The sequence below is a fragment of the Penicillium maclennaniae genome (genome assembly GCF_028827695.1).
Source record: "Penicillium maclennaniae strain IBT 15551 chromosome Unknown utg000006l:1.0-2513246.0:1.0-2515036.0, whole genome shotgun sequence".
Taxonomy (NCBI): domain Eukaryota; kingdom Fungi; phylum Ascomycota; class Eurotiomycetes; order Eurotiales; family Aspergillaceae; genus Penicillium; species Penicillium maclennaniae.
In genome coordinates this window covers 1,601,146-2,514,926 of record NW_026623218.1, presented here as the reverse complement: position 1 = coordinate 2,514,926, position 913,781 = coordinate 1,601,146, and the positions used below count along the sequence as shown (strand labels likewise).

At 49.7% G+C, this 913,781-nt stretch overlaps 359 protein-coding genes across 359 annotated transcripts; 179 read left to right on the top strand and 180 right to left on the bottom strand.

Annotated features, from left to right (window-relative positions):
* Positions 1-794: 794 nt before the first annotated feature.
* Positions 795-1,186, top strand: N7477_007214 (uncharacterized protein; the record flags this gene model as incomplete). Its single annotated transcript, XM_056968877.1, has 2 exons — positions 795-884; positions 947-1,186. The coding sequence occupies 2 exons, from the start codon at positions 795-797 to the stop codon at positions 1,184-1,186; spliced, it is 330 nt and encodes a 109-aa protein (XP_056821673.1).
* A 7,492-nt stretch (positions 1,187-8,678) lies between these two features.
* On the top strand, positions 8,679-8,936 carry N7477_007213 (MFS transporter; the record flags this gene model as incomplete). The annotated part of the gene is made up of 2 exons (XM_056968876.1): positions 8,679-8,724; positions 8,773-8,936. 2 exons carry the CDS (start codon positions 8,679-8,681, stop codon positions 8,934-8,936), a joined length of 210 nt encoding a protein of 69 aa, XP_056821672.1.
* Positions 8,937-9,095: 159 nt separating this feature from the next.
* N7477_007212 (uncharacterized protein) lies at positions 9,096-9,336 on the top strand (the record flags this gene model as incomplete). The annotated part of the gene is made up of 2 exons (XM_056968875.1): positions 9,096-9,219; positions 9,275-9,336. 2 exons carry the CDS (start codon positions 9,096-9,098, stop codon positions 9,334-9,336), a joined length of 186 nt encoding a protein of 61 aa, XP_056821671.1.
* A 23-nt stretch (positions 9,337-9,359) lies between these two features.
* On the top strand, positions 9,360-10,089 carry N7477_007211 (uncharacterized protein; the record flags this gene model as incomplete). Its single annotated transcript, XM_056968874.1, has 3 exons — positions 9,360-9,412; positions 9,535-9,765; positions 9,906-10,089. 3 exons carry the CDS (start codon positions 9,360-9,362, stop codon positions 10,087-10,089), a joined length of 468 nt encoding a protein of 155 aa, XP_056821670.1.
* A 1,412-nt stretch (positions 10,090-11,501) lies between these two features.
* On the top strand, positions 11,502-12,775 carry N7477_007210 (zinc-type alcohol dehydrogenase-like protein AdhB; the record flags this gene model as incomplete). The annotated part of the gene is made up of 5 exons (XM_056968873.1): positions 11,502-11,549; positions 11,613-11,819; positions 11,930-12,445; positions 12,482-12,502; positions 12,539-12,775. The coding sequence occupies 5 exons, from the start codon at positions 11,502-11,504 to the stop codon at positions 12,773-12,775; spliced, it is 1,029 nt and encodes a 342-aa protein (XP_056821669.1).
* A 5,955-nt stretch (positions 12,776-18,730) lies between these two features.
* Positions 18,731-20,444, top strand: N7477_007209 (uncharacterized protein; the record flags this gene model as incomplete). Its single annotated transcript, XM_056968872.1, is given in 7 exon segments — positions 18,731-18,754; positions 18,814-19,032; positions 19,111-19,192; positions 19,256-19,323; positions 19,342-19,620; positions 19,729-20,167; positions 20,224-20,444. 7 exon segments carry the CDS (start codon positions 18,731-18,733, stop codon positions 20,442-20,444), a joined length of 1,332 nt encoding a protein of 443 aa, XP_056821668.1.
* Positions 20,445-30,811: 10,367 nt separating this feature from the next.
* Positions 30,812-32,364, top strand: N7477_007208 (ankyrin repeat domain-containing protein; the record flags this gene model as incomplete). The annotated part of the gene is given in 2 exon segments (XM_056968871.1): positions 30,812-31,230; positions 31,242-32,364. 2 exon segments carry the CDS (start codon positions 30,812-30,814, stop codon positions 32,362-32,364), a joined length of 1,542 nt encoding a protein of 513 aa, XP_056821667.1.
* A 560-nt stretch (positions 32,365-32,924) lies between these two features.
* On the bottom strand, positions 32,925-34,099 carry N7477_007207 (uncharacterized protein; the record flags this gene model as incomplete). Its single annotated transcript, XM_056968870.1, has 3 exons — positions 32,925-33,188; positions 33,248-33,740; positions 33,885-34,099. The coding sequence occupies 3 exons, from the start codon at positions 34,097-34,099 to the stop codon at positions 32,925-32,927; spliced, it is 972 nt and encodes a 323-aa protein (XP_056821666.1).
* A 302-nt stretch (positions 34,100-34,401) lies between these two features.
* N7477_007206 (uncharacterized protein) lies at positions 34,402-35,640 on the bottom strand (the record flags this gene model as incomplete). Its single annotated transcript, XM_056968869.1, has 1 exon — positions 34,402-35,640. One exon carries the CDS (start codon positions 35,638-35,640, stop codon positions 34,402-34,404), a length of 1,239 nt encoding a protein of 412 aa, XP_056821665.1.
* A 4,959-nt stretch (positions 35,641-40,599) lies between these two features.
* Positions 40,600-41,800, bottom strand: N7477_007205 (uncharacterized protein; the record flags this gene model as incomplete). Its single annotated transcript, XM_056968868.1, has 5 exons — positions 40,600-40,846; positions 40,894-40,978; positions 41,024-41,114; positions 41,168-41,279; positions 41,331-41,800. 5 exons carry the CDS (start codon positions 41,798-41,800, stop codon positions 40,600-40,602), a joined length of 1,005 nt encoding a protein of 334 aa, XP_056821664.1.
* A 16,380-nt stretch (positions 41,801-58,180) lies between these two features.
* On the bottom strand, positions 58,181-58,951 carry N7477_007204 (GPI anchored serine-threonine rich family protein; the record flags this gene model as incomplete). Its single annotated transcript, XM_056968867.1, has 1 exon — positions 58,181-58,951. One exon carries the CDS (start codon positions 58,949-58,951, stop codon positions 58,181-58,183), a length of 771 nt encoding a protein of 256 aa, XP_056821663.1.
* Positions 58,952-61,359: 2,408 nt separating this feature from the next.
* N7477_007203 (MFS transporter) lies at positions 61,360-63,218 on the bottom strand (the record flags this gene model as incomplete). The annotated part of the gene is made up of 5 exons (XM_056968866.1): positions 61,360-61,464; positions 61,529-61,627; positions 61,691-62,469; positions 62,525-62,954; positions 63,042-63,218. 5 exons carry the CDS (start codon positions 63,216-63,218, stop codon positions 61,360-61,362), a joined length of 1,590 nt encoding a protein of 529 aa, XP_056821662.1.
* Positions 63,219-65,600: 2,382 nt separating this feature from the next.
* Positions 65,601-66,588, bottom strand: N7477_007202 (alpha/beta fold hydrolase; the record flags this gene model as incomplete). The annotated part of the gene is made up of 3 exons (XM_056968865.1): positions 65,601-65,774; positions 65,826-66,176; positions 66,226-66,588. 3 exons carry the CDS (start codon positions 66,586-66,588, stop codon positions 65,601-65,603), a joined length of 888 nt encoding a protein of 295 aa, XP_056821661.1.
* Positions 66,589-66,833: 245 nt separating this feature from the next.
* On the bottom strand, positions 66,834-69,705 carry N7477_007201 (Amino acid/polyamine transporter I; the record flags this gene model as incomplete). Its single annotated transcript, XM_056968864.1, has 6 exons — positions 66,834-67,638; positions 67,691-67,859; positions 67,915-68,193; positions 68,259-68,335; positions 68,404-68,829; positions 69,506-69,705. 6 exons carry the CDS (start codon positions 69,703-69,705, stop codon positions 66,834-66,836), a joined length of 1,956 nt encoding a protein of 651 aa, XP_056821660.1.
* On the top strand, positions 69,550-71,688 carry N7477_007200 (putative copper amine oxidase; the record flags this gene model as incomplete). The annotated part of the gene is made up of 4 exons (XM_056968863.1): positions 69,550-69,878; positions 69,934-70,510; positions 70,581-70,650; positions 70,697-71,688. The coding sequence occupies 4 exons, from the start codon at positions 69,550-69,552 to the stop codon at positions 71,686-71,688; spliced, it is 1,968 nt and encodes a 655-aa protein (XP_056821659.1).
* An 826-nt stretch (positions 71,689-72,514) lies between these two features.
* On the top strand, positions 72,515-74,615 carry N7477_007199 (transcription factor domain-containing protein; the record flags this gene model as incomplete). The annotated part of the gene is made up of 2 exons (XM_056968862.1): positions 72,515-73,186; positions 73,254-74,615. The coding sequence occupies 2 exons, from the start codon at positions 72,515-72,517 to the stop codon at positions 74,613-74,615; spliced, it is 2,034 nt and encodes a 677-aa protein (XP_056821658.1).
* Positions 74,616-75,129: 514 nt separating this feature from the next.
* Positions 75,130-77,589, top strand: abnA (putative extracellular endo-1,5-alpha-L-arabinase; the record flags this gene model as incomplete). The annotated part of the gene is made up of 4 exons (XM_056968861.1): positions 75,130-75,396; positions 75,476-75,952; positions 76,016-76,094; positions 77,459-77,589. 4 exons carry the CDS (start codon positions 75,130-75,132, stop codon positions 77,587-77,589), a joined length of 954 nt encoding a protein of 317 aa, XP_056821657.1.
* An 884-nt stretch (positions 77,590-78,473) lies between these two features.
* On the top strand, positions 78,474-79,868 carry N7477_007197 (uncharacterized protein; the record flags this gene model as incomplete). Its single annotated transcript, XM_056968860.1, has 1 exon — positions 78,474-79,868. The coding sequence occupies one exon, from the start codon at positions 78,474-78,476 to the stop codon at positions 79,866-79,868; it is 1,395 nt and encodes a 464-aa protein (XP_056821656.1).
* Positions 79,869-81,401: 1,533 nt separating this feature from the next.
* On the top strand, positions 81,402-82,207 carry N7477_007196 (LipA and NB-ARC domain protein; the record flags this gene model as incomplete). Its single annotated transcript, XM_056968859.1, has 2 exons — positions 81,402-81,678; positions 81,756-82,207. 2 exons carry the CDS (start codon positions 81,402-81,404, stop codon positions 82,205-82,207), a joined length of 729 nt encoding a protein of 242 aa, XP_056821655.1.
* Positions 82,208-82,838: 631 nt separating this feature from the next.
* On the bottom strand, positions 82,839-83,199 carry N7477_007195 (uncharacterized protein; the record flags this gene model as incomplete). The annotated part of the gene is made up of 3 exons (XM_056968858.1): positions 82,839-82,869; positions 82,940-83,054; positions 83,100-83,199. The coding sequence occupies 3 exons, from the start codon at positions 83,197-83,199 to the stop codon at positions 82,839-82,841; spliced, it is 246 nt and encodes an 81-aa protein (XP_056821654.1).
* A 2,174-nt stretch (positions 83,200-85,373) lies between these two features.
* N7477_007194 (isopenicillin N synthase family dioxygenase) lies at positions 85,374-86,813 on the top strand (the record flags this gene model as incomplete). Its single annotated transcript, XM_056968857.1, has 4 exons — positions 85,374-85,472; positions 85,577-85,897; positions 85,949-86,017; positions 86,076-86,813. Coding segments are annotated over 4 exons (1,227 nt in total), but the record flags the coding sequence as incomplete, so codon positions are not given.
* A 1,008-nt stretch (positions 86,814-87,821) lies between these two features.
* On the top strand, positions 87,822-90,051 carry N7477_007193 (putative MFS multidrug transporter; the record flags this gene model as incomplete). The annotated part of the gene is made up of 6 exons (XM_056968856.1): positions 87,822-88,036; positions 88,344-88,461; positions 88,518-88,841; positions 88,898-89,053; positions 89,097-89,458; positions 89,508-90,051. 6 exons carry the CDS (start codon positions 87,822-87,824, stop codon positions 90,049-90,051), a joined length of 1,719 nt encoding a protein of 572 aa, XP_056821652.1.
* A 202-nt stretch (positions 90,052-90,253) lies between these two features.
* tfb5 (TFIIH complex subunit TFB5) lies at positions 90,254-90,614 on the top strand (the record flags this gene model as incomplete). Its single annotated transcript, XM_056968855.1, has 3 exons — positions 90,254-90,272; positions 90,336-90,487; positions 90,567-90,614. 3 exons carry the CDS (start codon positions 90,254-90,256, stop codon positions 90,612-90,614), a joined length of 219 nt encoding a protein of 72 aa, XP_056821651.1.
* A 901-nt stretch (positions 90,615-91,515) lies between these two features.
* On the top strand, positions 91,516-92,004 carry N7477_007191 (Hsp20/alpha crystallin family protein; the record flags this gene model as incomplete). The annotated part of the gene is made up of 1 exon (XM_056968854.1): positions 91,516-92,004. The coding sequence occupies one exon, from the start codon at positions 91,516-91,518 to the stop codon at positions 92,002-92,004; it is 489 nt and encodes a 162-aa protein (XP_056821650.1).
* Positions 92,005-92,484: 480 nt separating this feature from the next.
* On the top strand, positions 92,485-93,389 carry N7477_007190 (enoyl-CoA hydratase/isomerase family protein; the record flags this gene model as incomplete). Its single annotated transcript, XM_056968853.1, has 3 exons — positions 92,485-92,597; positions 92,656-92,902; positions 92,934-93,389. The coding sequence occupies 3 exons, from the start codon at positions 92,485-92,487 to the stop codon at positions 93,387-93,389; spliced, it is 816 nt and encodes a 271-aa protein (XP_056821649.1).
* A 639-nt stretch (positions 93,390-94,028) lies between these two features.
* N7477_007189 (rhamnogalacturonan acetylesterase RgaE) lies at positions 94,029-94,847 on the top strand (the record flags this gene model as incomplete). Its single annotated transcript, XM_056968852.1, has 3 exons — positions 94,029-94,141; positions 94,204-94,499; positions 94,618-94,847. The coding sequence occupies 3 exons, from the start codon at positions 94,029-94,031 to the stop codon at positions 94,845-94,847; spliced, it is 639 nt and encodes a 212-aa protein (XP_056821648.1).
* Positions 94,848-95,036: 189 nt separating this feature from the next.
* N7477_007188 (isochorismatase family protein family) lies at positions 95,037-97,400 on the bottom strand (the record flags this gene model as incomplete). The annotated part of the gene is made up of 1 exon (XM_056968851.1): positions 95,037-97,400. The coding sequence occupies one exon, from the start codon at positions 97,398-97,400 to the stop codon at positions 95,037-95,039; it is 2,364 nt and encodes a 787-aa protein (XP_056821647.1).
* A 689-nt stretch (positions 97,401-98,089) lies between these two features.
* Positions 98,090-99,280, top strand: N7477_007187 (Ketol-acid reductoisomerase; the record flags this gene model as incomplete). Its single annotated transcript, XM_056968850.1, has 3 exons — positions 98,090-98,152; positions 98,211-98,693; positions 98,753-99,280. The coding sequence occupies 3 exons, from the start codon at positions 98,090-98,092 to the stop codon at positions 99,278-99,280; spliced, it is 1,074 nt and encodes a 357-aa protein (XP_056821646.1).
* Positions 99,281-99,577: 297 nt separating this feature from the next.
* On the top strand, positions 99,578-100,744 carry N7477_007186 (threonine/serine dehydratase; the record flags this gene model as incomplete). The annotated part of the gene is made up of 2 exons (XM_056968849.1): positions 99,578-99,911; positions 99,975-100,744. 2 exons carry the CDS (start codon positions 99,578-99,580, stop codon positions 100,742-100,744), a joined length of 1,104 nt encoding a protein of 367 aa, XP_056821645.1.
* A 41-nt stretch (positions 100,745-100,785) lies between these two features.
* On the bottom strand, positions 100,786-102,190 carry N7477_007185 (putative Rad51 family DNA repair protein; the record flags this gene model as incomplete). The annotated part of the gene is made up of 2 exons (XM_056968848.1): positions 100,786-102,075; positions 102,131-102,190. 2 exons carry the CDS (start codon positions 102,188-102,190, stop codon positions 100,786-100,788), a joined length of 1,350 nt encoding a protein of 449 aa, XP_056821644.1.
* Positions 102,191-102,443: 253 nt separating this feature from the next.
* Positions 102,444-102,806, top strand: N7477_007184 (uncharacterized protein; the record flags this gene model as incomplete). Its single annotated transcript, XM_056968847.1, has 2 exons — positions 102,444-102,661; positions 102,716-102,806. The coding sequence occupies 2 exons, from the start codon at positions 102,444-102,446 to the stop codon at positions 102,804-102,806; spliced, it is 309 nt and encodes a 102-aa protein (XP_056821643.1).
* Positions 102,807-102,984: 178 nt separating this feature from the next.
* N7477_007183 (TBP-associated factor 8 family protein) lies at positions 102,985-104,093 on the bottom strand (the record flags this gene model as incomplete). Its single annotated transcript, XM_056968846.1, has 2 exons — positions 102,985-103,763; positions 103,832-104,093. 2 exons carry the CDS (start codon positions 104,091-104,093, stop codon positions 102,985-102,987), a joined length of 1,041 nt encoding a protein of 346 aa, XP_056821642.1.
* A 691-nt stretch (positions 104,094-104,784) lies between these two features.
* Positions 104,785-105,049, top strand: N7477_007182 (cytochrome c oxidase subunit VIIa; the record flags this gene model as incomplete). Its single annotated transcript, XM_056968845.1, has 2 exons — positions 104,785-104,911; positions 104,970-105,049. The coding sequence occupies 2 exons, from the start codon at positions 104,785-104,787 to the stop codon at positions 105,047-105,049; spliced, it is 207 nt and encodes a 68-aa protein (XP_056821641.1).
* Positions 105,050-105,637: 588 nt separating this feature from the next.
* N7477_007181 (NEDD8-conjugating protein UBC12) lies at positions 105,638-106,353 on the bottom strand (the record flags this gene model as incomplete). Its single annotated transcript, XM_056968844.1, has 4 exons — positions 105,638-105,790; positions 105,844-106,133; positions 106,192-106,282; positions 106,333-106,353. The coding sequence occupies 4 exons, from the start codon at positions 106,351-106,353 to the stop codon at positions 105,638-105,640; spliced, it is 555 nt and encodes a 184-aa protein (XP_056821640.1).
* Positions 106,354-106,961: 608 nt separating this feature from the next.
* chsG (chitin synthase class III) lies at positions 106,962-109,923 on the bottom strand (the record flags this gene model as incomplete). Its single annotated transcript, XM_056968843.1, has 5 exons — positions 106,962-107,099; positions 107,154-108,833; positions 108,888-109,249; positions 109,300-109,792; positions 109,846-109,923. 5 exons carry the CDS (start codon positions 109,921-109,923, stop codon positions 106,962-106,964), a joined length of 2,751 nt encoding a protein of 916 aa, XP_056821639.1.
* A 1,684-nt stretch (positions 109,924-111,607) lies between these two features.
* N7477_007179 (uncharacterized protein) lies at positions 111,608-111,988 on the top strand (the record flags this gene model as incomplete). The annotated part of the gene is made up of 1 exon (XM_056968842.1): positions 111,608-111,988. The coding sequence occupies one exon, from the start codon at positions 111,608-111,610 to the stop codon at positions 111,986-111,988; it is 381 nt and encodes a 126-aa protein (XP_056821638.1).
* A 1,828-nt stretch (positions 111,989-113,816) lies between these two features.
* On the top strand, positions 113,817-114,944 carry N7477_007178 (uncharacterized protein; the record flags this gene model as incomplete). The annotated part of the gene is made up of 1 exon (XM_056968841.1): positions 113,817-114,944. The coding sequence occupies one exon, from the start codon at positions 113,817-113,819 to the stop codon at positions 114,942-114,944; it is 1,128 nt and encodes a 375-aa protein (XP_056821637.1).
* Positions 114,945-115,465: 521 nt separating this feature from the next.
* N7477_007177 (uncharacterized protein) lies at positions 115,466-117,388 on the bottom strand (the record flags this gene model as incomplete). Its single annotated transcript, XM_056968840.1, has 5 exons — positions 115,466-116,821; positions 116,884-116,970; positions 117,071-117,123; positions 117,180-117,288; positions 117,338-117,388. The coding sequence occupies 5 exons, from the start codon at positions 117,386-117,388 to the stop codon at positions 115,466-115,468; spliced, it is 1,656 nt and encodes a 551-aa protein (XP_056821636.1).
* A 404-nt stretch (positions 117,389-117,792) lies between these two features.
* Positions 117,793-119,124, bottom strand: N7477_007176 (NADH:flavin oxidoreductase/NADH oxidase; the record flags this gene model as incomplete). Its single annotated transcript, XM_056968839.1, has 2 exons — positions 117,793-118,890; positions 118,954-119,124. The coding sequence occupies 2 exons, from the start codon at positions 119,122-119,124 to the stop codon at positions 117,793-117,795; spliced, it is 1,269 nt and encodes a 422-aa protein (XP_056821635.1).
* A 1,255-nt stretch (positions 119,125-120,379) lies between these two features.
* Positions 120,380-121,510, top strand: preB (alpha-factor pheromone receptor STE2; the record flags this gene model as incomplete). The annotated part of the gene is made up of 1 exon (XM_056968838.1): positions 120,380-121,510. The coding sequence occupies one exon, from the start codon at positions 120,380-120,382 to the stop codon at positions 121,508-121,510; it is 1,131 nt and encodes a 376-aa protein (XP_056821634.1).
* Positions 121,511-121,922: 412 nt separating this feature from the next.
* On the bottom strand, positions 121,923-123,268 carry N7477_007174 (amphiphysin; the record flags this gene model as incomplete). Its single annotated transcript, XM_056968837.1, has 3 exons — positions 121,923-121,945; positions 121,998-123,017; positions 123,085-123,268. The coding sequence occupies 3 exons, from the start codon at positions 123,266-123,268 to the stop codon at positions 121,923-121,925; spliced, it is 1,227 nt and encodes a 408-aa protein (XP_056821633.1).
* A 793-nt stretch (positions 123,269-124,061) lies between these two features.
* On the top strand, positions 124,062-125,822 carry N7477_007173 (IscS subfamily cysteine desulfurase; the record flags this gene model as incomplete). Its single annotated transcript, XM_056968836.1, has 2 exons — positions 124,062-125,171; positions 125,400-125,822. The coding sequence occupies 2 exons, from the start codon at positions 124,062-124,064 to the stop codon at positions 125,820-125,822; spliced, it is 1,533 nt and encodes a 510-aa protein (XP_056821632.1).
* An 800-nt stretch (positions 125,823-126,622) lies between these two features.
* On the bottom strand, positions 126,623-128,107 carry N7477_007172 (DUF3712 domain-containing protein; the record flags this gene model as incomplete). The annotated part of the gene is made up of 3 exons (XM_056968835.1): positions 126,623-127,296; positions 127,379-127,803; positions 127,857-128,107. 3 exons carry the CDS (start codon positions 128,105-128,107, stop codon positions 126,623-126,625), a joined length of 1,350 nt encoding a protein of 449 aa, XP_056821631.1.
* A 611-nt stretch (positions 128,108-128,718) lies between these two features.
* Positions 128,719-129,606, top strand: N7477_007171 (oxygenase MpaB family protein; the record flags this gene model as incomplete). The annotated part of the gene is made up of 1 exon (XM_056968834.1): positions 128,719-129,606. The coding sequence occupies one exon, from the start codon at positions 128,719-128,721 to the stop codon at positions 129,604-129,606; it is 888 nt and encodes a 295-aa protein (XP_056821630.1).
* A 264-nt stretch (positions 129,607-129,870) lies between these two features.
* N7477_007170 (uncharacterized protein) lies at positions 129,871-130,297 on the bottom strand (the record flags this gene model as incomplete). Its single annotated transcript, XM_056968833.1, has 2 exons — positions 129,871-129,921; positions 129,980-130,297. 2 exons carry the CDS (start codon positions 130,295-130,297, stop codon positions 129,871-129,873), a joined length of 369 nt encoding a protein of 122 aa, XP_056821629.1.
* Positions 130,298-131,470: 1,173 nt separating this feature from the next.
* Positions 131,471-132,045, bottom strand: N7477_007169 (uncharacterized protein; the record flags this gene model as incomplete). The annotated part of the gene is made up of 2 exons (XM_056968832.1): positions 131,471-131,876; positions 131,927-132,045. 2 exons carry the CDS (start codon positions 132,043-132,045, stop codon positions 131,471-131,473), a joined length of 525 nt encoding a protein of 174 aa, XP_056821628.1.
* A 1,968-nt stretch (positions 132,046-134,013) lies between these two features.
* On the bottom strand, positions 134,014-134,610 carry N7477_007168 (uncharacterized protein; the record flags this gene model as incomplete). The annotated part of the gene is made up of 2 exons (XM_056968831.1): positions 134,014-134,445; positions 134,503-134,610. The coding sequence occupies 2 exons, from the start codon at positions 134,608-134,610 to the stop codon at positions 134,014-134,016; spliced, it is 540 nt and encodes a 179-aa protein (XP_056821627.1).
* Positions 134,611-135,085: 475 nt separating this feature from the next.
* Positions 135,086-136,580, bottom strand: N7477_007167 (indoleamine 2,3-dioxygenase; the record flags this gene model as incomplete). Its single annotated transcript, XM_056968830.1, has 3 exons — positions 135,086-135,880; positions 135,942-136,226; positions 136,290-136,580. The coding sequence occupies 3 exons, from the start codon at positions 136,578-136,580 to the stop codon at positions 135,086-135,088; spliced, it is 1,371 nt and encodes a 456-aa protein (XP_056821626.1).
* Positions 136,581-138,126: 1,546 nt separating this feature from the next.
* On the bottom strand, positions 138,127-140,113 carry fbx15 (F-box domain protein; the record flags this gene model as incomplete). Its single annotated transcript, XM_056968829.1, has 2 exons — positions 138,127-139,797; positions 139,958-140,113. The coding sequence occupies 2 exons, from the start codon at positions 140,111-140,113 to the stop codon at positions 138,127-138,129; spliced, it is 1,827 nt and encodes a 608-aa protein (XP_056821625.1).
* A 1,363-nt stretch (positions 140,114-141,476) lies between these two features.
* Positions 141,477-141,686, bottom strand: N7477_007165 (uncharacterized protein; the record flags this gene model as incomplete). Its single annotated transcript, XM_056968828.1, has 1 exon — positions 141,477-141,686. The coding sequence occupies one exon, from the start codon at positions 141,684-141,686 to the stop codon at positions 141,477-141,479; it is 210 nt and encodes a 69-aa protein (XP_056821624.1).
* An 87-nt stretch (positions 141,687-141,773) lies between these two features.
* On the top strand, positions 141,774-142,610 carry N7477_007164 (caspase family protein; the record flags this gene model as incomplete). Its single annotated transcript, XM_056968827.1, has 1 exon — positions 141,774-142,610. One exon carries the CDS (start codon positions 141,774-141,776, stop codon positions 142,608-142,610), a length of 837 nt encoding a protein of 278 aa, XP_056821623.1.
* Positions 142,611-144,322: 1,712 nt separating this feature from the next.
* On the top strand, positions 144,323-144,907 carry N7477_007163 (uncharacterized protein; the record flags this gene model as incomplete). The annotated part of the gene is made up of 1 exon (XM_056968826.1): positions 144,323-144,907. One exon carries the CDS (start codon positions 144,323-144,325, stop codon positions 144,905-144,907), a length of 585 nt encoding a protein of 194 aa, XP_056821622.1.
* A 1,441-nt stretch (positions 144,908-146,348) lies between these two features.
* N7477_007162 (uncharacterized protein) lies at positions 146,349-148,385 on the bottom strand (the record flags this gene model as incomplete). Its single annotated transcript, XM_056968825.1, has 7 exons — positions 146,349-146,539; positions 146,591-146,888; positions 146,946-147,471; positions 147,524-147,787; positions 147,895-148,150; positions 148,208-148,259; positions 148,314-148,385. 7 exons carry the CDS (start codon positions 148,383-148,385, stop codon positions 146,349-146,351), a joined length of 1,659 nt encoding a protein of 552 aa, XP_056821621.1.
* A 1,813-nt stretch (positions 148,386-150,198) lies between these two features.
* On the top strand, positions 150,199-150,642 carry N7477_007161 (mediator of RNA polymerase II transcription subunit 31; the record flags this gene model as incomplete). Its single annotated transcript, XM_056968824.1, has 1 exon — positions 150,199-150,642. The coding sequence occupies one exon, from the start codon at positions 150,199-150,201 to the stop codon at positions 150,640-150,642; it is 444 nt and encodes a 147-aa protein (XP_056821620.1).
* Positions 150,643-151,482: 840 nt separating this feature from the next.
* N7477_007160 (uncharacterized protein) lies at positions 151,483-155,109 on the top strand (the record flags this gene model as incomplete). The annotated part of the gene is made up of 3 exons (XM_056968823.1): positions 151,483-151,697; positions 151,784-154,574; positions 154,693-155,109. 3 exons carry the CDS (start codon positions 151,483-151,485, stop codon positions 155,107-155,109), a joined length of 3,423 nt encoding a protein of 1,140 aa, XP_056821619.1.
* Positions 155,110-156,167: 1,058 nt separating this feature from the next.
* Positions 156,168-157,146, bottom strand: N7477_007159 (palmitoyl-protein thioesterase family protein; the record flags this gene model as incomplete). Its single annotated transcript, XM_056968822.1, has 2 exons — positions 156,168-156,745; positions 156,792-157,146. The coding sequence occupies 2 exons, from the start codon at positions 157,144-157,146 to the stop codon at positions 156,168-156,170; spliced, it is 933 nt and encodes a 310-aa protein (XP_056821618.1).
* A 266-nt stretch (positions 157,147-157,412) lies between these two features.
* Positions 157,413-158,810, bottom strand: N7477_007158 (uncharacterized protein; the record flags this gene model as incomplete). Its single annotated transcript, XM_056968821.1, has 2 exons — positions 157,413-158,493; positions 158,593-158,810. The coding sequence occupies 2 exons, from the start codon at positions 158,808-158,810 to the stop codon at positions 157,413-157,415; spliced, it is 1,299 nt and encodes a 432-aa protein (XP_056821617.1).
* A 976-nt stretch (positions 158,811-159,786) lies between these two features.
* N7477_007157 (uncharacterized protein) lies at positions 159,787-160,032 on the top strand (the record flags this gene model as incomplete). The annotated part of the gene is made up of 1 exon (XM_056968820.1): positions 159,787-160,032. One exon carries the CDS (start codon positions 159,787-159,789, stop codon positions 160,030-160,032), a length of 246 nt encoding a protein of 81 aa, XP_056821616.1.
* A 1,395-nt stretch (positions 160,033-161,427) lies between these two features.
* On the top strand, positions 161,428-163,208 carry N7477_007156 (putative C2H2 finger domain protein; the record flags this gene model as incomplete). The annotated part of the gene is made up of 5 exons (XM_056968819.1): positions 161,428-162,203; positions 162,259-162,297; positions 162,360-162,524; positions 162,586-162,782; positions 162,847-163,208. The coding sequence occupies 5 exons, from the start codon at positions 161,428-161,430 to the stop codon at positions 163,206-163,208; spliced, it is 1,539 nt and encodes a 512-aa protein (XP_056821615.1).
* Positions 163,209-163,957: 749 nt separating this feature from the next.
* Positions 163,958-165,305, bottom strand: N7477_007155 (putative RNA polymerase II Elongator complex associated protein Kti12; the record flags this gene model as incomplete). The annotated part of the gene is made up of 3 exons (XM_056968818.1): positions 163,958-164,815; positions 164,880-165,233; positions 165,300-165,305. 3 exons carry the CDS (start codon positions 165,303-165,305, stop codon positions 163,958-163,960), a joined length of 1,218 nt encoding a protein of 405 aa, XP_056821614.1.
* An 870-nt stretch (positions 165,306-166,175) lies between these two features.
* On the top strand, positions 166,176-167,426 carry N7477_007154 (uncharacterized protein; the record flags this gene model as incomplete). Its single annotated transcript, XM_056968817.1, has 6 exons — positions 166,176-166,334; positions 166,397-166,475; positions 166,525-166,665; positions 166,718-166,831; positions 166,883-167,081; positions 167,132-167,426. The coding sequence occupies 6 exons, from the start codon at positions 166,176-166,178 to the stop codon at positions 167,424-167,426; spliced, it is 987 nt and encodes a 328-aa protein (XP_056821613.1).
* A 233-nt stretch (positions 167,427-167,659) lies between these two features.
* Positions 167,660-168,618, bottom strand: efm7 (putative nicotinamide N-methyltransferase Nnt1; the record flags this gene model as incomplete). The annotated part of the gene is made up of 3 exons (XM_056968816.1): positions 167,660-167,746; positions 167,799-168,383; positions 168,505-168,618. The coding sequence occupies 3 exons, from the start codon at positions 168,616-168,618 to the stop codon at positions 167,660-167,662; spliced, it is 786 nt and encodes a 261-aa protein (XP_056821612.1).
* Positions 168,619-169,565: 947 nt separating this feature from the next.
* On the top strand, positions 169,566-170,042 carry N7477_007152 (uncharacterized protein; the record flags this gene model as incomplete). Its single annotated transcript, XM_056968815.1, has 1 exon — positions 169,566-170,042. The coding sequence occupies one exon, from the start codon at positions 169,566-169,568 to the stop codon at positions 170,040-170,042; it is 477 nt and encodes a 158-aa protein (XP_056821611.1).
* Positions 170,043-173,691: 3,649 nt separating this feature from the next.
* N7477_007151 (Pal1 family protein) lies at positions 173,692-175,478 on the top strand (the record flags this gene model as incomplete). The annotated part of the gene is made up of 4 exons (XM_056968814.1): positions 173,692-173,746; positions 173,920-174,161; positions 174,214-174,661; positions 174,718-175,478. The coding sequence occupies 4 exons, from the start codon at positions 173,692-173,694 to the stop codon at positions 175,476-175,478; spliced, it is 1,506 nt and encodes a 501-aa protein (XP_056821610.1).
* Positions 175,479-177,005: 1,527 nt separating this feature from the next.
* On the bottom strand, positions 177,006-179,930 carry N7477_007150 (MCM DNA helicase complex subunit MCM2; the record flags this gene model as incomplete). The annotated part of the gene is made up of 5 exons (XM_056968813.1): positions 177,006-177,102; positions 177,164-177,333; positions 177,395-179,700; positions 179,761-179,870; positions 179,926-179,930. 5 exons carry the CDS (start codon positions 179,928-179,930, stop codon positions 177,006-177,008), a joined length of 2,688 nt encoding a protein of 895 aa, XP_056821609.1.
* A 460-nt stretch (positions 179,931-180,390) lies between these two features.
* N7477_007149 (putative metaphase-anaphase transition protein (Mlo2)) lies at positions 180,391-182,104 on the top strand (the record flags this gene model as incomplete). Its single annotated transcript, XM_056968812.1, has 5 exons — positions 180,391-180,482; positions 180,534-180,588; positions 180,642-181,317; positions 181,395-182,039; positions 182,097-182,104. 5 exons carry the CDS (start codon positions 180,391-180,393, stop codon positions 182,102-182,104), a joined length of 1,476 nt encoding a protein of 491 aa, XP_056821608.1.
* Positions 182,105-182,417: 313 nt separating this feature from the next.
* On the bottom strand, positions 182,418-184,072 carry ssn3 (cyclin-dependent serine/threonine protein kinase SSN3; the record flags this gene model as incomplete). Its single annotated transcript, XM_056968811.1, has 3 exons — positions 182,418-183,486; positions 183,539-183,692; positions 183,988-184,072. 3 exons carry the CDS (start codon positions 184,070-184,072, stop codon positions 182,418-182,420), a joined length of 1,308 nt encoding a protein of 435 aa, XP_056821607.1.
* A 365-nt stretch (positions 184,073-184,437) lies between these two features.
* N7477_007147 (putative MFS glucose transporter) lies at positions 184,438-185,939 on the top strand (the record flags this gene model as incomplete). Its single annotated transcript, XM_056968810.1, has 2 exons — positions 184,438-184,533; positions 184,584-185,939. 2 exons carry the CDS (start codon positions 184,438-184,440, stop codon positions 185,937-185,939), a joined length of 1,452 nt encoding a protein of 483 aa, XP_056821606.1.
* A 686-nt stretch (positions 185,940-186,625) lies between these two features.
* Positions 186,626-190,259, top strand: N7477_007146 (putative phosphatidylserine decarboxylase Psd2; the record flags this gene model as incomplete). The annotated part of the gene is made up of 8 exons (XM_056968809.1): positions 186,626-186,769; positions 186,840-186,884; positions 186,945-187,160; positions 187,225-187,663; positions 187,717-188,106; positions 188,271-189,218; positions 189,280-190,031; positions 190,089-190,259. 8 exons carry the CDS (start codon positions 186,626-186,628, stop codon positions 190,257-190,259), a joined length of 3,105 nt encoding a protein of 1,034 aa, XP_056821605.1.
* Positions 190,260-190,975: 716 nt separating this feature from the next.
* On the top strand, positions 190,976-192,872 carry N7477_007145 (Mis12-Mtw1 family protein; the record flags this gene model as incomplete). Its single annotated transcript, XM_056968808.1, has 5 exons — positions 190,976-191,186; positions 191,263-191,826; positions 191,881-192,048; positions 192,104-192,272; positions 192,326-192,872. The coding sequence occupies 5 exons, from the start codon at positions 190,976-190,978 to the stop codon at positions 192,870-192,872; spliced, it is 1,659 nt and encodes a 552-aa protein (XP_056821604.1).
* A 4,427-nt stretch (positions 192,873-197,299) lies between these two features.
* N7477_007144 (threonine/serine exporter family protein) lies at positions 197,300-199,915 on the top strand (the record flags this gene model as incomplete). Its single annotated transcript, XM_056968807.1, has 1 exon — positions 197,300-199,915. The coding sequence occupies one exon, from the start codon at positions 197,300-197,302 to the stop codon at positions 199,913-199,915; it is 2,616 nt and encodes an 871-aa protein (XP_056821603.1).
* Positions 199,916-201,208: 1,293 nt separating this feature from the next.
* N7477_007143 (uncharacterized protein) lies at positions 201,209-202,936 on the bottom strand (the record flags this gene model as incomplete). The annotated part of the gene is made up of 1 exon (XM_056968806.1): positions 201,209-202,936. One exon carries the CDS (start codon positions 202,934-202,936, stop codon positions 201,209-201,211), a length of 1,728 nt encoding a protein of 575 aa, XP_056821602.1.
* Positions 202,937-204,889: 1,953 nt separating this feature from the next.
* N7477_007142 (putative APSES transcription factor) lies at positions 204,890-207,144 on the bottom strand (the record flags this gene model as incomplete). The annotated part of the gene is made up of 4 exons (XM_056968805.1): positions 204,890-206,506; positions 206,559-206,755; positions 206,817-207,003; positions 207,103-207,144. 4 exons carry the CDS (start codon positions 207,142-207,144, stop codon positions 204,890-204,892), a joined length of 2,043 nt encoding a protein of 680 aa, XP_056821601.1.
* A 365-nt stretch (positions 207,145-207,509) lies between these two features.
* Positions 207,510-207,952, top strand: N7477_007141 (NADH dehydrogenase [ubiquinone] 1 beta subcomplex subunit 7; the record flags this gene model as incomplete). Its single annotated transcript, XM_056968804.1, has 3 exons — positions 207,510-207,561; positions 207,624-207,745; positions 207,848-207,952. The coding sequence occupies 3 exons, from the start codon at positions 207,510-207,512 to the stop codon at positions 207,950-207,952; spliced, it is 279 nt and encodes a 92-aa protein (XP_056821600.1).
* Positions 207,953-208,857: 905 nt separating this feature from the next.
* On the top strand, positions 208,858-211,225 carry N7477_007140 (glutamate--cysteine ligase; the record flags this gene model as incomplete). Its single annotated transcript, XM_056968803.1, has 7 exons — positions 208,858-208,892; positions 208,928-209,000; positions 209,077-209,142; positions 209,202-209,328; positions 209,396-209,522; positions 209,579-210,128; positions 210,221-211,225. 7 exons carry the CDS (start codon positions 208,858-208,860, stop codon positions 211,223-211,225), a joined length of 1,983 nt encoding a protein of 660 aa, XP_056821599.1.
* A 2,240-nt stretch (positions 211,226-213,465) lies between these two features.
* N7477_007139 (uncharacterized protein) lies at positions 213,466-214,696 on the top strand (the record flags this gene model as incomplete). The annotated part of the gene is made up of 3 exons (XM_056968802.1): positions 213,466-214,321; positions 214,432-214,460; positions 214,493-214,696. The coding sequence occupies 3 exons, from the start codon at positions 213,466-213,468 to the stop codon at positions 214,694-214,696; spliced, it is 1,089 nt and encodes a 362-aa protein (XP_056821598.1).
* N7477_007138 (integrase catalytic domain-containing protein) lies at positions 214,697-216,211 on the top strand (the record flags this gene model as incomplete). Its single annotated transcript, XM_056968801.1, has 2 exons — positions 214,697-215,813; positions 215,847-216,211. The coding sequence occupies 2 exons, from the start codon at positions 214,697-214,699 to the stop codon at positions 216,209-216,211; spliced, it is 1,482 nt and encodes a 493-aa protein (XP_056821597.1).
* Positions 216,212-216,759: 548 nt separating this feature from the next.
* N7477_007137 (uncharacterized protein) lies at positions 216,760-220,091 on the top strand (the record flags this gene model as incomplete). The annotated part of the gene is made up of 4 exons (XM_056968800.1): positions 216,760-218,247; positions 218,580-218,766; positions 218,820-219,445; positions 219,486-220,091. 4 exons carry the CDS (start codon positions 216,760-216,762, stop codon positions 220,089-220,091), a joined length of 2,907 nt encoding a protein of 968 aa, XP_056821596.1.
* A 4,783-nt stretch (positions 220,092-224,874) lies between these two features.
* nsdD (GATA-type sexual development transcription factor NsdD) lies at positions 224,875-226,680 on the bottom strand (the record flags this gene model as incomplete). The annotated part of the gene is made up of 5 exons (XM_056968799.1): positions 224,875-225,084; positions 225,246-225,566; positions 225,743-225,917; positions 226,000-226,587; positions 226,640-226,680. Coding segments are annotated over 5 exons (1,335 nt in total), but the record flags the coding sequence as incomplete, so codon positions are not given.
* A 2,721-nt stretch (positions 226,681-229,401) lies between these two features.
* On the bottom strand, positions 229,402-229,764 carry N7477_007135 (uncharacterized protein; the record flags this gene model as incomplete). Its single annotated transcript, XM_056968798.1, has 1 exon — positions 229,402-229,764. One exon carries the CDS (start codon positions 229,762-229,764, stop codon positions 229,402-229,404), a length of 363 nt encoding a protein of 120 aa, XP_056821594.1.
* Positions 229,765-232,211: 2,447 nt separating this feature from the next.
* Positions 232,212-232,735, bottom strand: N7477_007134 (uncharacterized protein; the record flags this gene model as incomplete). The annotated part of the gene is made up of 2 exons (XM_056968797.1): positions 232,212-232,630; positions 232,726-232,735. 2 exons carry the CDS (start codon positions 232,733-232,735, stop codon positions 232,212-232,214), a joined length of 429 nt encoding a protein of 142 aa, XP_056821593.1.
* Positions 232,736-234,994: 2,259 nt separating this feature from the next.
* On the bottom strand, positions 234,995-235,189 carry N7477_007133 (uncharacterized protein; the record flags this gene model as incomplete). The annotated part of the gene is made up of 1 exon (XM_056968796.1): positions 234,995-235,189. One exon carries the CDS (start codon positions 235,187-235,189, stop codon positions 234,995-234,997), a length of 195 nt encoding a protein of 64 aa, XP_056821592.1.
* Positions 235,190-235,883: 694 nt separating this feature from the next.
* Positions 235,884-236,614, top strand: N7477_007132 (macro domain-containing protein; the record flags this gene model as incomplete). Its single annotated transcript, XM_056968795.1, has 2 exons — positions 235,884-236,512; positions 236,569-236,614. 2 exons carry the CDS (start codon positions 235,884-235,886, stop codon positions 236,612-236,614), a joined length of 675 nt encoding a protein of 224 aa, XP_056821591.1.
* A 741-nt stretch (positions 236,615-237,355) lies between these two features.
* N7477_007131 (putative mitochondrial inner membrane protease subunit Imp2) lies at positions 237,356-238,242 on the top strand (the record flags this gene model as incomplete). Its single annotated transcript, XM_056968794.1, has 2 exons — positions 237,356-237,831; positions 237,888-238,242. The coding sequence occupies 2 exons, from the start codon at positions 237,356-237,358 to the stop codon at positions 238,240-238,242; spliced, it is 831 nt and encodes a 276-aa protein (XP_056821590.1).
* A 179-nt stretch (positions 238,243-238,421) lies between these two features.
* On the bottom strand, positions 238,422-241,697 carry N7477_007130 (sporulation-specific 71 family protein; the record flags this gene model as incomplete). The annotated part of the gene is made up of 1 exon (XM_056968793.1): positions 238,422-241,697. One exon carries the CDS (start codon positions 241,695-241,697, stop codon positions 238,422-238,424), a length of 3,276 nt encoding a protein of 1,091 aa, XP_056821589.1.
* Positions 241,698-242,184: 487 nt separating this feature from the next.
* Positions 242,185-243,002, top strand: N7477_007129 (GLTP domain-containing protein; the record flags this gene model as incomplete). Its single annotated transcript, XM_056968792.1, has 4 exons — positions 242,185-242,326; positions 242,385-242,443; positions 242,500-242,618; positions 242,705-243,002. The coding sequence occupies 4 exons, from the start codon at positions 242,185-242,187 to the stop codon at positions 243,000-243,002; spliced, it is 618 nt and encodes a 205-aa protein (XP_056821588.1).
* A 2,140-nt stretch (positions 243,003-245,142) lies between these two features.
* N7477_007128 (uncharacterized protein) lies at positions 245,143-246,535 on the top strand (the record flags this gene model as incomplete). The annotated part of the gene is made up of 5 exons (XM_056968791.1): positions 245,143-245,295; positions 245,347-245,454; positions 245,524-245,933; positions 245,992-246,056; positions 246,144-246,535. The coding sequence occupies 5 exons, from the start codon at positions 245,143-245,145 to the stop codon at positions 246,533-246,535; spliced, it is 1,128 nt and encodes a 375-aa protein (XP_056821587.1).
* Positions 246,536-247,685: 1,150 nt separating this feature from the next.
* Positions 247,686-249,981, bottom strand: N7477_007127 (uncharacterized protein; the record flags this gene model as incomplete). Its single annotated transcript, XM_056968790.1, has 6 exons — positions 247,686-248,325; positions 248,374-248,581; positions 248,632-249,006; positions 249,056-249,567; positions 249,629-249,651; positions 249,715-249,981. The coding sequence occupies 6 exons, from the start codon at positions 249,979-249,981 to the stop codon at positions 247,686-247,688; spliced, it is 2,025 nt and encodes a 674-aa protein (XP_056821586.1).
* Positions 249,982-251,566: 1,585 nt separating this feature from the next.
* Positions 251,567-252,487, bottom strand: N7477_007126 (nonribosomal peptide synthase; the record flags this gene model as incomplete). The annotated part of the gene is made up of 1 exon (XM_056968789.1): positions 251,567-252,487. One exon carries the CDS (start codon positions 252,485-252,487, stop codon positions 251,567-251,569), a length of 921 nt encoding a protein of 306 aa, XP_056821585.1.
* On the bottom strand, positions 252,400-253,802 carry N7477_007125 (nonribosomal peptide synthase; the record flags this gene model as incomplete). The annotated part of the gene is made up of 3 exons (XM_056968788.1): positions 252,400-252,828; positions 252,893-253,545; positions 253,601-253,802. The coding sequence occupies 3 exons, from the start codon at positions 253,800-253,802 to the stop codon at positions 252,400-252,402; spliced, it is 1,284 nt and encodes a 427-aa protein (XP_056821584.1).
* Positions 253,803-254,048: 246 nt separating this feature from the next.
* nrps6 (putative nonribosomal peptide synthase) lies at positions 254,049-255,251 on the bottom strand (the record flags this gene model as incomplete). The annotated part of the gene is made up of 1 exon (XM_056968787.1): positions 254,049-255,251. One exon carries the CDS (start codon positions 255,249-255,251, stop codon positions 254,049-254,051), a length of 1,203 nt encoding a protein of 400 aa, XP_056821583.1.
* Positions 255,252-255,956: 705 nt separating this feature from the next.
* Positions 255,957-256,466, top strand: N7477_007123 (uncharacterized protein; the record flags this gene model as incomplete). The annotated part of the gene is made up of 1 exon (XM_056968786.1): positions 255,957-256,466. One exon carries the CDS (start codon positions 255,957-255,959, stop codon positions 256,464-256,466), a length of 510 nt encoding a protein of 169 aa, XP_056821582.1.
* Positions 256,467-256,798: 332 nt separating this feature from the next.
* Positions 256,799-258,468, bottom strand: N7477_007122 (O-acetylhomoserine aminocarboxypropyltransferase/cysteine synthase family protein; the record flags this gene model as incomplete). The annotated part of the gene is made up of 6 exons (XM_056968785.1): positions 256,799-257,080; positions 257,157-257,735; positions 257,793-257,978; positions 258,025-258,153; positions 258,228-258,360; positions 258,443-258,468. The coding sequence occupies 6 exons, from the start codon at positions 258,466-258,468 to the stop codon at positions 256,799-256,801; spliced, it is 1,335 nt and encodes a 444-aa protein (XP_056821581.1).
* A 420-nt stretch (positions 258,469-258,888) lies between these two features.
* Positions 258,889-259,776, top strand: N7477_007121 (putative L-cystine transporter; the record flags this gene model as incomplete). Its single annotated transcript, XM_056968784.1, has 2 exons — positions 258,889-259,356; positions 259,426-259,776. The coding sequence occupies 2 exons, from the start codon at positions 258,889-258,891 to the stop codon at positions 259,774-259,776; spliced, it is 819 nt and encodes a 272-aa protein (XP_056821580.1).
* A 677-nt stretch (positions 259,777-260,453) lies between these two features.
* Positions 260,454-262,429, bottom strand: N7477_007120 (uncharacterized protein; the record flags this gene model as incomplete). Its single annotated transcript, XM_056968783.1, has 7 exons — positions 260,454-261,078; positions 261,153-261,339; positions 261,401-261,540; positions 261,604-261,712; positions 261,762-261,910; positions 261,992-262,225; positions 262,293-262,429. The coding sequence occupies 7 exons, from the start codon at positions 262,427-262,429 to the stop codon at positions 260,454-260,456; spliced, it is 1,581 nt and encodes a 526-aa protein (XP_056821579.1).
* Positions 262,430-262,964: 535 nt separating this feature from the next.
* Positions 262,965-264,596, top strand: N7477_007119 (ATP-grasp domain-containing protein; the record flags this gene model as incomplete). Its single annotated transcript, XM_056968782.1, is given in 3 exon segments — positions 262,965-263,444; positions 263,482-264,252; positions 264,267-264,596. The coding sequence occupies 3 exon segments, from the start codon at positions 262,965-262,967 to the stop codon at positions 264,594-264,596; spliced, it is 1,581 nt and encodes a 526-aa protein (XP_056821578.1).
* A 287-nt stretch (positions 264,597-264,883) lies between these two features.
* N7477_007118 (fungal specific transcription factor domain-containing protein) lies at positions 264,884-267,023 on the bottom strand (the record flags this gene model as incomplete). Its single annotated transcript, XM_056968781.1, has 5 exons — positions 264,884-265,255; positions 265,315-265,603; positions 265,669-266,089; positions 266,152-266,901; positions 266,981-267,023. 5 exons carry the CDS (start codon positions 267,021-267,023, stop codon positions 264,884-264,886), a joined length of 1,875 nt encoding a protein of 624 aa, XP_056821577.1.
* An 887-nt stretch (positions 267,024-267,910) lies between these two features.
* Positions 267,911-268,814, bottom strand: N7477_007117 (ankyrin repeat domain-containing protein; the record flags this gene model as incomplete). The annotated part of the gene is made up of 2 exons (XM_056968780.1): positions 267,911-268,315; positions 268,761-268,814. The coding sequence occupies 2 exons, from the start codon at positions 268,812-268,814 to the stop codon at positions 267,911-267,913; spliced, it is 459 nt and encodes a 152-aa protein (XP_056821576.1).
* A 799-nt stretch (positions 268,815-269,613) lies between these two features.
* N7477_007116 (uncharacterized protein) lies at positions 269,614-270,148 on the top strand (the record flags this gene model as incomplete). The annotated part of the gene is made up of 2 exons (XM_056968779.1): positions 269,614-269,638; positions 269,688-270,148. The coding sequence occupies 2 exons, from the start codon at positions 269,614-269,616 to the stop codon at positions 270,146-270,148; spliced, it is 486 nt and encodes a 161-aa protein (XP_056821575.1).
* Positions 270,149-274,047: 3,899 nt separating this feature from the next.
* N7477_007115 (uncharacterized protein) lies at positions 274,048-274,383 on the bottom strand (the record flags this gene model as incomplete). Its single annotated transcript, XM_056968778.1, has 1 exon — positions 274,048-274,383. One exon carries the CDS (start codon positions 274,381-274,383, stop codon positions 274,048-274,050), a length of 336 nt encoding a protein of 111 aa, XP_056821574.1.
* Positions 274,384-275,389: 1,006 nt separating this feature from the next.
* On the bottom strand, positions 275,390-277,662 carry sly1 (syntaxin-binding protein; the record flags this gene model as incomplete). Its single annotated transcript, XM_056968777.1, has 5 exons — positions 275,390-276,858; positions 276,907-277,025; positions 277,076-277,288; positions 277,355-277,580; positions 277,638-277,662. 5 exons carry the CDS (start codon positions 277,660-277,662, stop codon positions 275,390-275,392), a joined length of 2,052 nt encoding a protein of 683 aa, XP_056821573.1.
* Positions 277,663-278,732: 1,070 nt separating this feature from the next.
* On the top strand, positions 278,733-282,425 carry N7477_007113 (uncharacterized protein; the record flags this gene model as incomplete). The annotated part of the gene is made up of 4 exons (XM_056968776.1): positions 278,733-279,558; positions 279,607-280,096; positions 280,492-280,594; positions 280,644-282,425. The coding sequence occupies 4 exons, from the start codon at positions 278,733-278,735 to the stop codon at positions 282,423-282,425; spliced, it is 3,201 nt and encodes a 1,066-aa protein (XP_056821572.1).
* Positions 282,426-283,047: 622 nt separating this feature from the next.
* N7477_007112 (fungal specific transcription factor domain-containing protein) lies at positions 283,048-285,317 on the bottom strand (the record flags this gene model as incomplete). The annotated part of the gene is made up of 5 exons (XM_056968775.1): positions 283,048-283,573; positions 283,657-283,977; positions 284,044-284,411; positions 284,474-285,014; positions 285,181-285,317. 5 exons carry the CDS (start codon positions 285,315-285,317, stop codon positions 283,048-283,050), a joined length of 1,893 nt encoding a protein of 630 aa, XP_056821571.1.
* An 842-nt stretch (positions 285,318-286,159) lies between these two features.
* N7477_007111 (DNA-directed RNA polymerase III core subunit RPO31) lies at positions 286,160-290,599 on the bottom strand (the record flags this gene model as incomplete). The annotated part of the gene is made up of 4 exons (XM_056968774.1): positions 286,160-287,056; positions 287,103-289,327; positions 289,375-290,417; positions 290,505-290,599. The coding sequence occupies 4 exons, from the start codon at positions 290,597-290,599 to the stop codon at positions 286,160-286,162; spliced, it is 4,260 nt and encodes a 1,419-aa protein (XP_056821570.1).
* Positions 290,600-290,964: 365 nt separating this feature from the next.
* On the bottom strand, positions 290,965-293,019 carry N7477_007110 (GTPase GUF1; the record flags this gene model as incomplete). The annotated part of the gene is made up of 2 exons (XM_056968773.1): positions 290,965-292,228; positions 292,283-293,019. The coding sequence occupies 2 exons, from the start codon at positions 293,017-293,019 to the stop codon at positions 290,965-290,967; spliced, it is 2,001 nt and encodes a 666-aa protein (XP_056821569.1).
* A 202-nt stretch (positions 293,020-293,221) lies between these two features.
* N7477_007109 (spindle checkpoint protein MAD2) lies at positions 293,222-294,324 on the top strand (the record flags this gene model as incomplete). Its single annotated transcript, XM_056968772.1, has 8 exons — positions 293,222-293,270; positions 293,321-293,346; positions 293,410-293,435; positions 293,492-293,530; positions 293,600-293,628; positions 293,690-293,835; positions 293,893-293,963; positions 294,033-294,324. 8 exons carry the CDS (start codon positions 293,222-293,224, stop codon positions 294,322-294,324), a joined length of 678 nt encoding a protein of 225 aa, XP_056821568.1.
* A 135-nt stretch (positions 294,325-294,459) lies between these two features.
* On the bottom strand, positions 294,460-295,445 carry N7477_007108 (DUF218 domain protein; the record flags this gene model as incomplete). The annotated part of the gene is made up of 3 exons (XM_056968771.1): positions 294,460-295,017; positions 295,073-295,124; positions 295,183-295,445. 3 exons carry the CDS (start codon positions 295,443-295,445, stop codon positions 294,460-294,462), a joined length of 873 nt encoding a protein of 290 aa, XP_056821567.1.
* Positions 295,446-296,263: 818 nt separating this feature from the next.
* On the top strand, positions 296,264-298,548 carry N7477_007107 (MFS transporter; the record flags this gene model as incomplete). The annotated part of the gene is made up of 9 exons (XM_056968770.1): positions 296,264-296,395; positions 296,449-296,825; positions 296,883-297,520; positions 297,570-297,727; positions 297,776-297,870; positions 297,924-298,057; positions 298,111-298,170; positions 298,224-298,316; positions 298,370-298,548. 9 exons carry the CDS (start codon positions 296,264-296,266, stop codon positions 298,546-298,548), a joined length of 1,866 nt encoding a protein of 621 aa, XP_056821566.1.
* Positions 298,549-298,960: 412 nt separating this feature from the next.
* Positions 298,961-301,902, top strand: N7477_007106 (uncharacterized protein; the record flags this gene model as incomplete). The annotated part of the gene is made up of 4 exons (XM_056968769.1): positions 298,961-299,382; positions 299,445-300,031; positions 300,094-301,424; positions 301,465-301,902. 4 exons carry the CDS (start codon positions 298,961-298,963, stop codon positions 301,900-301,902), a joined length of 2,778 nt encoding a protein of 925 aa, XP_056821565.1.
* A 255-nt stretch (positions 301,903-302,157) lies between these two features.
* N7477_007105 (phytanoyl-CoA dioxygenase family protein) lies at positions 302,158-303,093 on the bottom strand (the record flags this gene model as incomplete). The annotated part of the gene is made up of 3 exons (XM_056968768.1): positions 302,158-302,395; positions 302,457-302,512; positions 302,566-303,093. 3 exons carry the CDS (start codon positions 303,091-303,093, stop codon positions 302,158-302,160), a joined length of 822 nt encoding a protein of 273 aa, XP_056821564.1.
* A 432-nt stretch (positions 303,094-303,525) lies between these two features.
* On the bottom strand, positions 303,526-306,189 carry N7477_007104 (uncharacterized protein; the record flags this gene model as incomplete). The annotated part of the gene is made up of 3 exons (XM_056968767.1): positions 303,526-304,204; positions 304,240-305,913; positions 305,966-306,189. The coding sequence occupies 3 exons, from the start codon at positions 306,187-306,189 to the stop codon at positions 303,526-303,528; spliced, it is 2,577 nt and encodes an 858-aa protein (XP_056821563.1).
* A 5,172-nt stretch (positions 306,190-311,361) lies between these two features.
* N7477_007103 (uncharacterized protein) lies at positions 311,362-312,732 on the top strand (the record flags this gene model as incomplete). Its single annotated transcript, XM_056968766.1, has 1 exon — positions 311,362-312,732. One exon carries the CDS (start codon positions 311,362-311,364, stop codon positions 312,730-312,732), a length of 1,371 nt encoding a protein of 456 aa, XP_056821562.1.
* Positions 312,733-312,865: 133 nt separating this feature from the next.
* Positions 312,866-315,064, top strand: N7477_007102 (uncharacterized protein; the record flags this gene model as incomplete). The annotated part of the gene is made up of 2 exons (XM_056968765.1): positions 312,866-313,454; positions 313,638-315,064. 2 exons carry the CDS (start codon positions 312,866-312,868, stop codon positions 315,062-315,064), a joined length of 2,016 nt encoding a protein of 671 aa, XP_056821561.1.
* Positions 315,065-315,707: 643 nt separating this feature from the next.
* N7477_007101 (uncharacterized protein) lies at positions 315,708-315,944 on the top strand (the record flags this gene model as incomplete). Its single annotated transcript, XM_056968764.1, has 1 exon — positions 315,708-315,944. One exon carries the CDS (start codon positions 315,708-315,710, stop codon positions 315,942-315,944), a length of 237 nt encoding a protein of 78 aa, XP_056821560.1.
* Positions 315,945-316,060: 116 nt separating this feature from the next.
* On the top strand, positions 316,061-316,741 carry N7477_007100 (uncharacterized protein; the record flags this gene model as incomplete). Its single annotated transcript, XM_056968763.1, has 1 exon — positions 316,061-316,741. The coding sequence occupies one exon, from the start codon at positions 316,061-316,063 to the stop codon at positions 316,739-316,741; it is 681 nt and encodes a 226-aa protein (XP_056821559.1).
* Positions 316,742-317,265: 524 nt separating this feature from the next.
* Positions 317,266-317,715, bottom strand: N7477_007099 (uncharacterized protein; the record flags this gene model as incomplete). The annotated part of the gene is made up of 2 exons (XM_056968762.1): positions 317,266-317,573; positions 317,649-317,715. 2 exons carry the CDS (start codon positions 317,713-317,715, stop codon positions 317,266-317,268), a joined length of 375 nt encoding a protein of 124 aa, XP_056821558.1.
* Positions 317,716-323,857: 6,142 nt separating this feature from the next.
* Positions 323,858-325,485, top strand: N7477_007098 (snoRNA-binding rRNA-processing protein UTP15; the record flags this gene model as incomplete). The annotated part of the gene is made up of 2 exons (XM_056968761.1): positions 323,858-324,151; positions 324,220-325,485. 2 exons carry the CDS (start codon positions 323,858-323,860, stop codon positions 325,483-325,485), a joined length of 1,560 nt encoding a protein of 519 aa, XP_056821557.1.
* Positions 325,486-326,140: 655 nt separating this feature from the next.
* Positions 326,141-328,665, top strand: N7477_007097 (uncharacterized protein; the record flags this gene model as incomplete). The annotated part of the gene is made up of 5 exons (XM_056968760.1): positions 326,141-326,353; positions 326,389-326,516; positions 326,587-327,422; positions 327,472-328,053; positions 328,103-328,665. The coding sequence occupies 5 exons, from the start codon at positions 326,141-326,143 to the stop codon at positions 328,663-328,665; spliced, it is 2,322 nt and encodes a 773-aa protein (XP_056821556.1).
* A 554-nt stretch (positions 328,666-329,219) lies between these two features.
* On the bottom strand, positions 329,220-330,668 carry N7477_007096 (putative pathogenicity factor; the record flags this gene model as incomplete). The annotated part of the gene is made up of 1 exon (XM_056968759.1): positions 329,220-330,668. The coding sequence occupies one exon, from the start codon at positions 330,666-330,668 to the stop codon at positions 329,220-329,222; it is 1,449 nt and encodes a 482-aa protein (XP_056821555.1).
* A 1,574-nt stretch (positions 330,669-332,242) lies between these two features.
* Positions 332,243-332,803, bottom strand: N7477_007095 (uncharacterized protein; the record flags this gene model as incomplete). Its single annotated transcript, XM_056968758.1, has 2 exons — positions 332,243-332,496; positions 332,548-332,803. 2 exons carry the CDS (start codon positions 332,801-332,803, stop codon positions 332,243-332,245), a joined length of 510 nt encoding a protein of 169 aa, XP_056821554.1.
* Positions 332,804-333,823: 1,020 nt separating this feature from the next.
* Positions 333,824-335,289, top strand: N7477_007094 (glycoside hydrolase family 30 protein; the record flags this gene model as incomplete). Its single annotated transcript, XM_056968757.1, has 2 exons — positions 333,824-334,990; positions 335,053-335,289. The coding sequence occupies 2 exons, from the start codon at positions 333,824-333,826 to the stop codon at positions 335,287-335,289; spliced, it is 1,404 nt and encodes a 467-aa protein (XP_056821553.1).
* Positions 335,290-335,988: 699 nt separating this feature from the next.
* met16 (phosphoadenylyl-sulfate reductase (thioredoxin)) lies at positions 335,989-337,001 on the bottom strand (the record flags this gene model as incomplete). Its single annotated transcript, XM_056968756.1, has 2 exons — positions 335,989-336,737; positions 336,815-337,001. The coding sequence occupies 2 exons, from the start codon at positions 336,999-337,001 to the stop codon at positions 335,989-335,991; spliced, it is 936 nt and encodes a 311-aa protein (XP_056821552.1).
* An 889-nt stretch (positions 337,002-337,890) lies between these two features.
* N7477_007092 (phosphoserine phosphatase SerB) lies at positions 337,891-339,391 on the top strand (the record flags this gene model as incomplete). Its single annotated transcript, XM_056968755.1, has 4 exons — positions 337,891-338,703; positions 338,755-338,865; positions 338,915-339,013; positions 339,068-339,391. The coding sequence occupies 4 exons, from the start codon at positions 337,891-337,893 to the stop codon at positions 339,389-339,391; spliced, it is 1,347 nt and encodes a 448-aa protein (XP_056821551.1).
* A 638-nt stretch (positions 339,392-340,029) lies between these two features.
* N7477_007091 (lipoate synthase) lies at positions 340,030-341,289 on the bottom strand (the record flags this gene model as incomplete). The annotated part of the gene is made up of 1 exon (XM_056968754.1): positions 340,030-341,289. One exon carries the CDS (start codon positions 341,287-341,289, stop codon positions 340,030-340,032), a length of 1,260 nt encoding a protein of 419 aa, XP_056821550.1.
* Positions 341,290-341,959: 670 nt separating this feature from the next.
* N7477_007090 (uncharacterized protein) lies at positions 341,960-344,287 on the bottom strand (the record flags this gene model as incomplete). The annotated part of the gene is made up of 1 exon (XM_056968753.1): positions 341,960-344,287. The coding sequence occupies one exon, from the start codon at positions 344,285-344,287 to the stop codon at positions 341,960-341,962; it is 2,328 nt and encodes a 775-aa protein (XP_056821549.1).
* A 1,260-nt stretch (positions 344,288-345,547) lies between these two features.
* Positions 345,548-347,318, top strand: N7477_007089 (putative ribosomal assembly complex component Ipi3; the record flags this gene model as incomplete). Its single annotated transcript, XM_056968752.1, has 2 exons — positions 345,548-345,892; positions 345,951-347,318. The coding sequence occupies 2 exons, from the start codon at positions 345,548-345,550 to the stop codon at positions 347,316-347,318; spliced, it is 1,713 nt and encodes a 570-aa protein (XP_056821548.1).
* A 238-nt stretch (positions 347,319-347,556) lies between these two features.
* Positions 347,557-348,648, bottom strand: N7477_007088 (zinc-dependent alcohol dehydrogenase; the record flags this gene model as incomplete). The annotated part of the gene is made up of 1 exon (XM_056968751.1): positions 347,557-348,648. The coding sequence occupies one exon, from the start codon at positions 348,646-348,648 to the stop codon at positions 347,557-347,559; it is 1,092 nt and encodes a 363-aa protein (XP_056821547.1).
* Positions 348,649-349,833: 1,185 nt separating this feature from the next.
* On the top strand, positions 349,834-350,431 carry N7477_007087 (uncharacterized protein; the record flags this gene model as incomplete). Its single annotated transcript, XM_056968750.1, has 2 exons — positions 349,834-350,174; positions 350,209-350,431. 2 exons carry the CDS (start codon positions 349,834-349,836, stop codon positions 350,429-350,431), a joined length of 564 nt encoding a protein of 187 aa, XP_056821546.1.
* A 131-nt stretch (positions 350,432-350,562) lies between these two features.
* Positions 350,563-351,876, bottom strand: N7477_007086 (putative sulfate/molybdate transporter; the record flags this gene model as incomplete). Its single annotated transcript, XM_056968749.1, has 1 exon — positions 350,563-351,876. The coding sequence occupies one exon, from the start codon at positions 351,874-351,876 to the stop codon at positions 350,563-350,565; it is 1,314 nt and encodes a 437-aa protein (XP_056821545.1).
* An 890-nt stretch (positions 351,877-352,766) lies between these two features.
* Positions 352,767-354,414, top strand: N7477_007085 (glycosyl hydrolase family 79 C-terminal domain-containing protein; the record flags this gene model as incomplete). The annotated part of the gene is made up of 3 exons (XM_056968748.1): positions 352,767-353,428; positions 353,486-353,595; positions 353,645-354,414. The coding sequence occupies 3 exons, from the start codon at positions 352,767-352,769 to the stop codon at positions 354,412-354,414; spliced, it is 1,542 nt and encodes a 513-aa protein (XP_056821544.1).
* Positions 354,415-355,085: 671 nt separating this feature from the next.
* Positions 355,086-356,035, bottom strand: N7477_007084 (putative short-chain dehydrogenase/reductase; the record flags this gene model as incomplete). Its single annotated transcript, XM_056968747.1, has 4 exons — positions 355,086-355,148; positions 355,201-355,719; positions 355,745-355,926; positions 355,993-356,035. 4 exons carry the CDS (start codon positions 356,033-356,035, stop codon positions 355,086-355,088), a joined length of 807 nt encoding a protein of 268 aa, XP_056821543.1.
* Positions 356,036-358,320: 2,285 nt separating this feature from the next.
* On the bottom strand, positions 358,321-360,050 carry N7477_007083 (uncharacterized protein; the record flags this gene model as incomplete). Its single annotated transcript, XM_056968746.1, has 2 exons — positions 358,321-359,737; positions 359,791-360,050. 2 exons carry the CDS (start codon positions 360,048-360,050, stop codon positions 358,321-358,323), a joined length of 1,677 nt encoding a protein of 558 aa, XP_056821542.1.
* A 1,306-nt stretch (positions 360,051-361,356) lies between these two features.
* N7477_007082 (uncharacterized protein) lies at positions 361,357-362,292 on the top strand (the record flags this gene model as incomplete). Its single annotated transcript, XM_056968745.1, has 1 exon — positions 361,357-362,292. The coding sequence occupies one exon, from the start codon at positions 361,357-361,359 to the stop codon at positions 362,290-362,292; it is 936 nt and encodes a 311-aa protein (XP_056821541.1).
* A 966-nt stretch (positions 362,293-363,258) lies between these two features.
* N7477_007081 (F-box protein) lies at positions 363,259-364,998 on the top strand (the record flags this gene model as incomplete). Its single annotated transcript, XM_056968744.1, has 4 exons — positions 363,259-364,036; positions 364,120-364,219; positions 364,269-364,803; positions 364,873-364,998. The coding sequence occupies 4 exons, from the start codon at positions 363,259-363,261 to the stop codon at positions 364,996-364,998; spliced, it is 1,539 nt and encodes a 512-aa protein (XP_056821540.1).
* An 826-nt stretch (positions 364,999-365,824) lies between these two features.
* On the bottom strand, positions 365,825-367,525 carry N7477_007080 (3'-5' exonuclease; the record flags this gene model as incomplete). The annotated part of the gene is made up of 2 exons (XM_056968743.1): positions 365,825-366,801; positions 366,853-367,525. 2 exons carry the CDS (start codon positions 367,523-367,525, stop codon positions 365,825-365,827), a joined length of 1,650 nt encoding a protein of 549 aa, XP_056821539.1.
* An 824-nt stretch (positions 367,526-368,349) lies between these two features.
* On the bottom strand, positions 368,350-369,645 carry N7477_007079 (F-box domain cyclin-like protein; the record flags this gene model as incomplete). Its single annotated transcript, XM_056968742.1, has 1 exon — positions 368,350-369,645. The coding sequence occupies one exon, from the start codon at positions 369,643-369,645 to the stop codon at positions 368,350-368,352; it is 1,296 nt and encodes a 431-aa protein (XP_056821538.1).
* A 438-nt stretch (positions 369,646-370,083) lies between these two features.
* On the bottom strand, positions 370,084-371,199 carry N7477_007078 (uncharacterized protein; the record flags this gene model as incomplete). The annotated part of the gene is made up of 2 exons (XM_056968741.1): positions 370,084-370,534; positions 370,571-371,199. 2 exons carry the CDS (start codon positions 371,197-371,199, stop codon positions 370,084-370,086), a joined length of 1,080 nt encoding a protein of 359 aa, XP_056821537.1.
* A 46-nt stretch (positions 371,200-371,245) lies between these two features.
* Positions 371,246-374,569, bottom strand: pex6 (AAA family ATPase peroxin 6; the record flags this gene model as incomplete). Its single annotated transcript, XM_056968740.1, has 2 exons — positions 371,246-374,304; positions 374,380-374,569. The coding sequence occupies 2 exons, from the start codon at positions 374,567-374,569 to the stop codon at positions 371,246-371,248; spliced, it is 3,249 nt and encodes a 1,082-aa protein (XP_056821536.1).
* Positions 374,570-375,307: 738 nt separating this feature from the next.
* Positions 375,308-376,167, bottom strand: N7477_007076 (uncharacterized protein; the record flags this gene model as incomplete). The annotated part of the gene is made up of 6 exons (XM_056968739.1): positions 375,308-375,404; positions 375,460-375,560; positions 375,628-375,807; positions 375,860-375,899; positions 375,950-376,061; positions 376,113-376,167. 6 exons carry the CDS (start codon positions 376,165-376,167, stop codon positions 375,308-375,310), a joined length of 585 nt encoding a protein of 194 aa, XP_056821535.1.
* Positions 376,168-376,798: 631 nt separating this feature from the next.
* Positions 376,799-377,020, bottom strand: N7477_007075 (FAD/NAD(P)-binding domain-containing protein; the record flags this gene model as incomplete). The annotated part of the gene is made up of 1 exon (XM_056968738.1): positions 376,799-377,020. The coding sequence occupies one exon, from the start codon at positions 377,018-377,020 to the stop codon at positions 376,799-376,801; it is 222 nt and encodes a 73-aa protein (XP_056821534.1).
* Positions 377,021-377,988: 968 nt separating this feature from the next.
* N7477_007074 (uncharacterized protein) lies at positions 377,989-379,539 on the top strand (the record flags this gene model as incomplete). Its single annotated transcript, XM_056968737.1, has 5 exons — positions 377,989-378,177; positions 378,278-378,481; positions 378,548-379,049; positions 379,102-379,244; positions 379,318-379,539. The coding sequence occupies 5 exons, from the start codon at positions 377,989-377,991 to the stop codon at positions 379,537-379,539; spliced, it is 1,260 nt and encodes a 419-aa protein (XP_056821533.1).
* A 1,371-nt stretch (positions 379,540-380,910) lies between these two features.
* On the top strand, positions 380,911-384,295 carry ace1 (putative C2H2 transcription factor (Ace1); the record flags this gene model as incomplete). Its single annotated transcript, XM_056968736.1, has 8 exons — positions 380,911-380,938; positions 381,023-381,288; positions 381,410-381,827; positions 381,879-382,126; positions 382,406-382,662; positions 382,722-383,000; positions 383,061-383,696; positions 383,767-384,295. The coding sequence occupies 8 exons, from the start codon at positions 380,911-380,913 to the stop codon at positions 384,293-384,295; spliced, it is 2,661 nt and encodes an 886-aa protein (XP_056821532.1).
* A 1,244-nt stretch (positions 384,296-385,539) lies between these two features.
* N7477_007072 (PX domain-containing protein) lies at positions 385,540-388,502 on the top strand (the record flags this gene model as incomplete). The annotated part of the gene is made up of 5 exons (XM_056968735.1): positions 385,540-385,648; positions 385,707-385,936; positions 385,993-386,926; positions 386,980-388,220; positions 388,275-388,502. The coding sequence occupies 5 exons, from the start codon at positions 385,540-385,542 to the stop codon at positions 388,500-388,502; spliced, it is 2,742 nt and encodes a 913-aa protein (XP_056821531.1).
* Positions 388,503-388,807: 305 nt separating this feature from the next.
* N7477_007071 (ankyrin repeat domain-containing protein) lies at positions 388,808-390,108 on the bottom strand (the record flags this gene model as incomplete). The annotated part of the gene is made up of 2 exons (XM_056968734.1): positions 388,808-390,043; positions 390,106-390,108. 2 exons carry the CDS (start codon positions 390,106-390,108, stop codon positions 388,808-388,810), a joined length of 1,239 nt encoding a protein of 412 aa, XP_056821530.1.
* Positions 390,109-390,519: 411 nt separating this feature from the next.
* Positions 390,520-391,616, top strand: N7477_007070 (uncharacterized protein; the record flags this gene model as incomplete). The annotated part of the gene is made up of 2 exons (XM_056968733.1): positions 390,520-390,676; positions 390,736-391,616. 2 exons carry the CDS (start codon positions 390,520-390,522, stop codon positions 391,614-391,616), a joined length of 1,038 nt encoding a protein of 345 aa, XP_056821529.1.
* A 428-nt stretch (positions 391,617-392,044) lies between these two features.
* On the top strand, positions 392,045-393,664 carry trm5 (tRNA (guanine) methyltransferase; the record flags this gene model as incomplete). The annotated part of the gene is made up of 4 exons (XM_056968732.1): positions 392,045-392,333; positions 392,400-392,501; positions 392,556-392,636; positions 392,691-393,664. 4 exons carry the CDS (start codon positions 392,045-392,047, stop codon positions 393,662-393,664), a joined length of 1,446 nt encoding a protein of 481 aa, XP_056821528.1.
* Positions 393,665-394,034: 370 nt separating this feature from the next.
* On the top strand, positions 394,035-394,680 carry N7477_007068 (DNA-directed RNA polymerase II subunit RPB4; the record flags this gene model as incomplete). Its single annotated transcript, XM_056968731.1, has 3 exons — positions 394,035-394,225; positions 394,276-394,403; positions 394,553-394,680. The coding sequence occupies 3 exons, from the start codon at positions 394,035-394,037 to the stop codon at positions 394,678-394,680; spliced, it is 447 nt and encodes a 148-aa protein (XP_056821527.1).
* Positions 394,681-396,092: 1,412 nt separating this feature from the next.
* N7477_007067 (putative C6 transcription factor (OTam)) lies at positions 396,093-397,940 on the top strand (the record flags this gene model as incomplete). The annotated part of the gene is made up of 1 exon (XM_056968730.1): positions 396,093-397,940. The coding sequence occupies one exon, from the start codon at positions 396,093-396,095 to the stop codon at positions 397,938-397,940; it is 1,848 nt and encodes a 615-aa protein (XP_056821526.1).
* A 1,279-nt stretch (positions 397,941-399,219) lies between these two features.
* N7477_007066 (uncharacterized protein) lies at positions 399,220-400,701 on the top strand (the record flags this gene model as incomplete). The annotated part of the gene is made up of 2 exons (XM_056968729.1): positions 399,220-399,251; positions 399,474-400,701. 2 exons carry the CDS (start codon positions 399,220-399,222, stop codon positions 400,699-400,701), a joined length of 1,260 nt encoding a protein of 419 aa, XP_056821525.1.
* A 1,909-nt stretch (positions 400,702-402,610) lies between these two features.
* On the top strand, positions 402,611-404,100 carry N7477_007065 (haloalkane dehalogenase family protein; the record flags this gene model as incomplete). The annotated part of the gene is made up of 3 exons (XM_056968728.1): positions 402,611-403,126; positions 403,196-403,380; positions 403,440-404,100. The coding sequence occupies 3 exons, from the start codon at positions 402,611-402,613 to the stop codon at positions 404,098-404,100; spliced, it is 1,362 nt and encodes a 453-aa protein (XP_056821524.1).
* Positions 404,101-404,966: 866 nt separating this feature from the next.
* N7477_007064 (flavin-containing monooxygenase) lies at positions 404,967-406,625 on the bottom strand (the record flags this gene model as incomplete). The annotated part of the gene is made up of 3 exons (XM_056968727.1): positions 404,967-405,806; positions 405,872-406,324; positions 406,392-406,625. The coding sequence occupies 3 exons, from the start codon at positions 406,623-406,625 to the stop codon at positions 404,967-404,969; spliced, it is 1,527 nt and encodes a 508-aa protein (XP_056821523.1).
* Positions 406,626-409,139: 2,514 nt separating this feature from the next.
* Positions 409,140-410,312, top strand: N7477_007063 (VOC family protein; the record flags this gene model as incomplete). The annotated part of the gene is made up of 1 exon (XM_056968726.1): positions 409,140-410,312. One exon carries the CDS (start codon positions 409,140-409,142, stop codon positions 410,310-410,312), a length of 1,173 nt encoding a protein of 390 aa, XP_056821522.1.
* Positions 410,313-411,337: 1,025 nt separating this feature from the next.
* N7477_007062 (uncharacterized protein) lies at positions 411,338-412,441 on the top strand (the record flags this gene model as incomplete). The annotated part of the gene is made up of 3 exons (XM_056968725.1): positions 411,338-411,502; positions 411,580-412,064; positions 412,123-412,441. Coding segments are annotated over 3 exons (969 nt in total), but the record flags the coding sequence as incomplete, so codon positions are not given.
* Positions 412,442-413,919: 1,478 nt separating this feature from the next.
* On the bottom strand, positions 413,920-414,696 carry N7477_007061 (mitochondrial 54S ribosomal protein bL21m; the record flags this gene model as incomplete). The annotated part of the gene is made up of 1 exon (XM_056968724.1): positions 413,920-414,696. The coding sequence occupies one exon, from the start codon at positions 414,694-414,696 to the stop codon at positions 413,920-413,922; it is 777 nt and encodes a 258-aa protein (XP_056821520.1).
* Positions 414,697-415,149: 453 nt separating this feature from the next.
* N7477_007060 (rRNA-processing protein NSA2) lies at positions 415,150-416,211 on the top strand (the record flags this gene model as incomplete). Its single annotated transcript, XM_056968723.1, has 3 exons — positions 415,150-415,838; positions 415,927-416,112; positions 416,169-416,211. The coding sequence occupies 3 exons, from the start codon at positions 415,150-415,152 to the stop codon at positions 416,209-416,211; spliced, it is 918 nt and encodes a 305-aa protein (XP_056821519.1).
* Positions 416,212-417,757: 1,546 nt separating this feature from the next.
* Positions 417,758-418,381, bottom strand: N7477_007059 (acylamino-acid-releasing enzyme; the record flags this gene model as incomplete). Its single annotated transcript, XM_056968722.1, has 2 exons — positions 417,758-418,124; positions 418,254-418,381. 2 exons carry the CDS (start codon positions 418,379-418,381, stop codon positions 417,758-417,760), a joined length of 495 nt encoding a protein of 164 aa, XP_056821518.1.
* A 1,480-nt stretch (positions 418,382-419,861) lies between these two features.
* On the bottom strand, positions 419,862-422,320 carry N7477_007058 (serine/threonine/tyrosine protein kinase MPS1; the record flags this gene model as incomplete). The annotated part of the gene is made up of 2 exons (XM_056968721.1): positions 419,862-420,955; positions 421,042-422,320. The coding sequence occupies 2 exons, from the start codon at positions 422,318-422,320 to the stop codon at positions 419,862-419,864; spliced, it is 2,373 nt and encodes a 790-aa protein (XP_056821517.1).
* A 3,742-nt stretch (positions 422,321-426,062) lies between these two features.
* Positions 426,063-428,984, top strand: N7477_007057 (putative cell wall protein; the record flags this gene model as incomplete). Its single annotated transcript, XM_056968720.1, has 1 exon — positions 426,063-428,984. The coding sequence occupies one exon, from the start codon at positions 426,063-426,065 to the stop codon at positions 428,982-428,984; it is 2,922 nt and encodes a 973-aa protein (XP_056821516.1).
* Positions 428,985-430,092: 1,108 nt separating this feature from the next.
* On the bottom strand, positions 430,093-431,167 carry N7477_007056 (PWI domain-containing protein; the record flags this gene model as incomplete). The annotated part of the gene is made up of 4 exons (XM_056968719.1): positions 430,093-430,490; positions 430,658-430,826; positions 430,908-430,998; positions 431,064-431,167. 4 exons carry the CDS (start codon positions 431,165-431,167, stop codon positions 430,093-430,095), a joined length of 762 nt encoding a protein of 253 aa, XP_056821515.1.
* A 1,626-nt stretch (positions 431,168-432,793) lies between these two features.
* N7477_007055 (uncharacterized protein) lies at positions 432,794-434,433 on the top strand (the record flags this gene model as incomplete). Its single annotated transcript, XM_056968718.1, has 5 exons — positions 432,794-433,074; positions 433,124-433,260; positions 433,310-433,612; positions 433,666-433,696; positions 433,863-434,433. Coding segments are annotated over 5 exons (1,323 nt in total), but the record flags the coding sequence as incomplete, so codon positions are not given.
* A 1,868-nt stretch (positions 434,434-436,301) lies between these two features.
* On the top strand, positions 436,302-437,832 carry N7477_007054 (glycosyltransferase; the record flags this gene model as incomplete). The annotated part of the gene is made up of 3 exons (XM_056968717.1): positions 436,302-436,837; positions 436,896-437,513; positions 437,568-437,832. The coding sequence occupies 3 exons, from the start codon at positions 436,302-436,304 to the stop codon at positions 437,830-437,832; spliced, it is 1,419 nt and encodes a 472-aa protein (XP_056821513.1).
* Positions 437,833-438,012: 180 nt separating this feature from the next.
* Positions 438,013-438,438, bottom strand: N7477_007053 (uncharacterized protein; the record flags this gene model as incomplete). Its single annotated transcript, XM_056968716.1, has 2 exons — positions 438,013-438,276; positions 438,391-438,438. The coding sequence occupies 2 exons, from the start codon at positions 438,436-438,438 to the stop codon at positions 438,013-438,015; spliced, it is 312 nt and encodes a 103-aa protein (XP_056821512.1).
* A 467-nt stretch (positions 438,439-438,905) lies between these two features.
* N7477_007052 (uncharacterized protein) lies at positions 438,906-439,824 on the bottom strand (the record flags this gene model as incomplete). The annotated part of the gene is made up of 2 exons (XM_056968715.1): positions 438,906-439,383; positions 439,496-439,824. 2 exons carry the CDS (start codon positions 439,822-439,824, stop codon positions 438,906-438,908), a joined length of 807 nt encoding a protein of 268 aa, XP_056821511.1.
* Positions 439,825-440,350: 526 nt separating this feature from the next.
* On the bottom strand, positions 440,351-441,817 carry tif1 (putative eukaryotic translation initiation factor 4; the record flags this gene model as incomplete). The annotated part of the gene is made up of 4 exons (XM_056968714.1): positions 440,351-441,363; positions 441,418-441,486; positions 441,564-441,638; positions 441,781-441,817. 4 exons carry the CDS (start codon positions 441,815-441,817, stop codon positions 440,351-440,353), a joined length of 1,194 nt encoding a protein of 397 aa, XP_056821510.1.
* Positions 441,818-442,349: 532 nt separating this feature from the next.
* N7477_007050 (putative F-box and JmjC domain protein) lies at positions 442,350-443,945 on the top strand (the record flags this gene model as incomplete). Its single annotated transcript, XM_056968713.1, is given in 3 exon segments — positions 442,350-442,374; positions 442,392-442,635; positions 442,763-443,945. 3 exon segments carry the CDS (start codon positions 442,350-442,352, stop codon positions 443,943-443,945), a joined length of 1,452 nt encoding a protein of 483 aa, XP_056821509.1.
* Positions 443,946-444,101: 156 nt separating this feature from the next.
* Positions 444,102-444,949, bottom strand: N7477_007049 (low-affinity Cu transporter; the record flags this gene model as incomplete). Its single annotated transcript, XM_056968712.1, has 4 exons — positions 444,102-444,219; positions 444,276-444,450; positions 444,599-444,803; positions 444,860-444,949. The coding sequence occupies 4 exons, from the start codon at positions 444,947-444,949 to the stop codon at positions 444,102-444,104; spliced, it is 588 nt and encodes a 195-aa protein (XP_056821508.1).
* Positions 444,950-445,240: 291 nt separating this feature from the next.
* N7477_007048 (chromatin modification-related protein EAF6/MEAF6) lies at positions 445,241-446,123 on the top strand (the record flags this gene model as incomplete). Its single annotated transcript, XM_056968711.1, has 3 exons — positions 445,241-445,438; positions 445,576-445,800; positions 445,866-446,123. 3 exons carry the CDS (start codon positions 445,241-445,243, stop codon positions 446,121-446,123), a joined length of 681 nt encoding a protein of 226 aa, XP_056821507.1.
* A 260-nt stretch (positions 446,124-446,383) lies between these two features.
* Positions 446,384-447,401, bottom strand: N7477_007047 (uncharacterized protein; the record flags this gene model as incomplete). The annotated part of the gene is made up of 2 exons (XM_056968710.1): positions 446,384-447,008; positions 447,058-447,401. 2 exons carry the CDS (start codon positions 447,399-447,401, stop codon positions 446,384-446,386), a joined length of 969 nt encoding a protein of 322 aa, XP_056821506.1.
* Positions 447,402-447,731: 330 nt separating this feature from the next.
* Positions 447,732-449,003, bottom strand: N7477_007046 (uncharacterized protein; the record flags this gene model as incomplete). The annotated part of the gene is made up of 1 exon (XM_056968709.1): positions 447,732-449,003. One exon carries the CDS (start codon positions 449,001-449,003, stop codon positions 447,732-447,734), a length of 1,272 nt encoding a protein of 423 aa, XP_056821505.1.
* A 25-nt stretch (positions 449,004-449,028) lies between these two features.
* On the bottom strand, positions 449,029-449,928 carry N7477_007045 (uncharacterized protein; the record flags this gene model as incomplete). Its single annotated transcript, XM_056968708.1, has 1 exon — positions 449,029-449,928. The coding sequence occupies one exon, from the start codon at positions 449,926-449,928 to the stop codon at positions 449,029-449,031; it is 900 nt and encodes a 299-aa protein (XP_056821504.1).
* A 546-nt stretch (positions 449,929-450,474) lies between these two features.
* On the bottom strand, positions 450,475-451,422 carry fgaAT (fumigaclavine B O-acetyltransferase easN; the record flags this gene model as incomplete). The annotated part of the gene is made up of 1 exon (XM_056968707.1): positions 450,475-451,422. One exon carries the CDS (start codon positions 451,420-451,422, stop codon positions 450,475-450,477), a length of 948 nt encoding a protein of 315 aa, XP_056821503.1.
* A 1,858-nt stretch (positions 451,423-453,280) lies between these two features.
* On the top strand, positions 453,281-454,305 carry N7477_007043 (acetate uptake transporter family protein; the record flags this gene model as incomplete). Its single annotated transcript, XM_056968706.1, has 3 exons — positions 453,281-453,684; positions 453,756-453,918; positions 453,985-454,305. The coding sequence occupies 3 exons, from the start codon at positions 453,281-453,283 to the stop codon at positions 454,303-454,305; spliced, it is 888 nt and encodes a 295-aa protein (XP_056821502.1).
* Positions 454,306-461,252: 6,947 nt separating this feature from the next.
* On the top strand, positions 461,253-461,565 carry N7477_007042 (uncharacterized protein; the record flags this gene model as incomplete). The annotated part of the gene is made up of 2 exons (XM_056968705.1): positions 461,253-461,347; positions 461,430-461,565. Coding segments are annotated over 2 exons (231 nt in total), but the record flags the coding sequence as incomplete, so codon positions are not given.
* A 14,387-nt stretch (positions 461,566-475,952) lies between these two features.
* N7477_007041 (EthD domain-containing protein) lies at positions 475,953-476,475 on the top strand (the record flags this gene model as incomplete). Its single annotated transcript, XM_056968704.1, has 2 exons — positions 475,953-476,162; positions 476,227-476,475. The coding sequence occupies 2 exons, from the start codon at positions 475,953-475,955 to the stop codon at positions 476,473-476,475; spliced, it is 459 nt and encodes a 152-aa protein (XP_056821500.1).
* Positions 476,476-478,083: 1,608 nt separating this feature from the next.
* On the top strand, positions 478,084-478,837 carry N7477_007040 (Alcohol dehydrogenase superfamily zinc-type; the record flags this gene model as incomplete). Its single annotated transcript, XM_056968703.1, has 3 exons — positions 478,084-478,202; positions 478,265-478,627; positions 478,663-478,837. 3 exons carry the CDS (start codon positions 478,084-478,086, stop codon positions 478,835-478,837), a joined length of 657 nt encoding a protein of 218 aa, XP_056821499.1.
* A 74-nt stretch (positions 478,838-478,911) lies between these two features.
* N7477_007039 (uncharacterized protein) lies at positions 478,912-479,147 on the top strand (the record flags this gene model as incomplete). Its single annotated transcript, XM_056968702.1, has 2 exons — positions 478,912-479,044; positions 479,092-479,147. 2 exons carry the CDS (start codon positions 478,912-478,914, stop codon positions 479,145-479,147), a joined length of 189 nt encoding a protein of 62 aa, XP_056821498.1.
* Positions 479,148-480,315: 1,168 nt separating this feature from the next.
* Positions 480,316-480,803, top strand: N7477_007038 (general substrate transporter; the record flags this gene model as incomplete). The annotated part of the gene is made up of 2 exons (XM_056968701.1): positions 480,316-480,497; positions 480,707-480,803. The coding sequence occupies 2 exons, from the start codon at positions 480,316-480,318 to the stop codon at positions 480,801-480,803; spliced, it is 279 nt and encodes a 92-aa protein (XP_056821497.1).
* A 549-nt stretch (positions 480,804-481,352) lies between these two features.
* N7477_007037 (Major facilitator superfamily domain general substrate transporter) lies at positions 481,353-482,621 on the bottom strand (the record flags this gene model as incomplete). The annotated part of the gene is made up of 3 exons (XM_056968700.1): positions 481,353-482,056; positions 482,113-482,431; positions 482,490-482,621. Coding segments are annotated over 3 exons (1,155 nt in total), but the record flags the coding sequence as incomplete, so codon positions are not given.
* A 2,476-nt stretch (positions 482,622-485,097) lies between these two features.
* N7477_007036 (uncharacterized protein) lies at positions 485,098-485,701 on the bottom strand (the record flags this gene model as incomplete). The annotated part of the gene is made up of 3 exons (XM_056968699.1): positions 485,098-485,244; positions 485,305-485,594; positions 485,656-485,701. The coding sequence occupies 3 exons, from the start codon at positions 485,699-485,701 to the stop codon at positions 485,098-485,100; spliced, it is 483 nt and encodes a 160-aa protein (XP_056821495.1).
* A 249-nt stretch (positions 485,702-485,950) lies between these two features.
* N7477_007035 (uncharacterized protein) lies at positions 485,951-486,352 on the top strand (the record flags this gene model as incomplete). The annotated part of the gene is made up of 2 exons (XM_056968698.1): positions 485,951-486,104; positions 486,165-486,352. The coding sequence occupies 2 exons, from the start codon at positions 485,951-485,953 to the stop codon at positions 486,350-486,352; spliced, it is 342 nt and encodes a 113-aa protein (XP_056821494.1).
* Positions 486,353-488,338: 1,986 nt separating this feature from the next.
* On the top strand, positions 488,339-489,947 carry N7477_007034 (DUF3425 domain-containing protein; the record flags this gene model as incomplete). Its single annotated transcript, XM_056968697.1, has 3 exons — positions 488,339-489,433; positions 489,478-489,590; positions 489,695-489,947. 3 exons carry the CDS (start codon positions 488,339-488,341, stop codon positions 489,945-489,947), a joined length of 1,461 nt encoding a protein of 486 aa, XP_056821493.1.
* A 783-nt stretch (positions 489,948-490,730) lies between these two features.
* On the bottom strand, positions 490,731-492,724 carry N7477_007033 (uncharacterized protein; the record flags this gene model as incomplete). The annotated part of the gene is made up of 8 exons (XM_056968696.1): positions 490,731-490,958; positions 491,012-491,242; positions 491,313-491,442; positions 491,514-491,626; positions 491,777-491,829; positions 491,888-492,127; positions 492,177-492,272; positions 492,349-492,724. The coding sequence occupies 8 exons, from the start codon at positions 492,722-492,724 to the stop codon at positions 490,731-490,733; spliced, it is 1,467 nt and encodes a 488-aa protein (XP_056821492.1).
* Positions 492,725-493,353: 629 nt separating this feature from the next.
* N7477_007032 (NAD(P)H-dependent flavin oxidoreductase) lies at positions 493,354-494,686 on the bottom strand (the record flags this gene model as incomplete). The annotated part of the gene is made up of 5 exons (XM_056968695.1): positions 493,354-493,483; positions 493,537-493,758; positions 493,825-494,117; positions 494,184-494,204; positions 494,282-494,686. 5 exons carry the CDS (start codon positions 494,684-494,686, stop codon positions 493,354-493,356), a joined length of 1,071 nt encoding a protein of 356 aa, XP_056821491.1.
* A 395-nt stretch (positions 494,687-495,081) lies between these two features.
* Positions 495,082-496,962, bottom strand: N7477_007031 (transcription factor domain-containing protein; the record flags this gene model as incomplete). The annotated part of the gene is made up of 5 exons (XM_056968694.1): positions 495,082-495,114; positions 495,170-496,204; positions 496,279-496,772; positions 496,831-496,858; positions 496,936-496,962. The coding sequence occupies 5 exons, from the start codon at positions 496,960-496,962 to the stop codon at positions 495,082-495,084; spliced, it is 1,617 nt and encodes a 538-aa protein (XP_056821490.1).
* Positions 496,963-498,365: 1,403 nt separating this feature from the next.
* Positions 498,366-500,069, top strand: N7477_007030 (fungal specific transcription factor domain-containing protein; the record flags this gene model as incomplete). Its single annotated transcript, XM_056968693.1, has 1 exon — positions 498,366-500,069. One exon carries the CDS (start codon positions 498,366-498,368, stop codon positions 500,067-500,069), a length of 1,704 nt encoding a protein of 567 aa, XP_056821489.1.
* Positions 500,070-500,733: 664 nt separating this feature from the next.
* N7477_007029 (uncharacterized protein) lies at positions 500,734-506,609 on the bottom strand (the record flags this gene model as incomplete). The annotated part of the gene is made up of 16 exons (XM_056968692.1): positions 500,734-501,406; positions 501,458-501,622; positions 501,675-501,852; positions 501,980-502,093; positions 502,158-502,357; positions 502,428-503,374; positions 503,429-503,632; positions 503,792-504,169; positions 504,311-504,604; positions 504,770-504,934; positions 505,295-505,348; positions 505,542-505,788; positions 505,847-505,937; positions 506,011-506,331; positions 506,394-506,442; positions 506,502-506,609. The coding sequence occupies 16 exons, from the start codon at positions 506,607-506,609 to the stop codon at positions 500,734-500,736; spliced, it is 4,188 nt and encodes a 1,395-aa protein (XP_056821488.1).
* Positions 506,610-506,958: 349 nt separating this feature from the next.
* On the top strand, positions 506,959-508,743 carry N7477_007028 (uncharacterized protein; the record flags this gene model as incomplete). Its single annotated transcript, XM_056968691.1, has 4 exons — positions 506,959-507,022; positions 507,072-508,229; positions 508,293-508,345; positions 508,408-508,743. The coding sequence occupies 4 exons, from the start codon at positions 506,959-506,961 to the stop codon at positions 508,741-508,743; spliced, it is 1,611 nt and encodes a 536-aa protein (XP_056821487.1).
* A 539-nt stretch (positions 508,744-509,282) lies between these two features.
* N7477_007027 (flavin-containing monooxygenase) lies at positions 509,283-511,214 on the bottom strand (the record flags this gene model as incomplete). Its single annotated transcript, XM_056968690.1, has 8 exons — positions 509,283-509,352; positions 509,407-509,733; positions 509,810-510,107; positions 510,165-510,573; positions 510,621-510,784; positions 510,847-510,941; positions 511,001-511,059; positions 511,119-511,214. The coding sequence occupies 8 exons, from the start codon at positions 511,212-511,214 to the stop codon at positions 509,283-509,285; spliced, it is 1,518 nt and encodes a 505-aa protein (XP_056821486.1).
* A 932-nt stretch (positions 511,215-512,146) lies between these two features.
* Positions 512,147-513,121, bottom strand: N7477_007026 (acyclic terpene utilization AtuA family protein; the record flags this gene model as incomplete). Its single annotated transcript, XM_056968689.1, has 2 exons — positions 512,147-512,600; positions 512,661-513,121. The coding sequence occupies 2 exons, from the start codon at positions 513,119-513,121 to the stop codon at positions 512,147-512,149; spliced, it is 915 nt and encodes a 304-aa protein (XP_056821485.1).
* Positions 513,122-513,475: 354 nt separating this feature from the next.
* N7477_007025 (bZIP transcription factor) lies at positions 513,476-515,064 on the top strand (the record flags this gene model as incomplete). The annotated part of the gene is made up of 5 exons (XM_056968688.1): positions 513,476-513,851; positions 513,902-514,153; positions 514,207-514,601; positions 514,651-514,760; positions 514,812-515,064. The coding sequence occupies 5 exons, from the start codon at positions 513,476-513,478 to the stop codon at positions 515,062-515,064; spliced, it is 1,386 nt and encodes a 461-aa protein (XP_056821484.1).
* An 88-nt stretch (positions 515,065-515,152) lies between these two features.
* N7477_007024 (NADPH dehydrogenase) lies at positions 515,153-515,947 on the bottom strand (the record flags this gene model as incomplete). The annotated part of the gene is made up of 1 exon (XM_056968687.1): positions 515,153-515,947. One exon carries the CDS (start codon positions 515,945-515,947, stop codon positions 515,153-515,155), a length of 795 nt encoding a protein of 264 aa, XP_056821483.1.
* An 811-nt stretch (positions 515,948-516,758) lies between these two features.
* N7477_007023 (SDR family oxidoreductase) lies at positions 516,759-517,795 on the bottom strand (the record flags this gene model as incomplete). The annotated part of the gene is made up of 3 exons (XM_056968686.1): positions 516,759-517,186; positions 517,241-517,422; positions 517,485-517,795. 3 exons carry the CDS (start codon positions 517,793-517,795, stop codon positions 516,759-516,761), a joined length of 921 nt encoding a protein of 306 aa, XP_056821482.1.
* An 843-nt stretch (positions 517,796-518,638) lies between these two features.
* On the top strand, positions 518,639-519,699 carry N7477_007022 (N-acyl homoserine lactonase family protein; the record flags this gene model as incomplete). The annotated part of the gene is made up of 4 exons (XM_056968685.1): positions 518,639-518,748; positions 518,803-518,950; positions 519,089-519,264; positions 519,342-519,699. The coding sequence occupies 4 exons, from the start codon at positions 518,639-518,641 to the stop codon at positions 519,697-519,699; spliced, it is 792 nt and encodes a 263-aa protein (XP_056821481.1).
* A 3,328-nt stretch (positions 519,700-523,027) lies between these two features.
* On the bottom strand, positions 523,028-524,225 carry N7477_007021 (uncharacterized protein; the record flags this gene model as incomplete). Its single annotated transcript, XM_056968684.1, has 3 exons — positions 523,028-523,313; positions 523,364-523,933; positions 524,059-524,225. The coding sequence occupies 3 exons, from the start codon at positions 524,223-524,225 to the stop codon at positions 523,028-523,030; spliced, it is 1,023 nt and encodes a 340-aa protein (XP_056821480.1).
* A 722-nt stretch (positions 524,226-524,947) lies between these two features.
* N7477_007020 (Zn(II)2Cys6 transcription factor) lies at positions 524,948-526,596 on the top strand (the record flags this gene model as incomplete). The annotated part of the gene is made up of 3 exons (XM_056968683.1): positions 524,948-525,281; positions 525,347-525,830; positions 525,885-526,596. 3 exons carry the CDS (start codon positions 524,948-524,950, stop codon positions 526,594-526,596), a joined length of 1,530 nt encoding a protein of 509 aa, XP_056821479.1.
* Positions 526,597-527,653: 1,057 nt separating this feature from the next.
* N7477_007019 (uncharacterized protein) lies at positions 527,654-528,455 on the bottom strand (the record flags this gene model as incomplete). The annotated part of the gene is made up of 2 exons (XM_056968682.1): positions 527,654-528,168; positions 528,236-528,455. 2 exons carry the CDS (start codon positions 528,453-528,455, stop codon positions 527,654-527,656), a joined length of 735 nt encoding a protein of 244 aa, XP_056821478.1.
* Positions 528,456-529,207: 752 nt separating this feature from the next.
* On the top strand, positions 529,208-530,102 carry N7477_007018 (uncharacterized protein; the record flags this gene model as incomplete). Its single annotated transcript, XM_056968681.1, has 6 exons — positions 529,208-529,234; positions 529,302-529,474; positions 529,554-529,663; positions 529,720-529,765; positions 529,820-530,029; positions 530,078-530,102. The coding sequence occupies 6 exons, from the start codon at positions 529,208-529,210 to the stop codon at positions 530,100-530,102; spliced, it is 591 nt and encodes a 196-aa protein (XP_056821477.1).
* A 1,624-nt stretch (positions 530,103-531,726) lies between these two features.
* On the bottom strand, positions 531,727-533,096 carry N7477_007017 (uncharacterized protein; the record flags this gene model as incomplete). Its single annotated transcript, XM_056968680.1, has 2 exons — positions 531,727-533,021; positions 533,069-533,096. 2 exons carry the CDS (start codon positions 533,094-533,096, stop codon positions 531,727-531,729), a joined length of 1,323 nt encoding a protein of 440 aa, XP_056821476.1.
* Positions 533,097-533,506: 410 nt separating this feature from the next.
* On the bottom strand, positions 533,507-535,107 carry N7477_007016 (NUDIX hydrolase; the record flags this gene model as incomplete). Its single annotated transcript, XM_056968679.1, has 4 exons — positions 533,507-533,796; positions 534,129-534,494; positions 534,767-534,923; positions 535,087-535,107. The coding sequence occupies 4 exons, from the start codon at positions 535,105-535,107 to the stop codon at positions 533,507-533,509; spliced, it is 834 nt and encodes a 277-aa protein (XP_056821475.1).
* A 964-nt stretch (positions 535,108-536,071) lies between these two features.
* On the bottom strand, positions 536,072-537,815 carry N7477_007015 (MRS7 family protein; the record flags this gene model as incomplete). Its single annotated transcript, XM_056968678.1, has 3 exons — positions 536,072-537,121; positions 537,193-537,680; positions 537,749-537,815. The coding sequence occupies 3 exons, from the start codon at positions 537,813-537,815 to the stop codon at positions 536,072-536,074; spliced, it is 1,605 nt and encodes a 534-aa protein (XP_056821474.1).
* Positions 537,816-538,378: 563 nt separating this feature from the next.
* N7477_007014 (glycerophosphocholine acyltransferase) lies at positions 538,379-540,093 on the bottom strand (the record flags this gene model as incomplete). The annotated part of the gene is made up of 2 exons (XM_056968677.1): positions 538,379-539,120; positions 539,174-540,093. The coding sequence occupies 2 exons, from the start codon at positions 540,091-540,093 to the stop codon at positions 538,379-538,381; spliced, it is 1,662 nt and encodes a 553-aa protein (XP_056821473.1).
* A 3,030-nt stretch (positions 540,094-543,123) lies between these two features.
* On the top strand, positions 543,124-544,716 carry N7477_007013 (aldehyde dehydrogenase family protein; the record flags this gene model as incomplete). The annotated part of the gene is made up of 4 exons (XM_056968676.1): positions 543,124-543,420; positions 543,477-543,531; positions 543,576-544,370; positions 544,433-544,716. 4 exons carry the CDS (start codon positions 543,124-543,126, stop codon positions 544,714-544,716), a joined length of 1,431 nt encoding a protein of 476 aa, XP_056821472.1.
* A 687-nt stretch (positions 544,717-545,403) lies between these two features.
* Positions 545,404-546,322, bottom strand: N7477_007012 (uncharacterized protein; the record flags this gene model as incomplete). Its single annotated transcript, XM_056968675.1, has 2 exons — positions 545,404-545,730; positions 545,774-546,322. The coding sequence occupies 2 exons, from the start codon at positions 546,320-546,322 to the stop codon at positions 545,404-545,406; spliced, it is 876 nt and encodes a 291-aa protein (XP_056821471.1).
* A 1,510-nt stretch (positions 546,323-547,832) lies between these two features.
* N7477_007011 (uncharacterized protein) lies at positions 547,833-548,747 on the bottom strand (the record flags this gene model as incomplete). Its single annotated transcript, XM_056968674.1, has 5 exons — positions 547,833-548,031; positions 548,085-548,219; positions 548,276-548,363; positions 548,451-548,631; positions 548,682-548,747. The coding sequence occupies 5 exons, from the start codon at positions 548,745-548,747 to the stop codon at positions 547,833-547,835; spliced, it is 669 nt and encodes a 222-aa protein (XP_056821470.1).
* Positions 548,748-550,037: 1,290 nt separating this feature from the next.
* Positions 550,038-551,622, bottom strand: N7477_007010 (DUF2841 domain-containing protein; the record flags this gene model as incomplete). Its single annotated transcript, XM_056968673.1, has 5 exons — positions 550,038-550,477; positions 550,526-550,711; positions 550,769-551,230; positions 551,290-551,482; positions 551,539-551,622. The coding sequence occupies 5 exons, from the start codon at positions 551,620-551,622 to the stop codon at positions 550,038-550,040; spliced, it is 1,365 nt and encodes a 454-aa protein (XP_056821469.1).
* Positions 551,623-554,696: 3,074 nt separating this feature from the next.
* N7477_007009 (glycosyl hydrolase family 79 C-terminal domain-containing protein) lies at positions 554,697-556,265 on the bottom strand (the record flags this gene model as incomplete). Its single annotated transcript, XM_056968672.1, has 4 exons — positions 554,697-555,294; positions 555,360-555,884; positions 555,936-556,035; positions 556,091-556,265. 4 exons carry the CDS (start codon positions 556,263-556,265, stop codon positions 554,697-554,699), a joined length of 1,398 nt encoding a protein of 465 aa, XP_056821468.1.
* A 794-nt stretch (positions 556,266-557,059) lies between these two features.
* N7477_007008 (cohesin subunit SMC1) lies at positions 557,060-561,065 on the bottom strand (the record flags this gene model as incomplete). The annotated part of the gene is made up of 6 exons (XM_056968671.1): positions 557,060-557,077; positions 557,134-557,500; positions 557,553-558,548; positions 558,619-560,829; positions 560,888-560,981; positions 561,035-561,065. The coding sequence occupies 6 exons, from the start codon at positions 561,063-561,065 to the stop codon at positions 557,060-557,062; spliced, it is 3,717 nt and encodes a 1,238-aa protein (XP_056821467.1).
* A 588-nt stretch (positions 561,066-561,653) lies between these two features.
* Positions 561,654-562,556, bottom strand: N7477_007007 (uncharacterized protein; the record flags this gene model as incomplete). Its single annotated transcript, XM_056968670.1, has 1 exon — positions 561,654-562,556. The coding sequence occupies one exon, from the start codon at positions 562,554-562,556 to the stop codon at positions 561,654-561,656; it is 903 nt and encodes a 300-aa protein (XP_056821466.1).
* A 400-nt stretch (positions 562,557-562,956) lies between these two features.
* On the top strand, positions 562,957-563,945 carry pdx1 (uncharacterized protein; the record flags this gene model as incomplete). The annotated part of the gene is made up of 2 exons (XM_056968669.1): positions 562,957-563,035; positions 563,164-563,945. The coding sequence occupies 2 exons, from the start codon at positions 562,957-562,959 to the stop codon at positions 563,943-563,945; spliced, it is 861 nt and encodes a 286-aa protein (XP_056821465.1).
* A 501-nt stretch (positions 563,946-564,446) lies between these two features.
* Positions 564,447-565,223, bottom strand: N7477_007005 (uncharacterized protein; the record flags this gene model as incomplete). The annotated part of the gene is made up of 1 exon (XM_056968668.1): positions 564,447-565,223. One exon carries the CDS (start codon positions 565,221-565,223, stop codon positions 564,447-564,449), a length of 777 nt encoding a protein of 258 aa, XP_056821464.1.
* A 615-nt stretch (positions 565,224-565,838) lies between these two features.
* N7477_007004 (antibiotic biosynthesis monooxygenase family protein) lies at positions 565,839-566,597 on the top strand (the record flags this gene model as incomplete). Its single annotated transcript, XM_056968667.1, has 3 exons — positions 565,839-566,034; positions 566,091-566,416; positions 566,478-566,597. 3 exons carry the CDS (start codon positions 565,839-565,841, stop codon positions 566,595-566,597), a joined length of 642 nt encoding a protein of 213 aa, XP_056821463.1.
* Positions 566,598-567,735: 1,138 nt separating this feature from the next.
* Positions 567,736-568,955, top strand: N7477_007003 (uncharacterized protein; the record flags this gene model as incomplete). Its single annotated transcript, XM_056968666.1, has 6 exons — positions 567,736-567,825; positions 567,888-567,909; positions 568,014-568,082; positions 568,137-568,228; positions 568,285-568,797; positions 568,830-568,955. The coding sequence occupies 6 exons, from the start codon at positions 567,736-567,738 to the stop codon at positions 568,953-568,955; spliced, it is 912 nt and encodes a 303-aa protein (XP_056821462.1).
* Positions 568,956-569,065: 110 nt separating this feature from the next.
* Positions 569,066-569,719, bottom strand: N7477_007002 (uncharacterized protein; the record flags this gene model as incomplete). The annotated part of the gene is made up of 1 exon (XM_056968665.1): positions 569,066-569,719. One exon carries the CDS (start codon positions 569,717-569,719, stop codon positions 569,066-569,068), a length of 654 nt encoding a protein of 217 aa, XP_056821461.1.
* Positions 569,720-572,257: 2,538 nt separating this feature from the next.
* On the top strand, positions 572,258-575,059 carry N7477_007001 (Zn(II)2Cys6 transcription factor; the record flags this gene model as incomplete). Its single annotated transcript, XM_056968664.1, has 4 exons — positions 572,258-572,649; positions 572,737-572,848; positions 572,904-573,552; positions 573,735-575,059. The coding sequence occupies 4 exons, from the start codon at positions 572,258-572,260 to the stop codon at positions 575,057-575,059; spliced, it is 2,478 nt and encodes an 825-aa protein (XP_056821460.1).
* Positions 575,060-575,468: 409 nt separating this feature from the next.
* On the bottom strand, positions 575,469-576,632 carry N7477_007000 (uncharacterized protein; the record flags this gene model as incomplete). Its single annotated transcript, XM_056968663.1, has 1 exon — positions 575,469-576,632. The coding sequence occupies one exon, from the start codon at positions 576,630-576,632 to the stop codon at positions 575,469-575,471; it is 1,164 nt and encodes a 387-aa protein (XP_056821459.1).
* A 354-nt stretch (positions 576,633-576,986) lies between these two features.
* On the top strand, positions 576,987-578,003 carry N7477_006999 (ATP-dependent Clp protease proteolytic subunit; the record flags this gene model as incomplete). The annotated part of the gene is made up of 5 exons (XM_056968662.1): positions 576,987-577,157; positions 577,213-577,231; positions 577,308-577,333; positions 577,386-577,527; positions 577,579-578,003. 5 exons carry the CDS (start codon positions 576,987-576,989, stop codon positions 578,001-578,003), a joined length of 783 nt encoding a protein of 260 aa, XP_056821458.1.
* Positions 578,004-578,159: 156 nt separating this feature from the next.
* N7477_006998 (DSC4 family protein) lies at positions 578,160-579,244 on the bottom strand (the record flags this gene model as incomplete). Its single annotated transcript, XM_056968661.1, has 2 exons — positions 578,160-578,940; positions 579,033-579,244. 2 exons carry the CDS (start codon positions 579,242-579,244, stop codon positions 578,160-578,162), a joined length of 993 nt encoding a protein of 330 aa, XP_056821457.1.
* A 243-nt stretch (positions 579,245-579,487) lies between these two features.
* On the bottom strand, positions 579,488-581,201 carry N7477_006997 (M18 family aminopeptidase; the record flags this gene model as incomplete). The annotated part of the gene is made up of 8 exons (XM_056968660.1): positions 579,488-579,593; positions 579,640-580,106; positions 580,145-580,489; positions 580,549-580,628; positions 580,695-580,830; positions 580,879-580,980; positions 581,032-581,093; positions 581,144-581,201. The coding sequence occupies 8 exons, from the start codon at positions 581,199-581,201 to the stop codon at positions 579,488-579,490; spliced, it is 1,356 nt and encodes a 451-aa protein (XP_056821456.1).
* Positions 581,202-582,238: 1,037 nt separating this feature from the next.
* Positions 582,239-584,213, top strand: N7477_006996 (WD40 repeat domain-containing protein; the record flags this gene model as incomplete). Its single annotated transcript, XM_056968659.1, has 4 exons — positions 582,239-582,546; positions 582,625-582,752; positions 582,809-583,395; positions 583,449-584,213. The coding sequence occupies 4 exons, from the start codon at positions 582,239-582,241 to the stop codon at positions 584,211-584,213; spliced, it is 1,788 nt and encodes a 595-aa protein (XP_056821455.1).
* A 1,597-nt stretch (positions 584,214-585,810) lies between these two features.
* N7477_006995 (MARVEL domain-containing protein) lies at positions 585,811-586,551 on the top strand (the record flags this gene model as incomplete). The annotated part of the gene is made up of 1 exon (XM_056968658.1): positions 585,811-586,551. One exon carries the CDS (start codon positions 585,811-585,813, stop codon positions 586,549-586,551), a length of 741 nt encoding a protein of 246 aa, XP_056821454.1.
* Positions 586,552-586,791: 240 nt separating this feature from the next.
* On the bottom strand, positions 586,792-587,774 carry N7477_006994 (uncharacterized protein; the record flags this gene model as incomplete). Its single annotated transcript, XM_056968657.1, has 3 exons — positions 586,792-587,155; positions 587,179-587,250; positions 587,308-587,774. 3 exons carry the CDS (start codon positions 587,772-587,774, stop codon positions 586,792-586,794), a joined length of 903 nt encoding a protein of 300 aa, XP_056821453.1.
* Positions 587,775-588,761: 987 nt separating this feature from the next.
* Positions 588,762-590,104, bottom strand: N7477_006993 (replication factor C subunit 2; the record flags this gene model as incomplete). Its single annotated transcript, XM_056968656.1, has 4 exons — positions 588,762-588,923; positions 588,980-589,792; positions 589,849-589,927; positions 589,980-590,104. The coding sequence occupies 4 exons, from the start codon at positions 590,102-590,104 to the stop codon at positions 588,762-588,764; spliced, it is 1,179 nt and encodes a 392-aa protein (XP_056821452.1).
* Positions 590,105-590,422: 318 nt separating this feature from the next.
* Positions 590,423-591,690, bottom strand: N7477_006992 (putative protein transport membrane glycoprotein Sec20; the record flags this gene model as incomplete). The annotated part of the gene is made up of 3 exons (XM_056968655.1): positions 590,423-590,997; positions 591,057-591,298; positions 591,371-591,690. 3 exons carry the CDS (start codon positions 591,688-591,690, stop codon positions 590,423-590,425), a joined length of 1,137 nt encoding a protein of 378 aa, XP_056821451.1.
* A 562-nt stretch (positions 591,691-592,252) lies between these two features.
* N7477_006991 (mitochondrial 54S ribosomal mL53 protein) lies at positions 592,253-592,573 on the top strand (the record flags this gene model as incomplete). Its single annotated transcript, XM_056968654.1, has 1 exon — positions 592,253-592,573. The coding sequence occupies one exon, from the start codon at positions 592,253-592,255 to the stop codon at positions 592,571-592,573; it is 321 nt and encodes a 106-aa protein (XP_056821450.1).
* Positions 592,574-593,354: 781 nt separating this feature from the next.
* ipp1 (inorganic diphosphatase IPP1) lies at positions 593,355-594,415 on the bottom strand (the record flags this gene model as incomplete). The annotated part of the gene is made up of 4 exons (XM_056968653.1): positions 593,355-593,487; positions 593,548-593,975; positions 594,032-594,151; positions 594,239-594,415. The coding sequence occupies 4 exons, from the start codon at positions 594,413-594,415 to the stop codon at positions 593,355-593,357; spliced, it is 858 nt and encodes a 285-aa protein (XP_056821449.1).
* Positions 594,416-595,315: 900 nt separating this feature from the next.
* N7477_006989 (tRNA-dihydrouridine(20) synthase (NAD(+))) lies at positions 595,316-596,659 on the top strand (the record flags this gene model as incomplete). Its single annotated transcript, XM_056968652.1, has 3 exons — positions 595,316-595,948; positions 596,004-596,381; positions 596,432-596,659. 3 exons carry the CDS (start codon positions 595,316-595,318, stop codon positions 596,657-596,659), a joined length of 1,239 nt encoding a protein of 412 aa, XP_056821448.1.
* A 1,179-nt stretch (positions 596,660-597,838) lies between these two features.
* Positions 597,839-601,256, bottom strand: N7477_006988 (uncharacterized protein; the record flags this gene model as incomplete). The annotated part of the gene is made up of 2 exons (XM_056968651.1): positions 597,839-600,022; positions 600,075-601,256. The coding sequence occupies 2 exons, from the start codon at positions 601,254-601,256 to the stop codon at positions 597,839-597,841; spliced, it is 3,366 nt and encodes a 1,121-aa protein (XP_056821447.1).
* A 453-nt stretch (positions 601,257-601,709) lies between these two features.
* On the top strand, positions 601,710-602,147 carry N7477_006987 (vacuolar ATPase assembly integral membrane protein VMA21; the record flags this gene model as incomplete). The annotated part of the gene is made up of 3 exons (XM_056968650.1): positions 601,710-601,801; positions 601,860-601,951; positions 602,011-602,147. 3 exons carry the CDS (start codon positions 601,710-601,712, stop codon positions 602,145-602,147), a joined length of 321 nt encoding a protein of 106 aa, XP_056821446.1.
* A 395-nt stretch (positions 602,148-602,542) lies between these two features.
* On the bottom strand, positions 602,543-603,137 carry N7477_006986 (putative cystathionine beta-synthase (beta-thionase); the record flags this gene model as incomplete). The annotated part of the gene is made up of 2 exons (XM_056968649.1): positions 602,543-603,006; positions 603,032-603,137. 2 exons carry the CDS (start codon positions 603,135-603,137, stop codon positions 602,543-602,545), a joined length of 570 nt encoding a protein of 189 aa, XP_056821445.1.
* Positions 603,138-604,491: 1,354 nt separating this feature from the next.
* On the top strand, positions 604,492-605,926 carry N7477_006985 (putative mitochondrial phosphate carrier protein; the record flags this gene model as incomplete). The annotated part of the gene is made up of 6 exons (XM_056968648.1): positions 604,492-604,788; positions 604,842-605,006; positions 605,054-605,307; positions 605,372-605,717; positions 605,770-605,789; positions 605,851-605,926. The coding sequence occupies 6 exons, from the start codon at positions 604,492-604,494 to the stop codon at positions 605,924-605,926; spliced, it is 1,158 nt and encodes a 385-aa protein (XP_056821444.1).
* A 704-nt stretch (positions 605,927-606,630) lies between these two features.
* Positions 606,631-607,324, top strand: N7477_006984 (DUF3602 domain-containing protein; the record flags this gene model as incomplete). Its single annotated transcript, XM_056968647.1, has 5 exons — positions 606,631-606,673; positions 606,729-606,759; positions 606,806-606,875; positions 606,981-607,103; positions 607,199-607,324. The coding sequence occupies 5 exons, from the start codon at positions 606,631-606,633 to the stop codon at positions 607,322-607,324; spliced, it is 393 nt and encodes a 130-aa protein (XP_056821443.1).
* Positions 607,325-607,809: 485 nt separating this feature from the next.
* On the bottom strand, positions 607,810-608,975 carry N7477_006983 (DUF2406 domain-containing protein; the record flags this gene model as incomplete). Its single annotated transcript, XM_056968646.1, has 5 exons — positions 607,810-608,252; positions 608,306-608,356; positions 608,417-608,539; positions 608,616-608,693; positions 608,789-608,975. 5 exons carry the CDS (start codon positions 608,973-608,975, stop codon positions 607,810-607,812), a joined length of 882 nt encoding a protein of 293 aa, XP_056821442.1.
* Positions 608,976-611,260: 2,285 nt separating this feature from the next.
* N7477_006982 (60S ribosomal eL33 domain-containing protein) lies at positions 611,261-612,221 on the bottom strand (the record flags this gene model as incomplete). The annotated part of the gene is made up of 5 exons (XM_056968645.1): positions 611,261-611,431; positions 611,490-611,632; positions 611,689-611,742; positions 611,918-611,927; positions 612,035-612,221. Coding segments are annotated over 5 exons (492 nt in total), but the record flags the coding sequence as incomplete, so codon positions are not given.
* Positions 612,222-614,125: 1,904 nt separating this feature from the next.
* On the top strand, positions 614,126-615,960 carry N7477_006981 (glucose-6-phosphate dehydrogenase; the record flags this gene model as incomplete). Its single annotated transcript, XM_056968644.1, has 7 exons — positions 614,126-614,215; positions 614,274-614,294; positions 614,354-614,704; positions 614,757-615,039; positions 615,087-615,371; positions 615,422-615,793; positions 615,848-615,960. 7 exons carry the CDS (start codon positions 614,126-614,128, stop codon positions 615,958-615,960), a joined length of 1,515 nt encoding a protein of 504 aa, XP_056821440.1.
* Positions 615,961-616,548: 588 nt separating this feature from the next.
* N7477_006980 (putative sucrose transporter) lies at positions 616,549-619,090 on the top strand (the record flags this gene model as incomplete). The annotated part of the gene is made up of 9 exons (XM_056968643.1): positions 616,549-616,863; positions 616,934-617,037; positions 617,117-617,142; positions 617,213-617,457; positions 617,543-617,609; positions 617,657-617,728; positions 617,782-617,971; positions 618,028-618,143; positions 618,198-619,090. The coding sequence occupies 9 exons, from the start codon at positions 616,549-616,551 to the stop codon at positions 619,088-619,090; spliced, it is 2,028 nt and encodes a 675-aa protein (XP_056821439.1).
* A 441-nt stretch (positions 619,091-619,531) lies between these two features.
* On the bottom strand, positions 619,532-622,161 carry N7477_006979 (potassium ion transporter; the record flags this gene model as incomplete). The annotated part of the gene is made up of 10 exons (XM_056968642.1): positions 619,532-619,748; positions 619,804-619,847; positions 619,899-620,613; positions 620,671-621,118; positions 621,168-621,209; positions 621,265-621,419; positions 621,475-621,650; positions 621,718-621,850; positions 621,952-622,072; positions 622,125-622,161. 10 exons carry the CDS (start codon positions 622,159-622,161, stop codon positions 619,532-619,534), a joined length of 2,088 nt encoding a protein of 695 aa, XP_056821438.1.
* Positions 622,162-622,560: 399 nt separating this feature from the next.
* N7477_006978 (argininosuccinate lyase ARG4) lies at positions 622,561-624,103 on the bottom strand (the record flags this gene model as incomplete). Its single annotated transcript, XM_056968641.1, has 3 exons — positions 622,561-623,069; positions 623,139-623,969; positions 624,049-624,103. The coding sequence occupies 3 exons, from the start codon at positions 624,101-624,103 to the stop codon at positions 622,561-622,563; spliced, it is 1,395 nt and encodes a 464-aa protein (XP_056821437.1).
* A 502-nt stretch (positions 624,104-624,605) lies between these two features.
* N7477_006977 (uncharacterized protein) lies at positions 624,606-625,460 on the bottom strand (the record flags this gene model as incomplete). The annotated part of the gene is made up of 1 exon (XM_056968640.1): positions 624,606-625,460. The coding sequence occupies one exon, from the start codon at positions 625,458-625,460 to the stop codon at positions 624,606-624,608; it is 855 nt and encodes a 284-aa protein (XP_056821436.1).
* A 1,095-nt stretch (positions 625,461-626,555) lies between these two features.
* N7477_006976 (RTA1 domain-containing protein) lies at positions 626,556-627,567 on the top strand (the record flags this gene model as incomplete). The annotated part of the gene is made up of 3 exons (XM_056968639.1): positions 626,556-626,730; positions 626,784-627,032; positions 627,107-627,567. The coding sequence occupies 3 exons, from the start codon at positions 626,556-626,558 to the stop codon at positions 627,565-627,567; spliced, it is 885 nt and encodes a 294-aa protein (XP_056821435.1).
* Positions 627,568-630,335: 2,768 nt separating this feature from the next.
* On the top strand, positions 630,336-631,838 carry N7477_006975 (uncharacterized protein; the record flags this gene model as incomplete). The annotated part of the gene is made up of 2 exons (XM_056968638.1): positions 630,336-630,645; positions 630,823-631,838. The coding sequence occupies 2 exons, from the start codon at positions 630,336-630,338 to the stop codon at positions 631,836-631,838; spliced, it is 1,326 nt and encodes a 441-aa protein (XP_056821434.1).
* Positions 631,839-632,871: 1,033 nt separating this feature from the next.
* Positions 632,872-633,925, top strand: N7477_006974 (RTA1 domain-containing protein; the record flags this gene model as incomplete). Its single annotated transcript, XM_056968637.1, has 3 exons — positions 632,872-633,067; positions 633,156-633,398; positions 633,459-633,925. Coding segments are annotated over 3 exons (906 nt in total), but the record flags the coding sequence as incomplete, so codon positions are not given.
* A 3,281-nt stretch (positions 633,926-637,206) lies between these two features.
* On the bottom strand, positions 637,207-637,675 carry N7477_006973 (uncharacterized protein; the record flags this gene model as incomplete). Its single annotated transcript, XM_056968636.1, has 2 exons — positions 637,207-637,486; positions 637,536-637,675. Coding segments are annotated over 2 exons (420 nt in total), but the record flags the coding sequence as incomplete, so codon positions are not given.
* Positions 637,676-637,745: 70 nt separating this feature from the next.
* Positions 637,746-638,478, top strand: N7477_006972 (uncharacterized protein; the record flags this gene model as incomplete). The annotated part of the gene is made up of 2 exons (XM_056968635.1): positions 637,746-637,956; positions 637,991-638,478. The coding sequence occupies 2 exons, from the start codon at positions 637,746-637,748 to the stop codon at positions 638,476-638,478; spliced, it is 699 nt and encodes a 232-aa protein (XP_056821431.1).
* A 600-nt stretch (positions 638,479-639,078) lies between these two features.
* On the top strand, positions 639,079-639,912 carry N7477_006971 (uncharacterized protein; the record flags this gene model as incomplete). Its single annotated transcript, XM_056968634.1, has 4 exons — positions 639,079-639,367; positions 639,419-639,487; positions 639,539-639,691; positions 639,746-639,912. 4 exons carry the CDS (start codon positions 639,079-639,081, stop codon positions 639,910-639,912), a joined length of 678 nt encoding a protein of 225 aa, XP_056821430.1.
* Positions 639,913-640,145: 233 nt separating this feature from the next.
* Positions 640,146-641,377, bottom strand: N7477_006970 (Acyl-CoA N-acyltransferase; the record flags this gene model as incomplete). Its single annotated transcript, XM_056968633.1, has 2 exons — positions 640,146-640,484; positions 640,568-641,377. The coding sequence occupies 2 exons, from the start codon at positions 641,375-641,377 to the stop codon at positions 640,146-640,148; spliced, it is 1,149 nt and encodes a 382-aa protein (XP_056821429.1).
* Positions 641,378-642,133: 756 nt separating this feature from the next.
* N7477_006969 (uncharacterized protein) lies at positions 642,134-642,872 on the bottom strand (the record flags this gene model as incomplete). The annotated part of the gene is made up of 2 exons (XM_056968632.1): positions 642,134-642,732; positions 642,785-642,872. The coding sequence occupies 2 exons, from the start codon at positions 642,870-642,872 to the stop codon at positions 642,134-642,136; spliced, it is 687 nt and encodes a 228-aa protein (XP_056821428.1).
* A 1,309-nt stretch (positions 642,873-644,181) lies between these two features.
* On the top strand, positions 644,182-644,500 carry N7477_006968 (uncharacterized protein; the record flags this gene model as incomplete). The annotated part of the gene is made up of 2 exons (XM_056968631.1): positions 644,182-644,208; positions 644,264-644,500. The coding sequence occupies 2 exons, from the start codon at positions 644,182-644,184 to the stop codon at positions 644,498-644,500; spliced, it is 264 nt and encodes an 87-aa protein (XP_056821427.1).
* A 2,466-nt stretch (positions 644,501-646,966) lies between these two features.
* N7477_006967 (uncharacterized protein) lies at positions 646,967-648,449 on the bottom strand (the record flags this gene model as incomplete). Its single annotated transcript, XM_056968630.1, has 2 exons — positions 646,967-648,183; positions 648,311-648,449. The coding sequence occupies 2 exons, from the start codon at positions 648,447-648,449 to the stop codon at positions 646,967-646,969; spliced, it is 1,356 nt and encodes a 451-aa protein (XP_056821426.1).
* An 812-nt stretch (positions 648,450-649,261) lies between these two features.
* On the bottom strand, positions 649,262-650,793 carry N7477_006966 (putative nucleolin protein Nsr1; the record flags this gene model as incomplete). The annotated part of the gene is made up of 2 exons (XM_056968629.1): positions 649,262-649,892; positions 649,952-650,793. 2 exons carry the CDS (start codon positions 650,791-650,793, stop codon positions 649,262-649,264), a joined length of 1,473 nt encoding a protein of 490 aa, XP_056821425.1.
* Positions 650,794-651,219: 426 nt separating this feature from the next.
* N7477_006965 (dolichyl-P-Glc:Man(9)GlcNAc(2)-PP-dolichol alpha-1,3-glucosyltransferase ALG6) lies at positions 651,220-653,554 on the top strand (the record flags this gene model as incomplete). Its single annotated transcript, XM_056968628.1, has 5 exons — positions 651,220-651,243; positions 651,431-651,914; positions 651,964-652,066; positions 652,173-653,211; positions 653,264-653,554. 5 exons carry the CDS (start codon positions 651,220-651,222, stop codon positions 653,552-653,554), a joined length of 1,941 nt encoding a protein of 646 aa, XP_056821424.1.
* A 311-nt stretch (positions 653,555-653,865) lies between these two features.
* Positions 653,866-654,279, bottom strand: N7477_006964 (copper metallochaperone COX17; the record flags this gene model as incomplete). The annotated part of the gene is made up of 2 exons (XM_056968627.1): positions 653,866-654,006; positions 654,070-654,279. 2 exons carry the CDS (start codon positions 654,277-654,279, stop codon positions 653,866-653,868), a joined length of 351 nt encoding a protein of 116 aa, XP_056821423.1.
* A 354-nt stretch (positions 654,280-654,633) lies between these two features.
* On the top strand, positions 654,634-655,890 carry N7477_006963 (GTPase-activating protein RNA1; the record flags this gene model as incomplete). Its single annotated transcript, XM_056968626.1, has 1 exon — positions 654,634-655,890. One exon carries the CDS (start codon positions 654,634-654,636, stop codon positions 655,888-655,890), a length of 1,257 nt encoding a protein of 418 aa, XP_056821422.1.
* A 1,085-nt stretch (positions 655,891-656,975) lies between these two features.
* On the top strand, positions 656,976-657,884 carry N7477_006962 (transcription elongation factor DST1; the record flags this gene model as incomplete). The annotated part of the gene is made up of 1 exon (XM_056968625.1): positions 656,976-657,884. The coding sequence occupies one exon, from the start codon at positions 656,976-656,978 to the stop codon at positions 657,882-657,884; it is 909 nt and encodes a 302-aa protein (XP_056821421.1).
* Positions 657,885-658,380: 496 nt separating this feature from the next.
* N7477_006961 (uncharacterized protein) lies at positions 658,381-658,923 on the top strand (the record flags this gene model as incomplete). Its single annotated transcript, XM_056968624.1, has 1 exon — positions 658,381-658,923. One exon carries the CDS (start codon positions 658,381-658,383, stop codon positions 658,921-658,923), a length of 543 nt encoding a protein of 180 aa, XP_056821420.1.
* Positions 658,924-659,119: 196 nt separating this feature from the next.
* N7477_006960 (putative pectin methylesterase) lies at positions 659,120-660,304 on the bottom strand (the record flags this gene model as incomplete). Its single annotated transcript, XM_056968623.1, has 1 exon — positions 659,120-660,304. One exon carries the CDS (start codon positions 660,302-660,304, stop codon positions 659,120-659,122), a length of 1,185 nt encoding a protein of 394 aa, XP_056821419.1.
* Positions 660,305-661,152: 848 nt separating this feature from the next.
* N7477_006959 (uncharacterized protein) lies at positions 661,153-662,325 on the bottom strand (the record flags this gene model as incomplete). Its single annotated transcript, XM_056968622.1, has 1 exon — positions 661,153-662,325. One exon carries the CDS (start codon positions 662,323-662,325, stop codon positions 661,153-661,155), a length of 1,173 nt encoding a protein of 390 aa, XP_056821418.1.
* A 52-nt stretch (positions 662,326-662,377) lies between these two features.
* N7477_006958 (Plasma membrane ATPase) lies at positions 662,378-664,213 on the bottom strand (the record flags this gene model as incomplete). Its single annotated transcript, XM_056968621.1, has 2 exons — positions 662,378-663,738; positions 663,814-664,213. The coding sequence occupies 2 exons, from the start codon at positions 664,211-664,213 to the stop codon at positions 662,378-662,380; spliced, it is 1,761 nt and encodes a 586-aa protein (XP_056821417.1).
* A 6,756-nt stretch (positions 664,214-670,969) lies between these two features.
* On the bottom strand, positions 670,970-671,345 carry N7477_006957 (uncharacterized protein; the record flags this gene model as incomplete). Its single annotated transcript, XM_056968620.1, has 2 exons — positions 670,970-671,167; positions 671,265-671,345. The coding sequence occupies 2 exons, from the start codon at positions 671,343-671,345 to the stop codon at positions 670,970-670,972; spliced, it is 279 nt and encodes a 92-aa protein (XP_056821416.1).
* Positions 671,346-673,181: 1,836 nt separating this feature from the next.
* On the bottom strand, positions 673,182-674,388 carry N7477_006956 (MBL fold metallo-hydrolase; the record flags this gene model as incomplete). The annotated part of the gene is made up of 4 exons (XM_056968619.1): positions 673,182-673,474; positions 673,527-673,892; positions 673,956-674,103; positions 674,161-674,388. The coding sequence occupies 4 exons, from the start codon at positions 674,386-674,388 to the stop codon at positions 673,182-673,184; spliced, it is 1,035 nt and encodes a 344-aa protein (XP_056821415.1).
* Positions 674,389-674,876: 488 nt separating this feature from the next.
* N7477_006955 (uncharacterized protein) lies at positions 674,877-675,446 on the top strand (the record flags this gene model as incomplete). Its single annotated transcript, XM_056968618.1, has 1 exon — positions 674,877-675,446. The coding sequence occupies one exon, from the start codon at positions 674,877-674,879 to the stop codon at positions 675,444-675,446; it is 570 nt and encodes a 189-aa protein (XP_056821414.1).
* Positions 675,447-675,717: 271 nt separating this feature from the next.
* N7477_006954 (ABC1 kinase family protein) lies at positions 675,718-677,723 on the top strand (the record flags this gene model as incomplete). Its single annotated transcript, XM_056968617.1, has 2 exons — positions 675,718-676,460; positions 676,520-677,723. The coding sequence occupies 2 exons, from the start codon at positions 675,718-675,720 to the stop codon at positions 677,721-677,723; spliced, it is 1,947 nt and encodes a 648-aa protein (XP_056821413.1).
* A 1,043-nt stretch (positions 677,724-678,766) lies between these two features.
* Positions 678,767-683,554, bottom strand: N7477_006953 (uncharacterized protein; the record flags this gene model as incomplete). Its single annotated transcript, XM_056968616.1, has 4 exons — positions 678,767-679,573; positions 679,623-680,987; positions 681,228-683,442; positions 683,505-683,554. The coding sequence occupies 4 exons, from the start codon at positions 683,552-683,554 to the stop codon at positions 678,767-678,769; spliced, it is 4,437 nt and encodes a 1,478-aa protein (XP_056821412.1).
* Positions 683,555-684,337: 783 nt separating this feature from the next.
* Positions 684,338-685,568, top strand: N7477_006952 (t-SNARE syntaxin; the record flags this gene model as incomplete). Its single annotated transcript, XM_056968615.1, has 4 exons — positions 684,338-684,593; positions 684,673-684,854; positions 684,911-685,483; positions 685,536-685,568. 4 exons carry the CDS (start codon positions 684,338-684,340, stop codon positions 685,566-685,568), a joined length of 1,044 nt encoding a protein of 347 aa, XP_056821411.1.
* Positions 685,569-685,841: 273 nt separating this feature from the next.
* N7477_006951 (fungal specific transcription factor domain-containing protein) lies at positions 685,842-688,113 on the bottom strand (the record flags this gene model as incomplete). The annotated part of the gene is made up of 5 exons (XM_056968614.1): positions 685,842-686,331; positions 686,413-686,651; positions 686,704-687,123; positions 687,173-687,720; positions 688,053-688,113. The coding sequence occupies 5 exons, from the start codon at positions 688,111-688,113 to the stop codon at positions 685,842-685,844; spliced, it is 1,758 nt and encodes a 585-aa protein (XP_056821410.1).
* Positions 688,114-688,582: 469 nt separating this feature from the next.
* On the bottom strand, positions 688,583-689,832 carry N7477_006950 (uncharacterized protein; the record flags this gene model as incomplete). Its single annotated transcript, XM_056968613.1, has 2 exons — positions 688,583-689,198; positions 689,255-689,832. 2 exons carry the CDS (start codon positions 689,830-689,832, stop codon positions 688,583-688,585), a joined length of 1,194 nt encoding a protein of 397 aa, XP_056821409.1.
* A 640-nt stretch (positions 689,833-690,472) lies between these two features.
* N7477_006949 (fungal specific transcription factor domain-containing protein) lies at positions 690,473-691,278 on the top strand (the record flags this gene model as incomplete). The annotated part of the gene is made up of 3 exons (XM_056968612.1): positions 690,473-690,557; positions 690,805-690,977; positions 691,030-691,278. The coding sequence occupies 3 exons, from the start codon at positions 690,473-690,475 to the stop codon at positions 691,276-691,278; spliced, it is 507 nt and encodes a 168-aa protein (XP_056821408.1).
* Positions 691,279-691,671: 393 nt separating this feature from the next.
* N7477_006948 (putative FAD binding monooxygenase) lies at positions 691,672-693,276 on the top strand (the record flags this gene model as incomplete). Its single annotated transcript, XM_056968611.1, has 1 exon — positions 691,672-693,276. One exon carries the CDS (start codon positions 691,672-691,674, stop codon positions 693,274-693,276), a length of 1,605 nt encoding a protein of 534 aa, XP_056821407.1.
* Positions 693,277-694,353: 1,077 nt separating this feature from the next.
* On the top strand, positions 694,354-695,432 carry N7477_006947 (FAD-dependent monooxygenase; the record flags this gene model as incomplete). The annotated part of the gene is made up of 3 exons (XM_056968610.1): positions 694,354-694,701; positions 694,754-695,101; positions 695,160-695,432. The coding sequence occupies 3 exons, from the start codon at positions 694,354-694,356 to the stop codon at positions 695,430-695,432; spliced, it is 969 nt and encodes a 322-aa protein (XP_056821406.1).
* A 3,149-nt stretch (positions 695,433-698,581) lies between these two features.
* On the bottom strand, positions 698,582-699,268 carry N7477_006946 (putative S-adenosylmethionine-dependent methyltransferase; the record flags this gene model as incomplete). The annotated part of the gene is made up of 1 exon (XM_056968609.1): positions 698,582-699,268. The coding sequence occupies one exon, from the start codon at positions 699,266-699,268 to the stop codon at positions 698,582-698,584; it is 687 nt and encodes a 228-aa protein (XP_056821405.1).
* A 77-nt stretch (positions 699,269-699,345) lies between these two features.
* On the bottom strand, positions 699,346-699,528 carry N7477_006945 (S-adenosyl-L-methionine-dependent methyltransferase; the record flags this gene model as incomplete). Its single annotated transcript, XM_056968608.1, has 1 exon — positions 699,346-699,528. One exon carries the CDS (start codon positions 699,526-699,528, stop codon positions 699,346-699,348), a length of 183 nt encoding a protein of 60 aa, XP_056821404.1.
* A 791-nt stretch (positions 699,529-700,319) lies between these two features.
* N7477_006944 (NAD-dependent epimerase/dehydratase family protein) lies at positions 700,320-701,327 on the top strand (the record flags this gene model as incomplete). Its single annotated transcript, XM_056968607.1, has 1 exon — positions 700,320-701,327. One exon carries the CDS (start codon positions 700,320-700,322, stop codon positions 701,325-701,327), a length of 1,008 nt encoding a protein of 335 aa, XP_056821403.1.
* A 2,013-nt stretch (positions 701,328-703,340) lies between these two features.
* On the bottom strand, positions 703,341-704,987 carry N7477_006943 (putative MFS sugar transporter; the record flags this gene model as incomplete). Its single annotated transcript, XM_056968606.1, has 3 exons — positions 703,341-704,524; positions 704,604-704,714; positions 704,777-704,987. The coding sequence occupies 3 exons, from the start codon at positions 704,985-704,987 to the stop codon at positions 703,341-703,343; spliced, it is 1,506 nt and encodes a 501-aa protein (XP_056821402.1).
* Positions 704,988-707,706: 2,719 nt separating this feature from the next.
* On the top strand, positions 707,707-709,129 carry N7477_006942 (uncharacterized protein; the record flags this gene model as incomplete). Its single annotated transcript, XM_056968605.1, has 3 exons — positions 707,707-707,989; positions 708,038-708,434; positions 708,493-709,129. 3 exons carry the CDS (start codon positions 707,707-707,709, stop codon positions 709,127-709,129), a joined length of 1,317 nt encoding a protein of 438 aa, XP_056821401.1.
* Positions 709,130-709,561: 432 nt separating this feature from the next.
* Positions 709,562-710,681, top strand: N7477_006941 (zinc-dependent alcohol dehydrogenase family protein; the record flags this gene model as incomplete). Its single annotated transcript, XM_056968604.1, has 2 exons — positions 709,562-709,729; positions 709,779-710,681. The coding sequence occupies 2 exons, from the start codon at positions 709,562-709,564 to the stop codon at positions 710,679-710,681; spliced, it is 1,071 nt and encodes a 356-aa protein (XP_056821400.1).
* Positions 710,682-712,186: 1,505 nt separating this feature from the next.
* On the bottom strand, positions 712,187-713,310 carry N7477_006940 (uncharacterized protein; the record flags this gene model as incomplete). Its single annotated transcript, XM_056968603.1, has 4 exons — positions 712,187-712,762; positions 712,822-712,899; positions 712,953-713,172; positions 713,267-713,310. The coding sequence occupies 4 exons, from the start codon at positions 713,308-713,310 to the stop codon at positions 712,187-712,189; spliced, it is 918 nt and encodes a 305-aa protein (XP_056821399.1).
* Positions 713,311-714,254: 944 nt separating this feature from the next.
* Positions 714,255-716,051, top strand: N7477_006939 (uncharacterized protein; the record flags this gene model as incomplete). The annotated part of the gene is made up of 4 exons (XM_056968602.1): positions 714,255-714,539; positions 714,614-714,673; positions 714,731-714,930; positions 715,025-716,051. 4 exons carry the CDS (start codon positions 714,255-714,257, stop codon positions 716,049-716,051), a joined length of 1,572 nt encoding a protein of 523 aa, XP_056821398.1.
* A 330-nt stretch (positions 716,052-716,381) lies between these two features.
* N7477_006938 (WD40 repeat domain-containing protein) lies at positions 716,382-718,685 on the bottom strand (the record flags this gene model as incomplete). Its single annotated transcript, XM_056968601.1, has 1 exon — positions 716,382-718,685. One exon carries the CDS (start codon positions 718,683-718,685, stop codon positions 716,382-716,384), a length of 2,304 nt encoding a protein of 767 aa, XP_056821397.1.
* A 308-nt stretch (positions 718,686-718,993) lies between these two features.
* Positions 718,994-720,375, bottom strand: N7477_006937 (uncharacterized protein; the record flags this gene model as incomplete). The annotated part of the gene is made up of 2 exons (XM_056968600.1): positions 718,994-720,225; positions 720,279-720,375. 2 exons carry the CDS (start codon positions 720,373-720,375, stop codon positions 718,994-718,996), a joined length of 1,329 nt encoding a protein of 442 aa, XP_056821396.1.
* A 2,311-nt stretch (positions 720,376-722,686) lies between these two features.
* N7477_006936 (uncharacterized protein) lies at positions 722,687-723,136 on the top strand (the record flags this gene model as incomplete). The annotated part of the gene is made up of 1 exon (XM_056968599.1): positions 722,687-723,136. One exon carries the CDS (start codon positions 722,687-722,689, stop codon positions 723,134-723,136), a length of 450 nt encoding a protein of 149 aa, XP_056821395.1.
* A 577-nt stretch (positions 723,137-723,713) lies between these two features.
* Positions 723,714-726,150, bottom strand: N7477_006935 (Zn(II)2Cys6 transcription factor; the record flags this gene model as incomplete). Its single annotated transcript, XM_056968598.1, has 2 exons — positions 723,714-725,730; positions 725,924-726,150. 2 exons carry the CDS (start codon positions 726,148-726,150, stop codon positions 723,714-723,716), a joined length of 2,244 nt encoding a protein of 747 aa, XP_056821394.1.
* Positions 726,151-726,533: 383 nt separating this feature from the next.
* N7477_006934 (NAD(P)-binding protein) lies at positions 726,534-727,382 on the bottom strand (the record flags this gene model as incomplete). The annotated part of the gene is made up of 3 exons (XM_056968597.1): positions 726,534-726,941; positions 727,017-727,294; positions 727,361-727,382. The coding sequence occupies 3 exons, from the start codon at positions 727,380-727,382 to the stop codon at positions 726,534-726,536; spliced, it is 708 nt and encodes a 235-aa protein (XP_056821393.1).
* A 776-nt stretch (positions 727,383-728,158) lies between these two features.
* N7477_006933 (uncharacterized protein) lies at positions 728,159-729,914 on the bottom strand (the record flags this gene model as incomplete). Its single annotated transcript, XM_056968596.1, has 5 exons — positions 728,159-728,184; positions 728,341-728,423; positions 728,522-729,250; positions 729,380-729,577; positions 729,658-729,914. The coding sequence occupies 5 exons, from the start codon at positions 729,912-729,914 to the stop codon at positions 728,159-728,161; spliced, it is 1,293 nt and encodes a 430-aa protein (XP_056821392.1).
* A 1,304-nt stretch (positions 729,915-731,218) lies between these two features.
* On the top strand, positions 731,219-732,793 carry N7477_006932 (uncharacterized protein; the record flags this gene model as incomplete). Its single annotated transcript, XM_056968595.1, has 3 exons — positions 731,219-731,619; positions 731,700-732,387; positions 732,455-732,793. The coding sequence occupies 3 exons, from the start codon at positions 731,219-731,221 to the stop codon at positions 732,791-732,793; spliced, it is 1,428 nt and encodes a 475-aa protein (XP_056821391.1).
* Positions 732,794-733,474: 681 nt separating this feature from the next.
* N7477_006931 (MmgE/PrpD family protein) lies at positions 733,475-735,050 on the top strand (the record flags this gene model as incomplete). The annotated part of the gene is made up of 2 exons (XM_056968594.1): positions 733,475-733,699; positions 733,797-735,050. 2 exons carry the CDS (start codon positions 733,475-733,477, stop codon positions 735,048-735,050), a joined length of 1,479 nt encoding a protein of 492 aa, XP_056821390.1.
* Positions 735,051-735,301: 251 nt separating this feature from the next.
* N7477_006930 (uncharacterized protein) lies at positions 735,302-736,174 on the bottom strand (the record flags this gene model as incomplete). The annotated part of the gene is made up of 1 exon (XM_056968593.1): positions 735,302-736,174. One exon carries the CDS (start codon positions 736,172-736,174, stop codon positions 735,302-735,304), a length of 873 nt encoding a protein of 290 aa, XP_056821389.1.
* A 1,990-nt stretch (positions 736,175-738,164) lies between these two features.
* On the bottom strand, positions 738,165-739,776 carry N7477_006929 (uncharacterized protein; the record flags this gene model as incomplete). Its single annotated transcript, XM_056968592.1, is given in 2 exon segments — positions 738,165-738,826; positions 738,843-739,776. The coding sequence occupies 2 exon segments, from the start codon at positions 739,774-739,776 to the stop codon at positions 738,165-738,167; spliced, it is 1,596 nt and encodes a 531-aa protein (XP_056821388.1).
* Positions 739,777-740,474: 698 nt separating this feature from the next.
* Positions 740,475-742,157, top strand: N7477_006928 (flavin monoamine oxidase family protein; the record flags this gene model as incomplete). Its single annotated transcript, XM_056968591.1, has 2 exons — positions 740,475-740,781; positions 740,866-742,157. The coding sequence occupies 2 exons, from the start codon at positions 740,475-740,477 to the stop codon at positions 742,155-742,157; spliced, it is 1,599 nt and encodes a 532-aa protein (XP_056821387.1).
* A 2,407-nt stretch (positions 742,158-744,564) lies between these two features.
* On the top strand, positions 744,565-746,268 carry N7477_006927 (MFS transporter; the record flags this gene model as incomplete). The annotated part of the gene is made up of 3 exons (XM_056968590.1): positions 744,565-745,195; positions 745,263-745,784; positions 745,808-746,268. 3 exons carry the CDS (start codon positions 744,565-744,567, stop codon positions 746,266-746,268), a joined length of 1,614 nt encoding a protein of 537 aa, XP_056821386.1.
* Positions 746,269-747,687: 1,419 nt separating this feature from the next.
* N7477_006926 (uncharacterized protein) lies at positions 747,688-749,283 on the top strand (the record flags this gene model as incomplete). The annotated part of the gene is made up of 3 exons (XM_056968589.1): positions 747,688-747,817; positions 747,877-748,590; positions 748,646-749,283. The coding sequence occupies 3 exons, from the start codon at positions 747,688-747,690 to the stop codon at positions 749,281-749,283; spliced, it is 1,482 nt and encodes a 493-aa protein (XP_056821385.1).
* Positions 749,284-749,573: 290 nt separating this feature from the next.
* Positions 749,574-751,393, bottom strand: N7477_006925 (sugar porter family MFS transporter; the record flags this gene model as incomplete). The annotated part of the gene is made up of 7 exons (XM_056968588.1): positions 749,574-749,777; positions 749,831-749,916; positions 749,966-750,048; positions 750,097-750,853; positions 750,908-751,132; positions 751,181-751,303; positions 751,354-751,393. 7 exons carry the CDS (start codon positions 751,391-751,393, stop codon positions 749,574-749,576), a joined length of 1,518 nt encoding a protein of 505 aa, XP_056821384.1.
* A 687-nt stretch (positions 751,394-752,080) lies between these two features.
* Positions 752,081-752,522, top strand: N7477_006924 (uncharacterized protein; the record flags this gene model as incomplete). The annotated part of the gene is made up of 2 exons (XM_056968587.1): positions 752,081-752,101; positions 752,187-752,522. 2 exons carry the CDS (start codon positions 752,081-752,083, stop codon positions 752,520-752,522), a joined length of 357 nt encoding a protein of 118 aa, XP_056821383.1.
* Positions 752,523-753,202: 680 nt separating this feature from the next.
* Positions 753,203-754,929, bottom strand: N7477_006923 (cytochrome P450; the record flags this gene model as incomplete). Its single annotated transcript, XM_056968586.1, has 5 exons — positions 753,203-753,365; positions 753,422-753,588; positions 753,637-754,308; positions 754,443-754,745; positions 754,822-754,929. The coding sequence occupies 5 exons, from the start codon at positions 754,927-754,929 to the stop codon at positions 753,203-753,205; spliced, it is 1,413 nt and encodes a 470-aa protein (XP_056821382.1).
* A 1,151-nt stretch (positions 754,930-756,080) lies between these two features.
* On the bottom strand, positions 756,081-758,591 carry N7477_006922 (uncharacterized protein; the record flags this gene model as incomplete). Its single annotated transcript, XM_056968585.1, has 2 exons — positions 756,081-758,024; positions 758,082-758,591. 2 exons carry the CDS (start codon positions 758,589-758,591, stop codon positions 756,081-756,083), a joined length of 2,454 nt encoding a protein of 817 aa, XP_056821381.1.
* Positions 758,592-759,009: 418 nt separating this feature from the next.
* N7477_006921 (NAD(P)-dependent oxidoreductase) lies at positions 759,010-759,738 on the top strand (the record flags this gene model as incomplete). Its single annotated transcript, XM_056968584.1, has 1 exon — positions 759,010-759,738. The coding sequence occupies one exon, from the start codon at positions 759,010-759,012 to the stop codon at positions 759,736-759,738; it is 729 nt and encodes a 242-aa protein (XP_056821380.1).
* Positions 759,739-760,079: 341 nt separating this feature from the next.
* N7477_006920 (SCO family protein) lies at positions 760,080-761,114 on the top strand (the record flags this gene model as incomplete). Its single annotated transcript, XM_056968583.1, has 3 exons — positions 760,080-760,553; positions 760,617-760,941; positions 760,993-761,114. 3 exons carry the CDS (start codon positions 760,080-760,082, stop codon positions 761,112-761,114), a joined length of 921 nt encoding a protein of 306 aa, XP_056821379.1.
* A 127-nt stretch (positions 761,115-761,241) lies between these two features.
* On the bottom strand, positions 761,242-761,784 carry N7477_006919 (molybdopterin synthase catalytic subunit; the record flags this gene model as incomplete). Its single annotated transcript, XM_056968582.1, has 1 exon — positions 761,242-761,784. The coding sequence occupies one exon, from the start codon at positions 761,782-761,784 to the stop codon at positions 761,242-761,244; it is 543 nt and encodes a 180-aa protein (XP_056821378.1).
* Positions 761,785-762,068: 284 nt separating this feature from the next.
* Positions 762,069-763,943, bottom strand: N7477_006918 (glycoside hydrolase family 13 protein; the record flags this gene model as incomplete). The annotated part of the gene is made up of 4 exons (XM_056968581.1): positions 762,069-762,594; positions 762,652-763,136; positions 763,168-763,412; positions 763,475-763,943. 4 exons carry the CDS (start codon positions 763,941-763,943, stop codon positions 762,069-762,071), a joined length of 1,725 nt encoding a protein of 574 aa, XP_056821377.1.
* A 1,288-nt stretch (positions 763,944-765,231) lies between these two features.
* Positions 765,232-767,144, top strand: N7477_006917 (putative G-patch domain protein; the record flags this gene model as incomplete). The annotated part of the gene is given in 5 exon segments (XM_056968580.1): positions 765,232-765,294; positions 765,317-765,449; positions 765,507-765,787; positions 765,820-766,380; positions 766,392-767,144. 5 exon segments carry the CDS (start codon positions 765,232-765,234, stop codon positions 767,142-767,144), a joined length of 1,791 nt encoding a protein of 596 aa, XP_056821376.1.
* A 293-nt stretch (positions 767,145-767,437) lies between these two features.
* On the bottom strand, positions 767,438-768,022 carry N7477_006916 (uncharacterized protein; the record flags this gene model as incomplete). Its single annotated transcript, XM_056968579.1, has 1 exon — positions 767,438-768,022. The coding sequence occupies one exon, from the start codon at positions 768,020-768,022 to the stop codon at positions 767,438-767,440; it is 585 nt and encodes a 194-aa protein (XP_056821375.1).
* Positions 768,023-768,869: 847 nt separating this feature from the next.
* N7477_006915 (uncharacterized protein) lies at positions 768,870-770,221 on the top strand (the record flags this gene model as incomplete). The annotated part of the gene is made up of 3 exons (XM_056968578.1): positions 768,870-769,184; positions 769,248-769,388; positions 769,448-770,221. 3 exons carry the CDS (start codon positions 768,870-768,872, stop codon positions 770,219-770,221), a joined length of 1,230 nt encoding a protein of 409 aa, XP_056821374.1.
* A 565-nt stretch (positions 770,222-770,786) lies between these two features.
* N7477_006914 (DUF3433 domain-containing protein) lies at positions 770,787-773,335 on the bottom strand (the record flags this gene model as incomplete). The annotated part of the gene is made up of 3 exons (XM_056968577.1): positions 770,787-771,283; positions 771,342-773,225; positions 773,284-773,335. 3 exons carry the CDS (start codon positions 773,333-773,335, stop codon positions 770,787-770,789), a joined length of 2,433 nt encoding a protein of 810 aa, XP_056821373.1.
* Positions 773,336-776,853: 3,518 nt separating this feature from the next.
* N7477_006913 (uncharacterized protein) lies at positions 776,854-777,303 on the top strand (the record flags this gene model as incomplete). The annotated part of the gene is made up of 1 exon (XM_056968576.1): positions 776,854-777,303. The coding sequence occupies one exon, from the start codon at positions 776,854-776,856 to the stop codon at positions 777,301-777,303; it is 450 nt and encodes a 149-aa protein (XP_056821372.1).
* Positions 777,304-778,262: 959 nt separating this feature from the next.
* On the top strand, positions 778,263-780,072 carry N7477_006912 (putative pH signal transduction protein PalI; the record flags this gene model as incomplete). Its single annotated transcript, XM_056968575.1, has 4 exons — positions 778,263-778,446; positions 778,515-779,339; positions 779,392-779,854; positions 779,910-780,072. The coding sequence occupies 4 exons, from the start codon at positions 778,263-778,265 to the stop codon at positions 780,070-780,072; spliced, it is 1,635 nt and encodes a 544-aa protein (XP_056821371.1).
* Positions 780,073-780,994: 922 nt separating this feature from the next.
* Positions 780,995-783,013, top strand: N7477_006911 (potassium channel family protein; the record flags this gene model as incomplete). Its single annotated transcript, XM_056968574.1, has 3 exons — positions 780,995-781,069; positions 781,109-781,206; positions 781,258-783,013. The coding sequence occupies 3 exons, from the start codon at positions 780,995-780,997 to the stop codon at positions 783,011-783,013; spliced, it is 1,929 nt and encodes a 642-aa protein (XP_056821370.1).
* A 164-nt stretch (positions 783,014-783,177) lies between these two features.
* N7477_006910 (uncharacterized protein) lies at positions 783,178-783,429 on the bottom strand (the record flags this gene model as incomplete). Its single annotated transcript, XM_056968573.1, has 2 exons — positions 783,178-783,238; positions 783,302-783,429. 2 exons carry the CDS (start codon positions 783,427-783,429, stop codon positions 783,178-783,180), a joined length of 189 nt encoding a protein of 62 aa, XP_056821369.1.
* Positions 783,430-783,903: 474 nt separating this feature from the next.
* N7477_006909 (uncharacterized protein) lies at positions 783,904-784,882 on the bottom strand (the record flags this gene model as incomplete). Its single annotated transcript, XM_056968572.1, has 2 exons — positions 783,904-784,305; positions 784,451-784,882. 2 exons carry the CDS (start codon positions 784,880-784,882, stop codon positions 783,904-783,906), a joined length of 834 nt encoding a protein of 277 aa, XP_056821368.1.
* Positions 784,883-786,139: 1,257 nt separating this feature from the next.
* Positions 786,140-788,769, bottom strand: N7477_006908 (uncharacterized protein; the record flags this gene model as incomplete). The annotated part of the gene is given in 3 exon segments (XM_056968571.1): positions 786,140-787,519; positions 787,534-788,475; positions 788,749-788,769. 3 exon segments carry the CDS (start codon positions 788,767-788,769, stop codon positions 786,140-786,142), a joined length of 2,343 nt encoding a protein of 780 aa, XP_056821367.1.
* A 3,332-nt stretch (positions 788,770-792,101) lies between these two features.
* N7477_006907 (uncharacterized protein) lies at positions 792,102-793,763 on the top strand (the record flags this gene model as incomplete). Its single annotated transcript, XM_056968570.1, has 1 exon — positions 792,102-793,763. The coding sequence occupies one exon, from the start codon at positions 792,102-792,104 to the stop codon at positions 793,761-793,763; it is 1,662 nt and encodes a 553-aa protein (XP_056821366.1).
* A 2,683-nt stretch (positions 793,764-796,446) lies between these two features.
* On the bottom strand, positions 796,447-797,073 carry N7477_006906 (Yae1 family protein; the record flags this gene model as incomplete). The annotated part of the gene is made up of 1 exon (XM_056968569.1): positions 796,447-797,073. The coding sequence occupies one exon, from the start codon at positions 797,071-797,073 to the stop codon at positions 796,447-796,449; it is 627 nt and encodes a 208-aa protein (XP_056821365.1).
* A 657-nt stretch (positions 797,074-797,730) lies between these two features.
* N7477_006905 (uncharacterized protein) lies at positions 797,731-798,310 on the top strand (the record flags this gene model as incomplete). The annotated part of the gene is made up of 2 exons (XM_056968568.1): positions 797,731-798,073; positions 798,129-798,310. 2 exons carry the CDS (start codon positions 797,731-797,733, stop codon positions 798,308-798,310), a joined length of 525 nt encoding a protein of 174 aa, XP_056821364.1.
* A 144-nt stretch (positions 798,311-798,454) lies between these two features.
* On the bottom strand, positions 798,455-798,918 carry N7477_006904 (uncharacterized protein; the record flags this gene model as incomplete). Its single annotated transcript, XM_056968567.1, has 2 exons — positions 798,455-798,772; positions 798,826-798,918. 2 exons carry the CDS (start codon positions 798,916-798,918, stop codon positions 798,455-798,457), a joined length of 411 nt encoding a protein of 136 aa, XP_056821363.1.
* A 654-nt stretch (positions 798,919-799,572) lies between these two features.
* Positions 799,573-801,362, bottom strand: N7477_006903 (SD08430p; the record flags this gene model as incomplete). The annotated part of the gene is made up of 2 exons (XM_056968566.1): positions 799,573-799,918; positions 799,972-801,362. 2 exons carry the CDS (start codon positions 801,360-801,362, stop codon positions 799,573-799,575), a joined length of 1,737 nt encoding a protein of 578 aa, XP_056821362.1.
* Positions 801,363-802,135: 773 nt separating this feature from the next.
* On the top strand, positions 802,136-803,145 carry N7477_006902 (uncharacterized protein; the record flags this gene model as incomplete). The annotated part of the gene is made up of 3 exons (XM_056968565.1): positions 802,136-802,223; positions 802,272-802,690; positions 802,738-803,145. 3 exons carry the CDS (start codon positions 802,136-802,138, stop codon positions 803,143-803,145), a joined length of 915 nt encoding a protein of 304 aa, XP_056821361.1.
* A 348-nt stretch (positions 803,146-803,493) lies between these two features.
* N7477_006901 (uncharacterized protein) lies at positions 803,494-805,179 on the bottom strand (the record flags this gene model as incomplete). Its single annotated transcript, XM_056968564.1, has 2 exons — positions 803,494-804,180; positions 804,241-805,179. The coding sequence occupies 2 exons, from the start codon at positions 805,177-805,179 to the stop codon at positions 803,494-803,496; spliced, it is 1,626 nt and encodes a 541-aa protein (XP_056821360.1).
* A 664-nt stretch (positions 805,180-805,843) lies between these two features.
* On the bottom strand, positions 805,844-806,720 carry N7477_006900 (putative esterase/lipase; the record flags this gene model as incomplete). The annotated part of the gene is made up of 3 exons (XM_056968563.1): positions 805,844-806,210; positions 806,267-806,376; positions 806,433-806,720. The coding sequence occupies 3 exons, from the start codon at positions 806,718-806,720 to the stop codon at positions 805,844-805,846; spliced, it is 765 nt and encodes a 254-aa protein (XP_056821359.1).
* Positions 806,721-808,224: 1,504 nt separating this feature from the next.
* On the top strand, positions 808,225-809,806 carry N7477_006899 (uncharacterized protein; the record flags this gene model as incomplete). The annotated part of the gene is made up of 7 exons (XM_056968562.1): positions 808,225-808,311; positions 808,362-808,437; positions 808,513-808,522; positions 808,573-808,724; positions 808,819-808,872; positions 808,931-809,590; positions 809,688-809,806. The coding sequence occupies 7 exons, from the start codon at positions 808,225-808,227 to the stop codon at positions 809,804-809,806; spliced, it is 1,158 nt and encodes a 385-aa protein (XP_056821358.1).
* Positions 809,807-810,621: 815 nt separating this feature from the next.
* On the bottom strand, positions 810,622-811,600 carry N7477_006898 (oxidoreductase, short-chain dehydrogenase/reductase family; the record flags this gene model as incomplete). Its single annotated transcript, XM_056968561.1, has 4 exons — positions 810,622-810,843; positions 810,900-811,056; positions 811,113-811,313; positions 811,383-811,600. The coding sequence occupies 4 exons, from the start codon at positions 811,598-811,600 to the stop codon at positions 810,622-810,624; spliced, it is 798 nt and encodes a 265-aa protein (XP_056821357.1).
* Positions 811,601-811,919: 319 nt separating this feature from the next.
* N7477_006897 (uncharacterized protein) lies at positions 811,920-812,846 on the bottom strand (the record flags this gene model as incomplete). Its single annotated transcript, XM_056968560.1, has 1 exon — positions 811,920-812,846. One exon carries the CDS (start codon positions 812,844-812,846, stop codon positions 811,920-811,922), a length of 927 nt encoding a protein of 308 aa, XP_056821356.1.
* A 772-nt stretch (positions 812,847-813,618) lies between these two features.
* On the top strand, positions 813,619-814,806 carry N7477_006896 (phosphopantothenate--cysteine ligase CAB2; the record flags this gene model as incomplete). The annotated part of the gene is made up of 1 exon (XM_056968559.1): positions 813,619-814,806. The coding sequence occupies one exon, from the start codon at positions 813,619-813,621 to the stop codon at positions 814,804-814,806; it is 1,188 nt and encodes a 395-aa protein (XP_056821355.1).
* A 1,125-nt stretch (positions 814,807-815,931) lies between these two features.
* On the top strand, positions 815,932-817,316 carry N7477_006895 (glycosyltransferase family 31 protein; the record flags this gene model as incomplete). The annotated part of the gene is made up of 2 exons (XM_056968558.1): positions 815,932-816,933; positions 816,987-817,316. 2 exons carry the CDS (start codon positions 815,932-815,934, stop codon positions 817,314-817,316), a joined length of 1,332 nt encoding a protein of 443 aa, XP_056821354.1.
* A 413-nt stretch (positions 817,317-817,729) lies between these two features.
* N7477_006894 (polysaccharide deacetylase family protein) lies at positions 817,730-819,268 on the bottom strand (the record flags this gene model as incomplete). Its single annotated transcript, XM_056968557.1, has 3 exons — positions 817,730-818,052; positions 818,104-818,189; positions 818,241-819,268. The coding sequence occupies 3 exons, from the start codon at positions 819,266-819,268 to the stop codon at positions 817,730-817,732; spliced, it is 1,437 nt and encodes a 478-aa protein (XP_056821353.1).
* A 560-nt stretch (positions 819,269-819,828) lies between these two features.
* N7477_006893 (DEAD/DEAH box helicase) lies at positions 819,829-822,201 on the bottom strand (the record flags this gene model as incomplete). Its single annotated transcript, XM_056968556.1, has 9 exons — positions 819,829-820,208; positions 820,282-820,430; positions 820,483-820,676; positions 820,748-820,899; positions 820,947-821,026; positions 821,085-821,391; positions 821,513-821,633; positions 821,702-821,759; positions 821,816-822,201. 9 exons carry the CDS (start codon positions 822,199-822,201, stop codon positions 819,829-819,831), a joined length of 1,827 nt encoding a protein of 608 aa, XP_056821352.1.
* A 1,257-nt stretch (positions 822,202-823,458) lies between these two features.
* Positions 823,459-825,025, top strand: N7477_006892 (pantothenate kinase; the record flags this gene model as incomplete). Its single annotated transcript, XM_056968555.1, has 4 exons — positions 823,459-823,695; positions 823,793-824,075; positions 824,136-824,649; positions 824,698-825,025. 4 exons carry the CDS (start codon positions 823,459-823,461, stop codon positions 825,023-825,025), a joined length of 1,362 nt encoding a protein of 453 aa, XP_056821351.1.
* Positions 825,026-825,940: 915 nt separating this feature from the next.
* Positions 825,941-827,489, top strand: pigc (phosphatidylinositol N-acetylglucosaminyltransferase; the record flags this gene model as incomplete). Its single annotated transcript, XM_056968554.1, has 2 exons — positions 825,941-826,292; positions 826,345-827,489. The coding sequence occupies 2 exons, from the start codon at positions 825,941-825,943 to the stop codon at positions 827,487-827,489; spliced, it is 1,497 nt and encodes a 498-aa protein (XP_056821350.1).
* Positions 827,490-828,371: 882 nt separating this feature from the next.
* On the top strand, positions 828,372-830,032 carry N7477_006890 (uncharacterized protein; the record flags this gene model as incomplete). Its single annotated transcript, XM_056968553.1, has 5 exons — positions 828,372-828,448; positions 828,500-828,792; positions 828,848-829,361; positions 829,402-829,452; positions 829,516-830,032. The coding sequence occupies 5 exons, from the start codon at positions 828,372-828,374 to the stop codon at positions 830,030-830,032; spliced, it is 1,452 nt and encodes a 483-aa protein (XP_056821349.1).
* A 403-nt stretch (positions 830,033-830,435) lies between these two features.
* N7477_006889 (uncharacterized protein) lies at positions 830,436-831,104 on the bottom strand (the record flags this gene model as incomplete). The annotated part of the gene is made up of 1 exon (XM_056968552.1): positions 830,436-831,104. The coding sequence occupies one exon, from the start codon at positions 831,102-831,104 to the stop codon at positions 830,436-830,438; it is 669 nt and encodes a 222-aa protein (XP_056821348.1).
* Positions 831,105-831,763: 659 nt separating this feature from the next.
* On the bottom strand, positions 831,764-832,075 carry N7477_006888 (uncharacterized protein; the record flags this gene model as incomplete). The annotated part of the gene is made up of 1 exon (XM_056968551.1): positions 831,764-832,075. The coding sequence occupies one exon, from the start codon at positions 832,073-832,075 to the stop codon at positions 831,764-831,766; it is 312 nt and encodes a 103-aa protein (XP_056821347.1).
* A 1,810-nt stretch (positions 832,076-833,885) lies between these two features.
* N7477_006887 (uncharacterized protein) lies at positions 833,886-834,276 on the top strand (the record flags this gene model as incomplete). The annotated part of the gene is given in 3 exon segments (XM_056968550.1): positions 833,886-834,011; positions 834,061-834,228; positions 834,244-834,276. The coding sequence occupies 3 exon segments, from the start codon at positions 833,886-833,888 to the stop codon at positions 834,274-834,276; spliced, it is 327 nt and encodes a 108-aa protein (XP_056821346.1).
* Positions 834,277-835,325: 1,049 nt separating this feature from the next.
* Positions 835,326-837,389, bottom strand: N7477_006886 (FAD-dependent oxidoreductase; the record flags this gene model as incomplete). Its single annotated transcript, XM_056968549.1, has 4 exons — positions 835,326-836,233; positions 836,286-836,466; positions 836,521-836,917; positions 836,971-837,389. 4 exons carry the CDS (start codon positions 837,387-837,389, stop codon positions 835,326-835,328), a joined length of 1,905 nt encoding a protein of 634 aa, XP_056821345.1.
* A 1,699-nt stretch (positions 837,390-839,088) lies between these two features.
* N7477_006885 (uncharacterized protein) lies at positions 839,089-840,581 on the top strand (the record flags this gene model as incomplete). Its single annotated transcript, XM_056968548.1, has 3 exons — positions 839,089-839,212; positions 839,803-839,965; positions 840,023-840,581. 3 exons carry the CDS (start codon positions 839,089-839,091, stop codon positions 840,579-840,581), a joined length of 846 nt encoding a protein of 281 aa, XP_056821344.1.
* A 323-nt stretch (positions 840,582-840,904) lies between these two features.
* N7477_006884 (uncharacterized protein) lies at positions 840,905-841,468 on the top strand (the record flags this gene model as incomplete). The annotated part of the gene is made up of 2 exons (XM_056968547.1): positions 840,905-841,066; positions 841,121-841,468. 2 exons carry the CDS (start codon positions 840,905-840,907, stop codon positions 841,466-841,468), a joined length of 510 nt encoding a protein of 169 aa, XP_056821343.1.
* Positions 841,469-842,655: 1,187 nt separating this feature from the next.
* N7477_006883 (laccase TilA) lies at positions 842,656-844,542 on the bottom strand (the record flags this gene model as incomplete). The annotated part of the gene is made up of 2 exons (XM_056968546.1): positions 842,656-844,214; positions 844,269-844,542. The coding sequence occupies 2 exons, from the start codon at positions 844,540-844,542 to the stop codon at positions 842,656-842,658; spliced, it is 1,833 nt and encodes a 610-aa protein (XP_056821342.1).
* Positions 844,543-846,886: 2,344 nt separating this feature from the next.
* Positions 846,887-848,573, top strand: N7477_006882 (NAD-dependent succinate-semialdehyde dehydrogenase; the record flags this gene model as incomplete). Its single annotated transcript, XM_056968545.1, has 3 exons — positions 846,887-846,916; positions 847,051-847,138; positions 847,192-848,573. 3 exons carry the CDS (start codon positions 846,887-846,889, stop codon positions 848,571-848,573), a joined length of 1,500 nt encoding a protein of 499 aa, XP_056821341.1.
* A 163-nt stretch (positions 848,574-848,736) lies between these two features.
* Positions 848,737-850,397, bottom strand: N7477_006881 (mitogen-activated protein kinase Hog1; the record flags this gene model as incomplete). Its single annotated transcript, XM_056968544.1, has 9 exons — positions 848,737-848,947; positions 849,000-849,183; positions 849,239-849,317; positions 849,375-849,731; positions 849,784-849,883; positions 849,934-849,977; positions 850,040-850,169; positions 850,232-850,279; positions 850,342-850,397. 9 exons carry the CDS (start codon positions 850,395-850,397, stop codon positions 848,737-848,739), a joined length of 1,209 nt encoding a protein of 402 aa, XP_056821340.1.
* A 1,348-nt stretch (positions 850,398-851,745) lies between these two features.
* Positions 851,746-855,721, top strand: N7477_006880 (GAF domain-containing hybrid sensor histidine kinase/response regulator; the record flags this gene model as incomplete). The annotated part of the gene is made up of 5 exons (XM_056968543.1): positions 851,746-852,131; positions 852,187-852,301; positions 852,383-853,677; positions 853,735-855,374; positions 855,432-855,721. 5 exons carry the CDS (start codon positions 851,746-851,748, stop codon positions 855,719-855,721), a joined length of 3,726 nt encoding a protein of 1,241 aa, XP_056821339.1.
* Positions 855,722-856,278: 557 nt separating this feature from the next.
* N7477_006879 (uncharacterized protein) lies at positions 856,279-857,502 on the top strand (the record flags this gene model as incomplete). The annotated part of the gene is made up of 1 exon (XM_056968542.1): positions 856,279-857,502. One exon carries the CDS (start codon positions 856,279-856,281, stop codon positions 857,500-857,502), a length of 1,224 nt encoding a protein of 407 aa, XP_056821338.1.
* A 239-nt stretch (positions 857,503-857,741) lies between these two features.
* Positions 857,742-859,016, top strand: N7477_006878 (uncharacterized protein; the record flags this gene model as incomplete). Its single annotated transcript, XM_056968541.1, has 1 exon — positions 857,742-859,016. One exon carries the CDS (start codon positions 857,742-857,744, stop codon positions 859,014-859,016), a length of 1,275 nt encoding a protein of 424 aa, XP_056821337.1.
* A 981-nt stretch (positions 859,017-859,997) lies between these two features.
* Positions 859,998-860,711, top strand: N7477_006877 (uncharacterized protein; the record flags this gene model as incomplete). The annotated part of the gene is made up of 3 exons (XM_056968540.1): positions 859,998-860,158; positions 860,207-860,268; positions 860,386-860,711. 3 exons carry the CDS (start codon positions 859,998-860,000, stop codon positions 860,709-860,711), a joined length of 549 nt encoding a protein of 182 aa, XP_056821336.1.
* Positions 860,712-861,524: 813 nt separating this feature from the next.
* Positions 861,525-863,103, top strand: N7477_006876 (Calcium/calmodulin-dependent/calcium-dependent protein kinase; the record flags this gene model as incomplete). The annotated part of the gene is made up of 3 exons (XM_056968539.1): positions 861,525-861,803; positions 861,855-862,099; positions 862,161-863,103. 3 exons carry the CDS (start codon positions 861,525-861,527, stop codon positions 863,101-863,103), a joined length of 1,467 nt encoding a protein of 488 aa, XP_056821335.1.
* A 307-nt stretch (positions 863,104-863,410) lies between these two features.
* N7477_006875 (SLC26/SulP family anion transporter) lies at positions 863,411-865,909 on the bottom strand (the record flags this gene model as incomplete). Its single annotated transcript, XM_056968538.1, has 4 exons — positions 863,411-864,980; positions 865,015-865,391; positions 865,445-865,590; positions 865,654-865,909. The coding sequence occupies 4 exons, from the start codon at positions 865,907-865,909 to the stop codon at positions 863,411-863,413; spliced, it is 2,349 nt and encodes a 782-aa protein (XP_056821334.1).
* Positions 865,910-867,080: 1,171 nt separating this feature from the next.
* On the bottom strand, positions 867,081-868,139 carry N7477_006874 (uncharacterized protein; the record flags this gene model as incomplete). Its single annotated transcript, XM_056968537.1, has 2 exons — positions 867,081-867,443; positions 867,498-868,139. 2 exons carry the CDS (start codon positions 868,137-868,139, stop codon positions 867,081-867,083), a joined length of 1,005 nt encoding a protein of 334 aa, XP_056821333.1.
* A 1,353-nt stretch (positions 868,140-869,492) lies between these two features.
* Positions 869,493-869,789, top strand: N7477_006873 (thioredoxin family protein; the record flags this gene model as incomplete). Its single annotated transcript, XM_056968536.1, has 1 exon — positions 869,493-869,789. The coding sequence occupies one exon, from the start codon at positions 869,493-869,495 to the stop codon at positions 869,787-869,789; it is 297 nt and encodes a 98-aa protein (XP_056821332.1).
* Positions 869,790-870,697: 908 nt separating this feature from the next.
* N7477_006872 (uncharacterized protein) lies at positions 870,698-873,495 on the bottom strand (the record flags this gene model as incomplete). The annotated part of the gene is made up of 3 exons (XM_056968535.1): positions 870,698-871,434; positions 871,497-873,255; positions 873,352-873,495. The coding sequence occupies 3 exons, from the start codon at positions 873,493-873,495 to the stop codon at positions 870,698-870,700; spliced, it is 2,640 nt and encodes an 879-aa protein (XP_056821331.1).
* A 2,839-nt stretch (positions 873,496-876,334) lies between these two features.
* Positions 876,335-876,679, bottom strand: N7477_006871 (uncharacterized protein; the record flags this gene model as incomplete). Its single annotated transcript, XM_056968534.1, has 2 exons — positions 876,335-876,539; positions 876,663-876,679. The coding sequence occupies 2 exons, from the start codon at positions 876,677-876,679 to the stop codon at positions 876,335-876,337; spliced, it is 222 nt and encodes a 73-aa protein (XP_056821330.1).
* A 4,074-nt stretch (positions 876,680-880,753) lies between these two features.
* On the bottom strand, positions 880,754-881,522 carry N7477_006870 (60S ribosomal protein eL21; the record flags this gene model as incomplete). The annotated part of the gene is made up of 4 exons (XM_056968533.1): positions 880,754-881,084; positions 881,234-881,281; positions 881,345-881,412; positions 881,487-881,522. The coding sequence occupies 4 exons, from the start codon at positions 881,520-881,522 to the stop codon at positions 880,754-880,756; spliced, it is 483 nt and encodes a 160-aa protein (XP_056821329.1).
* A 248-nt stretch (positions 881,523-881,770) lies between these two features.
* Positions 881,771-882,597, top strand: N7477_006869 (40S ribosomal protein uS4; the record flags this gene model as incomplete). Its single annotated transcript, XM_056968532.1, has 5 exons — positions 881,771-881,778; positions 881,837-881,874; positions 881,933-881,951; positions 882,029-882,127; positions 882,186-882,597. 5 exons carry the CDS (start codon positions 881,771-881,773, stop codon positions 882,595-882,597), a joined length of 576 nt encoding a protein of 191 aa, XP_056821328.1.
* Positions 882,598-882,897: 300 nt separating this feature from the next.
* Positions 882,898-883,900, bottom strand: N7477_006868 (uncharacterized protein; the record flags this gene model as incomplete). The annotated part of the gene is made up of 3 exons (XM_056968531.1): positions 882,898-883,328; positions 883,393-883,680; positions 883,843-883,900. 3 exons carry the CDS (start codon positions 883,898-883,900, stop codon positions 882,898-882,900), a joined length of 777 nt encoding a protein of 258 aa, XP_056821327.1.
* A 326-nt stretch (positions 883,901-884,226) lies between these two features.
* N7477_006867 (uncharacterized protein) lies at positions 884,227-885,559 on the top strand (the record flags this gene model as incomplete). Its single annotated transcript, XM_056968530.1, has 2 exons — positions 884,227-884,324; positions 884,392-885,559. The coding sequence occupies 2 exons, from the start codon at positions 884,227-884,229 to the stop codon at positions 885,557-885,559; spliced, it is 1,266 nt and encodes a 421-aa protein (XP_056821326.1).
* Positions 885,560-886,114: 555 nt separating this feature from the next.
* N7477_006866 (DOPA 4,5-dioxygenase family protein) lies at positions 886,115-886,853 on the top strand (the record flags this gene model as incomplete). Its single annotated transcript, XM_056968529.1, has 4 exons — positions 886,115-886,185; positions 886,241-886,373; positions 886,425-886,482; positions 886,540-886,853. The coding sequence occupies 4 exons, from the start codon at positions 886,115-886,117 to the stop codon at positions 886,851-886,853; spliced, it is 576 nt and encodes a 191-aa protein (XP_056821325.1).
* An 899-nt stretch (positions 886,854-887,752) lies between these two features.
* N7477_006865 (uncharacterized protein) lies at positions 887,753-888,994 on the top strand (the record flags this gene model as incomplete). The annotated part of the gene is made up of 5 exons (XM_056968528.1): positions 887,753-887,858; positions 887,909-888,239; positions 888,287-888,343; positions 888,406-888,567; positions 888,619-888,994. The coding sequence occupies 5 exons, from the start codon at positions 887,753-887,755 to the stop codon at positions 888,992-888,994; spliced, it is 1,032 nt and encodes a 343-aa protein (XP_056821324.1).
* Positions 888,995-891,010: 2,016 nt separating this feature from the next.
* On the top strand, positions 891,011-892,733 carry aspE (septin; the record flags this gene model as incomplete). Its single annotated transcript, XM_056968527.1, has 2 exons — positions 891,011-891,501; positions 891,560-892,733. 2 exons carry the CDS (start codon positions 891,011-891,013, stop codon positions 892,731-892,733), a joined length of 1,665 nt encoding a protein of 554 aa, XP_056821323.1.
* A 749-nt stretch (positions 892,734-893,482) lies between these two features.
* On the top strand, positions 893,483-896,222 carry anxc4 (annexin ANXC4; the record flags this gene model as incomplete). Its single annotated transcript, XM_056968526.1, has 2 exons — positions 893,483-895,885; positions 895,950-896,222. The coding sequence occupies 2 exons, from the start codon at positions 893,483-893,485 to the stop codon at positions 896,220-896,222; spliced, it is 2,676 nt and encodes an 891-aa protein (XP_056821322.1).
* A 2,351-nt stretch (positions 896,223-898,573) lies between these two features.
* On the top strand, positions 898,574-900,905 carry gta1 (glutaminase GtaA; the record flags this gene model as incomplete). The annotated part of the gene is made up of 6 exons (XM_056968525.1): positions 898,574-898,767; positions 898,826-899,118; positions 899,168-900,191; positions 900,247-900,449; positions 900,501-900,780; positions 900,833-900,905. The coding sequence occupies 6 exons, from the start codon at positions 898,574-898,576 to the stop codon at positions 900,903-900,905; spliced, it is 2,067 nt and encodes a 688-aa protein (XP_056821321.1).
* A 1,229-nt stretch (positions 900,906-902,134) lies between these two features.
* N7477_006861 (uncharacterized protein) lies at positions 902,135-902,434 on the top strand (the record flags this gene model as incomplete). Its single annotated transcript, XM_056968524.1, has 3 exons — positions 902,135-902,181; positions 902,221-902,251; positions 902,288-902,434. 3 exons carry the CDS (start codon positions 902,135-902,137, stop codon positions 902,432-902,434), a joined length of 225 nt encoding a protein of 74 aa, XP_056821320.1.
* Positions 902,435-902,824: 390 nt separating this feature from the next.
* cps1 (Gly-Xaa carboxypeptidase) lies at positions 902,825-904,558 on the bottom strand (the record flags this gene model as incomplete). Its single annotated transcript, XM_056968523.1, has 1 exon — positions 902,825-904,558. One exon carries the CDS (start codon positions 904,556-904,558, stop codon positions 902,825-902,827), a length of 1,734 nt encoding a protein of 577 aa, XP_056821319.1.
* A 1,076-nt stretch (positions 904,559-905,634) lies between these two features.
* N7477_006859 (WSC domain-containing protein) lies at positions 905,635-906,390 on the top strand (the record flags this gene model as incomplete). The annotated part of the gene is made up of 2 exons (XM_056968522.1): positions 905,635-905,926; positions 906,005-906,390. The coding sequence occupies 2 exons, from the start codon at positions 905,635-905,637 to the stop codon at positions 906,388-906,390; spliced, it is 678 nt and encodes a 225-aa protein (XP_056821318.1).
* A 583-nt stretch (positions 906,391-906,973) lies between these two features.
* Positions 906,974-907,897, bottom strand: N7477_006858 (Myb-like DNA-binding protein; the record flags this gene model as incomplete). The annotated part of the gene is made up of 1 exon (XM_056968521.1): positions 906,974-907,897. The coding sequence occupies one exon, from the start codon at positions 907,895-907,897 to the stop codon at positions 906,974-906,976; it is 924 nt and encodes a 307-aa protein (XP_056821317.1).
* Positions 907,898-908,045: 148 nt separating this feature from the next.
* On the bottom strand, positions 908,046-909,380 carry N7477_006857 (MYB DNA-binding domain protein; the record flags this gene model as incomplete). The annotated part of the gene is made up of 1 exon (XM_056968520.1): positions 908,046-909,380. The coding sequence occupies one exon, from the start codon at positions 909,378-909,380 to the stop codon at positions 908,046-908,048; it is 1,335 nt and encodes a 444-aa protein (XP_056821316.1).
* A 1,166-nt stretch (positions 909,381-910,546) lies between these two features.
* Positions 910,547-912,277, bottom strand: N7477_006856 (TMEM165/GDT1 family protein; the record flags this gene model as incomplete). Its single annotated transcript, XM_056968519.1, has 4 exons — positions 910,547-910,614; positions 910,670-911,609; positions 911,673-911,804; positions 911,846-912,277. The coding sequence occupies 4 exons, from the start codon at positions 912,275-912,277 to the stop codon at positions 910,547-910,549; spliced, it is 1,572 nt and encodes a 523-aa protein (XP_056821315.1).
* Between the last annotated feature and the right edge of the window lie 1,504 nt (positions 912,278-913,781).

Sequence of the window (913,781 nt, the reverse complement as noted above, 5' to 3'; positions counted from 1 at the left end):
AAACCCTGGCACACAGGTGAAGATATTACCGTAGAATTGTACGCCCCACAGGGTTGAAAGATGATGTAAATAACAGTATTTTATCCGGATGATTCAAAGGGTTTCATTACCATAGCGCAGACAGGGGTGTGGTGCCTGGCACCGTACCCTCGCAGTACCCAATGATTCTGCCGCCGGAAGTATCACGTCTTAGCCAGCCGGTGTCCCTCGCAACGTGAGCGGGTAAATACATAAAGAACAATATAGGGAAGAGCGCTTGAGCCAGAAGAAGCGTAGCATGAATTGAATTAAGTTAGTCTCTGGACTGGCGTTTCTACTGGTCTCTCGGAATGGGTTCCCATAGTTAACAAAACCCTAGCCTTGGGATATATACATCCCACTTACCTCGATGCGATAGGGGCTCCCATAGTTAACGAAACCCTAACCTACTGGGATATATACATCCCATTTACCCCTATGGGATAAGGTCGGAGCAGTAGCGAGTATGTTAATGGGAACTAAAAATAGGTGGGCTGCACTGCTGGTTCAAAGTAATTAGGCAGCAGAGAATTGGGTTGGGGGCCGGCTCTAGTGGCTGATCAACTAAGGCTTTAGGCTGACCCAGCGCGGCCCCCACTCTAAGTCTGCCTTGCGTATTGCCTTGCACACTCCCCTATCTAATTCTTTCAGTCCCACTAGATAAAGAGCTTAGTTGTAGCTTTTGGACAATTACCTACAGCACCTCTCCTTCGCCTAGATTGACAAAAAAAGACATATATTCACCCGCACCTACAAATCCTCAGTCACCACGCCAAATGAAGACCCGAGGCCAAAAACGCCTAGCTGAGGAAGCAGATACCTTCGCGCCCAAGAAGCGCAAATGCGAAGAAATGCCGCAAAATTTGGTGAGTGAAACTTCATGTGCCAAAGTACTACCGTGATCTATTATCTCTGATACAGTGGACAGAAGTCAACTATCAAGGCTCTACCAGACCAGCTACTACGGATGATATTCAATCATTTGGAAGTTGAACCTCTCAGAAACCTCTGCTACGTATCGCATAGATACAAGGAAATGGCACAGCCGCTCATATTTGAGAATCTTGATTGGGGGCTGTACGATCAACGGGGCTTGTGGACACGGTTGGAATTGCTTGCAGACGCATACACTAACGCTAACTCGTACTCGGTGGATCGGATGCGCTAGTTTAACAATTCAATCATGAATTCCATACAATCGGCTTCCACTGGTTGCAATATATCCGGGTTAGGGTCGGGACCCTCGGTAGGGATCGGCTCGGGCCGGTCCTTGTGACACTCGGCGGAATACTATAATGCGTCCCACGCCTCGCGTTGCCGTTGACTAAACCGGTATACCGGACTATTCCAATTATGCGGAACCTAGGTACGGGCGAAAAATATCAAAATACGGCGCTATAGGTCGACGTATCGCTCTAACTTATCGTCCGCCTTTATATATACCTATAATAGCTTCGACGAGATCTTCTCTATATCGGTACGGGCGGCTTCAATCCGTAATAAATATCCTATCCGTTTAGTGATATTCTGGCTTTTGCTAGCCACACGCAATATAGCATCCTAAATCACTCGCGCGGTCCCTTCGTCACCCTCCGCTTCGTCCGTGGGGCTTTCGGTATATATCCGTAATTCCTTAGGCTTACGGCCGCGTAAATATATCGCCTATCCCGTTTGGTCTAACTATAGATTAGCTTCGTCGATAGCCCTAGGCTAGATCTCGTATTCTAACTATAGTTTCCGCGTAAACGCCTCTCGTAACCGGTCCACGGCTTCGGCGACTTACGTAGCCTAAGGCGGCGGGGCTTCGGGCTTATACTAGGGACTGGGCTAGCGAACCTCGATATAATATGACCCTAATCTACAGGGAAAAACCGCTAGTATACGACTCGCTTAGCTCGTTCCTCTTAGTTCTGCTTACCTATAGCGACCTCGGATAGTTATAGCTTACCCCTATAGCCGTACGCGGAAAATTAATGCTCCCTCGACTAATATACTCGTAAACTGTCCCGACTGCGGTAAATCTGCCGGCAAAATTAGCACTATAACCTATCTTAGTAAATAGGTAATATCGGAATAGGATAGTCTATACTCGTAGGGAATAAATTGCTCTCTTCCTCGACGCTATCCTATTTATCGGTAGATCGGATAATATCTACTACTTACTCTGTAATACCTTTGCGGACACAGTGCTTACCCTTAGGGTTAGTTAAATAACGGATAATCTCCCTAGGCTTCACTCTATACTCGCACTAACGATAAATAGTAACTCCCCACTACTTATTATAAATAAAATACTAGTCGGCAATAGTATACTCCGCTAGTTAACTTATATTAAATATAAATATATATATCGTGATACGGAATATACGACCGGATATACGCTAGGGAAACCCTATCGCTAGAAATTAGTCGGATATTAATAAAATTGAAACTGGGAACTAATCGTAACCCCTAAACAACTCGACTAACTCTTAAAATAGATCTAACCAATAGTGCGTATATAACGAATCGTATAGTGGTGGGTAATAGGGTTTTGATAATGTTAGTGATAGCGCGGCCGACCGTACCCTATCAAAATAATTCCCCGACTTTGAACCCCTATAACTACCTCTTATAATTATTTAATAGCCTTATAACTTAGGATAATAAATATTTGACTATTTAATTAAAATATCTCAAAATTTAAACGGAAAAAACCTACGGGAACATAACTATAATGGCACCCTGAAACTAACTATAATCTGCCCCCTCGGGAAACCCTAAGCCTATATAAAAAAATGCTGACTAAACTATAATGCGCCTTATTACAGTTCACCCTATAGGATAGAACCAATGGGAATAAGAAGGAAGAAGGAGAAGAAGAAGAAGAAGAAGAAGAAGGGTTATTACAAGACTATAATAATAGGGGGCCGCGACACCTACCGCGTCACGCGGTGAGGCGACCGCGACGCGGCGACAGAGGAGGAAAAGAGGCAGCTAAACCCTATTCCTAGTTAATCTAGCTAGTTAGTTATACGAAGTGATCTAGGCACATACTACTAAGGTAAGCTTAGGGCCATAAAGGGAATGGCAGGCGGGCGGGCGGTAAGGGAAAATCAAAATCGGAGGCCAGTAAGGCCGCTAACTAATCCGGGGCGGAGAAAATCGACTATATATAGGGTGGTTCACGGACTAGGGAGTAGGGTTAGGGGCTAAGTGAGGGGTTAGGTGCCTAGGGCCCGCAAACCGTGCCCTTAGGGCTAGTGAAGTAGATGAAAATTTACGTAAGTGCTGATAAATAAACTGTATATAAATCAGTGTGCAGAGAAAGGTATTTTGGGCAAGGGACAGATACCTATCTTATTAAGACTGCTAATAGCTAGTAAAGCAGTTTGAAAGTACTAAGTGAGCGTGATAGTGATATGCTTAGGCATTGATCATTTTTCCTGCATATGTATCACATTATCGCCTAAGGCTTAAGCTAACGTATATAAGGAGGTTAAGTGTTGGCGTTCTTGGCATTGGATTTTTTTCTAATGCTAAGGCGGAGTCAATTAGTTATTCAAACCATTTTAATTAACTATCGTTTGATTATAATAAGGTTCCTATCGGTTTTCAGCGCCAAAAATTTAACAGGTTTCACTACTTAACAGTAATTAAGATTCCGATTTGATTCGAGTCACCGAAATTCGCGAACTTCGAATAGTTCGACCGTGCGGAGCAGTACAGATACGCGTTTGCGGTCCCGAAGGATCGCAAGCTACACCTTCGTTACGCTATCGAGTTAACCTCGAAGTGTCCTCCGAGCTCTACTCCGCTACGACACGGCTAGTGGTCCGGGTGTTCAAGATTAAGTGGGTCCTAGGAATATACTGAACCCGTGCCTCTTAAAGAATTAAAGCACCCGTTAGTGTGGCTATGTCACCTAATAATAGGGCCAAAACTCTTAGCTATAAATAAGTAAATATCTCCCTCTCAACCTCTCGAATAGTATTTATTTCCTAAGTTTGGATTCCTCTCCCCTTGCTAGCGCCTACCGCGCGTAGTATATACCGATAGATTACCTTAGCATTACCACTAGCGTAAAACCCTTTATAGTACCGCGTGACTAATGCCACTAATCCGTCTTCGATAAATATATTGCGCTATCCTCCGGCCGGCGTATTCCGATACCGAATTCTCAATAACTCGGGCCCTCGCGGGGGCTAATCGCTATACTAATACACATAACTAATATTAGTGGTTCCCCTCCTGTGCCTCTTAGGCTAAAAGCTCGTTATCAGATAACCGCTATACCGTCAATGTCTCCACATACTAGTGGGCTACTATCTATATCATATTTTTTCGCTAGGGCTTCACGGGACCTCCGATAGGGAATTTCAATTATTATCTATGTTAGACTATATTACGTAAGATAACTAATATATCCTTTACTTTATTAAATTAACGCGATAGTTAAAAGCAGATACTGTAAATTATCTCTAACACTAGATTTCTCAGTAATCAAAGTCAAAGTCTGCTAAATCCGTAAATAATCTATTCGCGTGCCTTTTTCATTAAATTAGATTTGCGGCGACCTTATTTTTGACGCATTAATTTTCTTTTCGAAGAAGAGCCATTTAAATAAGGAGGGCCTATAGTCGCTATCTCCCAGTTTGTAGCCTAAAATATTCCCCGGGACTGTAGAATTGGACGTGCTAAAAAGTAGAGTTGAAGAGGGTGCTCTTATAGTCGTAGGCTCGTTGGCCAGGGAGTAGCTTTCAAAGAACGTCAAACGTTATGAAAGTGCAAAAAGCGCAAAAGCGTAAAAGTGCAATAGCGGCTTTTGAACACGTAGCAGGCCACGGTTATTCGAGCCAAAAGCGTGGCTAAAAACTAGACAGAAAGCTACTATGTTGTTTCAGTTCGTAGGTGAAACGGCGCACTTAGCAGGTAATACGTGGGAATTTATTAGGCCTTTAGGTCATAGTATGGGAGTGGCAACTTAATACCACGGCTATTTCAATATTGTGCTGCGCCGAAATTAGATATCTTATCGTTAGCGTAACTATCGTGCCATAAATATTGTGAGTGAGTCGGTCGAATAGCACACAAAAATATAGTGCTCAAATTTTTGAAAACGAAATATAAGAGACCTAGATTTTGGCACCTTAATCTTAGCTTTTTTAAAAATTGGCGAGTTTTAAATTTACTAAGACACAATATTAGCCCCTTTATAATTATTTATAAGGCTAAAATTATAGTGGCAATAATATTCGAGTGCTTTAAATTTACAAAGATATAATATTAGGTCTGTTATAATTATTTCATAAGGCTAAAATTAATCTAGGTGAAAATTATGGAGGCAATAATATTAAAGTCGTTCGGCGTTAGCCGGAGATAAGGAGGTGCTAAGGGTCTAAGAAGGGTTCTCTAGGACTCCTTTCTCTACCTTAGAGTAGGAAGACCGAGTAGTCTAGAGCTTCAAGGAGTAGTTAAGCTAGCCAATAATATCTCGCATTTGCCATCCCTGTTTGGGTTGGTAATCAGTGAGTCTCCATATGTAGTCTTCTTCCATACGGAGCCTTCTTCCTCACGGAGCCTTCTTCCATACGGAGCTCTCTTCCATACGGAGCTCTCTTCTATACGGAGCCTTCTTCCTTACGGAGCCCTCTTCCGTCTGGGGAACTGCACATAGAAAATTACCTCATATAAAATTCATTATTAGACCGCCAATCACAGCTATATTCTCAGTAAAGTAAATTAAACTATTAGGATAATGGTTGCATAAAATCCCTGACCGAGGATAGGAAAAACAAAGGTTCTTTCTGGTGAGAGTTTCGCTTCGGTCTTATGACTTCATATAGGTTATTGCGGTGTATCTTTATCAACCTGCGGTAGGTCCTGGTCTGTCACTAGTATTAGGGCTAGATAGTAGGAGTTCTTAATAGGTCAGTCATCTTTTCATCAGAGCCATAGTTTGAGACATACTAATTGCGAGCTAAGGAAAGCCCAAAATCCCGAAGTATCCGCTAATAAAATATGTACCTGGCCCGTCTCTCGGATACGAATTCCCACGCATATATCTTCGCTACACATCCTGCTATATTCGCATACCTTTTTTATCAGACTTATTTTACGACGGCATTGTTTTTGCCGCATTAACTTTCTTTTCGAAACGACATCCTTAGGCCTGGTAGCCTTGATAGCGGCCATTAAGCGCGTTACCTTGATATCTGGAGGTACTTTAGGAGTAGAGAAGCCTATATAGATAGCAGGGACTCTTATAAAACTTAGGTCCGCTAATGGAAAGGGGCCCAATAAATATAAATGTTATTGCACGAAGGGGAGTCTTCAATCATAGAACGCGAAAAGGCCACGATATTCCTTAAAGTATTACACGAAATCGGTCCTTTGTCTGTTGAACTTATAAAGGCTGCCCCGTAAGACTGGAAGGGCAACAATTACTAGTGTTATTTGCAGTCATCAAATAGGTGCGACGTGAAACAACCGTACTTTTAACGTTATTAACATATTGCCCGCCATACCCTTTACGTGTCTGCAACGTCACTACAGCATACTTTTAGCACTAGCAAATCCTTAAGCCGTCGGGCAAATGAATTTATCAATCAGTTAACGCAAAAAAAAAGTTTCGGGCGGTGCCTAGGTATTAGGAAATGCGTGTCATTTGGGGCGGAAGATGTTGTATAGCTAATATTTAATGAACACCTTATGTCTTTCACTGTGTTTAAATTAAATATGTACGAATTAATTAGGTCTATTATGCTTTTTGGCTATTCTGTGCACCCTCAACGGAAAGCTATTGTGATTATATATATAACCGGGCATAATGATATGTTAAGACGCTAGAGAGAGGCAATAAAATGTATGCCTGCGATTAAGAGACTAAAACCCGATCTACCGGTCCTAGGAGATAGTGTCGTCGATCAGTTTGCAGATATAGTGTGGGTAACAGAAAGAAGGGGCCATACATAACCGGGCAAAAAAACAAATTGGAGGCATTATGTTGATACACGATAAAATATAACGGTTTAGAGTTGACTGAATAATTAGTAGCCTGCTAAGAGTTAAAAGGTCAACTAACGGGCGAGAGAAGATTTGCGGCCAGTGATTAAACAATTGATTGTCGCAGAAATCTGACTGCAAAAAGAAAAAAAAACTAATTAATTCATTTATCTTTTCAATAAACATAGTGAAAGAAGTGAGGTATTTATTATGTATGATTGGCTAGGGAACATACTCCACTCTATCAGGCGAACTTCCTAATACCCAGGCACCCCCTAAGTCTGGTATAAGAATTATTTCATCCTACCAACCTAGAAAAAATCCTCTATGGCATACCCACTTTTATGCCAGATTCTATAGGCATCAAATCCAAGCCAGTAGTTCTCCATACAGTACGGAAGGGGGCTGAGATTTAAGGTAGAGAGTGCCGCTTAGCTAATAATATTTAATGATTAGCCCTTCTTTCTGTTGCCGCTCTTATTGCCCGCGTTCTAAAATTTGTATTTCTAACTAGACACACATCGAGTGACCCAAAGCCAACTATATAATAAATCTATGGAATTATGTCCACGCAGGTCCCAGGCCTAGAGATATGCGTCTGTGGTTGGGGCGCTGCGACCGCAAGGCCTTAGTTCTAGGCCCCGTGATCCAGAATAGTTGACTTAAGGCCAATTACGGACAGCCGTAGACGTAGGTCTATATTCAGCACTCCTTTACTCCTTGGCAATCAGCTATATAGCCGTCTTATATAGGTAGATGGTAGCTTAGTGTCGATTTTACGGAGGTGGCTGACCTTAGTGGAGGCTATCTATTCTTGCTCCCACTGAGAGTGGGTGCAGTCGCGAATAAATACTTTCTCCTTAGAGAAAAACGGACAAAATAGGGCTGTCTTACCTAAGTCCGCTAGTTTTTTGGTAAGCCGATCTGCTGCTTCGTTTCCGGGGCCGTCTCAATATCCGGGCATCCACTGGAGCCGGGGGATGATTCTGTTTGCTTTGACCTCTGGGAGAGTATAAGAGTAGGTAATGGGAGAGCGCTTTATCATACGATCTGCCGGTTCTGAATGCCCCTAGACCCCCCCGGTCTCGTTATTTGAGCTCGATATAATAGTTAGAATTGGCACTAGAACTGGCCCTATTATCGATTATTCCTATCCCCTCTCTGTGGGGCCCTGGCCCTCTCGCTTATCTTCTACTTCTATTATCTGGTTACTAGTTAATATATTATTTACCGGGCTGGGACCACTTAAACGGCCACCTAATATCGACTACAATAAATTCTAGTATTTCGGCTAATACGGGGTAACCTAATAGGGAGGGATCCATAATAAAGCTCCACACAAGACGCCGAACCAAGAAAGTCGAGTGCGAATGCGGAGCTTTAAGGCCCATATTAAGATCTATAAATCTACGCCCTTCCTGGTAATTAAAAATAGCCCCATAACGTCCAGAGTTATCTATTCTTCTATTTATATAAAAATCGTTAACCAATAAGCGAATTCCAAGTCGAGAAGAAAGCTAGCGAGGACAGTATTCACGTTAAATACCTAGAAGATACTGTTCCTCCGCTAGCAAAGAAAGATCTAAGACGGTCGGTAGCTCTCAGAATAGCCTTATGGTACCAACTAACAAGCTAATAGCGTCTACCGAAAGATTGACCGTCGTATCCTTCCGTTTATGGCGCTTATATACCTTACCTGCTTCCTTGATCGGTCTAATATAGGTAAATAGATAATTCTATCTGGACATAAGTGAAGCTAATATATGATAGCCAATGCCAAAGTCTTAAATAAAGATACGTCCGACAATATTATGTATTCAGTTAATATATCGGAGCATCAGTACCGGGTAGCGCTTATGCTTTTCCTGGTAGCATACTATGTATTTAAAGCACCGAGCAATCTCGCCCTAAAGGTCTTCTCTCCTCTAGTGTAAGAAAACCCATATCCAGGCTTAATTGAAGTTATACTAAGGCATAACGGGGATTGTGGCAGATAGCTAGCGTTTTTGGTTGCTTCTTTCGGTGCAATATATGCTAGGATAGCCGGAGCCCCAAATGTTCAAACTTTAATAGCACTTCGAGCTATCTTAGGAATGGCAGAAGCTGGTGTCTTCCCGGGTATAGTATTCTACCTTAGCTTCTGGTATAGGCCTCGTGAGAGGGCTAGCCGAATTACGGTCTTTCTGGCGAGTGCCACTCTAGTAGCTACCTTTGGAGGTAAGGATCCTAATAAAACATGCGCCATATAGCTTACTAAAAAAAATCACTGTAGGCGCCATAGCCTATGGAGTTAGGCATATGAACCAGGTTGGCAATCTCAGTGCCTGGAGATAGTTATTTCTTCTTGAAGGCCTCCCATGCCTAATCCTCGCCGCGGCTGTGTTCATATAGCTACCGAAGTATCCGGAGAGTGTGTCTTGGCTAATAGATAAAGAAAAGAGTATTCTTTAAGGATCGTTTGGAGCCAATGTCTCCAGAGGGTATAGTTCTAATCTTCGCTTGATTGCAAAACACCAGAACTAACACTACTAGGGGTAATAAGTTAAACTGGGCCGATACAAAAGCAACATTGAAGGAAGTTCGTTTATGGTTGCATTACATTGTCTATTTCTGCGTCGGCATTAGTGTCTCTTTATTGTCACTATTTGCTCCTACGATCGTCCAGGAACTTAGCTATACTGGCCTCGAGGCCCAGCTGTTTACTATTCCTCTATATGCCTATGTATATATATTAACTATGGTGACAGCTTACTTATCAGATAAGTATGTGTGTCGAGGGCCTATCATCTCCGGATATTGCTTAGTTGGGCTAATTTCATTCCTTATTCCTGGTACGATGGTCCTAGTCATTCGATATTTCAAAAAGGAGCTAAAGACTAACAGAAAATAGCATATGTTCCGAGCCCCGCACTACATCTGCGTTATATAATATTGGTTTTTTTAACCTCTTCTGTCTTTGCTGTATTACCCCCTCTATATGCCTGGGTTTCGGACAACGTTCGCAGCACGACAGCTAGATCATTGGCATCCGGCTTAAATATTGTATTTATAGGACCGGGGCAGATCGTTATCGTATGGATTTACTAAAGCCAGCAGGCCCCTCGCTACCAATTAGGGCATAGGGTTAACGCTATAAGTCAGGGCCTTAGTATAGTGTTATTGTGCGCGCTTTAGTGGTACTATCGGCGGTGCAATGCACGCTTGGCGATAGGAGAGCCTCGGTGGGTTCTATAAGGGAGCCGTGTTGGAGTTGGCCTTGAGGCCGCCGGCTCTTAAATTCTATGCTTGTCAAATATTTCCCTTGAAATAGCTATTTACTCCCACCGAAACTATCTCTTTCATCATCTCTTCACAGAATAGAGGATAAAAGAGTTTGGACGCAGAAATTGTCAATACACCAAATTTTTCTAGTCCAGCGTGAATCCTTATGTAAGGCAATGAATACTGAGAAGAAAGAAGCATACATACACTTTGATTATTAGCACCACATATTAATTCAATATAGGTTTTCGCCAACAGTAATTGGCGTTTCCCAAAAAGAAGAACCACTTTTTATTTAAATCAGGATCCCTGGGTATGGGTGCGTTAGTTACAATATTGCCTACTAGTAATGGTACAAGGTACAGTTATTTCCTAGAACTAATGGGGAAAGAGAAGAAAATCTAGCCTTGCTAATCAGACCCCAGAAGGAGAGTTAAGATGTTCAGACGGCAGACGCATAAAAGTTGAATTTACTGCTTTTCCTTCAAATCAGGATAACATAGTCTGATCGCAATATTCCGTTCAATTCTCAGTTTTCCCGTCCGAGCATCGGATAGGGATCCGCACCTACATAATGAAATGGGAACGGCTCGATGGCTGTCTGGCGATGCAGACTGGACAACACACACACACACACACACTGCCTGTCTGGTGTAGAGGATGCTGGATGAGGCCGTACTGATGCCCTGTTGCGGCCGTGCGGGATAATCTTAATGCTGCATCATGGATAGAAGAAATTGGGTGAATCCTGAATGAATTGGGTAGATGACTTGTCTCCCTCTAAGTGTGTCTGGAGATGTACTATGCACTGCAGACATTAAATCATGCCTGAGGCCACACATAGGCTCATTATGTCACCAATTCTCCCACTACAATAACTATATAAACCGCCCAAACCAACGGAAAGTCGGGAAGTAAATAAAGCTCTATAGAATTGGAGGAGCCTTTCGAGGGTAGGATACTACTCGGACTTTGAAGCGGGGGAATTTTGGTGATCTGGGGATACATATTCGGCGATTGGGACTCATAGCCAATACATACGGCTTTACATCAACCGCGTCGGGCTTAAGGGGGGGAGAGGGTAGAAGGTTAATAGACCACCCCATAATGATAACTTTCTTTTGACTCGGAAAAATGCCTTATAACAGACGATAGGACGGATGAAACTATTACTAATTAAAGATTATTCGAAGATAAACAACCTTTAACTTAGCTTCTTTGTTTAAAAATTGTGAGAGATGCCTCCCAACACTATGCGCGCAGTCGTTCTTAAGGGTGACTATAAGGTTTGATTTTCCTTATTTGTTCTACTTTCTGAAATCATAACATTGCTCTAACGTTTTCGCTAGGTCGAAGTGGAAGACCGCCCGTATCCTAAACTCTTTCACTCTACCGATACGATTCTCAAAGTTACGTCGACGGCGCTCTGTGGCAGTGATCTGCACTTCTACCGCGGTTATCTGAAAGCACCACCGGGCTTTATCTGCGGCTATGAGTTTGTTGGGGATATCGTGGAAAAGGGAGATAATATGAAGAATTTTAACGTCGGTGACAAGGTCCGTATTATCCGCGAACTGTTGATCGGCTATAGCTATCCTAATCTACTATATTATAAGAAGAAGCGACGAAAGAAGCAAATTTCATACTGATAACTAAATCTATATAGGTCGTGGTTCCCTTTTATATAGCCTGCGGGGACTGCTACTACTATATACGTAGAGAGGCCTCTCGCTGCACCAAGGGCGAGTTGTTCGGCAATTCCGTTCCAGATAATATAATCGATGGCGGCCAAGCTAAGTATATCCGGTGTCCACTCGCCGACATAACTTTTGTCTATGCACTAAAGGATATTCCCGAGGAGATACTTGTCCTTATAGCGGACATATTCCCCACAGGTTACTTCGCCGTATCTCGCTTTCTGAAAGACCTCGAGATACGGGATCGCAAGAATTTCACGGTCGCTTGCGTGGGGTGCGGCCCTGTTAGTATTTATGCAATTACCTGCGCACTTACTATGGTTAACAAGGTCTATGCTATTGACACCATTCCCGAACGTCTGGAGCAAGCTGCAAAGATTGGGGCTATACCGATTAATCTCAATGATGATCCAGTGCAGAAGATTAAGGATGCTACAGATAGACGAGGTGCGGATGTCGTTCTGGAGGTTGTTAGCCATGCAGACGTATTTCAGCTATTATTTGATCTTATTCGACCTTAGGGCAAGATTAGCAGTGTCGGGGTACATACTGAGAATATTCCCGTTTCTGGTTTATAGCTCTACGGAAAGAATATGACGATTGAATTTAGAAGATGCCCCGTAAGAAGTATCTTCGAGGACGCACTCGCAATTCTTATTCAAGAGCAGAAGAAATTAGTATTCCTGTGCGAGAAGATAATAGGCCTAGAGGAAGCGCCAAAAGCGTATAAAGAGTTTAAGTCCAGAAAGTGGCACAAAATTATTTTTAAGATAGATAGTACTACGACAGGAAAGATAATCGAGGCCCTAATATAAGGGAGAAGGGTTAAATAGCAAATAGTCCCGATTTGAAAGGTCCTATACTTATTGGAACCTTATAGTGTTTTGTCTATTTTCTTTTTCTTTTTATCTATTTATTCCCACTTTCTTTTCTCGTTTAAAACTAGAGATTTCGATTTCTATCTTTATTTCGCTCCTAATCCCTTTCCTTCTTTCGTTATTGTGTTATTTTTTCTGCCTGAGAACTTACCACAACCTAGTCTATTATAATCTGCTAGCCTAACTTCAAGTTTCAACCCAGCACAAATATCGCATTATTAAAATACAAGCTACACTTATATATAGTGTAATATCTAAATATCGTCTAAGGACCTACTATGTAACTTACTGAATATATCTAGCTCTTATAGGGACAGGTCTGCCTTAGCTAACGAGCAATACTTGGCATTAACCTGAATACTAATGCATATTTGTTATATCACAAAATAATCTATATGTGGTGCAGAAGGATACTCTTCGGCTCCTATTAACCCGCCTCTGAATACGAGAGTCCTTACTCTACTTATAGTACGGCACAGAGCAGATCTTCGAAGCTATTCATAGACTATGGCCACGGAAGGTCCGTGAAAATAGACTCCTCCAATATGAGATTAGCAGTAGGAAACTGGGGAGGATTATTAAAGTCACCACCGATAGGAGAAGGCTCTACGGGGCTCGGTTATATAGTTTGAACCGGGGTTAAGACATAGCCGCCGGGCCTCTCGTCTATCGAGGCCTCACTATTATATATATATAGCCGTCTTGCGGTTTCATCGTTAAGGGCTTGAAAGAAAAGATATAGTTAAACACCCCAGACCGTTACCTGCCATGTTTTCTGTAACTCGTGAAGTGTAATAAGATATATTCGGGCCCGATTCTCAGTAACATCCCGAGGGGTACCGGCAGAACGGCGAAGATAAATAATATAAATACATAGCGCGTTAAATAAACTATTTATAAGATAGATATCGCTATGCCGCATAAGATCTCGCGAGAGCAGACTTTTAACCAGGTGACTGATCCTATACGCTGCGTGAAAGGCCACGACTCCTTCCCTATCTTCCTCTCTCGAGGCGCTACGAAGATATATATTTCTATAAAGAAGTATAAGGGTATTATTAAATATAAGATATAGTATAGCCGTATATAGGTCGAGCTTTTTATTAAAGCGTATACAGGAGCTTATATAATCTGGTAGGTTCCGCTCCCACTCAAAAAACTTATCCCTAAGGTTTGACCGTGCCGTCGAGTTGCTTAGAGTTTGCTTAGGCGAGTATTCTATATCTATAACTTCGCTGAGGAGTTACGCAAGCTTCGATATTTCAGTAATATAAGCCGGTTGTTCAGGTGTTTGCCAAGGAACAATCTGCTATCCTAGGTTCGGCGAGCTGGCTTCTCCTAGGTCCGAGGGATGCAGCGGTTCAATATCGTAGTCGTCGTCCCTAATACGGTTTGGAAGGCCCAGAGTAGCAGAGGCCTGACGGTCTCGAGTATAGATCGACCACTAGATATAGCGGCGTAGCTTTGCCTGTGCTAGGCTTAACCCCGCCAGGCATCGATTTATAGCTTTGGACTAGGCAAGGTTAATAGAGATACCTAGCCAGTGACGGGTGTGTTTCCTAAGCAGCTAGCCAGATCGCCAAAAGCTTATTAAAAACGCGGCCTGAATTATGGTTATTTTTTCGGTCTCGTAGTCCACGTCATATATTTCCTTAGCCCTCGTGTAGAATACGTAGCGAGCCTCCAGTCGACTGCCTAGCCCGGCATCCTGTAATAATTACTTGTCGCAGTGGGCAGCTGCGACGGAAAATGCAGTATTACAGAGTAACGGCGACAATTCGTTTGCCGCATACTTTGCCAGAACGTTTACCTGGTTCACAATAGGAAAGTAGGGATGAAACCACTAAAAATAAGCAGCCCATAGTATTTGGCCGGTGGCGACCGCGGGGAGGTCGAACACCCCTTCACTCCTAAGATACCGAATACGCCGTTCTCGGCGTTCTTGCTCCCACCCAAGTATATAGGGTGCTAACCGCTAGGTCTTAATAACCGGATACTGCAACCGAGAGTTTTCTTTAGGAGACGGGCGATTGACCGGGCGTTGTGATTTTGGTACATAAACTGTAAGGTCGCCGACTCCCCCATGAAAAGCACTTCCTCCTTATCGTTCCCCTCCGGAGGGGAAGCGGGAGGGGCATCCTACGGTAATAGCGTCGCCTATGACCTAGCTACTGGAGCTAGGCGCGGCGTAGCAGATACACACTCTAACACAGTGGGTGCATAGGAGGGATCGGATACGATATCGGCCCGTAGCGGGGAGTCAATCCCGGTGCGCTTAGGAACTCTCCGAAGATACTTCCCTCGCCGGGACTCGAGCACTTCACACCGCGCGTTCGCCTTAGTGTAGTTATCGCAGGGGAGGCTCTCCATAACGTTACACTTTACCCGCCGCGTATTATAGCGGCGGTATGCACGCTTGGCCCTATAGCGCGGAGGCGAGGATAGGCTATCCATAGTGACGAGGGTCTGCGAAACGAGATTATTAAAGTCCGCCTCCGCGGGCGAGTCTGCAGACCCTCGTTATATGGCTTAGGGTACGCCGAGCGGGGAGGCTAGGGAAGCTCGTTTGATTCCCACGGAGTCTTCCGTAGGACCTAGTAAAACCCAGACTAAACCTAGCCAGTCGGGGTTAGGTTTTAGGGTTTGGGACTAGATCTCCGAGCTACCTAGTACTAGGTCTGGGTCGGGCCTAGCCCCTACGTTTGCTTACAAAACATTATAAACCTACTAAGGATTCGTGTCGTATGGTTTATGCAATTTATAGGTATAATTTTGAGTATTTTCTTTACATTCAAGCCTCGATTAAATAAAATTATAAATTATATTCATAACCGAGACCTTCGACCTAAACTGAGTCGTGCGGAGGTCTATTCCTACGTTACTACCGCGCGGGTAGTCTACACGCCGAGCAACGACACGGTAGGACTGTGCGAGCTCTACCAGATGTTCGGCTTACCCGACCCGGCCGAGGCGCGTATTAATAATTACCGATCTATAGAGAAGAGAAAGATTCCGTACGGAGGGACGAAGAGAAAAGGGAGGATCCGAGCGCCCTAACTAACGGTGAATTGCCCTATCTATATAATTCGATAGAACTTCTATAGACAGCTGTCAGCATATTTAAGGACTGTCAGCATATTTAAGGACTGTCAGCATTACCTTTGTCAGCATTACCTTTGTCAGCATTATCAAGGACTGTCAGCATTACCTTTAGTCATCCAAGAAGACTATGATTTTTATAATTGGTCAGGTAAATACGAAAAGCCACCTAATTATAATAGGTCTATTAAAAGGTGTTCTATGGATAGACTATTAATGATGCCTTAATATAGGTCTAGACTATTGATGATGCCTTGACAATAGGTCTAGACTATTAATGATGCCTTGACAACTAAAAATGATGCCTAGACTATAATTGATTTCAAAGCAAGACAGGCCTAGACTTAAAATAATGCAAGTCTAATATAGGCCTAGAATATTGTTGATTGGATATAAATATGTCCGCAATTCTCTACAAGAAAAAAATAATTCTTCTTCAATCATCATATCATACCCTAAGGTTTCCTATTAAGGAAATATTCTTTTATTCATCGAAGGATAAAAGACTTGATCTCTTATTGGATCTCCCACTGGATCTCCCACAACAGCAGTGGCGCATATTGCTAGGCCCCGAACACGTCGCGCTCGCCGATACTACCCTACTTCTAGGGGCGTTTAAACGTACACTTCTAGCCCAGCGCGGGCTCGTAAAATATCAAAACTAAGATATCTGTATCCTCTAACTAATACAACTTTTTTACCGTCTCTCGGTTCAACACGTCGCTACGGAGAACCCACAGGTAGTCTTATTTCTTCTCGAAGAGAATATCTAACGTGATTTCGAAGGGGCCGGAGTTCTTCGAGCGGATAACCGAGGCTAGGCTCGCGATATAGGTGGCCGTAGGCGAGCCATCCGTCGCCTATCCCGTTATCTTAGGGTGGATTACGGCCCGGCTATTCTGTCGTAGGGGTGGTCGAGGGATGTTGAGCTGCGCAGACCGGTTAGAGCTACCTAGTCTCCCTATATAGACTGTAGAGATTGGGAAGAGGGAGAGAGGGTCGTCCACGGCCATAAGGTAGTAGATAGAGAACTCAAACACCGGCCCGACGGACTGCTCGAGGGGCGTCAGGGGCGAGGCAAAGTTACCCGCGGTCGCTAGCTAGCCCTTATACGCGCCGTGCAGCACCATCGTCCGGGCGAATCCCGCTACTAAGTCGGCTAGTAATTAAGAATCGGCCACGACCTCGCCGAGAAGACCGACCTCGTGGGGGACTTACGTCGACGGCTCCCGGCGGCCCATTACCGCATCCTGGCCGTACACGTAGAAGATTAAGTGATAAGGCTACGGGAATACAGACCGGGTAAGTGCCTCCACCGACTTAAGGAACTCGTTAAGCCTATAGATAAGGATAGGATCCCGGATCCCCCCCGATAAATGAGGTGCGGTACCCCAGCTTCCGCACGCCTTCGAGCTTCACTTAATATTCCGCGCTAGGGATAAACCGCGAACCCTAGACAGAGACGGTCCGGCCATCCGTCTGCTACGTGTATTAGGCCCGGTCGAGATATAAGACCCCTCCCGGCCCGGGAAGCTAATCCGGACGCGTTTTCTCGTATATAGTGTGAGCAGTAACGGATAGCGGAGTGCACCGGTGACCGGGGTCGACCGGCGTCAAATTAAATCGGTCGTGATATATCGTGGCGAGGATTGAGTGGCCCTTAGGAGTGGTATATAGTCCTCCATATTCGATAATCTTGCCAATATACTAGGCGCTATATATATCGACTCCATTATGTGCGCTGAAGGTAGCAAACGGTGCCGGATTATAAGAGCGGCCGGCCACGATAATATCGGGGTCGCCTTTTAACGCTTCGAGGAACGGCTCGATGCCCATTTACGCGACGATTGTTTTAGCGTCGGCGATATCCTCTGCCGTCAGCTCGGGGCCGGGTCCGTATAACGCAGTCTTGCCTGCGAGAAGTTGCTTACGCATAAAATCCCGATTGTCCTGGAATTTGATCATCGAGACTTTAAAGGAGAACCTAGCTTCTTCGCTTATCTCCTGGATTAATTCCACGGTATAATCTACGTACGAGTTAGTTCCGGCCCCGCGGGCGGAGCTAATAAGCAATTTGATTCCAAAGGCCGCGTACGCGCGAAGAATTAGCCCTAGGTCACGTCGATAGGAGCTCGTCGAGCATAGAGGTCTTTCCGGTCCCGAGCATATAAGGACCCGGATCCGTCGAGCCGCCGTCGAGGATAATCGCGTCCGGTTTGGTATCAAAGATAGTTCTCTAAAACTGTTCTGGGTCATATCCGTAGCCTAGGATAGGCAAAGTAGTGAATATCTTCACGCTATGTATAGTGGAGAAGCCTACGGGGGCGTTAGAGAACAAATAGTAGGGGGATAATATGACGTCGGATTTACCTAACCTAGTAATTTTATATTAGTGGATTATCGCGGCTTCGGACGCCCTTTTCTTATAAAGGTTTTAGTTCATCGTGGTTGGTATAGGGTCGTGGTGCGAGAGTTCCCTCCCGGTATTCTAACTCCGACCCTTAGGCCTTAATGCTAGTAGGAGCTTATAGTAGCCGATACGACTAGCGCTGCCCGATAACTGGGGTGTCTAGGCCTTAGGCAGATCTATAGGCTAGAAGTTTATCTCCTAGTCGGGGCTGTCGGCTATATAGGTGGATAGTGACCAGCCCGGTAACTTATAGGGCCACTAAGAGGGAAGACAAAATAGGCCTGTGCATAAAGCCTTTACCCACCTTAGACATAATGGGACAGATAGAAGAGATATTAGTTGGATAAGCTACCAGCGAGAAATAGCGATATAGAAACCCTAAAATGAGAAAGGAGGGATATAAGAAAGTAAGCTATCCGGGGAATAAGAGGTAAGATATTTAGCTTTGTCGGATATAGTTTTCTAGCGAACCCTTGCCACCCCTTCTATTCTTAGCGTCTTCCTCGTTATAGCGGTAAATCCTCTATTTAAATTAAATAACCCCGAGCTTTTGCGCCAAAGCTCCTATGTCTATGGAGTCTGGGTTAAAGCAACATCGGGGAAACGTTTCAACGTCATTGATCCAGGCTCGGACCGGGCTTTCGCGTCCTGCCCTGACAATGGACCCGAAGATGTTGAATCCGCCGTGTCTTCCTTATACACCGCATTCCTATCCTATAGCATTCTTAATCCGCGCCGACGTACCGAGCTGCTTTTAAAATAGCACAATCTGATCGCAGAAGCGAGAGACGATCTAGTGCAGATCCTCACTTACGAAACTGGGAAATCACTAGCTGAAGCTCACGGTAAGCTAGACTACTCAATAGGGTTCACCTAGTGGTTTGCCGGAGAGGCTAAGAGAATCTAAGGATCGATCAGTATTCCCTCGGCACCGAACCAAAGGATCTTTGTGATTAAACAACCTATCGGTCCCGCGGTGGCTCTTATGCCCTAGAACTTCCCTATTGCGACAATCCTCCGCAAGGCTAGGGCTACTTTAGCGGCTGGGTGTACTATAATTGCAAAGCCCTCACCTAAAACACCCCTTACCTGCTTAGCACTTACCTACCTTACTAGTAAAGCAGGCTTCCCACCTAGTGTGTTTAACGTCTTGACTATGTCACTCGAGAATACCCCGTCGCTCTCGGAGGCCTTAATTGCTTACCCTCGGACTAAAAAGATCACGTTTACTGGATCCACCCGAGTGGGTAAGCTAATCGCTCGATTATACGCGGTGGGCCTCAAAAAGTGCACCCTGGAACTCGGTGGTAATTGCCCTTTTATTATCTTCGATGATGCGGACATCGACCAGGCGCTCGCCTAACTATTATTATTGAAATAGAGACACGCCGGCCAGGCATATATCACCGCCAATAGGGTCTATATTCAAAAGGGGATCCATAATAAGTTTGTTCAGTTATTGGTGAAGAAGACAAAGCAGCTCGTGATTGGACATAGCACAGATACGAGGACAACCCTGGGCCCGGTCACCACGCCTAGAAGCCTGGACAAGGTCGCCGAGCAGGTTAAAGATATAGTTCGTCGCGGGGCTAAGCTAGCCTTTGGGACAGGCAAGCCGCACCAAAACGCGATATTTGCAGAGGGAAGTGGACTTAGCCACGGAGTCGGTGGATATTTTATAAGGCCGACTATCTTAACGAATATGACACACGATTCGTCAATTAGCCAAGAAGAAATATTCGGCCCCGTGTGCGCGGTTTTCCAGTTTGAAACGGAGGAAGAGGTCACCAAATGGGCGAACGATACCAGTATAGGGCTTAGTTAGTATTGATTCAGACCCTGGGCCCTTGGTGCACGACTAACGACTGCTTCCTAGTATCTTACGCTTTCACCAAAGACGTTGATAGAATGTGGAGAATGTTTAAGAATCTTAAGGCGGGTATCGTTAGTCTCAATACAGGAAACAGTTCGGCTGCTAAGAGCCCCTTTGGTAGGATCAAAGAGTCTGGTTATAGTAAGGAGAGTGGAAAGGATGTGGCTATGAAAGAATATCTGATCGAGAAGACTGGAACGTTTACCATCGAGAACCAGTACTAGGTGATTAAGGTAGCAATAGGAAAAAAGCACACGGCTGTGCTTATATTTGAGCAGTCTTAGATCGGCATCTCTATACGAAGGAAAACTTTTTGTGGTCGGCTAAAGGGTAGAGGAATATATGTATTTATTCGTATTATATCTGTTCACGATATCAATATCTTATCGGTAGCATTAAGTCCGCTACCTATATACCCTAGAATATAATGCTTATGTCTTCTATCCGAGTGCCTTAGGAAGGTATAAGTAAGATCTCGCCATCGATTGTGTCGTGAGTTCTGTAAGTTGGCGAGTCAGAGAGGCTCTTCATAACAAACTCCACTTAGGAGACCTTTATGATACGATCTATGTGTTTGGCCAGCTGTAATTCTTTCTAGCTAAGTACGAAAAAATTCAGATATACGATATGGGAACCGTACTTTTTAGTTAGTCTAGGTAGGCTTTAGAGCTTTTAACTAGCGGCCACCCTGGCTTAGTAACTATAAGGGTCCTCGGTCTTCTGACTACGGTCTATATGGGTCATAGGTATTTTAATCTAGATATTAAGTGCATTATTCATCGCCTACCACCGAATCGAAGGCCACTGCGGGGACCCACCCTTCAGCTAATAAGCCAATAATACCAGCCCTCACCGGGATAGCGTGGGTATCTGGCTGAGAACCGTCGTGCGCAATTCCTAGTCGCCTCTAGACTATCCTAAGACTGGATTAAGCCTAAAACGATTGGACTAGGAGAGAAGTAGTACAAGAGCCAGCTCATATAACGTTTCCCTTTCTATGTCGCCGGTGCTCTTCGGTGGGACGTACTGTGACTAATTTTCTCTCAAGAGGATTCTCCCATAACTAGAGACCTCTTTTGAGAGGTCTCTTGAGAGGTCTCTTATCTCTCGACCTTCCAAGTGACGCTCAATCTTAAAACGAGCTATCTGAAAATAGTCTGTTATCAACTTCCTTTCATGTTACCACTTCCAGGATACTCTACATAGCTCTATCATAGTGACAAAAGCAGTCTCTCATCCCAGTACCACTCCTATTAGATTTCTCTCGGGGTGCCATACTTCTTATCTATAGTACGCTCTTATTTTAAGCCACATAGGTCTACGTATGTCTTAAGATAGGTATCTTATAAGCGCCTAGGATCCCTTCCCAGTAAATTATAAAGATCTAGTCCCCCTTTTCGTCCGCTTAGTCGGAGAAATAACGGTATCGGACCGCCTCTAAGGCGGAGAAAGGATAAGAGCGAACCTCCTAGGGTACCACCTCTCGTTCCCCGGAGCTATATAGTTCACTCTAGGAATTATGATTCCTACTCTAGGAATTATAATTCCTACTCTAGGAGCAATCAGTAGCGTGCCTAGGGGCGGGCTATGCCATAGATTATGGGGTCGAATATAGCCCTAGGAACGTAAGGGTCCTACTTATGGGATCTTAAATAGGTAATCAATATCAGATATATAAATTAGAATACGGGCAATATAACTAATTTCTTTATATATAGTGATTTATCTTTACGTTTACCTTATTACAGAAATATGATCTGATCGTTACAATAATTTGGATATATCTATTGCAGGATTACCCCCATAACTGGATCAATCAATCGATCTAGCCTATCATAGGAAATACCACGGTTTAAGCGCATATAGATATTCCCACGAATCAACTGAGCGTAGGATTCTATCTATAGACTTTCTAATAATCATTATAATCGTGGTTAGTCTAGAAGCAACGAGGAAACGTAGTCTTTCGTAGGATATAGGATTTCTAGCGATCATTATAATCGTGCGGTTAGTCTAGGAGCAACGGGGAAACGTGGTACTTCCGAGATTTAAAATTTCCAGGCCATCACAATTACATAGAAGGCTTAGGAGTAGAAACTGTAGATTGTCTACGATCCCGCAGGAGTGGCAGAGTAGGGACACACTGGAGAGTAGGGACGCACTGTCCAGTAGAGACGCACTGGATAGTAGGGACGCACTAGATAGTAGGGACGCACTAGAGAGTAGGGACGCACTGGAGCTGTTTGGGTGGGGCAATAAGCGCGACACAAGTTTTAGTGCAGGGTCCCCTATCGTAGCCCCCTTCGGAGCCAATAAGTCCTAGTCCTCCGAATTTTAAATTTTTAATAGGGTATACCGCTCACGGATACGCATATAGTGTTACGGGAGCACGCACGACGGGCCAATAAGCGGGCGAAGAATTAGGATAAGCACCTCATACTACTTAAGCATAGAGTATAGGGACTAGTACGACATTTTTTTGTTCCTTTAACCGTAGTCCACTAATATAGAAAAGTAATATTTTAGATAATAATATGCTAAAGATTACGCTCGTAATTACTTACCAAAAGTTTAATATCGGAATAGCACCGAACAAGCAGTATTATTATTTATTTATATATAGAGTGGTCATCATTGCGTAAACTGTGATATCATATCTTCCTCCGTTTCCCCTTCTCTTCACTATCCGTCTCATAGCCACCCACACCGCTCCCAGCCACCCAACACGGGTACTAAATATATAAGACAAAATTAGTGAATTTCAACAGAACCTTAAATACATACTCGAGTTATATATCCCATCTTCTAAATGCCTAGCTCTGGCTGCAGAATACGAAGGCTATACGAGTTTGAGCAAACCTCCTATAAGCAATAATTCACAGCTTAGTGGACATCCGTCACAGACAAAGCAGAACTGTTTGGGAACCGGCGATCGCTCATTTACTTAGTAAACTACCCTTTGTCCGAAGAAATTGTTTAGGATAAAGTTCCAATTAACGAGAATAGATAAGTTAGTGCAATTTGTCTTAACTCGGTTTTAAATTTGCAACCCATCCACCCACTCCTATATCACCACATATTTCATGCCTAGTATCTTGAAGAATAGTTTAACAACAAAAATAACTAACCGTTATGCCAACAGTCTTTAGTGCAATTAAGTTGCGCAGCATATATAGTATAAAAGTATTCGTAAACTTACTCCTTCCAATCCTTTCCGCAGCCAAAAATCTTCGCTTTTTATCGCTCCCGATCCACGCTAGTATAGCTGCGCTACTCCAAAACCAGGAGTCGGTTATCTTAAAAGGGGACTAGATATGCGGGAAGTATATGACGAGCCAGTCAGTCTCAATAATTTAATACTTGTGCGGTATCCTGTTCCCTCCGATCAGCTAGGTATCGGAAAGAGGACAGGCAGTTATTAGCTTCAGCAATTGAATATTAATGGATACTAATTAGATTATTAGGGCATTATTAATCTTTTGCAGCATTCACCGGGTCTCAAGTGCCTTGAGCTTTGTGGCCTTAAATTATGCGACCCTGAAGCCTCAACCTGCAGATCAAAAGTGGAGGGAATCCTCGGAGCTCTCAACTCATCCAGCCATACCCTCGCAAACCTCTTTTTGGACGTTCGCGGTATTCAGCTTATCGATAGTGAGAATCCTAAGACCCTGTCATTTGAAAAATTTTGCGTTCTCGAAAATTTGCTGGTACACGAAGACTTGGCCGAAAATATCAAATTCCCTGCCTCTTTGGTTCATCTCATGCTTTACGATTTTGAGAAGCAACCAAAGGCCCCCTTTTTTGGCAACCGCGCCTACCAAGACCTCCCACCAAACATAAAGACCATTTTTAGCTATAGCAGAGAACCAGGCAACCTGCAGCAGAAGCTCAAAGAATTCAATCCTCCCGGAATCAAGATTTCCTTTGAGCTCTTCGATGACAGTCTACCGACAGGCTCTTTCAGAAAACCGAATGCTCCCTCATATTAGCATTTGAATCAAACGGCTAACCGGTTTCGCGGGTGAGTGATCATCGGCCGAGAACTATAACTATGTCACTGAGGAACAAAAATTTGAGGGCTGGAACTTGTGCAGCTTCTATAGGGTATACATTTTGAATAAGATGTTTTCAGGTGTATCTGTTTATAACGTATTTTACCCCTTCACCGCCATTACCCCCTCGCCGCCACCCCATTCTAGGGGCTGGCTAATGAAGCTAGATTAAATTCACGTTTTAGTTTGTGCTAGCGAGATAGATAGATCAGTCTTGAAGCTATAGATATATCAAAAAAATTCCTCTTACTTCTCAGCCTTTTAGAACAGGGAAATTGATAGAAGACATTGTATCGGATTTTACGTAAGTCCGCTTGCGCTTTATAAGTCGTTCCGAGCCCAGCTAAAAATAGAGCTTTAACAAGTACTTTATACTCATTTACACAAGAGAATCTTGGAAACCAAAGCGAGCCAGAAGTGGTGGTAGTGGTAGCAGCTCCATTGCGGTTAGGTCATACACTTGAGATTGCAGGGCTATAGTATGGGAAACATAATCTTCACGCACAGATACAGCCTCGACCTATTGTCTATAGATAGCTCGTAGCCCTGCTTTTGCTTCTTTAAGAGCATTTAAAATTCCCACGTCAGCTAGAGCATAGAGACTGGCTTCCTCCAAGATATATTGTGCTAAGACCCAATTTTCTAGCCCCGCCTCTGCCAGGCTGAGCCTATACTTTGCCTTTGCTGTCTGCTGCGGCGTTATAGCAGGTACTTCTAATACTTATGAGGCGGACTATTTCGCGTGATCCCAAAGTTTAAGCCGAAGGTACATAAGCGCCACATTTGAGTGAAGAGCAATGCGTAGTTTAGGGTTATCGGCAAGATTATTAAGGCGAGTTAAACACTTAGAGTAAAACTTGATAGCTTCCTGGAATTCGCCGCGTCTGGCAGAGTCGTTTCCACACGTCTTTAGGGTGAGAAGCTCTCTCACGATATCATCGGGAAATTAGCGGCATAGTGGGCACCGTCTATCTTAGGCAAGCTATATTAAAATGTACCCTTTATGGTACGAATGGCTGCATAGAAGTATAATAGCGGCCGATTCGGAGCATATTAAGTCGCTACACACTATGTAACTGTTACCCCTTGGAGGCATAGTATTTTTTAAGTTCTGGGATATCGGATAATGGGGTTTAAACTTGTATCTATGCTCTCCCCAGGCAGTCAATTTATGCTGAAAGCTATGCTCCGCCATAAGTTCTGATAGCAAGGTGATTGTGGTCTTCTTTGGATATAGCGAAGTCGGTTCTAGTTAGCTCTGTTTTAAATAACCCCACTCCCTCCCTTCGGGGTCCTAGGTATCAAAATCGCTTGGCTAGTTTGTATCCGCTATTAAGACTTTCCGGATGTAGCTATCCAGCAAAATCGCTATATTGATATCGTATTAACGTAAATCACCTACCGCAAGCATTATTCGCCCTATGGATGCAACGGTGCGGGTGTACAAAGTTTTAAACTATGACTATTCAAAGTGAAGTTAGACTTTTAATCCTACCTACGCTAAAATAACAACAAAGGTGACACGTGACCTCAATATATATTATTGAGGCAGGGTTATGTCGGCCTCGGCCTAGAAACCTCCCGGATACCGGGAAAATGTTTTTTTTTTCTTTTATAAAGTTTGCATATCTAATTTATCACAAGTTATCACTTAAGTCGGGCAATCTTATTTCGCCTTTACCCTAGCAAAGGAAACTTATATCAAAAATAACTAATCAAAGCTCTATAAATACGAATTTCTACGTAAAGGGGAGTTAACACTCAGCATATATTATTGGTGCAACTATAAGCGGTAAAAGGCATATAAGTGTGGAAATAATGCTCTTTGGATATTCTGCCGCCATAGTCACTGGATCGGATAGACTTAGTTACAGGAGCAATACGGGTCCGCCTCACGGCCGATCATAGAAGTGGCCAAGCTACCTATTTCTTCGGATCTATATCCCCCTTATCAGACCCGTATTAGACTGCTAGTTGTCTGTAATTAACGGCCCATAAGAAACATAGCAATAATAATTGGGAGTATCCGTAACGCAACTATTATATAAGATTTAATTTTTATAATTAATTAAAGAGGCGAGTGGGAACGAACGCTGTATTAATTGTCATTAATTATAGTTGGTTATTTTGAGACTCTATGCACGGTTGTCTACATACCTAAAGGTATTTAATACGTAGTCACATTATTAAAATAGCTTAATATCTGAGAATTTAAATCCGTCAATCTGCTTGTGAGTGGCAGAGAGCGGTTGTGACAGAATGCCGTGCTTATTGTAGATGATAAGTGAAGACGCTAATGCTACGCTTTTATTAGTTGGGTAAGTATCGGCTATAGATTTCCTAGTAATAATGGAACTATCTCGTAAGCGAATAAGATGAAAGTTGCCTTATGTATCACCTAAGGCAGAGCGTAGTGAACGCCAGCCAAAAGAGCTAACCTAATCCATAACGGAGCTTTTCGAAATACAGAATAATAGTATATTACTGCTTGGATAGATGGTTATATAGACGTGTGATAGAAGAACCACGGCTCCATAACGCAAGTTAGCAGTAGGATTCGTTACCCGTGACCGTGCCTGTGGTATTTGTTTCACTTAAAGGACGAACGCTATATAATACTGTCCTAATATATGGAGAGGTCCAATTTAGGTCGTCGTGTATACTAGATTTAGAATTGTTTGGATTTGAAGCGGGTGGGATCTCGTGAAAGATCTCACTGCATGAAACCTTCCGGGAGCGCCCCTAGCTTCGTATAAATATTTATCTCTTACGCCTATGTGTTTGCGACACATTTTTGATTGAGATTTTAAGGGCCAAAACTGCTGACCAGTTGCACTTTCACCTATAAGCATGATTCCTAGGTGGTCACCGTGGCTATATAACGTAATTACGTTACTCTTGGGAAAGGCTATCTAATCCAGAACCGACAAGTAAGATCTCCAGAGAGGTTAAATCTTTGCTTCTGGGCTCTCTGGCATTCCTAATTATTGCAAAAAAATAGCCATACTAGCCATTACAGACTCGCGGACTCTTGTGGATTAGGACCCGTATATATCACGTGACTATCATAAGGAAAGTAGATTATAAGTCATTATTACGGTGCTAATATCAAATGATCGTGGGCCGGGGCGGCCTTCGAACATCATTGAATGATTGATGACTGAAGTAAAGCGTGAACATTCGCACTACTTCTTCAAATATCGACATCATATATAAAGATTACGAGTGCGCCCCAGCCTTTACGTGATATAATGGCGGTCTGCGCATCGTGATACGTAATAATATACTGTAATAAAGATTAGAGATAGAAAGTTAAAATCTAAAATAAAAATAATGATAAAAATGAATAGAAATAATAAAAAAAATGTAAATAAAGAAAAAACGTAAAAAAAAAAAGTAAAAAAGAAATATTGAAATGGGAACGGCTCGATGGCTATCTGGCGATGCAGACTGGACAACACACACACACACACACTGCCTGTCTGGTGTAGAGGATGCTGGATGAGGCCGTACTGATGCCCTGTTGCGGCCGTGCGGGATAATCTTAATGCTGCATCATGGATAGAAGAAATTGGGTGAATCCTGAATGAATTGGGTAGATGACTTGTCTCCCTCTAAGTGTGTCTGGAGATGTACTATGCACTGCAGACATTAAATCATGCCTGAGGCCACACATAGGCTCATTATGTCACCAATTCTCCCACTACAATATGTAATAAAGGAAATCAAAATAGAAAAATGAGAATAAATTCAAAAATAATCCTGGACATAGATTTAAAAGGTCAGTAAGAACGCACCAACTTTATGCTTTGCCTCCGCGCCCTTCCAATCTATACAGTGATCCGTGATCTATTAGTAACATCTATCAGTAACAAGTATTTTTCCCCGAATGGATGTCATATTTTGGAGGCAACAATATAGTAGAAAATTGAGATTTAGGTGTCTCTGAATAGTTGTAAAGATAGTCAGTCCACTGGGGGAGTCCTGGAACGATGAGAATACAAGTGAAGAATGTAAGATGTGCCCGATATGGGGTATGATGATATTGAGACTAACGCTGCTTCTCCTAAGAGGATCCAGCGCCTCCTTATTCTGGGGAAGTTTGGGTGGGTGTGCAAGCAGGTAGACGGGGTGATGGACCAACGGTTCCGATAGCAGAAAAGCATCTCCTCCACACTCCCTATACCTCATTGTATCGTTGGCGCAAAAATAAATGGTAATAATATAAATTCTCACTCCTTTATGAATTACTGGAACCTTTTATAGACTGTGGAACGAAATTCTCGTCAGACTCACGTAAGTTGATTTTAGCGCTTTTCAAATCGGCAACAGGGTACAAATTATGATTATCTCTCTCCACCTAACACGCTTCCACCTACGCCTTCTGGCTAGTCTTTCGCCTGCTTCAAAAAGGACCTTATAGACAATTCCGCATATATCCTGATTCCGCGCTACGAGGACGGGATGGAGGTGCAATAGGGCACTAAGCTTCGGCAAGATAAGTCGCGGCGGAAGCCTCGGTACTTAGCTGCACATCAAAGGCTAAAGCGAGCTTTGAACTTACTATTCTGGATCTAGTGACACCTAGCTCGAGGAACATCAGTTATCTTTATAATTGAAGTATTGACTAAGGACAATCATTCGAGAAGAGGAGGGCTCAGTGAATACTTATAACGATTGTGTTTGGAGCCTACGGGATTCTGCTTCTATGATATTGCTTCCCGTCTTGTGACGCCGAGACGAGGCAGGAATAGACACAATCCTCCTCACTCTATAGCTATAAGCCAAGCGACGACGGGATAATAATGTAATCGATGAAATCGCTAATATATAATATACTGGTTAAGAAATAATAACCAGAAACATCATAGATATAATAATTTACGTCTTTCAGGTGGCGGATGATTTGTCGCGTTGTTCCTTTGCTCACAAATCTCTCACTCACTGGTCATTAATCGTCAGCAACTGGGATTTAAGGTAGAAGGATATACTAAAATTAATTAAAATTCGAAACAAGGACTGTGTTAGCTCGCTCGTGAGTCAACAAACTAGACCTAAGAATGACCGTAATATATATAGCCTTTGTAATTGAGGACACCGGGTTTCATCCCTACTGACGAGGCTGCCTTATGGCTGCTATCTAGACTCTTAAAGGGCTTACGTATCAGGGTGAGTGGAACTTATAGATCTAGTACAGTAGCGCTTGGCCTAACCTAACCTACCAGATAATTGAAGGCGAGAAATAAATCGTCGTCGCCAAGTCCGGCATAGTGGTTATTCAAACGTATTAATATAATCACGACCTCGGGATAGCTAAATCCGGAACAAACGGAAGGGCTATTCTTAGCTCAGTATAGTACACAAAGCCTTGTCGGTGGGTTTCGGCTTCTATTAGGCCTATAGTTAACGCGCCATTACTTTTAACCCGAGCAAAAGTCTTCAAGCCCCCAGCGAGGAGACCCCGTATCAACAGGAGGGAATCCCGTGTGCTCTTCCCCAAAAATCTTGCGAAATCGTTGCACTCCCTGCCGCGGTTTCCTCTATCAGGGGCTCAGAATTCATAACGTAGGTGTAGACAGCATCTTTCACTGGTTAGGTCCACCTCAAAATAAACTGGCTAAAAAGATGTTCATTTGGTCATATGAATTTGCCTACCTATAAGTCAGCACGCCACTTTCGTCTCGCCGCATACATGGCTATTCTCCAATCATGATCACCCAGCGAACCTTCACGCACTGTGCAGAAAAGGAAGGTCTGCCGGCATCGTCCAAATATTAGAAACAGGTGGGCAGTGGTTGTGGGTCTCATATAATCCCTAGTAGAGAGGAAGATTTGGCCATCTAAGAATGGAGTAAATCGCGCACCAACCCACGGTGGCGTTGTATGTTTTCATCGTAATATCCGAAAATAATGTCCGAGAGTAGATTTGCCAGCTTTTGATTCGTTTGATGGACCGACCAGCACATTCCAGGGACGGTCGATGGACCACAAGAGTGATGGGCGAGCAGTCTACGGGCCACAGCCCCGCAGGCGCGGGCCTGGAAGCGCAAGAGACGAATAAGGGCCCAAAGAACTGCAACCAAGGCTGACTTCGATTGACAGTAGAGTTTTGACCTGAACGGCCGTGCCGACTTCCGTGGGATGCACATTATCTGGCCTATAAAGAACCAAGGCGATCCCGAATTTGAAATGTAGACATAATATCACCATATTTGTCGGGTGATACATACCAACCAGCACATTACCTTCTTCCCTCTCTAAATCGTCGACATAAGTCAACGTAAGTATTCCCAGTGTCGCTGTGTACCACATGACCTCGGGCATCGGCTAATCAACGGAAAGATGTCTCTCCTGGATCTTCCTCTTGAACTTCTTCTTTGGATAGCAGACAATCTGGACAAAGTTTTACCCTGGTGTGCCTCAATCAAGCAACAAAGGCTTCTTTCCTTCCCTATCTGTATCAATTCAATGTACGACGACAACGCAGCTCAGCATTGCTCTGGGCCGTCCTCAAGGGAAATTCAGAATTTGTGGGAAACATGCTGCGTGATTACCAAGCAGACGTCAACACTACAGATGATGAATCTCGCACACCCATTTTTCATGCCCTTCGCGCTAGCAATGAGACGATCATTGGCATGCTCCTTTCCGATCCGAGAACGGATATCAATTGGCAAGATAAACACAAGCAGACTCCACTTGTATACGCCATGGCCAGGAACCTTTTGTCTGCAGACTCACTTCTATTGAATCTCAAGCCATGTGTGAATACAAGGGATGACAAGAAGCGATCTGCTATCTGGTATGCCGTTGCACATTGCCATGAAAGCCTGGTACAAGCCCTTCTGAAAGGGGGCAGTGTTATACGAACGTCGGACTACAAGAATATCTCACCTATTGGCCTGGCCATTGCCAGAAAAAGCACGAAGATCACCCGAATGTTGCTCCACCATCCAGAGTCTGACACAGGAAAGTGCTTACTGGAAATGACAACGTCAGAGACCATCTGCTCCGCCGGGCTGTAAAGGCGGGACTCCATGATATCATCGCGCTACTCGTTACCCATGGTGCGAATCCGAATAAAAGAGATAGGAATGGCCAGAGCCTCTTGCACCAAGCCGCAGAAAGTGGTGACAAAAAGGTACTTCAACAGTTGCTTACCTATGAACAGACATCCGTCGACGCGAGAGACAGGTTCGGTCGCACCGCCTTCCACATTGCAGCAGAACATGGCCGAAAGTCAATAGCAAATCTTCTATTGACCTGTAATGCAGTGGATATCAATGCCTTGGACGATAATGGAGCAACAGCGCTCTGTTTAGCTGTTCAGGCAGGGCATACAGCCATCGCCTTACAAATTCTCGCAGAAGACCATGTCGATATCAACGTGAAAGGCCAAAATGGCAGGACAGCTCTTCATTCCGCGGCGAGAATAAGAAATGTACCAATCACAGCTGTCCTCCTCGACAATCATGATCTAGATCCGAACATTCGTGACGATGAGGAATGGATTCCCCTCACCCATGCTGCTTCTGAGGGTGACTTACGCATGGTGGAACTATTGCTTACAAGAGAGGATATACAAGTGAACGTGCAACAGGCCCCTCCTCTATTCCATGCTGCGAGAGAGGGTCATCTAGACGTTGTACGTCGATTGCTCCGCCTTGATACCATCAATATCAACCAGCCGTTTTGGAACTCTACGGCTCTCTGTGTTGCATCCGAGATGGGGCACCTTGAAATTACGAGACTACTTCTTCAACACACAACGCCACCCGACGTTAATTTCAAAACTCACATGGGAGACACTGCACTCTCCTTGGCGGCTGGGCATGGCCACTTGGCTATTATAGATCTCTTACTCAAAGAAGAAGGTCTGGATGTCACTGCTAGTGATGAGCTTGGTGAGACCGCATTATGCAAAGCAGCTCGTAAAGGATATGAACAGGTCGTCAAGCGTCTCTTCAAAGACCCTCGGGCAAAATATGGCAATGATGTGAAAGTTGCCATTGAAACAGCTCTTACTTGTAGAATCTCGCTTTATCTTCAAGGTCACTTGAATGAGGACGGCAACTTTCGCTCTTGGTCTTAAACTGGGCTTTTCATATGTTATAGACAGATATCGACTGTGTATATGCAATTTTCTATGGGCTTGGTGTTTTATCATTTGGTTTTGCTTGAAGCTCTTGTATTGTCCTGCGCCGTGAATTGCTGTTTAACCAGTTCCATCAAGCTATACCCAGAAAGGCCTGTTGCCATTTATGAACAGTCCCCCAGTTAGAAGCAACAATTGGCATTGATTGAGGCTTGACCACTCAAGCAAAGTGGCGCAATTATTTGAACGGTTCAGTTATAGTGTTCTAGAATGGAGGTCCTATTGTGTCCTTTTCAACATATTGAATGGTTCTGTCACTCCATGCGTTCTCTTCGATCCAATGGATGGAGCGAAAGTTTTTTGATTTGAAAAGGGATCCAGGACCCACGGCCTTGGTGGTAGGGAGAACCTGCTTGAGGACCGAGAATAGTCATTTGAAGACCGGCTTATATGGATGCTGTTGCTGATTCTTCGAAGTCGAGCGGAAAAAGCAACTGACCACTGACGATTTTCCCAATATGCGTCCGTCCAATCCGCTGGCAATCTTTTCTAATCTGTCACATGAGAATCTCAAGGGATTTGAGCGCGCTCTGACTGAAGCCTTTCCTCGCTTCCGGGAAACGTCGTTTGATGAATCCATCCGCGGCAACAACAAGACCGGGCGGCGTTTTCACAGATGCCACTCTCAAAAATTCACAAAGGTCCTTGTACTCAGAATATGATTCAAGATACAGCTGCTTAGAAAACAGGTTGAGCAGCATACGGAGTATATCAGGTATTTCGTTTTCGGCAACATCGTCTGGGACCGTGTATAGGTAAGTCTATCCAAAGCGGGGAATCCTCGGCTTTGGCGTGGGCCATACAAATGAAGAGTGACGACACGTGATTCTCGTATCTTGAACATGAAATCATTGGCCTCGTAAGGGCTAATGATCATCATGCGCAACTGGGGTGTTCCGTCATCAACAACACGGTTTCGACTTGTCAGGACCCATCTGACAGGACGTTGGAAAGCATCAGCAACAAAGTGTGAGCCCGGGGGAGTCTTGATGGTCCTAACAAAGCCGTTGGAAGCCAGTAGACTGGATGGGAATTGAGATACGTCCAGAAAGCAGGCGGCGGAGGTATTGCACAGCGAGAGGTATGCTGGCTCATAGGCCTCGGAAGGCCTCACAAGAATGCCTGTGGTGACAAATGAAGATATATGTGAATAGATATGGTGTGTTTCGGGTGTAGCCCTTGAAGGCCTCTGAATCTGGCGCTCGCTTTCAACCTCTGGTGCGAGCTCGCGATCCTGTTCCTCTTGAAGGGAGGACAAAGTGTCGAGACCTTCAAACTTGCGGCAGTGCTTCCAAATCACCCTCAGATTCGGGCTAGTATCCGAAGGTCAATTAAATAACGGCCGCGCTTGGTGACCAGGCCAGTATCGCTGTTCAAGAGTTTTGCATTCGGGCTCGAGAAATTCATGGGCTTGTCTCGGCGTCAGATCGGGGCAATCATTTTCGCAGTAAGCTTACCACAATTCCCGTTGGCACTCGAATCGAGTACCCTGGACCGCCCGAAGGGAAATATTTTGTCGGCTGTCAATCCAAGTCTCGGAAATGGCCCAGAGAAGCACGCCGGAGACATTGATTTCAGAATTCTTGTCCTTGCCACTCAAGGCCAGGATATTGGATTTGACCTCCCCTGGAACGCCAAAGACGACAGACTGCCCGTTGCCCAATTTTCTCATTCTCATGCACACTGAAACATAGTCAGTTCTGGATTTGCCTGATATCAAGAATCCAATTTTCGTACCTTGAACCAATTTAATCGATTAGGTCGAGATTCTAAGGTACTAGATAAGTTTCGATTTTTGATAGGGTAGACCACGAGGAGGCACGGGGGCCAATGATCGGGCGAATAACTGTAGTGGATTGTTCACTACAGTTGACAACAGAGTATAGGGATCCGATCAAAAAAAGCCTACTGGTCTCTGGAACTGGGCTCCCATAGTTAACGAAACCCTAGCCTACTGGGACGTATACATCCCACTTACCCCCCATGGGATAGGGACACCTCTTTCCCAATGTCGAAATAGAATTCCCCAGATGTATAGGACCTCACAACCGCATGGGTCCAGTTTCTTTCAAAACGTTGCGTCATGCGCTCCCAGGAATCGTCCTTGGTCATGATCTTGAGATTTTTCGCGTGGAGAAGGATTCGAATATCGCGAAACCCATGCAGACCGGGTCGGCTGATCCTTTCCAAGATCGTCTTCCATACTTCGTGAAGGGCATCCGGAAGAAGGAGATACCACAGTGTCTGCTCTCGAGCGACGGGGTCCACTCGTTGGGAACGGGACTCCACGCCCTGCGCAGTGGCATTAGAGCGGCTGTGGTCGTAGCTGGATCGATAGTGCTGAAGGACCGAGTTTGGATAGTGCCGTGAGATGGCCGGGATCAGAATCTCGTCCATCCAGAGCCGGAAATCGTTATCGCGAAGGCGGCTACACTGCTGCTCTTTCCGATACAGGTGAGGGAGTAACAGACATAGGGACACATCTTCAAAGCCGGCCAGCCGGCCAAAGGTATAGTGGGGCACTTGGTGAATCGGCCGCCGTATGTAATGAGCTCGTCCGTCGGCATCGTAATAGGAGACGGGAGTCGAGTTCAAATGGAGACTGGATTGAACATCGGAGACGGCCATCTGGGTTGGATGCCACCGGATGCCTTGTCGGGCAACGGCCAGGCTGGTGGGGAAGCCAACAACGCTATCGATGTCAAACGTCACGGAAGGTACCCCGGTCGGCTCATCTTCGGACGCAAGACAGATATGAAGCGGACTGGACGTCGATGCATGCGCGGGAGATATTCCATTGTATACCTGCCTCTTCCGGGCCGCGGTTGTTGGGCCAGCCAGGTTGTCTCCTCGTTTGGTCAACTCGTCTCGACTCAAAACGTCTGGGTATGGGTTCCCAACCTGCACTTGGCGGAGATAGTGCTGCAGACCCCAGTGCTCGACATGCTGTTCCTCATGATCTCTCTTAGCTTGTTCGTGGCAGTCACTGCAGCAGCCATGTTGTTTGACCAGCTGATCAGCGAGCCGCTTACCAAGTTCACGAATCTGGGTTGACGTGGTGATCCCCTCATCACGGCCTGGTCCGAGCGTAGACGAGCGCCTGGTCTGGGATACACGCCCAGTATCAATATTGCCTAGGTCCCAGTGCTCCTCGGTAGGATCGGGAGTCGGAACCCCGGCGCCATCATCTTCTTCCGTCAGTCCTCCCACCATTGGGATTTCATCAGGGGGAGGAAAAGTCCCAACGGGTCATCCTCAAAAATGGGAAGGGGATCATCATCAGGAGCCAGCACAGCGCTTTCTGGCGGCGGTGGGAGAATAGAAGCCACAACCTGTTCCTGCCTCTCGCAGGACGGGCGAGCGAGGTCGGGTTCCCTGGGTGTGAAGTGCTCAGTCTCGGCAATCATTGCCGGGCCAGAGAACGGCGTAGTCGCTGACGGTTCTGACTCTCGGCTGCGAGCCTGTTCGATGGCCCTCGCCTTCTGACGTTGAATCCGTTGCCTCGCATCTTGCTGCCGCTTTTCCTCGGTGGATGCATACTTGCGGGGTCGACCTCGTCTCTTGGGATGATTAGTATCATCTACCATGCTGATTTATGGTGGCGTCTAAGCTTCAACGCTTGAGTGGACTGATGTCAAGCAACGCTGGAAGAGCAAAATGGGCTTAGACTATGCCTGCACGCGCTGGAATTCAGACCGTACACATGCTGCGATCCCTGATGGATAGTGTTGAATCTGATTATTGGTCGCGCGACCTGGATCCTTGCCTGCTGTAATGAAGGAGTCGACCAGAGACCTGGTCTACAAGGGGCTCACAAGGACTAAATGGGAAATAGATCTATCAATAAAGGTGGGGCTGGCATTGGAGTTACAGGTTCTTACCATTGGCTGTATCTTCATGTCCAGAAAATTCGTGATTGGAGAAACCCCGTGTCCAGAAAATTATGAATGGCTAATTTCTCCAGCGCCCCACTTCATCTTTGTTCAGCGAGTCCAAGTCCGCAAGATATCGTCAACTTTGACGCACCTTTACAGCACAACGGGCTCATTGAGATATTTGGAGCTGTAATGTAGGTTCCAAAATTAGTACTACTATCTGCAGGTGTATTTTGGGTTAACAATTATTGATGTTGTGTCGCGGTCGAGTCGTCAAATTGCTAATGGTAAGTCGTTCATCGGAAAATAAACCTTCCGGGAACGCATTTTGCTGACATAAGCCGTTTGAACTCCTCGTAAATTAATGACGAATGCGCGATCTGCCTAATGCTGAACCCTTCCTGCTGCTCCTATCAATCCTCACCACGCTCGCTATCCGTCAAAGAACCCCTTCACCTTTAATCTCGGGCCGCCAACATGCGGTTTACACTCTGTACTGTTGACGCTGATGACGCTGAGCTCCTGGTACGAAAATGCGATTTTCCGGCGATGCAAGATAACCCGTTGCATCTCATAATGTTTCCCAACTCGTGTAAGGAAACAGAAGAAGAAGAAATAAAGTGGACAGTTGAGGCATTACGAGAGACTTTCAAAACACAACCAGCAGGGTTTCGCAAGATCTGCTTAGAGGACGGCACACCTGTTGGATTTGCTGGATGGAACTTAGAACAGACTACACCAATGGATTGTACCTCCAACAGTCGAATTGCTTCAAAAGAGAGGAAGAAGCCAAATAATTACCCCAAACGCGATTATTGGCATCCAGACACCTTAGACGTGTAAGCTTGGTTGGGAGTTTCGCGATTGCTAAGGAAGGAAAAGATAAGGGTTCTCTGCAATCGCAAGAATATCTGGCGTAAGTTTGATGATGCGAGGACAGCCATGTGAGTCTATTCTAATTCATCTCTTACAGGTCTCACTATGATATCAGTGGATCCGGAATATCAGCGCCAAGGTATAGGCTCTATGCTAGTACAGTGGGGCTGTGAAGAGGCAGATTCACATGGACGAGATTCTTTTTTAATATTTTCTCCAGCGGGTATACGCTTGTACACTAAGTTTGGATTCAAACCTGTTGGGGAAGTCCATACATCAACAGGCACATTCACAAGCATGTTTAGAGAGGCAACCACGGAACCAAGTCAACCAGACGCAATACGGATGGTGGCAGAGAAAGGAGACTTTTTGATTTGGAGGCCATTTTTCCTATTTGTATTCGCTATTTTCCCTCTTTTCTTTGTCCTAACACATTATTATTTCATGCAGGAGCAATGTAGTGGCAGGTCGTCATGCTTGACCCCTTTCTTGATATCTCTTCGGTGTTTATACTCTGGAATAATCCATGCCTCATCTATTGGTCCTATACACATTTTGACATAACCGAATCACTTGCAGGAATACCACTCTGACAGTGGAAATGAATATCTAGCAGAGTCAAAAGAGTAGCATTTCTTCAAAGTGTTCGATTTTCACGCCATAAGCTGCCCCAAGCTCCCGTTCTCAAGCCTCAAAAATGGAAATGAAGTTATCATTGCCCGGGACGTCTCAATCGCATGTCAAGAAAGGAGCCAGAAAGTAAGTTGCGAGGGGCATGTATCCTGATAAGCTCTCCCAAACGTGAAATTTGCGAAGACTGTCTGCTATTTAAAGACCGGGTGAACAGGGTTTCAGGCCTGTCGATTGAGTTACGTGAGTGTACATCGTGATATACTATAGCGCTGGGAGCAATTTGATTAATCTTCATTCTATCAATTGGGGGGGTTTTGAAATCTGGTAGATTCGAATTAGGGTTGGGCAAAGTTATCTCACCGAATAATGATTAATTAAGGTCAAGATCATAACGTCCTAAGAATTTCCAATTTTGAAAGGGCATACTGCTCACGGACACGCCCACAGTGCTGCGGGAGCACGCACGACGGGCCAATAATCGGGCGAAGAATTGGGATGAGCACCTCACCCCAGTTAAGCATAGAGTATAAGAGACAAAGCCGAGAAACAGCTGACACGACGTTGGGCTTAAACACATTCGGACAAGCCATGGGAGATCTACAATTCAACCCCGACAAACGATCGAGCCTTACGAGATATCGCAGTGAAAATCACAATGGATAATCTTACGACGCTGAGAACTGATGATGAGAAGACTGCTGGGTTGATTTTTCAAGACAGTCTGTTGGACAGAGTCCCACGGTTTTGTTACGACTTGCTTGTGGCCATTATGAACAAAACAGTGTCTGATTGGGCCTGGCCGGAAATATGCAAGAAGAATTTGGCCTCGTGAAAGCCCAATTTGTACTTTATGAAGCGGCAAAAAATACCATTGTCCTACCACTGTCCTCCATTGCATAGAAGTTATTCTTTCACATCTTTCGGGGCTCCTTTACCCTTCAGATATCGCTGAAAATATGTGATACTTGAGTGGATCCCGTTGTCCCAGAGGCTGGTTCCTGCCAGAATAGGTGGAGTACAGGTAGGAGTCATGTGGACAGCTGATAGAGAGTGAGAGACGACTCTAGGCCCGCAATTGGGGATAGACGGCTACCTCGTATCATTTGAATCATTATGATTTAAATGCAAGCTCTCTCTCAGGCACCAGTGATCTGAATACTTCATATTGATATGAGATGGCAAGTTTCCCTTTTGCCGCTGTCATCTTCAGAGCAGGCAGAAGATGTTTCAGTCTTGAAGAGCGAGGCGCTCTTTTATGGTATGAATGGCATTCTGAACCATGTCGACGATTCACCTTAGGCAATCTGAGAGCTTCTACTTAGTGGTAATATACCGTCCTAGGCGTTGTCATGATTTAAAATCCATGAATCTTTTTGATGGGGCACGATCGGTCACCCCATCTTGAACCAACCTCGTCACCGATCACCAGTAATCCCTAAGCTCACCTCGCCACCAGCACCTGACTAACACTTTCCGTTGCGAGAGGTGCGTGACATGATTAATGAAAGTCAAAAGATCTCTGAGAGTCCGGCAACGGATCTAGCTTTAAGATCGAATGTGGGCCAGGTTTTGCGGCGATCAAACAGGACACATTAACAGTACCCGGTTGCACCCACCGCGTCCTGGTAAGGGGCCATTTCGGGATTCTAGAGACGGCAACTGGAATTATTGTTGGCAACGCATAATTTGCCGAAGGTGCTTTAGACCCAAGATGAAGTCCAAGGAGCCGTAGTATCTATCGAAACATCACCATCCCAAGGGCCCAGCGTATCTCTGTTTGGTTATATGCCCCCGTCTGACGGCTCCAAATTCGACGGCTAGCAGTGATATTCTGTGGGTGCCAGATTCGGCTCCCTCGGTATCTGGACGTTGCAGGGAGCAAAGAGAATCTTCGCCGAGCACCTCTTGCAACAAGTAGCAAAAGTAGGAGAATGATATATCAACTGGGCCAACCGCGAATAATATACAGAGGAAGAGGGATAGTCATGACAAGCATATCGCTTCCTTAGCATGGGATGTGGTCATCTACAGCACCGGATTTCAATTAGCTGAAACACTACTGTCGCCAAACGCTAATCCTCTTTCGGATTTGGGCCGCTCTTCTGATCAGCGGGTCGCAATCCACCAACCATTGAGGATACCCTCCCGTGATCCACAACCAGGGACCACTAAACTACACGACCGGTTGTTTAGCGGACAAATCAGTCACGAAAATGACGCCAATGCAAAGTTGTAGTTAGAGCCCGACCTCTTACAAAGGGCCCCAATCATTTGTTAGCCTACGTGATTATAGGCAAGCAGTTGAAAAGTGCAATTCGATGATAGTCTTCGATTTAAGAGGGGATTCCCGCCTCGGTACATTAGACAAAGCCTACAAAGCCTATCAGCCCTGGCCGATCATGCGGTGTACTCTAGACTACCAGGAAGTTCTTCTACGCATATATTCGCATCAATGGAAGCCTGTGCATCTTGCGGCTCGATGTGCTTTGGAGTTGATTGGTCTCCACTACCTGATTCATTGGGATCACTGCATCTGCTTAACTGAAATCGCAAAGCACAATCTGGAAAACGGTCCTCAACTTCTTGTATCATGGTGACTTATGATCAAGCTTATTTTGAGAATGAATAATAATTTCGTTCAAGGTAAACAGGATTCGATGAACAACGTGCTTTCTCGTCGGATGCCTTGGCCATGCATGTCCGCAGACTCATGTAGTGCTCCAAATATTCCTTTTTAGGGGGGGGTTGGATCTTGACTTAGCCTCTAGAAATGATATGCCGAGCACTACTACCGCTTTTGATTCAGCTTCCGCCGCTTATTGCCACCCGCATCACCCTTGAGTTTGAACTCATCGGCGTAAACTTGGAAGAACTCCTCAGGTTCTTGAGGATGGGCACCAGTGATATCATGGAAAGCTGTTGTCGAGATGTAGTTGGTCTTTCCCTCTCGAACAAGAGAGTAATACTCAATTAGATACTGTAGCTCGGATTCATCACTGGCTGATTGAGCGCGAAGGACCCGTTTGGCCTCAGCCCTATGCTGCCTCAGTAATGTTACAGATGGCCTACCCACTTTACTCACTCAGATATGTCTTCGAAAGTCATTTCCTGTCCTAGTGCTTGAGTTGCAGCAGTAGCAAGCTCGTCACCAGTCGCAAGCATTGGCCCTATTAATGTAAGGGCTTATTCTCGGTATATAAGGCGTATCTTACCTGTCAAAACGATCAATTGACCGCGGTGTTTGTCGCTGAAGCCGTGCTTGCCTTTGCCGGAAAGAACGTGTGCTGCAATCTGAGCAACATCCTATATAGTATGAGCTCACATAACATTCTGATTATAGATTACAGACAACACACCCCGAGAGCAATTGGCGCAAATTTATGCTGTTTTCCAATTGGGAGAGGAATGACCCCTTCTTCCTGTGCCTGTTTGGAATATAGGAGGAGATTCTCGGCGTAGAATCCAGCCCTATGCTAGAAATTAGCGACAGTATACCATAGCGAGTGAGGACCACCCTACCGAATTACAACCGGAGAATGTCCGGTAGAAGTCTTTGACTCTCCCTTACAAGACAGGACGTGGCTTTCGAGGTCAATGAACTCTCGTAGTCTAGGTTGACGATCCCGTTCGGCAAGGTCACAGCCCGCAGAGCTGATAAAGCAAACGTTAGGCACATTAGCTTTCTTAGCAGCATCTATTAGCTCCGTAGTGATATCGAATTTGGATTCGTGCGCTGGGGGAATAAGGCACAACGTGTCTGCATCAGCCTCGCGCAGGGTCTCGACCATATCCTTCACTCGCCCAGGCTTGTGCGGAACGATCTTGGCGCCGAGCTTGGCCAGCTCCTTAGCGGATTCAGACTCAGGATGAAGTGTGAGACCAACAACCGACTTGATTTGTTTTTTGAAACCATCATCTGTTAAGATGAGCTCGGCAATAGCGAAGCCAGTGTGACCATCCACTGCGGTAATACAGAGATTGCGCGACATTGCGATAATTTTAAATAATAGTAATAGAGTGATCCGGGTAATGCCTACCCAAGTCGATGAAGTAAGGGCGGGCGGTTATGTATTCCTAATAAACGGGGATGACGTCATACAGAAAGCCTGTTTATCATTAGACCAAGATCCATTTCGTATGCTGGCGGTCATGGAAGATCCCATGGTCGAAGAGTTCCTGTAACATGGACAAGGCCATGTCGTCAAGCGCGGTGCTTGGTTTCCGCCTATGCCAGCTCGTTGACATCATGTCCCGTACCTTGCACACAGCATCGGAAATTCTAGCAGCATGGCCAGCCGGCTTCGGCGGGGAAGACACTTCGCTTAGTCTTACATATAGGCAACCAGGATGCAGCTGAGCTCGAGAATTGGAAAACCTGAGTTCTAGAATTGGCCGACCGCCTTCCTGACTGGGTATGGTATCTAAGACTGGCGGTATCCACTTTAATATCTTAGTATATACGTTACTTTCGGTCTTACCTTCTTCTATACTCTATTCCCTTATTACCCCCTATTAGCCTTAGTAAATATCCCTTTTCCGGAATATCTAGCAGATATCTAGTAGATATTTAGTAGGAATTGCAAGACAAGTTCGCCATGGCCTGTGCCTATGTGTTCTATAGTTTCTTCCCTAAAAGGAGACACTATGGAGTAGCATCGCTCGTTCAAACCGTTTTGAGGCGTTTGGTATGTAATACAGAAAGACAGCTCGGCCATCAAATCAGGAACTTGCGTTGAGGTGACAGTTTGAAAATAAATGTCCAGGCCAGCTTCAGAAGCAGTGAGAACGTCTATTTCCCCGTAGATTGACCACCTTTGCTGTTCGATTTGGAGCCTCCGGTAAATCGTATCTAAGGGGACCATGTTGCCACCTAACGCAGCTATGATGAGGAGTAGCTTGTAGGAATCCGGAGAATTTTCTGGCATCGCTAAAGACATAGCGCTGGATTCAACCGCAGAACAGCCCGGTGCCTCGTGGGGACTGTCATAGTCGCTTTCATCGCTTGATCTCCAGTTGGGCGAGATTCTTTTCCGCTTTAAGGAGGCTAAAGGAGCATCTATTATTCATAGAGTGAAATTAGCAACATGAATATCAAGACGGCACGAGTTAATCACTTACGAGGTGAAGTGTATCCTTTGTAGTCCATGTACTGCTCGTCAAGCCGCGTGTAAGTTTGATCGATTCTGGAGAGTCGGAGCATCCGACATTTTGAGTCTCTGGAGTGTTCCCCGCATTCGCGGTGCCATCTTCCTGTGCAGGCTTCAGAATAGAGACACTGCTTGAACTCGCTGTCGTGGTTCGAGATTGTGCATTCGTGCGCTCAATAGCAGTACTTTCGTTAGGTTCAATCTGGGGGATGATTGGGGAACCGCTTTCCAACAAAAGGATACAAAATTCTTCGTTATTCAAACTAGATTCCGGATCTGAAGATAACTGTAGTGTCTTTGGATGCGAGTCTGTACTATATTAACCATTTGACAAACCATTGTGCTTTGGCAATCCAAGGCAAACTCACCTGAAAGGATGCCGGCGGCTTCTGCTTCAAGAGCCCCGCAATAAAAGTATCCTCTTTTATGTATGAAGCATCTAAGTATGTGTATGATGTCTTTGAATTTGAATTTTTCAAGTGTGGGTGTGGAAAAGCTGTAGATTACGAGCAATGCGTGCGCTAGACCGAAGTGCTCATATACCGGCCTTAGCATCGTCTCGTTGCGGTTGCGGGCCTGCTCCTTCTGTGAACCTGTTATGGGTTTCAGGTCGTGAGCGCCCCCCTCGACGTATTCCAACAATAACTTTGAAAGTGAACTTTGCTTTTTTAATTTGCGACGTTTATCAGCATCCAGCCAAGCGGCCAGGCCTCCTGAGCTTATTTTATCCACTGTACTTACGAGGCATTGCTCGATCTGATGTGCCTTCTTTTCTTCTTCGCACTCTCTGGCTGTGGCTGGCGGTCGACTGGGAAGACACTCCGTTTGTGAAGAAGTGCTCGTCTGCCCATTGGCCCTGGAACGCTCACAGGCCACGTATTTTTGAAAAAACAACAAGCTATTTTCCACCTCGACCAACTGGTTGGGGAAAAGCTTGAGCTCATCATTAAGCGATATCCAGGAGTACGGCCTCTCTTAACTTTTTGGATGATTTGCCCCCACTAAGACCCCTACGGTAAGCATGACTGAGCAGATAGCTCAAGGAGCTGTATGGACGGGGGAGTTGGAAATGGGCGGAGGGTTGGAAATAGACGGGGGGTTGGAAATGGACGGAGGGTTGAAAGTGGACGCAGGGTTGGAAAAGGACGCAGGGTTGGAAATGGATGGAGGGTTGGAAAGGAACCGGGGATTGGAAAGGAACTCCAAAAGTAATTATCCCCTAAATATAATATTTAATATAATATTAATATAGGTAATATATACCTAGTAAATATTAATATATACCTAATATTATATATAAAGCTAGCTAAGTAAGCTAAATAGTGAAATGGGAACGGCTCGATGGCTGTCTGGCGATGCAGACTGGACAACACACACACACACACTGCCTGTCTGGTGTAGAGGATGCTGGATGAGGCCGTACTGATGCCCTGTTGCGGCTGTGCGGGATAATCTTAATACTGTATTATGGATAGAAGAAATTGGGTGAATCCTGAATGAATTAGGTAGATAACTTGTCTCTCTCTAAGTGTGTCTAGAGATATACTATGCAATACAGATATTAAATTATGCCTAAGGCTATATATAGGCTTATTATGTCACCAGTTCTCTCACTATATATTACCCCTCCCTATAAAATTAACTGTCCTATAGTTAAGCGCAGTTAATTTAGAATACCTAAGCCACTTTAACAAAAGTAAAGAAAGATAGGACTAGAATACCTATTCCCTATCGCCGCGGATATTATATCTCTTCCTCGTTATTATTATCCTCCGGAGGTACAATTTCTGGATTAGGGGGACTAATATATAGTCCTAATACCTTACGGTAGAAGAAGGAATCTTTCCCGAATACTAACTTTTCCGCCTTAATTATATCTCTAAATAATTAGGCGTATATTTACTACGCCTTCTTCCTTTATAAGATAATATAGGCGGTTACTATAGCTTTATTCGGTCCGAAGAGGATATCTAACTTAGCCGATATACTAAGGTCTGTCTAGCGGCTATAACTAACTAAGTATTTAGAGATTAAACCTTCCCCGCGGAATCGTAGCGCTATAGGGAATATATACTGTAGATAGCTATATATATTACTCGTAAGCCCTAATAGAGTTCTTAGAGCTTACGTGAGGTCTTAGTGTGCCGCAGACACTTCTTCCTACGTACCGGACTCTAGAGTATTTAGAGTTAAGTGGTTATCTCTAATATATATAAACTATTGGAATATAGACCAATGCTACATAGAAAGATCTATCCTTATATTCAACATATAAGATCAGCATTGCATTGATCACGTGACCAATTTGGGGCCTTCTATCAGAATGATATTTTGACCACTTCTGATTCTGGTCCGCGGCCCTCCCCCGAACGATAGGCGGGACCATTTTCCTTCAGAGGTAAATGGTCCGCCTTCAGGCATGAATGGTCCGTTCCTTCGGAGGTGCCTTCGGGCATATCTTGCCTGCGGACTTCGACCATAGTCTTCGGACCTCGGTGAACAGACTTCGACCCTCGGTCCCCTCAAGGATAGGCGGACCACTTTCCCTTAAGGATAAAATGGTCCACCTTTGGGCATGCATAACCTGATACTGCGGGGAAGCTTTCGGGGTGGCTGAAACCATCGATCCTTGATATCATTCTTTTGGCTTTTCTTCGGTTCCCTTCTTTGCCACCTTTATTATGTTGCTGCCTAGTATTTGTATGTTATTCTAGACATTATTTCTAGGCTATTTTAGCCTATAAATATGTCCTTCTATTCTAGCAGAAAGAATCAAGTCAGTTCTACTTTCCTGAAGTCATTTTCCACTTTCCAAAAGTTATCTCTACCTTCTTCCTTTGATCCTTAGGACTGTGGTTCTGTCTTCGTTTAGGCTATATCTGCTTATAGTCTATCCTACGACCTTTGACCTTCTACCTTTGTCTGGCACCGACTGACCCAGCCGGACTAAGGTTGATCCCACGGACTTAAGGGGCCACGATCTGCTTCGTGGTAGCTTTCCCTTTATATCCCAACAATAAGCTATTAAATAATACCGTACTATATATTCCTTAACTACCTAAGGCGAGGCTTACCTATATAAGGTAGATAGTGGTAGTTATATATATCTATCTCCTTATATATAAGAGTAAGAAGGCTACCTAGGTAATACCTATCGAAGTCCTTCTTTAACTAGCTAAATAACTATAGAATAACTATACTCTCTTACTCTTATATTTATAACTTTAACGTAATAGGTATAGGCGTCATAGGGTCGGGAGTAAGAGATACCCTACGGTAAAGGCTTTCGAAGAATAACTAGATTATCTTACGATAATTGGCGATAATAGGAGGATTAGCCTAATACTTAAAGCGATAGAAATCTGACTATAACTTATCGGTATCTAATAGAAACTATATCTAGTTCTCCTTTACTATAGTATCTTAGTCCTTAGTGTATTAGTAAATAAAATTAATTCGCACTATTAGTGCCGCGTAGTCCTTACTAGTATTATATATATCGAATAATTTAAATACTCTCTTCGTATAAGATAGATAAATTATATTCTTAGTAAAGGTCAAAAATCTAGTTCCGGAAGGGATAGCTTTCTAATAAACCTAAGTGCTACTAACTTTTATTTATTTATAGTGTCTGTAGGAAGGGCTAAAGTCTTATTTATAGCTACTCTTTAGGCGATATAACTATATTTAGTAGTCTCCTTTCTCTCTTACGAGAGATTATATTCCTTATTACTTTCTAATAGGTAGTCGTTAAGAAGTGATTAGGCTATAAAAAGATTAGACTACACTAAATAAGTCGCTAATAGATATTAGGTTAGCTATATATTCCTTATCTAACTCTTTAAGCTATATCGCTATATCCTATATATTATTAGGTATAATACTCTTAGGATTATAGTTATCTATCGCTTTAATACCGGTATTAGCCTTATTCTCTATCTTAACTATAGTAATAAAAATAAACTATTCTAAAAGAGCAGTCTAGCCTCCCGGTTCGATAGTAGGTAGATCCTAGCTAAAGCCTACTTCGTAGTAGTACCTATTTTAGTTTAGTTATAGTCTACACTAAATAAGATCCTCTTATCTAAGGGCTAAGGTACACTTCCGGAGGAGGGCCTTTAAAAGATCCCCTTAAATAACTCTTTTAGTGTTTCGGATACCTCTGCCTAATAATAATAAGTAAGAGAGAACTTTATTATTAATAGAGAGGCAGACATAATCGTAGCTAAGGCTAGTAGTGATAAACCTACTCGCTAGCTCTACTATTAAATAAGTAGTTAAGTAACTAAAGAAGGTATTCGCTTACTATTCTCCCTATACTTCGATAGCTTTTAGCTTATTTATAATAAGATACTACTTATTTTAGGCGCGTCGTGCTTATATCCTCTGGCCTTTAGATTACCTTCTCTAAAACTCCGTATACTCTTCTAAGTCTCTCTATAGTTCTTCCTTATTAACGTACTAATATAGTAAATTAAAAGTACGCTCTATATAACTATAATTTATAAGTAGCCTATTAAATAGTTAAGATATAAGCTCGTATGCCTAAAGCTACTTATAGCTTCGAAGAAGCTAAAGGGCATTCTTAATACTATTAATAGGCTATCTATATATCTCGATATCTCTTAGGAGATTATTATTATCTATATCGATCAGAATTCATATATAAAGGTATATAGAGTTATACGAGGGTATAGTAGGGGGTTAGAAAGAGAGATTTTATAAAGTAAGATTTTTAAAGTGAAGTTTAGGGCTTTCAGTATTTTGTATTGTGGGAGATCCAGTGGGAGATCAAATGGGAGATCAAGTCTTTTATTCTTCGATGAATAAAAGAATATTTCCTTAATAGGAAACCTCAGGGTATGATATGATGATTGAAGAAGAATTATATTTTTCTTGTAGAGAATTGCGGACATATTTATATCCAATCAACAATATTCTAGGCCTATATTAGACTTGCATTGTTTTAAGTCTAGGCCTGTCTTGCTTTGAAATCAATCATAGTCTAGGCATCATTTTTAGTTGTCAAGGCATCATTAATAGTCTAGACCTATTGTCAAGGCATCATTAATAGTCTAGACCTATGTCAAGGTATCATCAATAGTCTAGACCTATATCAAGGCATCATTAATAGTCTATCCATAGAACACCTTTTAATAGACCTATTATAATTAGGTGGCTTTTCGTATTTACCTGACCAATTATAAAGATCATAGTCTTCTTGGATGACTAAAGGTAATGCTGACAGTCCTTGATAATGCTGACAAAGGTAATGCTGACAGACCTTGAATATGCTGACATATATTCTAATACTTTATAGGGGATTTACTATATAGTCTTTTTAAACTAATAATAGAATTATAATAAATAAAGGAAAATCGTAGTAATAAGTATTTAATCGGTAATAACTAGTAATAATAAGTATCCTTCCTCTCCTTATTATAATAGGAGAGCTATCCCTTAGCGATATAAATAAGTGTAAGGCATAAAGTATTTTAGTACCTTAGGCGAAGGATCTTTTCGGCCAAAAAAGTATCTCGTAGTATTAGTGGAATAATTATTTAAATAGTAAGATAAAAGGGTTATTATATTACTCTTAGTCGACTAATTAGTCTTCGCTTCCGAAGGTAGCTAATCTATATAATATCCTATATCTTATTAGAATCTCCTATTCTATAAGGGTAGAATCTTTTAAGTCTGTCGCTATTAATTATATCTGTATTCTTATCTCCGATATAGTATAGGATAGTACTATTAAGTTCCCTAATAGAGTAAGATCTATTTCCTTTAACAGACTTAATCTAATATAGTCTAAGCTATCGAAAGCGGAGCTTCTAAATAGATATTATATCTAAAGACCTTTAACTATTATATAGTAAGATATAGTTATCTTTCTAAAGGGAAGTGTTATAAATATAATAGTAATCGTTAAAGTATCCTATATTATTCTCCTTAAGGCAATTTATTTATAGGATAGCTTCCTTAATATCCTTCTCTTATCTTTTAATCTATTATACGCGTATTATAATAAGACTTAGTCTATCCTAGATAATTTCTTATAGTAATATACTCTATATAGGTATCTTTAGTTTAACCGATAAGACTATATATACCCTAAATAGGAAATAATATAGGCTAATTCCGATAATAATATTAATAATTACTTAGTCTACTATTAATATAATATAGAAATAAGGTCTCTATTAGTTTATTTAGGTAAAAATATCTCCTATTAGATATCTATTATTTATCTTAGAGAGTGCGTCCTTTAATATTCTTATAGAATACTTAATCGGGCTATTTAAGCTAAAATAATATACTAAAATAGTAATATTCTTAATATCGCGGCCTTTAAGGAATTTTAGTGTCTTACTATAGTTTTTAGGTCTATTATCTATAATAATCTCTCTTAGATACCTATAGTAATAGATAATATCTTTATAAATAAAGCTCTAGATTACTTTAGAATCTATATTAGTAAAGACTTATACTTTTACTTAGTCGCTAACTAACTCTCGCCCTTAGATAATAGATTTAAAGCTATCCTTATCTAATATATAGATAATATTAATAAATCACTTATTAAATAGCCTTAGGTTCTTTAGGGTAATAGCGGGCTTATATATCTATACTAGGTCTCGTACTTAGTATTTAATATAGGTTCTAATAAATATAGCGATATCTTTAAATATTCGTAGCTAATAGTATTAGTACTTTAATAATATATAAGTAGCTTCTCGACCTTTATAGGATAAATCTATATATATACTATATAGTATATTCTGTTAGTCTTCCTTATTATTAAGAATATATTATAAGATCTCTGTTCTTCCCTTCTATTAATAGAAGAGGTAGCTATCTTAGTAAACGAACTTTATATAGCGTTTCTTAAAGTAATAAAATTAACTATAAGATATTTCCGGCGGTCTTCTTAGTGTAATTAGGTACCACGCGATATCTTATAATTCGGTTAAATAACCCTCTCTAAGAGGTAAGACTATAGCGTTAGCGGTAGGGTTATTATCCTTATTCTTATCCTTATCCTTATCTATTATAATAGTGGCACGCGCTAAGAAATAGCTCGCCCGTAAGTAGGATACTTCTGTATTAATAAAATTATTAATATTAATCTCTTACTATTATTATCTAATTTTTTCTTTAGTAGTAAGACGCCTTAAAAGCCTATCTATCGCGCTATTCTTCCTCCCTAATATATATTTAATATTAAAGTTAAAGAGTCTAATCTATATTATTTATTAAGTAATTAATATACTAAGTAAGTTAACTATAAGGCGATTTAGTTAGGACACTAATATTTTCGCGTCTATTTCTAATATAAAGTAGATATTATATAGCTAATATCAAAACTTCTTTAATACTATTAATATAACGCGATATTCTAGTTTACCTATATCGTAAGTAAGCTATATCTCTATCTATATACCTAATTTATATCGCGTAGGTTTCCTAATATTATCTTATTTTTATATTAGGATAGCGCCCTAACCCTTTCTAGATATATTTACTATAAATTTAATTATTAGAGGCTTAAAGTTATAGTTAATAAATAATATAGTAATAAATATAGAGAGCACTTCTTTAACCTAATCGAAAGCGGACTATTATTTTACCCCTTACTAGAATAAGGTATTCTTTCTTAGGTAGATATATAGGCTATCTATAATAATCTGAAACCTAGCTACTATAATATAAAAATAGATAGCTAGTCTAATAAAAGAGCGTAATTTATCTTTAATTAATAAGGTTAGCTAATTAATAAGCTTCGCTACCTTACTCTCTATAGCGCGGCGCCTATTAATATCGTAGACCTAGCTAATAACTTTAATACCTAATATAGCGAATTAAGATTTTTTCGCTAAGATAATAGTACTAGCTAGCTTAAGAAGATATAAAGTCTTATTAAGATTCTAAAGGTACTTAAGAATAAACTTATATATTCTTAGTAATACGAACTTATCGTTATATTAGGACCGCGGCCCTTTAACTATAATATTATCTAGAAATAACCTAGTAATAATACTAAAAATTAAATATAAGATCTATAATATTACTCTTTAGAATTATAGTACTAAATTAGCCGCGCCTTATAGGATAGTAGTCTATCGTAGAAGGTCTAGCGAGATTTAAATAGTAGTAAGGTCCCTATTTTCTTCTATAAGAGTAATCTAATTATATCCGGAATAGAGGTTAACTAAAGAGACTAGTGTAAGTCCTATAAATTCTTTAGCGAACTTATCGATATCTGGGGGTATATTTATATCTCACTTTATAACCTTATTAATTAGTATTATAATATTAATTAACCGATATTTATCTATATATTTCTTTTTTACTAAGAACTATAGGTTTCTATATAGATTATTATATAGCTTAAGAATACCTTTCTACAGTCTTTCTTAGAGTATCTTATTAATAATAGGCGTAAGAGTATAGGGAATCTTAAAGCTAAGATATTACTAAGCTTTATAGGGTATAGTCTTAATATATTAGGCTAATATAATTTCTTTATAAATATAACTTATATATTTCTAAGACTATATAAGTACCCCTTCTCTCTTAAATAATAGCTTATATAGTAATAGTCTCTCTCTAAGGAGAAGAGCTATACTAATAAGTAATATTTTCTCTCTCTTAGGTATAAGCTTAGCCTCTCTTATAATAGTTACTATATGAGATTATAGTAAATTATTAAATTCGGAGAAAGTATTAGTGACGCGATATTTTATATAGTACTTTTTAAGATATATCTTTTATTAGTTAGGGTTACTAGTAGGGATTAACCTATTAGAATCAGATAAATTAACTAGGTATATCTTATCTACCTTTCTCTTATAAAGGGTATTAACTTACGCGCGGTAGGCGATATAGTTCCTCGATTAAAGGGTATTAGGTAGTCTTATCTTAGGGAATCTTAGCTCTAATATAATAAAGTCCGAAAAGGAAATATAATATTTAATTTTATCGAAATAAGTAATATTAGCTATAATCTTTTAGTAATAATAAAGATCTATTAGATATTAGATCTATAAGGCACTAAGATAAGAAGAGATCTTTTCGGCCAAAAAAGTATCTACCCTATAATTTAATTCCCCTATATAATTCTTTTTCTCTTATCGCTATATTCTTATATTTTCTTACTTTTTATATATTTTTATTATTTCTTCTTTAGTAATTATTATATTTATAGTATTCGATAGTACTATTAAATAAATAGTCTTAGTAGACTTAACCGCTAAGACAGAGATAGGTATTAAGGCGGCTACTAAATATTTGCTTAGGCTTTTAAACTAAAAGTCTTATATTCTTTAGGCTAGAGTTAGTCTTTATAGAAGGATCCTCTATTCTATAGATAATATACTTTAAAGCTAACGCGCTTCTTTTTATCCTAGCTTAATATCGTATAGATAACCCTCCTATTACCTTTCTTAGAGATTTATAATAATATATCTTTCGCCTATATCCTACTAAGTAAGAGATTATTCGTGTAACTATCCCTAACTATAATATATAACTTAGTTACGATATTACCGATATTAATTAGTAGGTTCTTAATATAAGCACTAACTACGAACTTACCGCTATTAATAAGAATAAGCTTTAGCCTTAGCTTTAGCCTTAGCTTTAGCCTTAGCTTTAGCTATATCTACGCCTATATAGATTAGGCGATATCTCTGCGAATAATATTAACTAACGATCTAATATTAATATATATCTTAACTACTTATCCGCTAACGGAAACTATTATAAATAGGAGGTCTCTAGAGTATTTATAGGGAGAAGATATAGGTAAGATATCTGCTATCTAATATTTTAGTAGCTTACTTTCGCGGCTAAATCTTTTATATTAATAGGACTACCTATCTCCTAATAATACTTAGTAATATCTCTTATAATTTAGTTAATCTTACCTTTTACTTCCTTTAAGAGAGAGATATCGGCGAAGTTCGACTAAGTATATACTTATAAGAGTACTTTATTAATACGCTAGTTAATAATATCTATACTAATACCTTTACCTATTTTAGTGTATATCTTCGGAGCAGACCTAGCGAGCTCACTAATCGTAAGGGTAATCTTAGTTTCCTATATCTTTTATATTATAATATCTAAAAGCTAAGATCTTCGCTATATAATATTTAGATTAATAAGGCCACAGACTCTTCTTAGAACCTAGCTATATAGCGAAGTAGCTTCCTACTAAGGCTATATAATTTAAGTCTCTTTAGGCTATCTATCTTATATTATATTATTATTATTAGTATTAGTAATATATAGTTAGAATCTGCTAATCTAAGAGTTTCTTATTCTAGTAATATCTTAGTCTCTGCGGCGCTTTATAGGATAGCCTTTAATAGCGTTAATAATACTAAATAGGATAATTACTTTCTTATTCTCGCTTTCCTCGAGCTTCTCCTATATAGGCGCGATACTAAGAAGCGTAATAGTAATAGAGTAGATAGGTATATTTAGGTTCGTAAGATAAATAGGAGTAAAAAGAGTAATATAAGCGATATTATTACTTAGCTATATAGATACTCTATATAACTTCTACTTCTTCTAATTATTATATTACGCTTAGAAGGCTTCTTAGTTTAATTATCCTAGGATTACGCGTAGTCTTAGGCCTAGTTATTTAATAGTGCCTAAAACTATCTAATTTATAATATTATAATATATAATATTATAGCCTTATATATCGCGGATAGATAGATATTAATCTAGTTAAGAGAAGTAGGTATCTCTGTATATTTAGTATTTTACTAAAGGATTAGCGTTAAGGCTATTTAAAGGGTTTTTTCTATTAGGCTCGTACCGAATATTATTCCTTATATCTTAGCTAGCCTATAGCTTAAGAGTAAGTGCCTTTATCTATAATTATATTTCTCTAAGCTTCTTATCTTATTTATCCTAACGCTAAACTTAATTAGCGGTCGGTTAATAATATTCCTAAGGCTTTATAATAGTAATAGATAATTATTATAGGGGCTAAGGCTATTATTTATATTTAGTGTTACTTAGAGAAGATTCGATAATTAAAAGAATTCTCTAAATATTAGTTTTCTCTCTAATATATAATCTAATAGCTATATATACCTCCGAATAAGTAATTAGCGTTCCTCTTAGTAGCTACTTACAAGAATATCTTCTAATAATCTTCTCCTTAAGCTACTATTAAAGTCCTTAGATAAAAAGGCTTACTCTATTTATATTGCTAACCTTACCTTTCGAATAAATATAGCTAGAGATATTATCGAACTTATTAAGATATAAGCGAATATTATCTTATATTATTCGCTTAACCTATATAAGGAATTAAAGGTATATCTTTATATACCTTTACTACTCGCTATTATTATTATAGAAGTGCTCTAAGAAAGCTTCCTTAAAGGTATCTTAGTCCTTTCTTAGCTAAGAGTCTTATCTCTTTACCTAAGACTTAGTGACCTTCGCGTAATACTAAGGTAATATACCTATAATATCTTTATCGCTTTTAACGCTATATCTAATATATATATTCTATAGCTTCTCTAAGAACTCAGAGATATCGGTCTTATTAAAGTATAGTACTCCTAGGGATCCTAGAGCTAGTAATATAGAGAAATAAGGCACTTAAACTATATAAGGATAAGGTATAACTTATACCCTACTAAGCGATTTAGCTAAGGATAATAGTAACTAGTACTTATAATCTATATTATCCGTATAATTATTATTACTTAAGATTAATTCGGATCTTTCTAATATAAGTTTATAGTAATCTATAAAGATTAGAATACCCTTAAGGTCCGATAGCTTAGGAGCTATTATACCTTATATATTATACGCTATTACTTACTTATAGAAAATAGATAGCTTTTCGGCTAAAAAGAAATACTAACTCTATACACTTTACTTTTAATTATATCTCTTTAATAATTCTTCTTCTTCTTCCTTTCTTCTTATTAAGGCCGCTTCCTCTTCTTATAATTTATAATATAGAATTATTTATATTAATATTATTTATATAGTAGAGTACTATAGCTATCGGATACCTAGGTACCCCTACTTAGCTACTATATTTAATTAGATAGGCTATATCTTTAGTAATATCTAAAGTATCGCTATATCTCTTATATATTAGTCTGATAGTATTCCTCGTAGGAACTAGGTATATTTAGGAGAATACTATATCTCGGCTAATCACTCTTATTTATCCGCACCGACTATATACCGTCGCAATTATTAGTAAATATAGTCTCCCGCTTAAGGTCTCAGATAGTCTTATAGCCTTTAGGGTCAAACACGATCCCTACCCTTTAGGTGTGTGTTTCTTCGTATAGTGATATACCTTAATAAAAGAGCCTTCCCGGGGACGCCAATATAAAATGGGAACGGCTCGATAGCTATCTGGCGATACAGACTAGATAATATATATATACACACTGCCTATCTGGTATAGAGGATACTAGATAAGGCCGTACTGATGCCCTGTTGCGGCCGTGCGGGATAATCTTAATACTATATTATAGATAGAAGAAATTGGGTGAATCCTAAATGAATTAGGTAGATATCTTGTCTCTTTCTAAGTGTGTCTGGAGATATACTATGCAATGCAGACATTAAATCATGCCTGAGGCCACACATAGGCTCATTATGTCACCAGTTCTCCCACTACAATAGGTAATAAAACTAATCTAAAAGGGACTTATATAAGAGTTAATAAGCCTATAAGGATTCCCTATTATCTTTATCTAAAAATCTAGCGGCGAATAGAGGATATATATTAATTACTAAGCACTTAATTTTCTTATAAAGAAGAATAGCTACCTACTACCCTAGATCTAAGAGTTATTAGATCTAGTAAGACGCTTAAAATTCCTATCTAAATTAGACCTAGCCTTAGGGTATTAATAAATATATATAGGCGAGGATTCGATCCAAAAAACTATATTTAATATTATCTAAAGTAAGTATAGATAGCTTAGACTACTATTTAGGTTATATAATACGCTAGCTACCTTCTATCTAGTAGGCAAAAACCGGCACAAACGATACGCTTATATAAGCGAACTAAGTTATATTATATTTTTGCCTGAAAGTAAAAGTGCTTCAGATATTATATATCAAATCAGAATATTTTTATCTATTTTATTGAATTTTATAGGGGGGTTCAAAGTTGCTCTCCTTAAGCGGGTATGGATAGTCCAAAATTCCGAAAGAGGTTAGCGTTTGGTCCGAAATTTCTAAAGGGGAAATAGTCCGAAATGCATAGGATCGGCTTAGTCGAAAATACATAAGGTCAGACCTACATTTTAGACCAACCCGACCCTATGCATTTCGGGCTAACCCGACTATTAATATATTTTGGACTAACCCGACTATATATATTTTGGAATAACCCAACCCTATATATTTCTTACTATACCTATCTCCCTTTTTTTCGATTACTACTCCTTATATTCTATCTTTATCGCCTTAATATAGAATTTAATAAATAGCAATTAGGAGCCTTATTTTCTTGAACCCTATCTCCGCTATATATTGCGTTAGTAGGGTTCACTAATATCGTGCGGGTGTAGGTTCGGAGAAACACTTTATCCGCCTAGCCTCCGCGGCGAAGCGTAACACCCGTAAGCGCATTAAGGAGAGATAGAAGAAATAATAGGAGAGGGAGAAGACGGGCCGGCTAATAAAGTGCCTTATTAAGGCGCTAACGCGGAAGGTCTTAGAGCTATACGAGGGGCTATCGAAGCTATACGTATCTATCCTTATCTAAATAAGGTTAATATATATTAGACTAGGTCACTTCTTATATAAAATTAAAGAAAGGGAATCAGACCGCTATTATTACGAGTAAGAATCTTATACACCGAGATATATCTTACTCTAATGCCCGCTATATAGTAATCTGCGAAGTATTATACTTAATAAGGTCGCTCGCACACGGCCAGACCAACAACGCTCGCCTCCAGAACATCGCCAATCTGTACGACCCTACTAGAGTCTACCAGACTCCTCAGCCGGGATACTTCAAGCTTCATGGGCCTCCTCTGGCATACTCTCTCTAGAGGGTTAGAGATGTGTGGGGGGGGGCGTTCTCTGTATATTCATTCCTAGACTTCATTCTCTTCTTTGACTCACTCCTAAGATTTAGATCCATTCGCTATGGAATTGGGGGAGTAATAGCATGACTGTGTTCCTTGGAATGCCTATGAGCCATTTTCGTTAACCTTAGAACTGGAGGTGCCTCATCCACTGCGTTGGGTTTCGCATAAATCTGTTATGCACGTAATAGCGTGAAAGGATACTAATCATTCTCAATAGATGACACGACGGATACATTCTATTTCATCGAATGTATTGTGCATTCAAGATTAAGCAACTCAGGACATCTTCGATTGTTGTATTAGGCTCGACGTCAAGGGTATATCAAGTCTATCTATGTTCTATTTCTTGCGATTCCTACTACTACTACTACTATTACTATCTAGACTCTTACAATTTATGTTCTCTTTGGCCGGACACGTTGATGCCCCAAATTAATGTCATACTTTCGGTTCGTGACTTTGTGGCCCACGGGCTTCTATATTTCCACTTTGTTTACTATCCACGGGGTAGATTTTCTCGAATTTGGTCAGAAACCTACATAACAAAAGCCGATATCCGCTTATGGATTTTTACAATGCTGCCACAGAAGTATGAAAGACGTTGATCATATTAGGGGTAGAAATATGATCATGTACAAGAGGTCTAAGACTACCCACCAAAGCCTGTTTATACATTTTTTGAAATTTCTCAATTTACCTTTTGGGTGGTTGGGACTGCAAATATTCTCAAAGTAACAACGGTAGGCCCTGTATCGACTTGTGTTCCACCTGCATGACCAGGCAAGAACCATCTCACCAAATTATTCAGGACAACCATAGGAAATTCACAAGACCTAACGACACACATGTTGGGATAGTAGTATAGCCTGGAATGAAATCCCTCGGCCCAGGACATTAATGTAAATTCCAACAGAACCATGATCAAGAATGTAGACATGGTGTGTACACTGAGAGATCATTATCTGGCTATTGTGGAAGGCCATGTTGGTTACAAATAATTCAGAAAAGTGTTCTCTACTAACTATCTCGAGATATAAATACAGGAGAAAAGTACATCAGCGAGGAAAAATCACTTCTGAACAGATCCATTGACGAACATTCCACCCTGACTAATTCACATACATGCCGGACACACTACCTTGGTGATAGTAGTGGTGATAGTCTTGACGTGAGGACTACCAGCATCAGTCACCTGGGCCAGCGCGGCGGTGATCATCGATGAAGCATGGTGTCTATCCCGATGGTTGGCCACAAGCTCTGACGGCGTCGGGGTGGGAATCGTGTCCAATGTCACAGGGTGGGAGTAGTCTGAGCACCAACCAATAGTCTTAGGTACAATTCCAGGCTTCACACTTGAGGAGGTGCTGGCGGTGCTGGGTGAAGGAGAGGGATGGACTTGGGAGGAATTATAATGGAAATGACGGGAGCTAGGGCCGGTGGGGCTCACCGTGACATAAACGGTAGACGCCGCAGCGCTAGGGCAGGTGGATGCAGTCGGCGAAGGAGCAATGTCGACGCAGGCGGCGCCTTCAATGGGCTGGGACACACTGAACTTTTCTCCCTGGGCGTAGATGACGTAGACGTTGGTGCCGTTAATACCGCTGATCTGATAGCCCCATTCAGGGTTGGTGTCACAAGGGATTTGGACTGAGTGTGAAAGATCCGAGGTCGGAACATCCATCGCCAGGGGAACATAAGACGGAGGCCAGGACACAAAGTTCCAAAGATAGAGACTGAAGTTGGTGGGATCGGTGTCAACGCTGGTCCATTCAATGGCGACGGTGGACCCGGCTGCGTAGGTCGAGTTGGCCACAGGGCTAGTAATTTGGATGGCTTTTACCAGCGAGCCGAGTGCAACGATCAGAGGAATCACGGTACGCATCATGCTCGTATGACGGTCTGATTCTTTTTATTGAATCAAGGGATGGTTGCAAAGTGAGAGCGAAATGGCAGATATTGTTGAGAGAGCGTGAGAAACACAAACGAATGTCGGCTGAACAAAATGATAAAGGGCGACTGGTGGTAATCCAAAACAAGTTGTTGGGATGAAAGAAAAAAAGAATGACTGAAGGTTAGAGCATAAGCTTTGCCGTTTGAAAGTCAGAAATGGGCACTCGAGGATAAATAACTAGCTTGGTGGAATGCTCCGTACTACCTCGGAAATGAACCATCGTTAGCCTGGTAGGGTCCAGGAGATTTGGGCCAATGATCGAGTAGTGCAGGGTCTTAAAGGGGTTCCTGGCGGATGCCTCTTTGGGGTAGTCCATGATCCTGAATGGCCTTATCATTGGTCGTGTTTGAGACTAGTTTATTGACTTGTTCGGTCTGTGCTCGGCTATTTTCTTGACTAAGCCCCCATCCCCACGCTCCGGAATCAATTGGTCCATCCCGACATGCTCATCTCCATTCTTGAACATTTAGCCTATTGTAACCACAACCCGAGGGCTGCATCGTGGTGCCATGCCATCACGTGCTCTAGATTCAGTCCGTGGATTAAGTACCACCACCGAATCCGCTTATTTCGAGTTCCATGGGACTTCTGGGTTGGCGCCATTCGCGGATCGGAAGCCTCAATTGTTCTGTGTTGGGCTTGCTTACACATGTATCTTTTTGTAAGCTCTTGTCTTACGGTAGAATTAATAGAACTCGCTAGCTTTACAGACGCTTTAAGTACAATTAGGGGAGCTGTAATTAATTGAAGAGTATATTTATAGTCTTTAAAGTAAAATATGAAGCTTAACCCATAAGTAGCAGGTTAGCTCAAGGTCACGATTGCTGGTATAGACTTCTATCTCGCTTACCTAACCCAAACCTAGAGACTGCTGCGTGGTCTCTCATCAAAATAGATGCCGATTTATTCTATTTGGAAAATAGCGATTGAGTATCATCCGCTCCAAGTTAACGCTTCGGAACTAGTCCCTAGTCCAGCAGAGAGCATAACGAGCATTCAATTTGAAACAGAAAGACCGGCATGGGTAATTAGCAAGTCTACAATAGAGGACGCTGGAGCGCCTGCCTTCAGACTCTTGAGGGTCATAGCGATTCGGTCAAGTCGGTCACCTTCTCCCCGGTTCTTCGTTCTTTGTTCAAACTTTACTTATATATATTAAGGGTTGCGGTTATTCAAAGAGGAACCGGCTTTGCCTAGGACATTTATGAAAAAGAAGACGCCACTTATTGCGTAAGATGTCAGCTACGTCCAAAGTGCTCTAGATATTGTCTTCGTCATTATAGCCTATACATAGCTCTGTTAGCGTTTCTACTACTAACGAGCCGTAGTCTTTCTAAGATAGTACTATGAATCGCGACCTCTCTTCGAGCTCTGTGTAGGAGGGCAGTTTCACCAGTACGGCAGGGAATGGCAGAACCGCAGATTCTATTCCCTACATATGCGCCCATAGTATGGTTAATTCCGTCGATTGGGTAGCATCCCGTTTGGTGTGGGGTACTTTGAAACTCCTAAAATTTGCATGTCTTCATAGCGAGGGAGATCGATCACCTGCAGAAACGAAAGCTCGTCTCTTAAGAGTACTTGTTGTCCCTCGATATAAACCTTCGGAGTAATGGATCGTCAGTCCAGGGTGTCTCTTGATTATGTATTTCGTGCATTCCAGCATTCCAGCTTACTACTTCATTTCATAGAACTCGAGGCTCCTGGAGACATACAGAAGGCGCGGAACTGTCTTACGGCTCTTCTAGGCGTGCTTTCCTGCGGTACTACATGCGGAGTGCGTTCTTCGCGTTACCCAAGTACGTCTGCATCAAATTGCCCGAGTCCATGTCTCAAACCCGACCACCTATCCTCTGCGCTCAAACAATAGCAATTCTTGTATAGATGATCCCCCCCCCCCCTTCTTCTTTGAAATTAGTGCTAATTCGAAAACTCACGTAACTTTATCAAAGTCGAGCCTATATTGCAACCCTATCTCCAGATGGTTCTCAGTTCGAAGCGACCTTTGAGGGTGCATATTCTATGTTCGTATCCTGAATTGCCTTTTTTTATTGCTCTCATTTTTAACCTTTTCTCTGAAAGGGTGTTTTCTGAAAGGCTATTTTTTCACTTGCTGGAAAGCTTTATTGGTCCATAGTCCCAACAGTGAGCCCCTCAAATTTGACCAAAAAGGTCAATCAGAGCCAAATTCTTGGGCTGATGCATTCCAATCGAGTGACAACAAGGTCATTCTTCGTTTTGCCACCGGCTCATTTGCCACCGGCTAAAACTGATAACTGGATAGCATCTTCTCTAAGTGATCTGTGTTCGCGAGATAGATCGATAAACATGCTCGATGCGCCTTAGCTGCTTCGCCGGCCATAGGGCTCAAATGGAAGTAGAGCGGATACAATTGCCATGACAATGTAGAGAGCGGCACAGATGTAGATCGGGACCGGTGTATCTGTCTATTTGGAGCATGAGTAAAATGATCATCGACGGCCTTCGAAAACAAAGGATGCGGGGACTCACGTTCGCGGCTTCCCCTACCACTGCACTGACAATGCCCATGATTCGATTTAATCCTATGGCAACTCCATTGCCAGTCCCACGATGGGCGGATGGAAAGACCTAGTAGAACATCATTAGGCGTCAAATTAGGGGGAGAAAACGGAGTATCTTGGATTACTATACCTCTGGTGTGTACGCGTAGAGCGTGCCGTAGTAGATGTTGAGGCAAAACGAGATTGCGCATGAAAACCCGACATTTTCACTTTCCGTGCGTACCTGAGTGTAGCAGAAAAAGAAAATCATTGTCACCAAAGCACCTATGATCATAGTTCCGCGGCGACCCCAGAACCAGGAAGAGCGACACATCAGTCCCGCTAGAACCGGACCGAAGATACTGCAAGTGTTATTGATCGCATAATTTCGCCAGGTGATGTAATCACTTGATACTCCGAAGCTAGCACCACGTGTTGCGAGATAGGTGGGCAGAAACACGTTATATAACGGGTAGGCAAGTCCGATGAGAAGCCAGGAAAACCAAACCAACGTAGTTGACAACCCCATCTTGCGAGTCGCATAAAGCCCTTTGAAATGGAACGCCAGTTCTTTTGGTGAGATCAATCTTTGGGACAATCCAACTGCACTTGTCTTGCGAATCTGAGAGGGTCCATAGGCTTCCAGCCGTTCGATAGTAAGGCTACAAGGGCGGTCGTATCGGGTAGCAATACTCTGAAGAACGCGAACCGCATCTGCATCCTTTCCTTCGGCAATGAGGAATTTGGGCGTCTCCTGTAACCTGATTATAGTTATACGCAAGATGGAGAGAACGAGGACGAAGGCTCCAGAGGTGTACCACACGTAACGCCAGCCTTGATTATTGGCTCGTGTGCACGAGGCGGCCTCTTCGCAGGAGAAATTCGGAAGGAAGGCCCAAGCAAATAGGCCGGCGATCAGTTGACCCAGACCTACATCAAAGTTACCAACGCAATTCAGAACATTTCATCGGATCTGATGTCTTACCCCACCAAGCAGCCATTAGAGTAAGGAGCCATTGATTCTGACTCGGTAAGTACTCCAAAAACACCGTGGTATCGAGCACCAAATTTCCTCCGGCGCCGAATGCGCTCAAGCAGGTAAAGAGACCCAGGGTAACCCAGGATGGCGACGCGCCCGCGACAACGGTAAAAATGCCCGAAACGAACAGCGAAACATTGAAGGCAAAGCGTCGTCCGATGATATCGGCAGAGAATCCCCAGAAAACGGCGCCGACAAGCATACCGACATAGACGGCAATTGTCAGGCCAGTCTGGTAGCTGGGATGAAACTCCTTTCGTGCTTGGATAGAAATCACCGACTGGATCAGCAGAATGAGCGAGTCAACAGCATAGCCGAATCCGTTCAAGCAGAATAGCTTCCAGTGGTGGGGCGTGAAGCCAATCTCATCGATGGCCTGAAGCGACGAAGCCCTGTCAGTTCATGATCCACGAGGACGAGCTTGTTCTGACGCGGGGATCAAATAGGACCTGGCCAGACTCACATCATTCACCAAGCACATTTTTGCCGCCAACACTGCATCCACATTCTCTCCGCCCAGCAGGTCGTTCTCTCCATGGCGAATCGAACGTTCCTCTTCCAGTGAGGGCTCAATCGACTTCTTGCTTTTGTCCGGAACCCTGGGTGGCGCAATTGTGCCCGCGGACTGCTCCAGGTCCATGCTGCTTGCAATGGTCGCGTGCGCTCTGGGGATGACAAGTCAAGGTGGATGATGTCGCCTGTACAGCAACGAACAAGACAGCTGAAATTGGTTTGGAATGAGGGGGAAAGAGGGGGAACTCGCGCTTCATTTATTTATCCTTGGAAAGATTGGCGAGTCTGTCTCGCGCCAAATCCCTCTGTCCTCATTCGTGCGGCCTCCTCCTCGACCTTGAGCATTTCGCATCCTCACGACGACGGGCTAAGAAGACATCGCCGGCCACGCCGATTGTTGATTGGATATCAGGGAGGCCCGTGGCAGCGCCGAGTTTGGGGCGCCAATGAGCTGGCCAGAAATAACAGGGAAAGATCCCTATAGGACTAACCGAAGATAGTAAGGATCTCTTTTTGATCCGAGGAACAACCAAATCAAGGGGCTTGATAAGCCCGAGTCGATTATGCGCGTCCCTTATCCTCTTGCCTTGTAACTCTAACTTACTTTTGAAGGAGATATGACCGGGTAGTAATCGAAGCAGTAGTCATCAGCACAGCCGTCCAAAACTCCTAAGGATCTTTTTCCCGACACTTCAACGTGGTTGGCTCTCAGTGGCAGCCGCCGAAATCGTGTCCGGTAGCCGCAGTGGGTCTTCAATGCGATAATTGCGTATGGGCCACAAGGGAGCACGGTCTCCTCCTCAGACCTCACCCGCCATCTGGAATTCACTGACATTCCTAATATTTCAACAAAACGTCCCCGCGACATGTCCCAGTCTCCGGATGCGGGGGCACGTGCTTCTCATGGAGGCGCATGTACGCCGACCGTAGACCAACAACTTAAAAGTCACCTGCTTTCGTCTTTGCTTCTTCCGAGGGGATTGTTCATTTAAATGACGGAGAAAGGCCAAGTTGCTTTATATGGTGATGTGAGTAGCGATCCGCCACCAGATTGTTTATCTTGTACACGCTGCACGAATAGTAGAAGTCGTAGTGGAGTGGTAAGACGGGCATGAGTGGCCAAGACAGGGATTACTGTGAAATGGTCGTCCTTTGACCCCCTCCGTGATATTATGTAACCACTCTATCGCAGGACATGACGAGTCAGCCCAGATGCCTTCGATCCTAGACGTGCATGGACATCTGAGGTTCTCACCTGATCCGATTCTTTACCTGTTTGGATCATTGATCTCTTCAGAGAAAGTTGTCGATCATGTGTCTTGATCTTCCTGCGGCCTTCCTTGGCACATGCCTCGAACTCAATGGCTTATGACAAGTGAATCCAATCATTGTGTGTACCAAGACACCACTCGCGAGTTTCATCTCTTATCTCTGACTATGTGTGTGAGACTCTAGATTCACTTCGCTCCTATCAATGTCTACTTCTCCTTCAGGCATTGATTCGCTGAGATACCCGGTGGTCACATGAGTGATCTGTCTCCTCATCTTCTCTTATATAGGACAGAATAACTGCGAGCTATAGGAGTCATTACTTCTCGCATCGCCATTAAACCGCCTGCGGCATACCCAATGTTGTGAGTGTACAGCCGACCCAGGGTTTTCTAAAGCCGTAGCTTCTAGACACACTGTGATTCCTCTCGGTCAGCGGCCCTCTGTCAATTGGAAAGATCGGGAAAGCATTCTCGTTCTGATGCCACCAATAGTTTCACTCGCAGTCATGCCCGAGAACCTTCGTAGGCTTCATCCTCGGTGACGCAAGCCAACCGATCAACCCAGCTGCATGGTAATTGATACCAGTTGCACAATTGTACCCGAAAGATGTTGGCAAACCGACTAGATGAGGTCATCGAATCTGTTGTCTTCATGTTGAGAAGATGGGCAAGTCGGTCGCGACCTGACCTGGTCACTTCTAGGTGTTCCCTCCACGACTCCGCGCACTCAACTTCCGCCAGTAAGTTCAACCGAGCTGTGGATGGAAATACTTGGTTCCTTGTATCTACCCCAAGTGGTTGCGGATGAAGAGGAAGCGGCTCGCGATTGTTGGGCCAAATACCTTCCCAGGCGGCACCAACAGAGCCTTATGTCAGTGGTAAGTTACTTGACCGAAAACTAGACTTTTGAGGGTCAAAGTACGATGGTAGCAGCTTTATAGGATCAGATCCCACTGCCTATGTCTCGTCCATGTTGGATCCCATCCAAAATACCACTGAAAGCAAGCGAGGGAAATTTGGCAGGAGTACTAAACAAAGTTCAGGAAAGTTGGCCAGGAGAATTGGTGCGACCGTATTTCCGTCGTTGTGCCGAAATACCACGGCGAAATCTACAGTGCGAATTTATTTTGTTTCCTATATGTATTGTCTTCCTTACCAACTATTTCCTGACGACACCTTACAGAAAAAGGGCATCAATGTCCCGCTGGTGATCAGTGCAAACACGCCATAACGCATGATCATTTGTACTTGTCGATGAATTCCACAAGTGCTTTATTCACCTCTTTGTGATGAGTGCAATTTAGGAAATGAGCACCTCCGTCTATTGGCACTAGACACGCATCGGGTGATTGAGTAAAGAGTTTGATTTCTTCCATAGCGTTGGCCACGGAAAATACAGCATCCTGGGTGCCCTGCGCCTGGTTAGATCTGGCTTGCGGAACGGGTCAGAGAGAGAATCGTACATGCAGCCACAACACTGGGCATCTAACATCGGAGAGTCGAAGATGCAATGGCCCCCGCTCAGCGAGGTTTATCGCCGCCATGCGAATTCGCCGACGGCCATCATCGCCGCGGTAATTGGCTTTCATTGTCGTTCGCCAAAATTCGCGTTGCGCGGACGAACACTCGTTGAAGCCAATATCGATAAGTGCATCACAATATTCATTGTCGGGCTCAAAATGAGGAGTTGCGTTGCCGCTTGTCCACTGGTTCACGAAACCAGCAATGATTTTTTGGCCATCCCAGCATTTAAGCTGACGGCTGCGTTCTGACTCGCTGTCCATGGATGTACCAATAGGGATAATTCCCAAAATCTAGAATAGTTAGATATGATTGGACGCGGGTGTTAAGTGGGATTGGTACTTTATCAGGCCGCAGCAGCGCCATCTGCACGGTGATCCAACCGCCCTGGCTTGTTCCAAGGACAAATGCCCGATCAATCTTCAATGCATCTAGTACTTGCAGATTCATTTCCGCCGTATCCCAGTAAGTCCAGTGTTCACGAGTAGTGCGCGTCTGGCCATGACCTAGTAGCTCGATAGCTATCAGGTTGAATTGACCAGTCAGTTGGGTGCTTTCAAACTGATCTCGAAATAGCTCAGATGATGTGGTGAAAGCGTTCACCAATACTACCGTTGGCTTGTTGCGATCGTACTCCCCGCCCATCTGGTAGGCGACATCGATTCCTCCCAAGTGGGCGACGTGGATGGTCTTGGTGGTAGGCATTCCGAGTGTTCTGTTCATTCAAATTGTCCGTCTCGTCGTTGCATTTGGTCAGATATTTATGTTCGAGCGCAATCTTAGCTTCCTCCCCCAAAGGCTCGCGCGGAGTTAGGGTCGGTGGAGCGGCAAACTTGCCAAGTGAGGGGCAAAGGCCATCTCAGTATTCCGGCTGTCGGGGAAATAAGAAAATCATCTAGGCACCGCTGTTAATACATGTCAATGCCGGCATTCAGATTCGAATTCGCGTTTTACTCTTCGACTACTTCGACCACGGGACCAGTGAACCGCCTCTTCCCGCTGAACAGATAATAATACACTGCACCAAGAACAACCCAAGCCGTGGTCACTACCACGCAGTAGTTCATATTTTCGGGCGTCACCGGTATCACAGTCGGGAATGTGCTAAATATCATCGCCAGTATCAACCACATCATGGCTACCACATTCACCGTAGGCCCCCATCGTGGTCCCATATTAAACGCGCCAGTTCCCGTTGTAGCACACACAATGGAGTTCGAGGTTCGTCGACGATAGATGAACATGAACAGGATAGGTGTGAGATAGGACGCATACATGCCTAGAATGGCCATGGAGAGCACGGCATTGAAGGCTGTGGAGCTACCCAGGTAGATTAGGCCTAGGAGCATCTGCAGAAATACAACGACCAACACCATTCGAACGGGCACCTTCAGAGTCGGGTTGACTACCGACAAAAATGTGGAGCTCGGCAAGCCACGGTCGCGTGCAAATGCCCATGCCGTACGACTGGTTGAAGTCGTGCCAGCGGCATTGGCCGCCATGGCAATCAGAGAAACAATGATCGAAAGAATCGATGCCCCTGCCGGCGAATGGGTGACATTCAGGAAGAGCTGCATGAACGGAAAACCGATCTTAGATGCAAGAAGAGTCTTGAGATCCCCTAGCCCAAACAATAGCACAATTGCATATGCCAAACCCATTAGGCCGTTGATGGCAACACTTCCCATCATAGCTAAGGGCACATTCCGTGATGGCTTGGGAAGTTCTTCACTAAGATGACAGGCTGCATCGTAGCTGGTGTATATGGTCAGTTACACCTTTTACATCGGAAAGGTCTCATGCATACCCAAGAAAAGGATACACCGCGCTCAACAGTCCGACTAACCAGGAGACCCCGTCATTTTCCCAACCACTGCTGTTCGAAAACTCTGTGAAGACGTAGGTCGCAGAGTGCTTGGATGACATTGCCCCTAGCACGCCCACGACCGCGATAAACCCCACCATATGAAGTATTCCTATTGGTTCTGTCAGTCTTTTCACACGGATCTAGGAATGAACGCAAAGCTTTACCAGCTGCAGTGTTTGTATGTGGGAGGACTTTGGATCCAAAGATATTGACAGCAGCCGAGTAAGCTAAGATCATCCAATAGAATAGCATTCCTTGCCATCGCGTTGGAACATAGGTATCAAGGTGGTTCATTGTCACCAAGGCCTGCAACTGGAGACCGGCTGCAAACGCCGCAGATGCAGTGAACACAATTTGACCCCCAACGGAGATCCAACCAGTGAACCAAGATGCAGTGGCCCGATACGACTCAGGCGCAAGACAATAGACCCAGTGATATTGACCTGACAACATGTCAGCCCCTCTAGCCGGACGACGGGGGAGGTGCGATGCTCCGGGGTCATCATACCTCCTGCTGTTGGATATATTGAAGCAATCTCCCCGAGAGAGAGAACAACGAATATTGTGCCGATAAAGGCAATGATACTGAGCACAGTGACCGGTCAACGTCGAACCTTACAGGCTTGAGGGGGACCCAAAGCATCAGGACTCACTAGTTATAGAATAGACATGGTGCTCCCCCGTTGGTCAGGGCGGTGGACACAACCGAGGAGAGAGCCTCCCAGGTGGCCATCAAGGATATCTGGAGGCATACAATAGACCACAAGGAAAACTCTCTACGAAGTTCCTGGACGTGGCCGAGGGAAGCCAACTGCTCCTCGTCGCTGATCAGCTTTTCCGGGGCGGCCACCTTGACGTCTGAGTACGTTAATGAATTCATGGGCACGGAGAGCACGTAAACACGTAAATGCGAATATAATCGAGTGTTGAAGGATTCAATTGCTGAAGCTACATGTACGGAACTGGGCAGCGCTCTTAAATATTCCAATGCACTTGGCTGACGGGCCTCATAGCTGTCAATCTTCTCTGCACGGTGGACGGCCGCACCTTGTTTGTTAGCATAGCCGGGAAGTGGCTGCCTGTTAGATAACAAAAGCCGCAAGGCATTTGCTACATTTCATTTTGGTGGACTGTTGGGACGACTCGACGGGCTCGCTCACTGGCCCTTGCCCTTCTGAAGATCGTCCTTCCCCGCATTCTATCGCGGAAATCGTTCCGGACAGCCAAGGTGGGCATTTTCTTATCATCTTCTATCTTTTTTGCACATCGAGTGGAGACATTTCTTTATGCGTTGTTATCGCGCACGCCTTGACTCGGAAGGGTCACAGTGTATGATAATTAATAACCGTGGATATCAGAGTAGACGATAAGATCATGATCTAATAACATGTCAATTCCGATTGATACCATAATGCCTCCCTAGATATTTGAGAGTTGAGAATTTGGTAAAATCGTGACACAATCAACCTTCCCCTAGAACGTAACAATCCGAGCTCGTGAAGCTCGTTCCCCAGCGGACGAGCGATACCACGAGTATATTATGTGAAGAGGACATCGATCTCACTGACTTGTTACGTAATTTCAGGGAAATACATAGCTACCGTTGGACCTGATCGACAAGCATTGTGAGTGGAAATGCGGAAACGCGTCTAGTTACAGTTTCGTCGACCCACGCTGGTGCTCGGAACTCGGAACGAGCGGTTTATCAATTCCGAGCACTTGGACTTTGCAATCCTAGCTCATTTTAAAACTGACCTCGTTCCTAGGTCGAAAGTCTCACATCCCAGATCTACACCATAATGGCGCATCCACTCGCTATCCTCTCGGTGGCGGAGACGAATGTGGCCCGCGATGTTATCAAAGACGCTCACCCCGATGTCGTTATTGATTTCCGAGAGATTTTCCTGCAAGAACCGCCCAAGGCGCATCTCGTCGAATTCCTGGCTCTCGAACATGCCGGACGCTTAAGTCCAACAACTCCTCGCCCGCCTCGTCTAGCTTTGTGCCAGTATGATGTGATTGGGGCCGACCGCATCCCTCAATTTCACGAATCCGTGGTCGATGTGGTCTCTCGAGCACGAGTCAAACACACCATCGTCGGAAAGCAGCACCATGCCAGCCTTACACTGTAAGTGGAGCAAATATCAATGCATCCGGGATTTCATACTCATGACTTTCGATAGGAACGAATTCGACGTATTAGTGGATCGGTGCATGAGTTCCCCCTTGTTCCAACAGGCACTCGCAGATTTCCAGCTGCCAGAAGGGTTCGAGGTTGTTATTGAGCCGTGGCCGTATGGCGGGCTCGACCACACCGATGAGAACCGACGATATTTCCAGGGTCTTTGTTTTGCCCAGGACAAGCGATCGGGCAATGAAGATTCCAATTTTTACTCCTTCCCTTTGCCGGTGATCCCAGTGATGGATGCCCACACCCAGGAAATTATTCGTGTTGATCGGCCTGCGACTGGCGGCAAAGGTAACGGACTATTGGAACAGACCTTTAAACCGGATATCATTGGACACTGTAAGCCGTCAGAGTATGTACCTGAACTCCTCTCAAATGGTACTCGCAAGGACCTCAAGCCCTTGAATGTCGTTCAGCCAGAGGGCCCATCCTTCCGTGTCACCGACGAGTCCCTTGTGGAGTGGCAGAAGTGGCGATTTCGCGTGGCATTCAACCCTCGCGAAGGTGCTACCATTCACGACGTCTGGTATGATGGTCGTAGTGTCATGCATCGTCTGGCGGTCAGCGAAATGGTATGTCTCTTTAACACGCTATTTCTTGGACTCTGAGCCGCCCGGATTCAGTCTAATCACTATCTTCTAGACGGTACCCTACGCCGACCCGCGACCCCCATTCCACCGTAAACAGGCCTTCGATTTCGGAGATGGCGGCGGTGGCAACATGGCCAACAATCTCTCACTGGGCTGCGACTGTCTCAGGTGTCATTAAATATTTCGATGCCGTGATCACTCAACCTGATGGTACTGCTCAAACCCTGCCGAATGCTATTTGTCTTCACGAACAGGACAATGGCATTGGCTGGAAGCATTCAAACTGGCGCACAGGCCGTGCAGTGGTAACACGCCTCCGAGAACTGGTTGTCCAATTCATTATAACGCTGGCAAATTACGAATACTGTTTTCTGGTGAAATTCGATCAAGCTGGCGGAATAACGGTGGAGTGTCGGGCAACTGGCATTCTGAACGTTGTAAACATCGATGCTGGCAAGATGAGTGAGTACGGCAATGTCGTGAGTGGTGGCGTCCTGGCTCAGAACCACCAACACATTTTCTGTGTTCGCATGGATCCTGCTGTTGATGGTCAGAATAATTCAGTTGTAGTGGAAGAGTCCCACCCAGTCCCAAAGAACGCCGTCACCAATCCTAACGGAAACTTCTACCGGGTCATAAAGGAGACCGTTGAGCAAGCTTCCTGGTTCGATGCCGCTCCGCACTTGAACCGCACCATCAAAATTATCAATCCGAACAAGATAAACCCCATTAGCGGCAATCCCGTCGGGTACAAGTTCATCCCGCTGGCATCTCAAACGTTGCTGGCAGACCCTCAGTCTGTCCAGGCACGACGAGCTCAATTCGCCCAGCATCACGTCTGGGTGACTAAATACCGTGAGGGTGAGCTATATGCTGGAGGTCGATATACTCTGCAAAGCCAAGACGAGGTTGAAGGAGTAGCCGATGCCGTTCGTCGAGGTGACGCCGTTGCCGATACCGATGTCGTTGTCTGGAATTCATTTGGTATCACTCACAACCCTCGAGTGGAGGACTGGCCTGTGATGCCGGTTGAAATCCTCCAGCTGATGATTCGTCCCGCGGATTTCTTCACTGCCAACCCTTCGATCGATGTTCCATCCAATAAGAATGGCTCGTCGAGGCTAGCAGACTCGGAATGTTGCCGCCAAGCACATATCTAGATGGCGATGCCTCTTCAACAAATGGGGAGAGACACAACAATTTTACTTTAGTGAGAAGACCATATATTGCCTTTGGAGGTCCTCTAGCGAGAAAGCAAGCAATCAGTCTGATTCTTCATGTTCCACAGAATCGTAAATGAGTAATTTTTTCAATTTCCTATACTATCCCATGAAGATGTAGACTCAGCACCCTTGATCTCCCATAACCGTGTAATACCCATTAGCTAGAGATGCAAGAGATTCAGAGCACTGTGGAAATACTCCGCCCGTAGTGGAGAAAGTGGACTGTGGAAAGTTCTTATCGCTTCTTATCGTCTTCGGAAAGTTCTTTCCGCTTTCCCTCTTCCTTCTACACCGACATCACGGCATGATCCTTACCTCGAGGTATTACGTCTGAAGGATGTCCAGTAAATGTGCCAGATCAGGCGACGATAATTCCTCCCAAAGGCCGCGAAAAAGGGGGAAATACACTCAAGTCGCCTGGTATGTTCGACTTCCGGCTTTCCCGTGACTCTCGGATTTGAATACTAACTGAGCTAGCAACGAATGCAAACGCCGCAAGCTTAAATGCAGCGGGGGAGAGACTTGCACGAGATGTTTTCGAGATCAGGTAGAATGCGTTTATCCCGTTTCTCGGCCTGTAGGGCAAGCACGAGAGATTGAAGTCAAGCATACCCTGTATGTGGTGTCCTGCGAACGCAAGAATTGACTTAGATATCGTTTCCCTGAAGTTCTTGTCCGATAGATTGTCTATGACTAATCTTGTTTTAGATTTCCGATGGCTCTTCAGAGTGTTGATCTTCAACTCGAGAGTCTAAGGGAGGAGATGCGGTCTCTTTCCGCGCGTCTCTTTGAGCTCGAATCTGCTGGCCCTGCTCCATCGTCAAGATTTTCCGCGAGCGCGAGCGGGCCGCCCGAAATACTTCATCGTATTCTGAATCCTCCAAAATCCCCCACATATGTTGGTCCCACAAGTGCCGAGTTCGGCCTCAGTCGGCGATCCAGGCCTTTATCTCGCGCGCGGAGTCTCGAATGCCATCATGGTGATGGGGATGATGATGACATTGACTTATCAACGGCCGCTCATAGCCCTATTCCCTTAAACACAGAAGAGGCGCTAGATGGTGGGGACCCGCTCAGCAGCCTTGGACTGCAGGAGACTTTGCGCTTGGTGCAGGTCTACGAGGATACCGTTGGAATTATGTATCCATGCGTTGATTTGGTCAGCGTGCGTGCATATGTGGTCGAGTTCTATCATTCTCAAAATCCATCATTTGTCAATGCTTCGGATCTAAGGCGACCCGACTCGAATCAGGACTGGTTTCATGCGCGCGACATTCAAGTTCTCAAAATTCTTACAGCAACTGCTCTTCTGGTTGAGACCCATGGCCGGAGTGAGCGTGCGGCTCAGCTGGCTAACAGTGTCGAAGATCGTTTCGCCAGTCGGTTGAAAATTGCAGAGGTTGACATGAAGGAGATCCTCATCCTCACCTTATTGGTATGTCTATTTTACCCAATTCCTGGTCACAGTCAGCTAACACAACGAAATTGGCAATCGAATTTAGTCGATTTTCCACTCTTACCGTGATGACGAAGTTATAGCTTGGCGCCTGACTGGTATGGCAGCCCGCGGCAGCATGGAATTAGGTCTACACTGCCAAGAGACGTGGCAGAAGACAGGGGGCGTGTTTCCGGGGGCCTTGGAATGGATGTGGGCAAGTCGATTATTTTGGTGCATTTATGTGCTGGATAGGAAGTGGTCCTTTGGGACGGGCTTGCCTTTTGCTCTTCAAGACTCGGACATGGACACCAATCTACCCGAGCCTGGACACTCAACACCTTATCTGAGTTGCATGATCTCATATGCCCGTCTCAGCACCAAGATATGGGGCCTTGTTGTTGGTTGGCAGAATCAGTCGCGCGAAGCCATCTCGGACGAATGCGCTTATCTAGATGCACAGGTTCAGGAATGGGTGCAATCCATCCCACCTGAATTGCGCTTTGATCCACACTGGAAATCTCCGGCTGGGTCGAAGCAAACCGATCGTGCAATGATGCTGCAGGTTCTACTGGCTCTCCAAGCAAACCAACTTCGAATCCTCGTCTACCGACAGAATTTGCTTACTAGCGAGCGTATCGCAGATGATCTGACCGGTGCCTCTACAGCCGTGGAAACGGCGAAAAGCACCGTTCACATGCTTGACTACTTCAGCCGTGTCTCCGATATTTACTTCCAACGACCTGAACCCTTCAATTACTTCCTGATTTCGGCGCTAGCAGCCCTATTCCTGGCCGTTCTGCATGCTCCAGTGCGTTTTAGCCATGCCTGTCGACCTGAGTTCTTTACGGCAGTTGATATGGTGCGCCGCTCGGCGACTCGCGCCCGCACTTCTCGTCGTTTGCGGAAAATCATTCGCAGCCTCAAACGAATACAATTAAATGTACGGTGGCGGAGCAACCAAAGCCAAAATTCATCTCTTGACGAGGGTCGCGGCTCGCGTGCGGCGATTGACCCTCTTTCAGCCTCGGACGCCCACTCTCAAAGATCCCCTCAGACTAAAAAGATCGCATCGCGGAATATTCTTGATTCGACGCCACAATCGTCGGTCACGGAGTCGTCCTCTACGTGGAATGTTCCCAGGCTCCCTCAAACATCCGGCATGCCAACTGATCGGCTTTCATGTGCAACATTTTGGCCACTTTCGCCCGATACAGCTAAGGAATCCGATACTAACGGGTGCGAGGATCTGAGTAGCTTCTTTGAGATTGCCGGTGGGCTTTACTTTGACCCTCGAGCCGGCACTGATATTGCGACCGGGGTGGGGCTGGAGATGTCTCAGTCTGACGGCATGCGGGGACAGAATGTTCTGGGCGCGTTTCAAGCTGAGGATGAGGCATTGACTCAAGTCATGGCTGGTCTATTGTGATCGGTCTTTCTGCTGCTGATATCCTCAGCGCCTCTGCACATAGCCATGCATGTATCGGCTTAAAACGCCTAAGGAACCGACCGCATGCGCTGATCTTTATATTAACCGATTGAAGGAATTTCCCCGCAATCTCAGTGCGACGGAAGGTCCCTCAAGAGCCAGGAGCGCTGCGCCGGGCTTGTTGCTAATCCCACCAGTCGGTGCAGAATTCTTGCCCTGTTTCATCATGAATGCCTATCCACTTGACACCTCGGTGCTGACGAGACCTGGCTGATTTCATCCCACATGCCATTTATCCCGATCATATCATACTTTAAGGAGAGATAGACCCTTTTGCGACAAGGACATCCACCTTCATCCCGCCAAGCGTACGCTTGTGAAATTCCACGAATAACCCTTTTCTCTTTGAAGCTAGATTTTGTAAATAAAGAGCCGTTCAGTAGCAATATATGATCCGCTCTTCTTTATAAAGTCTTTACCTCAGCCTCATTTCTTTGCCTTCGGCTCATCGGCAATGATTTCTCGGAATTTCCTCAAACCTGTGGCACTTTTCGCGGCCTCGGTGCACGGGTACGCATACCCTGGCAGCTGTTCTGGGGCCTGCAATGTTCATGACCCAACGTTGATCCAGAGGTCGTCTGACAGCCTTTACTTTCGGTTTTCTACAGGCAATGAGATCTCTTACGCGAGTTCGTCATCCATCGAAGGACCATGGACAACTATCGGGTCTATGTCGCCGGATGGATCTTCTATTGACTTAGCTGGCAAAACCGACCTGTGGGTGAGTTCAGACACGTTTTCCCTTTTCTACTGTATCAAGACGAGGGTTCTTCCAAGTCATGGCGATTAATAAAATATAGGCCCCAGATGCACACATCGTCGATGATCTCTATTATGTCTATTACTCAGTATCTACATTCGGATCGCAGGCCTCTGCCATCGGCCTAGCAACCTCGAAGAACATGGAGTTGGGGTCCTGGACTGATCATGGTTCCACAGGAGTTGTTTCTTCGTCATCAAAGTTATACAACGCTATTGACGGGAATCTGATTGATGTCGATGGCATCTACTACATGAACTTTGGCTCTTTTTGGCATGATATCTATCAGGTGCCAATGAACTCAGCCGCGACAAAAACCTCCTCTTCCTCACACAACCTGGCTTACAACGCGACCGGTACTCACTCTGAGGAAGGTTCCTACATGTTTAAACATGGAAGTTACTACTATCTATTCTTTTCCTCTGGCATTTGCTGTGGCTACGACACATCGAGACCTGCTACTGGAGAGGAGTATAAAATCAAGGTCTGTCGGTCGACCTCCGCAACCAGCGGATTTGTAAGTCACTCTTATCGCTTTTGAGACAGTTTGAATGCTCACATTTCCCTCGCTACTCATTAGGTCGATGCTGATGGCACTGCTTGCACTGCTGGTGGAGGCACAGCCGTATTGGCAAGCCACGGTACGGTCTATGGTCCGGGTGGGCAGTAAGTCAACCTGCTCTTTAATGTTGCTGTGGGATGCCAGTTATACATAGGGGGTCAAAAGTCCGTGTACACACCAATTTCGCCTCTATCTTCCCATTTTATTTTCTTTAATTTCTCTACCATTTTAAAAGATATTCAGTTCAAACTGGATGCATATAATAACTATCTAGTATTTCGTATACCAGCCCTTTGCCTTTCGTACCGCGGCAATGCGGCGAGGCATAGATCTGATAAAATTCTTAATTTTAGCCTAATTAATGCTATCCTATACGATGACTAGGGCTTTGCGGGATTCATTCTAATCTATCTTAGAACGCCCACGCTAGGCAAGCTGTGGATAAAGCTCGAATAGCTTTTATTTGAGTAAGTTCCAGATATTCTTAATAGGATTTAAATTAGGCGAATACGGCGGCCATTCTATTACCTATATCCTATACTCTTCGAACTATTCTTTTGCAATTTGTGCCACGTGGATACGCGTATTATCTTGCAAGAATATTATGCTAGGCTCGTACATAGGTAGGAGCGCTTCCTCGAGGGTATTAAGATATAAATTCGTGGTGTAGCCGTTCTTTTTCGAAAAAGCATCGCGTTCCATAATTATCAACTTTGAGCGACCACTAAGCTAGATAGATCCCTAAACTATCTGCCGGATATCTTTGCCATAATTCATAAGGTTCACAAGATCCTTCCTGTATCGCTTATTCTTAAATAAGAATACGTATTGGTGGATAGAATTTGACTTACGTTAGACGGAACATTCATCGGAAAAGATTATATTATCAAAATATAGCACACTACCCTATTTTTGGCAAAAGGCGCGTCGAATTTTTGTATTATGCTTTTTAAGAAAGATACGCTTCTTGCTAACCTATTTGCGGATATTATAGCGCTTTAGGACGCGTTTTAATATTGATTTTGATACTTTAAAGTCGGTATTAATCAAAAGGGCTTTATAGCTTATTGTACGGCTGCGGCGTACTAGACGGAACATATATCGACGCTCAGACGGGGTAAGCTTCCGTAGGCGGCCTGATCGGGGGTTTGTTTTGACGTGTGTATACTTTTGGAAGTGGTTTTTGGTGTTATAGATAGTTTGACGCGATATATATAGATCTTTTGCAATTTGGGTGGGGTTTCCACCCTGTTCAAGGGCATAAACAATAGTAGCACGAGTGGTTTCCGAAAGCTCAGCTCCACGCGGCCGATTACCACTAATTTCGATGCCGAAAGACCTCATAGTGGTGGAGATATGGGGTGGTGAAGTTTAATTGGAAAAGGGGGGTGGGTATAACTTCAGATATGTAAACAGACTTTTGACCCCCTATGTAGCACCGGCTAACTGTACGCAGGGGAGTATACGAAGACCCAAGTTTTGGTCCGGTTCTTTACTACCATTACGTCGACACAACAGTTGGCTATGCGGACGGCGATAAACTCTTTGGATGGAACGTGATCGATTTTTCTAGTGGGTGGCCAGTCGTTTAAGTCAGGTAGATGCCTCTTCCGGTTGGCGTGATTGTATCCGTGTGTGATTCTGATTCTTCCAAATTATTTACTCGCTTAGTTATCAAATAAAGGCTATTCAATCTAAGAAGCTACTGGAAGGGGGACTTCGTAGGAAATGCCCCTCTGCCTATCTGCATACGACTATGTCGGGCACTAGGCTTTCAAGGGCTATAGAAGAGAACACATAGGCTAGGTTAGAAGGGAAAGTATGTTTGTGTGGCCCTCCTACGAGGAGAAGTTTTGTATATCGCATACTGCTGATCTATCCGATGCACCGACAATTTCGAAATTGTGCAATGTTCCCATTACAATATGAACCAATCAACCTAGGCACTTCGATTAATTTCTGAAACGGAGATCGCGTTGCGTTGCGACCGGTCTCTCGGCTACACGCTGCGGGGCTTCACTAGAATGAATGTACTCCGCTCATTCGTGGATAAGGATGCGCTAACATGGCGCCTTGCGAGGCGCTCAAATTCACCATGCGGAACTCCCAAGTTATTTTTCCGAGTGACGATGGCTAGAGCACAAGAAGTTCGATCCAAAAGGAAATCACGGGGCAAAAGAGACATGTCAAATGTGATGGGGTAGGCCTCTTGCTTCCCGTTTCGATGGTATTACAAACGGGATAGTAACGAGATCTGCAGGTCCAGCCCCAGTGTGGCCCCTGTGCAAAGGGACAGCGTCTATGCGTCTATGGATCTCGGGACCCTTCACACAGCTGCCCCTCCTCGAAAGATGCCTTTCAATCACTAGTCCACGATCAAGGGGCTATTTATGAGCCTTTGCGTGTATTAGGTGATGCCTATGACCAGGAGCAGCCTCTCGATGGAGTTGCATCTCATAGGTGTCTCCCTGCAATAATGAACCCAGAGAAGGCCAATGAAGCTTCACCCTTTCTAACTTCGTCACGATCCACCTATGGGTATACTCCCTCGCCAGAAATCGAAAGCTCACTTCCTACAAGAGGTGCACCCCTTAGCTGGTTCGAGCTGTTGGCCATGGACGCTGCTTGCGCCGATGATCGGTTTCTACTGTCACCACCGCGGCAATTTCCACATTGCCAGGTAACAGAGGATGATCCGCACAACAGTTCTAATCTACGACCTCGAAACTCAAGGGAACGTGAAAGCTTCCATGCAGCTGCATTTAAGAGGGATCCAGAAGCTGAGGAACGGCTTGCCTCACAAATGACAACAGACCACACAATCTTTGATGACCCATCATCCTGGACCACCGATGCTCCAATAACCTTGTCCAACCTCGAACATCGGCTTTTCACGCATTTTGTGCGGGTTTCGAGCAAGTGGCTTGATTTCTATGATCATAATGAACACTTCTCATCCGTGGTACCACATCTAGCTATCAGGAATATGGGATTAATGAGAGCACAGCTCGCACTCTCCGCGCGCCACATGTCCCTTGACAAAGATGAATGTCAGAGATATGAAGGCCCAACTGTTGATCGCAACCTGGCCGTTCAATACTACTTTGAAACTCTTCATTACTTGAACAAAGCTATGCGATATTCCTCCTACGCTCGCAGCCATGAATTGATAGCAACCTCCATTCTCATCAGCACGTACGAAATGATGGATGGTTCTAATCAGGATTGGGAGCGACATCTGAAAGGTGTTTTCTGGATACAACGGTTTCGAGACAACCATGGAGAATCGGGCGGACTGCGACAAGCTGTCAGGTGGGCTTGGCTCCGACAGGATGTGTGGGTTGCGATGCGTGAGCGACGACGGGTGTTCAGCTTTTGGCAGCCGAGAAAGCCTCTATCCATACTGACTTCCAGTGAGCTCGCAAGTCGTGCCACGTTCCTCTTAGCGCAATGTGTCAATTATGCATCGAACGAGGAGCAAAAAACCGCAGACTTTTCCGAACGCCTTGGGCGTGGCAGTGAGCTGCTTTATTTGCTTCAGGAATGGCACGATCATTTGCCTTCTGAGTATAATCCTCTTCCCATAGTTTCTCACACCGCCACATTTCCCCCCATCTGGGTTCATCCCTCGCCTTACGCAGCGGCTTTACAGCTCCACAGCCTTGCTCGCATTTTAGTAATTCTCAACCGCCCTTCCACCGGTGGGGTTGAAGATTACCGTGCTGCACAAAGGCTTTTGACCACCTCCGTCAATATGATATGTGGAATTGCTCGAACAATCGATCAGCATGATCATCCGGCAAGCATTGTTTCCCTTCAATGCTTAGTTGGAGGTCAGTACGCGAAGGAATCATTGGTGTCCATTTGCTAATGAATACAAGCTGGCATGTGTGTTTACACTCCACATGAACGCTTGGGCCTCCTGGATCTGCTTGATACTTGTCAGCAACGAGTACACTGGCCCTTGATCTCTCTCCGTAAGGAACTCGAGATGGAATATGGTAGGAATAACATTTCTGCCTCCCCCACTGAAGGCAAAGAAGCGGAATTATGGCAGCCACTTCTCGCCTCGCATCTAGGTCTCACACTTACTGACTCGCACCAAAACACAACAAATTTTGCTAATATGATGAATCTTCCTCCTCAGTATTATGGCAGAGGGGTAAAAACTCTATTCATGCTGCATCGATTCCGACGCCGTTGGGTTTTAAGCTACGAGCTGAAGACCCTTTAGATCCTCACTTATCTTCGGCATATTTATCCCTCTCGAAGCATGGACTTTGAAGGTCAATGCTCGTCGTACAAACTACCGAATTAGTGCATCCTGGAAATAATACTGGTTCTTTTGTGATGTATTTCCACTTTGGATGAAACTCAAAGCCTGGATCTGCATTCATTGTTCTGTGTGGCGCAGGCTACTGTTATTTATATGACTGTTATTTTTCATGGCATAGGGGGATCTCTAGGCTTCGTGCGGACGGCTATGACGTTCATGTTGAGGAGTCGCCCAATTGGGATTCGAAGATACAATTACATGGTATTATGCCGCGTCTGGCAAATCCTTACCAACTTAGTTTGGCATATAATTATCTGCTGAGTGACGCGAGCCCCTGCACGAAGGGCATAGACATTCTGATAGCGTGTATCGTTGGCGCATGGTAGAGCGAGGAATATTTATTCATAGTGTCGTTGTTATTTACTAGACAGTCAGCATTTGTGCTTAGGATATTTCATACGGTTTAGGCCCAATGAAATTGACAGGCAATTGATTTGAGAAAATCAATGACATACGCAATGCGGGTCAAACTTTCCCAAAACCCATCCCTCCGCGGCGCCTTTTTGTGGTTGCAGTATCACAATGTCACTCCCAAAGATATCTTTGAATAATGGCACTGATTAGTTTCAATCAAATTCCCTTCAGTGGGCATTTAGAATGTGATTTCGGCTGGCGGCGAAGGGTCCGTAATCCTGTCCATCGCAGCCGGCAGTCCCTTTGCGGTGTGTCGAACTTTCCGCTAAGATGCACTTTTTAGAAGGTTTGTCGTGACGATGCGCACCGGAAGGGAAGGAGGTGCAGCTTGGAGGTGCCGGCGTCCATCAGCCATGTAGGTGACTTAGTGGCCCCGGCAAGAAGGAAATGACTCTACAGATTCTAACTCGAATAGCTGATTGTCAACGAAGAATCGGCCGTTCTTGGCTTGTCGGGTCTTCGTGTGACTCAACTGAAACTCGATGCAGATCACTCACAAATGTGCAAGGTCGGTTCACGAGGTCCCATGTACCGCCTCATTAAGGGAAATCTCAACAGCTGGTCGACCAGGCCCTTTTGTCTGAACACGGTTTCATACCATTACCAAAGTCACACCCAGCAAGTGGACAGACTCCTCCTCCAGTGCCTCCGCGAATGCATTCAAATAGTAGCAGACCCTTCTCGCCTCCGGGCAGGTCGGCTGCCCCCGAGGAAAGAGTTGGAGCTATTTTTGATCGCGTGGATAACGACCCACAGTCCATCCAATCGGCAAGACCTAAAAATTGTGGTAAATGGGACGAGGCACGGAAAATCGATTATGAGATCTTCCAAGAGCACCTGCGTGCACTAGGTGCGGACCATGTCCGTACTCTCTCCTTCGGGTACGACGTGGCGGAGATTGAGCTGGAGTCTGGCTATGTCAATAAAGCAAGTTAGTGGTGCCAGTGGGTGACAGATAATGTCCAGCGCGTTCTGGGGGCCAGCCATGCCCTATCAATGAAGACTGAGAGCCTCATGGCAGAGATCTATGCCAGCAAGGCAAGTATCAAGAATCTGAGTCGGTTTGTGCAAATGTGCTCGCCCGCCAACAGATGAACATCGGAGAGGAGCACTTTGATACGTTGGACACTAGACGTCGCCTCGGTATGGCATACAACTGTCTCAGCCCTCGGGAAAACGCAGTTGTGACGGCTCAAAACCTCACAGAGAGCCTCAAGCGCTTACTCGGTGACAACCATGTCCGAATTTTCGCAGCGGCCCTAGATACTCTTGAGTATGTGATTTACAATCACACGGAGAGCTCTGTTTACCTGTCTATTTCCTTGCAGCCAGACCTACAGCAAGCACTAGAAATGCTGCCCGGTGTACATCAGGAGCTACTTGATGCTCTTGGCCGCGGATATCCTTTGACAATCCGAGCTCTCTCACTACACGGCCGAGGATTGACAAGAGCTCAGTAGCACATGCTAGCTTCTGAAACACTGCGTCGGGCTCTTGCAACTTCGGAAGAGTCTCTCGGGCCTGATCATGCCTTGACCATGGACATTGTGGGCAATATCGGTGTGATGTATGCTTCACAAAGACCTCAATACTATGGTGCCGCCAATCCGCCTTCTGAGGCTTTGCCCTGGCTTCTTCGATATCTCAATTAGACTGAACAACGCAAAGGGCCCAATAATCCAGAAACCCAGGCTATATTGGAGATGATAGGAAATTTGCACATCGCTATGAAAGAGTATGAGCCCGCCGAGAAATACTCTGATCGAGCGCTAGCTTCTAATAGAGAAGCCCATGCACCGACGGCGACGCAGCGTATTGGCGCTCAGCTTCAAATCTGTCGGATGCAAAATATGATTACGGGTCGCTAGCCGGGCTCCGGGTTTGGAGGGCTCTTGTCACATTTGCAGCGATTCTAAAGTACCTCCTTACTAGCAAATCATACATTATACATATGTCAAGTCTTAGGTATTGCAATTGTGTGCAACTTCAAGAGAATCTAAATCGGTAATTCCCTCAATGGTATATTGTCTCAATATGATCACAGGTATTCCATCAACCGCATCCCTAACCTGCTGTGCAAATTAAAGCAGCCTAGCTGGAAACTTTGTCCGGAACGTTCTTGCTACAAGGAAATGGCAGTCAGTTTAAAGAGGCGCGGCGATTATCGCGGGTATTATCACGGGTAATCTTACCCAGTAGTCTTTTCAAACTGCTCGCGGCCTGTATCCGTGATTTTCTCGTTCGCGGAGCGCATCTTGGCAGGGTCGACCTTGCCGCCACTGAGCTTACTCTCGGCAGAATCGAGACCTAAGGAAGTATTAGACAATCATTTAAAGTAGTAAAATGACTGACCCTTGTCGACGTAGTCTTCCTGTCCAGAAGACTGATTCGAGCTCGAGCTTGCGCCCTTGCTGCCACCGAGCTTGGAAGCGAGACCAGAAAGCTTATCCATGATGTAGACGGAAATTTATTTTAAAAATTTAAATGTTCCTTGAGGTATGATCAAGTTTGATTTGGGGAGGGGGGGAGAAGTTTCTTCTTTATAGGGAGCGTCAACATCACCTACATCACCAACTGGGTGGTTTGCCCTTAATATCGTCATTACTGCGCTCAGCTCAATTCAGGATAGTGATTTGCCTCCAAGCTCTCCACCTTTTTGCTTCTATGGCTAGTTGAGGGCCACTAGAACAGCGGGATCTGAGGTCATCGACGCCGATCTGATCGAGAGTACAGTACAATGGCTAAGCTATTGGTGGAGATGATCAAGTGGGTTGTGTGAGTGATGTCATATCCTCATGACTCGGATCTTGGGCCTGAAAATACGGGCACGAAGAATGTCAAGGCAGCAAGGCAGCAAGGCAGCAAGGCAGCAAGGCAGTAAGGCAGTAAGGCAAGAGTCACGGGTGATGGGTCCCCAATTCCATTTCTACAGATAGCTGCTCAGACTACATCCACGTTTTGATAGGGCAACAAGCTCATTACTCGGGCGACAAACTGTCCTTCGGATAAGCGAGGTTTCCCAAATGCGCGCGTGTCTAGCATGGACCCTCAATATATCCTATGTCGGGTCTTTCCAACTCTTTGTACCCCGAGTAAGATTTAGGGGCTCCGAGCAGCCTACATCAATCCATTGATGGTCAGTGTATTTGTTAGATTCGTTCCCTTTGTTGCCAACGGGCTTCGCTTTATACCAAGAGAAATAAGACCTGTCTTAGAAATATGGCAAATCAGTGCAAGAGCAGATTGGAAACAAGGAGACATTGGAACATGAAATGCCAAAGCCTCAGTGACGATTTTCTCTTATCAGCCATATGCCTAAAAAGATTCAGAATGACATCAGAAGATGACTTGCACTGTGTCATTGAAAGTAGACTTGCATCTACTACCGTTCTTGGTTCTCATATCTCTTATCAATTTGTGAATTTCCTTACGTCCTCTGAGATTATCTCATTCTTGGACACGAGCGGACAAGAAAGTAACCCTTTCCATTTGGACTGGGCACGAGCGTGTTGTTCTCTAACTCTTTCCAATGCATCTTCCAAGCACTTCTTTAGGCGAACTCTTGATCATACCTTCCACTTGATCATTCTGCAATGTTCCCTTTGAAGCATCTTTGACTGCGGTGATACTCATGATCAATCCATTACCACATGAATTAATAGGGCCTCATCTAATGTGTATTTTCTGAGTTTGGTCGTCTAGGTATATTCGACGATCGACACAATATGATTACCCTGAGAATCACATTTCCCTTATTTCTAGCAATTAAGCTAAGCATGGGAGCTTCAATAAATCGTCTCCAATCTCGTGAGGACTGCGTGACTTCCATATTCTATGGAAAGCAATAATATAGCCTCGGATTCGGCCGCGCCCGTAGTTCCCCGCCTTGGAGTTTTGTCCAACATTCAATCTTCAATCATCAGAACTAGGAAGGTTTCTTTCGACCATATTTTCCCTTCACGGTCCGAAGGGGTTCAGAACAGGCGGAATAGAAAGGCCAAACGTGACCTTGTCCCCCAGATCTGTCGTGGCTTTTTCTGAGGAGCCGGAGTGCTCACGCGGCGTATTTCGGTATATTTGGTGGTTATTATGTGCTGGCAGGTTCTGAAGTACATAAAGTTGCCAAAGCATGTCCGATACCCCGCAGTGATGAGGGAGCGGGGACGCGAACGTGTTGAATATCCAGCGTCCGGAATACGGAGGCAATCCCCTCCGCAGCTCTGTGGCTTTCAATCGCCGGCCTCATTTCGCGGATGCACCGCTCTCAAACGGACTAGTAGGGCCATTCTCACCGAAATAGTGGCCTTATTGGATTAGTCGGGCTTTTTGGTACTAGCTGTCAGCGCCTTCGAAGGGGTGCCGGCCTTGCAACGAGATCGTCACCTACCAAACCCGGATCCTGAATTGGATAGTCCCTGGTTCATGGTTGAAGAGATACATACGTGGTCTTCGTTCGTGGTCTTCGCATATACCACTCGTCTCGTCAACGAGATCATTCCAGCTACTTAGTACTTGATCTTTCTTAGTGGCAGACCGACCGCAGTTGCGGACCAAATCAGTTACCGGTTCGATATCTCGCTACCGAGTTCGAATTGAATTTGACAAATCTAACCACTCTTCGATAGTTCGGCGGAGCTTTTCGTGGGTTCGTCTAACGTGCAAGCAAATTTGTTTCTTGGTGGTGGCCACCACTACGATGTCACACCGAACTTGTCTCAGCCACGGGTTGGGATTCGATTATACATCAAAAATGGTACTTAGTCACCCCGTGGGGAGGGCACTCTCGTGCAGACGAAATCTAGAGCCGAGAATGTCACTAACGACACCAGTCGGGGCCGGCATCTTATCCCGCCGCTTTTAGTTCCATTCCCGTTCTTGACTTTAACCAAGCATTGATGTCGTCGACCAAGTCGGGTTTTCTGATCCATCTTCGAGAAGCGCTCATCAATGTCGGATTTTTCTACCTTGAGAACCCGCCTATCTCACTCAGGGTACAGCATGTGTTCTTGGAAAAAGCGATGAAACTTTTTGACCTCCCCTTGGAGAAGAAACTAGAGATTGAGATGGTCAACAGCCCGCACTTTCTCGGCTACTCAAGACTGGGGGCAGAGATCACTGCACTTAAGAAGGATTACCGGGAGCAATTTGATGTAGGTCTTGGACTTGAGCCCGATCTTCAACTCCTACTTATCCCAGCTTAGTTCGCAACCGAACTGCCCGCGCCTGGAAAAGATGAGCCACTGTATAGAAATATTTACGGCCCTAACCAGGTACGTGCTTGGCTTGCCGGTTCCCGTCGCTGTCTTTATCGCTTACATTCTTGTCTAGTGGCCCGATGAAAATGCAATCCCAGGCTTCCGCAAAGCTATTGAGGACTATATCGCTGAAGCAAGCAAAATGGCCGCTTCTTTTACAGCCCTTACCGCAGAAGCCCTAGATCTTCCGCCAACGGCTTTTGATCAAGCCTTCGATGATCCAGGGCAGCACAAGTTAAAGCTAATCAAGTATCCCCTTCCACCATCTTCTGGTGACGATGCCGCTGGCTTCCAGGGCGTCGGTGCTCATAAAGACTCTGGCTTTCTGACTTTCCTTTTACAAGCGACATCTCATCATGGCCTTGAGGTACAAAACAAAGCCGGAAATTGGATTCCTGCGGCTCCAATTCCTAACACAGTGGTGATCAACATCGGCCGTGCTCTTGAAGCATTGACAGGAGGAATTTGTACGGCGACTACTCATCGTGTAAACTTACGGGAAGAGCACTTTGTGGATGCTGAAGGAAACCCTCTTGGCCCGCGGTTTTCTTTCCCGGTATTCCAAGGGGTCAGCCCGGATCTCTCTGCGGAGAACATTTCACTGGTTATTCCACCCCATATCCGAGAGCTAGTGAAGGATGAAAAAGTCAAATCGGATGCCGAAACCACATTTAACGAAATGTTTCGAACGAACATTGGGGAAGCTACGTTGATTGCCCGTGTGACGAGCCATCAAGATGTCGGACAGCGATATTATCCAGAGGTGTTGTGCGAGGCTCTCAAGGGCCAAAGAGGCTATATTGCGCATTGAACTCTCTCTCTCAGTCATGTCTGTCTCTTACACATGTATGATCAGATAGATGCAGTGCGTGTACCGACGGTGCGGGCTCTGAGATGTGTAACTTTCACGTCTCTCATAGGCACGAGGGCGCGACCGTAACTTTCCGACCTACATCACAATTTGTATTCTTCACTTCTCCGCGGTTCTCTTCACTTCTCTATTAGACTTCATCTGGTCAAATCTCATATCCACGGCGTGCGATAGACCAAAGCGATGCTCTGGTCTTGCCTGATAACGGCTGCGGCCCAGTCGAGCGATGGCCTCTACAGCCTCATCACGCGACTGTCGCTGAATCATTTCATGCCAGATCTATTTAATCGATATCACTACAATCTATAGTTTGATTTTGGCAACAGCCACGGCTACGATCATTGCTGGGTCCGATGTGCGCACAATGGCACAGTTCTGTTGCATAGAGATCAATTAGCACACTCCCGTCAGAGTACGCTGAAATCACACTTCGCTCCACAATACAATGCATAAACAAGCACTCGACAACTCGGTATCTCACCGGTATCACTCATGTCGATATCGAATGGTTCATTAGGAGCCGCCTGATCCAGGCACCCTCAACACTTCATCGCCTTGACACGCCAATCCTTGGCTCGAGTACAGTTCCTTGGCAAATACTGCTTCGATATGGCTAACTCATTCACTCTGCGTGGGTCCTGATTTACTTGCTGATACAACTCATAGTAAGTCTCTTACACCTCGGCCTTTTGGACCTGGGCGGAATGGGAAGCTCAACTGGAATGGCTTGCCCTTGGTGTGATCAATTTACCGCTTGTGTGCATCGGTCAAGAGAAGATTCTGCTAGATGCATTCGAATAGGTTGGACCTATTGATGCCAAGGTTTCAACCCTTTTGGATAGACGATTTTTCCTGGGGATGGAACCGGTTCGACAATAGTTCTGGGCCGTCCATGTTCCTCGAACGTAGGGAAGTCAGCGGTTCGATCTTCAGGAAGAAACCGTACGCATGGTTGGAGATTTGGGCATGATCCTTATGCTAGCCTCCTTCACGGGGTACGTCCCTATCAAAAGAACACTAGCTGTGTTCTTCCCGACGACAACACTGTCCGCGGATCGCAACGGAATGGACTTTCTTCAAATTAGCTACCTCCCGGCGTTCCCCATGTTTGTTGCCACTGACCATGGAGCTCTCCACTGCGGAGACACCCCAACGCCCCGTGGGTGCTTATCGCTATCAACGCGCGATGCTTAGAAATGCAACCCCGGTCGCTTCCAGGTTCCAGCTTCTCCCTCCACTTCTTCCCTACAAGTCAATGGACGATTTGCTTCTAGCTCGTTATCCAGATATACCTTTCAACAATGGTGGAAAGACGAGCCTTGCCATCCGAGCATACTCCGCTCATTGCGGCAACCAGTCCTGATCTAAGAACCAGTGTGAGCTTTCCCCGAGGATTGGGGATTATCACCTCCATGGGGCTCTTGATCTTTATTCAGAGTAGGCTGCTTTTGTTGCTATGTTCGATGACAGTGAACTGAGTGGGTTTCTGATAGCGACCAACATGTCAATGATGACCACTGCCCAATCCTACATCGCAGCCGACCTGGATGCCTTCGCAGAAGCGACTTGGTTCACATCAGCTTACATGGTATGAATCGAAGCATTGTGTCAAAAAGCTCATAAATCGATACTGACACCTTGAAGATCGCAATGTCCAGCGTTACGCCATTATCAGGACGACTCTCGGGGATCTTCACCCCGCGTCTCTATGTTCTCTTCTCAGGCTTCCTTTTAGCCGCAGGCCTGTTCGTCACTGCAGCTGCTCCGACTTTAGCAGTCTTTCTTCTCGGTCGAGTCATTACGGGCGTTGCTAGCGGCGGGCTGATGAGCGCAGCCATCATCTTGGTTCTCGATTTGGCAAGCCCAAAACGACGAGGCTTGTTTATTGGCCTCATCAACGCTGGTTACACGACGGGTGTAGCTTCAGGTGCTGTTCTTGCAGGCCTGTTAACACCGAGAGTCGGATGGGTAAAGCTCATAATGTGTTCTGCATGAATTATAAGCTGACCATCATTCTTTTCTAGCGCTTCCTATTTTGGATCCAGGCTCCTGCGGCACTGGTGTTGGGCCCTCTGCTCTTTTTGGCTCTTCCGACTTCTTCAAATGATCGTGGCGCTTCACCAGGAAGTTCCTGGCTGGCCGGTCTTGCCAGAGTCGACTATGCGGGGTCTTTAACATTGGTAAGGGGATCCAGCAGTTTTCTCGATCTCGCTGACTCGATAGACACTCTCGGTCGTTCTCATGCTTTCCAGTCTGGCCTCGCCCCAAATTCCTCTTTGGCCTATTCCACTCTCTATAGCGATATTTGGTTTCTTTCTTATCATTGAATCAAAGTGGACCAGTGAGCCTGTCATTCCCGTGCGACTCTTGCGGAATCGCAGCGTATTGATGACATGTGTTGCGGCCCTGGGCATGATGATGGCCCGCTGGGCCATCCTCTTTTTCACCCCCGTATATGCGATTGCTGTGCGAGGCTGGTCCCCTGCATCAGCTGGGCTTCTTCTAGTGCCAACCAATGCTGGCTTCGGAACGGGCGGCCTGCTTGTCGGATGGCTGCACATACGCAAAGCCAACAGCTACTACATGTGAGTTTCCATGCACTGAATCTCGGTAGCAAATTAACGTGAGATATAGCTCCTGTTTGATTATATTCTTCCTTTTTGCCACGGCCACTGCGGCCCTCGCTTTTCTCTCTACGCCAACCTCCTCCGCGGTGCTATACATGTTGGTCACTTTTCTAGACGGCCTGTTTGCTGGGTCTCTGATGAACTATACTTTGTCTCACGTGCTACACCTCACCAACCCCGAGTCGCATTATATCGTGACTTCACTGGTGGCAATGTCTCGAGGTTTTGCAGGGAGTTTCGGGTCGGCCATTGGGGGCGGATTCTTCGCTCGGGTGCTCAAAAGTTCCTTGGAAACAGGCTTTTCCCGGCACGGGCTGTCCCCTCGGCCGGAACTGGTGCGTACTTTGCTGGGTAGCCCAGCCACCGTACTGACTTTGAGCGGCCTCGAGCGGCTGGTCGCCATCCAGAGCTACGAATATGCAACCCGCATGCTGTTCCTGGCAGGTAGTGCGCTAGCCCTAGCAGCCATGGCATTTCAGGCGGGAACTGGATGGCGCCCGGGGGTAGACGACAAGAGACAAGATACCCTTGTTTCGGATGAGGAATCATGATTAAGCAAGATTCTCTATGTGATATAAAAAAGAGAGACAAAACATCAAGGCCCGAAGGCTCGTCCGATAGATAAGAAAAATGATTACCTAACTCAAGTCTGCCTTGATGCCTAGCCGTCGTCATCTTCTCATGCGACAGCTCACATCTCTCTTCTTTCACATCCCACGAACATCTTTCCAGCCCAAGCACAACACTCTCATAATGCCGCGTGCCGTTCGAGGTAAGCTTATCTGTGCATACGCCCTTGATCCCATGGAAGCTAAGATATCCGTCGTATGACTAGGTCTGCTCATCGAATGTGATCCCTCGATCAAATCCATGATTCTCAAGTACGACGAGGAACGGCATGACTACATCGTGGAGGACCTGGACGACGAAAATCATCTTGTCATCAAAGAGAGTCAGCTTCAAGGCTTGAAGGCACGACTGGATCAGGTATGTTGTGGTGAAGTTCTCCGAATTGCTCCGCTTCTCGAATCCGTTGTAGATGAACGAGATACTGACCAAAAGACAGGACTTAGATGAGAAGATCATGCAGCTTGACGAGTCTGAATCTGAGTGAGATTATGATTCTGAATCTTGACATCCCGTGCCCCCCCAGCCACCAAATCCGTGGTGAATCCTCAACCAACGATACTTTCCCCATCTTGATGAGGCAGTGCTCTACTGGGTCATACCTCCGGTTTCCTGATACCGTCAGCTCTTGATCGTCGCGTATTCAAAACAACGATACGAAGGCCTCCCCCGTCAGCCATCGTGCCAGCGGTCTTCAGCATTCAAGAGGGCGCTCGAACAGATAATTCGCCGCGGGGGTTTTCTGCTGACATATTTCTACTAATTCACTTATCTGATGACGGATCACATATGCTGGATTGCTTTGTGGCAGGACAGGAATGATGATAATGGAGCTGGTCAAATTTGGATAAACTAAGGTCAACTACCATGGACATGAAGTATGTCCTTGTGAGGTGCTCGGATTTCATGCAACACAAGCCAAGGGAATTGAACCGAATGTTCCATCACCCGTACCTTTTGTTCGTAGAATTCGGTCTCATACATCCCCACGTATGCAGCACACAGTGTGTGACAGTACAGCTCCGGATAAAGGACATCACGTGATCGGTAGAAACGCGGAGAAACTTCCTTCGCGCACCTGGAAAATGCGACCTGCATCAACCAGCTTCCAACGTCTTCCAGCGTCATCTGGCATCATCCAGCATCAACACCTATCTTCCTGCTATAGCACGCAGCAACAGGAAGCTGGAATATGCTCCCAACTGTCACAATGAGCTGACTATAAATATAGCGCCCTGTGGCAGCTTGCAGATGTCAACATATATAAGCCCAGCACCTGCCTCTTCACGACTTGTTCTCTCCATCTACTCTACTCATCACAAAGCTACAAAGTCTCGACGTCAACATCTTTTGACCACCACTTGTCTCATTTGACATCAATATCCATCATGTCTGTGTTCCGCACAAGCTTCCCTTCTTCGGGCGACCTGTCCCCGCTATTCCGTTTGCTGGACGATTACGACAGCCACCGTACCAGTCGCCAGCCTTCTTTACGCTCCTTCTCACCTCGTTTCGATGTCCGCGAAACCGGTGAGGCTTATCACCTGGATGGCGAGTTGCCCGGCATCGCGCAGAAGGACATCGACATTGAGTTCACCGACTCCCAAACTCTCACTGTGAAGGGTCGCACCGAGCGCGAGTATCACACCGAATCCCCGACGGAGACCGATGGCGAAGGTACTGAGCAAAACCGCGATGCCAAGTCGCAGTATCGCTTCTGGGCCAGCGAGCGCGCCACCGGCGAGTTCCAGCGTACCTTCTCCTTCCCCACTCGTGTGGACCAGGATGCAGTCAAGGCCAACTTGAAGAACGGTATCCTGTCTGTTACAGTGCCCAAGGCTACTGCTTCTCCCGCCAAGAAGATCACCGTGCAGTAAACGCGGGTTGTGATCGACGTGCGCCCCTTGAAACGAGACACATGACTTTGCTTTGTTTATCTCTTTCTTACGCCTTCTCATCCTACCTCTAATTAGTTCAGATAATTTAATCCAATTTTCAGAAAATCTCTCCATCGCACGTGTAGCCATAGTCAAGCCTGACTCTCGATCATCGAGCTGAGTAGCGTATCTAACCTCTTATCGCGGCTTATCTGAGCCGAGGCATGTGAAGTAAGCGGAAGCCGAAATATGACGATGCATCAACTCTGCCTAGAACTTCATCTACCTCCAGCGCATTCATTTCAATGATTACATTCTTTCAAAAGTAAAACAGTGCGTGACGTGTGGACACAAGAATCCATCATAGACGCGGAACTATCCGAGTGGTCTCTTTGCGCCAAGTGATTGACTTGCCGAGGCATCGCCTCTTCAACCATAGATACACATCCATCCTCACCCCAACTCTACGCTTCTCCAACCATGTCGCACGCCTACTCCTTCAAGCACTTCACCGTCGAGTTCCCGGCTGAGCATAAATATGTCGCTCATGTGGAGATCAACCGAGCGGACAAGATGAACGCCTTCTTCGAAGCGTAAGTGTCTCTGAGCTTTCCGAGCTCTCCAGGCGCGTCACTAACCCATTTGTGGCAGCATGTGGCTCGAATTGGGTCAAATCTTCAATCGACTCTCTGAAGATTCATCTGTCCGGGCCATCGTTCTCAGTGGAGCCGGAGAGAAGGCATTTACTACCGGCCTGGATGTCAAGGCTGCGTCCGAGGGCCTGCTATCCGAAGGCACCGACATTGACCCTGCCCGGAAAGCCGCTCAAATGCGTCGCCATGTGGCCGAGATGCAGGATTGTATTTCCGCTGTCGAGCGCTGCGAGAAGCCTGTCGTGGTCGCCATGCACGGATTCTCATTCGGGCTAGCCATCGATCTCATCGACCGCGGCCGATGTGCGTCTCTGCTCGAAGGACGTGCGCTTCTCGGTGAAGGAAGTCGATATTGGACTGGCAGCAGACCTTGGCACCTTGAGCCGGCTGCCCAAGGTGGTTGGTAGTTCTAGCTGGGTGAAGGAGGTCGCGCTGACTGCGCGCATATTCGGAGCCGAGGAGGCCCTACGCGTAGGCTTCGTGAGTGCTGTGCATGAGAATCGTCAAGCCACCATCACAGCAGCCTTGAAGATGGCCACTTTTATTGCATCCAAGAGCCCGGTCGCAGTTCAGGGTACCAAGGAGGTTTTGAATTTCTCGCGCGACCACTCCGTGCAGGACGGTCTGCGCTACGTGGGGGTGTGGAATAGTGCTGCCCTGCAAACCAAGGATGTGTCGACGGCACTACTCTCCGGGTTACAGAAGCGTATTCCGACGTTCGAGAAGCTGTAGAGGTGATCGGTCCGTGTCATTTTCTGAGCCTGTTCCTGTACTTCTTTTCTTAGTAGCAAACCCCGCGGGAAGGTCATATTTCCCCCAATTTACACCACTACGTTACGATCTCGGTAATTGATCCGTGTTTGACCACGGCAGTCCACCGCACTGTCTTAAAATTCGCAGCGTTTCACAGCTTTTCAGGAATATCTCGCTAATACCGGGGACAAAATCCGAGCTCGGGGCTAGAACACGCCGAATGGGTGGTAGAGACTCAGGTTCCATGAATCAGAAACACGGGGTCCAAAGTGATCGTCGCTGCACAGCATGACCGCTGTCTCCGTTGACCCGAAGGCGCGATGAGACTCGACAGGCGATGTTTGTCAAGTCTCCGGAGCAAGAAAGGGCTGTTTTTCCACAAATCCCCACGACCTAGAGACTTGGCAGAAAGGATGACCTCGGGACCCTGGAGGTTAGCTATGACGCCAGGTCTGTGAAGGGTTCGGCCCAGATATGCGTATATACATATATATATATATATATATATGCGGCCTATGTGCGGGGAGTCTACCTGAACGGTCTCTTGTCGCGTTCAACATTTTGAATATTAATCAACAGAGAGCTACAACATCAAGCTATTTCCATATCACCACAATAATGAAGTCCACTGTACTCCTCGCTGCTCTCGCTCCCAGTGCAACTGGGTGCTACTATCTACCTGGCGGGAGATTCCACGATGGCGAAAGGTGGTACGGGCTCCGGTACTGCAGGTATGCACTCTACATAGGATCCAAAGGCGACCCCAAAACACTGTCAAATGCTGACCCATCAGGATGGGGCGAATACGTAGCTCCCTATACGACATTGGAGGTCTCCAACCAGGCCGTGGCAGGCCGCAGTGCCCGGTTTTTATACACGCGAGGGCCGAATTCAACACAATTGCAGAACAAGTGCAGTCAGGAGACTGGATGATCATCGAATTCGGACACAACGATGGCGGATCGCTGTCAACATCGGATAACGGCCGGACTGATTGCTCCGGCACAGGGAGCGAGACCTGCAGTACTGTCTACGATGGCGTCTCCGAGACCGTGCTGACCTTCCCAGCGTATCTGGAGAACGCAGCCAGTATGTTCACGGCCAAGGGGGGCCCATGTGCTCATCTCTTGTCAGACACCCAACAATCCTTGGGAGACGGGGACCTTCACCTATACTCCGTCGCGGTTCGTCGAGTATGCCAAACTAGCCGCCGAGGCCGCGGGCGTATCCTATGTCGATCACGGAGCCTATGTCGCAAATATCTTGGAGACCCTGGGGGCAGACATCGTCAATGGATACTTCCCCCTGGATCATACCCACACCAGTGCTGAAGGCGCCCTGGTGGTGGCCCAGTCATCTTTCAAGGCGGTCGTCTGCGGAGAAGTCGCCCTAGAAAGCGCTTTGAACACCACCACTTTCCTAGGCGAGTGTCTGTAAGGGGATGTGTGTCGAGTGAGATATACATAGGCTAGTCCCTGGTAAGCGCTCATTAGTATCTACAATGCAAGGTGGTTGTTTATTCATGAAAAATTGGCTCAAGGTGATTAGATTTCGTAGGGTCTCATCATATGTTCAGAGGTAGTAGTATAATAGGCACAGGGTATCAATCGCTAGATGAGGGCAATATCAGCGGGTCTGCAGAATGTTCCTCGTGATGCTTCGTTTCTCGACTCGCTGGTAGTACTGATTCAAATTGACATATCGAGCATCAAATGCTCCTTGGATTTGCACCATTTCACGCAGAACAGGCCACAGCAAGCAATCGTCGAGGCTGAAAGTCGCGCCTCCGAGATAATGTTGTCCTTCCAGGGTCCGCTCACAATATTCCAGTCCATGTTCAAGGGCTCTGTTCTCAGAACGACGTTCGCGCCAACAGGCAAGCAAGTCTTCAATCCATGATACGTGTTCCCCGCCTCGTAAAGGATCAACGCCGGGACGGGTCGTTTCAGCGGGGTGTTCCACCAAATATGTCAAAATGGTCAAGGAGCCGGCAACAGCCGCCCCATGGGGATCAATGTAGAGCGGACGACTGGTGAATTTCTTATTGGAGAAGTCCAGTTGATGGCTTTCGACAACCTCGTATCGAATCCCACTCTCTCCGAGAGCCGAAAGAACCCGTAAGTCGGCCACTTGATCTCCACTAAGGACCAGCCTTGATGGAGATGCGGTGACGAAATTTACGACGTCGAACCCACCGCCGTAGACTGCCTCCCAGTCAAATTCGCTTGCACGATTTTCCTGCCCAAATGAGCGGATCAGTCGTTCAGTCTCGGTGGAATCACCGTAGACTACAGGTTGAGCTCGGTCCAAGGTTTTTCCCACGGCCCCTTGCCCCCAGATAGTGTTGGAAGCCGGGTCGAGGAAGGTTCCAATATTGCGAAAAGTCAGTGAGATGCGTTCACCACCAAAGGCTAACTCATCCGGTGATTTGATAGAATTGGAACGCTTGTCCGGCCGAATGCCATGTAGCCATCGCATGTTGGTTTTCTCACCTAGGACGAAGAGCGATCGATGAGGAAGTACAACACGTTGGATAGTGCGCCCAGAGTCGGCCTCTCCCTTGGGTTCACGTGCAGAAGATTTGGTCCGGAGAACCATGACACGCTGAGCGCCAAGGCTAACGTTGCAAATGAAAGAGCCTCGAACGATGTCGAGGGTTTTGTCGGAATGTTCGGAGATGTTGTCCTGTCCATCACGGTAGAGTTGAATAAGTGCGTGATTTAATGAATGACCCAGAATCGCCTCTACTGCCAGGCGTACTTCGTTAACAGTCGGGGTGAATGAATCGAGTGGAGGGGCTTCATCTGCGGGATGTCGGTAAATCGGAACCGCGCCGTTAGGCTGAATATGTCCCTGCACCGCCACCAGGCGAGGCACCTGTCCTGAAAGATGATACATCTTCTGCCAAGAGACCTCGGCCCGGATGCGCTGAAATGCGTCAGTAGGCAGTTCAACATCCGGAATGAGGCGGGAATCACCTTCTCCAATGGCGTTGTTATTGAATTCCGGGTCGGGAGTTCGTTCACGACGTTTAGGGCGGCGCACTCGAGTCCGGACATGCTTCTTTCCATCTGCCGCAGCCCGCTGGGCCTGGGTCTGCGATACGAAATTCGCAAGGCTGCCATCGCCCTGATCGGAGGTCTCTTCGAGGATCGAGTCATCGGCCCTGACGCCTAAACTATCGATGATGCTTTCGATACCCGCCGAGACAGCCGAGTGTTGGGGCGCAGGGGTGGTGCCCCGGGCGATGGCGTCGTTCTCGTCCCAATCGAGCTCTTGAGCAAGTTCCTGGGCAGTGCTACCGGTTGCGCCCAGGACATCTGCCATGCGACGCATTGCCTCTTGATGGCGCTGGAAGTCACGGTAGCCCAGACAGTCTTCGATCAGAGTTACCGAGAAGCCATTGCGCACCGCATCCAAGGCAGTGGCATACACGGAAATGTTGGACAGAGAGCCGCAGAGATAAAGGTCGGTCACAAAGCGCTGGCGAAATGATAGCACCAACCCCTCGGATTCCAAAGCCGAGTAACTCGTCTTGTCCAGTACGGTGTCTCGCTCGGCATCGATGGCGGCGAGAACGGGTGCTGGGAACTGGAATCCGGGCGTCCGTGCCTCACAACATTTCACCAATCTCGTCGAAAGAAATGCCTCTGCATCGACAGGCTCGGGCGGATCGCGATCGGATGACGCCTCAATCACGTCGGAGGCGGGGGCACTCCTCTGCTTAGGTGGCTCTCTGTCCAAAACAACCCGATCCCCAGAGTTCCAGTCGGCAAGCAACTGTGGGGATTCATACTGCGAGCGCACCCACACTACATCCCCGGCACGACGAAAGGCAGCGGCCAGTGGTGGTAGAATCTCTAGGATGTCGGCTGTATTAGGGACATGGAGTGCGCCGGACGAACGGACAAAGTCGTTCTGAAAGTCAAGCAGTAGAAGTGCCTTGCGGGTCTTGATTTTGGGCAGACTCCCGAATGCGAAGGAGCTCATTATTGCGACATGGTAATGATCATTGCATGGCTTTGTTGACGTGGGGTTTTGAGGAGGGGGCGCGCAGAGAGCGGAGACAGACACCTGAGGCACTAATGTTTGTTTCACCGTCTGACCATCTGACTGTCTGACAAAAAGGTCACTGTCACTCCCCTGAGGCCCTAAAAATTATTAATAGTCACTGTTTGGGACAGAGGCGCGCCACGAGAGTGTTTCCCATCAAATCGGGTCACTCGGGCCGCTATTTGGTCTGGGCCAGCCATCAGACCCCAGAATGTGAATATGGGGGTTGGTGGCTTAGACTGGTGATCGGCAAGCTAGACTTAAAAAAAAAGTGGAAGAGAAACAAAAACCCTCAACACTCCAGAGTCAGAGTCATCGAGGGGTCACGAGCATTTGCCAGTGACTTCGTACGGAGTCCTGCTCTGCTTCCGGGGAGATCGAAGGGGGGTCCGTTGTGCAGGCAATGGATGTTCTGGGGCAGTGGAGAGACGGGTGTCGCCAATGAGAAGGGCCAATTGCCACTCTTCACCGCGGAGGTCAGGTCCAACTCCGAAGTCCCGCAAAAGAGTCACCGCACTCGGAGCTTCGCCCACCTTTGGAATTTCCAACTTAAAACCTTCCCATTCCTCCTCTGCCCCCTTCTGTTTTTCTCTTTCTCATTCCACTCTCCACTCAAATCCTTCACAATGGCTTCCCGTACCATCCCCCGTGCCTTCCGCATGGCCCGCGTGGCCGCCCCTCGCTCCGTCGTCACTGCCGCCCTCCCCCGGCCTTCTCTGGCCAAGGTCGTCCCCCCGTGTCGCCCAGGTCGCTCCCGTCCGTGGAGTCAAGACCATTGACTTCGCCGGTGTCAAGGAGGATGTCTACGAGCGTGCCGATTGGCCCCGTGAGAAGCTCCACGAGTTCTTCAAGAACGACACCCTGGCCCTCATCGGCTACGGCTCCCAGGGTCACGGCCAGGGTCTCAACCTCCGTGACCAGGGTCTGAACGTGATCGTGGGTGTCCGCAAGGATGGAGCTTCCTGGAAGGAGGCCATCCAGGATGGCTGGGTTCCCGGCAAGAACCTGTTCGATGTCAACTCTGCCATCGAGAAGGGTACCATCATCATGAACCTCCTCTCCGATGCCGCCCAGTCGGAGACCTGGCCCGCCATTAAGCCTCTCCTCACCAAGGGCAAGACTCTCTACTTCTCCCACGGCTTCTCTCCCGTCTTCAAGGACCTCACCAAGGTCGACGTTCCCACCGACATTGACGTCATTCTCGTTGCCCCCAAGGGCTCCGGCCGTACCGTCCGTTCTCTCTCTACCGTGAGGGCCGCGGTATCAACTCCTCCATCGCCGTCTTCCAGGACGTCACCGGCCAGGCTAAGGAGAAGGCTATTGCTATGGGTGTTGCCGTCGGCTCCGGCTACCTCTACGAGACCACCTTTGAGAAGGAGGTCTACTCCGACCTCTACGGTGAGCGTGGCTGCCTGATGGGCGGTATCCACGGAATGTTCCTCGCCCAGTACGAGGTTCTCCGCGAGCGTGGTCACTCCCCCTCCGAGGCCTTCAACGAGACTGTGGAGGAGGCTACTCAGTCCCTGTACCCCCTCATTGGTAGCAATGGTATGGACTGGATGTACGCTGCCTGCTCCACCACCGCCCGCCGCGGTGCCATCGACTGGTCCAGCCGCTTCAAGGACAACCTGAAGCCCCTCTTCAACGAGCTCTACGACAGCGTCCGTGACGGCACTGAGACCCAGCGCTCTCTCGACTACAATAGCCAGAAGGATTACCGTGAGAAGTACGAGAAGGAGATGCAGGAGATCCGTGATCTCGAGATCTGGCGTGCTGGCAAGGCCGTCCGCTCTCTCCGCCCCGAGAACCAGAAGTAAATTAATATTGTGATACCCGTCAGGGAGGGTTTGGACAAAACGTTATGATGTACTATGAAAAATCTGTTTTTGGGCATCGGGTATAAGAAATGTCACCTCCGGCTTGTTTATGCCGTTTCATCGTTCCTTTATGACTTTTCTTTTTCTCAAAGTTTCGTAGAACTCATCGTAGCATCTTCACTGTCGACTGTGCCAAAATCATCATCGGTCTTTCTCCGGCGGAGAAGAGTCCGGGGTAGAAAGGACCCCCGTCTTGTCTCCAGTGTTATCGGTTTGTCACCTTCCCAACCCTGCATCATGGCATCGGACAAAACGGCGCAGTCCCTGACGCCTGACGCCGTCCGAGCCGCATACAAGCTGATCCAGCCGTATGTCCACCGCACGCCGTTGCTGACCTGCAAAACCCTAGACACTACCGCCTCCACCCCGCAGTCCCCCGATGCTCTAGTAGGCACACCATTCGAGGGCCAGACACCCGCCCATCCCAAGTTCCGATTCTATTTTAAATGCGAAAACTTGCAGCGGATTGGCGCCTTTAAGGCCCGCGGTGCATTTCATGCTATTCTTCGGCTGGTGGAGGAGCGCGGGGAGGAAGAGGTCAAACGGCGCGGGGTGATCACACATAGCTCTGGTATCTGATGGACCCTCCTACGCAAATTTTGCAATTTACAGGGACTGATACGTCGCTCGATAGGTAACCATGCGCAAGCCCTCGCTCTCGCTGCGTCAACCCTCAACATTCCGGCCTACATCGTGATGCCGGAGATTAGTACCCCGTCCAAGATTTCCGGCACCAAGTCGCACGGCGCAGCGGTCATCTTCAGTGGATCTACAAGTGTTGAGAGAGAGGCTGTGGTTGCACAAATTCAGGCTGCGACAAACGCAATATTGGTGCCTCCATATGATTATTTTGATGTTATCTGTGGGCAGGGAACAACTGCCCTGGAGCTGGAGGAACAGTATGCTGAGCGTAGCTCGGGAATTCTGGATGCAGTGATCACACCTATCGGCGGCGGTGGTCTCAATGCAGGTGTAGCAACTTATTTCGCTGATAAGCCCCAGACCAAGGTATTCGGGGCAGAGCCCAGCTTCGAGGGAGCAGACGACTGTCGTCGTGGGTTACAAGCCGGCCAGCGTGTGGAATCTGTGTCGACTCTGACGATTGCGGATGGTCTGCGCACACCAGTGGGAGTCTTGAATTGGGAGGTGATTTCAGACAAACGCAAGGTCGAAGGAGTCTTTGCCGTCACAGAAGAGCAGATCAAGGCTGCTATGCGTCTGGTCTTGGAGCGGATGAAGCTTGTGGTGGAGCCAAGTGCAGTGGTTGGACTAGCAGCTTGTCTTTTCGACGAGGATCTTCGACGACGTGTCGAGCAAGAGGGTGGCGAGAAAGGGTGGGACGTGGCACTCGTCTTCAGCGGAGGCAACACCACCGTGGAGGCCATCAGTAAGCTGTTCACCTAGGTTATATTTTGTACATCGACAGATCATAGACGTTCACATCATCAGATGGGGGGTATCTTCATCCCAGTCTCGCGTACGTAAAAAGAGAAACATCCGCCATTGAGAGCATCAAGGCTGTCCGCTACTAGCCGAGGCCATTCTTCGCGACCCCATGAATTGACCCAAGCGGAGAATTTGCCCTGTCGCAGAACGTCTTGACGCTTGGGTGCATCCTGTCTAGCATCATGTGCACTTATTGCGGGTGGGAATGAGCGCACTAGATCACGATGTACGACAAGGCGAAGGGTGGGAAATATTCCCCACGGTGCAGGAAGAGCAGGACGAAGTGACGGTGTTCGAGATGGACACCGGTCATAAGGGCCGGGAGCAGAATGGCTGCTCTTGACTGTGGGTCGACCGCCAGAGACCGTTGCGGTATAAACAACGGTGCAGCCGAATTGACCTTGCAGTCGTTTCAATTCGGTGACTATTTGGGAATACAAGTCAGAAAGATAGAAGCTTTGCTTCTGTTCACGCTCTTGATCAATCTCTGCTCGAAGGCGCCCAATTTCCTCGGTGCGCGCAACCTCGTCACGCAGTCGATCTTGCCAGAAGAATGCTGTGACACTGTCAATGGCAATCATCTGCAACGGACGAGAGGCCGAGTGATGGCGCGAGAGATCAAAAAGATAGGCATTTAATCCGCATAAAGTGGCTAGTAGAGCCGAGGATGACTGTGGGCGAAATACATGAACGTGTTGCAGTGCAGAGCTGATCACTGTTTCGAGCTCATCGTCGGGTAGAGCTTGTGCTTCATTGGCTCCATTTGAGTCAGAGAGGTCTTTGGAGCCTTTTGCTTCCCTGAAGATCCCTCGGGCCACAATTTGCAATACCTCAGCGTCGAACCGGTCATCGGCATCGATCAAGACGACGGCTGCCTCGTGCCCTCCGACGGAGCTCTCGCCGAACGAACGCGGCAAGATGGCAAGCGCGATCAAATAGTAGAGCAACTGGGATTTCCCAGAAGCTGACAAGCTACTCGCGATCTCCACAACAGGGCTGAGCCTTTTGCTTCGATTGGAGTGCGTGAACAAGACATTAGAACCCAGTTCACCAGTCGCTGGACCTTCGCCGGGTTCGCCCACGTCTTCTGCCTCGTCGCCCAGAAGAAGCATCTCTTCATCTTCGGTAAGGATCTGTTCTCGCGACAGTTGCTGATGAGTTGGATCAACCCACAACCCCGTTGCTCTCTGCATGAAAACTTCCAGTAGCGCGTCAAGAACTGGGACGCCTAGAAGCTGCACCTCTTCTTCCGCGTGTACCGGATAGACGTTTGCCAGGTCGCGTAATAACTTAACTATTAGCTGTGGTCTATTGAAGAAAGAGACAGGGTATACAGTCAAGTACCTCATTTAAACCTTGGTGGTGCACATCAGCCAACGACGTTGCGCCTAAGCTGGCGGCCATGACGGGCGATAAAACTGGAACGTCATGGATCATGCATTACTCAGACCAGTTGAGTGATACAATTGAGATGTGCACATTCAGCGCATTGAATGGGCGAATGCGAATGCAAATGCGGAGAGTAGGACGAAGAACAGTCACGTAAAGTAGTTCGGAAACGGAGACTCGACCTCCGCGGAACTCGGCCCACTTCAACTCTGCTCGCCCCAACCAAGCTCCAAATCTATGCAACGGAGCCCCCTTCTCTTTGATCAGCATGGCCCCTCTCGTCCCCGTTTTCTCCGCAGAGACCCTGTCCGATCATGTCAACATCACCCAGCGCAATTTCCAAGACAAGCGTCGCAAAGGCCCAGAGATCAACCTCAAAGAATGCGCGCTCCTCGAGATGATGCAGTACTGCTGCAATCCGCCATCCGGAGAGATTCCACAACCGGGCGTGATTACGTGCAAGCCGGTGGTGCGCTTGTTTCGACGGTGAGTCTATCCAATACGATCTCGGGTGTCCGGTACTGACCTACTCTCAACAAGCTGCGCCGGCGGATTAACGGTAGAAACGACATCGTGGGAACGACTCGGACAAGAGGCAAACAAATTGCAGTCCTCGGGCACGACATCGTGAAGTAAAGAGAAGGAAATGTGGCATGGTGATACAGTATTTGCATTGGGTGGAGTTTTAGGAAAATTATCATGTTGAAACTATGCTGCGACTGCTATGGGGTATCTCCTCAAAAAGTCCGATCAAAACACCAAGCGCCAGCTCCTGAAACCCAAGAAAACGCCAATCTCCTCGTGTGCCTCTAGAAACCACCACCATCCGTAAGCTCGATACTAGTGGATGGCTTGGACGTCTTCTCTTCTCCCTGTCCGCTCGCGGTCGTGCGCCGCCATAGATCTCGCTCGCAATTCACAATAGGGCCCATTTCAATATTCCACGATATCTTGGACCGCGCCTTCCCGTATCCATCGGCTGGCCCTAGATCGAGATCCATCGACGAACTCAATCCGAAGCCCATCGGCTCAGATGCGGAGGCGAGCGGGTTCTTTGGCAATCTCTTCGCAAGTCCCTTGACCGTTTTCTCAAACATAGTCTCCATGCTTTCCATTCGTCGACCCCAGAGCTTCTTGTCCTTGCCGCTCGCGCTTGTCGGATTATCGCGGAACGCGGCGCTCGCCAGCTTTCGCAACGCCTCTTCACCATGTCGTCCATCTTCGGCAGCCCGTTCTCGAATCTGGCGCGGGTCGCTCTCTCTTTCTGTGAAGACCGCTGTAGTAGAGTAGGTGTGTTTGCTTGGGAAGTCGGGGAAGTGCTTGGGGACGTAGGAACGGTTCGTCAGGCCCTCAGCGCCCTTTAATGCGTTCAAGAATGGAAGTTTGCGAGTGACCTCATCCTCGGGTGGAGGAGATGGAGGGAGAATCGGGGTGGGTGCTACGGGTCGGGTTGATTTGAGGGAGGGAAGAAGATCGTCAAGGGAGACGCGGCAGCGAATGAGCGCGTGCTCGATATCATGCGGAATAGGCTGAATACGGCGAGATGCCATCATCGATTGGCGCACATATGTAGATATTTTAAAGAGATCTGAATGGCAGGTCAGTGTCAAAGCTCAACACCCGCAGCTCCTCTCCTGGTACTGGGCAGGCACATACACTCCTCTGCGGAGCTGCGCAAGCTCGACAAAGCCGCAGGATCGGCCATCTCAAATCCTTCATGTCTCAGGGCCTGCCCGATCGAGCGATTCATCATGTGGTCGATATTGGCGTCATCCTGGACAGCAGGCTCGGTGAATGGGGGAAGCGTGACTGGCTCCTGCAAACGGTGGTGGTGGTGATAGTAGTTCTTCGGGCGCTTGCTATTGTGGAAATCCAGCGTGGAGGAGGGGCGCTTCACTGGGCCCGACGCCATGGCCATGATGGTTGATCGAAGCATTGGGCGGAGAAAGCTCCAACTGTTGTCGGATAGCCTGGGTGTCACGTGATGGTGTATTGGTGCCTGAGGACGCAGTCGTTCGCCATCAGCCATTCAGTTCAAGACAAGAAAGCGAGAAAAGGCGAGGGGCTTGAGAGATCAAAGAGTAAATAATGTCTTACGCCCTTTGAACTTGTCTAGGTCGCATCGTCATCTTCCATTCTACATTCTATCGAGCCTCTATAGTACTAATGTTGCAGCCATCGACCAATCCGGAGGCTCGCTTAGTCCGCCCGAAAGCTTCAACTTCGACGTCCGTCCACCTCACCTCCGATACTCCCTTCTCTCCTCTCTGCCATTACCCCCACCACGTCAGGCAGGTTCATTTCTGGCTACATCCCAATCACTGTCTTGTCGAGCGCCGATTGACACGGTCTGTTCGATACAATGGCCGCCGCTATTCCCCCTATCACCGGCGTATGTGATCCGTCCCTTGACAGTCCGGGTCGTCCCGATCGGGCTTGTCGCTCCCTGTTCTCGCCCATGGAATGACACACTGACTCGAGACTTCATTGCAGATGCTCCGCCGTGGTCTCGTCCTGGACCTGAGCACCGCCTTTGGTGAGTGAATTCGACTTGCGTTCTTCGGGTGGCATGATCAACGGATGAGGCGGGATGTCGCTGGTTGTCTCGAATGCCCTCGCTCCCAGCCCGGATTCATGAAGGAGGAATGGAATTGTTTCATCAATCCTACGGTTTTACTAACCAGCGACCACATTGTACAGGTTTCGGTACCACCTTCGGCTACCTGTGGTGGTACGGTAAGTGGAATTTCATAGCCCCCGTCACCCGCAACTCGACCTCTAATATCTCTTCCAGGCTACCACCTTCCCCGTGTTCGTGAGCGTGATGCCTTCTACACCCGTCTCGAGCAGGAGCGTGCTGCCCAGCGCGGATAAATCGGTCAATTTTGCCCTCCCTCGATTGTTTCCCTTGTTGCCCGTCGACCGCAGTTCTCCTTGGTCAATGAAAATCCCAGAAATCACTCCTTCGAAAGAAGAAAGTTTTCCGAGAATCCCTCTTTCTGGGCTAGACTGGGCCGACGGGTCGTGTCTGAGTGTGGGTTCTTGATGTTGAAACCGATTGTACATATACGCCTGTGATCAACGTGGTTCGATTCTGGATTTGGGGCTCTCTATTTGAAATTTCTCTCGTACTTGATCTATATTCTGTATGCCCGAAGTGGCGCTGTTCCTGTGTTGCATAACAAGCTGGGTTACTACCCTCACGCGACAACTTCACAAGTAACGCCGATCGACTCGGATCTTTCATGAAATCAAAACGCTAATTACGCCGGTCGTATGTACGTGGAAATCCTTGCTTTGGGATGACTGCTTCCCGCCCCGTGCAAGCCATGGGCCATCCATTTCGCCTTTCTCCAGGTCAGTCACTGGGATCTCTAGCGCCAGGTCTATACCGCAACCTATTTCGAAAAGTAGCCCTGAAGTGAAGTTTGATAGCCAGTGTCAAGTCGACGGGAATCGATTCTATCGTAGTACCCGCTCGAACGTGTTACCTCGGACGGACCCGCCGGCCATGGAGTTGCGCACATTGCGTTTGAAGCCTTCACGGTTGGTCCGCAGATCATCCGCGGCCTCCTTGTTGAGCGGATCGGACGCGTTCGGCTCGAGAAACAGGAACTATCACGGATGCATTAGTGCACGACATCGCCGACAAGGGAAAAGTCACATACCTGCATGCCTACAATGACGGCGTTCAAATTCAGTACAGGCTTCCAGTCCTCGCGCAGAATATTGAGGCAGACGTTGCCCTCCAGATCGATATTAGGATGGTAGATCTTCTGCGTACACTTGACCTTGGGCGGATCGTGGGGGAAGTTCTGATTCACGGAGAAGCTGAAGTTGAACACGCCACCTTTGTACATGCCCTCATCCGGCTCAATGGTCAGGGTGAAGTTGAGGATATCGTCGGGATTGGGGAATGACATTTTCATCGTGTTTCCAAGGGTGAGTTCTTGCAGGTCTAAAGAAGAGACAATCTGTGAGGCAAGGTCCACTGAGCTAGAAGTCGGAGAACTGACCTCGTTGCACTCGCAGCTGCGCCGCCGTGACCTTCTTCTTTTTCTTGCCTGCAGCGCCTTCGGCATTCTCAGCCTGCTGCTGCTGCTGTTTCTATAGAAGCAGTCAGGATATATCTCCCTTTCGAGTGGCAAAGGACCTACCATCGACCAGATCTTCAACATGTTGGCTGGAGTCACCACCCCACCAGGTGCAACAACAGGTGATCAAAATGACGGGCCGAGCAGGATGGAACAAAGTTGTGCGGAGATGGATATAGCAAAACTGGAGCTCGAAAATTGCACAGTCTTGCAAGAGTCCCAGTAAGCCGGGAATGAGGGTGTGTGACGAGGGATCGGGCGGAGAGAGAGGCAGAGTCTTTGCGGGGTCTCCTCGCCGCCCTTTATCGCGATCTTGCCGCCTCGCGCATGACGTACATTGAGTATAGAACTCATCGGCATAATATGTGTCGCTACACCTACGCTACCAAAGGACTTTCTGATATGTCTGAATGCACTGAATCGATGTGGAAATTTCATTTGCGCCCGGAATGCATCCCATTGCATCGCTGGTCCGGCGAAAGATCACGGTCGCTAGCCGACCTTTTGCAATACATACTGGCATCTTGCTAAAGAAAGAAGATGATAGAACAATAAAGGCTTTAGTAAATGGGCATCTTGAGCTAGAATACAGATGGCAATCAGGAAAGAGAGAGAGAGAGAGAGAGAGAAAAAAAAGAAGCATGTGCCAAGAAAACAGGTTCATGAGAGATTGAGGAAAAACTGTTCATAGTCTACCGGCGCGCGAAGCAGCACTTGATACCGGTGCGGCCCAAGAACCAACAGGCACCGATGAAGCGGAACAGGGCCATGATGGCATTGGACCACAAAAGGGCTTGGAAGAACCGGGCAGTACGAACGGTAGCAGTGTTCTAAAGCAACATTAGTTGATGGCCAAAATGGATAGGAATAGATCAAAGACATACCGTGAATCCGAACTTGTCCACCGCTTCGCTGGTAATGCAGACGGCAAGGAAAGCATTACTGAAAATCCAGAAGGTGACGAGTCGAGTACGGAAGCTCTTGTAAGAGTCCTCCAAGGACTTCTCGTCGTGCTCAACAGGTGCAACGTAGGGAGTGAGCGCACGCTTGACCGTGGTTTCGAACTGACTGTCGATATCGGCTTGCGGCTTGTCGATTTCCTCTATGACCGCCTCTTTACTACCCTCTTCCTTGGTCGTCGTGGCAGAGGGCAGCGCATCAGCTTTATCGGAACCCTTGGTACCCCATGACACATCATGCCAGTTGCTGAAAGCATAGACGTTGAGGATGTTGATGTAAGAGGACTGTAGGACCATATAGGCGGGGAAGGAGGTAAACATATGCCATGGATCGGCATACATGAATGACGCGACGAAATAGAGACCAAAGGTAGCAGCCAGAGCGATGATAATGATACCTGCGCCAGACGAGCCAAAGAACGACTTGAGGAAAGCCCCCACACCTTGATCAGTCGTGAAGTCCATCGGCGCACCCCCACTAAAGGCGCGAATCACCAGATAGAGGGAGTCGACGACAATGTACAACTGGATGATACCGAATACCACAAAGGAAGCCAGATACGAGAACTTGGAGCCCTTGGGACGGTTGCCGAGCGCAAGAATGAACTGAAGCAGCAGGAATGCCAGGTAGATATACTTGATGATGGTGTTCACGATGGGTGTGGCGGTCTTGCCAAAGGGGAATGCCGTATGGTTATTGCTGTCACTGGGGGTGCCGACCAGGTCAATAATGACGGTCGTCGTCAGCCAGTAGGAGGCAAGCGAGAACCAGGTGAGGATGGTGTTGAAGATGTTGTACAACATCTGAATGTGTAGGAAGAACATGCGGATGATGTTGTGTCCACTCTTGTACATACGGCCGAAATGCATCAGCGAATAGATACCAGCTGCGAAGGAACCATTCAACCAACGACGACGCTGAGAGATGAATTCTGCCGCGCCTTCGGGCACGTCAGTTTCGGCCTTGGAGGCCTTCACGTACGACAGATGCCATTTGGAGCCGGCCTTGGCAACCAACTCGAAACAGAGAATACGGTCCTCGGCCAAGAACATGTTCTTTTTGAAGATGTTCATGCCCTCGATACCCTTCTTACCTAGTTGCTTAGACAAGGTGTGGTCACCATGGAAATATTGCTCCAGTGGTCGTCCCATGATGGCGCGGAATCGGTACGCAGAGAACGCACCTGGCAAGACACTGACGTAGCCGAAGGAACTTTCGAGGGGCTTATCCAAGATGTTACTGATCTTGTACTCGAAGTTCTGCCCTGCCACCAACGGGTTGACCAGATTGCGCCAGCCCTTGCCTAACATAGCGTGAATCTCACCACATGCACCACCCAGATCCTTATCGTTGTAGAAGGCCTCCCAGAGGTATAGTAGAGACTTCGGGGCAGGCTTGGTTCCAGCATCTAGCAGAATACAGATCTCAGGGTTCAGAATACGACCAAACGCATTGAACAGCCAGCGGTGAGAGTTGATCTTCTTGCTGTTCTTCTGCTTCAAGCAGAACATCATCTGCACCGGCGGTAGAGTGCTTGGCCCATCGTCTGTTGGACGGATGAGCTGCTGGTTAGGTGTGACAGACAGCTGGGTCGTGTATTCGAACTGTGCATCGAAAATTAGCGCACCGGGGTCCGTTTATCGGCGAATTGAACTCACGATATGCGCCACAGTCTCCTTGCCGTCAACATCACGCTTCATGACACCATCCTGGTAGATACCCACCGTGGCCAGGACGTCGAGAGTATCCTTGTCGCAAGGATCGATACCGTCGAATACGAGTGCAACGACGATTTTCTGCCATGCAGGTCCACCTTTGTTCCAGAACTCGGACTTCTTAATATTCACAATATCGCGAATGTTTTGCATCACACCATGAAGTGTACGAGCGGTCAGGGTCTTGTCCTCGTTGTAGTAGGTGATAGCGATCAAGAGCTCGGTATGACGGTTATACATCGCTGGGCGCAGATTGTAACCATTGTGAAGGGTAAACTCGTTGGGATCACACGTCGCAGCGGTATCTAGCCATATTGTGAGATTTTCAGTCTTCCGTGAACAGCAATTTACTCACATCGCATGTGCGTGAACTCCTCGCTGCCGCCTTCGAGGTCATTACGATACTTGGCTTGGATGGCGTTTTGAATAGCACTGGGCACCGGGTAGTCGACACTCAGGACCGAGCCCTGAACCAGCTTGACTTTTCGCGTGGCATATCGGCGCAGGTTGCCACCCCCAGTACCACCGCCTGGCCCACCACCAGGTGCTTGTCGCTGGCGCCAGGCCTCGGTGGATGAAGTTTCACTTCGGGCGTACGGAGATGCGGCTCTGCCGGGGACACCAAATGCTGCAGCGGGGCTCTCGGAGTGACCTGAGTACACAGAGCCCGTCGCGTAAGGGTCCTGGTAATTCGGGGATGATTCGGTAGCGTAGGTCTCGGTCAAGCTGTAACCCGATGCGGGGCGCACGGGCGAGACTCCTCGTGAGTGAGGGTCGTCAAAAGGCGTTGCAAAAGGGCCTTGCTGGTGAGAGAGCAGGCCTCGGGATGCATCCTCGTCTTCGCGATACTGCATGACTGATTTAGGTCTGTTATGCAAATCAAAAGGGCCAGTGTTCTTACTTGCGAGGCAGGCACATCCTGAAGCCGATGACCATCTTCATACTTGGGTGAATGCGCGCCAGACCCTTGATAGGCCATGATGATGCGCGATATTGAGGCAAACGCAGAAGAGGGGTATCAAACAAGGCGTGGTGGACAGTGAAGCCACCAGGGCAACAGTAAATGGAGAGGTGTCCAAAAAGGGGAGGAGAAAGGGATCCTCAGGGCGATACAACTCCTGGCAAAACCCGATGGAATGAAAGAGGTGAAGAAAGACAAGACAAGACAGGGTCAGCGAGAGGGAAAGGGAGGGACGTGAGACGCAAAGGCAAAAAAAAAAAGGAGCAGACGGAGTGAGACTAGAGCGCGATCGTATTGCTTGGTCTGTCTGCAAAAATAGACATCTCTAATCCCGGTGGGGCTTAGTCTCGAGCGACAGCTCTGATCTGCCATTATTGAACTACGGGTTTTGTCCACTATGATCACTCCAATGTTATTCTGATTATTCTGATGCAACAATGCACATACCCCATCCCTTGGTACCCGGGACGCGCTGGGCGGCACGTCCAGGGCTGCAAGATCGGTATGGGGCACGGCGTGTCAGGGTCCCTTGACCCTGTGCTTACCTGGAATTTGAGAGATGCGCTACAGGCTACGTGTCGTTGCATGGAAGACATTCGTAGGGTGGCCATGTATATAGGCGGGTACTTATACCAGCCTAGGATGACTTTTGTTTGTTTTTGTTTTTGTTTTTGTTTGGTTTGACGTTTTCTCTTTTCGAAGTCAGGGATACAGGGATTCAGGGACACTCAATTTTTTCCCTGAGCCCTTTTCTCCAGATCCTCCACACACACTTGACTGGTTTAGGGAGTGGAACCGGTGCGCTAGGAGCCGAACCCAATCAACCGACTCCACTTATGAAACAGTTGGTGAAATAATCATCCTTGGTCCTGCTCATTCCACATTCTTCACGACTTCTCCCTTCCCGCGGTATGCTAGCGGGACCTCTTCTTTAAGGAAATAACCTTGGGTTGGGGAAGATTTTCACTGAGTGGGAACGATAAATACTCCGACCACCCGCTAATATGCTAGCCCGGAGTTTACTTGTCCTAGTTTTGCCTAGACTGACCCAGAGTACCCAGAGTCCCTCCAAAAGCTCGGTCTTGACCTGATTGGCACCTGACTCGAGGACTCAGGCTGTGCACTGTCACAGGCTCTGCATGTGCACCGACCCTACGCCCCTGTCTCAAAGAGTCGCCCCCCGTCAGGTTCGTCTCCTGTACACTGCCTCTTTTTGTCATGGACTTGCCACCCTCGACATCTCTGTCTAGCTTAGATGTAATTTCTGTATCAGGTGTATTCTATAGTAGATCACGTGGAGAGGAAAAGGTTGCGGTAGAAGTTCAGAGTGTACCAAAGTTGGATATATATGTAGCCCAGCGAACTGCCCACCTGCAACCCTACCCCTCCAACTATATGAAGCCAATCGTCACTCTCATCTCAATATGTCGGGTCAGAGGGCTATGATACATGGATCACTATAACCAAAAGTTTCGAATATCCTGTCGTGTGATGCGAAATGGAAAGGGACAGAATTTGATAGTGCTCGATTATTTCCTTTTTGAAAGAAGAACAACACATTAAGAAAATAATCCAAGGCATGCAAACAGGACATAGCCAGAACGAGGACACAACCCTCACTCCATTGCTTCATCCAGCTTCATCTCTCAAAGCGATCCTTTCTAGACTGGTGGGTTGACCGACAGACGTTGAGCGGGTGGCGATGGCGAGCGCAACGGAGCAGACACCGGTGCGGACACTTGCTCAGACAAGACCGGTATTTGCCGCAGCTGATGCTGCACATGCTGGTACGACTCACTGTCATTCCAGCGATGCACAGCATCGCGCGCGGCTCCATCTTGCCCGGTGGTTGCTGCAGCCGTGTATCAAGGTCGTTGGCGACCTGCGCGGGAGGCATTTGGACAGCTTCAGGACCTTCCTTTCTGGCGCTTTGATCAGTCGCCATGTCGGTCTCGCCGTCTGCTCATCTGCCCACTGTTTTGCCCCCCTTGCCTTGAACCGCGCTCGCAGTGCGCGTCGACCGAATGATCTGCCGCCCGACATCGCCTCCAGCTATGGATTTGGATATCTACCATTTCATTGAACCCTCTAGAGCCCTAATATAGTTGTATTAGCACCCAGAAAACATCTGTAGAAGAATAAAAAAGTACAGTAAAGCAATTGTGCCCGACCATGACCGGCTGGTCATCCCTGATGCGTTCTTCACCCGGTTCGCGAGATGAGAAGCTCCCGCGAATGAGCAGTGCGAAGTGCCGATGGTGGCATTAAGCCCTATTGGACGATCTCTGATATTGAAATAGTCAAAAATTTCCGCCGCTTAAAATGGCTGATGTCACTAAGGAAGAAAGTTTTGGTCGATAGCCTGGGTGTGTCAACACGACGTGGGTTTCTAAATCCATAAAGTTGCAAAGAAAAGAAAAAAAAAAAGTCTTTCCACAGCGAGCTTTGAGACGCTAATTGACCAGCTAAATAAAATCTCATCGATCAGAATTCAAAGCAGCGCGTGTAGGAGTGTCAGTTACCCTTGGAGAAATCTTCTGCCGGTCGCCGCGTGGCTGAGTCAAAAAGGCAGACGTCTTGCTCTCTGAATTGTATTGTCAACAAAAGTCCATCGGTCACCAATCCTAGCATGTTGGCGTAGGGGAAACGCGCCGTAAGTCACCTGATTTTCATTAACCTATGAATTCAACTAACCAATTAATAGGGGCTCATAACCCGGAGATCCCTGGATCGAAACCAGGACATGCTATCATATCCTTTTTTTTTTCTCCTTTCTCTTCTCTTCTTTTTTGTACTCTTTCTAGCAAACATTCCTTTCCCCCCCCACTAGTCCTGTTGCATACCCTATCTTCTAGGAGGTTGCTTAAGAGTTGGTTGTGATCTGCAATTTCACAGCCCTAGTTGGTGGCGGGTGTACTGTGCACCTAGCTACGCCTCTCGTGTCTCAGGAAAGCCCCTTGTCAAGCACCTGTAAGACCATGTTTTTCATTTTTTCCGACAGTGCGTCGATCCGCTAACTAGGATTCGTGGATCAAGGTCGTCAAGCAGATAGAGACAGTCTGTACTATATATTTGATTTACCTCGGCGCCCACAGTCCTCCCACGTCTATCGTCCATACTCTAAACTCCGTATAACGGATACGAGGTCCAATCTATTTTGGTGGCTGACGAAGGAATGGCAATTTCCCGGGCCGATGATGATCCGAGCCTAGACCCATCAGTACACAATACGCCCACAGCACGCAACGCTGTACGATATACCACGTCCTGCAAGGTGCCGCAGAAAGGGCGTGAAACTGCCCTGGACAGAAGCCTCTAGTCGTATATATGAAGAAAAAAAAAAAGGAAAAAAACAAACCGACACTCTTTGGGTTCCCATCTTTACCTCGCAGTAATCGCCTACTTTTCAAGTCGAAAGAGCTTATGGAACCCGCGCTCAGACCTCCGGTGACTTGGCCCCGACTCCTCATTTCCCAGCGAACGTTCTCCTCTTCCTCCTGCATATTCATCCGATCTTGAACGCTTTTCGACTCTGGACGATGACCGTCCCAGGTCCTTGATCTGTTCTACACATTCCTTTGTGATGACCTATTCCCGCTCACGACTTGACGCCGATTGAGCATCCACACTCCTTTTTCCTCTTAACTGTTCACTGTTTCTCCGTTTTGAATCCCCCACCGTTGACCGGTCATCTACGTCTTTTTTCTCTTATCTCGCTGTGATCCTCTTGTTACTCTCTCTCTATCCCCGCCATCTTTTCTCGCCCGCCATGACCCCCCGAACTCTTCGATTCCGCGACCACCTCGCCCTATAGTGACTTTTCCCCCTCTAACTCCCTCTTCAAGCGCTGTGTAACATGTGCATCCTCCGCCCCGACTTGTCCCACTTGTGACGACGGATACTTCTGTTCTATGACCAGCCCGAGCTGTGATAGATGTGCGAGCACCAAATGTGTCTTGGATGGCAACGCTGCCTCCCAGCCCAAGTCTAGCGGTCCCAATGTCGGTGCTATCGCCGGTGGTGTGGTCGGCGGTGTGATTGCTCTCGCCGCCCTTCTTCTCCTGATTTGGTGGTTCGTCATCCGTCCTCGCCGTGAAGAGCGCCGGTCTCAACAGGAAAAGAGTGACACGTTCGCTGCCCAGCGATCGGAGCGCAAGTCAACCCAGTCCATCGCCTCAACCGTCCTCACCCGTGCCTCCAACGTCATCCAAATCGCATATATTCCCGGTGTCACCAACCGATCACCCCCGGAGACGCCTGCCTCGTTGGTACCTCCTGTTCCTCCACTGCCCGGCGCAACCCCAGATCAGCACTTCTTCATGCCCGGTGATCTGCGAGACTCTTCTTGGACCGCCACCACCGGCCACCAGAGTATCTCGCCCACCTTGCGTAGCAGTGTGGCCACTACAATTTATCGCAACGACGCCATCGTCAGTGCTGTTCCCGCTCAGCAGATCCAGCGTTCTCGGGCAAACATTGTCAGCGTACACAACGGCCCTGGCGGCTCCGGTGACAGCACTCCAACACAACCTGTTCCGGTCATGATTACTCCCAGGGATGCGCCCGCGGTGCCTGCTATCACCTCATCACAGCTCGCCAGGGCCGAAGCCATGAAGGCTGGACCTGGCAGCTCGATTGTGGCTCGCCAGGTGGTTGCCAAGCCTGTGATGGTTCGCGGGCCCTCGATGAAGAAAAAAGATGGCCAGTCTAGCACGGAGTCTAGCATGAAGGAAGTCAAGCCCAGCACTGCGAACTCGGCAAATAGCAGTAACCAATTCGGCCATCACACCTCAACTTTTGACGACAATTCATCGGATGAAGATGATGATGACACGCGTCGTTCCACCCCGTCCCACTCGACGGGTGCAAAGGCGTCGGCCTCGGTCAAAGAAGACTCACACTCTAAGAGTCCCTTCTCCGACTCGGCCAGCACCAGCCACATAGCCTCGGCACAGATTCAACAAAACTCCCTCTACGCCAGTCAAACACCGCCCCCGCGTGTGCAAAGCCCCTTCTCAGACGCAAATGAAGTTTCATAAACGACCTGGGTTCGATGGGCGCACTGATTCTTTTATGTGATTCTCTTCTCCATTTCTGTCAAACCATCTTTCATTTCCTTGTATGAATATGAGACTTGGTACATTTTTGGGCGTCGGTTTGCGTTTCCCGAGTGATTTTGTACAGCGAGATGGCACTCGGAGCGGAACAGTCAATTGAAGTCAACTTCATCGATGCATATCGTACCTCTAGGCTCTCCATATTAACTTGTAATCAAGATTCCCAATATACTTTGTATCCACGTCTTGAAAGGCCTGTCTAGATTGAGAATCCAAGGCCACTGTACATGTTTAGGGATGTCTTAGTCGGTTCAGCCTGATGAGTGTGACGGTACATGAGAGCCGGAAGTATCCACCCGTGTCCATGGACTGCTCCAAGGTTCTATTATATCTCGGTAGGCATGTAACCACTGCCAACTGCTCTAGAGCGCAAACATAATTATGAGGGTATCTACAATGGTCTACCATCCAGCTTGAAAATGCACGGTCAAAAAATGGAGCCATCACGACTGGGTTTCTTCCAAGCCCATTCCACGCCCGATCTTGCGAATCAATGCACGTTTAAGGAAAGCCTCCCGCGCAAGACCACGCGTATGTCGGGACCAGGAGTCAACGCCAATAACTCCACGGACAAGCGCTGCCTGTAACGCGTACAGCGCATGCTGGAGACCTTGCTCCTCTGCCACCAAATCATACAACTGCTTTCCTACCACAGTAGGTGCAACCAGGACCTCGTCAATGGGAGGTAGACCCGACGGAGAGTCTGAAGACCTAGCAGCCGCAGAGGTCGATGCTGCAGAAGATGAGACGGAGGCCGACCGAGCTTGAGCATCCGCGATGGTGGCATCTGCACGGTAGATAGACTGCTGCAAGATTGCAGTGTTGGATTGGAGCGTTGCGTGGAGGGAATTGAGCGCAGCGAGTTCACCCTGAAGTGTGGCCATTGATGCCTGCAACGAGCGCGACTGAGAGACAAGCGACTGTGATGCAGAGTCGGACTGTGCTGCTTGAGCTCGCAAGGTCTCCGACAGACTTTGAGATATCGCATGTAACAAAGCATCTTTCTCTGGATTCGGTGGGATCGGTGGCGCAGGCCCCGTGGGCGCGAATGAGGGCAACTCAACCTCAAATGGTGACGTGAGAAGGTCTGGCGTTTCCTTCGTTGCTGGCGCTGCCGGGGGTGGATGTAAGCTCGAAAGATGTGGCGAATCTGTAGGGTATGGAGGCCTCGATGACTGCGGAGATTGAGACCGGTATCCCGCGTGATGTGATGGTGGTCCTTGTGACAAATGAGGTGGTTGCTGTGCAGACACATGAGGAACAAGTGGTCTAGGCTGAGGAGCGAAAGGTCTATGCTGGGACCCAGTAAAAGGCCCAGTTGGCCCATTGGCGTTCCTGCCATAGGGTGTTTGACTTTGGTATACCGAAGGTGACGTGGTTTGTTGGACAGGATGAGGCGAAGTAGCGAATGGTAGAGGTACATGACCACCCGGGCTGGCCATCGGAGCATGGCTTAAGGAGCTGATTCGACTAGGGTTATAGTCCTTGGGAGGAAGCGGGGGCAGTGGTGGGGGAGACTGATATCGCTCCGCTGTCTGTGCTGGCAGTTGCTGAGGCATCGTGGCAGCTCCAGGCTTGGGTGGCAGCTGCGGAGGAGTCTGGCTACCCGGAGCTGCAGATGGCGGTTGCGCATGAGGTATTGGCGCAGGCCCCATGCCCGGTGGCAGAGGAGGTAATGGGGGCGGGGTTTGCGTCTGTTGAGTCTGTGGTTGAGGTGGCATCTGTTGTCGATTTCGAACGGGGGGTTCCTTCGCAAAGACCTCCCGGAGAATAATGAGGAGATCGGAAATATTCGATCTCTGATTAATGCGCAAAATGGTTAGCATGGATTTCGTCGACCACGTAGAGTTGTGACACTCACATCCCACGCCTCAGCCCAACGTGCCAGGTAGTGATGATACACGCGCCCTTCAAGCGTAACATGCTGTCCAACTCGAACTGCCATGTCCTGGGTTGGCGTCACATAGACTATAGGGGGGCTCGCGAGGATACGTGTTTGGGATCCATAGCGCGAGGGGGAATCGGTATGTCGTGCCACGGAAAGTCACAGGTAGCGTGCCCACAAGGTGCAGGAGCAAAGCCGAGAAGCCATTCTCGAAGGCTAAAAGGCAAGGATGTCAGAGTCACTTCCAGTCGCATAGAGTTCTGTTGACTCACTGTATACGTCGGTCCGAGGGGCCAGCGAGGGGTACTGAGCGAGCGCATTCGCGACGTCATGATAGGTACGGTTGGGATCTTGGTACGTCTGCTTGGGGTCGTAGTGGTCCTGAACAGGGTGTCAGTTGGCCACGACGAGGAATGAGGGAGTCACGGACCTTGGATAGGACGGAGTATAGCCAATTCAGCGTCCTCTGGGAGACCGCCATGTCGCTGGGAGGTGAAAAGGGTTGAGTCGCGGTGCTCCGCACGTCTTCCCCGCAACGCTCTTGGCTTCCCGCTACCGACGTCGAGTGGTCAACATGTCGATTGTTCCAAGTTTGACTACACTCTCTAGCATCACAAGCATTACATGCATCATGGGTCTGAAGATAGCATTGCCTGTCGAATGTTTTGAATTTATTTGCGAGTCTTTTCCGACACTATGGGCTGCTTTGACTTGTTTGAAGATATTGCGACATCCTAGGTCTCTGGAAGTCTATTCTATTCTCTCCTCTGTTACCTCCTACTCGATCATATCTCAAGTTTAGACTTCAGGGAATGTCATTAAATCATCAATGTCTATGTCTATAATCATGTCTATAATCATGTATATAGTTCATGCAGAAACAACCTAATCAAAGATAGAGGCCTTCATGGAGTTGGGCTGAATGTACTCCGACGCATTGCGGAAGCTGGTGAATCCCCAGCGAATCTGCGCAGCCATGGCGATCTCCGTGTCCAGGTCCTTAGCGAAAGCCCAGGCCAGACCAGTGTCACGCTGGAAGGCACGACCAACCAGTATGAGATCGATTCCCTCCTCATTCAGAATCTTCTCGGCAAGCTGGCCGTTGTTGATAGTACCCACCGCAGCCACAAGCAGCTTGTCGCCAACAGCCTTCTTTACGGCAGCCGCAAAGGGAACCTGGAAGGCAACCGCAGATTCCACCTTCTGAGCAGCGTGCACACCACCACTGCTGATATCGATCAGATCGATAGCGCCCTGAGCTGCAAGAGCCTTGGCAAATTCGACGGTGTCCTCCGGCTTCCATCCCTTCTCCTCGGGCAGGCTTTTCTCCAACCAGTCGGTGGCAGAGACACGTAGGAAGACGGGCATGTCCGCACCAACCGTATCACGGGTCAATTGAGCGATCTCGAGAGGCAGGCGAATGCGGTTCTCGAAGCTACCACCGTACTCGTCCGTGCGTGTGTTCGACGAGGTGCTCAGGAAAGAGGACAAGAGGTAGCCGTGCGCGCTATGGATCTCAATGAAGTCGACGCCAGCGGCGACAGCACGGCGAGTCGCCGCAACCCAGGCATCCTTGACCTCCTGAATGTCCTCCTTGGTCATAGCCTTGGGAACGATATCACCGTCGGCAAAGGGAATTGCGCTAGGGCTCTTGACATTCTCAGTCCAGCCACCAACGGCATTCGTAGCGGTGACACCTCCCAACCACGGGGGAACCGTGGAGGCCTTACGACCGGCGTGGGCCAGCTGGATACCGATCTTCTGGCCCTGGCTATGAGCGAATTCCACAACCTGCTTCAGTGGAGCAATCTGGGAATCCTTCCACAAGCCTACGCAACCAGGTGTAATGCGGCCCTCGGGAAGGACGCCGGTGGCTTCGATAATGATCATTCCGGGGCCACGCTGCGCGATGCCACCGTAGTGAGCCATATGCCACGCGGTCATGTGGCCATCCTCCGCACTGTATTGGCACATGGGCGCAACCTGAGATTATATAGTGAGTACATGTTTCGGGAAGATCAGGATCTGACACAACATGAGACTTACACCGAGGCGGTTTTGAAAATTCTGACCGCGGATGGTCAGGGGCTGGAACAGCTTCGGAATAGGTTTGCCGCTGGTCTGGGGATTGCGCGCAGTGCCCGCCGGCGGGCTCTGGGCCGGCGTGTAGTAAGAGATACCCTCCGCGGGCTTAGTGGGAACGTCGGGCCAAGTCATGATGGAACTGTGCTGAATTGGAATAATTTGATCGTCTTCTGGGCATAATAGGTCCTGTATGGTGCTATATATACTCCCCCCTCCCTCCTCTCCATAGCTGATTTCTAAGCTAGATAAAAGTCTTCGGATATAAATCGGGATGAGCGGCCCACTGTCAACCACTGTTCAGGTATTCTTGAAAGTCTCCCCCGGACCATATATTCCGTAAAAGCCGTAGAATATATTCCAGGGGCAACAATTGAAGTTTCCGATTCGCAGGAACCTTTCGGGTATGGCTTTGTCAGAAGTCTATCCGAGTTGAGTGGCGAAAGTCTCCGTTCGGCTCAAGGATCGACCGATTCTCCACTCGTAGATGATCGCATGGACTGCATCGAGGCGGTGGGACATTTTTTCAGTTTCTCTGATTACGAGATGATATTCTCCGCGGGGATCGAGTGTCTGACTTCCCGTGATCAACCATCCTTTTTCAATACGACTCACAACGATGGTTTTCATGGCGTGGTCCTGTCAAAGCTATGCGGAGGCTCAACCCTGAGAGGAGCTGGAACAAGTGCCATTGCAAACGGCTGCGGATCTAAATAAGATCAGAGTCTTCAACCAGATGATCCGGATCCTAGCTGAGTAGAAAAGAACGAATAGGTTATGGTCCATGGAACAATACGATCCTTCGAGCTTTGAACACATTGACTTGTAGACCATAGTCACCTAGGTCATCGTGACACACTGGGATTGAGATTCTGTAACAGTCTTTTTTTTACATGAGGTTGCCCTTTTCTAATTTCCCAAGACAAGAGAATCAGCATAGGACTGTCATTTTTTTGGGCCTTGATTGGGGATAAAAGTGAAAGTGCACGACCACACGACCACCATTCCACATAACCCCACCAGGAATATCACACGCATTACAATCACCACAATCATGGTAACCCGCTGCAAGATTCCCCGAAAGAAGACAATGTGGTCGTCATACAGGTCAATCCAGACTCGACCCTTCAGACATCCGCCATCGCAGCCTGTCTTTGTTTTCCCGTCTAGGCATTGTGACGCCTCCGGCTAAGTATTGTTCTCTATCACCACACCATTTTCAGCTTCAACTCGATCCTTTCACATTGTCTGTCTCGGTCTACGATGTGTGATTTTTCCTGGGCTGCTCAAAACCCTGCACCATGCTGGGTCCTTTTATACTCCTCAAAGACCTGCTGCCATCCTCGAATACTCACTCCAATTTACCGACTCGAACAAAATCCCATACATCATGAACGTTACCTTTCCTGACGGAGATCCTGACTTTCAGGTGGTTCATTTCTGGAGATCCGATGGCCAAGAGGTTTACGTGGACATCTATTCACTCGATATGTTCTACCAGTACAATGTTCGGATATGCATCAATTATGGCTCTCAGCTCGGGGCGTCGGTCGTCCTGCTGGTCTTTCTACTTCTCCTGACACACAGCGACAAGCGCGGCTCAATGGTTTTCATTTTCAATGGCCTGGCATTGCTGTTTAATATCTTGCGACTGCTCTTCGAGACCATTCATTTTTCCACCCCTTTCGAAAAGATCTATCCCTTTTTCTCTGGCGATTACTCGAGCGTCGGGTCCAGAGCCTACGCCATCTCCATCTTAGGCACCGTCTTTGAGACCATGCTTGTCATGTGTATCATGGCCTCATTGGTCGTGCAGGTGCAGGTGGTGTGCAAAACCCTGCGCCGTCGATACCGAAGACCTTTGCTCGTACTGTCTGTGCTGGTAGCATTGGTACCCATCGGAGTTCGCATAGGATGGATGGTGATCAACTGCAGGGCCATCATGGCACTCGAGAACACAGGGCCATGGGTGTGGCTCCAGAGCGCACTCAATATTGTCATTTCTGCCGCTATCTGCTTTTTCTGTGCCATTTTCGTCGCCAAACTGGGTCATGCGATCAAACAACGCCGCCGACTGGGTGTGCGAGACTTCGGTCCGATGAAGATTATTTTCGTCTGTGGTTGTCAGACCATGACGATCCCTGCTCTGTTCTCGATCATTCAATACTTTTCACAAGTGCCTGAGCTTGCCGACAATGTTCTGACCCTCGTCACCCTTTCTCTGCCGCTGTCCTCGATCTGGGCCGGCGCGGCACTAGAGAACACCCAGCGGATCGAAACACCTCGCAGCCCCCGCAACCTGTGGCGCGCGCTCGCCTTCAATCTGAGCCGATCGATGCCTACAAATCGTTCGAGAACCGAGATGACTGCCACGGGTTATACGGGGCAGACCTTGTGCTATGTAGATCAACAAGTCAGCAAACATTCGCACGACTCGGAGATGCCCCTGGCAATCTCGGTTGAGCACGATATCTCTGTCGACTCTGTTAGAAATTCTCGGAAGGACACTTCTGTCGTTTAAAGGCTGCGGGTGATAGAGAATGACCAAAGTTTCAAAAACATTCCTGGCGCCAAGCACACCCGAATTCGAAGATGGGCACATTTCTATCGCTAGTTCCTTGCACTCGTGTACATTACCAGATACAATCTTTAATCGAGCTCTCAAAGACAATGTCTCGGATCACTGGACGAAAGTAAGTCAAGGAGAACAAGTGGAAGATCAGCAAAACCACAAATGTCAAGGCTTTATTATACTGCAGGAATCTCGGTTCCCTAAATGTCGGATCCGACGTAGCATCAGCTCAGCACACCAAAGTCTTCCCAGCTGAGCTGAGCGAAAAAAAGAAAACGAAGGTATTTACAAAACGCTCTATGTAATAGCACCGTGTGCGCCAGAGCACGGAAAATCAAAGCTAGACGTGACAAGCACCGGGTTATTGCAACTGCACATAATTGGCTAAAGCGATTGTTAGAAGCACGCGAGAGAACCTTCAAGATCCGACACTCACCAGGGAATTGGCCTTCTCGGCCATCAATCCGCCCAGTCCACCACTCGTTCTGACTTTCGGTACGATGAACGATCTCGATCACATCACCCGCAGAGAATCCAAGGTCTCCATGGGCTTGAGCCTCGTAATCGTACAACGCGGTGACCCACTCCACTGGCTTGCTGAGGTGGGAAGGCTTCGGCTTGGGAGGCGGAGGGGCAAGCTTGGACTTGGCAGCCGACGAGAAGCTGCCGGTCGGACTGGGAGTGGCGGCTGATGAATATGGGGGCGGGGGATTATCGGTCGAGGTAGAGCTGGACCGCCCGCGGTTTATCGAGCCCTTGGCCTCGAGGCCCTTGGGGCCTAGTTTAGAGCCGGATCGACCGAGTCCCTTAGTCTTGAAGTGGACGATTGCCAAAGCCTCGGCCTGCTCCTGTACGTTGCCTCGCTTCTGCTCAAAAGCCTCCTCCACGTCGAGGTTGAGGTTGAAGTAGCTGATTTGCATGCCCTGCATTTTCTCGTGCAGAGTGTAAAAGACATTGAGCTGCATGTAGTAAAAGGACTGGAAGAGCGGGCGGATGAACTCGGCCTCGAGAGTGAAGAGCTTCGGCAGCTCCTCCTTCATCAGATCGTTGTAATAATTGAACTCCTGGGTCGCCTGCTCAACATCGTTCTCGGCCTTGTACAGAGCCTTTTCGTCCTTGATCGACTTGTCCTTCTTCTCCTCCAGCTTCTTCAGTGTGGCACGGCGACGGTCGTAGTCAAGTTTCTTGTGGTCACGTTTGACGGCGACCTTTCGGATGACCTTGATCACCTCCAGCAGCTGGTCGGCGGGGCTGATGACGCGCGCCTCAATCATCTCCAGCTCCGGCGCCAGGGCCTCCTGCAGATCCTTGACGATAGCCTCATATTCCTCGCAGGCTTTGATGCCCTCATGGTTGCCTTCATCTTCAAACGAGTTGGGATCGGAGGCGCGGCCCGAAATGGGCTTGTAAATCTCGGCGATTGCTTTGGAGAATTCGATCTGGTGGTTCAACATGCCTGGGAGCGGTCAGCGAACTCGATCCTTCTTGAGCTGCAGGCTGCGGAGCGATCGGGTCAGTCTCACCGTTGATGGCCTGGAAGTATTTCGCGGACTCATCGTGCAGCTTCTTGGTCTCCTTCTCGAGCTCTTGAAATCGGCGTTCCGCATCGCTATAGACCGCATCTTGCGTGTGCTCGCCGATGTTGAACTTCAATTTCAGCTGCTGTGGGGCACGCGAGAGGCTTTTTTGAAACCCCTTGAAACTCATTGTGAATGTGCCTGAAGCCTGAAGCCTGAAGCCTGGGAGTCTGGAAGTTCTTGGGTTTCTGAAGGTCAGAGAGAGTGGAAGAGTTGCGGATGGCGGGGTGGTAGAATCCGAGTCCGAAGGCCGCTTCTCTCTCCGCTATGACATAGACGATCGCTTGTGGCTGTGCCTTGGATTCGCACTACTTCTGGTGCTACCACCCTTAGCTACTTTCGGACAGACCGGGTTTTCTTACGTGCGTTCTGGGAATACTTCACGCTAAACTGCGAACACCGCATCGTGTGGCGCATTGGTTTCCCCTACTTCACCCACAGGCACCAGAATTCCGCTCGGAGGCGCTTCCGTGGCGATCTCCCACGTTCCATTGCAGCCCTATGTGATGAGGCGGTGCAGGACGTCATCTCAGACCCCATTACACCGTACTAGAGACTCTTAGCACATTTTCTTCCTTTGGGTATGTAGTCGCGACTCCGTCATTGCGGGCGCAGCTAGGTTCAACTCTACAGCGCGGATGATATTACCCAAGCTGCCCTGGTTCGGCCGATGGAAGGGGGTGCCTGGATCTTGTGAGACTGCGCAGACCCTTGTGCTATCTTTACTAGAGAGACCCTAGTAATGTCCCCTGCTCGTAGTAGGAAGAGTTCGCACGATCACTGAGATCGAGGCGTTCGGGCGCGGAAAAGCCTAAGTCCGAAGTCCCCGATCGGGGAATATCCCGAGTTATCGGAAAATGCGACCGCCCTGCCCGGTTCCTCCTTCCATCTTCACGCTTCTGTGAACAATTATCATCATCATCATGTCGTCCGCTGCACCCGCTGCTTGGAGACAGGCCTCTCGCGTCTATGCCAGGCGCCTGGCTTCCCAGGGCGCTTGGGCTGTGCCTCGCCGAGTGCTCGCCACCGGTGTCCGAGGAGGTCGGTCCTATGTCACCGAGTCCAAGACCAGTAACGCCCAGGTCAATGTTGAGACTGCGATCAAAGAGGAACAAAAGTCATTTATGAAGAAGGCCGGTGTCGCGCCTGGGAGTCTGGAGTTGCCCGGCTCCTCGACCTCTGGCGACGCCGCCATGAGTCCTTCCGCCGGTATCCTCAAGCAGGCTACTGTCATGGACCAGGGCACCCGCCCAATTTACCTTGATATGCAGGCGACCACTCCGCTGGACCCCCGCGTTCTGGACGCCATGCTCCCCTACCTCACCGGAATCTACGGAAATCCCCACTCGCGCACACACGCCTACGGCTGGGAGTCGGAGAAGGCTGTCGAACAAGCCCGCGAGCACATTGCCAACCTCATTGGAGCCGACCCCAAAGAAATTATTTTCACCAGTGGTGCAACAGAGTCCAATAATATGAGTTTGAAGGGCGTGGCTCGGTTCTTTGGCCGCTCAGGAAAGAAGAAGCACATTATCACTACCCAGACCGAGCACAAGTGTGTGCTAGACAGCTGTCGCCATCTTCAGGATGAGGGCTTTGAGGTGACCTACTTGCCCGTGCAGAACAACGGTCTGATTCGTATGTCGGATCTCGAGGCCGCTATGCGCCCGGATACCGCCATCGTCAGTATCATGGCCGTGAACAACGAGATCGGTGTCATCCAGCCCATGGAGGAGATTGGCAAGCTCTGCCGATCCAAGAAGATCTTCTTCCACACAGACGGTGCTCAGGCCGTGGGCAAAATTCCTCTCGATGTCAACAAGCTCAACATTGACTTGATGTCCATTTCCAGCCACAAGATCTACGGCCCCAAGGGTATTGGAGCTTGCTTCGTCCGTCGTCGCCCCCGTGTCCGTCTGGAACCCATTATCTCCGGTGGTGGCCAGGAGCGTGGTCTGCGCAGTGGAACTATCGCTCCCCACCTGGTTGTCGGATTCGGCGAGGCTTGCCGTCTCGCCGCTCAAGATATGGAGGTAAGAAACTCTTCTTTTTTTATGCTCATGATTGATCTTTGCGATGATTAAACAACTGCTTGAAATTTTTTTGGGAGGTATTCGGACGGTAGCTACATTCCCTTGAGGAATGATGTCCGGTATCCGTGAAAACCAGTGCAGGGGTACTGACCGTGTTTTTGTTGGATATTTGAAATGGTTGAAGCCTTGACGATAAGAGTCTGTTCGCTAATCTTGCCTCCGATCTAGTATGACACAAAGCACGTCGAGCGTTTGTCGAAGCGTCTATCTTCAGCCTTGCTTAGCATGGAGCACACCACCTTGAATGGTGACCCCAAGGCCCATTACCCGGGCTGCGTCAACATTTCCTTCGCCTACGTGGAAGGAGAGTCTCTCCTCATGGCTCTGAACGACATTGCTCTGTCATCAGGCAGTGCGTGCACCTCCGCCTCGCTGGAGCCCAGCTACGTCCTCCGCGCCCTGGGCAGCAGTGATGAGAGTGCTCACAGCAGTATTCGGTTCGGTATCGGTCGTTTCACTAGTGATTCCGAAATTGATTACGTCCTCAAGGCTGTCCAGGATCGTGTTCACTTCCTACGTGAGCTGAGCCCGCTTTGGGAGTTGGTACAGGAGGGCATTGATCTGAACACGATCGAGTGGAGCCAGCACTGATATCCCATCACTTTCTCTGCATCTATGTTTCTGGCATTAATTACGTTCGCTGGAGGCCAAAAAAATATCTCCCTCGGAAATGGCGTTGAATATTTGAGGTGTAACAACAACTCTGTACAGAATGAAGACTACTCCGATCATTAGTCTTGCAATAGTATTTCGTGTCTAGTCGTGAAGGTAGCCCGTAGCCACTGAGACAAAGTTCAACTTGAAATGAAAATATTAACTTGGGATTGAAATGCTATATCCTTGTGGACGCTAACGCCCGTAAACCCATGTCCTAGACCATCTCTCGACCAAATGGTACCTGTCCCACGGTATTTACTCCCCGCCCAACGCAGCTCCGCCGAAGCAAAATTGCAAGCGGCTGCAAAGCGACATCCACGTTTATGTCTGGGAAAACTACCGTTTGACCTCGGCCAAGGGCTGTTTGCATTGCGATTGACACTCTCACACACGGTAAAACATCGCCGTCCGTCATTTGTATGTGAACCGCCGATCATACAGTCATAACTTTATGTATTATCTTCTGAACCAGCTCCAGCATCTATAGTCTATCACGGCCATTCTGACCGGGGAACTCTAAGACGAGCTGGCCAGGTATATGTACAAGGAAAGAAAATCCGTAAACTCCATCCAGAACCCATGGGCCAGAGGGCCGTCGTCGGGGAATCAAAAGTACGATCGTGTCGGCGTCAGGAGACGTGGTGCGGCATCAAAAAACATAAGAGCGCCGTATTAAGCCAACCCACCCCCCCCCCAAAACAGGAAAAAAGAAGAAGGAAAAAAAGACGGTAAACTCAGAGCTTCATGTAGAGATTGGCTAGTGAGTCCAGTGCGGCGTCTCGCTTAACCGGGTGGATATTCTTGAGAGCTTCGCGGATATGCACGTTTCTCTTCAAGAGGGATGAGAGGCCGGAGCCGGAGCCGGAACCAGAATCCATATTTTTGAAGTCGTTTTCCAGAGTACTCAGAAGACCACCGCCCGTGCTATTAGACTTGGCGTAATCCGCGAGTTCGGTCAAGTTGAGGCCGTGTAATGTGTTCTTCAGGGTGTCCATAAGGGGCACTTGGGCCGGAAGCGTCAGCCCAGACATGACCTCGGTGTAGTAAGGCACGGTCTTGTTCTCCCAGACAACCGACTTGGTGATCGTATCCAGGGTCAGGTTGCCGGTCTTCAAAAGATTGGCCTGGGATTTGAGAACAGTGCCCAGATGCGCAAAGATGATGTCAAAGTCCAGAATGGCCGTCAGAGGGTGCTTGTTGTCCCCGGGCTTGATGGTCAGATCCTCTAGGGTGGCATTTCCAATGACCAAACCGCCCGACTTGATATCGAGGGTGATGGTGCCGATCTCGATAGTGAGCACGGATGGGTTGGGCAGCGTGGCGTTACCGACCAGGTTCGTGCCATCTGCTTTGGGGGGAAGCAGCAGAGCGCTATCGGTGATACTGAACCCGTTGAACGAATCGAGAGCTAGGTATCAGGTAAGTCGCTGTCTCAACTACTTCCAAGGAAAGAGGCGAAAGGAGAAAGAGGAGGGGGATATGCAGCTTACTCGGCGAGACGACGTCCTTGTCCATGACCACAGGCGATTTCAACACTCCCAAATAGGAGTTAGTCGTGCCCCTGAGCGACAAGGCGGTAGTTTTATCAAAGACGACGTCATGCACATAGCTGGTCCAGGTGGTCGTGTTGATGAGGGGTGTGTGCACGTCCGAAACACCGAGGGTGGTGTTGCCTTTGATAGTCTTGCCAGCGATGGTGACATTGCCCCATGGCGCTTTGGATCCAGTATCGCGCACGAACAGATCCAGCACAATGGGCTCAATGCGAACAGGCAGGGCGATTTTCAAGTTCAACGCTGATTCTAGGGTCAACTGGATGGACTCGGCGCGCGGTTGCATGACCGCCGCATTGACGAGGACCAGGTCTGACTTGTTAACCACCAATTGAGAGATGGCCGGGATTGCGACAAGGAAGCTACATGCGCCTGGGTCAGTATAGTTGCGTGAGGTACCGAATGCTGGACTTACAAGACGGGGAGGAAGATGGCGAGGAAGATGACATTTCCAATGAGATAGCAGCACCAGAATCGCTTCCAATGACGGGCCAACCTCTCCTTCCTGGATCGATTGGTAGCTAATGAGATGCCACCCGCGGACTGAACCTGCTCCAATTTCGGGTCCTCGCTCGTGGGGGCCAATGGTCCACGATGCACACCTAGAGAGTACTTGGCGTCATCGGAGCTCAAGTAGGCTGGCCGGTCGTCTGTATTCTTGCCCATGGTGTGTATATGAGAGAGAGAGAAAGAGAGAAAGAGAGCGAATCCAGTCACGTCAGGTTCAAGTCACAGATCCAGATCCAGATCTTAGGCCCAAACCTGGGGCAGGCTCGCGTTATTATGTTTCTCGCTAGTCTGAGATCACCTCGGGGCCCTCTCCAGGCGAAGGGCAATAAGCCCAGACGGCCCCGGACTGAGGGTCCCATCGATGTGGATTCCACTAGTCGCAAAAGCAACAAAACAATGAACCCAAGTGGACCGGAGAAGGGGGGGTCCTCGCTGAACGAGAGTCGGAGCAAGCTTGCCCAAGGTGGAATAGTTCCACGAGTGGAGGTGGGCACTTGGTGCAACTCCAGTAACGATCAGCACGGATGGCGATCACAACCGCGGTCTTTTCGTCATGGGGGAAAAGGGGGAAGCTTCACATGGAACCGAGTTCTGTCTTCCGTCGATTCCAAGTTAGGTTCACGCTTGACGATTCCCGGTCCACGACTTTCCTGGGGTTGCGGGGATTCGAGTCTTGGGGCCTGGTTTTAACGGGCTTTCCTGAGCCTTGCTGGAGATTTTTGGGATATATACTCTTTCTGTCTCCCATATACTACCAACCGACCATGATGTCGTCTTCATCTCAATCCCCCATGGATGAAAAGCCCGAGGCTGCTTTGCACGAGGCAGTGCCTGCGACAACCAGTGACGCAGGTCGGCTTCATGCCCTCGAGCAACTGGAGATCCTACCCCAGATTCTCCAGGAAGGCATTCTCTTTGCTGGATCGGGCGCCGCTCTCCTGCTCCAGGCGGCTCTGCCTGGGATCCGTCATGAGGAAACCACTGGTGGTCACAAAGAGCTCGCCACAGAGCTGGTGGATGCCCTCCAGGCCAATATCAGCTATATCTCCAATCTAGTGTTTGGCACTCGCGCGGAGCGCAAGACGTTGCTCGACCTACTGGCCCGTGGGGAAGCCCCAGGCCTGGGAGGGGGTCGTAACAACCGGTTTGCCCATCACCCACCCCTCCAGCTGTGGATGGCGGCCACTCTCTATGCCACCTCCACCGATTTCTACCAGCGAGTCTATGGCCGCGTGGACTACGAGACCGCCCAGCGCGGATACAGCGAGTTCACGTTACTCATGAACTGCCTGGGAATGCCCGCAGGCACCTGGCCCGAAACGCGACAGGCTTTCTGGTCCTTCTGGGACCATCAGGTCTCGCAGCTAACCGTTTCATCCGATGCAGCTGCGTTTGCAAAGGATTTACGGGAGAGTAAAGAGATGCCCGGCTGGGTCCAGAGGATCAAGCCCTTCCTGCGGTCTGTCACGATTGAAATGCTACCCCCGAACTTACGCGATGCTTACGGGCTGCGTTTTACGGCCACCACGCGCGCTCTCTACCGCACCTGGATGGGCTTCTCGGTGGCTGTGTACCCGGCCATGCCGAATAAAATGCGTTCCTACCCGCTACGCTACTATAAGGATCGTCTGCGTGACAAACTGAATGTGGTTTGATTGTTCGTAGGACTTTTATTCCCGTTTTTTTCTCGGTTTCTTTCCTTCTTCGTTCTGGGTTGATTTCTTTTTGTTCTTTGTTATTGTTTATGTTATTTTCTTCTTTTCTTTTGCATCCGTGTATATACCCATCTCACGAAGATACGCTCGGTGCACCGATTGAGGGTTCTGTGAAAGAGTGCAAAATTGTAAATATATCATATTTCCTTGCTTGATCTCGTATCATCATCGTTAATTGAATGAAAGTCATAAATTCGTGTCCCTCTACAAGGTTCCCAGCACTCCGCCCAGCAGCTTTGACACATCCTCCACGAGCTAGATCTTGGGTCAGTCGAGTATTACAGTCGCGGTCTGAGCGAAAAGGGTGACATACCGGTGTGGCATCCCCAATCAGAGTGGTAGTGTTGTCAACGAACTCCTTCGTCAAGAGACTGTGCGCATTGGTGAGGATATCTTGCAGAACCACGAGATTGGAGTCGGATAGCAGCTTGGCCGCGTTGCCAATGATGATTTGAAGATTGTTGATGTTGGTCTGACTGAGCAGGTCCTCAGCACCACTGAGAATGCCTGGCAGTTCCGAGAGAAGGCCTGTCGACTGGGGAGCTGGCATTGCAACGGGGTCCGGTCTGGGCTCGGGGGCCGCCACGGCAAACGAGGCCGCAGCAAGAAGAAGGATGCGATTGAAATGCATTGGGAACTAGTTAGGGAAGGAACCGGTATAGACCCAAGAAGAGAAGAAAAATGCCCCGAAAAGAAAAGCTCACCCTCCCCGTCCAAGCTTATAAGCGAGAATCGACCTTTTTTCCAAGGGTTCTCCCCACTCGATCCTGAACCATCTAGACTCTCCGTTGCGTTTGACCTGATCGGTCAGTCTTCCACCAAACGTTAGTCCACATTGGACCCGACGACAAAAGCCCCGAGGCTGAGGGGAAGTGCAGCCCATCACAGGTGCACGGCTCCAGCCGGATTAGCATGGATTCGCGATCGCGGATTAGGATTCAACGCCGAGGTGGATCGCCCGAATTTGTGACCGCGACCATCCAATTTCTCATGTGAGAGAGGCGACGTCCCACGGAACCTGGCTCAAGGTCACCTCCCCGCATCCTGAATCTCATCCCGGAGGACGCTGTATTCCCGGGGAAGGGGATCTGCAGGTGCTCAGGCACTTTGGGGAGGCGGCCTGTGGAGACATGTGGAGGAACTACACACTTAGTGCGAAGCTAGCGGAGACTTACAACCCTTTTCGGTGCCGTTCGCTTTGCTGCAACTTGGTGATTGAGACCTGGTCATTGGTAGCCCAGTGGGACCTGTCAAAAGTTCAAGCCCCTCGGTCCGCACGAGCTGAGGCAGTCCAGACGTCCGTGTGATCTTCGGCGTTGCTCTTTGGTTCGGTAAGGATCGACGTCTCTCCATTGATATACTGTACTGTACAGGACAGGATGTGTCTAGCATGCTAGCCTGCCGATGGTGGATCGACCAATCTCCATGAATAGATTAATTGCACCCTTGGACACAATATCAAGGGTCTGGAACTCCTCATCGACACCTGGGGGAATTCCAGGAATCGAAGGAGAGGATGAAGGGGAATACCGAGGAGCATGTGGTGTGGTGTGGAGCGTTCGTGCGCCACAGAACCCTTGAAAAAAATAGGGGCCAGGAACCGGAAATTGGAGAAGAGGGGAAGATTTAAAAAAAAAAAAAACAGTAAAAAGAAAACAAGAGTGTGCCATTGATGTCATGTCATTTTCTTATCATAGATTCATGTGAATCATTGGAACTACACGAATTGAACCCCTCTCCCCACTTGTGACAACCGTCGCAGCTCAATCGCATGGACACCTCACCCCCAGACCCCCAGACCCGCCTACAACGCTAGGGCCAACCCGAGAAAACTCAAGGCCCCGATCATCGACGCGGTGAGCGCCGTAGGCTGTGCCGCCATCCCGCTCGAGGTTGAAGTCGCCCCGGTCTTGGTGGCGCTCACGGGCCCGGTCGCCGTCGTGGTCGCCGTCGCCGTCAGAGCACCCGCCGAGATCTGCGATTTCACCACGGACATGTAGCTCTTCACGTCCGTGGGAAGACTGCTGTACCAGGCCGGGGTGGTCCCAGCGCTGAATTGGCTCGCGAGTATACTGCGCGACTGCGGGTCGATCAGTTCCCAGATCACGGTCATAGGCACGACCGACACAATTTCGGGAATGAGGGATTTGGGCGGTGCCGAGATGTTCTCGAAACGAGCCGTGGCCGTGGCATTCGACGTGATTTGGGCTCTGTAGCTCATGTCAATGGATAGTGCAAAAGGTATGGAGGATCCACAGACAGTGCACTAGACAACGAGACCATATTGAAGCCGCTCTCGGTGGCAGTGGTATCTCGTCGTTGGGGCTCAGCTCCCCGTGCTGTCGCCGCAAACCACAGCAGTATTGATGTAAATCTCATTGCGACGGTAAGAAAATGATCAAGAGAGTGAGCGGGAATTGGAGGCCAACAGCGTATATCAAATGCTTGACCCCTCTTGGCTGCCGATCCGGCCTTCCTCGGTGCCATATTCTCCGCCGAACGTAGCGAGGTAGCCTAGTTTGGCCCAATGGCTTGATCGGGCGGAGACTTGGATCCGTTGCATCTAGACCCATTTCCTTGCTTTGCCATTCCGGTGTGGCCGAGGATCGCAACGTTCTCGTGATACAGGTGGTAAGCAGAGTCGAGGGATCTGTGGAGAAGGAGCCGAGCCACATCTCTGGTCAAATATGGGAATGAGCAGGAAGGACCAGGCCTTAAGGTATTGATCGACTGAACCCCTGGAGTTATCTTCCTACTAAGACATGAGGTGTGTGCAACTAAAGAACTTATCTCGTCAGGAAGGCGGACAGGATAGGCTTGCTTGATAAGACAGCAACACATGCGTCAGTGGTTTCTGAGTCTACATTCGTGATGAATCAGTTAGACTCAAAATTGTGGCAAGGCCATTGAACAGTTCTGTGACTATTCCTCGTTAGACGAAAAATGTGATTCTTGAAATTTCAGTGTTTCCCGTTTGAGCATGTTTCAGGATCGAAATAGTTCTTCGTCTGGAGAGGAAGATCCCTTGTCAACGAGACAACCGCCAATTTGAAATTGACAGTTGAGAAGTGGATATAAGACATTCACTGCTAAAATTTTTATCATTCAGAGTGGATACTTCACGAGATTCATAATGCCTCTTCATATACTAAAGAAGACCTAAGCGAAATGACCGCATTGATGGGAAAAACTCTCATAGTAGCTCTTCAAAACTCACCTAAACCGTTACCCAAACAAGCGATTTCAATTTCGATCGAATAAGCGACTTATAAGCTATGTACCCGAGACTACCACATAAAGTGGCATTTCTTTTGCGCGTCCCGAAAGTGACTATGGGTGATGAGGGGCTTACATAGTTCTAACGGCTTCAGGAGGCAAGAGGTGAAAACATTTCATGTAGAACATCGAACGGTATGGTCTAAACACCAACCTAGTATCCTTTCCGGGATCTGCTCATGACGAGAATAAAGTTTAGTAGCCTTAAAGAATGCTCAATTGACAATGAATCAGCGTATTTGGGTGACAAGATTGGAACTCTCTTAGCCCTCTTATGCCGTCGATGGTTGCATGGAATGGAGTGTGGTATGAAGATCGAATATAGCGACGATGACGAGGATAACGAGAGCCACGATAGCCGCGACGGCGACGAAGTGGTTTTTGTGGATACTCCACCCACGACCCAATTCAATACGATGGTGGGGAGCTTGAATTTTGTAAGACGTGTTCTGTCTATACCCTCCCTTTACTGGCTTGCGGTAAGCTGGACGACGAGATGGTTGAACACCCATCGTAACATGGTAGTGTCGGGAGATGAGAAGCGAGATAGCTTTGCTTCGCTCGACCTTTGATTTCATGTCAAATCTTTCACTTTCAAGTAAACTTGGAATTCTTGATAGTTCCTCGCGGCACTAGCATTGTTCTTTCTTTGAACCTTCGAATATCAAGTCTCCCCAAGTGTCTGAGTCTTTCGTTTCTTTGAAATTTCGGTGCGTAAATTCTTGTCTTAAGTTTTCGATGCACGAGTGCTTTGGAAGTTTGCGTCCCCACTTTCCTTCACGCTCTCAGTCATGAGTGTGACCTTTGCACAGCGCTAGAAAGTGAATGGGTCCTTTTCATTAGCTCTCAACTGTGGATCACCATGACATGGTGATTGGAACCATTCACGCTCAAAAGGCTTGGCGGATCTAAAGATTCTACAGCCGTGAGTCAAAGTCTACAGTATAAGACAAGATGTAATAAAAAATGAATCTCAAATTGGATATCTCAAAATCATCATGATAGTCGTAATAATAAAACAAGGCTGACAATCAAATCCAACGACGCTGAATCCATCATCATGAACTGAGCTTAGACGCCCTGCTTCTTGGCCATATCGGCCTCAGCACCGCGTTGGCGGACCTTGCCCTCATCGTGCATCTCGCGGAACTTCTCCTCCTCCGTGCGGTCACCACTGATGGCAGCACCGACGGAACCGATAGCACCCTGAGCACGGTTCTGGATACCCTCACCCCAGTCCTGGAGCTGGCCCTTGGCCTCCTGCTCCTTGCCAGCGGCGTTCTGCTCGGCGCCAGTGCGGCGCAAGTTCTCATTGCCGATCATGTTGCCAATGGCCTCCTTGGTGGAGCCAATGGTCTGGTCCCAGGAACCGTCCGAGCGCTTCTCGTTGTCCTTGGCGGCCGCGCCGGTGTTAGGGTCGGCAGTGAAAGGACCCAGTTTGGCGGTGGTGTGGGAGTTCACGTCCTGGGCTTGGGCCTTGGCCTGGGCAGCTTCACCCTTGTTCTGGTGGTTGTTAGTGTTTATGGTCGATGAAGAGAAGACACAAGACTCGATGCATACCTGATATGAGGAGTCACCAGTGACAGCACCGAAGGCACGCTGAGCGGCGCCAGTGGCGGCGTTCACATAGGAACCGAGAGTAGAAGAGTTGCTGTTATCAGAAGACATGACGATGGTGTTGTAGTGCAGTATTGAAGGTATGGAGGAATCTTTGAAGGTGATTTTGGAAATGTTTGGTTGTGTTTACCCCCAAAGACACCTTCTCCCCTCTTATAGATCAACAAAGCAACGCGTACCTGATTCCCGAGGCCATCAACAGTGACATCATCCGTGATGTCACATCACATGATACAAGCCTCAAGTGTCAAAGTGCGTCATGCAGCCCAAAGAAGTGGACCTGGAATATTCTACGGTGGATCACGGGCTTGACATCTTCAGCCCAGGTGACACCTCGTGGCGGTTCTCGTCAACGGTGGTTCAATATTGATGATGAAATGATACAGCCGATCGGCTAATCCTATATTTGTGGTGTAATATGTCCAAATCTAATGACGCCAGACCTGTCGCTCGCTGCAAATGGCAGATCGGAAATTCAAATGCAAAAAATCAGGCGCTCTAATTATGTTTTGAGACCCCGTCTCTTTCACCAGTGGCAGATTCCGCCCTCGCTGTCGTCCGCTGTCCATGTCCCGCATAGACCGACAACTTCGAGATGACCATCCGGATGCTCTCCTACTTTACTCAAGGACGCAGAAGCTGCTAGCCCGGGACTGTTACTGAGTAACCTTCGCGCCCATGCGTCAATAGCTGGTTCCCCAGTCTCATCGCGCGCTTGTTTCAGGAACGGGATCAGCGCGGTGCCACCTGTACCACGTAACTTCTTCTTATCTTTCGGGACGGCAGTAGCCAGGTTCGTAGGAGATAAATGATCCGAGCCAGCGGAGTGAGAGCTGGCACGGGCCCCGCGAGACTGTATAATGATGTACCGTGACACAATTTGGATGTGCTTGTCACGCATGTCACGTAGCATCGAGAGACATGCATCATATGCAAGTCGCAGCGCAGGATCGGCGCGGTGTGCCTCTACAAACGCGCGGATGTTGGCGATCGAGTCAATGTCCTCCAGGAACCGACGGTGAGGACCGGGCATGTAGCCTCGCATATCATGAATGAAAGAGTTCCGAGACTTAGATTCGTCGGAGGCATTGCGGCCCACGCCCGTCGGTCTATGCTCAATGCCTAGCACAATGTCGAAGAATTGGATCAAAGAACTCTGAGCATTACTACCGCCACCGTACTGGCGGTATACCGGGGGATTCCGGCCATCGTCGTACAAGAGACCCTTGGGAAGCCCGGCATCGGCCATATTCTTGCTGCCGGCCAGGTACGGGCGAATGCGGTTGTAGAAGATGTACGGATCACAGTTGTCGTACATGCGCTGCAGGAGCGCAGTGATTTCGTCTGAGAATCTCTGCCATTTGCTGCAGGCACTCTGTCACCACTCGGATTTTGCCAACCCGAGCGGCAGTCATAGCCTGAAGCATGAGAGGGATGGTCGGGGCACCCCGGGCTTCTATGGCTACCGATACCAAATAGAACCATTGTTCATCTAGTGACCCAGTAAATGTCTGTAGACAAGCAAGATTGTCCAGATCGTCGGCCGGCTCATCCGGGAAGATCGGCTTGTAGTTCCAGAGACAGACTCCGGCGTAAGTTGCCACGGGTGGCACCTCGAGTCGTTCGCAGACTTGGAATAATGGGACTGTCAATTGCGGAGGGATCCTCTGTTCACGGATGAATCAGTACTTGATAAAAAGGCTCGATGGCTTGTATGGTAAGTCACATACCTCGGCAGGACGGTCACCACCCCAGACATAGCCGTGAAGCATAAAGACCAGTACGACATATGCTCGCCGCCACTCGGCATCTGTCTGCAGATGTGCTGTTGAAAGAACGGGCAGACGATCAACCAAGCCTCGTAACCGCTTGCTCAGGAGCAAAGGCTGCAGGTTCGCGGCAATTGCCTCCCACTTTGCGTAGTATGGATCTGGCAGGACCTCCAGCGGAGACTCCGGAGAGAGGAACCCATGTTCCGGCGAGATGCCGTAGTCTTCAAGAGATGGTACTGGAGGTAGCATATCGGTGACAACTGATCAAATTGATCGATAGTCAAGGAGAAAGATGGCGGGCACAAGTCCCTAGTATCGTGTGACGCAGACAAGAGTCACTCTCATGCGGATCTTAATTCCGTAGATGCTCGTCTCGAGTTTCCGTTGTTCAGACCAAAATCACGTCAACTCCACGAATGTCTCTTGACGGTAATAAATCAGAACAGAAGCTAGGTGATTGCTAGGGAAAATAAAAGGGCCCCGTCGAAGCCAGGAACAAGGTCCTTGTGCTTAGAGGGACAGGGAAGAAACGGAAGTGGGTGGCGGTTCCAGAACGCAACAGTCTCTGGCGGAAAGGCTATTGACCGGATGCGAACGGGAGAAGTGGCACACGCGGGAACCAACCTCTCTGAGTGGAATCAGTCTTCAGTGTTCAGGATTATGGCAATGATGATCGTCTGATCAGCTCGATGAATTTGATCGGATGAACCGAGATTTATCAATTCCTGGAATCGGTGGATTCACCGAGAGCACGTAATTCCCCGTAAGCATCATTTCTAAGCACCGGCCGAAAGGCATCCAAAGACCCCTCCTGGATCTACCCGGGTACTGGCGGGCCAAGCCCGATGTAGGACGCCCTTTGTAGGCCATTCTCGAGCGACCACCATGTCCGGGCCATTCTCTTTTTTTTTTTCGGGGCAAAGTGGACCACCCGGTGAGGAGGAACAGGAGACAGAGAAGATGCTCTAGGTTCATTTTAGATGAGTTTATATCGACCCACCCGCCTCCAACGGGCCCCGGTCCGCTGCATCGAGCGGGAAATTGAGTGCAAGCGATTGAGGTTCCACATTTCGTTCGCGCTAGTGCACTAGCTTGAGTGCTAGAGAATGATCCGGAGGCCCTGCTCACGCCGCGTTTTGCGGCATTTTGGTGCGGGCAAGGGGGCTTTTAGTGGCCTCCCGGTGCGCTATCGGTGAGTTAAGCGAGAACTCGTGAGTGTTCGCGAGCACCCACGCTTCTCCAAGGTGGAAGACTGTGGCGATCCCCAGGTTCCGGCCGCCAAACGTCATCTGGGAAGCTTGACTCGAGCTGGGGAAAACCCTCCAAGACGACACATGACTCTAGATGGAGGAACTGCCGAATAGAATAATTATTTTCCGGAGTGAGAGAGCGACCGTACGAAAGGCTTCCCCTCATTGTGCTAGGAAAGTCCCGGATGTTTTCAGGGAGGGTGTTGTGTGCCTGATATGTAAGGCCACCACGGTCATTCGTTAGGCCGCCTCAAGTTGCCATTAGACATCGGTGCGTATGCGAACCTGTCTAGCAGAACGCCTCTGGCACAGGAACTTAAAGAATCTATGAGGGCATTTCAAAGAGGCCTTGAAAAGATCTTGAGTAACAACCGTGGAAGTTCTTCTAACTACTGAGGCTGCTCAAGGTTTGACAGGAAGAAAGAAACACTTGAACGTGAATTCTTGATTAGATTGCTATCATGTTTCTTTTAATATTACCAATGACCCATCTACATGGTCTGCTCAGTATACAGGTCTTCTCAATAAAACTACCATGCTTGGGCTCATCGTAGCCAGTAGCCACGACGGATTGCCTGATAAAGAGGTGATGCCTCTTGCACGAGGGAAGGATTGGGTGACCGTGGTTGGGGCACCTGAACCGGGAAGATGTTCTCTGAAACCATGGGAATCTTCATTGTGCGAAGAGATGTAAGGTTGGGAAAGCGAATCGTGGGATCAAAGCTGATCAGAACGAGAGCCTGGTGGTTGGACGGCAGACCGGCAGATGAGACAGAGTAGATTATGGATCGCTCGTCGGAGACCGCGCGCACAGAGCTGACACGAGAGTCGGGACAGAGGAGATTATAGATCTCAGACGGTGTGTCGTCGCGGGGCCACATGTGCACGCCGCAAGAGACGAATCGGTCCTCGGAGCCTTTGATGGGTTGGCCGTTAACTTGCATGGGACGGAAGAGCATCTTCGGAGCACCCTCAGTTCCTCCGTCATCAATGGGATTTTTGCGCTTTCGTGATACTGTTCTGAGGCGGAGCCGGTCTTGGGATCGTACCCCGTCGGCCTGAGGAGCAGGATCGTTGACGAGATCGACAAAGGTTGCAGATGCGAGGTGATAGCTGCGGTGTTTGGTACGAGCGGCAATAAATTCCAATCGCTTCGCTGGATCATGGTGATGCTCGTACTCAGCGTGATAAGTCCTGCGTAGCCGCTTTTCAGGTCTTTGGTTATAAGGCTGGTGATTCCCGGTAAGATCATTCGGGTCATCATCCGCCCACGTTTCCGCCTCTTCTGGTGTGGGTAGCGGTTCAATGTAGTTTGTGCGATGGTTTTCACTCTTGCCACCGCGCCATTCTCGACGACATTCAAGAATTACGGGCCGACCGGTCGTCTCATCTATACGAATCGACAAGTCTGTCCACATCTCGTTGATAGGGCCCTCGCAATGCTCACGGCGCCAGAGCCTCCCCTTCCATTTGCACCCCTTTTCACGGGGTGAATAGCAGAACCAGTGATAAAATGAAGAAAACCGCTCATCGTCGTCTGAAGCGACTTGGGTCGAGACGGCATAGAGATGCTCCCGATACATGTCAAAACAGAGCGTTTGACCTAGTTCCCCATCGACCACCCGGTCCAGAGGGAATTCGATCTCCTCGGACGTAGCGAAATCCTTTCCGCATACCGACCAGACTCCGCTCGAGCCGTGGGCAGATGTGAAGGTGCCATACCAAATGTAGGCGCGGCTATGGCGGACAAAGATAGGGGAGTCCGCGGGAATAGCCTTTTGAAGCAGCAGGCGCTTCCTTCGAGGCTGACCCGAGCGGCGATCCATATCGATCGCCAGCAGGACATCCTCCTGAGCATCTTGGCGTGCTAAGCGGAAGGAGACAATGCCATCATTATAGTGGAGCAGAGTGACCTGATCAACGAGACCCAGGCCCGCCGAGCCAAATCCCAAGCGAGAGATCAGTTCGCCGAGGTTCACCACTCGTTCCTGGCGAGCTACACGATGCACATCCAGCAGGCGAATTTCATCTCCAACGCGGTAGCACAGAACGCCTTGATTATAGAGAAAGTCGGCCCCGTAAGCTAAGATGGAAACAGCATATGGGGCGGCGGTGGCAATCGCCTCATGGATGTCAAAGCGAAGCCCAACCGCCTTTCGGAACCCGGCCTGAGCGGCCCAGGCAGACTGGCCCTCTTTACTGTGAAGCAGAGTGTTCTGTGACGCGGGTTAGTCATTGGGTTTGTTTTTAATGTGGTTGGGTGGCCTTTCGGGGCCAAGCGGGAGGGGGAAGAGGCTCTGAGCCGTGGGGCTCTAGAGCTGTGGATCTCTGGAGACTCTCAGGCTCTTAGGCCCGCATCTCAGACTTGGAGCTCACCTGGACTGTTTTGCGGGCAATGAGGTCACTGTCCATGAAATCATGGAGAGCGCGATTAGTGCGGCTCAGGTTAATACAATCGCGGTCGTCCAGCGACGTGGCGATCTGGTAAAAGACATCGAAGGGAAGGGAGTCCAGACTCCTAGATGCCGACATGGCTCAGGGAAATAAAAAAAAATTAATGGAAGGGATTAATGACGCATCTCGCAAGTATGGGGATGATGCCCGGGTGCAAGCTATAAAGCAAAGGAGTGTGTGTTGGAGGCTCAAGTGGAGGCTCAAATCGATCACACAGCCCCCCCTCCCCATCGATGGATCGGTCGACACCACGACTCGCACTAGCACGCAATACATTCTCCGCCAGCTCGGAGTGGTGGAACCTGACCGGCTCACCTTGCCCATCAGTGAGGCTCTGCGTATCTGGCCCCTTTTAACAGAGCTTGGGGCTCCACTGAACTCCGCGAGTCTCCGAAGTTCTCGTCTGACTGTGCGGCTCAAATGGAAACCCAGTGTCTCAAAGAGATCGCCGGTGCGTTTCCTGTGGGGCCTTGGAGTGAGTGCAGTTCGTTGATCTATTTGCTGTGGCTCTCGCTATATTTTCTGATTTGGGTATCCCGTCCTCTTCACCGTCACGTCCCCGCAATTCTGTAAGGGCGCTGGCTCATTTGCCTCATTTTGGGCCACGCCACTTACTCTGGAGCATACGAATCCCATTGGAGCCTCATTGCTGGTTGAGGAATTATCTAAGAATAACTGCGTGCACAGGCGTAGGTCAGGTGAGTCCACGTGTCCGCGCCAACAGGATTCGGACTTTGCTCGATCAGGGCAGTAGGTGAGGTACTCTGCATCTCGCCGGACAATTCAAATGGAAATTTGTATCTCCGAAGCTCCGATTTCGTTCCGCGTTGCAGAAGATATGCCACAGGTACCGGTTGCCGGCAATTTTCTCGTGTTATTCACAACTGCGAACTAACCACCCATAGCCATGACCTGAAACATACATTAAATGAGAACCCTTACGAATCTTCTCCGTGATCTGAGCCCGGGATACACGGGAGATGATACAGAGTGAAGCCACGTGACAAACGGTGCTGCCTGCAGCCCTACGAGAGGAGTGGAGTTGCAATGTTCGGGAATCGGCATTGGGTCCATGGTTGCCCATTGTTTTTGGCCTTGGGCGTCAGGTCCCCCAGGGCAGTTCCTCGCCCAGTTTCCTTTATCTGTATCTGTATATATTTGACTCGGTCACAATCACCCTTTAATCATTAGCGTCCCAGTTTGGCGCTCTCAGCAATCCGATCTGCGCGACCCACCAGTCAGCCAGCCCGATGCTTAACAAGAAAATGAAAGCCACCCCACGTCTTCGCCTTTTCTTCCCCTCTTTGATCTTTTCATACGATCTCTTTCTCTCCGAGATTTTCTGAGCTTCTTAAAAATCTCAGTACTATGTACTATCCACCTCCTGGACCTCCCCCGGGACCTCCACCTCCCTGGCCTCCTAGTGGCCAGCATTCGGGTGCTAATTGGCAGCGTCCGCCTCCCCCGCCTCAGCCCTACCACGCGCCCTATCAAGGGCACTATCAACGGCCCTCTTACTCGGGGCCTGCTCCCTATCCTCAGCAGCTTGGTCCGCCTTCACATCCACCCTATGCGCATACTCCTTCGCCTCGGCCATACGGCCATTCTCCGTCGCCTCAACCTTACGCTCACACGCCCTCTCCTGGCCCATATAGACATGCCCCGTCACCACAGCCGGGAAATGGACCCGGTGCCTATTGGAATGGTAAGCGTTACTAAAGAGAAAACTGAAACAAGAATGCTCCGAAGTATCTATGCTAATCATCGTAGGGCCCATTCCAAGCCCCATGAATGTGCCCCCGCGCCGCCGCAAGGCTACCAGCACTTCGGCGCTGGCGCACCGTCCAATTACAACTTCCAGTACTCCGCATGTACAGGAAGACGAAAGGCCCTACTGATCGGTATCAACTATACCGGACAGCCGAATGCACTACGCGGCTGCATCAACGATGTCACAAACATGTCGTCATTCCTCCATGATAAGTTCGGTTATCGTCGCGAAGACATGGTCATCCTCACCGATGATCAGCGCAACCCGATGAGTATTCCAACCAAGGCCAACATCATTCGTGCTATGCACTGGCTGGTCAGGGATGCACAGCCTGACGACTCACTCTTTATCCATTTCTCTGGCCACGGCGGCCGCACGCCAGACTTGGATGGTGATGAGGACGACGGATTCGACGATGTCATCTACCCGCTCGACTATCGTGTGGCAGGCCACATTGTCGACGATGACATGCACGCCATCATGGTTCGACCGCTACGGCCAGGTGTGCGATTAACCGCCATTTTTGACTCCTGCCACTCCGGTACCGCCCTCGACTTGCCATACATCTATTCCACCCAGGGTGTGCTGAAGGAGCCAAACCTGGCCAAGGAAGCAGCTCAAGACTTATTCAGTGTGATCACCTCGTATGGACAAGGCGACCTGTCTAGTGTCGCGTCGACTGCCATAGGCTTCTTGAAGAAAGCGGCCAACGGGGGCCAAGCGCGTGAGCGCACCATCATGACCAAAACCTCACCAGCCGATGTGGTTATGTTCTCCGGATCCAAGGATACACAGACATCGTGAGTTACCCTGCCGTATATTGCGAACCCGACTAACCATGTCCCCCCCCACCATAGAGCGGATACGTTCCAGGACGGACAGGCACGTGGTGCCTTGAGTTGGGCGTTCATCAAATCTTTGCAACGGTGGCCTCAACAGAGCTACCTGCAACTTTTAAACACAATCCGGGCGGAGCTCGAAGGGAAGTATACGCAAAAGCCGCAGCTGAGCTGCAGCCATCCACTCGGTAAGTTGATCTGCGGTGGCACCATGAAGGGACTCGATTGACTCGTTCGGCAGACGTCAATCTCCGCTTTGTGATGTAGAGGCGTCGATCGCATGGAGATGAATAACGCCATGGCGCATAGAAACCTTCGGGGACGAAATCATCCTTCGTGGCTTCTTGCGCCTCAGCTTGCGCACAACCCCTAACGAATCTCTGCGGGGAGTGGAGCCCAGGTGTTACCTGATTCATACACCATGGGGCGGATCACGGCTCACCCATACGATTCAAAAGCTCCGGGGCTTCGTGTGCTCCGATGCTCGGTTTTGGTTTGTCGATTCCCCAGTCCCAGCGCTGGTAGAATACCCACAACGGATTTCGCAGAGTCAGAGCGAGTAGCTACAGAATAACCAAACGCAGGTTAATTGAGAGTAGGAAAGCAGGGCTGAGATGAAGATCTCATCCATCCAATGGCTCACGCTGAATGTATAAGCTCCATCACGTTTGTGGTAAACTTAAGGATCCGAAGGTCCCTCCATTTGCACGATGCCCCCTGAGGCCGGCACCGGACCAATACAGGGGTGACCAAGAAACAAATGTACGTCTCCACTATTATTCTGCTGGCAGTTTGTAAATAACCAATGTATTGAGTTTGTGTTAATACCACTCATTGCCAGCCAACGCTGTACAATGAAGATACTGATTTCGTCACATATAGTAATTTCGTAAGGCGGTATGTAATTATGAGAAGAAGGCGGTGAGAAAACCTATATTTATTCCTTGGTCACCCTGTAGCGTCGCCAGATTGGGGCGGCAGAAGATCCCGGTGGAAACTGTGGACGAGTCCCACTCCATTCCTGGTTTTTTCTGTTTGTTTCTTTTGCTGCTTTTAGAAACCTACGGAATCTCTGGGTGTTGGTATCCAGAGTTGACACATGCGAACACGTCTTTTAAACGCGTTTTGACGGGCAGTGTTGGTGATTATATGGAGGAGAGGCTGTGTGCCGCGTCAGCCCTTCAGGTCCTCCAAGGATATGCAGGGATGCGTCAGAAATGCAAGACACCAAGGTTGAGTTGATCTGATTACCTCCGAGACAGAGCTCCGCTCGGACCTTGAAACAGGAGTTACCCGAAAATTGGAAGTGAAGATCCCCACCGTACACCTCTCGCTTTCGGCAAATGTTTTGCAGTCGTAGAAGCTTAGAGAAAGACGACCCTTCGAGCGTACCACGTAGGTTTACCGACACGATGACATCCCCAGAAGGCGCATCGTCCCGCGCAAATGCTCAATAGAGAAGAAGAGATTGAAACATGAAATTACAGTCATCTATTTGTTACACGAAACTGGCGCCTCGTAGTCCGCGAACTAAAGCAATGTCTTGATCCACTCTTACCTAGTCTCTCTCGGAATACGATGGATCTGAGCTATGGGATGTTTCTTTTTTCTTTCCTTTGTCCAATTTCGATTCTTTTACCCCCTCAATTCCCCCTGTGTGATTTTGTGTTCTGCATAATGAAGATGTTGTCGTCCACCAACAGCTCATACTCCTCCAGCAACTGCTCTTCCGACCCTCACCTCCCCTACCAACACCAGCAGCCTCTCTCCACACTCTCGCTGGGCTCACAACATCCTCGGAAAGCCTCGATGCGTCCCAAGTACCCGCGATTTTACGCCTCGCCCATGGACGACGGCTCTGAGAGCCCAATTCAGGCCTATGGACTTGAGCAGCGCGAGCCTTCAATTTACGAACGGCCGAGACTACTGCGTCGAGTTTCACACGCCCTAGACGACATCAAGGAGGATTTGGCCTCCCAGCTGGATGCGCGCGAATCCGCCAAGATTAAGCGCCGCTCGACTTTCTTCCTGGATCCCAGCTTCAACATCGCCGAGGAGAATCGTCCCGAGACTTCCGTCGGAACATCGCGGTCCCGCCCTATGTCTATCATGTCCGTTGAAGCTTGGACTGCACCCCAGCGCGGACTGAGTCGCCGCCTGTCTCGGCGCCTGTCAATCTTCGGGCGCAAGACGCCTGGGGGTTCCCCAATGGCTAGCATCTCCTCGCCTAATCTGATCGGGTCCTTGAACCCAAATGCCTAGGCGCGGCCAAAGAAGGTCAAGTCGAATTGGGAGACGGTTGTTGCAACCCCCAAATGGCGAAAAATGGCATCCGACATGATCGGCGACACATGCAGCTGACGGGAGACGATCACACATGTCTTAAAACCACATGGAAGAACACGCGAAGATTAGAGGTGTTCCGGTCTACTGGGGAGTTTTAATTTTGTTCTATATTGGATTGGGCGGATCGACTTTCAGGGGATTTCTATATATGCGACTACTATAATCTGTTGGCCTGGGGATATCTGCCACTGTATTTACTATCATTGATCTGCGCATAGCTTGGGTGTTTGGGAAATTTAAATTTTGGTTTCATTCATTGAACTCTTGACTGCATATCTCACATCAACCTTGAGCTAGGGGTCGTCATCGGATCACAAATTAGGTCTGAAAAAACGCCATAACGAGCGCCACATGCGGCACTTGGAAGATTGGTGGACCGACGTGCGTCAGCAATCGGCTCTAAAAATAAATGCCCGATAGCCTCTTATCCGAGCAGTCCAAGAGAAACAGGAGATCTCCGTCAATTTCACTTGTTCTCAGGACTGAGGAAAGATACCAATGCCCTGATCTCCCTCAAAAGACTCTGTGTATACTACCTACGGCCCGTCTTGTCGATCAAGGCTACTTCGTCTCCCCACTCTACTCCATGCACTCCATACACTCCACCAGCTAGACTGCCACTGGCCCATGGCCTGCCTTTGGATTCTTTCCAATCTCGTGATTATTGTGTCTCGAGATGCCGGGCCGGGGACTATGGTACCGGTGGTCCTTGGATCACAGTTCCCCGAGGCTGACGGAAGAGGCCCGAGACGATGTAAAACATCAGGCAGCAGCTTTCCGATTGTGTGGTTATTGTAGCTATTCCTAGTATCGGGTGTCACCTAGCTGCGGGTCCTTGCTTCTGCCGCTCACCCCACAGGTGATGCGAGGATGCGAGGATGCGAAAACACCAGGTCGGAAGGCGGTAATCTGATCTCACTGAGTAAATCTGTAACACTATTCAGGGGCTGCATCAAAATATATGGATTGTATACCACTTTGGCCAGTGTTTCTGGAATCTGTGACTGATCATCCTGATGAAAGGGCCAAGCGATTGTGGGAATGCTGCAGGTGCGGGGTACTTTGGATCGGGCCACCATCTATTAGCGAGATGATATGTACGACACCCTCATGATATCACTCCATGTATAGACTTGACATTCATGGGTCATCCACTCCCAATGCAACTAATTCCTTTGTTCATTATGACGCTGCAATACACATCCCTCTGTGGAAGTGAAAGTTTGATAGTGAATATATTCTTGAGCCAATATTCGAAATCGCCGTGTATGTAGGTATATCAGAGCCCAGCTCTACATGCTAGAATGTCATACATATTTCTTTCCAGGTGAAGCTCCGCTCCAGTCTGATCGAGATATCAGCTGAACTCGATGTGCTTTGCACTCACTGGCACAAGACTCTTGTTGATGGCAGACTTCTCAATTTGCTCGTCTTCACGGTCGATGTACTTTTGAGGGCGACGTCTGCAAATCGCATCCGGCTCTTTGACCACAATGAGGGACGGGTTGCTGCGGTAGTAGTCATCGATATCCTCGAGACTTCGGTTGGCTGCCGGTAAATGTTAGTTAATGCATATGAAGTCTCTGTCTCGATACTGACCTGTCTCTGGATAGAAGAGGTAGAGAATAGGCAGGAATGCCGCATTGGTCGCTGTCCACACGATCCCTTGATAAGTTGTCAGCAGAGGCAAAGCACAGCCCAGGCAGTTGACTGTCTCACAAAATTTCCAGCCAATGTTCTGGATACCAATGGGCGTGATCTGGACAATGACAAAGTTCGTGATCCAATCAATTGCAGTCGCGATGGCAGCGCCTTTGGTTCTCATGGGCAAAGAATTGATCTCCGTTGGATATAACCATGGAACCCCAAGCATGCCAATTCCGAAGCTACCGTGGAACTAAAAGCTTGTCAGCAGGCTGGCTATCTCTGTGATTGACGCGGAAGGGGGGCTCACGAGGAAGAAGAACACAATCGAGGCCTTGCCAAACACAGCCCCATTGCTGCGGGTCTCCACGAGGTAGAGGAGGATCGTAATAATGAGAAAGCAGAAGAATTGGCCGGCTGTCGACAAAAGCATCAAACCACGACGACCCATTCTCTCAACCAATAGTATAGCGAGGCCGGAAAACATCAAGTATGAGATGGCGTTGCAGGCAGTCAAGAGACGGGCCATGCTCTCCTCCATTCCCACCGCCGTCTCCAGGACCGTTGGCAGATAGTAGGACATGATGTTGATACCACCCATTTGCTGCATGAACTGACTGCCAGCACCGAGAAGCAGTCGGCGAAGAGTCTTGGTATCATTCGTGCTCTTCCTCTTAAAAAGATCTCTCCACCGCATTGCATTCTCGCGCTCGTATTGAATAGTGAACTCGATTTCGTTGCGCTGAGCAATGACGAATGGATCGTCTAGTGACTTAGCTTCGAGGCAAGCGATGACCTCCACGGCTTCCTCTCCTCTGCCATGAGCAAGAAGCCATCTAGATGTCCTTAGCCGCCATTTGTTGGATAAAGAAGATAGGTCCTACTTACCGAGGAGACTCCGGAAGCCAGGGAGTAGTAGTCCACAAAATCAAAAGAAAACTGAACTGGAATGCGAGGGGGAATCGCCAGGCAACGGCACCACCGGCGAAGGAAAGGCCGTAGTTGATCCAGTTGACAAGGCAGTAACCTGCGATGTTCATCATCATCTCTATAATCACCAGCTTTCCACGCCATTTCAATTGTGAGGTTTCTAGGAATGAAACAATGCTAAGTGACTTGTTCAATAGATCTCTTAAATATCGAGCAGACAAACTTACCAGTCTGCCACACAGGAGCTGTCGCGGTGTTGATACCATTCCCGACACTGGAGAGACTCCAAATTAGCTTCTTGCATGTCTGTTCTCAGAAGTCGTGGTTACCCTAGAATGATACGACCTATGAACATCTGCCCCAGGCTGAACGAAGTGAATTGAAGGATGGTTCCCACAGCCATAATTGTCGTTCCCAGCAAAATTGCCTTCTTTCGGCCTAGGTTTTCGCCGATTGTAAAGGCAAAGATGGCCCCGAAGAAACATCCGATATCGTAGATGGCAGTCACCGTGGATAGCGTCTTGGTCTTGGTCGGACCGACGAGGTCATGGACTTGGAGGAAGTCCTTCGAAATCACGACACCACCTGCGATGTGTTTTTAGCTCGAAAGCCATTATCAAGAGCTTCCCACGATGCACTAACTGAAGACTCCCTGATCGTAGCCAAACAGAGACATGTCGGTTGCGCATGCAACCTATTACCACTTTGTCAATGGAAATCACCAATGCAGCTATTGCAGAGAGCATACTGTAACCCAAAAAGTGAGCCATCCTCCCGTCAGCCCAAAAAAGGGCCTTCTCTTTTCCGCTGCAACTGTCATCATGGGTAAGATGCAATAGATATGTAGGTCTGGTCCAAAAGAAGGTTGATGACAATGGCCCAGTACCACTGGGTAGAAGGGAACCTACCGTGGGGATACTAATACCCGTTATATACGTCCTGGATCAGTCCTGGTCTAGTAATCCGAAAAAGTAAATGTAAGGAGTACGACTAGGACCATTCCACGTCCTGGCCAGATGCTTCTCGGCTTTGCCCCAAGTCCAGGAGGAGGGGAAACCCGGAGGTAATTGGAGCGAGCCCCATAGAATGGAAGCCAGTGGCTGATAGAAAGGAAATCGGAACCCCCAAAAGAGCAGATCGGGTGGGAATGGCGCAAGATTGGCTTCCCCAGAGATCTGCGCGGGCCGCGCAAACGTGGAGTTGCGTCATGCGTGGATCTGGGGGAGGATCTGGGGTCAATCCTATCTTTCTTTTTGCATATTACACTATTTTCTCGACCATAAAAGCGTCAAAATGGTGGGATTAAATGACTCGACTCTGTTGTTTCCCTTGTCAAATTTGACGTTTGAACTTTCGTCCTCCTTGATTTGGGACATCTGGAACTCGGCATCTACGCCACTTCAAGGGGCAACGCCACGCACGATTTTCCCCCCCCCCCTGGTTCGGCTTTCGTTATCTTTCGGCTCGGCCATCTCCGTGGTGATGTTGATTCGAGTATCTTGGACTTGGATTCAGAGGATCTGGTTAGGATCTCGAGCCTAAATAGTTTCTATAGCAATGGTCAGGCCTGGTTGTCAACGGAACCATTTGCTACTCATCTTGGGAACCTCGACGAAGTTGTCAGTGACAATCTTAGTTAGCCTGGTCTAGAACTGGTCTACGGGCCGGCTTTAAGCTTTTTAATGGGTTGATCGGGTGGAATGCCTCGTCTGAAGACTTCTGCAAGGGTCGGGCCCGGCTTGAGGCTCCGGAATTGGGATACCTTTGCAGTGGCACATCGGCATGATTCTCGGTATACCTTTATGGGAAATAATTTTTCAAATGGATTTTCTGGACTGAATTATGAATGCGAGTCCTTTTCCCATCTACTCGAGCTCAGACCGAACCTCCATAGACATCAAATGGACACTCTAGATATCTCTGAAGTATCCCACGCTACATGATAGCGCAAAATACTCGGGTGCCTGCTTCGTCATAGTCCTAGCTTATGATACATTTAAAGACTTTATCATTCTATCCTTGTTGCGTGCTTGATTTCGTTCATTTCGTTATTCTGTCTTCCGCTTTGGCTGCTCACTTTGTGCTCATTCGTACCAAAACGACCGGAATATTTAATTCGGGAAGACTGTGAAAGATCGAACATCGAAACGCTTCTGGATCACACCTCACATACTCGGTTTTCGAAGAGCCCGTAAAACTGTGTTCCCGTTCATTTTCGAAGATCACAGTTTGCATGAGCTGAAATTCGTTCAACAGGATGTAGGTATAGCTAGCCTTCTGAACCTATTGTTTCGCCTTTTCCTAGATATGTGTCTCGCTGAAATTGAATCCAATATGTCTAAAGTAACTTACCAATCAAATGTCATTTCTTTTTGGCCAGACGGCAGAGCTAGTAGTACAAGCGGTGAGACTTGCAGACCCCGCATGCGTGCTTGCGAAGAACAGTTTTCAAGCTGTCATGAAACAAAGTCTAGAACAAGTGACTTGCATATGAGCTTTGAGCTTGCTTAAGTATGCGAGTGGCTGTAGTCCGGTAGAATTTCCTCCTTGCGCGAAGTGGGCCTGGGCACTCCGCCTTCGAAGCTTCAGCTGTGCCCAAAACTTTGACCGAATCGACCACCCCTTCTCCCATCATGGAGTCTACGCAGCCTCCCCCGACGCTCACGAACCCTCGGTTCACATTTGAATTGGAGTTTGTATCGTCTCTCGCCAATCCGTACTACCTTTCGCATCTCGCGGTCACCTATCCGGGCCTCCTGGGCATCTCACAAGCCGATGAGAACGACGACGATTCTGCCTCTTCCCCAGATGCCCAAGCCTTCGCCGCATACCTGGCCTACCTCTACTCCTACTGGAAGACACCTGAATACTCTCAATTTTTGACCCATCCCGGCCCAACATTGCGAGCTCTACGACTGCTGCAGGAAGACACTTTCCGCCGCGATATCATTTTGCCCCAAGTCATCGAAGGTCTGGCCGGTGTTGCCATGCCCATCGAAAATACACAGAAAGGAGAAGCGGACGCTTCAATGCAGAACGCCGAGACGCAAGACGAGCAGAATGGGACAAAGACGTGAGGCTAGTGCAAGGTCTTGGCTCTCTCTTCACTTTTACATCACCATTTCGTCCACTGAAACCAGCTCCGGGGATCCGAACTTAGAAGGATCTACATCGCTTCTCGAATCAACGAAAGTGCCAGTCGTTGGGTCGGTAGTTGAGCAAAGGCTTATCTGCGTAGCTTCATGTGCGACCGAGGCAGGCCGACCGGGGAGGGTTTGTCGATCGAACACACCAGGAACCGCTCGGGATCCAGGGAAGTTCCATGTTAGACGCACTTGAGCGCACGTTCATGGGCTCCGCCGGCGACCAAGGTTTGCGGGGTTAGGCAGGACCAAGCGCTCAGGACTTGAGTCTGTTTTGGTGACACTTTTTTCTTCTCCGAGGCAATTGATATGACGTGAGACAAAATCTAGTCTCAATTCGCAGTCTCAAAATTCTAGTAATGAAGTCCTCCGTAGTGATATAAGGAATTGGAGGCCGGAACGTAGTAAATTGGCCGTCTGCGGCCGAGTGCTCCAAGCTGCCCTTGGTCCTCTTTCGACAACTGTCCCGGACCTAAACTCGAGAAGACCAACGTCAAGTTATCGGTACTTCTATTCCCATTGAATCTATCATCTCTTGAAAGCTTCCTCCTCTCGTCTTCCACCTACTACCTTCGGCAATACGAAATTGAGCCCCACCCCCCTGGGGATCGGCCGCCAACTACCTCATCGGACAGCAACGCCCCGTTCCCGTCCACGACCGTCAACGTTTCCGCCCATGGCCACCCCACGAACTTGACTCTCTTCATCACTGCATTACGGCTTCATCGACTCGCTCTCTACAGATATCGCGCCGAGCGCGCCCATACCATTTTCATGGAGTCTGTACGCCAGTCGTGCCGGCCGAGGCACCAGCTTTTAACGCTCAAGTGCTATCCCAAATACCAAAAGGGTGTGCCTGAGGTCAAGCCCAACCCCAGTGAACTGTCATACCTGCTCTATTATGCGAGCACGCGTCGCAGCAAGTTGACCAAGGTCGGCGCTTTTCTTGAGAAACGAGTGGCCAAAGATGTTTGGAGGCGCAGATTAGGGTGAGTATCGTGGATGAATCGGGAAACCATCGCCCTTGTCATTCTTGCATGCTAGAGATGGAATTCGCTGACCATTCACCATGCAGCAATGTCCAGGTCGCCCTCCATATATTGACTGCGCTCATCGAGAAACTTCCTCGCGACCTCCCAATTTACGCGAGTTCAGTACTGACTGTCCTCGAAACTGTTCTGAAATCGCATGACGTTTCCCTGGTAGAGGATTCGATCGCTACATTCGAAACATTTTGTTACCACCAGGACATCGCGACCATTGCCGCAGACCAAGGTCTTGCTCAGAAGTACCAAGCAGTCGTGCGTACGTACGCCGGCTTTGCTGATCCGTCCTCTCCCTCCTATTCTTCCGCCACCCTCAGCCCCGCGGTCGCCATTCGCTGGAGGAATGCCGGCCTACGTGCGATCAAGGGTGTTGTGAGCTCCGAGAGTCTTGCCGCAGATGGTGGCACTTCCCTCCGGATCATTCTGCCCGTCATCTTGGAGAACCTTTATTCTTCAAATGAAAATTTACTTGTGCCATTAAAGGCGAGACTGGAAGAAACCAAGCAAGCCGACAAGACCGAGCGTGATGAGAACCGAAACCGGCGCATGAGTGTCAACACGGTGAATACAATCGAGACGGCCAACGGAGACCCTGCATTGGCAGCCCAATCGACCGCTGATGTTGACCGACAAGCAGAGCTGGATGCGCGGCTGTTGGCTCTGCGTTGCCTTGAACAAATCATCGTCTCAGGTAGTAACCGTGGTCAAATCCGCGTTGCGGCAACGGTCATTCTACAATTTATCGCCAGCAAGCAATTCCCGCGAACTGTCACTAGAGACGAGACAAGCGCCATTGACCAAGCGGGTAACTGGGCAACCTCCCTAATTGAGCTCATTGCGACATGGTGCCCTGTGCAAATTCGATTTGTGATTCTAGTGATGGCCTTGGAAACCTTACAGGAGACACTACCGAAGGAGGATGCCCTAGACTCGGCATTCACCATTCTTTCCGTGGTGAACTGGCTTCTGAAGTCCTCCGTGAACATGATTGGTTTGAGCGTGATGGATATCCTATTTGGCCTCATGCTTTACGTCTCGCGCATTTTATCTCCCCACGACAACGCTGAGGCTAGGGAGAAGCACGAGCAGACCCCTGACTCTGCTATCTTCCTCTCTGCTCGGAGAAAGGGCCTGCTTGCTCTTGTGGAACAATGCATTGGCAACTTAGCAACTCATATCTACTATGGCGATCAGGTTGCTGATATGATGCGAGCTATCTTGCGGCGCTTCAAGCCCACACCAACCCAGGAGAATGCTATGCAGTCTTCCTTGGCCACAGTGCATGAGACTTCAACCCCGCCCGTTGTCCACACTGATTCCAACTCCGAGAGCAATGGAGAGAAGGCCCACGGCGACACATTTTCGCACACTGCGGCTAAACAAACTGCTCTCCGAGCCATCAAGGCCATCCTTATCGTGGCAAACCTACGCGCGCCTACTGTTGCTGCAGCCTCCGAATCAAGGAATCCAGTCGGAATTCATGTATGGGAAGGGACACAGGGACTCCTCCGAGACCCCGATCATGAGGTTCGCCATGCCTATGCCGAGGCCTTCCTGACTTGGCTGCGACTCGAAACGAACAAACGGGATCTCAAGGTGCGAGTAGATACCCCGAGGTATATTAAGCAGACATCGAAGCGTGATTCAGAGTCGGACAAACCGAACCGACGCAGCACGTCAGCACCTAGAAATCAAAGGGAGATCGTAGCTCTTGCAGCGCAGTCGAGCTTCCTTCGCCTCCTGCATCTTGCCATCTACGATTCCGCCTTAGAAGAGGCCACCGTGGAGTCTGAGGTACTTGTCCTACATCTGTTACTTGCTAGCCTTGTCGAGAATCTAGGCCTCAACGCGGTGCAATTTGGTCTCCCCATGGTCCTGAAACTTCAAGAGGATCTATTTACTTCAGTCGATCTGGGCACTTCTAGGGCTCGCATCAACATTGGAAGCCTGGTTCACGGGTATCTTTTGGCCATCTGTGAAAAGTTCAACCTCGAGTCCACCCGTGCTGGCATTGAAATTCGGAATGAGATTGGGAAGCGACAGAGCCAGGGCCAGTGGCTCTCTAGGGTCAAGGTGCCTCCGACAGGCCTGAACGACATTGCGACAGACGATGAAAAAACCTCGAATGGTGATTCGGATTCGTCCATCGCGCTCACCCCTTTCCAAGATCTTGACGGCCTCATCGATGGCATGGACAAGTCCTATCGCGAAACAATCTCGTCGCCCCCACAAAGCCCGTCAAGTTTGCCAGCGCGGGGATTCAATTTTCCTGTCCTCAACCACGCTCAGGCTGTTCAGTCGCAGGTCGAGAACGTTCTTCCGCCATCTGTCCGGGAGGAGATATTCTCAGCTTGGTCTCGAGAATCATGTATGGCTGCCGTCGAGAAGGAAAGTATCAAAGCACTATCGATCAACGGCTCGCGCGTTGGCACTATGACTCGCAATAGCCAATTCAACGGTGCTACAAACGGTTCACCAGCTGGCTCGGCGTCCCAGAAGTATCGCCTTTCGAAGGTCCCCGACACGTCCTGCGAAGACATGCGAACTCCAGATCACAGCCCTCACCGAGGGTCTCCAGTCCGTGTAACACAGCTACGTCGTGTGCTTTCTGTCAAGGATGAGCCCACTCCTCGGAATCCAAGCCCACTGCATGGTGTAGACAGATCGAATATCAGCGTCATCTCGTCAGGCAGTGAAAGTATGGTCAGTGGTGCCTTCTCTGCCTCGGAGATGGAAGGTGACGATGCGTCTGTTCACTACTATGGGCAAGGCACCCCCGACCAGGAAGGACAAGCAACGCCTCGTGCATCGGCATCTGCTGTCGCTCTTCCGGAAGACAAGACTTCTATTGACCCTCAATCAACGCTTACTCGGACGAACTCTGAGGAGATTCCTCCCCGTCCCGCCCATTCCTTCCAACCTCCATATTCCAGGCGAGTTTCCAAATGACTCGCAGCGGTCTTTGCTCGTTGATCGCCCTTCCACCGCTCCGGACAATTCGCAACAGGCCAATGGAAAGGCAGATTACCTACAGTCTCGAAACAAATCCCTAAATCGTAACTTGAGTCGCTCTAACGCCAGCCTCTCTGCCGGGATCTTGGATGATTCCCGGGGTGCGCCAAGCAATGGAAATGATCATGCTTTCGACAACAACCACAGGGATCAGCTGAGAAAACTATTGGACGGATTCCTCTCCCCGAAAATAGCATCTTGGCCCACGAGGACCGCTCATCCAGCGGATTGGAGTCTTCTCAGGCCCAAAATTATTCCAGCCAACGCCCAGTCAGTGGTGGCGGCATCGGACGACCTCCATACTAATCTTCAATTTCCTTGCATCCTGTACAGTCAGTCCTAGCGAGCACCAAGGTCCCTGTGGACCTCGGCTTAGCAGCTCCGTTGCTCATATTTGCACCTGTTCATATTTCCTTTTGGTCTTCTGTCCCGCGGGAATAATTGCTCTTGGATTCTGCGCCATTCTATCCTTTGGCAGAGTCCGGGTGGTATATCTGCCTTTTCCATTCTTTGTCTTTTTTATATTCCTTTTTTTTTTCCCACTTGATCTTCCATCTTCTTGATCCTTTTCTATTTTGCATATAGTTATTATCCGGCCACACGCGAACCTTCTTCTCCGCCATTCCTATATCTCATTGCAGCTTGTTGATTTGGTCTTGCTGCCGGTGCTGCATCTACGTTGTTGGTAAACTCAAAATAGACATACGGCTTTCACCCAATACCAAGACCCAGCATGGTCATTCTTCCCACGCTTGATGTGCAAAGCAATACCGTGAATCTATGTAGCTCAATTGATATTATCTGTACATCCAACATTTCCGCCCAGTGTAAAGCGTTGGCCCAGTCAGGATCGAAGACGACCTCGCCATCAGTTGCAATACTGCTATATCTCGCCATTCGACCAAGCGACCCTGATCCAGCGATCTCGGTGACTTACAATCTATACCAGGTCTGTCCTTTGAAATCAGATCCATTGGAGACTGCTAGGCGGTAGAAAAGAGACTTCATTTGCCATATAAAAAGTCTCTTTCTCTGGCCACGGCCGCAGCGAAAATGTCATTGGCCGTACGTCGTATGGGCTTGCTCTCCAATGAGTACACCTCTCGTGTCAGGAAGTCGACCATACTATGGTCTCGAGCCTCTAACCCTCCCTTCACCACATTAAATCAATCCGGCTGTTGCCATTATCCGAGATCTACCTTTCCACGACCTGACAGTGAAGTCGTGATATTGAATTTGCCAATCTTTTGAATTTGATGGAGATATGTTGATTCATAAGTAAATAAATATTATAGTCATCGCATGGGACCACTGGGTCTTAAGATACAGTTGAGCAGCTGGGATATCAATGAGAAAGTGCAACGTCGCCAAAGAATCGAATCAAATCGAATCTTCAATTAATCAAATAGGCTGTGCGACCAGTCCAGGCAAGGCGATATCCGGCTGCGAGGTCTCAATGGGACCGAAATAATCTCCAAAGGTTTTCTTCAGGACCTGCTCGGTCAATTGCATATGCTGACCCGGTACAGACTTAAAGTGGAGCTTGCCCTGTTCATCCAGCTTCTTCAGACCGAGCCAGTCCTCCTTGTAGATCTGTCTTTCCTGAAGGGGAGTCACGGTACCATCGGTAGCATTGAACTCAGCAAATAGGGCACTCTCCTTGGGAACGACGACAGTATCTTCATCAAACATGAACATGGCAAATGTGTTGACTGTCTCCAAGCGTTTCTTGTATTCGACGCTCTTCAGCTCGCGCTCGTTGTTGATATCAGCCAGGAAGTTGCTGTGCTCGAGGTAAGCTTCCATTTCTTCAGGATCACGGAAGTATTGAGCCGGAACGACATGCGACTGTGCGAAATCAGCCCATCGACCTGAGCGAAGCAGGGACTCGATTCCGTTACAGAGCCAGTCGCCCAGCTTGCAGGTCTGGAACTCAGAAATGCCGTTGTGCTGGCTACCAAACGTGACGAGGTTGTGCACTGGGGGGGTGGTTGCATCGCTCGATGTACCCGCGTAGGAACTGACCCCCTTGCGAGAAACCAAGAGCATTGACAGCAGGCGCAGTGCTCAGGATCGGATCTGACGCGAGTTGGCTGCAGACTGTCTCGATCTGCTCGGTGACGTTTCCGAAGAAGGTTGCTTGGCGATCACCACTTCCATCTTCGGCAAGCCGGATGATGTGAACGTAGGTACCGGGGTTGACCGAGTCTGCGAGCGAAGCTACTTCGTGGAGTTCCTTGCGTTCAAAGTCGTCGCCGAGCCCGTGCCAGATGACGAGAGGGAGCTGGGTTAGGGTGTCGTCGGAGGCTGGGAGCCAGGGAACGGCGGCAGACAGGGCCTGCGGGACAAGAGTTGCCAAGATCGGAAGAACTCGCAACATAGCGGCTGGAGCGTGAGAATTGAAAAAGGAAGTTTCTCAGATTCCAAGTTTGGGGCATAGGATGACGCCTGGTGGACCCGGGGATGTTTATCAGCACGTGACTGTAATGCAGGCGGTACCTGAGCTATTACGTGTGCAGCGTTAAATGTATATAGTTTCGGATTGATTTTCATTACTCAACTTGCGAAGAATAATATCATGTAAATTAAGATTATTTGATGAATCGTGATAGCAAGTTGTCATTAACGACAGGGTGGATAGATACCTCATCTCCGGAAGCGGCCATACATGCTTCGGCGTTCATAGAGTCTCGACCATGGGGTCATTACGAACATCGATGAGCTGTCCAAATAGCCAGACGGGTTCCGGGGACTGTTGCATGTTGGAACGTCTCGAAAGATGTGTGCCGGGGAGTTAGGATACGGGGACCGGTCAGCAATAGACTCCCGGAGGCTCGAAGTATGAAGACGACCTGAGTTAGGGCTGCTCAAATCGTTGACATGGCGTGGACATGGCAGCCAGCTGAATGTTTCACGAGGCGACAAAAATTGAGGATTCGATGGCGCAGGTGATGCCACCAGTGTTGTCGTTGGGCTGCAAGAAAGAGCGCGGTGACCTAGAGCGGTAACTTGCCCTCGTCTCTCAGCAAGTGCTTGGTCATCAAATGTGAAATGTCGTGCCTGGAGGAGCTGGTCAGTAGTTGACTGATGCTGCATTTTGGGTTCCATCCGATTAAAATTCCTTTCGGAAGGATTTGACGAGCTGGTCAAGAATCTCTCCTTGTGAGGAGCCCCAGAGATGGTTTTGTCGAGCGGCTCGGTCATAGCGCACGCTGGTGTGCGATCACTGCCATCCAGGAATTTTCTATGTATAGGTTGGCTAGATTTGACCAACCGCGTATACTCGGGCGGGGATCTTTCCGATTTTCGGGCGGATGGATAGGTCTCATGATCCAGAAGCATTGACTGTGACGAAGGGACATTCGTGCTCTGTCTTTGGCTGCTTGCGTGGAGGCCGGCGGGACGCCCGTCGATCCAGATATCGATTTGGTCCGGTCTGACTTCTCTCGGATGAATCTCTCTACCACTCCGGCATAACCTGGTAGAACCCGAGAGGGCATGGTAGCTCTCTGCAGCAGACAGGCGTTGCCTGTCGTGGTCATTCAATTTGCGCCGCTTCCCAAATTGCTCGATCTCTTCCGCCGAGGTGAATGCTATCTCCAATGGACGAGCTGCAGAGACAGTAGCCCAGTCGGGATCTAGGAGGAGCTGACGCTTCACTGAATCTAGATGGGATCCAGATTTGATCGACACGGCGGGCAATCGAGGCGGAGGTGAGGCTTGTTTCCTGAGTGTTCAAGGACCAGTAGTTAGCACGGAGAATACCCGGGACAAACAGGCATGGCGGCAGTGCAGGATGTTCAAATTTGGCAGTTACTCCACTGACTGTGACCTGCCATCTGTTGCCACGTCTTGAATTTCTTTGCCGGCGGCTCTTCCACAGTCTCCAGTGCTGGGAAACTCTGGACATCCCGGAAAGGGAGATAGATGGCGAGACGACCTGCCGAGGGCAACCTGGCGGGACTTTGCGAAGTTTTGGAGCTGGATTTTTGACAGAGCACCCTGCCGTGCCGAGCGATGCAACTGGCCTCCTGTCCAATTCATGGTGGAGCTACAAAGTTCACAGATCAGGGACGCCGATGGTAGCTAGACCCGATCAGACGATCAGACGATAAGTGATAAATGATAAGGCGATAAGGCGATAAGACGATAAGACGATAAGACGATCGATGGTGGATCCGTAGCAAACCAGGCAAACAGGTCACGTGCACGACACACAAAACCGCCCTCGAAATTCGCATTCTCGTCTCATCCCACGCATCTCCCTTGGGAGGTCTTGCGACCATCACCCTGCACTCTCCAGGGGTCTCCACAGGTAAGCCGCCTCATTTTCGAGTCTCTCATGCACATCGGCCCCGCGGGACCTAGATGATGAACAAACCTACCCAAGCATAGTTCACCTGAAATCTTCGGATTGCTGAACGACAACCTTTATCCATCTTTTTTTTTATCTGATATTCAAATTTTTCCACTTTGTGTTTTCTGGAATGTGAGGAGTTCGATAGTCGCTAACGCAACTCCACAGGCACTCCACATGGGGGGATTTGGGCCGAAGCCCTAGGATTAGGAGATGAGGTCAATCTGCATTGCTGCCCAACGTGGGTCACAGGCTCGCCCCGGCCCGTGTCTGGAATCCATGGACCAAGCCTTGAATCTGGTGTCATCCGCCTTTAGTTGTTAGTCAGATAGAACACATCGCATATTCCTATTCTAATTCTCAATATCCTAATGCGCAAAAGTACCGTAGTCCCTGTTCCCTTTGTTTCAGCAGGACCTGGTCATGTCGACGTAATCTTCCTGCTCTCGGTCAAGACTGGCCCTCGGCCTCATTCTCCCTCTCTTCTCTCTTTCTCGGTCGGGGATATCTCCGTAGACCTATGTTTTTTTCTCGACACCTCCTCTCGTCCGTTCCGCAAAAACCCGCCAGGATCCAACGTGGAGGTCTCTCCACCAGCCATCTCTTCCAATCCCGGTCAACACGCGACGACGAACCTGCCGATCGTCCAATTCGGTCATCATCATGCAGCGTCAGCCCTGCTTCTGCGCCAATCATCACCGCACAAGTACCCTTGCCAAGGAAGAGAACCGCCGACCTCGTCTCACCGCTGCGACGGCAGAGCGTCTCCACCACTCGGGAGCGACCACACGCAGGAGTCTGCAGATGCCATCACCGCTAGTTTCTCCGGCCCTGATCCACTGGTCCTCGATGCTGCCAGCGCTCTGCCAGCCTGCACTATGCGTCGCGGGCACACGCCATGTTGGATAGTCCCACTTCGAGACAGCGCACCGTGCTTTTTCTCTTTGAAAAAGGCCGCTTCCCCCCACCCTTCCCGGCCTCCGTTGCTTTTCTCCTTTCTTCTCTAACTCTTATTGACCTGAATGAACCTTGGACTCTTCTACTACACTTACACCCAACCATCATACAACCCCTGATCGCCTACTCAACCCCTGGATCTTGGACAACTATTTGCTTGCATCTCCCTGGTTGTTACTGCTGCCCAAGGACTTCTTTTATCCATCATCCCTGGAACAAAAAAAAGGATTTGCTTTTATTTTCCCCAGGCTTTTGATTAGTCTGCATATATTCGACAAAACACAACAGGTAGTCCCCGTCACACTTTTCTTTCGTGCTTCTCCTATGCGTTCTTGTCTGTTCTATTCTTGCTACTGGACCTGTACCGTCGCCTCATGTTTTCTCACGTGGATTTCGACATTGCAACTCAAGCCCCTGGATTTCCGTGGACCCTAGAACCCCTGACTTCCACCTTGCTGCTGCCACTGCCTCGTTGCAGTTCAAAAGAATGATGACTGCCCCCGGGCATTGTCCTCAGCATCCGCTGAGTGACTGGACTCTTTATTGAGTGTTGCTTAATGCTGCATACACTTAAATCGATACTACCACTGGATGACTTTGCCTGGACCCGTTTTATTCTGACCCTGGAATCCCTTTCGCCAAGCCTGGTGCGAAGTGGACGGATGACTACTATACTGCCCTGGACTTGCCCTTGGAACCTTACCTGGATATATGCCTGCCTATCTGGCCCTTACAAATGAATGAACTATCCCTGGAATCATCTTACCGTGGCCATTTGCTCTTCTGCAATGTCGATATAAGGACATACTACCCATGGAATCACTCGAGCATTTATGTTTGCTCTCCATCTATACGGACTTTGAAGCACCCGCTTCTGGAAATGACTACTCTGGCCACTGATAATAAGGATCCGTCATGCACTCCCGTGCTGACTTACCTTGAACTGACGCAAATATTTTACCCCGGAATCACTGGACAATGCGATACACTCTGTAGCCCTCGCTATGATATGAACTGGCCCTATTCGACATGAATCCTGGGAATCGGCTTTCCCGGGACACCTCACTGGAACCGACTCATGCTCCGACCACTGTACTCTTAGGCCTCTTTTGACCCCGAACCTGGATCATTCCTGTTCTTTGAACGGCTTCGGTGCGTCCAGTCACAGTCCTCGACCGCAGATAAAGATTGCTAACAGCCCACAGGTTTCCAACCTCTGCTGGACCTCGGAGCTTTCTCGTTTTTTTTTCTTTTTGTTTTTTTTTTTTGATTCTCGTTTTCAACTCTTTGAGTGTAGATGACTGACTTGAACGATGCCTTTCAGTGTTTAGCGAAAAGCCGCCCACAATGTCTCCTAGGGCCAGTAACGAGCCTGAACGGGTCTCTTTCTCTCAATCCAGACATGCCTCCATGGCTCAAGGACTCACAAATATGGCCTCCAGATCTATCCAGGATGATGACTTGTCAAGCCAAGACACTTCGCTTTTGTGCTCCATTCCCACAGCCCATGGAAACCCCCAGGACATGAAAGAATGGAATATGAATACTACAGAATCTCTCGATCAGGCCATGTCTTCCAAGGAATCTCCTCAGGTGCAAATGCTTTCTTTCTCGCTGTCTCAGCACTTGATGACTCCTACTGTTGGACCAAATGATGTGATGTACACAGGAGTGGACTTCCCAGCAGTCCAAGACTTGCATGATCAGCGAGACTTTTACTCTTTCGTGGACCTATCTTCCGTGGATAATGATGTTTGCGGGCAAGCGAGCTCTCCAGATGATGCTCTTTCTGTCGCGCATAGTTCTCACACCGATGATGGTCACTACATTGTCTCTCACGAGCCGTGGAATGCTATGATGCCTGATGGCCAATATCCTGGCACCACCCTGGACCAACTCTCGTCAAGCCTCTTCCAGACCGTCCCAGTCTCGCCTCCTCTGACGGAGGCTAGCAACGACATCTCTGTTACTTCTTCTTGTTCCCATCCTGGGTTTCCTTCATACATGGCCGCTGATGACACATTCCTCGGAGACTTCACAAACTCGCCCATGGGCAGCCACGGCATTAACCCAGCAGATCCTATGTTCCCTAGTGCTCCTCTGAGTGACAAGGACCCCAACAGGTAGGTTCAAAGCTATCCACGTGTGAGGCATGTGTATCTAATCGCCTACCCACAGGACCATTAGGCCTACCAAGCAGTCTCGTCGTGGACCTCTGTCAGCTTCTTCCCAACCACAGGTCAAGGCTGAATCGGAATTCTTCCCCCTCTACCTTCCAGAGAGCCACACCGCCAGAAGTCCAAGGATGGTGCGGAGTCTCGCAACCCGCGAGAGCACCAATACTATTCCATGCCTACCCAGAGTGATGGAAAGTACTACTGCCCGTTTGCCGTTGGAGACAAGGCCTGTAACCATCAGCCCACCACTCAAAAATGCGCTTATCAGTAAGTTCTCCTTGACATGACCCCATCCGCTCTGTAATTAAAAGCTAAGTGTCCATTTTAGCAAGTACCTGGATTCTCACCTGAAGCCCTACCGCTGCAAGGTCCCCACTTGCCTGGAAGCCCAATTGCGTTTCTCCTCAAACGCATGCCTGTTCCGTCACGAGCGTGAAGCCCACGGACTGCATGGCCATGGAGACAACCCTCACCTGTGCCTGTGGGAGGGATGTGATCGTTCCATTCCCGGATTCGGATTCCCGCGTAGATGGAACCTGTACGACCACATGCGCCGCGTGCATGACTACACCTCTTCTGAGCGCCACAGCTCACCAGAGTCCTCGCCCATTGGGACTCCGGCCAAAGAAGAAGGAGACCAGCCGCAAGAGAAAGGTCACTGGTCCCACTCCGGCGCCAATCATGAAGCGCACCCGCTCCGTGCACTCTCAATCGAACTCGGCCAAGGCTACTAGTGCGCAGCACGGCCAGCGGCTGCAAAATGCGGAGCGCAACTACTACAAGTGCCGTGAGCGTCTTGTTGAGGAGCTTCGCAACATCTCCCCGCAGGATACTTCCATGCATGAGAAGGTCAATGCCAGCCTTCAGGAGCTGTTCACCCTAGGCCTAAACTACCGCCACATCGATGCCAGCCAGGCTGTTTCCCAGATGCCCAATGGTATGCCCGTGTGAAGAAGATCCGGAGCACTGTCATCTCCTCCAACCGGAGCGGAATGCAGTAGGGAATACTCATACCTCGCGAGGGATCCATCGTTTCAAACTCTATGACTCCACAGAGTGAATACACATTCCTACGCTTCTTTCCACGGAAAGTAATTTTTTGACCACATTGGAGAGCTGGTGACATTGCCCTTTACACAAGGAGCAGCCACGGTTTGATCCTACAGCCGAGGGCACAAGGAGCCCACCAGAGTCGTGATCAATGGACCCATAGAGAAGATCCACAGGATCTGGAGCCGGGCACTCCAAGCACATGAAGTCCTCGACCTCGATTCCCATCAGCAAGCCTATCTGGCTAAACCTGGGGCAAGGCATCACTCAAGTGAGACGGAAAAGAATAAATTGAAGATAGGTGGTCAAACAGCCACTAGAATCCTCGGAAAAGGGGAAGACAGAAAGGGGGACGACTAGCGCGAACGACAGTAGATTTTTGTTTCAGCATTGATGTTTGGATTGATAGATCAGTTTTGTTTCTTTTGGAGTTGATTACTGAGTTGAATTGATTGTTGATATTTGCACAACTTGACCCTTGGAGTGTAACGAACCCAGAAAAGGAAAGCCTGTCATAGTGAAATGGAAGTCAGAGTAAAAAAAAAAAAATTGTTTCATAACCTCGTCAAATCATGGCTAGTCTATACAGTTTTATCCGAATCAGGATGACCCCTCTCTCTGGTTCATCCCAGCACTGGTCTAAATCACGACTACGCGTCCGCATCCTCGCCACTTATATTCGAGTTCAAGAATCGAACAAATGCATCTGGGATCTGTTCCTCTGACAATCCTCCAATTCCCGCCCCATGGCCATGCCCAATATATTGTCGGTTCAGAGTTATCCACTGCCTCCGCAGTCTTTGAAGCTTCGGCAGGGCCAAAATACCACCTGCGCCGGCGAGCTCGTCGGTTGTACCAGTGGTCGCAATATGTGCCGGGACAATAATCGGAATAGATGCACCAGGCACGTCGATCGTGATGCCGTTGTAATCTTTACTCTGCGCCAGGGCAGCCTCGGCGGACGGAGAAGATTGCGTGAAAGTGCGGATGGCTGTTACAATAGCAGACGTGCGCTTTTCCATCGCATACAGAGCGCCCGAGTCCGTTGCGACGGCTTGGACCGTGGCCTGGTGAGGGATAACCTTGGGTCGCAGTGACTGCCCGCGACCAAAGGCTCTGCCCGTGGTAGTCGTGCTGGCGACTTCAGAAATCGTGGATGATGCGAGTGATTCGGTGAGACTGGTCACAGAGGGATCCAGAGGTGCCTCGGCGGATGTCAGGACCACCCCTGTGAGAGCTTGGAAGATATCTGCCGCTGGAGGTTCCTTGTCTTCCCACGGAACGGTGAATAACGGTTTGTCCCAGCGGCTGTGAGTGCTAGGTTCTTCGTAACGGAAGATGAGGTTGTTGAGCAAGTCTGGCGGGTACGGCTCCTCATCATCGATGGACTGAGCTTCGCCAGACACGGACGTTTTCTCGGATGCCTGTGAATCGCTATTCTGTGCCAGTCGCTTCAATCGAGCGTCATTGTTGGCGACGCACTGGTCGATTGGTGTTCCCACATGGACCTAAGCATTGCGGGTTAGCCATTCAATTGCTCGTATTCCATGGATGCAATTCCAAAGCCCATACCACACAGCATGTTGTCCCCGCAGCCTTGGTCTCACACCAAAGCTGATATCTCCATCCCTTGATATAATTCATCCCATCAAGGAGAACAATACTGTCCTTTGTCAAAGCCCGCTTCGCGCGCGCATACGCGACACCACGCGCCTCCTTCTCCGTCCGTGCATGGTCATATACAGTCCGCGGGTGCGACCTGTCATGCGAAGGGACAATGTGAACTTTGTACCGCGCCTTTAATGTGACCGGCGATGTAGACTCGGATGACGCGAAGATCTCATCCTGCACTTTCTCGATCAGGGAGGCGAGCTGGTTTGCACGGTATGTGAGACCGGAGCAGGGATATCCGGTGAGTATCACAAGCTAGTATTTTTTTTTCCTCTCGTCAGTGATGGCTGTGTGTTGACGACTGTGGCTAGCTAGACCTACCGGCATCGTGGGGTTGTTGCGATGTTGAAAGCGGGCGGGAACTTTTTTTTTTTTGGCGGGGTTCAGACATGTGACTCCACTTTGTCGAACTTCGAGCTTTTTTGGCCTCAGAGTTATTTGGTCTTGTCAAATGTAGATCATTGTGTTGAATCTCCCCTAGCTACCTATGTAGGTCAATACGGTGTGTCAACATGCCGCGTGAGGATCGGGTCGGCAATGGTAGTGTGGGCCGATGCATCGATCGATGTATAGACCTCTTTCCAGAGTTCGGATGTTGAATCGCGGAGAGATTCCGAGCCTGGACCTACTGTAAAGACGGACCCAATGACGGAGACATTATCATCAAGTCCAACTCGGTCCCACCTAAATTGCAGTCGAAGAGTCCAGGAATGGCTCGTTCATCCAGACGAGGGCCTTCAGCACATTGTCCCTCGTGCGGAGTTAGGCCGGGGTTTACCCGCCGAATGTGTCATCCGGATTTTAGCTGCTCAGACTTCAACAGGCGATGCTCGGCAAATGCTGCTCTCATCATTCTGTACTAGATCATTGTGTTGTATAGAAGATTTTTATTATTTTTATATATTAGTAACAGTAAACAGGATAGTCACAGGTTGGAGAGTCACCAAATACCAAATAAAAGGCATCATCTCTCTAAGCATCCCAATCGAAGAAGCGGAGAGCCCCGGAATCAACGGGAGTTCTGCATCAAGTGAGGCGGGGCAAACGCCATGGAATCGAGGGTGGAGATCCCCAGGTCTGAAGGCTTAACACCGACCCTGGGTTCAAATCGGGATCATATTTAAAGCTCGCCTCTTGCCATGGTACATCTACCCACCAATTCATCACCGATCGAGAAACACATTTTCCACAGCCAAAATGGTCAAAACACTCCCCTTTGGTAGTATTCAGGTCCCTTCGCCAGGCTTCGGCGCGATGGGCCTCAGCTTTGGTCTGGGTAGCAACCTGAGCCTCGAGGAAGCCGAACCCGTGCTCTTGAAGGCAATCGAACTGGGATGCACCTTCTGGGATACCGCCGTGAGTCACTGGCTATGTCGCGAAGATCAAAGATAAAGAGATCACTGCTAATATGGAGATAGGTTGTTTATCAGGCTGGTGTGAACGAGAAGCTCCTGGGAGAGTTCATCAGGAAGCACAACGTCCGCGATAAGATTTTCAGTACGGCGATAATTCTTGCGATAGTAGATGGAGACTGACTCTTCCATAGTTGCCTCCAAGTGTGGCTTTGATGTTTTTGGAGACCGCTCGGTCACCAACTCCGCCTCTCACATTAAGGAGTACATCGATGGTACCATCGAACGACTAGGCTTTGCTCCGGATCTCTACTATTTGCATCGGATCGATCCCAGTATGTTGTACGAATGATATGGCCGGTCACATGCTTTACTGACTAGTTCCAGAAACGCCTCTCGAGGAATCTATCCCCGCACTGGATGAGATTCGTAAGGCAGGAAAGACCAAGTACATCGGCCTTTCGGAATGCTCAGCTAAGACACTGCGCAAGGCCAATTCGAGTAGGTCACCTTGCTGCTCAGCTTTAACCTCTCTTCTGCTAACATCCACAGTCGCCAAGATCGATGCCGTCCAGGCTGAGTACTCCGCCTTCGAGACCGTTCACGAGACGGACGGTCTAATTGAAGCTTGCAAGGAGCTCGGAGTGGCCTATGTCGCCTACAGCCCGCTGGGACACGGCTGGCTCGTCGACAGCTTTGACTACAAGTCCCCTGATGACTTTGCACAGGACGATTTCCGTCGAAACTGTCAGTAGTTCCCTCCTTTGCTTGTCAAGATGGATACTGACTGGCGATATTCAGCCCCAAAATTCCAAGGCGACAACTTTTACAAGAACAAGGCAATCGTGGAGGAGATCAAGAAGATCTCCTCTCGGAGAGGCTGCTCCGTCAGTCAGGTTGCCCTCGCCTGGGTTGCTGCCCAGGAATGATTGCCATTCCCGGCACCACCAAGGCGAAGCGCTTGGAAGAAAACTGGGCATCTCGAGACATTGACTTGACCGATGAGGAGAAGCAGGAAATGCGCAAGATAGTCGATTCTGCCAAGCCCCATGGTAACAGATATAATGAAACTCACCAGGCGTTGGTGGGACACTAAAGCAAGCCCAGTCATGGCGGGAAGATTTTAATGGTCACGCACGTTGGCCTTCTCGACCGTCTTTCTACACGCCTCACCGCTAGAAGTGGTTGAAAGAACAATGTAAATTTTTTCTTTTTTTTTTTTATGGAAGCCTCCAATGCTGCATTATCATCAATCCATGCGAGTGTGGATAATCCACAACTCGTGTCTATACAACTATTTGTAGATGCAAGGGTATCATTTCAAACTATTTAAGTGGTCTTGAAAGCTGTCTCCTCTAATTGATCTGGTGCCCATCGAAGCTCGTACCCAAACACGGTGCGTCGGATTTTCTCATCCTAAGAGACAGTTAGTCCACCTACTGCAGCGTCAGTATGGGTTGTCACTTACACCGGGATCATTCTCGAAGAGGACTTCCCCCATTAGCTTTTCAAAAATTTTGGTCACAGTAAATCCGCCCGCTTCAGCCAATGGAAAGAAACGCTCCGTTTGGGGCAACAGCCACGGCTGATAGGCTGTGAAAATGACCAGGGCAACAGAGGTCGAGTTTTTCTTCAAGGTCTGTTGCATGATCTTGACGAGGTTTCCATGCTCACGGTGAGCATAAATCACATCGGCCATGATCAGAACGTCGAATTTGGCTTGCGTTCCATCTGTGGTAGGGGGAAGATAGGCAAGAAGGGGTTCTACTGGGTTGCCCCATTTGTAGCCTTCGACATAGAGCCGCTTTCGAGACTCTGGGGCTTCGGGAATCAGGTGGGCGGACAGATCAGCATTGTACTGCATATTCTGCACCAAGTCCGGGTCATGATAGTCGGTCATCACCACAGTACGAGCGCCTTGTATGGCGCTCACGATACTTGGAACACCGGCCGCCGCACCGATCTCGAGCACGTCCTTGTCTCGGATCAATTGGTCGGTATGCTCCTCAATGTAGTGTGAACTTGTCCGGCCGGCATTCCAGAGAAGATTGCCCTGTTAGGAGGTTAGATTTATCTATCAAGATCCGCAAGCTTTGCCATTGAGGGTGATGGGCAAGTTTCTCGCATGTAGTGAAGCCATACATAGAGTGGGTGACTGCCCACGAGACGCACACGCACTGTCTCCCCGACAGCATCGTGTGCTCTGCAAATGTATGCTGAGCCTCCTCGGGATAAAATCCCTCGGGATCCTGGAACAAATCCCCTGTGCTCAAATCTTCTTCGGCCATGGTGGCTGTTTTCTCCTTTATTGCCCGCAAGAAGAAAAATATCGTTTATCAAATTTCTTATCGGAGGCGGGGCATGTTCTGCCTAAGGCAGGAACGGTGTATCTCCGAAAGCATCATGACGTTGATTGAGCACCGTAACATCTAGGTGGCATCTCCCAAAGTTTGGTGTGGTCTAGGTGGGATCAAGATCTGTCTATTGTACGACGGGATATTTTCCCATGATTGGTATGAAAGCGCGGATCTCATTGACCTATAGGTAGATCAGGAATTTTGGGATCTCCCAAGGATCGATCCTGGAATGTAGTCCCGGGGCGACCAATTAGGGAATACGGGGATCCCTGCTCAAATGCCGCGAACTTGGCGTACGTGCTGTGTCTGGCCCATGCGAACCAAGCTAGGATCTAGTCAAATAGCCTAGGCAAAACCTACGACACGAATCATGAACGCTACATGTGCCCGTCATGTGACTCTGACCGAGGTGTCGGTAATCCTATACGGTAATTTGCCATGACAGATAACTCCCGCCGTGTGGAGATGCGCGGAGATACATGTATTGTAATGGGTAATCTTCGGATCGACGCCGCGATAGGATTCTGATGATTTTCCACTCGGGGGGAAAAGCCATCTACTCTCAAGCCTAAACTTCCGGTCTCCTTTCCATTCATACCACCAACTTCCCACTTCCCACTTCCCACTTCTGACTTCCCAGACGTCATTCCCTAAGCGATCTGGGAAATTCCCTTACTTCCACCACTTCGAGACCTTACATCTTGCCCCAGATTTCCGGTCTCTTGCCGACATTACTGCTGTCATCCGGGGGTGCCGTGAACGCTACATTTTTTTAACTGTGGCTTCACTTTGATCTCTGCGGATCCCCAGATCCAGACAACTATCACTTGCACCAGACTTACCAGCGCCACTCAGCATTAAATAGTTTCCGTCGCACCATGGACTCGACGTTACGATCAACCCATGCTCCTCAAGACCCCGCTCGGCCCTTCTCCACCACCTCGACCCTCGCGTCCTCCAACCTCACCAACAACCTAGTGCAGTCGTCGAGCCCTTTTAATCTCACCTCCAAATCGTCTACTCAGGGCTTCGCTGCCCCCCTTCAACCTGCCTCGGCCGGTATTTCACAAGCCGCCATGTCCCAGACGCAGCCTCTGTCCCAGGCTCTGAATGACTCGTCTCGTTGTGCCGGCCTACCAGTCGCTACCCAGAGCGACCTTGCCGGGGCGATTCCTTTATCGGAGACAGTGCCCGCAAATCACGCCACTACCGGATGCTATCCACACCAAGTCGAGGGCCTGGGGGGTCCAACAGCCACTGCGCCATTTCTGCAAGACTTTAGTCTTGTGGCCGAAGCTGCCAAGCGAGCGCAGATGGGTATCGTCATGCGTGATCTCGAAAGCGTTACCTTGTAGGTAAGAGATCAAGGCGAGGGTGGGCCCCTAGAGGAGGGTGTCAGAGTGACCTCTACACCCCAACGAGCCTGGACAGGATTCATGTTCTATAAACTTTTGCTTTTTGTGTGTGTGCCTCCGGCGTCTTTTCCGGAGCTTTTTGAGGGGGGTTGACTTACGGGTCTCCGCGGATATAGCCATTTTGGAAGGGTTCTCAGTCCTGTTATCCGGGAGAATAATCCCCTTGGGTCTTGGCGTTTACAAGCTCAGGCGTTCGGTTGGCTTGCATTTCCACATCCGTGCTTGACAGACCTTATACCACCGATATACTTGAGAGACATTGAATATCACCCTTTTTGTTTGGAATCATAGTCCACGTCGTCCCTTGCTTTCTCATCCAGGTAAAAGTGGATAGTCTCTGCAGGGGGCAATTCTGGCGAACGGTTTACGTCTAGGTGGGTACTTGAAAAAAGGCCTTGTACTTATGTCCACCTCTCACGCCCCATGCTGGCGTCCTTAGAGGCTGTGTATGAATCAATACTAGAGCTTAATCTGTATCTTACCGCTGAACACTTTCTCTAGAAACGGCTTCATCTGAGCATTTCAGAGAATCTTCCACACCATGAAATGTGACACGTTCGTTCTCGAGGTTGGAGATGATGTGATGGAATCAAGTCACCGGGCTAGCGCCCCCCAGTCTTATGGACATCTATTTACCCCTCACCCATCACACCACTTTCGAATTCCAGCAAAACAGATCTCCGATGGAGGAATGACTGGTGTCGAGAAGAACACGTGAATGTACTGAAACCCCACGATTATAGATATAAAGCTATTTCGAGGTTTTGGGCGTTGCAACAAGAACGGTAGCAGCGCTAGAACATTCCAAGTGAAGGATGGAATTCTCCATGACTAGATGAAAGATACACTTCCGATTCCGAATATTGATCATGTCACGATGATGGATCCAACGAGACAGAGTACGTTGCAACATTGGAATTTAGATCAGAATATAACTAACGAGAGAACACCGAGAAGGATGTAATGCCATAGTGCCACGCATGGAGGGGCGTGCTAGCTAAAACAGCAACGACGCACCAGCAACGGGTTGAAAATAATCACAAGTACAAATCGAGAAACTACCTCCAATGAATCTATGGAATTATGCGCCGCTGTCTGAATGAACCATTCGAGCAACTCTTGAGCATGATCCGACAAGCTGCACTGACTGGAATCTTCCTGCCCTTCTTCGATCCGAGACATCTGGCGCACAGACAGAAACAAGGGAATTATATCAATTCCTTTAGTGCTATGGTAGCAAACAACTGGATCACTCTCATTTCTTCTCTATCGAATGGCCGATCAACCAAGTCCTGTAGGATCGGTGGGCTTCTTCATATGATGGAGTACTTGCCAGATCGAAGGCGATATGCTTGGATTTGGCAAATGCACGGTCGCTTGAGCACGTCTTCGACAAGGGAAGCCGGGAGGATCTCTCTGATATCCCATCTCACTTTGCGCTTTCGTGTCTTTAAATTTTTTGAATACATCGTAAGTCACCGTACCTCGCTATTTGAGTACTCGAAGAGTTGCAGGCGATTTGTAGAGATCTATTGTAAGGTCACACTCAACACCAAATTGTGCTTGCGTGTCGGGTCAAAGCTCTTACTGGTCATTGTATTTCTGGACAAGCTCCAGAGGAAAGAATGGCCAATCCTCGACATCTCTTATGACTTTCTCCAACTGTCTTCAACCCGTCAACACACAGGGCGAACTCTTGCACATTATATTCCCGTGCTTGTATGTAGATAAGTGAGTAGAGCCCGTCCATTAGGCTTCTCAGGTTCAGCTCCCTCTTGCGAATTCATACGGACATCGTGCATTAGAAGTGCTAGGTCGCGTCGGTTCGGCCCACACTAAGAAGTCAAGTCCAAGCCTTCAGTATAGATGTTGCCTCTTTCTTGACACGTCAGCTTTCGTATCTCACGTCATCTCTTCCTATTTCTTACTTGGATCTTATTCATACATGGTTCCATATAATATGGTGCTTTCCAACTTCGCAGAAATTTCCGACTTCATTGACCCCAGCAGCGATATCAAGGCAACATCTTTTACGACTAAGGCGTATCAAGCTGACTTTAGAAGCCCTCAAACAATATTCTTACTTTCTTGTGATATGGTGAAGATACAGGAATACAGGTCAATCCTGAGAATCAATTGGCCCGATATTGGTCCCTTCTGTGCGAGTCGACCGTCAGTCGACCTCTGACACTGTAATTTGAAGCGCCTGATGTCAGGTTCAATTGGGCTCCTATCTTAATAGTGACCATAGATCGGGGGTATAATTCTGATGTCAACATCCCAAGGCCGGGAAAACTGGATCCATGGATATCTCGGGTTCTAAAAATAGGTTTCATACTTCTATGGATCTGGGCGTAAGTTTTGGCTGGCACGCTAGTTATTCTTATCTTTTGCCCACTTCGAAGATTTCAAGGTTCCCAATGTCTGATAAGGCATTCGCAAGATCCAGACTAGGAGCCACGGATTCCTAGGCCGATGCCCTTGCATGTTGGTGTCTAGTCGAGCTCGGCCTGCCAGCATGACCGGGATCGATGTTGTCAGTACGCGGCAACCAGCACCAGGTTTCCTGGCTACTCACAGACCATCTAGTCGCATTGAAACTGCATGGGCTGCATATCGTCCTAGCCTTTAAACATGTCTACAGCCGACTTGGGCAATGCAGCCATGTAAAGCAGTGTCAAGCAACCGAAGTCATCCTCTTCATGACTCAGGAACCGGGTAGAACCATGTGAGAATTGGCAAACAAAGCGCAAATGAATCCTTGGGCGATGCGGTCATCAATCTCGCTGCCAACAGCCGGCGCTATTGAACCCAGGCGTCTATACATGTCAGATGCTACGAAGGGGGTCTTCTACTCAAGCGGGTACGGTAGTTTCTCGGGCATAACCGAGGGTCAGGGCGTGAGCGTCTGAACGTCCCGTCATCAATGAGATATCTCAGGACCGTGCGAGATCGCGCAATACGAGGCGAGAGGCACAGGTGCCGGTACCTCGCGTGAGATGAATCCACATTCCTACCAAGAGATGACATCAGAGATGAGACAACACAGGCATAAGGAATGCGAACGTCATTCCGAATGGCTGGATGAAGGAATCCTCCCAGAAAACAATCAGGACCATCGTCCATCTCAGGGTAGCGTTAAATGAGTGTGACAGGGGAAATTCGGAAGTCCACGCCACAGTGTGGAGACGTGTCGATCGCGAGGGTTGCCGCCCCTGGATTTGGGGGGGGTCTGGGGAGGTGTGGTCTGCAAGTCAGTCACCACAGTAGTCTAGATAGAAATCAAGATCCTGGACAATCCGGTACCAGAAGAGTGTGTAAGGTTTTCACAGGGATGTTGAAGGTAGGGGAGAAGTGACAAGGAAAGAGTCGAGAAGAGGAGTGAGGAGAGAATAAAGTGGGAGAGCACCTTTACGTACTCAACTTCCCCCCGTTGATCCCGTGTCTCTTTTTGCCCCCATTCATCTTCCTCCGCTCTCTTCTCTCTTTATTTTCTTGTTCCCTTCCTGTTTCAACTCCTCCTCGTGCGACACCCTAACGCATCTTCCGACAAATCACCCTCCTCCACTTGCCTCCGTTTCATCTCAGGATGAATGCCCCTCCAGGGTTTGGGTACCCGCCCGGCGTGTCGCTGGCGCCGACAGGTGCGTAATGCTCGCGAGAACGACCTCTGATTGCTGCGATTGCTTTGATAACCCGGTTGCTTGTTGCGTTGTGCTGCGGCCCCCTGACTTTGGTTCTATTTGCTTTTTAAATCGCCCCCTTATGCCTCGTTGCACGACATCGGGAATCCAAAATTGACCAGATTCCATCGCAGGCAGTCAAGATTCGCCCACAGCAGCCAACTTTGGCTCAAACAACCCTTTCAGAAACCGTGCTCTCTCGCCGGCCAACGGATCGACCACCAGTGCTCGTCCAGAACGTCCCCGATCCACCAATCCTTTCCTGGACGAGACCGACGCGCTCTCACCGCAATCAGCCCCTGGAATGTCCACAGGTGCCGCCTTGTTCTCCCCGGTCGAGAAACAGGATATGACTAGCCACACTCGAGAGCTCTTCGTATGTTTTTTGCAGAGAATCTGGGGGTTCCATGGCCACTGACTTGTCGCAGGAGAATCTCTCAATGAAGCCCGCCCCCGCTCCCGTTCCCGCTCAGACTATGAATAGCGCCCGGCCAGCTCCAGATGCCTCGAAGATGCGCCCCGCACGAACAGATCGCCTTGATCGTCCTGACCGCTCCGACCGTACTCGCACTTCGAGAGAGCGTTCGTCTGGGCGCCCTGCGGAGTCCAAATCAAAGGATCCTTTTGATATCTTCGCAGACCCTCCCAAGTCGGGTCCTCGTGAGGCCACTTCTCGCCGACCGCGCCGAAATTCCGAGTCGTCGGTGATGGACCGGTCTTCAAAGCTGTTTGATGATGACGACGACAAGCGTCGCCGCGAGCGACGCCGCGAGCGCGAGGCCCGTCACCGTGATGGCAAGTCTCGATCCTCTCGCAAGGACCGCCGACTGGACATCATTGACAAGTTGGATGTGACAAGCATCTACGGTACTGGCAGTAAGTCTTCCTGATATCGCAATCTGAGGTCATCTATATATTGACCGCCAACACAGTGTTCCACCACGATGGTCCCTTCGATGCTTGCAACCCTCATCGTAACCGCAAAGGCTCAAAAATCGCTCCTATGCAGGCATTCCCCAAGAACTCCAGTAACATGGCATTGGGCGGTGCCGGTCCGAACAACTCCAATATTGACTTGAATTTATTCCACGGTAGAATGGAGGAGGGCTACAACGACTTCGCCAGTTCCGGGGTGCAGCGAAGTGGCACGGTCAGCTTCGATCCCCTCCAGCGCGTGGAGCCCGTTCATGGAGCCGAGAGTCACGGACTAGGTACCAGCACCTTCTTGGATGGTGCACCCGCCAGCCGTGCCGCTATGGCGCGTCGCCAGAGTGAAAACGAGCAACAGCTTGCACAGGGTGGAGGTCTTCAGCGTAAGAAGAGTTTGGCGCAGCGACTACGAGGCAAGAGTAGTGCTCGTGAAGGTGGTGGCTATTCCTACCCAGCAGCCCCCGCAATGGGCTCCAGCCACTCCGCCTCCTCGCGAGGCAATGAGAAAAACCCATTTTTCCAGGACTATGACGAGGAGTGGGACAAGAAGGGTTCCCGTATCCAAGAGTCGCGTTTGGAATCTGAAGGTGGCCGGATGCGCTCGTCCAGTAGCCCCAAGCAGCCTACTGGTCTAGAGCGGAAAACCACCAACGATCGTTACGACGATTCCAAGCTCAGTTCTCCCGGTGGTGGTTTTTTGAATCGGATGAAGAGTCTGCGCAAGCCGCGCCCGGAGCGCCCTGCACGCCGTACTAGCGATTAAGGTGTCTGCTGGGTATAGCATCAACTTTGCATCTCCGAGTTGTTCAACACCGGCGCCGTCCAACCCTGCCTCCGTCCCCATCTCCCCTTGGGAGACTGATGATTTTTCTTTGTGTAATACCCAACATGCGCGCCGTCAGCATTCTGGCGCCTCGAGATGGCGTTGATATTCCCTGGAGTCGGTCTGATTGATCTAAACTGTTTTGCTTCTTTTATTTTTATCTCCTGTTCCATCTGAGGCAAAAAAACACGAAGCCGTGGTGTGCCACCGTGTTTGCAGCGAAACTCCTTGTACGTCTCAGCCGCTTTGCTTCCAGGAATGTATTATCTGAGCACATTTTTGTGTCTCATAGCATGACCTTGGTATAATGGCGTTCGGTAACAAACGGTAACAAACTACATTTCATTCGCATTGAATCGTTCAAATGCTTCGCTGTAATATTGGGATACCTGTGGTCCCTCCGACTGAACTAAGCTGAGTAATATGAAGTACATCGTTTACCTCAAAAATCTACAGGCCGAGCTTCTGGATCACAATCTTACTGTGGCATTCAGGCAAGCAAAGCACATCCGACATCAACGAGTCACCAAAGAGTCTGAGGCTGTTTTGATCCAGCGCCTGTGTGCTGTCCAGGATTAGATCTGCGACAACTTTAAGTAGTTCAAATTAAATAGCCAATGTGACTATTCTTGGTAATGGATCATCGAGTAAATATATAGCGGCATGTTTCCCTAGCATCGAGTCCTGCTACGTCTTATTTGCCTCAAAATTCTAGGTGCAACTTGGAGTGCCATAACATCCCTCCAACGCCCAATCCTGGCTACCAAATGGATGATTTCGATAATTTCATCGTCAACTCCGAATTGGGGAGGTTTAACCCCCAACAGCCCTTGCCAGCGTTATGAGATAGCTCTCCGCCTACGAATTAAGACAACCGACCACGGCGGCGACACAATAAGTGACATGCACTCTGGCCTTCACAGCGAGCTTTATCACCACCTCAAATTCCACAATTGAGCAGAAGAGCTGACAATTTTCTCACCCTCGCAAGGAGATTGGTTACACGCCAGCGGCGTCCTATCATAGTTGGGGAACTTCTGGGAAGCGCCGTGGCCAGTGCCGAGACATAAACACGCGACAAGTTCGACTGATACTTCTATAATTAGTTTTCGAACCTGTTTTCCGTCGCCGGAAATGGCTGGATCTATGAAGGTGTAGGCACGGATTGAATATTACTACGTAGGAGGTTGCGCGATTGCGGCGTTGGAGAAGGCTGGCTTGTTGACGCAGAGCCTTTTTGCTTGATGAGTCAATAGAACAATTTACGATGATGCTAGTATGCTTAGACTAAGGGGAGCTTCGAGGATGTCGTGGGTTTGAGAGATATGAGAGATATCATGTTCATTCATTAAATCATGGCCTAACTAGCGAGGCCCTTGCAGTAGCATCAAAATCAACGCCATGTGCACCAGATGCAAACAAAGTGGTATTTTAATCGAATAAACCGCAACCTGGACATCGAAATGTTTACCGCGCCGCAGATACATTTCGGGGCACTCGCAGGTTGGGTTGGGCAACGCCAGCACGGCGCTTGGACTGCGGCTTAGGCCTGGAGAGTGTGTACCTGGAAGGAAGATAGATATCAGCAAACGAACGTATCTCCCTGGACGGAGAGTATAACATACTTGGCAAATGCACGGGAAAGCGCCTTCTTGGCGCTGACCTTTTGGCTGCCAATGAAGGACTCCACAGTCACGGCGATCGCGCGGTCAATGTCCTGGGCAGAGCAGTACTCGGACAGACGCATCTTGCAGAAAGATTCCGCAATACGCATAATGGCTTCCAAGTGACGAACCTATGATAGTATGAAATGAGTAAGGGCGACAATCAAGATTAACCAAAGAAAAAAAACATACCGTGATGGGATAGGCGCCAGTGGCCAGCGACTCGCGGCGCATGTCTGCAAAAAGACGGGCGACCTTGTCCTGGTCGATCTGGTACAGCTTCGGGTGGCAGTGCTCGCGGGCGTAGAGAATGTACTTCCGTAGCAGCTCCTGAGGGATCTCACCCTCCTTCTCTTCCTCGGCCTGCTTCTGCTCTGCCGCACGTCGGGAGATTTCCTCCTGAGAGGGGGGCATACGACGACCCTCCCTGTCGATACGGTAACCTTCTGCATCAATGAGCTGACCGTCGTTGTCGACCATATCACCATTCTCATTTCGCAGAGGACGGAGCGGGTTGGCACGGTGGTGAGACTCGATCACGAAGTTGGCCAGACGCTCATCCTCGGTGGGCTCGACCAGATCACGCACCACGCAGAGAATGTCGAATCGAGACAAAATAGGCTCGGTCAGTTCGACGTTCTCGGAGAAGGGTTTGGTACTGTTGTAGCGACCACCTGTCGGATTGGCAGCAGCGACGACAGCACAGCGAGCTTGCAGGGTTGTTACGATACCAGCCTTGGAGATAGAAATGGTTTGTTGTTCCATGGCTTCGTGAATGGATGTGCGGTCCTGGTCGTTCATTTTGTCGAATTCATCAATAAGACAGGTACCACGATCGGCCAACACCAGCGCACCACCTTCCAGGGTCCATTCGCTGGTCAGGGGATCACGGCGAACACTGGCCGTCAAACCGACGGCACTGGCACCCTGACCGGTGGCGAAGACGGCACGGTGAGCAGTCTTCTCAACGTATTTGAGAACCTGCGACTTGGCAGTACCAGGGTCACCAAGAAGAAGAACGTTAATATCACCACGAATCGACATCTTGCCTTGCGCCTGCTTGCTAACACCACCGAAGAGCGAAAGCGCGACGGCAGTCTTGACGTCGTAGTGGCCATAAATACTGGGTGCCATGGAGCGGACAATTCTATCCACAATATCAGGCTCACGAGAGAGAGCCCGAATCTCGCGCTCATCCTCTTCAGTCAAGTTGAAGCCAGCAAGCTGGTCGTGAGACTTCACGACATGATTGGCCTCGATGATAGTAGCGAAAACGGGGAATCCGTTCTTGTTGTTCAGCTGCGCGTCATAGCTGTTGCGATAAATGCCAGTGATTTCGATCTCATCACCCGGCTTCGCCAGATCAATGAGATCGGCCAGAAGGACGACCTCACGCTGACGAGGCAGACGACCAGCGGGAACGGACCCAGGAGACTCCTGCAGAGTCAACTTCTGGTAGTTGCGGTAGACAGTCTTCTCCGAATTGACGGTGAAGGGACCACGGGACTGGCAGTTCTGGCAAAACGAAATCTTCACCTCCTGGCTGGCCTCTTGCTGGAAGGGACCCAAAGTGATGCCACACTTTTGGCAGAGGAACATCACATACTTCAATTGCGGGAAGACACCGGTGCGACGAGTGACAACACCGCTGACACGAACCAAACAGTTCAAGTGAGACTGACGCAGCTGCCGGAGGGTGTAGATGATAGGCACATCTGTGATGCGCACGTGGATCTCGTTGTGAATGTCGTGGTACTGTGGGTAATGGAAGAGGGTCACATCGAGGGCGACTTGATCGAAGACCTTCAGAACTTCGGTTGGCTCGTTGGCGAGGAAGTAAGAAAGAGCAGCTTTGGTCTCGCTCAAATGGGCGTAAGATACCTCCAGTGAGGCGGAGTTAACCTCACCAAGGGTCTTAATACGGTTTCCGTATACAGACTGACCACTGGGGTCGATGAACTCGGTGAGGAAAGCCTTGAATTCCCGATAAATGGAGCGGAGAACCTGAGGCTGAGTGACCCAATCGGTGATGTTGGCAGCCTTGACATCTGCCAATTCCTCGAGAGACAATTCTTCCATACCCTCATCTGCCATGTCGATGTCCTCACGGTCTTCGTCGTAGTGATGGCGGCGGCGGCGAGGTTGGCGAGACAGATCCATCTCCACATCATCTTCATCTTGCAGGAAAGCAGCGGGCATACGGCGCCGGCGCTGAAGTTCCCGATCTCTCTTGTTCAGACGAGCATCAAGTTGCCGACGAGCGGCAGCATCGAGTTCATCATGGTCTCCGTCATCGTCAATGTAGGCCTCGTTCTGGTACTGATCCTGTGCGGCATCGTGGTAGTCCCGCTCGAAGTTATCGCCGAACAGATCAATCCCGTCCTCATCCTCGGCCAATTCATCCACGTCGTCAATATCAGGAACAAGCTCGGCCTCTTCATCATCATCTTCATCATCGTCAAATGGCAGCGCAGGCGGGGATGAGGCTAGGGCCATCGCTGATCACATTGTCAGTATGTGCCCATGCAAATTCTGCCAGGATGAGGAATTCCACATACGACTGGAAGGAGGCAACGGCGCTGGTGAAGACATATCCTCCTCTCTTTCGCGCTTTCGAGTGTTGCCTCTCGGGCCGCGATTTGCGGCCGAGTCACTCGGTCGGAGGGGACTGCAATACATTAGCCGTGCTGAAAACCCTCAATGTTGACACTTGGAATACTCACTCCATGATGTGTGTGAGTGCGTGGCTCAATCGTCAAATTTGGGACTGATTGAGCAATTCTAGATGGGGAAATACAGAGAAAGAATGGGGGTTGGGAATGTGCTGATTTTCTCGCTCGAATGCGCCTAAGGACAAGTTTGAAAACGCGTAACGCGTCCGACCGCGTTTCAATTAAAGTCATGTGACTGTTTAGTGTCACTAGTCTGAAGTGACGCCAAAAGCGCGCATTTGTCGGCGATGTGATAGAAGTGTCGAATTAGGAGAATTCGAAAATCGGTCCATCATTCGATTCGAATTCACTCCTCGGAGACGACGCGCGCTGTAGCACTTCGTTCTGGCTGCAAATAAACACCATTGCAAACAGCCCAAACACTGGACTTGCCGCATGGCAGCAACGGCCCGTTTCTTCGTCCTGACACAATCTCGACACACTTCCACGTATAGCTACCATCTGAAGATAGCTGCAATGGATGCTTCAAATACCACGGACGGCAATGTGACTTCCAACCTCGCACGACGTGAAAGCCTCGGTTCTCAGAACTCTCAGACAGCAAAAGAGTACGCGCTTCCTACGCTTCTATGGAAAGACACGTATCTAACGATGAACAGGTTTATCGAGTCACAGATTCGGCTTGAAGCTGATGCGCGCGAAGTCCTGCCATATGTGAGCGGTTTCTAAATAAATAGAAAGCGCACGCGAGACTGACATTTCATTAGTCTTTTGATTCATGCACGTATGCTCTAGGTCCATTACGACAGAATCTATTTGCCTGCCTAACGTGCAATCCTCCTCCCTCGAACCCCGAAGATCCTTACACACCTGCGGCCGTTTGTTATTCTTGTCAAATATCCTGCCACAGTGAGCACGAGCTAGTAGAGCTGTTCAATAAGCGAAATTTCGTTTGTGACTGCGGTACTACTCGCCTGCCATCCCCATGTACTTTGCGCGAGGATCCAAAGACTGGTCAAAAGCCCGTCCAGTCGCAAGAGGCGGCTCCTGGTAACAAGTACAACCACAACTTCCGCAATCAGTTCTGTGGTTGCGGTGAACAGTATGATGCGCATCAAGAGAAAGGAACAATGTTCCAATGCCTCGGTCTCGGGGCGGTCGAGACTGGTGGCTGTGGTGAGGACTGGTGGCATCCGGAATGTCTTATTGGCCTTCCCCGGGACTGGTACAAGAGCAAAGTGAGTGAGAAGCAAACGCCTTCCGAAGGCAATGTCGCAGTGGTGAAAGACCACGTCCAGCCAGTAGACGATGATGATGATGAAACTCCCCTCCCTCCTGGGTTCCCTGCCGAGGATGATTTCTGGCAGCTCATCTGCTTCAAGTGCATGGACTCCAATCCGTGGCTGAAGCCGTACGCGGGTACTCCCGGGTTTCTTCCCCCGTGTACCAGCATGGTGGAATGAAGGATTCCTGTACCGCGAAGACGACAGATGACCAGAATTCAAAGAAACGGAAGGCAGACGAGGGCGAAATATCCCCAGAACCCTCCACAAAGCGCATCAAGGATGAGTCGCAATCATCAACATTGGCTCCTATCAAAGAAGAACCATCCACGAAACCCGAAGACTCAACCGAAGCTCCCAATGCCGATACACCGAAGACCCTCTCCCCGCAACCCAAACATGCTTCTCTTCCTACCTCCGGTCCGCTGGGATCATTCTCACTCTTTGTGGAACAAGACTTCTACGATCATCTCTGCCGATGTGCAGAATGCTTTCCTAAGCTTGCGCCGTATCCGCAGCTTCGTGAAGAAGAGGACACCTATGAACCTCCTCTATCTGACGATGGCGAGGACAATGCCGCCGCAAGCACCGGCACCGGCAGTCTTCTGGAACGCGGCGAAGCAGCCCTAAGCAATGTGGACCGTGTGCGTGCCATCGAGGGTGCCATGATTTACAATCATCTTCGTGACAAAGTAAAGGATTTTCTCAAGCCATTTGCTGAAAGTGGCCAGGCTGTTAGCGCAGATGATATCAAGGGTTACTTTGAGAAACTGCGCGGTGATGAGCAGGGTATCAAAGACGCTGCTGGTCAGGCCGAGACGATGGGAGGACGAGCCGGCGGTGGTGACGGCGATGCCAGTGACAGCCGACGTGAGCAGAGCGGTATGTGATAGGTCCTCCTATGGCAAATATTGCTGTTGGCTTACTCGATGCTTCTAGGTTTTTGAAATGCGAAGATCGCGAGAGATATGTTTTTCTCTTAAAAGCGAAGCAAATGGGAAATAAGGTGCTAACGGATGGGATCTAAGGGACGGACTCTATTGGGCTGGCTGTAATGTTAGGCGCATCATTATACTACGGGCAATGAATTCACGGAAAAAAAAACCAAATGCATATTCATCGAGGTATCTGGGGGAACCGATACCCTTGGTTAACGCCAAAGCCAGAGAGAAGCAGAATGCTATGAAGACAAGATCTAGCTTGGCCTATGCATTTCCAATAGTAACAAAAGATGGGATATGTCTATACAACAGATGGAGATCATTCTTTGAGTCGCTTCGCCGCCCTCAACAAAGAGTCATCTGGTAGGCCACTGCGCTTGGTGCCGGGCAGACTACCGGTGCGCATGTCATTGTCGTCCTGTGTTACCCGGCGATGTGGGTATTTGCTTTCGATGCCATCGAAGCAGTTTGCACTGACAGATCCTCCGTTTGAAAAGTAGGGGTGCTCCAGAGCTTCTTCCGCAGTTATTCGCTTCGTCGGATCATATTCCAGCATACGAGATATCAGATCAAACCCATCGGCACCGGGTGTACCAGCACTGGAATTCGCCGAGTAGCCGCCATTCTTTAAACAGCTCTGATACCAGCCTTCGAGATTTGGGCCTCGGTGGAAGTGAGCAGGCTGCCTGTGGAGGACCAGAGATTGCAATTGCGTATATTCCGGCATAGACACAAGACCTGGCCAGGTCTCCTTGCGGGGAAGTCCGAGAATCTCGACAATCTTCATCATTTGATTGCGTTGGAAAGGAACTGTCTTTTTGCTGTCCATCTTAGCTTCCTCGCCCTTGAAAATGGGTCGGAGAGAGAGGAGCTCTGCGAAAATGCATCCTACGGCCCACATATCAACAGCAGGGGTATAGTGCCGGCTACCGAGAAGAAGCTCCGGGGCTCGATACCATATGGTGACAACCACTTTGTCACCAGTGAACAAAGAGTTCAGGGGTTTGTAGAAGAGACGCGCCAGACCTAAATCACCGATCCGAATGGCACCGCTTGAGGTGACCAGGATATTGGCTGGCTTGAGATCACGATGCAAGACCCAATTTGTGTGTAAATAAAGGAGCCCGTTCAGTAATTGAAATAAGATTGACCGGACCATCTTGGCGGGTATGGCGTGTCTTTGGGGCTGTGTGTGGTGGTGAATGATTTGGAGCAAGTCGTGTTCCGTGTATTCGAATACCATGAAGATACATTTGTCTTCTAGGATGATCTCCTCCAGCTGGACAACGTTGGCATGCGACAGCTCGGTACAGAGCGCCATCTCTCGAATCGCCGACTGCGACAGGCCGGTATACTGGATGGTTTCGCCTTCCTTGTCGGGCTTGAACCTGGTGACGAGTCAGAGCTGGCAATACTCGGTAGGATGATTGGAAGACGTACTTCTTGATCGCAAACTCGCCTTTGTGGCCATTTTTGCCAATCGCTTTGTATACTCGTCCGTAGGTACCGCTGCTAATGAAACCCACAATGTGATATCGGTCTCGAACTCGGACTTTGCTAGTATATCCTGCAGGTCTTCGGGGTTCAAGCATCTCTAAAAACAGTCTCGAGCGTCAGCACTTGTGACAGATCGCGGTGTTGCCAGCCACCATCAATCAAAGGATACAAGCGTCATTTGAGGCGAATCATAAGAACCATGCAGATGAAGATCGCAAAACCAAAGATGCAGGCCAACCACCGCAGAGTCAAGGGGACAAATTACCCCGAGGATAGAAGCTTCCAGCATTATTAAGAAGAGGAAAGCCTTTCCCAAACATAGTGAAAAGAGAAGATAAGGTCACGCTAGCAAAGAGAGCAAGCAACACAGTAACCAAAAATCAAGTATTTACCATCGAAGGACTGCAGGTTCCGCTTCAAATTGGTTCTGGCTCGAGCAGAGATCGAACCGGAGGAAGGCGGGTTCGTCAGGCTCATTGGGTCGTTCGGTCCATCGGCATCTCGGGGGAGGAAGGGGGCTCTCCACACGTTTGGAGTTGTTTTGGAGAAGGTAAGTGCGGAGTTTCAGTGGCTTGTCAGTGGGTGGCAGGGAATGCGACCGGATATGATGGAGGCGAATGAGAGGAGTGGAGGAATTGGGGATAGTGAGGGGGGAAATTGGCTAGAGATGAAGCAATTTCACAGGTGATTTTATCGCAGGTCCGCTGAGTTCGGGCGCTTATCGCTATCACCGTGACATATTTGAAGAGGGGGGGGGGGCGGTGTCTAACGTCATCTCCTTCTTTAGTCCCCCTTGAATCTCCCACTTCCCATCTACTTTCAAATGACCATTAACTGGCATCATGGCGAGTGACTCAAGTCAATCCAGGGTCACGCCATACTTGATCTATCTCGTATTTGTCACGACCTTAGGCCCTCTGCAATTTGGTTACCATCTGGTACGCAATGCGTCCCTACAGGTCCAGCTCACACTAACTCCCGTGAATAGGCCGAGCTCAATGCCCCTCAGGCAGTCGTGACTTGTGAAAAGAAATCCATACGTCCATCTTCCTCTTATGGCCTACCGCAATGTCTCCCCATGACACCTTCAGAATTTGGTCTGGTCTCCTCAATCTATACACTTGGGGGACTCGCTGGGGCTCTGCTGGCAGGACCCGTGTCAACGAAATATGGACGCCGCTTGGCGCTGCAAGCAACAACAGTCTTTTTCATTCTAGGGCCTGTGGCTGAGACCCTAGCACCGGCCCTTCCGCTCCTGGCCCTCGGCAGGTTTCTCTCGGGAGTTGGATCGGGCGCAGCTATTGTAGTTGGTCCTATCTATGTCTCAGAGATCTCGCCTCCAGAATCACGTGGCTTGTTCGGTGCTTTTACACAAGTCATGACCAACGTGGGCATATTGTTAACTCAGACACTGGGGTACTTCTGGAGTCGAGACAGCCTATGGCGAATTATTCTTGCCGTGGCTGGCGTGATTGGAGCATTAGAGCTCCTAGGGCTGCTCATGGTTCCTGAGAGCCCAGCATGGCTTATTGAGAATCATCAAATGAGCCAGGCCCGCAAGGTATTGCAGCGGATCCGTGGCCGAGATGCTGACATCGGCCCGGAGATCGAAGGCTTGAGAACCTCGGGCGCTGGTCCTGCATCAGACGAAGAAGAATCCCTGCTGGCTCCAACAGGCAATCAGGCTCCCAAACAGTCCGTCACATTTATGCAGGCCATTCGGGATCCGTACTATCGGCCCGCTATCATCGCGGTCGTGGGTGTGATGATTGCCCAGCAATTTACCGGGGTCAACAGCATAATTATGTATAGCGTTTCCCTGCTGCAGAGTATTTTACCAACTACTGCGGCACTACTTACCGTGGGCATCTCGGCGATTAATCTTGTCATTACACTGGCATGTTCGCCTTTGCCCGATCGTATCGGTCGAAAGACCTGCTTACTGCTCAGTATTGGGGGCATGGGCTGCAGCTCCATTCTTCTGGCCCTAGGGATGCAATTCGATCAGAAGATCGCATCCGCAATCGCGGCACTCATGTTCGTGGCTTGTTTTGCTGTGGGACTTGGCCCCGTTCCTTTTATTCTGGCGTCCGAGCTTGTGGGACCTGAGGCGGTTGGTACAGCGCAAAGCTGCGCACTGGCGGCCAACTGGACGGCGACCTTTATCGTGGCCCAGTTCTTCCCCGTGCTCAACGACTCTCTCGGGGGGCATGGAAAGGTCTACTGGATTTTCGCAATCATGGCGGGGATTCTAGGCTGCTTCATCTACCGGTGGGTGCCGGAAACTAAGGGCAAGGCCAATGCAGACGAGGTATGGGGCCGCGTGGATCGACGCCAGGACTAGAGTGATTAGACAAGGCTGTCCCAAGTCTTGGTAGATCGCATATCAGCAATTAATCAATTCCGATTCCAACCGTAGACCATGCAAGCGTTGAGGATGCGGGGTAGTCGTGGCAGCACATTTCGTGACGAGTGGATCCCTCGACAATGCTTCGACGCTTGACGCGATAGATTGATATAGCATATTGCCTACGGATTGTTATAGACACGGAGAATCCAGATAAAACCCGGACGGAAATGAACACCTCGGACCCACGGAATGGCGGTGCACAACAAGGCAGTCGAGTGGGGAAGTGGATCGGCCCTCAACTTGACGTTGTGTGGGAGAACATCAATTACTATTGTTTCTTGCACCCACTTCTTTCCCCTTCGCTCGGTCGCTCTCGAGCCTTTCTTGGTAAATTCGGCCTTTTCCATCCCCTGATATCCTAAATCCTCTCAATTGCCTTCCAATTCGATCCGACCGCAAGTGTTTAGCTTTGTTTAGTACCTGGGTGACAGTTGTCTTGGCTTCGTGCTGGGATCGACCCGAGCAGATTGCAGATCGCTCAACTGGGACTCAAGCCACATCTTCCAGGGATTGTTTGAACAGGGCCAGAACACCCGATTGATCCTGTCTCCCTCTCAGCCTCTTTTCTGCTGCGTCTCCCGCGACTCTTCGGCACTTCCGCTGCTGCCTACCCATCCGCCATGGTCCGCTTACCGCTGCCACAGAGGCTCAGCTCGCACTTATCAGTTAGAAGCTCGAGCTCGACGCCTGGACAGAGCAGAAGTACGAGTCCGATGCGCTCCGTGGAAAGCAAGCCTCTCCTCATCAAAGTGTCCGTGATTAAGGTAAGCGAGCTAACGCTCCGGCCCCGCGCCATTCAAACACCAGCTAATTGGAGCGTCGCGATTCGCGTAGGGACGAAATCTTGCGGCCAAAGATCGAGGTGGGACAAGTGATCCGGTAAGCCATCACCATCAAGGACTTTCCCGGAGTATCCGACGTGCTGATGTGCGGGAACAGTATCTAGTGGTGACATTAGGAGACGCGAGGCAATCAACACCAACGATAACGAAGACCCTTAACCCGGAATGGAACGTGTCGTTCGAGATGCCCGTGGTGGGGGTGCCCCTGTTGGAATGTATCTGCTGGGATCATGACCGGTTTGGCAAGGACTATCTGGGCGAGTTCGACATCGCATTGGAGGACATTTTTGAGGAGGGGCAAATTAGCCAAGAGGTCAGTGGAAAGATTACACCCCGGCTGGGAAGCAATGAACTTGAAAATGGCTAACTGGACGAAGCCCAAATGGTACACCCTCAAATCGAAACGACTATCGCAACGCTCGAATCGAAAGAAGAAGAAGAAGGACAGCGATGTCTCGGGAGAAATTCTCTTGCAATTTTCGCTCGTCGACTCTGCGAATCCTACTGCAGCACCCTCGGACACATATCGCAAATTTAGAGGCCTGGTGTGTACTGGCGAGGAGGATGATCAGCTTGACCAGATTCCGACTACCGAGGACCTGGACGATTTGGACGAACAGGAGACTTCCGATGAGACGGATGATTTAACGAAGCCGGAGATTGTTGAGAAGCGCCGACGGCGCCTCCGCTTGGCACGTTTGAGACGCAATTCCTTGGCTGCCAGGGCGTATCAATTCTCGGGCTCTGGAAGTGGCGTTCAAGGTATTGTATTTATAGAAATAATACGGGTGACTGACCTTCCTCCGGAACGGAATGGTAAGTGGATTCTCCATCGATACTGAGCACTGGTGGTTGACTTGAATACTCAGTAACGCGAACGTCATTTGACATGGACCCCTTCGTCGTCACATCTCTGGGGAGAAAGACGCTCAGAACACCCGTTGTGCGCCACAACCTGAACCCTATCTACAACGAAAAGATGGTTTTCCAAGTTATGAAACATGAACAGACATACACCATCAGTTTTACCGTGATGGATCGAGACAAGTTCTCAGGCAATGACTTTGTCGCCTCTGCCAATTTCCCTCTGCAGAAACTCATCCAGTCGGCCCCAGAGGCAGATCCTGAGTCTGGTTTGTATCATTTTGTTGAGACTGACGAGCCAAGCCCCTTGCCCAAAAGTACTTCTGGGTTCGCCGTCAGCCCGTCACCATCTTCTAAGAGTCTCTCCAAGATGGGCCGACCTACATTGAAGACAGGTAACTCGGGAAGCTCGGTCTCTAGCCAATCCATGTTGTCGATTCCTCCCAAGGCTCCTCCTACATCTGTTCCAGAGGAACCGAGCTTGAATGTGGATAGCAGCACCACTCTCCAAATTCCCGCAACACACCCCATTGACACTAACGACCCTGCTCCCCGACAGATGAGGAAGGCTTCCGGCCCTACCTGATTCCCCTGACCCTCAAGAACCGAGACAGATGGGAAGACAAGCATTCCCCCGAGCTGCACGTGAGAGCAAAGTATCTACCATATAGCGCACTCCGACAGCAGTTCTGGAGACTGATGCTGAAGCAATATGACGCGGATGACAGCGGCCGCATTGATAAGGTTGAGATGACCACGATGCTTGATACCCTTGGATCCACTTTAAAGGAGTCGACCATCGATAACTTTTTCCACCGATTCGGGGCTGAGAACGAGCCCAGCGACACTGCCGACTTGACTTTTGATCAGGCTGTCATCTGTCTGGAAGACACCCTGCGGATCCTGCAAAAACGGAATTCCGTCTTACCACCCCTTCCCGGAAGACCTGGTCTTACATCGTCTGTCGGAAGCCAAGAAAGTGAGGAGCCATCCAGCAGCAGCGATGAGCTCGCTTTAGATTCCAGCACCGTCTTGCCATTAAATACTGACCCGCACGACACAGCTGTTCCAACGGTATCCAGCGACGAACAGCCCAGCTCGAACGATGACGAACTACGGCCCGATGACCTCGGAGATGAAAGAGGAGAAGAACATGTTGTAGAAATCCGGGAATGCCCCCTGTGTCACCAGCCTCGCCTTGGAAAACGATCAGATGCGGATATCATCACTCACATTGCCACTTGTGCCAGCCATGACTGGCGCCAGGTCGACAATCTCGTTATGGGCGGCTTTGTGACATCCAGTCAAGCCCAGCGGAAATGGTATTCTAAGGTCATTACCAAGATCTCCTACGGCGGATACAAGCTCGGGGCCAACTCCGCCAATATTCTTGTCCAGGACCGGATCACAGGCCAAATCAACGAGGAGCGCATGAGTGTTTATGTACGTCTCGGAATCCGCTTGCTCTACAAGGGCCTCAAGAGTAGGGACATGGAGAAAAAGAGGAGTAAGTAACTTCGATTCAATGTTGTCGAAGAAAGCTTGTCATCTAACACGAGACTTCTCAGTTCGCCGTGTTCTGCGCTCCCTCAGTATCAAACAAGGTCGGAAATACGACGATCCGGCGTCGACCAGTCAGATCCGGGACTTCATCAATTTCCATCAATTGGACATGTCAGAGGTCCTCCTGCCTATAGAGGAGTTCCGCAACTTCAACGAGTTCTTCTACCGCGCATTGAAACCGGGTGCTCGCCCATGCTCTGCTCCTAATGAACCTAGAATAGTTGTGTCCCCTGCCGACTGCCGCTCCGTGGTCTTCGACCGAATGGATGAAGCGACCAGCATCTGGGTGAAGGGCCGAGAATTCTCAGTCGAAAGATTGCTAGGCGATGCCTATCCTGAGGACGCGGATCGGTACCGCAACGGCGCACTCGGTGTATTCCGCCTAGCTCCTCAGGATTACCACCGATTCCACGTTCCTGTGGACGGAGTCATGGGAGAGCCCAAGACCATTGAGGGCGAGTATTATACAGTGAATCCGATGGCTATCCGCTCTGCACTGGACGTTTATGGTGAAAATGTACGAGTTTTGGTTCCAATTGACTCGGTTGCGCATGGCCGCGTCATGGTCGTCTGTGTGGGAGCCATGATGGTTGGTAGCACGGTGATCACTCGCAAGGCGGGCGAAAAGGTCAGCCGAGCGGAAGAGCTTGGGTACTTTAAGTTTGGTGGCAGTACACTCCTTGTCTTGTTTGAGGAGGGAGTGATCAATTTTGACAAAGACCTTGTGGATAACTCCAAAGGTCCCTTGGAGACCTTGGTAAGAGAGAATGACATGCGTTTCCCATTTATTGGTGCTAATTACTTTTGATCACAGATCCGAGTAGGCATGTCTGTTGGCCATAGTCCCAACATGTCTCCCCATGAGCCGGATATGCCGAAGAAGGCAGAGAACGTCACTGAGGAAGAAATGCAAGAGGCCAAGCGGCGCATCGAAGGTAGCCTGGCGCCTCAGAGCGGTCGGGCCACCTTCAGCGCCGTCCCTTAATTTATGTTCATCATCAACTGGACTGGGCTCAACTCCCGTCCGCATCGGTTGCCATTCCTTCGTTGGACATATGAATGTTTTGCAGAACAGGCGTTTGTAGATTTGGACACAGCGATCATCTAGCAGCATCCGCGCATATTTGCCATGGTACATTACGATCATTCTATTGGAAATCAGTTAAAACTATCGCATTTCAAGTCGTTTGTCCCAATTCATTATGAATCCAGTAGATGTAAAATTGCCTGAAATCCGGCACTTGCTTCGTTGTATTTTGTCGAGATGAAATGCAACTATAGAGGGGGCGGCCCAAAACGGACTAGCGCCCCACGCCGACCAAAACAACCGCGTGCTCGAATCCCTCCAACCCACCTTAACCTCTACCCTTGCCGCCCGCAGCTACACTTCTTGCGCATTGCGGGCATTGTGCTGCTGACGTTTGCGCAAATTCGACTCGACTCTCCCTCCGTTCCTCTCACGTATCCGACTCAATCCCAACCGAGCATCCATCTCGTTGAACCGGACAACGGATGTCAAGTGCTGACCTGCGCCCACGCGACAAGCTGTACTACGTCGCGACAGCTTTTAATCGGAGGAGGCTTGGCTCTTAATTCTCATCCGAGAGACGCGCAATTCAAGTCTTCGGGGATCACAGTCTTCAGAGATCCTTCAACCCAACATCCACCTCAACCAACGACCCAACGTGAACCGCTCTTGACATGAGCATCGCGGTCCTGGCGCCTACCTTGACCAAAACAAAGCGCCGCGAACCGCTGGGGACGATAGGAATGGCGGCTTCTCAGGCGCAATCGCGTCCCGCGCCCGCGTCTGATGGAGCCGGCGGGGACAAAAGGGCACGACGGACTACGCGGAACAGCACGAGTAAACAGGGCCTGGAGGAGATCACGAATGACGGTAAACGCAAAGCTGGTAAGTGCTATAATACTGACAGGGGAGTCTGTGGGGATCATGGACCGAATACTGACCCCCCTTTGTGTGGCGACAGATTATGTGGAGGACGCAGACGGATTTCAATTCTCTATCGTTCCAACCAAGAAGTCTCGGCCATCGCTCGAAGCCGTTCCCGAAGTTGCACATTCAGACGTGGAAAATGCGCCTCCAAAGTCAACACCACGCAGGGGACGACCTCCGAAGAAGAGAAACGTGGAGAAAGCAAATGGAGGCACCGTGCCGGTCAAGGGACAAACGACCGAACTCCCGTCAAGAAAAATTACGAGGGGAGCGGTCAACGCGGCAGACACCGAGCAAGAACCTCAACAAGACAATGCGACAGGTCCATCACAGACACGTGAACCACACGAGGACCAGCCCAAGAAACAGCGCAAAAGGGGGCGACCTGCAAAACCCAGAAATGCTGAACAGAACGGCTTTCAGTCTCCTGACCCACCTCCTGCCGGTACCAAAATTGCTCTACCCCTGGCTGACACTCCGGTCATTCAGCGAAATAAGGAGCTGAGAGGGGATAAGGCGGGCAAGGGCCGGCGGCGAAGCAGCTTAGATTTGCGGGGTCGGAGAGCCAGTGACTTGATCGATTCGGGTGCTTCTAACGGTAGGAGCTTTCTCGTGAATCCATTAAGAAATGAAAGCTAATAGATTTGAACAGCCTTGCCTCATCGAGAGGTCAGCACGGCTGATTTCTATAAACATATCGCCGACGGGGGTCTTCCTGAGCCACGCAGGATGCGACAGCTTCTGGTCTGGTGTGCAACACGTGCGCTAGGGGATAAGCGCTCTGGCCCTCACTCTGACGATCAGAGTGCACGGTTAGCTGGTAATTTCTTCCGATATGTGTCCGCGCAGAGGAAGTAAAGCTGACAAGTCAATAGCCCGTTGGATCCAAGACGAGTTACTTAAGGACTTCTCGACGAACTCGGAGCTCTCAAACTGGTTTAGTCGTGAAGATGTGAATCCCCCAACAGTGGTTGTTAAAAAGCCGAATCCGAGGAACGTGCAAAATGCAGAGAAGATCAAGGATCTAGAAGAGCAGATTCAAAGGTAGGCAATCCATTATGCTGTACAGGGAAAACCAGGGCTAATTGATTCAACAGGCTTCGAAAGGAGGGACAGGCTCTCAATGCACTTTCTATGAAACCCCCTATGCGCCGCATCAGTGCAAAGATCCCTGATTCATCCGACCAACCGACATCAAAACAACATCCCAAGCAAGCTTCCGATCAGATCAACCCCTCTCTCCTCGACCCTGCACAACAGGCTATACTCGCATCATTGAACCCTCCACAAAACCCCCGACCCCAACCAGAAGAGGCGTCTTCATCTACGACCCGAGCACCTATGTCTCCATCAGCCGTCTCTGCCCGTCTTTCCCGCATTAGTACTGGTCTTGCGCCAACACTGGATACCTTTGCGGCCGGCATTCATGATATCGAGATGTACAGGACGACCGCAGATGCAGTCTCGTCTCGTATCCTGCGCACATGTGCACAGCGTCTCGAAGAGCGTGACGCATTCAACACCCAGCAACGCCTCGCAATTGAAGGCGATGACGACGAACGGCAGCCACCTTCTCAGCGAGGCGAGCGGCCTCGGGACATCGGCCTCATCCTAGGGGCACTCAGTCGAATCGAAAGACGGTGATCTGCAAATATTCCAATTCTCTTACCTTTTTCAGCGAGTCTTATATTCTCCCCGTTTACCATTTTCTTCTGGAATTAGCGCTAGGGGCGGCCACGGATTGACTTTTTGACGATGATCTTGACGAACTCACCTGTTCGGGTGGGTGGTATGGCGCAACGAGGGTCGGGATGGGAATGCATTGCAATCTTTTCGCAAGCTTTGGAGTTTCAGGTGTTGTGTGATGTTTAATATACCGCGCGGGGGACTGGATCTGGATTTGTTTTCTTTTGGGTCGGCATTGCCCTGGAAAGCGGGCTATTAGCAATTCTACTAGCATTGAATGGACACTTGAAGATACATCGCCGTCCTAGGGCCAATCTAGGACTACCAAGGTACCGGTCTCCGTTGGTTTCCACAACTAGACAGAACCTAGATAAGTGGTGGCGAAATAAGCAGACAGTTTCCAAATTCGTGAGCCCTTCTATCCCTCCTACAGTTTTATACATACAGTTCTGGTAATCTTGAAAGTTACGTTAATGTTGTGGATGCTGCGTCGACGCGTACTTTTGCAACCTTGGGCCAGCGCTGGCTCGTACATCGGGAGGAGCGGGCATAGCGACACCGCAAGGCTCAGGGAATTTTTCTCGATCACACTTAGCCATTCGCCGGAATGATTCATTCTTTCGAGATAGCAGCATATGCTCTTGGGTATAAAGGCATAATCACACGACTTACAAGGGGCATATTACTGACTGCGTATTCCCATTTTGCCTGGGACACATCAGCAACTATACACTTCCCCAAGGTCTCCACTTCTACCATCTCCAGATGTTCCTCGAAGACTTAGACTTGGACAAAATGATCAACCCTTCCAAAGATATTAACGTCCCCTTGCGCTTCGGAGCCTGCTGCAAGCAGTGTTTCAAACAAAGCTCTATTGGTCCAGATGTCTCATCCATGGATGGATATCTAGATATCCCTTGCAGCTGCAGCTGCGGCTGCGGCTGCGGCTGCATCTGCATGACAACATCCATATTTTGACAAAGCAAGACGGCAGCAGATAGAAGACACAGGATGACATATATCCTATCAAGATGGGTAAAGTAAGTTTATCGGAAATATCGTCCAATAGCCGCATATAACGATGTCGCGTCCTACAATATATTCCACGTGGAATATTCAATCTGGCCTATGCACCATCTCCCTCTGGACGCGATCGCATGCAGCAGCATGGCTAGATCAATGGACCCGCGAGGACGGTTCGCAAAAGCTACGGATGGAATCAGGTTGAACGACAGATGCACAACGCGAGATCTTGGAACGTGAATTGGTTGGTCATGGCTAGGCTGGTCTTCCGGTCTTCGTGTCCGTGTTAGGAAGGACTCTTTTCCCGGGACTTATCCTGGTCGGTGACTAGCTGGACACCTTACCGAGGGAATGGTATTGGATGCATTATTTGAATTTATTTCAAGGGTTCGGAGAATGTCTTGTCATTCGTCTTCTCAGCTTGTTGCCTCGCGAGCTAGATTATATATACGAAATGGTATGCATGCCATATAGTGTTGCTGCAAAACTCTCGTGCTAGCTATCTGGTCAGTGAAATTGAAGCTATAGGCTAGCACGAGGTCCCGATATCACTGGGAGGTGGCTCAGACTGCAGCCCGAGAATGAAGGATAGGATGGAGACACTCATAAGAAGATCCCGGTGCACTTTATTGCGGCCCGCATTGGCGTCATTTCATTATTAGGTGATGAATGATTTTCTGACAGAGAGTTATCTCCCAGGCGTTGTAAGATATGTGAAAGTATGGGTGGATCGGAAAGACATCAACAGTATGTCTCAGCCGGTCAATCTCATCGGAATGCAAGTGAGCTGATGCGTTGGCGGGTCCAGAGGAGTGAGAAGATCAATCAGGCGGGGCACTAGTTCAAAGTCCCATGCATAAACTGTGGATCAAAACGTGCCATATCTCAGGCATGTCCGATAGTCGTGTATGCTCCACCGAGTGGGACATACCGTACCCAAGAGGAACCACGAGCCAGGATGCGAGATTCGCACTCTAGATTGATTCATTAGATCGTCGGGACCGAGACGTGTAAACTTCATCTCAACCTCGGCCTAGTCGGATATAAGGCCTATTCACTGCGCATTGCTAACTGCAACCCACCACCATTCTGATTTTGCAGCCACTGGCAGCCAATGAAGAAGACTTACCAATGCATGGGTCTATTTTCTTCAGGACATCCCCAGCCTGGGCCTCAATACTCTTTCTTACGCGGCCTTACAGGTAAGAAGATGCGTGTCACTGTGACGGAAAGACCATACCAGCACGAAGAAAGTCAGAATTGGTCCCTGCGTTCAGGTAGGACCGCCATCCTCGGTAAATCCAGGCGAGCCGTGGAAGGAGGAGCTGTGCGACCCCGAAGGAGGGAGCGAACTGTGATACAGAGGACGTTGCGGTCGCATCGCCGCAACGAGGCCACCGAGGTGGAGAGGTGCAATTTAGTTCTCGCACAAATCTACTCATCTAGGCTTGCGAATGGCGTCAAATCTGCAGTGATACCGAAAACTATGACGGCTCGGACCTTAGGATAGGCATAAGCAGGAGCCGAGCAACATCCAAGGTTCTGGCCCGGGTCAGACCGATTAGAGGGGGATCCAGGGCCACGGGAAGCTTCAAATCTCATCGCAAGCAGATCCCAACTTCGACTTTGCTCGCTCGAGGGGCCAACCTGGGTGGTACAATGACGCGCAATGCCATTTTCAGGAGACACCCGTTGACATCATGCGAGCATCGTCTAGGGCATGTGCATGAGTCCGTTACGGACTTTGGTCTCGCCGAGCTGTCTATGGAGCAAACAGGCCAGACTTGCTGCGTTGTACCGGGCAGAGAGGCACAGATTGATTCCTATGTTTGAACAGGGTACTTGCCTCCGAGTCAGATTCCTTCCGATGGCGTCTCGATTCGGAGTCCTGAGTTACGTATGCTATCCACTGACCCCCTAACAGGTCCACTCGGTAGATCTGTCTCAGGAACGAGGCATCTTGCATAACCCCTGATGTCCAAAGAAGGGGGGGGTGGAGGCTGATCTGGACAGGTTGGCAATCTGATACGTCTTCCTATCTATCCATCAAATAAGTCGCATCATTCCAGATGTCTAGTATGATTGATGTTTGGTCAGGGAAAGCCAGCACAACCGCCACACCAAATATCATCTGGCACTGTGTCGCTATATCCTGTCGCAGGTCGAGGATCATCCCAGACTCCACTTACCTTGCAGGAAGTCCGCCCTGTTCATAAACAGCTCTTCAAAGGATGCCAAACTCTGACCTGGGTCGTTCACTTCACGGTGACTTGTGGTACCTCATGGCCTCCGTGGAACCGGAACTGTCTGCTGGTTCCTTTGACAATGCAGCTCGGACTCAATTCCCCCTTGGCTTTCCTCCCTGACCTACTAGGGGTGAATTGGATTTTTGAATTCCTGTCCCATCGCGCCATACTGCTGATCCGGAAAGCTTCGATCCCTTCCTCGATAAGCTACAGGCCGGTCGATCCTGGTGCCGTCCAAGACCCACGGGTCCTGGGTCTTAGCTTCGGCGCGACGCCTCTCCTGGCGGAGACTAGAGAACTAATTTCTTTGACTTTGAAGATTATGACTGGACACCGAGCCCATACCATGCACCGAATCCCGGGTGATTTATCATCGTGGCGACATAAAACCTTCCCAGATGGGCGTGTAGGAAACCGGCACGGGAGAGCCATCTTCCCCCCCCTCCCCTCAACGGCTGCATGCCCTCAAACTAGGCAGTCTTTGAAGATTCAGGCTCATGTGGTCCGTGTAATTCTCAGCTAAACGGCAGCTGTTTTTAGCCTGTCTCTAGCCGCGTAAATAGAAGATGCACCCGCAGTCTTGGTACCCAAAGATCTTCTATATCAGTCTGTCCCTAAGTCTTGCAATCCTTCTACTCCCGTCCCCGATTTTGATTTACCTCGATGCAAATATTTCTTATTATGTCTTGGTGACACAATCGTCATTCTTGGCAGCAGGACTTATTCATACCTCTCCCTGCCGTGACAAGCGCCCTCCAGTGTACGGGATCGCATCAACCCTTGTGGCCCAAGACTACCTTCCATTTGCTGCCTTGTTGAAGTGAGTGTTGGGAGGCTTGCCCTTGCCTATAGAGCTCCACAAGAGCTTTTGGATAGGAGAGCTGGCGACGTGACCTCACATAGCTGACCTTGTTGCCAGGCTACAGTCGACCACTCAAGCTCGAGCTCGAGATATACGATTTGTTCTGCTATTGGTCTTCGAATTGATTGACATTCAGAATTGCAGAGTGTGTTGGACAAGATTGTAGTGGCATGAAAGACCAGGAGGTGCCCAAAAAAACAATAAGAAACCAGAAGGAAATATAGGGAAGGAAAAAAAGAAAGAAAGCAGAACTCATGGCGGGGCCTTACTTCCACCTTCCAGTATCTTGCCATCCGGCGACTGATCGACTGGGATCCAACAAACCCTTCCCATTATTCGAAAACTCGCCGTTGAACGCGTCGAGAGATGGCTCACAGGCCCAGCAAGCGTATCAGAAGCTCACGCTGGGTGGCGGAGCCCAGGGCGCGCATTGGAATGCAAGCATTCTCAAAAATACCAATCGCGTCAAGTTCACTGTGAACGAGCTTGAGCTCAAGGAGCCCCCAAGTGGCCACTCGGACCAATCCCGACAGGACCGTAGGGGCTACTCTTTGCTCCCTCGAAGGCCTCTGCCCACCGCCAACATTCCTCGTGTCCAGGATTGGAGCAGTGGAGATCCGCAAAGAGGGAGATCAGCAGAGCAGCGGAGCTCTACCGCGTCAGCCGATGTCACCGGCTTGACGATCGACAGCAAGACCACCTCGACGGAGCCAGGAGACTATGAAATCAGTCCCAGTCCCTACGACAAGGGGCGTGCTATAACCTATGCACAGGAACGGGCCCAGCGGCTTGCATCCCTTCTCTCTCGAAAATCTCCGAAGCAAAGTCCCCGCTCCAGCCTTGCACTATCGACTGCATCCACTCCTCCAGAGGCCCTATTTCTTTCTGAGGATGGGGATGAGCTTTCTTTGATCAGTTACTTTGAGAAGCATCAACTCTTTGACGAGCTTACCCTGATCGACGATGAAGCTGGCTTCATAGACGGGAGATCTACACCGCACAGCTACGAAGTCAAAAGTACTCTGCGCCAAATGTCACGTCCCGACCTTCACTTTTTGACTCGTTTTCGTCCTTCCTCTCCCGGTTCACTGTCCGGCCGAGGTACCCCGTCTGAAGATCGGGACTCCCTCGAACGGCCGAGACATAACCGCGGAGGAATTCTTTCTTCAATACTCAAGCTATACGACCAGTCCGGTCAGGCATACTATTCGGGCCAGGGCCAGTATGGCGAATCCCGACGGGGAAGTGCCTCCACCGACTACAGCAGACGTGGTTCTTCCCCTGATGACGACTCGGTCTGGAAGGCCAATCGCCCCAAAAAGTGGTATGAGAAATCATCTAGCCGATCCAGCACTTCCCTTGCCGGCTCTTCGATCAAGAATATCTCTCCTGTTGGTATCCTCAAGCGGTCTCGCAGCAGCAATGCTGTTGAGGGAGGCGGACGTCGTTACCCAAAGCCCCAGCTTGAAGATGAAATACGAATCACCATTCACATCGCTGAGCTCCTTCAACGCCAGCGGTATCTGATCAGGCTCTGCCGAGCCTTGATGAAATATGGTGCTCCGACTCATCGTCTGGAAGAATACATGCGAATGACTGCACGAGTCCTGGAGATTGATGGCCAATTCCTATATATCCCAGGCTGTATGATTATCTCCTTCGACGACGCCACCACGCACACGACCGAAGTCAAAGTCGTCCGATCCAGTCAGGGAATCGACTTGGGCAAGCTGGCCGACGTCCACGAAATCTACAAGGAAGTGATTCACGACGTGATCGGGGTCGAAGAAGCCATCCAGCGATTGGATGAGACGATGAAGAGGCGGAGCAAGTATCATATTCTGTTCCTCATCTTTGCCCACGGCTGTGCAAGCGCATCAGTGGGACCGTTTGCCTTCAATGCTCGGCCAGTGGACATGCCCGTTGCCTTTTTGCTGGGCTGTTTACTCGGTGTGCTGCAGCTGATTTTATCGCCCAAGTCGAGCTTGTACTCGAATGTCTTCGAGATCTCGGCTGCAGTGCTGACCTCCTTCTTGGCTCGGGCATTTGGAAGTATTCGATTCCAAGGGGAGTCTTTGTTCTGCTTCTCTGCTTTGGCACAATCTTCCATCGCTCTCATCCTGCCCGGTTATACCGTTCTCTGTGCTAGCCTGGAATTACAGTCACGAAGCATTGTGGCAGGCTCAGTACGCATGGTGTACGCCATCATTTACTCCCTCTTCCTTGGATTCGGCATCACCATTGGCACTGCTGTTTATGGCCTGCTAGACCCCGAAGCCTCAACAGCCTATACGTGCCCCGCAAGCCCGATCACAAACGAATACCTTCAGCGAATCCCCTTCGTATTGATCTTCACGGCGTGTCTCGCCATTGTCAACCAGGCCAAATGGAAACAAATTCCCATTATGCTGGTCATCTCTCTGGCCGGCTACGTCGTCACTTATTTCAGCTCTAAGCGATTCTACTCTAACACACAAGTCTCGAACGCCCTCGGCGCGTTCGTCATTGGAGTCATGGGCAACTGCTACAGCCGTCTCCGCCATGGACTTGCAGCAGCAGCCATGCTTCCCGCAATATTTGTCCTGGTACCCTCTGGTCTGGCTGCTAGCGGATCTCTTATTTCAGGCATCACGTCAGCAGAGGAGATGACTCGGAACCCATACGCAGTCGTAGCCAATGGAACACAGGGCTTTGTCGACGCAGCGAAGAATCTCTCAGCCGACGAAGCACGCAATCAGAGCTACGGCGTCGTCTTCGACATCGGCTACGGCATGGTCCAAGTCGCCATCGGGACTACAGTTGGTCTGTTCCTAGCTGCACTAGTCGTCTACCCATTGGGCAAGAAACGAAGTGGTCTATTCAGCTTCTAGCACCCCTCCGGTCTTCGGGTTTCTCTCAGACTTGATATCCAATCTCTATACTCACGTCCACGTTCTCCACCTATACCCGTTTTCTAGTGTCTCGGCCATAACGAGACTCTTGAACATTTCGCATCCCGAGCAAGCCCACAAGCCACCACAGGCTCGCCCTATCATTTATACCCTCGACCTCAACGGAGACACCCTTGTCTTATTCCTTTATACCGTGCTGGGAGTCTAGAAAATCGTCTATGTCACTTCTTTCGTCCTTCGCCGAAGAAGTCTGTACCGAGTCACGGACACACGGGCGCACGTCCGGACATACATAGAAGCCACGAATACACGAGTCCACGAAATTCTGAAAATCATCGAGGCCCCCGTTCTGCGAAGTTTCCTTTTGATTTTGATTTTTCTCTGGCACGAGTTTAGGTTTCCGGCATGATTATTTGCGGTGGGTGTTTCAGCGGAATTTGCATTTGAGTAACAATTTGTTTGATTCGGTTTAATCATGTTGCTGTTCTTCATTCTCGAACGTTGGATCTTTTGCTGTATACACGCTTGCTCTTTACGAGCCAACATAGTCTATAGTAGCTTGTTTTTGACTCCATCATTTGATGCACAGTGTAATGTCCTTCACAAAAATTGTTCAGCTGTAAAATAATACCTTATCGATGATGCATCAGGACTCAGCAGGTCGATAACTTTGTCAAGCCATCCCAGATGGATTTGGGAGCAGACGCAACCAATAACATTGACATGCGGATAGAACCTACGATCTACAGAGCAGCACTCATTACAGACTACACAGCACCAGAGAATCAGCTGCGAAGCTATTTATTGCAAAGGCCCCTGAAGAGCAGCGGCCATAGGGTAAGCTGGTACATAACCGGATGCACGAGAAACCCGAGAACCACGAAAAGAGAGACGGCGGCCTTGCCCGAAGCAGGCATTCCAGAAGTAAAGCTATCGCAGCCCGAGTTGAAAAGACCAGTAAGAGTTCGACCGTAGCAACGCCCAGGAAGGGTGTGGATACGACGCCAGGGAAAAGAAGAGATTTATGAAAATAGTTCAATCAAGAATCAGAAGATTCATTGCAGACTGATGCAGGTCGTCATACACGCACGCACGTATCACTGACAAATGGTCAGAATAGGAGGAGTGAACGAAGGAGTGGAAGGGGCCACAGCGTCCCCCCTATGTAAGAAATGTAGGCTGGGCAACAGAAGGGGAAAAAACGAGGAAACGAGTAAAAAAGTCCGCCTGGGAAGAATAAAGTCATACGTCGCTGTCACATGATGTTCGGCATTACATGATAGGGGTCTTGCGCTTTTCAGCGCTGGACAACACAAGCATAGGTGTCTTGCGGCGCTCTGGTGCTTGAGCCTGCTGTTGCCCCTGGCCTGCAACGACCGACGCCACGGAGGGTGAAGAGGTGCCTGTCGGCGAAGAAACATGATCAACGTGAGCATCGGTAAACTTCGATCCAAAGTAGCCATCCTCGCTGGTTGGAGTGGCACTAGAGTAAGGGCTGTCAAGAGAATTCCGGTCACGACCAGTCTTCTCCTTGCGTTCAGATCCAATAGCACCATTAGCTGCAGCGCGGAGGCTACCCAGGCTGGGCTTGCTGGAGAGGCTACCACTGCGAACAGTCGCGTCATCACCGTCGGAGAAGGTGAATTCCTTCTCGCTGGCTGGTGTGTTGGTACCGCCACTGCTGTTGTATCCGTAGCTACGAGTGTCGCCTCGACGCTCAATTCCAGCACGAACCAAGTTGTGGACGGCGCGGCGTCGCTGGCGGGTAGCGAAGTTTTTGCTGCCCTCGTACTTGGAAGTAGGCTTCGCCACGAGATCCTCAAGGGACGGAGGTCCACGGGGCTGACGGATCGGGTGCTCACCAGCACGGGAATGACCGGGGGCAAAGGTTCCAGTGGCAGGCGTAGGCGGCAGAGCCGCTGAACGAGGGCCGTTACCGACATTGGCCTTGGTAGTGTCGATGTTTGTCTTCAGCGTAGGGTTGAATGAGGGGCTTTTCCTGTGATTCCGGCGGAAACCATTTGCAGACTCGACTGGCGGCGAAGGTGTTCCACTAGGAGGAGAGGCTGACTGCGAATAGTACAATTGAGAGGGATGCGACTCGACGGGAGGGGAGATCTCAGCACGGAACTGAGGCGCCTGCTGGGTTGACGAGTGGTGTTCATATGGCTGAGGTGTAAGATCCTCCTGAGTGCTATTGTCCATGATGTAGCTCTGCTGGCCGGTAAGAGGATTGTAGACGCAGTACAAGCCGGGCTGGCTAGGAACTGGCTGCACAATCGGTTGCACACCCTGCTGGAGCTGCTGCTGGTATAATCCCAGGCCAGGGATGTTTGTGTTCAGCGAGGGCATGGCCTGTTGCATGGCCTGCTGCTGATGAAGCGACATGCCTCCCATGCCTCCGAGGGTGAGACCCTGGAATTGCTGGGCGGCAGCGGTGACGCTGATCAGTTGCTGTTGCAGACGCTGCTGCTGTGCGGCCAGGAAGAGATTGGTCGACATAAGTTCTGCGTACATGTTCTCATCGATACCCGAGTCATCAAACGTGGGAGGAGCGAGCACCTGCTCCGGCATCGTGTACATCGGACGAATTTGATTCTGCTGCTGCTGCGTGTTCATCCCATGGTTCGAAGAGTACCGGTGCTGCGGAAATCCAGCTCCCGTAGCAGTCTGAGGAACCCGATCCATCCCTCGATTGGATCCATGGAAACGTCCAGTGTCCATACCGGCTTGCTGCTGGTGATGCGAGGGAATGGTGGCGGACCTAGGGGCGGTTCGTAGGCCAGCTAGGAGATGCGAGCGGCTGGTGCGCGGGGTCGAAACCGAAGCGGACTGTTGCGATTCGTCGATAGTGGCCACCTGAGGAGGCATACTCAGGCGTTTGATGTGAGAGCCCTTTCCTCTCGAGGCGAAGCCGGAGCCCGGCACCCCGAGGGAAGTGCCATTATTGAAGTTGTTGTTGTAAGTCATTTGAGCAAGACCGCCAGCGTCGATACTCATATTCGTCGAAGAATAGGCGGAAAGTGGGTATGTGCAAAGGCTGTAGCGGATGGGATTGCGTATTCAGTTTCCGTTACAGATCCGCAAGCGCTCGGGATCAACCACGAAGCTTCGAGCTTTTGATTCCCGAATGATTAAGTGATTATGAGGTTAATGGCAAAACGGTCGAACAGTCGAATATCAGAGATATTATTCGAGGGGGTGGATTGTGATGACGGAAGTCGCCAATTCTAAGGCACCCGTCAGTGAATAAGATCCCGGGATTAGGCAGATGGGCTTGCTTACCACAGGTGAAGATATGCAGTGATAGCGAATGACTGGCTCAGTGATGGAGAATGCCGATGCAGGATGCCAATATTATCAAACTGTACAGCAGAGTTGATTTTTCGGAAGTGATTCGGTAACAGTAGCCGAGGGTGCGATTGGGGTGAAAAAAACAGGCGATAGGAAGGTGAAAAGCACCCGAACGGGAATTATGGAAATATAGAAAGGGGGTTTCTCTAGAAGACTAGACGAAGGCGGGCGATGGTGGGAGATGCTCTGCACGTCCCAGACGAAGAAAAAGAGAGAAAAAAGAGTTGACGCGAGGGTGAAGACTCGGCGAGAGCAGCAACGCGGGCAAGAGCACGTCACAAACGAGCCAGAACGAAACGAAGCGATGGAACGTCGAGATCAGATCCAGTCGCGAGCGTGAATAGGCCGTACCTGAGGCACGAGGAATCGAAGGTTGGAGACTCGGGGCTAGACGCGAGGTCTTCAGGGGCGGAACGAATCGGAGAACTATTTGCAAGAGCGGAATTTTTTTAAATTTAGTCTTTTCCCAAACGGTGAGAGCTGCGAATAAAAGAATGCAGACGGGAAAGGAAATAAAAGAAAGAAGTGAAGATTAGAGGAGGGAAGAAAAAGGATGAAGGTGTGAAAGAGAGAGAGCGAGAGTTTGGGATGAGAGAATGGTGTGGGGAATCAATTGGTGCCTTATCAACCAGGCATCCAGGAACAACACTATTCTTGTTCCGGACTAGTGCAGGTCATGGGTTTGGACAATGGCTTTGCCCTTCTCTTTGTCGTCTCGTCGATTCCTTTATTCTGCCTATTTCTTTCAAAACTTCAAAGCTAAGGGAGCTCGGACTGTGGCAAAGCCCTGCGCTAAATTGATCAAAACAAGAGACTTCGAGTGAGCTGAGTGCCCGTCACCATCCAATCAAGCGCCCTATGTGACAAGGGTTCTGGGCTCGTCACATCTCCGTCCATTCAATTGGTTGGGGGCCGCTAGCGCCGCCCCAACGTGGCTGCCATCGTCGCCATCGTCCTCACATCGGCGTCTCACATCGCCCCTAGAGCCGCTGCCCAGAGCGCAGGTACAGCCAATGACCACTTTCTCGCTGAGGCTCTACAAGGCATACTCGGAAACACACTGGGGATCCGCATGTCATCAATGAGGGAGCGTGACCATCGGTCAGATCGGTGTTCGTGGCAGAGCACAACCATTGTAGTTCAGCGTGATTGGGATCTACGATGGGTGCAGCTGATCCTGCGTGTCAGTCAAATCGTGTCGCGCGCGTTACTCGGAGGCTTGCACAATCACCGCGCTTCGATTTACTGGCATTCAGAATAGATTATTGACGTCAAATCGCTTAGACTAGACCCCCCTCTGGGCCGCCGAGACTTCTGAAAGCTTGGATTCATTGCCGTATGTACATGCTGATACAGATGCCCCGTTGAAAAGGGGACAATGGCCCTCTGAGCCTGTACAGCCATCCCAGGACTTGCACAAGTTCCCTCGGTTCGAGTGCGAAACAAAAGTAAGACAGATAATGCACAAATTAATGAACTCAATAAGGGTATCTGCTGGTCAAACACTGCAAAAAGAGGCGTGCCAGATGGAGAAGCAGAGCAGAATGAAAGTCGTTAGAGATACAGCATCAGGTGAGAGTCCCTGGGGCCCCTGGATATCTACTTGTCGGGGACGGGCGCCGCCGACATACAGATATCCACGGGCACACCGGTACCTGAGGGGAGGGTATGTGCTTCATTCTGTAGCTGTCGCTCTGGGTCCGGAGACGCACCCTTACCGTTCATTCGGTCGAATTCGAGGGTCTCTGCCAGCTCGGCCGCCATTGGGTCAAGCTCTTCTTCCTTCAAACCCGTAGCTAGAGCCACGAGTTTGCGGTGCACGTCGAACTTCGTACTCACACCTGCGTCGGCTGTTTGCTGAGCCAGAGCTCTCACCGTGTCGCGGCGCGTCTTCTGGGCAGCACACAGCTCGCGTGCGAGTTGATAGCGATGTAGGAGCTCCTCTGGTCCAATTGCGGACGCATCCGAGGTGGAGGAGACTGGGCCTGAAGCAGCCAGTTGAGGGGAAAGAGCACGTTGGTGTGTTTGCTCGAGTAGAGACTCGTAGCTGGCCCGCAGCTTCTCATATCGCCCCATTTGGCTTTCACTAGGCTCACACTCTGCCTCTTTGGCGGCGAGGACTGAGACTTGCTTCTGGATCTTCTGACGATCCAATTCAAGCTGTTCGAACAGTGCTTCGGGATTGGCAATATCGTTTGAATCTTGCTGTTCTAATTTGGAGTTACCATAAGTTGCCGCAAGCTTCTTGTTGGCCTCGGCCATGATGGAGCCAATCTTTGACAGTAGATCGGACGTTGCAGCAGAATCTACTGGCGGGGCCATAGACTGACGACCCGGTATGAGATCGCCGCCTGCACCATCCAGATGGTCGTTGGCCATGGTGACAGACGACGGGGCCGGCGGGATATCTTGGTCGATATTGTGAGAGCGTTGAAGCATGCTGTTGGCGGTCTCCCCTTTCTTGTTCATCAGGTCGCCAGCCCGAGGGCAATGATTGAGCAACATGTGTACTAGACGGAATGCACCGTTGCGAGCAGCCACCAGAGCCGCAGTGTCGCCATTGTCATCTTGACAGGAAAGCAAAAGATCCATCTCCTCCTGAGAACATGTCTTGCACAATTTGTCCAAAAGAACCTCGCAGTAGTACTTGGAACTCTTCCACTTTCCTTTGCTGCGAGTAGTTTCGGCAATATGATGGAACAGAGTCGCCCCAAACCAATCTCGGAAAGAAATGGTGTCCAGCAGAACATCCAACAGAGCAGGGAAAGTTCGCTTCTCGTAGTTGTTGGTGAACAGAACAGCTCGAACAAGCGGAGTCTCTTCGTGGACTGACAGTGCCTTCACATTGGCGCCCCTACGAAGGAGGTTCTGAACAATGTCCAAGTCACCCATCGCACATGCCCAATGCAAGGCCGTGTTCCCAGAATCATCGATGGGTCGGTCAATTTGAAAATGGGCCGGGGGCTCTGGAGGTTGAATGCGTGTAGCCTGTGGAGCATCGCCCACAGTCATGAAATAGTCTAGAAGCTGATCACCATATATGATGTGCTCCTGCTCACTGATAGACATAACGTTTGCCTCATTCATACCACGTTTGCGCTTACGTCCTCCGTGCTGAGACATCTGCAGCATATCTTCATCAGCAACCATGGACGACGACTCGATCGTCGCTTGTTCGAGGGATTCGTTGTCATCAAATCCCGCAGTCATTTCGTACTGCTCGTGCGGAAAGAGTGGCCGGGGGGCCCATACTTCGCTGCGGTTGAACCACATTGAATATTTCTGTCGCAGCAGAACGATTAGTAGATTTGCGTGGAGCCCTCGGCTTCGAAGCAGCCGACGAGTGTTTCGGGGCTGGCGGGGGGCTGCGATCTCCAGCAACGTATTCGAAGATGGGAGCTAGCTTGTGGAAGATGCTGTTGCGCTCCGCAAGCATCCGGCCCTCTGGTAAAGGAATCCATGTTCCTGAGAATCATGGCTGTGAGCAAATTTTCACTTCATCCACCGTCATCTTCGAGCTTCATACCCTGATATTTGCCGTAACCTCCTTGCACTTTTTCATGCACCCCCTTCTGCACCTCTCGTTCGAGAATACGAGTTCTGGCAGGCTTATCAAAACCGGCTGCCTTCAGAATGTGTGTTGCATTGACCCAGTCATCGCCTCTCCGTCGCATCACACTATCACCATCAATCTTAAATTCGTACACCGGAACCTAGAAAGGCACTATTAGAACATCGCGAATTGGAGACAACAATTGAAAGTCGGACCCCTTGGGACACTAGATGATGGAACAATAGGGTGATAGACATACACTGCTGTAGGTAGCCGAGTAAATATTCTCCATTCCCGCCATGATGAATATCGCCGGGAGTCGATGATTCGGCGCTGGCTACTTGAACCAGCGATGTTACACGCCGTTGGCGCCCGTAAATCCCTCTTGGATTCACAAGTCAATTGAGTGACAAATGCTTCAATGCCTGATACATTGCACGACTGAAATAGAAGGGACACAATTTGAGGTGCAACTTGGGTGACATCTCAGGGACGCGCAGAGAGACGCGATGCCGCGTAAAGTGGATTATGATACGCTAGTCCTCATTTGGGCCAGGTCACGTGCCATGTGCGATCCGATCAAACGTAGGCGGAAACGCTAACCTCGAAGTTCTGCTCGTCGCTCCTCTCTTCCCCGCGCCATTACCCCCCTCAATTCCCGCCAGAATGACTGTTGTCGAGTCGGTCAAGAATGCCGTCGGTCTCGGGGAGACCACTGGTAAGCTTTCCAGCCATTGGATACCCTCAACGCCTGTGACACGAAGCTAAACCCTAGTCTAGCAACCCGCCAGGAAATGTCCGAGGCCCGCCTCCCCCTGCAATACAGAGACTCGTGCGCGCACCTTTTGATCCCTTTGAACCGGTGCCGACAAGCAGAGTACTACCTTCCGTGGAAGTGCGAGGTACGCAATTGAATATCCCGATCATCCGGTCACTCGATGCGTCTTAGACCACTCCATCGGTGCGACCCTTGGCTGATACCAGCTAATTTAAGTTCTATTCAGGATGAGAGACACTCCTACGAGAAGTGCCAGTACGACGAGTTTAAGAAGCGCGTGGCTAAGATGGACGAGCTTCGGGCTGCCAAGGATGGTGCCCGTAGCAACTGAAGCTGCTCTTTGCGTATGTGTTTGCGCAGTCAGGACTGCTGAGCCAGCAGCAGGTTATGTACATAGTCGATATATCGAGACTGCTCATGGACTGCCTTTTGGCGTTGGGATCTTTTACTTTTCATTTTTTTGCATTTTCCGCCGACATGGACAAGCTAGGATATTCGTTGCCTTCTTACCTCGTGACAGCTGACTCCTGACTATCAATCTGATCCTGCAGACGGTGTATCATCTTGGCTCTTCACCCTTCATCCGAGTGAAAGGTACAACCAATTACACAACGGAGCTTTGGAGCTGCTCTGCTCAAGTAGGTACCAATGGATGTGTCAGCATTCAATTCTGACGTGATCCCTGTAGCGAAATGTGTACTCGTGTCGATAGAATGGGCGGCATGCGTAGATCATAACCTATCGTGCAGGGACGCATTGTCGCATTGCTAGAGATGTGGCGTGTTCAACGGAGGGATCGGGTTTGGAGCACGGTATGCGCCCGTGACTCTACAGATATGCCGAATATCATCGCAACAAGCCAGGTTTACATGGCGCGGGGGAAATATAACCGAATCCCGGTGTTTCGACGTGTAGTGGTATAAAACAAGGTAAAAGTAAGCAACGAACTCTTCGGGCGGGATTGCGGATTTGCTTAGAAATCGAGTGGGAACCGATACTTTTCCCTATCGCCTGCCCCGCAGTGTTACGGCCTCTGAAAACTTCAGACAAGAATTGAAGAGAATCACGCGGAACGAGATGTCCGGGCGCGCACTTTCTTCTGTTTAACACTTGGTCCTTTGGCTCATAACTCTCTCTGCCCCGCGATTTGCAGTTGGTCCTCTCGACAACCCCGCCCCATCTACCTCCCTCGGAGCACATTGCGGAGTTGGTCGGCACGGCTCAAGCACAAGCACAATGGGTCTTCTGTGTGTACTTCCTTCTGTTCACGGGTTAGCCCATTCAAAGTACTAATCTTGTTATTCAGGGCCCTTGGAACTGCCTTGGAATGGCCCGAGGCCAAGAAGAAGGCCGACCAGGTTCGCCAGTGGGGCATTGAGGTATGTGCATGGAGGGGCACCGTTGCGGATCGCCTCAAGAGCACATCGGTGGGGCATACAATTGACAGCGGCGCAGCAACTACTGGCAAATTGGCGACGAGCCAGAGGCAAGGAAAGAGATGCTCTGCTCTGGGGTGATGAGGTATGTGGAACTACTCGCCGCCAGAGATACCTCAAGCTCACACTTCATCATGCGTGTAGGTCGAATATCTTGTGGTAGCGTTCGATGACACAGCCAAGAAATCACGGTTATCTCTGGCCCAAGCCGATATTCTCAAGTCCCTTGCGCGGGACGAGGCCCTGTGGAAGTCGGGAGGCAGCAAGAATGGTGACAATGGGGAGCAGTAAGTTGGGCTTTCCGACAAGTATGCTTGCCAGTTTCTGACTTCTATTAGCGAGGAGAGAGGAACCTCCGCACTTCCACCCCGAGTTCGGGCGTTTTATGCTCGAGGCCACACCGGGGAGCCCGTGGGGTATTGGTTTTAAAGATCTATTGAAGGTGGAGTCCAACATGAAGTGGAGGTCAATCGCTCATTTTGATTTGTCTTGGCCGCTACACAATACTGATGCTTTCTTAGACGAGAAATTGCCAAGGCACATATGGCGCCGAATGAGTCTCCCTTGACCCTAACCACATTCCCGCGGTTGGGAACAAAGGATGATTATATTCAGCCATACTACCCTCCTTCGGGACCAGCGCTTCGTTCGCAGTTCGTACCTGATGAGATTGCCAATCCTCATATTCGATTCCCGACATTGGCAGCGAACATCCGGTCTCGGAGAGGTCGCAAGGTGGAGTTGAATGTGCCCGTGTTTAAGGATGTGAATACTCCCTCGCCATTCAAGGATCCTTCTGTGAACTACGACCTTCACATATGGCCCGAGGATGACGATGTTCGCAACGGTGCGGCTAAGGACGATCACGTTTATATGGATGCCATGGCCTTTGGCATGGGCAGTTGTTGCTTGCAGATTACTTTCCAGGCAAAGAATATGACCGAAGGCAGGAAGCTTTATGACCAATTGAGTCCTCTGGGGCCGGTTCTTTTGGCTCTCACTGCCGCCACGCCAATCTACAAGGGATTTCTTGTGGATACCGACGTGCGATGGAATCAGATCAGCAGAGCTGTGGATGATAGAACCCCCCGAAGAACTTGGTGAAATCGTGAGTCTTGTCGAGTCAAGTGATCCTTAATGCATGCTTACTTACATCGTGGTAGCCCCTTAAAAATGATCGGTGGAGGATTCCCAAGTCTCGGTATGCTTCAAACTCGACTTATATCTCTCAAGATCCTCGGCTGCGGAAGGAGTATCTTGATCCGGATCTGGTTGTCGATGAGGATATTAAGAAACGATTAATTGAGGGTGGCATGGACGACGTACTTGCCACACACTTCGCACACCTCTTCATCCGCGACCCGCTAGTCATCTTCTCTGAAGACTTGGAAGAACTCGACCTCGAGAAAGGAGATCATTTCGAGAACCTCCAGTCCACCAATTGGCAGCATATGCGGTTCAAGCCCCCGCCTTCTGGGAGCGACATTGGCTGGCGTGTCGAATTCCGGCCCATGGAGATCCAAATCACAGACTTTGAAAATGCCGCGTTCAGCATCTTCATTGTGCTCATCACCCGCGCAATTCTCAGCTTCGACCTCAACTTCTACATCCCTATTCCCCTGACCACCGAGAACATGGAGACGGCCCATGCTCGCAACGCAGTTCTTGACAAGAAGTTCTACTTCCGTAAGGATCCGTTCCCACGACGAGTGCCCAAGACTCCTCAGCAATCAGCCAACGGCAGTACCTTCTCGTCAAACACCTCTTCGGCCGTCAACACCCCGCCACCTTCTCCTCCCCTTGGCCCTGTCGAGACCGAGTACGAACTGATGAGCATCTCGGATATTATCAATGGCTGTCCTGACGGCTTATTCCCGGGCCTTGTTCCACTTGTGGAGTCGTACCTTGACAGCGTCAACGTGGACGTCGAGACACGATGCTTCCTCGCCAGCTACCTCGACCTCATCCGAAAGCGCGCCGATGGCACTCTCTGGACCGGCGCGCGCTGGATCCGCGAATTTGTTGCCAAACACCCTAGCTACAAGCATGATAGCGTGGTTTCCGAGGAGATTACCTACGACCTCGTCAAAGCCGTTGAAGAGATGACCGCCAAAGAAGGTCGTAATGGCAGTGTCGGGTGGGAGCTCCTACGGGGCAAAAAGAACTAGATAGAATTTAGTTTTGCATCCGCATCTGGGGACATGTAGACCGGGAGATGCAACATCCATTCTTTGAGACCGTAAATGAATCTGCTCACAGTTGTGCTCCCCATAGCGTGTTTAGTTGAATTCCGGAGTCGATTGTTTTACGCATATATATCCTTGCATTTGTTTGTCCTAAATCCAAATTTCTCGTTTCATTGGTTATGTCAGGTGTACCGATATATAGTAAACGTGTACCACTACGGCGAGAGCCGAGATCGAGATGAACAAGGTTATACGAGACCTAACATATACAGAGGGAGTGAGTACAACTACCTCATTACCATTGTGCTTCAGATGGAAAAAGTGGAACTTCAGTAGAAACCTCTCGGGAGTATCCAGGCCAATGCAAGTCGAGTGCTAATTATAAACGGAAAGCAAAGCTCAGCTTTGCCCAACGAGACTTTTGACGAGAGCCTACTCGTTGCAATTCACCAGGGTCTGCTACGTGGATGATAAAACAGGATACATGTCAGTATCCACATAGCCAAAACTAAGATCCATGAATATCATGGGGGATGTCAAATAACTGGAAGACTGATTTATGACTGGTGGCAGGAGCGTCTTACGAGAATGTTAGGACTAAATCATGAGAGTTCATAACTTAACATATTGTCAAATTCGACATCTAAACCCTCGATGGTGTAGTTGGATATCACGTTCGGCTGTAATGGATACATATAACCGAAAGGTCACCGGCTCGATTCCGGTTCGAGGGAACATTTCTTTTTTTCGCCCATCTGTTTTGTACCTTCCACGCCAGTGTTAGCTTTGATCTACGCACTTGATTGTTTGCTTTTTCCATATTTCAGTATCGCAGTGTCCACCTAGAATAGAAATTGACAAATTTGCGCGCTCTTGGCTGCTTGTTCTTCAATGCGGTGTTTCAAAGTGAAACATACGAAGTCAACGAGCTCCAAAGTCCTCTGACTCAACTACTTGGTTTTACCTCTACACATGTGTGGGCCTCTCATAGCTCAAATAGAGACATACTATGAGTCTCAGAACCAGTCCATCTTACCTAGATGCCTTGGCGACCCCCACGGCCGGATAATCCTCGGTGAAGACAACCGCCACCTCCACCGATCCAGGCATTCATCCGCCATCCTTCACGGGCTGTGATGTTACTTCTCCACATTCCAGGCCGGCGGCGCTGGACGGGAAGCCCCCCTAGAGTAAGACGATTGGCTCTGATCTCCGCTTCCCCGTGATACGCAGTGTTTTTATCCAGATTTTGACATCGCCTCATCAGACATATCCTGTTTCCAAAGGCTAATTACGACGTACGGCAATCGTCAACGGCATATCGTGTATCCTTTGTTGTCTACTCGGGACACTCCGTCTCCGGGCTGCAGCAACTTCCTCCCAAAACGAGTGCTGATCGTCCCCTGGTCACCGCGAGGGGCCCTGTCCTTCCCCACATGTGTAGTATCCCCGGATCTGCCCCGTAAACACGAATAATTTCCCCGGATCTGCCCCCGAAACGTGTATATATGCTTCCCGTGGACTCAGAGGAGGGCGGACTAGAGTAGCTTCTCCATTGAATGTCTCTACTGAGAACACCATGCTTGCATCTGCTGTCGGATTCCTCGCTATATGGGGAGTGGCATATGCCGCTCCTAGGCAATCGCCTCCCACCGTCACGATTCGCAATGGCACCTACACTGGTGTCTATAGCCCCGGGTACGATCAGGACTTCTTCCTGGGTATGCCTTATGCCCAGCAGCCTGTCGGAAACCTGCGCTTTACAGTGCCACAGTCATTGAACGAGAGCTGGAGCGGGGCGCGTGATGCGAAACAATATTCTGATATCTGCGTGGGCTATGGAGTGCGTACCTCATCATTGTCTTTCTCTGTTTATTCTTGTTCGCATTGAATTGGGATGCTGCCCCACTTCACCGCATCCTTGCCTCAGCCTCCATGATATCTAGATCCATAGCTTCATCTCTAGAATCAATCATCTATCATATCTCTCATCATTCATCTTCCATCTTCACAGGTTATGAGCCCTCTGCTCTGTTGAGGCTGTTTAACCACAGTCCAACACCCCTCACCAGTGCTTTTCACCTCGCCGTCGCCGACCTCGCCGCCGCGAGTGTCGTGCGAAGGCCTTTTGTCATTTAACGACCTCGACCAGAGGCATTTTCCATCAAAGACCTTCATTCAGGCACCTTCTCCGGTCTCTCTTGCATCTCTCTGTCGCCACCATGGCTACGGACGACTACGGCAAGATCACCGACCGTGTGGGGAAGCTAAAAGGCTCCCAAAACTATTCCAACTGGCTATTCAAACTCAAGCGAGCTCTTAAGTCTCGCGGTGTACGCCACTGGGAGATCCTTATCGGTGAGGATCGTCCCCAATTCACTTCTCATCGCACTGTCCCCAGCGAGCGCACGCTTCGTGAGCATATCGCAAAGGAACACAATGACAGGGCGTTGCGTGAGCATCGACGACGACCACGCTCTCTTTCAGGCTCTCATAAGGATGATGAGCCGCCGGCCACCATCTTCCCTGACATACTGTCTGTTCAGGAGCTTGAGGACTTCATTCATGAGCATTACGATGAGCCAAACAAGGAATTTCAAGAGTGGGAAGCTCTTATGTTCACAGTCCTTGACATCTTCGTCTCTTGCCTCGATTACGACCCAATGCAGCATGTCAAACAGACTAAAGATACTTCTGAAGCCTTCAGAATTATTGAAAAGCTGTACGGCCGCCCCACACAACAGACTATTGCCACTAAGTGGGCAAAGCTTGAGTCTACCGTCTATAAACTAGGCCTGCAAAGCGCACAGTTTATGGCAAACTGGCAGCGTGCCTACGTGGAAGTGGACCAAGCACTGGGCGACGAGTATCTTCCTGTCGCTATTCAATTCTCTATGTTCGTCCGTGCCGTGGGCTTTCACCCTGATACTACGGTTTGGCTTCAGGGCACCCAGAAATTCGACCTCAAGGACGACAGACTCATGGAGAACGTCTTCGCTGACTTCGGCACTGCTGAGGACCAGCGCTATAATAGCACTAAGCAACATCTTACCCTTTCTTCTAACACTACGAAGAAAGGTGCTTAGCAGCAGTCCTCACAGTAATAGACTTCTCGGCAGTCCTCTTAGCAGTCTGGTCACCAACAGAAAGACTATTCGGGCCGACAGCAAGGTTATCAAGCTTCGCAGACTTCCAACAATTAGGGGGGGTAGCCGAAGTAAGTGGTTTTGCACCTTCCATAACAGAAAGTCGGCATATTCCTCCGAGCAATGCTTCCTTAATCCCGTAAACGCTGGCAAGTCCTTCAATAAGGGCACCACCACGGCCAAGGCGACTGTGGAGCTTCTAATAAGCCCTGAGGATATGTTTATTAACACTGCCAATGTCCAGATCGATTCTATCGATATCTCCACAATCTCCACGGCGAATGCTAGTCTCAATCCACTTCGTTAGATGCTAGATTCGGGCGCTTCACACTATATAACGCCAAACCGTCACGCTTTCATCGAATATTCCCTATGCAGAGTCCCCGTGAAGGCTGCAAATGGGAAACGCTTCTATACTCAGGGCCTAGGCACCGTCAATCTGACCACGCTCGGCAAGGACGGCCAGATCATCAGTTCTATTATCTTGAAGAACGTCTGGCACGCCGAGGACCTCGAGAATTCCCTCATATCGTGTCGCACCATGTTCCGCGACGATGGCATTGCCTGCACGCTCTCTGACTATGCAACCCTTACAAAGGTTAGCTCCGGTGAGGTCGTGGGCTATGGAGACGCCGACAATGATCTTTACTGGTTGCGAACTGATTCGAAGCACCAATTGGAGACCTTCTATGCTTCCGCAACCTTCACGACGTCCGCCACGGCTTCAGTGGTGCGAGCCATGCCTATGGAGGTTAAACCTATCTCTATGGACCTCGCACATCGACGTTTCTGTCATGCAGGCGAGCAGCGCGTTCGCCGCATGCCTGCCTTCGCGGAAGGCATCAAATTGATCAAAGGCTCCGCCCTGAAGACTCCATGTCCTCCATGCCTCGCTGGCAAAGGTCACCAACTTCCGTATGGCGACAACAAATCCATCCGCGTCCGTCCAGGCGACTCTCTGCATATTGACGTCTGGGGACCTATTTCCATTGCCACCAAGGAAGGCGAGACCTATTTTATGTCTATCACCGATGAGGCGTCCCGTTTCTGCTGGATCTTCCTTATGAAGGCCCGTACGGACGTCGTCAAATGCTACCAGGTCGTCGAAAGCTACCTTCTTACCCAGTTTGGCTACCAAGTTAAGTCAGTGCATGGAGATTGGGCCAAGGAATTTATCGGTCCATTGCAAGCCTATCTTAAGTCCAAGGGGACTACCTGGGATGCCTCACCGCCGTATGCCTATCAATTGAATGGCATCTCCGAGATCAAAAACCGCTGGCTCGTCGAACCACTTGTTGCGGTGCTCACCGAGCACCAGCTGCCGCGATATCTATGGGGAGAACTCATTCAGGGCGTCAACTACACCCTTAACCGTCTATGGCATTCCAAGATAGAAATGACTCCGTACGAGGCACTGCATGGACGTTAACCCAACGTTTCCAACCTTCGTGCCTTAGGCTATCAAGCCTGGTATCTCATTCCCTCGCAGCGCCGTGAAACCAAGCTTCATCCACACATGGCCGAAGCCCGCCTGCTTGCTTACCAGACCGATGGTATTTACCGTCTGTATGACATCAAAACCAAGAAGATCGTCATCTCTCGCGATGTCATCTTCCAGGAATTGCCACCCACTGATCTGCCGAAGCCGTCGTATGATCTGGATGCAATCCACAAGCCCTCGCCTGATCAGGCTATGAATATGGACGAGATGGAGCGCCAGCGACGTCGCTTCGCCCCTGCTGAGTTTCTTCCATTTGCCGACGATTATCATACTGACCAAACCTTCGATATCGACCAAATTGAAGGCTTCGCGGAACACTAGGACGATGAATTCATTGACTATGCTGACACTTTTCGCCGAAATAAGGCTAGATATTCCCCTCCCGCAAGCCCTCGCGACCGTCCTTCTAGTGCTCCCGAGCTTAATCCTTACCTCCCACCAATCAGCGATAGTCTTTTCAGACACCTTCAACACAGACATAAAGGAGTGGAGGCACAAATTGAAGGGGGGGGGTGTACGGGATTTGCAGGCACCACCACCTATTCCCGTACGGGTGGGCTTAGATGTGAATGATAAGGCCTTAGATACTGTATCCTTTAGTCCTACATCGACCCTTCATGATCAGGATAAAGTGTCTTTGCACCCGTCGGACCCTGATTCCACAGGCCATTTCACCAGTCGTTCCACCCCATCCGGATGTTTTTATTCGACGGTCGGAACGCCTTGCAGCGAAGCATACCCTTAAAACTCATGAGCTTTAGGTAGAAGAATCTTCTATCCTCATAGCGCATACCGTCCTTCCTGCGGTCGATGAGTTATTGCCCTCTCGCCCCGGCGACCCTTACACCCCGGACACCTGGACTGAGGCCATGGCTTGCCCCGACAAGGCTAAATGGCTTCAGGCTACACACAAGGAATTAAAAAATCATACAGACAATGGAACATGGCGCATCATCGACCGCGAACGCAACAGAAAGCCCCTCACCTTACGCTGGGTCTTCCGCATCAAGGATGACGGCACATACAAGGCTAGGTTGGTGGTTCGTGGCTTCCAACAAGTTCCAGGCCGGGATTTCCTCGATGTCTACGCCGTCACTGCCCGTCCTATGAGCTTCAAGGTCTTCATGGCTTTGTATGCAGCTTATTCATGGGATTGCCATCATGTTGATATCGTGGCTGCATTTCTCAATGCAGACCTGAAGGAGTCTATTCAAATTGAACTTCCTGAGATTGTGAAGGACGACCACCCAGGCAAAGTTGGTCTTCTTATGCGTAGCCTTTACGGCCTGCGCCAGGCTCCTCTTGAGTGGTATAACACCCTCAAAGGCGTTCTTCTATCTCTTGGCTTCACGCGCACCCATGCTGACTATTCTGTTTTCACCCATACGGGCAAACGCATACATATCCTCGTCCATGTGGACGATATGCTTCTTCTGTCCCCAAAGGGGACTGGTTCCATTGAGCTACTCAAGGTTGTCCTTTCGAAGCACTTCCAGCTCACGGACAATGGTATTGTGAAACGTTTCCTGGCAATAGATATCGTGCACCTCGCCGGCGACGTCTATCTCTCGCAGGAAGCCTACATCGACAAGATTCTGTCTCGCTTCACCTTTTCTTCTGTCAAACCTATTCAGACGCCTTTCAACGATAAAGAGGTTCTTTCCCCTTACGATTCCGGTGCTCAGGCTACCCCACAGATGGTACAGCTTTACCAGGAGCAAGTCGGCTCGCTCGTGTGGGTGGTGGTGTCCACTAGGCCTGACGTCTCTTGGGCAGTCTGTAAGCTTACGAAATATTCACATAATCCGTCTTCTCTGCACTTCCAGGCTGTCAAACGAGTCTACCGTTATCTGAAAGGCACCAAAAGTCTATGCCTTCATTTTTCCCACCATCCTGCGGTTGGTCTAGCCTTATTCGCCTACGTGGATGCCTCATGGGCAAGCCCGCACGACGATAATCGGCTCTCGACCACCGGCTACGTCTTCATACTAGCCGGCGCCGCAATCATCTGGCAATCAAAGAGGCAAACCCTTATCACCCTCTCTTCCACGGAGGCTGAATACGTTGCGGCATGCCTTTGTTACCAAGATCTATCCTGGATTCAGCTCATGCTTACCGAACTGGGCCATCAAGCCCTCGTTCCAAGGCCGACTGTCATTTATAAGGATAATCAGGGCACCATTGCCCTCGTATCTTCGGACAAATTCACCACCCGCTCCAAGCACATCGATGTCAAATATCATTATGTGCGGGAGAAGGCTGCATCCAATGATTGCCTCTTTCAGTACGTCCCCACCGCAGAGCAGGCTGCTGATAGCCTCACCAAACCACTTCCAATGACCCTTTTTCAGCGGTTTGTGAAGCAATTGGGTTTGGCATCTATTCCACAGCATACCTGACACTTTTACATGCTTACACACGCTTCAACATTAATATTCCAACCACATTTTGATTCGACCAATGGGAGAGGCGCATTTCTATTGAAAATAGCCCCAGGAAGCTTCTTGTCTCTCATGGAGCCCGCTCGGCGCGAGGGGGGTGTTCGCATTGAATTGGGATGCTGCCCCACTTCACCGCATCCTTGCCTCAGCCTCCATGATATCTAGATCCATAGCTTCATCTCTAGAATCAATCATCTATCATATCTCTCATCATTCATCTTCCATCTTCACAATTCTAATTGGAGTAGACGGATTCTATCTGGTATCCCCAGTCTGAGGCTTGCTTGACTATCAATGTCATCCGCAGCTCGTCTGTCTCCAAGAAATCAAAGCTCCCAGTGGGAGTTTGGATCCATGGAGGTGGTTTCTACGAAGGCTCAGGATCGGACGAGCGATATAACATGTCGGCGATAGTGGAGAATGCCGAGAAAATTGGTATGTACAGATGTGAGTGCAACTCTTGTGTATAGTGATTCTGAACCATTCAGGTAAACCCTTTATCGCCGTCAGTCTCAACTATAGACTCTCAGCCTGGGGCTTCATTAGTTCGAGCCAGGTCTGGGGTAGTGGAAACACGAACCTTGGACTGAGAGATCAGAGACTGGCCCTTGAATGGGTGCAGGAGAATATCGCTGCTTTTGGTGGTGATCCTACTAAGGTTACCATCTGGGGTGAATCTGCCGGAGCCATGTCAGTTGGCTATCATCTGACAGCATATGGAGGCCGAGATGACAAGCTATTCCGAGGGGCAATCATGGAATCGGGCGGGTCTATCGCTGCTATTCCCTCCAACTATACTACGTTCCAGGCCACCTACGATGAATTGGTATCAAAAGTGGATTGTGCTGACGAAGTGGATACACTGCAATGTCTGCGTGAAGTTCCTTTCGAGACTCTTAATTCGGTTTTAAATGGCACCGATGGCTCCTCCGACTATAACTTCATGCCGGTGGTAGATGGGGACTTTATTCGGAATTGGGGCAGTATCCAACTGAACAGGCACGAGTTCGTCAAGGTTCCTATTCTCGCTGGCACGAACACAGATGAAGGCACTGCCTTTGGACCAACCGGAATTAATACTACGGAGCAGTGGTATGAATACTTGACTGGTAAGGTCAGTGCAACGATAAAAGCACCGCAACGGCTAATCACAGGAGTATTTCCTAGATGGTGGATTCGACTTCCAGACACCCCCATCTGTTGCAAAGGAGATCCTCAAATTATATCCCGACGATCCGGCTCTGGGGATCCCAGAATTCCTCGGCGACGAGCGTATCCCATCACAGGGCTACGAATGGCGACGGACATCCGCGTTCGCAGGAGACTTTACCATGCACGCGAACCGCCGACGCCAGTGTGAAGCCTGGTCGGAAACATCTACACCGGCATACTGCTACAGATTCAATGTACACGCAGCCGACGTGCCACTCCTCGTGGGAGCAACCCACTTTGAGGAAGTTTCCTTTGTATTTCACAATATTGCTGGGCAAGGTTATCACTACGGGAAACCCTTCGCCGGCGTGACGCAGTCATACATTGATATCAGCACTATGATGACCAGCATGTGGGCATCCTTCATCCACGACCTTGACCCGAACACGGGGGTGGTGAATAAGTCGGTGCACTGGGAGGCATACGGAACGAATATGCCCGTCGACCTGTTCTTGGATGCCAATACGACTAGCCACATGGAGGCGGATACCTGGCGCAAAGAAGGCATTGATTACATCATGAATAACGCAAAGGCCTTCTGGAGATAAGCAGACTTTCGCAATATACTTGGAAACTATGTACACGAAGCTGCTTGTCTAATTTTTTTTTTTTTAATATACGAGCCTTTTGAATGTTTACCAGCGGTCTGCCCATGTGGCCACCATCCATAGATTACAGTTTCCAGGCCCGACAATCCATGATGATTAATTTAGAAAGCGGAGACCAACGTGCTCGATAAGCGATTGTTAATCTATTGTCTCAATCTTGGGACTTTCGATCCCGCTAAGTGTATCGATAATTCCCAAAGTTCGCTAGTCGACCCACAGCATCTCACACCAGCCATCTGAGACCCTAATATCGAGATATGATTTAGCAGAAACGATGTAGGAAACTAATCTAAAACATAATTAAGGCTAGTTCCGGTTTAGAGCCCAATTCAGATGACGCCACCAAATCCCGATATCGGCTCCGACGGCTCCGAGAGGACGTTCTAGACTTAGGCTCGTGGAAGAATCTCGGCGATGACTTCTCCTGAGCCATGGACTTGTAAATCGGACCCAAATTATGACGAAGCTCGAGAAGTTACCGTGTTGAGCTTCTTGCGGATACTCGATCGGAAGCCTAGCGATCAAGATCGTGCGCGTGGGGCGGTCGCGCACAAGTTGCTCCCGTGGGAGAGCCCCATTCCCGAGGCAGTAAATTCAATAATACTTTCTCAGACTGTCCCACTTTGTCGACCATTGAATCTACCCGCACAACCTATATTCGGATATTAGAAATCCAGTAGCCTGGAATTCCACCTTTGAGTGTGTACATCCACCTCGAAACGCAACTCGTGCACGCGCAGAAGGTGGACACCCCCCCGGTCCCTCTTAGGAAAGATGAACGCGATGAGTGGATGGATCGAAGTTCCTCGTTAAAACAAAGGCGCTTATTGAGTGGGGCATAAAAGTCACGAACTGCTTTCGGTTGTTTTCTCCGCGGGCAATCGATTCTATGCAGCGCCCGAAGGAACCTGACTCGCAGACATCCGGGGGCTCGGGAAGTGACGTGGCCTTTACAATGGAAATGAAAAGCCCAATCTGATTCTCAGAAGGCTAAGAAAAGTCTCACCGCTCGAACAGGCAACCGGTGCGTCTGGGTTGCAAAAGGCAACACAGGTGCACCTGAAATCCCACGTCACCTAATGAGGGCTGGAAGGAGTAAGGATCAACTCGAAATCATGCAGAGGGCAGATCAGATCACGAGAATAGGCCGTGTAACCGTGAAATCGAAGATCACAGTGGTATAAGGGGGGAAATCATGCATGACGCATGCCATGGGGGAAGAAGATCTCGGTGCATCTTCCCGCGATCTTGCAGGTCTAGAGCGAGCTGGTACCATGGGACGCCTAAGAGACGGTGAGTATTGAGAGTGTACAAGGGGAGTATCCTCCATGCCCCCTTTCTGACTCTGTGCCTCTTGTGCCTCTGTGACCGAGTGTAACATGTGCACGTACCAATCTTACCAGAGGCACCCCGTTACCCATACGTCCAACGGGGCTCGTACAATCCCTGAGAATACTGAAAATCTCAACTCAAATAGTCGACCCAAGCCAGCGGCTCCTCCACACCGATTCCCGCGGACATCGGGCCCCAGTCTTCAGGTCTTTGGTTCAATGACGACCCACCGTCCTCAGCCGCCGCTAGTGAAGATGATCAGGAATGCTAGGGAGGAAAAGAAAAAGCGACTATTCCTTCTTGAGGAACAAAAGGGGGAGAAAAAGGTCACACAGTTCTGATCGGGAGGCATTTGTGATTCCCCATGAAGTAGAATGAGGTCCGGTATGGTTGCGGATAGAGCTGCTGCCGAACCCTAAAGTAGTTCGACGAGATCGAAGCAATAGAACACACCACACAGATAACGCAGAGAAGGGCCACAGAACACATAGAGAAGATCCACACCTACGGAATAGTGCGGAAGGCCCGAGAGCGCGGTAAAATACTGATCGACCGATCGTGGCCGTGGCCTTTTCATAGGTAGACCTCGGTGTTTGGTAAGCTTTACCAATTTACCAATTTACCAAGTATGAAGCCACAGCCACCAAGACTCCTGTAGCCCGAACCCGGGACGTTCCCCGATCCCCGATCTGAGCCAAATTTGAAAATGAACTATACAGGATATCCAGGGGACCCCTCGGGTTCCTCTTTCGGGTTCCTAGTCACAGTATAGTCGATTCTCGATCCTGTTTTGGGAAGACCGGTGGTGCGCCACAGGGGATGATCGGACATGCGAGAACCACGCCAGTGGAGATTGGAGCGTAAGTTCTTCGGCAATGCTCGCGAGCCACTGACACCGGGCATCGAATGAGAGTTCAGTAGTCCCCTGCTCTTTGATTTGCGCCCGCGTCCAGGAACATACTACCGGAGCTTAGACGCCACTGGCCCCGTTTCGCCTTCACGGTCGCAACGAGACACGATCGGACTTCGCCGTTGTCTCTGATTCTTTCTTGGGCCGCAATGTCGAGTTTTTTTTTTTCTTCGGAAGGACTACCGTTCGGGGGGCGGGTATCGGGTTAGGTGGCGTTCAAATCGCGATCTCGGCCGGCGCCCGGATGTTGGAACGCGATGCGCGATCTGACTAGAAAGATCTACCAACCTCGACTGGGAGTCAAATTTCATAGCCAGGACCAGAATCCTATCTTGTAGTATCTGACGAGGAGTAACGATTTTTGGCTTACGCTGATCGTGCATGCGGGTTCTCATCTATTCGTTCCTTGGCATTTTTTTTTTTTGCCTCTTCTTTTCTTATTCGCTGCCAAATCATTCCTTCAGGCGAGTGAATAATTAGTAATTAGACAAGAGGCTATGACATGATGGGTGTTCACAATTCTTATTGGAAAGCTTACAGCACAAGCCCGGTCGGGGTTTGAACGGTGTACGGTCAACACATGACCTACAGTAGGGTGTTATGATCTCCACAGGGATGTGAGGCTAGAGAATTGTCCGCCCTGATTGGGGTACTGGATCTGATCTGGCAGTCATATTGGTTACACGAATCGTGTGATCGAAACCATTGGACTCGATCCTGTTATGGTACACGGTATGAAAATGGTCATGTACCCGACTCCGTGGACGCCTAAGGAAGTATGTCTTCTGTGTTGGTACTCAATCCGAGCCTTGCGGGAGCCGAGGTACAGAAAGTCAACGTGAAAAATACCCACGCGTGAACTCCGAGTATCTATGCGCTGTCGCGAAGGCTCAAAAAAACCACCTCGGTAATTTCAAACATTACAAATACTGCAATGGATCGCGATCGCTGCATATATCCCTGCTAGCGGCACTTGGGCGATCCTTCAGTTCCCCTGTATCCCGTACTCCGCTTGTCGTTCACCGTTCTTTCAACTGGAGGTAATGTAAGAAAAAAAAATAAAAAATAAAAAAAATAAACCTCGCAGATCGATTACCCAATGAATGGACACCGATCTCTCCGGGCAGGGGGTTCTTTCTGGGGACTACAGTAGGCTTGCTGTCATCCCCATGACAAATCCTGAGACGCGCCACACGCCCATAATTTGGATTAGCGGGGTGGCTCCCGTTCCTCAGGCGGTCTGGAATATCTTTCTTTGATTTTTCTCATTATTTTTTTTTTCCATTAATTCTGAATTCTGTAATTTTGGCGTTGGGGTCTGGTGGAGGCGTTGGAAGTATTTGAGATTCTGTCCGTAGATCGATCGCGGGTGGCCGGGGCCTCCCTGCGATCTCTTCCTTACGGAGATCTTCACTTTTCCAGCACCCGAGTCTAGTATGCGTCTATCGGCTATGCGAGGAGGCCGTGAAAACTATTTGACACTCCAAGGTTTTGAGTTTATGTATCTCCGATGTCTGTTCTCTGGGGTTTAGAGTAGGCCGCCTTCCTCATAGGACATAGCACAACTCCCGTACTCTGTACTCCGCCCTTCCGCGAGCCGTGCAGTCTATCACATAAACGGAAACAGATGATCGCCGCCTAAAGGAATTTACTTTCAAAGCTGTCATGGCGAGGCCACTTCTACAATAGTCGAAAGTCGACGGTAAGCGAACATTCGAGAATCCATATTTTGACAGGCGGTATAGTTGCAGTGCCTCGCTCATAGTTCGGGTGAACCAAACATTCAAGCTCGGCCGCCAGATGACTTCATAACCGGACGAAAAGCTAGGCCGAATCAACTCAAATCCCTCGTGGCAACCATACTTGCTCCTTTGGGCGAACATCGGACCTTATCTCGATTTTCATTCTTGTTGGATCGGTAACATGCAATCCAGATTCATATTGCCACCGGCACAAAGATTTCCAGATGTCAGATGTCAGATGTTAGATCGTGATTTGATTCTCTTCGTACAACGGTAAAGAAAAAAGCAACATTCATCCAATGTAGGTCGTATGCTGGGAGAACCAAGATCGTACACACATCACAACGCAAAATACTCAAACACGCGCAGAGAGAGGCTCGGAGACACATGCAGGGTATAAAAAAACAGTCTTGAAAAAAAAAAAAATCAGGCTCATCCGGTCCGAGACAAAATAAAATGAGGGTAAAATCTATGCTTTGAAGCCGGGCTCCCAACGCTGCGAGGGTATTATATAAGGGCACCAATTAGGAAGGTCCAAAAAAAGACACAAGATCAACGAAAAGAAAAATGGAAGAAGAAACAGAGATGCCCGGGCCCAACGAGTGAATGAACGGAACACACACGTTATCCGGAAATGATCAAAGAATAATGGCCACTGAACTCCTTTTTGCCTCCTGGTTCTATTTCCCGCCTTGTTCCAACGCCACATGAGAAAATAAAGTAGCAGAGAAAACCAATTTCAATGACTGGTTGGCGATGCGGAGTCAAGGTTCTTGGGCTTTAGATTCGATCCCAGGGTCGCCGCTTTGTTCGCGCCCATTTTTCGTGTTAGCTTGGCGTAGTGAAGCCCGCACGCGTTACACAGCGTTCGGGCACCATCTGGACCCCGACGCCATTCCGGTGTTTCGGCTCGGTTACAGCTGTGGCAACGACCAGGAGGGGCCGCCTTCTGCAAAGAAGAACATGTGGTCAGCCACTGACAGCTCAAAAAATGAAGAAGACGTGGAGTATAGGACTGAAGTCAACCATGGTGACAAGTGACAGCTTCGGGGAGTAAACGGGCAAAAAGAAGCAAAAGATCAAATTAGAACAGGGGCAATGGTCACTTACTCCACGCCGTTTTTTCGAGTCCGCCCCGGCAAATCCACCTGTACCTTTGAATTCTTCTTGATACATGGCCATGTGCTCGTCTTCTCCGGGCTTGTAGGCCTTGCGTTGTGCCAGCTGTTCCGCTAGAGCTTGTTCTTGGTTGACGACCGCCGTCCGTATCCGGATGAGTGCATCTTGGTTCCGACGCTGCATATGGAGCATGTCCTCCACTTCCCCGAGAGAGGGCAGAGACCCTAAGACCGGGCCAGACCGTTGTGTCTGGTGTGCACGAGCAGCGTAGTGCCGTGAAAAGTCAAGTGTTCGGGTGCTCATCTCCGAGATCTGTGCCAATGATGTAGAAAAAGCTGTCAGCCCACCCGTTCTCAAATTTCACAGGTCTTGACACCAAAATCACACTCAGTTGATCGACAGAAAGCAATTTTCCATGTTTCTCGCCCGCTGGCTGACGTGGGGAAAGGAAAGGAAAAAAAAGAAAAGCAACCGAGGAAAATTCATACCTCATTCAGAGATGTCTCCACATCGTACACGTCCAAATGTCGTTTTACCGAATCGCTATGTGGCTGACCAGGAATCGAGCGACCCACGAATCCACCCTTGACCTCTTCCACGCGTGGTGCACCCATGTATCGGTTATCATAGGGTGCCGGAGGAGTATGACGTGCCGTTCGGCGGCTGAGGGTAGGAATAGTTGGGAGGGAAATGTGTGTAGCCATTGGGGGAGGCGACGCTGCCGGCGGATGGCGGCGCGCTGTACTCATAACCGGAGGAATTTTGGGAGCCTGTCACCGAGGTAATGCCGGTTTTGGCGCTCTGGGTCGGTGACTTGCCGGTGCTGAGGGAGTGGAGCGACGGGTTCCGTGAATCGGTCGTGTTGATCGAGGCTAGACTGTTGCGCGAGGCCTCAGTCTGGAGTTGATTCTGGTGGGGGTAGCCCGCTTCCCGCAGCAGGGAGCCCGAAGCAGGACCATTAGAGAAAGGGTTGGGGGGCCCTGACGGGCCTTCCGCGGAGCGCCCGACCAGATGTGATGGCGGTGCAGCGTGACCAGGTTGTGATTGAGGAGCGGAGGTGGGAGCGGGATAAGGAAGGTCGAGGGCCTCGTGAATGGATGGGAGGGATTGGCGGGGTGTGGCCTTGTCTTTTTCATCCTCGATGACCCGGCGCGACTCTGGCGGTGAAATGTAACCGGGTTGGGGTGCGGCGTTGGTCGCGGGCGCGTAGGAGTAGGGTGATTGTTGACCGGAATACATGCTGGAGGAGTGGAGGGGGATGATGGGCGATGAGATGGGGTGTTTGAATCCCGAGTCCTTGCCTCTGAAACCACCGAGGGCGGGCAAAGGGTCTCTGTCGCGAAAGTCAGCATTGTCGTTCAGACCGATGAGCAAGCCAAACCAACCTGTGCCTTGGTGCGGCTTCCAAAGACCCCATCACGTACTTTGCTAGAAGATTGGGTTGCGTGTCACAACAGAGCAGTCCTCATCGACCGAGTATGCAGTGCCTTGGAACTTGGGAATCTGGGTCGGTGGGAAGGATGTCAGGTGGAGGGGGGGAAAGCGAGTGAAGAAATAGTCGCGTTGGCAGCGATCCGATCTCAAAAAGAAAAGCCAAGCAGCGAGATTTCCCCAGTTCGTGCGAGTGCCGGAAAGATCGGAGAGATGCGAAGTTCACGTAGGAGGGAACCGAGATCCTCGTGAACCGAAGTTGAGTGTGGCGCGGGTCTGCGATCGGGCGAGAGAGAGAAAAAGTATACTACTCCTTTTTCTCTACCACTGTTTTCTATCGGGAGGTAGCGAGTCTTCTAAGTCGGGTCCGAAGTGTCAGGAAACAATGATAATGACAGATAAAAAAATAATAAAAATCAAAAATCAGTCCAAAGGATCCTAGATAGATCGTGATGGGCAAGTGATGCAAGGGATGTTGGACGGGTCGAATTGTAACGTGGAGGGGGGAATGTCCAGGGAATGCAAATCCAAATATGAGGCGCCAAAAAAGATGCACGAGGTGGAATGGAGAGTTAAATAAAGTCAGATTTCGATCCAGCGATCGATATATGAGCGAGACAGAAAGAGGGGGGGGAAGGAAAGCCAAAAGGACAGGGGATCGAGGCTACTTCGTTTCGGGCCTCAGATTGGAATGAACGAGTGGGTAAGGTATCATACAGTAAAAGGAAGTTTAAAATAAAGAGAATTATAAAGGAATATTAGAAAAAGTAAAAAAAATACCAAACGGGAAAAATGGAAAATAGAGGATAATCTAAAATTGAAAATAGAAATAAAAAAAAAATAAAATCCAAAATATCGGAGGAATCAAGTGGATCGATGAGAAGCGGGTACCCCGAGTAGAAGGGCAGTGGAAGTCCCAAGTGGGAAAGGGAGAGACCTACGGTAACTTAGTAACCATCGGTATAGGGAGGCCACTGGGTAACTTCAAAGGCCAAGTCACTCAGGTCAAGGTGACTCGGGAGGTCAGATACCAAGAAATTCGAGATCGGTCATGACCCCGTTTTTCTTGGAGAGGCAAATTACAATACTGGCGAACTGCGGATCGGTGGAGATGGCAATAGTACCTATCGTGTTGACTCGTCCCTAGTTGCCAAGGTGCCTTCCTAGGCTACGGAGTAGCCTAGGTGTAGGTACAGGTGTAGATGTAGATGTAGATGTAGGTGTAGGGGTAGGTGTGTGTAGGCAGCCTGGCCTACTCCCATCCTATCCTACTTATTGTAGGTGTCTCTTCACCTTAGTACGACCTTGCGCAGGAACACCGGCGTACAGGTACACCGGTGCAACGATACTCCTGGACTCGACGGTCAAATCGATTCTCTCAGGCTACCACGCGCAATCACTGATTCCTCACTCGCTCCATAGCTGTCACGTGGAGATCTCGATTCCGGCCTCGGGCGCCAAGTGTGTTCAGATCTCGTTTCCCACGGATCGATGTTGCGGGTACTGTTCCAGGGCTCCCGACTGAGGGCTCGGTGTCAGGAGCATAGTACCTATAGTACGTGTACACCATACCGACTCGGGTGCCTGGATAAGCAGATCTAGCCACGACATGCCCTCAAGATCTGAGGAATGGAGGGGGGGGGGGGGTAAAGAAGCCACTGTCACACAACCCATCCGTATTAGAACCGCAACTGGATCAATGCCGGGAATCCAATGAAAGAATTATTGGTACAGCTTTCCGATCTCCCGTGGCTGAACATGTTTTACTGTCGCGATCAACCACCATCGATCGCCCACTGAGGCACCCGACGTCACCAAACACCAGGGCATCGAATGGACGGCGCACACTTCCCCCCTACAGCAGAGACTCCGACATTCAGCCCACCTCGCATGGCACAAGCTTTGGATCGAGATCGGACTACACCAAAAAGGCTATTGGCTTGATCGCAACGCCATCTCGGCTCTTGCGAAGGTAAATGGGGAAGAGCCCGGTGACGTAGCATGATTGAAGGTCATCGTCCGTCTGTCCTTGCCGGTTCGGGTTTCGCGTACCTTCTGTGCCGTCTCTAGCACATGGCAAACAATAGGCAAAATATGGAAATATGAAAACATGGATTTGTTCCTTTGTTGTTCCCTGAAGCTGACCGGACAATTCATGGCCATCTTCTTTCGCTTTGGCCCCCTTCCAGACTTTCTGACCACTATGTCACCTCCCATGCGATTCGTGCTATTTTTCCGCGAGTTTTCCCCGCCCCCCCCACCCCTTTGCCCCCTTCACCCTTGATCCCAGTCTGAATGATCTGGGAAGATACCGGGTCTACGGTACCTCCGCCAGCCTCGCATGAGAATCTCATCACACGTTAGTTGAGAGAGGGGGGGCGTCTGCGCACAGACGGGACCCATAGCGGGTTCATGGCTCCTAACGGTCGGCCCTGAACCGACTAGTCGCAGGGCCCAAACGTTACAAACTTTCTCTCAAGATCTTCCTGGATCTTGGTTCGACCCTGGACATCCGCTCTCTAACTTTGATCTCAGTACGATGACTCGATTCGATCCAATGGTTCGTGGCACGTATTGTATCTGCAGTCGGTATGCAAATGAGGCGACCTCCTGTTCGGATCGGATCGTCGAAACACGGGGGCTCGATCCAACGCGAAGAATCGATCTACATGACTGCATCGCAGCCGAGCCAGCGCACCACCCAGATCGCAGCGTTTCAGCCACCGAGCGATGCGTTCTGTGCGCCTGAGATTTGAGATTCGGATCCGGTGCATGCACGGTAGGTCACCTCGTTGGAATCTGCTCCACTGCATGTGCGCAGAGTTTGAACTGTCTCCAAAATCTCTTTGCATGTTGGCCCGGCTTCCGCCGCAGGTGCGCAGAGTCGAGAGATGCTTTCGATCTGAACTATCGCAATCGTGGCCGGTCGCAGATGCAATACGCTGTACTGAGGGATCCGGTCGCGCGATTGGTTGAACGGTGGCGGTTTCGACACGGAAATGCACGCCGGAGCCGCCGGCTCCAAGGCCTTGGTTGCCTTGTTTTTCAGAGGCAGCCATGCATCCGCCCACCAACGCATCCAGAAGCTGAATAGTTTTGCACGCTAGCAGACTTCGTGCTGGGCGCAACTTAGCTGTGGGGTGGGTGGTGGGAATCGGTTCTTAGTTGGGCCACCGTGAACGCGCCGTAAACCCCCCCCCCCCAAAAAAAAAAAAAGTTGAACAAAAACAAAAAAACTATAAGCATAGCCAAAACCTTCAAATCCTTCCAGCTACCGTGTCATTTAGGAGTATACACACTGAACTCGCCCGAGAAACGAAGCTAGCAAGGGTCTGGGTAACAAATATCATCAAGGCTAGTCCGTATTCCCGACTACCAAAGCTTCTAGTATGATCGACCATAGGGGGGGCTGCCGAGAGGGGCACACCGTTAGGACCGTTGGACGCATGACTTGAGCTGAGTAAAAAGGCTGGGAGCTCTGCGAAATTCACCTATAAGATGGGGAGACAGTTGGGAGAGTGGGACCAAGGAGTCCATGGAGTCCATGGCTAGCAGGCCGATCAGATAATCCTGACCGTATGGGAATGGGAGCGACAACGCCTTTGCTTCTTCAGGAAAGAGATTAAGATCCGATCCCAATTTGAGACCTTTTGGGGGGGAGTTCACTTTTCAGATGGACTCTGCTAAGCTGGACCAAAAAGCGATAGCTGATCACTGCGGAATCCCACATTCTCCAACCTGCCAGTATGTTGGCCTCACGTCGGATTGCACCCATTGACAGGCGTGGAAAAAATGACACCCCCAAATGGAAGAGGAGAAAAAAAAATAAGAAATGGAAAAAAAAGGGGTGCCACGACACACTAGACTCTGTCGACACCTACATGAATCAGGGATCCATCGATGCATGGTCGACCCGCCTGGGATGGCGGTTTCAGCCGTTGTGCAGCTGCAAGAAGCCAAAGTCCTGCCACCAGCCCAACGAGCTCGACATAGTCAAATGTCCGGGCTGACGCCATGGATCGTCAGGGATCTTGATTTTCACGTGTGTGTGCCAACCAGAATCAGAGCCGAAAATCGATCATTCATGCCAGAGCCAAGGGATAAGGGGGTTGCTGGAATTCTCCGAGCTGTGGGGACTCATCCAGTAATCCCGCGCGAATCTCTAAACTCGAACAGGAAACTTGACAGCTGTGCCCGGGTTGCGAATGAATGGCCCATCTGCAGGTCTCTAAGAATGACAGACTGGAGTCAAGAAGGACCAAGGAGACCACCAGGGCAGTCCTGCAGCAGGCCAGAACGGGCTCGCAAGTCACATCAGAGGTCATGGTAGTACGATCTTACGACTTGACGGTGTTAATATCCCTGCCAGCCCCCAAGGAGCGCTATTGGGAAATTCAATCTCGATATTTCTCGACTAGGACCAGGGTGAATGACCCCGAACTGCTCATCGGGACCGGCTAGGCTGTGTGTTAGATCTGGCATGTAATGTATACATTGGTATACATTGGTACACGGGTAACATGCCTTGATACTAGCTCCGAACTAATTGCCAACGGCTTGGCTCCTCATCGTGAGGCGTGAAGGCACTTAGAAAGGTTTGTTGACCCGCCACCGCCATCTCATCTAGCTTCCCAGTAGCCTCATCCACGAGTCAGTCATCTCAGGGCTGCCAAAAAGCAGGTGGACACAGAACAGGATTTTCGTCAAGTGGAGGAAAAACGGCAAGGGGGGGGGGGAGAGCCACCACAGCACTGTGATTCAACGGCAGCTTCTGCACGTTCCAGTTTGAAGTCCTAGCACAGCCACCTAACACCTCAGCAGACCCGGGAAAGGTCAAGGCCGAAAAGAGACTGTATCCCTCTTCAGCCTATAGTCCGTCCCGTTGGGTTGGTTCGGCCATCTCCCGAAGAAAAGTCAGTCTCTCCGATCAACTGGTGGGCTTACTCGAGTCATGGGGTGACGCTATGGTGTCTGATGCATTGGATGCGTGAGACGTTTAGGGCAATTCCCCATAACGGGGGAGAGGCGCAGTACTAAAGGACTATAACAAGCCGGACCGTTTCCAGACCCACCGCAACAGACCGCTTCGATCGGCGGGGAGGACAAGATTTCGGCTTGACCGGATCAGGAGGAGAGGAGCAATAGAGCAGAGGAGATGAGAGCGCCAGAGTCGATCCGATGAGTAATGGGTAAGATTGACGCTCGCTGCCGAGATTCCCTGAGCCGTTTTCCCGCCATTCGAACAATGGGCCCGGAGGTTGTCTCCGTTTTTGATCCACCCCCTGCACCTTTTCTACTCCTGTCGTGTTTCTCGTCGATCGCACAAATCTGCTCATTTCGCGGGTGTCCACTAGTGACTCTTGTCTCCTTCCCCTTGAAGCATTTCCATACCCATGAGTTGAGCTAGCTATTGGCTAAGAAGCTGGGCAGGTTCATGCGATGAGCTTCTTTCCTCGTAGCTCCTGCAGCTAAGGAGGAGGGGGGCCGATTGGGGGGGGGCTGTGGTACTTGAACCGAACCTGTTCCCTATTTTTTCCTCGTGCCAGTTCTCGTGGAGACAGAAGTCGTCCTTGGTTCGAGAGGGAGGGGGAACCCTTCAGTGGAGACGGACTTGCGCTGGCCATTGGCTGCTTGAACACTTCCATTTTTAAGTTTGCAGAAACTTAGGAACGTGAAAACTTCGAAGTACACATAAGATGGATAGAAATATGTGACGTTACGGATGATACGGCGATATATTTCCTGTTGGGAATCACCATCAAGTTTGCCGTTAGGTAGCTCCGCTGTCATTGAACTCTTCATCTGGCGGCTCTGGAAGGCGGTCAAGGCGGTCTGGACGGCTAATGCAAAGATCCATTTACCGGCAGCTGCCAAAATACGCAAGCGGGAACTTGCGTCTGCAGCGTGCGTGTGATATGGCCTTAACATGACATGCTCAGTGAGAACTGCAGAAGACTGAAGAGCGCGGGGCTTCGTTCATATTAATTTGATGATTAGTTTTGGCTTGATTGGGATGAAGTGATGGGACACGTTCTCGTACTTGGCACCATTATTGGAGTCTTTGGCGTATTTGGAACAAATCCCTGTCCATAAGCCCAGGAGCATAAATACTTTATAGTTTGCGGGGTCTGAATGTCCCCTGCACTTTGACGTTCTGGGCTGTTTCAAAGTCCGGATAATTATAGCATGGTGAGCGCTTAGATAGATTAGAGTCCATAAGTGTTTAGGAAAGTTGGCCCTCAAGCCACCAGGGTTTGTCGCAAACCAGGGGCGTCGGACACAACCTTGATTAGGATCACCCCCCTTGTTCCAACAGAAGTACGAAGGACTCAACTTTCGAAACTATCCCGGGTGTTTGTGATGCATGAACACGCGCGAGGCTGCTCAGACCCTGAGGAAGATGAACAAAGTACGCGGAATGTTCCCGGCGCCATAGACTGTCATGTCCCAAGTCGAGACAGATCGCCGTCTCAATATAGTTTCGGCCGGCACTACGAGGCAACTGAGGACTAGTACGTATCAAGCACGAAGATCGAAGCCTATCATATGCAGGCGTGGGATCCTGCAGATGTATGTCTAGTGTAACTGACACAGAACCTTTCGATCGCTGAATCACAACAAGTACCCAAGAGCTCACAAGCTCCCTCGACAGGGAAAAGCAGACATCCCGATGTTTAGTGCTCGTGCGAGACCGATCGACTATCGACAAAAACTCGTTCGTGGCAACTTGTTTTGATACAGTAGGGCCTTTGTCTACCATCGGAATGAGGAAGCTAGGCTGATGGCAAAGTTGTGACATGTCTCCTGTCAATTTCTTGGCCCCGGTGTAGACCAGGGCCCAGCGGCCTGAGGCATGCCGAGCATGTCTCTACTGTACTGAGCATTATGTGACGCGCACCCACTGCGCACTGTTCAAGATGACTGAGGGTTCAGTAATCGCCACAGCAGAGGCCCACCGGAGACGAATCGAGCAAAACGGATAACAATAAAGGATGCTCTCCTTTCGATCTTTCTTTCCACGATGGATATATACCCGATGCTTCGCGATAAAAACTCTACTCGCCGTTGGAGCTGGAGTAGCCGGATTTTTTTTCCCAGGTTCAGATATTGATGTTCTCGAAGACGGGCGGGCCATGGGAAACATGGAGCAAATAGTCGCATCCACTCTTCGCCCCCCCCCCCTTGGCGGATCTCACTAAGAAATTGGGAAAGTTTGTGCGCCTCACTGACTAGTGGCTGGTAATCGACGATTCTCGCCGGTGTTCGATGTCTAATCTCCGTGGAAGATGATCTGAAGGATGATGTATGTGAGGGCACATGTATGAACGATATGGAAGATCCGAGCTCCACGGTAAAGCGGAAAGTGTTAACCGTGAAGCTCTAGGCTCGACGGTGGTTGATCTGCACCCTTGACGAGGAAATCAACAAATAGACGATCTAAAGTTGGAGATAGGGATAGGAAAAGAGATTTCTTAGATTTAGGCCACATCATACGGAGACATTCAGAAGCAAGCGGCTCAAAGACATCCCGATCACTCTGCTCCAGAAGGGAATTCTCCGGTCCCGCGGGATTTGCAGCGAAAAGCCGAAGGATCGGCAATCTTCAATCAAATCAACCAGCGCGACTATCGACCAGACACATGGCAATGGAGGCCCCGCACCCGATCCACGTTCGAATCTGGGCATGAGGGCCATGACAGCTAAACGGTGTCTTTCTCTCGGGGACTTTTTTTCTCCACCGCACCGCTTCGTCATCGGTAAAGGTTCGCGGGCTCCACTTCAGATTCGAGTTCGAGGGCAAAAACCCACTCCTACTCCCCCTTTTTTTTTCTTTTTGATTCCCGGGTTTCTCGACTCTCGTCCATGGGAAGGGGAGGGATTGGGGTGGCCGGCCGGGGACCTGACAAGGTCTGGAACAAACAGGGAGAACTGTCCCGACCTGATGGGTCCAATCTGCCTTATTTACCAGAGTGTCCGTGGTGGCTGGCCGATGGCGGATGTGGAAATCGTCCTAGTGCCAACTGGGAAAGACACTGTATCTGCGCATCGGGGCCAAAGAGGTCCTTAGAGCGGCGATCTGGCCTTGACCCTGATGGACCGTACGTTTGCCTCTCAGTCGAGCCAACGCTTATGTCCCCATTTGGGTCCGTACTTTGTGTTGTTCGGTTCTCAACCAAGGAAAGGAAACGGGGAAAAGAAAAAAATTCTGAAGACACAGGTCACGATAGGATCGATCTGGGGGTTCATGTGTTACCGAGGTCTTGGTCTTGGAGAAACCAGAATGTGTTCCCCGCTGGAAGAACCCGCCACTATCCATCTTCAAGCGGGGAATCCTTGGACCAGACCCCGATGCCCATGCCTGGTACCTTTGTGGGCAGGAGACCAGTGAGATGCGGCAGGGCGGAAGGGCTAGTCAAGAAGCGAAGTGCATGGGCGAAGTTCCTTTGGCCAGCGTGCAGCTCATGCAATGCAAGTTGCCGAATGTAGAAGGCGATCGAGTCCATTCCCAATATGACATCTCGCTGTCCCCATCGATGAGGACAAGCCCGCGGACGCTGTGCCCAGAGTTGGCATCTGCTGCAGCAATCGTATGATTTCCGTTGTTTAAGCTTCGCCTACGGTTGGCGCCATGCCTTGTTTCTGGGCTTTGTTTTTGATCAATAGTATCATATGCAGTTATCTTACTGGGGCTCGATCTGCGTTAGTCGCAGGAGGCAGGTGTAGATGCAACGCGCTATGACAGTCCATACCGGAATGAGAGTAGTCTTTGGTCGTGTCTCTTCGTTGATTGCGAGATGCGTGGCCAGCTAGTCGATCGATTGATCGTGAACATCTTTATTGAATACGAAGGTCTCATTGTTACTAGGGTTCTAAATATGGATCTAGTGGTTTGGCTATTCAAGTGTTCCGTGCTGGGAGCGGAGATCTCTACATATACATCTCATCTGAGGTCTCTCGCCACACCGACGTGGAATCAATTCACCGAAGACAAAAAAACAGGGCATCCTGATTTCTGCAAGGATTAAACTCTCCTTGAGACAATTGATCGACAAGAACTGCAAGTCTTGCCTTGTGGTTGCCTTGGCACGTGACCAAATATGTACAAATCGAAAAGTGACCGTGTTGAGGTCACTGACCTAGCCTCGTTGACTCTCTGACCTGTCACCTCTCTATAATCACCAATCACGTTCGCCAAGAATGGCATCTCTCATTTCCTTGGCAGAGATCCCCACTGTCTCACGCCTGTACCGGCTGAAGAAGCTAGTCCCGGCATCTTCATCCAGCAACATCCCATCTCAGACCATCAATGACATCATCTCGCTCATCCGCTCCGACATCACGAAGCTGCAAGTCGACGGTATCGTCAATGCTGCTAATCAATCTTTGCTCGGCGGTGGTGGTGTCGATGGTGCAATTCATCGAGCTGCTGGTCCCGAGCTGCTTGATGAATGCAAGGACCTGGACGGTTGTGACATCGGGGATGCCAAAACCACTGCAGGTTACCATCTCCCCTGCAAGAACGTAATTCATACTGTGGGCCCCGTCTACCAAAAAGAGAAGCGCGGTGACCCAGCCCGTCCGGAGATTCTGCTTCGTTCGTGCTATCGACGTAGTCTAGAGGAGGCGGTCGAGTACAATGTGAAGAGCATCGCATTTGCAGCTATCAGCACAGGAGTCTATGGTTACCCCAGTGGTAAGGCTGCACTGGCTGCTGCTGATGAAGTGCGTAAGTTTCTGGAGGCACCTGGAAACGAGGGCAAGCTTGAGCGGGTCATCTTTTGCAATTTCGAACAGAAGGATGAGAATGCATACGAGGATGCGATTCCGTAAGTCACCTCCATGTTCGCTTCTGGGATCAAGAGTAGAAGCTAATCTTTGACAGCCAAATTTTTCCTCCTACTGAACAGGATCTGCCTGTCAACGACTAACTCACCAAGGCAGCTGACAAAATTCGGGGAAAGATTTGAAAAGAAAAAAGGGTTGCCGATAAAGCCTCCAATAAGGTCACTGGGGCAGATACTGCCAAAGATCACTTCGAAGCTGCCCAAAAACCTGCCGTTCAAGCTACGAACGTCTCAGCCAAAGATGTCAGTGAGTCTTCCCGTGATGACAAGAAGGCTGCGCGAGCGCACACCATGACTGCATTGGCACAATACGCAAAAAATTCATACTATGTCAGAGCTTTTGCTTCTTTCTGGCAATTCCTGGGGACATGCATCTTGGACTCCCCGCCCTGTATGCGTAACGATTTGAATGACTGATGGAGAATTGACAGAGGGTTTAACAGAGCCTTGACGGAGGGCTGGGGTTCCACCATTGGGCTATCGTTACTCCAGGATCTCCCATTACCAGCCTGTTCGAGGAATTCCAGTAAAGGAAAATAATAATTGTCATTCCATACCCTTTGCACAATCGTAGAAGAAATCACTTACCAAGACTAAGCAGCGTCAGCTGCCTGGTAGCCGGTGCAAACACAATGCAAACAACAGCTCCGCTATCAATTATCGACTCCGAAGATCGCGCGAGCTTCAAAATCCCCTCGAAATCGTCGCATCCTCCGCTAATTGCTCCCCAAAAGCTTTAAAGAATGGTCATATGATCTGCATCTCACTTGAGTTATCCTCACCAACCCAAATTCCGCGCCAACAGCTCCGCACAACACCACCAACATGCCACCCCCAAACCAACAACCCTCAAAGCCCATGCGCATCCTCGATCCATACGAGGCCAAGAGACTCTCCAAGAAACCCGCCACAGCAAACACCGGTCCAGAACTACAAAAATATCCCTCATTAGCCGCGCACACCACTGCAGGCCCAAGCCTCGTGCGCAAACGCTTCCTCCCAACTTTCATATCCAGCATACGCGAGCGCTATGCCGCCCTCCCAACACCAGTCCGACGAACGTGTCGCGCGCTCCGAATATTCGGAACCCTCGTCCCAATTGGCCTTTTCTTCTCCGAACACGTGGCGCGACTGATGTGGGTGCGCGGGCCGTCAATGACACCATACCTAAACGAAGACTACGAGCAGACACAGACCAAGAGCGATATGATACTAGTCAGTATGTGGCCGTATGGCGCGACATGGCCGTGGCAAAGACAGATAAAGAGACGCCTTGAGCGGGGAATGGTGGTGACTTTCCGGTATGAGACTCTGGATTCCGCGCGAACAGACAGCGAGACTAATAGTGTTTTTGCAGGTCACCGGCCAATTCTTCGCATGTCGCTATCAAGCGCGTTGTTGGACTTCCTGGAGACCGGATTACGACTCGGGAACCGTGCATGAAACGCACTCAGATTGTTCCCTTTAACCATGTTTGGTTGGAGGGCGATGCGGAGGATCCGAAGAGGACGCTTGATAGTAATACTTACGGTCCGGTGAGTATCAGTTTGATCACAGGCCGAGTGGTCGGTGTGATATCCCCACGCTTCCGGTGGTTGAAGTGGCAGGATTGGGAGGCAGGGAAGCTAGACGACGAGGAGAACTACCGACAGAATGTGCGTGACCGGGTCTTGAAGGAAGCCGTCCGAATGGAGGAGCCTGCATTTGAGTGAAAAGAGCCAATTACATTGAGTTTGGAATATGCGATGCGTGGATAGATTTGTGAACATGTCATAGTATTATCTTCAATGGCGAGCTCTGATGTATAAAATATAGAACCTCCGCGATACAAAAAACATGTAAACCCAATGCTATGCGTGTTCGTGCAAGGGAAACGAGAGAATAAATGACATTATAGAGAAACAATGCGGATGTCTTCCTGTCTCTCTTCTTGAAGTCTGTCGATCTCTGACGAGATACTCAGCACCCAGCGGTCTTTCTCGACGCGGCTGCGTGCCTTGAACACGATGGTACGACCGTGCTTGCCCAATGTGGAGACATGGTGGAGAGAGCGCTTGGCTTCGCCCTTTGCTCCTTTCTCCTGGGCGCGGAAAAAGCTTTTGCTGAGAGGTTGCCAGATAACAAAAGTGATAGACGTATCCTCGTCGCGGCTGGTGTAGGTGCCCGAAGTGAGATACACTCGCGGCAGAGCGTGGAGACCTGGGTTATTGCTATCGAATGTCTGGTTGGCGTACAGCAAATCAGACTCAGTGGCGAGTCCAGAGTAAATGTAGCAGTCTCGAAGGTCGATAGTCGTTTCGTGCTCTTGGTGGATGTGTGGGATCTGAACGCCATTCCCTTTGCGCAGCGTGCTCCGGAAGACAAGAAGTTGCCCGGCAGTAAGGAGCACATTGCATCGGGTAAAAGTAGCATGCCGACGCGGTTTGCGATACAGATGGCCAGACATCTTGATCGTGCGACAGCCCACTAACGAGCAAATGTTGTGGAGGTGAGGCGAGGCCTCGGCCTTCTTCACCTCCCACTTCTTCGCGAATTGCCCGACGATTGACTCCATTTCCTCATCGATGTCCAGCAACTTGAGGTTCCGTTGTCGCACGGCCTGGAGCTCGTGAAAATCGTCCGCGTTGCGTATGGTCCAATATTTCACCAATGCATCCAGCCGCTTGACCCACTCATCTCGAGAGGCAGTGTCGTACGCCTGCAAGCGAACCACTAGGCCATTGTCCAACTCCAGTTCGAGTATTCTGTCGTCGTCGAACTGCTTCGTGGAACCGTCGTCTCGTCTGGAGTCTGCTGCTTCCGGCTGGAAGTCCACAGCGGGACCTTCTGAGATATTAGGGTCCGCGGGACTACTCCCGCGCTGAATACGGCGCACCTCTTTCACTCGACAAAGATCGATATAACCATCTGCACGACTGGTATTGTGCACGTTTCTTTGCAATTGGGCATAAGCTTCCTCGTCATGCCTTTGAACAAAATCGGGGTTTCCGCTTGACAACCACGCAATGTCACCATCCAGGATTGGGTATGGATTGATCTCCCAAGAATTCGGCATCTCATCCATGAGTTGGCGATAGGTTGGTACACTCTCATCCTCGCCTGTCGGAATAAGCTTCGGCGGAGTTGGCGGCCAAGCCTTGGCTGGCCTACAGAACAACAAGTAATGATCCTGCGTGAAGAAGTACAATCGCTTGAAAAACATCTTGTTCTTTCTTTGATGCACACCCTTCTGAGAGGTAAGTCGGATCAAGAATCCCTCGACCGGCGATGGCTCCTCTTCCTTCTTGCCTGCCTGCTTTATCGTGGTAGAATAATGATGGCGAGGGCGCAGTTCAAGCTCATGCGACGATTCCATTGCCATCGTCCCGTACATGTTTTCCTCATTAGACCCGAAGATCCACTCTAAACGATCATACCGTTTCCAGGCAAGACCCATTTTCTCCGTCTTAGACCAAGCGCGCAGAACATCTGCCCATTCAGGGCGGCCCTCGAGAAGTTCCATACAGCCGCGGATAATGGATTTGGCGGCGTACCTCACGTCCGCCGTAGATCGAGTCACGAGCGTAGTGTGGCGATTGTCATCATGTGTTGCTCCGAGATGAGCCTCGAGTCGTTCAAACGGATGTTTGAATACCAAAGAAATCCCAAGATCAGGTACGTTGATAGGTAGCTTGGTTGGCCGCTGCCAGCCTAGCACTTGTCGAATAAAAGTGTACCATTCAGAAGCATGAGCAGTTGACTTAGGACGGATGATGTAGATTTTGGTGCCGCGTATGCGAGGATGCCAGACCACGAGGGTCTTATCAAGAGCAGAGTAGAGGTTGACATTAGTGTTCCTGTGATTTAACTGGATCTCGTAGTAAGGGCGGGTTTTGTTATTGATCCTCTGTGCGTCAGGAATTACGCGTGTGCGATACATTTGCAGAGCAAAGGGTGCGTGCTCCGCCGAACTCTTCCGACAGACAACCAAATACTCTCGCCACTTATCCACATTGCGAGTGTCCATCCGGAAGCTGTCATTCTCACTGTAATCGGAAGGCAAATCCTCTTTGGGCGTCTCTTGAACGCTAACAAGCATTCTCTCAGCTTTGACAATCTCCCCATCCTGTAGTTTTCGTCGACGAGGACGGTTCGCGGCAATGGTATCTCCGGTCTTGGCGATACGAGAGCGAAGCCTTTGCTGTTTGTCTTTCATATGTTTCGCGTTGTATTTCGCAACTTTCCTGGTCAATCGCTGGGGCACGTTCCTTCCAGGCTCAAAACTTTCTTGGCGCGCTTCATCCTCATTCTGGGGCTCTTGGTGCTCCAGCGTGAACCGGGTTGTGCCAGAAATCTTGCTGGATTTGTTCTTCAACTTCTGCTGCTCTTTGACTTTCGATTTGAACAACGGCGTAGTAGATTCGGTGTCGCTTATTGCGGCAGAATTGGTAGTTATCAACGGACTCTGGCCGTGTTGGCCTGCAAAGCTCACGGCCTGCGATGCTTGCGATTGAGGTCGCTGGTTAGGAATCTGCAATCCTGGAGCATGTATCGTAGATGACGTTTGATCTGTTTCTGCGGAACTAGATTCAAATTCTCTGGCGGTCACAAAAGACGAAGATCCAATCGTATTGTCGTACACCTGCTCCTGTCCTCTTGATGTTGCTCTCGGCGTAGCATTGGAATCTTCATCTGAGATATCATGGTCTGAAGGCCCTTCATCTTCGATTTGCTCCGCTGCCTCCGTCTCGATCCCTGTAGGCTCTGTTTCCTGTGTTTCTTCAGGGTGAGTAAGAGTGCGAAGCTCGCCCGTAGGCCCATCGCTTGACTCTTGCTCGTATTCTAACTCGGCTTCTGTGTCATCCGGTTCGGTTCCAGAATCTTCATTGGTATGAGTGAATGTAAGAGCGACCTCCTCCAACGTAGGCGGCGAGAGAGCAGCCTGATTTTGATCTTGGCTCTGGTTCTCGCCAAGTTGACTGTAGTGAGTAGAAACTGGATTTGCATTGAACGACAATGTGTGGGAGGTGTAGTTTTTATATCGCAGCCGAGATTTGTACCAGGATTTGCGGTGTCCATGGATCCAGCCTTCAGGTATCGGTCCGATGAAGAACCGCCTGCTTGTCAGGTGTAAATGATGAGCGGAAGCATGGCGCTGTAGTATATCGATCAGTCTTCGGGCGGACATCAGTCTTGTGGGGTTGGGATTGACCTACCAGCTTCAGATCGGTATAAGACCCAGGCAGTAGACCATGATATCGCTCAGGCTCCGCTGCATGGGGAGCTTCCTGGGCCGAGCTGTTGGCCTGATTGGAAGCACTCATGACACCAACGTGATACCAACCGAGCGGTGGAATTGGACAGCAGCGGGCTGCACATCAAGGGATGAATCCAAGAGTGGGGAGCTCTACCAGGCACAAGAGGAACTGCATAGCGCGATCGATCAAATCGCGGTGCAACCTGGTCCGATGACGTCGTGGGTGCAAACATCGGGCCATGTCACGTGAGAGATTGCTGTGTTTGCAACATTTGTTGACAGTCCGCGGGCCCCGCAGCGAGTGATTGGCTTGCGTGGCATGCAGCGGTGAGAGAAGTGCGGGACAGTTGTTGATACACCTACACCTGTCACTTCTGTTTCTTGTTTTCCTCTCCAGTTAATTCAATTGATTTTCATCATGGCTGCTGTTCCCGCTGACGGTACCTGGTTCGACACCCTCAAGAAGTCCTTCGCGGACGTCCCCATTGACGCCGCCAACGACGATGCCATCTCCACTGCCGAGTTCCTAGAGGCCGCTGAGGCCCTAGTGTCCCTATTTGGTGAGTACTATTGAGCTTGCTGCAAGCTGACTTGATACTAATGCAAGGTGTACCCCAGATGTTATCGGCTCTGCAGCTTTCAGCCCCGTCAAGAGCGACCTGACGGGCAACATCAAGGTCCCAAGTCTCCCTGTTCCCCTCCGCGATACGGACAGGTGCTGATATCTACATAGAAAGTCAGAGATCGCATGCTGGCTGCTCCTGCTGAGTCTCAGACTCTGCAGGAACTTGTCCTGAATGAATTGAAGACTGGCAAGCACACTGCCACTGAGGGTCTGGTCTGGCTGGTCCGGTGAGTTTTCCTACGTACTTTTGCACCCTTCGGACACTTGGAGATCCACCACTGGAATATGTCACTGACCTCTTTGATATCAACAGCGGTCTCGATTTCACCGCCCAGGCTCTCCGCCACAACCTTCAGAACCCCAAGGACGAGTTGTCTACTTCCTTCCGCCATGCCTACGGCGGCACGCTCAAGCCCCATCACAGCTTCATGGTTAAGCCCATCTTCAGCGCTGCCATGTCCGCCACACCGTACCGTGCCGACTTCTACAAGAAGCTGGGTAGCGACCAGTCCAAGGTCAACACCTCTATGGAGAAGGAGGTTGCGGCTTTGGAGAAGGTTGTGACCATCCTGAAGACCTTTTTGGCGCGCAAGGACACCCAGTGGAAGTAAACTGCGCGGAATAGAGCTTCTGGTCTGATTGTCAGAAACGTCTGCAGTGTAAATCTGATGTGTACATATTGGCCTGGATCTGTGTCTCTGAGAGCACGTGAAATTCTTCGACATAGCGCGATATAGCGAATCCACTTTAACTTTGGCTGCGATCACTGTTCTCTGTTATTGAAAACTAAGAGATCTTTTGCACGTATGAATAGTGTAAAGAATGAGCTCAATTCTTCCAATGCTACGCACAGGCCACTGGTACTTCGCTAAGTGGGCATCTTTGGACCAGTTGGTATGCTCGCCAGTCGAGTTCATCAATCAGCTATCAATCCCGAGTCCATGGATCATATAGGCGGCGTTCGGTAGTTCTTAATAGCCTACTGTATTCTGAACACGGCTCCTCACGGGTAGCCAATTACAAACTCACCTGAAGGGGGTTAGCAGGGGCCACTAGGAACCCTGCGTTCAGAATGACGCCGATTCAAGATTGCTGAATGAGTTTCTCCATTCTTGGGCATTGCTCGTCGCGAAAGGCCAATGGATCCCCGGCAATTACTAAAGATAGAATCCCGAACAACATGGGAAGGTTTGAGTGGATCGTCGCGATGCGCATCTGGTAAATGAAACGTTCGATCTTCAGCAAACTCCCAGGTCTCATTTAATTTCCAAGTGCCGCGGTGATTTGTCTATTGAAGCTACCATGGTTGTTCCACTAAGAACCAGCCAAGACAATGCTATTGTCACATTGCATGATGGACGGCTTAAAAGGCCTAGATCCAGACACCACTGTCTTGGACCGTGCAAGAATCAGGGTATCAGGACGATCGCCCCGCCTAAACGGGCCACTGGAGGGGTGGGGACGACAGAATGGTCAGGTAATTTCCGGTCTGTCCGCAAAGATGCCGATCGTGCCTCGTTGATGGTGCGGCGGAGTCGTCTCCCTGACGATCTATGCTGGCGTTGTTTTCTCTCAGCCTTGCTCCCCCAGTAGTGCTCGGGATGGATCTCAACAGTGATTGCCGGGCAATATCTATTGGCGATCTCGGTACGATGCATCGAAAGCCCAGAGATCGCAAGTACCAGTCGTTCATCAATTTACCGGACCACTGACCTAGTCTAGCCCTTTTGAGAAATCATGCTGCCGGATGGGTCGCCCGTACCCATGGACAACGACACTCTGGCGGGCGTATTAAGCTCACCTGCCGCGGTTCCGACAGCCCCTGAGGACATAACAGCGCGTGCCGGGCCGGGTCCAAATTTCCCTACCAACGTTGTGTGCACGTTGTGTTCACGCTAAGGTGGGCTACGACCTCTTTCCTGGACTAGAAGCACCCGAACGCAGCCTAGCTCTGCTCGGCTGCGTCTGGGGGCGCATCGCCAAGAGCGCGGTCCCACTTGGGCGTATGTTAGCCGATTCTCTTTTGCGGGTGAAATCGGCAGCGTTTTGGCAGGAAAAACTTATTCGAGTCATGTCGCCGGGCCTCGTTGGCAATGAAACCGACATGCATGGAAATATGTCAAGCTTTAAGAAGAGTCAAGTTGCACGCAAGGTGGAAAGTGTTTCATACGAGAGTTGGATCAGCAAACTTAGACTTTCTTCCCCACATAGCGTCCATGGATGGACCTCGACCCTTCCTCGTTTACGCAATTATACTTTGGGAAAATTCTGGAGAAGTGACATCTACATTGGGACGGGATTTAGGCAGCCTCCGAGAGCCTTTTTGCACAGATCGTAAAGAGCAGCCAGATGCATCTATGGAGTCAAAAAACTTGAGCGTGGATGGAACTTGACACACGGATACCTCCACGGCTCGTAGCTCAATAGCACGAGGTGAACATTGGCAGATACTTCGATCCCACCTTATTCCGTCCCACTCGCCCACTGTGAATACCTCCCGCGAGCCTCACAAGAGGTTTGCGTCTAGCACGGAGAAGGGCGGACCCGCGTTACGGCTTGACCCCGTTGCCACTTGGAAAGGGCCTATGCTTGGCTTGTGACAGTCTTTTCTGTCCCTTTTCCCTCCTTTTCTTCTCGTACTCGGTTGACATCGACATCTAACCCTCCCGACCCCTGTCGCTGGCTCACAGGTCTGCAGGTTGAGGTGGAAATCATGAATTGGGACTGACCACGTCTTCTTAAACCATCACTATGTTACCGCTGGAGGGTCGCAGCGAGACCATCTTCATCGTCACTACTATCTTTTTGGGTATCTCATTCATTGCGGTGTGCTTGCGATGCTTTGTCCGGATCAAACTTGTCAAGGCCTTTGGCTGGGATGATGCGCTGATGGTTTTTGCCATGGTACTTTCGATGTCTTGGCTGCATGCGCGCCCCTGCTAACATGATCATTAGCTCTTAAACATTTTGTTCGCACTCGCCGGTATCACTGGTGCGCTATATGGAATCGGCCAGAAAACCGACGTACTTAGGGACCGAAATTCGATGGAAACGGCCATGTTTGTATGTCTTTGATCAATTTCCCATGGACGGGATCATATGGGGTCATGGACCGCATCTAACATTCATCAGTGGTGGTGGCTCGGTCAAACCACCTATGTCTGGGTCGTCGCCGTCGCAAAGATCTCGATCGCCGTGGCGCTTCTCCGTCTCACCATTGCGAAAACCCATACCATTATCCTATGGGTCGTCATCGGCGTGACCACCGTCATTGGTCTCGTCTTCTTTTTCATGTTGACCCTGCAATGCACGCCCGTGTCGTTTTTTTGGCAGCAAGTACGACTGAAACTTGACCCGACAGCCGATGTTACCGGTCATTGCATGAGCCTCGATAGTATCATCAGCATCGCCTACGTCTACAGTGTCACCGCCACATTGTGCGATATGACGCTTGGACTCTTGCCAGTATTCCTCGTATGGAGTCTGCAAATGAACGTACGGACCAAGGCCGCGCTGGCAGGCATTTTGGGTATGGGTTGCATGTACGTTCCCTCCACTTATCTGGTATCATCGTTCCATGCTGATTCATCTTAAATTTAGTGCTAGCGCAGCCGTCATCATTCGCATTCCATTCTTACATGACTACAAGGACCCTGATTTCCTATGTGAGTCTCATCTCTGGATCATTCTGGATCGCCTCAGGAGGCAAGGAGGCAGGAGGGAAACTGAACCGATACTAACAATCTCAATAGATGCGACCGCTCAGATCTCCATCTGGTCTAATGTCGAAGCTAGTCTCGGTATTGCTGCCGGTAGTCTGGTCACTCTCCGGCCACTCTTCCGCTGGTTTCGCGATTCCAGCTACGGCGGCGGCACTCGAACCAAAAGCAAGCGGACTGGAGCCAGCCTACCACTATCCAGTGTGAATGCTGGACGGTCAGGGGACCCTTCTGGACCGCAGTATTGGCGCCCGGACTTGGATCCGGAAGATACTCAGGCCGTAATTACCACCATTCATACCTCGAATCGTGGAAGTCGCACGAGTAGCCAGGAAGATCTGAATCCCAAACATAATAACGGGACCTTCTTTTCTGGCGTGAACGTGCAGAAGACGTTCTTTGTTTCTGAGGATGATTCTCATTGATGAGACGGGGGTTTGTATATTATACCAATTAATTTGAAGTTAAAACAACATCAGCAATTGCAAATACCTAATACAGCCAAATAAGAATTTCTGTTAAGCCACATTAAATCGACCCAGGTACATCAAGCCCGCATCGTTCACCTTCCACTTTTCTCTCGAACGCTAGAATAACATTCCAATGTTAAGGATTATCAGATAGGCATATAGATCGATGCGAGATTAAGGAGCGACTTCCAAAATAGACTGCATCGACTCCTTGCATATATAGTGTGGACCCTCCCATACTCGACCATGTGACGCACACTTCTACCATTTCCGAGCTTAATGCTTCATAATCTCGTTTAACACATCACCTTCCACCAAGCCCTGCCGGGCTAGCTCAATCGGTAGAGCGTGAGACTCTTAATCTCAAGGTTGCGGGTTCGACCCCCGCGTTCGGCTATTCCTACAGAACAACCTGAGATATTTCTTTTTTGCCTCCAATCCACAATGGAACGAGGAACAGTACCCTTTTTCTCTCTGCTTCGTATTACCTTCTAATTTTCCTTGCTTTTTTTTTCTATAAAAAAAAAAGGCAGGAATTCTTCCATGGTTACTCTCAACAATTGCAAGAGGCAGCTAAAAGCGGAAGAGGAGCTTGAATTGGGGTTAACTTGTCGGGCATAGTTACTAGATCCTTCTATTTAGATGTCTTCTTCTGTAGGTGATCAAGAAATGTTTGATCAAGAACATGAGAAACGTGCATCAGAAAGACCTCGTGCCGATATAACCCTGGCCAAAACTGTGTCAGAAGCTACATTCCGTCCAAGAGAAACCTCTATCTGTACACACATGTAGAGAGAAAATTGTGGAAGCCTTCCGGGATTCGCTATGTTGTTTCCTCCAGGGACTGAACATGAGGTAAATTACGCGAATATCCACAGTCCAGTTCAATGTTATAGCTATTTCATTTGATCATATATCCCGAACAAACACCAACGCCCGATGCTATGCATATGTCATCGAAGAAGCTCAAGAACGCCCGGAGAATAGCAAGGATGATAGACACAAAACGCACACAAACCAAAAAAAATTGGAAAATAGAGAGCTAAAAGATAACGCGTCATGCTTCTGTGCAGGATGAATGAATCGACTGGTAGCTTAAATTAAATTAGGTGCTGGCCGGCAAAGTGCCAGTGTAGACGCCCTCAAAATCTAATCCGGAGAGCATTCTGTTCACTTTGTCGATTTCCCGGCTAAGATCCTCGACATTCACGGCGAGACTGCTCACTTCGTCGAATTTGCGTCGTCGGTTCGCATCGGCGATCATTTCGGAGACAAAGAATTTCTGCTCTTCTAGCACAATTAGACGCTCGCGAAGAGATTTCTCTTCCGCTTCGAGGGCGGAGACGGCACTGCTTGATTCGCTAGCTAGGCTGCTGTTGCTGCCGCTGGTGGCAACGCGGTTGTTATATTTGATCGATGCCAGAGCCGACTCTTGCGGTCGAGGAGCCGGTGACCCGTTGACTGTGGTCGCTGGAGAGGATGCGCGACTGGGGATACGGTCCGTAGCGGGAGAAGCATGCTTGAGAACCTTGGGGAGGGATTTTAAGGGTAGCATGTGAAGGTGGAGGAAATTGCTGGCTTGTTGGTATATAGCTTTCTGTAAGCGCTGCTGAGTTGGTGACTGAGTGGGTAGGTCGCGAATACGTCGAGCTGCGACATCGTACTTGGCAAATGAGTCCATGAGTCGCTTGCGGACTTTGGACGCTTCTGCTATATGGGTAGAAGTTGGTGGCCGTCTTGGATCTCTGTTACCACATTAGTAATTACACAAAAACCCTGGCGGGTAAACATACTGTAGTGCAGAGAGAAGTTTCTGAAATCTGGGAAGGTGTAGACGGATGCCTCTCTCGAATTGCATCAGATTTTCGTACGCTCTGACTTCAGCAGGTTTCCGTGAGATATCCGCCTGGAAGTCTCGTCGGTCGAACAATGTAGTCTTGCAATCTTTGCAAAGCCTGACATCGACATTGATCAAGTTTGCAGTTGCGGATTTCTCGGAGGCTTTCAAGATGTCAGATATCATTTTATGAAAGGGTCATCTAGAAACGTACGAGGGGCAATGCTCAACTCCACCTCACTAGAGCAGCCAGTGTTTGGATCACCACAGACAACGCGCCCGCAAGTCCTACAATGATGTCTCCGGAAGGAGTAACCAGAGAAGTCTTGTTGACAAAACGGACACCGAGAAACACTTGCATCGTCCTGCCAAGTCACGATACTTTGTTCTAAAGTCTTCCGCTGATCACTCTGCCACGCCATAGAGAACAACTTAGTTGCACTATTATGTACTTGATCTGGCGGTAGACTAGCCAACAATTGCGTGAGTCGGGTCAATCGCTTCTCAAGTCGGGAGACTTCCAGGAAATCCTTGTCGACCGTCTGCTTGCGAATGGATTTGAAAGCCAAAGTTTGATCCCTTGTCGTGCCTGATGTCCATCAGCATGATTTGCAATCCCAAAGGTCGGAACCCCTTACCGTTATGATCATTGTAGCCCTCCCTTGACTTGTAACAGGTCTCGCAAACTCGCGCCCAGATACCCCTCACGGGTTCGTGGTGCGCAGACCGCGATAATTTCATTTGGTACATAGTATGCTCCTCGCAGAAGAGCTTACCACATTTCCGGCAATTGACGCACCCATTGGTGGAATTTAGTCGTTTGCCGCAGGAGGGTTCCAGACACATGTCATATAAACAACCGGCTTGCCAGTGTTCCTTCGTAATGAGGTCTTCGGGATCAAGAACTTTCGGGGTCGGATTCGTAGTCAGGTTTGAAGCTTCAGAGAGTCCAGCATGGGCCCCAAATGGGCGGCTTGAAACCGAGGTCGATTGATTCTCGTTCGATTCGAAGACGTCCAAGCCCTTTAGCTTCTGATTGAGCACAGCGAGAGGCTGGAATTTCCTCGCTTTCTCCATCTGGACCTTGAACCAGTCCTTGACCTCATCTTGTCTGTCGTCCTCTAGGTTTTGGTGGATGTCGTCGAGGTGCCTGCCGGGTTGTTAGATGACGCTGCAGAGATGCATGGGATCGAGCGAGAGGTGGAAGGTACCTGTTAAGTTGAAGTAGAGTTACCTGAAGTCAGTCAGCATTATTTCCTGTGCATCAGCAAGAACGCATAAGTGAGGACAAACATACCATCTCCTCATTGCAGATCGGACAGGTGAGCAGAGCTCCGGGAGCAGCCGGGGCTGCAGAAATGGAGGTATCGCCATTCTCAAGAGATATACGCGACGTGAGATCTTGGGTCGCCGATGAAAACTGAGACACAGAAGTCTGCGAGCTGAGGGAAACACTGCTGGCGGTCGGCGACAGCACCCTTGGCTTCGGCTGCGGGGACGGGGCAGATGAGAGCGCGCCCGGAGTGCCCAAAACACGTCCTCCGCCCAGCGTCCTCCGGGACATGGTCACGAGGACATGAAAGCTAGGAAACGTTGGTTGCTTGACCGAACATCAAGTTGGCCAGATTCAGAGCGCCGCGGCGGTTAGGTTAGGTTGAAGCCGAATGGGTTGTCCGCCGTGACGATGCGGTGGAGCCTGGCCGAATGCCTGAGGCAATACTCCCGCAACTAGCAGCATAACAAAGCCAACGTAGGCAGAAGTAAGGGATTCTTGGTCAAGTATGATTGCGATAGGTCATAACAAGCTTAGTTCTGAACAAATTTGACAGTCTCAACTTGGCAGGAGTCTGAAAAATGCCGAAGACGTTGCTTGTCAGGTGATCTTATAGTGTTTAGCCTCTTTGGGAACTCTATCTGCCCCTTTGGCTATGATACTTAGACATTGGCTATTTTCGCTGTAATAATGGCGACAGTGGAAACTCTCGCCTCGGAAAGTGATCAGCTTCCCGGAGCACAGAGTGAGTTAGTCACCCTGGCGCCCTGAGCTGCTCACTGAGTAAGAGCTACTCCCTAATCGACCCTGAGTTACTCCGTAAGTAGCCTAATCGCTCTCCGAATTTTGCAGCCGACATGTCTTACCTGGGGACAAGCAATACAGTAAAGGATGTGATCATGCGCTAAATAGTATGTATGTGATCGACTTATGAGCCGCAGGGTCCGACGGGTTATCGAAATAGTTGGCCTGCCTGTATGGCTCGAAGCACTCGCTCAGCAAGTGCCAAGGATTGACACACACTGCGCACATGGGATTATACACTAGGCGATTAGTTTGCTCTCTTGTAAGTGCCACCTCTGGAATCTTCGCTATATAGTTAGAACTTCGGGACACGCCCGAATGTTCTGTCTGGCGCCTAATGAGCTTTTGTGAAAGATGATTCAACCGGTGATACGTCGACGCAGGATACGCAATGGCAAGAATGATGAGTGGGTAGGATGTTAGATTGCTAGCCTAGGTAAGGAGATCTAGCTTCTGTCTGGTGACCGGGGGCCCTATCTATTGAAAAAATGTGCAGATATCAATCAGCTGCTGAGAGCAGGCGGGCCCAAGAAAATCCATGGGCGTCGGGCTCTCTCAGTAGGAGGGATACGCTCTCAATAGGGCGCAAAGGGACGTGATTTCATCAGCCAATGCGCTGGCATACTTGGCAGCTAAGTCAGAAGTCACAAGACCTTCCCAAAAAGTAAGGCTTGCTTCAAGCTGAGTGTCCCAGTCGTCTACTTCGAGAACGACAGAATGCTAGATAGGGGTGGGATGAGAGCTGATTTCCAGCCTCATTAAGTCAAGCTTACATGATGAGGATCAACACTTCTCACCATCTCCAGCTAAATATTTTCATGACCGCCGATACTGGACTGATCGATCTTGTGCTTTCAGAAATAGGCAATTGTGTCAAACGATCGAGTGGACACAGTCGAGGCGTGAGATTGATGGGCCAGAGACTGGATGTAGTCATAGTCAAGTCGCTTCAGCAGCGATTCCGCAACCGAAGCTTCCTCAAGGCTTTGATTCAGATTCACTCGACGAGGGGTGAAGTTTAACAAAGGCCCTGTCATTTCGTGAATGTGAGGAATGTCAATGTCTCGTCCACTCAGAACAAAACCAAACCAAACGTAACATCATCAACACCCAGATGACGTTGAATGACCCGCGCCCAAGCAAGGCGAAAAACACTGGGCAAGGAAATCTCTCGGCTCTGAAGGGCCTCACGCATAGAAACGATAGTGTCACCGATGGGAACCACACAGGTACGGAGCTCACCATGTCGCTGACTAGTTGAAGGTCCTGAAACCACCAGGGCATCTGGGCCCGTTGGAAAGTTGTCTCTCCAAAACGCCGTTGAGCTAGCCACAACTTGTGAAGCAAAAACATGGTCAATCAAGTCACCATAACCAACTCCCGGGGAAGTATTTTCCATGAACCCGCCTTCTATACCCTTCACAAGATCTTCAAGTAAAATTTTCACCGTTGCCACATCTACCAACGCATGAGTGATCTCCAGCAACAACAGTAGATCTCCACCACTCTGGCTGTAGATCGTAAGTTGGTGGGTCGCTTTGTCCGGCGACCATGCAATAGGGCGTGGACGTATTGGAGCTACCTCCTCATTTCCTTCGACATGAAGAATTCTGGATTCCAGCTCTGTGAACACCACCTGATATTTCACGCGGCCAGTCGTATCGTTCACGAAGATAGTCCGTAGGGTAGAGTGGCATTTCACGACCTCACTCCATGCCCTACTTATATCCGCATGGCATATAGTGCGTGCGCGACTCTTGACCCGGAATGCCAACCTCGGGGCATAGAGCATCGGATGAAAGGCTTGCTCGGTGAGCATCAGAGATTGGATGGGCAAGATAGGATATATGTCCTCTATTTCGTTTCCCATGGCTGATTTCACTAAGCTGTCGAGATCTTGGTAGGTCAACGAGACTCGGGGAAAGTCGCTGGAGTCGACCCAGAGAGCATGTCCGGTAGTTCCGTCAGAAACTGAGCGAATTCCCTCATGCATTGCTCAACCCGGTCGGTATGACGCATCTTCTGATTGTAAATGCATGAAAGTCCAATGCGTCCGTTTTGTACCTGGACAGCAAATTCAAGAAGGGCTAGTCTTGGCGCCTCCGGTGACATATCGGCTAGTTCACCATCAACCTGAGCAATCTCGAACATGCCATCAGCCCGCTCTAATTGCTGAAAGAATCCCTCAAAGTTCAACATGATCTCTGGTCGTAACAATTTGTGGAATGCATCTCTTCCCTGGGGGTGAAGGAAGGTGGAGGAGAAGAATTCCCAAACCGTTAGAGGGAACCCGCCGGCGACAGTCTCGGGCACGTCGGAGGATATCCGCAATGTCTGGGCTAGTCAGGTCTCCCAGTACTAAGCCAAGGACGGGTATTAGAGTCGTGAACTACCCAACAGTCTGCGTAATGTCGATCTCCGGGAGCCAAGGCTCTCTTCCATGATGCTCCAGAAAGATTGGGGGTAGCTCGCGGTCAGAAAAAACCCGCTTGAATGTAATCACCAGCGCCACGATGAGAATATCCTGGAGTTCGAGCCGTCCGTTATTGGCACAGAGAGCCAGAATCTTGGTTGAGCTAGCTGAGTTGATACTTGCTGTGTATATTTTGGCCATTCCGTAGGTGTTCGCCTCGTCAGCCATTCCCCAGTAGTCATACCGTGGCACAGGCAGCTGGGCAAAGAGAACCCGGTCAGGTTGGAGGTTAGCAGAGGACCATTTCTTCTGTTGGAAACACCATTCGGGGAAAGAAAGTGAGAAAAACGGTGGTAAATCCTTCAACCGAAGGAGAAGCTCTAGGTCTTTGAGGATTATCCGCCAGGAGACAAGATCGATGACAAGGTGATGAGCAGCAAGAAAAAGATACTTTTTGCCTGCACATTTGAAGACTTCACAAGCAATGGCAGGTCCTTTACCGGGGTTAAGCCTCTCCCGGCAAGCCTTCGTCAATGTCGGAACAACGTCCTCATCGACCGGAACTTCATGTAGCCGAAGGTTGTAGGAGCTTTTTACATCCCCAGAGATGTACTGAGACCATTTCCCTTTCACGGTCCCTGCTGAATCTGGCCCGGAGCATGTGATGTCTGCTGACGACCGTCTGGATTGCACTATCCAATTCCTCAGGTTCAATATCGCATTTAACTTGTAGTAAAAATGAATGGCTGAAGCCTGGGATGCGCTTAGTAGTGATGGTATCTAGGAACATCTGCTGAATAGGCGAAAGCGAGTAAGGTCGTTGAGTGGTAATTGCCTGGCTCTCCTGGCTTGTTTGTATGTCGGGACGCGTCCGTTGTGCAACTTTTGAGAGCATCTTGAATTGTAGGACGTCTTGAACACTTAGGGACAGCCCGTGGTTGCGGCATTGGGACACCAACTGCATGGCCGATACGCTGTCCCCACCAATCAGGAGGAAGGACGTTCTCCCATGTATGCACGACACAGGCACATTCAGAAGTTCGGACCATATCGTTCGGAGAGTCTGCTGCATCGGTGTAAGAGTAGTAGTCTTGTCCTGAGGTAGAAAGTGGGACTCTTCGTTGAAATGGTTGATTTGATCTCAGGTGGTTTCCGACATCGTCTCCACACATTCGACAAGGTGTTTGCGATTCATCTTTGCTGCAGATGACAACGGCATCCCTGCCACGGGAATCCATTTGTCCGGCACCATGTAGTCGGGCAGCCGCTCGGAGAGCACGGTTCTGAGGCGGGTTATTATATTTGCAGCTTCTTTGCACAGATCCAGCACTATCTCCTCGGTTTTAGCCTCTTCTCTAGCCGGAAGGTTGCGCAGAGTGAATAGAGCCACCAATTTCTTTGCGAACGGCCCCTTTGTCGGTTGTATGATAGCTTTTCGGTCGAGTCCGTCATGAGAAATTTTAGACTCGATTTCCTCAAGCTCAAGTCTTTGACCACGAACCTTCAGTTGCTGGTCTTTGCGGCCAAGATATGAAAGAGTCCCGTTCTCGTTCCACCGCACGAGATCTCCTGTCTTGTACATGTACGCAGATCGAGGCACCAGATCAATCGACTGTCGCCAGGATGGGTGGTCAATGAACGCAGCTGCAGTTCGGTCTGGATCGTTCAAATATCCCTTGGCGACAATGGGCCCTTCGACAAGCAAGTCACCCACCGTTCCGAGAGGTACCAATCTATTATGGTCATCTGGATCCACGAGCCAATGTGCACTTCCCAGGGGGTGCCCAATTACCCCGATATCTTGTAACCCCTGGACGTGAATGGCAGCGCAGAGGATGGAGCACTCAGTCGGGCCGTAAGCATTGACGAGTTGAACCTCATCTTTCCAAGCCACAATCGCTGCGATGGTGATTTGTTCTCCTCCCAGAACAAGAGTCTTGAGAGAATTGACGTCCTTGGGACTAAGTATTTGTACGACCGACGGTGTGAGAATCGCCCAAGTGGGCTCATACTTACACATTGCCTGCTGAAGGGAATCTAAACACTCTTCCTGCGAGGGAGTACAGACTGTACCCCCAGCCAGGAGTGTTCCGAAAATCTCAAGAATGGACGCATCAAATGAGTATGACGCAAATTGTAGAGCGCGATCTGAATCATGAAGTCTCAAGGTCTTCGCCGAGCTTATCAAACTTGTACAAATAGTCTGATGCTGAATCATAACCCCCTTTGGTTTTCCTGAAGAGCCCGAGGTGAAGATGACATAGGCAACATTCCGAGGAGAGATGGGTGACAGCAATGTCTCAACGGTGGCACTGGAAACATTGGTAAAGAACTCCTCATCCATGACCACGTGTTCAATATCTGCCCAGACGTGGCGATATTGGACAGATGTAAGGACGAGTCTTGCATGTGTTTGTGACAATCTCGGCCAGCCGCTCGGGAGGGTGGCGAACATCCAATGGCACAAATGCAGTCCCAAGCTTCAGCAGTGAGATCATACATATAACGGCGTATGATGACTTCTTCAAGCATAAAGGTATCATATAACCGTTAGAAATGCCCAATGCACGAAATCTTTGCGCCAATTGGTCGGTGATTGTTGACATCTCAAAGTACGTCAGACTGGCATCCCATCCGCACAATGCAGACTTCAGCGGACATCGAAGCGCCCAACAGCTTATCAGATCATGAACGGTTTTTTCCTGAGATTCAGGTGCATTCGAGTTCCATAGGGTGGCCTGTAGCCGGTCCTGTGCACTCAGCTCAGATATCAATCCAAGAGACCGATTGAGATCGCCTTCTGTCAAATGATGAAGAATGAAATCCCATTGTTGCAGCATGCGGTCCACCTGATGAATAGACACGATAGAAGAGTCGAAGTGGGCGCGAACATCCACTCTTTTCTCCTCGATCAGCTGAGCCTCAACCGTTAACGTGCGGCCCACAATAACCTCCTCCGAAAGAACGAGGCTGTCTTCTTTGAATACCCATTCCGACACAGAAGGAATGGCTGGTTGGACCACAAAAATTGTTTGGAAGTCACATGCCCATGCTGTCGACGGCGAAAGCTTTCGGATTTGCTGTAAACCGAACGTCTCAAACTCCAAAACTTGAGAAATGCATGATTGAACTTCAAGCTCCGGAGGCCATCGGGCTTTCCGTCAAACAATTCGCACCCCAGGTGAAGGTCATTGGTGTGGACATTATTCGTGCTGCGGAAAGCTCCGAAACAAGTGGTTTTCTATGTCGTTCCTCAATCGCAGACCAGCAAATCAAATTGTTGAGCTCACTGGCGGCCGTGCATGAAAACCGGCATGTCAGCGATCATGATTACGGAGATAAGGATTTCATGACAGAAGCGATGGATGCCAATGCAGGGGTCGTTGATGAAATGATCATGGTAGAGCCACTGGAAATACAAGCCGCCGTCAAGGACACGTTCCGAGAAACGCGGGGCATTGTTGACATCAATGGAGCATTGGCAGTAGCGGGTATGATGAGATATGCTTCAAAGGCCTCCAAAGAGCCATCGCGGGGTTGCAGTCATTTCAAGCGCTGAAGTTGACTTTGAGGATCTCAAAAAGGTGTTGTTTTAGCGTTCTGCTTATAGAATAGCACAGATGCTCTAGGCCTTCGAGAAACAGTGCAGTACGCATAGCCAGGTCTGGACTCGGAGAAATTTGACAGTCTCTCTTGTGTAGAGGTAGCATGACCAACAATCCGTATAATGACCAACTCAAATGAAGTAACTACAATGCATCTCTACTCGATGATGCCCACAAAGGTGTTACGCGTCTTAGAAATCTACCAGTGTCTCCATGAATCCATGAAAGCGAGTAGTTCAGTACTTGCTTGAAGCAACTAGCATTGCCCTATACTATCATAAATGTATCAAACGGCGGACTGAGACAGCGGCAGGGGCTCCGGTAACCCGAACAAGGCCTGAATTATGCGCTTTTGCTCTTGTTGATGGACCAAATTCTCCCGAACATTAGCTATGGAGAGTCTGGACGAATTCATACGTTGAAAAACGCGCCGGAAATCATCTTTGATATCCTCAATATGCTCGATCCCGACTGACAGACGCATGTGGTCTTCCGTGACGCCCGCGTCGAATCTCTCTGAATCCGTGAGCTGCTGGTGAGTCGTGGTCCAGGGGTGCACAACTAGGGTCTTCGAGTCTCCGAGACTAAGACATAGCGCATTCCTATTAGCCAAGTAGCCTTTGAAGTAACTTGAAAGAAGAAACATCCTTGGTAGTGTTGATGATCATCTGAAGCTCATCACATAGCCTGAATCCTGCTGCTTTGCCACCCTTGATGCCAAACGAAAAGACTGCACCATATCCCCGTTGCAGATATTTTTTGGCATGCTGATGACACGGGTGGTCTTCGTTACCCAGATACCGAACCCAAGCGACTTGTGGCTGTTGCGCGAGCCACACCGCTAGTGCCTCGATGTTGCTGGCATGACGGTCACATCGAACGGCCAGAGACTCCAGCCCAATAATAAGTTGCTGAGCCGCTTGGGGACTCATAGTACTGCCGATGTCTCGGAGGACCTCAAATTGGCAGCGCATGGCGAAGGCGCGAGAGCCAAACATGTTCCACAAACTGACCTCGCCACTGCCATCGTCAGCGCTGTTGGCATGGAACTGAGGGAACTTGTCAGCATGAGAGCCCCAGTCAAAGGTCCCGGCGTCGACAATGACGCCTCCCAGGGTGGTTCCATGGCCTCCGATCCATTTCGTGGCGGAGTGCAGGGCAATATCGACTCCGTAGTCGATCGGTCGACAGTAGTAGCCAGCACAACCGAATGTATTATCGCACTAAGATCTCTATTAGCATTTGAAAAGTAGTAAGAGACACCAGGATCAGGTACGGACAATCAATGGAATGCCATTGGCATGAGCAATCTCCGCTAGGGCTTCAAAATCGGGGACAGTATACTTCGGATTGCTAATACTCTCCACGAAAAGGAACTTGATCTTTTCATCAATCAAAGCTCGGAAGTCTTCTGGATCATTTGAAGGGACAAAACGACATTCAATTCCCAATTGCGGCGCGAGGACCTTGAACTGGTAGTATGTGCCCCCCATGGATCGTTGACGTCGCGACGATGTTGTCTCCGACACCAGCCAATGCCATCAAGGTCATCGAGACAGCGGCCGTTCCCGATGCAACTGCACATGCGGCCACTCCCCCTTCCAGTGCCGCCATACGGTTCTGGAACAGGCTCACAGTAGGCTAAGATAAGCACGAGAAGCTTTGTCAGCCAGCTGCATTTCATCGCCGGCCCGGCCGGCGTGACTTGTCCTTACATTGGTTATCCGGCTGTAGATGCCGAGTTCTCTGATATTCAAGAGACGCACTCCATGCTCAACATTATTGAATGCAAATGCAGCAGTGGTGTAGATGGGCACCGCACAGCTATTCAATGCATCGGGAAAGGCCCTATGGCGTACCACATCAGCATTTAGCTTCAGCCAAGGCTTGCTGCATTAGACGGACCCAGCATGAAGTTGAAGTTTCAAACCGCTGAGATGCAGGTTTTTCCAGCATGATGAAGAAGTCAACCGTGAGAAGTTGTGGTCGGTAGATCTACGGCCTGTTGATTCAAGCTAAACAATTTCAACTGCAATGGCCCTTACGGGGAAAGTGTCGTCTTGAGAGCACCATGATAAGTGACTTCCTAGGGAGATCATCCGGAAGAGGGAACTAAGAGACATGACTGTGCAGATCTAGCGCAGCCAAGGTTAATCTCAATGGCAAGATCAGGCCCCTCGTCTAGCTCTAACACATGGTAACATCCGTAACGTGGGGGCGAAGGGGTTCGATATGCTGAACTCCGCTTATTCCGAACTCCAGGTCTATTCCGAAGGCGGGAATGCGCATCATTCTCCCTTTCCCCCGACTTGCGGCGTTTTTCCCTCTCCGGTCATAGTCAATGTCGAGGAACAATTCTGTCCATATTGAGCCCTCATGTTGAACGACACATGGACGCACATAATCTCCCAAATCCTGGGCTGGACTTATTTCATCCTGTGGTCGCTGTCCTTCTACCCGCAAGTCCTGCACAATCACCGCCGCCGTTCAACGGATGGCTTCTCTGTCGACTTTGCAGTGCTTAACATCCTCGGCTTGACCGCATACACAATTTTCAATGCCTGCTTCCTCTTTTCGCCGGTTGTGCGGGCCCAGTATACTCAAAGGCATCCCCAGGGCGCCGAACCGACCGTCCAATGGAATGATTTCGTCTACGCCCTCCATGGAACCCTGATTTGTTGTCTGATTGGCAGCCACTTCCTCTGTGCGAGGTTCTGGAACTTTCAATCTAAGTCACAACGGGTGAGTATCTTGGCTCTCGTGATCATTGGGGCATGCGTGGGGGTGGTGGCCTTGGCCATTCTGTACGTTTGGGTTTCGCCGTCGTGGGAATGGATTGACGTGGTAAGAAGGCATCCGGCCGATCAAATCTCTAAATAGTTCGATTTGTGCTGACTCTCATATTCACATAAGGTCTATGTGGTCGGCATGATCAAGGTGTTCCTAACCGCCGTCAAGTACACTCCCCAGGCCGTAATGAACTATTTAAGGAAGTCCACGACAGGGCTTTCCATTGTCGCGATCCTGCTTGACCTGGTGGGCGCTGCGCTGTCGTTGATGCAGCTGGCGCTGGACTCTTCGTTGCAGGCGGACTGGTCGGGGACCACCGGAAATATTGCCAAATTCCTGCTGGGAAACATGACCGTCCTATTCGATTTCATCTTTATCTTCCAGCACTTTGTGTTGTATCTGGAACAACCGGCGGAGAGGAAGCCAGGGCTATCAGAGCATGATCCTCTCCTGGATAGTAGTAACGCGCCATAGATACACACAATCAAATGGTCTGAATTTCTCCCTATGTCTGCCACATATGAACGAGCAACGAAGCAACTTGTATCCGTGGTTCATTCCCTTATGGAGCTGATGTAATTTGGAAGAACGAAACATAATAGTCCACCTCTGAATGAGGCATTGCGGAATGACGTCCACTCCATGACCAGACCCTCGTGTGTTTCTACTAATCTATACGGTGAGCAGAAGCGGTATCGGATGTAGTAGTAAGTACCACCCGAGTCGATGAAAAGCTTAGGTGACACTATAGCTCCATGTATCACACGAGAAGCGTTATTTTGTACTACCGGGCAGTATTTGATATATAGAGAGTCAAGCCCAAGCAGGGCAAAAAAAATATTCTTCCCTCATTTATGGTTTGTCTCAACTTCAACTACCGAACTTTCTGTCCAGCTACCCTCAACCACCGTATAGACAGAGCTTCTTCAAGATTCACCACATCTCACCACAAGCAAGGCCCGGTAAGCCTATTATGTAAGAGCGGGCCCGATGTCTATGGAGCGGTAGCGCCCATGACAGTGGAGTCCTCCGGCCATTTCATCGGGAAAAAGGGAGACATCAAAGCCTTGACCAGATTAATCTCTAAGCCCATCGTTGAGAGAGCCTGGAACAGTCTCCTTTGACAGGTATGTATCGAAGTCTTTGTTGATCTAGTACTTGCGAAAGGCAACACGAAACGCACAGGCCGTAATGAACATCAGCCCGGCAACTACTGACCACAGCACGACCAGCAAAGGGTCTCTCGCAAGGGGTGATAGTGCCATGCCTAACAAGTAACCTAGCCCTGCTGTCCCGATATAGCACGCCTGCAGGATCGATTTCATGCTTTTTGGGGCGTGGGAATAAGTATACTCAGAGCCCGTGGGCCAGCAGAACACTTCCGCTAGTGCGATGATGATGAAGGTGGGGAGCTGCCACAGCACATGGATGCGGTTCGGGATCTTTCCGCTGTCTGAGGCCTCGCACTCAAGGGGGTGCGAGTAGCAGGGCCCCGTACGATAGATAAATGCCTGCACCGTGGCCGAGTATGCCATGGCCACAGACATAATGACAAAGCCCAGTGTGATCCAGTCCACTGCACGAAAGATAAATTTGCGCTTCTGCAAGAACGGATACAGCTGTTTGTGGACGATGAGTCCGAAAATCACATAGGCTATCGGATTGGCGGATTTGATCAGATCGTTAGGGATTCCGTGAGTTTCCATCTGCCCCGCCTGCGAGATGGACACCTGGGCTCCTTCTGCCATGCAGACCCAGAAGATTGGCCATCCGATGCTTTTGGGGTTAGTCGAGCTCTACACTTCGTAACGCGAATCCCGGTGGTTGGATGGGGAGGGTAGTCAACGCACCAGATTTTAAAAGCTGACAGGGCATCCCGCAGCTCTACAATAAACTCCTTATCCCAGGGGACCACTCGTCCATGCGTCTCTAGTTGATATTGCGGCAGAGCGGCGTTGAGCTTAAAGCCCCCTCGGACGGCATACCACAAGCACCGAGCAGCACGAGGCAGCTTAGAGCCTTGGACGGGGGGATGGACTGGCCCAAGCATCATTAGACCTATTGACACAGCTCTATGAGAAAGATTTGCAAGACGCACCGAATCTGGATTTCGCCACATGGACGATAAACACGCAAAGGATCACCGCACAGAGATCCAGCAGATAAGCCGACCAGAACCCGATGTGTTTTTCCATCAGCGTAGTGGCGATGCTGCCCAAGGAGCCGACATTGACCATCCTAGCCGGCCACCGCCTTTAGCTGAAGTCTCCCGGTCTCTGCATAGGGCACATGGCAACCTACCAGTAGTAGAGATTATAGATATACTGAATTGTGAGTTCACGGTCTTCCACAACCCGTTCGCCCCGCTTGGTGACTCTGATTCGCATTTCATGCTCCGTGTACTGATCCGCTGTTGTTTGATCAGCCTCAAGGTACGTCCGTAGTATAGTTGCGCATACCGATGAATGGCTGAACGGAAGCTTGGACCCCTCCGAGACCGACAACAATGAGTAGAGCACCCGCGACGAAGCCAGGAATTACGATCCCGGACGAAATCTCGGAGGGAAATGAGGTTGCGAAGAGGATCGTCGACCCTATGGCATAGATACTGGAGGAGAGCAGAAGGAAAGAATCAGCCCATGGTGCGACACATGAATCTCAAGAAACTACGAGGCACCCATGTACATACCCCGTGAATATCTGAAGAGCCCTATACCGACCTAGGCATCCATCGACGAGGATAGAGGTCGGTAGCGGGAGAATATTCACCAGCACGGTGAACGCCAGATTAACCGTAGTGGCTCGAGATTTGCCCAGATCCATTGCTCCCGGGACTAAGTCATTCGGTCCATTCTGCAGATAGTTTTTCGGGCTTGTGTTAGTAGAGGCAGTGCCCATGGCGTAGAGACTTGGAGAGCGTATACTAACGAAAAAGAGTTTGCGTTCCATAGTACGAGAATCGCTCGGCCATTCCTATAGTGGCCGCCTACCAGACTCGCATGGGAAGAGGCGCCGACACATGGCGTAAGTTACGAATCTCGTCGTCGGATGCCAGACTACCCTCTCGCGTGGGGGCCATAATCCCAGACTCAATTTTGGCTTCAACCTTTTCTAGGGGCTCATCCATGGCGGAGGTTCTTTTGTTTTAGAACACCTGGACGTGAGTTTGTTTTAGGGATTCAGAAGACTCAAAATTCAAATCTAGGCAACAGAGCAAGATCGGTGCTTGCTCGAGGCAGGTTTATCGGCATGAGATCGGAGTCGAAGCCGGAGTTCGGAGTATTGACACATCATCGATGCCGAGAGGTCTCCGTAAGATGACGATGAGGGATCTGACTTCCAGACACCCAGAATGGTATTTATTCAAGGAGAGGGAAGCCGTAATGTATCAGCATCATATCTCAGCGACAATGCCGCCTGAAGTGTGTATACTGATCGATGACACTCAAAATGGTAATATAGATTCTTCTCCCGATGAGCCACTAGAACTCTGTGCCTGACATTTCACAGTCCACGTGGAGATTGTAGCCACCAGCCTTGAGCCGCTGCAAGGGGGAGACATAACTGAATGCAGTGTGTTAACGGCTTTGGTGCAGCCTTTGAGACAGGAGGTACTCGATAAAATCCGAGCCTTGTTTCCAGGGACCCGATCAATGCTGGTAATGGATGCCGGCTCGGACACCCCCACCAAGGCCACCCTGGACCCAGCCAATATTAGCTCCATCTGCACATGTCTGGGCGATCAGAAAGGCCAGCAAACCGTCCTTTTTATCATCCCCAACCGAGAAGGGTATGTGGTTCGCAGTGATCTATTCCAGGATCGACTGCGCGGTTGCCCAGGGATCCAAAAGGTGGTCAGCCTCGTCAACCCCCGGCAATTCGTCGGTCCCCTTCCAGCCACGGCACATTGTTTGGCAAAACCCATCGAGTTGGCCGTTTGCTGCATCCTGGTCGATAGTGTGGACGAAGGCTCCCATAGACAGCTGTCAGATCACATGCAATTGCGGCTGCGAGAGAGGCTCTCATTGCAGTGGCTGTCACCGACGCCAATTCCCCTACGCAGGCTTGCTGTGGTCGGTGAAGTCCGCCCAGCTCATCTCTCTTCGCGATTCTTCCAGGCCGCTCGAGCCCTGGAAGTCGAGGTAGTAGCCCTAGGGCCCCCGTGGTCATTGGCTACAGGATCCAGAATCGCGAAACGACCCAGACCGAGAAGTCTTCATCGAATTGGATCTGACGGTGGATGCTGGCCTTCCGGATCAGATTGTGGCCGCGATTCAAGACCACGCTGCCGAAGTCGATGGAATAATTACAGTGACTGAATATCTTCTGATACCCGTCGCGCAAGCCGCCGAGCGACTGGGTCTCCCCACCTCACCATCCACGTCGTTCATTCAGTCCGTCAATAAATACCAGACCCGCTTGGTGGACAGTCCAAGTTCCTGCCGTCTGGTCTCGAGTCTGGATGCTTTCCAATCTCAGCTAGCATCTGAGGAGGAAGGAATACTTCCTCCTCCGGGCCCGCCGTGGATTGTCAAGCCCTGCAATGGCTGGCATAGTCTAGGGGTCGCCAAGGTGACCACCAAGGAGGATCTAGTGGCGGCCGTGGAGAGAGTCGCCAAATATGCCGCCTACAGCCGAGATATGGCAAATACAGAAGATCCTCAATGGCAGACCAACGTGTTGATTGAGGAGTACTGCGATGGACCGGAAGTCGACTGTAATTTCGTCTTGTGGGAGGGTCAGATCCTCTTCTTTGAGGTGGTTGACAACTTTCCGTGTGCCGGTGACACCGTAGCAGAGAGCATGCAAACCACGGAGAATTTCAAAGAATCACAGCTAGTGTTTCTCTCGGCCCTGCCACCATCGGAGCTGGAAACGCTGAAATCCTCTCTTCACGACACTATTTCGCGTCTGGGCTTCCGCTCCGGGGTCTTCCATGTCGAGGCTCGGGTGCGTGATTCGAGTTTCGGTACCGAGCCGCAAAAGACGACGAGACGCTAGACTTACGTCCCAGCCCGAAGCCTGCGGCACACCGTGCGACAGTCTTCCTGATCGAGATCAACGCCAGGCCTCCAGGCTATGTGGATACCTGCGCCAGTTACTATGCAAATGGGGTTGATCTATTTGCGCTCCAAATCCTGATCGCACTTGGAGACGATACAGGTCACGAGCCTTGTCCCAGCCATTCCATTCTCGTCCACACGTTGTGGTCTCGGCGATCCAAGCAACAAAGGCCGGGATTGTCGCGTCGGAAGATCCTTGGAAAGATCTTGCCCAGAAGAATCCCACGTTGATGCGCAATGTGGTGCATCATGTCATGAGTTTTGGCAAGGGTGATCGGATCGAGAATCCGCGGTTAGACACTACGCCATGGCTTTCAGCGTTTACTGCATACTCACTAAAGAATCGTGCGGACGCATTGAGATTATGTTCACAGGTTAAGGGGGAGTTTGAGTGTAAGTTTGTTTAGATAGACTGAGCCCTGCTTATTTGCGCCCTTCCATTGCGAACCCTCCAAAGCAAAACCAAGTTCCTCGAAAGTCTTGAATCTTCTTGAACGAGGTGATCTTCATTTCTTTCATCACAGCATTTGGCCAAAAGAGGCCCCAAAATCTGTATTCTCGAGCAATTGAATCCCTTCCAGATCCATGGAGAAAAGACTATCGAAGTCGACGTCGAAGTTGTGCTCAGTATCTCTATCAGATGCGGGAATCTCCAATCGCGGCTCTAGGATTTCATCTAGAATACGAGTGAAAATAGCCGCAGTCCGGTTAAAGTAAGTAGAGCTTGTCTGGTCGGGACGGGCCATGGGCTCCAGATGCGAGATGAACACACTCAGGTTGCGAATGAGAGAGGCTTGCGATCCCGAGTAAAGCATCGGCTGGCCTGTCCGGGCCTGTTTTTGCAATGCTCGAATAAGCACGCTGGCGCCTGGAACCCCATAAAGAAGAATCTAGCCAGACTCGAAGGTTAGTATAAGTAAATTTCGATGAATCTGAAAGAGACGCTCACTATCCAGGTAAAATCGCGCTGAATTGCAACCGATCGCTCCCACTGTCGGCCCAAGGTCAAGACGGTGGAGATTATCGTTGCACTCACGTCAAGCTGGGAGGCACTCGTTTCGCCTGAGTCCTTGGTCAAAAGGCTCTGGACCAGAAACTCATTATACAGATAGGCTAAGTAAGAAATGAGAAGCATCAATTTCACACTGGTAGGCAGATCTGTTCCCCAGCACTCCAGTGTGTAATGAAGATGCTTGGGCAGCGAATTCCAGGCTTCATTGCAGCGACGAGATACAGACCTAACAGGCAGTCGATGAGTATGACAAGACAACCGCTTATGCTCGGACATCGATGGTAAACTTACATCAATTGATCGGTCCTTTCTGGGCTTGATTTCTGCAAAGAAAGCTCCAAGATTTCTTCTCGAAATGTGCTGACGATGAATCGCAATCGTATCCAGGTCGCTCTTTGGTAAGCCTTTTTCATGCTCCACCCCTGGGGATCCAGGGAGGTCTGAACAGCCTCCAGGTTTTCGAAGTCTTCTGTTAGTACATGGTCGCTAATGTCGAGCGGGAGACAACAATCTGAGTGTCGCCATGAAATTCGTGGTGGACGTCCAAGAAAGGTCGCAATACCTTTATCGAGTTGATAGGCGGCTGCGAAGAGCCTCCGTCGAGATTCTAGAATGAAGAGCGGCAGTGCCGTCGAGCTAGCCGTGTCTCTATGCACGCCCAATTCAAATATATTCGTTGCAAGCTCGCCAAGGCGCTGCCAGGTGATCGAACCTAGAATAAGCTCCCCGTCAGTGCTGGCTGCCTTTGAGCAGAATCCGAAAATGGGGACCCACTAGAATCACTGAACAATAAACTCGATAGGAGGAGATTCTCGTGCACGAGCCATAAGGTCAGGTCATTCAAAATAGTCAAATGCCTGCATACATGCAAAGCAACATCACAAGCGGCGAGCATTTTGCGAAAAAAATGAGCTTGCGACTCGGCATTGGAGGTACTGCTACGGGACAGACCGAAGTAACTGGCGCGACCCGCAAGAGCACAGATGATCCCGATAATCTCTAAGCGAAGCGATGAACCAGTGAAGCATTTGTGAAACATTTTCCCAGTGGCATCTTTGGGAATTTGGAACGTCTTTGCCGTGTTTTGGATAATAGATGCACTAAGTGCAGAGAGGTGCTCGCTGGTCCCGTTGTCGGATAGGCTTTCGAAGGTGATCTCAATCTCCGCGAGGGCATTGAGGATCAAAGGAGACGCAATCACCGCAGTTTGCGTGACTTCGTAATACTCGTGGATGAGGTGTTTGATGGTAAGGAAGTTTGTCAGACTGTGAAGGACTTCGGAGACCCTTTTCATCCACAAAGGGCTTGGGGCGATTACAAGGCCCCCACGCCCACCTTGGGCAGAGTGTTCGCCTGCATTAGAAATCAAGTCGCCATCATCTTCCGGTCCAAGTACAAAGCTTGTAGGGCCCAAATAACCCGTGGGTAGCGACTCCCCCGTCCGAGGAGTGGAGTGGATGATAGACGGAATGTCTGCCTCTGAGCCCAGCGTTTCGGAGCGGGACTGGGGATTCACCAGGGAGTCTGATGAACGGGAACAAGGCCTTCTCGCCCCTTGCGCATCAGCATTTGATGTTAGACCGACCTGCTTGAAGATACCTACAGGTCAAGCGGACTATAATCATCCCGTCGTCTCCTATTGGCATTGGTCATAGGTTCCGGATGGTAGAAACACCGATCGGCGGCGCCTCGTTGCTGACAGCGATTGCACACGGGCAGTGCATGATCGCATCGGACTTTACGTGTGCGACAAGGCTCACAGGATGCCAATTTGCCATTTCGACGGCGGGAGTTCCTAGGAGAGGATTATCCAACCATTCAGTCAACAAAGTCTAAGAGCTGCGAGGCCACAACTGACATCTTGCGTGGGATGATCGAATCCAAGTAGGGAATCTTGCTTGTTTCTCTGTCTTTGTGTTAAGTCTCACCGCCTTTTCCCTCTGGCTTTCTCTCTCACTTCATGTATTGTAGCTTCTTCTCTTACTCTTAATCATAGCTACAATCCATCAATTTCTTATCTTTCTTTTCTCTATCTCATTCCTTTGCTTCCAGGTAGAACTCAAATCATATCGACGATGTTATGCGGCACCAGGAGAGTCGGGTCAATTATTTTGTTCACTTCAGGTCAATTCGACAGTGAAGGTTCTTTCCCTCTAGGGCTTCGGAATATCGGGGTTCAACTCCGCTGAAATGCAATCTTCGGAATAGGCTATTTGTCGGCCCCGCAAGAACAAATATACTCCGTCGGACACGCCAGCCACGACATGGATATTTTCAAGGAAGCGGAACTGGATGCAGTAAGTATGCACTGAAATTGTGGCAAAAGGCTGTCCGGCCAGTGGCGCAGTTCGGAGTACAATAACCCTTTTTCTTTGTGATTCATTTGGACAGCGAGACAGCGGAAATAAAAGGAAAGTTGACCCCACTAAATCTAGAATATATTACAACCCTGACCGCTTTTCGCGTTTTTTCCCCCAGCCTTTGGGTCTTGGGAATGGTTTCTATTTCCCATTCTAAATATCACTTCATCGAATCAAAATCGCAAGTTAACATCCGCGCCGAACTCCAGCAAAGCCTTGACCATCCTAGTTTGTCCATTCTGAACCGCAAGGTGCATGGCAGTCATTCCATGTCCATCTACCATCAACAGAGTCGCCGCAGCCCCGTGCATAAGCAATAGGCGTCCTGCCCTTTCGTGTCCTAGGGCCGCAGCCAGATGAAGAGGCGTCCGTCCATCATTATCCCGAGCTTTCACATCGGCGACATGAGCCAGCAAAACCGAAATCATCTCTTCATCATCCAGAATCACCCCCTCATGCAACAATGTTCGACCGGGGGCCCGTCGATCACAAGAGTTGGTGGTCAATTCACCAGTAGGCTTATGGGAGAGGAGGTTCGGTTCGAGCAGAAACGATGTATCTGATGGAGGGAAGGCCAACTGTGAACGAATTAGTCGTTTGGAGGAAGACCAAGACGAAAAAGGAAAGCGAGGGGTTCACAATTGAAAGGTGATCTTCGACTTCACAGGTCAGTGAGCGGAATTTATCATCATGTGCTGTTGACGGGGGGCTGCACAGCCCCTTGGCATGTTCAGTTGAGCCAAGAAATGGGCCGGAGAAAAGATCATTACGATTCGTGGAGCATGAGTCTATGAGCGTATCAACTTCCAACCCGGATGGATTGGTCGGAGAGAGGAGAAAGCCCCCTTGCCTCGACTGCGGATTCACCAGATGCTTCGAGGCATTGGATTCATCCTCTGAATCTTCAAGACTCTGTCGCAGCTGATTATACTTCTCTAATTGCTGTTTCACGGAATTGCCTGCAGATAACGATAAGGGTTGTCCCCTCAAGGTGAACTTTAGGGAGAAAGAAGTACAACTCACGATGGTTTCGCTGGCCTGTCGATTGCGTGCCCCTCGTTGGTCTTCCTTGGACATTTGACTAGGGACTGGCGTCGCTGATGGAGTCGCTGTTTGAGGGTATCCAGACCCCGGAAGAGCAGGGAATTGGGACGAAGGCAACGCCATTGTCGCTCCAGCACAAGTCGTTCTTGGGCGAACATAAACAGACGGATCATGCGCGGTTTGTTAGAATAGGCTATACTACTTGTGTCTAGTTCCATGATGCAGGTATAGAATCCTCTATTTTTACTACGTTTTCACCACTGAGCAGCCTTCCGCGGCCAGAAGTACGTTCTTTCGGGCCAACCGACGGCCCAGCCAAGCGAGCGGGGGAGTGAAAATGATGGACAGGGTCGCAGTGGAGACAGTGAAGCGGTACGTAGAGGGGCCACTTCAATGTCGTTGGTTAGCTCTGGTGGAGCCGGGATATCAGGGTAACATCTGGCCTTGGCAAGACTGAACTCACAGGAAACCTGAAAAAGAAACCAAAGACCAAGTACTGTGAGATTACTGTTGAATTGAATGAGAAAACCCTGATTTCCACTGCCCAGATCAAACTTTTAGTACCTATCCTCTTACGCACTTGTGCTAGTTTCTATGATTTTGACTCAGATTTCATGCTTGCAAGAGCTTAGCACTTTCAGTCTTAGGTCCTATCCTTCAAATCTTGTCATTATCGTAGCTTCATTACATGCTTTATACATTGAACCATAACTAGTGCCAAGCAAAAGGCACTTCAGGGACGGAGCCAAACACCAAAATCAGCACCTACCGAAAGCACGTAATTTTTCACACGTAAATCAGCAGATGGGCCTCTTGGCCCCAAAAACCCACCATGGAGGTTCTTGAACCTCGTGGTGGTGATTTACACGTGTCACCTCTCGTCCCATTACCCAGCTCCCTCCTTAGGGGGAACGCCGAACACCCCAACACCGCACCACTGGCTCTCTGAGGCACTCGCGGACCCATCGATCGACCTTGAAACACCCCAGGCAGAGCCAGAACACAATCGAACCACTGATCGGGTCACCGAGACCCATAACGGAATCAGACGGAAGGCCTCCCAGGTCCTAGGCCGACCGATCCTAGACGCGGGCATTCTTGATACCGGCAAAGCACTCGCAGGTCTCCTGATCCAAGTGCAAGACGCTTATCAGAGCCGTCTGCAACAGATACAGGCGCAGCTAACAGAAGTGCTACAAAGCTGGAGAGCTGAGCAGCAAGTCCGTGAAGACCTGCATGCTGGACGGATCGAGACACTTAAACACGAAGTCAATAAGCTTCACAAAGAACTCAAGGAGGCTCAGCAAGCCACCTCGTATAGGATTCCAAAAGTATCTTACCGCAGCAATCTAAATAGTTCTAAATAGGTTATTTTCCTAGAATCAAGGGGCAGTGCCTCTTAGCGAATTGAGGCCGAACGCGGGTTAGCTAAGGCGTGTATCTTACGGCTACAAACTTTCGAAAACACTATTTCAACGTTCGCTAAAACATCTCAATACGCATCGATAAGTACTGATCGTGACTCATATATACATCAGCGGTCGCTGTACGGAGACGGAGCCGAGTTAATATAAAAGGAGCCGTATTCCTCGTCCAGAAAAAGTCAGGACTTGTCCTCACACTGTCCTCACACTCTGATGCATTTTAGTATCCCTCTCTCATCTACAGGCTTGAGAGTCTCCGTGGCCATGGCTATCGCTACAATGAGCCCAGCGATATAAAATTGGCGCTCCTGGTAGGACAAGCTCTGCGTTATTAACTATACTTCGCAGAATAGGCTCTGCGATATTGACTATACCTCGTAGAATAAGCTCTGCGATGTTAACCGTATCTCGTAGAATAGGCTCTACAATATCAAGTGTGTCTCGTAAGATAGGCCCTACGATATTAACTATGCCTTGCCGAATAGGCTCTGCGATAATAACTTTATCTCGTAGGGGTTACTACGATAACAAGGCTTCTAGCGACGCGCAGGCGCCTCTCTGTGCTGTTAGGGACTAGTATTCGAGTATTTCGAAAGTATTCAAAGAAGCAAAGACCTACGTAATATATTCATCTTCTTTATAATCCGAAGGTTAGGACGACCCAAGATAGATATAAACCAATCACTAGAATCGTACAATTCCGGACTGAATCTTTTTCATTATCGGGTGCCGTGTTATCGACCCTCTTTAATAGTTTGCGGTACGATAGCCCTCTCAGCGCAAAAAAAATACGTATACCATAGAGGCCTAGAACGAACATAAACGTGTGTTGATGAGCATTTTAGTGAGTGTTAAAGTGAGCGTTGATAGCAATGATAATAAGGAGTGCTGATGGTGACTGTTAATAGTGACTATTGATAGAGGATTTTAACGGTTGATGGTCTCAGTTCATGTGAAGAAACTGCCGATGCTGATCACCGAGCGGTGGGAGCGGTCTAGTGGTCGAATTGCCACTACACCCATACACATGGTCTTTACAACCTGTTCAATTCACTTGGCCATATTATGGCGCGATTCGAGAAGGTTCTTTAGGGAACGAACCGTCAAGCAGTTAACAAACAGTGAAGGGCGAACGAACAGTCAAGTAGTGGCAAACGGACAGTTGACTTCGATACTAAAAACGCCACATAAGAAGCGGCAAATGACCCTGATTCTGATCTCAAGCGGGTACAGTATGCTGCAAGTAGAGTCCCATAACATGTCCGAGTCATAAGTGAAATGTCATGTAGCTACCAATATTATTGAATAATACAAAGACCCTTGTGGTCGAGCCGGAATTTAGAAGCTAAAGGATCGAAGCGCTCAAAGTCATGTTAGAACATCTGGATTCAAAACAATCTCAACTAACAGATCAACACTAGTGATACGTCTTTCATAGAAGACGCACGATGCAGCATACACTCTCACAGAGAATCAACCAACTACCCGTCAAAGAAGGTCAAGAAAAGGGCAATCTTCTGGATCGGCGTAGAAAGTTCCTTTTAGCCTTTTAATCACTAAGCAACGCTCCTCCATGGTACGGGCGTTTTGCAGCTTTGCTCCACCTTTCTCACTCGCGCCCTCTTTTGTTGTCTTCCAAACCCACGTCCCACCATCCGGGGTCCAACCGACCCGAACATAATCATTAGACCTGTTATTGAGCATGCCGAAGATTTCGCTTTCAAACCATGCCAATTCGCTTGGCCACCATGTTGGGCCAAGACGTCGCACTGTCAGAAGTTAGAAATATACAGCGTTTCAATGAAAGCTTTCTTATCACTCACTACGATCGCAATGCGCATTCTCCTTTTGCTGCCATTCGGGATCGGAATTTGTTGGACGCCGCGTATTGTTAAATGGGTCCAATTCCAGGAACTCTATCGCCACTCGGCTAGAGATATCAAGCGTATAGATTTCGCCTTGGGAGGGCCATCCTTGGACTGTCGTGCCAGGCCCAGACGAATAATATGCCCAGAACTGCGGCTGTCGTGGAAACCAATTCTGAGGGGTAGTATGGAAACCAATTCTGAGGGGTAGTATGGTCACTGCTCACTTCCTGAAGCACGTCCGAGTGCATAGTGGGTGGTTTTTGAGGGGCGGAGCTCTCCGACTTAGTTTGATAGCCTAGCCAACCAACTGTAACTGATATAAGCAATACGATCACAGTCCACCAGTTCAGCATTTTCCAGTTTCAGAGACAAATAAGTCAGAGGGGACAATATCAGGGATCCGGAATATAGAGAGACGTGTGCCCTCAACCAAGAAGTAGCGTAAAGTTTAGGCAGACATGATTGCAGCTTCTCAGTGATTCACAAGCCAACAAACAAGTCAGCAGGTTCCGCCAAGATGATTCTGCGGTTTGCAGGATCGTTATGTTAACGAGATGTGGCGTCCAATGAAACGTGCGATACAGTACGTGCCGGTCTCGTCGTATTTTGTCCATTAATCTTGGCCCTTTTTAACTAGCCCTCATCCAAATACTTAGACGTTTTGAGTGATCATTTAAAGTAAACTTCCTCACCTAATTTGTGATTGGGACCTTCCAATCATAACCCTAAGTGAGTGATGCGCAACTTGGTTAAAGTGAGTAGGACAGAAATTATTGGCTAACCGACAAGCCCTTCTCCACCTAAAGCCTAGGTCCGTGTTTATCCCAATAGTTTCACATTCCTCAGGTCCGCGACGAAAACTTATTTCAACTTCTGTGAAAGGACAGAGTCTGACCCATTCCGAGATCTCGGGGTAGACCGGAGAACTCGAACCTGCTACTCTTCAATGGTTCACAGTTCCCTGGCTCAAAATACTAATGCCTGTCCTTTGCTATCCCGAGAGGGGCTTATTGAGTAGCCAATCATTTATTATTGCAACACAGAGTAATTTCATTTTGACCGAGTCCCGTAAATTGAAGTGTTTTCCGTTAATCATCGCTAGAATCCATTAGTAAAAAAAATTCCCGACCCCCTTCCTTAGAAAGCAGGGCAAAAGCGATTATCAATTGCAAAGTCCTACCGACCTGTGGCATTGCTCAATACCCATAGCATGTTCCTGGGGGCAGTGGTCGCACGGCGGATCAGCTACGTGGTAGAGGCCATAGGATTGTTACCAAAGACCCATCTTGGGGGGTCGACAGGGGACCTTCACAGACCACGCGATTCGCAACATGATTGACCGAGAACAAAAGGCCTAGGAAAAGGGCAAGCTGGTGGTGTCACTGCTGATGCTAGATGTATCAGGAGCATACGATAATGTTTCCCACGAGCACTTGCTCCATAACCTCCGAAAACGACGACTGGGTCGGCTCCCCCCTGTGTGAAGGGCTTGTTGTCTAATCGGAGCACGAGAACCTGTATGCCCAATTTACCGTCACCTAGCGTTGGGATGTATTCTCCTTCGGGTCGTCCGCCTGGATCTCTAGTCTCTACCTCGGTCGATTGGATCGACTCTATAAACGGTCGCAAAATACATCTACATTTGAACTTGGGACTCAGACTAGCCTTTTGAGGTACCCTCTGGGGATCTACAAACTTCTTGCAAATCAACAGTTAAACGAATGAATTGTAATTGGTAACGATCGTGTTCAGCTCGCTTCAGGCCAAAAGAGTGATGCCTTGTTATATATTTTTTTTTTTTAATTTTTTGATCTTTTCACCTTTTTTTTTTTATTCCTTTGTGTTCGTCCCATTGCCTCGTCTTTTCTAGTTCTGGGAGAATTTATGGTTTCTTGGCTGTTGAAAGTCGTAAAATCGTGATACACAAGTGTGGATTAAGGCCCACAACTTCCTCATATTTATAATGCACCCTATTTACCGCTCAACATCGCGGTGATAGCTGGTACCCGTAATGGGATTGTCGTACTCCCGATGAACGTGAGTGGTTCCGTCATCACGGCGGTCAACATCTCTGTGTCGGTAGACGCCTTTGTCATTAAGTCGCTCCCGATGGTGTCGTCGCGAGGAATCGGTTCGGTAGTCGAGGTGCTGGTCGTAGGCGCCGGTGTCTGGATCGTAGGTTGTTACACCATAACCGGTGTCGTAGTCCGTAGTACCATATGTTGTGCCGGTATTATCATAGGTGGTTCCGACCCCACTGTAGTCGTATGGGTGGTTGTAGGAATCGTCGTCGACGTAGCGGCTGCTCATCTTGTTGGCGTGATCACTTCCGATGAAGCTAATAATAATGAAGAATGTTGTCAAGAAGAATTTGTTGGAAATACGGAAAGTCTGATCATGAATGTAGGAGACGAGCACCGCATGTCGAGTCTTATATTAGTTTGTGTGGCGTTGATATCACGAGTATGACTTTGTCTGACATCACATTACAAGATATCGAATTGTGAACTATGAGGCAAAGTGGATAATTAGAATGACGAAGAAAAAGGTGACCTCGAAACACGGTTGGACCCTTAATAAATCGACTTTCGGGGAACGAGTTCCAGACCATCTTCTCGGGAGGCGGATGATGCCAAGCTGAAGGTTGGGGGATCCACATCAGCAACTCTCATATACATCTACAATTGAGAAAGAGAGGATAGAGACTATTCCAGATACTTAAATGTCATCATTGTTTGAACAGGATTGAAATATTCATCAAGAAAGCAAGTACCGATCGCTCTATTGTCATCAGCGACTTTTACATGTTTGCATTTAATGTTATGAAGAGATGAGGCCCCACTCACTTACAAAACCGAGACAATAGATCGAGAACGTCAAGGATGCAAATGAGCGTACCTTGGAGCTTTCGCGAAAAGTGCTCAATGTGGCAAGAGAGAGATTGAGTGCAGCTTGATCTTGCCACGCTCTTCGAAAGCCAACCAATTGTTTCGCGGAGGTCCAACACATGCGACCAAATGCTACAGACAATGCTCAACAATGATGGCGTACCGGACTTAATCGTACGTTCATTCTTGGGTCCAGAATGGTGCCATGTAACAGAGATTAGGAGAACAACAAGACCATTTCGGGAAAGCCTATAATTTCTCACTGCAAATCTGCTCCTCGCATGTCGGATCTCAATGAGATTTTTGAGGCAGTACGAGACCTGAAGAACACATTCGAGATGTGCAAAGTGCTTGAATTATAAATATGTTTTACAGCCACAAAGTTTAGCTCATCCAATCTTGCCCATCTGCAAACTGGTTATTCATATTCAACTCTCCCGACCCAGCGGGGCCAAAGAGTCCGACAGGAATTCACTAGCATTCATCAAGTCTGTACTTCCGTAGACAACGCGGCGGCGGCCACCAGCCGATGCGCGGTTGGCCGATGGGTTGCCGTCGGGTCCAGTCTGGCCGCTTGTTCGGTGCACCCAATCCTGCAAGTTACCATACTCGTCCATGCTGCCACCACCGACTGTGAAGACAATCGCTTCGTTGAAGGCCTGGCGGCGCTGGCCGAAGCTGGCGCCGGTGCCGGGGCCTACACTACCCATGGTGCCGGGCATCTGCTGGTTTCTTGATGCAGAGGCGGGAGGCATGGCGCCGCGGGCATTGGCGCTGCGAGGGTCGAAGTATAGGTAATTTTCTGTCTTCGCGATGGCGGAGCTGGATGCAGCAGAGGGATCCATGATAGATTCAGTGATCTTGGTCACGGTAAGATCCTTATTCGCAGGCAAAAAGTTCTTGACCCCGGAAATGAGTGAGTCGAAATTGGCACCGAGGGCGCCGGAGGCGATCCTGTCCGTAAGACGGTTGGAGAGTGAGGAGAACCCACGGAAGATGTCGTTGGATTGCTGTTCGGGAGCTGCCGTGGTCATCATGGTCATGCGGGTGATCTCGCGGACCTGGCGCACATAAAATAGAGGAGAGACGTCTGTGACGCCGGCCTTGGTCAGCGCCTCTTCGAATTGAGTCATCTCAGTGCGGCTCAGCTCAGATTCTGTGCTAAGGAACCAGATGATGAAAAGGCGCAGCTTGTCCTGCGGGTTGCTACCCTTGGTAGGATCATTGATCAGCTCAAGTAGCTGTGCCTTGGACTGCTTGACAATATTCTCCTCCAGCTCGAAGAAGTTGTCCAGCTGACGGTCTTTGATGCCCTTGAGAAGGGCAGTGGCGATATTCATGTGCATATCGAGAACGGATTTGCGCTCACGCAGCTCCGGAAGCAGGGTGATGGCAGCCTTCAAATGCTGTGCGGAGGCACTGGTATCATTTTGGAGATCTTCAATCGAGGAAGCGCCTGTCTTCTTCGTAATTTCGTTTGCGTCCTCCTTGTACCGTGTCAACTCAGCATCGATATCCTCGGCCACCTGAGGGAAGGGCGCTCCGGCATTTCGCTGCCAAAAGAAGTCGCTGCTGTTCAAATCGTATGACTTCTTGGTGACCTTGCCCGAGTCCTGCTCGTCCGTGTCCAAAGTAATACGATTCAAGCGCATTTGAAGTACGTCCTGTACGAGGGACTGGTATGTCCAGGAGTGTGAAAGCATGGGAACCAAGTCGACGTTCCGGTCCATGATGATCAAAACAGGACGAGCCGAGGGAACCCCAGGCAAGGCCTTCTGGCTGCCTGAGAACAAGTTGTCTTTGGAGTTGAGAATGTGGTCACGCAGTTTCCGGTCCAGCTTGGTTGCAATCAACTCCGCGGCTCCACCCTTCGGGCATCGAATGATAGGAATGGCACCTGCGCTCTCGTTAGATCTTGATACATTGCACAGAGGAACCAACTAACCCATTGTGACGCTCACGCTGAACAGACCACTCACCACCTTATCCACGATTGCGTCCAGATCCTCATCGTTCGTTTTCGGGCTGTTGATCTTGTAGTATGCATCATTTCCAAGGCCTAAGCTGAAAAGATCCGGCTCGGCCACAATGAAGTTGAGATATTGATCAAACACTTGAGCAATATTTTCTGATGCGCCAGAAATGGCAATTTGAGAAGCAAAGTCCTCGAGAAGGGGGCGGGGACGGAGGAGAGGAAGTTGATGTAGGCTGGAGAGTAAAGGCCCTGGGAGAGATCGCGCGTGATCGCCTGGATATTCGCAGCATTCGGCTCCACCAAGTAGACAACGGGAACGTCAGGAATGGGATATCTTTGAGAATGAAGGCTTCTATACACCGGGATACTGTTAGCGGTCTCCTCGAATCAATGTGAAGACCAGAGCTTTGAACCTTACAGATGAATCGTGATACCCCAGGCGCGGAGGTCATTGACTCGAAGGACACTGCTGATGACATCGCGGCCCATGCCATCAAAGACCAGGACCTTCCAGATGGGGTCGCCATCTTCATTCAAGATTGGGGTAAAGTGAGAGACCAGACCACCATGGATGGACGAATCGTGAGAAGCCTCATCGGCGGGACGAGGGTCATGGTTCAAATTAAGAAGCTTCTGAATGGAAGCTATAGTGATCGGTCAGTCCGGGGCAATCGCCGCGGGGGAGCATGGCATTCACGTACCGACCTGGCGGTCTCGGAGGGACATCGGATGCGCCATGACAGAGCAGACGCCTCAGATATAATTCGAGGATACACTCTTTTTTTCGCAGCAGCTTCAGCACATGTACCTGCCCACAAGGAAGTACGGGGAGACTAGGATGCTCAGTGTTGACACCGTCTCTCGCACTGCGGCTGACGTAAGGTATGCAAACCGTTCAAAGGCGGAAGATCACATGCAATCCAAGGCAGTGTTTCTGTTACCACCGTACTGTCATTTATCGCTTCCTTCTCACAACCAACAGCGGTACGGAGACGTTACATCTGTTACAACGGATACAGGCAACCGCCCAGCGCCAACAGCTTTTCCTCCTTCCACCTCACCTCTCTCCCTCCATCTTCCATCCAACATCACTTTCCCCCTTTCCCCCTTTCCCCCATCCCCCATCCCCCATCTTCCATCCCCTCGTTTCTTCGTAAAGCGAATGGCTATTATGCTAGAGTGGCTCTTTGTATAGGAGCTGTTTCTCTTCTCTTTCTCAGGAGGCTTAAAGCTTAAAGCACAGAGAGAAGCCAGAAAGCTTCTGCAGGGACACTTTGAAGTCAGAGAGAGAATACAAGTGAGGAAAGACTGGAGACCAGGAAGATCCACGAAGATCCCGGCTCTGTGATTGATATCAAATTTGCGGCGTATTACGCTTGCAGCAAAGCCGGCATATTAAAAGGTCTACACGATCAGGGAGACGCCAACTCGCGTCACTCGCATCCCAGATTGGTGCCTGAGGCAACCTATTAAAACATCCGTGCATCTCGCAGGAAGAATTTTCATATTCGTCAGGTACGGGAGCATTCATCGTCAATAGACGTCTCCATCCTCTGCCTAGCTGTACTTGATTTGCGTGATTCTTATTCAAAATCGATTTTCTTCAGCTTCAAGGTCCCCAGCCAATCAGAACTCTCTACCCCACCCGGATCCGGTCGAATTTCAAACTCCGATCTCCGATCCACAAACAGCAGGCGGTGAGAAGCGCACGTGACCAGACAGTAGCTTAAACGCGTCGAGAGTGATCGAGTGATCTTGCTTGTTGATTGTTGATTGTTGGGGGGGTGAGACCAGGCATGGAGCAATCCTCCGCTCAAAACCCTTTGCAGGGTCTTCCACATGGTACAGGCCATGAATCAATACCGCCTGATTATTGGAATAGCCTGGATCCGATCTACGACCCGCAGCTCCAGCTCCAGCAACCACAAGGGCAGTCCACACAAGCTCCCATGGGGATGACTTGGGATCACCATATTTTCCAAAATCCTCAGCAGTCTCAGTCGCAGCAGCAGCAGCAGCGGCAGCAAAGTCATTTGGCCCCGACCGAATCCAATCATGCCTTATACATCCCTGAATCTTGGCAGGCCAACCCGCTACAGGCTCCGGCGCGAGGTTATTCAGTTTCCTCACAATACCAGTCTCACCAACAAGCCCCGGTCTCTCACTCTCAGCACACACCACAGTACCATCAAGATCAGATGACTTTCGACTCGCGGGCTATGACGAACGCTACGGAGAGCTCGACTTTTCCCTCATTAAACTACCAACAATACTACCCCCAGGATTCCTTCTCGGGACGTCCGCCCCAACAACAGTCGCAACACACCATCTCTCAATTCCCAATTTCTTCCGGGTTTCCCCAGGCTTCCTATTCCATTGATCTCACCGACGATTTCTCCAACCTTCAACCCCGTGTGCAGCAGCACATCGACCCGGGAGCCGTCTTTCCAAACCCCGATCCACAAATATCCCGCCCACCATCCCACATCCAACCCAGCAGTCTGTACGGAGCTCCTGAGTTTCAACACGCCGAGCGAGAGGCGTTCGATTTCTATCAAAATGGGCTCTCTTTGCAACAGCCACAGTTCGGCACAACACCCGTAAATGCAGGACCAACTTCTGGTATGCTCACCCCATAATTGTTTGATATCATGCTTACAAAGTCCACAGGATATAATAGGGCCACTGGGCTCCCTCAACCCGAAGTGGTCATCACAGCGAAGAAGTCGACCAAGAAACCGGCAGCCAAAAAGACAGGACCCAAGACACAGAAGAAAGTCCAAAATCAGGCGGACAGTGACAGCTCCGATGATTCGAAGCTTGAGATCGAAGCTCCTGACGAAGCATCCCCTCTCCCACCCAATCGCCCAAGTGACCCAGTCGAAGCAGGTATATATGATTCTATGAAGGCCGTGTGGTCACCGCGGAACAAGTGGCCCTCCGCGGATAAAGTGAAAGGAGCCCTGGTCGCGTTCAAAGACGTCATCAAAGTGCTACGAGACGCCTGGAAGGATCAAGTACAGGCTATGAAGCTGGCAGAAAATCAAGGGGATAACGCCAAGGCAGCCCAGCTGAAGGAGTCAGTGGCTTTGCAACGCCGCATTATGGATAAAATTGTGGATACTGCCCTGACCGTTGGGCATCCCACCATCGTTGAGAAGTATGAATCCCCTCTTTTGAAACCCTTTCCACACCCCTTTTACTCCCTTTCTACGTGGTTATCGTGGCCATAGATGTCGGAACCAAATGAGAACTTCACCAGTGTAAAGCCTCTGTGATCATGAAATGAGTCTTAATCTTGGCTGAATCAAGAGCACTCTTCATGGCTCTAGGTTCAACACAATTGATGTCTGAACCAGAGCCATAAGGGTAACTTCTGGCATAGCCTAAAGCCTTCAACTATTAGATCATTCCCGATGTGCCGTGAAAAGCCATCTATCAGACTACCAAGGCGTTTAAGATCAACTCGTCCCTGCTCCATGAATCCCAGTCACTTCATGTGATCCCTTCATTCCACGTATATCCTATCCAATTGCTAACTCTTGTCTCTCCTAGGTTGGGTGAGCATCCATTGGCTTTGTCGATCTTCTACTCGTTTCTAGTAGACCGTTTCCAGGCCGCAGACTTTGAGGGCTCTTTGACGGTCAACATCTTGAAAGTAAGCAACCCCATTCCTCGAAGTTCTCAGTCCAACTGACATCATTAAGCTTCTTGTACGATTCGTTACTGTCGACGAAGAACTCCTTCAAAAGACAAACATTGCCAAGTTGCTTCCCAGATTTATTAAGAAAGGCGGACCATCAGTCAAGGAACTTGCACAAAAGATTCAGGAAAATGCCGTAGCCTCCACAAAGCGGAAACAGCAGTCTGGTAAAGAAGATCCTTCGTCCAAAGGGTCTGGTGCAGATTCTCCTTCAGCAGAACTCGCGGGGGCCAAGCGTCCCCGTGAAGGCGAAAGTAACCACCCACCTGCTACGAAGAGAATGGTTGTTGGCTCCAATGCAGGGAAGCCTTCTACAGCCGCCAATGGGTTGACTAAAGCGGGCGCTTTAAATGGAAAACCAGTCAACGCAGCAGCTCCGCGGCCGAGAGCCAATATTGTCGCTCCCAAGCCATCAAGTCTCTTTGGTGCCTTGAGTTCTGCCTCCAAGAGACCGGGAACTACAAATGCAGAGAGAGCGGCTGCGCAAGCGGCTGCGAAGCCTGCAGATAACCAGGAGAAACCGGCACCTCCGCCCCCCAAGCCTGCATTCTCCTTCGGTGACATTATGGCCGATCTCAGCAAACCCAAGGAGGTCGTCGTTGCGAAACCTGCTGAAGACAGGCCACCGGAGACAGAAGAAGAGCGTGAAAAGAGACTGCGAAAGGAGGCGCGACGCAAATTGCGCGTTACCTGGAAGTCCGACGACTCGCTCACCGAAGTGCGACTCTTTACTCACGACCCGGACGAAGAGCTCGGGCCTGGTGATGGCTCCATGCGTGGCATGGGGGATGTCAAGGGAGAGGGAAGTGTTCTTAAGCTTCACAAAGACATGGATGAGCTTGAAGAAGAAGATCTCGGCGGAATTCGAGAGACCACTCTCAATGAGTACAGTGGTCTTTCCGAGGTCATCATCGAATCTGAGGAGCAAAAGAGTGCGAATTTCATCAAGCGCGGAGGTGAACAACAACCTTCCAGTCCAGAGAAAGCGGCCCAAGAGCACCGTGAGTCAACTACCCTCATGGTATTCTATACTTCTCCCGCGGATGTTCCACCCTCGCCCAAAGAACCTCCTGCCCCGGAAGCCGAAGAGATCGTTCTGGAGGAGGTTCCGTTCGGAGAAGTCCCAGACCACATCAAAGCTCGACAGGAGCGGTACTTCTCTTACATGAACCCGAAACCTGCCACTCCTGCAGCGGCCCCTGGGCAGCCGAACGCCGCTCCGGCTGGCACCTTCGACATTTCCAATCTGCTCAAGATGATCCACACTGGACAGCAGTCGCAGTCTACTCCTCCCCCGCAGCCTCAGCAACCCCCGATGTCTGACTTGGAACGAACGATCAGCATGTTCCGTCAACAGCAGACTCAGCCTGTTATGCAGCCTCCCCAAATTCCAATCACCCAGACGGCACCCCAAGCGCCGGTCGCTGGCGGTGTAGACTTCGCCCAGATTCTTAACGTCATGAAACAGTTCCAGAACCCTGCAGCAGCATTTGCCCAACCTCAACAAACACAAGCAAGTATGGCGCCAAACCTCGGCGCCATGTTCACTCAGTTCGCTGGACAAAACCAGCAGCAAGCAGGTGGTCCTCAAGACCTCAACAGCTTCGAAGATCCAGAGCGCAAGCGAATGCGCGAGACCAGCCAGTACGAAGACTCCTGGAGCCGAGGCAAGCGCACCAAACAAGGCGACTCCAAACCGTATAAAGTCGGATTGGTCCCGTGCAGGTTTTGGGCCGAAGGCAAGTGCAGAAAAGGTGAAAACTGCACCTTTCGCCACGACAGCTAATTCACTTTCTGGAAGACAAAGAAACATCTTCCACTGGACTCCTTACTCTAATATGCGCCACGACACCCTTACCTTTCCCCCCTCCCTGTTTTTTGCACCCATTAATTCTTGTATCTTGTTCTTTACTTTTCATATCTTGTCATGGCGATGCATCGCATACTTCTGGGCGGAGATTACATGGCGTTGAGAAGGTACCTGTGCAACTCAAGACCTCAACATTGCATCATTACCCTGTGGACAAGGGCGTTTCCTCTCTCCCTGCATTTTTCTTTCAAACCTCTTCCATCCTGACGTCTAGAAATGATCTGGTTGCCTTCGTCGGTTTGGCGTATCCAGGCTTGCATTTTGGGACGTGGTGATCATCTGATGGCGCATGAGTGGGATGAGAAATGTACATTAGGATATTTTATCTTCTTGCAATGGAGTCTCAATGCTGAAGATCATCACCTGATTTACTCGGATTCGATTCGATCGACGTAAGATTTTCCAGTCGCTTCTCCTGGACGGGGACGGAGCAACGGACGCAAAACGCTTCCCTTAAATCGACTAGACATAAGTCAAGGAGCCCGAATTTCCACCCCCCCCAAAAAACTAAGGAATCATTTTCAAAACCCAGTGGACATCACAATGAATACAACTCTGATCTCACGGCAGCCAAGCGACAAGTTCCCTGATACATCCTCTCGAGCGTAGACCGCATGATCTCCAAATCAATGGACTCCTTCTCCCAAAGCTTCAACGTTCGAATTGACAATCTGACCAGCGCCGGCCAATTATAAGGCAGATTGAGAGTCCACCGGGACGGATTCGGAGCACTCTGCTTTTTACTCAAAACCGCAGCCATGATCTGGATTGCAGCGCTAAAGGTAATGCGCATGCAGTTCCAGATCCACTCATGGCGCCAATTGTACCATAGTCGTGGAATGAGGCGGACGCAATTATCCAGGGCTTTTTGGGCTTGGTCGAAAATCGTGCTAAAGATTTCGTCGTTCTGGATGTAGGCCGGTAGGGATGGATAGTGCAGGGCGAGGTAGAAGATGGGACGGTAAATTTTCTCGAGACAGAAGTACAGACGGCCTCGCATTAGCGACTCGAGGTCTTGGTTCTGTTGTTCTGGATTAGGGAGTCCGGCTTTTGACATTTGGTACCTGGATGCTGGTGAGTGAAATAGTCTAATTGGACCAGATTTTGAAAAAATGGAAAATGGAAAATGGAAAATGACTAGACGTACCAGTTGAATACTACACTCTCAGCTTGTCTTGTCTTTTCGACAATGCTGGTGATATTGGTGATCCAGGCCTGCTCGCCGGACCGCCACATATCCTCCAGCATGTCGTTGACTGTTCGGCGATTGCAGATCGAGCCGATATAGAATCGCCATCCCTTTTCCTCATCGGTACTGCTAATTTCGGGCGATGGCATTGTTGAGATCACATCGTCTACCATGCTATCTGGTGAGTTGCTGGTAGTCTTTGGGAATTTGGGGAACGGGTCTGCGTATCCCAGGTTTTCGAGACCACTGCTCCAGAGAGGGAGCTCAGATTGCATTTCACTGTAAGTCTTAGGATCCGTTGATGAATGAAAAGAGTTTGAGCAAATGAGAAAATTAAGCACTCACTGTTCAGCTTGAATGCACGACCAGTAAAGTCGGGATTCGAGGTTGTGATAGTTGACGTCGGCAGTCCACTGTTCTCGACACAAGGACCGCAATCTCACTTCTAGTCGGCAGGAGGCTTGCTGAAAGCAGAACCAGGCCTGTAAAGGGCGCATGGCATGTCTATGATAGAAACCTGCAAGCAAGAAACATTGTATGTCGGTGGGAGACGTATGTAAAAAGCCTAGCCTCTGCTTGGCAGCATGGAAGTAAGCTTCGGCGAGTTCGATACTAGCATCGCACGACGGCGGCTTCTGAAGCCGATCTAGATCTTCCGGGGTATTATGTGGCACGTAGTCGGATGTGCAACAGCCCAGAGCGCATGCAAGCAACTAGTGGCACAGTTAGCGTGCGACAACTAATTGACGGATTGGCAGTGTATTAGAACACGCACCACTTGGCACGACGGTCCGTCCCATCCAAGCCCCTGCACTGTCACCTCGCGGGCATAGCGCTCGAGTTTCTCGGCATCAACTACGGGATTCCGGCGATGGACCAAATGAAGATACTTTCGAACGAGAATCTGGATATCCTCCAGGAATGACCCAGTGCCTGCCGGACGCAGCAATGAGAATTTGGACTGAGCTTGGCTATCCAAGGAGTCGAGGAGAAACGACCGAATGTGCTTCTCTGCATCAGTGACCACCATTTGAAAAACGGGCCAGCGAAGCATACATTCCGGAGAATTGGCTGCATACAAAGTCAGTGGATCGTGGCTGTAGACTTGCTCGGCATTGTGTCCCCGAAGTGTCTGTTTTCCTTGGACGGAGTCGGCGACGGGGCTCGAATGGGGCATGGTCGAGTCGAAAAAGGAGCCTTGAAGAGATCGACTGGACGAGATGGTGGATTCATTGTCTTGTTTGATTTCCTCGAGCATAGACGTAATCTGGTGCAGGCGCTGAAGAATCTCGGCGTTGGCTGATTCTAGACCGGGTCTAATGGAACATGGTTTCAGTCTCAGTCTCAGTCTTAGTCTTAGTCTTAGTCTCAGTCTCACGCTGATTTAGACAAACACGGAGAAAAAACAAGCCCACCACTTACGCTACTCGTGATGAAGTGTCGGGATAGATGCAGTCCACCCCTGCAGCGCACAGTAGCTACAGATGGGACGTCCATTGTTGCACCGCGTCTTGCGTAGGCGGCATGTTTGACATGCGGTCGGAGCCCTCGTGCGACTGTCGCGCTTGAAAGGTCGGGACTTGCAATCCATAGTTCAGTCGGGGATCACCGGGGAGCATCGGGGAGAGGATATGGGAGGTTTCAAGAGCGCAGACGGGCCTGTACTTAGAGGGGACAGTCCCTCGAGTGTGCCCCGGGACTAAGAACAAAGAAACCCCATTGCCTCGTTTTCCCAAACCGGCCAACTTCATCTGGCTCAACGGTGGCGTGCCTCGATCGGGTTAAGGGAAAACTCTCGAAACAAAGAAAACGGCGTGGAGGCACCGTGATGGAACGGGTCTGAGCGTTGACTCTTGCCCCCCGGGTGTGTTGGACCTTGGCGGTGCGCGCAAGGGCGGATTCTTTCTCCCCGATCGTGGAGAGGTGTGACTGCACTGGAAGCAGCCGGGGAGCGGCTCGAGAGGAGGGAGAGTGTGTCGGGGACATCTTCGTGGCTCATGCTACATATGAGCATCTAAAGACTTGGACGAAGGTTGTCGGCCCGATTTCTAGGGATAAGTGGGGATGTGATCCGAGACCTATGCATGAATCTGAATTTAACTTGACTAGTGACTCTGGAGGTGCTATGGTCCAGATCGACAGAGAATCCCCGTAAGACAACCCCCATCGTCGGGAGACACCTGAGAGATCAATTCACCGCGTCAAGAGTCGAGGTGGAGGTGTGAAATCTGACGGTGAATGGTACGATACACATCTACGAAAAAGAAACTGTGCGGAAAGAGATAGAACTCGTCCATTCAATCATCACGATCGCTAACGTGCACGGAAAGTCACAAGCTCCGGTGGAGTACATGTACAGAAAATGGGTGCCCCGAAACGGTCACGGTCAAGCACAAAATAGAAAAGACACAAGAGAAGTCAAAACGCCGAGGGAAATGCAGAGGGAAGATCGGGAAAAGGATTAATCTTGCCGGACCTTTCTCTTGGTCCGCCTCGTCACGGGAGCTTCGCATAACTCCGACCAGGCGTCCTCAAAGGTAGTCTTGCGTGGGCCAATCTGTCCTTCGTAAAAGTTCAGTTTGCGCGCGACCTCCATGGCACCGGTTCCCAGGCCCACGGTTTTGCCCATAATAATGCACTCGGAGACACCCTCGATCAGATCAGTGCGGCCGGCACCACCGGCGTCGAACAGGTGATCGGCCGTCTTCTCGAAGGAGGCCAGTTGGAGCACACTGTCACGCATCTTGGCCAGACCGAATCGAGTGATACCAAGCACCTCACCCTTGTAGGTCATCACGTCAGCGAGAAGCTGCATGTGGCGAGGATCAATGTCCATGTCCTTCATGACTTCACTGATTTCGGTGACAATCGTGCTGCGGGCGGCTTCGATGCCGAGAACTTCGCGTGCCTCCATGACATTGTTGGTCGTGGTCTGAAGACCGTTGACACCCATCGTGTTCATGCAGGCGCGCAGACCGTAGCCTTCCACAAGCAGGGTGTTGGTAGTAGAGGTTTCATCCGTCCGGATAATGGCCCGGTGGGCCAGAGGGTGACCCAAAATCTGAATGTTGGGCAGCATGCGCTTCAAGTGCTTGAGACGCAGGAAGGGATCGATGCTGGTAGCGGCAATCTCCGTCTTGGACAGGCCTTGCTTGCTGGTCGGATCGAGATCGATGATGACCTCAATCGAGCGCCGCGTGGTTCGGAATTTCAGATCCTCGCCCTTGAAGCGCTTGTGGCTCTTGATAGCGGCAAGGATCTTTTGCATATCGAGCTCAAGCTGCAGTTGGTTGATCGTATCCCAGTTGATCCGGACTTTGAGGGATGCCTCATCGCCAGACCACCTCTCATTGATGTACTTGATCACATCACGAAGATAGGTCTTTTTCGATACGTCCCTTCACAATACGCGCCGCAACGATGCTGTCCTTGGTGACAAGATCACAAGCAACGACAGGCGTACTAATCTCTCGTGAAGCGTTGATAATTTCCTTGATACGGGGCACACCTTGGGTGATACTCATACCGGCGACACCAGCGAAATGGAAAGTTTTGAGTGTCATCTGCGTACCGGGCTCACCGATAGACTGAGCACCGACCGCACCGACGGCATGGCCCGGTTCAACCTGTGCCTTCTTGTACTTCAGCAAGCACTCAAGAATGAACGCCCTCAGGGTCTTTTCTGTCAGCTTTCCAGTGTGGTCCAAGCCCTGCCGGCTTCTCTGGTCCGATGGGTCAATGTCACCACCACGAGAGACAAGCTTGTCGGCTTTGGTAGACACGTAGTGTTCAATCGAGTCCAGGAAGTCACGGGCACTCTCGAATTGGTCAATGCCATGATCGCTCCGGTCCATGTAGCCAAGCTCGTTGCCCAGCAGGTCCTTGCGGGCCAACTTGGCACGTTCTTTTCCGAGCATCTCCTGACAGACCTCCATGATTTCAGCAGGCAACAAGCTTCGCTCGTCGTTGTTGTAGGTGGTAGCCTCACAGTGGATGAAGGTGCGGTCGAAGTGGACCGGCTTGGCTTTGCCTTCCATGTCGACCGGGTCCAACTTATCATCACCATACTGGAATTGCACAATTGCAGACGATGAGTTGCGCACGGTGTCGTCATACTGCGTAGACAAATCTTCAAGAGACTTCATCAACCGACGAGACATGTAACCGGTTTCGGCAGTCTTCACCGCGGTATCGACCAGACCTTCACGACCAGACATGGCGTGGAAAATAAATTCAGTGGGCTCGAGACCAGAAAAGAAACTGTTTCTAACGAAACCCTTCGAAGGAGGCTGACGGGCGTTCTTGGGGAAATGAGGCAAGGTACGATCCTGGAAACCGTCCTGAACACGCTGACCACCAATAATTTGTTGACCGACAAGAGCAACCATCTGGGACACGTTGATGCTGGAGCCCTTGGATCCGGACGTGGCCATGATCAAAGGCGAGTTGTATTTGCTGAGCTGGTCAATGCACTCGTCACCAGCTTGCTGACGAACTTTACTGAGAATTCCAGAAAGCTGGTTCTCCATCGTCTGCAATTCGTCACAGCCAGGGTACTTCTCCAAAGTACCAGCCTTGTATTTGGCGATGACTTCGTCACAAGCTGCGTAAGCGCTTTCCACCAGGTCATTCTTGGACTGAACCAGCCTTTCACTAGGATAGACATCTCCAATACCAATAGAGAAGCCCATGTTGGTAAACCATCTAGCAGACAGCTTAGAAAGACGGTTCATGCCCTCGGCGGCCGCTGCAGGCCCGTAATCACGAAGCATAATGTAGAACACATTGTCTTTCTTTCCGGAACCAATAGTAGACTTATCCATCACACCACACATGATCTCCGAGTTGCGAATGACCAGCCAAGCATCATGTGGATCCAGGTCTTTGGGTCGGCCGTCCTTGGGCATCTTGAATTGACGACATTGAGCATCGAGGTTGACCAAGACAGGGTCGCTCTTGTTGGGGTGCATCATGATGTTGAAAACCTGCTTGCCTGTCCAGAGCATCTGTGGCTTGACGACTGAAGGGGGAGGAAGATCAAACGGTGTTTCAGGACCCAGCATGTAGAGACAAATCTGACAGAAGGAGGCACGGTCAAAGAAGTTATCTTTGCTACTTAACAGGAAAGCAGCACTGATGAAATCCTGAATAGCGGAAATAATGGGCTCTCCGTTCTTGGGAGTGGCCAAGTTGTTCTTTACTCCCATCAACTCCATGGCCTCGGCTCTGGCTTCTTCTGTCTGCGGGACGTGCAGGTTCATCTCATCTCCATCGAAATCAGCATTGTAAGGGTTGCAAACACATTCATTGAGCCGGAAAGTTCGGTGAGGTCGGACTCTGGCAAAATGAGATAGAATACTGAGCTTGTGAAGAGAAGGTTGTCGGTTGAAGAGCACAATATCGCCGTCCTCAATATGACGCTCAACCAAGTCGCCCTCTTGCAGGTCGTTGGCAATGTGCTTCAAGTTACCATACTTCAACATGGTCCTGAAGTTGGAACCCTTCTTGTATAGGTAGTTCGCTCCCGGCCATTTCTTCTGTCCATTCCGCACACGCTCCTGCAACTTTTCCTTATTATATCGGGTCACGCGCTCAGGATAGGTCATGTTCTTTGCAACCAGCTCTGGAACTGCAACCTCATCGACCCTCAAGTTCGGGTCGGGGAAATGACTGTACGGCCAGAGAAGTCGACACGCTTTCCAGACAAGTTACCACGGAATCGACCCTGTTTACCCTTGAGTCGCTGAACGAAGCCTCGAATAGGCTTTCCCAGATCTGCTTTGTTCAGACCTGGTACGTCGCTGTTGATGTAAACGGCAATCTGAAGCTGCATGTAGTCCCAGCATTCCATGATTGTTTGAACGGGGGCACCCTTCAGCAGAGCGTTCTTGAGGTTAATGTTACTCTGAACGATATCACCCAGCTTCGCAGTAAGATCATCTTCTGTTGAAGCGGCGTCTTGTCCTACAGATGGGCGAATACAGACGGGAGGGGCAGGGATGAATTGCCAAAGGAACATCTCCGGGCGCGCTTCTTTCGGATCCAAAGCCATAAGTTCACAGTCGGTATCAGAGATCTTCTTGAAGAGCTTGAGCACACGCAAGGCATTCATGTCGTCCTGTGCTTTCTTGAAATGCTTCTCAACCTCGGAGTTGGAGTGCCTAGCCTCGGCAAAGGTGTCGTCGAAAGCTGTTTTGCTGAGCGGAGGAATCTTCTTGACAGAAGTCGAAGCGTTGAAGGCGCGGAACTTATCGTGGGTGATTTTGAGAGCGCTCGTACCGGCCTTTTTCACCACTCCGTTGATCGCACCACAGTGGTCGCATACTCGAGTTTTCCGGCAACGTTCGTTGATCCGCTTGGCGATTTGTGTCCGTCTTAAGTTGTCCAGACCTGGGCGGCGCATTTCACGCAGGAAGGACCGCCGCTCTGCCTCCGGAAGGAGAATGTGCGAGCATTCTTTGCAAATTTCCTGGAGGATACCAATAACGCGCTTGAAATAACCGACGTGGAAAGCGGGTAGAACCAATCTGACATGCCCAAAATGGCCGTTACACTCTTTCAAATGGAGTCCACACGTTTTGCATTCAGAAGTCTTGTTCGAGATACCCATGCGCGCATCGAGAGGACCATGAGCAACTACAGCGCGGTCATGTTCGAGGTCGAAAAATTTCCTGTCGGAGACCTCCACCACAGCTTGACCAACAATATCATCGTTTGTCCTAAAAAAAGCAAACGCGAGTTAGCGACTGACTTTGCGCCACGACATTGCAGGTGAGTCATGGAAATGGAACAAAAGACGCCCTTACAGTACACCGAACTTCAGTTCCTTTATGACTTTAGGAACACGATCGATGACCTGGGCCTTGCCCAGATCAGTCTGTGCTCCCTCTGGAGGCTGCATCGCGCCGTTGTCAAGTGCAGAACATGGCAAGGTGACTCAAGCTAACGCGATCGGCACGGGCGGCTGTCGAGCTGCCAAATTACCGCGATTCGGGAGATGAGGGACGATCAAAGATTGAGGACCGTGGTCCTTGTCTGTAGACGAATCCTCCAAAAACCTGAATTTTCTCCGTGACAAGTAATGAGGTAACGTTTGGCGATGAGACGAGAAAGAGAAGAAGAATAAACGGCGGGGTCGGCCACGAACTTTTTTTTCTGCCGGCGAAGCTCTCACCGCTTGGAGGACATGTATAGGTGTAAGGTGAAGTTCGAAGTAGCTGCAAGTCTCGGTATTGTACAGAATAGTATATTTTGTTTATGATACAATTATTTGGCTAGGAAGGCCTGGAATGCCTTGTGTTCAATCACCACATTTCCGACGGCCTTGAGCTTCTTGCGGCCTTCTTTCTGCTTCTCCAGCAGCTTTCGTCGCCGACTCACATCAGCGGCGTGCAGCTTAGCCAGAACGTCCTTGCGGTATGGCTTGATGGTTTCACGGGCAATAATCTTTTTGCCAACAGCAGCCTGGATGATGATCTCAAATAGCTGTCGATCGACGTGCTCTTTGAATTTGGTGACCCATATTCTGCCCTGCCGAGCGACCTGGCTCATGTGCATCAGTCGTGACACAGCGTCCACTGGCACTTTGTTGACCAGGAGCTGCAGCTTGACAATATTGCCCGCTCGCCAGGCCGACTCTTCATAATCAAGACTGGCGTAGCCTTTGGTGCCTCCTTTGAGCTTGCCGAAGAAGTCATCAACCAGATGCGCCAAGGGTAGCTGATACTTCATAATAACCTGACTGGAGGTAAAGTATTCAATACTTTCTTGCTCACCCCGGTTAGCTTCACAAAGCTCAATAACCTTCCCGAGATACTCGTCAGGGAAGGTCAACGTGGCCAACACATAAGGCTCCTGAACCTCTTGGACCTTGAGACGCACACTATCGTCATCGGGAAATTTGGCTGGATTGGTTATGATTTCCTCGGTTCCGTCTTTCCACACAACCTTGACCGGAACGGAGGGCGGGGTGATGATAATACTGGCGCCATGCTCCTGCTTCAGGCGATCTTCAAACACTGAACAGTGAAGAGTGCCCAAGAAACCCATTCGGAACCCTGCACCCAAAGCCTCAGAAGACTCCTTTTGAACCGTGATACTTCGATCGTTCAGCATGAGCTGGTTGATACTATCTTCCAGATGCTCGAAATGGTCAGCATTCACCGGGTACACTGCCACGAAGACCATGGACTTGGGCTCGATGAACCCAGGGAGTGGCTCGACATCCTTTTCCTGGCCAACCCTGGCGAAAGTGTCTCCGATCTTGGCTTCCTTGCTTCGTTTCATACCGGGGTTGAAGTAGATGTAACCGACCTGGCCTGCACGCAGAACGGTTTGAGCGGTTTCGAGTGGATACATGATTCCGACCTCGCCCACGTAGTACTTGAGACCCGTGGCAAACGAGATGAGCTGCTGACCTGCGCGCACCTCGCCATCGAAAACGCGCACCAGAAGAATGACACCTTTGTAGGAATCATACCATGAATCGACGAGCAACATACGGAGGGGCTTCTGAGTGTCACCAATGGGACTGTTTAGATGTTAGCAAAGGTCCAAAGTACCAAAGGAGATACAATCCACGTACGCAGGAATCTTCTCAACAACTGTTGGAAGAATAGCCGCAACGTTCAGGCCAGTTTTGGCCGAGACTAAGACCGCATTCTCGGATTCCAACTCGAATGTGCTTTTCATCTGTTCCAGAGCCCGCTCCGGATCTGCTGAAGGCAAGTCCACCTTGTTAATGACGGGTATCAATTCGAGACCCTGTGCGAAGGCCAAGTAGAAGTTGGCGACCGTCTGCGCCTGAATACCCTGACTGGCATCAACCAAGAGCAAGGCTCCTCCACAGCTTGCATAACTGCGCGACACCTCCGCACGGAAATCAACGTGCCCTGGGGTATCCACCAAATGTAACAAATAGTCTTCGCCCTCATGGTTGTATATCATCGTACACGTCTGCGCCTTGACTGTAATCCCTCGCTCTCGCTCAACATCAAGCTTGTCCAACACCTGCTTATTCATTCCGGGCTTGATCGTGCCAGTAAGCTCGAGCAGCCGATCGGATAATGTGCTCTTGCCATGGTCGACATGTGCGACAATGCAGAAGTTGCGGTACCGTTCAATGGGAATGGCTGCAATTCGTGATTCGAGATCTTTGTCAGGCGCGCTTGCTTTGGACCGAGCTGCGCTCCATGCTGTAGAGGTTGTGAAGGATCGGAGGTAATTAAATTGGGAAGGGAAGCCAGCCGACGACTTGAGGCTCGCAGCCGGGGAATACGGCGCTGCGCTCAGCCATCGGGCTAAATGCAGACATCCCCGCATCAGGATTCTCGCGGTGACATGGACAAGGGTAGTCCCTGTGGTTGTTCTACGAGCACGAGCAATTCGAGAAGGTGACTTGACTTCGCTCCGAACGGGGCCTGCGGAGAAAAAAAACGGGCTCGCGGGCGGTGACTCCGATCGCTGCGGCGACTATCGACATAAACAAACCTCGGCCTCCCTCTTTTTTCTTCAACCACACCCAATGCCGGACACCAAAGATAAATCCAAGGTGCACAAGCTTGCCATCAGAGGTCAGTGACAATTGCTTTTCTCGTGATATCCCAAGCTTACAGGCTACCAGGATCGGCTAAGCTTGTGTCTGAGTTCGTGAGTCGTCCCCCCCCACCCCCCACATTGAAATGTTGAGCTTGTGTGCTAATGGAGACGCAGTTTGAATACTCGATCAATTCCATCCTGTGAGTTTACCCTGGAACATTTCCAAAGACTGGGGCTCATCGCAATTACTACTTAGCTTCCAACGTGGTGTTTACCCTCCCGATGATTTCACAACGTAAGTCCAGCCCGGCACCCCACTCGGCATTTGGCAGATGATATTGAGAGGAAGACTGACAATTACCAGTGTCAAGAAGTATGGTCTCAACATGCTCGGTTCGTTCCTCGGCCCCGACCCTCTGCTTCTGCCGCGTATCACCCATCTGACCCACAATAGTGTCGGCCGATGACCAGGTGAAAGCCTACATCAAGAAGATCATGTCACAATTGAACAGGTGGATGGTTGGCGGGAAGATCTCAAAGCTTGTGGTCGTGATCACCGATAAAGAGACTGGCGAGCACGTGGAGCGCTGGCAGTTCGATGTATGTTCTGTCTTCTCGTTCTAAGGTCGCGCTTTTCTGACAGTGGTTGCCGTATAGGTTGAGATATTCAAATCTTCCAAGAGCTCAAGTGCTCGCAAAGCTGGTGATAAGGAGAATGCAGCTCCTGGGTGAGTACCCAGATTCCCAGAGGGTTTGATGCACAAAGACTTGGCTGACCGACTATTTGCAATGCTCAGAGACGCGGCCTCGCAAGCGGAAGAGCTCACTGAAAAGACTGAAAAGGAGATCCAAGAAGAAATCCAAGCCATCTTCCGTCAAATTACCGCCTCCGTTACCTTCCTCCCCGTTCTCGATGGAGACTGCACCTTCAACGTCCTCGTCTACGCCGATGCCGATTCAGAAGTGCCGGTCGAATGGGGCGACAGTGACGCAAAGGAGATCAAGAACGCGGAGAAGGTTCAGCTGCGCAGCTTCAGCACCAACAACCACCGTGTCGGTACCCTCGTCAGCTACCGACTGGCAGACTAAGCACATGGTGCTTGTTATGATCGGATATGAGAAATTATTCTATGCATTGGCGTTCTGAGGGGATGGCGATTGTCAATTTTATCACCCGAGATATGATGTCTAATGAATACTGCATGATATCTACAGTCATGGTTGTCACGATTGTTCTTTGTTTCTGTAAAACCAGGGCAATTCCGTAATCCGCGGGAACCACTCGTTTCCTGCCCCGCCATTCCAGCAAACCAGTTGCTCCACGACTTTCTCCAACCCTCGGTTGAGGAAGACGCGCTCCATACCAGGCTTCCAACCTCTGACCTTCCGTTTACTGGCGAGTTCATCCCCGACTCCGTATAGATCTTTCTTCCACAGTCCAATTCCTCTCAAGGCCTCACCCTTGATTAATGATTCTTGCGATGTGACATGCTCTGGAGGATCGAAGCCCCACACCTCAGCGTCTCGGCTTCCATCCGTCACAGCAGCTGGTAAGTTAGACAGTAATCCAATGGCAGGGAAATGGTATTCCAAGAACCGCGTCGACTTGAACTTGTGCGTGAAGACGGCGACAGAGTCTGGGTAATATCCTGTGCACAAGCGAAATTCCAGCAGCGAGAATAAGACATTCTGATAAGAGTCTGTCGCACGAGGCTCTATGATGATCCTCTCGGTGTCGATCTGGTGAGCCATGTTGAAGAAATCATTGTCTCTGACCAGGTTCTGTCCGTCAAGTCAGTACACCCAGGCTCCATCTGTGCCATCCATGGTATCTTACGAAGTATGACTGTGCCTCGGAGAGTTCTGTCCGGGGTCGTTTAGTGGGACCGCTGTCTGTAGTTTTAGCGTTGCATCTAGACCCTAACGGTAGTAATTCGGAAAGCCCACCCCGAAAACACCAGCCATCCACCGGGAGAATCAACCAGTAATTCCACTGCGGCCTTGGCATGTTTCATGAAAGTGTCGGTTTCTCCCTTTTGGAAGGACTCTATTAACCTGCACCTCATCAATTGACATTCGACCAGGGGTCGATCCGGGGGATATAGAGCGGACCATTCATTGTCGGAATGGCCCCGGTTGGGGCCTCCCAGATAGATCCCGTGGCAGCAAACCACGATGAGGCAAGACCGATGCCCGGCAATGTGATCCATGCTGCAAGGGTTGAAAACTTTGTGCCCGGGGTTCGGCGTCCAGGATCCTGAGAGGCTAGACGTGCCGAGGATAAGTTACGAGCGTCGCGTGGGGGAAAGACCAGTGCGGGTCTCCACGTTTTGCCGATCCGAAGTATACCGTGTCACCCTGTTCTACGCTCGGGAGGTGCCATTGCTCGCCATCTCGGCCATGCCGACATCTCTCTATAGATATGGGCCGACACCACACAGGATGAAACAGGCTCACGGGAAGGCGTCCGGGTGCTGGCCCGCTCAAGCCAAAAGCGATGACCTATCGGCACTAGCTGAGAACAGGGAAACCCTTTCCCCGTCTACGCTTGGACGGCTTGAGCACCGTCGGCGGGGCTCCGAGAGCCAATCCCTCATCACACGACCGACAAGAAAGAACAGGGATGAGCTCTATCGCTTGACTTCAAAGTCAGTCTGCGCTGGTTGCGAGTCGACCGCCAAGCCCCTAGAACCGTATCGAACCATGTTCTCTGCCAGCTTTGCCGCGTCGTTTGACGGGAAGTCTCCTAAATTGCTGGACAAACGCATGATCCGGCCGTGACCGTCATACCTGCGGGGCTATGACCTTTCTTTGGCCCCCCCTTAGTGCTTAGAGGCTTGCCGCTGGGCAATTTTTGGACTAGGTGCCAAGTTTCCAAACCCTCAAGATTACCCCCGGGGCGTTTCTGAGTTTGTGACTTACCCCACGGGGATTTTCTTTAAATTCGGTGGAGTAGCCATGTCCTCCCCACAGGGTTCCTTTACAAGATAACTTCAGATCTGCTCCAAGCTGCGAGTGCTCCATCGCCATGTCTGAAAAGCCCACTTCTGGTGTTCTAGCTCACGATGAGTTCATTTCTCAGTCTGCAAAGTCGGACCGCGCCGATGCGGGAGGTCCTCGTCAAGCTGGCGCTCTGAATATTGTTCAGAATCCTTTGACGGTGAGCTTCGTGAAGCCGCGCGATGAGATATGTTACTGACAAGAGATTTCAAGACGGTGACAAAGGAACAAGCTGTCATCGATGCTCACGCTTTTGCTGAAGCGCACGGTATGCCCGAGCATGCGGCGCTGTTTGGCCGGGCCGCTTTGGTTGCACGAGACCCTGATATGTTTGAGACCCTCGGTGAACTTGACGAGGAGGAGCGCGCTGCACTCGTGTATGAGCGAGATCATAAATGGCACGGCCCCGTCATGCTCTGGTATTCTATTGGTCTATGTGCTATTGGAGCTGCTACACAAGGTTGGGACCAGACGGGATCGAACGGAGCCAACTTGTCTTTCCCCAAGGAATTTGGTATCGATGGCCAGGGAAAAGACGAGTGGATTGTGGGCGTTGTCAATGCCATTATTTTCTTAACGGCTGGACTCATGTAAGTTCCCGGTGGCATTCTCTTTCTCTGAATTCCCTTGACTGACATGCTTTATAGTGGTGCTTTTATCGTCGATCCGCTGAACCACTACCTGGGTCGAAGAGGCGAAATTTTTCTCACGGCTTGCTGTCTTACTGCCACACCAATTGGTTCCGGTTTCGCGCAGTCATGGCAAGGGCTGTTTGCTGCACGATTTGTGATGGGTATTGGTATTGGTGCGAAGAACGCCACAGTCCCCATCTACTCCGCCGAGATGGCTCCGGCTCGGACTCGAGGTGCTCTTGTCATGTTCTGGCAGCTTTGGGTGGTTGCAGGTATCTTCTTGGGATTCGCGGCCAACGTGATTGTCAAGAATACCGGCGATATCGCGTGGCGTCTTCAGCTGGGTTCGGCCTTCATTCCCTCCTTCATCCTCATGTGTGGTATCTGGTTCTGCCCAGAATCCCCTCGCTGGCTCATGAAGCATAACAAATATGCTAAAGGATTCCAATCCATGAACCGCCTGAGAGCTCATCCGATCATTGCGGCGAGAGACTTCTACTACTCGAACATCATCTATCAGGAGGAGTTGAAGGAGGCTCGCGGTTCGGGCTACTTCTCTCGTCTTTGGGACTGTTTCGCTGTGCCAAGAATTAGACGTGCCAATTACGGTGCCTCGACTGTTATGATTGCTCAGCAGATGTGCGGTATCAACAGTAAGTTGCCTCTCTTCTTGCATCGGTCACTATCGCTGACTCCTCCTAGTCATCTCTTTCTACAGCTCCACCATCTTTGAGAATGTTGGCTATTCGGCTACTCAGGCCTTGTATGCGTCGCTCGGCTATGGTGCTGTTCAAGTAGTGTCGACCATTCCCACTCTGTTCCTCATTGATACCAAAGGCCGAAGGACTCTGACCTTGATTGTGAGTAATTAAGGCCGCCACAATTGACCGTGACTAAACGTGCTATAGACCTTCCCCCTGATGTGCATTTTCCTGTTGGCAGCCGGTCTCTCTCTTCTGAACCATAGCGGCAGTCAGGGTGCGCAAATTGGGCCAGTCGTCTTGTAAGTTCTAGCATCATATTTTGACCGATACTTGGCTAATTACTCCATACTAGGTTCGTCTATCTCTTCACCATCTGTTACTCTTTGGGTGAAGGTCCAGTAGCTTTCCAATATTCAGCCGAGGTGTTTCCCACTATCCAGCGTGAGCAAGGTATGGCTTGGGCTGTCTGCATCAACAACACTTTCGGTGAGTACTTCCATGCTTGAAAAAACCGTAACTTTTACTAATACATTACAAAGCCGGTATTCTGAGTTTGACATTCCCTCGAATGAAGACTGTGATGACTCCCACTGGAGCCTGTAAGTCATGTCTTGGTATCTTGCCTCCTGCCAATAGCTAACAATGAACTTAGTCGGATTCTACGCTGGCCTCAACCTCATAGCCTGGTTCATGATCTTCTGCTTCGTCAGAGAGACTAAGCAGCTCACCCTGGAGGAAATTGACCGTAAATCATACTCTCCTAGCACTCCGTAATGACCACCTACTAACATCTTGCAGAGGTTTTCTCGGTCCCAACGAAGAAGTTCATCAGCTACGAGTTGACAGTTTGGCTGCCTTGGTTCATCAAGCGATACATTTTCCGACAGAACATCCCTAGGCCGCCGCAGATCATTGCGACTGCCAAGGAGGCCGATGAGGCTCGGAGACTCTCTCAAGTTGAGCCCTCGAAGGCATGAGAAGGGAAATATCATAATGGTGATTTGGTAGGGGAGGCAGATTGGGGATGGATATTACAATGATTGAACGGACGTACCAAGTTAATGACTATCAAGGAAAAGTCCTTGTATCGACTCAAAACTTTTCCAAACTCTCTTCCCGTAAAGGTGATAGCGCAGAGACCTCGTACAATAGTGCAAAAGTTAAAGGGGCAGCTTTAAGAGCCAATCGCTAGCCGCGGGATTGACATGATCCTTGAGGCTCAGTTTAAACCGCCCCCACGCGGTGCGTTAGACACGTCAGCACCTAGTTCGCTGTTCGCCCCTTTTCTTATCAACTGTAAATATATACCCTGAAGGTGCCACTCGTGACAGAATGATCATCGCATCTGCATTCTCAATTCAAAAGGCAAAGATCTAGCGCAGCGATAAAATGGACCCTCTGACGGCCATCGGCCTGGCAGGGAACATCATCTGCTTTATCGACTTCTCGTTCAAGCTACTTTCTGGGATGAGCAAAGTTCTGGAGTCCTCGAGTGGGATGACACCAGAGAATGCCAACCTCAGTGCTCTGGTGGAGGATTTGAACAGCGTCGCCAACGACCTTATCTCTGATGTTCCCGCAAGAACCGAGAACGAAAAGAAGCTCTGTATCTTAGCCACTGATTGCCATGCTTTGTCAGGAGAAATCTCTCAGACTTTGAAAAAGCTTAAAATTGGCGACAAGAAATCGAAACGGCAGGGCATGATGGTGAAAATTAGGAGTATGCGCAAGGAGAAAGATATCGGAGCTATTGAACGACGGCTACACGGTTATCAGTCAGAGATCTTGATCCGATTGCACGTCATGTTCAGGTTTGTAAATCGAAATCAACTCCATTCATGTCTGTAAATGGAACCTACTAATATGCAGATAGCCAAAAGAGCGACAGTCAGAGCTCGATGGTCAAGATCCAGCTGGAAAATCTTCGAAGCGAGGGGAAATTACTAAGAAGTGAGACGACAAGGCGACTGGACACTTTGCATCAAGACATTGCAACTCTCATACAAGCGATGTCCTTAGAAGTACCCCGGAATGGATCCAATACGATTAATAAAGACCCTGAGGATGAGCCACTCGTCAAATTAGGGGAAGCCTTGTCAAATCTCCAGTCTACGACACGATCAATAAGCTGGCAAAACCACATCTTGAGCCGACTTATCTTCCCATCAATGTATAGGCGAGGAGACAGCATCGAGGACCCTGAAAACGGAACGTTTGCCTGGATGGTCAAAGAGAAATTTGACTCGCTGTCGGGGCGGGATTCGATTTGGGAAAAGCGAGTCAAAGAGCAAGAGAAGATGCGAAACAACACGCGACAACAATTCTTGACTTGGCTTAACTCCGGAAGTCAAGTCTTTCATATATCTGGCAAAGCCGGTTCTGGAAAATCGACGTTGATGAAGTTCCTTGCCGAGTCTCCTCGAGTCCAACGGGAGCTTGAACACTGGGCCGGGACAAAAAGTTGGTTCTCTCCAGGTTCTTCTTCTGGAACTCCGGAGATAAACTTCAAATGTCTCTTGAAGGACTGTATCGAAGCCTCCTGTTCGAGACATTCATCCAATGTCCTGATTTGATACCACGAGTTTTTCCCACTCTATGGGAAGGATTGTCTACCGGTGTTGCGCCTCCGCAACAAACACCGCTGCACTTCAAGGAGATCAAAGCAGCATTTGGACGGTTAGTTCAAGAGAGTCAGTCATTCGACGCTTATATATGTTTCTGGATCGACGGTCTTGATGAGTTCGAGGGCGATGAAGTCGATCAATGGCATTTGGCTCGGGACCTCCTACGCTGGACCGAGTCGAAGCATATCAAGCTCTGCGTGAGCAGCCGACCCCATATCCCCTTCATGCAGACTTTCGCAATCGATATGAACCATCAAATCAGCATACACGAGCTGACTAGAGAGGACATTCGTCAGTTCAGCTTGGCAATGTTCGAGAAGGACCCAAACTTCCCCCGTGTTCAAGGTTCATATCGAGAGCTGATCTCGAAAGTCGTCGAAGATGCCAACGGCGTATTTCTCTGGGCGAGACTAGTCGTTCGATCTCTTTTGAAGAGTATCGGGTATCAAACCATGGCTAAAGGTTTAGAGAAGCTGCTCACTTCAATGCCGAAAGGGCTTGATGAGCTTTTTGACCAGATGTTGAACTCAATAGATCGAGATGATCGACCACTCTCTGACAAACTGTTTCTCATGAGCACCGGAGATTTTGGGCTTCCCGGGAACAGGCCAATCATTGGTAATGCCATGGCATACTCAAGGCTAGAGGATTTGGATGATCCAGGATTTCCCGAGAACAGGCCCATGCAATTCTGTCCGATATCAGAGATCGACGAGCAGGTATCTCGAGTATCATGTATCCTGGACCGGTTTTCTCGCGGCTTGCTAGAGATGAAGTCGAATGGAAACCAGGCAATACACGGTCACCAATACTTTGGACATGATGTGGATTTTCTTCATCGTACCGTACGAGATTATCTTGTGAACACACGACGGGACCAGATGCAAAGACGTGTTCCAGAATTCGATGTCCGAGTCGGTATTTTCCGCCTATTGCTGGCTGATTACCAGTTTGCTTGTCCAACGTGGGAAGACATACATCCTCAGAGGTATCTTTATAGCCCGCCCATTCGGAGGCAGCTCGACGCCTTATTCCGATTTATAGTAGGAGCCAAGGGGTCAGGCCAAATCGACATGTTGCCCGGATTTCTTGAGCAAGCTTACGATGTTACGACAGTCCATACTCAACCTGCGAAGCTTTTCGATGGAAAGCAATATAAGAAATCATTGTATTTGCGGGGTCAAGTCTTTGGAACACTTGATCGCAACGACTATCTTAATGTGATGGAGGTAAACTATCCACTCTTGCTTTCTTTGCGCGACCGTGAAGCTGGGTCTTCACTCATACCTGCCTCCTCGCCTCCTCGCCCGTCTAAAGAAAGAGAATTTGTCATCCGGGCCAAATGTGCTCCTGGTGGCAGCATTAAATAATCGAAAGGACTTTGTGGAGGAGCTCTTGCGTGAGGGTCGGTCCCCTCAGGAGATGGTGGTTTTGGAGCAGATAGACTCGAGTATCGCCAGCGAGGTATCCGAGATCAGCGCAACTCCAGCGAGACTTGCGTCCGTGGGACTGCTCTTCATACACCAATATGCCGCTGATCTCGTCCGGGGATTCCCCCAAAGTGAGATCCAGCCTCTGATACTCCAGACCTTCCTGGATTGGGGTACTGATCCGGATGTTGAATTTACCATAAGCGAGGGACCGGATCAGAATGATTGGCAGGAGAGAACCCTGAAAGACTCTTTACTCTCAATTTACTGGAATTGATGGAGCTAACAGCGCCATCTAACTTGGAGGCAATTCGGTCAAAGCTGAGTTCTATATCTCTGAATACCGAGCGCCGTGACTTATTCCAGCGTGCTGTCGAAAGAAATCCAGCACTCGCCTCTTTCTGTCTGGAGAGTAGCGTCACCCCGACCGAGCGTTTGGTTGTCCGGTTTTGTCACCGTATAACTTGAAGATATCCCAAGCGTGTCTTGAAATTAGGTGATCACGTTTTTATTCAACGAAGCTTCAACATCATCAAGTCAACTTCGAAAAGCCACCCTCCGGCGGCTGCAGCCAATTCCGCTTATCATAATCCCACCCCTCAGCTCCTTCAATAACATGGAATGTATACGCAAACCGACTGTGCGGACTAGTGTTCTTCTCACTCTTGTGCAGCACATTGCCATGAATCAGCACTAACGACCCAGCCTTGACGTTCAAAATCTCCAAATCCTCATCCGCAGGCCCAGAGACCTTCTCCTCATCCATTCCTCTCGGCAACATGGATCCCCGATTCTCAATAAATTCCGTCCCTTGTCATCGGCCTTTCTCACGAATCTCCGCGTGATGTGCCCGCCTTTGCGACCTTTGTGAGATCCTTTCCAGAACCCTAGGGTTGCGTTACCTGGTGTTGCATCCCTGAAGGGCATACCACCAGCCTACAGCGGATGGAGGGTCGGTGTAAAGGAACTCGGAATCACGGTGCGGGGGGACGGCGCCGCCGATGGAGGGTTGCTTGCAGATGACCATGCTCTGCAGAACGCGAGGGTCCGAGAAGCCCAGGGAGCGTGCGACGGCGGCATTGCGCTCGGTCAAAGAGATGGCTTTGAAAGGCGGAGAAAGGGTGTGCAGAGAATGGCCGATCTTGTTCACGGCGAGATGCTTAGGCTTGATCAGGGCCGCGCGGCCGGTCAGAGGATCGGGCTCTGTGGTGAACGCTTCCGGCTCGAAGAAGAAGCGGATCTTGTCGCCGGAGTTCAGGAAGTAGTCGTCGCCGACGTGGTCGGCGGTGTCGTCGCCATCGCCGGTGGTGAATTGAGTCAGTGGGTGCGTCTCGAGGTCGAAATCATCAAGCAGAGTCTCGGTTTCTTTTAGTGCAGACTCAATTTCAGACTGGCTGAGATAGTCTGGAATGACGAGGAAGCCATTCTCCTGGAAGGTAGCGAGCTGTTCAGGAGTGAGGCCGGCCATGGTGGTGAAGAGAAGATGTTCGAGATGTGTTGGAGATCGGAGATTTGAAGGCGCGGGGAAACGTCGAGAGATAAGCGATATGTATCAGCGGCCGGATTGGCTACGAACTGCCAACTAGCGTGTATTAACGCCACCCGAATAACTATGTGTTGTCGAGTTACAATGGAATGAATTTACTGCTCGGCTTGAGGTTGCTCCGCTAATTGCTGATTCAAAAACAGAAGAATGGTATCGTTTCTCATGACCATCACAGGTCAAGTCTTCATGTGTACATGGATAACTGAAATTCGAAATGAACCTGAAACCACTAACGCCGCCTGTGCTGGATATCGAAAAGAGGTAGTCAATTACAGTCTGAAGTGTAGCCAGAAGATGCCGAAAATGAGAAGTTGACCACCGTGGAGCACGTAATACATGAATCATAAAAGATTTTTAACTGGCATAGCCCATTGACGCCGAAGGCCGAGGTGGTGCGTATCTCCGCACAGCTCGACTTGGACTGCAGCTCGCGGAACCGATGTCGATTGTGCTGAGCTCGCGGCTTAGTGCATCCATTCCCGGTCGACCTCCCCTCACGTTGCTGGATGCAACCGGGTAGGCTGGTGCTCCTTGGGAGACCGGTACCTTGGAAGGAATAGGCGGTCCAGGGCTGTAGTCATATAGCGGCGAGCGAGCGCTGGGCGTGGGAGAAACCGAGCCTCGATGGGAGGAGCGAGGTCGGTCAGCAGATGTCGGGGTGCTGTAGCCACGACTATGTGTGACACTGCTATAACTTTCTTGTCCCCGATCAGCCCGAGGAGGAGTGCGCTCCACGAAATCAGAGTGCACAGACGGATTGTATCGCCTGTAATCGCTTGAAGTGTCGGGAGTAGTGCGGAATCCCACGCGCGGCGGTGTGCTTCGAACAGGCGTGTCGTTGCCACGGGATGTCGGCCGGGGTGAATTTTTGAATCGAATAATGACCTCCGGCTTGCGGTTTTTTTTCTCCGGCTCAGGGGCCCATGTTTCTGTGGGCAGGTGGTCCGAGGGATCAATTTCGCGACCATCATCACCGATGATAGGCTCATTCGGGTCTCGAATGGATTCAAACTCGGACCGAGACGACACAGTTCTGACTTGCGATGGCATCTCATGTGCAGGGGAAACCCCCCGAGAGCTTGCAGGCCGGGAATGGTGATTGAAGGAGTTGTAGGAGTCGGGGAGAAAGGGACAGAGGAGCCTGCACGGCTATCCGAGGATGAAGGTCGAGGGCTGACCGATTTGCGGGTAATCATCCGCGTATCTGGGCTCACCGACCTAGCTTGGCCTGCTCGGCTTACAATAATGCCTGAATAATCGTCCATGGGCCTGGGAGATGTGCGGAGAGGGTAGATGGGAGCCTCGTAGTGTGAGGGCGCCGGTGCCGGTGCTACTTCAGGTTGCTGAGCTAGCATCATTTCATCGTCGAAAAGTGCACTGCGTCTCCGGCCGCTTCGATCTTCATACACCGCATGATCGGCGTGACTGTGGGCCTCGAAACCGGCGACCAGACTCGCAGGCACGGAAGGATTATACGGTCTATATGAAGACGGCAACTGGGTGATATTTGGAGATTGTGCTGATGGTGCCGCCGATGCATGCTGTGCCATCCGAGAACGGTGAACAGGCGGCGGGGGCGGCGGCCTGTCAAAATCTTCTTCATCTTCCACACTGGGCTGCATTCCAGCATACTCTGGATGATATTCGTCAACATGGGCGGGTGGCAAAGCTTTGAAGCGCGGCTGGTATCGAAGATCATCCGCCGGCCCAGATGATGAACCAGGACGGCCATAGTTTGACGGCGCAGGCATGTTGTCCGCTAGGTGTGGTGAAAAGGTTGAGACTTGCCCAAACGTCACGGGATTCACATTATACTGGGGTGAGGCCATTTGACTATAAGCATCCTGAACTTGTGGAACAGCATCATACTGCATCCTTGCATCCATTTCAGAGTCGAAAGGTGGCTCTGATGCCGACCGGTAGTCACGCGAGGGAGGACGATCGTAGTCAGGGTGACTGCGTGGTTGCTGAGGACGCGAGTCGTATACGTGGTTAGGGGCCTCGGGGGTATGGTAAGGGGTTTCCTGGGTGTTGCTTCTCACCATACCCGCAGCAGGGAGGGACGGAGGAGCACTCCATTCCCGTTGGTAATCATCGGAGCCGTCGTAACCCCCTCTAGGTTGCATGTCAGAAGACGGAGCATATGATTGGGTATCGTAAGAGGGTTCGGGTTGTCTGGGAATATAGGAGAGAGGCTCGGGTGCAGCAGCTAATGGCATAGTCTGGGCAATGTCACGGACGGCTGGCCTGGCCGGCATGGCAGGCATGGGGTGGTGCAATGAAGGTGCTGACTGGACGTGTTCTGGAGCTGGAGGTCTGGCAGGAGTGGCCCCAGACAGGCCTGTAGGCAGAGGGCGTCTCTTGACCTTTTCCAACTGACGAGGACCAGACAGTCCAGACGCGGCTGAAGCTGTAGATGCTCCAGATAGCGCGGAGCTTGTCGACGGACTTGCAACTTTGCCTTGTGCTCTTTCGGCTGCGCCTTTGCGTCGTTCAATCACCGTCTCGTCCTGCTCACGGGTATCGTAATATGTCATCTCGAGGCGGACTTCACCGGCGTATTTGCCTCGGCTCTGAAGGACGTGCCAATGGTCGTTTTGGCTGCCGCCGGGAATGATCAAGTTCTGCAGGTCGACCCAGGTCTCGCCAATTAAATCTGACTTCTTGTCATCGTTGAATATTGAGAGTTTCATTCTGAAGTAATCAGGAGACTCGTGTACTGTAAATCGAAGCTCGTGATCCCTACAACATGACCTGTCAGCTCCACTGAATGAATTCGGGCGTGGTCACGTACCATCGAGGCGTTTGCCCACCTCGCAGATCTGTAGGAGTCTTTTTCGCCTCTTTACCCAAGCGAGCGGCACAATATGGGTTTTGCTTGCCCATCGTTTTGCGGTTGGGTAGGTTCTTCGCTCGGTCGACAATGGCGACGAGGGTACCAATGGCAGGCCCATCGACCGACATGTCGGCGAAGATACCCGCAGCATGGTTCACGTTAGTCTTGGAGATTTTAGACATTATGGCGCAAATACTCTCAACCTGTGAAGCAAACGAGAGATATGTGCGTGAACAGCATCGGCGATGTCTTGGAAAGGAAGAAACGAGGGGAGAAAAGAAAGATAAAGGTGCCTGACGGAATGTTTGTGACGGTAATCACAGTATTCGAGGTGGCTGGGGTCGGTTGGATATGGGTTGCGATTGGCTGGTTCCCCTGAGCAAGTGTCTGGACATGGGGCTGTCTGACTATACGTGACAATACACATTATCGATAAACAATGACGCTTGACCAGTCACTATTCACTTCGTTTGCTTCAAGTTCTGGTCAAAAGCTACGCTTCTCCACCATTTTCCAGCCTCTAACACACTTGCGGCCCAGCTGATGTATATTAAGTCTCCATGAAATGACTCGTGAAAGCTATCTTTGACCTGAGAATTCGAAATGGTGGAGCCGCAGCGTCAGCTTCGATCACCCCAGCCACCCCGATCCACCCGATCGAAACATTTCCGACAGGAGACAGGGAGCGTGAGAGCAACGATTGGCGACTGGTCCAGAGCAGTGATCGTCATTGATCAATGCCGCTGTATCTGAATCCGGTTTCAGTCAGTCGAGGCCTCGAAACTGTTAAGACATCTCTTCACTTGCAAGGTTAAAGCTGCTGCGTCGCGCCCCTCTCCCCCACTTGATCTGCCCATTGCCATGGCGACAGCCAAAGCACTTCAGACATCCCACCGCCAGCCGAATTGCCGAGAAGCATAGCTTTGATTCGCATCGAGATAGCCTTGAGCTGAGACAGGTCTACCGATAACCTCCCCCTGCAGCCTTTGTCAACCCAAATTGTGCTGCCTGCCTCTGCCTCGAAGCTCGGGCCCGCCAAGCCCGGGCTGTGAGGCTACTTCCATGCTCTTCTGGCGCGCGACTTTGAAATCGTTCATATATACAGTCAAGTGTAAAAACAGCTTCCCGAGCATATTCTCCTGGATTCTTTCTATCTAGGTGGGGTAGCAGGACAGACAGCCGATCTAGCTAATGACAGTGAATGCCTCGTATTGACTAATGGTGACTGTATCATGCATTCAAAAGAATAATCAACATAACGTAATCCACACCAAGCTCGCCACCACACCAAGCTCGCCACCCCATCCACCAATTCTTTATTCATGAAGCTTTTATAATACCACAACGCCTTTATATTCAATTTCAGACCTTATCCGGGCATGCATAAGCCCTATGACCAGGCCTTCTACATAGACTACATGCGTATTGACGTCTACTGGTCTGATTATCGGTCGCTGAAGCCCTCCGGGTGGGTGTTGCAGACACCACCCCACCACCTTCTATACCACCTGGTAGACTAATGCCTTGCTCATAGGCTTTATGAACGAATAAGCCCTCATCGCGCTGTATTTGCCTTTTAGGCAATGCCTTCTTTCTCTTTTTTTTATAGTTTTCAGCCCGTAAATCGACCACTTCTTACTCTAATAGAAGGATACGCTTTATGACTTGTTCGCATGCCTTATAAGCCTGATTAAAGACCGCTTTCGTAGGCGTAGGTGGGCTATCAGACCGATACTTTATAAGGCGCTTAGCTAATACCTTATGTTTTGAAAGCTATTTAATATTGCTTAGTGTTTCAGGGCAATAGATGCTTGATCGGCTTAATAGTCGGTCTGATAGTGTAGGCGCACGAAGCTAAATATTAAGCTTATTAAGGACTTCTGCCGCATTTAAAGGTATTAAACCGGTCGCTTTGAATATATTTTGAATGCTTCTAGCCTGAAATGCGTCTTCGCGTGCGTGTGGGTAGGCTACAAGGAAATCAAGCTTATCGATATAATTTATCCCTATACGCGTCTGTTAGTCTACTAGGCGACCGTATAATCGCTTAAGGACTGCGAAACAGCCTATATCTAGCGGTTATAATAGATACGAGCTATGCGGTGGCATATATATAGGTATAATATTATGCTCAGTGCACAAACAGTCGAATTCAGGCGTAAGATAGCTTCTATATCTATTAAGGATTAATAGCCTATACCGACCACGCCACCTACTTACGGTTAAAGGGATAAATAAAGTCTTAAGCTATCGAAGCCTAATAGTATCAGATGTCCACCTATTAGGGCTAATTTCGAAGCGCTAGTCCTTTAGTGTATTACAGAACTATAATTTAATAAAACGCTTGCCTTTAAAGATAATTAATAGCGGCAGTGCCTAGCCTAAGGTATTAACTATTTCTACCGCAGTTACCTATTCACGATTGCCTGGCTGTAAGACAGAGCGACGGCTATAGTATTTAGCTCTTATAACTACCCTTACAGTAGAGACTAGGCCTATTACGAAGCCTGTTTCATCGAAATTATAGATATTATTAGGTAGGATGCTATAGCGTTTAATAGTCTCTTCGACTAGCTGAAACCAAGCATTTAATCCCCCCGGATCCTCTTATTCTACACGCGAATAATTATACCGACGCGAGAACCTTATTTAAATAGCCGGTGTCCGCTTAATATAGTTTCCGACCCAATTCACGCCAACCGCATCGGATCCGATCGCCGCAAGAAGGATATTGGCCGTAGTGCGTACCATAGCATGCCTTAGGGCTGCACCGCGATCGTCTATAGATAGAATCTACTGGGTAAGCGTATCCTCGTCTAAAGGGGTCATTTTATAGGTATAGGCGCGTGTGGTAGCGATAGAATTGCGGCCATTAATACGGTCGCGTAGTGTAGACCGCGGGACATCAAAGACGCGTGCAGCAGCCGTAATAGAGGGAATATCTTTATTCTGAATAGCCTTAATTGCAAGCTCGATTCTACCCTCTTGCTGGATAGAATCTTGCTTATTTTTAGATCGATTTGGTGGCATGGTAGGCGATTTAAAGTGGTGGGGGACGCGAAGAGACAATAAATTGGATGGGGTGGCGAGCTTGGTGTGGATTACGTTATATATATAAATTACGTTTGAAAATGTATTCATTTAGGTATTGTTCATCTGATCTTTACTTTAAGCTCAATTTAATCACACTTTAAATACCTCTTAATAAAATTTTACCACTAACACCTTTAATACTGTATGAATTACATTAAATCTATCTCTTCGTATCATGGGCCGCCAAGACGCCCATGGGCCGGCCCGTCCATGGACAGAAGAAATCGGCCCGTCCATGGATGGGCTGGGCCGGCCCATGGGCCGTATCAATGCCTAACGGATGATATCCCTCTTGACCATAAAAAAACAAGGCTTGGATGCTACCTATGAGACCTACGGTCTCCGGAGGTAAAATACCACATTATCAGTTCAACATATTCCGTTACTTAAGAATACTGACTAAATTGGGATGCGCCTCATCCCAAACACTCCCGAAAGTTAGGGCAATAAAATCAAGTGATTTGATACAGGCATCTCTCAGCGTCCAAGCACCTAAAATCCTTCGTCAAGTATTAGCAAAAGTCTTATTGAGATAAATTATGTGAATCAAGTTAGATAACTCAACTTACCAATTAGGCAGTAGCGCGTTGAAGGAGATAGGCCCCAACCTTGATGAGATTGCCCGCTATGCTTACTTCAGGTTTTGCGGGAAAGGGACTTTTGTTTTCCCAGACTAATGAGCCACATTTGCCGAAAATTGTGTCCCAGACATCTGCCACATTCTCGGGCTGTACGTTTTGAAGAATGCCAGGAAACTTGTTCATTATGGTGACGGGCGTATCTTGCATCATGCTGTTCGCAAGATCGATGACCGTGTCTTTATCTTCGAAGTAATAGACCGTTGGTTGTGGGGTCGTTGCTACCTCGGCCCGCTAAATCTTTCGAGTATCTTCATAGATTCGCAGTCGGTACGCCATTGGTGCAGGATAGAATATTAGAAGATATTATTGAAGATGTTGTCCCATTTAAGGGATAGAGGCATAGAATGACCAAGCGCTCTAGCTCTCATCTATATCATTTTTGGAATACGCTACTGGCGAGTCTTTAACGTAGGTATGGATATTATGTAGTGGAAGAGATTTAATGTACTTGTATTCTCGCACAATCAATGCCAAACCTATAATCATCAGAATGACGTGATTGCACCTTGGATCAACAATATCCAAGATAGTCTGCATCCAGAAACTGTTTGCGGTAGATAGTGTCTAGAACTTAGCCTAGATTTATGAAATCCACGTCTGCTAGAAACTCACGTTTGGCTAAGACTGTGCAGTCTAGCTGTTTGCATACAAACGTTGATCTGGTCTAGACCTCATAACGCTAAAGTAGTTGCGCGGATTCATTGATGTCGTGAAGCTTAATTTGACCGAATGGTACTTTGACATCATAATAGGCATTCACAGCCAGATTTCCCACGTTTGAAGCCTACATGTCAAAATTATCATGGACAAGCGCGGATGGAAGGGCCCCAGCTGAGGACAATATCCCTGCTGATTGGGTGTCGGCTCGCAAGATTTTTCCCTCCACGTTCTTCAGTAAGGGCACATGGGACCCTTTCACCTCCCGACTATTCTGCGCGGAAAGCCCCTAGATTATCGGACCAACCATATCTGGATGAATACGGGAAGTAAACAGGGGAGGGACACTCGGCTACCTCAGCTTCTTCCGGTGGAAGCGTACACATATTGCCCACTGGCTACCCTGGCGCGAACAGGAAGCTTGGCTGCAAGCCATTCCCCGCTGTGTGAGCTGGCGATTACACCCGCTGAACATATGAAATGTATAAATAGGCTTATTATGTCCGTCCGTATGATTACCGCTCGTTTCCCGTTATTTCCATCTCCTCTAGCTCCCCCACCAACGTCACGCAGGCTGTCAGAGGCCGCCGCTGCTGTCAATGAATGACCGTTCAGCGGGCACCTGGATTTAGCCGTCCTGTTGAATAAAACAGCAACACAACAACAACAACCACCACCACCACTTTGAAGTCCGTGATTCGGAGCCATTTGCTGCAGCGCCCACACAGTTAGCCACTGGCGGAAGGTGCATGAGACTACAGGGGTTGGAGGATCTGGGCATTCCACTGAGTCACTAACTCTTCACTGAAGGTGTCTCTGCTCTGTCCGGACAGACCTATAACAAAGTACAGTCGGCGTGGCGGGCGGGAGACCCACTGCCTCACCGCAGCATCGATAACGCACGCCACAAACAGTGGTGTGCGACGAGCAGAGATGAGTTGGCCACATCCAGACGCAGTGCCAATGCTATGGCCATGTCACGCACGTCTTGCCTTTGTGTTGGTGGCATTGGCGTGTCTCGTCGCTGGGGCTGCCGCCTCATGCACCGGTCAGTCGGACAGTTGTGCCTCCAACCCGAACCCCCTTTGGCGCTTCAGTCCCGTCAACTATCACGTCGATACGTGCAACTTTAAGTGGAGGCGAGGATGCACCACCTTGGACAAAAACGACAACCTGCAGCAGAAACCACCGCCCTTCTCTCTATGCGATGCATTGCACAGACCTGCAGGGCGGCTGCCTACCGACGCCTACACGCTGGCGTTGCAGCAGAATGACTTCGCCCCGGCCTCACCTAACGTCACGCTGCACGGACTGTGGCCCAGCTCCCAAGGTGGGCGCGGATCGAAGAATCAGCCCTATGGCTGTGAGCATGGTGAAGAATTTGACGAATCGTACCTCACGACCTTTGGAACCCTGTTGAGTTACTTTTGGCCGACCGACTCGAAATTCAACAACACCATGGAGTGTTTCATCCTGTCCGAGTGGATGAAACACGGCACATGCGCTGTCATACCTGGTGCTGATGGGAGTGCGTTTCGCCTGCCACAGGAGGCATACTACCGCACAGCTTTCGTGCTGGCCAATGAGTATAACGCCAACCCGGCTCTGCAGGAACGGTTGCAGAATATGGAACCGCTCATCAGTGCCAGCTGCGTGCAATGTGGATATCTCGCCACAATCGGCTGGACGGACAACACGGTGAATAGCGTCCCGAGGATGTCCGACGATTGCATTGATCAATGCTTTGCATGCGGTGACTCCTGGACCACCTGCCCTCCCGCCAATCTCGACAGCACAGTCTTGCTTGGCCCCACCAACGCACCCACGCCACCCCAGAATGTTCCTCCTGTGGGGTTTGGGATGCCAGCCCTGTCAGGTGACATAATCTCCCCATGGCAAGGCATATGGCGTTCGTTTGGAGCTGAGCAGCACGGGTCTGGCAAGTTCGAATTCGCTCAGACTTTCACGGAGGACACTCTGACAGTCACCACCGACAGCCCTTACCCAGAAACGTGCGCTTATGAGCGTCGATCCCACCGAGAAATTGTCTTGCAGAAATGTGGTGCGAATCGTCACTTGGAAGACTGCCTGGTGCAGCGACTGCCAGACATCGGTGGCCTCGAGGTGGCCTTCTTGGCGTGTAATCACACCGGTGCCCCGGCACCTGTCGACTTCTACGCTGCAATGGACACTCCCAACTGTGGCAACTTCCTCATGTTTCGCTGCAAGCCATCCTCGGCCGCGGGTGTGCCTTCTCGCCCGTCATCACCCCTGCCGCCGCTCCACTGCAGCACTGGCCAGCGGCCAGCAAGGCGTATGAGCCCTGCCCTCTGAGCCCCTATCAACCGGGCATTGCCGGAGTGCCTCCGGCGCTGCTGGGCTCATGGCGCTCGCTCCAAGTATCCAACCACTATCAAGTGGGTCTGGCTCGATGGAACTTCACTGCTGACGGCCAGGCATCGCTGGAATGGCCGAATTACCCAGTCGCGGAGTGCAGCGCTACGCAGTCACCCATTCAGAAGATGGCCACAATATGATATTCCTCGCCAGCGCCAGTGGCAGCATCACCACCTGCCTCTTCCAAATTCAATACCATCCGGTATATTCCTACGCTGTGCTTGGTTGCGGTGCGACGAATCGACTGGCGCCAGATGATTTGGCGGAAAGCTTCCTGCCGCCGCACACGCAATGGGCCATGGGTCGATGCAACCCATGCAACTTCCACTGTACCTACTCCTGTGGCCCTGAGAACGACTACTGCGGAGCCGGATCATGCGACCCGGCCAACTCGGTGCTATCCACTCATCCCTCACAGCCACGCGATGTAACAAACCTGCCCAGGCTACGCCACAATTGGTGCACGCCTGCTGACTCCAGCTGCTGGCCCACCAAGGCAGCCATCCAAGAGCTGGAGCAAGAGTTAGGTCCCAATGAAGCACGGCTCGGTCTCCAATGGACTAGCTACCCCAGCCGCAGCCGGCACCGGTGCCGGCCGGCTCCATCAACAACCAATCCTTTTATGGCCTGGGAGATATGCCTATGGGGTTCAAAGCCTTGTATTATTACGAGGATGTGGATGAGATGAAGCGCCCATGCTTCAAGCCATCCAGCGACTTCACAGCATGGAACGACGCGTCGTACATGTGCAAGGCGGCTCTCCGCCAGAATGAGTACCGAGATTGGAATCCATTCATTGTGGTGTTCCCTCTCAACGAGCGACATGTTGCTAGCGCCTTGAGGTTCGCCGTCCGTCACCGGTTGTGCATCTCCACCTCCGGTGCAGGTCACGAGTACAACAGCCGCAACTCCTGCCCGACCGGCGGAATGCTCATTCGGACCATTCTGCTCAAAGACAAAACTTTCATCCCCAGCTGGGAGGAAAGACCCAGTCCTTGCTCCGAGCGGTGCATTCAAGTTTGGTGCAGGCGCAGTCTTCGCCGAGATGCACGCCTTCTCCGCGCAGTACAACCGCGTCATCGCGTCGGGCTGGTGCTCCACGGTCGGCATGGTCGGCTTTCATCTCGGGGGCGGCCACGGCCCCTTTGCCCCCACCATGGGACTCGGTGTGGACAATCTGCTGGAGATCGAAGTCATGCAGATCGGTCAGGCCGCGAACGGTCAACCGTTAGTCCACAAGAAGGTGGCCAGCCGACGGCACAACCCGCAGCTCTTCTGGGCCATGCGCGGCGGCGGTGGAGGCGTGTGGGGTGTGATTCTCTCCATGACCATCAGGGCACACGCCGTCCCTGACGGTGGCCTCAGTCACGTCTTGATGATTCAAAGCGGCACCTTCTGTCCCGATTCGAGTCCGTTTGGCTATGAGTGGCTGAGGGCCATGTGGAGTCGATTCTCCGTTTGGACGCTGATGCTGAACCACAAGGTCAGCACGCAGGCAGCATTCTTCATCGACACCTCCAAGTATACGACGGGCGGTCTATGCGCAGTCACATGGCAATTCAATTTCGAATATTTCTACGCGGGGGGCCAAGCAGAGCCGGACTACCGTCTATTCCGCGACCGACTCAAGGCGGTGCTGGAGGTGACGACCATGGTGGAGCGTAAATTCAACTCGGTCTTTGAATACGTGCTCACCATGCCGTCCGACAAATTTCTGCTCGCCGTCGGTAACCCCCTCCCTGCTCCACACCAGCCTTCTGATGCTGCTACCGGCTCCCAAAACTCAGTCTTTGTCTCGCGACAAGCCATGAAAACCAAATTCGCCCCAACGATGATGGAGGTGCTGGATATTTGCGTGGCATCCTTGATGAATCCTGACCCAACTTCGCCGGATGCAGCAGGGCATCGCTGTGGCTTTCACTACCTTTACACTTCGTTGACTGGCAATTTGGGGAGCCCACGGCCAGACGATACGGCCATCTCACCTGGCTTCCGCTCAGCCGTGATGATGTGGAATGCGCGTACCTTGTCCACCCAACAATCGGTGGACACTTTGTATGGCATTGGCCAGAACAGCTATTTCTCTGAGAGCTCCTATGTCATGCATAACTGGACATCCCGCTATTGGGGCCAGGCATTGTACGAACAGCTGCTGGCCATCAAGAAAGCGCACGACCCGGGCGACCATTTCTGGTGCCATCACTGCGTCGGAGACAACCCAGACGATGCCTACGGAGACCCGCTCAGTGATGCACCTGGTTTGGTCTAGATCACTCATAGCATCCGCTGCACGTTCTTGTCATTGTCTCTTGTGTCTCATCATCCCATCCGCAGCTGGTTGATCAGCCTGCTTCTGGCTGCTGCTCTCTCTTCCCCCCTTCCTAGTGCGCCAATGTTTCTCTCCCGCCTCAGCCAGAGTGTCTGACCAGCTGCTGAATGTCCATCGCTCTCACCAATACTACCAGGGTTGCTGGCGCAGGCATGTCAACAGCGGCTGGATTTCCAGATATGCGATATGGTCTAGATCATACTAGCTGTATAGCATGTAACCTCGCTTCTATGGAAAACAATTAAGATGCGCTATCCACACGTCATCATGAGGCGGCGCTCGATGAAGCTGAGAGTGGCAATCGTTAGCTGAAGTGGTTCAGGCGATTGCGAGAAATGTTCAGCGAAACCCCCTAAGCCAAGAAGTCTGTAAAGGCCCACGCTTTTTCCGTCGGATTGTCCGTCTTCTCGACTTCTACATCGCATATCGTATAGTTGGGACCGACCTCAGTCCTTCATCGATAAGCACAAGTGCATTATAACTTGCCAATTTATAAATTGCCGATCTCTAGCCATCCCACCATATCCGGCAACAGTCCACGTCTGTCCGAACTTCCTGAGCTCATTTATTCAAACTGATCAATATGGTTATCGCCACTCTCACAATCAACCCAGAAGGGGCCGAGTCAGCCCCAAAGCGACGATGGGAACAACGCGTCGACATGCACATGTCGGAATTCAAGCTCAGTATGAGCAGCGGGGACCACAGCTACTTCAATTCACTCCGCCTCCAACATGCCCTGAGCCAAGTCGACCATTCTGCCGTTCTTGCCGCTGCCGCGCCTCAAGCCGGTGACGATGTCAACAAAACACTCTGTTAATTGAACATTGGCGCCTGTGAAGCACACCAAACGGCGTTCAACGCCCTTCAAACCACCATTATGGGCATTACTAGTGACCCAACGCCGCAAACGCGAAGGCCGACTGGGAGAAGAAAATGGACGATCAGGCCGCTGCGCAAAAGGCTCAGGTCATCGCCGCCATTGATGATGCCACCAACAGGGCTAAGTTGGAAATTGACAAGCTTCCGGATGCCGTTCGGCCCGCCGCGGCTGATGTCTACGTCACGGGCGCGAGCTACGTCGCTGGAGTTCTTAATACGTTTATGAGCGCCGTCAAGAGCGTTCTGGGCAAGCTCGCTGATTTCATCGGTGGCATTTTTAGCAGTGTCACCGACGCATACAATGCAGTCAAGGATGCCGTCAGCGGTGCGCTCTCCGCGATTGGGGGCTTTTTCGGTGGCATTTTCGAGGCCGAGCCAGAGAAAATGCTGACCGGTGCTCTTAACGGAGATCCCAACGCTCCTATGACGAACAGTACCCCGGAAGGTTGCTACACAGGCCTGCTCGCCTGGCCGAGCTCAATCAAACTCACAGCTGCCTCTCGTGCGCTGGGGTACGTGCAGGATATACTTTTGGACAAACGATATGAGATCACAGATGACGAGATCAAGAAGGATAAGAGGGCCGTTTCCAGCAAGACTGTGTTCAGCCCTTCGAAGGGGACTGCGAGCGCGGAGCCATTGAAGAGGGTCTGGTATGAGGTTGTTGGCTCGCTCGGAAATGACGGACATTATATTCCATACATTCCAAGTAAGGTGACCGTGCATGCGTTCTGAGTGATGCGTGGTGTTTCATCGGAGGATACTGTACTGGACCGTTGTCTGTAGGATTTCCGCTTGCAAGTAAGCTCAAAGAGCACAGTATTTGTTGCTGAGATTCTGCGCTAGTCTTCCAATTTGGCCACAATTCATTACCGTTATGATGTGCTTAATGCTATAGTGCTATACCGATGTGGCATCTGATTCAAGCTGTACACCAGCGCCCAGCTGCTACCCAAGTAAGCAAATAACGTATATTTTTGCCCGGTCCACGCAATCCCTATTGCCTCAATCGCGCGTATTCCGCAGACCTAACCCAGGCATGTAGTGCTTTCGGGGAACCCCTACGATCAAAGAACTTTGGCGGATGGCTTTATCTGGCGGATAGTCACAGACATTGAGGTCCGTGATATAATAGAGTCAACTGACTAGCTCCGCTGTATGTGTAAGCCCCCAGCCATCGACATGGATGCGCCGTGAGCGGCTTCATAAACCTTAGATTGATTATCGCTGACTTTATTATCCTGTTTCATAACGTCCCTTTAATCGCCAGACACGTGGAATTCGACCGTGGGATCCGTCGTGGGCACATTGGGATAAGCCCGGTAGGGGTACTGGGTCGGATGCTGCAAGGTAGCCAAAGAGAGGTCTTCCTGAAGTGAATCCCAGAGCTCGTTTGAGACGGGCTGGGATCCTTGTGGAGCCGCGTGGGAGTGGTGGCGGGCGAGGGTGGAGGGAGTTGTGGGTTGGTAGTAGGGTTCGAAGATTATCCGAGCGAAGTCAGGAAATTTGGCGAGACTTTCTTCGGCTGAAGACCCATTGAGAGTAATATCCATTGCCATCAGCGCCCCTGTTCGTGGTTAGCCTGAGGCTCCTTAAACCTCTGCAAGCCTGGTCCGAACAGACAACAGGGGAGGTCACTTACCGACGCTTGTCCCTGTGCACAGGTCAGGGACATCAGCTATCGAGATACCCCCAAGACGCTTTTCCATTGCCCTGAATCAGGGCAAGCTGTATAATTCCCCGGACTTCGCCGCCATCGAGACTAAATATGACAGGGCCTTTGGTCGGAGGCAGCCGGCACATTGTCAAGTTGAAGCTTTTTGCACATATAGGACATCGAAGCAGGTCTGTATGATACTCTGCGCAAGACCCTGCGGTTCCAAAAATCACCACGCATGTATCACAGATTGCATGTTTGCAGGCATCATATGCTCCGGTTGCCGGCACATGCAGAAAAAGCATGCTTTGGTCGAGTGCAAACCACCCCAACGACGATAGAAGCGTGCCAGACTGTGGGCCATGACGGCTGCAGCCAATTTTTTCGGGCTCATCTTTGTGAAAGCATGGACAAATTGTGCGAAAACAGCTCTACAGTGTCTTTCCGGACTCTCTGATGATTATCTGAGGACTGTTCACCCGTTCTTCCCCATTGTCAACCGCCCTCTCTTCGCCGCATAGTATCGGGCTTTTTTCGACAGCAGTGCGCGGCCAGGTGATAATTGGCTTGCTATCCTAAATATGATATTTGCTATTGGGGCTCAGCATGCCTATCTCATTAGGGCTCTATGGCGCGGAGAGGATAGAGACTATCTAACATATCTAACCCGGGCCAGAACCCTGAGTATAAGTGGCCATGACTTATTTAGCTATCCTGATCTTTAATAGGTTCAAGTGGAAGGATTAGTTGCATTTTACCTACTATCCTCGGACTAGATCAATCGGTTAGCCAAATACTTCTATTAATGATTAGCTATAACACCTGATATCGCTAGAGAGGCTCGCTACCGAGTCTGGTGGTGTCTCTATATACTTGAGCATCTTCTAGGTATAAAGACCGGTCGGGCTACTTGTATCCTAGGTGAAATCCACACTACGCCTCTGCTACTTCCCTTTAAAGAAGGTGAGCTATTAGAACTAATAGCCGCGGAAACCCTCAATGATACACACCTTAGAGATAAGCGTATTAATAACGTTATAGAGAGCGCTCCAGTCCGATATATACCTCTTAACGCAACTAGGGGCGCGGAAGCCACGCCTTAGCACGCGTCGCCAATAACTCGTAGGCGAAAAGCCTCCCTTTTAGCTTTAGTCTCTGCCACCTTTACTACTGCGACCTAGCGCTTATATTCTAGGAAATTGTGAACGAGGTGTATTCAGTAGACTCTATAATAGTGCCGTAGGCTTATATTATGAAACGCATTGGAGAATTAAGGGTTTGGGTTGACCTATAGTACTATAGTCTCCTAGAATATCTTAACTTACCGGAGAAGAAAAATAATAGCCCTAATTTAGTCCGCTATAAGCTAGCTTTAAACCTCTACTACTTAAGTGCACGTATCACGCTTAGGCGTCTATGTCTCTGCTGGCGCGATACGCAAAGGGAAAATCTAGCGGATAGATCGACCTTCAGCCACGATATAGCAGAGCTGACTCTATAGTCTGCAAAGCTTATCCTTAATCTTGTCCCGGATAAGCGAAACGTCATTAAGCTCTACGAGACATCCCCGTGGTAGCGCATCTTGTACAACAAGTGTACGCTCATTTTGGTCGTGCAGACCACCGCGTTGCTAGTTGGCCACCTAGGAGAACTTGCTATTGTTCCCGGGGTACCAAACGTCTGATTCAGGTGGTAGAACCAGACTTGAAAAAAAAGAAGCGCCGGCTGTGAAGTATACTCCTGCCCGTACTGTTCTACGCTGAGGCCATTATGCCAAATGGGTCATCACGGAGATGAACGGCATGGTGCTTGGTCGTGAACATTATGTATTAGCGTGAAAATTCTAGAGGCCAAATTTGTCCACCCGAAGGCCCTCGGCACTAAGATTTACCAAATTATTGGCATTATGGATACTTGCGGAAGGCAACAATGGGTGTCAAACGACTGCGCCTAGTAACTGTCACTAAGGAGAGCATTTATAAAGCCTTTATGAACGGTCAGCGCCAGTTCGCTTGCGTCAATGCTGGTCATTGTGTTACGTCTGTACCAATCAGTCAACTTCTAGTCTTGTCTGGTGCCGACAGCACATACCGTGTTTGCAGATTACCGATATACTGATCTGCGGATAGGCATATGCTCCTGAAACAGAACGCAATGCGAAGATATGGCTGGAATAAATCTCCTTCGGCCAAAACTGTGTCGTTGAGGACGATGCCGTTTGCATGCTGCCTTCGACGTCCTTGCCCCTGCGATTCGAGTCGTTCCTCGCCTACCAACTAGGCCCTTCAATACCTTCGAGGCAAGTCTGTACGCCCGCTGGATTTGGTACCCGCCGCACTTGGCAAAAAGACCAAGAACCGATGCCACAGAGGAACCTGGACGTACGACCGATCCAAAGGAGGATGAGTATCCTCCTATCCGGTAATTGTGGTCTACATGGCGATATTTAAACGGTAGGCGAATACCAGAGGCGGTGGGGAAGAGCTCCAAAGGCGAAGATCAATTCGTGTGTCACAAAGGGTAGAGACAAAATCAATCTCTTAAATCTCGTTTTATCCTCCCACGTAACTCTATTAAAGAACATCTGGCGGGGTTGATATTTGTTCTGTCTCCTTTCCATGCCGTTCCCCTCCTTGTAGGAGCATTTCTGTACTTTACATCCTTCAACTTTGTGAACACATATGAGACACGTCCATTAATTTCATATAGCACCTTCTTTCGTTTGTTTTTGTCCCCTAGGTCTTTGATGTGTCGTTGAGTCTCTTCCTCCAGTACGCTTCGACCTGCCCGCTTTATCAGACTGCCCTTTGAGCATTTTCCAACTTCGGTAGGTAGTCCTTTCGATCCAGCCTTCTACGTAAACGGTAGTCCAGATGCACAGAGTACGATACAAAACTGCAGAGTATGCAGACACGAGACTTTGTCAGCAATGTTTGTCGGGCTTAGCATCGCCAATCTGCTCTGATACGGAATAGTGGATATAGTGGCTCAACCAATCGAATCGCAAAAGGTCTGAATTCTCGTATCTGCCAATTAATAAGGCGGCCGAATCCGACTAATACAAATATTCGGCCATTTAGATGTTCCTCCTCCGAGGGTGCTCCACGCTAGGTTACTGCTTCTGCGACACAATCCTCAGGTTCAGGATCGGAGCGAGTCTGGACGAGTCGCGACTCCCAGCGAGGTCCTTCCGGTGGCGTCGTTTGAAATCACCTGGTGAGAGAGGACATGCATCACCTGCCTGGCTATAGAATAATCTTCCTGCCGGCCTCCAAATCCTCAATCTCCTTCTGCAACTGCCGTCGCCTCCGTTTTGTGAACGGATCTTCTCCTGCAATATCTTCCAATAGTTCATGGGAGAGACCACTTACCCACAGTGGCGAGAACAGTTTCATTGGAGCGAGCGGCCCAGTTACCAAATAGTAATCTGCTGCTTTCATACAGGCCTCGAAACAGTTACTCCGAACACGAAGGGACTAAGAAAGTGTGTTTTCTCAGGCGCTATCATGACGACTATTCCCCTCCTATCGGGGGTCAGTATCAATGCAAATATTAGATCGACCATAACTAATGGCCTTTAGCGACCAGGACTTTGCTCAGTGTGAAACTGCAAATGATCCATTTACAATCCGGCTTGTACCAGGTATGTTGATCCATAGGTCTAAGATAAATATAAAAAAAAGAGGGAGCAACATTATTCATATCCAATATTACTTAAACCTCAGTCCTCTTTTCTTTTTTTTAACTCTTACTTTCACACTTTCATACTCTCACATTCACCTTTCACATTACACCTTCCTTACATTACACTGACCTTGATTCATCCTCTATTTCTTTCACTATGCCGCGGAAAAAGCCCGACCCCGACGAAAGTCCCAAGGACACGAAGATGACCAAGGATACGAAGATGAAGGTCCCAAACTGGGTTCGAACGGATATGATCTTGGTAGGAGAGATCTATCTTCTAGGGAGAGGGAATGGGTCTCAGAGTCCGGTTTCGGTGAGACTGTCTGGCTTATCGATTCGCCTATTACTGGATCAGATAGCGTCCATGCTGGCGGACGGCCTATTCACTACTTTCCCGGGAACAATACGGGTACATTCCCACGGGGATTCTCACCCCCGATTCCCTGGAAAGTACAATCAGCACTTTAATCGATACATTAACCCAAGGCGGTTCCTGAGACCCACTGATCTTGATAGCCTTCGTATGCGCCAGGCAACGTGCTATTAAAAGAATGCTCCGGTAAAGTTATCCAGCAGCGTTCCTTATATATGCCTGGGCCATTTACATTACCTCCGGGGAAGGTCTTCGACCGGTCCCATTGCTAAGATACTGATGTCCGACCACCAAGGAGTACGTGTCGAGTCGCTACAGCGCTTCACGTCAGTCAAACCGATGCAGTCAAGATAAGGTACTTCAAAGCGACGCATTCACCAGTCTCGACCTGATCACTTTACGGCTCAGCAAGGCATTCTACGCCCTCTCATTTTTCAACCATCAACATGAACTTTACTGACGTGCTGTTTGCAATTCACGCATGCCAAAATTTAGGGGGGAAGGTACGCTCAGATGTTTTTGCTCTGAAAGATTGGAAGATAGTTCAGTCCCATGAAGATGGACACATGTACCTGTGGATATGCAATTTTCTCCGATGTGGATAAGAAGGCATGTGTGGCTGACTCAAGGAATCTATATGACCCCCAGGTACTGCATGCTTGAGATTCCGCCCAGGGCTCAAATAAGCAATGGCAGCTATTTCGGAGCAGAACGAGCCCTGAAATCTCTCACTCCACTGGATCAGTCTTAGTCCTTGGAAGTTCCCAAGAGCTCACAATCCACATCCTGTAAATATTCTTAATAGCTCTCCCAATAGGCCGCCTGGCCTAGGATGCCAATGGAAAGCAGCGTCCAGGTCAAATACCTTCTTCAACTTTAACCCCCCCCCCCCAATCGAATATATTGACAGTCACTGGGTTCCAATTCTGATCCGGAACACTCTTCTTGGCGCAAACCTATAATCTGGCGTCGTATGACCATCATAGCAAGCATATGGACCACTCCGTTCACGGGTCTCGTCCGTATTACTAGATAGCCCTGTCATCGCCCGACCATTAGTAAATAGACTCGTGCTACTAAATGGAGATTCCGCGTCACCCTTCACCCCAGGCCTCCCTTCATCCCAGGCCTCCCTTCATCCCAGGCCTCCCTTCATCCCAGGCCTCCCTTCATCTCTAAAGCCGCCTTGGTCTTTCTCCCAGAGTTGAAAAGGTCTGGAAGAGACGATGCGAGGCTGTCTTTGGGGACTTTCAGAGGCCAATTGGAACAATTTCGCAAGAAATCGGTGGGTGAGAGTAGGGCATTGCATGAGGATGTGACTGGTCAAAAGCTAACAAAATTAGGAACCGATGCCGCTGAATCCGCAAGAAATTGCAGAGGCATGCGGGTTCTGTAGATACCCTGTTCAGCGCAGAAAGAACCATGTAAATTGAGAGTTTGAGCGTCAGACTCTGATGCCTTGATGTCTTGAAGACATGAGCTGATGTCAAAACGAAGACCACTCGACCAAAAATGCCAATGACACTTTTAGTGCTTAGATAATCGTTATTTTATTCCGATACCCCCCCTTAGGATGCCGCCTATGCTTTAGCGGTATCCTACTATATAGAAGTCTCCTTTATAGATTTTTGCTATGAATTCGGCCTTATTTCTGAGGGTATCTTAAGTAGATTTTTTGCTTCTAGCTATATTAGGGTAGTTTATCTAGCTCTCTTAGCTAGACCTAACTACTAAAAAAGGCGTCCTAATAAATATTTATAGGTAGGGGCTATAGCTTCACTAGCTAACCGTATAACTAATACTCTCCCTCTAGCTCAAACCAATAACCACGCCTGACTTAGGTAGTGCGAACCGGGCTCATAACTGTCAAAACGAAGACCACTCGACCAAAAATGCCAATGACACTTTTAGTGCTTAGATAATCGTTATTTTATTCCGACAGCTGATTAATGCCTCAGGCAACAAAAGCTACCGCCGCCATGCCCAATTGGGCAGGCCGAACTTTTTTGATCGGCAGAAAAAGATCCTCATCTTTCACGATCAAAACGCTTTTGCGAACCACGAGGTTTTGGCTCATTTCTTTTTCATTTCTTGGCCGTAGATTGCGATCCGCGACCAAACTTAATATATCATTATGGCGGCGCCCGTCCTGCCTCTGCAGCAGGTGAAGCTCGCCTCGCTGCCCTCAACCCGCTTGACGCCAGAGCAGCAGTATTGGCGCACCTTCAAGAACCCCCTCCTGATTCCTTCTCCGGCCAATGGACCTGTCAATCTCATCACTCAGCCCTCAGTTCCTTCTTCCGCTTCAGCGTTCCCCTCCCTCACACAACCTCCGGATGTCTTCACAGTGACCACTGGTGCCCGAGTCCAGATCTATTCCATTCGCACGCGCAAGCTACTGAGGACAATCACTCGCTTCGATGATATAGTTCGGGCACGGATGTCCGACCAGATGGCCGGGTGGTGGTGACTGGTGACGATACTGGTGTCGTGCAGGTTTTCGACGTCGGCTCGCGCGCAATCTTGAAGACGTGGAAGGAGCACAAGCAGCCGGTCTGGGTGACCAAATTCTCACCCAGCGACCCAACCTCCGTTTTCTCCGCCAGTGATGATCGTACTGTTCGGTTGTGGGATCTTCCCTCGGAATCTAGTGCGCGAACCTTTGTCGGCCACACCGATTACGTGCGCACTGGTGCTTTCATGCCTGGTTCAATGGCTTCATCTGGACTTTTGGTATCTGGTTCCTACGATCGTACCGTGCGCATTTGGGATCCACGTGTGGAGAGCCGTGCTGCCATGACTTTCAAGATGGCTGCACCCATCGAGAGCGTCCTGCCTATGCCTGCCGGCACAACGGTTCTGGCTGCCGCCGACAACAAGATCGCGGTCCTCGACATCGTGGCTGGAAAGCCCCTGCACATGATTCAGAACCACCAGAAGACAGTCACTTCGCTTGCACTGGCATCCAACGGCGAGCGCCTGCTCAGTGGTGCTCTTGATGGACACATGAAGGTCTTCGAGACTACAGGGTGGAATGCAGTTTCTGGATCTAAGTATCCTTCCCCCATTCTGTCGCTCCAAGTCATCACATCCGGCATGGCACACGAGGACAAGCACATTGCTGTTGGTATGCAGTCTGGTCTTCTCTCGATCAAGACCCGCCTGTCAGGTCAACAAAAGATCAAGGAGCGTGAGCGCCGTAAGGAAATGACCGCACTTTTGGAAGGAAAGCTGGAGGAACACGACCGACAAGTCGCAAAGAAGCAGAAGCTCCGCGGCTCTGGATGGGACAAGCGTCTCCGTGGTCGTGACTTCATTGGAGAGGGAGTGGACATTGTGATCGAGGGTCAGGACAGCAAGCGACGCAAAAAGGAGCAGCAGTGGGAGAACGATCTCCGCAAGGGACGGTACTCGGTCGCCCTAGATCAGGTTCTGTCAACGAGTGACAAGACCGCCCAACTCACTCTCCTCACAGCCCTGCGCCACCGCTCGGCTTTGCGGACCTCGCTCAAAGGCCGCGACGAGGTTACTCTGCAGCCCGTGCTGCAATGGATCTACAAGCACATCCGTGAACCCCGCCTAGTGGATCTCAGCGTGGAGGTCGCCCTGAACTTGCTCGATATCTACTCGGGCAACCTGGGCCAGTCCGCTCAGATCGACAAGCAGATTGAGCGGCTACACCGCCGAGTGCGTGATGAAGTGGAGATGGCGCAGCACGCCTGCCAGACAAAAGGAATGCTGGACATGTTGAAAGCGAGCTAAACGTGAGTCCTGTACGGCTTGGAGTTTTTGGGCAGGTGTCTGGGATTTACCATTGGTGCACATGGCGGGCATTGATCATTTGTACAGAATTGCATAGAAATAAAAGTCTGACTGGATACATGAAGTTAATCCTCATATACTAGCCCCGATTTCCGGTAATGGATACCTAGGTGTGCATGGCGTGCTCCGGTGTCGAGCTCGGAGAAGTATCCGAGTAATCAAGACCCTCAGCCAAAGCACCGGGAGAGACTCCAACCCAACCTATCCTGACCTGACCTAACCTTACCTAACTTGAGGCAAGGTCCAAGCGAGAGAGATCTCTTTCGATCTTACAACGTTGCATCCCCAAGTCCTTCATTTTTATCGCCTTACCTCGAGATCTAGCAAGATCCGAAACACAAGACATTCCACACCGGATATCCTTTCGGCTACGACGCTTGGCAGAAAAAAAGAGGATTCGGTAGCTGCCCCGCCCCTCTTCTCCTGAGCACCAGCTGTCCCATCTCCACCCTCGGCTCTATTGTGGGGATGGTCGAGACCGATTGATTGGCAATGTCCTGATGAAAGAAAATTATCCCAAAGCAGTCAGAGAACCACGGCACAGTCAGCACGTCCGGACCCAGAAAATCAATCACGTCACGTTGCCATCTTCATCATGGCGTCCGCCTTCGACGAGGAAGACCTCTCGATCCCTCTACCTTCCTCTGCTACTCCTCGTGAACGTGCCACTAAGCCCATTAACCCCTCCGCCATGGCAATGCCGCCGCCTCGCCCGACCGGGCGAGCGAGCCCTCGACGCAGTCCCCCGCGACCACGCGAGACATGCAGCGTCTTGATCAGTATCAGACGATCAAGATACTCGGAGAGGGTTCCTTTGGAAAAGTGAAGCTGGCCATTCACCAGCCCAGTGGCCGGCAGGTCGCCCTAAAAATCATCTCTCGCCGCAAGCTCCTCTCTCGGGATATGGTCGGTCGTGTAGAGCGAGAGATTCAGTACTTGCAATTGCTAAGACATCCTCATATTATTAAACTGTGCGCATTGCTCCTTCCTTCTTTTCCAACGTTGTGCGTTCCCACTGACTCATGCCCCACCTTCCCGTAGATACACCGTCATTGCCACCAAGACCGACATTGTCATGGTCCTCGAGTACGCCGAACGAGAATTATTCGACTATCTCGTCCGCAAAGGAAAATGTAACGACGACGAGGCCCGCAAATTCTTCCAGCAGATCATCTGCGCCGTCGAGTACTGCCACCGACACAAGATCGTTCACCGTGATTTGAAGCCCGAGAATCTGCTTATCGATAGCCAGAAGAACGTCAAGATCGCCGATTTTGGATTGAGTAACATTATGACAGACGGAAACTTCCTCAAAACCAGCTGTGGTAGCCCGAACTATGCGGCCCCCGAGGTGATCTCTGGAAAGCTCTATGCGGGACCTGAGGTGGATGTTTGGAGTTGCGGTGTGATCCTCTACGTGCTGCTGGTGGGCAGATTACCCTTTGACGATGACTATATCCCGGCTCTGTTCAAGAAGATCGCTGCGGGTAACTTTCACATCCCTGGATATATCTCTCCCGGGGCTGCCCGCCTGATCCGAGCTATGCTACAGGTCCACCCGGTGCACAGAATTACCATTGCGGAGATCCGGGAAGACCCATGGTTTACCAAAAATATTCCCAAGTATCTGGAGCCCCCGCCGGAGGAATACATCGCTACAGGAGTGGATACGAATAAGCCCATCGATGCCGGCAAAGTTGTTCCGGGCAAGCCACTTCCCGTACAGCTCAAAATCCATCAGATCGCCGTCTCAAAACTTGAGCGAAGCATGGGATATGACAAAGACGATATTGAAGACGCGTTGCGGCACCCGGAGCCTAGTGCTATCAAAGACGCATTTTCCATTGTTGTTGAGAACGAGATGATGCAGACGAACTGTAGGTATTTGAGATCTTGCTACGTGAGACATGCTAATCATCATCACAGCCCCAACAGAAGATAACTTGATGGTCCAGAGTGTTTCTCAGCCAACAAATGCTTCCCCAGTCGCTGAGCGGGTCCTCGCGCCGAAAGCTCAAACCCCTCCAGCCCCGGCGCCAGCGCGCGCTCCACCAGTTGCCAGAACCCCCAGCACGCGGCGTGCGCATCCGGAAGACTATCAATCAGGCGATACTGAAGACTTTGAGCCACCTCGTGTGAGCCATGTCCGAATTTTACCTACAAGTCTGCCGTATGTTCATGACCAGCTCATGGAACAACGGGATCGTGAACAAAGAGCCCGGCAAGAAGCTGCTCGGGCTGACCCCAGCGCCCCTCAGCAAGAGTTATCACAAGATGATCAGGCCCTCTCGGCCCGGGCACTGAAGCCTCACTCGCGCAGTGTTGTCGATCTGGATAAGTTGCGGTTTGAGCCGCCGATTGGCCATCCTATCACCCAGCAGCCTAAGAGGTCTCGGAAGTGGCAGTTTGGCATTCGTTCCCGAAATCAGCCTTATGAGGCGATGTTGTACTTGTACAGGGCCATCGCTGCCCAGGGCGGGATGTGGGATATCAAGCCGGTGGAGTCCGGTATGTTCCCTGCTCCCGTATACAACATAACCATGCTAATTAGATGAAGGCACAAATATTGGACCCGATGCAACCCCGGACCCTGCTAAGCCAAAACCTCTGCAGAGCAAATACCCAGATCTACCCTCAGACTATTATATTCCCAACGACCCCTGGTTCATTCGTGCGCGCCTTCTGAAGGAGGGTGTTAAGGCCCCAGGTGCCTCGACTAGCGTTTACAATAGCCGCAGTGACCTGGAAGAGCTTCGTCGTCGCTTCCACATCTCTGGTATTTCCGTCCCATTCGAGGACAAGGACAAGGATGGGAAGACCTCTACACCCGAGACCAGCACACCCTCAGCCCCTTCCTCTGCGAACCAACCCGGTGGTCTACCAAGCATCTCCCACGGCGTTTGGGTCTTCCTAGACATCCAGCTGTATCAATTGGAGGAGAACAACTACATGGTCGATTTCAAGTGCGACGGCTACCAAAATGTGATCCGCGCCCAGAGCGACACTGAGTGGCACCCAATCAGCAAGCGCCTCAAGAATAAGGAGAAGGAGGTCACCAGCCCGTACCCGTTCCTCGATGTGGCCTCCGATCTTGTCGCCCAGCTGGCTGTGGCTAGTTAGTCTTGACACCGACGACCATGATGATCATCATAATAATGCTTTAATCTTGTTAACCTTTCATTCTTGCTGGGGGCGTGGCATGTTTGTATATTGGGTCTGTTCGCATTTGGTGTCATAGCAAGCGTATCTTTTCGTTGATCTTGCACATCTCCTGGAGTTATTTGCCTCATAAGAAAATGCTTACTCCTTCTATGGTTGCATATATATATTCTGTAGTCCTGTTTTGCGTTTAGTGTTTGCCTTGATTGGGCATAGTTGCTTACATGTCTACGGAGGAGCCATCAACGGAAAGATCGATTCGTTATGCACTATCTAGGTAAGAAAAGCCGGGAATTGGATCGGCATGCCTGAGGAAACAAGGTCGAAATGACGCCAAAGTGAAGACGGGATTGGTCAGATACATGTCTAATGTCATTCAATGTGAAATACCATTCAAATGGCATTATGAAGTCGATCCAGGGCAGCTAATGAAGGGCAAATTCGAGAGCCGTATCTAGCGTCGCCCTCCAAGAGCCATAAACGCCATGATATGAGAGCTTACCAAGAAAGCCCCTTCACTTCTTTGGCTTCGCAACATTTGGCTTCTTCACTGCACCATGGTTGTCGACACGGGAAACCCCGCCAGAGACCTGGTTGGTAAAAGTGCGCTCGGATCGGCGGCGCTGGCTGGCTGATCGACCACTGTCCGTGCCAGTCCTACCGATCTCACGAGCAGGTGCTGGAGCGGGAGTAGGAGCATCATCCTGGTCATTAGTAACCTCCTCGTTGTCCTCACCAGCATGGTCATGTCTATTGCGAGCGTTATCAGCGTGACCTTGATCATTTCTTGGATGAGTGGCCTCATCAACGACCCAATGCTCAAATACAGGAATAATCTCAACATCCGGGAAGCGAACACGACTTTGCTGCTGGCGCTCCCGAGTCTGTTCACCAGATCCATGCTGTCCAATTCCAGAAGATGCAGCTTGCCGGCTCTTCTCCTTCTCCCGCACCTCAGCCATCCACGCGCGAATCCTCAAGATCAACTGCCGGGTGTCGGCGAAATTCATCTCGCGATTTGTGCGACGGTGAAGCCAGTCCGGGGCAGGCGAGGTGACTGCCGTGGGGTGCTTGCGTCCAGTTGAGAGACGATCAGCACGTCCAGGTGTCTGACCCCCGGCGTTTGCATTGGTTATTCGAAGCTGTTCACGGCGACGAAGGACAAGTTGGAAGCTACGAACACCACCCCAGGATTCCATGCGGCTCAGTGATTCCAGAAGGAGCTCGCACTGGGTGAAGGGCCACTGATCGGCGCGATATCTGGCACGCTGGTAGTGTTTCCGGCAGTAATGGGTCCAAACCCAGCAAGGAAAGAGCTTCGTTGTGGCTTTGTTGCGGCCGAAAATATGCGAGATGACCTTGCGGTAGTGCATACCGTCCGGGGAAGGTTTCATCTTACATGGAGTGATGAACTCGCACTTTGTGTCCTGGGGGACCTCGAACTCGTGTGGAGGCTGTGCGTTGGAGCCATCTGTGCCGCCCTCACTCACCCTATCTACTTCCTCCTGAGGACTATCTGGGGGCAACATGGATCGACCTAAGCCATTGGGGTCGAAGTCGAAGGATAGGCTCGGCAGGCGGAGAGATTGTCTGCTTCCGTTGGCATCTGGAGAAAGGCCATGATCACAGCGAGATTCATCGATTGGTGGAAGGACGAGATCTGGAGCTACGAGAGTTGGCGATGAGAAGGTACCATTCGAATGAGGTCTCGGACTGTTGACAAACGTATTTGAATCCCGGATCACTCTTCTTCTCTCCGCTCGGCTGGCCTCATTTGGATCAAGAATGTTGTTGTTGAGTGGTCTTCGCATGAGGGGAGAGGAGAGGTAGGCATCGTGATATTCCGGTTCATATTCAACGGGGGTCAATGCTTCCTGGATCGACGCAGGCTTGGGAGGGCTTGGGGTGGATGGAAGGTTATCCTCAGGCCTAGGAAGAGCTTTACTAGGAGTGTGTGGGCCCATCTCGTCGGAGATGACAGAAGAAGATGCTGGTGTTGTTGACGGTGAGTGGTAGAGGTGGACGGTCTAGAGATAATATTTGATGAATGACGAAGGATTAAGGATGAAGAAACTAAAAGTGACAGGCGGGATGAGGAGTTATAGGAAAGAGATGGAGAACAGCTTGTGAGGTTTATACTCCCTTTTACTTTGCGGAAACTTCCCTCAAAGTTCGAGTCCTCGCCATGACGATGGAAGTCAATGCATCAATAAAATTCATCAAGGCCAACCTACGCATTGCCAAGTCGCGGATTTGCAAAGTGAGTGAGTGGTTTCCAGCTTCGCGATACAGCACTCTCTCAAGACACCCATTCCTGTCGTCGATCATCTTTCCCAAACAATTTTTTTGACCTTCGAAGCCCAGGCATGAGCACACCTGCTTGCTGCCCTTCCCTCTTCCATCTTCTATTATTCCCTATATCAATCCAAGGCATGTGCGTCTATCTTGGGGCTGAAAGAAAATAATGAATAGGTCGATACCCACGCTCGAACAAATGCATGTCAGGTCAACAGCTGCAGACTTGACAGCAGAATCAAAGGTTCAGAGAGATGTCAAAATCCCGTTCTCACGGTCTCTCTGTACGCAAAACACAATCTCACCAGTCTTTGGACATGCAAGGAACACGACAACTACACTGGCGAAAAGTCTGCCACTTGAAAATGATACCTTGAGCGATACAATGAACAGTGTGCCCTTGTGGACAGAGGTAGTTGCGCTTCGAGAAGTCCTTTTTACAGGTCTTTTGATAGGCCCTTGCTATGATGGAGCACAACAGGGTCTTTGAGAGTGGATGCATTCGTTGCATCCGCATCATTGCTATCGATAGGCCTGTTCTGTATATTTGTCTGGGTTGAACTGCTAGATGGCAACCAAAGTAATGACCTGTGGTATCTGAGCCTCGACATGAGGCTACTTTTCTTAATCAATTGGGAATTACTCCAAGCTGAACCAGGATTAGATGCAGGTAGATCAAAACGAAAAAAAGAAAAAGAAAAAAAGCAACTGTATGAGTTTTCCCATACCGGGAGTCGAACCCGGGTCTACCGTGTGAAAGACGGTTAGGCTAGCCGTTACCCCATATGGGATGCCTAGGGTAGATGTTGCCCGCAATGACATAATGATTATAACTGCTCATCGTTGGATAGCATCCTCAGCCAGCTCCAATTAGGATGCAAATAAATGCGTTCAAAAAACCCTTTCGCTTCCGAATATTCTCAGGACTTGTTCAATTATTATGTTCAGGGTACTTCCGATTCTAACATTAAGAGTCAAGTTCAATCGTCGCTGATCACCAGCGAACACAATTCCCACAGCTAATTTTCAAGGTTGTAGGGCTAAGGTCATGATGGCCTTGCCTTGGCTTTAAAGAGATGTTGCTTTAACTCGAGGTAGCGATTCAATTTTCTCGCAATGAAAATGGACGCATCTTCAAAGGGCAATTCAAAATTTGACATCCCCAGCAATTCTTTCGTTAAATTTGCATGATCGGCTCCATCTGCTCGATCTAGATCGAGTTTCCATGGTTGAGTCCACCAAATCAAGGCCGCCACACCATTCCACTCAGTCGGAAAATACTAAAGCCACTGTGAGCAGGTGCATAGTTTCTGAGATCGATATCACAGTGATTCGTGTCTCGGAAGTCTAGCTTGACACACAATTCATATGCTGGTGCTTCAGCACAGATGGCCAATGGGACGCCTTCAGCCTCGGCCCGCTCCAAGCCTAACTGGACCAGCTTGGAGCCGATTCCCTTACGCTGGCAAGATGGCTTGACACACATGTAGACAATCTCTGCATTGCAAATGAGCATGATTCCGCTGTATCATCAATTGATGCACATACCAAATCGATCGATCCCTTCCGTTTCCCGGGAAATTTGTCTGGTCGCATTCATCACCTCTCCGAAAAGACCGGGATTCAATCCATCTGGAACTACTGGATAGGACTCTCCCTTCTCTGCGTCGGCTGATGTATCCTTCGCCGGTTGCTTCCGTGCGAGAACAAAGTAGCCAATGATCTCGTCGGAATCGGAATCAACTGCTTTGAAGGACTCCATCGATGGATCGGCATATCCACCCCTGACAGCACTAGTATACATCTGCGTTTGGACCGCGTCATTTGGCCAGTCATCAAAGATGAGACGATTGATACTTAGACACAGTTTAGCGGAGTGAATGAAACTGGCTAACAAGGGGAGGTCTGATTCCGAAACAGGGGCGATAGTGTAATTTTGGAGCCGCCATTGTATTCTTCACAAGTGAAAAGTCAAGGGTCAAGGCTTATGTTCCTAAGATGCAGCTTTTCGATGTTGCATTATGGGGATCAAGAATCAAGATTAAAGTATTCATAAGTGGACAGGCACCTGAGTTTTGGCTTTATCGGTGACAGGCGCCCTTTAGGCCACCATAAACAAGATAAAATGACAAGGTATTTATTGCAGGCAGCAAGTGTCTATCTTGGCTTTCCAACGTAGGAGAATAGTCATCAGTATTTGCGGTCCAAAGATCCTGGAAATCGAAGGTTGCCGTCCGGAGCGGGGTATCTCTGCCTAGTACGTTAATCTTCACCCTTAAGGGCAAGTCCTCGGTTTCATGATTTGGGGACGGCGGTGAATACGAAAACGAGGTGTTTCTTCACCAATTTCCCAATCGAGTAATGGGCGTCCGAAAATGCCGGCAACTGAAGTCCGATTCAACGACTGCAAAAGCCTGCAGGATCTGATTGCGGTAGTATTGTTAGGTAGTGTGGTGGCTGGGTGGAAATTGCGGGGTGAAGCCAGGCCCTGGATACCCTGAAACTAATCCTCGATGGGCTATGCGCCCGCTGCGATTGCAGGAACGAGCCTGGAATTAAGCATCTCAGCTCCACTTCGGTCAGAGTTACATTCAATCTCAGTAGTCTCACCTGGCACCGGAAGCCAACCATTTGCCTGAAATTGTGAGTCTGACACTGGGATCGAGTCAGATTCGCCGCACAGGCTTACTGGCAGTTCTGTGGACGCTAACGGAAGGCCTGAAGCAATGCTATAAATGGAGAGGAGTCTCTGCACAAACTGATCTTGACTAGAACGAAAATCCTGCTAATTCTTGATAAGTGGATTCATCTCTTCCCTCTCAGCATGAAGCCTAGCGTCTATACACTTCTTGGCCTAGCTGCTGCCAGCCAGGCTTCACCTGCTGAGAAGCGAGCAGGTACAGCATCCGCCTTCAGCTCCAATTCTGCCGGAAACTACAAGTTATCTGCCATCGCTGCACCCGTTCAAGGTGCGGGTAGTCCTGGCTCCGAGTCCACCTGGAAGCTCACCATTGATGATACAAGTTCTGGTCACAAACAGACAATCGTGGGATTTGGTGCTGCTGTGACTGATGCAACCGTGACTTCGTTCAACTCGCTATCCAGCTCGAGTCTACAGACACTGCTGAACCAGCTCATGACCGGGTCAGGGGCTGACTTCTCTTTGATGCGCCACACCATCGGAGCTTCAGACTTGTCCGGTGATCCAGCATACACCTACGATGACAACGGAGGCTCGGTAGACACATCGCTTTCGGGCTTTAACCTTGGCGACCGTGGAAACGCGATGGCTAAGATGTTGGCCAAAATGAAGTCATTGCAACCCAACCTCAAGATCTTCGGCTCTCCCTGGAGTGCCCCCGGTTGGATGAAGCTGAACGGTGTCATCGACGGCACCACAACGAACAACAACCTGAATGACGGCTATTTGAGTGGTGGTACCGGAACCTCGGGATATGCCAGTGCGTTCGCGCAGTACTTTGTTAAGTATATCCAGGCCTTCAAGAACCTTGGCGCCCCTATCGACGCAATCACTATCCAAAACGAGCCTCTGAACAGTCAGTCAGGATACCCAACAATGTATGTCTATGCCGACGAATCTGCACAGCTCATTCAGAACTACATTGGTCCTGCTATCTCCAAAGCCGGCCTCAATACGGACATCTGGGCGTACGACCATAACACCGATGTCCCTAGCTACCCCCAGACGGTCATCAACGGTGCCAGCGAATTCGTCGACTCAGTCGCCTGGCACTGCTACGCCAACCCAGTGGACTGGACAGTCCTTACCACCTTCCACAACAGCAACCCATCTGTGAAGCAGTACATGACCGAGTGCTGGACCCCCTCGGGAACCTGGAACCAAGCAGCCGACTTCACCATGGGACCATTGCAGAACTGGGCTGTCGGCGTAACAGCATGGACTCTCGGCACCGATTCCAGTGACGGCCCGCATCTCTCCAGCGGTGGGTGCGCTACCTGCCAGGGCTTAGTGACTATCAACAATGGAGCTGTCATTTACCAACCGGCTTACTACATGATGGCGCAATTCAGCAAGTTCATGCCCCCCGCGCCATTGTCTTGAGCGGTACCGGTAGCTACACCTACTCCAATGGTGGAGGTATTCAGTCCGTAGCCTCGCTGAACCCGGATGGAACACGTTCTGTTGTCATCGAGAACACGTTCAGCAACGACGTATATGTGACTCTCACCACCAAGGGTGGCCAGGAGTGGAGTGGTAATATCCCCAGTGAATCGGTCACTACCTGGGTGCTTCCGGCGTCCAGTTAAAAGGGACGTTGTGGGTCAATGAAAAGAGGCAACTGTGTTTATAAGACTTCAAGCCCCATAGTTCCAGGAAATGACGATCACCATTCGTAATACCACCAGACGTACGCGAACTTTTGATTCTCCCTCCAGAGCTGTCAGCCAATTCCCATCAGTTGAATAGTAGGCTTGCCCTACAACGTATAATGAAATATAAGAACCGCTTCTACACTGAGCATATTGACTCTCCGATGCCCGATGAATTGCCGCAAAGCACCCCTCACTTAGGGCTTGGCACTGCACGTGATCCCCTCTTTCTCCCCTTGATCGAGTACATAACAATTACAAAGCAACCATTGTAAATTGATGAGCAACTTATGAAAAAAATCTACGTTATATGAAGAGAGTATGGTAAAGAGATGCAATTGAATAATCTTGCGTCTAATATGCAGGGGTCATTATCATGCTCATCGAAGCCGTAAAAGGCCGGGAGCGTAGTCCCGCTCCCTATGTACAGGAGCATCCCAACAAAAGGGATGGGGAGGGGATATGCAAACAGACAGTACACAAATCACTTTTTGTACCATCAATTTTGTAGTAACATCAAATCATCAAGGTGAGAGAAGGCAGGTTCTTTTCGCTGAAATAACAAAGCAGAGGGAGGTATCATTCACAAAACGCCAAGGGTATGCAATGGAAGGAAGGCAATGGGAGGAGACACGATCACTGGGCAGCAGTGGACAACTGGTTGTGCAATGCCTGAGTGAGAGCCTCCTCCTGGCGTTTGCGTTCCATTTCCATCAAATACTGGGCGTACTTGGAGCGAGGGTTGTGAATACCGCACTCGGTCTTCTGCTGGCCCTTCCAGCGACCGGAGCGTTCGTCCTCGTCGGCAGCGACGGGCTGGGTCGAATGCCAGTCACCGACGCTCTTGTAGCCACGATCGAGGAGTTCGTTGTAGGGAACATTGTTCTCCTTGACGTACTGCTTGACCTGATCAAAGGACCAGTTGGCCATGGGATTGATCTTGATCAGGCCAGCCTCATCAACCTCGATGACGTCGAGGTCACCACGCTTGCCACCCTGGCTACGACGACGACCAGTGAGAACGGCGTGAACGTTCAATTCACGGTAGGCACGCTGTGCAGGCTCGACCTTGGCGACCCAGTCGTAGAGCTGGTCGTCGGCCTCCCAAAGGCGAGAGCCATACTTGGACTCGAATTCCTTGGCGTTCTCAGCACCGGCGGGTTTGTACACATGCACGGTGTTGTTAGGATAGCGCTTCCGGACACGGTCGACTAGGTTCAAAGTCTCTTCGAAGTGATGAAGAGTGTCGAGGAAGATGAGGTCGACCATCTGAGGCCGAGGCACCTGGAGCTTAGAGAGCATGTCCAGAGTGACAAGACCCGTCAGGCCAAAGGCAGTAGTCTGGAAAAGGTGGGGGAGAGATGTAATGCACCATTTCAAGATTTCTATAGTATCACACGAGTCAGATTTAGATCATTGAAAGCGGGGTTAAACATGGAATGAAACCATAGAGACGACATACCCTGAGGCTCGAGGAACTGCAACTGGCGGTTCAGAAATTGGAGATGGGGCTTAGTGAAAACGATTTCAGGAACATATTCTTCACTAGAAGAGCCACCGCTAACATAACCAGACTCGGTCATGTTGTCTCTCGAGTCGATGGCACCCTCGACATCGGAGGGGTAGCTGATTGGCATCTTGGCCGGCATGGTGAGGTATGCAGTGTTGTATAGGAAGTATAAATGTAGACAAGCGGGATGGAATGAATTGTACCACACTGCAGGGACGGGGGACACCAAAGAGAGCTCGAAGATGGAATTTCAGAGATGACAATGGCAAGAATATAAGAAGAACCGGGGCAATCACGACATCATTTCGGATGTTCGTGCCTGGCAACTCATCCGACGGACGGCCTTTGCCGTCTGTTTTGCCGGATTCCAATCACATCATTCTGAGTTACCGCCTGCTCGATTCGGCGATACGGCTGAAAAATTCGATTCGGGCAGGTTCTGAGGAATCACGCAATAACTGCGCAACTGGTCCGTGTGGATCCCCGAACCATATACAAGGCAGCTCAATAGCTCTTGCTTCCAGACATATCCGGTTCTGTGGTCTCCCAAATGGGTTTAGTAGAGGTGCCTCGAGATGATAAATCACCCCAAAGGGCGCACCTCCCCTCCACGAGCCTATCCCTATCCCCGTCGCTGACCAACATTGGTCCCGGGGTTAGGTTGGGTCACCCTGCTGCCTAAGCATGATGTTTAGCGGTGTTCGAGAAGATCGATCGAAACTGGATTTTACCCCGATCCCCGTAGCTTGATTGACGTCGACGTGTCATCGCTGGAGTGTAGAGTTGCCCTATACAGGCTCAACATCCCTAACGTGCTCCCTGCCCGCATCGAACGGCCATGATGTGATCAGGACTGCCGCTGACCGGGGCTTATTCTGCCTAGCGGTGAACGAACTCGATCCCGTGACGAGGCGTGACCGAAGTCAGGTGACCGCCATCGTGCACGAGCCACGTGCCGATCACGAACGGGTTTTTGTGAGGGGCATTAATGTTTCGTGTCGCGGGCATATCTTGTTTACTCGTACACCATGGATTCTAACGCCTCCCGCCAGCGACCCTCTCTGGGTCAAATGCGTAGCAATTCTTTCATTCAGGATCACCAGCAGTATAAACCGCCCCTTCCGATCAGCCAAAACATCGGTGAAGTGCTGGGAACTCAGCTGGATGAGAGCTTGGCTACCTTGACCAACCCGATTCACCCTGATCCGCAGAGAGTTCAGGACAGTGGTATCATTCACAGCATCTTCCACAACCATGCCAACCCCCTTCCGCAAGGCACTGCGCGCATTGTCGCGACGCTCTTCTACAAATCTTCCAAACCCGTCCACCCCCATTTCCACCCCGCCGCGTCGTTCAATGCCGCAACCGGCCAGACACTACAGGCACCCAGAGTTCCTGAAGGATCCGCCCCGACGGACGATATGGAGAAGATTCCGCGCGAACCCCCAGCGCCGGAATCTGAACCGCTGGACCACCTGTATGGACCGTACGTGTCGCAGCTCTGCTTGACTAACTTCCTCCAAACTCTTGAGCAACTCCCGACACCATACCAGCGCACCAACACTTCACACCGTTGCTTAGACCGCGAGGACCAGCCTCGCGTAGTTGAGGTCACATTTTCCCCGCCGCCGGACCCTGAATACCTCTCCTTCGCAGATCTGCGTAAGCACGAAAGCATTTGGCGCTTCGAGCGAGAGTGGAACGTCGAAGTTGTTCTGCAAAATGAGAATGTCTTCCGCCGGCATAAGCGCTTGGCCGTATTTGACATGGATAGCACATTGATTCAGAACGAGGTGATCGACGAGATCGCCAAGTTTATCGGTGTGGAGAAGGAGGTCTCTGTAGGTGTTCTAGATTCATGTAGACAATGCTGGCAACAACTAACATTTCAGGAAATCACCGCGCGTGCCATGAACGGCGAGCTGGACTTCACCGCATCCTTGAAGGAGCGTGTTGGACTTCTCAAGGGAGTCCCCGCTGACGTTTTTGACAAGCTCAAGTCCGTCATTACCATCGCCCCTGGCGCCCAGAGAGCTCTGCCGTGCATTGAAGATTTTGGGTTACAAGATAGCCGTCCTGAGTGGAGGTTTCCAGCCCTTGGCCGAGTGGCTCGCTGAGCAGCTTGGAATCGATTATGCCGTTGCCAACCATGTAAGTCCCTGATGAGAATCACCCCTCAAACAAGCCTCCCTAAGACCTTTCTAGCTCGAAATCGACGAAACCACCCAAACCCTCACCGGACGACTAGTCGACTCCAAGCCCATCATCGATGCCACCCAGAAGCGTGCTCTGCTCACTTCCATTGCGGCCGAGAACAACATCCCCATCTCCCAGACACTGGCTGTCGGCGACGGGGCCAATGATCTCCTCATGCTTCACGCAGCAGGCCTGGGCGTCGCCTGGCGCGCCAAGTCCAAGGTCCAGCTCGAAGCTCCGACCCGTCTGAACGGAGAAAGCCTCGTCGACATTCTCCACCTAATTGGTCTGGATAACGAGGACATCATCGAGCTGGCTGCTGCAAATAAATAACCGTTCTGAGATGCATTTCGCCTACTTCTCATGTGCGAGTGAAGGTTTGCTTTTTTGAACAGATGTGCCAAACACAATACCCACTTTTTATGCCTTCGGGCTTTGATATCCAGTTCGTCGGTTGTACTTTCGAACACTGCTCGAGAGTGTTCGACATACAGTAGTTCTTCACTATCTTTCCTCTTTTCCTAGGCCCGGTTTTTGTGGTTCGTGATCGGGAAGTTGAGTAGCGTGGAGTTCATTGGAAATGAGGTGTTCAATAGCTTCCCGGGCGTGCGCAATTGACGAGGGGAAGTCATATACTCGGGATGAGTCTCCTGCCAATAGTACATAGCTTACTGATACATCGTCAATGGTTACGAATGAACACAATGAAATTTTTCATGGTATATGACTGTATTCAAAGAGCACACGAGACCATGAGCTTGCAGTCATTCGATACCCGAATGTACAGAAACCCGTTGATGGTGGTACAAGACACTTCAGTGTTAATGTTAATGTGTTGAAAGATCGAAATGGAGAAAAAGAAGAAATTTTAAACCCGACCCGAACCAGACCAATGCAAAACTCGGCGCCAAAACATGAATTCGAAATGAGGCAATCTGCCATGTCTATTATTTGTGTTGTGTAGCAAAGTCTTAGCGGGTGGCTTCCGCCGTGGCGATGGTCGATTGATCAACGGTACCCTCAGCAGTGCCGGAGCCACCGCGACGCTTCTTCAACACGTTTTCGATGAAAGCTTCGCCGGCCTTGTAACTGCTTCGGACCAGGGGACCGGAGGCGCAGTACAAGAAGCCCATGTCGAGGGCACGCTGACGCCAGGTCTCGAAACGGTCGGGGGTGACGTATTCCTCGACAGCCATGTGCCGCTTCGTAGGACGCATGTATTGGCCGAAAGTGACAACATCGACATCTACAGCGCGGAGCTGGCGGAGGGCATCCCAGAGCTGCTCGTCCGTCTCGCCAAATCCGAGCATGAGAGAGGTCTTGGTAATGAGGTCGGGACGGGCTTCCTTGGCAGCCTTCAGAACGCCAATGGATTGCTGGAAAGTGGCGCGGCGATCGCGAATAAAGGGGGTGAGAGCCTCGACAGTCTCGACGTTGTGGGCGTAGACATCCAACCCAGAACGCGCGACTAACTTGACCATTTCTAAATCACCGCGGTGGTCACCCGTCAGGCACTCTACCAGGACGTTGGGTGCTTTCTGCTTGATTTTGATAACCGTTTCGGCGAAGTGGTGAGCACCGCCATCTGCCAGGTCGTCTCGGTCTACGCTCGTCAGAACAACGTATCCGAGGCCCCAGCGCGAAATGGCCTCGGCTGTGTTCTCGGGCTCATGAGGGTCCAGCGGGGCGGGAGCACGGTTGGTCTTGACACTGCAGAAGCGGCATCCACGCGTGCAGGTATCGCCCATCAGCATGATGGTAGCCGTCGCAGCTTGCTTATCGCCGCCACCCCAGCAGTCGGAGATATTTGGGCAACGAGCCTCCTCACAAACAGTGCTGAGATTTAATCCACGAAGATCCTTCTTAAGGCGCTGATAGTTCTTTGAGTCCGGGATGGGTGTCTTGAGCCAAGAGGGCAGACGAGTCATTTCCTTCTTGCGGCCGGCCGGGCCGACCATGGCGGTCTTCAAGGCATATGCTTCCGAGGTATCAAGGGGCTCTTCCTTGCCGGAGACAAATTCGGAAAACGAGGGACCGGCATTCAACTTATCGCGAAAGGTTGTGGCTCGCCGCCGTGTGGTTCCTGCAGCTGTGTTGGAGGTGGCGGAAGAGGCATCGGTGGTGGCGTAGGTTCGGTGGAATGGCGGGATGGTGGATGAGACCGGAGCAATGGTCGCTCTCACAGAGCTCACAGAGGATAAATGCCGTAGGCTTCTTGCTGGTGCGGCCATTGTTGTGTATGTGGTTGGGAAGTCACGGTTGGAGGATGGCGGATGAGATAGTAGGTCGAATCTATTTCCGCGGGAAACCTGAGGCAACCAATGACTAATCTGATCGTCCGCGGCAATCGCAACTCCGAGTCGAACGGCTCTTTTGGTGAGTCTCCACATGCTTTTATGGTTCTAATGGTTGCTACGCTGGAAAAGTTGTAGTCAGACAATCTTGATTACACTTTGCCAGGGTAATATCACTCTAATTGTACAGATTCCATGCACCCAAAAAACAAAATATCCAAAGAGCGAATCGCAATGCAAGGGTATGAAGGTAAACATCAGGAACAAACAGGAAAGAAAAGTTCGAGTCAATCGAAAATAGGGAATCATTGATGCTGAAAGGATATTAAAGTCATCCTCTGGATGACTGCAGATAGTAGAGGACCAAGGAGATGATGAAGGCGACGTGGAGGTTTAAAGAAACAATGCTTAGACAATATGAGGGTCGTCTTCGGAGGAGCACCTAGAAAGAGAATCAAGGAGAGTAGTTAACCGATTTCAGTGTCGAGGGAAACGGCGCGTGAACGATATTAGGGCCGTCCTTTGGATGATGAGCGCAGAGAGCAGAAGGTCAAGGAGAGTATGTTGTAGATTTGGACGTGCAAGGAAATAACGTATAAAGAAAGACTCAGTGATGAATATTACTTTCAAATACTTGAGTGAGTACCTCGACAGCAGATTTGAGGGTATCATCTGCTCGACCGCAGATGGCGAATAAGAGATTGTCGATGATGCTTTCAACTTGCCGGCGCAGGTCCATGCTGCGAACACCGAGGGCGCGGTCTTTCATCCGGCCTGGGGACCCGGTGGGTATTCGGATACCGAGCGTGCTGTAAGCCTTGGCAGGAATGGCATCAACCGTGTAAGGTTCGCCGCGTGTCGAGATAGATGGTTTCCGACGGTGAAGCGTAGATAAGGAAACAAGATAGTTGCGAGCAATAAGCGCAGCACAGAGACCGTCGAGAAGATTCTCTGCAACTTGAGGAAAAATAGTTCGAAATGGCCGAAGTAGTACCTTTTCATCATTTCGGCGAAGATAAACAATCACAGGAGACGTTAATCGCAGCATATGGCGAGGGAAGTCTTTGACTGAATGGTTAAGTTCACCAAGGGTCCACTCGTGGTCATCGAGAGTCCATTCTTGGTCCAATAGTCGCCGTTTCCCTTCTTTCTCTGAAGGATTTGATGTGTTGCCAGAGGAAGCAGTCTTCGGGGATGATGATGCTTTGGGGCTGACACTGCCCGATCGGATTTCCGGTTGGGGTGACCTGTCGCGCTCTCCCTGCGCAGATTCAGGCCTCTCGCATACGACGGTAGACGTGACACTGTCCGAGGTCAATGACCCCGGATCTGTGTAAGCATCGTCATCTTTGCTGTCTGAATAGATATCCATGGAGTAGCTGGATTCACGGGTACCATAGCCGCTGTCAGACATGTCAAGCGGTGTGTCTGGGCTGAAAGCAGACACCTCTTCCTGTCGATGATCAGGCGTCATTGGAAGAGGGTGAGGTAACAATGATGGAAGAGGTGGTGGTGGTGGGATGGGTGTAGCCGTAGACGGAGGCATGGAGGGCGAGGACTGCCGCGTTACTTCAACAAGCTTGGGCTTTGAAGCGACCGCGAAGCGCTGCAGTTGCACGTGAGCATGGTTGGTCTTAGATCCAACCCAGGCTGAAGAACTTACCACAGGCTCCTCCAAGGCCTTGGACCCAGGAATGAAATCCAATTTTGGCATTGGCGGATCTGTTTCAACAATCTGAAATTTGCGACGATTGAATTCTTTGGGTGCCTGGTCCTTATCTTCCCCTGCTTCAAATGGTACGCCCTGCAGCCACGTCTGACAATACGAGAAGTTGGTGGGGATCCAACTGGCTTCGCTTGAGACAGTGGCCGTCCGCGGCCGTTGAGGTCTCGGAGAGGTGCCTGGGACGATTACGTTGGCACTGAGCACGGACAGTGGTGATGCGATGGAGCTCTTGGCGCCATTGACAGGACTGTTAGAGGCAGCGCGCGGTTTGTCATGATTGAGACTGGCTTCCTCACATTGTCGAATGAGATTGGAGTGAGCTTCGTGAACATTTGTCACGTCCGTCCTTCGCCTCTCTTCCAATGCTCGTGTCCAACCAGGCGGACGGTAGGCTTTGTAATGGATTTTTTCCTCCATTTCGAATGGCAGCGTAGGCTCCCCCGATGGTCCCTGCTCTGGCTCTTTCATGAGCTCCTCCATAGGCTCGTCTGAAGTGTCATCGACAAGCTGTCCCACAGATCCTTGTTCCGTATTCTCAACAGGCACCGGAATAGGCTCATTCAGAGGCTCGCTGGCAGGCTGCTCGGGAAGCCCCTGCGTCGGGGTATCCTCATCACTGTTGGTGTTGCTCTTGCATTCAAAGGACGATGAAGAGTCCACACCCGCACTGGCGGGCCGCGAGTCTGAGATCGGGGGACTCGGAAGGAGACCAAATGCTGACATATTGGCGACGGTCAAGTTCTGATCTGATCGCCATGTTCGTAACCTACGACCGGCTGGCGGAGGAGGGTCTTTCAAGAAAGTGGGAAATGAACCATCACATGAAGCTGTCGCCGGCGATGCTCCCGTGGAGGCCGGAGATTTCGGTAGAACTAGCTGGAAAGGCTCTTTCATTCTGCGCACAGAACGAAAAGGTGAGATACAGACGGGGCTGCGAGTAGCGGGCCGCCTTGTTAAACTTGTGGTATACTCCTGCTCTGGCCGGGCGAGAGCCGAGGAAGGCAAGAATGACAAAGAGCTCGGAAATTGCCTGCTCCTGTTCCGGGGCTGATATGTGGGCGACCATCGGCGTGGCGATGGCATGCGGTCCTCAGTAGTGATAGTGTCGTGGCTCAACGCCGACGAATGAGAGCTCTGGTATTTGATATGTGTTTCGATTCGAGCCGGAAAACATGCGTTAGTCGGCATTGTAGAAGCGGCGCAGTCCATGGTGGACATAGCGCGTTATTAGGGAGAATCTCAATGCTAAGCCCGATTTGAATGACGACGGGGAAAAAAGCAATGAGGATGTAGCACAAGTGCCGGATGAGAACGAAATGCAGCAGGAACCGGACCAAAACAAAGCAACCTCTGTCTATGCAGGGGCTCAACTCTTCCTTATACAACAAGAGCGCACAGGGTTTCCAGGTGGGATCAGGGTCACCGGGGCAGAGAACATCCCTTGTCAAGGAAGAAGACTCCTGCCATGAAGAAACCCGGGTATGTAGAGAGGAAAATCGCCCCTTCAAGGTATTTTAACGTTTCCTTAGGCACGAACTGATCTCAGCTGCACCAGGCACGGGCCAACATAGTAATAAGGAGAATGGAGCTCGCGTCGTCCTTGCATTCCGCGAGATGGGGTGAGATCCTGGACAGTGAGGGTGACGATTGGCCCTAGATCCGGCAATCCAAGCAGATGCAGGCCGTCAACGTGGAAGGACCGTCGGCCTGTCGCGCCGTAAGCGTCATAGTTCACTGGGGATGGAACATTGTGTGGACTCGCGGAATGAGACAACCGGGATGGGGCGAGGGGGAACAGGGCAATCATGGCGATCCGAACGAATCATAGGGACAGAAACCCTTGAGAAGGGCAACAAGGTCGACGGTAGGGTGTATGTGAGTGGATCTTCATTGGCGTTGTGTCTCGTTGCAACAGCAACAATCGATGATGAGTCTCCCTGTTCGTACGGGGGTGCCATCCCTTGCATCCGTCTAGCTCATGCCTGGCGCTTCGCCTGAATCGTGACTATATAGTCCAAATGCTCCGCCATGGCTGAAAGAATCTGTCTCTCCACCAATTCATTGTGAATGACGTGGATTGGGCTCATCGTGCAACCCTCGTCCATTTTGTATAGATGGTGCAGATTCCACCTCATCGGGCCTTCGGGATCTGCTTGGACAGGTCGAACGGGGTTCCTTTTAACTTGAAAATGGGTTCGCGTAGTGGTTTGATATGTCATTTCTGGACGTGCTCTGTAGGATTTTAAGATTAAAGAAGATTAAAGTCTAGAATCAAAGTGCCCGATCGAAACCTCGTAGAGTTTGTCACTTATCACATTGAACGATGCTGTGCATTTCCCGGTGGACGGGGCGAGCCGCCTGCAAACACTGCAAACACCATTCTTATCGACTTTGTCACCGGAAAGGAAAAAAATTGGGAGCTTGGGCTCCATTCTTCTTAGTCGCATAACTCGACTTGCAGGCCCCAGGATGCTCTCCGAGTCGTTCGTCGCGGCTACCCTGGCCTCCGCTAAAACTGCCAGCGCCACTCTGCGCGATGTCGGCATTTGCGTGCAGGAATACCTGCCCTCTCCCCAATTGCGATCAACTTTGAAGAAGAGCTCCACCAACCCCAATTGTCTTGCCGTGAGCCCGTCGCATATCTTCGCTGCCCAGGCGGAGAAGGCGGTGGTGCATGTGTATAGTCGGGAGAAAGGAAACCAAGAGGCTCTGGTGCCGTTCCCGCAGCGCATCCACAGCATTGCAGTGGCCGGAGGCAAGTACGGCGATGTGCTGGTTCTGGGAACCGAGGGTGGTGGACTGATCCTGTGGGAGGTATGACTTGTTGACAAGGAGATTCTCGATGTATCACACTGCTTATTTGCTCCTATAGACTTGTACCGGTCGTGTTGTGGCCACCACCGCCTCCCATCTTCAGCCCGTTACTTCTCTCACCGTCGACCCCACCTCCAACTTCATCCTCTCTGGCTCTTCCGACGCCAGTATACACGTCTGGTCCTTGTCATCCATTCTATCTTTCTCACGACTCGCCCCAAGCGGGGACCGTCAGCCCCCCAATGCCCCGATTCGCACTTTCTCGAATCACCGCGCCGCTATCACATCTCTAGCTTTCGGGCACAGTAATGGACGGCACAATATCGTCGTTTCAACGGCGAAAGATAATACAGCGATTGCGTGGGACTACCAGACTGGACGTGTCATGCGAACCTTCCTTCTTCCTTTCTCCGCCACTTGTGTAGCATTGGACCCAGTCGACCGTGCTTTCTACGTGGGTTACGAGGATGGAAGTGTCCAGTCGGTTGGTTTCTACCGCAGTGAATCCGTGCAAAACCCGCTCCATGATCCCTCTCTCCAATCGACCCCGGCGCAGGCGTCTGCCGAAGACCGATGGCTCCCACCTTCGGCCGAGTCAGGCACCGTCAGGGCCGTTTCCCTGTCGTACGACGGAACAACATTACTATCTGCACATGAAAATGGAAGGGTTCTATCGTGGAACATTGCGCGACGCAAGTTTGCGACCACAGTTGCCGACTATACACACCCTGTGACCAATTTGGTTGTGCTGCCTCCTAGCGGACTTCCCACAACACAACAATTGAAGCGCATATCGCACACCGTGGTTAAACCTCGCCATGACAATGCTTTCGCCGATCCGGCTCACGCCCCCGGCGCCGTACCAGTGGACTACGTGTTTCACACACACCTGGTTGCTCCGTCGCAACCGCGCCCTCGCACGACAGCCGAATTTACCCAAGCACTCACACACACCTCCTTCCCCGAATCTATGATTGAAGAAGGCCTTGCAGAATTAGCGGCGCTCCGTCAAGGTGGTGGGGCGCAGGTCTCCCACGTTACCTCCGCAACTCCAGCCCTTGCCGATGATTCGGACGCAGCCGCCCGAGACAACCACGTCACAGAATTACAAGCCGAAATCGCCATTTTGAAAAAGAAGGCAGCGGCTAATGACACAGCTCGTCACGCTACCGCCGATGAAGTTGTTCAATTGCGCTCTGATTTGGCCCAGCTGCAGGATTACATCAACGAAATGCACGGGAAACTGGAAGCAGGTCAGCATGCCAAGGTGCAGCGCCATGCAAGGAAAGAGGAGCAGGAAGCGAAGAGACGTGAAGCTTGGTTCGCCGCTGAGAAGCAGGGGCGCAACGGCGACAAGGTCATGCAGAAGATGGAGATCGATGATGGTCTGCTCACTGGCGAGTCTGATGACCAAAGAGATGAGTAGTGGGTATCAAAAAGTCATGCATATTGGGTTTCCTACATTCTGGACCGGCGCTATTGGGTCTCTGTCTATATGCTCTCAGGCAATTAAGCCTCTCTTGATGAATACCAAGCTGAATGAATATTGAAGATGATCCCGAATCCTGAGCTTCTTGTCATACATTTATAGTCCGACTGTAATGTAGAGAACATCTATAGAGATACCTTCCCAGTCCTTTGCTTCTTTTCTCGTCGATCTTTGTCTAAAACACCATGCAAAGTCGACCCTTCAAGTCCTTCCCCTGATAATGCTCAAACATCTCATTGATCTGCTCCACGCCATAGGTCTTCTCGATATGAGATCTGCACCGATTTTCGGCATGCAGATTAATCATATCCTGACTTTGCTTAGGCGTACAGATCAACCGTCCCCTTACCGTCTGCTCCTTAAAGCTCAATGCAAACGGATCGACTTCCAGCATCGTGTCCGACGGCAAGCCAACATCAACCAATACACCACCTTTGCGCAAGAACTGCTGCGAGAATCGGATGAGGTGACGCGCCTCGGCATTGATAACCACACGGTCCACACCGGCATTAGTCTCATAGAATGAAGACTGCAATTCCTCAATCACTCGCTTCTGCGCATCCTCCGAATCAATCACGAACGTCTTATCCGGTCGAAGGTGTTCCGGAACCGACAGAGCCGTCTCGATACCTTCCTTTCGATTATCGATCGCAATGACATTAGCACCTAGCGCCTTTGCATATTGCACGCCCAGGTGGCCCAGTCCACCGATCCCAACCATCGCCAACCACTGGCCCTTCTTGACACCGGAGGCAAGAAGCGCACCGTAAACGGTAGCACCGGCGCAGAATAGCGGTGCAGCTTCATCCCACGGGATAGACTCGGGAATCTTCGACACCACTCGGGCGTCGGCCTTCATATACTCCGCGAATCCACCATTGATCGTCAAGCCAAGCATACCAACCAGCTTCTCACAAAGCTGTTCACCCTGATGCTTGCACGCGTTACATTCTCCGCAGAATGCATATGTATTAATTGACCCGACACGATCACCGACGTGAATGTTTGATTTCTCTGCGTCGGATCCAACTTTGACGACCGTTCCGGCCGGTTCATGGGATCCGACGAGACCGGGCTTCGCGCCTGCGGATTCGTAGACGCCTTGCATTACTTGGAGATCTGTGTGGCAGTAACCAGCCGCGGCGATTTTGACTAGGATATCATTTGGACCGAGGTCGGATGGGACATCGATGTCGCGGACCTCGTAGCCTTTGTTGAAGTCTTTGACGACGGCTGCCTTCATGGTTTCGGGGATTTGGTCTGCCATGATTGGATGTGTGATATGGAGACTGAGAAGACTAGGTTCGATGGAGGGACTTTGGTGGAATTCGGATCCTACATTAAATATGTTCTATGGGACTTTGAAGCTATGGCAGAGCAGAGGCTGGATGATTGATATTGGACGTCATCTCGCAGCAGAGAAATTCTTGTTCTGAGAAGGAGTGCCGAGATAATCACCCTAATAGAAGGGAGTAAGTTGTTCGTTTTCGTTCGATTTGCCAAAGCCAATGCTGTCGAATGCTGGGAGAGGTGCTTCTAGTCAATTGGTTGTTGGGAGCTTAATCACCAAGTATGACGCCATCGTTCGGTCAGATATACCTCGTCGCGCATTACATGAAGCACTCTGATGATCGATTAACTTGTTTGTAGAAGAGGCGGAAATCTTGGATTTTGATTAATTCTAGAATCGTGCGAAGGTCTGCAATGTAATCTATTTTCTATGTTGCGTTTCATGTCTTGCTTGTTCAGTGCAACCGACTCTTATCAATCTCAAAATTGGATGATCTGTAGGACTTGGGAATTTGGAGATTTCCAAGCTCATAAAAGCAATCTATCGTCCAATCCTCTCACTTCGTGTTATATGGGCCAACAATCGGGTTTTGGCGGTCTTTTGATTCAGTTGCCACTTTGGGTCTGGCGGTCCTTGAGTGGACCAACCCTGTTCTATTTAACCAAACGACGGCTTTGATTAAGGATGCTCTAGCCAGGAACGATTTGATTATGGAAATCACCAATAGCTGGGTGAAGCTTCTGCAAGTTCCACTTGCACACACGGGGCTCCCAAGTGCGGACAAACATATGTCTCGTTGCCATACACAGCCTTCGTCATACGCCCCACTATTGAGCACGTTCTGGAATTCGACATGCTACCCATGGATCTCTTTGACGCACTGCCCTTTGGTTGATGTTTGACTGGTCTCTTACCCCAGCTCATAAGCCACCCCCGAAGCCCCACGTTTGTCCAGACGCGCCGCAGGAGGCGAGGATGGCAAATTGCAGCACGAATCGCCACGCCAAATCCCTTTTATAAATACTGTTGTCTCTCCAAATCAATATATAGGATGGACTGAATACATTTTATTTAAGGTTGAGAGCGCCCTTGAATGAATTAATTCCAAAACAATCAGCTTATACCCTGGTGTAGTTCGCCTACTACTCAATCCCCGCCGAGATGTTTAATTCCTACAGTAGTTCTTCCTACTACTTCAGCTCCACAACCAACACAAACGATGGAAGCACCACAACCGGGCACCGACATGCAACAACTTCATATACCGACACTGACGGAAGCACCGTCGTCCGCACAGCAACCCAGGACCTCGGCCAACCTGCCGTTGTTGAAGAGCGCCGCTATGACCGCACAGGGCAGGAACAACTCCAAGTAAAACATCCAGATTATGGAACATCAGCCGGCGGTGTCAGGCGCATCACTGATCTCGACGAAGACCCCTCAGGTCTGGATATCACAAATGCCTATGGTGGGCCTGCGCAGCTTATAGATGAAGCTACCTCGTATGACCTGAATACGACTCCGTTTGGGACGAAGAATCATCGGTCGAGATTCTGGGGCTTATGATGAGCATATGGATTACGATACTGCTGGTGGAGCCAGCCATCATCGGGAAGTGAGGGATGCGGGTGGACGCATGTTCAAGCGAGATCTTGATATCGATGGGACCGTGGCGAGGGAGCATCGCGAATACGAAAATCCAAACACTGGAGTCAGGCTCGTGAGGAATGAGGATGTTGATGTCTCGGATGTGGTTTAGTGGTATCGAATTTGAAAATGCTATGGGCTAGAATTAAGAAGATAAATATTGAATGAGCAGCACGCAATGAGCTTCATGATGTGGGTGTCGTATAGATATCTAAACCGAAAATATGTTGGATGGAAAACAGACTAGCGTAGACGAAGACGTCCCTCCGACCAGCGATTGCGACCCTTCTCCCACCAGCTTGGAATCTCATATGCCCAATGGCACAGCATACCGGCAATGAAACCAACGGCATCATTCTTGAACCCGACCAGAAGTCCGACCGTAATCATCATGACCGTCCAGCGACGCTTGCGCTCTTCATCTGTAAGCACAGGACCAAGATGTTGGCCCGCAGACCCAAGAGTACTTTCCGCTTGGTCCAGATCCCGAGCGCCAGTGGTGTTGAGACTCTCACCGACCCCGACCAATTCCAGACCCGCTGCAACGACCATGACGCCCAAGAAGGCAGCAGGGAAGCGCTTCAGAAGATCAACCAGAGTTTCGCCGAAGAGCAAGCCGATGATGAGCTTCAGTACGCCGAGGAAAACAACACTGGCGCCTGAGCGTGCGCCAAAGCGGTATTGAGCTGCGAGACCACCGGATCCGTGGCAGACAGGCATGGCACCAAACCAGCAGCCGAGAAGGTTCATAGCAGCCACACTAAGACCTATGTGTGTGATCGACGGAGTCCGCACATTCGGCAGCAGATCATGGGACAAGTGCACGACAGCTACAATCGAGTTGAGAGTTGTTAGAGGGATCTGGCCAACACCAGCATCCAATGCACCAACTTGCCACTGATGAGGAGTTGGGATCACAATGTATGGATGCCAGATTTCGAAACCGGGCATGTGGCCAGCCAGCACAGTACGAATGATGGCAAACACGAGGCCCACTGCAAACAGTGCCAGTGCATATGGTACTTTCCGATAAACGTTGGTGACGATCAAGGCGACAAATGCAGCAATGGCCCAGATGCGATTGTCGGCCCATGATGGGCTGATCCAGCCCAACGGCTTGAGCATAGCGCCACAGGCTGAAATGATCAGTGACAGACCCGCGCCGACCTGGATACCCTTAATCACAGGGACAGGGATCGCATTTGCAAACCAGCGAAGGAGACCAGTGATACTGAAAAGCAAGATACAAGCACCGACAAAAATACCTGCTGCCGCGATCGACCCGTTCGAGAAATTGCGGGCAATAGCTACAGCTGCAATCGCCTTCATAGGCTGAACCGGCAGTGGTATTCCAAAGAAAAGACCCGTTAAAATATTATAAACCCCAGAGAACATCAAAGTACTCGCCAGCGATACCGTGCCATTCACCGCGAGTGCAATGGCGATGGGCAAAAAGGTACCAAGGTCGCCCAAAGAGCCTGAGATTTCAGAAACATAGTGGCGCTTGAAGGTTCGCAGATTATGCGCCGAGATCTCTCGCAGAGTCTGGGCGGTCATGATATGTGCTTAATCTCAAACCTTAGGAAGTTGAGGAAGATGAGTAGTCTAAGGAAGTTGTGGAGTGTAAGTGAGCTTCTCAAGATCGGCGGGTTCCGCCTTGCCCCGCATTGACACCGTGCTGCCAACCTGGTTTGTAAGTGGACGTTCATGCCGTGCCACAAATACATGTTACTGTGAGTCGGACACTGCCAAATTGTACCTTTGTGTAGTATTGCATACTCTGAAGTCTATCATAGTATATGCATGGGACGCCGGCGAGATTCTAGTGACATCCCGTGGACTCCTTGTTAGGTACAGTGCTTGCTTGTACTGAGCGGAGGGTGGCTTGGGTTGGCTTTCGTTGGCTCGGAACCCTATGGATGAGTTGGTTGCTGCGAATGTCGTAACTAATAAGCAGTTCCGGAAAGGGATCATCTCGCGGATGATGATGTCTAAGTCCCGGATTTTCATTCCTAGGCTTCCAATAGTCGATGGCAAGATATTAAAGTCCAGGAGACTATCAAGGCCGACCTAGGCAAGATAATTGGACCACTTGAGCTCGTGGGGGACCGCAAGACAAAAATAGTATACTGCAGGAAACCATGGATTATTCCGAATTCAAATACGTGGATACGAAAGTATGATGATATTGGGTCTATCTCTGCCGAAGAATAGGCCACGAAATAAATCTCGTTAGACAATCGATGGGTAAATTTGGGTGCTGGGTGGCCCTGGTTCGAGCAATCCTGGTTCATCCGGGTTGTCCTCGAAACCCAAATCTCGCCAATTCCTTCAAGGGATGACTTGCAAACTGCAACTTGCAATTTTTCGACAATCCGTACACGTGGAACAACATGATCGCCGGAACCATGACATAAGAAGCAAATTATCCACGCCTCTCCCTCAGCATGCGCCCTTTGCTCCTAGTACCGCTGGGATTTGGCACCCTTGTGTGCGCAAACACTCCCACACTCTCCATCCCGACCTCGAGCCCATCTAAAGCGGTCGCCGTCCCGGCAGACTTTCTCAGTTTTGGGTTCGAAACAGCGTTCCTGCCTAAATACGACAATGATTTCTCAGAAAACGTCGTCAACAGTATAGGTTCCCGCATGAGCAAGCCGCTCATCATCCGCGTCGGCGGCACCAGCGGGGACCTCGTCCGCATAAAGGAGGATCTCACTATGGCTACACACTGCTTTGCTGGGCCGGGATGCCCGGACAACAGCAAGGACAGCTTTGACATCGGACCAAGCTATTTTGATGGATTCAAGCGATTTCAAAACGCGACCATGACCTTTCAAGCACCGATGGGTCGTAATATGGACATGCGGCATACCATGGCCTACGTCAAGAATGCGTGGAATGCACTTGGACAGAACCGCGTCGCGGGAATTGCGCTCGGGAACGAGCCGGGCTTCTATAACTGGACAGCAGAACTGTATGTGACTCGTGCATTAGAGGTCGAGGATGCAATCACGGAAGAATTCAACCTGAGCGGTGATGCCGCAGCTATATTTGAATTGGGCGATATTTCCGACCATGCCTCGTCTTCAAACATCCCTTTTGGCCTGTGAGTCTTCTTTCATTGCCCCTTTTCGACCGTCTCGTTATCTGACTCTCATTGCAGAGATGCTATTTTCAAGAATGGCCTTAACAAGAATGGCCGGGGGAAGTTTGCAGCTGAGCATTTCTACACCATCAATCGAGAACATTCCTACTCCGTAGAGACGTTGCAAGGTAAGAGTATCAGTCTCTCTTATTAGTGAGGTAGACTGACAGACCCCAGACACACTGATGAACCACGCTGTTATCCAATCGCGGCTTTCCTCCTACCAACCAAGCATAGATTACGTCGAAAAGAACGACCCAGAAACAGCCTTTGTCCTGTCAGAGGTCGGATCAACTCTCCGTGCCGTCCCCATCGACTTCGCTGGCGGCTTCGGTGCCGCCATCTGGGCCGTGGACTTTCACCTCGCGGCTATGTGCCGCGGTATAAAACGGGTAACGAATACTCAACGTCCCGAAGCTACACATGCGTTTTGGGTTCCCGACGATACAGGGCCGGCCACGAAGCGTCCAATCGTGCAGGGTATCTTCCCAGCGGCGGCATTCATTGTTGATTTTATCGGATCATCCAATCTGGGCAGAGCAAGCGAAATTAGCCTGTCAGATCAAGACCATTTCACGGCGTATGTGATGCATGGGCTGAACTCCGGTCTGGCGGAGCGAGTTGCACTGGTGAACATGAAAGAGTGGAATGAGAATTCCAACTCTGTGAGAGGGAGTGCGACCGTCACGCTTGAAATTGGTGAGAATGTGACCACTGCGACCATGCGGCGAATGCACGCCGATAGAGGATCTACAGCCGTAGGATATGATTGGGGCGGCCCCAATAATAATGTATCCTACGCAGGAGAGCAGTGGACATATGCCATAGACCTAGGCAAAGGGCATTACACAAACGGTTCATTGATCGAGGAACTTGTGAGTGTGAGTGATGGTAAGATTGAGGTGACTGTGCCTGACACGGAGGCGGTCCTTGTGTACTTGAAGTGAGTATCTTCCTGGCATTCTACATACATCCAGTTCTGAGATTACTTTGCACAAGATATGGTTCCAAAGAAGAGTCTAATATGATGACGACTTCATCCAAGAAGAACGGTGGTGTTCGTGGTAAGGGTGGAAGTGTATCATTGTTGATCATTGTTGCATTCTCGGCGGCGGCTTTTATACATTTATGTAATACAAACATGCCATCATTTTCATGAAAAGTTTTCTGTAGAATCACCAATTCAAGAGACATGGAAAGCCCGAGAGACATCTCTTCTGCGCAGTGACCGCCCAAAGGATGCGTATTGTGCAGCATAGTGATCATCGCCAGATCGGACCCCTGCTCACTTTCTGAATGAGACCAGTCTAACTAAATGAGAAGTGGGAAGGAGTCTAGTCACCCGATTTAGAAAGGAAGCGGTGTTGAATCATCCCTAGTGCTTCGGGTCGTGCCTCAGACCGTCTCTTCCATACTTGCTCTCTTGGTCTTTGGTGACAAAACTAGATGCCTGGATACACTAGACAAGGTGCATAAATCGCTTCTCAAACCAAATTCGTCTTTTAAAAGCTTCTATTCCAACATTTTACTAAGGAGACATCATGCTCAATCGCGATAATAATTCCACAGGCTACCCCAGAGAATCCCAAGTCAAAGGTGCAAACAAATTTCCTGAGCTTTAACGGATGGTAAAGCCTCCATCAACTCGAATGTCAGCACCATTGATCATGCCGCTGGAGTCCTAAAAAGGAAAGAATGAGCAGATGACATCACAATAGACAAACATGACATACCTGACAAAGGAATAGTACCGATTCAGCAACTTCCTCGGGAAGTGCAAACTTCCCAGTCGGGATATTTTTAAGGAAAGCCTCCCTTACAAAGTCTTCTCCCCAAGCTTTCTGACCTAGAGCCGTCCATGCTACAGTAGGTGAGACAGTGTTGGAAGTGATACCACGACCTCCCCATTCCGAAGCCATGCTGCGTGTCAAACCCTGGAGTGCAGCCTTAGAAGCACAATACGCACCATGACGATGCAGTGCTACGTGCGCCGCCTGCGACGAGATGCTGACGATTCTTCCTGGCGGCGGAGGACTAGGCGAAGATTCCGCAGCCTTCGAGGCAGCGAAGTAGAGACGTGCAAAAGCCTGGGAGCAAAGCATCGGTCCGAAGACATTGGTTGTCAAATGCTTCATGGTCTCCTCCGGAGGGGTGATCTCCATGTCACTCAGAGACACATACCCAGCGGTGTTGATTAGGATGCTTGGAAACGCCCTCTCATTAACAGGTGAGAAATCAGGAGAGACCATGTCCTGTTCAAGGCTTGTAAAAGCTGACTGAACAGAGTCCGGGGAACGTGATATCGCATTCATATGTTCGGATATCATTGATATCAGAGCCTCCACCGTAACCCTGCTCAAGTAGCTCATCTCGTCGAGCGGCCTCAAAGGGAGCATACAAAATCGCAACACGAGCACCTTGCTGTTGCAGTTTTTTGCCGATACTTGAGCCAAGTCCACCTGGCGTATGATCGAAGTTAACTCTGGTTTCCCCAGGTTTCGGTGGCTATCACTTCTCATCCCTACCTAGACCTCCGGGGAGGATCGCGAGTCTGCGACCAAAGGCCATTGTCTCGGTAGATCACTCAATGATGGACAGTCGTAATTCCGAGAAGTTGAATGCGCAAGGGGATAATTCGAGCAATAATGGTGTCAGCACGGGGCCAGACCCCAGACCCCTCAAATTCGAGGGGGACATGCGCCCGCTTCAGGCAAGGATCGGTGTTCTCGCCGGGGTAGCTGGCGTCTGACGTCAAGCATCTCCACCTATCTCATTCACGAGGGTAAGGAAAGAGGAAATGGTAGTGAGATACCTTTATTCATTTCAGATCTCCATTTTTTTTCTTTGCTGGACTGCTGTGGCTTGCTGTGGCTTGCTGTGGCGTGATGAGCCTATACCGATAGTGCAAGCCATGTGGTCAATTTAGTTTGCACCCGCTCAACATCGGCATAGGTGAAAGTTCATACACTATGAACATGTCAAACCCCGTTTGATAGATGCAACAAAAACATAACACGGATTTGAAGAAAAGGGATGGTGGTTTATTCATGACGTTTGAGTGGTGACACTTGGCCGTCCTCCTCCCTAGCATCATGTCAACTTGGAAACGAGGAGACAGACTAGCCTCAAAGTTAACGATTGAAAGGGAGTCACCATAGTACCTTTGAGAGTGTCAGGTCCTTCACATTGGAGTCCTTGGATCATTTTGGTGATTATTCCGAGCACCATTTTCACACCATTCTCACACCCGCCACGAACTGCCGTATATAATGCTGATTCGTCCCAATGACCCTCGCCGATCAAGATTGACACCGGGCAAATAAAGACAAATGGATCGTTTCCATCTGGTCTACTTGATCCGTAATGTGCAGTCTCGTATCGTTGTTATCGACGTTCTCAAAGTTCGGATTCATTTCAATGTTGATGAGATCCTTGATCACGTCCATGTGACCATATCATATAGCACTTCTTATTGCATCCTGAGTCTTCTGTCATTTTAAAGAGCAGCAAATATGCCAAGTCGGAATAAATGGGCAAGACCCGTTAAGGCCATGAGCTATGGCCTTGACGAGTAGGTTCTGTTCAACCTTTGCTTTCTTGACTGAAAGCTTTGCGCTTGCACTGACATGCAGAATTACCCCGAATCGGTCTATTCTGGCAGCCCATGGGAAAGCCCATGAATATACGTCCTAAGAAGGATTGGAAATAGAGGTATCGGTTGACTGCAGGGCAAACAGCAGCGGTGTGCGTTCACGAGAAAAGAATGACGTCTTTCGATGACTACAGGTAGGATTATACGGCTAGCAGAAGTTCATCTGCCCAGCCAAGCAAAACCATTATAGAGAAGATCTACCGAGGATACGAGACATTGAAGAGGAAGAGAGAGGCACATGCAGTTGATTCTCCTGTCGGGGAAGTCCAAAGCTTCGCCTGATCAGGGTTAGGCTCAGGTTCCCCGATCTAAGATTACTTTCTCTGAGTTGTTAGTTTTAAAGCTTGAAAGCATCAAATCATATAGAAGATTACGCAAGGCGGACCTGAACCGCAAACTTCGAGTCCGTGTTTTTTGGGCTTACATCCAATTGCCGGTTGGTAACGGGGAATGCCGCTTTCTGGGCCAAGATAGGAAGGCATCACTATCACCCAGATGTCGTTCTCAGATACCGCTTCCTCGCCAGATCGAGGTCGCGACATGAAGTCGTCGCAAATACTACGTCTACATCTACAACTACAGACTACAGTCCGCGATTCGTTGCTTATCCTACCGAGTCTCAAATCCCATCAACCCGGGGGGGTTAATGAGGATATGACGTAGACTCCGGGGACATGACATCCATCCTGTGGGAGACCCTTCAGCGCAGAACCCGGAGCGAATGGTGTCGTTCACGGGATTCTTTGGCACGTTTGGGTGACGTGTAGGGTTTGATAGCCTTGCGGCAATATCGAAAGACCAGCATGCGCCCCAAGGACTCACCACAGGATGAGATCAAGCTTTTAGGAGCTATTGTCAAGGATCAGACCAGTTGACTGACAGCAAATCGCGGACCTATACAAGGGAAACGGTCAGTGGTGTCCGCCCACGGACAAAATCCAAAAAGCGAGACACCGAGCACGGTGGAGGGAATAAAGCAAGCATGTCCTTTCGCTGGTATTGTCCAGATCAAGTTCTAACGGTAATTCTCAGAACGAGGCTCACTTTACAGCGAAGCCTCGAACACCCGTCATGCGCGCTTCTCGAAAGAAGTATACTTACCCGCTCCCCAGTCGGGGAACTGAGTACCCGCATCATCACGTAGCTATAAACTTTGGCTCAAGATCTCTGTCGACCCAACATCCCCCAAGCTCACCTTCGTTTAAACTGCGTTCGCTTCCGCAGACGTTTCAATCTTCTCCTGCGGTTGAAACGAGGCATCGGTTTCAGAAGCCGAATCGGTAAACTTCAGATGCCCGAACCAATCACTCGAGGACTTGCGCCACCACTCTGCGAGCGCAATGATCGTGACACCACCCATGATGACAATGGCGTAGTTGAACAAGCCGGGGTCTTTGTCGATCGAACTGTTCGAGTACTCTGGAGCACAGAGCACCGAAAATACGAACCCGTTCCAGATGAAAGTAACGACAGCTGCCACGACACCAAATTTCCCCATGTCCCAGAAACCGGCACGGAAATTCTTGCGCGTGATAAACGCTCGACCAACGCCGACAAGGCCGTAGGCTGCGATGGAGCCTGCAGCAGACGTTGAGATCAGACTGGAAAAGGCCACCTGCGATGGCAGCTGTGTGCAAAGAAGAAGTGCCGCAATGACTGAGATGAAAATGACCGCGTTATGGGGCTGCTTCGACTTTGAGACCCGTGAGAGAACATTACTGAACGGGAATACACCATCACGAGCCACGGCAAAGACAAGGCGAGACACTGCTACCAGAGAAATCGAGGTGTTGAGAATAGCGCCAATCATGGAGATAATCGTCATGACAACGTGCGCACGAGGTCCCAGGGCCATGGCATACATGTTGATGAACGGCTGAGGAGCACTCGTGTTGTAGAAGGTCTCGATAGGCGGCATGCAGAACAGGAACAGGATAATGATCGGGAACCCGCACATGGCGGAAGCAACAGTCGCCCAGAAAACACCCTTGGCAGCAGCCTTCTTGGCAGAGACAGTCTCTTCCGCGACGTGACCCGAAGCATCCTCACCCACGAGACAGCTGCCAACCAAGAACCATGACAAGACCCAGTTGAGGCTAGGGCTCGTACCGCCACCGTTATATGTTGATGTGAAGACGAACTCAGCCGATTGGAATCCGTATGTCTTGGACACACCGATTGGGAGCCAGATGAAATTGAGAAGCATGTCGATGATGATGACAATGACACCAGCACGGAACACCCAAGAGTACCATCGCGACGGAAGGAAGTTCAGCGAAGTTGCAATACCGAGGAATACCAGTGAGAACGCCCAAGCGATAGCACGCGCCTTGACATCCGAGTTGGCAATAGGGAAGGATGTGTCCGGGTTGAATACAACGATCTCCGAGATTAGGTAATTTGCAACACCGAACGAGTCACTGGCAAGGAAGGCTGTCCAAGCAACAAGTGTCCAAGCAGCAACCAGAAACGAGACAAAGCGACCGACCCGTCCACCGCCCCATGATCGGAAAGCCCAGTAGTAGATTGACCCCGCAGCCGGGTACGCAGAACAAGCTTCAGCGAGACAAGCAGCGGTGATGATGGACAAGACACTACCGGAGACCCAAGAGCTCCACCTGTAAGAAATTGTTAAAATGGAACTGTCGGCAGGCCAGACGTGTGCACTTACATAGCAGCGGGTCCACCACCACTCAATGCGATGTAGAACAGCACGCGAATTCCACCAACGCAGTAGAGCGCGGAGAATGAGCAGGCGAAGTTATCAAACGAGCCCCATCCACGTTGTAGAACGGATTTGTATCCAAGCTTCAGCAGATCACGGTCATCCTCGTTCATGAAAGACGAAGCATCGTCTCTGTGGCTCGGCATGCCTTGGTCGTTCTTGGCTACATCCGCGGCAGCAGTTGCGGCAACGGTATCGGCGGACATCGCGGGATTGGATTCTTTGACCTTCGACGCGAGAAATCCGAGATAAAACAGAATTCTCATAAACGGGAAATCAATGATTTTACACGACAAACAAGAAGAGAAAAAAAACGAAGTGCTCGACGGGTAGAGTTTTCCGGTCGCGAGATCACGTGGGGTTGATCCGTTGACCGAGTGGTGGGTTTATGGCGTATTTGGTACTTGATCACTGGCAGTAGCCGCGAGCTTAAGGTTTTGGCGACCACCATTTAATTATCTGGGTCCACGCTGGCTTTGTTAGCTAATTGATTATGGCGTAGCGTTCTCTTGGTTACCCCGGGGAGGCTATTCTTGGACCTCTGTTTGGGTTTGGATATATATGAGCCTGACAATTGTTTAGTAACGCGTGGACTACGTATGTATAGAGAAGCGGTACTCACGCATTAGCGAGACTGATCAGTCAACAAGTTAAGAAAATGCGAGGGATTTTACATGTTATCCAACTCGCTCTTGGTATTTTCGACGGAAAGTACGCTTATTAGCATGGATTTATTCAATATATATTGTATATTATCTTAGATAGGACTGTTTGTAAGGTTGGACTTCTTGTCAAGACTCATAGTTGATGATAACTGTATGAAGAAAAGTGTTTCTGGGACAGATCTCACGATCAGTCTCATAGCTTCCTTGGAGATTTCGAGTTCTTCAACAGAGATGTGTCAAATTTGGCAGCACGCCGATTGTTCTTGTCTGTGCCCTCCCGAGTCCAATGGTATAGTTGGCTGTTAATAGCGTCAAATCCCCCCATAGGCCAGGGTTCCCCACGGATTCGGAGAAAGGCCGCAATGGAATCCTGGTTAATTATTGGAGCCTCGCTGTACATTGTGAGATCAGCGCATCAATAACCGAATGACCAAAACATTCTGAATGAGAAAAGACCCTGAATATGGAAGGTGGCAAATGCAATGTCCCCCACGTAATCTGTATGCCCTGAGCCGTTCTAGCAAGGAACCTACTCGTGAACCCCATGCTCCAATTGCAAAAGGGATCATTCCTCGCCCTTGGAGTATGAGCCGGTTATTTCTCCATTTCTATGCTCCCACGGAATGAACAAAAGTGGAAATTGACGATTCAAGTTGTGTCTCGGCCGATCGGCATCTCCACAAGTCCGGGGATTCAAAGTTTCGCGAGAACCATGGAAGGCTCCCAAGCTCAACTATTAAACACCGGGACATTTCCGCCGCTTCCTCATTCTTTTTCTCGCTTCCTTTGTTGACGCAGAGACCGCCTAGAAAAAAAGTGCGTGCCATGAGACACATAACACCCTTCAATGCCGGCATTATCCCCCACGGGCGATGGTCCCGAAGGGCTTGTTGGAGGCTACCAGGGAGATAGCACGGCCGTCAAAGTGATCATGGGAGCGCTCATGGCCATTGTTCTCTACAATGCAGCCGAGCTCATCCTACTAATCCTCATGACCTTCCATCACTATCGTGGACTATACTTCTGGTCTCTCACGTTATCCACAGTCCTTGGACTAATACCGGACGGAATCGGAAATATTTTGCACTTCTTCAGCATCGGGCCCTTATGGCTGGCACTCACGATCTCGACTGTCGGTTTTTACTTCTTGATTCCTGCACAATCGGTGGTTCTATACTCGCGACTCCACTTGGTGTTGTACAACCAAAAAACTCTTCGATTAGTGCTGTGCGCGATCATCTTCAGCATCGTGTTCATTGCGGTGCCAACCACCATAACCACATTCGGATCTGCATTCGTGCAGACCTATCCCTGGAATAGAGCCTATACTATTGTGGAACGATTACAAGTGGTATGGTTCTGCGTGCAAGAGTTTACCATATCCTCGCTATACATCCACGAGACAGTCAAGTTACTCCGACTCAATCCGGAGCGAAACATTCGCCGCAGAAGAATCATGTACGAACTAATCGCGATCAACATCGTCATCATTTTGATGGACGTTGCCATAGTGTCCATCGAGTTCCTCGGGCTCTACTACTTGCAGGTGCTTCTAAAATGCACCATTTACAGTATTAAACTCAAGTTCGAGTTTGCTGTGCTTGGCAAGCTTACTGCTATCGTTGAGTCGTCTCACTCAGATTATGTTAGCACTTCTAGTACCTACCGGCCAGCCTTGATGAATATTATGCAGCAACAGTCCCTTGGATCGAGTCTGGCGCCCACGTCGACGATTGGACTATCACTTTACGGGACAAAGACTTCAAACGTGTCGCCTATCTGAAAACGACTCCTCTTCGGCCCACAAGTCTTCGAATTGCAATTGAACGTGTTCATCATGGTTTATGACAATCCCCTGGCTTCTTTCTCGATATTCTTTCTAATTTTCAAGCAGACGGTGAATGTCAGATTCATTGCCAACATGCCCAAAGAATTGTACCCGGCGGGAAGTCTAACAGTCACATACTCGGATTACAAATAGCCGAGAATCGACTTCACGGACTGCACAGGAAGAAGAAAGAAAAAGAAAAAATTGATACCATGAAGAACTTCCTCAGGATGTCTTGTTCTTGGCATTGCTGAACTCCTCAAGAGGGCTTCTTCGGACTTTGAAGCCTACATCTTTCGATTGAACATCTGTGAACCACTTGAAAGAAAAGCATTGAGTCCAGAGTCCAGCTGTATATCATAAGCTTCAACCTCTTCTCCCTGTCTCCCTTACCAGTTCAGCTACCCTGCCTCCGTCCGGGCCTAGACTCTTCACTCACCTGCACATCTGATGAGGCCACAGTACTTTCATTGATTCTAACAGTTTGAGTAAGTTCGTATTGCAGCAGAAAGTTCATGCAAAAGGCATGTAACGTGACCCGAGAAGTCTTCCGATGTTTTGAGTTTCGTTATCTCATATTCTAAGAATGTTCGTCATGAACCAATCAATGGCCACCACAGAGCCAGATTGTGTATACAAGAAGATTTGAAGCCTATCTTTATACCTTGTCTGGACATCTTTCATCAAATCAAGGCACCTAGTTGTTGACATGCGAATGTTTTGCCTGCGCTGGGAGCAGCTACACAGGCGGTGAACCCATTCTGCCCATAGACCACCGACTCGCGATCGCCTCTGTCGGCTACCGCGTAGTGGGGCCACTGTGATAGGGATCACTTTGTCTATTCATCTATATCGATCTTCCATGTTCAATATTCTCTGTCTCTCGAAAACTGATAGTCCTCATCAGTGGAATGTTTCGATATGGCGCTCTCTCTGCCTCCCGAAATCCTCGACCACATCTTCTCTTACCTAACATCCGAGTGGCAGGAAGAATCCCTGGCTTCAGCTGGATTGTTCAATGTACAACAATTCAAGTGGCATATTTACGCAAGTGTCTGCAGACAATGGCAAGCTTTTGTGGAGCGAAAAAATTTCATGGACATACATCTCACCCCTGCACGGCTCCCGGAATTTTGCCGAATATTCGGTCTTTTGAGCCCTGGGCCCTCAAGTTTGTCCAAATATCGACGCCGCCTACTCAACAGTCTGACTTATAAGGTGGTGCTTCCAGAGTATGATGTGGAGGCCTGTGCGCGAGTTGAGAGCAAAACAGATCGGGACCAAAATAGCCAGATCTTCACGGACGGCGTAAAAGCCCTCTGGGAAGTTCTAAGCACATGGCCTGAGAACAATCAGCGTCCGCTCTCCTTGAATTTATGTGCTCAATCCCCTAGCGATCATCTAGCACGGCATGATAGCGATGCAATGCTCGCTCGATTTCGAAAAAGATTCGAGACTGGGGACATACTTGGCGACAGATACGAAAATTCCTTCCTGGAACTGAAGGAGGACCTGAGACGACCGATCAAAATCATCGATGAATTTATCATCGAAACAATCATCTATCGGCAGATCACCCCAGTTGCTGCATTCCATATCATATCTCGCCTACCTCGACTGAAAACAGTCAATCTTCAGATCAATGATCCTGAGTTGAACGGTGACAAGGAAGAGGCATTCCGAGATCGGCTACGTCAGGGTTTGTCATTCAAGGCACTAGGATGTCCTATGCTGTCCACATAACCCCACATGTGCATGTGGTGTCACTGACTCGAGATCTAGAGTTCTCTGAGAGCATTCCCGACCTGCCTCAATCCGTGGAGACCTTTAGGCTTGACTACGCTGCGATGCCCCTCTACGAGAAACGCCCCGCGTTGCAGAGGTCCCCCCCCTGGGCGTGACAGTCTAAGTCTGGCTCTACACAAGATGAGCCAGCAGCTGGTGTACCTTGAATTGCTGAATATCATGATTAGTCCAGAGCTTTTTTGGTCAGCTGGTAGTACAACAATCTGGCCCAAGCTGGAGACTTTCCATTTGTCTTTCGCAAGTGCTACTTGTTCGGGAGAATGGCTGCTCGAAAAAGACCCAAGATGGCGAACCCAGATGGTCAATCCATTCACTGGTGAAATCGAACCAGATGACGTTCCGCCCCCCGATTACATGCTCCCTGATGTGTTCCGCATCAAGCCCACTAAAGCTATCAATACATTGTATGTTGCTGCTGGGCAGGCTGCGCGGCGTATGCCTCAACTCAAGTCGATGAAGGTCGTGTCTCTTGCCTTTACAGTGGAGGAGAACGGCCTGGAATACCTTTTCGACGAGACGGCCGAACACTGGCTTCACTATCAACGGTCTGAAGGCAAGGCCACATGGATTAGTACCAGTGAATTCCATCCCTCAAATGAAGTCCGTGAGACCTGGAATGAGGTAGCAAAGAGCCATGGGCATTGCGGGGCTACCATTGAGGTTGGTGGATTACCATGACTTTCTGAGCTCAACATCTGTGTGATCTCGCTGACCACATTGAATTCCTAGAACTTGGGTTTCCACGGCAGAGCACCTCATTGGGAAGATGACCCTCGGGATTTTGATGAATCCTACAGGGAACAAGAACAGTGCTTTTCATGGGATAATTACCAGGAGGATGATCATCAAGAGTAGTCCATTTGATAAGAGGCATTCTCTAACTTTGAATTCTGGTCAAGGACAATGGCCCATACAGTACTGGGGGTTTCCTATGATCCGTGACAGGGTTTCTTGGCCATCGCTTGTGCATAGAAGCTCGTGTACGCTTGATTCGGGTGTCACGCGATCACTCAATATTGAAGATGCTCGAGCCAGAGTTGTTCTGCAACTTCCGCGTCAGGTCTATTTGGCAGATCGACAGAACAACACCGTAAGACTCCCAGTACATTCTTGAAGTTTCCTTGCTGATTGGATAGGATCTTCATGCCTGGCATCTCGTGGTTCAAAAAATGGAAAGGGCATGACAACCCGTCAAATTGGGACGATAAACTGGAGGCAAAACAGTTGATGATATGCAGAAGAGGAGAGGGCAGAGGAAAGATCAGGCGGCGTGTTGATTGAGAACCCTCAATCAAGATCGAAGGTTCCGAGAGAAAAGAGGATGGGGGAACATGCAGTTATTCAGGAGCAATTCAGGTGCGTCTAGCTGATCTACTCTCTGTGTTATCAATATCGGAGCCCCGAGCTGACTGACCTGGGAGCTTTAGATTATGCCTAAAGCATCATCGATCAATGCATCCTGTGGAGTCCCCTAGACCTATTCCTTTTCAGCGTACGGAAAACGCAAAAGGATCTTATCTTATTAAATGTATTACAGAGTCATTTCTTCGGACTTGGTTGTGTCAGTCGTCAGCTCGAGCAGTGAAGACAGACTTAGGAAAGGACAGTACTCGGTAAACATCTAACCCAGCCAAGGATAAGTCGGTCACCATCATGAACCGTCTGCAGTAGACTCCGGCAGCTAATAATATATAGCATGGAGGATCCTTTCGGCCTGCTCTTCCATTTGCTTCTCCTTCTCCAACCTCTTCTTCCTGTTCTCTTCGGCCTTCTGTCTCGCCTCCAGGATCTTGCGCACCTCTTCGTCTCGGTTTTTCTGCGCCCATACGTCGAGGAGCTCTTGATTTCTAAGGCACCAAATGACAAGGTCTCTTGTGGCAAGGGTATCTTCCAAGGCACTGTGTCCCTTTTTGCCGACTTGAATGTCATCTTTCAGAAGTTCTTTGACCAGGGTCTTCAATCCCCATCTACGGGTCAGGGACATGTTTAACGGGAGAAGAATGCTGACAGCCTCCGAGGTGAGGACTTGAGAATCCACAATCTTTGAATGGTAGAAGCCAAGGACCTTGAGATCATTTTGGAGAGCATGGCCGATGAGCACGGTGTCTGCATCCACATACTCCCACAAAACTTGTCGGGCATGTTGCCATCCATTCAAGGCTCGCCCTTCTGCACGGGCACGATTCATTTCGGCGCAGGAGATTCCACTGTATCGTGTGTTCCAGCTCCTGACTCGCTTTGTCGGCTGCACGTAGTTGTCGATAAGAATCTCGCTAGTGAGGAAGTCAACTGCAGTCAGGTATGCCAGTTCCCTGTAATTTCCCTCTACCTGCACCATTTCGCAATCAAGCACGACAGCTCTTCTATTTTTCTGGGACCGATTTGGCAGATGCTGAGGCGTGGGCACGAAGCTTATTGACGGAATTACGGGTGCTGGAGAAGGACCCGTCTTGACATTCGTCCTTTTGGTATTCTTAAAATGAGGCTTTTGCTCGGCCATCTTCTTGGGCACAGAGAAAGTGCCAAGTCTATAACCCTCGGTGATGAGGACTCGGTCTGAGTGACATCTTGTCGACAGCTCTTGAAACAACACGTCTTGCTCCTGAACTTGAAGCATGACATGGCGATGTATCGATTGAGCTTGAGAGAGATCCGTACCTACGAGCACCTCGTCAGTAAAGAATTTACAAAAATGACTTGGCCACATACAGGTGTCTTGGACCTCGGCGACAGAGCCCAATGTCGGGAGACGAATTGCGAGACCTGAAAATCCTAAAGTCATCGGAGTTGAAGCCCTTGGCAGTGGATTTGAACGTTTTTGGACAGCTTGGTCTATAAGATGGACCATGTCCTGGCGGGCTTGATCCATTGCCGGGCGTTCAGGGATTGAATGCAGAAACAGCTCGGTTTTTGAAGCCGGGGATTTGGAACTGTTCTGCCGAGATTTGAGATTTTGCTTAGGCACGTCTTCAACTTGAGGCTTCGTGGCAGAGCGCTTAAGAAGTTCATCACGCTCATGTTGAGGAGCCTGGTGCTTTTTTGTAGCCGGCCGCCTAAGAATAATAGGCGACGCAGTTTGATGTTTTGAATCCGACGGCTGAAGAGAGTTCTCTGTGATTTTGGGCTTTCTAGGAAGTGAAGCCGCAGTCGTCACACTGGCCCGTGTGGGCGAAAACGAAGATCTGTCGGAATTCAGATGTTGTTTATGGTGCTTAATGAAGCCCTTAGCGGTTTGAAAACCTCTGTTGCAAATTGTGCAATGGAGATCGTGGCCCTTGGCCATGAAGTGCGCGCTGACAGCGCCCTGGGACTTGAACCCACTCTTCGGGCATTTCGGACATGCCCAAGTCTCTGCCTCTGCTGGGTAAGAGTTTGACGCCATATCGACGGGTAATTCAGGTCACTTGAGGAATGATGAGACTCTGGTCAAAGTATGAGCATTATCCTGAAGACAGCGTGGTGAAAGTCCACGTAAATAGCTATCAATCCGAGATATGCGGGTTCATCCCTGTGCACAGCGTGGCAAGTGCGGATTGGAGGCGAACGCTGTACCTTTTTCACTGCGCTTAGCGCGATGCCTTGCGGTCTCAAGTGGTTAGCAGCAATGTCCCGAGTCTTTGTGGAGTTGTGTGTATCTTGGGGTTGTTGACGCGTATGGGAAGAGTCATACACACAATGGTGGGGCCAAGTTCGGAAGTCGCGACGCTCATCACTACTGCGGCTTCGGCATGAACTCACGAGCCCCGTGTTTCAGCGCAGGGCAACACCTGTAGACTAGGATAGAATGGTAACTATGAACGCTTAAAGGTAAGCGATACGTTCATGCTGGCTACGAGGCCAGCGTATGCGTTTTGTTGATTCTGGGATAATAGCGTACAAATTACATTGTGAACAGTAAAAGGAAGACTCGAAGATATATATGAAACCAAATTACTCCAAAACCCCCAAATGTAGACCCCAAATGTAAATGTGCATGAAATATTCATACAAAAGAAGAGAAGGGGATACTATAATACACAAAAGATCTCTGAATGGAGCTGGAAGCTTTCCTTCGGTTCCTGCACAGGCTCAGCCCTTAGTAGACTTGTAGCCACAAACGGGAATCTCTTGACCTGCCGCTCAGATATCACGGAAATGCGAGTAATAGAAGGTTGAAATATCACTCGTCAAGAGGTCTTTCAGTGAGCGCGAGTCCAAGTCTTTTTCTCAGAATTCGGAGCCCAGGCCACCCGGGTGGTTCTCTAGCACCTGGTAGCGGTACATCCGTAGCCCCGCACCTAGACAGGAGCGTGCATGCTCAACCAGCTCCGCTTCGGTGTAGGTGATCAAGGTTGCGCCCACCATTGCTCGCCGAACCTCCGCCTCGCCGCACCAGCTCGGGATCCGCATATACTCTCGGTGATCCGGCATCACCTTGAAGCGATCCACAATCCCCGCACAGCCTTTACAGGTGTATAGCTGAACGGCCTTTGACTGGCCGCGGGGAACAAAAGGAAAGCTGACATTGGCGGCGTTATGGTAGACCCTGTCGGTGATCTCAGCAACTATGGTGTTATACCTAACATCCTTGGGCGGCTCAGTTGGGGGCGGTTGGGTTGGATCATGCGGGAGCGTGCCAAGCGTGGCATGGCGCAGATGAGCGTACAAGTGGGTTTCAACCCGCTGCAAAGTCGATGACGGGTTCGTGGAGTCCAACGATTGCGCTTCAGCAATGACATCGATCGCCTTGACTGAGCCGTGGACCTTGAGTGCCTGCCGCAGGGCGGATCTCACTGCTACGAAGACTCGGTGTTGGGCTGGTTCAAGTGCGAAATATGGCACGGCATGGAGATCAAATAAATTGAAGAGGTCCCGGAACCGAGGAAGCCGAGCGAGATCGTGGTTCTCGAGGTTGAAACACCGCTGAGCTTCCTGAAGATAAATCGACCAAAACCCTTGGTTGTAACGGAGGCAGTTCGAGCAGACCCGCTCAACGGTAGGCAAAAATAAATGAGTTCCATTTTCGCCACACCCCCGACACTTGCTCTGATGAAGTTCAAGTGAAAGATCTTTGAGGGATACCCGTAAATGAAGACGCAAGGCACGCAGCACGGGAAAGATTTTCGGCACCTGAGTCACCAGGGCCCGATAGTCGTTGTTCCCAGCCACGAGACGGTAAGCAAACGAGCACGTCTGGCAGAATCGAGAAACAGAAACGTAGTCCATCAGGGGCAGGACAATTCCAGCCAAGACATCATTCGGCAAGCTCGCAAGGTTGCCCAGCTTGGCGCGATCCTCGGGAAGTCGCTCGACATGAATAGGCACGGTGAAAGTATCGTGAGGGCACTGTTCGGGGGGCACGGAGATCTCTTCAAGAGGGGCCCGAACCTCTTGGGAGACGAGATCCATGAACTCAACTCGGTCCCATTGGTCGGGGTTGGTTCGTTCAGCCCAGTCAGGGAGCCCGATCAACAGCGAGACTATGGCGGCTCTCATCAGCTTGCTAATATGAGAAGAGATCATGACATGAAACTTGAAACGAGACACGTGAAGAACTCTGGACAATCGGGAAAGTCGAATGGATTCAGTGATGCAATAGGAGATGGTGAGCTCGCGGCGATGATGTACGCAACGGATTGCGTAGAGCAGGCGGGAAACAGTGGAAGTAAGAAGACCGAAAAATGGAGACGCGAGGGCAAATGAAATGGCCAGGGACAAAAGATAGCGATTGAGAAAGCGAATGGGGAAGATTGCGAGTAAACGCGAAGCAGACAAACGTGAACACGTACAGATGCGCGCTTTCTGTCCACAATCAACCACAAACGAAGTAGATCTCTCGATCAAACATGGGTTTGAGATGAAAGAGGCTCCAGTCGGCTAACAGTAGAAAGGCAAAGGAGATGTGACGATCGAGGTCGTGCAATTAGGAAAAAAGCCCTTCATTCATATCCTAGGACTTCTCTACTCCACTTCCTCCATAGGATTTGCCAGATGGTCTGTTCTTACGATGTAGTCATCTTCGTCATCATCTACCAGACCATTTGCCATATCTTCATCGCCATCAACCGAGCCATCAGACTCTGCTCCAGCTCGCGAGTCTTTGCCCTTCTTGATGCTCTTGCCTTTGCCTTTGCTGCTTGTGTTGGACTGGCCCGATGCACTCCGGACAATACCTCCAGGCCATTGCTTCAAGCCTTTGATACGGTCGTGAATACTTCCTGGAAAGCCGTTTTCACCATTGGTCGTCGGGATTTCGGAGAAACTTGAATCGCCCAAGCTGAATGCCTCCATGGCCTCTGCAATCGTTTGAGGAGCAGCGGCTGCAGGATCCTGTTTCTGCTTGTCGACAGACTCAAATGTTTGCCGAATTCGCTCGAAGTGTTCCAATTCCTTGGCACTGCTAGATGTGAGACTATTTTCTTCTCTTCAGGTCCTGTTAACGACGTACCTAACACTGGGAACCAGCTCCCCCTGTGCCTCCATAAAGTCCTCCTCCATGACTGTTACCGAAACGTCCTCCGGAGTGGCCAGGTGGTCAAAGAAGTACGCAGTGGTAACAGGTCCACCAGGCAGCTGCTTGATCTTTTCATCAACAGCGGTAGACTTTCGCGTGATGGCTTTCAGCATGGCATCTCCACAAAGAGCGTACAAATCAGCACCAGTGTACGTCAGTGGAAGCTTCTCGGCCACCCGATCCAAAGACACGTCTGGATGAAGCGCAAATTTCCTGGTAAGCGCCTCCAGAATGGTCGCCTGCTTCCTGTGCGTATCTGACACGCCCAAGTACAACATTTTGTCGAAACGGCCAGGCCGAAGCAAGGCCGTGTCCAATAGATCCGGACGATTAGTGGCGCCAATGACGAACACCCCGCCACTGTTCTCCTCTCCACCGTTCATTCCGTCCAGCTCAGCGAGAAGCTGACTGACAATACGATCCATAACGCCACCGCTATCACCCTGATTGCCACGCTTAGGCGCAACGGAGTCCAGCTCGTCAAAGAACACAACACACGGGCGAGCATCCCGAGCACGCTGGAAGACACGACGGACGTTGGCTTCGGATTCACCGATATACATGTTGAGCAGCTCCGGGCCCTTTACGGAGAAGAAGTTGAGAGAGAACTCAGTAGCAATGGCCTTGGCAAGCAAGGTTTTGCCGGTACCAGGGGGGGCCGTAGAAGAGAATGCCGCTGCGCTTCTTCATACCCTTTGCGAAGAGCTCCGGACGCTCAAGCGGTAGCTGGATAGTCTCAATCAGAGCATCCTTGACATTATTCAATCCACCGACATCATCCCAGCCAACATTGGGAATCTTGGGAGCACCGATCGAGTCGGCGAAGTTCTTGCGGGCTGCCTCGACAGCAGTATCAAAGTCCGCCTTCGTCACACCGCGAGCATTATCGCCTCCGGCGAGCAGAACATCCCGGAGAAACACCTGTGAGTCTGGTACTTGTTTGCTGGCATCCTCGGCAAGCTTCTCAAGACGGGCCGTCCTAGCGGCAGCGGCACGCTCCACGACATCAACTAGGTCGCCGGCAACCAGCGCAGCAGTCTTCAGCGCCACCGTTCCTAGCTCAACATCGGCAGCAAGCTTGATACCACGTTCCGTGACCGCATTCTGTAGAATACCTTCACGCTCCTTTTCTTCGGGAGCTCCCATTTCAAACTCATGGGTGAACATGCTTCGGATGCCTTCAGGGATCTCTTCAACGTCGCTTGTCGTAGCAATGATGACTCTAGCTTCGTTGACAATCTCTGTCATGGCCGTGACCATCCGGTCAGCGGTCAATACCTCAATATGCCGAATAAGCAGGGCGGTACAGTTTGCGCCGCAGTGGAACGCCCTTTCAGCACGAGCTTTTAGGTAGGCCTCGGTCTTGACATCGCCGCCATTAGCGCCACCCTCGGTAAGGATATCATAAGCGTCAATGGGGAAAGTGTGCAGACCGATATCCGCACAGGCTCGAGTTGCGACAGTCGCCTTGCCAATGTGTCGCTGTTGTGACTTGATGAGAATGACCACAGGCTTCATCCCCAACTGAATTGCACGAGGGCTTGTCGCTGCAGCCATCAAATCCCGAATTCGTTGTTGCAGGGGTGCAACGAATGGCTGAGGTGACTCCGCAAAGATCCCATGCGGCGCTGGTCCATTGCTGATAGCTTTAGGAATGGTCTTAACACCCAGCCAGTACTCCCAACCATTACCCAGAATACCGGGGACCCTGGAGATATCGCTACCAGCCTGAACCATACGAGTACTTGTCGGGTCGATAACTGCGACACCACCCCATTGATCCTCGCCAGTCTCCTCCATTTCTTCAACGGCAATGGGAGTCACTTGTCCGACACGGAACCAAGCGACACCAACCTTACGAGCAACAGTGTTATCAGTGCCGGAACATTGCCCCAATCTGATAGTAATTTCGTCTTCCTGGTTTGCGTTGTTCCCGCCAGCAGTACCGGAGAACACTGCCCTGCCAAGCCCTTCATCAACACTGATGCCGACAAGGTCGCCACTCTTCAGTATACGGCGGCGAGACTCGAAGTATTGTTTGAGTCCAGCGAAAAGAGCCGGTTGGAGAACCCGGTCCATGGATAGCGGTGTCGAGACCTTCATAAGGTTTACCTCCTTGGCCAGAGGAGGATTCTTGGCCGAACTGTTCTTCATATGGTGCAACAAGCCTGATTTCGAGGCGCTACTGGCCGACGTAAATGTCATGGGGGAGATTCGAAGGTACTTAGGATTGTCGATGTTGCTCAACAGCAGAGGCGGCACAAAAACAGAAGGCGTCAAACGTGTCTGTGGACGTTGTGAGAAGCTTGATCTGCGGTCGCCTGAATGGTTAATAGCATATCGAGGCTTTGGGGATGGAAGGCCTGGCAAGCCGAACACTTTAGCTGGCCGCCAGTCGCCAGCATCCTCCGGAGAATCACGGAAGCTACCAAACTTGAGCGACGCAAACATGTTCAGCTGGGGCTCCTCGGTCGCTTCAATTCTGACCCAGTCACCGGAGAAGCAGCCGATCTTTGCGAGAGTGCTTATATCGACAAAGATAAAGGCATCGACGTCCTCGTCATCACGAGGTCGAGGGTGAAGCACCTCGTTAGGGACTTGTTGCAAAAGGCCTTCGACTTTGAAAGTCTTGCCGCCGCTTCGGCCTGGGCGCATAGTCGCCGAAGTAAAATTCGAAGCGACAGAACCAGGGGTATGTACGCCATCGACTCGACGGCCACCTGCGCGAGGGGTAGCTGACGTTATAGATGACATAACGCCAGAGGGGGCTTGAGGAAGTTCGGGGGCTGAAAGGGAGATCATATCTTCAAGGGAATCGTCTGAATCACTAGCGGAACCAGCGGAGACATCTGTTTCAGAGTCTTCTGCCGCAGATGGATTTTCCATCTCGGTCCCGCTCTCGCCGGGCTTCTCTTCCGCGGCGGAGTAGAACTGTTCATTGGAAGTATCATCGGCTTCATCTTCTGCAACTTGTTTGAGAAGTGCATGTCGCGGAGGAAGCGATTGAGGTGCGCGGTGACCTTGTGAACGAGCTTGTACAAGAACGACTTTTGTTGCCGGCATCAAAAGACCTTGCGAAACGGGTTCACAGAATGAGATCCTCGCCGGCGGAGCTGGCGCATAGGTGATAGGATGAGGTGGAAGGGGAAGTGGGAGTACATCTCCCATGTGAACGATGCGCTGACTAGCCAAAGCTTCACGTACAGCTGCCGTCAATCGCACTTCAGCATCCGCCACTGCCTTCTTTGAATATCGTCTCGAGTCTGCACCTTTTCCGGCTTTAGGCCAGGCTCCGTTCGCGCCATGTGCGTTAGACGTGAAACCACCTCCAAATTTACTTTGTACATCATCATGATTACGAAGAAGATCCCGCTCCACTGTGACGAAGATGGTATCCAGATGCAGTGGAGCAACATCCAAGATCTGAATATCCACAGAGCGGTGTGTTTGCAAAGAATTCCGCGATGAGTCAATTTTTCCTAGCGCTTGGAGGAACGGCTGGAGAGAGTCGGCTGAATCGGGGAATAGAACAGTCGAATGCGCTATCTGAGTATGGGACGTCTGCACTCGGACCGGGAGAATAGTCCATGCTTGGTCCTCCACAGATGACGATGTCGGAGTTTGTGGGGAAATCGCAACATAGAGAATGCCATCGCCGGTCGCAACACCTACACCACAAAACCCAATTCAGTCAGCTAAATCCGATCGAAATAGGTAATTGTTTATTGCTTGGTCAAATCTACCTTGGAGGATTGGTTCCGCGAACAGGTCGTTGGCCAAGTCTTCGGAAAGCACACCGACGTTGCCACGAAGCTGAGGATCTAGAGCAATGCGAGCGGCGACCGGGACCTTATTGCGCATGCGCTTCTTCCCGGTCCTTTTGCGACGTTGTCTGAGCTGTTGGGAGCTCTGCCCGTAGTGATCGAGGTCCATTGCGCGAGGGACTCAATTGCCGTCGGAGAAGATGGAAAGGAGGAATGTCGGGAAAAGGGAAAGTTATGGTGTACAGGATCTAGATCTCTAGATAGCCCGATCACATTCAGGCAGCTTCAAAAACCAGCTTCGTCGGACAAAGAGGAGAAGATGAGCGGCGGTTGGAGAATCCGGGGGAAGTCAACACGCGGGCATTTCGGCACCGCCCGACATTCTGCCACTTCCGAAGCCGAGGTCCAAATGGCTGTGACGGTGTCAATCAGGTAAAGCACCGTTGAGACGGACGCACTTTCTAGCAGATAGGGATTAGAAGCTTCATACAAGGTCAGACATTACATTGCATTTGATTCAAGGGCTGCAAGGATGGGTTGACTCAATGCTCGCCGTCGTCCACGCCGCAACACCATTGGCCGCTATCGGGGTTGCTCTGTGATCCGGGCCTTCCCATGTAACTTGATCCGCAATTTGCCATAAACTTCACCTACTCACATCCTTCTTGTGAAATAGTTCAATTTGAGTAAGGCTCTAGTTTCAATATTGATGTATTTTGGATCCATATATATATTATATATTTCCTTAGGATCTCCCCCATGAGAGGCTTAGTGCTTGTAAGTCGCTTTTACAAGTTCATAACACTAGGTGTGTCTGAAGGCCTCATAGCCTTACTAAAATTCAGGTAGGAAATATCGGTGCATGAGACTTTTTCGCACAAGAAACGAACAGCTGGTACTTGAAAACTTAGAGGTCTGGACTACATCGCGGATACAGCTTGACTTGTACCCATTGCTTCGCTCCTCGGTATGTGCAATTGTAATCCATGGACTCGGCTGGGCTCCTGATTGCAGACTCAATTAGCGAGATCACTATAGATTCAGTTCCCAGGTACATACATCGTAACTGTTTTTTCTCCTTTCACAGTGCCGAGTTTGGCGGCTTGTCGACTGCCCCACTGAATAAGGCTGACCCTTTCATAGCGGGACTGGAAAATCTGCTATAGTTACATAGGTGTTAGCAAATAAATCAGCACGATAAATTTGGGCGATGGGATAGTGAGTTACCTTGAATACATTGTCCAGCTGCACAAGAGACGGTGCCTGGTGAACATCCTCAAAGAAAGCACCCAAAGCCTCTGCGTCCTCGATAGACTGGCTTGCACCTTGTCCTTGGGTAGGCAGCATGGGATGGGCGGCATCTCCAATAAGAATGACACGGCCCTGATACCAAGTCACTAAGGGATCCTGTGTGTCGTCAGACTTGTACCAAGCAAAATTATGGGTCAATTGTGCTCACCATGTCACGTAATTGCCATAGTCCAATATCCGCTGAGTGCCTTCAAATGGAACCAGTATTCTGGCCTCTAAGTCAGATGAGCTGTCTTACTTGAAAATGTTGGTGATCCAGCTAGGAAACTCTGCAAATATCTCAATCATCTTTTCCAAACTTCCTTCCGAGACCCACGATTTTCCAGAATTTGGGTCCTCGTTCATCCTCTCTGTAATTCTTGTCAGCAGATTGTCAAGACGGGCAGGTAAGTATACTCTACCGTCTGGTACCAACGCCGTAACGCCGTACACATCACCTTGCCTACCTGGGCCCATGACAAGCCGGCACCCGGCAGTTGTGTGCTACAATCATTGAAGTGAATGGCTCGCGGGGTTTGATTCTGCAATAGAATTGGGGTTCCTTTTCTTCGAGCACTTCCGTCGGTATCTAGATTGCTGTTGATCAGCCTTTTTGCATCTTCAAATGGGTGTGCAAGTGCTAACCATTAGGTGGTAAGCTGTATTGGGCTATCAGTAAGATTCTTAATGAAAGGGGCGTGTGAGAGTATACCAGAGGTTCCTGTCGGCATAACTGCAGGTTCACCGCTGAGCACATATTTTCGCAACACGCTATGTCTATTGTCGCCACCTTGTTTAGCCTTGGATTAACTCAAATATTTGTGAAGAAGTTCTCACATTCCGTCTGCGCCAATTATTACATCGGCCGTCAATACTTCACTACTCTCGAGAGTCACATTTCCCTCGACCGGGTCGCAAATGACTACTCTTTGATGCCACCCGAATGGTTGCCGGGTCTCCTCTTCTAGTAGGACTAGTCGCAGCCGACTTCAAAGCTATGTGTAAGTCATTTCGGTGCCAAAGGATGCGGTCACCGCCATATTCAGTCTTTGTTAAGAGTGGGACTTCTTTGACGAGCGCTCCGTCCACATCATAAATACGAGAAGCCCTAGTCGATTAAGCCACGCGCTTCTTCCATCTCTTTGTCGAACTTCCACGTCTTGCGCATGATCAGGGAAGCATTTGGCTGTAGGGAAATCAATGCACCGATTTCGCGGTTCAATCGCGACTGCTCCAGGACTGTGATTCTCCGGTTGGAGGCGCGCAGCGCGATTGCGGCCGTGAGACCAGCAATACCGCCACCAACGATGATCAGCCAAACCGTCCACATCCTGCCCACAAACAAACCCCCCCGGCTATGAACCTTCATTCTCAGATTCAAGTCAATTAAATTCCACGAAATCGTTGATATTAGCCAATAAACGTATCTGCATGTAAAGTTCACTCCCGCTTCAGGACCCGCTGGCTACCGATTCGCTTGAGTACCCACCACGCCCACTTCCCGAGTGGGCATGCTCTTGCAAGTCAACAACGTCCGAGTCACTGATGGAGATACAGATGATTTTCTAAAAGATGGTTCTTCGTTTCAAATACTTTCTTTCCAATTCTACGGACGTGGTAGCTGTTTGCACGATCATCACGGTCACTTATACTTGGGGCTCTCGGGCTTCACAACCAGCAGTAGCTCAAAATACACCTCATGTTTACACCGGACAAGGAATCTTCAGGCTTTTGAGTCTGTTTTTGGGGTTTGGCAAAGTCGAGTCCCTGGAGATGAAGACCGGGAGGTCGTCCTCAGAGTGTCCACAATGACATCCTCCACGAAATCGACACATCCTTTCACTACATTCGGCAGCAATAGGATAAGATTCGATCTCTGTTCAGTGCCTGCACAATTTGAAAAAGCTTACCATATGACGCGGGTCAATTCTCAGGGGTCAGCTATGGGGCGAGAATGAAAATATCTTCTCAGCGAGGCCACAAAGTGGAGAGTGGTCAGATATCCTTATACCCAAATTTTTGCCCAGTCATCATCATGTTCACATAGGGCAATCTCCAGCGTCAGATATACGGAATTTGGATACGTAAAAGCATAGTCCAGTCTCCAGGACTGGCCAATGATGCATTGTTGGCCGACCCTGCTTCACCTGCATGTACCGCATTAATTCACCGCTCAACGGAGCTGATCCTACCCTGGTAGACATCCCAAATATCATGACAGTGCGTTTGCAATCCATTGATTCCCAACTTAAGCCTAGATTCACTCGTGAGGCTTGCTAGATCACTTAGGCCCACAATATGTCTGATTCTATCTCAACTCCGTTTCCTATCGACAACATTCCCTTTGGGGTGATTTCGACGGCCGACAACCCCGCCCCAAGATGTGCAACAGCACTTGATCACGATGTCATTGATCTGAGCGCTTTGGAATGCGATGGGTTGTTTGGATCTATCCAAGGCTTTGGCGAGAAGTCAATTTTCTCCAAGGTAATCACCAATTACCCCCCGAGAAGGCTACTGATTTCGACCATCCTTCCGATCCTTCTTTGAAAGTCCAGTTACAGCTTGACTGACTCAAACATCACAGCCTTACTTGAACGATTTTGCATCTCTTCCCATTGAAAGCCGTCGACAAGCACGTCAAATCCTGCGTGACAGCTTGCCTCGTCTCCGAGAAGATAAAGCCAGGGCGAATCAATACTTCATTCCGCTGGGTCTTGTTCAAAATCACTACCCGATGCAGACGTCCAACTTCTCTGACTTCTACTGCTCGCTAGAGCACGCCCAGAATGTGCCATCGCCCAATCTCTTTTGTCACCATATCAAACAAGGCCAACTGAGCTGACCGTTTACAAAGTGCTCTGCAATCTTCGGTCTTTCCGAGTCACCCAACTGGCGCGTCATTCCGACCGTCTACAATGGCCGCACATCTAGCCTAAACGTAGGCCCTGCTTTGACTCGTCCGCACGGTGTTTTCAAAGATGAAGCTGGGAAATATGCGTTCATGCCAACCAGAAAGCTGGACATGGAACTTGAAATGGGCGTTTTCATTTCCAAACCTCTGAATACTGGCCAGATTCTCAATATTAAGGACGTCAAAGATCATATCTTTGGGTTCGTGATTCTGAATGATTGGTCCGCTCGAGATATTCAAGCGTTTGAGATGGCTCCTCTCGGTCCGTTTCACAGTAAGGGATTTGGGACTTCCATCTCACCGTGGATCGTCACTATGGACGCACTTGACTCGGTGCGGAGTGCTGTTAAGGTTCAACAAGAGCCCGCGCCAATGCCTCATCTTACTTGGCAAGGAGATAGTGGAGGTGCTACCTTCAATGTTAGTCTCTCCGCTCGGGTGATAAGTGAGTCAATTCATCGTACATGCCGGTGAAGGTCTGAACTAAGAGAAACTAGGAAATGGGAAATCCTATGATCTTACGGACACGAACCTTAATGAGCTATATTGGACCCCGTATCAACAGCTGACACACCTAGCAAGTGCCGGTGAGGGTTTAAAGACAGGTGATATATTTGGAACGGGAACTATTTCTAGTGCTGTATGTCAGCCATTGATCTATTGTTTCTCTCACTCTTGTGAAGATTCTTGCTGACATGTTTTGACGACTTTAGCGCACAGATGAGAACGGAGAAAAAAGGGGCCTAGCGTGCCTTCTGGAGCGCTCGCTCCCGCATACCACTATATCGACTTTGAAACAAGATGGGATCGAGTGGTTCGAGGATGGCGATGAGGTTATCATGGAAGGCTGGTGCGTGAGTGGGCCAACCGGGTCCAAGTTTGGATTTGGGCAATGTCGGGCGACCATCGCTCCAGCCGTCAATCTGGGTATCTAAGTATGATCTAGCAATGGTCAATAAGAGCTTTTGATGACTCTGTTCAGTACAGACCATTAAGGGTCTGAGCGTAATTTGATCACCAACCGCTCAGCACATGCCCGGGAGTGTCACGTGATAGAAATACGCCTAAGCAGCTCACAGTAGGCGATGATCACAAATGAACGATGCCTGGTACACTAAGGTCAATGAAAATGGTGGTATTGAATATTCAAGGAGCTTCGATCGCGTTACCACGGCCCTAGTACCATCCAAGGAAAAGGCCACGTCGGCCCCCGGATACGGTATCTAGGCAGATTCATTACTGGCATGCAATCGTGATGGCGGCTGACGATAACAAATGGCCCGGGGTATCGAGGATCTAGATCGAGATTATGAGAATCCCGAAAGGCGTCTCATAGAATTTAATGCATTTGCCTCTTCTTCACTTCCCTAACCCAGGCGCTAAGCCTACTAAGGTTCAGGCCTTGACCCTGTGCGGTCTCCACTTGGGCTTGCGAGATGGGGCCGAAGGTGGCGAAGCAGTGGTGAAATGCCACAGTGACACCTGGCGGCAGAAACGCGCCAGCCTCGGCGGCCAAGATTCAGGCAGACATGGGCGTGCGAGGCTGATTAGAGAAAAGCGCGCATTGCATTATTTTTTTTTTCTGGGCCGAACCACCCGGGAGGCTCAATTCACGTGTGGAAATGGGCCCACATCTGAATCCAGAACCGCCCCGAAATGTGGATCGGACTTGAGGTTCCCCCCGGATGTCCTCTGACCCCGTTTAAGGCTGAAAGTTGAAAATTCTGGAAACATCGTGGAGAGTGTTGAGGCAATCATAACACATTGTAGACGGTAGAAGACGGGTGACGGGGCTATGGTGATGTCAACTTGCAGTAAAGGAGCTGACGACGCAGGCAGTCATGTTTATGGTGAGAACAAGACGACCCCTGGTCGACAGAGAACTTAGTTCAGCTTTGAGGCTCTCGTTTACGGATTCCCACGGAGCGATCAGAAACTCCGCGGGCCCCGATTGCTTCCATTTTAAGAGTCCGGTAATTACCGTAATTTGGGATTACCCTCACGAAGGGGGGTTCCGGGCGGTTACCGCACTGCCGTCATCCGAGCCAATCACACTGCGTCTAAGGCAGGTGAAGTTACCTAAAGGAACAAGGTACGAAATACGTGAAACGAAAAACGAAAAGGTCAAAAACGGCCAACGACTCAGCCATCGCGGCTGATACCTATTTGGGCGTAGCGTCATTCGTCTATCAGGCAGACACCAACGCGACGTCGCCGTCATCTTTCTCCCTTTACCGGTGATATCTGTTCGATTTGCGATTTTGGGATCTTCCAGCTTCTCCATATCATATTCCGTTGTCCGCTGTATGCCAGATTTCGCCCGTCCTTTCGCCCGTGAATTGCTGCTTGCCATTTGACCCCTCTTTCACCGTACATATCGGGGCTTAAGATAATCCTATCGCGCAACATCGTCACTAGTCGTGTACCCTCTCGCAAATTGCCTTCACTATCCCACCTTCGCTCCTCGAGCCTCTTCGAGTGCGACATCGATTGGTCTGGGCGCTACCACTTTGCGAAACTTGCGCAAACTCTGCTGCTATCCTGATCCGTCGGGATACCTCTCTTCCCAGGGCCCTTTTGTTCCTGCTGCTGCAGAGCTCTATCAAGGCCTTGGTAGACTTTGGAAGAACGTGGGCGATCTTGGTTTTTTAAAGGATCGCCGACGTATCCTCTCTGACCCGTCCGTACGTCATTCCTCGAATCATCTAGACGAGTGCTGGTGAGTCACGGTGATTGAGCCAATCATCCATGACAGCCTGTTCATTCCAGACCGAGAGTGCCCGAGCTAATATTGTGCTTATGTAGAGCTCGTCCAATATGACCGCTTCTCAGCTTGAGCCGGTCCGGGTTCACCCCCGTCGTCGTCCTGTCTTAAACTCGACTCTTCCCACATTGGACACCGAAGATGTTTCGTCTAAGATGTGTTTGAAGAAGGGAGAAACTTTCAACACTCCTACTTCTCCCCCTTCTGCTGAGCGTGACCCTATTCTGAACATCCGTTCCCTGCCTCGTCGCTCGCCTACCTCGCTTGACGGTATCGCAGCCAGCGAGCAGCGCATGGCCTCTATCTTGGAACGTCTGACTTTGGAAGACGGCGCCGACGATTCAAATGCCAGCCAGGACGACTTCTCCCAGAAGAAGTCTGAACAGCCTGTGCATTCCCATGAATCTGATAGCGGTTTGGGCTCATCTGTTAGTAGTGCCGAGTCCGTTGACGGCAAAGGTGTGTTTTCCTCTGACCTATGTACGCAGCATAAAACTCACCTCCCATCAGTGACTGTGGATGCCGACGGTTCTCAATCGGCTATAACCGGTCCGATTCCCGCCGCCAAGGACTCTTCGCGGCCGCAACTTGGACTTGCGGCCTGCAAACAAATTGAGCGCTTTATTTTGGTGCCATTACTGAAGGAACCTAAGTTGAAGCCTTTCCACCCACTAGTCCAGAGTGTTCCAGCTCGGATTGTGAACAAACAAATCACATGCCTCAGGGACCTTGAAAAGACTCTTTTGTGGCTGGCGCCGGTAAGTCTCACGTTGTTTCATCTCAATGCGTTTCACACTTTTATTGTCTCTGCTTGTAAAGGGTGTTCTCACTGGAAATTCCCATATGCTTTGCCAACTTGGGACAAAAGGGTCGCCTAGTAGCCCAATGATGCAGGTCGTCATTGGTGTCAATGTTGACCCTCCCATTGTCTCGGCCTTTCTGATTTCTCCACTTCTTTTCCTTCTCCCTCTTCTTCTTCTTCTTCTCGTCACCTGTGATCTGGAACTCGAGGGCTCACAAATCTTCGGCTGGTCCAGAAGCTTTCAACCTTACGATCCGCCTATCTCAATTTCGCCGAGTTCACGATCCAGTGTCTTCATACTTCCGCTTCTCACTTGAACGACCGCGACCAGCGACTTCCCGCCGACCGCCCGTATACTAACGGCTACTTCCTTGATCTTGTATCGCAGGTTCGACGCTACGCTGCCTTGATTCGTTCCAACCGTGAGCGGGTTGAAGCAGCCCCGGCCCAGGAGTCTCCAAACTCGAAGGCTGAGAAGAAAGAGCCCGCCTTGTAAGTCAATGTCCGCTTGAGAATCCAACCCCCTGGGTGGTCAAACTAATTTAAGGCAGCGTCCCCACTGCTACTCTGGAAGGCGGAATGTCTCAAAACGGGAAGCCCGCTGAACTTGTTGTCGTCCAGGAGGACGGCAAGGCTATCTCAATGGCCACTGGTCTACCTTATGATACGACAACCCCTGCGAGTTTCAAGCGCGCCGTCAGCTTTGACGAGAAGGTTGACGAGGGCGTCCAGCGGTCCATGGCACGACGCAAAAAGAATGCTCCTCCTATGGACATTAACCAGAAGTGCAACCACTGCGACAAGGTCTTCAAGCGCCCGTGCGATTTGACGTAAGTTCTCACAATTGCTGCCTCTTCATTGATCGTGCTTGAGTGGCTAACATCCCGCAGCAAGCACGAGAAGACTCATTCGCGCCCGTGGAAGTGCAGCGAGTCTACGTGCAAGTATTTCGAAGTCGGCTGGCCGACTGAGAAGGAGCGTGATCGTCATGTTAATGATAAGCACTCGGATACCCCTAGCCTCTACAAGTGCCAATTCCAGCCCTGCACTTATGCCTCGAAGCGTGAGAGCAACTGCAAACAACACATGGAGAAGGCCCACGGATGGGTGTACGTTCGCTCCAAGAACAATGCCCGTGGCGGTAGTACTGGCAAGCGTGGCTCGTCGGTCCAGGCCACCCCTGGTACCCCAAGTGTGTCCACTCCTGCCTCTCGCTCCGCGGACTTCTCCACTCCCTTCTCGGCACCCAGCGCCTCGCCTCAAGAACCTCCATTCTTCCAGGACAACGTGCCATTCAACTTCAATGATCCTCCTGTGCCGGTTCGCAGTGACGATTTCCCTCCTCTTTTCGAAAATTCTCCTTATCACACCTCGTCGGTCGGCATGGGTAACGAGTTTACTTTCCCCACTTCGATGAACCTCGATGCTTTCCAAACTCAGTTTGAAGCGGGTGAACCGGATGGTCTCATTCCGGCCCTCGAGATGCATCGCCAGTCGATGAATTCTATGTCTATTCCCTCAGCCGAGTCAGTCCCGGACCTCTTGGGACCCTCCATGTCCTTCGACGGATCCCCCCATGGCTACCACCGATAACAGCGTCACTTTCGACCTTGACTGGAGCCGATTGGATTATAATTCCATGCAAGAGGACGTGCAGGCTCTCAACATTCAACTGCCCACCCCCAGCTCTGACCACAGCGGACTCAAGCCCTACGTTGACAATCCCATGCGCGCCACCAACTATATGGGCTACGAGGCTCCCAGCAAGGTCTCCGGACTCTCTCCCAATGCCCAGGGCAACTTAATGCTGTACTCCCCGCGATCGGGCCAGGCTGACGAACAATACGATTATCGATTCCAGTCTCCTGCTGGCAATGATTTCACCCTCTACGATCAAACGCACCGTATGAGCATGAACGCCGGCTCCCACGTCACGCCGCCGATGACCCAGCAGGCATCTCCCGGTCAATACGCCCCGCAGCCCCAACCTGCCCAGCCCATGTTTCCGCCTCTCGACCGCGATGCCGCTCTCCAAGACATAAAGTCGTGGGCTGAACAGTCTCAACATGGCAGCCATTACGACCCTTACATGGGTCCGAATGGAGAGTACGAATACATGAAATAGGCGGCTGGCCCTCCATTTCTTTCTTCGAGCGATGATTTCCCACTCAGCAAGCGATACTCCGATGCGACGTGTTTGTCTTCTTTTCTTTTTCTTTTTTCATTTGCAATATTTGCCAGTACGAAGTTTTCAAGGCATCACGCCTACGGTGGCGTGATGCTCATGGCTTGTAATTCTCAAACCGGCAATCCCGAATGGACCTGCATGCCGCTCCTCTCGCGTTATCGGGATGCGGCTAATCAAGATTCATCTATCTCTCGAGGGAGACTGTCTTAGTGTGCGAGGATTAGTCTCAATAGCCCTACGGTGCAGCTCGGGGATTTCTTAATAGCTTTTAATGACTCAAGGAACATCTGCAATACTTATGACCTGATCTGGGAACTTCGTAGTATAAAGTCTTGCTTTGCAAATTCATTTATGATTAAGTGACTTCACAGATTTCTGAATAATGAGCTCGATAAGTACCCTGCGATCTCGAGTACAGATCTACTTAAACAACTCCTGCCACTGACGCTGCCAGGGCGCCAAGTTCGCCCCGGTGATCGATAGCCTATTCAGCCCTGCTCTGAGCGCCCCACGTTACCTCCAAGCGGACACCGGGAGGCGACAGGACGCGTCAGGGCTGGGCACATCATCATAGGGCTGATACTAATGCAAGTGCGATGGATCTCCGTGCATTGATGGGCTATCAAGTAGGCAGCCAGATATGTGGTCTCACATACACCCCATCTTTCGCTGCAGCCGCTGTCAGCTCATACCGACATGCAATATTGACCCAGAACAATGAGGAAGTGAAAAAAGACAGAGAAAAAGAAAAACAATCCTCGTGAATGATCCACGCAAGGCGGAGCAAAACCCGCCTTAAACGAGCACGAAATCCCCGGGTCTGGCTTCGGGTCAGCTACTCTTAATTTCCTCTTGGGTGACGACATCAAATCGCCCCGCTTCCCCTGTGTCACCTCATCTCGTCATCTCGTCATCTCGTCCTCTTGTCCTCTTGACATCTTGACATCTTGTCACATACTCTACCGGCGCAATTCTCACAGGGATTCGTTTTTCATCGCCAAGGAACGAATTTCCTCAGGCGAGCCTTGCCCGCATTACGGGGCTGTGGTCGGCTATCGAATCTCGGCATCAGCGTGCGCCTAGGCAGACGAATTTCTCCTTCACTTCGAACTTCTTAGACCCCGAAGAGGCTGATTTCTTATCCGACGGCTTCCTAAGGACACTTTGAAGCTACATAAACTATGGAGGCCACGCGATCGCCAGAGCCCGCATTCTCCGGTGGAGCTGGACATGTGTCGGGACAAGATGCGACCCCGCCAGGACAGATCCTGACGGGCAAGCAGGAACATTGTAAGGAGGTATGACTCGTGGCAAAATGCGACAGCCTGCTAATACGAATTTTATTTAGATCTCAAGCGTGAGTTGATCGGCCGACAAGTTCGCGCTGAAATCTCCGAGCTGAACTCACCCACGGCGCTACAGCGATTCGGCGCACCATTTCGCTCCGACTTTGGTGAGGTCGCGCCCGTTGACTCGGAACTTCCTATTCTTCGCTACATCTTCGTGCATCATGTTCGCAACTTTCCCTTTCTCGACCAAGCTCAGGAGAAACAGTTCTGGCAGGACAAGCTACAAGTGGTGGGTTTGCCCCAGTCTCGTGCGAGGGAGAAAGTGATCATTGACACACCCGCTAGTTTCTCGAATCGTTCGCCAATAAGCATGTATCGTCATCGGAGGATCGGTTGGAGGAGACAAAGCGTAGGAAGCTGGCACGGAAGTGCGAGAAGCTGGTGGAGCTGATGATGGTATCCGGTGTCCCGACTGCATCGGGGTACGAGGAGCGTATCCAGTTCTCTGAAATGGAGGTCGTCGACCGTGGCGCGAATGAGAAGGGCTTGCTGGTCAATATGCCCGAGGGGAATGCTCTCAATGGCTGGGATGTCAACGTGGCCGCCGTTCGGGTTACATCCGTGAAGCGCACAGTGCGTTATCATCAGCACGCTGAGTTTATCATTCGCGTGCGAAGAGACGCCAAGGATGATATCTACGTCGGCAAACGGTATGGAGAATTCGTCAGGCTCCACCGGAGGCTGCGTACCGAGTTCCCTGGCAAACACTTGCCCCCTCTGCCTCGCAAGAACAAGTCCTCGACTTCCTCCAGCTGGTTCGGTTCTCATGACGACGATGCTTCGTCCGTCTCTTCTCTCTCGACACAAGACGCGAGTATTTCAGATGAAAGGACATCTACCACCACCGGCCTTAACTTGGCACCCGGAACTATCCATCGATCAGTGTCGAAGGCATCAATGCGTTCAGCCAGGTCACCGCGTGCGTCTGATGTTTCCAGAGAGACTGTCCTATACAGAGAGGAGCAGCGCGTTTCGCTACGCGCATTCCTTCGAACGCTCCTGCAGAATAAGAAATATGCGGAATCCAAGTCGGTGGAGGAGTTCCTAACTGCAAAGCCCATAAAGTTGAACGAGGAAGAATTGATCGATGTTGAGCGACGAAAGGGTATGGATGCAATCCGCATTGAGGAGCAGAAGCGCTTTTATGAGATTGCTAGGCAGCGCGCTGCGGAGCTGGACGTTTACATGGAGAAGTTCCGTCGAGATATCGTGGAGAGCAGTAAGTGACGCATAACATGCATATCAATCTGCGAGAGGCTAACACTCTGTCAGACGGGTTAACAAAGCTCTTTGCTGAGATCAAGGAGAAAAAGACTATTGCAGAGCTGAGCCCACAGTATCAGAAATTTGCCGAGTGGTTGCGTATCGAAGTTGCCGCCACCGTGTACCACGTATTCCTTGCCGAGGATAACTCTCCTGAGATGTTTGCGCAAGCCAAGAGAATTCATGGCCTTGTTCCTTATACCCTGATGAAGAATGTGATTCGCATTGCCAACCCTGCTGCTGTGATGACTGGTGTTCTCGATCTTTTCATGGCTCAGCCGTTCGGTTCGCGATCGCTGCTTCAGCGCATTTTCTCTTTGACTTTGAATGAGAGCATCAAGGACTTCCAGAAGTCAATTACTTCGCTGGTGGCGAAGGTCGAGGACTCGGTCCTGACCGATAAGCTGAAGAACTACGTGAACGCGGATGAAATGGTCAAGAATGAGATTCGCGAGGAAGCTGAAGCCGAGGATGTTGATATCATCGTGGCCATTCTTCGCTCTGAAAATGTCTCGCCAGAGCTTGGCCCGGAGCAAATCGGCAAAGTGTTCAATGGCTGGGTAGCATGGAACAATGCCGTGGACAATGTGGACCTGGAAATGCAACAAGGCGCCCAATGGTTCGCTCACTTGAAGCAGCTCTTGAAGCTCTACACCCGGCAGCGGGACAAGGCCATGATGCTTAGCATTGTTGAGGAGCCCACTACGCTCCAACTATTCCGCGACCTATTTACCATCTTCTACGAGCCGCTCGTCAGGGTCTACAAGTCTGCCAATGTCTACAATAGTGTCACCGACTTTGCCAAATTTGCCGACGACGCGATCGCCGTCATCGAAAGCGCCCAGCGCCAGGATGCTTCTGCAGATCCCAACCAGACTGTCCAATCCTTCATCGACTTATGCGCTCGTCACCAGGACAACTTCTACAAGTTCGTCCACGAGGTACACCTCCACGACAATGGACTATTCGGATCTCTCATGTCATGGATCGAAGAAATTCTTGACTTCCTGCGCAAGGGCCCGAGAGGAGGGAAGCTCGACATGAACGCCCTGTTCCAAGGCGCCGCAGGCGTCGGTCAAATTGACAGGGACGTCGCAGTCAGCGAAATAAATGCACTGGTCAAGTGGCACGAGGATCGTAAGCGCTGGCATCTGAATAAGACTCGCCAGAAGATGGCCGCCGAGGGCACTGGGAACGATTCGATCCCAGGCGCCACGACCTTCAAGGGTAGCGACTTTGGTCTCGACGAGGTAAGTGTTTCCTGCAATGTTGACCCAAATAACTCAAATCTAAACTCTCACCAGGCTGATCTGGAAGACCTCACAATCTCCGACGAGGCCTCCGACTCGGAAGATGAGGAATCGGCTGAAGACGAACAAGATGACCCGATTGCGTCTGAGCGTCGCCGACGCATCAAGAAGCAGGATCAACTGCGTCGCACAGCCGGCGAACCCGTTAAGCCAGATGTCGCCGAGCTCCTGAAGCTCCAGGAGCCGTTCGTCGTCATGCTTCGGCATGTGCTGGCAGACTAGACGTCTGCGTTTGAATTCACGGTGTTGCTTTCGCTCCTACACTACCGTGCATGGTCGTTTTGCTTTTTCCCTCGATACAATGATGGCCTTGCAGGCTGGGTCCTGATTATCATGATGGGTATTCTGGATGGTTTGACTAGAGATGATTTGTTGAGACGCATCATAAACTGCATCTATATCTATATTCTACATAGAAAGAATTGATCATAATTCATGTTCATTGAGCTGATCTTTGTCAGCATTTATGCGATGTGTACAATTGTAGCTCTACCATTGTTAAGAACGAGTACCGCCTGCCAGCCATGTCAGGACTGGGCCAAGTATTGTCGCAGTCTCTCCGCGACATCATGATGACCGTATTGAATTGCCGCATCCAGAGGAGTTGTATGATCAACACCATCCCCTAACGTCGGCTCTATGTCCTGAGCCTCAAGCAACGCATCAACGGCCTGCAAATTGCCAAAAATCGCAGCCTGATACAGCGGCGTATGGAAATTATCATCCTGAGCATTCACATTCGCTCGCCACGGCCCCTTTAACAGATACCTCACAATTTCATCATGATTGTTCGCCGCCGCAATGGCAAGTGGCCTTGTCCCGCGCACATTACCCAATTCGACATTGACACGCTCACATTCCAGCAGCGCAATCACCATTTCCCTCCGGCCATGCTTCGCAGCACGGAACAATGGCGTATCATGTTCCCAGCTATCACTGAGATTCGGATTAGTTTTCTCCCACTTGCACAGATACCTCACGATATCAAGATGGTTCCGCTCCGCCGCAATAGCAAAAGCGCCTCGCCCATGCCCATCGCGCTCCCCATTCGGATCAAGCTTGCTCCCGAAGTATGAAACTAAATACTCCACGATATCCAGCTGCCCCACGATCGCGGCATGAAAAAAAACATGCTGGCAATGCTCAGCTGTATTATCACCTTCTAATATACACTGAACATGCGCCGCAAGCAACAGATCCGCGTCAACATCCAGCATCGCAGCCCTAGACAACGGCGTCGCGCCCTGTCGGTTCATCACACGCGGATCAGCCCTTCCCCGCTGCAACAACATTGGAATAAATCTCGGATTATGTTCAACGGCAACCATGAGTGGCGTATCCCCCCACTTATCCTCGAGATTGACATCCAGTCGTTCATCATCTAACAACGCGCGCACGATCGCCATGTGGTTCTGCTTGATCGCCCAAGATATCGGAGGCCGTATGTACTTCCTATCCCGACTATTTGGATTGATATCTTCGATTGTGAGGAGTAGCTGAAGCGTTTCGCTACTCCCATGATACGCGGCGAGCATGAGAGGAGTACATCCTTTAATGCGAGGATCGAAATCGGTGAAAGTTTGGACGTCTGCGCCGGCAGAGATGGATTTCAGGACTGTGGTTTTTTGGTCGCGAGTGGCGGCCCAGTATAGTGCTTTTCGGTTTTGCGATGCATCTCGTGTGTAGAGGCGCGAGTTGAGGAGGGAGTAGAAGCGTGTCGAAGTGCGGGCGAGGGCGGAGAGGTCTCTGGGGCTGGGTAGGCACTCGAATATTGTGATTAGGAGCTCGGTTGGGAGGAGGAGGAGAGAGAACTAGGTTGATTGACCATGGCCGGGGGAAGTCATGGTAGCATCTTTGATTGATCGAGGTGAATGGGGTGACTTTAAGTGTATGAAATGGGCTGAGTGGGATGGGTTTCAACGTGGGGTGGACATGACGTCGGTGATCTCGGTGCGGCCTGCGCCTCATTTTTTGGTTTCACTTAATGACGCTGGTGTTTCAGACCATGTGGACTTTTGGGGCGTCTATTTGAGACATTGAAGCACGCAATCGAAGTGATTGGGAATTAGAAACAAACCATATCACTTCATCGATGGAAGCGAGAGATTTCGTTGAAAGCGGCCATAGTTGGGTAGCGATAAGATAAGCAGTTTCCATGGCGACGTCTTGTCTGGTCTGAGAACATACTGATCCTTCTCCAATCACTCTTGGATTTTACATACATTCAGGGCATGCCACCATGCTCTCTCCTAGCAAAAGAGCTCCAATGAGCCCGCGTAACGCGGTGGCCTTGAAGGGGCTCTTCCAAGATGGCATCTGGATGTGCAACTGCCGGGAACGGCTGCCCGCGGTGAAACGAGAGACGAAAAAGCCCGGGAAGAACCAAGGACGATACTGTAAGTATAGCCAGTCTGACGCATTGCTTTCTGTGGGTAATTTATGCTGATTCCAACAGTCTGGACCTGTCAGAACCCCCCAGGGAAACAGTGCGGCTTCTTCCTTTGGGCTGATGAAGCTGAAATACGTGAGAAGGAGGCCATCCTTGCTAACTCTCGCTCCGAGCTCGACAACCGTGATGCCAGCTGTTGCACTCCTTCCAAAAAAACATACCGTGCAGGCAACGGCCTTTTGACGCCTCAGACCGAGCATAGGGTGATTGGTGTCCCACCCCGCCAGTTCAAATCACCACCGCAGAGTGCAAAGGCGCGGATGATGACCGAGGATACGGATGAATTTGGCTGGCATGTTGATTCAGAGGAGAATGAAGAGTTGTCTGAGGTCTTGAACTCAACGCAGAAGATATTATCTCAACCCAACTTCAACCCCGAGACGCCGCAGAAAGCAGCCCGCACCTCGTCAACGACGTCACCAGGAAAGCGTAAGCTATTCGACTTTTCACACGACGAATCAAGCAGCACATTATCTCCACTCGCAACACCGTTCACATCACGGTCCGGTCGACATCTCCCATCCTCGGCCGAAATAAGCATGACGCCGACTCCAACTAAATACAGGGATGTGCTGAGCACAGATTCCAAGTCTGATATGTCGAATTTGGCACAGCAGGTTACTGCAGTCCTCGAAAAGCATGATGTGGTACTGCCTAATGAAGCGCGCGACGAGCTTCTGAAGCTACTCAATACTCACGACTTGAAGTTGAACGGTGCGATCAAAGGTCGGGACGCCGTGCGCACAGTACTTGAGAAGGAAAGGACTCTTCACAAGGAGGAAAACCTGCGATTGAGTCAAGAGAATGTGAGGTTGAAAGAGCAAAACATGAGTCTCGAGGCGCACAATGCGATGCACCTGTCTGTCATTGATTCCTTCAAAGAATGATCACGCTGAGACTTTTCTCTTGACACCATTTTTAATCTTCACGTTGAACACTGAACTTTGAACCCTCATCTTTGATTCTCAAGAATTCGTTGTTCTCTCACGACCTCTAATGATTTATGACTTTGGTCTCTCTTGTCAACCCTTCATGTTTTTATCGATGAGGAAAATTATCGTCAAGGCGGTATCAAGACTAGGAAAATCTGGACATTATTTGTATCAAGAATCAAAGCAGCCTAAAAGTAGCCTTCAGTAAATCCCTTTCGCCTATGTCTACGAAAGAACAAAAGTGATGAATGGTGCAATGCGGCTCATAGATCGCCAATGGCGTCACGTGGTCGATATCGATAAGAAACACAAATTATTCGCCCAATGCGCCTTTGCCCAGCTACATCCTCTCAACTTCAAGTTCAGGCCTTCGCCTTCCCTCGATGGAGTCGAACAGTGACGTGCGCCAGCAGGCTCACCGCGAAATTCCTGAAATGTTCCGTCCGCCCGTCAACCGCGCAATGCGCACACTGGACCGGTCATTCTTCCGCAAAACGGTGCCGGTCTCCGCGGCCAAAATCTTCAAGAATTCAGAAATCTCGCACGTGCGCAAGGTCCTTGGAAGTAACAAGGAGCTGCTCGTTCTACCGCGGTTGAATGTTGTGCGGGAATTACAGGATCAGGATGGTGTTAAGAAGGCACTTCTACTGCGCGAGGACATGAAGCATGATGGTGAGTCACGAGGCCTCTTGGTCTTGGTTTTCGAAGTGAGACTTTGATGCTGACTTGAATGCACAGACAAGTCGACATGGTCGCCTACTGTTACGGAGTTGGCTGAGAAGGGCACCGTGGCTATCATGCCTTACAATTTGGAACTTGACTACGACTCTTGGACATACGGTATGCGTTCGATATATGCGCGATATATATGCTATAGTGCTGATTACCTTCAAGCTGAGATCGCCGCTTCGATCTTACCGCAAAATGAGGAAATGCCCGAAGTCCCTCAAGGCTTCACGCAAGTGGGGCACGTCTGTACGTTTCTGCCCGACTGAGGGGGATATTGAATCTTTCGAACTAACTCTCTAGTGCACCTGAACCTCCGATCGCATTGGTTGCCGTACAAGCACATCATTGCTCAGATTTTAATGGACAAGAACCCCGCTATCCGTACCGTGATTAACAAGACCGAAGATGTTGGCTCACACAGCCAGTTCCGTACTTTCCCCTTCGAGCTACTGGCCGGCGACAACGACCTGAACGTCATTCAGCATGAGCAAGATTGCGAGTTCCGATTCGACTACTCGCGTGTTTACTGGAACAGTCGTCTGGAGACTGAGCACCGCCGACTTGTGGAGAAGTTCCAGCCTGGACAGATGGTCTGCGATGTCATGGCGGGTGTCGGTCCCTTTGCTGTGCCTGCAGGACGTAAGCGCATCTTCGTCTGGGGTAATGACTTGAACCCGCACGGCTATGAGGTCATGCAAGATGCTATTCAGCGTAACCGCGTTCAAGACTTTGTTACTCCGTTCAATATGGACGGTCGAGAGTTCATTCGCCATTCGGCAAAGGCCCTTTTGGAAGCTGAGCCGGTCACTGTCACTATCGAAGGTAAGAAACGCAGAGAGAAGAGGAGAAAGACTGAGGAGAAGCCGGAAGAGGAGAAGCCTTCGCCACCTCCTCAGGTGTATACTCGCCCATCTATTGTCGACCACTATGTCATGAATCTCCCCGCCACCGCCATTGAGTTCCTTGACGCATTCCAGGGTCTTTATACCGGCAAGGAGGCTCTGTTCGCCCCGCAAACCTCTCAGCTCCTGCCCATGGTCCACGTCTACTGTTTCTCGGGACACTCCGAGAACGAGGTCGATGATCACATCGACGTTTGCCAGCGGATTTCCGAGCGCATTGGCTATACCATCACCCACGAAGACCGTGTTGGGGGCAGCGGCAATGCTGCTATTGAGCTTGACATTTACAATGTCCGTCTGGTCAGTCCGAACAAGCAAATGTTCTGCGCCAGCTTCCGCCTGCCCGCGGAGGTCGCATTCCGAAAGGTTTAAAAGTTCCAAGTACATACGATGTTGCATACCAGGCGTTTGGAGAGATTGTTTGCAGATCTTAAGTGGTTTAGCTGAGCTATCACTGAGCTATAATGCAGACTCGATACCCTAACCAGACCCTCCCGGAACAGACTTCGGACTGAACTTCAGTCTTCATGTACCGTAGCCTGGTAGAACCAACCGACTTCTTTCCTAATCTAAAGGGCGGTGTACTCACCGCCATTTACTGCCGGGCGACCTGCAGACTTTCAACCCGCACAGAAGCCTCGACGACCGAACGCATCGACGCCCGCAGCCCAATCCCCCCCCAATCAACCATCGCCGAAGAGTGCACTGCGCTTTCGCACTCTCCTTCTTGTCGATCGCAAACATGAGCGTTCAACTCCCCCCGCCCACGCACCGCAAGCGTACCCTCCCCCAAGGCGAGCTCGAAGCCGCGTCTACGCTCAAGCTCGGTGCTGACCAGCACACGCACACACTGTCACTCTCCGAAGCCCGACTTGTCATTCACAAGGTGCTGGAGAACAAGCGACGCGGGGGCAACAAGTACGAGGAGCCGGAGTATGTCGAACTGCCACGCTCGGAGCCGACCGACCACTCACAAATGACAGGAACTTGACCAAGACACTCGACTATTTGGACGTGTTTGCGCGATTCAAGGACGAGGAGAACATCAAGGCGGTGGAACGTCTACTCAACTCACATACGGAGCTCGAGATGTTTGAGCGATCACAGCTGGGTAAGTACCAATGACTTGGTGCCTGGTGGCCTTGGTGCCTGATGGCCTTTATGCCTGAATCCCTAGATTTCCCTCTTTTCCCGAAAAGTCCCCTGTGGCGTCAGGGAGGGCCCCGCTCCAATCGCATGATCCATCTAACCCGGAATTAGGCAGTTTGTGCTGCGACAATGCCGAGGAGGCGAAGTCGCTGATCCCCAGTCTTCAAAACAAGATCACGGATGCCGATCTCCAAGAGCTGTTGGACGAGTTGACCAAGTTGCGGAACTTTACAGAATAAGACTATGGGGATGGGGGTCATGGAGCATGGAGTTGGGCGTTTTCTTGCTAGCATTTCCATTTTCTGGAGGAATTCCGGGGTTCAGTCGGGGGACAGAAATCAGGAGCCGCGTCGGGGTTAAGTGTTTTCGAGTAAGAAGGCACATGTGCCGGGGATGGCTTCACATTCTCCGTTCTCCACGGCGGGGCGCCGTTCGCATGTTTAACTCTCTCCTCTTGGGGAGATCTGGTTCCTTGATTGGTTCTGCCCATGATGTTATCACCGTGCTCTGATTGGTCGTAGGTTTACTCGTGCGAGTGGCTGTTCCAATGTGGGACCGTTGTAATGTTCTAAATGTACCAGGATGCGATCCCGGATCCCCTTACACCAAGAAACCATGATATATTCTTAGGTAAAAAAAAAGGGGGGGGGGGGGTCCGGATCGACCGAGTCCTGTAGCCTCTCGCATGTGAGAGATATCCCTGGAACAGCAAGGCGGAGTGTCCTGGAGTTGGGCGAAGTACCGTCGACGGTCGGATTGTCTGTACGTAATGCCGGGGAGGCTCGTCCGGGTGTCCAATCAGCTCGGGGGGTCTTATCAGAGTTGACAATTTCGACTTCATAATTCACGAGTAATTCAAGGCCTTCACAGGCCCAGGGCCAATTCTCGTTACGAAACCGAATCGTTGATCGTCTGGGTCCTTCGGGTAAGCTTCGCGCTTGCTCTATACTTGCGATGTCATCATCTGTCTTTTTCCTTTTTCCCTTTTCTTTACTATGACTCGCACCTCTAACAGTGCACTTGTCCGGACGTTGACACTTTTTCTTTTCTCTTAAGAGTAGGAATGACGGAGAGAACGATCCGCCATTTGATTCTCTTGCAGTCTTTGGCGGGTGCTTCTGCTTGATTTTTAAATCTCGGGTTCTATACTCTGATCATCCCTGGAGATAGCAACCTTTTTTTTTTCCCTCTCTCCGTGATAAGGGCATATCTGGTGAGTCCATCCCGTCCATCGGAGCACCGTCTTATCTAAAGTCGGTTAAGAGTGACGACGAATCTAACGCTGTGAGCACCAGAGAACCCCCCAATCGGATTCCCCAGAGTGTGGAGTTGGCTGCTGCCCCGGACTCTGTCAGGTTACGTGACCGGTTTCAATCGCACGGCTATCAATTCTCTCTATCTCCTATCTATTCCTTTATCATTTCACGCCCCCCATGGCCACCGTCATTACGATCCAGCCTTCTCCAGCGGGTTCGGCTGCTTTTCCCACCTACTCTCAATCCGTTTCTCCCGATTTACGACGAGCCCTGACGACGACCTCGACCCCGAACCTGTCTCCGTCCCCCATCTCCGTCCACTCGACTCTATTGGGGCCCAGGGCCGGAATGGGCCTAGCTGCGACGCGTGCCTTCGACGAAAGAGCAGGTGCGCCATGAATGAGATGGTCAACAAGTGTTACTCGTGTGAATTTCACCGCCAGGACTGCACTTTTACCCTGACCGGCGAGAACCCTACGAAGAAGAGAAAACTCGACGCGGCGGAGCATGCGGACCCCGTTAAACGTCCCACCCCATCTTCTATTTCCAAGGAGGCTCCTCGCCTGCACCAGGGCGCAATGATCCGCCCGGGCTTCTTCAATCAGTCCACTCAGCACATTGGCATGACCACCGAATTGGAACCTGCCTTGCTGGATCATCTGCCGCTGGACGAGTACGATGAATTCACGGTCCATTCCTCCCGGATTCGGAGGTGTGCGGACGACGGGACCTTCATGAGAGTCGTCAACACTGTTCCCATCGGTGACTCGCAGGTCGTGTCACTAGACGCCATTGAGAGCCTGGTTGCTCCCTACGGGGCCACGCTGATCGAGAAATTCTTTGAGCACGTGCACCCCTCCTTCCCCATCCTGATGGAAGATGCCTTCCGCCAATCATATCGTGATCGTCGCCAGTTGTCGCCACTGCTCTTGGCGGCCGTGTACGTGCTGACCTTGAAGTTCGTGGATGTGGGTGCGGCGACACAGACAGCGCGGAAGCCCGATGCGGCCCGGCTGGAAAGCGCGGCGTTGAAATTGCTGCTGGATTCTCTACCGTTCCCGAGTATCTCGACGATTCAGGCTGGGTTATTGTTGACGCAGAAGTCAACTTTGGCCACGGCGTCACTGAATGGTCAGTTGGTGACCGCAAGCTTCGAGCTTGGGTTGCACCAGGATTGCTCTAATTGGCGGATGAAGACCTGGGAGAAAGGCCTCCGGAAGCGACTTGCATGGGCCTTGTATATGCAGGATAAGTGGTCCTCGCTTGTCCATGGCCGCCCCTCGCAGATCTTTGCTTTTAATTGGACCGTCAAGGATCTCGTGGAGCAGGACTTTTCCGATGCGTTCTTGCACGGTACCGACTCTGCACACGATGAGGCGGCTGTCGGACATGGACCTCTCTTGTTCTGTCACATGGTCGCTCTTACGACCATCTTGTCGGATATCCTGGATCGATTCTACACCCTCCAGGCCGTGGAGGATTTCCGAGCTGCGGGAAATCAGCGCACGCGGATCATTCTGGAGAAGGCTAAGCCGGCTCAAATTCGCTTAAAAGAATGGTTCTCCTCCTTGCCGGCATCCCTCAAGATGGAGTCCTCAAGCGGTGAGCTCGTGGAGACTATCACCGACGAACATGCCCGCAATGGCGCTCTTCATCTTGCATACTTTGCTACCGAGATCACCCTCCACCGCTGCATCGTTCGTTCCATAGCAGACAACGGCACCGATCCCTACCTCGCTCACATCTGTCGCTCCGCTGCCAAGACCCGTCTCATCTCGGCCATGGACTTTGTGAACCGTCTGCGACCAGCACACCTGCGATCCTTCTGGCCCGCTTCCGCACGTACGAACTTCTCACTGATCGGGTCCTTTGGTATGTTACTTCGTATCACTGCACCGGCCATGGAAGAGGCGGAATTCTACCGTCTCCGTCTCTGTGAGTACCGCTGGACTCTCAGTGTCAGTCACAAGAATGCTGAGTTCATGAGCTTCGCACTCGAGAGCCTCGACAACCAGACGATGCTGGACAAGCACGTCCCGGACAAGCCCGGCATCGACGAGCTCATGGCATCCTCGGCGAAGCAGCCCGCTCGTCAGAACCATATGTCGGCCTACGATGACGCTCTTGCCGATACCGATATGCAAGCCACAGGGCCTTCGTCCTCGGTCATTTCGGGTCTGGCATCTCCAGCTACATCGGTCAGCGAAATCGACGAGCAGGACACCTCTATGCAACCCCTTTAAACCTATCATCTCTATCCCTCTACCTCAACCCTTTACATACTTTTCTCTTCTTCCCATGTTCACCACCCTCCCATTCACACCTCTCTCGCACACGACCCCTCACGATCTGATTTACTGGCGTTTTTGCACATCTCAAGGATGATGCACATGATGGATACTTATTGAAACTGATGGCATGTACTCATGTAACTGCAAAGTGCAGGCAACCCTTTGCAAGGCTTTTGGTTTTTTTTTTTCCTTTTTGGAAATTACGGACTAGTCAGGATTGGATATAGACAGGACTGGACATAGATCGCATCATGAATCACGATCCATATTGATCTCGGAACTTTTTAACAGAAAACAGACACTCCATTACTCCAGAATATCCGGCACACACGCCTTGGTGACCTAGAAGAGTCTTCAATTAGAACCTAGTCTTGCGTTTAAGTAATCGAATAATTGTTCTGACCAAAAGTTTTATAGCCCAAGCCCTTCCACGACAGGGTACTTACTACAAGCAAGTCATCTGCCATGTTGTGACCCCATGATCCAAGACAGGCTACGTTTCTTGATGACGGGGACTTTCTCTTTCTCGCTTTTCAGCCCAGGATCGAGCAGCAGGCTGGCCTCATTCGCGTTGGAGGTTCAAGCAGAGCTGCCGCTCCTCTGACACGCTCTCCACAGTAGCATTTATTCCGTACTTCACGGCATACAACAAGGCACTTTCCCGTGGTCGATTATGAAACTTGACATCCGGACTTTGCTGGTTGCCACGCGTATCGTTTCAGTGACTGGAAACCTTGCTGTTGAGTGAACGTTGAATGGCTACCAAATACAAAGAAGCGGAGCGTGATAAACCCGCCAGCTAATGGCGACTGAGTCTCAAAGAGCTGGCGGACAGTCCAATCATTGGTCAAAGTTAAAAAGGATAACGCCCACAGAGTCTTAACAAAGCCATCTTAAATGTGACCCAGGCTTATAGACGGGCAGCCCAGGGGCCGCTCTAACAGTATCTAAGGAGCTCAATTGTGCTTGCGGCACGCTGTTCTACTAGTCTGGTTTGTGCGCTGGACGGAACATCATCCAAATTCACGCTAGGCCGGGCTAAGCATAGCCGGACTGACAAAGTCTGGTGTTCACACTTAGAGTATTCACCATCTGTCGCACGGGTGGAGGTAAATGTGGGCGAACGGGGCAAACGTGGCAATGATCTTTACTGAGGAACCCCAGAAATGACGCAATAAGAGGGCCGTTTGTGGCTGGCGCTTTTGGCTAATTGAGATTAGCGTAAACTGTAATGTTATGCGGCAGCCGGCTTACCGAACTAAGGTAACCTATAATAAGACTTACAGTGAGTTGCTAATTTATTCTGGGGACAATTAAGTTCGTTGGAACTTGGCATAATCCAAGTTGCTCTGGGCCATACACTGTTTGCCCATCGTCATCTTTCCATACTTTAAGGTCTATCGCCCTGCGAAAATTACCCTCGTTATACATTTTCCTTCACGTTCTACCTGCCATATGTCATACATCTCGCGCGATTCTTTAAAGCAAAACTATCGTGCCCCGGAATGCTTCATTTGAATCCCCAGCCCGACCTCCGCCTTTTTCTGGACATGTTGGTGTCCACCTCGAATCCGACACGGTTCGTGGACCGCTTCCCTTTTTCAACCCAACGCAAGCGCGCTTTCAGCTGGACGAACATGCGCAGCTGCATCCCAAGTTGCTCGAGGACAAGATTCCGCATCCCTATGCAACCCAAGTCGCATTGCCTGGCGTGGTCATCAATTGGAGGTCTCGAGACAATCGTAAAGGGCGACACCCGCTGGGTGTCGACTCTTTCCACCCGGACTCAACAGCAAGCTTCCGCGTCGTCAGCCGTGGCCTGTTGCGTATGTGCACCGAATGCCCATACTGGGACGTTTCCTACCTAGTCGGCGTCTTTTTCTCCGTCGGATGCCTACTTTTCGTAATCAGTGGCCTGTTCTATTGGCTGCCGCTCGTAGCTCCAGCCTCCGAGTTTTCCACCGAGACCACGGCTGGAGACATACTTTCATTTGTCGGAGCCACGCTGTTCCAGATCGGAGCGGTTCTTCTTGTATTTGAAGCGTGCAACGAGAACCGTACGGGATGCTTTGGATGGGCCCTCTACCAAGCTCTCAAAGGAGACGATAGTGGATCCCTCGGGGATATATTCGCCAAAGCCGACGTTTATAGCTGCCAACATCACCACCAGCGGAGACGCAGGCCTGATTCAGTGAGGCAGCAGCTGCCCGCCCCGCAGCAATCACCCCCGCCGGAACGCCAATGGACCTGGTGTCCTACCTGGCACGAGCTGAAGACGCACTATTTCCACGAGATAGGATTCATGGCTTCCATTTCAATGTTCGTTGGCGCTACCATATTCTACGTTTGCGGTATATGTACGCTCCCTTGGATATATAACAACCTGAGCATGGGTGTTCTTGAGGGCGTGTACTATCTGACCTATCTTGTGGGCGGTGTCTTCTTTATTATTTCCTCGGCCCTGTACATACTGGAGACCCAGCCAACTTGGTACACCCCGGCGCCACATCTGCTAGGGTGGCATATTGGGTTGTGGAACCTGATCGGGTCTATAGGCTGGACCCTGGCGGCCTCGTTTGGTTACTGTACCCGCAGCTGGTGTGCCTATCAGAGCTACTTGACCTTGACCTGGGCCTCTGCCGCTTTTTTGATTGGTAGCATGCTGCTTTGGTACGAGGCACTTCAAAAATATCCTGTGGAGAAAGTGAGATAATGTCTGGACTATGTCTTTTGAGGGATGTACCATGATTTTCGTGCCCAAGGACTTAAAACTCCCTGGCCCTTCACAGCTTACAACCATGCCTTCAAATTGCCCTGCCTATATCGATGCGTACGTCGCTTGCTTGAGAGCGTTATGAACGAGATAAAAGCTCAGAGTAGGCCAACTCACAACTGAATAGCCTTGATAGCCACCTATCAAGCAATTATCGACAAGCTATTCATTGCTGTACTCTTGTGCTTACTTGACCTAGCCAGAGGACGTCTGCTTTTCAAGAGGACCAAAAAGGTGTATGATTTGATCGCCTGCATATGGGCTAGATGACAACGTGATAGGGGCTAGCTGGAAATGCATAGGCATTCCCTGTCCTGTATCGACATCAATATCCTATACACGTAGTTCTTGATTCAGGATGTGCTGACCTAGCCGTATGTCCAGCCATCCGGATGGCATTCGACAACGCCGCACAGTCTTCTCCTTTGTCAGTCATTGTATAGACGCCTTGGTTGCCGACATTGAGTCAAAAACAAGGAGCCACAAGGAAGCTTAACAGCGGCAGCCCGCATGAGGATTAACGACGTCCGCGAAGACTCACAGACCGGGTACACGAACGAGACATCCTAGTGAATATCAACAAACCTACGAAAACACAGCATGGACGCCATCAACAAGGTCACTGATTGCGTATCGGCCGCAAACTTTGTGACGCAAACTTTGTGAGTCTTGCTTGGACAATGTTGCCAGAAGTTGAAGAACGCCACAAGTTTCAGTCATGGGAAATCAAAAGCTGCTAAGAAGCTTGATTCACTGGTCCGCAGCACTCAGAAGGAGTGCTTCTTACCTTTTTCCTTCCGTCGATGAACCTTCATTAATTACTTAAAATACAAATATATTACGCCGAAAGCCTCAGCATACCTACGCGGTCAAGAGCGCAAAGACCACAGTTTTGGCCCTTTGGTGGATCGGGCCCCCAACTAGCCTGCCAAAATGAATCATTATCATCCGGACAAATGGGATGTTATGATTATCAATTATGCACATTGACTCGGGTTATCTCTATGAAAAATGAGGGAAACAGATAAGCAACGAGAACCCCGACTCCGCTTCCTTGAGGAAGTAAAATCGGAAGTTGATAATTACTTAACTATCGGCTGCCGTAAGTGGGGCAACGGTCGGGAACGGATATCGTTCTCTCTATCTTCCAGTATAGGAATCATGTCTAAGTGACTTATTGGCGATTCCTGGTAATGACCAAGGTAGCTAGATCTTCTGGGAAAATAGAGATATACCAAATACGGAAAGCCAGAGAAGGTCTCACAGAATTGGCAAGCTGTCTGTGACTTGACGAATATGGGCGAAACAATCTAGAAGGTTGCAGAGGAACAGCAGGAAATTGAGAGTTCTATGTCAAGATACAAAACTATGGTTGGCGCCGCGAAAAAGGACTTCTGAAAACAGTCTTATGGATGAGTCCACCGAATTCCATGAGCCGGTTTACGACGTTGTCCGGGCAAGAAACCAAATGCAGACATTTCCGTCATAGTGACTTAACTATCGAATAAAGTGAAGGATTAATGTGGATTCACTGACGAGGCGCGAGAAGTCAAAATCTTAATTTAATGCCTCACTCTCTGGCGCGAAGGATTTTTAGCGCAAGTTACGGCCACATGTCGACGACTGGTCGGGCCCGGCTTATCAAAATTATGTCACTCCTGCGTTAACCCCCGACATGAAATCTGTGCAATAACAAGAAAAGCATGGGCAGCTGTAAAATGTGAATTTGGGTATTATCTGTTCCCCAACGGTTAAATAACGATCAAAGGTCCATTCACTCGCTCAACAATTTTCTCCCGTCCAACCGACCCCCTCCTCCTTTTCCCGGCCCTTTTCCGGCAAAAACATAATGCTATCAACATTTGATGAGCGGAAGCCTTCAGCCCGATCTCTATTGGGCCTGGCTATGTCCATATATGGCCGTATTAGCGTGTTCGCGTTCTCTTATACGCTCTCTCGGCTTCTATTTGCTCTGGTACTCATACCACCATATCTTGTCAAAATTTCGTTTCAGGTGCTGCCGACTATTCTCAATAATGCTAGTTGTTTGTTGTCTGCCAAAGGTCTGGGGCGACTAGTGACAGACACAGCTCGATACCGAGCTCACGCACAGCACATTGCGAAGCAACAGCTAGACGGAACCTTTGTGTTCAGCGAAGCTGACTTGCATCGGGGTGTGAACAAATGGACGGACCAACTTCAGTGGGCTGACAAAACAGAAGAATTTACTGTGTGCGGTGCAACTGTCCGTTTCGTTCACCTGAAGCCTTCCCACGATGCCGAATTTGGTAGCAATGGCATTGCTCCTCGCCATCCTATTGTTTTTCTCCATGGTAATCCAAGTTGGACCTATATGTGGAGAAACGTGAGTCTTCCCAACTACAACTTCATTTGTGTAAAGCGTCCAGATGGGTCTAACCGGTGTCTACCATAGGTGATTCCCCCTTTAGTTGATCAAGGCCACGAAGTTTACGCTATTGACTGGCTAGGCCATGGCCGGAGTGATAAGATTGCAGTTCCCGAACTGTGCAATTTTGAACTGCATATGCGGACTTTGAGGGAATTCTTCTCTTTCACAGACCTGAAGAATGCCACGGTTGTTGCGCACGACTGGGGCGGGTGAGTTTACCATGTCCCTATTCAGATCCTTTTATGAATCTATGATTGACAAGGATCAGTTGTATCGCCCTGTGTACGCTACCTTCACTTCCTCATGGCACATGTACAGGTCTGTTCTTGCTCGACACATTCCTGCCACCTCGAGTCAGCGAGATGAGCTTGCACTGTGGTCTTCTCTACGTGATTTGGTTCTTGACCGGAGGCATACTGGGTCGATATATCCCTGAGCCGGCAATCATGTACTTCATGTATCCTCACATTGCGTTGAGTGATGTTGAAGCCTATGCTGCTCCCTACCGGGAGATGCCTATATCAGCAAAGAGCAGCGTCTTCCGGTTCGGCCATATAGTTCCAGGTACGCCACGGACGGTGCTGCAGTCTGTCCGATACAAGAAATTCTGGAAAATTCTCGAGGGCCTCTGTGGTCCCAAAAATTTTGACATCCTCGATGCTCAAAGCCGTCTTGCTATGCTTGACGACAAGACACGGGAATTCTGGGGCCGCGGCGCAAACAAGAGCTATTTGAAAACGGTGATCGCTTTCGGCAGCAATGATCCTCTTTTGATTGACTACAAAGATATTCTTTTAGAGACTATCAACGCTCGACTTATGGTAGACTGGGCTGTGAATGGCATTTGGCTGGCTGGTGGAGGTCATTACCCGACGGAGGACAAGCCAGAGCATATTGCCAACCTTGTATCGCGGCTCGCTTACTCTTGAGGAAATAATGACACTTATTTACTGAGGGAATATTGGAAAGAATTTTTCAATTTAAACGTTCATTCTTATGATCAACATAACATAGCCAATAGATAACAGTGGAAGGTTACCCAACTCACTGCAGTATGCCGCATTCAATGATGGTGCTTTGATGATGTTCTCTTCACATGCACCATAGGCGCCGTTGGGCGGTGCGTCTCCTCGAATTATGTTTCAATACAGTGCAATATGCCTCATTTGTCAAAGTGGTGTTTTTGACACTGTTTCAAATCATGATTACAGTCTTCCTTCCTTATTCCGAATTACCAACAGATCTCTGAACTTGATAAATAGCACTTAGTGAAGACCAGTCGATATATGTTTCAGATCTTCCGTGTGCTTCAATAAGATATCCACACCTTCAAGGAGGCAGTTTTCATGTGAGACCTATTACGCTAAGAGATTTGACACATATTCTGTTTTTTAGTTCAGGAAGAAAGTCTCCGATGCGTATTGCCTAGCATTCGAAACGATGCCAATCATTGCATTTGCTGTATACTGAATTACATAACCACCTTATGTCTTAATATATTTCCCCAAATACATCAAAATGTCCGTTAAAAAAGCCCGTTTCATTTCTCGTCTAATCCCCTTGAAATTTATTTACCTGCCGCACTGTCGAACGCGGTCAAACCTTAAACCCATTGTGACGTGACGGAAGCTGGTTGTATCTTACTGAAGCCAGTTTCTTGCAGGACAGTCACATTGTGTGTCTTCGTCGCCTGTTCTCAAAATCAGCTCGAAGATCAGTAGTCTTGTGTCCGTACTTGCCTGCTTGGGTATTCGATTCATCATCCTCCATGTTGCATCTCGGCCCGAGACTTGCGTTAGGAGGTATGGCGTTCATTTACAGGACCATTTGAAGCCGATGAATATTGCGCAGAACGGCCTTTCTGAGTGCCCGTTGTTGACGGTAGAGCATGACCCCAGCTAGCCAACACGAAGAACACCCATTTCCAGCGGTAAGGGTTACATGCGAGAGCCAGAACTATCCACGAAATAAGCTCGCTGTATGTGAAGAATTCAAGAGCACCCCCTGGGGCACGCTCTTTCCACGATCGCGTCCAATCAACCCAAAGACGCATCCTTGCCGGCGAGGGCCTTGTAGTGGGATCGACAAGGAACATTATCAGCATGCGAGTATAAAGTCCAATATGTATGTTTCCAACGGTGCCAAGGCCGTTGACATATGTGCAGTTGTTTGCGCACACATCCGGATGCCCTGGGGGAAACGACTGGAGAAACCAGTTTGGTGGAGTATATGTAGGGTTGAAGCATTCATCTGGCAAAAAGCCCAAACTGGGTCGATGGAACCCAGTAGCCATAATGCAAAAGTCGCCCTTAATTAGTTCTTCGCGGCCTGGGCCACCCTTAGGAACGCCCTTCTGACGGTGGTTGAACAGAATGCCATTTTCTTGAAACTCTTTGATATCCCCACGATACCAATTGACCCGACCTTCGCGAACTTGATTCAGAATGGCGTCGTTGCACATAGGTGTTTGGGTATATAGACCAGCTTTCGCCGGTACAAGATCGGTAAGGTCGCGATAAAAGAACTTTTTCAGGAGCCATTCTGGAACCCACCCTAGACTGGTCTCCCGGCCAAAGATGTTCATTGCCAGCATTCCATCGACTAATGGATTGCGGGGTATAATCCATTTGTTTTCCTGATAGCTTAATTAGTCTCGAATTATTCCTAGATTTATTGAGATATAAGAAATGGGAGTCTCACGCGAGCGAGGATACTAATCTTTGCTGGCTGTTGCGGTACTGCGAATTCGATAGCTTCAATCGCACTGGCTCCAGCGCCGATCACAAGCACATGCTTGCCTTTGACATCGTGGCCAGTCAACCGGGCTGAATGAATGATCGGACCGTGAAACTTCTCCTGACCGGGGACATGCGGCATCTTAGGATCACCACAGGTGCCAGTGGCTGCCAGTATTCCATCGAATTCTCCATAAGATGGATCCTGGACATACCATTTGCCACTTTCTTTATCACACCAGACGGATTCGACCGGGACATTGAATCTAGTCCGATCTTGCAGCCCATAACGCTTCCATAGATTCTCAACCTCTCTGAGGATGCCCTGACGGTCGGGGTACCCGCGTCTAAATCGGACCGACGGATGAAAGCGATACATAGCACTGTGTATCTGTAGACTGGATGTATTGTTCACTTGCTGTTGCATAGGGGCAAAGTTAGTCATTGAGCAACATCCATAATCAATTAACTGAAGCTGAACCCACGCTCCATATTCCGCCTAAATGCTCACGGCCTTTCGCCTCGAAAACGGTCACATCGATGCCATGACCCACACAGTGAGCAGCGGACGATACTCCCGTGATACCGGCCCCTATAATTGCTATACGAGGTCCACCGACTCTCGATTGTGGTTGGCGTGGATTTGGGGCAAAAATTTGAGCGATTAAGACTTGAAAGACTTGGTAAAGCCAGTTGATCAAAGTGTTCACAAGTCCCATGATGTTTGCCTTGTTTTAGGCCAATGCTAAAATGAATGCAACTATTTTATCAAATGAAAAAAAAAATGGCTTTGAGCCGAAGGCTATATAAAGATTCAAGGTTCCCTTTAAGCCCCACGCAACTGGTGGTACATTACAATAACACACCAATCGCCCTTATCCTTGACATTCAGCACAGACCATGATGACGTAAGAATTGTTGCTTCACCATTTCCTCAACGCCTTCGCAGCTGGATGAAGAAAACAGATTAAGGTTTGATAGACAGACGCATGGGAAAGCATGTGAAACAGTTGACTAAGAAACGTCTAGACCGACAGAATCCTGAAAATCGGCCCCTTGTGTAGGTCGTGATAAGCCTCAATGACATAATGAGAAGCGTACGACCCTGGCATTACAGGGCACGAACATCTTTGAGGTTGGGTCTCTATCCTCTTAAAGTTTTTTCATCGTCATACGAGTCGGGAATCAAGGATATACCTCTTGACGTCAAGATAAAGATTTTCCATTTGGGCATAGGCCATTTGCGGCCGCGATTTGGCCCGAGCGTTGGTCAAAAGCCAATCACTGATATTGAGCCACCAAGCCATTGCTAAGATTGGACCTAGCATTCACCCGCGGGTGGAGGGTCCAATATCTCGACCCTTGAGAGGGTCACTGTCAGGAACGCTGACTGATAGCCACATAGTATACCCACACCGCTCCGAGTATTAGTCCGCCAAATCTTAATACTATCCTACACACTAATATAAGTCTTGAAGTTATTTAGTATTATTTCTCTACCTACGCTATAGATTCCTCGTATGAAGCTATTAAATAAGGTAGTGTAGTGGGAGAACTGGTGACATAATGAGCCTATGTGTGGCCTCAGGCATGATTTAATGTCTGCAGTGCATAGTACATCTCCAGACACACTTAGAGAGAGACAAGTCATCTACCCAATTCATTCAGGATTCACCCAATTTCTTCTATTCATGATGCAGCATTAAGATTATCCAGCAAGGCCGCAACAGGGCATCAGTACGGCCTCATCCAGCGTCCTCTACACCAGACAGGCAGTGTGTGTGTGTGTGTGTTGTCCAGTCTGCATCGCCAGACAGCCATCGAGCCGTTCCCATTTCAGTAGCTAGGCTACCTATAAAGCCTCTAAATCTCGAAAAAACGCGAAAATTACCTCGCTAGCGGATAGATTTAACATTCCTATATCTTAACTATAGGCGCGTCTCCAAGGTCGTTAACTTTATATACAGCGCTTTATTGTAATGAAGCGTTTAAATAAATTCTAAGAAGTTAAGGAGAAAAAGAAAAAGAAAAAGAAAAAAAAAAAGAAAAAGAAAAGAAAAAGAAAAAGAAAAAGAAAAAGAAAAAGAAAAAGAAAAAGAAAAAGAAAAAGAAATTGAAATTGAAATTTTTTTACGATTACCTCCGGAGCCCATCGTCTCTAGAAGGGGAGGTAGTTAGAAGGAATACTAAGGACGAGCGGTGAAAGTTTACCCCGTAGTGTGATAAGTACGTCTCGGACCTAATTCGTACTTAAATCGAGAGGGTGAATCAGTCTTACTTCTATCAACATACTAGGCTCCAGTCCAGACATCCTTCCTTACTTAACCGATAGGCCTTCTACCCTGAACACGTAGATCCTTTACACAAACACCCGAAGCAGTGTAGGTATGCTATGGGACTATTATTACGAAAACAATATCCGGTTGCACGGCCCCGGTGATCCGGCGATCATCGGAGTCGGATAACAGGCAGTAGTCTACCATCGGACCCGCATCCCATTGGCAACACGCAACCTGTCCCCACATACTGTACCCTACGCCTCATGGGATGTGGTCATAGCCACGAATCATGGATAAGAAGTTCGTAATAGAAACCAGGACAGCCTTGCTTTCCCCGCCTTTCGTTGATGATACCAAGGATACACGGGTCTAGGATGGATCTTGAGATTGAACCCACGATAAGTGAGCAACATAATTGGGTCCAAATGATCATGACAATGCGTCCTATCTGTGGCTCCGACGGTTTCCCCGATAACGGAAAAGCGCGGCACAATCTAAGGGTTTATTACCGAATATCCGAGCGAGGGTGAGCGTTATCAAGGAAGATGAGGGGTAAGGTTCATTGTCATGTTCCATCAGACACTATTTCTTCCAAGGCACCGCGACGGGAACCAGGCTTTTTCTCTTGGACATTCAGTAAATCCGAGTCTGATATAACCAATAATCTACTACACAATCTCCAGCAGTCTTCAATCAAAATGGCCCAAACATGGGATCAGAATAATCTACGGGCTCGCTTTTGTCACTCGCTTTCGGAAATGTACAAGGCCGAAGTCCCCTTTATATGGAGATCTAGTCGACGTAGTCCTCGAAGCAGATACACAGGCAATACACAACAGTCAGCAAAGCACAAGTGTCATCCACCCAGACGACGTCTTACCCTCACGACATCGAGTTGAGCGACATGGAGCCATCCGGCTTGGCACCGCCCACGAGCTTAGCACAATTCGACGCATGTTTTCCGTGATGGGAATGTACCCAGTGGGCTACTACGATCTAAGTCTTGCTGGCTTCCCAATGCATGCAACCGCATTTCGACCGAGATCTCAAGACGCCCTGTCTCAACATCCTTTTCGTGTATTCACCACAGTCTTGCGAATGGATTTGTTGACGGAGAAGACGTGGGAGCTAGCTCAACGGGCGTTGAAACAGAGAAACATTTTCACCCCGCGACTTCTTGAGATCTTGGATATGGTCGATGAGAAGGGAACCTTGACACCAGCAGAATGTTCCGAATTTATTGAGAATGGTCTGGAGACTTTCCGCTGGCATTCGAAAGCAACAGTCACTCTCGATGAATACATGCTTTTGAAAGCTGAACACCCCTTGATTGCCGATATTGTCTCCTTTCCCAGTTCTCACATCAACCATCTCACTCCGCGTACCATCGATATTGACTTAGTACAGCAGTTGATGCGAGACCATGGCATGCCCGCCAAGGAACGTATCGAGGGCCCTCCGAAGCGGAATTGCCCCATCCTTTTACGACAGACTAGCTTCAAGGCTTTGGAGGAAACAGTCTACTTCCGGGATCAATCCAACACCTTTGTGAGAGGATCCCATACCGCCCGATTCGGCGAGGTGGAACAAAGGGGATACGCCTTAACGCGGGCAGGACGACAGCTCTATGACAAAATCCTGGACCAAGTCAATGCAGAAGCCGAAAAGCTCAACTTGAAGGGCAATGACTACGACAACACTTTAGAAAGCCACTTCAAAGCATTCCCCGACACTCTGTCAGAGCTACGCGAACAGAACTTGGCATATTTCTGCTATCAGCTGACGCCAGCTGGCGAGCGGATGGCAAAAGATGACATGACAATATCCAAATTGGGAACTACTTCCGTCAGTCTTCAAGTTCTATTGGACAAAAACATCCTAAAATATGAACCCCTGACCTATGAGGACTTTTTGCCCTTGTCGGCTGGGGGCATCTTCAACTCGAACCTGGGCAACGTCTCTCAGTCTAAGCAGCTCATTATAAGCGCAGAGCCTGATCTCGATGGGTTTCAGCGCGCATTAGGAACACACGTTGCGGACGAATTCCATCTCTATGCTCAGATGCAGCGGGAGTCACTCTTGCATTGTAAACTGCATTTGGGATTGGAGGATATCATCGTAGAGTGAGCATCATGCCATGATCTGTTTAGAACTCACAAAGTTTAATTATTTACATCAATTGGCGGCGTTTCATTTTAGCCTTTCCTCCGGCGGTAATGGTAATTATGAAATTCCACGTCCTTTTTTCGTTCCCCGTCTAATTTTCCCGATTTAGTAATAGTTTAGCGCGACTCTGAAAACCCCACGTTCCTTATTGAATGGCCTGATGATATAAACGGCTTGAGAGGAATAGAAGACATGTAGTATGATTCATTGACTCAGTCTAGCTGTGCTTGCCCGGGTGGCACCGATTGCGCACATTTTTATGTACATGTGTTTGTCACATTCCTATTCAGGTGATCCAAAATAGTCTTGACCAGGTCCAGGCTTGGCATCTATGTCGCTTGGAAAAGATTATATCCTTTAAATTTTCACAATGCACATTGATTCGCAAACTCGACTACGGACCGAATTTCGAAAATCCGGGGTCAGCCCAGACCGTTGACTTTTTTCTGGCATGGGCTGAGGGTCATCGGAAGATGCCGATGCTCTGCCAAGCGCCTCTACTAGATATAACCTTAGGAGCTGTCCGCCTGGCGCGGCCGTCTGCTTTCAAAGCCATTAATCCAGTTCCTATGACGAACAACAAAGTCCCGACCAATCCGTGTAGCCCGAATTCCCTATTCCCGACGGTACCGACCGAGAACCGTGGTGAAAGGAGCCCTTTCGAGCGATAAGCGAAACTCGGCCGGTCTATGATCGTGCCAAGCCGAACCGGTGGCGCCAGATGCAGCGGGAAAGCCGACCCATAATTACCCTATTTAGACCCACTCTTGATGGCCGAACTTGTGCCGTGCAGAAATCCTGACGCGGAGTTGCCATGTGATTGACAGATGCCGGGGCCGAGTTCTCCAGAATCACCTACGCGGTTCATCTCAAGCGTTGAGATTTTCATCAAAATAAACATTATATATAGAGAATGGCGCACCTGCCATCGGTGCTAGTGTCGAGCGCCTCCACTTCAGAGCACCGAATGGCAAGATTCGGTCTGCATGGAGTCTACTGCATCGCCACATGAAAATATCTCCTGGCGTATTTGGGTTGGAACTACAACTACTGTTGTTCCTGCTATCATAGCTGTGACACTACGATTCGCTGCCCGCTATGTATCTCGCGCGGGTTTTTGGTGGGATGACTATACCATTTTGACAGCTCTGGTAGGTACTTGAAATTCAATTTGGGTTCATTTCAGATTCAGATTCTTGGAATGAAAGGATGACTGACATAGTCAAAGGCCATCAACTTGGCTATGGTAGCTGTTAGATGGTCTCAGATTCTACTATGGGGTGCAGGTCAACACGCCTATGACCTTCCAGTGGAAACCGTCGAGGCTTTCGCAAAGAGCTTCTTGGCCGTTCAGATCATCTACTTCACCAACGCTGTGTTCACCAAAGCTTCTCTGCTTTTCCTATACTATCGAATCTTCGGTATTATCAAAGGCTTTCGTTGGGCTCTCGGGACAGCCGGGTTCCTCGTCATAGGATACTATATTGCATGCGACATCACATCTATTGCTGGGTGCTTGCCTGTGAACAAGTTCTGGGACCCATCTGTGCCCGGAAGATGTATCAATCAAGTGGAATTCTTCCGATACAACGGAGTCGCAAACATGCTTCTCGATGTTGTGGTTCTTTGCCTTCCGTATCCAATGGCCTGGCGCTTGCAGGCGACTGCCCGGCAGAAGCTAATTCTGACCGTCATGTTTCTTCTGGGGGGATTGTGAGTTCATACTGATTGACTTTAAGACTCGAGAACCAACAACTAATCATTCTTATAGCGTCGTGGTCGCCTCAATTCTTCGAGTCACAAGCTTCGACTTTCACACCTTTGACGATCCAACCTACGTCAACGCAATGCCTTCCACATGGTCTTCCATCGAACAGTCCGTGGGAATTATCTGCGCCTGTCTACCTACCCTTCGTCCTCTTCTGCGGAGTTGGTCTGGTAATCCAAAGAGAAACAACACACATGTCAGAAAAAGAACTGGTTGCGTTTTCCCCAAAAGAGTCCCCTTGATGGGCCGTTCGTCGCAAGGTGATGAGGAGAGCAAGTCGGTCTCGCCTGTTCCGCCAGTTGCTCCAGTTCAACCGGTTCACGTGCGTAGGCATTCTTAATTTGAGCTGGGTAGTTTCAAAGGCCTGTCTCGCGAGTCTTGGACACCAATGCCATCTTTGAGTCACACGAGTCCTCTTTCTCAGGTCTTGGAGGGTGGAGAGCAGGAGCGGCTTATGACTCGTCCTGAATCATTTACTTGAGATGTTTCCTTTGTCTTGCATTATAGAGCCTTGCTATTCTCATGATACCCCATACATGCCAAAAGAATCGATCACGTTTGAACACATCAATGTTTTCACACGCAATAATCGTGAGGAATGAAATCAGACTACGGAGATGATTTGAGTAGCCTTTGCATGAAATTTCGAGTTCTTTCTGTCAGACTATATTTAGTGGTGCTCTCTGAATTCCCAAGAATAAAACCGTTCGGGTTTCTTCTTCGTTGACAAGGTCTATAAGAGTTCCGTTCATTATACACCCCCCTCCCCTCCCCCTGACCAAGCTTTGGATGCAAATCACACCAACACACAGATACATGGTACATTCAGCGTATCCTGCCCTTGATAAATTCATTCGGCAGTATGATCAAGACACTGGGACCTAGTGTGAGATGACAATTGTTGCTCTTGCTATGGGGTCCATGGCTTCAACGGCGGTAAGCTCATTGGCTCTATCTACACTCCTTCCACGATTGCTTTGCGGAACACTCATCGATCGAGTGCGTAACTTGAGTTTCTTTCAAGAGGCCTCCATGAATGGCACCAGCCCAATGTCTTGAAAGAATAGCATGGCGCAGAGAAATATCTTCTCCTATTCGAGAGACGTAATCAGGACGAACACAATCATGCAAAAACGAGCTTTTACTTGTAGCTCTTCTCTCCCGGGCCACTATTCCTATTGCCGGTTCAAATATGAACACCCCGCCGCTATTGACCCAGAACGGCTTGCGCATCCAGTAGATATGGATCTGGCTTTCCAAGCTTTCAACTGGCAACGAGAGATTTGGGCCAAATCGGCCATGCTGGAGGTCACCAAGAGTGCAGATTACTTTCCTGGATTCGACATGTCAAGTGATACCCGATCCTTAGAGTAAGACAATGATATACTACGCGTCGGCGAGGTGCAAAAGGGGACAGCAGAGGTTCCTCATCGCCCTAGCGATTCGGCGGTGCTCTTGTTTTCGAAGTTAAGGGCTTGCGAGTACTTAGTAACAAGAATATTCTACTCCTCCCTCTTGGCCACCCACAGTAAACAATCTGAGCTTCTGCTAAAATTGCAGACGAGATCCTTCAGTCAAACTCGATTGAAGCAAAGCTCACAAAATCCTTGTTTTGAAAATCCCAGTATCCGTGGATAAATTGAATGATGATAAAATACAATGCACACAGAGATTAGCCAAAATCCATCTATCTGTACAAAAATATGCTGCAAAGAGACCCAATGCATCACATCTCGGAATCAGTCATCATGACTGTCAATACACCGAGATAACTTCCCCTTCCCCCAGAACCTAATCATATCATGACTTAGCCTCGATTTTTGTGGCCTCCGCGGTATCCTCAACCACCACAGCACCCTCCTGCAACAACTCCTCGGGAGACTTGATTCGCACATCCATCACCCGCATGAGGGTGTAACGGTGCTTACTCTTAGCGGTCTTGGTGTGTCGCTGTCTTCGCTTTGTCTTTTCCTTGATGCGCAACGGCTCAGACTCGACGCCTGTCACGCGCACCCGGCACTCAAACAGACGCTCGTCAACATGGGGGGAACCCTTCAATGTAAAATCACGCGAGCCGAGAGCGGAGGCTCGGTTGAACCGGAGGATATCGCCAGTCTTGACCTTGGGCATGAGGAAAGGCAGGCGAATTTGGTCACCCTCAGTCAAGAGGTAAGGACGGGCGTGCAGCTCGGCAACAACATAGTGTGGCGTCTGGCCAACCAGGTGCGGAAGACTAGACATGAGGGACTTGGTAACCTTGAGGGGAGAGTCGAAGGAAGGTGCAACAGGTTGCTTCTCAATTGGAACGTCGCGGCGTGTTCGGGGGGTGATAAGTGTGGTCGGGTCGAGCGTGCGAATCTTGACACCCTGGTGGGCATCAGGCTGAGATGTTTGCGCTCGGGGAGTAGCGCTCAATGGTGTATCAGGGTTGGGGGACGAGGACTGAGATGAGGCTTCTTGTTGCGATGCCCGGAGCAACGCGGTCTGGTGCAAGCATGCTCGTTGCTGCAGGGGACCTGCTGAGGCGGTGCATCGTAGGTCGGAGATGAGGCTCCGCAGAACAGAGCGTGAGAACATCTTTGCTGGACTCTCCGGGGTGCTCTAAGGCGAATTGCGGGAGTAGCTGTGTTTGGGCTGTCGAGATGCAAGAGCGGATCTCCGTTTGGTCGAGAAAATCAGCGACTGCATTTGTGGCCGCTCCGGCAACCGTACAGTCACGTGGAATTCATACTCTCTGAACATTTTGTCTCTTTCGAAGATTTGTGAAGCGTAAGGACTGATGAGTTAATTTCCTACAGCCTTTGAACTCATCTAATTTCAATTACTTGATAAACGCCTCTTTCTTTATGGTAAGACCTGTTTGTTGTCCAAGTGGTTGTTGTCCGAGTGGAGCTAAAGTCCACTGTTGTCGATAAGACAGTCACGTGGCCGCTATCTCTGCCGCCGAAACAACTTTTTCGGTGCCAATTAGATCTTGCAGCAAACTCCAACTTCTATCATCCCACCAGTTCTGCTCATTCTGCATTCATAATGGTACGTCCCTGGAGTATACACTGTGTCCCTGCTCGTTGTCGCACAGAAGCTAACGATTTTCCCGCCTACAGCCTCAGAACGAGTTCGTCCCTCCCCGCCTACCACCCCGATAACCAAACCCCCAAAAAACTGACCCTAATCAGGTACATCGAGCGCTGGCAAAAGCAGCATGGAAAGCGGCTGGATCACGATGAGCGTATGCGCAAGCGTACAGCTCGTGAGTCGCACAAGGCTTCCTATGACGCGCAGAACCTGCGCGGTCTGAGGGCCAAGCTGTACCAGCAGAAGCGCCACAAAGAGAAGATTCAGATGAAGAAGCGCATCAAGGAGCAGGAGGAGAAGAATGTCAAGTCTGCCGCGCCCGACGAGCCTTCCAAGACCCCTCTGCCCCAGTATCTGCTCGATCGTTCGCAGGCTACCAACGCCAAGGCTTTGTCGAGTGCTATTAAGGATAAGCGTGCTGAGAAGGCCGCTAAGTTCGCCGTTCCCCTGCCCAAGGTGAAGGGTATCAGTGAGGAGGAGATGTTCAAGGTTGTCAACACTGGAAAGAAGACCCACAAGAAGTCCTGGAAGCGCATGATCACCAAGCCTACTTTCGTTGGCAGCGATTTCACTCGTCGTCCCGTCAAGTACGAGCGATTCATTCGTCCTATGGGTCTGCGTTACAAGAAGGCCAACGTCACTCAGTATGTTCTCATGATTCTCTACGTCAAGACCTTTCTTGTAGGGGGCAATACCTGGTGGGAAACAAATGTGCTAACAGCGGTTTTCCAGCCCCGAACTCGGTGTCACTGTTCAGCTTCCCATCCTGTCCGTCAAGAAAAATCCCCAGAACCCTCTGTACACCCAGCTGGGTGTCTTGACTAAGGGTACCATCGTCGAAGTCAACGTTTCCGAACTTGGTCTCGTTACCACGAGTGGTAAGGTCGTATGGGGTAAATGGGCCCAGATTACCAACGTGTAAGTCCTAGCAGTCGCGCTGCCACACTCAAGAAAAGATTCTAACACCACCACAGGCCCGAGAACGACGGTTGTGTCAACGCAGTCCTTCTCGTCTAGATCTGTTCCGGCATTCTTTCGATTCACACTCCTGGCAGACTCAGACTCATCTCTCTTCGATACCACCATGCCCCCGGGCATTCCTGTGATTGAGTCGTTCCGTGCTTCATATGGTTGACATAGACCCTCCCGTTTTTTCTCGGTGTTTCTGGCGCAGTATTTGAATATCTGGTCTTTGGACGAAAAAGTATTCCCGCATACTTCACCCTTTTGGGGTTTAGTTAGCTAAACGCATATCAAAGATGAGTTCATGATGAGGTTACCTTGTACGAGCATATGTTTAAAGAATTGTAGAGGACTTTGATTGAGTCTATCAGAAAAAGGGTGGAACATCGATATGCCGAGATCAAGTTCTAAACTTGGATGAACAGAGTCATCAAATGCGGTATCGACAGGAAACCTCCGAAGACCTCAATGCTTCGCAAACTGCAAGCGTACAGTAGGATTCGAAAACAGATGACCCCTTTGGACACTCACGCTTTCTTCCTCTTCTTCGTAGTCTTCGTCTTCATCTCCCTCTTATATGACGAAAGCTGTACTACTGCTGTGTTAATGCTGTAGAAAACTTACCCCGGAGATCTTATGATCTGGCTTGATAGACTCCAGCTGTCCACTCGTTCTCCGCAGGCGTCCTCCATCTACTCCTTGCGTAACTAAGTGTCGTGTTATTGAAGATAGCTAACCTGGTAAGCTATTAAGCTTCTCCTTTGTATTACCATCTCAGGGATCGTACTGCCCAAGGCACCTACTCACCAGGACTAGTTAGCAACGTGTGACAGCTAGTGCCCCTGGAGGGGTACGGCCAAAGTAGGGAGTTAGGGCTAAGCTAGAGAGTATAACTGTATAGAGCTTATAAGTGCTAATTGCTTCATGATGATGCACCACCGATGTACTTCTCGCACCATCGGCTGATTCTGAGCGCTATATCTACCCAATACATCTGCTCCTCAAAAATGTGTCCATGGGAGGGGTAAATGACTAGTTCGAAGGGCAAGCCGTAGCTAAGTAGTGCGCGACGCAGGCCCCATGCCTGCGATATAGGGCACCGAGCGTCCGTCTCGCCGTATAAAATTAGTATAGGTAGCATAATAGTAGCTTTCTCAAGATAGGCTCGCTGTGTAGCGTCTTTAAATGCCTAGAAGGCGCTCGCAGCGCGATTACGTATATCTTCGTAGTCTATATTCCAGGCTATACCGTCGCGCGAGAGTTTAGGCTCGAAGTAGGAGCTAAGGTCGGAGGTTAAGGCTATAGTATCGATGTCGCAGATGCTAGCACCAGATACGGCGGCTCGGAATCGCTAACTACCGTTATATAAGTCGTTACTTACACTACAAAGATGTATTAAAAATCCGCCTTGACTCTATCTACCCATTAACAGTCTTTCTTTGTCCGCATAACCCTAGTCTATCGCGCACTGCGTGAGCGCTATTATATCAGAATAATCATATACGCCATGCCCGCTGATAGAGTAGAACGCGAAAGACTGGCTACGTCCGCTACTTCCACGATAGTTCGGCAGCAAAATTCCGAAGCCGAGCGACAGCAATTATAGAGTAAGCATATAGTAGTAGGTGTTGAAGGCATTGGTGAGACGAGTGTTAGGCCCGCCCTGGATAAGTACCGCGGTTGCTAGCGGGCGACGGTGGTCGCCGACTGAGGAAGAGGCCGGGATTAAATAGAGGGTATCTAGCTCGACCTCGCCGTCCGTTAACGTGCACGTCAAAAACTTACACGTCCCGAAACGACGGCCTGCGAACTCTTGTCCGTGATTCGACATTCGCGTTATCGCGCCATCGGAGGAGAATGTCGTGAAGACCTCGACAGGGTGGTTAACGTCCGAAGTTGCAACGGCAAGGACAAACTTATTATCGATATCTATTATAGCGTCGAATACTTCGAGCTCCTCCTTCCTACTATATAGTACCGTGCCGTCGAGCAGATATACGTAAGACTCTAGCCGGTATTATACCTTAACGAAAATTGCACCACTTTCGCCCTTAATAAGGCCGATAGAGTTATCTTCTACCCCAAAACATACCTACTTATACAGGTGAGGTTTAGTGGTAGGGTCAATCCGATAAGCGCCGAAGCCAGCGAATATCTTGTCTGCGGGAATACCTCCGCAAAAGTATATATTCCCGTTAGCAGCCCATGTTAGGTCAACGACCATTTCAGGGAAGTGGCACAACTCTTCCACGGAGCTAAGGCCGAGATCAATAGCTGAGATAGTCGTCCCGGTAAGGTAAGACTCTTCGATATCGGGCGATAGGCAACTTAAGAAACCAATGCGAGTCCCCTGTGGGTTCTAACAGACGCTCTTTACGTGCCTGTCGAGCTTGGCACATAGGACTCGCTTAGTACGCAAGTCGACGACCCTCAGACGCGTAAATCGCCAATCCTCGCCCCAAGCCCGCACGTTATGGGCGCCGTCTCCTGCCGAGGCAGATTGGACCTCCTCGTCGGCCGAGAGGAACGCAACGTGGGTGCCATCAGGTAAGAAGGCGAATGCTTCGATTGGACTTGCGTTCTGCACCGGCGTTATCGGGTACGCCTCACCCCCCTATTACAATGGTAAGAGATATATAGCCCACTTAGCGCCGGCACCCGCACGATCCGATATAAAGGCGACCGCTTTTCTATCCGGGCTCTATGTTGGGGCGTAGTCGCGAAAGAGGCCTAGGGTGAGCTATACCGAAGAGTCTGCATAGCCGGCGGAGGCTAGCCATAGGGTGGAGACGGTATATTTCCCTTTACGATAACCCTAGGTGAGTTCAGTTAATTACAGGATCCTTAAGCGGTCTGGGGAAAGCCGGATGGTCTTTGGAATTTCGAGGTCACATAGGGACTGGATAAGGTGTTCGTGGGTTTTGACCATTGCGAGAATGTATATATCCGTAAACTTGAACAGTCTATGGGCCTTATATCAGAACTAAACGGTTAGTGTATTAAGTATCAGTCGATGATAGCTAAATTTGGATCGGCAGATAAAGCGACATAACGAAAGGGGGGGTTGTGAGGGGGTTGGAGGCGTTAGTCGTGCCACTGTATATCAGATTTTATTGTAATATACAGTGTCGTACACCATGCAGCTGTTCTGGAAATAAAAGGGCTCCAGTCCTACGACTCGAGAAACAGACGGTCATTGTCTGGGCAGTAAATCGTTTTCGAAGTTGGTGTATGGCCACGGGGTGTTTCGGCAAGTATGGTCTGCCCCATGCCGGAACCTGTGATTACGGTAATTCTGGTGATCTGCCAGAAATACGGCAAGAAAAGATGGTGGGGACTCTTACTGGCCGAATCTAGTTTAGCGCTATCTGGGTGGAGAAAGCCAGTGTGTCCGAGGGTTAAACTGTTTTCGGATTCTACTGTAAGGATGAAATGAAAGTCATATACAAAGATGAAGATTCACACGCTGCGCTGAACCGCGACTCGACAAATCGAGCAATTAAACCGTCCGGGTAATACACAAGGGGATGAAAAATGAATCGAAGACAGTAGGTAGTCAAGATGTCAAACAGATCAAGCATGGTCAAGCTTGGGTCAAGCTTGGGTAGAAAAGAAACCATCCAACACCAGTCATGAAGTCGTTTGAACAAGGAAAGGCAGGCTGATATGAGAAACAAAGGAAATAAAACCGACCGGATAGGGTATCAGGAATTTTCTTCCTCTAGGGCTGATTTGATTTTGGCGAAGAAACCTGCAGGCCATGCGGCAAGCTCTTCTTCCTTAGGAATGCCTCGGACTTTGCAGTGATTGATAACGTTGGCCAGGATACGTCCAAGCATGTCCTGAGTGACAGGCACGGCTCCTTCAAGCTGGGCGTCCGGGTGCAGGAAGGGGTCACGGGGGCCGAGCATTTCTTCGATGGTAGGCCGGAGGGTCTGGTCACGCTGCAGGCAGCGTTTAAGGGTCTTGATCAGTCCCGGAGGAACAGGAACACCGCCAACACCATGGGCTGGGAAGTCGATCTTGACGCGAGGGTTTGGAATGGCCATAATGCGTTCGTAGTATTTAGCAATTTTGGCGAATGGGGGCTGTCCATACACCATCTTGTACAGAATGCAGCCCAAACTCCACACATCGCTGGGCTTACCCAGTTTCATAACTTTGCCAACGCTTGCCGGCAGTCCGAGTGATGCATTTGAGTCGATCATGGCTTCGGGAGACATGTAATTCGGGGTGCCAACTTGTTGTTCTCGGTGGACATTCACAGTATGGTCTTGAATGGCGTTGGCAATACCGAAATCGATTAGTTTCAACCGTCCTTGGACCATGAGGAAGTTGGCCGGTTTCAAATCCGAATGGACGATGTTGTAGTCGTGGACGGCTTGGACACACTCAAGCATCTCTTTCCAGTAGAAGCGAGTAAAGTTAATGTCAAGAACCGCGTCTTCGGCGTTGAGTCGATATACAAGGATTTTCTCCAGATCGGATTCACCAATCTCCATCAGCACACTAAGACAATGCTTGTCCATGTTGAGCTCCCAATCAAACAGTCGCACAACACGGTCAACATTCTCGAGCTTTTTCAATAAATCAATCTCGCCTTTGTATCCAGTTAATGTAACTGGGTCGACATCTTCCAAATTCACACGCTTGAGCGCGAAGATCTTATAGTTCTCGGCCATCACACGATACACACGAGAGCTACCACCACGCCCAATACAGTCGAGTCGAGTAAAATGCTTGTGGTTGATGGAAACTTGGGTTCGTTTCTTTCGGGATTGAGATGCACCGCCATTTGCTGTGGCCGTCTCAAGCATGGACATTTTCGGGGTGGGGGCGCCGGCCGATGAGGCGTGTTGTTACTCCTCATGGCAAGAATCTTACGTGGTGAATTTCCTGCCGGTGTCTCCGCCGCATCTTTCTTATCGGTATCGTACGCGACCAACAACTTCTCAGGCTTGTCCAACAGGTTCAAACCCTGGGGTTTTGACCGTTTGAAAGTGGGCGGTGGTTCGTTTTCTTGATCCCTGACAGATGGTAGGGGTGGTAAAGAAGGAACCTTGAATGCGGGCTGTTCCCTTGCGCCGGACGACCTTGCAGAGTTGTCTGAGGATCCCGGTGTCGACTTTGATTGAGACCCATAAGATTTGGGCGACGATGATCTTGAGAAGAGACCCTCGCCTGTTGCCATGCTTGCTGGCTGTTCTGTGCGACGGTGCTCGCTTTCATGTGGTGGACTAGGATCAGCCCATGAGACCTTGGGTGACGATGCTTTCCGGGACTGATATTCAGCATGATCATAATCTTCATGCTCTCGAGCATCTTCATTCAATGGGTAATTTCCTTCATTGTTCTCTTCACTTTGCCGGCGCAAAACGCCTCGGCGGGCAGGTCCATTCAAAAATGAACCAGTTAGTCGTCCAACTCGTTTCACTCGCAGAGAACTCTGGGGACCAACCTCGTCCGCGTTGCGACCACGCAGCACAGAGGATGATCCGACTCGAGATATCGGGTCATCATCAAGTGGCGACTTTCGATCACTATTAGACCGATCGGCGCTTCTAAATTCATCGCCCGAGTGACGCTCTGTAGAGCGTTTCACAGATGGTGAGACGGAAGTTGGGGAGCGCGTACCGCTGCGCGAAGCATTGATCCTAACACTTCGAGGTCGAGAAGCAGGAGTAATGAAATCATTGGGACGGTCTTGGGCCTCGGACTCGGCACTATGGCTGTTTGATAGTGGAGAGCCTTCGCGCGAGAATCGCGAGGCAGAGGAGATCGCGCCGATGCGCACAACTCTTGGGGCAGGGCTTCCGTCGGAGCGATCATGGGGTGAGGCGTTCCGTGGCGATTGACTGTGTTGCCTTGCACTGGCGGCTGATCGTCGCTCGTACGAAGCGGCTCGACGACTCGGCGAAGAAGCCAATCCATCTCCATCCAAAAGAGCCTTCACAGACGCGCTGAACTTGGGTTCGGGAACCTCTTCATCGGAGCTGTCACCGCCGGCATAGTTTCGTGGTAACGTTGTTTTGGGGTCGGCGTGGAGCGCCGGAGACGACCGTCTGGAACCCGAATGTGAAACCGCGGATCGGGTCATGGGCCGAGATGATTGTTGATAGAGGCCGCTATGATACGCTGAAGACAGGGAATTTGGTGAGGCCATGGCGACAGCACCCTACATTGAAGTCGTGGATCAATGGGGCGCCTGGCCAAGTGTTGTCGATTGTTTGTTGTTCTCAGTAACGGCAGGTCCATCTATCTCGAGGTTCCATCGCGACTTGGCGCGGGTCTGGGCTGTCACGTGATTATGGTTGCTATGGCGATTGCCACAACAAAGAATGCCTCGTTAGACGTGTAGCTGGGATCGCTGCAATTCGTGTAGTTCTTGAATCTACCGAATAACTCCTTAGTTGGTCCTGAGGCTATGAAGCTGTGACTGCGCCCGGATCCATGATTACCTCGACTCGTGGGCTGGTGGATCTTTAGGATGTGTGAATAGGTTGCTTCAACAGCTAAAGTTAATAGCCAAACGTTTACTCGTTTTCTCCCAGACCATCCTCAAATAGACTTGGTTGTCTACTGAAGTAAAATTGAGGCCCTGATATTTCAGGGTCATTAGGTAACGCATAATACATTCAATGAAGCTTCGGTTAACTCTTGAGCATGAAGAGTCGGGTCGGGTTGACAACTCAAAATATATCCGCACATATAGTTGGGACAGGCATTCCGCCTCAAAATATCGCAATGTTTACTCTTTCTAATCTTGAGTTTATATATATAACGACGGTGAAGACTGTCGATACTAGCACTTTTATATTGATAAAATTTGATTATCAGCTTACCGATATCCTCGGAGAAAAGCGTATTGACAGGACTGGCAGCCGAAGCATGCGATGGATACCTGCCGAGGCACAACCAAAGACCTTGCCATCTCACCCTACAGCTCGCCCTGCAAGGTTGCCCTTGCAGACAAGCGAAGGTAATTTCCAGGCGGGGCCCAGGCACAGGTTGTTCATTGGCCGGGACTTCTCTGGGCTGCATCGGCTCTCGCTTCCGAGAATGAGACCTCGCAACTCCATCACGCACAAGCACATGAGGCCTCGGACTGCGCCCGGAGAATTTTTGTTACTATTGACATTTGACATTTTTCTTATTTTCGATTCCCAATCTCCAATATCTAACAACTAATATCTCAATTTTAACCCCCCTTTCATGTACGGTGCAATGCAATGTGAAGTTGATTGGTGACAGGACTGGACAATGTCAAGCATAAATTTCCGTGTGATGGGCATTACATCGGCCGAGAGGCGATCCATTCAACCTGGACCATCCCGGCTCGCGTAAGTCCGAATTAGGCGGTGATCGACACTGTACGCTTTCTTTCAAGAGTGGTAGTAGTCGTACTTCGGCTTAGGATTATTTTTGAGAAGGAGATTCCCTATCTTTACTCGAGAGGCTGGAAGAATTTGATGTGTAGGATATGGACCGAGGTACACAGTGGTGTGATTTGGAAGGGCGATGGGCAGAACAGTAAACCAAGCCGACCAAAAGAAACTTTACGAGCGGAGGATTCCGCAACACGATAGTGTAGAAGCTAGACATCGACGAAGGACTAGATTCGGACAAATGGTGCCAGAATGAAGCCTAAAGGGAGTCGGGACTCGGCCGGGGCAAAGACAAGCCATGAGAGACACGACTGCGCTGCAGCCCAACGGGATCCGAAGCAGGTCACACTATCTGTCCCACCGCTGCATGAGATTTGGAATTGGACTCATCACGAGTGAGCTCTGACCCAAGGGGACCATTCACAGCTGTTGGGGGAGACCCTCTCACGAACTCATCATCGAGATCGAGTGAGACAAACTTACCCACTCTACTCTCTACTTCAAACTCACATTGTCTCGCCATGAGTCTGAACTCTAAAGATGTTATTTTCGGATGTGTAGACAAGCCTGAAACAGCGATCGCCTCATGATCGTCCCTGAGCCACCCCCTCCTTCAGGGTAGTGTCAAACGAACCGGTTCCTGATCCGAAATGTTTCTGGGCGCATGAGGCGTTGCGCTAGTTTCATTTAGACACAGTAGTCGACGGGACTAACCACAAAGAAGCTTAATCAGCCAAACATGAGAAAATCAGATTTTAGAATTACTGGCTTAAGCATGGGCACCACATACTTCGAAACAGAGCACTACACCGAATACCGTCTAGCTGAGAAAAGACCCACGCCGGGGCCGTGATGGGACATGGTACCCTGGCCTCTTTGGCCAATGCGAGCCTTACCCGCGGACTTAGTGCGTGCAGGGCTTAATTTCAGGGGAAAAGAACTCCTCGTCCAACTCTGGGGCCTCTCCAGGAAGCCTTTCTGCACAAATGCGATGCCAGACACCGGGTTTGATGGGGGCCCCTTCTTGCTGCAGGAGACAGCACGGTTGAAAAGTTGACTGGTGGCGTCGTCTAGCTTCATTTTACCCTGGTATCTGCTCAAGCCTAGATTCCAGAGCCGAGTATTGAGACCCTGCGGACTGAGGATTTTTTTTTTCCGCCCAGTCCAGCAAACGTAGACCTGGTCACTGGAGATCCCGCAGTTGTAATCTATCCCGACGTTCTACCGTACCGTGGTCGCAGGAGGCCAATGGTCATCAATGGAGGAGTAGGGAAAAGTCCCAAGTACACAAAGTCCTGTGTTGGAGAAAAAAAAATATATCGAGTTGTTGTTGGATGGTCCTTCACCACGACCTGATAGCCACTACCGGCACAAAGCACCTAGTCAGTACCTGCTCCGGGGAAGGGTGACTTTCTCGAGAGAACCAATTTTTCAGACCAGGCAGAATAGCCACCAAACCTAATGGTGCCACCTTTTCTATAGTTCGACTTGTTCCTTTTTCACCAACATTGAAAGAAGCAGGAGTCTGCGTCTGAGCTAGTCTTGATGGCGTAACGTGCATGGACTGCACATGCCTGGGCCACGGATTCCACTATTCCCCGGGCTGCGGCAGTCGTGTATTGGGCGGGCTTCGAAGGAGCCAGTCCAGAACGGGGCACTAGATTGCTCCTGCGGTAGTTGGCAGGGACCGGACAAATCAGCCAACTTGTCACGACTCGAAATAGGAACCAAGAAAAGAAAGGGGAAAGTCGAAAATAGCACGCTAACAGTGTTTTTCGGGACCTGGCCCCGTCAACGGCCGTGTGGGTCACGCCGATCGTTACCCCTGGCAAAGTGGGCAATGACAGCATCTTCTGCCCTGGGATCCTAGTCGTTTCCTGCTCCAGTTCTAGTTTCGTACTCGTGCCTGACTGTCTGCGCAATTCTGGAATATGCGCTTGTGATCTCCAGGAGTTAAACCGCTCCAATTCGAAATGGCAAACACGGTTCTTATTAATCTTCTCTCAATGGGCTTCAGCACCCATGTCGCTGAGGATACATCTCGGGCTATAGTCTAACACCGTCTCTCAAAATCGCCACACCGGACGGCACGAGTCGGACGTTCCACTTATGCTGTAACCAGCTGGTGGAGTCTTCCTGCCAAGTTTGATCCACTTCAACCCTAGCAAGTTTAGGTCTCTTCCGATATCCGTGAGCCTAAGGGGGCACCGTATAGCTCGGATTGTGGACTGAGAGGCTTCGAGACCGGGGTATAGCTGTTTGTTCCGATGGATCTTCTAGGGTGGTCTGCACTCTCGCTCCAAGAAGATCAGGGGTATATAAGACTCGGTGATCTTCGCCCTCTTTTGTTTGCTTCATCAGTCGTTTTTCTCATTCTCTTTCCGTCCAGTCTATCGTTCATCCATTTAACGGCAATCGTGCCCGTTCTCTGTCTTTTGCTTTCTTGTTGAAAGGACGCTTTTTCTTTTTTCTTTTTGTACACATATCTTATAGCCTCTGTGCTATACACACTCGCTGAACATGCGTTCTTCCCTCGTTATGCTTGCCGGTTTGGCAAGCTCCGCTCTCGCTTATCCCACAGACGTGGCTGCCGAACGCCGGACGTTCGGACTCGTCTCTGAGCTTCTCGGTGGTGCTACCCACGATGTCGTCTCCATCCTTGAGGATGTCCTCGGTGGCCACTCCTTCCACAAGGGCTCCGCCAGCCTTCTCGGTGGACTAAATGCTCAGGGTGCTGCGGCTCTTGAGGGTGGTGCTCTGGGATGCAGTCACGCTAACATCCACGCCTCTGCTCGTGCTCACTTGAAGACCTGGTTGTCTGGTAGCGTGAGTATCTCCGGCTCTCTCAAGACCTCTCTTCTCGCCTGGTGTGAGGGTGAGGTTGACGTTCTTGCCACCGATGTCATCGCCGCTCTGGCTGTGTACATTCCCTCCTGCGCTGAGCTTTGCGCCAAGGAGTCTCTCTACGTTACCATTGACGGCATCTTCTCCGCTGCTGAGCTTGCTACCGACCTCGTCCTGAGTGCTTCCGCTCAGCTTTCCCTCGGTGCCTGGATCGACATTGCTGTTGGCCTGGACGCTGACATCAAGGCTGGCCTCAGCGTTTGCGCTGGTGGTGGTCTGATCACCAGCTTGGATGCTGGTGTCAAGGCGAAGCTGCTCGCCTGGATCACTGGCGGTAGCTGCTCTCTCGATGCCAGCCTCAAGGCTTCCGTCCTTGCCTGGCTCCACGGCCGTCACGGTGGTGACCTTGTTGCCATTGGTGAGCTTGGTGTTGATGCTCTCAACACCATCTCCGTCGGTGCTTCCGTGGGTGTCTTCGTTGGTGAGGGAGGTGCTCTCTCCGTTCACGCCCAGGCTATGCTCGCCGCTTTCCTCGACACTAGCATCGCCGCTGACATCGATGCTGATATCCTCCTCGGCCTTCAGGCTTGCGCCAAGGGCGACCTCGCTACTGCTATCGAACTTGACGTCCGCACTAAGCTCGCTGTCTGGCTCTCTGGCTCGAGCTGCTCTCTCGGTGTTGAACTCAAGGCCGTTGTTCTGCTCTGGCTGTCTCTTGGTGCCACCGCTGATGTTTCCCTTGACCTTGTTTCTGGCCTCTTCGTTGATATCACCGAGTTCCTGAGCGTGACTGTCATTGATCTCCTCTCCGTCAACCTCCGTGGTGCCCTGTCTCTCCTTGCCTGCGGTGAGAGCCTTGACCTGCTGTCGTTCGAGGCTCGTGCCGAGCTTGCTGCCTTCCTGTCTGGCTGCACCTCCATCGACATTGGCGTTGACGTTGAGCTCATCATCTTCGAGTGGTTCACTGGCTGCAGCATGCCTGGTGCCCCTGCTGCTTCTAGCTCCGCTCCCAGCCTGCCTTCCGCCACTGCCAGCATTATCTCCAGCGTTCCCTTGCCCTCCGGTGTTGCTCCTACTGGCTCTGCCTCCGTCCCCAGCGGTTCCGTCCCTGGTGGCGTTATCCCCACTGGTGGCTCTGCTCCTTCCGGATCCTCGCCCGCTGGCACTATTCCCTCTGGCACTGTCCCCGCTGGCGGCTCTGTTCCTTCCGGCACTAGCCCTACTGGCTCTGTTCCCGCTGGTGGCTCTATTCCTTCCGGCTCCTCGCCCGCTGGTACTGTTCCCTCTGGCACTGTCCCCACTGGTGGCTCTGGCTCTACCGGCTCTGGCTCTACTGGCTCTGGCTCTACCGGCTCTGGCTCTACCGGCTCTGGCTCTGGCTCTACCGGCTCTGGCTCTACCGGCTCTGGCTCTGGCTCTACTGGCTCTGGCTCTGGCTCTACTGGCTCTACCGGCTCTGGCTCTGGCTCTACCGGCTCTGGCTCTACCGGCTCTGGCTCTACCGGCTCTGGCTCTACCGGCTCTGGCTCTGGCTCTACCGGCTCTGGTTCTGGCTCTACCGGCTCTGGCTCGTCTGGCTCTGGCTCGTCTGGCTCCGGCTCGTCTGGCTCTGGCTCGTCTGGCTCTGGCTCGTCTGGCTCTGGCTCGTCTGGCTCTGGCTCGTCTGGCTCCGGCTCCGGCTCTGCTGAGACTACCACTCCCTGTGAGACTGAAACCAGCACCTGGGTTACCTCTACTGTCATCTCTGGTACTCCCTCTCCCGTTACCGTCACTGGCGTCGTCCCCGCTGGAACTGTTACCGTTGGTGGCTCCGGCTCCTCCCCGGCCACCATCACTGAGACCAGCGTCTACACTACCCACACCGTGGTCTCTGGCACCACCTCCACTATCACTATCACTGATATCATCGGCGGCTCGGTCCCTACTGGCGCTGCCACTACCTTCTGGGAGACTGAGAGCGTCTGGGTGACTTCCACTGTCATCTCTGGCTACACCAGCACTATCACCGTCACTGGTGGTTCCGTCCCCGCTGCTACTGGCTCTAGCTCCACTGGCTCTGGCTCTGGCTCCGGCTCTGGCTCCTCTGGATCTACTGGCTCCGGCTCTGGCTCCTCTGGATCTACTGGCTCCGGCTCTGGCTCCTCTGGATCTACTGGCTCCGGCTCCTCTGGATCTACTGGCTCCGGCTCCTCTGGATCTACTGGCTCCGGCTCCGGCTCCTCTGGATCTACTGGCTCCGGCTCCGGCTCCTCTGGATCTGCTGGCTCCGGCTCTGGCTCCTCTGGATCTACTGGCTCTGGCTCTGGCTCCGGCTCTGGCTCTGGTGTGGTTCCCTCCGGCTCATCTCCTGTCGAGTCCGGCCGCCCCTGTGAGACCATGACTGTGCCCTACGTGACCTCCACTGTCATCTCCGGCACCACCATTCCCGTCACTGTCGCCCCTACCGGTACCCCCGGCAACGGTGTGTCCCCCGTCGACACCAGCTCTGCCCCCGCCCCCGCTGTGACCAGCGCCCCTGCTGTTCCCTTCAGCGGCTCTGTCACTACCACTGAGACCCAGACTGTTACTGTCACCGCCACCGTCTGCGGCTGCGAGTAAGCGTCTCAGCCAAATCACTATCCTATTTCCTGCAATATACACCAACTCTATTATTGTTTTAATCTCATGACAAGACGACCTCCAACCCCGTGGAATGGCCTTGCCTGCAGATCTTCACATCTCCAGACTCAGGTCGCTCATACTAATCCCGGTGGTATGTAATCGCGGAGCTCATCAATGGAGCTCCGCCTTGTCCTGTCTGTATTTATCTAATCCTAGATCAAATCTGCTCTGAAGTCTTCCAGCCCGTTCTGACATTGAATCGCTTGTTGTATTATGAAGCCTTCATGTTGCTTTCGTTCATTCAATGAAGTACTTTCCTTAATCCTTGTCCATTGAAATGTTGATACTTGTCTTTGAAAGTAAAGCCCTGGAGGTCTTTTCATCTTGCAAATGTATAGTTATGTTCACAATCGAAAACGGCGCATTCTGTCTCAATCTTCTTCCAACAAATTGCTTAAATTGCTAGCACGCTAGATATACATTTGACAGGCCTTTTTCCTTTCCATGGCTTATTTCTTCCATGGACGGCCCTATGACCATTGGCGTTTATAATTGGTCAGGGAACGCTGCACCTACCTTCCAGTTGGACAAAAGAGGAATTGCAATCAGCTGTTCTGACTAATTGCCCCTATGACTAGCTTGGTAAATTGGCGCCGAGCAAAGTTTGACTGCTTAGATTGTCAATATTGAGATGATCAATGCAATTGAATATTACGGGGAGACGAACGTCAATTCACTAGGCCATTTCACTGGCATTCTCCATCTGTTTGTCATCCGAATCCGCAGGCTTCTTGCCAGGAGGATCTTCTAGCTGAGCAGAGCCTTCTTTCTGATCAGTCAACTTTTGTCGTTTTTCAGGCGCAGACAATGAATTTTCACGCCGTTTGCGAGTAGAGCTATCGTATCTGTCTCTAGAGTCCCGCCGATGTTTTTCTCCGGGGACTCATGCTGTGACGACGATGACCGCGAGAGTTACTGCGGCTCAAACGACCACTTTCATGGCCCTTAATTTTCCGGCCCCTATCGCGGGACTGGGATCGAGAACGTGAAGGTGATCTGGAGTGAGAAGAATATCTTCTACGCCGATGGTGTCGTGGTGGAGGGGTCACGCTGCGGGAGACGGAACGCGGTCTGCTTCGGTCTCGTCTGGAAGTAGGTGAGCGTGGTAAATCACGGGAATTGGATCGATTGCGATCACCGTAGTCCGGGCTGCGTCTCTTTTCTTCTCTGCGGCCTCGCCGTGGGGACCTAGAGCGGGATCTGCGACGGTCATGCCGGGGTCGACGAGGGGAGCGGGATCGTGAGCGGTTTGGAGAACGTGAGTAGGAGGGAGAACGGACTGGTCGGCCTCTGTTTGTGCTAGACGGAACGTAAGAATCGAAGTCGCGGCGAGGTGGGGGTTCACGGTATCGATCACGGCTTCGGCTTCGGCTTCGGTTTCGGGGCGGTGGTGACCTTGAGAAGTCCCGTCGGCCAAAATCACGGCCTCCACGACCACCGCGCCTGCCTGATCCGCGGTCTGACCGCTCTCTTCTCCTCAGATCCTCCATCTCGCGTTCGCGTGTTCGCTCTTGCTCCCTTTGTCTTCGGCTGGCCTCAGCTGCCTTTTCAGCTTCGACCTGTACACCCGGTAAGTCAGATGAGCTTGTATGTTCGAGAGTCGGAAAAACCTGCCTTTTCTTGCATGAGCTCAAGCTTCTTGGCTTCCAAAAGCTCCTTTGGAACGCCCTGTGGGTTCTCTTGGCCGCTCAGGCACAATGACCACAGTTCCTTGCAGAATTTGGAGGTATCTTTGTCGAGGAAACCAGTGAGTTGGATTTGTAGTTCTTTCACGTTCGGCTAAAAGTCAGGGCGCAATACATTAGCAGGCGAAACACGAAGCTAATGAGTTGAGAGGTGTTGGCGCTTGGAGAGATGTACATAGCGAGAGCCTTCCAAGAGGTTGAAGCACAGCTCAATCACAATGTCGTCTTCATCTCCAAGGATTTCAGAGATACGACTAGCAATCCATCTGTCACAGAAAGCAATTAGTCAATGAAACGTGTCGCAATCGGTATCTGGGGAAGGCGCGGGTACTTTTTCATCACTTCTATGTTCACCTTGGTCATGTCGACCTTCCGAGAAAACTCGGGAGGGAACTTCGTGGACTTCAGCAGCTTCTGGTCCACCGGAGTCGCCATTTTCGCCGAAGGTCAAGGTGTTGTCGAGGATGAAAGAAAAGAAGCGCGTGAGATGCTTTGTGGATGTGAATGAGCGGTGAACTATAATGCCGTTCGATGGAAAGCGGTGTGGAGACGGCTTTCGAAGTAAGTCATTTTTGGGCTACCTTAAACACGATGCGGAAGGATTGGCAAAAGATTGGAATAACCTCACCGCCAATGTTTCTTTCCACTATGGAGAAAGATTGGATCCTCACAAAGCTTCCAGCCCATTCTGGAATGAAGTATCCATAAGGAGCACATGGTGTTGGAAGATCCCCCAAGCACACGGTCCAGCGAAGATGCCTATTCTGGCGAGGGGCATAGTATCAACATTCGAGCCGGCGCTTCCTTCAAAGCCCAAACTTTGTCCAGAGAAGACAAGGCACGAAAGCCACTCGAACATGGCAACGTCATCCATCGAAGCTGATCATTTGAATTTGCACTTGCCGCTTTGCTCGTACCGATTGCTGACGCCGCGGCCGGATACAACCGTCTGGTCATCCCCAGATATAGCCAAGCCGTCCCATACATTTGCTCGCGAAGAGATAATGAATCATTGAAAAGGCAAGATTAGAATATAATAAATCAACCAAGACACAGAAGAAGACACAAAACAAAAAAAGAGGAAAATGAAAAAGAAAAAGAAAGGGCCCGAACCGCGATTCGAACGCGGGACCTCCTCGATTCAAGATTACAGTAGTAATACCGTAGTACCCAAACGAGGCATAATACCACTATACTATCCGGGCGAGATATATTCATTGAGTCAAGATCAAGGTTCATGTAGTCCAAAATTATAATGCATTTTAAGAAATTAGACATCTCATTTCACAATTTGAAACGCGCGATCAACCTGTGGGCCATCGTAACAGGCTCCATTCTCTTTGGAAACCTCTGTGTTTTGTGTTGTTCAGAAAGCAAGTAGTGGTCTGCTTTGGTTTGGTTGAAACAATCTCAATTTTTGATTTAATTTTGCGCCAAAAAATCGAATGTCGACTCCCGTTTATTGAGCGTCGCCATCAGATGTCCATATGGCCAGTGAGATCGACGTTTTCACGTCCATTCACCTCCGGATGCCCCAATCTGAATCCGGACACGAACAATGATAATGATTTGCCGGGGGCTCAGTGTCGGCATCAGAAATACCTTTGTTTTACACTATTCATGCCGACGCCGCAGTCTGCGATAGCCCGGTCCATCCTCCTAAGATCTTCCCAAGATACTGTGCTATTCGAGTTAAGAAGGAGATGCCAAAAGCTTTGTTTCTTCACCGGACATAATCGGGGAAAACAAGACGACGTCACGAGGTATTACAATATGAGGGCCAGACTTCAATAGTCCTGTACAAAACGAACAAACTCGATGCATGCAATCAAATGGAAAAGATTGCAATTGAAAATTAGTCATTTGATGACGTTCTAGACTTCTTACTCGTTCTGTCTGCTGTTGATCATCTCGCCTGTTCGGCCGTTCGAACACCCGCTCGTTTATATACTTAAGCCGGAGATCGAGAAATCTGGAACCCCACACGAATATGTTTTGGCTATAATACTGAATCCCCGCAACTCTGTATTCTCGTATGGGTTACACATCTTTCCAATAAAGATGTCTTCTCATATCCTCCTTCGAAACGCAACCATGCTAGTCCCATTTCATGAATCAAATGACTACGTGGTGCCTCTGTGGGGCCATTCGTTATTGATCACGCACAATAAAATCGCGCAAATTGGACAAGATTTCACTCCTCCCACTGGAGCGGAGATCATTGACTGCAACGACAAGTTCATCTCTCCTGGCTTCATCGATACGCATCACCATCTATGGCAGACGCAATTGAAAGGGCGCCATGCCAACCAGACCCTGTCGGAATATATGCCGAATGGCCCGTTTCAAGCTCTCAAGTCTGGGGTTGATGATTTTGAGAGGCTAATGAAGAATAGGCTACATGCAAAATTCCAACTATGAACCCGAGGTTGTTTTCTGGGGTGAGCTTGGAGGCTGCCTCGAAGCCTTGGATGGAGGTACCACGACGGTTGTAGATCATGCCCATGTGAATGTGTCAGCGGCTCATAGTAAGTTATTGTCTTGTCATGTATTGTCAGTTCCTAAGATTTTTTCTAGCTTCAAATGCAGTCGAGGCGACAGCGTCATCTGGAATCAGATCCGTTTTCTGCTACGCACCGACTATGCGTGTCAAAACCTTCAAACCCGATCTTGCCCTTGAGGGTGGCCTACTGGATGAATGGGTCATTGATTCTTTGAGGTACCTGGGTGCGAACGCTCCATTTGGGGATGGAAGGATCCACCTGGGATTGGCTTTTGATGGTTTCATGCTATCGAAGGGTCGGGTTGTCTCTCTCTATGCAGAAGCACGCAGACTCGGAGTGAAGCTCATCACCACTCATTATGTAAAAGGACTTTTTAGTGAGTGACAATGATAGAACTCATTCTTCTAATCAATGCTAGCTGTGCAACAGATGACGACTCAGTTGTTGACATCCTCGACTCGTATGATCTTCTGGGACCAGATATTCTCCTATCCCATGCCACCAATCTCACAGAGACTGATATCTCAAAGCTTACTCAAGCAAAATAGTGGATATCCACGACGCCAGAAACTGAGCTGCAAATGAGTCACGGAAATATCGTTTGTTTCCGAGAGGGCTGCACCAAGATGTGGCGCTTTGGGAATTGATTGCCACAGCAACGATTCCGGCGACATTGTCTCACAAATGCGCCTTGCTTTGCAACATGAGAGGGCCTCTCGCAACGAGCAGCTCACCAGTAAGGGCAAAACAACACTGTCATTGAATCTATTCGTTCAGGACGTGTTCCGCCTTAGCACTAGACAAGGATCACGAGCCATCCAGATGGACGATAAGCTTGGATCGCTTGAAGTTGGAAAACCTGCAGACCTTGTCATCTTTGAAAGCAACAGCCCAGGGATGGTCTGCGCATCTGAAGAAGCTCCAGTCGCGGCTATCGTCCTACATTCATCGGTTCGTGATATCGACACTGTGATTGTCGATGGTCACGTCAGGAAACGCAATGGAAAGTTGTGTACAGTACAAATCGACCCATCCATGAAGGGTGTGAAAATTCCACGCCAAAGTGTCGAGTGGAATGAGGTTGCCAGGCAGCTAACTTCTAGCCGAGGACGAATTCAAGACGCTATCGCAAAAGTAGGGGCTATTGAGCCCGAACGTTTGACCAAGGCTTTCACAAAGCTTGCGCACATCAACGGGAGTAAGCTTGTGAAGTTGTGAAGGGCTACGCCACGTGCTACTCCAATTGGGTGGTATTGCAATATAAGATTATCCATGCATTGTCTCAATAACTGGTTCCATTGTACAATTTCCTGAGATCCAGAAACGAAAATCCACAGCCCCGATGATGGCGATGAGCCAAAGATTTCTCTTGATATGTTTGAGATCATGACTAAAATTTCAGCGATGACTCAAATCGTTATAGAAGAGGTATCGAAGCACAGCTGAAAGCCCAGCGACAGTTCGGACATGTCTCATTGCAGTCAAGTTGACTAGGAGGTTTTGAAACCATGGGAAGTATTCCGAGCAAGATTTCAAGCAATTGTCGAGAAAGCAGCTCACTTGTCCAATATTGGAAAAAACTTAAACAAATTATTAGTAGCTCTTGCATTGTCCTTCAAATATCGGAGGTGCCGACAGCCTCAGGCTGAATGAGCGAGGTGTCACCTCGGCTCTGACCTCCGATGTGTCACCTATAGGGACATTATAATTTGCTGGAACATCATGGCTGTTCCATCGAGAGGAGCCTTTCTCGAAAATAGCTGTCGCTATCGGACAGCAAGACTTATCTGACAGCGATTTTCTTCAATCGTCAGTCTGCGTAATCAGGAAGCTGATGATGTTAAAAGGAGACAAGCAGGATTTTGAGATCAGCCAAGGTACTTGCCAGTTTTGAGAATTAATCATGCAACTCATGCAAGTGGCTCATGCTCAACCCCGGGTAGTTGCGCCAGATTAACTCTATATCGACAGATGACCGGTCTCAATTTTGAGGACTTCAATCTCGACTCTGGACAAGACAGAAAGGGATTGGAGGAATCATCTCTGATATTTAACCCACTCTGGATGCCGCTTTATTCTGTCCATAGCGCTCGGATCTTGCCCGCATATTTATCAGTAATTTCATAATACTTGCAGCTTGAAGTGACGATTGATCCGAATAAAATATACGTGAAACGGTTCATCCCCTGCCCCGCATGTGATGTACCTGATCATTACCAAAGCTCCTATATCCTCCGGCCGGATCAATTTGATAAGACAATGACATCGCAACATGTTTCGATGTCGTAGAGACAGACTATTCCGTCACCGCAGGCGATCTGACCATCGCCGAGCTTGGGTAACGTGCTACAGCCGTGTAAAAAAATGTTACATTTTCCATGAACCCGTGGTGCTGAACACCCAAGAATGGAGTTATTCCTGGTTTTTCCCATGACATCGCGTGCGGGTAGACTGAGTAGGTTGGGTAGATTGGGCGATCCCTCTCAGAGATGCCGATTTCAGTCACCTACGTACCCGAACGACGGTTCGTCAACCTCCTCAGGGCGATCCACTTCGAGCCTTAAATTGAGTTAGAATATCGGGGCGGACCCACGGGGCGACTTCTTATTCATTTTGCATCCCTTCAACTTAATTCCTGCGAGTTGCCGTTCCGCGACAACTCATAATTGAGGCTTCTCACCAAACGTTTCAGCATGACACAAAAACGGTCTCTAGACCTAAGGTTCGGCTAGATTGTCTGGGATCATGGGCCTGTCCGAAATGAACATGGCGCTCGCATCGGGAACTGCAGGGATCGGCAGAGCGCCCCGCTGCAAAAAGGTTGAGCTGAACTTGCCCGTTGCTACCATACTCTTTTTGGGGGAACACGGGCTCCAATATGTACATCATCATCGGTTCAAGTGGAGAGATGCTGGGACAAGTGCTCGCGTAACCCAACTACCACCTGGCGAATTGGGCCTCTTCAAATCGTGTGGGGCGATCGCAACTCGGCCGTCTAACATGGTTTAAATATGGCCAGGTCCTTGGAGACATTGAAGAGCCTCTCTTCCCTTTGGCAATTTATCATGGCGTCTCAGACTCGCAATGTCCTGTTCTTCACAAACAGTGAGCTAGGTCAGTGCAATGTGGCCCTCGCGGTGGCCGAGGAGTTCCTGCGACGTGGGAAATTCAGGGTACATTTCGCCTCATTCAATGCAGCGGCACCGCTGGTACAGGAGTTGAACACGCCTGTGGTCGACACCGATCGGTCTGCGGAGTTCCATGAAATCTTTGGTCCCAGTATGACGGATCTTGCTGTCCGAAGTATGGTTGGCCTTCTCTATCACCCACCAGGAATCAAAGGTGCCACAGAGGGCTTTATCAAAGTCAGCAATGTAATGTCCAACTGGAAGCCCACGGAATATGCGCGAGCTTACCGAAGCTGTCTCGAAATTCTCGAGAAAGTGCGCCCGTCCGTGGTGGTGATAGATCCGATATTACACGTTGGGTTGGATGCGTGCGAGAAAACCCCTGCTCGCAAGGTGATTCTTTGGCCAGTGCCAATCAAGGATGTCGTGGTTCTGAATCAACCAAAGGCTGGTGTTTGGTGGAAGTATCCTGTGTAAGCTGCAATGATTTCTATTGATCACACTGCGACATCATCGCTGATCTCTTTACAGAACGGGATCAGGCTACCCGTTTCCACTACCCTGGAAGTTGGTTCTTTCAAACATCTATCTGGTTGCTCGTGTCGGAATGGCCCTGGCCTGTGCAAAATCCGTCAGCGATGAACAAGACACCGAAAAGGCGCAAGAGGAGCGAAGCCCATTCCCTTTGAGAAACGCCTATTCCAAAGACACGTTAAGCCTCACGCCAGCATTCCCTGAGATGGATTTCCCGTTCCGTGTTCCAAACAACGTCATCAGCTGCGGCCCGATTGTCCGACAATGCCAGCCGCTTGCAGTTGTTGACCCAGAGCTGAGCGCATGGCTCAATAAACCAACAGTCCTGATCAGTCTGGGATCGCACGTCAAACCTTGCGAACAGGTTGCCGTGCAAATGGCGAAAGCAATCAGGAAGATGCTCTACGAGTATCCGGACATGCAGGTCTTGTGGAAGCTTCAATATAACTGGGAAACTTCACCAACATTCCAAAACGTCCTCGGCTCACACATCACTGCTGGCTCGGTGCTTGTGACTCCTTGGATTCAGCCGGACATCATGTCGGTTCTGGAAACAGGTCAAATTGTCGCCTATGTTCATCATGGTGGAGCAAATTCTTATTTCGAGGCTTGCAAGTACGTATAATCCTCCATCACTTCCGACAGATCATGATGCTGACCTCGAACTAGAGTCGGTGTTCCCCAGGTGGTCCTACCCCAATGGTTGGACACCTACGACTGTGCGACACGAGTCGAATGGCTAGGAATAGGAATCAACGGAAGCCGAACCTCGGCGCCAGGCATCGACGCCACTGAATTCGCCAAAGCCTTGATTCAAATCCTCCGCGACGCAGATATGCGTTCAAAGGCCAACGTCATGAAAGAGATCTGCAGCAAGACCGAGGGACGAGTGATGGCTCACGACCAGATTGTGGATTTTTGTACGATGGAATAGTCACGAAGTACCAGATAGAGATACCCGATCCCTGTGTTTCTTGTTTATATTAATAGGTTCTGCATGCGTTGTTCCCGGTGAATGAAAAAGAGCCAAAACATGATTTTAATGAAGTTATTGTTCCATGATCGTGATTATCTCATGTCACTCTTGGGTATCTTCTAGCATTACTCAAGCTGATCACGCAAGCTCCCTTAGTACCCGCTCGACCCCTTCACGAGCCTGTCGTAGTTCTTGATCGACTTCGCCATTGGCATGTCGTGACTTGACTTCGTAATGAAGCTCGACCAACTCTTTTGCCTTCCGCAGGTTATCTTTCTTAGCCTGTTCAGCTTTGTCTGCGCCGGCTGTAGGATTTTCAGTAGACGCGACCCTTGTATCGGAGACATCTGTGCCAGCGACATTCTTGTTCACATTCACAAGGTTAAGTCCTTCATAATGGCCCTATGAAGTATCAGTGTAGCTCATGCGCGGATGGAAGTCGTGTCGTGATGCGCAAGTTTCGAGCTCTAAGGTGGGGCACGAAGGTCTATTGATCGAGGCGTGGATAGTACGTACACAAACTCTTAAAGATGTGATGTCGGACAAAATTTCAGCCACTTGCATTGTGAATGAGGCGCTGGTTGCAGATGATGCGCGGTACAGGAAGAGATGGAAATGAAGTTGCGATGACGTTGGAAGGGGATGTCTTGGCGGAGAAGTGCACTGCCGATAGGTGGAGACATAAGACACGTTATCTAGATCTTTTCTTCACAATTCAAGCAAGCTGAAAGATCTGATATTATCTTAGTATTAACAATTTTCAATTTTAAAAGGTATTTCCCGGAACGCTTTTGGACGCCCGGCTTGTCGTAGAACGTACAAACACGTAGAGGTGGCGATGAATCAACCTCTTTAGGCCCCCATGGTACGAATTAAGAAGAATACAAACACAGTCAAGAAGGACAAATGAAAGTAGATTGACATTCTCAATTGTAACTCCTACATTCCATATGAGAGCAAGATATCTGCGCAAAGCTTGACCCATCCGATCTCTTCCTTTTGCTCGAAATGCAAAACCTGCATAACTCCCATCAAATACTCTTGGCCTTCGAATCAGCCTCCGAAGAGGACTCATCATCCTCAGAAGTCGTAAGGTCATCCTCCGTGAACGGCAAATATGCAACAAACCGATGTTTTACGGATCCATCAGGCCACAAAACAGATCCATCCTCATTCCGATGGGCCAGAGCAAACTTCTGATTTTCCATGTACTCTTCCTCATTCAACAAGTGCTGGACTTCATGGCTCAGTCTGGTCCAGTTTCGCTGACCCTTCCTCACGGCGTGGTCGAGACGGCGACGGTAGAGTCGGTCATCGCAGCCTGAGATGAATGCATTGACGAGGATCTCGTCTTCGGCACGGGTTGGGTGGGATTGACGGCGGAGATAGTTTGCTTCATCGTAGTAGGATTCAAGAGAGCGCTCATTCTGGCACATCGAGGAGAGGGTCATTGTTATTTCGGGGTTGAGCCAAGAGGGGAGGTGGGTGGTGGGAATATCCATGGGGGGACTGCGTCGCAGGTGAATCCTCAGGGTCCGGTACGGATGCAGGCTGGTAGTTTGATGCTTCGGGGGTTGCATCTTCTGGTATGCTGCAAATAGTATCGAGCTCCGCGATACACTTCAACAAGACTTTGTTCTTGTCTGCAAGGGTCTGGTCGGATTCACAGAGCGGAAGAACCCTGTTCTTGAGTTGCTCACGAAGATACTGCAGACGCTCCTCGGTATAAGTATTATTGGATTGCTTGATGTGGTCGAGAGCAGCGACAAGATTGGTGAGGCTTTTCAGGTATTGTTCAAGATTACGAGAGTGCTTTTCTGTTTTGAAGAGCTGGCTTTCCACTTCTCCAATATGTTCGATGAGGATCTTGTTCTCGCGACGCAGTTCGTAGGACCACAACAAGACCTGTGGTGCGACAGATGGGCCTCCCGAAGTGTTGATTGGCGACATCGCCGAGGACGCGAGCTGTGGCGTCAGGCCCGGCTGGATAGCAAAGTTGTTGGGAGGGTTCAAATGGGGTTGACAGAAGAATTACACAAGGGGATGCAGCTGGAAGTGAGAGGAACGATAAGGCGAGTGTGCCTGGTCTATGAGTACAGTACGCAGGGAAGACACCTTGAGGAACAAGTGACATTTTGGCCCGATCTATTGATTAAGTACGTGGTAAAAGCGGCATCCTTAACCAACCAGAGCGAGCTAGATACAAAGAAAACGGAGGAGAAAATGCAGGAAAAGGAAAACCGTGACAGCAACAGAAAGCATAAAAGTGTCACATCTCCAAGGGTGCTGGGGCATAGGAAACCATAACGGTGGCCCCAGAGGGCAGACCAGCGACATCAGTTCACACAGGAAAAGGCCCGAACTGGCCCATCAAGGGCCATTGCGAGCGGAAATGCGTTCAGAACACAGAAAGCCACTTTTAACGCAGGTTCTGCGATCGTAATCCGCATCAAGACATAAGAGGGAGTTAGGGCGTTTAGATGAGGTCAGCAACGTTCATGGGCATCTCCTCAATCTGGGTGCTGTAGAACTGCTCGATCTCGCGGAGCATGCGAACATCGTCAGCGGTGACGAAGTTGATGGCAACACCCTTACGACCGAAACGACCACCACGACCGATACGGTGAATGTAGTTCTCGCGGTTGGCGGGAAGGTCGTAGTTGATGACCAGGGAGACCTGCTGGACATCGATACCACGGGCCAGAAGGTCAGTGGCGATCAGGACACGGGAGGAACCGGAACGGAACTCCTTCATGATAACATCACGCTGGCCCTGCTCCATGTCGCCGTGCATGGCAGAGACGGTGAAATCACGGGCAGTGAGCTTGTCGGTGAGCCAGTCGACCTTTCGGCGAGTGTTACAGAAGATGACGGCCTGGGTGATGGTAACGGTCTCGTAGAGATCGGACAGGGTGTCGAGCTTCCACTCCTCCTTCTCAACGGCGATGTAGAACTGCTTGATACCCTCAAGGGTAAGCTCCTGCTTCTTGACCAGGATACGGACGGGGTCACGCATGAACTTGGTGGTGACCTCGAGGACGTCCTGGGGCATGGTAGCGGACAGAAGGGTGACCTGGGTGGACTGGGGAAGAAGCTGGAAGATGTCGTAGATCTGCTCGGTGAAACCACGGGACAGCATCTCATCGGCCTCGTCGAGGATGAACAGCTTCATGTGGTCGGTGCGGAGAACGCGACGCTGGATCATGTCGTGGACACGGCCGGGGGTACCGACAACGACCTGGGGGCCGTCACGGAGGGCGTTCATGTCCTCACGGACGTTGGTACCACCGATACAGGCGTGGCACTCGAGGGTCATGAAGTCACCAATGGCAACAACGACCTTCTGGATCTGCTGGGCCAACTCACGGGTGGGGGCGAGGATCAGAGCCTGGCAAGCCTTCAGGTTGGGGTCAATCTTCTGCAGGGCGGAGATGGAGAAGGTAGCGGTCTTTCCGGTACCAGACTGAGCCTGAGCAATAACATCGTTGCCTGACCACATGTTAGGCGCTTTTTTGCAAGACTATTCAAATCAAAGCAACTCACCCTTGATAATGGGCATGATGGCGCGCTGCTGGATAGCAGAGGGGCGCTCGAAACCGTAGGCGTAGACACCTATTCACCAGTCAGGATTTTCTGCACGTACCCCGCCGGAGGGGGTTTTGGGGTTTCCCCAAAGGAATTTCACATACCGCGAAGCAGCTCAGGCTTCAGGTCCATCGAGTCGAAAGAGTCGGTGATCTCATCGTAGTTAGACTCGATCTGTCCTGTAGAATGCGCAGTGCGTGTCAGTCGTTGATTCTTGTGCCATGTCTCCCCTTTGTGCTCGCCACTAAAGTCTTCAGAGACCGCGATAAGAGCGAAAAGGGCTCAAATCGCCAGAAAATGGAAAATAAACATTTCACTTACCCTCGGGAAGATCCTCGAGGCCCTTGTCGTTGGACATATTGGCGGTTGAGAGACTGGTGATCACAAACGACTTGTCGTTGTGATCGGGTGGGGTGAAAGGATTAAGCGAACGTGCCCGTAGGGGAAAGTTCGCAGGCGAGGAGAGGTACTAGTATCACAGCTCTTCAAGAAAGAAGAGCACGGGAGATGTACAGGGGTTTGAAGTGATATGTTGTTGTGAATGGGTCACAAATGGGGTGGGAAAAGAAGGAGGAAAAAATCGTCGGCGGCGGACGCCATTTGCTGCGACGCTTTTTTTTTTTGCGAAGTGGGCGGGACTCACCGCCTGCCGCTTGTGGGTCTTTCCGTTGCATTGCAAGCGAACAGTGTTTGACTGCTGCGCATTGTTCGGACCGGGTTCCCTATGGCTCGGCCTTTTTTGCCTTTCATTTTATTTCTTTTCGTTTACTTTGATCTTCTAATCGTGCTATTTCGCGGTATCGCATCTAGGCTGGGGCTGTTGGGGGGGCAACCCGGCAGAAAAAAGGAAAAAAGAAAAAACTTGAAGCCCTAAACCAAAGTGGCGGACAATGCCTGACATCACATCGCTCCCGAGTTATCCACCTGCCCAGTAGGGGAGGTGGCAGATGAGGCTATTCCCAGCCACCCGTTGGGTGTCAAGCCTAGCGGAAATGCACTTCTAGCTACACAGAACTTGCGTGGCGCTATTGGTTCTTTCCGGTCCATACCCGATGAACTAATCTTGCTGCTGCTGGAATCCTTAGATGGACCCAGCTTACTGCGCATTGGCCGGACATGTAAAGCCTTGTATGCATTTACACGTGCCGAAGAGTTGTGGAAGGCCCTGTTTATTGAGTAAGATCTCCTGTCGTTATCATCAAATATACAACCTTGGCACTACCCTATGCACATTTACGGGGCAGGCATATGGTTGGAAAATCAATACTCTGATCATTGAACATAGTACTGAATATTTGTCTAGGTCACACCCAGCGGCATTCACATGGCGAGGCACATGGCGCTCAACATATCTCAATTTACCAGCATCCAAAGTACCTGTGGTAGACTGCTCGCATCTATACTCCGATGCTCTATACCGTCCCTTTAATTGTGCACACATTAAGTTGGATCCATATGTCACCAAGATTCCAGCACGAAACCAAATCCCACGACTCTCAGACCTCTCGCCCGAGAAATTCCATGAGAAATGGGCAGACCGGCCATTCCTCCTGACCGAACCCATCAAAAATTGGCCAGTATATAAGGATTGGTCGGTCGGCACTCTGCTATCTCGGTATGGTCAGCGCACATTCCGCGCTGAAGCAGTTGACTGGCCTTTGCGTACCTATGGGGACTACATGGCCGACAACGCGGACGAGAGCCCGTTGTACCTCTTCGATCGATCCTTTGTTTCTACCATGGGCCTCTCTGTCGGTCAACCAGACACAACCCCCGATGCAGCATACTGGCCACCGGCTTGCTTTGCTGAAGACTTCTTCTCCGTGCTAGGCAATGACCGGCCCGATCATCAGTGGCTGATCGTTGGACCCGAGCGTTCCGGCAGCAAGTTTCACAAAGATCCCAACGCCACCAGCGCGTGGAATGCAGTACTACGTGGGCCCAAGTACTGGATCATGTTTCCCTCGGGTGATAAGAACCCACCACCGCCAGGAGTGTTTGTGTCTGAAGATTTCAGCGAAGTCACTTCTCCCCTCAGCATTGCCGAATGGCTGCTCGAGTTCCATGCTGAGGCACGACGCACCCCTGGATGCATGGAGGGGATCTGCGGAGAGGGAGAGATTCTTCATGTGCCGTCGGGCTGGTGGCATCTGGTGATCAATTTGGAACCGTCGATTGCCATAACTCAGAACTTTGTTCCTCGAGCTCATCTCGGTGCGGCGCTGGACTTCCTGTCCAACAAGGCTGATCAGGTGTCCGGGTTCAGAAAAAATGTCGAAAATCCTTATCAGAGGTTTCTGACTGGAATGGAGGCTGCATACCCAAGCATCCTGAAGAAAGCTCAGGAGGAACTCCAAAGGAAGGCAGAAGGGAAGAAGCGCAAATGGGATGATATCGTCCGTGGAAAGGCGGAGGGCTCCGAAGACCCGAATGGCGGTGGCTTTAGCTTTGGATTTGGAGACGACAGCGATGTTGAAGTGCCATGAAAATCACCTTGGAAACAATTGAATTTTGGACTATTTAAAGATACCGAGCAAAGAACAGACAAGCGTCACAATTTCAAATAATATAAGAATCATCCTTTATGCGAACATCTGTTGAAATGATGCAATACAAACGCCAGGACAATACAAGGCGTGGGTCTAGTGGCAAGCAACGGACTTGGCAGCAGAGGTACCGTCTGCGAAACCCAGATATCCAACGAACGCGCCAACTGCAACTGCGAGCATGATCATGCCGTTATAAGTCATGAAGAGAAGCCTATCGCGAAGCCGGTCAGGGTGGTATCAACAGCCGTTGAAGCTGGGATCACCTACATGATAAAAAAGCTGTAAAACACCTGAATGGCATACAAAGCTGCCAGTGTGATTCTTCCCTGGCGTGCCATGGCAGCCCTGTTATCCCTTCCTACAAGCAGTGGTGAGCGCTCGCCACTAACGGGCCGAATACCCTCCGAGACGTTGGCGATAGACTGCCCAAGAATCCCATCTTCTGCAGAGCAAGACATCAATGAGAGCTCGCCACAGCATGAATGTGGCAAGGGAGGGGTTTATAAATAAGCATTAACCACCTTGCCAACGTCACGGCCCAACATTGCTTTCGGTATAGATGCCCTCGAGTAAGGAAATGGGAGACCTACCTCCGCCTGTAGTTGAAGTCACAGGAAAAGAGTTCATTCGTTGGTAATGCGCAGCTTCATATCTGCGAGTCGCTGCGCGGACTCCCTCGTAGCCTGCTGTGAGGAGGACAATAAGGATGAGCGAGAGGATGAAAGACAAAGGCCCGGTGACGCGCCACCAGCGGAAAATGATGCAAAGATTCTCAAACGACCAGGTGAACACCATCTAAAGGAAGGGCACGGTTAGCTCGAGCACTCTCTGGCATCCTGCAGAGTACTTGCATTCATGTTGCACTGGCCACCCATGTCCATATCGCCATGGTCCATACCGCCGTGACCCATGTCATGGCTCATATGCATGGAGTGATCCATGATTAAAATGTAGCACCGAGAGTAGGAAAGATGAAGTAAGTCTCGCGCACTTAAAGTCCAGAGTTACCCCAAGATATCGTGACCTGACACCAGGTAAACACGAGGGGCGATGGGATGATGACAGGCATGCAAACCGTGCAAACACTTGATGGCTCGATAAGGATCTCCGCCGACAGCTTCACCTTCGCATTCCCGCATTTGCTGCTCGCTCTGCTCGAATCGGCTCCTCCACTGCTGCATGAAGCCTACTACTCACATTGTTTGACATCGTGCGATATTTCAACTCCCAAGATGGCAGACACTGCCCCGGCCCAGACTGCCACGCCCGCGACCAACGCGCCAGCAGCACCAGCAACTGGCGCAACCGCGGGAACCACAAATGCGCCCGCTGACCAAAATGGCACGAGTCGCGGGCTACCATACTACGAGAAATTGCGCCGAGAGCTAAGAGACACGATCGCGAACAAGCGCGCGATGGACAGGTGCATGGTGAGTTGAGCCTCCGCGCGCCTTACCCGATTGCGACGAACGGCCGTCTATTGAGCGCCAGCATTCAACCCCCCAATTCTTTACAACAAATAATGCAACCTAAGCTACGAAAAAGACCATGAGCTAACTGTGCATAGGCCCAACTTGAAGACCAAATTCACCGCTTCGAACAATCCTACCTCGAAGAAACAACCGCCGGAAACATCATCAAAGGCTTCGACAACTACATCAAGGGCTCATCAAGCGGCTCCAGTCTGGGCGCCTCCGGACTGAGTCTAGGCTCTGGTGTCGGCGGACGCCGAAAAGCCGCAGTCACAGATGCAGACCGGGTGTTCTCTAGAAGCTCTGCGAGCTATATGATGGTATGGGAATCTCTCCGTGCAAAGACTGGAAAAAGACTTGCCAGTACTAAGATCTATCGATGCAGGACTCTCCTGGCCCTTCGTCCGCACAGACAACACCCTCCCACGCCGCAACCCCGACCTCAACTACAGGCGGTAACATTCCTCTAAAGATTAACGGTGACGGCGGTGCGAAAAACACAGGTGGTTCGTCAAAGAACAAGAAAAAGTCATCTGGTGGATCGAAGAATACAAAGGGCAAAAACCAGACAGATGAGTTCTCCGATGATGGGGGTGAGAAACCGCCTGTCAAGAGGTTGAAAATCAGCTACGGCAGAGATTGATCTCTGTCTTTGTTTTTGATGTACTTGAATCTTGCATTACGTGGCTGGCGTTCTGGGTGAATAATTACGGAGTTGAAGTTCAGGCGCGGGACAAAAGGCGTCATTACTAAAATGTATATCACGAATTTTTGAAAGACTTTATGTGAAAAATTTGTTCAATTTTTATTCATCAATGTGTCATAGCGGCTGAAAGGACTGTGAAAAGGGAGGACGGAGTAGCTCAAATGGCAGGAAAAAGCGAACAAGGCATGTAGGGCAGCTTAAAGCTGGAGCCGGTAAGTAGCAATCTCGAACGCTCTTAGCTGAATATCCACCGAAATGGAATCGTTAGCTTGCTGGATGAGTAGTTCCTCTTCATCGTCTTCGAGGACATTGCACTTCCACACGCGCTTGACAGGTAAAGAACTACGGAGAGAACCCCGGGCTTTCCCGCCAAGAGACTCGTAGACGCGCACAATCACGCTCCGACCAGGGCGAGTGGGGAGACCACCAGAGGAGACATCCTCATCGTCTTCACCGCGCTTGACAGCATCCATGATAACAGAAGGCGCGCCGTGGATGGAAACAGCGTCAAAAGCGGCATTGCAAGCAGCCGCCTGAGAGCTGGCCTGCTCTACGATCAGAGGCTGATTGAAGTTGTAGCCGGCACGAATGGTCCGGTCGTCGAGAGGACCGGTATGGGGAAGGATGGCATAGCGAATGACATGACGGCCCATGTCAGCGTGAGCATCTGGTGCTTTGGGAGCCCGCAAAAGCGAAAGACGCATCAGGTTGCCGCAGGTAGCGAAGCCATATTTAGAGTCATTAAGGATGGAAATCCCGTAGCCGTGCTCAGAGAGGTCAGCCCATTTGTGGCAGCAGACTTCAAATTTGGCCATGTCCCAGCTAGAAAGGATTAGTATTTCAGATTCTTAGAAATTGGAAGAGTACATACCTTGTGTTATAATGGGTTGGGCGACGGATAATACCGTACTGGGTCTCGTAGGATGCCTCGGTGTTGGTCACGTCCACAGGGAACTCGACCTTGAGGAACTTCATAGTCTCATGCCACTCTACCTCGCTCTCGAACTCGACGCGCGAGGGCTCAGAGGAGACGGAGGCGGCGAGGCTGATGGTGGTCTTGATCCAACTCTTGTCACTGATCTTGGTGTGGCTAACCAGACTAACGCGATGTTCGTCGTTCTCTGCGAATGACAGTCTTGCCGCTAGACAGCTCTTTTCGAGACTCGAGGTGGAAGACTTCCACATCCCAAGCTTGCCAATATAGAGGCTTGTCATCGAAGATAACCAGCTGCCCGACCTTTCCACCCTTGGCGACAATCTCTCTGTCCGCTTCAACATCATACAGCGAGGTGATAATCCCATTCTGCACATCGACTTTCAGTTTACCATCTGTCAAGACGGAACACACCAGGCTGGATCTCGGTCACCGTAACTGCGGTATTGGCCTTGAAATCAACCGGCTGGCAAGAGAGAACTCCAGTTGAGCCTTCAGCCAGGGCGTACTTGGAGCCTTCTGATTTAGTCAAAGCCTCGGGGATCTTTACCAGCTCTGTGCGAGGCCATGGTAAAGTGTTCAAAGCCACGAGGTTCTTGGCATCACCTGGACTAGTAATTCCCAAAAGCGGCGAGAGCATCTTTGCGCAGTCTAATGCCGGTCTTGAAAATCTCAGCGTAAAGTTTGTCTGAGTCGTCGTAGCACATCTCGATTGAGCTACCGGGCAAGCAGTCGTGAAACTGGCACAGCAGAACACCTTCCCACATCTCGTCAATTTGCTCCTTGGGATAATTGTACCCCTTGTCAGAGCCACGGAGGGTAGCAAGGGTAGCCAAGAGCTCAATTTCGCGCAGCAAAAATTCGGACTTGCGGTTGTTGCGCTTGTTATTCGCCTGCGTGGTGTAGGTGCCCCGGTGCAGCTCGAAGTAGAGCTCGCCATACCAAGTAGCATAGTCAGTACCATCTGTGGCGTTTGCCTCCAGCTTGTCGAAGAAGTCGTCGACGGACTCTCCCATCTTCACTCGTGGGAGTGTACCAATTTTGTCACTAAGACCGCGGCATCGGCGCAATTTCTCCAAGTGCTCAAAGGTCGGGCCACCACCACCGTCACCCTTGCCGAAGACCAGCAGAGAAGTCTTGTCCTTATCCATGGACTTGTGCTGGGTGACGCTGCGTTTCAGGTCTCCAAAGTGGGCTTCGGCGGTGTATGTTTCCGCGGGAGGCATGTGGCACATCACCTGGCTACCGTCCAACGCAACCCATTGGAAGGTAGTATGAGGGAAATTGTTGATATTGTTCCAGCTGAGCTTTTGGGTCAAGAATCGGCTCATGCCAGCAAGGCGACAAATTTGAGGAATCTGGGTGGAGTAACCAAATGTATCTGGCAGCCAGAAAGTGGTGGATCGCTTTCCAAAGTGGCTTTCAAAGAATCGCTGGCCGTAGAGAAACTGTCTCACCAGTGACTCTCCACTCGGTAGGTTGGTATCGTGCTCGACCCAGCTACCACCAATCGGCTGGAAGTTACCCTTCTTGACCCAGCGCTTGACACGGTCAAAGACACTTGGATAGTATTGCTTCAGCCATTTGAACTGCTGTGCCTGGGAGCAAGCAAAGCGATGCTCGGGGTAGCGTTCCATTAAGTCACACTGGTTGGACCATGATCGAGCGACCTTGCGCTTGGTCTCAGCCCAGGGCCAAAGCCAGCAGGTATCGATATGGCAATGACCGATGGCGTACACAATCGGCTGCGTATCAGTCTTATAAACGTCCGTCGAATCGACTTTGTCACCGAGATATTTTTGAGCAATCTTGCGGGCTTCAAGGATTGACTCTTGGCTTCCATCGCCAGCAATGAATGCATCAATTATGGAATTGGCTACCATGTTAGCTTCATGGGCCTCCCAGGAATCACCCGGAAATTCGCGAGCGGCATCTCCAATGATCCAGAAGTCGTAGTAAAGTGCGCGCGCATCCAAGTTGACAGCGGTGATCTGTGCCTTGCTGAGAACATAGGTTTTGTCCGGTCGAGGTGGTTGAATCGAGTCCCCTCCGGGGGCGTTCCCCGAACATGCCATTGCAGGCCATTTCGATGTAAAACATATGTTCCTCACCGTCACGCCATTCATCGGGAATGATCCATTCAATTCGTTCTCCACCACCAGTCAGACCCTGCAATGGCCGGCCGTCTGTCGACCACACCAATCCCTCATTGTTTGCATCCCAGTGAAACTCCAAACGTTCCTTATGGCGCATTTCCTCGGGTATCTTAAGCCGGATTCTGAACCAATGGGTCGACCAGCTAGGACCAAATGACTGCCCGACAGAGGTCGGCTCGAACTCTTGGGAGGTGGCTTCATTGAAGGACGGTCGCTGAAGGTTTGGGACCGAGTAGACGGACAGGTTGACATGATCTTCGTCGGAATTCACTGCTTCGTTAAATCTAGAAAGCAGATTTTGGCCCTCATATTGTCCCGTAGATGTGAATTGCTTGAGTCGATCGGTGTAGATCTTGGTGATGCGCTGGCCGACCGGTCGCTCGGCGAGCCGGGGTAGCGTGGAAGCAGGAGCGGGGGCGAGATGCGGAGTTTCCCCACCCATAACAGCGATGGAGGCAATGTTTGTTGCTTGATATTGAGATTTAGATTGAAAGACAGCCGAAGGAACAGGATCCTCAATGACTGGCTGGAAGAATCGAGGTAGGTCGCGAGGAAGGGAGGAAGTCGAGTTCCTAATGCGGAGGTCTGACGGAATGCGGAGGCGGTTGCGATCGGCGGGGCCAAATGTCTCAGGCACTCTCCACTTATCCATGGATTGGGATTCCGTCTGAAATCATACTAGGCTTTCATGTCACTGCGTTAACTTCAATACTATAGTACGCAAAAGATAGATAACCTATATTACAATCATTTCACATTCAGTTCGATCACCCAGCGACATCAACCGAGATATTTCATGTACTTCACAAACTCTTCGTCTGCCTTTAATCGCCCCCAATCCTCATCTCTAAGGCAGGCTTGAACCGCTAGATGACCATTCGGCGACTTTGGCATCAAGTAGATCAGACTCTCCACTGGAGTGAAGCTCGGTCGGCGTACTGCCTCGGGCTTGCCAAGTCCCAAGTTGAAGTCAAGGTCATAAGAATTGATCTTAGACCATGAGCTTAGTGCTATGCCGCTCAAAATATCCACACCCGCCATAGGAGAGGTCTTCGTTTTGTCTTTTGAACGGGAAATATAAGTAAGAAGAGACCTTGTGGCGTACGCCAGATCCCTGTCCTCCGAGGTTAACTTAGCGCGAAATTCTGCAGCAGCTGTGCCCAAAGGCACATCTCTTAGGTTTTGCAGCGTGTTTGTGCTATATGTCATATTCTGCAGCACACCGGGGTATTGAGCTGGAAGACCCACATGCTGCCGGACATCGATTGCGCGGGCGAAAGTGGACTTTGTATCGGGTTGTAGGCGAGGGATTCGGGCCCTGGATATGCGTTTCCATAGGAAAGCACAGATAGTATCGTCGGTCGAAACGAAGCCGTCTGAGAGGGGTCGATGTTGCCAGAGACTTGAGCTCTGCCAGCGAATGGGCTGAAAAATCCAGATACGCCCAGGTCGAATTAGGGGGTTGCGATAAGTTTGGGTCACTGGCAGATTCCTCTGGCTGGGCTAGCATCTGGGGAGCCAATTCGGGGCGGGGTTCATACGGCTCATCCAACAAGGAGATGGCCGTGGGCCGGTCAGGGTTACCAAAGGACACCTCCTCCTCTGTAAATTGAAGGCCGTAGCAAGCCTTTGATAGCCAGTCAATAATCTGGGCATGCCCCGTCATGTCCATGACATTGTGCTGTGACATAGAGGTGAGAACTAGGCCGCCGGCGATAAAATTCGCTTGAATGGCGAAGACAAACGCGGACTCGGATGCGAGACCAAAGTTGATAGGCAGGTCCAGGGTAAGGCCGGGTGCGAATGTACTTTCATCCAGCAGTGAGCATGGATAGCCGGCTTTCCGGAGGTCTTCCATTGTCGGGGCGGAGGCGTCTTCTCGGAGATCTTTGACAACAAGTGGAATCCTGTCCGAGGGTACAATGCGATATACACCCGTATTCCCATCACTAGCGCCTTCATTGATGACCTCACCAGCCAGCCATGGAAAGCTGTCGCGCAATCGGTCCATCCCATTCCTCAACGTAGAGAGGATGGCATCCGGAGAGGAGGTCTCGGCAACCGGGAAGACGGAGCATAGTTGGGTATAAAGTTTGTACAGAGCAGGCTGTTGACCTTGCACGTCAAGGATGTTTTGTTCTGTCATTGTCTGAATTTTGACGCTGTTGATCATGAAGATGAAGAAGATAATAAGTCGTATATATAGAACGACCCCCGAGTCGACCCCCAAAAGCCCGGGCCCTGTCCGGCCCCACTTTGAGCCACATCACCTGGGCATACGGATATGCGATTTCTGCATTTATCATCTGGCTGGAAATATGACTTTGCGACGTACACATCTTCACGCAAGGTTGGATCCCTCTTTCTTCAACACTCGTACAAAATAGGAATAAGCTCGTACTCCGCACTGCTGCTGACATACCCAAAGACATTGCAAGTGCTGTTCCGGGCAAGTTCAGGAATCTACGTGAATTTTCCAGTGTACCATAACATTCAAAACACTGATGAGGATGCTCTTGCAGAGAGATTGAAATCTAGAACCCACGATACACGTCGCTGGCTACCTCCATGAAGCAATTCCAATCAAACGGTTATATGAGCATGAGGCCAAGATTGAGCGTTTATATACTAAAGCTGCTCTTGAGATGTCTCGCCTCTAAGTGTCAGACACCTACGTCCCTTTCGCCCATTCTTACAAGCGTGTTGTGGATGGAGGAATCTACCTGTTGACCAAGGAAAATTTTCGCGGCTTTGAGAGCGCGATAATGGAATGATCGGTGAGCGTCAAGACACACAAGTGAATGAGGAGAACATGTTGCAGTGTGGCAACGTCAACACACGAGCAGCGAACAAGAGGTTTTTAAAAACGTGTTCCAACTAGTCGTTTTGATCAAATTTTACCCATTTGTAGAACCTTTCTCCAGCGCTGGTTCCACAAGAGTCTAGGCCAAGGTAGTAGTTCAAAAATCTTTTATGAAGGGTCAACTGGGAGTCATTCATTGTCGGGGGATCGGTGCCTGACCCTGCGGGTGCCACGGTTCTGGGGTTGCGGAGCCCGCCGTTGTCCGCACCAGCGATCCTTGCGGTGCCAAATCAGCAACTTCGACCGACTGAAGCCTCATAGACATAGAAGTAGTCCTGAGTGATAAATTCAGGAACAAATGTGTTAGCTGACACGTTGTAGCCGCAAAATACTGACATAGAATTCAAGCCTCATCCAAAGAACTACATGAGTCTCTAAATACGCTAAGTGGGCGATCTCCAAGAATCACACGATCGGAGAATTTAGGAGTATTACGTTAAAAAAGTCTCTTATACGATCGGCGCGTACGCCATTCGCCTAAAAAACCACGAAGAATCGTAATATCGCGCCAGCGCATCACAGCTGACGTCTGTGCAAGAGAGTAAACGGTGAAAAAGAAAGGTCAAGGTGAGCCAGATCAGTCTTCGAGCATGTGCATTACTTGACGATGACCAAAGCTAGCATCGATTCACACCGATGCAGAATCTACAGTGTTCCAGCCCAATGTACCCCGGGTGTTGACGCAGAGAACCTCACCAATCAAGGCCCAGCAATTCCGCGGTACTACCCGCGCACTAACTGCATTAGACCAATCTTTTACACTATAGCTCGCACTGTAGGATTGAAATGCTCTTTCCAGACATCACGGCCGGGAAAACCTGTTCATTGAGGTGTCACTAGCTCGACTAAAATGTGCGCACGACACTATTCCGGGCTTCGGCGTCGCCCTCTTGGCCTGTGAAGAACATATTAGAATTTGTGGCAAAACCTGATTTCTCGTTTAAAGAGTGTTGATGGATCCTGCTGAGGAATACTGCCCATCTGGAAAGAAATATCTAGCATCACAGTCTCTAATCAATCCTGACTTTTAAGTTTCAGACCTTTGTCGACAAGCGATTTCTTCGTTTCGAGCCTGTCGCTAAGCTCTTCACGTCACGCACAGCTTCTCATTGTCAACTAGATCTTCGAAAATCTATGATTAATGGAACAGCTCATTAACATGAACGACCTGAAAACAGCCCAGCCGGCCATTACAGTATGCAGCCAACACAGTGTGGAATCGCAAGCTTCCACGCCAATTGCTTCACAAATCCCTTCGCTTGTTGCCTCACCAACAGGCCATCATTATGAACCTCTGGCACCAAGCATACCAAACTCAAACACATCTCTCAAAAAAGACGAATTCAGACATCTGGAGCATGTCGCCCAACCCGAAGTGGTACGAAAATTTGCTAATCCAGCTCCGTTGGGCTTATGCGCATTCGCACTCACCTCATTTGTCTCGAATGCCATGAATTTGTACATGGCAAATGGCACAATAACGGGGATTAATATTGGTTTGGCTTTGATCTATGGTGGTATAAGTCAATTCTTAGCTGGAATGTGGTATGTCAGACCCTCCATGAGTTGTGTTATTGGACCTCGATTGGGTGAAACCATGGAATAACACGAACCAGGGAAATGGCCCTCGGAAACACCTTTGGCGCGACTACTTTCTGCTCATTTGGGGCTTATTGGATCACATTCGCCACTCTATCCGAGATTGATACCACCAATCCCGTAGTTGAGAAAGCAATCGAGTCGTGTCAAGCTGAGATCTTGATGGGGATATTCATGATGGTACGTCGATATCTCCTTGTCAGGATTTTGTAGCTCCTAGAACCCGTATTCTGATCATACACACAGGCATGGTTCATCTTCACAACCCTCATGCTACTCTGCACACTCAAATCCAGTATCGCCATGTTCCTGATTTTCTTCTTTCTTGACCTTAATTACCTATTGCTCGCAATCACGCATTTCCAGTGCGGCTCATCTTCAGCAATGATTGCTGCGGTGCAGAAAGCCGGCGGGGTTTGTGGTATACTGGCGGCGGTCACTGCTTGGTACAATGCCTTTGCTGGTGTCTTCGACCAAAGCAATGGATTCTTCAATGTTCCTCTCGGGCACTTTCCTTGGTCACCTGTTCATCATGTTCACCAGGCGAACAAACACAAAGACGTGTGAAAAGACATGCTCGAGGAAGAGTTATTGAAGAGTTGAAAGGTTCGAATCATTGATGGTAAGTACTGATCAGATCAAAACTCCGAAGTACTTTTCTCTCGCTGACAAAAATTCAAGCTCCAGTCGTGCAAAAACAGGTTGGGTATTCATGTTTAATGCTTTTGTTCGGCATACTATCTTGCCCAGCCCACTGTGACCGCTACAGAGTATTAAGAATGTGCAATCCTTCGGCTACACCACCGGAGGCAGGGAGGCTTCAGCGCATTGTCATATTGATGGAACTATCCGCTTGGGTCCATTGGACAGATTAGTCCATGAAATATAGTCAGCGCTGATCAGAGATCGCCGAGCCAGGCAACGAATAAGCGCAAGTATTCTGAAAACTTATCAAAATAATTTATATTCGAATTTTTGAAAGATCATCTCTCTTAAATTTTCTAAAGCAGTTGAAGTAATTGGCCTTCCATGTGGATTCTCGGTAAATCCTATGAAACTCGCATATGTAAGTCGCAAAAAGAAAAAACATACAACAGCAGGGATTCGCTAGTGGTCACCCACCCAACTACTAACCAACCGGCGTGTGGCTTATATAATGTTATTAGTTAGTTGGGTGTCGCCAGGGTGAGAAATGGGTGAGCGCCGCTTTACGGTCGCGCGACTAGGGGTAAGCAGGGTAAGTGCGTAATAGATAGGGTAAGAGTATAGGTAAGAGCTAGATAAGAATCCTATTAGCTAGCGCAAAAACCGTACAGGCCGCTTAGGTAGACTATACTTATATTCTATTAGATAAAGACCGCTAGCTCTGAAATACCGTATTCTTAGTATTTATATATAGCTATACTTAGTTATATATCTAGCTAATTAATAACTAGCCCTTTTTAGGGCAGATCTTTATATATTATATATTATAGACCTCGCATTTATTTGTATTACCGGTCTAAAATTATGTCACTCTACTCGCACTATTAAGCCTTAGATCTTATCTCCTTACTATAACCTTAACCCTTAGAGGGTCCCCTAATATATATAGGAGTATATTTCGCCTAAGGGCACCTAGCTAAACTAAGACTTAATATTAGCTAATACGGACCTAGAGTTTATAAGTAATCCTCGGTCTTAGTTTTTTTTCGGTCCCCATTGGGTACTTAGCGAAGTAAATATAGATTTAACAGACTAAGACCTAGGATTTTATAACTAATCCTAGGTCTTAGTTAGCTAAATCCTAGTTATTATCTAATATATACCTTATCTCTAAGGCTAAGTGACTAAGTATACTAATAACTTAAATATAATTTTCTATCTAAATCAAAACTATATTCTAAAATCTATTACAGGAAAACTAAAGTATATTAAATAATAAAGTAAATAAGTAAGTTAATACTATATATATTAATCTACTAATATATTAACCTTCTAAATATAGGGCGAAGTATTCTTTTATATATTTATAGTGTCTACGGGCCTATCTTATAAACTATTATTGGAATATAGACCAATGCTACATAGAAAGTTCTATCCTTATATTCAACATATAAGACCAGATTGCATTGCATTGATTACGTGACCAGATATTTTCTTCTATCAAAAAGATGTTTTGACCACTTCTGATTCTGGTCCGCGGCCCTCCCCCCGAACGATAGGCGGGACCATTTTCCTTTAGGGGTAAATGGTCCGCCTTCAGGCATGAATGGTCCGTTCCTTCGGGAGTGCCTTCGGGCATGCCTTGCCCGCGGACTTCGACCATGGTCTTCGGACCTCGGTGAACAGACTTTGACCCTCGGTCCCCTTAAGGATAGGCGGACCACTTTCGCTTAGGGGTAAAATGGTCCACCTTTAGGCATGCATAGCCTGATCCTGCGGGGGTGCTTTCGGGGTGGCTTAGACCGTCGATCCTTGACATCATTCTTTTCGCTTCTCTTCGGTTCCCTTCTTTGCCACCTTCATTATGTTGCTGCCTAGTGTTTGTACGTCATTTGTATGTCATTCTAGACGTCATTTCTAGGCTATTCTAGCCTATAAATACGTCCTTCTTTTCTAGCAGATAGAATCAAGTCAGTTCTACTTTCCTGAAGTCATTTTCCACTTTCCAAAAGTCATCTTGTCAGCATATTCAAGGACTGTCAGCATTACCTTTGTCAGCATTATCAAGGACTGTCAGCATTACCTTTAGTCATCCAAGAAGACTATGATCTTTATAATTGGTCAGGTAAATACGAAAAGCCACCTAATTATAATAGGTCTATTAAAAGGTGTTCTATGGATAGACTATTAATGATGCCTTGATATAGGTCTAGACTATTGATGATACCTTGACATAGGTCTAGACTATTAATGATGCCTTGACAATAGGTCTAGACTATTAATGATGCCTTGACAACTAAAACTGATGCCTAGACTATGATTGATTTCAAAGCAAGACAGGCCTAGACTTAAAACAATGCAAGTCTAATATAGGCCTAGAACATTGTTGATTGGATATAAATATGTCCGCAATTCTCTACAAGAAAAATATAATTCTTCTTCAATCATCATATCATACTCTGAGGTTTCCTATTAAGGAAATATTCTTTTATTCATCGAAGGATAAAAGACTTGATCTCCCATTAGATCTCCCACTGGATCTCCCACAAAATCTCTGGCTTCTAAGCTACTCTATCGCAGAGTACTATTAAATTAATAACTTTAGCTACGAAGGGCTTTTTCCCTATAAAGAGAATTCGACTTTAGGACAGTTTTAGCTTAATAAGCTTTTTTACTCGCTTAGATCTATCACACTTATAATAGCTTAATCTAAATAATTATATTATTATAGGGTCGGATTTAGATATTTTTATTAAGAAGCATTATACTTCCTTAAGATATATATTTCTAAGGCGACTCTACCTTTATAAAGGTATAGTATCTTTAAATTTAAGACTAAGGCCTTTAAAAATATTTTTGAACCTAATTATCGCCGCTAAAGCTATATAATTAAGTTAGTAACTTTAAATCTATTAGAAGAGGTAATATTAAAAAATTAAGTCTCTAGTATATAGAAAAAATAATAAATATTTGTTGGAGCATAAGGGGAAAGCTACCACGAAGCAGATCGTGGCCCCTTAAGTCCGTGGGATCAACCTTAGTCCGGCCAGGTCAGTCGGTGCCAGACAAAGGAAGAAGGTCAAAGGTCGTAGGATAGACTATAAGCAGATATAGCCTAAACGAAGGCAGAACCACAGTCCTGAGGATCAAAGGAAGAAAGTAGAACTGACTTTGGAAAGTGGAAAATGACTTGATTCTTTCTGCTAGAAAAGAAGGACATATTTATAGGCTAAAGTAGCCTAGAAATGACGTCTAGAATAACATACAAATACTAGACAGTAACATAATAAAGGTGGCAAAGAAGGGAACCGAAGAAAAGCCAAAAGAATAATGTTAAGAATCGACGGTTTCAGCTACCCCGAAAGCTTCCCCGCAGTATCAGGTTATGTATGCCCAAAGGTGGACCATTTTATCCCTAAGGGAAAGTGGTCCGCCTATCCTTAAGGGGACTGAGGGTCGAAGTCTGTTCACCGAGGTTCAAAGACTATGGTCGAAGTCCGCAGGTAAGAGATGCCCGAAGGCACCTCCGAAGGAACGGACTATTCATGCCTGAAGGCGGACTATTTATCTCTGAAGGAAAATGGTCCTGCCTATTATTTGGGAGAGGGCCGCGGACCAGAATCAGAAGTGGTCAAAATATTATTTTGATAGAAGAAAAAATCTGGTCACGTGATTAATATAATGCTGATCTTATATGTTAAATATAAGGATAGATCTTTCTTTGTAGCATTGGTCTATATTCTAATAATATTTTTGTTATATTATATCCGGTAGCTCTATAAACTAGAAGTGACTATCTTAGTTCTGAAATAGCTAAAAAAAACTAGGTCTAATAGTTATAGCTCTTAAGGGTATATAATATCGAAAGGTCCCTATATAAGGCTAAGAAGTAAAGAAATTTATAGCTATATACTATATAGAAGAGCCTTAGCTATTAGGGAATAAGAAACGTATAATATAGAGAATAAAATATTATAAGCAACTATTATAATATATATATATATTAATTAAATCCTCTATCAGACTAAAGAGCCCTAACGAAAGATCTAAGGAATAATCTTAGGATTAGAGTGAAAAACCAGCCGAAGTTCGGCTTAAACCTATTAATAGGATTTATATATAAAAAATAGGTAGCCTATATCTTAAACCTATATTTAATAAATACTTAAGTAAGTAGTTAGTAAGAATTTATATATAACTAATATAAGAGGTTAGTGTTATGTTCCACGCGGTGAGTGTATTAAAGATAAAATTATTATATTCTTAAGGGCTATATAAAATAGTTCTTACTAGCTAATAGGGAGCCTCCCCCGATAGAGGAAATACGACCTTAACCCTTTAATTAGAGAAAGATACACTAGTAGAGAAACTATATATCGCTAAGGGGTAAATTACCTTACAGAAAAATGCCCTTAAAAAGGCTAACGCGGAAATCGAGAGTTAAAGGTCACTTATAGAGAAGGCTCAGATAACGAGTAATTTCTATTAGGAAAATTATTAAGGATAGATAGAGCTATATAAGTACTATTAGCTTAGGTGCTTATAGGGCTCGACTGCGCTTTATAAGATTATAGGATTGATCTAGGAAACATTTCCGAATTTTCCTGATTATTAGTTGGAATTAATCTAGTATCATATAGTAATATTCGAAATCAGATTTACCTCTACACTCTTCGACTTTAATTCCCGAACCCTAATTTAAAATATACTAATCTAGGTATGGTATAACTGTCGGTCCCTTTGTTCCTAAAATAGAAGCTATATCTTATATAACGCGGGTGGGACCTTGCTCTGTGTAATTTATACGAAACCTTAATATATATAATATCACTCTACCCTGTCTTTTCTCCTAGTAATAGGCTTCTTCCCTTATATATTTTGAGCGCTACCCTATATTAGACTTATATATAGCTCTGAAACTCCTTTCCCTAAAGCTGTACCTAATCTGTGATATAGTAGAGAGTTAGTTATTAGCCACTTCTTAAATAGCTAAAGAGGCTAAGTGTAGTAAGGTTACGATTATAAATCTTTACAGAAACTTATAGTATTTCGGGAGCTTCCACGCACCCCTAAGTAATAGAGGTCGGAAACGAATTAACCCCGCTAATAGTCGACGCGCTCTGCGACTACCTATCGGAAGAACCGGGCCTATACCTTAATAAGATAGCTGTCTTCCCCTAGGTTAAGTTTTGCACTATGATTATACCCTTCAGAAGAACCCTTCAGAAGAACTCTTCAGAAGAACCCTTTAGAAGAACCCTTCAGAAGAACTCTTTAAAAGAACCTTTATCGCTAAAGGTTAGTCCAGAAAAACGGTCGGGCAGTATATAAAGGAGCGTAACGCCGATTTACGAGAACTTTGTCTCTATAACTTGTCGGAATTTTAGTCGTATTATCTAGTTTACGTTAATGAATCTGGATATGATAAGAGGGCTAGATTTTTTTAGGCGTAAAGGCTAGTTATTACTTAGTGTGGCCTATTTATAGGAATCGCAATTCTATAGCGCCCTACGATATTAAATATTACCTGCGTATGCCTAGGAGGGTATCGGCCCCTCGCGAGTATTCCGCGGTTTAATTAATACTATAATATTTAAAGAATTTCTGGCTCAGATTCTTCGGCACTAGGGATAATGGCCTCGAACTAAATCTGCTATGGCTATAGAGAATGCGTCCTTGTATTATTTAGAATAGATTACGCTTATGTACGCGGACGCGGGGGTATATTAGTATATCTGCCGCCCTACTTATTAGAGTCGAATCCGATCGAGGAGTTTTTTGCTGAGCTGAAAAGCTTTACACTTTGCTAATGAATTTATGTAGGTGTGTATATTACTTTCTCTCCGAATTCGAGTAGCGTTTTAATAACCTCTATATGCTTATTATCTTTCGTACTTAGTAAGGGCCTCTATACGAAAAAGTCCCTAGGGTCTACCTTGATAGCTTCTATCGTAGCGTGGGAATTCGATTTACAATTATATTGATATAAGCCGTCGCTCTGAATATATTATTTGATATCATAATAATTATGATAGGGTTATTTCTCGTGGTAGACTGCTAGACTAGGTCTAGGTAACTAATATAACGTGATACTATAATTTTAAAGATAAGGTGATATCACTCGTTATGCTACTGAAATGACCTAGTTCGATAAGGTAAGATAACGTATTTGATTTTTATGCTATTAATAAAGGTATTGCACTATTTCTCTTTAGAACCGGGCACTTAGCTAAAGACTATATTTATCTATAATTATTATTTTGCTACGTCACTACCTACCCTGTGAGGCCGTATCTGTGCGGCGTTAATCCGATCGTCTGTAGTGCCGATATAGTATTAGTCGATATACTAAGGCCTATATATTAAACGTTTTGAAGGCCTACGGGCCCCTATATCCGGAAATCTTTGCGGAGTATAGTTACGGATTACTAATTGTCCTAACCGGCTAGTCGTGCGAGCCGTAAATGTCCCTGATAGAATCACAGACTGTTATAGCGCTTATAAATGAATAGATCCGATATACTTTTCGGGGACTAATTAAGGGATATTGTACACCTTACAGATTATATAGACGTGTGCTAAAGAATCTAACGAGCTATATCACTCCTAGCCTAAGAATTAAATTTCTAAGCCTTCGATTACTAACCACGATTACTAGCGAACGCTAAAATTAGTAAGTGGCTAAAAATGACATATAATAAGACTAGAATAATGCCAGAAATGTTTCTCGTAAAGATATAAAGCCTATTCTGTAGCCGTAAGGTCCTTATACTTTATATATTTGAGAATCTTATTGTCTTCTATACTATTATTAAGAGGCCACAGAACTAAAGAAAGTATGGTATCTCCTACTATTAATAAGTTAAAGCCTTATTTTCCTCTCGCTAGTGGCGCTAATAATAGCTAGTCTACCGAGGATAAAGCGACGGCTACGTGCTTTTACGGTGCGGTATAACTGTTATTCGTAAGTTTCGATTTCGAGCCTACTCTCTATAGTATGCTTCTCTAATAATAGCTCTAAACCCCTAGCTAACCTAAGGACCTAGCTACTTTAGCTCCTTTGTCTGTAACTGCTCCGACTGCTATAAGCTTACTGTATCAGTATACGCGACTAACTTCACGGTCTATAATACGCACCTAAAATATCTGCGAGGCCGCGATAACTTAAAGATATATAGCTAGTCGCGCACTGTATTCTTTAAAACTCTTGGTAAGGATAATACTATGACTAATTATTTCTGTTCTATATACGGCTCGCTTATATACCGCGTTAGTGTGGCTTTCCCGGGCATAAGTATTCTGCGCGTTAGGAGTATGGATGATTTCTCTTTGCACGAGACGAAGCTAAGACCCACTATAGAGCAGTTTACGAAAGACCGTGTGGCCTAGAAGGCTCCTACGGAAGGAGCTAAGTAGTTTGTGGAAGATAGCCTATATATATAGTAGAAGTCAAAGTTATAATTAGCTACTAGTGCGTACGAACCGCCTAACTTAGTTATAATAAACTTAGTATTAATTCCAATATATAATAGTATTTAAATGCGACACTATTCCTCTACGTCCTGAAGGACTCTCTTAATATATTTATATAGGCCGTTTAGTCTTAATATTAGCGTAATCACACGATAGAGGCCCCGGATATCGTATAATATAATATATATTGCGCCTAACAAAATGTTAATCGGAGACTCGCTCGCCGTTAATTTAAGCGTCTTAGTCAGTGAGTTTTGGCTTATAAACGATAGCTTTAAGTTCTTGCCGTTTCGAGAAAGAATAGGCCCTTTATCCTCTAAAGATATTAAATAATTATAGTATTATAAAATAACTTATTTATTGTTACCAGTAAATACAGTATAGTCTAATAGGGATTAATAGGGAACGGCTAAAATTAGACTAGCGTGCTTTAAGTTAGGGTTCGGGAATAATAGACTGAGAGTGTAGAGGTAAATCTAATTTCGAATATTACTATAAGCCTTCGTTAGAGAATACAAACTATTTATAGGGCGGACCGATTAAAATATATATAACTGGTCCCTAGACCTTAAAATCGTGGAAGGTCGATAAAATAGTAGCAGTAATCGAATATAACCTTAAATAGATATAGGCGTCTTAGAATTTTAGCGGAGGCCGTTTTAGCTCGCGAGGCTCCGAGAGCTATATAAGTCCGCCCTATAAAGACCGCTGTAGGCTTATTATAAAGCTATCTATCTATTCTGAAATTATTTAAAAGAACTATATTTCTAAAGTACTTTGCTATATAAATATAAATATAATATACCTAGCATAAATAATATCTTATTATAAATAAGCTAAAAGCTATTAAAGCTTAGGGAGAATAATAAATAAATATTTTCTTTAATTACTTAATTACTTACTTAATGTGGGAGATCCAGTGGGAGATCTAATAGGAGATCAAGTCTTTTATCCTTCGATGAATAAAAGAATATTTCCTTAATAGGAAACCTTAGGGTATGATATGATGATTGAAGAAGAATTGTATTTTTCTTGTAGAGAATTGCGGACATATTTATATCCAATCAACAATGTTCTAGGCCTATATTAGACTTGCATTGTTTTAAGTCTAGGCCTGTCTTGCTTTGAAATCAATCATAGTCTAGGCATCATTTTTAGTTGTCAAGGCATCATTAATAGTCTAGACCTATTGTCAAGGCATCATTGATAGTCTAGACCTATTGTCAAGGTATCATCAATAGTCTATCCATAGAACACCTTTTAATAGACCTATTATAATTAGGTGGCTTTTCGTATTTACCTGACCAATTATAAAGATCATAGTCTTCTTGGATGACTAAAGGTAATGCTGACAGTCCTTGATAATGCCGACAAAGGTAATGCTGACAGTCCTTGAATATGCTGACACTCCCCCTTAATCTATATATATAGATATAAATATATAGATTATGTCTGCATATATATAGGTTTTTATAGCATATAGACCCTCTTTATATAGAGTTCCTCTATATATATCTAGGGTTTTGGCTTATAAATAGTGCCTAAATTTGCTAGCTGTATTAAAGAATTGTGTATAGTTTTATTCACATTCTTTGTTAAGAAATCAGCTAGGTTATATTTAGATGGCACTTTAATAAGAGATATCTTTTTCTCTATTATAGCCTGCCTAGTAAAATGATAGGTTATACCTATATGCTTTGATTTTTTGTGAAATTCAGGATTTTCAGCAAGTTTTATAGCTGATGCACTATCCACTAGGATTTTTGGTATGCTTCTTATATATCCTAGTTGCATATGCATATTTATATATTGAAAGGAATTAGATAGATATATTCCTTCTTTTGTGGCATCTCTCAAAGCCATATATTCAGCTTCACAGCTACTTAATGCGGTGGTTTTTTGTAGTTGGGATATCCAACTTATAGGATTATTAAATCCTAGCTCTGATGATAGGCTATATATATAGGCTGAGGTTGATCGATTATTATCTAAATCATTTCCCCAATCAGAGTCACAATAGCCCTTTAGCATAAGATTATAGCCTGAGCATTCATATATAAGGCCTATACTAGGATAGGCTAGTAAATATTGCCATATATGTTTTAATGCCTTAAAATGGTCATTATTTGGTTTGCTCATAAACCTAGCACAATTTATTACTGCATAAGTAATATCAGGCCTTGTTTTTAAGGCTAAATATAGTAAAGATCCTATTTCTTTTTGATATTGTCTTATATCTTTAGGATCTATATCTATAGTGCTTTTCCTTAGCTTAATACTAGGATCACTAGGTATAGACGTGGGCTTAAGCTTATATATATCAAATTTATTTAAAAGCTTTAATGTATAAGCTTCTTGATTTATATAAAGTCTTTTCATAGGATAATCAATAATTATATTGTTTCCTAGAAAGGTAGAGATTTGTCCCATATCTTCTAGCTTTATAGACCCTTTTAGGCTATTTATAAGCCTTTTTATATAGTCTATATCCTTTGATAGAACTATAAGGTCATCCACGTGACATATAATAATACATTTTGTAGTATCATTCATATATATGCCTTCATCATAGGGGAATATATAAAAGCCTTCCCCTTTCAATATAGATGATAGGTATTGATACCATAGTCTAGGAGACTGTTTAAGGCCATATAGTGCCTTATTTAAATGGCAACATTTATCTTTATATTTTATAGGGTTATATATCCCTATAGGCAATATAGTATATATATCAGTATCTATATCGGCATGAACGAATGCATTTTTCACATCGTATTGTCTTATATGCCAACCCTTATTTAGTGCTATAATAAGCAATATATGCCATATTTCAGTGCGGCATGTAGTGGAAAACGTTTCTAGGAAGTCTATTCCTAGACGTTGATTAAAGCCTTGTATAACCCATCTCGCTTTATAGCGGATGGTTTTATTTATATCAGTTATATAGGTATTACTATTATTTATAGTATCCTTATTTATAGGCTTTATTTTAAATACCCACCGACCATTTATAGGCTTTATATTAGGGGGTATATCCACTATTTCATAGGTATTCTGGCTTTCTAGCTCTTGTACCTCGTTTATGCATGCCTTATACCATTCGTCCGAATTAGGACTTTGTATAGCTTCCCTATAGTTTTTTGGCTCATTTGCTATATTTGCAGTAAGTATAAAATTAGGGTAATCAGCCCTATTATCAGAAGGATGATTAGTCCTTTCAATAGCACTTATAGTGTCTGCAATAGTGGTATCTTTTATGGTATATATATAAGCGGGTATTTGTACTTCCACTTTGTGATCTGGCTTTGAAGCTATATATTTATTATAGCCCCTTGTAAGAGGTTTAGGAAGAGGTTTAGGCTTATTATCCTTATTTTCCTCTATATTTGATTCAATTTGGTCTAAATCCATTTGGATTTGATCCGAATCCATACTAGCTTGGTTTTTAGGGGTCTTAGGCTTATCAGCCCAATATTCGCCCTCTAATATAGTCACATCTCGTGACCAAAAAGCCCTATTCAATTTAGGGTTATAAAGCTTATAGTGATTATAATCACTATAGCCTACTAGTATAGCCTCTTGCTTTCGAGGTGATAGCTTATTACTTATCATATTATCATGATAATAAGCTAGTGAGCCCCATATCTTCAACAGAGATAAATTTGGTTTTATATTAAAGTATATATCATATGGTGCCTTATAATCTAGGCTTGTATGCGGTGTGCGGTTATATATATATACCGCGGCTAATATAGCCTCACCCCATAGGTATTTTGATGCTTTTGATTGGATTATCATTGCTCTTACCTTATTCATTAGGGACAGATTAATCCTTTCAATTAAACCATTTGGTTCTTTTGTATAAGCGGGCGTAGTACGGTGTATAATACCGTATTTAGATAAGGCTTTATTATAGTCCTTATTTATAAATTCAGTGCCATTATCAGTAAAAAGCTCTTTTATAGATCTTTTTGTCTGATTTTCGCTTATAGCCTTAAAGCTTTCAAAAGCTTTAAATGCATCATTTTTTCTGCTTAAGCAGTGTTATCCATAGATATCTAGACTTTTTGTCTAGAAATGTAATATAATAATGATAGCCATTATAGGTTTTTGGGCTTAATGGCCCTCCTATATCACTATGTATCCTTTCTAGGATATCATATTTTTGAGGGTTTATAGATATCTTATTTATATGCCTATTATCTTTTGATTCTAGGCATACTTTGCATTTTTTGGTAGCTTGTGTTTTAATGGATTTATCTGGTAAACTACCTCTTTTAATCATTTTATTTAGGGATAGGGCACCTATATGCCCTAGTCTCTTATGCCACTTGTTATAAGTGAGTTTTTGATTATTTTTTGTCTTATATATATCTGAAGTATATATAGATTGATTATTATTCCTTATAGGATATAATATAGTAGTTTTAACACAGTATAAACCATGAGGACTTCGGTTAGCTACAGCTATAGCCCTTTTATTTGAATATAATAAAGCTTTATTTTGGGTAAATAAAGTCTCTATATTTTGCATAGAACCTATGCTCAATAAATTTATACCTAAATCAGGTATATAATAGACATTTTTTAGTCTATATATAAAGCCCGATATAAATTTTAGTATTATATCGCCTTTATATTTTGCCTTTAGGCTTTTAGCTTTACCCCATCGTACAATAGTATTTGTATCGTGGTATGTTTCATAAAGCTTTAAATTGCATATAGTATTAATGCTTGCAGCGCTATCAATAATAAAATCCACTTTTTGACTATATAAGCCTTTTAAATCATCTATATACGATTTGTTCGTATTAGAGTTTTGCTTATATAAGAGAGGGAAGCGTACCTCATCTTCTGCAATATCAAATAGCTCTATATCTTCCTTATTATTAGGCGACATATAAGGAGAATTCATAGGGCTATGATTGCTTTTTGCATTATATAAAGGCGTGGGGGAACGCGTAGTCGTTATATATGCATTTTGAGTCTCATAGTGGTCATTGTGCGTGATCCTATTATTTATAGGATTTTTTGCCCTATTAACCCTAGTATTAGGGTTTAAATCATAAGGCTTAGGGCTTATAGTCCTATTTTTACCCCAATTAGGTGGTGCCTGATTAGGAAATAGTATCCAACATTGTTCGGTGTTATGACTATTTCTTTTGCAGTTCGTGCACCATCTACCAGAGTAGGGTAGCTTATTATAAGCTTTTCCTTGGTATTTAGGCTTATTATAAGGTTTATTTGCCTTATAATGACCCTTTTGACCTTTTTGGTCAGACCTAGGATAGCGTTTGGCCCTATTTGGGTGTATTATGTTACTAGGCTTGTTTTGACGTATATCGTGCCCAGTAATAGTCATAATAGGCTTGGAAAGGTCCTCAATACCCCTAGCCTCATCAATTAGGCTAGTAAATAGGGTATCGATAGTATAGGCATCAGGATCCTTCCTTAAAGCTTGTGTTATATTGGACACAAAGCCAATATAATCACTAGAAAGTGAGGTAAGAACCCAGGCGAATATAACTTGCTTAGGTAATATAATATTCCTCATTTTTAGTTCATCTGATAGACGTTTCACATTATTTAGATATTCTTCCATCCTATCATAGTCAGTTAATGATAGATTAAAGAATTCTTTTAATGTCAAATATTCAGATATAAATCCCTTAGGATTATAGAGATTTTTGAGCTTTTGCCATGCATCATAGGCGGTATCCATATTTTTGATATATAGAAGTGGGCTATCAAGGCAAAGAAGCTTGATAATACCGCATGCCTTCGTATTTTTTAATTGGATAGCCTTAGTATCAGATGATAGGGTTTTTGTTGTGATTGGGCCTTCAATTTCGTCTTTGCATAATAAGGCTTCTATCCTTGTAGACCAAGTGGCATAGTTTTCGGAGCCTTTGAGCTTTTCTATGCCAAATTTATCGAAATTGGTCATAATATAGGATAATAAAAGCCTAGGGGTAGGCTTGATACCTAGGGTGGATATAGGTATATAGCTTATTATATTATATATATATATATATATAATAAGGATAAGCTGAATCAATATCAAACTTCAAGTTTTTCGATTTTGAGTTTGAAATAAGGTTTGAAATAAAGTTCGAATTAGGGTTTGAATTAGGGTTTTGAAACCCTAAATAATTGTAGAGGTACTTATATATACCTTGATGTAGGTATATATTAGGTGAGGAGGTAAGTACCGATCGGTAGACGTACTTCGGATAGATCCTTTTATATAGTACCTAGTATATAAATATCTTATATATATATAGAATATATATAGATATATATAGATAGATATATATATATATTAACCTTTTTAAGTTTAAGGTTTAGATAACCTTAATCTTAAATAGGGTTTGGACCTATAATAAAATTCCTATAACAGGATACCTATATAGGTATAGGTACTTATATATACCGAAAGGTATATATAAAATAGGTGAAGTAATTAGTATAGATAGGTATACTGACCTTAAAGGGCCGGGCTCATAACCTGTGGGAGATCCAGTGGGAGATCTAATAGGAGATCAAGTCTTTTATCCTTCGATGAATAAAAGAATATTTCCTTAATAGGAAACCTTAGGGTATGATATGATGATTGAAGAAGAATTGTATTTTTCTTGTAGAGAATTGCGGACATATTTATATCCAATCAACAATGTTCTAGGCCTATATTAGACTTGCATTGTTTTAAGTCTAGGCCTGTCTTGCTTTGAAATCAATCATAGTCTAGGCATCATTTTTAGTTGTCAAGGCATCATTAATAGTCTAGACCTATTGTCAAGGCATCATTGATAGTCTAGACCTATTGTCAAGGTATCATCAATAGTCTATCCATAGAACACCTTTTAATAGACCTATTATAATTAGGTGGCTTTTCGTATTTACCTGACCAATTATAAAGATCATAGTCTTCTTGGATGACTAAAGGTAATGCTGACAGTCCTTGATAATGCCGACAAAGGTAATGCTGACAGTCCTTGAATATGCTGACACTTAATAATAAAGCTAATAAATAAGTTTATTATTATTAGCCTTAGCTATAATTATATTTATCTCGCTATTAATAATAAAGTTCTCTCTTACTTATTATTATTAGATAAAGATATCTAAAATATGAAAGAAATTATTTAAGATAATCTTTTAAAGGCTTTTCTCCGAAAGTATACCTTAGCCCTTAGATAAAAGAATCTTATTTAGTATAAATTATTATTAGACTAAGATAGATATTATTATAAAGTAGGCTTTAGCTACTATTTACTTATTATTAAATTAGGAGGTTAGACTACTTTTTTAGGATAGTTTATTTTTATTATTATAGTTAAGATAAAGGATAAGGCTAATACTAATACTAAAATAATAGATAACTATAATTCTAAGAGTATTACTCTTAATAATATATAAGATATAATAATATAGCTTAAAGAGTTAGAGAAGGAATTATCGGGATATAAGGGGAAAGCTACCACGAAGCAGATCGTGGCCCCTTAAGTCCGTAGGATCAACCTTAGTCCGGCTAGGTCATTCGGTGCCAGACAAAGGAAGAAGGTTAAAGGTCGTAGGATAGACTATAAGCAGATATAGCCTAAACGAAGGCAGAACCACAGTCCTAAGGATCAAAGGAAGAAGGTAGAGATAACTTTGGAAAGTGGAAAATGACTTGATTCTATCTGCTAGAAAAAGAAGGACGTATTTATAGGCTAGGATAGCCTAGAAATGACGTCTAGAATGATATATAAATAACGTATAAACACTAGGCAGCAACATAATAAAGGTGGCAAAGAAGGGAACCGAAGAGAAGCGAAAAGAATAATATCAAGGATCGACGGTCTAAGCCACCCCGAAAGCACCCCCATAGGATCAGGCTATGCATGCCTAAAGGTGGACTATTTTATCCCTAAGGGAAAGTGGTCCGCCTATCCTTGAGGGGACTGAGGGTCAAAGTCTGTTCACCGAGGTTCGAAGACCATGGTCGAAGTCCGCGGGTAAGATATGCCCGAAGGCACCTCCGAAGGAACGGACCATTCATGCCTGAAGGCGGACCATTTACCTCTGAAGGAAAATGGTCCTGCCTATCATTCGGGAGAGGGCCGCGGACCAGAATCAGAAGTGGTCAAAATATTATTTTGATAGAAGGAAACATCTGGTCACGTGATTAATACAATCTGGTCTTATATGTTGAATATAAGGATAGATCTTTCTATGTAGCATTAGTCTATATTCCAATAATAACTTAGTCCTTTAAACCTTTATAAATACCTTAGGCCTTTAAAGGTTTATAATCTTAATAGGAATTACTAACTGTTGGAGCATAAGGGGAAAGCTACCACGAAGCAGATCGTGGCCCCTTAAGTCCGTGGGATCAACCTTAGTCCGGCTAGGTCAGTCGGTGCCAGACAAAGGAAGAAGGTCAAAGGTCGTAGGATAGACTATAAGCAGATATAGCCTAAACGAAGGCAGAACCACAGTCCTGAGGATCAAAGGAAGAAAGTAGAACTGACTTTGGAAAGTGGAAAATGACTTGATTCTTTCTGCTAGAAAAGAAGGACATATTTATAGGCTAAAGTAGCCTAGAAATGACGTCTAGAATAACATACAAATACTAGACAGTAACATAATAAAGGTGGCAAAGAAGGGAACCGAAGAAAAGCCAAAAGAATAATGTCAAGAATCGACGGTTTCAGCCACCCCGAAAGCTTCCCCGCAGTATCAGGTTATGCATGCCCAAAGGTGGACCATTTTATCCCTAAGGGAAAGTGGTCCGCCTATCCTTGAGGGGACTGAGGGTCGAAGTCTGTTCACCGAGGTTCGAAGACCATGGTCGAAGTCCGCAGGCAAGATATGCCCGAAGGCACCTCCGAAGGAACGGACCATTCATGCCTGAAGGCGGACCATTTACCTCTGAAGGAAAATGGTCCTGCCTATCATTCGGGAGAGGGCCGCGGACCAGAATCAGAAGTGGTCAAAATATTATTTTGATAGAAGGAAACATCTGGTCACGTGATCAATACAATCTGGTCTTATATGTTGAATATAAGGATAGATCTTTCTTTGTAGCATTGGTCTATATTCCAATACTAACCTATTTATATTACTTATTTTTTATTATCCTTACTAGTAATTACTAGGTAAAACTAAATATAGGTTATCAGGTCATTAGGTCACCTTCCTTTTTTGAAGAAATATAGTTATTTAGTTACTACTATTACCTACTAGTAATGACCATTAAAAGCTCATCAGGTCAAAAAAGTGGGTCCAATTTCGACCTAATAAGCTTTTTATAATCACATAACTAAATCAGGAATTTTAGATTCTTCAATTTACGGTGTAGACTACTAGTAATTACTAGTAATCACTAGGCATAACCAAATTAACCTCATCAGGTCATCAGGTCAGGGGTCGACCTGATGACCTGATGAGCTGCACGCCTTAACTTCTCGACTGAAGCTTGCACTCTATGGACGTGTACACTATGCAGTTAACCAGGGAAAACATAGCGGGGATGGCTTGCAGACCTACTAATGACGTCCACTTCTGAGATTTGCAAGATAGACAGCCCCGTGAGAATATATTTCTCTGCCGAAGACATACACCTACTATACCACTGTCGGTCGTAGAGGATCTTAGTCACCTACGGCTAGCCCTTGCCCAACCTATTCTCTATCCTATATTGGGGGTGGATAGATAAGGTAGATTTGCGTTCCGCTTTTAGTCCGTAGGGTACCTTTAGACACCCTACTTCTATAGGCACGCTCTTCATATACATTAGCTTAGAATCTAAGTCAACAAGGACACCTAAAAGTTTAGGTAAGCCCGTAGAATACTAATAGATATTATTTGATTTAGACCGCGTAGCGGCCCTCACCCGAGCCCAAGATTTGAACCCTCCGCCCGACCCTGAGGGTTGCTTGGGCCCGGCGAGGGTTACCCTCAATAACCCTTGATAGCCCTCCTTTGCATAATTCTTAGCAACCTTTCCTAAAAGGGATGCACAAAAACGATGATTAATTTGCGTGTCTGCCCGTAAAGAACGGCTATTTAGGCAAGAATTTGCCTCACGTTGTCTAAACATTAACAACGCTATAAAATCCTTTGAAATAGAATCGTATTTAATAAATCTAGTCCTAATAATGGTGAATTAACTTAAGTTTTCATACTAAATAGTAAGTTTTGATGCTTTTTATATTAGCTATGCCACAAATATGGCGTGCTACAATATAAACTTCAATTCTTCTCTACTAAGGACTAGGACGGACTAGGACGGACTAGGACAGGATTAGCGTAGGCGATATCGCTAGAGTCTTAAGGATTATCTTAAGGCATATAAAAGCGACTTTAGGATCCGCTTCTATTATTAAAGACTTCATTATCCATACGTGCTCAGGATAAGCTTGGATTAGTTTGCGATATAGAGGATTCTTAACAAACACTAACTACTAAATAGGACGAACTCAAATAGTATCTTAAGAGTAGTGAGTACTACATTCTAATTCTTTTACGTAAAGCTAATGTTGCTTCCAAGTACTATACGAACCCACCCTCGCCTCTTCTAGAAAGACTATCAACATGAAATTCCTAGCACTTGCACATCTCATACGGGATATGCTCTTGGTTCCTACTACCGGTAGAGGAGTTAAGCGACTCTTCAACTCCGCTCGGGATATCTATAACTATCGTCAAGGCTCTCTAAAGTCTAAAACTATTAGTAATCTTATAATGTTTATATGTATATCAAAATTTGATGTCGAGGACGAGCAACGGATGTTAATTAATAAGTATCTCTCACATTAGGAGAAACAGGCTACGAAGGAGGAAAAGAACACGAAAGAAGCCACTTTTAGTCTAATTAGTGATGATAACGAAGAAGAGGAGACAGAATCAACTCAACCATAGCCTAATATTCAGCCTTTAAGTAAGAGAGGCTCGGGGAAGGGCGAAGAGTGTTACATCTAAGCCGGATAAGGATGAGAATGACGATGATAATGCTGATGTTCCCTTGCCCGATACACAACACCAGGTATTAGGTAGGGTCCGAAAACGCTTAAAGCGTCTTAATAGATATGAGCTAGGTCGGGCTTAGTATGGAAGACCTAGTATATGAAGAAATAATAAAGCACTTTGAAGTCGATCAGTATATTTATCTGAAATTGTAAAAGGAATACGTAAAATACAATAGAATGCTACATAATTAATGCGATCTAAACTAAGTCACGACTTTACTGTGTTTGCCTTGTTTTGACGATCCTCCGTGACCCCAAGGGCTACCCTTGGAGGGTCGTAGGTCTAGTGCGCTCGCCCTGAAGCCCGAAGTCCTGGGCCCTCAACCCTCAGATTAGAGGGCTAGGGTCAGGGTCGTGAGGGTTACCCGCGGGCCGCTGCGCGGTCTATTGACGGTCACTCTCATCGAGGACTTTCGGACGTCTGTCCGCTGTAAAGACTCTTCTTTGTGGCGAATACGTGATCGTAGACATGTCATTTTAATAGTAGATAGTAGAAGATCAGGGAATTTCTTATGGTTCTCTATATGACCATTCAGCAGTCTCTCTTAGTGTGACAATTTGTGTTCGAAGATTGACGTCTGGTTCGCAATTCCGACGTCTTAGGGCACTATTAGGGGGTGCTAGAGGTGGCCGAGGGCAGTAGGTAGAGGGCCCCTCGGTACTGGCCGTGGTCGTGGTAAAGATCGCACACGAGGCATAGTTACTTGATGACAATAATCATACTAATCTAAACTACACTCTTCGCGACGCGTTCTACTAGTCTAATTTAGGAGGCGGTGAGGCGGTGAAAATGAGTGGTTAGAGGAGGGGGTGGGTGGGTGGTCACAGACTTTTGCTGTGCCACTGTAATCAACAAGTCTTACCAGGTATGGTATGATCACAAGAGACAGATACACAATCTTGGATCTTGCACTAAATCAAAAAAGAGTCATCAAAATTTGCAAATACAGGGTTCTCTTCGGACCCTTTTTTCTAAAGAAATCAGAAAAATTTCAGCCCCCAACCCCACCATACTTGGTGCAATCTTATTTACGGAATTCTGTGAATCTCTCCAGCTGTCTTCTCTGCTCTCGGTTCATTTGTATGAAGCTTTGGTGTCGAAAAATATGCCAAAGATGAAGGAATTCATAGCCAGATGCTCATTCTGTGCACCGTAAGAAAGGCGATTAGTTGTCTATCGCGCAGGATTCGCTTGGCTCTGACAAAAGGACCATGATTCATGGTCCTCCATACCAGGCCTGTCATCCCCCATTACCTCGTGATGACTTGTCATGAGACGAAAGCCTCAATGCAAGGATTTTGACTGACCTAGAATGACTCAGGAAATCGCGCGGGGGCCTCGTCTGCTCATTCTTCATTTCCCGGCTTTCAAGTTCTGGGGAAAATCAAGAGTGAGACTTCCTGATCGGGCGTAAGTTTAGCTGTCATTTTGTGGGTTTCTTTGGCCCCGCATCATCTGCGCGCTATCGGAGCCTTATCTGTTTCCTCCGATTACAGCGTAGTGGAGATGTGCCAAATTTTTTCGTATGTCAATACGAAGGGATGCTAATAGCGCCACCCTTGAAAAAAGGGACATGTCGGTAGCAATGAACCCTGGAGACAACGTATTAACCCGTATGTTTCAAGGGAGCCAACTCTACGCCCAGGGTTCCACCTAGGAGCTTAATCGCCGCTTTAGAGCCACCGTATATTGACACCCTTTGCGACGGGATAGCCCAATGAGCTGCGATTGATGCAACCATCATGATGGACCTCCCGTGCCTTGCTTTTCCATTTGTCGGGCTGCTAACTGGGCACTGAAGAATGAACCAAGAACCTACGCATTCATCAGAAATGCAAAATCATGATTCGTCCTCAAGGCTCACATTGACATCTAAAATCTTGCGGCATTCGTCCTATGTATGGTCCAGAAAAGGCTTATCCAGGGCCACGCCAGCCGCCGTGACACTACGTGGGACTCTGAATTAGCATGAGCTACCCGTTTCCAGATCTCACAAGGTGTTTACCAGTTGTCGATTTTCCCAAAATCCTCAATGGATCGATCAAAGGACTCTTGTAAGCTCTTCATTTGTGTAACGTCCGTCCTGGAGACCGATAGAGGCAAATTAGCACTACTGAGTCTAGACATAGTTATAAATATCATACTTGTAAAACTTGACTCTTGTTCCACGCTTCCGAAGGTTGTTCAAATCCACTTGAGGCTCCAGAATGTCCATCAAAACAACGCCACTACCAAGACCCGCTACACTTTTGGCAAGATCTAGTCCGATTCCTCGGGAACCGCCTTGAGTAGTTCAAGACAAGGGGCTTCACATCAAGCATTATACGAAAGGTAATCGAGGATGAACTCACCTATTGTAACAGTCACTTTGTCATTGAGGGAAAGTTTTGTGATGTTCTCCTGCAGACGAGGCGGTCATATATAGAGCCCTAAGCTGGTGATATTTGGCCTCTGATTGCTTTGTATTAGTTCTCAAAAGTGGACCCTGATAAAAAAGTCGTTTCGAAAATCCTGTGCGGCCCCGTAATGCTCCTGTTATGATATTCATTGTTGATCTCCGGGCAGTTTGATCTGAAAGTTTACAGAAAGCGAAAATAAAATTGGTCTTTTGGGAGTCAAGAAGAGAAATAAGGCTTCGACATATGACTGTTGAAAACCTGCTTGTGGAATCACCCGCGAATTTCAAAATAGGGGGAAATAGAGTCAAATGACAAGAAAGCCTGAGAGCTAGGAGACCTTTGCGTCCCAATAAGTATTTTCTCCTTTAGACAGAATGGATTTAGTTATCGAGGATACGGCTCATACCCCTCCGGGTTTATAGTTCCCTAACCACGCTTGTTTACCCAACAAACTACATGACGATGCATAATTTTGCTTTTAAGCTGTCCCCGCACCTAATATATTTTCAGCGACTTAACTAAGAGACACTTAGTCATGAGGATTCCCGAGTTCGCTCAGCGCAACATGGAGGGGATAGAGCAATGAATATAAATTTGAAGGCACTTGCCTCCATTCCTGACTCATTATGATACACAACCCACTCACATTTCACGAAATACTACCAAGACAAAAAACTCACAATGACTACCCAAATCAGCCATCAGGTTACATACCTAGAGCTCAGCTACGACAAAGAGCCTAATTTCCAGCCGTGTATTAAGGTGTCAGTTTTCTTCAAGAAACTGGAATCAGTTTCGTACGAGACGTTTTTTGAGCACTGGAAAACCGTTCACGCGGACCTTGCCATTGCAACAAAAGCTTTCCAAGGCAACATTCTTCGATATCTTCAGGTAAGTCTAGCTCACTCAGAGCACTTTCGTCCTCGAAACATGAATCAATCTATATATGCCACAGCACCACCAAGCTCCGGAGATGAAAGCTCGAGCTCAAAGTCTGGGCGCGAACGTTCTTGACTATGATGGATGTGCCCAGCATTGGGTGAGAAACAGGGATGATTGGATGAAATTCTACACGAGCGAGGAATATGCGGCTAGTTTGAGTGAGGACTGCGATCGCTTCATGAAGCTCCCGATGACATACATGGTTGGGTATGAGAATTTAGTGGTGGGTGATGCTTTGAAGGATATAGGGGGGCAAAGATAGACGCAAAACCTCAATTAGGACGAAAGATTCACGTTTCTAGGGCTTTATGTAATCTTGAAGTCATCATTCTGCGCTCAAAAGCGAATACAAAATAGCCAGTCCCATGTATATTCTCTGCGGGCCAATGTATTGCTTCCTAATAACCACCGAGTAATGAAACCCCAGTGAATGCATAATGCGCGATATTTCCATCTCTTCCGTAGGTCTTTATAATTATCAACTATGATCATGTTTAAAATTTGGTAGGAATGGTGGTGTCGTGTCTCCCGTGGATTGATACTAGCGCCTATTTATTGTTAGCTAGACCTTCCTCCTCCTCCTATCGCTCACACACCCTCTTGGCAAGATCGTTTCCCTTAGATTTGCTTTTTCTTACTAATCAGATATGGTGAGTCCTAGCGCTTCCTTTCTACGTCTGTCAAAATTGTACATGTACTACCCAGGTCCAACGTGTGGCAATTGTAAATAATAGTGGTACCGCGGTGTTGAGGTCAAATCTTACCAAATAAACAATAGAATCATAGTCAAGGTTGCCCGAAAGGGTATAGCTAGGGGTAGCGCAATTGGGAGTAGTGAGAAATTTGTCTAACGGGCCACCAATCACGAAGGCTGGTTGGCAGATTGCGAGTCTGTCTAATGACTGAAGTATGATTTCACTCGAAATGTGGCATAGCTGACAATTGAAAATTATCTATTCTGAATGCCCCAACTCATTCGTCTAAGTGACTTTACAAATAGACTGCAATGACAACGTTTCTTCCCGACAATATTGCGGGAGTCGCAGGTTAACATAAGCGGCCTCTGGATATGGCAGGTTCATATCTCTCTTCCGTGAAGACCAACAATCATCTTTGGAGAATTATTGTCAAGGTTATCCGCTTTTTGCAGTGCGTTAAAAGTCAAAATCAATATCCAATAATCGAAAGAGAGAATGAGATATATGGCACCACAACGCTAAGTGACGGCAAAATGGGCATCAAAAATTGATACTTTGCGAGCGAATCAGGGCAATAATCAGTGAGCGGATACATGTAATATTTTCATGCTCACTGATCGGATCAGGCCGCTAGGAATGTGCTCAGTTTTATTCGGGGAGCAACAACCGGCGAGGGATGAGCACTAAAACGGAAAGAGGAAATACTCAAGTGCGGTATAAATTGCGTTACGTATGCCACAAGAATCCGACCGTAGGATTGCATGTCTTACTACAATAGTTGCCATTCCTCTCGTTTTGCCTCGGTGCAACTCCCTCCATTGGTGTGCTTGTGTCATGTTTACCGCCCGGGCTTCGGGTCCCGTGAAATTTGGCCTTATTTAGCTACCGCACAAGTATTGTTAGTATGGACGTAGAGACTCAGGATCGGAACGCGCTTGTGAACCGTAGTTCATATCGGCGCTCTCAATTAGTAGATTAAAGCTCCTTGTATTCGGTATATCTTTTACCTCCGAGGGCTGCCGAGGCTCAACGGTGATAACCTCAATACAATTATACCTCAATACCCTGGCGCGACTAATTTCTTAACTCAAAACCAAAGACTTTGAGATTTGCAGCAGACAATATTGAGCCTCTCATGGGAGTAAGGGCCATCATAGGTTCTTAGTTTCATCATGCTAGCTGTGGTTTTCAAGGGACCGATGCAGGTTGCGCTCGAGGAACGACCTGTGCCCAGCGTCCAGAACTCGACAGATGCGATTCTGAAAGTGAGATATACAGCACTATGTGGCAGGTAAGTAATGAGGCTAACCGCTTCTGCCTCCTGCGCAATCGCTGATAGCAAGAGATATCCAGTGAGCTACACGTTTTTTGGGGTCACCAAACCTCGGGGACGGAATTTATCATAGGCCACGAGTTTACAGGAGAGGTTGTAGAAGTCGGATCTGATGTGAAGAATTTTCAGAAAGGGGATCTAGTAGTGTCTCCTTTTACGGTCAGCTGTGGGAAATGCTTCTACTGTAAGCATGAATTCTCCTCTCGGTGTGCTTCTGGCCAGCTATTTGGTACCGTGGGCCTCGATGGAGGACAAGCTGAGTACGTGAAAGTTCCACTAGCTGATTCAACTCTGTTACATATTGGAACGACTACTATCAACAAAAAGAAGCCGGTTCTGATGGCCGATATTTTCCCAACTGGTTACTTTGCCGCTTCTAATGGGTTTGGGAACTAAGTCTGGAAGAAATTCGGAACAGTACAGTTCTCCTTTTCGGCTGCGGTCCAGTGGGTATTTGTGCCCTTGTGAGCGCTTTAGACTACCAGCCAAAGAACATTATGGCAATCGATAGCGTCCCGTCACGCCTAGCGCTTGCACAAAGTCTCGGTGCAGAAACGTGGAATTTCCAAGAGAATGAACATGGGCTTTGGTAAAGAGTGAAAGATGTCACCGATGATAGGGGGCAGGCATTGTTATAGAGGTGGTTGGTCACAGTAACGCGTTAAGGATGGGGTTCGAAATGCTTCGACCCTGGGGACGTCTATCAAGCGTCGGCGTGCACAACGGCGAAATTCTGTGGACTGGAAACGAAGCCTACGGCAAAAACTTTCACTTGCAAATGGGGCGATGCCCAGTTCGGAGTAAGTGCCCTTAACCTCTCGCCAGCTATTATCTCTGATGATTAAAGGTATATTCGAAAATGCCATGAAACTATTTGAAAGAAAGCAGGATATGTTGACGTAAGAGAACGCTTCTCCTAGAGCATTTGAGATATCGTGAAGTCCAATGGCTTTTAGTTTCATGTCGTACGATATTTGTCCTCTGTCCCAAGCCGCCCAGGCGTAAGTACTATTGCCATAGAAGGATCTCGTGTAACAGGAGAACAGATACAACGATTTCAAATAAATGCGGACCCAGAAGGTGATTTTCGAGGTTGGCCTCGGTGGTCGGTAGTCTCTGAATACCCTGGAGTTATTGGCTCACTCCGTGCAATTGAGACAGCTCTCCACTGTTAGAAAAAATCATGTAAATAGGAAGCCACGTCAAGAAAATTTTCACACATTTGATGAACGACTTTCTCAACACTTAGCGCTTCATATGTGAAAAGATGAATTCTTAACTATTCTACTGTCTGTTCCATGCATCTATATCAGTTACTGCAGTAGCTGGAATACAGCAAAGGGTATCTAGGCTTCAAAATTGTAGAACTTGATGATTCTCTTCCAAGAAGCTCTTTTTTCCCGTCAGGTAGTGACAACTCCATCTGGTTGCAGGTTTTGAGCTTTGACCAAGATCAATATGATAAGAAAATCAAGACCCTTTTCATGGGAATGTAAGTCTTTCGTGCAGCCTCGTGAGCCGTTCAAGCCAAGTTATCGATTGTAGCAATCGGAGAGCTAAAGCCCTGCTTCAAAAGCTGGTTGTTCGTCTATGGCCAACGAGACGAAAGCATACAGGTTAGATCACGATCGCTAGGCTACAGCGTATCTGATCCATGAATTGAAGATACGGGTAAGGAGAAAGAGGAAGTCACGCTGCCGGGAGAGCAACAGCCAAAGCTCACTACAGCAAGACCTATTACTGATATATCAGAACTCTGAATGACTCTGTGACTGTTGCCGTGTCTCCTCGTCCAGTTCTTCCAACAGCGGACTTGAATCAATATAGCCGTGGTCTACGGCAGTGAGCACTTCCTCCTACCTAGCTAGACTTTTGGTGGACATTTACTTAGATTCTAAGCAGTTACCATTGCTTTAGAGAGCAATATTTGCCTCGACAGAGAGGCGATGAGTCTCGCTGCTCGCACCATTCAATTGCACTGTGGGTCGGTGGATTGCCTGCCATTTGCATCTTGGATAAATACGGGCGTAGTATTATGCTAATATCTAGTTCTGTGGTCTTGTCTCTCACAATGATGTTTGTCATGATTGGAACTGCTATAGGTCCACAATCGGCTTCAAACTATGTTTTGCTTGTACGGTTCTCGTTCGGGATTCCATGGAACATCGTCCTAGGGCTTGCCATGAAGATTGTTCCGCTTAGCTCTCGACACATCGACGCTGCCATCTACACCCTGTCAAAATGGCTTTGGAGGTATGTGAGTCTTATGATAGATGTAATTATCAGGAAACTGACGAATTTTAGGTTATTACTCAAAGAACTCCGCCCGGTTTTAGACACCGGCGGGAAGATATGGATATTTATGGCTTTTTTTTTTTTCTAAGTCTCTTTTTCGTTTCTTTTTCCTCCCAAATGTCTAGGCACAATTCGTTACGCTTGTAGGCTCATTCGAAGACACATAGACCGAAGAACAAGGGAAGACTGCAAGATGTGTTGAAGTCTGTTGTTGATTGGAAGGAGAAAGCAACCGAGGTAAAACTAGGTTTTGACGGACGTTGAGGCGCTGCCTAATGCTACCATACAGGCAGCTACCCTCAAAATGAAAAATACTCAGCGTTGTATACAATGACTTTGCGATGTAAGGAATACATGTATTCCCAATGGTGGCAAGCACTAGTCCTTCTAATCTTCTCACTATTCTTTGATGATTTATCATTTTGTAAATTTACGAAAAACATTATGACTTTGGCAAAATATCACACTTACTGTACGCTCTTGGTGTGGCCGGCTCGCTTTTGCAGCCAGCTAGTGTGCGGATTTTGTTGAGAGAAAGAGGTGTAGATGCTAGGGAAATAGACCAGCCAGGCAAAAAAATATGAATGTATTGTTGGAGATAACGAGCTAAATCGGCCCTTTAAATGGAAGAGTAACTATACGCTCACTGGAATAGTACTGCAATACAAAATTGGGGGCCAAAACAATAGAATAAGACTGATTCCTCAGTAGAGTTACGTTAGGAAATGTTGAGTGGGTCTCAAATCTCTCCACTAAACATTCACCACATGTTCACACATATAATTGGACCAGCGAATGCCGAAGCTTCTGTAATCAGACTGATTCCACTTGTTCGGTATGCGCTTTCTCTGAGTTCTCACCAAAAGAGGGAGTAATGTCATCACTGGCAGTGGAGTTTGTGCTGGACGCATCCTGGAAAAGCATGTCGATTTCTTCGAGAGTTTTCCCTGTTGTTTCCGGACACATAAACCAGACGAAGGGCACTGCAACGGCGCAAGAGATGATGGGCCAAATCCACAGCTTCCAGCCAACCTGCTGCAGACCAATACCGCCTGCAAAAACTGTAACGAAAGAAAAGAGCCATTCGCCGAATGCTCCCGAAGCACCGGCCACGTGTCGAAACTTGAGGGGGGCAATCTGTGTTCCTTCTTCAGCACCATTTTCATAAAGTCTGGAGCAGACTCTTACCTCGGGCCCATACAACCAGCATACTCCAATCCAACCGTAACCGAAGACGTAGTTATAAACAATGAGAGCTGCTATAGCCGTCCATTGCTTGGCTAAGGTCCTATGGGGCGAGCCAATCATTGCAACGAAAATCGATAAACAGACAGTCATAATAGCAGCCGAGTACATGAGAACTCGGCGGCGCCCAACCTGCTCAATTGAAAAGGGAAGAGTAGCGGCGCCGAGAGCAAAAACTGTGGTCATTATTGCTGCTATCAGCTGCGACATGAAGCTGGAGAGTCCGGCTTGGCTGACTATAGTAGGTGCCCAGTATACGGAAATGTTGATACCTGCAAGTCACTAAGCATGGAAGGAAAATTTATTATACACTGAAGAGAAAACATACCCATCATTTGCTGCAAGCAGAGCATTAAAAATGCAATGCGAATCCTTCTACCGGCTTTGAGATGGCCACGGTCCCAAAATAGATCCAGTTTCCTGAAGCGATTGCCTTCTTCTTCCTCAAGTTCAATAGAAGAAAGGATGGCGTTTCGCATATCGAAAACGGCAGGATCTGAAAGCGGACGGTCATGGAGACGAGCAAGGATGGCGTCTCCTTCTTCGTGTCGACCTCTCGCGAAGTACCATCTTGGGGTATCAGGAAGCAGAAACATTATGCACCCTGATACTAGGGCGAAAACAGCCTGCAAGGCGATTGGTAATCGCTGAAAAGTCAGCATCGTCGGCATAGTCGGCATCGAGCGGAGTTCAAGCGTTACTTACCCACGAGACTTGGTTATCCATTCGAGTAAAGCCAAAGTCAACCCAGTAAGCAACTGCAGCTCCACTAATGAGGAAAGCACATTGTATCGCTATTTCTGGACCGCGTTCTTTGCTTTCTATGCTCATTTCAGCCTATACATTTATGAGTGCCTCTCTTTGCAGAAGATCTGGACTGTTCAAAATGCTTTACCATGTATGTTGGAACAGCACACGAGATAAACTGGAACCTTGTTAGAGCGTGTTGGAAGAAATTCGTCATGGAGCAGAATATACCCCGATTCCAAATCCCTGCATATCAGTGATTAGTTGGCCTTTGCTTTGTTTGAGAATAGAGTCCACGTACACAAGCTATTCTTCCCACAAAGAGTTGTGCCATTGACCACGAAGTTGCCTGCAGTATTCCTCCTATGACAACTAGAGTGTCGCCTAGTAGGATGCAGCCGCGTCGACCAACAGGCAACCCAATAATGGAAACAACGATGGAACAAGCAGCCGCAGCAAGGGTATAACTTGAAGATATCATAGGTATAATATAAGTACCAGTTGGGTTCTAGACGAAGCAGAACTTAGCAGGCGTCAATCAACCTAGACAGAAGAGAAGACTCACTCCAATGGCTTCGCGAAATGGTCGAGTATCCTGTACACCACCTAAAACGCCCCCGTCATATCTTTCATAATTCAGCTAAAGATCTTTTGTGCTGAATACGTTATAAAAATTCCCACATACCCGTAAAGTAGAAAGGCCTACCATTAGGTTAGCATACGCAGGGGTTGGATTAGTAGGAGCAGGAGAGGTAAATACTATGCCACAACAGACACTCATTAATCGATACAGTCCCCTGCCTTTGACAGATTCAAGGGTCAACATGTTGGCCAATAGTTTTGAAGTGTTCCTTTAGAGCGCTTGTAGGGAGAAAAGACGACTCGAACTCATAAGGTGCGCGGAAATTGCTATGTGTGAAGCACGGGAAGGAGTCCTGAGAGATGACCTAACATATACATATCCCAGCTGCATAACAAGACTTTTTTGGACGGCTAGTTGGATCATCCCAAATGAAGTAAGTCACCACCTCCAAGTGGAACTGCTAATCCGTGGAATCCAAGTAGCATTACATGCTAGAGTATCTATTGCAAAAATGGAGACTGTGTAATAAGCTCCGCTGTTTGGCTAGACCGTACGGACAACCGTGGATCCCCGGGATTTGAATCCCGTGGACTTCTATATTGTGGATACAGTACCAACCTAATTCGTAATGCGGGGAAACGCATAGGCTGGGGAAGCTGGCCCCGGATTTGATACCAACGGATTCTCGAGAGGGACTTTGCTTTTCGACCTTTGTGTTGGAAAGTATGCGGAGATAGTGTTCATAGAAGCCAGATCGCTCCCAAAATCCCTTGTATAAGAGGAGCTACGGAATTGCTGGCGTGGAACGGTGAAATAATTTTACACCTGGGCATGTACGTCTCTAAGCTGAATGTTTTTGGTACTGTACCACTTCGTACTACTGTGTTCCGACCCCCGCAGCAGCCAACAAATCCAGCGGCTGTTCGTATATAGAAACCCCCCACGAGAGCTAGTCACTCGAGGGCGGAAGACATGCTAGACTAAAGTCATGTGTAAGCCCAGTGAAACGGGGGGCCATTCTTCTGGCACAGCAGCTCGATACGGGGAAATCGACTACTCAGCAGCACCAGGGTGCATAGAAAACTGGCAAAAAGGATGGAGATCACAATATTTCAAGGGAACGAAAGAATTGAGTGAGATATATGTCTGTGTAAAAACATCCCTAAGAACTGCAACAAAAAAAAAAGGCAGAAAACCAGGCCTTCGAAACCAATCGAGAGCATCGCCGCCGATTCGTCTACTACACTGCTTGCCTGTGGTCACTGGAACGACGACGGCAGGCGATAGCGGTCTTCGTTCAAAACGTTTTATTGCCGACAATATTATATAATCGGTTTGAAACACAGGAGTACATGGTATCTCATAGTAATTACTATGGTAGACTGGGTACTCTCCCTTTCACCAAGGCCTCCCGGCCATCCAAAGTCTGCCCTCAACTCGTACAAAAATTGGTGTGCACGATCTCTCATAATAATTACCATGGCAGACTAGGTAACGCCCCTTTCACAACCAGGTTTAGCGCTCCAGGTCGCCCAGATATTCCATTTCCACAACTTTTGAAAAACAGAGGCTATTTTGAATGCCACATCTATTCGATTAACTAACTGCCTATTTTACCTGCCAGCTATCCACCTACCCATCGACAAGAGCGCCCTGATATCACATCATCCCGAGCCTCCCCCTGAAGCCGATCCCGCACCCGGCGCCGCGTCTGGGCGGCGATACCGTGGATGAAACCGCCCGAGGGCGTTTGGGATGTCGCGGCGGCGGTGCTTTAGCCGGTACTCTAGCTGATGCTCTGGCTGATGCTCTGGCTGGTGCTCTGGCTGGTGCTCTGTCTGTTGGTGTATCGGGGTTAGGGTCTCTCGCCGGTGGCGCTGGGTCTTTCTTGAAGGTGAAGAAGATAGCGGGATCATCGACGTCGTCGGCTGGCGTCAGACCATAGTCGAAGAGAGACGACCTGACGCTCTCACTGCTTGGATGCTAGGCATCGCGGGCAACCTGGGCATCGCGGGCTCCCGGCTCCTGCTTGAGCTGGTCTGGTCGAAGATCTGGCTCTTCTTCCACTGCCTTCCGGACGATGACAATATTGATATCCCGCTCGGCGCTGCCCCTCTTGTGAAATAAATCCTAGAGCTCAGTAGTATGCATCTCCTTATTGTACCTTGGAGATAGGAAGACTGGCTACACTAGCTTCTTCGTGAACTCGAGAGCTAGCTTGTATACATCGCCTGGCTCTAGTGAATACTGCTCGAGGTCTGTATCTATCGCTGGTAGGAGCTCATTCTTTATAAAGTGCTCAAACCGGACAAGCAGCGATTGAGTGGGTAGAATATGACGCCCCCAAAGTTCTGGGGTTCCCTGCCCTTCTTTGCTAGAGCATCCTTCCGCCATAGCTAGAAGGAAAGACGAGCCCGTAGCTGCCGGGGGGCTTGAGAGGCTCGGGAGGAAGTTGAAGTTGATAGAGTCCGGGGAGCCGGCTGAATGCGCTGGTTACGGGCTGCAGCTGTAACGCATTGGAGGAACTAGCCTAGTATATACTGTGCGCGCCCCTGTGTATAGGCTGGCTGCGCGTGCTCCCTCTCATGGGCCGGCTGGAGATAGGAGCGATTTGGGAAGCTCGGTATTTGCTGCGAGCTCCGCTGCGAGGTCTCCCGCTCATGGTAGGGGTAGGCTGGCGGCGATAGATCCAGATTATATAGCGAGAGTACCCGTCGATCGCAGAATAAATCTATCATTACTTAGTGCTTGAGAAGCGTCGGGAATCGCTAGAGAATAGCTAGGAAACGTACGTACCTCGATTCCAAACGGGCTCAAGCTTTACATAGCCATCAATATGCCATACAAAATTCGGCCTAGGCATAGTATACGACCCTCGGGCGCGCTGAAGACCACGCGAGCGACGCTCAAGAGCATCTGGGCGGAGAGTTCGCTTGATCGCGAAGATACGGTCTCTTGCAAAGATATTATACCCATGGCGGCGAATCTGGGTATATAAATGCTCTTTTCCATAGCCCCTCAATTTGGCCTACACCAAGCTCATTGCGTAGTATGGCTTCAATCTCCCTTTGCTTTCCTTAGCGTCGTCGATACGGAGTCGATTTCCAAACTGGCCACGGATCCTTCGGAGGGATCATTCGGATATCAGGGTGTTATTAGCATCAGCCGTGAGGACGTGGAGGACCTCCTTCGACGAATGATTGCCCTGGCGAACAAGCGTCTCGATGCGCTACTGTAATATGGGATTATCCCTAGTTCTTGGCGGAGCTCGCTGACGCTAGAATCCCTATGCTTCGGCTGACCGTAGGGCCTGAAACAACGACGTGGTAGTGCTCCTGTAAAGCAATGCCGATATCTTCGGCGCTCGTTCCCTGGGTCAAGAGCGAGACGATTAATGCCCTATTTGCCAGGAATTTGAACACCGCGGTGGCGCACGCTGATTGGTTGGTTCCGCCGCCGAGGAAGGACCTGCTTCGGCAGTGTTTTCCACTTCCACGACTAAATGATCATTTTGGGTGACTTGGGCGCATAGTTTCTCAATTTCGCGTGCCGATATAGTATTTTTATGCATCTCTCTTTCGTATCCTTTGACCAATTGCGCGAAGGCCTTTACAATAGGACTAGGTGGTGAATGCATACGCCAGCGAAGGAGCTTATTGATCGAATTTGCCTGACGATTTAGGTCTTTTGTATGATGAGGTGTATGTGGGACAAAACCGCTGCTGTCGCTCCCACTAGTCCCTGGTGGTAGTGGTGGTGGTGTATATTATCGGCAAGCGAAATATTCAGCTTATCTAGCACACGCTGCGCATCTAGCGGAACGAGGCCAGCGGCAGCAGAGCTATATCGTATAGTAATACCTTGATATGCTTCATCTCGCGCGCGTGGATATGCAGTGAGAAAATTAAGCTTATCAATATGGCTCCGGCCCCAGCGATTCCAGTCCTAGATAAGCTGACCATTGATCGCTTAATAACAGCAAAGCAGCCCACATCGAGAGGTTGTAGATGCGAGGAATGCGGTGGCATACATATAGAAACAATATTGTTTTCTATGCATAAGTCATCAAATGTCGCGGTCTAATATTAATAGACGCCACAACCCCCTGTGTACGCTGTGTAGTCAATAGAATAAAAAAGGTGTTTTAACCATAGTAGACCAATTTTATCGGTAGTCCAGCCATTTTCGCTCGTTTGGAGGCGCCAATCGGACGGGAGATCCACAAACCAAGACTAGTTGTATCGCTTGCCTTTGAAGATAATAGTAGGTAGAAGCGCCCACCCACTTGCATTCACTGTTTCAATAGCAGTGACCCATTCGCGATTACCAGGGCGCACTAGCTTGCGCCTACCATAGTATTCCCTGCGTGTAGCAACCTTTGAGGTGCTTGCAATACCCATTGCGAAGCCCTTTTCGTCAAAATTATAGATATCCGTACGAAGAATACCATATTGTTCAATAGTGCGTCGAACGGTACTAGACCAATCCCGAATAACCACTAGATCTTCACATTGAGCGCGCTTATAGTCATATCACCTACTAAATCGCATTGCAAGGTCCCGTGGCGTTTTATGAAAGTCCCTGACCAATTAACTCCGACTGTTTGGATAGGGTCCTCGCCGCGCTTCGCAAGCAGAATATTTGCCATTTCTCGTATTAGAGCGTGATCGGCAGCAATTCCTCGGTCGTCCATAGAAAGAAGCCATTTATTGAGTGATTTCTCTTCCAATTAGGTCAATTTTGTGTTATTTGCGCGTGTGGTGGGACGATAGGTCTGGCCCGCGAGCATATTCCTGAGGGTGGTTCTTGGAACACCAAATCGACGTGCCGCTTCACGAATATTGGCAACTTTGTGGATCTTGTATGCTTGTATAGCAAGTAGGATCCTTCCTTCCTGATTGGAAGGATCAGGGCCCGAAATAGTGCGTTTGGCGGCATAGTAGATGGTTGAGGAGAGTAGGAACGCGCGTGGGAGACGCGATTTGCGGGCGGGTGGGCCCACTCGCCCGTGGTTTACGTTAACTACAACCTGGTTAGTTATCATCAGTCGGCACGCCGGGTTTCGTTTGCCTCAAGTGCCTTCAGACTGGAGTCAATGATAAGATTTTGCCGATTCTGCTGATTCTGCTATATTAACCCAATTTGAGTTGCTTCATCTGCCCTCCAAAAAGCTGTCACCTTCACTGAGGACAGCCGGCGGTGGACATCCAAGTTCACTATCTTCATGGCTCCAAGCGCGGAAGGAAAATCACGCAAGGTCTCCTCTCTCACACCGCAAGAAGTGCAGCGCATGCGGCGTCAACCGGCCCAGCTCCGATTAGAAGACCTGCTTGATGAGCTTGCTCTAGTTCAAAGATGTCTCGGCAGCAGCAAAAACAGCCTGATGGAGGAGATCAAATTTCTTCGAGACGAAAACCGACAACTGCAGTCTCGCCTAAAGACCATCAGACGGGTCGCCCTCAATGAGCTGTCAGAAGAAAGGAGACTTGCTCCGACATATGCCAATCGAACTCCTAATTTAAGTCGTGTAGGAGGTCAGAGCTCTCTGATCTGTCGATATCATTCCTTACGCGATGGACGAAGGCATCCTCAAACGAGAGTGGACGACCTAGTTCTCTCGCCTCCCATTACGACCTACCTTCCACACAAAGCCCAAGCCCTCCATCATCTGGCATTATCTGTTGATGAAGTTGGGGCGCTACGTGACCGTCGTTCGCAGAAGCAGGATAAAGAGGTGTCTGGCTTGAATCCCCACTCCGAGGCCGTCTGTGGAGTTACAACCCCAGATATAACAAGTCAAATCGTGCAGACTCCAATATGCAGGAAGGAACGAATGGTAATTTTGGGACCATACCTGGTAAGCGTGCTGAAGCCGGCTTTCTTTGCACTTGCGCTGAGGCTTACCTTTCTGACCGAAGCAGACCAAAATCCCCATAAGGTGTCACAAGAGTCTCAAGACCAGATTAGCGCGCCGTTGACTGCTGTAGCGCCTAAGCTCTCTTCTGAAATCACGAAGCAACAAGCAGATTGTCCTTCGAGCATTGAATCTGTCCTGGTCAAACACACAACCGCTACATGTCCCTTGGACCAAATTCTTTTGGACTTTATAGGCTTCCGGCGTGCCATGGCTGCTCAAGCTGCTGACGTCGAGGCTGTAACGGGGCCGGCCCAGCCTTTTGTGCAAGCTTTTGTGCAACGAGATAATATGATTGGATTGCACCCAACCTGTCGGGTCCTGACAGATGTCCTCTTAAAGTTCGAGCATGTCAATCTTCCCGAAAAAATAGCTTTTATGTTTGTGATGTTCCGAACTATGAGGGTGAGTATATCGAATTGAACAGGTGGATGTAAGCTAAGACGAAGTGGTGGCAAATATCTCCTACAGAGGAGAACTACAAGCGGATGCCACAGTGGCTTCGACCAACCACGATCCAAATCACGGTTCCACATGCGCCGTGGATTGACAACATTCCCTGGTAAGTTCTTGACTGGCAAGACACCAAACTAGCAAGAGAGACCAGGAAAACAACAAAGACGTATCAGGTATAAGGTATACTCGTACCTGCTAATATTCTCAAAGGCCGCAGATACGCGATTTGTTAATTCAACATCCAGACAAATACACTTATTCGTCATTTGCCGATCTTTATTCGCCACACGTGGTTGTGAACTGGCCGTTTAATCCTATGGGTGCCGTTTGCGAGACTAAACATGGTCTAGTGATCCATCCAAACTTCGAAAAACATATCCGAAATTTGGACAATTGGACTGTTTCCAGTCGCTTCAAAGAAAGGTTACCAGAAGTGACTGCCATCATCGACGAGCGAAGCTAGTTGTTGAGCATTCGCGGGGCGAGCTTGCCGGGAGTGAGCGCGCACTGCTGCGACAAAGAAATTGGGCATGTGGGATATGATGATAGGCTGTCAAGACGACATCAGTTACCATTGAGTTGGGACTTTCGTACACTATTGTTGAACTACTATTCGGAAAATTACCGCCCGCAGTGAATCGCAGATCTTCACAGCCTCATATCCGTATTTGTCGATTTACCACAAAATAGCCAATATCTCCTAATGGGGAAAGCCAAAAAGCCGATAAATCTAGGGTCAAGTTCCCAGACTCCGACGTCCTAGGCTTGAGATATGTTGAAGAAAAGCCCTAACCGCATTTTATCTTCTACAGTACTATTCAACTACTGTGAGGAACGAAAATCATGTCCAACGAAGGGAGCTGCCGTCCTTTGATCCCTTGGACCAGCAGTTCCTCGGTGTACGGCTCTGCAGTTTCAGCTTCTCTTTCCCTGGCCCCCTTTCTAAACCCGATCTACCTTTGTTTCCTTCATTTTGTTATTTGGTGCCACAATACTCTCCCTCCTACTTCCCGTTCGCGCCTAGTAAGCTGTTTGTCCGATCTCGATAATGTCGTATCTGTTATTACAGACTGTCCGCTTACCCGGAAGCATTCTGTTAAATTCAATGTTCAAACCCCAAATGCTCAACTGAAACCATACGGATCTGAATTGGAGGAGCAATATAGTGTTCTATAGGAAACACGTAGGAGGGAGATACACCTATCTTCGGTGGCAGTGTCTGTAAGTATTCGGTTATTCGTCAATACTATAGCCTATTACTTCTGCGGAAACTGAACAGGTTCTGCCCTGCTACATGAGATGACGGCCGGAGGAATCCACTTCGTCCGATTGGTTCTTCCGTCCAGCTGGCCAGCTGCTCTAATGTGGTTGAATCGGTATGGTTCGCAATAACGCGGTTCCCGTTACGATTCAGTCGACACACTATGTGGCCCAGCTGGGGTCGGTTCTCCCGATCATACTCAACCGTGTATGTCTTTCTCACGTCAGTAAGAGGCTAAGGTAATTTAAAAGACCAGGGATACACACCTCGACCACAGCCTCCTCCCCCTCCTCTACCGCTGAGACTATTGGTGGTGCGGCTACACGGGCCGGGATCCAATCTTCCAACGGATATGACTTGTGAGACTTGTGAGGCTGGGTAGAGAGGCAAATTGCATTCTCCGTTGTTAGCACACCGCCGTTGGCAAGAATAAGTCCGTTGGAGGCTTCGCGGCGCCCATGCAGATTTCGTAGTCGACGGACCATCTCCGCCACGGCCTGCGGCAAAGAGTTCAAAATCAGCCACAGTGTGATAAGTGAGGACGATTTCCGAGTATTTTGCTCTTACATGCATAGAATAGTTCGCACCCGCGCCACCAAATGATGTCAGACCACCCAGGAGAGTAATTGGCTTCGGTGGGTTGTCATACGGGATTCCCAGGTGGTCGCATGCTAGTTTAGGAACGACCGGGAAGCATCTACCAGTATAAAACGGTTAGGGTAAGCAGCTGCCAATTGCTGGGTTTGCTCCTCACAGCGTGCAACTCACGAGTAAAAATCAAACATTCCAATGTCCTCTTTGCGCAGTCCCGACGAGTGTAGGCACCCGTCCAAGGCAGTGGCAATTGCAGGGCTGAAAAAAAAAGTTGGAACGGTTCCAGACTAGAAGGGCGTCAATCCGTTGCCCAAAAACAGAATAGATTAAGGGTAAGCGATACAGTCTTCGGTATCTTGCGCCCTCCCGCCTCCCAGTGGAAATATCCATTTATCGCGGGAAATACCCATTCGCTCTGCAAAGTCGGTCGAAGTTACAATACAAGCTCCGGCAATATTCACGTCGTTGAAGGCGTTCATCAACAGCGGGTCTAGTGTTTCCATGGTTAATATATGTCTCGCTCTTCACGGAATGGATCGAACACGGACACGGAAAACATATCATTCTGTTCCGCTGGGTGATCGTCCCAATTGTCTCTGCTGTCTCGCATTGTTTCCCAAAGTTCCACGATGCCGGATGCTCAGATGCGATTTTGGCGTATCTTCCATATAACGACGCGGATTCCTGAAGGTTGTCGATTGGTGTTTGCCCCTTGTGGGCTCGCCGTCCGTTCTCATACATGGCATAGACATGCATGGGGACTCCGACCTTGTGAATCCCTCCAATTCCTGTCCAGGTGAGTATTTCTATCTGACACATTGATTTGAGGATAGTTACCGGTCAGCATGTCGGTGTCGTTCGCGTAGTATACGTCATTTGTTTCTGGCATTGTCCATGGCGGAGGATATGAGTTGGTTTTGATGAAAGTTTTCACTATGGATTGAACGGTTAGTCATACATGGCTCAGAATATGACATCCAACCAAGCCTATTCAGATGGGACCACATACACGAAGCCATCGCTTCCCCTCCTACTACAACCCCAACCTCAGCTTCGCGTTTTGCAATCAATCGAGCCGTATCATCAATTAATTGAACGGACGAGCTTCCGGCCAAGGCGCTGTAAGCCTTATGTGAGGGTCTGACTCCTAATCTTTCAGACACCAGTTCCGGAAGGTCCTTGTATCGCCATGTCGAACTAGCCACGACGCTCACACTGTCAACACAAGCAAGAAGTTGAGCCGTGTAAGAACTGGATGCATCGTGAGCTGCCTCCTTGATTGCACTGAGCATCAAATTCAGCGGTTCGATGGCATCCTCCTTTTTTCGAGAGGGATTCTTGATTTCACCGACGCCGATGATCACAGGCACCTTTTGGGATGCCATTGTTAGGTTTAAGGTGAGACAGCCCGATCACAATTGGATTCAGGGATTGAATGAAGCTCTCAGAGTGCTGGGCTTGTCCTTTTCTATCTTTGGACGTGATGACGACAGACCTCGGTATAGAGTAAGGGCTTTACCGCACATTACGCTTCCAAGCGGGTTTTGAAATTGGACAACGTGGGGGGACCTCGGACCATTTAAGTGTGATCTTTGGACAAACTTCCGGATCCGTTCCGGCTTGTCTCGCCTAGTGTCTATTATGGGATGATGAGTTGATCTTGACTGGTGGCCAGAGGTCTAGTATGTGCGATAGTCATGCGCGAGTCGAGATCATTACGCCCGTCTCTCGGAATGTTGAACAACGAATTGGCCACCTCGAAAAACACCCTATCAAATGCGATAAATTATAACTTGACATCTCAATCATCATGGGTTGTTTTTACTCCAGTGTTTACGTACGAGATGTCTTAAGCAAAGGGAACAAATGAGCTATTCAAAGTATGGCATCCTCATATCACCACAAAATACATTCATTGTAGAAAAGAGCTTGCAAAATAGAGCTCTTTATGATACTAGAAGATCTTCTAATTTCAAGCGAGTCCCGATCCTAAGCCATATTTACTCTAAGTCAATCAGAGTTTCGCCTCCACATATTGTCGAGCTCCGCTCAACCGCCCAAAAGCCTCAACCACCATCTCCAGCACAATCTCCTTTGCAGACTGACCTTCCTGGGTCACCATGGCGGCACCGCAACCCATCGGCCTGCAACGAGTTCAGTATGACTTCAATTCAGGATATCGCCACTCATAACGTACCTCTGTGTAGTCAGGTCCTCAATCTCATCCGTCAATTTACCTTCTTTTGCCAGCCTATCCAGCTCATAATCCAAAACAATCTTGCCTTCGTTCTGCAGTTTCTCAATTTCACTGCGACGGTTGAGTTCCCAGTCCCGGATATACGGCGTTGCGAGAGCTCTCAGCGGTCGACCCGTCCACAAGGTGCTTCTCATAGTGTCTTGAAATCCAGCGTCGATGATACTGCCAGCACATTTATTAAAGTTAGCCAGCCATAATCTGCATCTCTTTTCATAACAAGTTACTGACGCTTTCTTGCCCAGCTCCGGAGCGGCAGACTCGCGGGCTGTGACGAAGCGTGTGCCAACCCATACTGCACTGGCGCCCATCATCAGCGCTGCAGCAATGCCCCGGCCGTCGAAAATGCCGCCCGCCGCCACGAGCTGGACGGGCTCTGCCGTTAGGGGGGACTTATATTGTCGGCAAACATCCGCGCAAGCAGGGATGAGCACGCTGGTCGGAATTTCACCTGTGTGGCCGCCTGCCTCGCCACCTTGAGCGCAGATGAGGTCGGCGCCCACTTGACAGGCTTTGTGGACGTGCTATGTCAATGGTCAACGAGTTGCTCTTAAGAATGCTTTTGACTTTCTATAGTGTCAAGAACACACCTTCGGATGGCCGACCATGTTCTATGTTGTTAAGTCAATATGTCAATTTCGATTCAATCTTTCTCAACGAAGATATTGCGTGTATCGCCAATGCATACCATGTATAGGATACCCGCTCCATGAAGCCGATCGACCACTTCTTTTGGGGAAATCCCCACGGCTGAAACGAACAGCGCGGCTTTCTCCTCAATGATAACATTGATCAGCTCATTTAGAGCCCCCTTGGTGTAGTCCTTGTTGGTTTTGCGGGCGGAGCCTCCCATCTGGGGGAGCAAGAGATCCACGCCGAACGGTAGATCCGGCTTACGAAGCTTGCTTTTCACTTCCTGGATGGCGTCGCGGAGCATTTTTGGCGTGTAACCCAACCCACCGAGCACGCCCAGTCCCCCTGCATTTGAAACGGCAGCTACTAGGTCAGAACCGGCAGTATGGCCCATTCCTGCGAGCAGGATAGGGTGCTCAATGTGAAGGAGCTGGGTGATTGGGGTGGTGATGAGCGCCATGGGGTGGTGAGGATGTCAATGGGTGAAAAGAGAGTCCGATTGTATTGATAGGCGCACCGGGGGGGGGGGGGGGTTTCATGTTTTTATGTTCCTATATTGTACACACAAAAAGGTGTCCATGTTGCGGTGGCGTTGGAGTCGGTGGAGCGACCAGCCGTGACCTAGATTGTGGGGATAGCTGTCCAGCCTCGGTGTTCGGGACCGAGGCCTGTCATCATTCAAAGGGAATTTACTGGACAGTCCTGCCTTCGTTTCACCACCTAACGAACCATCCTTCCTGCTTTGGCCAAAGGTGGCCGGGGTTTGCAGCCGTTATATCAAAATTGTCCGTTTAATATTCTTCATGGTTGTCTCATGTCCTCGGCTCAACTAAAATTCGGAGATCCTTTAAATGTCTATGGATACCACGTTGTGCCCCCGCAGAACGACTGTCCGTCATGGCAGCAGCCCTGCTGAAAGTTGTTCCCACATATCGTCACATACAGAATCTTTAACGGCTGCTATCATGCTGCTCGCCAGTCGAGACGTTTCTTCTAACTTGTGGATCATGTTCCAACACTTGTGCAAGGAGCGGGCCCTCTTGGCTTGATCGAGTGACATGGTCGTGTCAAGGGGCCGCTTGTGGTAAGTGAGGACCAAGACTAGAAGTGCCGTGGCAGAGGAGGGCAGGTGCCCCGATAAACCCAGACTGTCAACCTCATCGAATAGGTCCGTGATATCTAATAGGTACTTGTCCACCTGGTCGGATTGGGGACATGTCGAGAAACAGGGGGAAGTGCCGTTGGCTGCTTGGAATTGGTCGCAGCATGCCGCGTACAACGAGCCTAAATACAGCAGCCGCAGCCACGCTCGATGCAAGTAGACGCTTCGATCCCACTCCGTCTGGGTCAGCGCCGATGGGTATTGATGGCAGGCGGCAGCTGGAAGCTGCAAGAACCATCTGCGCAGTTTCTCCGTCTTGTCTGCATTGGCACCTCTGTTCCGCGAACAGGACCATGTCTCTGGTCTGTTTATTCCATGCGCCAAATTGCTCACCCGGTTGGCGACACGCGAAAACTGTGACAGTCGACAGAGTCTAGTCTTTTCGATGAACAAATGGGTTTGCGTCTTTTGCAATTCGACACTTTGAAAAACATCACAGTCATCCACGATGGCTCGCGCTTCAGGGCCGAAGACGCCGAATTGGAAGTCATTCAAGGTAATCATGGGCGGATCAACTGGATGGCCGTCTGTGTGACCTTCTTGAAGACGCATTACGGATGGTAGATCTCCAGCTGTCAGGCTAACATGATTGTACAAAGCCCACCATGTTCGTCTCCACGTCTTCTGTTGGGACAATGTAAGGTTTGAAGGGTTGGGACTGCGGTGGAGACCAATGCGCATTGCCATTGATAAGCAGATATCCATCCAATGGCTGGTGTCCTCCTCAGAAAGAGGTTCATCATTCCAATGGGTTAGAAGCAGCAGCGCTTGCACCGTAGTAAGGCGGTCGTCTTCGCAATTAACGTTTAACAGTCCCTAGACATGGTAGTCAGCATCCAGGTCTCCGAGCTGCATTACAGCAAGTGTTGGCGACTGAAGTGACTACAGACCTTTACGCGTTGGAACATTACGTCGCGAGCGGCTCCGCGCGACGTGTACCCCTCGCGGTGGATGTAGGAGATGTCCACGAAGTCAGAGGCCGCAAACATGACTGCATGGTATAACAGCGGACTAATGCTGTTATGGACGTCATTTTTCGCAATTTCACACAAGAAGTTGTCCATGTCCAAGATTGGCATTTGAGGATGGACCCACAACACGTAGCTCTTTAGCAGCGCATTGCGAAAACGCGCAGTTGGAACACCGAGAGCCTCCTTAGTTTTCAGACATTCATGATCACCCTGGTCCAAATGACTCGGCGACCCTGACACGTAGCCTGGCTTGTCGACCAGGACGGGCGGAGTGAGCGGCTCCGGGCCGAGGAGTTGATGGACGATGGCGATGTAATTTTCTAACGGTTCAGTCGCCGCAACGACGGGATCTGAGCTCTTCTTGAATCGGTGTTCCTGGACAGTTCGGTGAATCTGAGATTTAAAAGACCCCTCTATTATACGATTTTTTATCAGCTGTGAACTGGGAGAGGGCACGTGTTGTGTTCTCACCATCGCAGTACATCAGAGAGGAGGCGCGCTTTTTAGCCAGTAGTCTACTCGTCGGTTAGCAAAAACTCTCTCTCTGCAGAGGGCATAGGAAAGAGAAGCACTAACTTTGGTGGACTCGCGGTGCCGTCGCATTGGAGATTCAACCGGCGACAAGTAGAGCACGGGATTCCTCTCACGCCGATATAACAGCGTTCCCGCTGTGCGACGCAGTGCGAGCAGGCCCCTGATCGGGTCGTTCGGGCACGTTGTGGCCGGTGCTGCATTCCCTCCATTGCTCCGCTCGGTGTCAGAAAGAAAGAAGGGATAAGAGCCAGGAAAGGTTACTGTGGGGCATGGAGGGGAAATCTGGGGAAAACCATGACTCGAGCATTGGGCGTCATGGCCGGAATTTACAGTCCCGAGTGGGTCACCCCCACATGGTGGAGCAGTTTCCATAAGCTGACCCCGCATCCTTCCGATTTTATTCCTCTTCCGATTTATTCCTCTTCCGATTTATTCCTCTTCCGATTCTATTAGCTACCTAGTCACCCCCTGTCAAACAATTGATATTCTCAGCGTTGACGAACATAAAGCCATTAATTTATATGCCTCGGATCCACCCCTTCATGAACAAATCGCGTATTGAGAATGGTGGACAGCGCGAGAGTTCACGGGTTTTTGAATCCCGATTCCCCACGGGCAGATGGGCTTTGACGTACTAGTAGCCTGGAAATACGCTATTGGTGCGCTCGCATCTCATCCTCTTTTCAAATGTTTGCTTGATCATTCCTGGCTTCACTTCACTTTTTCATTTATTGATGAAATAATCCTTATGTTCAACTTCGGAGTAACTGCTCTTCTGGCATGACGTCTTCATCATTGAGTTCCGTGATGATGCAGCCCTGCATCCAAGTCACAAAAATCTCCAAGCGATCATCAAGAGCATGCGCTACTTGTCGCTGCCGGAAAGTAAAATGTGACGTGGTTGCGAAGGGGGCCCTTGCACCGCCTGTCGCTTCAATAACGTTGCCTGCTCAATCCCGGTCGATAGAAGGGGGAAGAAGGTCAGAGCAGCCGAGAAAGATGTGGAGGAGGAGCTTGTACCCATTCACAATGACCATGTGGTTCCCTATCGCCTAAGCGAATTTGCGGGTAAGCTTTTGCGATCTCTCAAGCTGTACCGCAATGTGAGAAAAAACTAATAAGTACATACGTTAGATCAAAGCCCGGCGTACTGGATGGAAGCAGGGAAGAGAACTTCAGAGGCTTATCGCAATACGATAGCAACAAATAACAAGCCGGTCGATTGGGATTCCTGGCTGCCAGAATATATCAGCCCACTTCCACCTTCGGTCTCACGGGAAGACTGTAAATTTCTGCATGAACAGGGCGTTTTCAACGTCCCGGACGCAAGAATCAGGAACGAGCTTCTTCGAAACTACATTCAATATGTGCACCCTGCACTACCAGTCTTGAATCTGGAGCACTTTTTTATGGTCATCGACCGGAGCTATACAGGCTCCCGGGGTATCAGCTTTCTTCTATTTCAAGCCGTTATGTTCGCTGCGACAGCATTTGAGACAACCGCATCTCTCACGAGAGAGGGATTCAGGGATCGAAGGGAGGCACGAAGGACTCGTTTTGAACGAGTCAAGCTGTTATACTCCCTAGGCTGCGAGGACGACCGCCTGGCGATCTTGCAGACAGTCCTGCTGATGACCTACTGGGATGACACTTCCGATAATGGTCAGGATGCCTGGTACTATGTCGGTGTCGCTAAAGCGGTGTGGAAGTCTATTGAGATGGAACCGACGGACTCGGAAATTTCACTGTCTAAACAGCAGCCGGGTCTGTGGAAAAGAATTCAATGGTCATGCTACATCCGAGATCGGCTGATCGCGATTACTATGAGACGGCCCTTGCAAATACCCGAGTCCGAATTTGATATTCCCATGCTCAAGCTCTCAGACTTCGACGTTGGGCCATTGTCGACCAAATGTTGCCTCGGTAGCGACGGGAGCCACCCAGCAATCAGGGATCCGTCCACGCGGAAGATGCTAGCTGAGATTAGCATTGCGCTGACCCAGTGCTGTCAGTGCATTTCTCGAGTTCTCAAATGCCAGTATACAACGACTCGAAAGAAGAACGAATCTACAGACACACCCTCGAGACATTTGATTCCACGCTACCCTTCTGCAACGAGTGCGGAGCTGCTTCTTCGCGATATTGAGCTCGACGAATGGCATAACTCGCTTCCAGAAGCTCTGCAATGGTCTATTTCCGACCCGCTTCATCATATCGAGAGGCATAGTAATGTGATTCTTCATTTTCGTGCATTGTTGAGCGGCATCTACAATATTACAAGCAGTGTTCTGCACAGGCCTCAGCTTGTCTCGATGATGCCCAGCCTCCCTGAGTTGGCAGAGCTTTCAAAGAGACGTGTCCACCATGCAGCAATCCAAATCACAGAAATATACAGTTACTTTCGGTCTCATGGTCTAGAGTATTTGGTGCCTGATGGCCAAGTTGCGATGCTTGAGTCCGCCATCATTACGCACCTCGAGGCCCTCGAATCTACAAAATCTTCGGCCCGTCAGTCAGCCGTCGTGCATTTTCAAGTGTGCGCGCAGGCCCTGCAGCATCTTGGGGACACCTATTTATCTGCTGAAGTAGCTCTTGTTTTTGTGGATGCTGCAGTCCAAGGGAGAACTGTTCGAAACCGGAGACAGAGTCTTCCGTACGTAGACCCAGTCAGCAAAGGCCTATTGGGTCTTCACAGCACTCCAGATTCTCCTTCAAGTGTTGTCAGCAGCTCAGATAGCCACATGGGGCTGGCAGGCTGGCAGCAACTCCATGATCTCGAACCGTCGCAGGTGAGCAAGCTACTCTGTTCTCACTTCATGGTGACGGCTTCGGAAAAGAATCTACTGGAGGGCCTGGTGTCGTTCGAATCAGACGACACCGATTCTTATTCCGATGACTATTTTTGCACCTCCGGCTCCAGCCCAGAGACTACGAGTGTTGTCCACTCCCAGACCTCCGCCGGACAAGGCCTTGATCCCTCAGCAGATGGGACGATTGATCCCTCAACAACTCAGCTAGTGGAACCTCATGGTTCCTTGATCTTGAACCAGGATCCAACTTCGTTGTCATCGTTGTCATACTTCCCAGGTGGCGGTTCAATATTCGAGTCTGATGTTCGGGAGGAAGAGTGTGACTGGGAGCTTTTCCAAATGTTCTCCAAAGATTGCACTGAGTGAATTTCGCAGAGCATTACGACTAATGTTCTTTTGGGAACAAAAGCCGAATCTGTGTACATTGACAATTACAGTATCTTAATGTTATAGACTTTTAATTGCCCACGGGATTGAGTTTCAAATATCAATGTATGAAGACAAGCAAAACAGGATATTTAGCAAACGGGATATTGACACCTCAAGCAGCAGGAGATAACAAAATGTTAAGTACAATTAATGAAACACCATTGAGCCTGGCATTATTGCTTTGCTTTCTGCCTGTAGCAGTACGTTAGTCTCCTTCGTTAAATGCAATGGTCTTCATTAACCTTGCATTATTCTGCGATCTTCTTTCGTCAAACTCAACCGCGGGCCACTAGGCTCAAAATCCGAAACCCGCAGCTACAGTCTACTCAGCAATTGAGCTGCGGGCCCTAGTCTCATCTCAGCATCTCGCCCGCATTTTGTTGCGGCTGTTTTCTTTTGGTTGCGTAACTGGTTGTGCACAATCAGCGATCACCTTGAGCGCCTAATACCGCTTACAGAGCCCTCCAAAAGTCCCCAGGTAACTAAATAAGTAATTTACTTGGGACTTCTGCTCACTATGACCATCAAAGCTAATTCTGTTTAGGGAATTAGTGGAATTCTCATTCAATCGTGAAAACCTTCCAATGTCAACTGATATTATCTATCCAGTAGTTGAATCACCGTATGGTTCAGTGAAGGGTGCCCACGGCCATTGTTGGTCAGAAAAGAATATTTGGCCAGTGAGAGAGGCTGACTGTTCTACATTCATTCCCGTGGAAAGATCAACCCCATTCAACAATCCGTCGTTCGAACATTCACCCGACCACAATTGAGACGGCCCGGCATCTCCGATAGACAACCCTGATGGGAGTTGACCCAGTGCTAGCAAGGAATTCATACTGAACGACTGACCGGCTATACTGGAGCCACTGGTCCTTGCTTTGCTCTCGCGGTGGAGGAGATCAGACTTGATAGAAGTGATAACTTCTAAAGCTCGAAGTGCATTCTTGTAGGCTTGACCAATTTCTCCCAGTGCTTGCGAACAGATCTCGAGCTGTCTGCGCGCTATATCCCGGATCTGGTAGTCCACCGAAAGGAAGGCGTTGTGGACATGGACGAGCATTGCCGTGAATACGAGGTGGACAGCTTGGATATTAATGCGACGAAGCGTGAAATGCCGACGAAAGACCTGAATAAGTTGTGTAATTGACCATGCTGCATCATGGCAGGACTCGCGGCTATTTCGTATGTCTTGAGCTGTCAGACCATTCAGGCCAGCTGGGAGAAATGCGAAAGGTTGATCAACGATGATCATAACAGCATAGAATTGCATACTGTCTCCGTGTTAATTATCCGAGTGGTCCCTGGGGACTGAAAGCACCTACTGTAGCTGTAGGACATGAGGGGGATGCATGCGTTCAAGGTCCATCAAATTGACCACAAGGGCGTCTGGCAATTGTGATCGCCAGAGCTTAAGCTCGGTTCTAGCTTTAACGGCGAAAGCATAGAGCTTATCAATAACAGGCGTTTTCGTTCTTGGAGTGCTGTATCTGATTGGAGAGTCAGCATGTAATGATAAAGATATTGGATGCATTCTCTCACAGAACTTTCCGTATGGACGCCATTATGGTGCACAACGCAACTGTGGCTTGCGCAACTTCATCAAAATATGCTGGGGATTCCCAAGTGGGGGTTGGTTGGTTTTCATCGGTATACAGGGTCCATTTACTGTTCACATTTTGGCGGTAGCGAACCTGATCTGGGTGTTGTACTGTGATATCTAAATGGTCAATAGACTCAGGTCTACCAACATATACACTCCACATCCTGGTTATATTCCGGTCTTAGTATTTCTGTGTCAACTTGCTGGGTCATGGAAGAAGGTTACCTTTCGTGAACATAAGTACCCCAAAATATGTAACTCCGCAATCGGACTTCCTCCAGGTCAATAAGACCTCGTTCGGCGAATGGCGCAGCATCGATATGGAGACCGAGGTCTGTTGCAAGCCGCATGGCCATACCTGCGAACGGAAATATTATTAGTAGAGTTCCCATGAATCGAGTGAGTATGTGTATCACTCGTACCGCTATAGAGCCAGCCACGGGCGTCCCTTGTGAGGAGAGCCTCTACACCACTGAGGATTCCAAGGGACTGTACGGTACTCAAAGTCGGCGAATCCATCTCAACTTCCAGGAGGGCTTTGGACCTTGTCGCAAAGAAGTCAACGAGGGAATCTGGGAGCTTAGGGCAGTAGCGAGGCGTCAGAGCCGCACCGACAGCACAGCTAAGTCATTTCCGTGTCAATCTTTGGCAATAGATTTAGACGGGTACTGAAATGAGTGATTCGAACTCACATTGCGTTGGTCAGAACTTCGGAGTATCGGTGGCTAAATTGATTGAGTTTTCTATAGCGGGTTTTCTCTCGATAGTATGTAGCTTCATCCACTATTGGAATATTCGGATTCTCCCAGGTGAAGTAAAGTCTCGTAAGATGATCCTCGAGCTCTTCATCTACATGATGATCGACACCAGCGGCTTTGAGAATGAGAGCCTCGTTCCGGTAAACAGACCGAATGTTCGAGTTAAACAGTGGAAACGGTCCAACATGCGAAATATGAAGGTTTGATGTTGGTCCGAAAAATCGCAGCTGGCCATCTTCTGCAATCTGTAATGACCCCATCCGATCTGATATCAGGCTCGTTTCGTACGAGGATTCACCTGAGATTGAGAGGAGATCTTGAGCATCCGGGGAACTTTCAGTTGATGCGGTGGCCATTTGCTCCCCAACTGAAGGCCCTGGAAAAGCGCTCGTGTTCTGGCCTAGCGCATCAAAAGTTCCTTGTGAAAGACCGGTGGGAGAAGTGGATGGGGAGACCGAAGACAAGAGGTGGTTGGGTCGGCTATCAGGGAGGTCAATTTTATGACGTGACAGCAACGATTCCAGATCCTTCACATAGGCTAGCATTGTTGATAGATTTTCTTTCGATGCCACTTTCCGCCGGTCAATCTCTTGGGAGAATATGCAGTCCTGTTTGTAGAGCGCACAGTTGGCGCATTGTGGTTTCGCACCGTCACACTTGGTTTTTCGCTTTCGACACCCATAGCACGCACGCGAGACATGTTTCATTACTCGTGGTCTCGGTTCCATTCTTGACCGGTTCTGGGGAGTTTCTCCAGCCATCAACAACAGTTGTGAAAAATTCTTCGCCACAATGAAAGACGTTGAACCGGCACAATGGTAAGTAGATCGCGAGATTACCTGGGGAAAGTGTGGGGTCACTGCTGACCCCAGCTGAGGGGCCTATGCGCCAGTAAGTAACCAGTAGGCAACACGCTCCGATGTCCAATTACTGACCGAGGCACTAACATAATTCTTGCGTCGCGACTCATGTTCTTCCGCGTAGCCGCGGAATAGAGCCGAACACCATAAATAAGAACACACAGGAAATTGAGTGAGTACCCCGCCAATCACACTGACGTCAATTTCGTAGTCTCGAGGACAAGCAGGTGGAACCTTAAAAATCTCCGACGATTCTTTGCATTCAAACTCGGCTACGTCCTGACGAGAAATGTAGCCTTATAGAATGGAAAAGGAAGATAACGTGAGATGTACACGCTCAACGTATCTGGTATAGAGTTGATCGAAATTCCCCTGTCCGTGATTCTCCAGTGATATCTGTTGACTCGACCTTTGACAAGCTAGCTAGACTGTCACTACCGCCACATCGCTCAACAACACAGAGTGACCCTTCATTAACCCCCCAATCGTTACTGCTCTGACGGTCTGGTACTCGCTGAGCCCGTATTTACTCCCCTCTCGCCCAACACCACTCTCTTTAACGCCTCTAAATGGAGATTCTGCTGCACTGATCAGCCCAGTATTGGCTCCGACCATCCCGCATTCCAGTCGCTTTGCAACGCGCAGGACGCGGTTGATATTCTCGCTAAATAAGTACCCAGCCAGGCCAAATTCAGTGTCGTTCGCTAATGCAATAACTTCTTCCTCATCTGAAAAAGAAAATATGGCAGCCAGTGGTCCAAAAGTTTCATCTGTGGCGAGGAGCATGTCGCTATTGGCTCCAGTGATAATTGTAGGCTAATAAAAGTAACCAGCCGCCAAGTTTCCACCTGGTACTTCACCACTATATCGAAGCTGGCCACCCTTCACGATAGTATCTTGTACGTGATTTTTGACCTTCTCCACGGCGGCGACGTTGACAAGCGGCCCATGACTTACCCCGGGGTCAACTCCACGCCCTAACTGGAACGCCTGCACTCGCTTGATCATTCTTTGAGTAAATTCCTCTAGAACATCTTTGTGGACAAACAGGCGGTTCGCACAGACACACGTTTGACCCGAGGAGCGGAACTTACAGATCAAGGCTCCCTCGACAGCTTTGTCAAGATTGGCATCCTCGAAAACAATAAACGGCGCATTACCACCGAGCTCTATGCTCACTCGTTTCATTGTTCCGGCGGCGAGCTTTGTGAGCAAGTTTCCGACATTCGTCGAACCAGTAAAGCTTAACTTCTTGACCAACGGATGTGTAGCCAGTTCTAAAGATGCATTGCAATCTTTAGTTGGAACAACCTATACAATCTCGGGGGTAATCCCAGCTTGTAACGCAAGCTTAGTCAAGGCGATAGCAGTGAAGGGGTCTCGCTTAGGGGGCTTAATAACCACGGAACAACCTACCGCAAATGCAGGGGCAATCTTGCGGGTGATCATAGCGGCGGGAGAATTCCAAGGTGTAATAATGCCACATACGCCAATAGGCTCCTTCATGGTCAAGGCAGTCGCATTTATGTACGAAGAAGGAATAATATCTTCATAGGATCGAACCGCTTCTTCAGCAATTTGCTACCCAAAATTATGGGGCAATTGCTCTAAGTCTGAGGGAGGATTGGAATAGTACAGTACCTATCCGTACTGTAATAAGACTTAGCAATTATATAGTCCTAACACTATCAGTAACATTGGGCGATCAAACAATATTACCTTTCCATTTAGGCTGGACACCCCCATTTAGGCTGGACACCCCCATTTACGCTATCTGCACACCGAGTCGACCGAGATAGGTCTTTATATCCTACCCTTACATGGTTGCACCTTCCTTGGTTATTCTATTCACGACGATATATTTAGAAATCCGGGTGAGAGACTAACGGCTTGCAGCCTCCTCCGCATAGAATCCGTAGGGGGTTGCTTCCGGCAACTCACGGTCAGCAACATGGCTGTGAACTCGGTGGAAGTGCTACACATGTATGTACGGTACTGAATATGTCCTTAATGTGCAATAGGTTTAATTTGATAAACCTTACGCTGCATGATACTCGTAACTAATCTACTCTGTGTCTATCGTCGCAGGAAGTCTCATAGACTGAGACCTAGGGGTTGTTGGAACAATCAAAGCTCTCCCATTCCCCAGCACGACCTGTCCATTTTCTTTCCTAGTTGTAAAACGCACCTCCTCCAATCCATCCACCATCCCCATGGACCACATGTCTGTGATCAACCTATCACCTGGCCGAACTGGGGACACGAATCTTGCCTGATAGACTTTGAGTCGGTTCGCATCTCCATTGCACATTTTACGCAAGAGTCCATGGCATGTGGAGCTGTATGTATAAAGGCCGTGAATGATGACACCTCCGAATCCACTCTTCACTGCTACTTCCGGAACGGCATGAAGCGGGTTGTAGTCCCCGTTGAGTCTGAACAGCATCAGTAAGATATCCGAGCTGCTCAAAATGTTGGTAACCGAATACACACCGGTAGAGAAAAACTGTGTTGTCCGTTGTTTGAACCACGTGGGTTGCATCAGGTGTGCGATCGGGAGGAGAGTAGCTAGGCGATTTGGGGCCTGACGGTTCGCGGGCAGATCAGTATCCGAGTCCTTCAACATACTCTGTGCTTTATTTGGGAAAACAAATTACCTCTTGGACCTCCCCAATTTCCCTGCCCCGGGACGAAATTCATGGTTCGCGTTGTCGCATACACCTCTCCTGTCCCGGCGTCGACGATCTGCTGTTCTGTCTCGAAGGAGCTCCCAGAGTTGCCCTTGTCGTATATGCCGATTACTTTGTTCCTCAGCTCAAATTTACTGCCAGTACTTGATGTGGGAAGAGGCTTGTGGATCGTAAGTTGTCGCTGTCCGTCAACCGCATAGCGAAGGTCTATGTCCGGGGCTCCAGGGATGTTATTTCTTGCATTGCGACCATAGAACTCAATGACCTCCTGGTCCGTGAGCTTGAATGCTGCATAATTGTCAGTACCCATTTCTTGATGGGATTGGATTTGACGTATATTACACACGTACGCAATATCAGAGGGTACGTAGGGAACACCGTGAACCGGGGATCAAGTTCCTAAAAATGAGACACGCGAAATTAATCGCGAGAATAGGCAGAATGACAGAGAAACTTACGTAGAGAAATTGGAGTTCATCAGCGGTGGCACCGATGCTGTTCGCAAACAATAGAACGTCCCGCTGCAGCCAGGACACTGCCTGTGGAGGGAATTCGTATCCAGACATTTTGAAGGAGGACAATGATGATAATCTGCTTGTGGCTGGGTGCTATATACTAACTTACACGCCCTTGTGTGTCCATTTATTTGCCGAGATCGGTGCTATCCTTGATCACGGTGTACGCAATATGTACACCGAGGTGAGACCTGTCCAGGCGGCTGTCCAGACAGGGCAGGTTTGGCGCTGAATAAGCCTCGGGACCGAGGTTTGTCCAAAGTTTAGATCGCCACGATGGGAGTAGAAATTCAGATAGCTCGCCAGTCTATATTATTTGTTAAATGAGGACTGAGGAGAACGCCCATTTTACAGGTTGCTACAATACTTTGTCGCGGAGGTTACTCTGTTTTTCGCCACCATGCATTTCAATTCCGAACTCGACTGCGAAATTCCATCGCTGGACCTCCTGACCCTCGTATTCGGTGGGTTAATATTATATTTAGCCCAAGAGTTATTCGTTAATATGCACAGAGTCACCTTATTCCTGGGCAAAAGAGGATACGGTGATCCACGCTGAAGCCGGAAACGAGGCAAACTCCCTCACCAAATCACAATCCGCTACGCTCGTCCGTCGCCTAGGTTATGTACTGCGTACTCATCTAAGAATTGGGAAGACGGGAGCGGGTAAAGATGTGGTGACTTGTATCTGCTCCAACAATCTCCTGAATCCAATCGTGTTCTTTGCAGTCATCAGCGCTGGTGGTGTCTATTCCGCTGCATCTACGGCGTTGACAGTGGCAGAACTGGCCTGGCAGATCCAGTCAAGCAAAAGCCATATGATCATCGCAACCGATGACATGGCTGGCGCTGCTGTAGAGGCAGCACAAAAGGCTCACATATCCCCGGAAAGGGTCTTGATTCTTGATAGTATGAGCCTTGGTCGAAGCTTGAGTCCTTCCACATACCGGAGCTGCAACTACCTGACGGAAACAAGGGAGCTTCCATGGGAGAAAATCGCCGATACCCAAATTCTGGAGACTAGGGTAGTTGCCTTGCTCTACTCCAGCGGTACCACTGGGGTGCCCAAAGGTGTACGCCTCTCGCATAAGAATTTTGTGGCAGAAGCCATTATAACCCAGGCAGCCATCGGGACCTATCTCAGTCGCACAAACCAAAAGCTCAATGTCGAATTCGAATATCGCACGCTCGCGCACCTTCCAGTCGCCCACATCTCTGGACTGCAAGGATACTTCATCAACGGGACTATGTCGGGAGGTACCGTATTCTGGATGCCCAAGTTTATCTTCGACGACTTTGTCTATGCGGCCAAAAGACATCGGCCAACTTTCATTAGTACAGTGCCATCGGTCTACTTGCGCATTGCGAAAAGCCCGTCTGTCAGCGTCGAATTCCATAGCCTTCGACATGCCCAGTCCGGCGCTGCGCCCATGGGCCCGGAGCTACAGAAGTTGGCTGAGTCGAAGCTCAAGTGCAAAGTTAGCCAAGCGTGGGGGCTGACGGAGACAACAGGAGCTGTCACTTGGCTCCCCTGGGACTGTGAGGACAGCACTGGGAGTATTGGTACGTTGTTGCCAAATACACGCATAAAGATCGTCAATGATGATGGATGTGCTGTCCCTGACGGCCACCGCGGTGAGATTCTGGTGAAAGGCCCTAATGTGACCATGGGTTACTGGGAGAACCCCGAAGCGACAATGGACTCCTTTACGGCAGATGGATGATTTCGCACAGGAGATATTGGGGAACGCAGGGATAGAAAGTTTTATGTTGTTGATCGGAAGAAAGTTCGTCATTTGTCCTCGTGGCAAGGGTTTCCCTCCATTGGCAGCGGTCTGACTATTTCTAGGAATTGATCAAATACAAGGGTCTACAGGTAGCCCCTGCTGAGATCGAAGCCCTTCTCATTGGGCATAATAAGATCCTCGACGCCGCAGTGATCGGTATCGCGGATCCTGCTATTCCGGGTAATGAAATCCCACGGGCATTCGTTGTCCGCAAGACAGAGCAGAGCCCGGTAACAGAGGAAGAGGTCAAACAGTATGTCACTGCCAATCTAGCTGCTCATAAACAATTACGTGGCGGTGTCGCTTTCATTGAACAGGTTCCGCGCAACCTGTCAGGGAAGATCCTCAGGCGGAAGTTGGCAGAGAAGCCCGAACCGCAGCGACCCGTTAAGCTGTGAGTTATGAAGATCATGCTGCGTAGTTTTATATTTTTTGATTGAATCAATTTTTTCCCTGTACTCAGACGAGTGAATGTTAGGCAATAGGTTTATCAAGACAAGAATATGTGCAATGATTATACTCATTCATCTGTACTCTTAGTCACCCAAATCTAGACCACAATTCGCCCATTAGTTGTGAAATCCACCAGTCATAGCAGTATGTGATCGCTTTGTGTTATAAAAGAAGCGCTTCCACGCAGAAGGTACGCCGTAATAAGTCGATCGCAAACATGAAGGAACTTTGGAAGAGGTCAGATATAGGAAACGCGCAGATTGAGATTTGTGATGAAACCAGATTTCTAGCGACCCAGCTGAAGACTGGCACGAAAACCGAGGCGCCAATATTACTTTCCTTCGCGTCGGACTGGATCATTTGGAAAACGCAATCAACCCCGGATGATAGCCAAGAAAATTTTGCTAAGGAGAAATGTGTACATGCACAACTGGCTGATATTCCAACTTTCTACCTTTTGAGGCATACCAATCCCTGGTAAGTTTCACTCAAACCACGAACTATCCCCCCCATCTCGATGCCACAGGAGCCCAGCAAGGGCAAGGAACAGGACACTATACGTTCTCTTACGCGTAGTTCTGATCCAACGCAACAGCGTATTGACAAACCACAACCTAGAGCCCGGGGTCTGCTTGAACACCCCAGAATGGGGCCTCAGCGTCTCTGCCCAATATGATGATGCATAGCCTGGCCACGAGGCAGAATTGCGACCATTTGGGTTGATATACCAATTAGAACAGCCTGCTTCAAATACACTGCCTTTGAGATCGTTCTGCACGGCGTTCACCCACTGGTTCTCAGCAGTGGCCTTGACCTCAAGAGAGGAGATACGACGGTCAATGATGGGCGCGAGCAGGGTACGTGCCAGATAGTCCACCTGGACTTCGGATGTGAAGAGGACGGAGTTGTGTGCTGGGAACGTGTTGGGGCCGAAGCTAGCATAGAGTTAGTCAGTTCTCTTTCCATTAACAGGGATAGCAAGCAAAAATGGCGGGGCGCCGTAACACGTACAGAATGCCCATGTTGGGGAAGTTGTTCACGTAAACTCCCATATAAGCTTGTGCGCCTCGCGATTCTTTCCACTGGTCTGTCAGGCTCTTGCCACCTTTGCCGTACACTTCCATCGGAACGATGAACTGCTGGACATCAAATCCTGTAGCGAGGACGATTGCATCGAATTCAGTATGGACACCGTCCGTGCTAGTGATTCCTGTTTCATCAATCTGCTCGATCCCCACGGGTGCCACCTCTACGTTGCGGCGATGAAGACTCTCCAGATAGTTCGGGTCAAAAATACGTCGTTTACAGCCTGAAGGACACTGTCAGCGAGCATATTTGACATTGAAAATGGCAATGGAAGGCTCACCCAGTGGAAAGTCTGGAACAAGAAACTTGTGATACTTTTGAGGCGCGGTCGCGCAAATATACTGGCGTGCACTTTCTTCGGTTTTTGCGCGAAGCTTTTCAGCTGCGGGCCCAGGCAGGTAAGTGGCAACAAGGTTGTCGCTAGCGAGGAAAATTTGCAGACGCAAGTACCGCTCCCAGAGGGGAATGTTACGAAAGCACCACCTCTCGAATGCAGTAAAGCTGCGATTCGGCCGTTCATGGTACCATTGAGCACTCCGAGCATACTGCTTCACCAAGGCGGCCTCCTTAGCGACAGCGGGGAGAACCTGTGCAGCACTGCAGCCATTGCCAATAACTGCGATGCGTTTTCCACTGTAGTCAAATTGATGGTTCCATCGTGCGGTGTGAAAGATCTCTCCAGCAAAGGTCTCCATCCTGGGAACTTTATGTCTCGTGGCTTGGAGATGCCTCCCACCGCAGAGATGAAGATGGTCGCGGTCCTGATGTATTCAACCTGCGTCTTGGTGTCACGCAAGCGAACCTCCCAAAACCCTTTGACATTCCATGATGCGGACAGGCATTCAACGCCGAATTGCATGTGCTTGCGGAGATTGAATTTGTCGACAGTATTTTCCATGTCTGGTTCGAGGATGGTATATCAGTACGAATGAATTTCACACCTCTAGACTCCAACGACGCACACTCAAGGATTTCGGGCCCTTCGCATAGTTCTTTCGACCAGTTGGGGTTCTGATTGAATGAAAACGAATATAGGATGGTCGGGACATCACAACCACTGGGTATAGAATGCTGGTTAGGACTGCGACCGCGATCAGGGAGCGTGGAATTACGCACACTCCAGGGTATGTGTTCTGTCGCCATGTACCTCCGGGACCATCGAACTTGTCGTAGAACTAGATTGCCACCCATGTCAGAGGTTGTCTGCATAACGCCCGCCTTTTTGAAAACTTACTGTGAAATCATCGAATCCCAACTTGTGCTTCAGAGTGTGTGCTAAGGCAATACCTGATGGCCCGGTGCCAATAACGATGACTTCTGGATTTCCCATTGTGAGACACAGGTGAATTGTATTTTGGACAAATGGCGGATTTTTTTGAGCTGGAGGATCGGACTGATATATCTGAAATTTTTATAAATAACCAGTCCGGCACGCAAGCGTATAACCGAGAACCGACTAGACAAACCTCGAGTGCGACCGAGCAGCTTCCCACCATGAGCGCATATCGAAGGCTCGCTCCTGACCCGAACACTGGCTGGCCCTGGGGACGATCATTGTGTTGCCTTCTCTCAAAATCCGAGGGATTATAATCCCGGGCTGGCTTTCGGAGGCCCCACCAGAGACCCCCTCCCCCCAACCCCGGGGAGTTTGAGATGACCTAACAGAGGAAATTTCTCGGGACGGGGCTCGAATTCGAGATTAAAATACATAATCCGAGTTCGATACTTTCTATATAAGAAAATAAGATGATGAGGGTTGGTGGCCTTGCCATGCCTTAGATGTCCAGAGAGTCGGAGACTATGGCGCTTAGATCGGACCTCTTCCTCGCGATTTAGATAGCATATCAACTTCCACATTTGATTATTTCTTCTGATCTAGACTCGTTCCTTTGGGATTTGTCTCTAGAGTGGTCTCCCGACCTTCACATATCTGCCCTCATCCTAAGGCTTCTCTATAGGCGATCAACCCCACGATTACCCTGAACCAGCACAGTATGGCGAAACAGCTGATGACGAATTCACGTAAAATGCTGGCTCTCTAGTATATAAAGAAATGGGGGAAAAGAAAAGCCTCTGCGGTCCCCAGGCTCCGCATATCTTTTGTACATAATTGCAGTTTAGCGAACAAAATTTCCTATCTCAAAAAATACCCAAGGGAAGTAAGTGCGCTCTATCAGCTTGTGTGTATCTACTGTTTGCAGGTGTGTTCAGCTTCCAAAGATCTCTCTGGACGGTCATCTAGCACCCGTCTTGGTGAAGCTGTCAACATGAAATCTCCAGAAATGCATTATTCCAGTGTTGCCCATCTTCGTTGTCGGCGGCGGCGGGAGACTTTTCACATGAGAGACATGACTGGCCATTCATCAGTAGCAGTTTCCAGAAGCGAGTATCCCAATGAACATACACTCTGTTCGGTGCCAGCTGTTTAATAATGATGTTGTCCAGAATGGCGACCACATCTGGATTGTAATAATAAGGGCCCTGGATCTCATACAGGAGCTGGGCCTTGCACGTATCCTCTGTGACTTTGCCATCTTTGCTTTCCTGCGTGGTCACCACGAAGTCTCCCGCGGCACTGATTTCAGCAATGGGAAAGCCAATGTCGACCAATTTCCCGGGAAGAGACTTGAAGCCGGAGAAGTTGCCTCCCGTGACGTAGGTCGAACATTCGAGGAAATGGCCCGCTACGAAGGCATGGGCGAGAGGAATTGTAGTCCTGTCGACTCCATTTGTGATAGTAGGCCGCGCAGGCAATGATGGGGGAAGCGTCCGTTACCCTCCCACACAGAACAATATCGGCCCCTTGTTCGAACGCCTCGACAATGCCCCATGCGCCGAGATAGCATTAGGCGTAAATCGGGGTAAAGTCCCAGTCAGCGAGCTTTTGGCCTGGCCGACCTGAACGTCAATATTTGCATGGTTACGAATGCACCAAACAAGGTCTCGTACCGGTTGTGAGGTTGGTGAACTCTTCCCCGGACTGCACGGCCTTCTGCAGCAGATCGGAAACTTCGTCACCTCAATCCAGGCCACATTGAGATTGAGATTCTTATTATGAATTATCGATACGAGGCGATCATGTAGCTTCTTTGGGTCACTCGCTCCCGCGTTGACCGCGACCTTGATCTTTCGGGCGTCGAGATGCGCTAAGGCGGGCTCGATTGCTTCTACAAAGGAGATCTCGAACTCCGACATCTGTTGTTTGCTACTTATCTTTGCTCCGCCACGGGTAGTCATGTTGTACTCGGACATCCAGTCGCCCACGATGAACTGGACGTCTTCAGTACGGGCCAGTTCCGCGAGTCCATGCCGCCGGTCGGTCAGATCCGGAAGCTGAAGCGATTCGCAGAGTGTTGGTGGTTGACATGGTTTCTGGTGAAAAATGGAAGAAGATTGCGAGTTCTTTTCCAGTCTGATGCTCCATTTAAATATCTCCGTTGGTTCTTGGACAATCCAGAAGATGGATTAGCATGACCCGAAGCCCCTGAGTCAGGAAAAAATAAAATGGGTGGGGCGCAAATTCCCCATTCCACTTTCTCGATCTATATCCAATCCATCAACACTGTTAGGCCCATCCATTGATTCACGCCCATGTCGGACTCAGAGGCCAACGCGCGCAATGCCCGAACCCGCCGGAAGCCCCGGACCGTGTCATCGCTGACCGCGCAGCAGATCGAGCATAAGCGGGACTTGGATCGGAAAGCCCAACGTGCGCTACGACAACGACTCAAGTCGCGCATGCAGGATCTCGAAGAAGATTTGATCCGCACGAAGACATCCTTGTCGGACCAGGGCCGCAGTTTGATGGACGAAGTCCAATCGCTGCGGGAAGAGAACCGACGTCTTCGATCGTGTCTGGACAGCATCGCGCAATTTGCGCTTGATGGCGTCCCGGAGGAAAATAACGCAGGGCATGACACTCCTAGGCCTGATTCAGTCCCCATCGCCGATGATGAACCGATCAGCGGTAAATTTGCGCATCCTTGATTTCAGTCCGATTCTGAGATGGTGGAACAGACACACCCCAGAACCCCGAGAGTCCCGCTCCCCCGAGCAATCTCTTGACCCCGGGGAATCGGCAATTTCACACTGAGACAACCAACGCGTCCGCTACGATGCGGGAGTTTGCCCGGTACACTCCCTATGAGCAGCACCACAGACACCCAGCAGGCCCTTCCTATGGATGCAATGAGGCTGCTATGCCGGCAGGGATAGGACCGCCCTCGGCAGAGGCAGGCGACTTAGCTGATCCCCGCGTCAGCCAACCAAGTCAGTTTGTATCACTTGTTCCAATGGTCGAGAATGTGAAGTTGATCAAAAAGCGGAAGGCAATTACTCCGTTAGCCTATCTCAGAGATTGCATGATTCTTTCATGGCCCGTACCGCACCATCCTCCGTTACGGTCAATACGATCTTGCAACCTTCTACGTCGAGCGGCATTGCATCCGTGCTGCCTAAACATCTACCCGCCACGTGTCCCTTGGACCAGATTCTGCTAGACTTTATCGCTTCCAGACGGACTTTAGTAGCCAAAGGGGTTGCTGTGAACGAGGCCGTGGGTCCGTCCCAGTTATGCTTGCAGAAAATCTTATATCCCCAGGCTGCGGCTGGATCGCACGCTATCAGCCAAGTTCTGGCCGAACTGCTCTCCATATTCCCAGATGTCGCGCTTCCGGAGAAACTGGGCTTCATGTTCGTGATGTTTCAAACAATAAAAGTATGCATGATGACTCAATGGACTGCGCGGGCCTGGCTAACCTCTCTAGTGGCAAATACTTCCGACTGATGCAAATTATGAAGATATACCGCGTTGGCTTCGTCCGACCGCTCTTCAAATTACAGTCCCACATGCGGCATGGATTGACAACATTCCCTGGTTAGTCCGAAGAATTGCATATCAATTATATTCATTCTGACCATTTTCAAGGCCGCGCGTACGTGACATTCTCATTGAGAAGCCGGAAGAGTATCCTTTCACTGTCTTTTCGAAACTGTATTCGAACTACGTGAGAGTGAACTGGCCATACGATCCCATGGATGCAGCCTCTCCTCGAGGCGATGTTATCGTGCTCAACCCCATATTTGAGAAGCATGTGCGGAGGTCAGATAATTGGACAGTCTCCGGTCAGTTCAAGGAATACTTGCCTGAGATGGCTGCGGCAATCCGCGGGGTTGATTGATATCTGTGGCAAAGGACCGTCTACAAGGGAAAGAGTAAAAGCACGGAATTAGACAATTCTGATGCGTTCTGTTGTCTTGTATATGTCCTTAGTAGCTCTCAGTCGCAAATTCCGAACTAAATTGGTAATCAACGTATCCCACAGGTGACTTTGGCGTGTAAAATGTTTCCCTATCGTATTGGTTGAGAGGAAGGCCCTTGGAAAGGCGGAAAGGCAAGTCAGGGTTTGCCAGGAATTGGCGCCCAAAGGCTATGGTGACGACGTGATGGGTTGGGCGACTTTTGATTTTCTTTTCCGCCGAGTGTGCGGTGAACCCCCTGGCGAGAATGATCGTCCCTGAGTTCCCGGAAGCATCGAACACAAACGAATCATCCTCATCCTCTGCTTCAATCGTGAGGCTCCCTGAGATCCGTGGCTCGACGACATGCAAGTACGTCAAATTCAATTTGCTCAGACCTTGAACGAAATGGGTGAATTGTTGATTCAAACCCTTCATGTGCATTGCTTGAATTGCACTCCATGGGCTGATGCGGTATCCCGTTCTTTCCGGACCAACGGCATCAGTAACGGCATTAGCAACTTCTAGGCCAAAACGAGACCGTTTGTCCACGCTGCCACCCCATTGGTCGTCTCGGTTGTTGGCGGTGTCTTGGAGGAACTGATCACGCAAGTAGCCATTCGCTCCGTGAATCTCGACGCCATCAAATCCCGCAGCGATAGCGTTCTTAGCTGCACGAGCGTAGTCGTCGATCCATGCTGGGAGTCCTCGCCAATGGGCGTCGGAACAGGGCTCGATTCCGTCATGGGAATGTTCCCACTCGAAACCACAGAATAGCCGTGTTTTCGGAGATCGTCCGGTTCTGCAGCGCGTCCTAGAGCCCATAATTGGCAGAAAATGAAACTGCGTGGTCGTGCACAGCATCGGTGGTGGTCTTCCACTGCTTGATCTGTGCCTCACTCCAGATCCCGGGAACATGGTCTCGTCCACCTGCACGCGCCGAGATAAAAGTGCCTTCGCTGATCAAGAGGGTGCCGGGAACTGAAGCCCGCTGGCTGTAGTACTCTGAGCGATATCGAGGGGTACATGGTCCTCATCAGCGCGAATGCGTGTCAAAGGGGCCATTACGACCCGGTGCTTAAGGTCGAGCTTGCCGATAGGCAAGGGAGAGATGAGGCCAGCCATGCTTGGCAGACTGAATCGCTATCCGTCGTGTGGGTTTCCAATGGATTTTATCTTTCCTAGATCAGGCAACCGAAGCTGCCACTTATATGCTCATTGGGAGATATCAAAATTTGATTATCAATTAAACGTTGACATGACACGCCGCCGATGCGCATTTAACAGTGGGACCAATTCGAAACACGACAGAGGATACCTGACTCATGACAGTCAAATAGACCCGCGCCTTGCCCCACCCGCAATTCGAATCCGGCAGGCTAGTCACTCAAGGCCGTCTCGGGGGGAACTTCCAGAATCTGTGGCCTCATGCAGGCTGGACTCCCGGGCCGGACAGCAATTTTGCCACCTGACAGCGCTTGATGGTCTGAATGCTGTCCATTGGACATCCATGCAGCTGAAGAGTGAAAAAATCTGCCAGACAGCCCAAAAAGTCGTTTTTTAAAAATACCTCGGGACCTAAGCCTAATGATGACACCCATCGCACGACTGAAACAAGTGCAGTCGAATGCTGGGACTATGCATATCTCTCAATTGCTACTTCCTCGCCGGGAATCGGAAAGTCCGTACTCTCTCCTAGGTACCTCTCTTCCTGCAAATCATTCAGCATCCCTTGACACTGGCCACGAACGATATCCATGGCATCTGATCCTAGAACAATGCGGAGAGGCATGGATTTTTTACCAGCCATGTAGCCTTCGTGTCGCACGACATCAAAAATTCTCTCCACTGCCTGTACCGGATCCCCAGGCTGCTTGCCATTTGTCTTTTCCAGTCTGGATTGGTGACGGTCCAGAATGGCAGTATACTCTGGAGGTGAGTGGACTGCATCAGCCACCTTCCTTTTGCTAGAGTCGAGGATACCCGTGCGGAACTGGCCCAAAACTACAATATACACCTCCACACCAAAGGATTTCACTTCCTTTTGGAGGCTTTCAGCGGCTCCTGTGCAGCCCAGTTATTACTCATTTATGCGTAGTAACTTTCCATCTAACATACCTTCAAGAGCACACTTGGACGCGCTGTACGGTCCCCCAGCAGCAACACTTAGCCAGGCAGCGAGGCTACTCATGAATACAATAGACCCCACCCCACGAGCCCGCATGTGTGGGAGCACCGCGCGTGAGAGATTGATAGGACCGAAGACATTAGTGGCGAATATATCGAGAGTCTGGGAATGACTATGGACAAGTAAGCATGGCCGTTTACTTGCAACAGGAGGAATGCAATCTAGGTGCCTCACCTCACTTGTTCCCACACTCCGGAAAGGACATATCCTGCATTGTTAACCAAGACGTCGATCTGGCCGAAGGTCGCGATGGCTGCAGTAACCGCGTCGTTGAGCATGCTCTGAGGTTGAGTGACATCCAGCTGCATCAGCCGGACATCATCGCGATCCTCAAACTCGCTCAGGGCGCTAATATTGCGTGCCGTGGCGATCACCCTATCGCCGCGAGCTACGATGGAGGATATGAAGAGTTTACCGAAGCCAGAGCTGCAGCCAGTCACGAACCAAACGCGCGAGATGGGCGTTGCTGTCTGTATATCAACCATTGCTCGTTGTATCATGACGTTTTGTAGCGGAGAATAATTGACAACTGCGGACTGGGAGAGGATCTTGTCCTATTTCTGTCTTTTAAAGTTGTCCAGTTCTCACTACTACCGGTTCTCTCCGTCCCGAGGTTACGGAGATGAGAACCCGTGGACACTAGTCATTATTATTCGCTTTGGAACGACGAGCCATCCATGCCTCAATTCGCCTGACTACTTCCCCAACAACCGATTTCTCCCCACCACCAAGTATCTACGTCATAGGTAGATCCACAAACCACGGACAATCATCTTTCAATGCGGCCCATACTCCTTCCTGCTTGCTAACTTCAACCACTCATCCCATGAACGTACATGTAGCTCTACACATGCGTCATAGTCTGGAAACCCTTCACCTAGCTGATGTCAGGGTGTTTGCGAAAGTAGGCGGATACTCTGATAGCAGGTAAAAGTTGGTGGGGGCGGTGTTGTTAAGTTGCTGATAGGTTAATCTGCGGCCGAAAATGGGACCGTGTTATTGTGCTCTGAACTGATCTTGTTAATTGCTCGAAGAGGAAATGCTCTACTGTCCATGTGGGGGTTGGGGGGGGGGGGGGGGGGAAATGCAGGGGAGATTTGGAAATTGGCCATGCGTCAGTAACTGGTCGTCATGGCACGTCTCTCGGAATTTGTCCACCGCGTCGAATGGACCGAGGCTTGGGTCAATACTGACTTATCGGTACTTTACCTCATACGTGAACTATGTAAACTATAGATAGTCATTGATCTGGCGTGATTCAGGATGAGACCAAGCCTAGTTTCGGTATATCAGCCCTCTCCAGAATCTCAACCCAGCCAGCAAGCATCATGGCCACTATGAGGCAGCTGGTCCAAGCATCTGTCCCCGCATATGCGTGTCCTGAAGGCACCAGAATGCACATTCTCAACCTGGGCACTCTAAACGTTGACGAAGGATGGTAGGAGCTGACATTTGGCGTATTAGTCCGCATCTTTTCTGATCAGACACGTAGGCTCCTGATGGGTGTCAACGGAGGAGGTGTCAGCAACCCCAACCCCGTTAACAAGAGAAGAGACCTAATGATGATCGCCGGTCTGATTGATCATCCTGAGATAGGACTCATTCTTTTCGAGTGTGGAAGTACGGAGGACGTAAAGAGCGTAAGTGTTCCTGATCACGGCCCTTCTACCTCAAGTCAAACTGACAAGAAGCCACTTAAAGGAATGGAGCAATGAAGCTACAGATCTGTTCCCGCGCACATGCTATAATGAACAGCATCACTTGCTAATGCCATCAAGAATGCCGGTTATGATATCAAAGACGTCAAGGCAGTCATTATGGGCCACTTACACTTGGACCATGCGGGCGGATTGAATCATTTCCGTGACACGGGAGTGCCAATCTATGTCCACGAAGAAGAATTCAAACACGCCTGCTGGGCAGCTGCAACAAATTCTGATGGTGGGCTGTACTTGTGAGTACCTCTTCAAATTTGGTCCCGCCATTACACTCTGCATTCCTTCTGACTACTATCGCCCTATGGCCTGACAGATCGGAATATCTGAATCTCAACGGCACATTGAACTGGCAAACCTTCAACGACTCGCAAGTAGATCTGTGCACCGGGATCACGCTCTATCATTGTCCTGGGCATACTCCCGGCCTATGCATCATGCAGGTCAATCTTGCTGCCGATGGAACATTCATCTGGACGACGGACCAGTACCATGTGCGGGAGAATTATGAGTCAAATTGGGCACATGGCTGGCTTTTGCGAGACTACCGCAGCTGGATTGATAGTGGGAAGTTTATTAGACGGTTGCAAAAAGCTTTCTCGGCCAAACTCATTTTTGGGCATGACTATGCTACAGCAGACGAGCTGATCCAGGCCAAGAAATATTACGAATAGCTAGTACCGATGGAGTACCTTTAAGAAGAAGCCAGCACGAAAACATATATGTGAACTGAACCTTAGATCAATATAGCTACATTGGGAAATCAGTTGTCGGTCAGCGACCAGGGCTAATGCAGCGCTGACTACATCCCAATAACCGAGACCCAACAATTGTTACACTAGCAGTCCTCCATTGCGCGACACATGAGCCTAAAATCCGATAGTGTCCACGATAGGGCTCGATTGCCAGAAATCAGTTCCTTCAATGCCTGCCTTTTCCGCGACCTCAAGTTGCGTGTTAGTCGGATAGCTCTTGTTGGCGTTGCTGCTGAATCCGAACTGGGGAACCAAGCGGATCGGAGAATCACAAAATCACCAAGAGCACCATAGTTAGACCAACATGGCGCAGTCGGGAGCTTTTCGGTGTTTGGATTGCCAGTGCGGATGAAAGAGGACATATAGGCGCGAAACTCGAGAGCAACCGCTAGCTCAAACTCCCTCATCGAGGCCAGCGGATATTCTAGGTAGCTGTTGTCCGAACTGTGGATCACGGGAGCCAGGGGGTAGGGTCCAGTGTAGTCTGTACCAACATCTGTCGTTCCTCTGCATCAGCTTTGGGACGGTTCTACCTGTCAAAATTGATGGGGGTATTTACAAGGTGCGATGAAGCGGTATGTCCAGACATGCTCCGGCCCGTGAGCTGCACTCATCCATCTACCCACCATCCGCCTCGTCCCCGCTTATAAAGATAAATTTATTACTCTTAGATACTCTAAATTCGGAATAAGCCTAAAGAAGTAGGTTTTAGGTATTATTTAGGTCTATATTAACAATAATATTAAGGTCCTAAGTCTAATTAGTTTAAGGAAATATATGAAAGAGCGATAAGATATAGGGAAGGCGTATACTTATTATCCTTACTTTACTAATTAAGGATATTATATATTCGCTAATTCAGCTAAAGCGAATATAGGCGTAAGCGAGAGTAGTTATTATTTTCTTAGTAGTTATATTAAGGGAGCGAAAGGGGTTCTAGAGTATCTACTCTTAGTACTACTCTATAATTAGAGTAAGCTTATAAATTAGCGTTAGCGAGAGGATAAGAAGGGTAGGGTTAAAAGATATTAGTTAGGGAAAATAAGAAATCGAAAAGAGGAAACTAAAGAGAGAAGATTATAGAATTACTAAAGCGTAGTTAACGTTATATAGTTAAGAAAGGAAGTTTAGAAGAGAAGGGAAACCCTAAGAAAGATATATAATTAGGGATTAAGTAAGTGTTAAGAAATAACGTGGTTATCTCTCGACATGCAGGTGTGTATATATATATGGATTTGAGGATGTCGACCTTAAGGGTCGACATAAATGGTCTTTTGGCTAAGCGGAAGGATGTTGCCCTCAAACAACCTCCTTTAGAGTAAGAGTAAATAAATAAAAGGTCTATTTAGAGGGAAGGTACGCGTTATATTTATCTATTCTATATTAATAAATATAGATCTAATATTAAAGTGCTATTCGAGTAGATATTTTATCGCTATATAGTATTACTCCTATTTATATATAGCTATTTATCTCAGTTCTTAAGGCAGAAAGATCTCTATATATTAGTAAAGAGATATTATATAATCTCTTAAATATCTAAGGAGGCTTAGTATAAATATTAATTTAATATCTTTGTGCTTAGGCGTAACACAAAAAGGTACTTAATATCCTTTACTATAATTGTAAAGCTTTCTCGTAGCTTCGTTAGCAGTTTTTATTTAATAGTTAAGTCCTACCTAATATACTCTAATATATTAGGAGAAATAATACTATCTATATTTAAGCGGCCTTATATTTAGATTATCTTACTTAATCTACTTCGGTAGAGATCGAGAAGTCTCTCGCTCCTATCTTAACGTAACGCTAATAGAAGCTAATAGGCAGACTTCTACGAGGGTAGATTTTCCTATTTACGATATAGACTGTAAAGGATTTCAAAATTTACAGGATAGGATCGACTTTATCTTCAGAAAAATTAGTATTAGGCGCTTCGTTACGAGAAAGACTCTATCTACTAAACTAATAATATAGGCTATATCTATCTATAGTATAGCTTATAATACCTGGTCAATGACTATAATCTTATACTTCTCCATCGGTAGCCGGGGCTAGTTCCTCGAGGTATATAGCGTGGCCTTATTGATATTCCCTGGTAAAACCACGTAACTGTAATGATAGGCGGCCTCATATTATGTTAGAAGATACCGAGATAGAAGATACCAGGTAGGGTAGGGGTTGATATTAATAAGACCTCTAGCTAGATAGTTTCCTTCTTCCCTTTTTTCCTCCCCGGTCGTGATACCTTTATTGAATGGTACAGTTTAATCTAGGATTCTCTCTCTTAACCCGTAACAGTAATATAGCAAGTGTATTTCTTTCGTCGAGTTACCTTAGGAAGTCCTTCGGGAGCATCTTTCATTTAATAGCTATATGTTAATCGATTCAGAACAGCAAACCGGATAGGTGCCTTAGGGCCTGAATTTATGGCCGAAGTCTAGTGAAAGTGAGAGAGTGGGTGATCTGGGCGAGAGTCATCACCCAGTTCTCACCCGGTCTCACCCCGTTCTCACCGCTATCACCTAGGGCTCCAGACTTCTCACCTATATCACTTATACATATCCTACGATTAAATCCGACGCCATCCTAAAGCTTAGATCGTATTAAGAAATAGCCGCGCATAATATATGGCTTAAGTACGGCTAAGCGGACGGGAAGCCCTGTTCTCCACACCCTATGGTCGTATGTACTCGAAAATAGACTAATATAAATTATATTGTTTGAAAATTCCTTGATCCATTCATCGCTGCTTTCGCGTAGCGCGCCTAATGGTGAAAAAGGTGAGTGCGCAATAGACCGGTTGAGAACCGGGCGAGAATCGAGTGAATATCACCCTGCGTCTCGCGATTACCGCACTGACCCTCTCACTTGAGGTCAGATACGGCATTATTGGTTTGCTTCGAGATGGCTGAAACCGCAGTCTCCTAACATTTGCATACCATCGAATCCCCAACCTAGGATGAGCTCAATTAACGGCGAGGCTGACTTCAATGTCGGCTTAGGCCAAACCAATGTAGCGTGCCATATGACGTGGATATCAACGGGTTGGATTTCCTTGCCCCAGCCACGTATTATAACCTGTACGGCGTAACTGAAATCCGAGGAGTGACAACTCTATATCACGGAGCAACTCCGTCCAATATATGCCTTTGTCACCTTATTCGGCTCTGATCGACATCGTCTCATTGCTAACATTCTTCCCGCGTCCCTTTGGATTCAATGTGAGAGTTTAAGACCGGAAATACCTTCAGAAAGGGGGACGCCCACCAGCCATGAGATCCGCCATCATTCTCTGATATGCAGGCTTCCTATCGAAAGGAATATCGTCGGGCTCCGTTAGGCGCCTGAAATCATACTCCCCGCCTTTACCAGCCGCTTCAAGGGCCAGATATCCAGGCGCATAGAATTCAATGTCTTTCTCGAACTGTTCACGGTCGCAGAATATCGTATGCGGAGCGGGTGGACCGTTCGGTTCAGCCACTGATACAAGAATATCAACAATTGGTAGATCTATATCCATTCTATTTCCACCACTGCGTTAGTATAGGGAGCTCAAAAGGGGAAAGCGCAAGGCAAAACGCACGATCGGTTCTGATGTCCGTGACCACCTGGTCTTTCACGTATCTCTTGCACACCTGCTCTCCCATGTAAAAAGAGATCGTTTGCGAAATGATACATATTGAAAGGACGCAGAGGAACCGAGTTCTTGATTGTCCCATCACTGTTAAAATCGACGACTGCGAAACGACCGGTCTTCAATCCCTCCTCATCAACTATCAAAAAGTATCGTTCATGAGGACGATAGATTACCGTTCCAGTGCGGTCCATTAGGATACCTGGAAAGTAGGCATTCTCAAGGCAATACCAGGGAAGGAAATCTTCAACTGAACAAGTACTGGTAGTTTCTGGATTCAGGACCGCCGCTGTGGGGACGACGTTGTCGAAGGGGAGACAGTGTCCCGATTCAATATCGTAGCGATAAAACAGAATCGCGAGTTTGATCCATCGCGCTCGGTTCACGGGATGCGACTCATCAATGGGTGCAATGGAGATAATATGTCTCGTTTCACAAGGCTGCTGTGCATCGGACACATGTTCTAACGCCTCAGGGGGGGTATTCAAGCTCATTGCCCGAGGCGCGATCTTGGAACGACTATGATTGCATCAATTTCCGTTCGATGAACGCTTGAAAATAATAGGGTTTGTCTAACATCACGGAAATGTTGCGACTCTGAAGCCCATTTTTTAATTAGGGCACGGCGCTGGCGTAGCTCGTACTCCTTGTCGTCGTTGCTGGTATTGGCCCGGTCGCGTGGAACCCAGCTTTCTTGGACGAAAAGTAGCCAGCCTTTGACTTTTTCCCTGAGCTCGTCTTGAGATAGATCTGCTTTGGGATGATGTTTGATCTCGCGGGGAATGCCCCCGGGCCAGTGGATTGCTGACATTGAGCTGTTTGAGTGTTGGTTCCTCGATATGGAGGAAGAAGTAGTTTGGAAAAAATAGGAGTGGTCATGTTTAGAGTGTAGTGGGAGAACCGGTGACATAACAGCATATATGTGGCCTTAGGCATACGAAAAAGCCTGAAGCGTATGATGCATCTTTAGATAGAGTTGGAAAATAGACTATGTAACTACCTAAGTCAATTCCTTTTATTACTAACTTATATTTCCCTATTTATATTCTAGTATTAGGTAGTAGTAGGTATAATCCGTACGGCCTCGATGGAACATCCGTACGGTATTATTTGAAACAATCACTACGCTTACCAGGGAGATTTATACATAACTGCACCATCAAGTGTAAAGGGAGCAGATTTCATCACATCATATGCGTTTTGTTCCGCTGCTGTTCGAGGTGAGAGCCCGTTGTGGTCGGCATTCGAACGCAAATACCCTCGGACCTTCGAAGTTCCGTGCTTTATATCCATTTGATAGGGAGCACTTTGTCAAGGGACGAGCTGCTCCAAATATCTTTCTAACAAGACATAGTTTCCGTACATACGTTGGCCGCTGACCTGGGAATTTCAAGTTTGTGGCAAGTTTCTATGGGGCGGGAGATTATATTTCCAGTCCGAGAACCGCCCTCGGTAACCCGGGAATCGGGAAGTGCTGCGTGCTAGTCAGCGTATCATTTCCTGCATTGCCCATGTCTTATTGATATTCGCAGAATGCGCGGACCATGCTGGACATGTCGCAGTCGCACAATCCAGTGTGATCAGTCCCGCTTTCCGTGCTTAAAGTGTGAGAAAGCGGGCTTGGAATGCTTCGACAAAAGACCGCTGAGATGGGTCAAAGGCGTGGCGATCCGGGGAAAGATGCGCGGGCTAAGCTTTGAAGGAGCTTCTGGCGCCTTTAATAATCTACGATTCGCGCGGCAGAGGCGGAGTCAGCCTTTACTCGATTCAGCAACACGTTCAGCAGCGAACATCGGCCCCTGCCCTGCGTTGCAGGATTCGCGTATACATAATTTGGATCGGCTGTCGAGATTTTATATTGATTATTGTGAGTTCATGTTCATTTCATGGAAGGAAAATCTTCCCCTCTAGGTATACTGATTTCAGCCAAAGACAACAAACGCATCTGCAAACTATACATCTTGTATGATAGCGATAGCAATCCATTCCGGAACTTACTTCCTTACGCTCTGGAAGATTCAGCTCTGCGAAAATCCATCGTCGCTCTCGCAGCGCGTCACTTTGCAAACACAGGTCACTCCTTTGATCAGGTCGATGCGGACATTTCCCCACAATTTGTAAATGCCAATCTAGATGCGCTATTTTTCAAAAAGCAAACTCTAGAGGCACTTTCATTGTCACTGTCCCATGCAGAGCATTGCAAGACGACCGCGACATGGGCAACTATTCTACTCCTTATATTTCTTGACCTTCTTGAATCTGGTATTGATGGCTGGAGTATCCATCTTCAAGGCGCCAAAGGTCTTCATATCGTTTATAAGTCACTTGTCGAGTCAGACTTCAGTAGCCATTTCGATAATGTTCGTGGAGAGACGGCCCATGAGATAAGGCAATTTATCGCCAAACAGCTTTCGTTGTACGTGAGGCTCTTTTCCTAACTCGCGCGGTTACCAGTCATTGACAATAGCAGGATTGAAACTCTTGGTTCTGCGCTCTCATTCCCTACGTCATGTTTCACTCCAGTATTACAATACTCTGTCGAAGACAAAGAAGATAGGCATCAAGAGTCCATTGTGAGGAGTTTCCTCGGATGCCCACAATTTATTCTAAGAGCTGTACGGTTTTTTTCCGACCAACGAATAATTTTGAGGGATATTGAGAACCACGATGACATCCTTGCTCATGAAAATGTACGAGACACCGTTGAAATGCTCGAGCTGACTGAAAAGTTCGATTCCTTTGCGTGGGCATCCAACTTCCAGCGAACTAGCTCCTCCTCTACGACAGACATCAACAAACTCTGTATGCTATCGCAGGCATACCAGTCTGCTGCTTTGCTATACGGAAGGGAAGTTCTTGGAACTTCACGGACTGCAAAACATGAAAACGAGGAATTGGTTTCCCGATTGCTTGGGTTGATTGAAGCACTCAAAGGCGACGCGGCATTGTTTAAGTGTCTGATCTGGCCGACTTTTATTGTCGGTATTGGTTGCTGGGCACAAAGCCAACGTACCTTTGTCACTGAGTCTTTGAGACTGCTCTGGGACTCTACAGGTTGTTTGAATGTAATCAACGCTTCAAAGATTTTGCGAGACCATTGGGAACGGAAAGATCAGCAAGGAACCCCAATGCGAAGGGATTCTGACATAGATGGGCTGGATTCTGGTTGGCTTCTCATATGACGCCGGAGAGGATTATGATGAATACAATGGGCTTATTGCACGAATTGAATTTACGTGTTCTCTCGAAATGCCAAATCGATGGAAAGCACCTTGTAAGTATAATCGTTGGGACTCGGTCCGCACCCGTTGGGCGGACCGATGCACGGAAATGATAGACAAGAATTTATGAATAACAGGGGTAAGCTTACAAGTAGGTGTCAGTCATGCTTGAATTTTCTTCAATGCCATGTATCCGACTTCGAATTCGGCCAGAACGATTGGTACAAAAGTCTCTCGTGGCTGCATAGATCGATTGGAGAAATTGGAGTCGCACTGTTTTTGCAAAATCTTAACCAAACACCGGAGATAATTTCTTTCAATTTACTGCTAGCGTTCCGGCCAAAGAAGTCGGCTATCTATTTCTGGTATCTGCTACGCCACTGTTTCACCGTCTCACATACAACCGAGGCTTCTTCTTTAGATAAGCATGAGCGCTACACTAATGCAATTGTTTTACAGAAACCCCTTTTAATTGAATATCGAACGTCGGGATTACCGCCCGCTCCCCCACCCGTTCGAAATTATTTCAACTTCAGACCCAAGTCAAAAGTGGTGAGTGATCGGCTGAAAACGGGTGACTGTACCTTTGAAGACCCACATGGCTAAACTGCCTAATGGAGTTAGTAGGTTTCCAGAGCCAGAAACTAAATCCTATTTAGCGATACAGCGAGGACGTTAAAAAGAATCTTAAATGAGTTCTTGATAAACTTGGACAGATAAAGCGCAGATTTGAATGTGGAATTTTAACAGGATGTGACCAATTTTAACGCGGATGCATGTCCGTGGCGCTGCAAATTTAATTACTTGTCTTGGAGAGGACTTCCGGGCATCCGGTTTGATTAACGCTAAGCTCCTCTTCCCGTACGCGCAAGCGCAGTTTAATGAACCCTAGGCATCTATCTGACTTGAAACAGTGTCTTGTCTTTATTTCATGCATTTCTCTTCTGATGAGCGGGCCGCAGCCACTATGTCCAACGAGCCAAAGTCTCGAAAGAAATGAGCTTTACGTGGTCGTCTCTCACTCCCATTGCTTCATCAAGGTATTGGCCTCAATTTCATTGTCAAAGTTGACAAGATGGGTCGAATGGCACCATGGCTTGATCTTCTCCTCCTTGCGGATGACGCTAGCAAAGAATTTGCACCACTTCATGCGCGGATAAGACTCGTTGATCGCAGTGCGAGTGGTCTCGTGGATCAATTCACCGAAATCCCTGACATGTGGATGGATACCAGTGTTGTCGTATGTGGTGGCCAGCTGGATGAGTTGACCGAAGTAGGTGATCGTACCGTCCACTCCCATATCTTCGTGGCGGATGATTGTCTCGGCAGCTGCCTCGGCCTGGTCTACAGTGGCGCCAAATTCCTTTAAGACATTGAGGGCTTTAATGCCTCCGTAGATGTCGAAAGACATCCGGGTTGCCGTCAGGTTTTCTTCAGCGGTACCCAAGTCGTGAAGCAAGCATGCCAAAGCCCAAGTCACCGGGTTAAGAGAAGCAAACTGCTCAGGAAACTGCTGCTTGGAAATAGCCATTCCTATGTAGAGGTTAGATACGGGTCGTAGATTCGCTAAAAATGAGCAGGCCTCATCATGCAGGCATACCGTAGAAGTAAACCCTCATCGAATGGTTGAAGGTTTCAGGATGCAGAACTTTCTTTGCATATGTCAAAGTCTTAGCGACTACAGGTTCATCAAATGGAAATTTGATGTCTTCTAGAGACAAAGGCCCGGGCTGGTTGATGAACGGTTTGTCACCAAAGATGGTGCCTGCATTGGCCGGCATGCTGGTCCAGCCATTGGCTTGAGTTTCCTGTTGGCACATGATGTAGAGGAAGGCTTGGAAGAAGTGAAAAGAATGAGAAATGTTTTAGTTGATTTCGAGGGTCGATGTCTTTTGTAAGATGACAGAATCAATGGCAAGGGGCATCGAGCCTTTATATACTCACTCTGAAAACATTCTCACTCCACTTTATCATCAATTCAAACAAACTCAGACACAATATACGGAGAAAACTCTTCCTCGATTGGACAGAAATTGAATCACTGCCGTCCGATTTACGAGCAATGACGTGTCTCTAATATGCCTTGTGAGCCGGACAATTCTCGGACTTGGTAGGTTTTCTTAATCCATGAATCACCGTGATTCCATACTTACCTGATTAGGAAGTTGTCACATGTGGGGCTAGGTGGCAACCAGCTTACTTTTGGCATATTTGGAAGCAACCACCGATAATTTTCACGAATATCTCGAATTCGTGTAGGATGCCGAGAAATTCCCTCAAAAATCTGAATATACAGTGTGGTTGGTTTGGTAAGCTTTCGTCGCCAGTAAAGGAAGTTATAGCAGGTGGTGCTCAAATTCAAGCACTTACGTTGTCATAGATCAACAGTACCTTAGAAGAAATAATTACTTGACTTCCTAAATTTTTCAGACATCTGCTCTTGTTTATATTCCTCATACTGTTCCAAAAAAAAAAAAGTATGGACTTTTGTCAACCCATGAAGGACAGTCACTCAGCAAGTCCCGGCACGAAAACACATCGTTCACCGTCCCTGAAGTATTATCATCGTCTAATGGCAAAAGGTCATCTCGCCAACCCAGTAAGTACTCGAAAATTATTTCAGATACTGTTTTTAGGCTATATGTACAAACACTGACTTTGACTAGAGTCCCCTCGGGTTCGGCGGCTTTGCAACCACCCTGATGACCCTTTCGCTTTCTATGATGGGCTTCCGGAGAGTCGCAAACCAAACAGTGTTCATTGCAAACCTTTGTTTCCTCGCGGGATTCGGGCTTTTCATATCTGCGCAATGGGAAATGGTGAAAGGAAATACCTTTGGGTTTACAGTACTCGCCGCATTTGGCAAGCCATTGATTATCTAAACCTGCTCGAGATCGGGATCTAACTAAACCTGCCAGGATTATATTGTGGCGGGTATGGTGTATTGTTGATGCCTCATTGGGTGTAATAGAGGCTTACGGCGGCGAAACGGCCGAATATCACAACGCGTTTGCGTTCTATCAGCTGGGTCAGTCACTCTTGTCTATTGACACTGTGGGCTTTGGCTTACACATCATATTTCAGTTTGGTGCTTTCTCAATTTCTTTTTTCTACTCGCTGCTCTACCAACGTAAGTTACATACAAGGCTCCACAGAGCTAACAATTACGCTAAGATTTCGAAAGACATCTTCCGAACATCGTGGTTTACGCCGCCCTGGAGCTGTGTTACATTTCCAATTGTACTGCCCACTTCCTCCAGGCTGATGATAGGTCGGTATTAGCCGCAGACATCACCAAGGTTGCTGGTGTCTTTGGTTTCACATCAGCCCTAGCTGGATTCTACCTCCTGGCACATGGACTATGCCAGGATACGCTTCCATTTGAAATTACCTTGTGCGAAACAAGTAGGTTTTTCCGATATGAACATCTTAACCGTGATAGGATCCGTGAAACAAACTCGGTTTAAGACGGTCTTCTAGAAGCGTGATAAGATCAAGTCAATTTGTTGACTCATCTCAGACTCTTTCCGTAGCCTCTCTCGAAATACGCTATACATGTAACAATTACTCTATCGATGACATGAGTAGAAAACAAGGTCGTATGTGGTCTTTTGGCGTCCAGCACTCTTCTGAAAACTAGCCAAATAGGAGGGGGCAACGCCCCGGTAATTCAGTCATATAGGACCGAAGACGGCCGGTAGAAGACAAGTCCCTTTGCTTATCCTGCTGAATCTTCTTCTCAGTAAGTAGATGACATTATGTTCCGAAAGGAAGAAACAGACTGAAAGTTGTCACAATTCACGGGTCTGCGGGAGATTGACCAATTTCCAAGCCAGCCCATGTTATTAGTCTAGTATCTGGGAAGTCACATGGTTAACGGCCATCTCGCGTGCGGGTTTTGCGTTTTGCTCGAGTGATTTCTGTCATTCCTTGCCGTTTCAGGGCGTCAGCGTGCGAAGCGCACAGATACCGATTCTCCCACCCATTTATTGTTCAAACAATAAGCCTAAGAAGGGAAATGAATTGAATGATACTGCAGCTACAGAGCAGCATCAGAGCCTCAAACACACAACGACGTCAAGTGCTTACCCTCCGCCAAAGTGTGAGCCACCAGTCATAGCAGAGACTCATGACCGAGTGCATATTGATATAAGAACCGACCCAACCATGCACAGCAAACCCAGTTCCGCCATGAAGATTCAACTCCGATTCCCTGAAACTAACGATAAAAAAAAAAAAACCAATAATTACAGCATCCGACTCGCAAGCGGGACCCCAATAAAAGTGGGTGACGTGTATCTACTTCTGACGCCTTCAATTATGAGATATCTAGCGAGGGATCACGCACGGCAATCGAGAAGGTTATCAGACCGCTATTTCTACGCTAGGCCGTGCTCCGACTTGAGGCGCGCTAGGTCGGACCCACGAAGTCGACCGTTGACAGCCCCATTCACGGGCTTGCAAATCTTTCCGGGTGAATGATTGGATCGGAGGATGGGTACGTGTGTAAATGTGGGTGGTGAAATGGAGCTAGTGAAGCGGCGGAGATCCAAGCACGGAATGCAGAGTGCGCTGCATGGCGTGGAACTACGGATGTGGATTTGAGGTGGAAATATGATTGGGGCTTGGCTGGGTAGTCTTATGGGATCGGGTTGTGACGTGGTAAATTGTGTTAAGTTAGGTAGATGATGAATTGTGGGGGATTCCTAAATAGGAATGAGACATGTCAGATTGGGCCGTGGTCATGCCAACGCCTGTGTACATGTATGCTAATCGATCGAGAGAAAAAAGAAATAACCAAAACCCAAAACAAACCAGTCCAACGAGATGCACTGTGAGAAATGAGCCAAAGGAATCGAAAAAGGGATCATCCAAAATCAAGAGCAAAAATAATGTCGTAGTCGTCGTGAGAAACCAGGTCCAAATCCAAATCCAAATCCAAATCCAAATCCAAATCCAATCCCAATCCTAATCCCAATCCCAATCCCAATGCCAATCCCAATCCCAGTCCAGTCCACCCGATGCAATGAGCGTATTAAATAAATAAAAAAAACAAAGAGAAACCAAGATAAAAAATATTGTGGTCAGGTATTACACCCAAGGATCACCCTGATTATAAGAGTATGAGTTCACAGGACCAATGAGCTTGATCTGAGACTTCAATGCCTCACGTCTCCGTTCGTCTTTCGATTCGGAGATTTTGCGCTTTGCGCCATCGAGAGCGACGAGGACGTGGCATGTTCCATCCTGCAGGGCGCGTGCAGCATTCCGGGTATTTTGCTGCAACTGGGTCTTGAATGGTGGGGAGAGCGGCGGTGTAGGGTTGGCATAGATGAAGTCTGGTGAGGAGGGGCCACCATCTGGATTAGGAGACAGGCGGGGAGTGAGCTTTGACTTTGATTTCTTGGGTGTTTCCCAGATGGCGGAGCCGTATTTCTGGTACGGCGACATGGGCACTGCGAGTTGTTTCGGGCGTTGGAGTGGTGCTGAGCATTGCGTATGGATTGAGCGGGGGCTTGAGGGTGACTCGAGGGGACTGGAGGATGTTGAGATGGATAAAGTTCGTAGTTGGACGCTTAGATCCGTGGATGATTGTTGTGTCTTTGGTCGGGGGTATGGTTCTTGATTATCGGGTGAGTCGAACGGTGCTGTTCGTGGCCGAGGTGATCCTTTGGCCTTGGTGTCGCGGCCTTCGCCCGAGTCTTTGGATAGTGTGCGGTGGACGTATGTTTTGATCGAATCTCGAACACCGTGGGCGAGGCCTAGGCCTGCCCGATCGAGGGAATGCCATCGACGTCGCTTAGCCGCGAGATTCAGCCGACCTTCCTTCTTTCGTGATTTCCCACTCTTGATCCCCGAGCTGACTCGCCCGCTGGCCTGCAACGCTGACGGAGTCGCTAGCTCCGGGAAATAATCCCACTTCTTCTCTCTGAAGTAGTGGTTCGTGCCAGTTCGGCCTTGTGTCCAGTGGCTCGGTCTCCCGTACTGAGCATCCGACGGTTCGGCGACACTGTCTGTCCTGGAGAACACTGAGACAGCAGACACTCCCGAGACGATCGAGTCTGGGCGCGAGTCGGTAGTGAGGAAGCGTTGTGGAGATGGGCGGATCGGACCCAAACTAAGCTGATCTACGGGTACTGAGTGATCGACCATATTGAAGTCATCGGAATCTGAGCTGACGAAGATGGGATAAGACTCGCTGGAATTGCGAGGCTCGCTTGGACTTGCGCTATCGACGGTGCTTTCGCTCTCGCTATCGCTCGAGTCAGACCACATCCCGGAGGAGTACTCGGCGGGCTCGTCGGGGACGGGTTTAGCGGGCAAGGGTTTGTTGAGGAACAGGTCGCGGGTGGGGAACTTGGAGGGTGGAATGACTCGCTCGAGACCTTCGAGGGATCGAGATGGCCGGACGGGGGTGCCATGCGGTGGCTACCCTGGGCATACGGGTAGTTTGACAGCATGGCGTGAATCACGGGTATAAATAGACCACAAAGCGAATAAAGCGGGACAGCAGTACAGGGCGGAATAAAAGGCGACGGCCACGATAATATAGGTCAAGTAGAGACGATCGGCAAGAGCACGGACATAACGCGAGGGGCTGCAAGGAGGAGCAGACCTGTACGATTAAGGTGTTGTGACATAACCTTGCGAGACGTGGCAGTGGAGTCATCAAGGCAGCCAGGAACTGCATTCTGGGTCTACTTCTTGGGGGAGGAGGAGGGGGGGGCGCTGCTCTAGTGTGAGGGTAATCTATGGAGATTAAGCCCGAGAAGGGCTAGGAAGCTAGGCAAGAAAGGGAGCTAACAGGATTGGGCATTGACAAACGAACTGGAAGCAAGGCACAATCGACTCGAACCTTGCGCCCAGCGAACTAACTTAATTTGGCCTTCTCCATGGTCTCACGGGTGAGTTCATCCGAGGGCGAGCGGGTCTCGCTCAGTCGACCCATGCGTCTTAATTTGGCAATCATATCTTCGTCGCCCAGGTGGCTATTATGCTCGAATTCCGGCTCCCGTGCATAGGCGAGTCGCGCGGCATCCACTATGATGCGGGCCGTCATGCCAAAGACCCGTCGCGTCCCTTGACCCCGATCCTGGAGCGTGGCATGTTCGGAGTTGCCGCGAGGCTTGAAGGCGTTCCCGCGAACAAAGAATTGATGCACTAGTGGATGTCAGCCCTGGAAAATGACGATGTCGGAAATTAAAGAACGACAACAAAAATGAGATCCCCGGAAGAATATAGCACCGCAAATGAACAAAGGACTGGAAGGTAGCATCCCCGAAAGAAGTTCCTTAGTTCAACAAACAAGGTGGATTAGGTGGATTAGGTGGGTTTAGTGGGTTGAGTGGGTCTGTTTGACAGCTAATCCATGTGTTGAGGGATTGCCTTCTACAGAATAGCCTCAGGAGGTGATCTATACCAGGGGAGGAACTGGGCATCAAAACAAGGAAAGGGGGAAAAAAAAAGCAGAAAAAAAAAAACAGAAAACCTACTGCGCCAGTTTTCACTATGCCATAAACTCCATGATCCGCGATACCACTCGTCATCCCTCCCATCCTGTTTCAGGTCCAAGAATGACCGGAAGGGCGCCGTAAACACCTCAGCGACCTCTCGCGCGTCCAACTGCGGAATTAACGATACTTCCGGGTCGGCATTCTCTCCAGTGGTCGAGTCGTACGAATGAAGAAGCGCGACGCAGGGACGCACGACCAGTTCCGTTTTGGCCAGATTGGCCGGCAACTCGCAGAGATGCTCAACTGAGAAGGGGCGCGGCAGATCGATCTCGGGAAGGCCGATCTCTTCGTTCGCTTCGCGGCGCGCAGTCTGGAACGGTGTCTCCGCTAACGTGTCTGCTCGGCCTGTTCGGTGTTAGTCCAGAAGTTATTTACCTATTGCCGGTTCTGTTTAGGCCCCTTTTGTCTTGCATGACCAGGGCAGCCATGCTAGGATTGTTTGCTTTTTTTCTTTTTTTTTCTTTTTTCCTTTTTACTTCCTTTCGAAGGGAGGTTTTCCCTTGATTGTAATGCCGAACGTACCTCCTGGCAATGCCGCTTCTCCTGCATCTGAACCAGGGTCAGCATGTCGTGCAGCAGCGCCGAAAAAAAAGAAAGAAAAAAACACGAGTACGTACACGAACTCAAGGTCTTGGCCCGCATCGTAATCACGATCCTCAGGTTTCCTTTAGGATCGGCATAGAGCAGGAGAAGCACCGCCGCCCGCCTGATCAGCGGGACCTGATCGTAGGCCGTTGGCGGAGGGACATAATTTCTGAGTCGACGGATGGCTTCCTAGTCAAGATGACAATTTTCAAAGTTAGTCTAGCTCTTTATTCTTGCTTTTTCTTGCATCCCCGTCTGATCCTTCTCCTTTTTCTTTTTCCTATTTTTTTCGTGTTCGGGTTCGGGATTATGCAAGACCACGCGACCCCAGATTGCCGGATCAGAGTCAGACATTCCGAGTCAGAGCAGCCATGACCTCCATCAGCCAGAAGGGGGGATGGACATCCACGGGATCAACGAAGTCTCACCACCCTCATCAGGCGTCCCCGCGAACCACGAACCGTGAAAAGAGCCCCCAATTTGGGACCGTGTGAGACCGCGGTGGAACTCAGATCTCTACACGCGTGGAATCAAAGGACAAGACAGAGCGGTGCCGCCTCGTTGACGGTCTTGCGATTCTGCGCCGACTGTCGGGTACGCGCAGTCAAGCGTTACACATACCTGGGAAGCGGGATTCAGTGGAGACATGCGTGTTGCGAGATGTCGGGTCGGGCTGGTGCTGAAGCTGCAATTGGGATTGCAAATGCGACCGGTGCTTGGGATAAACCGCCGCATGGTAGGGACGTATAGTTCGGACTAAAAAGTCCCAGGGTTTCACGCGGGGGTGATAGCGTTGGGGTAACCGAGGTTGACTAATGCCGAGATGGTCCATCTGATGAAACGTCTATCTTTCTATACATACGATCTCAATCTAACCACACGAATAACATAATCAGGGAATGCCTGGGGTGCATTTGTCTATCAGTACAGTGTGCTTTTCCAATCTGAGTCACCACGTCATGGCCAAGATTCTTCACTTGATCTCCCCCAGCTCCTCCACCACGGGTGTTTCTGTTTCGGAGGCCAACCTTGGAAGCGACGTGGGGCATCCCCACACCAACTCAACGATAAAGGATATGGCATGAAAAATTAAGACAGCGCGACAAGATTCAGAAATGAAGGAAGAAACCAGGGATCAGCAACAGTATGCGTGGAAGTGTTTCAGAGATTGGGCTAAGCACGAAGAGGGGAAAGAAGGTCTATCAACACAGCGGAGAGTCAAGAGTAACACAGGGTGAGAACAGAAGAGTGCAAGAAATAAAACAAAAGATATCTATATATGCGTGAGCCAAATATAACCAGCCCCAACCTGAACCAAAACCAAATTATTCATGATCTTACGAGCTCTGGCTGGTCTTCTCATTCTTCAGACCGGCCTTGGTTCCCTCTTCCATGGCTTCGGAGGCCTCGGCAGACTGCTTCTCAGGACCGGTGGTTGAGGCATCAACCTTGGGCTCTTCCTTGTCGTCGATATCTTCAGTATCCTTGGGAGCAGAAACTCCCTTGTCCTCGTTCGCGCTGTTCTGCTCGTTCTCCTCCTCAATCAACTCTTCCTGCTCCTTGATGACCTCGAGACGCTGCTTGTTGGTAGCTGCGCCCTCAGCGTTGTGGACTTCGAGCTCGATCTCGTGGAACAGCTCCTCGGGAATACTGGAGAGCACAGACTTGAGAGCGTCAATCTGAGAGGCCATCTCGGACTCCTTGCCGCCCTGATTGTACATGTAGGCGTTGCTGAGAACGAGAAGGGAAGAGGGGACACCCTGCTTGAGGCGCAGGTCGAGCCACATGGAGAGATCCTCGCGGAGGCGAGCAGGGGAGACACCATGGGTGCGGATACCGCGAGAAGCGCTAGCCATCTGGAGTTCAGGAACGGAAAGAGAGTCGACGCCCTCATAGAAGATAGCACGATCGTCACGCTTGATCTGGCGCATGCGGTGGCGAATGTTGTAGCGGAGCATGGCGTCCGTGCCGAAGGAGTTGAGGTTCATGTAGCGGCAGATAGCAACCAGCTGGGGGCGGGACAAATTGTCCAAAGTCAAGTCATCCTTGAAGACCTTGCAGACCTTGATGACATCCTCGGTCGAGGGAGATTCGCCAGTAGTGCGAATCTTGCGGAAGAAGTCGGCGAAATCTTCGTTCTTCACGCTAGCAGCAGTCAACGGCAAACCACTCTCGCGTAGTGTGTTGCGCAGGAAGGCAGAGACCTCTTTACGGGTCGAGCTCAGGTTGACAGCCTTGGCGTCCTTGGCCTTCTGGCCCTCGTAGGTGGAAGGCAGCATGTTGGGGAAGACCTTCAAGGCCACGGGGAGAAGAAGCTCGGCAAAGGGAACGATGAGGAACATGGAGAAAGGAACCAGTCGACCAAGATCCTTGGTAGTACGTTGCAGCTACAACCACAGAGACAATGTTAGCATGCACGACTCCAGGAGAATAGAAGGACTACGGAACTAAGACGAACCTGGCGGTGCTCACGGCGACTGAGCTCATAGCCACCGGCCATCTTCAACGCCAATCGAGAACTAATCTTCACCTCTGTCGCGAGTAGCTTGGTACCGTCCCAGTAGTGCTGGAGCTCCTTCTTGATCTTCTGGCCAAGGGTTAACTTCTTAGCCTGCTTCTTCGCCGCAACCTTCTGGTCCTCGCTCTTGGACGCAGTGCTTTGCGGCGAGGCCTTAGAAGCGGGGGCTACGTCAGACATCGTAGCCGGAGCGCCAGTTTGTGGTTGCGCCTGGTCCAGAGGAACAGGCTTTTTGGCCTGCTCAGCATTGAAGCCAGGCGGAGGGTATGACTGGGAGGAATTCGAGGTGGATTGTTCTGTAGCGTAGCCGCGCTGGGGAACTAAGATGGCAAGCGCAGATACGGTAGACGGCATGCCGCGACTGTTGAATAGAAGGCTGCTGGCCGCAGCGATTGAAGCCGGACCGAGAGCGCTGGCGCGAGTACGAGCTGTTCAGGGGATGACACAGGTCAGCCAAGGTGGTCACACAGATAAATTATCGCTAGGATGTACTTACCAACCAAATTAGGCCGCAGAGCGGTGGTGCTGCGCACCAGGCGAGCAGATCTCATGGTGGCGGACATTTGCGGAAATATTGTTGGGAGGAAAGTGAAGGCTCGAAGGGCCGAACAGGGGCGTGCGAAATGCGCAACAACGGACGCAACGGGTGGTCCTAATCAGTTGCACGATAAATAACAGGGTTTGAATAGATGTTTTGATGACAATAGGCTTGGATGATGTGGATGATGTTCCAAGCTGGTGACGAGTCTGGAGATCACGTTGAGTCACGTGACTGCGAGGCCCTTCGGGGTTTGGTCGGAGTTAAATGCCGCATCTGATAACCGGTCGGCGGGCGATCTATCCTCTGTTGTTGCAGGGGGTTACGGTCTAAAGTACCATCTTACGAATATTGTATGACATCAAACATGGTATCATGGCATTCTGAGCATAATAATGGTCGATCTATGTGGGTCACCAGTGATTCAAATGCTTCCTTCGTATCCAAAACACGCAAGTAAAACCCGAGAAACTATGTGCTGAACTATAAAACCGATATGAAAGACCGTTGATGCGTACCGTGTGGGAGAAATCAAAAGCAAATACGCCAGGGGTATCAATAGCGATTAACGAAAGAACATAGCCCCGCCTAATTCCTTTCACGCACGGTGGCGCCGGTCTTCGGGACCTCCTGGGCGGTCGATGTAGCCGAGGTCGGATCAAGGAGTGGGATGCGGTCGATGCTGTTCCGCTTCTCCAGGGGGTAAGGTGCATCTGGCGCACCAAGCGCGCCACTGCGAGGTCCATTGTAGTCCGGAAGAACCAGCGGGCTGGTTGCAAAGTCCGGAGAGCTTTGCCAGCGCTGGACATCGCGTCGTAGCTGCTCCAACTCCTTCTGGAAGCGCTTGCCAAAGACGTCGATATAGTAGGTCGCGCCATTATAGATACTCCAGATGAATAGGGCAGACATATAAATGCCGCTAGCCCATCGGTACCAGAAGAAAATGGGGGAAGGTATCATAGTCGACAGAGCAAAGCCATACTGGATCAACATGAAAGCGGGCTCTTGCATGGCGTTGGGGAGGCTGAGAACGATCTTTCCAATCCACGCCTTGGCGTAGGACTTGCGAAGCCAGGTGAAGCTAGTAGGACGTCCAGCTGCGATCTTGTCGGCCCGACGAACGGTGATCATCAAGTGATACATGAGCTGCCAGAAGATATATGGCACGGTTGCCCAGATAATCATAGCGCCGAGCGAGTAGTGCTCCGGATCGCCAGGTTCGCTGAACTTGATGGCATAGACAGCCGGGAAGCGCTCTTTGAGTATCTCAACCGGAGTCAGGTGAACGATGCAGTGCAAAGTCACCGGAGGCATGATGTGAATGAAGAGACTGCAAAGCCATGTTAGCTGAGATTCGATATCCCACATTTGCGCGTTACATACCTGACCACTTTATCCATGCTGTGGAAGACCAAGGAATTGCGCCACATAGCAATAGCCGCCGCGTTGTTACCAAAGGTCAGACAGAACGTTCCGATGAAAAGTCTCTTGGAGTTGGGGAAGACCCAGATGGACGCCATGTTGAGGAAGTTGACGAAGTAGCACAAATCGGCCAAGAAGTAGTGGTAGCCTTTAGCGTGGTAGGTGAAATAACGAATGGGCATGAAGTAGAGCAACTGGGCGCTGAACCACAGGTAGAAGTACTGTGGACAGGCCCCCATCAGGTACCCGCTGATGAAGATGTTGAGCACACCGGCGATGAACGAGATCTTCTCGCGCAACGTCACGGTGGCCGTCTTGCTCCACTGCTTGCCCAGACGATCCACGCCATTCTTCATACGGCTGCGATACTTTTCAAGTTGTTCGTCTGCGGTCGGTACGCGTCGTTTGAACTCTCCGACCACCCGTTCCCTGGCATAACTGCCCGTCGACCGCAACTTCTCGCGGTGCTTGCGCACTTTCTGTTTCTGCATAGCGAGCGCGAGCTGCCATTTCTCGAAGCGTTGTGACAGCTGGAAGTTGTCGAGCAGATCGAAGATGCTCAGCTTGTCGAGTGGCGGGAAAGTCTCCCAGTCCTCCGCATAGGAGCTGCTGTTGGAGAAGGACGGGTTGCGCGACAGGCGGCCCGGAGAGGCGGGCGGCGAATAGAAGTCATCGTTGTCAAAGTCATCGAAGGGATTCTCTACATAGTCGACAGCTGGTGTCGAGGCCACCGAATCGGGGCCGATGGTAGAATCGGACTTGCGGCGTTGAGCGCGAGCGTCCTCCATCATGAACTGTTGTTGGAAGGAGAAGATGGTAGGGCCGTCCCGGTAATGAGGGTATGGCCGGCTGAGGAAGCGACCGAATGTTAGCATTCCCATATTGAAGTCTTTGAGAAGCCGGAAGTCAAAGTGGCCATAGCCATCTTTTATCTTTCCGAGGGGCAAACAAGAGGAAACCTACCTTATCGGCGGGATCACGACCACGGCTCACGCGGGGAAGGATGCAAAGTGGTTGGAGACCCAAGTACTGATTTGTGTTCGCGGCAACGAAATCGGTCAAGTCGTGAGCGTTGAGGGATGAACGTGAACCAGCGAGAAGGTGAGTTTGCGGCGTGTGCTGGCAATCGCGAAGTTGAGTGGTTGGGGAGCTTCGCCCCGGGCGCCCAATCACGCCGCTCTTTGGCGGCACGGCAATCTGTGTTTACTTTCCTTTTCCGGTCGATCAGTCCCTGGATCCCGATGATCGTTACTTGTGATTTACTCTCTCTCTCTCTCTATCAACTTGGCCTCTGCTCTGCTACAATTAGTTTGGCCACGGTCGCTAAGCGCCGATCGGGCTCATCAAAGTCCAGTACACAACCCCAACATGGTGATACATCTGTGCGCTATCTCCAAATCTGCAAGGCAAAACGGCCCATGCGTCCATGTTCGCGGTAAGACCGGATGAAAGTTATCAATATGGGAAGCAGTGTCGTCTTGCGCATATCGTGCTCTACATAGTCACGAGGGCTGCGCGCATGAGGCCCTGAAACGTGACTAAATACAGCCTCAAAAACCTTGGAAAAGTGCATTCATTTTCAATGTGTTTGTAAACGTGATGTCTTCCCATTTCAACTTGTACCTAAATTGTAGGCATTAAAAAATATCTTCGAATTAACGATGAAAGCACGAAGGTACTGGGGACAAGGCCTCAAAGAACGGACCCCTAGAAATGCATGGGCTTGTCCTAGTGGAGATCCACGGGTGGCAATGGGATCTTCATCTTCAGACAATTGAGTACCGATTGCACCACCCCCCCCCCCCCCCCCCCCAAATTATTTTCATACAGTACGAAAGAGTGTACGTCTGCACGGCCTAATCCAGGAGATCGTCAGCCAGAGAGGGGCCTGAACACGTCATTCTAATCCTCCGCAACTCCCAACCCTTTTTCCAAGGATATGCGCGAACAAGATCTTAAAACATCCTTTGAATTCTTCTCGATGTGACATTTCGACATGGAAAGCGCCCAAAATATCGACTCGTGGCCGTTATATTGACGGCATTGAGGACACGAAGGAGAGAGAACAAAGTGATATGTTGGGGGCCTGGGGGGAAGAGAGAAAGAAGGAAGCAACAACGTATGTGTAAAGCCGCAGGGTAAAAGCGGTGGGAATCAACACCCTCCTTCCATCGATTGGCCATCATCTCAGCTTGCGTTCTACTAGCAAGGAACACAATCCAAATGCCGTGGCATGGCTCTACGTAGTCGAGCAGATGGTTTTCAACCTTGGAACACTTCCATCAAGAAGAGTATCATAAGGTCTGCGTGAGAAAAGAGGCAGCCACGCAGACACGCAGGCTGGAAGCTCTATGAACGGCAAGATTTGCCTGCCTTTCTCAAATCTAGGAGGAGTATGAAATTATTCAACGACTACTTCGGCGTCGTCAATATTGTATGATGGTGGCCGGAAGACTATCAACATTGAAACCAAGTGTCGAGAATCTCACCCATGCATGTCGCAACAGACTTCGTGCCAATATCTGCCATTCACTAGTCGTTTTGACTCATACAAGATGCATCAACTTTTGGCTGACAAGCGTACATCAAGAAGGAAGAAGGGATTCGGTGAAATTCATCCAATCTTTGGATCAAGCTCAGTTTGTCAGGTTACTCGACACCGCTTTTGTTATCCTCCATGCTACTTCGCCTCGGATCTTTGGACTAGGACTAGAGACACATATGGAATGTCCCGCGGCTGCTTTGCAAGCCGTATCGGCAGACGATTTTCTATCACCTCTAGAAAATTGGGCCGATGAAGTTTTGCATCATGCTTCCGTTTCCACCACTACTAAGACAATTTGCCAGCTTCACTGTCAAAAATGCTTTGGGGGGGGGGGGAGGGGGGGGGGGCATACTCCCGATTCGGAGTGCGAAACATCTGCGTGATAATCTACGGAAGAAGATGGAGCTCCTCCTTAATTGGTAGGCCATCTGACTCAGATCAGCTCTATGCATATCTACGTATCATCTTCACTTCTTGTGATATGAATTTAAAGACCAGATTCCATCTGTCATGACATTTGAAGCGCAGATTGCATACAGAATGCAGCACCGGGAATGCAAAGTACCGCTCGTTCAGGGGCGTAAAGACATCCCAGGAATTAGCTCAGCTGCACATTCACACATGGGTCGCACAACATTAGGTTATTAATTACCTATTTAGGCCTAGTAGCTTAATGCAAACGAGGCATACAATTCTCTTACCTTCCGTATCTCTCTTACCGCTTTCTATCTTACCTTCCGTATCTCTCACCGCTCTTTTCCTATATAATATCACTATAAGATATCTACTAGGTACCTAAGGGATACCTAAAGGATACCCTTAGGGATATCTCTCTATCTTCTTTACCTTTTCGTTCTTTATAAACTACTTTATCTTCTTACTCTATAAAGAATATTTCTAAATATTCTATTTTAATAAAGAATTACTATATAGAGGAGATAGGGGAATAAAGGAAATAGGGAGAAAGGGTTTTTTTACCCGGCAGAATTTGATTACAGGTAATTTTTAGCTATAATACTGATACGTTCATGGAAGTTAGTAATACGCTAAACCTAGATAGGTGATTATCGACGACGTTACCGCTTTCGTGACTGCCTAATACGGTTAGTCAATGTTGCGCGACCCACTGTGGAATGTCGAGGTGACATAGGGACTCTCAGCTGCATCCTGACACATATCCCCGCCCCACTGAGATATCCTGAGTGGGTATAGTCCCCACCAGTATCGGGAATAATAGCAGAATCCCACCGGATTTCCCCTGAGCTCAAAACTCTTCGTAATCATTTTCATTCACATTGCTTAGAAGAGTTTCATATTAGACGAGAAACAGCTTCTCCGACTTCACTTGAACTTCACTTTACGCAGAATGAATCCCAGCGAGCTCCAAACGGTGAAGTTCGCCCACGTTGTGGACGGCAATTTGTTGCAGAGCAAGAAGTCTGAATGCTGCAAGGACCCGAGAACCAACGAGCCGCTTTGGAATGTTCCAGTTGCAGGCGAAGAAGAGCTGCAGATCGCGGTTACTGCAGCTCAGAATGCCTTTCCGGTTTGGTCCAAGAAGCCGGCCACCGAACGACAGGGCGTCTTAAGACAGCTGGTGGATGTACTTCGCGAGCACAAAGAGTTTTTGGCAGCAATTGTTTCAAAGGAGACCGGAAAATCTGTATGAAAAAGCAACCATTTGATTCAGGATGGACTCGACTTATAAGTTAATTACAGGCATTCATGGGCGGGTTGGAGATCGATCATAGCATTGGGTTTCTCGAGTACAATGGTACCTGAATCTTTTTTCCAACACTGGTGTGATATGCTGATTAGAGGGCGAAGCATCTCAGGAGATTTCGGATGAAATAGTCCACGAAGACGACACTGTGCAGATCGTTCAGACGCACGTTCCATTGGGTATCGTTGGAGCGATATGTCCCTGGAATTTCCCGCTGGTCCTTGCAATCGCCAAGGTCGCTGCAGCTATAGTGACGGGGAACTGCATTATTGTGAAGCCATCACCCTTCACTCCATACAGCATATTGAAGTTTGCAGAGATCGCGACAAAGATCGTCCCCGCGGGTGTTTTCCAAGCCCTGAATGGCGACAACTCACTAGGAGCTAGCATGACAACCCACCCAGGAATCCAAAAAATCAGCTTCACTGGCTCGACCAAGACGGGCAAGAAGATAATGGAGGCTGCCAGTGGAACACTGAAGCGGATCACGCTTGAACTCGGTGGCAATGACGCGACGATTGTCTGCCCCGATGTGGACGTGAGCAAGGTCGCGACCGAAGTTGCGAATGGATGTCTCTTCAACGCGGGTCAAATGTGCGTCGCGACAAAGCGGGTCTACGTCCACGAAAGCATCCGTGAAGAATTCTTACAGCGTTTTGTGGAAGCGGCGAAGGTATTCACAGAACAGCCAACCATGGCACCTCCTATTTTTGGCCCGGTGCAGAACCAGATGCAGTATGCCATCATTCAGGGATTGATTGAGGATTGCAAGGCTACGGGGTGCAACATCATCGCGGGGCAAAATCAATCGCCTAATGGTCTTTTCATAGAACCAACTATTGTGGATAACCCATCTGATGACTCTCGGATCGTGAAAGAGGAACAATTTGGTAAGCCGTGGCCTCCTTTCACCGGACCTGAGAATCTTCGAGTTCTAATGTTTATGTCATAGGTCCGATCATCCCCATCCTATCCTGGAAGGATGAAGAGGAGGTGATTAGGCGTGCCAATGATACCGATGCAGGACTTGGCGCGTGCGTCTGGTCCAAAGATCCGACTCGTGCTTTGTCAATCGGTCGACGTCTGGAAGCCGGGTCAGTCTGGATCAATAGCTCTGAAAAGCCGAGTCCAGTTGCCTACTTTTCCGGACATAAGCAGAGTGGCATCGGTGGCGAATGGGGCCGTCAAGGTCTTTTGTCCTATTGCAACACACAGTCAATCCACATCTACAAATAGAGGCAAAAAGAATCGGGTTTCTAGGGTCCTTATCTTTTTGCTGATGAACACGCCTTTTTGATGGTATAATTCGGCTTGTCTCAATTTTGTGAGCTTCTGCACCCACACCGCTTGTCCACAATGATAGTATGCTCAGTTCAATTGAACTGGGAATTATTGGATGAGGTCAATCCGCTAATTTTGATTATGCGTACCTTTGATGGTTTTGCTAGTCTTGCGGATTTTGCACGTTTCTGGAAACAAAATGATAACGTATAGTTTTCTGAATGAATTTGTTAAATGCGCTTGCGCGTGTAAAAAGGGCGGACCAATAAAGTGTTGTCAAAAATATTGCTCTCTGCCTTTATATCCATGTGATTTCTTGATAAAATTTACGTCTCACCACTAATGTGGCTATTGGATGTCTTCTGAGGAATCACACATTTATCAAAGATACACTCTTAATCTTCATTAGTTAGGCTATAATCGTCGGTATTGTAAATCAATTGAGCCACGTTAGTATGACATAGCCGTATCATTTGACCCCAATGCTCGCGTTGATAGGTTCATCATTCACACCAATCTGGAAGCCACTATTCTGGTTTCCAAACACAACATGCGTATGGCGATTTCATTCCTTGACAATATCGCCGATTTCAGCTTCATGTTCTACCTGCTGAAGAATGATTCGGCGCAAAAATCTTTGGCCTACGCTGCTGCAACCATGGCAGCGTAGCCTTGCCAATTTTTGTTCTTATGCGAGTCGGCGTATTCGCAGATATCTCGGATGACAAGGCAAGGGAAATGGTTCATCAAACCAGCTGCTTCCATTTCAAAGCATAGGACATCTTTTTGAGCAGCTAATTTGTCCCAAATTGACGCATCCTCCATGAGCTGATTCACCGAGGCGATCAGTGCGTAATGAACCGCTGGATTGTCATCCTTTTCGGTGCAAAGGGGCCGCGCGACTAAACAAGATGGATCGTCACCGCACCTTGAAGCGCAAGGTAAATCTTTGCCTGAGGGATGTGTAATCTGACTGCGGTACAGTATAGTTGATCACTGGCTAGATCTGGACGCTAATTCCTGTTCCGTAGTCGCGGCTTCTTCTCAAAGATTCTTTCCTCCGCATCATCCAAATGATACCCTTCGCACTCGTATTGAGCGCGTGTCCATTCACTGCGGCGCGTAGGATAGTGGGTGGTTGATTTGAATCCCCCGTCTGCTGAAAGATTTGGCCCTGGATCGTTTTGCCGTAGTCATATTGAATGACACTACCCTGGCCATTGCGAGAGGTGCTGACTACAATATCTCCTGGGCGAATTTCATGTTTTCGGCCCGGAGCGCCGCCACCAATACCAACCATCAAGCCAATGTGAATATTCGGAAAGTTATGCATCATATCTTCTGCCACTCTAGCCGCCGAGGACGTGCCATATTCTCTCAAAGGTAAACCGGAAATAACCACGTTATGTTTACGGGTCTTTCCCAATATATTATTTTTCTTGTTGTGGGGGCGGCAAATATGCTGGGCCATCGTGCTTTTCATCAGGAACGCTTGGGCGGCGACATACTCAGTGGTGATGGCGCAAATCAAACGAACAGTGTAGTTCTCCGGACTTGACATCACGGAGCCACAGCTCGGACCTGTCGAGGGGCAGAGGGGAGAAGAGCCAGATAGAGCGAACGCCATCCAGCCTCATGTACTGTCTCAATAGTGCCGTACCAAAACAGGTGTGTTTTAACTCTCAGGCGGGGCTATCTTTACACGGGCTTAAGAGCGGCACAATACCACTACAATGACCTAAGGAAGATCACGAGAGCTCAAAATCGCAGACCGAAGAAAACCGTGCACAAGTGAAATAATCTTTTTTGGCTGTTTGATAGTCTTTGAATCCATTTGATTCCCACTTGAGTCTCAATCTTTCCACGAGAATCAATCCGACGGTACTTCTTAATCGTTAAAATGGCGACCCCTGAGTTTCAAAAAGCTGCTGTCGTCCAGGTAAGATCACCTATATTTTCTGATTAGCAAGCTAACCTCGTTCCAGCAAGATGATGAGCCAATCTTCGCAATTAAAAATCTCCTCTACCAAACCTTGGCCCATTAGACCTCTTGGTAAAGCTATCAGTGACTGGTATCTGTGGAACCGATATTGCTCTCGCATCAGGAAAACTGGGGCCATGCTGCCAAATTCTTGGACACGAGGGAATCGGTCGAGTCGTGAAGATAGGTACCAGCCTCGACGTAAATTGCGTTCACATCGGTGATCGGGTCGGTGTATCATGGGTCCGAGATGGCTGTGGAGACTGCGCGATGTGTCTTCGCGGAGAGGAAATGCGATGTGTGAAGCAAGTTCATTCTGGAAGATCTGTTGATGGCACGCTCGCACAGTATACTGTTGTTCGTTTCCGAAGTATGATACGTTTGCCTGAGGGTCCTTCGGATGAGCAACCCGCCCCCATTATGTGTGCTGGTGTGACTGCGTACAGAGCACTGAAAATTTGTGGCGCTGTTCCGGGTCAATGGGTTGTCATTTCTGGGGCTGGTGGGGGAGTTGGTGCTGTATTCAGTATGCTCGTGCGATGGGGTATCGCATCCCACCTCCTTCAGAAAAAGTCCAGTTTCATCCTCTACAGATTCTTGATGACGGAATTCGCGTAATCGGCTCCATGGTCGGATCAAAACAGGATATCGGAGAGGCTTTGCAATTCGTGCAGCGAGGGGTAGTGGTACCAGATATCGAAGTTGTTGGTTTGGAGGAAGTTCCGAGCTTGATGCCTCGTCTAGCCACTGGCCAAGTGAGTTGTTTCAGTAACAACTTAAATGATGAACACACGAAGCCGACAATTCTAGATGACGGCAAAATATGTGGTCAAGCTCGAATGATTGTTGAACGCGTTGGATCACGTTCTTCTGGGGTGGAAACCGAATTTAGCTTCCTGTTTCTTATTAACTGCTCGCTCAACATGATCTTTTACGTTTAGAAATAAAAAAAGAAGCATCTTTGGTTCACTCACCTGATCACCTTCAAGCGACTTTCTTTGCCTTAAAACGCCTCGCGGCTTCCATCTTAAAGCGTACAACCAGGATAAGTGAGTAGCATGAGGTTCACAGTTACTACACTTAGCGGAAATCAGAAGATGGCAATATGGATCTGGGATATCTCGATTCTATGAATCGACATCTCGTCTTCCTCAACCTTCTTCCCTTGGGTAAAGAGTGGGACCCATGATTTACCCCGTATGGCGTGGACCTCCTTGCCTCGGAAGGCTGCCATTTTGCGAACCGAGGTGTTGGTTTCCAAAGCAGGGGAGCCGGGACACCTGCCAAGTCTAGGAAAGTTGGCAGAAAGTCCATCACGGTTGAGAAAGAGCGGTTGAACGACCCCGCCGTGTAACTTGATAGGAACGTGTTGGTGGGTGGCTTTATGACGCGAGGGACGAGGATACCTCCTTGAGATGGGTAGGATTTGAACAGTCGGGAGGGGGCAGTGGAGGCCTGCGCCCACAGCGGTCCGAGCCTAGGAACGAGGTATTAGCTTTCGTATTGGGTTTCAGCAAAGCATGAGCAACGCACCAGCTAAAGGAGTTGAACGATCCAAGGTTTTCATATGAGTTGTCGTAATACTTGTGAATGGCACCCACGATCTTATTCCCCATGACGGCTGTAAAATACCGGGTTAGCACTGTTGCCTTATGATGACATGGGGTTTTTTTAAAACTCGCGAATAGCTTCCAGTCTACAAACTCACACACTTTAGTCAGGAAATTCAAAACACCGAGGTGAGCATCAGTTCCGCTGAGAAGCATTGCGCGCGTGGGCGAGCAAGCGGCAGCGGCATGGTGGTTGAGCATGCGAATGCCCTCCGAGGCCAATTGATCAATGTTAGGCGTGTGAATTTCACTTCCATAGCAGCCAACATCTGTAAATCCCTATTCGATAGCATCAGAAGAGTCCTCTATATTACTATGTAATAAAGTACCAGATCATCGGCCAGAATGAACAGAAAGTTGGGCCGTCGGGCCGTCGACTTGGAATCGCTACCCATGTTCCAGATCTACGTCTTCCGTTCTTAGTAGATTGAAATAAAATCAAAAGAAAGCCTCGCAGACAAAACTTACGCGGAGGGGTTTGTTTTGTTTTCAAAAGCAGCTCGCCTGGAAGACCGATGAGACGCAAGTCAAGCCCAGGGAGTAATCTAGAGCCGCTCCACTTCCTAGCTGCCATCAGTCCAATCCAATGTCCCTGGCATCCGGGCGATTGTGGGGCTTTGCTCAAATCCCGTCAGATCAAATCGCTATCGAGTCCTAGCGAGGCCGCTTACGCCAGCTCAGCTCCACTGTCACTGGTCATGGCTTCCGTGCTTTGGTACTAAATGATGCACTCTGGGATCTTATTGTTCCAAAATCGGCCCGTTGGTTCTAGATATTGTCAGTTCTCCGTGACACTGAAACGTTCGATTACTAACAGAGAAAGAAGAAAAACAGCCATCCCACAGCAACGTAAGGCATGGTAGTCATCTGGGTCATCATTCAATCCCAAGTCAATCTGCTTTAGGGTGGGGCAAATTTGGTGCGATCGGGCCAATTTTGGGACAATGAGATAATTCATTTTTTCTAGACTTGACGTCGCACTTATTTGGGCTCAGAGCTTCGCAAATCACTTTGGCAAATACAAATCCATTTCGGAATTGCAGATTACATTATGCTTCACATGTTGAGCTTTTGTAGGCGCGTGCATTTGCTGCTCTCAGGTAAAGCAAAAGAATTCTCGTCCCCGTGAAGTGATGAAACTGTGACTGCATGGAAGCCTTGGTCTAATTAGTGACAACGTATGAAAATACCTCCAATTCATTGATTACGGTTTGTTTGAAGTTGGATGGGCGGTGCTTCCATCCCTTACTTCCTCGGCGCTGAGCGAACGCTGAGTGGCGAGAGAGCATCATCACGGCCGGGCGTCGTAGACTGGTGTATAGGTATTTGTCACAGATTCTCTGATTCAGGACATAATTGATGGAGTCTGACGATTGCAGGAGTGGGAATTAGTTTAATAGACTCGAGTGATCAGAACAATGCCATTGAGATTGCTACCAAGGCACCCTCCCGTCCACCTCACATACGAGTGAATCCTCAAAGACTTAGACTTGGGACTTGAAAACAAATGTGGCTTCATATTTCTCCAGACATTAAGAATAAAAAAGATCGAACAACGATGTACAGTTCGCTACCAAAAATTTCAATATAATCAGTTGAGCCACCGCTGGAAAAAAAAAAAATTTGATCGTGTTCGTGACTCGTAAACCTCCCATATGTGAACTCCCAAACCCAGAAACCAAAGATTAATATCCGAAATGTGGCAGGTGTGGTACATGAGATATGCCAGACCAGTAGCCAGGAGGTTTTTCAGTAGGCATGAACTGCTGACCGTAGTAGCCGGGCATGTAACCCTGATCGGCGGCCATGGATTTGCGAGCCGTGGGGGACTCCTGCGGCATCATTTGTGGTGCCATACTCATTGGGTATGAGCTGAAACTAGCGGTCGGGCTGTGTGGTCCGCTGGATTGGCTTGAAGAGGGGGAAGGGGAAGGGGGCATTTGGTTGCCGAGAGGGAATGAGTCGACTTCATCGAGCTGGGAACCTTGACCGGAGAAATGGTCGTTGTCGTCCTCGTCATCTAGAGAAAATGTGGGTGCTGCGTGGACTCGGGAAGACAGCTCTTCTTCTCGATAGACCACGTCGGGAAGATGGGTTTGGGTCACTTGAATCAATGTGTTCCCGTCTGTTGGTGATTAGCTTCGTAATGTCATAACAATTAAGATTGACTTACCGATCTCCCCGTTGATGAATCGCTCTTCCATTGAACGCACAAAATAAATCTCGTCGAGGACCTGTAGTCGGTTGGGTGGGCTGATCTGACGCCGCACGTCCTGGCCGGCTTCACGCAATTTGTCTGCTGTCACGCCGTGGCTGTCTTTCATTTCGCACAAGATGTGAACGAGCAGGCGCAGTCGATCTTTCTCTTCAATTAGTTCGGAAACGTTTTAGTTTTTTCGCTATGCTCATGACTTACCTCGCTTCAGAAGATGATCCGGTTCTCGATGCAAGACACCGGCAGGCCACCATCCAGGTTTGGTCATCTCGGGATCAACCCGTTGCGATACGCCGGCAATCACCTTTCGTCCATTATATGGGAAATGCACCTGTTTCCGAGGCTCCACAAGCTTGATGTACGACTTGGCAATGGCGCGACAGTTCAGCTGTTGGAAATCCTCAAAGGCCTTTTCGTAGTATCGTCTTAACAGATCCTGGTTACCGACTCGAAGAATCGTTCGTCCTGGCGGCGGACTGGGAGGAGGCGAGGCGGCTTTTGGGACCGGACGGGTCATTCCTGTCCGCTTCATGTCACGTCGTTTCCGTCGACTTTGGTTGGATTGCCATTCGCACGGAATCATTTCAGCTGGTCGAGTTTGGCCGGTGCTGAACCATTCCGGTGATTGCTGAACGGCCCATGGTGAAGACGTCTGGCTAGATTCTGCTCACGAAATCGTGTTGGCTGTGTTCAACACCACTTTGGTCGAGAATAACACTCACGAGCAAATTGCATGTTCGATTGAGGGTTCGGGGCCGTCAGTTCCATAAAACGGTCCGTCACTTCGGGTGTGAAGATAGCGCCGCCACAGCCCGCAATTGAATCGGACGTGCGGATCTGAAGCTTTCCATCGGCGTCGATGTACATGATGACGAAGTGGGAGTGCTGAATATCGGGGGTTTGACTCGGGGTCCCCTAGAAGCAGACTGTCAGTGAACGATCCTCGTTATTCTCGATATAATGTAATGTACCATGCTGGCCGGGGGCACCGAGGTCTCGGAATGTCTTCGTTCGAGTCCCTCACTCGAGCCGAGGAGAGGACGACTCATCTCCATGTTTATCGTATCAGTTATACAATTAAGGACTCGCAGATGCGATAAAACATTCGAACAATTGCGGGAACAACTCCAAGAATTGGTCAAACGCGTGACCGGAGAGGAGTGTGCTTTTGGCTGAACAGTACACCCTGGCTCCAAATACGTGGGACAGTCAACCCTTTAGAATGGATAGAATAGATAGAATAGATAGGACAGATATATCTGCTCCGATCGAGAGTTCGGGATAGGGAAGACTGGGATCAAGACGCGTCTACCCCGACGTAAAAAGAGTCCGGATCCATACACCGGGCGAGACAATAGATTATGTATGCGCGAGAGCCATACGGACATCTACCCAAAGTACCATCCAGGACTCCACTCGACAGTTCCCTGATGATGCAAATCGGCGGGCGCTGCTAATGCAAGGAAAAATGGGAAATATCGACGAAGCTGAGCCGGTGGCAATAAGCTGCGATCTTTGGTCCTGCATCTATGCGATCAGATCGCCCATGCATTTGCTCGAGTAGGCCCTAGGCTCACAATTCTAGGTTCTAGTCCTCGCGCACTGACAGCGGTAGACGAGTAGGGCTACGTTGCCCCTGGGGAGGGACATCAACGCGGTTAACCCCAAGCCGAACCCGACCAGACTAAGGAAATCTTAAATTTTCAAGCTGTCAACGATTTGCTCAACATTAGCCACAGAGGGTATATGGTTCGTAGGACAAGTTGACCTCTCAGGGGTTTGACCGAAACTCCGATCGATGCATCAGATCGAGCGATCAGCCAATGGTAGTAGGGAAACTATAGCCGTGCGAATCAAACCATCGCAATCGCTGATCGACGTTCAGCCACGCACTTTGGTGTCTGTCCACTGAGGTCATCGTCCAACGCGGGAAACGGGCTGACCAGAGGGGGGGTTGACTCTGATCTGGAGAAAGACGCGATATCTCGACTCTTTCTAGCGGCATGCAGAGAGCTCAGGCGTCGCAGTTTTACGGTTCCGGTCCAGGCCATCGGTGCACGGATCAGATCTCATCCTCTAGCCCAAAGCCCCAGAGGGTCCAACCCACGCAGTCTTTCCAGGCTACCAACTGGTGGCAAACGATCCCAGAGCAAGCCATGAAGCACAAGACAGCGCCATTGAATCTTGGCGGTCTCCCACGGTCACGGGATTGCCCGACTACTACCTGCGACCCAAGGGCCGATCGATGCTTCGATTGTATGTTCGGGGTATGAAGATTCGGAGGCGGGACGCGCCGCACTATCCACTTTTCTCCTTTTAGTTGCTTTCTTTTTCTTTTTTTTTTGCCTCTCACAAATCACTCGCTTCACAGAAACCGGGTTCAGGTCACCTTAGCCCAATCTCAAGAGGGAAATGCCAGACCGAACTATCTCCGGAAGAAAAGCAACCGCCAAGGCCGTGTCGATAATGTCGAAACTCTTTTGGTCCCAACGGCCCATTAGGAACGATTCCCTCGTCCCGGATCGACAGTCAGGCCCCTGTTAGCGAAGTCCCGCGGAAACGCAAACCAGGTTCAAAGCTAGTTCTCGTACATTTGTCCCCTTCGTGTTGCGAGGGTTTGTGCCGCCGAACCTCTGGGCATTCCAGGGCTTTACTTGGCTTGACTAGGCTTGACTAGGCTTTACTATAACCATATCTTCCCAAATATCATGTTCCTGCCAACTATTGTCAATTGGGCTGGCGCCACGCCTTGACAGATAGCTTACCCAGACGCTTGCACTTGGCTTACAGCCGCGTTGCATATCCTCCGGGGGCGTATATGGGGCAAACGAGGTTCAATCGGAGCACAACAGTAGTCCTAGGCAGAGGCATAGGCATGCACAGATACCTTAACCCGGTTGAGATGTGGCCATGGGGCTCTAGGTGTCGACGAACCCCCCCCGCTCAAACATGCAAACCTAATTAGCTAGAAAGCCAAGCCATCAACTTGTCCAAGCGCTGCGTCCTTGGCGAAGTCAATACCATGACAGATTAGACAGCTCCATTCCCAATGCTGAGCGACCCAGTGTCAGAGCCGCATGGGCCCAAGGCAACTTCCAACTCTTTTCCACGTCTCCTTCCTATGCGCCCCTTGCGTGTTGGCGAGGTGGGGTGCAAGAAAGCAGCCGCTGTACTACGGGGCTAGATGGGTCCAAACGCCGGTGCCTTCGTTCTTTTGCCTCGATTCGGGGTGCGGGTACCCGAAGCCGGAAGAGCTACAGTAGGATTAGGGCTGACGTTTCTCACAATCCGATATGGGGGGGAGGGGGCGAATATAGCAAGACGGGGCCCTACATGCACCTGGATTCCCACAGTGGGCCAAGTGCAGGAGGCCGGATCCTGGTACCAGGTAATCAGTGCAGGTGCTTGCATTGGGCTCTGATCTGGGTCTTTTCGAGCTCTAGGGGGAGGGAGGGGAGGGGGGCGCGCTTCTCTTTTCCCATTTCAAGCGGATGGGCGACGGACTGCTGGTTGCGGCTGGCGGCTCTGCGGGCACATAGGGGTGACATTAGTACGTTAGTACTGAGGGGCTTATTTTTTGGATTCATAGTTTTGGACAAGAAGTGAAATTGTTGAAATGAAGCTCCGCACGAAGATAGGTATATTCTCTATCATTCATCATCTCCACAGTTGGAACAATCAGTATTTGCCAAGACTCGTGTTGATCCCTCCACGCCAAGATGGTCTCTGCATAGCTCCCTCTATTAGGAAATATACTGCGATGAACATTCTACGCCTTCCTCGACGGTTTGACCCAGGCATTAATCAGTTCCTGGGGAAGATGCCATACATAGCCGTCTAGTGGGTGGATACCAACTGATTCGGAACATCTCAATACAGATCTCAATATAAGGTTCGTCCAACATTGGGTCTAGACGGAAGCAATTGATACAGATCCAAAACTACATGAAGTTCAAGATAGCAGCACTGGAAAGGGGTAGTTCCAGTTCTACCAGACCCTTTGAACCCACCGACACCGTCTCACCAATTGTCACATTACGCATTCGCACGGGCGCACCCCCTTTCAACTCATAATTATATGACCAACCGTCCCAAGAGATACCAGTTATGGCGTCGCTCCCATTTGCCATCAGCCGTTGCAGCGATAAGGATGTGGCCGAGTCATCGGGCAGATGGAAGGCATATTTGGCCGAGGGCGGGACTCGGCCATAGTGTAATTGAATTCTTGCATGTTGATCATCGCAATACGGGCCAATTTCCCGCCCACATAGGCTGCATAAGCGGCGTCGGTGTCGCTTGACATGGGCAAATTGACGACCTGGACAGTGGAGTCGGCTTCACCGCGCAGCATGGCGGCCACCATGATATTGCCGTAGTATGGTGCCTTGGTGCCGATCGTGGTTTTGCTGGTTTGAATGGGTTGCCACGACGCGTATCTATAGTCTGTTCCCTGGTGCATATGAGTCCGACGAATATTCTGCGAGGCGCAATACAGATTAAAGTCCACGCCCCAGAGCGCCGCGCCGAAAGAGTTGGAGAGTCCGGGTTTGCCTTGGTGGTAGAGTGAGTTCATTTCGCCTAAGATATAGGGAATATCCTTGGTCCGACCCTGTTCGCTTAGGACATGCGAGAGGTTTGCATGTTTTGCGACAACGTTGACAACTGCGGTGTGGTTCATCAGGGTCTTTTGGAGCGTGACGCCCGGCACATCTGCACCCCCCATGTAGCTAGAGCAATAGCCGTTAACAGTGTGGCTATATATGTTTTCACGTTTTGCCTTGGTCTCACTTACTTGTGCATCGAGTTGAGAGCAATATCCTTCTCTGAATCGAGTCCGTCTTCCCATGTCTTGACTGGATCCAATGAATTGCCAATCCCTGCAAAGGAGGGTGCGATGAATTTGAACATCTCATTAGAAACCATGTCAGGACAACTTCTTGCCATCGTCCGCTTAATCATCTCAGTTCCCGACAACCAATTGTCGACGTAGTCTTGTTCTGACCAATGAGCAGGTCGTACGGAGTATGGAGTAGTCGTGCTGAATAAATCGGGCTCGTTGCCAAACTCCCAATGCATCAACTTACCATCCTGAAGAGCCTTACAAGCCAGTGAAACCGTAGCAAGAAGCGAATCTTTCGCTGCAGTGGTATTCTTGCCCATGTTGAAGCCATGACTGAACTTGGTTCCAGGGAGGGTGTAGTATGATTCGAAGAACGAGGGCCCGATATACAACAGATACGGGTAGTCTTCGGAAACCGCTGGCACAATGGTTCCGTTCACCGAAGTCTTCAGCGTAGGATCATATAAGGCAAGATCTCTATGCATACGTTAGAGCGGCCCTGAAGTATTAAAGCAAAAACCCTCTTACTGGGTATTCCCCCCAACACGAACGTATGGCTTTACGCCTTGAAGATCTCCAAGATTATCCAACAACTGGTTCGAGAACTTATTGGGCGAGGACAAATTGCCTTTCGCGACATTAGAATGATTTGTCTCTCATTGGCTGTCGTTGTTTCAACATACCTGCATAGTCTGGGAAGAATGCAAATTCGATCGAGAACGATACAAATGGATGCAAGATAGCAGCACCAGCGGTATTAGGAGCATCTTTAGCCACCGAGACTGGCGAATTGTCCCGCTGACTGACTGTCGGTACAGCTGCCGCTACTGCAGCGCTGAGAAGCAGTGTGACAAACATGACTGAAGATAGTCAGACGCAAGTGAATCCCCATTTATGCACTCGAACCCGACTTTATACCCAGGACCCGCGACGCCAAAACAGGCTATTGAGCTTGAATACTACAAGCTTTCAAAAGCCGTCCTGTGGCGCTAGGGCCTTGGAATGTGGGATGCGATGATCATGACGCAGATAGTTGGAGCGAAATTAGCCGTAGCCAGTATCCGAGGACCAAAGCTAGTGCGCGTTCTGGGGTTCACGATGCGGGGGTTACATCTGGGGATGTGGAGAGACGATCTTTGCAGGTGTTGTACTCAAGCGTCGGCTATTGAATTATTGTGCCGTCCAACAAAGCGATGATTTAGGAGGCCAGAATTCTATGTTTTATACTCTAGTCCTTCTTGACTGTGACCTATTTCTTTTGCCAAGGGTTTCATATTGAGTATTATCTTGTGCCTTCTTCATCCAAAGAAATCCCCAATTGGTGACTCTCAGACTACCAAGCCGCGACCGCTCAACATCTCAGTTCTCTTCTTAGTCCGGGAATGTTAAACATGCTCAATGTCCTTTAAGGCAAACATGGACTCGAGTGCGCTGGAGAACCCTTACTGAAAGGCGGGAGGAGTTATATAAAAAATAGTGATTTCCACAGGAAATGGTATGAATTAACTGAATCGCAGATGAAACTGCTGCCGACGCCGTTGCACACGGCCTCGGCCACTGATGAAGATAAACGATGCAAGAAGTGCCGGAGAAATAATTTACACAAGCTAAGAAATATCAAAGTTCATCATGAAAGTGGTCTCGAGTCAAGATCAGGTATACTTGCGGAGCTGGAGGTGAAAGTCAGTCAAGCTGTGGAAATCAAGAGATAATAGGAAAAACTCACGTCGAGCGTTAAGGACTTGCTGCTGTTCTCCACCTGATCACGGTAAATGCCGACAAGGGCTTCACTATTCTGGAATAGACCAGTCTTCAGACTGATGACAATGAATTGCATGCCAGGGGCGGCGTGGTCATGGATGTAATTGGCAATGCGGGCCACATTCGTGTTGTCAAGAGCAGCGTCAACTTCGTCGAGCACGAAGAAGGGTGATGGTTGGTAGGAGTGGATGGCAAATAGCAAGGCGAGCGCTGCCATGGTCTTTTCACCACCAGAAAGATGCTCCATGTCGCGGAATCGCTTCAGAGGAGGCATGGCGTGGTACTTGATACCGTCGAGGTAAGGCTCATCTGAGTCTTCAATATCCAGGTACCTGTGATGTTGTCAGACATACTTCCCGGCTTTAGAAAACCATAGAAACTTACGCTTGTCCACCTAGTGGGTAGTTCGTGCTCCGCGTCAGCTCACGGTAGATCGGACCAATCTGCTCGGAGATATGTGTGAAGGCCTTGTTGAAGAGATCAGAGCGCTTCTTCATCACTTCCTCGAAACCATCCTTGGCCCTGCGAGCTTGTCGGCGAGCATCCTCAAAGTCCTTCTCAGTGCTGCGAAGCTTGTTCTCAACCGTCTCCAAGCGTTCCATGGCTCGGGCATTCGGTGCCATCTTGTCAAGCTCGTTGTTGAGAGTGCGAACCTTCTCGAGCAACTCCTCTTCGAGCTTCTCTTCAGCCGACTCTTTCAGAGAGTCTCCAAGGGACTCGAAGTCGACCTCAATGCCATAGTCCTGAACCACGGGGCCTTCACCGTCCAAATCATCAGCCTCGTCAACATCCATGGCATCCGGATCAGCGGCCTGCACCAGGTCATCGATAGGAAGCTTGTCCAGGGAGTTAGAGTCATCCGTCAATGGAAGGTCAATATCTTCGAGCTTGCATCGTCGTAAAAGAGCGTATCGGCTAGATGAGTTCCGTTGGATTTCGGCTTCGAGTCCGTTAATATCCTTCAAGGCACTTTCAACATGCTTGCTGCGCTTCTGAAGCTCTCGTCGTTGGTCGGCTAAATTCTCAGCTGACTGCACGTAGATCTTTTTCTGCTTCTCGAGATTTTCACGCAAAAGCTCAAGTTCGGCACTAAACTCATCCAACTGATTACGGATTTCCTCTTGCTGACTCTTGAGCTCCTCGATCAAAGTCATGTCACGCTCATATTGAGCCTTCAGGCCATTGATACGATCATCTGTTGCCTGAATGCGTTGCTTCTCAAAGCTGAGCTGGTTCTCAATGCGGCTCTTCTGCGTTGTGAACTCAAGCTTCTTCTGCGCAGCCTCCTCCTGCAAGGACCCCTGCTGTGCTTCGTATTCGCGAATGTTGTCATAGCCGAGGCGCTTGCAAAAGTTGCGGTAAATCTCATCTTCGACAGCACTAACTGAGGCTTGGGAGGCTTCGATGGCCTCATCCATCTCATCCAGGGTCTCCTTCTCTCTCAACGTACTTGGGACGCAAGTCTTGCACCTGGCGCTTGACAAAGTCAAGTTCACTGCCTTTGCTCTCGATGTTCCTTTCAAGAGCTTTCAGCTCGTCGCGTGCATAATTCAACCGTTGCTCGAGACCAACCAACTCGCCCTGAAGGGTCTCTTCTTCAGAGCCACGGCGATGGGCCTTCGGGAGGTTGGCAAGATCGCTCATGAGTTTTTCTTTGAGCTTGTGAAGGTTCTCCACTTCGGAGTCTTCCCAACGCTTCGAGTTATTTTGCTGAGGACCTCGACCACCGGTCATCAGACCGCCCTTGTGAATGACAGTACCATCCAAGGTGACTGCTTTCGCGTCGACATTTCGCTCGTAGCACAGATACTTTGCTGTGGCCAGATCGTCACAAACAATTGAGTTTCCGCAGGCGTAGCTGATGGCACGCGCGACAGAATCATCGTAGTCAACAGTTTCGATGGCAGGACGCATTCCGCGATGCATGCCCTTCAGGTTAGAATTGAAAGCCTTGACCTGGATTGTCTCAAGTGGGATGAAGGTGGCCTGGCCGGCGCGCTGGTCGCGAAGATGCTGAATACACTCCTTGGCGGTCTTTTCATTGTCCACCACGATGGCGTCGAAGTGGCGGCCTAGCACAGTACTCACTGCGTCGGCATACTTCCTCTGCTTGGGTCGGCAGAGGTCACTCACACGGCCCTTCACACCAGGGAAGATGCGCTTCAGAGTTGAGATTAGCTCTTTGGCCCGGATATCTTTTTCAGTTTGCTTCTTTCCATCGTCAGCCTCAAGCAACTTTCGCAAGACGACCTGGAGCTTCTCCTCCCATTCTGTGCGCATCTGCGAAACTTTGAGACGCTCTGATGTCAAGGCGTTTAGTTCTTTCTTCTTGCGGTCAATGTCCTTTGAAGTAGCCTTGATGGTGTCGTTGAGAGCCGACTTTCGGTCGTTCATGTTGGACGCATCGAGCTCAAGGTTCTTCAGCTGCCACTCGGTGGATTCGACTTTGCCCTTTAAGCTGTTTACAGCCTCGGCTTCGGTTTTTCGCTGTCGGCGCAGGTTGTCAAGAGTCAACTGATCAGCAGATGATCGCTTGCTGACCTCCTCACGGAGCTTGTGATACTCTTGCTGATCAGCTTCGCTCAGCTGGCCACCCGTTTTGCTGGTGGTGTTTTTCCATTCGGTTTCCCATTGGCTCTGAGCTTTCTCTACGAGCTTCAAATTTTTGTCGAGTTGCTTGGCGTTATCAGATTGGGCTGAACGCTCTTTGCCGATCTCAGTGATCTTCGTCCCATAGCGCTCAACCTTCCTTTGTGTAATTTCGACCTTCTCATCAATGGGGACCAAGGAGTTGTTGAGTTCCTCAATATCCTTTTCCTTCTTCAAGATGTTTTTCTCGGCTTTCCCGACATCACGACCAACGCGCGCGTGCTCCTTCTTGGCGTCCTCAACGTTGTTTTCGTACTTCTCAACGCCTCGGCGGTATTCCTTGAGCTCGTCCTGGTATTTCTGAATGTCGGCACTGGAAGCATCGATCAGACGCTGGAAGTGGAAGAGCTTCCACAGGATGTGAGTAATGATAGCCTGGTCACGTTCCTCGGCCTTTTTCGCGAAGGTCTCGGCCTCTCGCTTCTGCTCCTGGTATTGCTTGACCTCAGAGTTTATGCCCCGGCGACGATTGAGTTGAACGGTTTGTTGCTCGGCAGCTTCTTCGGCCTCGGCCTTCAGTTTCTCATACTCGGCCTTGTGCTCCAAACTGCCAGAGATTTGTTCAATCAACCTAGTGAGGTCTCGTGGGGACTGCGAAGCAATGGCCTCGACGTCTCCCTGAAACACCAGGAAGTTGCGCGCTCGAATCAAAATGTTTTCCGCCTCCAAAGCCTCGTTGTATTGTTGAGCAGTCACGGTTCGGTTGTTGATGCGATACTCGCTGACACCTTGACTGGTAATCGATCGCCGCCATTGCTGCTCCTCGCCGGCGTCATCTTCGTAAACTGCCATGACCCAGGCGGATTTTGGATCGTTCTTGCCGCCTGCATCTTGTGAAGCATCCAAATCTTCGTCATCTTCCTCTTGGCCCTCTTCTCCGTTGGTGATAGGCTCTCCGTCGACATCGACTTTCGAAGTGCGTAAGACGCGACCGCGGTACACGAGATCGCGAAGGTTCGTAGATCTCAGGTGTGAGGATTTGATTCCTAGAACGAAGGAGATGGCGTCCATCCTGGTACGCTGTTAGTACACAAAGTGAAACAACCAAAGTGAGCTGCGGGATCGCATACGAATTCGATTTGCCAGACCCGTTAGGGCCAATGATTGATGTGAAGTAAGCATCTCCAAACAAGAGGGTGTGGTGGCCCTTGTAAGATTTGAAGTCTGGGTTCAAAGTTAGCGAACGTGCGCGGCACGGTGTCTGCGACAATCCATACTGAAAAGCTCCAGCCGAATAAGTTTGCCCATCTTGTCACGCAGCAGCCTCCTATGGAAGCAACACGCTCAAACAAGCGAACAAGCTGAGACGGACGAGGTGACAAGTCGGGGAATCGAGAAGGCTCGTCGGAGAAAGAGATGGTAGGAGGGGCGCGATATGGGGAACCGCGTCGCGCGCCGGTCGTCACGTGGCTCAACCTTGGAATCAACTCTAGATTCGCTCATCTACACTTTACCTTCATCGAGTCTTTCAAGCCTGTTGTTGGTGACGATATCGATTCTCAATTGATACACGTTCCATTAATCTCCGGATTATCTGCTGTAGTGAGTGGAGTTGTCTATTCAATGCAGAACAAAGGCAATAATTATGGCCATAGTAGACTAGATATCTCCTTCGCTCTCACTTGTCATCTTTTTGCCCGGGAAAAGTGAAATATTGAGCATATACAGCTGTTCTTGAAGGCCATATTCGAGTCGCGGTCCTTGGTCCTATCATATTGTTGGTACAAAGTCTATATATACATTGTTGATACGCCTCCAGCACCCATGTCAATTCCAGCGACGCCTCGTAGACAGGCTTGGGAGCAGAGGGGGGTCACCTATCCCATCTCGGACGCATTAATGATCGGTGAATTTAACAGGGTTACCAAGAGCCAGGAAATCCTCCGTTAAAACGCCATTGGAGTCCACTCGGAAGATGCCTTTGCCATCAATCTCCAAGAGGATGAAGTCTTCCTGGGTGAAAAGCTGACGTACAGACATAAAAGCTCCCCAGCAAACACGGCTCAGCCCCTCAATTGGTGCCTTGAAAACGCTTTTCTGTGGTTGATCCGCTCGTCCAACCTTCATGCTGTCCCTTTGATACCGTGCGGCGCCCTGCGGTGAGACGACAAGTCGACGACGAAAAGAAACCTGCGAGGGTAACACATCAAACGTGCGAGGTTTCATAAAAGGCACTAGGCGCCGGACTTCGAAGCGAAGATAGGTGTGTTGGGAGTGGAAAGCTGTCATCTTGCGGACGATATTATGTGTCCTGCTCAAGGCAACAACACCGAGACCACTCATGATCACGCAAACACCACCCATCATAGCCTTCACCCAAGCGGGTTGGCGCAGCCTGGGGTCTTCATTTGCGACGTAGGTCTCTGCATGATACACAGAAAATGCCATACAGGCTGCGAACAGGCCATATGCACTCAGAACATAGACACGCTTTTTGGGTGCCTTGAATAATAACACTTCTCCCAGTCTTGCCACCTTGATGTTCAATTTACCCAGGTTTCCAGCATCTTTAAAAGGTACTGTGGCACGAATCGAAGGCGTCGCAGGCTGCGGAGAGGGTTGCGCGGAGGCTTGCGCGACAGTTCGAGGCGCACGCTTTGGTTGCTTAGGGGCAGCACAGCGAGGGGAACTCGAAGCAAAAGAACGCCACGGCGATGTAAACTGGTTCTCCAGGCCAAGTCGCACCGGAGCTCCCGAACATCGAGGCCAAAGTGTGCGGAGAACGGGTCTGGCGGACATTATGCAAGGTCTAGTAACGGAGTTAGCGAGGTCATCGAGACCAACAAAACTTGTAAAAAGCCCAATGACAAGGAGAGAACTCACTCAACAAGGGAGCAATCACGCTGTTCTCCTCGGAAAGCGCCGACAGATTGAAAACAGCTGCGGCAGAAAAATGTTCCCGTCCCGGCCGCCGGTGAGCTCCCAACACCCTCAACATCAATCAAGGTGCTCTCTTTCAAACATCAACGCGACCTACCTCAGACGAAACTATTCTAACTAGCGCGGATCGACGCGGTGGTGGGCACTCGGTCGATTGTCTTCGTCTCTGCCGACAAACCAACTCCGGAGAGTTGCGACATATCTTGAACACCTCCGTCCATTCACTCCGACCTCGCCGGAAGCTTCATACAACATAAAAATGGCAGCTAGGATCCCAATTAGCCAGGTTTCGGCCAGGCTCGCCCGCCGCCAGCCCAAGATTTTCAACATCTCCAAGCGTGAGTTCCCCAAGTGTCCAAGATGAGAGTCAAGTTTCCAGCAAATGCCCGCATTATCGGAGCAATGGCTTGAACCGGAAGAGTCTCACGAGAAAAACAGCCTGAAGCTAATCCTGTATTCTTTGAAGGCTTCCAATCTTCCTCCGCTCCCCAGACCCAGAACCCCGCCTATCCGCTCTACCCCTCCGTCGCCCAGCTCCTGCACCAGAAGAACGTCCCCGAATCGGAAGTATCCAAGATTCCGGCCTCAGGACCCAAGGGCCGCCTGCTGAAGGGTGATGTCCTGGCCTACCTTGGCGAGATTGCCGCCGAGTACCCGGCCTCGCAAGCCGCGAACCTCGCCAAGCTCACCTACCTGGACTTGAGCAACATCAAGATCGCCGCGGCACCGGCCCCTAAGCCCGCGCCGGCCGCGGAGAAGGTTGTTGCCAAGCCGCCGGCTATGGCTTCGGTGGCTATCTCCATTTCACTAGCTGAGGTATTGCGCGCGCAGAGCAAGATCGAGCGCGAGACTGGTGTGTCGATCCCTCTGTCTCGCTTCTTGGCTGTGGCTACGGACCTGGCCAACGACGATCTGCCTCGCTCGAAGACCGACCCTCGCTCTGTCGACGAGCTCTTCGATGAGCTCCTCGGTGCCGCGCCTATCAACACAACTCGGGGCGATTACATTCCCGAATTGAACGCCTTCGAGGCTCAGGCTGCGCCCAAGCCGGTGAAGGAGGATATTATCGACTTCCTTACCGCCAAACCCTCCAAGAAGACTACTTCTCCATCTCTGCCACCTTCTGACGGCGTTGCCAGCAACGTCTTTAGTTTGACTGTTCCCAAGGACGATGAGCCGCGCGCCAAGGAGTTCCTGGAACGTATCAAGATTCTCCTGCAGTACGAGCCCGCCAATTTGGTGCTTTAAAACTGCCGTTCTGATGTTATAAATCTCCCCCCCCCCCGAGCATTTCTTTTTGTTCTGATATGTCATATCCACTGCTTTCTGGAGGGTTCAAGGTTCATGTATTTAGTGTAGCATAGATAATTGGATTTTCGCCTTGATTGGCTCTTGCCACCAAACGATGGTATCTTTTGCATGATGTTATCTCCATGGTCAAAATGTCCGTTTCGTTTTTGATGGTATACACCATTCATATTTAGTAGCTGGGGCAAAACAATCTCCAGATCTGTTTCATGCGAGCATATCAAAGGGCAAATCACCGCATTTATAGGCAATTCACAAGCATGATCTATGACGATGATGATCTGTCTACTTTTGCGCTGATGTAATAGCAAGCGTGGCCATAAAATCTATTGTCCCAAGACGTAACATCATTACATGAGTTCCGGCCAGTCTGGACCGCCGCTTGATGAGTTGAGGTTCATTGACTTAATATGACCTATATAATTTCAAGAATGAGAACAATCAGTCCTTCATCTCCAACACTTCTCTGTATCTCTCACCCATGCACGGCGTTAGCAACAACTTCTGAAACTCGTCCAATTCACCTGGAACACGTCCGTTCTCAAAAGCCCGTGAGAAATCCCCATAGAGCACAGTGTTCGATCTCAAGTCATGCGACTCAGAAAGCCACGAAGCACTTGTGGGTAGGTCCCACAGAGCAACACTAGAAGTGAAGGGCAAGATACTCAATGCTCGAATGTTGGAGCAAGTGCCAACCTTCAGCGCCGAGTAGAGCCCGTCAATGAAGAGCGAGAGAATCACAGTTCTACGGATGCTCTCTGTAAAGATCCATTCTTGCCACGTTGGCGTCGAGTCTATATCAGTCGCTCGGACCTGTAATTGCATGGTCAAGGCTTGGAGTGTATCCATGTTCTGTTCCGCTAGCGAGCGCTGTCGAATATCACCATCAAAGAGCTGAATGATGTGAAAGAGAAGCAGTGCCTGCACCGTTGCGAGAAGCTCCTCTAATGTGCTGGACTGATGGTCCTGTTTCACGAGCTTCGCGCACTTATTCTCCAAGATGCGTAATACTATATCCTCAGTTTGTTTGGTCTTGTTGCAGTACGCCGAAGAAACAGTAAGGGCGTCTTGAATGGCATCTGGAAGATATGCATCGTACAAGCGATGATGAATAAAGGGTGTTCTCCGAGAGCTTGAAAACATGCGCGGAAAGGCCATTATACTCCGCAGCGCCTGGTTCAATGACCATCTGTCAATAACAGCGGATTCTGGGTACATTCCTGCGGGAAGTAATGTTGGGACGGTGAAATAAGGGCTCGGGGTCATCCACGACGTGGCAATTTCGGTATGATCGAATAAAGAGTTATCGGGCGGAAACCAGGACAGAAGGTCCTCAAAATTCAAAGATGACGTAGAATCAATTAATTGTATCTTCGAGGGGGTTTGCTGCCGTTGTCGACTAACATAGGTGCATTTCAGTCCATGGGCGAGACAGCGTGAGCACTGCGGAGTTTGGCGGTTGCAACGCCGCTTGCCTCCGGCGCATGCGACACATGACTTTTGCCTAGAGCGTATATTGGACGGTCTGCCAGACATAGTGGAATTATGGCCAAGATCGAAAGTGAGGAGAAGTGTGATGGATGACCCAAAAATCCGCTGAAAGTCCGCAGCCCCACGGCGGAACCCGGGAAGGCTGTCCATTCCTCCATTCACAGGGCAAGGCTTCACTCCACTTAGTGGGCTCTTGCAATTCAGTCATATCACAGTCCATGATGGTGGATGGCTATGGATTTGAATTATTGTTCCATGTATAAAAGCCAATATGTATCTTCGAAAGATACCTGATCACCCATTCCTCTTCCAAAAAATAAAAAAAGACCCGCTTCTTCCACAATGGCCATCACCGAGTTCCTCTTTCCAGCACTAAAGAATGATAAAGCTTCAATCGAGATAATCACACGCATTGCCCCAACATTCCGCAAGAAATTGACACAGCCAAATCCTGGACTTCTCAGTGGGTTCCGAGGATTCATTGTCACCGAAAATGGAAAGGACGTGAAAGCAGACTTCAGGGAGATTGTCATCTTTGGTGAGTCAACAAGTCGTCTCAGGACTGATGAAGATCTGACATGCGGCATCGTTCAGAATGGAACAAGATGGAGTCCTTCCAAAACTTCATCAAATCAGATCAGCTCCAAAATGCCGCTTCAACCATAAAGCATTTGATGACCGGACCACCAACACTACAGGTCTTTGACATGAATGTTGGCCCTACCGACGCAGCTTCATCGCCGATTGTTGAGATAATCCGGACTACCATCTCGAACGCCAACAATGTCGACATCTCTTTGAAAGCTTGGGAGAAACTGTCTGATATCGTGGCCGAACGTAAATCTCCCACTGCATACGGGACTAGCTCTAGTCCAGAGAATGATATTGTTGCTGGGATGATCGGCTGGCAGGGGCTCAAGGTAACATCCTGATTCCATGATGAGTCTTGAAATAATGTGCGAGAGATCTAATCATGAGTAGGAATACTCGGAAGGATCTCAAGAAGAGGGCTTCCTGGAAGCTATGGAGTCCCTCCAGTCCTTGGGAGAGGTCTCTCGAATCCTTGTGGAAGTTGAAGCGATAGAGATCGGTCCTCTTTAGGGCATTTTACCGTTTGTGTTGCTTTTTCTTATCAGGACGAAGTGATGTTCAAGACTATTAAGAACCGAATCTCAACTCAACTTTCAACCCCCATTCCAATTAATTAGTATGAAAGACCGGAAATTGAGAAGAAGTTGGCAACTATTAGTTGAGGTCTTACGCTACCTAATGAAGCTCACACTCGAGTATGGAGCGAGGGATACCGTCAAGGTGGGAGTCTTCCCTTGACAAAGCCACTAGAGGAGTCCGCAGTCTCCGAGATGCATCACATCCGTCATGCCAAAGCCATTAAGCGCACTGTGCGCAAAGCCGGGAATGTAAAAGATCAGGTTGGAATGGATGCGACAGATACCACAGTAATCACTCGCAGTCATTGATCAAGTTGGGGCTTTGATAGGAGGCTATTGATAGGAGATGTAGAGTATCCTTGGCAGTGCTATCATCCCGGCGTATATCCTACCACGCAACGTGTCGTTGATCGCCTGCATACGAGCAGTTTTTTGAGAGTGACGTTTGAGTGCCGAGACCTGTTCAATGACTTGAGCTGCCGCCCTAGCACTTCGATTTTCAATGGTGGGGTTGACCTATTAGATCGGCAACTTGGGGTCTTCCGCATCTACGACTATCCAATCCATTATTGGCGACGCGAACAGTATCCTCTTATCCTCTGTTATCGACGTCTGATGGTAAGAGGTCAATTGGCTATCTCAGGGTCATTGCTATGGTCACGGGTGCAGTATGGGCATCGATTCAGTTGTTCCTTTTCTGGGCCTCGAAGGTGTCGCAGGAGAAACGCAACGAAAAAAAGCCGAGGCAGCACAACACCTGCCGCGACTGCGAGCCGAAGGAGTTGAATTTGGCGGATACTAGACAACAGCAGTTTAAAAAAACATCTAGCGCGAATACGGGGCCGCTATTGATCATTTCGAGGGGACTGTGTAGCGAGCAAAGTCGGGTGCAGATAATCGGGATCCCACGGACAGCCCCACGCGATCGGCGAGTCACCGGCGAGTCTCTTCGGGTTGTACAGGTTTGATGACTTCGCTCAGAGCCCGCTTTTTCTCTTTCTGACACTAGCGTATTCCACGGACATCCTGCGCTTCTTTCGCGCAATCTCTGTGTTTCATCCACTGCTAAGATGGCCCATCCGAACCCCGCGTCGACCCCGGCGCCCCTCTATTTGACCGGCAACAAGGATGGTCTCCGCGATTTCTTGAACAAGTTCGACGTAGGTCTCTCATATCCACAAAGTATCTCACTCCATCAATCGACTAAATGGCTATTTTCTAGGTCTTTTTGTTCGACTGCGACGGTGAGTCCTCTGTGCTCCCTTGATCTCGGCCTTCTCTCCGCTCCTCCGCATTCGACTCGCAAGCTCTCATACAACAATATACTAAGACGGAATCCGCGATTTAGGCGTTCTATGGTCTGGCGACCACATTTTCCCCGGAACAGTCGAGACGCTGGAGTTATTACGCAAGAATGGTGCGCTTTACGCCCGGTCACCGACACACAGACCGGGAAGCTGACTCTTCCTAGGCAAACAAGTGGTATTCGTGACGAACAACAGCACAAAGTCCCGCGCGGACTACTGCAAGAAGCTGCAAAGTCTTGGAATCCCAAGTACAGTGGTTAGTTTATCTCGTCTGAAAAATTAGCTCAAGCACAGAGGCTCACATCTTCTCAGGAAGAGGTCTTTTCATCTTCGTACAGCGCCTCAATATACATTTCGCGCATCCTTGACCTGCCAAAGGATAAGAAAAAGGTTTTCGTGATCGGTGAGACTGGAATTGAACAGGAACTGCGCGCCGAGAATGTTCCCTTTATCGGCGGTACGGACCCGGCATACCGCCGTGACATCCAGCCCCAAGACTACAAGCTCATCGCCGAGGGTGATTCTTCCATGTTGGACTCGGAGGTTGGCGTTGTCCTCGTCGGCCTGGACTTCCACCTGAACTACTTGAAGCTTGCACTAGCCTTTCACTACATTAAGCGTGGCGCAGTGTTTCTCGCTACAAACATCGACTCCACGCTGCCGAACTCGGGCACTTTGTTCCCTGGCGCCGGATCCATGAGCGCACCACTGATTATGATGCTTGGATCGGAGCCTACTTCCCTTGGAAAGCCAAGCCAAGCCATGATGGATGCCATCGAGGGCAAGTTTAGATTCGATCGTAGTCGCGCATGTATGGTCGGGACCGTGTCAACACTGATATTCGCTTTGGATTGGAGGGCAAGCTGGGCGGCACCCTTGGCGTCTTGACCGGTGTCAGCTCTAAGGACGACTTTGTCTCTGGTGCTGTGCGCCCTCATGCTTATTTGGATAAGCTGTCTGACCTATTGGAATCGGGGCTGTGAGGTTTCTACGATTGGACAAAGTACATAATCGGATGATAGAAGTCGATATTGTTTTAGAGGTATCTGGAATTTTTCAAATTCCCCACGAAGCCAATACCCAACACAACTACTCAAGAACAACAGAAAAGGCGGACCTCCTGGGCGATAAGTTCAGGAGCCTCAAGTGGTAGAAGGTGCTTCACGCCTTTCGCAACAGTTGTAGTGACATGGATGCCTTGATTCTCCAGGAATGACACCACCTCAGATTGCACTCTGTCCATTGGCACAACATCCTCCTCGCCCATTATCACACGTACCGTGGGAGGCAGCCACTGAGAGACCTTCCAAGGGGCGCTTTCGATTGCCTGCTTCACAAGTCCAGAAATATCTTCCTTCATAGCATACGAAGGCCAAGCCTTCTTCGCCAGAGAATTCCCAGCCAAGCTGTTACGAACAATCATATCGATGTCAGATTCAGTCAAGTTCGCAGGCTTGGCAAGGACATATTTCACAGTCTCACGAACAGATTCTTCCGACTCGTAGGCAACCTCTTGCTGAGCTTTCATCTCAGGTGGCAGATTCACCGGACTGGGAGGTGCCGGGGCAATGAGAATGAGACCGCGGATCTTCGATAGTAGCCATCCATCTTGAGTCCCAAATTGAGCAGCGAGAGCGACTTTCGCACCCATTGAATGACCGACGAGAATAATTCCATGTTGCAAAAGCTTCTTGTTCTCAGTATCCTTGGAAAGCTCACGCAGACTGAAGATGACGTCTTCTGCCATTTTGATCACGGAATAATTGCCTTCGTAATCATTGACTGGTCCAGTGGACTTGCCCCAGCCTCGGAGATCGAATGTGGCGGTTGGGTAATCTTCGCTGACGCAGTGTCGTGAGTCTGATGATATGAGCTTGTGCCAGGTTGATGAGCTGCCGCCCCAATAATGGAGGAATACAAGGAGGGGCTTTTCTCTCTAGGGGTAAGCCTGTTGTTCCTCTATTCCCTCTGGTGATAAGGACACAGATTTTCGTATCGGGTTTTGGGTTTGAAAGTCCACTCCTCCATGGTTACAGAGATGGCAAGAAAATGATGGGTGTGACGGTCTCAAAGGGGAGAACTAAGATTAGAAGGTAAGAAGAAGTCTTTTGAAGTACTGCGCGATGATTATGTTATAGTGTCTCCCTGCTGAGTCTTGCCCTTTATACTTGTCGTGGATGATTTCGTTGACGACCGTTGGCAAAGGGTCGAAACTCCGCGGACTTTTGTTGAAACTCCGAGGCATCGGTCTCTCTGGATTAGGTCACTGACAGGACATTTAAGCTACGTCGGAGATTCAAATTGATATCTGAGCTTTCATACTAGGTGCTGCGAGCCAAAATAGGACATGTTAAAGTTATCAGCATGCCATTGATACTTTCCCTTAGTGCGCCGCTCACACACATGATTGACGTTCAAGACACTGTCACAGCTATCAGACATGGCGACTACTAGCTCTTAGAGGTAGGTGAAGTGGCCTCTCTATTTTTTTTGCGTCAGATGTCATCGCTAATTTCTGAAATGACAATATTGATGACAACATCGCAGATTCCTAGCCATTCGGGGCCTAATTCGATTTGGGTAAAGCCATGACAGCGGAACTTGCCGTGGTATTTGCCACTCACTGCAGGTTTCCCCGAAGCTTGTCCTTTTCTAGGTATAAACTCTGTATATCAGAACATTCCAAGTTTCTTCTCGCCTGTGGATTTCTCCAGAACACTACGCAAATCTCCTGTGTCTAATTTACTCTATTGTCATTTATCCTTTGACTTTTCCTGCTCAGATACCTTCGAAATTCCAATCTCACTAATGCTCTTTATTGAATCCTGGGCAAATACACTTATCTTCGCTTCTACGAACCTTATTCTCGGCTGTTTGTGGGCTCTTTCACGCATGCACCGGGTCAACCGAACCCCCTTCGGCCCAGTATACCGGGCCGGACCCATTTTTTATAATGGCGGTGTATAGTTGTCCCGCTCCTGGGATCGACTGCCGCCAATAATGTTTTTGATTTGAAGACACATCGACTCCGAGAGATATTGACGGGCTACCATGACTCACTTCACTTTGTAGAAAGCATTGAAGATGGGCGATGCTTCTCTGCCAACTCCGTGGACCCCGCGCAATAGGAGACAAGGGGCTCTTGATGCTCCGTCGCGTCCCACTTTCCAATCCCCCTTGTGAACCCGACAACATGGGTCAATTGATTTTCGTGACGGTCCGAGATTTAAAAAAGCCGAATGTGGGAATCTCAGTCCATTCCGCCAATTGGGGACTGTGATACTATGGTACTGGGTTGCCATCCCGCCAATAACGGGCTCGGAAGGGTATCCTCACTGAGGATTGCCAATCACAAATTAGCGGACTTGTATCTCCGTTCCCTTTAGTACCAAACATTCTCGATCAAATGCTATACAAGACCCAAGGTCCCTCCCACGCCGATGCTTCGAGGTCCCACCTAGCAAGTATTGATCGCACACCAGTATCGACAAGACTATTCGCTCTCCACGAGATTTTTGATCCTTGCGGGAGTTGGGTGGTGCTCTAAACATCCGGATCGGCGGCAGGGAGGGCAAACCTGCTGCGATACACGACCTTGGCGAGATTTCGAACGATAACTGCCAATCGAGCCCACCCAATGGCAATCAATAGTTGATCGAACAAGCAAGCTGATGCAAATAAAGTCGCCTCGGGGTTGTTGCTGGTCCGAAGTCTCCGTGTAGTAGAGAAAAGCAGCTCTGCCATTCCGAGAGCGGCAATTGTGGAGAAAAGCAGAAGCTATGGCCGAGAGATGAGCAAAACGCCTCACGCGAGCACATGCACGAGATTCCTCCAATCCCAAAGAAACCAACCTTGAATGCTAACACAACCCGCGCTGGTCCCTTACCTTGTGTCATGTATATTCTACGGTTCACTTTGCATCTCCACGTCCCCTCCCCGAGCGAGCCCTCCAAAGCCGGTAGAAGGGCACGATCGGATGGGCTGCCGGCCAATCCCAAGCGTTTCGCTTGTGAGTAGTTGGCAATTGACGTCGATCCGGTCGGCAGAGAGGAGCGAGAGCGGAGAGAGGCGCGCAAGATTGGGTAATCGGATGGCTTTATTTTGTCTTCACCTCTTAGGGCTCGGATCCCCACCCGTCTGCATTCTGCAAATACGGGGCTGTCATTGGCGGCATCTCAAACCGAAGCCAAAGGTGTCACACTGGAAAAGGCACACCTCTTTTGCAATGATAGCTCTGTACCCTAGTAGTCTAGTTATTATTCTCTCTGTGTCAACTACTGCTCTCATGACCAGCAAAAAACAAAAACACTCGTACAATTCGCCGGGCGAGGGTGCTGCGAATGATTCTGCAAAGCAATCAGGGCCGCATAGTGCCCCTGCAACTCCCAGGCGGCCTTCTGGCACGGATATCCCAAGAGGGGGCAAAACATCCAATTCTACACCCGCGTTGGGGGATGCAAAATTTGCCAATGCCAAAGCCTCCAATGCCAAAGTTGCGATTCCCCGCCAGCCGCCGGGGAACAACACCCAGCGCTACAACCGGCGGGTTCCGCGAGCTTGTGAGTCGTGTAGACAGCGCAAAACAAAATGCAGTGGTGACACCCCGGTTTGTCGACAATGTCGAGAACTGAGAGTGACCTGTCACTATCCTGTCGGTTGGCGGGAAAAAATGAAAAGGTGGGTGTTTTTGGAAGGTTTCCCATCAGTACTGAGGCTCTAGAAAATGAACACCATGGACTGACCGGGTCTACTGGAGCCCTACAGGGAGGTTGACCGGCTCACTGCTGAGGTGCAAGATTATGAAAACTTTCTGGACGATCTGCGGAATTCGGCCGAGTCTCGCACGACGGACTGGATCAAGGTTTTGCTAGACAAGGTTGGTGGAATTGAAATTTGCTGCAATGTCCTAGGACTAACCGGTTCATCCCAAGCATGAATTGAAGGGAGAAAGTGCCTTTGATAATGCGCGCTCCTATCGCTCCACACCTCAGAATGAGATGGAACCAGATGAAACGTCTCCGCTCTCATCAATTGGATCACTGGACGCCATTGACCGAGTAGACGAGGATCACAATCGATCAGAACACACTCGGGCCACGGGCTACATGGGCAAAAGCTCGGAAATCACCTGGATGCAACGGCTAAAGAGAGAGGCCGAACAGCGTGCCCGTGGAAAGTGTGGCACTTTAGAATCCGAAGGCGATGAAGACGACGAAACAAAGGATAGGTTCTCACTCAGCGCCTTGAACTATCACCTTGACGACCTCAGCATATCCGTGCCCGAACCAATACAGAAGTATACCATGCCGCCGCGACATTTAGCGGACCGGCTCTTTGACGACTACTTAAAAACCGTCCATCCTTTTTTCCCCATTATCAGCAGATCACTGTTCTGCGCACAGTATCAAACCTTTTTTGACAACTCCGCTCGATCTAACTCCGTCAGACCTGGCGAAAAATGGCTCGCCATTTTGAATGTCATTTTCGCTATCGCTGCAAAGCACGCCCACCTCATGAACTCTCCATGGCGAGGAGCCGCGAACGACCATCTGATGTACCTAGCTCGTGCTAGACTGCTCAGTATGAACACCGAGGTCCTGTTCGCGCACCCCGACCTCCAACAAGTCCAAGTGGAAGGCTTAATTGCATTTTACCTCCTTGCCTCGGACCAAATCAACAGGTTCGCACCAGAACCTTTCTCTTCTTGTGCTGCATCGGCCCTAATCAATTGTACAGGGCCTGGAGAATATCAGCGTTGGCAGTGCGTTCAGCAATCACCCTCGGTATCAACCTGAAGAACAATAGTTTGAAAACCCCCAACATCTCTAAAGAAGCTCGGTATAAAGTTTGGTGGTGCATATACTCCTTTGAACATATGTTAGGCATTATGACCGGTCGAGCGATTTCTACCATGGATGGAGGCTACGCGACCCCGTTGCCCTTACCATACGAAGAGGATCAGCTCCAAGAAGATCCGGCCGCGCTCGAAATTCTGAACGACCCAACTTTGAGAGATGAACAGATCAACAACGTGATGGCGAGCTCACTTATCCGACAAACTCTCGGCAGAGACCGATCCCATCCGAAGGACCAATCATGGGTCAAAAGCCTACCAATCAACTTCGGCGTTTGCTATCTATACAACTGCGACTTGACGGTTATTGCCCAGGAGATCATCAACAAGATCTATTCGACCAACTGCGTCATGTTACCGTGGTCGGAAATTGAAAGCCGAATCGATGAAGCGAAGTCTCGAATCGATTTCTGGCGGTCCAGTCTTCCCACGGGGCTCGATTTCACCCAAAAGAAGACAGACGACAGCCACGACCAGCTACGCTGTAAACTGGCTCTGGGCTTTCACTACTACAGCGTCCGAATCACTCTCGGCCGCCCGTGCCTCTGTCGGCGAGATGCACGTCAAAATGGAACCTTGCCTACATTCAGTCACACGATGGCAGTCGTCACTTTACAGTCAGCGTGCGGTATGATCGACCTGATCCCCGATGAGCCGAATGTTCTCCAACTCTACGACATCTGCCCCTGGTGGTGTATCTTGCGCCAATTGATGCAAGCTGCGATAGTTCTTCTCCTCGAGCTGTCATTCGGAAGTGTTCACATGCCAGAGGAGGAGGACAACTTCGTCCGACTGGCGAAAAAATGCATCCGCTGGTTCTACGCCATGCCTGAACACAGCTCCCGCCGTGCATGGCAACTCTGCGACTCCAGCTTCCGCAAACTCGCCAGTGGCATGAAATACGCCGTCGATGACATCCCCTCCCATCCCTACCAGCAAGATCCTAACTCTTCTGTGACCACTTCCCATCTCCCTTTTCATCCTCCTCTCACCCCGTCATCCCGCGAATACTTCACATTGCCCCCGGAAGAAATCTCCATCTTCGGCTCGCGCCCGGTCCCCGAAGCGGACCTGTGGACAAGCTATTTCAACCTTCCCACTCCCGACCTAATGTCCACATTCCAAAGACCTGTCGAGATGGCCGATTCATATTTCCCATATGACCCACTCAGTGAGGAATTCATTCGATCGCTATTCCCGTCTACTGACGAGGATCATCGGGAACCGAATTGATCCAATCCTGCCCCACCCCCACTCCCCCTCTCTACCAGGAGACGACGAAAGGAACGAACACGACTATCCTTTCCTTTGATCTCTTATTCCATATGCTTCGATCATTCACACGGTGTTCCTTCCCCATCAGCGTTTCTTCTATAAAAGTTACTTTAGATCACATTCCATCATAGCGCCTTGGCATATCTTTGCATGAAACGCATTTGCATCGGTCGTCTCGGGTTGACATTATCTAGATGGCTGTAGGCGTGGGTGCCGCAACATCAATTTTCATTCGATAGTATGCTTCGACTTGAGTGAACTGAAAAGTAGAAGGTTTGCTTTCGTGGTTCTTAAGAAAAGCCATTTCAAGATGGTACTGTCGATTGTAAAATAAACGCTAAGAATTCATCCTAGACAGAGCCCTCTGTTACTTCGACAAGTCTAAAGCGGGGTCTTCCTCTAGGAAAAGCTTGAGCTTCCAAAGCGACAGCATCGCTTTTATACTCGAAGGATCCTCAGGTCTGAAGAACAGCGCCCCCTGCTGATAATGCGCAGCTCCGGTCTGACGAAGAGCATCCAAATCCGACTCAGCCAAAAGTTTCGAAAGATCAAACACGGGAATCTTTTTCTGCGTCTGCGGGTGCACCACCTCGTTCACATTCCCATTCTCAACTGCCCCCGAACGTTGAAGAATAATCATTGCACCACATTCCGCTCTCTCAATCGGTCTCAACCGCGCCAGCGCATCCACCATTCCAGCATCCGAGGATTCCTGAACATCAAGAGCACTCCATACTCCATCCTCACCTCCAAGCCCCCACTTCTGTCTCACAGCCTCCAACTTCCTCGCAACATCACGCCGCATATGCATAAGCACATATTCCGGCATATCCTTCATCCACACCATATTTTTCTCCTCTTTCGCATTAATCGGGCCATGAGGATGTTTCCACCGATACGGCACCATCTTCGCAACAGCCGGTTTCTTCCCCGCGCTTCTGGCGAAAATCGGTGCTACAACGCGCAGGAAGGAAAGTCTATCAACCATTCGTAGGAAGAGCGTACGACCTAGTTTCTCATTTCGAACTGGTGTGATGCTTGATTCGTGTTCGCCTGTTGACGTATTGGGGTCTGGTTTCCGCACAGGTGTTGAATCGCGTGCTAGTGATTCCTGAAGAAGGCCCACAGGTAGCATATAATTGAGCCCTGAGGTGGGATTTTTCAGTAGACCCCATTGTCCTAAGAGGTCGCGTGGGATCCTCGCGCCTGTGAGGGTGCACATGCGTGGTGGTGATGCAAGTGCGACGGCCCAGGGGTTTTTGGACAACGGTTCGAGGTCTGCTTTGGTCGGAGGTCTTTTGTGCTGCTTTTCGGGTCCAGTGCGCATGTCCGTGACTAGAGGCGATTGAGGTAGTCGTTGTGATGGTGGAATATGTGTCTCGGTATCGGGTTTGGTTTCCGCAGCTTCATGGCGTGGAGAGGTTGAAATGGGGCGGCGAGCGACGCGCGACTGATGAGATGTAGCAAGAAGCTGGCGAAAGGTGCGAAGTCGCCATGTTGCGAATGATAAGCGATGGCTGGCGCACTCCATTTGGGTTTGAGGATGCAAGAAATGGTGAGTTGCGCTTTTCTAATGCCAAGTTACCGCGAATATTGCGCCAATCAGATGTTGCCATTTGCGGAGTGGTTTTGGAGAGCTCAAAGCAGTTTTAGGGCATATGAAATTCCCAGATATGAAGATCTTGAGGAGTTCACAATCGAATCATACTTGGGAATCTCCATATCGTCAATCCCATAGTCAAGGTCGAAGTGTCGCTCAATTGAAACCTATATCATCAATTGTTATCGGAGTCACAAAGGCTCGTATCTTAGCGCGAATAGAGTTATCGATAGCTCCGCTCCGCATCTCTCACCGTCCTTCACCACACCAGTCGCAGCCGTCAAGATGCGCCCGACATTATCTATCTCTCGCCTGGGACGATCATTAGCCCGACCATCAGTCTCTACCGTCCGACCTATCACAGCTATTCCGCGATCCTTCTCAAGCTGTGCGCCCTCGTTCGACCGCGCGCCTCCGCGGGGATGGACACCCACGCCCTTTGTGACAGAGACCGTGGTATGTCAATCTCTTGTAACCTGCACAACCTGACACCGGTACTGACAAGCTCTAGGGCGGTGGCTGGCACACCTGTATGTAGCTTCAACAACCCCAACGAGATCCCCTCCACTGAAGGATCTAGCTAACAGTCTTTGCGCCCCCGAACAGATGATATCTTCTCTCGACTTTTAAAGGTACAAACTATACTTGCAAATACTCCTTCAAACAAAAACTCATATCAAATAGGAACGCATCATCTGCCTCAATGGCGAAGTCGACGAGTCCATGTCCGCCTCCATCGTCGCCCAGCTCCTCTTCCTCGAAGCAGATAATCCCCAGAAACCAATCCACCTCTACATCAACTCGCCCGGTGGCTCCGTAACAGCAGGTACCGATCCCACCACCCCGTGTCCAGCCAATACCTAACCAAATTTGCCAGGCCTCGCAATCTACGACACAATGACCTACATCGCCTCCCCAGTCAGCACAATCTGCGTCGGTCAAGCCGCCTCAATGGGCTCCCTCCTCCTCTGCGGCGGCGAACCCGGCAAACGCTACTGTCTCCCCCACTCCTCAATCATGATTCACCAACCTTCGGGCGGATACTTCGGCCAAGCGACTGACATTGCCATCCACGCGAAAGAGATCCTGCGCGTGCGCCACCAGCTTAACCAGATCTATCAGCGTCATTTGACGGGGAAGAAGACAATGACATTGGACGAGATTGAGAAGCTGATGGAGCGGGATTACTTCATGGGCGCGCAGGAGGCGTTGGAGATCGGTCTTGTTGATGAGATTTTGGATCGTAGGGTAAAGGGTAAGGAGGATGGTGGTGTCGGTGAGGGGAAGCCGCCTGTTGTCTAAACTTTACAGGGCTACCGATCGTTTGCATTAATATCATGACTACATCCATACGAGATTGCAAACCATGTTCGATGACCAGATAATAATCTCGGTGACCAGCATCAGAGTACTGCCTATAGCTTCCAATGTCCTCAAAATACATTGTAATGACATTGGTCATCGGTCCACTCGAACGATACGTCCATCGGTCCCAACTTGTAGTCCGAATCGTTGCCGAAGGAACGTCGCTGTCTCGGGCGTAGGCACATAACCCGTCGTCGGTCGTCGCGGCGTCGTCGAGTACTTCCATTGATCGCGTATCGTACTGAAGAAACCCATTTCCAGGATCGTGGCCTGTCCGGACGAATACGAGTCTAATGGGTGGCCTCCGCGCGGTGTTTGTGCAGAGCTGCTTTCGCCGGGATCAGCTAGGAGTGTCGTTCGCTCGTTATTTAGATCCTCGTCGATCTCAGCGACCGGTGATGCTTCGGGGGTGATAATTGAGTTCGTGATCTCAGTTTCTCGTATGACGCCTCGTTCCTCTGCGTCATGGTCCTGTTGTTCGGAGGACGGTTCCGTACGTGTATTCGTCTCGGGCTCTGTACCTGTAGTGGTGGATGATGTAGGCGTTGTGCCTGCTGTCTTGACCCGCTCGATGATCAAGGCTAGCATGACGAAATCAACCAGAAATATCAATAGGTCGAATAAGAGAAGTCTTAATACGAGTACTGGTTTTTGACCAATGAAGTCGATGAATAATCCGCCGTGGAGATAACCGCGCGTGCTCTCGCCGGCTTCGGGTCGGATGAAGAAGGCGTGGAAGGTCATGCAGAAGAGGTTGCTGGCTATGATGGCGCCGACGAAGGGTTGATTTCGCGTCGGGTCGAATGGCGGTGCTTTCGGTGTGAAGAATATCAGTTCCACTATGGCGCGCACGGCAAATAGAACCAAAGAGCAGCTATACGGCAGAGCTAGGTGTCAGCTAGTGAGCTCTTTCGACACGGGTGGGCAGATGCGGGCTGGTGAATAGCGGGGAAGGAGTCAACCTACTCCATGTAATACAACGCTGAAAGTTGACAGTAAATCAAAATGTCCAGATCGCGTAGCAGTCGGTCAATAAAGGCGATCTTTGCAGAGGACTGGAGTTTCCTCACGCGGCTGTTGCTGCTGGGTGCGGACGAGCCTGGCTGCGCATCGTCGAGGACAATGCCAGACACGTCAGCGATGTACTCCGCATCTCGAAAGGCATCGACGTCGGTCATAGAGGGTCATGGGGGGCATGGACGAGCGAAATGGTCGTCCAGGCTCCAGATCAATGGGGTCGGGGAGATGATAAGCTGTGGAGTTAAAGGAGATGCGGGATCATCTCGGGCCGACCACGTGCATATACCTCGAGCTCTTTTTGACGTTAATCTACTTTACGAGCTGTGTGGATTGTGAGATAATACATGATTTTGTTATTTCTTTTTCTACCAGAATATTTCAGTCTATCTGCATGACGATGTCTAGTCCACGAAGATGGTCTTCGACAGCTCGGAGTAGTGTTGGAAGAAGCCAGTGAAGAGACGGGTAGCATAATCAACATCATAGGTACCGCCGGTCTCACGACAACTGTGCATGCTCAGTTGGGGATTACCCAGATCCAGGGTACGGGCACCCAAGAGCCGCGGACAGCATCGGGCCAATGGTGCTACCACAGCTAGAGTCGTTGCGGACGACGAACAGCTGCAGGGGAATGGGGTTACCGCTCTCCTTCGTCGCCTTCTGTGCAACTTCCTGGAGAAGCACAATACCAGGAGAGTTAGTGGCATAGCGAGCGTTAGCATTGATCTTAATCACAGGGCCCTTGTTCATCTGGGGCTTGTGATCGGCTTCATACTTGGCAGCGTAGTTGGGGTTGACGGAGTGGGCCATATCTGCCGACACCAGGAAGGAAGTGGAGAGAGTCTGCTCGTAGGCAGTAGCCAAGTCGACATCGGCTGCAGAATTTGAAGGGAGTACTGACAAGCGACGAATGATAGCCGGGAGAGCGTTGGAGTCCGCACCTTGAGCGGTGCGGCTGCCAATCTCCTCGTGGTCGAAAAGGGCAATCAAACGGATAGCATCCTCGTTGTCCAGCGCTGACTTGTCAGCCACGGAGTTGATCAGGCCAACTATGGCACAGAAGGAGCAGTTGAGGTTGTCCAGGCGGGGGAGAAAATGAACTCCTCGCTCATGCCGCCAAGGCAGGACTTCTGCGTATCGAAAAGGATCATCTCGAAGTCAAGGACATCCTCCGGCTTGACTCCGGCCTCAGCCGCAATCATCTCCACAAAGTAAGGGTGGTGACGCTCAGACGCTGACTTCAACGGGGAGAATGCCTCCTCGCCCTCGGCGGGCTTGGAGTCAGCAGGGCGGTTGAGCTCGGCCTCCGCCAGGCCAGCAATGGGGGAAGAGTTGGGTCTCCTTGTTAAAGGAGAAGGTCTCCTGGCGGTCCAGGTGAATGGCCAGAGTGGGAATGCGAAGAACTGCAAAGTTAGCTCAAAATTCAATTCTGTGTAAGATTGAACATACTGGGACGGTCGACCTTGACCAGCTTCTGAACGATAGAGCCATCAGCGGCACGAGTCATCACACGACCAGCAACACCTAGGTCACGATCGAACCCTGATAGTGTCAGAGTTAGAGATCAGATGCTTCGAGTAATTGTTTAATCATTCGAGGTAGACATACAAGTGTGCCAGATGCCACCGCCGTAGGTCTCGACGCCGACCTGGACGAAGCCCTCGCCACTCTTCTTACTCACGGGCTTAACCCTCAAGACAGGCGAGTCGGTGTGAGCACCAATCATGGAGATTGAGTTTCCGGGCTAAAAATTGTCAGTGAATTTACTGCCTTTGGCTGAGATTATACATACCGTCCATTTCTTTCCAATGGCAAAAGCCACAAGAGTGGTGGTATTGCGGGTTAGGTAGTACTTGCCACCGGGCTTGCAAGTAGAGGCCCAAGAATCCCGTTCCTATATGCAGAATGAGTGCCGATCGAAAATTGTGGGGGAAGCTCTGGGTACCTTGATTTCCAGGAAGCCGGCATCGTTCAGCAGTTTCTTGGCAGATTTGACGGCATGGAAGGCTAGACCTTGGTCAGCATAGGTTCCACACCAGTTTCATCATAGAGCATACGAGTAGGGGAGTCATTGACAAAGGACAAGAAGTCCACGGCCGGTTGCTTGGAAGCCATGGTAGAGTAACGATGGAATTGAAAGACAGATCGCAGCGACAGACGTGGGGGCATAGTCCAGTGCGGAGAAGTGGAAGTGAAAGGGTTTTTCCGTTTTGGCGGTGACTGTCACTTCGCCTTTGAGAATGGGGGCGCACTACGAAAGCAACGAGCTGCAAGATAAGGGACTATGGGGCCCCAGAAGCTATCTCTGATAATCCATTACGGAACAATATTGACGCCGGTCTCTTCTATATTTTTTGGCTGAAATGATTGGCAGAGATGGGTTGCTATGGCCCAAGCTCTGCGCGTCCCCGGCGCGTGGATGAGCGCGCCCTTCGCGTCAGATCCCTCTGATTTTCCCCCCACTCAGGTATTCTAAGTGACTGAATCGACGGTTTAGTGCCCGAGTTTACTTCCCTCTAGGCCTGAGTCGCGTTATCAAAACAAGCCTGAGACTAAGACTTAGACTGAGACTAATCAAAATCATAACAAATGCCACATGGTCAGTCCGTTCCGGGGATCCTGATCTCGACTGAATTGGTATCATGCAATGTTCATGCCGAGTACTGAAAGTGATAGGCTCTTCGCGAGAGACGAGTTCTATAGATCCAGTGATGGACGGTCGGATCGTAGATATTAAGTGCAAAAGTGGATGAACTGGATTCCACAGTGAGTCCCAATCGGGGATAGCGCAACCGACGCGTGACCTCAGGTCGAGAGGGATGGCTCGCCCTTGGTACACCTTTCTTCAGCATTCTCCGTCGCTGATTTGAATGCCAGTTTCTTTGTTTCGCTGAAACACTTGGGTGTCTTGTCCGCACTTTGTGAAGTGTCGTAGATCACCTTTGTGTCGAAGCGCCAAACATCGGTGGCTGGATCATCACAAACCCGCCAAACCCTGATAGAAGAAAGGACAACACCCATCTCTCTCTTCCGACCGTCTGCATCTGCGCTTCGATCTCGACTTCGACCTTTTATCTTTCTCGCATGCCCGTCCCGGTCGACTTTTTGATCAAGCGCAATTTGCATCTGGGGTCCAGGGACCAGCTGCCAGCATGGGGGACCAATCTCAGGACACAAACGCAGGCGTGAGTGCCAGAGCCCACCGAATAAATACCAGGTCGCAATCAGCAGCAATCGTATCACCGCCAGGCTCAAAGACCCCACCGAGCATGCCCGCCAAGAAAACCGTCTTCTATTCCGATAACCTGGGCGACCTCCCACGAGCCGCAGAAGGATCAGAGCCCGTCGATGCTTCGGCGCTAGCGAAAGCTTTGAAAGATTATGGCGAGGCTGGTACCCAAAGAGAAAGGACTCCGGGTACAAGTCCTCATCGAAAGAGGCAGCGAGTCTATGGAGACCGGTAAGTCGTCAAGATAGCTGCGACGGGCGCCGATGTGGGCGGACTGGGTCTGAGAACATGCAACTGACTGCAACGAAGTTTTATTCCCAATCGCGACGGTCAAGACCTGCAGGCAACTTACAGCCTGCTACATGAAGATGGCTGCCCTTCGACCCCATCAAAGTCAAAGAGGCGCGCTCCTCATTCGGAGCTTCATTTCCAGAAGAGTTTGTAGATTCCCCATAGCACTCGCCGCTCTCCATTGCTAACATGGAAATTACAGCGGAGGAAGCGAACCGAACATTTTCTCGCGTCTTGCGCAGTGAGCTTTTTGGCAACACTGTTCCCCAGCCCGATCTCAACACAGCATCATCCGATCCACTTCTCGGCTTCTCGAATGGCATCAACGACAAAACCAGGTCACATACACCTCCGGCCCATATTGTGGCCAATCTTCCCCCCGCGAGCATTACACCTTCAACCCCACACAAGAACCTCTTCAATTACGGGCCCACAAGACCGGGATCGGGCCATCCTACCCCCTCCAAAACTCCAAGAAGCCACCATGGACCAAACCTCAATGTCCGCTCCGAACTCTACAGTCTTTCGCCTATAAGATATGATAGTCAACGCATTCTCGAAACTCCGCGCAAGCAGCCCCGCTATGTTAACAAGGTCCCTTACAAGGTTCTGGATGCTCCCGACCTGCAAGATGACTTCTACTTGAATTTAGTGGATTGGGGCAGCAGCAATGTGCTGGGCGTCGGCTTGGCCAACTCGGTCTACATGTGGAACTCCCAGTCCGGCCGTGTGACTAAGCTTTGTGAGCTGAAGGATGATACTGTGACCAGTGTCAACTGGATTCAAAGGGTAAGAGACGTACATTTTCTATTTCTTGAGTCTCACAACTGACATTTCAAAAGGGTACACATCTAGCCATCGGCACCGGGAAAGGTCTTGTGCAGATCTGGGATGCAGAACACTGCCGACGCCTCCGAACCATGATCGGCCATACGAATCGTGTCGGTGCTTTGGCATGGAACGATCACATCCTGACATCAGGCTCCCGAGATCGTCTGATTTATCATCGCGATGTCCGCTCGCCTGATCAGTACCTTCGCAAGCTATCTGGCCACAAGCAAGAAGTGTGCGGCTTGAAATGGAATACTGAAGATGGCCAACTGGCATCTGGTGGAAACGATAACAAATTGATGGTGTGGGATAAGCTGAACGAAACACCCCTCTTCCGCTTTTCAGATCACTGTGCGGCAGTCAAGGCCATTGCATGGTCGCCTCATCAACATCATCTGCTCGCTTCGGGCGGTGGTACCGCGGACCGCACGATCAAGTTTTGGAATACATCGACTGGCTCGATGATCAAGGAGGTGGACACGGGCAGCCAGGTGTGCAACCTTTCCTGGTCCAAGAACTCCGACGAGATCATCAGTACCCATGGATACAGTCAAAACCAGATCGTCATCTGGAAGTATCCGCGCATGGAGCAAATTGTCTCTCTGACCGGTCACACATTCCGCGTGCTATACTTAGCTATGAGCCCAGATGGTCAGACCGTGGTCACCGGAGCTGGCGACGAGACGCTCAGATTCTGGAAGATCTTCGACAAGCGAGCCACAAGAGACTCACGGCGCGAGGGTAGCAAGCTTGCAGAATGGGGCACCATCCGCTAGCTGTACTGACAGTCTCATTTCACATCTTTCACCTGCATTCATCACGGAGTTCGGTCTGAGGTGTTGATCCTCGGGGAGAGGATATTATTGCATGGCACAAGGAATCTCTATTTGGTCTTTACATCTGATGCATTGGCATTTACTGCATCGCATTTCACCGTGGTGTTCAAGGCGCGACAAGAAACGGCACACCCTACTTCAGTCTATTTGACTTCGATTTGTTTCCTGCTTTTCTCTCGGTTTTTTTTTTTTCTTAACCGGCTATCTCATCAGGCGCACCTTCTTCCACTTTGGTCCAGCGGTGGCGCTTATGGTATTTCAACTGGCTGACATCTGGCGTTGCGTTACCGCGGATACTTCGTTCCAGTATTCTTCCCTCTGATAATGATGACATGAACTTTTTTCCTCTGCTTTTCTGGTCTGCCCGCGTTGCACTTGAGTTTGCGCTTCTCATCTGATTGATCATTTCGCCACCATACATCGATAAGGTATCAGTGGGAGGCCTTGTGTTGTTAGGAACGAATTTTACTAGTTCAAGTAGCTAAACTTTGATCTTTCTTCTCAATATTTCTGGTCCACTCATGCTGGCAATCCGTAGCGTGACCTGAGGACCTGTGTATCGGGAGCCATTGGGCCTAACAAATAGTTCTTGAGCTCGCGAATAGATCCACTGCTTTCGCGGCATTCGAAAGTATGTAGACAATCCCTGCTCTTAAGTCTAGCATGCTCTGTCTTGTCTCTGGATTCCACTGCAACAATTTTTCCATGGTAGTTAGGAACATGTGCGCGCATTTCCCTTCCATATAATCCCCCTGGATTTCAAAGATGTGGCTGGTGCAAGAGTTTTCCCAATCACTGGCCTGTTTCGAGGTGGTAAGGTTTGTCAGAAGGGGAGGAAAAGGAAGTACACTGGTGATCACAATATTCCAAGCCTTTGGGGCACTTGCACACAAAGAGCTAGCGGGGTGAAATGAATAAAAATGGCGGTCAATTCTGCCAAAATTTGTTCCTTTCAGTACTTCTTCAAGGTCCTTTTCGATCAATTAGATGGTGGTGTTTTGACTCATTCCAGATTTGATCACTTTACCCAAAAAAATTCCTAGGTGATTTCCTACACAAAGCCGCTTTTGTTATATCATTCGAGTTCTAGGCCTACCAATGATTCAACGTGTCTCAGATCTCAAATTTCGATGGCCAGTTCATTCCATAAATAACCTCGAGGGCTCTATAAATAAGGAGTTGGATGACATCATTCGTTGACTTCGGACCAGTTCTCATGTGCGATACAACCTGCGAGCGAGAATAACTCGTTTCAACGTGGAGAGCATGGTTAAGTTTGGTTCGAAATTGCTAATTATAGGAAGTCAAATAAGGTCCAATGATTTACCTCCAAGTTAGGTAACCCGAGTACGACATAATTACTTGGATAGGAATAGCGCTGATCCCGACTTAAGAAGCCACCGTACGAATACGGTGAAATTCCCTTTTCAAGGTGGAAAAAGAAGCTTACTTTTTATTTGGAAATTGAACTTATAACAATGCCCCATCCTCTCTGGGCTACTTCAGATTCTCCATCATATCTTCAGCTCTGTTCAAAATGACGAAGCAAGGACCCGTCACCGCTCCTCCGCCGTATACTCCAACAGATACCACCAACGAAACCACAACCACGCCGGCTAATGGAAGTCCGAAACAAATCCCATCAATTGAACAATATTGGTACAAAAATGGCATATTCGGTCTATACTCGCGAGCGATCCTCCGAGTCCTCCAATTCATTTTCGCCATTATCGCCGCTGGGCTTTACGGTGTCGATCTAGCGCGTGCAACGAAACGGAACGCGCCCGCTCCCGCCCAGTGGGTCTACGCCGAGATGATTGTGGTTTTCTCTGCCGTAACATGTGCTGTACATGCTATCGTGACTGTCAAGCACGTCTTGTGGTCTCTATGGGATGGCGTGCTCTCTGTATTCTGGCTGGCACAGGTGGGCGTCTTTGGAAGTATCTACTACGCCTCGCCTATCGATGCTGAATATGAGGACCTCACGCAATGTGTTCCTCGTATGAAAGCGGCTGTCTGGATTGATGTTGTCAATTTGTTGCTTTGGTTCTTGACTTTCGTTCTTGGGGTGGCTTGGTGTATTCGGACTCGCAAGATTACCCGCCGGACGGACAAGTTGGGCCGAATTCAGGATGTGGAGCGATTGGGAGAGCAGGAAATTGGATACCAAGCTCTCAAGCAAGGTGGTTCGGAGAGGAGTGGAGATGTGGTAGCTCATGAGACGTTGGATGAGAAGCGGGATCAGAAGGGAGACTTCCACGACGAAGATGAGAAATGAGCAAACTTTCAAGTATGAAGGCTACCCATGAGCTATGTCCTCGTTGATGATTTCACTTTACTTCTATTCAAGTATTCTTTCTTTTTTAGTTTTGGGGGGGGGTTTTTTCTTCTAAAAAAAAATGCGCGATTAGACATTCATGAGTCTTGGGATATATTGAAATGCGACAAGATTGGCCAGAGAAACGAAACAAGTAAGATGTGAGCCTTTCAGCTCGGGGGCTAGAGCTTGGATCAAGGCTTAAAATAGGATAGCAGCACCCAATGCCATAGCGGCGGCAGAAACACCAAGAACAGCACCCAATCCGTCCCAAATAGAAGACCGAAGGGCCAGTCGCCCGGCAGCATTCGACGTAGAAGTCGAAGTACTGGTAGCGGCAGTAGCATTTCCAGTAGCATTCCCAGTAGCAGTCGGCTGAATGTCGGTTTGGTGGTGCACAAGAGTCACCATCGGGACGTAAGAGATACCAGTGTACCTGCTCTTGTCCTTCGGGTAGAAGACTCTCGAGTAAGTCCTGGTGACGGTATCACCATATTCCGGAACATCAATGAGGAAAGTGCTGGTGGCTCCGTAGCGAGTCTCGGTCACGGAGGAGATCTCGTAGCTATAAGGCGCAGTTGTATAGACGTAGCAGCCGAGAGTGGGTGTGTAATCGGGACGGCGAAGTAGCATCCGCCGATTCCATCAGCGGTCATAGCACTGTATGGTGTTAGTTATTTATCACGTTAAAGGGACGTCAAGAGGTGAATAAAATACCTTGGGCAGCAAAGGGCCATAGTCTCGGAGGCTTCAAGCACATTGGCAAGAATAGTGGCGTCGTTTTCCCTGGAGTGATACCTGGCAGTCGAGGTGGTGGTGGGAGCCATAATACCAGAGTAGCTGAGGGTTTGGTTTGCATCTCGAGCGGCCAGGCCAACTGTGGCCCATCCCACGGGGCAGTTCAGGCCTGGGGAGTAGTATGCTCCAACGCCCCAGTACTCTTCATAGCCGGTCGACGTGGTTGCCGGAGCTGTAGCGGTGGTGGTAGGTGGAAGACAACCTTCGTAGCCCGTCGAGGTGCACTGAACATTCCATCCAATCTCCGGGTAACTGGACCGGATTACACCGATTTGCAGTCGGTCCGTGGCAGAGCAACTAGGGGCTGGGGTGAAAGTCGCGGTGGCAGGGCCGAGATTCTCGAAGGTGTACCATCCACCGCCAACTGAAGCAGTAGGGAGAGGCATGACTTTGTTTGGTCAAGTATAAAACTACCAAAATATCAAAGGAAAACAAAATCCAAAAGAAAGCAAATAAAGCAAACCAAAAGAGTGAACGGTGTATTTCCAAAAGAAGGGGCTAAAGCTATACTAAATACATCTGCTCGTCTCAAGGTCCAAGGAGGGAAACACTCCGACGATCAAATGAGGCTTAAAGGGCAATCTCCGCCCCTCTCGCTAAGGATCGGAGTCCCGAAAGCTGCGGGCTTGGCAGGGACGAGCCAAGCATCAAAGCGGCCAGTCTAGTACTAATTGCGGTTAGCATTGTCTCTTACGGTCGCAGAGCGAGGCTCGAAGGGTTCTTTTGGCCCCAAAGTTTAGCTTGCCCAGACACCAGACGCTATCTAGCGCCGTGCAAGCGTGGTGCAGGTGGGAACTTTTCGGCTACTATTGAAATTTTGGAGATGTCCATGGACAAAGCGAGATTACATGACCGTAGTTTGGTTTCCCGTCGGAACGCCACGGATAAAGGGCATTGGAGTCTCAAAATGGCAAGTCGTTTAGAGGGTTTGTGTTTTATATGGCAAGCATAATGTCCATTTCTCCATGTCTGCGGCTGTGCTAGATGCCTGAACTCAATCGCGAGAGGCGTGTAGAAGTTTCGACTAGAGCCTAAGGCTAAGACTCCACCTGAACGTGACTCAACTTGCTTCGATCTAACGAGATCCGCTCGCGCGCGTTAGGCGTCAACGAATTATCAGTGCGCATGGGCCGGGGTTTCTTCCGAAACAGGGTGTAGAGAGTACTGTGGAAGACGTGCACGAATCATGCATAGTTGCGGTACCCTGCTAGCGCCGCAGATAGTGTAAGTACAAAACGCCTCGATGATATATGAACCCCTAACGCCTTTGCTTATTTGGCCAGCCATGGCACCCCCTGTCACTGAACCTTCATGACGAGGGTTTACCGAGATGAACCATTTGCTTGAATCTCTTACCGTGTCATTTCAAGTACTCAGCCGCGTAAGATGCCAGCGATGCGCAGTGTCAAATCCAGAATGGACAAGTGCTCATCTGCGCCATCGACAAGTCGCTTGTCCAATTCTGAAAAGGTAATGACAATCTTGTTCTTCTGAAGATCTGGAATGGCCTCGTTAAAAACAATCCTTCGGTACAACTGCGAAACACATTAGTACGTATCCAACTATGCAACAGCAGCATAATAGGACTTACTTGTCCAACTACTTGTGTGGCACTCCATCCATCCGCCACCAGATCTGTCACAACACTCGAGACAGCTTCATACGCGGATCCAGAGCTGTTGGGTTGCATAGCCTGCACAAGACTGTCTAGAATACTTTCCGGGACTACACCGGCAATCTCCTCAATGCTGCGCACAGTAATAGATGGAGTGCTAGCACTTCCAGCATCCGCCATCTCGGCGTCATCATCAGCGTCCTTGGTAGGCGCCTTCGCAGCACCCACCAATCTCGCCGCACTTTGCATATAGGTAATCGCACGACGGAGATCACCCTCACCACAACGAATCAGAGTATCAATGACGCCATCATCGAGCTTCAGATTCTCTGCGAGCGCAATTGCCTGCAGTCGTTCACCAGCAGCCGAATTATCCAACGACTTGAACCGGAACTTACTGCAACGACTAGCAAGCGGCTCAATGATGCGAGTGACGTAGTTGCAGACCAGACAAAAACGGGTAATGCGACTGTAGGTTTCCATAGTCCTACGGAGCGCAGACTGTGCATCTTGGGTCATGCTGTCTGCCTCGTCGAGAATGATGATCTTGAATGGCGGGCACGGGTATTGCGCGCGATAGGCGGCGTCAAGGCCTGTAGGTTGAGAAAGCTGGGCACGGGCAAAATTCTTGACTTTGTCACGGACGATTCCGATGCCACGCTCATCGGAGGCATTGAGTTCGAGAATGCGGGAACGGTAAAGGGCGGGGCCGAAGAGTGATTTGGCAAGCGCTAGGATTGTAGAGGTTTTTCCCGTTCCTGGGGGACCGTAGAAGAGCATGTGAGGAAGCTACACAGGACCAGGTTATTTGACCGTAATGGGAAGCATTGAGAGGTGATGCGTACATTGGAAGCTTGTAAGGTGCGCTGAAGGACTTTCGTGGTGTGGTCTTGCGCGGCGACATCGTCGAGAGATTTCGGGCGACTGTTTATGTTAGAGAGATTCAATCTTAATAAGAAGACCTCAAGATACGTACTATTTCTCAACCCATGGCTGCTGGCGAGTCGTATCTTCCTTGCCGTCTCCAGCCTTGGCCTTGGAGCTGCTGGATGCTGCAACTGCAGCGGCGCGGGCCTTATTGTTGAAGAACGTGGAGGCCATGGTGATATGAGATTCAAATTGAGCGCCACGAGACAATTCGGAGCTCAGACTACAATCACTGTGGAAGCCGAAACTAGGTGAAGACGCCTTTCACGGAGACGCGTCTCCACGTGACACGCGTAGCACTTAGCTGAAGTAAGCAGCTGTAGATCGCGATTTGGAAAGTGAAAGCCCCAGTAGATCACATACATCAGAGTGCATCGGTAAAGTCTCAGTCAACACATGAACAGCGAGCTCCCGCACAATACAGCTGAGAATGGGGTCAGATATACAATCAATGCTTCGTGGCTGGCGTAAATTATCATTACAAGATGGTGTCTATAGCTCGTCCCGGACAGGTTCCGCCTCAAACATCCTTTTCTTCGTGTTGCGAGGAAGTTCCGCCTGCCTTTGCCTCTCCTCGGGCGATATATCATCAATGCCTGTACCCTTCTGTTTCCCCTCTTCAACCATCTTCCCAATCTGATCAATGAGCCGGTCCTCGTCATCTGTGGACGGCTGATCCTCCCAAGAAGCAATGTGAGGTGGTGCAGGCTGTCCAGAAATCGCCGCTGCCGTCTGTTGCATGGTCGCAGAAATCTCACCGGCAACATGGGTGGACGATATGTCGGTTGATCCCTTTGTCAGTCCGACCGCACCTAAGGTAGCAAACACAAATTTCAGGGCAAACTTAAATGGAAGCCAGACGAGCCACCACATCGGCCCGTACAATATACGCCTGAATAGAAGCCATGTGATGGTTCCGACGAGGATATAGAATGCAGTCTCGAGATACCAGGTATCTGACTTTTGAGAGCGGAGAAGGGAGCTCGCGAGACTGCGAGATGATGCGAGTAGGGTATCAAGACTGTTGTAAGACTCAGACAGAGAGGAGATTGCAGCGGTTGATTGTTCTAAGCACTGAATATTAGTTTTGTGTGCACGTGGTTACCGCATATCTAAGTGTACTGACCAAGGGTCTCTTGCGCAAATTGACTGCGCGAAAGCTCAGCCTGCATCAGGTTGTGGGTTCTACGCAACGCAGCAGTGACATCGTTTGATGCATTCAACACCAAGTCATGCTGTGTAAATTTCTCTGACGGATGGCGCTGTCGCTCGGACGGTGACTGTGACCTTGACAGCAAGAGCTCGCGCTCCTTGCGCTTCGCAAGCTCGGCATTGCGTTTGGCTTGTAATTGGGCATTCCGAAACTCTCTACGAGTTCTAGCAATCATATTAGCACTCCATATCCCTGTCAGAATCACCGCGTGGTAAAAGAGAGCGTACTTCTTCAGTTCATCCGCCAATCGCCGCGCCATGGCAATGACCCGTTCTCTCTCGGCTTCTTTTTCCCCATTCACCATGAAAGGCTTTTTCCGATTGTCCGAGGTCGATTCTAAAGCCTCAACATCTACCCGCAGAAGCTCGAGCTCTTCCTCGGCATCTTTCAACTGGCTGTGGATCTCTGACCCAAGCTCCACGCGGGCCTCGTCACCCTGGCCAATAGAAGCTGTAAAATTGCGCAGTCGTTCAAGAAGGGGCTGTAATTGCCCCAAAGAGGCCGACAGCTGCTTCAAGCGGCCTTGAAGAGCTGCCGTGGATGACATGTTTGGGGTGTTGAGGTATCAGTAGGCGCAGCGCATGCAACGGAAAATTGAAGCGGACTCGAAGAAACTGTGTGCGACCGTAGCATACAATACCACGGTGCGAATGCTTTCAACTCGCGCGCTTGAAATGCGTATAATCTGGTTTGAAGCAGTCGCAAGTTGCCAGGTTGCGTGGGTGGGTGTGTTGATATGTTTGCATCGATGACAAACATTGGACTTTCCCTCGCAGTCCGCGATTCGGGGAAATCTGCTACGCCTGTCAAGTCTTCAATTCCTCAGCCACTTCGATTTGCGCTGCGAATCAGACTAGATCTGTCTCAAGCCCAGCGAACAGTCTGTCCAAGTATATTACGGTACCCTTCTTCGTGCAGCGATCCCACTCGTTCGTCCCTACAAAAAAAACTTCCGATACCCCCGATCAAACCGACCAGGTACGCCTCTAGATCGAACATCAATCCCCATCACTCCGCGTATGAGGCAGATTGTTAACGCTGGAATAATAGCTGTCTGTTCTCACAAATCGAGGAGTCTGTACTCAAGCCCTATCAGACCAACCACCAAGATGCCTATTCCTATCAGCACAATCACTTCCTTCCGCACAACTTTCAACCCTTTCACAGCAGCCTCCCGACCCTGTCGGCTCTTCCTCACTCTGCTGCGCACACCCACTACAGTGCCGACGAGCAGCCCCACGCATATCGACATCAAGGTTACCCAATTGCCGCGCAACTCCACACAGCTGCCTGTCATGACAGTGGGCTTCAAGGGCGGCAAGGAATTGACCCTTGAGGTTGGCAAGCGAGGCATGAAGATTGGAGACGTTGTTGAGGAGGTTTCGCGCGTTGGGCGTCAGTTGGAACGTGAAGCTAGTTTGAAGGGTTAATACTCTCTTTCTTTGCTTGCATATTGGTGGAAGATGTTGTATTTGCATAGTCTAGGTCTCGTATGAGATCCTGGACTGCTTTATCGTTATGTATCATATTATCTTCTAGCTTGTTATTATGGCGTGTGGGAGAATCGGACCTCTGAGAGTATTTGATACCAAATCCCACCGGGCGTTTTATTGTACCGCTTTCAAGGTTTCATTGATCGTATATTACATGGAGATTTTCTTCAAAGGATTGGTCCCCAATATTTCAGGCTCCGAATGCTTATCCGCGGGCATGTGTTTAGCATCACTTATTTCCCGACCTTGAAATCGCATCTTGCTCGCTATATATGTTTTCGTGTTAACGTGTCAGAGCATAGCCCCAAAGAACTCCTAGGCCAACAAAAGTCATTGATGACAAATTGCATTACGCTCAAGCTCTGGAGATCCTTTGAGTTGTATGCTGTGGTGATTAGTGAGCATCGTTAGACTGACCTATATAGTCCAAAAAGCTAGCTGCCTGACCTGGCGCATAATATGATAGACCTTGCGGCACTGACCCGGAGAGTGTGGATATTGATACTGAATGTCACCTATCAAACTTACTAGCTGAATGCATTCAATATTCTACGTATATCAAGTTCCAGTGGCAAAATTGTAATATTGTTTCAGCCAAATGAATTATACCGATTAGCCGGCTAACCCTTCAGCAAAGCTTAATTCCATTATACACACCGCCTATCGGCAGCGAGTAATCAAACAATTTTTGGTATTTCGATAAGCCAAATTTCGAAATTTAGACAGCGGCACCGGAGATGAAGAACCACTTGTCAATGCTGCCGTCAATGGGGGCAGGGGCCAAGTTCTCGTTCTGAGGGACGGCAGCAACGTCGGCCGGGGAGGCGCGGTTGTCGTACTCGGTGTTGGCGCTGCAAAGAGTCAGCGACATGTTGCAATAAGCGCGATGGAAAACGTAATGAGTAACTTACAGGTTGATGCCACCAGCGTCGGCCTTGCCAGACATGAGCTTCTCCCAGGCCTCGGAGCACTCCTTGATGACGTCCATGGCATACTTCTTGTTCTTGCACTCGCCGGAGAAAGCGAAAGAGTTCTCCTGCTTTCCGTCGGGGATCTTGTAGATGCGGAACCACTCGTTGGTGGCGCGCAGAAGGCCAGGGAGGTGGCGCTCGATGTCTTCAACGTCGTGAAGCTTGCTGGCCAGAGGGTCGTTGACATCGACGACGATGATCTTCCAGTCGGTCTCGCCCTCGTCAATCAGGGCCATGGTACCCAAGACCTTGACCTGCTTGACCTGACCGGGGTAGCCGACCAATTCGCCGATCTCGCAAACGTCGAGAGGGTCGTTGTCACCCTGAGCCTTGGTCTCGGGGTGAACGGCGGCGGGGTCCTCCCAAGTCTGGCAATTGGGTGAGTTTTGATGCTCTATATAGCATTACCGGGGAGAGGACTCACGCGGGGGAAGGCACCGTAGTTCCAGAGGTAGCCCTTGTGGGGGAAGCAGTTGCGGACGAAGCGGAGCTTGCCCTTCTTGACGTCCTGCTTGATGGGGTTGAGGAACTCATCCTTGGAGATCTGGATTGGGGGTCGGGACCGTCAGTATCGTTGACATGTTCATGGTACAGCGCGGGGTATGCGCGCTTCGGGATGTCGCTATCGTACCTCCTGCTTGGCGTTGGTCCAGCGAGGGATCTCAACGACCATGTTCAAGATGCCCTCCTTCTCATCGGCATAGAGGGGGATATCGTGGAAGGGAGAGACGGGCTTGCCATCCTTCTCGATGTAGATACGGTGCTCCAGCGTATAAGGCTGGGCAACCTTGCGGACGGTGTAAGACATTTTGGGTGTAAATGAAGTAAAATGACGAGATAGTAAAGCAGCGCGAGAGAGAGAAGAAGTAGTGGGGGGAGAAAAGGAGGAAAGAGGAGGGGTTGAGGTGGGGGCAGCCAGCATAGCTGATGTGCGCCAAACACAGCGCGAGGCGGTGGAGGCAGGAAATCCCAGTCGGGCCAAAGGATGTCGGGCTAGGGCCATTGGCTGTGTTGGCAATGATATATTAGGTATTCCAAGGTTAATGCAAAGGTGCTGACGATCGCGTCAACTTAGGGAACCAGGTTTTCCGTTTTGCGTGGCATGTCAATGCTTCCGACTGGGTCGGTCTGCCCCTGTCGCGGGTCCTTTTTTCTTTTTCGGCTTCCGCCCGGGCATGTTGTGCTCGATAGTGGGCATCCCGACCAACTTTCTACATAGACTACTTCCGAGAAACTTTGAATTGTGAAAAGTTGGGCTCAATTAGCATTCACCTAGCGATTTGGGAGTGAACTAGACTGAGGTCTCGTGCACAATCCTGACATATGCGCTCTGCATGTACTCCGGCCTGTGAGTACTAGCCTATATCGGGATAGTCCAAGCCCTGCCCAGGTACCACTATGACATAGAATCCTAGATCTCTGCTATACTTGCCCTCTCAAATCTAAGACCTGTGGCAGGACTCTGCACAATGCAATTCTTATATTTTCAGTGGCAAACTGTAGTGGACTCCGCTTGTTCAATATGGAAGGTCATTGGTCGAGCACACAGTCACCGACGAAACAAAAAGAGTGCAAAAAAATCCATGATAGGGCTTATCACCACGTGATGTGGCGGACTTGGCCGACGAAAAGAGGAAGTCTATACAACCTCCACCTGGGACCCCTCCTCCCTTCTCAGCATGCTATGATCAGACTTGTACGCTCCGCCATGTCTTCCCTCGCCGAGTCCGTCACCGCGGCTGCCCCGCGCGTGCCCATCCCCGCCAACGGAGTCGATTATCGTGGCAAAATCGTCTTAGCCCCGATGGTGCGCTCCGGCGAACTACCCTCACGCCTGCTCGCTCTCAAATACGGGGCCGACCTGGTCTGGGGTCCTGAGACGATCGACCGCGCCATAATTGGCTGCCAGCGCCAAGTGAATCCACGGAACGGTTGTATTGAATTCACTCGCATGCCTTCCAACGGCGGCCGTCCCGATATCGTCTCAAAGGAATCGGTCATCTATCGCCTTGACCCCATACGCGAGAAGGGTCGTCTCATCTACCAGATGGGCACGGCGAACCCGGAATTAGCTGTGCAGGCTGCCAAGGTTGTCGCAGCCGACGTGTCAGGCATCGACGTCAATTCAGGCTGCCCTAAGCCATTCAGCACCAGCGGCGGCATGGGAGCTGCGCTGCTACGCACTCCCGACAAGCTTGTCTCTATTCTCGAAACGCTGGTCCGCGAGGTCGGCGAGCCTTTCCAAATCGGCATTTCTGTCAAGATTCGTATTCTCGAGACCCCCGAGGCTACTGAGGCTCTCGTCTCTCGACTCGTTCGCACCGGTATCACAGGTCTGACGGTGCATTGTCGCACAACCCCCCATGCGCCCCCGTGAGCGCGCAATCCGAGATCAGCTCCGCATGATCGCAGACGTGTGTCACAAAGCCGGTGTCGCATGTATCATGAACGGCGACGTAACCTCTCGCGATCACGGTCTGGCACTGATGGAAGAATTCGGCGTCGACGGCGCCATGATCGCTACTTCAGCCGAGTCCAACTCGTCATGCTTCCGTTCCAAGGTGGACGGAGGACTCGCACCATGGCGAGATGTCGTTCATGAGTACCTTCGTTTCTGCATTGAGAGCGAGAACCGTCTTGGAAACACGAAGTATCTGCTCAATATGCTGATCCCCGGCAAGAACGAGGAGTTCAAGCAAGCCAAGCTATCTCGAACGTACACTGATTCTTGCCGTCGACTGAAATTCGATGATCTGGTTCCCCAGGCTATCGTGGTCGATGAGCTTCTCGGCCTAGACCACAAGTGGGAGCTTGGTCCCCAGAGGACCACCCGCGCTCCAAGGCTGTTCAGAATGCCATGGCGAACAACGAGTCTGCTAAGGCTGCCGGGGGCAACAGCACCCGATCCAAAGCAACTTCGTCTGTTGTGCACAACGGTGGCCCCATTCGCACCTCATCTATTCCCGCACCGGTCAAGGCCGAGCCGGAGCAAGCTACTATTGATCCTTCGATCCCGGCCCAGATGGCCCAGAAGTCTGAGGTTGCGGCTTGAAATGCCTCTTTTGCTATAAGATGTGGCTCTGGTTCTTTTTTTCTTACGTTCTGCATAGCCTGGTAATTGCTTTCTGTTCTGTTTTTGCATCGTGGAAGCCGTGTTTCCCTGTCCATACCTAGATATCCCAAAATACACATGTGCATGATAATATACTCGGGTTGATCAAAAAAATGGTCTTCATTCTACGAGAAAGCGGACTGATTTCTGATTCTAGTATTGTGTAGTGGGAGAATCGGTGACACAATAGCATATGTGTGGGCCTCCGGCATAATCCAATGCCTGCAGTGCATGATGCATCTTTAAGACCGAGTTGGAGATAGACTAAGCAACTACCCAATTCCATTCCGGTTGTCACCACGTTTTCCTATTCATGATGCAGCATTAGGCATGGCCGTACGGTCTCGACAGGATATCCAGATGGCATCATTCAGACCGATCGCTACGCCGACCAGGGAGTGCTGTGTGTGTGTGTGTGTCGTCCAGTCTGCGTTGTCAGACAGCCATTGAGCCGTCCCCTTTTCATATGGATGCTCATCACCACCGGACGCTCATGACTACGGTTTTCCTTTGTTTATTGCTATTCCATTGCTAGTTTAAAACGACCATGCAGCAAATCCCCTATAAACCACTAGAACACGAGGTGCTCAAAGCCTCATTTTCACTCCCAATCTTCACTCTCCAAACCTCACTTTGCAAACCTCGCCACCTTCCCCCACCACACCTTCGCATACCCTCGCATACCTCCGCATATGAATTATGATCAATATGGATGAAGATAACCTCCCAAAAGATATCGAGGTACATAGGCAGCCTGTTGCCACCATCGAAAACGCTATCGAGCTATACCCACTTCAGTATTTAAATGATAACTTGATTATTGCTCACATTTGGAACAATGTAGTGTTAATTGTTTGGCTGCGAAGCTTAGACATCCAAGACGGCGAAAAGGCTAAAGCTGGAGACAAGTGGGCTTAATGCAGGGCTAGGGCTAATCATCTTGATGCATTATGTTTTATGTGATCTACTGTGCTCTACTCTAACAGGTTTATCATGTCCGCGCCATTCCATGTCGATGTATACAGAGAACACAAAAAAGTGAAACAAAAGTGGGGAAGCAAAAGTAGGAACACCGTGATCGTCACCGAAAAAAATCAAATTCTCCGGACACTTACTCTTTCACCTCGACACCTCGACACCATTCGAAGTACCCTTGTCCTGTTGCATATTCGCCAGCACCATGCTTTCGACAGCTTTCATGCCCGCCTCCTCTCCCTTCTTGCCGGAGCCCTCATCTTCACCCGCGACAGCGTGGTCAAGTGCCAACTTAGTCTGACCAAGGGCGTAGATCTGCTCCTCGATAGTGTCGCGAGTGACGAAGCGGAAGACTTCGACCTCACGAGTTTGACCAACGCGGTGGGCGCGGTTCTCAGCCTGCACATCCTCCTGGGGATTGAAGGAGGAGTCAAAGATGATGACCTTGTTGGCGCAGGCTAAATTGATTCCGGCACCACCTGCTTTGGTGGAGAGGAGGAATACGGGAATAGAGGTGTGTTCGTGGAAATGGTCGAGGATAGACTGGCGGTCCTCGACGCTGGTGCGACCATCCAGACGGACGAATTCGATCTGAAGGGTCTGGAGGACATTTTCAAGGATGTCCATGACCATGGTGAATTGCGAGAAAATCAGAGTACGGTCGCCATTCTCGATGAAACGCTTCAGGAGCGCGCGCAGCTCGTCGACTTTGCCTGAGTCCATCCACTCCTCATTCTTGAGCTTGAACTTGCCCAGCGAATTCGGGTTGTCGATGCACATGTGGTGGCACTCGAAATCATTGTAGGGCAGAAGTTCCTCGAAGATGATGTTGGGGTCAGACATGGCCCATTTGTCTTCCTTGAGACAAGCCTTCGCCATCTTTTGGAGAATGGCGTCGGTATAGTGTTGGCGGCGGAGAAGTGGATGAATGGCGGCTTGACGGAGCTTCATGAGAATGTTGGCAGACCTGGAGCCAGTCTTCTTGCCAGCGGCACGGTCTTCTAGAAGCAGACGCACTTGCTCCTTCTCATTATCGTATATGGTACGCTGCGACGGTTTCATCTCACAGTACTGGACATGAGAGTGCTTGGCGGGCAGGTCAATGACCTGATGCTTCTTGCGGCGGAGCACGAATGGTTTGAGCATGGACTTAGCACGTTCAATGCGCTGTGCGGACAGCAGTGTTGCGTGAGACTCATCTGAGGTGCTGGCTTTGTTGGAGAAGATTGCCTTTAAATCTTCCTTATGCTCTTGGAACACTCGGGGTAAGATGAAGCCGAGAAGAGACGCCAGTTCCTGCAGGTTGTTCTGCAGCGGCGTGCCGGTGAGAAGGAGACGGAAGCGGGCCGAAATGCGCATGAGCTTTTCGTACACCTGTGAGTCGGAGTTCTTCAATACATGGCCTTCATCATAGACACAAACAGTGAACTTCATCTCGCGCAAGAATTTAGCATCATCCTTGGCCTTCGCAATGGTATAAGTAGTTATAACGACGTTGATGTCGTCGCGGTTATCCTGAATATGGTAACGGATGTCGGCACGTTCGTTGATTCCAGCGTAATATGGCATGACATTCAGTTTCGGACAGAACTTCTGAAATTCGCGAAGCCAGTTCTCAATGGTCGAAGAAGGCACGACAATGAGGTGAGGGCCCCGGATACCCTTCTCATAAAGTGAAGCAAGAAATGCGATGACTTGACAGGTCTTCCCAAGACCCATGTCATCTGCCAATATGCAACTCATGTCTTTCTCAAATAACAAATTCAGCCAATTGATGCCTACGACCTGGTAATCTTTCATCTCTAGATCATCAGCCATGATAGACGGCTGTGAGATGAACCGAGATTCGTTGTTGGGCTTGCGAGAGACCGCAACAACAACTTCATCATCGTCGTCTGCCGTTCCATCAGGGGACTGATGTTTCGAAGAAGGTGTCGCAATACCAGAATCGTGAGAACTGGCGGCGCCATTACCGAGAGTCGTGAGCTCGAGTTCTCCGTCGCGCTTGCCAAAGATATCCACACCCCATTTTTTCATTTCATCAGCAACAGGTCGTCCCAGAGCCTCGCATTCGGCGACAAGAGCATCAATAGCTAGATAACCAGTCCACATATCCAGACACTTGTCAACAATTTTCTCGCCAATCGGCTTTGGTGGCTTGCGAGGCTTGCCCTTGCCTTTCGGTTTGGCATTCGGGTCGACGGGCGCACTGACCGAACGCACATGGTCAAGAGAGTGGAATGGACGATTGTCGGTTATCACCTTGGCCGTCTCTTGAGGGACAGCAGCGATATCGGCAAGATCGCGAACGTTACAGGTGTTAAAGAACTTCAGAACTTTGTCATCCAGGCCGCCAGCGGGGGGAGTTCTCGTCCTGTACATCCGAATCGTTGGAGTCGGAAAAGTCTGCCTCGACAGATGCAGAGGACAGTCGTCGTCGACCCTTCTGGAGTCGGCTGAGCTGCTTTTTGGGAGGGGAATCATCGGAGTCAATTGTGATGGCCACAGGAGAGGACGCCCGATTTCTTGGGCCTCGCACAAGACGACCTCGCGGCTTCGCTTCATCCAAAGGCTCCTTGTGAGTTGATCCGGCTGGCAAATTCATCGCAGCCCATTTGTCATGAATGGTACCGCGAGCCTTGATCTTTTGCTTGGCAATAGGTACAGCGCCTCCCTTCAGAGCAGGCGAGGCGCTCAACTCGTCTTCAGAAGACTCAATTGGGATGACATCGTGCACCGGGTCGTTACCCATGTCACTATTGACGAGGTAGTTCATAGCGTCGTCAAAGTTTCCGTTGGTTTGCCTGAGCGCATCCACGCATTCCTGGTTTGACTTGCTGGGCATGACCTTTTGAATGCGTTCAACCTTGACTCGAATCCGGTAGTCGAGCATGCTGTCATCTGCATTGATGGAAATCACGGGCTGGGCGCGGGAAGGCGCATCTTGTCGGGCCCGTTTCATGGCAACCCCCTTGGAAGCACCCGCAGGGCTCATTTGATCGGCAGATCGTTTGATGCCATTGGCACTGGGATCAAACATAGCTGAGGCAGTGATTTCCCTGAACCGATCCATGGGGCCAGCCCCAGGACGCACAGGCGACTCTGCGACCTTCTCCTTCTCCGGGCTGCGATCTTTTCCAAACATTGCGGGTCTGATGTCGCCGCTTCGCACAGTGTAGTTTTCGTCCTCGTCCGAAGAACCTCCTCGATATGTCGGACCATCTTCGGAGTCGAGGATGGGGGTTCTTTTCGCAGGACCGAGGGAGTTTGGAGGAGGACGGAATTGAGTTCCAGAGGGGGCCATGAGAGACGATAAAAGGCCTCCGCGCCGAGGGGGAGAATGGGCCGGAGCAGGTGGTGACGAGGCAGCGACCTGAACGACGGTGCTATTGTTCGAATGTGAATATGGCATGTCGACTAGTTGAGTAGGCTGCGTCAATCGCTGAGTAGGCGTTATTGAATGCGCAGGCAGGGTGGCGATTGTCTCGTAGTCTTCCTGGTCAGGTGTGCCTGGCGCAGAGTTGTTGCCCCGGACGGGAGTATCAGGCACCGAGTCGTTCATAGCGGAGGATAATAATTCCCCGTATCCCTTCTTTCGGCAGTCGAGGCCAGCCTCTTGTCTGATCTCTCTGGTATCCAGGAACGTTTTTTCTGCCGGCGGAGAACGCGATACCGACGCGCTCGGATCACGTGAATTATAGAGGCGCGAGAGGATCAATCAATTTAACCGAGACTCCTACTCTGGTATATGATATTTAAGATGAGAGATGAACTAAGAAGGACTAAGCTGATTGTCTATGGGAGATGCCGAATATTACAATCCCATGGTGATGTTGGAAGTAAGCCCACGCCCCATGTGACTTGGGGACGCATTAGTGTTCTCCGCAATATCCATTGATAGCTTCACCTTATTCCAAACACCCGGGACTTTCCATATTCGCCACATCAACGTTTAAATAAATCCAATCCACCATTTCAGAGGTAGTTTAGCCTTTTCAATCTTACGACATTCATCATGTCTGCCCGTCGGCCTCATGGACAGACCTACGCCGATGTTGGAGCCAAGTCCACAACCAGTGACTCGGACGTGACACCTGCTGTTCCGTCGTACGTGGACATCATGTCGAAATTATCAAGGACGCTGTTCTAACGAAGACCTGCACAGAGATGTCGTGTTCAAGTTGCTTGGCTTCACGGCCGCCATGGCCTTCCTGCCGATTGGGATGTATTTTCTGACAGTGAAGACCATCTTCGCAGGTAAGACAGCATCCGCTTCTGCAGGGAAAAAGTTCGCGGAAAGATTAACTATTGATCAGGAAATGCGACTTACTCTGGTATCACTGCAGCGATTATGGCCAACGTGGTCTTATTCGCTTACATCTACGTGGCCTGGAAGGAAGACCAAGGTGACAGGGAAGAAGCAGAAAAGTCCAAGTTGAAGAAAGCACAATAGCTTTCTTGTCTTTGAATCTGAAGTTTTAAAACACCAGTTCGAATTGAACAAAATGTATTATTTTTGGCGTTACGAGGAGTCTGCTTGAGATATCGGTTTTCGGAAATCATTCTGCTGCCATGGGCGCGATCACGGTTTGCAGAAGCACTCCTTGAAGATTACCAAAGAGTCATTGATTGTCATTGGATATCATAAGTCAAAGTTCCGCATGCCTGGTCTCCCAGGTCTCTCGGCTTCTCAGTCAATCTCGCACTCCATTTGACAAATGTTAAAATGCCATGTCCATGTTGAAAAAAACCGCATTCCCGGTAAGAATTATTACGCCTCATGCCCACATCCAATAGATGGGGCGCCGAGATGCTTGCAGCCAGCTTAGTGCCAATATTGAAATTCAATTAAGTCGGTCTGCGCTTCACGAACTCCTCCAGGTCCGCCTTGGTAGCAACCCCGAGCACGAACTTCCGCGTTACGTCCGTGACCACTGCGAATTGCTGCTTCTCGCGCTTGTCGCCGTTGGGACCTGTCTCGCTCTCGAAGAATTGTTCCAGCTCCTCCAATGGCGTCTCCATTGTGATGACCTGGTAGATGCCGCGCTTCCGATTGAAGCGCTGCATCGCCGAGGCGACAGTGTCTGTCTCTTTGACCTCGCCACTGTGAAGGAGCTCCTTCAGACGAGGAATGCTCAAGTAGCCGAGGAGGGACCGCTTAGTGGCGGAGATGACGGTGAGGTGGGTGTAGTCGCGCTCGTAGGCAGTCATGAGGGCGGAGGAGATGGAATCATCGGGAGAGACTGACAGGGCCGGCGGAGGGTCAAGATCTTCAATAGTAGCCTGCAGATAGATGAGTCTGTAATTCGGAGCTGGTCAAGGTAGGCATTGACTCACCCCACGGTATTTTGTCGGCCCAAGCGGTCGAAGAAGCCGCATTGGAGCCATATGATGTGGCATTCTCGCGAGCGTAGGCATCGCTGCCAGTCATGTAGGATGTCATTGTAGCTGTGACACTCGAGTGTGTGTTGCAGGTTGAAGGGAGGGGGGGCTCTGAGGTGCAAACGGCGGGGCAGGGAGCGGCCACCAGAAGCGGAGGGTGTATTCGATGAAAGAAAAGGGGCCTATATCACGTTTCCCGCGGCAGAGAGAGCTAGGAGCACGCAATGTGTATTAGGAATTGGCAGTGTCGCAGAATTGTAGTTTTTGCTCGGATTCGGCGCTCGTCTTTTTCCCGCGCCAAGACACGTCTCCATACGTCACTAAAAAATCGCAAGAGCAGTAGTTTCATTGAGCACAATTCAAAAGTCTGCAGTTGCAATTACTATGATCATCTCAGGAATCATTTCTTCCTACTTACGACCTTCACAAACAATCTCCTTTGTGAGGCTCTGAAGACGAATGTTACTTTCTGGGCCCGCGACTGTTCTGTTAACAAAATCATTGCCCTCGTCCTCAAAAATGAATATTCCTGGATCCCGCGTGAATCTTAATTGCAAATTGGCTTCAGGAATCTGACTCGAAACATGTACAGACAGTTCCCAGCCGGCGAAATTGCCAATGCGCTCCGTCTCCCACGTTCTGGAGAGGTACCATACTTTTGAGAAGGTAAAGAGATGCCTGGTTCTTCCTGAACGGCGTCAAATTAAGAGGAATCGAATGACCGACAAACTGAAGAGCTACGGGAGTGGATTTGAAAGTGGCTGAATTCAGGTTACCAGAACGCATTTATTGCCTAGTTGTTTTGCTTTACGGTCATACACTAGTGTATTACAGTTCTACAGATTGACCAAAGTGGTGATCTTCGGGAGCCAGAGAACCTTTTTCTCTGTTCCCTTCTCAACTTCTTCCTAGGAAATGATACCAGCTGTCCCATGTGCTTGCTAGACATATATTGTTCCTTTCTAATACCTCGTTAATCATCACTTATACTTCGCCAGGAAAGTTAAGTCCGGGTCGTTTCAGCACATCGAAACTAGCTCGCTAGTCGGATGATATATCGTTCATTCATCTACCCCTTGTTGCGTTAGATTTCTGGTTGCTATATGAAATTTGGAGCTCAATGTCTGATCGGCAGCCTGCCATTCCAGACTTTTCTTCACAGTGTAAGGCAGCCAACAAAAAATGATGAGGACATCCAAAGTGCATAGACAACCCCAATTAGATGGAATGAAGTTCCCTCTCCCCGAGACATGACGTAATGCGGAGACCCTGCCTCGAGGTGCGCGATCGAGGTCAACTGTGTTTTCAGGCACTCTTAACTCTGGAACATCCGTCGATCCCGCATCACTGCTTTCAGACGAGCTCCACTCTAACGTACCCACACCTGTACACTAACGAAAAGTAGACAGAGCAACATGATTCCCACGGACTCTGTCCTCGCGGCAATCGCTTCCCGTCATCCTCTGGGTGGCCTGGGGCCGCAGTCTTCCTCGGAGCAGCAAGCCAACTTGACGCCCCAGGCCCGAAGACCCGCGCCTTTCCCCGCTTGGAGTGTTATTGACGACGCAAAGCACAAAGCAGATGTATTTGCCAAGGAGGCATCGCGAGAATTCGATATGGCGAGCGAGACCGCTCAGAGCAAGACGGGCAAGATCGAGCCCTGGACACCCAAGTATTATGCAGCTTGCATTTTCGGTGGTATGATGGCCTGCGTATGTCGCAATATATACTTCGAAATGCGATACCTCCTCACAATCGATCACAGGGCCTGACTCACACTGCGGTCACTCCTCTCGATCTGATTAAATGCCGTCGCCAGGTTGACCCGAACCTCTACCGCAGCAACCTGCAGGCGTTCTCCACAATTCGTTCTGTTGAGGGTCTTCGTGGAGTGTTCACCGGTTGGGGCCCCACATTCTTCGGCTACAGTGTAGGTCAAGCACGGATCAACGTTGAACACCCGCTGACACAGACCAGGCCCAAGGAGCATTCAAGTACGGCGGCTACGAGTTCTTCAAGAAATTCTACAGTGACCTCGTCGGCCAGGAGAATGCCATCAAATGGAAGACCTCCATCTACCTGACTGCCAGTGCCTCGGCTGAATTCATCGCTGACGTAGCTTTGTGCCCCTTCGAGTCGGTCAAGGTGCGCATGCAGACGACCATCCCACCCGAAGTCAAGGGCACTTTCAGTGGTATCTCTTCTGTGGTCGCCAAGGAGGGCGTGTCCGGGTAAATCGATCTGCAGATCCTCGGAATAAGGCTCAAGTCCAGAAATACTGACTGGTCCCCACAGCTTGTATAAGGGTTTGTACCCACTCTGGGGCCGCCAGATCCCCTACACCATGATGAAGTTTGCCTCGTTTGAGACGATCGTCGAGATGATCTATAACAGGCTGCCGGGAAAGAAGTCAGACTATAACAAGGGTGCCCAGACTGCAGTTGCGTTCACCGCTGGATACCTGGCTGGTATCTTGTGTGCTGTGGTGTCGCACCCAGCCGATGTGATGGTCAGCAAGCTCAATGCCAATCGCCAGGCTGGCGAGGCATTTGGCGCCGCCATGAACCGCATCTATGGAGACATCGGATTCCGGGGACTGTGGAACGGACTGCCCGTCCGTATTGTCATGGTCGGAACCTTGGTGAGTGATTACAGTTCTAGAGAAGACGCAACTGAAGCTAACGATGCTTTAGACTGGTCTGCAGTGGATGATGTACGGCACCACTAGTTCCTCTCCACATATCATTCTGGCTATACTGACCGGTGCTTTACAGCTACGACTCTTTCAAGATCTTTATGGGCTTGCCCACCACTGGTGGATCCGCCGAGGACAAGAAAAAGGTACAGTAGGTTCACTACGAGATATCCCCAGCCCTCGATCTCTCACTTACCAGAGCTCGGGATCTGCGCCGTTCAAATTTGTGAAAGTTACTCGGTCTGTCATTCCGATGAATTTCTCAAGAATGTCTAGTGATTGCTCCTTACTCAATGACATTTGTATTCCATCACCTTTTTCTATGCAATAGTCTGGCGCCAAGCTCGCTATCAGTCCAAGCATTTTAGTCACGGCTCCGACCAATCCCCGCACCTTATCTTATCACCCGACGCCACCAGTATAGAGATAGTAAAAGAACACTTCGAGCTGTGGACTGGCACGACAAGCAGAGAACATTCGGATTATCAGTCCAAGGTTAACTCTTGGCACCAGAAATCGTCAACCCTTAGACGACAGCCTCAGGCCGTCAATGGGGAGATCCAGGACCCGCGCTTAACCCGGGGAATCCTCCTCACAATCTTTCTTAATTTCCTTCACCCTACCTGAGTTCCTAACCCATTTCCAAAAACCAATTCACCCTTCCAAAACCACCCAGGTCAAGCCCTCCTCCTCCCAGCCACCGCAACCCGACGTAATTCCCCTGTACCTGCATCTTATCGCGGTCCCACCACCTGGCTCAGGTCCCGCAGTTCATCGCGATAAGGAAATCCCCCCTCCATCTCACCCTTGCTCACAAATTCTCCGACAGTCTTCCAAATCCACAAACACTATCTCAACGATGACCGAGAACGAACATCCCATGGTCTCGCACGGCCGCGGAGGTAATGCTCTCCCTCACAGAATTAACAGTAAAAACATCCAAGTTAACAATCACAGGCCAGGGAAACATCGGCCACGATACCACCGAGTACGTGGTCTTCCTTCCAACACAGTCGCATATTAACAGTACCCAGATACGTCGACGGCGAAATCGTCCGCGAAGGCGTCTACGGTGATCAAGGTGATGGCGCTTACTCTGCCGGTGTACGTGTCCTGACCTTACCCCTCTCCATGACTATACGCAATTCCAGCGACAGTGATAATCCCCCCCAAACGAAAGGATGCGCCCCCAGCTAACACAGGGTATAGCGCGGCGGTGTCGGAAACATCGGATCCCCACGCGTGCGCCCAACCTCCAAAGTCCCGCATGACTCGGAGATGATTCCCGAACTCGCGGTGCGGAACTCTAGTGATGAAAATTATCATGTTGGGGTAAGTGGATTCTGAATTTCTGCTATTTTAATATCTCACTATCTTGATATGATATACTTGGATGCTTGGACGGGACTGATTTTCTTTCGATTTAGCGCGGCGGACAGGGAAATGTTCATCTTGATGAGGCGGCGCAGAAGGAGAAGGAGGATAGAAGGAAGCATGTGGCGCATGAGGGGTTGGCTGATAAGTTGAAGCATAAGATTCTGGGACACAAGTAGGAATTCCAGATTCCCAACTTGATAGTGATGGTTATGTTGATGGCTAGAGAGTTCTTTTTGTTGACTCTGCTTCTGATACGGTCCTGTGAATTCCAATTTTGCTTTGCTTTTTGTTGATGAGGACGATAATTCGAAATTCAGATGAGAGTTCATGTGCTCAGACTCCGACTGAAAGATCCGTAATATACTCGAGGACGAGAGATGTGGATGTGAGTTGCGTGTCCAGTCGAAAGCTATCAACGAGTAGAGTAAGGAAAAGCGAAAGTAGATTGAAGCAAAATTGAAGCGTAATGAAACCCTGGAATGAACACGCCGAGTCCCCATAACCCATTAAATCATGTATCGTGACCTCATAAAGCATGTGCAGCGACCCCAAACATGAGATGAGCAGGAAAAACAAAATGCAAAAACGCCGAGGGGGGGGGGGAAATGATAATACACCTTTCAGATCCAAAGCCCAGATTGAGGCCTCCAGTCAGGTAAGCCTACTGCTTGCTAAATCGTCTCTTGAACCAGCCCTTCGTCTTCTCGGGAGGCGCCACAATCGCGGTATTGGCAGTCTTCGTCATGCGCATGACTGGCGGTCCTTGTCCCTGTGCCTGCTGCGTAGGACCCCACGAGTTACCCATCGAAGATTGACCATTATAACCCCCATCGGCGCGCTGCTGCTGAGCATACTGCGACAATTGATCCATGGAGTTGTTCACGGAATTGGGTTCGTTGCCTTGACCGTAAGGGTCTTTGGATTGATAACCATTGTAACCAGCTTGATCACTATCTGTGCGTCGAGGCTGTCGTTGGCGGCGATTCTGGTATGGGTTCTGGTTCTCTTGACCGTAGTTGTCAGTTACGCTGTCTGGGCGTGAGGGGCCGGTGCGACTGTAGTTGGCGTTTTGGTCGTATCCGCGGTTCGAATGGCCATTTTGTCCTACATTCGTTAAGATCATCCAAGGAGAGAGAGATGGAGGAATGTAAATTTACCTTGATAACTTGTGCGGCGGCTGTGGTCGCCCATTTGTGAGGCGGCCTCATCTATTGCTGGTTAGAATGGTGTGATCTAGAGTGGAGAGGTGTGGAGATGTCCCAACGAACCGGTTTTGATGTAAGAATGGCGATTACTGTTGTAGGTACCGTAGATGGCAGCTTCAAATGATTTGATAGTATCGAGCGGTCGCTCAAAGCGAGGTCGGGTTGGGTTTGACCAGTCGGGATCGGCTGTACAAGAGTAAGGGTGTCAGCAAAAAAAAACAAGTGGAGAACGGGAAACAAGGATGCTTTGGAGATCACGCACTGATAACGTTGCCGAATTGATCCTTGTGTTCCATTTCACGAAGAGAGCCCAAATTTGACTTTTCCAGGGCGACGGCCACTTGTAGGGCGTTAGTCCATGTTATGATTCAAAAGAGATGCGGGGATGCGACCGCGCGGCCTGTGAACTGGGAGAAAGAGGGAAGCAAAACATACTAGGCTGCAGCTCGTTCATGGCGACAGTGGGATCGGCCTTGGTTTGTAGATTGCGCCGGTGCTTTTCCTCGGAGGATTCTGACAGTTGCGATTTGTGACCCGAGTTGCCCGACTTGTGAGACTTTTCAGATTTCACACTGAAGCCACGACTCCGTCGGGGAGGTTGACTGACTTGGGAATCAGCCATTTTTTAGGGGCGGGTTTCCGACTTTTAGCGTCCGAGATTCAAGGCAGCTGATAGTAAAAGGGCTGGGATCTGCTTCGAGCTATGGCCGCCGTTGTGGAGCGACGGATTGAAAGGTGGGCACTGCCAAGACGATCGCAGCACCAGTGTAGGCCCGGGAGAAGACTCGGAGGGTCCTTCTGTCTAATTGTGAGACACCAGAGACGTTGTGATAGCACTTGCGGACCCGCTGTAAATTGCCTGTAATGTGATGCGGGCGTTGAAATGTTGATTCACGGTGAACGACCGGTGACGGGGTGGATGGCGGTGACCGAGGGCTTTTAAGGTGGTGGAGCGCCGTTAATGGATGGAACCAGGGCCAGATGGCGCGGCGCAAGCGATCTCTTTAAATAAAAGAGATGAATGGGGTCTGGGGATAGAATTTGCAGTTGACGACACAAGCCACGCAACGCTTACGGAGTCCGAGCTGGGTCCTGGCGTGTACACTGTGGCGCTGGGCTTTGTATAGGCTTCGCCGGATCCCCAGTGGATCATATATGCAGTTCCCTACTTCTATTCTCTTCCATTCTATCTCCATCTACCTGCCATGAACTACTGTCACAATCTGTGTAATTGTCCTGGCTGTCCTGGCCAGACAATCCCTCGCTCATGGAAAGAGTCGCACAGAAAAACCAGGCACGAAGAGGCGACCCGTGGAACAGCAGATGTTGGCCTCGGCGATTGGTGGTGTTCTTCCGCTTAGCGTGACCCCAGAGTATTAATAGCCAACCCGAATTAAGTTCACGGATGAAAAATGAAAATTCAGTGACCAAAATCATGGAATTTGCTTGGCCATAGTGTCAAGAGACCCTGGGCCATATAGGGCTGGTCCTGGTCCTGGCTTCTAACCTCGGCCACGCACACCCCAGATTCCCGATCTTGACTCACTAGATACATTGTGTCATTTCTTAATTCTCGGTCAATAATAAAGCCTCAACATCCGCTCCGATTCAGACTTGTTTTGTCTTTTCCCTGGCACAGCGCGTGATGCCAAGTAGCCGTGGTCTTCCAATTGGCTGGTAATTTTTACACGGATCACGGAGAACAAATTCGGCCTCGGATCTGCGGCTTCCCAGCTATCCTTGCTATCCCAGCTTTTCCTGCTGTCCCTGATTGCAGGTTCCGATCTCTAGCTGCATTGGCGCATAAATCCTGTTGATCCGTGATTGCCGATCCCGATTCTTAGAGTCCTTCCATCCAGGTCTGCACCCTCGCAGCTTCGTGAGCTATTCATGATCTACATATGCCACGAGTCAATTTTCCAGCTCAGCCAATCACGAGCATGATGATTCCATGATGCCGTGATAGTTGTGATCGGTGGCTCGCCGGATGAGTGCGATCTGCAGCGGCCCCGATTTTCTTCTGAGCAGCTAGGCAGCAGCTATCATTCAACTTAGCCGCGGCACGTGTAAACTCGACACTCCATGGAGCCATGATTGCACTGTTGCAGATACATCAGGTCGTATGTCAGATGTGACCGGTTGGGTAGAATTCGCTGCTCAGGTGGAAGATGCTGGAGCTGATTGCTAGCAGGGGAGAAAGATAAAAGATATTCGACTATGGATTACAGAATATTTACCCGGACCACACTGATGCTCTATTTGAATGTGACACCTGAGGACTCGGGCGTCATGTTTTACGATAAGCTTCGATCTGATACAGATACACGTTGACTTGACCCACTCCAGGGCCGTCGAGCTGGCCCAGTGCCGGTCTCCGCGCATTATACCTCGGGACCACATGATACGATGGTCCAGAACAGCCTGCTACAATGGTACCTACAATGGCTGTCTCGGTGGTTCTGCGCGTCATGATGGGGGAAGCGTGGCAATCATCCAGCAAACGTGGGAAGTCGTGGTACACCAACGGTCGTCGCGATGGGAGATGTGGATTCGAAGAACATGCCTGGTGGGAGTAGCCAAAGCAAGTAAATGCAATTCTTCTATAATAAAGACAGAAGGCTCGGCGGGGAAACAGCACTCCAGAGGACCGGACTGTTGAAAATGGTATGGAATTTGGTGTGTAAGAGCGTCAGATACACGGTGGGAGAAAGAAGATGACGCCAGTCACAAAAAAAGAGACAATTAAGCTCGTTGGAAATCGTGGGCGGCACAAAGTGAACGTGTAAAAAAGTTTTGGTTTTTTTTCATTCGTAGGGCTGGAATTTTATGGCCCTGCCTTCTCCCACGAATAAACTCGTTATCAAACCGCCAACTCCATCACCTCGAATCAACATTCGGCTCGTTCCGTCGACTTTTCCTTGCCTGGCCGACCGTCTGCGCGAAGAAGGGGAATCATCGCCCACTAGATACAAAGCGCCATTTAGATGTTGGAGGGGTAGAGCATGACGCGGACGGTGGCACCGAAGGTCTTGGGGGGGAGGTTGGTGCGGAACTTGGCGCGAACAACACCGGAGTTGCCTATGTAGAGGGTTAGAATTGAGTGTTTGTGTGGTCGGATAGCTTGACTTCGACGTACCGTGAGGGCGGGTGACCTTGCCCCAGATCACCCGGATGTTGGAGCCACGGACCTCACGCTTGGCCCGGTAGACGAAAGCGACCTTCTTTCCGAGGTAGAAGGAAGCAGCCTTGGAGTCATCAACACCCTCAATCTTGACCAGACTATATCGCTTATCAGATTCCATTCTTCAGTTTGTGTGTGCGCAGGTGACTCGTACCTGGTGTTGGGGTTGGTGTTGTGCTTGCTACGCTGGTAGCTAAGGTGACGTCCCCTGTGAAAAAACCCATGTTAATCGTCTGTTCTCGTATTCGGTGTTGTGGGCGTGTATGTGCGCGTGTGTGAGAGATGGTGGATGATCGATCCCAAATTTCCTCCTCGATATGATCCCAGTACAGTTTCGATGAATGGCGTGTGTGCGAGATAACGGACGAGTGGTAGTGACTTACTTGACGTAGACTAGAGCAAGAGAGATTCATTAGCAAAAAAAATTCCATTTGGGCTGATGGTATCCGATGCGCTTCGATTCCATTTGATCCCTTCGCATCGGATACTGTAGTTTCAACAGGGCGACTCACGGCGGTGACCTTGTTCCGAAGGCATTGTGACGGCGTTTCTCTGAGGAGCGGGCAAGGAAAGAAAGTCGAAGGAATGACCCGCAGAGATAGTCGTTCCCGGTTGTCGTAGTTGTCGTCGCTTCGATAGAGTCGAGCGCACAATCAATTTACGAGGTGTGTTGGGCGGCGACTCGCCCTAACCCCGATCGGGTGGCTAGCGAGTAAGCGAGGTCATTGCCCTAACCCCAGAGAATCACAATTATCCGGTACTCATGCCTCAGGCGTCAATTCAAGATCACGTGCCCATTCGATCACGTCATCCAACTGACCGCCCAATCTCACCCAGTTTCTGCCAGCCGGTGGACAGTGGTCCGAAACGGCTTGTTCAGGTCTGGAGCCACTAGCTGACAAAACTTCACGATGACCTCACCCGTAGACACCTCATCCGTAGATCCTATCGCCGCTCATGTCGTTCTTAAAACTAAGAATTGCCGCGTGCCTAGGCAATTCTATAGATGTTGATGGTTTATGCCCAGTCTGTATATCTGCAACCAACTTCTCCAATATCTCAATTCTTGTACATGCAGTTCCACGAGACGCTCGGAAGTCAATCCGGTGTAACGTAGACCGACGGTACTGATTGGGAAACCCAAAGATCCCCATCATGCCCCACCATCCCGGCTGCCGGGATCGCCTTCTACTTTGTAGCTCAAGAAGATATGCGGACTGCCTCTCGTGTGAGCCCTAGGTGGGTTGTTTTCGGTAGAGCTCTGCGTAGAGAGCAGCTACAATCCTGATAGATTACGATTGAAGGTCCAGCCGAGTTAAGTCTAGCACAGTGCAACAGTCGAGCAGAGCGCGGTTAATATGGTCCGAATCCGGCGGCACTTGGCCCGAGTCGGTCATCAACCTCAACCGGAGTTACTGCGCGTACGGGAAAATAGAATCCGTCTAGTATGAGAGATGACAAATGTGCCGATCACTCCTCCTCGATTTCGGTCACCGGAACAGCTTATCAAGGTACCGTACCTTACCACGTTTTTTTACTCTCGAAGTTGTAGAGGGGAATAAACTTGGTGGAGCGGTCTCACAGCCTGCAAAAATAGGGTGGCTTGTCGGTAACATCACCGTCGCAGCCAAAACGAGGTACTCCACTCACTGCGTCGCTGACCGCATTCTGGATGGCATTGGGCCTGTCCTTGCTGATTGCCAGAGTCATGGCCATGTAACTCCACTTGTATTCAGGCTGTTTCCATTGTGTGAAGGCTATACGTGTACAGCTTATCAGATGACCTTTAGCTGTTTGACTCACGTTGCACACAACGCTCCGGAGATGATAATAATTAGCGTAGGCTCACGAGTCACATATGGAATTCTAGAAGCCGAGTGGATCGAGTCCATAGAATAAAAAATATAAAAAAGGTTGAAATGACCTTATACCGGAGCTAAGGGAAACTAACAATGATGCTGTAATCCCGTGGGAGGATGAAAAATCATAAGCCAGGGGGAAAGGCCTAGTCTATATAGAGGAGGCCAGAATAGAAGCTGAATCGTCATATTGCAAGAAGAGTGTAATAATACCCTGAAGTCATAAAATACCCAGCCAACCACCCCCCCCGCCAATAGGCCCCACCACTGAAGCTGTGAGAGCGACTCCCGTTAAAAAGTACCTGCACCGCCGGAACCTGGTACTAGCACTCTTCTCTCTCCCAACAACTTTCTCCTCTCTCTCCTTTCTTTCTCTCATCTAGACTCTATCCCCATTCCGTTTTGTATAAGTTAGCTGTCTGTGCTGCAAAATGGCCAGTATTAACCAGACTGATGAGCGTCAGAATGCTGGGTGAGTCCCCTCCTTGTCTCTGACATCACTTTTCCCCCATCCGGCAGCGGAAGCGCGCCGACCACTTCACTTCACCATCAACTCTACTCAATCTGGCTCTTTCGATCGAGCGCGTGTCGTAACCATCTTCCGATTCCTCTCGATTCATTACTCGCCTTTTTCCCAGTCATTGTCTGCATTTGCGGAATCCCCGCGAGAACCCCTCCATACACCTCGTCCCTTGCAAACCCTGCTCTCAATAGAATCGCCGTGAACTGACAATGCTTCCTCAATCCAGCACCATCGAATTGAAGGATGACACTGTCATCGTGGTGCTCGGTGCATCTGGCGACCTCGCCAAGAAGAAGACTGTTTGTGCCCTGGTCCCGCGACTCCCGATGTGTGTTCAAGGCTAACTCGCTCGACTAGTTCCCCGCACTCTTTGGCCTCGTATGTGATGACCCATGGCGCCTCGCACGACACTACTCAACTAACCCCGTCGCCCACAGTTCCGCAACAAATTCCTCCCCAAGGACATCAAGATCGTCGGATATGCGCGGACGAAGATGGACCACGAAGAATTCATGAAGCGCGTGCGCTCGTATATCAAGGTTCCCACAAAGGAGATTGAGGAGCAATTAGATCAGTTCTGCCAGCTTTGCACCTATGTGTCGGGCCAGTACGACCAGGATGACTCGTTCATCAACCTCAACAAGCACCTCGAGGAGGTTGAGCAGAGCCGTCAAGGAAAGGAGCAGAATCGTGTCTTCTACATGGCTCTGCCCCCCAGTGTTTTCATTACTGTTTCCGAGCAATTGAAGCGCAACTGCTACCCCAAGAAGGGCCTTGCCCGTATCATTGTGAGTTCCCATGGCAGAACAGCCGAGGCACCGCCGGCTAATTTCTCCACAGGTTGAGAAGCCGTTCGGCAAGGATCTTCAGAGCTCCCGCGATCTGCAGAAGGCTCTGGAACCTAATTGGAAAGAGGAGGAGATTTTCCGTATTGACCACTACCTCGGTAAGGAGATGGTCAAGAACATCCTCATTCTGCGATTCGGCAACGAATTCTTCAACGCTACATGGAACCGTCACCACATCGATAATGTCCAGATCACATTTAAGGAGCCTTTCGGCACTGAGGGCCGTGGTGGTTATTTCGACGAGTTTGGCATCATCCGTGATGTCATGCAGAACCGTGCGTATTCTCCGCGTCTGTCCATGAAGCCATACTGACTTGATTAGACCTTCTGCAGGTCCTGACTCTGCTCGCCATGGAGCGCCCTATTTCCTTCTCTTCCGAGGACATCCGTGACGAGAAGGTCCGTGTTTTGCGTGCCATGGATGCCATTGAGCCCAAGAACGTCATCATTGGACAGTACGGTCGTTCGCTGGACGGCAGCAAGCCTGGTTATTTGGAGGACGACACTGTGCCCAAGGACTCGCGCTGCCCGACCTTCTGCGCCCTGGTTGCCTATATTAAGAACGAGCGTTGGGATGGCGTTCCCTTCATCCTCAAGGCCGGCAAGGGTAAGTGGACCTCTTGGTTCGCCTGTGAATACAACTAACACTCCCGACAGCCCTGAACGAGCAGAAGACCGAGGTCCGCATTCAGTTCAAGGATGTCACCTCTGGCATTTTCAAGGATATTCCTCGTAACGAGCTGGTCATCCGTGTCCAGCCCAACGAGTCCGTCTACATCAAGATGAACTCCAAGCTGCCCGGTCTCTCCATGCAGACGGTGGTGACTGAGCTGGATTTGACCTACCGCCGCCGCTTCTCCGACCTCAAGATTCCCGAGGCTTACGAGTCCCTGATCTTGGATGCCTTCAAGGGCGACCACTCCAACTTTGTCCGTGATGACGAGCTGGATGCCTCTTGGCGCATGTTCTCCCCACTGCTGCACTATCTCGACGACAACAAGGAGATTATCCCCATGGAATACCCCTACGGTAAGCTTTTCCCAGTGTGATCTCTTCCCAGAGACTTGCTAATATCTCAATCAGGATCTCGTGGCCCTGCTGTGCTCGACGACTTCACTGCCTCCTACGGCTACAAGTTCAGCGATGCCGCTGGCTACCAGTGGCCCGTGACCACCTCCGCTCCTAACCGACTGTAGAGAGGTGGCCCTGCGCTAGTTTACGATGATATGGGACGCGGTCTATGAAGATGATAAAAATCTACTGCTTACTGTTTACTGTTTACTTTTACTTTCTCTCTCCATTCTGTCATCAAGCCCAGCTGGCGGGAATTGTCACTATCCAGTCTCGAGAGTCGAATAGAAAGGAGATTTCGATATCAAGAATACCGCGATAATGAGTGCTCCTTTTCGCTCTGAATTTTAGTAAGTCTGCAAAGACATCCAGCCTGGGCCCTAATTCAACTATTCAATACCTGGTCGGTCTCCATTTGCTGCTACCAAATCGTGTGCTATAAATGGCACCCGATTACTCATCCAATGCACCAATGCACCAATCAACCAATCACCCTTCTACCCCTACCTGAACCCAGAAAACTGCATGAAACTAAGCATAAACATCGAAATAAACTAAACCTTTTAAAAAAAAAATCCATTGAGCTACCCCACAGAGGTCTGCATACCAGAAAATCCCCCATCTTCCCAGATTATATGCCGTGTGACAGCGATCGGCATCGCCAACCCCTGGCGGGTCTTCCTTTCCCAGCGATAAGCGGCCCGGGGGCCCGCATGAACTGCGCTCAGGCCAAATCTTTTTTCTTCCCCTTCTCCCTTCTCCAGAACCAGTTCGCTCGCGACATATCGTCCCAAGTCCCTCAATTGAGTGTTTTACGACCTCTTAAACGCACGCAAACCCCCGAATCCGAAACTCTCCTCACATCCGGACCGCGAGTGCGCGCTACAAAGCAACACGGCCCCGGACCATTTCTCAACAGCGCTCAACCTCGCGCAGAGACTCTGCGAGACGATCAGTCCGGTTTCAAAGAGGGGAGGATTTCGAATAGTGCGCGATTCGAAACGGCGCAAAGGCCTACGGGTCCCGAAGTGCGACCTACTTCACATACCTTACCTTCAGGTTTGGAGAACCGGAGCGAAGCGCATGCGACGCGCCTAGAGCAGGATGCCACAGGCTGCAAGATGGGCGGGCTCGCCGTCTATCAAGGGACGGTCCGAGTCAACGCGAATGGCGTTGTTGACGTTTAGTCTTGTGGGGTTACAGTACGTTGATTCGGCCCTTGGAGCAGATGAGACTGGTGTCTGGATATGAAGGTCAATTGCTAACGTTGAATTTTCATAGATTTACATGGGGCACGGAGATGACATGTGAGAGGATCTTGATCTTGAGCACTGACTCTGGTTTGTTATGAGCGGGACTAAGTTTTAATTTGCTTAGATTGCACGCCTTACCTTCTTCAGCTTGGGTTGACGAAATCTAAGACTTCGTTGGTGTGGATTGCGGGTCCGTTGTCTGGGTTGCTTATACAGCCTCTTATTGGTGTTATTGCGGATCGATCGCGATCGAAATGGGGGAGGAGGAGGCCTTTCATGATCTTTGGGTCGCTTGTTGTGGCTTTTTGTCTAATTGTCCTTGGCTGGACGGCTGAGATTGTTGGATTGTTTGTTCAGGAACCTGAGAAGGTATGTTGTCATTATGGAAGGGGGTGGACGGATGGTTGAATTGCTAGATTGCAGGATCATCACGCTGACTGGGTCTTCCATGTAGGCTAAGAACGTCACAATCGCATTGGCGGTCTCCAGTATATATGCTGTGGATTTCTCTATTAACGTCGGTAAGTGGGATGGCTCAGGTTGGAGGACTTTGCTAATTGACCTTTAGTCCAAGCATGCTGTCGGAGTTTGATCGTGGATACACTTCCAATTCCACTGCAACAAGCTGGATCTGCTTGGGGTATGTGCTCCTCATCTTGGCTGGTCTTGAAGGAAGTTCTGACATTATGACAGCCGGTAGAATGAGTGCCATCGGCCAGCTCATCAGCTATGTGATCGGCTCAATTGACACCGTCCGCATCTTTGGAACATTTTTCGGTGACACGCAGTTTAAACAAATGACTGTGATCGCGGCATTGTCCTTGGTCGGCGCTGTGGGTGTTACCTCGTATTCTGTGAAGGAGCGTGTTCTGATCACAGCGAGGTAGACTTCCCAATCTTTCTCAACAACATTGGACATACGCGCTAACATAATGACAGGGGCTCTGATGGCAAAGCGGGTGCATTTCAAGTGATATCCCAGCTGTTCCAAACTACACTAGATCTGCCGCCCCGTATCCAGGCTATTTGCTGGGCTCAATTCTGGGCATGGATCGGTATGGACCTTTCATAAGTTCTGACGAGACATCTCGATAGCTGACAGTATGCAGGCTGGTTCCCTTTCCTCTTCTATAGTACCACATGGGTAGGCGAAACCTACTTCCGATACGAAGTGCCCAAGGAGGATTTGTCAAAGGCGACGGATATGCTTGGCGAAGTCGGTCGAGTTGGCAGCCTGTCGTTGACAGTATTCTCGTCAATTACCTTCCTAAGCTCCGTCCTGTTACCATTCTGTATACAATCACCCGACACCAAGCGCACGCGCTTCACACCTCGACCACCACCCGGCGTGGCAGCGGCCCTGAAAGCCATGACCGCAGTCCGACCCGACCTTCAAACAGCCTGGCTGATCTCACAGATCATGTTCGCTGCGACCATGATCTTCGCACCACTAGCCCACTCCCGTGGGTTCGCAACCTTCCTCGTCGCAGTCTGCGGCATTCCGTGGGCAATCAGCGGCTGGGCCCCATTCGCCTTTATGGGCGTGGAAATTAACAAACTCACAATGAACACCAACGGTGCAACAGGATCAACCACCCGCTCCGGCGTGACGATGATTACATCCGCTAGCATGCGCAGCTCAGCCGCGGATACGGAATTAGAAGTCCTCCGACTCAACCACCATGACTCGGACGGCGACGACACAGATGAAGAAGACCAGGCCTCCAATATCCCCTCCACGGGCGAGCTCGCTGGTATCTACCTTGGTGTATTGAATGTTTACACCACACTTCCCCAGTTCGTCGGCACGTTTATCAGCTGGATCGTGTTCACCATCCTCGAACCGGGCGCTGAGCCAAACACGGAAAGCGACGCGTCCGATACGAATTGGATGAACCTGGACAAGGATAAGCCCAACGCTATCGCCGTTTGTCTTTTCATCGGTGCCATCAGTGCACTTGTGGCTGCTGAAGCGACGCGTCGGTTGCGGTATGTTCGATAAGAGGGATGGAGGTGATTCTAGAATGTTGATATTCCTTCTGGATCGCCAGGACCAAAAGCGCTTGATACCCGATGCATTGCAAGCCCTTGCACCGTTCCGCCTATACAGAGCTCGGGTGAGTGGTGTTGTGAGTGTGTGCACATGTATAATTACCATTTACGATAGTGATATTAATGACTGTATGTAATGAAGTGGCCTTTAAGTATTGTGACTTGAAATGAAGAATCCAAGGACAAGGTTCGTCTAACGTCTAAGAGAACCTCGGAAAAGATCTAGAGTAGGTAAATTCTTGGTAGGCGGAAAACCCGCGAACCTCGTGTATGTATTCATCAGGTCATGATCTATAACAGGGGAAAATTCTAACTGTCCAATATCCCTGCAGTATATGTAAATCGTACCAAGAACATTGACCTGCGAAGCAGCCAATGTAATCCACAGATGTTATTGTGTCAATTCCCTTCTCTGTGACACGCCGTCCTCTCCACGATCGACAAAGTTCTCTCCCGGGAGAACAATGGCCCGATCGATGCTATACGGCAATCCACGATGCCGGCCTCGAATCATCATGAAACAAATGACGAGTTTGCTGAATATGGAGAACTCCCCAGAGAGGGAAGCATTGTTGGTTGGATAGCCTAGACTAAGACCGACATTCGCACTGCGGAGTATTAGCCAATTATCGAAACCCAGCCAAAGTCAACCAGTGTACTCACTATGCTGAAACAACCTCGAACAAGACCGAGAAGACCGAGAATGCCTGGAACATATTAGCAAACCTCCAAAGACCTTCCACAGAAAAGGAACATACCGGATCATTGTTATCCGCGATCTTTCCAGACTCAGCAATGCAAATGCAAAAGCACCCGAGGAAGATATACCACAAATCAAAACTCAACTGGTTCTGAATGTGCGTGATTATATATGACTTCCCGTTCTGCTCATCAGCAGTGGTTTCCGCAGCATAAACACCTAAGGTCCTCTCCTCGTAAACGTTGCTTGCTCTGACACTGATCGCAATAGGGAAGACGGCAATGTACATCATCACCACCAAACTGAACTGTACCGCGGGATTGACATTCGCCAGATTGAAAATGGCAGTCCCCGTATGGCGAGTCGAGGCGGCTTGGAAGATCGCAGCGAGCGTCCGTGGACCAGCGGGGAGGTTATCGACGGCCGGATTGTGGAGGTCAAGAACAATGATGAAGATCACGTCCACGGCGTTCATGATGAACAGGATACCGAAGAGAATCCAGGTTGGTTTGCTTGGGAAGAGGAGCGTGAAGCAGCGACGGGGGTGGTCGAGGAGGAAAGAGAGGGTTTCTTTCATCGACGAGTTCTGAGGACACAGTTTGTACATGATCCAGATGATCAGGCGAAGGAGGCATGGGTAGCAAGTGTTTCCGGCGAAGGCGAGAAAGCTCATGACAATCAATGGGAATGTTGCGTCCTGGAAGTGGACCATTGAGTCAGGAGTTAGAGTGAAGCCGAGATTGGAGATCATTGTTTGGGAGGAGTAGAAGCCCCTAAGGTGGGTTGATCAGTATGGGATCTTGTCTGATGGGGAACGATTTAAGACTTACCACCAGACATCTCCTTGGCCGCACTCAGCGAGGTATTCACGATATCTCGGGTCACAGTGCAAAACCCATCCGACCAGACAAATGGCTCCGAAAAGATGCAGCCCGACGAAGTAGCCGATGACAATCTTCAGCAACAGTTTTAAACTACGGTACTCGATACCACCCAGTTTCTGACGATCCTCGGCTGTCAAGTTGTGGAACTGAGAGTTTCGGCTCTGCGTCGCCTGGGAGGAGATATTGGGTAGGTCCAGGTTCTTGAATTCTCGTTTGGGATTGGGAGCTCGAGTCGAACTTGCGGACCCTCCGACTCGAAACATCATCGAAGCAGCTTGCTCGAGCGGCCGGGTAGTTGTGGAATAGATGCTCGTGGCGGTTTGGCGACGACGGAGCCCGTCGATACGTCCTTGGTCGGTGTAGGTTGACATGATCGATTTTCCTTCAGCAGTCTCTGTTAATATAGGGATTCAATGAGATCTCTTAGGGAAAGGATAATGTACCATCATCGGCATAGTCTTCCTCGACTTCGACAAAGCTACCACCTGAGCATAATTATCAGTTTCTGAAGGCAACGGAAGCTCTGTAATTCCTGCACACCTCTATCACGCCTCCACGGCGGGGGGATGTAAAGGGCTTTCTCATTCCGTGATTGCCCCTCATCGGCGAATTGGATTGTTTGACGGATGGGAGGCAGGTCCGGAACGGGACTCTTGGGGTCGATGTCGACCTCTGAGTCTGTCACCCTGTCGGAACTGCATATAGATTAGTGTCTGCAAGACGATCCTAATCCTTCTGAGTAACAACAACCTAGGAGAAATCTCCAAAATCTCGTCGAGTCCATCCGGAGTGTTCTCAGGGGATTCACGCTCATCCTGTTTCCTCAGTGCACCGGCGTCGGGTACAACCTTCCGGGCCGACCTCATCTTGAAGCTGAGCCTCGGCATCTTGAGCGATAGACGGTTGTGGTCGTAGAAGATGTGGCGCTAGAAACCTCAAAGTATTAGCAGGTGCGCCACCGAGTAAGTCTATCCAGGGAAATATCTCACCAACAGCCTTCAATCGTTTCTCAAACCAGCGCAAGCGCACAACGACCACGATGATATTGATGAAGCCCAAATTCCCCAGAATTGGAACGAGATAGATATACACCTGCTGATAGGTCTTCAAAGCCTTGACATCGACCCTAACATCATTCCTCGTCAGATCGAACCACGGTAACGAAACGGGAGGTAAGATCAGGACAAAAAAGTCAAAAAAAAAATCAAAAATCAAAAGGAAACTCACGTATTCAAGCCCGACTCGGTCGATGCACTGGCGCCGAAAAAGTAGGCATCAATCGCCCGGAGATTTCCATATGGATAGATAATCACTAAGCTCAGAATACTCAGTGTGATGATCCAGGCATCTGTGATTCGTTAATCTCGAGTAATTCACCGTGACACGACGGAGACACGCACAATGCAAGGTAAGAAAGTCTATCGGAGGCTTCCACATGGCGTCTGGAACCTGGGAAGGAGGAAAGAGGAAGTTCGTGGCATATTCTATATTAATAGGCGACGTGTGGTTGCAACAAATGCCTCACACGGTTGCGGGCAGTCTGTGGCGGCTTATACTTGAGGTATTTACGGCGGCCAATGAACAGGGCGGACGTGGGGAGTGTCACACCCAGCAAAATTAAGAAAAAAGTCCACGCGATGGCAAAGTTTAAATTCGCAACGTGTCGAAACTCGGGAACCGAATTGAAGCTAAATCTGTTTTCGTTATAGCCGAGGCGAGAACAGGAAAATTTTACGAGAATCGAAGGAATCATAAAAGTCAATCAGTGTGGCTTTTTGGTCTGAATCAGTCCCCGCGATGCATTTTCGTCATATCATCCACTAGGGACTCGGTTTTCTACAGCAGCTTCTTGAGCACGGCGGTCTGCTCCAGAACGGCGCGCTTGCTGGTTCCACCGATGGCATCCTTGAGCTCAACGGCACGCTCATAATCCAGGCAGGACTGCACGTCCTCGTCGAAACGGGCGTCAACACCCTTCAGCTGCTCTAGAGAGAGGGTATCCATGGGCACCTTCTTCTGCTCGGCCAGGGCGACCACGCGGCCGGAGATGTGGTGACCCTCGCGGAAAGGAACGCCCTTGCGGACGAGGTAGTCGGCGATCTCGGTGGCCAGCATCTCGGGGGCCAAAGCAGCGATCATCTTCTCGGGGATGGCGGTCAGAGTGGACAGAACACCGGTGGCGATCTGGATGCTGTCGCTGACGGTCTTGATGTGGTCGAGCAGGGGCTCGATGCTCTCCTGCAGATCCTTGTTGTAGGTGGTGGGCAGGCCCTTGATGGTCATCATCAGGCCGGCCATTTGGCCGAAAGCGCGACCGGACTTGCCGCGGAGCAGTTCCAGAGAGTCTATCATGGATTATCAGTATGGTGAAGTTAAAAAAAAACAACAACAAAAGGGTACATCAGTGGACTCACCGGCGTTCTTCTTCTGCGGCATCAACGATGAACCAGTCGAGTAGGCATCCGACAACCGGACGTAGCCAAACTCTCCACTGCTGTAAATAATCAAGTCCTCCGCCCAGCGGGAAATCTTGAGCATGAACGAGCTACCCCACTGCATGGTCTCCATAGCAAAGTCACGGTCACCCACAGTGTTCATTGAGTTGTACAACAGATCATCGAAGCCCAGCTCCTTGGCCATAGCGTGACGGTCAATTTGGAAGGGGTTACCAGCCAGAGCACCACAGCCGAGAGGGCTACGGTTGACGCGGCGGATCACCTCACGGAGACGCTGCAGCTCGCTAGCGAACGCAGTAGCGTGGGAGAGCATCCAGTGGGACCAGCGGACAGGCTGAGCCTTCTGGAGGTGAGTGTAGCCAGGCATGATGTAGTCAATCTCCTGCTCAGCACGGGCGATTGAAACCTTGATCAGATCGCAGAGGAGACCGTCCAGTTGGCGGAGCTCGTCGCGCAGCCACAAGCGCATGTCGGTAGCGACCTGCTCGTTGCGCGAGCGGCCGGTGTGCAGTTTGCCGCCAATCTCCTTGCCGATAATCTCACTGAGACGGCGCTCGTTGGCAGTGTGGATGTCCTCGTCATTGGGCTTGGCCTCGAAGGTATCGGTGCGCCATTCCTCGGCGATCTGCGCGAAACCGCGCTCAATCTCGGCGAACTCGTGCAGCGTGAGGATGCCGGTCTTGGTGTTGGCGCGGGCGAAGGCGATTGAGCCAGCGATATCTTGCTTCCACATAATGCGGTCGTAGGGGAGCGAGGCATTGTACTGCTCCATGACGGGGTCGAGGCCCTCTGTGATTTTTTTGTGAGTCAGTCTTATCGGACGAAGCAGCCATTGACGAGGGTAGTGATGGTAATGGGGAGAACTCACGGGTGAAACGACCTCCCCAAAGCATGTTCTCGGCGACGCCCTTGGTGTTGCTCATTATGACGGCTTGGGACTGAGTCAATTGGCGAAAAGTATGAGAAGAGGGATAGTGAGGTAGGGCGATAATATGCGGGACAATGACTCGTTCCACAATCCGATTCTCGGGCGCTAGACCGCTTCGGGCGATCTACAGTGGAGAGCGTAAAGCGGTATCTTTTCGATTGCATCGCGAAGAGGACAAGGCAACGAAGCAAAGTAGGAGAATGGTTCTGAATTGCTTCAATGAGCGAGGGCACTTCGTGGTCCATCCTTATTGCGATTTTCTGCGACATTGTGCTTATCATTCCCACTTTCATGAAAAATTTCGAAAGTTCATCCATTTGTTTTCCGGATTGGAACTAAGTAGTTCAATTCCTTTCTCGCTTAGTAGCTAACACATAGGCAAGCTAGAGCACTGACCTAACGCAAAGTGCATCGGATGCTCGCGAACAAACTGTAAGGATATGAAAACGGAAAACTAATTACGAGCCATAACACGAACGACTTCGACTGAGCCACCGTCAAAACCCTTGCTCTTCCCAGACGTTCTCGGCAAGTTCCATCAAAGGAGTCTGGCCAAAGTTGATATTCCCCTCCTTCGAGATGCTCGACGGGCGAAGAAAGAGTTGGTCGAAGCGGATGGTAAGCGGCTGGCCCCGAATGTAGACATTATTGTTCTTGCCTTTGCTGATCGTAACGACTTGCTGACGTTTGGGCCTATCATTCACAAGTCCCCATGACTCTAGCACGATTTCAGGCGAGCTTCGACCGATTTTGATTGTGATGACCACTTGAACATCGCCGTTGGACTCGCGAAGCCAGAACCGCCCATCGGATATCAATTTGGAGGGGGACTCTGAAAAGGCTGTTTCCACCACAACTGAGGGCCATTGGTTCGTTCGAGCTCGAGGAAGTCTTTTTGGTAAAAACTGGCAGTCGGGCTGTTTAGCGGAGCCATTTTCTGCTTTGCAAGTGGCCGATCCAAAAGACCGAAGGCAGTTAACGAGGCCCATTGGGTCGATAGAAAAGAGAAGAATCCTTTCGAATACATGTGTTGCTACCTCGTGGGCTCGTGAGAATGTCATTATGACAAGTAGAAGGTGTTGGGATGAATCGTAAGAATTCCAGCAACGCTCAAGGTAACGATCGTCCGAGTTTAGGAAGTCGCGACTGAAGGTCTGCTTATTCACTCCGGTGAACAGTACCCATTCACTGGCCTCATTTTCCTCTTGCTGGCGACTCAGTTCCATCTCCACTGTTTCTCGTAAGTTTCTAGTTCCCTTGTACGGGTACCTTCTGATCGGGGGTCCTAGGTCACCCAGAAAGCTGTTGCTGGAGGTTTCGGTATCTAGCTCAGAATCCGTGTTCGAAGACATGATGGCTGCAACAATATCGTCCCGTCATAGTGTGAGAGAAGACACAAGTTCATGTTGACTTTCGGTATCAAGAAATCATCCCCCAAGGGCCACCTGTTGCGAATGTGACGTAGCCTTATTACGAAATTCAGCGCAATGGACATCTACGTGCAGGGCCAATAGATCATGCCTCCCCAAAGACAGCGAACTCTCTGCGTTTTCGAAAATGAGTATCAAAAAAGGCTTAATGTAGTTCCACGTTCGACATACGGAAAGGTCATGAGAAAGAATTCCCTAGATGACCTTTCCACTGAGACGATCAATCTATGATCTTGTCACAGCAAGCTGATACAGTTTGGCCTTGTATGCCAGAACGGGCCGAATCTACCAGGGGAACCAATCCAATAAAGTTTAGTCGAATTATTTGACTCCAGTTGGAGAAGAGACGAAAGGAGGGAGTGTGCAATCATTACACGTTGGTGTCGTTGGTTACATAAGTGGGTCAGGACTTCCGTAGCTAGGAGTGCAAATATGAGCACCCAGCTGAGCGGGACCCTGAAAAAGTCTCAGAAAATACACATGGCGAGCACTGCCAAGGGCGATATCGACGACAGAAAGACACTCGGGAATAACGACGATATCCTGGAACAGATGTAAAACCCACTTGCCTTCTATTTTGTGAGCCATTCGCTTTTCTGGCCTTCCTGAACATGCCATTCCAGGTGCGAATCCGTGACATGGGTCCTTTCGACTATTTGTAGCTATGTTGAAGAGGACGGCTATGTTTGTTTTTGTTTCCAATTAAAAGTTGCGAGTTGTGTTCGTTTTGCCGCTGACCCACCCGTACTCGTATGCGTTTCTTCGTGCTATTTCGTATTTCCAGCGTCCCATGCAACTTTACCTAATTTCTGAACTCCATACTCCTTTGCCAGCAAGTATTTATAATCCTCAACAGAATTTGTCCTGTCTGAAAATGGGATAAGATAGTCTACGAGCAGTTCTATTACATGTTGATTAACGCCCAACCTTACGACTTCATACGTGAGAGTCGGTCCTTTCCAACAAACATTTCTTAACCACAGCAGTATCAGTCCTCGTTTCAAATCGCAGAGCCAAATGGCATCCGTTCGTTCTGACGAAGATGCAACTTTTGCTTTCTATCGCTATGACCCCAGCATGGGCGGTGCCGTCCTTTTCACAATCCTTTTTACGGGCACAACCTTCTGCCACATTTACCAGTTGTTCAAAAATCGTACCTGGTTCTACATTCCCTTTGTGATAGGAGGTCTCCGTATGTGCAAACTTGGTCTAGACATCTTTTTATGCTTACACTGATGTGATTAGTCGAGATCATCGGATACATCGGGCGTGCCTTGTCAAGCAACCAAAGTCCGAACTGGACACTCGGTCCCTACATAATGCAGACACTCTGTCTGCTCCTCGCCCCAGCTCTTCTGGCAGCTTCGATCTACATGTTACTTGGCCGAATCATCTTGGTGCTACAGGCAGAATCGCATGCAATCTTGAAAAAAAAGTGGCTGACCAAGATCTTTGTTACCGGCGACGTTATGTCGTTTCTTCTTCAGGGTGCTGGTATGTGTCACCGAAACAAGACGCAAGTTGAAAGAGCGTCAAAGGCAGGACACTTGTGCTAATTTCGCGTTCAGGTGGTGGCATACAGAGCAGCGGCAGCCTTGATGGAATGAAGACTGGCGAGCGTCTTATCATCGTGGGCCTTTTTGTCCAGATCATCTTTTTTGGCTTCTTCGTCACCGTTGCTGTCATGTTTGATACAAAGCTGCGAAAGTACCCTATCCCACGCTGCTTCGCCGCCGAAATCCCCTGGCGCAAACATCTCAACATGCTCTACGTGGCCAGTCTACTGATTCTCGTCCGATCGCTCTTTCGAGTTGTCGAATACATACAGGGCAATAATGGCTACCTCTTGCATCACGAGATCTATTTATATGTTTTCGACGCACTGCTTATATTCATTGCCATGCTTATCTTCAACATCTCTCATCCACATGAAATTACTCAGTTCATGGACGTTGTTCCAGATTATGAGTTGACTCGCCCCCCAAACGACCCGACCGTGAAGCCAGATCAATATTATCATGGCGTGTAATTATACACTCTTACTTTTCTTCTTCCGGCCCCCAGCATCTACTTGCCCTCGCTATCCGGCGCTGTCGACTCTATTGTCATAATCATTCGAATCGTCTATTGTGTTAGATATCTATCTCACTGTTCGTCCCACCCTCAAACATCCCTCCTCAGTCGCTTACTATCCACTTATCGTCACAGTATGCATACGTTGTGTTTCATTAAATACGCCGTTCTCATCATTCACTTGGGTCACCTCATTCAGTCATTAATTGCGCTATCTGATTGCATTGGTCCTTTCACTTTTCATGTTCAAGAAATGCCTGGCGCAGAGAGAGTGCTGATGCCCCAGTTACTGATGGAAATTACGAGAAGTCTATTCTGTCTTGTATCTCTGGCCTTGAAATTTCTCTGTTCGATATCTAATAGATCGGCACGATGGTGCATGCGTTTTCGTTTTTGGTTTCTCAATTTTTCTGCATCTCTGTGCCCACGAAAACAACGTGGCTGATTTCCGGATCGTGTACGATTCCTGCCTCCTGTCTTTAGTCAATAAAGAATGCATAATGTGAGGCATACGTTTGCAGAAATCTACACTTTATGGCCATGTGAGGCCGAGGACTCTCTTAGATTCTGGCCGACAATTTCTCCTGGAGACCGAAAGTCATGATCAAAGCCCCACTTCCCTCACGGGATGAACTTCCCGACATGAACAGGTCCAAAGGGTGGTTCCCCTAGGGCGCCAGACGTGACGTCCACTATCTAGAGGCTGACTCCAGCAGATTTCACATAAGCTGTATTATCGACTTCCCGGAAAAGATCCAGGTCAATCGTCTCGGCGTTATACTGAATGGGAACGCTCCAAGCATCGTCGCTGATAGGGTCCATTGTGTTGAAGATCAATCCGATGGTCCTTTCAGAGAGGGCTTTCTTGTACATGGTAATAACGTAGAATGTCTCCTGCTGATATCTCAGCGTCGGCGCTTAAGTGCCATCGATTGAGGAGATTAATATATTGAACACCGGGTACTTATTTTCTCGGGAAATGGCGTGACTGGCCAGTTTCCAAGTCGCGAGATCTTTGCTAGCGTAGATTGAAGTTCTGGGCGGCAGGAGTAACATTGAAGAGGCTCAGAAAGTGGTATTGCCTCTCTCGGAGACAAAGACACAACTGGGATCGCGGTGCCATCCTGAACTGGCAGGATTCTGGTGTGTTTGCGCGCGTAAGCTGCGAGCCACGTTGACTGCCGCAAGTAAAATGAAAGAAGGCCACATTGAAAGTTTGAAAATGAACTATTCATATCTCACAACAAGAGATACCCCTGAAGAAGTTTCGAAAAGATTGTACAATCACGGAAGATGAGCCGCCCTCCGTGGTATTTCTTGCAGTCGTGCAGAAGATCTAAATTTGAAGCCCATCGGTATCGCGTTATTGGGTTTGTAAGAAAGGAGCGCGCGTCCCAATTTCCAAGGCGCCCTGGGCTACTGAGAGAGGCGGCAGACTACCGGGAAGAAAGAATGCAAGGCTTCAGGAACTGCCGTTTTCGTATTAGAGCGTTTCTCACCTGGATAAGAATACGGGTGGGGTCTCGGACCCGCCGACCCTCGTCTACCCAGTGGATCAGATCTCTAACTCTATTAAGTAATAAAATAATTAGAACGATTAACGACAAAAAATCGGGTTTGCCGACAGAAATGGTAGTCGTCCCAAGAGATCTGAGCATGAACTTGGCCGCATGAGGCAATCAACACAGCCTTAAAATAGGAGAAGTCCGAGTTTTTTCTTTTTTTTAAGTCTCCCGTGGGCCTGAATTTAGGCTACATAGTATTGTCGATGAATGAACCTTATTACCTGTCAGGGTTCGATTAATCTCTATTTGCTTCCTAAAAATTTGAGATTCTGGGCTTGTGTAAGATTTGAAGTAGTCTATAGACACTACCTTTTCCCACAGCTTATTATGAAATCCACGGAGTAGCGCTCAATGTACAATCATGAGAAGCCGGCTTCTCATATGGAGGGAAACTTTTCAGCAAATAAAAGAACAAATCTGACTTTTTATATGAATCGGATAACTGGTGATAATCAAATGCTTTCGAAATGATATTATTACCTTATTTGCGATCATAAGAGAGCCCAGAAGAGATAATCAAGTCGGAGGAGTGGAGGATTACTTGGGCGCGAGAAAAGAATCCAGGTGAGAGAAGTTCAATTAGATGAAACTCCAGTACATTTAGAGGAACCTTGAAGCATTTTACTACCTATATATAACAAGAAAACAACGAAAAGGAAGTTTCCCTTCTTCAATTTCCCCTGTCTTTTCCCTCCGAGGCTTCATCTGGCTCCTTAGACCTCGCGTGAATGGTAACGTCTTCCATTTAATGATTTCCGCCACAGTTCAGGAACAGAAGAGCGGTCTTAGAATGAGAGTTCGTTTTAATGTGATTGACCTTCTTGTGTAAAGTACAAAAAAGCTCCCATCAAACTGCCTCCAGGGCTGTGCGCGGGTTCAGAGCCGGAATTGGACCCTTTCGAAGATACGTCTCTGGTTGCTGTCGGCCGCCCTACAACCAGGGTTCATCGCAACCTACCTACTTCGCCTACTCGTAAATACATTGCGTAGGCTCCAGCCTCACACGGTTGTCGATAATGGTGCTTATTTCTTTCGCCTTCAGAAAGCAAGGATCTCCAAATAATGGTCGAACACACGGCAGATTCGGTGGTTTCTGATGCCACTTCGGACAGTCAACGCGTTCTGAAAAGACATCGCATCCGCCACACCAAGTCTCGCAATGGCTGCTATCCTTGCAAATCCCGAAGGGTCAAAGTACGAATATTACTTGATGGTTGAGTTCCGACTGATTCTCGGGAACCGAATGCTGATATCTCCAAGTGTGACGAATTTCAGCCCGCCTGCGGCACATGCTCTTCTAGAGGCGAACCTTGCTCTTATCCCAGCCCACGCATTCCTTCGAAGAAAATCTCTAAAGTCAAAAGGGGAGAGTCGAGCCACGACAATAGATGCCCATTGCCAGACTCTTTTGGGTTCTCGGATGGAGCTCCGCCGCTCAACGCGACATTACCAGCTATTTTCTGGAGCCAGTATGATCATGGACACGAGAACCTAGCCATGGAGGATTTGAAGCTCCTTCAATTTTTCCATTTGCACACTGCGAGACAAATGTCGTTGCACCCGAGGAGATCCATGATCTGGCAGCGGATCATCCCTGAATTTGGGAAACAAAAGTCGGTTTCTGATGCATCTGCTTCTAGCACTAGGGGGCATCCACATGATCACACAGCAAGCTGAGGCTAACAGGTCTGGCGTACTTGACCCCTCAGATACGGTGGACTTGACAATCATCATGGAGCATCATCAAAGAGGGCTGGAAGGCTTCAGAAAAGAGGTGTCTTGCATAACTTCCTCCAATGTCGAACTTGCTTTTACGGGCTCTTTGCTTCTTGTCGGGTTTGCCTTTGCATCCCTTAGAGTTCAGGAGCTCAATCCGCCTGACATGATTCCCGAAGAAATGAACAGAGCAACAATTCATTCCTCCCCAACAAATGGCATCTTACGTCTCAACTGGTTATATCTTAACCGAGGGGTATCAACTGTGATACAAGATCAATGGGATGTGTTAAAAGCTAGTCGACTCCGGCAGATGGTGATATACCCACACGGCGATGGGTATTTGAAGGATTTACCGTTCGATGCATCATCATCTCGACTTTCTCGTTGCTCACCTCGCCTGTTCAAATTTGCCGAAGGCGCCAGCGAAGCAGTCGCCAATATGAAAGCTTCTATTTCGGGGCTTGAACCCGCTAAGGATGACTTATCAAGCCACTCGAGTGTGCGGACATCCCAACCTTCGCCGTCTACAAGTCTAGGCTTAGTCGTGGACGAGTGCTCTGGCGCTATAGAGATCCTGGAGACGGTGTATTCACGCATTCTCTACGTATTACAGTGCGCAGCTACTGAGACCTCTGTTGACAAGGAGATCCAATTGGATTTTGAAGAGGCGGCGATATTGTCCTGGCCTATCCTGCTTCCAAGTACGTTCTTGGCCTCGGTTCAGGGAACTGAACATGATTACTTTCACGGACACTCACTCGTCGTTCTTGCTCATTTCTATTTGGTCAATACTCTAGTTGATAGCTGGTTTTTGAGGGGCTCCTTCGAAAGAGAGATACTCAAAATCAACGATCTTATTGGTACCCAGACGGAGAGTCAACTGTCAAAGTTGATGCTATGGCCCATTGAGGTCATGAATTTGCCATCGACCTCCACTCCTTGAACCACATAATTTTTCGACCAGGGAAGTACCTACTGGCTGCACTTGGACGGCTTCGGGCCGTGATGGCTAGCACCGAATGAGACCCTCGAAGATACCTTGATAGTCCACTTGATTGATCACTTGCTGTCATCCCTAAAATAGATATTCTTCTATTTCATCGGCTATCACCTACGTCAATCATGAAGAACACACTGAGAGGCACCCTTCAGGGTTCATCCAGCTCATCTTCATTTTTATCGTTGCCGGTCGTCTCGAACAGAGAATTGAGACGGATAGACGCCTTGAAAATACGGTCCCCCGATTGATGACTGTAAACTTGTACTGTACTGAATGCTGATGCGAAGCTCATCCTTGGGATGGATGAATAAGTCAAATCTCAGAGAGCAGCGAAGAGTTCTAATGCTAGTCAGCAGTCACTACTCGTACACTTCGTAAATGTCATCGGAGAGACAGCGAAGACACATTAAGGGTAGCGTAGGAGGATCGAACACCTAAGCCAGGTACTACCCGTGAAGGGCTGCTTGGAGCTGCCGTCTACCTTCCTTTATTGACGGAGTTTCGACGTTTACAGAAAGAGCGATTTGCCTATTCTAAAGAACTAAGGAAAGCCTTGGTGCCTTAGGTAATCGCCCCTTCGGAGAGACGAAAAAGGCGTTGTTGGTCCGGGCCCACGCTAGCAGAAAAGGAACCAGCGAAACCGTGAATCCGAATACGAGTGGGTCAACTTGGGATTTCACCACATTTCCGTGCCGTCAAATGTATCCAGTACCATAGACTCCAAGAGAAAACATGAAAAAAAGAAAATAAAATGAAAATGACGTCCCTGCTTTTAGCCCAAATACGATTACGGCGCTCAAATGAAACCGTTCGTGACTTGATTCAAATACCGACCCTGCGCGCTCAGAAAATAATCAAACTGAACTCTTTCTGCCACTCCTTCAAGACGACAAATCCACATTGAAAAGTCTCTTCAACTCCCCTTGACGCCCCTCCTGTCGGTCGGAGTATACTTAGCCCATTTGACAGTTGCTAGACCCAGTTCCAACACCCATCTATCATGGCTTCAAACGGGAATGGAGAGATAGATTTCAAATTATACCGCTATACGCCCTCTCTTGTGGCTGCAATCATCTTCATTGTTCTTTTTGTCCTTGCGACCTTGTATCATCTCTACCAGGTTGTTCGTACTCGATCCTGGTACTTTACAGTCTTCGTCATTGGAGGTGTCTGTAAGTTGGACCGCTCTCATTTCAAGGCCTTGCCATCTTCCTCGCGACTTTCGCAGAAGCCCATAGCAATCTCTGACAGGGGCTACAGTTCAAATTATAGGTTACATATGCCGCGCGCTGGCCCATTACAACAAAGAAAACATCCCTCTTTACTCAATTAGCACGATCATGATTCTTCTCGCTCCTCCTCTCTATGCAGCCTCGATATACATGACGCTCGGTCGACTCATTGTACATTTGGACGCTGAAGTTTTCAGTGTAGTGCCAGTCAAGTGGCTTACCGGAATTTTCGTCACGGGAGATGTGATCGCATTTGTGATGCAAGCAGCAGGTAAATAGTCCTCTCGATTCACTCAGTCGCCCAGGTCGACGATAGCTAATTGTAATAAAGGCGGCGGAATCATGGCCAGTGGAACACTTAGCGCGATGACCACCGGCGAACACATCACAATTGGCGGTCTCGCTGTACAATTAGTGTTTTTCAGTGTTTTCATCATAGCTTCCACAATATTCCACTACCGAGTTCGCAATAATCCCACCGAGAAGTCTTCTCGCTCATCTAGAGGACTGCACAGATCGACTTGGCAATTCGTCATGACAGGGCTATATGTGGCCAGCATCCTTATTCTCATTCGGTCGATTTTCCGGCTCCTTGAATACGCTCAAGGCAACGATGGCTACCTCATTAGTCATGAGGTATTCTTATATGTCTTTGATTCAACGCTGATGTTCTTTACTATGGTCGCAATGAGTATCTTCCACCCGTCCAAGCTTCTGTCTCGGTCAACGAAATCACGACGTGCTTCGAGGAGGTCCGATGCAGAAAACCTAGAAATTCTTCCGGAAAGACAAGTCTAATTGTCATTCGATCTATATACGTTACTGCGGGAATATGGTCACACAATGCTCGGGGTTACAAGGCCTCAATTACTTCAAGTGAGCCAGAGGGCATATTATGCTTCATAACTCATGTCTATCGCCATCGTGCCCTCTTTTGTTTTGTTTCATAGTTTCGCCCATGAAACGAAATTTAAAGCCGATATTTCAAATTATAATCATGACTGAGCTTCGAATGCGCTGGGAACTTCGCCCAATGTCTCTAGATATGAGTGTCTCGTGCGGTGCTCTCTATTATCATGTGAAATTTTTCATCTTCTGGTCTCAGCCTTGTTTTCCAGTCATGCTTTCCTATCTGTGAGATATTTCAATGAAGACCTCTGCGCCAAGGTAAATATGTCGGCCCAGCCGAGCCACACATGCTGATTCTAAGAGTGTGCAGTTTTGGGGGCACAGAGTCCTTTTGCATTGGATTATTTCACCCTCTAGGATGATAAATTACTATGCTACTACACTTTGATGCCCTGGAAATAGTTTGGATACACATCTCACCATGCCTCACATGGGAAAGTTCAAGCCTCTTTCCTATTGGATCCCGTTTCCTAACGATCGTTTCAAGAATCGAAGGGAAATCCTTTGGTCTTGGTGGTTCGACTCACAGCAAACGATCCGCCACACTATTGACTAATATTTCATCCTCTCCTTTAAATTTAGGATTAGAGACTATTTTATTAGTATTTGTTTTCATTCAAGTTTATCGCGACCGTGTCAGTTGAACCGATTTTTCTTTGTGCTGCATCACTTTGGTATCTAGATCATCCCGCTGGGTTGAATCAGATAGCCCTAGTGGGGCTAGGCAAAAGCTGGAAGAATTAAAACTCTCGGCTTTGAGCCCATGAGTTGACATGGATGCATCAAAGGCTGGTAGATAGAGTCTGGTCAGGGTAATCGTCATAGAGGCTTCCAGGTCTGAGATTTATTTCCCGTTAAGGCATGGGCCGGAGCGGCTAAATGCTATTGAAAACGCTTTGACGGACGATGAGCGAGGGGCGTAAGAAGGTGGCACCGTCAGATACCAATTTAATTTACCCCATGGTCCCTGATAGGCATCTGAGAAACATCCGAAGAAACCCCGCAAAGAAAACGATCGGAACGATTAGGGCTCCACGAGATCTCATTGGCCACGGCTTATCACTTGGCGGACCACAAAACGCCAAGACGCGGCTTATCTTTCTCGAGGAACCTTAGATTATGTAAATGATCGTGTGGGTTACTCGCCCTTCGATACAGTAGTTTTCGAAATCAGTTATACCTCCATACTCATGCGACTTCTTTCCCGGAAAATAATTCCTATATGCGCTAGTCTGTTCTAGGATACCGCCTTTAAATTCTGGCAAAATGCTATCTGTAATGGCTGTACCCAGCTGTAACAATAAAATGAGTCATCGTTCTAGTACCGTAAAGCCTCATGAAATCTCGTGGAACCGATTTGCAGTTCTGGCGATCTGGCATGATCGCCGGCCTGTCAGACCTCTCTCACTCTCCGCATGCCACAGACTTTCCACTACGCTCACTAGTCATAATATGGAAAGCTGTGCTTACGCTTACGATTACTCTGTAAAGCTAACCCGGGTAGGCAATGTTTTTCCTCTATTTCCAAGACTTTATCACCGATCACAGCTTTCATTCGTCCCCGGCCCTGGCCACGAATGGCTCTCCAATAAGCTGACAGGCTGTTCCAAGGATTGTGATTGCTTACTTGAGGAACAAACGATCCCAATCTATGGAGCCTGGAACGTGGGAACAAAACTCGGACTACGCACCAACCCCGGGGTACTTTGGCAGCTCGTATGCAGCACAATCTGTCACCAGCCCGTCTCTCTCTAGCGTGCTTGAAGGTGGATTCGAGCCTGGAAGCAAACCTGCGGCACATCTTCTCAAATTCCTCCAGCTGTCCGAGTGGGAAGAGGGAAAGAGCTTACGACGAGGAACCGCCAACCTGTATCCACTACCGTATAGAGTGGCGCGTGACAATCAACAATCGGGAGGTGTCTCAAGACACGGAAGAAGACGTCGTCCTGGCCCCTAGCGCCTTCTGGCGATGGTCCCTAGGAAAAAACCTTGAGAAAGCACTTCGACGAAAGACTCCCCGTTACCGTCGGGTGACAGCTAACGACACGGTTATAACTGTATTAACAAGCGATCTTACTAAGCGTAAACTGATTAAACGATTTAATAATACCGACATAATCTGGACCGCTATCGAGAAGCAGCTTCTGATATGGTCTGATCTATTAGTACGGGGTAAAGAGCTCACACTGAAAATCAGATTTAATTATGTAGATGACCGCCGCTCTTCTTTAGCTGTAGGTCGGAAAGGAGAAAAGGGAGGGAAATCTTCCGTTACGAGCAGGATGCTTAATAAACGGGACGCCAGGCTTATTGCAGAGGAAAATGCTTCTGGCGAGAGACCTATATAGCGTAGTATCTATAATATGGTGCGATGCGACTCACTAATATGCCTATATGGGCCTCACTGCTGGGTGGACCCCATGGGCAAAAATTACCCACTTAAAGCCTATTACATAAAGTGCCTGATCACCTATGTTGAGAAAGGTGGGGTATTGGAAAGTCACAAAGATGTTCCACAAACCGTACGCGACGAACTATACAGGGAGGAACAACAAAAGATAGATAAAGGCAAGCGCAAGGAAGTCCAGTCTGCTAGGACTGGGACGCCATATCCTCCTATTAGCATTCTCAACGTCCTACCTTCCCAGCCCTCTGCCTATGGATTCGATTTTTCGGCTCCCAAGCCGGCGGCTGATTTGACGGTTACCAGCCCACTTGAGATTCCTGGTCTCAGAGACGTAGCTGTGAAGGAGTATGGCGAATGGCAGGTGTCAAATGTTGGCGATGAGACCCTTAAAACCGCATTTCGACATGTGTGTGACGTGATGCTCGAGCATGGTCTTGACCTCGAGCAGGTATACAAGAATCAAGACCCAAGTTTCTTCATCGAGAAAGGAATAAAACTAGGCGTCGCCCGACGCTTTGTAGAGGACATTGGAAAGTGGGTTAAAAAAGTGAAGAAAGCTATGCCTGTCTATGAAATTGTGTAGGCTGGGTGAGGTTCTTCATTTTCGTCATGGGGGGAAGTATTGAGACCATACCCGTCTATGTATCTGATTAGCTGCCTCTGATTTTTGCCACGCTTTGTCATGAATTGTTCTGCATTCTTTTTCTCTTTCAATATTCATTTCAGGCAAGACAGGCAGGCCAGAAGTCAACGCAGCCTTGTCTTATTTTTGACTTTTCGCCCAGCTAGTCTGTTTTTCGAAAATGTCCCTTTCTTTGCCTTTCATACGCTTGAGACCTAGCTCCCGGAGGTCGGCGAAAAATTTAGAAGCAGCTTCGAACGTTTCAGGTCGAGTCCAGCCGTCTCTTTTAACTAAGTCATCGATACTATCAAAGAAGTCTTGAACTTCGTTCCAACCTTCTGCGTCCTTGAGATGACTTCTTAGCTCTTCCTCGGTGAAGTGATAGGGGCATTTGCCTTGAATGCCCAGCTCTTGCCATAGTCTATAACACGGTCAGCCACTATCACAGCCTAGAATTTTGAAAGCTTTACTTCTCAACTTGAATAAGAGACTCTCGGAAGGAGACAATATCATCGTCCCAAGTAATTCCGGCAAGCTCGATTGCAAGGCGCCTTGTCTTCCCATAGTCTAAATGAAATGCTCTGGCGAGTAAAGGGTTTCGCTTCTCCGTCTCTAAGTCAGCCCCTCATACGCAGTTTATGTCTCCCGCGGAGAAAGAGCTAGCCTGTCTTAGACTCCAGATGGACATTTCTGCAGTAGTTGATGAGAAGCTGAACATCCAAGATGCCTTCCGGATCTTCAAGCACGGAACCAGCTGGGCCATTATAGCCATTCAGATCTGCCTTGGCGTACCTCTTCAAGGTGTCCAGCTTTTCTTGCCTGTCATTATCCAGCGTCTTGGATACAGCACTGTCAAGACAAATTTGTACACCGTGGCGCCTAATGTCTCCGGTGCCGTTGTGCTCCTCATTCTTGCTTTCGCCAGTGACTGGACAAGATGGCGCTTCCCGTTTCATTGCCCTCGGATTCCTGTTCACATTCATCGGCATGGTTATTTACGCCGCCATTGATGTCGAGAGAGACCTGAGCGTTGCGTATTTCGCCTGTTTCATGATGACCTGGGGTACATCAGCACCGTCCGTCCTTCTTGACGTCTGGTATAACAACAACATCGCCAGCGAAAGTCGACGTGTCGTTTTGACCAGTATCGCCGTCCCAATGGCTAACCTGATGGGTGTTGTGGCCTCCAATATTTTCCGTAAGCAAGATGCACCAAAGTACATCCCGGCCTTGGTCACTACTGCTGCCTTTGGAGGCACTGGAATCAACTTGACCCTGCTTCTTGGTCTTTGGATGATGATGGATAATAAGAAGCGAGACCGAGCACAAGGTGTTCATTTGAAAGCGAAGGATATTCCTACGGAGAATATCCAGTATGAACCCGCTAGTGCGGATTTCCGATGGTTCTACTAGTAGATAAAATCTCCGATGAATATCATGACTGTTTATTTATAGCAAGAAGAATTTTATGATCAAACAATGAAAGACACCCCCCTCGATATCCATGTCCCTCACCGCCCTCCTGTCTCTCCTTTTCATAGACTATGTAATTTTGCGAAGGATCCGCATAAGTACTACTAGCAATCCAAAACTCCACAGGCCCATTAACAAGTCCCTGAGCATTGTTGATTGTCAGTCGATTTTAGACACCAACTAACTGAAAGCACGACCCTGCGGCACTAGCAGATGGCGAATATATGAACCAGGCGTTTCAAGCTTCGGAAGATTTCCCCAAACAACACCAAAATCCGAATTAACCCCGAGAAGGCGGGAACAAATGTGCCTAGTCTCAGTATGTAACGGGTGGATATGTATAAAGGCGAAACACCTTAATTTGCGAATGACATCGCGCTCTTCGCTGACGAGGGACTTGAAGGGTCCAAGGTTCCACGCTAGGACGAGCAAAACTAGACGTCTTTACAAATATAAAGCAGTCATAGGCTCCTTATTGACAAATTTGAAAGTTAAAAAATCTTCAGCATAACTTAACACGTCACGCAACTTTATCCTACAATGCCTTCTCTTTCTCTTAGCCAGGCCATCTCGGTCCTCGCCTTCACAGCTGGTACAGTGAATGCTGCCATGGGACCGGCTTTCAGCACCGGCCCAGTCGCCGATGACTCTTTTATTCGCGAGGCAACTTCTACACTCATTCTCCCTGATGCTCCCAGTGGCTCAGAGGGTGATACTTCACTGTGGGTTGGCATGGGTACCTCCAATGGCGACTTGATTCAGTCTATTGCTGATAACTGGGAGTCCGATGACTGGAGTGTCTATGCCTACACTCTTCTCAGCACTTCTGGTGTGTATCTGGACCTCTTACACTACGGAATTTACTGAGACTTTTTCAAAGCAACCACCCAGATGCCAGTTCAGGGCCCTTCATCTTCTGCCAAAAGGGGCAACCGGGTGACTATGCACTGTACGAGTAACCTCCTGTTTCCAGAGAAGTGTAAAGCTAACTCATCAATAGACAAATTTGACGATTCGACCGGCAACTACACACAGACTGTTCTCGTCAACAATCGGACCGTGTCTACCCTTTCCACCAGCGATGCAAAGGCCCAGGGCTGGGGTAGTGCCGTCGAGTGCGCCGAGGACAATTGCGGCACTGTTGGAGCTCATTGTATGTTCAAAGAGAGAAATGGCATTGTTGGAATTGTGCTAATGTTGCCACAAGCTTGGATCAATACCAAGATCATTCTGGATGTTGCCGACCCCAACTACATCAACACTCTGAGCAAGGGTGACGGTGTCACTGGAAACATGAAGACCACTGACAATGGAAAGACCTGGACTGTCAGCACCATCAACATTCCGCAGTTCACCTTCGGTACGTCTTCTTGATTGAGAAAGGGGAGATCCCGTCATTACCAATCTGGGGCCCGAAAGAAAGAAGGGCGTTGGCTTTCGAGCTTTTGGAGTCCAATGTTAGAATTGTCCCACTAGTACAGTGTCCGTATATATCGCAAGCATGAATTGTTCATTCACTTCACGTGGCATATTCGGCCATCTACAAGATTTAAAATAACTCCAGTCACTCACTCATTTTGAAGTGATAAAAACTTCCAGAGCTAGCCTCAATCAAGCAGCTCAATGGCAGTCCACATAACAGTAGCCATAACCTCACCCCCAATCTTCTCCATGACTCTTCTACTCGCCTTGTTAGACTGCGCAACCTCGGTATGCACCCACTCCCCCAGCTTGTCCCTCAACACTTCATCCTGAATATCCGACCGTTCAGCCCCAAAAGCACCCCCAGGCACAATGCCCTCTTTCATGACCTTCTTCGAAAGCGCAACTGCCAACCCTTTCCCCCTATGCTCAGGCTCGACATTTAACGTCGCAACAGCCCCATCCACACCCAGGAACCCCCACGCAATAGGCATCTTCTTCCCCCCCCCCCGAAACCATCTCTGCTATCATCATCGTAATAAATCGCAACTCCAGGCATCTTCAACAACTGCTCCCTCGGCCTGGGAATATGCGTCCGACTCTGCACGAGATCCAAATGCTCGGGCAGAACACCGACTCTACCCTTCCGATCATGATACCTATACCCATCTGGTAGAGTCGATGTATCCATAGCGCCGAAGACAGCTCTAGAGAACAGATACGTAAAATACGGCGGATTATCGAAACGATGAATCCGCAGTCCAGGGCCGGGATTAGCCTGTCCGTTGGCGTCGACGAAGATTCGATCGCGCATCAGCAACACAAAGAGAGCTGATGGAATCGCGCCAAATAAGAAAGCCTTTGGGCTTGGGGGTGGAATTAGCGGGAGGCTATTAATTGTTCGGAGAATTTTAGTTTTCTCTTCAGCCGCACTTTGGGCTCCAGATCCAGATCCAGATCCAGATCCAGGTTCAGGTCCCGGTTCAGACAGAGACAGGGATGCCAGGTACTCGGGCAACAAATTACACTTGACATGTCGCATCATTGCCAAGAGCTGATCACGAGCAAGATCCAACTCGGCTGGGGCTGCGTCAAAAGTGGATATGACGGGATCGGGGGACCCGTCACTCTGGGTGGCAGGGGCGATCGGGGGTAGTGACGTGCGGGACTCCAGGCTGCTGTATAGCACGATCTGAGTCTGACGGCCTAGAAAAAGATCCACCCGTGCAGCCAGCCACGGAGTGCCAGGGTCAGGGGTAGCTGAGGACGGGAAAGTGGCCAGGATCTTGGCGGTGGGGGACGGGTAGGCGACGCCGTGTTGGATCCGGCGGAGACAGGTGATTGAGTGGGGAAGGTGAGATGCCAGGATTGGAAGAATGCTGGTTGCATCATGTTCGTGGATTTGGGTTATCGTCATTGTGTTTTGGGAGGCGTGCTTGACATAACCCGGGGATTGATTTAGTTCGGGCATCAGGATCTGAATGCGGGGCCCGAATACCTGGATGATGGGCGATTTGGAATTGAGCTGTCACAAAGTGGAAAGCCGATCGGGTTCTCAACGAATAACCTAGAAGACTATTTGTATTGTTGTCCAGGGGATGTCTTCTTCTGAGGTTGACATGTCTGGAGTGAGTCAGATTGCGGTGGATACGGGGGGCGTCGAACTAATCCCGACCTAGATAGTGTCTTTGTGTTTATATTAAATGATTCCCTGATTTCACGATCAAATCATCTTAAAGCCGAGGGTCCGAACGCGATTATTGTGCAATTAATTTGGGCACGCGCAATCGATTCTGTGATCTGTTTCCCTGCTTTAAAGTATTTGTCACGTCCGGTCTGTGCCTGTGGCGGTGCGGCACTATTGATTCTGACAGGGGATCCGCCGACGATCACTGTCAACTCTGCATTGGCGTGGACGATCAATTTGGGGAGGTCGATGGTCAGGATTGACCTTTTTGAGGGGTTCTGGAAACAAGTGGACTTGTGAATTTTGGGATTCGGATTTTCTCGAAATGATGGTCTTGTGCGCATGGGATAGGCTACCACCCCTCAAATAATTCTGGAACGCCAGAGAACTACTCCTTTTGGCCCCAAATGAATGACGGAAAGTGAGAGAAAATAGGAAAAAAGACAAAAGAAAATGGTCATGTCTCATCACGGAGGGGTTACACCCCTACCAGGGACTCCGAGCCCCCACCATCCAGTCCTCCATCGCCAGCCATTCGCTCCATCTCGCTTCAGCCGCCCGAAGCTCGTCTTCAGTAGGCTCGCGCAGGGCTCGCAGGAATGGTGTCTGCTCATCGGGCAGGATATCGTACGCTGTTTTGGTCGCGCCCCAGCCGCTGCTCTTCGCCGTGAAGAGGTAGTTGGCGCGCTCTTGTTTGTAAATGCAGCCCACGCCGGCAGCCCAGTCATCGCCGAAGAATGCGCGCATGACGAGTGCCGAATCTTGCGCCGTGACAATCAACCGGCGAACATAGGGACGCAAAGAGATAAACGGCGCTGCAGATTGTCCCGGTGCAGGTATGTCTTGGGGACGTTGGCATGGCAGACGAATGTTGATAAATGCAGCCACGGACTGCACTGTCTGCATGTGCTGGCCTTGTTCCACAAAGTATTGCACACAGTTCTTGTAGTGTGGGTACCAGCCCGTGGGGTCGACCCGACCAAACTCGCTGTCATTCAAGACGGCTTGGGCCTCTGGGGGATTTACGCCCTCGCGACGGGTCTCATGCCTATCGGAGGAGCATTCAGCCTCTCGCTCGACCGGTCCTGGAAGGGGTCTCAGAATATGGGACTTGGGACAGGGAGTTCTCGAACATACTTTGAGGATCGCGAGAATATTGATCTCTTAGATCCATACATGGAGAGTTTTCCCAGCATTCTCTTCCGGAACCCATGCTCAGTGACATGATTGATAGTCGACATGTATAAATCAAAGTCGTCCGGGAAGCTTCAAGTTGAGAATTGACAGATTTGAGGTCTCCCATTCCGGGGCGAATGGGCCCTTAATAGGGTGAGCACTGACGGACAGCCCGTAGGGGGGGGCCCGCCGTGTGATGTCCCCCAACGATCACATTTGAAGATCAAGGGCTAGTTCGGGCCAAGTGGAGGAATAAGGCGACAACAGAACCAATGGAACTAGCGAGGGAGCTTGAGCCACACTTTTTTCACGGTCGATGAGAATTCACTAGCCACAGCACACGCCACGGCGTGGCCGAGCATGTGGTTTGTGCGCTTGGCTCGAAGCGGTAAGGAGGCTGTGGCTGTGACTTCGGATTTGTTCGGTGGATCAACAATAGGATTGTAGGCCAATTGGCTGTCTGGGTCAGATCTTGTCCACCGAACAGGAAACTTAGCGTCCCAATAGTTTGGTTGACCTCACCCGACTATCGTATAGCATTTCGGGGATTGGGGAATGAAATAATTTGGAAGCCTTCGCGCGACCATACTTCTTTGATTCTAGGGGGGATCGTACTCTCTCATTGATCGGTGCGACCTGACAGGCACATCGTATTGTGCCAAAGCGGGTCACAAATACATTGGAGATGTTCGGGGATCGTACATCGCGACGATCATGCGGCCCTACCACGTAGATGTAGGCAATGCAGGCGACAAGACCAGGGTGACGTGGTACCTGATAACGTGGGTTTGCGCAAGGGATTCCCAGAACGAGGGATCCCAGAGCAGTGCACAGCAGGCTTCCGGCTCCTCATATTGCAGGTTCTGGGTGCTAGGTGCTAGGTGCTAGGTGCTAGGTACTAGGTACTAGGTTTCAGATTCCAAGGTTTCATCTGTCCATGATCCATGATTCCTGAATTATGATCCATGATCCTAGCTCGGGCACCCCAATAGATCGGTCGATTGCGACCAAATCGAAATCAACCAGTGTCCGAGCGCAGGTGGACCCAATCACAACCATGCATCGGGCTTGACCGACTCCCGGGTTCCTGGTTATCGAGATCACCGGGCTTAGGCTCGCTAGTTTCCTCTTCAGATTGACGTGAGAGAGACCCCCGGCTCGGACTCGGCTCCGCTCCACGGCTGAACGTCACAACCATATCTTTTTAAATGCTGCATCTCGCCATCTCAACTGCAGATTTCCATCTCGTCCCCCTAACTGAGCCACCCTGCACGTCTCAATTTCGAAACAAAAGTTTGTGAACGGAAATATCCTCGGCCTTGTCCGTTCTCTGCATATTTCACCCTCCACTTCCCAAAATGTACAAGACAAACTATGAACTCTACGTACGTCAGTCCCTCGCTTCTGGCTGATCCTGGATTCACTGACCTTCTGGAATAGTCCCGACCGAGTATCGACAGCCGGCGCTCGCCGCCTCCAGATGAATTGCTGTCTCCGTTAGCAGAGCTCTATCCGCACGTTGCGGCCCTGCAGCCACGCTACAATCCCAACAACTGCGCATTCACCGGTTACCGCCACACGGGCTATTGGGCCGCAGCATATACCACGCAGTCGCTGGAAGAGCCTCCCTGTGTGCAACGAAGCAATGGTACGTTTCATGGCATGGCCTTTGTTTGATGGATCATCATTAACAATATTTATTATAGAGTGTCTGCCTGGTCGCTTTGTCTCAAAACTCCGCCGACTCCTCAGCCGGGACGATTTAAAACATCGTCGACGGTCAGAGGCAACCACTTGAGCCGCTTTTTCTATTGTCCTTGCTCAGGCGTCCACGATTGCCTACATTTTTCACCCTTCAACAATTCTTCTGTTCTTTTGTATAAGTTTGCCTTTCGAGGTGTCGACTGTCATTTTCTCATCTGGACATACGACCACAGTCAGCCCCAACGAGCGGGGGACCGACTTGCAGTTTTCTCTTTTGTTTCAACCTTCACCTTTTATTTCTAGCGATAAGCGCGGCGTTCATTCTTGGGTACCGGGACCGGATATATACGCATTGGCAACATGCTTCATCCGCACGTACATAGCAGACTGTCTATACAAATACGATTATTACTCCATCAGTATACCACATCTGTGTCTAGCCATCACATCTTGAAACCTCCAGTATTATAATCGAACGGCCTGTAATCTCCAAGTGGACCTCCCGAACCAAAACTCAACCCGAAACCTGTTTCACGCAACTGCAACGCCTGAACCCCCACTTTCATCTAGGACCGACTTCAGCGTCATAATCCCCCCAAGCACAATCACCACCGACCCAGGTACCCGGGCCCACAAAAGCACCAAAAAAAAAGCAACCATCACGCAATGACCTGCATCTGGCCCCTGCGCCGATCATCCCCCTCCGCACTACGCACTTCGCCCTACAACACTACACTTCGTGGCCCCTGCAAGTCACCGGTAGCTCGTCCTCATATTCCCACTTACCCACTACGCAAGTAGCATCCTAGCTCCCCACTAGGCTTCTCGCAATCCACAGCGCTCGTAAACAGTTCCAATAGGAATCTCCTCTTCCCCTGTCTCCCCAACACCCGACAACAGTGACCAGCACCTATGCCCCAGGAAATACAAACCCGGTCTCCACGCTCCCGATTCCCCTCAGGCCCGTCCCGAGCGGACCCCACGCAATAGTACTCCTAGCTGATGCTGCGAAACTCGCACTCGAATACCTTATTCGGGATGCCGGGTCTAACGTTTCTTTTTTCTTCTTTCTGCTGCCCGGTACCCGTTTCCAAGGGTTGGCACCGAAGGTTCACGGTTTATGTTGTGTGACATGCAGTATAGGCCTGGAGTGAGGATCCTCGCCTTGATTTGGTTTGCCTCACTCACTATTTCCCTCCCCTATCCCCATCTTGGAGGATCGCCTTTATTGATAGAGATAGAAGTCGCATCAATGTACAATGTCACATCCAGGACAACGATCGTGTCACGTCATGGCCCCATTTGCCGTGCGGGTGGCGGGTCTGGCCCGAGTGGTGGCATTGCATTTCTATTGTCTGCTCCACGAGGGACCCCTCCTTCATGCTGAGCCTATGTCAAATCGTTCATAGAGTCCGTTTCTCCGGTCCACTCCACTTTGTTCTTTTTTTCCTCCCTTTTCCCCTTTCTCATCGAAGGCACCAGCCACATCCCCTTTCAGGACATTGTATTTTCGATCCTTATCTTTTGAGTTTATATATTTTTTATTTGTTATTTTAAATAGGTAGACAGCGTCGATTCCATTCATGGATCGTGATGATCGGCGATCTACCCTAACAGATGATCTACAGTCGGCTTTTGGAGAGTGGGGAATTATTTGATGGCTCGGTGTTTGTGTATCCCGGTCGTATCTGGTCTAGATTCGGGTGCGACGGTGCCATTTCCCTGCAGGAATTATTAAGTAAAAGTATGTGATATTGGAGAGAGACTCGGGATTTGAATTTGGGTTTTGTTCAGTGCTGAAGGGGGGGCATTGGGGAAGGTTGAGGTCGGACTTTGTGAGCTTGGAAGTGAGGGGAGTTTGTTTCTTGCCTACTGACAATTTTGAAGAAGCTTTGGGAGAGATGTAGGTGTGTTAGATGCTTTCGGGTCTTTGCGTAGCCTTGCTGCTCTTGACGTCCTTCGCCTCACGTTGGCTCAGAGGAGGGGGGCGGTGGAAGAAGGATTTCCCCTTCAAGGTCTTCTCTACCTTTGTTGTTTTCAAGTCGAGGACACTGATACTCTACACTCAATTCAGGGGCCCTGGAGAGCTACTTTAATTTCGTTGCCAATGTAAGCATCATCTCTACGACTGCATATGTCAAAGGACAACAATTAACAGGGTATAGATTGAGGTCAATATTAAAAGCACCATCAAGCACCACAAACCGAACAAAATGCACCCCCAAGCTCCAATCCCAGTGACAAAAAGCCACAGCAAAAGGAAGACGACACAATTTTGCAAGCAGCAGCTCATCGAAGACCTGCTGACTGAAACCAAGATCAAAAAAACAAGACAACATCAAGGAACGTGGAAGGGTATCAGAGCGGAGCTCTCGCATCCGCATCATACTCTCATCAAAGTATTCGTTTATCGCCATTCAAATCATGAGGCATGTCACATCACGCCAGACTAGCAGAGCTGGCAGCTGCAGTCCCCCACCGGAATCGCCTGAGTCCTCCTCTCATAGCTTCCTGTCCACAGGCCGCCGATGAACGTGCGCCAGGTACACTTCCATCTCCCATCATCCCCGCTTCAACGTGACTGACTTCGCGACCGAGCATATATCCGGCCGAGAAGCTGATTGCTGAGAATAGGACCACGACACCCGCGCTGATGACCCACGTCATGATTGTTGGACTGACGGGGCTCGTTGAGTCTGATAGACTTGCATGTCGACTCTTCTTTGTGCTGCGGTCTTTAGGCGAGATGGATCGGCGCTTGGCCTTGGAGGGTGGACCAGGAGCGGTGCGGGGGTGCCGCCGGCGGGACGGGCCCACTGAGGAACTTGATTCGATGTATCGTGGGGAAGAGGCTTCTTCGCCGCTTTCCTCACCCATGGCGACTGACTCGCCCACTAGACGGAAGGTTGATGGCTGGGAGGGGCCTGGACTGGATGAAGTTGGTTGGTTATCTGCTTTGGGGAGGCCTCGGGCGGCGGCTGCGCAGGACAAGAGGGTTGAGAGACTGGCCCGGAGGGCAGCGTCGTGGTCTGCATGGTGGGAAGGCGAAATCATGTTGAAGGGGCTGTGTTGGGATTGCTGGGATCTGCGAGATCGTACGTTGGGCGGGTATGAATCTCGGCGGATTGCAGTGCCCCGGCTGGAGGTGGAGAGCACATTGGGCGGAGAGCGGCGCGACTCATTTGGACGAGTCCACGAGGGGTCACTTGTTGCTGGTGGATGAGAAAAGAGATTGGGCTGGGGGACGAATGGTGATGGGCTGATGCCCATACCAAGAGCAGTAGAAGCATCGTCATCTTCATCATCACTCGAGGCTGCAACTGCATCTGAGGGAGAAGGGAGTGCGGATAGCGGGACCCGTAGAGCCGGGCGATTGATATCCTCATTTGAGCTGCTCAAGTTGGGATCGGGCTCACTCTCGCTCTCTTCATATTCCTCTTGGCTGCTGCTCGCCAGGCTAGCGTCTCTTGATGAGTAGTCCACCTGGGCTGTGGTAACGGCGGCGAGGTGTTGCAGGCGTCGTCGTCGACTGCGATGCTGATACATTCCGCCTTCTCCATTGTCCACACGAAGACCAGTTGTAATGATATCGTCGTTCGTAGCAGCCGAGGATAAGGATGAAGATGACGGCTGTGATGATACTTCAATCCAAGAGTCTATGTAATACTGTAGTGAGTACATACTGAAGCATGAATCAAAGGCGAACAAAGCGACTGCATGTCGAAACCGGATCGCGAGGACAGAGGAGGTACCCTGCACGAGTATATAAGGAAAGCAACATACCAGAGGTTTCTGATCTCATGCCAACCGCACCGGACGGCCGGGGCTGACCACGATCGAGCGAGTGGCCATCGCGCATCAGTTGACGTGCGGCTCTGGGCTCGCGCACCTGACCTAGCAGGTCGCAGTGATTTGGTTGCATGGCCAAGGTGAAGAGTAGAGGAGGGAGGAAGGATGGAAGATAGAAATGGAATCTAGGAATACGGAGGTGGAACACAGATTATAGGAGTCAGGCCACCCGGTGGAACAGCGGTCAGGCGTGGGGAAGAAGCAATCGACGAGGTTATCTTATCAGTGTGGAGAGGATCGGCCCTATCATTGATGCCCAATACTCCAAGACCTTTGAAGGAGATTGGTATTCGCAGTTCCGGTTAGATGGCACCTGTAGCGACTCAGGTCCTGCGATATCAAAGAGAGTCCAACGGAGTAATGAGGGTAGAGATAGAGAAGAAAGGGGCAGGAAAAGAAAAAAACAAGGAGTGGATGATGAGGTGATCAGCAGACGCCGCAGGTGATTTGCAGCCCGTGACGGAAGCCACCGATGAGAGGGGTCAACACTATAGAGCTGAAGAAAAACGACGTAGATGGAACAAATTTGATACAGATGCCAAAATTTGAGGAGAAGAACTACAAAATCTGATTCAGAAGAGAATCGGACCGGTCATTCAGCTCTGATCTTGCGTTTGCAATGAAAGAGTAACAACAAAGAGATTGGGGCATGCGGGGGAGCCGGGCGGTGCCCACTGGCAGTATATACTTCTTACGCTTCAAAGGGAAGGAAAAAAGAGACAAAGTGTGAAAGTGTGAAAATGTGAAAATGTGAAAATGTGAAATATGAGATTACATTGCAATCATCCTAGACTATCAAATACAAGCTAACTTTTTTAGTTACCGGGGCCTCCGATGGCCCATGAACTCCCATATGAGAATAGCAAAATACAGTCAGTAAAAGGCTTAGAAAGTGATCTTGCTGCCCTTGAACTCAGGGATGCTGCCCTTGGCCTTGTTGAAGCCACCACGGTCACCACCGAACCCACCGCGGCCACCACCGAAGCCACCACGGCCACGGCCACCACCACGACCACCGCCGCCGCGGCCACCGAAACCACCACGGCCACCACCACGGCCGCCGAAGCCACCACCACCCTCACGGGGAGGACGGGGGGTGCTGAAGTCAAGGCGGATGGAGCGACCCTCGAGCTCCTCACCGTTGAGGGCACCGTGGGCAGCCTTGGCCTCCTCAATGGAGCCGAACTGGATGTAACCGAAGCCCTTGGGGCGACCGGACTCGGGGTCAGTGGGCAGGCGGATACCGAGAATGTTGCCCTGCTCGGAGAACAGGTCGCGGATAGAATCCTCGGAAGCGCTGAAGGGGAGGTTGCCGACGAACAGGGTGTCGGACTCGGGGCTGGTCTGGTCACCGTACTTGCCGGCGCGAGCCTGGGCACGGTCACCACCCTCCTGCTTGTTCTGGCGGCCAGTAGCGTAGTCCAGGTTGATGGTACGGCCATCAAGATCAGAGTCCTTCTTGGCGGCATAAGCCTTAGCGGCATCGGCAGCGTTGGTGTACTCAACGTAACCGAATCTGGAAGATGTAGTTAGTGACTGGGAGGACGCGGAAGACATGAAGAATGAACAACTTACCCACGGGAGCGACCAGACTCACGGTCGGTGACGATACGGCAGCCGGAGAGCTCACCGAAGGACTCGAACTCACTGCGGAGCCAGTCCTCGTCAACGTTCCAGGACAGGTTGCCGACGAACAGGTTGGCGGAGGCGCCCTCGGGGGCGGCCTCGGTCTTGGCCTTCTTGGGGGCAGCGACGGGCTCCTCCTCAGCCTTGCGCTTCTTGGAGGAGACAGCAGTCTCCTCGCTGTCCTCAGACTCAGAGTCGGAGGAGTCGGAGCTGTCAGAGTCGGAGCCAGACTCGCTGTCGCTGGAGTCCTTCTTGGCATCCTTCTTGGCGGGCTTCTCATCCTCAGACTCAGAGTCAGAGGAGTCAGAGTCAGAAGACTCAGCCTTGGCAGCAGCCTTCTTGGGGGCCTCAGCCTCGGACTCAGAGTCAGAGGAGTCGGAAGAGTCGGAAGACTCAGCCTTCTTCTCGACCTTCTTGGCGGCGGGCTTCTCGTCCTCAGACTCAGACTCGGAGCTGGAGGAGCCATCCTTCATCTCTTCATCAGAGTCGGACTCGGAGGAAGACTCCTCCTTCTTGGCAACCTTCTTCTCAACCTTCTTTGTATCCTTCTTGGGGGCAGGCTTCTCATCCTCAGACTCGGAGGAGCTGGAGGACTCCTCGGACTGGGACTCAGACTCAGACTCAGAGCTGGAAGGAGTGGGCTCCTTCTTCTTGTTCTTCTTGGAGGCCTTGTCCTTGGAGGCGACCTTCTTGGCAGCGTCCTTGGACTTGGTGACACCAGTGTCCTTGGCCTTGGCCAAGACCTTCTCGGCCTTCTTATCGACCTTGGAGGAAACCTTAGTCTTCGACATTGTGTGTGCTGCAGCGAGAAAAGAATGTTAGCACTGTGTAACAAGTAGGGTCCACCTCACATCCCACGTACAGTGGTTTGGGGAACAGGATATAAGCGATTTGGAAAATGTGCGGCAAAGCCAACAAGCCCTCAAATACACCCGTGTAGATGTGATAAATGCAACAACCCTCAGGAGATGGAAACAGCAACAGCCAGGAGTGATCTGATCACAAGCTGGTCGATACCCACAAGTAACCCACAACGGACAGAGTTCAAGCCCACAGAGACCGGCGATACGCAACTAGAATATGAAACCCACGAGGAAATGTCCCACAGAGCCCACAGAATAGATATGCAGAAGATCAAGCCCACAGCCCTCGATGTGAAAAAGCCCACTTAAAAGTCTGTTGAAAGTACTGTGTACTGACAAAAAAAATTTGCAAGTATGGGAACCCACGCAGCTGCGTCAGTTAGTGGAAGGGGGATATGTACTTATGGATGGAGGTTTCTTGAAAAGAGAATCAAGAAAAGTGCTAGCACAAAAGTATGTGATAGCAAAAGGGGATGGGAGGGAGGATGAAGAGGAAGAAAAATTCTTGCCTGCAGCTGGGGGAAGCTTCTCTTATCAGAAAAATTTCTGAGAAAAAAAAATTCAGAGGCTGGCAGAAAGACGTTCCGCCTACCTTAAAAAGCTAGACCCAGGCACTAACTATGCCGCTCAGTGGAGACATTACGGGTACCTCGCAACCTCTCACGTTGCTGCGCTGCGCAATGTCATTCCGCGGTACTCTGAGTCCTCTTCTCAGGGTTGGTTGACCAGGTCTCTTCTTGTTTCACAAGCTCATTCTATCGACTGTGATTGTCGTCGATGGGATACTGACTCGCCACCTAGCTTGGATTGTGATGCCTCCTCCCACCCCCCCTCGCACCGTCCGCGGAAGAAGAGAAAGTTCCTGATCAGCCCGGGCTCGAATAACAACCTAATCTTAGACATTGGAGAAGGCAAATACTCGCCCACCTTTCCTCTTGTCTCATTCCTCTGGCCTGCTCGAGCAGGCGTGTCTCAATGGCTGATCCTGCCTCTCATCTTGATGGCTGTCGGTCTTTTCCGATGGGCTGTCAGTCTGTGGGGTTACTCTGGTAGGCATATTGGGACCTCTGGAAATGAATGACTGCTCACATCATCCAGGATTTCAGGTACCGCCAATGCACGGTGATTTTGAGGCCCAACGGCATTGGATGGAGATCACCCAGCATCTACCTATGGCCAAGTGGTATCTCTACGACTTGCAGTACTGGGGCCTCGATTACCCCCATTGACCGCATACCATAGTTGGTTGCTCGGGAAGATGTATGTATATCTCGTGTCTGAGAGACGCATTGGCTGATCGGAGGCAGTGGTACCGCCATTGAGCCTGCATGGTTCGCATTAGACAAATCCCGCGGCTTCGAGGACCCCAATTTGAAGGTTTATATGCGCGCCACCGTCGTCGTCTCCGAATACCTCGTTTACATTCCGGCTGCCGTCAACTTCCTTCGTCGTTATACTCGGATGCAGGGTGTACATGCGTGGTCTTCCTCGATTGCTCTAGTCGCCGTTCTCCTCCAGCCCGCGACAATTCTCATCGATCATGGTCATTTCCAGTACAACACCGTGATGTTGGGCCTAGTGGTTGCGAGCTTGGATGCAATTCTGGCCGGACGTATGCTCTGGGCCTGTATATTCTTCGTCGGAGCTCTGGGCTTCAAGCAGATGGCACTTTACTATGCACCTGTCATTTTCGCTTACCTTTTGGGAGTCTGCGTCTTCCCCCATATCCATATTCCTCGGTTGATCAACATCGCCCTAATCACGACTGCCGCCTTTACTCTGCTTTTCGCGCCGCTCTTGATCGGCGCAACTGGTCCTGAAGCGCGAGAATTCATCGCTTCCTCGCCACAGCCTCCTCTACTTCAGGCACTGCCGATCTCCATTGATAAAAAATCGGTGGCATATGCGGTCATTTTCCAGCTGACACAAACCATTCACCGCGTGCTGCCCTTCGCTCGTGGTATCTTCGAAGATAAGGTTGCGAATGCCTGGTGTGCCATCCACACATTCTACAAGCTCAATCGGTTTGAGACCTCGCTCCTCCAACGAGCATCACTCGGCGCCACTCTTGGTTCAATTATTGTTCCATGTGCCATCATTTTCCGCCACCCGCGAGCCTCGCTCATTCTCCCTGCAATGTCTTGCGTTTCCTGGGGATTCTTTCTCTTCTCCTTCCAAGTGCACGAGAAGAGCGTCCTCCTTCCTCTCCTCCCAATGACCCTCTCGCTCGCCGGTGACGGCGGCCTGAACAAGGAGAATCGCGCCTGGGTCGGCCTAGCCAATATTTTGGGCTCGTGGACCATGTACCCGCTTCTTAAACGCGAAGAGCTGAGTGTGCCTTATGCCGTGATGACCCTTCTCTGGGCTTACCTTATCGGACTTCCTCCTCTCCTTTGAGACATATCGGAGCCGGTCATCGCTCGAGGACCCGAACTCGCAATTCGAGCTCAATATTTTCACAAAGATCCTCCACTTTGTTTTCTACATAGCCATGATTGGCTGGCATGTTCTCGAGGAGTTCGTCGAGCCCCTGCCGGGCAAGCCGGATCTGTGGGTGGTTCTCAACGCCCTCGTCGGAGCCGGCGGATTCGGGATCATGTATATCTGGTGCATGTGGAAGTTGATCACCCAATGCCGGCGGATCGATCTGCAGGCGGCCGAAGAAGAGAGTCGGAAGAAGAAGCAGTGAAACAGCGCATTGGGTGGCTGTGCAATTTTTGATACCCCATTATGCGCACTTTTCGTTGGGTACAATGTGCTACTAGAGCTAGACTCAATCAATCTGATCATAGATAATGACAAGTTCGTTCTTTGTTGTAAGGGATGAGAGGTTGTATTCGTAAACTCGGTATCTATTCGAGCGCAATGCAGTCCCTTGGTCCCATTCTTCCCCAAATCCAGACCGGAGAATATTCACAGACTAGGAAGAAAAAATAAAAGAAAACTCCAGCCAATGAATGCTATGGTACAATTGTAATATACAGACAACTCCATGGTCGCCTAGACCTTGAAGCCGAAGCCGGCCATGCAGGTCTTGTACTTTTCAACCATCGACTGGCACTCCTTCTGGGGGTCGTCGGACTTGGAAAATAGCATGCAGTCATCACGGGCGGCCTTCTCCTCTTTGCAAACGCAGCAGGGCTATGAAGAAGAGGAGTTAGTTTGAAAGTTGCGACTTGTTTCTGGTGGCGGTCATGAACTTACCTTGGGCTTCTCGGTTTGCGTGGGCTGGGTCTTGGACTCGGCAGGGGCCGGCGCGTTCTTTTCTGTATCTGAAGTATTAGCGACAGGTCGATACCTTCCCAGGCTCGTAGTGTAGTCGTTGCGCAATGTGCAGGCATCTGGGACGGCGGAAATGTGGATCGCAAAGAACGATGGAATGAACGTACCGGAGGAACCAAAGAGCCACGACATTTCGATGAATTAATATCTTGCGAAAGGATGACTGGAAGCGAGAGTATAGAGCGACAGGGAACGACAATGTATCAAGACAGAAAGTTCGCCATGTCGCGATGAGACCATTCTGAGATTAGTAATGAATTTTTTGCGCAGCTGGTCCGCACCACGCACCGTATTGTTTTTTTTTGTTATCGCCAAAACATCCCGCTTTGTTACTATTTTGCCTCCTGTCTTGCCTCTTGAATTTCTCTTTTTTCGGGTGCGATCTTTCCTTCTCGTGCGTGAAATTCTGCTCTCGTCTCTCCTACCTACTTTGGGCCCTATTTTCTCATCTCAATTTCTTTCATTTCCCTGACAATCTACCCCGCCATGGCCCCTCGTAAGGTCTTCTCGCTCGAGGGCAAAGGCCTCAAACTCGACACTGCTGAGGACATTGAGTCCCACATCAAGCCTCTGGTCGAGAACTTCGATTATACCGAAGTCCGATTTGGTGGCAACACCCTGGGTGTCGGTGCTTGCGAGCGCCTCGGCGCTGTCATCGCTACCCAGAAGAGCCTTGAGATCGCCGAGCTTGCCGATATCTTCACTTCGCGTCTCCTCTCCGAGATCCCTCCAGCTTTGAAGTCCCTTCTGGATGCTCTCCTCGAGATCCCCTCCGTCCACACCGTTAACCTCTCCGACAATGCCTTCGGCCTCAACACCCAGGCTCCTCTGGTCGACTTCCTTTCGCGCCACACCCCCCTCCGCCACCTGATCCTCAACAACAACGGTCTCGGCCCCGCTGCGGGAACTCTCGTCGCCGATGCTCTGAGCAAGCTTGCCGAGCGCAAGGAGGAAGCACGTAAGGAGGGCAAGGAGGTCGTTCTGCTGGAGAGCATTGTATGCGGACGCAATCGCCTAGAAAACGGCAGTATGGAGGCTTGGGCTCGTGCCTATGAGAAGCACTCTGCTGGCATGAAGTCAGTCAAGATGACCCAGAACGGCATCCGCCAGGAAGGTATCTCGCACCTGCTCAAGAATGGTCTTCGTCACGCTAGCTCCCTGGAGGTTCTGGATCTGCAGGATAACACCTTTACTTTGATGGGGTCCACTGCTCTGGCTGCTGTCCTGGAGGGCTGGCCTTCTCTGATTGAGCTTGGTGTCGGTGATTGCCTGCTTTCTGCCCGTGGTGGTATCAAGGTTGCCAAGTCTCTGGCCGCCAACAAAAACCAGAAGCTCCAGACTATTCGTATGCAGTACAACGAGGTCAAGGCCGACTGTGTCAAGGAACTCGCTTTCGCCGCTAAGACTGCCCTTCCTAGCCTGCGTCGTGTTGAGCTGAACGGCAACATCTTCAACGAGGATGATGTTAACATCGTCGCCCTGCGGGAGCTTTTGGAGGCCCGTCAGGAGGAGCATGGTTCTGACGACGACGCCGAGGACACCTGGGGCGTTGATGAGCTGGATGAGCTTGAGGAGGAGGAATCCGAAGAGGAGGAAGAAGAGGAGGAAGAGGCGGAAGAGGAAGAAGCGAAGGCTGAGAAGATTCTCAAGGATGCCGACCTCGCCGAAGAAGAGAAGGTGTCTCAAAAGTCCGACAAGGATGTTGATGAGCTGGCCGATGTTCTGGGCAAGACTGGCATCTAAGCCCGATGACTCTTGACTGGCATTCTGGTCCTAGTATCTCTGCCTAGTATCTCATTGTCCATCATTGACGGACTCTGAAGGCATCACCTCTGCCTTGCGAAATTGGCCAGTCCCACCGCACCTTCTCATACGAAGTGGCTCCAGCCATAACCTTTGGTCTCATGAGATGAGGACCTGACTGACGACATTGAACGCCATATCCCGAAAAAATTTCCCCATGTCTTTTATACCCCGTTGACGATGACGACTGCACATAATCCCACCCCTTCACCTTCTCCTATGCATAGCCAAGTTCTGGTGTCTTGGGCGGATACAGAAACTCCAGATAGATGTGAATATACCCCTGATCATCAGGCGACCATTTCATTTTTACTTAATTTTTTTCATTTGCTCTCCAACTTTAGTAGAATAGGTCGTCACTAGGATGTGAGGTGGATAGTTGTATACTTCGAAGTGGATGAGTGAGAGATTACCGAATTGGGCAGCCACGTCTTGGCGCGCGACCTCCGAGTTGCCCACTCTTTCACTCTCCGTCCTTGTGCTCTCGGCCTTTTTCTTCTACACTCGCTTTTCCTGCCGTCCGATCTAATTTTCGCCTACTCTTTACCGCGTCTTCGGTTTGTAAGTGCCCGCGCAAATCAGCCCCTACCCAAGCCCCATCTGCGTACCTCCGCGGTCGCAAGCTACACGTGAACGCGCGCATTATGTCTACCGGCCTGTCGGGACATTTTTGAGCCTTCAGAATGCTATGTCATCAAGCAAGATGTCTGACTCGTCCGGCTTGATGCTGCGGTGTACATCACCAGAGCTGCCACGGCGTTCCGGCTTGAACAAGAAAATTGTGTGCGGAACATTGTCTGGGTTTATATTTTTTTTGGCTCGGTCTTGTCGTGAGCGATGCGCGGCATGCGCTGCTCGAGCACATCGACTGCCAGCCATTTGAGCCTCTAGCAACATCGTTCTTTTGCATATTGATCATGACAAGATACTGACGAGCTTCACTATGCAGACTTGAACGGGAACTCATCTACAAAAAGCGCCTCCCCATCACACCTGACTACGACTCCACGCTATCTACTGTGGCTATGGATGCCAAAGCAATCGAGGCCAAGGCCAAGGCCTTGACGAAGGCTGCGTCACAAAAGGAGACGGCAACGGTGATCCTGGGCATGCTGAAGGACCTGCAAAACGGTGTGCGGGCATCAGAGGATCTGTTGAGATCGACTCGCATCGGTATCATTGTCAACAAATTTAAGCAGCACTCGTCTAAGGAAGTCGCACAGCTGTCGGGCGAGATCGTCTCCAAATGGCGGAACGAAGTCAATAAGCAGAAGCAGGGTGGATCAGCCGCAAGCCGAGGATCCAGCGGATCTCCCCGGCCGGCGAACGGCACTGGCGCATCAACACCGGCGGGAGCGACACCATCTGATAAGGCATCGAAGCTGTCAGTCCCACCAGACAAGCGGACATGGAAGGCAGATGGTGTGGACGTCAACCAGCTCGGAAACGCCGTCCGTGATAGCTGCACGGGTTTGATGTACGATGGGCTGTGTTTGGGCTCGACAGAGTCGCCTAAGGTTGTGCTGGCAAAGGCGCGCGAAGTGGAAGCTGCTGCATACGACCACCTGGGTCCTGAGACCAAGCCGGAATACAAGCAGAAGATGCGCAGTCTGTTCCAGAACCTGAAGAATAAATCGAATGCCTTACTGCGAGTGCGCGTTGTTTCCGGCGAAATCACGGCGCACAAGTTTGTGCGTATGACTAGTGACGAGCTGCGCTCTGAAGAGCAGCGCGAGAAGGACGAGAAACTCAAAAAGCAGAACATGGACAATGCCATGGTTCCCCAGCAGGAGCGCAGTATCAGTACCAGTCTGCAGTGCGGAAAGTGCGGTCAGCGCAAGGTTACCTACACCGAGGCTCAGACTCGCAGTGCTGATGAACCGATGACTCTGTTCTGTACATGCATGAACTGCGGCAAGTCCTGGCGGCAGTGATCCTGCAATTTGGTGGTCTGGAAGGGGTGGCGAAGCTATGTATGATTTCAACAAGGATCCGGTGTTTTCTTTTACCTCATGCCTCTCCGGATCATACTCTGATTTGGTGTTTTTTGTTTTCAATGCTTTCATTTAGAAAGCCAGCACTGGAGTTATCCCCTTTTTCTTTTCTTTTCTTTTTTTTTTTTGGGCAAATGAGGATGTGCTTTTCTAATGGACCTCCCCAAAAGGGAAATCCATCCTCACGGAGAGCGAAGGTCGAGACTCGACCCTCCTCAAAAACTATGAAGGAATCTATCCTGGAGAAATCTAGGGACTTGACACAGAAGAAAAAAGAAAATAAACACACATTCAAAAAGAACCATTCTTATTTCCACGTCATTGTTATGTAATTCCCATCGTCGGCTCAACTTCGCACCTTGAAGTAATCCAGCATCCTTTGAACGAGTCTATTTTTCACACCAACTCACCTCCTACCGTGGCCATTTCCGTCAAAATGGCTCCTCGTAAATCCCTCATCGACGCAGTTCAATCCCTGTTGTCCGCCCTCACAACCCCGTCCACGCCAAAGTCAACCCTCCTCTCAACATTCACAACCAATCCACCTCCCCTATGTTTCGAACACGGCCTCCCCCAACTAGCCCCTTTCCTAGGCCGCTCTTTCACGGGCCAAGAAGGTATAAGCCACTACTTTGATCTACTATCCCAACACCTTAATATCCAAAACATGAACTTCGAACTCGACACTGCCTGGGTTGTCGACGAGGTCTCGATGACCGTTTGTCTACGCGGGAACGCAAAGTTCGTATGGAAATCTACCGACCAAGCGTGGGATGAAACGTTCATTTATCGCATTGTTGTTGCGGAGGATGCAGGCAAGGGCTTGAAGGTTCAGGAGTATAGGGTTTGGGCGGATACGGGGGCGGCGTATCTAGCTAGACTTGGACGGTTGGGGTTACTAGTGACTGTGGGTGAAATGGAGAATCCAGAGGGGGTGCATGTTACGGAGGATGTGGACGGGGCGAAGATGTGCGGGTAGCTGATTAGTGATGTTCTGTGAGGGGGAGGTTTGGACTTTGTATGGAAGTTATTGGTGATTGCCATAGTGGCGTCGGGGTTCAAGGAAACCAGGTCCAGGGTATATGGGAACAGGTGTGTGCAAGTCCGGTTATGCACTGTTTCTGACATGAACACCACTGCCACTGTCTATGCACAAGCAACGATACTAGGGATTCTTAAGCAGAAACAGTCTCCCAATCAATCCAATTCACATCCCCAAACTCACCCGTCTGATTCTGGAAAACTTTCTTCGGCTCACTATACGGCGCATAACCCTTCTTGTCCAAGACTGTCGTAACATTCCCATCCCGTCTCCCAGTCGCATTGAACCCGGGTCCATAAGTCTTATACTCCGCCATGAGCGTAATTCCCTTCTCATACCTCGCCACCCCACTGACAATCCAATCGATGTATCCACTCGCATCAATACTCCCGTCCTCATACGAGTCAGCGAAAATAGACCGATGCTGCGAATTCCACGGCCGGCCCAACGCACACGACCCCTTGATATCGGGCGCGATAGAGGAATTCGCCGCCTTCACTGTCGAATCGACAATGTAAACGCCATACTTATTCTCAAAGGTGGTGTTCGTTCCCTTCCACGCTGTGATTCCACCTCCGCAGCCTCGGAGAAGGACATCAGAGGACTGAATCCATGCGGTGCCAAAGCCATAGAGGAAATCGGTTTGGCCCGCGAGAATGGATTTGTAGAAGTAGGCATTTCCAAGCTTCCCGATGTAGACCGTGTCTTGATAGGAGTAGAATCCGCAGTGGTAGAATCCGCCGTTTGCGCGACTAAAGCTGAGGGCGTGTGCTGGGCCGTCGGTGTACTCGGCCCAGGTATTCGTAAAGTCGATGTTGTAGGCACGGAAGTCCTTATTACCAAACGGTGTATCATCGGGCACGGCGAAGCCGGTTGTTCCTGAGCCGGTGAGGCTTGCGTCGAGGGTAGGTGAGACTATGAGGACGCTAGAGTAGACGTTGTCGACGCTTTGGCCGGTTGAGTCTAGATTGGCAGCGGCCCAGGTGATAGTTACAGTGTTTTTGGTGGCATCGTCTGGAGAATTGGTTTGGCCTAGCAGGGTCAGAGGGCCAGGGCGGGTTACGTTGAGTTGTTCTTTGTAAGTGCCCGAGAGGATGAGGATCGTGTGAGAGGATGTGTCATGGGGAAGAGAGTTGATAGCGCTTTGGACTGTCGAGTAGTCTGCACGATGGTCGGTTGCTGAGACGATGATTGTTCCAGGTGGACAATGGGTGCCGCTCAATTGGCATTGGGACCGGGAGATGTGGGATACTGCTGCGGAGTCTGCGCTGAGGATGTGCCAGCAACAGGCTAGGAGGATGGAGAGTAGGCGGAGCATGCTAGCATTGATGGTAAGACCGGTCTAGTCTCCTCGTGTCTTTGAAACATGAGCATGACGAGATGTGAATTGAGCAGCTTATTATAGTCGGAAGAGAAGTAGAGTAGTTCCTTGAATGAGATTTGCCTTGACGGAAAATCTTCCATTTCATCGTCCCAATTGAGTCGTTACAGCCGAGATCGGTGCAGGGTAGAATGGCATTGTTCAAGTATGACCTCCGCATCCCCACGAAACTGGAGTTGTGAGAAGCTTATTCTCCCCCCGCATGGTGGGAAATTGGCTAGGGAAAGATGGGCGAGGAAATGGGGGGCCGGAGAATTGAGCTTCCACCTGTTAGATGCGCGGTAGACTCAGGACGCGGGGTGAAGTACAGGGGTAAGGTGGAGATGAATTTGAATTCTTTGAAGGAAAACAGACACCCCAGTCAGATTCCAATTGAAGACACGAGGTGTGGAATGCTAGAAGGTTTACAATGAGCGCAATGAGTTTTTGATTAGATTAGAATCCCTTGAACATTTCGAAACCACTATTAACGACATACATACTCGTAGAGAAAGAAAACTTGACTCTATCGACTCGAAAGCAAATGAAGACAAGGGGTAAATGAAACAAGCAAGTCTATGGTACGGGAGAAAGGAAAGCGAAAAAAGACCCCAGGTGGAGGGCCTTTTTAAGTTTTCCCACGGTATGCATGTCCAGAGAGATGGTGCAAGCAACACATTTGCGTGGTAGAATATGAGCAAGGGGGATCAAAAATAAAATAAGGAAAATTAATTTGAACATCGGTCCAGTATCGAGTTCAGAAAATTAGCCCATCAAGGGAATAAGGCAATGTTCCGGAGAAACATTTACTCGTCCTCCTCGATCTCCTCAGCGCGAGCACCGAGAGTGTAGCGGGACTTGCCCTCCTTGTCGGTCTCGAGCTCAATGGCGAGCTTGGAGAGGTGAGCGATCATGTTCTCGATCTGGGTGTCAGCCTTGGAGCGGGTCTTGCGGCCAAGGTTGTCAAGAGCCGGGATGATGGTCAAGATGTAGTAGACCACGGCAATGATGACGGTAACACCGATGGAGTAGGCCCAGATGACAACGACGGTGACAATGTCAACATCGCCGTGGATAGAGAAGCCAGGGCCGGCGGGATCGTAGGGGTGAGTCTGGGCGAAGTCACCGGACAACCAGCCGAAGACACAGAACAGCGTAGCCAGAACATCGACAACGAAGATGGCGATGACCAGCTGCCACGAGGGCCAGGTCTTACCACCACGGGTAACGAAGATGAGCCAGTTCTCAGTAAGAGCAACCTCAAGGAAGAGAATCTCCTGGGGAGAACCGAAGTTCTGGATGATACCACCGTTCTCGAGGAAGAGGGTACCACGGATGATCCAGGTAGCGGCAGCGAGCAGAACACCGAGAACGACGGAGATGACCCAAATCTTGGGCAACTGCCACTCGACGGGGCGGGCCTCGAAGTGAGCGTTATCGTAAGCGACGGCAATGGTGGCAAGATCAGCGAACAGGGCGATGAAGACAATCAGGTCGGAGCGGATGGTCTCGTCGATGATGATCATGGAGGTAACAAGGTAGATCTCAAGGTGAAGACACAGGGCAATACGATACTGAATGTAAGCCTTCATACGCTGGAAAATCTGGCGGGCAAGCTTGATGGCATCGACAATGGTGGAGAGACCGGGGGCAAGGAAGACAATATCGGCGGCAGCCTGGGCAGCCTCAGTGGAACCCTCGACAGCGATACCACAGTCAGCCTTCTTCAGGGAGGGAGCGTCGTTGACACCGTCACCAGTCATGGCAGTCAAGTGACCACGCTGCTGGAGCATCTCGACGACCTGGTACTTGTGCTCAGGGAAGACCTCAGCGAAACCGTCAGCCTTCTCGACAAGGTCGTGCTGGGCGGAACCAGCGAGACCACCGTGGATCAGGCGCTCAGAGTCGTAAACCTTGGTACCAAGGGCAAGCATCTTGCAAGTCTCCTTGGCAATAGCGATGGCGTCACCAGTAAGCATCTTAACGGACAGACCGAGAACCTGGGCCTCAGCAATGGTGTGGGCAGTATCCTCACGGGGGGGGATCGAACATGGGGTACATGCCCAGAAGCTGCCAGGGCTCGCCCTCCTTCTGGACGGCGACACCAAGGGAACGGAAACCACGGCGAGCGAACTCAGTAGCCTTGTCACGGTACATCTGAGCCTCCTCCTTGGAGCACTCGGACATGTTCAGAATAGCCTTGGGGGCACCCTTGGCGCAGACGTAGCGGACACCATCGCAGGTACAGATGGTGGTAATACGCTTGGAGACGGGGTCGAAAGGAGTGTACTTCTCGGTAATCCAGTTGCGAGAGAGAATTTCACGGGCCTTGGGGTAGCGGCGCAGGGTAAGGATAGTGACCTTGTCGATGGGGTCAAGGTTCTTGACGTTGTGGGAAGAAGCGATAGCGGCAACGGCCATCATCCAGTTGACATCAACACCCTCGGCGACGTAGGGCTCACGGATAGACAGCTGGTTGGCAGTGAGGGTACCGGTCTTGTCAGAGCAAAGAATGTCGACACCAGCGAGGGACTCGATCGCGGTGAGCTTCTGGACGATAGCCTTCTGCTCGGCGAGGTAGGCAGCACCGACAGCGAGGGTGGTGGTGGTAACGACGGGAAGACCGACGGGGACACCGATAATGAGCAGAATCAGGGTGTAGTGGAGCAAGTTGTTGTCAGAGCCCTCGGGGGTAGCGATCCTCAAGTGACGGAAGAAACCACCGATCCAGGCCGCGAGAATCCAGAACATGACGAGAACGAGCAGGGTGGTACCAATGTTGTCCATGACAGCCTTGAAGTGACCGGAATCCTTGGCACCCTGGACGAGAGCAGCAGTCTTACCGACGAAAGACTGGCGGGCAGTAGCAGTGACGATACCGTAGGCCTTGCCACGCTTGCAACCGGTGGTGTAGTAACAGGTATCGGCCATGTACTTGTCGACGGCGAGGGACTCACCAGTGATGGCGGACTGATCGCAAGCAATCAGAGAGACACCCTGGTGGGCCTCACGAGCATCATCCTCATCATCGTCCTCGGCCTTCTCCTTAAGAGTGTCGTCGTTGACGTTGACGAGGTACTCCTTGTAGGTGTCGAACATCTCAGGCTTCTCGTAGTCACAGATCAGACGAACATCAGCGGGGATGACAGTGCCCTCCTCAACGACGACAATGTCACCAGTGACAAGTTCACGGGCAAGGATTTCCTCCTCCTGACCGTTACGGACAACAATAGCACGCATAGCAATATCACCCTTGAGGGAAGCGACGACATCGGCAGCCTGCTTCTCCTGGTACCAACCGACGAGAGCGTTAAGCGCAAGAATACCACAGATAACACCGAGATCAATCCAGTCACGCAGACCAGCAGCGAGCAGAACAGCGAGTTCCATAACTGAAAGGAATCATGACGCGTTAGCATTGGATCGAGAACGCGTCGAGCGAGAGATGCGTTCAAAAAAAAACTCACCATACAGAATGGGACCACGGAAGTAACCGATGAACTGAACGAAGAAGTTGGTCTTCTCAGTCACCAGCTCGTTCCAACCACACTTCTTGCGACGGGGCTCGATGTCGCTGGAGTTCAGACCAGAGCGGAGGTCGGTCTCGAGCCACTCGTCGGGGGCCTGCCAGCCATCCTCGACACCATCACCCTTGGCACCCCAGAACTTCCAGAAAGGCTTCTTGGCGCCCTTCTCGCTGAGAGCAGCACCAGAAGAGGTTGAGCCACGGCGGCCATCGCGAGCAGTCGAGATGTAGCGGTTCAGGGCGGAGTACTCGTCGAGGTTGCCGCCATCAGCAGCGTCGTTCTCGCGGTGACGGTCACCATTTTCGACATCGGGGGCATAGGAGATCCTCCGCTCCGCCATTTGCGTAGTGGATTGGGTAGTTGATGCCATTTTGGCTCGTTAAGCCTTCGGTAACCCAATGATATGAGCTGCAAACACACCAATACACGAATGCACTTATGGCGTGAGACGGAAGCTTCCTATGAAGAAAAGAAGGAAAGAGAGAGAATGTGGGTGTGAGGGAGTGGACGACTTTATAATACGGGGGTCGGGTGGGCAAGGTGAGAGACTGTGGATATGGGCGAGTGAGGTAAATAGATTTTTTCCTTTTTTATTTTTGCCAAAAGAAGGTTACGAAAGTAGGAAAGTAGGAAATGATGGAAATTAGGGGGGTCCGGAAAAAAATACAACTAAAAAATGAAAAATAAAAATCCAGTGAATCCCGTGTTTGGGATAGCATGGTAGAGTGCATGTCGTTGCTGGGGAAGATACAGTAGGCGTGGGTGCGAGGTACCATCTCAAAAGTATCCACCTAGATGTTTTTGGTATTTTTGGTGGTATTTTCTTTTTTTTTCGAATTTTCCAAGCCTTATTCCTTATTTTTCCTTTTTGCCCCTTGCCCTACCAAGCTACGACTCCAACGCGCTAGGGGGGGAACTAGCCGAGAGCAGCCACTGAGACGTCTTAGGTACGGTCCAAGTGGGGAAGAAGGTACCATATTGGGCTTAGAGAAGAAAATTTCAAAAATACAGCGACCGGCAGCAGAGTGCCGAGCGGCCTCCACAGAGCTACCTTCACGCGTATCGTACTGCTTTTCTAGCCTCGCCGAGTGCGGTGCCCCAGCTGCTCCCAGCTTGACTATGCGCGATTTTCAGTCTGGAGTAATTTCTTTGCCCCGAGACCCAGCTTCCCTCAGGGCAAATGCAACGAGACTACGTCGAGAGACTACTGTATTTGTTTTTTTACTCTAACCTCAAAGTTATGCGACGGAGAATTTGTCTGGAATTTGTGTGTCCTAGAATGCTTCATGGCCCTTGCAGGAGCATGTTGTTTGACACAGTCGGATAGCCCGAGATCTGTCTCTTTCCCCCCTGTACCAAAGGGTAGCCCATGACGGCGAAACTCAATTCAGAGGAATTTCTTTCCAACCTCACTTCCCTACTTTTACACGCCGCTCAAACCGAATATCCCAGATAGTTACAGTATCTTGTTATTGTCATTGTCAGTGCCAGTGCCATTGCCAATACCAAGATCAATAGCAAGGGGCACCGCAAGCAGCCAAGACAACCCCCAAACTATGAGCTATGTACGAACTCTGGCATATTTACCCCCCGAAGCAGGTAAATTACCATCATGACATAAAGAGAGACCAAGGTGCAAATTATCGGCACGGCCTCCCACGCTTACCTCCACCGCCCTCGCGCAAGCTGCCCCCTTCGTCCTCCGTATCTCACCAACCACGGTCGATCGTTACCCACCTGGCCCTCGTGGAGTCCCCAGAAGCGTCATTTAATTCGGCGGTCTCTATTCGCCTTTGCGCCCGGCCAACTCCATCCGCTAGAGCAATCTAGTCTTGTGGGCCGCGGGCCTATCATCGGCCGAGTCCCGCCCCTCTGATGATTTCATCGCTCAGAGCTGATCGGCGTCGACTCAGTCACCCAATTCCGTAGACGAGGGGGCCACACTGAGGGTGATACTCACCATTGATTGTTGGCGTCACGATGGTCACTTTCCGTGAGATTCGGGGTTTGCTTTACTACATTCCGTTCATCTTACTTCATGGTGCCGAGCACCCGCTCCCTCGTGAGGTATTTGGCAGTCATTGGAAATGAGATATGACGGGCACCACGTAGCTCAACTCGGATCGTCTGATGTGCGCGAGCCTACTGTAAACAGGGTATAATCCCGGCTTTGCGAGGCAAGCTTTTTCGCCGGACTGCGCGGATGTCTGCCAGTGCGAACCTTCTATCGATCTTCCCAAGATGTACTTTGTCTGGGCTGCCATTGGCCGTTACGATCATCCGGCATCACCTCGACCCAAGGAAGAACGAAGCCTGCACCCCGGGTTCGCAGGATGTCTTCCCCGAACCATGACCGTGTAGTGTTCATCTCTTCCCGGTTGCTCGAGCCATCCTTGATACTGTCCAGCACTCTACGTATGTCTTGGTCTACCCGAGTTAGAATCCCTACCGGCGCGTTCCGCGGCTGACGTCCCGTCCTGGAGAACCAATTGCAGACACCTCGCAACTCAAATCATGAGAGAGGGGCCGAGGCCGTCAATCTTCGTCGAGATGGGTATAGAGGGCTAGAGAGGGCCAGACAGCGAGCGCGCCTGGGTAATCTACCTGCAGTAGGTCGAGTTGCCGTATCCACGGTCTACATTCTGAGCTGAGACTCTCCGAGATCTCCCCTTCATCTCCAGCTATCAGCCATCAGCTATCACAGCTAACCCCATCAGGAGGAATTAGTGAATCATTGGGGGGCCAACCTCGTTCGGGAAACCGACCGCTTCGGTATGCGTGTGGGCCAAATCAAATGCGGCTGGGAAGCGGGAAGGGCAGAAACTTGCGACGCGACGGCGTTGCGCTGTGTCCTCCGGCAGCCCCGTGCGAGGGTCGATGATGTGAGTTATGATCAATTCCGGGGGATTCTCGCCGTTTGAGTGCTGCCCACGTCAGCCAAGCCCTTTTACGCGATCATGAGGTGGGTGAGTGCGACGATTCTCTCGAGACAAAGTACGAGTTTTTTTTTTTGGCTTCGCCGTCCTTCCGTCCAGGACTATCTAGATACATATCATAGGTCGCAAAGGTACTTCTGTGTCGTGGTGGAACAGGAACAGGGTCTATGAGATCGGTCGTGGTGGAGAGTCTTCTATCCATTCACAGAGCCAGATGGTTTTGAATTGGCGCACTCATCGACTTGAGAGAGGGACCCCACGCGCGACCCGTGGAACCTCGTAGCTTTGTCCCACAAGGCAGACTGTCGCGGATGTGTAGCAAGTAGATTATGATGGCTGGATATGTCGAGTTGCAACCACAATGCTACAACTCGCACATTCCCCTGGATTTACATATCCTGGTAGTATTACATCTGTGGAGGTAAAGTCGACGGCAATCGGCAATGATTTTCGTGTCCATGCGCATGTGTGCTCGACAGTGCGTCACCGTCACTGCGAAAGCTCACGTGTGTACAGACCGGGATCCGATGCTTTCAGCCTTTGGGATCGCGCCGCTGACATAGTGAAAGGATTTGGGACACGGCGATTCCCCAGACCTCCCTAAATCCAGTATGAAAATGCCTCATGATAAATTGGGCCCAGGCCAGTTGCCACGCCGTAAGAGAAACTTCATAGAAAGCCCGTTGCCACCCGCGAACAATCGGTGTAGCCGCCGAACATGATCGAGGTCGGAGAAAGTGCGAGCTTCAGGGTGGGCTCACCGGCACCCAATCCGCATAGACGCTGCGGAGTATGTTTTAGGAAGTGGTGGAGCCAAGAGCTGTGCGTGTACAGATGAGCTCGGTTGTTCGAGACGTTTTCTAGAAGCCTTCGAGGGACAGCTGTTCCATGGATAAGCCGCAGCTGGGTCCTTCTTTTACGATACTGTGAAACGAAAAAACTTGGACTCGAAAATCCTGGTCGTTCTCGCTCTCGCCCTTGAGCATGCAGGGCAAAATTTGGGAATCGGCACTCTTGTCACAGATCCTAGGGAAGATAAGAGCGAAACTCTCACGTCATAAGCAGGTCATCACGCCGCTTTCGCTTTTCCCTTTTCGCACTTGTCCTACTATGCCACTCCAGGAACACGCCCCGTGATCATTCATTACCGGTATCTCACCATACGGGCTGTTCCCTATTGCGGTCTGGAAGGAATGAAACTCCCCGTTCGGGTATAGTCACGATGCGCCCCTACGGCCAATCAAGTGTCCCAAAAACAGATGACTAACACAAACCTGCTTTTTTTTTCCTCCGTTCCTTTCTTTTGCCCATCGGGTGAAGTAGGTATCGCGCCAATACCTTCTCTTTGCATCCAAAAACACACAAAGACACTCTCTATACCACGAAACCTTCCCCGAACTTAATTGACCCCGAATTGACTCTCTAACAAAGCAGCCCTCACCTCCTCCAGAATCCCCCACCCCCCCCTCCCTGTGGGCAGAAACAGATGGAAGCCACACAGTCTACACCCAAAAGAGCCACCCTAGGTATTCTTGGCTCACACGCAGCCGTGTACCTACAGTAGCGGGATGGATCATCAGCCCATGTCCAGCAATCACAGCCGGCACAGAGAGGGCAGGTATGGGTCTCATCTGAGCCAAACCCTCACCGGTGGGCCCGAGGAGTAATCGTGACTGGAGCCCCACTAGGCGATCGCCCTGCCAAATCGTAGCTCTACTTTACCCGCGTATCACAGTCCGCTTTGCCGTTGAGAGCTCCATGAGGCATTTTTGTGTCGCGCAGCTTATGGGCTTTTGTCCTGCACTATCCCAACTACGAGGATAGCGTAATCCAGGGCGCCCATGTCCCGCGGAGAAGATTAAACCGTTGTTGTCAAATCTCCATACGGACGCCTCGCGAAAAGGAAAACGCGTCGTCTCTTGTACCTGTCATCTTTTGTTCGTACTGTCATACCTCCTCTTTAGTTCGTACTGTCATACCTGTACGAGTACGTACCACGGTTTCACCCACCGTCACCTTATTCGATTAGTCTATTGATTCGACCGTCCCACGCTAATCTTAACTCTGTCCACAACCTCTGGTTCGCCAAGCGATCTCAGCGTCCCATGTTCGGGTTTCCACCCCCCCCCCCCACCCCAGTTTAGACCGGATTCTCCATGGGCAGAACATGGAGCGATGAGGAGAAAGTCGGGGTTTTCGGTGGCCGAGCTAGGATGGAATTTATGCAATTCCCGCGCCTGCAGGCAAGCTTTAAACTTTTTGACTTGCCCGTCTAACTCCGTTGTGCACGATGCACGATGCATAATGCAAGGAGATGAACGTGGTTAGTGGTGGTCGTGGTTGGAGCGGGAGCATCGGTGTAAATGGAGGGCGAGGGAAAAAAGCCTCATCACGAGTTTTCACCATACTATTTTGTGCTATTATGGGACGTTTGGTTGAGGCTTTTTTTTTCATGCATTGTGTATCAATTGTCTGCGTCACTTTTCCGTGGGGGACTTTTTGTTCGGTGTTTCTGGCAAAGAGGGGCCATGGCCCTTGAGTACGACTCAACTCGATCCATTGTCTTCTGAGTAGTTGATATGCACTCTGGCACTGGAAACTACCGTCGTTCGTCTCTACGGAAACCATTCCCGGGCGTTATTGTTGTCTGTGCTTTTTCTGGTTTCTTTTTTTTTTCTTTGATTTTTTCTGGCCTCGGGATTGATTGGCACTATTGCCTCCATGGCTGGAATGGTCAGTGTCCGACTGGAACCAATATGTGCGCCTCGGCAGGTTTTTTCTCGGCGTTAGAATTTCTCTTTGATCTCGGCTTGTCGGTCGGGTTTCCGTAATCCAAAAAGGCCGACGCGGTAACGCGGGTGTCGGCACGAAAGTCTGTGACATGTCATAGCAGTCCCTGTTTTTGTGATTTACGTTGTTCGTGCGTGGCCTTGGAACCGTGGATTCTGGTTCGGGCCATCTGTCGCATGCCACTCTCCATTGAGAGATTAAGACGGGTTCCTGAAAATTTTGTTATCGGACCCACCAGTGTGTCAGACGAAATAGTAATTTGGCTAATCAGCCCTACACGGCTAAATTGCGCGGGTACCTGAAGTCTTTCAATTGCCGGCAACAGCTGTTTTTGTGTCTACTTGAGTGGTGTGTGGCTCTGTCTTCTTGGCTGTAGCCCTCTGGTCTGTATACTGTACCGACGAACCCTTGCGACGATCAACAAGAGCAACAAAGTTGCCCAGCCTCTGCCCCCGTAAGCCTAAGCACGATCTTACTTTCATCAATTTGCTTGATCTGGCATAAAGTTAAGGATTATGCCTGACTCGGACGGTACTCGGACTTTTTCTCCTTCTAGCCAGTACTCAGCGTATACGTACTTGACAGCCTCGAGGAGACAAATGGGGGAGATGGGTAAACTTAGACACACGGCTTGGAGCCCCTATCGACCAGATCTCAAGCTCCGCTATGAAAAGGACCAGGAACAAGAATACTATGATGACATCTTACATAAGAAGGAATGACACAAGCTACACTCGCGACGCGTCTCGCTCCAAAACAACGGCCACATGTTGTGACCCTGTCCGGCCCATGATCGACAGGAGAAGTCGAGCTTACATTCCCCACACACTCGACGCGATGTTCATAAGGGGCATCGGGTGAACTCTGTCCTGCTGTGCGTGCACTCAGTAGCGCATATCACTTATTCAAAATAATGCGGGATCGCTGAGAAACCGGCTTCGGGACCTGGAGCGTTACGTTGGGGGTTCCTGGGTGCCTCTCGTTATAGCAGGTATGTTATGCAGCGACAGAGTAAGGTCATTTCTGGGTTCGTGCGAACAGAGCCGCGATGTTCAGATCGTCGCGTGTCTGATGCAGGGTTCCTCGTCCGTTCAGGTAGGTGTTCCGAATGAGAGCCTGATGTGCCTGATGCACGGTCGTTATGGCTATTGACGCGTGCTCTTGGAGTTGTTTTTGTTTCTCTTGTTGTATCGTTTGTAATAGCATGACACATTGGGCGGTTTGTACACGAGACGATTTCGGGGAGACTTCGGACACGGCCTGATGGGCGGCCGACTAAGTTAATCATCGGTGTTTTACGAATGGCCGATGATCCTGGTGCTCCAGCCAGGTCGTGATGCAGACGATGACGGTCTCAACAGCTTGTGTTACTATTCAAGGACTTCCTTCTTCTGGGCTCCAATATACTGTACCGTGCTTTGCAGAGGCTGGTGGCTGTGGACTCGGTCTTTGATACTATTCTTGCCTCCGGGAATGCAAACTAACAGTTGTTCGTATGATTTGGCTTTGGCCCTGCGGTCAGAGTCGGCAGCATCGCCAAGCACGACAGGGGTGTCCTCAGAAGGGTCCTGGGGATCTGCTGTGGAGATCGGATCAATGCAGACTGGGGAGTCTAAGGATCCTAAATATGACACCAATGCATGAATTGTGTAAACAATCAGATACGTTTCCCTTCTGGAGCAATGCCTCGTGCCGGGGAATGAGATATTGCCTCTCGAGCCCATTCAAACGTCCAGCGGACTGCATCGATGAAACGGACTCCGGTTCCACAGACTCTTGGCCAGCGGAACCGAGAAGCCTCTCGGTATTGAGTAAAAAAACAAAACAAAAGGTGGGGGGATATCATCAAAGTTTGTTCTAATTACATTTCTCCAGGTCCTGGGAAACTCTCATCCCAAATAAACAATGACGTGGCTTGGCGGTTCCAAACCGAGTCAAGCTTGAACGATAAACTCCAATATACGTGTGAGGTTTGAAGTTATCGACCGTGTATGAAACAATCCCTCCGAGTCCCAAAAATCAATTCGAATTTTGTTCTGGGCACATCACTCTTGGCGCCAACGCCGAGCGAGACGATCCTTGTCTGCGATCTTCTTTGCAGCTGTCCAGCATTGGTTAGCGGTACACCGGAAAAGTAAATGTACAATGCAGTGACACTCTGATCCCTTGATCGCCGGCTCCTGTTCTTGGCCTCGCCAAGAACTACGCCGTGCATCTCTCTCTCTCGCATTATCGTCTTGGCATGAGTTGCTCGGCAAACCCCCTTTCTTCCCCCTTTCCCCATGACGCTGTAGACTTTGAGCGCGCTTCAACACTGCCTTTGGTGATCTCAGTCTCCGCGGGGTGAGTGGGGGAGTTCAGGAGGGGGAGCAAGGGCGATTGCAATTATGTCCGCTGGGCTCGCTGCTAATCGCTCTTAGCAGGGGGCTGTACACTGTGCCCGACAGCGTCATGTCTGGTGTCCATTGGTCGGAAAACGCCAGGTAGAAGCGGGTTCCGGTCGGTAATCTACTTGTGAAGGTGCTCAACTGTGATTGTTCTTTGAAGGCAATGGACAGCTTCTGGGCTCTTGATGAGGTCTTCTGCTGTGGTAGCTCCAGAGGTCTTGGCTGCGTAACATTATACTATGGAATGGTCAGAAGATGGTCATTCTGTTGACGGACCGTTCCACAGTATTCGACTTGTATCTGCCGGGCGTGGGTGTAGTGTGGTGTTTGCTAGACGTTGTGTATTTTGCACCTACACGTGAAGTTGATGTAATTGGTACCTCTCAAACGTGCCCACCTGCCGGCAAACATGGAAACACTACGAGAGGACACTTTAAATTGGTAAAAATCACTTCAAGTCCTAAAGCGGTCAATTGCTCGATATTTGTACGTGTCATATATAGTTTCGGCAAACTATGGTTTCGAAGAGCTTCCGGGCCAATAGTCCTTGGGCTTCAAGCAATCACTCTGCAGACCTGTTTAGAATAAGCGTTTTGAGCTAGGCAATTGGCCTTCTGACTCTATAGTCGTAGCTCATTTGTAATCGAATATATGCTTACAGAGGCAGTGACCATGTATATGTTTCAAGGTATCAAGATTCCTTTGGGATGACATATAAACCCACATCAACAATGAATTTCGCCCAACACCATAAACACCTACACCAAGCCCAGATTGCTTTTTTGGACTCTTTACATTATCTCATTAGACTCACACAAATCAAACACCACTTCAGAATGCTTCCCCAAAACTGCCCAAAATCCAACAACTGAGACAACATCCAACAAAGCTCTAGAACTCCAGTATGCCATTGCGGCGACCCGATCGCACGGAAGAAGAATGCAGCAAGGGACACTTCCATCAGGTGATCTGGATCTAAACTTTCTAACCCGAACCACCAAATATGCAGATCAACGGTTTAATGATGCCACTCACCCCTTGGAGATAACGCCCAAGTTGCTCCAAGCGACCCGAGGTATGTTTCACCTCGAGGAGCACTCTGCATGACTCCACGTGGAGAGCATAAAATCTAGAACCGCCTCTGCAAGGAACACGAGACAGATGTCGTGACAGACCAGACCCCGATGCAACCTCCCTAGAAGGTAATTTTGAGGCCCACCGTGCATGGGACCAACGTTCCCGGCATGGCTTTTTCAATTGCGAATTTCGATCGCCAGCCTGAGCAGTGGCCTGGCATTAGTACGGCAGGGTCCAGGCGTTTTAGGTCAGAGACTGTGTTGTTGATTTGAGCTTCTTCACTCATGGCGAGGTGGAAGCCGCCGACTACGGCGTGAAGGAGAGTCCTGGGACTGACGAGATCGACGGCGTGTTTTGTCGTGTTGACTACACCAGCATGACTACAGCCAGTGAAGACGACGAGGCCTTTGTCTAAAAGGTTTCAGCGTTCGGTCTCGTTGAGATAAAGGTGGGGTAGACTTACCCTTCAAGTTGACTGCGAGGAAGCGCTCGTCCGCGATGACTTCGTCCGAGTACCAGTCCTTCTCCTCGGGATCAAACCGAACTGCATTACGGAGTCCAACTTCGTATGGTGTTACCCGTGGAATCTCGCCTGAGATCAGGAACATGTCATCGAGAACGAGGTGGGCATCACTTCGTTTGTCCACTGTGGCGCCAGCACTGGACAGCTCTTCAAAGGTAGGATCGGCCTCGAGGGAAATGATAAGCTCCGGCAGAGCGATACCCCGATAGACGGGCCGATCTGGATGCACGTCCACGACGAGCTCGTCAGAGATGCCCTGGGTTTGTTTGGCTTCCTTGATCATTCGAATAGCTTTGCCAAGACCACCTGAAATCAGTCAGAGCATGCACATTGGCTATTTGATGCAGTGTGAATTGCAGCGAAACTGACCTGAATGGTCTCGATGCCAATGCGACAATTGGATCACTTCGACAGACGCGAGATCCGGCCGGAGTCGCTTCACGTTTCTCTCCCAAATGTCTTCTTCCGGGCCGGCATCGAAGAGAACGGAATGCTTTTTATCGCCCTTGGTAGCTGTCTACATCGCCAGCATCCATGAGCAAAGTCCATGCACGGTACAAGCTCTCTATCTTACCACGAGGATGGACAGGCCATGCGCAGAGCAGCAAATGTCCTCCATGCGTACCTCTCGGTAAGCACCGCCGCGATCAGTAGGAACATGCCCCGCACTCATGGCGATAGTGACCAGGTTCCCAGAGAGTTCCACCGTCTCTGGAGCTGGCAAGGACAGGGGGTCCAGCTCATTGTCAATAATGACCATTGCTTCGAGTGAGTCCACTTCTTGGAGGTCGAAATGTTCCATGGCGGAGTCGATAGGTTTCAAAGCTTGGGCACAGTCTTGTTCTTTCTAGCTGCCAGCTTTGGAGCATGTAAGTGTAATGTATGAGTTATTTCGCTGGAGAGCTCCAGCGGTGGCGCCTCTCGAAAGGAAGATACTAGTTCGGGGTTGGGTCTCGGCGACTGACGGTCAGGATCAGGATGAGGGGAACTATAAAAGAGAAAACGGCTGACGTGAGACGGCGCGAGGTTCTGGAGCGTGCATCGAACACAAAGCTCTTCAACAACTGAACAGGGAATAAACATATCCAAAAGAAATGCACCGGAAAGTTCCAAGCCGGTGGAGTCCATCTTCAACTCCGCACTCCACTTTGCCTTTCAGGGTTCGCGGGGTTCGAAGCTCTTTTTCCCAACTCACCCAACCTTGACTGGAACTGATACGAGTTAAGGTCCCCTGATTCCCGCAACATTCACGTCAGGTTTGGCATCGTCCATCGGTCGTCTTTTTTCGTGATGCGCCTTTCGACCGACCACCTCTTCCTCCTCCTCCTCGTCCTTACCCCCGTCGCAGCCATCGGACCGACATGCTTTAAAGTCGTCGCAGCCCTAGTCGGTCGACCAGGCCATCTCTTCAAAAAATTCCAGACTGAAATCTGTGAACGTGGATGTCAGCCAACCATCCCCCACTGGGACCTGTGGACTCGGAACAACTCGTTTGTGCCCGCCGTGCGCAGCCTCATGAAGCGCATGGATGTTCCTCACCAAGAAGATGCGCTGTTGAAGATGGGCGACGACGTCGCGACCATCATCAAAGAACGCTGCGCTCCACTGCTACATGGGCGACACATTTGCTCAGACCCGGAGACGCTGGCCGAGTTTGGTAACTGCTTGAAGGCCAATTTTGTGAAAGCCTCGATTAAAAACCTCCCCGTCCTTCTTCCAATGGCGTCTGAGGCCGGATGTAAGGAGCAATATCAGTTCCTTCAGGGTGATGAGCTATGGGAGGTGACGATTCCGAATAACATGAGGGAATATGCGAGCGTGTGTGATACATTGGCACCTCCAAACCACGAGGAACTGTGATTTATATCTTCCATCTTCAATGGTGTCTATCCCGGAATATAGTGTACATTGTAAATTCATGTTCGTGTAAAATTAAAACACCAAGACGGCGATAGCATTCGTCCGACGCCGGTCCACACCACGGATGACGACAGCCCGGAGTCTTCGCACCCTCGCTTTATCTCCGCAACCGTCTCCTTTCTAAACAGAGAGCTCTCTCACACACAGTTTCCCCTAAGGAATCAGTCCACATTGCGCCATGTGCTGATACCCATCGAGTCCTGGATTAACCATGTCGCACGCGACACTCCTCCGACCGCTGCGGCCCTCCGCAAATCGATGCCTCTGGCGCCCTCTATCTCGCCGAGGTGCGCACACGAGGGAGTTCCAGCCCTTCCTGCCTCCATCACCGAGCTCGCTAGGCAAACCAACCGCCGCAAAGACATACACTCGTACCCGCAAATGGCTGCGACGACTATTCTACGTCTCGGTCGCCACGGGCATCATCTACGGCATCGACTCACAGTTCTACGCCTCATCGCTCACCCGAACGGCCCGCACATTCTCCCTCGGTCTGATCGTCGCATTGGACTATAAAATCAATTTCCGCCCGCATCCTCCCCTCGCGAGCTCCATTACAGCTTTGCACGCCCGCAATGCTGAGCGCTTATCGGATCTTCTACGTCATAATGGTGGACTGTACTTGAAGATGGGCCAGGCTATCGCCATGCAGTCGGCTATTCTGCCCCCTGAATTCCAGCAGATGTTCTCGCGCATGTTTGATGATGCACCGCAGAATGATTGGAAGGACGTCGAAAAGACCATTCGTGAAGACTTTGGGAAGTCGCCGGAAGAGGTCTTTGGCGTCTCATTCTCTGGTGAGCCTGGCAAGGGTGTCATGGAGCGCAGGGCACGTGCCAGTGCCAGTGTTGCGCAGGTTCATTGGGCCCGTCTACCGGATGGACGGGAAGTTGCTATCAAGATTCAGAAACATGAGATTGAGCAGCAGTTGAGTTGGGATCTTTGGGCATTCAAGTGAGTCTCATTGACGCCGCGCACAGACGAGAGGAACATAGACTAACAGATGGGTCTAGAGTCGTCACCTTCATCTACAGTAAGCTCTTCGATATTCCTTTCAACACTTTGGTCCCATACATCAGCGAGCGGTTGTCCTTGGAGACCGATTTCGAAAACGAAGCTACCAATTCGGAAACAATGGCCCAACTGGTCGCCGGTGAACCTCGCCTGCGTGACCGTGTGTACATACCGAAAGTCTACCGCGAACTCAGCTCTCGACGAGTCATGACGGCCGAGTGGATCGAAGGCGTACGCCTCTGGGACAAAGACGCCATCACACGAACGTGGCGTGGCGGCTGGCGGCAAGGAAGTCCAGGGTGCCATGGAACACCCTTAGATCCTCCAGCAGCGAAGAACGCACCCGGCGACCAAGACCCTCTATTACGGGCCAAGCCCAAGCGAAACCACTGGAAGGGCCAGGACAACCGCGGCGGGCTGGGCCTGTCACTCAAGGACGTGATGACAACCATGGTAGACCTCTTCTCCGCTCAGATGTTCCTCTGGGGATGGGTCCATTGCGATCCCCACCCAGGTAACATATTCATCCGACGCAAGCCCTCTGGCAAGCCTGAGCTCGTCCTCATCGATCACGGCCTGTACATCCACATGGAGCCCAGCTTCCGGCATAAGTACGCGCGCTTCTGGAAAGCCCTCCTCGCGTTTGATAATGCTACACTTACTGAGATCGTTAAGAGTTGGGGCGTCAACAACGCTGATATGTTCGCCTCTGCTACTCTCCTGCGCCCCTACCGTGGCGGTGATATGTCGACTCAGCGCCACCTCCAAGGTTTGAGCAAGCGCGAGCTCCAAGAACGTCACTACGAGATGCAGCAGGCAGCTCGCAAAGCTATCCGCGAGATTCTAGGTGATGGGACAAAGTGGCCACAAGAGCTGATATTCATCGGCCGCAACCTCCGCATCGTCCAAGGGAACAACCAGTTCCTCGGCTCGCCAGTCAACCGAGTCAAGATCACAGGCATATGGGCTTCGCGCGCGCTCGCCGAGTCCCCCGACCTACCATTATCAGAGAAGATCCGCAACCTAGGACGCCACGTCATCTTCCGTATCGTCCTGGTGACCAGTGATATCTGGTTCTATTGGACCAAGTTACGACAATTCTTCCATCTTGGCGGTGGGATGGAAGACGATATCGAGGCCCAGATGCAGAGCATGGCAAAGGACATGGGCGTTGAGTTGAACCACAATGTTTTTGAGGGCTAGATCTGCCTATCTACACACCCTCTATGACTGGCCTTGAGTGAAAATCTCCTATCTTCATCTACATCTCCTCACTTCTATTGAATCAGGCTAGGATTTTCAACACCCGCCATGATCGACTGCAGGCCTTTCACAAGCGTCATAATGGCAAAAGAAAGGAGTTGATGACATTTTGTATGATACAACTTGCTATTTAGAGCATAGAGGCTTGATACTTCTCCCATCATCGTTCTTAAAATCGTTCTCTGCCTGCTTCTAACTCTGTCACAATGAACGTAGTCTCTCGTCACTTCGTATTCACAGTAATATACAAATAAGATAACTCTCTCTACGGCGTCTATCCCCAAAAATCCAAGAAGCAGAAATATTTTGGGGCCGTCAATGACGTTCTGATGATAGATCCCACCTACAATCATTCTGGAAATCATTGGTGAAACTCACATCCCTCCAATGGGCTTGAACAAGCTACCGTCTTCAGGTCTTTGAATTGAGCTGATTACCTACGTGGTCGATTTCAAGTTCGAGGGCTTTAGAATACAACGAGGCATGGATAACCAACAGGAAATTGTTGAAATATAGACGCCCGTGTTCTTGATTCCGAAGAACCCCTTTTCGATATGGTGGCCTGATACCGCATGATCATGTTGAGTTTCTTCACAAGATTTACAGCGACGACAGAGCGCTGCATGCCGCCAACATTGCTGCCCGAGGAGGACGAGGAGAAGATTGACAGAAGTACAATGTAGAATATAAACACACAAAGAGCCACAACTCAATTGCCATCTTCCGCACCATCTCCAATCGACACGCTGGTTGCGCAATGCTTATGTGGAGATCAAATTGCCTAAAGTACAAGATACATGCTTTGAAACATAAGACAAAGCCGTCAGAAATGCGAAAAAAAAATTCACAAAAATATACAAATGCAAAGTCGTGTATGTGCATAAAGGCATTAGACCCGGCAAAGAACATGAAACGAGTGACTCGAACTAGTCGAAAATGACGGTCAAAAATGACAGGGTATCATAACATGCGCGTTCAATTCGCTAGTAATGCATCGGCGTCCATTCTTGTCCCGGGTATGCAGTTGGGGACATAATGATCTCCTCACTGGAGTCGTCATTGGTAATTGCGAGCTCGACTGGCTCGGCAGACTCATTGAGCGTGCGGGCTGAGCTATCACGATGTGGATGATTTGATAGCACAGAGACGCCTGAGACAGTGATGTTCTTGGGTGGGATTCTCTCGACTGTATTGGCATACTCGGGTCGATCTGCTGTTTCCTTGCGGGATTTGACGCCAAGACTGGGAAAGAGACCTGGCTGGGCTTGCAATTCAACTGGCTCGCGAGATCCCTCCTCTTTCTGGGACTGCCGAGCTTCCTCGGCATGAAGCTCTTGCGACTCTCGCCCATCGGACATATGCAAACGAGGAGACTGACCCATATTCAGATTGAGATCTGAGGGGGCGATAGGGGACAGGGGCGGAATTTCCATTAAAGGCTGGCTCTTCACTCGAGTATGTCTAGTGGACGATGGAACATCTTCGGACATCGAAGAATAGAAGCGATTCGAAAGTAAAGCATCAGGTGGAAGAGTGGGCTGTAGAGACAGGCTAGCGCGGCGAGCATCGCGTGGCACATCTACTCCTTCTTCCATTGACAGAGGCTCAAGAGCCGGCATCGCGGGAAGCTCTTTGTCTGTGACGGGCCACTTGGTATGAAGATGGCCATTGTGTCCGTTGGTGGGAAATGTTGGTTGACCTTTGGACTCGGGGCTTTTGGTGTTGGGTTGAATGCCGTCATCCTTCCTGATAATCGAAGACTGGGGCTCCCGGGAACGGTTGAATAAACCCTAGGTATTATTAGCGACGAGTCTATGATCTTGACCGAGAGGCACATACACTGATCCGACCAAAGTTGAGTTTGCGCTTGCCTCCTTCAGGAAGATCCTGAAGATTTCCTTGATTGTTGTCGTGACGGATAGTGAGAAGATCACCTACCGAGGCACGCCGTCGTCTTCCGAAACTCTTCAGCTTCTCCATTTTTGAATCCCCGTTCTGCGCAGGAGCATCTGAACCAGTGCCACGAGAGAGATCGTTCGCGGGAGTCGCTGGGCGACTCTGGCTCTGCCGGCCCCAGCTGCCAAAGCTCAACATGCTGCTTCTGGTTCCCGGAGAGTACCTAACTTCGTTTCTCAAAGGACTTTGCACTCCTGGAGCAGAGGGTGGTAGTCCGCTGATGGACTTGCGCTTTGATTCAAGAACCTCTGCTGAGCTTGGTGGTCTCGGTATCTGCGCGAAGCTTGAAATGTCTTCCTCAAGGGGCAATGAAGATTCGGTTGAATTGGCCTCACGCAAAGGTTTCTCGTACACAGGATCATCTGTTTCCCGAATCGTCTCCTGGATTGGGGATGGCGGTGTGTCCAGCTCTCCTTCAGAGGAAGTGCGAGGTTGCCTCTCATCTACGCCGAGGGTCGAGATGGACTGCTGGCGTTGACCTTGGCTTAGCCGCGGTACCAGCGAGGCGTCCTTCAATGACGCGTCTTTCGAAGGGAGATGTTGAGACGGCAGGCCTTTTGGAGGAGAGTCCTTTGGTGGAGTCAAGGGCTCGACATCCTCATCGAATACCGGCCGAATCGACGGAGTCATAGGCCGGGAAATATCCATACTAGGTTGGTTCTTTGCCCCCGACACGTCGATCGAGATTCGGCCATTTGCTTTCTGGCTAGGAAGAACCGGCGGGATCCTGTCTTCGTAGAACGCTCTATCCGCACCAGTGGCCAACTGACTTCCTGAGATATCACCCCCAGACTCAGCCTTTAACAACCGCCCCGAATACTTAGTAGTGGACTCTTCAGGACCGGCGTTAGTCGGAGAAAGACCAAAAGCAGCAATCATTTCCTGCTCAAAGTCATTGGCAAAGTCGGATTTGCCAATGAACCCGCCACTCTTGCGCTTTTCCACGTCGGAGGGCGCGGTTTTCGGAGTCTCTGAAGAACCAACACCGAACGTATTTCGCAGAAAGTCCATTGACCGGCGCCTTTTGAACCCCTTATTTGCACGCTCTCTCTCGGCCGAACCTGCCTGCGAAGACTCTTTCACATCAGGACGGTCCGTGAAGGTCTCAGTTCGGCTTTTGAAGATGCGAAGGTTCCCAATATCAAGAGACCTCCGCAAGGAAGAGCTGCCTTGATCATCCGTGGCCTCTGAAGGTACCGAGGGCTGGAATTGGCCCGACTTGCGTCGTCCTTCATTTGTCGATTGACCCTACAACATTACCAACATCAGAAAAAGCACAAAAGGGGACAGGGACGAGGAAAGAAGAAATCAGATGCATCAATCGTGTTGCATTCTAGTCTCCAATGCTGAAGCGATGGGAAATTACATCGTGGTATCCAGGAAACAAACAAACAAAGAAGCAGAATGCGGGAAACACCGCCTGATGACCTTCCAGCGCGCCTTTTCGAGGGACTCCCATATATCGGGTGAGGGAAATCATGTATCTACCTTGTCTCCGCTAGGTCGGAACTTGCTCTTGCCCTTGGCAAACAATCCCTTGGCGGCCTCACCCGCCTTGCCACCAAAAGATCCCGCGGTATGAAGGAGATCCTTCCCACTCTGCGCGACATTTTGCCTGTTCACAATGGTTCCAATATGGCCAGAAGGGCGCCGTGCGTGGCCGGCGATGGCCGGCGCGCTCTCATCTCGGGCAGTGAGGTTACCTAAAGACCCCAATTTTGGGAACTTGCTTCGAGCCGGCGATGTCCGCGGGAAATCGGCCGACAAGCTCTGGGTTGACTGGATTAGACCGGCATGCTCCGGATGGTCATGGACAGTAAGCTCGAGCCAATGAGTCAGACCGGTGTCAAGGCCGGCGAATTGGTCCCTCGTCTGGTCGAAAGCCCGAATTCGGGCTTGCGGAGTCGTCAACGCGAGAATTTCGCGGAAGCCCTGAAGTTTCGACTCATTAATATCTGAAACCCCAGAGTTTGCAGCCAAAACCTCAGCCTCGGGCTGCAGACTGTCTCTTGGCCCGGCAATTTGGGGTGGCGGAGGGCTTCTGTCAGCCGTGGGAAGGACAATTGCTAGCCTAGGCTTTTCGGTGCGTTGATTGTCCGAGCCAGAAACTTCGCCTTCCGTCAACGGCGGTTCTCTCGACAGACCTTCTGGAGCCGGCAGATCAGAGCTATCAGAAATAGGCTCGGGCTCCTGTATGGCAAGTGCTGCGTTCAATGGCGGAGGGGAAGTATAGCCACCGGGTATTTGCGGCGTAGGAGTTTCCCCATCGGATGATTCCCATGAGAATCGCCTTGCCAGTTTCGGTTTATTTGGAGGAGCATCTTCGCTGGGAGTTTCAGCAGTAGCATATGGATTTTGAGGAGCGAGTGGATTCGACTCAGAAGCGAGAGGTCTGGGAGCAGTATCAAGAGTAGAGATGGATTGAGGAGTCCCATCCCAGAATTTCTCGTACTGATGCGGAATAGACTCCTCCTGAGCACTCTGAGACTGAGGCTGCTCCTCCGGCTCTTGAGAGTTCTCTCGGCTCAAGGAACGCATAATTTCTTCCCGCAGCTTATCATGGTCGGCATCTTCCGGTGAGTTTCCTGCAACAATCGTAGGGATCTCCCCGCGATACCCCTCGGAAGCAGTGCTACCAATTTTGAGAGGTGCGACGAAATCCTTGTCTACCGGATTAAGAGGCGAAATACTAGTCTGAGACTGATCGTAATTCTGGTTCGGAGAGACTGCCGAGATTTCTCCATGGCCTGACTTAGGAGGATCCTGATCCATGACCACAGGTAGCTTCGAGGGGCTGTTATCCCGACTGGGAAGGCTCATATCCCGTCGGTGACCAGCCTTGAAGTAATCGCCGGCGTGCTGCGTTGAAGCACCCGTAGGAGTGTTGGACTCCGCAGGATCTTCGTGGATCGTAGGGGTTTTGTCGTCTTGATACGTCCGGTTGCTCATGATGGGGCTGATGACAGAAGTCCCATCGCTGTTGGAACGTCCCACACTGCCAGCAGTGGTGGAACTTGGGGTTTCAGGAACATCAAAAGCTTGATGGACCACTGACGTGAACCCTTCGGAAGACGCTTGGGAGGGATTGTGGTGCAAGGCGGACTGCTGTGACTCGGGAGTAGTCTCTTGTTGCGAGATCGGATCACCACCACTTAAAAACTCGGTGCCAAAGGAAGATATGCGTTTCACCTCTGGTAAACCCATTGCAGAGATATCGCGAGTTGCTGTCGAGGATTCACTGACAGGTACAGGTGTCTGCGCCGAAGGGCCCACAATTGGACCTAACGAGGCCGCAGCCTGACGTCCGGAATCGACCGAAGGCCTCTCTTCGCGCATGCGCTTGTAAAGGTCAACAGGTCTAACGAACGGCAAAGCTTTATCACCGCCACAGGAGTCAGCCCTGGCCTCGGCCGAGGGGCTTGCTCGCGACTCATCGGTTCCAAATCCAAGTCCGGACAAGCGCCTGGAGCTCAACTCCGACGAACTACCGGTCCTATGGGTAGCATAAGGTGGCTGAGGAGGGATGGGCAGCTCCTCTTCCTCCTCATCATCCTCGTCGCCCCAATCGCCACCGTCGTATGAATATTGCTTTGCTTCGACCCAACGTCTTGTCTTTGCCCGATTGACATTCGTCTGAAAGGAGATAGGATTGCCTCCTCCGCTGGGTGGCGAGAGAGGACTGTTCGCGTTGGGTGGAGAAGGGCTAAAGAATGTTTAGTGCATGTGTGAGGAGGTACAGACAAAGTGCGCATGGCATTAACTCACAGGTGCTGCGCCGCGCGGCCATGCCACTGAGGATTATTATGGTCCGCCATGAGAATTGTAGAGTGTAGTGTCAAAGTATCGAATTAATCTGGGCAAGGAGCATTGATTGCTGCCTGACTAACGAGACAGGTGACGCTGCGCGGCCGTAGTAAGAAGCAGCACAAGCATGCGACAGCCGAAAAACGACGGCGACTGCCTGCAGATAGTTCCCTGTGCTTGCGCAGGAGAGACGCCAGGTATTTGAGTTCTGGCGTTGAGCAACGTTGCCAGCGCGGGCGCCGATCAGATCGGTTAGCTGGAAACGGGGCCGAAGTGGGTGAAACAAGATTAGTGTACAAGGAACCGGGATGACGTGTCTCCACCAAAGAGACAAAGCATGGACACCAAAGATACAGAAACAAAAGGGAAATAAACAAAGAACAAAACACGTAGTGGTATCAAAGCTTCCCCCTGACGCGGAGTCTGGGGTTCCGACTGCATCACAAATTGGTCAGTGGCGGTGCTGATTATGTCATGCGGCGTATACAGCCACGTGACTGAATCGCCGCGATCGACGTGTTTCATTTGCGGCCGCTGAATCGCTGCAAAGGGTGTCGCCGTTCTCTCTTCTCCCTCTGTTTCTTGCTCGTTACCATAAGGTCTCGTGTCTTTGTTTAGTCAACCTTCGTCACCCTTGTCGGTGCATCGTGATACGCTACATAATCCCTTATCGATTGTACGATCGCACCGGGTCAAACAAGCGGAGTTTAGCCCGTGAACCCCACTCACCCTGACATTCGGAGGATACGCCCTGGAACTTGCCTCGTCGCTTACACCGAGTCTACACGTACGCCATGACCGGCCCGTCGATCCAAGATCGCACAAGCGAATTTAGCTCTATTCTGAGCCAAGCTCAGAAGCGCCTCGGTACCTCGAAGGTTGGGTCGCAGCGCCAGGCTCTGTTGACGGATGCTCAAAGGCGGGAGGCCAATGGCACAGCGCTCGATGTGCAAAGAGGAAAGGGCGCTCGGTCAGAATTCGCGCGACGAGCGCGCGATATTGGAAGAGGAATCACCGGCACGACCTCGAAGTTACAGCGATTGGCAGAATGTGAGTACCTTGGCTTTGTAGTGCAGTTTGGACAGATTCAAGCGGTCTGAGAACTGGAACAAGACTGATGCGGTAATAGTGGCCAAGCGCAAAACGCTCTTCGATGATCGCCCCGTGGAAATCTCCGAATTGACCTACGTGATCAAGCAAGACCTTGCTTCCCTGAACCAGCAGATCGCGGGCTTGCAATCCTTGACCCAGGCGCAACACCCCAAGTCTAATCGGCCAAAGACAGATCAGGAAGGGGAACACAATGATAATGTAAGTTGGGAACTGCCTGACAAGCGTACGCGCCTGGCTGACTGAATACCTTTCAGGTTGTCGTTATGTTGCAAGGGAAGCTAGCCGATGTAGGATCTAGCTTTAAGGAGGTCCTAGAAGTTCGGACCAAGAACATCCAAGCATCTCGAACCAGGACAGAGAACTTCGTGTCTTCTGTATCATCTAAATCGCAGAATGCCCTCGATTCCCAGCGCTCCGATTCTCCTTTATACAACACATCTGGGCGCCGCACGCCTCAACCTGGATTCCAAGGAAACTCATCCGATCTCTTGACGCTTGAACCATCTAACCCTTCACCGCTGGGTCGCCCCTCCATGCAATCAGATCAGCAATTGCTGGTCATGGAGGAAGCCCAAGGGAGCAACACCTATGTCCAAGCTCGTGGTGAAGCCATTGAAGCCATTGAACGGACAATTAGTGAGCTTGGTGGTATCTTCGGCCAGCTGGCCCAGATGGTCAGCGAACAATCAGAGATGATTCAGCGCATCGACGCCAACACAGACGATGTCGTGGACAATGTGCAGGGTGCTCAGCGTGAACTGATGAAATACTGGACTCGCGTTTCAGGGAATCGCTGGCTCATTGCGAAGATGTTTGGTATTCTGATGGTTTGTAATTCCTCGCCTATCCATTCTCCGACATCGCTAATGACCGAGATAGATTTTCTTCCTCCTCTGGGTCTTGATTTCCTGATAGACGCTCGTCCGACCCTTTCTTTCAATATTGTATTATAATAAGGCCGTGTCTAAACGGACGGCGGCCCTCTCTGCATGCCCCACACCCATTGAGCATCTTCTTTTTGTCTTTTGGCTAGACTCTGGGATACCTGCTTCATTCGTTTGATGTCTCCCAAGACTGCGTACTCTCTAAAGAGCCGCAAGTATATAAACTTATGTACTAATTGCACCAACAAGTTATTCCAACCCTTCTTGACTAGATTGAAGAAAAGAATATGTCAACTAATGGCTATGATGCATCCAATCGAGCCATGGCATCCCGCACCTCTGACTCTGCCCACCCCAGCGAAGGCTGATTATCAAACACCTCCCACATCAGACTATCATTCCAACCCTCCGCGGACTGCGGCTCTTCGGATTGTCCTTGTCCCATACCCGACTCTGCCCTGCCAGAAATGGAACCGGGAAGTGGATGCGCTACTTGATCACCGGAGCGCCTGTATACGTCTGCGTAAGAGTTTACTTGAATAATTTTTCCATCAACCGGAAACACAGACATCGACTCAAGCATGCCATGATCTGGTTTGATCAGTGGGGTACACAGTTCAAGAAACCTTGAAAAAAGGCCATAAAGCTTGCCAATCGAGGCATTCGCCTTGATGAATTGGCGTAGATCATCGGTGATGTTCTTGATCATTTCAAAGTCTCGCTGATCTGATGTTGCGACAATATTGCAGAATAGAACAAAGAAGGGAGACAAGGGGAACAGAAGCATTGTCCTGAAGTAAATCAGCCATAAGGTGTTGATATTTGTTCTTCGAGCAAATCTCTAAAAGGTGGCATAACATGTGAGGAAATACGGGTAACTATCGATGGTCGTGATACTGTTTGAAAAAGCTTCTTGTAGAGCTCGGAGGGTAGTCAAAGCCTTTCGAGCGGCGTAGAGGCAGTCCTCACAGACCAGGCGAGATTTGAGGACTGCTGATCGCGCTCGAATGATTGTGGTGATGAAGGAGTAATAATTGAAATCCATCGATAGCCATTCGCGCCGGAGCATCTCCCAGGAGTCGGGAAACTCCACTTCTTGACGGCTCCGTCGCTTTGAGAAGATCAGCAAATAAATAGATCGTAATGATTCTTGGTGAACTTACTATTTGGAAACTCGAGTGTATCGCGTGCGCTTGGGCGACAAGGTCTGACAGGATACTTGCTTTCTCCATGTCCCTCATCTCCTTGGTATCGAGAAGAATATTGACGAGTGTGTTCTTCAAGTGTGAGAATTTCACAATCGCTGTTATCATGGGTGTTGTCGGAAGCTCGGGATCCATATGTATCAACTGTGCTGGATCGACCTTGAGATCTGGCAAAGATTGAGGCCGAAGAAGCAGCAGGCTGAGAGTCTTGTCAAAATAATAACACGTGTATACGCAGGCGTGGATGTCGTCTTCCTCATCGTTTCGAGGCTCTGTATCCGTGATATTGTGGTAATTGAGAGCGACAAGAATTCGAGATGCGGTAGCCGTGAACATCCAACACCATGACATGTTTCCTAGATACTGGTACAATCGTTTCTGGGATCGGTCAAAGCTGATCCTTTTGAAATTATGACAAGATACGGACCCCAGAAAGTAATGCCTGAAGAAATGCCAGACTCGGAGGAGCTGTGAGGGGTATAGAGTTCAGTTCGTCGATCGCGGATAATTCGTATTGCTTCTTGAGTCTTCTAAAGTGAACCTTGAGCGGCTCGCTGGAGATCATAGGTGCCAATGCTGATATGAAGCAAACTGCCTTGACCCAGACGTTGATCCGATATAGCTGAAGGATTGGCTCGCTTTCTCTTCGTTCTATAATCGCAAGTCCCATTCGTTCCAAAGTCTTATCGGAAATATGGTCGGGCCAGGAGATAGTCTGGGAGTTGGTTTTTCGATCGCGACCTGGCAGCATCATGTGCAAAAACTCGGGAGTGAGGGTTGGTGGTGTCCAGGTCCCATCAATCTCAGTATCCTCAATTAGGCCAGCTTCATGTCGCTGAAGACCGGGGTTTGACAGCTGACCAACAAACTTCCGAGCCGTCTCTAGCGCAGTCCGCCTATCGTGGGAAAGTGCCAGGTTGCACTGAAGTTCGGACTCAATATACTCTCTTGCTTCACTGGCATGGCGTGCCGAGCCTAGGGAGTGACGTTCATCATGGTCCTTTTGCCCGGTGGTTTGCGATATTCTACGCTTTCTCTTTGGCTGCTCAAAAGGGCTGATTTCATGACGCATAGTCTCTTGGTAATGTCTCCTCTTGATAGAAGCCCTTGCAGGGTCATAATATCTTGCCTGTGGAGATGTTGGTGCAGTTTTAGAAGCGCCATGATTTACTATCACTGATGGTGGTGATGAGAACATAGAGTCATTCCGGTCTCCTTTCTCGAGTCTTGCTAATCTTTTAGATAATGCGTCGATACTAATTGATCTCAGCTTCGAATGGACGAGAGCTTTAGTAAAGGCTACATACCGAGAAAGTCGTGGTCGATGGACTCTTGCTTGTCGAGTGCGAGGGCATTCGGTCCGCGCATCTATACAATTCATGCAAGGATCTTGCCGATCGCATTTGACCTACGCGGTAGAAGATCTCACTTAATATACCTCTTTGGTATTACTCGAGACTGCCCAAATGGTAATCCGAACCTTTCTATTGTGACACATGTCACACTGACTGAGTGAGCTATGCTTATCGATTTCGCACCCAGGGGTCACTTACTGCCGGCATTGTAGCCATCCTAGAGCCGCGAAAGTGCCTTTATCACAGACTTCCAGTCGGTTTGTGCAAGGAAAAGACTTGTCGTGTCTACTCTCACAATGTATTCGTTCGTGTGTCGAGTTGGAAAGAAGATCGGGGGCCAACTCGGTTATCCGAAGAGCCGATTTCCGGACCACAAGAGACTGGCGCAAATTGTTTTCGGGGAGCTCCGATGGTAACCCCCCAGGACCCAAAAAGGTCGTTTAAAGACTGCCTTTTGATTTGGAAATTGAATGAAAATATGTCTACTCATCTTCATCGCAATATGCGCAGTCCAGTCTCACAGCGGATCCATAGAGCACCGGAACCAGCTGCTCTGGTGAATGCGGGATGGCCCCTCGACGGACCATTTCTTGATAAGCTGCTTTGAACCAGACATGGTCCAAAGTAAGAATGTTATCTTCCTCCTTAGCAGAGACATTCCTCAATGATGCCATGTGATGTCCCAAGTCATCGCGCATTTGCCACAAGAATTCTCGGCGGGCGGACCAAGTCGAAACATGCCCGTGCCCAAGCCCGTGCCCATGACCATGTGAGAGGGTCTGTGTCTTTTCATCATCTTTAGCAATCGCATGGAAAAAGTCAACAATTCTCTCCATAGTCGAATTCAAAAGAAGCAGGCTGACCCAGCTCTCGGAGGTTGAATGGCCAAATTCAGGGTGCATAAGTCGTCGGACTGTCGAGCAAAGGAGTTGCAGACAGTGCTCGGTTAGGATTATGTTCCGAGTGTTGTTAAAGGGAGGTCCTTGGAGAATCGCCTGCTGTCTTTTGAATGAAGTGCAAAATTTTTCGACATGATCTGATGAACCGCAGTCAAAGCTGTCGTCTGAAGAGTTCTCAAGAAAGAAGATCGCGTAAGCTCTGTGATGAAGGTTAGCGGGCAATGTCCGATGCTATTTGTACAGCAAGTCACCTACAATGGGCGCAGGAGTCTAGCCTGCAGTGTCTCCACGGCTTTGCTATACACGTATTCCTTCTCCGTCTTCGAACATGACCAAAGCGGGCGGGCAAGACTGTCGGTTTCCAAATGGTGCCGAATAACATGATCAGCCAAGTGGTAAGACAGTCGTATGCAGGTCGACCAACATCTTTTCAGGTCTGCCAAGTAACCTAAAGTATAACCGGCGTCGTCGTGGCCCTCACCAACAGCGTACTGAGGTGGCGGAGGCGGGAAGAGTTCTGAGATGAAAGTCAAATCATCGTCAGGCGACAGTTCAACCCCATCCTCGTAGTAGACTTCCAATTTTCTCTTCCGCGTGTGAAGGTCGAGAAACGCATGAGCGATGGCGTATTCATTTTTAGCGATGCGGTGGTGCAGTAAGCGACAAGTCAACGCCAAGGAAACAATGTCTTCAAGCTCGGAGAAAGACGTGATACGAACAAGGACATTGTCTGGAAGTTGCTTCCAAATGGGTTCCTTGTGTATCATAAGAAATGAGCTTCGCTTGGCTCTTCGAGGGACCTTTGTGCGTAGCCTGTCAAAGAATGGCGACATTGTTTATCTTATTGTAAGAATCACAGCTTCGAAGACCGTGTCTCAAAAATGTTTCAAGCAACTTCCAGCTGCGGACAAATGGATAGACCAAAACTGCAATGTAAAGTGATGAATGATGCAGCTCTTGAGGAAGTTGTGAGACAAGTTGAAACTGGGCTGTGACCCATAGTAATATTAACTAAGGTGGATATGGATGTTTCAGGTCATGTTGCCTGAGGCCTCTAAGATCTCACGTGGCCAGGTTGCTTCTGCCTGCAAGCTCAGGCGTCCACTTCTGCGTCGGCCTCTCAACTAACTTAGGACCTTTCATCACTTGGGACTGGTTATGTTATCTCAAGTAGCTAATAATCTACCCACATCTGTTCCACAGCCGTGGATTCTGGCAGGATTGCAGTAAATGGCAAGTCGCTAGAAGCGTCGAGTGCACCCAAGCCATACTCGTGCATGCTCTGTCACAAACGCAAAGTTAAATGCGATTGAAATAAGCCATGCTCGAACTATGCAAAGTCCTAGGTTGAGTGCCTCTACCGGCCTTCTCTGCCACCCCGTCTCCGCAAACCTGAGCGGGGTCCGGACGGAGACGCGTCTCAAGTCCGCGACAAATTTAGGAGAATGAGTGACGGAGAGAATCTCTCGAAAGATGCCGTGGACTCCGATCCGCCTTCAAGGCCGCGTTCAATTCCTGGAGATCGCTTCAGACGAGGACGACAACCTGTCCCAAGATGGTAACGAGGAACCTATTGATCGCTTCAATTCTGCCCCTAGGCTTGCATCCATGTCAATTGCATATTTTCAAACTATGGAAACTGCGGCAAACATTTCTCGAAAATGTCGATCCCTTGACAAAAATCTTGCATGCTCCTACAGGTCAACGACGGGTCTTAGAAGCAATGAGTGATTTGTCAAGCATTAGCATGGAGCTTGAAGCCTTGATGTTCTCCATATGTTGCATTTCACTGCTCGCTCTTTCAGCTGCGGAGGTCGAAATGTCCTTCGGCGAAAGCAAGAAGAAGAAGAAGAAGAAGAAGAAGAAGAAGAAGACGCTTTTATCGAGATGTCGACGAGGGGCTCAAATGGCCTCCCAGAACGCTTCCTTCCTGCGGACTTCGAACGTGATGGTACCCCGAGCTTTCTTGTTATATCTGGTTTGTTTTATTCTCATTTCACTTCGATCAATATTAAATCTAATGACATTAGCTGTCCATGCGGGCTTTCTCTGACCCACACACAATCTGGACTCTGGCCGGAGGTGCATTACGAATTGCGCATGGATATAGACTCACGATCTTTGAAACTGAGATGCGCTGTATAATATGGTCTCAGCTGATCATCGTAGCCTCCACATCTGCTCAATTCTGCGAGGTTGCCTCTACCCCTATGCTGGTGACCGCAGCTACCCAGCCACAAATGAAAGCTAACGATAGTGTGCCCCCGTCGGCTCCCTAGCTTCCGGCATTTATGGGAATACATACCCCAGACTATCATCGCACCACTCGAGCCTGGACAATCCAAGGAGCATGGGTTGATATGCACTGTGTCGCATGTGTGACGTCCATGTTTGGCACGTGAGTCGATCGGAGGATAGTCGCGCCCATCGGGGGGCGAGGGTCCGATCGCTGTTCCAACACAGGTCGGGGTCGGTGCCTAGGCTGCCCGAACACCTAGGGAGTAGACTTGAAATTCTTGGTCTGACATGTCTCGTACCATGATCTCTTCGCCTATATATTCATCTAGAAAAGTAGCTCTGCTTCTGGATCCGAGTCAGACGATTGCCTTCTTTCTCTTACATCATCGGCCTTCATAAAGAATCCACTTTACCAACTTGCACTTGAAGGCAATATGGCACCCGAGACAGACGTGCTGATCGCTGGCGGAGGCCCTACGGGTCTTGTACTCGCTCTTTGGCTATACAAACAAGGAGTTAAATTCCGTATCGTCGACCCAGGGACCGGCTCTGTGCAAAACTCCCGCGCTCTCGTCGTCCATGCGCGTATCCTGGAATTATATCGTCAACTTGACCTGGCTGATGATTTACTTGAGCTTGGATACAAGCTTCCCGCAACTAATGTGTGGGTTGAAGGTCAACATCGCGCTCACATCTCACTACGGGACTTTGGCAAAGAATTGACACCATATCCCTTCATGCTTATTGTTCCACAAGATGTTCACGAACGTGTGCTTGAACAAAGGCTTAACTCTCACGGTATTTTTGTGGAACGGCGTACCAAGCTTGAGAGTTTCGTGGACAATGGACGGAGCATCACCGCAAAGCTTGTTCGTCAGGATGATAGGACCGAGATGACCTGCGAGGCAACATATATCGTTGGCTGCGATGGCGCTCACTCGGTTGTGCGACATGAGATTGGCGCAGAGTATGAGGGCGATACATACGTGCCGTTATTCTATATTGTCGACCTTGAGTTTGAGGAACAAGATAGCCCCTTCTTTAATGGCGAAGCTAATTTGAGCTTTGTGGAAGATACATTCAACTTGATCCTTCCGTACGCGCAGGGAAGGCGTGTCAGATTAATCGGTACTACAATTCCGAAAACCAACGGGAGCCACAAAGATCACAATTTATCGGAGCCTCACGCAGAAGTCACTTTCGAAGATATCCTGCCAGACATCCAAAGAGCGTCCAAGATCGAAATAAAAGAAGTGAATTGGTTCTCCCTGTACCGCTGCCATCATAGAGTGTCTTCAATCTTCCACAAGAACCGAGCATTCCTCGTTGGCGACGCTGCTCACATCCATAGTCCCGTGGGTGGACAGGGCATGAATACTGGAATCATGGACGCTATCAATCTCGCATGGAAATTGGCCACCGTCATAAAACAGGATTCAATGACAGACGAAGCCAAACTTCGTCTTCTCCAATCATACGAACCTGAACGGCGTGCATTTGCACTTAGCGTCGTGGGCGCTACGGATCGTGGATTCACTTTCCTCACGAGTCCCGGTTTCCTATCACACATGCTACGAGTCTGGGTGATCCCTTATGTGGCTCCACTGGTCATCCGGTTCAAGTTCGCCAGAATGGAAATCTTCAAACGTGCATCACAGCTGGTTTGCAGCTACCGCGGTAGTCCTATCAGCCAAGAAGCAAAGGGATCTGAGACAGTTCAGCCCGGAGACCGCATGCCATGGGCAAAGACAGAAGCTTCCGATAACTTCGTAACTCTGGGGTATCTCTGTTGGCAGCTTCATGTGTACGGTGAGCCACAACCCGAATTGTGGACATGGTGCCAAAAATTGAATGTCCGGCTACACGTGTTCCATTGGGATAAGATTTACGATGGTGTCGGATTGAAGAGAGATGCTGCGTATTTGATCCGACCAGACCACTATGTTGCCGGTATCTTTGAAGGGGATTCGATATTGCATGAACTCGATGAGTACTTCTCCACACGTGGGTTGATGTGTTGGCCTTACTTAAGTGACTAGGCGTGTGGAGCTTGGCTTGTAATTTCGATTTTATTTTCTAGCGTTCAAGTTTAGGAAGTGTCATAAAGCATGAGCTTGCCCAGTCTCGGACTTGACAACCGAAGCCGTAAGAGATCCATAAAGTAAACCACCTTGCATTCTTCAAATCTTCCTTTAAAGCAGTTGCACCCGTAGTTTTGATCTAGTGTTTTGGGAAATTGTGGAGGCGGGTCGAGGTGCCCGAAATGGAACTAATGAGCGACTTTTCATCATCACCGAGGGGCGAAGTCTACTCATCGATGTCCTGACCAGTAGGGTTTTCTCGTAAAATCACGTTATTTGCGGATAGGAGCACTTGTTAGATCTCCGAACATGAGTCGGCACTGAGTTTTTGCATCGCTGCACCAAACATCTCCGCCAGTACTAAGAATAATTCCTCCTGAAAGACACTAAACACGGTTTGCGGTGTGTAGAGTCATTTGTAAGATATCAATTTGTTGTGTGTCTATAATGAATTCAAAAAAGACTTCGAGCTCTCAGAATGTTGAGTGGTTTCCAAGGAAATGGTCTCTTGAAGCCATATTATTGACTCCAACCTTTCTCCGAGAAATTCAAAAGAATCAACACCATGCATGTAGGACTGCCCAGAATATCTAAGCAGTCTAAGCATTTACATGATTCATGGCCTTGGGATGTGTTTCGGACCCGAACCGCGGATCCAGGACTCGGGTCCGGTTGAATGGCTGTGTTTACACCCGGAGATAGTGCGACCATGTCCAGAATCCGGAAACAATAGCATTCCGGTGAATCACGGAAAGATATATCTATGGACCTGAATGGAGTATATAAGAGGGCAGATGTCGACAAGAAACCCCGATGGTTTGAGCTGGAAACCAGGGGATTAACCGCGACATTGACACAACCATTCTTCTCGACTTCCCAATTGATCATACACCATACAAGATGACTTGCACCAATGTTGCAATCATCGGCGCAGGTCTGTCTGGTCTGACTCTTGCACTCGCCCTACAAAAGCAAGGAATTCCATGTACCATCTACGAGTCACGTAACGCCTAACTCGACATTGGCGGCGCCATCATGCTTTCGCCCAACGCACTGCGCATTCTCGATGCAGTGGATATCTACAAGTCAATCAAGCCTCTTGGCTTCGAGTTTACAAGTCTTCACTTCTACACCGACCAGCCGCTGGACTCGTACGAATTCGGAGACCATCAGAAGTACGGGTACGATGCCTTGCGCATCTACCGCTACGAATTGATCGACGCCCTTGTATCAACCGTCAAAGAGAAGCAAATACCTGTCGAATATGGCAAGAAATTGGTCAAAGTACTCTCCGAGACCGAGACAAGCGTCACATGGGAATTCGAAGACGGCACAACCAGCCATGCAGCTTGTCTCGTCGGAGCAGACGGTATCCACTCGCGAGTCCGGAAATACCTGTACCCCAACCTAGAGCCCCGCTTCACCAATGCAGTAGGCGTCAGCCGCCGTTCCAACAAAGCAGCTTGTCATTCCGGAGCCGTACGATCTGCCCTTGACGATCATGAACCCGAAGCATGGCGCCTTCGTCATCGCTCCACAACTCATAGAAGGTTCGGAGGTTCTAATCGGCAAACAGAAGCGCGCCGGTGACCTCGATCGCGATGGATGGAACAAGCTGTTGAATGATAAGCAATGGTGTGTGCATTTCCTGCGCGACGGAGCGGAGGATTTCCCTGAAATCGTGCAGACAGCGGTATTAAACATCCCGTTGAACAAGATTAATCTTTGGCCATTCTATGTCGTGCCGAAGCTTGACACATGGACTTCCAAGCATTCGCGTGTCGTGATACTTGGTGACGCGGCGCATGCCATTCCACCGACGGCGGGACAGGGTGAATCAGGCCTTTGAGGATGTTTACACGTATGCTTTGATTCTCGCGAAGTGCCGGGAGAAGACCCTTGAGCATGGGCTTAAAATCTGGCAGCAGGAGAGACAAGGGCGTGTCGATCGGGTGTTGGAGCTCAATGCGCAGATTGATGCGCGAAGGCTGCCGAGAGGATCGACGCAGGTGGTCCCAGAGTTAGAGGTTAAGCCTTTTGATCTGGAGTGGCTGTATGCTCCTAGCTTTGAACAAATGGTCGATGGGTGGTTGGAGCAGGACTTCACCGCTTAGTTATGTCTTATTCTCTTGTTCCGAAAGTTTGCTACCATTCTGGATGCCACAATTTGTTCGAAATTAGCTCTCGATTGTCTTTTGCGTATCACGAGCATCTATTATAAATACAAAGGTATTTCCTCTCCTTTTGGTATCGAACCCTTGCATCCCTTTCCTTGTAATGGAAGCCGCGTGTGAGGCTAGTCATCCACCGGGCCATCATTCGACCTCGACGGCCATATACAATTTTCGTGAAGAGATAATGTTGGATCATCTGCTCGAAATTGCGCTCTCATCTGCGCTGCCCTGTATGCTGTCCATGTGTCCGTGTCTCCCCCTTCTCTCATATCGAAGATACTCTTGAAGCCGAAGTAGATTCCGATATCTCAAGTCCCTCATATACTGCTTCTGCTCAATTTGCATTTCTGCCTCTTGAGGCGTATCTTGGAAGCCATTGGAAGCGAGGTAAGCGATCGAGTAAGCAATGAAAAGTGCGACAACGCAGCCGACAATAATGGCGAGGACCCAGACGGAGTAGTCACTCATTTTGATTCTGTGAAATAGACCTCGTCAGTTGAGAAACAAAGAGTAAAAAAAGTTAAAAGAAGCAAACCTCACAGGTAATAAAAATTGCTGTCGATTTCTAGGCCAAAAGAAGTTCAATTGTTGAGAACTCCGCGGGTGAAAAAAAATGTCTCCAGAAGCAGAAGACCAGTACTTAAAGCGATAGGATCAAACACCAAGTTGCCCGAACACCCAATTACTCGGACCTCATATGCTGGTTCTACTATCCAATTCCATTTTTACCTTTCCATTCTCCATCGTTTCAGCTGCTGCATCTGACGGAGTATATTTAGCTCGTTTCCACTAGCTCATCGACCAATCAACGGCCGTCTGCGGCAGGAACGAAAAACCTATGACGTCAATAACCCGAGCAGGCCAATCAGAGGCCTGATTGGCAACCCGTACTAATAGTCCCGTAGCATACCCACACCGCTTCGGGTGTTGGTCCGCCGGGGCCCAACGCAAATTTGGATCCCAACACACATCTTGAAGCTATTCACACCCATTGTTCCCTCCACACCTATAAATATCCCTTATCAAATTGATATCCAGGCGTCATTGGTATCCTACTTGGTGTCCCCGTATCTTCAACTTGGTCCGTAGCTGAATCAGGGGTTAAAAATAAGCTTGGAGGCGCCACCTTCTTCCCTTTCCGAACACTCGCCGCATGCTCCTTGTCCTTTTTTACTGAAGTCCGTCGTCTCGCATCCTTTGTGGTTATAGCACCGAATTTGCCGACATACCTCTGTGATTTGCGAGCATTTGAAGGCATAGGCGGCAGCTGGTGCTGAATAGTAGACTTTAGAAGGCTGATCTCCTCTGCCATCTGGATAACATAGCGGGAAAGCCGATCGATCTGCTGGCTGGCATTCGGGTTAATACCCTCACGCTCAGCTATCCTGGATATCTTCCCTTGTGTGCGGCGTGCCTGGGTTGCAGATATAGGCGGGGAACTGGGTAAACTAGATGATTGTTGCGGCGGTGGAGTATCCCCAGTAGGCCAATGAAGCTCTGGCGTAGGTGATCTTGCAGCCTCGAGGCGTTCAATGACTATAGCTGGATTAAAAGGATAAATGCCACGGTCTGCGAATACCTTCCGAATAGTGCGCGACTTTAATGCCTGCTCCCGTATGCCAGTGATCTCGCGGAAGAAGACGCTAATATCCTTTGCATCCCTACCCCACTGCGCGAGAGCATTATTCTTAGCGCGGAATCTCTCTTTTAAGGCTCGAAATGGGCTTCCATCGAGAGGCTGGACGATATGCGTGGTATGCGGAGGGAAGACGAAGGCGATAATATTCCATTGTTCGCAAAGGTGAAGGAATTCCCATGTAAGATGCGAGCCATGACCATCGAAAAGTAATAACCTCTGACCACCACGGGCGCGGTCATAGGTATGTTGCTGGAAGAAGCGAAGCCAATCAACCGCAAGGATATCATTCGAATATCCAGATGGCGATACTGCAATTCGTGATTCATCTGAGAGGGTTGCGCTATCATACCATCGCTCGAGGTGGACGACACCTGGTGCAATAAAATATGGCTCCATAAGCCATCCATCAGCTGCAACACACTCAATTCCAGTCAGGAGATCACCTCTTTCGCTTGAGAATAGCCTCGTGCGATGCTTATTGCGGCTAATAACCTTTTGAGGCTTTCCCTGACCAAGCTGGAAGCCAGTCTCATCGAAATTATAGATATTCGATGGCGGAATACGCTTCACGAATGGCTCAAGACGATCATACCAGGCTTGTAGGATACTAATATCCTCAGCCTCGACCCTTGCCTTCTCCGCTGGCTTTTGTTTCACCCAATGAAGGCTATCAGGTAGGCGCTTAATAAAGTCATACACCCACGTCTTGTTGACTGGTGCTCCCCCATCTCTCTCGATTATCGCATTCGCACTCGCTTTAACCATACGCGCGGTAGGTGGAACGTGGAGACCATCAAGAGTATTGATCCAGCTAATCAATGCTGCTTCTTGCGAGGGATCAAGACGCTTGGTGGTGATGGTACGCTGAGAGCGAGATGGCCGACCGTGGAGACGTGCCCGCAGCCGGGTCATTGGAACGTCGAATTCGCGCGCCAGCGAGGTGATTTTGGCGTTTTTTCGGCATCTGGCGGCTTCGCAAGCGGCCTGGATACGTTGCTCAATGGCTTTATACGAAGGATCCATAGTGGGTGTGGAACAATGGGTGTGAATAGCTTCAAGATGTGTGTTGGGATCCAAATTTGCGTTGGGCCCCGGCGGACCAACACCCGAAGCGGTGTGGGTATGCTACGGGACTATTATTGCCAAAAGACGAGGCAATGCGAGGCTCTGGGTGAATTTGGGTGGTTCGTGCCCCTGAGAGCCCGACGCTTGTGTGCTCTAGTGCTGATAAATTGTACGTTATCTATTCATTCGCGGTGATATTTGTCCAGGGTCCGGTTGAAGGCTAAGATGCGGAAGGACTGGGTCGAGAATCTACGCTAAAAAAACTGCACAGTTGGCCATGTCACGATAATTTTAATACAAATCATCCAGTCAATTGTCCCATGGGTTGGTATCAGTGCCATATGCGAGAGCAAGTATATTCTTGGTCGGCATATGGTACGATGAACTATTTCTTCTTGATAACCAGAACAACACCTTGCATGGCGCCCCGAATAGTCTCCTTGCCCTTCTCCACCCCCGCTGCATGCAAATGTCGCTCAATTGCACGGCGGTATAACCTGACCACGTCTTTCTCGGTACCGACGGCGGCTAGATTCGCCTCGCGCCATCTGGTCACCGGACTCATCGTCCCAATCATCTTCTCAAACATATCCAGCGGTAAATCTGGATTCGAGGCGAAGAAGTTCTCCGCAAGATCCCAGTCTTTCTTGAAGAAATCACACTTGTTGAATCCTGCGACCGGAGGATCTAAAGTCCACGGAAGTGGGAGGCCGGCGTAGCGATCCCGGGTGAGAAGGTTGCCAAACTCGAAATAGGGCCTCAAATACTCAGTCTCAATCTGATCAACTTCAACTTGCATGGCTTCATAATTTGGTACGGAAGGGTGAATACGATTTCCACCACTCGTCCAAATCACGACACTGCCGCCGGGCTTAAGGACGCGAGCAGCACTCGGCCAGAAGCGGGCCAAATCGAACCAATGCGCCGAGTTGGCGGCGGTGATTAGATCGACACTGTTATCTGGAATTGGCGGGGAAACACTCACACCGATATCCTCGGCCGTTGAGACCTCGAAGCGGATGGGCTCGGAGGTCGAGGTGATGCCGCCTAGAGAGCGAGCCGTCGCGATCATGCCATCTGAAGGATCGAGGCCGATGGCGTGGGCAAAGTGGACGCCGAGTGTGCGAGCGACATTGCCTGGTCCGCAGCCTAAGTCGACGAGGGTGTCGAGTTGGCCGCCAGATGCTTTGTGTTGGTCTGGAGAATAAATTGATACAGGGCGGCAGAGTAGTCGGGGCGGAGTTGGGCGTATTCCGTTCCTTGCGCTTTATTGTAGGAGCTAAAGGTTTTCTCCTTCGTGACCGGAGCGGGTGTGGTGGATTGTTCGGACATTGTGAATGTCTTGGATGCTTGTATACTTCCAGATTTAAAGAAAAGAAAAAATAATGGAAGAGTCAATGATGTTGGTGATAGAAATAGTAATCTGACAGCTTCGTGTTGGGGCAAGTATTGCCGCGCTGTGGGGAGGGTCTCAATCAGGAAATGCGGTTGCTGCCGCCAAGACGTCGTGTCACTGAATAGGCAATGCTGAAGCCTTGTGTCTGAACCATCTCCGCGTCGGAACGATTGTATTCCATAGCTTTAGGTCTCTTCAAAATTGAAAATTCTTTGCAATTGCTCAGCTATGATACTATGAGGTAAGGAGGTTGAATATCTGAGTTCTCATGATGACATCGGCCTGCGGAGGGGAAGCTATCATTGCTTGGACTCAGTAAGTGCACCGGCACCAATTGAACCGAAGCTACTCGGCGACGAAAGCTTTACCGTTGGATTTCAAGGCAATAGATTCAATCCAAGATGATTTGACGTCAGAACTCCATCTAGAGTAAGAAAGCGAAGGACCTGTTCTCACATTACTGCAGAAGCCTTCTGCCACCTCTGAAGACCGATCATTTTCCACTAGAAACCGTGACTATACCAATCATTTAGTTGAAACATGTGAAAACATGTTAGCTTCAGGATTGCTCTGCCCAAAATCGGTCTGAGTCATGAAGAATTGCACGTGACATCGTTGGGTACGAATCTCGTTCTGATCGTCCCTGAGTGAGTCACAATGGAGAATGCTCTCATGGAACATTGAAAGCTCACAATAGGCAAAAATCGTGAAAAGCCAGCATTCCAAAATGACTTCATTGTACGACGTTCTCGTCACTGGTTCGGCCGGTCATCTAGGTACGGCTCTCATGCTTAGCTTGCCTTCTCTGGGCTTCAACCCCCTGGGTATCGACATTCTACCCTCCCCCACTACAACAATTGTGGGTTCTGTTAGCGACCGCGAGTTCATTGCCTCCATTTTTGATTCCAACCCCATAAGACACGTCCTCCATGCCGCGACATTGCATAAACCGCACATTTGCAGCCACAGCAAGGAGCAGTTCATCACGACCAACATTGTCGGCACTTTGATTCTGCTAGAAGAGACTTCCAGGTTCAAGACACAAATAGACAGCTTTGTCTTCTTCAGTACAACCAGTGCTTTTGGTATGGCGCTCAGTCCTAAGCCAGGTCACCCCGCTGCTTGGATCGATGAATCTGTTGTGCCCATCCCAAAGAATATTTATGGCGTGACCAAGGTCGCGGCTGAAGACATGTGCGCACTGATACAGAAGCAAACTGGAATGCCCGTTTTAGTCCTCCGTACTAGCCGGTTTTTCCCTGAAGAAGACGATGATGAAGACCGTCGCGCGGCCATGAGCGATGAGAACCTGAAGGCTTTGGAGCTAACCTACCGCAGATGCGACATTGAAGATGTTGTAAGCGCATCAGTCTGTGCAATGAGAAGAGCCAAGGATGTTCGATGGGGAAATTATATTATAAGCGCTCCACCGCCTTTCGACAATGACAAGCACACTCTGGAGGCTTTGGAGAGGAACCCCGCGGAGGTGCTGGAGAAACTCTTCCCTGAGGTGGATGTGGTTTTCAAGGAAAAAGGATGGAAGCATCTTGCCAGGATCGACAGAGTGTACGATTCAAGCAAGGCGGTGAAGGAACTACGGTGGAATCCTAAGTACACATTCGAAAAGACAGTGGAGAGATTGGTACGCGGCGAGCAATGGAAGAGTGACTTGACAACAATGGTCGGTAAGAAAGGTTATCATGCTGTGAGCACTGGGGTGTATACGAAGCGATGAGGGATAGGAATCGCTGGAGGGATCAAGAGCAAGTTGCTGGTTTTATGAGATGGCGAGTGCATACACAGTGAACAGGCGTAAATGGCTCGATCGAATTTCAGATTTGACTAAAGATTTGATCATCTATGCCAGATCGTCATATTCCTCCACGCCACACTTTCTCTCGACTCTTCATTACTATATATTACCAAATTTGACTGGTACGTTATTCAAAATGACTCACTTGGACACTGAAGCCCAGTGCCCTTCTAAGACACGATGCGGCCAAGCAGGTGTTGTACTTGGAGTGACCCAGCACATTAGGTGTGGGCTCGAGGTGAGCCAAGACACCAAGCATGTATGGTTGGGTTTAAATCTTTTTGAGTTCTACTGTAACGTACACAACCCCCAGCGAGCCATGACAGCGGCGGGTAGGAATGAAAAGTCGGAAGGTTGTTAAATCGGCGTGGACCCAAATGAATGAAAGAAGACGCGGAGGTCAATGAACCCTCAGAAGTGAATGGGATAATTAGAAGAAAAAAGTGAAGTAACACATCTGAAAGGATGGCATGTTTGTAGAGCTAGAGATATCTAAAGTGCTTACAAGTATGCCAGGCTTCTTGTACAAGATTCTTCTCAGCCTAGGCATCGTTTCAATGGTTCGTTTTATAGAAAGTGGTTATCAGTATCAAATTTACAGTTTTGAAATCTGGGGATTGAAGTCTCAACCCACACCCAAAAGCGACGACTGGTGCTTCTGCGGTGCACATATGACGAACACCTAGACGACATAAAGGCGGAGACTTTTAAATGCTGATACTTGTGGTACTTGTGGATGTTCAAATTTTGCATCCTGCCCACCTTGAACTTTGATATTGATTACTCATAGCTGACCTAGAAAATATCAGTGACCTTCCAGCCGTGGGTGAAATTTGTCTGTGGTATCTGACCGGAACTGCCCTAAACCCGCGGCTGAGAACACTTTGCATCATGAGGTACCTCGGCCATACAAAATTACGTAAAATATGCTCGATATTCTCCACCAAGTTTGGTATGACTTTCATGTTCATAAGAGGGCCTCGAAATATTGTACCGAAGTCCAATCAACCCGCCTGAAGTAACCTGTTTGAAGTTTGGCATTCGTAGACAAACTTCCCACCACATTTCGGGCAGGTTTTCTATCAGCCGAAGAATGACTCTATGTAACACTATTTGAGGATATCTCGAGGGGTTACCTATTTTCATTAAAAGGAGGTACATGTGACCGCTTAGACCAGACCATATCCCTTTCATCTTCACTTACATATAGGTTTAGTTTAGCCAGTCAATGAGGCGCTGTGAGCTACTCCACGATGGACAAAAGGGACATCAACTATCATCAGGACTTAGACTTTCTTAGCAAAACCAAGCGCATTCAGCCACAAGAATATCGTGGCGACGGTGGGCATCTCCGGGGTCCAAAGTGTAGTCAGCTGGTCCAGCGGCGGCACTCTCCGGTCCAAGAGTGACCATAGCTTCTCCGCATTAACCCAGGTTCCATCAATCTGACTCAGTTGATTGAAAATGCATTATTACAGCACGGGCCTTGTCCCACCGTTCCATCGGGCGTGGTCCATGTGAAGGTCACTTCGTTGGACTTTTTCGGGTACCTTGCTGTTTCCGTGATCGACATGACTTCAGTGAACCAGTGATGGGCATTCAGTTTCTTAGCTCATATTCTATGCAATATAGGTCTCTCGAGGGTTAGATCTGATTTCGTCTATGACGAAAATGTTCGAAGGTGGAGGATTTGCAAAGTCGTAAATCATGAATGACCCGCTCAAGGGTATCGTGTGCTTCAGAATTATTGGATCACTCATCCCCATATATACAATTTAGCAACTTCCTGCGCTGCCGTGTTCGTAGACTATTGATTTGATCCAAACGTTCCGTACCCAATGCCTGTGCCAAACAAAATGAGATGCGTCGCCAGCCATGTAAGTAATAAGAATGCCACGAGTTACAATCGTGTCCCTTGTTCATCATGTCGCATAGTTAAGACTTGAGCTCCTGCTTGACGTATTCGTCATCATTGGAGCCGTTGTGATCACCGCTGCTCTCGCAGTCAGGCTGTCCAACCTGGACGCTGCGCTCCAGTGCCATCTGACGCGCCACCTTGGGAGGATCCCAAATGCTCTTGGATCGGATGAAGATCTCATCTATCTCTTCCAATGAGCAGCCTTTCGTCTCTGGGAAGAAGAAGTAGACCGCGGGTACGATGCAAGCGTTGACGCACGCGAAAACAATGTAATAGCGGCTACCGATCGAGGAGAAGCCGACCGGGGTTACCTCGGCCAGGAGGAAGTTGAAGACCCACACGGTGGCAGTAGAGACGGCGCTGACGGCGGCTCGTACTTGAAGCGGCGCCATCTCCGCAGCGTAAAGGAAGGTCAAGCCAGAATATCCGACGGTGAAGATAAATTGGAAACAGTACAGGGCGATGACAGCCACGATGAGAGCTCCTGTGCTATCAGCAGCGGAATCGGAAGTGCAGCCAGCGAGCAGGGCCATGCAGACGGCCATAGCCCCAGCGCTGTACAACATGAGAGGACGACGACCGAGGCGGTCGATGGTCTGGAAAGCGAGGAATCCTCCAAAGGGTTGCATCAGGCCCATAGCGGCAGCCAAAATGCGGGACTTGACGGCATCCATGCCGAGGTACTGCTGGAAAATGGTGGTGGCGTAGTAGGTGATCAAGTTGACACCGCACATTTGCTGGAACATTTGGCCAGTGGCGGCGAGGTAGGCGCGGTGAAACAGACGTTTCTCGCCGTTGGTGAACATATCCTTCCATGAGGAAGAACCACAGACGGCCAGGGTGGTCTCGATTTGAGCAATGCTGTGTGTAATTTCTTCGCAGTAAGGGTCCAAGTCCTGAAGGGCAGCCATGACGTGGCGCGCTTTCTCCTGCTGTCCGGTCTTGATGAGCCAGCGGGGCGACTCGGGCATAACGGTGATGAAGATCATGGCGATGGCTGAGAGAAGGACTTGGAAAGCCAAAGGAAATCGCCAAGAAACGGAGCTATTCTTGACGAAATAGAAGCCCAGGTCAATCCAAAGGGCCACAGTGACTCCGATCCCGACAAAGATACCATCAGTCACCACGTTAGATCCTCGCTTGTGTGCGGGAGAGATCTCCGATTGCCAGACCGGAACAGTGGCCACATATCCGCCGATACCTGAGACCGAGAACCAGTCTCGCGACAATGAATTGGGCGAATTGGAAAGAAGAAGCCATCAGAATTGCTCCAATGATACCGACAAGGTTGGCGAAGAAGATGACTTTTTTCCGGCCGAGCAGATCACCAAGGTAGACGCATGAGAGGGCACCGAAAATACCGCCGACGGTGTAAAGAGCAATAACCGTGCCTGGAATATTGGTGAATAGTCAGACGGGACATAGGACTGACATCAACATCAGAGTGACTGACCTTGAATTGTTGAGTTTTCCTGCTCCAGAGCTCCCGTAGTGTGGATTGTGTCCATCCGCGGGAACTGGTTGTTAAACGCGTCAAGGGTCAATAGACCACCAGCAACACTCATATTGTATCCATAGCAGGTAAAGGTCGGACACACGACCAGCATCACAGCAGCTCTGAGCAGAGTATTGCCGCGGAGGCCCAAATACGGCTTCAAACCCATGGTTTATGATTTCATTCAAATTGCACACAACAAATGGAAAGAGAGGAATGGAAAAGTGAATCAAGATCGCTGGATGGTGCGATTCGCTTTCTTTTATTGATTCAATAGTTTAATGGTGTAGATAAAGTGGCATTGCTGCGATGACGGGTCTCTAAGTATGGGGTTGAATTTTCGGCTGTCGGCGGTCGCCGTTACACTGTGAACCAGCACATATCAACGAGCCGCCGGGACACGAGCTGTCGCTCTTCCCCCACACATTCTTCCCCAGATGCCGTTGCTTGGCATGCAAGTCCAGACTTAATTTTGCTTTCACCAGGATTATGCTCCAGCTCTATGCCTAAACGACTGCTCGTGGTCTCGGCTTGGAGATCACCAAAGCGTGGTTACAGTCGGTGGCTTCCTCTGTCTCCCCGCCAAATTTCCCCACAAAAAGCTGGCCGGTGGGTCTTCAGATATGAAGGCCTCGGTACACCTGTTCGATGATCATGCATCATAGCGATCGTTCCTGGTCTCAAGGATTGTATCATGTTGCTCTGAAAGCATTCGGAATAATTCTAGCTCTTCTAGAACCTGAACTAAAGTGCAGAGTTCTTTTCCGTAAATCGATGAACCGAACCGGCACTTAAGTTTGAGGCAAAGTTTATCAAAGGCCATTACAGGGATTACTACAAGCCATTACGGACTTGCCGATGTCGCCACGCCCGATTCGGTGATATTGATGCCTCAGGCTGCATACTTTACAACGCCTCCGGTTTTCGGGTTTCCCGATCGGGATGTGTCTGAGGCGTCTCGTTAAACGTGGTAGTGAAGTGAAGTAGTCCCTTTGTGACTCGGTCGGTCATGAGAAGATGATGGTTGGGGTAATCTACAGCCGAGAGATGAATACTTCAACTCTATTCACTGGGAACCGGCGGATGCCGGTGTCTAACAACGTTCCTTTGCCCTATCTCCATCATCTACTGGTTGTTGAATCTATGTCTGCACGTCGGCGTAAGGCGTGTACACATTCATTGAACAGGGAAAGCGCCGGGCGCCATTCTCCAATCCTTTAGGGGGCCAAAAAGGCCACATTGGAGAAGGACCTCGGCGATCTGCCAATGTGTTGAGAGCTCCGAATTTAGTAATCCTCATGATGCAGCGAAATAGTGCAACAACTACAAGGAATCCATTTAAGAGATCATGTGATTTGAAAATTCCCAGTCGAAAAGAAAAAGCTTTTCGGTATTTCTGCATACCTCAGGTCTTTCTAGCTAGCAAGTCTGAACTACGGCCCACCGTAGAGATAGATCCGAACCGGAGCCTCGGATGTATGCAACACACCAAAGGGTATGAAATGACCGGTGCACGATAGCAAGAGCTCCACAAACTACGTTATCTCATAGTATCACGGACATCTTGCCCGATATATTGCAAATTACATTCGTCATCAATTTAGTTACGGGTTTCTATTCATCTACCCGAGGCAGTCCAAATATGTCATACTGCGATGAGCAAGGCTAAAATACTCCCGGCCACTTCCTTGGATTTCGGAGAGTGCCGGTAGCACTTCTTTTAGGCACTTCTGCATAGAGCGTAATTTAGGGTTAGGGGCACTGGTGCAGCTGATTCCTCAGCTACCAATTATCTTCGAGTTTCATGGTGCGACCGTCGTGCTCTAACCTTCGGGGCTGATTTAGGACGTTAACTTGAGTTTAGTCAACGGACTCGACCATTTTATAGACGGAATAGTTCCACTGCTTCCAAAAAACACGAAGGTGGCTTGTTTGGAGTATGAAATGCTTCAAGGCATTACTCTGGTGCTCTCTGGACGATCAAAGGTATAGTCACAGGTGACTCGAAATAGCTGATTGTACACACCGTATAGTTTTGTGTAAGTGCCCGAAGGTCTTTTCAGCAATTTAATATGCATGTGGTAATATGCCCGAACATGAGAACTCTCGGTGTCTCTTCGACAAATCTCACCAAGTCCTCAAGATCAGACACGAGCAAACAATCTTCCTCCTGATTGACATGCTGTGAATGATTGAAAGATTCTTCAAATCACCAGGCTCATTTGGATGTGCAGCAGCAAAGATTCATTTTAGAATGGTCTTGAGGTTGCCGAGCACAGACTCTTGCAGGTCTGGTCTCGAGTAAGGATGTGACGAAACTTCGGACTCTCAAAGAAAGATGGTAAAGCAGACAGGCTGCGGAAAACCCAGTACTATAAATGTGAGTCCTGGCGGCATATGGGAAAGAAATTACAAGAGGGGTGCAAATATCTGAGTGCATCCATTTAAAAGTCCTCTTGAACAGATAAACATAATTAGAACGAAACATTTGCTTCCTGAATGAAATTACATAAACGTATCGTGTCTGAAGGGCCGGCACTTTTTCTCTCAGTCTTTTTCATGATCCATTCTCCACATCTATGAAAGTGGATCTTCAGGCTCGGCGAACTTTGAAATGTCCTCAAACTGTGAATGATTAGGCAGATGTCCAAGAAATATCGAAACCTCAAGCAAAACCTGGTCCAAGAAGTCCGAACGCCTAGATATCCTTTTTGAGAAGGCGGTGAAGCCAAATCAGAGGTTTTGTAGCCTTAGCCACTCCAACACCGAGATAAGCGCGGGCCGAAGACTATCTCTTTTACCTTGTACAAGTGCCAAACTTCCAGGGCCGATGAACTATTCTACACGGATCATGAAACCCTCGACAATTTGTCAACCACATCAAAGACATGGAGCAGCCCCAGTTCGTTTTTTTGAATACAATGGGAGGCTCAAGTCTCTCTCGACCAGCCGTTAAACGAATGAGGGCGCATATCACGAAAAGCAATTTCGCAAAAAGGCGTAGGGCTGTGGGCACGCCACAGAGAGCAATAGAAAATTTGATGACTATACAGGAGAACAATCTACAGCCGTCGGCGTGTAGCAACAAGTCCATGGCCTTCGACGGCGACCGGACTATCCATTTGCACCCCGCACTCACTTGCCCTGAACCAGCTCGCGACCCAAAAGCCTGTACGCACTTTTCCAAAATCTAGGTATATATTTTCTAATTATTTGCAGTGCAAAAGCTACAGAAACTTGTATATCTGGAAGGAATACGCTCTCCAGTTAGCCCAAATGAGGCAGCGTGGTTCAATCTGATTGCGTCAGACCCGGCTTTGATCGAATCGACAATGGCAATAGCTGTGCGACTCTGGTCTCCGGACGAAAATTGGCAGATTGAAGCCTATCAACATTCAGATACAGCTCTTAATCTCATTAAGCGGCGACTAGAATCCGCGGCGACCTCGACCGACGGCGTTCTCGGAGCAGTTGCCACAATGGCGCTCGGTGCTTCCTTGGAGAACGATGACATTGCTTGGAATATTCATATAGATGGCTTGGTCCAGATTTTGAAAGAACGAAAATTACGAAGCACTGACCCGCCGCCACCGTGGCTTTCAGATCTCGTTGTCCTGTCCGTGCTTGCCCAAGACATGTTCCATTTGAATCAATCAGACTGACATCATTGATAGGGACTCGGTCAATGCAGTTTTTGATTTCCCGCGGCTATATCATGAAAGTGTTGTTGAAACCTTGGCAGATTGCAACGATCAAAGAATCTCACGAATAAAAGTAATCTGCGACAGTGTCATCCAAGTACGACAAACAATCAGCTCCCAACACAGCCGGGAGTTGGATTCTGAGTTTATTGCACGAGAGATTGAGGAGCCACTGGCCAATCTCCATCACGAAGTACGAGCACTTCGAGCTGTCGACGACTCATACGTTCAAGCCACTGCACGATCGATGGAACTGGTGCTCTATCTACTTTGGCCTTCTCAATCAGGAGCTCATTTAACACTCCTTGCCAGTGAATTGAAAGATATAATCTGCCAATTTCCATTTCAAGGATGCTCATATATGAACTTGACTTCTTTTCAGCTCATGATTGGAGCTATCGCTGCAAGCGAGAACTCGCCTACAAGAAGATGGTTTGTTGACAGGATGGCTGGGGAAGTTCGAGCGATGCAACTACGTGGCTGGAATGAACCTCTAAGTCTGCTCACGAACCGTAACTTGCCAACTAAGGCCCTCACAGGACGACTTCAAGCTCTGTGGGAAGAATTGTATCATCGAGCCGCTGAGCTCAAGGAGCCCATAACACAGTGATGATGGCATGTCTCTCAATTCAAAAACAATAGAAACCCCTGAAAATGACAACAACTTTAAGATGTTGTGTTTTGTTACCAATGGGGATTTCAAATCTTGAGATGTTTCTGATAAATCACCACCCAGAAGACTTAATGGGTTAATGACCGCAAGCCGATTCTGAAGCCAAGAAGTTACGTAATTTGACACTTGCAGAATGGTTTTCCTAATTAGGAAGTTCATTTTCCAAATAGGGAATCTGATTTTCCTAATGAGGAATATCAGATTTGATGCCTAAGGGAAGTGTATAAGCCGATCAGAAAACTTTCTCATCACCCAAAGTATTTGAAGGACCCCTTCTGCCCTCGAGATTAACTTTATTATTCTCATATTGTTTGTTCTCAACCCGATCGACTCAATAAAAACAGCGATCAATTCTCTTCAAGTTCAAAAATGGCGAGACAATGGATTCTGACTGGTCAAGAAGGCTTCGAGAAATCCCTCGAGTATCAAGAGGGACTTGATGTTCCATCCGCCGAGGAACTGGGGTCTCACGATGTTCTGGTAACCATGCATGCTGCAAGTCTGAATTATCGCGAGCTGATGATCGCTGGATCCGTGGTATGTTCTCGACGGCTCATAACAGCAAGCTACCGCTAATGTGAGGCAGGATCTCACTGGACCAATCACGCCATCGGTGATCCCAGGCTGCGATGGTGCAGGTATCGTCACGCACGTAGGATCCTTTGTGACGGAGTTCTGTCCTGGAGACAGAGTTGTCACATACGTCGCACCCAAGCTGGCCGAATCTCGTGGCGACGATGCTCTCCCGAGTATCGCCGATGCCATGCAGTGCAGGGGTCAGGGAACTGAAGGAACACTCCGCTCTCACGGCATATTCTCAGAGGCGGGCCTTGTCCACGCACCAAAGTCTTTAGATTATCTTCCTGCAGCCACCTTGTCTTGTACTTGGATCAGTGCGTGGAACGCTCTCTTTGGCTTGAAAGGCCGGGAAGTAGGTCCTGACTCATGGGTACTTGTCCAAGGCACAGGTGGTCTGAGTATTGCTGCTCTGCAACTCGCTGTCGCAGCCGGTGCTTCTGTCATTGCTACAACATCGAATGAAGAGAAAGCAGCTCGACTTAAGGCTCTCGGTGCGACTCATGTTGTCAATTATCGCAATAATCCTCAAGGGTGGGGCGAGGAAGCCCGAGCATTGACACCTGATGGAAGAGGATTCGACTTTGTTGTTGATGTTGGTGGCAATGAAACTCTACCCCAGTCCCTTGCGGCCGTGTGCGTGGATGGCATCGTACTGGTAGTCGGTGGAGTCGGGGAGAGCAAGGACGCAGTGCCCATGTTCGCGGCCCTTATGCACACATGCATTGTCCGTGGATTTCTGGCAGGAAGCCGCAATCAATTCCGAGACTTGGTCCGCTTCATTGACGACAAACAAATCGTGCCCGCGGTTGATGACATGGTCTTCGAACTTGCGGAGACTAAGAGCGCGTACCAGCGCCTCAAAGAAAAGAAACATTTCGCAAAGGTTTTGATTAAGATCGATCATGCTTAGAGCATCTTTGGTGTCACTCAGATTAGCATCCCGGAATTTCTCCTGAAATTTTCCAGTATGATACAGATGTTCAGATATAGCATGGATCAAAATCAGTTTCACCATCTCCTCACAGCATTCCTTTCTCGAGGTGTTATTTGAAAATACTATACCTATTATGCTTACTCTGCGCCTGAACCCATTTCTTGGTAGTATTTTAGTATGGTCGTAAATAACAGCTTAAATTGGTTTCTGTGTCAAACTCGTGTAGTCTCAAGGTTTTTAGAACGTTGATCATGCAAACAAGCCAAACGGACAGATGCCTACTCGTTTTGAGACGTAGCAGGATTTAGAATCCCCTTTTCTGCCAACCACTTATCCTTGATTGACCATTACGAATAAGTGAACTGAATAGACACATTACTGGTGGATAATGTCTCTTTGCTTCTTATAACAGGCTTGGCATTCCAATAGGAGACTAGCATCTACTGAACTTACTGGTTGTGCCTATCCTATCATTGGACCTATGTGAGATCTTACTGTACGCTGGTGTTCAGATAGCTTTTGAACGCTGATCTGTTATTACCTACGAGGCTTTAACGATTCACGGATCGTCGACACTATTGATGATGTTTGGTTACGTGATTCAAAACGTCCAATCAAGATCGTTCAACGTGGCAGTATCTCAGTGTGTGTGCTGTTACATTTCACTTCTTCTTGTCTTCCTTCAATTCATCAGTCCTTTTCTGACTGGTCTATAAAGTATCGCGAAATGTTACTTTCGTACTTCTGTTTGATTTCCTCAGCAACTACCTCAGATGCCCTATGTTATGAGCGGAAATAATGTCAGTTAAGCAATCAACATTATAGTAGCGAAATAGTAGGCAAGACCAGGGGCAGTTACTTACCTGAAGTGTATCACTGTGAGGGGCCCCCAAGGAGTATGATAGATCTGAGGTTGAACAGCCTTCCTCTATAATCCCTCGTAAACTCGGATGCCTCTGGCTAGGCGTCCAATTAGCAACTATCATGAACATTAGCTATAAGATCTCCGCTTGAATTACCGCGCGTTCATAGACGAGTCCGGCTTTGATAAACGAGCTAGCTTCAGGAGGACCGATTAGTCCCCACGTAGGGTAGCACCTGTCTAGGTTTCTTGATTCGCGCGCCGCTAGCGGTATCCGGTCCTCCCGGCATATTGCCAAGATGGCATTTTAAAGTCACAGATCTTCCAAGGATGAAAAGGCGTGAGTATAATTGAGGGACTTGATTGAATCGCTTCTCCACCAGTGTGGTAGATGGCCGGGGCCAAAATCCGTCCTCCTCACAGACAACGCGTCTTCTCACTATACCGGAAGAAAAGAAAAACTCGTTAGTAACCATAGGCACGGTGTTCAACGGAGCATGGGGATTGACCCATGGGTGATGCGTCACAATATGGACCAACAACCGGCAGCTTATGTCGTTCACCTACGTTCCCCATCCGATATACGCTGCAAGTATGAATTGATCAACTACCTCACGACCTAAGCTCTTCCAAAGCTGAACCCCTTCAGAGTTCCTACATTCTGTCCCAGCTGCAAACCAGAATTGTGAGAACCCGAGAACGTCGCATTTGACACATTGGCGGCCCCATTATCCTCCTCCGGAAGAACAATCTTGGACGCCCACTGGGTAAGAACCCGAGACACCTTCTTGAAATCCTTGTCATCCTCGCGGTCGTACTGGCTCAGCCGGAGCTGATTGCGCGCCAGGCGTTCAGGAGGAGGAGCGTCGGGACCTCGGGCCAACGCCTCATCCACGATCTTGACGTCCTGGCCGGTACCGCCCAGCTTGGTCCCGGCTCCAGCATAGAACCCTTCCACCTCGAACTCAGCCCCTGCTTGCTTGAGCTCGGCAAAACGCTGGGGAATGCCACTCAGGCGATTTAACCGGTCTTTCAGGTCTGACTCGCTGGGGACCTCCGCCTGAGCAAGCTGGAGATACTTTGTGGCGGCTGCTAGCGAGCCCGGCTGGAAATGAGGGGTTCCTAGTAGTAATATACCGTGAACATGACCAATGAGCTCTCGCTTCCTGGGATGTTCGGCGGCTCGGATGAGGGCCTAGACATGAGAATGTCCTAGGTTAATGGGGTTTCCCGTAGACAGCTAGGGTAACGTACGTTCTCTAACACAACGCCCCCGAGACAATGTGCAACGAAAATAATCGGTCTCTCTTCCTGTTTTGCTTCGTCAACCAGCTGGATCAAGAGGCACCGGCGGAGCAGAGCGGAGCGGGGAAGACAACCTTTACTTTCTCAGTTCGATGGTCCATCAGCTCGTTGATCAGGTCGTTGGAGATGTCTGTGATCTCGTCGTCCTCGCCAAAAAAAGGACCAACGGTCGCTTCATACTCAAATGACAGGATACACGCGTCGGAGATTTTACCCGCGAGGAGCTTTTCCGGCCAGAAGACATCCGCCTCGGATGTCCACGGTGCTTGATCGCCGTGCAAGCCGTGGACAAACACAATACTATCGGGTGTTTTGAGGTAAGTCCGCTGATTTCGAAGGGTTGGGCCGGGCTCGAGAAAGAGATGGGGAGCGACACAGATCGGGGCGATCTTACTCAACTTTGGCATTGGCCGGTTCCCTAACCGCTCGGATAGACATTTTGAAGATGGATGCAGTGGGAAGGAACGCTCGCTAGATATGTTGCCAACAAGCAAGCAATTGATAATCCTTTGCGACTCTTTAAGGGTTATTGACTATACCACGTAAAGGAGGTGAACGGGGCAAAGGGGTGACGACATACGACTAGAAGCGTGGAAAAATTCGCAACCAGGCGAAAGAATTTCCCTTAAGATTATTGCTTCCTACGTGTTTATAAGTCGAGGGGCAGGCGCTCGCCTGTATTTTGTCATTACGAAAATTACGGAAAGCGGCTGAAGCACCAACGCCTGGTCATACCTCGGCGCCGAGCGAGTCACCCACATGGAGGTGCTGGCTGACGTCTCCCCGGTATGCTCGCCGGGACAAGGAGGTCAGCCACTCCGAGCACTCTTGAGATAGACGGGAACCACTCACTCCCTGACCATTGATTCTCAATGGCCGACCTGTGCATGTGGCAGAGAATGGAAACCGTCTGGGCCTTGAGGCAGAGGAACTGTCTGCCGAGTGGACGAGGAACATTTTCACCTTCCCGGTTTCCGCTGACGGGGCCATGCGAGCCGCACGGCCTGGGGCGGGGCTGCTGACGGGCATCGGTGTCCCCGAGCAGGGACCGCAAATCCCTGCCCTGCGGGTTGGGATTCATACATTTGGGTGTCCAGGGACGACGTGGGAGCGCGGTATTTTTACACGGTTCTGAGACCAAACGGGGTTGGTGGGGAAAAACATGCGGCTGAGAGCCTGCAAGCGTGACAGCTGTGGGACGCTCGATTGGACTTCCGGATCTCTCAGCCCAACTCGACTCCCCGGGAACGCAGGGAGGCGCTGGACGGTGCTGGCGCATGAAATATCTGGCTTTCCTGCGTCCAAATCCAAACCATCATTCCCAGACCTCCCTCACACAGTCAATCGTGCTCCAGCATTCGTCTTTCCAGGCTTGCTCCAACATGGCCACCACGAGGAACGTCGATGCGGCACCGGCGTCCGACATCGCCCAACTCTGGCAACGCGCAGTCGAGGACTATGAGAAACAGACCAAGAAGTCCCTCCACCTGGCCCAGTTCAGCAACATCGACCAAATCATGAAGGGCACGGAAGGCTTGTCGAACGAGTTTAAGGATTTCCGGCATGACCGATCGAAAACAGACAATGTGCGGACTGCATTAAAGAATAATCTATGGCTGATTCAGAAGGTTGTGAATACGGTCGAGGTGGTTGGGAATGCGGCATCGGTATGTTCTCGGACAGGGAATGACTAGCGGGGACGCCGTGAAATCTTCATGCGGAGGCTGATGATGGTGAACAGGCGTTTCCCCCCGCAATGCCAGCCAGCTTGATTTTCACGGCTTTTGGACAGGTCATGCAGGTACGAGACGCCAGTTGATACCGAAATAACGATGTTCGTTTCTGATAAGGCCCAAAGTCTTTTGCCTCGGTGTCCGCCGACTACGACAAGGTCATGGCGTTTTTCGACTTCACGCATCGCTTCTTCGACCGGCTCTCCATGATAGAAGACAAAACTCCCCAGCAAGCGCCGTTCCAGCGATGCGTTGTGCGGGTCTTCTCCGGCATGCTGACCATTTGTTCCGTGGCGCAGGAATATGCCGAAAAAAAAAAGACTCAGTAAGCAGCTTTTTCCTTAATCGCGCTCTCTGGTTTTATCCTGCTTCCAGCGGGGTTGATCAGATTCTCTCATCTGAGAAAAGTGGTTTTCCAGTTTGGTCGATGGATCGGATGGGGCTCTTTCTGGTGCCATCGAGGAGATGGAGGGAGCCGTCAACGAGCTGACGCAAGCCGTTGGCCTCGCTACGCTACGAACCGTCGAGATCCTAGACGACATCGTCCAACGAATGAACGGAAACGTCGAGTTCCTCGTAGCGCAGGTTACCGTCATCGATGGACGAATGGAGGCCATCAAATCCGACACGGGGACGATCATCGAACACACCCAGGCGCTGGAACTGAAACAGGACGCCATGCTTAAGATGCTGGACGAGCAGTCGCGACTGTTCAACGACGCGGTGCAAAGTTTCGAGTATATCCAAATGGGGTCTAATCTCCGGCAGAGCTTCCAAACCAGCTTGCTGAAACTGGACGTTGTAAGGCTCCGGCTGACTCGGTGGGGTCAGTCAGTGGGACTGGCGAATGTGGACGACGGCGACGTGAAACAGCTCCGGATGACGAATCTCGCTCCCGAAGATCAAGAGCAGGTCCAGGATCTTCTGGCTCAGATTCTGGAGCTCTTTGCGGAAGCTGGGGCGGCGTCGAAGCGATTGCGACGACGCAATCCCAACTTGACAGTGTTGGACCCCGCCAAGGAGCTAGATGGCGTCTCAGCCTTACTGCACCAGAAGATGGACGATCTCGCCAAGAAGCGGCAGGGAAAGTCGGAGTTGGAGCGGGACCAAGCGACTATTCTCTACGAGGAGAAGAATTTTGCCCGGCTCATCGAGGACATCGGCGAATTAGTGGACGGTTTGGTCGAGCTTTTCCCGGGCATTCAGGAAGAACAGCGCAAGTTGTGTGAAGAAGAGGTGTCCGGGTTGAACGCGAACGAGGGCGCTCTTTCGCTACTGAAGGAGGTCGCTGCTGGCCAGGACAAGCTGCTGAGTGACACGGTTGTCAAAGTCATTCAATCCACCACCACCTATACCAACAGCGTGGTGTTTTCGGGACCGAACTCGGGCTTTCAGATAGGGAACAATTCCGGCAAGATCAGTGGGGTTTGCTTCGGCGGTTCCTAGTGAACAGAACACCTTTTGTGCATATGAACATCGCTTTCAGCTCATCTACCAGCATGACCCTAAAAATGCATATAGTATTCCTGGTGCCCATATAAGACGCAAAACAACTTAGAAAGAGGAAAGTGGTTCGAGAATCGCAGTGCAAGGACCGAGAGAAATCGATTGATATAATCTCCACGCAGCTGCTACAAGAAGGAACAACAGACAAACCAGCCCACCAATGTTGATCAACCGCATCGGACCTGACCCTGACAGAGACTGAATTTTCAACGGTCAAGTGAAGCCGCCTGGTTGACTCCAACCTCTCTCCACCGACTTCCAGCCAGGTACCTAACCCGCTGTTGGGCGATTGCCTTCATTGCTGAAGTGTTTCCAGTATTGATGTAAAATCCGTCGATCAACGTCGAAGTTAGCAACTACACCAGTTCTGGATCCAACAACTACTTGATCGCCGAGCACATCACAGGGACAAGCCTGGAAATCAGGCAACAGCCGAAGGAAGGGCATGGTCCCATAGTATATCCACTCTCCTCTGACATAGAGGTTCTGTAATAAATCCGGATCCGACCTCACTTGCAGTTCCTCCTCCTCCTCCCCTTCCTCCGATGCGGTGCTCTCAAGTGATATTGGTCCAATGGCAGTTTCAAGGTAGCGGTTGCCTGCTGCGAATTTCACGTCATACACCTGCTCTAACGTCTTAATCTCCTTCCATGGCCGAGTCGACTTGATATGACTAGCGACAGCGCGTCCCAGAAGTTTTGAGGCTTTGAGCAGTTTTTTGATGTTCCAGACCTTGATGGTCTGATCATCACAAACTGCTGCGATCTGCTGGCTGTCTGATGAAAAGGCCACTGAGATGATTGTGGTGTTTGCATGAACCCCTGTTATAAGGGCCACCGAGACCGCAGTAACGATGCTCTCGAAACCGCAGTCTAGTGTCTTCTGGAGGTCTCCCGTGTTGGCATCCCAAAGCTTGATTTTTCTATCCTCGGAGGCTGATGCAATGAGCTTGCCGTCAGGTGAGAAGATCAAAGTGGTGACTTCGGTATCGAACATAAAGTCCAACCCCGTCAGGGACCCAACTTTGTTTATGTGGCCTGCCAGTGTCTTCTTAATGTCACCTGTGGTAGGATCCCAGAGACGAATCTTGCCGCTCTTATGGCCTGTCGCAATCAGCTTGCTGTCCGGTGAGAAGGTGACAGCGTTGAAATCATCGTCGCTCTCAAGTGAGTTCTGCAGGTCACCTGTGGCAGCATCCTGGAGGTTGATTGCATCGCCGGACCCCGAGGCGATCTGCCTGTTGTCTGGTGAAAAGAGCACAGCAAATACTGCGTTATAATGGCCTGCTAGTGTTTGCTGGAGATCGCCCGTGGCAGCATCCCAAAGCTTGATGGTGTGGTCAGCAGAGCCTGACACAATCACCTTGCCGTCTGGTGAGAATGCCACTCCTACAACCCTCCCTGAGTGGCCCACAACATTCTGAGTGGCACCTATGGTGGTATCCCAGCGCCTGATAGTGTTATCAGTAGAGCCTGTAATAATCTGCTTGCCATTTGGTGAAAAGGCCATGCACGTAACGCGGTCCGCCTGGCATGCTAGCGTCTTCTGAAGATTGCCTGCAGCATCCCAGAAGATCATGCAATCGGTAAAGCATGCTGCGATCTGTTTACTATCGGGTGAGAAGGCCGCGGTCCAGGCGTCAGGGTATGCCAGTCTCTTCTGAAGATCGCCTGTTGCAGCATTCCAAAGATTGATAGTGTTATAAGAGGCTGATATGATTTGCTTGCCATCTGGTGAAAAGGCCACAGTCCACACCCTGTCTCTGTGGCCGACTAGTGTTTTCTGAAGGTCACCCGTGGTAGTATCCCAGAGACAGACTGTGCCCTCAATGGAGCTTGATACAAGCTGCATGCTGTCTGGTGAGAAGGCCAGAGCTAAGGGTGTGTCTGGATGGTCTGCAAAGATCTTTTGGAGGTCTCCAGTAGCCGCGTCAAAAAGGATGATAAATTCTTCATCATGATACCGACCGGTTGCTGCGATCTGCCTGCAATCCGCCGAGATATCCAGGGCGCGGGCGCTAGGGGGCAAAGGATCGCGCTCTTCTGTTGACTGCAAGTAGACACAGCGCTGACGGTCGCCTGTGGTGGTATCCCATAGCATAACAGCGCCCGGCCAAGAGCATGACATAATCAGCTTGCTATCTGGGAGGAAAGTCATAGCTGTGATCTCCTCTGAGTGACCTGAAAGTGTTTGCTGGAGGCTACCTGTGACAGTATCCCAGAGCTTAATTATGCCATCCCCAGAGCCTGATGCTATCTGCTTGCCGTCAGGTGAAAAGGTAATGATCCTGACAGTTTCCAAATGGCCTGCTAGTGCCTGTATCAGAGGCGTCCAACTGTCCTCCATGGGAGGAGCTCTTCTCAGCCATACAGGAATTTTGTGAAGGTTTCCGCCTTTCACAAGACTTGACTCAGGACTGAAAATGATGGCAGAGCTGTAGATTTGTAGCGGCCAGTGCGACAAAGTGTGGTAATGTCGCAACAAAAAACGCATAGCATCCTGCACCAACGCCAAAGCTTGACAGTCGTCCTTTGTCAATTTGATTAGTAAAGACGTAGACGTCCGAGAAAACATTTGAAACCCACTTTCAATATTTCTTCCAGTGTTCTCAACGAGTCAATGGCCTTTGGGAGCCTGTCCAACAGACTTAAGCATTCTAGCCATTCCAACAACTTTGTGTGTAGGAATACGCTAACTTGGCTCTTGTCGATGTCGTTGCTCGCGTTCATTAGATGTGACACCCAGAATATAGCCGCATAGTCCACGCGAGACAGTATGCCATTCCTTGGTCCATTTTCCAAAGCTTCTATGGAGCCTCTCGTGGCATCGGGCCGCGGCAGGTCGACGAGGTTGGGCTTGAGACATTCAGATAGATAGGACAGTCAGGCGAGGACAATTTTTTCATGTCCGAAGCGTCCATGAGAGTCGAGTATAGACAGCCCATTCTCTCCGGCCAAGTAGTCTCGTGCTGACTGATGAACAAACTCGATACTGTCATCGCGCAACCGGATAAATGAAGCACAGCAATCGACCAATGCTCTAATGGTGTCCTCATCATCGCTTAGGCCGATCACACTAGCGACTTCCTCGACTTTCAAAGGTCGGTATACCGTCATCATGGCTTTGAGCAGTCGCATACACTTCTGTACTTCAGCCAACTCGCCTTCGTTGAGCTGGTTCAATACCCGATCATAAAACGGATGCAAACCCGGCGGCAAGCTCTGAACTGTGGACAGAGCGTCATCTCGGCAGACACTTTCGAGCGCCTTGCATACCAAGCTGACCCATAGGAAGGTACCTTCCGATCTTTCAGTAAGCTCGGTCTTCATTTCGCTCTTCAGGGTCGCTCCATATTTGTGCTGGCGACTCAGCTCCTCCACTTTCGAAGTGATATAAGCCTCCACAGCCCCTGAAACAGATTGGGAATTGTGTTCCCCATCCAGATTAATTTGCACCTGGTCCTGACCAGCCAATAATACCCTCTCTGCGCCGTCCCATGGTCGACTTGTCAACATCCACTTGATCTTACAGGGATGATCCAGTCCCTTTCGCACGATGGATTTGAGAAATTCAACCACGTCGTCATCCTGACACTCGTCAAGCGCATCAACGACCATATATACCCGAGAGTACTTACACCGGGCCAGCATCTCGAAAAGAATGTTCCACAACGATTGCCACGAGGTGACATCCTCACTGAACGTCTCCTGTATGGTGTCCCACCGGCGATGGAGTGATTCTTTCAGCTCCGTTTGCTGATTCGCCAGCTGCAGAATCAACCCCTTGAGAATGGCTTCCAGTGTATTGAGCTCGTAGTCGGCATTCTGGCAGAAGGAATAAATCACCGCGGTGGACTCATCCTGCGCCCGGGCGAGCTGCTCGATCAGACCGATTGACAACATGGTCTTCCCCTTCCCAGCGCCTCCCTTAATCCAAAGCAGGCCGACGTCGTCCCCATTTTCCCAATCTTTGTACTGCGGATCTTCAAGAATCCACTGAATGGACTGGTGAACCAATCTGTCCTTGCTCTCTTTCAGGCGATTCTTCACAGCCAGAGAGTCCGGGCAGCGCAGAGCGTGGAGACAGATTCGATCGATGTCTTCGGTGGTGTACACTAGAAACAGTGTTTAGCCTCCCTACAGTCAACTGGAACTCTCATGGAATTACCCCGCGCCACGTGGAATTCTGCTGTGATGGAACCGGAGTTGTTTCCAATCTGGAGCCCATGATTAACGGCATTAAAAGTAGCGGATGTGGCCATCATCAAAGCGCTCTCTGAGGCAAGATTGTGCTGGAGGGAAGTAGCGGCTCAGCCAGCTGAATGAGTGACCTGCCTTCAATTGCTAGGTGATGGGGGCATTGTGCAAAGTACGATGTGTTTGTATGTAATATGTGGGTAACACCTCGCCGTCGGTTTTACTAATTGAATTGGGACAGCTCAATATGTTCCCCACTCGTTTGATTAGTTTCCAGGCCCTTCAATTAATCGCTCTTTACCTAATGGGTCCACTAGTTCTCATTCGCTACATGCATACTAGTCTATGCCGATTCAGCTCGCTTTGACGGAAAGGATTCGGAGTTTCCGCCGTTGGGCACTACCAGTAATGCGAGGTGAGATTCAGTCTGTAACGAATCCAAGAGCTAAGCACTAGTTGGGTAAACCATCTCTCGAGCGGGGGGTCAGGGTGAATAATATCAACCAACCAACAAACCGACTGTAAGGGGATTTGTAAAGAAATTGATATTCATATCCTTTTTCTACTGTAAATTCGACGGGCAGAAAAGTAGCAAGTTGCGTGTCATGCGAAATACCACAGTACAAATACAGTGGCACCGCAAATGTCTGTAACCCCCCCTTGTTGACCGCTAGACGCACCGCCTTCCTATTATAGCCTACCAAACCCCTAAACGCGTACAGCGGAGTCGCATATAGCGTTGTATATAATATTTTCATCATTAACCACCCCAATATGCCTCGCACAAGGGCTGGCTTACCAAATATTACTCATTGATACAAAAATTATGTTTATTGGAGGTTTCCATTGGTACAGCAGAATTCGTGGCAGAAAAAGGGCGGTCAGCTAGGGGGTCACAGACTTTTGCGGTGCCACTGTACGTATGAAACATGGCTGTACAGTATACTGAATTTGGCTGGACAAAAAGAGAAAGTAGAGGCTCTGAAACTCCGCCATCACGATTGGGCTCTCTACTGAGTCTCTACGAAAGAAAGCGGGTGTACGCATTCGTAATACTCTGTAAGCAAAGTCCTCCTTCGGTAGTCACTATATTCTGGCCTGGTTGAAAGGCTTGTGGCATAAACGGGAATGAGAAAGTAGATTGTATAGGTTGGATTAAGTGAGTGATTGTGGTTCTTATCGTGTACCTAGTTGTATGCTAATGTGGTTTTTACGGGGTTCGTCATCTATACAGTGCCAGGCAAAGAATTTTGCACACAACCCTGCGCTGCTACATAATATTCTGCTGCAAAATATTAATTCTAATCATATGATTGGTTTAAATCCCGGGAACTGACTAAAACCAGTAAGCGGTATCTAGACAGCGTGTGCAAACTTCTTGCCTGGCGCTGTAGCCCGTAGAGTATTAAATGCCCAAATATTTGTGCGACAGATTTTAACCACTTTTGCATGCGCTCATACTTAGGCGCACCTAGAAGTCAGTCAAAGCCGTCATTCATATGGTTTCAACAGACTGCTCATAATGGTTATTTATGCAAGCGCCTGCACACTTTGTTTACAAGGAGACCTAATCGAGCTCCTAGGCACAATGCATCTGTTGAACTCAATTTGCACAATACACAGTGAATGACTAGGCGCATAAAATCTTCGTTAACTCCACGCTGAGTCTAATACGTCAGGTCTGTGTCATGGAATATTACAATTTCGCATAAGCTTGCCGCGGACAGTTAAGTGGGTTTAAAAAAATTGAACGCCCATGCTGTGTGAAAGATTAGATCCTCAAGTTTATATTGAAAATGACCTAGCGATCGCCACCCAAGACCTTTTTGACTTCAAGCCGTTGAATACAGTCGGTCGGTTGGTTGGTTGGTGATGTCATCTAGTTCATTACATCCCATGCCCAACGTAATTTCGAAAACTGTCATCCCTTGACACTAAATACATCGCCCTCAATAATTCAAGCTGCTTGTGTACGAAGCCCAAATGACGAGTCCATCGAAAGCTAAAATCAAGGAGGTTCTATTCGTGTGATTGCACGCTGCATTACCTTCGATGATAGATACGAGTGCCAAGAGTGCACCTTTCTAAGGACATGATATTACATGGTCATGAGCCAAAGGCCTAGACTTTGGTCCCCGTCTCTCAAACTATACATGCGAATAGATCTTCATCATAGATCACGGTTCGAACTGATATGCTTCATGGCTGAGGTTGTCAGTGGTTAAGGCTAGGTCAGACGCAGCTCCTCTCTCTCTCTAACGTAAATTTATTCATACTTCCCATCGCCTACCAATCTAGTGAACCCAGCTCTCATTCCTCTGCAAGTTGTGCACAATAACACCCAGAGCGATTTATAACAAGCAGACGACGACCAAAAATATGACGAAGCGATTGCTCGTACTAATAGGTCTTTTGGCTGCAACCACCGCGCCCGCTACTGCGGCAGCCGTATCATTCCAGAAGGCATCGCTTACACAGACCAACCGCAATTGTGACGGTTCTGTCATTCCTCCGCAACTGACACAGACCTTCGGTTTTGTCGAACTTGTTTCTGCTGGACCAAACCAACTTGTCGCTGTTGCTGTCCTGCTATGGGGTACCCCTAACGCAGCTTATAATGTCCGTCTAATCCAGGTCAAAAATGGAGCAGCCGTGGACTGTGGGTCCTGTGCGACTGGAGGCGGGACCTTGACGACGAACAACCTGGGCATTGGAAGCACTTATGTTCAACAGGCTGTTAGCCCGGGTGCAACAGCTGCGTGGGTGGACCTGAATAATAAGCAAGATTGTGCAGGTTTTTATAACATCGCCCCGCTGCCAATTGCCTGAGATGATGGTTTGAGATATAGTGACGATATCGAAAAGCTTTCTGATATTTAGTCGTGATTTGTGAAAATCTGTCGGGCGTTTTGTTGGATTCATCGACGCGAGGCACAGAATGCTGAAATTCACGGGGAAAGAGTTTGCAGGGCTGCCTCTGTAATCAAACACATGAGTTTCTTGGCGGTCAACATAATCAAATTCATAGAATATCAACAACTACAGTCTGACGGGATCTTTAGGCGAGACCATGATGATCTAGACAGCGTTTTAAATCCATAATTATCGTATCTATGTTCGCTTCTCTATAATGTGTTTAGAGAAGCCATAGACATACAGTTCTGAGGATAGTGTATGGAACTAGGTAATTATTCCATAGAAATTCGTGTGTGAGACTATACTGAATTTAGCCATGTTAGAGGTGTTTTATACATAGCTTACCCTTTACGTACTGGCTGAGCAATGCAGGGAGGCCGGTGTTGGCAATCTATGGATTTTAATCTCTTCTATCATCGCTAAAGCAAGGAGCAGGGGCAAACAAGAAATCACATGCACCACTGAGCAGAGAAGAAATTAGCCCTATAATTTATGGAGAGCCATATCCCTCCCAAGAATTTAATGATATCACCCCGTTGGAGATGCATTCGATATCGGTATCCATCATAAAATTGCTAGGAAGAGTGAAAGATGCGTGCAGTTCACCATGTGGGAAAGTGTTGGCGGTCAGATGGGACAATTCCGTCTCTGACACCATGTTGGATAGTGACTTCAACAATAGATCGAAGGACTGAGAGTGGTTGTCCAACATATCTGACCCATAAAGGGGCGCTAAGATGTTGCCAGCAGTAATATCGGCGGAAGTCGGTGCTGATGCCTGGGCAATGACTGCCGTATTTGACGCACTCTGATTTTGAGGCGTAATTTGGGTCCAACCAAGGTTAGTTGGGCTGGAACAGAACTGCTCCCAAATATCCCGGAGAGTGTTCGTGACAGGGCCAAAGAAATGGCCAAGCGTCTCTAGATTCTGGATTGCCATCGGCAAGACTTTACGCGCGGCCGGGGTTGGGGGACACACCGGGTTCGCCAACACAAAAGATAAAATACATATTGCGGCGTCCCATTGATAACGAAAGACTGGTTTCCACCCAGATAATAAATCTGTTTCAGACAGAACCTGGTTCAAGATGTGGGTCATAACAACAGCGTGGTTCAAAGCAGATATGCTATGATTATCCGACAGTGGAGTGAGGAACGCGCCACGTGGACGGAAGCGAATAAAAGGGCGGAAATTGGCAATTTGCACGTGGTGATATATAATTTCCAACAACAGCCGTTGACGTTGTAGCCAGAGGGGGCTAGCGGGATCCAGGTCGAGTGGTGTCCGATCCGTAGAGAAGGGTTGGCCTGAGCCTTTGCGTTGATTTTTGAGTAAAACTGGCACAGTCGGCACCCAGTCGTACATTGTACGTAGATCTCGGCTCAGTTGGTTCCCGAGCAATTCCAGATTCGGTGGATTTTCGTAGATGTCCTGTATGCCTTTTCCTTGTAACAAGTCAGTACAGTGCGCACCGAAGGAACCGTGGATTCTGCGCGCCACAGCCGTGAAGTGGATGAAATGTACGTGGAAGCTCAGCCAACTTATGTCCTCTTGAGAAGGAGATACCGAAACCGACTTTGGAACATGCAATCGATCAATGATGTCTGTAGGTATCATACTGTGGACGTCATTCACGTTGATCAGCCGTGAACGACCAAGGGTCATCGAGATGTGGCTATCTAATTGGTACAGGGTCCACCAGATCCGAGAACCTAGACCTGGGTTCGTTTGTGGAAGAGGCCCTAGGGGCGGAAGATGCAGGTGCAGCATTTGAGCGATCCGGATGGCCAGGCCGAGGAGTGCATGCGCCGAGTTCAGATTCGCAGTGTTGTACACATAGATGATGCAGTATATTTGGCTCTGCAGTGACATGATCGAAGGATACTCCAGTGCATCCATCAGAGCGTGTTGACTTCGAATGTAGAAAGTATGCGCCGCAGAATCAAAGTGCGTAGCTTGCGATCCTGTCGCACCGCTCATCATGTCCTCATCATTGACCAGAAATGTACTACCATATTGAATACACACGGCCAACAGGCTGTAGACCAGAGCGGACGGCTGGCGTTGGGTTTGACCATTTGATACGGTCCAGAGAGAATCATAGTACTCTTTGAAATCCTCCTCCACAATGATAGGATACACACAATGATAGGCCTGCCAGAGAAGAACCAGAAAGTGCTCTTCTTGCTCTCGAGACAAGTCCTCAACCTCGGAGAATCGCAGACGAAGACGCTTTACCTGTGGGATACAAATTGGAAGGACAGATCCTGAAAGCAACGGATTTGACGATCCGGCCATGAATCGGTTCAGGCGCATCACCATGCGTTGGGAGGCAAGCGGACCGTAGTGAATATCCTGGCTTGTTCGCGATTCTCGATCATCAAGACCATCCCACGTCATGCGATACGAATCGGGTGTCTCCGTGATTGCTGCAATCAGAGAAGCGTTCGGATGTGCGAGACCGGCAATCTGGCGTGTCTGAGGTTTGGCGCATAATGTAACGTCCCTGGTTGATTCTTCTTTAACCTTATCTATCTGTGTCTGAAGTTCTTTGAGTCGGATTCGCAACCGATGTATTTCCTTAGTCATCTTTTGTCAACTTCTTCCCGCTGGTGTCAAGGGTGTAGAAGGGCCAAGGGGAAAGATCCAGGTTGGTGGGGGCCAAAAAAGAGCCCTTGGATAGGTGAGGGCATGCTTACCGATTCGCGGCAGGCAGTGAACTGATTTCAGAGTGCCTGAAATCACTGGAATAGCCACCATGTTCGCGACAATTCTGGCAAGGTCTTCTTTCGTCGCATTTGATACGATTGAGACGACACCAGTCGCAGGCTTGCGCAACCTGAGCACGCTTGCGCCTGGCCGGGGCAGCGGTTGCGCCGGTGGGGCACTCGAGGGTATCGAGATTGGCGGAGAAGGTGGAGAACATGGCTCAAATAATCCTTGGTAAGGTGGAGAAATTATTGCGATCAATAAAAGACGCCAGGGAGCGGAAAGATGGGGGAGAAGGAAAGCGAAGAGTGAGGGATTCGACTAAACAAGCCACGACCGGGTGAACCAGTTCCGTCCATCACGATCAAGAAGAATTTCAAGCAGGATGTCACAATCAAGCCGAATAGACAAGTCCAGGAAACAAAGAGTAAGTAGATTTTACGAATTGAACAAGAGACAATCAACAAGTATGAAATATTCATGTGATCTTACTCGCCGAGTTTATCAGCTCCAAGGGGCAACCAACTCTTGACAGCATCAATAATGCTCTCTCGCAAAGGCCTAAAATCGACGCCCAAAATCTCTCTCGCCCGGGTGTTATCAAACCCGTACACTCCATCCGCCGGATAATCTCCCAAAATCAAGGCATCCCCAGTCGGCAACCGAGCCTTGTACTCGGGAAATTCGTCGCTGATGATCTTTGAGATTTCCGCATTTGAGAAATGGCTCGAGACAGTGAAAAATCGCTTGCCCCCCCGCTTCGCTCTTCTCAACAGCGAGGACGTGGGCGAGCGCAAGATCACGAGCGTCGACGAAGAGGTAGTTTCCGGTGGGAGGGCAGCGAGCCTTGGCTGCGCCGGAAAGTAGATCACGGATACGCTGATTGGAGGTGTTGAGAGTCTCGAGCGAGGTGAGGCTGTGGACGATTGGCCCGAGCAGTGGCGGATTGATGACTGAGAGAGTAAAGTTGGGCTTTTCTCTTTCTACAAAATCCCATGCTGCCCGTTCCTATAAAGGTTGTCAGGTTAGTTGATGCCGTCGAACTCTAACAGAAGCTCCTGGGAAGACTCATGGCAAGCTTACAGCAAACGTCTTACTGGCACGGTATGCGTGGGTGGGGCTTTCGTTTGCCTGGTCAGCAATTACCTTCGTTTCAACTTCTGAATTGAGATTCTGGAGGATAGTACCATTTGGAACTGCTATGTCTTCTACAATTGCAAATGACAGGCGGTAGTCTTTGATATCTGGGTGAGCTCGCTTGACCGCATCTGCCTTCGACCGAGAACGAACGGTGGTGACGACGGAGTGGCCTCGGGCTAGGAGCACCTCGAGAACATGAGCGGCGATAAAGCCGCTTCCACCTAGAAATACAGTCAGATTGAATGCCCTTGTAGTCAATCCGGCAATGCAATGAGAATAGGCCCCACCGGTCAAGAGTACACGGGTCATCGGTGCGGTAGTAGATGTGGTGTAGGTGTGAGAGGCGGAGTAGGATTGAATGAGCAAGTTTAAATTTTGACCTCGGGGTGGCTATCTGAACAGTATTTATAACTTTCTTTCAGGCGGCATTTCAAATCTGCTTCCCACAACCTTTGGAGTGTTAGAAAAGAATACTTGTACTTCCCAATTCGGCGATCTGGAGACCCGCGATTGCGTCCCGATTAGGCAAGGGTAAAATTGAATCACGGACTTCCTAAAGGAGTTTCGGACTTGGCATTCCCTGCGCCTAATCAAGCACACCGCCCCAGGCATTAGCTTGCAACATTTTACTTTGGTTACCATTCCCTCGGAGTCCTGTATCCCTTCCAAGATGATGATCTGAAGAGACCTATACCCTTGGGTTTTCAGCTTTGGCTACACATCTTTCTGGATATATCTCTGATCTTCCTGGCGGTATTTGCCCCGTCCATCCGGTATATCTCTTTAAGCAACTTTAACTGCGGCTGGTGGGATCTGTGATGCCTATCAAGACCATCTGTATCACATTTCTCGCCCGGCTTTAAATAGCATTCCTCAGTGGTAGAGAGTGAGAGAATGGAGTGTAGTTGTATTGAACATCTGTATAGACTTTGAAACACGGATCTCCCTAGTCTAGCGAGCAAGGGGGGGTTTTCCGTAAGCGCCGCATTGTGGCAGATCGACCGTGTACCACCCTGTAAATCAACGTTGTCTTTCTCCGACGTTAAGGCACGTAAGAAGTTCCATGCAATATTTTGGGCTGTGTCTTAAAGGGCTCCAGCCAACAAGGCGTCTGTTGTGCTGTCAGTCATAGCTTAGCAATTTCTCTGTGAAATATCTGGAGAGGTCTCCAAAGCGTGGCAGGCTTTCCTATTTTAAAGCGACCCTATGGTCAGTATTGGAAAAGATGCAGCGATAAAATTGAGCCAGACGATGACAGCTCACTTACCCATCTGTTCTCGCCAATGTGCTAAGATACCATTCACTCGACCCGCTAACATCAGGGCCGTGATGATCTCCGGTTTGAATCCCCTACACAGGTGCACAGTCGTGTTAGCAAATCGTAATTTAAACCCAGTAGATTGTATCCGAGGGACACTTGCATTGCTGAAAACACAAAGCACCCGTACAGGTCCGCATTTGTGTTCAAGTTTCGTGATTTAAAATACGGGTCTTGAGATGCAATCCGGTCAATTTCCAGTGCGACCGAGAGGTGAGCATCACCATCAATTTTGTCCGATAGCTCTTCCAGTGCCTTCTTCAGGTGCGCCACACGTGGATCGACTGTTTTGTAGATCCGATGTCCGTATCCAGACAGCCGGAACTTTTTGGCTTTCACATCTTCCATTGCCTGAGGCACATTCGCCTTGCTACCGATGCGTTCAAAGGTTTTGTACGCAAGATCGATGGCTCCACCATGTAGGGGACCCGAAAGTGAACAAGCAGCAGCACTGACACAGCTGAATGGATCTGCCAACCCAGATCCGACATGAAGACTCGCAGCTGTCGAGTTTGTCATTTCGTGGTCGGCGTAGACAATCCAGAGGCCGTTCAGAATGCGCACCATTTTTGGGTCGGGCCGCTTAGATTTTTCGTCGACAAGTCCCATCATCAATAGAATATTCTCTGCCAAAGTCGCTTCAGGGTCGGAGGGACCTATATCTTTCCCTTCGTAATGGCAGTAAATCAGAGCAATCACGCTGATTGACGCGGCAATCGTCCGGACGATACCTTCATCAACGGCACCCATTTTCCCCAGATAAAGCTCTGCGCCCATGTGGATAGGGATCATAGTCGGGTCTGTAGCACCCCATGCTGTAATTCCAGCCGAGAAAATCAAGTGGTACGGAGCATTCCGCCTGAAATAGAGCAAAAGAATGTTAGTGAAAGGTTCCAGGCTTTATGCATGACGCTGGCCCAACAATTTGCAGGCGACAGCCCACCGAATAATAACTTGTAAGCAGCAACGGGGCTCGGGGAATTCTTACGGGAAACATTTTATGGTATTGATCACTGATTGAGGAGGATTTGCCCGTGCGGCAAGCTTGGTACGATATTCAAGCTTCTCATCCGCGGACGGCAAATGACCCCAGATAAGCAAGAATGACACATCTTCAAAGTCGTGCTTCTCCAAAAGTTCATCAAGCATGTAATCTCGGTATTGAATTGTTCCCTTCACTCCGTCTCTGTTCATTACTTGATCAGTTGTTGTGTCAACCCATCCTATGACAGACGGAAGAGGCGAGACGGATCAAAGTATACTGACATGTAGGTAATGGACGAGTCCGCGACAGCTGTATTCTGAAAACCAGGATCTAGGATCTTCAGACCAGCCGCGTATCGCTCAAGTGGACTTGCTTTGGATCCAAGAGCTGATATTTTTCTAAATTCAGTGGCTTTGATGGCATTACCAGTAATGGGGATGTCATATGATATAGACGTGCGGCTATCAATCACGGTGAGTTTGGGGGATGATTGCTTCTCTCCAACTGCAACGCTTTTCAAACTCGAATCAGTCATCATCGTTGTATGTGCAAGAAAATCATGGGTTCATTAGTGACGAAACGAAGGGAGTGAGATGAAATAGTCTTCAGAGCTATGGAGACAAAGTCCTCGAACAACTAAGCTGAATTCCTCCCCCCCCCCATGCGTCAGCCCGCACACGGACATTACCATGTTGCTCGCGAGATTATTGGAGTAAGGATGCTTTCCAATATTTTTTCTTGGCTTGATTTGTAGAAAGGCGTTCAGATAATTCCCAAGTTAGCTTCAATTATGGGATAGGAGAGATCATAATTCCTAATCTGGAATAGCGAATTGGGCTGACATGGGGCCTTTTCTGCGGACTGTGCCGAGCCCATCCGGTGTTCAGCCATTCATTACACCAAGCGAAACAATCGGCTTTTATCACCCCGCATCTCGACATTGCGATTGTGTTGATTGGCTATTATTTTGGCGGTGTAAAGTCAGGCGCAGCTGAGCCCCTAGCCAAGTACGCCAGGCCACGTATCTCCAGCCCCGCGCGCTTAGCATTCGACTATCTCGCGACACGACGAAGACAAAATAGCCGAACGTCAACACAGCCTCAAGTGAAATTATGAGATACCAGAGAGTGTATATGTCACCTTGACATTCTCTTGTGGGTCGCCAGACATTGACTAACCGTATTAGGCAGTTACGAAAGCGGTAATGTCGTCGATGATCACCTAGCTAGGTTTAGTGTATTACTAGGCGGTATAAATAGATTAGTATTATAGCTAAAGATTACCTATAACTGGATTCTGCCGGGTTTAAAACCCTTTCTCTCTATTTCCTTTATTCCCCTATCTCCTATATATAGTAATTCTATATTAGAACAGAATATTTAGAGATATCTCTTATAGAGTAGGAAGATAAATAAATTTAAAGAGAATAAGAGGATAGAGAAAATAGAGAAGTATATCCTAGGTATCCCTTAGGTATCTAGTAGATATCTAGTAGGTATCTTATAGATAATAATATTATATAGGGAAGTTAAGATAAAAAGCGGTAAAAGATACGGACGGTAAGAGGACTGTATGCTAAGAAAAAGAAGTGAAGTCCTATGCATTAAATTACTAGGCCTAGATAGGTAATTACTGACACAATGCACCGTGACCCACATGTGAATGTGCAGCTGAGCTAATTCCTGGACACCAGACTTTGAAGACGAGGAAAGACGGGCCGAGCGGAGACCTCTAGAGTTGGAGAATAATATGAACACTTTTCTTCAACACCCCACTGCCGTTCCCAATGCCCTTTTCCATACCCGATCAAAGGAAAGAGGACCAATCGAGCAAGAAATTTCAATGGCCACAGAATACGCAGAATTCGATCCAGTCCTGGGAGACATCATCGAGTATGTCTATCATGGGCAGATCAAGAATGAGGAAATCTACGAAAGGGCTCGAGTTGCCCTACTAGATGCAATGGGATGCGCTATCGAAACACTTCACCTCAGTTCGGATTGCGAAGATCTCATTGGCCCAATTGTTCCCGGGATAATTGTTCCCGGCGGAGTCCGCATTCCAGGAACTGAATACGTTGTTGATCCTCTGAAAGGCGCATTCGACATTGGCGCTCTGATCAGATATCTAGACCATAATGACGCTTATGCTGGTGCAGAATGGGGCCATCCGTCGGACAATCTTGGTGCTATTCTTAGTGTGGCAGACTGGCTATCCCAGCAACGTGCCGAAGAACAGCCTAGGTAAGACCTTTACTACGATTGGTGCCCAATTCGATAGTCTGTATGTCCACGTCACAACGCTGATGTGAATATGAAAATAGACCAACCATGCGTACAGTTCTGGAAGCACAGATAAAAGCTTACGAGATACAGGGTGTTCTGCAACAACGCAATGCGTTCAACGAACATGGCCTGGATCATGTAATCCTGGTTAAAGTTGCCTCAACTGCGGTAATTGCATGGATGCTGGGTCTTCCAGAGTCAGCAGCTCTTGCGGCCGTGTCCCATGCATGGATCGATGGCCATCCACTTAGAACATATCGACAGGCACCCAATGCAGGCCCTCGTAAGGGATGGGCAGGTGGCGATGCTTGCATGCGAGCCGTACATCTGGCGTTTCTCAGTAAACGTGGCGGTCATCTCGACCTGAGCACCTCGACCTGGACTGGACGGGCTGCTGTAGGGGTTAAATCAGCTCTGACTGCGCCCAAATGGGGATTCAATCAAGTTCTGTACGGCGGCAAAGATGTCATTCAGGCCTATCCCTATGGCACTCGAGTTATGGAAACCGTGTTATTCAAGGTCATTACCGCGGAAGGCCACGGTATTTCCGCCGTTGAGGCGGCTATTGAAGTTTCCGCTATGCTCCAACGTCGAAAATTAGTCGCTGAACGGGATATCAGTGCTATTCGCATCCGCACTCAGAGACCCGCAATGACAATCATAGACAAGACTGGTCCCCTGCGAAACAATGCCGATCGTGACCACTCAATACAGTACATGGTGGCGGTCACCTTGCTGAAAGGCTCAGCAGTAGAGACTGCCGACTACCTCGATGACTCTCCCTGGGTCACAGACCCCCGAGTTGAAGCCCTTCGGAACAGGATTGCTGTTACTGAGGATCAGGGATTCACTGCGGGATTACTACAACCCCGAGATTCGGAGTGTTGCCAATGCTATCGCAGTGGAGCTGCAGAGCGGAGAAGTTCTTAAAGAGATTGTTGTTGAGTTCCCTGTCGGCCATCACAAAAGACCTGAGACCTTGGCCCGAGTGATGGAGAAGTTTCGTCAGAACATGGCGCTCATGTTTGTTCCAGAAGAGGTGGACCAAATCATCGGAGCCGCTGGAAAAGATCAACTACCAGTGGACGAGTTTATGGGATTATTTGTGCGGAAAAGAGTGACTTCTACTTGACAAGAGTGGAAAATTCGAAAATCAAGAAATCTCAAATTCAACGTTGAGCTACATCTGTTCAACTTGGACACCGTAGCCGATTGAGGCGCTGAGCTCCTAAGTTTGATCGTTCCAAAAGGCCTGGTTATGTTTACTCGTGTATTGAAGGTTGATTACCGGTCCTCAGACACACAACAAGACTAGAGACATATGAGATGGGTCTGGCTAGGTGGTCGCCACACATCTCTCGCTACGCATCTGAGAATACATACATAGAAATTACTAGAATGAGGGGCAAAAAGCTCTGGAAAGGCCTTTACGAAGATGCTCAAAAAAACGAGAAGAAGATAAAGAAGATAAAGAACCAGATATTACAATCAAAGTTTCAAGGCGCAGTGTAGCTTCAAGTGTCGTCATATCGCCAACAGATGTGTTGAGAGCTACGCGTAATTTTTCAGACAAGTTCACGCGACTTTTGCTAATTTTATGGATGCGGGTCTGGTGGGGTGATTGATAACTTGCTAGTAAGATAGGCCATGTTAACCGACGCGCATACCGTTCTTTACCTGAAATAGACAGTCATCCCCACTTCCTATATCTAGTCAGGCTCGTTGCAGTCCCCTTTTTCCAGCGAATTGAATCTCAATCGTCCGTGTCTGAGAAAGCGAGCCACCCCATCAAAAACTAACTTTCTTCATTACCATGGCCGACTCTACACCATCGGCAACTCAGGTTTTATGTGACTGGATCCACTCCCTGTCTCTTTCCGAAGTTCCTCCTGAGAAAGTCACAAGATGCAAATACTTGCTTTTGGATGGACTTGCCTGTGCTCTCATCGGCGCACATCTACCCTGGTCTGGAGATGCTCTGAAGGGAGTTCTTTCGATTGAACCTGAGGGCAGCTGTAACATCATCGGATGGGAAAAGGTATGCAATGTTCCTCTTCTTTTTGTTCTGCTTCACTTCCCTCGCCTCAAGGATTTTTTATCAGTGGCCCAACTTGAGCTAAATGGCAAATATACAGAGAACTGGGCTGTTGGCAGCAGCTCTTCTTAATAGCACGTTTATTCAGGGATTTGAACTGGATGATTATCATCGAGAAGCTCCGATTCACTCTAATGCCATTGTCCTCCCAACTTTGTTGGCCACCCTTGAGCACTGCGATGCAGATCCATCGGGAAATGCCATTACAGGAGCCCAGTTTCTACTTGCGGCCATTGTGGGCTACGAGACAGGTCCACGAGTAGGCCTTGGTCTGTACGGTATTGAGGTCCTGTCTCGGGGATGGCACTCAGGAGCGATATTTGGCCCAGCCGCCTCCGCCGCGGCAGCGACGAAGCTGATGCAATTGCCCGCTTGCCTGATTGAAGACGCCATCGGTATTGCTTGTACCCAGGCTGGCGGGCTTATGTCTGCTCAATACGAGAGCACTGTCAAACGCATGCAGCATGGTTTTGCGGCTCGAAATGGTTTGTTCGCTGCATTCATGGCCCGTAGTGAATATGTGGGCATCAAACGGGTTCTGGAGAGGCCCTATGGTGGATTTCTCAGTACGTTCAGTCTAGGCAATGGAAGAACTCCCCGATACCGACCCGAAAGAGTTGTGGAAGGGCTTAGTTCAAATTGGGAAATTGACCAAATCATTGTCAAGCCCTATGCATCAATGGCTGCGACTCACGCCACTATCGATTGCATCAGAGCACTGCAGGCTAAGTACCCCAAGCGTTTTGTGGCGAGTCGCATTCGCCGAATCACTGTGGAGATGTCAGAGCCTGCCTTCAAGAAGGGAGGTTGGGAGCCGGAAAAACCTCTCACCGCTACTGGCGCCCAGATGAGTGCTGTCTATGCGGCAGCTATGCAGATTCTGGAAGGAGAAGTACAACCGGCTCAATTTGCACCCTCTAAATTGGAAAGAGAAGACGTATGGGAACTCATGGATAAGATTCAATGTGTGCATAATACATCTTTCGACGGGACTGTGGATGAGATCTGGCAGCAGCGTCTCCATGCAGAGCTATGGGTGCAGGAAGACCAAGCAGGAGAGACCTTGACCCTTACCGAGTTTGTCGCAGCGCCGCGCGGCAATTTGGTTCCTTTGTCGAATGCAGAAATACTCGAGAAATGGCGACATCTCACGAAGGATGTGATTGACCAAGATCGACAAGCGGCTATTGAGAAATTGGTGCTGGGATTAGACCAGGTGGATGATGTTCGCGTCTTGTCTCAACTACTCCGTGGTCGGACAGGGGATCCTTTTGATACTGGCCATGATCAATAAATTAGAATAGGAACTATAGCATTGTACCGTCGTGGCTCAGTGTGACGTTCACAATTCTTATTTCGCTCCGGAATTGTGCTCAACAGAAGCTGCCAAAGCCTCGTGATTTTAGCTGTCGTATATTTCCAAATTGAGAGTTGATGGTTATTAGATTCGGTTTGTAGAAATCCATTCATCTGAATCCTCAATAAACTACTCTCTATAATCTGATCTATCCATTAACCTGTAGCTTTCACGTTCATGGCGTTCAGTCAATGCCCCTGTAGCTTCGTCACAAACCTTCGCCAAGATTTCTGTTGCTTTTCTTCAACCTTTGTGGAAGTTTGAAACTTCGTCGCTCCTTTCTGTGCCTGTTCTTGGGGGGCATCCGCTGGTTTCTGCTCTGTGTCTTCCGATTTCGGCTTACCAAACATCGGATCCTCCGGTAAGTCAACCCCCCAGTACTTCTTCAAACGTTCCCTCAATAACTCGTAGGAAGAGCCCACCCGAAGAACCTTCATATTCTCAAAATCGATGATAGTAGATGGGCGTCCTCCATATATGTGATATCGCTGCAAACCATAGTCAACAATGATATCAGAAGCCTCCTTGATCCCATCGTCGACTTCCTCCACTCTGAACTTTTGGCCCGTGCCCGTCAAATTGGCACTAGAACCCAACATCAACTGGCCTGCCTCGTCATTCAAACGGCTCAGCTCCATCATGAGAGAACTTCCGCCTATATATATCCCCAAGGTGTTGTTTTTGGTCGTGTTTGCCAATGTAGCAGGCGTGAGCTGTTGAAGAATCGGATGGTCCGATCGGTACGGGGCGACGACACCAAATGACATGTCGAGATCCTGGTGCAGCACCCGAATCATCTCCATTGTTTCGTCTGGAAGAATATGAAGCTCTTGGTGCAGTTTCAATGACCCAATGACACCTTGCGCGTGGCCTGGTCGACGCTTTTTCGCGGCAAATGCTTTTTGGATCGCTTCGGTGGAGGAAGCCATGAGACCGTACCCGACTTCGGTTGGGACAAGGGCTACCCCGCCCGACTGGAGTATTTTGAAGACGCCGAGAGCATCGGCCTTAGCATCAGGATGATTGCCTGGTCTGGGGATGACTTTGGATTCTATGTCCATCTTGACTGATCACAAAATTGAGGGGTTTTTGAAAAGTGGTCAAGGCGTCAAATTTCAACTGCGAAAAGAGGAAGGCAACAAGGAAGAAGACCATCTTTAATGTTCCAAAATTGGTGGCCCATTTGATCAGTACAGCCACCTTTCATGTACTTACAATCCAGCTGAGAACATGGCCGCAATTGTTCTGGCAATGGCTGTCTTTTGGTGGCGCATGCGTGGGTCGGCTGGCCGGGCGCCCCGAACGCTCGCCAAGAGTAAAGAATAGCGTGCATATCGAAGCGGTGTGGGTATGCCACGGGACTATTAGGGGGGCCTATCATCACTCATCTTTAATTGAAGTAATTCAAAGTGGTAATACAGTACGACGCTTCCCCTCCCGACGGCCTCAGCTCCTCGGCTAGGCCGGAGACTATCACGAACTATCACAACGAGAATTTGGAACAGATCTCCACATGCCCACGGTTTGGTTCGGCAATTAGGAGCTCAGCGGCATGGAGACCATATCGCGTGAAACAAAACGGATTGTTTTCACTTTGGCGCATATTGGTCTATCTGCCCATTGCGTAGCCGTCGGTAACTGAACGATCTTCATGTCAAGGTGAACTATGGGGGGACTCTACAACTATGAAACGCTTTAGGCAGGGGTTGTAGAAGCTTGATTTGATGCGAGGGCGTCAAATGCTGGTCTGGCTAAATTGTTGGCCCAAATTAGAAATATCTTGACCACTGATATGTCGAGGGTAAACTGTCTCATGAAATGGGAGGTAAAATGATTCTAGAGTGAGTGACCTATAGATGCAGATGTTCAAACCACTCTAATCCCGTATCCTATCAGCAATCAAGGTGTTTGGAACATAAGAATAACGCGAACTAGATTGTGAAAGAGCCACGAGGATATCTATTTCTCGGTACAAGTAAGTCTTTAGACAATTGAAAATAGCTAAGCCGTGACATCATACGAGGATCATGACCTTCGTGAGCGAAAGACTATGTTGTTTTTCGTCGAGATTACTTCTCCAAGATCCCTTAGGCACTATCTGGATCAAACTGGGCCTTATCTCCTACATGGTCAAGCTTTCACTGGGTGGGTCGACATGCTTTGTAAATTGGTACAATATCTGTCGAGGGCCCTGCAGAAAGTCCACCGAAGTTCGTTGACATACTTATTAGTGTCGATTCACTCGTTGCACTGGCTCTGCTACACGTGGTGTTCGAAGATTGTGCGCGCGGAGTGCAGTGGCGCGAAGTCGTAGTGGGGGCCGACTTGAAGAGTTGAGGCACAATGCCATGTGATCCGCAAGGACTCGATTTGCTGGGCAGGAAAAAAGGTGCGGTCATTTCACCCTTCGTAGATTTTGGAAACGAAGACTCCAGGCAGGATGTAGTACATAGTAATATACGAGGGGCTTAGGCCGCCGTCAGCAAATATCAATGTGGGGGCAGACTGCGATCAGGTGAAAATTGGACTCTCGTTCTCCTGAAGATTGGCCGGTTCAATCTAAATGGCAACAGATATATCATCATTGACCCTTACATGATACTTGCATTGCAGCTATACGGCGTACTCCGGCGAGGCCGTCATGAACCCGCGATAACTCGAAGCGACTATTTATCTTCACTGTACTCAGCGTAGTCTACACCAATTTTTTGCATCTCATGTGTTGGTCTCTTGACTTGACTCGAATAGTCATCACTTTTGCTAGTGTTTCTGACTCCACATAGTACCACTACTTTGATTTCCTCTTATCATAGATTGCATGCAGGTCGTGCTGGCGGCACGAGCGGCAACTAATTGTACAATAACGATGAACACATCACATGCAAGACGTCATACTTGCATAATGCAGGACAGCTCCTCGTTGTAGATAAAGTGAATCGCGATCTCAGAATTAGAGGTTTGACTTACATCAACGAAAACAAGTATATCCGATTGGATGTTGCATAAGAAATAAGAAAAGAGGAAAGAGAAGAGGCAATTATCCCACAATTCCTAGAGGTGTCCATCACGTATCTGAAGGAAGTTCTCGTAGCGCTTGCGGGTCATCTTGCGACAAGCTTTGCCCCAATAGATCATTGGGGCAGTGGTCATCAAGAAGGCAAAGCTTAAAACACCGATAGCAATGTAAACCTGAGACAATGTTTGTGCATCCAGCCAGTATTGGGCTGAGAAGGTAAAGACGCAGCCAATGGTGTTATTGATAACAGAGACACCGACCATACCTTCGAGAACCATCTCGGGATATGCATCCATGAGATACGCCATGCTGAGATCGCCAGCACAGCCCCAACCGAAGCCAATGAAGCCGAGTCCAACGTAGGTCTTGTGCCAGTCCCAGCCGAGATCAGAACCGATGCCGAAGAGCATCAGTCCGGCGGGGCCAATGAGGGCGACAGGGAACATGAGCCAGAGACGCTGTTCTGCTTCGAAGATTCCACCGTTCCGCTTGGCCATCCACGCGACGAATAGATCAGAGAACCAACCACCGTAGATACAGCCGATGCAGGCGCCGATGAGAGTGGGGACGTTCATGATACCCACGGCGGCATCTGTGTAGTTCCACGGCGCTTCGTAGTAATTATCTTCCTCGACAGTGAGGTAGAATGTGAGCCATGCATCCTGCGCTCCCCACTGAAGGCCGGAATAGAGGACAGCTGGGAAACTGAATACACGAAAGGGTGTGCCACAGGCGATAGTAGTATTGCTTGAAGCCCGTGCCAACCAGGCGCGAGGAAGGAGTGATTAGAGCGATGCTCTGGAAATAGGTCTTTGCACTTTGCTGATCGGGATTCTCTTCGTCGACACTATTACCACGAGACGTGGTTCTCACTTTCGTCACGTCTTTGTCTTTCTCGTCCAGCGAGATGTTTGATACGGGTGGAGCTGATTTTTGTCGAGGCATTTCAAGACCTTGAATGGTATGGCGATCAAAGGCAGTCTCTTCCAGTGTGAAAAACACGGTGATGAATAAGGCCGCTGAAATGATTGCGCCCAGCCATCCGACCCACCGCCATCCCAAAATAGGGCTGTCGACGATGAAACCCGCGACCAGTGGTCCAGTGAAGGTACCGATACTAGTCGCAAGCACATAGAGACCAAGCACAAGGCCGCGTCTGTGCTGGAAAAAGAGGTCCGACAGCGAGAGCTGGGCGAGGGCCTCGGCGCATGACTCGGACGCGCCCACAAAAAGTTGATTCCAGATATTGTCCTGGGTGGTCTGCACATTGGCGAGCCAGATAGATCCGCCAAGGGAAAACAGTAGGCACAGCAGGTAAGAAATGCGACGACCGTACAGGAATGGTGCGGGGCTCAGCAGCAGAGTGCAGTACCCGATGCCAATGAACAAGACACCGGCGGCAATGTTGATCGCATCCCAGGAAATGCCTAGCTCCTCGTTCATGCCATTCCCGGCGGTACCAGCATCGTTCGAGGTCGCCGCGGTGAAGGCGACGATGACCAGCACCAAAAAAGCGTGCCAATACCGTCTCCATGGGCTCCAATTCAGTGGGTCATTTTTGGACGATGTGGGAGTTGGAATGAGAGTGACCTCCCCGCTGGCAGCGGGAAAGATCCGTTCCGTACCATTGAGATGTTGGTCGTCCATTTGGGAAAGGGTTCAGCAGTGGATATTAGACCACGAGATGAACCCAGTGGGATAGACCCCTACCTGCATGCCGTTATAAAGAAGCAAAAGGTTTGCAAAGAGTCAAAAGGTGTCCGTGGAAGAAGAACTTGATTTGGTTGTGGAGCCGAGGGCTTAGGATAAGATATTGTTACTAGTGCATACTGATAGAGGCCCGAGATAAGCATCGGGCGAAGCATTCGCTAAATCTGGCATATAGTTGGCATTTGCCGCGACAAGGGGGGTGGCCAACCGCATAGACCTTCTGAATTCATACAAGACAGCTTCTTTTTCGCAGGATCATGGGCCTCGTGTCCTGAGTCTCGTGATAAGCAGACTAGTAAGGTTAAATTGCTTCGAAGAGTACGGTGGGTACTAAAGGAGATAAGCACCAGCCAAGCCTCGCCGATAAACAGATAAGACGCGATCTCGGGTGAAACGTACACGATACGGTATTTATTTACCTGTACGCCGCTGACACCGCGTGTACTGTCCTGATTAGATCCTCCCGATTGAGATTTGAGCCCACCTGTTCAGTCAACTGGTGTCTATTTCAGGCCCCTCATTCCCCTCACAAGCCACATCCTCATCTCTCTCAAACCCCTGGATCTCAGACCTGACGATCCAACCACCCTTGTCAATAATACCTTTGAAGCCGAATGTCAACGTGTCAACTCAGAATGGCCCAAGCATTTCACATCGCCTCTTCCGTCCCCGTCAAGGGTCCCATAAAACCGAGTAATTGTTGCTCCGACCTGGCTGTGCGCCTCGAAGCCACGACTCTGATCGAGTCGGCACCGGACGAGGCAGCATGCGCAGTGAGGTCGGAGCGCAAGAAGGTGATTGTGGTGGGAGCAGGAATCTCGGGTCTCCGAGCCGCTGCCGTTCTGCACAAGTACGGTTGCGAAGTCGTCGTCTTGGAGGCCCGCGATCGCATCGGAGGAAGAATTTTGACCAGCCGAAATGGTGATCAGGTTCGGGATATCGGTAGGGGTTGCGATCAACAATATGAAGATATGAAGATCGGAGAAATGCATCTCATTTGAACCAAATGCTGACCCTCAATCACAGGTGCCGCATGGATGCACGAAACCTCCCAGAACGATCTGGTGAAGCTAATTCCTCAGCTTTCCATCCCCTACTACTACGACGACGGAATGCCGCTATACTTTACCAGAGATGGTCGCGCAGGGTCTCAATTCAAGGCGAAGAAAGTCGCCGACGAGTTTGCTGACTATTGCGAGTGGTATTACGAGACCAACCCGGACGCAGAGGACCGTCCGGTCAATGAGTTTGTCAAGGAATTTGTCCTTCAGCATCAGCTCATCACCGATGATGAGCGTCTCTGGGCCCCGCAGGCCGTCCGCGAGGTGGAACTGTGGATTGGCACCAGCACCGAGCAAGCTTCTTCCCGCCACCTGTCGTACTTCATCACGGAGCGCAATCTCTACATGAAGGGAGGATACGACCGGATCGTGAACTGGACTGCGGAGCCCCTCCGCGAAGACCCGACCATGATCCGTCTTAACCATCACGTTGAGCACGTGGAGTGGAGTGAAGACGGTGATGCCCCTGTCCGCGTTCAATGCAAGGATGCCGACGGGACCTCTCAACTCATCGAAGGAGACGCGGTGGTCATGACCCTCCCCTTGGGTGTGTACCACCACAACCTGGTCTCCTTCAACCCGCCCCTGCCGAGTGACATCCAGGGAGCAATGTCCAGATTTAGCTACGGCGCCCTGGGCAAAGTATTTTTTGAATTTACCGACGTGTTCTGGTCCAAGGATAACGATCAGTTCATGTTCTACCCATCTCCTTCTGACGAGGACTCTGCTTCTGGATCCTCCGTCGACTCCAGGTCCAGCATGAGCTCCATGGGTGAAAAAGACAACATCCTCAACTACGCGACCGTGACCATCAACCTGTGGATCATGACCGGCGCGAAGGAGCTATGCGTGCAAATCGCCGAGCCCTTGACCCAGCGCATTGAAGCGATGACCGATAAGAAGGAAATCTACCGGTTCTTTGAACCTCTTTTCAAACTCTTCCGCACAGAGCCGTACAAGGCTCTGCCGCGCCTGGTCAGTGTTGAAACTACACACTGGACCCAGGACCCACTCGCAGGCTACGGCACGTACTCGGCTGATAAGGTCGGAGATGACCCGGAAAGCTTTACTGACGCGCTGGAAGCCCACAAGCGCAGTCGTATGCAGTTTGCTGGCGAGCACTGCACTATGGTTGCCAATGGCTGTGTTCACGGCGCTTTCCGTACGGGAGAAGTTGCCGCTACTAATCTGCTTGAGACTTTTGGTATTCCACTTGATGGGCGTGATATCGGTGTGAACGACAAGTTGACTGCCTAAAGGGTGGTCCTTGGGGGACAAGTTCACGCCGCTTTTTTGGCAGAACGCAGGCGTTTTGAATATGTCGATGATCGCCGGACTCGGGAGGAAGCAGAATCCATAGTGCTCAATGTTCATAGTCTGATAGGGATTAGTATAACTTCCCAATAGAAGTAAATTAGTCTAATCTCTTTCTGTCTTTAGTTCATATGACTCGCCTAGAGATGCCTGATCTGGTAATTTCTCTCTTGATTCAGGGCTGATAGCAAAAGGTTTCCCCGCATTCGATGTGGCTTGTCTCATGACATCCGTGGGTCGCGAGGCACGGGAAACTGTGCTAAAGTTTGAGTTAGTGTAAAGGTTCGGGGTATTGTCACAACGGATTACGGAGCTCCTCCTTTCATTCTTCTGCTGTCCCCTCCACCCCCTTTTACTTACTTGCCGTGCGATCCGACACGGCCGCGGCTAGATGTGCTCGCAGAAGAGAACGCTTGGCACGAATGAGCAATCCGCTGTATACTACTTTGGGAACAGATTGGTTTTTTATCAACAGAATATGTATTATAGGTTCTGATCGAGATAGCCTTGTACTGGACTCCACATTCCCTGTATGATGGCAACGAGGACGAGGGTACATACTTGACACTCATGAAAAAAGGAGATGAGTAAGAAAGATTCGGAGACCTGAGGCGTGAACAGCTCATCACCAAAATCGGACATTCAATGTCTTAGCGGGCAAGATAGAATAGCCCGCCCGTTCAATCATAGGAATGTCAATCATGGAACTCCATACTTGTATTTCCACACCATCACTGCAACCCCAGTGGCGACAATTGAAGCAGCAATTGACACCACAGGCATTAGTATGCCAAGCATAGCCATGCTGGTCAATGTCGCAAAGATCCCGCTAGCCGGGGTAAATCCTGCATATATGAATGATTGGAACGCGGCCGCCAGGGAACCTATTGAGATAGTTAGCCTGCGAGATTTCATGGTCGCTTAACGCAATGGGTAATACGGTGATTGGACAGACCTGGGATGACTCCTGCGGGCCCAAATCCAAGAAAAAAGACCATTGTCATGATAACAGTAAACGTGATCCACCAGACTGTTATTACGAAGATGACGTCTTCGATTGCATGTAAATATTGTGTTATGCGGAAGGGAAGGTGTTCGTCTTACCTGGACGAGACAGCCACTGTGACAGTTCGGAGAACCATGAGTGCTCATACCAGGCTATAGACAACTTGTCCAGTCCTGCTCGGGCCAGAGATTGATTCCCTGTCCATTGCTGGGGGAAACTGAAACTTGCAATTAGGGTATCAAGAGGCTCCATAGTTGTGTTCGTCGTGGTCGGCAACAATGGCAAGGAAGCTCATGAACGAGTTGATAGAAAATTACATTTCGAGTGGGAAAAGTGGCTTTATAATTCTTCTGTGCCCAACAGATTCTAGGTCGTTTGCACTCACAGCGTATGAAGTAATCCAACATAGCGCCCCTATTGTTGTCCTGATATACGGATGAACCTCTGCTTACGTTATTTGGTTGGCTGAGGGCGTTCTGTTCATAGTATGTTCTAAATATTGGGAGCTCTCTTCATTGTTAGTAAAATCTGCCTTGGGCTAGAGATCGGATGTAGCCTATCTCATGGGCAAGCCGCGGCGGCTAATTCACCACCTTGCAGTTCAATGTGGCTATGAAGTGCATCTGCCCGTGGCTGCGTGCATATGTTAAAACGCCGAGCGTTTGATTTCTCCTTCCCCTCTTCCCCATTTAAGTAGAATCTACAATTTTTGGAACTCTTTCTATGATATTTCTAGCATGGTTGTGCGGTGTTAAAATCAGTAACTTACCCTGCCCGAGATTTCTAGGGAATTATGAATTCATTATTGCATGAAGGACTGATGTAAAGGCTCAATAGTGAATGTAGACCCTGTTGAAGGAATCTGGAAGCCGTAGTAGACTAACAAGTTGAAAGAGCGAGTCGTGTGTCGTTCATCGAGATTAATTAAAAGTGGTCCTTTATGTAAATTACCCCGGTACCGAAGGCTAAGAAGATAATGCCGAAAAGCGCCAAAAAGCCGAACGATCCGAGTATTACAATCTCTGCCAGTCTCGCGAACAACGAAATGATCGATGTTCTATTCGCGCAACTTAGTTAAAAACGTCGTGAAATAATTTCAGCCAACATTTCATGATGCGTTAATAAAGATTGGGCGTGATATCGTGCGTATAGTGGGGTGAATTACGCAACCTTTTTCCAGTCATGCTGCGCCGAGTTCCCGAGCCGGTTCCTGAATTTCATGAAGCCGAATCATCGGCAACCGATCCTTAGCCTCAATTAAACCTCCGAACACTCGAAATTTGTGCAAAATTTTCACAAAAGCATTGGAATGAGTTCTCAATTTCGACCTTCGATTGAATCATCATGGCCGCGTACCATGGTTCAAGCAGCCCAGAACTTGCCAAGCCAGTCTTGCTCCCGACTTCTATCTCCTTTTGGCGCCTATTGATCGACCAGGGAGTCGTCACCCAGGAAGTGTTGCATCACCACTTTGAAGGGTCAGGGACTGATGAGGACCCTTACGTCGTGTCTTGGCTGCCCATCGACCCTCGAAACCCATTGCAGTTTAGCATGGCGAGAAAGGCGGTCATTACATTCATGACTGCCATTGCGACTTTTGTTATATCACTGTCGTCTTCAGCCTACAGTGGTAGTGTTCAGGGAATTATTGATGAGTTCCGAATCGCCCGAGAAGTTGCCACCCTTGGACTATCGCTGTTTGTCTTCGGATTTGCCGTGGGGCCGCTGCTATGGGCGCCGCTCAGTGAAACTATGGGCCGCCAAATTCCTTTCTTTATATCTTTTCTCGCTCTGTCCTTATTCTTGGCCGGATGTGCATGTGCCCAAAACATTCAAACCTTGTTGATTCTTCGGTTTCTGGGGGGAGCTTTTGGCTCGTCGCCCCTTACGAATGCTGGTGGAGTTATTTCGGATATGTTTGTCTCTAGACAACGCGGGCTGGCTCTGCTTCTATTTGCTTCCACCCCATACCTGGGTAGGATTCTCTTATATAGCATTAAGTTGTCAAGTTGTCAAGTTGTCTGTGCTGACCGACTTCATAGGCCCTGCCCTTGGGCCCATCATAGGCGGATTTCTCGGAATTAATGCTGGGTGGAGATGGGTTGAAGGCTTTCTTGCAGTTTGCGCAGGACTGGCTTGGATCTCTATGGCGCTTTTTGTTCCTGAGACTTATGCGCCAGTCCTTCTACGCAAACGTGCGACCGAACTGTCCGCACTGACTGGAAAATGCTACGAGAGCAAACTCGATATTGAAAGGGGGAAAATCCCAGTGACCCAACGATTGAAAACAGCATTTTCCCGGCCTTGGGTGCTTCTATTCAGTGAACCTATTGTTCTTCTTCTCACCTTTTATGCTGCGCTTATCTACGGCATTCTCTACATGCTTTTCGAGGCCATTCCAATTGTCTACGAGGAAAAACGTGGGTGGAGCGCGGGCATTGGGGGACTCCCTTTTCTAGGTGTCATGGTTGGTGTTCTTTGCGGTGTTGTTTACACCGTACAAGATAATAAGCGATATATACGAGCACAGGAGGCGCATAACGGCTTTGCTCCACCAGAGGCTCGTCTCCCCCTTGCATGACCTCAGCTGTGACGATTCCTATCGGTCTTTTCTGGTTCGCATGGACAAATTCTCCGTCCATTCACTGGCTTTGCAGTGTGGCCGCCCTCATTCCATTTGGATTTGGGCTGCTTCTCATCTATATGGGAATAGTCAACTACCTGATTGATTCATATACCGTTTACTCGGCGTCTGTACTGGCAGGCATGTCAGTATTCAGGTACGCGTTTGGAGCCACCTTCCCTCTTTTCAGCTCGTATATGTACGAGGGGCTGGGCATTCATTGGGCATCATCCATACCAGCCTTCTTGTCAGTGCTGTGCATGCCCCTTCCCTTTTTATTTTACAAATATGGAGACAGGATACGACAGCGTTGCAAGTATGCAGCACTTTCGCAGAAGCGTCTTGATGCACTACGACAAACGTCTATCTCAGAAAAGACGACAACAGAACCTGCAAAAAAGGGGGTTGAGAGACAGCGCGGGTAGTTGGCAAGTTCCTAAATCCTCACTCAAGCGTGGAAATCAAATACTACGGCATTCTACTTGTATACCTTGTGAATGCTTGATGAGAATCGCCATGTACATACGATGAGCTATAGAGAGTTCCGACGGAAGGCGTACTTGATTAAACGTTGATGAGTGTATATTAACTTGGAAACATCACAATTTAATGATATTTTTGAAGCGCTGTATACCCATAGCCGCCAAGGACCCCATGATCAAGATCGGTGTTGTGATGCACTTGTAACAGAGAACCAAGGTCCGCTGAGAAATCCACAATTAGAACGGATATTGTGTATGGTATCCAGTGTAACTTGCATGGGTTAGGTCATATGGACTGAAAGGTTCGAAACCGACAAAATCAAGGCTAAGAAGGTCGAAGATCAGGGCCAAGAGGATAGGCCAGTCCCAAAGTGGTTAGTAAAGTTCCCCCTTCACTCCTCTCAAGCCCTACGCTCTGGAAACGTGTGTCGTCGTGTCCGAGACTGAAGTATTTAACACGCAAAAGAAAGACCCACCAAGAATCCCACATGCAGAAAGAAGAAGCTCGTATGTAGACGTATAAACATCCTCGAATCATCTCTCATTCATTGTGCTAATACATCTCATCATGTAATCACAATCAACATAAAGCCGAACTCACGGCATCATACAAGATTTAAAACCGTAGAACGATATTATCACTGACTACAAAAAGTGAGACTGGATAGGGCGGCCCGCTGCCCAAACTCGAACCATGTGCATTAGGCGACCATCACCCTGCTCATGACTCGCATTTTTTTTTATTTTTTTTTTCAGGTTTAGTAGTAGTATCTTCGTCCTCATATACCCGCCATTTCCGCCAACTAAAGGCTCCCTAGAGTGGCAAAGTCAGACAAAATATTCGCGATCTCGTCATGGCGGGTCATTGGTGTTATAAAAAGCAACAAGCTTACCTCCTTGTTTGACCCGAGGCCAAAGCTCTAATAACTCCACGTCTCCTAGTCAAAAGCTTCGAGCTCAGGTTCGGAAGAATAACTTTACACCCGCTGAGCTCCGATAGCTAAATGCCGAGTTAGGCAAGACTTTAACCCCATTCGCTGGCAACGACGGACTAACAATTCCTTGCATATAGCTAGATCCGAAGAGGTGTCAAAAAATTGGATCTTAAAATGATCCACCGGATCACTCGCTCCGTCAGGCTCAGTCATAGTTTCTCCCTACATTCCGAACTCCAAAATGACCATCCATTACCTATGTCGGCAAGATCGGCACAAGAACACGCGAAGAATGTACAGCGTCACAATTGTCCGAGTAAATTTTCCGCTTCCTTGGCCCAATGGAGAGAGCTTGCTTAGCTTTATTAAGGAGGCGTGATCCTTGATGGTGAGGGTGGACTTTTTTTTGCAGCGATCGTCTGCTATCATGATTTTATCTAAGAGTGAAGATGCTGGTCTGCGGAAACTTAACCTTGGTATAGCTTTTATGCTAGCTGCATCGGCTACTTCAGGTTACAATGCCAGTCAGATTAACAGTCTTCTTGTCCTTCCAGAGTGTGAGTCCTTCCCCATGCTATGGCAGCTTCTGGGTTCTATAGAAAGCTAATGAAAACAGTTAACAAGTTCCTGAGTGGACTCGATACAAATGCGAAAGGCCTCATCATTGCTGCTGTCTCTCTTGGTTCCTTCCTGGCTTTTATCCCCGCTTCATATGTCGCCGATAACTTTGGTCGTCGTTTGTCCGTTGCCATCGGCGCCACGCTAGTCATCACCGCATCCATTATCCAAGTAGCTGTCAAGCAGCACTGGGTGTTTTTTGGTGCCCGAGTGGTGACTGGAATCGGTGTGGGATTTTCGCAGACTGCTGCTCCATTGCTTATCGCAGAGACTGCTCATCCGAAGCAGCGAAATACATTGACTGGTCTTTACAATGCGGTATGGTTCTGCGGGTCTATCACAGCTGCAGGTATCGCCTTCTCCACGTTGTCGATTCATAACAGTTGGTCATGGCGAGTCCCCTGCATGTTGCAGGTCTTTTACCCTGTCTTTCAATTAGTTGGACTATTCCTGATTCCGGAAAGCCCGAGGTGGTTGGTTGCAAATGATCGCAAAGGGGAGGCACTTGCCATGCTCATTCAATTTCATGCAAATGGGGACCCAGCTGATAAGCTGGTTCGCGCTGAGTATGACCAGATTTGCAATAGTATCATTGCGGAGGCGGACATGGGATCTGCTAGCCACTGGTCTGCTTTCTTTAGGTCTAAAGGTGACCTCCATCGGTTTACGATCTGTGTTCTACTGGGCTTCATGCAAGAGTGGACTGGCAACGGTATGATCTGCATGTATCAGTCCTTTGAAGAACATCTCGCTGACAGACTCTGCAGGCGTCACTTCTTATTATCTCGCTCCCATTCTCTCTTCTGTCGGCATCAAAGATTCTGTTCACCAAGCCGCTGTAAATATCAGTCTCCAAGTATGGAACCTGATTTTTGCCGTTGCCGGTGCAAGTACATCCGACAAATACGGCAGAAGAACTCTTTGGCTGTGTGCAACAACCCTGATGCTGATCTTCCTATCGACATCCGAGATCATGGCAGGGCTCTTCGCAGAAATGGGAATCCTTGCAGCTGGAATAGCAGTGGTTCCAATGCTTTTCCTCTTCTGTGGAGCCTATGATTTCGCATATATGCCGCTTTTCATTGCTTACCCTGCCGAAATTCTTCCCTTTCAACTTCGAGCCAAAGGCCTTGCGATCACACTTACGACCGACTCTCTTGCTTGCTTCTTCAATCAATATGTCAACCCCGTAGCGTTTGATGCGCTTCGCTGGCGTTATTTTTCAATCTACGTCGGCTGCCTTGTCGTCGTATTGGCACTTGTCTTCTTCTTCTTCCCCGAGACTCAGGGTAAGTCTCTTGAAGAAGTGTCTCAGATTTTTGAGAAGAAAGATGCCAAGGAGGGGGTGAGTCCCACGGATTCTGAGGGCTCGCAAGAGTTCTACGTGATGAAGTCTGAGCTGTAGTCCACGGGCTCAGCAAGATCCGTGATCGTTAGTTTCTGCCAGGGGAAGATCCCGCTTCGGCATGGGAGGTGTGAAGTGAATTGTTTGACTAGTCAGAATCAGCATTCATATACGCACGCGCGTTACAGTCTGTATCTAGGTAATCTCATATTTCAAATTGCATTCATCTACAAAGATAGTCTATATGCCTGATGCATATTGGCGCAATTATGTATACCATTGACAATTCTCAGGTGCCCAGGTGATGACTGAAGTCCGATAGGCGCCATCAGTATGATCCAGAGAGACATCTAGACAATGGCGCCGGACTCAATGTGCTCTTCGGTAGGCTTCTCAATCCGGTCAGTATTCTGACTGCGATGGAACCCTGGCTGAACGGGGTATCCACGCGACGCGAAAACGCCACCTGTAATGCCACCACCTTCGAAGAGATGATCGACATCCTCGAGTTCTAGTCCCTTGGTCTCGGGGAAGAAGAAGTAAACCATTGGAATCTACAGTGTGTCAGATTCTTTGCTCTTGGATTGTGGTCCACGATGAGGCATACCCATGCGAAACAAAAGCAGGCGAAAATAATGAATGTTCTCCATCCGATGTTGTCAATCGCGGTTGGCGTTATTTGCACAACAATGACTAAAGGAATTAGCAAGGGGACCCTACTTTCGCATGGATTATATCTTACAGACACACATCCAATTGACAAAGCCAGCAAAAGCCTGGCCTCTGGCACGGATGCGGGTGGTAGTAATTTCACTAGGATAGAACCTAGATTTGTGTTAGCACGCTTTTGTACAGAGCTTTCTGGATCCCTACCATGGCACTGGCAGATAACCAAATCCAAGGAAAATCTGGAACAAAAACACGAATGCGGTCGCAGCATAGGCGCATTGTGTAGTACCAATCGACAACAAAATAGCGGCCATCACAAAACAGAAGCAAAGACCAGCAGCCGAGATCATGAGTGAGGCTCGGCGCCCGAATTTATCCATGCTCCAAAGAGGAAGCATTGATCCTAGCAGATATGCCAGAGAGGTGCAACCGCCGAGAATCAAAGACAGGTTGCGTGACAGATGCATGGCGTTTTGATAGACGACAGGTGCGTAGTAATTGATCATGTTTGATCCAGTAAACTGCTGCTGAACATTGACCAGACCAGCGAGGATCATCCGACGAAGGTTCTGGATTTTCCCACCCCATAGAAGTTCCTTGTATTTGAAAGAACCGCCAGCAGACTCGATATCGATGGAGCTCTCAATCTGCCGACGCAGTTGTATGACCTCTGGTGTTGACTCGCTCGCTGGCTGTTCCAGTTGAAGTCGGGCCAGGATCGAGGCCGACTCATCGCTTCGGTCTTGCTCGCAGAGCCACCGAGGAGTATCGGGTAGTGGAAGCATCTGTAGGACAAGGCAGACAGCGAAAAAGGCTTGGAAGCTGATCGGGAAACGCCATTGCACTGGGGACTCGATGTAGCTTAATCCATAGTCAATCCAATATGCAATGCAGAGACCCACGATCGTCACTGTGCCTTGGGCGGAGAGAAGTCTTCCACGTAGTTCGGGTCGAGCCATCTCTGATCATGTTATTAGTGTATTGAAATCGACCAAGAGAGCCTCGCCATGCTTACCGCTCTGATATGTCGGGACTGTGCTACTGTTGATGCCGTTCCCGAAGCCAGTCACAACTCTGCCGACCAAAAATTGGGCGGTACTATACGAAGAGCCCAAAATGATGGTGCCAATCACCATTATGGAGCCACCTGCGATGATCATGCGTTTACGACCGACCCTATGCCCAACGATGAAGCTAAGAAGACAGCCAACCGCACAACCGATATCGTAGATAGAAGTCACTGGATGTGGTTAGATGTAGGAGTAGTCAGAGGGTCGAAGATACCTACGGATGCCTTGCATCGTGGCATTGGGATGGTTGAACTGTTTCCCAAACTCATTGTTGGCCCCGACCAGCCCACTCATCACACCCTGATCATATCCCAGGAGAAGAAAGGCCTGACAGCTCGCCGCTGCATAGGTCAGTACACTTCCATGCGACCTGTTTCTTCGAACAACGCACCTGTCACAGCCCAGTGCAAATATTTTCCTTTTAGCGCCATGTTGAATGCCTTGAATGCCTTGAAGCTTGATGGCAAAGTCCCAACGGGTAGTGTTGGGCAATCCGGGGCCCCAGGATCGTCACCATTTTGAAAGTCCCCTAATAGCAAGCTCGTGATGATGATTGACCGAACTGCAATGCTCGGGACAATGATAGCCGGGCCAGAGTAATTTTACTTGCCATCCTATCGGCAAGAGGCAAAATCTGGGGATTTTGCGGAGCCCAACGCCGATCGGAATCAGCGAGTTGCGAGAAGATATGGGATAGGTGTGGGTCACCCCCGCACCGGTGGCTGATCTGCCTCTCCTACGTCAAGAACCCGCGAGATTTTAGCCTCAGACGGTCCTCGGGGAGGCTTCGTCGCCGAGCGCCACGAGCGCCACTGAAAACCTCTATCTTTTGGTGGTTCGGTGGACCCTGAAGGGGTTGAACTGGAGGGTTTCTCTAAGGCCCGTGCGAACAAGAACAAAAAATGAACGTCTCGTTGGCAACTTCTGAGCTCGAGTATTAAAAATCCACTTTCCAGATCAACGCGTCCGTCAGCAACAGGACGTACTGCGCCACTAGCTGAGATATAAGAGTACTGCCTGACGTTGCGAACAGCACTACGATGTATCGCACATTATCAACCATTGAACCACGCCCAACTAGATGTGGGTCATCGATACTACCTGTACATATCCCGAGGATGTCGACACAATTGACTAGAGTGACAACAACGAACCCAACTTTGAGGCCCTTCTGTGAAAGAGATATTTCACTACTCTCATCAACTTCTATCGTGACACGTCGAGGGCGGTTCCACCGACGAGAGTGGCGTCTGGCACGAGTTAGGCCACGGCCAAATTACCAAGATCTGGGAGATTCTTAATGAGTCAGAATCAGAACACACCATTATTCCCGATCTGTACAATCGGATCTACGACGCAGTTCCCGAAGTCATTCGGGAGGTCTTCCCCAGCACCCAATTCGTAGGTCTTGCCCTGGCCATGCGGAATGTGATTCGGGTCCACTCATTCCTGGATCCCGCCAACCACAAGCCCGGTGTACCCCTGGACTGGATCAGCTACCATTTCTATGCAACATCCAACAACTCCACTGCCCAGAATGAAGCTGCCCAGAGCTTCTAGCAAGCTGAGAGGTTCCTCTGCGGAGTCACGCAACCGAGGTGGTCGAGAAGGCGGGCTCCCTCAATACCAAGACTATTATCAATGGACTCGGCACTATGGATCCACTCGGATCGACGAGCGTCTACCCGATGTACACCAACCCAGGTGAGTACTGGGTATGGAGGGTAGGAATTCATGCTTACATTTTTCCCAAGGTCGCCGTTGTGGAGATACTATCAGGGAGTGTCAGCTGAGCGGGTATCCGGCCCAATATCCGTCTGAATCCTTGGTTGATTGTTAAATTGGTCTGCCTACTGCTCGGCGAAAAGCTCTACAGGTTGCAAGCTAGTCTTAAGCCTGATTATGAGCTCATAAAGGCCTCCAGCGATGAGACACAAGTTCACGCGCAGGCTTTTGAGATTCTTCTGTTCAATGAATTTACAGTGCAAATTGCGGACTCCTAGGGCAAAACTTCGGAGATTGTGGGTTTGTAACCCTTGAAAAGCTGAGAGGGTCGAAGGTAGCAGTGTCAATGTACGTCAAAAACTCGTCGGGTCTACTGAAGCGTAGATCAACGAGGTATTTAGATCAAAATTGAAACGACGTTAATCAAAGAAGAGGAGCCAGATATGAACTATTCTATCCCTCTCAAGTTAGATCAATTGCACTTTCCGTAGAACTTCCTACATCCATCTCCCAATCTACTGCATTTTGGTCCTCGGAGTAAGTCGAACCATCAGGGGTTTCTTTTCCCACAAAAGAAAGCATTGCTGGTCCGTCCACTCATCAGACGGCTGGTCCAATTCCATATCGAAGTTGAAGACCATGCGCGCAAGAATGATTCGCATCTCGACGTATGCCAAACTAGAAGAATCGTAAGCAAATATTGTGGTTTGGAGTGATTGAAAAGGTGGACTGACTTTCGTCCAATGCAGTTCCTAGGACCAAAACTAAAAGGTTGCATGACTGTCTTGCTATCGTTTGCAAATTCAGGGTCATTGAGGAACCGCTCTGGGATAAACTTTTCAGGGTGCTTGAAGTTCATGGCAGAGTGGTATGCGGCCATATGTGTGACGGATACAATAGTCTGTTCACAGTGAGCAATATCCAATGGAACGCCAGTACTGGTACTTACACCACCTGGAACGAAGTGTCCAGCAATCGTATCTCCTTGACCATCAACGACACGAGGAAGTCCCACCGCAACGGGAGGGTACATTCGAAGCGCCTCGGTGAGGACGGCATGAATATATTCCAGCTTATTGCAATTCTCTAACGTGATCTGATCGTCAGATTTGAACGCACCTCTCACTTCTTCCTGGAGCTTCTGCATCACTCGCGGATTTTTCAGCAGCAAATACGTCACACCGGAAAGGGCAGTAGCAGTCGTCTCAGAGCCAGCAACGATCAGAGTACTGCCATTAGTGATCATTTCCGGGATACTGAATCCTTTTTCGGTATCATTGTGCTGGAGAATATTGGCGAAGAAATCAGGCCTCTCGTTAGTTTTCATCAAACGTCCCTGCACTTTTTCTTTCGTAAGTTGCATATGCATGTTTCTCTGGTCGGAAACCTTCTGAGGCGTGATAAGTTTGCTGAGGATCTTCCATCCGGGGAAGCGTCGAGCAACATTCGTATATGCGCCGAACTTGATACTTGAGAGGACGATGCTGACCCATTGGTGATAGGTTGAGTTCTTCAGGCAGTCAAATGGCTCCCCGAATGCCAGATCACCAATGATGTCAAATGTAGTGAAGTTGTACCATGAAACCATATCCAGAGCTTGCTTGCCGGCCTCAGCATTTTCCTGGAGTCGTTGTATTAACAGATTCACATAGCTTCTAATGATGGGCTCCTGTCCTCGAAGCGAGCTATCGGAAAAGGCATGGGAGAGGAGTCGTCTCATTCGGGAGTGATCAGCGTCGTTAGAGAAGATGATACTGGAAGCGCCATCGATGGTCGGGGGTAAAAGCGGTAGTCTTTTGGCTTCTGGCCGTGTCCGGGACGAGTCCCATAGATGGCCTTCCAAGCGTCGCCGTTGATGAAGGATAGCTCATCTGGGGCAATACGGACCACTTCGCCGTATTTGTCATGTAGTACTTTGACTGCTTGAGCCATCTGTCCAGCAAGAATGAGGTGCATGTAGGGAATACGGGTAGCGGCCATAGATTTAGGACCAGGGTATTTGGCGAGAGGGTGGAAGAAGACATTGTAAGTGATTTTTCCGATGAAGTAGATAGGGACCTATATACATTCTAAGTGTTCGTAAGATAGGAATGGCAAACTTCTAATGTTGGAAAGCATTCATGGTTAAACTCACCAGTATCAACGTCAATGTGAAGACATCCAGGGCAAGACGAAAGGTTGGAAGCCCAGCAAAAGGTAATTCTGAGCTTTCCGAAAGATATCCCGGCCGCATAAATCCCATCTTAAGTCGTCGTCAAGTCTCCAATGTATCATTGAAAAGCTCACTGATGGTATTGCAAAAGGAGCTGCGCCGGGCACGATACTTATTTGGCTGTGCCGCCTGATGGGCAGCACGGATGTCACGTTGGACATGACTATGTTCCCTGGTTTCTGCATTACATTCATGATATTGGCATAATAGCGTCACATCAGTTTAAATTCTCCACCTTCTGCACGGCACCATCGTCCGGTGTGAGGGGTATGAATGTGCACAGCTAGTCTGTTCCGAAGCTTTTGCCCCACACGCCGAGTCAAAAGTACGTGTCAGAAGATTGATTCTAGTCGCCCTTCGCGTGAAATTGAGGTGGCAAAAAGCTCACGATAGCTCTGCCGATAGCCCACAGCTTACGACAGCGAAAATGTGTTCGTCATTGCATGTCCAAATTCACAAGTGAAGGGTGAAGATCGTCGTGTTGCTGACTTAGCAGGCCCTTAGAAGCGGTGTAAGTGGCCCTCGATTGGCTGCATGATTTCAAGTGCATGGAGCGTGCAACCAGGCTTTTGTTCATGCTACTTATGTCGAGAAATACTGGCATTATGTGGTTTAATGCCTGGAACCAGGGTCTGACGATCTACTTGCAGACTCCTCACCGGGAACACGGCACGGAGGTGGACAGCTAAGGCTATGCACAATCCCTAGCGGTAACGTTTTGGTCGGCGACTTTGCAACAATGCGATGAAAATAGAGACTGGGATCGGAGAGAAAGCCGTGGGGCCAGTCAATGTCTTCAGCCCGCTGGCGGGGCCGCCTTTGGCCAGCCCAGCCTTTTAACATGGGACAGCGGATCGATCCTGTCCATATTGTTGGTCACTGAATTTGGACGATGAGTCGACTCACTGGCAGTAATCACTTATCATAGTCTTAATGCGAAACAACGAGTTGTTCCTCATGAAAGCATCCGTCCCATGTAGACTCGGCGTCTCGGCCTCCTTCATTGCCGCTTGGATTGCTTCAATGCTCAAAACAGGATGGACCTCAAGCGCTTCCCCAGCTAAAGCTTCAGGAATATTATCATATCACCAGAACAGCTGGAGAAAATGTCCTGGGCAAAGATAAATACATGTAGCAGAGTAAACAGGTGAGCTTTTGGTGACATCATTTAGCCAGCCTACTCAGATACCAGGCTCACTGACTTCTGTGCCCTTAGCTGCCTCGACCCAATTGTACCAATCAACGTCAGCATCAAAATCCATATTGAAGTCAGTCATTCCTTCAGTGGCGTTCGTAAACATATTGTCCGACCAGAGCCACTCAAGATTGCCTTGAGATCCCGCCGGACTAGGTACATTTGATGGTGCAAAATTTGTGAGGTTCGCACTTAGCAGTTGTTGATCTGGTAGAGTCCCCGTATCGATCGAGGCAGGATCAAAAGCAGTTAGTGAGCCCGTATCAGCACCACTTGACCCTGTAATCGGAGCAGGAACAGAACAGTATGGACTGGCTCGTTCGTTAAATCCAGACATCTGACTCATGGTCGTTGATGGCGCATTCACAAGCTGTCGCCATCTATCCAGAGCTAATTTTGCCGACGCCGAACCAGCTGCAGCTGATCCAAAGCGCGTCGGTACTAAGGGGCTGGATGGCAGACCCACTGTGCGATATTCAGATTCCAACTGCGCAACAGCGTCTGGGTCACTGCGTAACCTGTCCAGCTCGGTCTGCATGTGTTTCTTCGCCTTAGACATAAGCTTTTTCAGAGGGAACCAAATTCTCATCTGCTTGCTCATGTGCGATTGGCTCGGAATCAGCCAAACGCTGTGCAACGCCACCCAAGCCCTTTCAACGAGGGGCGACCACGGTCGACGGGAGATTTCAATCAAAATGTAAACGACGGCATGCCAGTGCGTGTAGGTCTGGTAAACCCAACGCCAGTGTCTGCATGCTTGCTTGGCATTCAAGGCATGGTTGTACTCGGCCACTTCGATTGCCGCAATGAGCAGTTTCGTTCTCAGCTCTTCCGATAGAGCATCATGACGTGAACCGTACAACACAGGAAGGTAGATAAATAAAGTTGTCTTTGCCATGACGAGACGTGCAATCGTCACCGCGACCCAATACATGATATTTGACTCTGTCGAGTACTGCAAGTAATTTTGTTCCAAAGTGCGATAGATTTCCTGCAACAGTTGACTCTGTTCTTCCAGGCTGGGTTTTCGTAACCCATGTGCCATGATCTGCCTTGCAACTTCTGTCATTTTGTATGTGACTCGGGCAAAAGACATATCAGTCAAGCCTTCACGTTCTTGTGGCATTTCTTTCGCGTCGGGATTAATGTCTCCATCATTGAGATTGAGGGGGATCTTAGTGTCAAAGCTTCCGGTACTAATTGTAAATTCTGTCCCTTGATCTTCGGATGCCCTTACGTCAAGAGCGCATATGACCCACCAAACCCGGCGCCGCATTTCAATCTCAAAGGGGGTCAAGTGGTCGAAGTTGGTACCGTCGCGGTGAAGACCTAGAGCGAGAGCCATTCGGATGGCCAAGCCCGCCATCATCCAGACAAAGCGTGGACTGTCGTGCCGGCGGAGCAGGCTTATGAAGATAGTGAATGCCTGGATCAGAACGAGATCAGGAACATTCAAGAAATCAGCCTTGGCAAGGGCATGCTCTACACCAAGACGATATTTGAGGTTCAATTCTGCTTTTGTCGATCCGAAGTTAATATTGACGTCGTCTTCTTCCATCGAGGTGATAGCGGCGTAGTATATAGAAAACATCAAGGCTTCATTCGCCGGTGTGAGCTTGGTTACATCGCCACGCAAGTCCCGTACCATCTTTGTGATCGTGGGCATATGGACGACCTGGCCAATGATATTGAAGTTCTCGGCGTACACGTCTAACAGAAAGGGTATCTGTGACGGCAAAGGGTGGAACTCGCGGAGATCCGGAGTAGTGGTATTCAGGAAGGAGTCAGCCGGATTATGTTTGAAAATGAATGCATGGCGTTCGGATGGTGTGCGATCGATTTCTCGAGTCCAGTGCATAGCATCACAAGAGACTGATTCATCGGACATATCCGAGTCTTGAGCAGCAGCGTCCATTTTTAGATCCTCCAGCTATGACTCGAATAAGCATGACATCTAATGTAGGGCAACAGTCAACAGTCAACATACTTCATCGTTCACCCGTGACCAGAAGCTGTTGCCGACAAAGCGACTCCTTTCGGCGTCATGAGTTACTAGTCTACCAAGCTTCTGTGCGCTGCTGGCGCTCAGCGAATAGCCCACATCATGCATCGAATTCTCAGGAGAGCCAACGCCAGATGAGCTGCCAGCCGTAGATCTAGCCGCTGCGTTTGCCTGCTCCAGTTGACCACTTAGGTCTTTGACTAAATTCTCGAGGTCTCGAAGTCTTTCCATAACCTCCCCGGTTGCAGGACGCTCGAGGCGACGGGCCCATCTCGGATGATGGTCTTTCGAGGGAACGATGCAGGCGATGTTCGCGCGACGGCAATTTGAACACGGGGACTGTTTATCACAGCGGACCTTGCGGGTCCGACATACGACACAGCTACGCGGTTTGATGGCGGCCGCTTCCCTGGCTAAGCTCGCGCTTTTTTCGGCACCCGAGGCCGAGGCGCCCGCGATGGCTTCAGTTCCCCCCAGACTTGCGGACAATGACATTCTTCCGACAAGGGATTATCACGCTTGGCTCGTGGCCGAGTTTCTATCGTCCTTGAGATTTTTTTCCAGCCTCTGGGCTTTCCTTGTCCACATTGCACCGCCTGATCGATGCGTCATGTTGAGCTTCCCGCGTGGTGAGTGAGCACCGAATAAGGTATAGCGCGAACAACGTCCCGGACGAGTGAGTGAGGTGAGGTCCATTCACAGCGCGAGAAAAGGGCGAGTCTTTGGCAGCTTTTAAAGGCTCTCTGAACTCGGTCAGCTTTCGGCGTCTTGTTATGCCTCCAAGCTGAAGAGAAATGGATATTAAAGACCCCTACATTTCCAAATTCACCACCACAATGCCTTCTCCCTCGACTACCAACTCGAACCAGTATTCTCAATCTATATACACCCAGATCCACCATAACTACTCATAATGAATTCAAACACAAAGACTGTGGCATTCATCGGTGCTAGTGGCGGCGTGGGCCTTTCAGCCCTCAAGCACACTCTTGCTGCAGGCCACCAGTGCGTTGCACTCTGTCGGCAGCCATCCAAGCTCACATCAATCTTCCCGGAATCAACCCCAAACCTCAAGGTCATCGAAGGAAATGCGCACGACGTGGAAGCCGTCTCGAAATGCCTAGTGACCGAAGACGGTACACTAGTTGACATCGTTTTGTCAACTATCGGCAGCCGTCCCAACTTCCGTAAAATGACCATCGAAGACCCCGAGGTCTGCCAAAAGGGCGCTGCTGCTCTTGTTGAGGCTCTAGATAACCTTCGGCGCGATGGTATCACTGGAACCCCACATTTGATTACGTTCAGCACCACTGGAATCTCCCGCTTCGGTCGCGATTATCCTATCGCCGTGTTCCCGATTTACCACTGGATGCTCAAGGTCCCGCACGAGGATAAGCGGATCACAGAGGATCGCTTCGCGGATAGCGGTCGGCCTTTCACCATTGTCCGCGCCAGTCTGCTCACTACTGGCGAGACCACAAAAGAAATCCGCGTCGGCATTGAGGATCCGAGGTTGGGCCGCGAGTCCGAAGCTATTGGCTATGCTATCTCCAGAGAGGATTCGGGGAAGTGGGTTGCGGAACACCTGATTTTGCAGACAGAGAAGCAGTACGTGAACAAGATTGCGATGATCACGAATTGAAGCAATCACTCTCCACTACATGGACTCCAGAAGACTCACTGCGCTTTTCTTGTGTCCTTCGGGGAAGGGACTTTCTCTTAATTGTTGTCGCAGTTTATCTTTTGTTAAATAGTCTAATCAATTCTCACCATTCGAGCCGATAGAGCATAATAGATCGTTTGATTACTTTCAATAAGATTCCCAGAATTCTCCAAGACCTTTGGCCTCAGGTGCTGGAAAGAGATTGTTGCCTCAGGCATGAAGCTAGTCCCGATTAGGTGCCGATATGGAGATTCTGAAGTTCATCGTCCGGCTCCGACACTTGCTCATCCATACCAACAGGCATCAGGACAGCGAGCATCATGCCTTCCTCGTTGAAAATGGCCTCCGGCATCTTCCGCCAAGCTACTCGCACCATCTCAACACTTGAGTCTGCGCAATCACAACGCCTCGTCCCTTTCCTCCGAAACACCTCCCAATCACAATGCCGAGCCTACACCCAAGCCCAGCGACCTCGGTGTCAGAACACCGAGGCTGCTCTTTTCGCGCGGAATAACTTCTCGACTAGCGCTTTCCGAGCTCGCGCGAAGACTATGGGTCAATTGCGCCAGCGGAACTCCACTGGCCCATTCTCGTGGAAGGCCGCTCTTCTATTTGTGCTTACCGGTGCGGGCATGGTGATCTACTTCCGTGTTGAAAAGGCCCGCCTGGAGCGGAAGCGCATCGCCGAATTGAGCAAGGGTGTTGGCAAGCCGAAGGTCGGTGGTCCGTTCACCCTCGTGGATCTGGACGGCAAGGAATTCACTGCGGAGGATTTAAAGGGGAAATACAGCTTTGTGAGTCGATAGAAGACCCCTCTTACACCTCCATATGTCGAAGCTAATACAATTCTCGTAAAGGTCTACTTCGGTTTCACCCACTGCCCCGACATTTGCCCCGATGAGCTGGACAAGATGGCCGAGATCATCGATAAAGTCCGCGCCGAGGCCAAGGACGACAAGGCTTTCCTGCCCGTTTTCATTACCTGCGATCCTGCCCGTGATACCCCTGAGGTCCTGCGCGAATATCTGAAGGAGTTCCACCCCGACATCGTGGGGTTGACTGGTACCTATGAGCAGGTGAAGAACGTCTGTCATCAGTACCGCGTGTACTTTAGTACTCCCAAGGATGTGAAACCTGGCGAGGATTACCTAGTGGACCACAGTATCTATTTCTATCTGATGGGTAAGTTATTCGTTTCAAGCGCTTCGGGATGCCATGCTGACTTTTTGATAGACCCCGACAATGACTTCGTTGAGTGCATTGGTCGACAAGATACGCCCGAGTCCGCCACTCGGGTCATCATGGAGCACATCAATGACTGGAAGCGGGAGGGCAAGCCTATGAAGACTCTTTAAGCCTGTCCAGTGTATGAAAATTGTACTATAGCTTTTCCGAATCTAAATACCCTGCTCATTGACATGGTCCAAGCATCCAAATTATTCATGGTATACCACGGAAAAATACCTTGAGCGCGAACCTACTTCACAACCCCTCCGTCATAGAATTTCCAACCAACCTCCCTTCTGCATCCCGGTCCGTATTGGCCCTCCACTCCATCCCCCCATCAACAAACTCCTCCCGCTTCCAGATCTCCACCCGTTCCTTACAAGCCTCGAGAATTTCCTCTCCGGCCCTCCACGCCGCGGCGCGATGTCCCGAACTAACCGCAATCGCAATCGAAGCCTCTTGAATAGGCACGACGCCCAGTCTATGGGCAATGCTCACGCCCAGAAGCTGGTGCTTTTTGACGGCGTCCTCCGCGATCGCGGTGAGTGTTTTCAGGGAAAGGAGCGGGTATGTTGTGTAGCTTAATTGGGAGACGGGTCTGTTCTCGAATGTATCGCGTGTTGTTCCGAGGAAGAAGACATTTGCGCCTGCGGCAGGGGAGGAGACCTGCGACAGGTAGGTGTTGGGGTCGAGGGGTTGGTAGGTGAGTGTTAGGTGGATGTTTTGTGTCGCATCGTGCTGTGTGCGTGGGTACGTGGATGGATCCAGATGGGCTGGCAGGGGTTCTTGGGATGTCATTATGTATGCATTTGTGTGAGAAGCCGCAGGGACATGTTGTGCTGTTGGAGATGGAGAGGCTTATCGGCTGCGGGGAACCGGTGGGTAAGTCGTCTCCGATAGTTGGCGGGGAGTACCGGTACTTGCGATGGCAGGTCGTTGTCCGGCATTAATTTGAATTCAAGGAGGAATGTCCGTCGTCTGTTCAAATTGAAAGTATGAGAATTAACCTTGCGTGGTAATTGTGATATTTACTCCTTGGGTTGGCCGTCTAAATCTTAAAATAGTCTAAATCTCAATCAGTACTACACTAGTAGAACAACGGCCTCATAAGGTCGGAGCGACCACTTTCTGCCAGAGAAGCGTTGTGTGGCCTCGGATGCACTTTCGTAGGTGTTCAGAAGCACCTCCTTGACATTGACGATGCCGTTGCTCGATGCATCCCAGTCCAAACTCTTCTCGGTCCAGTTGCACAGCACGAGAGCCTTCTGGCTCTCATACTGGCGAGTGTACGCAAATACATTCTCGCTGGAGCGATCAACATTAGTCCAATCACCATAGACGAAAATGTCCAGGTACTTTTTGCGCAGTCTGAGAACGGCCGCCCAGAAGTGGTAAGTCGAATTGGGATCCTTGACTTCAGCAGCAGCATTGATGCGTACGTAATTTGGGTTCACAGACATCCAAGGCTTGACATTAGGGCCGGTGAAACCTGCGTTTGGGGCATCTGACCATTGCACTGGGGTGCGGCCGTTGTCTCGGGACTTTTTCTGGTACTCCTGGAGAGCAATAGCTTGGGCATTGGCGTCGTAATTCTTTGCTTTGACGACTCTACCATGCAATGTTAGGAATAAACCTGGTAGGTATCAAACTCGGGTAGTAACTTACCCATTCCAGTGATTGAGGCAGTCGATGTCCTTGTATTCGTCAATACCCCAGGTAGGAGGGACATTGCTCATACCCAGCTCCTGCCCCTGATACACAAAGGGAGTCCCAGACTGCAGTGCCAAAGCAATAGCTAACATTTTCGATGCTACAAGACGATGCTTTTCGTCTGCATTGGTGAAGCGATCGACACAACGAGGTTGATCGTGGTTTTCCCAGTAGAGAGCGTTCCAGCCATCATTGGCATACATGAATGTCTGCCAACGCTCGAAGAATCCTTTCAGGTCTGTGAGCTTCCAACTGCCGGGCTCAAATTTGTCATATTTGCCATGATCAATATCGACGTGCTCGAAGTTGAAAATCATATTGATCTCGTTGCGGTCGAATTGCACGGCCCGGAGAACCTCCTTCTCGTCTTTGACGAAAGGCATCTCTCCGACGCTGAACGCATCATATTCCTTCAGAATTTGACCCATGCCCTGAAGGTACTCGTGAAGGCGTGGCCCATTAGCGTAGTACTTGTCCCCCCCACTGCCACTCGCTGTGGGGGTTCTGAATGGGCGCGTCTGGGAAGGCCTGGTCCTTGCTGATGAAGTTGATCACGTCCATGCGGAAGCCATCACAGCCCTTGTCGAGCCAGAACCGCATAATGTCGTGGACGGCTTTAACCACAGGTGGATGTTCCCAGTTGAGATCGGGCTGCTCGGTGGCATAAAGATGAAGAAAGTACTCGCCTGTATGCTCATCAAACTGCCAAGCACTTCCTATTGCAAATGTCAGTACTGAGTGATCCATCCAAGATATAACTTGAATGAGATTACCATACCCTGGAAATGAGAGACCCAGTTATTTGGAGGGCGACGATTACCCTGTTCGTCAAAGCGCGGGGGTTTCCAGAAGTACCAGTCGCGGAACTCGTTATCCTTGGAGCTGCGGGACTGCTTGAACCATTTGTGCTGGTCACTAGTGTGGTTGACAACAAGGTCCATCAGAAGTTTCATGCCTCGTTGATGGCATCCTCGAATCAAGTTCTCGACATCTGCGACCGTGCCGTACTCATCCGCGATGCTGTAGTAATCGGCAATATCGTAGCCCATGTCGACCTGGGGCGACTTATACGATGGACATAACCAGACAATGTCGACTCCAATGTTCTTAATATAGTCGAGCTCTGTGATAATGCCCGGAATGTCCCCAATGCCATCATTGTTGGAGTCTTTGTAAGAAGCAGGCCAGATCTGATAGACTGAGCTCTCCTTCCACCAAGCACGATTGATAGGCTTGGTTGATCCCATGATCGTTGAATTGACGGTGATTCTAGTAGGGTGTTAAGAAGAGGAGATGAATGATTGAGAACGCAGCTGAGGGAGGCAGGCTGTATAAGTAGGAGCGTGTTCGCAAGGACAGGTGTGCATCGGTCATATCATACCCACGCACATCCCACCGCGGGGCACTGCGGAGAATAATATCTCGAATCAGTGCATCGTCTTTGCCGATCCTTTGAAATTTATGGACTTATTCTACTGTAACCCAGGGAAGCCCGTCATATTGAATGCAGTCTAAACCGGTTGGCTGTGCTCATACGTCGAAGCATTCTGGTACTGGTGGATCGTCTCCACTCCCTAGGTGTGTGAAGCCCAGGTCTGGTGTAATGGCCGAGCTATGCCTTCACAACGCCCCGATTATGCGGAAATATTCCCATTAGAGAAGCCATGAGTAAGCCAGGCAAGGGAATCGATTGTATCAGAATTTCATCTCAGAATATGTAATATCTTGCGAGAGGATGGCCTTGTACACATCCGTAATTCGAGATTCAAGTTTTGACTTATAAAGCTGAATTGATTAATCCCTGATGAACTCCTCAGTAAATCTCCGGATTGTCCAAGCTAAAGTGTACGTGAAGATAGAGATCTGAAACAAATATGTTCTCTCACGGCTCTAACATCATTCCATTTATACCTGTCATCCAGAAGCGGTAGGCGGTCGGGCCTTGCCTATATGGCCTATCGCCTATCGCCGCAAGCTTGAGCTTCCCTGCTCCCAGACAGATACTCGTCATTCCTCGAATTTTCTGATGTCTTTGAATTATGGTGCATCATTATCCAGACGATAGCAGGAATCAATCCAGCCAGCCTCGGCCGGATTATCGTCCCCGTGACGACCGGGACGGTCGTATGTACGATGATCGGTCTCGATCACGCTCGCCTAGTGGTATGTTTCCCTCCCCGCATGGCAATAACTTTGGAGCCTTGAGAACCTCGGCTTGAAACAAGACAACCCATCAACACTTCGAATCCTCACTGACTCTCTATGTTATTGGGAAGTAAAGGCCCTTCGCGCTCACCGCAACAACTACCCGCAGACCGCAGACATGATTACTCCAGAGACCGCGATTCCCAGTACAGAAGCCGGGACCGCGATGATTATCGTAATCGGACATCACGTTCACCTCCGCGACGAGGTCGGCAATCGTACAGAGACCGTGATCGCGAAGGGTATCAGTCACCGGGATATAATCGCAGTCGAAGCCGCAGTCCTCGCGGAGGCAGGAATCATTTTGGACAAGAGAGCCGGGAAGTCATGATGGATGGGATACCACAGGACATGACTGAAGACGACGTAGGTCTTTTCCATTCATTGGGTAACGTATCTGGGAAACGAGATCTAGATTGCAAGCCATGTCTGCATGCATCAAGAGGCTTACTTGTTGTTATCTGTGCCACAGGTCTCAGCAGAACTTCGAGATGCATACCATCTTGAAGAACTTGAAGATGTTCGGGTGATTCGGGATAGACAAACCAGTGAGTGGTAGCGAACCGCACAGAATGAGCAATTGACTGATGGCTTGCCAATTGTAGAGTTATCACGAGGACTAGGGTTTCTCCGATTTGGATCTCTCGAAGAATCGCGGGACTTTCTTGAACGAAACCATCCCTACATCTACTTCTACGGCCCAACGGCCGGCCACGATGATCGAGCCACCAAAGTTCGCATTGCATACAGCCGTGAGCGGGAAGACCGAGCTCGAGCCAAAGCCGAAGGCGACTGGACCTGTCGCATGTGTGCAGTCGTCAATTTTGCAACGCGTCCTAAGTGCTTCCGCTGTAATGCTCCCCGTCCAGAAATCTCAGTGGCACCTGTTGGCCCCCCCCTGGCGTTCCAATGCCCAAGGTAATCAACAATGGTGACAATGATGCGGCGCCTGAAAACCAGCCGTCTCAGTTCCTGCTTTTCCGAGGTCTTGATTCATCCGTGTCAGAGGACCTGTTGGCCAAGGGTGCTGCGAAGCTTTATCGACCAAGTTCGAGCAATAACGAGATAACTTCAAACAGTTCGAAGAAGGGGGCAAAAGTTGCATCAACAACCGGTGACTCAAACTTGGGAGCCCGAGAGGGCTCCATTCGCCGTGTCTTACTCGTCCGCGACCGGAAGACTAATGAGAGCTGGCGCTACGGATTCGCTGAGTTCGCGAATGTGATGGATGCCCAGGCTGCTATTCAGCGGTTGAACTCCTTTGTCAAGTTCACCATCTCCTCCAAACCGGTCATGGTCAGCTACATACACGCAGGCGTGTTTGTACCAGTCATGAGCCCCAACTCTCACACTGAGCGGTTCACTTTCAGTCCGCTAAACAATCCCTCTGCGAAGCTCATGTATTGGGACGATGAAGGTTATGTGACGGAGCTAGCGGTCTCTTCGGGAGTGACGGAGCCCAGATGGATCAGCAAGACGGTCAAGCCAAGGGGTCGAAAGATAGCGAGAAATCGAAAAAGAGAAAGGCAGAGGCAACTGCCAGTGGTACGGCAAAGAAGACAGCCATGCCTGCTCAACTCCAGTTCTGGAGCAATCGTCATGCAGAGCTTCATGGCATTCCCAAGGATAGCGATGGAAACCCTCTGCACGACCAGGACGACTCGGCTCTAGATCCAGGCGCCCCGCCTACGCAGTCTTACGCAGATGTCCAGCGCAATGCTTGCTATTTGTGCCTACGACAATTCAAGAGTACCGCCAACGTCCACAGACACGAGCGCCTCAGCGAGCTCCACCGAGCAAACCTGCAGAATGAAGCGCTTGTAGCCCGGGGAACGGCCAAGTTGATCAAGCACGGTATCATTCCACCAACAGCCGAATACCGTGATCGCGCTAGAGAACGTCGGAAGGCATTTGGGCCAGGTAAAGCCAAAACCAATGCAACAGCGAAAGCAACAGCACCCAGAAAAGAAGAAGACGCTCCAGTTCAGACAACCTCTAAGGGCGCCTCGCTTCTTAGTAAGATGGGTTGGTCAGAGGGTTCCGGCTTAGGTGCTCAAGGTACGGGTGTCACCGCTCCCATTGCTACCGAGGTGTATGCCCAGGGCGTCGGACTCGGCGCCCAGGGAGGCAAGATCGGCGACGCGGTTGAAGAGGCTGCTCGCAATACTCGCGGTCGATATGACGAGTTTTTGGAGAAGACCAAAGAGAATGCTCGCCAACGGTACGACAGGCTGGGCGAATGATTTATTGTGCATATCTCCGGATCTACTCAATGCTGGATGGAAACCTTCAATACAATCTTTAACCAGTGATTATTCTAGTAGAAGCCATCAATAGAAATATGCAATGGATTCACGCGATCTGTAGACAATTGGGGGGTGTACACAGGATATTGATGATATTGTTGATGTTGTGGTCGGCAACGTCAGGAATATGCCTACATCAGGACATCAGGAAGGCGTAATGTACAGTGGTATCAAAAAAGAGCAGAGTATATCCAAACATCAACCGTAGACCCAAGGGCCCTTTCAATTCCTCAAACTTCCTTGTCTTCGGGAACATCCCTCTTCTTAGCGCGCTCCTTCTCCAATTGCTTCTCGAACCGGTTTCCGAGAACACTAGCCACCCACTCTTGGACGTCGTTCTCGAGGTCCTCATCAGACTTGCCCTGGGCCGTACCCTCGAGACCGCTCCTCATTATCTTCCGCGCATCCTCAATTCCATTAATATCCAATGCATACATGGTTCCGCCAAGAGTCAACATGCCAAAGGAAAACACATTGATCGTCGCGAGATTGAGCGCCTCAAAGGCTTCCATCGCGCCATTCACATTCGGTTGGTGGTAAAGTGAGCTCGAGTAGAAGGGTGGGATACATGCGAGTTGCTTCCGAATGTTTGCGCGGCGGGTAATGTAGACAGAGAACGCGGAAAAGGCGATGCCACCGAGGAAGAGTTTCAAGCCGGTGTTATCTTTGGGTTTTGATTGTTGGGCTAATTGTGTCGATGGTTCAGTTACTGTGGGTGTGGAAGAGGGGGCTGCGCCTTGACTTGACGGTGTGCTTTCTTGGAACGAGGAGCGGGCATCGGATTTGGAGCTGGATCCCCAGCCAAAGATGGACATTCTTGCGATTTGAGGATATATTCCCGAGGTTATGCGAGGAGCTAATGCGGAGAGTCTTGGAAATAAGAGAGCAGGGCGTAAGAAGAGCGGGAAAGTTGCACGCTTGGGAAGTTCTCGGTTCGAAAGGAGGAGCTGGGCTGGGGTTGGGATGCCGACAGGATGATCTCGGCAAATCTGCGGAGGCGGAGACAGCAGATCTTCGCGCACGTGACCTCGGCTTACCGTGAAGCAAGACTTGGCTCAACTGGCTTCATCGTGGATACGATCCTGACCATACAATGTCAAGGTGGAAGACTGCGGCCATTGTTTGTTCCGTCTGAATCTCGTTGGTGGATCATTTTCCGTGCCAACATGGACCATATCTGAACGGAGTGTGATGACCCCGAGACTCCGTATCAGTTCGAACGAACCTAAGACTGCCTAATTTCGAATTGACCAAAGAAACGATTGGAGCTCACACGAAATAATGGTCTACGGTGGGAAGCCAAGCACGGGATGTCGCAACTGCAGGCAGCGGCGCATCAAGGTATGGACAGTAACCGCCACTGCCAGGCCACCAAACTTACCTCTGAAGTGCGATGAAACACGCCCTGAATGCCGGGCATGCACCCGGACACAACGGTCTTGTCCGGGATATCCGGATCCCTTTGATGTTATGCTGCGAGATCAGACAGCTTCATTCACAAAGAGAAGCAGACCCTCGCGAGTGGCGAGTGACAAGTCAGCCTCGAGCAGGACGACCGTAGTATCAAGGACAACATCCCCTAAATCGCTCGCGCGAGCGAAAACAACCCCACTGCTTGGCGCATGGCCTTCAAATCTAGGCCCAGCCGACCTCTATCAGCCCATGGAGGATATCGTGGTCCCTTTGTTCTTTAACTCCTATCTCTACCTTCCAAAGGATCCCCACGTTCAGAATGGCTATATGGAGATATTGCCGTCCCTATACTCTAATACTGAACCCGACTCATGTCTTTTCATCAGTACATTGGCCGTTGCTTTCTATTCCGTCGCCGCGTGGACCGGTTCAGAACCCTTACTCCGTACTTCGGAGCAATACTTTACAAAAGCTTTACCGAAGATTCGAGACGCCTTGCAAAGGAATGAAGAGAGTGAATTGGATAGCACACTTACGGCTATCCTGTTGTTGGGCACTTATGAGGTGGGTAGTGCTGTTTTACTCAGCCATTTGCTCCCGTCCTGTATAAATTAACTCGATATCAAGGAATTCGTTGCCATCAAACACTGGGAGCTTCCTCTCAAGGCACATCTACGCGGCGCTGTTGCTTTGATCAATAGTATCAAAGCGAGGAGTCCACTTTATTCCTCATCCTCTCCAATTTACAACGCCGTGGAGAGTCAAATCGTACGTAATCTTCTTCAGCACGTTCTTGCTTGCCTTCAACTCACAATTGATCAAAACAGATCAAGACAACCAGAGCCCTAGAAAGTCCGATGGTCCCAGCACCCAAATTATGGCCTTTATCGTCATCAAACACCGACTCCTTCCCCTCGCCTCGGCTCCTATTCCAATTAAGTGCCTCCCAACTAGTAAATCTCCGCCACGCCTGGGAAGAGACGCTGGCCCAACCCGATCCTACCGCCCATGCAACCGCAATTCTCAATAAAGCTACAGACATTGAAAACAGTCTAATCTTCTGGTCCCATCGGGTTCCCCAACACTGGGTCCCCGTCGCCGCAAGCTTGATTCCCCAATCCGTCCGCGATGCAGGCATCTACCGCAACCGATGCGACTGTTATTCCGACATGTGGATCGCAGCAACATGGAATAATTACCGAGACTGTCAGATCCTTGTCCAGACCATTAAACTTAGCTGTCTTCGCATCCTGCCATCACATGATCCAGACAGCCCAAGCATACAGGCCGTGATTGCGATAATTCACAAGCTGGCCGAAGATATTTGTGCATCTGTTCCTTTCTTCCTGGGAAGTCAAATGGAGTCAGTGCACATGAAGCCTGGTCTTGTGGATTATCCACTCGCGGAAACTAGACCTGTGACTATTACGCATAAACAGGCGGCGCCGTTAATGGGCGCTTGGTTTCTATTTGCTGCCTTGAGAAATCTGCAAAACACTGATCTGGCATTGCCTGTGGAGCAGCAGAGGTGGATTCAGGGGCAAGTTAATCGCGTTTTAGGGATCTATTTCCAGCGGCCAGAAATGCTCGTGGAATTGTGACGCTTGCATCAATTAGATCTTTGTGACAGGTGTATGGCAAACATCCCGAGGTCGTGGTTTACGCCTCTTCCTTACAGCGACCGGGAATCTAGTAGAGATGGTTCTCAGTGTGTAAGCTGCTGTGACTTGTATCCTTAGACGTGTTCAAAGTCAATCCAAGGAGTACCTCGAAATGGGAACAAGTGAAAGGTGTAGAAGAATCAGAGAAAGATCCGACAAACCCAAGTGAATATTTGAAGGAGAGAGGAGATGTGGAGAAAGAATACCCTTTCCACGTTATATAGCATATCAATGAGATCGACTCCATGTTCTAATTCTTCATTAATCTATATCCCCAAATTTATCGCTAAGAAATTAGGACTGAAAAACACAATCATAATCACAGACAGTAACACCAAGAATGGGGTATGACAACACCGAAACAATTCGCAAAGGACAAACATCGACTTACGCCGGCGATGATGCCAGTATTTGACATCAAATGCAGTGGACTAACAAGTAAGAGCCAAGGGTAATAAAAAATCAATCGCTCATAAAACGATGCAATTCATAAGCAGGGACGAGATCATTTCATCGTTCCCGTCGTAATCAACATATCAGTCCGTCCAGGCCGATGGAAGCGGTCGATACCGAGATGTTCTTTGCCATCACGGCCGACGTAGATTCCGAAGCCGTACATGGGCAGTAGACGCTCGGCAGGCGGGGCCACAATCAGGCGCGTAACGAGATCGGTTTTGCTGCGTGGCTCGCGCAAAAGCTTATCCGCCAAAAGAGGAGATTGATAGAAGTAGCTCATCAGATCCGCGAGAGTGCTAATGTCATGAGGGAGGTAACGGCGGCGTCCTGGCCAGATTGACAGGAAAGACACGGCGTAGAGGCCACAGAAGGCGACTAAGGCGTAGAAGGCGGGCATGAGGGCGGAGATGCGAATATCGGAGCTGGCGGGGTACCAGAGGGCGACGAAGACCCCACCTGCGAGAATAGGAATGGCGATGGAGACTAGGCTCATGAAGGAGATCCAAGCGACTTTGTAGTGGCCGTTGATGATGGCTTGGAGGGTGACTTGGAGCGGGGCAGCAGATGGGTAGGCGAGAAGTATGCTTTTTTTCGGCGGAGGTGCCGTTCGGAGAAGAGAGTTCGACGAAAGGCTGGAGTGCGCGGAAGTAGGTGTCGATTGGTTGCCAGGTGAGGAAGAGGATATTGCCCATGATTGCGGGGATGAAGCTGTAAAGGAAGTTGGATGAGGAGAAGGCACCAGTCGAGGGCAGCGTTGGGAGTTTGGGAGGGAAGCCTCCTTGGACCGCATCGTTCACGAAGCTGACGGTCACGAAAGCGATAAAGAGAGCGAAAACGATGATGATCCAGGTGATGACAGCAGCCTTGCGGAGGAACCATGGTGTCCAGCGATACCGGGTAAATGGAGAGTAGAGGTGGTGGTCGAATGGGTCGTTCGCAAAAGCGCCAGCATGCTCGAGGTCAAAGGTGACCTTGGCGAGACCATGGGGCTGCTTGTCTCTGCTCTTTTTGGTTTGATGGAGAGAGGGTGTACGGATGGGAGCATCCATTTCTCCAATGCCGTAGAATACCTCAGGCTTCATTGAAAGCTTCCAATAGCCGAGACGGAGAATGCGAGGGTCCAGTGACTCTTTCACTTTGGGAACGGTTTCCGAGTGCTCATAATCATGGAGGATATTGGACCGCTGGATAATGGAGATCAGATCTGCCAAGGAAACCGGATCCCACATCAAGCCAGTCCACTGGAGGACGAATCGAAGGAGAAGCCCAATCAATCCAATGATCAAGAGACCATATGAAGCTATCAGAGTCCAGCCCACCGATTGAACAGATGCCCATCTCCATACTCCTTTGCCATCCATCTCGTAATACTTTGCCTGAAACAAGCAGCTTAAGAGCGGGATGGAGAAGAAGTTTGACAGCCAGATGGTAAACATGGAGAAGCCGAAAAGAGCCTCTCCATATCGAAAGTGTGAGAGATCAGGGAAAATAAAGTTGCGAGGGAGGATGGGCAAGCCCTGCAAAACATATCCAATTTGGCGGTTGGCTGCCATGATTGCAAATGGCGCGGTTCGATAGACAGCAGACTGGACCATGAGATTGAGTATGATGATGGGAGCCGCCAGAATCTGAGGAAGGAATTCCATCACAAAGTACCGAGAATCACCCTGGCCAGTGTAATCCCAAATACCCTGATGGCGATGAGACCAGACATTGCAGAACGCAATACCAGCGATCATGAGCAAGCAGCAGAAGATGACACCACCTAAAGCCCAGGGTCGTAACATTGTGGGGAGATAGTTCAGTGCAGGATATTTGAGGCTTTCCTCCGGCGCTTCAACAGCGACGAACGACTCTGGATCAATCGAATTGGGTCTCTGAGGAAGTGCTTGCGGGGAGGGTGACTTGTACTTGGGTCGCTCAGGCACTTCCATATGTCGAATCGGGGTTCGAGCCCGAGTGAAATAGCCCAAGCTCTCATCCCACACAAGTTGCTCACCTGCGTAGTCATTCGTTGTGTTCGTGGAGACGGAATCCATTCGCTGGGGTCTTTGGGCATGCTCATCGGCAGTGAGCTGATCAATTGCGAATCGAACATAGGGTGAATCATCCAGTCCTGGAGTCGGCTCTCTCCCAGAGTATTCACGACTGGGAGGCACTTGTCGAATTGTCTCATCTGACTTGGGGCTGATGCGAGCGACTCTGTCTTCGCCAGACCGAACTGTGCTCGAAGTCCCTGGGCGTGGAGACCCAAGATCTTGAGGTGTCCGTTGGTATTCTTGAATCATTGAAGGTCCCCTGGCTAGCTGTCTCCGATGCGAAGAAGATGGCGAAGGCTGGGGAGACCGTTCATTTGGTGTTGCGAAACGCATCGCGGTTACACGACTATCGGGACTTGACGACATAGCTCGATCCGAGAAAGAATAGTAGTCGTCCGACACAGCAATAGACTGCTCTGAGTTTGTTTTATAAAGCTGAGGCTTGCTCGCTAGACCAAAAGAAATGAAATTAGTGTATGCCGTATGCGCCAGCTCGTGGACACATACAGTTGACGTTTCGTAGACTGAAGTTGCGCATAGGAGAGTCCTGGTTCGACATGGTATTGTGGTCGACGGTCGGCGTTTCCACAGCAAGTTAGTCGAGAAGCATTCCTTAGGAGCTTAAAGTGTCAACAGATTTCTGTGGAGGGCAAAAATGCAGCTCAGTGGACTTTTTGGCTGGATATCATTGTGCTGTCGGCCACCTTCCCAGCCTCCCCAGCCACCACACCGCAACCCTAGAACGACCCAAGCCAATAGGGCAAGCTAAGACAATGGGAGGTTGTCGACTCAGACAACCTATTCGATAAATTACAATAATTGTTCTCGAATTAGAAGCGGGGCCCCAAGCCTGACGTCTTGTTTAATGGAGTTGTAGACGGCCCAACGGCCCCCACGTCCACGGATCGCGCCGAAGCTTGGCTCTGCACCTGGGATTTACAATTCAGTTCGCAGAGATCACGTTGGATTCCTTTTTCTTATTTCGATCGCATCTAGACGTTTCCAATAGAAGAAATGAATGTCCGCTCGAGGTTATATCTCAGCTGAATCATGGTAAAATCTGTCACCCAGCGAGTTACAACAAAGACTGCAGAACACAAGGAAGCCCGATACTGCCCACCCAAGACAATAATTGCGATCCTAGATAGTGGCCAAAAGCAGGGCGTGATCTGATAGTTGACCGAGCACCCAATCGTCTGGATTATCGACTGGTGGAACCCCGGAAATTAATTCCTCTCCCTTGCTGGCATCCAACGTGGCTGGGTACCAGTACCAGCCGAACCGCCCAAGGGGTAGGTGAAAACACGAGGCTGAGCTGCATTTTGATGGGCGTTTATCCCATGAGCAAAGTGAAAACTCGAGGTTGTGAATCGAAACACTAAGCCCACGTCCAGGCTGGTTAGTGAGGCTGTGGGACTCGAGCAGAGTCATTTTTTCCCCTGTGGACAGGTCTTTGACTTGTCTCGAATGGCTACTCATACAGGATCTGCTGATGCCTCAACAGATTCTCATTGAGTCTTGTAGCCTGGGGAATCATCCAATTTCATTCAAGGATGTTGATAGGACATTCGGCAGGGGTGTTCGATATCGCTCAGTCCGAGGTCGGCATAGAAATGGCGAGACTTGGATCAAAGGGAAATCTCAGCGCGAAGTTATTCCAATCAGGGATTTGAGAGCAATTGGTTCATACTTGGTTGGAACTTTTTATGGTGTATCTCATTGCATTGTCTTGTAACTTCGAATTGCTGCGAGCTCGTCCTTGAGTAATCCTTTTATCGTAGCCCGCATCTTCCAAGCCTACCACTCACGCCCATATGCAGCACCCGGACCTCAACGCTCAGTCGTCGGAATGAATCTTCCGTTATGCGATACGATTCTACATCACTAATCGAATTAGAGTCTCGAAGAAATCTTGGGGGAAGGAAGCAGGACTTGCGCGTATTCCCCGCGCCACCAATTCCAAATCTCACGTAGCGCTCATGTACCATTGATCCCGATTCATAAGGGGATTGATCCCTTCTTAAAGCCATCTCCCACGCCTGAAGTAGTGTTCTTCTCTCGGGAAACAGTGTGTCTCCCTCATCTTGGGACTTCTTTCGATTCGCCCTGGGCCATAAACGCCAGATACAGCGCATGTTCTAAGTGATGGGCTCTAACACAATGCGAGCCCTTTTGTAGGACGTGGGTATTGACGCTTCGACCAGGACTTGTTGATCGGTGTTCCGTTGTCTAGAAATCTTCGCAACCGGATCCTCTATGAACTGCAAAAGACGATGAACGTTGTCTCTTTGAAAATAGTTCACCTTTGCTATCGGAATTGTCGGTAGTACAGGCATTGTTCTACTTTTTCCCGCAGGGGTATGGTTCAGCTTCCGCTTAAGGACACCGATTGTCATGTGAGACGATGAATCAAAGAATTGCTGGTGATTCAAAAGTGTCATGGATACTCTCATGATGCCAAATTGGGAGAGTTTGCAACAGGGCCGCTGTCTGTGTAACCCCTATATGTGGAGTGGCTTAGCCTATCCCCGGTCTTAGTGGGCAGATGGGAAACGGTCAAGTGACCCTGGCATATGAGATCTCACAAGAGACGCACTCTCTATCCCAGAGCGGTCGAGGGTCTGCGGGCATAAGCTTAATTAGGCTCGACCAGCAGGCCTATGCGACCCAGCGTACGTGCGCGGAGATAAAATCAGAGCTCGGATAGCCGAGTCGCTTACGTCTCTCGTTTCCCTAACTCGCGCAACATCCTATCAATGTTTAGAGTTAGGCAGCTAGCTATACGTAGAAAGGCTAGCTTCTTCCATTAGACGGCGGTCTGTTTCATTTAAAATGAGATTAGTGGACCGCCATCGGCTCAAATTGTGGCCCAGACAGTTTTTACTCCAGTTGATCGATGGGTTGTGGATTGATTGACATAGAATTGGAAGGAGTTAGGATGACAGCATGCAAACTCATTGTCAGAGATGTCACATTTAGGACCAAGCTCCTGGGAACTGCATGGGTTTCGGAAATCTCCAGATCTTGTTTCTCCATGGAACAAATGGGGCGCATTGACACCTAGTCAAGACCAAGGGTTGCTAATTTTGACGAAAACCCAATTAAGCTTTTAGCGTCCTCTGGGTCGCGGCGATGGCTGTATCCGCGGGACCGACGGGTCTGGTACTGGCAGAAAAAGTCCTTTTCTATCGCGTTCCATTGTATGCTGAGTCGTAAACTGCTAACCATGGATTAAATCAAATGTGTCTTGATTGAATAGAGGTTGATCCAAAGATGATTATGGGGGATCTCACACTCGGTCGTGCGTTTGCTTGCTCCGCACTGGCTTGGCGCTCCACGGACGAAGTGACGAATAACAGGGCTGGCGCAAGTCAACTACGCCCCAGGCTGTGCTCTGGCCTTGACTTCAATCTGGATCTGTCCTGCTGGTTGGACACGGTTGCGGGTCTATGAGGGGCGGTGCGTATTTCAGAAACGCCCTGTCCCAGCTCGACGCCTACTGTATGGCAGAATAGGTTCTTCCATAGCGTGGCAACGTGGGCATAGAGTAGTGAATCCGAGTATCTCATGATAACCATCTCCCGATATGCGCAAGTATGTGCATATGTCCGAGGCCATCAATGTCTGGCTCATGATAAGTCAATCACAGATAGCAACAATGAACCTAGCCAGGGTGGCCAAACGGAGCTCCGTTGTGATTACCGGGCGCTAACTTATCAGCTGTAGGGTCGCATCGATGCGTTTCGACGCGCTCATTGGAAACAACGAGGCATGAAGGTCACTTGTTCTTCCATTTTACTAGGATAGGCACCTAGCCTACTTCTTTTGAAAGAAAATCCTTCCATCGTCGAGCGTCTGCAAAAGACGCCATCATTTCACGCCCTGATGAGCGCCCAACGGCATGATTTGGGACCTTGAATATACACGTCCTTCTAGGCTGTTCTGGTGAAAAGTTCATCAAATCTGCGATCGGTGCTCTGCCCCTTTCACTGTCCTAAACCTGAACCCCAAAAACTCTAAGTCAGCCTGCACGACATGAGCCTACATAGTCAACTTATCCTTTTACTATCGATCACTATGCTTCTGAGCCCGTTTCGACCATGTGAAGGCTCCCCGACCTTCCAAGAAGAATATTGGGGTGACTACGTACCGAACGTTATCGAGACACCTTTTGGCCGCCAAGTTGTGGCCCCGGATACTCCATACGTGGCAGCAGCCGGCCCGGACAAGCTATATTTTATCGACACCCGATTCGATACTGAGACTGCAAAGCATATCAGGGAACAAATCGAGAAGGCAACTGTGCCGAACCCGGATGAGTACGTCGCCATAGATGAAGTTTTGGCTACGGCGGAATTGAGAAACTCTATAATTGGCGAAACAACATTCGTGTTTGACCCCGACTATGCTAGGATGCTATTTGCAAAGGGAATGAATAAACATGACCCAGAGCTTAGACTGCCTGAGCATGAGCTCAACGGCGATTGGTTGGTGACCTACGACCTAGATAACAGACTTGCGATCTAACATATTCTACTACAATGTTGGGTGTTCAGCTACTAATAATTGTATTTCGGTAGAAGATAGCAACAGTCGGATCTCCTACCATTCTATTCTTTTGTTTAAGGGCCTGTGACTCTAAGCACTTTCCGTCTATAGATACGCGCGAGACATTAAGTAAAAACATGAGACCTTTCACTCTCTTCCAACATTTGACTATCATTCTGCTTTCTAGTCCTTTGTTTGAGGACTGTGCATCGTGCCCATTGAGGATGTATAATCATGTTTGCAATCTATCTTATTATTTCCAATCTTTCTTCTTACCTGATGAAGCCTTCATTGGTCGCATAGTCCACGGCCCGTCGTAGCACTTGAAGAAGGATAGAACCTACTATTTCTTCGTATCTCTCCTAGAGCTTTAAGCCTTACTAATTTTGTTTAATACACATTTTCAAAGTGCTAGGACAATGTAGAATTGTAGGGGCATAGAATGTTCGTGATCACCCACGGCATACTGCAGTCTGCGGGACATGGGATTATGCCGATTGCTACTTCATTTGCGGAACCCCCCCTATAACGAAAGTGATTATTCTGAATAAACAACAAAGACTCATTCAAGCACAAACTTTGTTCGATATAAAAGATGGGATGTCAGTAGCAGTAACTCACGGCCATAATTAGAATAAGGTTAGGTCGTGAAGCGGTGTGCTCAATTAGAATAGTCCCGTAGTATCCACACACCGCTCTGGGTGTTAGTCTGCGGTGGGTACTGCTCCGCTCGATTTGAAACGAACTGACTGCCAGTCTAATAGGCCAGCCCCTTCGCAACGGCCTTAGGAGACCTGCAATGACCCTGCCAATGCTGGCTTAAATTGAATTCTTACCTTATTCCGCGCCGTTTTCTGCAACTCTGGAACTTGCTCGTTTTCTCCCTGGCTTGAGAGAAGTTCCTTGAGAGCTTGCGCGCTCTCGCCCTCCCCGTCGCAATGTTACTTAAGCCCGCAACACCGCTCACGATCCTCCTACTGGTCGCTTTTGCGCTACTGTTGATCTCCTGTTTGTCGACACCTATCATTAAGGGAATACCTCTTGCGACATATAGCAATGTCGACTACGGTGTCTTTGGCTATTGCCAAGGCGACGTATGTACCAACATTCATGTCGGATACAGTACCAGTTGAGTTGACCCCTCTCTTTCGTTTCTGCCTGGCGTGACTGTGGCTAAGTCTTCCCTGCAGAGGATATCACCAGCTCCGGCGATGAGTTCAATCTGCCTTCGGGCACACGGAAGTCGCTTTCTTCGATCCTAATCATTCACCCCGTCGCCGCCTTCCTTACCCTCATTTGCCTCTGCCTGGCCGGCGCGGCCCATTTCCACGGCCCATCCCATTCTCCGCGCTACCTTCTAGCTCTTCTCATTCTGCTCCTACCTACTCTCCTGGTGACCCTTCTCGCCTTCCTGGTTGATATACTGCTTTTCGTGCCGCATTTACAATGGGGTGGCTGGATCGTGCTGGCTGCGACCATCCTCCTCGTCTCCTGCGGGGTTGTGACATGCGCCATGCGCCGGACCCTAGTGAGCCGCAAAGCTCGGAAGCGCCGCATCGCGGAAAACGCAGAAATGAGTGGCGAGAATTACTATAATCGCCAGAACGCCGCAACGGCAACTACGGCTGGCGGCGTCATGACGGAACCCACCGAGACCAAGGAAGCCATGGTGACTGGCTCTCCCGCCTTCGAATCGTCGGGGCCGACTCTCGCAAGTTTCCATACCGGCACTCACGACAGCGACGATGACCGGACCCCCCTCAATACCGCAGATGCGACTGCCATGCATGATGTTCCTCCGCCGCCGGATGCCCAATACCCCAGCCGACGCGGAACCCCATACCGCACACATGACGACGCTGGCGTACCGCTCCCCGGTCCTTACGGTCCTGGAGTGACTCGCAATCCTTCCGATCCTCGTGATCCCAGACTGATGCGCAGTCTCTCTGATCATCATGGTCCCGGCGTGATACGTAATCCCTCCGATCCTCGGTTGCGCCAACAATATCAGGATGGTAGCATGGGTTCTCGCCGAGGTGGACCTGCGCCTGGCTTCGGCCCGCGCAGTCGAGGAGGTTACCCTCCTCGGGGCGGGTATGGCCGAGGAGGTCCCTACACGGGTCCACCCCGGGGGCCACCTGGCAGAGGTGGCTACATGGGCCCCCCCTCCTAGGATCCGAGGAGGCATGATACCCGGTCGCGGAGCACCTCGCAGCGGCATGGGTTATGCACCTGTCCCGAATCGGGGCTACGCTGCATACAGCCCGCCCACGGCTGATGCCCACGGAGCGGCACCTATGGATCCTTTCGTGGCTGCACCTGTCGGTCCAATGCGTGAGCCCTCCCCGGGCCCTATTGGAATGGCGGTCTCGCCTGAAACAGTGGGACAGGCCATTGAGATGCAACCCCAGCCGCGGCATTATGAGGGACACGATTCACCGGCAACGGTCACTTCCCATCCCCATGCTGTGTCTGTTGACGGTCAATTAGCCCCTCTCGAGAGCCCCACGAGCCTATACAGTCGGACTGAGTAAGTTTTCTTGATTCACTTGTCTACATGAGTTTGTCGCTAAAGTCAGTTGTAGTTCTTACGTCCCTGCTCGAGCTGGGGGAACGAATGACAATCACCATGCACCCTCACCTGGGCATACTGTCAACGCGCAGCCCACTGCGTACTACGAAGACGTGGATCCTCGATTTGCTCGTCGCCCCTCACCACCAAGCAACAGCTCCGTTCCTCGGCCCTGACTCCTGGAGCGGCCCACTGTAAGTCGTCATCAACAAATCGAAACACCCTGGACAAATAAGCTCACCCCGCCGCAGTTTGATAAATTACCTTTCTAAGCGATTATGTCTTCTTCTAATATGATCTCATCGACTCTCACATACTTGCGATACCCATTCCGATTCCCTGGATACCCTTTCATAAGACTTCCGATTTATGTCCTCGACATTATGGCAATGTGAGGCGGAGTTTGCGCTCTGATTACCGGGCAGGGGTCTCCTTTTCTTTTCTGGCAGCATTGCGCTTTGCGTCTGATTCTTCCCACCCGTCACGACCCGGGCGATTAAACGGCAGAAGCTGGCTCTCCTCTGCAGTTCCTTTTCAGCATGCAAATGTATAGCAGTGGATCGACGTGATGTACAGGGACCGATCAAAACGATCAATGGTCTAATTGCTCTTTTTCATATCCAGTTTTCTCGCATCATTTCCTTTTCTGTTGTGGCTTTTAGGGTCTGAGAAATACATCTACCTCATACCCGAGAATACACATTTTCTTTTTCCATGAAGATCTTCATCTCTTAAGTCTGAAAATAGTATCTCGAGCCATGGGTCTATACAGGTCACGTGAGATGACGCGGTGGTTTGGGCGCGGAGAGGCCGATCATGACGGCCATGTCTGCCAGGAAGCTTGATTTGGCATACGCCACTAATTCTGCTTTCAACACATGGGGTCTCCACCTTGGGAGCTTTCACTCCACCATGCCGTTTATTAATCCGCTTGTCCCCTGCCAAGCAACCTCAACCCCATTCCGATGTTCTCCAGTCGCAAGTTGCAGCCAATATGAACGACCCTGGTCTGAGACGATGCGATCGCTGATGAGGCGGGCGTTTTGGATAACGGTCCGGGTCCGGGACACACACAGAATCAGTGGAGTAAAGAAGTCGATGCTTCGCATCCTCATGCAGCGCGATGGTGGCTGGCAAGCACGGCGTATCCATTGGCGGCGGTATGAACTGTCTGTTTGTGTAGACAATGTGACAAGCTGACTCCTGTCTCAGGGCACATTTGGGCCCATGGCGAGCGCCTTCAACATCTGTTCTTTAGCGCAAACCTGGCGGATGACGCCTTCGGGACAGAACGTTACAGATCCAAAATGGTGCGGCCCGAGACTTGGCTTCTAATATGTGCCTTTCTAACGACCTTTCAGGGCCGTCGCAATCAACGCGGTCTCGCTATTTTTCGCGCTTGTCGCCAATCTGGCTCTGTCGCTTAATATGGCGCGGAGAATCCGTTTCGCAGTTGCGCAACCAATCATCATCGCTGGTTGGTATGTATCATCAGGACTGCTGATCGGTATTCTTATTCCCTTTGGCGTTCTCATGTACAACACCGAAAACGACGGGCGCATTTACACACAAAGCTATTTCTATGCAACTTTTGCAGCTGGTTTGTACTTCATCATTGCGTCCATGATGGCAGTAACTGCTTGGGGTGCCTCCAAGGGCCACTATAGTCGAGAGTTCAAATTGACGACGAGTCAGCGGACTTTGATGCTCCAGACTATCGTGTTCTTCATTTATTTGCTTGGAGGCTCCGCGGTTTACGCAAAGATAGAGGGATGGAGATTTTTGGATGCTGTCTACTGGGCCGACTTCACTTTGCTCACCATTGGCATTGGCAATTTCGCTCCTGCAACGCACCTAGGACGTGGTTTGCTGTTTCCATATGCTGTTGGGGGCATCGTGATTCTCGGTCTCATTATCTCGTCGATTCGAACCTTGACGCTAGAGCATGGTCGTCAAAAGATCTCAGCTATTTTGGCCGATCGAACTCGACGCTTTCTTGTCAAAGAAGCTTCCTCGGACAAAAACCGCCTCTCTGGGTTGCTCCCATCTCTGGACCCAAATGATCCAGTCATTGCGCAAAACGAGCGTGAAAAACATAAGCGAGAGTTCATCACCATGCGACGCGTTCGACAAGTCGCCGAAGTGCAGCACAAATGGATTTCATTGGGAATCTCATTGACCACTTGGATGACGCTATGGTTCATTGGTGCAGTGGTTTTCTGGCGCTCGGAGTCATATTTCTCTTGGTCGTACTTTGAAGCTCTCTATTTCTCCTACACAACGCTCTTGACTATCGGATACGGCGATATCTACCCAGTAAGTAGTCTGGGCAAAGCATTCTTCGTCTTTTGGTCTCTCCTCGCCGTGCCATCAATCACAATCCTAATCTCCAATATTGGCGACACCATCATCCGCTCCATTCGGGATGTGACCATCTTTCTCGGAGAAATTACCATTTTGCCCGGCGACGAATCATTCCATGACCGCGTCAAGGCAATTTTCCACACCTCCTGGACAGACAAGTGGCTCCAAGAAACGATCGGTGAAAGTGACGACGGCCAAGACATTACAAAAGGAACAGGTCGTCGCATCGACCAAGCCAACGGCACAGATCGAAAAGGCCCAGAATCTGAAGAACACAAAAAAGAAGAACGCGCCCGCGACCGCGGTGATGTTGTCGCCGAAAATCTTCATCATTACCACTACCTCCTCTTCCGCGAAGTTCGCAAAATGACAGATTATGCCATGAGCAACACGGCCAAGCAGTTCGATTACCTGGAGTGGGAATACTATCTCGACTTGATCTCGGGCAAACACAAGCCCTCGGCGCCTTACATTAAGGATGACACTGAGAGTGATGACGAATCGCAGCGTGGACTACGTGATTGGAGTTGGATTGGTCGCAATAATCCTTTACTCGGAAAAAAGAGTGAAGTTCAGTGGTTACTTGGCGCGTTGACCGATGCTCTGGATCGCGAATTGAAAAAGGCGAGTCGGGCTTACCATTCACCGGATTCTAGTGATGAGGGGGCAAATGGGTTGGAAGTGGCAGAAGATCGAAAATCTACTTCTGGTGATCAGGATCGGACATCAGGGGCAGCCACTCCATCTGATTAATGGTGGCGGTTAAACATTGAAATGGCGAATAGATTTTGGACGTGATATTCCTTGACGTTTACAGGTAATTTAATGGCATGTATGTATAGGGCTGATGGTATACTATGGGCTATATCTGGCTTATCATACCAAGAAGTCACTCTGGTTTGACATATAACTAGCGACTAGTTAATGCAGCCATTGATGATTGACTTGTCTGCTAAGTGCTCCTCAATGCCGTGCTTACTCGCAACAAGATGATGCTGATGGTTCTATGCAACTGGTACATACCCAAAGCTATTAATTCACCTCATCAGATCCGAGTCTTCATCCAGCCACGCATTTAAATCACCCGCTAGCCAATCCATGGGCACAAAGTCAAGATTATCATTTTCTTCAGCTCCGACATCACTTTCATTCAAACCAGGCACGGTCATTCCCGTGGAATGCCCGGACAACTTCATGTCTCGATATAACCATAATTTTCCTAAAGTTTTTCATGTCTCTGCAGATCAAAATTCTCTAAAGGCGAGATCGGAACTGCACCCAGGGGCCCTCCACCGCTGATGCCACCCACCCTCTTATTCTGAAGTCGCAATCGTTTCGCTTGCCACCACAGCACCGAGCATCTGGCGCCAAGCGCACATCATATCGGAACAGTACTCGGGCGATAGTGACATTCAGCTCGGCCCAGGCGAGCTTCCATCCGCCACAAGACCTGGCACCGGTACTGAACGGAATAAACGCCTTTCTCGTAGTCTTAATGCTATCTTTATCCACTCCAGTCTCCGGGTTGACGATCTATCGGTCCGGGTAATACTCATCAGGTGATATAAAGTAATTCGGGTTCCGATGGATAGCGTAAGTAGTTGTTCCGACCATTGTTCCTGTCGGGATAAACTCCTGGTCGATCACGATTCCGCCTTCAAGCACAGTACGGGGGATTGTGGTAGAGACAGATGGTGCGAGACGCATGGTCTCGTTGATGCAAGCTTGTAACAGTTTTCGCATGAGTCGAGCTCCGGTCCCATGCAAATGTCTTCTTCATCGGTGAACGTGATACGAAGCTCGCGCACTAGGCGTGCAAGTAAATTGGGCTTGTGCGCGAGGTGGAAGAAAGTGCCGGCCATTGCGGTAGCAGTGGTATCTGCGCCGGCAGTCATCAAGAGCATGGATTCCACCCAGAGGTCCTTAGGAGTAAAGTGAATACCCGTCTTGGGATCCGCTGTATTCATCATATGATAGAATAAGTCCTTTTGTTCGATGTCATTTCCGAGGCGTTGGCGCCTCTGAGCGCTCTCGAATCCGAGTACCTGCATTCACGATGTCGTGAACGACATCGTGAACTTGGATGACATGAAGAACTGGTCAATCTTCAGATTACAGAATTTTGGTTTGACAAGTGTCTAACTGACTGTCAGTGACAACTCGAGCAAGGACATAGCACAGACTGCATACCGCCATACTGCGCCGTGTAATCTTCAGGACCACCGATGGGAACCATCGCATATCAGGCAAGTGCAGCATATCAAAGTCTCTCCCATAACAGAGATCGCCGATCACATCAAAGGTTACCCAGTCACACATCGGAGCCAGGTGCTTCGTTTGCGACCAGTCATTGTCCTTGGAATCGAGCCCGGGCCTCACATTCCCAAACTCGTCTCCGTTCTTACCAAGTAAGTTGACAAAATCGCGGACATTCGTCAGAAGGCGATCTTCGATGGATTTGATTCCTTCCGTGGAGACCACTTGCGCAAGAATGTGGCGCTTAAATCCGTGGGTTTTTTTATCGGTAGCAGTTAGGGTGTTTGGAGTGTGCCGACTGGCGCTCAATGAGCTGTAGCCTTGGGATTTGACCACATTCGCCCGGACAGCATAGATAGTTTCCATTCCGGTGTGACTGTTGAACGTTAGGGCGTTTGGACCAAACCGGACTATGTCTCCTTTTGTACAGGATTAGCCTCCTAAGTTATCAGCAGAGATCTGATTAAAGAATTTCGTACCATAGCGGTCGTGCCACTGCCGACTGACGATATGAAGGTCTCCCTGCCATGCATAGTAGGCTGCATACCAATGTGTTATGGCTGCTAGACGAGGGCCGGGGTATTTCGCAAGCGGATGGAAGAACAAACGATAGATAACAAGTGAGATAGTCTTATGAAAATATTAGTCTATATAATCATCTCAGAGCAACACTTGATCTCACTATTCAATAACTGGAGATTTTTCTGAGAGCTATTGCACTATTTCTATATTGTTCCATTTGTCTCTTTGACCCGTTATCCCATCGTGGATCCCAAGGTGATGGCGACGGTGGGCCCACAATCGATCGGGTCCCCCTTGGATATATATTCGGGGCACGCCACTACGAAACCTTGCTCATTTCGAGCGACCGCTTCAAAAGCATAAAAAGGCAGGGTTCTCGACAGTTGAATGGCCTTAAGTGAAATTTTAGAGCTGGACCGAACTGTAAGTATTAATCGGGGTCTCAAAATTAATCGGAAGAGAACGTCGCGAGCGACTAGACTTGGTGGTTAAAAAGCTCCAGAGTTCGGGTCTGCCACTGAAGCACGACACGAAAGTTAATTCCTTTTTGAGCTTATCACACCCCAGGGCTAACAGTATAAAGTAAAGGTGACATAAATGCTCCGTCGGAAAGAAGATTGGAGGTTTCCAAGGATTTGTACCTAGATTAACTATAACACCCAGATGACAAGAAGATCACCTGAACTTCAGAACAAATTTACCCGAGAACACCAGATTGAAAATCAGAATCATAATTATGCCCATTAGATTGAAAACAAAATCAAAGATGGTGAATGCAAAGATCAACGCCGGATAGAGGATATGAGATGAGAGACCCAAGGGAAAAAAGAAAAAAAAAAAAAAAAGAAAAAGACAGGTATGATAACAAACGATGAATTTGAGCCGACCTAGGATCGAAAGCGAATCCACCCAAGTAAATGTAGAAGAACAATAGGAAAAGGTCAAGATCATACTATAGAAAACCACGCTAGAGCCGGATGCGAGAAAAACAGACCCAACCCCTTTTCTCTATGTGCATGTCACTCTCTCATATGCATCAGCGAAAGCACGGGGATTATGGAAGTGACTCTGACCATCAAGAACAAAGGAGCGCGGCTTTATTCACAGAATACTGCGACTCGCCTGGCTAGCACGGCTGGGACTTGTTCGGCTGCGTTCGTCCTCTTCAAGAACATCACTTAGGCGGGTGGGATGGCGGTGTCGGGGAGTGACAGATTCCCAACCGGTGCCAACGCCCCAGCCGGAACCACTGTAGTCGGCGGTTGTTGGGGGCATGGGCGCAGAGGTTGTCGCGACGGAGTATCTCTCGTCGGGGGACTGGTCATACTCTTCGCTACCCTCTGAGGGAGGCCCCTGGGGGTAGGAGAAGGGCTGACTCTGGGAGTCGCCGGGGTAGCGATTGTGTTCCTCTTCAGCCTCGGAGCTGCCAACGTAGGAGTGTGCATCGGGCTCAGAGGTCGGAGGGCCTGGGTATGAGACTGTAGGCTCATGCTCATACATCTGGACAGGGTATGGCGGTTTGCTGGGGTCGCCTGGCTGGTGTTTTTGGTTTTCAATGAAGGGGTCGGAACCTGTCGGGGACATGGGCGGGGCTTCGTCATAGTATGATGCCTCGGCGGTCTTGTTCTGGAACTCTGTGCCCATTGACGTAGCGGTTGGGCCGCCAGGATATGGGCCTTCACGGGTCGGTGGACGGGTGGTGTGTCGGCTTGGGACCCCTTGGATCATGGGTACAACTTGAACTCCTCCTACGAGGGTGGGTTCTCCGTTACGAAGAGAGGTGGTCCGGTCTCGCTCTTCTTGTTCGCGGCGGCCAAGTTCCTCCCACGCGCGGCGAGCTTCCTCTTTGGAGATTTTGAGCTCACGGTTCATTTCGCGTAAAAGGTCTTCGGCACGGGTCTTGTCCTTTTCAGCAGCCTGTGCAGCTGCAAATGCATCGGCTCGGCCTTGGCGCTCGATCTTGAGCTGACGCTCCAGCTCTGCTTGCACCTCTTTGGCTCGTTCTTGTTCAGCACGGGTGTCGAAAAACCAGCGCTGGAACTTGCGTTCAGAAGATGCGCGAAGGCGCTGCAATTCGACCACGGCGTGGAAGAGGTTTGCACCGGCGGCTGACAAGTCAGTGATCTGTCGTGCCAGCTGCTGGCTGAGGGGATCCTTTTCGAGGTCGTCATTGTGCTGTTCGAGCTTCCGGATCCAGTAGCTAGTAAGGCCTTCCCAATGGGAAGATAGGGTTTCCCAGCGTTCGAATGCATGCGGGAAGGCGGCTCGTTTGGGCTGCTGCAGGGTCTGAGAACCACCAGGCTGGCTGGTTGGGGGAGCTTGTGCGGGCTTGCTTAAACCAGGCGTCCCTGTTGGGACGCCAGTTCCTGCTGCTGCGCTCTGTGCGCGAGCATGCTGTGGTGCAGCACCCAGGTTCTGCTGGCTTGATGATTGAGGTGGCCGCTGCCGGCTCATGTTTCCACCGCCTGGAGGCACCTGATACTGGATCCTTTCACCAGCCGGTGCGGAGCCCGGGGCTGTAGAGAAGGCGGCGCCTCTCCTGCCGTGGCCATCACAGCCTCGGGTGGTTCTTCAGCTCCCCGTGGAGCCCGCTGAGGCCGCGCGCGGCGCTGGGGGACGGGCTCCGCGGCAACGTCAGCAGCATACCGTTGAGCCTGAGCCTGTACTTGCTCCTGCTCCAACTGCTGTCTCTCCAGATCTTCCTGCTCTCTGTCACGAGCTTCCTGTTCCGCTTTTCGACGGGCCTCTCGGTCCCGACGCTGTCTCATTATATCTGTGGGAGTGCGCACACCACTGGGCGGTTGCGATGAGCCTTGGGGCGCACGCGGATTACCATTCTGAGCGCGACCATTGCCGACAGGGCCGGCAGGGCCAGCGGGACCAGCAACGCCTACCATATCTGACATAGAAGCATTCGCTTCGTCCCAATCTGTTGTGAATGGTAACGGGCGACGGATGGCTTCTTCGAGCGCAAAGAGAATGGCAGATGCGGTGCGAGACGATACTCTGGTGTTTCTTCGAGGCCAATACGAGCTTTCGAGGAGCTGGTAAGGATCGTCGACAGTCGAACCGTTATCGTCAGTCTGCGCTTCTGATAGGGCCGGACGCAGTACCTCAATTCCGTTTCCAGGATCGGGGTTGACAAGGACCGGGATCGAATGCGACGGTTGGGGTCGCGGAAGCTGTCCACCTCTGACTTCTAGCGAGACAGCTCGACGGTGAGGTAGTTGGTGGGACTCTGGGGCACGACGAACTCTCCGCAAAGGTCGAGGAAAGTCTGCGGCTGGGGGACGGAAATCGAATGAATGGGAGGAAAGAGGACGAGGTACAGAGTGCTGCTGGCGTTGCCGCGCAAAGGTCGTAAGCGTTGAGTGGTCGTTAATGTCGTGGACTTCGTTAGACGCTCTGCGATTGTAGCGAGACACCTCTGGCAAAGGCTGGTTCAACGATGAAAGATTGCCCGACAATGTGAGGGTGTTGCGTCACCGAAATTGAAGCTGAAGCTAAGCTTCGGATCGCGATCGCAGAGGCCGATCAGGAATTGGAGGCAACAACAGTGGAGGCTCTCAATATGAAGCTGTGTTTCAACCCCAGGAAATAATAAACTAAAGAGAGAACGGTAGAATTGAAGGGAAGAGAAGAGCGTAGGGGAGAGGGTGGCTGGATTAATTGAGATGGCTGGGGTCGCCGCAGCCGCTGCTGCAGCGCACCAAACGTGTCTCTCGGACCATGAACTGCGCCAACGCTCGAATGCAGCTTCTGGTCAGAAATGAAATCTTTGCAGAGAGGAAAAGCCGGTGCGGGATCGGGTTGAATGGAATGGAAGCCTCAGACGGGGAATTCCCGGGCGAATGACGGCCGGAATGCCCAACGCTCAGACTGTAGCTTTTGTCGCCTGAGATTGAACTGAAGCAAATATACAATGGGGCAATGAAGCAATCAGACAATGAGGCAGTGAGGCACCAATGGACAATTACTATACTCTTTGCTCTGCCTGACTAGTTCGGGCCCCCAGATGGCTTCAGATCGTAACTTAATCGTCGCGCAATGGTCCGAAGCACGGCTTTATCGGTTGACTGCAACTGGGCTGAGGCGGTCGCACAAAAAGGCGATCACGACTGGACTCGGGTCTCAGGGAAGAGTCGCTATAAGTGCCAATCCAAGTGGGAAAACATTGAGGGAGTTGGGAATTCTGGTACGATACAGGGCTACGATCATCGACGATCTACGATTCAGGGAAAGCCATGCCCGTGAGGGTGAACAGAACCCACGCTCAAGCGAGGCGAGGCGAGGCGAGGCGAGAAATACGGCTAAAAGTACTAGTCCTAGGTCCATGTATTGGGTGTACCGGAGGCCTGGAAAGCGAAGTCGCAAAGTGATGCGCTGGCACGGTCATCGGGCACCGATAGCGTCATTTATATATTCTGGTGGCATGCTATCTTGTATCAACCATTGCACCGTCCAAGCATCGAGGGGTTTCGTCTGATCATTTAGGGATTCAATCCTAAAACTGTATTTTGAGACCGGAACAAAATACGAACCTGTGGACCGGTTGGCGAATCTCCAATGTCTGGATCGGATCCAGCGGTTCCCTTGGTACTCGGTGGATGGATCGAACTGCTTTCCCCACACAAAGGAGATTGAGCCTCCCAATACTCAGGTCGTGAGGAACCAGATCGCTACCACGGAGCTATAGATCTATCCAGGTACCTAGAATCTCTCTACCTGTTACAGTGCTCGCCCCTGAGTTGATCTGACAGCTCCCGAACACTGACGCTTGGGCGAACGCCTTCTTCGTACCCCACACCGATGACGTCTCACTAGTCTAGCCCCAAATCTAGCTCGAGTTCTATTTCAGCTTGAGATCGACCGTTATCCGTGACTACCGAGAGCAATACGATCAACCTAGCAATACGAGGCCCCCTCACAGTCCCCTGACCGACACTCATTTGGGGAGGAGGTTCCTCAAACCAATAACAACGCAAGACATAGGAGCAGTAAACAAGGCGCGATCGTTCGGTCCAGACCGTGGAACGATGGGAAAAATGCAAGGGTATTAAGGGAATCGGACAATTTATAATGAGCTAGGGGATTAGGCTCAGGGGAAAGAAGTCCCGTTGCATCGCGGATGCATTTGAGCAGCTCCCGGGGATCGAGAAAAGGAGAGAGGGACCCAATGTTCAGGTAGGTTTCACTTATGCCTTGCAGGCTGCAGGACATTCGAGATCCCCGGGAACTTACAGCTGTGTTGGAAGTGTTTCACCTTCCTCCTATCCATCGTGTCGGGCTGCAGATGCGTTGCCGCCAAATCTGCACTGAACATTCGAGACAGCACTCGGGGATCCCATTCAGCGTCCCGAGGCTCGGGCCTTCGGATCGTGCGATTGGGTTCTCTAAGCTGTTTCAATAATCCTGGTCACGAAGGGTCGTCCTTTCCCCCCGTCTCCAGCTAGGGTGGTAGGGAGAGGTTCAATGTGCGATTTGCATTTCGCACTTTCAAATTCAATTGGCACCCTTGAATCGTCGTAGGGTCGTCCCTAGACTGAGAGTTGAGTGAAAATATCGTATATTGCAAGCTGCTACGTGGGATTTCTGCAATGCTCCATGAAAACGAACATCTGAAGAATGTGATCGGAGAAAGCGAGGGTGGCACTCCGGTACCGCTGAATGCACCGAGTGCATCGGCATCCGGAAGATATCGAGTCCTCGTCGATCAGGGGCCGGGACGCAGGCCGTAGATATATATACGTCTATGCAGCTGAGGCTGCGTCGGGGAGCCCCGTCTGCGTAGCGGGATGCAATGCAGCATTGGCTTTTTTTTTTTCATTGGAATGTGGAGACGGAGTTGTCGAGTCAACGGCGCAAGTGATCTAGAATCGCTTTCCGGTCGAATAGGGATAGGTGATCAATAGCCACCGAAGTCATCATTCAAATGTCGGCTCGCGAGAGCAGACAACTGGTCCGATCGGATGTTCGTGCGCGCCAATAGACGATGAGTTGGCATAGTGTGATTAGTCGCGCGTGTATGAGTCCCTCGGCTTGGCGGGTACTTTGGATCCTAGGCCCAAGTATCTGGATGCAAAGAGTCAGGCTCGAACTACTCGGGAAGTGCATTTGCATTTGCATTGAAGCCCTGGGCCCAGTCGTGATCTACAACTAGCTACGCAATGTGGAACATCAATTGATGCACACAGTACCTAGCGACGAAGACTACTTTCATCCGCCTCAACCCCCGAGTCGACAATTGGGGAATCAGGAAGCAATTCGAGCCAGCCACCAAGACTTGAAGCATGACGTAAATGTGTGGTCGGCGCAATAGAACGATGAAACCGTGGTGTCCGCCGTCGCGCGGTTCCCAAGTATGGAATGAGAGGACAGCGTAGAGAGACGGCGTCAAAGCCACAGGCGGATCAGTGGGGCGTGGCTGATCCGGATCATCATCCGCAGGACTCGTCTATTCCTGACATCTCACATTTTTTATAGGGGCCCCAGCCTCTGGGCTGTTGGGCCGGCGTCTGAGATGAGACGAGACGCGATGAGAGGACATGAGATGAGATCCAGTAACCCGTCGCGTTGTACGAAGATGAATCAGACGAGTAAGAGTATGAATTGCGATGACCGTGTCACTGACATCCCCATGTTCAGGCCTCTCCAATTCGATGATACACCATCGCACGGGCAAGGTGCTTTTGGCCCTGCACTGCGCTGCGGCGGTGCTGCGCGGAAAGCTCATCCGCCGGCCCTTGCTGGGAGAAGCCGGGAGTCCTTGCTGCAACCTCATCCCTACAGGCGGAAGGGGACGCCATGTAAGGTCAGGTCTGTGCCGTCCTTTTGTTTACCTGGGGACGTGCATTGGCATGCATCGATCTGTTTTCCACCCGGGCTTCTGGGGCCTATTTTTGGCTGTATAAACATATCCCTCTCACCCTCTCATTCCTCGCTCCATCTCTGGTGGCAACTCTCTTTCCTCTTCCCCACTGAGCCTTACAGTCCTTCCATGCTATTTCCTTGAATCTCCCCGACCGACTCGTGTCCCTCTGTGTGTGCGTCGCGATCTAAGTCCATGGCTCAAGGTGAATTTTACTGTCCGGGCGAAGTGGACGCGTTGTACCCCGACCGGAACAGATCAGAAATTACAATTTGCTTGCCATCACCATCCCCGGCCAAGCGAGCGTCCAGCTACTATCCCAAAGCCGGAACCAAGGTGCTGGAGGAGTCAAACGCAGACCCGTTCTACCTTGAACAGTCATTGGCCGCGACGCCGACTTGGCCAGACTCTTATACGCCGGAAATTCGCGATGAGAGATACAGTCAAGATACAAATCAGTACTACACGTTTTCCCTGACCAACGGGAAAGACTTGGCCTCTCAGGGCCACTATAACGGTCCCAATCGATCAACCATTGCGCAATTGGAACTGGAGAACGATTTGAGATTCCATCACTATACCTCGTCCACCGAGGAATCCAGACAGCTTCACAGTAGCCACGGGTCGTTCAGCTCCGTTGCTACTGAGAGCACTACCCCGGACTTGACCCCAAGTAGTTCCTTCTCATCCACATATTCCTCTCCTGCCTGTCCTGAGGCTGTGTTGCAAGCTACCGAGAAGCTTTACCAACACGCCCGTCAGGCTCAGGAACCTCGACGCTTCTATCTTCCTGCTTCAACACCTCCCCAGTACTCTCTTCCACCGCCGCCTCCTGTGCCTTCATTCCCCACAGGCAAGAGTCGCCCTACCACTTCTGGCTCTGATTCCAACTCCGCTATGATCACAATGAAGTACGAGACATCCGGCATGTCCTCGTTTTCTCGCCGTAGGAAAGCGCATCCTACACTCCCCAACCTGTCTCGGGCCACCTGCTCCCAGAGCTCTCGAAGGAAACAATCCAGTCCTGGAACGCGTCCTCCACTGGACCCGTCGATGATCTCGCCCCCGTGTTTGATTAATCCGGTTACCATGGAGCCGCATGCCACTCACTTCGACCAGGCTCTTTTCATTCCTGCCAACGACCTCCCCAGCCCCATGCCTAGCCCTAGTGCGAGCTCCCCTCCAATTTCTCGCCAATGGACCGCTACCTCTATGGAACGTCCCTCGACATCGACCATGGATGTCTACTGCGAGCAGTCAGTTTGGGAATCTGACTCCGACAATGAGTCCATCGGCCACAAATCCCTTTCCCGGAGGCCTATTGATACCTTGCGCAAGGTGCGAAGCCGTGCCAAGCTGCGTGGTGCCAAATCCCAGCCTAAGCTTCACCAAGCAATGCTCGATGATCAGCTTCCTGAACGATTCCCTTGCATGCCTGACGAGGAACCCGTCCCAGAGCTTTACCGAGGTATGAGTTTCGACCGACCCTGTCTCAGCCGGGACGGACTTCGTCCACAATACGGTCTCCAAACCCTCCGCCTTGTGGCTCCTTCTACTACATCCCTGATCAAGCCTCGCTCTCCCCCAAGTTCCCGTGACTCCAATACTCGGGACTCTGATATCGACCGCTCTGCTGCTGCTGCCGCCTTTCAAGCTCAGGAAAGACGTCGTCAGCGCTCTAACACTCCCGAGTACACAAGCTCAGACAAGGAGAAGCTCACATCGATGTGTTGCGAGCAACAATCTCAAGCGACAATCAACGAGTCACTCGAGCAACGCCCCTTCTTCCGCCGCATGCTCGACTCCTTGCGTTCTTTGAACTGCCACAAAACCACTAAAAATGTGGATGTAATCTGATGTACCCAATATTTGGCGTTCCGGGGACGGGTGGCGTTCTTTTTTTTTTTCTTCTTTTGGCTTCAATTCGCTTCGAGAATATCCAATCACGGCCTTTGCAATTCAACGATCACTGCAACGATTTCTTACAAGTTCCATCGCGATATGTTCTACGACTATGAACACGCACACACTCTTTACGCTTTATGCTCCCACCGGTCTCCACCCAACGATAATGATTTCCACTGACAACGTTATTTGATGTTTGACTCAACATCAACGAAATCACATGAAAGCCTCACGGCCATGAACCACGACCAGCGCTACCGAAGTGCTTGATCTATTTCCAATGTTTTTTTTTCTTTATTATTTCTTCGGGTTCTACCCTGCCATTCTCTACGTGGTCACGATTCCACACCTGCATGTTTCTCTGCGCCGTATTACCATGTCTTTTCTATGGTTATGATTTTTCCAAACTCTGTATGGGTCCAAGATCTCCTCTTGACTCCCATTTCCTTTATCTCTCTCAACATTCAGATTCAGAATTTTCAGTCTCTGATCTCATTTTCATCTCAATGTGGACCTACAATAATGATACAAAAGAACACAGTGTACGCATCTCAAGACTGCATCTCAGGCGCAACACCAAAAGCATTTCCAGATTTTTTCAAACTATGACCCAATGATACAATGAATTGAATAACAATGTCAAATGGCACTCTATCCTTTTCCCCCATTCCATGTTGTCCAGGTGAATGTCGATCAGATCCTGGGAATGTAGTCGTCACCTTCATTACTTCACACTCCAACCTCAGCCCTAGTAGTCCCCCTCCCCCAGGTCGTGGCCCCGGTATTCGGCGATACCACCAACATAGACCACCACAGTAGCCCACATAGTTCCCCAGATAATGCTCCCCGGGAAACGAACACCAACTGAAGAGTGAACCTGAATCAAATTCCCCGAACAGAGTCAAGTTCTTCCAGATCAGACCTAGAACTTGGCGTCCCTTGAAGTCCCCTACGAGGGGGGTAAGCCCTCCCATAGAAACACTGCATCCCGCTATGCCCATCTATTAGAAGCATGTCTAAGACGACCTGGCCGTCTCCACCAGTTTGACAACCCCACGCTCGATCCAAAGTACCCTGCATACTGGACCTGTCGACAGACAGGGATGTGATCCCTGGTACTGGAACCCCCCATCGTACGTGTGTGATTAGGTTTGCGGGTTTCCCAGGATGCATATCGTTCACTTTTCTCGAGAGCCTAGGTCCTGGATCCTGGAGCCTGGAGCCTGGAGCCTGGATCCTTAGAGCCTAGACTTCAACACTACAGGAGGAAAAGTTACCATTCCACAGTCGGGGGCTTCGTTCCGAGCCTATCTGTAATACTCGCCAAGGGTGATGGGGAGAAGAGCCTCGCGTAGCTTCACGGGATCCTTTACTTTTCTTTCAAGGATTGCCATTGATTCAAGTGAGGGCCTTGCTAGTGAGGCTTTACTCTCTCGGCTCGATCTCCCCTGCAATCATCGGATGGAGTCAATGGCGAGGTCGAGTGGGGAATTCAATGAGTTGTATACAGATCACTTAGGAGACATCCATGGGGGATATCTCCACTTCCAGATTCGTGGTAAAGTCGTGCTGGTTTTTTGGGTGGTACGTACTTGTTCAGCGCCAGTCGAGTACCAGGGGTAAAGCGGCGGGACTGAGTTGCCCCATTGTGCTGTATACGAAAACCCCCTTGCGTGGCGGAGTCCGCTTCCGCGAACTCAACGCCACAAACGTACACAAACACAAAGTACGGGGTCTGTTTGCTTTCGAGGCGATGTCCGTGGGAGGATGTGGTAATCTTCGTATCCTAGTCTTCAGCTCACAAAGCACTTTGTATTTGATTTCATATTTCAAACTCATGTGTAGGGTATAATCTGATATCACCCTTAGCCAGGTCAGATGTCACTGGAAAAGACTCTTAAAACCAACATGATGAGCATTCCAATGGTTCAATTCAAAAGTGTCAGAGGGGGCAATTCAAGCATGTTCTAAGGGAGGAACCATTTCTTCACGGAAGTCCGGACCGGCTGCAAGGTAGGACCGCAGGGACGGGGCAAGGGAAGGGCATCCCCGAGAGAAATCGGCTTTCTGATCTCAGATCTATCGGAATTTGCTGGCTCCACATGGATCGGACCGCGCAAACACGAAGGCCAATTCGGCCCTCTTGGAGCGTGACGTGGATGAAGTTGACATGTTCGATCGTTCCATGCGTCCCAGTTGCCTTTTTCACTAGCGAGTAACTCTTGCAACCAGTTCTCTCACTCTTCCCCCAGGGCAATGGCAATTGCACTGCCCTTGGACTCTCGAGGCACAGTAAACAGTAAACAATTCCAGTGATCCCTTACGCAACACGAAGAATGCCCCTCATGTCTCGGAGAAAGACGACCGTTCCTCAATTTGAACCCTCCCCGTCCGGACCGCCCTCCGCCAGCTCCGCTGCAAAATCCTTGCAGCTTCAGCAAGCCCATCCCGATGCGCCTGGGTTTAGGTCTAGGGTCGGTCTCAGGTTCGAGGGCGATCGTGTAGGTCTCGGGACGGGCAGCACAACCCGGTAAACATGGCCCGCCAACGTGCATCTTCCCCCGGGAACAGGCGACAATCTGCTCGGCTCGCAGCCACAATAGATGTAGAGTTCTCACACGACAACAAACAACCCTCAAATGCGTTCCCCGACGCCCTGCTCCTGACTGGAAGATTTGTCCTTCATCTCCAGCGCCTCCATGTTCTCCTCCCATCCAGGCACGGCCACCCTGCCCTCCCACTTCGAGACTACCTTGTCCCCCTTCCGACCTAATGTTGTCTCCGCCATCTCCCCTGCTTCAGTGCTCTCCTCGCCTGTAAACACGCTCTGCACGTCCAGGGCTGAGATGGCCTGCACATAGAGTTTGAGAACCTGTTCTCGTGTCGCACGACGCGCTTCCATTCCCGTATCGATGGATTCTTTGGTCCCTGGCCCCTGCTTCTTCACGAGCGAGCGGTCTTCCAGTCCGCGCGTAATCCCCTCGAGAATACCGAGAATTGTGCCTGCTCGCATACCAAGTTGTGCGCCAATGGGGAACCCGGCGTCAAACCCTTCTTGAACGTGTTGGCCTTTGGATGTTGCGACGCCATCGCGGTAGCCGGCTGTGACGTGCTGACGGCGTAAAGAGGGGAGGTCGGAGGGTTCGTTTGACGATTCGGAGGCGCGCATCTCTGGTCGTCTCTCTGGTTCTGGAGAGGAACCGAAGATGTCGTCGAGGGGGTTGTCAACTGCGGGGTTTGTGATGTCGATTTGGGCGGACATTGTTGTTGCTGGGGAAGGAGGGGCCGAGTGGGCGGAACCTGAATCTGTGTGTGCTGATGCCATGGCTTCAATGACCTTGGCTCCTTTTTTGTGGTTGGTGTTGGATCTTGAAGGTGGGATGGTGGCGGTGCGATAAGAAAAAAAAAAGGTTGAAGATCTACGGAGCGTGGCGGGTCCGCGGTTGTCGACTAACTGAGATATACGGTTTGAACGGTTATTCTACCTTGGAAAGCTCTACTAAATTCCAAATGTCTTCTAGGCAGTGTGACTTAGCAGCACATGTCAATTGCCTGGGATTTGAAGTAGACTGATCCACGATCAGCCCATTCTGGAGCTTATAGTTTCAGCCCCCAATGTCTGAAGTACTACTTTGCCCAGATGACTCAATTTCCCTGGCTCTCGGGAAGAAATCTACTGCATTCTGGACCATGAAATCCTCCATATTCTGCCATCTGTAACATCATACCAAATTTGTCATGTTAAATCGCTCTTTCCGAATTATCGGCTCAATCGCCATCCCAACCGCCGCAATAACATACGGCATCTAGCGCGGACTATGCCATCTTGAAGCAAAATACCCCGAACTTGCAGAAACCGGAAGAACGAGCAATCTACTTCATACACCAGACAAACCCACACAACGCGTGGCATACACGGATGTCTTCGCCGCAAGAATCTCTCTCAATAAATTCGCCTCACTCGCCCGAATTCCAAGCAAAACAGACCTGGAAACCGCCTGGGCCCTTGAATACTCCTATCCTCCGTCTAGAATGTTCCCTTGTCAGCCTTTTCACTGAGCATACTTTGACACCCGGGAACACGGGAAACACAGAATCCGGCTTCAGTCCCAAAAACGGATCTCCACGGGGCCTTTTAAACGGCGTATTAACCGTCCAGCGCGAGCCCGGCGTTGACCGCGATAACAATGGTCTTCTCATCTCATGGAAGATATCTAATGAGCCGCGCTTATTTTTCGAGAAGATGCCAAATGGGGGTATCCGTGCGTTTGATGTCGGGCGGACGGCATGAGATGAGTATTTCGGAGCCGATTATAGTTCCTGGCCAGGATACATACGTAGAAGTGAGATTCGCAGCGTGTCATGACTATGCGGTTGTGATCGGAGAGGTAGTGCAGAAGGTTGTCCCAGCGTGGACTCTCAGGTTGCATAAGGGATATGCGCGATTCATCCTGGATCAGGCCGTGAAGGAAGTCATGAAAGCTTCGAATGAAGTCTAAACTCTACCAGAACTGGCTTGATCATGTTCTCGACTTGTAATACTTGTCTACACCGAAACCTCACATTGGGTGGAAATATCATTGACTGCTGTTGTATGGAAGAGGATCATCACACTTTATGTACAAAGACCAAATCCACCCATCTCAAACACAATCACTGCCATGCGAAACAACAGAATACCCACTCCATCCACTGAATGGATAACACATTTCCCATCCATCCGTAATGCTGCCTACAAAGCTGCCAGCATCACAATCCGATGAACTAAACATACACAGATCATGCCAGTCGGTTTCAATCGGGCTCTTCCACGACAGACTCTTCACCATCGTATTGTACGCGCCATCGAGAGCCTCGCATGAGCGGTCCTGGGCGCCGTAGCGATGGAAGACATTAAACTCGATATTGGACGTGTTCACATTGCAGGTCGGAACAGCCTCGCTGAAGAGGCGGAGATCCCACTAGGTAAGATTTAGGTGGGTGGGATTAGATGGGTAAATGGAAGGCAACCAACGCTTCTATAGGCGAGGATCTCGCGGGACTCTAAGCTGGGTAAGGCAGTGGCTGTTGACACGCCAACGGTGAGGAAGATGTGAAGAGGATGCATTTGTGACAGAGTGAAAAGATCAAATAACCAAAATAAAAGGGGTTGGTCAGCTTGAATGATAGTGAAACTGGATGGAAATGAAGATGGTGTCAGGCTCCGAAGGACACAAAATGGAATATCTCGAAAAGCAAAATCCAGGGAACCACTTTATACACAACTGAACCCTGGGCCGATTACTCAAATTTGCGACGGGGAACCCCACTTGAACATCACCATCTAGACTCGCATGGGAGACTGGATCGTATCATCCAGACATCACAGCATGGTGAGAAATCACAAGGTTAGTAGGTAGCGTAAGAGGGGTCTGCAGCAGGAGATCTTGGCAGCGGGAAGGACAGGGGATTTTAGTCGAGACGATTGGACCGGTGCCTGCATTGGGCTCGAGAGACTTGAGATGAAAAAGAATCTGGTTACTGGGGTTCAGGAACATGGCGAATGGGGGATTATCCTTGGGTCTGGGCCTACTGCACACACCAAAAGTTCGAGCTGAGGGTGGCTTTCTGGCTACTCTTTTTGCCACAGCTACTTTCTGGAGTTCAAGTGAGAATCTTCATGTTGTGGGATGGGGAAGGAGTCTAATTTCTTTTCTTTCAATCTATACCAACTACAGCCCTTGGATACAATTACAGGCGAATGATAGATCGGGGTCCAGCTTTACTGGCGGGTTGGGCCGTGCGTCAGACGCCAAGCCCGTAGAGGCAATGCCTGAAGCTTCGTGGCCGCAGGCTTGATGAACATCGTGAATGTGATGACACCGATGATCACGCAGAGCATGTTGGTAATGTAGTAGCCGTCACGGCCGACCACGCAGGTGCCGCCACCGTTGATGCAGCGGTTCTTCTCTGGTTCCAGCGCACATGAGAAAGAGGTGGTGATGAGGGCATCTTTCAGAGTGTCAGCGGCGGGCGCCGTGGAGGGAGGGATGCAAGTCGCTTCGGTGAAGAAGTCGACGAGTTTGAGAATGAAGAAGCGAGGGAATGTTCCACCCAAGTTCGAGACACTGTATCAAAGGGTTAGAAAGCGGGAAAACTGGGTGGGACAGAAGAAACATACGTTGCGAGAAGGGTCATGTAGGTTCCTCCAATTGCCGGGTCCGCAATGCGAGCATGGAAGGCCGAAATGGCCACAAACATGACGGTGTTCATGAAGGTCGAGAACACATGCTCAAAGATCACAGTGAGCAAGTACCAGAACGGCAATTCGGGCCCGCTGGGATAGATCATTACAGTAAACTGAGCAATAACTGCGGCGGCCAATCGGCCGATGAAGGCCCATCCCCAAAGTCGCATGGCACCGTAATCGGTCGACCACTTGCCGGCATAGTAGCCCAGCATGATCTCAAATGGGAAGTCGATCAACACGACCAAAGCCATGTTGTCCTGGCCAAAGCCTTTGTCAAGCAGTTTCAGGCTAGTGACGCCGTCATTGGCCTGGAAGCCGATCTTGGCGATAAGGTGGATGATGATGATGGTCTGAATGTTCTTGAGCTTCAAGACACTCCACATGCTCTTATACACATCCGCGATACTGTCACGCTCCTTAGTACGCTCTTCTTTCTTGAAGAACGCCAGACATAACGTGACAATAAGATAAGACCAACCCCAAAAGGTCAGATAACCACCAAGAGACATCAGACCCTCCTCGGAGGGAACAGCGCGGAAGTAACGGTTGGCGAAGTCCTTGGAGTTGAACGCTAGGAAAACGGTGTAAGACAAGAAATGTCCAGCCGTCAAGCCAACAGTCTGCGCAGTCGACGCATAGGAAATGTTCGGCGGAGACATCAGGGAAATCGCCCATCCGTCCACCGCAATATCCTGAGTGGCGCAGAAAAACACCAACATGAACCACCAATATGTGAAGGTCCAAACTCCAGCGCCGTTGTTCGCGCCAGCCTGCTCCATCATCTTGCCAATGTGTCGGCCCATATAAATCATGGCCAGTCCAGCAATCACCTGAACCGGAGTGATCCAGCTCTTACGGCGCCCGAAGCGCGGACTCCATACCGCGTCAACGATGGGACTCCAGAATAGTTTGAGAGAATATGGGTACGACGCGAGCGAGAACACGCCGATTTGGCCGTAGGAGAGGTATGGTTTCAACAGGAAGGGCACAGAGCCGGTGGCCAGGCCCATGGGTACACCTTGGAGGAAGTATAGGACGCATAACAAGAGGAAATTTCGACGATCGCTCGCGGGGAGGTTGTGGAAGCTCGTGGTGGTCATGAGAGGGGTCTGAGGGACCGGAGGGTCATTATCGAGGGAGAAGCCGTGGCTTTCCATCACTCGGGCAGTTCGTTCGGAGGAGGATTCGGTGGAAGGAGTGTCGCGCTTGCGCATTTCTATGCTGCTGTTCATTGTGCCGTTGGCATGGCCGTTCTGGCCGGTAGCAACTTTCAAGCTCGGTTTGGAGCGACGTCGGGCGAGTGTGGCGTTCTTGCGTGTCATTGAATGGTAGAGAGTAATGAAGCCAGACTGGTGGAGAGACTGGCGTCTTTGGTCCGAGAACAGGGCTGTATAGGGTCAGGAAGAGAGGGAGCGAGCGTCAAAATGAAAGGGATGTAGATAGATCACCGAGTCGGTATCGGGTAGAGAAAGCGAGTTTGTAAGCAATGCATGGAGGTAACGAAAGGAGAGAATCCTTAGGATTAGGAATCAGGCACGAGTGGAATGGAGGGGAACCCGTGGAACTTGGAAGGCGAGAGACGTGGAGAAGGCAAGCTGGCCTCTTTGCGGGTCTGGAGCCGTGACTGTCCGCGGTGCCTCTGCTCTGGTCGATCCTCCCAGGGTCCGCACCCACGCTAGCATAGATAATCTTCGCGAAGCTGTAGTGTTCTTCACGCTGTACAGGTTCACGAACCTCGAGACCAGCCTGTTGGAGATATCGCTGTCGCTACATAGGCAAGGTTGGACAATATCGACGTATGTTTTCTACGATTGGATACCTCAAGCGCCCAGTCCAGAAGTTCCACGTCGCATGATTCTATCTCAATAGAACAAATTGAATACTATGACCAACTCGTAGAGTTGAAGTCGTAGCTGAGCGCGGTGAGAGAGCTGCTGGTGCGGAGTCACGTGCCGGTTGCGGGTGTAAACAAAACATCGCGCGGTCGCATGTCGTCACCGACCTGTTGTCGCTCAATATCGCAACTCGCTGGCTCGAGTACACAGGCGCACTCGAAACACGACTCTTAGAACTTAGCGCCTTGCAATATTTCAATATGAACCCTTCCGCCCACCATCTCGGCGCCTCCCCTGACCCACGAGAAGAGGAACAAGACCAAGCAATCGCCTCGATCCGCCGAGACAGTAAGTCTTCAGACTCATGATATTCATATCATAACTAATAAACCGTAGTCCAAAGACTCCAAAAGCGCAAACGAACCCTTGCATCAAGTCTCCTCGCCGCCGATTCCGTCCAAAAACTCCTTCGCAAACCACTTCCAGCCCTCACCTCAATCAATGACGAACTCTCCCCACTCGTCCGGGCAGCTGGTAAACACTCTGAAAGCAATCACTACCGGGTAGCCTTCGGTGCGACTGCGTTTCCATTTCAAAACCCCTCGCCGACATCAAAACATAATCTCCTCGGCGTGCGCTTAGACGTCTGCGCGCGTAATGGTCAGTTCGCGAAGCCGTATTACGTGCTTTTGAGACGGGAGCACGTGCAGGAGGGTGATGAGAAGAGGTTGCGTGTGCATAGGCACACCATTCCGGCATTTATTTCCATGTCGAAGCTTGAGGGGGTTTTCTTGCCGCTTCCTAGGCCTGGGAAGGTAAGCGTCGAGGAAACTGAAGAGGGAGAAACTTGAAACCATGGAAGGGGCAGGAGAGGAAGCAGGATTTGAGGGGATTCGTGCGTGAGCTGAGGAGGGAATTGGTTGCTTGGCATATGAGGAGCGATGCAATTGACTTCCTGCGGGAGAAGTTGGGACTCGGGGAAACTGGGTCTGCGTCCAGTCTGAGTGAGCGAGCGGTGCCGGTGGATGGGACCGGGATTGTGTCTTTGGCGTCTACTGCTGTCGAGGCACGATACGTACGGCTTGAGTGGGAGGATGGCCGTGTGGGGCGCTTCAAACTGTCTAACGCTGGTCTCGTTGAACGCGCGGTAGTCATTGGTGATGCAGGCCGTGACAAACTAACGGAAGACGCGATGACTGGTGGCGGTGGTAGGGTCGAAGCACTTTTGGAACGGCTGCGAAGCGTGGCCAGTCAATGGCTTGAACGATGAGTGTTTGGTTTATTCAGTACAACAGATACCCATTTGCATAATTCTATTATTCTATTAAGATAACGTGAATCAATAAGGTCAACTGAAAATCTATCGAGGAAGCCGTGATATCCCAAACTCAAAAGCTATGCACATCGGAACCAGAGAACCGCCGCAATGCGATGATTAAATTAATGGACGTCCCAAACGAGAGAAACAAACAATGTTCAGACAGAAAATAGTGGTTACAAGAAGGGTAAATGTGGGGGCGTGACATATGCGATATAATTTGCAGAGCGCCGATGCAATGAGGAATTGGGAAAACATTACGGTGTAGGATGTATGCGTGTATGCATGTATGAGGGTATCTCAAGGACAAGGGTGCTCCGCCGGTGACGGCATGGCTGTGCTTTCTTTCGTGTCTCCAACGGTGACAGGAGATGGCTCGGCGGTTGAAATGGCAGAGCCGTTCATTTCTGTAGATGATCCACTGAAGGGAATTTGAGGCAAAGGTCCGTATTGTCGACTGTTGCGGGTCTCGAGTTGGCGACGCAGAATAGCCTCTTCGAGGTACCAACGATGGCGCAGATTTGTTTTCTTTGCGTCCATAGCCCGCAGAAGATATGACTCTTCCTTTTGATGTTCAGCCTGTAGCGCTTGCACGTCTTTCAGGTGCTCTTGGATGAGATTCTCGAGCTCGCGTTCCATGCGCTCAATGGCTTCCTGTAGCTTGAGCTCTTGGCGATCCCGAAGAACCTTGATCCGCGCCTCATGCAGAGCATCCATAGACTCATGGGCATGATATTGTTGTTCCAGCTGTTCTCGCTGCTGTCGCGTGAAGCGACGCGACGGTGGCGTTGTATCGGACCCTGAGAAGGAGCCTGAGGACCGCTGCGCGGCGCCGGCCGGAGAGGGCGGAGGACTTGCGTTGCGGAAATAACCCTCCATGTGTTTGATGCGTGTACGCGAGTTCATCTTAGCCCGGTCAAATTCGCGCTGTTGTTCGACCTCCACTGCGAGTTGGCGTTCTTCGATTCGGAGAGCTGCCGCAGTGTTCTGTTATACACAGGCCGATTAGAAATGTGACCAATGTATTGCGGGGACGGCCGAACATACCTTTTGCTCCTTTTCTTCCTCTAAAAGCTTGTTTTCGACCTGTCTCTCATGGATGGCTGTCTGGTGTCGGCGCCGGAGAGTGCTGATGGCGGCGTCTTGGAATGCGACATGGCGGTCTCGCTCCATGCGATGTCGCTCGTGCATCGCGCTGAGCTCCGGATCATCCGCACTTCTCTGCATTGACTCTTTATCGAATGCCGGGATCTCTAGCCTGGGCAAAAGTTCGACAGCGGTAGCAGGGCGTTGGACTATGTCGTGACTGGCTTGTGGTTCTGGCTTTGATTCGAGGTCGAGTCGGTCGACCCCTGTCTCGCCTTTGGAGATATTGATTTGAGCATTGGGCGGGAAGATCACACTCGAGGGGCGCTTTTTGCGGAATTGTATCCGGCCAATGGCGTTCTTAATGCTGCTGCGTGGCTTTTCCTTCTTCTCGACCGACGCAAGACTGATCATCGACATCCGGTTCTGATTCACCGCCAGTCCATCATGATGACTTCCATATCCACCCGGAAGTGTCCGGCTTTCGCTGGAACAAAAAGAAGTCGGTCGAGTCGACAAAGAAGCGTGGGACCGCGTGCTGCCCGGCTTCACGCGCGCCGAGGCAAGTGTGATGTCGGACAGTGACGAGACGATCTGGTTGAGCGCAACTGGGGAGTAAGAGGACGTTTCGTGTGACGGGGTAATGGATCCATCGCGAATTGAGTTTCGATCCGTCGAAGAGCCCGAAGACAGCACCGGGAATGAAAGATCAACTATCCCAGAGGCGATCGAAGCAGCCAGCGGTGCCGAGGCTTCAATCTCCGGCACTTTGAGGCCCAACTGCCGCGCCTCGTCGCAAAGCTGTTGCGCCCGCGCTTGTTCAGCTTCCGACGACTCCAGTTGGAGGACCTCTGTTCGGTACCTGTCCTCGTCGAGGACGGGGCCCAGTGTGGAATCCATTCTATGTACAGGTGGCTAGAGCGCCTAGCCAGCGGGCGCGCATGGATCGGTGGGAGAGAAAATGCGGTTCGCTCAGAGGGAAAAGGAGTGGACTCATCCACGGCGCCTCGGTGGACGAGATGAAGGCGCACAATGACCGCATCCACCCTTTTCTTTGGGCGTGGTGGGGGTGAGGGGGATAGGAGGCAAAAGGCCTAGGGTGGGAGGCGAATAGCTGTAAGGACAGGAGGCCGAAGCCAAGTTGAACAGAGGGTTTCTTTCACAGCAGGACCAGGACACTTCACCCTTTTCCCATCGTGATTTCTAATGGTTCAAAAAATAAAATGAAACCGGGTGACCCACGGGCGACCCTGATACTAATCCACTTTCCATGTGGTGCCCCTCTACCTGGCAACCTTTTTTTTGATTTCTTGTGGTTCTGTTTTAAGTCATTTTTGATTTTGGCTCTTAGTGCCCGGCACCAGTCAACCTTAACTATGTACATGCACTGATCGTATTCCCTGCTTTGATGCCCGGGTGCAATGAACCGCGGTCTTAACGTGTCTTGGAGCCACGGAATCGGATGAACGGGTCAGGCACAACACGCGGCACGGGATGATATAACCTGATCGGGACGGGGCCGACAATAGGCGGTGGGTCTGTATGACCCCAGAATGATCGCAACTTACTCGTTCAGCATTTCAACTGCTAACTTGTAAGCTCGTTCCTTAGCCTGGCGTTGCGGGGTTCCTGCCCTCGCGCGCTTGTCCCACGCATGGTTGCAGCCATTCATGCGTTCGCTCACTACGTAATGACCTTCGTGCTGCAGTTTTTCAGCTAGCTCCTCTCCTTCAGGTGCCAGTGAATCTCCCTCGCAGGTAATCATGAGCATCCGGCGCGGGAACCGATCCAGAGACGCGAATCTCGGGGAGATACGTGGGTCCCGCGCGTCGAAGGTTGGCGGCACGTAGCACCGATTGAAGAGCCGCGCAATGGGGACAGGGATGACACGGCCCTTGGGATCTGGTGCTACCTTGGTGGCTGCATCGGTGCTGAGATCTGGTGCAGGTAGAAAGCGATCACAGATCGGAACGTTTCAGGCGGGAACAGAGTCGCTGAAGCGGCGAGGGCTAGATTTCCACCAGCGCTGAATCCGGAAAGGGATAGACGAGACAGGTCGAACTCGTCGGGCCGACCCAGAGCATATTTGATGGCATCCTCAACGTCATTGATCGCCGCAGGAAGGGGTTTTCAGGCGCCAGTCGATACGGCACATCCAAGACGGTGTACTTGGTCTGCTCGCTGATCTGTCGACAAAACTCGTGATCGCTGCCATGCATGCGCAGGAGAAATCCACTTCCGTGAAAGTTTAGGAGTACAGGCGATGGACCCGAGGTGCTAGCTGCGTGGTACACATGGACCTTGATGGATCTTCCGCTGTCACGAGAAGGAATATGGCGCACTTCGTCCGGGTATGCACGGGGACGATCTCCTGCCAGCCACACAATGGCGCGCAAGAGCGTCGCAAGAATCTTGTGATAGAAATAGGTGAACAAAGACATGGTTGTAAGAGGAAGATGGGGAAGTTGGGATTTGAGACTGGAGCCGAGGCAGACCACTTGGGAACAGGCTACAGATCCGCCCGCACCCTCTTCACCCTGGTGTGTCATCCTCCTCACTGTTCGCTCCGGTCAAAGTCTTGCGTATAGCGGGAAGTGGATGTCACAATATTATTCGATACTAGTATTCATGAGACCCCCAAGGTTTCATTCAACTTCAACTGCGTCATGACTCCATCCCAAGTAGACGGCACTTTATCGCCGACCGGCGTAGATGGGTCTCATCAATCGTTGTCGATTGGGCTTGTTCACCAACAAAGATAATTTGATGATTACTTGCCGGTAGCTTAGATCAACGGTTGACTCGGCACAGACATGAAAAATATATCAATCTTTGCAACATAATTAACCGCTGTGAATTTCAGACTGGCTTGTCTAGCACCACGGATCGCTCAGGAGGAGATATTCAAAATCCTCATAGCTCTTGCCCTGCCTTATGCAATGCATATGATATCAGGTGACATAGAATAAAAATCCTAGTATCCTCAAGAAAGATCATAAGAAAGTGATTCTGATCAACTTGAGACAGTCTGGAATCTTGTGAGTATGCAATATCTTGAGTGCTTAACAGATCTTTGGCATGCCGATTGCCAGGTCAGCAGTTTCGGGATCTCCTCTCGATCCACGACAAGGCTCCCTCGCTCCTCCAAGTCATGTCCGAATTTCTGTCATCGCAAGAGAAGTGGAAAGTAGAACCACATGTCCTCTACTACCTTGCTTTCTCCTCAAAAAGGTCTACAAACTCGGCATAAAACAGTCTCCTGTACGCTGATCATTGTTTACACTGGCATATCTCTTCCACACGTTTCCGTCGCGGCACATCCAGCACTCCAGTCACAATTTTCCAAGAGATTAGGACGCCTTTATACTACAGTGTGAATGGCAATTTTGATTAAGCTGCTTTGAACCACGACGTTTTCATGAAGCCGTGATAGAAGCCAGTACGGCAGGAAATCATTGGGCCCCTCTATGTGAGCGGACTATTTAATCTGCCAGCATTTATAAGGATTCAAAGCAGGCCCCGTCGAAACCCATTTTGTAATGCGAGCCATGAGCGAACTGGTTCGAGACAGTCATCGGGAGTGGTGCGTGGGAATATCAATCCGCTGGGCGTGTGCCGAGCCTGTATCTTCTGCGCGCCATTCCTTGAAATTGCTTGACTAAGCTTAAATCCACGCATCATTGGCCACGCATCAGTACCAGCCAATCAACTAGCACGGCGGCCTTCGTCACTCGCTCGCCTCACCATGCGACGCCGTCCTTCGCGAAAGCATAGCATCTTTGTCAACCATCGTCACCACTTCAACGTCCGGTTCTTTCATTACCGAGGGCTGGCCTCTTCTTAACTTATTCAAGGCAGCTCCTCTTGGCTTCAGGCAGCTTGGGACAAAGAGCTAACAGCTTCTAAAACTGGCTCCACTTCGTTCTATCATCTACCACAAGCAAGATGGCAAGAAGCGATCCAGACGACACCAACTTCACGGTCTTCATCCGGCTACCTTTTCCCAGGGAAGACTTTGTGGATCCACCGCCGGTGCGTTTGTCCAGTCAAGCAGCTCTATCGTTCTTTACTGACCTCATCAGGTGCAATGGAATGCTTTCAAGGACCAAAAGCTGTGGGATATCTTATCCCGACCATCTAAAGGGGACGATATTGACTGTACGTCTCTCCATATCTGCTTGGAATGGCAGTTTTCTCGCAATCATAATATGTGTCAATGCTGACAGTCACCAGGGAAAGCCTTGTAATTTCACATTACCAACCTCTACTGGAGCTCGATCTGACACAATGTAGGGCCGACCATTTTGATGTCACTCTACAATTTCTCCTTCAGCAAGCCGCATGGCTTTATGACCGACAGCTGTCTCAAGTCCGCGCCCAGATGCGCAAAGTGCCTACAGCACAGTCAAATTCCCCCTCGCCAGCCCCAGGATCTGTATCAGGCAGTACCGCATTCCCGGGCAATCTCAGAAAGGAAACATTGGCACAAGTATTTCTCGATTTCGCATGTCTGGATGGTGTCGCTGATGATGTGCACAGGCCCGCGAGCCCCTAGTCGACAAGCATCCCAGCAGAAGGATATCCCCCAGCGAGGTAATCCTTTCCGTAGAGTAAGACGTGGGACAGCCCTAGCATCTGACACTCCATGTAGGTCCCATTGGCCGACGTGGTAGTTCTACCTCGACGACCACCGTGAATCATTTCCAGCATTCTCGGGATACATCCCGTAACGACACCCCGACTACAGATGGTCGAGAGCAACGATGGGAGAGTTATGTTCCCCGCCCATCAACTACAAAAAAGGAAAATCCACCTGCGGCTTCATTTTTACGATCGCCTCCTCTCGAGGAGGAAGACTCTTCAAGTTCCGAAGATTCCGATTCAGAGGAAGACTCAAGTCGCAGAGGGCCTAGGTATCGACGCTTCGGGAAATTTTCCACGCAACGAGCTGGTCTGCGTGATGATGAGCAAGTAGATGATGATGATGACACTCCTGCATTCCTACCTATGGCTCGTGATGCCGAACCTGGTCATCGAGATCGGCGAGATCGGCCAGGTGAAGAGCTAAGTGCAACATTACGACTCGACGCGGAACGTGCTGCTACTGCACGGCGACATATGGCAGACCGATCTGGGCCCAGAGGGCCTACGAATATGGAGTCATCGACGAGTTCTATCAGCTCTGGAGCCCCAGCAAGTCACACACAGGGAGATAGTGGCAGGATTGGCCCATTGAGTCCCCACCGAGCCGGGATGGCCCTCCGCCAGAGCTCTCGCAAGTCTACAGCGTCAGGGCGAGAGGCTAGCGATGGTACCCCCCAGCATGGGCAGTAGCTTTAGTGACCTCGATGGTGAGTTCCCCCCTTTCACGATACATCCCTCTTGTTAATCATTCATGCACCCTGCAGATGCCAGCGTTACACAATCAGCTCTGGAAGAAGCTTTGGCGAGCAACATGCAACATGGAGGCATGGCCAGCCGAATGAGCACCATCAGTCAGGCGTTGCGCAGCCGCTACCTGCAATGATTGCACCCTCGTAGCCCTACCTGGTACATCAATGTTTATAGTGCACGCAGTCCGCTCGACTAGTGATGAGATCTACCGGGTGCATATTTGAATGATTCCACAAATCGGTAACACTTTGCTAGCGTGGATGAAGGTCAAAATACTTTGCTTCTTGATTTTCCATAACCGAAGGTCTGAAAGTAATGTATTACATTGAGTAGATTGAGTCTCGCCAATATGAGAATGAAACAGAGTACTTGATAGTTCTTCGTCCGGAAGGGGGTCCCCTCAATTATACTGTATTTCAAATTCCGCTTTATCTTGTAATAAATATCCTTGGGACCTCCCAGTCCTGCCTTCAAAGAAACCTCATGAGAGACGGCGTTCTCAACAACTCAATCATGAGTGGTCGACCCAAGATGGGCCAAACCTACCCCTTTCGAAGCATAAGCTTATGTATGACATGATTCACAGTGGGGAGCTGTCAATATCGCAAACGGCACAGGCTGCTGGCTGCAATAGAAGTACCATCCAGAGAATATCTTCCAATATACGCATGTTTGGCGGCGTAGAAGCACAGCCTAGTCGAGGCGGATGACCCGGTAGCATCACAACAGTCATGCTTGAAGCTTTGTGCGATCATCTGGTCGAAAATCTCACCCTAACCTTGACGAGATAGCAATCAATGAGGAACTGGCGCTGCAAGATGGCCGCAATTTAGATATTTGACTGTCTTTTAGACACATTCTTCGAGATGATGTGATTCTACTCTATACATTGTCGTCAACCTTGTATGTGCAAGCTGGAAGCTGCGTGAATCTCCTGAGGTGTGAAATTTAGTGCATCTTCCGCATCATCTGAGCAAAATCTTCGCAAGCAGAACGGCGTTGCCGAGCGATGCTGAAAAAGCGGTCCTCCGGCCCAATACACCCGACGTAGACCTCATCGTCACCACTAGCTAGTCCCTGCCAGGCCTTTTCCGTGAATTCCGCCAGGGGCATTCCCAATTGACGGCCCTTCTCGGGCCCCATGTAGTCGTGCAGCTCGGCTATACGTCTCTATTAGCATATCGCCATTCGCCGATGCAAAGACGGGTGAAATTGATTTAGCTTACTTTGAACAGCCGGGGAAAGATCTCAATCACATTGACGTTGGACTTGGCCTCTGCTAGTTGAGACCGAAGACACATGGCGAATGTATTCAAAGCAGCCTTGGATGCGCAATAACCCGGCATGGAGGCCGCGGGTACGATCGCGAGGTTAGATTGGGTGCTATTTGTGTCCTGTTAGCTTTGATCTTTGATATGATAGTTAGGGGGGCAGCTCACAAGATCAGACCTGTCGCAGTTGTCTTCTCCGACAGAAAAGGGAGAAAGGCAGTCGCCAGAGTCACAGCAGCCGTATAGTTGACGTGCATGATTTGGTGATACGCAGGCAAATCAACGGTCTGGGGGGAAGTGAAGTCGCTCGGAAGCTGGAAGCCAGCATTTATAAACACGCAGTCGATATCCGGGGATTGATTGGTGATCCTATTCGATGTTTGCGCGTCTTTAGACCTGGCAACGACATATAAGAGAGTGTAATTGGGTTTTACTTACTCCGCTGCAAATTGGGGGATTGCATCGAGATGGCTAATGTCAAAGACTTTCCCATGAGCTTTCTCGGTGCCATTTTCCTGTACCCATGCGTCCAAGCGTTCCTGGCGACGGCCCACGGCAGTCACTTTAATGTTATGTTCAAGCATTTTATTCGCCATGGCATATCCAATGCCAGAGGTAGCTCCGATGAGCAGGACATGCTTGTAGGGGAAACTCATCGTGGGAGGATTGGGACTTACACCCATGCTGAAAACCGGACTTAAAGGGTTTATATAATGGTACAAAACAATCTTTGTAACTTTGAATATACAGCCTAGGCTTGTTTCACATTTAAAAATGGCAAGAGATACGTAAAGTGGTTCGCAAATCCGGGAAACTGGCGCATATCTTTGCGCTAGGGACCGACGGGGTTACGTACCTCGGACTTTGGGTAATTCTCGGGGATAAGAAATGAAATACGCTAATACACTCCTGAAACAGTATTTCCATCGTTGGCAGTATATTTCAGGCTTCATTAAACTACCTTACACTGGTTTTCTAAGAGTTCTGAAAGTCCCGGATTCTCTGGCGTAAAAAGTCCTTTACAGTTGTAGGCGTCCGTCCAATTAGCCAGCCCAGCACGTTTGGGTTGCCTTTGATCCCGTAAAAATTGTAGTAAAGTAGCAGTCGCTGGATCGTATCACGGGTACCTGGTGGAACATCGCCGTACTTGCCAGCCAGTGTGTTTTGAAATTGGTCTGACGATTCGAAGAAGTCCTTTCTCAGGATCCGGATAGGCTTGTCAATTTCCTCGCTTAGCATCGCAATCAAATCGGCATAAGATGTTGGCCCACTGGAACAGGCTGTGTACTCTGCCAGGTAATGCTTCTCTCTCTCATTGATAATGCGTGCAAAGGCCTCGGCCAAATCCTGTAAGACCGTGAAAGAGAATGTTACCTGCGGATCAAAGCTGGCAGGGAAAACAGGGTCTTCTGATTGCAGCAAATGCTCCACCGGGAACTGATCTAAGATATGACTCGGCTGAATAATAGTATAGTTAAGCCCGGATTCAATCAGGTACTCTTCCACGTAGCGCTTGCAATCATGGTTCATCAACTTGCGGAGTTGTGGATGTAGCACGGAGGAGTAAACGAAGTGCTTTAAAGTGCCTTGTTGGGACTCGTGGCGTGCAGCGTCGATCATAGTATACCCGATTTCAGTTTCGTGGCTATGAGCAGATGGCCCGATGTATAGCACAGTCGTGACTCCAGACAATAGACGCCGCGCATCTTCAGCTCGGGACATATCGGCTCGTACAACTGTCGCATTAGGCCACTTCGTCTTGAGCGACTCTTCGGAGGACAAAGTGTTCACGACGAGCCGTAGATGGTTCCATTGATTGTAGAGAAGAGGAATTAGCCGGGAGCACTGCTTGCCACTCGCACAAGTGAGAAGAACAACATCCGTTTCGAAGTGAACTGACATTTTGCCAACGCGTCTGATTGAGGGAAGAAAGAGGAAGAAAGATCCGATGGCTTTGCCGTCAAATATATGGAATCTGCTGGAGGTACGGTGTGTATTGTCTTAAACGGAGTTAAGGCGACAGACCACGCCATTTCGTCACTCGGTGAATACTGTACTGTAAGGCCGTACGAACAGAGGACGGATTATAGTATTCCCGTGGACTGTGGGCCTAAGGCATTCCAAGTGTCCATAGGGGCCCACACCAAATCCCCGCGAACAACACGTGACCATCGACAGAAACGGACGCCTCGGCATCAGCGACGAGCACCAGTCATCTCAAGATCCAGTGATTCTCATCCACTGAGCGACCATTTTTCGGAGCCAAAGCTCTACTGTAGTATCGGTCCAGCGGCAGCGCTAGCACCGAAACAGGAGAGTCTAACCTTCGCTACTGTCAATTACCACACTTCGCCGCGATAACATGAGAGCTGGAGATTACCATCCCTAAACAATCTCAAAAAGAACCAAGCCATCTATCATTCATTATCATTGCAAAGAACGGCGTGGATTTAATGAATCGCGCAACGTGGAGTTGACAGACACCACGGTTGCATCCACCCGTACCCCTCCTGTCCGCGGCATCCTCGGCTTCTGATTTGCCCGACTCTCCCGACTCGGCGAAGCATACCTTTTTTTTTTTTGTTGAGAACACGGAGATAATAGCCTCAACGCAAAGCTATCCCAATTTATTATCACATTGGGCTCTCATATCGAGAACTTAATTGACTACACCATGAGCCCCTCACTCGGCGACATGGAACCCGCCGAGGCGGAGTCTGTGTATTTCAGTGAGTACCCGCCGCCAAAGGCACTCCCCAGGCACGAGGCTTTGGCCCGCGCATTCATCGACCTTCATGTCGAAGAAAACCGCCGCGTGGTACTCGTTACCTCCGGTGGAACGACAGTGCCTCTAGAGGCGCAAACAGTTCGCTTCATCGACAACTTCTCCGCTGGTACTCGCGGAGCCACCTCCGCAGAGTACTTCCTGGAACAGGGGTACGCGGTTCTCTTCTTGCACCGGCAGTATAGTCTCCTGCCGTATTCGCGGCACTATAGCCACTCGACCAACTGTTTCTTGGATTTCATGGATGAAGCGCCGCCCTCGAATGGCTCAATGGATGGCTCGATCATCGTGCGCAATGAGTACCAGAATCAGATGCGCGATGTCTTGCGCAAATACCGCTATGCCAAGCAGAATAACCGTCTGCTTCTTTTGCCTTTCACCACAGTGGCGGAGTACATGTTCGAACTACGCGCTATGGCGAAGCTGATGCGGCCTCTGGGCTATAATGCGCTTTTCTACCTCGCGGCTGCCGTGAGTGACTTCTTCATCCCGCGCAGCCGGATGGCAGAACATAAGATTCAATCTTCGGAGATCCCAGCCAATTTCCGGGATCATGCAGTCGCCGGTGAGGAGATTTACACCGGCGAGAACGAGAACGAGCCTGCAAAGAATAGCAAGATGCTGGTTGTCCACCTTGACCCGGTACCGAAATTCCTGCACAGACTTGTGGACGGCTGGGCCCCTGATGGGAGTATGGTTGTCTCATTTAAACTGGAAACCGACCCTGCGCTGCTGGTCTACAAGGCCCGCACTGCTTTGCAGCGCTACGCACACCATCTTGTCATTGGAAACATGCTCTCGACCCGCAAATGGGAGGTCGTATTTATTACGCCAGATCCGCCGTACGAGCGATGGATCCGAGTACCAAAGTCTCGGCGCAGCAAGAGTATCTCCGGCGCGGAGGATCAAGTTGGGCTCGCCGAGATCAAGAAAGGAGAGGCACGCAAAGTCAATGAGACGGATCAGCCTCCTGCGGTGGGCATCGAGGAAGGCGTTGAGATTGAGAGCCTGATCATTCCGGAATTGGTGAAGTTGCACGATGCGAGGATCGCGGAGAAGAAGGCAGCGGCGCAATGATGGCATTTCTCGTGGATGCATCGGAATAATGGTCCTTTCACACCAGTGACCTCTTATAAAAGGAGTTCTTTGTCGAGATGCCAGTGTATAATAAGCGTACTGCTCAGTCCATGGAGTGTCTGAAACAGCATATCAGAGCAACTGTGGAACTAAATTAATTATCATGACAGCGTTAAGGAAGACTAAGAAAAGATCCTAGCTTCCTGACCCTCAACGCCCGTTGGAAGGGCAGCCAAAATCACCAGAACACGTCAAGCTGCATAGCCCTGCCATGAAGACTATCATGGCCCCGCATAAAGTTCTAGACATTACTCGTTGCTGTTGGGGGCCATCCAACGCACATGTTCGAAGCACAGCCGCCACGGATGAAAAAACCACAGCAACCCCTGCGAGTGATCTAACCCCTCCAAAAAAGGCTGAGAATGGCGGCGCTAAGCCACATCCCGGCACGGTGGAAGCTAGGTCTAGATCAAAACAAAGGAGTTTTCAAGGTTATCACATGCACTTGTGCCTTTTCAAAGTTGATGTCGAGTTCTGACTCAGGTCTCGAGTGCACTCAAATGCGGGGATAAGAGCATACTCAGGTGCACAGGAGCTATTTCCAACGACATATAATGCCGTAGAATGTGACAAAGCAGATCCCCGGATCTATGCATTCTTTGGTAGGCATGATCAATGCCCAATCAACTTTCTTGTACCCAGACGACGTTGATTACACGTCGAGTTCAAGTGCCAGGGGCATCACCAAAAAATTAGGTGATGGCGAGTCAGTGGCACATTCCACTAAAAATCATTCAGGAGTAATTAGAATGGGGCAGTGAAGTAGATCTTCATGACGATCACTAAGGCATAGCGAGATGCCCCTATACTATGAACAGGGGGCGTTACCAAACACTTGGGTCTTAACAGAAGAAGAGAAGCTAATAGAAAAAGCCAACTGTCTCAAAATTTATTGTTATCGAAGCTGTGACATTCCGCAATGCCAATGCCCAATTCTAATCTAGAATCGGACACTGTACGCGTCCGGCGTGTGTCAGCAGCCCGTGCGCGGCGTCGATCACTTAGCGCCCACCTTCCAAAGCTGCAGGCGACCTGTTCCTTTTGGACGAGGTACTCTCCTCAATCATGATCCCTCGAAGATTCAGTCGCCGCGTCACTGCCGTCGCTGCCGCTGTTGCGCTTCTCTTCCTATACCACATCTTCTCCTTGCAATCGAGCCTCCCGTATCGACGATCCCGCCCCAGCCACCCCGACGCTCACATCCAGTATGCCGGCGAGCCATCTACGAAATGCCCGCCTCTCCCAGGCATCGAGGATATCCTCGTTGTCATGAAGACCGGTGTCACCGAAGCTCGACAGAAAGTCCCGATCCACTTCAAAACCACCCTCAGCTGCATCCCTCACTACGTGATCTACTCCGACTTTGAGGAGGAGATCGAGGGTGTGAAGATCTACGATGCATTGAGTACCATCGACTCCGATGTGAAAATGCGCGTGCAGGATTTTGAAATTTATAATCGCATTGCTGGCAAGGGGCGCAAAGGTCTGGAACAGCAGGACTTCGCCGACGAGGACAACACCAACTTTGGAAAACCAAATAACCCGGGATGGAAATTGGACAAGTGGAAGTTCCTGCCTATGGCGCAGGAGGCACTGAAGTACAAGCCCGATGCCAAGTGGTTTGTCTTCATGGAAGCTGACACCTACCCCTCTTGGCCGACGCTGCTTACCTGGCTGTCCAAGTTCGACCACAAACAGCCATACTATCTCGGCACCGAGACTCAAATCGCAGATGTCATCTTCGCCCACGGTGGCTCAGGCTTCATGCTCTCCAACCCAGCTCTTACAAAAGTCTCGGAACAGTACGAGACACGCCGCGCCGAGCTCGACGACTATACAGACGGACACTGGGCTGGCGACTGTGTCCTGGGCAAGGTCCTAGCCGATGCCGGCGTCAACCTACACTTCTCCTGGCCGATTTTACAAAACTCCAACCTGGGTGAACTAGACGAGTTCACAACAGAACTATACCGTGAACCATGGTGCTACATAGCCGTCGCACTGCACCACCTCAAAGCCGAAGACATCGAAGATCTCTGGAAATTTGAACAAAGACGATGGCATGAAGTAAATCCCTCTCCAACACCCCCACTATATAATCATCACACTAATGACCTCAGAAAAACAAACGTCTCCTCCTCCACAGCGACCTCTTCCGCGAATTCATCTACCCCGAAATCGCCATCTCTCGGAGCCGCCTGAGCTGGGACAATCTATCAGGCGAGGAACAACCCTTCGCAACAACCTTCGAAGATTGTCGCGAGGTTTGCGACGCACAAACGACCTGCGTGCAGTTCAGTTTCCGCGAAAACACATGTTTCACGAGCAGCAACCCACGCCTTGGCAGCCCGCACCGCAATGCGGCATCAGGCTGGCTCACAAGCCGGATTCGCACGATGATGGATCAAAAGGGGTTGTGTAGAGCACCCGAGTTTGGGGATACTTCATGAGCTTAAGCGTTGGCGTTGATAAAATATTTGCTGTTTGACTTGTCTTGGATCTCCCTTTTTTTTGGGGCGGGAGTTAGGATGTAGGGTTTCTTCACATGCATGGCATCACCACCGGGTCTTTATCTCTATATTGTTCTATCATGATTTATTTTTTCTCTCGGGTGGTGCAAATCTTGGCTGGTGTTGGTGTTGGAGTATATTCTCATATAGAGCCGGCGTCACGGATGACGATCTTGTGCGCTTGACACCTGGCGCTTCTAAACAATTTATTATATCCCATGAAGAGAACAACACTGAATAAAACACTATGGACTGGGAAGCCGTCTGTAAGGCGATGAAAGGATACAGTATAAGAATACACGTAGGCAATCTACACATCATGATCCCTCTCTGTTGGTATCTAATGTTGATCCTCACAATACTGGTGGGCTGTTGGGATCTTCCATGCACTGATCAACACGCATGATCCTGAGACCAGAGGCTTGGACATGTCGAATGAACTGGGGTAGATACCCGACCGTCGTGGGGTTGAGGAAGTGCATCACGGCGAGATTGCCGCCTCGTGCGACGCTGCGATAGAATGCGTCGAGCTGCCTCTCTGGAGTTGAACTGTTGGCCCAGAGCCAATCTTCCACGTCGACGCTCCAGTTGACGATGTGTGCGTTGGGGATGTACTTTGCTATTTGCTGTCGCATCCGCGCGCCGACGGTTCCGAATGGGGGTCTAAAGTAGGAGGCTGGTAGGATTGTTAGAGCTGCTGGTTACATGATTGCGAGTTCCAACTCACATTCGATCCCGAGTTGTTCCTGGAGAGTCCTTTGGGCTTGGATGATTTCGTCATCAATCTGGTCAAGTGTGGGCAAGGCTTCCATTCTGATCAAAGTCAGTACATCAATTACATGCACTCTTTGAGACCCAACTTACCTGGGGTGTGTATATGAGTGCAGCGCAACTTGATGCCCCTTGGCCAGCATTTCACGATAGAAAGTGGTGAGATTTGTGGTGGTATCCCTGAGTCCAGCTCCGACAGCAAAGAATGTAACCCGAACATCCTCCTCATCAAGGATCCTCATAACCTCCTGCGCAAAGCGAGGCGATCCATCATCGATTCCAAACGCAAAGGAGTTTGGCCGAGTACATCGCAGAATCAAGTCTCCTGTGGGTAGCTTCTCAGGAACCTTGAAGTAGTTATTTTCCTCCCTCGGCGGCGGGACACTCGAAACAATCTCAACCCGATGCAGCGTGACGGACTTGTTGGTATAAAAGCCGGAGAAAGAGACAGATATGACGCGATTCTGATCGATGTGGAAGTGAGAGAGCGGAATGAACAGCTCTTTCTTCGGCGGCGCAGCTGGGGACTGCACATCTTCATCGCGGCAGTTGTCTTTGCTTTTTTGCTTCTCGCCGTCTTTCTTGCGAATAGTCTCGTCCTCTTCAGGGTCTTCTTCATCAATGTTGGAGCCACCGTGCCCTATTCTCATCACATAGCGTGATGCCTGAATACTGTCTGGTACACCCGGGAACGGAGCACGACGAGGGGAGCAGTCGACGTTATGCTCGTTCAAGGAAACAGTGAACCGATCGGTGCCGACAAATTCAACATGTAGGAATTGATCTTGCCACGGGATTAAACTGAAGCACCCGTTCGTTTCGAACTGTGTATGAAAATTTTGATCCGGGTCGGTTGGGAAGAGTCGCATGGAGCCAGGCTGGTACTGCGTGGTCAAATTTTCACCCGCACCATGCCAGAAACCCAGGTCGTTGTGCGTTGGGTTTTGAAATGTGTCGATGCCGAGTGAGGGCATGGGCCTTGCAATTTCGGGGGCATCAAGGATGTGCTGCTCTCGAGGCTCGTACCATTGCTGGTCGCTGTAGTGCCCGTGGGCGAGGCTTCTCGTCGAGAACAGGGTCAAGACGAGGGCGGCCGGCGATAGAAATATGTGGCTCTTCATGACGAGGGATGAGCTGGCGAAGAGAAAGGAGTGAACAGGCGATGTAGACTTAACAGGATGAAATCGGCCAGATGAGCCAAGCAATCCTTGAGCGGAGCTTGAAGTATAAGCAAGCACGTTGCTCTACAATTAGGAAGGTGTCAACTGTCCCCTTCCTTGAACTACTGAGAAACGGCGGACTTTTTCAGAAACTGGAAATCGTTCGTCTTGTAGCTATGAGACAAGAACAAATTAGAGGTGGAGGGCTCGAAGGGCAAGAGGTTTCAACCCAGGGAGTCGCAACACTTTCTTCAAGAGCATGAATAGATGATACAGCTCGTTGTCAGGACAGCCCACGACAACGGCTCTCATCAGCACTAGCCATAGGCAAAGGTAGAGGGAAGAGATCCTGATAGACAGATGGGTATGACTAAACAAGAAAGATGATCACTTGTAACAATCTGCCCATCAAAGCCCTCAGTCAGAATTTTCATTGATCACCATCACCGCTTACACCGGGAGAGTGAAAGGGGAATCCCGGGCAGGTTAATTCAAACTTCACCAGGAAGTGCATCTGCTGTTTACAGCGTCACGTCGTTGGTAGCCCAGTGAGATCCGCCCGGACCGGTTTTGTCTGCACCAAAGGCCTCCCGACGGGAGGAAACCTGGCCGTCTTCGCCCTGATTGTCTCCGTTATTGTGGTGGATCGCGGCAACCCCAACATTGATCTCGTCTTCGTTCTCAGGGCCAATATCAGCTCTGTTGTCATCGTCACTTTCGCTGTCGGTCTCATCGTCGTCAAACACAGGACGACTACCAGCTGGAATGTGATGCTCAAGAAAGTCGGGAACTGGCTGGTTGCACTCCAGCAAGATTCGCACCAGGTCAAAGGCAAGGTCTTTATCCTTGTCGGTGTAAAAAGAAGTTGCCAGTCCTTCATTTCCGATACGTGCGGTGCGCCCTGTGCAAATGAATTTATCAACTTTTGGGAGGAAAACAAAGGCGGGAACAAGAAACGCATCAGCTGAACATACCAATGCGGTGGATGTACTCGTTGATACCACCGTGATTGGCCCTCGGAAGATCATAGTTGACCACATGCATGAGGTTTGGGATGTCCAAACCTCGGGCAGAAAGAGCCGTGGCGACCATGATGGGGCACTGCGCAGTCTTGAAAGAGCGGCTGTTCAATAATTCAGCAAGTATTTATCACATCCGAAATTGGAGATACTCACATGGCATCTTCTCGCTCTCGTTGGGTCCGATCACCATGAATCGAGGTGCTGGGAAGACCGTGCTCATAGAGGAATGCGTCGACATAATCGACCTGCTTTTTGTTGTTGACGAAAACGAGAATGCGAATCGGGCACATGCTCAACAGAAGGTCGTAGAGGGCGTCGTTCTTCCGTGATTCCTCGACGTAGATGATCTCATAATACAGTCAGTGGGCTAAACTTTCAACGAACATCGTGACGAGGCGGATAGGAAGGGGTGATTTACCTGCTGCTCGACATTGAGATGCGAACTGCCCGGGCGTCCAATGCTGATGCGAACGTAGTTCTGGCCGAGATGCTCACGAGCAAGTTTTCGACAATCCTTGTTGAAGGTAGCAGAAAACATCATGTAGCGGTGATCATCATCTTCGGTGGCATCTGCACAAAGTAAGAAACCGAGATCCTAGTCTCATGTTGAAATTTACCTCCACCTGACATGATCTTCTTGAAATCGTCCTCCCAGTCGGAATGAAGTAGCTCGTCAGCTTCGTCAATGACGGTGTACCTTTCTTGAGGTCAGCTTTCTAGATTCAAGGATGCATGTAAGTGTCCAGGTCATTTACTTGACCCGATGAAGCGACAAGACGTGACCCTGTCCCATGAAGTCAATGATCCGACCGGGAGTACCGATCAAAATATCGCATCCCTTTCGAAGCTCCTCTCGCTGAAAACGAGAAGGCACGCCGCCATATGCAACACAAGGACGCAGCATGGAGCGATAGCAAAGACGACGAGCATCGTCAAAAATTTGGGTTGCCAACTCTCGCGTGGGACATACAATGAGTACCAGAGGTTCCGCTCGGACTCCATTCAGCTTTGCGTCAAAGTCAGGCCCGACGTTGTCGGGGCGTGGGCGGCCAGCTTTTTCGCCTTTCCCATCAGCTTAGACAGAATTGGAATAAGGTATGCGGCTGTCTTGCCAGAGCCTGTATCTTTTAGCAACAACATCGTACTAAATCAGATATTGACAGCGGACCAGTCTGAGAGATACCAATCAGATCCCTATCAGTGAGAATGGCAGGGATGGTGTACATTTGGATGGCTGTGGGAGCAGTGTAAAGGCACAGATCGATATTCTGTCTCATAATAGGGTGCAAGCCGGCGTGATCCCACTGCAAATAAAGATTAGCTACGCTCAAAGGCAGCGATAAGATTCAATGGAGTGGTGGGTGGTACTAACACTGACAATGGGGTGCACACGATCTTCGCTTTCCACGCGAACGTCGATCTCGTTTAACCTGGATATTGATGCTAAGTAGTGGGTCAGACCTAAACAACACGTAATTGAACATACCGGTCAAGCTGCAGTCCAGCTCGAGTCATGTTGTCGGCGTTGAAAAGCTGTTTCTCGAGCTCCTCATTTTTCGGACCGACATCTCCAAATTCACCTTTCCATTCGTAGCATTTGGCATTGCATGCCCACTCGGCGAACTCAGGGTTCGATAAGTCAGCGTATTCGAACGGGATACGATCGGACCAGCCTCTGGCAGCAACATCCTTGATGGAATCACCGGAAGGGCCAAGCCACTGATTGGGAGGGTGGTCAAGACCAGCGAGCTCACTCGCTTCACCAACTTCACTCTCTTCAGTAATATTAACATCAGCCAATCCGGCAATGATAGTGTCTACCGGGTGGGGCGGGTGAGAGCCAGAATTCTCAAAGTGATCCCAAACAGCCATTGTGGAAGGATGAGGGAGATCTTTTTGCGAGGGAGACGAGGAGAGGATGTGGGTGTACTGCCTTGCAAGCAGCTCACGTAAGTGAGAAATAAGATGGAGTGACCGCAATGGACTGTGAAGTTCAAATTGAATTGACTCAGCAGTGCTAAAAGGGTGGAAGACTGAATGAAAGGAGAGAGAGAGAGTGGAGAGAGAAAACAGATAACAGAAGAAAAGGAGGAGAGAACACGGTCACACTTCTACAAGCAAATGCTAGCCGTACACGTGCCTTATTGGAAAAAACTCAGGCCAGAATTTCTACTATTCATGGTTCTGTGTATTCATTTTTCTGGCACAGTGTATTCCAGAGTCATCTCAGTCCTTGAAGATTGCTAATGGCCTATCGAATGATCTGTTGACGTGACTCAGGAATTAGAGTAAGAATTTCAACTTATTTGGAGATACTAATGCAAGTATGAGATATTCGCATGAGAATCGACTCTCTAGCTCATACTTATAGCAATGACGAAGTGCACAAGGGCTTCCATATGCGCAGCTTGATGATACTCGCACTGAAAGAAAGGGTTCTCTGCCCAATGGTGGTCTGAATGCATAGTCTAGTTTGGGACTAGCCTGCGAAATGCTAGTATAAGCCCGAAGGTTAAAATAACGGCCAAAGGACCACGTACACTTTGAAAATTGCTGAATAAAGTTGCAACGGAAATCTGGCACATGATTTAGGTGTTGCTGAAGGTAATAGAATTATTGAAATGTTGTCATAAGTCTCCCTCGAAATTGCGCGAAGGTGTTTCTAGCTACGTGATCGCAGTCGGCTAGCTTAAAGTGGAGAGGTCTCTAGTCAAGTATAGATCTTGCAACGTAAAATCTACAGCGGGCTATACGCTAGGTGGAGAGGTCTATTGTCGATCAAATTTAGCTAGTCTGAAGTCTTGTACCTGAGTCCTAAGAGGTAAATATTAAGCGTTCTGAGCTAAGCCGGCATGTCATTGTATGTAATTGGTCAGAAAGAGAAAATAATATGATATGTGACTTAGCTCCTCTTGACTCCCGAGGTCCTGACTACCTAAGTACTTGACATAACCATACGGAACGAGGGAGGTTACATTCAGGGACCTCGGAAGGGAAAGCCCTCGGCACGGATTTTGTTGAGTGGATCCCATTTTGGCAGTTCGGGTAGAAGGAGAAGTACGCCGTAAGCCTGGGCACGAGCATCTCCTCCCTTTCTCTTCCTCCTGACTCTACAATTACAATCTAAATATGGCTCCCTCCGATCTTACGGAGTCTGATGCCCGCCGCAAGCGCCCAGGGCGCTTGCCTAGGGTGGAGGAGGCCATTTCCAACCCCGGCGCCGTGAAGATCAATGTCACGGGCGCCTTCATCGTCGACGACGACGACCGCTCTCGAAGTCCCGTTGAAGCTGACGGGGTCCACTACGAGAACAAAGACATTCGGCTCCCTCACCATACCGGAGTTGTGAGCCATGTCGCCGTCGATGTGAGTTTTGGACTTTATCTGCCCCGCACTGCGACCGGCACCCCGCAATCTGCGAAAACTTTGAAGCACGGCGTGACTGACCACAATTGCCATATAGATCGGCGGATCGCTTGCGAAGCTCGTGTACTTCACGCGGGAGCTCGACGCGGAAGACAATGGTGGTCGCTTGAACTTCATCAACTTCGAAACTCACCGGATTGACATCTGCATCAATTTCATTCGCCAGCTCAAGGAGGAGCACGAGCAGCTCAATAGCAACCCGCGTGACGAGTTGTGCGTTGTGGCAACTGGAGGGGGCGCATACAAGTTTTACGATAAGCTTAAGGAGGCGCTGGACGTCAACATTCTGCGAGAGGAGGAGATGGAATGTCTGATCATAGGTAGGTCCCCGGCTCACCGGAATTGGATGTTGAGACTCTCCTAACCAATCTTCCCACTAGGCCTAGACTTTTTCATCACCGAAATCCCCAACGAAGTGTTCACCTATAGCGACACCGACAGTGAACCGATGCAATTTGCTGAGGCACGGCCGGACGTTTACCCCTATCTCTTGGTCAACATAGGGTCCGGCGTGTCAATGATCAAGGTGTCCGGCCCGAGGCAATTCCAGCGTGTCGGAGGTACACATCTCGGTGGCGGAACTTTCTGGGGGTTGATGTCCTTGCTGACAGGCGCTCGCACCTTTGACGACATGCTGGCCATGGCGGATCGCGGAGACAACAGCGGCGTGGACATGCTGGTGGGCGATATTTACGGAATGGACTATACAAAGATTGGGCTCAAGAGCACAGCCATTGCCAGCACATTTGGCAAAGTTTTCCGCCTGAAGAACGCTGCCGAGCGAGGTGCCGAGGACGGCGAGGGTCTTTACCACGACGATGACCCGAAGCAGACCAACGGCGGGGTCAATTTCCGTCCCGAAGACATGAGCCGGAGCCTTCTATATGCCATTAGGTACGCATTTTCTTCTGCTTGAAAAGGCACAAAGCTAACATACACCAGTAACAACATCGGTCAGATCGCCTACCTCCAGTCCGAGAAGCACGAAGTCAAGCACATCTACTTCGGCGGTTCCTTCATTCGTGGTCACCGCCAGACCATGAACACCCTCTCTTATGCCATCCGCTTCTGGTCTAAAGGCGAGAAGCAAGCATACTTCTTGCGTCATGAGGGCTACTTGGGTGCCGTTGGCGCTTTCATCCGACGACAGCCTCAAAATTGGGGCCGCAGGAACAGCGTCGATGACGTGGTGGCACCGCAGGCGGTTCGCAACCTCGTCCAAAATAATACCTTCGATCAACCACAGAATAACCAGCCCAGCTCATCATAGCGGGCCAGGGCGACCTTTCTATATCTTCACCCACTTCTGAAGCATTGATACCCCTTTCTATACTTCATCAAATCCTAACCACCCATTGGTCTTCCTAGACTCACAAAATAGCACGCTTCTTCTGGTCCGATAGATGTGCTGGAGAAATCTGCATGGTGTTCGTCACATCACTTCCGCCTGGAAGTCATATTCTTTACCCAAATCCGCTGCCCATTTGTGAGTTTGCTCACAGAAACACCAGCGTGATACCCCTGAATCTCCCGTTGTCACATGTCTTGTCCGTCTCGGAGAAGCTGTCAGCAGATGAAATGGTGACAGGATGCGTATTCATTTCGGCAGACCGTCATGTATTAATTAGAACACAATTGGTAATTTCAACGAATCTCTCGTTTACATGATCGTTCCCGGCGAAGGAGGTCTTATTTGCTACTTCACCTATGCGCGAAGCGATTGCTCACCTGCTGCGAGGTTGATTAAGTTCCTTAGGGACAAATACATGAAGCTTTCTCTGTTTCAATGCTTTTTGATGTCAAGAATGAGCTTCCGGACCCTGAGCGCTTGAATCTTCGGGAATGAAGATCACGAAGCGTTTGTGAAGGTAATATTGAAGGTGAATCGAAAATTGATAATTGTTTGACTCGATGCGAAATTAATGTATAACTCACGATTTGAAATGTCTCATTTTCTTTGAAAGCCATTCGTGAGCTTAGCTATCAACCATCAGATTCCCCAGCACATTCTGCATTTTAGACTATTTGAAGCCCGATCGTCAAGGCAGAAAGTAGCTTTAAATCACATGACCTCAACGTTGCCATACACGTGGGATTGCGCGTTCCGCATCACGATTCATTTGGACGTTTAAAGCCCAATTGCTTCTTCCCAACACCATGCTCCAATACTAGTTTCGTCAGCTCGATGACTCCCCCACCCTCATCGCGGTTTCCGTTGCCCCCACCCATTCCCGTCGACACACACCCCTATCGAGCCCCGGGGTCCAACGCTCCTGAACAGGAGCGCATCCCCGATCCCAACCGCCTCGCGCCCGAAGATGCATACTTTGGGCCATCCTTGTCAAGGATTCGCTCGGCGCCTGTGAGTTATGATGAGAATTTGCGCTCGTTAAATAGTGATGGGACAGTATCTACGTTACGGCCTCCACGTGGGGTGCTTGGCGGCGTTTCGAGTCAGAAAGATGTGAGGAAATTAGGTGGTGGACGTCGGAGACGGAAGGGTGCTTGGAAAAAGCTTCTGTGGGTGAAACAGTCTTGTATGTTTGCATGATGTGGATTCTATGGGGCTGTACTGACGGGGCCGGACAGATCCCGACAACTACACCGATACGGAGACCTTTCTCGACCATCTTCAAAGAAACCCGCGAGTCCGACCGTACGACTTCTGGCCACTGGTTGCAGACTCAACCGTTATTGTGCAACATGTCTGTTCGGTCGTCATATTCGTTTGCTGTTTTGTCGGCATCGTTCAAGACCGCGTGAGCCCAGTCTCGATAGTCTGCTGGGGGAGTGTTGGAACTGCCATGGGCTGGATTCTTTGGGACAATTGGATCTGGATTGAGCAAAAAGAACTGTCTCAAGGGACGAATGGTGTCCTTGGTGACGATGGCTCTAGTTCAAGCTCCATGACAAGCGCTGTCAACGCGTCCGGCAATGACACTCAAGCAAATGGCACAGACGAAAATGCAATCCATGGTCTTGGGTTGACCATGGCAGGTAACGAGTCCAAAGAGCATATGCCCCAGCGGAGTCCCGAGTTGAATGGCCTGCTGAACCCTTCTTCCCACGCTGGAGCTTCAACTCCTTCCAGTGCGATGGGTGGCAGCGACGAGTCTCAGATTGACCGTTCCTCCTTATTCTCGTCACGCAACCGCCAACGACTATCGACGGTCAAGTCGGCATTTTTGATCTACTTTTCCTTGCTGGGACTTAGTCCTGTTCTCAAATCCCTTACCAAGTCTACCGCCAGCGACTCTATCTGGGCGATGAGTTGCTGGCTCTTAATCATGAACATATTTTCCTTTGACTACGGACGTGGTGAAGGCGCAGGCGCCACCAAGTTCCCAGCTTCTCTTTCGACCAACGCGGCCGTGATGGCCTCAACGGTACTCGCGTCTCGTTTACCATCAACTACCCATGTATTCAGTCTGATGTTGTTCTCCATGGAAGTTTTCGGGTTGTTCCCCATTTTCCGTCGCCAACTGCGGCAAAAGTCGTGGACAGGCCATGTTCTTCTTTCCCTCGCTCTAGTCATCATTGCTGGAGGCGCAGTTGGCATGACTCTAAGTGGTGGATGGGCATCCGCCATAATTGGGTCCGTCCTTGGCAGTATCCTGACTGCACTCACATTGGGAGGCTGCAGCTGGTGGCTCATCAGCCTGCAGAAGTATAAGAATGTGGTCATCGGTCCATGGGATCCAGCGCGTCCCATTATTCGACGGCACTGGAACTAATGCTTTTGTCCAGTGCTGCCACCATTTTCGCCAGTGTGTCATAGATCCGGCGTTTTCTGGGCTTTCTTTATACCCCTAGATCACTGTATTCATGCCTACAGAATCTCATGCATCATTCATCTCACTCCCATCACCTCGTAGTGAAACCTCCAACCACCCGAGCTCCCGTTTTGTGGCCAGGCCCAAGAAGTTCCAGAACGAGTCAAAATCCCCGAGCAGTAATTCTTACCATTCGAGCATTGTCGCGGAATTACAGCTCCACAACGGAATGCCAATGAGAGGGGGGATGAATGCACAGCGGACCAAACATTCCAACCGAAGTCTACACCATCCTCAACGTCCAACTTGACCACCTCTTCCGCGCGACTATCCGCCAGTGGAGACTAAAAAAAAAAAAACTCACCTAGCATACTTGATGCTCGGAAGACCTGTTGTGTTCCACCTAGTGACCATCGAAGCCGGCGCCACTCGGCTCACACGACATTCCATCGCCCTACATCACAGAGAACTTCCCTTTCCCCAGCATTGCTGGGCAACTGCCCTCTCTGAAAGGTCCACCTATGGACAGGGATGAGCCATGAGCCATGTAGCTCGAGCCTATCGACAGCATATTATGCCTCATCTAGGAAAAGGCATGACCCCTTGGGCGTTGAGGCCAACGTTAGGACGGAGATCATTCTGAACATGTTTTTTGCGGCATATAGTCGTGTTTTTCTTGATTGAATGTAGTTCTTCCTTCTTCATTATCCTCTTTGATATACTGCAGCTTGACGCTGCTCTACTCCTTGTCGAACGCTGGGTTTGTCCTTCGACTTTGGAGTTTTTTATTCTTAAGAAAAATTTACTCTCCTTCTCAGCAGTATCGGGTCACCAGCTTCCACGATGTTGAAGCAACTTGCACTTGGCCTATTGGCCGCTCAAACCGCTGCTAGCCTGCGGTTTGTCATGTACATTGATGAGTAAGTGAAATTGGAAGGGTCTCCTCGATATTTATCTCATCTGTTTTGTAGATATCATACGAGCGATCTTCCCGGCGTGGATCAAACAGCAGACATCGATCATGCTATTATGGCTTTTGCTGCTACAGACCTATTCAACTCGGACTCTGCTCCCTCGTTCACGCCTTTCGAGCCTGTCGAGACCATGCGCAAGCGCTTCAGCCCCGATACTAAGGTCATGATCGCCATCGGTGGATGGGGTGACACCGCGGGTTTCTCGAAGGGAGCCAAGGACGATGCCAGTCGTGAGCGCTTTGCGAAGAACGTGGCCTCGATGCTGGATGCCAACGGCTTCGACGGCGTCGGTATGAAAAGCCCCTGATAGTTTTTACCACCGCAAAGATATTAACCGACGACTAGATATCGATTGGGAATACCCCGGCGGCAACGGCCAGGACTATAAGCAAGTCCCCAACTCTGACAAGGTCTCCGAAATCGAGACCTATCCAAAGTTCCTCGCTGCCATTCGCAAGGAAATCGGCAACAAGACTCTCTCTATCGCCGTGCCTGGCCGCAAGCCGGACATGATCGCCTGGAACAGTGACACGGGTCCCGAGATCTTCAAGTCAGTCGACATGGTCAACGTCATGAGCTACGATCTGATGAACCGTCGTGACAATGTTACCGCCCACCATACCAGTGTGCAGGGATCTTTGGACGTGATCCAGGATTACCTTGACTTTGGTGCTGATCCTGAGATGCTCAACCTCGGTTTCGCCTACTATGCCAAGTGGTTCACCACTGACCCCAACTCCGACTGCGATCAGAACCCCATCGGTTGCAAGGTTGTCAAGCTTGAGAACGACGACGGCTCAGACAATGGCAAATCAGGTGCTTTGACGTTCGAGAAGGGCGTGATGGGTGCTCCCCCCGAGTGACCTGACTACCTCTACCAACGGCAAATGTGGCTTTAGCGAAGGCACGAAATGTCCTGATGGCACGTGCTGCTCCGCCTACGGAAACTGGTAAGTTGAATCTTCCCTTTTGGCGTCTTCCTACTATGTTACCCAACTCACAATGAATTATAGCGGTTCCGGCGACGACTTCTGCCAAGCTGGCTGTCTTTCCGACTACGGTACCTGCAAGGGCATCTCCATCACCGATTCCTGGCGCCGGGCCAAGCAAGACGGCAAGACTGACGAGAAAGAAGGCGGTCAATACTACTGGGACAAGGAGACCAACCTGTTCTGGACCTGGGATACTCCCGACCTGATCACCCAAAAGTTCACCGACATTGTGCAGGCCAAGAAAATCGGCGGTGTTATGGCCTGGAGTCTGGGCGAGGATACGTATAACTTTGAGCACCTTCAGGCTATGCAGAATGGTGTGAAGAACACGCCTATGGCGGAGGATACTAATGGTGTCAGACAGGCCGTTGTGGCGGGTGGAGCGGGGTATGTTGAGACTGGCAAGAAGGTGACGGATGGTGCTAAGGAGCATCTGCAGGAGGCGGCGAAGAAATTGGCACAGAAAGGGTTGACGCCTGAGAAGAAGGAGGAGCTGGCCAAAAAGTTGGCTTCAAAGATTGCCAAGGTTGCGGCTTAAAATTATTGTTGTGTTCGGCGCTCCATGCAAGGAGTAGTTGATGTTCAGTTTTCGAGGTTGTTTTCTAAGAAGGTGTTGGTTGATGCTGTTGAGTGTTTTTGACTACTATATTCTAATAAGATGCTGCACTGGTCTCACAATCTACATACTAGTATTGCCATCCTCCATTAAATTGGTACTTGAAAACGAACAGTGCCATCTCGTCTCGTAGCGCCGGGGTTTGATTTGATGCACCAGTATTCGCACCTGCCAAATTTGATTATACGCTGCAGACGGAATTGGAGAATAGATAAACACAGTTACGGTGTTCACGCTTGGCAATATTCAATGAAACTAATGGGTATCGAGAAAATCAAAAGTAAAAAAAAAAAAACAGCAAGGTATTCACAACACATCTCCCGCGTCACAGCTCAAGCTCAATACCTAGCCCGCCTCGCCTGCCACCAATGCTTCTCATTCTCGACCAGCATCTCGCGATGCTGCTTACTCTTGTCCGCAGCTGTCTTTCCAGCCCTAATAGACGCACGCGATCACGTCCTCGATGTGGAAATCGTTCCTGGGTACAAGACCTGATGGCAAGCTCAAGCAGCTCCAGAACAAAATAAGCAACGGGAACTAGAACAAAGAGTCCCAGCGCGACGGACTCGGGTCCATGCTTATCGATGACATCGAGCACTTCCGCAGGCTTGAGGTATGTGAGAATACGAGCGTGACCAGTAACCTCCTCGTCCGCATCGCCCGACTTCTCCTTTAAACTGGATTTCCCCACCCACGAGCCATAGATGCTGTAGTGCGAATCGGAATGTGAAGGCGCGGTCTTGGCATCGGCTGTTTTGCCATCATTTGAGATTCGAGCATCCGCTCCCGCTCCGGACCGTAGACGAGCAATGTACTCCTGGAACGTCGGGCGCGGGGTTTGGGTATGTGACACCTGCACCGCCAGAGGCCGTTGTGTGCGCAAGATCTCACTGCGATCGGAGATGATGGTTGGTGTCTCGCCGGTGAGCAGGAACTTGATCGGGAAGCCGACAGCGATGGTCGCGTACAGGAGGACGCAGAGGGTGACCTTCATGGTGGCACCCTCGAGGAGACGAGGTTGAGAATGGACTGAAGGGACATGATCCAGATTCCCAGGGTCAGGGAAGGGTCATATGAAGAGCCCAGTCCAAAAGTCCCAAAGTGCCAAAAGACATTGCGGAAAGGGCCCAAATCCAGCAATGAAGGCATGTGGTCGATTCCGGGTTGTGATTGGTTGGGGCAGGTTTTTGCTCGCGCCGATGATATCCATTTGCAGCTAGCGGCCAATCTAGATGCCAGTTCTATACGCCTCTTTCTAGACCCATGTCCGCTAGAGTTGGTCATGACTGGTGCACTGAATTGCTAGCTCTGATCAGGGTCTTGTTACATCAGGGTTCCTTTCCGCATAGAAGGCGGGGTGCCGACGGAGCATAGATATGTCACGCCCCGGGCTAGGCTGAAGCATTGGGTTAGGAGGCAGTCTACGGGCGAGGAAGCCATAAATAAACTACTTGTCCCGGGAAGAGGTGTTTAGTCAAAGATAGTGATGTTCAGACATCAGGAAGGAATCAACATCCGAGACGTGGACCCTTGAAGCTTGTCCGGACCCACAAGTTAAAGTACGGGTAACATCTTCTTTCCTAAATAAATAAGCACACTATTTACATCCAAATATCTTCCAAATTTGGAGAATAACGGATCTTCTCTACTTGTTCACTTAAAGGCAGTCCCCTTCAACACAATGTTCTGCATCGACCGTAGGTACCCTTCCCCAATCCTCGCCAACGGCGCCTCTACCCCGATAGGCGCCCACACATGATACTCCCCATTCACCCCAATCTTTGCCAAAAATTTCATTATCATGGTCTTCTTGCCATTGCCGACAGTCAGCAAAGATTTGTTTCCATTCGCGACCAGATTAACATCCGTCCACTGCTGGACAGGCAAAGTATAGTTCAACGAATACGAACTCCCACCACTGATAAGAGTCGCATTCGTAATGGTCCCGTTGCCGTGAACCAACATCGAGTCTGTTAGTGTTAGTTTCGACGATCAGTTCTGTGATAATGAGGTTCAGAAAGCCTAGAAAAAGGGCAAAAGAGAGATAGAGACCCAGATAAAGAGAGACTAGAAAAATGACGATATCGGTAAGGTTGGCTTTGGATAGTATGGCTCATGCAAGGACCGACAAGTGAAGCGTGGGCAGAGTTACGAATATATTCTCAGGTGATCGGGATATTTCAAGTTGATGCTAAAAAAATATTACTAATGGTCCAAGATGTGAATATAACCTTTGGTGCATTGAGCATGAACTCGCCTACTCTTCCTACACCTCGTCTCCTGTTTCAAGCCAGCTCAACTCCAAGAAATTTGGTATTCTATACGTGGTCGGGTTGATTATATTTGATCAAGGATTTCGGATAATTTTATTATAGCTCACCGCTCTCAATCTTCAGGGTAATATTTCTGATCGTCCTTCTGGGCATTTGGCCTTCGCATAGGTAGGTACCTTGGTAACGATCCCACTCCTCACTTCCCTGATTTACTCACATCCTGTGATCAATTCTCTTACTCGCTCAATTGTAAGTAAGTTGAAAAGTGCAATGCGTGGCATCGGCTCACTGTGTGAAGCGAAAACAGCTGCAATACCATTGGCAATTCAGCGACTATCGTTAAAGGGGACATTGGGATTCGCACACTGAAGCATGTTGAAATGGTCATTCGCCAGTCCATGAGCAGACCCGATGTGAGACTAGCGTGGCTCAAGTTCAGCTCATCGCGAGCAATTGGAACTGTCGGCAGATCCTCGGGGAATGTAACCCCCATTATTACTTTTAGCCTCAAATAAAGTTCGGTGAAGACATGCCCATGTCCCAGCAGTCCATACACGTGCCCAGCTGGGTCTCCACAGCGCCCAGCGATTGACATGAAGGATGAACGGGCGAAATTGAAGAGTAGAGGTTTGCATGCTTCTTCGTGTCTGAGCAAGTGAAGAACAAGTCCATCAAGTATCCACATACGCTACCAAGTCCTTAACGTCTTCAATGTCTCATTGTCGATCAGTGAGACTTACCGCTCCTGTTCTCTTCTATAGAAATGACAATCTCAGATAGAAGTTGACGCCCTGCAACTATAAGAAGAAGAAGAAGAAGAAGAAGAAATCAGAGTGAAGGCCACTGGAAGTATAATACTCAAACGATAATGCACAAGCAGTCAACGTAGAAGAGCTGATCACCACTGTTATTTTCCAACGAACCAACCAAATGTCTTGTCTCAATATAAATTAGGTTCAGAAGGAAGATCCTTCCTCTCCACTGATGGAGTCTTCTCTCAAGGCGTCAATCGTCGGAGTCCGATAACAGCCCGCCTACTAGAATCCCAGCAAACAAACAGTTTCGTAGTTGTGTCCATAGATAATGCGACTTCATTCCCAAATCAAAATCAAACGATTTGTGATCTGTAACAGTGTAGAAATTCAATAGAAATGCGAAACTTTTACTGGACCGGTATGGGCCTCATGTACCATGATCAATTGTACGGGGGCTCATCGAGACCAAACTTGGTACTTTAGCGAACCTGGCTCTTGGTTCCAATGCTCGCTTCCTTCGCAGGATAATCCACCATGGATTCACTTGTAAAGGAAGTGGACACTGAGAGACGGGCTTCTAGTTGCCAAGGAAGGAATTGGGTGGCATCTTTTCTCGGAGAAATTATAGCCTCTAAGTGCACACTGTAGATATAAATAGGAGCACAGGAGTCCAGAAGTATCTTCAAATACATTCAACAGTTATTCTCAAGGTTTCCGAAGTGTCCAATCCCAACAGCGCTACTCAGAATGAAGCTTCTTAGCATAATGGTCTTCCGTGCCACTGCAAGCGTTGGCCTGGCAGCTACCTGTTCAGGCCCAAGGCAATGCCAATGCTTGTTCGCAGATGGCTCTCACTGTTGTCTCTATGGATCTGTATGTTAGTGAAGGCTTTTTCTCATTCAATTAGTAGCACTATTGACAGAATGCGGAGACTGGCGATGATTACGACTGCACACGTTTGTGTACAGGAGCTAGTCGCCTGCTCCAAAGTGGTGAAGACACCCCAGCAAAGTGCAATGCAGGCGGATCTTTCTCCTGCGCCTCCATCTTCACCGCTCAGGGTCGCACTCCATGCTACAACAATGCTGAGGTACGTTCTCCCCAGATTTGCTCGCGAGGGTCCTTAAGACATTTCTGACAATGTCTAGTGATTTCGCAACATGGGATATACCGCATTGACAATGATATAACTACCCATTGGGGCACAAGGGTATGAGACTCGGACTCGATCAAAGAGTGGAGGACGGAACGGTCGATGTAGATGGGAGCCTGGGGAAATTTGGGCTCAGAGATCCCAAATATATCAATCGCGTCGACCTTGGGATGTATCTATTGTCTTCTTTCAAGCCATATATAAATTCCATTCAATTGCAATACACCTCACGGTCCTGTTACCTTACGCCAATGGAAAAAGAGGAAACAAGACTGAGCCTAGTCTAGCCATTGTGTCACAGATTTGTATGTGTTTTCTGTGGTCATTCAGTGTGTCGATGCACCCTTGTCTGGGGGTTTATACTCCAACAAGTAGAAATTTTCCTTTTCCTCATCAAACACATGCCCCAGCTCCAACTTAGGCGCATTGTAGTGCCCCATGAACTCAAGCTCAAGCTTCAACCCATCCCATGCTGCAACGCGTCTCGCACAAGAATCATTTACAGACCTTGAATGCGCCAGGCTGTTTATTTTCCATGCGACGAAAGGTCCAATCTTAGACAGTAGCAATTGAATTCGGCTTAAAGAACCTGACGTGAAAGAACAGGTAATGGGTTAGCCTGCTTTGCAAAGGTACCAGGGCCCCTCCAAGCCGTGTGAAAATACTTTGAGAAATCCCTTTCCAGCAAAAGCTTCTGCGTCAGACAAGGAAGGGTCTGTCTAAGAGTGTAGAGTTGAGTCAAATAAGCACGCGCAAGACGCGGGGTGCGATGAGGCCCTACCACAAGCCCCGCAATGTGCCCCACGCGAGGGCGGCTCTGGGCCTACCAGAAGGAATCGTCGAGCCCTTGAGAGTGAAAGCCTAGATATTAATGTGACGGATGTGATATTCTTCGAAATACCAGACTTTCGTGTACGAGCGTAATTGATTGAATGCTAGTCTCGCAGACTGCTACAAATTATTAGAACTCAGGTATGTACACAATGAAATCTAGAAGCTTTTTACAACACCTCATAAGCAAGAATTGGTTCACATTAGACGCGGCACAGACGACCATTTTGGTCCGGAAGACCGTCCTCGCTGTTTACAACCCAGTTGTCACTTCCAACACCAGTGGGAGTGTAGAAGAGGAAAGTGGGGTCGTAGATCTGCTTCAGCTCCCACAAGCGGGCGTAGTTGGAACCGTAGAATGCCTCCTTGAAGTTGGGCTCAAGAATGTCGGACTCAGACATATAGGCACCGGAATCCGGGCAGGTAGCCCGCCAGATGCCCATGATATTGTTGGTGAAGGTCTCCATTGCTTCCTTGATGGCAGTGTTGTTGGCGGTGCTGCTCCAGCTGGTCGAAGTGATGGCATGCAGGAGAGTCTCGCGGAAGGCCGGGTTGGCAGAGTTGGATGGGTAGCCATCCTGTAACTCGGCCTTCATGTTGAAAGCGAGCAGGGAGTATCCGGCAGTAACTGTTGTTCGCAGAGCGTCAAAGGTTGAGTTGAACAAGGAGGCGGTCTCCCAGTTGGCACGAGGGAACAGACGAGAACCAGTCATCATCACCGAGGATGCGACGGTCTCAAGGGGGAAGCCAGCCATCCAGGCGTCGTAGTAGTTGTCGTAGTAGGTGGAGTTGGGAGTGATATAGATTCCAAGATCTGCCAGATCCTTATACCAAGGCTCTACGAGAGCGTGGTACTCAGCCAGGGTGTGGTTAGTTGCGAAGAAGGGGTTCATCAAGAACTCAAAAGTGTCATTCCCGGTCGCAATGACCCAGAAATAGGCGTAGGTGCCCGCATCGGCGTGGGCAGGGAATCGCTCAACGTAAGCACGGACGCCGGCCCAGAAGGTATCCGCGGAGACGTTGGTCCCAGTGCCAAAGCTGAAGGTGGATACAGTGACACCAACCTTGGGGTAGACACGGGAAATGACCGAGGTGACAACACCGAAGGTGCCTGGTAAAGAACTTAACACAAAGTTTCAAGGTGGACAAGAGTGAAGACTTACCACCACCGCCACCACGGATGGCCCAGAAGAGATCGGGATCAGACTCTTCAGTCACGGTGACGAACCGACCATTGGCCAAAACAACCTCGAGAGCCAAGACCTGGTCAGCAGCCAGGCCGTACATGCTGGACATGGGCGAGTGACCGCCACCGAGGACATAACCACCGGCAACTCCAACAGTCTTCACGATTGCTTGTAAGTTACGAAATTCGAGAATATCAAACAATAGACGTACCTTGCCTTCACCACCAACCGCGGTGAAACCAAGCTCGTTGGCTTTCTCATAAATCTCATGAGCCTGCACACCAGCACCCATCTTCACGGCAGGACCCTCGTAGGTACGACTCTTATAGTTCGGGATATAATCGATATCCTTCAAGTGATGAGTCCAGATACCCAGGGCACCGGCACCTGTAGACTTGCCATTGAAGTCATGACCGGTGTTTTTGACGACCAGACGGAGATTAGCGTTACGAGCAAAGTTGACAGCCAACTGGATCTGAGCCACGTTGCTGACGTTTACGGCATAGCTGCTGTAGCCACCGACCGTGCATGAGGCAGATGCATTCGTCGTGGGGAGACAAGTTCTGCCCTCGAACAAGGGCCACATCACCGAGGCCGGATCTGCCGCGCTTTGAACCCGTTAGTGATTGAAAATGAATCCATCCCCCATTTCATCACTTACTGCAGGTTGGAATTTGTCCAATCCGTAGTGATAGTGTCACACTCATCACTATCATACTCGGGCCAAGAGGAGTAACAAGCAGCCGCCAGAGGCACGGTCTTAATGAGGGCACCACCCAGTAGTTCATCAAACAGGGCCCACACAAACTTTGAGGGCCATGCGACATCTCCAGGGAAGACCTTGCACGCATCGTGAGCCCAGGCACTCAAACTGCTGTTCTTGGCAAAGTCAAACAGAGCGGTGTGATTGGGGGCTGCAGTGGACAGGATCTGTTCGGTCAATTGCAGTTGTTCGTTGGTGAAGAGCGGAGCTCCGGCATCGGATACCGAGGACACTCTCTGGACAGCGGCGGCACTTCCCAGAGGTGCCAGGTATAAAGCGCCGAGCAGAGCTCCAGTGAAAGCTGAAATGGGCGCCATCACAAAAGTCGATTCAATGGATGTTTCACTTGGATCTGCAGGAAGGTTTTCGGAAATGTGGCGACTCGAGCCTTTAAAAGCACAGCCGACCGCTATCAGTAAATCTAGCAAAGCAAGCTCGCGCGTTGTCCAGCAAGTCTCAGTGCTGTTAGTCGGCCTCGCCACGGCGGACGACCCACAAGAGTACTTCGGAAGGTTCCCTGAAGCCCTGAGTGAGCTCCACCTTTGTCTAGTTACCCGTCACCGACAGTGAATCTAATTGCTATTGGGCGTCGCGGCCAAAGTGATGTCCGAGATACAAATGTGGTCGGCAGCCTCGGAGATTTTGCAAGCCTGATGGAGGCCGCTACTCTGACACTTTCAAGTGCGATACTCTTTCACAACAAAGTGGGCGCCACACGCAACCTGCGACGGTTGTATCGGTGCTTAGAGTGACTGGAGTGACTGGAGTGACTAGGGTGACCGAGGGCTTCGGATATTCCGCCGCTTCGATGATCGAGAGCCATTCACCTGCCCAAGGGCCCCCACCTTTGCGTGCATCGCCGGTCTTCTCCCACTGGTCAACAATTTCGCTTACCCTGCAATGATCCCTGTAGCCCCTGCATTAGAATTACACGGGACAATCTAATTCAATTAAGTGGTTACGTGGCTAAGGAATACTGAGCCTTAGAAAATTTGGCGCGAAGGGAAGTACGCTGAAGGGAATAAAGACTCTACCGGCCGTAGATTGGCCTCCGCGGAACAATTGTAGGTTCTCTTGAACATTCCCGATCTACCCGGGTTGACAGTGGAGGATCCTCGGGCTTGGCCGTTTTTACAGAGTTGAGAAGTCATACAATTTGCTTTGGAAGGCATTTAGCCGACATTGCCCCGGACAAAGGTTCTTCAAAATAAATAAGCTCACGGCTACGGCTCCCCTGAACCGAGAATTCAAAAGGGCAAAATGGACGGCAATCCGAAAACGGCATACTTCCGAAACTTGAGTCGATGTAGTATCCCAGCCGCCGCCGATGGAATCCTGCGGAACTGAATCTAACTCTCACTACGACTGTATTGCACGGACAAATATCGCTCACTCATCCTTGAGCAGGTTGACCCGAAGCGATCGGGAATAAGTACGAAAGTGGATCCTTCGCTTGCATCGCAGCTAGAGTGTCTCACTACTCTGAATGCCGGACAATACCACTGCAGCCTTTAATCCTTGTTACACCACGAGGCTTGCTTAGGTGGCGAGGCATCGAAGCAACGAAGAATACTCTCCTGGTAATCCTGCAGGCGCAGGCTCACACCGCAGTATGTGGTGGGACGCAGAGTCAAATCCCCGCATATTTGTGACGAGTATAGCGCTCAGGAATCCTTTCAAACCTTGTCTACATTTGTTCAACCATGATTCTCCGTTCCATCGGATCCTCCGTAAGCAAATTAGTTACAGTCTCAGATCACTGCTGAAGGGCTGAGCGAGCGCTGCCCGTCATTGGTCGTCGGGGCTCTAGGCCATCTAAACGCCGTATGGAAATAGTAAACGTGCTCCCCGGTCTGGAACCGTATTCTGTAAAGGAAGCTCCCGCTACAGGGTTCAGATCTTAGGTGGCTACCAGTACTTTAAAAACAGGAGTGGCGGTTTTGCGTTCTTCATTAAAGAGTAGAGCCCCTACCGGCTGCCCTCTCTCTGCTGCAGACCTCCGCAAAATGCTCCAGAATGATTGACACTAGTCACCAGAATACTGCACTAGGAATCGTGGTCGCATTTCCGATTATCGGCGGTCTTTCGATTGTCTTGCGGCTTTGGAGTCGCTATTTAAAGCGCTCTGCCCTATCCGGTGGTACGGGAAAGCCCCGTGAATCTACAAACATATTTTGTTGGGGGTATATTGATTGCTGACGGAGTGACAGATGAGTATTTGATTGTTTTAGGCTATGTATGGACTTTTAATTCTGCATATTCTACACTGTGTTCTAATCTTCAATGGTGATTGGAACAGATTTTTGCAGTTGCGCAATCCGTCACTTCGTGGTACTGTGAGAGTGCTTTCACCAAAGGCTCGACGGATAGTTATTAAGTGTATCGCGCAGATATCAAATCCAACTATGTTGGCATCCATAAATGGGATATCCCAGTGGACTACGATGTGAAGAGGGGCTTAATTGTAGGTACCGCTGGTGCAATTGCAAAGCGAGGACTAACACAGGATGGCAGTGGAACTTTGCCAACCAGCTTATGTATAATCCGACCCTGTCAATAATCAAGCTGTCCATCTTAGTGTTTCTGCATCGACTAGACTCACGGTCGCGGCTTGTCAAAGTACTCATATACGCCTCTTTAGCTATCGTCATCGCCCTCTTCTTCGCTGTGCTTTTCGTCGACATTTTCCAATGCCACCTGTGGCATACATCTACGACACTTCAATTCCAGGGAGCAAATGTATTGACGAAGGTGCCTTCTACGTGTCGACGGCGGCATTGAATCTTTTCACAGATTGCTTGGTCCTTTCGATCCCGATCATCATTACCGTGAAATTACAGATGCCGATCAGGAAGAAAATTGCTGTCTGTCTGATTCTATGTCTGGGAGGAGTGTAAGTCAGCCAACCCCGGAGCCACTCTCTCTAGTCTAACCAATGCTGCTCCAACAGTGCGACCGCCATTGGAGTCTGGCGTATCATCATCCTTGCTCAAGCCTTCCTCTCGAAAACAGTCAGTCCAGACGCAACCTACTCGATCGGTTTCTGCAGCTTCGCCATTGAAGTAAACGTCGCCGTCGTCACAGCTTGCGGCCCATCTATGAAAGCCATCGCGAACAGATACCTACCCCGACTCCTCGGCACATCACGGAATGCAGGGACATCGGGCTACGGAGCGGGAACGAGCGGCTCTCGCAAGTTCCCGGGATCACGCATGTTCTCAACTCACAAGGCATCGCAGCTGCAATCCGATGCAGAGGAAAATTACGAAATGGCGGATCCCCATGGTGTAAACCGTGTGGATATAAATGCCGCTCGCGACTTCGATATGCGCAAGTACAAGCACCACGGCGATAGTCTTAGTATCTCAAGGGGGAGTGAAGATGGCGTTGCTGGTATTTTGAAAACTACGAATGTGACTGTTCGTTATACTTCTGGAGAGGTCACGCCTACGCTGGACGATAGCCGGTCGCGGGCCGAAAAACATTCCAGTGTGGATAGTTTGGTGTGAATAAAAGGCCGAAAAAGGTAGCGCCGACCACATGTATTCTATGTGAAATTCCTCAAAATCTCCCCGTTCCCATGGCACTACTTGTTTCTACCCTCTGATTTTTTCTCTCTCTGTAAAAATCAAGTTGCTGGGATTACTCAGGAACCTTTTGGGGTCTAGGAAATATCATCCCTTGAATTGGCATGCCAGTGGGTTGGAATTAGGGCCAAATAAGGAATGAAGACACAAACAAGACGCTCCTTGATGAGAGGAGACTTCTGAAAAGGATTTCAACCCTGATGAACATAACTGACAAGGACAGTCAACTTCTTGTCGCAATCAACATGTCACTCGATCTGACCATACTCGACAAAGGCCTCGCTCGATTTCTAGAGAATGATCTCATCCTGATATTTCACGCAGGGATTACTCTCGCGGAATTCCAAAATGCAGCGAACGTCCTCCTCTTAAATCTTCCTGTGCTTGGCGGAAAGTTGAACTTTCTAGTGAGTGGATTTCAGTCATCACCTCTGTTCTTTCTCTCACCAGGTTGTCAATAGCGAACCAAATTCAAGTCCTCAGAGAAAGAAAATGACTTATCCGAGCTTTGGCAAGGCACTGAGCTTAATTTGCATGTTGAAGATGTGGTGAAGACACCACGGATCAACGACGTTGTAAAAAGCGCCGAACTGTCACACGTGAAAAATTTCCTGGACGCCAAATTTAATGTAATCAAGTTACTTCGACAGTGCGTTGTCACTATTCAGACTGTGGTTTTGATTGACGGAAGCATTTTGCGCTTCAAAGTTCAAGCTCCATTTGGCGATGTGAATGGTATACATCCCCAACGTCATGCCTCCGGAGTTGTGGAACAAATTCTAACCGCTTTCCAGCGATGCTTCATATAGCACGAGCATACTGCTCCATACTGGACGGCTATTTACCGATAATGGTGTCAAGCTTTCGACCCCCGCTGAATTTAAAGGATGCTGTCATTGAGAAATCATTTGAACAGTCGAAATACATCAACGACAGTCCAATCGCTCGGCTGCACGCTGAAAGCGTTAGAACTGGCTGGTTCCCCTTTTTAAGACGCGCCTTCAGCTCTGTCGCGCATAAATTGCAAAACAAATTTCGTCCTACTTCCTCTCGCGTCAATATGACGCTTCATATACCGCAGGCTGCAATCAACACGTGGTCCAATGAGGCTGAAAATCGAGGCGTCCAAGTCACGGAACACGATCTCGTCCTGGCCTTTCTTTACCAACAAGCCTCAATCGATCCATCTGACCTTTCCACATTCAGTATCATTGTAAACATTCAGCGTCATTTGGAGACAGAGGCAGCTTTTGGAAATCCTTGGCTCCGGATCCCTGTGCCATCGCGACAATTTAATGGCCTGAGATCTCAGAACGACACCACGGCTCTGGTGGACAGGGCAGTACATATCCGCCACACGATTGATGATGCCCGAGAGCCATTATGTCTCCATCAAATCATGGAACAATGTTCTTCAATGAGCAACAGCCCGTGTGTCACTCGGGACTTTGGTTCCAGTTCATCACAACTTGTTGTGTCTTCTTGGGCTAAACAGCCTTTTTTTGATCTCAAGATTCAAGAGAGTAATCCGGTGCTTGTGGACGCTAGCATCACCTTTTATGGGCCTCTGAAGCGTCTTGGTTTTGATGTGGATGACTTGTTGGTTATGTGGAAGGGGGATAGGCATGATGATGGGTACTGGATCCAGGGTTACCTTTCTACCAGTTTATGGGAGCGAATGACAAATACGTTGGCGGACTACATGTAAATACAACACTCAAGCGAGCTTTTCAAACACGGATACAGCCGCTACCTCCTGAAACTCAGACTTTTTTTCCGCGCATACTCTTGAACCATATAACATGAGCAGGTCAAGTTTCATTACAGTCCATAGTACTCTCGACAAGTAGATGCAATTCTTCTCGTGGGAGACACTAAGACATCGGACCGGGATGGATACTTGTTTCTTTTTATTAGTCATTTTGACTTGAATTAGTAGATAGAAACTTGAAAATTTCACAAGCTAGATCGCTTGAGATCATGCCGTATCGTCAATTCAACTCCTCATCTCAGCGATTTTGTACTCTTCCGGGATAGTTGGCCACTTATCCACACCATCAAGAAGCGCAAGTGCCATACCGCCACTCAGGTGGACCTGGATATGGCAGTGCAGCAGGAATGCTCCTGGGTTCATGACGTGATATCTAATCGCCAGCCACGTCGGGCCCGTAGAGGCAGGCGGAGTAGCGTATGTATCTCTATACTGTGGGGTCTTGAGGTTGAAGCTCTCCGGAATGTGCTCCATAGCCTCTGCCACGGTTGAGTAATTCCAGACACCTTGGCCCTGGCCGATGACGTAGTACTTGTTTGAATGCTTGTGGATAGGATGAGGAGGTTGCAATGGAGAGGTGACGTAGAAGATGAGATCGACCCAGGTATTGTTCTTTGTGTGCAGGGTCAAGTCGCTGTGGGCGACTGAGCTGTTCGGGTGGTAGAGCAGAGGCTGAGCTTGTTCCAGGGCTAGGGGGTAGCTTGAGTTCCCTAGCGTCCAGCGGTAGGAGGTGTGATAGTGGCCGATATTCAAAATATGGGTCTGGGCAACATCTTTGGAGGGAGCATGAGCTGGGAATGGGACGACCTTCGACTCGTCTAGGATGACGGTTTCGGCAGTTGTGTTCGACCCGGTGATGCTGATTGACGGCTTCGAAGGGCCCTTCTTCATCTTGTGTTGAGGGGTCGCATGGCGTGTCTCATATGAGAAGGTCGCGGTGGTGTTGAGAACCTGGTTGACGCCGTAGTTTGCCAAGCGAACCGAGTAGTCACCCAAGGGCTTGTCAAGCCTCACCATGACGGAGTATCGGTTGCCGTTTGCCAACGTAATCGCGTCAACCTCAATTGGCTCCACATATTGACCATCCACGGCGTAGACAATCATTTTGTGCTCGTCAATAGAGAACATCAAGGTAGCTACACCAGCAGAGCTGATCAAATCATAGCTCACGTAGCCCTGAACTGTGTCAACTTTGAGCACTTCACTGAGGCCCTGGTGAGATTTACATCCAGAAAAGACAGTGGGCGGGAGGGCGCTCAGATTGTGAGAAAAAGAGCCTTCTGCCATAGTATTCGAGGGAGGCAGACATCCAATATCGGTCAAATTTTGTCCTCCAAGTACTGTTCTCTGGGCTGCAGTCGTATATCCGTCAAGCGCACTTTGGCTCAAACACTTGATTGAGCCCTTTCCATTTATCATGAGCGCATTAGAGCAGTACGCATCGCGTCTGCTGGCCTTCTCGGCGTTCCACACTTGCTCTGAAGTCAGCTGGCGCCAGTCAGAAAGCATCACAGGCGAGGTCCGCTTCTCAGCCTTTTCCATCAATTTGTGTTCCCATGTGTTGTTGGTGAATAGGTGAAATGGTTTCTCGACCGAGTGATCGGGGCTGATATAGATCGGTCCATAGAGACCATCCTCAATTTGGCCCCGAGCGTGGGCGTGGTAGAAGTAACTTCCGTATTGTGAGGCGGTCCATTTGTACAGGAACTTTCCGCCGGCAGGGATAGGCTTCTGTGACAAACCTGGAACGCCATCGGACCACGGTGTGCCCAATTGGTCAATTCCTGTCGCGAATCAAATATAAACGGTGCGATTGTACATGGGCTAGGGTGTCATACCGTGGAAGTGGATCGTTGTTGCGTTAGGAAGGTTATTATTGACGTAGAACTCGACGTTATCACCTTGATGCAATCGAAGCTCAGGGCCCGGGAATTGGCCATTGGTGAAAATCATTTTTCGAGGCGTACCTGGAGCATCGTGCCAGTCCGCCCACGTCAAGTTGACTTCGAACCGAACCGTGTTCACAGAGCTTACCGGCAAGACCTTACCCTCGGCCCATTGGGCAAGGCATAAGAATAACAGACTCCCAAATTGGCAGAGAGACTTCATCATGCTTGGCCAGGACGGAAGACTTGCAACCTTGCAAGCAGAATGAGATTCAGGAAAAGAGATTTAAGACCCCTGCGAGGGATGAGAGCTAGCTGATCCGTTTTATCGGAATCCAACTGGGTGGATCGGACCATATTGATGTTCGGAAGTTCTCCTTGAGTCATATCTCAGGCCCCTTCAGTGGGTTTGTCTCGCTGTCGGTTAAGTGCCGGTCCCAAATAGACTTGAAGCTATAGTGGGCCACCCAGAAAATCGGTCTCTGATCAGCCGATTTCGGTCGATCGGGGACAGCTGATCAAGGAACCTTCACCATTGAGCGCAATCGTATTGCGCAAGTGGGTAACGCAGCCTCATTACAGTAGTATGATCTTAGCATGGGTCCATTCCCCAAAGCGAAAGGGTTCTGCAGATCTCAACTCCCCCCCTGACGAAAGTTATCGTGGAGCCCGAGAGAGGCCATCCCATGCAGATGAATCTGTCAGAAAATAATTTCATTGGCTATGGAATGAGATCCATCACATGGAGTTCCCGCTAGTATCCGACAAAAAGTCGACTAGAGTCGGGGTTCAGCTTCCAAGGGGTCCTGCAATGGTCAACGTGTCTCTGGCGTCGCTCTTTGCCCCTTTTTATTTTCCAAGTCCTGCACTAGAGGACCATGTATCTAGCGAATCAGGGGGTCTAAATGTATCTGTTAAGACAGACCTGTACTCTGGGAGAGTCTAACGACATGGCGATGGATTGACATTTCAAAAACACTAGGAGTCCTAAACTAGACGCACGTCATCGTATGTGGTCAGCCCTGAAATTTATTGATCGTCCCCCGCCAGACCCCGTTCAAATCGGCCTGGGCGGCTTCCAGAGGAAGCCGAACAAGTCACACTTGGGCTCCCTGCTTGGTGGTCTTGGAAACACAATTCGAACGTCTTTTCATGTCATCCACATCAATGGACATGTCGTATGTAGAGCCAAAACCGAGCCCGTGGAAGTGGGTTTTTCAAATCTTGGCCAAAGCAGTACCCGCAGTGATAACACAAAGTCCCACAGATTGGTACAAAACAACACAAGATGTATGACTCGTACGGTAAAGAAGTCTGGACCGTAAGGTTATGGAGAATGAACTGTAAGATTGGTAAAGATACTAAGTCCGAAGCTGAGTCTATGTGGATACAAAACCCCATTTTCCCACCGCCCTGGCTAAGTCATTCAGCCTGGACCGTAACGCAATAGATCTGGCCAGATACCTGGTCCGTGATTCTTTGTTGCTTGAGATCGGGAACAAACAGTGGAGTCTGACGCAGTTCCAGCTTTGTCAATCGCACACGCTCATGGGCAAGTTTAGATCCATACGTCAGATTGACCTTCTCCTGATTGTTTCAATTGGCTGAAAGTAATCGATGCCATTCGGACTGGGAGTGAGAGATTAGTCTTCACTCCTCACGATCATAGCCGCCGGCTGAGATAGTAAGCGTAGTGTAAGCGAGGATGTGGGCTCCATTGGGACCGGGTCGCTGCTCTCGGATAGCTGTGGAGGTTCAAATGCACGATACTTTCGGTGGGATGTCAACTCAAGAGCATGACTCGTAGAAGCAGCAGACGTGATCTAGGATCCCTCATTATAATCAACGGGCTGCGACTGAGCATGGACTATCCATGAGGCGACCGGATGAAAAATGGAAATGTGTCAACCCTATGTGGCGTTTGAATCTTTACCGGGGATTTGTATATTTCAGGACTTAATAATTTCTATAGGGGTGTGGCTGACAACTAAAGCCCACCTCAAAAAGACATCATGTGGTACCTGGTTAGATAGGCTATTTCCGCCTATTTGAGGAAGCCTTATCAGCTTATCGAGGAGCGACTCTCCTTCCTCACGTCGCGAGATGAATACTTTAGAAGAGAGGAAACGGTTCGCATTGTGGAGAAAAGTCGAAGCAGGTAGTACCAGGAGCTACAGCGCAAGTTGAGAACAGCGACTTTTCAACTAAGCCGGGCCGCTCATATGTTCACTTGGATCCGACAACTATCAGCGACTCAAATTTATATTTTCTAGGGTCCACGGGTACCCTCCTCGGGTCCTTGAGTTCAAGATCCGCTTCATGAAATATAGTCTCTGATAGCCTCTCAGAACAGAAGACAGCTAGAAATAAATGTATCGATAAGCTTCCGGTAGGATTGAGAAAGAAGCCGTCCTGCGGACAGTCGCCCGTTATACCGGGCCATGTGTTGTCGATGAGGGGTCTTCTACTACCTCGGTGATGTATCTTCCCCTCACGAACATAATAAATTAACCCCGCGACCTCAACGTAGCCCCTCATTCTGTCTACGAATACACATTGAAGTCTACACCATGGCGACCAAGTACGATCTACCATTCAAAGTAGGTCTCTCTTTGTTCTCATTACTATGGTGTGTTGAAGCTTGGTGGAGCGATCGGCGAGATGTCCGAGCCCCGCAGATACTCAACGGCACCCGGTACCTGCGGCAGTGAGAAATGGTCTGACTTGCTTCTAGCTGAGTGACCCAACTCTTTTACATTTCGACTCTTTCATCGGAGATAAATGGGTTGAAGCGAGAAGTGGAAAGCGATTTGAAGTGCTCGGTAAAAGCTCATTGTTCAATTGTGGAGCTCAGCGCAACTAACAAGACATACAGACCCCGGCACCGACAAGGCATGGGCAAGCTGCCCCGCAAACTCGACAGATGATGTGAACACGGCTGTCGAAACGGCAAACTCTGCTTTCGAGGACTTCCGGAAGGTGAATCCGCGCCAACGCGCCAAATGGCTCCTCAAATGGTGGGAGCTGACAACAGCGGCAAGAGATGACCTGGCTCAAATCGTGACCCATGAGACGGGAAAACCGCTTTTTGAAGCTTATGGAGAGTTGGATTACTCACTTGGCTTTTTGTGGTGGTTTGCTGGCGAGGCAGAGCGCATCCACGGCAGCGTGGCAGTCCCTGCCGCGCCCAATCGCCGACTGTTCACCATCAAGCAACCTATCGGTGTTGCGGCTGCGCTGGTGCCATGGAACTTCCCAGTGGCCATGGTGCTCCGTAAGGTTGGTGCTGCTATGGCGGCTGGTTGTACAATGGTGGTTAAGCCCAGTCCCGAGACACCCATTTCGGCACTTGTGCTCGCAGAGTTGGCGCGTCGTGCGGGTATCCCGGCCGGTGTACTGAACATTTTGACGACAGACCTGGAGAACACGCCATCTCTCAGCGAGGCACTGTGCAAACATCCGCTCGTGAAGAAGGTGACCTTTACAGGATCGACCCGAGTGGGAAAGTTGGTCGCCATGCACTGCGCTCACGGTCTCAAAAAGGTAACCCTGGAGCTGGGCGGTAACTGCCCATTCATTGTCTTCGATGACGCCAATCTCGACCAAGCGATTGAACAACTCATGGCTTTAAAGTGGCGTCACGCCGGTCAAGCATGTATCACAGCAAATCGTATCTATGTCCAAGCAGGCATCTATGACCATTTTGCCGCTCTGCTAAAGGAGCGCACCACTGCTCTAGTGGTTGGCCATGGGTCTGATTCTGACACCACAATGGGTCCATTGACCACTCCACGCAGTATTGATAAGGCCTTGGCCCAGGTTGAAGATGCGCGACGCCTGGGTGCGGAAGTACTTTTGGGTGGCAAAGCAATGACTTCCCGCCCGGGATACTTCTTCGAGCCTACCATTCTGTCTGGAATGACAGAGCAAATGCAAATATCACAGGAAGAGTCCTTTGCTCCCATTGCCGCACTTTATCGCTTCGAAACCGAGGAAGAGGCAGTGAAGATGGCCAATGCCACCAGTATGGGCTTGGCTAGCTACGCTTTCACTAAGAATGTTGATCGTGTGTGGCGCCTGTTCGAAAACTTGGAAGCTGGTATGATTGGGATGAACACAGGTAACCAATCTGCTGCCGAGTCGCCATTTGGAGGTATCAAGGAGTCTGGCTATGGCAAGGAGAGCGGTAAAGAGGTAGCGGTCAACGAGTATTTGGTCACTAAAACAGGTACATTGACCATTGAAGGACAATACTAGATATTTTTGTATCTGACTTTGAGTATATTATATTATTTCGGATAAGATAGTAGGAATAGTACAGCGATTTGAAGCTGTGGTACTGTGAATACTCATCCGCTCATCTGAGTGCATCTCACTAGATTTCACAACATCAGGCGCCTGACTGAGAAAGGGACAACAGTCATGAATTAAAATCATTACAAAAGGAAGATAGTACATCATCAAATTTCCCGTCCCCGAGAAGTGAAATCTCATCCGACTCCGTGTCTGTTGTCACTGGGGTGATTGCGCTCACCACGTGGTCCTTGGATGCCTGGATGATCGCACTGCGAAAGTTGACCGAGCGTCGAGATCGGAGAGCCTGCTGACGGAAGAGAACAACTTCCTTGTATCTAGGCTTTCAATTAGAATTGCAAGTAGCATATCAAAAGCAAGTGAGCTTACATTGCGGCTTTCCAGGTTTCAATCGTTACCTCGGCGTTATCAAAACTCCAGTCAAATGGTATCTTGACTACTGGCTCGTCTTCAGGATCGTGGTAAGTTGCCAGATATGGATGAGACAGCGCGTCCCGCGCGTTGGTCCTCTTTTCCACATCGAAATACAGCATTTCTTCGAGAAGTTCCATTGCTGCGGGTGTCAGAAACCGGCCGTCATCAGCTAAGAAGTGGTAAAAGACACATACCATCTTGGTTGAGGTCCGGGAAAATATCAACGAAAGGTTCACATTTGCACTTGGGCAGAGACTGAACAAACAACCTTGTCTATTGGTGAATTAGCCCATCTATTTCACAAGGCAGCTCCAATCAAGGCAAACTTACGTGTCTGTTTTTGATCGTGTCCACGATGCGCTCTTCAGGGTTACCCAAGAGATTTACGAATAACGTAAACTGATCGGCATGGCTGGTAGCCGGAAATAAAGGGGCGCCTCGTAGCATTTCTGCAAATATGCAGCCCGTGCTCCAAATATCTACCTTCTCCGTGTATTCCTGCCATGTGAGCATAATTTCTGGAGCGCGATAATATCTTGTGGAGACATAGCCTGTCATCTGATGATCCCGCAGTCGAGCGTGACTAAAGTTGCTGATTCGCAGGTCGCAATTTTCATCGATGAGTATACTGCTCGGCTTGAGATCACGGTGAATGATGCCCGCCGAATGAACGTATTTTAATCCTCGCTTTCAGAATTGTTAGTTTCTGTATCCAGGTGAAGTGACTGTTGCACCCTACCAGTATCTGATAGAGAAAATATTTGGAGAAATCATTGTCAAGGGGGCCTTTCTCAATGAGTCTTTGAAGGTTGGTCCACATAAGGTCCGTGACAATGTATCTGAAAGGGTCAGTGATCAAACATTGAAACTTGGCCTAGGCCCAGCATACAGGTCTTCCTTGGGTGATATAAATACGTCCACAAGACCGATAATCTGGCATCATGTCAGTGATGTTCATAGCTTCGAAAGCGCATTGATCGAAGGAAAGACCAGACATTTTCATGTCGTAAATGTCTTGAAAGTTTGACTTCACGAAGAGCTTGCTTCGCCAGCATAGCGGAACCAAATGGCTTTGTGAGTTTTTTGATGGCGACTAGCTGGTGCAAAATACCGTCTTTTGCGGAGCTGACCGAAAAGGTCAGTGCTTAATCTCTCTTGAATTGCCGCCTGAGAACTCCAAAGCGTACCACATGAGCCCAAAGGCATCTAGCTCCACCGGCTGTGGTTCTGAGTACCTGTCAAAAGGTCAAATTTGAGTCGCTTGTCACCGCAGATTGAATGATGTGGGGGAACCTACCTTGCAGTCAGTTCAAAGTTCACTCCCATCACTGATGTGCACGAGAAGTCCGACATGTTGCGAATGTCGAAACGATTTTAGGGTGATTAAAAAGTCAAGATGGAGACCGGACGCCAACGCTGAAGAAAGCAATGCAGGGAAGCTGGAATGCGCAGCTGGAGGAGGGGCTGGTGCAACTTGGAGACCGCGGCAGTTTCTGGTAGAGGTGGATAGCGGTGGCGCCACGTCTAGAACAAAATATACGAACTGAACTTCTTCTCCCTTGGGCCCCTATGCCTTAAAAGAGCGTATAAGAACGAAGCTTCCCGGACTGATGAAATGACTCGACGGAACCTTTTACAGTGCCTCACACCTTCCCCTTATGAGCTAAGAAGATAACTCCTATGATTCGTGACTGGGTGTCTCTGATACCAAGCGCTGGTTCTCTTACGACTAACTTTCGACAAGGGATATTTAAACAGGTTCTAACCCTGTACCAAAGCGTTGGAAACAGGGTACTTCATTAAATGGAGACAGAACATAGTCCCGCAATGTGATCGGATCACCTCGGTATCCCGTGTGAGGAATGCATGATCGAGACCATTTCGATCGCGACCGGATTGAACATGTTTCAATATTATGCCTCTACGCCAAAAGAGGCTTCAAGACACGCGAAGCTCTGGCTACACTGCTCTTCAAGATGTTTCGAGAGCCCGACGCGGTTTCTAGCCACATCTCGGATGCGCAAAGGGCGCTGGAAAACCATCTCCGACATTTAGCCATTCCGGGATGGGACCCGCCGTTGATCATCAAGAGCAATATAATTGGCGGATTCTTGAGCCGACAGCTCTGATTGGTATCATGGATGCGGAACGCTATTCCTAGCCTAGTTTAGTGGCTCGACGACGCAGTGCATATCCATACCCGCTACGGTCTGCCCTGAAAGATGTCTCCACGAGGGGCGTTGGAACCATCGCGCGAATCCACCTCCTCGGGCCGTTCGCCAACCCTAGCCTGGACGCATTTCGCCAGTCGTCTCTCATGAGCAGTGAAATGTGTCGCTTCGTCTTCCACCAATCGGGCTAGGCTGCGCCGTTTCTCCACTAGATGAAGCCCCAATATGCAGACCTATGACATTACTCGTGAAAGGATCGGGAAAAGGCATCCGCACTCGCTAGTACCACGATGCTTGAATCGTAATCCGATCGGAAGTCGCCTCGCCTATTCATTTTAATTTCATGTTCCCTCTTCCACACTTACCCGAACTGCATGTGGTTTTGTCATTCCGGCAAGGCGCTTTTCCCTTGAGGATCGACGAGACGCCTTTAATACACCTTATTTGTGAACATACTGTTTACGTGGCGACGACTGAACCTGAATAGGTCCTGAGAAGGGAAATTCACTTGCCTACAACCTCAACAAACGATGGAGGCGTCAGCGGCCCAGGATCCTACCCAGGACCCTCAAACCCCGGCAAAAGATGACGATCACGGCGCTGGTCGCCGAGCGCGTGAAGTGTACCGCTACTTTCGACCGGAGCGTCTCGCTGCGATCGACGAATACCCCACACCCGGCAGCGAAGGAGGCTCCTCTTTAGGCCATCCGCAATTCACTGATTCGGCTTCCGCATCAGTCCGCTCACCATCTGCGTCACCACAGCCATCACCTACGCCTTTATTACCGCAAGAAGAAGCTGCGGCTACTGCGAAACCCCTACCCGGGTCACTGGTGCTCGGCGAATACAACGACGCCTTGACATCCCTGGCACAGTTGGCCGCTTTGCGCTTAGACGTCGATCGCGCATTCATAAGGTGAGAAACAGATGAGCTCCCCATCGGGGAGGTATCTCTGACTATGCCTTCCCAGTGTTTCAGATCGCGACTCGCAATTCATCATAGCACAATCCGGCAAGTCAACTGAGGATGACATCGATCAGCCAAAATGCTCAACCCTTGACTTGAGCGACTGGGATATGTGCCAGGTAGGTTCCAAGATCAGATTTCTGATTTATCCGCGCTGTTGAGATGGAACGTTGGCAGTGCAATGCTCATATCACAAACAGGATACCGTCGCTCTTCCATCATCCGACCTAGCCAGAGATGAATATAACTTCCTAGTATCATCCGACTTGAGCCAGGATGAACGATACCAAACCCTTTCAATCGTACAGAAGAACCCCAATTTTCGATTCTATGCCGGAACACCTCTTACCACGGAAAGCAATATCAATGTCGGCTGTCTCTTCGTCCTCGATTCTAAGCCTCACGCCGAGTTCACGAAAAGCGAAAGGGCGATAATGGGTCACATGGGGTCGCTTGTTGTGGATTTCTTGAAAATAAGCCGACAGGCCTCCGAAGGCCGACGCGCAGCTCGCCTGTCTCGTGGCTTGAATTATTTCGTGGATGGTGGCTCTACATTCAACAATGCCACGTCAACCATTTCAAGTCCAGTCAGTGATTTGGCTCAACGACGGTACAGTCATGCGTCAAGCGGAAAATCAAGTTCTCGTCGGTCCTCAGCCAGCCGACAGAAAACCCGCAGTACGAGCTCTCGACGCTCGTGCTCAAGTGGCAGTGCGCGCTCCCCCAGTTTGGCATCAGACAAAAACGATCAGTTCATGTCATCTAGCTTCGATGGCTCTGTTTCAGGCCAATCTTCGAGCCTTAGCCAGCCTGTCGAGAATAAGCAGTCGAACTCGTGGACTTTCCGACGAGCAGCAAATTTGATTCGAGAGAGTCTCGAACTTGAGAGTGATAGTGGTGTGGCATTTTTGGAAGCTAGTTGTGATGCTATGCTCGACCGCTGGAGCGACAGTGATGTTTCCAGCTCCCAGGATATCGGCAAAGCGGCTTCTCTCTTAGCAATTTCAATACCTGACAGTCCCTTCGGTCCAGACGGTGACTCCGCCGTGTCCCGCCCTGTCGCGAAGCTCGATGAGGACTTCCTTCATCGCCTACTCAACACATATCAACAAGGCAAAATATGGTCCTTACATCGCGATGGCCAACAGTCCAGCTCAGACAGTGAAGATTCTTCTCCCTCGCGTGAAGGCCGCCCCCGATCAAGGGCTCAGATGGGCTCGAAAGCCCCGAAAAAGTGGAAACTCAGAGAGACGGCAATGCTCAACCGGTATTTCCCTGGGGCGACCCAGGTGCTTTTTGTACCGCTTTGGAATGCGGCCAATTCGCAGTGGTTTGGTGGTTGCTTTTGCTGGAACAACATCGAAAGCAAGGTCTTCGATCCAGCAGTTGAGCTGAGTTCGCTATCGGGCTTTGGCTCATCGATTATGGCCGAGTGTAATCGTGTCGAGTCGCTCATTTCCGACCGCCAGAAGGCCGACTTCCTCAGTAGCATATCGTAAGTCGCTTCGTGCAGGCAATACGCTTAACAAGATTTACTGACAACATGTCACAGGCATGAATTGCGTAGCCCTCTTCACGGAATTATGGCAGCGTCCGAAATTCTCCAGGGTACGAATTTGAACGCCTACCAGTGTTCACTCATGGATACCATCAATGCTTGTGGCCGAACTCTTCTCGATACAATGAATCAAGTCTTAGACTTCAGCAAAATCATCTCTCTGGAAAAGAAGTTCCAGCATTTGGAGCGACGAAAAGTTTCACCACTGGAATTGAAAAATAGGCATCGATCTGCAGCGCACCTCGACGCTCACGTCGCTACCGATATCTCTCTTTTGGCCGAAGAGGTGGTAGAAGGTGTTTCTCTGGGTCATTTCCACAGTCAAAACTCGACCGATTCATCCGCTCTACTGGCAGCTGCCACGAAAGCCAATGAAGGTACACTCGACACTAACATTCCGCGCCCCAATGTTGACGTGCTCATCGATATTGCACCTAATGATTGGACTTATCACGTGCCACCTGGAGCCCTTCGACGAATCATCATGAATATTTTCAGTAATGCGATCAAGTACACCGAGGCAGGCCAGGTTCATCTACAACTCGAGGCAAAGGAGGCATCGGAGAATTGCTTCTCGCGTCCCGGCTACAAGGAACATATGGTGACATTAACTGTGAGTGACACTGGAAAGGGCATATCTGAGGACTTTTTGAAATCGAAACTCTTCGTCCCTTTTGCGCAAGAAGATAGCTTGGCGACCGGATCAGGTCTCGGCCTCTCCATCGTTCGCAGTCTTGTTAAAACTATGAGTGGCTCTATCAACGTCAATAGCCGCCCCGGAAAAGGAACATCCGTGAAAGTCACCCTTCCACTCGCTCGATCGGAGCCCGAGGATATCGAAAGTCAATCTGAACCTATGTCTCCATCTGCATGCGAAAGATGGCCAGTGAAAAGTGAACTCCACCATTTACGAGAAGCACACGGTGGAAAACGCGTCGCTATTATGAATGTGGAGCCAGAGGATGCCCCGAACCACCAATCCTGGGCGAACTTGTCCCGCTATCTGACCGACTGGTACGGTCTCATCTTGGTCTCGCCATCTTCACAGGAATCCATTGACCTCATCCTGAGTGACAAAGTGCCGTCCCAAAGCGAGATGGAGTGCTGCTTCACCGGAAAGAACGCGGCCTTCTTAATGTTAAGCAGCAACTATATCGGTCGCAATTCCATTTCCCTCCAATGGCCTACTGGGTCCAAGATTGTTGACATCATCAATCCTCCATGTGGTCCTCACAAGCTAGCCCGGTTCATCCAGAGGTGCCTCGACAAGGATACGAAACACGAGACGATCGAGACCCTATCTTTAGCAGAGCCACTTGCGAAATTGGATCTGGATGAGGATTCGTCCTCTGGTAATGAATCGCAAGAGTCGGAGTTACAGTCCAGCTCAGCAACGCCCAGTGAAGATTCACATCCATCGTCGACTCCCAACACGGAGACTACCGATACCGATTGTTCTGAGGAGCCTCGAAAAGCCCGCATCTTGGTCGTCGAAGACAATAAGATCAACCTGAACCTGATGCTCGCATTCTTGAAGAAATTTGACCTTGGTACCGTGGATACAGCGGAAAACGGCAGTCTCGCAGTTTCTGCCGTGAAACAAGATCAGCAGGGCTTCGACTTCATCTTCATGGGTAAGACATCAACTCATTGACTTCTGTTCTATTGTGTCATTCAATAACAGGCATTAGATATTTCCATGCCGATAATGGACGGCTTCGAGGCCGCACGCAGCATTCGCGCCTTTGAGAAATCGCGTCTCAACAATATGAAACCATCGAAAATCATCGCCCTGACCGGACTGAGTAGTTCTCATGACGAGTCAGAGGCCATGAACTCGGGCATAGATCGGTTCATGACGAAGCCGGTTTCTTTCAAAGAGGTCAAGAAGATCTTGGACCAATGGATAGAGGCTGAGGTGCAGGACCAAGGTCAATCTCAGTCTAGCGGAACGGACTCAACAAGTGGAGAACCGGCATGAATCTATTCGTGTGGGGATCTCTGAACAGATTTAGAACCCTTCGAATGATATTCAATCAGCTCGAAGATTAACCGAGTAGGTTGATCTGTGGGAGATCCCTGATGTGCGCGCCGACGGGGGTGTAATAGTTGATCAAGAATCCTAACTTTGCGTCCTGTTACAGAGGACGTAATACTGAGCGCCAAAGCGATACTTGCGGGTCCATGCCGGAAGTTTCGGTGCCACAATGTTGTGTGGTCTTCATGGCTCGACCCCCCATTTGCCGGACTGACCACCCATTCTCATTTAATCGTGAGAGACGCAAACCAATTTCAGCACCGCGAGAGATCTTCACGATCAGTCAAGGAAAACTCGCCGAGCAGACGCGGGCCTAACTGCTAACGTGTCAAGAAGATGACGCTAGTAAGCTGATGTGCAGCGTTTCCGCTTGTGGAGTTGACCGCGTGGAGTGTAGTTAACGAGTGACATGGGAATAGCGTGTGTGCGATTTCCATACGATACCTCTGACCTGTACATTCGATGCATGCCCCAGTAGGTAGCTAGCTGTTAGTCCAACAATGATTGCATGGATCCCGACCGCTCGCCAGTCCCAAAGATGTAAACAGTTGCCGTCGTATCTTTCTTCCCTCTTCTCCGCACCACCAATGCCGCCCATGGCCTCCCTCGAATCTCTCCGCCATCTGGTGCAGACGCACCCTATCATCGACAACCATGCACACAATTTGCTGAGTCGTGATGTGGCTTCCGACTACGATAGCTACCCGCTTGAATCCATCACATCCGAAGCCCACGGTCGCGCGCTGGAAAATGCCCGCACGACCCTGCCACTTCTCCGCGCCACCAACCAGCTCGCAGGGCTTTACGGCACGCCTTGTGCAACTTGGGATGATGTACTCGCAGCACACAGTCACTGGGTCGAAAATGACTACGACGCCTTGATCCGCCGCAGCCTGGAAGGCACGCAGGCTCTGCTCCTGGACGACCTGCTCAGCGACGAGGATGTCGAGTCCTACGACTGGCATGACCAGTTCACCGTCTCTGCGACGAAGCGCATCGTTCGCATTGAGGCGATTGCGGCCACCGTCATTGGGGATCTGATGAGCACTGAGCGTAAGGAAGGCGAAACGGTGTGGAGCAAATTCCGTCAGCAGTTTCTGGGTGCCATCGATCGCGCCATGGACGACCCAGCCGTGGTCGGTTTCAAATCCGTAGTTTGTTATCGTACTGGTCTAGATGTTGATCCCTTCTCGGGCGACGAGGATTTGTTGACCGCTTCGTTGCATCGGGTGCTTGATTCGGGCACTCGAAGGTCTGGCTACCGCGTTGAAGAAAAGCCGCTGAATGACTGGTTGGTTCAGCAGACTCTCAAGGCTATTTCATTCAAAAAGAGGGCTGGTGTTGTGAAACCTATGCAATTTCACACGGGCTTGGGAGACAATGATATCAGTCTTGTCAAAGCTAACCCGGCCTACTTGCAGCCTTTGATCGAACAGTACGAGAATGCAGATATCGTGCTGCTGCATTCTGCTTATCCCTTTACGCGCGAGGCGGGATATCTGGCTTGTGTGTACCCGAACGTCTACCTTGATCTCGGTGAAGTGTTTCCTATGGTCAGCCGCGAGGCCCAGGAGAAGATTCTGCGGGAGAGCCTCGAGATCACACCCACCAACCGACTGCTGTGGAGTACGGATGGCCATTATCACCCCGAAACTTACTGGTTGGCGAACAAGCAATTTCGACAAGCTCTTGAGAAGGTTAGGACTGCCACTTACCCAAAGTAAATCAATGCTCATCCTTTCTCTAGGTCCTTGTTGAATATGTTCAGCATGGTGACTATAGTGCCTTACAGGCGAAGGTGGTAGCAGCAGACATTCTTTTTCACAACTCGAATCGACTTTACAAGTTAGGCTTGGAGCCGGATTTTGTGCATGGCGCTACGGTGACCAAGGTCCAACCGTCGCTTTCTTCCGACCCCTTGAATGCCTTTTTTCTGAAAAATCCGGGTATTGAAAGTGTCTGGATGCAGTGGCTCGACTATACTGCGACAACTCGTGTGCGTATGTTTCCAGTGGAGGAATTCGCTCGCATTGCTCGCAAAGAACGCCGCGTAGGGATCTCCCAAGCGGCCTGTTGCATGTTACATGATGACACCGTTCTTTCGCGAGGATCCACTACAGGTCAATTTTACTTGGAGCCAGACTTGAACAGTCTATATCGCAACGGAGGACTACCATCAACAACCGCACCAAGTGCATCCGTCATGACATTCTGGCGATCAGAAGAGGGTCTGACATTTGAGGGTTGTCCAAGAAGTACTCTCCAGAGCATCGCGGACAATATCCACACCGAACACAAGATCCAATTGCAGTTTGGCTTCGAAATCGAAGTAGTCTTCATGAAGGCAATTAGAGATCAAAACACAGGCCACATCACTGAGTATAGCCCGGCCACAACCATTCACTCCTGGTCGCAAATGACCTCTGAGACGCGACAGCTCGTTCCCCTCCTCGAAGAAATCACTCGCACGCTAGCTTCCATGGGCATCAAACTACAACAATTCCACGCCGAGTCTGCGCCCGGTCAATTCGAATTCGTTCTTCCTCCCGATACCCCTCTTGCTGCTGTAGATTCACTGATAGCCGCTCGACAAGTGATCACCGCCGTCGCAGAACAGCACGGCCTTCGCGCGACGCTGTATCCGTGCCCTATTCCCGGTGAAGCCGGCAGTGCGGCACACGCCCATATCTCCATCAACCCACCTACCCTTGAAGACGCATTTCTCGCTGGTATTCTCGATTACTTCCCATCCATCACTGCCTTTACTCTCTCCTCGGAAGCAAGCTATGAGCGAGTGCGTTCCGGCATCTGGGCCGGCTCCGAATGGGTCGCTTGGGGCTTCCAGAACCGCGAAGCGCCCGTTCGAAAAATCGGACCCGGTCACTGGGAGTTCAAGTCTTTAGATGGGTCGGCGAACATGTACTTGGCTATGGCCGCTCTTCTCGCAGCCGGCAAGATAGGGCTAGATGCGAATTTAGATTTAAGGGTGAAGGAATGTACCGTGGACGCAGCGACCTTGAGTCATTTCCAGCGGGTTGATCTCGGTATCACGACGATGATTCCTAAGTCTTTGGAGGAAAGTCTAGATCACCTTGAGGCGTCTTCCTCGAATACTTTGAAAGATCTTCTGGGGACTGAGCTTGTGAAGAATTATGTTACTGTGAAGCGTGCCGAAATCGTGCGTTTGAGGGAGATCCCGGAGGAAACGCGTCGGCTGTGGCTGTTGGAGCGCTATTAGCTATTATTTGGCTAGCATTCAGAAAAGGGTTGGACGTGAATATAAATTTCATTTTCCAATGATATGCTGCTGTCCAATCCCCATTCCGAGGACTGCGCATTCACCAGACGGTGCAAATTCCAAAACTACCGAGCTACGTTTCGGTCAGCCCAGGCAACATAGCTTACGCTTCGCCAAGGCATTATCAGATCAAATGATCAATGACTCGTCATCTTGTAGCCCCAAGAACGTGTCTAACGCTACTAAAGTAGCCTGAACAAAGAGGAAAAAGTCAGCTCACTAAGCACTTACAAATGCCCCGCCCCAAGCCTCCGACTCTTGGCTCACAGGTCTCGACCATTGGAAAGTCTCATCAGTGGCACCCCAATTGGAGACTTCGTCATACAGATGGGACGTGTCTTCAGGTGAGGGCCACTTAAGGATCGCGTCAGCATTAAGTGGTCCACATTTCGGCTGACACCCGTCGGGCCAAGATTTTAGGCTTGTACACTAGGTCGTTTTGGGCTTGCAAGTTGGCTTATTTTTTTCCAGTAGCCAATTGTCGGATGCTCCTCGTTGCCCTCAGCTGTTAGGACTTTACTATTCTTGTAGGATCTTTTGAATCCGTTTTCACCTTGAGGGGGATTATTCCTTAATCTAGAAGTGTCATTAATTGATCGATCGTGGGCTCCAAACCCCCAAGAAGTTAAAGTATTCAGTGCGGTTGAACATGGGCAAACAAAGAAGTCAAAAGGCACATATTTCTCATGCAGGGATTGTGAAACAATGAATAGTATTTCTTCAAGATGTTCTACTGGTGTTGGCCAACTGGGGGCGCAACGCACTAATTTAAAGTCCCTTCGGCCGCGTCACCGGACAGTAGCCCCATCATATCGCCGACAATAAGGACCGCTTAGCCGACCTTCGCTAGAAGTATAAAAGCTGCGCAAGGGTCAGAATTATCATAATCAGGACCCTAGAGTTGGATCACAAAAAGAAAAAATGAAGTTTAATACTTTTGTCACCTTTTTCGCTCTGGCCTCTACCTCCCTGGCTGCGCCCGCGGGTGAAGCTCTGGAGAAGCGTAACCCGACAGGCTCTTTCAGTCTGATCGCATACGGAGCCGCTTCGTCGTATATTAAAATATTCTACTCTGACGGTCGGTATTTCAGAGCTTTCATGCGTGAAGCAAACATCTAACTTCATCCTAGGCCTCGCATATGCTGGCGACTCGTCCTGTGGACCTACGGAAGTGTCACCACAGATGTCACATGTAAAGACCTTGTGCCCTAAGCGTGGGTCGGACAGAGCCTTAAATCAGCTCCCGGGCATAATGGCATCATATGTAAATGATGGTGTTTGCTCGGATCGCTGTACTAACTCTCGATAGTTACCATCAGTAACACCGAGCTCACCACCGCCACCACTTCTGGTGTCACCTTGGACGCAGACACCCTTTTTTATATCCAGCCCACTGCTAATGCGATCACGGAGGTTGGATTTACCGGTAATGGAATTAGTACCCCGGCTGCTGCGACAACCGAGAGTTTCCTCTTCTATGGGACCTATCTCATGTGGGAAGAGGCTGGTGGAACCCTGAGCGACTCCTTCCGCCTCAAGGAAACCAACGTGTCGGGCGTGTATCAGATGTACTGGGATCAGTCGAACCTCTACCCATCGGGCTATCTTACGCCCGTAGTGAAGTCATTGTCGTGAGAGTTGTTGAAAGCGGGGCAGTGTTCATCGTCACTGCCCATAGAAATTATAGTTCATTGGAGGACTCGAGTGGAGTAACCGTTCCTGGGCATGTCATATCAATTTTTCATTAGACTAAGTGCAAGGATGGACCTTGAAATAAGAAATCCCAGGCGTACCTATGATGAAGGGGTCAGCTGACTCGCCTGGTCGACGATCATTTCATCACGAACTAGTGTTGCGGCAAACACTCCACCAATGACAGGTACTAGATCGTTCGGCCTCGCATCGGTCTGGGGGACCAGCCAATCACAATCCGAGTTGGCATCAACATCTTATCCCCTGCTTCCGAGATGATTCAATTTAAAAGGTCGCCACTGCCTCGCATCTTCCAAATGACGCCAATGAGTCAATGTATCGTGCGAGATATAAGCTCTGTCTACCATTGGCCCCGGTGAGTGGCTGAATGACTGGCCGACTCTGATAAATGTCTAATTCTTGAACATGCAAACGGTAGGGTCTTTTTAAAAATGGTACCTAGCGAGTGGCAAACGGCCCCTTTCTTTGGATTCAACCCCACAATCATAGCCTTTCCCGCGCATTAGTTACCCTAAGAATACAATTACAGTTGTACATGACGCGGCTAACCTGCTTGCGAACGCTCCAACTAGTACGCGGCTACGTCATATGCCAAGCCGTCACCTCGTTATAGGCAGACAATTTAAATAAACTATTTCTGCCCCTTCTTCCCGAGTTACTCGTCTAGGAAAAATTTTATCTGGTTTACCATTCATGTCTACTACAACTACTACTCAAACAAGGACAGCCGGTACAATGTCCGGCTCGTCCGCTGGTGGAAGTGTGATAGAGCGTATTCGCGCCAGAGCGATAGAGTCACGTGAGAATGATAGCTCGCGGTCTTCTCTAGGAGGCTCCAAGGCTCAGAGTGTTGCGAGAAATATGCCGAATTATCCTGGTCTTGAGCGCTGGCGCTTGATTGAAAAAATTGGTGATGGTGCGTTTAGCACGGTCTATCGTGCGAGCGATACCCAGTCCGAGTTCAATGAAGTCGCGGTCAAGGTGATGAAGAAGTATGAAATGAACGAGAAGCAAGTGAGTTAAATTGATGCTTTATGAAACGTTCGTTATCTGACCCGGTCGCAGAAACAAAAATTGCTTAAAGAGGTCGAGATTGCTCGGAAACTCAAGCATGAAAATGTGGTCAACCTGATCGACGCTTCCGAAACACGCCAATTCAGCTATATGGTTCTGGAGCTCTGCCCGGGAGGCGAGCTCTATGATCAAATTACGCAACTTACTTCTCTAGACGAGAATCTAAGCCGACATGTCATCAAGCAAGTTGGCAAGGCGGTGGATTATTTGCACGAGACCATGGGCATCGTTCATCGGTAGGACCAGTCCTGGTTGAGGAATTCAACATACGGGAAAGCTAACTATCATGCGTTACAGAGATATTAAGCCTGAGAATATCCTATTCTACCCACGGGTCGGTAGCGAAGGTGATGATGAGGAGGGAAATATTGGTGTGGTCAAGCTCGCCGATTTCGGTTTATCAAAGATGATATGTGGAGTCCCGACCATGACGCCCTGTGGCACGATGGGCTACGCTGCCCCCGAACTATGCAGCGAACAAAAGTACACGACCGGCGTGGACATGTGGGCTCTCGGCTGCCTTCTTTATACCATGTTAGGCGGTTTCCCTCCTTTCTTCGACGAGGACTTCCAGACTATGGCTCGGAAGGTCCTTCGAGGAGAGTACGAATTCGCATCGCCCGATTGGGATCCCATTTCCGAAGAAGCCAAGAATTTGATCACCGGCCTTTTAGCTGTCCGTCCCGAAGAAAGATTGAACATCAAGGAATTCCTCGCCCACCTTGGATTCGCCAAAGCTCCGATAGCAAGCCCCCCCAGTCAGGCTTGTACGCCTGGAGTAGCCACCAATGACTGTGGATCCCGATTGACTCCAGGCGCGCAGACGCCACCGGATATGTTCCAAGAAGCCTTGGAAAGCGCTCCCGGCACTCCGAATGCCCACACCCCGAACATTCGAGACATCTTCAATGCCGCTCTCTCGGTGCAACAAACAGAACCCCGCCGTGGGCCTAGACACGTGTCACAGGGTCCCAGGCCTAACATGAAGCCGACAAGGCCTAAGCCCATGACCCGATTCTCCGATATGAATATGGACAATTGTACGCCTTCCACTCTGGCGCGGAGTCGACCACATGCCGTCAATCGCGCGAAGAGGATTCCAACAAGCGAGACGACGGTGGGAGAACGATTCAACCAAACAGTCTCCACGCTCTCCACTCTCAATTTGCACAACAGCGCGTTACTAGAGAGGAGGAGGGCGCGTGGCTGTGGGGGTGCTGCAACACCGACTCTTCACTAGGTTATGTTGATCGTCACCTAGTTCCACTGATCTGTGACCTGCAGGTTCAGCGTCCTGATCAATCATTCAGTATGATCGAGAGACATATTATTTTTTTTCTCCCTGTCGAGGATCATGAACATCCTCCTTGTACCACCAACTTCGCTGTATATCCATGTATGTCCATATTGTACGATAAGAGAATGACCGGTGACGAATGTTTGGTATAGTCAATTACGAACAATTCTATCATTAAATGCCGAATTCCCCCTTTAGTCAGCATTCGTATATGGTATCAAATAGACAAGTAAAACTCCCCACGTCAAGACTAATACTCCCCCGACCCCGCCATCGCACTATGAAGCGCAGTCGTCAAATCAACATGGAAGAAAGGCCGATTAACACCTTCCACAATAGCCTTCTTCGTATCCGACCTAGAACCAGCACTGGCCCGGCGTATTTCCGAAGACAGTTCATCTGCAGGCTCAATCTCGCTCTCCGTGGACTGTGCAGCAGCTTCTTTCTGGAACCCTGTCTCGACATCTCGGGCCAGCTCTTCTGACCTCCTTTTGTTCGCGACTGTGAAGGGGTCATCGTGGAGGGCTGCGACACTGAAGATGGGCTTCCACTTGTGTGTTGTTGCGAGATATTCGGGTGTGGGGTATCCGAAGCCAGCGGCTGCGAGTGCGCGCTTGGTCCAGCGGTTGTGGATGTGCGCGAAGTGCCATTGTACGCGGTGAGGTGCGGCGTAGCGGTCCAGTTGGTTGCGCACGTCGATGAGGGTCTGGACGCAGGTGACGTCGACGTTGTTGACGGATGAAAAGTCCAGGATGACGGCTCGGAGAGTTGGGCGGGCGAGGATCGCGGCTTCGTCCTTGGCTTTCGGGCCCGGGTCATTCCAGGGTCGATCGCCGATGCTAGTGTTTGGTTTCTCGTCTGAGGGACGGGTTGTTTCGAAGATATGCTTGACGAGGTAGTCTGTGTAGTGGTTTGCGTTGGGGTAGTTCAGGCCCTCTGAAAGGCGGAAGATGAAGATGCCCGGGGATGGCTGTTCGATCTTGACTTCAGGGTTGTGGCCGTCTTCTCGCGAAATGGGGAGATAGACTGTTCGGTCGCTTTCAAGTTTGGCGTTTGTGATAGTGGCTGAATCGTCAAAGACATGGTCGCCGACGACGGAGTGTATTCTAGCAGCACCAAGGAATTGGCCTCGGGCTTTAGCGAGTCGAAAGAGGAGGACTGCGACCGAGACGCAGATGGTGCAGTAGATCCCGATCTCGATGGTGGAAAAGATGATGACGATCACGCCCATCAGGAAGATGATGGCATCGATCGGAGACACGCGCCAGAACTGGTAAGTCGTGTTTGGTGGAGTGACGAGGTCGCCGACGGCGTGGATGATTACAGCCGATAGTGATGACTTTGGAATGTAAAAGAAGACGGCTGGGAGGGCATAGATCGCCAGAAGAACCACGATCGCAGTGATGACACCGGCAAGAGGAGTACGGACACCCGATTTGGATTTGATCGCAGTGCGAGAGAAAGACCCAGTAGCAGGATATGCTCCCAAGAAAGGTCCCAGGAGGTTCGTGATGCCAATAGCAATGAACTCTTGAGATGGGTCGATTGTGTAGTTGTTGACTCGGCCAAATGACTTGGAAATGGCGATATGCTCGATCAAGAGAACGATGACAGCGGCGGGAAGCTCGCTAGCGAAGGAACTAATGATCTCCTTGTCGAGCCTGGGGACGTGCGCGTGCTTAAAGCCTCTGGGCACGGTTCCGAGGATCTTAAAGGCGGGATGATGGCGACGGTGGAGGTTGACAGCAGCGCTGATCATGACATAGAAGAGGATCACAAAGGCAGTTCGGAGAGTTGAGATAAAGAAGAATGTCTTGGCTCTTGCAGGGTATTTTTTTCGCCGCGTAATTGCACCCCCAGCGAATCGCATAAAGTAGGCCGAGGGCAGTCATGCCCATGGCAGCATCCATTTGGGCCGTGGGCAGATATTTCAGTGTATTGATGATCACCTCGTAGGTGGCTCCACGTGTTGAGAATTTTGCAGTTTCACCAAGGAGAGTTGGAACTTGACCAGCGACGATATTGATCGCAGACCCAGTCATAAATGCCATAATCGCGGGCAAGGGAATGAAGTCGACGATGAATCCAAGACGGAGAAATCCAAGTGCGGCCACGATGGCGCCACATATGATTGCGAGCGCGGAAGCAATGTCGGGGGCTGAGAGACCGGGGTGTTCCTTTTGAGTTTTGATAATGATCGTACCGACGAGAGTGGACATGACGGCGACGGGCTGATAGATGTGAGTGTGCTGTCGGGAGATCGACAGGGGTATGATCCACTTACTCCGATCGTGATATCTTTGGAAGTTGCAAAGAACCAGTAGATTAGGACACCCATGAACGAGGAGTAGAGTCCATACTCGGCGGGCAAATTGGCTAACTCGGCGTAGGCCATGCCCTGGGGAATCACAACAGCGCCGACAGTCACACCTAGAACAGTCAGTACACGCCTTTTAATGCGGGTCTTCTAAAAATCTCCATCTCTCTGCTTACCTGCAATCAGATCACCAATGAACCATTGCAAGTTATAGTACCCGATCCAGTGAAGAAAAGGGAAGATGTTATAAAAGTAGCGCCCAACTTGTCTCGTTGTTGGGGTGTGTGCCTTGATCCATTCTCCGGTCGTCGGATCGGGCTCAATGTAGCCATGACGACCATTGCCGGATGCAGAGTATATTTCCGATCCCAGGTCAATCCTCAGAGCGGCCGCCAGAGCATGGCCAATCTTGGTGGATGTTTTCCCAGTCATAGTCGAAGCTAGCTCAGCTTCTCGCCAATTTCGGAGAAAAGGAAACTTTGAATGTGACTAAATGTGAAGGCAGACTTGGAAAGAGAAACAAGGAGACCAGAAAAAAAAACTCAAGATCGCACTGTAATAAGAAAAAAAAGTCATGACGGCCACATGGGCATAATATAGAAATTGTCTTTGAGCTTCTTGATATTGGTGAACACGCAATCCTTGGCGCGATGTCGTGATATTAGAGTATAATCGCAAATGGGGGGTTCGAGACACCACTGCTTTTTTAGCCGAACGCCTTCAAATATTGTTCCCGTTTTGCAAATCTACCTGGAATTCAATTCATTAATTTGATGTGATCGGATTTATGTGTCACGATCAGTAGTACAGAGCTCGAACACTGGTCTGGTCCCGATCAGACGAGGCAGCACTGAAGTTACGCTGATGATTCTTAAAGTTGAAGGACCCACGAGGCCCAGAAAAGTGATCCACTCAACTTCAACTGACACGCGGGGCGGACCTTGCTAGGAAGTTTCCGAACCTTTTGGGATCTCACTTTGCCTTCTTTGGCCACCCAAGCCCACGCACACGGGATAGCACATTTCTGGGGTTGGAAGCGCCATCTCAGCTCTTTACGACCACAGCAGCCGAGTCCCCACCCAAAAGCTGCGTATAGCCCGCTACACCCATCTCGATCGGGCTAGGCAGTCGTCGTATCTGCATTTTTGCTTTTGATCTTTGGTTGGTATCAAGTTCCACGAGATCTAGTGCAAGTCGCGTCATCCACCTCGCCGACCAATCAAGCTCCGTCGACGACCCTACGCAGACTCTACACGGGCCCCAGGCTCGCCGCTATTTTCTGAAAGGGGACTGGTCTTAGTGTGAGCAAATATGAAAGCTCCCGTACGTGATCGAAGCCAGAGATTAAGTTTTCTAGACCACTCCCGGCGATTCTTATCTTGTATACAAGTACTCTACCTGAATGGGCAGGTAAAGAGATCTACTTTTGATAAAGGGACACCTTTCTTCATAGTACTTCATTTATTAGTATTGCTTTTCCGAAAGCGGAACTTCATTTGAAAAGGCATTATTCAAGCGACAGCTATATGGGAACAGATTGCGCGTTTAAGATCAACAATCCTGATACCTGGCGTAGAGTGGTCGAACAACTAGATATGCGGCATCAAAGAGTGGCATTCTGAAGCACTGTCTCCTCGGCTTTGAGACCAGCCCATCTCCAACATGCTGCCCACAACCTCTCCTGCTCCTTTTTATCCTTACTGATAGCCGCAGGAGCATCCTGATTTTGGCCAACGTAATAGCCCCCTTTTCCTTGAAAAGCCGGATCCATGCTGACAGCGACGAGATCTCGGCCTGCATCTTCCGTTGTGCGGAACATGGAGGTCAGGTGTTTCAGAATCGGCATGAGAATGTTGATTACGGCAAAAAGCTTTCGAGTGGACGATTTTTGGATCGCTTGAGCTCTCGACGCAGGGAGACCTCCAGGATCCATCGCCAGGGCGGTCATCTTTGATAGCTTAGGATCCTGAGTTACCGTCATTAGTATATAGATGATTTTTTTTGATGAGCTCTCTTATACCATGCGAAGTCGTTCATTTAGATCTTCCGCAAATGTCACGTTTGCGAGCTTTGCGGTGCCGTATCTCTGGAATCCTTTATCGTGGACCAGTGACAAAGCATCCGGAGCTGGCTTGATGAGATCTTCGATATTTTTGGGAAAGCCGGGTCTAAGCGAAGACAGATGGTTTGGCTTCTCCGGATAGTGTGCAATAGAGCCAAGCATGACAATACGTCCAACCGCAAAGTCCATGCTTCCAAGCAGCTTCAATACCATGAGGTAATGAGACAGATGGCTGACTTGAAATGTTGCTTCATAACCATCTGATGTGTACTTTTGTCCGGCCTCGGGTGATAGTGTGGCCGCGTTGCAAACGATGGCCGAGATGTGTGGGAGCTCTCTCAAGGATACCTTAGCATTGAGCTTGTCTGCGAAAGACCGTACACCAGCAAGGCTCCCAAGATCAAGTGCTTCGATGATGACTTTGGAGGTTGAGTGTTTCGAAATTAATTGCATGAGCTTGGCTGTGTTGGGGTCGTCTTTTGGAGACGGATTACGCACAGTCGCGATCAATGTATGTTGAGGATAGCGGGCGAGGAATGAATCCACAAAACCAAGGGCCAATGAGCCATTAGCTCCGGTAATAATGACTGTACCCTCCATACTATAGCATCGATCGTGAGATTGAGATTTCTTGCGCTTCAGTGGTGCTACAAACTGGTATGCGGCTATGAGATGGCCCTTTATAAACGACTTCGCATTAGCGCCCTCCTTGTTGATCTTGAACTGTCTTGGACATAACTCCATTAACCCCGGCTTATAAATCCAGTGTGAACATTGTCTCAACATAAGGTTATGGAGTCTCAGAGAACTACCGGGACCAATCTTGCTATAGACGCTAAGTTTGCGTTCTGGCGCCGAACACTCATTGGACCAAAATCACAAAGACACTCTCGAAGAGAGATTGGATTATCACTTTTCAATATGAAGACCCTCTTGTTTCCTACTCATCAGTATAAATTTTCTCATCACGTTCGGAATGCTGGACCGGAGGAGAAGCGTTCCAAAAACCGACCGGACATAACCCCGTAACTCCGTTATGCGCTGCAACAGAAACCACATCTTCGTATTCTAGATATCTTTACTGATATACTACTCTAGAATAGTCATGATTCATGAACTCCAAATGCCCTTTGAAGGGCCCCTCGGCGACCACTACATAGGTGTTCATTTGCAAGAACGGCTGGTCGATCGTCGAGGACACGCTCATCGTCTCCAGACAAGGCGAGCGAAATTAGCAATGTAAAAAATTCAGCTCAACTTTGTGCAGGTTAATTTCCTCATTGACAGTCGCGACGCACATCACTTCATTGATGTGTCTACATTCATTTGGATAACCATGGTCGGGTAGAGTGAGCTTCATTGTGCTTTGTGGGACTACCTTAGTTGCGTCCTCTGTGAGACTTGAAGTAGTAGGTACTTGGCTAAATTGAGGTTCGTTCAATAGCTGATGATACAGAAAAGCCCTGGCCTTGATTCAAGACTTTTTTCTTGTGCTCCCTTTGCTGGGCCTGGCCAAGTGTGCCTCGACCTAGACTTCAACCACGAGCGATTTTTGCCAACCGTCACGACAGAAAGAAGCCATGGTTCATTTGAACAATCTCTAACAGATTTGAATAAAATCACTCTTCCCACAGTGTCGTCTCAAGTTGATGATCTCCCAACCTTTAAATGGCACTAAAGCGGCACCGTAACAGTCCCGATCAGGCTAGACATCATGCCATATCCCCTCTTTCAATCTGAACCACCTTATGTTACTACATGAAACCTTGAATTTCGGAACAATCCGATCTCTTATAAGGTCGATCATCCTCTTTTAATTTCCACCATCACTCCTAATCCTCGCCCTTCAAAAACATTCGCTTGCGATACTCAAACAATCATGTCTATCGTCTCTATCACAAGGTCAATAATCCCCGCTTACCCCGCACCAACGGAATTGACGCGTCACACAGCATGTCGGACTTCATGCAGAAGATTTTTGACTCTAAAGACCCCATTGTTGTAGACTGCTGGGCAACCTGGTGCGGCCCCTGCAAAGCCGTCGCTCCAATCTTCGAAAAGCTCAGCGAGAGTTTCCCGCAAGTCAAGTTTTACAAGGTCGACGTCGATGAACAGGCGGAAATTGCTCAAGAACTCAATGTCAACGCGATGCCTACTTATGTCTTCTTCAAGGATGGGCAGAAGTTCAGTCAGGTTGTTGGTGGTGATATGAAAGCCGTTGAGAAGAATCTCAATGATCTCGTTGCGTAATTTATGATTCATGAGCGTCTAGTCTCAGACCTTTCTTTTCTGATTTGATGCTCTCTATTCCTTCCACCCAGGGTCATTTGCTGATGTAGCTTGTGCTTGGGTGAAGTAGGATCGTTTCCCCTACTATGGCATTCCATACTACATTACGCTTCTGGTATGCTAGTTCAAATCATTCATCGGGGTAGGGAATTTTCTTCTTTTTCCATTCGATTGATAATGATCTAGGATTCACATGAGTCTGAGAAACTCATCTCGGTCAGCTGTGATGGTTCCGTACTCAGTTCCAGCCGGTGGCCAGTTTGAGATGACGCTGTACTAGACACTTAACGAAACCATCGAGATGCCAAAGTGCCAAGGCTGTTTGAGCCGCACTGATGACGTCATATTACTTGGGCATGCCCCCATTTCCCCACGTTCATCACTGTTCCTGAAGGGATGGAGTCAAAAATACAGCCCTCAAAAGGCGTAATTCGATGAACCTATGAAGGTGCAATATAAATAAAAAATTCCGACTGAAATACATGAAAATGCAGTAAATAATATAACATCATGCAGGGGCCACCCATGAGAAAATCTGAAAGTTTGAACAATTGACAAGCTGAAAGAGACTCCCCATGTCTAGTCTCTATTTATACACACTGATATAGATGGCCCAGAATGTACACTTTTCGTCTTGTTATTCATGAGTATGCAGGGCCAAAGAAAGGGCAAGGGAACGCACTCACCAAGACGAATTATCCGCCATGTTGGCATGGCTGGGGAGGGTAGAAGAGAAGGATATTTTTATAAAAATTCTGTGCGGAGAGCGAAGCAAAAAACATGAAAGGCAGACAACTAAGTAGGAAAGCAAGCAAAGGGGTATCATGAAGGGCGGGTGGCTCATGATGTTGAACTGCAAAGAGTTTCGTCTAGTTGTCCAAGCGGCGTAGACTGCTATGGTCTCGCGAATGGGCCAAAGACATTATAACGTATAAAATATATGCAGTGAGATACTCGAACAGTCGACCAGGGTCCGAGACGCACATGTCCGAGAAGATATTGATGGACGACCCGCCTGTCCATTTCTCCAATTTGGAAATAGCCACACCCAGGTCGAAGTTGAATTCGATCAGGATATCATCATCATTGTTTTCTTCAATTTCGACATTCTTGCAGGACAGCAACGATTTATCAGACGAATCCTCCGAGGAGGTGGAAGAGCTCGACTTGGTGGGGACAAGAGTCTGGAGATCCGCACAGGAGGAGGACCTAGACTGTACATCGGTGTCATCGTCATCTTTATCGAACACAGACTCGGCATCTGACTCATCCGAGATATGCGAAACATATTCGGGGATTTCCTCGGTGTGGTCGATCAGGGTTGGCTCGAGAGCATGCGTGATCGCGGACTTGGCCTCTTCTCTCTTGGCCTTTGACTCAGTAACAGTTGAGCGGAGTTTCAAAAGCTTCACCACAATTTCAACCCGGCTGCGGAGATGACTGGTACCACGATATACGGGGCGCAGCTTGAATTTCATCTCGACTTTGCGGCCCGAAGCCAGCTCAGCTCGGGCTTTGGCCCGACAAGCACACTTGCACTGGCAGTCCGGGTTCACCATTGCAATTTTACTTGAAGGCGGGTCAAACTGAGTGACGAAGTCAAGACCTGTTAATGTTAGGTACTGCGTTCTATGATGTTGCCGATTGTGTGAATGAAGATTGACTTACCACTGAGAGCCAATGATCCCAGGCCTTGCAGTGGCTTGCATAGCCACTCTTTGAATGGATCCAGATCTACCATTGGAAGCATTTCGAGCAATGTACCGTGGAGCGAATTTCCCTTGAGACTGAACAACGATGGCCATGCCATCTCAGACACGCTGAAGACGGGCTGATCAAGGTCCAACACGGGCATAGCCTGGTAGGTTCTCTGTTGGCCATCAAAACCCGGGCCTATGCTGCCATTGGGATCATATTCTGAGCTTCTGAATTGTGGAGTACCAGAAAAGAACTGCCCTTGCATTGCTTGGTTAGAACTTGTTCTGGCCTGACGCCCTTGGTTGATCTGGGTTTCAGCTGGGTTGATGAACATTCGTTGTCCCTGGGGTGGGCCACCCATATCTTGTCCATGGTGGGCTCTAGCCATCGTAAATATGGCTAGAATCCTCGAGAAATCTGGGCATTTGTGGCAGAAGGGAGTCGATTCATTCCGATTGCGACACATTTGGCAGTTGATGAATTTGTGTGAGCATCGTCGGCAGCTCAAGGCGGGTCTTGGCCCAGTTGACCTTGGTCCCGTGTTCCGTGCACTGGGATCAGGCAGCCCTGCTCGGTTAAGAGCAGGATGGCTATGACCTGAGGTGGAATGTCGTTTGCTTGGGGTCTGGGATGCATTGCCTTGGTTGGGGCAGGCCTTACCTCTAGACGGGTGAAGGAACGGACCTGGGTCGTTCCCTCGCGAGACGGAAATGGGATAGCCCCCAGCTCCAGAGCTACATCTTGATCCACTCGGTGCTTGATCTGGTGCAGGGTTTGGGCCCAGCTGCGCCAGGTCGATGCTGGGTGTACCGTCTCTTCCAGTGGTTGCTTGGTCAATGCTCGTGCGACAAGATGTCGTTGCTGCGTTTGAACAGTGCGCAAAGTAGCACTCTTCAAATCCTTTCCATGAACTGATAAGGACATAACAGAGAGGGCATTGAGCAGGAGGGGCATAATCTCTTTTGCAGGCATTGAGCTCCTCCTCGGTGACTTCGCGCTTGTGTTTGTGTTCAATGTGATCTCTGAGCTGATATTTTCTAGGTTTCCGGACCTCACAGCAGTGAGGACAGATGAACATGCATTTCGGGTAATGCTGGTCATTGACATGGCGGGTGAAGGTTCCTCTCAAGTCCGTTTCAAACTTATCACATTCCAGACACTTGTATCTGGCGGCGGCCAATGAGCCAGTGGACGATGGCGGGATTTGAGGCTGCGGCGGGGGCAGGGTATTCTGACGTTTCGCCAAAGCATCCAAGTGGTCCCTCAGGAAATTCAGGCTTTCCTTGGTCTGCTGGATCTCATGGGAACTTAGCTTCTCGCGGGATAGAATCTTGCTGTAGACATCATTGGTATCCCTGAGAGACAGCCTTATGCCATGCTCCTCGCCTGCCGGCTGTGGGACATTTGCCGAAATGCTATTCAGTCCAATCATAGCACTTGTCTGGGCATTTCGCTCATGGAAAGTTGAGGTATTAAATTGGTCCACATTTAGGTCGCCCAGCTCTGCGTTCATGATCTCATTCCCGAAGGCCTCAAATACGGACTGATCGCCGCCGGTGATTCCAAGCAGCACATTGTCTTGAGAGGGGACAGGACCAGGCGGTGGTGACCGATCATAAGGGAGAGGGACGGAGCTAAGTGGGTGCATGGCCGTGTAGCTTGTGTCCGATGAGGCTGTTGGTGCATGGTTGCTCGGATCATAGCCGTGTTCGGAGGACTCGAGGGACTCCTATGAAGAAAGAGTTTGTCAGCTACCTGTGGTACCCAAAGGCTAAGGTGAAAAGCTCGAAATAGGTTGCCCTGTGAGCCAAAAGTTTGAACTCACGGAATATCTTGATCCATCACGATACACGTCGAAGGGTGCCATGGCAAAACAAGAGTCATCTCTCACGGTTGATTGCGTGGGATAAGAGGACTCCATGCCGTCGTCTTCGGTAAGGGAAAACCCAGAATTGGTAAATTGGTCCATGTTGGCAGTATGGAGTTGCAAGTCGATAGAGTAACTTGAAGTATGTACCAGGACCAAGGCCTGGTACCAGGAAGCCGGCCTGAAATGGTGGAGAGGCGTAGTATATAGAGGGAAAGAAGGGGAAAAAATGTCGCTGTTGGTAATCAGTAAGTTGGTTGGGTGGGGGAGAGGTGAAGATTTATACCTGCGAGTGCCAGGTAAGAAGCCACTCCTCCGATTGGGGCACTAGCTTCACCTGGGTGAAAACCCCTAAGGAGAATTACGGCAGTCAGGGATCGTCACAGTCGGGGAGGCGTATTTTAGCTATGCCGACTCGAGTGAATAAAAGAGGAACACAGGAAATGAAATTTTAGCCTGTGCTTCAACGCTCATATTCATGATCTTCATTTGCTCGGACATCCGCTATCGCGATCGCGGCCAGGGGCCAACTCTAGAGTTAGGTGGATGGTTGGAGCCTGAGGGCAAGACGATGGCGAGACGAGGGCTCGAGTGCCCGAGTGCCGATGACAGTATGAAAAATCAAGGAGAGAAGACACGGTGAGCACATCCAATTTCCACCGTCGATCTAACCTCGAGCTTGCAATGTTCCGGGACTTCGAATGATTGAGCCTGCTTCGCCCCATTCTAGTGAGGGGAACGCGCACTGCCACTCCATACTGTAAGAACCTCAAGTACTTCCGCCCAACAAGCGTTCACCGCCCGATCAATGTGGAATACGATGCATGTATCATGTACATCAGAGACGCGACAGACTGCCCTTTCTTGAGTTTGAGAAAACTGTATGCTGATTGGTCCCGGTGTACGCCCATAGGATTTCACCCGCACATATGGAGTTGAAAGATTCTCATCTCAGCGACCACGTCGAGCAACCCTCTTTTCCCTGAACTCTATTACAATTCCCGTCGGCCCGAATTACACAATACGTGGCACGTTCTTGCCTGTATTGTCCACGAGGATCCAGGATCATTTATCACCTGCTACTCTGCTAACCGCCTCGTCGAGGCCTCGCTACTCGTCCCGCGAACGATAGAAACAAACTGGCGGTGACAACATGGTATCTACAGGGGGGATCCGGTATATAATCAAGGGTGTCAGGAAAACAGAATGCGCCAATGCACCAGTCCCTCTTTGGTGGCGCTCCGCAACGTGAGCATCCGCTTCCAGTTACGGGACAATGAGGCGGGTTCACTGCAAGGTACATTAAAAAGCTGCAGTGGAGAACTCGGACTCGCCGTCTATAAGCGCATAGCCTTCATATGAGTGGTGAGTACGAGCAACCAATAAATTTCCATGGTCATTGTTGGTTCTCTCAAGATGGGTGAAGCGACTTTCTGTGGGTGCTCCGTCTCGGTCATGTTCGGGACTTTTTGACAGCGTTCGAGCACAGATCTCCCTCAACTGACTTGCTAAGCGAAACCCATCGGGCCCGACAGACACTTCCGGACAAGTCGTATAGAAAATGGGATACGGGATAGCTCCCCGACGTCCAATGACGAAGGGAGTCACTCGGGCGTTCGAAAGTGGGGGAGTGCGGATACTCATTCCCGCGTGGGCCCGGATGATCTGAATATGGGGTTTGCGAAGTGAGGCAGCAAAAGATAAACGATTCCATAATCGCATTCCATATCCATGCCGCATCTCTCAGGCTGTTGACGGTTCTTTGTACACTTATCGCGGCCCGAGAGGGATAAAAATAAAAAGTCATCGCCCACCTGATCAAGTAGGATGAGGGCAGGGGTGCAGGAACGGTGATCAACGGGGATCGACTAGAAATCCATGGAGATTGTTACCAGAGTCAGCGACTGGGGGAGACTTGAACCGGGTCGATCATTAAGCTTGCTTGCCATCGCCACACGCAACGGTGGACAGTGTTACTCGTAAACTCACGATCGACATTGGCCAATGGTTACTCAGGTCGGGTTTCTGGGCATAATGGCTGATAGGAATTGGTTGACCATTTGTATGATCTGCAGATATCGAGAATCCTTATCTTAGACGTAATGGAGATTTTCCCTCTTTCTCGGGTTAACCAAGAGAGTTTTGCCCAGGCACGGAAGAGACCAGCTGAGCTCGGTGGGGAGCACTGACCCTGAGAAATAAGGAACTCGTCAGCCTTACGCGTATGGGTTCATGTCATGTCCCTGGATTGTGTAATCTCTTTCTCGGGACTGGAAACTGCAAACATGAAAGAAGACGTCAAAGTCAATCTACGATCTGTGACCCATAGCTTCGGTTCTACCCGTTCTGTGTTCCGTGGTTGAGCCAAAGAATGTACAACAGCTGGGCCAAAGGAAGGTGACCACTCTACGCCCTCAACTCAGTCCTCATTAGCGATTACGAAATTCAATTTTCCCTCTTGGCTGATTTGGAGTGCCTGGGACGATGTACGAACCAGGGCATGCATACTGCAGTCAGCTCTGAAGGGACATGGCAGAGTTTTCACGGAGCCCACGCCAATAAGAAATCTAGTTTTTTTCCCCATCTATGTAATCTCATGTGAAGCCTGTTCAGGCAAAAAAAAAAAAGACAAAAAAAAAGGAAAAAAAAAGAAAAACAAAGAACCCAAGGAAAGCAGAGGGGGAGGGAGAATTACAAAGATGAAGACAAAACAGCTCCCCCCAAAGTCCGCCACCGACGCTCGGAGACTGTGCCCCACCGAAGACCCGATTATGCCTCGCCGCAAACACCAAACCCGTTCAGAAACCCAGAGATCTCCGTGACGCATGACCCATCCCCGACCCAGAATTGTGAAACCTAGCGCCTTCTCAACCATCTCCGTTCCCTAGTATAGCCCGTATCCGCTGATGATGTCGAGAATGACGATGGTGGCAATTCCTACTTAGCGGTGACCTTCAGGTGCGACCACGACAGCGAGGTAGTGGGCGAATTTTCGTAGGCTTCGAGCATGGGGGAAGGACCCTTGCTGAGACTTGCCGCCCGAGCTGGTGGATGAGGCAGAAGTCAAACTGCCGACGCTCAGGGTTGGGGAAGGACCACCCTTCGGAAGGGTGGCCCATGCGCCTATGCCGGCAAAGTCATTGTTTCTGTCCGTCCATAAGTTAGTAAATGGTTAGACTCTTGGGCAGAGACAAAAAGTTAAGAAGGTTGGGATGGGCATGCTGCATGATACTGCGAGCTGCTGCAGAGTCGGCGCAGAGGTAGCTTACTTGGCTGGAGGAGTCATCTTGATGGGTCTTGGATGTGGCGCCGTAGTATGCAAGGCGAGAGTAGACAATTCTCAATATATGGATTGAAATTCTTGGTATATAGATTCTCACACGGATAGTGAGTTCAATGGAGCAGTGTGGACTGGTGACTTTGACTGGATAACACAATGTTCGTGGCCGGAGCAGCTAGGGCTGTCTGCGATGGAGGGTAAGGACGATGCGGAGAGATGATATGACCACAACTCAAGTGCTGGAAACCGGAGCCAGTTTATAACGCATCCCAGAGTCATCTGGCAAGGCACAATCATGGGAATTTCAGCCTACTCAATCACCCGGGTTCGAGCTCTACCTGGGGCGGGCATCGTTTACTTTCCAAAGGTCAGTAGTTTTGCTCACCCCGAACGGAGGGATCCACATCCCATGGGCCAAGACTTTTCCAACCCCGTCTTGAGCTGGCTTTACCCTGCTATTAGCTGTTTAAAGGCGAATAGAAATCTCTGAATTTATTTTTTTCTTCCTTTTTTTTTTCCCCTCTCGAAAGAAGCTTGGACGATCTTGGTTTGGTCGCCTGAACAGGCCATGGTCCCGGAAACAAATACGTGAAAAATGAATTTCAAAGAAATTCAGCGAAAAGAAAATCGACCAGGATAACCCTCTTTGCAGATGTGGCTACTCCAGACACAACTCTGTCAGGTCAGGTCAGGTCCGGTAAAATTCGTCTCGCTGGAAAAGAATATACCGAGCACACGGTGCCCGGCGATGCAGGGTGGTCACTTCATTTCATGCATTCGAGGCTCTCGGGAAGCTGCAAGCTTGACTTCTTTCTGACAGGACCGATCATGCGAACAATGGCAACGGCAATGCAAGAAAGTCGGTGTAGTCTATTGTCCACCGCTCCTATGGCCTAAGGAAGCCAGTTGTATCGTGGTAACAAACGTTAGAACGGCGGGAACGGTGGGGAAAGGACCCATACCGCGAGGAACGAGGAACCGAGCCCGATTACCTTAACCTTACCACGTATTAAACCCCATTACTCCGTACGTCGATCATGAATCTCGGACACAAGATTTGACTGTGGCGGTGTCAACCTTTGCGCGAGTCGTGCGTTCCCTCGTTGCCCTCATCACCCCTTACCACCCTTGGCCCTAGAGTATACCCTGACCTGGGTTTCCAAATTCTTCGGGAAAGCCATCGCTCTCGAGTCTATTTTTATCTTAATTTCACCTGGGCTTTAAGCCCGGGAGCAACCGTAGTTATTGAAGCCCAACGTACCCTCCAACTTGACTTGGCCAGGGTCGCCATTCGATGTGCATCGCGTACCCAGCTCAGACACGATAGACCGAAGACAAACATGGGACCAGACCGCCATTGCCGAACTGTCATACTCAAATCCTGACCTTCCACATTGGCCTCGACCCAGTGGGGCCGCGCGCTACCATCCAGCCGGGGATGGGAACGGCAATGATGTCGATCAGCCATCGAGCGGGCCAGACTAAACTCTCGAGCGTCCGATTCAAACTATTTCTAGGTGGATGCCTGATCTTACCAGGGTCATCCGGCTCAACATGGGCTGAGTAATAGGAACGGGCCCTAGTCGGCAGGTGAACAGGGGCAAGCCATGACGCACATAGCGCGGTTTACCCTGCGTCAGCATCAGCACCGTATTCGACCGCGAGCACCTGGGGATTAATTGCTTGAATTTTGCAATGTACCACAAGAGCTAGGCCTCGGTATGGAGGGAGAAAACAGAAATTCAATTATCCGGGTATCGACCAAATGGATCGCAAGACTGCTGGAATGACAGATCCGATCCGAAATGAGGCGTTCGTGCTGTTGTGGCTGTGAAGCCCCGGTGTGGCTCACCCGGGGGGCATCAAGGCAGACCTCCGCCATGCGACTAGTTTTTCCACAGGATTCCGTCCGTCCATCATGGGGTCATTACGTCCGTCAAAGAGTGTTCATCTCGGACTTGCGGTGCGGACGATCCGATCATTCCCAAGAAAAAAGCGCATCGGTTACGCCAAGACCACGCATTTATTTTCTCCAACCTGGGTGCGAAGAGGTCACTCCTGGCGCACAGGCTGCATGGTGGTCTGTCAGCAAGTTACAAAGATCTAATTAATAATCTTATTGTTTTTCATAATCAAATTCGTCTAGCTCACCTTTGCCAGATCACCGAGGAACAAGTACTTCCGTCCGACCCCGCCATGGAAAATATATAATTGCTCTGTAGCCACTAGCAAGGATTTGACCCGACCAGTGACTCGCACCGAAGCCCTTGTCGGGCCAAAATACACCTTCCTGAAAGCATTTGCCATTTTGAAATACCATATCTAGAAAGTAAAAAGCCCGAACCCACATGGACACGATCTCCAGGGCTCATCCGCATCATCAACAGCACCCGCACCCTGTCCGTCCAAAACGCCCCGTCACACTAGATAACTAGTCTGGTGCTTCTTTGAAGTGGCGAAACTTCGAAAAAGCGTCAGAATGGAGCGGATCGGCTTTTCCCTGGGGTCTTTCTTGCCTCTTGAACCCTTGACAAACTCAGACCCTTTTTGTATTCTGTACCCACGCTACCCCGTTGCGGATCTCGGAGATCACACGTCCACCTGACAGGACCTGGACTCGGCTACTAAATCTCCACTGTATTTGCCCTGATAAGCCCTTGTGAGCCCTGTGAGCCCTGCGTCATGCTTCGTACGGTATTATCGTTCTACCGCTTCGGACTCGGTGATTACACATCCCTGGAGTGTCATGACAGTCCTGCCGGCCGATCCGGATGGATTGAGCGAGAACGAGAGAGTCCGATGGGAAAATGCTCGGACCCCCTGGGGTTTTTGAGCCTTCGCCTGGGTGCGACGGGTTTCGTCCTGCTCTTGGCAGGTGAATTTGGTCATCGCAGTGACGCCCGGAGACGGCGTGGCGCAGTTGATAGATGCTCGGCCGAGCGATTACCCCCGAGACGAGGCGGACCTTACATGGTGCTGTGGCAGTGCGTATTTTTGACAGGGGAAAATCTGCGGTGTGAGATCAGTGCAAGGCTCGCGGAAACGGTGAGGATAGTACTATGAGGGAAAGATACAGTGGGGGGGGGGACAACTCTAGAGCTCTAGACCTTTCTTTTCTTTTCTTTCCTTGAATTTTCAGGTGCTGCCACTGTCATGCCCCGAGGCATGAGATCAGACGTGGTGTGTTTGGGGCGAACTACGGACCCTTGTGGCGATCTGAGGTCTAGACTTGCATGGATGTTGGGCGTTCATTTTGATGCTTTGCGGAGAGGGTCTTCGTTTTGGCCGGTGAGGGCCAGGCCTGGACATGGTAAGGGCTGCTTTTGACTACAGGTTCGTAGATTCGGAGGTCTAGACTCTAATATGGGCCGGGACCTTTCTCGAACGGCCAGTACATGTGCTATCGCGGCGTTGTCGGGCGCTTGATGGGCTCGCTTGACTGTACTATGGGGAAGACCTGAGCTGTGGCCGTTGAGGGCCAGACCTAGTACCTGCCACGGACGGCCCTCGACTCATTGCTATATATCCGTGAAATGGGAAGTCTAGACTCTTTGACAAGGGTTGCGTTCTTGCTTCTCAACACCAGGACAAACAGCTCTCGCGGAGTTGTCGGGCGCTCGCGGGCCAGGCTTTTGGTTCCACTACAGGATCTGCGAGAATCTGTCTTGCCAATGTAGAGGCCCTGTCGTTCAATCTCGAATCCAGCTATGTAAATGGAAATTCGATAAATGGCTGCGTTTCGGCGGTACCCAAATTTACTGCACTATAGCACGCGGCTGGTGCGGCATACGCCATGCGAAAACGTGCCAAATCACCAAGACGCTCTAGATGGACCCGGTTTCGCAGACTACTCAACGTGGAAGTAAACTTGTGAACTCAGAAAATTTTTGATTTTGTTTCATTCAGGGGAATCTAATGCACAGGCGAGGTATGTGCCGGGCATCGGAGACCCTTCACGTGTCGTCTCATGCAGCCAAAATCCATTCCACCCTGTCGGGTGTGAAAACGGAGAGTAACCCAGATAAAAAAACACCAAACAACCACGCGCACCCGAACCCAGACCCATTCCTTGCGAGTCGCTTAGATGTGGGTGTCGTAGGCGATGGGGACAACGGTCTCGGGGACGTTGCCGGCGGCGGAGACGAGGTGGCCCTCACGGGGCTGGACAGCCTGGCGCTTCAGGTGGACGTGGATACCCTTCTCCTTGGCCTCGCGCTTCTTGATGGCGTTCTCCTTGACACGGTTGATGAACTCCTCACGGGAGCGGGAGTGCTGGACGTGCTCGATGCGAACGTTGATGCGCTTCTCGAGGTAGCGGTTGTCGACGCGCTTGTACAGGAGGACACCGACGGAGGACTTGGTAACGTTGTAGACAACGCCGGTCTTACCGTGGTAGACCTTGTGGGGCATACTGTTCTGACAGTCAATTTTTCATGTTCCCTTTCATTCGCATATTGTGGACGGGTTCATTGGGGAGTCTTGGGCAAATTCGAATTGTCGGGTGTGCCGCTGGGCGAGCGGGGAGAAAAAGGAAAGAAGAAAAAATCGGATTGTACTGACCCCTTCTGGACGGCACCGTTGACCTTGACATCGACAATGTCACCAACACTAGAATTTCGTCAGATCTCGTTCTTTTTATCCAGATCGATTGCGGGTTTTCGTGATTCGTACCGGAAGGTCTTCAGGTAGGTGGACATGCGAATCATACCATGTTCCTTGAAGGCACGGCTGAAGGCATACTGTCATCACAGTTAGTATGTCATCTCCCTCGAAACGGGCGAAAAGTTATCGAATATCGAGGGCGCAGACGTACCCGAGTGCCGGCGCGCAGACCGTAGGAGTGAGGCATGTCGGCGGTTGTGTGGTTGGTGTTGTGGTGAAAATTGTCGACAACGGGCTACCTTAGTCGAAAGTGAAGCGGCAACCCGAACACTCGATGTGTGCACGCACGTGATGACTAGGGCTCGACAGCCCTAGCCGCTATACTACTTTGGGACTAACCCACCACGAAGCGAGGATTCACGTCCAACCATCCGTGAAATCATTTCCAAGTGCTAGTTCGACAACCTCTCGCGACAACCAGGACAACCAGCAGCCATGGCCCCGTGAGTCTACCGTCTGCAACGCATTTATTGCATTCATCTAATCGCTTTTTACGTACAGTCGTGTTTCTTCCAAGACCTACAAGGTCCCCCGTCGCCGTAAGTACCACCTTCTCAAAACCGCATATCTGTGAAATTGAAACTAATTTCATTGCAGCCTTCGAGTCGGCCCGTCTGTTAGTACTCTCCGGCCACTAATCAGAAGCGTGCTTCTGGTTATGTCGTGTGTTCATTTCTAACCACCTTTTTCTAGTGATTCGGAACTCAAGGTTGTCGGAGAGTACGGCCTGCGCAACAAGCGCGAGGTGTGGCGTGTCCAGCTTACCCTGTCCAAGATTCGTCGTGCTGCTCGGTATGTGGAGGAACAATACTCGGTCATGCACAGAAGTGTGAAACTAACGGTCGCATAGTGAGCTCCTCACTCTCGATGAGAAGGACCCCAAGCGTCTGTTCGAGGGTAACGCCCTGATTCGCCGTCTTGTGCGTATCGGTGTCCTCGACGAGTCCCGCATGAAGCTCGATTACGTCCTTGCCCTTAAGGTTGAGGATTTCCTTGAGCGCCGTCTCCAGACCTGCGTCTACAAGCTTGGCCTCGCCAAGTCCATCCACCACGCTCGTGTCCTCATCAAGCAGCGTCACATCCGTGTCGGCAAGCAGATCGTCAACGTTCCTTCCTACATGGTCCGTCTGGACTCCCAGAAGCACATTGACTTCGCTCTCACCTCGCCCTTCGGTGGCGGCCGCCCTGGTCGTGTTCGCCGCAAGAAGGCCGCTGCCGCCGCTGGTGGTGACGGTGACGCCGAGGAGGAGGATGAGGAGTAAATCATCTCTTTAAAAAAAATTCGGGAGTACTGTCGGGTTTCGCCTATGAATACCTCAAAACTTCTGGGATGTTCGTGATGACTACAGCATATCCACATTTTGTATGATCATGCAAACTGAATGAATCAAAACAGCCAGATGGCTTCAATTCGGAACCCGAATGCTCATCCTCCCATCGCGTCTGCCATAGTCTGGCCTCTTTATGTACAGTAGATCCTAATGAATATAACGCCAATCCCCAATTTCCCGGATTCCGTAATCGTGTAATCGTTCACAAGCTTGTCGAGCCCACCTTGACCTTCAGCCCTCTACGCCTACAATTTCCTTCAGTGTCTCCTCGGCACCTCGATACCACCGGCCCATCTCTTCGAGGCCGTCGCTCTCTCCCTCCTGCTTCTTCCGCTGTGCCTCACGAGCTTGTGCAACTGCCTCAACCTTGCGTCGCTCGAGTACCGTACACTCCCTTTCAATGGCCTCGGCTTCTCTAGTCTTCCGAGGCAATGTGTTCTGAACAGCGGCGATCTGTCGGTTGAGCGCCGCCAACTCCGCCTCTCGCTCAGCCAAGAGGCTCAAAGTCGCAGGAAGAGGCAGGTTCTGTGACGAGCGTGGATCCGAGGTATCCATTCCAGCGACCTGTTTCGCGCGAAGCCCTGCAATCGTCCCCTCGAGGTTCTCAATGACGTCTGGAAGAGTCGATAGTTGTTCCATTTGCACCTCGACGTTCTTGTAACCTATCGCATCGCATCGGACCTTGTCAGCCAGCACGGGTTATACATCAACGAGTTGAATACTAACGGCTCGCTAAATCTCGACTCATTATCTCCATCTCCTCGATCATCAGGCGCGCTTCTTCTTTGCTCGCCTTCAGCTCTGCCTTCACCTCCGCCAGCTGTGTCTCCAATTCCACATTCTCGTTGTGTCCGACCACGAGCGGTGGATCGCCCACGATCGCTCGGAGGAATTTCTCTTTTGTTACCTGCTCGACGTAAGAGAATCGTAATTTGGAGAAGAGTTCCTGGAGAGAGTAAATCACGTCAGGATTTGCCTTTAAATGAAGACCTGGTATGGCGCGGGCTGAAGAACCTTGTAGTGTGTGAGATCAGCCTCTAGAGAGGCCGGCGTCGGATCATTCAGATTGGACAATGAGACGTCGGAGCCTCGTTTTGAGGGAGAGAAGTTTGCATCGACAACGTCCGAAATGGGTTCACTAATGCGAATGATCGCAAGCTTTTTTTTTCAGGTCACCCTGGTCTGTGTTCAGCTGTCGAAGTGCCGCTAGGGACTCAGTGATTTTATTCGCCATTCTTAAAAACGCGTTAGGCGACGCTTCAAGCCTAGAGGGATCAACGTGAGGGTGTTTGAAACTCCTGCATACAAACGTTCGCGGGAACATAAACAATCTGCGATAACAGATACGAAGGCGGTAAGTGCCTCCATATGGGCAGATGCAGATCGACCGTTTTACCACCGCAGCTCCATTTTGCTTCCAGTATCTGCTTCCATGATAATATAAAGGTAGTCTCTAATCTTGTTAGTCCTCGGCCCGGTTGACCTGGTCGCTTTGAGGCGTCAATCATCACCACACGCTGGCGACTGCAATTCTGACCGACGGCTGGCCTCGGCGACATCATGGACGACGATTACGTTGCGCAGATCCTCGCCACAGAGGCCAGAGAAAATTCTCAAAAGTACTCGGTCGAAGGTCTCTCAGCCTTCATACCTCGGAAGTACGTGCTTCCTAATCGACTGCGCCCCTCCCGACACAAAATGTATGCTAACTTGATTCTTTCGTAGGCCCGCAAGCAATGCTCCCAAGCCTAACACCCGGTTTTTGCGACACCTTATCAAAGAAACCGACAATCATAACACGGCCTTGAAGCGCAAGGAGGAAAGAGAAGCGCGGGATCGAATGCGCCTGCTGAAGAACAAGGCCAATGGCGACTCGACCTCTAGGTCGCAAACTTCTCGAACACAAGATCGCCAGAGCAGTACACGAGACACCAATAAACTTCGCAGAGAGGACCATGAGGATCGACATCGCTCGCATCGGAGACGACACCGGAGTCGCTCTATATCTACGGACCGCGATCACTCACGGCGGCAGCCACGGAGGGACGACTACGAGCGAGTGAGAGACGAACATAGAGATGGGAATCGTTCAGATCGACGACGAGAGAGCCATAGGCACGATTCATCACGCACGGAGCGGCGTAGTCGGAAGCGATCATACTCGAGATCTCGCAGCCGTTCTCCTCGTCGTGATCGCAGTTCTGAACGCCACCGCAGCGAGCGGCGTTCCCGACGACCCAAGTCTTCCTCCGGTACGCATTCATCACAATCACATAGGACACACAAGGGTCGAGGGCCTGGCGGGGACGAGGTCGCACATTCTGGAAGCCGTACCTCTTGGGATAGAACCAGGCATACGGAACACGAACCATCCTCGACTACTCCACCACTCCACCAGAGATCCGACGATGAGTCGGACCCTCTAGAAGATCTCGTTGGTCCGCTCCCTCCTCAAAAAGACTCAGAAACAATTCGCTCGCGAGGCCGAGGTGCCTACAAACATAGTACAAGCAACATCGACGCTCACTTTGCTCCGGACTACGACCCTACGCTCGACGTACAACCCACCGATGACGCATACTCCGCAGATAAGCAATTGTCTCGCCGCCCCGTTGCAGGCCTCATGACCAAGGAAGACGATTGGGATATGGCTCTTGAAGCACTTCGCGACCGTGCCAAGTGGAGGCAAAAGGGTGAAGACAGATTGCGTGCAGCTGGCATGACTGATGCGACCATCGATCGGTGGAAGAGTAATGCCGCCTTCGCTGGGGTGGATGGCGAGCGCCACCCCGATGAGGTGAAGTGGTCAAAGAAGGGCGAAAGTCGAGAGTGGGATCGTGGAAAGGTCATAGACGACGACGGTCATATTGACGTCCAGGCTGCTTGGAAGTAGGCCTCGATATGGAAGCTTTTTTTTTTTCATTTTTTTAAAAAAAAAAAACTGTAATATAGATAGATACCAGGTGCATTTCAAATCCTAACGACCCCGGGAAGTCTTCCTGGATATTTGGTTATGATTGTATGAGTACACAACACATATCAGTGCTTTCCATATTGATGTTCACTTGAACTGTCCCAACCTTGAATGAGATGTACTGTGATTGCAGGAGAAGGCTAAGAATGGACCCACCGTGTTCCGCAGCTTTGTCAGAAGTGCGGAATTGTGCCCTTCAGGGCTTCCAACTGACGACATAAGTGATCAAGCCATCGCAAATGCTTAGATATCACTCGTGTCTTACCTAAGATTTAGCTGAATTTCACTAGCCAAAAGACCAGACGTGTCGCGAATTGATAAGACCGAGTCTCCCTCGAATTGTGGGGCTATCTTCGATAGATATATTATCGACCTTGCTCATTCAGAAAGCTATTGTTGACCGACAGAGGAGACTATCTACCTTCACAAAAGGACCTGAATATTCTTGTATTCAAAGCAAGAAGCACACTCACCATGACGGATCAATTTGCTTTCACGTATCCATCTCCATTGGAAGGCTATGAAAACCTGGAGCCGCTATCCGAGTAGGTCCGAGTCAAACACAGATCAATCATTACAGCGAGACCTAACGCCAACCAGGGAGAGGAATGACGACGGCAAATCACTGAAGAATCCCCAGCACGGCGTACTCAGCAAAGCCTACGAAGAATTCCCAGACCCGTTGACTAAAGGCCGTCGCGGCGGATTCGACATCCACATCTACCACTTCCAGGTTCGAAAAGCTTCACCTTCATAACGAAAACAAGGCCTAATGTCCAATTAGAGCAACCCAGACCAAGTCGCACACGCCCGAGCACTCTACGAACGTATCCGTCGTGAATGTAAGCATCCCATCTCATCTCTACCATCTCTACCAGGACCAACCTAACACCCACCAGTCCCCGAACTACGAATCTACACCTTTTTCGACAAACCTGTCGGTCCACATCCGGTAGCCATGTTCGAAGTCAATCTATTCTCGCCGGCGCAGTTTGGCGCTTTTGTTCCGTGGCTGGTCATTCATCGCGGCCCGTTGAGTGCGTTGATCCACCCTAATACCCATGACGAGTCGGAGGAAGAGAGGAATCATACGCAAAGGGCGACGTGGTTGGGGGATCGGATTCCGTTGGACTTGAGCATTTTTAAGTCGATGAAGGAGCAGGAAAAAAAGAAGGAGGAGGAGGCTGAGAAGGCAAAGGGTGGGAAATTGTAGACTAGAGCGTTAGAGTGGTACCTGCAGATGGGTGTTCACCTATCTCTTAGCGAATTTATGCTGCATGGATCAGATCACATTAGTAAACCTGGTCATGTCCTCGTGTTGTATGTGTAAACCTGTTGAATTTGCGGGTCGATAGGGCTGATCATCTTCAGGCTCGCAGTTGGCGGGATCCGCGATTATTGATGGAGCAGGGGAAATCCAAGAGTGAATTGCAGATGAACTTAAGAGTTGAATGACGGGACCAAGGGTCCAGGGTCTCTGATCTGAAGATCTGGTGATGATCATCTTATCAGATGACCATGTCATAAGCTTGAGAGTTCCGTCACCTGTGAACGAACCCTGCAGTCGATGCCACTAGTCAAGTTCTGTAACCCTATTGCGGGCAAATAAGGACCCCTCATACGAGCATGTTCCTGGAACTGTCGGTCTGTGGCGCAGCACTAAGTATGGAGCAGTACATTCCAATGCATCCCTAGGGGCCACCCACCGCTTTGTAAATTTCCCTTTGGTGCACTCGATCTCTCCGACTATGGAAACTTATCGCCATTTGAGGGAAACCATGCGGTGCAAGGACCGTGTGATGGTGTGATGGACGCTTGGCCACATATCAACTCGAATAAAATCAAAATCAACGTGACGTGAAGGAGAGCTGGTTCAAATTGTACCGGTACTTACTCATCATTCATCGGTCATCCTTTCAAGGGTTAGGGATTCCCGGCCCCGGCTGAAGGCTCACGATCTTGGTGAGCTGGTTGCACCTTGTGACGAGACCATGCTGATCGTTAAATAGATAAGAACTCGACTGCGGACGCGACCGCTTGAGCACTTCGTTCTCGAAGGAAAGCTTCGACTGCCTGGTTGTTACGCGTATATCAATCGGACAATTTATCTCCATGCGCTTGGCATCGAATCTGGTGGCGTTCGCCCCGCTGGCTACTCTATCTACGATCTGCCCGGTCAGTACGGCTGCAGCTATCCCACAGTATGTATACGACTACGGTAAGCACATAATCTTTTGGGGCCATAACTTCAGATCTGACTACGTACAGCTCCTCTAGTCTGGCTGCATAGTCAAGATCCTTATCGACCAAGTGATCTTCAAGCCCAATTGGATCATACAACCCCTAAGGTGAACTGGACTGCGATTGCGAATGCCCCGTCGCCGTTGACCCTCCACAATCTCGATCAGCTCAATAGTATGGGCAATACCAGTGTTTACCTAACATCCCACGAGGGCATCGCTGCGACTCCTGAGCCGGCATGGTTCCGCGGTATCACCCCCGATAGTGATGGGCGAACCGGCAACGGGACTGGATGTGCGATCGTTGTAGTTGATCACGGTAGTGGCGAGGTTGATGCGTTCTACTTTTATTTTTACGCGTAAGTCTGCTGCACTACAGGATGATAAGATTTACCAACGCTCTCAGATACAACAAAGGCGATAAAGTCCTGGGCCTGGAATTTGGTGATCATGTGGGTGACTGGTCAGTAGACTGACGCAAGTTTCCCGTTCCATTCCATTGACATAAGACATAAACATGAACAGGGAGCACAATATGATCCGCTTCTCCAATAGCACCCCGCAGTCCATCTGGTTCAGTCAGCACGCCAGCGGCCAGGCATTCACCTACGACGCATTGGAGAAACAGGGTATTCGACCATACTCATACTCTGGCAATGGTACGCATGCCAACTACGCGATTGCAGGGTAAGTCACCCACCCCCAAATCAAGTGAGCAGTACAAAGCTGAACAACCAGACAACACGACCATACTATCCCAGGCATCAACCTCCCCACCGGCTTCCTCTTAGACTACACAGACCGCGGCGTCCTATGGGATCCTGTTCTCAACTCCTACGCCTACACCTACGACCCATCAACAGCGACCTTTTCTGCCGGTAGTACCGATTACCCTCTCTCCTGGCTGAACTTCAACGGAAAGTGGGGAGACGACAAACCCCCGAACGAACCATCGATCTTTGGAGAAGCCAAATACGTTGCCGGACCGAACGGACCCAAGTTCAAGACATTGAATCGCATGCATACATGTCCGTCTACCCCTTGCGTGGTATTGCCATTTACGATCTGGGCGGAGAAAAAGAAAGAGAGTGAGAAGGAGAAGGCGACGTCCTGATCTTTCAATTTCATACGGTCACACGTTGAATAGTAACTATAGCACCTAGAAGGGAACTAGACTACCCCACCAATCACGATCATTGATTCCATTCATCGTCAGAGTCCTGATCAGTTCATTAAAAAGGGAGAGAGTTCAAGCCAAGCCAAAGTCACAAAATAGACTACCGCTTAATTCTTCCACTCCTACTCAGGTAGGAAAGATTGAAGGAAAAGACCCCGCGACGCCCCACATCGGTTCCACACAGCTGTGCCGCTGGAACGTGCGCGCAGGCAATTTCGCGTTTTCGGTTTCGGTGGGCGTGTCAAAGAGGGATTTGGGTACGCAGTAGACAATCATTTTGTTTGGTGGGGGAACTACGCGGGAGGCACCCGTGGATGGGGGATTCGATAGTTGCTTTCTATTCAGCTTTTACCCCTGAACGCGTCCCAGAGGGGGAGGTTCCGCGGTTAGAATATGAGGACCCCACGTCGGGATCGTTGCTTTCGCGAGATCGGGGATGTTTTGGGGGGAACGCCTTACTCATCCAGTGTTTGTTTGTTTGATTGTGTTGGAGGTAGAGGGGTGACTCGGATCGGGTTGATTCGGGTTTTGAGTCGGATGTTGGGCGATAGCTGCACGTTGAGTGATTTGCGCATGGGTATGCAATCTCTGGGAATAAGGGGATCTTATGAGGCTGATTTTGCTGGTCTAGCTCTAGCTACGGTATGCAAGGTCAATCATGGGGCTCTGAGAACGTGGTGCTGCAGCTAGTATCGGCTAAGGACCAAGTCAAGACCCAACTACGGAGCCGCCAGCGCTGCTGAACCCCGCTGTCCATGTTTCTTATCGTTCGAATGCCGTTGGAGATACCTGATCCGCCATGTTCTGATGAGCGCGCGCCCGGAGTGAAGGTCGCTTTGACAGTCGCGACTCTGACGGGCTTCGACCGTGCAGGTTAAAACACGGCGATCGCAGTGGAGACCAACCGCACCCGTTACGCACGTACCTGATCAGGGGCCTCGTGGGCTTCTTCATTTCCACATGGTCCTGGCTGTTCAGCTCTGAGAGAGACAAGGGAATAGTGTAGTAACTGGACAGAACTGGCCAGCTCCCGAATCATCGACAGTCCGACTTCCGGTCTGGTGCTAGCCCCCGACGAACCGCGTCCAGCTCCGGGTGGAGGAAGCCTACTCGGACTCTCGACTGGCTCAAGTTTTACCCCTGAATCCTGTCTACTTCTGTGTCAACAGTCGGCACCACTCTTGTCACCGTGATATATCGTGCAGGTGGTGCAAAGTATCCGCTTCTCTGAAGCTAAATCATTATTGGGTCACTTGATCAATCGCCTCCGAGAAAGAGTCCAGTAAAAGCGCAATTAAGATGGAAACCCCGTATCAATAAACTAAGATTTCTCCGCATCTTGAACCTCGCCCATCCTTTTCGTCCACCTCCTTTTTCCCTCTTCTTTATTCTCTTCTTCTCTCCATGCGCCGCAATAGCCGGACGCTGTGAGCAGGCCGTTTCTCAATTTTTCTACCCAAATTTCCTCCAAAAAGTCCCGCCCCAAAAAAAAAGAGAGCTAGAAACTTTGTCCTAGCCCCGAATTTCAATTCTGTTTTCCCCCCCCCCCCTCCTCTCTCTCTCTTCGCTCTTCGACTCTTTTTCCCCTGTCTCTGTCCTCCAGTAGCGACGTACAGCGGAGTCCCGACATCTCACACTGGCTGCGAGCTTGTCGCCCTTTTTAGCCCATTCGCGCTGATTCCTTCATTTGAACCGCCCGAATTGGACGTGAAACCACTCTTCGTGAGCTGATACCGACGAATTGAATTCGCCGCATAGCGCTTTGAGGAGAACTGCACATTGGAATCTGTTCTCGAGGCCAATACTCAAGTATCCGTCCTTCAGATATACTAAGTTGTTGTATCCCGTATCCTGCCAGTAAGTGTGGGACAGGAAGGAGCTGGACCTGAAACCGCCAATCCTCAAAGGTACAAAGAGAGCAAATAGCTAATTGGAAACAAGCTACGACCCAAAATGGCAACCACCCCCTCTTCGCGCACTCCTTCCGATGCGCTGCCGGAAAACGCCCAAATTCTGAACGCGCGCCGTACCTCCCTCGGATTCCTTCGTCGCTCCAAATCCACCGAGCCACTCGGCGAACGCAAAGTCTCCGGCCGCAAGAAGATGTCCAAGACTGAGAAAATGGAGGATGATCTGCGTCGTCAGCGCGAATCTTATGCGCCCCGGAATGCTCCCCGCTTGCCGGATCTCTCGCCCACCCCGCAACTCGAGACATTTGGAGGTGAGGCACGCGAGAACATTCCTGAGGTCCCTGCTGTGCCTCGGCCCAGGTCGAGCTTTGTGAATCCTCAGCGGGTGGCCTCTCCCATTGCCGATATTATCGACCCCTATGCCCGCAACGAAAGTATGACCCACCGCGGCCGTTACAGCTACGCCAGCAGTGCCGTGAGCACCGTCAACAGTCCTCGCCGTGTTCGCCGTCGCAAGGACCCCACTCCTTACAAGTGAGTCCCCACAGAGAGATACTGTTCAATTAAGTTGACTGATACTAATCGTGAGTAGTGTCCTGGTCGTGGGTGCTCGCAATTCGGGCAAGACATCTTTTCTTAATTTCCTGCGCCAGTCCTTGACTATGCCCGCGCATAAGCACCCCTCACGCACTCCCGAGGAACTGGAGGAGCTCGAAAGCCAGAAATCCACGTACGAAGGCTTCACTTCTCAGTACCTGGAGACTGAGATTGATGGCGAGCGGGTCGGTCTGACCTTGTGGGACTCAAATGGTCTCGAGCGCAACGTGGTTGATATCCAGATGCGTGGTGTGACCGGCTTCTTGGAGAGCAAATTTGAAGAAACGCTCGCTGAGGAGATGAAGGTCGTGCGCTCCCCCGGCGCTAGGGATACTCACATTCATTGTACCTTCCTGCTTCTCGACCCTGTTCACCTGGACGAGAATATCGCTGCCGCCGAGCGTGCCGCCAATGGCACTCCCAAGGCCTCTGACTCCCCCGTAGTTGGCGTTCTGGACCAAAATCTGGACTTGCAGGTGCTGCGCACCATCCTGGGCAAGACCACTATTGTGCCCGTTATCAGCAAGGCTGATACTATCACCGCAGCCCACATGGGCTACCTCCGCAAGGCGGTTTGGAACAGCTTGAAGAAGGCCAACATTGACCCGCTGGAGATTTTGACCCTTGAAGATCAGGACGAGTACACTTCTTCGGAGAGTGCCGATGAAGACTCTATCGTTGACGTGCCCACTCCCACCGAGGAGACCGAAACTACAGAGCCCGCGGAAGCAGATGACGAGACCAAAGAGGACCAGGAAGACAAGGTGACCGACGCCGAGAACGATAACCAGACTATTCCCCCAGTTCCCGCTTCGCCTGCCAGCTTGAAGTCGAACGGATCTGGATCTGCCAACCCCCATGTACCATTCTCGATCCTTTCGCCCGATCCCCACTCCCTGGCATCCGGCGAAGAGCCTGTGGGCCGACGTTTCCCCTGGGGCTTCGCTGATCCTTACAATGCGGAGCACTGCGACTTTGTGCGCCTCAAGGAGTCTGTCTTCAGTGAATGGCGATCGGAACTGCGCGAAGCCAGTCGCGTCGTCTGGTACGAGCGCTGGAGAACTAATCGTCTCAATCGTAACGGCCAGCCCGCGCCTCTGCCGTCCAAACAGTACAAGCAGTATGGTGGTCGCATGGGACCCATTCACGACGGTCGCCGTACGCGTTAAGCAGCCCTGTCTCGAGCTCTCTGTATCTTTCCTCGTCTGTTCGCATAGCTTGCCTTTCCGCACATACCCCAATCTTCTTTGTCTCGTCTGTTGACCCCCTTTTTTTTTATCTCTATTTCTTCCGCTTCTTCCACTTCTTCTACTTCTTCCACTGTCTCTCCTTTCCCTATTTCCCTTCTGACAAAATGTGTCGCACCAACCCGTATTCAAGCCAATCAAGCTTTCCATGATTTTGAGAATCTATAGCCCGTAGAGTATTTCAAATTTATACATAATAAAGTGTAGATAGAACTAAATAGAGTGTAGAATCAATAGCAAGAGAAGAGAATTGGGATAAAAGCCATAGCCTTGGCGCCTTCGCCCTACGAGCGGCTGAAGATCTTGTGCCGAGACCAATTAGCGCTTGCATCTTGCATGGGGGCCGTTTATGAGATGCATATCCACGCGCTACACGTCTGGAAAGTCGGGGTCATCTTGCCGCAATACGAGCTGAACTCTTTTCTCTTTCTTCTCTCTCATTTCCCTTCACCTTTTGTGCGGGCCTCAAGTCCATGTTTACTACAAAGTAGTAGACCAAGCCTGGAGAACTGTCCGGACCCTCGATTCCCGCTCTACACCCCGCATAGAACAAGCTTCCACAGGTCGGACGAGCTTTGCACAAATTCCTGACTGTCCAGAAGCCTCCTATACTTTGTGTAATAAACACATCTCCGAATCTGGCACCATCTCCACCACCGGACCTTGGAACGATGTCGCTCCAGGTCAATGACCCACGGTCGGGCACCCGCTCCAAGTCCCCTGGTCGCAGCCGCGAACGCTCCCGGTCGCGCGACAGCCGAGTGCCCTCGCCCTCTCGCGAGCATTCCCGCGAGCGTTCCCGCGCCCGTTCACCAGTGGTCGAAATCGCTCCCAAATCCTCCAAGTCGGCTAGTCGAAGCTATGGTTCTGACGAGGAGGCCGAGATTGAGCGCCAGTACAAGTTGCTAAAAGAGGGTCGTTTGCGCGATCCTCGCGCCGAGACCGAGAATCCGCGCGGTCTGGTATCTCGTGCCCCTCGTAGCCCCGCTCGCTACGATGCTCGTTCGGACTCGGATGATTCGAAACGTCGCGAGAGAGGTGCGGATAATTCGCGCCGTCGTGATGACCGTGATCGTGATGATCGCTATGAGCATTCAGATGATGATGTGAGGGTTGCGCACCCGCGCGAACATCCCAGTCGCTCGCAGCAGCGCCCACCTGTGTCGCCTGTTCGTCCGAGCCGGCGAGATCATTCGGACTCGGGCTCGGATTCGGATGATCACTTAGCCTATGGCGACGACCCTGGAAGTCATCCTAGCTATGCGCGACCCGGAAAGTACCAGTATGCGCAGCCGGCGGGCTTCCCACCTTCTCAACCTGGTGCGCGCAAGCCTGGCTACCCTGGAGAAGGCACGGACTGGGCGGCTGTTCCCGAGTGTGAGCGTCCGGGCTTCGTGCCGCCTTCTTCGCAGGCTGGACCGCCGACGTCCATGCCCGGGGGGTTACCCGCGGGCTCAGGGTACCCTGATGGTCCTGCGACGATGGCACCATCATACCCTAAGCCGCAGTACGTAGGTCCTCAGCAACCGGCCTATGCGCAACCCTCGTCTGGTCCGTATGTTCCGACGCATTACCGCACTGCCTCTGCCGCCGACGCTCATGCGGCTCCGGTGAACTATGCCCAGCCCGGACAGTACCAGTATGCGCAGGTCGATCCTAACGTCCGGTATACTTCCAAGGCAACGCCCGTGCAGCCGTACACTGCTTCGCCACAGGAGCAATTCTCTAAGCCACGCGATTCATTCTCCAAGTCCCAGTATGCAGATCAACCTGCATATCCGTACAGGTATAGCAATGAGCCTCAATTCGTAGACAGGTCGCACCCGCAATCGCAAATGCAACCGCAGCCGCAGCCTCCTCCGCTTCCCCATTCGCAATTTCAGCCGTCTCATCACCAGCCTCAGGTTGTTGAGATCACCCCCGGGGGCGGGCGTGGTCGGCCTCATAGTCTCTCTGTGTCGTCGGGGAATAATCTGGCTGTTGCTGGTGCTCATGGCCATGTTGGACATCCGCCGGCGAGTCCTTTACTGGAGCCTTACCGTGGGACCTATCAATCTATGTCGCCCATGCCGTCGCCGATTATGATGCCTTCGCGTGACGATGACATTTCCGACTTTGAGCAGTTGGATGGTGGTGGTACATCGAATTCCGAATCCGGCCGTCGCAAGCGCAGCTCGAGAAGCGAAAAAGAGACTCGTATCCGAAGCAGCAAGGACAAGACCAAGGAGAAAGAAAAAGAGCGAGATCGTGATGGCGATCGAGATGATCGCAAAGATGACAAGCGCCGTAGCCGGCCATCTGGCCATGACCGACACGAGTCGAGCTCATCCATGCGCGGCGACGCCGTGGTCCTCGTCTCTCCCTCAAGCGACAGAAAGCGCGTATCATTCTACGATGCAGCATCGGACGCCTTAACCATGCAAGGCGCCCTCAATCACACCCGCAACATCGATAACAAAGCCATCATCCAAGTCTTACCCCGTCTCAGTACTGACGAGATCCTCATCCTCCGACAAGAATACAAAAACAAGGTCAAGATGCACGGCAAAGGAATCAACCTCGCCAAACACCTCCGTCTCAAACTAGGAAATTCGAACTTCGGCAAAGTTGCCTACGCAACTGCCCTCGGCCGCTGGGAATCAGAAGCATACTGGGCAAATTGCTATTACCAAGCCGGCACATCTCGTCGCGAACTCCTCATCGAGTCTCTCATCGGTCGCTCCAATGCCGCTATCCGCGAGATCAAGTCGTGCTTCCGCGACACGAGGTATAACGACAGTTTGGAGCGCTGTATGCGTGCTGAGCTGCGCGCTGATAAATTCCGCGTCGCCGTCTTGCTTGCTCTCGAAGAACGCCGCCAGGATGAGCGCGAGCCGATAGATACCAGACTCATACGTCAGGATGTCTCGGATTTGCATCGCGCGCTAGTGTCGAAGGAGGGCGGTGAGACCGCTATGATTCACATCATTGTCTTGCGGAGCGATGCGCATCTCCGCGAGGTCTTGCGTACATACGAGGGATATTATGGGCAGAATTTCGCTCGCGCTATGATCGCCAAGTCGCGGAACCTGGTGGTATGTACACCCATTTCTTTTCCCCCTTTTTCCTTTCAGTCACCCCATCCTAACGATCATGCAGGGCGAAACCCTTGCCCACATCCTCAATGGCGCAATCAATCGTCCCATGCGTGACGCCCTTCTTCTTCACCAAGCCCTTCGGGAATCCAGGTCCGGTCGCGAGCGATCCGAACTATTGATCTCGCGTCTTGTCAGGCTGCATTGGGAGCCCAGACATCTGGAGCTGGTCAAGGCGGAGTATCGGAGACGTTATAATGAGAGGCTCGAGGAGGCGATTGCGGAAGAGGTTATGTCATCTAGTGGGGGGACGGAGTGGGGGGGAATTTTGTATTGAGCTTGCGCGCTCGTAGGTTGGATGCTTCCAGTGGCAATTGAATGGTTGTGGTAATGTTCTGTGGTTTATGTTTCGTGGGCACGAAGAAAATGATTTGGTACATGAACCTGTCTTTAATATGTACCAGGGGTGCAATCCATGCGCAATATCTAGTGTGTATTATGAAATTTACACAAATTCTTCTGATTTTGCCGGTTGTTCCGAGTTGTAATTATGTGCCTGATGATGTTCCTGAATCGGACCAGAGATCGCGGAACCACGGGATGGTAAAACCTTGATGTCACGTCTCGGACTTGGGATATCCTAGTTTTGAGTACAGCATCGAACCTCTCCACCTCGGGATGCATATCCGACGTCATCTCCGATGATTCTCCGTCAGACCGCAAATCTGAGTCCTCTCCGTCATGCATGGCTCAATCTCGGCGGTCTGCACGATGTGAGAGAATGGTCTCATGCAGATGCTCACACCGAGCGGGTAATGCAGTTGGTAAGGAGACGCATGTCCCCGTCTCTTGTGCTCGTTCCGGTCATTGAGAAACATGCAGATGTAGTACAGCTTGGCCACGTTCGTGGATGACAGCTTCTCTGGTGCAAGGGATGGCCACTGAGACCAGGCCAAGCGCTTGTAAAGCCCACGGCTACAGGGTGATCTGTTGCTTCAATTAAGTGTGGGAAGGAATTGGCCCAGTGCCGTGGCTCGGACATTATTCTGAAATGAAAACCTCTACTGGTGGTGCTACTGTGATATCGTCTTAGATGGGACATTCTCCATGTTCGTAGAGAATCGGTCTGCACCGTGCTGACGCCCACGGACCACGGGCCATGCAGACTGTCACTAGAAATGTGAATCACCGAGCTGCGGGTCTGCAGATGATGCCCAATCCTGTAGAGACTACAGTCGGTGATTGGTATTCATTCGTGCCAGTGATATACTCCGCGCTCAGATGGTACACGGCCAATGAAAGATGTTACATCGTTTCTTTGTGATCACTTAATTTCCGCCCCGCACATTCCATGATAAGCAAAACAAAAAAAAAATACAACTAGGCATTTGGCCGGCGGGGAAAGCGAGCAGGTCCTAGCCCCTGAGTGCCGAATTATGATGTCTCACAGGAGATCGGCAAGGAGGCCTGGGACGTAGATCTGCCGTGGTACCCAGGTACTTGGCGAGTATTTTGCTACGCGACTCGAAGATGGGTACTGGGTACTTGGTCCCACGAGCTGCCGCGTAGGGATAAACTGCAAGGGGAACATCTCTGATTTGAACACAGCGTCCAGCCATGAGTCTCCTTCTGCAGGTCCCCGAGATCTGAGCTCCATGTCGTACTTTCCGTGGTGATTCTGTACACGATAGATGAAAAAAAAAAATAATAAAAAAAAATTCAAGATGCTCAAAGTTGAGAATCCTCCAACTCCAGTGCCCCAGGGTGATCGGCCCTTTTCCCCGCAGAATATCCCCGATTTCCCCAATGTCCAGATTCGCCCGAGTAGACGATGTATCATGGTCGGGTGTCGCATGATGGCATCACACCTGGCACTTTCCACTGATCTCGCGGGGGTGTCGCTTGCCCTGTTAACCGGGGCACCTGCTGCACTTCTCCGCACTCCTTCACTCTCGCTTTATCAACACTCGTTTTTGACTCCACATCTTTATTTGCGCCATCCCGTGTGCCCAGTCACCTGGACTCTTGCGCAGACGGTCCCTCTGGACTCGGGAGCCGTGGGTCCACACACCGCTGCTTGTTCCATGCGATACATGCATTTCCATTGATGTTTGGCTTGTTGACCATTCTCGCTCTCGGAATTTCACTTGTCCAAACCACGGTCTCCCAGTCTTGGGCCTATCCCCCCCTTGTGCTCTTTTCCCCCTCGCATCCCCCATTTGGCCCTCCCATATGGCCTAGTGCATGAGATCGCGGCTTGGCCACTGACGCGGATCAGCCGACTTTCCGCGGGACTTCCAGTACATGCAGGTCTGCTGCTCGATGGAATCACCATCCCCATTGCACTAATCCATTTCCGCTTTTCTTTCCTTTCTTTTCTTCGCCGTGGGCCGGACATTCTGGCATGCGGGCCCTAGCTCTCTCCTTTATCCCCTGGGCGCTCAACTATAAAAATGTCCCTGGCATTCCGGTAAACACAACGTCGATCCTTACCTCTGCGCATCCATTGTAAGCATTGCTGCAGCATAGCTGTCAAAGTTCTTTTTTGTTTTAATTTTATTTTACTTTTTTATCATTTTTTTTCCGAGGCACTCAGACTACAAAACAGGGCTCATATGCTCCTCGTTTGATCGCCTGTGATCTCGTCCACTCCTTTTTCTTCGTCGACAATCTTTCCGACCCGTCACTATGCAGCTGTCTCGCCTCGGTCTGCTGGCTGCTTCCTTCATTGCCTCTGTGGGAGCGCAATCGACTTTCACTCCAGCTCGTCCCCCGGCGGCTCCGTTGGCTGTCAAGTCGCCGTACCTGAGTACTTGGCTGAACATTGGCAGCGATGGAGGAGATGGAGGCTACCTCGCCGGCGAATGGCCCGTGTTTTGGCAGTAAGTTGGTGTTCTCAATGGCATCGAGGATCTATCTAATAAGTTGGCGCGTTGATAGAAATCAGGTCACTGGCTGGGCTGGTATGGTCCGTGTGGACGGTCAGACGTATACATGGATGGGCCTGCCGGGCACCAAAACGGTGAATCAGACCGGGTTCGAGTATACCTCAACCAAGACTATTTTCACCATGAACGTTCTGGACAAAGTGGAAATGAACATCACCTTCATGTCGCCGATTACGCCTACCGATCTCATGCGCCAATCCCTTGTCTTCTCATACCTGAACGTTGAAGTGTCTTCCTTGGATGGTAGCAAGCACAATGTGCAAGTTTATGCGGATATCTCAGCTGGTAAGGTTATTTCAGGACCACATGTAGCATGATACCTGACAAAATCTAGAATGGGTTTCGGGAGATCGCAGTACCACTGCGCAGTGGGATTACGGTACAACCGACGATGTCGCGTACCACAAGGTGTACCGCCAGACCCAATTGGCATTCTCCGAGGTCAACCAGCAGAGTGAATGGGGCCACTGGTATTGGGCTACCGATCTCAGTAATGGCATGAGCTACCAGTCCGGTCAAGATGTTGTCGTGCGTGGTCAATTCTCATCGCATGGTTCCTTGGCCAACACCAAAGACACGAAATTCCGCGCCATCAATGACAACTGGCCCGTCTTCGGCTTTTCGTCTGACCTGGGTGCTGTTGGCGACACTCCCGTCAGCACGCTGTTCTCGCTTGGTCTTGCTCAAGATGAGGCCGTTCAATTCCAAGGCGCCTCGGCGTATGCTCCGGTCCCTTCGCTTTGGAAAAGCTACTTCGACTCTGAGCTCGACGCGCTGTCTTTCTTCCACAGCGACTACGAGCACTCGAGCGGGATTTCCAGCTCATTTGATAGCCAGGTTGCCAAAGATTCCCTTGCTGTTGGTGGAGATGACTATCTCGTGCTCACCTCCCTCTCGGCTCGTCAGGCATTTGGTGCTACTCAGTTGGCTGGTACCGAGGAGAAAATGTACCTGTTCTTGAAGGAGATCTCGTCTGATGGAAACATGAACACTGTGGATGTTATCTTCCCGGCTTATCCTATCTTCCTGTACTCGAACCCCGAACTCCTCAAGCTTGTCATGGAACCGCTGTACGAGAATCAGGAGGCCGGTAAGTACCCTAACACCTACGCCATGCACGACATGGGCTCGGCCTACCCGAACGCCACTGGTCATGACGACGGAAATGACGAGAAGATGCCATTGGAGGAGTGCGGCAATATGGTCATCATGACCTTGGCTTATGCCCTCAAGGCTAGCGACGTCAACTATTTGAACACTCACTACAACCTCCTCAAGAAGTGGACCACATACCTGGTGGATGATGCTTTATACCCTGCCAACCAAATCTCCACTGATGACTTTGCTGGATCCCTAGCGTGAGTGCAAAAGAAATCCTATTTCAATGATCGAAGAATTGACCAGCATTTTTAGCAATCAAACCAACCTCGCTCTCAAGGGCATGATTGGTATCCAGGCCATGTCCGTGATCGCCAACATGACTGGCCACAGCGACGATGCCGCCAATTATTCCAGCATCGCCCACAACTACATTTCTAAGTGGCAGACTCTGGCGATTGCCCAGGACGCCAACCCTCCGCATACCACTCTGTCCTATGGAGATAACAGCACCCACGGTAAGCCACATTCCACTGACATTGCATAACCCAATCCTCATGGTACTCCAGGCCTCCTTTACAACCTCTATGCCGACGCTCAGCTGGGTCTGGGCCTCGTGCCGGATTCCGTCTACCAGATGCAGAGCAACTTTTACCCGACCGTCGCTAACAAGTATGGTGTTCCCCTGGATACCCGCCACACTTACACCAAGTCAGACTGGCAATGCTTCTCGGCCGCCATTGCTTCGACCAGCACTCGCGCTACCTTCTTCAAGGACTTGGCAACCTGGGTCAACGAGACGCCCACCAACCGTCCCTTGACTGATCTGTACGACACTATCTCTGGAAAGTAAGGCAACCTTCCAATTTCCTTTCATGAAACCCAACTCATATTCTTCCAGTTACCCCACAACCACGTTCGTTGCCCGACCCGTCGTTGGCGGAGCCTTCGCTCCCCTCCTTGTGACATCCTAAACCCACATTCACTTCTTGCATCTATTTATACTATTTTTACTTCCATGCGGTGCATTTCCTCCCAAATCCTATGTCAGGTACGCAGGCTTGGATCTTGATGATTGGACGAGGAATGGCCGCACTGGACCTTGACTGCTTGCGGAAGAGTACAATACCCTATTTGTTTCGCGCTTGATACCCGTCTGAGGAAGTCTGTGCTTCCTTGGTTGTCCGCTCGTTCCGTGGGGTTTCTTGTGTATACCGTATTATTATTTCATTATAATGAAATTTGTTCGGAAAGATTGGCTTTTACCTTGAACATTGTGGCTTGAATTTTCGAAGGGCCAGAAGTTAAAGGGTTCCTTGATGAAACCACCCTGGGTATTCTTAAGCACCACTTCGAACTGATCTCATGACATAATAGTATTCAACTACAATTCAAAGTCAAAGTAAGCTAGCTTCGCGTTAAGATACTTCAACACTGGAAGCTTTCCATGATACTAAGATTTTCCGCTCTCAATATCTCAGTAAATCACTCTGAACAGTCCATGTACAATTCCACGGAGAATGGAGAATTTTGAGTAGGAAACTGGGGCCCAAAGTTCCTGCTAAAGTAGTATTTCTACCTAAAGTAATAGCTCCAGTCATACAACCGGTGTTATGCGCTTGGAACCTTTATAGAATGAAACGAGAAAGAAAAGAAAAGATGCACTGAATGAGACATGACAAAGTCACCCCCGAGGCAATCGAACAATCAAGCTTATCAAGTTCGCCCGTTTGACTGTTTGCGCATTGATTGACATTAACCCTCACAGAAAAGGAAGCTTCCCGTGTATAACGCTTTTGTTCATTCTTTACATACGTCTATCCTCACATCATATCTCCTTTCTGCTCCACCCCACTTCTTGAGTCACCCCACTTCCTCTTTCATTATTGCAAATCAGACCCATAACCTCTTTGCTGCTGGTTACGGCCACCACCACCACCATCATCAACATCATCAGTATCATCAGTATCATCATCAACATCATCATCAATATCATCAATATCATCATCAACATCATGAAGAAGCCGACAGAAAATGAGAGTCTACGCTCGCAGATCCTTCACTACTTGAGAAGATTGACAAGCTTTTTGCCTGCAATGTAGGCGAGTATATCGATTTGCCGCAGCTTGTGGTGGTGGGTGATCAATCAAGTGGAAAGAGCTCTGTGCTCGTTGACTTCCTTTTGAGCGTCGAGTGGGAAGAAATGCCGATGACCTTGAACCACTACCTCAATGATGATCTCCAGAAACGGTAAGTATAGCTCATGTTTGCGTCCCACGAATTGAGAAGGGTTAACACTGGAGTCACAGCCGGCAAAAACGTACGCAAGACGGTCTAGATTCGAAGAAGCTGACAGTTCATAATATTGGCGCTGTGGGTAAATGGCCTTTCGGATGAGAAATTGGAGGACCTTGTCGGCGAGGAAGCAAAGACAAAGCGCAGACGACGAGTCTTGAAGAAGATCAATGAGCTGGAGGCTGGCAGGAAGGTTCTCTTGACTTGAACATTTAGTCATTATGCAGACTCCATGGTGCTGCATATCTACGATACTTGCAGTTTCTAAGTTTTCAACATGTGTTGACCGTTTCAATTCAAGGATCTTGATGGATTTGTGGAAGAGGACCGAATGCCGAGTATCAATATGCGTAAACTACATTGTCCAGTTCCAAGTCCCCTGTAAATCGGTCTCTCTTCCCTATACAGCCGGTGGAAGAAGAATAATGCAAAGTGGGCATAGATAAGCTGCCACAAATCATCTGCGCAGGCCTTTGAACAGATACGTTCGGAGAGACTGTACAGGTAATATTCTCTCTTTCCGTTCTCCTCCTCTTATTCACTCGGACTTTTCATTCCAGCCATCGAAGGAGCGGATCAGATCTGAAAACAAGGCAGATCAGTCAAGTGGCACAACAGATTCAGAGAACAATTGGAACATACCATAGTAAAGCATCAGTCCCTCCAGGTGAACATCCAACCGAATTCGCTCATCCACAGTGTGAATGTTGAAAGTACCACCCATACGCGAGGGACTCCAGCGGTAAATATTCTCCGAGAGAGACCAGTAGAAACGCGTGTCAGTGTTTCCAGTCATGATATCACCCGTCACCACAACAGTCGGGGACGACTCGGCCTTCGCCTCCGATTTGACCAGAGGGTTGGGGTGCGACTCAAAGACACTACGAGCGACTCCCGAGAACCGAGCCCAAACCTTGGACGTGAGTGGATTCGAGGGAGAGATTGGGGCCGGGGACAGAAGCTCGTTGAGAGGCGAGAGGATCAGCGTGCGGTCGCCGTCACCACCGAAGAAGTTGTCCTGGCTGTCAGCAAGTTCGGGGAACGCGACGTGCAGAGAGACATTGTGACTCTTGGCGATCGGGCTGATGATGCGCACAGCACGCTCGCGTAGCTGATCGGGTGTCATGTGTAGTGCCACCCGGTAGTTCACGACAGCGGAGATCTTCTCAGGCAGAGCATTCGTCTTGACACCACCGCGGATCAGATCAGCGGCCTGTGACGTCTGCAGCGTGTATCGCACAGCCGGACCACGCGAGCTAGCTACGGCCTCACCCAGAGCCTCTGCGTCACCTTCGGCCAATTTGTCAGCGAGCCAGGGTTCAACGTGCGAAGGCGAGTACCGAGTCTGGCACTCGAGCATGCCGTGAGAGGGATGAGAGGGATCCAGACGGGGAGAGAACAGTTCCTGTCGCTCCAGCTCGTACAAAATTTCAGCCATGATGCCAATCCCCGTGTGAGAAGGCGGGATCGAGCTGTGGCCGCCCGGAACCGCCAATTCTAGGACAAGATCCAGGCTGCCCTTCTCGCCGACACCTGGAAGAGCGTACACCACCTCGTTGGAATCGCTTTCGAGGGACTGCAGTCCCATACCACCCTCGTCGAGGATGAACTCGAAGCTATCCTTGCCATACTTCTTCTCCAATTCTGGGGCAATCGAACCCGCACCGAGGAACCCGTGGGACTCCTCATCGAACCCGAATGCGAAGAGAATGGTACGCGACGGGCTCCAGTCTTGTGCGAGCAATTCCTCAACGGCGGACATTAGTCCGATGAGCACGTTCTTGCAGTCGCTGGAACCGCGGCCCCAGAGCCATTCGCCGTCAAAGTAGCCATCAAATGGGGGATGAGTCCAGTCACTAGGGTCATCAATTGGGACTACATCCTGGTGGGCCATAAAGAGAATGGGCTTCCGGGTGGTGTCCACGCCTTGGAAGGTATAGACCAACCCAAGCCGGTTGATATGGTCAATCTCGGCCTTTGCATGCACAAGAGGGAACATTTCTTCCAGCAATTTCTGGAACTGCACTACCGGTTCGAATGCCTCGTCATATGGATCCTCCATGAAGTCGCCGACGACTGTGGGTACTTGCACAGCCCGTGAGAGCCGCGAAGCCTGGCGGGTTCGAAAAGCAGCATCATTGAGGAACTTTAGTGACGATTCAAGACCATCGTCAGGCAAAGTGACTTTCGGTGCCTGCGGACAGATTTCTCGATCAGAGAGCTCGGCGGAATTGCGTGATAGCTCGCCGGGAAAGAGAACCTGCTGGGCTGGGATGTTCAGCGCGAGAACAGCTGGCAGCGAGGCCAGTCCGAGAAGGGAGGATGTCTTCATGGTCCAATTGAGTAACCTTCTCCACTCTTTCGATGCATGACACGAGGGTGAGTTTCGGGGTTCCTTCTATGATAAATAGTCGGGGTTATCTCCAACTATCTTATCTTCCCCTCTCTGTCGGCTGGCTGCCGCTGCCGCCGCCTGCCTCAACTGGCCAGTTTCGGCTGGTGTTTGCCGATAGGTCGGCTATGCATGGTTTTCGAGATGTATAAGATCGCACATGACATCGACGACGTGAGGTAACGGTGAGATCGCCACTGATGTCTGATGTCTTGAGTCCTACAGCTCCGAGCCAAGGAATGTGTTCCTAAGCCCCCGGTGGACGGGTGTGGAGTCTTTGGGAAGAAGCTAAGAAGAAACGTGGAACCCTCCAAACACGCGAGGGCAAGCGAAAATCCCGAGCTCTTCCAAATTCGAAAAACTCGCCAAAAGAAAGGGTCCACGTGAAATCTACAGTATGAGCCTGTCTCGCCCCCGAATCTTCTCTCACTCAGCTTACGGGCCGATCAATTAGGATCACCAAGGGGGGGAAAGCTCCTGGACAGCGTCAAGGGGGCTTCTCAAAATTGTGGAATTCCCCACACATGAAGCGATGAAACCCTCCCCGAACGAACCAAGTGGCGTTTAACAGCGAACAAGCGAAGATCGGTTTCACCAGTGACTCGCGCGGCTTATTACCCTTGTCCATCGAAAGGGCAAGACAAGCAAGGAATCCGGGAGATCAATACTGTACCAGGGTCACCCAATACAGCCGCCACCCCTAGCCCAAATAGGTTCAATAGAGCATTCGGTTAGTGTTTCAGGGCCCGATTGGGGAGGTTCGCGATGTCATCGCCTCCGTTTCAACTCCACGAAATAATGGGTCCTTTGTACAGTAGATGGGGCGGAACGGATCTGTCCGTCGAACGCGCTGAGACATTCTGACAGGGGTTTTCTTTTCTTCCTCTTCTCATCGTTCCTTCTAAATAAGCTTCTCTTGCATCCCTCGTTTCATTGCGCATTTCACTCTCTCGGCTAAATATCCACTCATTCGCATTTCATTTTCATTCTAGCATCCTCTCAACACTCGCTTCAAAATGCATTCTCAACACCTGTTCGCTACTCTTGCGCTCACCTTGCCGGCCTTGGTGACGGCCACCGTTTCCCAAATGGGCTGCTACTCCTCAGTCCCTGGTCTTAAAGATGAGGGCGACTTTACCTTCCAAAGTCTGGGTTACTGCCAAGAAAAGTGCGAGCAGGGCGGTTTCCGCATCGCTGCTCTGACCGGAGGAACCCAATGTCTGTGTGGAAACGAGTTCCCACCAAGCTCGGCCCTGGTGGACGATGACAAGTGCGATCTCACGTGCCCTGGCTGGCCCGAAGATGAATGTAAGTTTTCTGAACTACACTGTCCAATGCCCTAGGAGCGAGAAGTTTGAAAATCGAGGCTGATATAAGACGTCTCAGGTGGGGGTAATGACTACTACAACGTCCTCAGCATCGGCGAATACATTGAAGTGTCCGATTCCAGCTCCGCCTCCTCGACCTCGGTTAGCTCGACATCGGCAAGTGCGTCCACAATCGCCGGCGGCATCATTGTCGCTCCAACAAACCTCAACCCATCATCCGTGCCGACCGCTATCCTGACCGCCACCGATTCTTTGGTCACCAGTGCCAGCGCCAGTGTCAGTGCCAGTACTAGCGCCATCGCCTCCAAATCTGTTGTTGCTGCAGCCATTACCTCTGTGTCCAGCAGTGCATCGGCATCGCCAACCGTGAATGCCGCGAACGCAATGCACGCCGGGTCATCAGTCATTGGCGCTGCAATCGCTGGCCTTGGTCTGCTGTTGTAAGGGCTCATAGACTGACTGTAATATGCTATCTCTCTGTTTATTGTACCATATACCATGTACCCGATTACTCCTGGGATTCGGGCTCTTATCGATGACACAGTGATCCGCTGGCGGATCTGAGGTGCTTGTATTTGTTGGGCCGATGGACGATGCTCTACATCTGTTCTGAAATTCCTTCTGTCGTTTCTCCGTGGATTGGACTTGGATATCCTTCTCGATACAACATACATATTCAGAAGCAATTACTGAGCCTTGTGCATCCTGCAAGAATATGCATTAGAATTAAAACCGGATCATATAGTTGGAATATTGATAGTGAAGCAGAAAGGTTTCACTGCTGTGCCCTCTCACGTCTCCTGGACAATGAGTATTGCGAGCATTGATAAGTAACAACGCAGTTGAAATCAAGTCAGAGGGGACCAAAGAAGCCATCCTCATCACCAGCCTTCCCTAATTGGATATCTCTTCCTGACCGCGCTGTCAATCGTGACCGCCTTGAAGTTATCGTGTAGCTCATGCTCTCTTCCTTCCCTGATGTAGCGCTGTCGGATATTCCTCGCCTTGTCTTTGATGTCGGGTTGACTCAGATCCAACCAAAGAGGGTTCGGAGCACAGCTGTCCTTGGCCTTGATCTCCGCCAAGGAATACGCCAGGAAGTACCCATAGTCTCGATATACCACATGAGCTTTTCCTCCTCCGCGGGAGTCCACCTCTTGCGAGGCCGCTTCATGGCTGGTTTCAGAGTCCTGGAATTCTGCGCGGTTTGTTCGCGGTGACGGGCCTCATTCATCATGGCCTGTGTCGCGTCAATATGTGAGCTGGTCGGCGTGGAAGCGGGTGGCTGGGTTTGATCGGCCGCATTCAATCCTTGTTGAAGTTGAGCATCCGCAGACTGATTGCTGGAATATCTCCGCACAGATTGTGCTTGCTCGGGCTTCTGCGCTCGCCGGCTTGCAGGGTCGATGGTGCGGTCATCACGGACGAAAGGGTCATCCTCAGAGTCGGAGTCGTCATCAGAATCGATACGACGACGCTTGCGTGTAACGTTGGTGGCAGCAGTAGCTTCCTCGCGGCGTCTTTGCGCGCTCTGGGGGTTGCCATCGACGCTGTCAGTCCACGAGATCCTAGTGGCATTGGCCTGACGGTCGATGAATGAGCGGGGCTGGACTTGTTGTGCTGGGCGTTGAGTTTGGGTTTGGGTTTGGGTGAGGGAGTCCCAAATATCTGCAGTTGATTGTAATAGCATGTCCTGATTTTGCGAGCTTTGAGGTTGGCCTTCACGCGAACTATTAAAGAACAGGTCTCTCGGCTTGGTACGTCTCATAACAGGACTGGCGGTCGCTTCAGCTTCGTTCTCCAGCGTGTCGAGGTTCAAGGTCTCATCATCGTTGCAGAAATTTAAGTCCCGGTCATTGGAGGCAACGCTTTCGCGACGGGGGTGTCTTGGCTGAGGGGAATGCAGTTCAGGAGATTGGGGGATCTCCTCGCGTGTCTGCGATACTGGCATTGGAGGGCTTATGTGCCCACTCGTAGTAGAAAGTCGGCTTGTATGTTGAGACTCCAAATGCGACAAATCTTGGTTGTGACGATTCGTCTCTTTCCGCTTGGCAAGAGAATCGAGAGAGTTGGTCAACATGCGCGATCTGGGTAAGAAGTTAGAAAGGTGCTACGCGAATTTGGGCAAGAGCTGAAACATACATTTTGGCGGATTCGCGCCGTTCCGAAGTCTTATGTGATTTCTTTGCGAGGTGATCGATAGGGCTGGGAGGGGGCAAATTGGTCTCGCCCAGAGGTTGCCTTGTTCGCTCTGGCGACGCGGTAATTGATGTCTCACGGGGAGTCTGGTGGTTCTGGACCGCTGGAGACTCATGCACTGCGTGTTCAACCGAGGCAGGAACAACTGACTCGCGAGGCTCGGGGGTTTCAGGATCCCTATTCTCGCGACGCTCAATCTCCTCGATCAACAAGTCGTGGACTTCATCCAACTTGGGTTGTTGTAGCAAGTCTGATTTGATTTCTTTGAGTCGTGTATAGATAAAGCGCGCGGTACGTTGGACAAAACGTGTCCAGGATATTCGTTTCAGATCTTGGATTTGAGGAGACTGATCCTGAGCCAGCAGGTCGTACTCCAGTTCGCCCATACGATCAATCACATCATCATGGAAGCGATCAGGGAGGCATCCATTTTCGTCCTCAAAGATATCCATGAGCTTAAATCCCCGGAGGTAGCCAGGCTCAAGCTTGGAATCGACGTCTTCAAGAGCCAGCTCATTATAGAAGACTCCATTCAGAATTGCGCGCGGGTCAAAGTCTTTCTCATTCTGACGCCTTTCTAGCTCCATGATAAAATACTGTGTACGGATTTCAAGCGCAAGCTCAAAGGTCTGCTTTTCGGCAGTGCTCGCTCCGATGGGCTTAGACTGAGGCCTTCTGACAATGGCATCCATGAACGGGGCCGGAAACCGGCTCTCCAGTCTTTCGATCGCTTCTCGAGGAGACTGGGAGCCAAGAGTTGCAAGAAGCACATCCAGAGCCAGTCGCGCACAGTTGGCTTGATACAAAATTGGCGATGGACTCCATGGTTGGGCAGTGTCTTCGGGCTGCACCGACGGAATCAGTTTCTTAATTTCTGAAACATCAATAAAGGCTTGTCTGCTGAAAGACTTCATTGCACTGATGAGCTTGTTAGTGGCAGGTTTCAAGCGTTTGCTTTGAGTGTTTCGCGGATCGGTGAGTCGCTTCGCAGCCTCAACAACGTTCCGAGGGTCGGAAGCATCAGAGACAAACAGGTCCATCAACCGGGTGGCAGCAGACTGAAGATCAGAAAGTTCATCAACAAGGACGACGGGATCGGTCTCATCGTCTTCAAGCGACGAGTCTTGTGGTAAGAATGTGGTGCCGGAGATATTGCTATTTCCTTCTGGATTTCCTGGAGACTCGGGAACCACGGAAGTGCTGTATTTCGAGGCAGGTGTCTCTTCAGCTACCATGCTCAGCCCTAGGAAGGTCAGAATGTGTTGTTCGCTTCGATGATCAGACGCGAAATGAGAGCCATGACACAATATTAAAGTCAGATGAATGTGAAACTTGAAAATAATGATGGTAAAACATCATTGTTGATTTCACAATAGTGGGTCCACATGGGCACAGATGCGCGCGCGGTCGGAGATCAAGACCGAGAGCAGAATAAAGGGCAGTGACACTCACGACTGCTACCAGGTTTTGCATTGTGGGCATCATGCCAAGACGCTGATTTACCATGTGCAAATCCAGACGAATCATTGAGTTCCCGACTCTGACTTCTCGTAACGCGACGCGGGGGTGTAGCCCTGGGAACACCGGCGCGTGCCATCTGGGCGGTGTGCCAAGCGGCCGCTCTGTATACTTGACAAGATTCCTTTTGGACCTCTCCACAAGGATTCTGTGGGTGTCAAATGTAGTATAGAGATAGCTAGACACGTCTGGGATGGTTGAGAAGAGGATGAAAAAAGATTAGCTCAGGAGTTTGTTGTGATGTGGCAAGGACGGGAAACCCTAAGACGGTTGGGCTAGTGAGTCAGGTGACCGAGGCGGTCGTCCGGACTATTTATTGTCCCGGGCCAGGTTCGTCCAGTTCTGGTGAGTTTGAGTGCCTGAGGCAGAAAACCCTAAAACCCTAACCTCCTGACCCTATTCCTGGGGATAAGGTTTGAGAAAGGCCTTGACTCTCAGGCTACATTTGAGCCTCTGCCAAGTGGGGCCGGAAGTCAAGGGTGACATACGGGAAGTATCTTAGGCCGTGCTACTGAAAGATAATGTATGCAATGCCGTCAACCTGGTTCGCAAAGTAATGCTTGTTCGCCCAATCAAGCAAATGTTCAGCCAGCTATTCTCCCATGCATTTGACGCTAATATCTATTCGGGAAATATGGATACAAAGGAGAGCAGGCGCGGATCGACCATCACGAAACCCATGCATAGGTATATATTTTTCTTGATCATGTTTCGAACATCATATTCATTGTGAAATTGGCCAGTTCGTGGGCCAAGCACAGATTATATCTATTGAACAATGCTATGTCACAGACTGATTTGACCTTTTGACCTTTACACCGATAAAGACCCACCACCCAAAACCCATGAACGATCAAGATGAGTCCCACCGTCCGATGCAGCTCTAGAAAAGACCCTCAATTAGATAGATAACGCCGAACAACAAAAATGCAGTTGCGCCGCCAAGAGTAACTGTGATGATGATAAGCCTAGGAACAGAGCAAAGGACTGGAGATTGGATGCATACCAACACGCATGCTGACGCGGCCAGCGATGGCCCTTCCGCCGATGACGGCAGCAGCAGTACAGATACCGTGGCCAATGGTCGCTCCGATGGTCACCCACCAGTAATCCTGACCAGCAGCCATGGCGATGGTGGCGATTTGGCTGCGATCGCCCCATTCACCGAGAAAGGTCATGGCAAAAGTCTGCACCCAGGCAGGGCTGAGAAGAAGAGAAAAGAGGTTACTGACCCCAGTTAAGAAATCGTTCCAGCGCTGCTGAGGACGAGGCGATGAGCCACGCGAGGAAGAAGAAGATATGCTTTCCGGAGGAGAAGGCAGACGGTTGGCAGAGCCGCGCGACTTGGGTCGACCACCAACACGGCCAGCCTCCAGATTGTGGGGAGTGACAGAAGAGCGGCGACGGCCCAAACGCATCTGCTCTTGTTCTTTTTCTTCCAACTCCTGTTCGACCTCGCGCATCTCCTCGCCGACGCCCTCGTCAGGGGACATCTCACGGCCTTCTTTGAACATCTTGGCACCGAAGATCAGGAATAGAATAGCGGCCATAAATTTGGTGACGGACTTGGGGATCAACGTCGGAACAGCATGACCCAGAATAGCAGAGAGAACGGTCATGACAGCCAAGGCCGAGAAGGCAGAGGTGAACACAACAAGGCGGGGGTGTCGCATAGCCATGAGTGCTGCGACAAGGAAGGTTTTGTCACCAATCTCGGAAACAATGATCATGGTGAACGAAAAGAGGAGAGAATGCAGTCCGTCGCTGGCTTCCTTCGTGGTTGCGGTTTGTCCGTGAGTGCTCGACGAGCTGGGATATGAGCCGGGATAGGAGCTTGAGCCCGAGCCAGCGGAGCCACGTTCAATGGCAAGAGGGTCATCTTTGGCCTGAGAAGGCGACTTGGGGTGGGGGATATCGTGCGGCTTCTGGGGAAGATCGGCGGGTTTCTGTAGATGGCCCTTAGTATGTTTGGCTGGAAAACAGATTTCATCTGGTGAGTCACTTCATACCTCTAACATGCCCAGGGTCCCGGCTCCCTCTGCAGAGCGACCGCCAGTCCCGGTGGCGGTGTCACTGTCCGATGGCAGCTTCTGCTCCTCGCTATGCGGCAGCGGAAGGGCTTCCTTGGGACCACCAGGCACCTTTTCCGCATTATACAAATTCTCCTTTTTTTCTCTGAAACCCCGCCTTCAGTACCTCTGGTTCCCTCTCTCGGGCCTGTGCGGTTGGGATCATCCATGACTCCGCCATTGGAGTGCGGGATCGTCTTGCCTTCTTCTGTACTGAGGTGCTCCGATGAGGGAACCTTGGAATCATATGTTGTCGAAACCAGGTTAACATCATCACTAGCCTTGGCGGTCTTTCGGTCTCGCTCCGCGCCAGTCTCTACCCACGGGCCCGCGTGCGGTCGCCCGTCTTTGCCGTCTACCGGGACGTCCTGTGTTCCTTTGGCGGCATTGTTAGAAATCGATTCGGTGTCCACATACCGCGAGGTAAGGTCATAAGAGCCTCGCGAAGCAGAAGGGTAAGGTGTGCTGCTGGGTTTGATGCTGGCAGCTGCCGAAAGAGCGGGAAGGAGGAGAAGGATCAACGGGGAGGACAGGTGGATCTTCATTGTGAATGGCGGGTTTCTGGCGCAAAACGAGTGACACGCCGGTGATTCCGGTAAAATTATTTAGATTCGAGATGTGTGACGGTCCGTTTAATGGACTGGGACGTTGAGGCTGGAGAAAAGTTGGATTTCAAGGATGCCACGAAGCCTTCAGACGACCAGGCAACGAAATTCACGTGTGAGCGCGGCCGTCGGGCAATTCGTGGTCGCAGAATATGAAGAAAGTGTTTAGGACAGACAATAAAGACACAATATCGAAGCAAAGGAACGACCTGAAGATGTAGCGAACGCAAAGAGGCTGCTGTGTTGCTGCGGCATCCGCAAAGGGGGTCCACGTGACCCCCACCGCAAGCGGCCCCAATTAAAGTGGTGCGGATTGGCGGGTCTACACTTTTCGTTTCAATTTGTTGTACTGTAATGATTCTTATGATCAAAGGGAGAATAATTGATCAAGACACTCATTTGCTAGTCGAGGTTTATTTCGAAAGCCTACAGTGTCCCCTTCAATTATGAGTCGCCCATTACCTTCGTATTGATCGAATCTCACAAGGCTCTATTGGACCAAAGTATCCTTCGATGATATAGCGAGAGTCAAGTCAACAAGACTGTCTTGGTCCAGGCAGCCATTCACAGATACTTCAAACTTGAAGTCAATGCAAACAAGTCCTGTTTCTCCCAGTCCCTCTGAACAAGTATAGCTGTCAAGCCCATCCCATGGAAGTACGAAACACTATCCGAAGCAGGACGGACCGACAATAGCAATAGGAATTTCAAACAGAGTAAAAAGTGACGTAGACGAGCTCAAGTTTCATGGGAAAGGTTTTTTTCGATCATTCTAAAATGATAAAGAGGATAGAAGCGAGGTGATGGATTAGTTCAGTTTCCCCGGTTCTTTTGGTAGCAGGATATCTGATTCTTTTACCTGTTTGGAGTGGCAACTGCTCTGATATATCCACTTGCCAATTGGATATCTCATGCTGCAAAAGGGATGATCACTGAAAGACTAGAAAGGGAAGAAAACGCGCTGGTCATGGGGAGTTGGTTGGGCCACGTAACTACTCCAGAACTTGACCCCTATGATATAACCTCTTTTTTTCCAGCAGTAATGTAGCCGGCACCAAAAAGTTCGCTTGATGGGCCAGCTTGGAGCGACAAGCTCCGTCTTTTGATACCTTGTCCTGTTTTCAAATATCCTTATCGCTTGTTTGCATTGTCGGCCCGTGCCTTACCGTCTGAACCATCTCTGCCGATGTACGGTACTTCGGGCGCAAGTCTCGTCACTGTAGGCTGCAGCACCAACCTCCTTATCGTCGTAGATTTCTGTTCCAGGCAACGAAGATCCGTAGTGCGTGGAAGCGGCACTCCAAGGTATTTTTTGGCCTTAATACATGCGGGTGTAACTTGATCAAGCTTCACTCGAATCAGGTGTTCGACATACCTGCTTGGATCTGCCGTGTGCCAGAGTAGATCAAATGTCGCACAGATGCAGGGAAAAGAGCAAATGAAC